This window comes from Crinia signifera, chromosome 4 (genome assembly GCF_055691185.1).
Source record: "Crinia signifera chromosome 4, ASM5569118v1, whole genome shotgun sequence".
NCBI classification, from domain to species: domain Eukaryota; kingdom Metazoa; phylum Chordata; class Amphibia; order Anura; family Myobatrachidae; genus Crinia; species Crinia signifera.
Window position 1 is genome coordinate 265,429,640 of NC_139220.1, and position 1,153,433 is coordinate 266,583,072.

The following is a 1,153,433-nucleotide window of genomic DNA, read 5'->3' on the forward strand; positions in this document are numbered from 1 at the left end:
ATCCCTCCCCTCAGCCGAGGTGGAGATCGCCAAAAATTGCTAACCCAGAGAGAATCACAATGGATTTTCACACTCAACACGCTAGCACCTTTTGGGCTAAATGAAAAAATAGCGTGGAATGCATTCATTTGACCAAAGAGTGACCTCTGCCTAAATACTCCCACAAGACTGTCATCATTTACAGTTAAAAATTGTTGTTTATTTATCATATGCACTTTGGAGTGCATAAGTTGCTGTGATTTCCCCTTTTCAGATTCCCTTATAAATAAGAGCATTATACATAATCATCACCGATTTGTAGCTCCGGGACCCAATTGTGAATCCCGTTTCTTATGATATTTTTATGATACCATTATGCCCAGTAAACCCAACACCATTTTTTAGTAGTTCACCTTTCAATTTTTTAATCTTTTGTTTTGTTTTATTATCACGTATTTCCAACAGGTTGCTCCTGTTGGTCCTCTTTACAGCACACAGTGAGCTGAGCCGTGACAGCCTAACAACGACCCCGGCATGCAGGGAGACGTGAGCGGGTTTTCCGGATACACGCATAGCGGGTGCCTCTGACGGACCCAGCAGCGAGCGTCCGAAATCTCCTAGCAACGGCCCCATGACGCGGGGGGGCGTGAGCGAGCGGCCCGGAAGTGCACGCTGCCGGCACCGGCGACGCGACCTGACACACCGTTTCATTGTAATCAAGCTACTAGATATAAGGTAGGAGAGCGTTATGCTCTGCTTCTTTTCACAGCACCTTATGCACTGTATATGACTTTACACGTCCTGAAGAAAAAGCCGACACGGCTTTGAAACATCGACACCCTTATATGACTGCATAATCTTATAAAAGTGGATCTTCTCCATAGCTCTTTGAGTGCCGCCTGGTCTTTTTGGGGTCTACCTTCTAGGGATCTCCGGGGGACCTATATACTGTGTATTATTGCGAGGAAGGCACCTGGGCATTTAATCATTTCGACGAGAGTGCCGACCAACCTCCACTATTCTATATATATATATATATATATATATATATATATATATACATATATATATAGCAATTGGATGCAGTGGCACTCCGACTTATGGCTGTATATGCTTCAATATGCTGATCTCTGGTGCCCTCCGTAACAGCCAGCTGGACGCCAGCTGTGTATGTAGCAGGATGGGGGGGGGGGCGGCGGCACTCAGTGAATAAATGACACCAGAACATCTGGTTACGGTCACCAACGTTTCTGAGCCGGTGCGGCTCCTTTATCAAGGGGCAGAAGACAAATACATGTAATACATACAAAGTTTAAATACCTTTCCAACTCCCGCACTGTCCACGCCAGCCGCCGGATCTGTAGGCTCTGTCTGATGACGTCACCGCTGCTCTAGCAGCCGGGTAGAGGCGGGGGAGGAGGGCGGGGCATACACGTAACTGTAAACAAATATATGAGTGAATGAAAAGTGCGTAAGTGCTTAATCTGTAAGACAATATGCATTACAATACAAAACCATGTGTCACTATACATACTTGAAGTCAACAAACTAAATAAGAGCATATTACTATGCATATAAAACCGTGCAACAGCAACTTTAAAAACATTGTAAAAACAAGTGAGAAAAGTGACATGGTGCTAAATAGTGAACTTCTGTCTACACTACATACTGCCGATTGCTTGCTACATCAGATATTAAATAGAATTCATCTTCAACCTATCATCCCGACAGCTCACGCCGATTGAGATCCAGGTATTGGGCAAATGGTTGAACTTTATTCCTACATGCAAAGCTGATCCGTTTCAGATTAAAATCGAGCAATTTAAATTAAATCGGCAGCTTAAGCTTAAGGAATATTTCCAGGGTAGAGAAGAAGGTCCAGCTCCTCCCATTAATATACCTACCAAGATCCGGAAGAGGTCAAAATTTGACCTGTTATCTTCCAATGCCTCCATTCGCACATTTGGTCGACGCATTGAACAGGAGACCTCTAAGGTCTTGTCCAAAAGAAATACCACTCATTCTAACTTTTCATCCATTGAGTGGAACGCCCTCAAATCCCTGAGTAGTGACACGTCCATTACCTTTCGTCCGGCAGATAAGGGAGGTGGCCTAGTGGTGCAAGATGCCACAGACTACCTCAAAGAGGTTGCCCGCCAGCTATCGGACGAAGCCGTATATTGTCCACTTTCACATGATCCTTCCAAGGAATACAAATTGGAACTGGACAAAATCCTTCAGGCCGCGGTACTCGATGGAACTATTGACAACACTACTCGGGAGACATTATCTACTCCATTCCCGATAGTGCCGCTATTATACACGATCCCGAAGATCCACAAGGATAGTAGGAACCCTCCAGGCAGACCCATCATCTCTGTGCGGGGGTCCCTCTATCAGGTGGTGTCCATTTACCTGGATCATTTCTTACAGCCCTGTGTCCAGGGAGAACGCTCCTATTTAAAGGACACCAATGTACTTTTATCAAAACTGTTGGAGTTGGGCCAAATACCAGCGGGGTGCCTGTTGTGTACCGTAGACGTCGCGAGTCTCTACACGTGTATTCCACATAGTGGGGGACTCGCGGCGGTGCGGACACTTATCTCGGGCAACCCGTTGTACAAAGGCCCCGACATTGAGTTTTTTCTAACTTTTTTTTAATTGACTCTGGAACGTAACTTCTTTATGTCCAATAACAGGTATTACCTACAACTGTGTGGGTGTGCGATGGGGTCCTCAGTGGCCCCGTCGCTAGCAAACAGTTATATGTTCCAGGTGGAACAAAAATTATTCTTTGACCGGCCGGAGATCAGCAGGCATCTTGTCCTATACACTAGGTACATAGATGACCTGCTGATCTTCTGGGATGGCCCTAAACAACTATTTGAGGAATTGATCACTGCCCACAATGTGTCAAGCTCACCTGTGAAGTTCACCTATTCGGTCAGCCATGAAAGTGTTAACTTTTTGAGACGTAAAAAATTCAAGTAACTGATGGCCTCATTTCCACCTCTCTAAATAGCAAGGCTACTGATAGGAATAATCTTTTTTTGGCAACCAGCCACCACCCCATTCCTCTGAAAAAAGGACTCCCGCAATCACAAATGTTACGGGTGCGACGCATTGTCAGCAACCCGATAGACCTTGAGGCATCCTTAACCACCATGGTGGAAAAATTTGCGGCCAGAGGATATCATAGGGAGGAATTAGAAAAATCTAAATTAGCGGTTAGCCTGTTACCTAGAGAGGAGGTGATAAAACATACCCGTGCCAAAACAGCGGATGATAAATTCATCTGGGTGAACTCCTTCCATGCTTTCAGCCCTGCCATTAACAGCATAGCCAAATCCCAGTGGCCTATTGTCAATACAGACCCCCTGTTACCAGTTTTACATAACAAAAAATTGATGTGCGCCTACACTAGAGGAAAAAACGTAAAAAATTATTTGGTGAAAAACGATGTGGTTACATCGACACAAACTATGTTAACCTTTTTGGGAACCCCGAGGGTGGGATGTTTCAAACGCAGTGGTTGCACAACCTGCAACTACATGTCTGCAGGAGACACATTCCATCACCCATTCTCGGGAAAACCCATTAAGATAAGACAGAGAGTCACATGTTCATCAAATCATGTTGTATACCTCATCAGTTGCCCGTGCGGTCGACATTATGTCGGCAAAACCACACAGGCATTTAAAGAAAGAGCAGCAGCACACAGGTCTGCTATTAAAAGCGCCATCTCAACAGGGACAAGCGAGCAACCTGTGGCTCGCCACTTTGCCACAGCAAGACACCCGCTATCGTCCCTCCGATATCGGATTATCGAACAAATTCCAAATCCTAAACGAGGGGGAGACAGGGGTTTGGCCCTTTGTCAAGCCGTTGGATTTACCGATTAGCAACCTTGGCCTCTAGAGGGCTCAATGAGCACGCAGTGTATTCTTATTTTCTATGAATAAGCAAACAGCTGTATATGGCCTCATTCAGAAGGCAGAAAGTCCATCAACTCTGTTTTTATTGCATCTAGAGTGACCACTTGCTACTTTAGTATCATACTGCAATTTGTATGTATAATGGATGGGAGTTAAATTTAATATGAAGTCCCTATATAGATACATAGCGCTAAACTGGATTTATTGCTTGGGTATAGGAACAAAAGTGGACTAGGTCCATAGTACTATGTAAAATTATGTGCCAATTAATATCTGACGTAGCAAGCAATCGGCAGTATGTAGTGTGCACAGAAGTTCACTATTTAGCACCATGTCACTTTTCTCACTTGTTTTTACAATGTTTTTAAAGTTGCTGTTGCACGGTTTTATATGCATAGTAATATGCTCTTATTTAGTTTGTTCACTTCAAGTATGTATAGTGACACATGGTTTTGTATTGTAATGCATATTGTCTTACAGATTAAGCACTTACGCACTTTTCATTCACTCATATATTTGTTTACAGTTACGTGTATGCCCCGCCCTCCTCCCCCTCCTCTACCCGGCTGCTAGAGCAGCGATGACGTCATCAGACAGAGCCTGCAGATCCGGCGGCCGGCATGGACAGCGCGGGAGTTGGAAAGGTATTTAAACTTTGTATGTACCACATGTATTTGTCTTCTGCACCTTGATAAAGGAGCCGCACCGGCTCAGAAACGTTGGTGACCGTAACCAGAGTCCTGGTGTCATTTATTCACTGAGTGCCGCCGCCCCCCCATCCTGCTATATATATATATATATATATATATATATATATATATATATATATAAATAAATATTTGCAAGATGTTTATGTAAAACAGAATTTTTTTGGGAAGTATCACAAATATTTAGTATTCCCCAGAAGTACTATGTACTACAGTCCCTCCATTTCTGACAGAACTCACAGCCCCCCCCCACACACACACACACACATTTCTGCGAAGTTGGCAGATCTACCTTGACCTCGATAGGCTAACAAAGTGTTATATTGCTGAGCAGAGGCAGACCCTATCACCCTCTTCCTGTCACCTGTTGTTTTTTCCTATCACACTTAATTTTCCCCTGCCTCTCTCTGTCACTTACTGCCTTGTTGCATGTTATTAACTTGGTTTGGGGTTAAGGATCGGGGCCCATATTCAGGGCCGGATTTCTCACTAGGCCCGTGAGGCACGGGCCTAGGGGCGGCACCTATAATGGGCGGCACTAGAGCATGTCCTGCTCCCCAGCATTTTCCTAGGGCATCTGGAATGCCATGGGGCCGGCTCATGGTCACAATGGAGGTTTCAGGGACAGACGACGCCGGCTCTGCTCCTGCCCTGCCTTAGACAGGGCAGCTCTCACACTGAGCTGAGCCTGTGCAGCGTAAGGGTGGGAGCGCTGGTATAGGCGGTTGCAGAGAATAAAGATACCGGTGCGGTGGTGTGATAGTGCGGCCGCTGGCAGGCTTTACACAGCTGCAGTGAACCTGTATAAAAGCGTCCGAGTGGGGTGCAGATACGCGCGGTGCCGGTGCCAGGTAACATACTTACTAAAGTGGGTGGGGGAGAGAGGCCGTCTGGGCTGGCTGCCACTGTCAAAGATGGTCCTTGAGGAGTGCTGCCTGTTGCACATGCATAGACACAACAGCTCCTCCTCCCATGGGCCTTTGCGGAGTCTGATTCCGTGAAGTGTGACTGTGACTGCAGCACAGCAAGCCTCCTAACCTAGCTGCCTGTTGCCCCACCAGAAAGAAGCAGGTGCAGGTTGTATATAAAAAGTTAGTTTTTTTTTCACATACAGTACAGTGTTGTAAAAAGGTGTGTGTGTGTGTGTGTGTGTGTGTGTGTGTGTGTGTGTCCACATTCACATATGAATAGCAATTCTGAAAAGCTGATCTTAATGCCTGCCCTAAGGGTTAGTAAGGACTAAAGTCAACCCTTATGGCAGGCATTAAGATCTATATTTAATAGATATTGCACTTTCTGATGATAAAATAAATAATATTTATTTTCATAATTAATTCAGCTTTTCAGAATTGTTTTTCCATTTGTGAATAATGTGGACCTTACTAGCATAACTATGTTTGATAATTTTTTATACTTAATTTTAATTTTGTGATTTAAATAACTGATGCTAGTGCAGTGTGTCTAAGGGGGCGGGCAAAAATGTTGTGCCTAGGGGCGGCCTGACCCCTAAATTCACCCCTGCCCATATTATATTTGGGCCCACCACCCACAAGTTCTGCCATTGGTGTCTTCAGCGGAATCTGCTCTTATCTGAGCACATCTCCTCTCATCACTGTTTTTATGCATTGGGAATTTGAGACAAAAAGTATTTATCACATGTGCACTAAAATTACAGATTGTGATAAATATACCCTTGAGAATGTAGAAATTGTAGGATTTAAACAAGAAGGATTTGGCATAGTAAAGATAAGGTCAGAGACAGACTGCAAGGAAAGAAGAAAAGACAATGATGATAATGAAGATAGGACAATGAGGCTTGTGGGTGCCCCCATCAAAATTATTGGCACCTCCAACTGCACACCTGCTGCCACTGCTATACCAGCAGCATCATAATGCAGACACTGCTGGTCATAGCTGGTAGCCTAATGATGAACCAGGGGTGCACATACTTCTTATCTTATAATGATTGTAGTGTCATCTGGTGTTCACAGTGTCAGCGAGGGAGCGCACTATCCTGTCACGCAAGAGCTCCCCACCAGTCCCAGCTGTTAGCTTTGGAGCTGCTGTTCTGAAGTAGTGTGTGAGGAAGTGGGAGCAGAGCCGTAACTCTGGGAGGCAATGGAGTCATCTGCTGCCGGGTTTATGCTCCCAAGGGGCACCTCTCCACGCCTGTGAGTTTGAGTCAGTTAATAAAAAGGTGTCAAAATCACTTCTGTGGCTAACTCCCCCTCCTAGCATAATTTTTGCAAGTGTCACACTGTATTAGAACCCATGACCTGTCTTACTGGAGATATACACCTTACTGATTGAGCTATTGGGGGGGCACCAATATTTATCTTGCCTCCGGGCAATTGGGACGAACTTACTCCATTGAGTGGGAGTGTAGCATTCTGATACAAGTGATCCCCATGGTCCCAGCTCTATCCCTGGACTGGATGTGCTGATGTTAGTATGCAGAGCTTTCCGCTCTCCTGCAGTCTGACAGTGGAATGGACTTCATGGTTCCCCCAGCTCACTGGTATTATTAACCAGTGTTGAACACTACATGTTGGTTACATATACTTGAACAAATGTATGATAAGCCCACAAGCCATCATCAAGGCTTTATATTGGGGGTCCCTAGCGCTATTTCTAGGTGCAGGGTGTGGCACCCTTGCATGCACAAGGGTGTGGGGGGGGGGAACAAAATGGGGTGGCGTCTACCTGATCGCTGGGCTCTGAAGATTTGCAGTGCAACAATCAGGTCTGAAGGCCCAAGGTTTCGGCGGAAACATGCAGAGGGTAATGTTTGGGGAGCCCCCCCCCCCCTCTTCTAGTCCGGTCCCCGTGGTAAGTATACAGATATGTCCTTTTCTAATATTTATCCATACTGTCTTCAGAGTACAGGCTGTGTGTTGCGGCATAGCCTGAAGTGGCTTGTATCCCACTTATACACGCTACCACTATTCATTGCTATGAATGGAGAAGCAGGCAGCTGTAGGAGGCAGCACTTTGCCGTGATGTGTATGTATTACAGCAGCAACACTGTTATACAATGTCACCCACAGAGTTAACACAAAGGGATACATATGTATATGGGTACAGGGTATGCAGTGTGCACCTTGCACCTTGTACTCATGTGCACCCATTATAGCTACACCAGCGGTTCTCCTTGTATCGTAAAATGTTTTGGTTAATTGTGTTTTGCTCCCAAATTATAATCATTGACATTTATGTATGGTGTATGGACAGCCTTTCCTAGTGAAAGTCACATTAATAGTAAAGGCCTCCCGATGTATCCAACAGTCATGAAATTACATTTAAGAAATGAAAAAAACAGTTTAACCTCAATATCCCTGGAACCAATTAACCCATATGGATCCACCCTGGTATCAGATTGAAGGCCCAGTGATTTGGGTTCGACTGAGATCAACCTTGAGCTTCATTGATGCCGAAGGGGGAACTGGCAGCCGTTGAACTGGGTGGGGGTCGGAATTAGCGGGTCCCATGTTATCCTATAGGGAAAACGTTCCAGATTTGCCTGGCCGTATCTCCGGTTCCCAGGGGGCTAGAGACACAGGGCTGGGCTTGTTGGAAAGCCCCATCCCTCAGCTACAAAATAGACTAATGGGTGGTCCTGTGCACCCCCGGACCACCCCCTAGATTTGCCTATGTCCGTGACTACTACAGTGACCTCTACTTCCCTACAGACACTGATGAGGCGGAGTTCCTGTCAGGTATCACTAACACTATTGATCCTGCAGGTAAATCCTTAGCATTGGAGGAGGTGCTCTCTGCTGCTAAATCCGTTAGACAAGGCAGGACCCCGGGCAGTGATGGTCTCCCAACAGAGCTTTATGTTGCACTGTGGGATCTCATTGGCCCGGACCTGCTCAAGCTGTATGAGGAGATGGTGGTGGAGGGACAAATGCCTCTTTCGCTGAGGGAAGGAATGATCACGATCTTGTATAAGGGGAAGGGGGAGAAATGTGACTTGAAAAATTGGCGCCCCATCTCTCTCCTGAACATGGACTACAAGATCCTCGCCAAGGTGCTTGCCAACCGGCTGAAGGCTGTCATTGGACAGATCATTCATCCAGACCAAACCTGCAGCATACCTGGCCAAAAAATCACAGACAGCTTTGCCCTTCTCAGAGACACAGTCCATTACATGAAAGACTGTAATGTAGGCATGGCCCTGATTAGCCTTGATCAGGAAAAAGCCTTTGACCGTGTCTTCCATGAGCTGATGGGCAAGGTACTGCATAAATTTGGTGTTGGTGATTGATTGGAAGACTGACCCCTTTCCGGTATTGTCCGATGTCAGACAAGGCTGCCCTCTTTCTCCTCTTCTTTTTGTTTGTGGTATAGAGCTCTTCGCTGTATCCATCAGACAAAATCCAGAGATCAGAGGGATCACCGCACCGGGTCCAGACCACCCAGAAGCTAAGTGTTCGCTGTACATGGATGACGTCACTGTGTTCTGCACAGACCAGAGATCGGTGATGGCCCTTGTCCAAACCTGCGAAGACTTCAGCCGTGCTTCAGGAGCAAAGGTCAACCTTGGGAAGTCAGAGGCTATGCTCCTCGGCTCCATTCCTATTCACCATCAAGCCAGACCTCATCAAAATCCTGGGGGTCTGGTTCAGGGGAGATGGAGTGGCCCTGAAGTGCTGGGATGAAAGACTTGCAACAATGAGACAAAAACTTGGACTGTGGAGTCTCAGAGACCTTACCATCGAAGGGAAAACCATTGTACTGTGGAATGAGATTCTTCCCATTCTTCAGTACACCGCCCAGGCCTGGCCACCTCTGGCCACGATCTGCAAGGCCATCACATGGGCCGTTTTCCACTCATTTGGGGCTCCAAAATGGACAGAGTGGAGCGGATTATTATGTACAAAGACCCCCTCAAAGGCGGCAAAGGCATTCCAGACATTCCAACTATGCTGACAGCCTTCTTTGCATGTAACTGCGGGCCGTATTCTAGTTCACTCTTTCTGACAAAATCCTTCTTAGATGGACAAAACCATGTGCACTGCAGGTGGGAAGATGTAAAATGTGCAGAGAGAATTAGATTTGGGTGAGTTATTTGTTTCTGTGCAGGGTAAATACTGACTGCTTTATTTTTACACTGCAATATAGATCTCACTTTGAAGTAAAACCCCACCCAAATCGAATTCTTTCTGCACAAGTTACATCTGCCCCCCCTGCAGTGCACATGGTTTTGTCCATCTAAGAAGGATTTTGTCAGAAAGAGTGAACTAGAATAAGGCCCTGTATCCACAGAACTTTGATAGACAATTGTGCCGGCTCTGCGGTGAACTTCATGTCCCGCTTCTTCCTCCAACCTCTGTGGAGGACCCTTAAATGGGACAAGTGGGACAGCTCCATCCCTTAAAACTGTACTACTCCATGGTTCTACCTGGACATGTCCAAGTTTGTAAGGGAACACCTACTGGAGGGATTGAAATCCGACTTGTGGAAGCCTAAAACTGTCCACAAGCTTAGCAGAGCCAAAGACGTTATAGAACCGATTTCAGGGCTCCCTTCAGCAATTGTCAAGTTTGTCTGTGAGTACAGTATGTGGCCTCCAAAAGGCTCAAATAGACACAAAGACATGTCATGGATGGCCATTCAGGGGGCTTGTCTCTCCGGTCATTCATGCACTCCCAAAACTTGTGTAGGTATAGACATTGTCCCTGGTACTTTGTGCATGAGCATCTTCTGGGACTGCTCCTGCGCACAGTTGTTGTTGGATGCCTTAGAGACTGAATTTAAGGACTCCGTGCCCAGGAACTATCTTTCGTACCTTTCGGTACTGTATGGAATATTCCCAGGCACCCACACGTATGGGGCAACCCAGGAAGCCTGGCACCTTATAACCTGTGTTAAGGACGCTTTGTGGTTTGTCAAAAATCGTCTCATACTGCGGAGGGAGAGAATGTCCGTTCAGGACTGCCGCAGGCTGGTTCACAGCCTGCTCAGATACTATTCCATTCGGGATAGCCCTGAGGAAGAAGAGGACTAAACCCTCTTCTTCTGGTCCTTTCCCCTTGTGTGAACTATGTTATAAGACTTTGGGACCGTGGCCCCTTCCCCCTCACTTCACAATGTCTGTTGTTTTGTTGATGTCTTTCTGTTTATTGCCCTCCCCTTATATGTGTCTGTCTGATCAATAAAGCTTCAGGCTTGTGATTCCCCCTCCCTCACCCCCCTACCCTCCACACCCATAGTCTTGTATACTGTTTTGTAATGTTAACACTAGAATGCATAGTGTATAGTATAGCCTACAGTGTAATTTTATGCTCTATTTTGTTATATGTACTATACTGTTTGCATGTGTACCGTGTTTTGGCTGTGTTGCGACACAATGTATATGTTTAAATGTTATCTTCTGTTTTTTGCTTTCTTTATGTACAATAAAGATTTGCTTTTTCAATCAAAAGACTAGAAATTTCACAACCCCCTGCCAAAAAATGTATTACTAAATGCTCGTTGCCAGGGGTTTCATGCTCATTGCCAGGGGAATCTTATTCATTGCCAGTTGTTTTTGCTTGTTCCCATATAATAATAATAATAATAATAATAATAATAATAATAATAATAATAATAATAATAATAATAATATATATATACATATAGCACTACCCAGAATACATAGCTACAGGGTAGTGATATACGCTACCCAGTAGGACCTATAGCATCTATCTCCTCCAAGATGGTGGATATGTTTGGAGGGCCATTTTCAGCAGATTCCATATGGAAGGCACTAGAATTTGCAGAGGCCATAGCCATAGCTTGGGCTGCAGTGTCATTGTTACACCACTGCTTTTTGGTGATTATTTTGGAGGTAGGATCAACACACAATAAGAAAGTTTATTGCAGTATGAAAATATGAGCTAACTTGGTGAGAAATGGAAAACTTTGCAACTGTTCTAATACGTCTTAAAATTCACGTTTGATCACTTTATACATTTTGCACATACTGTACACAGTACCTCTTTTTCCAGTATGTTGCTGTAATAACATGTTGTAGTGTCATTTACCAAGACTGTCTTCAAGGATAAATGATGGGTGGCTTTGGTGTGCGGGTTAGGTTAAGTGCGTGGTGCTGTGCATAACATCATTATTTCTGTCCAGGGGACTAGGAGGGGAGGGAAACGCCTGTTTCTGTCATAACCCATCTTGTATTTATGATGTTTCCCTGTACTGTGCACTCTATGGTATCACAAACCTATTAAATTTATTTACACAAAACTGTTAAGCGACGTAGTAAAAGCTTCACCGCCAGCTACGGAGGCTGTAAATGATTTATTCTTATTATAAAAGTTAGCAGTTTGCAGAATATTTCATCCCAAAATGCAAAAGGAATTTAAATAGACTTCAATGGAGCATGGGGAACTGTGCCAAGGTGAAAGTGGTAGAACCAGCCACCAATGTTTTATGGATATGATGTACAACTACAAAGGTATATTTACACAACATTTATTCAAGTACTTCAAGACCATTTGTAAGGGATACGCAGCATGCAATCTGCTCCCCCCACTCACACAGTGGCAGCCTTCAAGTCATCAAGAAATGGAACAAACACTCGGGTAGATGAAAATTGGCAACAGCATTTATTATATATATATATATATATATATATATATATATATATATATATATATATATATAAAAACACAGTAGCGCTGTATATAAATAGCCTTACCTCTAATTTACATCAACCCTTTATAACTTGACCATATTTGACAATTTGTCTCCAAGAAACCTTTTCTGTGGAGGTCTTTCTTTGGCCCCTAGCTACTATATGTCTGCTCCAGAGATAAGATGCACCAATGGCAGCAGCCCCGAAAGACCTAGAAACTAGCCAAATTTACCACCTGGACCTTGCACTTGGAAGTACCTTTTCTGGTCTCTCTCTTATGGTGTGTACACACGTTAGATGTGCCTTAAGATCCTATCCACGATCTGATCAGATAGGATCGTGGATAGGATCTTAAGGCACATCCGATTTGCATCCTATCTTGACTATATAGTGCAGATCTGCACTATATAGACAAGGCAGCCAAGACTTTCTGGCTTCCGATACGTGAACGCGCATCGGGATCGGATCGGGATCGCAAGGATTAAAACCCTTGCGATCTGCATCCGATGCCGATGTTGACTATATCGTCAACATCGGAATGGAAATCGGACCGTGTGTACACAGCATTACCTGCAAAGTTCAAACCTCAAGCACCCTATGACCGAACTGCACAGCAAACTAATTTGACTCCTCTTTTCTGTACAATCCCCCATGCACCAATGGCTCCATCTACTCTATTCTGGATCTATTAAGTCCATTGAAGGCATCTGATCACTTTGCTTCTCATTTTCAGAGCCCTGCGATGAGATAATCCTCTGTATGCAAGCCTGCAAACTGCTGTGCAAGTCTTGCGAATGGCTGGGGAAAATAATTTTTCCAGTGTGTGCAGTCTGTGCATTGCCCAGGACATACTCAGACGGTATGATAGAAACATTCTGATCAGGGCCAGAGCTATTGTCACATGGCTACCCTTCAAACACCTGGTCCCTGACACTCACAGAAAATGTTTGTTTACCATAATAAACGCTGGTTTTCAATCAACTTGTGTACAGCCAGAGATAAAGTAGTAGAAGGACTTTATCGCTGGATGGCCACATACAAACCGTATGATTGTGCAGTTATTCGATGTGATCAGGTCTGAATAACCCCCAAGAGCTATAATAATTTGCACTACTTACACACAATTCACTCTAGAAACATGGGGCCAGTTGCACTAAGCTTCAAAAGTGATAAAATGTAGAGTGATATACAACCAACCAATCAGCTCCTACCTAACATTTTTCAAACACAGTCTGTGACATGGCAGGTAGGAGCTGATTGGCTGGCTGTTTATCACTCTCCATTTTATCACTTTTGAAGCTTAGTGCATCTGGCCCCTGGTATGTAAATGCATACAGTTCAGTCGAACGCATTTCAAAAAAGCTTCCAGTTCAAACAGAGAACAATTTGCAAAAGGTGCACAAGTACAACATTGATTTACATATAACATCTGTTGTTTTCTCCTTTAATAATCAAGTAGAAATTTTTCCTACAGCAGCACAAATGGAAAAATTAACTAATAATACAAGCAAATGGGTTTATCATATGATATACTGTAGCCACAATGCTAATGAATTGAATACAGCTGCAGTGATCAATACACAACCAGCTGCAGGGGTCAATGTACAATCACCCAATCAGAAGCAGCTATATAGTGCTGCTGAATGTTATTATCATCACTGAGTATTGATGTACCTGCCCTTTCGGCGACCACAAGCAAAATATATATATTTGCAGATGTTCATGAACTGTGCCTTAAGTATGTGAACATAGCAGTAATGTATTTGTCTTATGTCAATCCTATACTGCCTCTCCATGTATAAGGAGATGTACCATATATACTCGAGTATAAGCCTACTGTCTCAGAACATTTTTTATGCTGAAAAAGCCCCCCTCGGCTTATACTCGAGTGAGGGTCCCACTTGAATCAATAAGTTTTCCCAGTTTTTTTGTTGTAAAATTAGGTGGCTCGGCTTATATTCAAGGGTGAAAATATGTGTGTGCCAAGTGCACTGAGGCACTGTGCCCAAAGCACGGCGAGCGCAGTGAGCCACGCAAGGGGACATGGTATGCATATAAAGGGGGACATTTACCAAAATGGATTCGTAGAAAAAAGGTGTATTCGTAGGGAGAAATACACTTTTTTTACGAATTTGTATTTTCGGGATTTACAATCCCAAAAAATACAACAATTCGTATTCCTAAAGATGGAACATTCGTATTTGTATTTACAAATATGAATGTCTACACCATCGATAGAATACGACAGAAATCACCATTCAAAAAAATGGTGGTTTCTGATTTACTAAGCAGCCGTACTGATAATACGCCTGCTAAGTGGTGTAAAACACCCACGCAAATACGACAGGAAAATACACCTTGCTTTCCCTGTCGTATTTGCTTTAAGCCTGCACGGATCAGTCAGATCCGTGCAGGCTTTAGTATAAAAAAAATAGAAAAAAAAAAAAAACGGCGTGGGGTCCCCCCCACAGCCGAAACCAGCACCAGGCTAACAGAGCCTGGAGCCGGTAATTAAAAATCAGGGAACCTGACAAATAGGGGTTCCCCGATTTTTAACAACCAGCCCCAGGCTCCAGGTCCGGGGCTGGTTCCCAGGGGCTGGTTCGGCCTATCAGGAGCCGCTAGGCCGCAAGGCGGCCAATAGTGGCATTCGGGAGGCGGAGCCGCACGATGTACACAAACACCGTGCGGCTCCCTGCTGTCCGGCTGGTTTCGCGTGTCGGTTTGTTTTTTTGCCAAGACCCTTACCTGGACTACGTCGCCCTGGGACAGGTGAGTATGGTTTCCTTCCACAGCTTCCTCCATGGATTTCGTTGGATCCGGACGGGGACGCCATCGCCGACATGGACCAGAAGACGACACAGGACCAGAAGACGACACAGGACCAGGGCTACCTACGGAAAGAAGATAGGTAAGTATTAGTATGTGTGGGCTATGTATGTATTAAAGTTTTATTTTAAGTATGTGTCAGTGTGTTTTATTGTACTATTTTTAATACTGTGGCACTACAAGACCCAGCAGGCCCTTTAATGCCCCGCAGGCTGGGACTTGTGGTTCTCCAAGTCCCAGCTTGCGGGGGAGGCTTGCTGGGACTCATAGTGCCCCAGTATTAGACAATAGTTTAATCTTTTTTTTACACCATTTATCAGCTCGATGCCCACCGCCTAGGGGCATCGAGGACAGCACCAGGCTTCAGCCTGGTCAGGTAAGTCCTGGAGGGGACCCCTTTATTGGGGGGGTCCCCACTCCCCCAGGGCCCCTGGCCAGGCTGACTGGTCGGTAGGGTTAATGCTTTGGCCGGGGGGACTTGTATAAAAAGTCTCCCCCCGGCTGTGGCATTACCCTGCTGGCTGGTTGTGCCTGGGGCTGGTTCTTGAAATACGGGGGACCCCTAGTCATTTTGTCCCCCGTATTTTGGGAACCAGCCCCGGACCTGGAGCCTGGGGCTGGTTGTTAAAAATCGGGGAACCCCTATTTGTCGGGTTCCCTGATTTTTAATTACCGGCCCCGGCTCTGTCAGCCTGGTGCTGGTTACAGCTGTGGGGGGGCCCCACGCCGATTTTTTTTTTTATTTATTTTTTTTTCTATTTTTTTTTACACTCTGCATCCTGCACGGATCTGACTGATCCGTGCAGACTGCCTGTACGAATTCGTATTAGCGGCCGTATATATGGCCAGCTAATACGAATGGTTACACCATCGGAGGGTTACAAAGCAGTCGTATCTGACTGCTTTGTAATTTCCCCTCCGGAACACGACTTTGCATACGACTGAAACAGTCGTATGCAGCCGTAGGGGAAATACCAATACGAAAAACTAGGTTTTTCATATTGGTAAATTTCCCCCAAAGTGTCCATATCAACATAGACACCCAATTTCTTTAAAAAACTAGTGTAGATCTTTTGAGTGTCAACCATGTCCATGTTGACCGTAAGCTCGTGTTGACCTTCTGGCAATGTCGATCTATGGTATATAGACCATTTTCAGGTGTTAACCTAGTAACCTTCGACAATTATTGATTATCTTCCCACTATACCGTAACCAGAAATATTATATTTTGGGGCAGGGACTGATGTGAATGTTCAAAAATTCTCTCTGTAAAGCGCTGCGGAATATGTGTGTGCTACAGATGGGTCTTGTCCCATCCTTGCTGGCGGGTCGCCATGGCGTCTGCGCTGGCGACCTGCCAGCAGCCACGCCAGCGAGGAGACTGAGACGCGCGTGCGTCTCACGCGCACGCGCGTCTCAGTCTCCGTCGCTAGCGCGACGGAAACCCTGTCCGTCTCCGCCTCAGGGAGACGGACAGGGTTAGGGGGGGGGTTAGGGGGGGTGCGGGCAGTCGGCGGGGACCCCGGTTTACCGCCGGCAAGCCGGCGGGGACCCGGGGAAACGTATGGAAGCGCCGTCGGAAGGGGACGCGCGCGCCTCTCGTGCGCGCGCGTCCCCTTCTCACGATCGCCATGGCGCTGGCGGGGGATGGCGGCTGGCGACGCCAGCGCCATCCCCTGCCAAGATGGGAAAAGACCCATCTGTATATAAATAACTGTATAAATAAATAATAATAAATAATATGCATAAAACATCTCTCAGCCACACCATAGTCTCCTGCCTATTTCAGTTTTACTCTTCTAATCACTCTGTGTAACAGTACATTCAAATAAAGTGAATATGACAATGGTCTAGTACAAGTAACAATGCAAAACACACATCATTGAATGATGGGTGGTTCTTCTAATGGAATACAGGTCTAAAAAGCAAAAGTCTTTGGTAACAAATATTACTGGTATTGCTAGCGGCAGGGAAATGTTCATAAGGGTGGGGACAGCATTAGGGGGTGCCTGTGCACCCCTAACACTCAATGTGCGCACACCTATGCGCAGAGGAGCATGTCAGTTAGAATAACCCCTATATCATAATATTTGTCCGGTGTCCACTCTAATGTAATCCATCTCTCTGGCCATTTCCACTATACTATTTAACATAAAATGTCCTGCTGTGTCCATAATAAAACTCAATTACAGATGGAGCGGGTCTCTTCCTTGCAGGGGATGGCGGTGGCGACGCCAGCCGCCATCCTCCGCCACCCGCCATCTGTATCTGCGAAAGGGGACGCGCACACACGAGATGCGCGCGCGTCCCCTTTCGCACGGTTCCCCCGGGTCCCCGCCGGCTTGTCGGCGGTCACCCGGGGTCCCCACTGCCTCCCCGCACCCCCCCTAACCCTGTCCGTCTCCCTGAAGTGGAGACGGACAGGGTTCCCGTCGCCCCACCGCCCGGAAACTGAGACGTGTGTGGGCATGAGACGCACGTGCGTCTCAGTCAGATGGACGCCGGGCTGCTGGAGGATCGCCAGCGGTGACGTTCTGGCGATTTGCCAGCAAGAGGAAGCCCGGCTCCATCTGTATATATCAAATAGGTTTTCTAGATTGATAAACAATTAAAAATACAGAATAAATCTGTATTTTAAATCCTTCCTCACCTCACTGGCATAGGCGAATCTAGGGGGTGGTCCGGGGGTGCACAGGACCACCCATTAGCCCATTTTGTAGCTGAGGGATGGGGCTTTCCAACGAGACCAGCCCCGTGTCTCTAGCCCCCTGGGAACCAGAGATATTGCCAGGCAAATCTGGAACGTTTTCCCTATAATATAACATGGGACAAGCTAATTCCAATCCCCACCCAATTCAACAGCTGCCAGTTCCCCCTTCGGCATTACTGAAGCTCGAGTTTGATCTCAGTTGAACCCAAATCGCTGGGCCTTCAATCTGATACCAGGCTGGATCCATATGGTTAATTGGTTCCAGGGATATTGAGGTTAAACCGTTTTCACCTCAGCCCGCCCCCCCTTTAATCATGTGGTGCCGGTGCCCGGCGTGCTCCCCCGACGTCACGCACAACAACAGCGCGCACAATATTTCAAATGTCCACTCGGCTAGAGGGGACACCAGGAGGGGAGTGGGGGCGTGCTCTGCGCTGCACTCTGCTCCTCTCCCCATAGAAGCAGCTGCACTGCTCTCTATCTCTCCCTGCAGCAGCAGCTAAGGCTCATATAAAAATTTACAGTAAGTGCCACTTTTTGGGGCATTTCTTAAGGGACGCTACAAGTGGCGGTATGTGGGGACATTACGCATAATGTGTGGCTTAATGTGTAAGGGGCATTACGGTGTGCAGCATCATGTGTAAGCGGCATTATGTGTGCAGCATCATGTGTAAGGGACATTATGTGTGCAGCATCATGTGTAATGGGTACTATGGTGCGCGGCATCATGTGTAATGGGTACTATGGTGTGCGGCATCATGTGTAATGGGTACTATGGTGCCATCAAGCAAGAACCCCCTAGCAATGAGCACGTAGGTAAGCAGCACTTATGTGGCAAATATGTAATGGGCATTACGGTTTGCTATATAGTATGTAATGGGCATCATGATGTGTGGCACAATGTGTAATGGGCATTATGGTGTGTGGCCTTATGTGTAATTGGCATCACGGCGTGTGGCTTTATGTGTAATGGGTATTACGGAGTTTGCTAAAATGTGTAATGGGCATTACTGTGTATGGTCTAAAGTGTAATACCACACCCCTTTTTGTGATGCCACACCTCCTTCCCAAGAGGCCACGCCCCTTTTTGCCGCGCGGCTAGGCCGCGCAATGGTCCCCCTGCTGTTATGTTTATATCTAGGACCACCAATTAACATAATTCTAGATTCGCCTATGCTCACTAGTTACCCTGATACTGTAATGTGGGACCTACACACCTACTGTCCTCTTTCCTATACTAGAACTAAAGACTTGCACCATAGGGATTATCTTTAATACAAAGTGTAACAAGTGTTTTCAAGTTAGTTTCGACAGCTTGAGGTAAAGTAACCTCACACAATGGGGGAAATTTACTAAAGGAAATTTGTAAAAAATAGGTGTATTTGTATCCAGAAATACACTTATTTTTGTCATTTACTATCCCGAAAATACGGCAATTTGTATTCGTATTGATGTGCTATCAATACAAATACGAATTGCTGTATTTTCGGGATAGTAAATGTCAAAAATGAGTGTATTTCTGGATACAAATACACCTATTTTTTACAAATTTCCTTTAGTAAATTTTCCCCATAATGTATGCTTATTATCATTCTATCAAGATGGAAGCAATATCAATGCCAAAGAACTTCTAGGGCCATTTTGGGTGTTCTGCCTTTTCCTATGCTAATGAAAAATTAAAACAACCAAGTTAAGCTCAGCAGTAACACATGTACCAAAATCTCTCTTAAAATCTCTGAAGCCCATATAAGGTTGTGCAAAATAGTGCACACAATTTGACACAATTCCTGGTTCGTCCCAAAAAAAGTCCCACACTTTTGAACTTTCCATGAGCAAACATTGGTCCAAATAAAGTGCTTACTTGCACAAATATCATATGTCAAAGAATGTGGATTTACTGTAAGCAAAAACCCTATCTGATAGGGAACACAACATTTAATATATCGCCTCACTATTCACTTTGTTGGCCTTTGAACAGGATTGATGACAGATTCCCATGTGCTTTGTACTAGGGATAACACAAAGGGCAGTATTCAATGCTCCCGATTCACCGTTTTTTTCCTGGCGAATCGGGCTGTTTTCACTCCTTGCGGTGAATCTTTTTCACTGAAAATCTGATTCACCCTATTCAAAGCGAACAGTGAATGCTGGACAGTTCTCATTCTCGCTGCCATTCCCTGGTGTATTTCAATGGGGTTTCGCCGAGAGTGTATTCAGTGCTAGGATGGAGAACTGCTTTCAGCATGTTTTTCACCATGATTCACCATTTTGCATTCAACATCTTTTTAAGGTGAACTGGAATGTGATCTTTTAAAATAAAGGGTTTTGTTTTGTTTTGCTTTTGGTGTAAAAAAATCAGTAATTTTATTATGTGAAGGGGCATGCTATTTGGATTCAGGTGCTTCTAATATGACGTCACGGGGGCAGGGAGACACTCATTAAATATTCACTGCACCTGGTCCCGCTCATTACATATGCACGAGCGGGACCAGTGCAGCACTCCCTCTATGGCCTCCCCTGCCAGCTCTGCCTGGGCTCTCCCTGAGGCTTCCATCTCTCTGCCTTCCGGTGTGTCCCCGGCTCCCTGCGGCATTCAAAATTTTACATAGGTGTTGAATAGAGGGAGAGGGAGGGCTGGCAGCGAATGTTCCAGCCCTCCGGAACCCTACAAATATGCAGTGAATCCTGTTCAGGAATTCGCTGTACATAGTGACAAAAATCATTGAATACCTGTCAAAGTTGGGAGAAACATATTATAGTGATAGAGACAGGTCAAAGTACTCACTGTACCAAGCCCACCCCCTTCATTCATTTATCTTTGACAAACACTGCAAAATACTGTACTTAGTTGACGTCAGGTTCTCATGCTCATTTTCCTTAATGGGCACCCTGAAAGGGATGAAAAAATCTAAAATGATAATTCTTCCACCTTGTCTATATATGTCATTCCTTTTTTCCATGAGATGTACACAGTCCTTACAGCATTGGTTTCCCTAATCCATGCTTTGAGGTCTTTTTTACTGCTGGCCAACTGCGGATCTATCACAGGACACAGACTCCGGTCCCATTGGAATTTTATTTTAAAAGATGCCTTAATGTTATATAATTGAATATTCTCTAATACAACATGTGGTCACTTTGCCTTTTGATGATCCTTATGCATGGTTCCCCATGGTTACTGGCTTGTTCACTGAACCTCAAACCAAAAGCCAGTCAACATTGAAAAATGTGCGTAAGGACTACAACAGCTAACGCAGGACCAGTGTAATGCACATACATAGCCCCGGCTGAGTATTCTGACACTGTCTAGCAGAATCTCTAGATGGTATCACTTTACTCTTTTACTTCTGTGCTCTCTCATTGGTAGGTAATCATTCATGGTAACTGGTGAATTTTACCCACAGCAGAAGCACACTAAGATCTTAGGAATATACCCCTACACCTTCATCGATATTTCAATGCCCAGGGGGCAAACGCCCAACAGTAGAAGTTGTACATATTGTATGATGAGCTTTTTCCTTCATTCTGTCTGTCCCATTAATCTGCCATTATACTGTATATAGCCTAATGTAATTGATGAGAGTACTGTTATTGACATTACTGCATAAAAGTCTGGAAGCTAAAAAGTTAAATAATAAGTGTACTATAAAAATACTGATCTAATGTGGGATACTCTGCACAATGCTTAACATTAATAAGAAAAATCTGAAATGTAAACATTTTGCCTTGTCATTACAGTGTTACTAATATGGTAATATGGTAATGATACCGCAGAACTAATTTTTATTTTATTTTATCTGAGAATAGGGTTTTCATCTGTACTTTCATTGTCCCTGATCTCTCATTTCTGGAAAAAAAAAAGTCAAAAGTCAAAAGCAGATGCAGAGTTATCTTCTACATAGATTTTTGTTTATCGGTCAGGTGCTCTCATTTACCGTCCAAAGTCTATGACTATACTGTCTTATGATTGTTGTACTGTATAAAATGCAGTAGTTAACATATGAACAATCAGTTCTTAAATTTCCTATAAATATATTAAGTCATGTCCTATGTCACATATACAAAGGATTCTTATCACAAGCAGGATGGAATATGTTATGTGGTAGGTATAAAACGTTACCTGGATTTAACCTGTTTTGAAATACTGGTTACCTTCTTAAAGACAGGTAACTGTCTAATAATAAATACCAGTCCCTTGATGCTAAGATTGAATGACTAAATTTACTTCATATCGTAGGGCCTGCAACCAACAGCATCAACTTAATTTTTATATTGTAGTGTGTCTGTCCTGTGAGTCATATTTATAAGTTTGCTTTAATTGATCTAAATAATGCCCCAACATAGAGAGTTTTATATTATTCTCACCAATAGCTGTTATTTCACTATTCCTGAGGTCACTACCAGTTACTTGTTTTCTTGGTATTTATATATACAGTATATTAGGCATATTAGTATCTTGACTATTATTTTTATCAGTCAACTATCTATACTGGTAAATTTTATTGACCACTAAACATTAGGGGAACCTTTGCACCTATCTATCCCTCAACGTTATAACTAGTAACACAACAGAAAACATTCCCAAGTAGAAAAAAGAAGAGATATATTGTACCAGGCCTAAATCCACTCTGGGGCAGATTGCCCATAGACCTTGAAGGCCTGCACACCATTAAGGTCACCTGTCACTCATTCATTTTTTTAAGACATGGCCCCATCCACTACTGTCTCCCGCTCAAACAACTGTTGGCGGTTCACAGTGTAGAGTACCCAATGCGGCAAATATTCATCTAAGGTGTGTGCCCATCTATATCCATTGTGAAATCTGTAAAAGGGACTGGAGCGGGTGCTATTTGGTGGTGTAATAATGTATTGGGTGTTTCTGGGTTTCATTGAGGGAGGGGTGGAGATATTTGTGATATTCATGGGATTATGGTAGTGATTTGTTCATCTGCTTGATGGAGGTTTTTTGGTCTGCAGAAGTTTCTAGTTTGTCACAGTAGCTTAAAGGTCTGTGGGACACTAGACTGCCAAGCATATTGAAATCAATGGCTTCCCTATAGGTGTAGGGATCTATTAACACTTTCCTTAGCGTTGGTTCCCATTTTATTTGGTGCTGTCTGTGTATGGTCACGTCTAAAAACGTTTCCAGGGACACTTTCCGTCCCCAATCGGCCCCTAATCCACCTAAACAGCATAGAAAATTCGGTACTCTTTACCTAGCACGGCGCCCATCGCGGTCATCGCGGGCATTGAATGCACTAAAAAATCGGGTGTGACGCGACCGACGCGATGCCCGCGATTTCCCATAGGGACCAATGTTAAATTTCTCAATTGACCCGATTTTACTGTTCAATGCCTCAATTGACACGATTTTTCCATAGGAATCAATGTTAAATGGCCCACAGAGGCCAAATAGCCACCCCGAAGTGTGAAATGGCCCCCACAATTGTTAACGCCACCCCACGATCAACGTGAACCCGAAGCATGGTGAGCGCAGCGAGCCCGCGAGGGGCGGCGGTACGCGTCCTACGACCTTTTCATACCCCCACTATCCACGTCGGCGTGGAGTTGAGAATAGAATAGTGTGGCGAGCGCAGCGAGCCACCGAGCCCGAAGCGTGGCGAGCGGACGAGGATACCTGTGAAGCCCGCGAAGGGACGCGTTTACCTGTGAAGGTATCTGCGTCCCCTCGCGGGGCTCGCTGCGCTCGCCACGCTTCGGGTTGACGTTGATCGTGGGGTGGCGTTAACAATTGTGGGGGCCATTTTTTACACTTCAGAGTGCCTATTTGGCCTCTGTGGGCCATTTAACATTGTTTCCTATGGAAAAATCGTGTCAATTGAGGCATTGAACAGTAAAATCGGGTCAATTGAGAAATTTAACATTGTTCCCTATGGGAAATCGCGGGCATCGCGTCGGTCGCGTCGCACCCGATTTTTAGCCGCGATGGCCGCGATGCCCGCGATTTTTTTACCTACGATGCCCACGATCAAAATCGTGGGCGCCGTGCTAGGTAAAGAGTACCGAAAATTCTAGTAAATTTTGGGTAAAGCTAAACAAATTTTTTGACTGCAGTAGAGAATTTTTCAGAACAATCTTGTAGGTTTTATTCATCTGTAGTCACAGAGGAATTCTCGAATCTTCAGCTGAAGCATGCTGTATTATGCTGAATTGTGCATATATAGAAATATACAAACTTTAAAAATGCCAAAAACACCCTTCTCATATAAAAACGGTATGTAAACCTTACCTCAGTGCTTTGTAAAAGGCCAATGAAAAACCAGAAAGGCTGTGAATCACTATCTGTTCCTGTTTTTGCTAAACAAATGATACAATTGTTCATACCTTTTGGGAATACGAAAACAAGTTATTTTTCTATTGTAGGTTTAAAAACACTAAGGATAGCAATGATCTATGTTTGTAAGTTTCTGTTGTTCAGTCCTACACACTACTCCGATGCTTTAAAAAGCAATATTTATTTACACGCAGTACACTGGCTGAGAAGTGAGTTGACTAACCCCTGTGGTTACCTGGGAATAGAAGGTAGACGGACAGCCCCTGTGTGAAATCATGAAAAAATCATTCTGCGGTTCTTAAAGAGACAGGTATTCTTTGAGTGGGATGAAAACATTAAGTATATCAAAGGAACCATGCTTGTAGCCTGAAGCACAATGTAGCACTGCCTTTCTTTGCTAAGGTATAGAACAGAAATTAAATCTGTATTCACCATGTGTTAGTGAAATATTCTTGAACAGAGAAACATGAAAAGGTGCATTACATGACTGTACAACAGCTTATTATCAGACACCAACAATTCACAATCTTTGTGGTTGATAACAGTTGGAAATGGAACACGTTTCCTATGGAGGCGGCTGACGAGATATCCCTTTAGCCCCCAATCTCCTGGATTTGGGGACAAAGCACTATTAATATCAGTCATTCATGAGGGTAATGAAGAATAGAACGGATAGCTCATTACTTTAGCATGTTCTCTTATTTGTACAAATTCCATTTGTACGAATGGAAGAAAGGTGAGTATGCACTGGCTTTGGGACAATGTATAGTAAGTTAGTTTGTTAAACAATATAAGGGCATGTGTATACGTTAATACTAAAACTGATTGGTCGTTCTCCCAAAATATTTTGTAAAAAATACAAGGAGTGGGAAAGACCTTTCTTGCCAATGCAAGAAATGGTCCAATCAGGAGCCGACCAATAGCGGCATTCGGGAGGAGTAGCCACAGCATCCTGCGTCTCCTGTCAGTTTGGTGGATTGGGTTTTAGCAATTTTTTGTTTTGCCAAGGCCGTGGATGCTTACATGGAAAGAAGAGGACCAGATCTATGCTGGAGGAGTCGTGCAAGTATAATTTCCTTCCACAGGTACCCCTATGGATTTCTTCAGGACAGACGGACGGATGGACGGCGACCTATGGGCTCAAGATAGGTAAGTATAAGTATGTGTGGGCTATGTATGTAATACAGTTTTATTATTCTGGTGTGTCAGTGTGTTTATTCAATTATATTTATTGCTGTGGAACTAGCGGGCCATATAATGCCCCACATGCTGGGACTTGTGGTTCTACAAGTTCCTGCATGAGGGGGAGGCTTGCTGGGACTCATAGTTCACCAGCAATATACAATAGTTGTTTTCTATTTTTACACCATATATCAACCCAGTGCCCACCGCCCAGGGGCACCGGGGACAGCCCCAGGCTTCAGGCTGAGTAAATTCTGGAGGGGGGGACCCCACTCCCCCAGGACTCCTGCCCAGGCTGACCAGTCATGGGGTTAATGCTTTGGCTGGGGAGACTTGTATAAAAAGTCTTCCCCCCCCCGGCTGTGGAATTACCCTGCTGGCTGGTTGGGCCTGGTGCTGGTTCTTAAAATATGGGGGACCCCTACTCATTTTGTCCTCCGTATTTTGGGAAACAGGCCCGGACCTGGGCCTGGTGCTGGTTTTAAAAAATCAGGTCATGGGGGCAAGTCTCCCGGGAAGGGGGACAAGTCTCCCACATTTCCCCCGAATTACTCAGGGAGGGGGTGTGGCTAAAATGACGCAATTTGCATAATTTCGCTTAATTTTAGCCCCTCCCACCATCCACGGACCCGCAAATTGTTGCAACTGCCAGTAATGGGGGGCAGGGCTTAGTGACGTCAGCCTCGCCCCGCCCCCAAAACTTATTCTCTTCTCGCCCCCCTTTCACTCCTCTCCGGGCATCTCTCGGAGAGGAGTTTGAAGAAGTCGGCAAGTATGATTTGCATACAGCTATAACAGTCGTATGCATTTGCCTTTATTCGTATTAAAAATACGAAAAATTGTATTCGTATTCTTAGTAAATGTCCCCCTCTATCTTTATACAGTAGTACTATCCAACACTTAGTACATCTGCTCCTTAGATAAATATGCTAACTTTTTTTTTTATCAAACATAAAATAACTAGAGTTTTGGAAATTTTGAGACAAATTAATTTTTTTGAAGACGATTCTATCAGCTTCAAAGTAAAAGTGCATTAATGGATTATTTTATGTTTTCCAAATCATGTTCTGTGTTCTGTGGTACGCCAGTGCTGCAGGTTCCCTATCTGGAACAGATGATAGCAGTTCTTCTGATGCAGCAGATTTCTCTCCCGTACCGCTACCCTCACGCTACTTTGCAATCTGTTTCACCTCTAAACCTTGGGGTCTCATTATATTTATGAAAACATCCTGTATAGCAAAATACAGAGCAGCGCGCAGATGGTCTTCTGTATATGGACAGGGGCAATATCAAGGCTGTATACCACCAGCAATGCAGAGCCAGTGATCCTCTATGCTCTGCTGCTCACTCACATAAAGGGAGCGTAGGAAGTAGATGTTTGATAGATGAGACAGACAATGGAACAATAAGGGATGGAGTGGAATAGCAATGACCATGAGGATAGGTAACATAGGATGCGGTCACTTGGGCTACAAGCCTTAGGCTGTCAGTCACTAGGTTGACACATGAAGTAGGTCGACATGCATTAGGTTTACATGGTCATTAGGTCGAGAAGAAAAGGTCATCATGAGTTTTTCATGTTTTTTTTTTATACTTTACTATCCAATATACAATAGAGTGCTGACCTCAGTAAGGCACCATGCCCACAGCATGGCGAGCGCAGTGAGCCATGTGAGGGGACATGGTACACTTATACACTATCCATGTTGACTAACCCAGGCAAAAAAAGTGAAAAACTCATGTCGACCCGTTTGACTGTCAACCTTCCCATTGTCGTCCTATTGCTTGTATTAACCCTCTGACTCTCTCAACCATAGGCCTGTCAACCTAATTAATTATGTCGGCCTAAGCACTGTCAACATTTAGTGGTCGACCTTTATACTGTCCACCCTATAACCCATAACCCTTCAGAATGCTAATATTGCAATAATAATAATAATAATAATAATAATAATAATAATAATAACAAAAATAAAAAGAGCTAAAAACACAGTATGGAAATAAGGATTTGGTAGCTACATGATCTATGGTAAAAAGATAATTCATACAGAAAATTACGCAGTGGCGTAACGATGGTGAGGCAGACCACGCGTTGGCTTGGGGGAGCCAGCGCCAGTGGAGTCTGCCTGGAAAGCAAAGAATAAAGGAGGATCTGCACTGCTGCAGGGACAGGCAGTGCTGTGCTGCACTCCTCCTGGTTCCTATGATTGACAGCAACCGGCTGTACCCCCGACTGCTATAATAGAAAAGTCCACAAGTAGAGGGGGAGCGCCGATCAGCAGCAGCTCGATGCTCCCCTCTGTTTCCTAGAATCAGCACTCAGTTAGGGATGGCCATCGTTGCCATTGCCATCGAAAGTTGCCATTGATGACAATAGTGCAACTGGCCATCGATAGTGTTAAACTCTGCAATGGATGACATAAATATTTTTACCTATTTCCATTTAGTTTGAATGATTGGCCTGTGGGCTCCTGTCCACCATGGCGCTCCATCTGTACGTATTAATTTTCTCTCAGTGCCAATGTGTTTTATTATTTTCCTGTTGGGGCCTTTGTGCTTTTTGTGGTGGCGTATGTGCTTTATAATTTTTCAATCTGTGCCAATATAGCAGCCCATACATTAGAACATATATCAGGAACAAATAAATGATTTTGAAGGATTGTGTGATCGATTGTGTGCACATCATTAGGTATATCAGTGAGATGAATGGTCACATGGGTCGAGAGGTCGCACAACTGAGCATACGTTCTGCACGTATGATCAGTCGGGATGGCTTGCGGTCGTAAGTAGTTCATATGTGTATTATAGCATTGTATGCAGGTCGTTCTGATGTATGGCCAGCTAGTGTGTGTTTTTACCTACAGTGGGGTTAGTGATGTAGTGTTGGGTGTAGAGCTGTAGGGGATGTAGTCTTGGGTGTAGAGAGGTCAGCTCTCCAATCGTGTTTGACTCAGCAGCCTGCGGCTCAGTAACTGGCTGGGTGCGCAGGCTGCAGGGAAGGCGGTCGGATTCTGGCCTCAGCCTGTGGATCCTAGGAGAGTGGAACATGCAGACTGTCAGTCTTTCTGTCCCATCAATATCTGCCCCATCAACAAAAGTAAGGCAGGCCTTTTAGTACTGTTATAAATTTAAGGCTCTGTGTTTAGATATATTTAATATGTGTGTGTGAGGAGTCTGTCCTATAGTGTAAGGGGATTTACATTGTGTGGCATAATGTGTAATGGCATTACGGTGTTTGTGTAACATTAAGGGGCATTACAGTGTGTGGCGTAATGTGTCAAGGGCCTTATGATGTGGCGTATAGTGTAAGTGGCGTTACGGTGTGTGGCATATAGTGTAAGTGGTATTACACTGTATGGTATAATATGTAATAGGTATAACAATTTGTGGTGTAATGTGTAAGACACATTAGGGGGGGGGCGGAAACTATTTTGGCAGGGAGAAGCAAAATTTATAATCACGCCACTGAAATTATGTATAATTGGTGTATTTAGATGTACAGTAAATATAAAAATAACATGAAAACCACTTTCACTTACAGTATGCAGCATTAGTATGTGTTAACTGGGAATGTATATATTCAGCTATTAGCCCATTCATTATTAATAGGAGCGCTTGAACATCACTTAGAGATCACTGATTGAAGCCGCAGTAAGGATGGGGAAAATCAGGCATGTTCTACTGTCCTGTTCATAAATCATCTCTGTAAAAATGTTCATGTTCATTGCTCCGTTGTCTGTAGTGATCAATGATCTAACTGTAACAAAGGCGAGATAGAAATTGCTAATGCACGTGCAAACCTAGCCTTGTCCTAATATGTGCAGTAATTCTTGTTACTTATTTCTTAGAAATGATTCTTGGGCTTATGGTGCAATTTAAAAATGTTTAGAGACATTCTGGGTTATATGAGAGTGGAGAATGAATCACATTCAATCATTCATACTGGCTACGTTATTTTGTATGTGATACATTGTTTATCTTAGGTTCTTGCCAAACGAGATTGTTTTCTCGTTGCTGCTTGCCTCTCTTTTTGCCTGTCAAGACTTGTGCTTGCTAAAAAGAATATGGCCAGGGAATCAAGGTACAGCGTTCAGTAAATATCATTCATTACACTGCCGTATTGAGCACCTGACATCTAGCTAAACCATTGGATTGCCATTCAATATCCCCTGTGTTCTCCATCACTCGATTTTCCCCTCCATGCAGAATAAAACATAAGTAATGTCAACAACTGCAAAGCCAATCTGTTCTTTCATTATAGAAACCCATCTATTAAGCTTCTGACTTAATATATATTTCTGTTTATGATCAGGATCATTTGCGGAAATTTTAGACATCAATTGTGGTTATAGCTGGAGAAAACAAGAGCCTTGATGGTGGAACCTGATGACCGCAGTTAGAACATGGATAATCAAAGTGGAAATTTACTTGGACCTAGCTCGATAAGTACTTGGCGTCCATTAACAAGAGAGCATGGTCCTGATTCTGTAACAGAGGTCCAAATGTGTTAATATCCCAAAGATATATACAGACTGCCTATGCACTATAGACAGCATATGTCCAGTACCATGTACATTATGCACATGGTACTATGGGACTTCTGGAGATTGTGTATGCACTGGCATGAGCGCAAGCACTTAAACTGCAGTCACCCCGCAACAGATAAGGGGGAGGGCCGCACCCGCTGCATAATGTCACATGTAACCCCTGTTACCCACAACATGGCCAGCCTACACCTGGTTTCGCAGGTAGGCAGCACAGCCAGTACTGTGCGAGCACTTCACTGTGTAGCGAAACACTTGCTCTTTACCGATGTGCCCAATTTTGTGGGTAGATCACAGGGGGGACCCGGTGTGTGGGAGGGCACCCGGCCTGGCTGTATTCTAGCACTGGCAGTTTCCCAAAACTGCAACTGAATCTGAATTAGGCCCTAAATGACAATTCAAGTGATGACTTCTGCTTCTCTGGACAGAACAGCAGTATGCACTGTGCAGCCCAGCAGTCCACATGAAGATGGGCAGATACTCACATATATATTCTACTCAGCATTAGAACCTATATTAATATGAGTCTTCTAACAGCATGTTGGATGCCAAAGTCTACATGTCCTTTCATCCCTCCATGCCAAATAATATTCTAACATATGTACTTGTATCAGGGTAGCCTACTATTACAGTCTCTTCTCTGGGAGAAGCCCAGAGAGGAGACTGTCAGCAGAACTGCGGGAGGTGAGGCCTGTTATCGGCATCATCAAGCATCGCCCCACCAATCCTGCAAATACCGGGATTTACGGGTCTACGAGGAAGGAGGGTGGCTAATATGATGTCATTTTAGCCCTACCCTAAAAAGCCGCAAATCGCAGTATTTAAATACCGTGTTGTGGTATTTCAGTACTGGGTATCGAGGGTGAATGGTTGGGCCCGGCAGATTCTGGGAGGATTGCCCACCTTTCCAGGGGAACAGAGAGCGGGCAACAATTTCCATGACCCTCCCGACCAACCCTGACTTTTATTGATTAGGTTCTCATAGCTGGGTGGTTGGTGGCTGAGCCTAAGTGGCAAGGAATGAAAGTCAACAGTATGATTTACCTACAACTGAATTACTAACAACTACTTGACCAACACTGTAAATACCTATATCCCGACACATACATAATACTGACTGTTCTAATGCCTACAGTCAACACAGTATATTGTCATGATCATGATGCCGAACATGTTAAAATACCGACACAATTATCATATTGACATGGACACAGTGTAAGTGTACCGTGTCCCCTCGCATGGCTTGCTTCATCCGCCATGCGTTGGGGCGCAGTCCCTCGCTGCGCTTGGCACAATATGATATAACTTTCCTCTATGTAGACTGGGATGGTAAAGTACGAACAAGTAATTAAAAAAAAAATCATGAAAAACTGTATTCGGCATTATTTGTGTCATTATTTTGGTTGCCGGCATTGTGGTTTTATCGTGTTTTCTTCCTGTCTGTGTTTTACTTATTTTGATGTTGTTGGTGTTTTGATTGTCGATGGTGTGTATATGTTGGTATATTGTCCATGAGCATTTGGTTGTGGGTATTGTGTCAATCAGGTTCCGTCCGTCAGCATCTTAACTACATGCCGGAATAAAGCTGCTGGGGGAACTTCAGAAAATGATCCAGTTATTGTCGTAACTACAAAATTCCTACATGTGCATCTATTATGCCATTTATGGGCAAAAATTGAAGAGGACAAATCTTAACATGGACATAGGGGAACACGCGGTGAAACAGAACGAAAGAGCCAGCGGCTTTTATAAGGAACATTGTAATTTCCATAGTCTGTTCACTGGCAACAGATGTGGTCGACCTTAGAGCAATTAATTTAACTGAACAAGAAATTGAGTTAAATGCATTATAGATGAAGTGTTTATATGTGATGTGTCTCAGCGAGGAGTAAGGGGCAACGAGTACAGCCTCGTTTCAGAAATACATCCTGTCAGTTTCAGCTCACGGCTAATTTCTTTACCCAATTTGCATGTTTCAGTATTGCTTTTTCATTTAGCTTTTATTCCCTAAAGACTGATGTGTCCACGGTTGCTGCAAAATACTGTTTCACTGATTTGCGCTGACTAAATCCTAATGTAATGGTGTTTGCAAAGATTTTTGCTGGTTCTCTTATAGAGAAGAATTCATCTACCTGCAACAAACCCCTTATCTGGAACTTCCCATGTGCAGTATTATAGGAACTAGGAATGGGCCACTAGTTGTACTGATGACATATTGGGGCCATATCAGCCTCTCTGTCGATGGTGGGGTCTGCTAATGCTCATGTCCAGAGCGCCTTTGGCGATAATTGAAATGTCCGAGTAGGTGGCTAATATCACATGATGTCAGCTCCCGCCCCCAATTCAGAGAAAAACATGCAGCCGAAAAGTCCTGGGCTTCCTTTTTGGCTGTGAGCAGAGGAAAAACCATTCAATGTTACTGTAAGTAGCCATCAAAGGATTTTTCCTCTGAGCGGGCACTTGCGAGCAGATAGGCAAGTGTACACATCCACTTGCAGAGAGCAAGGGGATTCAGGTGGCGGGTGGGTGGGTGGGGGAGGGGGGCATGCGTTCAACGGGGCAGCATTTACCTGCTTGCTAGGCTCTGAATTAATGCAGCACAGCAAACAGGTCCTGAATCAGTCTTTTGTTAGTTTTGTGCATTGTGTAACTACCTTACAGCATCTGGGAGATACGTGTAGCCTTCCACACAATACATCAGTGGGGACATGATATATAGAGGGAGACAGATCATGTCTTGGAGATTGATTCAACCAGTCAGATTTAATAGATAATCTGAAAGTGTATGGCCAGCTAAACTCCAGGTGTTACTTTTTTTATTAACTATACTTACTGAACTAGTACATTTCTAGTTTTGTGTGAAATGTATCTATAACATCACACTGCTTGCTGTGATTTCAATCGAGAAGATCAAGAAGGATGGAACAGAGCAAGCATGCAGTACATGTATCCAGGGCTTGCTGGAGGGGCCGGCAGGGGCCCTGGTCTGACCCCCCTCCTTCCCCCTCCATCACTCCCGGGCAGCAGCAGCAGCACACACCTACAGTATGTGCTGTGCTGACAGCAGGCTCAGCATGAGCGTCAAACTGACAGCGTGAGAGCTCATGCTGAGCCTGCTATCAGTACAGCACATGCTGTAGGTGTGTGCTGCTGCTGAGGGGGGGCGACAATAACACTCCCCCTGGGCCCCCTCAACTATAGAATTTTTTTACTCCCCCTAAACATTTTGGGGCGTGGCCTAATCACCGGAGGTGGCCATGCCTCCCGCAGGTAGGCCAAGTCCCCAAAATTTTACCTGGCTGACATACCCTGAATGTATCCAAAATGTTACAGCCACATTATGGAAAAAGCAGACCAGAGGATAATCCCTTGATCATCATCACTTATAAAGAACTAGAACTTATGAGGGTGAGGAGGGGATACAGACATGACACAGAGGATAGAGGGGACACTGCTCAGGAACGTTTATAACCAGGAGCAGTATTTTCTTAAATCCATTACTTGAACACCTCCAACAGCTCATGTGCTCAGGATTTCTTCTTTATATTGTTGTTCTATTCCAGTTGCTGAGGGTTAAAGCTTGCAAAGCTCTAAGACAAGTGAGCAAAGCAAATCTATTTTCTACTTCAGCTGCTGAAACAATACGGTTTAACCGTGTAGCTCCTAACACACAGTAGGCATAGAGACACTGCATCCGGCACTAGTATTTTTTAGCTGTGAAATCATTTAAGATTCTTATCAACGTACCTATTGCACATCATAAACTTAATTTTCATTTGAATATTCAATTTATAGATAAACATATTTTCTACCCTCGGTGGTTTAATAAAAACTGTAAAAATCTTAATTACTCTACACCACAATGCTGTTAATGCACAGAGATAATAAAACTACTTTCCATTCTATCATTACCCTGGAAAAGAATTTTTAATCTGATGTAATGCACTACTGGTTACAACACTCTTGGGGTGGACGGGAGGAACACATTATCGCAACAAAACGGCAGCGTTGTTTCTTTACCAGATACTATGATAGAGCTGACTTCCTAAAAAAAGAATTTTACACCTCACTTAGGAAATATTTGTGATTTTGACAGATTCCAATTACAGAAGTATGACTGGCTTCACCTTTTCCAATGAATTGCTTCCTGCTGTGTTACCTACAAATAACTGGAACAGTAGCAACGCCGAACGCTACCCTAGTTTCTGCCTCAGATTAATCAGGGAGGAAAATATTCTCCATAATGTTCCATAGAAAATAATATAGGGGAAATTTACTAATATGGGAGTTTTATTTAACATGGGAGATTGCCATGGGCAACCAATCAGATTATGTCTATTACCTTTTAGAGGTGCTAAATAAATAAGGGTACTTGTGTACAATCACGGCTCCCACGATGTCCATCGTAAAGTAAAAAATCGCATTGCATGCGATTTTTAACAGAAATGCATCCAAATGCATTGAAATTAGTATCAAACATGTTCAATGGCCCCCAAATGTAATATTTGAGGCTGTACCACCCCCACTTTCAACGCAAACCCGAAGCGTGGAGAGCGCAGCGAGCCCGCGAGGGCCGGCGGTACGCGTCCTACGACCTTTTCATACCCCCACTATCCACGTCGGCGTGGAGTTGAGAATAGAAAGTGTGGCGAGCGCAGCGAGCCACCGAGCCCGAAGCGTGGCGAGCGGACACGGATACCTTCACAGGTATACGCGTCCCCTCGCGGGCTTCACAGGTCTCCGCGTCCCCTCGCGGGGCTCGCTGCGCTCACCACGCTTCGGGCTCGGTGGCTCGATGCGCTCGCCACACTTTCTATTCTCAACTCCACGCCGACATGGATAGTGGGGGTATGAAAAGGTCGTAGGATGCGTACCGACGCCGCTCGCCACGCTTTGGGTTCGCGTTGATAGTGGGGGTGGTACAGCCTCAAAAATGACATTTGGGGGCCATTGAACATGTTTTATACTAATTTCAATGCATTTGGATGCATTTCTGTTAAAAATCACATGCGATCGCATGCGATGCGATCACACGCGATGCGATCGCATGCGATGCGATGCGACTGCATGCGATGCGACCGCATGCGATGCGACCGCATGCGATGCGATCTTTCAAAAAATTGCTTAGCAACTGCAAAAATCGCATGCCATCGCATGCCATCGCATGCCACTACATTTGGCATGCGATGGCATGCGATGGGAGCCTTGAAAGTACACAAGTACCTAAATAAGAAATAGGTTCTGATTGGTTACTCATAGCAACATCCCATGTGAAATAGAAATCCCATCTTAGTAAATGTCCCCATATGTATGCTATACAATTACAGCACTGCTTCAGAAATGCAGTTCATCGTTTTTGGTTTGTTTCTTAATTTGTTAAGTTACTTTTTGTTATACAAATATTATTTTCAACCCGTTTGCTATTTTAGGCAAAATGGGCAGTATTGAAGCAAGCCATTCTTGTTTCTGGATGCTTGACATTGTGCCTCATTAGATGTATGAAGCAGTGATAAGGGAATCAGAGAAGAAGTAAAATCTGTAATTTGCATAATATTAAATTATAGAGCAGCTGATTGGTTGCCATGGACCATTTCTCCTCTGGCTCACTTCTCCTCCCTTATCACTTCTTCATACATCTACCCCATTGTTGGACCCACATGGGTCAAGTGTTGGTCTCATCTTTCTGTGAGTGGCGAGGGGTTTGGGTCAATAGGTTCACCTATCTTAGGTCAACATGCATTGGGTTGACATGGCTTAGGTTCACACATGAAATATGTTGGCATGGCTAAGGTCAACAGGGAAGGAAGGTCGAAACAACCATTAGGTATACAATGGCAAAAGTCGACAGTCAAAAAATCGACATGATTTTTTCACGTCCCGAATATCGACATGCACACATTCAAAGTGTATTGCTTCACTCGCCATGCTTCATGCATGGTGTCTCGCTTCATGCCCTAGGATGGTAGGGCATGAAACACCACATGTCAGCACATGTCGACCTTGCCATTGTTGACCTAATGCATGTGTCGATCTTCCAACCCCATCAGCGTTAGCCATGTCAACCTATTTCATGTGTCGACCTAAGTCATCTAGACCTTGGGCCTTATTTTGGTTCATTCTTTCTGACAAAATCCTTCTTAGATGGACAAAACCATGTGCACTGCAGGGGGGCAGATGTAACATGTGCAGAGAGAATTAGATTTGGGTGAGTAATTTTGTTACTGTGCAGGGAAAATACTGACTGCTTTATTTTTACACTGCAATATAGATCTCACTTTGAAGTAAAACCCCACCCAAATCTAATTCTCTCTGCACATGTTACATCTGCCCCACCTGCAGTGCACATGGTTTTGCCCATCTAAGAATGATTTTGTCAGAAAGAATGAACTAAAATAAGGCCCCTTCAGTGGTTGACCAAATGCATGTCCACCTAATATGTGTAGACCTAATGACCGTACCGCGAGACCGGTGCCTGTTTTCCAACACAGATTTACTGGCTAAGGAGCTGAGATGACTATTCTGAGTAGCTATAGTGCTACCGATATCGATGGTCGCAACAGTGATATGTTGCTGCAACTTTGGATGTAACATGAGGATTAACGTATGTCCAGCTCTACCCTTAGACAGCTTTAGACAACCGCCTAGGGGGCTCCAGAATCCTGGCAGTGCCACCGTCACATCATGACTATCAGAAAATAAAGGATGACTCAGAAAGCGGCCTTCAGCAGGTGCTGAACCTCTAAGACACCACCTCTACATTTTCACCTAAGGCTGTTGATGGTAGAGGTGGTGGCGAGATCAGTAAGCTGAAGTTTTGCCTAGTTTGCCAGAAAACCTTGCACCGACCCTGGATCTACAATGCCAGCAGCGTGTGTCCAAAATGCTTCACATACAGTATTATCTTACACTTAAAATAATAAAAGCAAGAACCGGCTCATGTTATCTGGCATTCTGATGTTTCTTTTTTAATGTGTTTTGTTGTTGTAGAGCAGGGATCCTCAAACTATTTTCCTCTGGGACCCCATCAGACAATATAGATAATTACAGGACCCCGGCAAGTTACTGCAGAAGGTCATCCCATCACATGTGTAGTCAGCAGACAGCACATACATGGCAGCATTGTGGAGGCACATCATTATGGGCCACTAAGCTTCAAAAGTGAAAAACGGAGAGTGATAAAGAGCCAGCCAACCAGCTCCTACCTGTCATGTCACAGACTGTGTTTGAAAAATGGCAGGTAGGAACTGATTGGCTGGTGGTTTATCACTCTCCATTTTATGACTTTGAAGCTTAGTCACCCTGTGTGAGGAGTCTAAATTAAAAGATATTTCAACAGACTCCATTATTCAGACTCCTTGAATCACTGACTGAGATTAGAAAAGTCATCAGCCTGATGGTCAGCAACATGGAGTCGCGACCCCATGCTGAGAACGTCAGGACCCACTTTGGGGTCAGTGACCCACAGTTTGAGAACACAGTTTTAGAGGATGCAACCATTAATGCAAAAGTTGGCCTTAAATTTATGTTGCCTTCTTGCAGGAGTGTAAGTGGAATTTTTTTTATCACATGTTATCTAAAACCATATATACAGTACAGTACTGCAATATCACCTCTAGAAATGAGATATGTTTTCTGAGAATGTGCACAGTACTGCGTCTCTCGGCTTCACAATAACAATTGTAAAACACTCCAAACTTCTTATTGTTTGTTTGTCCCGAAAGTCTACATAAAATGACCCGTGATAAAGTGATGGGCGCACTTTGTGGACAAGTTGATGACTTTACAGCCATGATGCTTATCACTAGGCAGAGATGAGTATGAGAAGACATGAATCACTTTCCAGAAAAAAAGTAGTTCAGACAGTCTGAAAGTCACCAGCATGTAGAGTTGTGCTGAATCAGATAAAGTGAGCGTGCTTCCACACAATGTCATCATTCATCCTGTCCACCTCCCCGTCACAAGGCAGCACAGCCTTGTTTCTGTACCAGACAATCATCCATATGTTGTGTGTTGTGCTTTATCTGTAGCAGAATATATTACATAGATCTTACAGTTTAGGAAAACAGAAGTTTTTATTCTGCTGCTGTAAACTGTACATTTGAAGCATGTTATCATTTTATATTAATACACGTAAATACGTAAATTGCAGTCCAATCAGAATTTAACAAGTTCTCTGTAAGTATTAGTTATCCCATGTCAAGATAAAAGACAGGGTTTGATCGGCCATATAGGGCTTCTTCTGTTTTTCACCTTTTTTGTTAATTCCTTAATAAAAAGGAAAATATAAAAAAATATGGTACTTGTTTCCTAGCACGGCCACAACGATTTAGATCGTTGTGGTCGTAAGATAAAAAATCGGATCGATCGCATCGCATGCGATTTGGTCGCATGCGATGCGACCGATCCGACCGACCGATTTTTCACCCGATTTTTTTTTTTTTTCACCTGATTATTTTTAATTGCCCCCCCAAATGTTACTAAGTGGGCTAGACCCCACGATAGACGTCAACCCGAAGCGTGGCGAGCGCAGCGAGCCCGCGAGGGGCGGCGGTGCGCGTCCTCCGACCTTTTCATTCCCCTACTATCCACTAGGGCGTGGAGTGAGAATAGAATAGTGTGGCGAGCGCAGCGAGCCACCGAGCCCGAAGCGTGGCGAGCGCAGCGAGCCCCGCGAGGGGACGCGTATAACTTCACAGGTATACGCGTCCCCTCGCGGGGCTCGCTGCGCTCGCCACGCTTCGGGCTCGGTGGCTCGCTGCGCTCGCCACACTATTCTATTCTCACTCCACGCCCTAGTGGATAGTAGGGGAATGAAAAGGTCGGAGGACGCGCACCGCCGCCCCTCGCGGGCTCGCTGCGCTCGCCACGCTTCGGGTTGACGTCTATCGTGGGGTCATGGCGGGCACATAAAAAATGTGAAATGGGTCATATTGGCCCATTTCACCTTTTTTATCAATTTTCCCTATGTGAGATGGACTTAATCAAGTCCATCTCATCTTGTGCCATTATAATGGCACAAGACCGACAAGATCCTCCCGATTTCAATGTTAAAAGATTTTTTAACATTGAAGTCTATGGAAAAATCGGGTTAATCGGTCGGTCGCATCGCGGCCGATTTTAATTGGTCGCGACCGACCGATTGACCCGATTTCTGTCAATCAAAGGGAAAAAATTGTAAAAAATCGGCCACATCGTGAGGATCGTGTCCCTTAATTAAGAGCCACGATCACTCACGATTGTGGCCGTTCTAGGAAACAAGTACCAAAAATATTATTATATTATAAATGGGTGTACTTACAGTATTTAAAGGTTACATCTACATTTGTAGGTTGTAGCATACCTCCCAACATCATAATTGTAACAATTGGGACTCCTTCAAAATGGGGGCATGGCCTCTGCAAAAAGGGGTGTGGCCTCATGACACACCTATGAGCCATGCCTTCCATTTGCTGTCACTGTAGAGGTGTGGGCAGGGCCTAAATATATAGGTATATATATATATATATATATATATATATATATATATATATATATACATATGTACAAAACGTATATATAGGTATATATGTACAAAAAATTCATAACTGTATCAAATAGGAATGCAATTGTAATACTTATGATGTATGGCCAACCATGTGGCCATCTGATGTCTGTCTGGTGATCATCATCCTGTCATGATGATGGGCTTATTTTTATGTGGAGGCCTGGAGCTGCAGCTGCACAGGCCCCATTGTTAATCTGGTCCTGTCCATAGGGGCTTTTAGCCTTTTAAAACCCATGGGCATCAATGCTTAAAGCCGCATTTTAGTAAATACTATATTTTTAGACACTAAACTGCAGTTAGCAATTGAAGCCAATAAGTGCTTTTCAGTAAAGGTTTAAGGTGTGTTTTGCACATACTGTAATACTGTACATACCTTGCAACATGTGGAGGACAGGAAGCGGACCCTGCCCATGTTGACAACCTAGTGGCAAGGAAGCATGGCCTATACTTGTGATGCTCCCGCGTGGCCATGCCCCATTTCCGCCACTCTGTGAGCCGCTGGCCATGCCTCCAGCCCCTCTGTCTCCAGGAGTAGATGCTGTGTGCTTTTGCCCAGTGTCTATTTACAGCAGAGCATCGTCAGGCGGGGGGGTAGGGGGCTCTCCCAACTGATCCCACCCCCCCAACATAGGACACTGCCAGTGAACCATCCCAAAAAATCAAGACAGTCACGCAAAATTGGGCAGTTGGCAGGCATGTAATATTATATCTGTTTTAACTTCTACGTATTAGTTGTACAGTATTATTATTTTTTATTTAATGTATTCAAAAAATTAATCAGGCTCAGGGACATATGTCTATATATAAACAATACTGCACAATTTGCTAATGAGCTTATTAAAGAGCTTTTAATTATTCATTTCCAGCAGCACAAATGCCGTTATTTCCCACTGCAAGATAACAGGAATAATATTTTTTTCCATAATTTAAAGATAGTTTGCACTTATTTAATTAGACAGTATGAACTGTTCGAATATAGACTGAGTTGAGGTACGTATGTGTCAGAGATCATACACTTTGCACTGTATATGTATACCATTTTCAAGCTCAATTAATAAAGTGCAAAATTTCTCTAAAGCTACATTACAGGTCAGGACTACAGTGCAGTAACGCAAAATGCTAGTGCTATGTTTTTTATTAAAAGGAATGGGAGCACTTTTTCTAAGAGCTTTAACATTTGCCAGAACCAGATTATATATATTATAGATATAATAGGCTATGACATTTTAGAAATAAATAACACGTTTATATCACAGAAGGCCATATGCTAAAAATGTTCTAAATGCCTCTGATGAGGCAGCCGTAAAATGCTTCACCGTACTGTATTTTTTTTTTTATGTATTTCAGGATGTCAATTTCTTCTTTTTATCCACAGTACATTATTTTCTTATTATTCATTATTATGTCATACACAATAATATACTGTCTTAAGATGTTTTTAAAATTTAAGTGAAGCCTACGTAAATGCTTCAAAAATAAAAATCATTACACCAAATCAGAACGGACTTACTGTACATACAGTACAATATTTGCAATGTAAATGTTTTTAAAGCTTCATACTCAACTTTTTACAGCATCAAATGGCTATGAATGGCCGTATTCATGGCCGTAAATTCATATTTTTCTAATTTACAAAGGCCAGTATACGGCTATTCGTATATTCATTTGTATTTTGGAAATGTGAATGAAAGAATCCAAATGGATTTCACCATTCATTTGAATGGTGAATCCAAATTTTCTATTAGGCCATATGGTACAGTATATATGGCTGGCAATTGTCCCGAAAATATGCCTGGAAAATACTCCTCATTTTCCAGGCATATTTGGCTAAAGGCTGCACGGATCCGTGAGATCCGTACAGGATTCTCTGTAAAAATATATAAATAAAATAATAAAAAATAAAAAAATGGCGTGCAGTCCCCCTGCTCGGCAATGACCAGCTCCGGGCCCATTGAGCCTGGTCCTGATTGCAGAAATACAAGTGGGAAAAAATTTGGAGTCTTCCTGTATTTCTATAACCAGCACCATGCTCAAGGTCCAGTCCTGGTTCCCAAGATATGGGGGACAAAATGACTAGGGGTCACCTGTATTTTGTAAACCAGCACCGGGCCCAACCAGCCAGCAGGCTAATGCCACAGCCGGAGGATACATTTTATATAAGCTCCCCCAGCCAAAGCATTAACCCCTGACTAGTCATCCGGGCGCTGTTTCCAGAGCCTCTGGGCAATATGCATCGAGTTAATAGCCAAATATGTGTAAAAAAAAGCAGAATAACCCCCTTAGTTTCCAAAGGTCTTTAATTTTTTTATTTTTTGTTTCTGTCAAGTGCCTTGAACAATATTTATAGGCTGCATTAAGTTTGGCTAAAATGTAGTAAACCATGCTGCATTGGTAAATTACAGACAAGTGAGCACAATAAAGAAGATTATATATATATATATATATATATATATATATATATATATATATATATATATATATATATAGAGCAGGGTAGGATTGTTTAAATCCAATAAGGGCACTCACCAGCGTCTCATCATGTAAAATTTATTGGTACATTACCAGTCACAGAAAAGGATGTAGGTCTACGTTTCGGCCACCAGGTGGCCTTTCTCAAGACACACAACAATTGACGTCTTCACAGCATGAGGGTCAGGATACACTGACACTGTTTCCCCTTGTTCCTTATAAAGCACAGGTCTCTGATTACATCTAGCTCAGCTGTGTTCAGCTGGTACGGGTGCCTGAGTGTCTCACCACTAGGCGCACCATGTGACTGCAGCGTGCCTTCTGATAGGCTAATAGCGGCAGTTAATCTCAAAAACAAAATGGCCGTGCGTTCCAGACGCTGTCTGGTGCGTTCCAGACGCTTATTCGCAGTCTGGAGATACTCCATGCGGGTGCAGGTGCCAGTATGCACCTACCTACATAGCGCTGGACATCTATTCAAAGGAAGCAGCATGAAAAAAATGTGTACAGGCGTACTGAAGCCCATAAACGGAGCCAGACTGCTCACCATGCACAGTAAAAAAGATGGCTGTGCGTGTCAGCTGGCGATTTTGCGTTCCAGCAGTTTAGAGCAATTTCAGCAGTGTCTTATATACAAGAAACAACGGCAAGCATTATCCTCTCTTAAAGCGAATACTGAGGTGGTAATACGCCCCGCGGATAAAGGCGGGGCGGTAGTTGTACAAGATTGGTCCGACTACGACACCGAAATTAAACGCCAGTTAGGTGACACAGAAACATATTGCAAATTGGGTGAAAACCCAACTGTGTCACTTAAACAACAGATTGACAGTTCAATCAACATGGGAGTGTCAGCAGGGTGGATCGATGCCAAGACGGCCAAATATTTAATGGTTGATCACCCTGTGACACCCATTATTTACACTTTACCTAAAGTGCATAAACGGTTGGACAGTCCCCCCGGTCGACCGATTATATCGGCCCGGGGGTCACTGTTACAACCGTTAGCCATTTATGTTGATCGGTTTCTGCAGCCGCTTGTCCATAGGACACCTAGCTATATCAGGGACACACCGGATTTTTTGGATAAAATCCGTAGTGTTCAGCTCCCAGATACGGAAACATGGTTGGCCACTCTTGATGTACAATCACTGTATACAGTGATACCCCACAGTGATGGGATGCGGGCCATAAGGGAACATTTGGTGGCTAGCCAGCACACGCAGCCTCCCATTGAATTCATTATGTTGTTAATAGAACTAGTTCTCACAAAGAACCACTTCATGTACGGTGCCGAACACTTTTTACAAGTAAACGGCACCGCCATGGGGTCGAACCTGGCGCCCGCATACGCCAACTTGTATATGGCCAACTATGAGAAAAAGTATATTGTTTCGCCGTACGGCGATAAATTATTATGTTATTTTTAGTTTCATAGACGATATTTTTTTGATTTGGTCAGGAACAAGAGAGACTTTTTTGGGGATGATACAGGGTCTTAACCTAGTACCAGAGCCTATCCGCTTCACCCACACCATTGACCACCATACCATTACATTCCTAGACGTGGCGATCTTCAAAGATGGGAACGAACTGGGCTTTACGCTATATCGTAAGACAACTGATAGGAATACCCTACTGCAAGCAAGAAGCCAGCACCCAGTCCAACTTAAGGAGAGCCTGCCCATTTCTCAGTTCCTGAGGGTATTGCGCACCAATTCCTCAAGGGAACTGGCCGCAGTGCAACTTGCAGAGATGAAAGAACGCTTTCTACAACGTGGGTACTCACCACAGGTTATCGAGAGATGTCTCACTAAAGCTAGAGCTCGCCACCTTAACCCTAAAGAAATACGGGGTAAGGATGGCAGATTGGTACATGTCAACACTTTCGACCATACAGCACATGAGGCCAAGGCGGTCTACGATAAGTATTGGCCGTTACTCGAAAGCGACACGTCACTCAAATTGCGCAATTACCCCCCTCCGATGATGGCATACCGCAAAAATGCAAACATCCAACAGATTCTCATGCGCCCAACTATGAAACCCACAGCAAAGGGCACACAGTGGCTACGTTCGGCCAAGCCGGGATGTGTGCGTTGCAAGGGGTGCACTACATGCAATGCAATGCTGGCAGGAGACACAGTGGCACACCCGCATAGTGGGAAACGCTACAAAATTAAACATCGGTTAACCTGCATGTCAGCATTCATAATCTATATTTTGGTATGCCCATGCGGTTCATACTATGTGGGAATGACGACACGACCCTTTCGAGAGCGGATGGCAAACCACCGCTATACTATCCGGCTTGCCCTTGAAACTGGTGCAACAGACAAACCGGTTGCCAAACATTGCATGGATTTTGGACACCAGGTGGCAACAATCAAATCTATGCTCATCGACCACGTCCCTGCGCCCCCAAGAGGTGGTGACAGGATCAAGACCCTAAAACAACTGGAAGCTCGATGGATCTTTGATCTTGATACAGTAGCCCCAAGGGGCTTAAACGAAAACAACCCACTTAATTGTTTTCTTTGATATACATTTTTTTGAAAATTTAACCCTGTGGTGATCAATGGTGTGGAGCTGAAGAGGGTGGTACGGACCATGAGTACATCCCCCTTACTTTGCCTAATTATCTTTAAGTACCGATTTCTTACTATATAATTTTCAATGATATATGAGTGCATGTCTATATGAAATAGTTTTTCCGCACATATTCAAGTTTGAGTCATGTTGCACTCAGGCGAGAGCAACTGAGTGAATTAACTCCTCTTGATAAGCACCTAAATGAATGAATTGCACTATATAGTAAATAGAGAATTTATGTATTTTTTTCCCCTCCTATTTTGACATATAATAGACAAGTTCCTTATCAACTGTATCCTTATTTTTAGTCTTTTTTACAAAGATGTTTTTTATAAATAATGTCATGAAAAATTTATCTAATATCACTGTATATTCCAGGGAACTGTTAACTGACACTGTCCCCCAGATTTTCTTGTATATAAGACACTGCTGAAATTGCTCTAAACTGCTGGAACGCAAAATCGCCAGCTGACACGCACAGCCATCTTTTTTACTGTGCATGGTGAGCAGTCTGGCTCCGTTTATGGGCTTCAGTACGCCTGTACACATTTTTTTCATGCTGCTTCCTTTGAATAGATGTCCAGCGCTATGTAGGTAGGTGCATACTGGCACCTGCACCCGCATGGAGTATCTCCAGACTGCGAATAAGCGTCTGGAACGCACCAGACAGCGTCTGGAACGCACGGCCATTTTGTTTTTGAGATTAACTGCCGCTATTAGCCTATCAGAAGGCACGCTGCAGTCACATGGTGCGCCTAGTGGTGAGACACTCAGGCACCCGTACCAGCTGAACACAGCTGAGCTAGATGTAATCAGAGACCTGTGCTTTATAAGGAACAAGGGGAAACAGTGTCAGTGTATCCTGACCCTCATGCTGTGAAGACGTCAATTGTTGTGTGTCTTGAGAAAGGCCACCTGGTGGCCGAAACGTAGACCTACATCCTTTTCTGTGACTGGTAATGTACCAATAAATTTTACATGATGAGACGCTGGTGAGTGCCCTTATTGGATTTAAACAATCCTACCCTGCTCTATATTTGGGACACATCTGTGTTGCCTTAAAGGAGCACCCCACATTTTTCAAAGCTGGCTGGGAGTGCGGAATCTCGAATATATATATATATATATATATATATATATATATATATATATATATATATATATATATATATATATATATATATTCATATATATTCATATATATTCATTTTAGGGACATGTATTGTAATCTGCATTTGTCAATGGTGTGACGGATGGTAACATATAAAGATGCACAAAGCATGATTTCAGCCACTATACTCACCAGTAAGGTAACCATTGTCTCTGGGTGCGAATCGATGTACTGTACTTTCACAGACTGTCCATTTTTTGGATTCCATAATGAAAGACTTTCAAAATGATTTATGTGAAGTATGTGGGCAGATAACTGTGACCTGAATAAAAGAAAACACCTATACATAATGAAGTGTTATTGAGTTGTTATTTTAACCCTTATTTTCTGGTCTCTGGTTTAGAGAAGAAAAACAAGTATATTTGTTTTGCTTGAAATGCAGTAGCTGCAGCCTTACATTAATATGTGAGATGTTCAGTTTAATGTCACTGGCATGGATAGGGAATTACATGGATTTCAAATAACCCCCAGAAGTTGTGTGTTAAGGTCAATTTATGGTGTATTTGCCGAAGGCTGTATGTGTAGTCTGAAGATGCTGGGTTTATAATTGCCCTTTTCTGCCATTTGGCTGGACGAACACTGAAAAAGGTGATTTATTATAGTAAACAGGAACAGGGCTGCAGCTAGGTTGGTGTGGATGGTGCATGGCACACCGCGTATTTGCCCTGTGGGCGCAACTGGTCACATCCACCCACTGCATCTTGCTCTTCATCTCTAGGAGATCACTACCCGAAGCGGGGGTTAAACAGAAACAAACTATTTTCATAGTATTCACCCTCGAAGCAACTACTTTTCTTCTGCTTTCCTGGCTTGTCTTACTCGAGGCTTACCCTAAGGCTGAATAAACATACTTTATGACTGTGGCACCACCATTGGGACTTCTGGTTCTCTGGTATGGATAGTCTCTGGGTCCTTGGTTAGGGTTCTCCTCACATCGTCCTTTAGTCAGACCTGGTAGAGCCTGCATTTCTACTGACCTTTTTGATGGGGTCTTCACAGTGTCTGGAGGGAAATGCCTATTCTGTTCCACTGGTCCCTGCTGTGTTGTTTCCTCACTGCCATGGCTTCTTGTTTTCTCCTTCACAGTTCCTCTGCAATCCAGCAGTATCTGGTATCTTCTCCAGATCCTTCCATTGAAATCCTCCTGAGTCTCTCTGCAACATACCGTGGGTCTATAAGGAAGTTCTTGGGAATGGGGCTACTGGTATATAACCCCTACCACATTAATGAAGTGTACAGTGGTCAAAGCAGTCAGGTTTAAGAAAGAGGTGATCGTATTACACAGTAGAAAGGATGCCCCAGTGGAAATAATAGCATGTTTGGCATATGGGGGGTAAGGGGAATGAGGCAGTAAAGAGGCAGTGGTAAAGAGGATGACATATATTATAAGAATTGTCATGATGGCTTGTAGTTAAAGTAGAGTTAACATTATTTATGTTAGTGAAGAGGTTGAGTATAGGAAGTTAGAAAGTTAGAGAGCAAAGGACAAAGATCCCTCCCTACAATGGATAAGTCTCCCTGCATTAGAGACAAACCAATCATCCAGCAGGAGAGGACATTCCAACAGTGCCAGTGATACACTTCTTTCTGTTGGCCACATCGTCAACAGACCTCTGAGTGAAAACCAGTGCTACTGCACTACAGCCGTAGACAAATGTTTTAAGAATAACACAAATATTAATTTTCACAAAGTCTGCTGCCTACGATTTTGTGATGGCAATTCGAATATACTCCAGAATGTCATGAAGAGTGAAGAGATGATTTGCAATTAATTGCAAATTCCCTATTTGCCATTAATTAATTGCAATTAATTGCAATTAATTTAATCCCAAAACAACATTTTCACTGCATTTCAGCCCTACCCCCAAAGTTTGGTTAATCTTTTCCCGAGAAGGAAAGGTGGGTGCTACCATCAATCATGCCAACAGTAAAGCATCCTGAGACCATTCTTGTGTGGGGTTGCTTCTCCGCCAAGGGCTCACTCAGAATTTTGTCTAAGAAGTGAACAGAGTCATGACTTAAGAATGGTAACAAAACATCTTCCAAGAGCAACTTCTGCCAGTCATCCAAGAATAGCTTGGTGACATACAATGCCTTTTCCAGCATGATGGAGCACCTTGCCATAAGGCAACTGTGATAGCTAAGTGGCTCGCAGAAGAAAAACATTGACATTTTTGGTCCATGGCCAGGAAACTCCCCACACCTTAATCCCATTGAGAACTTGTAGTCAATGCTCAATAGGTGGGTGGACATACAAAAACCCACACATTTGGATAAACTCCAACCATTGATTAGGCAAGAATGGAAGGCAGTCAGTCAGTTTGTGTTGTCTAGAAGTAGATTGACAGCATGCCAGGGCAAATTGCAGAGGTCTTGAAAAAGAAGGGTCAACACTGCAAATATTGCTTAATTACAGTAGTTCAGTAATACCACTAGGTGCATGCAAGGGAGGGGTTAATACTGAGTAAATAAAGCAAGACATTGGTTCCCCCAGCACACTGAATGGTATTAGTAACCAATCTTGAACACTACATGATTATAGAATTCAGAGATATTGGTTACATATACCTGCGCAGGTGTATGATATGCCCCCAAGCCACGTTAAGGCTTCTCTGTATATTGGGCGTCCCTAGCGCTATATCTAGGTGCAGGGTGTGGCACCCCAAAAAACTAGCATAAGCTAGAAAGCCCAGAGCGGCACACCAGTGAAAAACTATAGTGTTGAAAAACTATAGTGTTAATAAATATTAGTGATAAGAAGCCAAAGCTATGTATAGAGAGAGAGAGAGAGAGAGATAAATAAATAAATAAATAAAATATCAGATGTAATTAAAATATTAAAGAAATAGTGTTAGTGGGGAAAATAAAAAAAGTGTTAATAGAATGTAAGGGTGTGCCGCACTCACCATGCGTTGGGCACGGTGGCTCGCTGCGCTCGCCACACTTTATAAAATCAACTCCACGCTGACATGGATATTACGCTATACGTAATTCAGCGTAGTGCTGCTGGCGGTGCATAACATGGTTTCCCTGCTCCCCCAGCGGCACTACGCTAATTGCGTACAGCTCACCATTACTGGTTGTAGAACTCAGTTACATCTGGTACCCCCCCCACACTTTAACCCCTGTCTTATGGCATGACACCACACCATGCTTGGCTTTCTATTTGTCGTCATCATCATCATCATCATCATCATCATCAGGGCACCTTTGCATCTAAAGTACATTAGACCAAGGTCAAAATATTTACTGGAACCAGGCATATTTTGCTTATGTCCAACCCTGCATAGTCCTCAACATCCTCTCTTACCGTGCCTATAGGATAGCTCTTCAGAACAGCAGTTACACTTCTTCATTCATAAGCGGAGTTATAATATCACTAGGTTCAAGGATATATGCAGTAAGAATGGGTTGGGATCATTTGGTCTATTGCATTATGGTAGAAAGTCATTAGGTCGAATCCATTAGGTCGACATGCTAAAAGGTCGACATGATTCTAGGTCGACATGGGAAAAGGTCGACATGATTCTAGGTCGAAAGGTCATTAGTTCGACAGGTCATTAGTTCGACAAGGTCATTAGTTCGACATTGTCTATGTCGACATTCACAAGGTCGACATGGGGTTTTCACTGTTTTTTTACCTGAATGTCAACACAGTCGACATGGACACAGTTTAAAGTGCACTGCATCCCCTCGCATCGCTCGCTATGCGTCGGGCACGCAGCCTCGCTACGCTCGGCACACTATTTTATTCTCCCACCACGCCCTAGTGGATGGTAGGGCATGAAATACTGCCTGTCGGCACATGTTGGCTCAAAAAACAGTGAAAAACTCCATGTCGACCTTGTGAATGTCGACATAGACAATGTCGAACTAATGACCTTGTCGAACTAATGACCTGTCGAACTAATGACCTTTCGAACTAGAATCATGTCGACCTTTGCCCATGTCGACCTAGAGTCATGTCGACCTTTTAGCATGTCGACCTAATGGATTCGACCTAATGACTTTCTACCATAATGCAGTAGACCAAATGACCGCATCCCAGTTAGAATACATGCCAGGTGTGCTCCACAGATAGTTAAATTCTGCCGCTTTATCAGGGTCATCTAGAAACTGACATAGACATAATAATGTAATAGGAGATTATGGTACACCAATCCGATACCTGAGCTACTGTATAATTATTTGATTAAGGTGGTCACCTGGTAATTTCATTACATGATGAAAATTTAGTTATAGTATTATTTGATTCAGTATAAATTGCCAAAAGTCTTTCCTCTACAGCAGGCCTGGCCAAACTGTGGCCCTCCAGCTGTTGTGAAACTACAACTCCCATCATGCCTTGCCAAAATTTTGCTTTTAGGGAATGGTAAAGCTATGGCAAAGCATTCTGGGATGTGTAGTTTCCCAACACCTGGAGGGCCACATTTTGACCATGCTGCTCTGCAGTATATGAACTGATATCCCTATACAATTCTGGATAGTTATTAATAGGGTTCCAGCATGGCTATTATAACGTCACAGCCTAAAGCACAACCCCACAGTGGATACATCTACCCATAATCTTTGTTCCTCTTCACTACTTGTTTGTTTTCTCCAATCATTGACGTATGCAATTGCTGCACAGAAGAGACTCCCAGTAGGTGCAGTTTAGAAACTGCATAAGGTTGTCTCTCAATGTGGCTGCAATTGTATATTATTTAATTCAAAAGCTTTAAAAGACCACCAGGCACCAATAAAATACCAAAGTAACAGCTTTAAATCCTGTCTTCATGTGTTTTCTAGTATAATTAATTAATTTTTTGTTCCAATAAAAAAAAAATCAAAAATGAAATGCAATTAAATGTAAAACTAAACAATGCCCCTAATGTTGCTTTTAAAATGAGCCACAGTTAGGGTGACATTCTATGATATGCGATTAGCGCTATTTTGCGGTAATTAGACCACAAAATGGCGCTATCGCATTTTCCCATTAAATCGCCGATTTAATGGGATGCGCACAGGGGCTGAAATCGCATATTTTGTGCGTAAATGTCTGGTGAATAAAAATGCGAGATTATTTCGCATTTTTATCGCATCCAGATGTTTGCGCACAGAAAAGTATACAAGTCGCTTATTTAATGCTATGCGCATTTGCACATCGCATTATTTAAGTGACTAATTTTCGCACTAATTTCAGACCTGGGTCTGTTAGGCGAATTAGGCAGAACCCTGCACAGATCGCAATGTTCCGTGCAGGGTTCTGCTGTAAAAAATAAAACAAAGGGTTAAATAAAAAAAAAAACGAGCGCGGGGTCCCCCGCCCGAGTGTAACCAGCCCCGGGCTCACTTAGCCGGTGCTGGTGACATAAAATCAGGGTCCCCGACAAATAGGGGTCCCCTTGATTTTATGAAACCAGCACCAGACTCAAGGTCCGGCGCTGGTTCCCAAAATACGGGGGACAAAGTGACTAGGGGTCCCCCGTATTTTAAGAACCAGCGCCGGACCTTGAGTCTGGTGCTGGTTTCATAAAATCAAGGGGACCCCTATTTGTCGGGGACCCTGATTTTATGTCACCAGCACCGGCTCAGTGAGCCCGGGGCTGGTTACACTCGGGCGGGGGACCCCGCGCTCGGTTCTTTTTTTTACACCTTGCGCTGTCCTGCAAATGTGCGATTTTCACACATGAAAATCGCACATTTTCAGGACTAAAACCAGCGCACCACATCGCCGCAAATCGCCCCTATTCGCACTTTTCTGCCTCCAATGCGCATCACATTAAATATGCGCATTTAGGCTGAAAAATGCGATTTCTAAATAGGCGAATTGCGGCGATACAGGGTGCGAATTAAACATGCGCATTTAGCGCATATCATAGAATGTCACCCAAAGCCTTTTACATCGCTTCCTCAGCTATTACTGTATATAAATAAAAAAAATCATCAACCACAAACAATGCAAGCTGTAATTGTAGATCTACAAAAGACATTTATTTTAATTATATTTTTCAATTATACATACACGTTCTATATGGTTCGAATTATATGTGCTTCAATCTATACAGTATTTTGAAATATTATTAAATGCACTGACCAAATCATCTTAGGCAAAATCACGTTACTTCCAAGGCTAGGTGGGTGGGTATCCAGATGATAGACCTACAATGTATTGGTAAACAGTCAATTGGTCGAGACCCTGGTTATGGTATAGGGCAGTGATGGCTAACCTTGACATTAAAACTGTTGTTGAACTACATATCCCTGCAGAGCATGCTGGGATGTGTAGTTCAACAACAGCTAGAATAGTCATAACTGGTTTAGGGGTTTGACAAAGTCTAGGTCGAAAGTTACTAGGTCGTCCACTAATGGTCAACAGTGACTAGGTGGACAACGAAGAATGATCAACATATCTTAGGTTGACAATGACAGAATGTTGACGCAAGCTTGTCTATACTAAAAAGGTCGTCACATGTTTTTCATTATTTTGAGCTGTCTATATTTAAATATTTTGACAGGACACTGTATAAGTGTACCGCTATGCTCGCCAGGCTTTGGGTACGGTGAATCTATGTGCTCGGCATACTATTATATTCTCACTCTATGCCCACTTGGATAGTAAAGTCTTAGGTGTCGACTCAGCCACTGTCGGGAAAAGGGGAGGACTGCGCTGAGACCAAGGTCCCTCTATATAACAGACACACCTGTTGCAGACTTTTAAGCCCACCATTTGGGATCACAACAATCAATTTCTAATTTAGGACCATAAATGCACAATAGACTGTTAAAAATAAATACTAAATTTTAATCCTAACTTATAAAAAATAGATAAAGAAAAAAATACAACAAACAATATAAAATATACATAAAAACAATACACAAAATTATATATAACGGTAAAATAGTTAATTAGCAATATTAGCTTGAAGCATGCATTTCAGAGTATTTGAGATGTTAGTTAGTCCATATTAGTACCTGAGATAGAGCTGGATTTTGATTAGTATAGCAGTCCCATACAGCAGGTGGTATACAGGGTTAGTGAGCGATTTAATCAATAATGAAGGTATATTTACCAATCCTTCACACAGAGCAGTGTTGTTTTTCTTGATATTTTTCCACAAAGCTAAGTGGGTATACAGGTGGCCACCTGAATAGCAGGAAAGATGTTACCTCCTGATTTGGTGTCAAGATTCAATCTCCACTTGGTATGGTAAACGGCCAAGGATAGTAAGTGTCCACATATGGGTAAAGAGAAAAAGCTGGTACCAGAATAATAGTTGTCTCTAACGCGTTTCCCCGCATCAGTCAGTCGGCGGCTTCCTCAGAGAGTATGATACTACCGCAGGAGGTGGATGTAGAGGCTTCCCCACACAGGGACCAGCATCCTCTCACACAGGTGGCCAGTTGGAAAAGTGGGCCAGCATCCTCTCACACAGGTGGCCAGTTGGAAAAGTGGGCCACCGGAGGGGTCCAAGGAGCAGTTTCCACCAATTTGTTGGAGCAAGGAGGAGACAATGATGGATGTTTGGGAGCCAAAGTCCAATTGTCCACACTGGAGTGGGGGTCCACAATGATGGGTCCTGGGCGTGAGAGGATGCTGGTCCCTGTATGCGGTAGCCTCTACATCCACCTCCAGTGGTAGCCCACAGCTCCGTATCTCTAGTGATGATTACTACTACATGAGAAGAGGAGCCCATCACATTGTCATTGACAAATAAGAACAGGTAAAGTGCACTTACCTGTGACCCAGTTCCAACCGGGCCCAAATACATACCCCTTCTGTCCTGAGTTGTGGAAGTTACTTCATTATATTTATCCAATTTTACCTTTCATTGCATGTTTTTTATGCGATATATGTATTTATTTTAATTTGTTCCTTTATGTGGTCTATTAATTCAAGTAAAGATATCGATTTTTCAAACACCAGCGATATAATTTCTTTTTTATGATATGCCTTGTGCATGATTGTTTGTGTCTTTTGTCTTGGTGGGGACTGACTATCCCCCCTCCTGAGCAGCTGCTTCCCTAGAAACCCAGCTCCAGCTAAAGCACCTGATTATTCCTTGTGGGTTTTTCCTGTTTTACCTCCAATCTCTGTCTTCACAGCTCTCTCTCTCCATATCCAGAAAGATTAAAACAGATAAGCGTCCCTGCAAAAATTGCTTTCACTTTCTATTATAACATCTTTTAGCATAAAAAATGATTAATTTGGTCCATCCAGTGGCCTCTAGTGGTCCTTCACCTCATAAAGGTGAGGAGTAGTTAGCCTTTTTGTATATATAGATGTGTAAGTTTGACCATATTCTGTGCATCACTCCCATTGTCTACAATGATGAGCAAAGCAGAAGCCTCTCAGTACATTGACCTGGATACCAGCTTCAAATGACTACCTACTGTATAACAACCAATTTATTATATTATACAGTATATAAGAATATTATTGTGTTTGCTCTAATACTGCACCAGTATATATCAGTTTACTTATCACAAACTATTTCCCACCTCGACCACTCCACTCTACACAAGATCTGCATCTCTCTTCTGCACGGATCACTAGCTCCCATTCACTATTACAGGACTTTCATTGGGCTGCTCCCATCCTATGGAATGCCCTTCCACGCACAATAAGACTCTCCACTAGTCTCCAAACTTTCAAGCGTTCCCTGAAAACTCACTTCTTCAGGCAAGCCTATCATATCTAAGTTCTACATGCATAACCCTCTGAGGCACTTATGTATTATATAGCTTCCCTTCTGGACTTGTAACTTGGTGGGACTGCTATGCTACTACTGGTGCCTGTCCTCCTATTTCCCTATAGATTGTAAGCTTGCAGCAGGGCCCTCTAACCCCCAAGTCTGTCTGTTGTTACCCAGTTTATTTTATCACTGTCTGCCATTGTAAAGCGCTACGGAACCTGCTGCGCTATATAAGAAACTTAATAAATAAATAAATAATAAATATAAGCTTATACATTAAGTATCTTTCATTAGGGCAGAAGGCCCTTTTATTATAATAATATATTACATATTATTGTGCTATATTATGATCTATGAATATCTATGAAAATATTATATTTCTATATCTCTTTATGGTCCCACTAGCTGCACTCTGCGTATTAAGGATGTTCTGGTACAGTCTCTTAGGCCCTTATTCTGATCGGTGCGGATATTCCCGAATTCTTTCGGTGCGGCCCGCACGCATCGCTGTGCGGCAGCGTGCGGCCATCGTCCGTAGAAACGCCCACGTGTCCTCCGCATTCGGACTCACTCTGTAAGAACAGGGCGTGTGTACGGGCGACATATAAACCATGCATGTGCGGGGGAAACACTCCGATTCTGCACGGTCTGACCGCGTATGCACGGCCTTCCCGCATCAGAACGGACGCGAACCGGCCACTACGCACAGATGCGGTGTACTTCCGCATACAACAAGACTACTGTTATCAGAGTTCCCACATAGATCACATGACACACTTATGCAATTAGCAAACCACTTTGAGAACAGATTGTTGCTCCTGGTCATCTGTTATTTAGCTAATTGATCCTTAAACACTTACAAACACTATACATTAACCCTAACATTCCCTATGGGGATAAAAATGTTATCTACCCTTTTGCTGTGTACATATCTAAACATCCACATGTTTGTGTGTTAAAAGCTTTTTATACTTTTAATGTTAAAGACTAAAATAACACACAGACAACTTCTTAAACAAGTGCAAACTTTTATTCTAAAATTCAAATTATTAAATAAAAAAAAAAAAAAAGGACCCCTATCACTGGTCCAGCAGCAGGAAACAGAGGTCCTCCACATGGGCCGTCATCCGCCTCAGGTCCTCTCTCAACCTCATGAGAGCCCCTCTCACTCCCTGGGGTGGCTCCTGGTAATCTGTGTGCATGAGAAAGGGGGTACAACATTAATTATGCTACTCACGTACACCTTGTACAGTCAATCCTAAGTACCTACACCACAGGTCTTCAACCTGTGGCCCTCCAGATGTTGTGGAACTACATGTCCCAGCATGCCCTGAGGTTTTTTGGCATGCTCTTATAGGAACAAATGTGGCAATGCATGTTGGAACATGTAGTTTCACAACATCTGGAGGGCCAAAGGTTGAAGACCCATGACCTACACCATGCGAAATCATACATACCAAAAAAAACTTATCCACTCTTGTATGTTATGTCATCAAATATATGATCATGATGCTGCCACCACACCCACACACTTGTGTGACATATACATTTCACAATCTATATATCAAAAACACAACCACACTTGAGGATCACTCACACTTGTCCTGGCCAAAGACTCCTCACTCAACTCAAAACATACACCTACTACAACATGCCACATTGACCCATACATATATACCTGCATGTTACTGCTTAATAGCTAAACTGCATGATAGATAGATAGATAGATAGATAGATAGATAGATAGATAGATAGATAGATAGATAGATAGAATAGATAGAATAGATACCACAGGAAAATGCTCGGCTACTTCCTCTGCCCATTACTTCATGATTCCTTGTCACATTTGACACATAGGTGAAAGGGCAGAACTAATCCGCTTCCATCCAACTAACAATTTCTAAGCTCAATCCATCATACATAATACCTTACAAAAATACATGACAACAACACGGGCACACTGGCTAGAGGGGGGCCCATGCAAACTGCCCACATGGGACTCCAGTATAAATCAGGCCTGCCCATATTCCATTGAAGTGTTTTTGTTGCTTCTATACAAAGAGCATCCATAAATTAACACTCATCACCTACATGAGCATCCAGATTGCACGTTAGCAGCATGGGCCTATAAGACCAAAGTGTGTCTGTTGTTTTCCATTTTTTGGGACTACTCTTTACTATATTATAGGAAAATTGAATCAGCTGTGCGACATAACAACCTGTACCTAACTCACTAATGAAGCATTATGTCTACTTACCCCTGGCAGGCAGCTCGACCAGGTCGTCCTCCTCCACATTGGGAGGTGGTGGAACATCCTCCAGGGGTAGGGGCACCTCCTCCTCCTCCACTTCCACCTCCTGCCCGACCTCCTGTGCCTCCTCTGTATCCTCCTCTGTCACATAGCTCTGGTCCTGTGACTCCTCGTCAATGGCCCCCGCTTATCTGGGCTCCTCAATGGCCATCTCCTCATTGGCCACCTCCTCTGTGGCCTCCTCATTGGCCACCTCCTCTGTGGCCTCCTCATTGGCCACCTCCTCTGTGGCCTCCGCACTGGCCACCTCCTCTGTGGCCTCCGCACTGGCCACCTCCTGGGCCTCCTGACGGGCCTGTCTTGCTCTCTCCCGTGCTGTGGGTTAAACATACAAAATGGGTGAGTGTCATTTCACATTGAAATAACTCTAACAAGTACATCTCATAACCACAATATATATGTGTTATATATCACACATATAGTATATGGCTTTTCTATGTCATAAACTCCCAATTGACCTCATGTAATATTAATATTAAATAATGTTAAAATGCAAACACTCAATGGGCTAGATGCACTAGCCTTCAAAAGTGATACAATGTAGAGTGATAAACACGCAGCCAATCACATTCTTCCTGTCATGTCACAGACTGTAGTTGTAAAAGGCCAGGTAGGAGCTGATTGGCTGCCTGTTTGTTCATCTCCATTTTAAAAATTGTGAAGCAGACCAAAACCTGGCCTCTGTCAATTATATGTATTTGCACAAAATACTTACAGCGTTGCAGACGCCGCCTCAGAGCCTGCAGACGCTCCGGCTCCCGCCTCCGCAGGTCGGACCATCGCCTCTCCAGTTGGGCGATGGTCCTCCGCACATGAGTGCGGGCGAATATGCGGCGCCGGGCCGCAACATATGCCCGGCGCTTATCCCGATTGGTGATAAAGGGGCCTGCCTGCCCCAGTCTCCTCTCCATCACTGCCACCAGCGACATCAGCTCCGCAGTGGAGAAGGGCTGTGCTCGCTGGTAGGCAGCCATTTTAGCAATGGCACAAATCATACAATCATGTGCTGTCATTGGTTGGTCAGAGTGATATTTGGTATTAACTTTATTGTTCATTTGTACACTAACAGCGTGTATGCGCCCGAACAGACGGCTAACCCATTGCATCGCACCCCCATCCTAAACACACAGTCTAAACTAAGATGTAAACACATTATATATAATCTATAACATTCACCAAACATGGGTATAAGCACCAGGTGAAATAGTCTGCATCACTAGACACTAACACCTAACTCAACAAGGTAGTAAACAGCTATTTTATAATGAAAGCTATGCAACAGAAACATAGCAAATAGTGGCAGACCTTTTCCAAAAATTAGCCCATGCTGCCATGTGTACACTTACCTTCTACTGGCCCCTACTACAGAGGTGGAATGAAAAGTAGCTAGCATCCAGCCTGAATTTGGAGTGCTTTCACATGTGATTTGGATGCTAGCACTGATTACTTGTGGCTAAGTGGTGGACTGGATTGACATATGGAATGGGTAGTGTCAGTTGTACTACATAGCAAACAAGTGCACAGTACAGAAGTACATTCAAATATACATTGCATGTATGACCTCAGTTGTATTTGGTCATTGGTGTTGGAATCTGCATTTTGCAAATAAATCTGACTTACTGAGTTTGCCAGGTTTTTGGAAATATTTCTCTACACCAAGGGGCGGGACGTATGCGCCGCACGGTTGACGCTGGCGTACGGGACGCGGCCGTACGGAACGCAGGTTGCAGCTGATTAACGCCAATTACAGAAATAGTATTTAAAGTTGACCTAGAAAGGCAAACAGTTGTTGCTAACATGCCAGGCTCAGGCTCAGAGGAAGACCAGGTGGTGCAGAATCTCTTGGCACGCATGGAGGCCAACACCACATATGTACCCCTCAACCCAGAGGACCGAGCTGGCCCATCAACATCAGGCCAATCAGCAGCTGGGCCATCCTCAGCAGAATCCTTGGGAACCCAGCAGGTGGCTTCCCAACAGAGTAGCCAGCCCAGCACTTCAGGTACAGCAACCGGTGCCCGTGGCCGTGGCAGTGCCCGTGCCCGTGGCCGCAGTGGGGCAACACGGGAACCAACAACACGAAACATGGCATTTGAACCGCGGGAGCTTGACATCCTGGTGACCCGGGCACGTGATTTAATTGAGTGTCCTGCGGTGAAGTTGACACACACAAGGAGATGGAAGTACATGTGTGTAAAATTTGAGTAGGACAAGTCCAGTAATGTTTACATTCAATATTAGATGGAGTTGGCCAATGGGTGTTCACGTTGCTTGGACGCACAGACATGTAGGCCATGACATTGAATTGATAGTTATTGGAGGGTGACTGTTTTTGTATCTTCTAAGGATTGGTTTGAAAAAAGAATATAAGTACGTTTGGTGTCAGTAGGCACATGTTGTATTATGTTTCAGATTGCAATGGGTGCTACAGCAAACATGAGGAGTTACATGTATTAATATGTACACTTTGATTGCAGGTGGCACGACTTCAAAGGCAACCTCAAGAAGAAATTGACCGAGCGGTGGCAACACAGCCAGACCTCTGGGGCTGGCCCCATGCCTGGCAAGCTGGAGCTCACCCCCCTGGAAGAGATGGCCCAGTGCTGTATAGCAGTGGAGGAGGTCCGGGGGGTGAGCACTATAGACAGCGAGTCCCCAGCGGAAGTGATGGCTTCTACTCTTGAAGGTAATTATTTGCCAGGCCATAAGTAGATGTTTTAAATGTTGCATGGAATGTGTGGTAATTTGAATTTTCTTGTTCAACAGCATCGCCACCGCTTGGTCAAGATTCTCTTGAGGAGGTTGTGGAGTCTGTGCCACCTGGCCCCAGTAGCAGGCCCGTGCAGCAGCTGCCAAGATTGTCTGCGGCTGAATTGTCCATGTGGGGCCGTGTGCTGGATAGTATTGTGCAGCAGGGAGAGTCGGCATTCGAGCGGGTGCGTAGGGCCGAGGAGGTGCTGCAGGGTTTGACCACCAGCCAGCAGAGTATTGCTGAGAGCCTGCAGGCTATGAGTGCCAGCCAGCAAGCTATGGCTGGCAGCCACCAAGCTATTGTTGGTAGCCTGCAGGTGCTGGCTGATCAAGCCCTGCGGCAAAACGACCTCCTCCTCCGCCATAATGAACTTATGGTGGAGCTAGTTAACAGCAATAGGGCCCTAATGTCACCCGCTTCGGGTGCATTACCAACGTCATCACTCCCTGCTGCCAGAGGGGGAAGAAGATCCACCCCCTCACCAGCACGTGCTCCACATGAGCCACCATCTGACTCTGGCCGTGGACGAGGCAGAAGAGCTGCTGCACGTGGCAAGGAGCCTGCCAGGGGCAAACGTGCTCGCAAATGAACTTGTGTCCCCATTAATCTCCTCCGTTATGTCTTCCCAAATCTTCCATTGAGCTGTGTGTGTCAGCATCCTGTGTCCAAATCCGTGCCCAGGGTCACCACTTTTGCCCGCGGTTCAAATGTCATGTTTGGTTCCTCTGTTGCCCTGTTTCAGTGTGCTGTACTTGAAGTGTTGGTGCTGTACTTTTGTTGTGAAGCCACCTGATGTGTTCCCAATGATTCTGCTGTGGCTATTTATTATTTATTATGTAATTTTTGTCCTGGTATGGTACCATTTGTTTTGTTATGTATTTTCAATTATTGGGAAAGTTTGTTTAATAAATGTTATTTTGGCCCCACAAATGTCTGTATTAATTTAGACATGCAGAAGTGGCATGTGTATTAGTATTAATATTATTAAATTGTGTGCATTATTTGCAGTGTTAAAGTGTGTGACAAGTGCAGCATGTAATGTTCCCTTTAAGCTGCAATGCTTCCAATTGTAGCAGTGAGAAGCGTGTAATTAACAAGTCATGGGTAAAGTATGTGATTGTATTGGGTTCAGGTGACATTGGTTGAGGTGCGTCCGTCCTGATTAGGCGTTCCGATTGCCTAGCGCATGACCGAGTGGTGTCCGCAAAGCAAAAGTAACCTTTTGGACACCGCACATTTCTTCCCTTTTTGTTCGCGTGCATTCGGCGTGCTGTCCGAATGCACGCCTACCAATATATGTGTACTCCCCCGTGTCCGCCCATGTTTCCGCCCAGTTTAGCCCACTTTGAAACTACGCCCCTGTGTCTTTCCGCATGACGCCCATAACACACCCCTATTGCCCGAATGTATGCGGTGCACAGTTCTGTACGGGATTAGTGAGAACAAGTACGGAGACCATGCGTGGCACATGCGCGTCGCGTTCTCCACGCATGCGCAGACGGCTAAAAATCGCCATCCGAAAGAATGCGGAAAAGTCCGCACCGATCAGAATAAGGCCCTTAGTGAGTAAGAGGAGCATCAAAGTCTCATCCCCATGGGGGCTGCGAGAGTCTTAGCCGTCCGTGTATAAACCTTGACTGCACTGTGAGGCAATGCTGAACTGAGAACCTATTTTTCACTCCATTTTTTTCTGAACTGACTTTTTCATGCACAGACAGAGAAATCTCTCCTGAGTGCCGATCCCAAGCCCCCGAGTACCTGCTCCCACGACCTTCTCCCTGCAGGTGGGGGACTACAGTGCACTATGGAGCGGTGAACCGCCGTTTCTCCTACTTTAGAAGGGTTAAGGGTAATTATTTGAAGTTCTCTTTTCAAGTCTTGTCTCTGAGCTTCAGCAACTAGTTCAAAAGTAAGAACCTGCTGCTTCGATCAATGAGGGAAACATGATGGAATAGTGAAATATGTCTGTCTTACAATCACTATGACAGTAACCCTTGCAATGCCACAGTAGTCTGTTTACAAGAAATTGAATAACAGTACAGTGAGCAACTAAATCTCTTTTACAGTGATTTCATTAGAACTTTGGCTGCATTGATCTTAGCATTAACAGAATGGAGGTTCAGAAAGAGTAAGGGACAGATGTACTAAGCATAAAATAATGATCGAATAGAGAGTGATAGTGACCAGCCAATCAGCTGCTAACTGCCATGTTACAGGCTGTATTTATAAATTGACAGTTACAAGCTGATTGGTTGGTGGTTTATCACTCCTCCTAAATGATTTAACTAGCCAAGTTTGGAGCACAACATCACAAGTGTAAATGCCTAATGTGAGAATTCGCAATTAGCTGCAAAAGGTAAGCAGCTGTCCAGAAAGCGAAAATGGCACTTGCTAAATTGCGCTAGAATTGCATAGGATCACTAGTTGGCACTCGCCCGCAAATGAATGCGCAATTCCCGAACCATTGAAAGGATTTTTTACTGTCTGTGCAAATGTGAGTAGGTCTGAGGCTTCCACTTATCTGTGAATAAGACAGACTGGAAGTGGTGAATAATCTCTCAAGTTGTAAATTCTCTAATTAGCGGTCAAGTCTGAATTAGGCCCAATGATGGATATTTGAATCACCCTGACAATCTATAGAGATTTTACTGAATATTTTGTTCCATAAATGGTCGCTACTAGAGATCAGCAGGCCTTCATTCTTGCAGGGGATGGCAGTGGATTAGCCAGCCAGACGCTGGAAGGGGACGCGTGCGTACAAAACTTGCATGCGTCCCCTTACTACAGAGCTCCCCGCCACCCGATCCCACCTCCCTGCTCCCCCACTAACCCTGCCCATCTCCCTGAATCTGGGATGTGCGTCCCAGTCAGATGGAGCGCCGTTTCGCCAGCGGGGGCGTTCTGGTGAGCCCCAGTGCTGGCTGAGAGGCACTCTATCTGTAGTTCTCAAAGAACTGAGACCACACAAACTTGGGTTCGGAGGGAGTCCAAGTAGTGGCTCAGGTTTTTCCTGCCCTGGTGTATCATATCTTATTTAATATGAATGTGTGTAACATATACTGTAGCATCTATTTCCATTACTTCACATATGTGAGAGACATACAAAATGTTATCCTAAATAATAAAGCATATGTTCCACAAATTATCAGGGCATATATCAGTACAACATTTTTTTTTTTTAAATACTTGCATTTCATTTAACTAATTAATATAATAATCTTGCCTTTCTTCATTAGAGTAAAAAATGAATACTGTATTGGCATTTATATAAATAAATAATAGTGGTGTCCTCTTGAAATAAATAATTGATGGTGACTTGTTTATATAAATAAATAATGAATAGTGCTTTGTTAGGACAAAATTCAGAATTAATATAGCCAAACTATTAATATTATATTTACCCTGTAATATGTTCTTTGAAATAATCCTTGTTTAGCACTTAATTAAATATAAACATAATTTACTTAATCTTGGATTCTGCTACAAATATGGTTTAATAAGCTGTCCTTGTAAGGTTCTCATATTTAATCATTACCCTGGCACCCCAGATGTCAACCTTCCATAAAGTGTTACAGCTCTGACCTGGCAAGGCTTCCCATGGGGAGATTCCGCAATGGCTATAGGGAGATTCCACAATGTCGGTTTCCTTATTAATAGTGTGGACTAGCTCACTCTAATTAGAGCATGGATGGTGTAATGGTTAGCATTACTGCCTCACAGCGCTGAGATCATGGGTTTAATTCCCATCACATTCATGTATGGATTTTGTATATTCTCCCCGTGCTTGTGTGGGTTTACTCCGGGTGCTCCAGTTTCCTCCCACATTCCAAAAATATACTGGTAGGTTAATTGGCTCCTAACAAAATTAACCCTAGTATGTCTGTGTGTGCGTGTACATGTGGTAGGGAATATAGATCGTAAGCTCCAGTGGGGCAGGGACTGATGTGTATGTTCAACTATTCTCTGTAAAGTGCTGCGGAATATGTGTGCGCTATATAAATAACTGGTGATAAATAAATACATTTGATACTTGTGACTTATCTGGTGGCCCGATTTTCTTCATCGCCCTAAAAATCGCGTCAAATCGCATCGCATACAATCAGATTGCATGCGATGCGATTTGCCGCGATTTGCCACAATTTTAATATGTGAAGGCACCCAGATGCCTGTTTCATATGTGAAATGGCCCCCCAGACCCCATTTTTAATTGTATACCCACCCTGATGGCTAAATGCCCCCCCTTGTTAACGCCACCCCACTATAAACGCCAACCTGAAGCGTGGCGAGCGCAGCGAGCCCGTGAGGGGCGGCGGTACGTGTCCTCCGACCTTTTCATACCCCCACTATCCACGTCGGCGTGGAGTTGATTTTATATAGTGTGGCGAGCGCAGCGGATACCTGTGAAGCCCGCGAGGGGACGCGTATAGCTGTGAAGGTATCCGCTGCGCTCGCCACGCTTCGGGCTCGGTGGCACGCTGCGCTTGCCACACTATATAAAATCAACTCCACGCCGACGAGGATAGTGGGGGTATGAAAAGGTCGGAGGACGCGTACCGCCGCCGCTCGCCACACTTCTTGTTGGCGTTGATTGTGGGGTGGCTTTAACAATGGGGGTCATTTAGCCATCAGGGTGGGTATACAATTAAAAATGGGTCTGGGGGGCCATTTCACATATGAAACAGGCATCTGGGTGCCTGTACATATTAAAATCGCATCAAATCGCATCAAATCGCATCGCATGCAATACAATAGCATACAATGCAACGCGATTTTCTCTTCAAGGGAATTTCAAGGGAAATTGCGTCAAATCGCATCAAATCGCATGCTTAGGGTACTGGCATACAATTTCAACATCGGGCGCCCAGATAAGTCACAAGTACCATACATTTAATTAAGAGCTAAACAATGATTATTTCTATTAACAAGTTACAGGGTAAATATAATGTTTGTTTAATAGTTTGGCTATAGTAATGTTGAATTCTATCCTAAGAATGCACTATTCACTATTTATTTACATAAACAAGCCACCATCAATTACATTAATTAGTTATGAACTAGCTGGGTCATAAATGGCTTTTGCTTGTTACACACTGTTTTTCACAGTGTAAAGGTGCCCATACACGGTGTAATGTGCTCCATGCATTTTGTACTAGATTGCATTGCATCTATTTCAAAATGCCTATGATGGGCTACAACAGCGTTCATTTTGAAATAGATACGATGAGATCTAGTGATGAAAAAATGCACAGTGTATGGGCACCTTAAGTTATATCTTTCTCTCCTCGTCTTCAACAGGTAAAAAAAACACTGAATATCTGCTATCCACTGCAGAGCATTACATATATTTGTGGGATTGATTTATATAACTGATTAAGTAAAAAACACTGAATATCTGCCATCCACTGCAGAACATTACATCTATTGTGTGGGACAGTGGCGTAAGTTTATAAGAGATGCCCGGAGGCAAAAGTGTGATGTTGCCCCCCTTCTATCACCCCCCCCCCCCCAAAAAAAAAAAAAAAAACTGTTCTCTTAAGACTATTGGTTAGTTATCCTCCTATAATGCAGACACACCCACAGAGGCACACGCACACACACACACACACACACACACACACACACACACACAGCCACACACATATACACACAGCCATATAAGAACACACATATATACACAGCCACATACATAGAAGCACATGTATACACACTGCCACATACATCACATGTATACACAGATAGTAGCTACAGTGCACATGCACATAAACCCACAATTATACACTGCCACAAATACATGTATACACACAGCTACATATGCACATAAACCCACAATTATACACTGCCACAAACACACAAACACATGTATACACACAGCTACATATGCACATACACCCACATGTATACACACAGCAACATACAACCACACACACATATGTATACACACAACCTCCACACACACATGTATACACACACACACACACACACGTGTATACACACAGCCACACACACCTCTGTAAACACACAGCCATATATGCACACATAGCAACAAATGCACATAAACATAGCCTTATATAGATACACACACACACACACACACACACAATACACATGAATAGTTTAACAAACACTATAAAAGAGGCATACCTACCATAGCATGAACCAGGAGATCGTGGGGGGTGAAGAGCTGGACGGGCTGCAGGGCTGTCAGGAGGAGACAGGGGCTCTGTGTGTTACAGGAAGTCCCGTCTCCTCCTCTCACTGAGCTCCTGGAGCAGCGCTGCTAATCACTGCAGGCAGCGCTGCTCCCATACAATATTCTAGCTGGCACGCAGGGGCTGGATGGAGTTCAGAAGCAATGGATGTCAGGCCGGGTGTCCCCTTCAAACGTGGCGCCCGGTGGCAAATGACTCCATTGCCTCCGAGACTTCCGCCACTGGTGTGGGATTGATTTATATAATTGACTAGGTAAAAAACACTGAATATCTGCTATCAACTGCAGAGCATTAAATCTATTGTGTGGGATTGATTTATATAACTGACTAGGTAAAAAACACTGAATATCTGATCTGTGTAACTCACTACAGTACCTTGCCTGTGTGTAGTGAGGAATTTATTTTTATTCTAAATTATATATAGTATCCTGGAATGCTAGAACTGTTTTTCTAAGCCACTTTTATTGTTATGTATTACAGGGGGTGGGGACTGAGTGAGTGGAAATTGGGAACCCATGCATTGTTAGAGTATTTTAGTTCTCATTGCAGACAGCTGTGGCCGGATAGGCTGTGGCCATAGTTTAGCTGTGGGCCTAAATTGAAGTGGGATGTTATTAAAGTGGGAAAACGGAATCATAACTACAGCATTATACCAGCGTTACACCGAAGTGAAACTGAAGGAGACCACTCAGAAAACTATAGACCAACTTTAACAAATGTGAGTCCACTCCTCATCATTCACCTCACTATACAACCAACTCATGTTTAAATGTTGTTTGTAATGCTATAGTTTGTTTGACATTGTAATCCACTTGGTTAGAAAGGTTGGTGTTTGCAATATATTTTATTAAAGATAATTCATTGAATACAAGTAAAAAGCAAGTAATTCATTTATACAAATGCTCAAATTCAGAAGTAACATTTTTAGAGCACATTAGACCCAAAATATTTACTTATTAAATACATTAAAATAAAAGCTTATCTGTTTAGTAGTTTCTAATAATTCATGTCTATACTCTAAATGTATATAGTTTTCTATTATTTCAGAAGACTCTGTCTTATATATATGTAGACACTAAAATATATATACAAATTAAAATAAACAAAAACCAGGGAATTACATTGGTAGTATTACCTGCAACTCTGCAATTCTGCTGCTCTATCTCTCCTTCTGCCACCACTCCTCTTTTCCATTCTCAAACCCTATTTACCTTATCCACACTATTTCCTGCCTGACAACACCCCCCAACACTCCTTGTCTACCTAATCCTTTACTCTGTCCCCTGGTACCACCTCTATTCTTCTCTCCTAGTCTCCTACAGTACATCTCCTCCTCTCCCCTCTCCTCTGTCTCACATCCTCCCCTTCATTACCCTTCCCCTCCTCTCCTGTTACCCCACTTGCACTCACTTCTACCCTATCTCGTGTCCTCTACTCTACCACTCAGCCCTGCTCCCTCATTCCTCCTACAGTTTCCCTTTCTAGCCCAGGAGTCAGCACAAATCCTACACCCTCTACATCTCTGCCTTCTAAATTAATATCACCTCAACGCAATAGCAATCCTGATAATCTCATTCACATCCCAACCACTAACTCATAACCCCCTATCCTGTGCCTTCTGGAATGCCAGATCTGTTTGCAACAAACTGGTTCCCACTCATGACCTTTTCATTTCCAACTCCCTGCATCTCCTAGCCATTACTGAGACCTGGATAACCTACTCTGACACTACTTCTCCTGCTGCTCTTTCTGCTGGGGGCCTCACATTCTCACACACACCTCGACCTGGAGGTCGCCATGTTAGTGGTTTTGGGGTCCTTTTACCCTCTAGCTATGCCTATCAACTTATTCCTCCAGATCCATCCCTTACATTCTCTACATTTGAGGTCCATACTATACGGCTCTACCAACCTGCCAATCTTTGAGGTGCTGTCATTTACCGCCCCCCTTGGTCTCTCCCAGTGGGACCACCTCACCCACCATGTGAATGGGAACTCACAGGATCTGCTTTTCACTTATCATTGTGTTATTTCTGATTTCTCCAACTCCCCTTTTCACCTCTCTGACCACCACCTGCTCTCCTGTGCCTTATCTCTCTCTGCTTCCTCATATCTACCTCCTAAGGCTACCATCACCAAACATAACATCGAGGCTATTGACACCTCATCCTTGTCCTCCCTATTTGACTCACTTCTCTCTCCTATTCCCTCTCTCTCTTATGCCCTGAACAAGCCACTTCCCTATACAATTCATCCCTTACCTCTGCACTTGACACTGTCACCCCACCAACCACAATTCACCCTCGCAAATCAACACCTCAACCATGGCATACCAAATGCACCAGATATTTTCAAAAATGCTCATGCACTGCCGAGCGACAATGGAGGAAATCACGCTCTAAGGCAGACTTCCTCCACTTTAAACTTATGCTCTCATCCTTTGGTACTGCCCTTTCCCTCGCTAAAGAATGTACTTCAAAATTCTCATCTCCTCCCAGTCTTCCAACCCCGATGCCTCTTTGCCACAGTCAACTCCCTCCTCTGCTCATCACCACCTCCTCTACATTCCTCACTGTCTGCTCTTGACTTTGCCACTTATTTCACATCCAAGATTGACTCCATACATCAAGACATTTTATCCCACCAGATCGCCAGCAACCAGCCACCTCCTATCCCCCTTCCTTCTCACCAACTCTAACATATTTCTCCCATGTATCTGGTGAGGAAGTTATGGCCCTCATCCATTCCTCCCCCACCACCATGTCCCCACTTGACCCTATCCCCTCTCACCTCCTCCGCCACCTCTCTCCTTTTGCCTGTTCCCATCTTGCCCACCTTCCCAATCTCTCCCTCTCAACAGGCACTGTCCCCTCTGCCTTCAAGCATGCTATTGTATCCCCTATTCTTAAAAAATCTACCCTTGATCATAACACCCTCTCCAACTACTGACCCATCTCTCTCTTCCCTTTTACCTCCAAACTCCTTGAGCGTATTGTCTACAACTGCCTCACTGACTTTCTTTCCTCCCACTCTCTGCTTGACCCATTCCAATCTGGCTTCCGTTCTCTTCACTCCACTGAAACTGCCCTCACAAAAGTCTGCAATGATCTTCATGCTCCCAAATCTAAGGGCCACTACTCTCTGCTTATTCTTCTTGACCTGTCTGCTGCATTTGACACTGTGGACTACCCTCTCCTCCGAATCCTTCACTCCCTTGGTCTGCATGACACTGCTCTCTCCTGGCTGTCCTCCTACCTCTCTGATTGTTCCGTATCTGTATCCTCTCATAACACTCCCCCCCCACTAACCATTGGTGTCCTACAAGGTTCTGTTCTTGGTCCTCTCTTTTTCTCTCTCTATACATACTCATTAGGTGAACTCATTAGTTCCTTTGACTTTCAATATCATCTCTATGCTGATGATACTCAAATCTACCTTTCATTCCCTGACCTTTCCCCCGCTCTCCTCACTTGTATCTCCAACTGTCTCTCTGCTATCTTTTCCAGGATGTCCCAGGGCATTCTCAAACTTAACATGTCCAATACTGAGATGATCATCTTCCCACCCTCCCGCACAACCTTGCGTCCCACAATCTCATTATCTATTGATGGCATGACTATCACCTCTATCTCCCAAGTATGCTGTCTTGGAGTAATCCTTGACTCCTCTCTCTCCTTCAAACCACATATTCAGCACCTTTCGCAAACCTGCCATTTTAATCTAAAAAATATTTCCAGAATTAGACCTTTTCTCACTCAGGATGCCACTAAGACCATTATCCACTCACTGATCATATCCAGGCTAGACTACTGCAGTCTCCTCCTAACTGGTATCCCTGACAAATACCTGTCTCCACTCAAATCTATCCTCAATGCTTCTGCCCGGATCATCTTCCTCACCATACGCACTACCTCCACCTCCCCTCTTCTACAAGCCCTTCACTGGCTTCCCTTCCCTTTCAGAATTAAATTCAAACTTCTCACACTCGCTTACAAAGCTAACACCCACTCCTCCTCCATTTACATATCTGACCTTATATCCCTTTACACTCCCACTCGTCCCCTTTGCTTGGCTAACACCCGTCGGCTCTCCTGCTGACTTATTACCTCCTCCCACTCCTACCTCCAAGATTTTTCACGTGCTGCTCCCTTACTCTGGAATTTTCTACCTTTTCCCCTCAGACTCTCCACCTCTATACAGAACTTCAAAGGGCTCTTCAGACCCATTTCTTCACCAAACCCAGCAAACTGTCCTTCTAGCCTTCTATTCCTCGCCGTATCTACCCCCTCTAGTGTCACCCCTGTCTGTCTGTTCCCCCTCTTTAGAATGTAAGCTCTCATGAGCAGGGACCTCTTACCTCATGTGCTTATACTTTCTTACTTCAGTAGTCTTCGACTGCACCAAAGCACGCTGTTTGCTGCCACCTTGATACTTATGTTGCAGCAATCAGCTGATGTTCCTATAATCATTTACCCTGTATTTGCCCTGTATTGTCTTCAACTGTAAGTTACTGTTTTCCAGTTTGATTATGTGTACTTTCTAACTGGGCACTGTGGAACCCTTGTGGCGCCATATAAATAAAGGATAATAATAATAATAATAATAATAATAATAATAATAATAATATCAGTCATCATTAGTAACCGCCAAACTTGTTCCTGCATTTGGTGCAAAATTCTGGTCCAAAAAGTCAGAAAAATATTAGAAAGAATCATCAAAGCTTAGAGAGATAGTGAAGGAGACACAAACTAACCAATTAGTTACTGTATGCAGCCAATTTACATGCTGTGTTTGGAAATTGACATTTGGGAGCTGATTATTTATTACTTTAGCCCTATCCAATTTCGGTACTTATGTAGTATCTGGACACCCGATTTTTTGATTGTATGCCTTATTTTAAGGCATACAATCAGATGCGATGCGATGCGATTTTCAATAGGATTCAATGTTAAAATGGTCATGTTCATTTCCCCACTATGCGATGGTCTGAGTCCATTTTAACATAGAATTCAATGGGAAAAAGGGGTCCTTTTCCTTTCCCCGCTATCCAAGTGGGCATGGAGTTGGATATAAACCTGTGGCGAGCGTAGCGAGCCACCGAGCCCGAAGCATGGCGAGCGGACGCGGATTCGTTTAAAAGTATTCCGCATCCCCTCGCGGGGCTCGCTGCGCTCGCCACGCTTCGGGCTCGGTGGCTCGCTACGCTCGCCACAGGTTTATATCCAACTCCATGGCCACTTGGATAGTGGGGAAAGGAAAAGGACCCCTTTTTCCCATTGAATTCTATGTTAAAATGGACTCAGACCATTTTAACATTGAATCCTATGGAAAAATCTGGACCATGGCATCGCATACGATTTGGTCGCATGCGATGCGATGCGATCCGATTTCTAAATCGGACGTCCAGATACTACATAAGTACCCCAATTTCTCTCTGATAAAGTTAAGCTTTCAGAAATCTTCCCCTATGTAATTAAAAGATACTTTTAACTAGAAATGGGATAGATACATACTGTATTTCTGTATTTACCATATTGTATAACCATGCTTTACTTCTATAAGTTAATACTTAATGATATATTTCATCTTGCTTTCTAGGCAGAACATGAGCTAGCAAATCACAAAGAAATACCTTACATGAAAGCTACAACACAATCATCGGTGTGTCTGAGTGCTGAGTATAATTTATGATCTTAGCATAGTTCATATTGGCCCCCCTACTGCACCACAGCTACAGTAGGTGACCTTATCAGATGGCTCCCCAACCTAGGATTCAGGTTTGGAACCTGGGACCACCCGAGGAAGAAAAGCCCAACAACCCTAAGGCATAACACAAGTAAGAAGTACAGTAGCTTAGAAGTAAAAGAGTGGGATGTAGTAAAGGAAAAATGCATCCAAAAGCTAGTTTTTATGTTTTGTCTGTTTTTGCCAGCTGCCGATAGTGAGCAGATCGTAAGAAGACCATACGATGGTCACACGACTAAGCCCTGGACACTGGTGTTTTGGTGTAAAGGTTAACAAAGGCTATTCTACGGGCTTCTTTTCAATCTGTGCTGTAGATTGATCCAATCGGATCCATCTCGGCACCCAGGGCTGTTTTAACGAACTGTGACCATTGCAGGACAGTTCTTACCAAGAGAGCTGTAATTTGCGATTTTAGTTGCAAATGTTAGTACAGTACATATGCAATTAGTTTCAGCGCGGTAAGCGGCGGTACATCGTAGCTTCTGAAAATGCTGCATATTAATTTTCAATAAAGAAGTGATAGAATAAATATCTTTATTCAAAGTAGTTTATTATGGGACATTTATGAACCTTAGGGAAATACAAAACTGCAGTGTTGCCAACCTATCATTTTGATTTTGCTTTTTTTTTTTTTTTTCAATTTTTAAACTTATTGCTAAAATGATAGCTGGAATTTGATAGGTTGCAATGGGAAATTTTACCATTTCATTGGATCTGTTTTTAAATGTTCCTAAATTATACTTTCACAATTAGCATGGATGCCAAGAGTGTATCTATAATGGGTAAAGGGTGTGCAGCTCACATTGGCCCAAGATGCCACAGAAATCACAATACAACCTAAATGTTAATGTTACAATAAAAACTTTAAAACAAATTACAAATGTTAGGTTAGGTTTCTTCACTAAGAGGGAGGGTTAGAGTAAGGCACCAAAGGGGAGGGTTAGGGTTAGGATGCGAGGGGTGGGGGGGTACCGTTAGGCATCAGGTAGGGAGGGTTAGGATGCGAGGGATGGTTAGGGTTTGGGGGGTAAGGAGAGGATAAGTATACTTACCGAGCCCCTTCCAAGATTCTGATGATCAGGATGCTGCAGACGGTCTTCTGACCATCGGCATTCCAACCAACCGTATTGCGTGTGTATTCTGTCTCAGTGATATCACTGCTTTATAGTGAAGTCATAGGCATCATGTTCATAAGCATTGGTTAAGAGTCAAATAATGGCTGCCTGCTAAGGCTTAACTAAAAGTATAGGATAGGGATAGATGTTGCTGGAACAAATTATTTTCTGACCACTAGCAACACAAGGAATATACAGAATGCATACCCCAGAATGTTGTGTAACAAACCAGCATTCTTGGGGTACATACAACTAAATACTGCTCACAGGCAGGTGAAGGGGGATCTTGTGTTCCCGTCCTAACCGACCAGGTAGTAAAGAGGAAAAATTACTTGCAGTATAGATGAATAGAATGAAGTTGCTGACTCAGGAAACAAGAAGAGGCAAGGGAATGAAGGATGCTCATACCTAGAAACCTTGGGGGTCACAAACATTTGCTTGGGTGAATTTAAAGTTGTAGTTTTGCCCCTAACTATGTGTAAATGATAGGTACAATTTACCTTGAAGTTCTGGAAATAGACATGTGTATATAAAATAAACATAATATATGTTGTAAAATGCTCTTGCTGTTCAATAGTTACAGAATTATCCATTTGCATGCCAGGTGTTGTGTATGCTCAGCCATGTCTGGGTTGTTTGTGTATCATTGGCTGACTGTAAACCTGTTTTCGTTCACTTTTAATTCTCTATCAGCTTATGCCCACGGGGAACCTGGAGTGAATTTGAAAGTCAGCAGCTACTGTTTACGCGATATGTTTTTCCAAATGAAAATCTATTTCCTTCTAATATTTAGCTGTAAATAAATCTATGAAACATAAGTCCCACAACAGGTTTTGCAGCAATATACATGATTTTTATGGCGTGCCACCACTCTGTGTACGCATGAGCCGTGGATTAGCACAAGATGAGGCCTCATGTTGACCCGAGCTCGATAGAAAAATGTCATCATGTACTATCCCTTCAAGACATTCTTACGGCAAGACTAGCTTGGCATCTGTCCCATCTGCTCCCCTCCTGCCGCCGCTGATTCCAAAGGCTGTGCAGCTGCCCTTTACAAGCAATGCAAATACATTTACTGAACAAATCTCAGACGTTGGCAGTTTTCAGAGGTTCATTTTCTAGTTGTTTCAATACATCATAATATGTACAGCACAACTATGAAATGTAAATTAGCAGATAATGAGAAACAAATTAGACTCTCAGATCTCTGCATTCACCTTTTGTGATGTTCCCTCTAATTGCCGACACCCACACGTTCAACTGCAAATGCACTTTTAATCAATACACTTCTGCTACAAGTGTGTTTGTAAGGCTGCACCACGCAGCTGGATTGTACGCTATTAGACCAATGATCATATTATTAGGGCATTCATAGAGTATCTTCTTCAGTATAGCTTTACTTCTTAGCATGCAACATCACGCTAAGAAAAGGATTTATTATAAAGCCAATGAATATTTTCTTGGATAAAATAAGGACACTGACTTTCTCCAAGATGTTAGCTTGGTAATTATACGAGACCATTCTAACATTATTCACCTAGATCTATCGCTACAGATGCTCTGTTCATTGGTCTATGAAATGACCAAAGGAATTCAATGAAAGGGATGAAGAAATATCTTCATTAAAAGTAGTTTATTATTGGAAATTTATGAAAATTAGGGAACTTGAAAACTGCAGTGTTGCCAAGCAATGAATTTGATGTTTGCATTTTTGTATTCAATTTTTAAACTTATTGCAAAAATGATAGCTGGAATTTGATAGGCTGAAATGAGAAATTTCACCGTCTGTTTTATAAATGTCCCTAAATTATACTTTCATAATTAGCATGGATACCATGGGTGTATCTATAATGGGTATAGAGGGTGTGCAGTGTACATGGGCCCCTGGGACCAGAGGGGCAACACCATATATACTGCATTAGCAAAGAGGACAGACCAGGAGTCAAATAGTAATATTTTATACATCACATTGTGGGGTAAATTTACTAATGGTAGATTGTGTTATGTTATCATATTGTAACACTAATGGGGGTATTCAATGTGGGATTCCGACTATCGGAACGTCCCGACAGTCAGAATCCCGGGCCGTTTTCGGCAAGCTTGCCAGCAACTCCACAGGCAGAATTCAATGTTCCACCTGTCGAGTGGTAAAAAAGTGGGCGTGTCTGTGAAAACAGCCATGGATTGTCAAGAAACAGCAGATGGGGCGTGTACTCTTTATCCATGCCCAAGCCTATTGGATGGGACCCTGTCATGCTGCCCCCATTCTCACTTTGTAGACAGCACTGGTACTTGGGGAGAGGAATAGAGGATGCTCAATCAGGTTCTCTCCCCACAAGAGCACACACACTGCTGTTTGGTGTACTGGGGAGAGGGGCAGCTGCAGAAGCAGTCACTTCTGTCTACGTGATGTGTGTGAGAGGTTGGGGAGGTGAGCATTTGCATCTGATCGCCACTTGCCAGCATCCATCAGTCCTGGAATCCCACTGTACAACGTGTGGCTGCAAACAGAATAGTATTTTTAACACATCTCCCTGCATTGGCCACACACCCTCCCATTACCTGGGACCAACCCAGCTGTTGGTACCCCTGTATCTAAAAGATCAGTTGGCAATGTTACAGCCTGATCCATTTAAATTACTAATGGAGAGGAGAGTTTTGTCAGTTTTTTTCTAAAATCTGGTATTATCACTTTAAGGGGCAGATTTATTAAGCTTGGAGAAGAGATAAACTGGAGATAAAGCAGAGAAAAGGTAAAAGGAGATAAAGCATCAGCCAATCAGCTGTGTTTGGAAAAGACAGTTGGGAGCTGATTGGCTGGTGCTTTATCTCCTTTTACATTTCTCCGCTTTATCTCCAGTTTATCTCTTCTCCAAGCTTAATAAATCTGCCCCTAAATGTCTCAACCAAGTGTGAATCAGCAAGAATTCAGAAAACAACTTAAAGTAATACTTCCAAAACTCATTATAAGTCAATAATAGGTAGCAGCAGTGACAAATTGGTGTTTATTTTCTCAATGCATCTGTATAAGCTTGTGCTGCACTTTTAACAAGACATAATAAACTTCAGTAGCTGCAGCAAATCAATACTTTACTACTTGTTTGATGCTAAGTGTAGCTCATTGGGATTTCAGACTTGTCTTTTATATATAAACACATTACCTAAGTCATACTTGCCAACATGTCATTGCTCCTCTAGAGAAGACTTGGAAGGAAGGTATGAAAAAAGTGGCAGGTGGGTCTTGATGACATGTTTTGCATTACTGCAGCTATGTTACTCAAATTTCTTTACACATAGCTTATATCATTGTTATTTGTAAAAAAAAAAAAAAACATAGCATATGCCAGAGAGAAATACACCTTTCATGCAGTTTACAAACACAAGCATGAAACATATTCAGGCATTTAAGGAAATAGCCTCATAACAGAAAATAGGGAATGGAAAAAATTGTTCAATGGCGCATCACAAGAGGGTAGCGTAACTACTGAACACATTGTCTGTGAGTGCTCTGGGGGATGGAGCGTGTCGCTCAGTGAAGATTCACGGGATGATTAGAGATTTGCTTAATCAGCCATCAGAATCCTTAAAGATGAATAATTCTCTGAGCCTACAGCATTCTGAGAGCTTCAGAACTGCATATTAGCTATTGAAATTGACATCATTTTAAATCCTTGGCTGGCAAGAGACTCTTATTAAAGTGTGCCCATCACATTTTGGGCAGATATTTTGTGGGCTACAGGAATATTGAAGAAAGTGCGGCATGTTTGCTTATTTTAAAAAAGCATACCATGGAGATTGTGAAACCAAACATGCATGCTGAATGATTGCATCTAACATGGAGAACAATAGAACTGTATTGTGTACTGTAGTTCAGCAGTTGCCAACCAGTCAGCGACATAGGGCCAGCTGTAGTAAGCTTGAAAAGTGATAAAATAGAACCACCAGCCAATCAGCTCCTACCTGGCATGCCACAGGCTGGGTTTGAAAAATTAAAGATAGAAGCTGATTGCTTGGTGGTTTATTACTCTCGATTTTATCACTTTTCAAGGATTATACCATAAATGTGACATGTCCTTGTGTCCTTTAGGCCAAACCCCTGTTATAAAAAATACATTGAAAAAGCCAGTATCACATACTAAAATTTTGCTTACCCGGCCTCCTTATGCCAATACAGCATCCCTTGATATTGTCGCTGAAGCCTGTCATGTGTCTCTGTCCCTTTAAATGTAATGAGTCTCTTTAAAGGGCTCTAGTCACAATAACTATCTTAATATCTGGTCCAGCTGGCAGGCGGCCAATAGCAGCCAATGGCGGCTGAATGCTGTGTACCACTGGCTCTTTCAGCTGCTACCTTTATCACACATTGGAGGGGCAAGAGAGTAGGTTGTGTTGTGCTGGCTAGTCTGCACAATATCCGGCATGTTGCTCACAAAGCCAGATACAGTGATGGGAGACACATGTAAATAAATAAAGAACCACATGTGGCTCAATAGACATGGGTTGGCCACCACTGGTGTAGTTGATTAGCACTATCCAGGGTACAAATGTTGGCAGTGAAAAAAAATTGCGCAGACCACCATATTTTGTTTTCAGGTAAAATACATAATTTTGTTTTGGTAAAACCACCCTTAACACTTAAGTTTTGAGTTGGATTCGTTTTTTGGTTCAATATAAAAATATTGATTAATAAAATGACCATTGATTAAAAACAAATGATTAAGGCCCTTATTCTGATCGGTGCGGATATTCCCGCATTCTTACGGTGCGGTCCGCACGCCACGGTGTTTTGCCGCGTGCGGCCATCGTCCGTAGAAACGCCCACGGGTCCTCCGCATTCGGACGGACTCACTCTTTAAGAACAGGGCGTGTTTACGGACGACATACAAAGCATGCGTGTGCGGGAGAAACACTCCGATTCGGCACGGTATTACAGAGTATGCACGGGAATACCGCATCCGAACGGGAGCCAAGCGGTGCTACCGCACGTAAGCGGAGTATTTACGCCAAACAACCCACTATGAAGTATCTTCTGCTATACATCACATGACCCACTTATTCAATTACCTATCCTCATAAAAAACTGCTTATTTGGAACATGTCGAATACACATGTGTATTGCTAGTATTAATATTCTGTCATGTCCATTGTTAGCAGTTTGAAAGTGTCTGACAAGTACAGCATATGTGGGGGATTAGTACGGTTTCCTTGAAGCAGCAATGGTTTCAATTAAAGCACTGACAAGCGTCCTATTAGTGAGTAATGAGTAAAGGAGTCGATTCTATTGGGTTCAGGTGTTAATGGTTGTAGTCATTAGGCGTACGTTCGCCTACCGCATGAACGAGTGGTGTCCGCAAAGCAATAGTACACTTGTGGACACCGCACATTTCTGCCCTTTTTGATCGCGTGCATTCGGAGTGGTTTCCGAATGTACGCCCCCCAACATAAGTGTACTCCCCCGTGTCCGCCCATGTTTCCGCCCCGTTTTGCCCACTTTGAAACTACGCCCATGTGTCATTCCGCATGACGCCCATAATACGCCCCTATTTCCCGACTGATAGCGGTGAACAGTTTTGGACGGGATTTGCCCGAACTGGTACCGAGTCAAGGCGTGGCACATGCGCGTAGCGTTCTCCACGCATGCGCAGACGCCATAAAGACGCGATCCGTAAGTACGCGGTAAAGTCCGCGTCAATCAGAATAAGGGCCTAAAACAGGTGACATCATGTAATTTTTGCAATCCAAACCCATAAATTTGGATTTAAAATCTGATTTCCAAACCATGAGAAGATCCAAACCCGGGACTTGTTTCATATCTTCTTGGGAGATCCAGGATGTATATTGGTTTTGTTTGGATGAACACAATGTGGGTAGATTTTGATTTCTAGAGAACCTTGTTTCTCTAGTAAAAATTGTGGACTGTTAGTGAAAAATAAGGACAGTGGCAGCTAATGTATAGCATTATTAGCTGGAAGAGGAACCTAGATCATTTATAATTAGCAAACAATTGTATCCATCTGTATGTGTGCTTCCATGAATGCTACCAGTTTTAGTCAAGGCAATGTTTGGGTCATGTTAGTAATGAGTGTACGAGTCCTGGTGGATAAAGTTTGAGAACCACATCTTGAGAAAATAATTCCTATGTTTCTTTTCTGCCATTTCAACTATGGTTTCTGGCTGCACAAAAAGGAAACAACAAATCTTATAGATATGAAAGATTTGAAATGAAAACTTTCACGTGGTGAGTCAACTGAGAAGGTTAACTGGATGGACTTAAGATTGCCCTGTGCTTTGTTCCCTCATCAGTGCATGTAATGTACTGTACCTGTAATCTTACAGTGACACATGAGAAAGGTTCCCAACCATCTGTAACAATCAACACTTCAATTGGAATCAAATGGGTTTGTTTAGATGTCATATTTGCTGTATTGTCATGTGAGGACCACTGGTAAATACATTTTTAGAAAAAAATATGTTTTTCTTGGCTTTTATTTCTTTCAACAAAATGTAGGATGCAAGTGTACAGTAAATTAATTTAAAAAATGATTCCTTGGTGAAATGTAAACACTGTGATTTAATTGACTCAATTTCACAACCAGCTGTTCTAGGAGGTAAAGCTGGGAGTTGTCATTAACGCAGGAGGTTTGGCATAACCAATCGGGGCACAGTGACTATACATCCCCTTTTCTGCTCCTTTGCTGCTGCCCATTGCCTGCTGCAACCAGGTAATTGTAACGGTCCCAGATGGGAGACTATGAACAGAATGGTAGAGTCATATAACTTGTATTTTACATCTCGCTATTATGTGATGTTTACAGTGACCGTGTGCCAAGAATCTGGGTTCAATCAGAGCTGAATTTTCCATAATACACCCTAGGCTCCCGTCTGAGCACTAGGAGCCCAGTTATTGTAAATCAATTGAAGGGGGCTGATACCAGTTTCTTATTTATGGCCCAATGAGGTCTTCGATGGATCATCCATGATTTCTTCTTCACACTGCCATCCTTTACCAGTGGGCTATGGTCATTAGGTTGACTCTGTTTAGGTCGACACTTGTGTGGTCATTCCATTAGGTACAAAATGCTCTGTTCCTGGACTTCCCTGCCAGTGGCAGTTACAGAGGTTGGACTCCAGCACAGTCCAAAATTCAAAGAGATGGGGGGGTCACAACTGCCAGTGAGTCCAGGACAGTGATGTTTGTAGTGGCATTAGGTGTGGCTCCCTTATTTGAATATTGGACTGTGCTGCAGCCCCACCTTTGCAACTGCCACTGGCAGGGAAGTCCAGAAACAGAGCATTTCGTACCTAATGGAATGTGCCATGTTGGAGGGTATGTTCCCACCCAGCTGCCCTATGATGCTGAAAAATATTAAGCACTAGAAGATCCTGCAGTACCTACAGAAGTGAGAAGTAATAACTGAAATTACACCCAGTACAGAACACTTCTAGTAGCATAGCGCATATGCCTGATTATACCCCTTTCACACCAGAAATGCAGAGACCAACCCGGGAATTAAATTCCACGACATTCCCAGTTTGGGCCCTGTTTACACATTCTTTTGAAGCAGGGACATCCGGGGTTGACACTTCTCATACTGAACCTGGTATGACCATGCATTTCTATGACAATGTCATTATATACTTTTTTTGGCCCACAAAGATGAGGTCATTAGTGAGAAGGAGGAGAGGGGTGTAGAGGGAGAAAGGGAGGGTGGGCCTTTGAAGACATTGCTGGCTTTTAGGGGTTAAATAGTACTGCTGGGATCTGCTGTCCCTAGATTTTGGCCCTTTCACACCAGCACTAGTCCAGGGTTGTTCCAGGAGCAACCTGGGAATTTTCTGCTAGTGTGAAAGGGGTATTACATCTGCAATCTCCATGTTGAAATTCTTACTTATTCTGCTATCCTAGTAGACCATGATACATTCAGTCCCTGGTCCTAGACAAGCCTTCCCTGTTTAATCTGTAGATTTAGCTGCTGCCGAGTTAACTTATGTAGGAGCACGACAGCAAGAACAGTGTATTATATCTGAAGGAGATCTTGCAGCCCCTGTGATGTTCATTAATAGACAGTAATGCATCTGTCTCTGTCACCTTATGCTGTAAAAGCCATCCTTACACAGACAGCAGCACTCTCCACGCAAACCATAAAAACTGGCTGATAGGGTGATAGATCTTTTTTAAACACCAGGACATTGCAGCGCTTTTTTTTACAAAGCATTGAACTTTCTGAAGGAATGATAAGTATAGGCTGATGCACACGTTCCTGTCTGTGTGGCATTAAACGTATAAGTGCTACATTGTGCTAAAATATCAAGCGAACACCATATAATTATTCAGCGGAGGGAAAAGGCATGCGTGTGTTCTGTGAGATGCAGAAGTGTGATGTGTGAAGCTCAGTGAATCTGCTCTGGTAGCAGGCAGATACTTTTATGAAAATGAAAAATTCATGTCACACTAAATATGAAACACATTAAAAACATTAAGCAATATATCACTGCGCAGTATTGATGCAAATATTTATTTTGTTCCCGACCCTTCATTATTAATGTTTAGTGAAAAACTCCAAAATACTAGTCGAGGTCACCAGGTGCTTTGGAATAAAGCTTGTGGTCAAAATACTGACAAGTTAAAAATGACGACGGTTAAAATGTCAGCAGGTCGAAAAGTAGACATGATTTTTAAAAACTTTTTTGCAGTGTCTGTGTCGACATAGGTTGACATGGGCACCATATAAGTGTACCGTGACCTCCTCGCAGTTCCACATCCACTGGGATGGTAAAATATAAACAAATCATGAAAAAAAATGTCGACCTTTTCTCCTGTCAGCGTTTTAAACAGTTAACTGTGATCGTGTTGTTGTTTTGACCATGTCGGCATAATAAATGTCTGTATTTTGAACATGTCAGTATTTTGATATTTGGTTAATTGTGGTCAGTATTTGGACTGTAGGTAAAGTGACTGCATCCCTATAAAAGCATGGGCACGATATAGTTTTAGATAAGAGTTTATTTTAAAACATTCCATTGATAGACAGTTTGTGGATTAATACCAGCCAATCAGCATAAGTTGGGGTTGGTTTCCGTATTCATATAGTTAGTCTAGAGGTAAGGAAACTCCTCTTTCCAAATGGATTTCCCTGCCTTTCCATCTTTTGTTGGCAGTAGAGTAGTGTGTTTGTGTTACATTTGTTTTTGTTTGCTGTTTTGTTACTGTTTGGTGAGAACGTATTGCATTTCCATGTCAATCTTCCATTTACTGGCGACAAGGGGGCATTAGTTGGACACATGTACTCAGGGCCACCAATAGGGGATGCTCTGGGTACAGCTGTCCCAGGCCCCGGCAGCTCATTTTACCCACCACAAAACATCCCCCCACACTGCCTCAGCTGCGCTGCGCTCAGTGCGATGAACAAAGTAGGTCCTGGAGCACAGGTTTATTTAACCCAGGACACCAGTGGCCAATAAAAATGCTGCACTGGATTTTGAGCCAATCAGAGCTCGCGTACTGGCAGCCAATCAGAGTGGTGCAGCCGGTGCTTCATTTTAATTGGCCGTCGGCATCCTGAGTTGAAGAAGCCTGTGCTCCAGGACCTCCGGGCTGCAGCTCAGGGGAAGAGGAGATGGGGGAGCAGGAGTCAGATTACGGTAAGTCAAGTGATGAGGGGGGGGGACTGGAAATGAGTCCCGAGCCCCAAAATTCCTGATGGCAGCCCTGCATGTTCTGGCTCATCCTACTGACCCATTGCATTTCCCCCCAGCAAGCTCTGCTATGATTCCCTCTTGGTTGATTTTGAATTCCAAAAGTAAAGCTGGGTACTCTCATCATTCAGCTCCATACAATTGTCAGTAGTATGAAGCTCATACATACGGTATATTTTGCTTACACTCCGCTACAGAGCAGGCACAGTGCTCTTTAATAAATTATGCTGCGTGTCAGGTTCACATATCAGCAGTCTCACCGAAATACAATATGTTTGTATGGAGGCAACAAAAGTAATCAAACGCCAACCAGCCAACAACCGACTGTGGGGGTATGCAATGTGCCGCTGCGATTTCCGATGTGGGAAATAGCGGCGGCTCCCTATTCAATGCTGTCATTAATGACCGCATTGATGCGGGTTCACGGCAGAACGGGCCCGACTTCAGAAGCTGTTGGGCCCGTTCTGCCAATAACGGCCGTGGATTGTCGTTATCGGGACCGCAGATCGACAATCCACAGCCGTTTTTGTGGCCACGCCCCCTTTGCGCCCATCGGCAGGCGGGACATTGAATCCCGTCTGTCGTTATGCGGTCGATCTGACCACAAACGGGCCAGGATCACGGCAGAATGGGCCCGACTTCAGAAGCTATCGGGCCCGTTCTGGCAATAACGGCTGAGGATTGTCGTTATCCAGGCCGCAGATCAACAATCCACGGCCGTTTTCGTGGCCATGCCCCCTTGCGCCCATCGGCTGGCGGGACATTGAATCCCGTCTGTCATTATGCGGTCGATCTGACCACAAACGGGCCAGGATCACGGCTGTCGGCGGGGATCAACAGACGTGATCCTAGATTGCATACCCCCCTTAACCTCTTCACCAGCCAGATTGTGGGAAAGTCATGCCTGTATTATCTGGCCAGCTAATTTGCACATGCTCAGTTGACCTGAAAGCCCAAGCCTCACTTTTCCATTCCACTAATATTAAGTCATAATAACAATAATAAACTAATAATACAATTAACAATAGAAAATGACATAAAAACATGAAATTATATAAGGGAAAAAGGATTTCAGTCATACAGTACTATGCCATCACAAGCATTGTTAAACGGACTTCCTCATATAAAACCCAGTGAATTTCAGCACCTTTTGCAGGTTATACAAGTGGTAGATAGGAAAAAGTCCTAAAGGATGAACTGGAAAAAAAGTAAGGAAGGGATTTCATCTTGTTTCCTAACTGCTCCTTTCTCTACTGAGGCTCCAAAGAGCGTACGTGCCTGTTACAAAAGTTTGCACTTCAATAAGGAGTTAATATTTACTTAATAGTTAACTCAGCTGACACCTACTGTAAGCTTGATAGATGCTTGCATGAAGTCACTGGCTTAACTGAGACATTGCAGGCACTGAAGCGAGGTATGCATGGATCTCCACTCTTCTAAATGAGAACAACCTACAAAGCTCAGTGATCAAATCAGTTTGAAATATTGTTCACAACCAGCTATGTGTGGAATACTGACTGCCTGGAAAAAGCTGCAAAGGATTTACTGGAAGTACAGATGTAGCGGGCCTTATCCTTGCTGGCGATCCACCAGCAGCATGCTGCTGGCGGATCGCCAGCAACACGGCGCCTCTATCTGACTGAGACGCGCGTGCGTGGGGGACGCACGCGCGTCTCAGTATCCGGGCGGCGAGGCGGACGCAATACTGCCCGCCTCCCGCTCGACAGGGCTGGGGGGGACCTCTGGCCACTGTGGGGGGGGGTGCGGTCGCCCGGTGTGGGCACCGGGCGACCGAGGGCATCACCGTCGGAAGGGGACGCGCGCGCACCTCGTGCGTGCGCGTCCCCTTCCGGCATACAGATGGCGGCGGGGCAGGGGATGGCGATGGCGACGCCATCGCCATCCCCTGCAAAGATGAATCCCGCTACATCTGTATGGCATGCATTATAACTGTCCAGATATCAGCCAGACAGGTATGTCACAGGAGAGACAGACAAATAAAAATGTTGAATGTACATACAGTAGGTAGTTTTTTTATAGTTAATATTATTTATTTAATTATTGCGGTAGTGGTTTCTATGGGAAGTCTCTAGAGCATCTGTAAGTGCTGGGAAACATGGCAATGCCACAATATTGATGCAGGCTTCTAAGGTGTTCCAAATTGTAAAATAATTTACATTTTAGAGCAGGGGTCAGGGAACTTTTTTTACCTTTTGCACCAAAATATATTTAGATACGCCAACGTTATCCCCTTGATTTGAAAGCAAGGAAATCATATAATTGTAATACACACTGTACCCCCCCCCCCCTATATCCTGCTAGAACGGTACATGGCCTGGCAGCCATTGATGCTGCTGCTGATGATGATGATGATGATGATGATGATTACCATGTATGGCTGTGTGTGGTACAAAATTTGCACCACACACAGTCATACATGGTATTCATCATCATCATCATCATCATCATCATCAACATCATCAATGGCTGCCTGGCTGTGTGCGGTATAGCCATTGATGATGTGACGTCCAGACAACTATTAGTGTCAGTATTTCAAAATGATATAGTGACAGTCTGTGCAAATCCCCCCCCCCCTATATTAAAGATGTGTATACCGTGACAGGAGCCTATAACCAGGCAAGGAAACTAGGTGCCGCAGCGGCAGTACAGACTGTGCACTGCCGAGATGGCGCAGCAACTAGTCAACTCTACTGAAGAAGCGGGCGGACTTGGAGGCGTGGCCCAGGGCATCACACAGAGTTATACACAAGGGCCTGATGCACTGCACTGCATCAGGTCCTTGTACACTACAGTCCATCTTCAATATTACTCCCCTTTTAGTACAAACAAAAAAACAAACAAGGAATCTAGAAAGTAGATGCAATCTTTTTAGTAGATGTTGGGTGGAGCAACAGCAACAAGGTAAATGGAATTCCCGGAATGGGAGAAAATTGTTATTTATTTATTTCCTATATATTTGTCATATTATGTGATGTTTATATTTTTTAAGTGTCTTGTTTTAATCACGTGTAATTGATTTCTTATTGATCACCCTATTTTCTTGCAGTTTAGAAACAGTTTAAATTGCCATATAATTTACCTACCTCGTACATCTACAATAAATACACTATGCTATTATGCTTATTAAACCTTATTGCTGTAGATACCTTATGCCGTGATGGCCTGTCTTACCGGGAGAATGATTTGGGGATTTTTCAAGAAATTGGTAATCTGGCCATACCTAAGGCAGCACAGTAAGCTATTTTGCATCTTCTGGGAACGATGCTTTCTACCCTAGTGGCCAATTCATTTTATCATTTCAGTCACTGTAAATAAGGATTACTGATAGTGATCTGCCTTTTTTTACCTTTATTCTTTTTCTTAATAAATAAATATGTAATCTTTGTCAGATAATATCTGACTCATGATGTCTTTGGCTAAGGAGTGATTACAAATAGACCAGCATAAAACACTAGGTTTACTCTGGGAAAATATCTGCCCTGGCCTGCATTAAAAGATTCACTGTAATGTATTGGGCCAGTTGCACCAAGCTTTGAAAAGTGATCAAGTGGAGGGTGATAAACTACCAGCCAATCAGCTCCTAGCTATCGTTTTTCATACCTAGCCTGTAACATGGGTGTTAAGAGCTGAATGTCTGGCTGTTTATCACTCTTCACGTTATCACTGTTGTGTGTACCCAGCTTAAATACATATATAATAATGCAAGATTTTTCAGAATCTTAACAACATCACTGACATTATTGTTTACAAAACTGTCATAAGAAATTGTGGAATGTTTACATAATTAAGTCATGAAGATATACTTTAAAACTATTTAGTGTAAAAATAATTCCAGGTGACATCTAGCGCCACCCTTGGGGTGTCTAGCAGACTCATGCATCACTTCACCACACACCCTCACAGGCAGTGCGACTAAATAAGTCCTCTCATCACTCAGTGGCATTACTCCTCCCCAGTGGCATTAATTCCTGCACAATGGAGAGCATTTCTGTCCTTACTGAGCCTTGAGTGTTCAGGGGAGAATTCCAGAATGCCAACTGCAAGACCATTACATTACTGGGTGAGTGGTTGGAAATACATTCTGCATATGATCATGGAGCAAAAAGGCACAGTTGAATGGGATGCAACCATGTCAGGGAAAGCCCATTTGTTGTGGCTGTATTTTATATGTTTACATGCCTAGTACTATAAGTGCATATACGGTAATTCCTTCCCTTTCACCAATTTCATGCAATTCATCACACCAGTGCTATATTATTCATAAGGCTGACTCCCCAAATGTCAGCTGTAGCAGGGTGGAAAGCTGAAGTGCCGATGGAGACTGAAATACATGAAAACATAGGGTTTAAATGGCCCTCTATAATGCATCTTTGTTACTGATTTACACAACTTTCGTCTGAACTTATGGAGATTGCTAGACTCTTCAGGGAGTGCAGACGATCCCTGCTATTTCAAGGAGTCTCCATGACATTCACAGCAAGCTGGCAAGTACAATATGTCTAGTTTACCTTAACCAGAGTTTTCATTTGTTAAATGTCTGTTTAAGTAAAGAGACCAAAACATATATTATCTGTGTAAAGCCTGCCTGGAATATTGTAATAATGAATTCTTATAATGATCTATCAATTGGTACAGTTTGTTACAAAAGTATCCACTGTAAGACACAGTAAGTATGAGCTATGGAATAGATTATCCTACCACTGATTCTATTTTACATGATAGAAAAAATATTCACCTTTTTCCACCAAATTTAAATTGAGAACACGGCAGATTGTATTCTAGAACAGGCCTTTATTAATTAACCAAGTTGGGCACTGGGCTTATATGTCCTTTAAATGGAGACAGCAGCTAACTTAATGTCATGCAAATTATACCCCTTTTCCACTGGCCTAAAAACCCGTTTTTTTGCCGGGTTGACCCGGGACTCGCATCAGTGGAAACGGCTACAAGGGGAAAATCCCGGGACTAGGATTTTTAGCGGGTAAAACACAGGTAAAACACTCAGTGGAAATGGTTCTTACCCAGGTTTTTGAACATAGGTACATACAAACACAACTGATTAGTCTTCCCAGCAGAGGCAGAACTCTGGGAGGCAATGGAGTCATCTGCCGCCGGGCTCCTGCTCTCAAGGGGGCACCACTGCCAGTTTAAATCCATTAATTGAAAGCCATCATAATCGCTTCTGTGGCTGAGTTCTGAAATATATATGTGTTCTCCCTCTCTTTCTGTATATACATACAGTATATAACATATATTTCATAACAGACTATATATATTTTGAATAATGTTGTGTTTGTGTGGGGGGCACCAATATTCATCTTGCCTCAGGGCAACTGGGACAAATTTACGCCACTGCTTCCCAGGGTGCTGGCTGCTGATGTAATCAGGGGTGGGGTCCTGGGGTGCACACCGGTAATGAGAGGTGCGACCCTACAGAGACCTTTCAGTCGCCATAAGTAACAGCTTCCAGGTGATTTAATTAGTCAGGCAAGTCCCTAACATTTTGGGTGGTACAAATCTAGGGCGTGGGGCTCCCCAAAGGGAAGCAGCTGAGTGACCTCAGGGCAACACAAAAGTGAAAAAAATATAGTGAAAAAAGTGAAGATACTGTAGGTTAGTGAGAGAGGCTGCTGTAACTCGCAGGGGTAAATTAGTGCGTTTTGTTTCAATGTAACTTATTTCCCACTTTCACTTCTCACTACTTTACCTCTCACTACTTTATTTCTCACCTCGTTACCTCTCATTAATTTATCCCTGCTATTTTCAGCAGCCTCTCCCATTAACCTATCTTCACTTTTTTTACTATATATTTTAGTTTTTGATGTGTTTTTAGCAAGTATAAACTAATGTACAGTGCAGTAATGATGACGGATACCATAATATGCCTATAATTAGAGTATATAACATCTCTTGGTGTTCTTGTAGCAGACATTGGCATATAACACATTCCATGGATAGATATTCATTATCTTTGCTCTTCCTCATATTTTGCTTTATATAAATACAAGTCATGTATCGAAGAAATAACGTTTTGAAAATTGAGAGAGAGAAAGGGGCCGAGAGTACATTTGGGAGAGTATTCCTTTATTCTGGGGACAGGGGTATGAATATTCACATCCATGACCTTTTGGTAAACATTTACAGAGATGAAGAAAAAGACATGTGCTAAACCCTGCTCTGTCTTTTGCCAATTGCTGCTCTCTTTCTTTTTTATTACTGTAGTACAATGAATGTCGCCTAGACAGGTGTTTCCCCCTACCTTCCCTCATATGTGACAACATTTGTTGGACAAGGAAACCTGAAAGCATATCAAGGTCTGAATAGTTCAGGGAGGTACACCCTCATGGAGTGTACACACTAATAGATACATCTGCAGATGGATCGGGAAGCGTGTTCTCAATTCACACTGCCTGATCTGTCAGAACTAAACATCCAAGTGGGCGGGCGCTTAAAGCACAGTGGGGCAGATGTATTAAGCCTTAACAAGAGATAAATGCAAGTGTGATAAGGAGAGATAAACGTCCAGCCAATCAGCTCCTTACTGACTTTTTTTCAAACAATGGGGGAGATTCTCTAAAGCAGAAATTTCTGTATGCTCTATAGCCTCTCCGCAGTGGCAGTGCTGCAGAGGGAATCGTCAGCAAAAGCTGGTGATTACCTGTTGAAGCCTGTGGGCGCTCTTACTGCAGCGCTGTGTGAGGGATCTGTCACGGATCCCTCCCGGCATGCCCCCCGCCGTCACTCTGTGCATGCGCAGACGGACCCCCCGGTCTCTGACCCAGAAGTCCAGTGCCGGCGCCGCATCTCTAGGGACAGCTCTTATCGCAAGAGCTGTCCCTTGCGTTAATAACCGCATATGTTAGAGCATATGTGGTTATTAATAACGCGATTCCCGGTGATACAGGGCAGCGGATGTTAAAACATCCTGCCCACAGCCTGTAACATGGCAGGTAGGATGTGATTGGCTAGAAGTTTATCTCTCCTTATCACACTTGCATTTATCTCTTGTTAAGGCTTAATACATCTGCCCCAATGTGATGGTTTCTTCAGTAGGGTACATTAGCACAGTCACCTGTTAGTCACCTCAATAACTTTACCCCCCACAGTATATTGAGACAGGTGATAGCTACAAAGCATGGATTAATTAGACCTTCATTTTATTCCTCGGATGTCACCTGGCAGTCCCCCCCCCCCCCCCCCCACACACACACACACACACAGTTCTGGTGCCCTAGGCTGAAGCCTAGACAGCCTATTCGTTACTGAGGCACTGCTGGAAGGATCCACGATGGGGAGATGCAGTCACACACTAGCCGCCGCGGGAGAGACAACAACTGCAACTACATCTAGAGCTACAGGCAGCCACAGCGGGGACCAGCCTCACCTCTTCACCAACTGTTACATGTGGAAGCTGGGAACCCCTCAACCCTAAAATAGCTCTGGAAGGGGTGAACACAAAGTCAGTAAAAACAAAATCATGGCAGAATGCTCAGTAATAAATTTAAACACAGCACCACCTGCTGTCCCTCCACTATAACTTCCAAGCAATGCTCAAGCCAAATAACAAAAGTGTGAAGTACTGGTGAGAAAATAATCAGGTCCTATTGTCACTGTATGTGTACAGCAATTTCCTATTTGGTCTAATTTAGAAGCAAAATAAGAAGTTTGGCATTTTGCTATTGTAAAGTGGTTGGGAGAACAGATTTGCCGCCAAGTGCAGAATGAGGTGAACATTTGTGGAACAGTTTGGAAGACTCATCTAATTTCTAATGATAATCTACGAAACCCTTTCAGTGTAATTATATGGCATTTAGCTTTATAGGAAGAACTATCTTCTGCAAGTACAGCACTGCCTCGCTTTATGCAATAATTGGTTTCCCAAAGTTGTTTGAACTCTGCGATGCCACCCAAGTCATATACTAAGTTATGCCAGTCTCTTCTCGAAGCAGTAAGCAGAGATCGTATAACAGTCTCTCAATCCATAATAAAACCAGCAGAACACGTCTCTGTGCAAATGGTTGTGTTTGCTTAGATTGAGGGAGATTTGCATAAAGACAGCTAATCATGTGCATTGTAAACAATGTCAAAACAATAAAAACAGAAACGAACCAATAAATGTTTACCCTGGGGAGCCAAGGATCATGGGATGCTCATCGCGAATATTGTCTTGTATGCTAACCTAGGCGTTACTGTGCAGTGTATTAACCCTATGCAGCATAGCATATTAAGCAGTTCCAATATGGCATGGACAGTCTACAAGCAAGACATGTACTGTATTACTGAAATAGATTTCATCTGATAATATTAGGAACCAGTCAACTGCTGTCTGTAAATGACATGTCTTTCAGGTATTTTGAGTACCAGCAGGATAAATGCAACAGTCCCTATAAAATGTCAGCCTTCGGCACCACATGTAACCGTGTGTGTACTCCCTGGGGGTGGTGTGCCATGCTGTTTTGCAGTATAGTGGTAGCCGACTGCAAACTACTAGATGAAAGTTCAGTTATGACTTAAAGGTTTATCAAAAAGGTCAAACTACATGGTGCTAGCAAGGTTTGCTATTTTACATTTATGAAAGTATCGCAAAGCACAATAAATTTGTTGAAACATAGCAGAAACAAATAGCCCAGAGGAAATGTTTAACAGAGGGTATTGCTACAGTACCTTATCTTTAGCAGAGACATATTTTACATTGTGCATAACATATTCAGGTACTGTGGATGGGGAATAATCTAATCATTAGCTAACAACATTATTTTGGGTCTTACATCCAAACTCTTATACTATTTAGTCGTATGTGTGTATATATATATATATATATATATATATATATATATATATATATATATATATATATACATATGACATTATATATATTGTTACAACACCTACATAATGCGCTTTTTGTTGATCAAGAGTTATTTCGGAAACTACTTGACCTGACACTTGAGTGCAACTACTTTCTCTTTGATGGCAATTATTATCTACAATTGTTTATTCAAAGTGAGGAAATGTTTTTAGGTCGGCTTGGGGTAAGAGAAAGCATCTGCTGCTGTACACCCGCTACATAGACAATGTATTCATTCTATGGGCGGGTGGACATGAGCAGTTTGATGTCTTCGATGGTGAAGATGAATTCCAGGTAATCGCTTAACAAGTATATATACTCATGTAGCGATACCACTGGGCATTTTCTGGATGCTGCAGTGACGGACCGCACTCTCACTCTGATTAGTGCAACTGGGGGGCCTTACAAGAGGTGCATGTTTTGTGCATACACCCAAATATAGTCCCAGGGTTCCCACAATGGTATATGCGGGATGTGAGGCACTCGCCATAACAACAAGTATCCAAAATTTTGTTAGAAAATCATAGAAGATACAGTTCTTATTCCAATTTTATGAATTTATAACAAAGTTTTGGATACTTGTTATTATGGTGAGTGCCTCACATTCCGCATATATGATTGTGGGAACCCTGGGACTATATATATATATATATATATATATATATATATAATATCGAAGTTGTTTGGCACTCGAGATGATTGCAACAATGCCGGGGTGCCTTCCAGATGGAGAGATATACAAACGTGGGTTTTTCTTCCAGTACCCAGCCGGGTGTTCTGTCAGAAAGAAGAGGCGGCACTCGTCGGACTTTAAATAGGTGTTATATTGGTACAAGTAAAAAATTCATTACACCAGATTAGGACGACGTTTCAAGACCCATATTGGTCTTTTCATCAGGTCTCAGTGCAAGTGGTACAGTGCAAAATCATATATATATAAACTAACTCACCTTAATATACATATAATCAAATAATCAAATTTATAATGGGGTTTTAGTTCATGAATTGATTGATGCATTTAAGCTTACAGCCCATTACCAAGGGACCCCATTTCACTGCAAGTCCTACACTAACAACTGGTCTCTTACGAACCTGGCAACTGCTGACACATCATAGCTAAAATGAACATGTGTTTTTTCTGGTTAAGAGCTCACCTGCCAACTACCTTATGGCTTTTAAAGGTGAGATAATCCTCAACACAGCACCTGAATTAATATTAAAGGGGCAGCTGTCACAGGTTTCAGATACATGAGCTTTTCTAGGGTGCATGAGAAAGCTATGATTACAGTAACAGAGGTTAATTAAAAATTAACCCAAATATATAGATACAGGAATACCAACGCACTCGCCATTCCTATGAATGGGGTGCAAACAGTACCCACACTTCCGCAGTGGCCTGTGACCACACACTCTATCATAATAGTAATGGGTCCGTGGGGGGGCAAGAGGAGTGGCTGGTTCAAGGGAAGTATGTGGTAGTATCCAGAGTCCAAACAAGGGTTAAACCTGACGCGTTTTGTTGGGCCAAGACAACTTTCTCAAAGGTACCTTTGAGAAAGTTGTCTTAGCCCAACAAACCGCGTCAGGTTTAACCCTTGTTTGGACTCTGGATACTACCACATACTTCCCTTGAACCAGCCACTCCTCTTGCCCCCCCGCGGGCCCATTACTATCCTTGCCGGCACCCCCAAAACTGGATGTACAAATTGGGTAACCCACCACCTGCTAATTTCTGGAGCCTTTTTCCGTGAAGTGAGGTATTTCCATCTTGCCCACCAGTGGAATCAAAGATCAAAGTCTCCAGCAGGAACAAATTGGACACCCACAAGGACCAGCTGAATCCGGACCATTTCACCTGCCCTCAGCCCCCCTGCTTCTCCCCCCCCCCCCTCCACCATCCTACGTGGGGACTACAAAACCCTCAACAAGAGGAGAACAACATCTTGAAACAAGCGGGACTCACTTAAGTATCCATTGCCCTTACTATGTTATTATTATAAACAAGTGGTTTACTGTATGCCCTATAAGATCTCTCCTAAGTGCAATATAATTATGTTTTATGTTTAATTTTATGTGCATTTATATTAATTGTCTTTTTTATTATTATTATTCTTATCTGATGTGATAATTAAATTAATTTATATTTTGTGATACCCAATTGATCAAATTTATTTATTATCAATTGTCAACACAATTGATCTTTATAATATTTATATTATTTCTTTGAGCGCTCCACACACCCCTCCATTTATTTGGAGTTCTTACAGTGTCCCAGGACTGGGACTGGAAGCAGTCAGGAATGTCCAGGAGCAAATGAGACCAGACACTGCTCTGCAGGAAACTGGAACAAATTGGAGGGCAAGTGAATACCACCAAGATGGAACTAGACTGCTGGAAGCAGAGAGCAAGAAGCTTATACTAGAAGCTGGGAACAAGATACTGCAGCCAAGACCTAAAGTTAATGAGCTAATTAAGCGACAGTCTTGTGCAGAACAATCACACAGAATAGAGCTGCAATAGCACAGACCCACAACAGGAGGCCACCAGCGAGTCCCATACCAGAAAAAGAATCTTGGAAATCTCACAGAAACTGACATAAAAATAATGAGCCACAGTGTTGGCTCATGACAGTAAGTTAATTGGTTTCCAACAAAATTAACCCTAGAATGAATGTGGTAGGGAATATACATTGCAAGCTCCACTGGGGCAGGGACTGATGTGAATGTTCAAATATTCTCTGTAAAGTGTTGTGAAATATATGTGCGCTATATAAATAAATAAATAACTAAATAAAATAAAATAAAACTGAATAAAAATAATGGTACTCTTTACCTAGCACGGCGCCCATCGCGACCATCGCGACCATCGCATGCACTAAAAAACGGGTGCGATGCGATGCCCGCGATGCCCGCGATTTTCCCATAGGGATCAATGTTAAAAGTCAGATTGGTCGCGATTTTAGCGTTAATTGGCTCAATGCCCGCGATTTTTTCACATAGGAATCAATGTTAAATGGGCCACAGAGCCCTAATAGTCCCCCTGAAGTGTGAAATGGCCCCCACAATTTTTAACGCCACCTAACGATCAACGTGAACCCGAAGCGTGGCGAGCGCAGCGAGCCCGCGAGGGGCGGCGGTACGCGTCCTCCGACCTTTTCATACCCCCACTATCCACGTCGGCGTGGAGTTGAGAATAGAATAGTGTGGCGAGCGCAGCGAGCCACCGAGCCCGAAGCGTGGCGAGCGGACGCGGATACCTTCACAGGTAAACGCGTCCCCTCGCGGGCTTCACAGGTGTCCGCGTCGCCACGGACACCTGTGAAGCCCGTGAGGGGACGCGTATAACTGTGAAGGTATCCGCGTCCCCTCGCGGGGCTCGCTGCGCTCGCCACGCTTCGGGCTCGGTGGCTCGCTGCGCTCGCCACACTATTCTATTCTGAACTCCACGCCGACGTGGATAGTGGGGGTATGAAAAGGTCGGAGGACGCGTACCGCCGCCCCTCGCGGGCTCGCTGCGCTCGCCACGCTTCGGGTTCACGTTGATCGTGGGGTGGCGTTAAAAATTGTGGGGGCCATTTCACACTTCAGGGGGACTATTAGGGCTCTGTGGCCCATTTAACATTGTTTCCTATGTAAAAATCGCGGGCATTGAGCCAATTAACGCTAAAATCGCGACCAATCTGACTTTTAACATTGATCCCTATGGGAAAATCACGGGCATCGCGGGCATCGCGTCGCACCCGTTTTTGATTTACCCGCGATGCCCGCGATGCCCGCGATTTTTTACCCCCGACGCCCGCGATTGTAATCGCGGGCGCCGTGCTAGGTAAAAAGTACCAAAATAATAAATAAATAAATAATCAGCAGCTATGAGAGCAAAGCATGATTGGCACTTACTAATCATTGAAAAGTTTGACATTTGCCAATCACCGCTTTCCTGCAAGGGGATGCGGTCAGTACCCCGGCATTCAATATACAAACGGCAGCATCCCAACTGCTGTCAGAAGACTGGCGTCCGAACCTCGTACAGGATCAGGATGACGATGCCAGAATACCGTCAGTCTGCATCGGTAAGTACAGTATGCAGGGTAGGTCAGCGTGCAACTAGGAGTGGGGAGGTTAGGTTAGGCACCAGTGGAGGGACCTAACACTAGGCTGCTGGGAGGGGGTTAGAGTTAAGCATTTAGGAAGGAGGGGTTAGGGTTAATCTGTGGGGGATTAGGCAGTGGGGTATGGGGGGGGGGGGTCAGGTATATTTTTTTGTGTACATAATTAAAGAAAGGTCGGTACTTGTGGAGTATCACGGCTCCCATCGTATTGCATCGTATGCCATATGTAGTGGCATACGATGGCATACGATGCGATGCGATGTTTTACCGATTTTTGAGCATTTTTGCTCAAAAATCGTATGCCATCGCATGGCATCGTATGCCATATGTAGTGGCATACGATGTCATACGATGCGATACGATGTTTTACCGATTTTTGAGCAAAAATGGTCAAAAATCGGTAAAACATCGCATAACATCGTATGCCATATGTAGTGGCATACGATGTTATACGATGTGATACGATGTTTGACCGATTTTTGAGCAAAAATGGTCAAAAATCGGTAAAACATCGCATAACATCGTATGCCATATGTAGTGGCATACGATGTTATACGATGCGATACGATGTTTTACCGATTTTTGAGCAAAAATGGTGAAAAATCGGTAAAACATCGCATGGCATCGTATGCCATCGATGCGATACGATGTTTTACCGATTTTTGAGCATTTTAGCTCAAAAATCGTATGCGATCGCATCGGATGCCATACGATGGCATCCGATGCGATGTGATGGCACCCGATTGTGCACTGAAATGCATCAGAATGCATTGAAATGTGTATTAAAGTAGTGAAATGCCCCCAAATGGCATTTTTCATAGTGCACCACCCCCACTATCAACGTCAACCCGAAGCGTGGCGAGCGCAGCGAGCCCGCGAGGGGCGGCGGTACGCGTCCTACGACCTTTTCATACCCCCACTATCCACGTCGGCGTGGAGTTGAGAATAGAATAGTGTGGCGAGCGCAGCGAGCCACCGAGCCCGAAGCGTGGCGAGCGCAGCGAGCCCCGCGAGGGGACGCAGATACCTGTAAAGCCCGCGAGGAGACGCGTATAGCTGTGAAGGTATCCGCGTCCGCTCGCCACGCTTCGGGCTCGGTGGCTCGCTGCGCTCGCCACACTATTCTATTCTCAACTCCACGCCGACGTGGATAGTGGGGGTATGAAAAGGTCGTAGGACGCGTACCGCCGCCCCTCGCGGGCTCGCTGTGCTCGCCACGCTTCGGGTTGACGTTGATAGTGGGGGTGGTGCACTATGAAAAATGGCATTTGGGGGCATTTCACTACTTTAATACACATTTCAATGCATTCTGATGCATTTCAGTCCAAAATCGGGTGCCATTGCATCGCATGGCATCGTATGGCATCCGATGCGATTGCATACGATTTTTGAGCTAAAATGCTCAAAAATCGGTAAAACATCGTATCGCATCGTATGACATCGTATGCCACTACATATGGCATACGATGTCATTCGATGTTTTACCGATTTTTGACGATTTTTGCTCAAAAATTGGTAAAACATCGTATCGCATCGTATGACATCGTATGCCACTACATATGGCATACGATGTTATGCGATGGCATACGATTTTTGAGCAAAAATAGTCAAAAATCGGTAAAACATCGCATCGCATCGTATGCCATCGTATGCCACATGCGATGCGATGCGATGCGATTTTAAGCATACGATCTGCATACGATGCAGGTCGTGGGAGCCGTGATACTCCACAAGTACCGAAAGGTCATAGTTGCTATTTTATTATTATTATTATTATTATTATTATTATTATTATTATTATTATTATATTTTATTGGAAAACTCAAATGAGGGCATATAACCAATCAATAAAAATAAAAATAAAATGAGGTAAATGAGGAGGGGGGTGGGGGGTGTTACTGGTATAAAATCCCCTATAAATTTGCGGTACTTATGTAGTAACTGGGCTGCCGATTTTTTGATTGTATGCCTTAAGTTAAGGCATACAATCAGATGCGATGCGATGCGATATCGCATCGCATCGCATCGCATCCGATATCGCATCCGATATCGGATGCGATGACCCGATTTTTCCATAGGAATCAATGTTAAAATGATTCCTATGGAAAAATGGGTCCTTTTCATACCCCTACTATCCAAGTGGGCATGGAGTTGGATATAAACCTGTGGCGAGCGTAGCGAGCCACCGAGCCCGAAGCGTGGCGAGCGAAGCGAGCCCCGCGAGGGGACGGTATTCGTCCCCTCGCGGGGCTCGCTTCGCTCGCCACGCTTCGGGCTCGGTGGCTCGCTACGCTCGCCACAGGTTTATATCCAACTCCATGCCCACTTGGATAGTAGGGGTATGAAAAGGACCCATTTTTCCCATTGAATTCCATGTTAAAATGGACTCAGTCCATTTTAACATTGATTCCTATGGAAAAATCGGGTCATCGCATCGCATCGCATCGCATCGCATCGCATGGTCGCATGCGATGCGATGCGATCTCCCGATCCGACCCGATTTAGAAATCGGCAGCCCAGTTACTACATAAGTACCAAATTTGCTCCTGCTTCTCTGAGCATTTTCAGGACAAGACCCATTTAGCCCATAATCAGACACCTCCGTTCAAGGATTGTGTGGTGTATTCGGCCTGACAGAGTGTAGTGATATCAGATAAAGCTGTTTGAGATTTTCTTATATAGTACTAATAATATTAACATCTTTAAGAGACAAAGCGGTGTCAGTATACATTATTATGAGTGCCTTCCTGTCATGCTAACCTCCATGCACCTCTGCATTCCCACTGGCCCCCCAATCAGTGGCGTAAGTTCGTTCCAGTTGCCCGGAGGCAAGATATATATTGGTGCCCCCCCCCCCCACCCCACACACATACAAGTGTTTAGATAGATAGATAGATAGATAGATAGATAGATAGATAGATAGATAGATAGATAGATAGATAGATAGATAACACATATATATTTCAGAACTCAGCCACAGAAGCAATATTGCTGGCTTTTAAATGACTGATTTAAACTTCCAGGGGGAGGAGAGGTGCCCCCTTGGGAGCAGGAGCCCGGCGGCAGATGACTCCATTGCCTCCCAGAGTTCTGCCTCTGCCCCCAATGTTATAAAATAAGTTACAACAGTGAATAATATTCCTAGGATTTTTTACACAGAAGCATAAACTATAATTTCCCCAACAAATGTGTCTGCAGGTAAAGTATTATTAATATGAATATTGTACTATTGTAATCATTTTTATTTTCATAGTAACTAGTTTACCCAGTCCCTCGCCTTGCTTGAAGGATGTACACTGCTGACAGTGGCTTATCAGAACACTGTGATTGATTCCTATAATCCACAGAATATACAGAATAATGCATAGGCAGTTGCTCTAGAGCAGGCTGTCATAATATTGGGAAGCTTTGATACATGTAGAATAATGCATTGTATATTCTGCTCGGACTGGAAGTCTTATCTGTTCCTTCTTACATGTGTAGAATAATGCATGGGGAAGTGCAGAGGGGAAACTCATACACTCTTCTGTGGGGACAAATTGTGTCGGGCACTTCCAGTGTTATGCAGTAGTTCTGTCCTTAGCAGGCCAATTATGTAGCTTTCACATAACACTTTTAAAACGGTATATTGCCGTTTTTTTGCCTTTTAAAACGTTTAAGGCTGCAGTGTGAAAGTGTCATAGTTGAAATACCATTTAAAGTTAACTGGTATTTCAACACGTTTAAAAAGCAGAGTCCTACCCGTTTTAAAGTCAATTCAGAGCCGTTTTTTGTGCTGTCTGAATGGCACTGAAATGGTATTTAGTAAAAAATAAAGGTTAGAGCACTGTGATAGGCTGTCCCTTGTCTTGTGTCCCTTCCCTGAACCAGGAAATAAGCTTTGGGTAGAAACGTGTTCAGAGGTTAAACGGCTTGACTGGTGATGTGAATGGTACTTAAACTGTATTTTTAAATGGTAATCTGCTGCAATATGAACACTAGACCCGTTTAAAATACCATTTAAAATTACAGTTTTTCAAAACGTTTCAAAATGTTTTATGTGATGTGAAAGCTACATTACAGTCCCATAAATGCTGAAATATGAATAATAAATAACCAGTTTAGAGAATTAGTTATTTTATTTTCCCATATTTCTCAAAACATTTAATATATGAAACATGTTTACAGTATATCACTATGGGGGAAATTTACTAAGATGTGTATTCTACTTCACATGCGATGGGCAACCAATCAGAATCTACTTCTTTATTATTTAGCACCCTCTAGAAGATAGTAGACAGGATCTGATAGGTTGCCCATTGCAACATCACACCTTAGTAAATTTCCCCCTATGTGTTACTATGATTACTAATTACAGTTTTCTTTGTGCTGGAATTATACGTATCCTCACACATATACATCATTACAGCTATTCAGCTAAATATTATATTACAGACATGGATATCATATAAAACGATTAGCACATTAAGCATTGTTGTATGCAATATACTGTACATAAAAAAAATGTGATTTCATGTTCTACCGCATGCAGATGTCCAGGTATGTAAAGATGACTACAACTGTGTGTATTTTGTAAAACAAATTATTTCTATAACAAATGCTAAAAGCTTATGGTGTAAATTTACTACGATTCGTGTTTGCCCAAGTTTGCATTCTCCGGCGTGTTTAGCTTTTTTTTTTTCCAAACACAGAGATTTCCTAAAGGCAAATACGGGAATAACGTCAAGAATCATATTTTAAAACATAATTGTAAATATAAATAGACATGAATACACCATCAAACAATCTCTGAGATACTTTTCAGAGATATAAATGAAACACAGAAATTTTCTTAATCTTAATAAAGGAGTCAATTTACCAAACTCAGCCGAACAAAGAACTTCAAAATAGACCATCTCTTGACTGTGGTGGTTCACATGTCTATCTAATATAAATTTCTGTACTTATGTATTATCTGGGCTCCCATGTTAAATGCACCCCATTTTTTCATACCCCTACTATCCAACTACGCATGGAGTTGATTTTATATAGTGTGGCGAGCGCAGCGAGCCACCGTGCCCGAAGCGCGGCGAGCCCCGAGAGGGGACGCGGTCTCATAAGAAAAACGGGAGCCCAGATATTACATAAGTACCTAAATTTCTGTACATGTGATCTGCTGCTATGGTGGCTGCTATGTTGCACTACTATGGCACAGTGGGGGCACTACTATGGGTGCACTACTATAGGGGTACTGCTGTGGGGGACTATTAAGAGTCTGATTTAAAAAAAAAAAAAAAATATATATATATATATATATATATATATATATTTTTTTTTTTACTGCAGGGCTGCGTGTGTGTGTGTGTCATAAAAGTCCAGCAGTGCTGCCGTATAAGTCTGTAACATAGGTTTATGGTAGAATTTACTCTGGCAGTAATAATACCCTAGCATTTCTTAAGGGAGATGCAACTGGACACTAAGTTTAAAAGTAACTATACAGAAAACACCACATAAAGGAACAGGATCTATTGAAAGATGAACACGCTATGGTACAATCACCAGTCTTCCTGTTCTCCAAGGAGGCTTCATGACCTATCCCAAGATGGCCACCGAGATCTCTACTGAGCATGTGCTGGGGCCATCTTGATACTGTGTATGGTGACACTGGCTGGTGAGCTGCATGAAATCATACTCCATTTAATCTCCGCTCCATCTCTAATAATTTGTGCTCATTTTGTTCAGATGGACATATAAGGCGAATCCAAAAATATACTGGTACTGTAGTTTAAATGGTTCTCGACAAAAATAAAACATAGGGTGTAAGTGAATGTATGTAAAGACTTATTGGGCCAAGTGGTTGTTATTTGCCATCAAATTCTATGTTTTTCACTTTTATTTTAAATTTTAAGAATGCCGTAATTTGCAACAGGCCCAGTCGTACAGTCACAGATTAAGTGGTATTCATTATTTACAAACACAACGCATAGCCGGCGGCTTGTTACAAAGTGCACAGACTAGCACTGCTATACGTGCTGCTGTTGCATACAAATGTATTATTAGAATTCACTGTACAGAGCTGCAGACAAATAATAATATGTGAGTGGGTGTAATCTGGAACATTTACTTTAATTTTTCAAGTGCCAGATTATAAATTTATAGGTTGATAGTTTAGAAACCAATTTACTTGCATCCGTTATGAATTGAAGTGAAGGATCTGACACATCACACCTGCATTTTATAAGTAGTATTTATTAGCAGCTTTTAAACACTAACAACATTCCTTATAGTGTTTGTACAGTAAGAGTGTTTATCTACTGATTGTGTAATTGTCCTAATTGTAAAACGTGCACAGGAAAAGCTGCCTATAATCATATATAATATTGTGTGATTCAATTAACGCATTTCACGTTTATTGTAATAGATTTTTCTTGGCACATTATGGAAACAACGCAGCATACAGTTTGGAGGAGTGTTGTGCTCTTGAAAAGCTAATAAGATTACAAGTAAACAAAACAACATAATGTATATCAATACGTATCAAAAAACTTATGAAAACTTCAAATACTATAATTAAGCAGTTTTGAGTGCAGTAATATACACTTAAATTTGATCATGCCTTTGCATGGTAACATGGCACAGCTTCTAATGCTTAGAATGCATTTTTTTGAAGTATTTAGAATAATGTTTCAATATGGATAATTTCTCCCACACAATACCATATACAGTATGACCCAAAATCCATACATCTGTACAGTATAGCACCAATGTTCACTGACTCCATTACACACCAATAACTGCAGTCTATAAATATTTATTTATACTGTATCTATCTATCTATCTATCTATCTATCTATCTATCTATCTATCTATCTATCTATCTATCTATCTATCTGTCTATCTATATATGAAACACAATTGTGGTATGGTGCCTAAATTTGATTAAAAATCTGATTAAGTGGCCTGAAGTGTTAACACCAACTTTATGCTAATTTTATGTATGTGAAGAATACATACTCAGTTTTATTCCAATTTGTATATTTTCTGTATCCTATTTCCAGTGTGTGTGGACACACCAACAGGTAAAATATTCCTGTAGTGACAAATAAAAAATATTTATTGAACCTTATTGGGTACTTGTTTCCTAGCACGGCGCCACCGATTTTGATTGTATTGATCGGGTCGGAAAAATCGCGTCGATCGCATCGCATGCCAACCAAATCGCATGCGATGCGACCGAGGTGATCGACCCGATTTTTACATTGGAATCAATGTAAAATGGTCCCTGAGACCCGATTTTACATTGATTTCAATGTAAAATGCCCCCAAACCCCCCATTTTAATAGCAAACCCCCCCTGATGGTTGAAATGGGCCCCCATTGTTAACACCACCCCACTATTGACGGCAACCGAAGCGTGGCGAGCACAGCGAGCCCGCGATGGGCGGCGGTACGCGTCCTCCGACCTTTTCATACCCCCACTATCCACGTCGGCGTGGAGCTGATTCCATATAGTGTGGCGAGCGCAGCGAGCCACCGAGCCCGAAGCGTGGCGAGCATAACTTCACAGGTATACGTGTCCGCTCGCCACGCTTCGGGCTCGGTGGTTCGCTGCGCTCGCCACACTATATCAAATCAACTCCACGCCGACGTGGATAGTGGGGGTATGAAAAGGTCGGAGGACGCGTACCGCCACCGCTCGCGGGCTCGCTGCGCTCTCCACGCTTCGGGTTGGCGTCAATAGTGGGGTGGCATTAACAATGGGGGGACATTAACCATACTTTCTAACCCTATACAATGAGAAATTGGCCATATTGGCCCATTTCCCATTGTTCCCTATGTAAAATCGGGTTGATGTGACATTATTCGTCCAGCTATTGAAGTCCTACAGAGTGCCGCTCCCACCCCTCCCTCTCCGGGAATCTGCTGTATATTGTGTGCTGAGGCACTCTTGAGCGGACACCAAGGCACAGTTTGACTGGAGTGCCTGGTCACCTTTGCTGTATATATATATATATATATATATATATATATTTGGAAGAGTCCGCACTCAGGGTAGATTGTTGTCATAGGGGGTGCTCCAACAGATGAATGAACATCACAAGGATATGGAAGTATATGAAATGGGCACTCACCAAGGTCTTTAAATTCAGCAAATAAATTATTATTCATGAAAAGGTAGTACATCCGACGTGACGTGACGTTTCGATCAAGAGATCGTCATCAGGAAAGTAACAACACAGGTAACAGGTATCATTTCCAACAACAGGCAACCTGGTATCCATCCATGGAGGAGATACAACTGTATAGCCTCACCGGGCCAGTTTAAATACCCTCAGACCGGACGTGTTCACTTCACTTCCTGGTGTAACACCATAAACGGTACATAATCGCGTAAAATCATATATAAAGGGGACAGGGCAGTCTGCTGACATGAGCAATAAACAATACGGGCAGCGGATGATATCACAATGTAAAACAAAAACAAAAACATCATATGTCAACAAAAGCGCTGTTTAGCGTTAATCGCTCTAGTTCCGCTAGACCGGAAGTGGAACTTGCGTTCCACCGGTCTGTATAGCGGAACACTTCCGCGTGTCAGGACTGTCTCAACCCTATAGACGCTAGACCGGAAGAAGAACTAGCGTTCCACCGGTAATAGCGAGGGGAGACTTCCGCGTTCCATTGGTCACGTAGTGAACAGTGGTATAGATACCAAAAGTTCAATGTGCGTTCCGGCAGTTTAACCAGGCGCAGCATCAAGTGTCATAACTAAATCAGAGGAGAACCAATCAGCGGAGTGCAAGGGATGAGCAATTAGAATGGTGTTTGGGTATTTAGAAACCAGCCCGGATGGCCTCACTAGTTCTGGCATAATACAAACAAATCACATGAATATGCCCATATATCACCACTTGTTGATATATAGAGCAAATAAACAAAAAAATTGCATAAGAATCATATATACACACAAATATGCAATATATAACATCTACAATGAAAAAGTGACATATAAATCAGACTATATGTACAGTGTATATTTTAATAATTTTATGATTTATATAGTTTTTATGATTTTTTAAGGATTTTTGAATTTTTAAAAGATTAACGATATACAAGGTACCCCAAAGGGGTCATCAAGGAATGGCACCACATGAGTGGATATCTTCTCGAAGTGATATCAATGTGAGACAAGTGTATCATAATCACACTCAGAACTGCATATATGTAACAAAATACTGAAATAAATAGGCACATAAAAAGGAATAAATAAATAAACACATATTTTATTTTTATTTATTTATTCCTTTTTATGTGCCTATTTATTTCATTATTTTGTTACATATATGCAGTTCTGAGTGTGATTATGATACACTTGTCTCACATTGATATCACTTCGAGAAGATATCCACTCATGTGGTGCCATTCCTTGATGACCCCTTTGGGGTACCTTGTATATCGTTAATCTTTTAAAAATTCAAAAATCCTTAAAAAATCATAAAAACTATATAAATCATAAAATTATTAAAATATACACTGTACATATAGTCTGATTTATATGTCACTTTTTCATTGTAGATGTTATATATTGCATATTTGTGTGTATATATGATTCTTATGCAATTTTTTTGTTTATTTGCTCTATATATCAACAAGTGGTGATATATGGGCATATTCATGTGATTTGTTTGTATTATGCCAGAACTAGTGAGGCCATCCGGGCTAGTTTCTAAATACCCAAACACCATTCTAATTGCTCATCCCTTGCACTCCGCTGATTGGTTCTCCTCTGATTTAGTTATGACACTTGATGCTGCGCTTGGTTAAACTGCCGGAACGCACATTGAACTTTTGGTATCTATACCACTGTTCACTACGTGACCAATGGAACGCGGAAGTCTCCCCTCGCTATTACCGGTGGAACGCTAGTTCTACTTCCGGTCTAGCGTCTATAGGGTTGAGACAGTCCTGACACGCGGAAGTGTTCCGCTATACAGACCGGTGGAACGCAAGTTCCACTTCCGGTCTAGCGGAACTAGAGCGATTAACGCTAAACAGCGCTTTTGTTGACATATGATGTTTTTGTTTTTGTTTTACATTGTGATATCATCCGCTGCCCGTATTGTTTATTGCTCATGTCAGCAGACTGCCCTGTCCCCTTTATATATGATTTTACGCGATTATGTACCGTTTATGGTGTTACACCAGGAAGTGAAGTGAACACTTCCGGTCTGAGGGTATTTAAACTGGCCCGGTGAGGCTATACAGTTGTATCTCCTCCATGGATGGATACCAGGTTGCCTGTTGTTGGAAATGATACCTGTTACCTGTGTTGTTACTTTCCTGATGACGATCTCTTGATCGAAACGTCACGTCACGTCGGATGTACTACCTTTTCATGAATAAAAATTTATTTGCTGAATTTAAAGACCTTGGTGAGTGCCCATTTCATATAATTCTATATATATATATATATATATAGATATATATCTATATATAGATATATATCTATATATATATAGATATATGTATCTATATATATAGCATAACCATGAGACAAGGCTGCACACACTTACTCATTAATAGAGGGGAGTGCTGGAGCTCATAAAATGGTGTAATACAAGAATTGCATTAGAGAGCCAGCAACATCAAAGTAACAAAATGCATTTATTTAAGGCATATAAAGTGCAAAAAATCGGACAAAAAGCAAGTTAAAAAGCAGAGGAGACTTCTACTTATCATGACAACATGAGAGATTTTCACCGGTATTCAAGCATGGTCTCACTCCACCAGTCAGTCATAGCACCCGACAGGCTGTTTCGGTGCTAACAACAGCACCTTAATCATGGGCAAAAGACTGAAAGCATCCAGGCTCATATAAATACCCCCACAGGCTAATAAGCCTGATTGTACTCACCTGCCACGCCGGGCGTCTGTAACCAGCACAACTGCTGGACCCGAATGTGCGTCACGGTCTCCCAGACAACGCTGGACGCCGGACCGCACAAATGATAAGTAGAAGTCTCCTCTGCTTTTTAACTGGCTTTTTGTCCGATTTTTTGCACTTTATATGCCTTAAATAAATGCATTTTGTTACTTTGATGTTGCTGGCTCTCTAATGCAATTCTTGTATCTATATATATATATATATATATATATAGATATATGCAGTAACTCATACTTACTTAACTTCCTGGAATTGGTCTTAAAAATTGGGTCCCCCTCCCAGCCCCCGGAAGGGTGGGCAAGCCTTTCGCCTGTAGCGGTAACTATATGTTTAAGTTAACTATAAGTTTAACAGTAACTACACAGAAAATACCACAGGAAGGAACAGGAACTATTATAAGATGAACAAGCTTTGGCACAAACTCCAGTTTTTCTGTTCTCCAAGGAGGCTTCTGACTTTTCCCAAGATGGCCACCGAGATGTCTACTGAACATGTGCTGAAGCCATCATGATATTGTGTATGGTGACACTGGCTGGTGAGCTGAAGAAAATAATACTCAATTTAATCTCCGCTCCATCTCTCATATAAAGGTAGCATTGAGGTGAAATAAATTATTGCTAAACCATTAAGAAGGGAGTGTTCTTCTTTAGGGGCTGTACAGGTTCTGTCCTGATATGACTTATTTACCAATGAAGATGCCTAAATCAAACTTTCTGCACAGTATCTCACAAAAGCGACCTTTGTCTTTCATGCAATATAATTTAAATAAAAGATATTTATGTATTAAAACATGGAAATTCACACAATACCAAAACACGGATATACAATATTAATTTGTACCAGTAACTGTTCTCACTCCTGAAGTCAGAATTTTCAAGTTGCAAGTTCCCAATTGTGAATCCGCACTGTGGATGTTAGAGTTTACTTACCCTCTATGCATTTTGCCTCATTGACTTCAGCAGGTGTTAATCTCTGTATTGGTACAAACTTAAAACAGTTATTATGATCTATCAGAAATGTGTATCAGACAGTATAGTCCTTCAGGCAGAATCAAGATGAGTCAGACAGATTGTCCACCAGGCAAATCTTAGACATATCAAAAAATACAGGGACATCACACCTTTATTTAAAGTACAAATGCAAGTAAACAAATCTGTGTATGCATCACAATGATGAAAGCAAGCAGAGAATGGTGATATCCACTAATTCAAATGGATACAACTGAGAACTTTCTGTATGAAATCAAAGTAATCAATTCTCTATTGATATCAATGTCCTAACTGACTGACGTACTGTATTATCGCCCAGCCCAAACTCTTAAACCTAGAAACATGAAACTTGAGGAGTATATTCCTTCATTCCTTTTTTTTTTTTATTTAATTTGACCCCTCATGGGATGAAAAGGGGTAAGTTGTTTTCAAAGATTCTTCAATATCTCTTCGGCCCAGTGAGATATCAACTTGGGTTTGATATACGTGGTTTATCTTTCTCCATTATCTTTCAAATCCATTGCCCTGTTTTTTTGAATCTACTAACACTGTTGTCAAACAAAAAGGCTGTATGGTGTGGTTTGCAAGGTTCTATATGCACAAGTTTGATAATATCCTTTGCAACTGTCACATCCCTGTCATAGTATTGTGCTAGGGAAGAAGGATCTTCACATGTCCCCAATTACCACAAAGAGGTCCACATTTTCTGGATTAGCCTCAGGACTCATAACACACCTTGGGCTATAGCTGGTTGATTTCATGGGCTGATTTTATGGGCAAAGTTCTATTTGTGGCTGAAAACTGAAATACAGATGGAGCCTTCTTCAGCTAGCCTTCTCTGGTGAGCCATGGCTCACCAAGGCTTATTATCATCTATTGTTCTCAGCTGCAATACAATACATAGAACAATACTGCAGGGGATTAGCAGGGGATTCAATTTAAAAACACAATAGTATTTCTATTTTTTCCTCCTCGTGGGTACCCAAGGCCTGGTGGGGGTGGTAATGCTAAAGCTGCAGAGAATAGTACAGGTTTGGTATCCCTTATCCAAAATGCTCGGGACCAGAAGCATTTTGGATAACGAATTATTCCGTATTTTGGAATATTTCAATGAGGAATCTTGAGGTATCTTGCATTTTGTTGTATAACCACATCAAACACATGAAATGCACACAATTAAATGCCCACTGCACAAAAATGGAAACAAGGAAAAGGTAAGCAACTATCGACCAGTGAGCCTTACTGTACATCAGTATTAGGGAAATTGATGGAAACACTCTTAAAACAAAGAGTTGTAGAATATCTCAAAACCAGCAATTTACAGGATCCAAAACAGCATGGGTTTACTGGGGGAAGATCACGTCAAACAAATCTTATTGACTTTTTTGACTGGGTTACTAAAGTAATAGATCAAGGTGGGGCTGTAGATTTAGCTTATCTAGGCGTTAGTAAGGCTTTTGACACTGTCCCACATCGCAGACTGTTAAATAAACTTGAAAGCTTGGGATTGGATTCCAAGATAGTTGAATGGATAAGAGCATGGTTGCAGGACAGAAAACAGAGAGTTGTAGTAAAGCGAGTACAGTCAAAGGAGGGAAAGGACAAAAGACAATTTGAATTTGATATACAGTCCGCGCTCCAGATCAGCTGGAGGTCCAAACGCTGAATGGTGACCCTACACCATAAAAATATACACAAGAAAAATGATGTGTCTAAGACACATACAGTAGTGTTCAGATCTCCTGCGCTCTGTGAAACATATATACAATAGTCTGCGACAAATAGGGATGTGGTAGCTTACCACTATTGTATATAGGTTTCACAGAGCGCAGGAGATCTGAACACTACTGTATGTGTCTTAGACACATCATTTTTCCAAAGGAGGGAAAGGTTACAAGTGGAGTACCCCATGGATCTGTACCAGTGCTTTTTAATATCTTTATTGGTGATATTGCAAATGGAATTGAGGGTAAAATGTGCCTTTTTGCAGATGACTCAAAGGTATGCAACAGGGTGGACACACCAGGAGGGGTAAAACAAATGATTGATGATCTAGGTAAATTAGAGGAATGGTCAATAGCATGGCAAATACAGTTTAATGCCAAAAAATGCAAAGTTATGCACTTGGGTTGCAAAAATCCAAAGACTAAATATAGTATAAATGGCACTATAATGGAAACTACAGGGGACTTAAAGGCAGGTAGGCAATGTAACAAAGCAATAAAGAAGGCAAGTCAGATGCTTGGTTTCATAGTGAGAGGTATCAGCAGTAGAAAGAAAGAAGTAATAATGCCACTGTATAGGTCATTGGTACGACCTCATCTAGAGTATTGTGTTCAGTTCTGGAGGCCATATCTCCAGAAGGATATAAATACATTAGAGCAGGCTTGTCCAACCCGCGGCCCGCGGGCCGCATGCGGCCCAGGTCGGCTAGTAATGCGGCCCAGTGCAATTTTTAAACTTGCGGCCTGGGAAAATCTGAAAAGAGAAAATAAAAAACCTGCTGGGAACGGGCTTCAATGGCTGTTGTGGGGCATGATGTTTCTTCTGAAGCCCGGTCCCAGCAGTCCTTTGCGGAGGTGCACGGGTGACGTCATCACACACCCGCGCACTGACGTACGGTGCTTACAAGATGGTCAGGCGCCAAAAGGAGTCGGTGGAGGCTGGCACTCAACGTGCAGGCGGCGGCCATAGGGAGGGAAGGAAAGCAAAGCATATCTGGCGGCATAAAGACAGCGCTAGGTCCTGCTGCAGTGCTGAAGGTGGAGGGGCGGACGGCGCAGCAAAAATAGTAAGACTTATTACAGGTCGGGTGGGGTGGCGTGGTTTGGGGGGGAGAAGAAGAGGAACTGTGGGGGCATGTGTGTCACCTGGCACTGTGGGGGCATGTGTGTCACCTGGCACTGTGGGGGCATGTGTGTCACCTGGCACTGTGGCGGCATGTGCGTCACCTGGCACTGTGGGGGCATGTGCGTCACCTGGCACTGTGGGGGCATGTGTGTCACCTGGCACTGTGGGGGCATGTGTGTCACCTGGCACTGTAGGGGCATGTGTGTCACCTGGCACTGTGGGGGCATGTGTGTCACCTGGCACTGTGGGGGCATGTGTGTCACCTGGCACTGTGGGGGCATGTGTGTCACCTGGCACTGTGGGGGCATATGGCACTGTGGGGGCAAATGGCACTGTGGGGGCATATGGCACTGTGGGGGCATATGGCACTGTGGGGGCATATGTGTCATATGGCATTGTGGGGGCATGTGAGTCATATGGCACTGTGGGGGCATATGTGTCATATGGCATTGTGGGGGCATGTGAGTCATATGGCACTGTGGGGGCATATGTGTCATATGGCACTTTGGGGGCATATGTGTCATATGGCACTGTGGGGGCATATGTGTCATATGGCACTGTGGGGGCATATGTGTCATATGGCACTGTGGGGGCATGTGTGTCATCTGGCACTGTGGGGGCATGTGTGTTATATGGCACTGTGGGGGCATGTGTGTCACCTGGCACTGTGGGGGCATGTGTGTCACCTGGCACTGTGGGGGCATGTGTGTCACCTGGCACTGTGGGGGCATGTGTGTCACCTGGCACTGTGGGGGCATGTGTGTCACATGGCACTGTGGGGGCATGTGTGTCACATGGCACTGTGGGGGCATATGTGTCATATGGCACTGTGGGATACATATGTGTCATATGGCACTGTGGGGGCATATGTGTCATATGGCACTGTGGGGGCATGTGTGTTATATCGCACTGTGGGGGCATGTGTGTTATATGGCACTGTGGGGGCATGTGTGTTATATGGCACTGTGGGGGCATGTGTGTCACCTGGCACTGTGGGGGTATGTGTGTCACCTGGCACTGTGGGGGCATGTGTGTCACCTGGCACTGTGGGGGCATGTGTGTCACCTGGCACTGTGGGGGCATGTGTGTCACCTGGCACTGTGGGGGCATGTGTGTCACCTGGCACTGTGGGGGCATGTGTGTCACCTGGCACTGTGGGGGCATGTGTGTCACCTGGCACTGTGGGGGCATATGGCACTGTGGGGGCATATGTGTCATATGGCACTGTGGGGGCATGTGTGTCATATGGCACTGTGGGGGCATATGTGTCATATGGCACTGTAGGGGCATATGTGTCATATGGCACTGTGGGGGCATATGTGTCATATGGCACTGTGGGGGCATATGTGTCATATTGCACTGTGGGGGCATATGTGTCATATGGCACTGTGGGGGCATATGTGTCATATGGCACTGTGGGGGCATATGTGTTATATGGCACTGTAGGGGCATATGTGTTATCTGGCACCCTGTGTAAGAATGTGCATTTTTACTCATTCCCTGTGTCAGAATGTGTATTTCAGCTTATTTTCTGTGTCACAATGGGAATTTTGGCTTATTCTGTGTGTCACAATGTGAATTTTTACTCATTCCCTGTATCACATTGTGAATTTTGGCTTATTCCCTGTGTCAGAAAGTGAATTTTGGCTTATTCTCTGTGTCAGAATGTGAATTTTGGCCTATTCTCTGTGTCAGAATGTGAGAAACAATGTCAAACATCTCACTAACTTCATTTCCAATTAAGTTTAATATGTTAACTATGTTTTCTATGTTTTTTTTGGATGATCAGGTATCGTTACTGTTATTTTATTTTATGTGCGGCCCAAACCAAATTTTCATCTTCTAATGTGGCCCAAGGAAGGTGAAAGGTTGGACACCCCTGCATTAGAGACTGTACAAAAAAGGGCAACTAAAATGGTGCATGGCCTACATCACAAAATGTACCAGGAAAGACTAAAAGATCTTATTATGTATACTTTAGAGCAGAGAAGGAAAAGGGGGGACATGATAGGAATCTTCAAATATATCAAGGGTTTTAACAAGGTACAGGTGGGAGACATTCTTCACAGGAAGAGAAGCAGCAGAACACGAGGACATGCACTGAAACTAGAGGGAGGAAGATTCAGAGGAAATTTGAGGAAGAATTACTTAACAGAAAGAGTAGTAGATAAGTGGAATAGCCTCCCATCAGAGGTGGTAGAGGCAAATACAGTAGTACAATTTAAACATGCTTGGGATAGGCATATTGATATCCTTACATAAAAATAAGGATCAAATATGGTTTGAGGTAACATGTTTAAAAAGGGGCAGACTAGATGGGCCAAGTGGTTCTTATCTGCCGTCAAATTCAATGTTTCTATGTTTAATATATTTTATTTGTGCACGAAACAATGTTTAAAAAAAATGGTACCATCTCAGGCACTGAATTAAAAAACAAAACATATTTAGTTCCAGTTACATATCATGTCCCCAGTAGTTCCAGTTACATACTGTATTATGTCCCCAGTATTGCCAGTTATAGATGTCCCAGTAGTGCTAGTTACTGTACATATCATGTACCCAGTAGTGCAAGTTACAGATGTCACAGTAGTGCCAGTTACAGATGTCCCCAGTAGTGCCAGTTAAATATCATGTCCCCAGTAGTGCCAGTTACATATGTCCCCAGTAGTGACAGTTTTATATCATGTCCCAGTAGTGACAGTTTCACAAGTCCCCAGTAGTGCCAGTTACATATCATGTCCCCAGTAGTGCCACTTACATATAATGTCCCCAATAGTGCTTCTGTGTATAGCAAAAAAAAAAAAAAGTACATTCTGGAAACTATGGTTTTGTAATAATTTGGATAATAGATATTTGGATAAGGGATACTCAACCTGTAAAACATGTCCCCAGGCTGTGGCATTACCTCTCTGTCTAGTGGAGCTCATTGATGGATTTAAAAAATATATGGGGTTACTCTATGTCATCATTTTAATACTGGGGGACACAATATGTTCCCTGTATTCTTTTTTTTCAATAATAGATTTTTATTAGGTCTTCAGAAATAGATACAAGGTACAAATGCATATAAACGAGTATGAGCGATACTTAAACACAACGGTATATTAAGAGTTTGCGTCACAAGAGGATCGCCCGTTATTCTGGTTGTGCAATGTCGAGGAGGTATAAAGCATTTTTTTATAACCTGTCCTTAGAGACCTACAATTTTCAAATTTTAATATAACCATTAGTAAGTACAAACTTGAAAAGTATCAAATATATATATAAAAGAGAAAGAAGAAGGAGGGGGGGGGAGGAGGAGAGAAAGAAAGGAAAGTAGACAGACACAAAAGGGAAGAATTGCAGCCGCATAGTATAAGGTATATTAATAGCTTAGTATCTACGCCACACTAGGAGTGGCTCGTTGCACGGTATTGGCATTTGGAGAGAGCTATCAGTGGGTTGAGGCATATATCCTGTGTGTGCGGGGCACCTGTCGTCACCAAACATAGCAGAGTTCTACGATTCTCTGTATTCACACCACTTCAGCCACCTTAGGTGGATTGATGAGGCGACAGGTGAGTATTGGACGTTTGCAGTTTCGAAAAGGTAGTGGTTATGGACCTTATTTACAATATGATTGATAGAAGGGATATCCGTGGATTTCCATTTATGGCCTATAGTTGCTTTTGTAGCTATTAGGATATGTCTTAAAATATATAAGTCTCCCCCACCGAGATGTTCATGATGGTGAAGTAGCGCTACCACCGGGTCTAGCTGGATACTGGTTTTAATAACTAAGTTAATAAGGTCGAAGATTTCTATCCACAGGGGACGGATCTTTGGGCACTCCCAGAAGATGTGGAAGATCGAGCCCACCTCGCCACAGTTCCTCCAGCATAAATCTGAGACATTCGGCCATATGGCATGGAGTCTCTTGGGGGTGAAATATGATCTATGACAAAGTTTATAGAACATTTCTGTATGAAGCGAGCATTTGGACATTTTAAAACCCGAGTATAGGATAGAGTCCCATGTCTCCTCGCTCAGGGAAGTATTGAGGTCAAGTTCCCACTTTAATTGGGCAGGTAGTTTCCCTTGCTTAGCTGTGGATACCAGGAAGTTGTACCACCTAAAGATACCTCCTTTGTGAGATTGGGGAGATAGCTTAGAAGTGAGTATTTTAGGTGCAGGGTTACCTACTGTGGCGCCTGTGCTAGTAGCGGAAAGCCAGTGTCGGATCTGTAGATATTTATAGAAATCATTTTTATGTAGCCCATATTTCTCCTGGAGTGTAGAGAATTGCAAAAGAGATCCCTCCTGAACTAAATGGCCGAGGGAGGACATGCCCGCCGAGGACCAAGACTCTAAATTTAGATCAGGAATTAGTTTAGCGATAGAGTTAAGGGATAACTCGGCGCTTGGCAGAGACATCTCTTTTGTCCCAGCGGTCACCTCGTTCCAAACCTCCAGGGTTGCCCCAACTGCTAGTCCCCGCTCCGGTCCACGCGGGGTAGCCCGGGCAGGGAGCCAGCAGAGGTCCACCAGTGGAATGTCCGGGGATAGGGATCGCTCCAACACCACCCATGGCTTTGGGGCGCTTGGTTCAAACCAGTCCCTAGCCTGGCTTAACAGGCAGGCCTGGTTGTATTTTTCAATATCAGGGTATCCGAGTCCCCCAAGGCACTTCGGTAAGACCGTTGTACTCCTGGCTATTCTCGGCCTCGCCCCCTTCCAAATATATTTAGTGAATATTTTGTTGATTTTATGCATTAAAGACTTGGGAAGTCTTCTGGGAATTGCTCGGAAGAGATAGATTAATTTAGGGAGGAGAATCATTTTAGAGGCCGCCAATCTGCCCAGCCATGAGATTTCGTGGGTGAACCATTCTGTTATCAGTTTCTCAAAAGATTTGAGAAGCGGCAGAAAGTTGCATTGAATCAGATGTATGTCTCTGGTAACGGACACTCCCAAGTATTTAATTGATCGCGTTTGCCAGGCGTATCTATACCTATCCTTCATACGGGCTTCCACCTCAACTGGGATATTCAGTGGGAGAGCCTCCGTCTTAGAGGTGTTTAGCTTATAGTATGAAACCGAGGAATACTCCTCTAGCACTTTGTGTAGAGCAGGGAGAGAGCTCTCCGGGTTCTCTAGGCAGAGGAGTACGTCATCGGCAAACAAACATATCTTGTGGGTCATATCTCCTACCTTTGGGCCTTTTATTAGGCTATCTGTCCTAATCTTTTCAGCTAACGGCTCCATAGCTAAGACAAATATGAGTGGGGACAGTGGGCAGCCCTGTCTGGTGCCATTGGATATAGGGAAACTAGACGAGAGGCACCCATTGACGAACACCCTCGCGGAGGGATAGGAGTACAAGGCAAAAATGGAATTTAAAAATCTCCCCTTGATTCCGAAACGCAACAACACCTCTCTTAGATACCCCCAATGTAATCTATCGAACGCCTTTTCGGCGTCCAATGATAGTAGTAGTAGTGGGGTCTTTCTGTGGTCACACACTCCTAGGATATCAAAGACTCTACGTGTATTATCCGGGGCCTGTCTTCCCGGCACAAACCCCACCTGATCCGCCGCGACCAAAGAGGGGAGCAGAGGTGCCAGTCTATTCGCTATCAGTTTAGCATACAGTTTCAGGTCTGTATTCAATAGGGCTATAGGGCGGTAATTCTGAACCGAAGTGGGAGGCTTCCCAGGCTTCGGTATAGTGACTATACGCGCTTCAAGCAATTCTTTTGGGAAGTTTGTTGAATTAGAAGCTTCATTGAAGACTCTGGTTAGTGTTGGACACAGCTCTGTTTTAAAACATTTATAAAAGTTGGATGGAAAGCCATCCGGGCCAGGGGCTTTATCATTTGGCAGACCATCCACTGCAGCTTCAACCTCAGCCAGCGACCATGGGGCGCATAGGGACTGACAGGCCCCGGAGTCCAACGCAGGCAGATTAATACCGTCTAGAAACGCATCTATGTCAGCCTTCAAAGGTTGAGGTGTGTGTTGGTCCTTATTGAGGTTATAGAGCGTGGTATAGTATTCCGCGAAGGTGTTCGCAATCTGGAAGGGATCTGTCACCCTGGCACCGCTGGAGTTAATCAGTAGATTTACCTTTGCTTTAGCCCTTTTTCCCCTTAATTTCCTGGCTAAAAGACGGCCCGCCTTGTTGCCGAAAACATAAAAACGTTGATTTAGTTTAGCTATGTTTTTTTGGATTTCCCGGAATGCTAGCGCGTTGACCCTATCCCTAGTTTGGGTCAGAGTCTTATAGAGGGATTTATCTGAGGGGTTGGCCTTATGAGCCGCCTCTAGTCTGGATAGCTCTTCCTCCGCTTCCTTAACTATTCTTGCTTCAGACCTCTTCAGTCTAGCCGCTGCCTTAATTGCGGATCCCCTCACTACTGCCTTTAGGGCGCACCAATGGTTAAAGACCCCTGTCTCTTCTGGTATGTTAGTAGATAAGTAAGAGGACAGAGACTCTTGGATGGCCTGCTTTGACTCTATGTGCGACAGGGCTAATCTCCCCAATTTCCAAGGGCCAGGGGGGGCTCGAAACGATCCCAGATCCCACACCAGTCGTAACGGGGCATGGTCCGACCATGTAATAGGCAGTATCTCGGCTTTCAACAGGGAGGCCAGAGTCCATTTGTCAATTAATGCTAGGTCAATTCTCGAGTACGACTGGTGGGGATGTGAGAAGAAGGTATAATCACGCATTCCAGGGTGTTTTGCCCGCCACGCGTCATAAAGGTCATATTCATTAATAGCCTGTCTAAATCTACGGGAGTGGTCTGGTAGGTGAGGGTCCTTCCGTTTAGAGGGATGGGATCTATCTAAGACTGAATCTAAGACCATGTTGAAGTCCCCCAGGATTAATATAGCACCTTTAGCGTGTTTCTGAACTGTTAGCAGAAGTTTCCTACAGTAACTGATTTGCTTAGTATTTGGGGCGTAGCATGAGACTAGGGTGGTCTCGACTCCCTCCAATTTTCCAACTAAGATCAGGAACCTACCCTCGGGGTCGGCGTACTGGTGAGACAGTGTGTAAGCGCATTCTGCTGATATTAGAATCGCTACTCCTGCCTTCTTGGAGGGGCCATTCGCTGTGAAACATTGCGGGAATCTATTATCACTGAGTCTCGGGGGGGCTGTCTTGATAAAGTGTGTCTCCTGAATAGCTACAATGTGAGCCTTCATTTTATAGAAGGAGGCTAACGCTAATTTCCTCTTCTGCGGCGAGTTCAAACCTTTTACATTCATTGAAATTATGTTAACCATTGTCAATGTTTATTAAAACTGGCATAGGATCACTAGATAATGCTCTCAACCGAATGGAATTAAACACGGTGACATAGAGTAGAGCTACTTGGCCCACAAGCAGGGGGAGACAAGATACACTAGGGAGGAACACAGAAAGACAGAAAGAAAAAGAAAAAGTGAAAATAAAAAAGGCGACTCTCCGTAGAGTCGTAGTGGGGGACCTAACTGAGGGTTCCCCAACCATAATACTAGGGGGGTAGTGGACTGGCACCCCCCGCTCATCTAAGAACATAATATACCATTATCAACTAATTACCTGTACTTTAGCTTAACATAAGTGTAACCGGCCAACTGGAGGTGAGCATATAGCTCTAAACATTTAAAGCAATAATAACAATATATATGGGCGGCCCAGGCCTACTCGTGAGATCTGTGAGCAGTTCGCTTTTTAAAAACAACATAAACAGTATTTATAGTAGCAAGCGTCTGAACTGACCATGCAGGACCTGGAGCGCAACAGTACAAAGGCATTACTCCGCCAGTGACCAGTCTTGCAGTGCCTGACCAGCAGGCGATGTCGTAGGGGACGTCTCTGACAGCCTCCATTTTGATAAAAGTTTCTCACCTTCCTCTACTGTTGAGACAGACATTGTAGATCCATCCCGTTGAATCAGAAGCCTCGTTGGGAAGCCCCAGCGATATAGAATATTCGCCTTCCTTAACGCTGCCGTGATAGGCTGGAGGGAGCGCCTTTTAGAGAGTGTTGCTCGTGAGAGATCGCCGAAGAGCTGGAAGGAGCCCAGAGCCAATGCAGACTCAGACGAGGGCCTAGCCGCTTTTAGCAATGCCTCCTTAACATGAAAGAAGTGCACCCTCATTAGGACATCTCTCGGTACCCCTTCCGGGGCGCTCCTTGCCTTGGGGAGTCTGTGTATTCGGTCGAGTAGAAGGTCAGCAGATGAGGCCGAAGGCAGCAACTTTCTGAAGATGTCCAGGACAAAATCGTGGAGGCTGCTGTTAGAAACATTCTCCGGGATACCGCAAATTTTGAGGTTATTTCTGCGCGACCTGTCCTCCAGGTCCGCTAGTTTGTCTCGAAGATCTGACACTTCCTCCTCCAAGGCCGCATGGGAATCAATCAAGTTGTTATGGGAGTCGACCATTTCCCCCATTTTGGTTTCAAGGGTGTTTGTGCGGTCCCCAAGGTCATCTATGGAACGCTGACAGGACTGGAGGGAGGTTCGGATTTCAGTAGTTACATCTTCCTTCATCTGAGTGAGAAGAAGCTTTAGGGTTCCAACTGTCAGCGCAGCATCGTCTGCGATCTGGGCCCGGCTCGGCAGCTCCTTCATATTGGCGGTAGGGGGAGGCAAGGCAGGTGGGAGCGGGTCTGAGGAGGTGACCGAGGTAGAGGCTGGTGGAACCCCTGGCCTGGAGTTAGAGCTTTTTGGGGATGGTTTGAAAAAGGGGACCTGGGAGACCGACTTGGGGATTTTGTTCCGTTTGGGAGGCATTGGGGACGTCCCACTTAACAGAGTAGTAGAGTCTCTAAAGCAAAGGAGGCGTGAGGGCTTGATGTGAGACGTTTCAGGTAGATGTATCAATGGCGGCTGTCAGGAAAGGAAGCACAGTGACGTTATATAGATGAGCGTGGGGTGAAGCTAGAGGGCTCACTCACATGCTCCTTGTTCCATCGCCCATGTAGATCAGACCTCTGGGACCCAGGGGAATGTTATTTGTTTGCAGATGAGACCGTGTCTGGGTGTCAAGACCTATGAGGCCTCAAAGGCCCGGAGGGCCTATCTGTTATTTGCTGACAATAATCGGCCTTTCTTTGGATAATGTAGGTGAGGAACTGGAAGGTAACTCAGGCAATTTTTGTCACCTTTCCCTGACACTGAAATAAATTCAGGGGATGCAGTTATTTGTTTAGGCCACTAGAGGGGGCTCCAGGATTGCTTGACCTCAGAGAAGCAGCGAATATGAGTCTTCAGGACTGGTTCATGCATCAATGCTTTATTCACAGTTTTGAGTGGGGGCTGTGGGGTGATGCAAACTGCAATGAGGGGTGTATAATTATCCCTGGACTTTTTAGGGAAGCTGTGCCCCAAGTACTAGGACCCTGGTCTCCCAGTGTGTTGGGTCGGGCTCAGGACAGGGGAGTACCAGGACCAATCTCTATGAGGGTGGCAGGGGGTCTCCTGTAGGGGAAGGTGCTGTCTTTACCTTTATCCCTTTTATTGGCTGTCACAGGGAGGGTTCAGTTTGTGGTCTCTGCGCCGGATCCCTTGTTTAAAGATGGCCGCCGCTTCTGAGGGGAATGGTCCCGGCGCGCCGTCCGTCCCGCTGATGAGCCTCGCTTTTCTCAGCGTCGCTGGGCAGGGTATTATCAGCGGCTGTGTCCCCTGTGCTTGTGCTCCTGCCGCGTACAGCCGTCTCCCGACGCGGGCACTCTCCCCGAGTCGCGCCGCCGGTAACGCCTGAAATCGAGGCCCCGGCTTCCAGCTTCTGAGCAGGCCGCAACCCGCGAGGTCTCACGGAGAGACCCCCGGCTCCGCAGCTCTGCCCCGCTCGCTGCCTGTAGATGGGACCTAGCTCCCTGGGTGTCCGAGGTGAGTCAGGAGGCTGTAAATTAAGTTAGAAGGGCTGAGGCTGAGGAGCTCCAAGTTTCAGCGTCCTCTCAGCTCAGCATCCAGGCCACGCCCCCGTTCCCTGTATTCTTAAATCCAGGACCAACACATAGTAACACAGTAACATAGTAATTAAGGTTGAAAAAAGATGTTAGTCCATCGAGTTCAACCTCTTTGACTTGTAACTACTGACTTGAGTAAGTAATATCTATAGGATTCCCTTAGTGCCCAAAAAAGCATCCAGTTTTGATTTACATCCATTAACAGTAGTTGCTGTAACCACCCCTGCCGGCAATGAGTTCCAGAATTTTACTGCTCTGATGGTGAAGAATCCTCTTCTTAATTCAGTCCAGAATTTATTTTATTTGAGCCTCAGTACATGCCCGCGTGTCCTAAGGATAGGCCTGTTAGTGAACAAATCATCGCCCAGTTCAATATGATTCCCAATCTTGTATTTGAACATACTAATCATGTCACCTCTCAATCTCCGTTTCTCCAGTGAATACATATTCAGCCTGGTTAACCTACCTTTGTATTTTAGTGATTCGAGACCTTTTACTAGCTTACTCGCCCTTCTCTGTACCTGTTCCAATTCATTTATGTCCTTTTTAAAGTGCGGTGCCCAGAACTGAACACAATATTCCAAGTGTGGTCTCATCAATGCCTTGTAAAGAGACACTATCACATTGGCATCCCTTGAATCCATGCCCCTTTTAATGCTTGCCAGTGTTCTAATTGTTTTTTTCTGCTGCTCTTGAGCAGTGTGCACTATTACCCAATTTATCATATATGATGACCCCCAAGTCCTTCACTGCCCTGTGCCGTGTGCTGAGCTGGGGAGAGAGGCTGTGCTGTGGCAGCAATCTGTCATCTCTCTCCTGACTGCACAACTCCATGCGACAGGGGAGGGGGGAGTGGAACCCAAGTAAAAAGTTAAAAAGTAGAAATAGAAGTGCCTTGAAAGTTGCCACCAGTAACTCCACTCTATTATTTCTGGAGGGTTAAGTTGGCAATAACATACCTCCCAACTTTTGTAATCTTTAAATTGGGATTTGCCCCCAAAAAGGGGTGGAGTTAAGGTTCCGGAGGTCATGGCCTCGGTAGAAGGGGGCCGATTTATCACTCTGCGGGGCATTCTCAGCGCTACCTTAGCCACTGGGCAGCCCCCGACTCTCTCCGCTCCCTCCCTCCCTGCACTAAGCGCATTGCATCTCTTCAGCAATATCCGACTCCTCCAACTGATACAGCCACCAACCCCCGACCATGGGACATTGACACCCGCGGTATGTAGAGTGACACAGTCTCCAAATAGCGGGACTGTCCTGCTGTAATTGGGACACTTGGGAGGTATACAATAATTGCTCCCCAAATTATAAGAATAATACTAAATCTGTATATTGCAGACTTGTACACAACTTTGTGAATTGACCACCCCTATCCATTTCATACCTCATATGATCATCACTGCAGCACCAGCCAAACTTTTTGCAGAAGATGCATTAGAAAAGAGGCATTTTTTTTATTTCTCCAGCCACCTGTGCTTAGCCTGCAATACTACCGACACACTTTTACATGAGTGTCCTTTGTGGCACCCCATCATAATCGGACATGATATAAATGCATACAACTGATTGAAATGCATCCCTTTGCGTACCCTTGCACAGGGTGAAAGCACACAATATATGCTCTACAAATAGGTGTACCTTTTACACTGTGTTTCTATTGGGAACAGAGGGGAGATACAGTATATCAACCATACAGTAGGTGCCTATTTATGTTTGATTTGCTTGTGGGTGCTCATGCTAAAAATATAGAGGAGTGGCTTCATGGGGAAGGGGTGTGGCCACAAAATAATACCAATTTATATTACGGAGCACAGTTGTCTCCAATATTCAAATTACGGCAACAGAGTTCCACATACATAAATGCCCCCACAGTGCAGGTACATAAATGCCCACATACATAAATGCCCCCACAATGCAGCTTTTTGTGTAGAGGGAGGAAGTGGAGCTAAAATTATGCAAATTGAAAATTTAGCATAATGGGGGTGGGGCTTATTGACATCCGGCTCCATACCCACCCACAAAGTACAGACGAGCATCTCCTCTCCAGGCTTATCCTGGAAAGGAGAAAAATAAAGTAGGTAAACATGGATAAAGGTATGTTTAACTGCATGGGGGGATTTATGCAAAGAAAATCATCTGAGGAGCATAGATAAATTAAAGTCGTGCCATTATGTTCTGCTCTTTGACATCTATAGATGTGTCCTCATATACAGTAACTATCTTTCTGGACAGACATGGCTTTAAGTGATATAGAAATAAATCCTATGAGTAGATGTCACAACTCAAAACAAGGTGACAACTCATAATAAGGTGTCAGCGTGAGAATGCACCTGAGCACCCCCCCAAGTGGAATGGGCCACAAGCCTACAATAAACTCAAGTGATAATGTAGTACAAGAAGAAAAACATTTCACGTTGACTGTTGTAACTTGTCCAGACGCTCAATATGAAAGGCTTGTAGGGATCGAATACATCTTTTTTCTTCTAAAACAACACTAGGGATATTCCGGTGCGGCAGAGCGCTCACTCTTACTCCCACTTATGGATTGTTTGTAATATAAGTATTTATTCCAACCCATATACAGAGTACAAGAGAACAAGTTCCCACTCATTGATCATTCTCACATTTCTCGTTAGGGCACTGGGAGAACAATCCACCCAGATCATGCTGGTCTCTCATGAGTGTGACATGTTCTGCTTCATTTTCATCCACAGCTTGTGCTGCAAAATTCTTTATTCCGCAGAAATACAAATCTTAGTTCTCCCTTTCCTACAAAGAATAGAAAGGTCATTTGGGTTAATGTAACAACCCATCTATCTGCAAGACGTAGTTCACACCCGTACTGCTGTGGGTGAAGATTTTTCACATCTCTAAATAAATAACTACTTTTTTTTTTGCCTTAGCAAAGCAATTATTTTTACAGTTAAACTGCGACAAGGCGGCCGTGGAAGGTACAGAAACGCGAGTTTCAAAAGAATACATGATGCAATTACATAAACTGGCCAGAAACACTATTTAACATGTTCAGTAATTATTCTTATACACTGCACAGTTTATTGATTTCACTCCTGCATTTTCAAATTCCGTCTGTAGGAAAATTGCTTAGATGTTTCTGAGGTTAACCCATTGTTGCACAGCTGTTAGGTGGTGTGACTACTCAGAGATCACTGAAAGTAACATTGCGGAGTGAGGGGCAGATGTACTAATCCATGGAGAATGATAAAGCGGGGAGAGAAAAAGTAGCAACCAAACAACTGCCATGTTACAGGCTGGATTTGAAAACTGTCAGTAGGGAGCTGGTTGTTTGGTACTATAGGCATAGTTGCCTACCCTCCTGCATTCTGCATGAGACTCCCTGAAATAACAGCAATCTCCCTCTCTCCCTTATTAGTCTAGCAATCTCCCTCATGTCACCTAGCCCACATTACACTGTTACATTTTTTGGGAAAAAAGGAATGATAGACAGATACATTTACATTGAATTATCAGCACCATTTCCCAGCACTTTAGCAAGTATAGTAGCTCTTACTAACTGCGGTTGGGGTCATCTACATTTTAAAAGTTTCCTCTCAGATGTAGCAGTACACAGCCACGCTTCTAGGTGCCACGTTCACAATCTCTTTTCACAATCTCTCCATATATTGAGCTAGACACGCCCTTTGGGTGGAACATGACACGCCCCCTCAATGGGGCTCTGTGCAAATTTCTATTGCAAACTAGTTTTCAAAAGTAGGCAAGTATGACTATGGGACAGATTTATTAAGCTTGGAGAAGTGATAAAGTGGTCGTACTTTGTCTACGGTTAATCAGCTCCTAACTGTGAATATACAGACAGGGGTTGAAAAATTACAGTTGTGTGCTAAGCCGGTGATACAGTACCAGCCACTTTAGCACATCATCAAGCTTCATAAATCTTCCTCAAGAGCTCCATTAACTTTATCTCTATCCAAAGCTTAGTACATGGACCCCTTAAGGCCCCCTTACACTTGTTCAACTTATTGTCTCAACAAATTGAACATGATTGACTCGAGATTTATCCTATGTGCAGGAGGTTCAATCTCATCCAATCTCTTGGTTATACCCAATGGCAAGGGATTGTGGATTGTGTCCTACACATCAGGCACATACGATTTTGTCAGATAAATTGACTCAAATTGGATGAAATCTTACAAAATCTCACAAGTGTAAGGGGCCCTTTAGACTTTTATTGTGGTGGAAACACCTCTATTAAAGTAAAAAAACAGGTACTCTTTACCTAGAACGGCGCCCATCGCGACCATCGCGACCATCGCATGCACTAAAAAACGGGTGCGATGCGATGCCCGCGATGGCCGCGATTTCCCATAGGGATCAATGTTAAAAGTGAGATTGGACGCGATTTTAGTGTTCAATGCCACAATGCCCGCGATTTTTCCATAGGAAACAATGTTAAATGGGCCACAGAGCCCAAATAGTCACCCTAAAGTCTGAAATGGCCCCCACAATTGTTAACGCCACCCCACGATCAACGTGAACCCGAAGCGTGGCGAGCGCAGCGAGCCCTCGAGGGGCGGCGGTACGCGTCCTCCGGCCTTTTCATACCCCCACTATCCACGTCGGCGTGGAGTTGAGAATAGAATAGTGTGGCGAGCGCAGCGAGCCACCGAGCCCGAAGCGTGGCGAGCGCACGCGGATACCTTCACAGGTAAACGCGTCCCTTCGCGGGCTTCACAGGTATCCGCGTCCCCTCGCGGGGCTCGCTGCGCTCGCCACACTATTCTATTCTCAACTCCACGCCGACGTGGATAGTGGGGGTATGAAAAGGTCGGAGGACGCGTACCGCCGCCCCTCGTGGGCTCGCTGCGCTCGCCACGCTTCGGGTTCACGTTGATCGTGGGGTGGTGTTAAAAATTGTGGGGGCCATTTAAGACTTCAGGGGGACTATTAGGGCTCTGTGGCCCATTTAACATTGTTTCCTATGTAAAAATCGCGGGCATTGAGGCATTTAACACTAAAATCGCGTCCAATCTCACTTTTAACATTGATCCCTATGGGAAAATCGCGGGCATCGCGTCGCACCCGTTTTTTATGTGAATGCGATAGCCGCGATGCCCGCCGTTCTAGGTAAAGAGTACCAAAAAACATATAAAACTGCGCTGGGAACAGGTTTATCAGATCCTGAATATATTATTTAAATGTGGATCACTGGCCAGTGATATTTCTAAAAAGACATAGAAACATTGGACAAGCATTTACTGGATAAAAACATCCATGGGTACAAATAAGAAATATAATCTGTCTGTAAAATTTTAGAACCTACCAAATCAGCAATGGATATCTATACCAGGTTGAACTAGATGGATGCAAGTCTTTTTTCAGCCTTACCTACTATGTAACTATGGCCCTTATTCTGATCGGTGCGTACTTTCCCGACTTCTTTCTCTAATTGATCATTAAACACTTTACTCCCACTTTACATTAACCCTTTCATCATGCTAAGTGCACAACGTTTTTTTATGCCCCTTTACGCCCATGTGTTATCTATGAATATGTATATACATTTTGGGTACTTGTGAGTTATCTGGGCGTCCGATTTTTTGATTGTATGCCTTAAGTTAAGGCATACAATCAGATGCGATGCGATGCGATATCGCATCGCATCGCATCGCATCGCATGCGACCATCGGATGCGATGACCCGATTTTTCCATAGGAATCAATGTTAAAATGGACTGAGTCCATTTTAACATGGAATTCAATGGGAAAAAGGGGTCTTTTTCATACCCCTACTATCCAAGTGGGCATGGAGTTGGATATAAACCTGTGGCGAGCGTAGCGAGCCACCGAGCCCGAAGCGTGGCGAGCGAAGCGTGGCGAGCGAAGCGAGCCCCGCGAGGGGACGGTATTCCGTGTCCCCTCACGGGGCTCGCTACGCTCGCCACGCTTCGGGCTCGGTGGCTCGCTACGCTCGCCACAGGTTTATATCCAACTCCATGCCCACTTGGATAGTAGGGGTATGAAAAGGACCCCTTTTTCCCATTGAATTCCATGTTAAAATGGACTCAGTCCATTTTAACATTGATTCCTATGGAAAAATCGGGTCATCGCATCGCATCGCATCGCATCCGATGGTCGCATGCGATGCGATGCGATGTCCCGATCCGACCCGATTTAAAAATCGGACGCCCGGATAACTCACAAGTACCACATTTTGCACCTTATATAACTACAGATGGGGCCGGGCTCATCTTTGCAGGGGATGGCGATGGCGACGCCATCGCCATTCCCTGCTCCTGCGCCATCTGTGTGTCGGAAGGGGACTCGCGCGCACGAGGTGCGCGCGCGTCCCCTTCCGACGGTGCTGCCGTCCCCTTCCGACGGTCGCCCGGTGCCCACACCGGGCGCCCGCACCCCCCCACAGCCTCCTCGGGTCCCCCCAGCCCCCCTCGAGCGGGAGGCGGACAGTATTGCGTCCGCCTCGCCCGCCGGCCGCCCGGATACTGAGACGCACGCGCGTCTCAGTCAGATGGCGCGCCGTGTTGCTGGCGGATCGCCAGCAGTATGCTGCTGGCGATTCGCCAGCAAGCATAAGGCCTGCCCTATCTGTAAACACCATTATTTAAAGATATATATTTATATTTATACTGTAAAATAAAATAATAACACACATACCACTTCGAACTGTCAACACAAATATTTATTATAAATTTACAACATAGTAAAAAACCAAAAAAATTTAAACAAGCAGGTCACACACAGCCTCCACCTCTGCAACCATCACGATAAGGAGCTGCCGCAGCCTGAGTAGGGCCCCTCTTAATCTGTCGGCTTGCCTCTGTGGATCTGTGGGCATGTTAAAGGGGGAACAACATTAATTATGCTATTCAGGTTGACCTTGTACAGTAAGGGCCTTATTCTGGTTGGTGCGGCCGGCCCGTAAGCGTACGTTCCGGGGTTTTTAATGATCTGCGCATGCGTACAATCGCCAATGCGCAGGCGCGAACACTCCACAACGCTTACGGACGGGTCTCTCCGTGCGAAAAAACCTGTACGCGAGAATACGGGCATTGGGGGCGGCATAGGGGCGTGATGAGGGGAGCGGCCGAAATAATGAGGGAAAATGGGCGTAAATATGGGCGTACACGGGGGTGTGCACCAAAAATGAACGGTGCTACTACCGCACGATCGGCTAAAGCACCGTTCATTTCGGACACAAAACAGGCGGCCGCCAACCGCCACCTCAGATCACCCCTACAGATACCGCATGCCAGCGTGCGCCTGGGTTTGCTAATTTACGCTGATTACTACTCAAACACATACACCTGAATGTAATAAGCAGTGCTGCAGTCTATTAAGTCCAAACCATGATTTCACTACCTGCAAGCCACACACAGCACTCAAACACATTGGAAGCTTATGTTTCTATACTTCTCGACATTTAAAGGTTTGTTTAATTTAAGGTAAGAATCTTTTTAAGACCTGCTTATATATGCTAAGGTAGGTATTTGTTAAACAGTTATACACATTCACTACGTGCTTTCATAGACTTTACACAGTAGCACACTCAATCTACACAAGTCGACATGTGTCAACGTGTTCACTCTAATACAAACATAGGTTTTGTATTTATGATACAATAACATAAACCACATCTAACACCTACAAAGGATGTTTTAGCAATGTTTTAAGCCCATGCCCACTATTTTGCACACAATCTTCAATTGAGTTAATAGAAAACAATAATTGAATAACAATTAGAATAATTAATTAATTGTCTGAATTCTAGTTGAAAGGCAAGATTTGCAGGTCCATATATGTGAAGGGTATGCCAGCGTGCACGGACGTACGCTCACTCTCACGAGCGGTGACATAAGCTGAGTTTTCTATTGAAAACAATAGGGACCCGTCCGTGCAAGCTGGCGTACGCTCAGATAGCCGCAAGTAGTCGGCGGGAAGACGGACGAGAGACGTCCGTAAACGGTGGCGTACGCTCTGTTGTACGCCAGTTGTCGGCGTCTAAGGGCTGATCCGTTCGTGTACGTTGGCGTACGCTCAATTGTACGCCACTCCCCTTAGGCGTTGTTTCTGGCCGTACGTATGCGGCTGATTTGTGGGTGGACTTAACCCCAACGGCCGAGTACGGAGAGCGTACGTTAATATGGAACGTACGCACGTTTGGCCACTCCGATCAGAATAACCTCCAAAATCTTAAGTACCTACAGCATGAGAATTCATACATAAAAACAATTACATAGCCAATACTGTTTGTATTGGTAAAAATAAAAATAGGCACACACACACACACACACACACACACTGGCTTACACTAATGAATATGTGACTGAAAAATCTCCTGCCTTAACACTCACCTTAACACTCACCAATCTACTCCAAAGCTACATCCAATACAACATGCCACATTTTGCCATACATATATACCTGCATGTCACTGCTTAATAGCTAAACTGCATGATAGATAGAAACATGGATGGATGGATGGATGGATGGATGGATGGATGGATGGATGGATACATGGATACATGGATGGATGGATACCACATTTAAAGGCTAGCCTAGTCCCTCTACCCCTTACTTCCGGATTCATAGTCACATTGCCAGATAGGTAAGGCTGCTGCACTAAGCCGCTTCCTTCCACCAAACAAATAGAAAGACCCTCCATAAACCAAAACGCATCACCTACCTGAGGCTCCTGCCTGCTTCAAAACTCCAAGGTTCCTGCCTGCTTCAAAACGCTCTATCATCATCCCGGTCCCTAAGAAAACACCCACGAAGGACCTAAATGACTTCAGGCCAATTGCACTAACCTCAGTGGCCATGAAAGCATTTGAAAGACTAGTACTGAAGCACCTGAGAGAAGTGACAAACTCTCACCTTGACCCCATGCAGTTTGCCTACCGGGCGAACAGAAGTGTAGAGGATGCGGTCAACCTCGGGCTGCACCATATTTTACAACACCTCGACCACCAAGGCACCTATGCAAGAGTCCTATTCGTGGACTTCAGCTCAGCATTTAATACTATCGTTCCCAGCATCCTGCAGCCAAAACTCCTCTCCTTAGGAGTCCCAGGATCAACATGCTCATGGATAGTGGACTTTCTAACAGCAAGGGAACAGGTGGTCAAAGCCGGCGCCTTCTCGTCCAGCACACGAACAATCAGTACTGGAGCCCCCCAAGGATGCGTCCTCTCCCCTCTGCTCTTCTCTCTCTACACGAATGACTGCACCTCAGCTGAGCAGTCAGTGAAAATCATCAAATTCGCAGATGACACCACTATCATCGGCCTAATCAAGGATGGTGACGAGACCACGTACAGGCATGCAGTGGAGAAGCTGACACAGTGGTGCAGCAGCAACAACCTCGATCTAAACCCCACCAAAACAGTTGAGATGGTGGTCGACTACAGGAAAAAAACAAATGCACTAGCCCCACTAACAATAGCCAACGCAGTGGTGTCACGGGTTGATTCCTTCAAATTCCTAGGGACAACCATGTCCAGTGACCTAAGATGGGGATTAAACATAACCACAAACATCAAAAAGGCCCAACAGCGCCTGTTCTTCCTGAGGCAACTCAGGAAATTCAACATCCCACAGGAGCTGCTGTGCGTATTCTACACCGCCATCGTGGAGTCTGTCTTATGTTCCTCGATCACAATCTGGTACGGTGGCACAAGCGAGAACGACAAACAAAAAATGCAGAGGGTAGTGAAGACTGCGGAAAGGATCATAGGGACCGACCTCCCCCCGATAAGGGATCTGTTCTCATCCAGGGTAAGGAAACGTGCTGAGAAGATCGCAAATGAAAAGCTGCATCCTGGTCACAACCTGTTCGACATCCTACCATCCAGAAGACGGTTCAGGTCCATCCCCGTCAAAACGTCCAGATCCGCAAGAAGCTTCTTTCCGTTAGCCGTCCATCACCTGAACAATCCAATCAAAGCGAATGCAATCCCAATATCAACAGCCAAACAACGTGTCCCTACTTGGCGACCTGACCACCATAGTCGTAGCTAGAAAGTAAATGCTTGTAATGTCTTTATGTAATATATGTAATGTCTCCTTCCCCCCCCTTTTCATCCCTGCTTGATGCTGCACTGTAATCCACAAAAAATTCCTAGTGTGCGCAAGCACACATGGCCAATAAAGTTGATTCTATTCTATTCTATTCTATTCCATAACAGCTGAAGGGACATGAGTTTGACACCACTAGGCTATGAGGAAGATCTGAAAGTGCACTCGAGCACCACCAGCCGTGCGGGCGTCTTCCATGTGTTGCCTCACTCCATATTTGTGTTGTCATATCAGTCCTTTTAAGGAATCTAATGTTTAATTGTGTTTAAGTCTGTGTCTGTCCGGCCGCCTGTGTGGAATAGTATCTATAACTGCCTAAGTCTAAGTCTGCTTAGCCATGTGTACGGCTTACTGTAGCCCTGGGACATGCAGCAATCTAAGGCAGTGGGGTATCTATCTAAAGTCAGTCTTAGCCACCCACACTGTGATTACCATGTGCAAGATTAGATAGGTGGCCACTATTTGCAGCCCCCTCCATAAGCCACGTAGAGTGACCACAGCAAGGGAACGCACGTGACTACAATGCTTTACATTACCATATGTATGCTTATTTAAATATTTTACAAGCTTCCACAGTAAAATAACACTTATAACACTTATATACATTGGTAAAAGTACTTAGCCATTACTCAGTGCACCACAAGAGATTGTGATAACAAATCCTGAGTATCAAACTATATCTGCCTAACCAAATTAATAGAAATATCTTTAGGAACACTTTGTTACGGCAACGGTGCATCTGATCTGCAATCTCCTACAGTACACCATACCGAATAAGTGTGTTAATAATGAGATGCCCATCTTCTCATTGCATGTGTAGCTACTGATGTTTATTCTCAAAATCACTCATCTCCCTGATAATAATGGCCGATTATCGTTACACAGTAGAATATTAGCACTGACAGTGCAACATTGTGGTCTAATGGGACTATTAATTTAAGTCCCTTCTCCGAAATATTGTGGAACAAAGCACTCTCGACTTAACCTACTGACTAGGGCAAATGCCCACGATCTATAGACGGGTCTTTGATTAGCAACAAATTGATACAGTTAAGGCTGGCAAATACTTAGTTGCAAAACTAACACACAGCAACACTGACCATTTAAGTAATTCCTGTATACAGACCCAATTTTTATACTGGGAACTGTATCTCATTAACGTACCCAGATCCCACTAAAACAGAAAGTGCGAGCACATACTTTTCCTCCCATATATGGAAGTGGCCATGCAGCCACAAAAATCAGTGAAGGAAATATAAGCACTCGCACCGATCAACAACATATAAAATTGTTTACATGGCGATCCCGCACATGCTTTTTTAACATGCGTTGTATTCACTTTTGTCTGTGTTCTATGTTATATGCAGGGCCGTTTCTAGACAATTTAGCTCCCAGGGCGAAGAAATAAAAATGCGCCCCCCCCCCCCAATACATAGCATGGTATTATAGTAATTTCGCGCGCCGGAGGCGCGCGCCGAAATAGGGGGTGTGGCTTGATATTAAAAGGGGTGTGGCTTAATGTAAGGCGTGGTCTAGCAGGAAAACAATTACCTTATATCACACTTTTGCAACCTGCAAGACCAGACATTGGTTGCTGCAGGAATTGTTATTGTCCTCCCGCACTTAAGTTGGCTGGCTGAAGGCCACACAATGACCTAGTACGCCTCACAATGACAGGCTACTTAAATCATTATACACTATTTATCTGTGATGCCAATTACACATTACGCCGTACACTGTGATGACGATTACATATTACGCCGCACACCGTGATGACAATTACACATTACACCGCACACCAAGATGCCCATTAGACCACACACTGTGATGGCAATTACACAATACTCCCCACATCGTAATGCCCATTACACATTATGCCCCATGTGCCGCTGCCGCACAACCGATGCTGTTTACTAATATGCCCCCACAGTGCCAGATATGCCCCCACAGCGCCACAAATATATACCCCACAGTGCCACATATATGCCCCCACAGTGCCACACATATGCCCCCACAGTGACACAAATATATGCCCCCACAGTGACACAAATATATGCCCCCACAGTCCCACAAATATATGCCCCCACAGTGCCACACATATGCCCCCAGTGCCACAAATATATGCCCCCACAGTGCCACAATTATGCCCCACAGTGCCACACATATGCCCCACAGTGCCACAGATATATGCCCCCAGTGCCACAGATATATGCCCCCAGTGCCACAGATATATGCCCCCAGTGCCACAGATATATGCCCCCCAGTGCCACAGATATATGCCCCCCAGTGTCACAAACATATGCCCCCAGTGCCACAGATATATGCCCCCAGTGCCACAGATATATGCCCCCCGTGCCACAGATATATGCCCCCCAGTGCCACAGATATATGCCCCCCAGTGTCACAAACATATGCCCCCAGTGCCACAGATATATGCCCCCAGTGCCACAGATATATGCCCAGTGCCACAGATATATGCCCCCCAGTGTCACAAACATATGCCCCCAGTGCCACAGATATATGCCCCCAGTGCCACAGATATATGCCCCCAGTGCCACAGATATATGCCCCCCAGTGTCACAAACATATGCCCCCAGTAACAAACTTACTTGGAGAGGGGAGGGGAGCGCATCGTGCTTCTCTCCTATCCCGCGCCCGAGCTCCTATTGGCTGACAGCGGCAGCCCAGTGACGTGGGCGAGGGGACGGAGAAACGCACGATGCGTTCCCCTCCCCTCTCCAGCGTGGAGTCGGGCGGCCGGGGAGACAGCGGCAGCGGCTGCGGCTGCGGCTGCGGGCGGGGGGGTTAGACTGCCGGGCGCCCTGGCTGTTTCAGAGGCGGACAAGCCGTGCGGCGCCCCGGGCTGCTGCACGGCTTGTCCGCCTCTAGAAACGGCCCTGGTTATATGTGTAGTTCGTCATATTTCACAGTTTTACTTCAAACCAATTAAAAGGTATATTTTATGGTATTGTTTTGTTTTTCTCATTTGGTGCACCACACAGTGACAAACTATATCCTTTCCTACCTTTATATTACTTAACTTTGTCCATGGTATCACACCCCTGCATCATTATTAGTAAACCTAACTACTATTTATACCCAGCAGGGGGGGCACCCATATACAATTATCAAAAATCTTAAGGTCTTGTGCGACGGACCCCCAAACCCAATCGGTCTCTCTGCTGAAGCAGGGAAGTCTGCACAGTGTGCTCATGTGCCCCGTTCCAATGGAGCTCTCCACCGCCTCCCCGTCGCTCCCCGCTGCCCGAGGCTAACCATTTAATCATGTATTACCACAACAGAGTGGGTGCAGTGAGTGTGGCATAATACATAGATAAATACAAAGGGGCAAAGTGTAATTCATTTACTGTACTTCATATTTAATGTGTGTTTATCTTTAGCTGTTTGAAATGAACTGTCAGGAAACATTCTAGAATTAGCTTGAAAGGGTCACAAACAGGATCACATATCAGTATCACTGTCAGGCTATGGTGTGCAAGCTGTTCCAATCTACATGTGCACATTAATAGAGTCTTCAGAGTTTACTTATGGTTCACTGAAATTTGCTGCACAATTAAAATTTCCATGAGTTTGCTTACTGCTAAAACTGTGTCATCATTTGCTTATCTTGGATTATTCATGCTAGGGAAAATATGAGAAAATAACACCGTACCAGTAAAATAAAAATAATTTATAAAGCGAATTTAAAGTTACACGCTCCTGTAATTGCTGAAATATAGTCCAATAAATTTGATGGTGTCAGTTACAGCCTGAAAAACACAAAGACAAAGAGCCTGATTCAGTAAGACTCGCGTGTTCGTGCCGGGGACTGATGTTGTGGGTCTGGGGTTGCATATGGGCGAAAATACACATGTGCGCACCCGATTTGCGCTGCGGGCAGAGTGCAGCTTGGGGCAGGGGAATGGCCATTGTTTTATGGTTGTCCCCATGAAAAAGATGGGCGTTTCCTGGGAATGCAGGCAGGCTGATGCCTACTCAGTGTGGGTGTCTGACGTCGCATGACCCCCTGTTCGACCCAGATAAAAGTCAACTAAAACTGACTTTTATCTGCGAGTGGGCAGATAATCATTTGATGGTCGGTGAATGGATGTATCAGCGTACACATCCATTCACATGCTGGAGCGAACATTCGCATGGTGAAGGTGGACGGGCATTTGCTGGTGGCATTTCAGGGCTTGGTAATTTTAGCAGCTTACCAAGTCAACCAGAATCAGGCCATAAGGGTGCATCATTTTGCACAACTTCACCTTTAAATCGCTGTGTGGGATAAATTCACTAAAACTTCTAAAAATGAAAATATTTCTCTATTGCAATGGTTCCAAACGTCTGTCAAACAGTGCACGTTTTCCAGGTCTCCAGACGGAATCGCAAGTGAAATCATTTGCTCCACCTGTGGATCTTTTTAAATGTGTTAGTGAGTAATGAGTGCACCTGTGCACCTGCCGGGTGACCTGAAAAACTGTGAGGAGTACTTGAGTACCGAGGTTGGAAACCACTGCTCTATTGCATCCTAGAAAATGAGAGACAGATTTTGATTGGAAGCTATGGGCAACATCAACTCTTTGCATTTTTAGAAGGTTTAGTAAATGCATACTTGCCTACATTTTTTTCTTCCCTCTGGGAAAATCCCAGGGGACCGGAGTCATGGGAGAACCTTTAACAACAGTTGCCTACCCTCCAGCATTCCGCAAGAGACTCCCTCAAATAACAGCAATCTCCCTCTCTGCCTCATTAGTCTAACAATCTCCCTCATATCACCTAGCCCACATTACACTGTTACATCATAGTTACCTCCCCTCCTGCATTCTGCAGGAGACTCTCTGAAATAACAGCAATCTCCCTCATTAGTCTAGCAATCTCCCTCATTTCAACTACCCCACATTACACTGTTACATTTCTGGGGGAAATAGTATAGTATCTCTTGCTAGCTGCTCTGGGGCTCGTCTACATTTGGATATAATTCATTTTAAATAACACACCCAAACTTCTAGGTGCCACGTTCACAATCTATTTTCACAATCTCTCCATATATGGAACTAGACATGCCCTTTGGGTGGAGCACGACACGCCCCCTCAATGGGGCGCTTTGCAAAATTCTATTCCCTGAAACTAGTTTTCAAAAGTAGGAAAGTATGCCTTTAACATTGAGAACTTTAAGACATTGATCACTGGGTAAGTACAAGGCCAAGCTACCTGGTGGTGATTATAGAAAGAAGCCTCTTCCACACCGGTTTGGTATTATTTATGTTATAAATAATATTTTCATCCCATCTCAGATATAACATTGTTAAGTGGAAATCACATAAGTTAATGCTGAGGTGCTACCCACTACTTAGGGTAATAGACAGTTAAACAAGAGAACAAGCAAGTAGTTAGCAGGGTGCACTAGAACACAATTCTATCTAAAACCTCATTTTTATTTGTATGTATTAAAATTAATATATTTCAAATGGTGAAATATTAAAAAGATAGCAGTGAGAATAAGTATAGAAAAAAGTGTATACATTAAGCATGTATGGCTCAGTAACTGTGCATATGCTGTGCTACCAATAGTAGGGTTACACATTATAACTAACAAGTATCAAAACAAGAATACATCAGTAGTTATGATGTTGGTATGTGCCGGCACTAATATGCTGGTTGATTGACAGTATTAGAATATATTAATTTGCTCTATATAATGTTACACCGGTGACACTCATGTTATATAATATTAATAATATTGGTATTGATTTTCCTTATAGTTCAATTACAAGGAGTATCCCAGATTAACAAATGGTCAAAGATTTGGCAGCATAGCAGATTTCCTTCTAGCAGTCCCTGGTTAGCTATCTACGGTATATAGCCGAGAAGAGGTGATCAATTTTATAGCTAAATAGGAATCATTTTATTGCCAAAAATTGATGTACTGTAGTCAGTGTGTGGTTTGATGTGGGCACTCACATCTGAGTAGCCGTTAATGCTCCCACAGCTGGTATCGGCAGAGCTGCAGTGCTCTCACTCCTACAACTGATAATTGATAGATCTTTTAAATTTTTGCGTATTGGGGTGATGTTATTACATCTGCATCTGGGATTAGGTTGTGATAAATAGGCCCCTAAGATTTAGGTGTATATCTTAGTAATGGTAAAATTCTGCACCTTGGCAAAACTATGTTGTCGAGAGAGTACTACCCATATAAGAATGGAATGACTGAGATAGGCATGTAGTGGGTTAAACATCCTAAGCTGTGATGACCTTAGGGAAGCATGTGACTGGGCATCCAATAAGGACGCAGGGATGGCAAATGAATATGAGTTTCAGGAAAAGGAGGAGTCTCTCTCTTTTTCTGAGTTTCCCGCCCTCCCTCCCTTTAATTTGCATATGGGGGATGTTATTGTAATGCTCTGGACATTGCTAAACAAACTTATTTTCAATATCTCTTCTCATGCCACTAACCCCAAGCAACTCTTTAATACATTTAAATCACTTCTTAACCCTCCTTCAACCTCCCTGTCTGCTAATATCAATGCACTTCTTTATCCTCCTTAGAAACATAGAAACATAGAATTTGACGGCAGATAAGAACCACTTGGCCCATCTAGTCTGCCCCTTTTTTTAAACATGTTACCTCAAACCATATTTGATCCTTATTTTTTTGTAAGGATATCAATATGCTTATCCCAAGCATGTTTAAATTGTACTACTGTATTTGCGTCTACCACCTCTGTTGGGAGGCTATTCCACTTATCTACTACTCTCTCTGTGAAAAAGATTCTTCCTCGCATTTCCCCTGAATCTTCCTCCCTCTAGTTTCAGTGCATGTCCTCGTGTTCTGTTGCTCCTCTTCCTGTGAAGAATGTCTCCCACCTGTACCTTGTTAAAGCCCTTGATATATTTGAAAGTGTCTTCATGTCCCCCCTTTCCCTTCTCTGCTCTAAAGTATACATATTAAGATCTTTTAGTCTTTCCTGGTACGTTTTGTGATGTAGGCCATGCACCATTTTAGTTGCTCTTCTTTGTACAGTCTCTAATGTATTTATATCCTTCTGGAGATATGGCCTCCAGAACTGAACACAATACTCTAGGTGAGGTCGTACCAATGACCTATACAGTGGCATTATTACTTCTTTCTTTCTACTGCTGATACCTCTCCCTATGCAATCAAGCATCTGACTTGCCTTCTTCATTGCTTTGTTACATTGCCTTCCTGCTTTTAAGTCCCCTGAAATAGTGACACCTAGATCCCTCTCTTCCTTAGTAGTTTCCATTATAGTGCCATTTATACTATATTGAGTCTTTGGATTTCTGAGACCCAAGTGCATGATTTTGCATTTTTTGGCATTAAACTGTAGTTGCCATTCTCTTGACCATTTCTCATCTGCCTAGATCCTCAATCATTTGTTTTACCCCTCCTGGTGTGTCTACCCTGTTGCATACCTTTGTGTCATCTGCAAAAAGGCACATTTTACCCTCAATTCCATTTGCAATATCACCAATAAAGATATTAAAAAGCACCGGTCCAAGTACAGATCCCTGGGGTACTCCACTTGTAACCTTTCCCTCCTTTGACTGTACTCCGTTTACTACAACTCTCTGTCCTGCAACCACGCTCTTATCCATTAAACTATCTTAGAATCCAATCCCAAGCTTTCAAGTTTATTTAACAGTCTGCGGGACAGTGTCAAAAGCTTTACTAAAGTCTAGATAAGCTACATCTACAGCCCCACCTTGATCTATTACTTTAGTCACCCAGTCAAAAAAGTCAATAAGATTTGTTTGACATGATCTTCCCCCAGTAAACCCATGCTCCTTCACCCTCCCCGTCTGCTAATATCAGTGCGCAAAAGCTTGCTTGCATCTTGTATTGCTACAATACAAGATGAAATGGCAGCCAGTGACTTGCTTAGTTCCCATCCTGAGCTCTTTGCCACTCTCTCCTCATTTGACCCCACAAGTGAGGATGAAATATCCACACTCTTCTCATCCTCCTACCCTTACCCTTACAAGTCAGTAAAGCTTTGTCTCCTGTGCTTATCCCAAGCTTAACTAAAATCTGTATCCTATCTTTTTCTACTGGTATCTTTCCTTCTCTGTTCAAGCATGCACTTATTACTCCCATTCTAAAAAATGTAATTCTGATGCAAACTGTCTAACTACCGTCCTATCTCTAAGCTCCCATGCCTCTCCAAGCTACTAAAGAGACTTGCCTACACTCGCCTCACACACTTTCTTAACTCCTACAACATCCTGGACCCACTTCAGTCAGGCTTTCGCTCTCAACACTCCACAGAGACAGCACTGACTAAAGTAGTCAATGATCTGGCCAATGCTAAATCTAAAGGTCATTTTTCACTACTTATTCTTCTAGATCTCTCAGCTGCCTTTGACACTGTCGACCACTCTCTTCTCATACAAACACTACAATCCTAATCAGCTCTTTTGGATTCCAGTATCATCTGTATGCTGATGATACTCAAATCTATCTATCCTCCCTGTAATTGTCACCTTCAGTACTGCTACGTGTCTCTGAATGTCTTTCTGCCATTTCATCTTAGATGTCATCTCGCCACCTCAAACTCAACATCTCCAAAACAGAATTAATTATATTCTTGCCGGCCAAGAGTAATTACCAACCTGATATCTCTATCACTGTTGATAAAACTGCAATTAGCCCTACTCCACAAGCTCGCTGCCTATGGGTCATCCTCGACTCTGAACTGTCCTTCATTCTTCACATTCAATCTGTCTCTAAATCATTTTATATGCATCTAAAAAACATATCCAAAATTAGTCCGTACCTTTCACAAGACACTGCAAAAACATTAATCCATGTACTCATTATATCACGCATTGAGTATTGCAATAGCCTCCTTACTGGTCTTCCTAAGAAAAGAATCTCACCGCTACAATCCATTTTGAATGCAGCTGTGAGGCTGATCTTCCTGGCTAGATGTTCATCATCTGCTGATCCGCTCTATCAGTCCCTCCATTGGTTGCCTGTATATTACCGCATTCAATATAAAATATTTCTAGTTACATACAAAGCCATCACTCTGACTACACCGACTTATATCTCTTCACTTATATCAAAATATATCCCAACCCGACCTCTCCACTCTGCACAAGATCTGCATCTCTCATCCACACTCATTACTTGCTCCCACTTACACTTGCAGGATTTTTGTCGGGCAGTACCCACCTCATGGAATGCCCTTCCATGCACATTAAGACTCTCCTCCAAAATTTTAAGCGTTCCCTGAAAACTCACCTCTTCAGACAAGCCTATCATATTTAGGACCCCACGCAATCTCCAGTAGCATTCTCATCTAATTGCATCCCATCAGGACCATCTTGTAATCTAATGGGACTGCCATGCTATGGAATTCTATCCTTATGTATCCCTCCTATTATCCATATAGATTTTAAGCTTGCGAGTAGGGCCATCCTACCTCCATGTTGGTTTGTATCTACCCAGTTTGTTTAATCACTGTTGTTTCCAATTGTAAAGTGCAACGGAATATGCTGCGTTATATAAGAAACTGTAAATAAATAAAGTAATGTTTCTTTGCATTGGCTGTTTGGCTGGAAAGAACAGCAAGTTAATTGATTTAAGGTCTTCGTTGACGTATGATCATTGTATATAGTTATTTTTCGGTGTGCTCACCTTTGTTGACTATAGGCCTTCGCTAGATCACCCGGTCGGGGACAGTGACACCACCCGGACAGGTGGGCAGCCAATGCAGAAGGCTGAGCGGATACCACTGGTTGTTAGGATATTTGTTGATTACATAGGATAGTTATGGGTGGAGCTTAAACTGTTAGCCGTTCTTTCTTGGTCACCATTAATTAAATAAGTCTGTGAGTCATTATTTCAAGTTTAAGATAAGTTAAATTAGATGTTAATTATCATGCAAACACAAGGTCACACATGCATTTACAGTACACCACTTGCACAATGCAAGTGGTGTACCTTCTGCTCCACGGGAGGTTTCTGTCCTCCCTGAGCTCGCCATAGGACACCTGCGTTACGGTTTGACAGGTGTACCGCCCCAGTCAAAATCCCCACCTGCCACAGTCCCCGGAGCGGGTGCAAAATTTGCATGTGTTACCCAGATTTTCTCCTATCTCGGAATCAGGACCTATGGATTGCATTGGCCACATTATGAGATGATACTATCTTTCACAGGCTACTCTATTAGAGACTTGAGAAAATCGTGACTCATTTGTCATTCAGACCAATCTGTTATTGTCATCTCATGTGTTTATCTAAATTGTTAAGCCACGTTTAGTGTTATAATTTACATGTACATAACAGCTGATGATGAGATTTCCTCATTAGTCATTGGGGACATCTGTCAGGTGGGAAATCAATGTATTTGATACAATATACACTGACGACAACAACACAGGATTTTTGCAATGGTCAAAGAAAAACAGGTCACCTAATACCAAAGCTCACACAAGCCCATGGAGAGGTCACCCATCTTGACGGCCATAGCACCTGGCACCACATTGATTTCTCTAAAACGTTAGAGCTAATTAAACAAAATAATTGTTGCATACTTAATTTGCATGTTCATTCTAATCACAAGCAAGTAAATGAAAAAAAGAACAGTTATGCATACAGTAGGAGCAAGTTTCATCTTTGCTCCTTTGGCCATGGCTAGCCATGGCTAGCCATGGCTATCCTATTGTTCTCAGCTGCAATATGTATTGTATTGCAGCTGAGAACAATAGAATAGCCATGGCTAGCCATGGCTAGCCATGGACAAAGGAGCAAAGATGAAACTTGCTCCTACTGTATCTGTAATAGTGTGACAACGATTTTATTTCATAGTTTCAATTGTGCTTGACTATACAGTAAGATGTCATTCTTTACTTCATTTGTAGTATCACATTTCTCTGATGGTATAGTATCAATACAGTATGGAGGACATGGTACTATTCCTCATCCTGTACGGAAGGGTCAGTCGACGACTGGGAAAAGGGCAAATCTACAGTCAATGGAAGATTGGAGAGGGCGCGATCAAGTGTGATTTGAGATGAGATCAGAGATGTACTATATGAGTGGAAGGAGAGGTTGAGTGGATGTGCAGGGCTGTCATAAAGGCATTGTGGGCCCTAGGCAAAGCAATGCACTGGGGCCCCTACTTAAGTAAAAAAAAAATACTTCCTAGGATGTGTCTCTCTCCACCTGCTATCAGCTATCCGGTATTTAGCATTAGCTTACCGCTAGTAACTGTTTGGCTGTAGACCAGTAGAGAATGTTTCCCAGCAGCTCTGGTTTTGTGTCATTCACAACGAAAGCAGCTGGGCAGCAATCTCTACTAGCCTCACAAGAACCTCTGGAGGCACCAGCAAACCCCTGCTCGAAGGCCCCTAGAATATTGGGGCCTAGCTGTCCACTAGGCTCTATGGATGTGGAAGGTACAATTATAGAATGAAGCGGCCATGTCAGGGCAGAGGAAGTTGGAGTTTGGGAATAAATTACAGAGAGAAGAATCTAGAGCATTAAGGTTTTTTCTTGTGAGAGGATCAGTTACTCAAAAGGAAAAAAAAATGTTGGATTCATACAATAAAATACAGTTTTAAAGATGATGCTTAGGAACTTGGGGTACATGAATGAACAGTAACTCAAACATGGACAGAATTACATACATATAGGTATGACATACATGTAGATAGATAAAGTGGACATATAGCTACAGTATAGCCATGCTCACAGGAGCGAATTTGAGGCACGTGCATGGTGACATGTCTGTGCCAATTGCCACGGGAGTTGCACCTGGTGATTGGTGCAGGAACAATGAGCGTGGCTAGATCTTTAGAAAGAAATGGACAGAGGGCACAGCCACAATGATGTCATAGGTACACTGGGGGGGAGATGAACACAACCACAAACACCATCCTGTGGTCACAAGTGTGGGAGCTGTAGGAAAGGGAAAGATTATTGAATGAGACAGCAAAGGGAGCAGTATCAGTGGGCCAGATGTATCAAGCTTCAAAAAGTGATAAAGAGCCAGCCAATCAACTCCTGTCTGTTATTTTTCAAACCCAGCTTGTGACATGGCAGGTAGGAGCTGATTGGCTGGCTGTTTATCACTCTCCATTTTATCACTTTTGAAGCTTGATATATCTGGCCCTAGGAGATATCTAAGCCCTAGTGATAGAGAGGTGGTTGATGGAGCTAGAGATAAAGTTGTTATGAACATAGCGGTCAAAGTTTTAGAAACAAAACAGAAATCAAATGAAGAGGGTACATTGGGATGTATTTGGGATGGTTGCTTCATGATAGCCAAGATAAGTTAGTGAACAGAGTGTGGATATATCAAGACCAAATTTATATGTATCACAATCCACAATCCAAATGCAGGTGTTATGTTATAGATTTGTATAGATTCACAATGTGTTTTAAAATATTGCATAACTATTATGTAGATGCTGAGACTTTTGCAAACGTCAAAGTCTTTACCCGTGGAGAGTGGAAACACATTCTGTATATGTGCTTTAAGGCAGTGCAGATTGTGCAGTTAGAGCAAGCAGTGCTCTGTGAGCTGCAGGCCATACCTCCGGTCCCTCTGTCTCCGGGTATAGACTTATGCGCACAGCATCCATTTACCGTTGCTCTGCTCAACAGTGCAGTGCCGGACAGGGGGGACTCCCATCTGCACACCGCGGAACACTGCTGGTCCTCTGGTGGGACATTTGACCGTCCCAAAAAAAGGGACGGTCCTGCGATAAACGGGACAGTTGGGCAGGGCATTCATCAAGGGGGGACTGCTGGGAATCCAGTCCCGGGCCCAGACTGAAAGGGGGCCCAGGACTGGAGTTTATAAAGTAGAATTTGTTATACACAAAGTTCACATTTCCCTTAAAGCAATGTAAAGATTGAGTAGTGCGGCCAGTGCTTCAGGCTCCAGAGGTCCCACTAGGCATTTCAGGTGTTCGAGAAAGAGAAGAGGACCCTGCCTATTTTGTCAGTCCTGGGCCCCACAATTTCTGATGGCAGCCCGGCAGTTGGGAGGAATGCTGCAGTCTATTAGACACGCATGCTGATGACAGAAGGTCATAGGGAAATCCTTGCTGTGGACAGGCAGGATTCCCCCAAACAGCAAGGTTTGCGGCTAATGCAGGGAGCCCGCGGCATTTAGCCGTGAATCGCGTTGTTCCAGCAGCTGCATAAGCCGTTTCTACCTTGCTCCAAAAAACGGAGCGAGGACGAAACAGGGTATGCAGGGGGGTCAGTTGAATACTGACCCTGTGAGCTGTGACAGCGAGCAGGCAGCACTGCTTGCTATCACAGCTTGCTTCCAGCATTGAATACACCCCTGTGTCTTGGCGAGAAGAGGTCTAAGCTGGAAATGGAAAGCAAGTAAGGGAATCCCGAGAGCTAATGTAGGTAGCGAGATTATGCCACAATCTATTTACTATAAGTTACAGAGTGGCATGCAAATTTCAATACATTTTTGTCTGAAGGTGGATATTCATTTAAAGTAATCTTCCGATGCCTTCAGCCAGTGCTGTCTCTCAGTCTGCATTTTCTCACAGCTGTTCGCCTGTCACACATACTGCAGCTGAACTAGGGAGGTGACAAACGCTGCAGGATAAAGGTTTCAGGATTTTCTTTCGCCTCTATGATCAAAATCATTTTCAAATACATGTTTTTCTATTTCCATTGTTTTTCATATGTAAAGCTGATATTCTCATTCTCAGGACATCGAGACAGGAGTGATACAAGTATTCATCGGCTCTTTCTGGCATTAGAGTGTCTGTTTGCTCCAACGGACCCCATGCTTGTTATGCATTTAAAGAGTGTTCACCTTATTTCAGGATGAAAGCACCCAGAAGTGTTGGAAACCAGCGAGGGAGGACACATTAGATGCCAGGATGTAGTGTGTGTTGTTTTCTATTTGGCAGTCACTGTGGAGGAGGCTTCTGTGAAGCAGGGTGAGGAATTGCTAGATATATGATATGGTAATGCAATCTTTCATGAGATGAAATGAAGGAAGGAGATTGCAGTGTTTGGTCTCTGGAGAAGCGCAGCTGAATGGGCAGAGACTGCTTACAGGACAAAGAGCTGTGCAATACAGAACGCAGTACATGGAAAATGGGCCAACTGTCACTCTATATGTCACATATGTTAATATGTATGTACCAATGCTAACGAAATGTGTATCTATAGACCAGGGGATTATTTTGTAATTGTGTGCTGTATTTCGTATGCAGTACATGCACCATTTTTGCGATGTGAAAGGGGCTGACACTAACACCCCTTTCACATCGCAATGGTTGCATCTGGGATTTGGACACAGGACGCTGATGTCACATGGGGGCGGGGCGGAGCGGTGGTGGGGGAGGAGGCAGCATTTGGTGCTGTTGCTTCTGTCTCCCTATAGCGTAAACGGGTAAAACCCTTCATTTATCCTGGGTCGGAATGCCGGGATATAGGACCTGGGTTTTTCCAGATGGTGCTTTCACACTGCACAAAGACCTGGGTTGCCAAGGCAAATACCAAGGTTTGATATGGGTTATTTGTGCGAAGTAAAAGGGGTATTAGGGGACAATTTGTAAATATGCCCCAATTAGGCAATTTATTAATTGGTACATATAGCATCAATGCATCAAGAAAGTATTGCCGGGATAACCATTGTAATTCTGACACAGAGCGATAATAATCTTCACTCCAGCCTTGGAGATTGAAGAGGGAGCACATCTTGCCGTCTGCCCGCCCGCCCGTGTGCTCACTCACCTACCCACTGCCTGTGTGCCCACTTCTTGTGCCTCATAGATAGCTGCTTAGAAACAAAGATATAAATGTTTCACTGAAATAATAGAACAAAATGATTCCATTCTACACATTCTATACATTCCAACTCTATATATAGAGAGAGTTTAGTCAGGTATTTGTCTCCACCCCATACCCACCCCTCCCCTGGCATCCAGTACTCAGTGCATGTTACCCTCCATTCAAACCCCCTCCTCCTCCCCAGTTAAGGCCCTGTCTTAAATATACTGTAAACTTCATTTATTCACCATAAAAAGTTGTTGTTGTTTTTTTTTTCAACATAAGTCTCATTTCAATTTTGGGCATTTTATCAAGAAGCACAAACACCAGCAGTCTTTCCCCCAAATCGGCTAATACTCTTTGATATAACCATGTTGGAAACTTTAGGTCATAAAGGGTTAGCGGGCACATCTAAATTTACAAGCTGTGCCAAATTAAATCCATTTTTGCTATGTGTTTTATAAATGCACATATTTATCTCCCAACAGATCTGTCAGCGTGTCATTTTCCATTAGGGATAATGTGTCCATTTTTTTTCTCATATCACATCTCCATCCGGAGCGGGTGACAGCGTGAAAGCTATGGGAGGATTTTACCCAGTTTTAAATCTATTAAAAATAACGACAAATGGTGAGAGAAGTCTGCAAATGAAGCCTGCCTGCTTGTTGTCTGTTTGATTTTAAGGACATGAGAATAAAGTTAAATGCTTTCTGCAATCACCTCCCAGACAACATCGGAAATAAGGAGATGTAATTTGTCACTCGAGTAAAATTGACAAGATTGCTGCGAACGCTATAGGCAAAGACAATAGGAAAGAGGTTACTCAATCAGCCAACTGTTCTGTATCTTAGGGGAATGGCTGAACTTTTTGTCTGTGAGAGCCCAGCCATTCTTTCTACAAAAATATATGAATCCAATGAATCATGGCTTGAGCAGAGGTCTCTAATTGCCTCTTTGGTTCTTCTCTCAGGGTGATTGAAACAAACTAGAAACGGATTGTGAATCTCTGACACGGAGGAGATAAGGAGGTGATAGGAAGATCATGAATGCGAGGTCTCCAAGCCAGGAGTAAGGGCAGCTAGTGCAATTGGATTCAGCGAAGGAGACAAGAGGCAGGGAAATGTAAGACAGGAGTCTGCTAACACAAAGCATTCAGCTGATCTGTGGGCTGAGAGTGATGGAGGAACCTGAGCGATGTAAGAGCAGGTGTCATGAATCCCAGCTCCCCAGTGGTGGCTCCGGGTATACATCAGAGGATAGACATGAAATAGGTCGAGAAGCCTTAGGTCGACATGCATGAAGGTCGACACGACTGAAGGTTGACATGCAGGAAAGTCGACATGACTGAAGGTGGACATGGGTTAGGTCGACAGGGTAGTAAGATCAACACAAGCATTATGTCGACATGGGGAAGGTTGACAGTCAAAAGTTGGACGTGGGGGGTTTAACTTTTTTGTCCCGGATGTCAACACTGAAAAGTAGCAACGCATCTCCTTGCATGGCTCGCGGCGCTCACCGTGCTTCGGTGGCAATCACTTCCTACCCTGCTTGTGGTAAGCAGATTCCTCTTCTGTTTCCTGGTGCCATATTACAGTGATGTTTGGGAAGCACTAGAGAACAAATACACTGGCACAGTGCCTAAGTCTTTGCTTACGGTGTACAGGCCCCATCTTCCCGAAGATATCACTGGGAAGATGGTGCCAGATTAGGTCTAGGTATACTCGGGTGTGAAGAGACAGCAGACTCATGCACCTCTAGCAGCCCAGGCCCGGATAGTTCGTACCCCCTCCCTTTTGGCACCACCGATGTCTTGGCTCAGGCCGTTATAAATTAATGCTACAGCAGAAATCATTTTCCATTCTTATGATTTTTCCTTTTCGTAAACGAGGCAGCTGTCCTTTTGTTATTCCATTAATCCCATATTCTGCTTCTTTTAGCATGAAAACGTATTTCCTTGAAATAGAGCTTGGCATTTGAAAGTTTTTCTTCCTGGTGAGATACTCACTTACTCATTCCGGCTACATCTATTGATTATGCATTGGTTCAGTCTGTCATTTGTCCTGTGTACAGAGAGTAAGAGCTTTTCATAAATATCTGTTTGTCACATATTATTACAGAATTATAATAATCAGACTGAGTGCAGGAGATTAGAGGGGTTCTTTTAAAATGTTGCTGTAACCTGGAGGGATTATTGTACAGTTCATGCAATGAGTTTATTTATCTTAAAAAGATCCAGTTGATGGATATGATGAGTGGATTTGCCAGATTTGCAATGTCTGAAATTCTAGTGGTTTTTTTGCATGCAGCAGATGATTTCTTCTCCATTATACAGTAGGTGTAGCACAGTGTATAATATATATAAGCTAGAGAAATTAAGTGTTAATTAAATGTTGTAATATTTTACATGTATAACCTTGCTCCCCAGCTGTCTCAATGGGCCTAATTCCATACCTCCCAATAAGCATCTGCTAATTAAATGATATGCAGCATGCCTATATTCAGTGTGAGACTGCGGTGGTATTGGCATGCTAAATGCTACAGTGTCACTGCAATTTTTTTTTTTTTATTCGATTATTACTGTCCCCTTCGGGGTTGGCAGCCTTTGACAATTTACAGGAATCTGCAAGCTAACACATCTCAGGATCAGGGCCGTCTTTCCCATTGGACTTAATGGGCAGTTGTCCAGGGGCCCAATGATTGTAGGGGCCCACCCCATTGGGGAAGATGGCACTGCCCTGGGGAACGCCGGCGGGTGACGGGGATCCAGGCAGCGGTGGTCAGCAGCGACTCAACCGTGGCGGCGGTGATCCAGGCAGCGGGGGGCTTGATGTAGCAATCCAGGTGGCTTGTGTCGGGGATCCGGGCAGCAGCTGTCAGCGGCGACTCAGCAGTGATCCTTGGGCTTGATGTAGCAATCCGGGCGGCGTGTGTCTGGGATACAGGCAGCAGCTGTCAGTGGCCATCCAGGTAGTGGCTACTCAGACCTTGATGTAGCCTATTTGCTGAGCGGGAAGCGCTTCCGATTTTGAAAGTCTGGCCGAATGCTGATTGGCCGGACGCTCAGCCAATCAGTGTCCAGCCAGTCTTTTCAAAATCTGCATCGCTTCCCATCCGGCGGCAAATAGCGCTATATCAAGGTCTGAGCGAGCTGCCTGGATGTCCGCTGACAGTGGCTGCCCTGATCCCCACCACACGCTGCTTGTATAGCTAAATCAAGCTTCCAGCCCTCTCGCTGCCTGGATCACCGCTGAGTCGCCGCGGCCTCTGCCTGGACGGATGCCACTGACAGATGTGCCTGGATCCCCGCCACACGCTGCCCATGTAGCTACTTCAAGCCCCCCCCCCCCCCCACTGCTGCTGCACATAGGTGGGTGGAGGGGGGTTGTGGGGAGGAGAGGGGGGCCATAAAAATTATTTTGCCCAGGGGCCCACTAGATAGTTAAGTCTCTGCTCAGGATGGCCATACAATTTTCTCCTTTCATTGGCAATGTGGAGCAGAGAAGCAGGTTCTTTGCCAAGGAACCCAGACATGCTAAATTGTAATGTACATCATTACGCATTGCTGTGAAATACAAAATGATAGTTACTGCCAACCCACAGCCCCAGTCGTTAATATAGCTTTTCATTTCCACTGTGCATTACCATTCCATCCTGTAACACTGTCTTGGCAAGACTTTTTTTTTTAAATGTCAGCAATAACTCTGCTTCTTTAATTACCCATTCATCATAACTCACCATTCATGACCATTACATTGTCACTTATCAATTATTGCTCATTGCATGTCACTCGTTAAACATCATACAACATGAGTCACATCTCATACTTACTCCCTGCATAATATGATGCTAATGACAATTATGTAAACGTGGATGTGTGAAAATCAGAGGAACTACAGAAATGTAACTTTACTAGCTGCAAGTCAAACTGGTAAAAATGGCTGCAGAAGCACTTCCTATATAGGAAACACTTCCTGTATAAAAAGGGTTTGGAAATAATGCAAACATTATCTACCGACACCACATACTTGCCTACTTTTTATAAAGCAATTAAGGAAGATTACAGCATGCATTTACATTTCATACTATTTGGCAATAGTGTTCGTAGTTTGACTGAAAATTAAGATTTTCTAAAAAGGATGCTGTCCAGTACATAACAATTCATTTACATGTTTGCAAACTACATTACATCAGAGAGTTTTTAAAATATAAATCTATTGATTACCGCATTGCTCTGTCAAAGTACAATCGGATTTACTGCTTTTAGTCTCCCCCTGAATCTTCCAGTTCTGTTCTGTACAAGTCTAGAACGTGTTGAGCATTGTATAAGGCATGTTTGGCTGTTTTTGCAGCTCACCCTACAGGGCAAACAGGTAATTGCCAAACATAAGGCAAATCTCTCCAACATACTGTGTGCCAACATGCCTCTGTATCATGACAGCATGACACAGAAATGAGCAGTACATATGCTTCATTCTTAATGTGTCAGCCTTATTACGGTTCATCAAATCTGTCCTCCTACTACATGTTATGTAGCTCAAATAGAGATTATGTATTGAAATCTGCTAAGTGGCTTTAGGAAAGCATATGACTGTCTGTACATTACATCCAAAGACGGATTATCCCTACTGTGATGGTATAATGCAACATGGGGCAGGGCTAAGCCTGTTCTCCTTGCTTTGTTCTACCACACTTGCCTTTTACATTAAAGTCTTCAAAGGCAATTAAAACTAATTCAAGTGCAAAATTTCCCTCCATCGGATTTAAAACATTTTTTTTTTTGCCATACAAAGTGTCCGACAAGGGTTTGATGAGAAGAACAAGACTGTTAGTCCTGATTATGGAAGGATGTAATATGTTGGTGGTAGTACTGACTGATTAATCTGTCTGTTTCAGTATAGTTGTTCTAGAAGTTGGATCCCAATAATTACTTTGTTGGTCCCTTGAACCCAGGTGGTGTAAAGCGGTTATCCTCCACTAGCTGCCCCCAGTCAGTGGTGACGTTCAGTGCTGTAAAGTGCAAGGCATCACATACGGTGTAATGGTTAGCATTACTGCCTCACGGCACTGAGGCTATGGGTTCGATTCCCACCATGGCCCTAACTGTGCGGAGTTTGTATATTCTCCCCGTACTTGCGTGGGTTTACTCCGGGTACTCCGGTTTCCTCCCACAATCCAAATATATACTGGTAGGCCAATTGGCTCCCAACAAAATTAACCCCAGAATGTCTGTGTGTGCGTGTACATGTGATAGGTAATATAGATTGTAAGCTCCACTGGGGCAGGGACTGATGTGAATGTTCAAAATATTTTCTGTAAAGTACTGTGGAATGTGTGTGCACTATGGCCTTTATTCAGATCTGATCGCAGTACAACTTTGTTCTCAAAATGGGCAAAACCATGTGCACTGCAGGTGGGGCAGATGTAACATGTGCAGAGAGAGTTTGGGTGGGGTGTGTTGAAACTGAAATCTAACTTGTAGTGAAAAAATAACTCACCCAAATGTAACTCTATCTGCACATGTTACATCTGCCCCACCTGCAGTGCACATGGTTTTGCCCATTTTGAGAACAAATTTGTACTGCAATCAGATCTGAATAAGGGCCTATATACGAAAATGTTAATAAATGAATAAACATTTATATTTCTGATCATTCATTTCTACTGTACTTTTTTATGAAGTAAATTATGCTCATTAGACATTGTAATTAACACTAATCCAAATATCCCGATGAGATTAGCAAGTAACGGAATTTGCAAATGTATCATATAGTAATATATTGCTTTTTGCCTGACTGCAGGTCATGCACATTGAGCAATAATTGCCTGCTCTCCTGGAATGTCTGGGAGACTGCAGAGTTTCTTGGAGTCCACATGGATTACTGGGAGAGCAGGGCACCCTTCTGCAGCCCCCTTTGCATGATACCGTGCTACATATTATTCATACTTGCTGATACTAAAGTCGTCCCTGCTGCCAGATTTGATGTACTTGGCACAGAGATTGCCCCGCTATACAAGACACAATTCAGTTTAGTAAATCAGGGGGCAGGGTCCCAGTGACGCTATTCAGGACAACAGGGGTTGCCAGGAGTCCGGGACAGCCATTTGAGATTTGGGAGTCTTCTATATATTCCATGAGAGAAAGTCAGTATGATATCATTGCATTAGAGGGCTAGGGCCATAATGTGATTCACTGCCCTACCCCGTGTACTGGCCAATTGCATTTCCTATTTCCTCTCATGGAACTTCCGGGCAAGAAAACAGAAATGTAATGCAGATGTCTATTGGTGACCTGATAACTGTGCACATGGGTAATTACAAAATGGCATCGCCTATTTCCTTTTATTATGATCTTGAATATTGCTGTTCCTTTCCTCATTGTGTTTCCACCGCCTTGCTTCTCTGCAAGAACTCTCAGGGTTTTGTCTTTATGTTTTGCTGGGATTTCAGGTGTCAGTGTAAATGTGATTTATGCAGGGAATAGCTTAACCCTCTCCGCAGACCTGAGGGCTTTTATTGATTAAATTAGGCCTCAGCAATAAGTGGTATGTCTAATGATTTTCTCCGGCTTCCATTCCACAAAGTTCATCCAGAGTTGTTCTGTGATTTAGTTAACTCAATCCTACAGATCCTTTCACTATGAATCTTTACAATTTGTAGTGGGAATCCCCAGAATGCTGCGCTTCATTTGCATCGCTGTTCCAGTACAGTAAGCTTCTATATGCAGTGGCAATGTAGCGGGACACATGTATATCCCTGGAGCCAAGGGGTAGTGTGGATAGTGTACAAACATGGGTCAGCGTTGGGGGTGAAATCTCAATCAGATATGTATATACATATATATATATATATATATTGCGATGGGGACTGCACACACCGGTCCTTGTCTCAGGAAATAAATGACGCCGACCACAGGGGTCTTTTGGCTATACAATATACAATTCCTGGCGGCGGCACTCAGTCACGTAAATAACCACACCGTAGGCAGTGGCTTGTAGCCGACATTTCAAACCCTTGCGGGCTTTTTATCAAGGTGCAAAGAGATAACAGAGCGTGTAAAAGGACAGAGATTAAATACCTTAGAGATCCAGTTCACGTCTCCCGCTGCGTCCCATCCAGGCGCCGAATAATGACATCACTGGTTGATGGACACAATAGAAACCTTTTATCACAATATACAGTATGGTGTACAACTTGAAAAAAAAAATGGTACTCTTTACCTAGCACGGCGCCCATCGTGGTCATCGCGGGCATTGAATGCACTAAAAAATCGGGTGCGACGCGACCGACGCGATGCCCGCGATTTCCCATAGGGAACAATGTTAAATTTCTCAATTGACCCGATTTTACTGTTCAATGCCTCAATTGACACGATTTTTCCATAGGAAACAATGTTAAATGGCCCACAGAGGCCAAATATCCACCCTGAAGTGTGAAATGGCCCCCACAATTGTTAACACCACCCCACGATCAACGTGAACCCGAAGCGTGGCGAGCGCAGCGAGGCCGCGAGGGGCGGCGGTACGCGTCCTACAACCTTTTCATACCCCCACTATCCACGTCGGCGCGGAGTTGAGAATAGAAGCGTGGCGAGCGCAGCGGATACCTGTGAAGCCCGCGAAGGGGCGCGTTTACCTGTGAAGGTATCCACGTCCCCTCGCGGGGCTCGCCACACTATTCTATTCTCAACTTCACGCCGACGTGGATAGTGGGGGTATGAAAAGGTCGTAGGACGCGTACCGCCGCCGCTTGCCACGCTTCGGGTTGACGTTGATCGTGGGGTGGCGTTACCAATTGTGGGGGCCATTTCACACTTCAGGGTGGCTATTTGGCCTCTGTGGGCCATTTAACATTGTTTCCTATGGAAAAATCGTGTCAATTGAGGCATTGAACAGTAAAATCGGGTCAATTGAGAAATTTAACATTGTTCCCTATTGGAAATCGCGGGCATCGCGTCGGTCGCGTCGCACCCGATTTTTAGTGCATTCAATGGCCGCGATGCCCGCGATTTTTTTACCTGCGATGCCCACGATCAAAATCGTGGGCGCCGTGCTAGGTAAAGAGTACCAAAAAAATTCTTAGAAGAAAGTCTATAGGGTAATTGCAAGGTTGAATTCCTAATAGGATTTATTTTGGGGCATATCCGGCAACACTTTCAGTAACAATATGCTTCACAGCCTTGTTTTGAAAAGGTAGAATAATTCCCTGTGAAAAGGATATGTGTTCTCCTTGGAGTCCAAACAGCAAGTGCCCATTTTTTCTGATATCTCTCCTGTCGTTGGGGATCAACAAACATTGACTTGTACAGCAGAAATGTATTTAAACACAAGCCACATCTTCACCAATGAAGGGAGTCTACTCAATCACCCAACCCCTCTACACCTGAAGTCACCCTCCAATCACTCAGAGACAGCCCATAGGGTGGGTGGGATGAAGTAATGGGCCCCATACATCAGCAATTAATTGTGACAATCCTGAGAAATTGAGATGATTGCCACAATTAATTTTAGATGTGTGGGCTCCCCCTTTTGGCAATCCCAATCAAAAATTAATAGGGATCGCCAATCGATTGCTTAATCAGATTTTTAAACATGTTTAATAATCTGGTATTATCTGCAGATCTTTTTTATATGTGTGGGCATTCCCAATTAGTCTTCTTCATCTATTTACATTATGAACAGCTGAAATGACAATCGATTGGGCAATTTCCAGATATGAAGATGGAAAAATCTGCCGATCACTGAAATAAATCTGTAATGTGTGGGCAAGTCAAATATATTGTAGAAACCATTTATCCGGCCAAAAAATCCCTGGATCTGGAAATCCATTAATTGTGATTGCTGATGTATGGGGCCCATTACACTCAGCATCCCTGTCTAGTATCCCATAATAATAAACAATCACACAAAAAATAAACACAGAAAAACTGTATAAACAATTACATATAAACAAGATTGCCCTGCACTATCAATATAATATATCAAAATTTTCAATTTATAAGATACAACCAATAATATGTTGATGTCTAGCCAGCTCATCAATCCACATATATTTATAAAAAAATAATGCAGGCCCAACTTTTAATTTAGGCCCTGTGGAGTCCAACTTCATAATCCACCTGCTCTCTAGTTTAAGTAGTAGTTTGCCCCTATTATCGCCTCTCCTCAACGGGGGGGGAAATATGATCAATAATCTTAGTGCGTAAACTGCCCAGCCACTGCAAAGTGGCGTGGCACTGGCTGTTCACTAGTACCTGTTAATAGGGCAGTGCGAATGGACGTTCTATGATTGGCCATTCGCTCCCTAGAAGTCGTCTCAGTTTTGCCTACATCTATATAACCACAAGGGTAATATATGTAGTGTACAATAAATTTAGACATGCAATTCAACACATGTCTAATACTGTATTTTTTACCACTATAGGGCTGGTAGAAGTGGTTACCTGTCAATAGGGACATGCACGTGGTGCAACCCATACAACGGTAGCCTCCAGAGGACTTGAATAAAAAATGAGCAGGTACACTTGGTTTCATTAAGCTGGTGATGTCAGTTTTGACTAATTGGTCCCATAAATTGTGACACTGGGAATATGCTGGCATCAATCGAGAATTGTGTAGAGCTGGTAGCTCGCGATTCATATTGACCGTGGGCCAATATAGCTGTTTAATATACCTGTTGGTATTCTCACTTGTGTCAGCAAATCTATTGATCCACGGTACAATGTTAGCAGACCCTACTACTTAAACTAGAGAGCAGGTGGATTATGAAGTTGTACTGGATAACTGGTCTGCACAAGAACGATAGAAGTTTACTCATTGGGTGTAATAGATATGCTGGTAATGTCAGATACTTTAAGACTGTGGATGCAGAGTATAATATTCTGTGTTTCATCTCCTTGTAATACAGTATACAGTACATCTGTAAGGCCTCAGCTCAGCTGCAGAGCTTACTGGAGTGCACTAGACTGGCAGCCTCAGCACTCTGAGACGGCTCCTCACAAGGACATACTCAGCTGTCTTTACACCGTTCACCGCTGCTCCCAGCTATCATCACCTGGAAGAGCCCACTAGCAGATGACAGCTTCCGATTTGTCTTCCATAGTGGAACACAAATCCCAGAAGTGCAGCTGAAGGCCCAGCAGAAACATGAATCAGCCTAAGTTGTCAAGCAAGGTAAGCCGCCCCAGCAGTATGGAAAATGGGACAAGTCCAGTGGGGACTGTTCATGTGGTCCAATTTATTCATGGTTCTAATTCACTTAAGTACATATTAGCTAAAACATCTAACTATTACCTTCAATAGTCCGTCTGCAATGCAGTCTCATCTCAGACACGTACAATAAGACAAGGAAGTTACAGTGTACGACGGGAATAGGTCAGATAAAAAGTTCTCTGAATAAGGCCCTAATTCTTACTGGAACCTGGTAGGCACTTGTTAAAGCAATATGTACTGTAATTAGTCAGGGGTGATGCTAAGTGTGTCATATCAGTCCAACGGTACCTGCATTTGTGCCATATAATTCCATGGGTGCCCCCATGTGTCCCCTATCAGTCCAGGGGTGCTGCCATCTGTGCCATATAATTCCTGTGGTAAACCAAGTCTGCCGTATAATTCATGGGGTGCTGCCAAGTGTGCTGTATTAGTCCAGGGGTAATGATGTGTGCTGTATCAGTCCAGTGTTTGTGCCGCCCACTTGTGGCGCTTATCACAGTCAACCTTTTGGCCTAAAAACAATATTGTGAAGTGTGAGGTGTTCAGAATAGACTGCAAATGAGTGGAAAAGAATGTTATTGAGGTTAATATTAGCATAGGAGCAAGAAAAAAATAATAATCCCCAAATGCTTTTTTTAAAATAAAAATCAGAACCCAAAACCTTGAGGGAGTGTTTTGGCAAAACCCATTAGAACTCAAAACCTGAATGTAATCAGAACCTAAAGCCCAAACCACGAAAAGTGGCCGGTGCGCATCCCTACTTAACACTTGTGAGGTCCTCAGGAAAGTCAAGGCCAGTGGCGTAGCTATGTTTTGGGCGCCCCCCCGCCGCCCCGCCGCCCATGCAAATCCCCCCTCAATCCCCCACAGCCTTACCTATCACGCTGGTCCCGGCGGCTCCGTTCTTCTGCTGAGGACCACCAGAAAATGGCCACCCCATACAGCAGACAGTTTCAGAGAACTGTCTGCTATATGGGGGCGGCCATTTTGTGGTGGTCCTCAGCAGCAGAACGGAGCCGCCGGGACCAGCACGATAGGTAAGTCTGCAGGGGATTGAGGGGGGGGTTTAACTATAGCACCGCAGCCCCGGCGCCCCCACATGCACAGCGCCCCTCCCCCCCCCGCGGTGACGGGGGCTGCGGTGCTATAGTTACGCCGCTGGTCAAGGCCCTAATACTCAGTACACAATGCCCAACTCTCTGCATCCCACTCACTAGAGGACTCTCCTAGGCTCCTGTCTGGTGATAAAATACAGCTTCATTGTCTATCTACAACTAGTCCTCTGTCCCGGGTGTCGGACAGTTTCCCGACAGTCGGGATCCCGACAGTCATTACCCCGACTGACTGTGTTTAAACTTAAATCTAAATTGCAGTGTAAAAATAAAACAGTCAGTATTTACCCTGCATGAAAACAAAATAACTCACCCAAACAAAACTCTCTCTGCACAGGTTACATTAGGCCCACCTGCAGTGCACATGGTTTTGTCCATCTGAGAGTGAATTTGCCCTTGCGAGTGAACCATAATCAGGGCCGTAACTACGGGGGGGCTAGGGGGTCATGCACCCCGGGCGCTGGGTAGGGGGGGGCATAGCCAGTGACAAGCGTGCTTAAGCAGCCGCCCGACCACCTAGCAGAATGACCACCGAGCCGGCCAGTGGTAACATAGAACCGGTGGAGGCAGCAGCAATGTCGTCAGCAGCAGCAACCAGCGCGGATAGCTGCTGCTCTCTCTGCAGATGCTTCCGGCCAGTGACAGGCAGCGATCCCATGTGGCGCTGCTCATCTTGCCGCACACCCGCTACATGGCGCCCTGCCACCTAGCAGAATGACCACCGAGCCGGCCAGTGGCAACATAGAACCGGTGGAGGCAGCAGCAGCAATGTCGTCAGCAGCAGCAACCAGCGCGGATAGCTGCTGCTCTCTCTGCAGATGCTTCCGGCCAGTGACAGGCAGCGATCCCATGTGGCGCTGCTCATCTTGCCGCACACCCGCTACATGGCGCCCTGCCATATCCGCTGTACGGCTCCTCTCAGCCAGGAGAAGGATGTCACGCTCCTCCGGCACTCTCTCTAAGGTCTGTTAAAGTTACAGCCACAGTGTTATTATGTTTGTGGTTGTCTACTGAATTGTAGTTATTCACAACTGTCGACATAGTCTGACTATTGACATGAAGAACATGTTGACAGTCCATGTTTAGGGTTAAGTTTATGGCTAGCGTGTGCCCTGTCCTATGTACTGTGGGAGCTGCAGAGCTAGAGATACCTTGATTTACACAGGAAATGTAAATCTTTGACTGATTTACACCTGCAATAGGTTTTTACTTACAGTGTAAATCAGCCATAGGTTTTTAGCCTATAGCTGTTGTGGTGGGTTGTTGTTTTTTTTTGGGGGGGGGGGGGGGGGGGGGGCACCAAATTAATGCCTTGCCCGGGCACCAGAAATCCTAGTTTCGGCCCTGCCATAATAACCCCTTTGTCCAAGTTACTTGGGGTTTCAGGGGTAGCAGATTACTGTACACTGTGTTAAGGTATCACACACACAAAGGTTCTATATAGAGTACAGTAGCTCCTACCTAATGTGGGACAGATTTCTCTCACATATATATTACACAATTTGCCTGCACTGAATGCTCAGATGAGAAAGATTTCTGGAAACATGAAGTAGGCCCGGCCAGTGACACACGGTACAGGCCAGTACCGAGCGCAGATGGGAAATTGCTTTCATCAGTGAGATTATATTATTTGGAATTAATGAGCTGTGCAGTGTTAACAAGCAATTGAATGTGTTTAACCCACGTAGCGGCAGGATGACCCAGCAAGCACTGCTTTTCCAGGGTTAATTTCCAATCGGTGGAAGAACAAAAGCTAATTAAGCAGCCTTCCTCTACCTGTACTAGAACACACTTTGTGAAGCTTACATCCCCAGTTATTGACATATCTGTCTGGAGGTCTCGTTACACAGAATCAATCGACTTACAACAGCCATGAGCAATATTGAATATGATAATTACATTTGTTAATCAGAAGAGCAGACCAGTGTGAATGTTTCAGAACTGGAAGTAAGGGGCTGAGGGGCAGGAGACATGCATGTGGTACAGAAACATATTATTTATATATGAACCATGGACTCCTCTGCAGATTACAGGCAATATAAATGTGACCAGATAAAGGCCTAGATGCACTAAGCTTCAAAAGTGATTAAATGGAGAGTGATAAACAGCCAGCCAATCAGCTCCTGCCTGATATTTTTCAAACACAGGGCGGGATGTTGTAACATCCGCTGCCCCCTTCGCCGGCTACCGCAATTTTAATAACGGCATATGCTGTAACATATGCCGTTATTAACGCAAGGGACAGCTCTTGCGATAAGAGCTGTCCCTTGCGATGCGGTGCCGGCACTGGACTTCCGGGTCTGTGACCCGGGAGTCCATCTGTGCATGCGCAGACCCCGGCGCCAGCCGCAGGGCATGCTGGGAGGGATCCGTGACGGATCCCTCACACAGCGCTGCGGTAAGAAGCCCATAGGCTTCTGCAGGGAATCGCCAGCTTTTGCTGGTGATTCCCTCCGCAGCGCTAACACTGCGGTGGGCTAATACAGCATACAGAAATGCGGTAAAAACAAAGATAATGGGGTTTTTACCGCATTTCTGTTACAGAATCGCCCTCCCTAGTCTTTGACATGGCAGGCAGGAGCTGATTGGCTGGCTGTTTATCACTCTCCATGTTATCACTTTTGAAGCTTAGTGCATCTGGCCTAATGTCCCCTCATAAATAAATAACTCCAGCATTTTAGCTTGGCAGGAGATATTTTTTTCTGTTATCTTTATTTAAAAAGAAGAAACCTGCTGTAAAATCCCAAATTTCACAGACATTTCTTAGCATTTCTCTTGTAGTCTTATAGGTCTCTCATTTCTCTTCACCATAGCTTTCGCAAAAACATTCCTAAATATGGCATTATATGAAGGAGAGAGCACGGAATATGAAGCGCCAAATCAGTGCATGCACATAGTGTACCTGTGACATACATTTCACCGGTATAAAACCTATTTATTGTGTCTGTTTCAATTTAGACTCGAACGCGGTGCCAAAAAAAGTGGAGAAAGGGAAGTAGGTTTAAAACCTGTTTTCTATAATATATTATTTTGTGCCCTAAATCTGTACTAAACATCCTAGGTTTCTATAGATACAGTAGGTAGGCAAGCCATATGAAGCACTGGGCGTGTTGATGTGCTGATATCCCCCTTGCATGGCAATACCATATGCTGTCAGATGGATTTTTGATTTATAGCCCTTTCAGACATACTGTACTACCCGGGATTTTCAACCCAGTACGATCATGGGATTTTTAGTGACAGAGCACTCGTGCACTCAGTGGGGGTTTCTGAGTATCTAGAAACCCCCCCTGTCCGCCGGTCAATTGCTGCAGCTGACCAATGTTTTTCTTTTTAGAACACAGCCCCGTGCAGACTGTTTGGCTACCGGGAGCTGCGTCTCGTTGCACTGAGTGACAGAGTGCTGCTGGGCTGGCTGGAGGTAGGGGGCGCTGTATGCAGAGGCAGCCTGCTACAGTTCCTCCCAGGGAGTGCTCCTGCTCCGTGGCTGTGTGAGAGAGCAAGCTGGGAGAGGGGACCAGCAGTTGCCATTACTCGTGAGTGTACTATTATCTGGCCAAGGCCAGGATGATGTTATGCTGGGGGGCTCAGAGGTTGTCCTGATGTTTGTTTGAGGGGGGAGGATGTACAGTATGCTATGTTTACATATTGTGTGTGTGTATGGTATGGTGTATGTGTGTGCGTGTGTGTGTGTGTATGTAGGGTGTATGTGTACATAATGTGTGTGTGTGTTCCTGATGTATGCACTGTATGTATGCATGTATTTGTGTACATGATGTGTGTATGTATGCTATGCGTGTACATAATGTATGTTTGTATATGTGTGTGTATGTTTAGTATGTGTATGTACATGATGTATGTATGCTATATGTGTGTTTGTGTATAAATTACGTATGTATGCATGGTATGTGTGTTTAAAAAATGAATGGTATGTGTGCATGCATGCATGCATACATGATGTGTGTAGGTAGGTATCGTATATGTGTATGTACATAATGTGTGTATGCTGTGCGTGTAAATGATGTGTGTGAGTGTCTATGATGTGTGCAACTATGGTATGTGTTTGTGTGTACATGACGTGTGTTTGTGTGTGGGTATTTGTGTATATATAGATATGTGCATGTACAGAACCCCCCCCCCCCATGAAAATCCTGGGTAGACCCCATTTACAAATAAGGAAGGTTTTTCAAGTATTTCCCTGTTTAATCATTAAAAGGGGACACTTTTCTGTCTCACAATAATGACGTCATACAAAGGTGTGGGCTCACTACAAAAGGGCTTGTGTGGAGTTCCTACAATGCATTGCTCTTACGGCTGCTGATGATGACCTCATCAGAATCCACCTTAGTTACCCAAAAAACCCAAACACAGGCTTAAGAGTGAAAAAAACCTGAGTAGCACCATTCAGACATAACACGGGACTTCGTCCTGGAAATCAAATCCCAGAAAAAACCCAGGTCGATTACAGGGGCTCAGGATCCAGGAGTGAAATCAGGTGAAGGCCCTATCAGACATGCGTCCCAGTCCCGGGTGGATGCGCGTTCATGTGAAAAAATCCTGAAAGGGGAATTAGTCATGATATGAGTGAGGCACCATGGGGGTAAAACTGACCCCTCTGGTTCACCTTTGGAGAACTCTATAGTACTGCAAAGCTTGATTGCCTGAGATTGATTGCCCCACCCCTATTCCTGCAAAAATATACTTTAACTTTTTATACTGTTATCAATAAAGGATGACAATTAGTCTGCCAATTATTGTGTTTGTGTTTTTAATGCAACATTATTTTGAGTCATTTGGAGGGCTGACAAAGGTCTTGTAGCTGGCACCTGCCATTAAGAAGTGTAAAAGTCATAGCTTATCACACAACAAGCCTCAGAATTGTTAAGGCTCATTAGTGCTGGTTTATTATGAGACATGATATCGTTTTTATTATTTACATGTTTGGAAAGTGGAGGAGTGTAATGAGAACATCTCCGCTCACATTAGAAGTGACAAAAAAAGATAGCGCTCCCTGATTTGACAGATGTCACAGCCATCCAATCAGCTGCCTTTCACAGAAGGAGTGCCATCCGTAATGAAATTGATTATGATCTTGATAGCAGCATCCAGATAAAGAAACTGTCCAGAGGTTCCCAGGCATGACCGGGCACCGGACCCTCTAGAAAATCTATTATTCACAAGGGGTTGACATTTCCTTAAAGAAGGAATCGAAAACGACTATCGTGGTCATGATACAGTTAACTATAGCAAAGAATGTCTAATAAATAAAACCATAAGATGCTATAAATGCAGCATGTGTGAAACATATTTTTTCAATACATTTTAATGCAGTACAATCAGTTTCTTACACAACCTTGAATTCAGGGTCTGCCTGATAAACACAGAGCCCCCACAATAGATAATTCATTGTTTTGCTTCCCACCTTGCAAAGGGTAAACATTAAGGCAAGCAATGCATTTTATTCTCCACCTGACAGCTACTCAAATCATGTCTTTAGCGTGGAAAGGTTTGTCTTGCAGATTAAATGGCTGCTTGTGGAATAAAGAACCAGTGTGTTCTACATACAAATACATCACTTAGAGACAAACAGCGAGGGATGCTTGACAAACACCCAACTTCAATATCAAGTAGAAGAAAACAGCAAGATGTAAAACATATAGCGGATTCCTACGAAGGTTATTACTTGGCCAAACAAATGTTCCATCTATTGTCTAAATCACTTTCTATGAGTTGGTCTAGATTATTTTTCCATTTTTAGTTTTTTGCAAAAAATATTGAAAACGGAGATGTTTGCTATTATTATTATTATTATTATTATATTATTACAATTATTATTATTAATAATAATAATAAATTAATAATCATAATAATAATAAGTAGTAGTAGTTTTTTTATTTATTTTTTCATTTATATTTCATTGAAAAACTGCAAATCATACAAGTGAATACATTGAAGACAAGACAAGGGAAGACAACAAGCAAATATTTTTCGTTATAGCGTATTATGCTAAAATTTCATTTTGTGAACAAGTATAGCATTGGCTAAAAGTGCTGGTGTCCAGTTATTATTTAAACTACTTGTGAATTGTACATACATCTTAATCTATCATTCCGTGATTACTATGGGCAGTATTCAACGTGAAAAATTCTCCGTGCATGGCGAGAGATTTTTTCTCTCGCCATGAACTCGCCCTGTTCCGGAGGGCTCGCTGCCACTCCTGCTCCCACTATTCAATGTGGCTCCCCGGGACCCAGGCAGCACAAGCTGCCCCCCCCTATAGCCAGCGGGGGACCCAGTATTCACTGCACCCGATCGTGCATATGTAATGATCGGATGCAGTGAATATATGAATATCTAATGAGCGGCTCGAGAGCTCCGGCCCCCTGCTGGCTGCTCTGTGTAAAAAATATGGTGGTCATAATATTTTAAGTGAATAAAGAAAAGTTATGTTTTAGAAAAGTCATAGTACAAGTAACCTTTCTGAAACACAAGAGTGCCCCCAAACAGAGTTTCTTTTTTCTTAGTTCTCTTGAACATAGAAATATACACTGTGTAAAGTATAGTCACATTTTGTTATAACAAAGTAAAAATTTTAAATGATCTAATTAATTGCTTTACAGAAAATAAATATATTCTAGGTGTTCTTCCTGGAATCACATCATCTTTTATTACTGGCATTGGTATTCCAATAATGGAAGAAAATGTTTTAAAAATAATTGTCAAAGTAAATCCTAAAAATAAAGAGTTCTTGGGAGGATGTAGTTATTAAAATGACATACTGTGGTTATAAGACTCTTGCCATAAGCAAAATATCACTGTAAAGCAGCAAGAAAACAAGAGCAGCACACGCTGATAGCATTCTATTCTACCTGCCACGCTCAAGGGATGTAGAGAGGACATGACCAGTGTCCTACTGGTTCATGAAGGTCCCACTGGGGGAATGAAGTGGTATGGGCGCTCATGCTTAGGGATGTAGTTACCCTCAAGAGGCTTTGCTAACCAATATGGAGAGCAGGGGTGTTCAACCTTTAAGACAGTGTGGGGTACATTAAAAAATTCAACAAAGCCTGAGGGCCACAGCCCACAAGCTCCCCCATAACATCAGCACAGCCCCCATAGATAGTCAGCACAACCACCCATACTCAGCACATAACTCCAACCCCCCCCCCCCCCACATTGCAATATATAGTCAGCACCAGGCATGTTTCTAGAAAATTTGGGTCCCAGTGCGAACAGTAAAATATGTGCCCACCAAAGAATTTGATAAAGGGGTGTGTCCTAATTATAAGTGGCATGGTCTAATTAGAAGGAGCGTGAACTAGCAGGAAAACAATTACTTGACACCTCACTACTGCAACCTGCATGACCAGATATTGGTTACCGCAGGAATGGTCTTTGTCCTTCCACGCTTAAGTTGACTGGCTGAATACCACACAGTGACAAGCGCAAATCAGTAATGCCCATTGCACATTATGCCACACACCATAATGCCCATTACACATTATGCCACACTGGGATGCCTATTACAAATTATGCCCCACACCATGACGCCTATTACACATTATGCCCCAAACTGTGATGCCCATTTCACATTATGCCCCACACTGTGATGGCCATTGCACATTATGCCCCACACTGTGATGCCCATTGCACATTATACCTGACACCATGATGCCCATTGCACATTATGCTACATACCATAATGTCTATTACACATAATGCCCCCAGTACTCCTGCTTATGCATATGATGCCCCCAGCAGTGCCCCTCACACAATGCCACTGGTAGTGTCCCTCACACAATGCCACCAGTAGTCTCTCTCACAAAATGCCCCAGTATTGCCCCAGTAGTGCCATTTAAAAAGAAAAAAAATGGCCTTAAAAGTGTCACTTACATTATGCTCCCAATGCTTCTCACAGTCTAGCCCAGTCCGGCTCAGCATAACAGAGGTACATTGGTGCTACAGGGGTTAATCCATCAGTAGACATTGGTAAGCAGTGGGAGGTGCTCGGCAGGAGGCAGTGATGTGCTCAGCTCCAATACCACGCAGCGGTAAGAGGTGAGAAAGGGACGTGGGTGGTGGGAGGCTGGAAGCAGCAGATAAGCCATGCAGCCCTATGGCCCTTTCTACAGGCTTGTCCACCTGTACCTTCAGCGATCACAGGCCACCCAGCACCTCCAAGCCACTGAGAGTTCTACTGTTGCTACACTGCTGATAAATACTACTAATGCCCCCAGTACTCCTGCTTATGCATATGATGCCCCCAGCAGTGCCCCTCACACAATGCCACTGGTAGTGTCCCTCACACAATGCCACCAGTAGTCTCTCTCACAAAATGCCCCAGTATTGCCCCAGTAGTGCCATTTAAAAAGAAAAAAAATGGCCTTAAAAGTGTCACTTACATTATGCTCCCAATGCTTCTCACAGTCTAGCCCAGTCCGGCTCAGCATAACAGAGGTACATTGGTGCTACAGGGGTTAATCCATCAGTAGACATTGGTAAGCAGTGGGAGGTGCTCGGCAGGAGGCAGTGATGTGCTCAGCTCCAATACCACGCAGCGGTAAGAGGTGAGAAAGGGACGTGGGTGGTGGGAGGCTGGAAGCAGCAGATAAGCCATGCAGCCCTATGGCCCTTTCTACAGGCTTGTCCACCTGTACCTTCAGCGATCACAGGCCACCCAGCACCTCCAAGCCACTGAGAGTTCTACTGTTGCTACACTGCTGATAAATACTACTAGTGTATGCATGATAATGCACCAAATAAATAACAGCTATGTGCTATAGAGAACATTCTGTAGTCCTGTGCCATATAATCATACTTACCTACACTAATGCCCCCCCTCCATGATGGGGCAGCATGGTAGGTGCATAGGGGCTTGGTGGTAATGTCGGCTTCCCGAGGGTTTAGGATCACCACTGAGTTATTGTGAGTCCACCCCCCTCCCCCCCCCATTCAGTGATGAAAAATTATAGCAGGGACTGGGCTATAATGATGCAATGCAGCACAAATTTCTCCATTGGTTCCCCCTCAGACCGCCCGTGTTTATCATGAGGAATTTGTTTACAGGGGGCAGAAGTGCCCCCAGATTTTATGGAGCCTCCTGGTTTATCCAGGAAGGTAGTAGGCAAGTTTGAGTATATTAAACGTATACATTTTGGATAGTCCAAGTGGACAGTTTACAACCCAATACCTGGTGCTCTGTGGACCAGGCCGACCTGGGCATGGCCACACCTTATTGTCGAAATCTGGCAAACCCTGCAGAAAATGCATGCCACTAAGCTTTCCTCAAAGTGGTAGTGGCCTCATCATTCATTGATTCAATTTACCCTTACCCTCCTTTATTTTATAGATACTTTCGATTAGATATAAATCCTTGGGGCCAAATGTAATATGGTGTCAGAAAGTGAGATATTTTGGGAGAGTTTTCCCATTTTTTTTAAAATCGGCAATCATGTACACTGCAAAACCAGGTTGATTTTGCCATGTAAATGATTGGCACTTAAAAATGTGTGGGGGGGGGGGGAGTCTCGGAAAATGTCTTACTTTCTGATTCTCACTCCCTATTGCATTAAGCCCAATTAGCTTCTGTGATGTCAGTAGGATGGATCTTACAGCAATGTACTTTTTCCACTTTCAATCTACACAACAATAAAAGTTGTCACAGGTCACTTTGATATAAGTAGATCCAAAAAATGGATTGCATGTGTGTAGTTTAATGAACCCATTGGATGCATGGGTAGGCACCTACCTAATTAGAAGCATTTTTTCTTATAGAGATGTACAGAGCCGCCACTAGTAATGTAGGGGCCCGGGACTGACCTTCAGCCCGGGCCCCCAGCGGGATCCCCCTCACGCGCACCCCCCCACACGCGCGCCAGCACCCCTCCCCCCCTTGCGCGCACCAGCACCACGCCTCCTTCCCCAATTACTATTATACTTACCAGCGGTGGTGGCGGCAGGCGACAGCGCAGCATCTTCTCACTCCGGGCGTCGGGACTCGGAGCACTCACTGCACATTGCAGCCTGCAGAGTGACGAGCCCCTCTGTAGACTAGGCTTGGCGCTCTGCAGGCTGCACTGTGCATTGTGCGTACCTGGCCGCCGGTGCCAGGTGGCATTGTGCGGGTGCGGGGGGTGGCATTGTGCGGGTGCCACTGTGGGCAGATGCCTGGGCCCAGGACAGCTGTACCACGGGCACCCCCCTGTCGGCACCCCCCTGCCCTGGGGCACCCCCCTGCCCTGGAGATGTATTGCACCCTTGCAAATCTAGTTCACAGATGTCCTGTTAATCTGGGCACACAGAAGGAGTGATAGACATTCACAGAAGCCAGCACTCGGCAGCATGTAGGGAAAAACTTCTCATTCTTATAGAGTACTGCTCTGGAATCTAAGGAAAGGTGGTATAATTCAGTTTTGCCATCCTATACAGGTATACCTCTTTTGTGTGTGAGGGTTGGTTGGGAGGTCGGTTTAGTTTTATTACTGTAAATTCATTTTCCGAAGTGTTCTATGAAGTCTAGAATCCCAATCTCATTATCAACCTATTATGAGTTTAAAAAAAAGTGCTAACGCACATCGTTGGCTTCTATGCATCATTGTACTGTACATGTAGGATTCTCAGCCACCAACACAACAGGTTCCTACAGCTGTATTGCCACCCGTCTGTACTGTTTCTCTCTCAGCTCCTGCTTTATTAATTTGCCTTGTCTGTTTTGAAACCTTGTCAGGTTGTCACAAGTTGCCTCATTGCTGAACTTTACTTTGTCAAGATAGCTTTATCATTTATAAATATTTCAGTCACAGACTCCTTATGAATGATTGATTCCCAGCAGTTCAGTGACCTTTGCTGCAAAAACCTTTATTAAAAATAAAACTGAAGAAATACAAAACCTGATCATTAATTGTTAATACCAAGCAAAGTAAAGTCAAAAACTTGGGAATTCTGTTGGTTGGCAAGAATGGATCAGGTGGTACAGATGTATAAACATTATAGGCTTGATATTCTGCATGATGGGGTCGGGCACATACTGTAGAGCTTCCTTATGACTAAAAAAGGCGGCAACTGTCCAACCAATGACAATCATTGGCAAGCAAAGAGCCAGATGCTGTCTGTATGGGTGGCAATATTTAGAGAACTATTCCCTTAGAGCAGGCATTCCCAACCACGGTCCTCAAGGCACACCAACAGTGCAGGTTTTAGTGATAGCCAGGCTTCAGCACAGGTGGTTTAATCAGAATCCCTCAGATACTAATTAAGTCACCTGTGCTCAAGCCTGGATATCTACAAAACCTGTACTGTTGGTGTGCCTTGAGGACCGTGGTTGGGAATGCCTGCCTTAGAGAATCGTGTAATGATTTCCTCCCATGTACCTTATGGGAGATAATAAATTAACTACTGTAACAGTCAGGGCTAGATTATCTAAGCTCCAAAACTGATAAAATGGAGAGTGATAAACAGCCAACCAATCAGCTCCTACCTGCCATGTCACAGACTGTGTTTGAAAAATGTCAGACAAAAGCTGATTGGTTGGTATTTATCAGTCTCCATTTTATCACTTTTGAAGCTTAGAGAATCTGGCCCAGATTCAGTGTTTACACTGGTGCAACCTGATTTTCTGGTCAAAGTCTCTTGTCTTTCCTGTGTCCTGTGCAGTGGCCATGGCTGCTGATTCAGGATAAGGCAGCCAGCATATATTATGCAGTCTTTGTTCAGTGCTGCAGCCAAGGGGCAGCAAATGCCTCTGACTCCAATCCTTCCCCTTTCAATTCCCCAGTTTCCACACCCCGTCCCCTTGCGTATGCTAAATGGGCATACAGTATATGCTTTTACTTCAGAAAATAGGAATCCATACACTGCAGTAAGTGAACTGATGACACTGCAATACACTATGGTCTTGGTAAAGAAGTCAGTAGCTTGCTGGTGAGGGTAAATACAGTGACATTGTCCCAGTCACCTAGAAACAGGGTGAAAGACCGCCCAATTGGACGGCCAATATATATCGATAGACCATCGCCCAGTGTGTGCCATCCAAATATTTGTTAACAGTGGTGTTCACAGATATATCGCATTAGCTGTGCAACACAGCTGATGCCCAATATATGTAAAGATATATTGGCGCATCGTTCTGTGAGTACGATTGATCCGCAGGAGCTGCCGGTGATTGAGGTCAGTCCCAATGGATCGGGCAGCATGTATGGAAAATGCACTACCCGATCCATCTGTAGATAGATCTAATACTGTGTGCCCAGGTTAACAGTGCCAAAAATAACCACATAAGTATAATTATTATTGCAGTAAAAAAGTAAAATGCTTGTGAACAAATCACCAAAAATGAATGTACTATTCTTGTCCAAAACCAGTGTGCACATTAACATGCAATGGATTTATTAGTCACTGTTATTTAGTAACCTGACATATCTAATGGTTATACTGTATTCTGCTATTTATAAGACTCCTTAACCAAGGGTATAACTACAGTGGGTGCAGGGAGTGCAGCTTCTATGGGGCCCAGAGCTGAGAGGGGCCCATCTTCCATGTCACAGTTGCATATGCTATATACGTTTAGCGATAGGATGGTACATTGAGTCCCTTACTAATTTTTGCTACATGCCATAATCCTTAATTATCCCAAAATAGGTGGAACAGTCCCTGTTTGAGAACACACAGATGTTGTCATTGACATAGTCAAATTCCTTAGGCATAAATTGGGGCCAATTCATGTTTGCATGGAACTTTCCAGCCACTAGGAAATGTGCACTTATAATTAGATTTTGAATGCAGTAGAAGGTGTGAGTATGAGATAGAGACCGTGTGTTAGCATTAGAGAGGATCCCAGTGCTGCATCTGAGGACAGTTGGTCAGGATACATGATGGTTACGGCACCGGCCAGCCTGCATAAGCTGAAGAATACTCAGGCTGGTCATAGGTCTGTGCCCATCGATGAAGACTGTGGGAAGACCTCCAAACATCATACTTCATCCATCAGCTTTGTATAAAAATAGGCCCACAATATGTACAAATGTCTTCTACTGTAGCTTGGAAAGTAGATGTCTGCAGCTGAGCACAGTATCCATATCATACTTGCCTACCTTAATGTCTCCTCTCTGGGAGAAGCCATCATTAAGCCCCGCCCCATTCCTGTAAATGCCATGATTCATGGCTCTTCGGGGAGATGGTGGTACTAAATGATGCAATTGTGTCATTTTAGCCCCTCCCCAAAAACCGCAAATGCCGGTATTTGACTGGCAGAAGGAGGGGGTGTGGGGTCCCGCTAAATGCAGAAGGCTTGCCACCCTTCTAGGGGGCTGAAATGGGGGACCTGAAACTTGGGAGGGTAGGTAAGTATGGCCCATATTTGGTCACAGTACTCTTATTGTACTATGCAAAATGTACTAGTTCTGTAATTTGCGTCATAACATCAATGTACAGTTCTGCAAACATAGGTCGGAAATCTGTAAACAGGCTTTTATTCTTAGCACTTGCTGGACAAGTACACTGAGTCACCTTTCCATGTTAACTACCAATATAAAGTATTAGGTGAAGCATAACAGCCCCCCTTCCTCTTCCAGCAGTCACAGGCTGTATGCGTTACTACATGCCACTTTAAAATATCTGACAGTGTTATTAACTGCTGCCATGCTGTCTGTAAAAGTTTCTAATAGATGATTTGCTCGGAGGTGGCTCTGAATGCTTGAACTGGAAAATTGAGCAACGGCCAATTGAATTAAATTGAATATAGTGGTTTAGTGTGCAGTGAGGTGAGCAACATGCATACCAGAGAAAGGCCGCAGGCCGTACAATAAAATCTCCCCACGCATGGGTGTGTAGATAAGGAGGAAATGTGCAGACTGTGCATCATCCTGCTAGAAAGTGCATATACATACTGTTATTATTTTTTTATCATTTCTCCTGTTCAGCAAGGATTTTGTTAATCAAGCAATTTTTTTCTGTGAGCTGCCGTCAGTATAAACATAGCTTGGTTATAGGCAGTATATGTATAACACCATCTGCTAAGCTGCTGGCACAGCTTGGAGTTTACAAAAACAACTGTTTTTAAATCATGCTTGCGTATCCTGTGGCTCTCCCACTGTTGTGGAACTACAAGTTACAGAAGCTGGTTAATCCAGTGTTGGATGTCCCACTAGGTACCTGGGGTGAGACTTGGTGATGGGCACGTTCACCTGCATAAGAGCCCACCTGATTCTTTTTATTTTTTTATTTATGCTATTATTTTTTACTTTGTATTGAGTGGGGGTAGGGCGCTATGGTCAGCAAGGGGAAAGTGGAGAGGGCTGATTGTGGTCAGTGGTGCGGAGAGGGGAGGGGCAGTTTTTTTTTACCCGGGCCTGTGGGAGGGCCTCTGGGAGGGCCTGGGTCCAGCTCCCCCCTTCCTCCTCACTCACCTGTCCATCCATCCGTCCACCCGTTTGTTCAGAGCAGAGTCTGACTGCTGCAGCAGCCTCTCTCCCCAGCAGAGCACATGTTGCTGTCTGTTGACTGGGATAGAGGCAGCAGTCAGTCCTCTCTCCCTGCCACCCATCATTCCTACTGTATCAATAGCGCCCCACATCCCCTGTGCAGAGTGCACGGCCCCGTTCATTTAAATGAGGGGGAGTGACCATACTCTCCCATATATGCCAGGGGGGGGGGGGGGCAGTGTAAGGTTGGAGCATTTAGCAAAAGTCTGACATTAGGACCAGACCTGACAGGAATTTATGTAGTGACTAGGGGTGATCTGACACCTATATTCCATACTTGCCTACCTTCTTCGCTGGCAGCCAGCTCCGGGAAGCATTGGGGGGGGGGGTCCACCAGCAGGACACAAAAGGGCTGGTGCAGTGCGGAGTTTATGGGGGAGTACTACAATGGGGACACAGCAAGTGTAATAGCATAATAGCATCAACTTGGCCATGCCCTCTGGTTTTACTGGCATTGCACAGTAGGGGGCAGGACTACAATGATGAAATTTGCCTCATTTGATCCCCAAGGACCCCCGACATCCCGCCCCCCAAAGACTCTCAGTAATGCTCACCTTTCTAGGGGTTCAGGAGTCTGAACTACTTTTTGGGAACCTCCTTGCTATTCAGAAAGGATAGGTAAGTATGCTGTAGTAAACCCAAGTGGTCACACTGCAAAACTCATATGCTGCTCTTGCAGGGTTGGAATGTATGACCAACATAGGCAATAAAGAACAGGAAGATATGAGGACTTCTACCTCTACTAACTGTAGGACCAGGAAAATTTCACCTCCAAAAAGGACTGCACTTCTTTTGGGAGATTCCGTCATTAGAGGAGTTAATCTGGGAAATGCTACTCAAGTAGAGAAACAAGTAAGGTGCTTACCTGGAGCCACAGCTCCAAGAGATAAAGAACGCATGCTAAGAATTGTAAAGGCAGCTAGAAAAGATGGGGAGGTGGATGTCATCGTCCACCTAGGCACAAATGACCTGGTTAATGCTGAAGTTATGGCCGTAAAAGATGAATTTAGAAAGTTAGGAACTGCTCTAAAACAGGTGGCAACCACTGTAACTTTTTCAGAAGTATTGCCAGTACACCAAGGGGAAGATAGAACTCTGAGAATCAGAAACTTCAATGTTTGGCTAAGGAATTGGTGCAATGAGGAGAGTCAAGCTACCTGGCAAGACAGAGCCTTATATAAAAGTGATGGCCTGCACCCATCTTCAAGGGGAACGAGAATATTAAGTGAGAAGTTTGGAAGCTTCATAAGCAACTATTTAAACTAGCAGAGGGGGGCAGTGAACCAAATTAAGAAATCTGCTCCCCCAACCTAGAGGTATTGTCTCAGCAGGAAAATGGAACAGGAAGCCTATCCACTGCAACAAAAGATAATACCAATCAAAACCGAATAGATATAGGAAGAAAGATGAACATAGCTAGCAGCAGGAGAAGCACAAACACAACTTTAAGAGCTATGTGTGCAAATGCTAGAAGCTTAGGAAATAAAATCCCAGAACTAATTGCAATAATGACAAGGGATGAACTGGATATTGTGGCTATTACAGAGACATGGTGCAATGAAAATCATGACTGGGACATAGCTATACCAGGATATACTTTATTTAGGAAGGACAGAATGGGAAGAATTGGAGGAGGGGTTGCAATATATGTGAAAAAAGTATAAAGACTACCTTAATACAAAGTATTGAAGAAAAAACTGAGGCCCTTTGGGTGACCATAGAAACAGGGGAGAAGGCGATTTTTCGTATAGGGGTGATCTACAGACCACCAGGTCAGGAAGAGGAACTTGACAAGAGCCTATTGCAGGACATCAATAAAATGGCATTAAAAGGAGAGGTGATAATCATGGGAGACTTTAATCTACCTGATGTAAACTGGGAGCTGCCTGTTGCACGTTCCACCAGAAGTAGGGACATGCTGAATTCCTTGCAAGGAGCATCCCTCCAGCAATTGGTGAGGGAGCCCACTCGTAAGGACGCAATATTAGACCTAATACTTACAAATGGTGACAGAATATCTGACATAAATGTGGGTGAAAACCTGGGATCCAGTGACCATCAAGCAGTATGGTTCAAAATAAAGACAGAGACTGACTCATCGCACACAAAAACAAAGGTGTTAGATTTTAGGAAGGCTGATTTTGTAGAGATGGGAAACTCTGTAAGGGATTCTTTGGCAGAGTGGAGGAACTTGGAAGGAGTGCAGGATAAGTGGGAAAAATTAAAAAGTGCAATTCTAAAAGCAACAGAACTTTGTGTCAAAAGAGTTAGGAAAAACACACGAAAAAGGAAGCCATTGTGGTTTGCAAAAGAAGTAGCAAGTATTGTGAAAGCAAAAAAGTTGGCCTTCAAGAAATTTAAGAAGACGCAGAAGAATGAGGACAAAGAGGTGTATCTTGTTAGACAGAAGGAGGCTAAGAAGGTAATCAGATGTGCAAAAGCACAGGCTGAAGAGGAAATGGCCCAATCAGTGGGTAAAGGGGGGGAAACTTTTTTTAGGTATATAAGTGAAAGGAGAAAAACAAAAAGTGGAATAAAAAGACTAAAGACAGAGAGTGGAAGTTTTCTTGAGGGGGACAATGTAATAGCAGATAATATTAATAATTATTTCTGCTCAGTATTCACTGCTGATAGAGAGGGGAAGGGGCCACAATTAAGTTGCAAGTATAGTCAGAAAACTGAGGGAGAAACAAGTACATTTACAGAGGAGAAAGTCCTCACAGAACTCTCAAAACTGAAAGTGGATAAATCAATGGGGCCAGATGGGATACATCCAAGGATACTAAAAGAGCTCAAAGGGGAGCTGGTAAAACCAATAACAGAATTATTCAACCAGTCACTAGCTACTGGAGTAATCCCAGAGGACTGGAAAACAGCGAATGTAGTCCCACTGCACAAAAGTGGAAGCAAAGAAGAGGTAAGCATATATCGACCAGTGAGCCTTACATCAGTAGTAGGGAAATTGATGGAAACACTCTTAAAAGAAAGAGTTGTAGAATATCTCAAAACCAGCAATTTACAGGATCCAAAACAGCATGGGTTTACTGGGGGAAGATCATGTCAAACAAATCTTATTTACTTTTTTGACTGGGTGACTAAAGTAATAGATCAAGGTGGGGCTGTAGATGTAGCTTATCTAGACTTTAGTAAGGCTTTTGACACTGTCCCACATCGCAGACTGTTAAATAAACTTGAAAGCTTGGGATTGGATTCTAAGATAGTTGAATGGATAAGAGCATGGTTGCAGGACAGAAAACAGAGAGTTGTAGTAAACGGAGTACAGTCAAAGGAGGGAAAGGTTACAAGTGGAGTACCCCAGGGATCTGTACTTGGACCAGTGCTTTTTAATATCTTTATTGGTGATATTGCAAATGGAATTGAGGGTAAAATGTGCCTTTTTGAAGATGACACAAAGGTATGCAACAGGGTAGACACACCAGGAGGGGTAAAACAAATGATTGATGATCTAGGTAGATTATGCTGCTTTCAGACCGCATCTCTGGCTTTGACCCTGTATTTGGAAACGTTTCCAAAAACGGGTCTGCCAGATAAAACCCCTTTCACACCGCAGCACTTAAACGGTATATTACCGTTTAAGTGCCGATTTTTTGACACTGGCAGACCCGTTTTTGGAAACTTTCCAAATACAGGGTCAAAGCCAGTGCAGCCTTCAGCCCTCCCCTCCGTGCAGCTCCCCCCCTCGCGCGTGTCGACCGAGAGCGTGTCGACGCCCCCGCGCGTGTCGACGCCCCCGCGCATGTCGACGCCCCCCGCGTGTGTCGACCCCCCCGCGCGTGTCGGCACCGCCCCCCCCCCCCCCGTGTCGACTTACCCCGTGCCGGTACCTCCGTTGTGGATCCCGGCACTGCAGCTCAGTATGCTCGGAAAGCACTTATGAAAAAAGTGTCTTCCAGAAAATGGCTGCCCCATAGGAAACCCAGTTTAAAAAAACTGTCTTTCGTATGGGGGCAGCCATTTTCTGAAAGACACTTTTTTCATAAGTGCTTTCCGAGCATACTGAGCTGCAGTCCCGGGAACCACAACGGAGATACCGGCACGGGGTAAGTCGACACGGGGGGGTAAGTCGACACGTGCGGGGGGCGGCGCCGACACGCACGGGGGGCGTCGACACGCGCGCGGGGGATGTCGACACGCGCGCGGGGGGGCTCCAGTGCTGTGAATACTTAATGAGCGCTCATTAAGTATTCACTGTGCTGAATTTAGGACCCAGCTCATTGGCTGGGTCCTAAATACCGTTTCAGAACCGATTTTGAGCCTAAAATACTGGTTCTGAAACGGGTAGGACCCTGCATTTTAACCGGTTAGAAAAAAATGTTTTTTTCTAACCGGTTAAGTGGTCCTGCACCTTTCAGACCGCACACATTACCGTTTTAAAACGGTAAAAAAACGGCAATATACCGTTTTTAAAGTGCGGTCTGAAAGGGGCATTAGAGGAATGGTCAAGAGCATGGCAACTACAGTTTAATGCCAAAAAATGCAAAATCATGCACTTGGGTTGCAAAAATCCAAAGACTAAATATAGTATAAATGGCACTATAATGGAAACTACTGAGGAAGAGAGGGATCTAGGTGTCACTATTTCAGGGGACTTAAAGGCAGGTAGGCAATGTAACAAAGCAATGAAGAAGGCAAGTCAGATGCTTGGTTGCATAGGGAGAGGTATCAGCAGTAGAAAGAAAGAAGTAATAATGCCACTGTATAGGTCATTGGTACGACCTCATCTAGAGTATTGTGTTCAGTTCTGGAGGCCATATCTCCAGAAGGATATAAATACATTAGAGACTGTACAAAGAAGGGCAACTAAAATGGTGCATGGCCTACATCACAAAACGTACCAGGAAAGACTAAAAGATCTTAATATGTATACTTTAGAGCAGAGCAGAGAAGGGAAAGGGGGGACATGATAGAAACTTTCAAATATATCAAGGGTTTTAACAAGGTACAGGTGGGAGACATTCTTCACAGGAAGAGGAGCAGCAGAACACGAGGACATGCACTGAAACTAGAGGGAGGAAGATTCAGGGGAAATTTGATTAAAAATTACTTCACAGAAAGAGTAGTAGATAAGTGGAATAGCCTGGTAGAGGCAAATACAGTAGTACAATTTAAACATGCTTGGGATAGGCATATTGATATCCTTACAAAAAAATAAGGATCAAATATGGTTTGAGGTACCATGTTTAAAAAAGGGGCAGACCAGATGGGCCAAGTGGTTCTTATCTGCCGTCAAAATCTATATTTCTATGTAACCCAGGGCAAGACATAATGGGAATTTTTTTTCTATATACAGTAGGTATTCCTGCACCAGTTAACTGTTTTGTTCTTGTAAGATCCTTCTCTTTTGAAGATAGATAGTTTGTTAGGGAATGTAGTTCTGTTTTTATTCCTATTAGAAATGCTACCGACTACTCATAAGAGACTATAACACCAACGCAAAAGAAAAATGAAAGTAATGGCATGGATGCACTAAAGAACTTACTAACGGTCTACAATATAACCTTTATTACTGTCATTAAAATCTGTTTAGGTACAAAATATAAAGCAAATATTGAAAGCAAATAAAGAAAATAAATGTGTGTATTAAAACTCTGTGGCTGCCAAACATTTGATCAAAACACTATGGGTGACATTTAATGGGATGAGATGTTTAGTCACTTTCCTAAATTACCCATTATCACACTTTTTAAAATCGCATTTTTTTGCCAGGAATTTTCATATTTAATGAGCTGCCTGTTCCGGGCAAGAGTACGATAAAGTGCATTAATGTGTGATTTTTAGTCATGAAAATGTGCAAATTTTAGTCATGAAAATGTTCGTATTTGAGGAAATGTGCTATTTTGTGTTATAAAAAAAAATTGGCTTGAGGTCCCCCATCCTGAGCATAACCAGCCACTGGCTCATTGAGTCGGACCTGGTTCCAAAAATACAGGGGACAAAAAGCATAGAAGTCCCCCGTATTTCTGAAACCAGCCACGGACTCTTGGACCGGTCCTGGTTCCAAAAATACGGGGGGACAAAAAATCTGGGGGTCCCCCGTATTTTGAAACCAGCACCGGGGTCCAACAGCCCGCAATATCATACCACAGCCGGGGGACACTTTTTACGTAAGGTACCCAGGCCGTACCATGAGCACCGTGGCTGGTCAGCCTTGGACGGGGTACCTGGGGGAGTGGGGACCCCCCCAATAAAGGGGTCCCAGGAGGCTTCATCCATCCAGGGCTGAAGTTTGGGGCTGTCATCGGCGACCCTGGCCATTGGCCAGGGTTCTGGCAAATTCAACTGTCAGAACCTGGTCTGCTTGTGTGGCAATTTTTAGTAATATTTTCCTGTTTTCGCATCTCATTAAATATGCGTGTACTTTATAATGGGAAAACATCTGGATGCGAGTTCCGGCGTTACTAAAAATCGCACCTTCAAAATCCATGTTTTTTGCCGCTTTTTGCATCTCATTAAATATGCGATTTCGGGAAAAACGTGTATATAGTATATATATATATATATATATATATATATATATATATATATATATATATATATATATATATAGAACAATAGCGATCCGGCACTCCCGATATTGTAATCAATAGCCTGGGTGCCTCCGTAGTAGTATACAGGCACAGGGGGGTGATGGTAGATCCTAGGAGGTAAATCACCAACGTGGCACTCCAGGTCTTGTGAACGAAAAAACAAATTTATTGTGCAACAGTTTTGGGGAAAATACTCCCCTTCCTCAGGCGGACAGCAATACAAAAGTACAGTCATAGGGTCCTACCTTATAAAAGTGTGTGTAGTTGTAAGGCACCTCCTTCCGCCGTATGTGGCCGGTGGACTGGCTCAGAGCGGGAGGCACCGCAGGCCGGGTGCGAAGCGGACGCTACTTCTGGGTTCTGACATCACCCCGTCACGGCTGGCACGCTAGAGCCCATTGCCGTGCAAACAGGGTTGCGTGGATGTATACAAGCCGTAACCTGGTTACCTGACTCAACGGTCATAGGGGATGGTGCAAAAGTGAGATCAAACGGTGCTGTGTAAAAACAAAGATGCATACATACACTTTTATAAAAACACTCGGCTGGTGAAAGAGATAAACACCTCTAAGAATATACGTGATAGTGAATCGTACTGTATCTAGACAAGTACGCTATTTGATTATAATAAAACGTTTGTGAACAATTAATATGCATACTGTATCTACTACTATATCGTGAAGAACAATTTAACACCTAGTGGACTGGAGCTTTATGGTCCATCATTGCGATTGTCAAGATGTTGTCTTGTTAAATGCTTCTGAGGAAAATTCTATGTTGGAATTGAAACGTTAAGCTAACTACTCGCGTCTGAGTCTGTTATTTTCTGTGAGTGCCATCATCCTATTGGAGTCTACACATTGCATCTATAGAGGGGCACCCGGAGCTGCTATTTGTTTGTAGAGAGTGCCGATATTTCTGGACTTTATATATATATATATATATATATATATATATATATATATATATATATATATATAATGTAGGAAAGAAAAAGGCGGCACTCCAAGGATTTTAGTTCAGAAATATAATCAAGATACTGACACCAACGTTTCGGAGCACAGTCCGCTCCTTTGTCAAGGTGGGTAAAATAGTGAATAAGGAATACATACAGTGTCTTACCTTAAATAAGGTGAATCACCGCCCCTTCTCCTCCTCAGTCGGCGCGGGCTTCCCGTGTACGTCCATGTCACACTCATTCGGAAGTGGCTGAAAGGTGTATTACTGCTTCCTTAGTTACTGGATGGAATGCATGCTAAAGGTGGCGTGGAACGCAAGTTGTAATTGAGGCAGGAGGCCAGGCAAACAATGGCTGACATGGATGAACTCCGGGGGAGACCGGCCGCTGTAAAGAGGGAGCATATACAATTAGTGTATTGGCATAATACTAACATCAAACAACCGTGCAATAAGAAGACATGATTAGAAAATAAAATCATGATGTAGGTGAAACAAAAACTGGGAATATGTTAATACACCAAATGTGTATACGAAAAAGAAGAAAATATTGAGTAATTAATAAAAGTTAATAAGAACGGGAAAGCTACATTTTAAGCAGGAACACATATGCATATTTCAAAGTGTGTACATTTACTGTCCCCTGGGGATGTATTTACGGCATCGGAAAGGTTTCTTGACAGTAAACTACTGTAAATGTCTACCTGCTTGCTTCTTGAAATCTCCAGTGTCCGGGGAGAGGAGGGACGAATATGCCTTCTGCTGTTTATACTATGTGATCACATAAAAACTGTAAGGGGCAACTTGTCATTAAGTCCAAACGGTTTGACTGCATTTAAACGATGGATCCATGTGGCTTCCAGTCGCAATAATTTACCCTCCCTGTCACCTCTGCATATTGATGCCGGCACATGGCCGATAGCCATGTGTTTGAGATCAGATAGTTTGTGGTGGGCCTGCAAAAAATGTTTGGCAACTGGTAGATCAGTATTTTTAGAGTTGCTTGTGAGGGCTTTTTTGATAGATGACCGATGGTTGGCCATCCTTTCACGCATCGGTCTGTTAGTTTTGCCCACGTATATGAGTCCACAGGGGCATTGAATCACATATATAATGTAGGCAGACATGCAGTCCAAGACATGCTTGATGGAATATCTTTTGTTGGTAGTTGGGTGGATGAATGCCGGCCCTGTGAGCATGTCTGAGCAGGTGGTACATTTTATACACTTGTAACATCCATTTTTCTTGATGAGGATGTTACAGCTGGACTCTTTCTTCTGGACGTCGAATCCCGTAATGTCTCCATGCACTATAATGTCTTTTATATTCCGTCCCCTGGTATAACATAACATGGGTCTCTTTTTCTGGAAACACATTAAATGTTTGTCCAGTTTTACTATAGGCCATAATGCACGAGTTGCCCGAGTTAAGATTTTGCTAGTTGGAGTTAGTTTTGTGACAAAGGGCATTTTTTCTTCTTCCTCATCTCCGATGGCACTTGGTTTGGGTTTGTTTGTAAGTAGAGATGACCTGTCCATGTTTAATACTTCCATTTTTTGCTGTTGAAGATGTTGTAGCGGATAGCCTCTGTCCCAAAATTTGGTGACAATATTGTCCAGTGCTGCTGGTAATACTTCGGGTTGGCTCGTAGTTCTGGCTGCTCAAATCATTTGCGATTTAGGCAAAGATCTTTTTAAGGCAATGGGATGGAAACTGTTTGATTTTAAGGTGGTGTTTCTGTCTGTGGGTTTTACATACAGTTCCGTATGGATGGTGTTGTCTTTGATTTTTATACACACATCCAAGAAGTTGATCATACTGGTGGAATGTTGGTATGTAAGTTTAATCGGTGATGGTCTATCATTTATGGTTTTGATTATCTTCATTCCCTACCCAGATCATGAACAGATCATCTATGTACCTGCTAAAAGTGAGGATCTTGCTGGATACTTCCTCGCAGTCGAAGAACATGGTCTGTTCCTGTTGGAACATGTATATGTTCACAAACGATGGAGATACCGGGCTCCCCATTGCGCATCCCATCTTCTGGCGGTAAAACTTTTCATCGAATAAGAAGTAATTTTTTGTTAATGTTAGCTCCATCAATCTATAGTATATAATTTATCCAGTAGATGCTTTAGTGAGACAGGAATGCAAGTATTAAATCACGGTTTGTCTTTTGTGCCAACGACCAAATATGATGAACTGACTTGGAAGACGGAACTCCAATCGATTTGGGAGAAATTTGCGCCTGAAGGAGCACTTCCAACATCACCCTGCACCCTTGCAAACTACCATATCTCCACATCAAAACTTCATAAGAAGTCGAAGTACCTTTACATATGACCCTCCATCTAATAATGCTTCTATAACATCATTCCTGAGACTATTGGACGTCTCAGTTACACGATACCGCCAAGCGCCCCATCCAGTACATCAAAACCTAAGTAAAAGTCAACAGACAGCCCTTAAACAACTGGGACAATATAAAGATGTAACATTCAGACCTGCTGATAAAGGGTGCGGCCTGGTAATTCAGGACCTCACAGATTATAAAAAGGAAGCTTATCGGCAGTTATCAGATGAAAACATGTATGAAAGACTCAGTGGGGACCCAACAGAAACGTACAAACTGGAAGTTGATACACTACTCAGCAATGCAATCAAGAATGGTCTAATATCCGATAAGCTATCTTCGGCATTAACCCAAAAAACTCCAAGGGTACCGATCTTTTACACAGTACCAAAAATTCACAAATCCCTACAGCACCCCCCAGGCCGTCCCATCATTAGCGCACCATACTCAATTTACCAGCCAATATCACAATTTCTGGATTCCATTGTACAGCCCATCATCACTCAACAGAAATCATACATCAAGGACACCACTGCATTCCTCAATACGCTTTCTCCCATCAAATGGGTACCAAATGAAGCAAGACTGGTCACTATGGACGTAAATAGTCTGTATACCAGTATACCCCAAGATCATGGACTAGCAGTGATGAAAAGTTTCCTGATAACTAACAACATGCAGGATATCCAACGTGAACGGTTTATAAGATTGATGGAGCTAACATTAACAAAAAATTACTTCTTATTCGATGGAAAGTTTTACCGCCAGAAGACGGGATGCACAATGTGGAGCCCGGTATCTCCATCGTTTGCGAACATATACATGTTCCAACAGGAACAGACCATGTTCTTCGACTGCGAGGAAGTATCCAGCAAGATCCTCATATTTAGCAGGTACATAGATGATCTGTTCATGATCTGGGTAGGGAATGAAGATGAACTGGACCAATTGATCAAAACCATAAATGATAGACCATCACCGATTAAACTTACATACCAACATTCCACCAGTATGATCAACTTCTTGGATGTGTGTATAAAAATCAAAGACAACACCATCCATACGGAACTGTATGTAAAACCCACAGACAGAAACACCACCTTAAAATCAAACAGTTTCCATCCCATTGCCTTAAAAAGATCTTTGCCTAAATCGCAAATGATTCGAGCAGCCAGAATTACGAGCCAACCCGAAGTATTACCAGCAGCACTGGACAATATTACCTCGGGCAACTCGTGCATAATGGCCTATAGTAAAATCAGACAAACATTTAATGTGTTTCCAGAAAAAGAGACCCATGATATGTTATACCAGGGGACGGAATATAAAAGACGTTATAGTGCATGTAGACATTACGGGATTCGACGTCCAGAAGAAAGAGTCCAGCTGTAACATCCTCATCAAGAAAAATGGATGTTACAAGTGTATAAAATGTACCACCTGCTCAGACATGCTCACAGGGCCGGCATTCATCCACCCAACTACCAACAAAAGATATTCCATCAAGCATGATTTGGACTGCATGTCTGCCTACATTATATATGTAATTCAATGCCCCTGTGGACTCATATACGTGGGCAAAACTAACAGACCGATGCGTGAAAGGATGGCCAACCATCGGTCATCTACCATAGTCGATTTAATAAAAAAAATTGATGATTTCAGAAAATACGATATGGTGCGAATTTTAGAACCTTACTAAAAATCACATCCTATTAAATGTCACCTTACATGTCACTGTGTAACCTTTGTTACATGCACATGGGCAGTATAAATGGCGAGTTCCTGAGCGCCTGTACACGTGTGTTTAGCAGCATTACAAGAGTGAGCTACATGTGTATTAGCCTAGGGCACCTGAAATCTTTAATCAGGCACTGCATGACATACAGTACAGAACTGTAAAAAAAAAAACATCTTTTGCAAAAATAAGTGAGAGGTACAGGCCACCCCCTGGTGTCACCTATCAAGGGGTGACACCAAGCTCCTGCTCAGTGGCAGGGGATTTGTGCTGCACTGTAACATCAAATGTAGCACTGTAGCATCTGCACCTACTCGACCCCTGCTTCTACTTTGCTATGTATAACTCCTGCCCCTTCACACCTTTTCTTCAGCCTGCTCCTATTAGTGGCTCTCCTTAACTTTAGCACAGTGACGGCATGTTATCACATACAGTATACTGTTGAACAAATGGTGTTCACCGGCACTGTACCCCCATATACATAGATAGATCAAATGTATTGTCCATAAGTATGGAAACCATTTAAGGCAAACTTCTCAAAAGACATCTATTCCTTCAGGGGGGGTATTCAATTACAGGGGAAAGGCTGTCGAGCAAGCTCGACAGCCGTGCCCCTGTCCCGTTCTCGCTTTGCTCGACTGGAGCTCGGCGGTCGGGATTCAATGTCCTGGCCGCCGAGCGGTGAGAAGGGGGCGTGGCAGCAAGTTGAGGACAGAAATAGACGAGCTCCGGTCGGGAGCTCGCCTATTTCCGGCTTTTCTCGAAGAACGAGCCTGGCAGCTTGTGATGTCGGGCTCGTTCTGCGGAGAACCCCTGCTTAATGCTGTCGGGGAAGACAGCATTGAATAGGGCCCGCAGCCATCTCCCCCGTCGGGAGATGGCTGCGGGAGGTCGACACAGATTGAATACCCCCCTAAGGCACAGACGTCTTTTGAGGAGTTTGCCTTAAGTGGTTTCCATACTTATGGACTATACATTTGATCCATCTATGCATATGGAGGTACAGCACCGGTAAACACCATTTGTTCTATTTGTGTTGCTTTGGATGTGGTTATCCTAGGTGTTCCATGGACAGCAGTATCTTTGGGCGCGGTCAATATCCGTTTATTTTTGTTCACATGTTATCACATATGTATGTATGCCAGAGAAGGAAGCCACTGGAATTCTCTCCCTGTGCTTGTATAAATTATTCCCAGAGTCACTTGCTGGTAACATTCTATGGAGGCTCCTCCCCATTTGACCAACAAGCTCCATACCTCCGGAGAATGCACATTGCGGCAGCCATTTTCTTAGTGATTTGTGCTGCTGCTCTGCCCGACACTGAACCAAAGAAGAGGTGAGTATAATTAAATGGGAGCAAGTTTTGCAGTATGTGGGGTCCCCTCGGCCCAAGTGCACTGCACACACATTGCTGGACCCTGAGGGCAATTTCTTCAAGTTTTGTCCACTTGCTACTTGTTCTGAGGACTTAACCAGCTTATATGTTATTACATGAGTCATTTTCCAAGTCTAGAACTTATGCCATTTATTCTAAAACCATATATCTGATGTGTGTTTATGCTGTAGTGACATCTACAATTAATAATTATTTTGTTCTATTTGGAACATTATTATTAATAAATGACTGTAACAATTGATATTAATTATTAGCAACACCTTTGTAGGCATATGAGCATATGTCACTGAAACACTAATACATCTCATTAATCATGGCGTTTAATATTAACGTGTTCACTTCATTTGAATAAAAATATCTAGACTATGCTCAATAAAACAGCAACAGTAAAAAATAAAAAAGTGTTTTATTTCGAATTTTTAAACTGTGCCTGATTCAGCATCTATTGCAGTTTTGCACAGGGCAAGGCCGCCATGGATGTAGAGTCCCACCCTGTGTCGCGCAACATCACATGGTTGCATGGGAAGTCTTTCAGCCGCAACTCACCCTGAAAATGGTCAAGACACGTCTGCGTTGTCCGAACCACGCCCACTCAACATTGCCTAAAAGGCCGGAAAGCTGCCCCTTAGCATGTACAGTAAGTGCTTCGCTGAATAGTTATAGTATAATAGCAAATGTATGCAGTGTAAGCATAAAGCAGCCAGCATTGACCCTGCATAGAAATATAATAACTCACCCAAATCTAACTCTCTGCACGTTACATCTGCCCGCCCCCCCTGTAGTGCAACATGGTTTTGTCCATTAGTGAAACAATTTGCTTTGAAATCCAGTCTGAATTAGACCCATTGTCCCTTATGTATGGTTGTAAATGTGGTGAAAGACATTCGCTGAAGATGCTGATTGCTGAGTATAGGTGGCCATACACACGCAGATTTATCTGCAGATCTGTCTGGATAGAACAAAAACATGGTTATGGATGAGAGCAAATGACAGTTGACCATTTGCTTGGAAATGCTGGAAAACTGACAAACTGTCACTCATCCATAACCATGTTTTTGTTCCAGCAAGCCAGATCTGAAGATAAATCTTACTAGTGTATGGGCACCTTAAGCATGTTCTATACTAGTAATGTAAGCAGACTTATGTAACTTGTACAGTAGGTAGATTCCCAAGTAATACAGTAGTCTGTGCCATTTAGATTTAGCAATGATAAAAACTGCATGATATCCAGTTTTGGTTTTTACGTATGGGCTGCAGGGCTGCAGCCCCCCCCCAGGTAAAATCCGCCACTGTAGTGACTGCACTGGCTTCACTGTGACTGGCACTGACTTCCTATTGGAAGTCCGACCTGTCAGTCACCCAAGGCAGTCCCATTGGGAGGTATTCCCTCCCTCTGGGATGCCTCTATGGGCTGCTGCAAGGTAGCACGTAAAATCCAGGGTCTGCACATGAGCAATACCTACGGCAGTACTGTCCATGTGCTGGTCCCTATATTGTACAGGCTCCAGGACTGTGATTTCACTTCTAGGGCTGTTGCCGAAGCAGTCTATAGAAGCTGGCTACATGCACAGCACAGAGGTTGGTACTGGGCATGTGCCAGTCCTGGTGCCTGTCATCATTGTACAAACACTGGGAACATTGCAGCGGGGACCAGGAGGAGCAGTGTTGGCAGGGGGAGCCGGCTTCTCAGCCAGCGGCAGCCCCCCTCCTACCATAAGGTAGGAGCCACCACTGATGATATCTATGTAGAGATAGGTTGACCAAACACCTTGACATATTTCTATACACGCGCCACATTTCCACCATAAGGGTATCACAAAAATACATATTATACTTTGGAAATGAAATACCCTGATTATTAATATCAGAAGAGAAAAAAAGACTCACTGGTAATAATCCTAGCATGTTGTTTCAACAAAGGACAAAGACCCTTATTCAGATCTGAACAAATTTGTTCTCAAAATGGGCAAAACCATGTGCACTGCAGGTGGGGCAGATGTAACATGTGCAGAGAGAGTTAAATTTGGGTGGGGTGTGTTCAAACTGAAATCTAAATTGCAGTGTAAAAATAATGCAGCCAGTATTTACCCTGCACTGAAACAAAATAACTCACACAAATCTAACTCTATATATGTTACATCTGCCCAGTGGTGGATTCAGGGGGGGGGGGGCACCCAGGCACGTGCCCCCCCTGTCATCTCATTTTGTAATTGAGGACCAGGGCTTTCCAACGAGCCCAGCCCCGTGTCTCTAGCCCCCTGGGAACCGGAGATATCGCCTGGCAAAACTGTAACGTTTTTTTTCCCCATAGGATAATATGCGACCCGTCAATTCTGACCCCCCCCCCCCCCCGGTTCCGACGGCTGCCAGTTCCTCCCCTGACATCACAGAAGCTTGTGGTTGATCTCATTCAATTCCAAATCGGCCTTCAATATGATATCAGGCTGGTCAATATCGGTCAATCGGTTCCAGAGATATTGCATGTAAACCGTTTTTTATATTTGAAATGTAATTTCATGGCTGTTCATGTTCTTTGAGGGCAGATTACTCTGGAACCAAACGTTCCAGATTCACTGGACTAAAATCATTCAAAGCCCACTCAAAAGTTCTTCAATATGATACTTGTCTCATGTAAATGGGTCAGTTGGTTCTGAAGATATAGCCGGTTAAATGAGATAACTGGTTAAAGGGGGGAGGGGTGTTTTTCTCTCCCCCTCACACCAGAAAATGCAGGGACTAGGCTAGTGTAAAAGGGGGTACTTGTGTATTTTGGCGGCGCCCGATTTGAGCATCGTTCGATGAATGTATCGCATCGTATGCCATGTACCCGATGGCATGCAATGCGACGCGATTTTGATCCCCTATACGATGAAAAATCGTATAAGCACCCTAAAGGGTGCTTTTGAGCACCCTAATGGGTGCTTACAATGTTAAATGCACCCCCACGCCACCCCCCCACTATAAACGTGCACCCGAAGCGTGGCGAGCGGCGGCGGTACGCGTCCTACGACCTTTTCATACCCCCACTATCTACGTCGGCGTGGAGTTGAGAATAGATTAGTGTGGCGAGCACAGCGGATACCTTCACAGGTAAACGCGTCCCTTCGCGGGCTTCACAGGTATCCGCTGCGCTCGCCACGCTTCGGGCTCGGTGGCTCGCTGCGCTCACCACACTAATCTATTCTCAACTCCACGCCGACGGGGATAGTGGGGGTATGAAAAGGTCGTAGGACGCGTACCGCCGCCCCTCGCAGGCTTGCTGCGCTCGCCACGCTTCGGGTTCACGTTTATAGTGGGGGGGGGGGTGCCATGGGGGTGCATTTAACATTGTAAGCACCCATTAGGGTGCTTAACATTGTATAAGCACCCATTAGGGTGCTTATACAATGTTTAATCGCATCGCATCGTATGGCATTGTATGCCATGTACAATGGCATACAATTTGAAAATTGTATGCCATCGTACACTAACCAACGAAATCGCATCGCATCGCATACCATCGTATGCGTAATGGTATACGATGCGATGGGCGCCGCCAAAATACACAAGTACCTAAAAGGGGCCAACCTGGGAATGCAATTTCTGGTGTGAAAGGGGTATTTCAAATAGCCGGGACCCGCAGTGCTCTGAATACAGCCAGGCTCTGCCACTGTCAGTGGCTATCACTTCTGCCTGGCGGCGGCTGTCCCCCATTTACCGTGAGCATGTATTCCCCCTTGGCAATGAGCATGTAATCCCACATGGCAACGAGCATGGAACCTCTGGCAATGAGCATGGAACCCTTGGCAATGAGCATGTAGATAAGCAGCACTTATGTAGCATTTTTAATAGGCATTATGGTGTTTGGCATAATACTTCATGGACATAATGGCGTGTAACTTAACGTGTAATGGACATTATGGTGTAAATGTTTAATGCGTGCCTTTGGTGGACAATGTCCCTGTTTATGAAGCGAATTGTGAATTTTGGCTGTGTGGCATTATGTGAATTTTGGCTCAATCCGTGTGGCATTATGTGAATTTTGGCTCAATCCATGTGACATTATGTGGATTTTGGCTCAATCCATGTGGCATTATGTGAATTTTGGCTCAATCCATGTGGCATTATGTTAATTTTGACTCAATCCATGTGGCATTATGTGAATTTTGGCTCAATCCGTGTGGCATTATGTGATTTTTGACACAATCCATGTGGCATTATTCGAATTTTGGCTCAATCCATGTGGCCTTATGTGAATTTTGGCTCAATCCATGTGGCCTTATGTGAATTTTGGCTCAATCCATGTGGCATTATGTGAATTTTGGCTCATTCCCTTTGGCATCATGTGTAAGGGGCAAGTATAATGGGGTCTAGTATTTTGTTGCATAATGTTTAGAAGTTGTATATGGTGTTGTACACTAACACTCAAGGACACACCCCATGTTGAGTGGCCACACCCCCTTTTCTGGAGCGTGCCTTAGGCGCATGCACAACTACATCCTTCATTTTTGTCGCCATGGTGGGCCTGCATACTTTAAATGCCAGGGCCTATTTTTAATCCCATTTCCACCCTCTCTCTGCCGCTCTCTTAGCATGTACACTGGCACCACTAACACCGCCCCCTCCCCCACCTAAACCCTCTTTATCATGGTGCCCCCCCTGTCATTTTATCCTGGATCCGCCCCTGCATCTGCCCCACCTGCAGTGCACATGGTTTTACCCATTTTGAGAACAAATTTATACTGTGATCAGATCTGAATAAGGGACAAATTATCTAAGTGGAAAATAAAATACTTTACTAAACAGAGTAATGAGTTTACAGTGCTAATCTTAAAGTGTCAATAGTTGTACATTAACCTTACACAATCACATAGACTTAACCAAACATAATTGTAATGAAATTTCCTAAGCGGAAACATTTTCTGACATTCTCTTTGTTAGGGAAACACACATTTGCTTCCAGTGTACTAAAGAAAAGTACATTTCTTTGCAGAATGGGATGACTGCAAAAGTCACCCTATGGCAGAGTACATGAACAAAACCTCACATGACAGGATATGTGGGAAGCGCATAACATTAATACATTACTATTGTACTGAAAACATATAATTAGCTATGAAATACAGTAAATCCAGAGTCTTCTATGCATTGCCACACATAAAGCATCAAGGTTGGTAGATGTTCAGAAACACAGAAGGCTGATTAAGCCTGAAGGGACATAAACCACTAAGGGTTCTCATAAGGTGCACTCTGCTGTTGGTCACATGACTATGTTGATGAGGATGGGCACAAGGCCTATCAGGACAGGGGGGAGGGTACAAGCAGGGTAGGAAGGATCACGCTGTTAGAGTGATCTGCCCCTGTCCAAGAAGCTGCTGACCAGGCAAGACCTCCAGTACAGCTTCTCCTCTGAGTCAGGTTTTCTCTAAAATTATTAGCTTTTAATCCTCTCCCTTTATCTTATAGATATACTCTGTTCCCTTCTGTTTCTATTTGCCTACCTTGCGCTGCTAATATGCCCCGTCCTTCCAGGGTCTCCAGGCTGCCTGCCCGCTTGGCAGAATCGGCGCTCGCGTGCAGGGGTCGCGCTGGGTCCGGCTCTGAGGTCTCTCCGGGTCCTGTAACCCGGGGGGGGTCGCGGCGGGGACCGGCGTTGGCTGGCGCACGTGGGCGCGATGAGCCGGCTGGGGCGCGAGTGGATGACGCGGCCGGGCGGCCGGCCGCGTCACACGCGAAGGGAGGCCGCGGCCGTGCCGCCGCGGCCTCTCCGGCAGCAAGGGGGTCGGGCAGCGGTAGCGCCCGGGGAACTGTAGCGCACGCGGCCATGGCGCAGGTGAATTACGCGGCCGGGCATCCGACCGCGTCACACGCGAGGAGAGGCCGCGGCCGCAGCGCCGCTGCCTCTCCAGTTACAGGGGGGTCGGGCAGGGGTAGCGCCCGTGGTGCTGGTAGTCGCGGGCGCGGGCAGGAGTCCCGCAACCCGCGTGGGGCATCAATTCGGCGGGTGGCGACCAGGTCAGGCACCCGCCAGGCGGGGCCTGATTCAGGCCTGGTCGCGCCTGCTGCCCTCAGCGCTCCCTCACCACAGCAGACCAGGGGCAGGCCCAGTATAAGGGCTAGGGACGCTCCCAGCGTTCCCAGGCAAGCGATTAGACCAACGCAGCCTGGGGGGAGATATAGGCAGCCCTCAGTCACACGCCCTACGCGGGCAGTTAATGCATTGAGCGCCCCCACTGCCACCCCCACCAGGAGGATGGCAGCTTTAGCCCCCTTGCGTCTGGCCAGGTGGCGCCTATTGCAGGCGGCTAGGAGGATCCCTCAACAGCATACAGAAGGAGGGCTCTCAGTGGCTCCCGCTAGCGGGGCCCCAGCGGTAGCCCAGGCAACCCTGGGCCCCCGTGCCCCTATGGAGGGGGAGGATGCGCGGCAGTTCCTGGCGCTGCTGTCATCCTTCTTGGGGCAACCTCAAAATGTGGCGTCTTCCCCTGTGGCATCCCCCCCTCCCCTGCCCGTGTTGCCCACCACGTCGGCCCAAGCATCGATGGGAGCAGGTGTCACTCAAGCTCCAGAAGCTTCCACATCCACGGCTGCAGCTGTCCGGCCAGCCTCCACGGATGCCCCTGCCCACGGTGGACCTTTGGAATTGAGCCTCGTGCCTCGGGACGGCACTTCAGGTGGGTCAAAAAGGAAGAGCAAACGGCGCAGGCGTAGGGACTCCCGCACCTCCTCCTCATCCTCGGGACGTTCAGGCTCAGAGACGTCCGGGGAGGAGGGAGGACGAAAGTCACGGAGACGTCGGCGTCGCCATGGGCGACGTCGCCGCCATTCCAGCTCCAGTGGTAGCTCAGGTTCCCCCTTATACCCTAGAGGTCAGGTGGTGCAGTGCGAGAATACCGCTGTGCTTAGAGGCCTGAGACGCAGTGTGCAAGAGCGAATTAGAGACGGGAAATACGTGAATTTCTTTAAGATGACTGCACAGGATGAAAAGGATTATCGCGCAGCAACGCGGAAAGGGGGGATTGGGGAGGAGGCTTTTTGCACCTACCACCGGTGGCAAGCGGGCCTCTTCATGTTTGCAGCCTGTTACCTGGAAACTAGGCCCCAGGAACACATGAATGTGGTGCGTTACATGCACATGATGCATGCTATGTTCCTTACTGATGGGGACTCGACATGGCGATCCTATGACGAGAGTTTCAGAAGGAAACAGTCAGGGCTAGCAATCATGAACCTAGGCTGCAAGGATGTGGAGATTTGGATGGGCCCAAAACCCGCAGCTCCACCGACCGCGGCCCCCACCCCTCCTCCGAAGAAAGCCGCGACGCCCTTTCGCGCAGGAGGGGGGGCTGGGGGACCTTCCGCTGGTCGCTGCTACGGATATAATGGGGCAGGCTGTTCCCTGGGGGCGCGATGCAAATACAAGCACTGTTGCACTAAGTGTTGGGGCCCCCACACGGCAAAAGAATGCAAAAAAGGAAAGCAGGGAGGCCCACCGGCTGCGCAAGCAGCAGGTGGACACCCTCACTAAGGCCGATTCCCCAGTTAGACTTGACCGCATGGCCAGCTGGCTGGCGGCATACCCCCATGAGGAGGAGGCTTCCTTCTTGCGGTCGGGATTTGACGTGGGTTTCCGCCTTCCCATTGACGGGGAGGTGTCGACCTCGTCACCCCGAAATTTAAAATCTGCCATACAGATGCCCGGGGTGGTCTTGGATAAGGTGGCTAAGGAGGTTTCACTGGGTAGGATGATAGGTCCCTTCCAGTTCCCCCCAGTGGCCAATTTAGTCTTATCACCAGTGGGAGTGGTTCCCAAGAAGGCCCCGGGTAAGTATCGGCTCATTCAACACCTGTCACATCCTGTGGGCAGTTCGGTGAATGACGCCATCCCCGAAGAATTGTGCCGAGTTCGATACCAGTCTTTCGAACAGGCTTTAGCAATGGTTCGGGGTTTTGGCCCAGGGGCACTGCTGGCAAAGATTGACATCGAGTCGGCCTTTCGCCTTCTCCCCCTGCACCCGGAGTCTTTCCGGTTCATGGGCTTTCGCCTCCCCACAGGTTTTTACGTGGACAGGTGCTTGCCCATGGGCTGTTCGATCTCCTGTGCCTTCTTCGAACGTTTCAGTAGCTTTTTGCACTGGTGCGTCGTTACGGGGTCAGGGGAGTCCGGGGTGGCCCACTACCTGGATGATTTCCTGTGCGTGGGCCCCGCGGAATCATCGCGCTGTGGAACTTTGCTCACATACATGCAGGGCCTGTTCCAGTATCTAGGGGTACCGGTGGCAGCTGACAAGACGGAGGGGCCGGTTTCCTGCCTTTCCTTCTTGGGCATCGAGATCGACACCATTGCCGGATGCTGCAGGCTGCCCTTGGACAAACTGGCCCGTCTGAGGGCGGCAATATCCCTTGCGCTCTCCACAGGTAAGCTGCAGCTGCGCCAAATGCAGTCTTTGTTGGGTCTGCTACATTTTGCGTGCAGGGTGATCCCCATGGGGCGGGTTTTCTGTAGAAAACTTGAGAGATCCGTCTCTGGGGTCAGACATCCCTTACACTTCATACGGCTCTCAGCCGAGCTGAAGAGGGACCTGCGAGTGTGGCTATCCTTCTTAGAGCATTTTAATGGGGTCCTCATATGGCCTTCCCCCCCCTGCGACAATCACCAACTGCAGTTGTTTACTGATGCCGCGGGAGGGGTGGGTTTTGGAGCATTCCTGGAGTGGGTCACCGAGGGCCTCACAAAAAACTTGTTGCTCCTCGAGCTGCTCCCCATAGTGGTAGCTTTGGAGATATGGGGCGACAGGCTGCGCAATGCTAGCATTGTATTCTGGTGCGATAACTTGGGAGTAGTGCACGCTATCAACCGCCAGGGTTCCTCCTCCCTTCCAGTAGTTCGCCTCTTAGCGCGGTTGGTGTTAAAATGTTTGCTGCTAAACATTCACTTCGTGGCAAGACATATTCCCGGGGTGGATAACTCCGTGGCGGACGCCTTGTCCAGGGCTGACTGGGCAAAGTTCTGGGCCCTGGCACCTCATGCTGCTCCTGTTGGTGAAAGTTGTCCCTCTTATGTTTGGCAGATGATCAGGCCGGAATGGAGGGGCTAGCCATGCGGGCTATTGCGCCCAAGACGTTGCAATGCTATCGGGCAGGTTGGCAGGAGTGGGAACAGTTTCGGCTGTCTGCCCCTCAAGCAGGTAAGACACCTAATGCGGCCATGGTGGCCTTCGTATGGAGTTTATACTCCTTAGGTCGTTCTGTCGCATCCGTGCGCAGGATACTGGCAGGGGTGTCTTTCTTTTCTGCCTTGCAGGGTAGGGCGGACCCGTCCCGGTCGTTTTTGGTGTCAAGAGCATTACGTGGCTGGCGGAGAGCCTCGCCGGCGCCCCCAGACCGGAGGCGCCCGATTGATATGGCCTTGCAACCAGCCTTGCTGGACGCCCTAGGGGACATTTGCTGGCCTGCCTACGAGGTCCTTTTGTTCCGAACGGCGTTTGCAGTGGCGTATCACGGGGCCTTCAGGGTTGGAGAGCTGGTGGCTCCGTCGAAGCAGGCTCCTTCACCTTTGTCCGTGGATGATTTAGTGGTCCAGGAGGATTCAGTGCTTTGTCACCTGCGACGATCCAAGACAGACCAGGCTGGTAGGGGGAGATGGCTGTCCCTGCTCCCATGTACGGTGGAGGGGGCGTGCCCTGTGGTGCTGGCCACGGCTTTGACGCAGGCACGCCCGGATCTGCCTGGTGCTTGGTTGATGCATGAGGACGGGTCGCCTCTCACCAAATACCAATTTGGGCACGTCTTGGGGCGGGCGCTGGAGGCCATAGGCCTTGATCCGAAGGAATTTGGGTCGCATTCCTTCCGGATCGGGGCTGCTACCTCGGCGGCTGCGGAGGGCCGCTCCGACGCAGAGATTCAATCTCTGGGTCGATGGCGCTCTGCAGCATTCCGAAGGTACATTCGGCCGTCTCTATCTATCACTGATCACCATGGTCGACTGGACGCATAAGCGCTCGCCAACTTCCAGTGGGGGCCTTGAGGTGTGTTTTCGCATCCGCCCGGGGGCACAATTTGGCTATAATTACAATCTGGCATGGCGTACTTGGTAGTTTACTCCGGGCGGTGTGTTTTGTGCCTCAAGAGCTGGTCGGCCACGGTTTTTCCTCCTCCCTATCTTCATAACCTGTGCAGCGTGTGAGTGCGATGACGAGTCCTTTCATCCAACTAACTAACCTTTTGTGTGCATATTTCAGATCGACGGGACGTTAAGTCCGTGTGGATGTTGGGCCATTCATTTGTGTATTGGGCCTCGCAGGCAATAAACGCCTCTGATGTATGTATGTTTCCGCAAGCTGGGGAGGTTAGGTGGTTGGGTGTGAGGGGCATGAAATGGTGTTCACTGCAGGCCCAGATGATCAGTGCCGTTAAGCAGTTTGGGGTCCCGGAGGTCATCATATTCCACCTTGGCGGGAATGACCTTGGACGGGGATCCGTCCTGGAGCTGCGCTCCATGATTGTCCGGGACCTCCACATCATAGCCCAGGTTTTGCCGTCATGCATGTTGGTGTGGTCCTCCATGATATCCAGGATAGTATGGAGGGCAGCGAGATCATGCACCAGCATAGAACGTTCACGTAAGAAGGTGAACTCCATGGTGGCGAGATACCTGTTAGCTAATGGCGGGGGTGTCATTTGGCACAACGCCATCAGCTTCCAGCGCCCTGAGCTCTACAGGAGCGACGGTGTACATTTGAGCCCAGAAGGTATGGCTTTGTTTTTAGGCAATATTTTTGCCTGGTTAGCGACACGGTGCTGAGCGTTTTGTTGGTGGTGGCGGTGGCTGCGGCCTAGGGCCTGGCTGTGGCGGTAAAGAACGGTCATGCTTTAAGAACTCTGTATGTGTGTAGGTAGTGGGGTACACTCTCCCTCGACAACGATTGTCATGGGCCACGCTTCTGCCCGGGGGATGGCCGTCACCACCAGGCCTGGTGGTTGACCAGGGAGAGTGGTCATCCAGCGTTGTATGTATGACTTAGTGATCTTTAACCCCCTCCTTCCTATAATGACCGTTCTTTGGTGCCGCCACCATTCATAGTCTTAGTTTAATTTGTCAAATAAATTTGACATTCTGTTTTTGAAACGCCAGCACTTGTGTCGTGTCTTTATTTTAGGATAAGTTTGTTAAGATAAGGTTATATAAGTTAGATATTTAATGGTATCAACAGCAGGTGGGACCAAGGGGATACCCGATGGTGAGTTTAAGAAACACAGAAGGCTGATTAAGCCTGAAGGGACATAAACCACTAAGGGTTCTCATAAGGTGCACTCTGCTGTTGGTCACATGACTATGTTGATGAGGATGGGCACAAGGCCTATCAGGACAGGGGGGAGGGTACAAGCAGGGTAGGAAGGATCACGCTGTTAGAGTGATCTGCCCCTGTCCAAGAAGCCCCACCCACCCTTTCCCTGTTTTTCTTTTCCTCTTCGGCGGCGGTAAAGAACGGTCATGCTTTAAGAACTCTGTATGTGTGTAGGTAGTGGGGTACACTCTCCCTCGACAACGATTGTCATGGGCCACGCTTCTGCCCGGGGGATGGCCGTCACCACCAGGCCTGGTGGTTGACCAGGGAGAGTGGTCATCCAGCGTTGTATGTATGACTTAGTGATCTTTAACCCCCTCCTTCCTATAATGACCGTTCTTTGGTGCCGCCACCATTCATAGTCTTAGTTTCATTTGTCAAATAAATTTGACATTCTGTTTTTGAAACGCCAGCACTTGTGTCGTGTCTTTATTTTAGGATAAGTTTGTTAAGATAAGGTTATATAAGTTAGATATTTAATGGTATCAACAGCAGGTGGGACCAAGGGGATACCCGATGGTGAGTTTATGAAAGCCTCCTATAGCGAGCGCTTGTCATAATATATGTGATCCGATCCTTAACCATGTTCAACGACAATTAAACACTTTCTCACTAGCATTGTCACATGAATGCTATACAAATGCAATACGGTGGTTGAGGCAATGTTCAAGGTACAAAGAGGTCTTTGTGTCACAGCAAACATGTAGGAAAAGGAGTCCGGCTTCTCCCATTTCTCTCTCATTGCCAATGGACCACTGCTTTAGAGAAGGTAAAGTATTGTGATGGGATTAATCATTCCTGAATGATGGATATGTTGACCCCTCCCCTTTCCCTGAACCAAAATCCCTATCGCTCTTGAGGTGAGTCAGATTGTTTATTTGTAACTATTCCATGTGACATACAATATGGCAGTCATCTGCTAATCAGTGCACTGAGGCTCTATACTAACATAGAGTGCAATGCACTACATTATGTGGTTTAGTGCTCAGCACAATCATTCAGGGATTTACAAGTCAGCTTATTACAAACCAGACTTTGTAAAACAAGGGGTATAATAAGGAAATATGCTATATAGTCGCTATGTACTCAAATAGCTTCAATTAAACTAAAGGGTTTGCAGAATAAAGCCTGTTACACAAGGAAGTCCTTGGAAGAAAGTACGTAATTAATGAAATGACAGCATCTTTTAGAAATGGTGGTACAAAAGGAGCATCTCTAACGTCACATCCTACTGCATGTCCTTCTATTAAAGTGTCCACAAGTGGCAGCATAAAATATAAAGATGTGCGTCGATCCTCGCCTTTTGGGTTGAATGTATATCAACTTTGTGCTTTGATTTTTAATCTGTATTTTTTTAAATTGCCAACAGCTAAAACCACATCATTTAATCCTTTTGTTCCTACAGTATTATTAACCTCAGTGACATTTATTTCCAATCCTTTCCAATGATTTTGACCAATTCACAGCCCACGGTATTTTTTTAGGTCAAAAGGTTACAGTGGGCTAGGTGGCTGACTAAGTGACAACAGTGGCTGTTGCACATACGTGGCATTTCAACTTCAAACATGGCACATCGGTGTAACAGAGTGGCAGTGTGGTGACAGAAAGGATAGCAGACCAGTAAACTATGTGACTGCATTCAAAGTAACAAAGACCCAAGGGCAGTAAAGGGGAATGGAGGAGGAGCATAGAGTTGAAGGAAGTTACAAGAAGGATAAATTATTAAATGATTGTGTAGCAGCCTTCATCAGTGTCAGACTGGGATGGTAAGGGCTCACCGGGGGGGGGTTGGCGATGTGTGACATCACAGCGCAGGTGGGTTCGATGGATCCCAGGCCAGTTGCCCGCTACTGCTCCCGGCTCAGCCTGTGTGCTACACTCGCCCAACGGGGGACCAAAGGATAAAAGTTTCCACCACTCCCCCACCACCTTCAAAAAGTGGCCAGGGTCAAAATTCATCGGGGCCTATCTGTGAATTCCCCGGTCCCCCACTGGACCAGGATGAGCATGACCCTCATTCACTCTGCAATGTGGCTCACAGGTATGACGGTGAGCATAGATAATAATGTACAATACACATGCATAAGCAAGCATGCAGACATGGCTACTGTGACTGGCTTGGTTTGGTGCACCTTCATCACAAGCTGAACCAGCACAGTTACATCTGTATATCAACCTTCTTTTTTTGCAGCAACTCGGGAATGAAAAGGCAATAAAAGAATACAAGATGGATTGATTGATTAAAATGAAAATGTTTGAGGCTGTTCTGCATGGGTAAAAAAAAAAAAAATTAAAAGACTGAATTGTTGATTGATTGAATAATTGATTAAATTAGTAATGTGTTGGAGAAAAATAAAAATTGGCTATGCAAAATAGACCATAACTATAATGTTTTGCAGCAGCTCGGGTGGGGACAATAGAAAATACAAGAATTATTAAATTATTATTTGATTGGTTTTTAAAATAACAGTGTGTTAGAACAATTACCAATGAAAATGGCTATGCAAAAAAAGATCACCCGATGCACCATGAAAAAAAGTGGGGTAAGATGGAATTGCCTGACTTTTATGTTGGATATTGAAAAGGACATGCACAGTTTAACAAACCAAGCATTTCAGTAACGACTGCCAATTTTGTGGCTGAATTGGTTGACTTGTTTGGGTCTACACAAAGCAATTTTTTGTAAATACTACCTCTGATCATTAATGAGAAAGTTGATGATTAGGGTATTAATTACATTACAATTTTGTAAAAAATAATTCATGCAATTGCCACAAACGAAGTAACATTGGGTGGGATGCACTACGATTTGCCTCCCCTCTCTGCTGCACATCGCCAGCTACCGCATAGATAATTACTGCATATGCACTAGCATATGCAATAATTATTGCAGAGGACAGCTCTTGCATTAAAAACTGCCGGTTGCATTGCAGCGGCGGTTTGCAGCAGGTCTACGGCAGCTCCCCATCTCCCTTACCTGATGCTGCTGTTGCGGGGCAGGCTCTCCTCCTCCCATTACCCGGAAGAGGATGTACAGTGCAGGGAGGAGGAGGTCAGTGGTTTGGGCAGCACTGTGCTGCCCGGACACAGGTGAGGGGGGTCAGCGGTGGTCCGTGCAGGGCGGCAGTGGGTTGCATTAAGAAAGGCATACAGGTTTATATGGGGTATCGCCAGCAAAAACCCAACGTGCGGGTTTTCCTGCATATCAAAATGCAGTAAAAACCCTGATAACAGGGTTTTTAACCCCATTTGTTGCTTAGGGCATCGCTCCCATTGTGAGATACTGTATATAAGACTCTCACATAGCTTACATGGACACCACTAGTCTCTCCTCACACAGTTTGAACATTAGTGTTCATTTTTAGGCACTGATTTTTCACTTTTTACGGTAACACATCTACCGCTTTTTTAACATTGTGAATGATTTTGACTTCAGGTGTCCTTTCCTAAATTTTCCTGCATACTAGCTGTATTGTTAGCATTTGGTTGCTGCTTGAGCTCTTCTCTCCACTCACATAGATGAACACACACACCTGTTATAAAAAGAAACCTTTGTACTTTTTATTTGCAAATGACAACTCACTGTAGAGTCACAGTGCTTATCTTAATATGAAGTTATGGGCAGACATAGTGGGGTACAGACAGGGCAGGTGCAAGGCACCGGAGCGCCCCAGGCGAGTCGGGGTGGGGGCGCCCCGGTGCCGGGGGGGGTACCTGTCCTGCGGCGCTGTCCGGTGCCGGGGGTACCTGTCCTGTGGCGCTGTCCGGTGCCGGGGGAGGGGGGTACCTGTCCTGCGGCGCTGTCCGGTGCCGGGGGAGGGGGGTACCTGTCCTGCAGCGCTGTGTATTTAAAGCTGGCGGCGGAGGCAGCGGGGGTCCCTGCACTCCATTAGACATAACGAGCGCTATCCGCCGGATTTGTTGTGAAAACACTGGCAGCACGCTGATTGGCTGAGATCAGCGTGCGCCGTGCTGCCAGTGTTTTCACAACAGAAGCGCTTCCGCATAGCCCGGCGGATATCGCTCGTTATTTCTAATGGACTGCAGGGACCCCCGCTGCCTCCGCCGCCAGCTTTAAATACACAGCGCCGCAGGACAGGTACCCGGGCGGCACGGGAGGGGGGGCAAAATGCCGCCCTCTAGTGGCCGGCACCCTAGGCAAATGCCTAGATTTGCCTAGTGGTGGCGCCGGCCCTGGGTACAGAATAGCACAGTCTTAGAAAGTTTTTTTTTTAAATTACATAAAAACATATTTCTAAAAATAACAGCTGACGCTGTGGGGATTCACACTGCTTATATTTATGTGAACAAAGGTTATACCCATTTTACATTTTTTTAACTTTTTTTTTTACAAATGACAAATCACATTGGCCCTTATTTTGGTTCACTCTTTCCGACAAAATCTTCCTTAGATGGACAAAACCATGTGCACTGCAGGTGGGGGAGATGTTGCTTGTGCAGAGAGAATTAGATTTGGGTGGGGTTTTACTTCAAAGTGAGATCTATATTGCAGTGTAAAAATAAAGCAGCCAGTATTTACCCTGCACAGAAACAAAATAACTCACCCAAATTTAATTCTCTCTGCACGTTACATCCGCCCCCCTGCAGTGCACATGGTTTTGTCCATCTAGTAGTAGTAGTAGTACGTTTATTTATAAGGCGCCGCAAAGTGTCCGCAGCGCCGTACATAGCAAACAAAAAAAAAATTACAAGGTAACGTACAGGGTGTGTTGAAAAATACAGTATAAATAGGGGTATAGCTGGTAGAAATAAAATCAGCATCAGTTCAGAAGTAGGTGTGGAAATTGTCGAGGAGACTGAAGATGAAGTAGAGGAAGGGAAGAACAGGACAGGAGCACAGTTGAGGTAAAAAGGTAGGGTGAGTACGTGAGGAAGGAGGACCCTACTCATAAGAGTTAACATACTAAAAATAGGTGGGTGGACGAACGAAATACAATAGGATAAGTAGGAAGGAGGGGAACGGAGGCAGGATAGGAGGATCAAAAGAGGTTAGGAGGAGGGATAGGCTAGTCGAAAAAAGTGGGTTTTGAGGGAGCGCTTGAAGGAGGTAAGGGAATCAGATACCCTGATGGGTGGCGGAAGGTTGTTCCAGTGCAGGGGGGCAGCGCGAGAGAAGTCTTGGACACGGGAGTGGGAGGAGGTGATTAGGTGAGAGGTCAGTCGGCGGTCAGCGATGGAGCGAAGAGGACGGGAGGGAGTGTGGATAGAGATCAGTGAAGAGAGGTAGGGAGCTGTGGAGGAGGAGAGAGCCTTGTAGGTGGTGGTGAGGAGTTTAAAGAGAACTCTGAAAGGAATGGGGAGCCAGTGAAGAGATAGACAGTGGGGGTAGGCGGAGGTAGAGCGGCGGGAGAGGAAGATGAGCCTAGCAGCAGCATTAAGAATGGATTGGAGAGGTGCGAGGCGGGTGAGAGGTAGCCCAGAAAGAAGGATGTTGCAGTAGTCAAGGCGGGAGATGACAAGAGAGTGAATGAGAATTTTGGTCGCATCAGTGGAGAGGAATGGTCTGATGCGTGAGATGTTGCGTAGGTGAAAGCGGCAAGACTGTGAGAGAGCACGAATGTGGGGGGTGAAAGAGAGGGAGGAGTCAATGATGACACCGAGGCAGCGCGTTTGGTCGGTGGAGGTGATCTCGGTTTCACCAATGCTGATGGAGATAGTGGGAGAAGAGGGGATGTTCGGGGGATGGAAGATTAGAAGTTCAGTTTTAGCCATGTTTAGTTTCAGGAAGCGTTGGGTCATCCAGGCTGAGATGGCCGTGAGGCATTCGGAGACCTTGGACAGGAGTGATGGGGATAAGTCGGGGGAGGAGAGATAGATTAGGGTATCATCAGCATAAAGGTGGTAATGAAAACCATAGGAGCTGATGAGGGTGCCCAGAGAGGTGGTGTAGAGGGAGAAGAGGAGAGGGCCAAGGACTGACCCTTGGGGAACACCGACTGGCTGTGGGGTAGTAGGAGAGGAGGAGCTCGGAGTGGAGACGGAGAAGGAGCAAACGGAGAGGTATGAGGTGAACCAGGAGAAGACCATGCCAGTGATGCCAAAGGAGCGGAGGGTGTTGAGCAGGAGAGGGTGGTAAACAGTGTAAAAGGCAGCCGACAGATCAAGCTGGATGAGGATAGAGAAGAGGCCTTTGGATTTAGCCGATAGTAGATCGTTAGTGACTTTGGTCAGGGCAGTTTCAGTGGAATGTAAAGGGCGGAACCCAGATTGGAGGGGGTCTAGAATGGAGTTAGCAGTAAGGTGGCTTAGGAGACGATTATAGGTCAGACATTCTAGGAGCTTGGAGGCAAAAGGGAGGAGGGAGATGGGCCTGTAGTTGGATGGAGAGTTGGGGTCCAGATTTGTTTTTTTGAGAATTGGGGAGACAAGAGCGTGTTTGAAGGAGGAAGGGAAGATCCCAGAGGATAGGGAAAGATTAAAGAGGTGAGCCAGGTGAGAGCAGACTGACGGACTGAGACGACGGATAATATTGGAGGGGATAGGATCGAGCGGGCAGGTGGAGGGAGAAGCGGATTGAAGGATAGAGTGGACTTCAGCAGCAGTGATGGGGTAAAATGAGGACAGGGGTTGGAAGGAGGGGAGTGGAGATGTAGGAGGGGAGGAGGGAGAGTTTGAGGTCATGGCAGCAGTGATGGCAGTCCTAAGAGAGGAGATTTTGGTTGAAAAGTAGGTAGCAAAATCAGCAGCTAAGATGGAGGACGGAAGAGCTGGAGGAGGGGGGAGAGCAAGGAGTTGAAGGTGGCGAAGAGCCTGCGGGGATTGGATGATTGCGAAAGGATGAGGGACTTAAAGTAGGATTCCTTGGCCAGAGCAAGGGCAGAGCTGAAGGAGGAAAGAATGAATTTGAAATGGAGATAATCCGCAAGGGAGCGTGATTTCTTCCAAAACGCTCAGCAGTGCGAGAGCACTTTTTAAGGAATCGGGTGATAGGCGAGTGCCACGGTTGGGGGTTGGAGCATCGAAGGGGGATAGAGGAGGGAGGGCAGGCAGAGTCCAATGCCAAAGATAGGGTGTCATTATAGAGGGAGGCGGCGAGGTTTGGGCAGGACATGAGGGCGATTGGGGCGAGAAGAGGACACAGCGTGTTTGAGAAGGCAGCAAGATCAAGTGTGTTGACGTTATGCCGTGAGACAATGCGCTTGGGAGGAGGGGTGGGAGAGGGGGAAGCAGTGAGGGAGAAGGAGATGAGGTGATGGTCAGAAAGAGGAAAAGCTGAGATAGTGTAGTCAGTAAGGGAACAAGAGCGAGAGAAGACGAGATCGAGGGAGTGTCCTTGGATGTGGGTGGGAGAGGTAGTCCACTGAGATAGGCCAAGTGAGGAGCAAAAAAAGAGGAGTTTGGAGGTGCCAGGATCAGCAGGGTTATCCAAGGGGATGTTAAAGTCACCAAGAATGACAGATGGCAGGTCAGAGGAGAGGAAGTGTGGAAGCCAGGTGGCAAAGTTGACAAGAAATTGGGAGATAGGGCCAGGGGGGCGGTAGATTGCAGCGACACAGAGGTGGTAGGGGTAGTATAGATGGATAGAGTGAGACTCAAAGGAGGAGAAAAGGAGAGAGGGTTCAGGGTGAATGACACTGTGGGTGCATGAGGCTGAGAGGAGAAAACCCACACCGCCACCTTGGCGACCGTCAGGTCTGGGAGTGTGAGAGAAAGAGAGGCCACCATGGGAGAGAGCAGCTGGAGAGACAGAATCAGAGGTGGAGAGCCAGGTCTCGGTGATAGCAAGGAGGTGGAATGCTCTAGAGATGAATAGGTCATGGATGGCAGGGAGTTTGTTGCAGATGGATCTGGCGTTCCATAGTGCACAGGAAAGAGGGGGGGTGGGTTGTGTATTTATGTGGATAAGGTTTTTGGGATTGCAGAAGCGAGGGGGGGTCGTTGGGAGGGTGGGGGTGCGGGGGCGAGTGGTCAGGATAGGTATGGGATGGGAGGGTGGAGGAGCAATTGGAGAAAGTAGCCATGAGGAACCGAAGGTGAGAGGGTAGGTTAGTGAAAGTAGACAGAGGGATTTGGGGGGACAGGCAGCGTCTGTAGTAGATTTGCGAGGATGTGGTAGAAAACAGAGGCCCTTATTCTGATCTAAGCGGTAACGGCCGCATGCGGCCGTTCCGCCGATGTTTTCGCTCTGCGCATGTGCAGAGGGCACTCTGCGCATGTGCAGGCGAAATCGCCGCACAATTTTTTTTACCGCCGCAAAGGGGGTGGATAGGGGCGTGAGGGGCTACTTAGCCTCATTTCCCTATGCATACGCCCCGCGTTTCATGGGCGTTCCCATGCAAACGCGGGGCGTACGCATGGTAATGAGGCTGTGACGCATGTGTTGGGGGCGGGCATCTGACATCGCCGGATGTCAGCTGCCCGCCCCCATACATGCTTTCACACGGACAAGTGTCCGTGAGGTCTATGGGTGCGGGAGCTGGTGGAGCGTGCGGCCCTGCCTTCGATGGTCGGCGACCATCGAATGCAGGGGGCTGCTCCAAGATGGTGGAGGCGTATCCCCCGCCATTTTCATGCGGACCGCCACATGTCCGCGTACGGACGGCCGTGGCGATCCGTATGGAAGGCGGGGATTCGCCTGCACGGTCGGAGCCGCATATGCGGCTCCGGCCGCACCAAGCAGAATAAGGGCCAGAGTGAGAGAGAAGGTAACAGGAAAGGAACTACTGTCAGAGAGGAGACAAGTGGGTAAAATCAGGTTGATTGAGTAATCCAATTAAGTATGAAACAACAAGTGAGAGGATGAAGGGAACAGAGAGGGTCAGGAGTGAGGCAAATGTGAGCAGGCGTGAAGAGGGAAACAGGGTGCGATAAATGTGTGGCAAAGATAAGAGAAAATAATAGTGAATGAGTAAAATGAAATACAATGTTGGAAAAAATATAGATAAAATGAATTAAATGTCAAAATTGAGCAACAGGTTAAAGGAGGATAGGAAGAAGATGAATATATCACAATAAAATAGAATATGAAAATTTAGACTGTGTTCAAACTCACCTTTTCAGTATTCTAACTCACCTGCTTCAGTTTCCAACTCACTTAAGTAATCAAGCTTCACTTTAGTATGCAAGCTTCCCTCTCAATAAGCAAGCTCCCAAATGAGCTCTGCCCCTCCTTATATAGTATGTCAGGACCTTGTTACACTCAGCTCCTCCCCCTAATCTTCCTTGACACCTAGATTTAGCTCCTCCTCCTAGTATCTGTTCACACCTAGTAACAATACACTATACAGATACAGGCACAACCAAAATCACACTCAGATTTCTCCCTCAAAATTACAGTCTCTATATAGAAAGACAGATAAAGAATACAAGACAGACAGAATGCAAGATAACTCACCTGCTTCAGTTTCCAACTCACTTAAGTATTCAAGCTTCACTTTAGTATGCAAGCTTCCCTCTCAATGAGCAAGCTCCCAAATGAGCTCTGCCCCTCCTTATATAGTATGTCAGGCCCTTGTTACACTCAGCTCCTCCCCCTAATCTTCCTTGACACCTAGATTTAGCTCCTCCTCCTAGTATCTGTTCACACCTAGTAACAATACACTATACAGATACAGGCACAACCAAAATCACACTCAGATTTCTCCCTCAAAATTACAGTCTCTATATAGAAAGACAGATAAAGAATACAAGACAGACAGAATGCAAGATAACTCACCTGCTTCAGTTTCCAACTCACTTAAGTAATCAAGCTTCACTTTAGTATGCAAGCTTCCCTCTCAATGAGCAAGCTCCCAAATGAGCTCTGCCCCTCCTTATATAGTATGTCAGGCCCTTGTTACACTCAGCTCCTCCCCCTAATCTTCCTTGACACCTAGATTTAGCTCCTCCTCCTAGTATCTGTTCACACCTAGTAACAATACACTATACAGATACAGGCACAACCAAAATCACACTCAGATTTCTCCCTCAAAATTACAGTCTCTATAAAGAAAGACAGATAAAGAATACAAGACAGACAGAATGCAAGATAACTCACCTGCTTCAGTTTCCAACTCACTTAAGTAATCAAGCTTCACTTTAGTATGCAAGCTTCCCTCTCAATGAGCAAGCTCCCAAATGAGCTCTGCCCCTCCTTATATAGTATGTCAGGCCCTTGTTACACTCAGCTCCTCCCCCTAATCTTCCTTGACACCTAGATCTAAGAAGGATTTTGTCAGAAAGAGTGAACTAGAATAAGGCCCATTGTTTCAGGTCACAGTGCAGCACCAATGTGAAACTCTTAGAAAGTAAATGTAACTTCCAGGTTCCTGCACTATAAAAAAAATAAACAATGACTTGCAAACTGTCTGTACTGTATCTAGCTCAGCCAATATTAACATTAATGGGACTGGAGTGTACAGATAGGTCAGCTGAGCAGCACTGGAGTGGATGGAATCTGGACAGTTAGGTCAGCTCAATAACAATGGAGTGGTCAAATAGTTCAGCTCAGCCACTGGAGTGAAGTTAGCACAGACCGTCATATTGCTTGTGAACAAGATACCAGTATATTTATTTATATATTACCAGTTTCTTATATAGCGCACGCAGATTCCCCAGCGCTTTACAGAGTATAGTTGAACATTCACATCAGTCCCTGCCCCAGTGGAGTACAAAAGAAAGATACTTGTGAGCCAGATGTACTAAGCTTGAAAAGTGATAAAATTGAGATACTGTAAACCACCAGTCAATCAATGCCTAACTATCAGCTTACAGGAAATTTGACAAAATGACAGTTATGAGCTGATTGGTTGGTGGTTCTATCATTCTAACATCCGCGGCCCCTCTCCGCCACATATCATCGGCTACCACAGAAATAATTGTCACATATGCACTAACATATGCAATAATTAGTGCAAAGTACAGCTCATGCATTAGAGGTGTTCTTTGCGTTGTGGCCGGCAATGTGCAGCAGGTCCCTCCTCCCTTCCTGGACCCTTACCGAGCTGCTGCTGCTCGACCAGGGCTCCGCCTCCTCCCTGCACCTGGAAGGAGGTCACTGGTCCGGGCAGCACAGCAGGAGGCTGCCTGGACACTAGTGGGGGGGGGGGGGTCACAGCACAGATCAGCGGTTGGGCTTTGCTGCATTTGAAAATGTGGTAAAAACCCTGAAAACTGTGTTTGTATGGCATTTTTTGGTTACTGCATCTTGCCCAGTATGTGTAATGTTTGCCACTATTTCAGAAATAACTGGAATTTTAGATCCACCATTAACCAGGTCACTAGCTGTTGTACAAGGTGGTGTGAGGGTTTTTTTTTGTTCCATCCCACATCCCTTCACTATTCACTATTTCACATGGGATGTTGCTATGGGCAACCAATCAGATACCATCTATTATCTTCTATCTTCTAGAAGGTGCTAAATAAATTAGAAGGATTCGTTGCCCATAGAAACATCCCATGTGAAATAGAACTCCCATCTTAGTAAATCTCCCCCCTTAGCATTTAGGGATTTTGGCCAGGGGCTCAATGTAGAAGCTTGTAATGTAACTGATAACAGAAGGGGTTTTAAACAGATTCTTTATAAAATCTCTACAGCCTTTTTCTAGCTCCAAAGACGGAAAAATGTTCTTCTAGAAAGGAAACTCATTGAAGCCGGTTTGTCCATCCCGCAAAGTGAATATTCTGCCCTAATATTTTATCATCAAAACTTTTAAATTCTTATTTTACAGGGAAGGAAGCTTGCAGCAAATGATGCTGAACTAAGAGGGCTCAAATTATAGAATAATCGTAAATAGAGAAAAGAAGAAAGCAAGCTACCGGCATTAAAATTATTCAAGGAAGAACTCATTAAATAATAATAATCTGTGTTTACCAAATTTATGGCCAATGATAAGATAAATCCATTGCAAAATGTATGAAACATAAAAATATATTAAACATGAATAATGAGTTAAATAACCATTATGGAGAAAGCAGCGAAGAAAATAACTAAAAACTGATTAATAAAAGGGAAAGTGTAGAAAAAGCACAAATTGCATCCTTGGAAAAATATGTACATAATATAATTAACCCCTTCCTGACAGAGCTAGTTTTTGCGTTCCTGACAGAGCCATTTTTTTCAAATCTGACATGTCTCACTTAAGTGGGGATAACTTTTTTTTGCTTTTACTTATCCCAGTGATTTTGAGATTGTTTTTTCGTGACACATTGTACTTCAAGTTAGTGGTAAATTTTCGTCGATACGGTCTGTGTTTTTTTGTGAAAAATACCAAAATATCGTGAAAAAATGGAAAATTTAGCGATTTGCAAAATGTTAAATTTTCTGCTTGTGAGACAAATAATCTTACCACTCAAAATAGTGAATAACTAACATAGACCATATGTCTACTTTATGTTGACATCATTATTTCAACTTCCTTTTAATTTTTTTGGACACTAGGAGGCTTACAATATGAATAGCAAATTCTCAATTTTTCAAGAAAATTTCAAACACTGATTTTTTTAGGGACCAGTTCAGTTCTGATGTGACTTTGAGGGACTTGTATGTGAGACACCCCCATAAATGATGCCATTTCAAAAACTGCACCCCTCACAGTATTCAAAACAGCATTTTGGAAGTTTGTTAACCCTTTAGGTGTTTCACAGGAATTAAAACAAAGTGTAGGTGAAATTTCAAAATTTCTTTTTTTTTGCAGATTTGCAATTTTAATACATTTTTCTAAGGAACACAGTACATTTTACTAGAGAAATGTGACTAAAAATTGATTCCCCCAATTCTTTTGTTTTCATAAATATCCTATATGTGGCCCTAGTGTGCACGGTGACCAAACCACAGGCTTCATAATAGAAGGAGCACCTACTTGATTTTGGAGCCTCCTTTTTATGAGATTATTTTTTAGGCACCATGTAGGTTTCTAGGCACCATAACATGCTAAAAGTTAGGAACCCCCCCACAAGTGACCCCATTTTGCAAACTACACCCCTCAGGGAATTCATCTAGGGGTATAGTGTACATTTCAAACCCGCAGGGGTTTCACCAATTGTGGTACAACTGGGCAGTGAAAATGAAAAATTATTTTTTTTACACAAAAATGCAGTTCTGGCTCCAAATTTGTCATTTTCAGAAGGTATGAAGGAGACAAAGCACCCCAAAATCTGTGCCCCAATTTCTCCCGAGTACGGCAATGCCTCACATGTGACCAAAAAATACCAGTTGGGTGCATGGCAGGACTCAAAAGGGAAGGAGTGATTTTTGGATTTTGCAGCTCAGATTCTGGTGGAATTTTGGTGGGTGCTATGTCGCATTAGCAAGACCCCCCAAGCACCAATACAGTGGAACCCCCCCACAAGTCACCCCATTTTGAAAACTACACCCCTCAGGGAATTCATCTAGGGGTATAGTGTACATTTCAAACCCCCAGGGGTTTCACCAATTTTGATACAAGTGGGCAGTGAAAATGAAAAATTACATTTTTTTACACAAAAATGCAGTTCTGGCTCACAATTTTTCATTTTCAGAAGGTATGAAGGAGAAAAAGCACCCCAAAATCTGTGCCCCAATTTCTCCCGAGTACGGCAATGCCTCACATGTGACCAAAAAATACCAGTTGGGTGCATGGCAGGACTCAGAAGGGAAGGAGTGATTTTTGGATTTTGCAGCACAGATTCTGGTGGAATGAATGGTGGGTGCTATGTTGCACCAATACAGTGGAACCCCCCCACAAGTCACCCCATTTTGCAAACTACACCCCTCAGGGAATTCATCTAGGGGTATAGTGTACATTTCAAACCCCCAGGGGTTTCACCAATTTTGATACAAGTGGGCAGTGAAAATGAAAAATTACATTTTTTTACACAAAAATGCAGTTCTGGCTCACAATTTTTCATTTTCAGAAGGTATGAAGGAGAAAAAGCACCCCAAAATATGTGCCCCAATTTCTTCCGAGTACGGCAATGCCTCACATGTGACCAAAAAATACCAGTTGGGTGCATGGCAGGACTCAGAACGGAAGGAGTGATTTTTGGATTTTGCGGCTCAGATTCTGGTGGAATTTTGGTGGGTGCTATGTCGCATTAGCAAGACCCCCCAAGCACCAATACAGTGGAACCCCCCCACAAGTCACCCCATTTTGCAAACTACACCCCTCAGGGAATTCATCTAGGGGTATAGTGTACATTTAAAACCCCCAGGGGTTTCACCAATTTTGATACAAGTGGGCAGTGAACATGAAAAATTACATTTTTTACACAAAAATGCAGTTCTGGCTCAAAATTTTTCATTTTCAGAAGATATGAAGGAGAAAAAGCACCCCAAAATCTGTGCCCCAATTTCTCCCGAGTACGGCAATGCCTCACATGTGACCAAAAAATACCAGTTGGGTGCATGGCAGGACTCAAAAGGGAAGGAGTGATTTTTGGATTTTGCAGCTCAGATTCTGGTGGAATTTTGGTGGGTGCTATGTCGCATTAGCAAGACCCCCCAAGCACCAATACAGTGGAACCCCCCCACAAGTCACCCCATTTTGCAAACTACACCCCTCAGGGAATTCATCTAGGGGTATAGTGTACATTTCAAACCCCCAGGGGTTTCACCAATTTTGATACAAGTGGGCAGTGAAAATGAAAAATTACATTTTTTTACACAAAAATGCAGTTCTGGCTCAAAATTTTTCATTTTCAGAAGGTATGAAGGAGAAAAAGCACCCCAAAATCTGTGCCCCAATTTCTCCCGAGTACGGCAATGCCTCACATGTGACCAAAAAATACCAGTTGGGTGCATGGCAGGACTCAGAACGGAAGGAGTGATTTTTGGATTTTGCGGCTCAGATTCTGGTGGAATTTTGGTGGGTGCTATGTCGCATTAGCAAGACCCCCCAAGCACCAATACAGTGGAACCCCCCCACAAGTCACCCCATTTTGCAAACTACACCCCTCAGGGAATTCATCTAGGGGTATAGTGTACATTTAAAACCCCCAGGGGTTTCACCAATTTTGATACAAGTGGGCAGTGAACATGAAAAATTACATTTTTTACACAAAAATGCAGTTCTGGCTCAAAATTTTTCATTTTCAGAAGATATGAAGGAGAAAAAGCACCCCAAAATCTGTGCCCCAATTTCTCCCGAGTACGGCAATGCCTCACATGTGACCAAAAAATACCAGTTGGGTGCATGGCAGGACTCAAAAGGGAAGGAGTGATTTTTGGATTTTGCAGCTCAGATTCTGGTGGAATTTTGGTGGGTGCTATGTCGCATTAGCAAGACCCCCCAAGCACCAATACAGTGGAACCCCCCCACAAGTCACCCCATTTTGCAAACTACACCCCTCAGGGAATTCATCTAGGGGTATAGTGTACATTTAAAACCCCCAGGGGTTTCACCAATTTTGATACAAGTGGGCAGTGAAAAAGAAAAATTACATTTTTTACACAAAAATGCAGTTCTGGCTCAAAATTTTTCATTTTCAGAAGGTATGAAGGAGAAAAAGCACCCCAAAATCTGTGCCCCAATTTCTCCCGAGTACGGCAATGCCTCACATGTGACCAAAAAATACCAGTTGGGTGCATGGCAGGACTCAGAAGGGAAGGAGTGATTTTTGGATTTTGCAGCACAGATTCTGGTGGAATGAATGGTGGGTGCTATGTTGCACCAATACAGTGGAACCCCCCCACAAGTCACCCCATTTTGCAAACTACACCCCTCAGGGAATTCATCTAGGGGTATAGTGTACATTTCAAACCCCCAGGGGTTTCACCAATTTTGATACAAGTGGGCAGTGAAAATGAAAAATTACATTTTTTTACACAAAAATGCAGTTCTGGCTCAAAATATTTCATTTTCAGAAGGTATGAAGGAGAAAAAGCACCCCAAAATCTGTGCCCCAATTTCTCCCGAGTACGGCAATGCCTCATGTGTGACCAAAAAGTGGCAGGACTCAGAAGGGAAGGAGTGATATTTGGAGTTTGCAGCACAAATTCTGGTGGAATGATGGTGGGTGCTATGTCGCATTAGCAAGACCCCCCAAGCACCAATACAGTGGACCCCCCCCACAAGTGACCCCATTTTGCAAACTACACCCCTCAGGGAATTCATCTAGGGGTATAGTGTACATTTCAAACCCCCAGGGGTTTCACCAATTTTGATAAAACTGGGCAGTGAACATGAAAAATTACATTTTTTTACACAAAAATGCAGTTCTGGCTCAAAATTTTTCATTTTCACAAGGAATGAAGGAGAAAAAGCACCCCAAAATCTGTGCCCCAATATCTCCCGAGTACGGCAATGCCTCACATGTGACCAAAAAATACCAGTTGGGTGCATGGCAGGACTCAGAAGGGAAGGAGTGATTTTTGGATTTTGCGGCTCAGATTCTGGTGGAATGAATGGTGGGTGCTATGTGGCATTAGCAAGACCCCCGAAGCACGGTGAAATGATGAACCTAATATTCCATAGATGTGTGGTATATTTTAAAACACTCCTTTATACATAGGCCGGGTTTGTCGGGGCAAGTGTCACACTGGAAAATAGTTTGCTTTCTTATTCCCTTTTTATAGCAAACTTTGCACCTTTTTTGTGTCCTGCCCTTTTTTCCAGTGGAGGGGATTTCATCAGGAAAATGCTGCCCTGGTACAATACGGGGGCCAGTACTAGAAGTACTGGGGCCCTCTGCCTGCTGGTTCCCAAATATTAGGCCCTTTATGACTTCCTCTTGAAAGTGCATAAATGTCCCCCTCTGGCCGGTAGAACGGAATAGCACGTAAGCGTTATACAGTGCCATCTGGATGATATACACGGCCACCTTCTTGTACCAGATTTTTGTTTTCCGCAGGGCACTGTACGGCTTCAGTACCTGATCTGAAAGATCCACTCCGCCCATGTACCTATTGTAATCCAGGATACAATTAGGTTTGGAGGTGTGGGTACTGGTACCTCGTACAGGGACGGAGGTGGTACTGTCTCCGTGAATTGTTGTCAGTATAAGGACATCCCTCTTGTCCTTATATTTGACCAACAACATATTTTCGGTGCATATTCCCCTGCTTTCACCCCTTCTCATTACTTGGGCAATGTGCGTTTTTGGGAGGCCTCTTTGGTTCTTGCGCACAGTACCGCAAGCTGCTGTACCTCTTGAACCAAGGGCCTTAAACAGGGGGATGCTGGTGTAAAAGTTATCCACATAGAGGTGATAACCTTTATCCAGGAAGGGGTGCACTAAATCCCAGACAATTTTCCCACTAACACCTACGAGGGAGGGGGGGCATTCTGGCGGTTGAATTCTTGAATCCTTCCCTTCATAAACCCTAAACCTGTGGGTGTACCCTGAGGTGCTTTCACACAGCTTATACATTTTTATGCCATACCTTGCCCTCTTACTGGGAAGGTACTGGCGGAATTTAACCCTTCCTTTAAAATGTATAAGGGACTCGTCGATACAAATAAATTTTTCAGGGATGTACACCTCTTCAAATTTGGCACTGAAATGATCAATGACCGGCCTGACTTTGAATAGCCGGTCAAAGGTGGGATCATCTCTGGGTGGGCACTGTGCATTATCGGTGTAATGTATAAATTTAAGAATTGTCTCAAATCGAGTCCGGGGCATGGCCATACGGTAAAATGGAGTACTGTACAGAACATCTGTACTCCAATATTGCCTAATTTCTGGCTTTTTTACTATGCCCATATGAAACACCAGACCCCAAAACGTCATCATCTCTACTGCATCTACAGGGGTCCACCTAGCAAATGATGACGTGGGGTTTTGAGCAATAAACTGCTGGGCATATAAATTAGTTTGGTCCACCATTAAATTTATAAAATCATCAGAGAAAAATAATTTGAAAAAGTCAATTTCTCTGAGACCTGTGGAATCAAATTGGATTCCTGGCATGGCCAAAAACTCAGGAACCTGGGGCTCAAAATTGTCTGGTGGTGGGGTCCATACTAGATCAATTATTGGGGGGGGAATCTCAGCTGATCTACGGGGGCGTCTTTGAGGGGGTCCCTCATCAGCAGAGGAGGAAGAGGAGCTTAAGGCAAATCCTTCAAATTCCCCGCTTGCATCACTGCCTGTGTCAGAGTCAGAAGCAAGCATGGCATATGCCTCCTCCACTGAATACATTCTCCTGGATGATTGGGAGGACATTTGGGAGGACATTTGGGAGGACATTTGGGATGCCATTTTTATTTTTGTGTTACCGGTAGTGAAATGTTTCAACACGTGTATAGTGTAGGGGGGGGCACAAACTTTATTTCAATCCGGGGGGTATGTAGTGTGTAGTGTGTATGTGGTGCAGAAAAAAAAAAAAATGCTTTATACCAATAAAAAAAAAAAAAATGAAGGGGTTAAAAAAAAAAAAAATTGAAGGGGTTAAAAAAAAAAAAAAGGAAGGGGTTAAAAAAAAAAAAGGTCCTGCGCCAAAAATTGAGCACAGATGTTGGTCAGTAACGTCTGTCACTGAACAGCGCTCAAAGGCAACAGGAATTTGATCAAAAAAAAAATAAAAATAGATCAACCCTGTGCCGAAAAAGATGATCAGTGATGTACGTCACTGATCAGCGCACAGCGGCCACAGGACACCCACAAAATCACAGTGTGTGTAAAAAAAAAAATTAAAAAAATACCCCACAGCACACACACAAAAAAAAAGGTGATCAGTGATGCGACACTGATTACCAGTGAGGTGCAGCAGGTGCACAACCTTTGGTGCAACTGACAGGTATATATAAAAAAAAAAAAACCTCTGTACCCCCAAAAAAGTTGCTGATCACCTCAGATATAGTGATCAGCACAAAAGGCGGGGACAGCAGACACAAAATTTAGCACTCTCTATCACTATCTCTCTCTATCTCTCACTATCTAACACTATCTAACACTCTATGACACTGCAGCAGCAGCACTCACAGGTATATCTATATATAAAAAAAAACCTGCGCCCCCAAAAAGTTACTGATCAGTTAATTTATACTGATCAGCACAAAAGGAGGGGGCAGCAGTCAGTTATATAAAAAATATATAGCACAATCTGTCACTATCTCTCTCTATCTCTCTCTCTCTATCTCTCTCTATCTCTCTATAACTATCACACTGCAGCAGCACAAAATATAGCACTCTGTCAGTAGGCCTCTCTCTCTATCTCTCTCTCTCTATCTCTCTCTCTCTATCTATAACTATATCACACTGCAGCAGCACAAAATATAGCACTCTCTGACACTATCTCTCTCTCTATCTCTCTCTATCTCTCTCTATCTCTCTCTATCTCTCTCTTTCTATCTCTCTCTATCTCTCTCTCTCTATCTATCTCTATCTATCTCTCTATCTATCTAGCTAATACTAATACAGTGCAGCAGCACAATATCACAGTATGGCACAATTAAAGCACAGGATCCAGGATCCAGGAAGCAATCAGCAATCAGCAGCGATCAGGTAAGTATTGCAGCAAGTATTTCTGGTCAGTATGGCGGCAGGGGGGTACGGTGACCGCACTGCACGCTTTCCAGACCGGAATGGCGTCTGCAGTGCAGTCACCGTTAGTTTAAATCTCCCTCCTTGGCTGTGATTGGTCCGTCGGTCCGACGGACCAATCACGGCCTTTGGGGGCGGGCGGGGTGAGGTGGGGTGACACCAGTGTCACCCTTACACCCCGCGGTGATTGGTGCTGTACTTTACAGCACCAATCACCTCTGATCCCGTGTCACCGGCGAACGTTATTCGCCGGTGACACAGGAAAACGCTGTGAATGGCTGTTCACACTGAACAGCCAATCACAGCGATCGCCGACGGGGGGGCGGCATCGCAGCCCCCCCGGGGCATGCACGGACATGTCTGCTGTCAGGGACAGCAGACATGTTGAAACTGTCACCGCGTCTATAGACGCGGTGACAGTTTAAATCAATGACGTACATTTACGCCATGTGTCGGGAAGTGCTTCCCGACCATGACGTAAATGTACGTCAAATGTCGGGAAGGGGTTAAGGATGTGCACTGGACTCCCTCATTGGTTTTGGTTCTGGATCTGTGTCTCCTTCCTGTTTTGGATCTGTATTTGGTTTTGGCAAAACTTCCCTTCAGCGCATAATGCAAATAAAAGAGGTGAAAGATGGATTGTTCTTGGACCCTCCCACCCACCCTTATGTTGCATATATTAAACAAAACATGCAAAGTTTAACAAACCAATCATTTCAGTGACAGGGACTGCCACACTGAAATGATTGGTTTGTGTGGGTCCACCAAAAAACAAGCTGCCAATGGGTAGTAGACATTGCTGGCAATGATCTCTCCATGCACCAACTGGCTCTACATAGGGATTATGTTGTTATCATCATACAAATCCATTCACCATCAGTGTGTAAAGATATAGCCACAACAACCTTTGGCGGTCTGATCACAATTTGATCCACACTGCAGCCTGTTGCAGTGTAGCGAAGCAATGCACAATGTATCTAGTGCGGTGTTTGGCATTGCCGATGAGTGTAATACTTACGTTCATCCACCAGATGTCGCTTTTGAAAATCATTATTGTGCATGCGTGAGGTCTCCAATCAAATGCAGTACAGTAAAATTTCCGAGAACTACTTTACTGTATGTTAAATCAAGATATGTACAGTACACTTTACAGATAAGCACTGGGCTACAGAATTGCTGAATATAGATCATGTACAATATGCCAAACTTAGCTCTGTATGGGTGGGCTAAGCTAAGTTTATATTATATAATCCTTACGGAGCTGAGCTCCGCCTACAATTCTACCTTAGCGTCCCCAGAGTAGCTCACCTGTAAAATGAAAGTTTTTATTTTGCACGTATCAGCTAAGCGTCCACCGGCCAGTGTCGCTGGTGATAGCCCCAGGCTTCTGTTATGGCAGCATTGCCATTTTGGTCTGTGTGCGGTGCCTCTGGTTACTCAGAGGTGCTGCTGCTGGTTTTTGCATCCTGCAGTACCTCTGTGTGGCCAGAGGTGCTGCTGTTTGGCCCTGCATGCAGGGTTGTGCTTTCTGAGGACAGTCCCAGCTGGTGTAATCAGCTGGGCTGTTCTCAGAGTGCTATACCCAGCTGCAGCACATGTGAGTAATTGTGGGCCTGTCTCCATGTGCTGCAGCTATTGGTCTGAGCTGCTTTAAAAGAGGCATTGGCCCTGAGCTCAGGGCCTTTAATAGTCCTTGGTTTGTGAACTTCATGTTTGTTTACTGAGAACTTCTTATGCCATATCCTGGTTCCTTGTATCCCGAGTCCTTGTATCTTGAGTTCTGTTATCTTGCTTTTTGATTCTGTTCCTGTATGTATCCTGTACCTGTTCCTGAGTAAAGGTTCCTGAGTAAAGCAGTGAGTTCCATCCAGCCTGCCTCTGTCCGTCTGTGCCTCCAGCAGTTATATTTCTGTCGTGCTGTCCCAGCAACTCCTAACAGCTTCAGCCTTTTTCTGGAAACTGTAAAATCACTCTGCACCTTTCAGACCGCACATATTACTGTTTTAAAACGGTTAAAAATCGGCAAAATGCCATTTTTTTTAGTGCGATCTGAAAGGGGCAATAGAGACCAAACTGAACATAATTTTAGTAATTCTAGACTAGCTTTTGGAGAAATTAAGTACTACTGTATTGTTCTTTATGACCAGGTACAGTTTAAGAAAGGTAGGGGCCCATGTGTATGATTCATGCAGGCCCACTACTCTCTGCAGTGTCGTAGACTCTGATATTGTCTACTGCACAGGATTCTGGGAACATGGCACCCACATTATGTTGTTGGTAAATATATCTGGAAAAAACTGCTGCTACAACATTGTTCTGGTGATTTCTACTGATGCTACAGCACTGGAACCAGACTCCAGAGAGGTGAGTATAATTGCATGGGTACAGTGTGTGTGGTGTGGCATACCTCCCAACATTTGGAGGTGAGAAATCGGGATAGGGGCTGCATCATTGTCATTTTGGGGAAGTCCCCAGTGTTCCCTGAGCAGCCCCTGGTTCCCCTCACTAAAATAATAGATGGCTCTCCCAACACCCCTTCCCCACCCGTGGGACACTGCGGCTTGCTAATGGAACAGATTGATGGGAATCAGCTGATTGGTTGGTCCTTTATCTATATCCGCATTACAGTATCTCTCTCCAAGCTTTGATAAATCCCCTCTTTAGTGTTTTTGCTTACACAACAAAGGCTAAATTTGGACTAGGATATTTTTTTTTCCCTTTTTTGCATGAGAAAGTAATATAACCTTGTGTTCTATCCAGAATGATCCCCACTATGTGGTTGGAGCTGGTAAATTTCAATAAGAACTTGTTATCAAATACTTTAATAGAGGTACTGCAGCATAAACTAGCAGAAGGAAATATTGCTTCCACATTTAACATCGATTTTCTTAACATTGATTTTTTATTTTCAGCTATATTTTACCTGCAGAAACAATGGAATATTGTTTATACAGATGTTGCCAGAGTTATAGATATACTGTAGCAGACCCCAGTTGAGTCCCTTTGGGACTTTATGCGGATAAGCACATTGTGTTTCTTCCCGCAATCATGAATTATCCGCATTGTGTGCATGTGCATCTACCTTCCCCAGTGAGAGCCTCCGGGTGTTAATCTTTTACATTCAAACCATATTTATATGTTAGCTGAAATACAGATAAAAACACATTCCTCAGGCCGTGCTGCGTAACGTAGAATTGTGTCTGTTTTTTAAATGTTTAATTCTCTTTCCATTTAATAGGACGCTCAGCACTTACCAACTCTCTGTAATTTAAATAAAAGCACCGTGCAATATTAAAGACAAGTGATTCCGAGCAGGTGTTTTAAGATCCATTTATGTGTTGCAATGACAATCTGCATGTGCCCACAAATTCAGGACCATTAGGGAAATGCTGTTTAAACACTTGGGGCTACATTTACTAAACATCACTTTTTTGTTGTTGTGGTTTTAAACTGTTGCAACTCTCAGCGGATTGCTGACAGCTGTCTCAGGCCCCGGCCTCCGGAGGGGCCCGGGCAGCTGGCCACATTGGCATGGCTCATTCCCCTCCACTCCCCCCCCCCCGCCGCCAAACACCCTTCCTCCGGGCCTCCCCCACCCGGCAGACCCCAGCCAGGCACGCACAATAGCAGCCTGCAGAGCGCCGAGCCTAGGACACAGAGGGGCTTGGCGCTCTGCAGGCTGCACTGTGCAGTGTGCGCTCAGGACTGTGAAGGAGGGTGATGGCGATGCCGCTGCTGGATGCTGATAAGTAATGGGGGCGGGGTGGGCGTGGGCAGGGGGTGGCGCTGTGCTGCTGGGGGCCCAGGCTGAAGGTCAGTCCCGGGCCCCAACATTTCTAGCGGCGGGCCTGATTGGATAGAGAGCACTAGGTCGACATGAATGAAGGTTGACATGACTTCATTCATAGGTCGACAGGGTCATTAGGTCGACATGGGGGAGGTTGACAGTCAAAAGGTTGACATGGGGTTTTTCACTGTTTTTATGTCCTGAATGTCGACACTAAAAAAGTGCACTGCATCACATATTTACATATGTGCACACATATTTACCGGCATAGGTCAATCCTCTCAGCTCCACAGCATTGAATGGGTTAAGCCCCTTAAGGCAGGGGAGGAGACTTTGTGCTTAAGCAGTGAGGTGCTTAAGCACAGATCGCTCAGCTCACACCTCTCACACACATGCTAGTATGCACCAGTGATGTGTGCTGAGTGATCTGTGCTGATCAGTGTTCTCTGGTAAGATCATTGGCGATCTGACTAAATAGAAACAGCATGCAGTGCGGGGTTGTGCATCGCAGTCGCTCAGGGGCATACAGACGGAGCGATCCATGCTTCAAATAGGGCTAAAATCATCCTGTGTGTAGTCCCCATTAGTAACCTAGTGCTGTACATGTCATAAACAGACAGCCAATCAGGAGTGATCTCAGATGTTTGATTTAAAACTGCTAAACAATTAAGACACAGAAGACTAGCAGCTATAATAGTGCAAACTAATGCGTATTTGGCAGATGTACTGTATTGGTGGTAGATAAAGCGGAAAGGGATAAACTGCCAACCAATCAGATCCTAAATGGCAATTTTTTAAATGCAGCCCTGAACATGACAGGAGTTGATTGGCTGGAATTTTTCCCAAGGCTTAACTTCGTAGTATAGCAATGTTTATCATTCCCAAGTAAAAATGTGTGGGAGACTGGGCATTCCCTCATATCATTGCAATACCTGGGACACTATTAAATATTGATATCTGCCTACAATGAACTTAGATTGCTGGAGAGATATCCTAAGCCTTGGAGAGTGATAAGTGGAGAGATATAAAGTACAAGCCAATCAGCTTCTCTAACTACCATGATACAGGCCATTTTTGAAAAATGACAGGAGCTGATTGGTTTTTACTTTCTCTCCCTCCACTCTCCTTTTTCAACAAACAGAAAAACAAAGGGGGAAAGACAATACAAATGCCCCTCCTCCACCCACAATAGGCCTTACAAATGATACTAACAGAACTAAGCAACTGAATAAAACATTAACCCTGTCTTTTCAGTGTTAGATGAGACCTGTCTCTCATTTACTCAGACATCTACAAACACTGACCTTGCACAGAATGCTGACTGTGCCATTCTTGTCTCCTGTCTACCCAGACCTTGCCTGCCTTGGCATTTAAGCTTGATTGCAGCTGATGTCAGCCCATACTTCTCAGACAGTTGACAATACAGGGGACAGTAGTTATATTCTTGACCACTTGATACTAGCCATGCATTGAAAACGCAACTTTTAATTAAAGCCTAACCCCTAACCCAGGGGTTCCCAAACTGTGCGCCGTGGCTCCCGGGGGTGCCTCGGGACACATGCAGGGGTGCCCTGGGTTGGTAGTCCAGGACCAACTCAAATTATTAATGGTTAATTATTTATAAGCAAAACCAGTGCTGGTGGCTGCCAATCATAAAATGTGTACAAACAGAAGCAATTCTTGACCTTTTCCCTATAACTGACCCAAAGAATCGCATATAAATCCTATCTAATTAAAATAATTTTGCCCTGGGGGTGCCGCAAAAAAAATTCTTATAATTCTTATACTCTAGGGTACCGTGATTAAAAAAAGATTGGGAACCCCTGCCCTAACCTATTCATCTTTGAACTGTACTTCTTCCCAGGTCCCTCAACAACTAGTCAACTCTCCCCATATTACAGTATGTATTTCCCCACAAAGCAGGTCATCTTTTCTGTTGTTCACTCCTTGGCATTATTCGTGCTACCTGATCTTCTGTTTTGTATTCAAATCCATTAATTGACTCTGATACTGTATACTCAAGCATATATTGTGTGATTGTTCATCATTAACCAAACTGACTCCCCTTCCTGCGGCTTTCCACTGTTTGACCTAAAATGTGAGTTGCCCTAACGTTGCCCTGCATTTTGTGTTCCTTTTATTACCTGGTCTGACTTTTTTATTCTTTGCTGTAAGTAGTTCCTAGAATTTACAGTACATGGACTGTATTGTACTCACTGTTGATTTAGAGTACAGAACTTTGTCCGTGCTGCACCCCTTCAGTGGACCACACTCCCTTGCTCCATTAGACTCTACCCAACCTTGCAAAGCTTCAAACGGGCACTGAAAACTCACCTATTCATCAAAGCATACCCTTTCTCTGCATAAACTAGTCCTGAGGCTGGTTCTCCGACCCAGTGCCTGTTTACATCCTGCTATCTAGCCACCACCCACTTGCTTGCACCTCTTGTAATCTGTCTGTTTCCCCTTCCTACTAGATTGTAAACTCCTCCGAGCAGGGCCCTCTTCCCTCCTGTTGTCAAAGCCCACTTCTCTTTACATTTCACTCACAGCTCTCCTATACTCAAACACTCAGTGAACATCTTTGTCCGCATACTCATCTCCATCATTGGCCACAAGCCTCTAGTAGTATGTTAATTGAGTCCTCACTACTTATATTTAAGCTGTAATGTGTATTGAACTGTCAAGCTCTTTACTTGTACTCTATTTTTGTTATTTATTCAATGTTATGCCAAGTTTTGTCTCCCTGTACTGTTCCTTTGTACAGCGCTTTGAAACACTTCTGGCGCCTTATAAATAAAATAATAATAATAATAATAATATATAACATAGCATTGGTGCCTAGCCCATTGTCATCTCAGTGTTCTGGTATTAACAAATACAGATTTATGGCAATAACATTGTAACAGTATGTATTAGGTAGCTTAGCAGGCCCTAAATACTGTACATAATACAAGTGAACATATTTTCAGTGTATGCATCATGTGTGGCTTTATTTTAAGATAGCTCACCTGTCACCTTGCAGTCTAATCATCTGATTAAGGGTACCAGTCATCCTAGGCTAATGCAGAAGTGACCCCCCCATATATTCATTATAATTTGTCTTACATACGTGTTTGTTGCCAGGGGTTACATGCTCAGTGCCAGGGGTTTTGTGATCATTGTCAGGGTTGCAGTATGTGCTCGTTGCCAGGGGTTTCATTCTCTTTGCCACGGGTTACATGCTCATTACCAGTGGTTACATATGTTTGTTGCCTGGGATTACATGCTCATTGCCAGGGGATACATATGCTTCCCTGATAGACACTAGAGGCTACGGCTGCAGCCTGATTAGCCTATTGGTTGATAAGGCCCTGAGCCTAATACACTGCATTTAGGGTGGTCAATCTGGGGATTGGGATCATCCGGATCCCGGGATTTGGCCCCAAAATGTCTAAGATTTCCATCCCGGGATTGGAGTATCCACTCCTGAAATTTCAGGATTATACTGTACATAACGCCGGGCAGCGTCTGAACAATCTCTCAGATGCTGCCCAGCTATTCCCGACCCCAACGTGTGGCCTCTGCAGCATGACTAGTTCATAGGTCATGCTGCGCAGGCCGCATTGCTTCACTTCACCCCACTTGCTGCCCGCTCCCAGCTCCCCTACAGCAGCACCGCCACTTGGCGCGAACCCGGCAACTGCCTCCACTTGCCGCACCGCTGCTGCCTGCCCTGCTCCCCCAAATAAGTTAATGTGGGGAACAGGGACGTGTTTCTTTGACAGGTGCCAATCCCGGAATCCCGGAAATCTCGGGATTGAGCATTTTTCAATCCCGATTCCCTAGATTGAAAAAATGCCTCAGGATTGGCATCCCTAATTGCTCTGCTGGGCAATTAGCCTATAATAAGCAATGAACAGTTCTACAAAATTCAAGATCATGTAACACTTATCCCAACAACAACAGTATATCATATGTATATTTCATAACCTATTTTTATTGCCCTGGACACTGTGCAGCACATTAGCTAAGCTTGGCATTATGCAATGTGATTAAACTGAACGCATCTGATTAACCTGTTCCATAAAGGGCTTCAATGGCTCTGGGGAAACACAATGCAAAATGAAGCATGCGGATACAATTTGGCCTCTATTAACTTATCTTCTGCTAGTTCTATTAATTAGTAGATTTCAATACGCAACAGAAGTTAGCAGGCATTTTCGGTCAATTAACATACAGTATGTTTTGACTATTTTGTATTTTTTAAAGAGTTTTTTTGTCACATTTGTATATAACAGTTTTTGCTGTATACGGTAGTTACTAAACATATTATAAAAGCAGCATGGTTGCAATAAAGGGTTTTTAGTATATGTGTATTCTTTACAACTGTACTAAAAGCAGCCACATCGCTGACATTAAACCGGCATCCTGCAGGTTCTTACATGTGAAATGACTGACTGCTGCTCCTCCATGTTATTGTTATGCTGAGAATGTTGTCTACGGTGTCAAGGATCCCATCTTCCATAGTAGTGCCTAAAGGCTTGCACCACACTTTCTGAGGCTGTACTTCCACTATCCACACTAACTCATGTTTTAATTATATTGCACCTTGCAGTGTTATCTTATTCTGTGCCGCCTCCTGGCATTATGGCATAGCCCCATGATCATCTCAGTACGACTCTGCAGACGATAACTTGAGCTGCAACGGTAATGAAAACTAATTGCATATTTCCCTTATTGTTTAAAGTAGATTTAATAAATACCTTTTATACAGGAACCGCCAACGGGACATTTTTTTGCCATTTTCAACATTTAAACACTTGTCTCTCTTCTAATTATTTTTGAGGGAAGGTGGAGGTTTCTGACTTTTAATATTTCTAGGGATTGTCCATTTTGAAAAGGAAAATCAGTGCCCTCAAACGTGCCAGGGTACATTTACTAAGATGGGAGTTCTATTGCGGATAGGAGGTCCCCCATAGCAACCAATCAGATCCTATTTCTTTTTTATTTAGCACCTTCTAGAAGATAATAGATAGAATCTGATTGGTTGTTATGGGCAACATTCCATCTTCAATAGAACTCCCATCTTAGTAAATTTACTCATCAGTGTTAAAGAATAAGGAATAAAAAAATAGACATTTCTAAAACCCCTTATGCATTCATGACCAATTCAGCGCTGTTGGTCATTAGATATTATTAGAGGTCTTTGGTTTTTTCTACTACAAAGAACATAGTTGGTTATCTGCATTCCATACCTTCTCCCTGGCCTTATTATCCCTCATTCCTCACAGCCTACTTTTTATCCCCCCTAGCCTAACCCTAACCCCCATACCCCACTGCCTAATCCAAACTCCCCCCCTGCCCTGTATCCTAACCTCAACCCAGACCATCTAAGTGCCTAACCATCCTTCCTGCAGTGTAAACCTAACTTTCCACTCCCTCAGCCTTAACCTAAGTCCCTCTTTAATGCCTAAACCTATCCCCCCCCCCTTACCCAGTCTGACCCTAACCTGCCACAGCATACTTAAGTTTGGCACCCCAGGCAATCTAAATTACACCACCAGCATCCTAAATGAACAATCAACAGCCATCAATGGTGCTGGTTCTTAAAATACAGGGAAAATACATACAGTAGGGGTTCCCATATTTTTGAAACCAGCAGAGGGCTCCACTAGACAAGGAGGTAATGTCACAGCCCTGTCTATGTTTTCCTGGGAGGAATTGCCCCCAATAAAGAAGTACCCAAGGTTAGGGCAGAAACCACAAGGTTCACCTGTATTACCTAGTTGTTAAAGATGGAAACCACAATGTTAAAAGAAACCAATGTAGTGGTTTACATAGGATACAATGTAGCGATTCCTACCATAGGCTTTAGTGGAACTTTACCATCATTTAAATTTATCGAATGGGTTTCACTAACAGCTCAGATGCTCACAGTAATCATAGGGCAGTTTTACAGTGGTGCCCTCTATCTAGCAGATGGGTCTTTTATTGACAGAAGTCACCTGTGTCCTGTTCTGTCAATGTGGTGACTAATACACTATGACATGTTAGTGTGGTCCAGGTGTTCTGTTTTATTTTCTTCTAACCCCTTAGATGCCTACTTCCAAAGAAGAGGGTCTGATCTACACTAGGAATAGGTGAGTATGGCATTTATTTTACAGGTTTCAAGGATGATACCCAGGGGAAGATGAATTAATTCCTTCAGGCATTGTACAGTAGGTGGGAATGTGAGTTTGCAAGGGTGTTGTACCTTCAAGTTGTGTGTGTTCTGTCTATTTTAAAATATTTATTTTATACGGGAACTATAGGTGATTGCAGGCCCTTAATGCCCTGAATGCTACTTATGGTTATTCAGGCACAGACATGCAGAAGAGGCTTGCTGTGACCTGTAGACCCCTCTGTAATAATATGAATTACATTTTTTAACACAAACTATATGGACCATAAACTTGGCACCCACCAACCATGAGTTCTGAGCATAGCCACAGGCTTCAGCTCAGATCTTGTGTACCTGGATTAGTGGGGCCTCTTTATTGAAGGGTCCTCAATCCCCAAGAAACCCCAGCCAGGGCTGACTAGTTACATGGGGTTAATGTTACAGCCAAGGTACCAAAATAATCGTGTCCCCTGTCTGTGGCATTGCCTTCTTGGAGCCGTTGCTGGTTTAAATAATATGGAGATCCTTATGTCTTTTTTCCCCTTTAATTTTTAGAACCAAGACTGGCACTTCATCCGGTGGGTGGCTTTAAGTTCTTTTGCATGACTACCACCCATTCATATCTTCCATGGTGTCTTGTATCTTCAGGATCCCTTCACCGCTCCTCCTTTGCAACCAGACTGCCAGTCCGGCCTTGCATAGGCTAATATTAGACCTGACATAATCCTGGGATTCAGTATGAAATCCCGGCGGTCGGGATCCCGGCGTTCAAAATCCCGACGCCGGAATCCTGACCGCCGAAATCCCGACAAGGGGGGGACGTGGATCGTCCCCCCTTGGGGGCTCACTGTGCTTGCCACGCAGCGGGCCCGGTGCCTCACTACGCTCGGCACGCTAATTTATTCTCCCTCCAGGGGTGTCGTGGACACCCACGGAGGGAGAAACTGTCGGGATTTCGGCGGTCGGGATTACAGCGTCGGGATTCTGAACGCCGGGATCCCGACCGCCGGGATTTAAACTGCATCCCTAATCCTGGAATATACGCCACTGAAGTAAAAATGAATGCACCTTGCAATGCATACACACCTCAGCATATAAGGTAATCACGCTGTAATGAATAAACAATTACACAACCATGCTGATTTTTTATAGCTTAATATTTGGGCTCATATGGGGCTAACCCAGTGTCAGACCCATTGCACACAGGGCTGGAGATATTTGTTGGTGTTTTAAATGCCAGACTAAGTTGTTTCATGCAGGATGTAATGAGGGAGCTGTACACTGAAGATGGGAAATGAGCTACTGCGAGTTAGAATCCGGTCATATAATTGCCCAGTTTAAATTATATTCACATGAAGTGCTGCTGTGCAACTAATATCACGCAGAAAAGATTTCTGAAGTTTATTAACTGTCAACAAAAAATAATAATCTTGGTGCGTTTTAATGATATGCATGTCAGCCTGTTGAGTTTCCCTGAGATCTAAAGGTATTAACTAGAGACGCTTCTGTATACAAACATGCTTTCACCCACAAACTACTCTGTACAGGACAGGAGATGTGACTTACGAGACAATCCACCCTCTCTGATCTGTCAAGATTTAAGGTCAAGTAGCTGCATGCTGCACTGAATCCTCCCTGATGCTGAAATGACTTTTGTTTTATCCGCGGGGCCTTAAACAGATGGCAGGAAATGGATTTGCTTGAGATTTCTTTGTATGTTTTCTTCTCTATCCTGTTAGGATAACTCAAATAAGATTCTGCTGTTGAAGAGATCTTGGTTTTCTAAACTTTCCATAGTAGGAAGAAATATACATGTTCATTTATACTTTGCTGCACGTTGCAGAAAAGCTTTGGGCTGTAACAATGTGGAGAATTGATTGCGCTAACTCTGGTCCCTGCCACAAGCTGGGAATGGCTAGGAATTTTATATAGAAATGAGATGTTTACATTGTAAGAACTCCTATAAGCTTTGCATTATAATGTTTGGTCATATATGTCTTACAATCAGAAAACTAGAAATGCTATTTTTCCTAATTTAAATTCACAGCAGAATCAGCACCAAGGCCAGTGACAATAAGACGTACAGTACATATACAGAGCTGGGCTGACATCAGAACTGTGACCTACTGTACACAATATTAGGAAGATGGTTTTACTGCTGTGGATGCTGAGTGTCATTTTTGGGCAGAAAATAAAAGCCTTTGGCTATCACCAACTTCATTCCTTGTATTAGTAGTATTTTCAGCATGTAATTTTGTAAAGTTGTGCTGACAAGTTCATTGTAATGCAGGAATGTTTGTTGTCTCATTTATACTTTATACTAGCATGGATTTAATCTGTCATTTAGCGAGAATCACCCCCAATGTGACCAGCTAATGCTATAAGAACTGAACTTGATGGATTCTTGTTTGGAAGTAAAATGAGATGGATTTTATTACAAAAATATTTCAATTTCAGGTTTAAATCATAGAAAGGACACTTTGACTACACACTGTAGGATAACTTGTATTCCAACTAACAAGTTGTATAAATATGCTCAATAAACTTAGAAGATACAACTTTCCCCGATAATAAGCCCTACCCCAAAAATAAGCCCTACCCTGAGTTCTGGACATCTGTCCAAAATCAGCCCTACCCTGAAAATAAGCCCTATTCAAATACCCATTTTTACGGGTCCATGCACTAAAATATTGGTACAATGCCCACCAGCTCGATCCCTGCTATCCCCCTCACTGCCGTCCTGCAAGATGGATGCATGCAGTGGTACAGAAGCACTGTACCGCTGAAGCCTCCCGGTCCCAGGGATGCATTGCGCATAGAACATGATGTCACTGCACCTTCCACGTGGCTTCTGTGCTGTACAGACTGGCGGGAGCGGAGTGTCAGCAGCAGCGGCGGAAAGCCTGACAAACGGGAAAGGTGAGGGGCATGTACCAGTATATTCGGTAAAAGCAGCAATAGGGGCATGATGGGTACTATATAACAGCAGCAATGGGGGCATGATGGGTATAAAAGCAACAATGGGTGCATGATGGGTACCATATAAACACAGCAATGGGTGCATGATGGGTACCTTATAAACACAGCAATGGGGACATGCTGGGGATAAAAGAAGCAATGATGGGTCAATGCAAATTAAAATAAGCCCTAGGGTTTTTTTTGTTAAAAAAAATATATTAGACAGTGTCTTCAAAGGAAAATAAGTAATAGAACACGATGACATGCACTGAAACTGGAGGGAGGTAGGTTCAGGGCAAATGTTAGAAAGAATTACTTCACAGTAAGGGTAGTGGATAAGAGGAATAGCCTCCCATCAGAGGTGGTAGAGGCTAAGACAGTAGAACAATTTAAACATGCTTGGGATAGGCATATGAATATCCTTACAAAGAAATAAGGATTAAAAAGGGTTGAGATTACCTGGGGCAGACTAGATGGGCCAAATGGTTCTTATCTGCCATCAAATTCTATGTTTCTATGTTTCTATGTTTCTATTATCGGGAAAAGACGGTATGAGCCTGAGATAGTAATATTGTCTATCATTCATCCTTTATGCTTCTCTTGCACACAAAACTCTATACAGTATAGGCCTCTGGCACAGCCTACTGGGTTTCTATCCTTCTGCCATGATTAGCAAGAGGAGATTTGCTGGGATGCAAAATGTAATGCTCCAGGTGCCAGAAAAAGAGATGTTATGTGGTCTAATAGCTGAGGATGGGTCTATCCAGTCTTGAGCTGGTAATAGACAAAGAGCTATGAGCGATGTGTTTGGAGTGTCAGTTTAAACTCTCTCTATATATATCAGAATACCGAATGTACTCCTGGCTTGTATACCCCTGGTGTCTGTCCATACTGCAATTCAGGTGCCAGAGGAAGTGAATTATTAGTTTTGCATAAGTATGAAGGAGATGTGTAGTTTAAATAGAAACTGTAGAATAGATTGTACTGTACATACTGCACTTATCCTATCATTACATTTGCGCCTGCAAGCGCTTGTATTTAGTCAATAATTCTGGTATAACTTTTGTAATGTGATAACTTTTTAAATACATTGTGCATGACTGCATTATTAGATTATCAATGTTCGAGTGATTGTTTAACATGAATGATGCTCTTTATTTTCATTTACTTATTTTTTATTATTCATTGACCTTTGTATATAGGGTACTTGTGTACTTTCACAGAGCCAGCATGGCGCCGTGCATCTGTGTCCCCTTGCGGGGCTCGCAGCGCTCGCCAACGCTGCGGGCTCGGTGGCTCTATCTAAAATCAACTCCATGCCAACGTGGATAGTGGGGGTACGAACTATACACGTTGGCATGGAGTTTTCAGCCACGTAGCTGGACACAGACGCATGGCACCATGAAGGTGCCGTGAAACTACACAAGTACCGTATATAGTTTTAAAAGATGACTTTTTTTTTGCAATGTACTGTATTTAGCAGAATACAAAATGCTGCAACAAAGACAACTTGAGGGTGAATTCTAACTTTTCCCCCATTTTTCATTATTCTCAATGACTTGACCCTGTTTCCCCTTGGACTCTTACTATTCAAAAGATTGAGCACTCTTTTGCATATTGTATTCTCAAGGTGCTGAACATCGTGCTGACCATTGATGATTCCACCATTGATGGTCAATGGTTTTAAAACGCCCTGCCCACACCGTGCATGTCTGTAAAGGCCTCATTACCCTGAAAACGCAGCTAATGGGGCTTCCTGGCGCCCCCCGCCCTTCTCTGCCCCCGCCCGCCAAGTAGGGTGAGTGCACCTGGCGAACCAAAAGTTCGCTGTGGGTGCACGCACATGCGTAGAAATGCATCTGCACATTTGCAGATGCACAACATCGGTCCTCGAACACACGGAGGACCAAATTAATTTGAATAAGGTCCTAAGTCTTATTCCACAAATTACACATAACTATCTATTACACCATATGGCACAATTCCTGTGTTTTTGAAATGTTCTACCATTGTTCTAATTTACCTATCCTTTTGAATCTTAGTTCACTTATTGGGGTTGTGCGCAAGGTACAAATTTTATGACTCATTCTGTAAGTGCACAGATGTTCTACGTAGCATTAACCCGGCATCAGACTGTCTGTGCTTGACCTTTGCAATAGGCAGCTTATGTGTCGCAAGCGTGTGAGATCCAATGCTATGTCCCAGGATGCAGGTTAGATTACTACTGCAGTACATGTAATAGACACCTACTGATGCATTACCAGTCAGCTAGGGAAAGACTAGGATTGAGGACCAGCCCAGGAAATATCTGGAAGCAGCCTTCATGGGGGCAGGGTCTGTTGAAGGGGAGGGATCCCTCCTCATAGGGCCTGGTTCTGTTCTGAGTTGGACAAAGCTGCAGCTGTCTTTGTGTCTTTTCCTGCAGTTGTGTCTGTGAATTTATGCCTGAAGACCCCGCAGTGGCTTGGGAGGACCAGCAACAGCGGAGTCTGCAGGAAGTGACAGGTCTGTGATGCTGCAGGCAGGTATGGGAGCTGCTGCCGGCTCAGTCAGAGCAGCTTCCTACAGCTGAGCTTAGAGTGGGAGCAGGGGTTGATTGGCCCGACAGGTAATCAGGCCATTTTCCAGTGGGCCGGCTCATTTTAGTCAAAAAGCAGCTACTACGCTCCTGGCTGGGCCGCGTTTGCCACATTTTATTCACCCATGTTGGCTGTCCTGATGAAGGGTTACAAAAACTGTAGACTTATATGCTGACTCGATGTTTATCCACATGATGATTTGAATACACTTTTTTTTACTGAATGTGAGTGCCGCCTCCTGTCCTCTTTTTAAACAAATGGACACTCAGCATACACACTATTTCAGGAAGGGACCTCCCACAGCACCTATTTTTTATAGAGTACGAGATTTACTCTCTCTCTCTCTCTCTTCGTCCGTCCGTCCCCCCAAGATACTTCCCGGGCTGGTTTTAATTCCCAATCCTCCCCTGAGTGGGAGGGAGCGCCAAAGGCGGAGTGTTTGTCTGCACTCCAGAAGTCTCAGAGGCAAGAGGATGCGCTGATAGCCTCTCCTCACCAGCAAACAGCAGCACATCAGTGCTATCCATCCTCCCTCCTCATCCCTGCATGTGGATGCAGCCATAGGGACCTGCTGAATTTCCTAGTTAACTTTCAGCATATATATATATATATATATATATATATATATATATATAACACTTTTGTTGGTAAGCTGCTCAATCAGAGGTGTGTCATTCAGGTGCCAAAAGGGAGGGGTTATTCTGTCTAGGAAAAAAAAACATTTTGTATCCCAATTGCACACTGAATGAGAAAATAACTACATATTAATCAGATAATACAGAGATCTTGGTTGCATATATCTGCAGATATAGGGCTAAGCCCCCAGGCCGTACGTCAAGGCCTCTCTGTCACTGAGGGTCCCTAATACTGGGTATGGGTCTGGGGTGTGGGCCCCCAACATGCCGACACAGGCTGAGTACTCCAGGGCAGCACACAAATGAAAATTAGTAAGGGTTAATAAGAAGCACGTAAGTGCTATGTAGGGAAGTGAAGGTGGGAATAAAATACAAAATATATACAATGTGATAGGAAAAATAAGAGTTAATAAAGTGTTAGGGTGTGCTAACCTGGAGCAGACCAGCCCTACCAACACAGGGAGCACCACACTCCCAAACCCATCCCATTAGCAGTAACATATATGTCTGGGCTTAATAGCCCAGTGTAAGGCCACATGATAATGGCTTATAACGTCTGAGAGCCAGCTTATTTGGAGATACCCCTGGCTTCTCCAATGGCACTCAGGTGTCAGCAATCCCTCCTAATGCTGACCCATCTATGCCTCTCAACTGCACAACACTTTTGTTGGTAAGCTGCTCTATCAGAGGTGTGTCATTCAGGTGCCAAAAGGGAGGGGTAATTCTGTCTAGGAAAAAAAAAAATTTGTATCCCAATTGCACACTGAATGAGAAAATAACTACATATTAATCAGATAATACAGAGATCTTGGTTGCATATATCTGCAGATATAGGGCTAAGCCCCCAGGCCGTACGTCAAGGCCTCTCTGTCACTGGGGGTCCCTAATACTGGGTATGGGTCTGGGGTGTGGGCCCCCAACATGCCGGCACAGGCTGAGTACTCCAGGGCAGCACACAAATGAAAATTAGTAAGGGTTAATAAGAAGCACGTAAGTGCTATGTAGGGAAGTGAAGGTGGGATTAAAATACAAAATATATACAATGTGATAGGAAAAATAAGAGTTAATAAAGTGTTAGGGTGTGCTAACCTGGAGCAGACCAGCCCTACCAACACAGGGGGAACCACATTCCCAAACCCATCCCATAAGCAATAACATATATGTCTGGGCTTAATAGCCCAGTGTAAGGCCACATGATAATGGCTTATAACGTCTGAGAGCCAGCTTACCTGGAGATACCCCTGGCTTCTCCAATGGCACTCAGGTGTCAGCAATCCCTCCTAATGCTGACCCATCTATGCCTCTCAACTGCACAACACTTTTTCACACACGTGAAAAGACATTGGCCCTTATTCTGATCAGTGTGACCGGATCCGAATATGCGGCCAGGACCGTGCGTGCGAAACCCCGCCTTCCATACGGATCGCCAACTCCGTCCGTACGCGATATGAAGCTGGCGGAACAGACCGCACGTGTATTTTTCATGGAATACGCCTCCTCCATCTCAGGGAACCTCCCCCATCATTCGATGGTCGCAGACCATCGAATGCAGGACCGAGTGGTCCACCAGCTCCCGCAACCTCAGACCACACAGACATTTTTCCATGCAAAAGTTAGGATCTGGGCGGGCAGCTGACATCCGGCAATGTCATATGTCCGCCCCCCACACGTGCGTCACGGCCGCATTACCATACGTACGCCCAGCGTTTGCATGGGAACGCCCATGAAACGCGGGGCGTATGCATATGGTAATGAGCCCAAATAGCCCTTCACGCCCCTCTCCACCCCCTGTTCGGAGTGTTCACATTTCATGCGGGATTTGGCCGTACGCCCCTCTCGCACATGCGCAGAGACGCCTCTGCACATGCGCAGACACAAAACATCGGCGGTACGAACGCACGCGGATATTACTGCACCAACCAGAATAAGGGCCATTGTGTGGAAGGGTATTGCTGTCTATGTGGACACTGGCATTTTTAGTTTTGCTATTAGTGCATGCAAAAACAGTGACAATGCATGCTGGGATGTGTAGATTTTTTGCATACTGTTGTCTTGTTCTAATATATATGTATATATATATATATATATATATATATATATATATATATATATATAGATAGATAGACAGGAGATAGCGGCACTCGCACGGATTTCCACAATAAAATTCACAACCAGTCAGGTTTGCAGTTAAAGATAACGTTTCGGAGTATCAGTCCTTTATCAAATCAGAGGCAACATAGAGTGACAAAGAAATAAGCTTACCTAAATAGAAGAACCAGCACCGGATCTACCTGCGCGTGTAGCTGGGCGGGCGTCCACTGAGCCTCAACGTGCTTCCGGGTGTCGTGACGTTCACAGTGAACGTCCTCAGCGTGAAAGCTTCGTCGGTTGCCTAGCAACCCCCGCTCTGCCCCGCCGCCAGGCTGATCCTGTGTGTACAAAACAGACAGTGTCAAAAAACATTACATCACACGTGTAAGTGGACATTTCCATATGTCTGGACCAGCTGAGTCCAATCACCATACTATTCCATAGTAAATATAACGCATGGCATCAATCAATAAGGAGTATTAAATCATGAAAGAATATAACAGAAAAACAAATACAATAAAAGCAAGACTACAAAGAACGGATCAGAGAAACATGTTAAGGGACCACTGTTCATTGTATAAAGATCAACTCAATGCCGACACAACTACCGACTGGTTCCAGAAGCTGACAACTGATATTGCAGTTTTCAAAAAAGAACTGGTGGCCTTCAAGAGGAACAAATTTGACCGGGTGAACCGCGATTATACTGAACATGCGGTATACCAGTGGACGTCGGGCTCTACCAGAGCTTTTAGGAGGAACACCAGACCAAGGAGAAGATACAACAAGGGTGGCCAAGACACTGAGTCCAGCAACGACTCTGCCTCCTCGACTACTGACAATCGTAACAAACGTCAGAACCAAAAAAACGGGCAGCGCCCCCCCTCTGGAGTTCGGACCAGAGCGGGGCGAGAAAGAGATTCCGACCCTCTCGTAGAGGAGGAAAAGGACGGAGGTGCCAAGCCAAAGAATCGCCAGAAGAAACCTTAATCTTCAATATATCACATCGCACCTTGACTGAAGCAGAGATTAAGGTTTTAAACCGGGGGTTGTCGTATGTGCCGACACACAAGTTTGACGACTTCCAATGGAAGGTGGATTTGAATAGACTTAACAGAAACTTGAAGTTGAAAGATTTCTTCAAGAATGAAAACACCAACCAACTGTCTGCTCACACCCCTGACCCATTTAAACGCAAATCTAAATGGGATCCACCATCGTCTAATCTCTCCATTCAAAGTTTTATCAAAGTTCTTGATGTTAATGTGAATATGGCGAATAAACACAGAAATGCTAATAAGAACACCACCGTCCAGTCCAACCTTCCGAAAGATGAGTGGCTTGCCCTCAAACAACTTAACAAGTATGATGATGTCATGATCCTCCCCGCCGACAAGGGTGGGGGGATAGTAGTCTGGGATATTGACATGTACAAGGCTGAAATATATTCCCAACTTGCCAACCCTCATGTGTATGAAACCCTCTATGGTGACCCCACGATCCTGTACAAAAAAGAATTGGACCTTTTGCTCCAACAGGCAGCCACTGCAGGCTGGATAAAGGAGACCACAAGAGAATTTCTGACGACGGAATACCCGAAAGTACCCCTGATGTACTGTCTTCCAAAAGTACATAAGAACCTCCTCAAGCCCCCGGGAAGACCCATAATCTCGGCGAGAGACTCATTATTCAGCCCAATATCCACGTTCTTAGACCATCTACTACAACCTTGTATCCAGCGGCTACCGACGTATCTACAAGATACCACCTCTTTGCTCATCAAACTCAGAGACTTTGGCCCCACAATCCCTGATATGTGGCTGTGCTCTCTTGACATCACAAGTTTGTATACCAGCATCCCCCATGAAGAGGGGATTGCTGCGACCAAAGCCATCCTGACCCATGATACCTTATACACTGGACCACCCATTGAATTTTTTGCCCAACTGCTTCGACTAACACTTACTCGCAATTTCTTTATCTTTGAGAAAAGATTTGTGTTACAAAAAACAGGGTGTGCGATGGGTTCCCCGGTCGCACCGTCCTTCGCAAACGCCTACATGTATGAGACAGAAAAAATGTTGTTCCTAGAGACTCCATCGATGGACAACATCGCTTTGTACACAAGGTACATCGATGATATCCTGCTGTTTTGGACAGGCTCTAGAGATGATTTTGAGGATATGATGCAAAAGATCAATGCCCTTGATCATCCTATAAAATTCACTTACAATATGAGCCAATCGAAGATTCAATACCTTGATGTGCTAATTGAGATCTCTGGCGACTCCTTAGTGAGCTCTATCTATTCAAAACCCACCGATAGGAACACCCTGCTTGATGCCCGCAGCCACCACCCACCTGCCTTAAAAAGAGGCTTGCCTTTATCCCAATACATCAGGGTAAAGCGCATTACCAGTGATGCTGACCAATTGGCTACCCACATGGACAAAATGACAGACAAATTTCTCAAAAGAAATTACTCCCCCAGAATCCTGGAATGTGCCAGATCCAAAGTGGAGTCAATGGCTAGAGAAGATCTACTCTGCCGCAGGGTTAAGAAAGACCCCTCCAACGATAACAGAATAGGGTGGGTTAGAGATTTCACCGATGCTGACCAGATTGTCTCATCTGAATCCCGGTCCCTGTGGCCTGTGGTACAACAGGACAAAAGTCTTACTTCATTGAAGAACAAAAACCTCATGCCGTGCTACAAAAGAGGGCGCAATATCCGCGAATGGGTCGTACGCACTGATCTTTCGACTCGAAATCCCCCTAACACTAAAAGCAGGGTGGGTGGGTGCTACAGGTGCACAGGATGCATTACTTGCAGTGGTCTCTCTAACACTAAGGTTTTCTACCATCCCTTCTTAGGGACTAAATTCTCCATCAAATACCCCTTGACGTGCACCAGCACCTTCATTGTCTACCTTATCAAATGCCCTTGCGGCAAATGTTATGTCGGCAAAACTGTAAGGACCTTACGGGAAAGGATTGCCAACCATAGGACAGCAATTAGAGCAGCCATCAAGAAACAAGAACACGACCAACCGGTGGCGCGCCATTTCATGCTGGCCAAACATCCCCTCGCCAGTCTAAGATATACTATTATCGATCAAGTGCCTTACAGTTTGAGAGGAGGTGATCGGGCCAAGAGACTTCTCCAATTAGAGAGCCGCTGGATATATAACCTTGACACAATGTGGCCAAGAGGTCTAAATGAACAGTGGTCCCTTAACATGTTTCTCTGATCCGTTCTTTGTAGTCTTGCTTTTATTGTATTTGTTTTTCTGTTATATTCTTTCATGATTTAATACTCCTTATTGATTGATGCCATGCGTTATATTTACTATGGAATAGTATGGTGATTGGACTCAGCTGGTCCAGACATATGGAAATGTCCACTTACACGTGTGATGTAATGTTTTTTGACACTGTCTGTTTTGTACACACAGGATCAGCCTGGCGGCGGGGCAGAGCGGGGGTTGCTAGGCAACCGACGAAGCTTTCACGCTGAGGACGTTCACTGTGAACGTCACGACACCCGGAAGCACGTTGAGGCTCAGTGGACGCCCGCCCAGCTACACGCGCAGGTAGATCCGGTGCTGGTTCTTCTATTTAGGTAAGCTTATTTCTTTGTCACTCTATGTTGCCTCTGATTTGATAAAGGACTGATACTCCGAAACGTTATCTTTAACTGCAAACCTGACTGGTTGTGAATTTTATTGTGGAAATCCGTGCGAGTGCCGCTATCTCCTGTCTATCCTTTTCCCTCCCGGCGGATGCACCCCGGTAACTGCCCTCGTGGAAACGGAGTGCCGGTCCTTGTGCATAGATATATATATATATATATATACATACAAGGGCGTAACTTGATATTCATAGGCCCCATAGCAAAAGTTTGTAAAGGCCCCCTATTTAGCAACTGATGGTTTTAGACAGTAACGATGGGCCATATTGAGCTCTGGGCCCCATTGCAGCTGCACCCTCGGGAACCTATGGTAGTTATGCCCTGTATATAACACATGTAACTGTGACAGGGAAGGTGGCCCCTCTCAGCTCTGGGCCCCATAGCTGCAGCACACCCTGCACCTATGGTAGCTACACCCCTGTATATAACACATGTATCTGTGACAGGGAAGGTGGCCCCTCTCAGCTCTGGACCCCATAGCAGCAGCACACCCTGCACCTATGGTAGTTACACCCTGTACTGTATAGAACACATGTAACTGTGACAGGGAAGGTGGCCCCTCTCAGCTCTGGGCCCCATAGCAGCTGCACCCCCTGCACCTATGGTAGCTACACCCCTGTATACATATATATATATATATATATATATATCTTTATCTATATATCTATATCTATATATCTATATCTATATCTATATATATATATATATATATATATATATATACTGTACTGCCTGACGACGGGCTGAATAAAAAAGCCCGAAACGCTGCAAAATGCACCTCTGAGTGTCCTTGAAATTATTTTGAAAGGAGTGAGTGCCGGTGTTCTGCTTCCTATATATATATATATATATATATATATATATATATATATATATATATATATATATATATATATATATACATATATGAGAGAGATATATAGATATAGATATATAGATATATAGATATAGATATTAGGGTGGCCAATCCCGGGATCGGGATCGGAGGGATCCCGGGATTTGGCCCCCAAAATGGCCGGGATTTCAATCCCGGGATTGGAGTTTCCAATCCCGGGATTTTTGGGATTAGACTGCGCATGCGCAGTCTAATGCCGGGCAGCGTCTGAGCACTCGCTCAGCCGCTGCCCGGATACTCCCATACCCGGCAGAGCAACCCTGCGCAGTGTGACCTCTCAGTGTGACGAGAGGTCACGCTGCGCAGGCAGGCAGGCAGAGATGAAGCCGCCCGTCCACCTAGCCAGCCCACCCAGCAAGCAAGCAACTCCGCATTATGAAGTCGCCCGCCCACCTAGCCAGCCAGCCGACCCAGCAACCCGGCTCCCGAAGTAGGAAGCTGCCCACCCGGTATCCCAGCTCCCACCCTGCCGCCGGCCGGATGAAGCTGCACACCCGGCATCCCGGCTCCCACCCATCAACTCGGCCGCCGGCCGCCCCTGCAAATGTAAGTAAATGCGGGGCGGCCAGGGCGTTTTTTTATTAGGAAAGCCGATCCCGGGAATCCCGGGATTGAGCATTTTTCAATCCCGAATCCCGGGATTGAAAAAATGCCCCGGGATTGGCTTCCCTAATAGATATATATATATATATAAGCTTCCACTGTAATGCCCTTCCCTGGTGTCATTGCCCACATCAGCAGCCTGCCACCTTCTACACCCAAACACACCCACACCAGCATGCCTCCCTCTATCCCATAACATACCCACACCACCAGTTTGTTACCCTCCAACCTCTCCTGGTCGCAGGCGGCCCCATGTGCACATTGTCCTACTGGGGATCTTTCCCTTTCTTTTCTTTTTACACCCTCTAATTGTCATCTGCATACAGCGCTACCACTGCTAAATTTCTGCTTTTGGCACTAAGTAGCAAAGCTTATGGCTATTTTGTGTGATATGAGGATGGATATACTGTATAATAAATATATGTCTAGTGTCCGTGTGACTTACAAACACTGCCATCTGTTGGAAGCAAGTGAAACTACATCTACTAGTTTTGGAAGCATTTGCTTCGAGCGGGCTTACACTACCATCTGTTGATAGCAAGTGGAACTACTGTACATCTACTAGCTTTCGAAGCATTAGCTTCAAGCGGGCTTACTAGTGTGGACATGTGAATTACAATTAAAAAATTAAAATGAATGCAGTCACAAATCCTGATGACTACAACAATCGGAAATCCTATGTGAATAACTATGGTACATTTGGGGCTTTAATTACTATGACTGCTCTGAATCTACAGTGTAGTTTTTTCAGTTAATATTGTGGCTATTATGGTCTGTATAGTAATACATACTGTAGAGTCACACAATTTACTGTGCTTTAGCCTCATCAATTTTGCATATGACATTACATTACAAAAACTGCATTAATTTATCATAGTTCAGTTGTTGATTTAGGGCTTTCCCAGACTACACGTAGTATATCAGCCCAGGCCATGTCTCACAATGTTCCTGGTAGACATTTGAGTGATTTAGGCTAAAAGAATAAAGAGGATTGATGTAAGCATTACACTGCCAACATCACAGCAACCAAAAGGAAGAACCATTAACATACTCCAAGGATAGAGCAATACAGACCCAGGGTCTTTACAGCTGTTTCTAACATAAAATATCCACCTTGTTCCACTGTAATGAGCCGCTTATATTACAGATAAGGGGCAGAAGATCCTCCTTGCACCTGAAGTATTTTGTTAGACATACATTATATGTCCAGTAATAAAAACTGAACAATCATGGGAATCTACTGATCCTTGTTTGACTTACAGTAGCTGTTATTTTTTTAACCAATGCTTGATAGACAAGTGTCAATGATATAATTGTTTGCTTGTAATATTTGACATGTGAACTACTTGAATAAATTGGTCCTTTAATAAGCATCCTATAGTAGTAGTAGTTAGTTTATTTATAAGGCGCCACAAAGTGTCCGCAGCGCCGTACATAGCAAGAGAAGCAGGTACACACTGCTTCTCCATTTGCAAGCGCACAGGGCCTTATTCTAGTTCACTCTTTCTGACAAAATCCTTCTTAGATGGACAAAACCATGTGCACTGCAGGGGGCAGATGTAAAATGTGCAGAGAGAATTAGATTTGGGTGAGTTATTTTGTTTCTGTGCAGGGTAAATACTGGCTGCTTTACTTTTACACTGCAATGTAGATCTCACTTTTAAGTTAAACCCCACCCAAATCTAATTCTATCTGCACAAGTAACATCTGCCCCACCTGTAGTGCACATGGTTTTGTCCATCTAAGAAGCATTTTGTCAGAAAGAGTGAACTAGAATAACCCCCACACTGCTTATTTATTTGTGTGCACACCCTGCTTCTTTATGTGCAGGTACACACTGCTTCTTTATTTATATGCACACATGGCTTCTTTATTTGCAGGCACACACTGGTTCTTTATTTGCAGGCTCACACTGCTACTTTATTTGAAGGCACACACTGTTTTTTTTATTTGAAGGCACACACTGCTTCTTTTTTTTTACATGGACAGCTTCTTTATTTGAAGATGCTCCTTGCTTCTTTATTTACAAGCACACATGCTTTATTTATAAATGCAGACTTCTTCTTTCTTTGCAGGTACGCACTGCTTCTATATTTTCAAGCACACATTGATTTATTTGAAGGTGCACACTGCATATATATCATACTTTCCTTCTTTTGAAAACTGGTTTCAGGGAGATTATAGTTTGTAATAGAACAGTGCCCCATTGAGGGGGCGTGTCATGCTCCGCCCAAAGGGCGTGTCTAGTTCCATACAGTATATGGAGAGATTGTGCAAAGATATTGTCAAAGAGGCATCTAGAAGTGTGGGAGTGTACTGCTACATCTGAGAGGAATCTTTTAAATTGACATATCCAAATATAGATGAGCCCCAAAGCAGTTAGTAAGAATTACTATACTTGTTAAAGTGCTGAGAAATGGTAATGATGAGTCAATGTATCTATCTCTCATTCCTTTTTTCCCCAAATATGTAAGAGTTTAATGTGGGTTAGGTGAAATGAGGGAGATTGCTAGACTAATGAGGGAGAGAGGGAGGTTGCTGTTATTTCAGGGAGTCTCCTGCAGAATGCAGGAGGATAGGCAACTATGATATATACTGTATGTGTAAGTGCAGATTTATATTTAGATGCATTCTGCTTTTTTATTTGTGGATGCACACTTTGTGGGTACACACTGGATTTTTTTTTTTGTAGATGATCACTGCTTATTTATTTGTACAATACAGTAGGTGGACCGAATTTGCAGACACAGTTTCTTTATTTGTAAGCACACTCAGCTTTTTTTTGTAGACATGTATCTATCCTTTATTTGTAAGTGTAGATGCAGATATACACTGCTACTTTAGTTGCAGGCATGCACTGCTTCTTAGTTTGTAGACAAACACTGCTTCTATGGCCAGTATTCAATGAGAAAAATTTGCCTTGTTTTATGGCGAGTTTGTGCTATTTTCGCGTTGGAAGGAGCATTTTGCTCTCCAAAAGTGAACCACCCTATTCAATGTGATATTTTCGCCGTCTTTTTAAGTGATTTTCGCCGAACTGGAATGTGAACTTTTAAACTAAAAGGTTTTTTTTGGTACTTATGTAGTATCTGGGCTGCCGATTTCTAAATCGGGTCGGATCGGGCACATCGCATCGCATCGCATGCGACCATCGATGCGATGCGATGCGATGACCCGATTTTTCCATAGGAATCAATGTTAAAATGGACTGAGGGGACACAGGCGAGGGGACACAGAATACCGGCCCCTCGCGGGGCTCGCTTCGCTCGCCTCGCTACGCTCGCCACAGGTTTATATCCAACTCCATGCCCACTTGGATAGTAGGGGTATGAAAAGGACCCCTTTTTCCCATTGAATTCCATGTTAAAATGGACTCAGTCCATTTTAACATTGATTCCTATGGAAAAATCGGGTCATCGCATCCGATGGTCGCATGCGATGCGATGCGATATCGCATCGCATCGCATCTGATTGTATGCCTTAACTTAAGGCATACAATCAAAAAATCGGCAGCCCAGATACTACATAAGTACCGTTTTTTTTTTAAATTTTGGTGTAAAAAAAATCAGGATTTTTTTTCTGTTAAGGGGCATGTTATTTTTATTCATGTGCTTATAGCACATGAATATATATTTAATAAAAAAAAATGTAATTTTTTTTTTTTTTTACACAGAGCAGCCAGCAGGGGGCCGGAGCTCTCGAGCCGCTCATTAGATATTCATATATTCACTGCATCCGATCATTACATATGCACGATCGGGTGCAGTGAATACACGGTCCCCCGCTGGCTATAGGGGGGGGGGCAGCTTGTGCTGCCTGGGTCTCGGGGAGCCCTCCTCCCCTCCACATATGTTCTGGGGCAGCCAGGGAGACTTTAATCTCCCTGGCTGTCACCGTCCCCCAGCTCCCTGCCAGCTCCCTGCCGCAGACGCTCGTCCGCTGCAGGGGTTAAGACTCGCCGCGAGTGGCGGCGAGTCTTAACCACATTGAATAGTTGGAGCAGGAGTGGCAGCGAGCCCTACGGAACAGGGCGAGTGCATGGCGAGAGAAAAAATCTCTTGCCATGCAAGGAGAATTATTCTCATTGAATACTGCCCGTTATCTCTATTCACGTTTCCTTATTTACAGACTCAAAGCGATACGCTATTTGTAGTCTCATACTGCTTCTCTATTTGAAGTCTCACATTGCTTCTTTGTATGCAAGCACATAAGCATTTCACTACAGATTATACTATGTATGACTTTGTATGTGACAAATACATTTGACTTGATTTGACACTGCTTCTTTATTAGCAAGCACACAGCTACTTTATTTGCAGGCAGACACTGCTTCTTTATGTGTTGTAAAACGAAACAAGTGTATTCTGCGCTTGTTTTAGCAGCTTTATGACTGGTAAAGAATATAAAAAAATATATATATATAGATATATAAGACCGAAAAACCCAACCGCGCCTCACAAAGAGGAAGGCAGCACCTCTGAGGGGCCCCCTGTTAGACAGGACCCAGGGTTTAGAGATAGAGAAAATGGGGTATCAGAGTGCGCCAATTAAATTGCATATACAACAGTATTGTTGAACAAACAGTAGTTAGAAGCAGAATCATAAAATAATTTTTTAATCAGGAATCTTCCAAGAGATGATACAGGCCCAACGCATTTCGTCAACAGATTGAATTCATCAGGGGCATTGGAAGCAGAGCAGTACAAAGCAATTTCACACTATATAATTGTCATTGTTTGATTAAAAAACATACAGCAGAAGTTTTCATGCGAAAGGTAAAACCGGGGTACTCTTTACTTAGAAGGGCGCCCATCTCGGCCATCTCGGGCATTGAATGCACTAAAAAATCAGGTGCGATGCGACAGACGAGATGCCCGAGATTTCCCATAGGGAACAATGTTAAATGTCTCAATTGACCCGATTTTCCTGTTCAATGCCTCAATTGACCCAATTTTTCCATAGGAAACAATGTTAAATGGGCCACAGAGGCCAAATAGGCACGCTGAAGTGAATAATGGCCACCCGAATTGTTAACGCCGCCCCACGATCAACGTCAACCCGAAGCGTGGCGAGCGCAGCGAGCCCGCGAGGGGCGGCGGTACGCGTCCTACGACCTTTTCATACCCCCACTATCCACGTCGGCGTGGATTTGAGAATAGAAAGTGTGGCGAGCGCAGCGAGCCACCGAGCCCGAAGCGTGGCGAGCGGACGCGGATACCTTCACAGGTATCCGCGTCCCCTCGCGGGCTTCACAGCTGTCCGCGTACCCTCGCGGGGCTCGCTGCGCTCGCCACGCTTCGGGCTCGGTGGCTCGTTGCGCTCCCCACACTTTCTATTCTCAACTCCACGCCGACGTGGATAGTGGGGGTATGAAAAGGTCGTAGGACGCGTACCGCCGCCCCTCGCGGGCTCGCTGCGCTCGCCACGCATCGGGTTGACGTTGATCGTGGGGTGGTGTTAACAATTCGGGTGGCCATTATACACTTCAGGGTGCCTATTTGGCCTCTGTGGCCCATTTAACATTGTTTCCTATGGAAAAATCGGGTCAATTGAGGCATTGAACAGGAAAATTGGGTCAATTGAGACATTTAACATTGTTCCCTATGGGAAATCTCGGGCATCTCGTCGGTTGATCGCACCCGATTTTTTAGTGCATTCAATGCCCGAGATGCCCGCGATTTTTTACTAACGATGCCCACGATCAAAATCGTGGGCGCCCTTCTAAGTAAAGAGTACCAAAACCGGAAATGGTTTACGCACTAGGGATCAGCAACATTGATAAAGCATCGCAATCCAATGGTATCCAAAGTTAAATCGCAATTTCAGGGGGAGGGTAAGTATCCCCAATATATAGTAATAGCAGAGCAGAACTCTGATTCAGCATTTTGGATCCCAGGAGTTCACTTCCGTTCTGCTCTGCTATTACTATATATTGGGGATACTTACCCTCCCCCTGAAATTGCGATTTAACCTTACCCTCCCCCTGAAATTGCGATTTAACTTTGGATACCATTGGATTGCGATGCTTTATCAATGTTGCTGATCCCTAGTGCGTAAACCATTTCCGGTTTTACCTTTCGCATGAAAACTTCTGCTGTATGTTTTTTAATCAAACAATGAAAATTATATAGTGTGAAATTGCTTTGTACTGCTCTGCTTCCAATGCCCCTGATGAAGTCAATCTGTTGACGAAACGCGTTGGGCCTGTATCATCTCTTGGAAGATTCCTGATTAAAAAATTATTTTATGATTCTGCTTCTAACTACTGTTTGTTCAACAATACTGTTGTATATGCAATTTAATTGGCGCACTCTGATACCCCATTTTCTCTCTCTCTCTCTCTCTCTCTATATATATATATATATATATATATATATATATATATATATATACATATATATATATATACCAGTCCAATAACCCACCAAAGCGTGAATAAACGGCACTCGAGGAGACTTTGTAAATGCACACAAAAGTGTACACCAACAGTAGTGTCTTCAGCGCCCTAGATAGGTAATGTCCAACCAATATTTCAATAACATAATTTCAATAAAAAGTTTCAATAAAATATTGACAAAAACAATTGAAGTGGTTCTTTTTTATGTAAGAAACTTTTCTTTTATTTTCAGTACATCTGACCAACACCCAACGCATTTCGTCTCGTTAGAGACTTCATCAGGGGTACATGATCTTAGAATAAACAAGGTTTAATATACCCTTCAGGGTCATAAAGTAAAGATAGCACGAAAAAGCGTGGTTAGGGTCCAATTTTTTGTACCACCAGGAAACAATTTTTTTGAACCTTCTTATAATTATAGGCTGTTTAAATAATCAGATGTCTTTGACAATAAACTTAAAAGCTTGAATGATGAACCTAATTGAGGCAATTTCAACACTTGTCCCAATGTGTCCAAGAAAGTAAGATCTTTTTCTTTCCTGTGTCTGTGGAAGGTGTGTGCTCATTGGGATCCAAATTGAAGTCTCTAACGAGACGAAACGCGTTGGGTGTTGGTCAGATGTACTGAAAATAAAAGAAAAGTTTCTTACATAAAAAAGAACCACTTCAATTGTTTTTGTCAATATTTTATTGAAACTTTTTATTGAAATTATTTTATTGAAATATTGGTTGGACATTACCTATCTAGGGCGCTGAAGACACTACTGTTGGTGTATCTGTTTTTTGTCTATCTCTACTAGTAGGGGATAGAGTGTCAACAGCGACCACATATTGTATAATAATAGCGCAATTTTGGGGATTTTTGTCTGTGCACACAAAAGTGTATTGAAGAATACAGGTATGTGGGGGACGTTTTGGGGTATCAGCCCCGTCCTTAGCCCCAAACCTACAGCAATCTTATACAATACAAACGCACAATATATACTCACCTGGTCCTGGAGTCACCGCAGACGCATCCACAGCCCGCCTCCGTCCGCCGGATGTAACGCGCAACATACTTCCTGTCAGCAGTACAAGATCAAGGTTGCCAAGCAACCTGATGCTTGCGTTCCACCGTACAGCGGCATGTGCGTGCCATTTGTCCGGACGTGACAAGCGCTAGCAGCGGTTGTCATTGGGTTCCCCAGGCCAGGTATAACAATACAAAAACATAAAAAGACACTACTCACCACCTGGATCCTGCTCCCGAACATCACCAATCATGAGACCTCCTTAGAATACAGTAAAAACAAAACAAGCAAAGAAGCAGGGTAAATAATATAACCACAACAATAAGAGAAGTAAGCAGAAAACCTCAACCTAAAGAGTTCCAGTTGCATTGTTCGGGGGCTTGGAAGAAGAGGCGGTCCCGCCTAAAGGGACATTGCCAGAGGTGGTAGCATCATCCGAGTCTGAGATGATGAAGTCGCTATTATTATTAGCTTCCCTCGCCTCACGATGTCGGCGACTTCGGCCATCAATCTGTCACTACGGGGCAGAGATGTTGACCAGCCGGTGGCACGCCACTTCAAGAGATGTGGGCATTCCATTTCCGATCTCAAATACTTCATGATTGACCATAACAAAGAGTCCCTACGTGGTGGTGATTCGTCCAAAAAATTGCTTATTCGTGAGTCGGAATGGATCTTCAGATTGGGTACCATCTATTCTGATGGCCTCAATGAGAAGATCAACTCTTTAGGTTGAGGTTTTCTGCTTACTTCTCTTATTGTTGTGGTTATATTATTTACCCTGCTTCTTTGCTTGTTTTGTTTTTACTGTATTCTAATGTTTTGTTTTGTTTTTTTAGACACACCACCTAACCTGGCTCAAGAAGCCCTGACATCAACACCATGTCGACACTTTGATCGGTCGACTGGTCCCTTGGTAACCATGACTCATGGTGGCGCAAGTAGGTGTCACAGGGAACATTGGGTCGGGGATTGTCGACTCCAACATGAGGTCTTATGATTGGTGATGTTCGGGAGCAGGATCCAGGTGGTGAGTAGTGTCTTTTTTATGTTTTTGTATTGTTATACCTGGCCTGGGGAACCCAATGACAACCGCTGCTAGCGCTTGTCACGTCCGGACAAATGGCACGCACATGCCGCTGTACGGTGGAACGCAAGCATCAGGTTGCTTGGCAACCTTGATCTTGTACTGCTGACAGGAAGTATGTTGCGCGTCACATCCGGCGGACGGAGGCGGGCTGTGGATGCGTCTGCGGTGACTCCAGGACCAGGTGAGTATATATTGTGCGTTTGTATTGTATAAGATTGCTGTAGGTTAGGGGCTGAGGACGGGCTGATACCCCGAAACGTCCCCCACATACCTGTATTCTTCAATACACTTTTTTGTGCATTTACAAAGTCTCCTCGAGTGCCGTTTATTCCCGCTTTGGTGGGTTATTGGACTGGTATTCATTACTCTTCTGGCACCTGGACCAGCTGCATGTGAGACACTGGGGAGTGCCGGCAGCATTGGATGGCTATATATATATATATATATATATATATATATATATATATATATCGACCAATTTGACTGCACACTTGGGCTTACACACAGCAAGAAACGGCTGACTCCTCAGGTACTCTGCAACGTTTCAATGTTTAATACATTTTTTTCAAGCACAACATATAAATGAACATACACATACCTTTATAGGTCCACCCTCACCCACCAACGTGTAGCGTTTCCGGTCCGGGACCACGCACCCAGCCGGGACGCAATCCACTGACGTCATCAAGGCGTTCCTGTTGTCCAGGTTACCAAGACGCTTCAGATACAATATAAAACACCTCCTGACACCGTGAAAAACATGACATAATATCAGCAAAAAGAACAGGCTCAAAAAGTCAATTTAGCGATCCCACATAGAACCACACTCATAAAAATATGACAATCAATAGCATAAACTGGGATTACTCAAATAAAGGTTTTAGATAATGATCATAAAAAACAATTGAGACCCAGCTGATCGTTAAGCCCAAATGGGGCCAATGTGTTCAATCGTACAATCCATTGGCTTTCCCTTCGTAACAATAACATGCCTCTGTTTTCTCCCCTCTTAGGGGGAGAATATAGTCTATCATCCTATATCGCAAGGAGGTTAACGAATGCCTGCACTCCGCAAAATGGCGGGCGACAGGTTGCTCACTGCCACCCACATATATATATATATAGACGCAGAATGAAGTGCGTCTAACTGATGTGACCACTGCTTTGTACTTTTAATACAAGAATTTGTTTTCACCTAAACCCGTGAGTGCCGCCACTTCATTCTGCGTCTATTCATCAAAACCTGGAAGGCAGCGCGGTAACCTGCCTCAGCAAGCACGAGTGCCGACCGATACCTCCATATATATATATATATATATATATATATATATATATATATATATATACGCACAGTGATCAGCGGCACTCGGTGAAATAAAAACGACAGAACGCCAGATGACGCCAACGTTTCAATGCTTTATGGCATTTTCGTCAGGGCAGCTGCCATAAAGCATTGAAACGTTGGCGTCATCTGGCGTTCTGTCGTTTTTATTTCACGAGTGCCGCTGATCACTGTGCGTATTGGGACGGACCTAGTCTGGGGACAAGTCTGTCTATGTGAAGGCACCGGGAACAGTAAACCTCTCGTCTAATAGTGAGTGTCGGGACCTCCAAGAAATCTCCTATATATTTGGCTACATCTGTCACTCAAAGTGGGTGTCTGTGTCTATAACGCTCTGTTCCTGGACTTTTCCTCTTAATGTGTGATTGCCTTCATCTGTGCTGAACACCTTTCTGAGAAATTAACCTGTTTAAAACAGGTGATGGCAATCATACATTAAGGGGAAGTCTAGAAACAGAGCATTGTGTCCCTCCTGGAGAGGGTCATGTTGGGAGGTATGTGACAGAGAACCAGCCCAGTGAGCCCACAGACAGTGCCAGACACCCACTGCCTTCCCATGTTGCCCAGCACTGCTACTCCACAGCCACCAGGTGAGCGACCCCCTCCCGCGATTTGCGGCAAAACCTCCCCCCCGCGCGCCCCCCTCCCGCGATTCGCGGCAAAAACACCCGCTCCCCGCGACCCCCCTACCGCGATTCGCAGCAAAACACCCCCGCGACCCCCCTCCCACGATTCGCTGCAAAAAGAACCCCCACGACCCCTCCCGCAATTCGCGGCATAACCACCACCCCGCGACCCCCCCTCCCACGAATCGCGGCAAACCCCCCCCCCGCGACCTCTCTCCCGCGATTCGCGGCAAAAAGAACCCCCCCTTGCACGATTGGCGGCACACCCCCTGCGACCCCCCTCCCGCGATTCGCGGCACACCCCCCCCCCGCAATTCGCAGCAGCCCCCATGAGTTTTTGAAGATTTATTTTTAATTTTTTTAATTTTTTTCATATTCATTGTCATGTGTCGACATGGACACCAATGAAGTGGCACACTTATGTCAACATTTACATGTGTTGACCCTTTCTGTGTTGATTTTTTCTTGTGCGATTCGCGTCACACCCCCGCAACCCCCTCCCGCGATTCGCGGCACCCCCGTGACCCCCACCTCCCGCAATTTGCGGCAACCCCCCACCGGAACCCCTGTGAACCCCGCCCTCCCGCGATTCGCGGCACCCACCCCCGCGACCCCCCCTCCCGCAATTCGCGGCACCCCCCCGTGATTCGCGGCAGCTCCAGAATTAAATTGCACATGGAAAACACTGACATGGCTATGGTCGACAATGAAAAAGGTTGACATGAGTTTTGAAGTTTTTTTGTAATTTTTTGAATATTTTCATATTCATTCTCATGTGTCAACATGGACACCAATGAAGTGCCACACTTATGTCAACATTTACATGTGTTGACCTTTCTGTGTTGATTTTTTTCTTGTGGCGATTCGCGTCACACCCCCCGCAACCCCCCCTCCGGCGATTCGCGGCGACCCCCCCCCCCCCCCTCCCGCAATTCGCGGCAACCCCCCACCGGAACCCCCATGAACCCCGCTCTCCCGCTATTCGCGGCACCCACCCCCCGCAACCCCCCCTCCCGCAAATCGCGGCACCCCCGCGATTCGCGGCAGCTCCAGAATTATATTGCACATGGAAAACACTGACATGGCTATGGTCGACAATTTAAAAGGTGACATGAGTTTTTGAAGATTTATTTCATTTTTTGAATGTTTTCATATTCATTGTCATGTGTCAACATGGACACCAATGAAGTGGCACACTTATGTCAACATTTACATGTGTTGACCTTTCTGTGTTGATTTTTTCTTGTGGCGATTCGCGTCACACCCCCCGCAACTCCCCCCCTCCCGCGATTCGCGGCACCCCCATGACCCCCCACCTCTCGCAATTCGCGGCAACCCCCCACCGGAACCCCTGTGAACCCCGCCCTCCCGCGATTCCCGCACCCAACCCCCGCGACCCCCCCCTCCCGCAATTCGCGGCACCCCCCGTGATTCGCGGCAGCTCCAGAATTATATTGCACATGGAAAACACTGACATGGCTATGGTCGACAATGAAAAAGTTGACATGAGTTTTTGAAGGTTTTTTTTTCATTTTTTGAATGTTTTCATATTCATTCTCATGTGTCGACATGGACACCAATGAAGTGCCACACTTATGTCAACATTTACATGTGTTGACCTTTCTGTGTTGATTTTTTCTTGTGGCGATTTGCGTCACACCATCCCCCCCCCCCACAACCCCCACTCCCGCGATTCACGGCACACACACACACACACACCTCCCCAGCGATTCTCGGCACCCCACCCCGTGACCCCCCCTCCCGTGATTCACGGCACACCCCCGCGACCCCCCCTTCCATGATTCGCCGCAACCCCTGCCCCGTAACCCCCCCTCCCGCGATTCGCGGCACCCACCCCTGCGACCCCCCTCCCGCAATTCGCGGCACCCCCCCGCGATTCGCGGCAGCTCCAGAATTAAATTGCACATGGAAAACACTGACATGGCTATGGTCGACAATGAAAAAGGTTGACATGAGTTTTTGAATTTTTTTTTTTCATTTTTTGAATGTTTTCATATACATTCTCATGTGTCGACATGGACACCAATGAAGTGCCACACTTATGTCAACATTTACATGTGTTGACCTTTCTGTGTTGATTTTTTCTTGTGGCGATTCGCGTCACCCCCCCACCCCCACCCCCCCCCGCAACCCCCCTCCCGCGATTTGCGGCAACCCACCCCGCGACCCCCCTCCCGCGATTCTCTGCAATCCCTCCCCTCCCGCGATTCGCAGCATCCACCCCCCCACAACCCCCCCTCCTACAATTCGCGGCACCCCCCGCGACCCCCCCTCCCGCGATTCGCGGACACCTAAGTTGCAATACAGGCATCTTTCATACAATTCTAACCATATTTCTCATATACAACGTTCACAAATTAAGGGGGCGCAGCCCCTTACGACGGTGTGAAGAGCGCCCGTAGGGCGCGATGAATCACCTAGTATATATATATATATGAAAGTGCTTGATAATATGTACAGTAAACTAAATGGGTGAGGAAATGTTACATGTGCTGTTTTAAATAAAGATACACTTAAATAAATAAAAAATTAAATGAAAAAAGAACATGAATAAAATATATATGGTAAAACAATGTTTATAGCTCTTTATGAGCGTGGTCCACAGGTCAGGGCAGCAGTGTGGTATCTGGCACTTTGTTGAAGAATCTCCCTAACTCTCCCCATTCTTACCTAGGTCTTCTGGCCTTCAGTTCTCTCCTTGCAATCTCTGTCCCAATTCTCTGCAAAGCGACTGTCTGTGACCGAAAATTTGGGTAGAGTGACTTCCGGGTTGCATTGAGTATCGGAAATTTACCTCACCCATTTAGTTTGCTATGCATATTATCAAGTGCTTTTATATATATTTTATATTCTTTATGTGATGATGCACACTTCTTTCTTATTTGCAGGCAGAAGCTGCTTCTTTAAGTGATGACGTGTAGTGATTCCTTCTTTGCAGATAGGCACTGCTTCTTTATGTGATGACGTGTACCAACAGAGGCGTAGCTACGGTGGAGCCGGCAGAGCAAAAGCTCCGGGCGGCGACATGTCACCTGGTGCCGGAGCTCTGCCGCCGGCTCCCCCTCCCTGCTCGCCCGCTGTGCCCGGCATCAGTCTCAGTGGGGTAAGCAGTAGCGAGCTGGGCCGGGGGCCAGGGTGCCATGTGCCCCCCGGGCCAGTAGATTTATGGAGCAACAGGGCCGCCCGTGTGTGGCCAGGAAGTACCGATCGCCTGACAGCCGAGAAGAATCTCTCCTTTGCTTCTGGCTGTCATGAGCAGGCAGGGCTGGCTGGCCCGACTATTACGTCGCTGCCACAGACAGGAACTGGAAGATGCTATGGGAAGCTGGGTGCTGATACAATCAAATGCGCTGCCATGGCTGGCGCCGTGGCCGGTGACGCTTCCTGCAGGCTAATTAGAATTTTAGTGCGGCAGCTCCTCATTGGCTCCCAGACTGCAAGTGGTGATTGCCTTACAGTAGGCAGCGGCGCATTTGAAATACGAGTTTGTATCAGCGCCCGACTTCCCAGCTCCTTCCTGTCAGTGGTGGCTGCATGATCCAGCTGTGCTCTGAGTGGCAGTTCTTTAGAGGTAAGGAGATTAATACTGGGGCTCATGCACAGGAGGTGCTTTAACGGGGCAGACACAGGCCACACTGTGTACTGTCCAGTCCCCACTGGAGAGACCTGGCTACCCGGTCCTTCCTTCTCCTTTAGTGCTCCCTCTCTCCCCTCCTCTCTGTATCAAAACTGTGTCCATCTGCTTTGGGGGGGGGTCTGTGTGCCATTGCTGTAGGGAGGGAGGTGTTTTGATGGTGTCAACAAGCATGTAATCCCCTAGAAACTACCATGTAATCCGCCCCTGGCAATGAGCATATAATCTCCACTGGCAATGAGCATTTAACACCCCCTATGACAATGAGCATGTAACAACTCACCCCTATGGAAATGAGCATGCAACAACTCAACCCCCCCCCCATGGAAATGTGCATGCAACACACCATGGCATAAAATCCCCCCCGGCAATGAGCATGTAATTCACCCTAGCAATGTCAGCAAGAAACCCCTGGCAATGAGCTTGTAACCCCTGGTAAATTGCATGTAGGTAAGCTGCACTTCAGGGGGCTTTTGTATATAAGCGGCACTAGTGGCCGCATTGTGTGAAGGCGGCATTTCAGGGATCATTTTGTGTGTAAGCGTTGCTACAGGGGCCATTATGTGTAAATCGTACTAGTCATCATTTTCCATGAAACCCCTAATTAATTAGAAGCCTTACTCTGGGGCATCATTAGTAAATGAAAAAAGATTGTTGGTGGCATAATGTGTAATGGGCAGTATGATGTGTGGCCCAATGTGTAATGGGCATTACAAAGTTTGGTAAAATGTGCAATGGGCATTACGGTGTATGGTATAATGTTAGGCTGCGCCCCCTTTTTGCTGTGCAAGGGTCCCGTCTACTACAAACTGGGGGGGGGGGGGAGTGGTGGTGCGAAGCATGCCCTTGCTCCGGGCACCGTGGAACCTAGCTACACCACTGTGTGCCAATTCCTTATTTGCAGACATGCACTTCCTTATTTGCAAGCATACACTGCTTCTTTATGTGATGACATGTACCGATTCCTTATTTGCAGACATGCACTGCTTCTTTATGTGATGACGTGTACCGATTCCTTATTTGCAGACATCCACTGCTTCTTTATAAGATGACGTGTACCGATTCCTTATTTGCAGGCATACACTGCTTCTTTATGTGATGACGTGTACCGATTCCTTATTTGCAGGCATCCACTGCTTCTTTATAAGATGACGTGTACCGATTCCTTATTTGCAGGCATCCACTGCTTCTTTATAAGATGACGTGTACCGATTCCTTATTTGCAGGCATACACTGATTCTTTATGTGATGACGTGTACCGATTCCTTATTTTCAGGCATACACTGCTTCTTTATGTGATGACGTGTACCGATTCCTTGCAGACATGCACTGCTTAGTTATGAGCTGATGAGCACTACTTCTTTCTTCTTTCTTTCTTCTTTTTTCTTCTTTTTTTTTTTTGCCCTTCTGGACTTTTGTGTGTATTTAATGTAAGGTTATTAAAATAAACTGTTGAAAATAAAACCAAACCCAGGGTATTAATGTCTGAAAAAGTAAAAAAGTTACAATAAAATATAAAGAAATCCAGAAAAGATGTGTTGTTTTGTGATGATTCACATACATAAAGTATACTGAACCACGAGGGCCGGACTGGCCCACATGGGCACAGAGTGCCCACCTTCTCCTCTAGGGACCAGGTTCCAGACTATTCACTTGTATCATACAAGTGCACAATCTGGAGCCATAGTCCTGTGTGTTAAAATGTTACATTATACTGCATAGGGCTATGGTGTATCTCAAGTATCTGTGGCAGATGGCAACACCCATGGTGGATTAAGGGCCTAATGGGCATGGAGCTGGAAATATTTGAGGGCCTATTATAGAAAGTAAAGATGAGGCCAGTGCCATGTAGGTATGTAGTACTAATAAACTTAACACCCCAGGGACTTCTTAAATATATAAAAGTACAAACATTGCATACATGTGTCAAATAGAAATGCAATTGTAATGCTTATGATTTATGGGCAACAATGTGATGATAATCATGCTGTCATGATTATGGGCCTATCTTTATGTGGACATCTGGAGCTGCATCTTCATCTGTCCGATTGTTAATCTGGCGATGGCAACTCCTCCTTTGGAGGATGGCCACCCCTAAGCATCAGACCCTATCATTGCATTCTCCTGGTGGGCCCTTCTTCCTCCAGGCTGACACTGCAAACCAATGAGAAGGTACGCATTCAGAGGCAGAACTACCATTGGTGCAGCAGAGGACTAAGGGGCCCACTGCTGCCACCCACTGCTGTGTGAAATATGATTTTGGGTAGGAGTGGAGGAGGGCCCAAATAATAATTTTGCTCCTGGGCCAATCACTCCCAAGTTTTACCACTATACACATTAGAAAATTTACTTACAGTAGGTGGGGATACAATTTAAAGTAATAGTTGGTTAAATAATGCAAACATGCAGAACTAAAGGTTCATACACAGTGGCGTAACAATAGACCAGCAGACCCCGCTGTGGCGGGGGGGCGCTGAGTAAGTGTGGGCGCCAGTCTGCGGGGCTATAGTTACACCACTGTCGCATCTGTGGCCGGGATTCACCAATGACTTGAGTGTGCGGTCCCGGGCTGGCTCTCCATCTCCCCCTGGCTCCGTCTCCTACTGCAGTGTTAATGAAAACCGTCCCTCACAAAATGGCTGCCCCCATACAGCAGACAGTTTTTCAGGGATGCTAGAGGAGGTCACTGCCTCCTCTAGAATTCCTTTAAAACGTTCTGCTATTTGGTGGTAGCCATTTTGTGAGGGTCAGTGGGGGGGTGTTTAAATTGAATTAAGCAGGTGGGTGAGGGGGGTACTGCCGAAATTGACAGGGGGGGGGGGGCTAATTACTAGTTATGCCACTGTGTGTACACACAGTTAGATCTAGCGTCAATTCTATTTCAATTCAATAAACGGTTCGATTTCTAGCAAGACTATTTTTCTTTTTGATTTCCACTACACGTGAACGTGCTTTGTGATCGAATCTGCATTGAATGCTGCTAAAAGCATTCGGTTTCATTTAGATTTTGATTCAATTTTGCTTCTACTCAAGCGAAATCTAATAGGAAAATAGTGCATATCTCATCTTGTGTACCCTCTATAAGAGCAAGAAATGTCTTCCTCCTTGTCTGTCTTTTACTGAAAATGTTGCCATTTTGGCCTTCTTATCCAAATACTGTAAATACAAATGTATTTGCTCAAATATAATAGAGACAGCACATTTTAACAGCACCTTTGTACCTATGAGAATGATTAATATACTATGTATTTCATATTTTCCTACATTGCATTTCCAACCTTTTCTGCCTTAATCTTACTTACTGCCAGAACACATCATACTACCCACAATACAGTATAACCAAGAAAACAGTATTACATCGTTAGTGCCATGGGTGTGTAACTATAGTAATTGCATGGGGTGCCATTGACATACTGGAGGGCCTGGAGGCATAGGAGGACCTGGACCAAGAATATAAAATGGCACACCAATTCTCCAGATTTACCTACTACAAAGCAATTGGGTCTGATCCATTCCCCAGTCTGAATTGTGTGACTTAACATTTTCTGTGAAAAAGGTGTCAAGTAGATGTTATAATGGAAAGGAGACACGATAATGTGGTAGAGTATGAAATGGAGGCACTAAAGTATGGCATAATATGAACTAATACACTGTAACATGGCATAATTTGAACTGGAGGTAACTCTATTGTGGCACATCATGAACAGGGGGCCACAGTAATCTGGGGAAACTGTATATCATAAAGTGAGCTGGAGATACTGTGTAGCATAATGTGCACTGGCAGCCCTACAATGTGACATCATGTAAACTAGAGAATTATGATAGTTCATAAAATAAACAAGGACATTCCTATGTGACAACATTAATAATTGCTGCCAAGAGGTGTCTCCAAGAAGCTTTGGGTCAGGGGCACCTTCAATATATTGCTATGGGGCCCAGAAAGTTCTGGTTATGACACTTTTTAGTGACTCTGTAAAAGGCATGTAGTAAGGCGGTAAATCTCTATGTTTTAACATAAAGGGGCTGATTCAGAACCAGATAGAAGTTCCATGTTGCATTTCCGTGTAATGTCTAGGATGTACAGATGGAGCCGGCCTAGTCTTTGCAGGGGCTGGCGAATGTATCGCCAGCCCTTGCCAGCGGCACATGCGCACCACGCAACAGAGCTTGCCCGGGTCCCCGCCGCCTCCCCCACCGTCGCCGCAAGTCCCCCTCAACCCCTTCGCCCCCGACCCCCACCTGAACCTTGCCTGTCTCCCTGAAGCAGAGACGGGCAGGGAGACGCTGCCCAGCCACCGTGATACTGGGACGCGGGTGTGCGTGAGATGCGTTCGCGTCCCAGTCCCTATCGCCGGCACTCGCCAGAGGAGAGGATCTGGCGGGCACCGGCTTTGAATGAGGCCGGCTCCATCTGTACATGCAGCAGAAGTGATGCCTCCTGCATGTAACTGCGATCCCAACACTGCAACTGATGTACCTGTAGCAAGCTGGGATCCAACTTCATGATCATCGGTCGCTATATTCCATGCATGCGGCCAGCAGAGTAAGTCTCAACTTGCGCAGCTGGCCAAAGAAAGTTGGAGATGCAAAGCCTGGATGCCTGTGTGGTGACACACAAAACCTTGGCTGTCCTCACCCAGAAAACAAGATGAAACACCCCCATTTTTCAGAAATGCAGCCCTTCCTCCACCCTCCACTCAATGCCACTTCCTGTCAATCAGGCAGTGGCAGAGGTGAACTATGGGTACACTTATCTATCCCTCCATTGGGATGCTGGCATTGGTATTCTGACCACTGGGATCCCCGCTGCCGGTCATCCATATGTATCCAGTCATGCATCCTAGGATCCAGTATCAGATTACCTGTGACAACATTGGATGGCTAAGTGGCCAATGGGGCAGAACAAGCCAACCACTGCAGGAAACCTCTGTCTTCTGATGGAGATCCTGACTTCAGTACTCCCTTAGAACATATGTACTTCTGCTATGCATAGACTTCAGTGGGAGCCAGAGGGCACATGCGTCCACCGCCCATTGATGTCTATGGAAGCCGGCTGCGATGTGTGCAAACACGCCATGCCACACTGCCTTCTGCTAGCTGTAGTGGGACACATCTGTACTTTGTGCTACAGTATATGCTGACATCCATCCACATTTGAATCAAGCCTATCAGTACAGGTGCTACAATGCATAAAAACAGTTCTATTTATGGTTGCATAATTTGCATACAGAATGAAGGAGAAAGCTGTTTGTTACTGTTACAGTGACTGGCAGACACTCTGGAACTTGGAATGTTTGATGTCTGAGAAAGGAGAAAACCTCTAGAACTTTATCCCTCACTGTAAATGTGTTTTGATAGCTTTCTTAGCAGCATTCCCTGTTTAGATAGCAGTGTCTTAATATCCCGTCTACTGGGACATCCAAAGTGAAAGCGTGTGTCAATCTCTCTGCCACGTTTGGTATGTTTAAACCACTGTCCGTGTTTCAGCAAAGCCTCTTCCTCTTATGGATTATTCATTACACTCTCCACAGGGGAAGCTGGAAAACTGCAGAATCAGTGCATTACGGGTTTGATTAAGGCTCAAATTCTCCCCAAATACTCCTAGACCAAACAGTGCTCATCCAATTAGCAAACAACAGGCCTCACTTAGAATAGAAATTTGATTTTCTTCAAAATGCAAATAAACAATTTGCTGGGTGAAAATTGCAGATTTATTTGCAGACCTTAATTATATTGAGCATATTATTTTTTTCATTATACAGTAGGAGCAAGTTTCATCTTTGCTCCTTTGTCCATGGCTAGCCATGGCTATTCTATTGTTCTCAGCTGCAATACAATACGTATTGCAGCTGAGAACAATAGAATAGCCATGGCTAGCCATGGCCAAAGGAGCAAAGATGAAACTTGCTCCTACTGTATATATTATTTTTATTTTGAATTTCATTATTTGCATTCTATATGTGTACACAACTTTTAGTGGATTTTAAAAAAAATTATTGTGGAAATACAGTATGTGTGTGTGTAACATTATTGTTCAGTGAAACCCAGTGCTGTTCACCCTTTCTTGTCCATGCATACGTGCCTACCTTCCCAGAATGTCTGGGACGCTCCTGGAAATTGGGTCTGCCTTCGACCCTTCTGGTGGGCAAGTCCCCCACAATGACAGCAGTCTCCTGCAACCCCACCTTGGAGTGGGGGTCTGTGGGGGACCAGATATATTACTGGCACTGTGCAGCAGAGGGCGTGGCTACAATGACGTGATCACAATGGCCATGCTCCCACATGCTCCTTTGGTGAACCGTGTCCCCTATCGCCTCACACCCACCGGACCTTCCCACTGCTTTCCCAAGCTGGCTGCCCTCTAACATAGGGACAGAGGCACCTTTGTTGTGTGATAACATGGAGAGCGATAAAGGACCTTATTCAGGTCCCTTCGCTACCCCTTGCATTTGCATTTCTGGGCATGTGCAAATGCAAGGTGCATGCAGCCAGGGGTGTTCGCCAGGCGCACGCACCCAGGTTTGCAGGCAGGGGGCGTGGGGGTGTGTGTGCAGTGGGGTGTCGGGAGATTTCCCCATGAGAACGCTGACCGTTCCCATGCAAATTGCCTGGTGACGTGGGAAGCCGGTTGTCAACTGCCCGCCCACTTCCTTCCGAGGGTACATGCATGACGTGGGAGTCACTTAGATATGCATGCACCTTTGCCATCATTCCATGGCTGGCGACCATGGAATGATGGTGGTGGTTCCTGGCATTCACCAGGGGGGGGGGGGTTTGTGGAATCAACCAGAATAACCCCAAAAATACCAATCACCTTCTAAATGCCATGTTACAGGCTGTGTTTGACATTTAGGAGCTCCTTGATTGGATCTTTGGGCCAGATGGACCAAGCTTCAAAAAGTGATAAAGTGGAAAGTGAGAAACAACCACCCAATCACTCCTAACTATCAATTGTTTCCAACTCACCCTGTAACATGGCAGTTAGGAGTGATTGGCTGGTACTTTATCACCCTCCACTTTATCACTTTTTGAAGCTTGGTGCATCTGGACATATATCATTGTTCACTTTATCTCTCTCCGAGTCTTAGTACAGATATAACCATGCTCAGCTTTGCCACTTTTTGTCCTAATTACATCAAAGCTGGTTGACTTCTGCATGCCCATCATAGGATTACATGGGGCTGTGGCTTAGTTGCAGCCCATCATATTAAGCCGTAATGGGGACCAATGTTGTTTTTTTACTGCGCATGTACACAATAGCTTATGGGCATGTACAGGGTGCTTGTGCAAACGGCAATGGTGACACAGACGCCGAGCCATACACACGGAGTGGTGCTGGCCGGGGGCAGCGACGGGTGTCACCCATGGGAACGCCCAACATTTCATAGGTGTTCCCATGGGAATTTGGGCGGGACAAGGTGTGCCAGGGGCAGGTGGCTGGTATCACATGACGTCAGCCACCGCCCTGTCTTCGTCCTGGCACACGCAAATAAAAGTCAGTATCCACTAACTTTTATTTGCGAGACCAGGAGAAATCATTCGATGGTCGGCATCCATTGAATGATTTCTCCTGCTGAGGGCACATGCGAGGGGATGTGCTTTCTTGACACATCCCCTCGCAACCACGTAACGCAATGGCGATGGTGGGGGGGTGTATTTGCCGTGGCGGCATTATAAGGACTCAGTAAGCTGCCAGGGCCATAGACCACTGTGTTTGAAAATTGACAGATTATTCACTCGTTATTGGGCAATATATCTCTCTCCACTCTCCAAAGCTTAATACCTCTGCACCACCCTATCTACATGAGGTGCTATCATGCTGGGACGTGTAGTTCTGCAAAGAAAAACACATGGTGCAGATGCACACTCCATATTATTAATTAATCAATCAATAATAGAGGTTCTTGGTATATTAATTGGCCAAGAAATATTTGCCCACCAACCAGCTTCACGGTGACCTCATTTCTGGTGGGTCCCTAATACTAAGTTTGAATCTGGGGCGCGGAACCCCAAAAAGGCCAGCATCAGCCAGTCATCCCAGGGCAGCACAGAAGCATAGGCGAATCTAGGGGGTGGTCCGGGGGTGCACAGGACCACCCATTAGCACATTTTGTAGCTGAGGCATGGGGCTTTCCAACGAGCCCAGCCCCGTGTCTCTAGCCCCCTGGGAACCGGAGATACTGCCAGGTAAAGCTGGAACGTTTTCCCCATAGGATAACATGGGACCCGCTAATTCCGACCCCCACCCAGTTCAACGGCTGCCAGTTCCCCCTTCGGCATCACTGAAGCTCAAGGTGTATCTCAGTCTAACCCAAATCGCTGGGCCTTCAATCTGATACCAGGCTGGATCCATATGGGTTATTTGGTTCCAGGGATATTGAGGTTAAACCGTTTTTTTTTTCATTTCTTAAATTTAATTTCATGACTGTTTATGTTCTTTGAGGGCAGATTTCTCTGGAACCAAACAGCCCAGTTTCCTGGGACCAAAATCATTCGAAGCCAACTCAAAAGTTCTTCAATATGATACTGGTCTCATGTAAATGGGTCAGTTTGTTCCGAAGATATAGCTGGTTGGTTAAAGGGGGGTAGGGAGAGGGGAGTGGTTGTCTCTCCCCCTCACACCAGAAAATGCAGGGACTAGGCTGGTGTATAAAGGGTCAGCCTGGGAATGTCCCTGCATGATCCTGGGACCATATTCCCGGGTAAATCCCTGCATTTTCTGTTGTGAAAGGGGTATTATTTCAAACAGCCGTGACCTGTAGTGCTCTGAATACAGCCAGGCAACCCCCTGCTTTCTGCCCAGCTGTCAATGACTGTCACCCCTGCAGCTTCCGCTCCAATTCTTCTCCCCGCTTTCACCTCAGCCCGCCCCCCCTTTAGTCATGTGGTGCCGGCACCCGGCGTGCTCCCCCAACGGCATGCACAACAGCGCTAGAGGGGACACCAGGAGGGGGAGTGGGAGCGTGCTCCTCTCCCCATAGAAGCAGCTGCACCGCTCTCCATCTCTCCCTGCAGCAGCAGCGAAAGCTCATATAAAAATTTACAGTAAGTGGCACTTTTGGGGGCATTGCTTAAGGGACGCTACAAGTGGCGGTATGTGGGGGCATTATGCATAATGTGTGCCTTAATGTGTAAGGGGCTTTACGGTTTGCAGCATCATGTGTAAGGGGCATTATGTATGCAGCATCATGTGTAAGGGGCATTATGTGTGCAGCATCATGGTGCGCGGCATCATGTGTAATGGGTACTATGGTGTGCAGCATCATGTGTAATGGGTACTATGGTGTGCGGCATCATGTGTAATGGGTACTATGTGGTGCCATCAAGCCAGAACCCCCTAGCAATGAGCACGTAGGTAAGCAGCACTTATGTGGCAAATATGTAATGGGCATTACGGTTTGTTATATAGTATGTAATGGGCATCATGATGTGTGGCACAATGTGTAATGGGCATTATGGCGTGTGGCTTTATGTGCAATGGGTATTACGGAGTTTGCTAAAATGTGTAATGGACATTACTGTGTATGGTCTAAAGTGTAATACCACACCCCTTTTTGTGATGCCATGCCTCCTTCCCATGAGGCCATGCCCCTTTTTGCCGCACGGCTGCGCCGCGCAAAGGTCCCTTTAGATCTGGGACCACCCATTACCATAATTCTAGATTCGCCTATGCACAGAAGTGAAAAAACTAAGCTATAAGTGTGTTAATAAGAAAGTAGCAGAAGCTAGAGGTTAAATTGTGTAGTGCTAGAGAAAGTATGATAGTGAAAAATAAATAGTGCTAAATAAATGTTAGGGTGTGCCACCCCGAAAGCAACTCGGTTACACCAACCCAAGGGGAGCCGCGCCCCAAATCCATCCCCAAGACTAGCAATAAGTGTCAATTTTTAGGTCTTAACTTCATTGTGCCTACAGTTTGCAGTCTGTGGCTACCAGGGACCAAGCTGGTGAACTAATATTCAGATAAGGTGGGCGGGGTGCTACTCTAAGTTGAAGGAGTCCCAACCTTCAGGTGTACAGGTGTACACAATTTTAGCTTATGGGGTGGGGGGATCTTAGAATGCACACCCTATATACATGAGGTGCTATCATGCTGGGACTGGTAGTTCTGCAAAGAAAAACTTAGGATAGCTTAGTCGGCAGTTTTTGAGAGGCTGAAAAATAGTTAACGCTATAATTTTCTAGGTGCAAAGAATATATTAAACGTTTTATTTTTAGTGATTGTTATAAATGTAACAAAAGCTGCAGTACAGTTACAATGCCTTGTGGGCAACTCATATTTTAAGCATGACATCATTAGCCATTCGGCTCTACAGTATCGCATGTATTAGTCCCAGAGCTTAAAACAAGACGCCCTTTCTCAAGCGTCGTGTCTCATGCCTGGGGTCAATAAGCAGATTGGTGGCAAAGAAATCCAACAGTGACCAGAGAGCATTGGTGATAGAAGAAGGACAAACCGAGGGGTGAATTAAAACGCTGAGGTTCTGAAACAGCTGTATTGCCATTTGTAGAAATCAGCACATTACAGAAATAACTGGACCATGTCCATGAATCCCTATATAACCTCATCTTTAAAAACAATACAATAAAGGACCGTGATAGAGATATTGTAAATGAATAAAGTCCTCAGATATGCCTATTCAGTAAGCCGGAGAGCTGCCAGCTGAGAAATTAATGTTATGGGGTTTTCGAAAACTGCCTGCAGCAATGTCAAAGTTATATTGGGAATGTCTATATGCCCATAAGAATGTGGAGCCTTCTGTAGGTTAACATATCAGTATTACTTACTAATTAAAAGCCTATCTTGTTGAGTGCTGAGCTAAGACAATAGAAGAGAGGAAGCGCTGATTGTATTTGTATATAGAATTATGCTAAATGAAGCAAAAACAACAGCAACCTTCAAGTTCAAATCTATGGTTTATATATTATTTCCGCCATTCTCCCACAGGGTATTCACCCTTTCATTGGAACTTTAATATATTGCATTCACAATGACTTACAGTATATACTGTATTGTGCTTTCTCAATTTGCACTGTATAGCTAGTTGGGAAATAGGATAACAAGGACATATATTTTATTTTTATTTGGGGCGATCGCCACTAAACAATTATCCAGCAAAATCAGGACAAAATAAGGCCTGTATCGTTCAAAATAAATTCATCCAAAATAGAATATAACTGACCCAATTCCCAGCTAAGTACTGTCTGCACCATCCAGAACTCACAATCTCCAGAATCGTATTGCTGCATTTTATACATTGGTTAGAAATTGAGTTCTGCCTCATTCTGATCTGTGTATTTCTGGTCACATCGATTTATTATTTCAGAAATTCAATATTACATTTCTATATATTACTGTGCATCCTAATGATTAACTCCATATACGTACTGTATTACAATTCTAATTAATAATGTATGAAGGGTTTACCGCATTCTTACTTTTTTTGTGTAGTCTGATAACTACTAAGGGGGGAGACTTCCATTCTTTTAAGGTACAGTAGTTGCTTGTGTGTAGGGGTCAATATTGGGGAGTAAGGTGCCTTGTCTCCATATATGGAAAACTATTTCCTCCCTTAACCCCTTCAGTGGTGGGTTTTTTTGGGGGAGCGCTCTCCACTGGGTGAGATTTTATGGGGAGTGCTCCCTTAAAAAAACCCACCACTGCCTCCCTGGGTCCGGGCAGCGCCGCTGCACTGTCAATCATCGGCTACCCGGACCTGCGCCCCCTGCACCGCGTTCCTGTCTTTCTACAAAACCCGGAGGGGAGGAGGGAGGAGGAGGGAGCCGGATGAGATCAGTGATTGAACTCAGCAGTGCTGCCCGGCTGTAAACAGTGGCAATCCCGATAATTTTCCGGCTTGCCAGACTGGGAACTGAGGCACAGCCCGGAAAATTCTCGGGATTGCCACTGAAGGGGTTAAAACTACACAATATTGCCTTGTAATCACAGGTGATCACCAAAAAATAGTTAGTTAGACTACATTATTTGTGAGTGGCCCACAGTTACAGGTGTAATAAAGGGCATGTGGCAAATTACAACCAAATTAATGCAAGGTTCCAAGTCAGACAATACAAGTCATTAGTGTCCCAGTTTAAAGGGATAGTATGGTAAGCCTACATATGTATAAATACTGTGTATACGATAGACAGATATTGCATGTCAGTAAGAACTATTTAGGCAGAGACGATGAATAAAGTAGCCTGGAAATCTCTTAAGGTGTATATCATCTAGTGCACAGGTTCTCAAACTCTGTCTTTAGAACCCCACACAGTTCACGTTTTCCAGGTCACCCGACAGTTGCACTCATTACTGACTGACACATTTTAAAAAAAATCCACAGGTGGAGCTAATTGTTTCACTTGAATCTGTGAGTAGACCTACAAAACATGCACTGTGTGAGGACCGAGTTTGAGAACCTGTGATCTAGTGTGTATGCACTATATTGTTAACATTGCATGCTCTCAGGGGTCATTAGCCATGTCCTCACAAATGAGAATGTCCTCCATCATCCTGCATGGCCCCTGCTGCCACCCCACCTCCGCCATCGCTACTATCATTAGCAAGTGTATAAGCACTTGCTGATGCCTGCACCCCAGCCAGGTCCCATCAGGAACAAGGTCGCTGGATACACATATATCTATATGTGTACTCAGCTTTAGTTTTGCCACATTACCTTATCATTGGAGATGGAAAAATGCCAGTTGGTGGCGACAGAGAACAAACTCATTCTGCCACTGGATATTTATATTAAATATTAGTTGAAAGCCCATCAAAATGATGGCTTCTGCAATCTAATTTCACTTTGAGCTGTGACAGTTGTTAGCCCTCAAACTCTCCACTCCAACCCAGTCCCTATCTGCTCCTACCTACATTCTCTGTCTTCACAGCTCTCTGTGGGCGGGATGCACTAAGATCAGCAGCCCCAGTCTGCCGCACATCGCCGGCCACCGCATAGATAATTATCACATATGCACTAACATATGTGATAATTATTGCAAAAGACAATTGCGTTAAGAGCTGCCCTTTGTGTTGCAATGGCAATGTGCAGAGGGTCCCCAGCAGCTCCCTTTCCCTCCCTTACCTGGCGCTGATGCTGCTGCGGAGCAGGCTCACCTCCTCCCTTTACCGAGAAGAGCTGCTCAGACACAGGTGAGGAGGGGTCGGTGGGAGTCCATGGGGGGGGGGGGGGCGACAGGAGTCCATGGAGGGTCGGTATGGGGTGGTGTGGGTCCGTGTGGGGTGGCGCTGGGTCACGTTAAGAAGCCCATAGGCTTCTATGGGGTATCGATATGTTTTCCTGCATATCGAAATGCAGTAAAAACCCAATAACAGGGTTTTTAACCGCATTTTTGCGTTAGAGCATACCGCCCCCTCTCTCTCCATATCCAGTAATTTTGAAACAGATCAGTGATCCTGCAAAAATTGCTTTCGCTTTCTGTTATGACATATTTTAGCACAAAAATAAGTAATTCAGACTGTGGTGGAGTGGCTTCTTGTGGTCACTTGTGGTACTTCACCTTATAGAGGTGAGGAGTAGTTAGCCATATATATATATATATATATATATATATATATATATATATATATATATACACACAGTAATACCCTATCAATATTAGATGAACATACATTGTAAATGTGCTTTGTGCATAAAAACGGTGGTAAGTTTTTGCTGGAGAAATGGTTTGTTAAATCCCACCCTCATCCAACACCACTGAACTAGAACCTTTTCTTAATCATTTTCTACTTCTCTCTCCTTTCTGCTTTGAACTTAGAATCCCGTTAATATAGCATCTCATCTCCCGTGTTACTGCTGCCATTTTATAATGCAACATAAAACTAATGACTATAATCATATTACCATCAGCTCATCTCAATCACCATCCATTCCTTCAAGCAAATGCAAAATCGCCTTCACTTCTGAGAAAATGAAATTGAATTGTATTGAGAGTAAAAGTAACCTACTGGAAAGAAATAAGCCACCGTGGAACTGCATATCTTTAACCCACCGTCTGGGGAAAGTAATTAGAAATAGTCTGTTTTGAGCTCTGATAATGCTCGCCTGGCCGTTCTCAGTAAAGCTGACACACATTCTGCTAATAAACATAGACTGCCTCTTGCTGTGTTTAAAGAAAGGTTATTAGTTCCTCTGCTTTGTTATTTTTTTCTATCTCTCCTGTGATACTTTTGACTTTTTGTTGTAGCGTTTTGCAGTAAGTAATAAAACTGAGCCTCAGTTGTTCTATGCAATATACAGCTGTGCTGTAAATGAATGCATGCAAGTACTAATATTCATTAGAAAGCTTTATTTTTATTTTACTAATACTGAAAAATATTCCTATTATGGGGCTTATCCCACAGGGGTGGACTGGGTCACCGGGAAAGTCCCTGCTTGCATGCGGGACTACTGTAAGTAAAAAACCAGAACCGGACAAGAGCTCGGAAAGGGGGGTGTCTTGTCCTGGGGATGCCTGTGATAGCTTTCACCAGGGACATGGGGAAGGGGAGATTGCAGCCTCCCCGTGTGGTCTGGACCGTTTTGTTTTTTGCTACATGCCCGGACCATACAGGCAAGCTTTATTCTCTCCCTGGTGACAGGTGTCACAGGCAGCCCCCCGGACAGGCACCCCCCATTCTGGGGTGGTGTCCGGTTCCGGTTTTTATCCATACCCCTTGCATGCTCCCATTTTCCTGTCTGCTGGGCCAGCCATTGTCTCCTTCGTCAGCCTCCACCACCTATTCACCCACTGTCCACCCGTTGTCTCTGTGTTTTCCAGCTGAAAGCCTGGATTATGCAGGGAGGAGAGAGGCTGCTGAGTAGATAGGAGCCCGAGAAATGGCAGATTTGCACTCACTCCAGCTGCCTGACCTATGTTTGCCTCTCATTGTAGATGGTGGCTGGGACCCAGGAGCTGTACAGTAAGATTCAACTGACTTCTTTTTGTCCACTCTCATCCTGCTTCCTACTACTTGTACCATCCTGAACCCTGGTTTATACTACTGCTCCCATCCTACACCCTACTACTACTCCCATCCTGCCCCCTACTGCTGCGCCCATTCCTCCCCTGCTTTCCTCTACTACTTTTATTCTACTCTCTACTTTCCATTACTTCTACTCCCAGCCTGCCCCCTGCTCTGCACTGCGACTCCCATCATGCCCACTGCTCCGCACTACTACTCCCATCATGCCCCTGCTCTGCACTACTACTCCCACCCTTCCCCAGATCTGCATTACTATAACTTCCATCATTTTACCTGGCTGCGCACTATTACTACCAACCTGGCACCTGTTGTTGTACTACTACTTTCCTCCTTCCCCTTAAACTGCACTAACACTTCTCCCACTCTCATCCCTGACCTGCACTATCACTTCTTCCACTCTCACCTCTGACCTACACTACTGCTATGTACTACTACTACTCCCATCATGACCTCGATCCACACCACTAATACCCCGTTCTCACTGCAGCCAAATTCCCGGGTCTAGCATGTAGACCCGGGAATTTTCCTTTTAACGCGGGATTTTTGGCAGTGTGAACGGGTCGCATACCCGGATCTCAGACACAGGTAAAACCCTTCTTTTTACCCGTGTCTGGGATCCGGGTATGTAGACATGGGTTGACCCGTTCACACTGCCGAAAAACCCGTGTTAAAAGGCAAATTCCCGGGTAGAACTTCTTCACCCGGGAATTTGCCTTGCAGTGAGAACGGGGGTCCAGCTTGGCAGTCCCCGGCATTTCAATGCCTGGGAAAAGCCGTGTATTTCTCACTCGCAGTGAGAACACGGCATAATACTCTCATCATGCCCATACTTTTACCTACTACTCCTATCCTGCCCCAAAATACTACTACTCTCAGCCTGACCCCTGCTTCTACTATTACTCTCATCCTGCCCCTAGCTCCACAAAACTACTCTCAGCCTTCCTCCCTGCTCCACACTGATTATGCAGCAGCCAATCAGTTCCTAATTGTCAAGTTGCAAGCTGGGTTTGACAAATTAGTTTGAAGCTAATTGGTTGGTACCAATCAATTCCCCTCCTGTGACATTGCAGTACTACTGTTTCATTGTGTTCATCTTTAAACTACTGCTCATTTTGATTTGAATACTAGTCAATATGTCCATTTTTTTGCTGGCAAAACCCCCACTGTTTCGTTTTCATAGTTTTAGTAAGTCCATCCCTTGGTCTTTACAGTATGTACCAATTTGACTGAACTAAGAAAGTGCTGTGTCACAACTTATTAAAGGGATGAAAGAAGTTCACAAGTTGATTTATCATTTGAATTTTCTATGTAAGCTCGACAAGCCATACTATAGTTTAACATTTTGGGAGGTAATTTGCTATTCTTCTCACAAATCATCATTATCTTTGAAGTAGCTGACAGTCGATACAAGAAAGTTGATATTGGTGCTTTACGATACAATAAATGGCCCCATTTCTAGCGGATATAAAAAAAAAAATAAACATCCATTTTCCTTCTCCTATCACTCAGTGCAATGTAACACTTTAGATGATAAATTGTGTCTGAATTTTTTGTCACTAATACAATAAATAGCTAAATAATGAGTGTAGAATAAAATGCATGTGTTTTTTTGTTTAGCACCAGTTGACACTAATTTTTGAAACTTTTTTGGCTGTCATTTTGTATGTTGAACCACATGTCAGTCAGCACAGTCAGTGGAAAATTTAACTCTTGCATGTTCGCTTCTCTCCCCATGCTTCAGGCAAGGAGGCTTGCTCTGCTACCGCTGCGATTAACTCAGGTTACTATTCCCAATCCATGGATAATAAATTAAGCAAATTTTTGAAAAACATAAAAAAAAAAAAAATATTCGTGTCAGGCATCTGTGTGTCAACCACTGTTATTTTGACCTTTTCAGTTTAGGCACTATAAACCTTTTGACCATTTTGACCTTTTGAAACTATTAACCTAATGTACGTTGACCATGTGGTGTTGAAGATATTGACTGTCACCCTAGACACTGTTGACCTACACTCTTAGTTAGAAACACTTTATCTAGTATACACCATACTGTCTGGGTTTGTTTTTTAACCCAACAATAATAGAATACACAGATGTTTTTCACTAGGAGGCATGGGTGCAGCTTTTACTCTGGTTAGATATGTGACATCTTTGCTAGACTCCTCCTCCTTAACAATTTTAGAAGTGTGATTGGCTAGATTATTTAAGTACATAATACACATTGTGAATGTCGACAATGGAATGGTAACAGATGATTTTTGGACAATGTCAGGGTTGCAGTTTGGCGCGGATTATGGTAACGATTAGGATGAGGCATACTTGACTCCTATAAACAAGCACAATGTTGAGATTACAGTATGTCAGTGTTGACTTTAGACAAGTCAACCACTTGTCCATGTTGAAATTCAGTTTTCAGAACCTGTTGACAATCTTGTGTTGACATTTTGGTGTTGACATTCTGAACATCATAAAATTCTACCACATCTATTCCTGGAAATCTGGGCAATTGTATCTCAATTAGTAAATAGATGAAATTCTCCAAACTTTCCGAATCAGCGGAATGGACTTTTATATCTCTAATTTTAATTTAAGAGCTGTTGTGAAACTAAAAATCCCAGCATGCCTTGCCACAGTTTTAACACTCCACTCACTTATAGCAAAACTGTGGCAAGGCATGATGGGATTTGTAGTTTGACAACATCTGGAGAGCCACCGGTTGGCCAGGCCTGACATAAAATAAAGACCATTTAAACAGTACTTGGCAATGCATCAATACAGAGTAGTTTCTCTTAATGTATGTTTCAAGCACCTTGTGCCATGACATTTATTGATTGCATCTAATATACCATACTTGCCTGTAACATGCATGAATCTCTTTGCAGCCTTGATGGGTTCTTTCATGATACGTACCACATACAGTACTGTATATGCCAACAAATAAAAAATACTGTGCAATACTCCACTGAAAGAAATAAGATAGTGAGTCTATTGTGATTCCCAGGTAAGATACAGACCAAAGAGAAAGCTATCTCTGCTTATCCACTTATTCCTTATTGATGAATACTCTTAGGTCAGGAGTTCGTATTAAATTCAAGTCTGAAGTTGGGTTGAACTTGAGATACTTTGAAAATGCAGCAAATAAAATGATGAAGGTGAAAGATCCACGAAACAGCCTAATAGCAAATGTAGAAGCAATAGAATTACAACCCATGTTTTAGGTATGAATCACTGTGGCAAGAAGTATTTGTCTAAACTAAGTATATAAATGCAAAAGAAACCTTCAGTCAATATTACAAATATAAAAGGAACAAAAGCCCTAGAAAATAGACTGTGCAATTGTAAAAAAAAACATTAAAATGGTCAGCCTATGGTACTGTACTGTACATGTGATATTCAATTTTGCAAAGCAAACATACAGTACTGTATGTATGTATACACCGGCACACCCACACACATAAACATATACATCCTGTTTTGATCATACATGCCTACTTTCTCCTTCTCACCCATGGGGGATGACCAGAGGAGAGAGATGCCACGGTCTGTGGGTTGGAGATGGACCCCAGACTACTTCATTAGACCCTGCCCTCTCATAGGGAATGCCACAATTCATGGTTCACTTGAGAGACCATGAAATCTTCCTCATGGTTGACCTATGAATTGTGGCATTATCCATCTGGAAAACCCACGTGCTTAGGAAGTGAGCAGGTTGTGGGAGACCAGCCCTATTTGGGGAAGGCGGAGGACCACCACCAAAATCGGATGTCTCTCACTACACTCTGTAGCATAGGCCAATATGAAATAGATAGATAGGTAGGTAGATAGATAGATACACAAACATATACTGTGCATATATACATACACAGAGCTGTATACATCCCTATATACACATATACTGTAGTTTGAGATGCAGACACATGATGGTATCAAAGATATTTAAATATAGCTGTCCCTGCATGCTGTGTTAGTGTGACATTACTCCACGAGATTCTACTCAGTTGTCAAGCATCTTTACAGTATTGAGGAAGACAAACAGACCTTCGATAAAAGACCCTTTTAATAGTAAATAATTAATATGCAAGAATTGACTGTACATTTATTCTGAAAAGGCGGCAGCCATACAAGTTTTGCGAACTACAGAAAAAAAAACATCCAGACGGTCTCATTATTTGTGTTAATTTCCAATACAATATAACACAGCTGTTTGGCATTACCAAATATATTCATATATATATTCATTTATATATATATATATTTATAGAGATATGTACATGTGCTGAAAAAAGTTGCAAGTGCACACTTTAGTACTATTTCTTTTTTCTAAAGGATTCCATCACATGTAACATTCAGGATTGTTGTTGGTTGGACAAGGCACAGAGAGTACAGTATACAGCCAATTACAGCTTCCGCTGCTTGAAGCTGAACAACTACAGTATCTTGACGTCAAGGGAACCTACAACTCATTGTTCTGTGGAACCCATTGACTACAATAGGTTCTAACTTGTTCTTCTCTCAATAACGTCCTTTAATCTGCAACATCTTAGTTACCTTAGTCATCATAACTGTTCTGTAATATAGCAGCCCAAAAACTCTGGATATGGGCTGTTTTAGAGCATTTAGTTGGGATTTACCGGCATTGGCACAGATACCTGACTCATGTAACCCTAGCCAGTTAGATTTAATGGCAAATTGGCCAAAACAAATAGAGTTTTAAAGGCCAAAAATAAATGCTTAATTCAACTTTAAATACAGAATATAAATACATCAATCTACTGGGAATTTTCCAAATATGTGTTCCTTTATTATATATTGTCTTTGAAACCAATGTGCAATATAAAGCAATACTAATTTCTGTAAGGGTGAGGCAGTGGTAGGTGGAATAAAAATAATTTTAGATTTATGAGCAGTTGTACAAAGGATGAGATGCAGGGCTGATGCATAGATTATACATAGTTCAGCAATGCAGCCACATTGCCATAAAGGTGTCTCCTATAGTATGCAAGGGGTTGCAACCATTTTTGCACTGATCAAACATTGATCAGACCACAAGATATCAAATAACTGGGAACTACTGTGGCTGCATCACTGAGCTGAGGAATAAATTGACTTAATCCTGATGAAGTCTAAGGCAACTTCCAGTATTTGTAGGTCATAGCTACGCTAAAGTGGTTCTGGTTGATAGATCTACAGTGCCTATATACTGTAGACAGCCAATAGGTCGACATAAGAATGTCGATATGCAATAGGTCTACGGGGTTAAAAGGTTGACATACAATTTATCTACACAGTCAAAAGTTTGACATGAAAAAGGTAGATACATTACATGAAAAATATATTTTACTGTACCCTCATAATATATATTTTATGTTGGGTTTTATTGGTCATTTCACCTTTTCATTTCCAAAAAAGATAATGCTTTTGTATACATTACATCTGTTTGATGGCAGTGATTTACAGTAACTCTTGCTTTCCTCTATCTCTTCAATAAACACAGAGTTTTTTGTTCTAATGTCCCCGCTTTCCACTTTAGTATGGGGATGGGGACACATGATCCCATTATAAATTTCCCATCGAAACTGCATAGTGGGAATGGCCCCTCGTACATCTACAATGTAAATCTGGTAATGGCGGGGAGTCCTGCCAATCTATAGAATTTACAATAGACAGTAATTAAAATAAAATGATTGGTAGAATACAGTGTGCGGCTGATCAACTATTGCAGAACTATAACACTCTGATAACAGAATTCTATTATCATGTAGTGTTCTAGATTGGTTACTTATACCAGGGCCGGATTAAGCACGGGGTCACACGGGCGGTCACCCCAGGGCCCCCTCACATCAGTGGCCCCCACATTGGTACTGCTGTGGCGGTGGCGGTGGGTGGCAGGCAGTGGGGTCAGGCAGTGCGGGGCAGACAGGGGTCCCTGCAGCAGCTGGGCACTGCAGTCAGCGGCGGGGTCCCTGCTGCAGATGGGAAATCAGCGGTGGGGTCCCTGCTGTGGATTTGAAGTCAACGGCCGGGTCAATGTGGCAGATGGGAACTAGTAGCGCTACTAGTTCCCATCCGCCACAGGGATCCCCCCGCTGACTGCCCATCTGCCTCAGGGACCACAACGCTGAATTCACATCCTCCACAGGGAACCCCGCCGCCCGCATCCCCGCTGCACGGATTTCTGCTGCCCACATCCCCGCTGCCAAGATAACACCTGCCTCCGTGGGGAGGGGGGGGGGGTGTGCCCAGGTACCACCTGTCTCTGTGGGGAGGGGCACCGCAATTTTGTTGTCCAGGGCCCCAAGAGACCTTAATCTGGCCCTGATTAATACCATTCAGTGAGCTGGGGGAAGTCATATATTTCTTACTTACTCAGTATTACCCCTCCCTCTTATGCACCTGAATGGTATTACTAAACTAATTGAGAACTTGCCACTATCTATAGAGAACTATAACATGCCCTGCAAATCAAAGGCTGGTAGGCATGATAGACACCTGCTTATCACTAAAGGGAACCTCCCAAAATACAGCAACGGTTATTATTATTATTATTATTAATAATAATAATAATATTTTGTGATTACATCAGCCATCAAACGAGTGCTCCATCCTATTATACTTTTACACCATGTTAGCATTACTCATTTGTACAAGGTCACTTGAGTGTACAAATAATTAAATTGTATATCATATATTCTCACTTGGTACTATGTATGTGTGTTTTTTTTTTTTTTGATTGTCTGTATGTTTTGTTTGTCACAGGAATTGTTTATATTTGTAATCCAAAATAGAATACTAAAAATACAGTATGTAATCAAGGGGTTTGAACAGTGAACAAGTACCAACCAACCAGCCCCTAACTGCCCTTTTAAAACACAGCCTGTAACATGGCAGTTAGGAGTTGATTGGCTGGAATCTTTTCTCTGTCCACTTTATCTCTCTCCAACGCTTAGAAAATATATCCCCAAATTTGAAACAGCTATAGAGCAATGATGGCTATCCTTGACACTCCAGATGCTGTTGAACTACACATCCCAGCACAGTTTTGTGCTACAGTTTTACAATTTGGCCATGCTAAAACTGATGCAGGGCATGTTGGGATGTGTAGTTCAACAACAGCTGGCCTGTCAAGATTAGCCATTACTGCTATAGAGTCTATTTTTAGACTGCACATGGGTTTGCGTAAGGCATAGTTCCATGCAGTGTTTCCCTGTCTGTCATGCAGTAGTTTTTCAGCGAACGTATTCCATGTACTGTAAGCTTTGTGTTCGGGGCCTGTGGGAGATCTGCACATATGGCATCGCTTAACTCAGAACAATCCCGCCTTTTAAAAGGAAAGTATAAGCCACCTGGTTGAATTTGTTTCACATATTGATGTACTGTTTTGAGAAAATAAGTAGTTATACATTTAATTGATGAATGCATCAAGACTTCACATGGAATTATCCCAATGTGATTTATAATTTATACATAATTGTATTGTGAACCTGAGTCTGATTATCTGGGGGGCACAAATTGCACAGGGTTTAAAGGTTTCATAGTATTGTATGATACAAAGTACAGTATCATTACCAGCTCTGATGTATATATGGGTTAGGTTTTATATAAAATGTATGCAGTGAGGGTTAGGCTGCAGAAGGGTGTGTTTAAGGTTGGAGTTGGGCTTAGCCGTAGATTACCCCGCCAACATTTGCATGGCATTTTCATTGTCAAGGTCTTGCTGCTGGCATTCTAACAATTGGTATAGTGTTGGTCGGGATTGCGTAGCCAACCCAAAATTAATAAATTACTAAAAAGAAACACTATGAGGTCAAATCCAATTACCCACAAATATATCGCATGTGCAAGTTAGCGCTCCAACAGCTGCACTTTAATGCAGCTTGAACCCCAACAAAATTGCTCATTGCTCCATAGGGTTACGAACACAATTGTGTGAATTCAGGCTTATAGCCCTTAGTGGGGTGCAAGATGTAGTGCCATTGCCAACGTTTGGAACCATGGCAACTGCAACTTGCACCCTTTGCGCTTAATTCGATTGACCAATCAACTTCTAGATATCAATTTACAGAATGTGCTTGTTAATTTATAGCTAGAAGTGAATTAATTGCTATGGGAAACTTCTCCCTTAGTCCTCTTTAGATGGTGCATTCGGTACCTCGCCCCCTATGCTGTGACCTCATTTATCAATGCAGTATCTGTAATTTACTCCTGTTACAGAAGGGACTCATAATATGGAATAACTGAGCTTTCCATAATTAAACTATATAGATAATGTTTCTGGCTCAGCATTGTAAGATCCTCTAGCAACACTGATTAGTGTGGGATGCATCATCAGTTTATACATGTATTTTATTTTAAAGTTGACTCATCATCTCTAAGCAGTGGTGCTACACTGTAGGCAGATAACCAATGCTAATCAATATAAAAATATATTTATCTTGATAGATTTAGGGCCAGATGTATCAAGCTTCAAAATGTGATAAAATGGAGAGTGATAAACAGCCAGCCAATCAGCTCCTACCTGTCATGTTAAAGGCTGGGTTTGAAAAATAACAAGTTGGAGCTGATTGGCTGGCTGTTTATCACTCTCCACTTTATCAATTTTTGAAGCTTGATACATCTGGCCCTTGGTGTACTAGGGAACAACATTTATAAGAAAGCAACCCAACAATTTACTAGAATATAGACTTTTTAAAACACGTTCCACAGATTGAAGGAAGCCATTTATGTGCTGTACTAAAGTTTCAATGAATGTAATTTACTAAGAATTAATAAGTTATCACAAGAACATGATGGATGCTGCTCATTGTTGGTGGCTAGCGAGTAAACGTAACTATAGGAGCCATACAGAATGTACCATTGCTATTCAACCTATTCTAGTAGAAAATCCCACTACCCTGAAATTTTTCCAGCGCCTAAGGTTGCAGCAACGCTCTGCACAGCACTAAATGTAATGCACAATAGTGGTAAGCAAGCGCCATGCTGGGGTTGGCATTCATTTGCATCGAAATGCCAAACGTTTCATCACTCCATGGATAGAAACAGTTTGTCAGCCCTGTAAAGTTCTATTGGGGATAGGACTAAAAAGCAAACGATAGCAGAGATTTCTCCAGCATTGAATTTTTGATGGACTGTATAGTAAGCAGCAATAGCCATTGTCCAGAGAAAACACACGTTTTCTACGGATATTAGGCTCATCGCAATTCAGCCTACAACCTGGATAATTCCATTGTGAATTGTGTATCATTGTAAAAATGAAAAGAGACATTTTGCAAATATATTCTAAAACAAATAGAATGGAGACACTGGGTGAAATGTAACAGGATGAGAGAATCAGAAAGTGAGAGATTTGGAAAGAAATCTCCATATATTTTTTTAGGTACTCTTTACCTAGAACGGCGCCCATCGCGACCATCGCGACCATCGTATGCACTAAAAAACGGGTGCGATGCGATGCCCGCGATTTCCCATAGGGATCAATGTTAAAAGTCAGATTGGACGCGATTTTAGTGTTAAATGCCTCAATGGCCGCGATTTTTCCATAGGAAACAATGTTAAATGGGCCACAGAGCCCTAATAGTCCCCCTGAAGTCTGAAATGGCCCCCACAATTTTTAACGGCACCCCACGATCAACGTCAACCCGAAGCGTGGCGAGCGCAGCGAGCCCGCGAGGGGCGGCGGTACGCGTCCTCCGACCTTTTCATACCCCCACTATCCACGTCGGCGTGGAGTTGAGAATAGAATAGTGTGGCGAGCGCAGCGAGCCACCGAGCCCGAAGCGTGGCGAGCGCACGCAGATACCTTCACAGGTAAACGCGTCCCCTCGCGGGCTTCACAGGTGTCCGCGTCGCCACGGACACCTGTGAAGCCCGCGAGGGGACGCGTATAACTGTGAAGGTATCCGCGTCCCCTCGCGGGGCTCGCTGCGCTCGCCACGCTTCGGGCTCGCCACACTATTCTATTCTCAACTCCACGCGGACGTGGATAGTGGGGGTATGAAAAGGTCGGCGGACGCGTACCGCCGCCCCTCGCGGGCTCGCTGCGCTCGCCACGCTTCGGATTCACGTTGATCGTGGGGTGGCGTTAAAAATTGTGGGGGCCATTTAAGACTTCAGGGGGACTATTAGGGCTCTGTGGCCCATTTAACATTGTTTCCTATGTAAAAATCGCGGGCATTAAGGCATTTAACACTAAAATCGCGTCCAATCTGACTTTTAACATTGATCCCTATGGGAAAATCGCGGGCATCGCGTCGCACCCGTTTTTTATGTGCATGCGATGGCTGCGATGCCCGCGATTTTTTACCCCCGACATCGCGGGCGCCGTTCTAGGTAAAGAGTACCTTTTTTTAAAGCGGCAATCATTTACACTGCAAAATCAAACTGGTTTTGCAGTGTAAATGATTGCCGCTTTAAAAAAAAACCTGGAGATTTCTTACCACTTACTCACTTTCTGATTCTCTCATCCTATTACATTTCCCCCACTTCTGTATGTTTCATTAATTGAATTTAAAATGCTTGTTGTTAATATTTGCTCAGCTGCTTACAGTTTCAGCACATTGAGTTTATTGTACTACATATTAAATATGTAATTAAGTTTTACTATATAACCCAGCTGATCAACCATATTGACAATTCCATCTTGCATTGTTACAATGGTTCCTGAATTATAAACCAATCATCATTTCAAAATTCAGGATTGAAAGATTCTCATATTTATAATTACACAATAAAAAGAATAGGAGTAGATGGTAATGCCATTGTGTGTTAAATGTGGCCTTAAATCATTGGAGTATTGAATCTGCTGTAGTTATTACATACCATACTGTAGTCATTAACATGGACTCTCCATAGTTATAACATCATCACTTCAGTAGACAACCCATATCTAACCTGGGCTGCAGAACATCTGACAGGTCATCATATGTGATCAATGGTCCAAGTCTTTCCTCTACTTTATAGAATTGCTACAGACACGCTTATCAATGCTTAAACAGATCAGAGGTAAGTCTATAAATCAGCTGTGAACCATTCCCATCACTTCCATGTAAGCAGAAATTTGATTGTAATATGGTGACCTCCACCCTAGTAATATATTTAAAATTTTGAGTAGGGTTACTCTAAGTCAGTGTTTCTCAACCTCGGTCCACAGGACCCCCACACAGTGCACGATTTCCAGGTCGTCAGCAGCTGCCCTCTGTATCACCAACTGTCACATTATAAAAATGCAACTGTGAAAACATGAACTGTGTGGGGGTCGTGAGATCCGAGGTTGAGAACCACTGCACTAAGTGAAGTTATTACAGCAGTCTGCAGTATGTTGTCATTTTAAACGGTGTCCAACACTGTACACAATTCCCTGTTACACAGTTATCATAGTTGGGTAAATGACAATGCTTTGCCTGCTTCTTGAACATCACAAACACCTTACCTAAATCTATGTCAAGTTACTGGACTAAGATTTATCTTCCTAGGGCACAAATACTGTAGCTTTCTCACAAAGATCATTGAACGATATCAGCGGTTTACACAATAATGCAAAGTTGTGGAGCCAGACAGATATACCTCGGAACATCCATTGATACTGTACATGTAGAAACTTTCCCCCAAATGTTATGTGCCTGTGGTAAATATTAAAGTATCACTTAAATGAGCATTTCTGGTTGGCTGGCTAAAAATGATTCTTTGATCTTTGAGTTTGTTCCCTTAAATGTCTCCTTCACATTTTTTATTGCATGTTTATATTGGCAGAAAAATGTGTATTCTCTAATACTTGGAGAATTAAATGTATTTGTACAGTACAGTGTAACTCAACAAGAACCCAGGATCTGATCATATAAATAAACAAGTACATCTGTTCTCACTCATGGGCGTCCTTGAAGTTTATTACAGAAAGGGGATGCTACATTTTTAGAACCCTTTACCATGATTCTGTGGCAAATAACATCACAACGGCAAATTGTCACGTCATTGTTTGACCTTCATTATGGACAACTTTACAGGGCATGATAGAAGCAGTCAACATTATTTGGCCAGAGCAAATATATTACACCTACTGTATCAATTCAGTAGGGGCTGGATACATCACTGAGGCATGTTATTTGTGCTTATTGGATGTCACCAGCTCTGAGAATCAACAAGAATATAGTTCTAGAACAATATGGCTGTCTCCGCATTAAGTTGGAGAGAGTAACATTTTTATTGAATACTATTTTATTTTGGTTTGTAATTGATTCCCGTTCTATCAACAGCTGACTACACTGCACAACATATTTACAAACTGTCTGAAAGACACTTTCGCAAAAGTAATGCAAACTTGGGCAACACTGACTCTGGCTAACAGGTGCGAGTACTGGCAACGGTAAGAAACTTGACAGCAGTCGCATTGTACAATGAGATTCAGTTCTGCAGAGACATTACACAAAATCTACATGCCAATGATTATCGGTTGTGTTGGCTATTGCATTCTATCCTCTCTAAGGCAAAGCAGCTTGGGGCAGCTGTATACAGAAGGGGAGGGGGGCTACTTAGCATCATTATACAGTGTAACGTGTCCTTTAACGTGATAATTCATCTCTATTTTTCTACCTGACCTTGAAATGCTGATTTAAATAACCAAAGACCACATTCTTTTTAAAGGTATGTCTTTTTTTATAGACCACAGAGAAAGGCAAAGCTTTTAACGTCTATGCCTACAAATTCCCTCGCTGGTAGATGGCTTTTTCTGAAAACCTTTTTGCACAATTAAGGTTCCTTTTAAAGAATGCACCGTCGATTCAGAGAGAAGCAATCTGTCCTCAGCCCTGATGCCTTTATCATCAATACCTCCTTATCTTCATTTTATGAAGTAGGGAACAAAGATGATGATATTGGTTTATCCTCCTGTCTTCTCCGTCTTTCCAGAAAAAGACTGGAATCCATATCTTAGAATGGCCTCTGCAATCCAGGAGAGTGTAATCTCTCAAAGTCCATTCTGTCTGCTGTAGCTGAAGTCTGGATCCTCTGTGTGAGCGTCTGTTACCAGTGAGAGTTGTGTTTGTGTCCTCCCTATCTCCTCTAGTGCACATGCCAAAGAATCCAAACTTCCGTCATAGGGGTGGCGTGCTTCCCACAAGTCCAAGATGACAGCAGATGGACTGTTCTTTGTTGCAAAGTAGCATAAATTCCTACAAGCAAAACATGATCATAAGATTAAAGAGTATATTGAAAATTGCAGTGTTAAGCAACACATTATTATGGTATAATGCAAAACTAGAATTTGTATAAAGTATGTTTCGTTCTTCTTCATCTTTGTGGCCACCGCTTACGCTACAGAACTTACTTAGTGCTGCTAAGCATCATTGTGCCCTCTCGGGCTTGTTTCGCTCGCCACGCTTCAGGCTCCGTGGCTCGCTTCGCTCTCCACATCTTTACTAAAGGTAATCTGATTCCCACTCCAAAACTTTGACAATTGTTGCTGTAAGGGATGTTTAATTATCAAATCATTCACCATGAACTGACCTGAGTTTTCGTCTACTCTTGTTTTCTAATCATGTCAACAACAATGTACAATTTTCTCAATATTTATACAACTTTGCCAACACCTTATCTTCCAATGTTCCAAAAAACCCAAAATATGGAAATGTTAGATCATAAAGTGCACATACATAGGTCCGATTTAGCCTGTTTTCACCCGATTCTGATGGATCTGGCTGACGGATTGGGTGAAAAGCGGTCAACATCTGATTGAATCCAATGCAAGGTCCCGTGTGCAGTGGATCGGAGATCATACGTACTGTACATATGATCTCAGTCTTGGCCCCCTTCCTTACAGTGGGGAATGGGGATTGAATGCAATATGTCACATGCAAAAGGACCACATATAATGAATCGCATGCAATCCTGCTGCCCAGAAAGGTTCTGGGTGGCTCAAGGGGTATCGGATGCCAATATACTGCTCCGAGATGTCAGAGCAGTGTATGGCCACCTATACACTTGAACAACTGTGATACCCTCAAATACTGTCCATTTATGGGCAAGCCTATACCCTCTCTCCAAATTGGCACCAGCTTGGGGCTTATGATAGTCATGCAACCATGATTATCACCATCACCATGGACGTAACTATAAATGGTTAAGAAAGTGCCATTGCTATGTGCCCAGAAACTTAGGGTGGCCTGGACCCAGGTTATAAAGTTGCATACCAATTTCCTAGATTTTCTTGCTATGCAGGTGGGTCTCATCTGTTGCCCAGCCTGAAGTGTGTGACTACATTTTCAATGAGAGGTGTATGTAGTGTATGTTATAATGGTAAGGGGGCAGTGTAATTTGGCATCATTTAAACTGAAGGCCACTTTAAAGTGGCACAATCAGTAAGGAGGACACAGTAATGCATCATAACATGATATGCTCAGTGTAATGTGAAGGGCTCTATAGTGTGGCATACAGTAATATCAATATAATATAGTGTGGCATAATATAAGATGGGGACAAATGGTCCATTCCTGTCAATCACATTGAAATTAAATTATCACTACGAGCACTATCACAGAGGTACGGTATCTTGACATGTGTGCAGTGCGATTGTGGCACATTTGCAGTCGGATGATAGTTGATAACTTGCATGAACATCAGCACCGCAACAAATTGGAATCAGGCCATAAGTGGCCTTCAGCAAAAATTTGCTTCAACAGCTTTATGTTGGCTTTTTTACCAATTCAGGAGAGATAGTGCCTTCTGCAAAATGACTGTAATTCTCCTGTTAAAAATAAGACCTTTCTCTAGTATAACTGCTCCCTTCTGACATCAATGTTTCAGCTAGGTAAAAACATAGTTTTATTCCACCTTGTGTCATGAGGCAAGTACTGTGCTAACCTTTATCACCGCTGAGCCACAGTTGGATGCACATCAATTTTTACCAATAGGAAATCTATTTACTGGCACTGAACATGACAAGTCCATGTCCCGCAATGTGAGGTGTCTGTGCTACCAGCGAACGGGTTACAGTGTTTTATTTGATCTGTGCTACTCTCCTGTTTTTTGACTGCCAATGAGAGACAGTAAGAATACCATATGCTTTATTGATACAGCACACTCAGAGTTGTTTGTTCAAGTGATTTTTAGGGAATAAGGATGGTAGTTAGGAAATTAGTTCCCTTCCTTCCATCTGGCCCCCCTGGTGGATCTCTCAGATGTTTGTTTATGTATGGAGCTGTAACGTGCAATGTACTACAGCAAGTGAAGAGATTACAGCAGAAGTCCCCTCTGTTGCTTTATCCTTTTTATTCTGCAGTTTCAAGGTCTTTGTGTCAAAAGTACAATCACTTGTGCTTTTATATATATATATATATATATATATATACCCCAGAATGCAATGGGGTATATAATAATTACCCAGTCTGTAGGAAATTCAACAGATTCTGGTAGAAGTGCACAAATCAAGGTCAGATATGTACAATGAGTGCTGTTTCCATTAAAAACGATGCAACTGAAGGTCGCAGGCACAGTGGGATCTAATCCCTTTGCGGACACAACCCAGAGTTCTGCTGCTATTGGTCCGGCTTGCCGCTAATTGTCCACAGCTGTACAATACAATATTTTGCGGCCCTATTGGAACCCTAATAATTAATGGGCCCATAGCACAATCCATGCAGAAAATACAATTTACTGTGTAACAGTCAATTTAGTAGTAATATAAAGGCCCCTATTGAATTTTAGCTGTCATTTTCAATGCTTTAATTCTACATGTATTGGCCCAGGGGTACTGACCACATTAGCGCCGCCCCCCCTTAATCCTGCCCTGCCCTAACCCTTTATAATTGATCAAATAGTCTTAGGCAGTGCAAACCTTTTGGGAATGGAAGTCTGACTGAAGACCAGTATGTTGTGTGAAGAAAATAATTACATGCAGAGTTTAAACAAGAATATGTAAGTTTTAATAAAAAATTTTTTTTTTTTCTCGGAATAAAAATAATGACTGTATTGTGTAATTATGGTTGAAAGTTATCAGCAGTTACAGATGTTAGTTAAGGCTGAAATGAGCACAGGAGACAGTGATCGACGGATTTGTGAGTTAATAGAGTCTACAGGGGGAGGAGAATAAAATAGTAGATACTTCATCTTCATTTGTGAGAGCAAATGAAGAGAAGGCTCCAGATGGTGCAAGGAAGGAATTGAACAGACTGTTGCTGTGAGAAGGATTCCTATTCATATTGTCAATCTTGTCTTTATAGGAAGAGAGATGTGGACCAGTGGTGGGTGTGGCGAATTAAGAAGAAATTTGAATAAATTAATTGGGAGTTTGGTATTGAAAGTTTGATTTGAGCTTCTACTGAAAGGGAGCATTTGTACAGTAGAGCCCAAAATATTTAGATAGCACTTATAGATAGTATCAGAGAAAAAATATTGAGAAGTTCAAGGCTTTCAACAATGACTTTCTGAGAGAGCTTTAGAAGGTGGTGAATACCATAAGTGGGCCATGTTTGAGATTGAGGTTGATGCTTGGAAGAAATAGAAACCACTTGATCAAGGGCTGCTTTTGGGTGTGATTAAGATGTGATGCTGCAGCATTATGACAAGAGAATGTACTGTAGAAATTAAGGAGCAATGGAGAGGTGTAAATGTTAAAAAAAAAAAAAAAAAAAAGCAAATTACATTTCTGCACATGAGGATGTACCATAGCTTGGAGTGATATAAAGTACCAACCAATCAGCTCTTTTCATTTTACAGTCAGTTTTTGAAAAATTACTGTTAGGAGCTGATTGGTTGGTATTTAGGGCTAGATGTCTCAAGCTTCAAAAGAGACAGCCAATCAGCTCCTGAGTGATATATTACAGGCTGAGATTGAAAACGACAGGAGCTGATTGGCTGTTTGTTTATCACTCTCCACTTTACCTCTCTCCCTTATAAGGTGGCTTTGGTTGAGTTAGCAAAGATGATCATTTGAGAGTGGAACGTTATAGTAAATGCAAATAAAAATATTTCACAACCAAGAACCACACTGATAGAAATAGGGGCAGTTAAACTCTACTTATAATCATTTGAAGGTGATGGAAAATGTTTTATTTAATTAGAAATATAAGTGAAAGGGGACGGTCCTTCGAACCAAGTGATTTAGATCTTGACCCTCCAATTACCAGCATGCCTTCAAAGTGAAACAATGGTAAATTCAGAGGCATCCGATGATGTTCTGTAATGATTTATTTTTAATTAATTCTATTTATACTGTACTTTTTCTGACGAAGAAATTTGTTTGCAGTACAAAGAAATAAATGAAAAGTATGTTTTATAAGAAATACACAGAGATACATTTCACCTGTAAAACATCCTTTTTAAAACTGTGCTGCCCTAAGTGATCCCTGACTTCCCCAAATTCTCAGCTCAATTAATTTTCTTAGTCATAACCTTAACCATGTTTCTTTCAAACATACAGATGTGTCCTCTCACATTGTTGCTTTGCAATGCACTGCATGAAAATATCAGTAAACATGCCTGACCTATGGGATCATGGGTACAAATGTCATACACTCGCCAACCGGCGGTCCCCATTTGCAAGTTGTACAGGCTGCAGCACGCTACAAAGATATAAGGGAACACGTCTGCTAGAAAGTATTCACATGGATATGTACATATACAATCAAGAAACTAATATGTTCATTGGCAGCTAAGATGCATGAGGATGGCCAACGCAGTCCTTCCTCTGAGCTACCCGTACATGCCTGAGTTTTCCAAGACATTCCCAGAAACTAGTCAGGCACTCCCATCGGTCCATTGCCGCCCTCCTAATGGTATGTCGTCGCCCCCGGCACCGCACCGTTGTTTAGGCTCCACCCCATCCCATAGTCACCTCCCTGTCGGAACTTAAACTGCGATCACGAGACAATAGCAGTTTACGTGTTTGCACATGCACACTGGAAAAACGCAATATGCGGCCAAGTCTGAATCAGCTGTAGACGATATATGTATAAAGATTACTATTGAAAAATATTCAGTACACACATATATTTTAAATAATCCTAGTTTAAAAATAAATCTTCAAAATATGATTAAATTGATCATGTTTCCGCAATCTGCTTTGGTGACCCCCCGCCCCCACTTTGCAACTACCAGGTAATCTTCACATGTCCATTCTTATTTTAATATTTGTATAAGTATTGACCTTACTTTTACATTTATTTTTAACTGTACAGTATGATGCCTCATTTTTAGAAAATGGGATAAGTGTCTGGAAAAAAAAAAACATTACATTTTTTTAAAAAAGTTGTAAATCAGATTTATAGACACAATTTGGTTCCAAGTTTGAAAAATAAAGTAATATTGTAGACTGGGACCCCAAAATACTATACTGACAATTTATATTTCTTAAAATTACTAATAATAACTTAATGGCCTCTCTTTTGGCCTCTCAAGCTTTCAATCCTTTTGTCACCATATGACAAACTGCAGAGAATTGTTGCTTTGATTTGATTGTTTTCAGCAAAAGTTCTGAGTCAAGCCTAAATCCCCATGATATCCACCTATATATTTTACTGCCAATGGCATTGTGCACAAGTCCAGACAGTCCTGGATAAAACCCCACTATATAGACATATCAATGTGTTCTCCCTAGGCTGTTATTACTGCAGCAGGTGCACAGCTTTGATTTGGAGCATTTAAAACCCACCTGCAGATTAAAAATATGAATAACACCACACAGGAAAGGCTGCTGGCCCTTGAAGCAGTTTCTGCTGAGCAAATGTACCGCTACCAGGTGATTTGCACTTTGCCTGCTGCTGCATTCAAAAAGGCAGGCAGACAGCCACTGTGTTTTGTATCCTTTTGCAGTTCCTTTTAAGGAGGCAGCTGCGACTCTGTCTTTTTCTTAAAAAAAAAACAAGAAGAAACCGCTTACCACGGTGACAAAGAGAATGCAGGAAATAATCAAATCGCAGAGCGAAATGTCAAACCGGCAGTAGGGCCACTTGAGCTGCAAGCTATTCCCATCACAAACATCTTGGCAATGTTATTTTTCAAAGCGGGCACTGTTCAAATGGAAACAAGCTGTACTGTGTTATTGTGCCTGTAAACAGGAAGATAAAAGGCCAGATCGAAGCACAAGCTAAAATTGAGTTTTAGAAACCTGCAGACTACGGAAAGAACTGGTCGGAGGTGAGGCAGATTACAATGTGCAGAAAGGCTGACTAAATCATTCATTTGCCAATTGCTCCTCTCTGCTTTTGCAGTGTGTAATATTTTTTTATTATTGGTATTTTATATTTTTTTTACACAAAGTTGAAATTTTAAATGTTTGCCTGCTGTACGCGCCGAGAACTCGCGGGCAGGACTGCAAATGTAATCATTCAGATTAAAGTACTAATTTTTTTTTCTCTCTATCTCCCCTTCGGCGATTCTGACACGTCTTCCTTGATGGCCAAATTATTTTTTTGTAGGATCCATGAAGAACTGAAACTCATCACTATATTCTGATACAAGTTGTAGCTGGGCCAATGAAGTGTTTGATTAGGGATGAACTATTAGCCTGGTGTTGTTTTTGGAAGGCGAGAGAAGCTGTCTTTTTCGGTTTGGTTGTTAGTCCAGCCCCCCACCATTTATGGTTTGCTGATGTTTCTATTGTGTCGCCTTTGTCAGGGTGGTCAGTTCAGATCGGCCTTTGGTTTTCATAGGCTGGTTTGTGTTTTTTTAACCAGGGCAATGGCAAGGCCTTGGAGAAGGCTAGGCGTAAATGTCAGCTAGTTCCAAAGGCATTATCGCTCCAGATGGGCCCTATGCATTCTCTGGTTTGCGTTGTTGGGGATGATGGCAGTTGGCCTCATCAATATTTCTATAAGGTCAACGTATATGTTAAGGCTAGGCTGTTCTTTCCCTGCTACCATACCCTAGTTTAGTTTAGGGTAAAATTTTAATTAAAATCCCTTCTATAAAATGTCGACCCTTTCACTGCCAATATGGTTGTCTGTGGCTTTATTTCTTAGATAAGTGCGGTGTGAGAGATGTGATGAGTGTATTGGACTATAGAGCGTTTTTGACACTTACAAATAGTTGTCCCACTGCTACCTCACAGAGGTAAGGGTCTGGAAACTGATTTATGACCAATTGTGGCTCCAGATGTATGGTTGCAGTGCAGTCCAAAATTCAAAGGAAACCACTCCACCCCCCCCCCCCCCCACTGCCAAATATTGCCAGACTGGACTCATTGTCACTGTGAAGCCACTGGAAGCCAGAGCAGCACCAGCAACAGACAGGACAGGACATTACATCATCAGTCCATTTCCCAGCCTACATAGCCAACAAACTTCTAGTGGCTATCTAGTCAAAAGAAGCTTGTTGGAGATGCCGGCTGGTGGTGGGCTGATTTCTTGTCGATTGCTGCTGTGGTACTGGATGATGGTGGCTTCACAGTGACAGTGAAAACTGTCCGGTGATGTTTGGCAGCATTTTTCTGCCAGTTGGTGTGGCTCCCTCACCACTGGCCAAGTTACTCCTTTGTTTGCTTAAAGATGTCATAACATAAAGTGAAATCATTTTTTTTTGCAGGGACACTGATCTGTTTCAAACTTGCTGGATTTGAAGGGAGGGAGCTGTGAAGACAGAGATTGGAGGTAGGAGCAGATAGGGACTCTGGGTGGGGTGGGCTAAAAACTGTCACAGCACAAAAGTGAAAGTCAAAATGTCCACAGCTCAAAGTAAACGGCTTTTAATTATTATTATTAATAATAATAATAATAATAATAATAAAGCAACAAGGTTTATATATAGTTTATATACTGTAGAATATAACATACCGTCATACCCCTAAGCTAACAATTACCCTCTATGCCTAGAACTAGATGTCAGAAACTTTCACCTAGTCCAGGCTCCCAGGGAAGTACTGTGCTAGAAGCCAGGATTACACCTTATCCATCATCAGGAATGATCCATATATTTGCCTATATGAAAGAACTCTTTTATGTATGTATTCTAAAGCTGGAAGGCAGAATAAATCACATTTTTTTTTCCAGCAACAGGATGTGTTCATTAGAATCCCCCATAGGAAAGCTTAGTAATAAAGCTGAAACCATTACTATTGCCTTCATCAAGATGGGCCTCAGGACATGAATATATATATATATATATATATATATATATAATGTCTTATGATTTCAATATACTCAAATCCTGGACTATAAAAAAACAAAATGGCATTCAAAATTAGATTGTAAGTTCTTATGGGCAGATATTCCCTCTGGCCATGCATATCTATGTGTAGGAGCCTTGACGTCAGGGTGTAATTATTCTTATGCTGGGAAGACCTCTTTATCCCAGTTTACAAAGCGCAATGAATGTGTCTTGCAAAGTCTGCTGTACACATCTACATACAGAACCGGGCAGGGGAAAGATAATTGACAGACAGTGGACGAGATGGGATGTTGCTATGGCCAAGCAATCAGATACTATCAATTATCTTCTACAAGTTGCTGATAAATAAATAAGAAGTAGATTGTAGTTGGTTGCCCATAGCAACATCCCATGTGCATTAGAACTTCTATCTTAGTAAATTTTCGCCATGATGAGGTGATGAGGTGTAGGGTCAGTCTTAGTAACCCTACTGTGGGGCCTTGCACAAAATAGAAATGTTCTATTTAATCACATTGGCAATGGTTTAAACGCACCAAGACAGGAATATTCTAACTGTATTTGTCTAGGGCTTATTCAATTAAATTTGCTGAATAAAATGGTTTAGCAAGCACAGATTGTTATTTTAAGTTGCATTCCTAGCGCTTTCCTAGCAGCTTTCCTGTCCAGTTCTCGGTCTGCTTGACCGAGAAATCACAGACGGGATTCAATGTCCCGCCTGCAGCGGGTCGAGAAGAGGGCGTGGCCGCGTTGTGGCCCAGAAGAGGTGAGCTGCGGCAGGGAGTTTGTCACTTCCCGGCCGTTCTTGGCAGCACGAGCCTGAGTGCATGTGAAGTCGGGCTCGTACTGCGAGATTCCCTATTTAATGCTGTCTTCCCCGACAGCATTGAATAGGGCCCCGCAGCCATCTCTCCCGTCGGGAGATGGCTGCGGGTGATTGAATACCCCCCTTAACCTTGTACTGATGACTAGCATACTGTACATAGGCCCTTATTCATATTGACCCGCAAGTTTGCGAATATTGCAGGCTTGCGAGTGCCACGCTCACACAGGCGCCCGCCTTCCCTCACACATTTTTATTACCCACAAGCGCTATTACCCACAGGCAGCCCCCGCCCTACACTGCATGTCTGGATTCCCGAGCTGGCCTTCTGCCGGCAAAGTCATGATGCTGTTATACATAGTCTGACTGCTGTCATCATATATGCCTGGGTGCTAACCGCATCTCAGACTGAGAAAGTAGTACAGTATGTTATAGAGCTATTTTGTCCAAAAAGTGCCTGCATCATTGAACAGGGGTTTTAGGGTAAGGGATGGGATCTGAGGGTGTTCCAGTGCTTCTAAAGTGCAGAACCAGAGGATATATCACATTCAAATCCCAATGCCATGTGGATAGCCTTATGTAGCATGATCACAAGCCTTTTTTGGATACACTACATCAAATATGTTTGGAGTGGAGCAATAATCTATTTCTCACCTGTTAATAGAAAGCTTCTGTGCTAACAGCTGCCAGTCCTTTCCTTTGGAGCTAGGCGTGTCGAACGTTGCACATATCCTTTGCCTGATGGAGTGTGGGATCTTGAAGGCTTTTGGACCACTGTGTGCCAGGAAATTGCTGTCCTCCGGTGCAAAGAAAGCTATGGTCTCTCGCTCGTTCTACATGAAGATGTGCAAGAGATGCAAATTAGTGAAGCCAGTAAAAAAAAAACTCAGTGCAAGAGATGCAAATTAGTGAAGCCAGTAAAAAAAAACTCAGGGCAACCATAACGTACATGTAAGACAAGTAGGCATAAGAGACTTTCAACACCTTTAAATAAAATGACAACACCTGTGGACATTATGGGGGTATTCAATGTGGGGTCACGGCTGTCGAGCTGGCTCGACAGCCGTGACCCTGTCCCGTTTTCGGTCAGCTCGACCGAGAAATCGCAGGCGGGATTCAATGTCCCACCTGCTGCAGGGCAAGAAAGGGGCGTGGCCACGAGAAGTGGCAGGGAATCATCGAGCTGCGGCTGGGAGCTTGGCAATTCCCGGCCGTTCTCGGCAGAACGAGCCCGACTGCGTTTGAAGTCGGGCTCATACTGAGAGATCCCCTGCTCAATGCTGTCGAGGAAGACAGCATTGAATAGGGCCCGACAGCCATCTCCCCCGTCGGGAGATGGTCGCAGGTGATTGAATACCCCCCTATGTTTGCAACTGTTTAAAGTGTATGTACCACAATAAACTAAGCAAACAATAGTCTATGCGGTCATTCAAATATACACAATTATCGCGCAGGTGCAAGTCATCACAGCAGCGGGCTCACTTTACGGCTGCACAAACTCACACAAAAGTGCTTACTGCCCCATAGGGCTCTGAGCAATTATTTGTGATTTGGGATGATTTCAGCCCACGAATGGGAAGGTGGGGAGTTCGGGTGCCAATGTGTTAAAACGAGCAAAATTAAATATTGTTCTCAGGTGCTTCCTATATTGCTCATGTAAGTGTCTGGTTTAGATCATCTACAGCAAGGCTGGGTAAAAAGGTTGATCACAATCTACCCATTGATTGTGGAGTTCTCGCCGGTAGATCAAGTATGATGCAAATAGCTGCTGAAGCCTCTAAGAGAACAGAGGCTTCAGGGTTCCCAGAGATGCAGTATGCGGGTGATGTCATGATGTCACCCGTGCACCGCAAGTAAGGAGCACCTGTGAACCCGTTTGAGGCTGAGCCGATGGGAAGGCTCAGCAGCAGGTAGACTCAGCAACTGCGGGACTCAGAGCTCTCAACGGCTTTGATTAGAGTTAATGCTAGAGATGTGCGCTGTCCCTTTTGTTTTGTTTTTTGCTTTTGGCAAAACCACGCTCAAGTGTTTTGGTTCGGATTCAGTTTTGGTATTGTTTTTCTAAAAATGAATAAAAATAGCTAAAATTGTGTCATTATTACCTTTGTTTGTTCCTACAGTATTATGATAATCAAAAACTTTTATTTCTAGTGAATGACCACACTCTGCTGTGAGGGAGGGACTTACAGGCAATCCAATTTTCAATTAGGCTTTAGTTTTGACTCAGATACCCTAAAATGATTCGATCTAGTACTCGGTTTGACACAGATTCCCCAAAATTCAGGTGATTTCAGATCCAAATCCAAACTGTAAATCTCTTTATCAAATTGAAAATGAAATGTAACATTGTGACTTTTGCCGACAAATAAAAATTCACCTGTAAGTTTCCATTTTTGCAACTGAATTTTGCATTGGCTCTATTGAAATAATCTTAACTAGTGTATAAACATGTGTGTACGCACATCCATTGTAAAATGCAACTGTCAACTCAGAAACTTGCCTCTACAGCAGGTGTGAAGATGTGACTCCTTAACCACATTTTTAAAGACATTTGTGAGTCAAAATGAGATCCATCTCTTAAAAGGTGTCATTGTTGTGTGTCACAAGCAGATTACAGTACTGAGCGTATACTGTAGATGAACTCCACTGATTAATCTCTCCAAAAACAAAGGTATATGATTGCTCCACTCACAGAAAAATAACATCAGTTCATCATGTTGAATTTGGACTTTACTGAACACCAAGCCCAAGGTGATTTTTCTTTTTTTTAAGAACCACATCAGGTGACAAAGAGATGTGAACTTGTAACTGTAACAGCTGGCACAGAAGCGGCGAAGGTGCGTCACGTGCTGTATCAGTTTAAATAAAATCTGCAGGGAAATGGTAGGTTTGTAATCTGCACATCTAAGATAAAACACTCTGAATACCCTAGGGAACTGTAAAGCAAGCAAGCTGTTCTCTTTGGCAGAAGAATGCTACCCCCTGCTTCCCCATCACCTCCTGAGACATGAAATCAGGCATTCGGCATTAACAAATCTGTTTGAAATGAAGGATGGAGTTTTTACCTTCAGGATCCCACTTAGAAAAATACATCTAGCTATGTCTCAGAAACATGCTAGGCCTGCCAATGTTTTTGCAAGAACAGGACATAAGGATGCTGCTCTGCAATGTGCCTCAGGGCAAAGAAAAACACACTATTCCCCAGAAGAAGACAAACTTTTACGACCTATTTTAAAGGGATAGTATTAATGACTAAGAAAGCTAAAAGACACATACTGTATTACTTTGTAAAACCTGTACTTGCTTTCTCTCATAGAATGCAATATCTTCATATTATCCAGCCAACGGTACAGGACACTGACGGAATAGCGCACGTGGAGTTATTCCATTGCTGATTTCAGGATTCTTTTCTGCACATACCGTATATACCTCCCAAGTGTCCCGCTTATCACGGGAAAGTCACTTTTTTGGGGATGTTCCCACATCCCTCCTGGGGCTGGCAGTGTCCCGCAGTGGGAGGGGCAGTTGGGAGTTTCCGTCTATCATCCTTGAATGGATGCTGTGTGCATGAGCACAGAGTCTATTCCTGCAGCCAGAGGGGCTAGGGGCATTGCCAGCAGCTCATGAAGTTGCTGAACATGCCCCCACAGTGGCAAAATGGGGGTGTGGCCTCGTGGCAGCACAGCAATTACAGACTACGCCCCTTTTCATTAGGTCACACCCCATACATTTGCGGGCACGCACTGTCCCTTCTCGCAGGGATCAAATGTTGGGAGTTATGCACATACATGATTGTTACCTAGTTACTTCCAACATAATTGCACATAAAGGCTACTTTCATTTTAATCAATCTGTAAATAATGAGACAAGTGTTGCTTATTCCCCTTGTAGTAATAAAAGTATTATATATTCCTGTAAAGCCAGTGTAGTATATTGCACTAGTAATAATCAAATTATTGTAAAAGTATTGCCAGCTAACGGTTGATTCTCACATATGGGGTTATTCTAGTTTACTCCTTCTGGCAAATTCCTTCTTAGATGAACAAAAACCATGTGCACTGCAGGGGGGCAGATGTAAAGGGGGAAATTTACCAATATGAAAAACCTAGTTTTTCGTATTGGTATTTCCCCTACGGCTGCATACGACTGTTTTAGTCGTATGCAAAGTCGTGTTCCGGAGGGGAAATTACAAAGCAGTCAGATACGACTGCTTTGTAACCCTCCGATGGTGTAATGATTCGTATTAGGGGCACATATATACGGCCGCTAATACGAATTCGTACAGGCAGTCTGCACGGATCAGTCAGATCCGTGCAGGCTGCAGTGTGTAAAAAAATAGAAAAATTAAATAAATAAAAACAAAAACGGCGTGGGGTCCCCCCCACAGCTATAACCAGCACCAGGCTGAAGGAGCCGGGGCCGGTAATTAAAAATCAGGGAACCCGACAAATAGGGGTTCCCCGATTTTTAACGACCAGCCCCAGGCTCCAGGTCCGGGGCTGGTTCCCAAAATACGGGGGACAAAATGACTAGGGGTCCCCCGTATTTTAAGAACCAGCCCCAGGCACAACCAGCCAGCAGGGTAATGTCACAGCCGGGGGACACTTATTATATAAGGTCCCGCGGCCAAAACATTAACCCTACCGACCAGTCAGCCTGGCCAGGGGTCCTGGGGGAGTGGGGACCCCCCCCCAATGAAGGGGTCCCCCCCCCCTCCAGGACTTACCTGACCAGGCTGAAGCCTGGTGCTTTCCCTGATGCCCCTGGGCGGTGGGCATCGGGCTGATAGCGGTGTAAAAAAAAGATTAAACTATTGCCTAATACTGGGGCACTATGAGTCCCAGCAAGCCTCCCCCGCAAGCTGGGACTTGGAGAACCACAAGTCCCAGCCTGCGGGGCATTAAAGGGCCTGCTGGGTCTTGTAGTGCCACAGTATTAAAAATAGTACAATAAAACACACTGACACATACTTAAAATAAAACTTTAATACATACAAAGCCCACACATACTTACCTATCTTCTTTCCATAGGTAGCCCTGGTCCTGTGTCGTCTTCTGGTCCTGTGTCGGCGGTCTTCTGGATCCATGTCGACGTCCTTCTTCAAGTCGACGTCGCTGTCGGCGATGGCGTCCGGAGTCCGACAGAATCCATGTGGAAGCTGTGGAAGGAAACCATACTCACCTGTCCCGGGGCGACGTAGTACAGGTAAGGGTCTTGGCAAAAAAACAAACCGACACCCGAAACCAGCCGGACAGCAGGAGCCGCACGGTGTTTGTGTACATTGTGCGGCTCCGCCTCCCGAATGCCGCTATTGGCCGCCTTGCGGCCTAGCGGCTCCCGATTGGCCGCTAGGCCGCAAGGCGGCCAATAGCGGCATTCGGGAGGCGGAGCCGCACAATATACACAAACACCGTGCGGCTCCTGCTGTCCGGCTGGTTTCGGGTGTCGGTTTGTTTTTTTTGCCAAGACCCTTACCTGGACTACGTCGCCCCGGGACAGGTGAGTATGGTTTCCTTCCACAGCTTCCACATGGATTTCGTCGGACTCCGGACACCATCGCCGACAGCGACGTCAACTTGAAGAAGGACGTCAACATGGATCCAGAAGACCGCCGACACAGGACCAGAAGACGACACAGGACCAGGGCTACCTATGGAAAGAAGATAGGTAAGTATTAGTATGTGTGGGCTTTGTATGTATTAAAGTTTTATTTTAAGTATGTGTCAGTGTGTTTTATTGTACTATTTTTAATACTGTTGCACTACAAGACCCAGCGGGCCCTTTAATGCCCCACAGGCTGGGACTTTTGGTTCTCCAAGTCCCAGCTTGCGGGGGAGGCTTGCTGGGACTCATAGTGCCCCAGTATTAGACAATAGTTTAATCTTTTTTTTACACCGCTATCAGCCCAATGCCCACCGCCCAGGGGCATCGGGGACAGCACCAGGCTTCAGCGTGGTCAGGTAAGTCCTGGAGGGGGGGGACCCCTTCATTGGGGGGGGGGGTTCCCACTCCCCCAGGACCCCTGGCCAGGCTGACTGGTCGGTAGGGTTAATGTTTTGGCCGCGGGACCTTATATAATAAGTGTACCCCGGCTGTGACATTACCCTGCTGGCTGGTTGTGCCTGGGGCTGGTTCTTAAAATACGGGGAACCCCTAGTCATTTTGTCCCCCGTATTTTGGGAACCAGCCCCAGACCTGGAGCCTGGGGCTGGTTGTTAAAAATAAGGGAACCCCTATTTGTCGGGTTCCCTGATTTTTAATTACCGGCCCCGGCTCCTTCAGCCTGGTGCTGGTTATAGCTGTGGGGGGGGGGACCCCACGCCGTTTTTTTTTTATTATTATTTAATTTTTCTATTTTTTTACACTAAAGCCTGCACGAATCTGACTGATCCGTGCAGGCTTAAAGCAAATATGACAGGAAAAGCAAGGTGTATTTTCCTGTCGTATTTGCGTGGGTGTTTTACACCACTTAGCAGCCGTATTATCAGTACGGCTGCTTAGTACATCAGGAACCACCATTCTTTTGAATGGTGATTCCTGTCGTATCCTATCGATGGTGTAGACATTCGTATTTGTAAATACAAATACGAATGTTCCATCTTTAGGAATAGGAATTGTTGTTTTTTCGGGATTGTAAATCCCGAAAATACAAATTCGTAAAAAAAAGGTGTATTTCTGCCTACGAATACACCTTTTTTCTACGAATCCATTTTGGTAAATGTCCCCCAAAATGTGCAGAGAGAATTAGATTTGGGTGAGTTATTTTGTTTCTGTGCAGGGTAAATACTGGCTTCTTTATTTTTACACTGCAATATAGATCTCACTTTGAAGTAAAACCCCACCCAAATCTAACTCTCTCTGCACAAGTTACATCTACCCCACCTGCAGTGCACAAGGTTTTGTTCATCTAAGAAGGAATTTGCCAGAAGGAGTGAACTAGAACAACCCCCATAGTTGTTTGATCAGGTCACTGGAATACTCCACGTACACTTAAACTTCTCCCAGGTGATCAATGTTAAAAAGCAACAAAATACTCGTCTGATTATCTCATTATAACTGTCCAGCAGGTATGCCCGCTGTCACTTCCTGTACTGTTCTGTATTCTTGTCAACCTCTGTTATAAGGTTCTACCATAGTCTGCGCTCTTAAAAATGAATTAGATTCTACTCCCCCTGCTGCATAATATGCGTCATGACAAGCTCAGCTCCACTGGAAACAGAGTTGGGAGTGTCAGGTAGCCATTTATAAAGTAGGAGAGGTTAATAAATTGGAACCAGATGTATTACGCCTGGTGAAAAGACAAAGGTTAGATAAAGTGGAGATAAACGTGTGTTGTGCAGTAAGAGGTGCTGGACTGTGTGATGGGTGCTGTGCTGTGAGGGCAGAGGGCAGTGGTGAGCATGAGGCATGTTCCTCTGGGAGGTACTTGTATGGTGGCAGCATGTGAATGCTTGTGTTGGTACTTTCAGCCAGAAAAGTAGCAGCAATCTTTCTGTACTGTACAAATATGTGAATGAAGTGCAAGTTAATTGGCCATGCACATATTGTCCCTGTAAACAGTAATAATTAGTACAGAATTAAAAATAAATGTAAAAAAATCTGAGTTAGTGGGGGAGCATGCCTTAATTGTTGTGCCTAGGGCTCCCATGCACCTAAATCTGCCCCTTGAGAGGGGTTCTGTGCTGTTTGGAGAGAGCAATGACACAAGATCGCACCTATAACCCTTACCACCACCAAAAATGACTACTTGTAACCGGATTTACTGTACAAAGGATATGACATCCTTCCATTAACACATTACTCAATATCATTTTATATTTGTAATTTTAAAGTGTGGTATTTACATAAAAAAATAGGATACTAAGGCAGATGCCTAGGAGTTTATTTAATAAGATGGGATTTCTCTTTCAAACGGGATGTGGCTATGGGCAATCAGATCTTGTCAATTATCTTTTAGATGGTGCTAAATAAATAAGTCAATTCTGATTAGTTGCCTATAGCAACATCTCATGTGAAATAAGACTCCTATCTTAGTAAATCCCCCCCCCCCCCCCCCCCAAAAAAAAAAAAAAAAAAGTCTGGGGACACTATTTTGGTCTCCGGTATGGTATAGCAATGCAATACAAATGCTGACAGTAATAGGAAAACATATGAAGTATTTTGCCATTAGAAGAGACACTTTAGAGATAAGGAAATGTACATATAAAATAACCCAGCTAGGTATGTCTGATAGGCTGAATTATTACTGGAACATCACTTGATAAATGAAACATGTATGACTGATGTGGGAGTGGGTCTCTGCTAACAAGAGGTAACATTGTATCTGGAGCCATTGCAATTCATCACCGCATGACAAAGACCTGTGTCATATATTGCATTTATCTGTATTATTAATCCTCTGCAGAGTCTATTCATATTGGGATATAAAATAGTCTCTAGGTAGCAGTCGCACTCCACATGTACCAGTGTTCCGAGTCCTGGGATGTAACTGGCAGATGGGACTTTGCTCTAATGTGAAAGAAAATGACAGTTAATAATGCTGATATCTTGACTGGAGACAGCTCACATCAATTTCAGGTGCCATCTCCATCTCTCGCCTTCTATCTGGCTTGTGCTTTAAATGCCACTTTGATGAATATGAATTTTGGTGAAGTTAAAATTACAGATTCGCTTTCCCTTACAATTCTGAATGCTACCTGTTTTTTCATTTTCAGGTTTTTTTTTTACATGCTGATATATATTCTGCTAATGTTTTGCAGACCGGAGTAAATGCTTGCAGCCAGGCAGAAAACCGGCTTTGCATGTGTCTTATGGCATATAATATGGAATCACAGATCCGTGTAATATGTGTAATTCACATTTTATAGGATTTTTCCTTTACGTACATTGAAATGTATGATGCGTAGGAATCCGTGGCAGATTATAGTAACGATGGTTAGGGGGAAATTTACTAAGGGGTGTATTCAATGCTTTCTGCGCGCTGTGACAGCGAGCAGTGCTGCCTACTCGCTGTCACAGCTCGCACGGTCAGTATTCAACTGCCCACCATGCATGCACCGTTTCCCCCCTCGCTAGTGTTTTTGGAGCAAAGGGGAAACGCGCATGGGGCTGCTAAAACAGCGAGTCTCGTGGCTAAATTCAGTGGGCTCCCTGCTGCGTTGAAAAGGGTGAGAGCCCGGCGCAGGGGTGAAACAGCGAGGATCGCTTGTTTTCGGTGATCCCCAACGTTTAATCCCCTCGCCGGCCGCATTGAATACACCCCTAAGACTGGAGTTCTATTTCACTTGGGATGTTGCTATGGACAACAAATCTATGTCTTATTTATTGAGCACCTTTTAGAAGATAATAGATAGTATCTGATTGGTTGCCCATAGCAACATCTTATGTGTAATAGAACTCCCATCTTAGTACATTTCCCCTTCAGAGTGGTAGCCAGAGGGCAGGAGATTGTTCCCATTCAAAGTCAGTAATGGTACTGTATGACCTTGACTAGACATACATTCAGTTCAATGGTTTTGCTGTTATTCTAAAAATATTTGGGCAGTTACATGTTTAATAGAAAACTTTTATTTATATATTTATTTCTAAGCATATTCCCTGGGCCAATTTTCTGTATTTCAATGAATATAGGGAGATTTTCTTTTTATGCTCATTATACAACACATAAGGATTACTGTATATATTAATGTCATAAGTAGGGAGGCTACTCTACCATTTTTGGGATTGAATGCTTAATCCCAGGATTCACATGATTGACTTGGTAGTGGCACTGCCAGGCAGCAGCAGGACTCAGTGGCTGAACTCCATTCTCCTCCGATTCTCAGTCCTTATCGCTCTGCTCATTGTAAAGTTACTGTTGCATATTATTATTATTATTAGCGTAGAGATTATTGTGTGGTCTATTGATCATTTTTAGTCAAAAGTGGTGCGAAATTTGAAACGGGCAATCCTGCAATCAGCCATAGAAGAGGTCATTTTTAATGTGATAATTATATATTTGTAAGTTATTTTGTTTTTTAAATAACAAATATGCAGAGTCTAACTTTTCATTTGCTATGTTTTTGATTATTAATATTAGTATTATTATCTTTTATTTATAATACAGTACGTATGGTGTAATGGTTAGCATTACTGTTTCACTGCACTAAGGTCATGGGTTCAATTCCCACCATGGCTCTAACTGTGCAGAGTTTGTGTATTCTCCCCGTGCTTGCGTGGGTTTCCTCCAAGTACTCCAGTTTCCTCCCACAATCCAAAAAATACTGGTAGGCTAATTGGCTCCCAACAAATTAACCCTAGAATGTCTGTGTATGCGCGTACATGTTGTAGGGAATATGGATTGTAAGCTCCACTAGGGCAGGGACTGATGTAAATGTTCAAATATTCTCTGTAAAGCGCTGTGGAATATGTATGCGCTATATAAGAAACTGCTAACAAATAAAAATAATAAAGGGTGCGCAATGCATGAACAGATACACTGCAGGCATGATAAGATACCATGCAAAATGCTTTCAGTTCCAGTTATAAACAATGTAAAGCAGGATATAAGCCAAATAAACAGAGTTACTTATACTGTACGTTCGTTTACAGTATTGTGTACTTTTGGCTTATACTGTACAACCTTACTCCTCTGTACAGTAGAAGAAAGAAGAACCAGTATTCCCAATTTGGGGCACTCACTGGACTAATGTATTGTATAGTTTATCCTATAGAGCAGGCATGTCCAAAGTCAGGCCCGGGGGCCAATTGCAGCCCGTGCTGTCATTTGAAGTGGCCCGCAGCCTCCAGCTGGAAGCGGGCAGAGCATCAGATGTGGGATGCACACAGAGGCGGAACTACCATTGGTGCAGCAGGTGCATTGCACCGGGGCCCCTGAGGACTAAGGGGCCCACTACTGCCTAGACCAGCAGCTTGTACCTCTGTCACCCACTGTTGTGGGGCCCAAATTGTACTTTTGCACCTCGGCCCACCACTCACAAGTTCCGCCACTGGATGCACAGAACACTAAAGGTGGGGCCCCGGCGAGTGCGCCCTTACCTTGCTGTCTGCTGCAGTCAGATGTGTTTGGTGTCCTACCCATGCATCTGCAATCGTATATCACCCTACTCCTCAATCACAGTGACAGCAGTGTTTGGGGAGGGGGGCAGCAAGGGGGAAGCTTGCTCCCGTAACATGCAGAGCGGAGGAGGGCAGCAGCGGGAGTCCAAGCATCTCCTGTCCATGCAGTGCCTGCTTTGCCTCTCCTTCCTCTGGCTCACACAATGGGCTGGGAACCATACAGAGAATGGGGGTCATACAGTGAATGGGAGTCATACAGTGAAGGAGGGTCAGGCTTAGGGACATACAATGAATGGAGGCACTCATGGACATTAAGAGAAGGGGGGCAGGCTTTTCCCCACTCTGCACCCATTCACTCTTTCCCCCATACAGTGAATGGGAGACATACAGTGAAAGAGGGGCAGGCTGGGGGACATAGAGTGAATGGGGGCAGAGTGGGGGACCATTCTGATGTGATTAATGATTCAAAGAATGTCAGGCTGAATGGTCGGCCCCCACACATTTACACTTCACCAAATCTGGCCCTCGTCGCAAAAAGTTTGGACACCCCTGCTATAGAGAGTATCCACCGACAAATATCATTCATGTAAAATGTAACTTTTGTTATTATAGTTTACATTCTCTCTGTACATTCACATGTTCTAATACTATTGGTCGATGTGTTCAGAACACCATAGGCAAAGTGTATTACATGCCATGTGCTACAGTAGGTTCCTACTTCACCAATAATGGAAGCCCAGAAAGAAACTCCAACAGCCCACAGTTCCCTGGTCTACAGGCTAGGAGTGGCTCATCTGATGAGCAACAATTAACTGAGGGCCTAGTTCAGAGATGGACTCAATGTTAATGTTGTTCAGTAGAGTGATTTTTCTCTACCACTGCACATGTGCTGCAATGGGAATAGCAGGTGCAAGTTGTTGGCAGTAAGGGAATGAGTTGTGTTTGACAACAGGGGAGTTTTGCCTCACACAAGAGATATGTTGTGACCATTTCAGGGGCATGTCATATTTTGCAACTTTTGCATTTCCAATGTTTCAGGGTTCTTACTTCCAGCGACATAACGGTTATACAGAAGGTCAATGTTTGACCGATGTGTGTCCACTGGTTTTGTCTTTATATGTAAACTCCAGTTCATAGACACTTACAGTGGGCATCTTTCTGCAAATCCAATGGCTGTGATATTGGAATATTTCTGCTATATACAAATCCACAGCTGTAATGGCATTTGCATGCATTTTTTAACCAGGCCCTTAGAGTACTACTATTAAAATACCACACCCAGTTTCCAAGCAAATAGAGGGCCTGATTCAGATTGACTCTGTAAGCTGTGAAGATCGCACCTTACCGTGACTCAGAGAGCCCACTGCCCCGCCGAAAATGGCCACTCCACCGCCGTTTTCCCTCGCAGTCATGAGAGGGAATGTGTTCTGAAGATACATCCCCTCACATGCCGCCACTGCAGGAGAAATCGTTCAATGGTCAGACATCAGCCCACCGCGTACCTAGGGGAATGCCGAACATTTTCATGGGGATGCACATAAAACGCTGGGCGTTCCCATCCCCACACCTTGTCCCTCCCTCCCTTCTGCGAACTACTTGGCAAAACGCGACCATCGGGACAGGAGCCGAATACGGATCTTTTCTTGTGATCCAGAATTGGCCCCAGTGTCCATAATGGTCATCATTGCCTGTCTTTAGTAAATGCTAACTTTTGTCTGTACAAAAGTGTTGTTGTGTTACTATGCTGAATTTCTAGTCGGTCGTCACAAAGTGTCATAGTTTGCATTTGTATTTATCTTATGTAACATATTTCCTTTTCAGATCCCGTTAAGTTTATACAGGACTGAGGGTTATATGTACCCTCCGATTAAGGTTATGCAAAATAGGGAACTTGAACTAATGTTACCAACTTACCTCCAGAATTGATGTTTGGACCTGAAGAATCAGCTCGTGGCCTTTCACCTGCCTGACACAGATTTTGCAGGACAACTGAGTTGTGGCCGGCGTATATCGCTCCAAAGAAAAGGCACAGTGCAGTGGCTGCTGGTTACTGCACCAGACGCGGGAAAAGGGGACCTCCTGCAAAAAACACAGACATCCTGCTGTAATCTAGTGCATACATTTCAATAATACTGCTGAGCGTATACAGTAGTGAATTTCTTCAGCACCATGGACAGTGCTATTATAAGCGTTAAAAGGTTTTCAATGTTGATGCTCTGGCCATGGTGCTGAAAGCTCAGAATCATACTCTCAGTAAAAGCTGATTTTTGTGACTGTTCACAATATATTATTATTATAATGTGACTGTAATTGTCTATTAATCATGAATGTATGACTGCCTTAAATCCCTATGATGTATTTAATTTAAAAAAAAAAAGTTAATTTTGTTATAAAATATGTCTATACAATATAAAAGTTTAACATAGCAGTTCTGCGGTGCTTCATATGAGAGGTTTGTTCCCCATCTATATACAGGCAGATGATAGTTGAAAGATGGATTAGAAAGTGGAGCCTGCAATACACTGGGGGAGGGGGGGATGCCATATTGTCCAATTGCTGGTTAAGGTGAGTCTCTCACGCCAATGTTTTAGCCAATTAAAATGGAAGGCTTGATATACTGTATGCAGACAAGGGATGTCTGACACAAGTTGTAGAGATATGAAAGTAAGGGACAGAATTGATGACTGAATCAGAGATTTATCTGATAAAACAGGTAAATGAGAAGTTAGAAAAGCAACATCAACATTGTAAAGAGAATTGGGGTAAGAGGAAAAACCAGAGGCAAAGAAAAGGGGCACTTAGGTAGGAGGTGAATACAGTAGACAGTGTATTGAGGGCAAAAATGAAGATGTACTTTACGGATGATAGGAGCAATGACAAAATGAAAGACCTAGAGAATCAATAAAACAGTTTGCATCAGGGACACAAAAAAAACCAAAGTATCTAGACCGTGGGATCCAGGACTGCGAGGTAGGTGCAGCCAGTACAAAGGTGATGCTGCAGGGAAGATGGCCCTGATAAATAAAGCTGTCTTTCATATGTGGGCAGCATGCAGAAGCAGACAGTATTTACTCTGCACAGAAACAATACACATACATTTGCTTCCCCTACACTGCAACATGATGTGTTCGACACACATTTGCTTGCATTTATTCTTTACCAAATCTGGCCCTTAAATTCTTCATGTAAGTTTTTGATGTATTTTCATAAGGATATGAGTCAGATGTACTGTAGGAGGAGCAAAGGTAATGGGAAATAAGTTTCAAATGTCATACTGTAAAAAACACTCAAATTCTGATTGGATGCTTAGGATTAATACATCTGTTTTTACTCATTTAGCATTGGTTTTGAGCGCCTTGATAAATACAATTTAATCAGCATTTTAATTTTCCATATCAGTGGTCAGCTGCCTACATCTCTTTCCCCCGTATTTTAAGACGATCAGTTCTAGGAGAGATTGGAAGAGAGTATACATTTATCTATTAAAAAGTGCTCGTAAACCTGTGAAATACTTCATCATAGTGACCAATATCATCTTTTTCTTTTTCTTTTTTTGTTTATGTAGTTTTGTGCAAGGTATTACATAAGATCAACTTGTTTGTGCAGCTTCTGTAACCACTTCTTCCCATGCAGTGGAAAACAAAAAACTCAGAACCAGCACTGGAGATGCAAAATATATAAATAATGATTCGATTGGCCCAATAATTTCAATTTCATGCAACTGCTGGAGACCTCATTATAATTTAAATTAAAATAAAACAATTTCCAAAATACCTTAAGCACTCCTGCCTGTGCCATATCCCGTCCTCTCCCATTAGAGAGTATATATTTCTCACAAGCGAATGGCTTTTCACAGCATAAAACAATGCTGATTACATTGGGAACATATCCTAATTACACTTCAACTGGCGTTCCATTCGTAGCTAATGCTTTCTGCGTTATTATTACTATTTCTACACTTAACGTGAGATTAATACCTTGAACGTTAGTTGACTAGTAAAGCATTATTATGTCTGCTTTTTACTGTTTATAGGCTCCTAATAAAGAGCTACTTGCATGGGGTGTTCTATCAGAGATATTCAGCCATTTGCAATGTTATTACCATTGACTTAATTTACTCGCTTCTAAAAATAAGGTTTAAGGTAGTCTTTCTCCCTTTCAGCAACCTATGAAACAAGGCACTGATGCTGGCTTCTTGGTCCCTGAAAATCCACCTTTAAACAATGGTTGAAAAAATAAGGAAGAACGTAAGATCCACTACGTGAAATAAAGGGGACGTAGTTAATATCCCACCTGCAGGATACCGGCAGTCAGAATACTAATGCCAGAATCCCAACTTGCGGCCAGAAGACCGGCATCAACATTGATGGAGATGCTATAGCTGGAATCCTGACTTGCCTATCATAAGTAGACAGGTTGGTAAGCATTAGGCTGCAGGGGTAATAGGTTAGGTTTAGGTACTAGCAGGGACTTAGGGTTAGGCTGTGGGGGTGGTGGTGGTTGGTGTTAGGCTGTAAGGAGAGAAGGTTGGGGTTAGGCGGGGGGTTAGGGTTAGGCTGCAGGATGGGAGGGTTAGGTTTAAGGTGGGGGGATGGTGGGTACAATGGGTAGAGGCATTAGGAACTATTGTACTAGGATGGATGGAATGACAATATTTGCACTATAGGAGTTCCAGTCTTTTTTGTTACTAAACTAACACAATTCAGACGGCTTGTGAGATTTCTGGGAGAGGGTAAAGGGGAGATCAAACAGGTAGTGTTCCTGCTATAGTCCAGACTGTCCATCACTGGGATAGTCTTAGGAACAGGAGGAGTGGGTGGTTTGGTGTTTAAAACATTTATTCATGGTTTCTCTTGGAGGAATCCTTGTGTATAGGCTGCTGCTTCCTTACAGAGGTAGAATTATAGTGCAACCATAATTACTCTATAGTAATAGAGTGATGCATTGCAGACACACTGTACTTTTGAGGTGAGAGACCCCGATACCTGCTTGGTCGGTCCGGAAAGTAATGAGGGAAAAACTATTTATTGAATGGTACATAGATACATAGGATTAATAATAAATTTGACCCTGGAGCATCAGTGCACCATTGTCAGCATGTCTGTCAAGCTTGGTACGCCTCCTAGAAGGCAATAACCTTAATGTCCTTGAGTGATATTGTCACGGCCACTTCCATTTTGCCTGCGGTCTAATAAATGGTGTCCTTTAAGGCCGCATTTGATCCAGGAGAACAAAAAGTAGTCAGTCAGGGCCAGGTCTGGACTATAGGGTTATTGAGGCAGTATTGTCATGTTGTGCTTGGTCAATAACTCCCTCACTTGCAGCTATTTGTGACTTGGCGCATGGGTCGTGATGGAGGACCCAGGTAGCGGTAATCTCCTTGTGGATGTTGAGGACCCCTTTTTCAAGGGATTGAGCACTCCCGTGTAATATGCACCATTGAAAGTTTGCCGGGAAGATAGAAATTCCTTGGACCACACCCTTCATATCGAAAAAGACAATGAGCATTGATTTATTCTTTGATTTGCTCATTCAGCCCTTTTTGGGGGAAGGTGACAATGGTGTGTGCCATTCTGTGCTTTGTCTTTTGGTCTTTGGATCACACTCAAAGATCCTTGTTTCCTCACCTGTTATCACTCTGTCCAAAAAATGATGCCCACTTTGTACACGCTCCAAATGTTCACGGATAATCGCCATACGCTTGTCTTTCTGATCATGAGCCAAATCTTGGAAACCAACAGGGCAAAAACCTTTTGCACAGCTATTTCATTTGTCATAATCTCTAGCACAGTCATTTTTGGAAGTCCCAACCTTACTGCTACCATTCTAACACTCAAACAATCAACATTCTTTATCCACATTTTGCTCATTTTGGCTTGTTGAATGTCATCCAGAGTGAGGTTCATCTTTAACATCTTTTCTGCCCTCCTTAAAGCATTAAAACCAGTGGTAAACTTGCGTCTTAGACAATGATTCCTCCTTGAAGGCCTTTTGAAGCATGTCAAGTATCTCGGTACACGATTTCCCAAGTTCAACACAAAATTTTATCCCATATCAATGCTCAATGGTACGCTCCATCTCGAACCTCGATTGCGGTGAAAAAGGACACTTTGTTTACAGCTCGATCTGTACACTGTAAAGGCTTGTGGGCAACTGCCGTGAACCGGAATGTGTAGCTGAGACCCATCCCACCCTATAGAGCCGCCATGTGCCTATTCTACGTGGCGTGAAAAAATCAGTCTCTTTACTTTCTGGACAGAGCATTCTACTGTATCTGCGATTGATACGGTACCACTGCTATTAAATCTGTTATTACCACTGTGTTCCTGTATATCTTGTTACTGTTGTTTACCAATAAACAGAGCAGCCTGGTTAAGGACCCTTTCTGTGGCCTAACAGTTCTTTATACACCCTCTGTGGCCCTATTGTGATCACCATTCCAATAGACTATATCAATAAAACCAGCATGGAAAGACAATTTAACCAGTTCAATCAACAGCTATAGGGTCATAGAGAAATGCACTTGTCATAGAAGACAACCCAGAGTCTGAATCTCAAATGCATTTTAGATTTTACACAAACAATAGGGAGATTATTATGGAACAAGTTATAACCAGTGCTATAGTCTGGGCACGTTGAACATCAAAATCTTCTGCTTCTGTGACTTTAATAAGAAAAATAAAAATCAGATGACATCTGTAGCACATCACAAATTAATACAACAGATCTGACACATGGTCTCATTTACATGGTGAATAACACAGAGGGGACCCGTAACCGATCCACGGCTATTAATAATTATTGAGCATGTTACAAAGCCTTCATCCTGTTCCAGACCACTGCATCACTCTAACTAATGTAATGAAGGGCAATGTATTATTATGTCCAAGGCAATCTAATGAATGATTATTTCAATTGTAGCACCATCAAGGTGATTACCGGAGACAAATCTCTTCCACGTAGCAACATACGAGGTAGCCTGCCAAAAAGTTAAACTTCTTTTTAAGAGGGTGAGGGGGACGTCACATTAATTTTTATAGAGCATATTAATCAGCGCAGCCTCCTCTGATTAAAGGATAAAAAAAATAGTGCACAGGAAAATTCGATTAATGCGTCCTGGAAATCTATTCGGTAAACCTGGGTTTTAGCACTGTGACAAATAGGAAACTTGAATTATTCCCTATTAATCACTATTTAGCCATAAACAAATGATGGCCCCTACAAGAAAAACTAATCAAAATTCTATATTTAATCATTATGATTTATAGCAAGATTGTTTTCAGATAGTAAAAACACATGGTGCTAGTTTTTAGCGGGTATTGCTGCAGACAGGTGAAGTAGTTAATTGCAATGAATTCAGTTTAATTTCAAATAATAATAATTTATATAGCACTTTTCTTCCAGTAGGACTCAATGATTTAATTATAAAAATAAATTGCATTTAGCTTGAATATTCCAATCATTCATACCTAAATTTAGAGAAAAGCAATACTAAACACTAATCAATGAAACACTGTTCATATGCATTAACATTACGCCATCAGAAGATGGCATTCATTAGTAGTGTATTCAGCAATTATATATGGTTCAATGGTACTTGTGTAGTTTCACAGCGCCAGCATGGCGCTGTGCGTCTGAGTCCCCTTGCGGGGCGCGCTTCGCTCGTCCACGCTGCGGGCTCGGTGGCTCGCTGTGCTCGCCACACTATCTAAAGCCAACTCCATGCCAACATGGATAGAGGGGGCATGACTATCCATGTTGGCATGGAGTTAAGTTACTTTATTTTAGATAGTTTGTGGCGAGCGTAAAACCCGGAAGTAGCACGGCGCCATGCTGGCGCCATGAAACTACACAAGTACCGGTTCATTTATAACGGTAAAGCATCATGTGTTCCCCTCTTTAAAGTCAAAGCACTGACAGAAGCCGGAAAGATCCCGAAATCAGGATTATGAGGATAATCAGACACTAATATACTGTACTAGTGGACAGTTAAACTCACTGTACACCCATTTTATAGATTGTATTTTACATGAATTAAGATTATGACTTTATGGACAGTAGAGGAATTGGGTTGCAACTTCCTGTTCTCCAACAGGCAAAGCTCAGTCTTTGCAAATGGATGAAACTAAAATAGTTTTGCAGGTAAAGTGTAAACTACTTTACAAATATTGATGCATAGATATTCTCAGACCTGTAACGGAACTGGCTTGTGTGCTGGAGGTAATGTAGAAACTCTGGGCTCAGTTCATACACAGATTTGAGGTGAGAACCATTTCCTGATGGCAAGGCCTTTGAAATGCTAATCAGCCTTTGATCAGATATTTGGCACAGAGCCAATCTACAAGGCAAATAAAGGTGACACCACGCGTCAATTAAATTAATGATGGTTGGTGTATAGAACTTCTACCTGGATCAGACCATTGCACAGTTTTTCCATATGCTTTCCCGTATGCTATATTGGTCTGAGTTTAGACAGAGTTTGCAGTGCCACAGACAGTATTCAAAAAATGTATTGTGGTCAAATAGTGCATAAAATAATAGCATTTGTATTGCAGTTTCTTTCCCGCAGGCCTACAGTCTAAATGGATGACAGGAGACATACTGTACAGCATAAAAAAAAACAGGACTGCACAGGACTGCAATGGCCGAAGTATGGAATAGCAGATCAGAAATGCTCATTTGTGATCAATGTTTTCAAGTATACTAAGCTACATCTCATTTGGGTTATGGCATAGAAGTCATTTGCATCCACATCTTTCGGAGTAAATATAGGGACATTGAGGCAAATTCAATTAGTCATAGGGCTTACTGTGTGCCTGTAGTTCCAGGCTTAGTGCACAGAGCTATTCAATTACTAGTCAATTTCCCATACTAGAGAAGCCAAGAATCTATAGGTTATTGCACATAGATTCCAGGTGTGGAGCCCTCAATGTGTACCCTTCCAAAGCATAGATTTTTCCTTGCAGGTTATAGTGCACTTCTGGGGCCTACTGTTCCCTTGAGAGAGTTAGGATACATACAGAGCTCATGCCTGGTTTCTTTGTACTGGACGCTGCAGTGCAGCATCCTGACTGCTGAGATAGCATATGTATCCCGTCTGGGTATCAAATTCCAGATACACTGAAAATGAGGAACAAAATAACATTTTGAAAAAAATAAATAAATAAAAATACGGCTGCCATTTATAAAAAAAAAGTTGCGAAAGTATCACTTTTTTATTGTATTAAGGGTTTTCCTCACAATAATGATTTGTAGATGGTTAAATATAATGTTTAGTGCCCCATCATGGCCTACATATTATCCTACGCTGAAGCAACCAATGTAGGATCATACAGTACGTGTGTGATGGCGTGCCACATTTTATGGTTATTTGGGATAATATATGAATGAAGCTGCAGCAAACTTCCACAAATTGAGTTCTATAGTGGAACAAGATGTTTTGCAGAGGTCATACACTAGTTCTTCTTTTGATACAAGCTGTGAGTTCCACCTTGGGGCGGAATTTATTGCCGCTTGAGTTCAACGGCAGTGGGAGGTATCCGCCAAACTCTGAGGTTTTATTAAAGGGGCATGGTTTTGCCTTGTAAGTTAATTCCCCTTTAAAAAAGGGTCTGAATTCGGTGAAAATCTCGCACTGCCGCTGAACTCGGCAAGTATTAAATTCCGCCCTCTGTATCATTAAATATAATAGTCTATAATTAGAGGTATGACAATGATGGGGGACCAAATTCAAATGGGAAAAGTGCAAAATGTCACATCCATCCAACGAAATCAATACTGACTACTGGAAAAAACACTGCATGTAATACATACTGTAAATTTGTACTCTCTTCTCATCCAACAATGTAAAAAAATAACCTTTATTGTGGCACACAGCAGCATCAAGTGGCATTCATTAATGGGACAAAGAAATCACAAAGTCCTGTAGTTGGAGCAAAGACCCATCTGACTAGCATGACTTTCTCACCTACAGTAAACTAATACAGCTGCGATATCTGCTCGAACCTGGGAGGCCTTTGCTCAAATTCAGGTCTTGAATTTAAAAAAATAATTAAAATAGTATAATATATATGTTTTAATATTATTGAAAATGTTTTTGTTGTAAGCCTGGATTGAAAAGCAGTGTCTCCCTTCAGTCGGTAATACGGTATGATTGATGCTTTTGTGAAGTGAGTGTGACTTCTAGAGCCTAAAGAAAAGAAAAAAAAAAGATGATGTTCTACAATAGTGATACTTTTTTATTGGGATGACTATTGAGGTCTGACATAGGCTTCTTGGAATTACACCCTCAAGGTCTCAACTGAACTATTTGAGTGGTTTCTTTTTAAAGATTAACTGTAATAGAGATGCTTTAGAGGTCTCACTCTCTGGTCACACCATGATAGAATGCACAAGTTAACTATGTTTTGGCAGCTTCACTCAATGGCATTCTCTTCTTTTAAAAAGGCTAGCAAAAAGATGTGCAGTCGGAGAAATACAAAATAACATTTGAAGCTCTGTAATAAGGAGCTTGGATGACACTTCTAAAGGTACATTTCTCAGATGACAAAAGATAAAAAGAACACATTCGGGCTGTGTCTGATTTGTACCCTGTTGCAACCATTTCTGCATCTCTTTCCATAGTCAGGTCTGTGAATTTATGCCACAATGCCACATACTGTCTCTCCAGTGCAGCATCCCAAGCACTACTGACCTGCAGTTGTTGCTGTACTCCAGCATACTGTAAGTACAGAATGCATGAATAGGAAATGCATGTCCGCATCCAGTATCCACCAGCGAGGTTGGGTATGGTGCTTCCGTAACCCGTTTTCATGCCAAACTGAAAATAAACCATGGCCATATTTTTCTTCCAAAAAGCCAGTACCCATTATAATAAAATTAAGTAAAGTGCATCATTGTAGCCCTTCCACGCAATGATGAGATTACTGGCACTGTGGGGCAGGAGGTGAGGACATGGTGACGCCATTCAGTTTTATTTGTTCAGTGTGTTCAAGAAGGAAGGGGGGGGGGTGACAACTATCAAGGAGACTTGTTACGCAATTTCAGTGAGCCTCCCGGCCTATCCAGTAGAATGGGCAAGTATGCTGTGACCGTACTGAAATCACAATAGTATTAGGAGAGGTGAGGCAATAAATGGACTGAAGCAATCATTCTTCAATTGGCAGATATCACTGCTGTCAGCAGGCAAAGACTATTGTCGGTGAGAGCTATCACTGGCTGGGAGGCTTTTCTTCTATCATAAACAGTCCAATAATAAAATGCTCCTAATGAAACTGTCTTCTCATTCATTAAGTGGTGAGCACACAGTCTAGTTCTGACATATAAGGGAACGCAGCTGCCTTGCAGAACCTTCCAACAGTATAATTACCCAAAAGTGATAATTACATTTAATTAACACTTTAAAAATAAAATATAGTAATTTGTTTTACAATCTATAAATATACAAATAATAAATACACATGATTAGGATGATCCATCCATATATCATATCTATAATGGGAAGCTACTTGTTGGAGTAGTCTATGAAAATGATATAAAAAAGGTGATGTTTGGGTTAATTATTTGCATACAGTATATACTGTAGGGCCTATCTCATGTTTGCACACATACTGTATGCAATGGTATGTTTCTCCGCAGGCATGATCGCATCTGGCTGCATATACTTGCCCTCAAAAATGGCAATGACATGCATACCTTTCTGCAGACACTCCCCTTTTACTCCCGGATAATAACGTCAATTAAATCCTAATGGAGACCAAGATCACTGCATGCACAGTGAGACCTCAGAACATGCGCAGTTTGTTGATAATCTCTCCATTGCATAAACAATGGTCATTGCACACAAACATTGATTCAATCCATACTACAGTACTTCTAAATACTGTTCATAAACAGGAAAAACAGTCAATGTTTTTTGCTCAGGAGACAAGATACAATAACACAGCAGTCAGTGTGCAGTTCTGTTTACCACTCCAGAAAAATAAATTTTTGAAACTTAAGAAGGTTCATTTTTACGTATGGGCTGCAGGCCTGCTGCCTCCCCAGTAAAATCTGCCACCTTGCTCAGCCTTAGTGAAGCCAGATGCAGTCCGAGACACTGCACTGGCTTTACTGTGACTGGCAGTGACTTCCTATTAGAAGTCCTACCTGCCAGTCACCCACAGTAAGGCAGTCCCATTTGGAGGTGTTTTCTCCCTCCAAGACTACCAGTCGGGGCTGAGATAGTCCAAGAGCTGGCTTCCTATAGGAAGCCACTCCCTGCCTCACCATGCAGCTTTAGCCAGCTTCTATGGGCTGCAGCTGATGCAGCCCATAAAAGCCGGGAGTATGTACAGTACCGTTACCGATACTGCACATGCGCCCATCAGTGCATTCTACAGGCCCCAGTGTCCCTGGACTGCGGCGGGACCTGGTGGCGGGGAGCAAGTCCCATCGGAGGGAAGCGGGTCCTGGCAGAGGAGAGCAGGATGTGGCCAGCGACACCACCACCTACAGAAAGGTAGGAGACACCGCTGGAGAATATTATAGCTGGTGAAGAAGATTTCCATATTGGAGTGGGAAATACCCCTGTACAAGGCTGTTCAAACTCGGCGGTAAGCGTCTCCACACTGCTCCCAACATTGGGAGTCAGAACCTGAGGCACCGATATATGGCTTCATAAAGCCGGCGTCAAGCACCTTTATATTGCTCCCACTTTCTATACAGGACTACTGGGAAAAATATAGACACTAAAATCTATACGCTACAAAAGCATCAAGTATTATATATTTTATTATAACTAATTCTATATAGCTGGGGCCCCCAGTTTTTTTTCTAATAAATTGTTTTTTAATGTAATGTGTTAATTTATTATATGTCTATAAATATTGATGATAATACTTTTTGAGTCTTGTGTCTTTATTGAAAAGGTGGACCTTTGAAATAATATGTAATTAATGAATCCAAATATATATTTTACGTCACATGTGATGTTGCTATGGGCAACCAATCAGATCCTGCCTACTGTCTTTATAGAGGGTGCTAAATAAATAAGAAGTAGATTCTGATTGGTTGCCCATAGCAACATCACAAGTGAAGTAGAATACACATCTTAGTAAATTTCCCCCATTGAGTTATGAGGAAAGGCTAGTAAGGTTAGATATGTTTACATTGGAGATGAGGCAACTGATACCCCTTTTACTCCAAAATCCCTGGTCAGGACTTCGGATTTTGAACACAGGCGTTTGCAGGGTCAGACCCTGCTTCAGACCCCACAGCACTTAGACCTGGGTCTGCGCTGTTTACAATGAACCTCGGTCAGCCCTGCTTTTCCCTGTTAATGACATTAAAAATGGCCATTTTAGGGCTGCTGATAAACTGCCAGCCAACCTTCCCTCAAGTTTAAAATACAAATTAAATTAAAATGTGGGCTCCCCCAGCCTCCATCCCTTGCAGCAGCAGACAGCATCTCCCCCACTGAAATGTGTAATACTTACCTGGGCTTGGGAAGCAGCTTCCAGCCAGGCAGGGTCAAGCAGGCTCGGGCAGATGGAGGATAGGTGCCCATACTCTTCTGGAGGCGCATCAACGCTCTGCCATGCATGTCTCTCTTCTGTTTCTGGGGCACAGGCAGATGACATCATCTGCAAGTGCCCCAGAAGCTCCAATCAGCACCTTTCAGCACTACCCAGATGTCCCAACATGGGTTGGGACCGTTCACACTGCCTCACTTCAGTGCGCCGTTTACACCAACACTGACCTGAGCCCACTAGGCAAAAACCCAGGTTTTTGTGGTGGTGTAAAAGGGATATTAGAGGGGATATGATTGATATACTGTATACAAATACATTAAAAAGTAAATACAGCAAACTAGCTGGCGATCTGTCTACCAGAAGGACTGTACACAGGACACACAGTCACCAACTAAGGTCAAAGAAGAGGGAGTTTCTTCTCACTCAGTGTAGAAAGGGTGTCTTTACAGTAAGGGCAGTTAAGATAAGTTAAGACTGTATGGAATTCTCTACCAGAGAAGGTTGTGATGGCAGATTCACTTTGTTTCATCTAGGGCCCTGGTTATAATAGATGGTAACCTCATCAGGGTCATTTACAGCACAGAAGATCAGTTATACTGTAGGTTGAACTTGATGGACTACTGTCTTTTTTCAACCTCACAAACTTTGTTATAGCAGAGTAGGGACTCTGCTTGAGGCTTGTCCCAATTCTATATTATATTCAGCAATGGATGCTTCTTTCCTTCACATAGCCTCACTCCTGAGAAGGAGCTACTGTGTTATGTAGGCACCCAAAATAAGTATAGTGCAGAGAATGAGCTAACTTGTACGCACTGAAAGACATTGATGACCAATTTCTCTTGAACTTCCCCAATGTCCTGGATGAAAGAGGTGGTGCATACACATTGAACGATTTGCACAGTTGGTGGACAACCGACGGACATGCGCATCATCATTCGTAGCATACACACTGAAAGATATTTTGACCAATATTGTTCAGAAGGGCCAAAATGAACGATATTGGTCAACAAAAATTGTAGTGTGTGTATGCACCTTTAGCATTTGCTGAGTCCCAATATTTCCTTACAGGGTGAGCTGTTTTCTAGCTGAATCAGAGCTAACACAGAAAAATGCACATTATTATTTTTATTTGTAACAGCTAGCTCTACATACATACAGTAAACAACTAATTATCCAAAAAGTGTCACATTCTGCTAAATAAAATATTGCTACATACAAAATGTGCTTATTAAACACATCGTTTTTTTAAAAACTTTGTTTACAAAAAGATAGTTTAAATCCAATTAGTTTCTGTGGTTGCAGCACATTTAAAGACATAGGGCCTAATAAATGTATATACGCAATGGCCGATTAATTCGCAATTATAGGCAAACTGTGTATGTGCTGTGATTGCAGTAAATATGCATGAAGAGGTCACTGCAATCTTGCTCAAATTGAGGATTTAAATAAAAGGGATAGACAGAAAGTGACCGTTTGGCAGTGTTAATGGAATGGTCAGGGTGAGTGGTTGGGAAAACGCAGATATGTCATGGACGTTTTGGGGTGTGTATCTGCTGATGGCTACAAACTCATACTGTACATGCAAAAATATGGCCTCCAATGTACCACTGCTATGTCCAGTCTGTGTAGCCATAGGCCAACCCTTAGCCCTAATGTTCCTCGATCATGCATATAGGTTGCAAATGTGTATGCAATTGAGTTAGCTTTGGTTGCGATGGACATCCTGGGCAGAAGGTTCCCTTGCTAACAATATAAGCTCTGTAGCCTAGAAAATGGCAAATGCATTTGTGTACAAATAAAAATTAGGCTCGTAGAATAATGCTGCCAAAGTACATATGGGTACCCAGTCATCTATGAAGCAATGCGGCATCAATTATTGCACTCGCTTCTTAATGAAAACATCTACGTACGCACTTGGTCACGTACATTTGTGTCGACAGACTGGTCACAACAAACAGCTCATGGGTCAGATCCAGTAGCGTAACAATAGCCCCACAGACCACGCAGTGGCGGGTAGGCGATGTGTAGGTGTGGGCGCCAGGGGTCTGCGGGGCAATTGTAATGCCACTGCTACCTGCCGGGACCTCATCTGTGGTAGGGACCCACAGATTTACTTGTCTGCGCTCCCGGCTCCCCTGTCCCCTCCTGGCTTCTGCTTCTAATCTAAACGGACCATCACAAAATGTCCACCTCCATACAGCAGACAGTTTTTGAGTATGCTAGAGGTGGTGGCAGCCTTCTCTAGCATCCTCAAAAACTGTCTGCTGTATGGGGGTGGACATTTTGTGATGGTCCGTTTTCATTAGAAGCTGGAGCCAGGAGCAGACAAGGGAGCCGGGACCACAGACAAGGAGCGGGAACCTGCTCCAGAAGCAGCTTTTGGAGGGGTAAGGCAGAGGAGGTTAACTTGACTGGGGGGGGGGGATTTACTAGGGGGGGGGGGCATCCCAGATCCGCTGTTTACACGCATTGGTTGATCGCAACACACCTGCGTTTGATTGCTTTCCCCCATTACCTCCCACAAATACTCCCTGACCATTGCAGATAAAACTGTGTTTGCAACCACCGATTCAAGACCATCAAAGCACAAGATCACAGCAACTTTGATACAAATTTGCATCTAATGCAATAGTGTATAGACCTTTATTTCATGTGATTATTTATTCATTTTTTGGTATTGGCATTTTAATTTACTTTGTTTATCAATATATGGTTTATGCATTTTATAAAAGATGCTATGTCTCTGCTCCAGGTCTTGTTACATTTTCTGAAAAAAGAAAGCGAAAGCACATTTAACATTTACATTCTCATCGATTTTTAGTCCATTTCATGCTATCGATAGCTGTTCTACTCACTGGATTGCAGCCTCTGATGGCAGCTATGGGCTTTAGGAAAAATGCCATAGCTGAGAACACAATATAATTCTTGCAGGTGCCTGCAAAAATTGTTGCCATATTAAAAGGAAAGCTAATATATTTTTATTGTTCCTGCATTAGCCTTCTCACAGCTTCTGACAGGCTGAATGGTGGTATTTTATATAATGTGTGTGTGTGTGCGTTATTTAATTCCTTTTACAAAAAGCGCCACAAACACAAAGGAAATATAGTCTGGCGAAAACATTACGGCACAAATGCCTTTTTCTTGTTCAGTAGTAATATATAAAAGACTCCTCGTTGCTTCCACCTCACAGTGAATTAGAATTCTTTGCACCCCTTTTAACGCCTATGAGTTTGTAAGACAATGGCCCTGTTCCCTAAATCATCGCCGCCCGCCTCTGTGCGCTACTTCTTCCCGGGTGCATTTTATTATACTTCAGCATATCACTTTCCCATTTTATATACTGTGCTGTTATAAAGTAATGGTTCTTTCATCTGCATTTTATCTCCGAGTTGTAAATTTTAATAGTTACTTAGGTCTACGACACTCATGGAACTTTTAGCAGTGTACGGATCGGATACACCATAAAGATTAATGCCTAAGAATTTACATTGTTATAATGCCACTCTCACTTTTCATGGCACCCTGAAGTTCCATTTTACATTTGGAAATAGGAGATTGTTATTAGTAAAGGCAGAATGTTTGCAAACCACGCAAAAGACAAGTATATTTATTATAGGCTTGACTCGGAAGGTATACAGGAACTACGTCTAATGTACAGAGCACCAAGGTGTGATCATTTTCAATTTTTTTAATAATACAAATGTAATACAGGTATTTCAAAAATAGTGGGCAACCTTTCAACTGTCCACTCCTTGAGATCCAATTAAGGGAGGTCCACAAAGCCGCAACTAGGCATTTTAGTGCCCATTGCCAAAAAGAGAATTGATGTGCCCTCCTCCCCATATTTAAAACGGGGACAGTGTACACTAAAAGCACCACAAATAATACAGGGGCATGGCTTTAAGGGTGAAGGGTGAAGCTACATAATAGTACAAATTCACACTTTACTGCACAATAATGTCTCTTATTATAATTACACTGCACAGTACACCACAGAAGAGCCCCTTATACACATTACTAAAGGTAGAATCCCCTATAAATATTATGCCAGGTAGAGCCCTTACACTTTTTGCCAGCTAAAGCCCCTACCATAAGTTAAGAAACAGGTGCAAATGTGTGTGTTTTGTCACCTGCACTCCCTCTCTGGACCATCTCTGTTGCACTCGCATGACTTGTGCCTGTGTCTTCTCTCCCAAAACAACAGGAGAACTTATCAAAATTCAGAAGACTCATGGACATTTTCGATAACCAAGCATCCTTTCAAAAAAAAGTTTACAAAAATGGTCTCTTCTTATTAGGACTTCCCCGACTCGGATTTATGTTAGGTGTAGATTTGAACTACATTTATATAAAGTCACAGCAACTTCACCAAAGCATTCTCTTGGTTAAACAATAATTTTTATTAATACAGGTTAGCATGTTAGTCAAATCAAATTTGACTGAAAAGAATTGAAAAAGGGTAGTCTTACACACAGTAAAGAAATCTATTTAATAGACTTAATATTTTGAAGCAGGGGCAAAACACCATATTGCTAGGCCCCATATAAATATTTGAAAGGGGGCTGACATACTGTAAGTTCCCCTCCCAACCTCCACTAGACTCTACTGTATCAGTGAAGAGGACTGTGCATGCACAATGAGGCTCTGTTTGAGCATGACCATGCTTGTACTGACAGTGGGTGCAGACAGTGGTGTAAGTTCCTCCCAATAGTGGATCATTTCAGAATATCTACTTTGTGGGTTTTAGATTTGATTAAATAGGAATATTCTCAGACTACACCTACAAGTCTTTAATTAGTTTTTTTTTTTTTTTAATTGGCCCCTACACACAGTGGTTGAAGGCATTTTTGTGGACTTAACAAACTGATGTAACCCATTTCTTCATTATCAGTCAATAAGTCACTATTAATGACACACTGGTATCTAGAGAATCCTCACTGATACTGATCCAACCTACAAAATGGCTGACTCTGTTGCGTTAAGTAAAATGGTGGTCTTGAAACCACAGCCAAGAATCAACCTGAAAAATAGGTGCATTTTATAACAAGACACCTCACTACATTACACAGTAGTTTCAAAAGTGTTTTACTGTCTTTATAAAGGAACAGGTATGAATTTAGAGAGAAGGTGGCATGAAGCTTTTCCTTTCTAGCCAGTGGGACAAGTGAGTAGACTCAGCTGCTGTGCCAGAGTCCACTGACTAGGTGCAAGTCTCTGAGAAAATGGCACTCACCTCAATTTCCTGGTGATAGGTGCAGTGCTGCCAAGGGGAGGGGGGCGCTGAAAAATATGCGGCGGGGGGCGACAATTAGGTAGTTACGCCACTGTTATACGGTGTCCATGTCTATGTATGCCGACAGACATGAAAACCTGTGAATGCTCATGTCATCCTTTTCAAGTTGGACCTTTTCAATTTGGACCCTTTGCTTGTGTTGGCCTTTTGACCCTGTCCACCTAAGCCATGTCAACCTTTAAATGTGTCAATTGTGGCTTGTCAACCAATAGTGGTCAACCTAATGACTGTCGACCTTCTTGTAGTCAACCCTATGACTCATACCCATAGATACTCCATTGCTTCACAAAGACAAAAATAAAATACAGGTGTACTTCTATTGTTGGTTGTGGAAATCTGCATGATTTGGAGCTAACATTAGCTTCCATATATAACTTATAGCTTGCTTCATCTTCATTCATATTTTATAATATTCTTATTTATTCCTGTTTAGATAAAGATTATTAGCTGTAATATTTTATGTACATTTTACTCAAAAAAAAAAGTTGTATTACTTTATTATTTTGTGATAGACCAGGGTGTGGAAGATTCCAAGTGTCCGTGCTAATTCTACCATAAACTGCTAAAGTGGGACAATACAATTAACTAGACTATCCATTTATATAATTGTACAGTATATTTGGTAGACCAATCCATAAATATCAATCAGTCGGGAATGCCGGACAACCACCATGTCCATCTAGTACAATATTTTGGGAAAAAGTTGAGTGCATTGGGCCTTCATGGGGAAGAAATGGAGAAACGTCTTTTCCCTGGGGACGAGCACAGATTTAAGTGTCACATGTCACAGTGTATGTCTAAGATATCTGCAGGTTGTATGGCTGCCAGATAATCTATCTACACATGCATGCCTAGTTTTCCACTGGAGGTCTTGGCTGCTGGACCTTTTCCATCACTGCTGGTTTTCAGTCACTTTTTCTGTCTGATTAAGGAGTTGGGATGATACTGGCATCACACAATTAGACAATAGAGTGTTTAAGAATCATTATTGTTGTTCACCTGATTCCATTTCAGAAGCCCTAAATCCATTAGGTATTAAACAATGTGTATTAAGTAAAACAAAAAACAAAGCAAGGAAAACCAGGTCTAGTAGGTCACCATGTCTGCAGCAGACAGAGAGCAGGAAAGAGGAATGGTTCTCGTACCTGACATGCAGTAAATGGTTTGATCCTCCATAGGAAGGGAGGGATGTCGAGAACAGAAATCTGGATGCTGAATGTATTACCCTTGAAATGAAGCAACTTTGGTTCTTCCAACAGCTGTCCACCTTGATGCCGCTCATCGGAAAGCACTTCCTACAACAGGAAAGGAGAAATCGATAAGAGGATGGAACCTCAGTGTTTTATAAGGTGGCTGAGTGGCAATGTGAATAATGTCATCTCCCTTGGCAAGCTATATTAAGATGATCATAAAATGGATATAAAGATAAAAGAATAATGCTATTACTGTCAGGCCTGGCCACATTTTACTCTGGGTGTCTATTAGCTGTAATAAAATGCCAGCATAATTATAATAACAGAAACACACATCAGAGATATTCCTCCAGCCATAGTATAATCGCTAAATCAAGTTCCAGAGCTTACAAAGATTATTACCTGTCCCACCTCGATCACTGACTTACATTGCTATATATATGTATATATATATATATATATATATATGTATATATATATATATATATATATATGCTACACACAAATGCTGTATGTGCTGTTGTGGAATGGGACAATTAGGGTTAATTCTAGATTTAAAAATGAAAACTAAAGGCCCCCACACATATATATTAATACAATTATCCATTTTGCAGATGATTGTCCTAATAAATCAACACTATATGGGGTCCCCTGATAAGAAATCATGATCAAAAGTGATTGAGATCACAACATTGGATTTTTAAATCTATTTAAACACATAATGTGTAATGGGCTTTATGGTGTGTCACATAATGGCTTTGAGGTGTGTCACATAATGTGTGAGGGGCATTGTGGTGTCGCATAATGTGTAATGGGCTTTGTGGTGTGTCGCATAATGTGTAATGGGCTTTGTGGTGTGTCGCATAATGTATAATGGGCTTTGCGGTGTGTCGCATAATGTGTGAGGGGCATTACCCTTTGAAGTGAGGCCACACATCTTTTTTTAGAACGTGTACATTCTTTATTTTTAAAATATCTATTGGATGGGCACATATTTACTGTTCGCACTAATGGTGGCCGCGCAAGGTGTGATGTGCACTGGTAGAGACAGGAATTGGGTGGGAGGCAATTTTAAAATTTGCTATGGGGTCCACAAAGGTCTATTTACACCCCTGATAGTAGCAAACTAATATTAGCTAGTGTGAGGCCAGGCAAGTAATGTTATGGGGCATAAAAATAAAAATGCTGCAGAGAGATGTCTGGTATGGGGCCCACAAAGTTCTGGCTGCACCCCTGGTCCAATCCAGTTACCTGCAGGGTTATGATGGGAGGATAAACTGTGTAAGTAAGAGCAGTGTACTAAATGTGGCAGAATAAACAGGAAGCACTGTAAGTCTATATTAGTGCATAATAGCTTAGTATATACCTTGCTTTCGACATACTACACCAGGTTAGTTTATAAATAAATTATAATAATACACGCATAGTATGATATTTATTACACACACACATAAAAAAAACTTTATTAACTTCACTTCAAGTCCTAGCACCATGAACACACTGATTATCACTTAGTGACTCCTGCTGAATAGTGACTATAATAGACTGTTCGGGGTTAATTTACTAAAACTGTTCGAGTTCTACTAAAAAATGGGATGTTGCCCATAGCAACCAATCACATTCTATTTATTATTTCCTAGAAGGTGATAAATAAATAAAAAGTAGAATCTGATGAATTGCCCCGGGGCCCCTCAAGGAATAAGGGGCCCACTGCTGCCCAGACCAGCATTTTGTACCCTTGCCACCCACTGGTGCTGGCCCAAATGATCCATTTGCACCTGGGCCCACCACTCACAAGTTCCGCCAATGCCTCCATTTATAACTAAAAATGAATGAATAATATAATTATTGCATGCCCACTTGGAATAACGCGGGGCAAATGTGCAGTAAAACAGATGTGGCTTATTTTCATTTATGGCTGCTGCAATTTGGAGCCTGAAGACAAAGCACATCTGCAAGTTCTTTAAGTCTGTATCTGCCATGTGCTGTTCTCTATAAAGGAGGGTCAGACCAATCTGCTGGACTTCCAGTAGCTTCATAACACAAGTTTGCTGAAATAATGAATAAACAGCAACATGCATATTAATGGATGAAGAAAGTTGCCTTTTTCAATGACAATAGGAGCAGGAAACACGCTCGTACAAAAGCCGCTCAGCTGTCCCTTTAGCAATCATACCCTTGTCATTCCCCCAGGAGCGAGTATTTCGCTACAGCTGGAATCTTGCTCAGTCAGCTGGCAGCAATTTTGCACTGGTGAAAAATACATCCTAATAACCATTAAATGGCTCCGAGCCGCCCTTTGAGTTAGAGAATAGAAATTTCTAACAATGGTAGGTCAGTATATTTAGGAGGGCAGGGGGTATTCTGTGTGCCAGCTCCGCTGATAGTCTGGCTGTCAAGTGTTGAAATAGAAAAATAGATGAAATCTCGTGAAAATTCAGCTGTAGCGGGGTTGGATCTCTTATCTATACGGTAACAGGGTACATTATACAATGCACAGAAAACATTATAAGGGAACACAGTATTTTTATTTTCAGGGGGTAATTCACTAAGAATAGCTTTTGTTTTTTTCACTTGCATCTTTGTATTCTGATGATGTATTTAGTTGAATTGCACTTTGTGTTGATTTTGGTGCTTTCTTATGGGAAATTGCATAATGATTGATTGATTGATTGATTTCAGAAAATGGGGCTCATTCAGAGTTGGGAACAAAGCAAAAATAACTGGGGAGGTACACGGACAAACCATGTTGCAATGCAAAGGATGTAAATAAATGTATTTAGATATCAGCTAGGGCGCATCTTTCCCATCGCTAGAACTCCAGCACATTTTAGATCTGCAGTAACTGGAGTGCAATGTGGTCTTACCAAAGTGGAATTTTAGAAACAGCGGGAATGCACATGACAATATCGACTATAGTTGTGCACAGATGTACCTGCGCTCACCTATCCCCAATCACCACCGCTCGCTCCCGTTTGATACGCCTAATTTGCACCCGAGGCTCGGAGTCACCAAGCTGCGATATGGCCGGTCAATGCATTTCTATGAGCCGTAGGAGCTAATTAGATCACCACGCAGGTGGCAATGGGATTACGCCAATTGCCCCGGGAGTTGCAAATAGTGATTGTCATGGGATAGCCGAGCCCAGCCACATATGCGTGTTTTATTTCTGGGGCATGAGCAGTGAGATAAAGGCAATATGCACTCTGAAAACTGGTGTACACTCCAGATTGGTGATGCTTCCTGACATCCGTCATGCAGTACCAGTGCAAATTAAGGTTGGCACCTGATCAACAGAAATGTCAACTTCATTTCACACCAACACACCCTTATACATCCAACCATGGCCGCATCTGATGAAGCTCTGCCCCCCATATGCCAGTTGTATGTGAATCAGGATTGTTCTGCAGAATTTGGCATGTTTGGTATGGATGTCAAAGACACAGTAAGTACTGAGGGGGTAATTGCGATTTATTCTCTATAAAGCACAAATTAGCCTCCTTTCCAATGTTTAGCAACTGTGTATGCGCTTTATGCACTCTCCCCCCACCACCACCACTATACAAACTCTTGAGGCATTCGCATGTGTAGGGGAGGGAGGGGGCGCGCAGGGGGCAGCATCAAGGTAATGCCCAGCGTTTTATGGGTGTCCCCATGAAAACGCTGGGTGTTCCCCTATCAACGTGGCCGGGTCGATGCCTGCCGGGGTTGGGTGATAGATGTCGGAATGACGTCAGCCCCCCCCCCCCCCCCCCGGTTTAAACTGACTGATTTCCGAAAGGGAGAGAAATCATTCAATGTTGGTCTATAATACGCACACAGGGGGATACAGGTCGAGAGGAGTTAAAATGAGAAGGGGAAAAAAACAGGCCATATTGTTTAATTGGGCAATCTCAATATTATTCTAAGAAGCATCAACTAGTTATGAAGAAATGAACCTAACATAAATAAAAGCTGTGATATAAGCTATGTGGCTCGGCGAGGACTTATCTGATATCAATATCCCAGAAAAGTAAATAATATAACTAAAGAAGATAAAAGCAAGGCTGCCACCCTCAGTCCACCACCCATGTAACGCCTATTGGAGTAGTCAAAGTCATTACCTTCTGAAGAACTCTTTTCTCTACGTTCTGTAGTTGTGGCTTTACATCTTAGGATTTTAATTGGTTTCAAAGGTCTTGGCTGAGTGAAAAGCTGCCATTTCCTCCGTTTGCACTTCCATTTATTTCTAATTAATCAGAATTTCATCTAGTTTGTTTGGAATCATTGTTAAAGGTAAATTGGGTTTGAGCCATTGCCTGGCGCTTTAGCAGCTAGCAACCAGGAGTAGTTCATAATAAACCATTGGCCAAATGTGTTGAATGGATAAAGTATCAATCAGCTCCACGCTGTTACAGGCGGTGTTTGCAAAATGACAGTTAGGAGCTGGTTGGCTGGTACTTTATCACTCTCCATTTTTCCACTTTTCAAGGCTTAGACATCTTGCTATGTACATATGTAGCCGCACTCATCGTTGTGGTGATTCTGTCATTCATGCTTGTTTTTCACACGACATTCGTACTGGCTCCGCAGAATTGCTACGCTCTGATATCGCCACTCGGTGCTTTGGTACGTGCATTGGGAGCGAATTAGATGCACTCGTGTGGAGACGAGATTGTGCCAATTGCCACAGGAGTCGCACATGGCGAATGACACAGCAACGATGAGCGTGGTTATATCTGTAAGTTAATTTTCCGCCAGGTGTAGACATTTTTTAACTATCTCATTCTGTAAGTTTGACCGAATGGCAACTTAATTGTACTCGCACACCAAGAACCTCCGCTATAAGACAATACCACCACAAACTGCAGTGTATGTATTTTTCCTGATTACTGCAGCTTCTAAAATACATTGAGCATAGTTGCCATCAAGTTAAATGTATCAGAAAAGATGCCACGTTGCCTCAAATATTTTGTTTCAAGATGGGGGTAGATTAAAATTTACTTCCAAGACCCCCACAAAGGGCCAGATGTATCAAGCTTCAAAAAGTGATAAAATTGAAAGTGAAAAACCAGCAACCAATCAGCTCCTACCTGTTATTTTTCAAACCCAGCCTGTAGCATGACAGGTAGGAAATGATTGGCTGGTTATTTATCACTCTCCATTTTCTCACTTTGTGAAGCTTGATACATCAGGCCCAAAGGGAGAGTATAAAAGAGAAATGACAGATTTGGCTATGGGGAATTATCACATACTGTACTGTACTGTAGGGATTTAAATGTTGAAATTGTACTTGTAGGTTCGACTCCCAAAGAGCAAATTATAATTTCAGTTTTGGGTATCATATCAACTCAATATAAAGGAACGGTAACGTGAGTTATCTGAAGGCGGGATGGAGGGCACATCGGGTACATGTGGCACGCCATTGATGTCTGGATAACTGAGACTTGTAGTTTGCACAATTAATGCATACAGTAGCATCATCCAGGACCTTTTACAGTTAAGTTTGAAAAAAAAGGAAAATGTCTCTATAAAAGTCTTAGGGGTATTCATTCCCTGCCGCTATTTCCGATGGGGAAAATAGCGGCCGGCACCTATTCAATGCTGTCTTGTCCAACAGCATTGAAGAGGCAGATTGACAGAACGGGCCCAACTTTAAAAGCTGCTGGGCCTGCTTTGCGATAATGTCTGTGAATTGTTGCGATCACAGTCGAATCGCGACAATCCATGGCCGTTTACGTGGACACGCCCCCTTTTTGACGATTGGCAGGTGGGACATTGAATCCCATCTGGCGATATGCTGTTGAGCAACATGAAATCGTCGATCCTCCCTTAGACATTGATGTAAACAAAACCTATAATAATATACAAATGTGGGGTAATGATCTTAATTGTGATACATGGCCAAGCCATAAATTGTACTAAAGGGACAAATACCTCTGGAACTTTGCAAATAATTTTAGGCATTAATGATTACAAAAAGAGCCATAGTCATGGTAAAGGTAGATAACCCAACGGGGAAAGTATACCTGGCACCAGAAGAAACCTTGCAATGTTTAGGAGCATTGCTTCTTACTTACTTCTTACTACCGGGTAGTAAGATGGGTGGTTATCAAAATAAAGTAAAATTAATTAAGTGCTGAGTTAAACATGAAAGAATATCTCATCTGCATACAAACTTAATTCCAACGACCCCGAAATATAATATCTGTCTCGGTTGATGGCTTGTGCCAGTGGCTTGGTTGTCTGTGACTCCTGGCTCAATATGGTGTGCCCGGGGAAACTGGACCTTCTCAATGCATCAATCATATGCAAAGAGTTCACTGATGCGATCAGCATGCTAAAAACACTAAGGGCCCCCGGGACCAGACACAGCTTTTTGACAGTGTATTATAATAATGTGCAACTCGGCTGATTCACCTTTAGGTACCTTTTTTAATTAAACACTGCAGAAGGAGACAAGCAGGCAAGAATTCCTCCAAGCATATATTTCAATGACCACCTACTTCCACAATACATCAGACTCATCCTGGTTTCAACATTGACTACAGATTATTCTGTAAAGCTTCCTACTTATTATTAAAACTTTGTCACTCCACTAGCCAATAGAATTCCGTTTGCTAGCCTTCATTTTCTGCAATTCAGAATTTGCTGTTCGCTGTACGTATGGTTTTTAATGCTATCATTTTATTATTGCTTAGTTGCAGGCAATGGTTTCTTACATAAAGTATCTTTGCATCATTGAGAATACCAGATCACTGAATGGTGTGTAAAAAATATTAATTGTACATGAAATAACTTATTTGTAAGAGCCTGATCTGTTTCAAGTCATAATAAAAAAAATACTTAAAAAATAAACATTTAGGGTGGGATGTACTAAACCCCTGTTTTACTGCATTTTCAAATGTGCTAATACCCGGCCGCCGCTTCATCGCAGGGCAGGGTATAGCCACCTTTGGGTGGCGATACCCTATAGAAGCCTATGGGCTTCTATCGCCGCCATCCGCCGCAGACTCCTACCCCCCCCCCCCCCCACTGTGCTGCTCCTCCTCGACCAGCAGCATGTCACAGCCGGGGATCTCCTTCCAGCTGCAAGGAGAAGGGGGGGACACCAGGTACGGCCGCAGAGCCCAGGAGGTGATGGAGACCCCATGCACACAACATCACAGGTATTGCGGGGGGCCTCCATCACCACACCGGGATACTAGCTGCATATGTTGGTACATATGCGCTAGCATCGCGGCGGGGGGGGGGAGGTGGCGAGGGGCGGCGATGTATGTTAATTGGTAATATCTCCCGCCCTTAACCTTTTGGAGTTAAAATATATATTTTATTTTTTTGCAATTCAAACAGTCTGGTTTAAATGTTTAGATTAATTGTAATTTTAATGGTCTACATTGAACGATGTTAATGTTCTTATTTTGAAGTGGCTCACCATTGCATCTGCTACTAGCACTAGGGCTGTTGAGCCCGACTAGACATTGGACCTGAAAGGGTTAAGGTAGTGTGGGAGATTAATTGTGCCACAACAATGGGCCTGATTCAGAGCTGCTCTCTGTGCTGCTATTGTTTAAAGCACCGCAAGCAGGTAAAGGCCACCCTGCCCAAGGGAAATCCCACCCATGGCTATGACTCTGTTCAGGTTACCGCATGGTTACTGCACCAAATGGCCACAGGGTGTCAATCACCAGCAAAGGCTAGCCTTCACTGGCGTTACAGTGTACTGCGTGATCGTCCGATAATCGCATTCTGCTAATTTGCAGCAGAGCGAACAGGTCTGATTCGGTGCCCAAGATTATGATAATTGCTAATTTTCCCACACCCATCTATGAAGTGAGAGGGAGCACTGAAGATGTTGACGGTTATGAACTGACAGCATCCCAACTATCCTGACACCACTTTTCAGACATCACAAAGAATTATATTCCACCTATAAGCATAATTAACCTTCTTTCTGATTTTCTACCTACAGTACGTCTGTGCAATGGAATCGCTGTGTGGTTAAACTGTAGATAGATTCAGTAGTTTCCAGATATTTATCCCTTAGAGCTGATGCTATTTTGGGGACAAAGGCAGCTGTAATACATTATGTTCATCCAGACTCTAGTGCCGCATATATATATATATATATATATATATATATATATATATATATATATATATATATACATCGTGGGTCTGGCACTCCTAATGATATAGACAATAGCCCGGGTGCCTTCACAGGGTGAATAACATACAGCTTCTATGGTGCGGCACTCCTGGTATAAATCACGATACTGACCAAATGGATATCACAACGTTTCAGTTCTTTACTGAACTTTTTTCAAGTGTTCACTTGAAAAAAGTTCAGTAAAGAACTGAAACGTTGTGATATCCATTTGGTCAGTATCGTGATTTATACCAGGAGTGCCGCACCATAGAAGCTGTATGTTATTCACCCTGTGAAGGCACCCGGGCTATTGTCTATATCATTAGGAGTGCCAGACCCACGATGTATATATATATATATATATATATATATGCGGCACTAGAGTCTGGATACCATAGAAGCTGGATACCATAGAAGCTGTATATATATATATATATATATATATATATATATATATATATATATATATATATATATATATATATATATATATATAAAATGTACTGCAGCGCAGGGCTGGATCTGCAGCACAGAAGCACAGTCTTCCTGAAATAAGGACACAGCACATCAGAAGCATAGATCATTCTGGGAAAGTGAGCAATTGCTGTGTTTGACACTCTCATTTTATTATAAGAACACAGGCAGAGAAACTGCTTTGATTTGCCCTTTATACGATCAACCTGATGAGACTGAAACTTTGTCCTTTTGTCTCCGATTAAAATGAGCGCAATTTGCAAGCTGAGAATGTGTTCCCTCTTCTCTTTCACAGTCTGTGCTCTCCGTACCATCTCTGATTATCCTGCTGCACAGTCAATTGTCGTTTTTAGAGGGTATATCACTATGAGGATGTCTTTCCCTCCATGAATATTTCTTTGTGCTTACTTTTAATGCATGGGTTTTATTTCCCTGCAGTAAATAATACACAGATCTTCCATGAAAGGAAATGAGAAAAGTAGCGTCATTGGAGAAGCAACCAACATATACCTATTACCATCACATAGAAGGTCATTTGTGAAGCTTTGGACCAGCTGTGAACATTGGTTTGCGGAACAGTGCAGAAATGGGATTTCAGTTTTTCAGAGCACAATTTTTGCAAAGAGATATTAAGGGTGTTCATAGCTGTACAGTGTCAGACTGGGGCATGAGGGGCCCATGGGGGAAATGCAGTGGTAGGGGCCAAGGCTTAGAGGCTTGGCTAACAGTTAGTGAATAGCTTGTGCCTCTTGATAAATATCTATAGTAAATACTGCTAGAACATCCATAGTTGCCTAGTTTTAAGGTCTCCTCTCCAGGTGAAGCCTAGTGGAGATACTGCTTTGGCACTTAAGGGTGTGTGGCCATACTGTCACATCACTAGGCCTCACCCCCAAAATGGTGGGATTTATGGGTCTGCTGGGAGGAGCTAGACACACATTCACATAATTTACACCCATCCACTATGTTTGGCACCATGATTCCCTGTGTAAACTCTTCATCGTATCTGCTTCACTAGGAAGTGGTTGGGATGTGGAAGATCCGTTCACTCTTCTGTGGGAAAACTGGAAGTCTCCCACAACTTGCTGGAGAGTAGGGAAGTAGTAAAAAGTCCTGAAAATTTATGATATTGTCCTTTTAGTTTTTGTGCCTAAAAACTTTGGGAAGTGCCAGTGTTTCCAAGCCACCACTTAGTAAATAAACGTGGCTATAGCACAAACAAACAATGGAAGTAAATTCCCATTTATCAAACTTATTACCCATTAAAACTTTAGGACAGCATCTGAGCCCCACAGCCCAAAATACGTGCATGCATAGTAAAAATGCCTCATTCACCACTACAATAGAGCAAGCACCAAAGCAGGATTTACTTGTGTTACTTTGTTATCTGAAGTAACCACTCTATTATGGCTTTACGGGTGCCGGATGACTGCCCGGCAGGGAGGATCCCGACGGTGAGTATCCCGACGTTGGAATCCAGACTGCTGGTGCTCCGACAGGGGGATCCCAACTGATAGGGGCTATTCTCCCTTGTAGTGGTCCACGACCCCCATAGATGGAGAATAGAATCTGTGGCAAGGGGCTTTTTTGCACTCATCCCCCTGTTGGTGCACTGGCAGTCAGGATTCTGATGTGGGGATTCTGACATTGGGATACTGACCATTGGGATCCCCCCTATCAGGCAGTCATACCACACCTGTCTTGTACTAGGTATGGTTGAGGATTTGGGGATGTAGATGGCACTGTCATTATTATTATTATTATTATTATTATTATTATTTATTTTTTGAATTGTGCTTATGTAACTGTAACTTATTAGATTTGGACATTTTGCGAGGTGAATTGTGTATTGTGCATTGTATTAAATGATTGTTTAAATGCTATTAAGCTCTATTAATGGCAGGACTATGGAATGTTGCAGTCAAACGTCATAAACGAACTCCAGTAAAAAAAAAACTATTATTTATTAATAACAAAGTGTCAGCATATTTTGTCTCATGTTGTAATTATGTCACAGGTTTTTAGTAATGGAATACCTTTGATCTTTGGTTCACCATACAAAATGTCTCCACCCTATACCAAAATGCAAATGTTTAAGGCTAGCATTCTAGTTACTAAAAGAAACATAACATATGGGGATATTTTTATTATATAATCTAGTTATGATTTCAAAAATAATATACCGTAAATTAATTTACAAATATATATTTTTTTTAGGATTGAAGACCTTCTTACCTGGAATGCACATGGGGTGTTGTCCACACAGTAAACCCTAAGGTTGTAATCCAGGGAGTTGCAGGACATACAGCCAAACACAGCTACCTTGAGCTCCTTCACTGCACAGTCTGTGAGAGGTTCTCCCACTAAAGCATAAGTACCAAAGCTGTCCATTAATATATGACAAGCAAAGGGATCCAACAGGCAGTAAAAGGAGGTGGTTTCATCATCTGTGGACATCACCTCCTGCAAGAGAACAGAGACATTGAACAGAAAGAAGCAGGGTGATAACAAAGAAATATAGTATAGTATGTAAAAGATATACAGTAATACAAAGGAATCGCCTTTAAAGGCACACAATCAATAAAACAAGTGTCTTCGGCTTGTAAGTACAGTATACCATGTAATCAATGTTATAGCTCAGTTAATGTATTATCAATTCTGAATCACTAGGGTCATTTACTAGACATAAGAACCTGATTCAGACATAGGGATATTCAATCTGTGTCGATTTTATTTTCCTCGGCGAGTATTTTACTTTTTCGTTTTGCTCGACAGATTATATTTGCTCGACGAAGCGAGATCTCGGGTATTCAATGTGCCAATCAAGCGAGACCACTCCCGTCGAGGTTGTAACAATGTTGCGAGTTGTGGGCGTCACTTTTTCCCGTTTCCCGCCTCGACATCTTCTATATAAGTCCCTGTGCTGCTCGCCACGTGTGAGCGAGCGAGTTTGAGGAGGAAGTGTATGCTGTACGTGGGTGTAGCAGAAATATTGCTTGCATTTTGCTGCGGAAGAAGCCAGCAAGAATAAAGTTATGACCCCTTCCTAAAATGATTTTAGACACTCTTAACAAGTAGTTCACAAAATAGATAACAATAGTAGACTATTACATATAGGTATATATCACAAATCTGTTATACGGACCAAAATAAATACATAATATTAAAATCACGCCACACAAGCCTGGCGAGACTTGCAAGACGAGAACTGGTGAAACTGACGTCGAGAAAACCAAAAACAGAAAAGATTGCATAGGTTACGAGAAAAGTCGACGAAAATGTGTGGACAAAATGCTCGATAATGCGAGCTTTTGTGCCCTCGACAGTCGACCAAATCGAAAAAATATGAAAAACGGGACAATAAAAAAATCGAGAAAAAATGCAGATTGAATAATCGAGGACGAGAAACCTAAGGATTCTGGGCGAGATAACATAAAAACTCGCGATTTCACAAAACTCGACAGACATTGAATACCCCCCATACAAGCAAAACACATAAATTGCAGTGGTAACATACATACAGTGGCAAAAGTTCGTCCCTGTTGCCCGGAGGCAAGATACTGTAAATATTGGTGCCATCAAACTATAGAAATACTGCATACTGTATGTGTGTATAGTGTGTAGAGTGTGATGTCTATTGTCCCACTAGGAGGGGGAGTCAACCACAAAAATTATATCAACAGCATTCAATTAACTGATTCAAGGAAGGAGAGGTGCCCCACCTGGGAGCAGCAGCCCGGCAGCAGATAACTCCACTGCCTCATAGAGTTACTCCTCTGGCTGATGTTCAAGTAGTAAAAATGTTGCATAAAAGTCCAACCAAATACCAGTTTAGGTTCTCCTTAACATAAATGTTTTTACCCAACCCCTTCAAGCAGTTTAGCCAAACTGTTGCCCTTGTCCAACTGCCTTCATCTCAGCTTGCACAGCCCATGCTCTCCCAGTAGAATCCGAAGTATTTTAGATTGGCCACAAACCCACTCAATGGGGTAGATGTATGAAGTAGTGATAAGGGAGGAGAAGTTAACCAGTGGAAAAGGTGCCCACGGCAACCAATCAGCACAGAAGTAACATCTATAATTTGCATACTCTAAAAATATGCTGTGCATCTGATTGGTTGCCATGGTCCACTTCTTCTCTGGCTCACTTCTCCTCCCTTATCACTGCTTCATACATCTACTCCAATGTCTTGTAATATCTTTATAATTTACATAAAGAGTTGAATTAAATCATCAGTTTTCATTTTAGTGGTTTATTTTGAAAGCACTTTGTTCTGTGTATCAATGTTTTGCAAGGTAGGTATAGCATCAGTATACTGTAGGTCACTTACCTCCCATTTGCCCTGCTGTGATCTTCTTTTGAGTCGGACATTCCAGTGCTCGCAGCTGACTTCAGAGCAGTGTGGGATGGTTAAGGCCACAGGAGTAGAGAAGGTCATATCAAGTGGTCCACAGGTGACCTCAGGTCCAAGGAGGACCTCCGATCCCTCCAGCTGCAAGCTATAAAAAGACAGAGCATATTACGATACAAAACTGTGTGCTATGCCAGGAGCAAAATACAATCAACCGCATGCCCCATCTTCTCTACAATAATAAAATCCTTTGTAGCATTGAATTGCTCAGTACATGATAAAATCAATAGGCTAAACCTGGCAGAATTTTATTTAAGCTATGTTTCTATCTAACACCCCTTTAGGAGCAGCAGCAGAAACTGTTCTAATGGTCCATTATTATCCCAGCTTCAATGTCCATATAAAAAGGACAAACACCTCTTGTAAACCAGGACAATGATATGATAACAGAAATATATTGTCCTCAAAGAGTGTCCTTTCTAGTCTTTTTAAAATCATGGTGATTTGCGAAAACACTTTAATGTTGTTAACCGCGAGGTGCTTCATCTATTGTCCTAACAGGTATCGTTCTCACAACTGTTTCCCAAAAGTAACTGCTCCTTAGTTGTCCTGGTTTAGATGTCTGCAGCCAAGAAGAAGCTTTGCTGACTGCACTTTTCACAGTTTTCTCAAGTCCACACTTGAGTGGTTTTATACAGTGGCATTGGGTAGACTGTGTAATTACAGGATTAGATCATCTGACAGCTGGATAACAGTTTTCTTTTATGGGAACCAGTAAATCTTGCAGGTTTAGCAAGTGACAGGCAATCAACAAACATCCCACTGTGAAACTATCTACTTTTTGTTCTATATACTGTATCTATGACTGAGAGCATCATCTACTCAGTCTGTAGGGCTTACAGAATGTTCTGGCTCCAGATTCTTCTATATAAGAAAATATTAAATTAGATTCTATTGAAAAAACAAACAAAAAAACTTTATGATTTACTCATCTAGTGTGGCAAACCAACATGTACATTATACACAAGCCACATGTTCTAGAACCCTTTGCTGCATGTAACTGGTTTGTTATACTGTAGCTCAGCTCCATATAGCATTTTAGTAGGGAGGCAATATTATTGAACCATAATTCACTACGTGAGGAAGACGGTGAGAGGTGGTCAGCCATGTTTTGTAACATGACAGTATAAGTATTTATAGAAGTATAATTGTCACAGATTTTGAATTAGTCATAGTCTATGATGGAATAATATATTCTGGATAATACCAGCTAATTCTACAATAGAATGTCAAGGCATCTGAGCAGAAGGTGGCCTTTAATTCCAATGGCATTAAATAACTAAAAATAGAATGGAAAAAAAATGACATAATAATTTATAGTTAGAAAATCAAAGTGGGAAATATACTAAGATGGCAGTTGTATTTCAGATGGGATGTTGCTATAAGCAACCAATCAGATTCTATCTAGTGTCTTCTAGAACGTAATAAATAAATAAGGAGATACTGATTGGTTGCCCATAGCAACATCTCAACTGAAATAGAACTCCCACACATAAATTAATTGTACATTTTGTGGCATTACCTTAAGTTTGCAATGAATGGGAGATATCACATAAATATAAACACATCCAAGCTGAGAATTGAGATAAAATGCCTGCAGGAAATATTTACTGTAGTTAAAGACATGTCTGCTTATGGAGGTGATGCTAGTTACTCAAGGTAATCAGTGGTGGCTTATTCCAACCACCCACCCACCACTCAGTGGCAGTGGCAGTGAAGCCAGATGTAGCCTGTCTGGTTTTCTTTGACTGTACTGGCTTAGTTGTGGCTAGCAGTGACTTTCAATTGGAAGTTCTACCTGTCAGTCACAGACACAAAAGCCCGTCCCACTTGGAAGTGTTACCTCCCTCCTAGACTGCTAGTCTGGGCCATGATAAATAGATGAGCTGGCTTCCTGTAGGAAGCCACTGCCTACCTTTCATGCAGCTCAGTCTGAATTATATGGCTGCAGTTAGTGCAGTCCTTAGAAGCTGGTGGATTGTTCGAGAGCTGTCTTAACAAAGTGATTATGCATGCATCTTCCCGGCACCTGCTGGATCCATTGCACAGGTGCCGGGATCTGGGGCTGGCGACTGTCTCCCATGCACAGGCACAGGGATAACAGCAGCCCCCTACCAAACATAAGTAGGAACCACTGCTGGTAAAAGTTCACCATCTTTTTAGGTCAAGCTCTTTTATTATGGGACATTGTAGAGTGTTTGCAACATTCAACATTACAACATTACAACTTTATGCTGCTATTTATGAAAATGTATCACTTTGTGTTGGATTTGAGTTGAATTTGGGAGTTTACAATGCGTCAAATGCATCAAAGACCAGAAATGTCGAGTTAGGCCTCTGATCAGTGATAATTGCCAGTTGTCAGTATAATGGTTATATAAGATTACAATTTCACAGTCCAATGGAAAGTATCCAGCTGGTGATTATAATTGTATCAGCGAAATGAATGTTTCTGCTGCCAGCTCCAAAAAGCTTTCATATTTATACCTGAAAACACAAGTGCAGCATCTAGTCCATTCCAGAAGTATAATACATACAGTATATATCATAGATGTGCAAGGGCAGAAGAGAGGATTGTGTAATGTACTGTACAGTATATGCTGTCAGGTTGAAGGTTGATGCAATCTGCATTGCTCTGGGGCTTACCATCTTAAAAGTGTTGAATGTATAAATGAGAAGACACAAAAGTGGTGTTTGGGGATTCTTTGGTCTCTTGTGTTTATTCCCATTTAATGGAGGTTTACGTCTTCACCTTTCCAGTTGGTAAAAGCTTTTAATTCAAAGAAAGGTGCTAAAAACCCATTAGGTCCCATTCAAGATACATGAAAGTCTAGGAAGGATCTCAGGGGACCATTAATGGATCCAAAAGAAAGAGATATAAGGTCAGTAGTGTGGAGAAGAGAGAGAGTGAGAGAGAGAGAGAGAGAGAGGGACGAGTAGAAAACAGGATGACGGGGATCATGATTCCTTGCTGGAAAAATAGCAGCTATATTAGAAAATGGAGACAGTAAAAGATAGGATGATTGATGAATGTGGATAGATAGGTGATCTGATAAGATGAACGGAAGTATTGTGTTTACAGAGCATATTGATTACATTGAAAACTGAATTCAGTGCACTTTGTGAGATATCCATAGTATGCAGTTCTCGCTTAGTCAGCAGGTCTGGTGTCCCTCAGTGATCAGATTTATAATAATGTTCCAGTTGGGAATGATGTGTGTACTAAACACTGTAGACATCTATTAATAATCTGAGGACCCAGCAATGTGAGTTACGGACAGCTATTAAAACCTGGTCATTGTTGTAAGGCGATTTTTTTTTTTTTTTTATTGCATACATTTTTTTTAGAAAATTTTTGTTACACAGCAATAAAGAGTTGTAAGGTGATTTTAATAAACAAAGAGTATGCACAAAATAATACAGTGTTTCACAATTTGGGTTCAGAGTTTCTAACTTGGGAACATGGGTTATGTGGATCTGATTGTAACCTACAATAAAGACTTTTGATTTTCCAATAAGAGTGGCTAAGATAAAGTGCCAGATGTATCATGCTTCAAAAAGTGATAAAGCGGAGAGTGATAAACAACCAGCCAATCAGCTCCTACCTGTCATTTTTTAAACCCAGCTTGTAACATGACAGGTAGAAGATGATTGACTTGTTTTTAATCACTCATTACATTATCACTTTTTGAAGCTTGATACATCTGGCCCAATGGGAGCAGTAACTAGATCTCTCTCTGACTACCCATCAATATGTGAGATAAACACTATTAAATATTTCCATCAAAAAACACAAGAGAAGTGATATTATGGTACTTATGTAGTATCTGGGCGTCCGATTTTGTGATTGTATGCCTTACCTTAAGGCATACAATCAGATGCGATTCGATGCGATTTTGCATAGGATTCAATGTTAAGAAGGTCCTGTTCATTTCCCCACTATCCAAGTGGGCATAGAGTTGATTTTATATAGCGTGGGGAGCGCAGCGAGCCACCGAGCCCGAAGCGTGGCGAGCGAACGCATATTTCTTAAAAAGTATTCTGTGTCCCCATGCGATGTGATGCGATCCGATCCGATTTCTAAATCGGAAGCCCAGATACTACATAAGTACCAATATTAATATAGAGAAATAGCAATTAAAAGCAAAGTCCTAGTGTACATTATTATTTATTAGATATATAAAATATGTTTTACATTAAATATGTTAAGTTCAACAGAGAGCCCTTGTACGTGACCCTGTATACTTCTGATAGGAAATTTTGGTGAAAGGTGAGTTTAACGTAAGTAGTTTTGTTGAAAGAGGTATAATTAAAGCTATTTATTTTTCATATCTTGTAATGATAACAGATCGGAATCCAAAGAAAGTAAATTACATAACTTAATTTTGCAAATGTGAAAACACTAAAGGGACAATTAATTATTATAATTAATGCTGAATCAGCACTGAAATGTACCGATCATCTATACTAATAATAATAATAATAATAGTTATTTATATAGCACTTTTATCCTAATAGGGTTTAAAGTGCTTTTCCTTCGCCTTTCAGCACAAAATAGAAAACAAGCTTAACAACTGATATTAGTCTAATGCTTGAGTAAACAGGTAAGTCTCGAGTTTGCTTATAGGAGCAGACAATTTTGTACTAAACCACTGCAATGGGTACATCAGTGAGTATGTAATTAATTAATACGATTTATTTTCATGTATATTGGCTCAGTATACAAAATGGCTGCCTACAGTGGCAGACTTACATCCAATGAATGGTGGTTGGGAGACTATGGTTTGCAAAGGTCAAGGGAAAAAGAGAGGGACCAGTTGATGCTGACCTAAGGCCTCATTCACATACAGATACAGTCCCAATATGGTTGCAATTGGACTGCACTGGACTTACAGTCCACATGTTTCTTGATGGCATTGCTTCATCAGTTGCAATGACCCATTAGCCAAGGCCTGATTGACAGACTGCAGACATTTAGGGGTAGCGACAGGCAGTGTTCCAGGAAATGGGGGCATGTGGCACTGTTTCCTAGATATGTCTCATTTGGCTTTTACGTATTTTCATATTTTCACACAGCCACTGAGTACAAAGTCGAAGGAGGTGGGGACATTTGCATCAAATTCTGAAAGAGGCCCCCAGTTACTCCCAAGGTTCCAACTCCACTCTTCTAAGCATGTTTGTGGGTCAGCACAAGATAAGATTTCAAGAGTCAATGGATCAGTAACAACAACTCTCCATGTACTGAAATTTCGCCATGTGGCCAGGCAATGTAGTGCCACACCCTGGCTGCCCACACTATAGAACTGATGCAAAGTTAGACCGAAATTGGGTGTATGTTCATCAGTAGCAGCTGCTTCCCATGGGCTGCAGTGCAGAACACAATTTACGTGATGCGTGGTAAATGCATATAAACATATATGCATTGTTGTATGTAATATATACAGTATAAGCTGGTTGCCTTACCCCAGGGATTGTTAACTCTGCTGCACCTGGGACCCAGATTTCAGTTCACTTCTCCTTCCTATAAAAACCCGCACCCAGACTACCATTTACTAGTTTCTCAGGAGTCAGGGAGTGGGCTTATAAAGGAAAGAGAAGTAAATCAAAATGCTGAGTCTCCTGTGCAGCTGTGATCTCCGGGGTAAAGGCAGACAGCACATAGAGGTGGTAGAGGCAAATACAGTAGTACAATTTAAACATGCTTGGGATAAGCATATTGATATCCCTACATAAAAATAAGGATCAAATATGGTTTGAGGTAACATGTTTAAAAAAAAGGGGCAAACTAGATGGGCCAAGTGGTTCTTATCTGCCGTCAAATTCTATGTTTCTATGTTTCTATATATTACATACAACTTTGCATATACTGTATGTTTATATGTGTTAACCGCCCCCTCTTCATCCCCCCGTGCAATGCATCATTTGTGCTTTAGACCACAATCAGCAGCCACCACTAATGTTCTGATTTGTGTGCACAGCAAAAAATATGTAATGCACATTTGCAGTACACCCAGGGTAGGCTCCAGAGGGAGGGGGGCACAGCAACTGCCACCAACTGTCATTCTAAACTGACTCACTGGCAGTTGGTGTTTCTCTCTTATTTTAATTTTGGACTCTGCTGTAGCCCACCTCTGGAGCATGCGCACTACGAAAGCCAGTAAGACATACTCCTCAAACCGGCATCATTATGTGGAAAGGAACAAGTAGGGTACCCTACTGTACATTAAAGCAGCTTTATCATTATTAGCGTCACCATAAGGCTACTCTGTGTGTACAAATTGTAACTGTGTTCTCAGGATGTCATTATCTGAGCTGTAACAGTGTTTACCAGCACAAAACAAGAGGGGAACAGCTTGTATCATCAGAGCCCTCGCTAATTGAGTTTTCCATGCCTTTTATAGAGCTAATGAAATGCAACACAACTTATATTTTATATAACTTTCATGTCTTCTCCATATATATTTGTATGTGACAGGATCGTCTTGCTCATCATATTCTCTCTGTTCCATTCTCCTTGGATTGTAGATATTTCAACCAAACTCCCCGTGTTTCCCCGTCTGCTTTGTTAAAGATATGTCTGTCAGATGCTTGATATTAAAAATAATCTCTTCTCACTCCAGGCTAACAGCATCTTGGGGCGTCATTCAGTTAATCTATATACCAGACGCTGATAATAATAATAAGAAAAGGAGTGTTCTTATTTTAGACAGATCCTTAGAAAATAAGGGAAAACATTATGTCCTTATCTCGGCCTTGTCGCAGCCAGTGCAGATGGAAACAGTGTGAAGGCCTGTCTTAATTTAATGAAGAGGCAAACGGACTTGAAGGGACAGAATTTGCGGGCCGATAAGGTGTTGGAGTCAAGGTCTTTCATCTTTACAGACTTGGAAAGAGATGCCGGGATGCACATTTCTGTCTGAGCGAACCAAGGCTTTTAGCGCTGTTAATCTGACATTTTCAGATGTTAGGGACATACTGATAACTTAAATATCTCATAATGCGATAAAGGCACATCAAGGATCATTCGTGGCAAGCACATAAAAGAGATGTCAACAAACCTATTGGTAACTACTTCCTCAAAAAACTAGCAATGCTGGGTATTACCGTGCGCATTTATTTTTAGCCTGGTTATGCATAGTGTATATCAAAGGCATATAAAGGTTGTACACATAAACAGAGGGAAGAATGCTTCTGTAGGAATATATTTATTCCATCGCTGCAGGAGACAGCGAGCAGCTCTATCCGTGAGTGGTGTGTAGCCCCTTATTGGGGATGGTGTTTGGCCACACCCCCAGTACATAAAGCTTATTGTACCTTCCTGCGGTCCTAGAATAATAAACTCCGGAGGGAGCATTCTATATTCTGTTTGTGTGTGCTGCCTTTGAAGGATTGTTGGATGTGATCTCTGCATCGGATTAAATTACTGTTGAAGTGAATGACTTTTGCATTACAGGATTGCAACAAGTTTCTATTTAAATTAACATTCCTTCTTGGTTATGTCTCTAACAAGCAATGTATTCGTTTATTTGCTGCACTAAAATAGTACTGAACTCTCCCACTAATATAAAGACTTAAGGGTTGTATCTCTTGTACATATCTGAAATTCTACATACACTGGTAAAGCATGCATACTTGCCTACCCTCCTGGAAGCTGCAGGAGGCTCCCAATTATTAGGGTAGTCTCACGCAACCTCGGAAGGGTAGGTAGCTCTCTCCCACTTCCTGACCGGTTCCTAGTGATGTAGGCAAGATGATGATGGTGATAAAAGCAGGGAAAACCCAGTGCAAATGCCAAGAAGCAGGGTTAAAAGATGGGAATTAAATCATTTAGCTCCACCTCCTACCCACAGTCCCACGAATCATGGACAGTTCCCCCTTGGGGGTGAGATCTGATGACATAACAGTATGGCCCCACCCTCTGGACTTAAGTGCCGCTGACTACAAAGTAGGTAAGTATGCTGGTATGTAGTATTAACACTTTACTACAAGCATAGGGTCAGACAGTTAACTATATATATATATATATATATATATATATATATAGTGTATATATATATATATATATATATATATATATATATATATATATATATATATATAGCCTCATGCAGGAGACTGTGGTTGATAACTCCCAATATGTTTGTAGTTCCTCCATGAGACACAAGAGGCTGGATGTAATGATGTGCTGGCTGGCCTGTGGAGCAGGCTTCCAGCCGGATTCGGACATTTTTTTAAAGCAGCAATCATTTTACAAGGCATGGTTTTGTCTTTTACAGTAAATGATTGCCGCTTTTTAAAAAAAAATACAAATTTGTCTGGGAATCCTCATCCCTGGCCCTAGTTATTATTTATCTACTGACCACTGGAAATCACATAATGTCAGATGTATGCACAAAGTAACATGCCACATTGGTAACACACTAATAAGCTACATATTAACCCTGCATAGGTCACTATTGTCAAGCAATGAATTAGTTTATACAGTTTTTTTGTGTAGTTTGGAAATACAGTACAACATTAACTCCATGGAGCTTGTATTGCTGGTTCCAGCATCCTAAATCATTACCTACACAAGTAATATAGTATTTATCATTACCCTAGAACACATACAGGGGGTAATAAAATACCCCAAAGAAACTTGATGATGTATTTGTTCTAGGGTTAAAAGACCTATAAATCTAGACAAGATCTAAATCACCCTGTAAGGATATGCCTCTAAATCTGCGACAATATACAGCATTTGTTTGACCTGCTGCAGATTATGGCTTGTAGAGATCTCTTTGAATACAGGCAAGAGCTCAAGCTGCATTTTCTATCTGTGTTAGATTGTGAAGCTGTGATCAGTTTGTCCCATGTGGGTTTTCTGGCAAATTGTAGAACGCTGTTAACATGAGACATTACCTCTCTTACACAATGTGATGGGATTTATCAGAGGATCTACCGTGCAGTAATGCTTTTTTTTTTTTTTTCTTGACTGACAATTTGAACTTTGAATAAGAAGGTCAGCGGACTTCCCGTAATCCAGTTATTTATTCATTAATAAAACAAGACGTATTGCAATATGCTGGACAATATGTATCATTTTATATTTTTATGTTGTCTTATAATGAAAGGTTGTCACACACTCTCACTGTCATTTTTCATATTATTATCCTACAGAAGATGGACATGTATGTATTCCATGAAAATTTTTGTTAGACGCACGCAACGTGCCCAATCGCCACCCTTAACTTACCATTAATAAGTTGTTTTATAGCATAGATTCAGCTAGACATACTAAGCCACAGGATCTCAAACTCGGTCATCAGGTCCCCACACAGTGCATGTGTTGCAGGTCTCACAGAATTACAAGTGAAATAATTAGCTCCACCTGTGGATCTTTTAAAATGTGTCAATGAGTAATCAGTGCACCTGTGCACCTGCCGGGTGGAAAATGTGAACTGTGCTGTCCTTAGGACCAAGTTTGAGAACTCCCTTTACTAAGCTATAACTCCAGCTTACATACTTGTTCTTATTAGAGGTCATCCATACAAGATATGCAGCAAGGGATTCTGTGATGTCATTCTTGGAGAATACACAGACAGAAAAATCTATTATATTAATATAGTTGGCAAGAAAATTCCTGAATCCCTCCATCATAATGAATCCTGTGCCTGCTATAAACTAGAGCACAGGATCCCAAACCTGTTCCCGAGGACCCCACATACTTTATGTTTTCCAGGTCACCGGTGGATTTAAAAATTTGTGACAATTTGTGATACACAGTCCTCCTGCCCCAGTGATACTGCAAATATTATCCACACAGCATTACTCGCATAGGGAATGGGATGCATCGGAACTAAAATTGCAGGCAAAATGCTGTTTTCTGAGGTTTGGCCACTCGCTTATCACGTGAGCATTACACAATACGTGTACACACACCCACCATGGTCAGTTCTCACTGCTAGAGCTGTCCTTTGCTGAAATAATCATGCACTTATCTTTAATAAATGTCAATGTGCATCAATGGTGGCACTCACAATGGGATGAAGAAGTGGAAATATAATGTTGGATAAACGACTGCACTATACTAATCTAAACAATGGACATTGCATTGTAATGGGCTCAAACTAGAAAACAATTTTAATTGGAGTTTATTGTAAAACTGTTAATATTTATTATAGATTACAAACTAAACCTTTATTATTTACATCTATCCTGCCCCAATAAAATATCTTAAATTTTAAATCAGAAAATATTTGTAATTTTTAAGAAAAAATTCTACTACAACTACTACTATTTTTACTACTACTACTACTACTACTACTACTACTACTACTACTACTACTACTACTACTGCTGCCACTGCTACTACAGCTACTATTATTACTACACTACTATTACTAATACAGATCCACGTGACCTTTACAATATTGCTTCATTTTTAAGTTTATAGAGCAAAAAAATTGTCACGGTTCTGCACAAAAGAAAAGGGCAATGAGCCATATTCTATTGAGTTCATCCCTTTTTCAACATTCAATTGCTTTTCTTTGCAGCGAATGGCGAGGTCACATGGTAAGTAGGACAATGGCTTATGAATGTAGCAGATTAATAAATGTGAGGCTGAGTAGGATGTAAGCTCGTGTTCCTAAGACTCTGGGATGAAATTACAAGTCTACAGGACAAGTTGGCATTTGGCAGTATGGCTCGTAAAGATGGTATTCTGACACAAACGAAATCTACTGACAAAATAAACTATTCAAAGACATTTATTAAGAATCATGCTGTATAATCACAGTTGTGATAAAGAAAGGGTTGACAAGTCAACCTAAACATTGACATTAATAAGCCAATACAGGAAGGATTGCAGAGCTAGATATAATAGCATGCAGCTGTGGCCTCCAGTGGGAATGTATTGTTCATGGCTATTTCCTCCCATACAGACTTGTAGTACTGTACAATCCTGCAGAAGGCTGGAAGATCCTGGAAACAGCCACATACCGTAGTGTTGTCTATGGAAGTTTGTGCACCGCCTGCACATTGGGAGATATGCAGATGTTTGGCGTACCCTGCAAGCTCTTTACATTTATGACCTATCCCACACACTCCTGTAAAAAGTTAGGGCATGGCTTTGTGGGAGAAGGGATTATGCATACCGGCGGGGCAAGGTAAGTGGACAGAGGCGGAACCGTTCCGCCTCCAAAATGGAACTGACGGAACCCAGTACCATGCCGTTCCGGCTCACTTTAACCCCTTGATGAAAGAATGGCAAAATTAGAAACACTATTAGTCAGAGCAAAACACTATTTTTTCAGTTTAACTATTGTATGATATGTAAAAAATGAAACCGATTAAGGAATTGCTGTCTGGCTTGTAGTGTAATAGAAATAGAGATTATTGGGCATGGTTCCCTGTCACACTATTTGGGTAGCCAGGTAAGCTGCCAGTATAAATATGATCTTTGGCTTGTTATTTGTTTGATATGCACTGATGGAACCAGGTTGGCACCATGTGATGCCGTGATAATGGCTCCCCAGTTATCCAAAATGATGACTTTTTAGGCGATATAACCAATCATCAACATCAGCAGCACTCCTATTCTGTGGTCTGCTAGGAGCAGGTTGTGGACGTAAAATGTTACATAGCAAAGGAGCCGAAGAATGAAGGAGGGGGCGGAGCACTGTGTGGCGTCTTCAGACTGTACAAGGGAGCACAGCAGGAAACAGAAAGCAGAAGTGACTAACCCTGTGACCCTAACTGGAATGCTTGGTTCAAAATTACAGATCTGTAACCCCTGGCAACAAGCATGTAAGCCCTGGCAATGAGCATGTAACCACATGTAACCTTTGTCAACAAGCAAGAAACTGCTGGCAACCAGCATTGACTGAAGGTAAAAAAATATATATATTTAATAGAGGGGGGCAGCATATACATTTTGGCTGGCTGGTCCAAAATTTCAATTTAATTTATGCCACTGCCTGTTCCATATCGGAGGGGATGGCAGCCCAGTCAGTGGTGCCCATTTGGGATTCCCTGTACCCCTGTGGGCCAGTCCAACCCTATATGTGTTAGAAATTACTGTTATATTTGGTGCTAGACCTTTCATTAGCTATTGGCCTAAATGTCTTCCAGATTAATATTTATTTTATATTATTTCTACCATGATTCCATAATTTGAATCCATAATTGGATTTGGTGATGAAATCATTGATTTCAACATTTTATTAAAAAATTCTACAAACTTAATCAATGAAGGGTTATTGCATGAAAATAGCAACTACTTTTGGCATCTTGTTTTCTTCAACAAATAGTCTTATTGTAAGCAACTTAGTTTTGTATTATTGAGCTGATTCTGAGGAAGCTGTTTGCTGCCAGTGGTGCTAAGAGGGGTGGGCGTTTACAGATTACCCGTGCTCAGGTCTTCTAGATGGGCCAAGCGTGGGGACCTGGTCCTCTCTCCATCAACTGGAAACAGCAGATCTTCTCCTCATCCAGCATGTGCTGCTGTGTGCTGGGGTGCAGTGTAGCCAGAGTGATAAAAGTACTATATTTTTCTGTATTTTATTTTAAGGATGGATGGCCACACCCCCTGTGATTAGACCATGCCCACATAAAAATACACTTGCCTGGCTATTCTCTCAAATGCCCTGTATGCAGCATCTGGTCAATAGTATATAAATGCTACAGGAAGCACCTTGTATAAATAGATAACTCCTGATGGCATCAGTGCAGCATCAGATCATATGTTTGACATCAGCTATTTACGTAACCCTTGGACTACCCAGAATGGCTACCACGTCACCGCTGCTGAGACCAGTAACCCTGCATAATAAGATGCAGTCCCTGGGTTTGACCGTCTTACAAATCATAGGCAACATGCCTCTATTTTGTGAAAGTTGACCCCGTCTCCTCCACCAAACAGCTACATCCAGTCAACCAGTCTGTATATTCTTCTACCATACTGTGTCTAGAGGTGCAGCAGTATTGCGGCATACATGCACTTTAGCACTGGCTCAGTAAAAAAAAAAAAACATTTGCAAAGATGGACCACTTTGTCGTGTGCAAAATTATTTTTTATATGACCGTTATTGGTGGAGTATTTTATTTACACATTCGTATTCCAGAGCATAATTTACAAAGGTGTCATATTTTTGAGATTCGTATTTTTCTATTTCGTATGGAGTCGTATTTGTTTGGAGTATTTTAAATTTTTTTTTACTAGAATACGCCTAATATACACAAGCTAAAAGTCTGATTTTGTGAAATACACCTTTAAATTAAGGTGCATTTTCTTTTTGGAGTATTTTTTTACAACTTGTACTAGAATACGCCTAGTATATTTTCATACAGTATTTTGAAATACGACTTGATAGTAAATTTAAAAATGACATTTGAGTATTGTAAAATTCAAGGCGTATTCTTTCGATGGCGTATTTTAATTTTTAAAAAAAAATACGTTTATACAGGTTGTTATGGTTATAAAATAAAAAAAAATACTAATGTTATTTCACATTAGTAAATTTCAAAAATACAAATACAGTACGTGCCTGAATACGAATGCGACTGAATATGAATACGCCAATTCCTACCATATTTTGCTTAGTAAATTTCCCCATGTCATTCAGGTAGTGTCCTACAGTATATCTATTTGCAAACATTGTGGAATTTCATTAACTCCTGTTTACCGGTAATGTTTGTAGACCTGGCTGCTTTAAAAAAGAACTTGTTTGGTTAACATCCCGATAATGGGAAAAGATAGATTTGTCCTGCGTTGCTTAAAGTCTCAATGGAATAACACAGGGGAAATAATAAGAGGCAAAAATTCCTATGGGAGACCGATGGGAGACATCCTTCAGTGATTTATGAAAGTAAGAGCCATGACATTAGTGAAGGTGAACGCAAAGGTGTCTCTGATACCATGTAGGTGACTACATAAGTAACTATCCTACAGACCTTGTCAGGTCATTTCTATCCATCAAACATTCTCTCTGAACCATATTTACATAAGACAAGGTGTCTCAAAAGCCATAGGCAAAGGATTAAGGTGCTGCATGAGTAAGATAGGCTTGGATCTGCAGCTTTCTCGTTCCCATTTTTAACAAGCCCATCTCTTATAAAAAAAAGCTGCAGTGACAACGCATCAGACACTGAATGAGACACCTAGAACCAGTTGCTTAATTGTATCAAAGGAGGAAAGGAGGAAATGAGTCATAACTCGGATTTTATATACAAAATGGACTGTGCTGTACTATTTAGAGATATACTATTTAGACTATACTGTACTATTTAGAGATATATTTTATGAGGGATGCAGTTAATTTGCCGGCGGTCGGGATCCCGGCGGTCGGAATCCCGACACTGGAATCCCGACCGCCGAAATCCCGAAGAGGGAGAATAAAATAGCGTGCCGAGCGTAGCGAGGCACCGGGCCCGCTGCGTGGCGAGCGCAGCGAGCCCGCAAGGGGGGGCGATCCATGTCCCCCCCTTGTCGGGATTTCGGCGGTCGGGATTCCAGTGTCGGGATTCCGACCGCCGGGATCCCGACCGCCGGCAAATCGTATCGGATCCATTTTATGACTGCACTGCAAGGATTTAGGAGTATGCTTAATGCATGTGTTCTATTTCCCATCATTCCTCTATAAAAAAAAGGATTTAATTGTCCATGCTCATTCACTCTTGGCAAATCACAATGGCCCTTATTCTGGTTGGTGCGGTAATATCCGCGTGCGTTCGTGCCGCCGATGTTTTGTGTCTGCGCATGTGCAGAGGCATCTCTGCGCATGTGCGAGCCGGCCGCACGGCCACATTCCACATGAAATGTGTACACTACGAACAGGGGGTGGAGAGGGGTGTGAAGGGCTGTTTGGACTCATTACCATATGTTTACACCCCGCGTTTCATGGGCGTTCCCATGAAAACGCCGGGCGTACATATGGTAATGCGGCCGTGACGCACGTGTAGGGGGCGGACATATGACATTGCCGGATGTCAGCTGCCCGCCCAGATCCCTGCTTTTGCACGGAAAAATGCCCGTGTGGTCTGAGGTTGCGGGAGCTGGCGGACTACTCGGCCCTGCATTCGATATTCTGCGACCATCGAATGATGGGGGAGGTTCCCTGAGATGGAGGAGGTGTATTCATGAGAAATACACGTGCGGTCCGTTCGGACAGCTTCTTACCGCGTACGGACGGAGTTGGCGATCCGTATGGAAGGCGGGGTTTAGGACGCACGGTCCTGGCCGCATATTCGGATCCGGCCGCACCGATCAGAATAAGGGCCAATGTCCTATGGCCACAAAAAGAAAAAAAAAAGTAATTATTGAGTTTACTCTGGGAAATCTGGACTGTCCATTAGAACATTTTGTTCTGGGATGATGATGATAATGATAATGATGATAATAATAATAATAATAATAATAATAATAATAATAATAATAATAATCATAATAATCATAATAATGATTATTATTATGATTATTATGATTATTATTATTATTATTATTATTATTTTAACTTACCTTGCCCATTGTAAAAAAAATACTACTACTGATTAGGCCATATCAGTCCAAACTAAGGCTTTCTTGCATTACCTGGCAGCAAAGTAATAAAGAATATATAAAAATGTACTAAAACAAGCAGACGTATCTGATGGTGACTTTAGTTGCCTGTAGTTGACCAAGCTTGACAGGACCTTAAGGCAGAATATAATTGCCCTCTCAATGTTGACAATTTGATTGGTGTGATTTGGAGTATTTAAGGGCTTTATACAAACCAGCTTTATTACATTTTCCTCCTCCAATCAGTATTTGACAAGAGAATAGAGTACAAGACAAAAGCTCACATAGAGGCCATTGATCTCTTAGAATTGTCCGAGGCATCCCAGATCTCATGTGCAGTCATCATGTCAATATTCAAAATGTGGTCTGTCATAACTGAAAATGCGGAAAAACCCTGTTATCAACCACCGCCGATCCGCACCACCCACCCTCACCTCTGTCCGGGCCGCATCCAGCTGTGCTGCCCGGACCAGAAACCTCCTCCTCCCTAGCACCTTCCGGGTGCAGGGAGGAGGAGGTGGAATCCAGAAGCCCCTGGAGCCGTCTGAGCAGGAGGCTGCTCGGCACAGCAGGAGGGGGAGAGCTGCGGGGACCCACTCGCCCCGCCTGCTGCTTCGCAAAGGGCAGCTCTTATCAAGAGCTGCCCCTTGCAATAATAATCGCATATGTTAATACATATGCTGTTAGTATGATTGAGATGTGTGAGAGTGTGGTGAGATGTACCGCAACTGCTTGGTACATTCTGCCCAGAATGTCAAGACCAGAATTCAACAGTTATTACATGTCAACATGGGACATTTCTTCAGAGTTGGCAGGATGGATGTTGATAAGGACAATGTTGACATGCTAAACATGCAAAATGGTGCATGTCAACATTAGGACCATATCCACACTATCATATTGACATGACATGTTGACAAAGCATACCCATCACACACAACTATCTTATTAAGATAGATGGCAAAGCGGAGTAATGGGAAAAAAAGAACATGGGTTACTTTCTTCCATCACTTTGGCAAGGACAGCTGCGGGTACAGTACCTGTGTCACTGTATAGAGAACAGTGAGCTATATGCCCTCTTCCAATTGTATTCTCTTATTAAGTCAATAGAATGTTCTTGTGTGTTGTTCATATGTGTCCCACCAAGATACTAAATAATTACATTGAATGACATGGTTTCAATTCTCAATTCAATTTCTATTTTTCTAGATATACTGCTGTTGGTTATTGTTTGAACCTAAACTGTATAAAAAAACACTTCTAGTCTATCTAAAGGGCTTGTGTTGAGCTCCAACCAAATCCATTCGAGGCTCCCACTCCAATCACTCTGTATCACTGACCTGAAACAAAGAACACTTTTCTCATTTCAGACTTTTCTGTTTGTTTCCATTAACACGTGCCTATCATTCGCCTTACCTTGGTTCCCCTTGATTGACTGACAGATAGATTTCCCATGAGTTGTCTTCTGCAATCGCCTCATGTGGGATCAACAGGCTCACCCCTGGAAAATAACGAGACGGAGCTTAGCGATAGAATCAGGGAGAGAATGCCTGACTAGAACAGACATCAATAAAATACATCTCTCTACATAGTACATGACGGGAAACTCTAAATAAAAAGCTCAAATGCCTTTCATTCAAACCCTTTATTGTTAGACGCATCGGGATTATGAATTGCCGTTAACCCTTTGCGGTCCAAATTTTTTATTGCAATTCAATTTCAAACAGTCTGGTTTAAATGTTTAAATTAATTGTAATATATATATATATTTTTTTATAAACATTGAATATTGAACAATGTTAATGATCTTATTTTAAAGTGTCTTCCCGTTGGATCTGCTACTAGCGCTAGGGCTGTTGAGCCTGACGAGACGTTGGACCCGAAAGGGTTAAAACTATAATAGTGTAGGAAGTGGCTACATTTTACAATTGTAACTATTAGTTGAGCAATATATGGATGAGGCGGTAGGTATCAATGCCATGCCTCATGGAACAAACCCATGCCAACCCTGGGGAGACATACAAACTATACACAGAGAGCACCCTGGCCCTTATTCTAAACGGTGCGGATTTTACCGCATGCGGTCGTCCCGTCGATGGTTATCGTCTGCGCATGTGCAGAGGTCACTCTGCGCATGTGCAGGCGATTTCGCCGCACGTATTCTTCAGACGCCGCACAGGGGGCGGAGAGGGGCGTGAAGGGCTACTTAGCCTCATTACCCTATGCATACGCCCCGCGTTTCATGGGCGTTCCCATGCAAACGCGGGGCGTATGCATGGTAATGAAGCCGTGACGCATGTGTAGGGGGCGGGCATCTGACATCGCCGGATGTCAGCTGCCCGCCCCCGTACATGATTTCATACGGACAAGTGTCCGTGTGGTCTTGGGTGGCGGCAGCTGGTGGAGCGTGCGGCCCTGCATTCGATGGTCGGCGACCATCGAATGCAGGGGCTGCTCCCAAGATGGAGGAGGCGTATCCCCGTCCACTTTCATGCGGACCGCCACATATCCGCGTACGTACGGAGGTGGCGATCCGTATGGAAGGCGGGGATTCGCCTGCACGGTCCTGGCCGCATATTCTGATCGGGCCGCACCGATCAGAATAAGGCCCCCTGTTTGGAATACAGATTTCTGCAATAATAGCAGCATCATTATACCGTGCCTGAAACAAGCATCAATGTGTTGTGTGTTGCCAGCTCCAATCTAAAAGGCTGGACACTGCTGAATAGGACTATGACATAGCATCAGCATTGTTAAAACTGCTTAAAACATCGTTAAATCTCCATTTGGAGAAATTAATACGCATTTTATTCACTAATGTGAACGTTCTTTTACAGGCAGCATTTGTTTAACAAACACTGTCCAATGTTATCCCATTTGTGTCTCTGTGCATAATAGCAACATTATTATAACTCATGACTAATTGCGGCATCAATTAAACGGCTGCTATAAATGAAGTCAGCTAATCAATAGAGACTCCCGATGTATCTCTCAGATGAAAGTATTAGTGAGTAACTTTATTGTGTTTTTACAACCTGTAAATTTAGTAGAAAGATTTATAGAACATTTGTGTAATTTAATGTCAAGCACAATTAATGCTAATGACATGCAGTAATGTTTATGATGTTATATGAATGGCATTAAGGGGTGGTCCAAGTCATATCTCAGTCCTTTGGCAATGAATCCATTTTTTATTGATTGAAAGCTCTTTCGAGCAGAAAGCCACTAATTTGTCTCAAGTTATGTTCCGGTATGTATGATGTGTGATCCATTGATTTATCTCCCACCTGATATTGGTTGGAGGAACATGAACTTTCTCTATACATAATTCACTCCTCAATCCCCCCAAACAAAAGCCTAAACTGTACCAAGAACAGACATACAAATTAGCTTGAAGGGTCATCATAAGGCAGTGGTGTAAGTTTGTCCCAGTTGCCTTGAGGCAAGATATATATTGGTGCCCCCCCCCCCCCCCCCCCTCCCAAACAGCTCGATCAGTAAGGTGTCTGTCCCTAGTAAGACAGGTCATGGGTTCCAATACAGGCTGTGACACATGCAAAAATGATGTTAGGAGGGGGAGTCAGCCACAGAAGCAAAAAGGATGGCTTTCAATTAACTGATTCAAACTGGCAGGGGAGGAGAGGTGCCCCCTTGGGAGCAGAAGCCCGGCGGCAGGTGACTCCATTGCCTCAAAGAGTTACGCCGCTGTCATAAGGTTTATATAGAAACATAATCAACATGTGAATTTTCCTATAGTTAATATGAGGAGCTCTACTACACAATTCAGTGAAGATGGGAGATGATAGTCTTTATTTTTTGATTTGTGTATAGAGTTAAGATAAGTCTTATAGGCTAACTGTGGTTATAAACTGGTAAGGAGTGTACAGACCTCAAGCTGCTTTCTCCTACAGCACAGTATGTGTATAACACTTCAGTAGTGATTGCTACCGAAGTGTTCATGGTATTATCTAGGTGCAGTTATCTGCTCTTTTTTAGTTTAAGCTAGATAGACACTGTCTGATTTTTGAATATCAGAATCAAATTGAAAGCCTCAACATCTGTGCTGCAAGCTATTCAATTGGTTAGAAGCTACATATGTTATGATTTTGCATTCACTGTAGTATGGCGGCCAGTGGCGGCCCATACCTTTTCTGGGGAGGGGGGCTGCCAGGGTACCATGATGCGGCCAGTGTCTGGGCAGTTTTCCATGTTGCCTGGCTGGTCGCATGGAAAAGTGTTGAAAATGTCCATCCTAAAATGGCTGCTGCCTCAGTGGATGCAGTTGTGAAGGATGAAAGATAGCAGTGGTCATTTTGGAAAGGACATTTACTGGAATAGGCTTTGATAATGGAGGCAGGAGCGAACAGCAGTCCCCGGAAGTGCCAGGACTCTGACCCGCACGTGGGTTGTCTGTTGTGTCACAGCCCTAGATGATCTACAACTGTCAGCCATTCCCAGTCTTTCATTCTTTTCCCTAATTTTAGTATATTTTTCGCATCATAGCTGTGTACAAAATAATTTATACTGTAGTGTACTAAGAACACTAGATTATTACTTTTGTAACAAAGGAATTAGTTAAATCACAGTTTAAGCAGAACAATGGGCGTAATTCAGCATGGATCCCTAATCAGAGAATTCACAGTAGACTGCGAGCAGAGAGCCACCGCCGCCCAGACATCTTCTCAAGACTGAAGCTGGAAGTGGTCATTGTTGACATCAAAGACCCACCTGTTTTTACACAGGTTAGCATCCAAGAGCAATGCCAGGACCAGGGTCCACAGAGTGCATTATAATTTTGTTACACATGTTGTGAAAAGGTCTTTGGCTATATACATGTTGCAGATTAGTCACAAAGTCTATGGGGAAAGGTGGATATGGACAGGTTTGTAGGTAAACTAGTTCTCCAGGTGTTGTGAAACTACAAGTCGCAATTTGCTAAGACCTATAGTTCTATTACTGCTGAAGAAGTGCCATTGACATTCCAAAACCGAGACTTGTAATAGGGCTGGATTATTAAGCTTTGCTGAGATGCCGTCCATCTCTGTATAATATCTGCATTAATAAAATAAGGCAATAAAATGTACAGTGTTTTGAAACATGAGTATTTACAAGCAAAATGTTGCAGCAAAAACAAGATTCCAATAAGGCCATGATCTCCTGGCTATATCACAAGTAATTCAATTTAGTTCCTTGAACCAGCTGAGCTCTAAGGCAAACTCAGCCTTGTTCTTGGGCAATGGCCCAGAATGCACATAGCGTGTCTGGAGGATAGTATGTATTAAAGGAACGTCGCCTTTCCCTGCACGCGCCCCGCTATCTCCAGGAACACATCTATTTACTCATTGCCGCCAACCCTGAGAAGAATCTGGAATTAGCCTGGAAATGATCAAATTCAGCTTAGCGCTCAGCCAAGCGTATGTCCAAATACTATGCAGAGTTTGGTGACTAATAGCACGCTGCCGTAGACCCCAGAAGAAGCTGCCACTTTCCCTCTCCTGTGTCATTCGACAAGCTAGCTTTGATTAACCCGAACACCTGTTACCCAAGACTGCCTTTTATTTCATTTGGCAGCTAAACAAGTCCTCGTGTTTTCCATTCAATAACGGCATAAGAAAGAGGGAAAAAAAAAACATATTTTCTGCTGCCTCTTATCTGTTTTCACATCACGAGCCTGCGAAATGTACATACATTTTATTGTTCTGTATATCTGTTTGTGGGTCCTAGCCTGTGTTTTGCCTCAGAATCTTTTGAGTAAAATCAATACACAGTATGCCACAAAGTAAAAATGGAGAGCTTAGAAATTGCTCTAATATTTGCTTGAGGTTGTTTAATATTTATGATGAACTGACTGAATGTTGCTACCTGGATTTTGTGCATAACTGCTGCAAAGCCTACACTGGCTGCTTAGTTATCCCTTTGTCTTGTTGTGTCTCCACCTATTGCCATACTGACATTTCTCAATCCCTGGAATGGACAGTATACATTTAGCAGCAGGGGATAAATGGTACTAGAAGGTTGGGATCGTGAATTGTGGCATGTTTTGAGTTTGGCACAGGGGCGTAACTATAGCACCGCAGCCCCCGCCACCACGGGGGGCGCTGTGCATGTGGGGGCGCCGGGGGCTGCGGTGCTATAGTTAACCCCCCCCCCAATCCCCTGCAGACTGTCACTTACCTATCGCGCTGGTCCCGGCGGCTCCGTTCTTCTGCTGAGGACCACCACAAAATGGCCGTCCCCATATAGCACACAGTTCTCTGAAACTGTCTGCTGTATGGGGGCGGCCATTTTCTGGTGGTCCTCAGCAGAAGAACGGAGCCGCCGAGACCAGCGCGATAGGTAAGGCTGTGGGGGATTGAGGGGGGGTTTGCATGGGCGGCGGGGCGGCGGGGTAGGGGTGCTCGGTGGGGCAGCGGGGTAGGGGTGCTCGGCGGGGCAGCGACGGAGGGGGGGCGCCCCCCCCCTAAAGGCGGGGGGCGCCCAAAACGTAGCTACGCCACTGGTTTGGCCTATCAGGATTGGATCAGATCTGTTTGGGGTACGGCTTGAGGGGGTTATTCTGAACTGATCGCTCTGCAGTGAATTTGCAGGCTGCGCAATAATCGATGCATTTTTAAATCGCTGGTGTGACAAGGAATTATACACACCAGTTAAAGATGAAGGGCCAGATGCACTAAGCTTCAAAAGTGATCAAATGGAGAGTGATAAACTCTTAACGTCCATGTCACAGGCTGTGTTTGAATAATGTCAGACAGGAGCTGATTGGTTGGTTGCTTATCGCTCTCCATTGCATCACTCTTTGAAGCTTAATACATGTGGCCCCAAGTCTGGTTCTATTCTCAGCAGGTAGACAGCATTCCAGGATAACAGATTGGCATTTCTTAAGTAACAGCATGTCAGTTCTCATGGCACAGTATCAACAGTTCTCACAATAAGGGTACTTGCAGAGAATCCCTAACGTAATCCCCAGGCACCCGCAAGACTATTGCCCAGGCACTAACTGCCATTGGGAACCCCGACCTTCTGTCTTGAAAACACATACAGTATAACAGGAAGCACCAGGCAGTGATTGACAATACAACCTTGGAAAACCTAGGTTGGATCTCCCTAGCGCTGCTGCTGTTCTAAATCCTGGACTGGATTTTCCACTTTACCCACATGGGCAGGGATGGTATAGCAAGTTGATTGACATGGAGCCGGCGTTTGTGGGTGAAAACCGTCTGTGTCTTGGGAGTGTCAGGGAAAAATACAGGCAGGCCCAGGCATTTGAAGTGAAGGCGTGTGACGTCAGCTCCATCCCTGAACAGCCTACGCAGAGACTGCACACAATGGAAATATAATTTTGCTGGTGAATGATTGTGAATGGATTTGCAGCAAATCGCAGGCCTGCTAAATTTTTGCAGGCTTACCGCAGCCTTACACTGGGTGGCGTATTTCTGATTATAGGGCTTTGCAAAGTAGCAGCCATGCGATCAGTTCTGCATAACTCCCTGTGTTTTATACTATTGTTTCCTGAACTGGGAGGTACTGTATCTTTAATTGCTGGACCCTCCCTTCCTTTTATTATAATCTTGTGTCTGTCTGCTTTATTTTTTGAAGGAAACAATGGTAGCATTAGTTGTCTTGCTTTAGGTCTTGAGGTGCTCTCCCTGCCAATAGATGAGTTAGGCTTATTCTACCCTACTGGGGTAAGCGGCACCACTGGTTCAGGTGGGCTTCTTTTTGTGTTATTGGGAGAAAAGTTTGTGTCAGCCGCCGCCGTCCCTTACCTGTGATTCCTCCTGCTGCCGGGAGGTTAGGGACGGGCGGCAGACACTGCTCCAGACTGCGGGGAGGTCTCGAAGACGTTGACGAGCAACACCCCGAGATTGACAACGGCCAGGCGTCGGGGCGTTGCTCGGCAACGTCCCCGAAATAGCGCCCTGCAGCTCCCTGCATGGCGACTGATGTCATCAGCCGGGTGTCGGCAATTTTGAATAAATAGCCGGCGTCTGCTGGGAACAGACGCCGGTTGTAGTTCTGTATATGGTCAGTCCTGTCAGAGTGTTCCCGGTCCCAGCTGATCTTCTGCAGCGTCCAGTGTGCCTGTCCTCTTCAGGGTCCAGTGCTTGAACTATCTTGCAGTGCTCCAGCTCGCCTGTCAGTCCGCTTTGAGGAATCCCTGTGCTGGTCTCCATTTTCCATCTAGTGAGATAAGTCAGGATTTGCCTTGGTCCTTATTTATTATTATTACTTTGGTGTCATCTCTGGTGCATTGTTGTATCTCAGCCATTGTTATTTTCTTTATTGTATTTCCATCCTGTGTATTGTTACACTTGGTACTTATTTAGCTTGTCATCTCTCAAGCACTGTTGCTTCCCCGGTGACTCTGGAGGTTCCCCATCCTGTTTGGGCTTGTAGCTAGCAATCCTCTTGTGCTCTCTTTGTCTCGACGGACACGTTGTCTTACTCTAGGCCTGGCGGCATCGAGGTTGGAGCCGGCATAACCAGCTCCTTCGAATGCGGTGGATAAGGGTGAAGGTTGGCACCACACGTGTCCGTCAACCACAGGGGGAGGCAACAGAGGTAGGTTACAGGTTGAGTGGTGTGTCCCGGAGTTGTAACATTTTGTATACCTTGAGATTTTGATGGGCTTACAACTAGCCATCATATAGATATTGAGTATGGTGATGGGCTGGCAAAAGGTAGATTTATCACACGCAGATTTATCTTCAGATCTGTCTGGTTGGAGCAAAAACATGGTTATGGATGAGAGTAAATGACAGTTGACCATTTGCTTGGAAATGCTGGAAAACTGACAAACTGTTACTCATCCATAACCATGTTTTTGTTCCAACCAGCCAGATTTGAAGATAAATCTTACTAGTGTATGGGCACCTTAAGTCTTGATTCTTGTGATGGGCTGGCACTTGGCTCTCACTTAAGCCTTGAGTTTGGTTATGGGCTGGCAGTTGGCTCTCACCTTAGCCTTGGGTTTGGTGGAGGGCTGGCAACTGACCCCATCTAGGCTTTGAATTTGGTGATGGGCTAGCAATTGGCCCTCATCTAAGCCTTGCGTTTCGTGTAGGGCTGGTATTTGACCCAAATCTAGGCCTTGAGTTTAGTAATAGACTGGCAATTGGTCCTAATCCAAGCCTTGCATTTGGTGATGGGCAGGCATTTGGTGATGGGCGGGCATTTGGACCTGTCTCACTTTATTAATTATGTGTTATAGGGATGCTCATTCTTCATCAACAAAGCCTTTTTTTTTACCCTTTTTAAAAGAATATAGCGGATCATTTACCTGTCAATATGTCTCTCTATATTTATTTAGATAAGGTTGTATTGTAACCTGTGTAAAACGGTTGTGAACTGTGGCCTATATTGATAAAAATATTGACACACCGGCAAACTCTGAGTAAATTGTATACTATATATTAGTATTTTTGAAACTTGAACTATGTGCCTGATTCAAAAATGGACTCAGTTCTCTCAGCAGCTGCACCTTTGGATGTAGCCGCTGTGCAAAAATATGCTAATGCCACGGTTTTTTATATCTGATGAGGCAGAGGGGTTGCATAAATCTCTGAATCAGGCCTTGTGTTAATCACAAAGGGTATAGTGTTGTACTTTCTGTCTGTCAAACACATCTATACTCAGTTTAGATATTTATTAGTCTGCTGCATCCAATACAGTACATACAGTTCTTATTAATATTTATTAGGTATACTGAGATGTCTTCTGTGGTTTCTGTAACTTTACAAATGTTCACATGGAAATTTCCTGTCATCAAGGGTTTGCCTCTAATGTTGCTTTATTTAAACACAAAACACTGCCATAGGCCTTTCTTATCCCCTGATTGCTTACCGATAGATCACATGTAACAGAACACCATCCATACTGCCTTTTTAGGAAGGTGCCACATGAAATATGTTGTTTTTACTGTACCAATCACTAAGACAAAGTAGAGTCAGTTGCAACATTAACATAGGGATTTGGAGCCCATATTTCAGTCAGAAGGGCAGATAAGCAGATTGTGTAGCCCAGTCACACATACATATCTTTTCTCTATTCTGGGATTCCAGACTTAATTTCCCCACTAAGGAAGAGTGCAATCCAGTTCTACAGCCAGAAGTGTGGTCATGGGGACTAATTCTGGCCTGATCGTGGGGATGCTAATTTTTGGAGACCTGCAATCAGGTTTACACCAGCATGCCAGAGTGACATCCCGCCCTGTGCAAGCCAGCAAATTGGTTAAGCAGGGCTTGTGAAAATATTGCAGACCTGAAATTAGCTGCAAATAAATTAGCTGTTTGAAGCCGGAGCTGAGGCCACCCACCTTCTTTGACACTTCCATAAAGCGGCCTGCGTTATCACTTTCAAAATGCCGGCTTCCTGCCAACCACCTTGCGTGCAGCCAGCGATAAAAAAGTAAAAAAGTAGGAGGATTTTATTGGAGGGTGGCCTCATGCATGCATACTATGGGCCATACGCATGCGCAGTCTATTGATACTCGCCCTGCCTGTGTGGGATCAAGTTTGGATTAGGCCCTTGGTCACTTTACATAAACCTCTCTCAGCAAAATAAATTGAAGTTTAACAAAGTTGTTTCGCATTACCGCATTGTCTTAGTACTCAAAATATGCTAAATAGGCTACTGTGTTATTAGACTCCTCCCACATGCTTGTGTCACTCACTGCTGCACCTGGAGATTGCTGTGGCCATGGAAGTAGACAGACCCTTATCTCAGCACACCTCCTAAATGTGTGCAACATGCCACTGTTCTGTAAAACAGTCCCTATTGCTACACCTCATACTGTAACCTTGAGCACTGCATGCATCATTGCAGCCATATAGCTGCACGTTTACTCTTGACACATGGCTAGGACCCCATAGATTTTCCACAGATACCAACAATGTAAAACTATTTTGCAGCAAACAATATTCTTCTTTGTATTTATCAGCGTCACCATGCATGTACATTACTCATCCAGGACCTGATTCTGAGAGTCATGCAGGATCATATGCAACAGTATTGTACATGTACCTGTGTTTTGCAGACCACAAATATACTGAAACAAACATTGCGGCTTTGCTACTATCTGTACTGTTCAGTTCCAGATGCATCTCATCTGCCTGTCTTCATCTATTCAACAGACAAATGGGCATTACTGGGAGTCAGTAGAACTAATGCATGTAAGAGAGCCCTCGTGTGTGTGTGTGTGTGTGTGTGTGTGTGTGTGTGTGTGTGTGTGTGTGTGGGGGTGTTAGGTGATATACACAAAAGTCTGGGTCTTGTGTAGGTCAAAGGATGCCTTTTTTTTATACCTAGAACAGGTTATGCAATGCAGTCACAGAGATCTCAAAATGTGGACAAACAATGGCATTAGAATTTAATTGGTTGTATAAACCCCAGCCCCCCCCCCCCCCCCACCCCACCCCTCTTCACTAACTCCAGATATCCCATTATGAAATGGCCAACAACCCCACGAAAAAAGCCGGAGTAGCTATACTTATAGCCCAAAACTGCACGTTTCATCATATATGGGGGCATGTCCAGCACTCCCTAAATAGCTGGACAGCCCCCGCTTTCCTCTCTGCCCTGTTAGATTCCATGCGCATTTAATAAGTGATCACCTGCTGCTCTGCTGATTCACAACCTCTCCCAACCGTAGCGCCCCCCACACCAGCCTGCAGCACACTGCAACCCGCATGGCGAACAGCATCCATTTAGTGGGACTGTCCAGCTAAAATTGGGACAGTTTTGAGGTATGGATTAAAGAGGAATTTGAGTGGAAACAGGGAAATACTGTACATGGGGTGGAAATACTGGGTAAATAAATATGCTTACTTTAATTTCATGTAAAAAAAAGTATTTAAACAAGTGATGTTGCCATATTACTTAGCACACGTAGTCTGTGTGGGGACTTGATGTGCACACAGCCATTATGAAGGCACATTTTGAAATTCCCATTTAATGTATTCGAAATACACTGAATGGAAAAGATAAACTGTGAGGACAAGTAAAGAGAAGCTATAACAACTTTAGGATTTTATTATTATTATTATTATTATTATTCCTTCCTTGTACGTAATATATTTGTGCTTTCTAAATAAAGGATAACATTAATAGGTCCACTGATTATGTTGACACACACAGACACACACGCACACAAATCTTCACAGTAGCATAGAATATACAGACAGTGAGATTTACTTTTTCCTAACCCATATAATTCAGGAATATATTACAAACATCTCTCCTGTCATCTCTCTGTCTTCTTCTCCCTGACCTGTTAGCAGTATATCCCTTCTGTCTTGGTCATCCCAGCAGGAGCTGTCATGCGCTGACCAGTGAGCAGAATAAATCTCCCCACTCTCGCCATTTCTCTGTTCCCACACACTAGTTCAGTTGCTTGGCAGCTGATGGTTTCCAACCACTGGTCTTAAACGAGTGCTGTCATTTTCAGTAAACGTTGTACATGTACTCGTGTTTCCCCCTCCTCCCCACCCACTCTGCATCTAACAGGCCTAAAATGACACTCTCTCGGCGCCCCAGGGGGACTAAATTGTCTAACGATTGTTTTGTATAAATGTCTGCTCTCCCTGTTCTTATACTTTGAGCTGCTGTCGTTCGCATCCCAATAAAACGAGTTCTCTCTGCAGCTTTAAGCCCCTCACATTGTTTGTTATCTTCGTTTTTCTTTTTTTTTTGACACCTGCACAAAAACAAGTCTGCGATCTGTCTCTCTGTGGGGTTCTCATTGTGACTGAAAAAGCAAACTCAGAACACAATGTGATGCACAGTTGACAAAATACAATGTGTTTTTATTTTAAATGTTCATATTCTTTTTTAGAATGATGATTTGGGCCAAATCCACTAAATTATGTTTGAATGACCATATTCGGGTCCCCACCAAAGGCAAAGGTGGTGTTTTGCGTTGGGCAAAGGATTCTGGGAGTAGGCCTTATTTGAAAAAGTGTATGTTATGCTATTGTTTAACAGAGCGAATTAAAATGCTGCATTTAAAATGTCACCTTTCAACACATTCTGAATTATAATTAGAGATGTGCTGAGTTTAGTTTAACTTTGGTATGTTCACATCTCAAAATGGCATCTTATTTGCTGTCTGGCTCATATGTTTACTATAGCCAATACGATAAATCCTCTCTCATTATAATTATGTAGTAACCTTCTCCTAAATGGAGGTGGTTTACACAACCATGTGCGGATCAATTTGCAATTATTGAACAAAGTTTATACACTGTGTATTTTCTTTTCATGGCATAAAAGTCTTTCTTTAAGTAAATTATAACATTCTATAAATTCTAGTTTATTTTGTGGGCATGACATTGGAAAGAATGGTACAATTTCCCCTCAAAAAACTATTTTCACAGCTAGCACAAGCCTAAACATATACATTATTTGGGTTCAATCCAATAAAGGCCTGATTGCTGCTGTGCTAAATTGCAGTGGTCTGCGATTCAGATAGTCGCAGTCCAGTCAGAGTGAAAATCCCCCCCCCCATGCAAGTCTGCGATTGACTTGCAAATAGATCACTGACCTGTAAATCCATTAGCAACTCACTCACCATGTAATGATTATCACCAGTCTGTGCAAGTTAGCGTAATGGGACTTACAGGAGGCAATTTCTAAGTGATCTCACTAGATCACTCCATGTGTAGGGGCCATAGCAATAGAGATGCGCGGCTCCGCGCAGCCCTATTGCCAAGCGATTAATATCCAGTATGTTGGATATTAATCGGGCAGGGCCAGTGTTCTCACAGGAGAACACTGGCACTGACAGATGGTTCAGAATACAGGACTGACAGATCACTGTGTGCTGAGCGATCTTGCTGAGTGTTCTGAGCAATCTAGTATTGCTCAGAATGCTCAGCACATCTCTACTTCAAGTGATTGCTGATTTTTGCTGCTACTTGACCTCGAGCATGCATGCTAAGATCATAGTCATGCCATAATTATTTGTCTTGTGAATTTGTACAAGAGCGAACAGCTCTGAGTATCTCCCTACATACGAATTTGCAAGTTGCTTCATGAAACTTGCAGATTTTGCACGAATGTGCACACCCAAAAAAATCTGCATTCATGATAACAATGTCTTTACAGGGTAATCCGAGAGGGGCTTTGCAAAGTGTGAAGTGAGAGAAGTGCTTGAAAAAGTGGGATGACCTTCCTAGAACACCGAAAAATGATTACAGATGCCTGTTATACTGCCTACATACGGGGATATGTGTTGATGAGCGATGCTAGATCAACAAGATGTGTCCAGAGAAGGACAGAGGAGGAACCAATTAGGTTTTTGGGGCACACTTACTAAATCATAGAGGTTGATAAAATATGTCTACAATTAAAACATAACTTTTATTACACTTATTATAAAATGTAAGCGTCAAAACTATTGTTAGTGTACATATGAGTACACTTGTTACAATAACACAAATGAATCACTGGTGTTCGGCGAAAATAATTGTTCCACGGTAACCACCCCCAAACAATTTGTGGGTTAATCCCTGTTCCCACCAATTGGAGAACAAAACAATCCTGACGTCAATATTATATTTAATATGAGTATTACAAATTGGGAAATGGAGATCTCAAAGAGAGTAAAGTGGGAAACAGTTCCTCATGGGGTACCAGGTGCTTCCGACTCTTACAGCTTACATACGGCACCGTATTCCCTACAGGTCTCCCAGCAGGTACTGATCCGGCCGGTCACTGCTTAGCTGCTTAGATCGGACGGGATCAGGCGGCACAGTGATGTGTGGTCGTATAGTCTGATGGATGAGAGGGCACCGGAATGGCATGCGGGACCAAAGGCCGCTTCTGCTTTCCAAAGGATTAGCTCAGACACCAACCTGTTGTTATTCGGGTATTGCAGGGAGGGTCTGGTCATCCAATGGATGAGAGAGCAGTAAAGGAAGATTTGAAGAGACTAATGTGGTTGTTATAACATACAGACCCTTCTGCTATCCACCATAATATTATATTGGATGGGGGTTGAGAGTGATGGTCTGTACGCGCTCCCCACTAGAAAAAATCTGGTTGGTCCAGCTAAAGTGGGAAGGAAAGGGTGGGAAAATGGGTAAATGTACCCCCTATACCTGGAGGTCTCACTGGTGTCAGTATTGTTTATAACTGATCACATGTGTGGACATGGGGGTTAGAATATACTGTGTAACAAAAAAGAATACATTTGTGCAACTGATAATTCTTCAGTCACACGGACAGTTAAACTTTAATCAGGTATGGTATGTGGTCCTTTAGAGTAAGAGCGTATAAGTCTAATTAGTTATATATGCAATTGCTTAACTGGTTAGACTTGGTACACAATCAATCATTGCTCATAGTCTAATAAACTGTATCAGAGCCACACAAGACAGTTTGCAACATTTATAAACTTAATGTCAGCGATACCAAATCATAGACAACTGTGATTGCCAATTTTGCAGGGCAGAGCAGTTTGCACCTGATGTAGCTTTAACTTAACTTTGAAGAGATACTCTTCTAGGCAGCAGTGAGATGATTATAAACATGCGAGGTATTAAATCCAATATAATGACATACAACATGTACCAAACGGCTGGGTTGTGCAAATAACCGGCAATGCAGATCTCCGTTGGTCTGGCTGGTTCAATACAAAATTGCTTAATTGATAAGTGCTGCTACACTTTAAACTCAAAGTGATATTTGTCTACACAATGATAGTTTAGCACAACAAATGAATAATATCATATGCAAATCAGACAATATACCCTAGCCGATTGTACGCAGGGTCCCAGTGAGGGTGTGGATAATCTGTGGTACAAATACCGATGCTAGATCACTCAGAACACTTCAGCAAGATTGCTCAGCACACAGCAATGTGTCAGCACTATGAGCTGAGCGACCTATCAGGGCCAGTGTTCTCCGGTGAGAACACTGGCCCTGACACTGGCAATTGTAAATCTATCCAGCATGCTGGATATTAATCGCCGGGCGATATTGATAATCGCAATCACCTTCCAATTTGACTGACAAGAAATCGGCGTTTGAGAGGTGGTAACCTGACGTTTTCTGGGAGTGTCCAAAAATGCAGATGTGAGCAGGTGTTTTAAGGGAGGGTGTGTGACATCCGTTCCAGCCTCACTCAGACTGTCTGTATAGCAGAGTTGTGGAATTGTCAGACTTACTCACATTTACACAGACAAATCACAAGGAAAATCATTTGATAGTGAGTGATATTTTTGCAACTAACTCGTAAATTCACATGAGATGTTTTTTTTTTTTATTTACAGTATGTCTAGGGTGGCAGCTAAATACCCCCAACTTTACAGATAAGCAATCAGGTCTGAATGAGGCCTGAATCAGGCCCACATGTGCCTGGTGGTTTTCCTGCATCCACCTCTGACTCACCACCTTCGTCTGGTGGTTTTCCTGCGTCCACCTCTGACTCACCACCTTTGCCTGGTGGTTTTCCTGCGTCCACCACCTTCGCCTGGTGGTTTTCCTGCTTTCACCTCTGACTCACCACCTTCGCCTGGTGGTTTTCCTGCGTCCACCTCTGACTCACCACCTTCGCCTGGTGGCTTTCATGCATCCACCTCTGACTAACCACCTTCGTCTGGTGGTTTTCATGCATCCACCTCTGACTAACCACCTTCGTCTGGTGGTTTTCCTGCATCCACATCTGACTCACCACCTTCATCTGCCTTAATTTAAGCCATTGGTTCCATGAATTTAACAGTAGACAGTACTGCAACAGTGGAGGTTTATTCAGGATACAGAACTGATAATTGAATACAGCCCTAGCAGTCAGACCTTAAATCAGTGCAGCAAAGGAACATTTACTGATCTAAAAACATTTTGCTTGCTGGCATCCTGCACTAATACTGCCACATAGCTAATTTGTTAAAGAGTTATTACAATGTTGGCTTACAAATAATTCTAATTGAACTGAACCAGTGTTTGGATTTTTAATGAGATTCATTAGTGCTCATTGCTGGTATATTATAGGGAGTGTGGCATTGTCTATAGTCCACTGTGATTACGTGCCAGCTATTACAATGGGAGAGTACAAATTGCAGAGCAAGTCACATCATCTAGTTAACGGTAATTATACAGAATGTATTTATTGAGCCTCGTGTACTTGTTGGCTATCTTTTGCATCTACTGTATTATAGGCATTTCCCCAGGTCCCAAATGTTCCAAAAATATAACAGTGGTCTTTGGTGCAAGGATTGTCAATCATTGTGCTGGTAGTGGTTCAGTACGTGGACCTGGCACAATATGTGTGTATCCATTTATATATTGTAACACAAGAAATTATGTATCATTGTGCACAGGTTGTTTTGGCAAGTGTCAGTTGAGCAACTTGCAGTGTACACGTTATACTTATTCTCATTTGTATTACAGCTTTCCTTGATTCCTACACTAGGAGAGATGTTTGAATTTTAGAATAGGTGTCCATACTAACCCCATCTGCTGTTACAGTATGAGTCAGTGTAGATACCAGATTCAAAATGATTGTCCCATCCACCGATCTCCATAGGCTTTTGTTTAGAGATGGTTGGATCTCTTTCACAAAATCAGGAATCAATAAAAACTGAGAATTCTCCACCTCCATGCAGTGGTGTAGCTTGGTTCCACGGTGCCCGGAGCAAGGGCATGTTTCCCGCCCCCCATCGTCATGGCACCGCATCCCTGCCTCCGGCGTCCCAAACCGGCGCATGCGCAGTGAGAGCGCTCGCCAGGTTTTAACTGTCCCCACAGACTTGCACAGGGTTAACACTACGCTGAAACATAGAATAAAGCTGCTCAATAAATAACGCGATAAAAAATGAGGGTGAAAATCCCCCCTCTACTAGTAAAAGGCACATAAGGGGTTAAGGATTAGACCTGCCTGTGTTCCTCTGGGTACCCTTGGAGATAGGGCCACACTGGCCAACTCACGTGTCCTGGGCTGGTGTATGGGGTGGTCTGGTTCCAGACCTTCCTATTCTGTGCCACCGGATGCTGGGGGCCAGCACTGGTCGCTGCCTGATGTGGGGTGCTGCTGTGGGGGGTCAGTTGCTGTGGCCAGGTAGGTGCTGGCTCCCTGCCGCTCTGGCTGTTGCCCAGGTGACACTGGGTACTGCGGCCAGGTGCCTGGTACATAGGCTAGGTGTGAGGCCTGGGCTCCACCAGGACTTGCGGCCACCAGGACTAGCGGAACAAGGAGGCCACATTGGTCGTGAAGAGGAGAAGTGCCTGGTCCCTGGAGAGGAAGAGGAAGCCCGGGCCCCGGGGTCGGGGGTCAGTGCGACGAGGAGAGTGAAGCTGCATGGCAAGGGGCAGGAGGAGGAAGTGCAGCCAGCAGTGTGGCCAGCAGCGCGTGGGAGCAGAGCAGAGAGAGGACGGAGCGGAGATTGACAGCTTCAGTCCCAGGCAGCCGACAGCAGCGTCCGATACCCGGCAGCCGCATCACCGCACCAGTCCCCGGCACCCGACAGCAGTACCCGATACCCGGCAGCCAGGTGCCGTGGACTGGTGCGGTGATGCGGCTGCCGGGTATCGGGCGCTGCTGTCGGGTGCCGGGGACTGGTGCGGTGATGCGGCTGCCGGGTATCGGGCGCTGCAGTCGGCTGCCTGGGACTGGAGCTGTCAATCTCCGCTCCGTCCTCTCTCTGCTCTGCTCCCACGTGCTGCTGGCCACGCTGCTGCTCTTCCTCCTCCTGCCCTTCGCCACGCAGCTTCACTGTCCTCCTCCACGACGCGCTGACCCCCGACCCCGGGCTTCCTCTTCCTCTCCAGGGACCAGGCACATCTCTCCACGGCTAATGTGGGCTCCTTGTTCCGCCCCCCTACACAGACACAATGGGGATCCACAGCACAGAGGGGAGCTGGCGAGCAGGGCAGGGGAGCCGGCGGCAGAGCTCCGGCGCCAGGTGACATGTCGGCGCCCGGAGCTGGTGCTCCGCCGGCTCCACCCTAGCTATGCCTCTGCCTCCATGTAATTAAGATGATCTTCCTAGCACATCCACTATACTCTTTACTAGGAGTGCCTTCACTCAACCCCCCCCCACACACACACACACACACACACACACATACCCTATATCAGCGGTTCTCAAACTGTGGGTCATGACCCCAAAGTGGGTCCCGACCTTCTCAGCATGGGGTCGCTACTCCATGTTGCTGGTCATCAGGCTCATGACTTTTCTAATCTCAGTCATTGATTCAAAGATTCTGAAATATCTGTTGAGTTGTCTGTCCTCCCATCATTTTGTACCTCCACAATGTTGCCACGTATGTGCTGTCTGATGACTACACATGTGATGTGATGACCTTCTGCATTCACTTGATGGGGTCCCGTAATTATTTTTATTGTCTAATGGGGTCCCAGAGCAAAATAGTTTGAGGACCCCTGCCCTACATAAATAGTTGTATGTATGTACAGTATGTATGTATGTATGTATGTATGTATGTATGTATGTATGTATGTTATGTTTAGGATAAAGACAGTGTGATGTGTCTATGGTCCTGGGGGGGGGGAGTCAGCCATAACTGAATGGATATTATTGGTTATATGGTATAGTTAGAATAATTTGCAGTGCGAAATGATCTATCTATAATTAACACTGAATAGATTGCTTCCTGTAACCATACCTCCCAGCCTTTCTATTGCTGCAAGCGGGTGTTTCTGAAAAGGGGTGGAGCATTAGGTAGAGGGGCATGGCCTTGTGCTGATGGCGCATAGCTGAGTGAAACAACTCCCATTTTTGTCACTTTGGGGGTGTGCTCAGTTCTCTGCGAGCAGAGGATTACATACATCCATGTATTCAAACCCACAAAGGAGGAGAGATGCCCCCTTGGCAGCAGCAGCCCAGCAGCAGATGACTCCATTGTCTCCCAAAGTTATGCCTCTGTAGGACTGTTCTATGGCATATGTGTAAAACTATATGGTTTAAATGTACTTTTCCCTGCAATGTGACTTCTTTGCTTCACAAAGAACTTTAAGTTACTGTAGTTATAGCATTCATCCAAACCATTCTGATTACAGCGGGAGAGTCCTGCTAAGTGGACACTGTCCGACCCTCAATGTCCCGCGAGCGGAGGAGGGTTTTTAGGGGAGATGGTGAGCACCGCTGCTCTGCTCTACACAGCATCTATTCAGTGTGGGGAGAGGAGCCAGGGGCTTCCCAACTGCTCATGGAGAACTAGGTACACCCCCAAAGTGACAGAAATGGGGGTTGTGCCGCTCAGCCATACTCCATCGGCACAAGGCCATGCCCCTCTACCTAAGGCTCCACCCCTTTTCAGGAACACCTGCTCGCAGCAATGGAAAGGCTGGGAGGTATGGTTACAGTAAGCCATCTATTCAGTGTGATAGATAGATAGATAGATAGATAGATAGATAGATAGATAGATAGATAGATAGATAGATAGATAGATAATTCTCCACTGCAAGGTATTCTAACTTTTCCAAGTCACCAATTATATCTATTCTGTTATTAAAAATAATGTGATAATTCACTCCACAGTGTATTAAAATGCATTAGAACTAGTTATGAAAAAATATATAAAGAAGAATACTGCTACAAATGCTAAAGTATAACATAATATTAACATCTGATAACACCAGAGAATGACATGCGTGCTGCATCCACATGGTAAGTTAAAAACTGTCCAGAAGGAAGGCAACAGCGTATCAGAGCAGCACCAACCTGTGGTTGCTATGGAGGACTTTTTCCAACAGAAACCTCATCTCCCAAGAGAAAGCAATAGGAAGTGACTAATTAGCAGGCATGCTGGCATTGAACCACTTTTGACAGGTAGTTTATATATATATATGGAGCAGAATGCAAGATTTTAAGAGACAAGTTTGAAAGGTCGGTGATGTGCTTGTGAATTAAACAAGGGAAGGGGCTGAACCACCATCACCTGTCTTTTGGTCTTTGTGTGGCTGCCATGAAGTGTCACTGAAATGTTGATTGTACTTCAGGCTTTCACTGAGCACTGACAGAACAAGGGCCACTGTGTCTATCACCAGTTCTCCGGATAGGTGCATACTGTATGCTTATCTGTATTCACATACTGTAATACTGATATGTGAGTGACTGATATACTGCGGATGTCATATGCATACTTACACCACCAGCGCATAGACAGTGTTCAATCATTAGAAGCATTTTGTACCTTTTAATTTGTTTATTAGTAAGAGGATTAGATTGGTGATAGTGTGTGTGTGTGTGTGTGTGTGTGTGTGTGTGTGTGTGTGTGTGTGTGTGTGTGTGTGTGTGTAGGGTGGGGAAGGTGTGGTATTAAATGGAGTATAATGGAAAGCATTATGGGGTGTATACAGTTTAAAACCCTGCATCTTGTAGACATCAATGAGGTTGGTGATTTAGCAGCTACTGTAGATCTAAGGTGCTAATTCTTTAATAGCCAGAACTACGCTAGTTTTTCCTTTTTAACTACACAATAGTCATGACTGCCGCAAACCGCATAGTGCAGGAAGTAACCACTTACCAGTTAGCACATCCTCCTAAACCCACCCGCAGACACCCATTGGCTAGTTTAACAGGTGTCTGGGGGCGGGCTTAAAAGAAGTGTGCTGAGTACCAGGTGCTGCATGGCAACTGATACACACAGCACTGAGAGGACACATATATTACATACATCAGAACACTATGTGGTCGGTGCTGCAGTCTGGGAGCTGCTGCCGCCGCTGCTATATCATGCAAAAGTCTACCTAATTATCAAAGCCCCTCCTGGTGATGAGTGTCTACAGTAGGCGGTAGCCTTCATAATGGGCCTCTGATTGTTATAAATAAATGTACTGTATGGCACCTCAAACTGATTGTAGCTACATAAACTAAATCCAATACAATCAAACAGACTGTACAGGAGGGGAAAATCCAATAGTAGTTCTCTATGTAATTGAGAGACATATTGTAGCAGTGGTATTCAAGGCCACCGGATGATCGTATTACATTTGTTTTTTATTTATTTTTACGTTATTTTATTTTTTATGTCTATAGTACGTGTGAGTCCTGTTGAGGAGAATTTAAAACCAAAGAGAAAACTTTGATTTTGAACTGTGTTCTAGAACATTAGGGCACCTGAGACCTACAGAAAGGATCATAGCTTTTGAATGTTCCTGGGGAAGGGAAGGAGTGCACTGGAGACAAGGGTAGAGTTGGTTGAGGACAAAGACGGTAAAAAGACCTTCAAGTGAGAGATGGTAAATCGGGAAGAAATACCGTATATACTCGAGTATAAGTCGACCCAAATATCAGCCGAGGCACCTAATTTTACAACAAAAAACTGGGAAAACTTATTGACTCAAGTGGGACCCTCACTCGATTATAAGCCGAGGGGGGGCTTTTTCAACATAAAAAATGTTCTGAAAAAGTAGGCTTATACTCGAGTATATATGGTAATGATGGAGGACAGAGGTTATTAGTAGTAAAGGTACTGAGAAAGGCTAATGAGCTTTTATGAAATGTTCTCCTTCGAAAATATTGGGAAGTTATGGACAGCACATTCTCGGTTTGGCATTGGCTAATAATAATAATAATAATAATAATAATAATAATAATAATAATTTTATTTATATAGCGCTCTTTCTCCAAGGCACTTTACAGATAGAATGAATGGAATACACTATATAAAGAATGAAGTACAGAAAAGCATTTCATAAACAGTACTTAAGGGAATGAAGGAAATGCGTGAGTAAACAGGAAAGTCTTGAGTCTGTTTTTTTGAAGATGCAGATTGCTGGGTTAGGTAAAGATCTCTGATTGGACTGACAAGTTTTACCACTGCCACAAGAGCTAAAGAAGGTCACTGATGCAGATTGGTTTTGCTCCACTGTCTGCCACCTATGTCGTGATAACGTCACTGAAGATAGAGCCATGATAAGGCATGCCAGGCTGCTGTCAATGCTGCAAGGTGCCACTGCAGGTACCCTGGGGCAGCAACAATGTTGCCACCACAGCTTTATACTTAGGAATCAGCACTCCTGATTATGACCCTAGTTTCTAACCAGCGTGTACTGGGAGCTGATCATCACTAAGCTGCCCTGGTAACTATTGTTTGATAAACAGTATAGGAAAAAAAAAATCCTATAACGGCAATGAGCAGAGTTAACAAAAAAATAATTATTATTTTGTTAGTGGTATAATAAATAAACCACTAATTGAGGCCGCCTTCTTCAGACTTTCAATATTCATGCTCACAAAACATTGTACTCTGCACTTATACACTTTAGCGCCATTTTCCTCTTGTGTTACCTGCACTCAAATTCAAAGAAAATAAAAAGGAAAAAAGTTTGTATTGAATAAGTCAAATTTTTATTTTATTTTTCAGTATTTTAGTTAAAATTCATTATTTACGTGAAGTATTATTAAACCCAGCTAACCGACATAAAACATGACTGAAAAACTGGCAATGTATATTCATTATATGGGTGCTGTAGGATTAATAGATCGTCATACTGACCTTTCTGTCATACAGAGGTAAAATTCAGTAATATTTTCCCAGGCGTACATATAAATGGGATAGGGTTTGGCGCTGGACAGGAGTTATAGGAAGATGTATGGATAGCAAATGTACAGTGATATATCATATGAAGTCACAGGGCTATCGGGTCACAAGATTTCCTTGCAAAATGGAATATTCTGCTGCTGCAATATGGTGTATATATGCAATATGGTAACGCCTGCAATGTTGTTGTGTCAGTGCAATATTTTCTATAAAGTAATTTATGCCAGGAATGAAATGAAAAGTCCAAATGCTTTTACATTCTATTTGCTAATGTAATGTACTTGAACATATTCAATGCGTAAGTGCACTTTGTAGACCCTTTTTTTTAAAACGTCATCAATAAAAACAATGGAACCTACTGTAGTTAGAAAACGTTATAATATACTATACAATAGATACAGCCTGGGAGTTGTGGCAATACATGTTTACAAACATGGGCCGGGATGTTATGAGAGACGATGTTCGTCCAATTTTGTGTACGCAAAAAATGGACATTCTACAGAGTCGGACAATGCAATAACGTTCAAGTTTCAGTGCGAACGGCTGGTAAAAAAGTGCAAAGCAATTTGACTAAATTTTGACTGCAAGCACTGACTTAGTTAGCAAGAGATAATTAATCTCTTGGGGCATACACACAAAGAGATCTATGCTTACTTTCTAAGTATTCTAGTCAGATTGCTTAGAAAATAGCGCAAAATCCATCCGTGTGTATGCCCCTTTACAAGTACAACATTAGAGCACATTTGTAATACTGTAAATAAGCATGACCATTTCAAACACTGTTATGCTGTTTGGCTGTGAAACATTGTAACAGAACATTTTTTTTTTTTTTTTATGAAGATACAGATGCAATAGTATGCAGAATACAGGCAAGCTGTACTGTATATCATTTTAATCAGCAAAAGATGATTGTACATCTAGTTAGCCTCCCAATATACATAAGATGTAATTATCAGGAAAAAAACCTGAAAAAAATACATGTACAGTACATGAGCTATTTTGACAAACCGAAGCATCATTTGAATTTTTAAAGCTGATTTAAAAATGGCCAATTCAAAATCCCCAAACAAACCATCTGTAATTATATCAGACTTTACAGAGCTATTTATACAGTTGGAGACTTGCTAGCTCCAATTTTCCTGGCTTGCAACTGTTAAACTATATACTGTACATTGCATTCGAGTCTGTCAAAATTCATTGGATGCTTCCTAGTCTAAATACCGTTAGATCAGATTTGCAAATGGAGAGAGGAAAAGTCCGGAAGAGTTCCGGAAAACAGTCATTCCGACTTAGAGCGACTTTTTTTGGAGGCGCTAAAGTCGTCTCTAAGTACATCCTAGCCATATAACGTTGACACATAAAGGTCATGTTGACTGCAGGAATATAATAAATTTTTATTGGTGATGGAAGCAAATGGGTGGATTGGACTATACGTGTGTAAATGCAGGTTAGTGCCATGACGTGCATCGTGCACTACCCACATGCATAAACCAAAGCTTTTGGTGCAGTGAATGAACAGTTACAGGTTATTGGATGGTTGCAGTGATCTCTCATTTCTCTTTTTTGTTTTTACACATTCCACATTTTGTAGTGGCTATTGGACCTTAATGGGACAACCTTTGTGTTTTGAGTAAACAGGTGCACATTATTTCTATGTTCTGCAATGGTTTATTCCTGATAGTTGTCTGCTCACAAGTAAAGCCAGATTACAAGTGTCTCTCAATATACATGTTCATGTCTTCATTTCTATACATTTGTGTCTATTTCCAGAATCAAACCCTGTAACATTGCTGGTAAATTATTCACCGTTGTGGCTGATAAACTAGATGCTGCACCTAACAAACCTTAACTTATTTATGTAACGTGTCACTGTTCACACCAGATCTGTCAACTTGCTCAGCAGACTACTTGTATTATTTAAGTCACAATAACCTACATATTATGACAAAGTGCCTATATCGTTGGGAACTCCTGGTGACTACAGTTTTACAATGATGTTTCATTAGATGCCATGTGTAGCGATTTCTTGCCATTGCACGTAGGTGAGAATGTATTCCCAAAGTGATTGACATTCAGCCGGTGTTTATGGGTAGGTTCGGGGGCTACTCAGAAGCTTGATGATTGACCGATGTACGTCAGAAGCTTACATCTTCATGCACAGGCGGTGTATCTGAGATGCCGCCATTAGGCATCTCAATGCAAATTCGTGCAGGTGCAACTTTTGCATTTTTCATACAACCGCTGCTTTCGGGATCACATCGGTGACAGTTTTTGTGACCAGCTCTAAATCAGGCCCTTTACTATAATGGGATGCAGTGAAGATCCTGGCGAACAGGATGCTGGCAGTCAGAATACCAACGCAGGCATCAAGACCGTCATCAGAATCCCAACATCAACGATGATACCAAAGCTAGATTCCTAACTCTTGGCATCCCAATCATTACAATGGGTCTAATTCTGGTTCACTCTTAGAGGCAAATTCCTTCTCAAGTGGCCAAAACCATGTGCACTGCAGGTGGGGCAGATGTAATTTGTGCAGAGAGAATTAGATTTGGGTGGGATTTTTCTTCAAAGTGAGATCTATATTGCACTGTAGAAATAAAGCAGTCAGTATTTACCCTGCACAGAAACAAAATAACTCTCTGCACATTTTACATCTGCCCCACCTACAGTGCACATGGTTTTGAACCAGAATAAGGCCTAATGTGAGGCAGATTAAGGTTAGACCGTGGGGTGGTGGTGGTGTGTGTGTGTGTGTGTGTGGGGGGGGGGGTGTTAAGGTTTAAGTTTTAGGCACTAGCAGGGGACTTAAAGTTAGGCTGTTCAGGGGTGGGAAAGGTTAGGCTGCTGGGAGGGAGGACTAAGGTTAGACACTTAGAAAGAGGGGGGTTATTAGGCTGCAGGGCAGGAGGGTTAGGTTTAGGCAGCAGGGTAGGTAGGTTAGTATAAGACACTAGCAGGGATTGTTAGAGTTAGGCTACAGGGGGGGGTAGGGCTAGGCTGGGTTAGGGGAGGGCAGGGGGAGGTAAGTATACTTACCGGACCCCTGCCGGCATTCCCTGCACCTGAACCCTGGTGTTAGCAGTGTGACCGCTGGTCATCCATATGTATTCCGTTATAAAAACAATAGGTGTAAAAGATCGGCCACTGTATGTACTATATACTTTGTACTTACAACATGCCCATCTTTTCACTTGCTAAGCAAAATGCAAGACTATATTGAGTCTATTCCATTTGGTTTACTAGCAAAATTCTGCATATTTGTATAAGCATGATAAATAAAGAAACACACCTGTATTAGGCATCACCAATCGTCCCCCTTGATGGCCGAATAGCCCACATACTCTCATTTCTGGCTTGGATGAAATAGATGACAGGTTCTGAATGTAGGGCGTTTTATTCCGGCTATGTAAGGTACCAAAGCACCTGTTATTCCCATGTGGAAATGTCCCTGAAAGCATCTTCCCATGGAACTCCGGCCTCTCAGTCACACCCAGCGAGACCATAAAAGAACTCTGCACTTTGACCTTAATGTCTGTTAGAGGGTTAAATATTGAAGACTCAGTCATTAGCTCTTTGTCCATTGGGTCCTGGAAACAAATCGGACCACTGTAGGTTCTGCTCACTGTTAAATCAGGTTGAAGAGATGAGTTCAATAAAAGGGAATTACCTGAAAGACAAAAAGAAAATCTCTAATTTCTCTAACATTAAACAATACAAAGGAAAAAGGTGGGGTTTCCAAGCATAGAGTAGAACCTTATTAAATTTGTAAATCTAGAAACAACAAGAGCTTATGAAGCGTATAGGGCCTTATTCTAGTTCACTCTTTCTGACAAAATCCTTCTTAGATGGACAAAACCATGTGCACTGCAGGGGGCAGATGTAAAATGTGCAGAGAGAATTAGATTTGGGTGAGTTATTTTGTTTCTGTGCAGGGTAAATACTGGCTGCTTTATTTTGACACTGCAATATAGATCTCACTTTGAAGTAAAACCCCACCCAAATCTAATTCTCTCTGCACAAGTAACATCTGCCCCACCTGCAGTGCACATGGTGCTGTCCATCTAAGAAGGATTTTGTCAGAAAGAGTGAAGTAGAATAAGACCCATAGTTCTTAAATTTGTAAATCCCCCAGCATAAGGAATTTCTGTGTATCACATACTATTAAATCCTATGTGACAGAAACCACCTAAGTGTTATGGGAATTACAGACTGTTCACTCATGTGTTTCCAAGTTAATGTCATTTTACTGTGCACTTATACAGAAGCCATGTTTTCTCTATCATGGTGCGTCTGTCTATATTTTATATAAACTTCAGAATGGCAAAGTTATGCGTAGATCAAATCAGTCAGAAGGTTCTAAGGCAGTGGTCCTCGATCGTCAGGACCCCCCCCCCCCCCCAAAAAAAAAAGTTCACATTTTACAGGTCACCCTGCAGGTGCACAGGTGCATTTATTATTCACTGACACATGTTAAAAGATCCACAGTTGGGGCTAATTACTTCACTTGTGATTCTGTGTGGAGACCTGGAAAACATGAACTGATGGGATGTTGCTATAGGAAACCAACCAGAATCTGCTTCTTAGTTATATAGCACCTGCTAGAAGATAATAGAATCTGATTGGTTGTCCAAAGCAACATCCTATCTGAAGTAGAACTCCCATCTCAGTAATAAACCTTAAATGTTGACAGTGAGAATATCAACATTTACTTTTGGTCAACAACCAATATGTTGATATTCAAACTTAACATGGATAAAATGTTCCCATGTTCAGAATGTCAACATTTAACGTGTCAACACCGTATGGTTTTTGCTCAATTTTAGAGTTATGGTTTGGTTCAGTGTTAGGCTAAAACAAGAAAAAAAATATGATGTTGACGTTCCAGAATCAACACATTAAATGTCAACATAATGAATATATCGACAGTTTAATCATGACAACATTATTGATGTCGACCTAATATGCACGTTAATGTTGAATTTTCATACCACGCCCACGTGCTCCATTGTCACAGAAACGACTGGTTAATGTTGTGTAAGTTCTTGGGCAGAATGTCTCTGGCTTTAACTGTGTATTGTGCTATTCTTTATTGTTTTTATAGTTCTATAAGGAGCCCTTCACCTTTCCACTGTAGAGATGAGTGACTTTGCACAGCTTATTTTGCATAAGAACAGGCTGTTTTGCAGAGTTGGGAGTTGCGGAGTGGGTCGAGACCTGCAGTTCTATATAACTATAAAGAACAAAGACACCAAGGTCCCCTCTATGTTTTATACATTAAACCAATAAAGGTTACGTTTTAAAAAATAAAATTATTCCTACTGGTGTGTATCCATCGTGCAAATCCTTTTCTTCTTTCTTAAACCTGTTTTGCAGAGTTGCAATGTCCTGGATTGAGGTTTCAATTTTAGCTACTTCTGATTTAGAATTTCCAAATTCCTCAATTTGCATAATTTGCAGTCAGTAAATTACACAATGACACCAATAGTGTCACTACATTTTACTCTGTGTAGTGGCTGAAGTGTTTTGTGCAAACACTTACAGCCAAATTCCTCTGGAGAAATACCATCTGCACACAGTAGTGCTACCTACATTTTAAGTATGTTAGATTTCTGTTAGCATCTGTTGGTTCTGTTAATAGTCTGTTCTAGTAGCGCACACAGGTGTGTGTGTGTGTGTGTGTGTGTGGGGGGGGGGGGGGGGGTTTGTTGAGTACGCAGAAACCCCCCAGACAGCAGTGAGAAACAAGCAGGATATTACTAAGCTCCTGTGATTCGCGTTTCAATGGGGAGGGGGCAGATCCAATCTGACAAGATTCTATTAGGATTGTGTTCTTTAGGTCCCATCCCTTCTGGCTGACCAGTGAATTGCCTCATTTTGCCGTGAGGGGGCAGGGTTAAGTTATATATTTTTGGGGGGAAAATCCAAAGAAAAATCCTGAATTTGCCCCTGCATTCCACTTATTTACTATACTTTCAGCTGTTCCACGTTCTAATACATATCTGTGCCTCTAGTACAGGTCATTTAAATATATATATATATATATATAATATATATATATATATATATATATATATATATATATATAAATATATATATATATATATCTGTAAACTTCCATGATATTGCATCGTTGTTTTCTCTACTCTGAGATTTGCATACTGTGGTCCTTTAACCTTTTCAGGTAAGTCTTGTTGCAAATATTGGACAGCAATTTACAAGGCCTTCTTGAAACATTCCTAGTTTAGTTATATAATTCTGGATTCATGGCCAGGCCCCCAGAGCTGAATGCAGTATTATACAGTAGGTGCTGTCTCACCAATGCAGAGGCGCCGACACTGGCTACCAACCCATCTTGCTAAGTGACCTGAGCCATGGCCGCGAGGGCCATTAACTGAACTAGATTTCCCATTGTGCTCAATCAGATCAACTCAAGCTTTAATCTATTAGATTGTATTTTCTGTCCAGGCGCGGTATACTGTAATATTTCTCTCATGCCGTTGCAAAGTTATCTAAGGCATCTAACAAATGGGTGTTGTCAAGCACATCTGATGTGCACGTGAGCTGTATTCACATTAGCAAGAAGCCACGTTGATCCCTATTGTTAATGGATGCAAATATAAAATGCTGATTGTACTTGATTATCTCTGCTTGGAACTTACTTTTTCACCCCAAAAATGAAACTTGTGAAATAAATACAGGACTCAAATGGGCCAAAGTGTCAGAAGCCTCAACAATGTTTAAAGTGTTCTAGATTCACTATGTAAAATAGTCACAGGACTCTTCTCCTGGGAACGCTCAAGTTGCCGGTTCTAAAATAAAAAAAAAATGCCTGTATTTTCATTTCTAGCCTTCGCCTCAAGGCTTCTTGAAGCATAATATTTTATTTATTCTTACCCAATGCTAAAGAACACTATGTAACAAGACTCTTCACTTAATGAGCGAGAACTGTTCCTTAACCTTAAGTGGTGTTTTTCACCCTATGCATAATTCTCTTGCATAGCAAGCCAGAAAACAGCTGGTATGGGAAGAAAAGTAGGGCCGTTACCTTTTCTTGAATATCTGGGGTTGAATTTAGGATAGCAACATTACACCTAGAAACTGACTAGTAAAGTGCATTTGAATTAGCAGTGTTCAAAGTAAACATCATAAAATATTTCATATGCTACACTAAATGGATGATCTTCCTAGCTGCACTTTATTACATATTGTGAGTCACACAAATACATATACAATCTATTTCTTTACAATCGTTTACTCAATATCCAACATCTTCAAGCTGGTAGTTTTGTGACAGTGTTGTACTCTTTTGTTTTAAAAAGTTATTATAGTTTTGACATATACCAGAAGCGGTCTTGTATTCCCAACATAACTTCAAAAGTGGTGTTTTTTTATGGCTCTTATACTGTAGATGTTGAATGCTGTGGATAAAAATAGTAGAGATGTGCAGGTTCTGATTTACTCTGATTTAAAATCAGAATCTTATTGGCTATCAGCTGTCATTTGGGATAGCCAATAAGATCTTGTTTTGAAATCAGAGTAAATTAGAACCTGCACATCTCTAATAAATAGTAACATAGTAGTTACGGCCGAATAAAGACGTGCGTCTATCGAGTTCAACCTTCGTTAGAGTGTACGATCTATTTGCTACATCCCCTTATATACGTTGTGTATTCTGATGTAATTATAGACAGATTATGTACCCCTGGATGTTTTTACCCAATAGGTGTTTGTCCAAACTTATTTTGAATGTATTTATTGTGTCTGCCGACACCACCTCCCCAGGAAGGTTTAACTGCCCTGACGGTAAAACAGTTTTTTCTACTAAGGGTACAAAATCTTCTGTTAAAACTCATGCCCACGTGTCCTAAATTCCAACCTCAAATCCAAAAGGGTGCCTGACAGTTCCTTATATTGGCACCTGATATATTTGTACATGTTAAGCATGTCTCTCCATAAACGTCTCTTTTCTAGTGTAAATAATCTCAATTTGTTCAATATTTCTTCATAGATTAAATTCTCCATTCCCTTTATTATCTTTGTTGTTTTTCTTTGGATTTTTTCCAGTTCTATGATGTCCTTTTTGTAGTGCGGGGGCCCAGAATTGTACTCCGTATTCTAGATGTGGTCTAACCAATGCTTTGTATAAAGGCATACTTACATTTAAGTCTCTAGTCTCCAAACCCCTTCTAATACAGGCTAGTATCCTGTTGGCCTTATTTGTTGCTACATGACACTGAGCACTACATCCCAATTTGTTGTCAATTTGGACTCCTAGATCCTTTTCCAGGCCTGATATACCCAATGTCACCTGCTCAGTTTATAACTAGCACACTGGTTATGTCTCCCAAGATGCATAAACTTGCATTTATGGTTAATGGTTACCATTACTGCCTTGCATCACTGAGGTCATGAGTTCGATCCCTTAATCTGGCCCTAACTGTATGCAGATAGTATATTCTCCCTGTGCTTGCTTGGATAACGGTAGGTTAATTGACTAACAAAACAATAAAAACCAGCAGCGGCTCTTACCTCTGTGGAGAAGGGGACTGCCACGTTGCGGGCCCCCTCTCCGCTGCCACCGCTGCTGTGCTCCCTGCAGCTGCCGCCACCACAAGTGAATCCCGGTCCCTGCACAGGGCCAGTGCATGCTCAGTAGATTCTTACAGGGTGCCGGACGGGGGTCCCGACAGGAATTTATCCGACGTCGGGATCCCGACTGTCAAAACACCGACAGCCGGGTTCCCGACGGCCACCTGCTATTTTCCCTCATGGGGGTCCACGACCCCCATAGAGGGAGAATAGAATAGGTGGCGAGTGTAGCGAGCCACCGTGCTCGCAAGGGGCTTAGGTGTGCTCACCATGCTGTCTGAGTCCGGACAGTCGGGATCCCGACATCGGGCTAATGACTGTCGAGATCCCGACTGTCGGACCCCTGTAACACATCCCTTCTTACATACTGTGCATGCGCTGGCCCCAGCCTGTATGGGCTTCTTTTGCAGCAGCCCCGGAGGCATATTAAGCACATGCGCAGTATTGTCCATTTTTGGGGCTGCTGCGCATAGAGCGGCATCCCGGAGGGAGAGAATATCTCCCAATGAGACTGCCTTGAGTGACTGGCAGGTTGGACAGATAGGAGGTCTCTGTTAGTCACAGTGAAGCCAGGACTTAACCTGGGGGGGGGGGGGCACTTCAGTCCTGCAGCCCATAGGTAAAAACCGCCACTGAAAAAAAAAACATTAACCCAAGTGTGTGCGCTTGCACATGTACTGTTCATGTGTTTAGGTCAGACTAGGTGAGCCACGTGCTTCTTATCTTCTGTCAAATTGTATGTTTCTATTTATCAAACCTTCTAAAAAAGGCCAAGTGGAGGGATGGCACACAGTCCCTAATGAAACTTGAGTTATCATTTATTAAGTACATTCTATATAATGATAGATAAAAGGTGAGTGGACAATTTTTTTCCCCAACTTCGACAACATTTAATGTATCTTCCTTTTGTGATTTACGTTTTAACCTTCTTCACCATTGTTAATACCGTGACCGGCCAACTTTAACTCAAGGATTCGAAGACTTTAATGCTGCTTTAAAATAAAAATCCTTACAGCCTGTACCCTTGAGGCTATGTCAAGGTTGTCGGTGGGGGTTGGGGGGGTGCCGGAGGCTTTGAAGTTGTAATGAAATAGATAACCATAATAAATGTATTTTTTTATCACCTACATTGCTCTAATAAAACTTAATCACTTTTATATAAAAATGTATATGAAAACGGATAATTACAGTATATAATCTACTACCTGAACACCAAACAGATCTAGCGCCTGTAATAAAGCACTGAATAGTAAACAATAAATGTAAAAAAAAATATTTTGGCAACCAAAGGCTTTAAAAGCTGTTTTTGCTATAAAAAGTTTTCAGTAATAGTTCTAGAATTTCCCATAATATTATTTGGATCGCTACTTTTGACATTTTTGGGAGAGTTTGCAAAAAATCTTCGTTCTGCATTCGCAAATTTTATTTTTAGTACTGTACTAAATGTTAACTCTATTTATAATTTACCAAAACAGAAAAAAAGACACCATGCAAATATATTGCTCCTTATACAGACCTTATTATATTTTCCTAACTCTGCAATTTCAGCAAAAAATAGAGGTGATATCCTAGTTTAAAGCGTGTCAACCCATTTTGCAAACACACAGGGTGAATGTGAGCTAATGGGATTATCGTCAAAATAAATGTATTCCAAATACGCTGATAAAGTCGGAATGATCAAACAAAACCGTCAGAACCCTTATTTTAATAAGTGGAAATAGTTCCACAACATATGTATTGTATTTTTCAACGATATTAACAAGCTGCAAAATGACATAACTATAGTTACATCTGAGGCATCAGATATCACTGTTCATGCTGCGCTCTTGGGTAGATGAAAAAATCCAGACAGATGCACTATATAAAAGTGTAAATTACATTTAATGTGCCACCACATTCTCTCTCTATGGAACCACCACTTTCATTAAAGTTAGACTTAAACCTAGAACATAACCCCTTATAACTTCCTGGACTGTTTGCCTAGCAGAGAAATAGCAGAATGCAACATGTACAGTATGTCTCAGTAATACTTTACTCAATTTATAGGGAGTGGTGGCTCTAGAGGGGTGCTGCAGCACAGTTCTAAATTCAAATAGGGGAACCACACCCACTGCCAATGCCAGTTTCGAATTGTATTTATTGTGGTACCCCTAGTAGAATTTTGAACTGTTCTGCTTCCCCAAATCTGTAGCCGCCACTGGAATGGAGGTACTGTAAGTAGCAGTACAACCAATGTTTCTGGGGAATGAGGGGGCTCTTTCACATCCCACCCTTCTCCTGTGAAGTAGTGTATCAGGAGTGATGAAAATATCTGTCATTATAAACTGATTTAAGATGTATTGTTTATGACAGATGTATTTCTCAAAGGCCAAAGTCTGGTTATATGAGACCAAACCAGACAGACATGTGTTTTTCATTGGTAAATATGTCAACAGTAGAGTCTTTCCTTCTTAATCCTGGGAAAATACTGGTCACCTTGTATCTTAAATCTATATAATCTATATAACAGTGCCCCCTAGTGTAGGAAAGTACTATGAAAATTTACAGTATGTATAATTTGAGGTTATTCTCCCTAATCTCAACCAGGGGCGGATTGGCCCACCGGGAAACCGGGCCATTTCCCGGTGGGCCGGTCCATAAGAGACCAAAACCGGCCGCTCTCCTTCCTGGCTGGGCTGCGGACTGCCCGACCGCGGCCGCAGCGTCCTGCCCAAAACAAAAATGGCCGCGGCCGGGTATAGATTTGACAGCTTTCAAGATGGCCGCGGGAGAGCTGTTGCGCATGCGCGACAACACTCAGCTCCTCCCGCGGCTCTAGTGTGGCCGGTGTGCTCAAGTAGTAATCCCTTCCCTAGCAGAGCAGGCAGCGCAGGACGGAGTTTTGACATGTCTGGGCAGAGGATACGCTGCAGGGAGGCTGTAGATGCGCTCTCCCTGCTCTCTACCCTGCTACTGTGCGCTGCTGCGTACTCTGCCATTGCGCCGGTCATACTACCTGACAGGCAGCAGCACTGGCAGACTGAAGCCCCTCCGTCCAGCAGCTCATGTCCTGTCCCTCCCTCCCAGCAGCACAGTCACAGCCTGGGGTTTCTGTGCACAGTGCACGCTCAGCCTGTATCTCCATCCGCACAGGCTGGCAGTGGCATTGCAATAATCCCCTAACTATGTTCTTCTGATCTGTTCCTACTTCTCTTATACGTGAAGGCTCTGAAGGCACTCTTCCGCTGCACTCCGTTACTAAGCCCTCCCCCGTCTACATGCTGATGCACGGAGCTGGAGTCCTGGACAATGTCAACACTGAAAGGTTAACCCTTCATACCCTGGTTTTCTACAGTGAGGTGTGTAAGTGTGTTTCCAATTTTCTTTTTTAACCAGAGCCACACATTATAGCATACTTTCCCCCTCCCTGCTCATGCTGCACATTAAGCTGGTATCTGTTCACCCATACCCTCCCCCCCTCCATATCTCCCCCCCTCTCACCCCCCAATCTCCCACCCGGGGCTGCCTGTCACCCCCTAACTGTGGCTGCTTGACTCCTGAGCAGAGCCGGCTCTAGCCACTCAGCGCTCTCCCTGCGCTGATATTCTGAGTCTGCATCTGCTGGTTGCCGCACCTGGGCAGCGGCACTGGCAGCACAAAGCGTAGTAACAATGCTGCCTCTATCTCTGTGGCTAGCACGTGTGATTGTTCGTGGGGCAGAATCAGGGCTGCCAAGAAAAATCCTGGGCCCCGGTACATCAACTTCCAGGGGCCCCCATGGGGGTGACACGGCATGTTAAGGGCGTGTTTAGCACATGAGAAGAACCCACTCCCAGGCAGGGCTGCCAAGAAAAATCCTGGGCCCCGGTACATCAACTTCCAGGGGCCCCCATGGGGGTGACACGGCATGTTAAGGGCGTGTTTAGCACATGAGAAGAACCCACTCCCAGGAGCATGGCAGCATAAATATACACACAAAAAGACATTCACTTACCCATATAAATACCTCCACTGTAGACCCATCTCTCCATCCCCGCCGGGCGCCCGGCTTCCGGTAGGAAGTCAGGGCACACTCACGTGCGTTCCACTTATCCTGCTCCAGGATAAGTGGGAAGTAAGGTGCCGAGCACTTTTGGGAGGATGGATCCGGGCGCCCAGCGGTGACTACAGTGGGGGTATTTATATGGGAAAGTGAATGTCTTTTTGTGTGTATATTTATGCTTTGGAGAAGACCGTTCAGAGTTAAGGAGCCCATAGACGCTCCGTTCTTCTGCCGTCCGTTTAGAACTATGCGATGCGCACTCCCGCGCATCACATAGTACAGTACAAAAGTACAGTACAAAAAGTATGAACCTTTTTTCTACCGAGGGCCATTTGGAAAATTTGAAAACCCTTCGGGGGCCATATAAAAATTATCAATTATCGGCATATACGCGTGGGCATTATACACAGGGCAGCGGCATATACATGTGGGCATTATACACAGGGCAGCGGCATATACATGTGGGCATTATACACACTGGCAGTGGCATATACATGTGGGCATTATACACAGGGCAGCGGCATATACATGTGGGCATTATACACAGGGCAGCGGCATATACATGTGGGCATTATACACACTGGCAGCGACATATACATGTGGGCATTATACACAGGGTAGCGGCATATACATGTGGGCATTATACACAGGGCAGCGGCATATACATGTGGGCAATATACACACTGGCAGCGGCATATACATGTGGGAATTATACACACTGGCAGCGGCATATACATGTGGGCATTATACACACGGGCATCAGCATATACATGTGGGCATTTTACACAGGGCAGCGGCATATACATGTGGGCATTATACACAGGGCAGCGGCATATACATGTGGGCATTATACACAGGGCAGCGGCATATACATGTGGGCATTATACACAGGGCAGCGGCATATACATGTGGGCATTATACACACAGGCAGCGACATATACACACGGACAGCGACATATACATGTGGGCAGACACACCATAAAAAGTGACAATGTGGAGGAAGGGGGGGGGGGGGGGGTGTCACCCCCAAACAGGTTAATGTGATTATGTCTGATTACGATAATCAGACATAATCACATTAACCTGTTTGGGGGTGAATCCAGGGGTAAATGACAACCCCTGGATCTGTCAGTCACAGGGGAAGGGAGGGTGAGAAAAGCAGCATTTACCTTTACAAGTTTACACTGATTTAGCTGCGGCAGCACAGCGTGATGGCTGCTGCTGCTGCGGCTGCTGTACTCTGACCTCCGATGCTCCCGCCCATGCAGTGCAATGCATGGCGGGCACATCCCAAACCTCGCGAGTCCCCCTCCCTACCGCCCGCATCAAGCCCGCAAATCACTGCCGGCGACACACCTCCACAGCCACTGTGATTGGCCGGTGCGTCTTATGCACATCTCCCCGGCTATATTACCGATTAATCAGCCGCCCGCCTATATTACTGATGTATCAGCCACCCGCCCGCCTATATTACATACCAGCCGCCGGGGATGGCTGCTGCCGCCAGGGAGATGTGCAGAAGACGCGCCCACCAATCACAGTGGCTGTGGAGGTGATGCGCCAGCAGTGATTGGCGGGCGCGTCTTATGTACATCTCCCTGGCGGCAGCAGCAGCAGCCATCCCCGGCGGCTGGTATGTAATATAGGCGGGCGGGCGGCTGATACTTCAGTAATATAGGCGGGCGGGCGGCTGATTAATCGGTAATATAGCCGGGTGGGTGGCTGTTTAAAAAGTAATATAGGTGGGCGGGCCGGACATACTGGGTGCGGGGGCCGTATCCGGCCCGTGGGCCGGTGGTTCCCCACCCCTGATCTATAGAGATAGATAGATAGATAGATCTATAGATAGATAGATCTATAGATAGATAGATCTATAGAGATAGATAGAAAGATAGATATAGATAGATAGATCTATAGAGATAGATAGATAGATAGATAGATAGATAGATAGATAGATAGATAGATATGGAGAATAATTAAGTATTAAGAGGCAGGGCAGAAAAATATGTACTTACAGGGCATGACTCGGAGGCAGCCAGTTTCAGGAGCTCCTCTGGCTCCAGCCTGCACTTCATCTTCCCCTGTCACATGCCGCGCGTCCTTGCACGTGACCTGACCTTCTGACCTTCCCCTCTCGCGTCTCAAGAGCTGTGCTCTGCAGCAGACTCAGTTTCTCTGCAGACGCTCCGCAGCTGGATGCCGGCCTCTGTCACTGTCTGCAGACTGCAGATCTGCACACAGTGAGAGTGACACAGGCTGCCGCTGCTGACCCGCACCCCCGCTAAACCGCTGCCTTTAAAAAAGTTTTTTTTTTTTTTTTAAAGTGTGTCTTTGTGTCCCCTGGCCCGGGCCCCCCTGATAGGCCCGGGCCCAGGTAAAATGTACCCTCCCCCCCTCCCTCTCGGCGGCCCTGGGCAGAATATATATATATATATATATATATATATATATATATTGGGTTATGGGTAAAAACCAGAACCAGGCAGGACCTTAGAACGCCATTAATCAATTTCTGTAATTCCGGAGTTTGTAATGTCCGGTCCGGGGGTGTCCTGTCCTGCATGTGACACCTGTCACCAGGGAGAGGAGGAAAGAGAGAATAAAGCCTTCCTGTATGGTCCGGACCAGACACTACAAGCTCCAGAATGCAGAGTTTGATGTCCGGTCCAGCGCTCTGGGGTCTTGTCCGGCTCCGATTTTTACTTTATATGTTGTCCTACATTTATTTTGTGTGGTTTTACTTAAGCCTGTTAAATTGCTTTTAAAATTATATTAAATATATAGCCCTAGCTGGTGGTAAAAATAAGCTCCCTGTCCCTAAGCATTATGTCACTATACGACATACATTACCGTCCTTAAAGTACCGCATGATAGATCATGTGCCAGCCAATATGAGAGGGGGTAATCGTGGTCTCAAACTATTACAGTGCAAGACGCGATGGAGTCACCGTTTGGAGACTATTTCCCCCAAAGGTTTGAATGAGAATCGCTGGCATGACTCAGAAATAATTTATCCTTTTAGGTAATTCATGTCTGATAATCTCCTATAGCACCCATATGAGTGGGGACAGCATGTGCATTGGTATACATAATGTGATTGTGTCATATTGGACACGGATATTTACATATTTATATGGTAGTTTGATAGCGCTACTAATTAGAGGTGACAATTAAGCTGGTTTTAGATGTTTTTTGCTTATGGCAATTGTTTTGATTGTTGTATAGTTGTTATGGTGATGGTGGCACGCAGCGTCAGATGCCGTGATGCTGAATGATGACGTCAGTCCTCATGCGCCCTGGGGATCCGGGACGCAGATGGCGGCGTCTCAACACGGGTGTATAAAGGTATGTCTATTTGCTAGTGTTCTTGTTGCCTGATAAAAATTTCATGATAAAGACATTGAAACATTGCTTGACCAAACCTGTGTACAGCCGCACCTCTATCCAGAACTGTCTATGATTACCCTGGGAGGGCACCCGCAGCTATAGATGAGTAGATCTAGGAGTGCCGGTCCCAAGCCTGTATATATATATATATATATATATATATATATATATATATATATATATATATATATATATAAACCAGGATTTTGGACAAGGCACCCACCATCTATTGATTATATATATCTATATATATATATATCTATATATATATCCATGTATTCGGCGGCACTCGGTAAATAACACGCATGGACAGATGCCGATAGACGCCAAAGTTTCAATACTTTATTGTATTTTCGTCAGGGCAGCAATACAAATGTACAAACTCACCATTCTTGTAGTGCTCCCCTTCACCAAACCTCCTCCCGGCGCCAGAAACGGGCCTCCGGGGAGCACTACAAGAATGGTGAGTTTGTACATTTGTATTGCTGCCCTGACGAAAATACAATAAAGTATTGAAACTTTGGCGTCTATCGGCGTCTGTCCATGCGTGTTATTTGCCGAGTGCCGCCGGAATATATGGATATGTGGGGTGTGCTACTACTATAGAGGACACTACATGGAGGGCACCGGACCAGCCTAACTCTAACTATACACCCTCACAGCATATTACTTCTCCCCTCCCACTACTCCAGACGGTCTCCTGCTTCCCACACTACTACTCCCAGCCTGTCCCCTTATCCGCACTTCCTCTACCTGCCTGCTTCCTGCTCACCAATACCACTTTCAGCCTGTGCCCTTATCTGCACTGCCACTACTCCAGCCTGCCCCCTGCTTTCCTCCAGGCCTTACCATACAGCACCCTGGCACATAGCCGCCATCCAATCTAGCCCCGGCCTCCAAAATATACCCCCCCTTCCTAGATATACAGTATCCCTGCCCCAGCCCCAGGGAAATACACTACTGAACATACCCTTGCCCTCAGGTACATATACGGTCCATGCAACCCCACAGCCTTCTATAAACAGTACTGCCAACCTAGTGACATATACTTACCACCCCATTTTTTGCTATTTTTGAGCCCAATGTGTTTTTATTTTGTTCCTGTGGGTGTGTGTTTTCCCCTTTTGTGGCCACCAATGTGTATTGATTTCTGTATGTTTGTTACCTGTTGGGGATCAAGTTTTTTTCCTGTGGGATCAATGCTTTTTATTTATTTCTTTGGGGGCCAATGTAATGGTGATCGTACAGAGCTTCTGAGGCGCAAGCACCAACAAGTGTATTATAAATGTGTTATGCTTTCCTTGGCGTTACAGTATGGGCATTTTATTGGAGTAATACAGTATGGGTGAGTTTCTGAATATGGTTGCTTACAGAGAAGCTGATTTGCTCGCTTTGGAGGCCATACTGAGACGGATGATCTGCGCCTAGGATAGGGCTGGTGAAAGTTTCAATAATGCATCCGACGATGGCAGTGTAACAGCATAAAGTTGCATATACAACTGCATCTAAAAATACAAGAAAGGCCGCAATTGCATGCAACTCTGGATCAGATTCTATTAGTAGGGATGCTCCCTCTCTTGACAGACTCCACCCCCTTTGCAGACCCCGCCTCCAGGGCTGCTTCCATAAATTTCCCGGGCTGGTTTGACCTCCCAATCCGCCCCTGATCTCAACCCCAAATTAATGAGAAGGACAATACCCATTCAGCTCTTGATGCCCCTGCCATTGTGTGCTGGTAACTGGAGCATCCAAAGGTATGCCGCATAGACACTGTGGTGGCTGCAAAGTGATGTTTTAGGCACAGTGCTAGCCACATGCATAAACTGTAGGGAAGCAACAGTGCTACCCATAGAGCACTGTGTTCTGTACAGAGCAACCACTTGCACACTGCTAGTAATGACCCTGCTGAGCGCGTGTCTATGCCATCATCTAATTCCCACAATGCAATGCAGATTTGACTGCTACAATGGAGTTTCCTATTGTGATACTACAGGAGACAACACTTCTAGAAAGTACTAGATAAATGGTAGCTAGAACCGATTGGTTGATTCAGATTCATTTATTGTCATTGCCCCATGACAGGACATCAAAATTAAGTTTTAACATCTGTCCGTAATCCAGTATACATCAACAAACACAATACATAAAAACTATTACAGTACATAAAAAAAACCTGTTACAATAATCACTGACCAGGATTTAATGCTAAAACAGCTGAAGGAAAATAACTATTCCTCAATCTGCTAGTCCTGTTTCTAAAACATCTAAAATGCTTGCCGGATGGTAAAAGTGTAAATAAACCCTGCGCTGGATGCGTCAGATCCCTTACAATATTATGTGCACGGCGCATAAAGCGTTTCCGCTGGATAGCTTCCACTGATGGAAGTTTGCTCCCTACAATGCACTCTGCCGTTTCAACTACTCTCTGCAGCATCTTACGCTCCTGTATTGTACAATTCCCATACCAAACTGTAACACAGTTGGTAAGGATACTCTCTATCATACAGCAGTAAAAATTCATCAATATAATTGATGACAAACAATGTCTTATTAGCACCCTTTTAAAAAACAGGCTTTGATGGGCCTTTTTCACTAAACCCTTGGTGTTAACTGACCAAGCAAGGTCCTCTGAAATGTAGGTACCTAAAAACTTCAAACTCAGGACCCTTTCTACCTCCATCCCATTTATCTGGATAGGAACAACCTGCTTGCTTTTCTTCTTCCTGAAGTCAACAATGATCTCCTTTGTTTTACTAATATTAAGTAACAGATTATTGTCACCACACCAAGCAGCAAGAGATCGTATCTCCTCCCTATAAGCTGTTTCATCATTATTGCTAATGAGACCTATTAGTGTCGTGTCATCCACAAACGTAATAATAGTATTGGATGGATGAACTGGTTTGCAATCACAAGTAAAAACAGAATACAGAAAAGGACTTAGCACACAGCCCTGCGGCACCAGTGTATTTAGTATAATGGCTGTAGAACTATTGGATCTTGATCTAACAACCTGCGGTCTGTTAGTCAAAAAATCTGCAATCCAGTTGCACATAAAACTATTAATTCCCAGCTCAGATAGTTTGATAACCAACCTAGCCGGAATCACCGTATTGAATGCTGAACTAAAGTCCACAAACAATAATCTAGCATATGTATTGTTTTTGGCTAAATGAGACAACACCGAATGTAGCAACAAGGAGATAGCATCCTCCGTGCTCCTATTCTTACGGTACGCAAACTGATATGTATCCAACAAGGGGGAAAGACTGTCCTTCAAATGCGCCAAGACCAGCAGCTCAAAAGTTTTCATAATTATCGGCGTAAGTGCCACAGGACGTTAGTCATTCAACCCCTTTGGGCTAGTTATCTAAGGCAATGGGATCATAGCAGTACTCTTAAGGCATGATGGCACAGTTGACACAGACAACTCCCCCAACTAACCCTTTTAGAAGGTGAAGTAGACCTACCCATTTCTGTGAAAAGAAATAAAAAACAAATTGTGAAGGAGATGAAATTGTCAACATAGTGTACAGGTTAGCACAGGTTAGAGGGCATTTCATACATAAAATACATATTTTCCTTACACAGCAGTAGTAAGCATTTTCAGTATCATTAAATAGCAACAGTAAACCTGACCTACCAGTTAGGAGAGGATACAGAGATGTGTATAAAAAGCAGACTATAATATTTGCTGAATAATTAACTTTTTGTGTAAACAGCAAAAACAAGTTTAGAACATTTACAGCCTGGTGTAATCTATGACTCGCTGAATTAATTGCATCTACTTTGCTTAAAGGGATAATATACCCTATTTAAGCTATAAGGAAAAGTTCTTTCCACTTCATGTATCTAGAACACTGAATAAAACATATGCACATACATTATTCTGCACAAAGACCCCTAATCCTCTGCATATTTGCATTAACTAATGAGTGAAAGGTGCAGTTCCATTCCAGTTCCTTTCTTGTGACTAACTAAAGTATTAGCTACAGTATGTGTACAAAAAAAGTCTGTACCGCTATAGGGCCTAATTCATTTTTCTGAGTAAAGCAAGAAAGCAAACAGCTGGGCAAAAACATGTGGCACTGCATAGGCATACGCACGGGGGGGGGGGGGGGGGGGGGTCTGGTTACCCAGAAAACCCCCTCCTCTTGGCAAGTGTCTTAAATTATGGCAACAATAGCACTGGTATATGATATGATCAATACAGCTGCTCCCATATCATGCAGTGTAAGGGACAAACAGAGCTGCTGCACATTCCTAGTGTAACAGCGTCTTCTACCACATTTATTGTATGTGTGGATCTGAGCCCTCAAACATCACAGTGGGCCAGAGAGCAGCTGCAGGAGGAGAGACAGGAGCCTAACCATGAAGTGGGAGATTGTGAGCTTAGAAAATGCAGTATTGGTTCTACTATGTTTGTGTATTTATTTGTTTGTATATTTATTTATTATATGTTTAACCTTTTCCTGTCCACTTTAAATGTGTGAGACAGCCTATACTATAGACCATCTATACTGTTAATATTAATACTTTAATTTTGTATTCTCTCTCTCTCTCTCTCTCTCTTTATATATATATATATATATATATATATATTGTATAAAAAGACCATTTTTCAGGGTACAACTCCCTCCGAATCCCATACTTAGCGCAATGCTACAAATGGAAACCCCCTCTAAAAATCCTGCGTTTGCCACTGCACTGTAGATGTAACATGTGCAGAGAGATTTAAGGGTACCTTTTCAAATGCTTCTAAAAATAAATCGAGGTGATTTTGCCCAAAGCAACCAATCAGATTATGTCTATAGTTTTCTAGGATGCAATAGAAAAATGATAGAATCTGATTGGTTGCTATGGGTAGAGGCTTTAGTAAATTTTCACCTTAGCGTTTGATGGTTCATATTATGGCCCTTATTCAGATCTGATCGCAGTACAAATTTGTTCTTAAAATGGGCAAAACCATGTGCACTGCAGGCGGGGCAGATGTAACATGTATAGAGAGAGTTAGATTTGTTTGAGTTATTTTGTTGCTGTGCAGGGTAAATACTGGCTGCTTTATTTTTACAATGCAATTTAGATTTCAGTTTCAACACACCCCACCCAAATGTAACTCTCTCTGCACATCTTAAATCTGCCCCACCTGCAGTGCACATGGTTTTGCCCATTTTGAGAACAAATCTGTACTGCGATCAGATCTGAAAAAGGGCCTATCTCTGTGCTGCGTAAATACTGACTGTTTTTTCACATAACCCATAAATACGGAACAACTTGATTTTTACACTGCAATTTGCATTTCATTTTTAACATACCTCAACCAAATCTAGATCTCACTCTGCGTGTGCAATTTGGTTTTGCCTGGTTGCTTGCTTTATAGTTTTACTTTAATCAGACCCACAATGCACTGCCCCCAATGCAAAGGAAACCTGAGCAATTCTGTACATTTAAAATATTTGTTAAATGTTGCAGAATGACATGTATAAGATAATAAACTAAAGTCCTATGGTGATATACTGTAACCCCCCCTCTACACTATGCAGAGGCTGTATACAGTAACCGTAAGCTTTTCTTACAGGACAGAAGATGCTTGGTGTCTTTACTATACTCTAGAATCGGGCTGCTTAATAGACACAGAGACAGATGCTCTAAGCTGCAAAAGTGATACAATGGAGAATGAAAAACAATCAGCCAATCAGCTCCTACCTGTCATGTCACAAACTGTGTTTGAAGAATGTCAGACTGTTTTATCACTTTCAAAGCTTAGTGCATCTGGCCCACAATCTGCTCACCATACTGTACATACAGTAAAAGATTTGAAGTAGACTTGAAGAAACTCTTGATCACCACACTGTGCAAAAGTCTGTCATTTTCTTTTGAAAATGTGTTGACTTGAGCAGCCCCATGTCCCTGGTGAAAGCTATCAACCCCCCACCCCCCCTGTTTAAGCCCCCCTCCGGTTTTAACTTAGACCCTATGTTCATTGGGGGCACAGGAGAACAATGTCACAGTAGACTAACCTTGTCGCACAGTTTTGAAATTGAAAGTCTGAAAGCCTCCTGTCAGGGCAGACGAATCAATAACATCCACACCATACTCGCTCTGGCTCCGTCTGTACAACGTAATCCCTACCACCAGCACTGCCACAGCAATGACGGCAGCTCCCAGGCCTGAGTACAGGGCAATGTCACTAGCACTCTCAGCGCCTGCAGAGAAATGAAAGAAATAGGGGACAAAAAACAAAAACAAAGGAGATTATGTACTGCAAATTGTTCAACAAAATCCACAGAGCTGACAGTGGCAAAATGTCTATGATGAACTATTTCTATTTCCTAAGCCAAGAGTTTATTTTTGAGAAATTCTGGGGGGAAAAATTGAAACTAAGTAAATTTTGTTTATATGCCATCTTCTGGTTCAGTTACCCAGCAGGTCGCAAGGGGCCCATAAAGATACCCTGGCCATAAAGATACCCTGGCCACCCAAACTTTTCCCAAATGAGAAACTACCACTCGACCTCATAAAATCACATGCACTTGCCCACACTTCCAAAGTCCATTTGATGTTCTTTGATAGGATAAAAAAATGTTTGGACACACAAAATGGTCTCATCCGCTGTATGTGGGCTGTTGGTTTACTTTACATGTGACACAGGTGTTATGCCTACTTCCAAAAGACCTGTATATCCTGTTATATTTGTATGCACTATCGATGTTCACACAGTGAGCAGTTATTGGTAAACTACGCACACGCCAAGGTACTCTATCAATGTCGGCTGCAATCTGCTGCAAAAATATAGTGCAATGGATTGTTTGAGCTAGTAGGGCCCCAAACAGTTATCTTGTTTAGGACTCCATGAGGTCTAAATCTGCATGAAACATAAATAATTTAAATTGGTCCTGAAACACCAACCCAGGGCACCTCTACAAGCAGGGTCAGCACCACCACTAGCCAGCTTTAGGCATTTGCCTGGGTGCGCCTGCCACTGGAGGGCAGTACTTGGGAGCAGGTGGAGCCAGGTGAGCCCCGCAGTAGAGCGGGTGAGCGGTGGGGATTGTCTAAAATCCCCCTGCACTCATAGAGCAACTCGACGGGAGCAGTGGATCCCTCCCCCCTGTAGCGACGACCACAGCTCCCCCCTGTGGAGGTGGCCTTATCCCTCTCCCTTGTGGCTGCAGCCACCACATCCCAGAATCCCCCCCCCCCATGCTGAGCGGGTGAGCAGTGAGGCGCCCCCCCCATCTGGAACGATGCGTTGCCTCGCACCGGCCCTGCCTTCAAGTGCCCTGAGGTACCCAGTTTGGGAACCACCTAGCTATTCATTAAACATTAACTAAAAAAGTTAAAAATGCACAATTCGCCCCTAGTTTACTAGATTTACACAGCTGGAGATCGTTCACAGTCCAATAAAAAACACTGTTTCAGCTAAAGTATAATACATTGTAAGCAATGAAAACTAAACACACCAACATAAGAGAGCCTGTTTGTCTTAGATAACTTGGCATAAGTACATCGGCAAATATTAAACCTATTCTACTGAAAATACCAGATTTCTCTCACCCATTTAACAGGGACGGTTCCATGTTTTGCTTCAGTGAAAATGTTACAAAACATTTAGTTAATTTATACTGTATTAACCGAATGTGAAAGTTTCTATTAAACGTGATTATACTTGCTGAACGCACCTGAAGATAATTTAACGTGTGCACAAGCATCAAATGAAAGATTCTGTTTAGTACATTAGAAAACATAATTGATTAAAATGAACTCATTTACAGTATCCACTTGTATTTGATGAGCGTAGAATCTGCTACAGTATGTGGATAACCTGTTAGCACAGCACTAAAACACAATGTATTGAATAAATAGTGGTGGCAGCAATGCATTGCAAAGGTATTACAACATGTAACATTCATATTACTTATTCAAGTGTATGTTTTAAAATAAAATACTTAAAAACTGAAACATGCTATCTCCTAACATAAATGAAAAACAATGTTGCTTTCAATATTGTACAAGCTTAGCGTGAAGATCTATGCTCAGTGTTCGAGAACGTATTCTGTACAGCTAAAATCTTCATGCTCTGTTGAACAAACTAATGTTACAATTACATATGGGAAGAGTTGACTTTTCTAGTGTAACATGGAATTATGAAGATTGCCAGGAGATGCAAATGTCTACACAAAAGCATTATGAATGAAACATTGACAAGAGAGGGGCTATGACAACCCAAACAAAGCCTGTCTGAGCTCGATCTCAGACTAGTCGGCACATTGGCCCTTATTCTGGTTCACTCGCAAATTCCTTCTCAAATGGACAAAACCCTGTGCACTGCAGATGGGGGGAGGGGGGGGTTTTGTTTCTGTGCAGGGAAAATACTGACTGCTTTACTTTTACACTGCAATGTAAACCCCACTAGCTGTATGTGGGCAGGATGGGAACAAGTGCTGCTGGAAAGCTTGGGCCTTATTCTAGTTCACTCTTTCTGACAAAATCCTTCTTAGATGGACAAAACCATGTGCACAGCAGGTGGGACCGATGTAACATGTGCAGAGAGAGTTACATTTGGGTGAGTTATTTTGTTTCTGTGCAGGATAAATACTGGCTGCTTTATTTTTACACTGCAATATAGATCTCACTTTGATGTAAAACCCCACCCAAATCTAATTCTCTCTGCACAAGTAACATCTGCCCCACCTGCAGTGCACATGGTTTTGTCCATCTAAGAAGAATTTTGTCAGAAAGAGTGAACTAGAATAAGGCCCCTTGTGTGTTGCTTGTAGAGGGGTCTGGCAGGTTCTAAGTTCTAAGTATCCAGTTTGCTGTTCCTGGCCTGTTCTTCTGTAAATGTCATAATATCACATGTGCTGGGTGTCCGGGGTGGTCCATGGCACAGACATTGGACCTGCTACAGCACTGTCCACTCATCAATATTATACCACTTATCATCAGAATCTGCAAGTATTTGCTACCAATTAAGAGCAAATATAAACCTGTCCAATTTCCTTCTGTCTTGTAGTATTATCTACAATTACCATTCATGTAGCAGAGGTGGTTTAAGAGAGCCCATTGGGTGGCTTACATGTACAAAAAGAACTATTGTGTATCATAACATGAATAAGGGGCACTACTGAGTGACATATTGTGAATAAGGGCAATACTCTGTGGTGAAAAAAAATCAGGGGCACTACATCTGGTGTAATGTGAATATGATTGTGTTACTGTGTGGAGTCATTTGAATTGGAGGCACTATTGTGGGACCATGCTGCCTTCCTTGTACAACATTGTCCCTTTATAAAGTGTGGGAGGTGGGGCAAAAATATATTGGTCTGGGCTCTGCCTCATGGGGTGGGGAGTCAGTGGCAGGGGAAATGAGTTTCCCCATCTCTCCAGGTCCATTTTAAGCCCTGGTCCTGGTGATTTCCATGTATAAGTATGCAGGGTTTGCAGTGTGTATTGTACCGCATGCCCTGCATCCATTATAAATAAATACGCACATGTTACTCTATGTAGTAGCTCATTCTTTTTCCTTCTCGGAACAAACAGTTAAACCAGTTGTATCCCAAGGCTTTATGGTTTGTCTCACAGTCCAATAGAAAACTAATCTTGTGCTCAGATTGAAGGTGATTCTGAGGGAGCACGCCCTAGGTTTAGCTGGCTTGTAATTGGTCATCTTACTCATGCCCACAAGTGCTATACAGCTCTATTAACTTGACATTTAGGTAGTACTGCAACTTTAAACATTTTATTATCCTCCTATAGTTCCTTTGCTACTTACACTGAATACAAAATAGGGATGAGACAATAGATGTTCTCACAGTTTTGAGGATGCCACCTGTCACTCTACCTTTCATGTGATTAATGATCAAACACTTATGTCATGTTTGAAAGATAGCAATATGGCTTAACAATGAAAGATCCTCTTAACACTTACCTTTACAGTATCCTATATTCAGTGGAGACATCTTGTTGGTTGAAATAATATTCCAAAGAATTTTGCAAATTCATTATGAACCAGAACCAAAGTTTCAATAGGCCTGATACAGAGGTGCAAAATCTTAAATGCTGTTCCTGGCAAATGGCGTATTTATAATGTGTGAAAAGTGTCCGGTTCTCACAGGAGCCCTTGGTCCAGGGGGCCCCACACTGCACACTCTGCACCCATTTATTGAATACTTACCCCTGCGGAGTCCAATGTTGGCAGCAGCTCTGCTAAAATCACAGGTAAATGGTGCTGCAGCTATTTTCACAGTGTTTTGCACATTCTTAATAGGAAAATAGCTGTGAAAATGTCCGCCACTCCATTATCCTGGAGACCAGTGCATGCGCAATGGACTCATTGCGAGGGTACCCTAGTGACCCTAGTGCTCAGAGTTCCAATGTGCTGATGACTAGAGAGGAGAAGGCACAAACAAGAGACCTCCTGGTCTCTTAAGATGACAGGCCTGCACAGTGGGCCTGTGAAAATATGCTAATGATTCAGCCACTGTCTTCTGTACAGAGATGCCCATTACTGGAGTCACCACCTTTGCTTATGTACAAAAGACACAACACTGGGAAGATCAGTTGCACCATTGAGGTTCAGAGCATCCCTATGGTGTCTCAAAATGTCCTTCCACTTGCAAGAGAATTTGCAGTGACTGACTAGTACACACCTCAAAAATTGTAGCAACTTGGCTGCATCCCCACCCCCAAACGGTCACTACCTGTAATTTGCTATACAAATAATTCCTTTACTGCATCAACCGGCAGTAATACATTTCCAAGTGTGCGTAATATGGCTGTGATGCACATGCAGTGTCCAAAAATGCATCCACTGTGTCCTACATTGGCATTGTGTTCACTTCTGAGTGAGGGGTGAGTACAGATTACCTATGCCTGAGCCTCTGTACACAAACACCCGCCCCCACTCCAGCAATGCCCCTCAGTTTTTGCGACAATGATAAACATGGTTGGGTACCATAGATAAGTTCTGCACAGGAAGGTTTGGCATCGACCCCACATACAAACATCCAAATTTTCCCAAGCAGGACTTGGCATTGCTTCACAGGATGACACACCCGCGATTCACGCCTCCAGTTAGCCGTGACTTTGGGGGCAGCTGGCGGTGCCTCTGTCTCCTGTGAATAGATGCTGCTCTGTTAAGCAGGGCAGCAAGTGACAGGGAGTCTTCCAGCTAGTGCCTCCCTCCCACAGGACACAGAACTGTCCCACGAAAATCCGGACAGTTGGGAGTTATGTCCCCAGCATCCAGGACATTGGGTAGAGCCTGTGAGAGCTTACATTCTATATAGAGGGAGAAAGAAAATGTGTAGTGTGATTGTTATACAAGGCTTATCCAGTTTATTAACATTGTATTGACAACAAATAAACAATTTCTGTGTTTTGCATTGTAGTGTTAAGCTGTGTACACCTATAAAGTTTTATCTGTCCAATCTGTCTGGTAGGAACAAAAATCTGGTAGTATATGGGAGAAAATGACACTGGAATACTGGAAAACAGATGACCATTCAGACAAATTTGATAGATCTGTTTGATTTCACAAATCAATATCCAGAAAACAGTTAGTATTGTACATTTTCCAGTGTTAGGGAGCAGATGGACGATTTAATTTTTTGCTCCCATACAGTACATTTCCAGATTTTTGTTCCCACCAGACAGATTGGACACAAAAATCTGTAGGTGTGTAGCCAGCTTTTCAAAAGCCAGGGTCGACCAAATATTTAGTCTCCCCAAGGAAGACCAGATCACTCAATGAAATGCTTTAACCCCTTGGGTGGTATGCTCGGATATTTTCTGGGTTTAGCTGCACTGCCGCATACCACAGGCATACCACTAATGTGGAATAGGTGCGTGCCAGTGGTGTCCAGGTGTGCACCACTGCCGTACCACCTCTAGAGCACACCCTCCCGTCACTCCCCCCAACCCACCCATCACCTTTGCTCCGGCGATTGTAAGCCGGAGCTCCTCCAGCCGCCAGCCACCATGCAGTTTACAGCAGTGAAGTAGGTGGAAGGCTCGGGGTGGCTCGGGGGGACTCGGGAGAGTTCAGGCGCCTGAGTCCTCCCGAGCCACCACGAACATCCCCGAGCCTGCCGCCTGAGTTCACTGCTGTAACTAGCGGCTGGCGGCTGGGGCAGCGGCGGCAGGGGATCACAAGCGCCGGAGAGGTTAGGTGGGGCTGGAGGGGGGGGGGGGGGGGCTCCTACGATCTGTGGTGGGTTTTGCTGGGGCAGGACAAACCTGCCCTCGTAGGTTTGTCCTTCCCCAGCAAAACCTACCACTCAAGGGGTTAATTAGAGACCCTGTAGTGCAGCTGATTGATGCAGTTCATTGAAAATAATTTTTAATCTCCTTATAATGTTACCGTAGTAATGTAGAGCATGACTAGATAAAACAGCCTGCAACCTATACTGTACTGTATAAAGACATAACCTGTATTTAAATAAAAGCAGAATGAAAGCAAATGACCCTCCAAACAGTATACAATGCAGGAAAGCAAATATGAATGTGCTTCAAATGACAAAAAAAGTTAATCATAAAGAATTGTACTCCTCCCACGCACACTCCACTATTGTATGCAGATGATCAAAGTGTGGAAGCAGAACAATAAAAGTCAATTTATATTAATTACATCTAGGTTGAAGCTGGTCATAAAACAGCAATTTTATAAAACTTTTTTTTTATGATTTAAATAACACTTGGCCACAAACGTGAGATCAAGCATTGTTCTGGTCTAATTGATGCACTGTGTGAACACAGTGGTTCATGAGAAAAATGCTTAGAAGTTGCTCAATACATGCTGCCATACTATTAAATACTCAGTGCCTGATAAACCAATAGGCTTAAATTAGTCTGAGTTGTCCATTTCAAGTGTAAATGAGTTCCGCCACCTCTTAAATCCTGGGTGGATCTGTTTGGTGTACCTACCGCGCATGCACTTTTTTTTGTGTGTGTGTCATGTGTAGTAGCTTCTTAAAGACGCCACTGCCTGTAACAACTGCTACCTCATGCCTTTCTTCTGGCCTTTCCTGTGTCTCCCCTGATATGCCACATTTTCTGTCCTACCAAGTTCTGTGACAAAAGAAAACAGAGTGAAGCATATGCGCTTCCACTAAACTTAATTAGTGCAACTGCGAGGAGAGCAATGGACCTTGAAATGGCTGGTTACATCGGCGGAGAGTTTTAGTGCATCCCACCCAGTGGGGTAGATATATGAAACAGTGATAAGGAAGAAGTGAGTTAGAAGAGACGTGGCCCATGGCAACCAATCAGCACTGAAGTAACTTCTATAATTTGCATAATATAAAATTATACAGAGCAGCCCATTGGTTGCCATTGGCAACTTCTGCATCATCTTACTTCTCTTCCCTTATCACTGCTTCATACAACTGCCCCTGTGGTCTTAACAATGAAGTTTGAGATGTACTGCCTTTAAACATACTAAAAATAAAAAACCCTCTATAATACATGACCTTAAAGTCCACTGAGCTCACTGTAATAGTCTAAACAACATGTCAAATTTAGTGGGTTCCAGGGACGTACAGTGAGGTGAATGGAGTCCCTGGCAAGTACCAGAGCCAGATTTGCACACAATTTACGAGCCATGAGGTACATGTGGGCATTATACACAAATGCAGCAGTACTGTATATACTGCTGGAGAGTTGCTGAGTTTTGATAAGAGATGTACAGAAAAGGTAGCCAGGTGAGGCACTGCCTCGCCTGCCATAGACTTTTTACTCCAGAGTTTTGGCTACAAATATTAATAGAATAATAAAAATAATTTTTTTTATTTGTATTCTTTGTATTTTTGACATACTTTATAAACTCAAAAGTATGCATATACGCTAGTATGACAGGAAAGGCATTGACTCACCTGCCTCACCCCACTCCACTGCTGGGTTCTATTCATATTAATTGATTAGATAATTCCCTGTATTCCAACACGTTCATTTTTTGTTAAGTGTACGCATTAACTCTATCTAAAATTCATTGCTATCCATTGTTGATAGATTTCTCTTTTGTTGTTAAACTAATTGTGTGGAGATTTATTTTGTTCAAATGTGGTATTAGATTAATCGTGATAGGATAAGCTTTTGTTTTCCTTTTACTAGAATAATGATGTGTTTCTCTAGTTCTTTGTAGCACACAATTTAGATTGTCTTTCCAGTAGTGAGGAAATATTCTTTATGGTTTTTTTACCCAGTTTAGAAGCTATAGTCATTTTCTGAAAATATTATGGGACTGTAGGGGGAAAAAAATGTGTAAACAACTCTGTGTGTGTGTGTTTGTGTCAAAAACACAGTGGGGTGTATTCAATGCCGTGGGTGAGCGGTGACAGCGAGCAGGGCTTCCTGCTCGCTGTCACCGCTCTCCCAGTAAGTATTCAACTCACCCCCCTCATACGCCAATTCCCCCTCGCTCTGTCTTTTGAGCCGCGGGTCTCGATGTTTGGGGGAATCCTCGCCGTCACGGGACGGCGAGGATTACCCAAGAACATTTAATAGGGAGAGCGGCCGGCAAGGAGGTTAAACAGCCAGGATCGCTGGTTTTCTGCTATCCTCGCTATTTAACCCCCTCGCCGGCCGCTCGCAGTGGCATTGAATACTACCCAGTAAGAATTATAATTTATCATACCTTCAACAAGTGATAAAGTATCAGCCAGCCAATCAGTTGCTGTCGTGTTACAGGCTTGGTTACATGTTATTGTTATGTTACAGTCAATTAATTAATAATTAGCTGTGGTATAAGAAATAATAACCCAGGGCCTGAATCAGACACTGTATGTACGTTACCTCAATGTTAATGCCATACTTTTACTCTTTTTACACCGCCTTGTACATGGGGGGATGTACTAAGAAGTTAAAGGGGGGAGCAGCGAGCCAGTGGTTGCCCATGGCAACAAATCAGCATTGAAATAACATTTACAATTTGCTCAGCCGCCACTTGGAGATGTGATCATCTCTATGAGCCGACTGTTAACTTGCTGTGAAAAGGTCCCTGGTCGCATCAAGCTGGTTTACCCATTCACAGCGCACCACAACCTGGTTGAACTCGTATTTAACCCAGCTCTCTACCTGGGTTGAAATGAAGAGTTGTTCGACTGTTATTTCAACTGGATCCTTCCAGACTGAATCAAAACCGTTCATGTGCAACAACCTGGGTTATTGCTGACAGGGATAGAACTGACTTTCTTTTTTATCCTCTCCAGGAGAAGCGTCATGCCCACCATGATGATAATTTGCATCGTAGCCCAGCTCCTCTATACAGACCTGCAATTTGCTGCATTTTTGCCTATCCTGGCTCTCTTCTGGGGGATGTGGAGGACTACCCGTAAAATTGTAAATATTGTCAAAGTAGATAAATATGGGTAATAATTTACATTTCTGTTGGTTTGAGGTCTGTCCATCAGATCTCAGGCAGATCCCAGTGCAGATCACTTTATGTGCAGATCTCGTTCTACAACATTGCTCACTGTGTCCTGGATGCTGTTTAAGGGCAGGGGTGAATGATGGGAAGCGTTTGACAAAACAAGGGCATGTCAGCCCCATTGTAGGCATGTTGACCCAGGGTTTGTGTTTTCTGATGCAGATATACTGGACTCTGAGCATGATTACACCAGTTATTCTGAAGTCTGATGGTCACACAGGTGAAACGATGCTGCATCCTTGAATGCAGCAGCCGACTACAGCAGCCGGAAGTGGGTGTCTTTTAACTCAAGATGCCTCCTGCAGCTTTTGCATATTTTTGCACTGCCCCTGCGTAAAAAGGCGAATAGAGTCCACCTCTTATTCCGCCCCACAGTGCATGCATGCAGATGTACAGAAACTCATAGTGACCAGTAATAAGTTATTGCTTCATCACAGTAAGTCAGATATCACAAAGGCAAATGTACCATTGGTTGTTATGGATTACTACACCTTACAGTGTATTGTATCAGTAATTTCATATCAAATTATCATAGTTCATAACATAATCGATCTGCCTTTCAACAATCAATTTAAGCCAAGCCTTATACCAGTGTTCCCAAAGACAATCTTCTTGGAACCTAGGAGGTGGCGGTTTTTAACTAGGGGCTATAGCACTGCCCACCGTCACCTGACCCCCCCCCCCCCAGGTAAGTGTTGTATTCCTGTAGGAAGCCAGTACCAGTCTTGTTGTGCAGCTCAATATGGCTGCACCCCATAAAGGCTGTTGGTATGCGCATGCGTTGTACTGTCAGTGAAACTACACATGTGCAGGTCCCAGCACCTGTCACCTGCATTGTAAAGGAGCACAGATGGTTAAACCAAAATGACTGGGCTTCCACTTAGGTCACCTATGAATTAAAATCGATATCCTTGCATCCTAGACTTTTTGGGCACACTGAAGACTGCCCAGACTCTGGAGGCAGACAGCATCTCCAGGGATGCTGTCCACCTGACCAGCCCCCCCCCCCCCCAACCCCCACCCCTCGAGTGAGGAACCAGGTTCCCTGTGAGGCCCGATCCTCTGAATAAGTCCCCACCCCCTTTCCGAGCACCCATGGGCCATGCCACGAGGATGACAGTGCACTTCGGGTGTCACCACAACGGGTGACTTCTCTGATCTTAAGGGCTCTGTTTGGTAATCACTGCCATATTCTGATGTGATAAGCCCACCCTAATTCCAGCTAAAAAACACACCCTTAAAAGATTCTAAAAACATGGCTGACCTGATTAAAAATAAAATTACTGGGAGAATGCTAATGTTATGTACAGTATGCTATGTTAAAATAATATTCAGTAATGTACAAGTATTTGACAAGCAATAATATCTGAATAAATCTTCCATGCACTGGAGTGTCCCAGTCTCGCTCTGATTTTTTTTTTCTTTTTAGAATAAGATATGTCATTATGATTTCCCTTTAATCTTGAAGCAATTATATTTTCTAAGGAGGTGGTGATGAAATAGGTGAGGAAGAAACGACGGGCTAATTAAATAGCATTGGATAATGTAACATAAAATGGTGGATAGAGAGAGTAGGACATTTTATAAAATCGTTCTTACTGTATATGTGTTGAACTAAACAAAGATTTATTATTTTAAAATGGTTAAAGTCCTACCTAAGAAAAAAACAGAAACAGTCTGCCAAAATACCTAAAAATATACATCGGCGGAATGGCATGCCGGAAAACACCGGGACAGATTCCGGTGGACCGGCCCACTTGCCGCTAAAGCCGGACGCTCTACCTATTTGTTATTCGCTGTTACCGCAATCTCAGTAGTCCGCGGCCAGCAGCCGCTTGCCAGTAAAGAGAATGGCCGCGGTAGGGCTGCTGAGCATGTGCAGCAGTGTGCAGCTCCTCCTGTGGCCCTTTGCGGTGTGAATCACGCGTTGCGCTTGAATTCAGGCTGGTGGTGGTGCCTGTCTGGCTGTGTCTCCCCCGTGCTCCTTTTCCCAGAGCCTGGCTCTGCTGTCCTCCACTGCCAGGTCCAGGCTTTCCTCCCAGCCACTGCTTAGAAAGTCTTTCACAGACGCAACCCTGTCCCCCCCTGGCCTAGTAATTAAATTGCAATAAATGCAATGTATGCAGTAGCAGACAAGCTTTGCTGATTATATATATATATAATCTATTTGGGGGAGATGCTATTATTATTGTTTTTGGGGTACAGTATATATATTCCCCCATCCTTGATTCATTGGTGGACAGTGAAGGGGCCAGCTTCAGGGGTGCATGCAACCACGCACCTTCGCACTCACCTGTTTTGCCGTTGCCGTCCGCCTGTACAGCGTCCTGTGTCTGGAATCATGGTGGGTTACACAGCTTCCTGCATGTCTGCCCACTTGTCCCTACTCCCCTCTGCATGTCTGCCTGCTCGTACCCCCCATAGGTCTGCCCATTTGTCCAGATTCCCCCCTGCATGTCTACCTGCTCGTCACTCTGCTTTCCTTGTCCTCCGCTTGACTGAACAATCTCCCTGTCCATGTCTGCCTGCTCGTTCCCTGCTTGACTGACCACTCCCCCCCCCAATATCTGCCTTCTCATCCCATGCTCCACCGATTGACTTCCCGTTCATTCCCCCCCATGTCTGCTTGCTTGTGTCCCTCCCCACAATGTTGCCCATTTGTGTCTACCAGCACAGAAATTCTGATAGAGACTCAGGAGTTAGAGGTAATGTGCATAGGCAAATCTAGGGGGTGGTCCGGGGGTGCACAGGACCACCCATTAGCCCATTTTGTAGCTGAGGGATGGGGCTTTCCAACAAGCCCAGCCCCGTGTCACTAGCCCCCTGGGAACCGGAGATACTGCCAGGCAAAGCTGGAACGTTTTCCCTATAGGATAACATGGGACCCGCTAATTCCGACCCCCACCCAGTTCATCGGCTGCCAGTTCCCCCTTCGGCATCACTGAAGCTCGAGGTTGATCTCAGTCGAACCCAAATTCGCTGGGCCTTCAATCTGATACCAGGCTGGATCCATATGGGTTAATTGGTTCCAGGGATATTGAGGTTAAACCGTTTTTTTTTTTTTTTAATTTCTTAAATGTAATTTCATGACTGTTTATGTTCTTAGAGGGCAGATTTCTCAGGAACCAAACAGCCCAGTTTCACGGGACCAAAATCATTCAAAGCCATCTCAAAAGTTCTTCAATATGATACTGGTCTCATGTAAATGGGTCAGTTGGTTCCGAAGATATAGATGGTTGGTTAAAGGGGGGTAGGGAGAGGGGAGTGGTTGTCTCTCCCCCTCACACCAGAAAATGCAGGGACTAGGCTGGTGTATAAGGGGTCATCCTGGGAATGTCCCTGCATGATCCTGGGACCATATTCCCGGGTAAATCCCTGCATTTTCTGTTGTGAAGGGGTATTATGTCAAACAGCCGTGACCTGCAGTGCTCTGAATACAGCCGGGCAGCCCCCTGCTCTCTGCCTAGCTTTCAATGACTGTCACCCCTGCAGCTTCCGCTCCAATTCTTCTCCCCGCTTTCACCTCAGCCCGCCCCCCCCCCCCCCTTTAATCATGTGGTGCCGGCACCCGGCGTGCTCCCCCGATGTCACGCACAACAACAGCACGCACAATATTTCAAATGTCCACTCGGCTAGAGGGGACACCAGGAGGGGAGTGGGAGCGTGCATAGAAGCAGCTGCACCATTCTCCATCTCTCCCTGCAGCAGCAGCGAAGGCTCATATAAAAATTTACAGTAAGTGTCACTTTTGGGGGCATTGCTTAAGGGACGCTACAAGTAGTGGTATGTGGGGGCATTACGCATAATGTGTGTCTTAATGTGTAAGGGGCATTACGGTGTGCAGCATCATGTGTAAGGGGCATTATGTGTGCATCATCTGTAAGGGGCATTATGTGTGCAGCATCATGTGTAAGGGACATTATGTGAGCAGCATCATGTGTAATGGGTACTGTGGTGTGTGGCATCATGTGTAATGGGTACTATGGTGTGCGGCATCATGTGTAATGGGTACTATGGTGCCATCAAGCAAGAACCCCCTAGCAATGTGCATGTAGGTAAGCAGCACTTATGTGGCAAATATGTAATGGGCATTACGGTTTGTTATATAGTATGTACTGGGCATCATGATGTGTGGCACAATGTGTAATGGGCATTATGGTGTGTGGCCTTATGTGTAATTGGCATTACGGAGTGTGGCTTTATGTGTAATGGGTATTACGGAGTTTGCTAAAATGTGTAATGGGCATTACTGTGTATGGTCTAAAGTGTAATACCACACCCCTTTTTGTGATGCCATGCCTCCTTCCCATGAGACCACGCCCCCTTTTTTGCCGCACGGCTGCGCCACGCAAAGGTCCCCCTTCTATTATGTCTAGATCTGGGACCACCCATTACCATAATTCTAGATTCGCCTATGGTAATGTGTGACAATGATGTGCCCAGATAGAATGTGAGATTTACAGGTGCAGGTGTTACAGAAAGTAGAAGTGTGCTGCAGGGGTGAGAGAGAAAGAAGTTAGGGAAAAAGAGGGATAAAGGGTATGGGGGTATAGGTTTTAGTAAGGTAAGGAAAAAGTGAGAGGACCAGAGGTGACATAACATATTCAAGAGAGGTTAAATAAAACAAAGCTGATGTCTCCAGATATTTTGTGGCCCGCATTGCGAGGGCATTATAGGCTCTATCTCCCAATAGAGTACATTGTAGCAGAAGTGCACGTGTGCTGGCACCGACTACCCCAACACCACTGATCAAGAAGCCACACAGGGAGCGGGGAAGCGATGCTCCCATTGCTCTGAGTGCCAGCAAAGGTCAGGTTGCTATGCTCCCACTCAGAGCCGGCCCTAGCCTAAATGATGCCCTAGGCAATATTTTGGCTGGTGCCCCCTAGCACCGCCACTAGTTCCGCCTCTGACCCTGCTCCCCTTTCCCAGCACGATCAACCCTCATCATAGCAGTCATCATTTTGGTGCCCCTACCCGCAATATTTTAAATAGAAACAGCGCACACATTTGGTGCGCAGCCCAAACAGGGGTGTGTTCTTGCTGGGAAGGGGCATGGCCACACAATAGTACCCCCAATTCAAATTATGCCACACAGTAGTGCAACCTTATTCACATTATATCATGCAATGGGGTCCCTTATTCACGTTACATCACACAGTAGTACCACTTTACCTTATGTACATTACTCCTCACATTATTCACATTATACCCTTAGAAAAAAATCCTGAGAAAATATTGTTTTTTAAGCACCTCCATGGCCACACTGCAACCCAGCACAAAGCAGTGTGTGCTGGGCAGAGGAGAAGAGCTGCAGCTGCTGCTGTCACTTAAGGGGAGGGGGCCCGGGGCCCCCACTGGGCCCTTCCATCAGTCTTTGGCCTGGGTTATTTGTACCCCCTACCCCTTTCTCTCGGCACCCCTGATAATACCACACAGTAATGCCCCTTACACATGACACTCATTATTAATGTCCCTTACACATTGTGCCAACCTTTATTAATGCCCTTCATACACATAATGACACACATAATGCCCCTTACACATATGTTGCACATTATTAATGCCCTTATACACATGACACACATAAAGCCTGTTACACATATGTCGCACATTAATAATGCATTTTTACATGACACACATAATGCCCCTTACACATATGTTGCACATTATTAATACCCTTATACACATGACACACATAATGCATGTTACACATATGTTGCACATTATTAATGCATTTATACATGACACATATAATGCCATATAATGCCATAATTTCCATGAATACACTATTTCATATGCAGATACAGCCTCACTCACACACAGAATATAGGCATGCTGCATATCATTTTAATCAGCAGAAGCTGCTGATGCCCCTAGGCATTCCAAATGCCCTAGGCAATTGCCTAGTTTGCCTATGCCTAAGGCCGGCTCTGCTCCCACTACCCATAGATTTTTAACAGTGAAGTTCTGAGTAAGAGTATAGCGAGCCTCTGGCTGAGGGAGGTTGCATTAATTGTGGCACTGCTATGGTACGCTACTTACTGCAGCAACTGTATCGGGAAGAGGTAGATGGACACAATGTAGGTTGGGTAATTCTATATAATCTAATATGTTTTTTTTTTATTCTATATAGTGTTAAAGTGTATCTAAATTTGATATTACATTAACAAAATCCTTAGATTCTGGGGCGCTAGGTGTAACTCAGATTCCCAGGTGTTCTATAAAATTTTCCATACCACCACTTCCAAGTTCCCACTTCGACCACTGTGCGTGCGTGTGTATATATATATATATATATATATATATATATATATATATATATATATATATTCAGAAGATGAAGCCGGCACTCTACTGCTTAGTAGCACAATGCGCACCCCGTACCTTCCTCTGCTGCAGGCTGTTTCCAGGCTGGCATATGTATTGAAGAAAATAGGCGGCACTTGGGCGTCTTGGTGAAAGAAAAGACCACACACAGGGTTCAAGATCTTTCGAAATTTAATCTCGTCATCAGGTCTTGAACCTGTTTGTGTGGTCTTTTCTTTTTCAGAGTCCAAGGTGTGCCATATTGTGCCATACATGGTGCAGTAAAACCAAGATGTACGTGGACACATCTGTAATATATAATATATAAAATAGCCGAGGATGAGGCAGTCGGATAATTATCTAGATGATAACTCTGTCTAACAAAAATGCTTCCGTTTTTTATAAACTGTTTTGAACTTGAAAAGAATTTATAAAGAACAAGACATGGGGGGGAGGGTACAAATAGAAACTATAGGGGTGAAAGACAAAGTAACAAGGAACGGGTAAGCAAGAGAACAGAGGTTGGAGGAGGGGGGTTGGGGAGAATAACTAGATTTAGCAAGAAATCAATAGCACATCAGGATCACATTCAACCCTTAGCCGAAAAAAAGAGTAAACATAATCTAAGATGCTTGCTGGCTAATGCAAGAAGCTTGGCAGGGAAAATTGGGGAACTGGAAATTGTGGCCACAAGTCAGGGGTGGCCAACCGGTCAGAGGTAAAGAGCCGAAAAATATCGGTAGTCAAGCTAAAGAGCCGACATCATGCGCGCCCCGAAGGCGCATGCGCCAAAAAAAGGGGTGTAGTCTATTTTGACCCCTTGGGTGGGTGTGATACAAATATGCCGCCAATAGTGCAGTGCCATATATACATATGCCCCCCAATAGTGCCAGATACACATATGCCCCCCACGGTGCCAAGTATGCACCACACGGTGCCGGGTATGCCCCTACGGTGCAAGAAAGCTGGTATGCCCCCACAGTGCCAAAAAGCTGGTATGCCCCCACAGTGCCACAAACTGCTATGCCCCCACAGTGCCACAAACTGCTATGCCCCCACAGTGCAAATTCCCCAGCAGCAGCACTCACCATTGTTGCTGCTGCTGCCGGCGGGGAGAGGACAGTCTGGTGTCCCCCTGCAGTCCTCCTGTCATGTCACCGATGGGAGGAGAGTACAGCACACCGCGCGTCTCCTTCCCCCTCTGGGCCTGTGACTGGGCCGTCCACCAATCAAAGCTCGCTGGCTGGCTCCTTATTGGCTGCTGGCCCGCAAGCTCTGATTGGCAGACGGCCCAGTCACAAGGATGCACAGTAAGGGGTAGGAGAGATGCGCGATGCGCACTCTCCTCCCCTCAGAAGGAGAAGGGATTCAGATAACCGGCGGCAGGGGGGATTGGGATGGACGGTGGGCGGCGGGCAGCAGTGGGAGCAGGAGCTGCACTTTACAAGGGGGAGAGCCGCATGAGGCTCAAGAGCCACGGGTTGGCCACCACTGCCACAAGTGATGATTACGATATAATTGGTATAACTGAAACATGGTACAATGAGTCACACAATTGGGCTCTAAACATGGAGAGTTATACCCTTTTCAGAAAAGACAGGGAAAACAAATGGGGCGGGGGTGTGTGCCTTTATGTAAAAAAATAACTTAAAACCATGTGTAAAGGAAATGAGCTCGGGGTGGATAATAATAAAACTGAGGCAGTGTGGGCAGAGATAACTAAAAATAACAAAAACTCTAAAAATTATATTTTAATAGGGGTATGCTACAGACCACCTAACATTAATGAAAGGGATGAGTCTCTACTTTTATACCAAATCAAAAAAATCGTCAGACCAGGGGATGGTATATATAATATATAATTATGGGGGATTTTAACTTTCCAGATATTGATTGAACAAATGAGACAGGTAACGCAGCAAAAAGCAGCGGGTTCCTAAACGTAATAAAGAATCAGTTTATTACACAAACGGTTGAAAAACCAACACGTAACAGGGCATTATTGGATTTAGTATTAACTAATAATGTAGATTTAGTTTCAAATACCAAAGTAATAGAACATCTAGGTAACAGTGATCATAATACGAAACCAATAGAGTTTCCCCCCAAAAAATGCTGGAAACAAACAGGCGCCTCATGGGATGTGAGGCCAAGCAGCTCACACTAAGGGGTGTCTAGTCTCCTGAAAATCTAGGAAAAAACAAACAAAAGGTGTGGTGGAGCGCTAAAGGTTAAACCAATTATAGAATCAATTGGGTAGTACAACAATAAAATTGGTAGTTTTAATTGTATATTAAAAAATGAAAACACAGTATATATATAGAAGCAAGTGACTGTCACATTAAAATGAAAATTGAATAAAAATAATCTCACGTAATAGTTATGAAGCGGACAAATGAGATTATATACTTATTTTTCAGGGTCCCAAATGGTGGACGGGTGTGGTCCCTGGTAGATATCCAAATTGCAGACTGTGTTTTTAAGGGAGTCCAAAGACCTTGCATGATTTGGTTTCGCTGGAGGAAGAGTTGTTAGCCTCAGTCATGGAGGTATCCTCACGATTATGCGATCCTTATATCCAATTTTTAAGCAGGTGGTGATGTCCCAAATACAGCAGTTGTGGATGCAAGTTTGTTGGATTGAACAGGAACCAAGTTGAGAGCCGGCTTGGATAAAAAGTGGGGAACTCCGGTATATCCTTAGAAAGTCCAACAGATTAAAATCAGCAGGTGCTTCCTAACATGTTTCGCTGCTGGCTAGCAACTTTATCAAAGGTCTTTTGATAAAGTTGCTAGCCAGCAACGAAACAAGTTAGGAAGCACCTGCTGATTTTAATCTGTTGGACTTTCTTTGTTGGCACTTTGCTTACACTAAGCGGGAAGTTTTTTATTTAGTGAAGCGCCCATCTCTTGTGTCTGCTGCTGTTCATACCCAGCTCTTCTCCCTTCCTCTCGACTCCCCATTAACCTCCTTTTCTGGCTGCTCCCACCGGAGCCAGATTGTCCTCCCAGCCTCCTCCTCTGCACTTCTGTTCACAGCCTAAGGTAAGGTAATCTTACACTGCTGCCTTTCTCTCTCCCACCTGTATGTCCCTGCTGTCACACTCTATCTCTGCTGTGACTCTCCCTGTCATCACTCTCTCTGCCCCAAAGTCCATGCTTTCACTCTCTGTCCCTGCATCCCCGCTGTCACTCTCTCTGTCCCTATGTCCCTGATGTCACTCTTTCTGTCCCTGCATCCCTGCTGTCCCTCTCTCTGTCCTTGTGTCCCTGCTGTCCATCTCTCTGTCCCTATGTCCCTGCTGTCCCTCTCTCTGTCCCTATGTCCCTGCTGTCCCTCTCTCTGTCCCCCTGTCCCTGCTGTCAATCTCGCTGTCCCTGTGTCCCCGCTGTCACTCTCTCTGTCCCTATGTCCCTGCTGTCACTCTCTAAGACCCTGAATGTTAACTGATTCCATGGGAATGTTGACTGCTTTTGAGCAGAGCGCATTCTGCCTCCTCATCAGACCCCACCCCTCAACAGACCCCTCCCCCGATTAGGGCTGGTTCCAGAAATTTCCCGGGCTAGTTTTGCAACCCAATCTGCTCCGGTTTCCTTCCCCATTCCACTAGCAACCTTCCTCTCCTGTGACTATGCTCCATTTACTACAACTCTGTTTCTTATCCTGCAGCCAAGATCTTATCCATTCAACAGTCATAGAATTCGATTCCAAGCTTTCTAGTATCATTAGCAGTCATATTATAAGATTTACTAAAGTCTAGATATGATACATCTATGTAGTTACTTGCCTCTTCTTTGCATCCACTTTCATGCAGTGGGACTGCATTCACTCTTTGGAAGTCCTCTTGAATTTCAACTTGTGCTAGCGGAGTTACTTATGTCCATGGGGTTACCAGAACCCCCTTAAGCTCTTGCACCCCAGTTCAAATTATGTCCTTGTACTCTGTTTATATGGTCACCCAAAGAGCTGGAAATTTTTTATTGAATGTGTATTAAAGTAGCATTTATGCTGTTTTTGATAAACATTGCCACTTCTCTTCCAATAGCCTGGTATAGCTACAGTACTGTATGTCCCAGTCATGGGTTTTATTGCAACATGTCTCTGTAATTGCCACAATATCTACCCCATCACTTGTCATTATTGCAATTAATTCAGAAATGTTATCGTCTAAGCTCCTGTCATTAGCACACATAGCCCTAAGAGTTTTACATGTGCATCTCTTATTCCTAGACATATACAATGACAAGTTCATGGATGCTAGAGGGAAATGAACAATCTTGAGTCCTATGGGAGAAAGTGCATAATATAAATAAAATGATTATTTAGAATATGTTCAGGAAATTGTCATTGTATACTGACATGCTGATTATTATACAGATTGAAATTGTTAAACTTCACAAGGACCAAGCAACAGTGACCGCTCACTGAACTCATGCATGCAGTGGGTGCAAAACAAGAATCTATGTGTTTTTGCCTTGAAGGAGATCCTCACACCTTTTCAATGACTGATCTGAACTAGTCAGAGTAATCCTTTATGAGCACAGATGGCCAGTGAAAAAGCTGTCATATCTACAATCTCAGGACAGGTTCTTACGCAGCCATTTCCCTGCATGCGATGGTAACTGAAATGGTCACACAAACAATAGAATACTGTGGTCTATATTATTGAAACTACTCTTAAATAGTGTCATTCTCACCATTATTTAATACAGTGTAACAATACAGAATCCAAACTTTGACATTTACAGCCAGAGAGTTTGACATTTTTTTTTATTCAATCCCAGCACTTTGTTGTCAGACAAAATCTACTGACAGACAGCTCATCTCAGTTTTCTCATGATAGACAACCCTGCATCTCATGTGCCTATATTTAGATATATACATAGTGCCAGGTCAAGGATGTTTTTGACTTCAGATATTACAGTATTTCTAAAATACTCATGCTATTGATATAGATACACTTCCGTAATAATGGCAGCTGTGGTAAGTATTTTATTAGAAATTACGATGCAGTTGTTTCTGGTCATATAGTAATCGGTAACATTGATTGATAGGGGACATGTAGTTTTGTAGCCAGCTTTTGGCAGGAGGGAAGGTGAAAAATAAGGACCTCACGCACAGAATAACCCTTCATTCACCATGTGTTCCATATTGTTCCCCACACACCCTGCTATATGTTTCATACTACCCTTTAATCTTCTTTTCTTTGCTCCACTGTCCTCCACACTTTAATTTCTATGTTACATTCTGCCACCCACACAGCAAATCTGTGTTCCATATTGCCCTCACACCTCTCTTCCCCATCTCTATACTCCATCTATCCCCATTCTCTATGGTTCATACTGTCCTTCGCACCCTCATCTCTATGGTCCATACTATACTTGCATCCTCTTTTCTATGTTCCAATGTCCTCCACACTTTCATTTCTATGTTACATTCTGCCACCCACACAGCAACTCTGTGTTCCATATTGCCCTCACACCTCTCTTCCCCCATCTCTATACTCCATCTATCCCCATTCTCTATGGTTCATACTGTCCTTCACACCCTCATCTCTATGGTCCATACTACACTTGCACCCTCTTTTCTATGTTCCAATGTCCTCCACACTTTCATTTCTATGTTACATTCTGCCACCCACACAGCAACTCTGTGTTCCATATTGCCCTCCCATTTCTCCTTTCCCATCTCTATATTCTATACATCCCCTTCTCTATGGCTCATACTGTACTCCACACCTTCATTTCTATGGTCCATACTACACTTGCATCCTTTCTATGTTCTAGTGACCTCCACACTTTCATTTCTATGTTACATATTGCCACTTACACACCTATCTCAATGTTCTAAATAGTCCTTATACCCCATCTCTGTGTTCCATATTGCCCTCACACCTCTCCCCTATGTTCCATACTGCTGTCCACACCACCTTCTTTATGTTGCATACTACTCTCCATACCCCCATCTGTATGTTCCATACTGCTCCCCACACCCCCATTTCTATGTCCCATACTGTCCTGCCCACTCCTGTCTGTATGCTCCATACTGCTCCCACACCTCCCACACCCAAATGTCTGTATTACAAACTGCTCCACAAACCCCTCTCTCTATGTTCTGTACTGTCCTGTACACTCTCATCTCTATGGTCCATACTGCCAAAATACCCAAATGTGTATGTTCAATATTGACGCCCACATCACCATCTCTATCATCCATATTGTCCCCCATACCCCAATCTTTATGTTCCATACTGCACCCACACCCCCATCTCTATCGTCCATATTTTCTCCACAACCTAATCTCTATGTTCCATACTGCTTTCCACATCCCCTTTTCTTTGTCACGTACTGTCCTCCATACCCTTATATGCATGTTCCAAACAGCCATTCACACCCTTATCTCTGTGTTTTAGTCTGCCCTCTACACCCTCATCTCCATGTTCTATACTTCCTGCACAAACTCTATCTCCATGTTCCCCACTGCCCCCAAACTCCCATCTCTATGTAATACTGAAACCCATAACTCTATATTTATGTTCTATATTGCCCCCATCGGGAACCCCCAGGTTGCCTTGTTAGACCTTGGGTGTCGGCAGCGCAGGTCGCACTACTAAACCTCTACATTGTTTCAAGGGTACATATTAAACCATACCGCCCACTTTTAATCTCTGCGATGAGTAAGCTTCACACAGAGCAGCCACACATGCACAGAAAATGGGGTGGGGCCTCAGTTGGGAAGGGTTATGGCCTCAGGTGGGTATGCATGGGCTTGCATCATGTCCCCTGTTTGCATCATTCGCTGGGTGTTCCCATATGCTAATGGGTTTGCCTTGCTCCCCCGCCCTTCTCCACCCCCTGCTTGCCCTGTAGGGTGCGTGCACCTGGCAAACCATGTGTCTGCACGCAAAACATTGGGCCTCCGTGTGAATGCACGGAGGACCGGACGGATCTGAATAAAGCCCATAATCACGCCAAAGGCATTATTCTCACAAGGGTAGATTCAGATCACACCTGTATCATTTAGCATAGCTTTGCTTCATTGAACAGACTGGAGCAGGATGAAGCAGTTGGGGTAACTATAAAATATTTTCCTTTCCATGAATAGCATCATGTCCTTTGTCTACTTTAATGTATTCAACCTGCAACACCAAGGGGGCACCTAGTCAAATATGGGCAAAACTTGGCATAACAACTCATTACCAGTTGTACTGCTAAAGGTGACAATACGTGGGTGGACTATATAACAGTGTACAGTTTCTTCAGCTCAGGGTATGGGAAAGGTTATATAAATGTGCAGTACACAGTTTTCTGTTCTGTACCATGCAGACCTATCTATCTTACCGGCTTTTGGCACCTGAAACACACGTTGCATATCATTGATATTTAGCAGAACAGGTTGTTCTTCAATTATCTCCATAATTGACTTTGATTTTGCTTCACGGCTGATACACGTGCTGTTAAGAGCAGCGCCTCTTTAACTGAATTGCCGCAGTGTCACTACATAAAGAGCATTGGTGTTCCCTTTGTACAGTGAAATGACATTGGGCTGCATATCTCTTACACCAGTATTGATTTTATTGATGCATTTGTTTTGGAGGAAGAATGTATTCTCGTAGCTGGATGTGGCAGGTTCTGAATGCTATCTGTGTATTGACAGGGTGTTTAACACACAGAGGGACATTAATGAGGTGTCAGTCCCTTTGTCAGGAAGAGCATAAAGTGTTTTTATGGAGTAAGATAATAAGCATGTGGACAATGTAATAAATAACTACTTTCCTCCTGTCTACACTTCACTCTCATTTTTCACTGCAGTCACTAAGGATCTTACAAGTAGCTCCGCGGATGTATAATATACCAAGATTAAGGTACACGTGTACTAGACAGGGTATTACTATAATATTCATAGGCTATAAAACATAGCTTGAACTGATGCACGCAGATTATACGAAATCATAAAATCCCCCACTCAACTGAAAAGATACTGTATATTATATAAAAGACCTACTAATAACACAATTCACATATATAGCTAGAAAAGTTCCAATACATTGTCAGAACATTACATTAGACATTCTCTTACATGTAATGATGAATTGAGTAGAAGCGATATGCTGGGAAGGGTGCCAGATGACTCACAGTCGGGATTCTGACAGTCGTTTTTGCGACATCACAATCCTGACTGTCAGGAGAACGACAGTTGGAATCCCGACTTATATGGATAGTACAGATGAGATCCGCTGTCATTTACAAAATATTGTAAATACTTTTTTTTATGTAGGATTACTTATATTTTATATTCAGGGTTGCCTACCCTCTCGGAATGGCCAGGAGGGTTATGGAAATCGGGTCAACCTCCAGGCCCACCCAGAAAGGCGGGCAAGCCTCCTGGAATCTGGGTAGTCTCCCGTGACACACTCCCCCCCCCCCCCCCACGGAGGGGGGGTCCGTGGGAGCAAATGATTTGAAGCGTGTCATTGTGGTCTCTGTGCAATGCCTGAAATACCAACATTGCATGGCAGGGGGCATAGTCACGAGGAAGTGATCAAACTGGCCACACCCCCACATGGATGATCCGCCAGATGCCCCATCAGTGCCCCCCCCCCCCCACACACACACACACCTCACTGAACTGCCTGTGAGGTAAATTATATAAAAAAAGTAATATGTGTTCTAGATGAGGCTGTTCTCACTTGACCAGTATTGCTGTGATTTCTAGGAAAAACAGTGCATAAACGTCACATTATCTGACAATTACACATGAAATAACTTTGTATCATGAATATATCACAATTTAAGAAAAATTCAGCCAGAAAGAAAACGTATGACATTACAGTATGACAATAGTGTCATAAACCTCCTGACTTAAGGCCCCCATATACTAGGGCAACTTCTCTGAGGGGCTCATTCCTGAAGGAGGTTAGGTGTGGGTAGCAGTGTCAGAAAAAGGGTACCATAGGTCCACATGGGCCCTTTACCTCCTCTGTTGTTGGGCTGTCACCTCAAGTCGATGCTTATGAAGGCAGATGACATCATAGGTTGTGGATATATTGCCACAAGGGGTGGGCAATTAGTTTTTGCTTTGTAAGTCGACTTAGGCAAGGATAGTGGCAATTGGTTCATTCTCGTCATTTTCGGGAAAGTTGGCCCTGGTATTTATTTGTCACTGTTTTCCTTATAAAAATGAGGCTGTTATTTCCCTCTTCCACCCTAATCTACAACTTAATTATTTATAATTAATACTACTTAGTAAAAAAAAAAATAGTTTTCCTCTCAATAAAAAGCTGCCCCCTTTCACCGCAAATACTGTGGTCTGTGTTATTATTTTAGATAAGATTGTGCGCGTGGAGTGTGGGTGTATTGGTTGTGGAAAGTTTATAAAGAAGTTTTAAGAACATCACACTGTAAACCAGCCTTGCTGCACTAACTGGTCCCATGGTGTCTGTATGCTTTACATTTACTGCAAACTGTAAGCATCTCAGGACAGGGAAAACCAGCATTAACTTATTACAGTAACAATTACATGATTTTAATTCCATTTGTACAGTAACTTGTTGTTTTATGGTGCTGTACAGATTGGCGGTGGTATAAAAATAAATTTAACATGCATACTTTTTTTGTGTACCTTATAGTACATAGACAAGATGGTGCCAAACAAATGATATACACACATGCTGTATATTATGTACCCTTCATTCCATTGCAGCAGCCATTTTGTGTTCCAACTGTAAAAATTAACAACACCACAGAGATGTAAGGCCTGATTCTAATCTGGGTGTGAAAGAAGCAAGTGACTCTACACCTGGACAAAGGGGGAGTTGGAAATAAAGTGGCCTAGAGATTGGATGACGTGGTTCATATTGAATTGAATCACCCTAGACCCACAATCGCTGTAAAATGGTGCAAATTGCGGCTTTGAAAAGTGAATGACATGCCTCTCTGAAATCTAAATCGTTCTGCATATTTTACAACTACAGATGGGGCACTTCCCATCCTGGCTGGCGGATCGCCAGAACGTCCCCGCTGGCGACCCGCCAGCAGCCTCGCCAGCGAATATAGTGAGACGCGCGTGCGTCTCACGCGCGTCTAAATCTCCGTCGCCAGCGCGACGGAAACCCTGTCCGTCTCCGCCTCAGGAAGACGGACAGGGTTAGGGGGGGGTTAGGGGGGGGTGCGGGCAGGCGGCAGGGACCCCGGGTTACCGCCGGCAAGCCGGCGTGGACCAGGGGGAACGGATGGAAGCGCTGTCGGAAGGGGACGCGCGCGCCTCTCGTGCGCGCGCGTCCCCTTCTCGCCATCGCCATGGCGCTGGCGGGGGATGGCGGCTGGCGACGCCAGCGCCATCCCCTGCCAAGATGGGACCTGCCCCATCTGTACCCCACCTACAGTGAAGCATGGTTTTGTCCAGGTAAAAGGTTACATGCTTATTTTGGTTTGCTGCCAGTTCAGAGGGGGAAATTTACTAAGATGTGAAATACACTTCACAGGTCATGTTGCTATGGGAAACCAATCAGAAGCTACTTCCTATTTATTTTTCACCCTCTAGGAGATAGTAGACAGGGTCCGATTGGTTGCCCATAGCAACATGACCTGTGAAGTGTATTTCACATCTTAGTAAATTTCCCCAGAACCAGTCCCTGAAAGTGTAGTTCAATTACACCCTTCATATATAGCATACCCCCCAACATTCATGGTGTTTGGGTGCCTCACAAAAGTAGGTGTGGATTCCCAAGAATGCCGTTTTCATCACTGTGTGGGCATGCCCAGCGTTTGCCTCTGTGGGCTGCTTCCCATGGCCTCAGTGCCTCTGTCTACTGTGCATAGGATGCTGCACACTTGCTGTGAGTGACAGGTGGTCTCCAAGGCCGGTGTAAGGCTTCTCAGCACCCTAAGCAAAACTTCAACCTACCCATACCAACTTTCCAACCCCAGTCCCCCGGGAAGATGGGCAAGTCCCAAGAAAACAGGACTGTTCCACAAAAATTCGGGACAGTTGGGGGGTATGCATTTAGTGATCATGGTACTCACCAACCTACACCTGCACTTCTTCCTGAATCATTGTGCATTAGGGGCATGCGTGAGACAGTGAACAAGACATGGAATGCTGGTTGAAGGATGGATCACATAGATATGATCTAAACCAGGCATGTCCAACCTTAGGCCCTCCAGCTGTTTTAAAACTACACACCCCAGCATGCCTTGCCATAGTTTTAGTATGTCCTAATATAAAAACTGTGGCAAGGCCTTCTGGGATGTGTAGTTTCACAACAGCTGGAGGGCCGCAGGTTGGACATGCCTGAGATTCTAAACCAAACAGAATTTAAGTAATATTTTTTTTTTAGGCCGATCCGTATAGACTGCTACCTGTGGTCATACACTACTGACTTTAATATAAAGGATGAAATGAATGAGAAAATGCCATTCTGAATAATAACATGCAAAAAGGAAGAATGAAAAAGTATATATATGAAGAATGAAAAAGTATATATATTTATTTCTCCCCCCAAAAAAAGATCCCCAGTAATTGGCGCAATATTAGCAGCTCAGAATGAAATTTCATTACGGAACGTAACCACATTCCCACAAATACACAAAAATACTCTGCAATGAAAGCTCAAACCCCAGGTGTTTATAGCACACTCCTTATCAACGTGTATATTTGTATATCCATCTACCTACAGTATATATATGTATATATATATATATATATATATATATATATATATATACAGTCATTATACTGTACATATTACTGTATCATCGCTTCTACCACGTGCTGTTCTTAGTGCCTCTAAGTGACTAAAATGTGAGAATTTTGACAAAAGAAGAGCAACTTACTTTCAGGTTTTATCTCATGAAGAAGTTTTTTCTCTAAAATAAAGCAAAAAAAGAGAGAAAAATAGGAGAAAAAGTGCACTTAATATTTGGACTATACTGCAGTCAGCTTATATACTTTCTCATACGTGAAGTATACAAGACATATTTTTCCATTATAGATTGGCAATTGCACACATTTCTTGACATTTCTTCACTCAGGTGAATATATTGTCATTTTAAGGTCATTAACACTTATAAAGTCTGTCAGTTTCCAACAAAATGAGAACAAGAATGAAAGGTCACAGAAAAGCATTACGTGCTGAAAGCAATGTTTACACTTCACATGACAGGCCATGTTCAGACAAATCTGCCATAAAGGTTGTACCCTTTCTCTTTGTCACCTTCTGCTAGAGGCCCAGCGTTAAAAGCTTAGTTTGGGAAGAAACACCCTCCAATTTTGCTAAAATGTAGAATTGCAAATCACAATCTGTAGTATTACAGTCAGGGCCGCCAACAGGGGGGTGCTGTGGGTACAGCTGTCCTGGACCCCGGCTTCGGGAGGGGCCCGGGCAGCTGCCCACAGCAACATCCCCCACCTCTGCACACCGCCTCCCCCACCCGACGGCCCCCTAGCCAGGCATGCATGATACACAGTGCAGCCTGCAGAGCGCCGAGCCTAGGATACAGAGGGGCTCGGCGCTCTGCAGGCTGCAGTGTGCACTCCTGAGGAGACGTGGGATGCCGCAGCTAGGTAAGTAATGGTGTGAATGAAGGTCAGTTTCAGGGAAGGGGTGGGGGGTTGCGGGGGGGGGGGTGGGGCAGATTGCAGGTCAGTCCCGGGCCCTAAAATTACTAGTGGCGGCCTTTGTTGTTCTCAATATTTCCAGTGCTTTCAATAAAATAAAAAAAGATGTATTAACCGTCAAGTCCACAAGTCCACGAAAGCATGATGAAATATAGAGCTCGCTGTGGCCGGCAAGATTGAAATCTTTGTCTTCTTTGGGGCAATTATTTATACAAATTCAGTTATGGTAACATTTAGGGGGATATTCAATCTCACTCGCTATGTCTGCAGGCGAAAATAGCAGCATCCGCCTATTCAATGTTGCCGTTTCCGACAGCATTGAACGCAGATTACAACAACACAGATCCAACTTTAAAACAAGTTGGATCTGTTTTGTTGTAAACAGACACGGATTGTCAAATTCTCGGACATTTTTCAACAATCTGAGGCTGTTTCACCGACACGCCCACTCTCCAACACTAGACTGTCGAGTTGAGCAAAAACGACCCGGGATTCCGACTGTCAGATTGACACGGCAACAATGAGCGTGGTTACATCTGTACTATAAAGGCTGCCGAGACATATTGTGGGCCCAGGTGCTAGAGGCAACATGGTCAACCATGGGCATTGCCACAAAATGCTCCAGACAACATTATTATACACCAATGGTGCATTCCTCCATCTCCATGGCTGGTCGAGGCTCCTACCAGGGTCCCAAGACAAGTCTGGTCCCAGTTATTTCACTTGCACTGTCAGCACATTACTGCTGTAGATACAAATGTGTAAATTAAAAAATGTGAGGTAGTGGCCCATGCCAACCAATCAGCACTGAAGTAACATCTATAAATTGCATACTATAAAATTATACAGAGCAGCTGATTGGTTGCCATGGGCAACTTCTCCTCTGGCTCACTTCTCCTCCCTTATCACTGCTTCATATATCTACCCCAGTACAAGTTTGGTTTACCTGATTGGTTTAACACTGGACAAGTAACTGTGTCTGTTTTGATGCATTTTGTGGCTATCATGTACAGTATATTGAACTTTGTTTTACCTCGCTGTTCAGTTATATCATTAGACAGTGCTGCACATTCAGTCCAACATGTTCTGAATAGCCAATCACTGTGAACTATCCTAGGCTTGTTAGTGTCTCCTTAGCTTAATGTCTCCTTAGCTTTTTGAAGCTACGAAAGACTGCCCTCTTAAGTTCTCAGCATGAGCTTGTGTTGGCTCAGGGGCCTGGCAGGCTCATACATATTCAATGCTCACAAATGGGAAGCAGTTTCCTCACAGGTGTTTGCAGAGAGCCAGAATTCTTGTCTGCCCATGGTGTACAGCTTAGTACAAAAGAACATAGACGTACACAACACAGTAATTAGGATGCTACATGCCGGTCGTCAGATGGAGCTGTCTGGCAAAATCTATTGAGGAACAGAGTTACCGAAGACCCTGGAGAATGCTGCCAAGTTTTTAGGCAAAGCTACATTTTACAGCATTAAATTCTGTAACTCTTACGTCTGTAAATCACACAATGTACACTACAATGCACATTCATCATTAATGGTCAGAAGAGTGGCCTCTCTGTCCCCAGAGGTTGATATTCCAGATGGTGGTTTCTTTCGCCTTTTGAATGAAGGCATACCGTACTTTTCTTAACAGTATAATACAGTATAAATATAATCACATTCACCATTTTGGTTTAGTGGAAGAAAATCTATTTGGAGCCTTTAACATTATGACTTCCATAGATGATATTAATGCTTTGCCCAGTACTGTGGGGAGAAGTAGGGCACCCAAAGACTTATGTACCAAAGGCATAGTTGCTATTTTGCTAGAAGCTTTCACATCTCATGGGTAGAACTACCGATACTAAAGGAAAATTATTTGGCTAGGCCACATGGAAAAGCAAACAGGTGAGAGTATCAGTATTAGATGACACCATACCATCTGTAATAAATCCAGTAGCACCGTGTGAATGAGATCAGGAGCCTTGGAGAAACTCAACACTCAAAGGGGGTGATTCAGGTTGGTTTGCAAAAGCAAACTATTTCTTTAATGGACAAAACCATGCTGCACTGCAGGTGGGGCAGATGTAACATGTGCAGAGAGTTACATTTGGGTGGGATGTGTTCAAACTGAAATCTAAATTGCAGTGTAAAAATAAAGCAGCCAGTATTTACTCTGCACAGCAACAGAATAACTCACCCAAATTTAACTCTCTCTGCACATATTACATCAGCCCCACCTGCAGTGCACATGGTTTTGTCCATGAAAGAAGGAGTTTGCTTTTGCAAACCAACTTGAATCACCCCCAAGTTTCCATACCAATCACTAGCAAGGTTACTGTTTTCAATGGTTGTGCATGAGAGATGAGCAGTGTAACAAACTGCTGTTTACTTGTACTGCAGGAATATGCTTTAAAGAGTCTAAACCTGAAGTTCATTCTGAGCTTATTCTTGTTGATCAGGACATCTTAAACTTAGTTATATTATTTTGCAAATGTCAAAATTTCCTATTGCTGCTGTGTACAATAAGGGGTTATCGCTCTCTTCTATTATTGCTAATAAAAAATGGAATTGTTTGAGGTCAGTATTTGTAACACACACACACACACACACACACACACACAAGAGACACAGAGAGAGAGAGAGAGAGAGAGAGAGAGAGAGAGAGAGAGAGAGAGAGAGAGAGAGAGAGAGAGAGAGAGAGAGAGAGAGAGAGAGAGAGAGAGAGAGAGAGAGAGAGAGGAGCTATGAAATGATCCAGATTGCTGTAAAGCATCCACCTATCCTGTGAGACCAAATCTTTCCGCTTCTGGACAGCATTGCCGCACAAATGACAGATCTTTCATCTTTATACCAGGGATGCCCATTGTTGTTTTAAACCATTAATGGTTTTCTATCAATGTTTAATACCATCAATGTTAAGAACTAATGGAGTCATTTAGGACGTCATCATTTGGATCATAACCCTGTCAATGCACATAAATAATCCGCAGGGTGGAAATAATGTGCCTGGTCTGTAGGAAGAGCCGGTATCATCATCAGAGGAAGTCTCTAGTGCTGGTCACAGTGGGCTTGATCTAGAGGTGCAGGTGATGACTGAGCCGTTGAGTGATTATTTGCTACTGAGCCATCCCTAATTATTCTGGAATCATGTACAGCACGCCCAAATGCATAGTTGCGTATGGAGCAGCAGATAGAAATGATGAGGTAAAGTTATGGGTGCTTGTCCTGGATGATGTCACAGAGTTGGCCTGAAGGGGGACCAAAATGTGGGGCAATATGTTTGATGAGTGGAGACTGGGGAGGGTATGAATATCTATAGTGTCTAGGTGTCTAGGACAGTCAATAGGTCAACACAATGTAGTTGACATGCACAAAAGGTCAACAAAGATTAAGGTTAACAGGGTCAAAAGATCGAACGGACAATGGTCGACAAACAAATGCTCAACAAGCACTTTCGACATTTCATCTGTCATCCTTTACCTGTACCTGTTGACCTTTTGGTATTGACTGTCTACTTAGACACTTTAGATCTATTGTCTGGATACTGTGATGATGTAAAATAACTATTATTGGCGAATGGATCGGCATACCTCCCTATATTTACAAATCCGGCAGAGGGACTCCTGTATGTGGTGGTCTTCTGGTAAAGAGGCGCCCCAATCATGAGCCACGCCCCATTTTCATCACTGCTGTCCATGCCCCCTGCCCCTCTGTCCCAGTGAATAGATGCTATGTGCAGGCCAATGTGCAGTGTCAGGGTCTCCTAACTGCCCTCCCACCACGGGACACTGCTATCAGTTGGTGGGACAGTCACAAAAAATCTGTGCCACTAGAACCCTACCAAAAGCACTTGACTAGAAAGATATAGCCTTCCGATTAACATACTGTAACATATCATTATGTCAGGATTGCTTTTCCTCTTTTTTTGCTTTACTGTATGTGTGCAGTGATACACACAGTAGACTGAATATAAAATAATTTACTGGCAAAGTGGAAGAGAGACACAATGCAGATGCCCTTCCAGCATTGAAGGGATTTAATAGTTTCTAACAAAGTTAGAAATCTGAATGCCCAAGTGATAACAGATGCTGTTTTGTGCTGTGGGGACCTTGCTGTTAGTATAATGAATGAAGGGCTGAGATCTTTTCACCTCCCCATCTGCAATCAGTCACTGAGAAGAGCCTGCAGAATGCAGCTATTCAATATTAACTATAGGCCCTTGAATAGCTGCTGTATGAGAAGCAGTGAGGATCAGTCAGCAATGGAGATAAGCTCTGTTGTAATCGGAGATTACGCCTCTTGTACTTTGATAACATTTGTATGATAAATAGATTTTGATGCTGTACTGTGTATTATAAACTGTAATGTCTGGGTGTTTAAGTAACTGCTACAGAGCAACGTTTTAATGTTCAAAGACTAATTACCCTTTTACTGAAATGTTCTATAAATGAAAAGGAATTGGCTGTGACATTCAAGGAGGAATTAACCATGTTATTTCTAGGAAACACTGTATATTGTAATGCACTACTGTGTATAGTGTATGCATTTTAGATTTGTAGCTTGCACTTCAATCAAGAGCCTTTTTTTCACCAAATCCATTTCTATTGTTTTAAAATGTCCATCGTTTGGATCTGCCTCCAGGTTTTTTTTTATTATTATTATTATTTTTGTTGTTAAACATCTGGCTGTAATCTATAGTAATGGTAGGCAACTGGCGGACCATCTCTAGAATATAGATTAGTGCCGCGGTGCTACAGTAGCATGGCAGGTGTACTGTAACCATGAAGAGAAGCCGGAGCATCCTCCGATTGGTCCTCCGATTGGTTACATGAGTCACATGAATCACATGAGCGGGCTAACATGCCATCCTGGGAAGTGACTGACGTGGAGGCTGAGGCGCTGAGTGGATCCTAGTCCTCCGTGCACTGCAGTGTGGAAGCGCCCTAAGGACCTGGCAAACAAACATAATGGCACAGGAGACGGACTTGCAGCTCTGTCCTGCCTCAAGGGGAAATCAAGTTACCCAGCGGTGCAGGCTCGTAATGTCTAGTAAAGTTTTAAGCCTCAAGTTTTTATATTGGTGCTGAAATTTATACTTACATTTTAAGTAATGTAGTAGAAATTTCAGCACCGAAATAAAAACTTGTTATGAATTACATTACAGATATTTGATTTTGTGGACCTCGATTAAATTAATTAGAAATATCCAGACTCCATCAAAAATTACTTGCCTACCCGTGATCTACAAAATTCCACAGCATTTTCTGAGAATTAATGGTAAAATCACGACCAGCACCAGCCTATGACAGGACAAGCCGTATCTACTTACTATTACATATGGTGCTCCAGGAAATACATGGAGAAGGAGGTTCGGATAAGCAGACCATAGTAGTAGTAGTACGTTTATTTATAAGGCGCCGCAAAGTGTCCGCAGCACCGTACATAGCAAACAAAAAAAAACAAATTACAAGGTAACGTACAGGGTGTGTTGAAAGATACAGTATAAATAGGGGTATAGCTGGTAGAACTAAAATCAGCATCAGTTCAGAAGTAGGTGTCAAAATTGTCAAGGAGACTGGAGATGAAGTAGAGGAAGGGAAGAACAGGACAGGAGCAGAGGTGAGGTAATGAGGTAGGGTGAGTACGTGAGGAAGGAGGGCCCTGCTCATAAGAGTTAACATACTAAAAATAGGTGGGTGGACGAACGAAATACAATAGGATAAGTAGGAACGGAGGGGAACGGAGGCAGGATAGGAGGATCAAAAGAGGTTAGGAGGAGGGATAGGCTAGTCGAAAAAAGTGGGTTTTGAGGGAGCGCTTGAAGGAGGTAAGGGAATCAGATAGCCTGATGGGTGGCGGGAGGTTATTCCAGTGCAGGGGGGCAGCCCAAGAGAAATCTTGGACACGGGAGTGGGAGGAGGTGATTAGGTGAGAGGTCAGTCGGCGGTCAGCGATGGAGCGAAGAGGACGGGAGGGAGTGTGGATAGAGATCAGTGAAGAGAGGTAGGGAGCTGTGGAGGAGGAGAGAGCCTTGTAGGTGGTGGTGAGGAGTTTAAAGAGAACTCGGAAAGGAATGGGGAGCCAGTGAAGAGATAGACAGAGGGGGAGGCGGAGGTAGAGCGGCGGGAGAGGAAGATGAGCCTAGCAGCAGCGTTAAGGGCGTGATGACCAGTGCCGCAACTATAAAAACAGCGCCCCCCTCCTTCCCGGTAAAATAAAGCCCACCCTCCGCCAACCCTGCCACGGCGGCGGCAACGGCAAGCAGCGCCAGCGGGGTACGGCATGACAGTACAGCGTATCAATAGCCCCACAGACCCCCGGTGCCTACATATACTCAGAGCCTCCCCGCGACTGCGTGGTCTGCGGGGATATTGTTATGCTACTGGTGATGACACAAATTACATTTCTGTGGATTCACAATTTGGGGGCAAGTCCTGCATCTCTGGATAATAAGACAGAGGCCCTTATTCTGATCGGTGCGGATATTCCCGCATTCTTACGGTGCGGTCCGCACGCCACGGTGTTTTGCCGCGTGCGGCCATCGTCCGTAGAAACGCCCACGTGTCCTCCGCATTCGGACGGACTCACTCTTTAAGAACAGGGCGTGTTTACGGACGACATACAAACCATGCGTGTGCGGGAGAAACACTCAGATTCGGCACGGTATTACAGAGTATTACAGAGTATGCTCGGGAATACCGCATCCGAACGGGAGCCAAGCGGTGCTACCGCACGTAAGCGGAGTATTTACGCCAAACAACCCACTATGAAGTATCTTCTGCTATACATCACATGACCCACTTATTCAATTACCTATCCTCATAAAAAACTGCTTATTTGGAATTGGAATCAATTAGATTCCAATATATCCTTACAACCATGCCTAACACATGCATTGCACACATTAACCCTTACAGCAATTGAAGTGCAATGGTTTCAATTAAAGCACTGACAAGCGTCCTATTAGTGAGTAATGAGTAAAGGAGTAGATTCTATTGGGTTCAGGTGTTAATGGTTGTAGTCATTAGGCGTACGTTCGCCTACCGCATGAACGAGTGGTGTCCGCAAAGCAATAGTACACTTGTGGACACCGCACATTTCTGCCCTTTTTGATCGCGTGCATTCGGAGTGGTTTCCGAATGTACGCCCCCCAACATAAGTGTACTCCCCCGTGTCCGCCCATGTTTCCGCCCCGTTTTGCCCACTTTGAAACTACGCCCATGTGCCATTCCGCATGACGCCCATAATACGCCCATATTTCCCGACTGATTGCGGGCAACAGTTTTGGACGGGATTTTGCCGAACTGGTACGGAGTCTAGGCGTGGCACATGCGCGTTGCGTTCTCCACGCATGCGCAGACGGCGAAAAGACGCGATCCGTAAGAATGCGGTAAAGTCCGCGTCAATCAGAATAAGGGCCAGAATCTGAGGGGAACGCCATAAATTATAAATCTCACAGAAATTATGGGAGAGCAGGAAAATATGGAAATATGGGCATACAGGACACTAGTGAGGGCATTATGTATAAGAGGCATTAAAGTGTGTGGCATAATGTTTGAGGGGCATTACAGTGTGGCATAATGTGTAATGGGCATTATGGTGTATGGCAAAATTAGTAATGGGCAATATGGTATTTGGCACAATGTGTAATGGGCATTATGGTGCGTGTGACCTTTTGCCAACCATCAAATGATTTTCTCCCTGTTCCCAAGTAAAAAATGTATTTCTGACAGAGATGGCCCAAAAGGGGACGGGCACTGACATCATGTGACGTCAGCTGCCCGCCACGAGCATGCATTGACCCACTTCCACGCCCAGGGGAACATCCAGCATTTTTATGAGGACTGGGCATTCCTCTGCATCAGCCCCCTGCTCGCCCCCTACCCTTCCCCACCCATGTGAACACCTAAGTGAGTACTCGCCAGAGGCGTTACACAGGGGGCCTGCACATGCAAATATTCGCCCATGCGCATGTGCAGGCACGCACAATCAGGAACGGGGTCGAATTTGACCCAATCGATCAAACCTGATATCAGGCATCATGTTGGTATCCAGTAGGGTTGCCCACCTTTCCGGGGGTCCGGGAGTGGGATCCGATTTTTAGGAGCCTCCCGGCCATTCCGGAAGAGTAGACTTTTAGTGTCACATCTATTACACCAACCATGTTCAGTGAGCAGATAATTCTATGTATTGAGTAAAATTCAGCTTCAATAAGAAAAAAAAAAGGTGCAATTGTAACCAAAGTAAAAAAGATCACGATATTTGGGCTTTTGGAATTGGCCTTGAAAAGGTTAAATGTTAGAAAACTTTATAATTATGAACAAAAGGGAGTTACAAAGTTAATAACCTGGGTATAAATTGGATTGGAGACCCATCTATTTTAGTTTCCACTCTCCTGAAAATCACACTTCTGTGAAGGACAGAAATCTAATTTCTTAAATTCTGAGAAACAATCGTCCTTCCCTAGAGGAAAGGCAAAATTGAAAAGTGGAAGCCCGGCCTGTTATCTATGCCATCCATTTTTGTGACAGAGCAAATGTTTTAAGGCATTGGTCATCTGAATTATTCAAGTATTCGCCGTCCAAAGCCTGACGTTAGTGATAAAGAACTTGTGGGACGTCTGTGGCACAAATATATTGTAATAGGAATAACTGCAAATCGCTAAAATCTGTTATGTTGGAATCTTTGTTGGTGGAGAAACATCGGGCATATCTTCAACATAAATTATTATTCCTGTTAATAGTGCAAGGCTGTGCTCCGATAGGTGGGATAATCTGGAAACGCAGCAACACCTCTCGCAATGATAAATGTAAGGAGCTCAGAGGATGTGTATCGTGCAAGTTATACGGCTTAGTGCGCTTTTATTTTATTATACTAAATTATAATGTGTAATGAAAGAAAGCAAAATAAATACAGTACGTAAACGGTGGTATCTGTAACATTGGGCCTGATTCAACATGATTTGTAGTTTGACGAAAATATGAACAAAGCGCTATGTGTGTGTGTTTGTGGGTGTGCAATAACAAATAAAAAATGCATAAAAATAATCAGGAAGTAGCATAATGTTAAAGCTCTTTTCAGAGGTTATTTTGGTTTCTGGGTAGACAGTCAATAAAATTGGCTCCATGATTAAGTGCATCGGCATGAAATGCGATGGAGACAGAAGTTTGGACAGCCGCCAACGGAAGTTGTTCTGGGTGAAATTCAGCGCATCCTGGCTGGGTATGGACAAATGATGGCTGGGCTTCCATCATCAAATCTTTAGATGCAATGGTGACTGACCATCGCATCAAAAGAAATTGATAGAAAAAAAGTTCAAATGATTGGTGCCTGGGCAAAAAATCATTTTTTTTGCCCATGCACAATCATTTTCACGCATGTACAGAAGCACTGCAGCGTGGCAGGCTGGGGTGGGAACATCGAAACACCATTGAATGCTTACCATTCGATGGCGACAAACATCAAAATGCCGCCATCGAATGGTAAAACCACTGCCAAAAGCAAAAACAAACAAACAAAAACATTGATGGTAGTGAAACATTGTGATGCATTGTCCATCCCTAATACTGGCAAGTAATATAGGACAAGCTAGCTATATGCATGGCAATTCTGTTGACTGTCCACATGGAAACCACAATAACCCCTGAAAAGAGCTTATACCATTATGCACAATTCACAATTATTTTTATGCATTTTTTATTTGGTATTGCTAACACACACATAGCGTTTTGTTCATATTTTTACATTTATGCAGATTTATCTTATACAAAAGCGTCTTTTGCACACCGGCTCAGACACAAAAAAAACTATATATTTTTTTCCTTATTGGGGGGCGGGAGGGGTGCAGCCAGCACAAGGCAAGGCTATCCCACATACATGGTTCCTCAACGTGATGTAACTGCAAAATTTTGCACACACATTGCAAAAATGTAAAAGATTTGCTATACAGAGAAGCAATTGCAACTTTAGGGCAGTCCTGCAGAGGCAGATGTTTTAAGTCGCAGTGACTGTGTGTCGCAGCCCCATTGCCACCATCCTGGACTGCGGTAACATTTTCAAGAATGCAACTGCAGTTTCAGCAAGCATACGCATATGCGTAGATTAGCAAATATCACCTAAAAGCTATTTTTGATAATCAGCGACCAGTGATAAATTGATAAACCAGCTATACTATATACAGGTCTAACCTTTGCACAACCAAACTACCAATATATGTTCACGTTTAAAATCTTCACCATCTCACCAAAAACAGGGCAATTAAATGGTATGCCACATAAAGTTTATTCCGTCAAAAACAATACCTCTATAAATCAGATTGCTTAATACAGTACTGTAGCTTCCTGCTCCCTTTAGAGTGACATAATACAATTACAGTACTGTAGATGTGGCATTAAATAGCAATAATATTAATTTGAAAATGTCTGGTCTCACATTTAATATTATTGCCATTTTAAATGATGTGGTAAACCCCACCAATAATCAGGGGCTTACAAACTGCACAGCCGCCACTTAGCAAATCTACATCAATGTCTCCAATACTGTATATGTATCAACAATGAAATCTCTTTACAGAGGGCACCACTGCTGACTGGCAGCACATGCTGGGTTTTGTGGTTTTTCACAAGCAGAGTGATTACAGATTTCAAAATATGATGGACTGTAGATTACAATAAGACATTTGTGTCTTTATAAATGGCTCAGAGAACCCCAGGACAGAAGGTTTATGCAACACGATTTGCTCACCTTGAATGCACAGTCCTTCTGTGCAGTTTTCAGACTCTTGGCTCAGCCCTTCGCACGGCTTGACCCCATGTGTTGCGGCGTGTACTGTGCACTCCCTTTCCCGCTGATGTTCACACTCTGGGCTGCAGACAGACCAATCGCTCCATTCCGACCACTTTCCCTCCACTGTAAATTAGTGGAAATAATCAGGTCAATTACTATAAATTGGGCAAAATAATTGCAGACTATTAGAGAAAAAATGGTGCTAGGAATTTTAGGTTGCTCTTGTTGTTTCCATAAAGGCTAATGTAGGGTACACACCACGATGACCCGCTCACGATGCACATTGTGAGTGGGTCGTCAGTGTTTCTTCAGACCCGCTCACGATGATGCGGGGGGGCATGACCTGCTCACGATGTGCACCGTGAGCTGGTCCGATCCGATGGCGACCCGCACCCGGCTGTATGGTCGTTCTTCAGATCCTACCTGCTGCAGGTAGGATCTGAATAACGACCGACCAACCTGCGGGACCGCGCATCGGATCGGTATCGGTCCACACCAGGACAGAAAAGGGCCCAATCACCACACAATCTACATCCAATTGGTCGGAATTGGATCTAGATTGATGGGATCGGACCCCTGTCATCCTGGTGTGTACCCAGCATAAGGTCAATTGTTTGTCTAATTATTAATTAAATGCAGCACACAGAACCATATATAAGTACACATCCAGGATATCAAACAACATGCCACGTAAATGAAAAGTCTTAAAAAAAAAAAAAGATACATAATCAAGGATAGATATTTCAGAGGACAAATAATCAGGCCCGTAACTGGCAACTGGAATTGTTTTTATACTCTTCAAAATGTTTAAAATCACATTGCTTCTGACAGAACACAACACATGGCAGAAATGACAAAGTTATTGAAATCACGCAGGGTGATGGATGAGTATCCTCTGTGCCCAGGGCCGGATCAAGACTGGTGGAATCCCAGGGGCAACAAATTCATGGGGGCTCATTGCTGGAAATGACCCCTCCCCCTTATTGCACCGCTGGAGTATCCCTGACCATATGCATAGCAGGACTGTACGAATAGTATATGCCAGCTGGCCAGATGTGTCAAGCTTCAAAAAGTGAGCAACCACCAATCAGCTCCTACCTGTCATTTTTCAAATCCAGCCTGTAACATGACAGGTAGGAGCTGATTGGCTGGTTGTTATCACTCTCCATTGTATCACATTTTAAAGCTCGATACATCTGGCCCTTAACCTGGTAACAACATATAAAGGACACATCCGTGTGCTGTGTTTTCCAGATAACCACCATTGTAAAGCATAGGGCGAAGCTACAATGATACAAAATCACACTGTGTCATTTGTCTACGGACCGCCCATTTTTTGGCTGGCTGCATGGAAGGAAGGGTGAGGCTGTTAAGGTGCAGGATCGGGGAGACTTTCAAACAATTTTCAGGAGCCCCCTGGTCATTCTGGTAGAGTAGGAAAGTACAGTATGGTCTAAAAGGATGTGCTAAGCCAGTTGGCCCATGGACCAATACTTATCAGGCAAGTAACTAAGGCTTTGCATATGTGACATTTGTTTTCACTGCTGATTGGTCCTTTTATGTCCCATGCTCTGTGACTGGCCTGATTTATTAGAAGGCAAAATTATTCTCCACATTTCGGATGACTATGAAGCTTTTATACTGTAAAATTTTGTGAATCACTGAAATTTGGACTCATTTCATAACCAGCCAACTCCATCCTCCCACCTCCAGAGAAAGAAGAACTGAACACAATTTCAATTTAAAATAGGAAAATATTGTGTTTGATGAATGCTTTACACACTTCATTACAATAACAGAAAACTGCATGTCATAAAGGCTTAGCTGTAGGAAAATAGAAGAATATTGCATTAGCAGGTACTTTTCCAGCGCAAAATGACAAATCCGTAAGAAGATGGCTCAGAAAATAAAAATACATTTTAAAGTATTATTCTCAGGGGAATATATGTACAGAGTCCTATGCTAAAAAACAAACAGTGGGATTTTACTGTTACGGAAGAAAAGGGAAAAATAAAGTTATAGCAAACTAAAAGATCATAAGGAGAATCTAGAATGCCTATTGCTCAGATCTTCGGTATGGAAAGAAAACTGGAGAGAACTATATGGGAATTAGGCTTTAGCAAAGTTTGTTAAAACTGTGGACAGATTGTCAGTTCCCTTACTCTATTTAGAGGCTATTTAGGAGAGGATATTATATATATTATACAAATGAAGCTCTGGTAAAGTTTACATGGGTGTGGTATGTGGTTCCGACAGTCGGGGTCCCGACAGTCATTAGCCCGACGTTGGGATCCCGACTGGCCGGACCCAAACATCATGGCGAGTGCAAAATACCCCTTGAGGGCTCGCTACGCTCGCCACACTGCGGGCACAGTGGCTAGCTAAGCGAGCTACCTATTCTATTCTCGGTCAATAGGGGTTGTGGACCCCCACCAGGGAAAATAGCGGGTGGCCGTCGGACACCCGGCTGTCTGCATTTTGACAGTTGGGATCCCAACATCGGGTAAATGACTGTCGGGATCCCGACTGTCGGGAATGTGTCTGGCAAACATTTAGATACAGGCACAGACCAGTTATGGAAAAACTTACATTACATGGGGCCCGCTGGTTTGGGGGGACCCAAGGCAACCCCCTGCCTCCTCTATAGATGGGCGGCCTGTATTTTACTTATTGGATGGAGGCCGGAGGTAGGAGCCGAAGCCACTTCATGTGCAGACTCCGGAGCTAACAGCAGCACTGACAGTGTGGGGTGGTGTGCAGCTGAAGGACGCGCAGTGATTACTCTTGTGCAGTAAGGCAGCCGCAAACTGTCATCGCCGCTGTTAGCTTCCGGAGTCTGCACACGAAGCGGCTTCAGCTCCTACCTCTGGTTTCCATCCAATAAGTCAAATATCGGCCACCCATCTATAGATGGTGCAGTGGTTTGCCTTGGGCCCCCCAAGCTGCCAGGCACCATAGACACTTCAGCCTGCACCAAAGCAGGCTGCGAATATACACAGCTTAGCGAAAATGTTTTATTCAGGCCCCTAGTGCTTAGAGCAGGCATGTCCAACTGTGGGTCTCCAGCTGGTGTGAAACTACACATATATATATTTATATATATATATATGTATATATATGTATATATGTATATATATGTATATATGTATATATATATATATATTTATATATATATATATATATATATAGATATATCTATATATATATATATATATATATATATATATATATATATATTAGTTAGTATGCTTTCTTTAAGGAAATATCATGATAAACTTAATTTTCTTGTCTTCATAATTTCCAGCTATTCCCTTCTGAATTGCTAGAGTATATGCAACAAACAAACTATATTGTTACAATAGTTCAGGTTGCATTTAAAAGTGGCGATTGTGACATTACAGCGATCCCTACTAGCATTGTCTCATTGTACAGAACAGTGCTATTAAAGTTTCATTTTCTAAAGGTGTCCCTGAAATGCGACTGCTGTAGGGACGATGCTGCGAGGAGAAATATCCTCTCTATCGTGCTTAGAACATATTGCAAAGCAATCAGTTTGTTGTTTGTGTAATGGATTTTAGTTATTTCACAATTTTTCTTAAAGTACATACTAGGCATTGAAGAATAATTATAACTCAAGGCTCTTCAGGCAGAGGAAATATATTACTTACATGGAAATAACATTACTATTCTACCAACATGCTGGAGTCAGCATCTGCATCAATTATTTACAATATTTTTGTGGTATGTTTCAGCAATGTAGGTCTAGGTGACAGATTTGCATATCTACCAAACAGATGAAACAGGGCACATAGTAAATATATCATTACTGGAGACACTATACAGTCAGGGGTTTAGCATGCATGACTCACCAGGGCACTGTACTGAGCAGCTGATTTTTTGCATGGACGACCCTACGCAGAATGTTCCGCCGTTTAGAGGTGTCGGGTTGGTGCAGGTCCTTGAACGTTTCTGCACCCCGCGGCCACAGTTTACGCTACATGCTGACCACTCTAACCAGGACGACCACCCTCCGTTCACTGGGAATGAGAAAAGAAACACATATGTACTTAGGTACCGCACACATAACCCTCTGAGGCACTTATGTACAGATGGGGCCCCCTCTTATTCAGCTCCAGCGCTCGGCAGAATGTCCCCGCTGGCGATTGCTGGCTGAGAGGGACTCCATTAGACTGGGACGCGAGAGCATGTGCGTCCAAGTCACTCAATGGCTGGGCAGCGGAACCCTGCCCGTCTCCACTTCAGGGAGATGGGCAAGGTTAAGGGGTGGTTCGGGGAGGCAGTGGGGACCAGCAACAGCAGACGGGGAGGCGGCAGACGGCAGCTGGGAGCTCCCTTCCAACGGATGGCGGGGCCTGGAGGCTAGCGGGGGCTGGTGATTCTATCGCCAGCCCCCCTGCAAGAACTAGAGGCGCTCCATCTGTAATTTATACTGTAGCTTCCCTTCTGGACTTGCAACTTGGTGGGACTGCTATGCTATTACTGGTACCTGTCCTTGTGTTTCCCTCCTATGTCCCTAAAGACTGTAAGCTTGCAGCAGGGCCCTCCTACCTCCAAATCTGTCTGTTGTTACCCAGTTTGTTTTATCACTGTCTACAATTGTAAAGTGCAACAGAATCTGCTGCGTTATATAAGAAACTGTAAATAAATAAAATATGTAATATCCACCTCATAAGTCCCATTAGAGTAAGTAAGAACATCATGAAATGTGTACTTGTCGCTTGTACACACTGGAAGTGACCATGTTATACTGTAGGTTAAATCATTATACCAAGGAAATCAGCGTATGAATAATTTAGGACCCAAATGACATTACTGATGCCTGAAGTACCTCAGTCATGTCACTGGTTAGTAGAAAAGTAATTTATCTGAATTCCCATATAAGAGTTCATGTATTATGTAGTGAAACGAGTGAAAAAGCAGACAAGTTGCCCATAGCATCAGTTTTAAGGAAACATGTATCAATTACATTCTATAAAATCATAGGTAAATGCGCATTGGTTGCTTTTGGCAACTTTTCCATTGGTTGATACCACTTTTCGCTGCTTGATTCATCATTATTGCATAGTTGCCTACCCTCCTGCATTCTGCAGGAGACTCCCTGAAATAGCAGCAATCTTCCTCTCTCCCTCATTAGTCTAGCAATCTCCCTCATTTCACCTAGCCCACATTACACTTATCATTTTTTGGGGGAAAAGGAATGAGAGATAGATACAATTACAGTGAATCATCAGCACCATTGCTTTCACAATCCCGCCATATATGGAACTAGACACGCCCTTTGGGTGGAGCATGACACGCCCCCTCAATAGGGCGCTTTGCAAAATTCTACTACAAACTTTAATCTCCCTGAAACTAGTTTTCAAAAGTAGGCAAGTATGCATTACTGGGATATATATTAAACCTGCCAACAAGCATTGCCCATTGTACTAGTAGCTGGATTATCCTCTTTAGGCTGCTAAAATCTCCCGCTGTAGTCTATAGTCTACACAAGTCACAATTGTGTGTACGCAACATATATCTGTTTATACTGTTGGTATGCCATTAAAGGCAATATATGCACAATCACCTCAAAAAGTAAATGTTTGCAGTGGATTAATATTTTATAAAGAACTGTCCTCATTCACCTTTTTGTTCCATGTGGCATGAGATGTGTGGCTTGATTTAGATACTCCCCTAGTGTTGCATTATGGCTGCATCTATAGTATTTTATAGTGCACTGGTTGGTTAGAAGCAGTGGGAGTTCTAGAGGAGGGGATGCAGCATAATACAAAATTCAAATAGTGGAGCCACACCAACTGTCAGGGAGTCCCGTGCAGTGATACTTGGTAGCAGTTGGGGTGGCAGCTGATGTGGCTGCACTACTTGGACTGTTCTGTAGTGCCACCTCTGGTTAGGGTTAGAATTTTTCTCCTAGTGGAGATGGAGTATACACTTGCAGATTGAGCACAATGTTGCATGGCAGGGTACATAATGCAGCTGACTCGTATCAGTCCTTAATCTTTTGCCTTTTTACCTAAATTAGTCTACAAGTCACATAGAGTTGCTGCATGCAATGTCAGAGCCAGTCTCCAGAACACTTGTGCATTGTAGTGATGTAGAAAAATGTGGTGGGATGCCCAGTGCAGTTTACAGTAATTGTATGATCTGGTGCAATTTGAGGAGACGTCTATGTAGACACATCTGTAAGACTAAAACCCTATTAAGTTAATATTCCACACTCTAAAATTAAATTTATTCCAAAGCCATATTCTGGAGAAATATCCTCTTTTGATGTCTTTTACCCAATAAGGAGTCATTCAGATTCTCCGACTTCCCTTTTTCCTTGACAGCTCTTTTCCACAAGAGTATCCTGACATTTCTGCTACAAGAAACACATATTTCATCTGCAATCAATAGTTTCAGCCAGTGAACTTTTCATTCGGTCCTTCACGGCTGCGAGCTTACAGTATACTGTGTGCTGACTGACAGTGGTGACCTGTCGGGAATTCCGAGGTTAGCAGCTCAGTACTGCAGGAGAGCCTATGAACAAACCAAATTATCATTCACATCTAGAGAACCTGTCTACCTTCAGGGCATTGTGATACTGTAAATGGAGTTCTAGATTGTAAGCTCTTTTAACTCATTATGCTATATTTTGTCATGTATTATCATTGTCCATATTATGTTTTCGGTACTTATGTATTATCTGGGCTCCCATGTTAAATGCACCCCATTTTTTCATACCCCTACTATCCAACTACGCATGGAGTTGATTTTATATAGTGTGGCGAGCGCAGCGAGCCACCGTGCCCGAAGCGTGGCGAGCGGACGCGGTCTCATAAGAAAAACGGGAGCCCAGATATTACATAAGTACCAGGCTTTCTTTACTTCCACCTTCATGTGTTCATTCATCTGATATACAGATCTCCAAGACTTGCGCTTCTTTGCTATCCAAGAATAACAAAAACAAACACAAACATATGTAACTAGATGTGATAGTTTGACAAAAGTTGTGCTTAAGCCTCCATCTTATTGCTTTAAACTTTAATGTGCTGTCTGTCTGAAGTCACTAAAATCTTATAAATTCCCCAAACTATGTCAGTATATCTGGCACATAGACAGAAAGTCTATTGCTATCTGTAAAGTTAAAGGTCACTGGAAAGTATTGGACACGTCAACATATTATAATGTGTTTGGTCCACTACTATTGCACCTGTGGTTTAAAACTGCTGAAAAGGTTAATACCAAAAATGTGTATATTTCTGCAGATTTATGTCTCTTCCTCTTTTAAAGTACACACAAATGAGACAGTGTCACCCACCGTTTCCCTTAAACTTCCTGACAAATGATTTACAGTAGTGCATACAGTGCTTCACTTTTTCAACATTTTGGGCCTAACTCCATAGTTGCCTACCCTCCAGCATTCTGCAGGAGACTCCCTGAAATAGCAGCAATCTCCCTCTCTCCCTTATTAGTCTAGCAATCTCCCTCATTTCACCTAATCCACATTACACTGTAACTTTTTTGGGGAAAAAAGGAATGAGAGACAATTACATTGACTCATCAGCACCATTTCCCAGCACTTTACCAAGTATAGTATCTCTTACTAACTGCTTTGGGGCTCATCTACATTTGGATATAAGTCATTTTAAATGATTCCTCTCAGATGTAGCAGTACACACCCACGCTTCTAGGTGCCACTCTCACAATCTCTTTTCACAATCTCTCCATATATGGCACTAGACATACCCTTTGGGAGGAGCATGACACGCCCCCTCAATGGGGTGCTGTGCAAAATTCTACTACCAACTATAATCTCCCTGAAACTGCCTAATTCTGGTTGGCTCAATAAGCAGCGAAATGCACTGCTTGCTGAGCGATGAATCTCCACCCCCACCTAACGTCCCCCACACACACACACACACTGTCAAATCCCCTCAGTACCATCTGGGGCAGTGGTGTCAAACTCATGGACCTCCAGCTGTTGTGGAACTATACGTCCCTGCATGCCCTGCCACAGTTGTAGCAATCCATTATATAAAATCTGTGGCAGGGCATGCTGGGATGTGTAGTTCCACAACAGCTGGGGGCCATGAATTTGACACCACTGATCTGGGGGGATGTGTTCGCTAACATGCCTCCGCTAGCAGGAGATATCGTTCGATGGCCGTCGGCAGATGACAAGGGACATTGCTAATGACCCACAGGAATGCACATCATTAACGATATAGTGCATACACACTGGATAGTATGCACAAAAATGTAATTATGACTGGTCATTATCGTGTATATAATTTAAAATATCATCTAGCGTGTACGCACCTACAGTTCCTGAAGTTGGAACTGCTGGCAATGTTTGTAACCACAGTTTAGCAAATAGGTTTTAGATTATGTTTATACTCTTATATGTGAGTGGTCTCTGGGACTGTGGTTCTCTAGTTACATATAAGCTGAGGAACAGAACTGTGTCATAACTGGAGCAGAGCCAGTAATCTGTAACCAGATCGTTGCAGCTTGAGTCTTGAGGACTCCTGGAATCCATGTTGACTGAACTTATCGCTATGCACCCCACAGGAAATCATGGCATTTTTTTGTTAAAAAACTAAGTATACATTTGAAGTACATTGGGCTGGATTCAGATGTGGAAGTTCTTGTGATTACTGTCGCTATCTTTTTCCATACGCATGTACATGCTAATGTGGGCAGAAACTAACCCATATCCGTCCGACAACATATAATTGCTGAAACATCGGTACCATCATCACAAATTGGGTCAAGTCTCAGAATCTGAATACTCTTATAGGTGCGTAGGCTGAGCTGCTCTCCAGAGACGACGAGAGCTCTCCGGTAGCAATTTACATTGAAAATGCTCATTTATGCACGCCCAGAAAATGTAGGCCATGGCAAGTCTGCAAATGACTGACCACTCACATTACTAACCCCAAATGCTGTCTTCCTGTAACTCACTTTGCAACTTATCACTGATTGCAAACGCAATACACTCACTGCACGTGTGCACTGTGGCTCACACATATGTGCATTAAGAAAACACAGACCAATTTGCATTCAATAGCTGCTTTGAAACTGCACCAGAATCAGGCCCATTTGTTTGTGAAAGAACCTGGTTCCACTAGGACTGCAAGATAACAGAATTCTGGGTAGTGCACAGTAACCGCCTTCAGGAGTACCTGCACAAAGTAGGCACAACCACTTTGTTGGTGACCTCTACTACTTCCCCATAAAAGTGCATTGAAGCCTTGTTATGTATTTCTAATTTTGAAGACAGTATTGTGCTACAGTATATGAGATCCTCTAGCACAGGACAGGCCAACCTATGGCTCTCCAGATGTTGTGAAACTACAAATCCCAGCATGCCTTGCCCCTTTTTTAACACTCCCTTATAGCAAACTGTGGCAAGGCATGATGGGATTTTTAGTGTGACAACATCTGGAGAGTCACAGGTTGGCCAGGCCTGCTCTAGCACAATGGCTCACAGATGTTACTGTCCTTTCCTCTCTCTCCTTTTCGTCACCCTAGGCAAAGCTTCAGCTTACTGCTCCCACCACTAACACACACACACCACATCTGACTTTCCAGAAACTCAGGAGAATGTGTGCAGATGGTGACTTAGATGTTCAACACCTTCCATTTGCATTGCTGGAGTTTTTAAATCCCCCTGATAGCATTTCTAAGGATTCCACAGTTGGGACATTATTGAGTTAATGGTGCTGCCAAGAATCATGTTGCCTCTTGAGTATCTATATTCTTCTAGGCAAACAGATGTAAGAAAATAACTGATAATATAATGTATAGAGAGTCAACTTTAGAGTGACAAAATAATTAACTCAATTCTTGTGTAACTTTTGTGATGCTATATGTATACCCTGAGGTATCGGTGCACCATGGAGCCAAAAATGCATAATAATTTAAGTAAGAAAAAAAAAAATTACACATACGACAAGTCAGTTGCTTCAGGAAATGTTTTACATATTCCCACCAATTACCTTTCTGTTTTAAATGTGAAAAGTAAGATTGAAATGTTGAAGCTGGTTTCTGAAGCAAAATATGCCTAGTGTGGAGATGATTGACGGATTCCCTTTGAATGTAAAATTATCAGTCATGTCAATGGGAGGAATGACGCACACCTGATGCAGACACCCCAGGAACACTCTGCATGTGGCCGGTATATAGAGTGACGCAGACACACCAGGTCTGCTGTGCATGCTGGTGACAGACACTAGTGGGATGCAGACACAGACGGACTGTAGCTGCTGAAAGGTGAGCGGTTAGTGGATGTGTGTGCCGCAGGCCGTCAAGGCTTTACACAGTCGGATACAGTGTAAATAATATTGATCATATGGAATTGTGGTTCATGTATTTTTGGATCTCTCTACCGCATGCTGGTTTCTATTACAAGCAAGCATCATGCATAACATTCTGGTAATTGTAGTAATTAATAGAATAGCAGTACCTTACTTCTTGTTCCGCCACTAATTCCCTACCTGCAAGTCACAGCGGTTCATTGACAACTGTGCCTACACTGAAGGGGACGTGTAACGAGCACATGGCTAACAAATCTGGAAGCACTTTTCTACAGTATATTAAGTGCTTACCATACTTCCATCTATACTGGTCCTCCGTTGCTACTGGATTGGAAGTTATGCTATAAATCAGTGATGTCTAACCTTGACACTCAAGCTGTTGTTGAACTACACATCCCAGCATGCCCTGCAACAGTTTTACTATTTGGCCATGGTAAAACTGATGCAAGGCATGCTGGGATGTGTAGTTCAAGAACAGCTGGAGTGTCAAGGTTAGCCATCACTGCTATAAATGATGGATATACCTGGCAATACCAGCTTCAGGTGGCTCCTACAATTTACTTTAGCTTCACTCTATAGTCCGCTTCATGACGTAAACGACCTTGAACTCTTTAAGAACGTGAAACATTTCCGCTAAAGAATGACCTGAGCTCTCTGTCATGACTAGAATGACGGTTGTATGAAGCTAATGATATCTTTCTGACCATAGGGGTCCTTCCGCCACAGGTAAGACAACCAGATTTGCTGTTCTCTACTAAGGCGAGCTGAGGGTGGATAGAAATGCAACTGAATTTGCGATGCGGGATGCTTGGAAAGGCACCCTGCAGCCTAGAGAGCTGATGCCTGAAGCAGCCTTATGGCATTCTAGGTACTCAACTTCTCTTATAGAATAATGATGCAAATGTTGATCCTGATACAGCGTTAGACAGAAATTGGGTGCTTTCTGCTCATAAATTGCATGCATGCAAATAATGTGTATATTAGCTCATATACAGGGTTGTACACACAATGCAATGCAACCACACCTATATACCCATAGGTATGTATTTTTGGTTATCTACTAGTTACCATCATCAGTATGCACCTAAACATGTATTCTTACCGCCATGTAGCTGAGGCACTCACCATAGACAATCACCGTGGCTGAGGTGCTCCGCCTTTTGGCGACAATATTAGAGGCCATACAGGTGTAGTTTCCGGAATCAGACAGACGAGCATGGCGTATGATGAGATTGTGATCCGCTCTTGTGTCGATGTTTTCATCCTGCAGGGAGTCAATTGGTTCTTCATTTTTAAGCCATTCAACCTGAAAAGGAAGAGTCATACAATTAACAAATGATGACCTATCAGCATTATAAATCAAGGTGACTTCACTTAATGATAAAATAATATCAACCTAATGATCAAACTGCAACAGATACTGTATATTTTCAGAGTTCAAAATGAGCAATACATGGGCACAAAGATACGTCCTACATGTGGTAAAACACCCCAATAATGTAATGTGTCTGGCTCATATGAAATCAAATAATGGTTTGTAAGGGGTGGCCAAACTAGTCCTCAAGATCTACAGATGAAGCCCCACTCATTCAACTTGCCGCTTTCTGTGTTGGTGTGCCGTTTGCTGAGACAGGGACGCGCAAGCTTCTCTCACGCACGCGCTTCCCATTGCCGCAAATGTTTTGAAGTCCACCTGTGGATCTGTAGAATGTGTCGGTTAGGAATGAATGCATCATGTTTGTATATGTGACAGTTAGTAATGACCACACCTGTGCACCAACTAGCTTATCTGGAAAATGTGAACTGTTGGTAGAGATCAGTTTGGCCAGCCCCAGTCTAGGATTCTTGTGAAAAAGAGAAAGTGATTATTTTACCACCTAAAGCTACTAAGGGCAAGATGTATTAAAATGAAAATGCGGTAATCACCGCATTTTCATATGTACTAAAACCCGGCCGCACCGATATCGCCGGGCAGGGTATAACCACCTTTGGGTGGAGATACCCTACAGAAGCCTATGGTCTTCTTTTCGCTGCCTCTGCCGCAACCCTGCAACCTCCTGGACCCTGGAAGGTAAACCCCTCCTCCCCCTAGCAACGCAGCCAGACATCCTTCTGGCTGCAGGGGGGAGGAGGAGACGCCGGGGACAGCCTGCTTAGCTTTCCCCGGCGTGAGGGGAGAAGCAGGCGGCAGAGAGGTGACAGAGACCCCCCGCACACCACAGTACAGGTTTCACGGGGGTCTCCGTCACCGCACCGCGATGCCAGCTGCATATGTTAGTACATATGTGCTGGCATCATGGTAAGCAGGCGGCGAAGGGCGGAGATGTATTTTAATACATCCTGCCCTAAGACAGAAGGTCTGCTGAATGTATCTCAAACCTTTCATTTGTATTTGCAGTTGTAGCACACAAAGTGGGTTTTGTCCTCCATATTTTCCCATCATTGTCATACTTATAATCATTGATGATTAGTAATACATAGACCTTGTTTGGAACATTCCTGGTAGGCTGATGCACCAGTAAGGCGTTCTGTCAGACAGTGGCTTTTATTTTTAAGATGTGACCCTGCCCAGAGTAGTGGCCCCATCATCCTCCTGTCTCCCACACAAACATCCTTTGCCAGGTCACAGAGCTGAGTACCCAACACTGCAAGTACTCATCTAAGGCGGGCACCCCTCTATATCCACTGTGACATGTGTTAAAAGGACAGGAGTAGGTGCTATCTGGGGAGGTAACTAGGGAAGTGGATGTTTGTAATATTTGGGGGATTTTGTCAATTAGTTGCTTGTCTGCTAGATGAAGGTATTAGGGGTCTGTGTTCAGTCTCAGTGGGGAAGGGTAGGCTATTATTTCATTTGTAGAGGTGTGTGGTCTGTCACAGCATTTTAAAGGTCTATGGGCCACTAGACTATGAAGCATATTGACATCAATGGCGGTACTTGTGAGTTATCCGGGCTGCCGATTTTTTGATTGTATGCCTTAAGTTAAGGCATACAATCAGATGCGATGCGATGCGATATCGCATCGCATCGCATGCGATCATCGGATGCGATGACCCGATTTTTCCATAGGAATCAATGTTAAAATGGACTGAGTCCATTTTAACATGGAATTCAATGGGAAAAAGGGGTCCTTTTCATACCCCTACTATCCAAGTGGGCATGGAGTTAGATATAAACCTGTGGCGAGCGTAGCGAGCCACCGAGCCCGAAGCGTGGCGAGCGTAGCGAGCCCCGCGAGGGGACGGTATTCTGTGTCCCCTCGCGGGGCTCGCTACGCTCGCCACGCTTCGGGCTCGGTGGCTCGCTACGCTCGCCACAGGTTTATATCCAACTCCATGCCCACTTGGATAGTAGGGGTATGAAAAGGACCCCTTTTTCCCATTGAATTCCGTGTTAAAATGGACTCAGTCCATTTTAACATTGATTCCTATGGAAAAATCGGGTCATCGCATCGCATCGCATCGCATCCGATGGTCGCATGCGATGCGATGCGATGTGCCCGATCCGACCCGATTTAGAAATCGGCAGCCCGGATAACTCACAAGTACCTCAATGGCTTCCACACAGGTGTAGAGATGTGTTCCCAATTGGTGGGAATGATATGTTGCTTAATTTTTGTATTTGCCATCAATGTTAACAATGCATTGGCCTTGGTTCAATATCATGTACTGTGGCAACATTTTTAAAGTGTTTTCAATGGAAAAAGAAACTACATGTTCCACTCATTTTCCCTGCAGTCACTAAGTGCCTGTGGAAAAGTGAGAGAAAAATGATCTCTATGATGCAATGTTATTGTCCTGACTCCTGCTCCATCATTCAGCAAATCACATTAACATTCCTAACTTTGATTACTGTTATTTCCAAAGAGTTGTAAATATTAATTTAGAACATTTGTTTTGTGTTATTGTTACTCAGGGGTGAAGGAAAACCCATTATTTGGACAGAGCAATCTGTGGACCTGACACTCTTGAAGGAAGAGATTTCATGAAGCGGAACTATAACTGACAGCTCTGCATCCCAAGAGCTGTAATGCTGATACAGGCATCGCTGCACAGGACCTCGTAGTGGTCAAGTCTCTGATTACAATTGGCCGAATCGTTACAATTAAAATAGCTAAGGGAGACAACAGTCTTTGGATATTTGTGAGCGGCTATACCTTCCAGTTATATTGATACAAAAATAACATAAAAATACTGGTGTAATGTATATTAGACGTAATGCCTGCAGTACAGTACATGCTTCAAAAATGGAAAGCGTACAGATACAGTCACTGTTATGTTAAAATCGAATACGTTTATTTTCAATTATATTACTGTAACTAGCTGCAAGTATGTCTAAATTACAGAACAACATAATGTCAGTGCCGGTGGCTGTGGGTGCCCATACGGCGCCACATTTGCAGACGCCATTTAGTGGCTAACTCTCCCCCCACACACACACACACATGCAAAACACTTGTATTCCCCCATAGAGGTGAGGAGCAGAGTTTCTCTTTTATTATATGGGATTAAACACAGCAATGCCGATCATCTGCATTATCAGTTTACATTTAGCAGCAGCGGTCTTGAGTCCGCAAGTCATCTGTCTCCTGGCAAGCATAGTTACATCCGTTTGGTTATCAGCATGGGGCACAATATGTGGGAGTGCCCATTTTGTACATTAACTATAATTCAGCTTGGATTGCAATGTTGCAGATGACTGCGAGTAGTCAGCTGCCAACCAGACAGAACGAAAACCCGCCAGGCGTAAATTTGTGAGAGAATTGTGAATGGATTGTTAATCGCGTTCCACTGGCAAATCCATATGCAATTTACCTACCATCGAAAGGTTTTTGCAGTCTGTGCAATTGTTAGTAGCTCTGACCTGTCTACTAATCTGCGACTGAGACAGGCTAAATTGGTCATCGCTGACATCACAGACCCTTCCCGAATACACCTGGGCACGCCTGCTTTTTTCAACTGCACAAAATGGTTATCACCCCCAAATGCCGGCTTCCTGTCAAGTCCAGCCACATGGCATTTATGAACTCCCGGCTTCTCCTGACACCGGCATGATGTCAGAGGTCATGGTGGGCAGTCTGCCTGCAGCTCCACTCCCACCTGCTGCACCGCTCGGCTCTAGCCAGACATGCGACCCGGGTCCCACCCACTGCACCGCGCAGCTCCAGCCCAACGCACGGCCTGGCTCTCGACCACCGCACCACCCCTCCAGGCTTGACCTCCCAGGTATTCTAGGAATCCAGAAATTGGCATCCCTAGTACACACTAGACAATATTCTGCGATTTTGTCGATTTTGACGGATTGGAACGACAAAATCTAAATATTGTACAGTGGGTAAATACTATTTCTCTGACGATGCACACTTCCTGTCAGTCCTGCATGCAGGAAAACGGCAGACATCACTAGCAAGAGCCATGCTGCGGAATGTCACATGGCCCCTGTCAGCTCCCCCCCCTCCCCCTCCCGCACAAACACACACCGTTGCTTGTCACGGGCCAGCATCTACAAGTGTTTATGCACTTGCCAATGCCGGCACCTTTCCAGGACCCCGTCGCTCCCCATCTTGCTAGGTATACACACTAGCATTAGATAACAGTACACAATTGTAATGCAATAAATGTATGGATTTTATTGGACATTTCAGTTTAACGCATCTATGACCCATCTAGCCTTTCTGCTGTACTATGGCTAGTCAGCTTGGTAGTGCTTTTTTGATCACAAAGAAATATTGACATTTATCCAAAACTGTAGCAGTTGAATTCACAAAGACAGTCTACATGACCTAAAACTGTGCATTAGTGCTGTTGCTATTCTTCGGAACACATTTACAGATACCATTACAAGGAAACCAGAGAAATGTGCACTTTTATTCTTTATCACAGTGAAGAAAAACAAAATACCAACAAAGGAAAACAACACTGAAAGGTTCTCTTCTTTCTGCCATTTATAGTACCTACATATATATTTGTTGTCTTGTTACTTTATTGCTACTGTGTTTCCTACTATTCCAATATGGAACAGTTTATTGTGTGATTGAGTTAAATCGCTTTGTGCCGCCCTAACACTGTATCCTGAATGCACCATGCAGCATTTTAGATCCGGATTGCAGCCCTCTTGCTGGCAGTCACCTGAGCCGGCTGTGGAGATATTATTACACACAGTAGTTATAGTTTGCATGACACAATGGTTGTTATGTCATGGAGTGGTGCACACAATATTCATTCTTTCCATATATACAGTACAGTAGCTCCCTATAGGAGACATATTTGTAAATAGAAGCTAGCTGTGCAGAAGAGAAATCTGGTAGTTTTGTATTTTTTGGATGTTGTCTTATTTCTTTCCTTACCGGGAAAAGAAAATGTAAAAATGTATCCTTTACAAGAGTATATAGAAAGCTACAGACTTCTCAATGGTGTACACGGCAGTCAATGTGAATAGGTGTTTGACACAAGTTTCCTTATGCCATCAGCTGTGCCAGTCGGAGCTTTAGGGGGGTATGAAACCATTCTCCATGCCAATCAACCTTCATGATATGTAGGCCACAGATTCTCAAACTCGGTCCTCCGGACTACACAGTTCATGTTTTCCAGGTCACCTGTCGTTTTTTAAAATGTGACAGTTGGTGATACACAGCGCTCCTGCCGGGTGACCTGTATAAGTGACCTGTCTGAGGGAAGCCAACGGCAGCTGAGTCCCTGTAGCCCAAACCTGTGAAAACTGAAGCATGTCCTGAGCACTCTGCACAATAGGTGTGTGCCAGCTGTGCGCCTACAGTGCAGATGCGCTGTGGGCAAGGCACCGCTGGCACACACCTAGTTACGGCCCTGTGATTTACTGCTCCGCTCCTGATTTGAGAGCTGTGGGACAGAAAGTGTCACCCTTGATGTGTCACCCTTGATTACACCGTTACACTCACATCTGTCCAATCTTAAAAAGAACCCACGGTATGGGTTCTAATTAGAGCCGCCTTGCAGAGTGGGACGCACGAGTGAGTGAGCCGCTTGGTGTCCCCATCCGCCGGCCACGCCCCCGGCCCCGCCAGCCTCTGCCAGCGCTATGGATATGGTGCTGGCTGAGGCTGGCTACATCTGTACTTGCCAATGTTGGCACATTGCCCGATATCAGTGGCTGCACCAGTCGCCTAGTGTGTATTGTCCCTACACTTACCATAGATTGCCGACCTGCCGATATCTATGACGTGAGGAGCAATGGCCGGTTTACTCATACTACAGTACTGTTTTGTAATACAGACAGATATACTAGCAGTAGACGGTAGCAGTGTCTGTTTATCTTCTCTTTATTGGATACCTGTGTTACAAAATTTGCACTTTGCCAGAAAGGCTGCGAGTTCATGGAAAACAATCCGGCTTCGGTTGGAATTCGCCTCTGTACTCGCGCTAGACAGAAAACCTGTCTGACCATGAAAGAAGGTCGGGCATTGAAGAGGAATAATGCGTTACAGCTTACGGTACAATGTGTTATATAATACAAGTAGGCAAGTAGTAAGTGCACATTATCCTTCCTGGTCAGAGGGTTACAGATAATCACTTGCTCCCATCTAAATATTAATAAATGATAAGATATTGACCCTTGCAGTGCTGAGAGATGAAACAGCTATTATACATAGCAAGAAATGGATTAGTCACTCCTCTCCCATTCTTCTGTAAAAGCTTTGTAGCTTCCCTATAATTTTTGATTTGTGACAACTTAATATTCGCTTAATATTCTGCAAGCATAAAGCTAATGTTCCATGATTCATTCTGTCGCATAGAGATAAAGAGTAAAGACTTAGAAAAAAATGGGATGTGTATAAAATAAGGGGTCAACTAGCAGACGGGACGAGACATTAACGCCATAGTCACTGAGAGCCGACAATGTCATGTCTATCACAGCTTCCTTATCGGAAGCCCTCTTTATCTTTCTCTGTTGTTTTTATATATACAGTATTAGTGTCAGTGGCCAGGTTACACAATGTTACAGGACTGGACATGATAGAACTGAAAATGCAGAGCAGACGGTCTCACCTTGCATCCCTGCTCGAGGTCAGACTCTCCCCGACCTTGCAAAGCTTCAAACGGGCACTGAAAACTCACCTATTCATCAAAGCGTACCCTTCCACTGCATAAACCAGCTGGTTCTCCGACCACCTGCCTGTTTACATCCTGCTATCTAGCCCCCACCCACTCGCTTGCACCTCTTGTAATCGGTCTGTCTCCCCTTCCTACTAGATTGTAAGCTCCTCCGAGCAGGGCCCTCTTCCAATGTTCCCTCTAATTTTACGAAGGCTGTGTGCGGCTAAAGATTTTGGCTGTGCAACTTTGGAAGGAAATTTAAATTTTTGTGCGTCACTTATCTATAACTAGAAAATGACGTTCAGCATTTGTGTTAACTTTACTTCAAAATGATATTAAACATTTAAACATTCAAAACACAGCACACAATGTAGTTAATGGGTGAAACATACATTCATTTAGTCCACAACTGCAAAAAGGGACCACTGCTGCTTTGTGCGCTCTGTTGCAATGTCTGTGTGCACGCTCGTCGAGGTGTGTGCGCGCGCACGTGCGCACAGCTTAGAGGGAACACTGCCCTTTTTCCTCCTGTTGTCAAAGCCCACTTCTCTTCACATTTCACTCTCAGCTCTCCTATACTCCAACACTCAGTGACCATCTTTGTCCGCATACTCATCTCCATCATTGGCATCAAGCCTCTAGTTGTATGTTGATTGAGTCCTCACTACTTATATTTAAGCTGTAATGTGTATTGAACTGTGGCGCTCTTTACTTGTACTCTATTTTTGTTATTTATTCAATGTTATGCCAAGTTTTGTCTCCCTGTATTGTTCATTTGTACGGCGCTGCGAAACACCTGTGGCGCCTTATAAATAAAATTATAATAATAATAATAAAAGGAAGGGAAATGGTTGTTAGGTAGATCAGATGAAGGTCGACATGCATTAGGTCATGGAATAGGTTGACATGGCTTATGTCGACAGGGTCGGAAGGTCGACAGTGGGAAGGTCGACAGTTAAAAGTTCGACATGAGGTTTTCTCTGAGCCAACATGTGTCGACAGGCAGTATTCCATACCCTTCCATCCACTTCGGTGTGGTGGGAGAATAAAATAGTGAGCCTGAAGCATGGCGAGTGGACACGATACACTTGTCCATGTCGACTATGTTGGGTCATAAAAAATGTGAAAAACTCCTATCGACCTTCCGACACTGTCAACCTTAGCCGTGTTGACCTTTTGAGTGTGTCGATCTAAGGCCTGTCAACTGTCAGTGGTCGTTATAATGCATGTCGACATTTTCAGTGTTGACCAAGTGACGTGTACCTATCTGGTGCCTCCTTTGATCCCGGTACCATCTATTCCTAGGTAAATGACTCACCTGGCTGTCTACAAAGATAATGTGATTCATCAGACCTGGCCCTCTTCTTTCATTGCTCAGTGGTCCAGTTCTTCTGACACTCACCTGTCCATTGTAGGCACTTTGGGAGACATACAAGGATCAGCATGGGCACTCTAAAGGTCCATACACACTGGGCGATGGTGCCCAGTGTGTATGGTGCACAATGACGGGGGAAATTAGGCTGGAAAATGCTCAGTGCATACAAATGAGCATTTTTCCCCCTGCCCAGTCATTTTCCCCAAGGGCGGATGGCTTTCCATAGTAGGACGCTGTGGAAAACCGTCCACTACCTCGCTCACCTGCTGGTAATATCACTCATCGCTGCCCCGTACACACTGGGCGGAGAAAACTGAGTGGCTTTCACGTGAAAGTTGCCCTGTGTGTACGGGGCTTAACTTGTCTATGGCTATGCAGCAAGCTGCAATATGTATTCGGGCACCTTTCTATTACTGTAGCTCTTTTCATGGATCGCACTAGAAAGGCTAGCCTCTTATTAAACCATACTCGCCTACCCTCCCAGAATGGGCGGGAGGGTCCCACAAATCGGGTCCCCCTCCCAGCCCCCCGGTAGCAGGGCAAGTCTCCCCATCTCCAAAGACCCCGCTCCCCCTTCCCCGCTGTATAAAATCCTGAATTTTGCGGGTTCGCAGGGGGGAGGGGGGGGGGAACTGGTGCTAAAATGACGCATACCTTTTGCATAATTTCAGCCCCTCCCGCAATCCATGGACCCGCAAATTAACGCGGATGACTATCATGGGAGCCTCATCCCGCCCCCCTTTCACTCCTAAAAAGTAGGCAGGTACAGTACAGTATGTATTAAACAGATCACCTTATGTTCATTTATGCCACCCTAGGATTGTAACCTGGTATTTTACAGGTTAAGGTTTCTGTTTCCACAGTTCTCACCCAATGCTTTTTCAAACAGACGGAACCCATCACACTATAAATAAATGAATGTGCCACCTTACAGCACGGCACTGCTCAACAGACAACTTCTAACCTTCCTCAACCTCTCCCCCCCCACCCTTTTCAACTGCTGCTTCAAATGAGGTTGGTTTTATTAGCATTAAATTAACTTCAGAAGCTCTTTTATGCAATAATTAGATTTTTCCCCTCTCTTTTCCAATTGGGTTTGGCTCTTTCCAATTTCTCCCCTTATCTTTATGAGCCTGGTGCTTACGCAATGCCCTCACAAAATTGAAGGAACAGTCTTGTGTATGCGTCTGTGTTTTTCTAGTTAAGTTATTGGCTTTTTTTTTTTTAAACACTTTTAATTTGTGTGGCGCGTCTGAGAAGGACAGAATCTCTGGAGCAGAAAAGTAAAAGGGACGAACTGGCAGAAGAAATGGATTTTTTTCTAAACAAGGTACATTTATTTTCTGAAATGTGAAATGAATGTACGACTGGAAGCTGCAAACACAAACACACACGTATGCTACTGTGTGTGCATAGACAGTGTTTATTATTATTATTTATTACCAGTTATTTATATAGTGCACACATATTCCGCAGCTCTTTACAGAGAATATTTGAACATTCACATCAGTCCCTGCCCCAGTTGAGCTTACAATCTATATTCCCTACCACATGTACACACACGCACACAGACACTCTAGGGTTCATTTTGTTGGGAGCAAATTAACCTACCAGTATATTTTTGAATTGTCGGAGGAAACCGGAGTACCTGGAGGAAACTCACCCAGGCACAGGGAGAATATACAAACTCTGCACAGTTAGAGTCATGGTGGGACTCGAACCCATGACCTCAATGCTGTGAAGCAGTAAAGCTAACCATTACACTGTCCATTAGTGTTAATAAATTAACCTTTACTTGTCTAACAGCACTAAAATATTATGCAGCACTGTACAAAAAGTTAACGAGAGCAAATGTCATTCTTCATATCAGTCCTTGCACCAGCATACACATAGGGGGTTATTCTAATTCACTCGGAAAGGCAAAATCACTCTCTAATGGACAAAACCATATGCATTGGGGGGGATATCTTGCTCCGGTGCCTTCCTGCAGGCAATATGTACAGCCAATATACTCATTCTTTTTGGAGAGTGTATATATATATATATCTATATATATATATCTATATATATATATATAGATATATATATATATATATATATACACATACATACATACATACATACATACATACATACCACATGAAAAGCCTGTATTTGACCCTCTGCACCTTACTCTGTAGGAGACCTCACAGTCCCAGTGCTGCCTCTGATTAAAAACCCTCCCATGACTAGGCTGCTGCTGCTGTTATCCATAGGCCTGAGAAGCATGTAATGAGCTCCACCAATCAGAGCTCAGCACAAACGTCTCAGCCTCTGCCCTCTGGTGCAAAGTGTCATGGAACTTAGTGAACTCCCAGTAATGCACTGCACACTTGGCTCCCAATGCTCAGCACCATTAATCATTGTCACATTGGCAGATAGGTGAAGCTGTAGCACTACCCTACTCCCATGCACAAAACCTTTAGCTAAAAAAAAACAACCACAGGGGGCCCCCAGGGGCACTGAACCCTTGTGCCCCCATTATAATCCGGCCCTGACTGCAGGTGAGGCTGATGCAACATGTGCAGAGATAGTTCGATTTGGGTGGGGGGGATGTACTTCAAACTGATATCTATATTGCAGTGTAAAAATAAAGCAGACAGTATTTACCCTGCACATAAACAATAAAACACCCAAATCTAACTCTATCTGCACATGTTACATCAGCCCCACCTGCAGTGCATATGGTTTTGTCCATTAGAGTGCGATTGTGCCTTTCCGAATGAATCAGAATAACCCAGGGTTGCCTACCTGACCCTCTCCTTCAGGGAGAAAATGCTCTGTTCCTGGACTTCCCTGGTAATGTATGATTGCCATCACCTGCAGTGAAACGCCTATCTTATCAACTACCTAGCTCCCCACAGGTGATGGTAATTATACATTACCAGATTTGTAAATACTGGATCATGAGTTATTAGATGCATGTTGTGTCAAATTCTTCTGCACACTAGGGCATGGGCAAGCAATTGGCAAATATTTGGATAGTAGAGGTATATCAATTAATTTGGTCATAACCAGTGGTGGCTCCTACCATTGTGGAGCAGGGGGGCTGTCGCTTAGCCTCTTGCAAGCCAGGTTGCGGCACTATCCTGCACAAAGGAGCTAACGGGCCAGGACCAGCGATAAGTAACGTCTTCACTGCACATGTCAAAAACCTGGCTTCTGTGGACTGCATCAGCTGCAGCCCAGAGAAATCGGCTAGGGGTGACAATTAGACAGATAGTGGTTTCCCACAGCAAGCATTCTCACTAATAGCAGCCTGATCTGATAGTTCCAGAGAGAGGAAACACTTCCTGTACTGCGGGTGACTGGAAGGGAGGACTTCCGATAGGAAGTCACAGTGTATAGCCAGTGCAACCACAGATTGCAATTAGTTCACTTGCAGTAACAAATTTTAACTGAGTGCTGTAGTCTTGCAGCCTATAGGTAAAATCTGCCACTGGTCTTAACAATATAGGTAAAGGGAAAAAATCAGTCCAAGAATTTAAAAACGTTGTAAATAACAATTGTTTCTGTCTTACTGGGATTATCCCCAATTTGAATGGATTTACAAATCATTTTGTTTATTACAATATGGGGGTCATTTTGATCCATTCGGATGGGGCCGAATCCGGGCCCGTTATGATGGTTGATGGACTTCGCATGCGTACGGTCTTTTGTGCGCATGTGCATGTCCACTGTGCAAATAACCGCAGCAATTTACAATGTTGCCGGGCCATTCACACAGGGCAGTGTGGGCGGTAGGAGGCGGGCCCAGGTGTCATCCATGGGAACGCCCATGGAGGAGGTGTGCCGGGGGTGTGCCCTGTCTTCAGCAGAATGGACGTAAATACTGTATAAGTCACTCTCCACTGACTTATATTTGCGTGGCCTGAAGAAATCATTTGATGGTTGGTGACCATCGAATGATTTTTCCGCTAGAGGGACATGCGAGGGGATGTGTCTTTTTTTTTTCCTAAGATGTAACCCTGCTCAGAGTAGTGGCCACGCCCTGTTCTGACTCCCACACAAACAACCTCTGCTGATTCACAGAGCAGAGAACCCAATGGTGCAATTACTCATCTAAGGCAGATGCCCATCCATATCAATGGTGACATCTGTTAAAAGGGACAGGAGTGGGTGTGATATGGGGATGTAACAAGATGATAAAGATGAAGTGAAAATTGATCTAGTCACAAGATAAGGATTCAAAAAGATGAAGCAGTTTATTAATGGAATAATGTGTCCAGCATGCTGAAGATACAGAGACGGTGCTCAATATAGAGCAAATTTAACTAGCGGCTTTGTACCAGATGGTATTTTGGACTTCCTGACCTTCCTCACTCTAACATCTGGGAGAGGGATAGGACTGGTCCCTTGTGTATATTCTCACATACTTTCTCTTATTTAAAAAAATCTTCACATTAAAGACCTACTGTATGACTGGGATTCCTGGTTTATCAGATGGATTTCATTCAGTTACTGTTAAGACTTTTATTTAAAAAAAAAAAAACAATGGTTATCTTATATTCATTTGCATTATCACAACCCAATGATACTTTAAATTGACATTTAACTGCTGCAAGGAAATGGCTGTATGAATCTGAACCATGCATATGGTTGCAAAGATGACAATACAATGAATGTGCAATTTGCAAACTATCGATAGAACAGACTGCATGCAGGTCTTTCTTGATTGCAGGAGAAACCATATGTGATATGATGTGATTGGTACAGTACTGTAGCTAAAGCTGGGTACACACTAGACAACAAAATTAACAATTTAGCTGATTCCAATGGTCCAGAATGACAAATCATTCATATCGTCTAATGTGTACGCACTATGTGACTGATGACAAACCCTCCTGCTTTTCATTAGCAAAATCTTCCATTGTCTGTACATGCACTTACTGATGCTGGCTCCCCCGTCTGATACTCACCATTGTGATGTCGCTGGCTACACATTGCGTAGTGTGTGCATTGCACTGCACTTCAATGACCAAAACAACTTGGAAAGGGGAGTAAGGTTGTGTCTACACATTGCATTTTGAAAGGCCCCTTTTGAAGGGACCTGTTTGGCAAGAAGAAGACTGCACATGTAAATCTATGGCTGCATCTACACATTGCGTTTTAGCGGGATGCAGTCAAACAGGAGCTGTTTAGCAGGATGTTAACTCAATGATAAAACTCAATATGTAGACACAAGAAACAGCATCCTGCTAAACAGGATCATGTTCAACAGCATCCTGCTAAACAGGATCATGTTCAACAGCATCCTGCTAAAATGCAATGTGTAGACGCAGCCTTAGCAAGTTGGGTGTCAGAATGTCACAGTAAATTAGGTTCTCATTTTATAGGAAAAAAAGACACTGCAAGGGGCTCTGGGATATCTATGATTGGAGATTTTTACTCCATAGCTATAAAACAAAAGATAGTACAAAATATAGTACAGTAATACAAAGAAATTCTAGAACACACAGCCATGAACAATGTGTCAAAGAGAGATATATGGGGTACTGTTAGAATGTGATTCTAAATGTTTGTACATAATTCACATTATATAAGTGGAATATAATAAGGTCTTTAACGATCATGCTTTCGCATTCCTAAAATTTACAATGCCCAAGTTATTATGAAGCTTTGAACAACACTGATTACTTAGCAGCATTACCTGAAAGAATAAAATCCATACAAAAGAGTTTTACTCATTAGCATTTCTCTCCTTGCTTCCCCTCCCAGACTATTTCATCTTTTATTTATTTTTTAAACATTTAAAAAAATTAAAAATCCGTAAAGACCCATTGCCACATACAGGCTGCTGGAAGTTACTGAGAAAAAGGCTGACAGGCGAGCAGCATTATCTAATGCTTATAAGAAGATCTGTATTATCACTGGAATACTGTAGGTTAGGCAATTTGCAGTTTAGTTGCGAGTGGTCATTAACGAGAAACAGAGCTGTTATGCATAATTAGATAATATTGAAGTGAAAAAAAGAATGGTATTATTACGCAGGGAACTGAAAAACTAAACATTAGAAATACAAAATTAGTTTGTATAGAGCCCCAGAAATACTGCTTGCTGATTTTCAGCCAAATTTCGGCTAAAAATTCCCCCCCACTTCCTATCAGCCGTCTACAATCTCTGTGGGAGCAGGAGTCAGCACAACACAGGGAACTGAAAGTCAAAGAGAGAGCTTAAACATCACAATTAAAGTTTCTTTTTTAGCATTGGCATATAAAGTTTCTACTGCTTTGTGTGACAAATTATAATGACTATGTTCTTGCCATTCCGGGTCTACATGCCGTCAATTCCCAAATTTAAACAGATTCAACAAACATAAAAGAGCATAATTTCTAAGGCTATAATTTTTGATAAGTGAATGTTTAGAGAGAGCATTTTTAGGATGTTTCCCGCTGTAGTTATTACCACTGTTTAATGCTTCTAGTGGCGATGGCTGACCAGGAATTTCCACTTTGAAACATTTCAAACTTTAAGTCATGATAAATGAAAGCTTTCAGTTGGCCCTTCACAGTTGTCATCAGGAGATGTTGTTTCCCATTACAAACAACATGTACATCATTATAAAGTTACATACACACATAGGGGCTGGTTCTGAGTTGAGCGGATGCACATGGTGAGTTCTTGTGGACACAGCATGTGCAAATGCAAATGTATGCATCTGTGAGTTTGTCCATGCTATTCTAATTTGAACGGAAATTGTACCCAATGGTGTCTTTGTGAAAGAGGGTGTATATACTAATGATGATAGTTAGTGGCCAACTGTAAAACATTAATGGGTGGAAAAGGCACGGTGGTTAAGAGATAACAACCCTACACACAGTCTTGTCGTCTTGCCCAAATAATCTAGCAAAAGGTTTAGCTTGGATCAAACTCCAGCCTACCATCAACAACTCAATGCTTAAATGGGGCCATCTGTCAGGCCATTGCCACCAACTCAATGTAGCCAAAGAAACACAAAAAGTCACCATAAAGTATTGCGACATACCCTAGTAGTAATTCTGCTAGGAATACAAAATGCTTTTCTGTCTGTTTGAGGGAGAGTAGTGTGGATAGAATTTTGCTAACTAGATGCATTTTTTTGTAGCAGGCAGATTTGTTTTGGGCCTACTCAGTGACAACTGGAGCTTGTTGTCTTCCCCTTCATCGTCCCTGCTTTCTGCAGTGCAAATGTTTTTGGAAAGAGGGTAGAGGTCTAATGTTATTTCATTTTGTGAGGCTATGGGCCTCATTCTGAGTTGGGAATAAAGTAAAAAAAACAAACACTTGGGTTTTTTTTTTACATGCAGGGTAAACTTTTGGTTGTAGCCCACAAATGCCGGACCACTTTATTTTTACTCTGCGATTTAGATGTCAGTTTCGAAACGCCCCTCCCATATCTAAATCTCTGCACATTTCAAAGATGACCCTCCTGCATTGCAAGATGGTTTTGAGGGGGAAACAGTCATAAAACAAGATCGTGATAGGTTCCTATATTTAAGGGGAACTAATGTTATAAATTTGTTTGTCCCTGGATGAAGTTCTTGTTTTGCCTTATAAGCAATCTTAATAGGATAGAAATTGCATGCAGTGTACTAAATCCCAGTGGTCGGAATCCCGGCGGTCGGAATCCCGGCGGTCAAAATACCGAAGCCGGAATCCCGACTGCCGAAATCCCGACAAGGGGGGCCGTGGATCGCCCCCCCCTTGCGTGCTTTCAATTGTCGGGATTTCACTCCATCCGGTGTCCACAGTACAGTATCTGTGTGGGCAATGGCGATGCTTCTTCGCTATAGGGTGTACACATGGAGCGATCCGTGCCTACTTTCTAAGTGATCTAAAAAGATTGCTTCGAAAACAGCACAAAATCGCTACTTGTGTATGCCCCTTAGGAATATTAATGCACAGCTGTTATAAAAAGAGTTAACCTGGACACACATCGAAGCAATGTGACAATGGATTCAGGATTGAAAAATGCTCAATGCTGGGATTTCCGGGATACCTGGGATTGAGCTCTTCAATGAAAACACAAACTCTAATCCTGTCGCCCTCCACCTGCCACCCCACAGTGTCACTTGAGGGCTGGCCGGTGGTGGCAGTCAGCAGCAGGACCCTTCATGGGTGGTAGTGATGTGGCAGCTGCAGGGCCGTCTTTACCATTAGGCAGCTTAATGCAGCTGCCTAGGGTGCCAGGATCTGTGGGGGCACCACTGGATCTGCCTATCACAAAATTAATGACATCTATGAGGAAAACGTTTTTTTGTATTTAATGCAGGTGAGGTGATGGAAGTCAAAGATACAACCACCACAATTTCACTTGAGGGGCTGGAAAGTGGGTATTGCTTGCAGTGTGGGGTTGGGGGGGGAGTCAGTAGGTTAAAGCTTTGTCTAGGGTGCTGAGGAGACTTACCCGGCCCTGGGCAGCTGGAACTGGCATGATGGTTGGTTGCAGTATGGCTGGCAGGCTGCACAGCGAGACCTCTGACATCACGTCATGCATGGTGCAGCTGAACATCTGCAACTCTGCATGTGTACCTCAGCTTAGTGTATGGGGGCCTTAAGGTTCAAGTCCAGGGCAAGTCTAAGCCCACCCCCTAAAACACACACACACACACACACACACACACACAATAGCTTTATATACCCTTAGTTAGAATTACAATATGACAGCTTGCAGAAAGCAACTTCTCATTATTTTTCTGATGCATCAGACCAGAGCAGAGTTGCATCAGAGTCCCCCCCCCCCCCGTCCCCCCCCCCCCCCCCCCCGGTCATCACACACAGCTACCAATACCCACTTTCTGGCATCTCAAGTGAAAGCATGGAGGTGGTGTCTTTGAAGTTCCACATCCGCCACCTACATTATGTATAACAAGGATTCCTTCCTCATAAACAGCCTTAATATTGTGCGAGACAGACTAGTGGTGCCCACCCAGATCCCGACACCATAGGCAGCAGCCTACAGCTTTCTAATGTAGATCCGGCCCTGCTTATAGACAGTAAAGTCACCTTTACTAGTATGAATTGTTTGGGAGGTGTTGGAGTGATTCTACAAGGTGTTTTCTATATGTGTAGTGACAATCAAAATCTTATAAGGCTCCCTGTTGGCTAGCACAGCGTTAAATACCTAGCTCTCAAAGGATTAGAGCCGCTAAGGATGTTTTAATGCTTATATCATGAACTGCAGGCCCCCTGTCTGCAATAAACCACACGCTTTAAACAATTCCTCTCCCAGTTCCAAACCTGCTCTGAATGAAAATGTTCCCATCAGTGCAACAGCACAGGCTAATCACCTAATGTGCCGGCGAAATGCAAGGACAGCCATGGATTAACTGAGCTTCCTCCCCGAGGGGCAGCGGGCGGTGAATTAGTATTATGTGTTTGTTCCAATTACAGGAGGTAATTATGAAAACCAGCTTAAATCAAATGGGGAGGAGGCTGCGCTCTTGTGGCTAAAGAGCAGCTCCATAATCTGCAATTCTCTTCACCCAGTGAATTAAAACCTTAAGAACAGTTTGGCCCTGAACAGTGCCCAGGATGTAAAATGGAATTTAATGTCTGATGGCCAACCGCCCATAGTGGTATAATGTAGTTTTACATGCTAATAATGGTTATAGAATGAGCAGAACACATTTTAAAAGAGCAAATTAGGACAGCCCAGCACACCTACTCTGCCACTTGTGGACCTGACAACAATTATTACAGGCTGATTTATTAAGCCGGATACAGGGCCTTATAGGGATATGGACACGACTCCCGTTGCTGCTGTGTCTTTATGCACCGCGGATTTGAGAGGATATACAAGTATTGCAGCTACCGTCTTTTGAACAGAAACGCACACTGCAGATGTATTATATCCATTTTCCCAACGGACAAATATCCTGGGTGCCACCAGGGTTTGGTTTGTTGCTGGGTCGATCTGGGTCTCTGTGCGGTGTGATAGCTTCATTTGGAAAAGCCTGGTTGCTGTGCATTGTAAATTGGCAGGCGATAACCTATTCGCTAGGCTCCGAATATGCGCACCCCAGATGGCCAGGCAGCATATAATTGGAGCCTAGCAAGCTGGGTAACACAACAACCTATCGGTCCCCCGCTCATAAACAATTTCCATACATATTTGTAGTGTATTAAACCTCTGGGGTCATTCATAATTTTACAAGATCAATCTTCAGTAAAATACTGTAACTTCAAACTACAAAATACAAAAATTACAACACATTTGACTCTTTTTGTCAATCATAAATACTTCAGATTACATTTTTACATTACAGATTACATTTTTATGTTTGAATAACTTTTTCCAATAAAGTAACCCCATCGCAGAAAACACAATGGGGGAAATTTACTAAGATGTGTATTCTACTTCACATGTGATGTTGCTATGGCCAACCAATCAGATCCTGTCTACTATCTTCTAGAGGGTGCTAAATAAATAAATAAGAAGTAGATTCTGATTGGTTGCCCATAGCAACATCACATGTGAAGTAGGATACACATCTTAGTAAATTTCCCCCAATGTCTCCTGACAGAGTTTGTCAAGAGGTGGTTGGGTGCAAATGAACTAGGTTAGGGCTCAGAGCAAGTTATTTCCCCAGTGCAGCACACAGTGATACAAGACAAGGAAAACACCACACCCAAAATTCCCCATTCACCCCGGTACATATCAAGTCTTGATGACCCTGCTCCGAGTCCCCAGTATGTGTCTTTTACAGGGTTGGACTGGCCCACAGGTGAAGAGGGGTAAACCCCGGTGGGCCCCCACTGCCGATGAAGTACCATTAAAGAAATGATTGTTCTATTGGTGAGTGCGTGCTCTTTCTGGATTATGACAATCCTACAAGATATATATAGATAGATAGAAAGATCTATATATATATATATATACCTAATGGTCAGCCAAACTTAATAGTAGCCTTTGTGCAGTCTGCTTCCATCAAGCGGGTCCTGCTAAATAGGAATCACTTGGTCACTATGCATGGCGCCAGCCTCAAGGCCCATTCACACTGGACGACTTTGAGCTGAAAGCTGCTCAAAACAGCAAGTTTGAGTGGCTTTCAGCTTAAAGCCGTCTAGTGTGTATTGCTCGGCTGTGAGCGGTGATCGCCAGGAAAGCTGCTCATCTGCTGGTATTACGAGCAGATGAGTGGCTTTGAGGATGGCTTGGTATAATGCTGCGCTATGCAAAGCCGTCCTCTCCACTGGCGGCCCCGGTCAAGGGGAAATCCGCTCCGCGATAATAGAGGTCATCGCTGTCCATACACGCTGGGCATAGTCGCCCAGTGTTTATGAACCTTAAGGTGTAGGAAGCCAATCAGAACAATATCTAAGAGCCATCCCCCAGAATCCTCATTCAGTTGAGGGGGTAGTGTGTGTAGTGTTTTTAAACTACAGGCATGTCCACTCATAAGCATTCACAGTAATCGGCTGGTGACATGTGTGCTTGTATTCACACTACTGACAGTCATTTTGGAGCTGCAGCACATGCTGTAATTTTTTTTTTTTTAAACTGACACATTTAAATATATATATATATATATATATATATATATATATATATATATATATATATATATATTGTTAAAGTCGAGTTGCACACACGCCATTTTAGGATAGTATGGCCGCCATTTTGGTTCGCAGAGTTGCGCAAATAAAGTATACATACCCGAGTCTGTGTGACAAAGTGGACCAGAAGCGTAGCCATACTATTACACATAAATTCATAATACCATACTTACACCAAATAAAATATAGTTAATTAAAGGTTTAGAGCACTACACATAGTTTAATCAGCATTACATACTTCTGTCTGTATAATGTTTGGTACCATTACGTTCCGTTTCTCATGTGCAGTACTCCGGTCTATGCGAAGTTTTCGCAACTCACATGGTCCGATAATCTATATTTCAAGGACTATTTCTGTTAAAATGTGTGTGACAAAAGAATCTAGATATAACCGGTTCTTGTTGCTATTTACGACCCCTGACGACGATGCCAACACACAAAGGACTCCAAAGTTCACTCCCCCTGCACCTATCCAAACCAGGTGTAATACTTTGCCCCAATCACTGAGGACTGGACATTCCAACCCTGACCAATAGGAATGGCCTTTGACCTCCCCCTTCTGACCCTATAAGATAGCTAACCTTGGGCTGCCTCGGTCACTTCGGCACTGCTTCTATCCCTTACCATTGACCGGGCTATAGTTCAATCTGAATATAGCGAGCTCCGACCGGACTGCGCTGCGCATATTTGAGACGGTAAACGGTTGCATTCCCTGTACTTTCTTATATTGTATTGTTGGCTGATTGTATCCTGTGCCTGTTTTCCTTCCCTAGTAGTGTTTGAATTGTATTATTATTGTTAGAAAATTGTATCACGTGTTACCCTGTATTTTCTTCTTTCTGTAATCCCCTTTTGTCCGCTAGGGACTAAATACACTATTTACGGAGAATCTATCTCCTCACTTGTTATATCGTGGTCTCGTCTAATTATTCGCATCTAGCGATAAGGTGTATTACAGACATTGTCCTTAAAGGGTATTCGCAGATTAGAGACTAAGTACTGCGAAGGGATCTCCTATTACTGCATTGATTCATCCGTGTACAATACACGGTAAAGGTACGCTACGTTTTGTTCGCATGTAGCTAGGAATAAAGGGTACGCAAGTTACGGAAAAAACTTATTGTTCTTTGGTCATATAAATATCGGTATTGATAATATATATATATATATATATATATATATATATAGATAGATAGATAGATAGATAGATAGATAGATAGATAATGTAGCTGGAAGCAGAGGCGTCACTCGGAGATTTTCAAAAGTAGAAAAAGGCTTTATTCACCAACAGGCAATCCGACAATTGTTTCGAGCGTTACTGCTCGTCCTCAGGGATAACCATACAATCAAACAGTGCATGTATATATACCCACACATATCAACTCCTCCTCCACCTGTGATTAAGAGAATCTGTCTCACCTGTGAGTGTCGCTCTGGACGGCCACGTTCTACAACCGCGAGCACTAGACAAGCAGCGTGTGACGTCATCAGGCCCTCGCCGTGTATCAGCGTTGCCTAGTGACCACCACGCTGAACTCGTTCCGTCAGCTCAGCTATGTTAGAGACTCCGAGTGACGCCTCTGCTTCCAGCTACATTATCTGTATTGGGTGTTTACATCCTAGGAAGGCACCGGAGTGAGTTTGGCAAGTAAAGGAGGGGAGTGCCGGTTTCTCTGCTTCTAGTATATATATATATATATATATATATATATATATATATATATATATATAAACAATCGAATAGGCAATAAGGCGTCACTCAGGGTTTTTCTTCAGGTGCAAAAAAGCGGATTTATTCCGACATGTTTCGGGCTGCTTTGCCCGTCCTCAGGGACGGGCAAAGCAGCCTGAAACATGTCGGAATAAATCCGCTTTTTTGCACCTGAAGAAAAACCCTGAGTGACGCCTTATTGCCTATTCGATTGTTTATATAGACCTGAAAAGGTCTGAGGAGGGCACCGGGGTAAGAACATTATTTGAGAGCATAAAGCCAAAGTGCCAGAGGTTTGCTTTCTATATATATATATATATATATATATAGTGGTTAAGAAGCTTTATAAGTGCATTAATTCAGTGCCAAAACTTTTACAAAATGGGGGTGTTATTACTCATTGGAGAGGAGCATTGTTTTGCATATATAGAAATAGAAAATTAAAACAAGTTTTTATTCATGCTCCATTTTGCAGAACTTAGAACTATTGCATCAATAGAATAGAAGGTACTGTAATGCACTATGGTTGGAAAGGGGGGTGGTGGTGGTGGGGGGAGGGGGGGTTGCAAGTTCCTTTTCTATGGAATTTTCTAAATGAGTTAACGGAGGAAGAGAAGATCTTTAATCGATGTGCTGCCATCCTGCTCCTGTAAGTATTTTTTCAGTTCATTAGGTTTAATAAATTTCTCATTATAACAAATGTGACAAATCAAAAATGATTTTCAATAACACATTTGCATTTTGCCAGTTTGGTTCTTAGACTGAGCTGACACAATACCCCTCCCCTATGTAGAAGTGGAAACACGTCAGGTGAAAATGTATATTCCAATATTGCCCTTTTCAATCCTTTATTGGGAATCCTTTTGTCACCATTCATCAATAAATACAATATTATTTTTCAGTGAGTCCCTATAGGTTTAAAACAATATATATATATAATTGTTACCTGCTGTACTGGGAGTAAGAAATGTACTGTATATTATTATTATTATTATTATTATTATTATTATTAGAAACTATGTTTATGGAGTTTTCAGTATACAGTTTCTAACAAAGTGCCACCACTGATAGACCATCATGGTGGCCTATGGTATTTTTAAGGAGCTCCCAGACTTACGATCTAGTGCATACACACTGACCAATATTGATAACGAGTACTCTGGTATGCATTTCTGTATGACATACTGTATACAGGTGATGCCAGACAGATCATGGGGTAGTGTTGCTGCTGAAGGTCCAGATATAGTAATTTATGTGATTGGTCCTTTGAACCCAGGTAGAACAAGTGACATTAGTTATACTAAATACTGCCCATCTTGCCAGCTCCAGGCCCTGTGGGTTTTCTGTGCCATATCATATTCGGTGCCTCATCTCCAACAAGGTACTGTAGATTATAAAATGGGGTAACAATTATTATTTAAAAAAATATATAGATGTTACTTTGAGTATGTGCATGCTGTGATTACCAAACATTGATTCAAATTGTTAATAGATGCAATGCTGGGAGGAGTTACTATTATATTTTTTAATGACATAGTCAATATATAATTTGGCAATTGTTTTGGAAGATGCCACAACAAGTTAGCTTGAAATTGGCAGAATATTTCCATAATGTAGGTTCAGTGATGTAGTACACTGTATAGAAAGAACATAAATTTTTAACAGTGTGGTAAAGTGCAGGGCGCATATATATATATATATAGAAATGGGCAGAAAGAAGGCGCTTCATGGTGTAATATTTCAAAAGTATGAAATTTATTAAAAATGAATTCCCCGATGTAGGCAAGATAAGACTCGTACCACATATAAAAACACTGTGGACTGGGTACCACAAGGCATGGGTTTTAAAACCAATGGCATAGGCTGCTCACACTGTACCAGGACCAGGACCTCGCTAGGACTCAAAACGCCGCAGAGCTGGATTGCAGGGAAGCGTAGAGGTTCTCAGCACGTCGGGGGGATAGCCCCATCCTAAAGAGCGGGTAAATTAGGGTAATGAGAGCCACACATAGGGGGCGGGCAGGTAACGTCCGTGTAATAACGTCGGACGCAAGTGGGAGGCATCTAGACCACAGGCGTACCAGACTACAGGACGAGAAGAGAGAAGACGCGTCAGCGTCATACGGTGACGCGTAACTAGTACGTGATAGGCCAATCGGCATCACGCGGTGCGTTCTACACTGAAGGAGGGACGCGTCAGCGTCATAGCATGACGCGTAACTCTAGCGTGATAGGCCGATCGGCATCACGTGGTAAGATAGTCTACAGCACGTCGGGCGGTACTGGTGACAGCCCAACGTGAGACGTAATACGCTACACAAGAAGTACGTTACCTAAGAAACTGTGTAAACAATATGGGACGTAACCAGGCAACCGGCAAACAGTCCCAGCTATCTAAGATTAACATTGAAATCTGGGGGAAATATGTACAATGAAGAAAAAATTAAGACAAGCCAAGTAATTAGAGGATGGCTATAAGGTATAAAGTATAATATATAAACCGCTCATAGTACGGTAGCAGGGTTACAAAAGGCCTGGTTACCATAGTGACAGCATGTCTAATGGCATGCGTCACATGAGAGCCACCCACCAAACAAGCTTTTAGGTAGCTTTTAAATGAAATTTTAATTTAAACTAGGGGCCGGGCCATATGATTAGCCAAGCCACTGAATTTAATATTTTAAGAAAAAATATGTATAAAAAAAAATTGTATAAATATGCTTGTGTAGCTCATGGGGGGACAGAGAATCTATTTGTACAATTGGTCCATATACGTGCCAGCAGCGTATCTCACTGGTGTACATAATAAAATAAACACATATATATCACATCCCAGTACATAAAAATATACAAAAAAATACACATATATATATCAACTTAATCGAGGGAATACAAATGCCAACAAGTACATATATCCAGTATATGACAAAATGCATATAATCACATATATAACATATATGACATTTTAGATTCTACATCTATTAATTTCATATTAATTAACTTTAAAAACAAGGTACAAAGACCATCGGATAGAATAGTCCGTATTTTAGTCCTACCTTACTAGACCCTTGGATGAATTTGACCAAAGAAAAATACAAAAATACAAAAAACAATGAATCTAAAGAATATATATATATACACAGATGAGGGAAACATTCATTTCAAAGGAAACCATTACTAAAGCATCAGCGATTTTAATTTATGAACGGGGTGATTTCATACCCCTCGTTCAACCCATTGGGTACCAATGTGTTCAACCTCAGTATCCAAATAGTTTCCCGTTTGAGCAAAAATTTATCATGGTCACCCCCTCTTTTGCTGTGTTGAACCAATTCAATACCTTTGCAGGTTAGAGATTTGGGGTCACAGCCATGACTCTCTTTAAAATGCCGAGGCACGCTGTGGTTCATGATCCCATGTTTGATGTTCCTGAGGTGCTCCAATACTCTCACCTTGAAGCACCTCTTTGTTTTGCCAATATATTTCAACCCAGACCCACATGTGAGTAAATATACCACAGAAGTGGAATTACAATTTATAAAGCTGTTGACCCGTATATTAGTCCCTTCAATCTCAGGACCTTTTTTCATATATTGGCAAATTTTACAATGGTTACATGGATAACTACCCTTTAAACTAAGGAATGTCTGCGAAGGTGGGTTTACATTCTCCAGTTGACTCTTGGAAATCAAAGTTTTAAGGGTTTTGGCTCGACGGAAGACCATTTTGGGGTTCTCTGAGATATGGTCACCCAAAATGGGGTCCAACCTCAGGACACCCCAATGTTTCCTAAAGATGTGCTTAAGTTCTTTTTCGTGCGAATTATATTGAGTTACAAACATGATGTCATTACCAGTGCTGGACTCGGGTGCAGTAGTCTGGACAGGAGTTTTTGGCTGGAACAATTTATTCCTATCCAACAAGCGTGCCCTTTTAAGGGCCCCATCTACGACACTATGTGGATATCCTTTCTCATTAAACCTGTTGACATATACTGCCGCTTGTTCATCAAAACGTGCGATGCTAGAACAGTTCCTCCTTAGTCTCAAAAACTGTGAGTAAGGGATGTTCTTCTTCCAAGCGCCCAAATGGCAGCTTGAGTATTCGAGGTAGCTGTTCGCATCAACACGCTTGAAGAACGTGGAAGTTTGGATGGACTTCTCAACAGGAAAGTTACACACATCAAGAACAATATCCAAAAATTCAATACGGGTACGATGGAATACTGATGTAAACTTCAAATTATATTCATTCACATTAAGGCAATCAACAAATTCATCAAAGGAGGATTTCTCTCCTTCCCAAACAATAATAATATCGTCAATATACCTTTTTAAAAAAATGATGTTGGTACTGAGCTCATTTTTTATAGTAGCAGTTTCCCACTCGGCCATGTACACATTGGCAAGGCTAGGGGCACAAATAGTGCCCATAGCCGTGCCACATGTCTGCAAGTACCAGTCACCCAGGAATTAAAAATAGTTAAATTGAAGTACAAATCTAAGACAATCGCAGATAAATTTTTGTCTAGAAACCGATATTTCAGGGTCCAGGCTCAGGCGATTAGCAACAGCCTGAATTCCCTTCTCATGGGGAATACTTGTATAAAGAGCCTGCACGTCTATCGTAGCAAAGGCAAAGCTCTCTTTCCACTCAATATCTGCTACCATTTCCAAGAGATGGGAAGAATCACGTACATAGGTGTTAATTAGGGGTACATATTTTTTTATGTATGTATCCACGTATTCAGAGACACGAGAGGTTAGTGACCCTACCCCGGCCACAATAGGGCGACCTGGGGGCGGCACCAACCCCTTGTGCATCTTGGGCAAGTGGTAAAACGTTGCCAGGTTAGGGGTGTTATTAAACAAATATTTAAATTCATTCTGGCAGAGAATTCTTTCTGACAGACCCCTCCTCAGAATAACCTCAAGATGGACAAGGTATTCATTGGTGGGGTCGGCTCCCAGCTTGACATACGATTTATCATCCAGCAACAGTTTGTAAGCCTCAGATACATATGCGTCCCTATCAAGCACAACGACTCCCCCGCCTTTATCGGCACTCTTAATAACTATTGAGCTATCAGTTTGTAAACTTTTTATAGCTTGACTTTCCTTAAAGGTAACGTTTGATTCATTGTTATTTTTTATATTCAATTTTTGAAGATCTTTTTTAACTAATTCAGTGAATAAGTCGACATAAGGTCCACGGGACTCTAGTGGATAGTATGTCGACTTTAATTTCAAATTCGAATTTAAGGGGTCTGACAGTGCATCAGTCGGGACCTCAGGAAGCGGCTTCCTCAGGAAGTGGCGTTTCAATGTTAAACGCCTGGCAAACAAATTGAGGTCAATTTGTAGATCCTCTTTGTTTGCTCCACTTGTGGGTGCAAACGACAAACCTTTTTGTAAAACCGACATTTCCGTGTCATTCAGCACCCTTTTTGAAAGATTAAATACTCCTCTAATGTTATTAAGGGGATCAGGGTTAGTTTCCTCTGAGACAATGGATGAAGGGTTATTTATTGGACCATCCTCTGTTTGGCCTCCCTTCTTGGAATTTCCTTTTCCTCGCCTTCCCCTAATCTTCTTTTTAACCTTAGGGGGGTGCGATTCGGTGTCGACACCTGTATGTCGTCGTGCCGGCCCATGTCTAAAAAACGCCCATTCTCATATTCGGGGCGCAGGGCATTAAATCTGTTCCTAAAGGGGCCTTTCTCCTGGGCATTCCTTTGAAATACTGGCTCATCCCACCTATTTTTTGGGTGCCTATTTTGGTGATGATAAGTATTTTTATTACTGTTACGAGATTTAAAAGGCACTTTCTGCCAGTGCTCTTGTCTCTCATCACAATGGTCCTCATAAAACCTTTCGGAGCGGCCATCCCGCCTATAGCCGGTCCTAACTGGCGTTATGAAGGAACCACGTCTTTGTCTAGAATTTTGCCAATTTTGCTTCGGATTCTGTTTTGGGGGGTGTCTATCAGCAGGGGCACTTGGATGGTTTGCTAAACCGACCTTTGTCAGCTGCCAAGATCTTACTTTGTTATTTTCATAGTCACCCCTATCCACATAGTGTCGTAGATGGGGCCCTTAAAAGGGCACGCTTGTTGGATAGGAATAAATTGTTCCAGCCAAAAACTCCTGTCCAGACTACTGCACCCGAGTCCAGCACTGGTAATGACATCATGTTTGTAACTCAATATAATTCGCACGAAAAAGAACTTAAGCACATCTTTAGGAAACATTGGGGTGTCCTGAGGTTGGACCCCATTTTGGGTGACCATATCTCAGAGAACCCCAAAATGGTCTTCCGTCGAGCCAAAACCCTTAAAACTTTGATTTCCAAGAGTCAACTGGAGAATGTAAACCCACCTTCGCAGACATTCCTTAGTTTAAAGGGTAGTTATCCATGTAACCATTGTAAAATTTGCCAATATATGAAAAAAGGTCCTGAGATTGAAGGGACTAATATACGGGTCAACAGCTTTATAAATTGTAATTCCACTTCTGTGGTATATTTACTCACATGTGGGTGTGGGTTGAAATATATTGGCAAAACAAAGAGGTGCTTCAAGGTGAGAGTATTGGAGCACCTCAGGAACATCAAACATGGGATCATGAACCACAGCGTGCCTCGGCATTTTAAAGAGAGTCATGGCTGTGACCCCAAATCTCTAACCTGCAAAGGTATTGAATTGGTTCAACACAGCAAAAGAGGGGGTGACCATGATAAATTTTTGCTCAAACGGGAAACTATTTGGATACTGAGGTTGAACACATTGGTACCCAATGGGTTGAACGAGGGGTATGAAATCACCCCGTTCATAAATTAAAATCGCTGATGCTTTAGTAATGGTTTCCTTTGAAATGAATGTTTCCCTCATCTGTGTATATATATATATTCTTTAGATTCATTGTTTTTTGTATTTTTGTATTTTTCTTTGGTCAAATTCATCCAAGGGTCTAGTAAGGTAGGACTAAAATACGGACTATTCTATCCGATGGTCTTTGTACCTTGTTTTTAAAGTTAATTAATATGAAATTAATAGATGTAGAATCTAAAATGTCATATATGTTATATATGTGATTATATGCATTTTGTCATATACTGGATATATGTACTTGTTGGCATTTGTATTCCCTCGATTAAGTTGATATATATATGTGTATTTTTTTGTATATTTTTATGTACTGGGATGTGATATATATGTGTTTATTTTATTATGTACACCAGTGAGATACGCTGCTGGCACGTATATGGACCAATTGTACAAATAGATTCTCTGTCCCCCCATGAGCTACACAAGCATATTTATACAATTTTTTTTTATACATATTTTTTCTTAAAATATTAAATTCAGTGGCTTGGCTAATCATATGGCCCGGCCCCTAGTTTAAATTAAAATTTCATTTAAAAGCTACCTAAAAGCTTGTTTGGTGGGTGGCTCTCATGTGACGCATGCCATTAGACATGCTGTCACTATGGTAACCAGGCCTTTTGTAACCCTGCTACCGTACTATGAGCGGTTTATATATTATACTTTATACCTTATAGCCATCCTCTAATTACTTGGCTTGTCTTAATTTTTTCTTCATTGTACATATTTCCCCCAGATTTCAATGTTAATCTTAGATAGCTGGGACTGTTTGCCGGTTGCCTGGTTACGTCCCATATTGTTTACACAGTTTCTTAGGTAACGTACTTCTTGTGTAGCGTATTACGTCTCACGTTGGGCTGTCATCAGTACCGCCCGACGTGCTGTAGACTATCTTACCACGTGATGACGATCGGCCTATCACGCTAGAGTTACGCGTCATGCTATGACGCTGACGCGTCCCTCCTTCAGTGTAGAACGCACCGCGTGATGCCGATTGGCCTATCACGTACTAGTTACGCGTCACCGTATGACGCTGACGCGTCTTCTCTCTTCTCGTCCTGTAGTCTGGTACGCCTGTGGTCTAGATGCCTCCCACTTGCGTCCGACGTTATTACACGGACGTTACCTGCCCGCCCCCTATGTGTGGCTCTCATTACCCTAATTTACCCGCTCTTTAGGATGGGGCTATCCCTATATAAACCTGATGAGCGTACGTTGTAGCCACGCCCTCTGACGAAGTCCGCAAGTGACGAAACGCGTCAGGGCGTGGCCAACGACGCTCCAGCTGCCCTCGTTACCTGTGTCCCCGACGTGCTGAGAACCTCTACGCTTCCCTGCAATCCAGCTCTGCGGCGTTTTGAGTCCTAGCGAGGTCCTGGTCCTGGTACAGTGTGAGCAGCCTATGCCATTGGTTTTAAAACCCATGCCTTGTGGTACCCAGTCCACAGTGTTTTTATATGTGGTACGAGTCTTATCTTGCCTACATCGGGGAATTCATTTTTAATAAATTTCATACTTTTGAAATATTACACCATGAAGCGCCTTCTTTCTGCCCATTTCTAGATATCTTTTGCTCTGTGGATTCCAGAGCTGTGTGCTTCCTGAGAGAGAAGAGTCTGCAGGTCCTTTGGAATCTGGACTTTGGTGTATCCCATCCCTCCGTGATATATAAGGGACTTTCCATACTGGCACTTAGAGGGATTAACAGCTAAGCGCAGTCTTTCAATTATCTATTTCAATTGTTGTGCTTTCTGAATCCATTTGATACGGCTTGCAGCATTACTGTTTTTTCCCTTTTTGCTATTTATCAAGTATTAACCTGTTGTATACATAAGGTTTAGAAACAGTGATCTTAATACTAAACGTTCTTTGGAATGTAATAGAATTTTTGATGACAGAAATCCCGTTCTGGGGAGTAATTTATCTGGTAATGAGAGCAATAGTAACCTCCTTGATTTGGAGCGTCTCCTGATCAAGGAGGCAAAGACATGGTGGGACATAAAAAGCCTGGACAGTTATGTCAATTGCGGTAGGATCCCTAGGGGTCTGAGGCTAGTTAAAAATCCCACTGTAAACATTGAGAATGAGCAGTTCATCAGGGAATGGAATGGCATTCTGGATGAGTGCTCCATGTCCCTGATGAGGTTGCTTATTAATGAAAAGAAAAAAATGTTCAATGATATAGAACAACAACTGGCAGCCCTTGTTCCCATACTTGAGGCCTCCCATTCTAAAGATTCACTATCCGAGGCAAAATCGGAAATTGATAAGAAAGTATCAAACATTGAATCCAAAATTGTAGACACTAAACAAAGAAAATTTGCCAGGGATAGGGGTGACTATGAAAATAACAAAGTAAGATCTTGGCAGCTGACAAAGGTCGGTTTAGCAAACCATCCAAGTGCCCCTGCTGATAGACACCCCCCAAAACAGAATCCGAAGCAAAATTGGCAAAATTCTAGACAAAGACGTGGTTCCTTCATAACGCCAGTTAGGACCGGCTATAGGCGGGATGGCCGCTCCGAAAGGTTTTATGAGGACCATTGTGATGAGAGACAAGAGCACTGGCAGAAAGTGCCTTTTAAATCTCGTAACAGTAATAAAAATACTTATCATCACCAAAATAGGCACCCAAAAAATAGGTGGGATGAGCCAGTATTTCAAAGGAATGCCCAGGAGAAAGGCCCCTTTAGGAACAGATTTAATGCCCTGCGCCCCGAATATGAGAATGGGCGTTTTTTAGACATGGGCCGGCACGACGACATACAGGTGTCGACACCGAATCGCACCCCCCTAAGGTTAAAAAGAAGATTAGGGGAAGGCGAGGAAAAGGAAATTCCAAGAAGGGAGGCCAAACAGAGGATGGTCCAATAAATAACCCTTCATCCATTGTCTCAGAGGAAACTAACCCTGATCCCCTTAATAACATTAGAGGAGTATTTAATCTTTCAAAAAGGGTGCTGAATGACACGGAAATGTCGGTTTTACAAAAAGGTTTGTCGTTTGCACCCACAAGTGGAGCAAACAAAGAGGATCTACAAATTGACCTCAATTTGTTTGCCAGGCGTTTAACATTGAAACGCCACTTCCTGAGGAAGCCGCTTCCTGAGGTCCCGACTGATGCACTGTCAGACCCCTTAAATTCGAATTTGAAATTAAAGTCGACAAACTATCCACTAGAGTCCCGTGGACCTTATGTCGACTTATTCACTGAATTAGTTAAAAAAGATCTTCAAAAATTGAATATAAAAAATAACAATGAATCAAACGTTACCTTTAAGGAAAGTCAAGCTATAAAAAGTTTACAAACTGATAGCTCAATAGTTATTAAGAGTGCCGATAAAGGCGGGGGAGTCGTTGTGCTTGATAGGGACGCATATGTATCTGAGGCTTACAAACTGTTGCTGGATGATAAATCGTATGTCAAGCTGGGAGCCGACCCCACCAATGAATACCTTGTCCATCTTGAGGTTATTCTGAGGAGGGGTCTGTCAGAAAGAATTCTCTGCCAGAATGAATTTAAATATTTGTTTAATAACACCCCTAACCTGGCAACGTTTTACCACTTGCCCAAGATGCACAAGGGGTTGGTGCCGCCCCCAGGTCGCCCTATTGTGGCCGGGGTAGGGTCACTAACCTCTCGTGTCTCTGAATACGTGGATACATACATAAAAAAATATGTACCCCTAATTAACACCTATGTACGTGATTCTTCCCATCTCTTGGAAATGGTAGCAGATATTGAGTGGAAAGAGAGCTTTGCCTTTGCTACGATAGACGTGCAGGCTCTTTATACAAGTATTCCCCATGAGAAGGGAATTCAGGCTGTTGCTAATCGCCTGAGCCTGGACCCTGAAATATCGGTTTCTAGACAAAAATTTATCTGCGATTGTCTTAGATTTGTACTTCAATTTAACTATTTTGAATTCCTGGGTGACTGGTACTTGCAGACATGTGGCACGGCTATGGGCACTATTTGTGCCCCTAGCCTTGCCAATGTGTACATGGCCGAGTGGGAAACTGCTACTATAAAAAATGAGCTCAGTACCAACATCATTTTTTTAAAAAGGTATATTGACGATATTATTATTGTTTGGGAAGGAGAGAAATCCTCCTTTGATGAATTTGTTGATTGCCTTAATGTGAATGAATATAATTTGAAGTTTACATCAGTATTCCATCGTACCCGTATTGAATTTTTGGATATTGTTCTTGATGTGTGTAACTTTCCTGTTGAGAAGTCCATCCAAACTTCCACGTTCTTCAAGCGTGTTGATGCGAACAGCTACCTCGAATACTCAAGCTGCCATTTGGGCGCTTGGAAGAAGAACATCCCTTACTCACAGTTTTTGAGACTAAGGAGGAACTGTTCTAGCATCGCACGTTTTGATGAACAAGCGGCAGTATATGTCAACAGGTTTAATGAGAAAGGATATCCACATAGTGTCGTAGATGGGGCCCTTAAAAGGGCACGCTTGTTGGATAGGAATAAATTGTTCCAGCCAAAAACTCCTGTCCAGACTACTGCACCCGAGTCCAGCACTGGTAATGACATCATGTTTGTAACTCAATATAATTCGCACGAAAAAGAACTTAAGCACATCTTTAGGAAACATTGGGGTGTCCTGAGGTTGGACCCCATTTTGGGTGACCATATCTCAGAGAACCCCAAAATGGTCTTCCGTCGAGCCAAAACCCTTAAAACTTTGATTTCCAAGAGTCAACTGGAGAATGTAAACCCACCTTCGCAGACATTCCTTAGTTTAAAGGGTAGTTATCCATGTAACCATTGTAAAATTTGCCAATATATGAAAAAAGGTCCTGAGATTGAAGGGACTAATATACGGGTCAACAGCTTTATAAATTGTAATTCCACTTCTGTGGTATATTTACTCACATGTGGGTCTGGGTTGAAATATATTGGCAAAACAAAGAGGTGCTTCAAGGTGAGAGTATTGGAGCACCTCAGGAACATCAAACATGGGATCATGAACCACAGCGTGCCTCGGCATTTTAAAGAGAGTCATGGCTGTGACCCCAAATCTCTAACCTGCAAAGGTATTGAATTGGTTCAACACAGCAAAAGAGGGGGTGACCATGATAAATTTTTGCTCAAACGGGAAACTATTTGGATACTGAGGTTGAACACATTGGTACCCAATGGGTTGAACGAGGGGTATGAAATCAACCCGTTCATAAATTAAAATCGCTGATGCTTTAGTAATGGTTTCCTTTGAAATGAATGTTTCCCTCATCTGTGTATATATATATATTCTTTAGATTCTTTGTTTTTTGTATTTTTGTATTTTTCTTTGGTCAAATTCATCCAAGGGTCTAGTAAGGTAGGACTAAAATACGGACTATTCTATCCGATGGTCTTTGTACCTTGTTTTTAAAGTTAATTAATATGAAATTAATAGATGTAGAATCTAAAATGTCATATATGTTATATATGTGATTATATGCATTTTGTCATATACTGGATATATGTACTTGTTGGCATTTGTATTCCCTCGATTAAGTTGATATATATATGTGTATTTTTTTGTATATTTTTATGTACTGGGATGTGATATATATGTGTTTATTTTATTATGTACACCAGTGAGATACGCTGCTGGCACGTATATGGACCAATTGTACAAATAGATTCTCTGTCCCCCCATGAGCTACACAAGCATATTTATACAATTTTTTTTTATACATATTTTTTCTTAAAATATTAAATTCAGTGGCTTGGCTAATCATATGGCCCGGCCCCTAGTTTAAATTAAAATTTCATTTAAAAGCTACCTAAAAGCTTGTTTGGTGGGTGGCTCTCATGTGACGCATGCCATTAGACATGCTGTCACTATGGTAACCAGGCCTTTTGTAACCCTGCTACCGTACTATGAGCGGTTTATATATTATACTTTATACCTTATAGCCATCCTCTAATTACTTGGCTTGTCTTAATTTTTTCTTCATTGTACATATTTCCCCCAGATTTCAATGTTAATCTTAGATAGCTGGGACTGTTTGCCGGTTGCCTGGTTACGTCCCATATTGTTTACACAGTTTCTTAGGTAACGTACTTCTTGTGTAGCGTATTACGTCTCACGTTGGGCTGTCATCAGTACCGCCCGACGTGCTGTAGACTATCTTACCACGTGATGCCGATCGGCCTATCACGCTAGAGTTACGCGTCATGCTATGACGCTGACGCGTCCCTCCTTCAGTGTAGAACGCACCGCGTGATGCCGATTGGCCTATCACGTACTAGTTACGCGTCACCGTATGACGCTGACGCGTCTTCTCTCTTCTCGTCCTGTAGTCTGGTACGCCTGTGGTCTAGATGCCTCCCACTTGCGTCCGACGTTATTACACGGACGTTACCTGCCCGCCCCCTATGTGTGGCTCTCATTACCCTAATTTACCCGCTCTTTAGGATGGGGCTATCCCTATATAAACCTGATGAGCGTACGTTGTAGCCACGCCCTCTGACGAAGTCCGCAAGTGACGAAACGCGTCAGGGCGTGGCCAACGACGCTCCAGCTGCCCTGGTTACCTGTGTCCCCGACGTGCTGAGAACCTCTACGCTTCCCTGCAATCCAGCTCTGCGGCGTTTTGAGTCCTAGCGAGGTCCTGGTCCTGGTACAGTGTGAGCAGCCTATGCCATTGGTTTTAAAACCCATGCCTTGTGGTACCCAGTCCACAGTGTTTTTATATGTGGTACGAGTCTTATCTTGCCTACATCGGGGAATTCATTTTTAATAAATTTCATACTTTTGAAATATTACACCATGAAGCGCCTTCTTTCTGCCCATTTCTAGATATCTTTTGCTCTGTGGATTCCAGAGCTGTGTGCTTCCTGAGAGAGAAGAGTCTGCAGGTCCTTTGGAATCTGGACTTTGGTGTATCCCATCCCTCCGTGATATATAAGGGACTTTCCATACTGGCACTTAGAGGGATTAACAGCTAAGCGCAGTCTTTCAATTATCTATATATATATATATATATATATATATATATATATATATATATATATATATATATATAATTATAGAGTTTCCCCCTGTCCAGCATGTAAAGGGTCATTGAGGGAAATAAGGCACATGTGGAGCAGATGACATGTGAAGTGATACAGGGAGAGCCTGAAATCTGAGAAATAAATTAGTCCAAACCCTACTGCTGTTTTGACCACGCCCCTTTCCACGCCTCTCATCCTGGAATTTGAAAATAAAAAGTTGGTAAACCCTCCACAGACATTGTAGAGATAAAAAAAGGGTATATGGCTTTTCTGAAGACATTAGTGCCCCTTACACCATATTATGCCCTGTACAGATATGCCCCTGTCACCATATTATGCCTCACAAAGTAATGCCCCTTGTATCATATAATGTCACTCACAGTAATGCCCCTTAGAATTATGCCATACTGCTTGTCCGTGGGACAGGACTCCCTCACAAAATAGCCACCGCCTCCTCTAGCATCCTGTAGCAGTGTCTCTTCTGAGGCAATTTTGGGAGGAACACTTTCAACTATATCACATGTGGAGGTCCAGTCCACATGGAATACTACCTGCATCAGACAATGGCTATGGTCGCACAACTTGCCCGGCCCCAGAAAAGTCCCTGCGTGTGTGCATTGCATGCCGCCAATACTCACACATGTGGCGGGATGTGTGGCGCGGAAAGGGGTGTCACTTCCCATAAAGGGGGCGTGGCTTAACAAGGCTCCCAGAAAGGGGATGAGGCCTCCCGAACAAAAGGCCTTCCACGGTCGCTCCCATTTTCATCAGTGTTGGTGGCATTGACGGCACTCTGAGAGCTGCTGGCCATTCCCCCAGCCCCCTCTCTTTGTGGTTAGAAGCTGTGCTCATGTGCACAGTCTATTATCTGCAGCACTGACAGGGGGGGGGGGGGGGACTCCCCTGAGGGTTACTGTCGACCCCAGGTGAGACAAGGGACTGTCCCAAAAAAAATGGGACTTTACTGAGAAAATCAGGACAGTTGAAGGTATGCATTGTAAAGCTGCAGTGAATACAGCATGTATGAATGCAGTTCAGACTTGTAGCATATGTAAGTCATATGTACCTGTATGTCCATAGCCGGACTCGTCATTTACAACAGTTTAAGAACTCTCCCCTTTATCACCCAGAAACCCCCTCTATAGTCTCCCTGTAGGTGCGTCATTATTTGGGTCTGTTGTGCCAAGGAAACGGACAATTTCAGGGGAAAATAAAGATTACATCCAGCTCTGACCTCCCAACACCTGTGATTGTATTGCAGCCCATCTCCTCTCCAGCAGCAGCAGCAGCAGCAGCATCGTCATTTCTCAGCAGTGTGTTATTCTCTAGCCTTTTGTCTTACACACAGGTCAAAGCGGTTTTGATTACTGACACTTTTATACATCCATGCTGCTTTCTACTCATTTATCAATCTGACCTGCAGCTTACAGACGCAGATGTCCTTGAGTTTGCTAAATCATGTACCTTCTCCATCAGAAACCCATTCTTCTCCTTATTGTCTCCATCCTAATTACAGCGGCATGATTGGTATTCTTCTGGCACTCGGCATAATGATGAGAAACATATGTGTAGGTGTTTTGGGGAGCGTCTACAGAAACAGCTCCCAGTACCACAGAGGGAGATTTCATCTCCAAATGATGCCTTTTTGGGGCTGAGCACACAGATGGGATGACATTAATGGAAACATCATTAAGTTCTTCTAATTAATCTTTTTTTTTTTCTAATTTGCTGGATGTCTAGGGATAGGTGTTTAGGCTCCATCAGAGGTAACTCCAGTTGCCTTGATAATTTGTATTCGCAGCAATGTTCTTGTAGCCTGTCAGTGCTGGGAGGCCCGAGTGTGAGTTATTGCTGATATCCACTAGGTACGTTCTCCGGGCCCTAATATGGCAATGGCCAGCTGCTGGGGTGTTCTGTTCCTAACATCATCTATATTGCACAAATATTTTCTAATTAAATAGCAATGTGCATGTTAATTAAGGACTTATGCATATTTCACAAAGTCAGAGGCTTCTTATCAGTAAGTTTTTTTTCTCTGAACATAACAGCCAGGAGGAAACATGAGGAAGGAGACAAATATAGTTCATCTTCTGTAATGCAAATGCAATCCCTCTGATGAGCCGTATGTTGGCTATTAGTACTGATCTTAGAATGTCATTATCACACTTGAGAGGGGGTAGCTAGAGAGAGACCTGGAGCCTGCAGTGACGCCCCCAACATGGCTACAGGTTAATCATGCACAATATGTAAATATGATGTAGTCAGGCCTCCATGCAATTATACGTGGACCTGTTTAGATTTCCAGTTGGCCCTTGTCAGGCTATGCTGCTGAGTATCTCTGAGCACCCTGACCCTAGCTGAGACTGGACTAGACGATCAGACAGAGGGTGCAGAACAATCTGTTAGATCAGTATTTTTTGCCAAATTGGGAATTCATGCAAGCACACATTAGAGATGCACGCGAACCCTCGTGTTTTGCCCAAAACACCTTAAGGGGGGGATTTATTAAGATGGGAGTTCAAATTTAATACGGGATGTTGCTCTTCTAGAAACTGTGCTATTTAAATGATAAGTCGATTCTGATTGGTTGCTAATAGCAACATCCCATGTGAAGTAAAACTCCTATCTCCCCCCATTTCCCCCTAAGTGTTTTGTTTTTGTTTTTCAGTATTGGTAACCACCCTCAAGTGTTTTGTTTTTGATTCACATTTAATTTTAAATTCTGTAAAATTGCTATAAACAGCTAAAATCATGTAATTTTTACCTGTTTTTTTTTCTTTTTTTGCTACATTAACATCATTAATATTATTTTCCCGTAAATTTTGATGCACTCTGCTGTGTTAATGGCACGTAAAATAATAATTATAATAATAATAAACCCAAGATTTTGATTTTATATCCAATTTCAAAAAGAAAAAAGCTCCGAATGAGGATTTAGTTCAAATTGGATACCCTTAATTCAAGAAAGTTCAGATTTATAAAAAAAACAAGCCTTTACATCTCTAGCACACAGTAGTCCCTTACAGAACAAAGCAGAACTCTCCTTTTGACAGTGCAAACAGGGCAGTTATCAATCTACAGGAACTGATATACAGTATCACATTATTCTCATATCCGGTATTGAATGGAAATTAGAACAAGATCCCACTGGGTTAAGCCAGCATAATATTGCGAAAAATATGCACCCTTTATACAAAGATAGAAGTCTTTCAAAAATTCCTCTCAACCGAACTGCAAAAATGGGGGGAATTCAATCCCTGGCGATAAATCCCATAGTTGGAATATCTGCAGTTTTCACCTAGAATAGATTGAATTAGAATTCGATCTATTCAATGTTTTTATTGTTTTTCCAACTTTCACAAATATTCAGAAAGTCAGGAAAGATCTGGATCGACAAGTCAATTGGGGAAATTTACTAAGATGTGTATTTTACTTCACATGTGATGTTGGTATGGGCAACCAATCAGAATCTACTGTTTTACTTATTTAGCACCCTCTAGAAGATAGGTGACATGATCTGATTGGTTGCCCATAGCGACATCACATGTGAAGTAGAATTCACATCTTAGCAAATTTCCCCCAATGTCTTTTCAGAAACGGGCACTAAGTAACAATTTAACGTCCGTTTCCAACAATGCAGATTTGGCCATGAAAATAGTCACGTCCGCGATTGAGTAGGTCCTAGCCAATATTTCTGACAATCGGAAATATCAGCCAGGAGCGAATACCCCCATTATTGTGAAAATACAAGTCCCAGCATTTCATCCCATGCCATAAGCTTAGCAAGGGTGATGTGTCTTTAACCCTTTCAGGTCTAACGTCTAGTCAAGGCTCAACAGCCCTAGCGCTAGAAGCAGATCCAGTGGTGAACCACTTTAAAATAAGAACATTAACATCGTTCAACATTCAGTGTAGACCATTTTTGAATAATAAAAAAAAAAAATACAATTCATTTAAATATTTAAACCAGATTGTTTGATTTGCAAAAAAAAAAAATTGGACTGCAAAGGGTTAAGTCATTTTTATTCATATATTGTTGTAGCCTGGTGATCGGCCCCAGATCAGGAGTGGGCAGAAATAGGGGCCTAATCGGCGGAAATAGGGGCCTATTCCTTAACAGGCGCAATAACAATCATTTTTTATAGTCTTTTCACAGTGATGATAAAAATGTGTTATCGCAATTCATCAATATGAATTGAGGCAGCTGAATGATTATTACAGACAGCGTGTTCAGATACTTACAAAACACATTTTATTTAAATTAAATTCCAGTTTAAGAAGACAGATAAAGATGGTCAGTGGTAATACAGAAATGAGCAATGCGATCTGCATGTACACGACTGGACACATACTTGACTGGAATGAACATGTACATGGGAAATCTTACAGATAATGCTGCTGTTTCTCCATTAACAAACCTCAGAGACATTGTACCTTTCCTTGTATTACATTATCAATGGCAGGTAATGTGCTGAATCTCCCTGATCTGGCGCTAGCGGGATACTTGGTGTCAGGAAATTGCTGCCAGATCTTGGTACCTCAATTACTGTGACAGATGTATGGGACAGCAGCAGATTTGACAATAACGCTGTTATCAGGGCTGGGGTAGCCAGCAATCTCTCCCATGCTAACAAAGGATGCAATATCCTGTCCCGTTATCTGCCTGCGAGCAGCCTTATGACAAAGTGATACCTTCACCGCTAGGAGATGAAAGAGCCCTAATTCTATGTTCTCTGATGGTTTGTCCAGTCTTGAATGTAACTAATTGTCTATTGTTACTTATCAATTAGGATACCAATAGAAAAAATCATATCTATCAAAGGCAAGGAGTCAGTCTACAGCCTGGTCATAATATAGAGGACTATTCATGCCTGATCTGAACAATCAAAACTTATTTGTATCCATTGTTATTTTAAAGTATTGTCTTTAGGGAGAAAGAGAATAGTTATAGGTGGACTCTACTTTTATTTTGCTTGAGAGACTCCCAAATTCTGGTGAGTTTTGTTAGATGCCTAGAAAGGCAAGCCACCCAAACTACATCTTACCCAGGCTTATTCCATGGTGAGGTGAGAAGTGTGAATAGGCAGAGCCACTCACTGTGAATCTGGTCACTGTGGCGCTCCTAGCATGCTTTACATGACCTTGGTTCCATGATCTCCTGAAGTAGAGGTAAAAAATTGTATGTATAAATAATGTACCTATTCATATATCAAAACCTTTCCAATTTCAGCAGGACAGTCCCGCTTTTTGGCCTCCATTCTTCTGCCCCATCCATAGGCTGCAGTGTCCCAAGGTGGTAGACACTCTGTCACCACTGCTCTGCACCTGCACTATGTCGTGGGGGGCTTAGAGTTGCTCTGCAGCTGCCAGAGTGCTATGCTCACCGTCAATATGATAAGGAATGTAGCGTGCTACACACCAGGGGGGCATGGCCAATCAGTCAGGAAGCCATCCTCCTTCCAATGAGCATGAGATGTGCCAGCCCGATGTATTATAAAAGGTTGGGAAGTATGGTTTAATGATGAATCTTTTTACAGTATTATTTAATTGTACATCACTGCCATAACAGGACAAATAAGCACCTTAGGTCTTCACACCCAGCCCATGACACACATGACGTCACTGGTAAAGCATTATAAACTGGAAGATTGGCAATAGACACATCCTAAGGACACACCTTGTTCCTCTATGGCCGGTTTCACACACTCCGGCTCCTGCCGGACGGTGAAATCCCGCACGGCCAGGGAGCCATGCCGCACACATTAGTTGTGAATGGACACTATTGTGTCCATTCACACGGGACGGCCACAGCCCGGCCGCACGGAAGGGACGGCTGCCGGGCTGTGGCCATCCCCTCCATGATAAACTACTGTGTGCGGCACGGCTCCCTGGCCGTGCAGGATTTCACCGTCCGGCAGGAGCCGGAGTGTGTGAAACCGGTCTATGAGAGCCCTAGAAGAGGAGCTATCAGGGAAGCATCTATGTCACCCTCTCTGCCTTGCACCCTTACACAAACCCTCAATTCATCCCTCTGGCCATCAATGTCTCTATTTCTAATTAATAACTAAAGTATTAAATCATTTGCGCCTCTCCTCTCTTATAATGTAGTGACTAATAATAAAGGACATACTAGAGATGAATCAATGAGATATTGGATGAGTTTATTAATAACAACAACCCTACAACATACAAACTTAAACCCTCTATACGGTGAAACAGCAAAGTTAACCACTATGATATCCACTGTATCTGTCAGTAAAAGGGGAATATTATTAAAATCCTAAATGCCTCCTCTGGTTAAAAACTAATAAAAGTAATAAATAATACTATAATAATCATTTATTTTTAATCATTCTAGTTTTTTTGTATGCAAAATCATAGAAAAAAAAAGTTCACATTTATTACTACAGTATACACTCGCTGTAGATGTTACTTGAAGAACAAAAAAACTAGACGTTGAAGGTTTGGAAATTGAAATTCAACTCCCACCCTACAATATCAGCACATCATAAAACCATGGAAATAGCTTTGAACACAAAGGCATGAAATAAATCCATTCTTAAAGAATAACATAAGGTCCCTGCTAAGCACCTGTCTGCCTGTTCATTCGGGCTAATCTTGAGAACCGCTGGATGGCTATTGATGCGATTTTCAATGTTTTTTGAGCATTTGTGGAGGAAAGTTTAGGTGTATGGAACATTAAACTATGACAAAAGGGAACTTCACTGTGACAATTTTAGTAAGAGTGACAATTTCAGTAAGAGAAGAATGGTTGTGCTCTACACTGCACACAGTGGCCAAGAGTAGAACTGCAGTAGCTGTGCTCTCACAGAAGGTTTTAGATTTCAGGAAGTCCACTCCACAGCTAATCCTTCACCCACCTATGTTCTTGCCCCACAGTATATCTCCTTAATACTCCTCTTTCGCCTTGACAAGAAAGCCTCTAACCCTCCCCTCCCCCTGAGTGCCTCTGCCTTCTCATATGCACCAATAATCTCCCCTCCCCATATGTACCACTGCCTCTGTCTACTACCTCGCCAAGTGCACCAAAAAGCTCAGCTCCCCATATATGCTTCGGCTCCTTGCCTCATCAAGTATGCCTTTGACCCCCTCACCAGAAGTGTCTCTGCTTTCTACCTCCCTATGTGCACATATCATATCCCACACGTACCTCAGTCTCCATCCCAATGAGTGTCCCTGACCACTGCCACCCCTATTGTGCCTCTGCCCCCCCCCCCCGCCTCCACATGAGTGCCTCTGCCTCTTACATCCCCATGTCTGCCTCTGATCTCTCTTCCCCATACATGCCTCTGAATCCACCGAAGCAAGCCTCTGGCCCCCCACCTTCCTATATGTATCCTCAGCCCCTTCCTCCCTTGTGTTCCTCTGATCCCCCTCTCCATATGCTCCTCTGACCTTCTTTTCCCATGTTTTCTTCTAACCCACTCTCCCTATCTGTAACTCTGCCTGAGGGACCATCCCCACTGTCCTTTTGTCCCTCCCCAGGCTGCTGCCCCTGGCTGCTAATCAGAAGCATGGAGATTAATCTACAGTATGACAAAGGGACAATTATATTGAAGCAGGTAAAAGAACAAGTCCTGTTTTGTGGATTTTTTTAATCATGCAAAAGGTGAGTTAACCTAAATTACTGGGTCATGCAGCCAACTGTTACACAGGAAAGCCACTAAGAGAATAAAACAACCATATCAATGAATGTTAATTAACAACCCCTTTCACTGCGTGTTATAGAGTGGATCTAGATCCACATATTTCGATGTGCTTGGGACAAGGCACTCTTCCACCAACCATGGGGAATAAGACTGCATCATCCTAGGCCTCACAGACCTGTACTCGCATTGCCAAACTTGTTTTCTGTCCTTTTTTTTTTAACATAACCTTAAAAGAAATCTCATAGACAATAACCTTCAATGAGAAATACAAGAGGAATCTTTTCCATGCAAGCAAATTGGATGAAGCACCAGTAATGGGAGCATTTAATCTTATTCATGCTCTAAAAATGGATAGCTGAACAATATCATTATAGGATCCATATTATTTGTGTGTAAGACTTGATTTAGAATCATCTCTATAGTCAGTCATTAACAGCAACTGTAATATTATATTAATGAGCTCTTCGATTAGTGCAATTGCCCAACTACAAGATTAATGTCTGTGGCGTACATAAAATGTGACAGCAGATAAGAATCACTTGCCCTTTTCCCGCCTGCAGTAAAAAAAGGAAACTCTATTTAATCCTTGATCCTATTGCCTGTAAAATGTCTGCAGGAAATGACTCTCCTGTGCTCACATGAAACTGCCCCCTCAGCCTCAGTGTCAACCTCTCTTTATACTACAGGTCTCCTTTGAAGCTTGCTTACAGAGACGGATATTCATAGAAGCTTACCCAAAGTGTGATGGAGGCTTTGAAGGGACAGAACTATACCCTCTCTAACAGCCCCTTTAAATGCTATAAACATATATTTAAGTTATTCCATAAATCGCCTAATATATTTGAAAGGTGAAGACACTTATTGGAGATCTTTACTCAAATTGTGTTTATTACTACAGTATTAAACCCACCTCCACTTGAAAACAATGACAGACCTTATACACCTCATGCCTCCATATAGGCTAATGTAGACTGTTCCATGGAGAACATGTGACCATACAATATAAATGGCACATCTAGCCCTTAAAGAGTCCTAGTCTGCCCACCTCCACCTATGTTTGTCTACGTAATCCCATACAGAACTATGTTTCTTGCTTCTTCATTATTTATGTATGAATTGTAATTTATATAGTGCTCAAATTATATGCAGCACTTTATAGAGAATGTTTCAGTCATTCACACCAGTCCAAAATCCCCTATAACATGGACTTAGGTGTACACAATAGGCTTATTGTTTCCAGAGCAAACCCATGCAAACATTGGGAGAACAGGCAAACTTCATATAGAGCCTGCCTTGGTGGGTATCGATCTGAAGATCTCAGTGCTGTGAGGTAATAATGAGAAACACTGCTGGGTGAAATTTAATAGGATGAGAGATTCAGAAATTGAGATATTTGGTAAGAAATCTCCAGTTTTCTAAAGCGGCAATCATTTACACTGCAAAATCAAACTGGTTTGCATGGGTTTGCTCTAGCAACAATAATCCTGTTGTGTACATTTAAGTCCATGTGATAGGAGACAAAATTACCTCTCCCTTACAGCAGATAGTTTTTGAGGATGCTAGAGGAGGCGGCGGCATGGACATGGAGACGGAGACGCTGGGATGCAAACTAGTAGATCTGCGTGTCCCATCCTCAGACCAGATGCGGAGGGGTAAGGCAGGGGTGGGGGTGGACACGGTCTTAATTGGGGGGGGTGCTGACATTTCCCAGTGGGGGGCGCAACATATGTTGTTACGCTACTGCTACCTTTTGACACTGTCAACCTTTTGGCCCTGTCAACCTTTTGGTTTTGACCTATTTACTGTCTATCTAGACCAGGGGTGGCCAAACCTGTCCTCAAGATCTACTGACAGTTCATGTTTCTCAGATAATCTGTGTATCTATAGTAGGAATGAATGCACCATGTTAGAAAATGTGACAGTTATGGCTACAGCTGTGCACGAGTTAGTTGATTAGTAAAAATGTGGACCTTTGGGAGATCTCGAAGAACAGTTTGGCCACCCCTGATCTGATTTTAAAAAAAGTCCACACCCCATAAAATAATTCTTAAGTGGCTAATTTGAAATTTAGCATGCAAACAAATTGGGTCCTTTTTTAATGAAATACACCAAAACTCAGCAGTTACTGCATATGAGTGTTAGTCTATTTAAGGGAACTTACTGTATCTCAAAGGTGATATAACATTATATGTCAGTACATCTGCAGACAACAAATCAAAATAAGAAGAGGAGTCACTGCACATAGATGATAATAGTGGGATTACTTGAATACGTTATTTTGCGCTCTAAAGCTGGAAGAGATTGTATGACTGTCAGAAATAACCTGACAGCATAGAAAGAGACAATTTTGTTTTGACAGATGTGGGTCTTGCACTGCCGAGTCATTGCTGTACAGATATAATTAGACATGGAGCATATTGGTAGCTGATCTGTCATGTCCTAAGTTTCATACTGTATATATATATATATATATATATATATATATATATATATATATATATATATATATATATATATATATATATATATCTATATATATATATATATATATCTAGATATATATATATATATATATCTAGATATATATATATATATCTAGATATATATATATATATATATATATATATATATATATATATATATATATATACACACACACAGTATATATATATATGAAGCAATATCAATGACTTTCATTAATTATTTAAACTTTTTAAACTTATAGGGGAGGAGACGTGCCCCCTTGGGAGCAGGAGCCTGGCGGCAGATGACTCCATTGCCTGAAAAAAGAGCAGGCTGCGCTAGTCCTTATATTAAAAGTTTCATGTATTCAAACTGTTCTGACTGCTGGGATCCTAACTGATGGGATCCTGACCAAATATCTTTGTTATTGCTACGATATACTCATTATCATTATCATAGTTAAAAACAAACAAAAATAACTATCGGGATCCCAACTGCTGGTATCCTCATGCTATTGCTATGATACAGTATAATTCATTATCATAGTAAAAAAAAGAAAAATGTACATGTCAGAAAAAACCCATTACATACATTAGCACTAAAACGCTAACACTCCCACACAAATTAATACTGATATAACATTGTGTATCAGTTCCCTGCATGGAAATATGTAAAAACCAACATACATTGCAGCTATTTAAGCTTGAACATTACAGAACCTGTTTCTCATGCTGAAATTTATTTTGAACTCTATAAACAGTTTTGGAGCTACAGTACTTTAAAACAATTCTGATCATCCCATTACAATCTACAATGACTACCTGCTGATGTACTGTACCTTTTTGCAACCATTGATTACTAGGAACAATAGGTTCTGTCAAGTGTAAGTTGTATTATAAAGTAAACCTACTGTATTTCAGCAGCTTTTGATGTTCACTCAGATCTATCGTAATTATTAGATTAGGAAATAAAAGAAGTAAGACAGGTTCTTGTCGTTTCACAAAAATCTCACTTTACTGGATAAGACTGACATATAGAGAAAGTCTCTTAAATAGTGTTTGCATTCCAGAGGGAAACTTTCTTAAGATGGAGCCATGAATTCACATACAATGTTCATCAAAAATATATAAAAATAAAAACCCAGAGGATATTTTGTCTATCAACTTTATGTGTGAAATTTAATAGGATGAGAGATTCAGAAAGTGAGAGATTTGGCAAGAAATCTCCAGGTTTTTTTTTTTTTTAAAGCGGAAATCATTTACACTGCAACACCAGTTGAATTTTGCTGTGTAAATGATTGCCTCTTTAAAAAAAAAAAACCTGGAGATTTCTTACCGAATCTCTCACTTTCTGAATCTGTCATCCTATTAAATTTCACCCTATATGCGGTTGAGCTCTAATAGCTAGACATTAACCAGGACTTAAAACAGGTCATATACATATAAATGCATACAAAGTATATGCCTATATATGCATACAGAATTGAACGCATCTAATGCAGGCCATACTTTTAATTGTGATGCTCATCCAATGGTTCTCAGACTCTGATGATCACTAATTTGACAGCTGATCCAGCCAAAATCTTCCAAAGCAATCTGCCACATGCCAATTCTGATGATTTTGAGGTTGGAATTGTTGAATTGAGGATTTTGAACATTTTTGTATTTTGCAGAAGGCCAGACCCAGACATAACCTCATTTAATTTTAGATTTATGAATTCCTTTAAAGTTGCAGCTACTTACAACTGAAACGTTAGGATGGGGGATGAAAGAGGTGAGGGGCAACAACGTCCAAGTGTTGTCAACATATTGGAAAAGCAACTAAATTAATGTTGTCTAAACCATTGTGTTGGAGCTAAAGAGAAGAGCTAAATTCACTAAGCTTCAGTTTTGTAAAACAATTATTTTTGGTGGTTTGGAAAACACCATAATTACATAGGAAAATGCCGAAAATGCAACTTAGTAGCAAAGTGATGCAACTAGGACTAAACAAGAGACTGTGCTGAGTCATTTTATTAACTTGTATATTTTGTGTGACTGAGTCTGTATACTGTATGAAGCGCAATGAGAGTTGTATAAGAAAAAGCACTTTGAAAATGGATTCAGAGACTTGCATATTAAACTAAAGAGGACAGTTTTTGATGCCTCCCATCAGCATTGTGTTAGACTAAGATGCATTTTCATTAATAAAAATATGCCTAATGCTAGCCGAGCCTCATGGGACCTGGGGGCAGATTTATTATGCTTGGAGAAGAGATAAACTGGAGATAAAGCGGAGAAAAGGTAAAAGGAGATAAAGCACAGCCAATCAGCAGTGTTTGAAAAAGACAATTGGGAGTTGATTGGCTGGTGCTTTATCTCCTTTTACCTTTTTTCTGCTTTATCTCCAGTTTATCTCTTCTGCAAGCTTAATAAATCTGCCCCCTGGTGTGCCAGTGTATGTATATGGATATATCTGTATAATTGTGCAAGTGGATGTATGTGGATATATCTTTACAACTGGCTCCAGTTGATTAATCTACAGAGCAATAGGTCAACAGGAAAAGATCGACAGAGCCAAAAATTCAACATACAATACAGTAGATCAACATTACACTTGGGGAGTCCATGTAGACAATTGTAGACATAGCACCAAAAAATTTTAAAATACATGGCCACCTTTGTCATGTCAAAATTTTGACCTTGTTGACATCTTCTATGTCATTCTTTCTACAATCAACCTATTGCATGTCGACTTTTGGGGTAGAACTATTGACTTTCTAGCTAAACATGGTCTATCTAATAATCTACAATCATGACAAGCATTTCTGTAAGAAATTAACAATTAGGCAAATAAAATAAAAAAAATTCAGGAATGGTGGAAATATTTAAAAAAATGTGAAAACAGTTGTTTAATTTTGTAAAGCAATATTCTATATTAATTACTTTAAAGGGACAATATTAATTAATTGCTAGTTGAAATAAAATATATTTTTATGATGGAGCCACCATTTATTCAGCAAAAAAATAATGGTTTCCCGCTCATAAAAAATATTTTTGACACCAATTATTAACAAAATTAATATTACCCATTACTGTAGATGTGGTTTTCTTGGCTTTTTGGTGTTTTTATTTGGACATTTGCATATTGATGTACTATATTTTGATGGTGGTTTTCAAAATACCATAACACATGGTAAATAGTAAATTCTCTGGTATAGTACTTTAAAATACCAGAGGTTTCAGACCTCTGTAAAAAACACTATTTAGTAACTGTTACCATAAATTTTGCTAGAAATTGCTAAAATTGAATTTGCTAAAATTGATGCTGCAATAATGACTTCTGCCTGAAATTCCTTGGTGAAAACTCTGACACAACTGACTGTGGCAGCAACTGTGTGTGTCTGCATTTTGAACAGGCAATTTCAGGCAGAAGGTCTACTCCAGGATATCAGCAGTTATTTAAATAACTTGTACATTAGTATGCATCATTATGATTTTAATCTGATTTTTTTTTGTCAGCTGAGGTAATCTGTAAGCATTCTTGTATTATTATATTTTGATTTTGTTTGCCACCATTTTGAAATTTCCAACATATTCTGTTCTTTGCAAGAAAGTCTGTCTTGTGGTTTATAAACTTTTTAAAATGGATATTTTTTTTCTCCATTAGCTGATATGTCTGATGCAAATTGAATAAGAGTCCTCAGTGGAGAAAAATACACAAATGCAGATAAGTATCGTTTAATACAACATATTCCCATCTTCTGACTCCTCATATCAAAAGCTTAAACCACATCACAGAGAAAAAAAAAAGTTAATTGACACCAACTGATTCATGCCTTTCCTTTCATTAATCTAATGGTAAAAAACCTCCTTGATCCAAGGATCCCTCAGTGTACATTAAACTAATAGCTTTATTTGTTATTACTTTCAAAGCTTTCATATATGTGGTCAGAACTCAGCTTGCTTCTAAAGTGTGATTCTCTTGTAGTCTTATGAGTTTAGAACATAGGAATAAGACTTATTAACTCTAAAATGTGATCTTAAAATAACCTTAACTATTCTACCCAAGAACTATGTATATGGGTTTCAAACATAATCTCTATTTGAAAATATAGAGTTTACAGAAAGCGGTGCGTGATCTCGGCTTCAAAGGGTCATTGACCGATTCGTACCATTTAAACATCGCACTGTTTGGAAAGGTGGAGTTGGGCCCAGCTACATCCTCATTTACTCCCCAAGCTCTCTCTCTCTCTCATCCCAGCAGGTGGAAATGTTTTACAGATGTATACAATGTATTGCACATCAAGGACATTTTGCTAAAGGACACAGATTACAGCAATAGAAAATGCATGTGTCAAATACAGATCATAGATTCTCTTCAAGAGTTTACTCATCTAGCAGAAGAGGTAGAGCAGCATTTTTGGGGGGGCAAGGTAGTATCATGATCCATCTTTGACTGCAGGCAGCATACATTTTCATTGAGTAGGATTACAAAAGAGCATGACTTTGGTTTATGTAACTCAGAAGAAACAGACAATGAGTGGTGCAATATACAGTACTCTTTGTAGGTGACTTCAGGGCTGCAAAGCTAAGGTGGCAAATGCCTCAGGCGCCATATTTGAGAGTGCACCGAGATGAAGAGACCCCACCACAGCCAATGCCTCGGTGGGACCATCACACATTATGGAGCAGAAATCCTGCAATGGGGGAGTCAAATTACTTCCTTGCCTCGGGGGACAAAAACCCTTGTGTCAGCCCTGGTGCCGTTTGACACAATATGCTGGTGTATTAACATACAAGAATGAGCAGTGAGAGAACACTGGTGATGACTGGATTATGATTGCATGCAGTCATGATCCAGTCAGGTGATAGAGACACACGGGACCGCGTATCACCGTTGCTATGGCCTGTAGACACGGAACAATCTGAGCTTACTTTCTACAGCCCCATACACACGGAGTGACCCAGCACTTTTGCTGAGCGACATGCTTTAACACGATCGCTCAGCATACATCGCAGTGCACCCGCGATGCTGTGTGCTGAGCGATAGTGCTGAGCGGGCCTTTGCCTATTTTTAATAGGCAAAAGCCCCACATTCTTAGGAAAGCCAGTGCAAGCACAGGACTGCACAATGCCGTCTCTGCAGGGCATACACACAGACCGATCTGTGCTCCTTTTCTGAGCGATCTAGTTATATCACTTAGAACATAGCACTAAATCGCCCCGTGTGTATGGGCCTTTACATTAGGACATTAGTTATGATGTCACAGGCAAGAACCACAATGCCCGTCTCTGGAGGAAAGAATAACAGAACTTTTCAGCTTTATAAAAGTGATCAGCGAGGTGGGAGCTTCAGGGGGCGGTATTGCTAACGGGACCTCTAGGACTACCAATGACCCGGAACAAATAATTTAATCATTTAATTTCAATATGTAAAAAAAGGCAACCAAAAATTAATTTTCCTTTCAAATATACATTATTTAGCTTGAAGTTACAGAAATCTGTAGAAGACAGGCCATAACACTGTACATCATGATCTTAAAGCGCATTACTGCAAAATTGTCAGCATTTTGAAAATAATATCCAGAATAACATTGCAGCTGAGCAGATGCATCTGATCATTAGTAGTAATGTGTGAATGGGGCAGGATCCTCTTTACCATTTACTTTTATGTCTAAATGTATTTTCTCTATCTTGTATATCCCTGTATATCCCCTACAAATCCATAATAATAATAATAATAATAATAAGTATAATTATTATTATTATTTGCATGCCCTTCATGGCATGCATACTTAACAAAGTTATAATGTAACTATAAGACCATTAAGCTATACAGCTCAGGTAATATAAATAGATAAAACATTGAAATTAATTATACATGAGATTAGGTGCCAGTTAATAAAGAATAACTGGGGCATCACAAATTTCCAAGGAGAAACTTTAAAAATCTTGATCTCTACATAAAAAATAGGTAACCACATACTTCAGATACAGTATGTTACGCTTGTCATTATGCTTAATCAGCTTTCAAATAGTCACAAGAAGGGTACAAAATAAGCCAGGCTCACCGATATATATCCCAACATTAGGGTTAAGAGGATCGGGACAAGGGGCACGGCCAGTTGCATATCTATAACGGATGCAGCACTGACCCTGCACCCGTTTTGTATAATTACCAGGGCCATCTTAACTGCATTGTGGGCCCTAGGAAAAGCAATGCACTGGGGCCTCTTCTTAAGTTAAAATATCATAACTTCCTGCGGTGTCTCTCCACCTGCTATCAGCCATCCAGCAATTAGCATGCCTACAGCCAGTAACCAGTAGAGAATGTTTCCCGGCAGCTCTGATTCTGTGTATTGCACAACCAATGCAGCCGGGCAGCAATCTCTATTAGCCTCACAAGAACCTCTGGAGGCAGCAGCGAACTGCTGTTCGAAGGCCCCTAGAATTGTGGAACCCTAGGGTAGCTGCCCAGTAAACCCATGCGTTAAGACGGCCCTGATAATTACAGTACCTCTATGAAGGTTGACACCTTGTTGCTGCCACCAGTATAAAGTTAAGCTTCCTGGTACATGCATTGTCTCCAGGTCAACCTCCTAACACAGCTCCATGCTGCAACAGCTTAGCTGTAACCCATCAGTACCAGTTTCTTCTTTTACATACACACCTTGGCTACATTGGGTGGTATTCAATGTGAATACCAGCGACGTGCAGCGAATCCTGTTTAGGATTCGCTGCACATTCGCCACTGCCCGCCACGTTCCGGAGCCTCGACGGCTCCGGTATTCAACGAGTCAGGGGCTCACTGCCCCTGACTGGCGAATTTGTGCTCCTGCTGCGATGCCGCAGGGAGCCTTAGGACGGTGGCAGGCAGGGAGATGGAAGTCTCTCTGCCTGCCCCAGAGCGTATGTGGGGGGGAGGTGGGCTCCCCGGGTGCCAGGCAGCACAGGCTGCCCCCCGGGGGTGCCAGCAGGGGACCGGGTATATTCACTACACCCGATAACGATCGGGTGCAGTGAATATATGAATATCTAATGAGCGGCTCGTCTCCGGCGCCCCCTGCTGGCTGCTGTGTAAAGAATTTTTTTTTTTAAATTAAATATATATTCATGTGCTTACAGCACATGAATAAAAATAGCATGCCCCTCCTCAGAATAAAATTCCTGATTTTTTTACACCAAATGTAAAAAAAAAAAACACTTTATTTTGAAAGTTCACATTACACTTCACCATAAAAAGATAGCGATTGCTACTCGGTGAATCATGGCGAAAAAAACCTTGAAATGTATTCGCCATCTGCTCATTGAATCGTGTGATTCACCGTTTTTGTCAAAAATTCGCCAAACAGCACAAATTCGCATAAAAACATGGCGAATCAGGCTCATTGAATACCGCCCACTGTCTTGTTGTTTGCGTTTGGCAGTTTATCACGATTTGGACACAGTAGTGGCAGGCTTTGGCTATGTCTAGCAAAGTACCACCAGCTTGCCACATGTTTAATATAGATCTTGTGAGGAGTAAAACACATCATTTGTTACTGAAGTTTGTTTACTTTACTGATGATTTTCACACAAGAATAAAAAAAGTCCCTGATTAATGGCTCGGTCACTGATAAATTTCTAACCACAGCTACAGTACCATTGTATAACCATCACAGGCTATTCATCAAAATACAATTATGCCTCAGATATAACACAAGTTGGCAGAGTCTGCTGTGAGTGGGATAGCCTCTAATCCAAATCCTCAGTCTAATGAAAATGACTATTACTATATATATATTTTCATAATAGCAAATAAAAAAATACATTATTGCTGTACACGCGAATAGGAAAGACAGCAAGATACAGTATCAGACAAATACAGCAAGACCCCTCCAATGACAACTGTACACCAATGTTCAGTATAGGGAATCACTGGACCATACTTGCCTACTTTTAAAAACTAGTTTCAGGGAGATTATAGTTGGTGGCAGAAATTTGCACAGTGCCCCATTGAGGGGGCGTGTCATGTTCTAACCAAAGGGCGTGTCTTGTTCCATATATGGAGAGATTGTGAAAAGAGATTGTGAACGTGGCACATAGAAGCTTGGGTGTGTACTGCTACATCTACAGGAATCTTGTAAAATGACTTATATACAAATGTACATGAGCCCCAAAGCAGTTAGTAAGAGATACTATACTTGGATAAGTGCTGGGAAATGGAGCTGATGATTCAATGTAAATGTATCTGTCTCTCATTACTTTTTTCCTTAAAAAGGTGACAGTGTAATGTGGGCTAGGTGAAATGAGGGAGATTGCTAGACTAATGAGGGAGAGAGGGAGATTGCTGCTATTTCAGGGAGTCTCCTGCAGAATGCAGGAGGGTAGGCAACTACTGTATGCACTGGACCCAACTTTTAAAATGAACAAAATCACATTGTTCCCCCTTGTAATCAGGTTGTAACTTTCTCGTATTTACTTTTCTGTAAAATGTTAGGTACTTGTTTCCTAGAACGGCCACAATCGCGGGCATCATGTACCTTAAAGTTAAGGTACACGATGCCCGCGATGGACCCGATTTCCTTTGAAATCAGGTCCATTTTACCGGCAAAGGCAAAATCGCGGGCATCGCGTCGGTCGCGTGCATTAACATGGCCCCCGACGCGACCGACGCGATGCCAGCGATTTTGCCATAGGCTTCAATGTTAAAATATTTTTAACATTGAAATCGGTCTTGTGCCATTATAATGGCACAAGATGAGATGGACTTGATTAAGTCCATCTCACACAGGAAACAATGTGAAATGGGCCAATATGACCCATTTCACATTGTATATGTCCCCATCGTCACCCCACGATTGACGCCAACCCGAAGCGTGGCGAGCGCAGCAAGTCCACGCGGGGCGGCGGTGCGCGTCCTCCGACCTTTTCATACCCCTACTATCCACGTCGGGGTGGAGTTGAGAATATAAAGTGTGGCAAGCGCAGCGAGCCACCGAGCCCGAAGCGTGGCGAGAGCAGCGAGCCCCGCGAGGGGACGCGTATACCTGTGAAGTTATACGTTTCCGCTCGCTGCGCTCGTCAAACTTTATATTCTCGACTCCACGCCGACGTGGATAGTAGGGGTATGAAAAGGTCGGAGGACGCGCACCGCCGCCCCTCGCGGGCTTGCTGCGCTCGCCGCGCTTCGGGTTCGCGTCAATCGTGCGGTGGCGTTGAGGGGGTAAAATTGGGGGTCTGGGGAATATTTTACATTGAATCCAATGTAAAATAGGGTCCCAGGGACCCTATTCACATTTGAGTCAATGTAAAAATCGGGTCGATCGCGTCGGTCGCATCGCATGCGATTTGGTCGCATGCGATGCGACCGACGCAATTTTTCCGACACTACCACCCCGATGCAAATCGGTGTGGCCGTGCTAGGAAACAAGTACGAAATGTTATTGTTGGTTTGGTTACCTAGTGACTAAATTAACCCAAGTGTGTCTCTGCACTAAGGTATACAGTATATAGGGAGAGGTTCTATATCGTTGCACTTATCATGCTACTAAACTTTCCTTCGCATCTTTACCATAAAACAAGATTAATTGTAGAAATGAGAGCACAATGAATTGGGAAGGTGCAGCCCAGTATAACATAAAAAAGGGGGGTACAGGGTCAATTTTGGCAACAATATATGTTCGGTGTGGAGCACCCTTCCCAAATGAAGTTCATTAAAGCGACAGTTAAATTTCACAAAATGTATTGAATAAAATAAAAACAGAAGAAAAGTGATGCAATACTTATGAGGAACACGTTCAGGTATCCTGGGTACATGCAATATAATGAATGTATAATAAGATATCTCACCATGGGCCAGATTCTCTAAGCTTCAAAAGTGATAAAATGGAGAGTGATAAACAGCCAGCCAATCAGCTCCTGCCTGCCATGTCACAGACTGTGTTTGAAAAATGTCAAACAGGAGCTGATTGGCTGGCTGTTTATCACTCTCAATGTTATTATTTTTGAAGCTTATAGAATCTTACCCCATGTATGTTAAATGCGGTGTGCTATACTTAGTGAAGCAAGTCTGCAGCACCAACGCAGTAGGCTTGTTTCTGGTTGAGTCCCAGGATCACAAAGTGCAAGTGTGTCCAAATAAAGTGCATCCGGTGAAAAAGTGTCCAAGTGCCAAGGTGCTCTATTTCAGCAAGTGCAGTGGCGTAGGTATTGTCCAAAAATGCAACGCGTTTCAGAGATCAAAACGTCTCCTTCATCAAGCTGGATATATCTACTATCAAGCCCGGGACCTCCTTTTATACCCACTTCCTGGGTCTGTTTAGAGTTACTGGCCAATGATCTTTCCGCAATTTTCGCAGGCCGGAAGTATTCTTCTTCTACTTTTCTTCTGTTTTTATTTTATTCAATAAATTTTGTGAAATGTAACTGTCGTTTTTATGAACATCATTTGGGAAGGGTGCAAAGCAGGAAACTATATCACCAAGATGTATTAACATTTCATGCATCAAAGTGGGGGAGTCAAGCAATCCCCATCAATGTGCGTAGTGCATCTGCCTAGTGTTGATGCTCTAAGTCTCAATACACAGCCACTTTCATTGGGAAGTGCAAATCTCCTGTGCAGTACGGAGCCAGCAGACGCCGCAACCAGGTACAGAACTGTCCCTGCTGTTGAGATAGGGAAATGACAGCTGCAACTGTTGATATAGATAGTGGGAAGTGCGAGAGCAGCCATTGTCCCCTATCTTAAAGATAATAACAGGTGCCATCGTTTCCTCCTTCATACATGGGGGAGAAGCGGTGCAGTGCAGATAATGGTAACTGAAAACCTCCGCCACAGCAATTAATTGAATATGCCCAAACATGTCCACACAAAAAAAATGACTGCCATTCCATGTTAGCCCACAGCTTTCCCTAATTGTTCATGGGTACTGTATTTGTCTTGCAGATTCATAGGGGTCAGTACAGTTATGGGCAATGTCCCTCCACCGTGTGAGATCGGGCTGTTACTGAGTTGAATTTGAGTGCCGCTGATGGAATCTATACGCCACTGCAAAATCAGTTTGCCTGCTTTTCCCCTACAGAAACTCTCCCAATAATCTCTATTGCAAGATCCCTTTGTGTAAGTATAATCAGAATGCCCTTGTTCAGTGCAGTAGAATTTGTAAAGCAGCTACAAGTATTGTTAATTTTTTTAATTTGTTGAAAAAAATTTGTTCTCTGCAGCATTCCCGTGAAACTCATGAATTGGAAAAACTCAATATTTTACAACCATAATACAGCAGAACAATTAAAGCAATATTTGCTATCTTACATAATGGTGGGTTATGTGGAGTAGAATAATAATAATAATAATAATAATAATAATAATAATAATAATAATAATAATAATAATAATAATAATAATAAAATGGGATATTTTTGAGCCGGAACAGTCCATAATGCCATTCCTGAAGTTCAGTTGAAAAATTACATCATCAGGAACATGTTCCAGAACCTGCTCCAGCTCCACCTAGCTGATCTCTCCATCACTGAGTCAAGCCCACAGCCCACTAGCCACTGCAGTAACTATAACTGGGTATCTGCTGTGATGCAGGTTACGCTACCAGAGTGCACCGGCTCTTCCTCTCATCTCTCCATTTTCACTGCAGTATCTGTGAAGTCACCCTCAGTTGCTAGACTCCACTGCCAGCTAGCCTGCCAGTTTCCAACTCCATACTCCACTGCCGTCTCTCCACATGCAGTGTGCTCCTCCTGCAAGGCTCCTTACAGGCTTCCCAAAGTGGTGCACTGTGTGTTTGTCTCTCCAGCGCTTTAGGAAATGGATAACAATCTTTGACCCCTGCTGGAGGTTCCCTGGGTGCCGTCAACTGCAGGAGAGAGATCTCTCCACTCCAGAACCACCACCTGGCTCTAGGCAGCTTTGGCAAGGCAGGCGGCAGTGGTGCCAGTACACTTCTCCCCTGGATTCACGCTATGCTTTCTGACCCCTGCTGTTAAGTGAATGAACCTTGAGCTACTTAGGAGGAAGGGGAGTTGTGTAGCTATTAGATCTTTCTCTCTATTTTAACCTATATAGTATATCACATGCTGTGTTTGGCGTGACATGAGGACCAACGCAGATGTTTGAAGCCCCACCCCCACAAAAGCTCCACCCACAGCTCCATCTAATCTGCTCCTTCACAGAGAGTTCCTGAACCTATTTTTCTACAAAAATAATACTAATAATAATATTCCACAATATAAAACCATCAAACTTAAGTTTTGCAGCAAGTTGTGCTTCAGTCACAAGTAACAATTAGCTGATGGACTATATTTTGATCATTGTTCCGAGATCATCTAATGTTACAGGATATATATATATATATATATATATATATATATATATATATATATATATATATATATACATACATATATATATATATACATACACACACACACATGTACACATACATACATATTCACCTGTATTCTGTTCCCAATTCCTGCTGCTTGCCATTGCAGACGTCACCGCTGTCATATGCATTTTTAGTTCTGTCAATAAAGTATGTCCATGACCCAGCAACTATAAACTTCTTCTGTAACATACAGTAATGTACGTTCAGCTGTATTGTGAGAAACAGCCAAGATGCAGCCGACTCAGCATTGCCCTAGATTGTGCATGGCGTCCAAACGTACATATCAAGCAGTTTGATAAAGATTGCAAAATACATTCACACTCAGAATTGCATAAACAGGCCCAGATAAATGCATTCAGTACATAACTCATAATAATACTGTATGGTCTCAAGATGTTTGAATTAAGAAATAATTGTAATTTGTGTCAACTGTAGAACTATACCACTATTTGTGCTAACACTGAGCAAGATGGGTATGTACTGACAATGCAATTAGTATGACTGGCTGGTCTGATTGGAGGATAATTAACCCTCAAGGTACCACAAGCACATATTAAAAGACTATATTCCTTGTGCCTGGAGCAGCCTTGCTCCCAAGAGACCAGAGTCACTGCGAGAGGCCTGTGCTAACAAAGAGACCAGCCATATCCTCTCGCTCTGGGCAGAAGATGAAAGCCTCTGAGAGACAGAACAGCGAAGCAGCACGCCTTCTGTGACTTAGTTAACTTTTACCAAGATAATGACCTTTGCCACATCAGGAACATGTTTAACCTGACCACCTCCGGGAATGTATGATTAGTGTGCCAGACATTACCCAAGTGGCTTTTCTGTCTCACATCCATAATGGAGACACACAAAGTGAGATGGAAGAAAGTGATGTGCAGATTGCATTGCTGTGTGTGTGTGCTTCTACACCAGGTACTGTTCTGACTGCTCTGCTTGTCACATACGCAGGAGTGCAGGGCTGAAACATACATTAATTAGCCTTGCACATGCTGGGTACAAACACCAACTACTGGCTCAGTGGCGTAACTATAGCACCGCAGCCCCCGCCACCGCGCGGGGGGGGGGCTGTGAATTTGGGGGCGCCGGGGGCTGCTGTGCTATAGTTACACCTCCCCCCAATCCCCCGCAGGCTTACCTATTTCGCTGGTCCCGGCGGCTCCGTTCTTCTGCTGAGGACCACCACAAAATGGCCGCCCCCATACAGCAGACAGAAACTGTCTGCTGTATGGGGGCGGCCATTTTGTGGTGGTCCTCAGCAGAAGAACGGAGCCGCCGGGACCAACGCGAAAGGTAAGGCTGCGGGGGATTGGGGTGTTTGCATGGGCGGCAGGGGGCGCCCCCCCCCCCAACGGCGTGGGGGCGCCCAAAACGTAGCTACGCCGCTGTACTGGCTACTGCCACTGATATCTTTGGTATAAATAACAGCCAATAGCTTTTTACTGTCTTGCTCATTATAGTATGTCTTGACTCAGTGGCAGAACATTAACCCATGTTCACAAGATGCAAAATGGCAGTGGGTGACAGGGAGAGGCAGAGTGTGACAGTGTAAGGCAGGGGGAGGCAGAGTGTGATGGAGAAACAGTAGTTGACCGGAAGAGACTGACAAGGGCAGCAGGGGCCCAGTGCATTGCGCCTGCTGCACCAATGGTACTGTAGGTCCATCCCTGGTCTGTATCACATGATCTCTGTTCTTATCTCTTGTTTTTACCTTGGCTCCTCTGGGCCTTATTCTGACTTAGACACATCTCCCATTTTTGAGCCAAATGCTCATGAATCTAAATCACAAAACATAGTTTTAAACCATAACTTTTAATAGATATAGAATCTGAAATTCTTTAGAATTATCTGAAGAAGGGAGAACAAGGTAATAATGAATAACAAGACAGACACATACAAAAAAGAACACATATACCAAAATTCGAGTAACAGTTAACTTTGCGATTGTTATGACTCGCTGTGGCCGGTGCTTTAATCCAACGGACTTCCGGGAGGAGACCACTCGGAACCGAACTGAATGGAACGGAGCGCTGAGCTGGAACTTTCTGACGTCTTCTGGGTAGCCGCCTGTGTATGTTTTGGCCTAACCCCACAGAGCCCACCAGCGAGCCTTCTCACCTATAACAGCCCCTTTCCCGTAAGACTAGAAGCGTCTACAGGTAATGATATGCCGCCAGGACTTACGTCGACAGGGGGCAGTGTGAGCTTAACCCTCCACGACGCGGACGAGCTACTGGTGAGGGACTGAGTACAGGGAAACTAATACTAATGACCCAATGGACTAGGTACACAGGGTAGGTGCACACGACAGTGAGTGGACAGCTAACAAAAGGATAATACAAATGAGTGGTGCTATTGAAGTGACTACAGGAAAATCACAAGTACAGAAGAGGGGAGACGTTATATACAAAAGGGGCTAAACCCCAGTCCCAGTTCTGGAGTTACCACGCAGGTATCCCAGAGCTGGGATGCCACCGTGGATGGCCCAGCAGTAAGAAGTGAATATAAAAGGTACCAAACAATGCAAGGAGGGAAGACAAACTGGGAGACACGGCAGGTAACAGGTTAACTGATAGGTAATAACTGTGAAGGTGCACGAGTAGCAAGACTCCACAAGGGGACCAGATACTATAGCAGAGAAGCCAGGGCCAACCTAAAGCAAAACTCTATATCCGGCATCTGCCTGTTCTCCTTGTGAGGTCTATAAAGGGGCACGGTCCAATCACAGCTTTCGGGACCTGCCCATAACATAAATTACCCCACAGCTGTGTTTAAATTCTCCCGCCTGCATGCGGCTGCCTGGCAACTCAGTCACCTAGGCAACCACTGCGGCAGAGGGGAGTACTGGCCCGGGGCGCGTCGTGGCTGCTTAGTGACGGCAGCCGGAAGTCAGGCCCGGAAGTGTACTGATGTCCCGGCTGCCTAGTAGCAGCCGGGGCGCACACTCCGGGACCCGTCCATCGTGCACGGCAGCCGGCGCCACGGGTCCCAACAGCGATCTGTTACAAATTTTTGTTATTTTTTGTTATATGTGTGTTTTGTGTGTCTGATAAAATGGAAAGTGATAAACAGCCAACCGATCAGCTCCTGCCTGACAATTTTCAAACCCTACTAACTGACACGTCACAGACTGGGTTTGAAAATTGTCAGGCAGGAGCTGATTGGCTGGTTGTTTACCACTCTCCATTTTATCAGTTTTGAAGCTTAGTGCATCTGGCCCATCATCTGATCCAGTGTATGTGCTTCCTTGCCATAATACGTACTCTTCTCTATCAGGGCCGGAGCTACCACTAGGCAGCTTTAGGCAGCTGCCTAGGGCGCTGGCCACTAGAGGGAGCCCCAGTACTCTGATCATGTAAATTAAGTATTTTACTGGACTTCCTGAGTTGTAGGAGAGTCTGACAATTTCCCCCAGCACAGTTTGCACATCAGAATGGGAGCAGGTACTGTGGGTGATTGCAGTCTCAGCTTCCAGCAGCAGCAGTTATGAGGCTTGTGTCCCTGCTCTTCTGCTTCCTGCTGCTGCTCTTCACGCAGAGATCGTCTGGTAGCTCCGCCCCCTCCAGCACAAGAGCCGGTTCCTAGGAGACCCTGCCAGCAGCCACATCATCCAGACACACAGCACAGGTGACTGGCAGCACATACTATATATATTTGAGGGAGGGGAGGTGCAGGGATGGTTTTACATGTGAGTTGGGGGAAGTGCAGGGCTGGGGACATGTGTGTTGCAGGGCTGGGGAACATGTGTGTTGGGGGAGGTGCAGGGCTGGAGAACATGTGTGTTGGGTAAAGTGCAGGGCTGGGGAACATGTGTGTTGCAGGGCTGGGGAACATGTGTTTTGGGGGAGGTGCAAGGCTGGGGAACATGTGTTAGGGATGAGGCTGGGTGCAGGGCCTGGCTACATGTGAGTAAGGGAAACTGCAGAGTGCAGGACAGGGGTACAGGTGTGTGAGGGATACTGGAGTATAGGTGTGGGAAGGGAAACATATATATATATATATATATATATATATATATATATATATTTTATTCCTAAGGACTAAGGAGTAACAAAACTGGGTAAGTGTGGGGGGGGGGGGGGGCGCATTATTAGAAGTTTTGCCTAGGGTGCCAAACCGCCTTGCACCGGCCCTGTTCTCTATGTATCTGTCCATATCGTTGTATAGCATTTCCATATTTACTTCTGATACGGAACTATACTTCCTTATCTTCTTACTATTGAATTAAAAGTTACATTTAATCTATACAAGAGAGCCCCCGACAAAAATATTACTTTTTCTTCTGAGCTTGTAATTGTTACATTACTCTAAAGGGAGTACCTCCACGTGACTGATTAACACTGAGACAGACGTTTCACCTCACCTAAATACATGACTTACTAAACTTATATGTCCATATACACCTCATATTATACACCAGTGCACTGGTCTTCCTCCCAGTTCCCCTTTCCCTCAATATGCCACATCTTGGACCCAATTAATGTTTGTATGCAAACCCGATGGTTTGCGCAGAAGTATGATGTTTTGGGGATCTGCAATGAAGTTTGGGGTTCCAACTGCCAGTCTGCATACGCATACCTCCCAACTGTTCCTCTTTCTGCGGGAACGTCCCGGTTTTTTGGGACCTGCCTGGAGATGCCTGTGTCCCACAGCGGGAGGGGGGGGGGGGGCATTTGGGAATCCCACCAGCCTGAAGGGTATAGATGCTGTGCACATGTGCACAGTGTCTATACAGAACTGCAGGGGGGGGGGGGTTAAGAAGCATCATCATCATCTGGTGAGGTCACGCCCCCTTACATAAGCCACGCCTCCTCTCCGGCCATGCACGAGTGTCCTGCTTGCTAAGCCCCAGATGTTGTGAGGTATGCATACATATCAGCTTACAAGGGTTGACCGGTGCATGATACCATTGCAAATAATGACTGATGCACTACTCAGATCAGTTTTGTACAATCAGGATCAATGTGTGAAAACTGCGAGGGAAGGTCAGCAGCATGAAGTAATGGGGAGGGGTTTTCTTTTTAACTTGTCTAAAAAATGTCTTCCTCTCTGTCTATTAATCATTTAATTAGCAGACAGTAGTCAAGTCACACAGTGCTGCCAGGAGGAACCAGTGCATACTGTTTGCTAGAAATGGTACTTTCCTGTGCTTCCAGCATTACACATGAAGATATGTAGTACAGTATCTCATATGTCTGGTAAGTGTGACCCACATGCAACGTCAAACACCAGGTAAGGAGCAGTGTCACATTGTCAGTACACCCTGACACATTTCCCAATTCTAGACAGATTTGTCTATTTTTAGTCAAGGAATGTGTCAGTGTGTATTGGAAGCTTGTTTGCAGCAGAGATTGATGCGTCCTATTTTAAAAGCAAATCCCTCTTTGAGAAGATGTATAACTTTAGCATAGGTTGTAGCATGTCTCTTTTTTTTTTTTTAAAGGAGTGTGCAACTATCTATTCTGCAGGATTGGCTTCTATAGCCAAACGGGCCGATTCAGACCTACTTGTAGAGCAGCTAATTCGGCCTCTCTGTTGATGGTGGGGCTACTAATGCACATGTGCAGGCCTCCGCATGGAACGCATGATTGACAGGCAGGGGGCGTTCCAGGGCGGACACCTGGTGATGCAGAAACGTCATGCACGCCCTTAGAAACACTGGATGGGCCCCAGGGAACGCAGGTGTTCTCCTGCCTGCTTGGAGAGGGCGTCCGACATTACATGATGCCAGCGCCTGCCCCCAATTCGCAGAAAACCGTGCAGCCAAATAAATACTTAGATGGTAAGTAACCATCAAAGGATTTTTCATCTGTGATGGCGCTTGCGAGCAGATGTGTAAGCATAGGGGGCATTTGGGTGGTGGTGGGGGAGGGGGTGCGTTTCAGCCGGTCGGCATTAACCTCTAAATAAATGCAGCCTAGCGAGCTGGTCTGAATTAGGGCCATAGTCAGGTATACCCATTTGCTGCATCACCTATGTACTTACTTAGCCCTCCTACATATATCACAATAGCTGTAGAGCCACAGGCTGGCCAGGCCTGCTATAGAGGATTATGGAGATGGTGTTAACCCCCCGGAGTAGTGGAGACTGAGGTATCACTTCCACATAGACCTTTTAGAGAAGTCACAGCCCCTGTATACTTTTTTTTTTTTTAAATTAAAACAAAACTGGTTTAACTGTTTCAATTAATTGTAAGGTTTTTTTTTTTTTATAAAAAAATGGTCTACATTGAATGTTGAACGATTTTAATGTTTTTTTTTTTTTAAAGTGGCTCACCACTGGATCTGCTACTAGCGCTAGGGCTGTTGAACCTGACTAGACGTTGGACTTGAAAGGGTTAATCACTATTATCTAAAAGTAGCTATTTTAGCACATCCTGCCCTAATTTATCCATTCATACATTGTACTAAATGGCCCAGAGGCTGTGATATTTGGCAACAAAATGGCATTGTGGGAGAGCAATAATTCCTGTAATGTAGGGAGATGGCAGGGGTTATGACGTATGAGGTAGTACTGTGCACGCTGCTCCCCCAGTTCTGCAGAAATGAGTAGAAGCTTTGTATACACCGTGTATACAGCCCAATAATAGTATACTAATATAATCTGATACTATACTTATAGGCAATAGTCTAGAAACAAAGCCATTAGCCGTCTGCAGCCTGTGCAAATGGTAAACAACTTCTATTATAATTTAGCAACTCATTAAATAAGGCTGTTTGACAGAAAAGCAGGCTAGTTGAGGTGAATAATGAAGTCACTTGTTGTGAAGACAGGAGTAGCGCATTGCGCACAGGCATACAGAAGCTATTTCAGGCATTTCACTTCAATAGACCTGGTGACAGCTGCCAGACGCATAGCGTCATTACTCTAAGGTGTAATTTACATTATTCTTATGGGAGTAACATTGTGCAGACTCTCCCCACTGTTCCCACCTTCTCCCTCTCATGAGAGCAGAGCAGTTGAGCTAACACTATTCCATTTGGTCAGATTAAAGACTGGACCTTAAACCATTACCATCACCTACAGAGGTGCCCATTGTTAATGTTGAACCCAATTATCATGAAAATGCAATGTCCTGATACTCTACAAATCAATGAACAAGGAGAGGTCTATTTATCAAAGCCCCACCACCACCACCACCCCCACCTGGAAATCAGGCAGAGACAATGGAGATATCATAGATGTCTACTGTGCATGATACCACCGTCCCATTGTTCTAAATGAGAGATTTAGCCCTCTAATGTTTATCCAGCTACAAAAAGCAAGCTTTTGCAAACTTCCTCCACCAGATAAATAAATGCCATTGTGTCCTACGGGATGCAATTTATTATCCAGAAAGGGATCCCTCATCACCTGTAGGAGGAGCAAGGCTTTCCCCAGTCGTCCATACAGTATATGAGAAAGGAAGACTGGTGTGGAGTATACTGTAGATCACATTCTCCTAGGAACTCCCCAGAGCCTGCTACCTGCTACTGAGCTTGGTGGATGAGGGCTCTGATCTTCACAGAAGCTTCCACCTATTCTTCTATTGAGGGCAGTGGTGAATATACCACTAGACGTGTTTTGCAATGCCAATTGCCCAAATCAGGCTCTTTTTAATCTTTTTTTTTTAAGATTTCACAATGTGTTAACCGACGAAAGGGTTCCAAAGGTTTCATGGGTGGAAAATTGTGTTCTACCCGTGCTGTGTCACCCCAGTTTGTCTGCCCCTTCCCTTTAGAATGTAAGCTCTAACGAGCAGGGCCCTCTCTCCCTGTGTGCCTTTTGACGGCTATACCTCTGCCACTGTTATAATCGTGCCAGTGTCTGCTGCTGCAACTGTCTTTTATTTACCATGTATTTGTCCTAATTGGCATTTGTACTGCAAATCACAATTTTCTTGTTCTGTTCTTTTGCTCATCTATGTATTGTCAGGTGCTGCGGAACCCTCACGGTGCCATATAAATAAACAACAATAATAATAATAGTGTTTGGGGCTTCATTGGATGTTGGGGCAATGGAACCAGTGGCCACTCAAAGTGGACAATGCCTGCAGAATCACGATGTGGGATGGGAGTGAAAGCCAATAATTTTGAACCTAGGGCTCTTGCTTGTGGAAAACAGTTTCTACTGGTGATGTCACAGACCACTCACGTCTTGGCGCAGAGGCATAAGCTGTGAAGCTCTCCCGCACTGTACGCCAGGGAAAGAGCTGTTAATACTCTATAGGCGAATGGGAAGTTGGACATAACTCCTCATTGTCCATCTAATAAGGATAAATATTTTCTAAATACAGTATCAGATTCTATAATAGAAACAAATACATATTATTCTATATTTGAAGGTTTACATAACAAGACAGGGCCAAAAGAGGGTCAGGGGACTGGTGGTCCTACCTAAGGCACAAGGCCTATGGTGTTGTTGCCCCAACAGCTTACATTGGGGCAGATGTATTAAGCCTTAACAGGAGATAAATGCAAGGGTGAAAAGAGAGGTAAACAGCCAGCCAATCACCTCCTAACTGCCATGTTACAGGCTGTGTTTGAAAAAAGTCAGTAAGGAGCTGATTGGCTGGACGTTTATCTCTCTTTATCACCCTTGCATTTATCTCTTGTTAAGGCTCAATACATCTGCCCCATTGTAAGCTTTCAAGATACCTAGAGCGGAACTTGCTACTGTACATAGATGGTAAAGGGCACTAAGCTTCAAACGTGATCAAATGGAGAGTGATAAACAGCCAGCCAATCAGCTCCTACCTGCCTTGCCACAGTCTGTGTTTGAAAAATGTCAATCAGGAGCTGATTGGCTGGTTGTTTATCACTCTCCAGCAAACATGTCATCTACTAAACAGAGTCGCACTCTTCCGCTTGCTACCAAACTTCCAAGGCTTGCAAAATTAAGAGATAGAAATAGAAATATCCCTCATTAAAAACATCACCTTCCTGATAGGTGATTCCCCCTCTCTGTGTACAGGTTTCAAGTGCATGCCGTATTAAATGGGAAAGGTCATTGTGATTGCGAAAAGAAAGGTATTTCAAGCATGAATCCATTATGAGAAGGAGTAGGCAGCTTTGATTTCCTGTAATCGCCAAACAGATCAATGATTAAAGGACTTTGCTGAAAAAGTAGGTTAATCAAATGTGTGCGGCATTTCTGAGCAGCGTCCAATGTTTTGGTGCCTCCGCAGAGTAAGAACAATAGAGCAGAGTGCGCGCACCTCAATCTAAAGTGCAGATAAGATGTATCATGATTTGTCCTATTAGGAGGAATTACTTCAATAAGAGCAGATCACAGATCTCGGCAGCCATTGATTGCAGATCCAACTCTCAGTCGTGGAGTATAACTCTGGGCCCTGGTGGTGCTCTCTCGCTAACTGAGCCGCCACTTAGGCAGACAAAATAAAACGAAAAACAAAGCTTGTGGGTCTTACCACTGCACGATAAAAGGAAGGATTATGCTGCGGTACAAGCCGCGGAAGTGTGCTTCTTATATTATATCATTTTTTTATCCTCAAAAAATCAAAGGGGAGCAGGGAATTCAGAGAAGATAAACTACTGATAAAAGCCGTTCAAATATTTGCTTTTGAAAAGATATTAAGTCCCTTGTTTCTTATCCGCCGTACTTCAAACACATAGGGGCGCTTTAGGACAAGCTCCTGAGGAGCGCAAACACGTCTCCCTTCTCTCTCCAATCATTCTAAGGACTCGACATGTAATGATAATATCAGTTCTTAAAGTTCTGCTGCAAAGAGGTCAAAGTCTGAATAGTTTGCCAGATCAAAAGAAGATTTGTATTAATGGAAAATGACTTTATTACTATCAGCAAAAAAAAATGCTCAAGGTCAGATAATAGTAACATTTGTCAGCATGCCTGCTGTATGTTCCCATACAAATGAGCCCAGTCTCTCCGCCAAATCCTATTTTCACAGCTTTTCTCGGTTCCTGTACCGCATCTCTGCTGCATATACTTCAAGCATCACCCCTAACTCTTCCCGCCGCACCCACTGCTCTGAGAGTCCACCCCATCTGTCTGTGCTGCCTTAAGCCCCCCTTACTGTGGGAGCTCATTGGAGGTGACCTGTGAAATACTGTGGCCTTATTGCCAGATGGCGGGAAGCTGTTAATACATGGCTAACGATGCATCCGTTTTAATGCACATGTCAACTTGTGAGTAATGGAGGGGAACTCTGAAGTATTCTTACTCTGTTCCAACAAGTAAACAAACTGAATACAAGTTTAAAGAATATATTGATGTTTTTGTACTTCTGCACTATGTAATCGTGAGGTAATCTGCTAGGTAACAACATATACTGCATAAGAGGTTTCACCCCATGCACAGAGGAAGTAGCCATTGTACAGTAACATGCATAGTTCAGTGCAATAATATCTGTAAGAATGCATTTGGGAACGTTTAGCAAAGCCTAGAGAGATAAAGTGTATAGATATAAAGCACCCGGCAGCTCCTAACTGGCATTCTGCACACACAGCATGTAAAATGACAGCTAGGAGCTCATTGGTTCTTTATCTCTCTGCAAGGTAAATCTCCCTTTTGGTACATCTGATAGTGATAACACTCACACGCATATATTATCATTTGCTAATTTAATAACATGCCAACATTCTGGCTGTCCCCTCCACACCGGCATAGTGAGGGGGTGTTCCTCAACATTAGGAGAAGAGGCCATAATGATGCAATTCTGCATGAATTGCATCTTTATACCTCACAGACAACCCACATTTGGGCAATTATAGGCAGGGATATGCAAATAAAGAGAGCAGTGTTCCACTACAGTATATAGCGCTAATGTGTACAAACCACCTAATGCTGCACTACACTTCTCGAGGCTATACATTAAAGAAATAACCTAAAATTTCTAGTAAAAAGGGGGGGGGGGGGGTGAGTAGAGGTTTGTGCTCATAGGGTTTATGGGATGGTGATAAATATCAATGGTGTATGGGGATATAGGATATGAACAATACTTCCCTTCTATGGGTATCTTCACCCTCGGCAGGTCACCAAAATGTTAAAACATGAAAGAGATATGAAAAATATGATGGTGTAATACGTTCAAAAACACAAATTTATTGTAAAAACACACTCATATGAAAATAATTACCTATAAAATATGGGAAAATAGCATCAGTAAAAAGGAGGTAATTCCAATAAAAATAAGATGGGGATTTTTACCAGAATGGTGAGTACAAAAGGCGCTCATCAGAGTACATTAGCAGATTCGTACCTCCGACAACTGCCCGGGCCTCAATATAAACACCACAGTGGTTCGGTCTCCAAAAAACACTGGTTAGAATCCCTCCTGCACCTGCAACATGTTTCGGATCCTGCCTGGATCTTTTATCAAGTAGAGGTGCAGGAAGGGGTGAATCACAGGTTTATATTGTCTGGGTATGGATTACTTCCAGGTGATCAATCAATCCAGGGTCATAGAATTAAAAACACACTTCTAACATATATAGGTGTAATGTAATCAAATATATGTTCCTATATAAGTCCCTCTATCCAAAAGATTACCGTTTATTAATTAAAATCCTGTATGAAATTGGGGATTTGTTGTTTAATAGCTGCAGACACGGAAGTTACTCCGGGCCTCCGATATAACATGGGTGGAACGCACTCCTGGTGACGCTGATGGTCGCGTCTCCCATGACGCGAACCCGGAAGTATGCTCGGTCCGGCTGATAATATATGTGGAACCCATAGAAGGGAAGATAGCCATAGAAGGGAAGTATTGTTCATATACTATATCCCCATACACCATTGATATTTATCACCATCCTGTAAACTCTTTGCGCACAAACCTCAACTCACCACCCCATTTTACTATAGGCAGGGATAGTTGGCAGCTGCGAGGGGGGTGGGGGGTACTGTGAGTAGTTTGTGTCTAAACTGTCCAGCAGATTGGAGAGTCACTTTAAAAAAAAAAAAAAACACCCCTTAAGAAGTCCTATGTGATGAAACGCATTGGGTGATGTCATACCAAGTGGGTGGTGTCAAAAATTAATAACTTTGTGCCCATAAGGGACCTGTCTGACTGTCCTACTGTATATTCTGTTATATTCTGTACTAACAAGAAATGTGTGCTAAGCGTGACCTTTTTTATAACATACATATATATATATATAGACAGTTTGGAAAGCAGCAGACTGTGTTTGATGCGTCTTTAGCACAAAACATCTTGATAAAGGTTTCAGAAGGTAATTGAATAAACAGACAGGGAAAATACGGTAAAATAAGATGTCACTGTTTCAAACCTAAACAGCCAAGTTTAGTCATATTATTAAACAAGTGTATTCTGAACGCATGCAATAAATCTACGGGCTTATAAATCTTTACCACATAAAATAGCATCAAAATATAAAAAAGCCTAAAAAAAAGACAATCAAATCATGTCAGGTTCCGCAGGAGCAACAAAAGACAGACTGTGTGTATCCCCTCTGTGTCTCAGTGCTTTGAAATTGTATGAGGCTGGTTGGGAAACCTCTCTAAGTGAACACATTCATCATTTTAAATCACGGAGCCTAAGAGGTAAGTGTGAGATCTTCCAAATGTGTCAATCCAGCATTGGAACGCACAAACCATTCCAGTAACTAGATTTACACAGCAACTAAACTCCGCGCCAGAGTCTGCGTACCCTACAGAAAATCTAGATATTGCCTTCAGTGTCTCATTTATCCTTTATTTCCTATTTCCATTATAGGTCCCTTAACACTGTGTACCTCATTTTTCTACCTTTAAATCCGATCACCTACAGTAAGATTTCAGACATGCCAACATGCCGCACGGGGGACTGGCAGATATTGTACAAATCTGACTTAAACCTGCAGTCAGTTTGAAATGCATGAGGCATACTAATCAGCAGCAGGAGCACATAGACTCTGAAAGTTACATTTAAATGTCCAGTATTTATGACTCGTTGTACTGCAACCTTAAAGCAAAAAACATTAACACAAGCAGCCATGTACATAACCCAAGAGAACGTCTCCGCAGCCTGGATCATTTCCCCATGCTGGCAATAGGAAAGCATCTGCCTCTGACATAAATGCAACACTTTATTTTTCTCTAAGTACATGTTTCCCCATCCAAAAAGGAGAATCACATTTCTCCAGGTAGTGCGGGATTAGCACAGAATCATGTTTCCTTGGAATGCGTGGGATCATATCCAGTGGCTGAGCAGTGCTTGACTTCTGGTTATTAAAAATTGGTTTTCATTGGCACACCAACATGATGGATTATATAAGCAATTCAGTAAACAAAATTTTTCAGTAAGCAATGGGTTAGCTGGTGTAAAGTGAATCTGTCAGCAATACATCAGCAACTGAGCTATCCCCCACAGAACAGCAGCATTTAAAGGGGTCTAATAGTTTGTGCTAAATTTTTGTTTAGAGGACTAAAAGAGGTCAGACCACCCGCAGCGCAGTACCTAGCCAAAACTGTTCTATATTGGAGGAAGCCTTAGTTTGGCCTGCATCCTCATCAGTAGGAGTAAGTGACATCATTGTTGCATGGGGCATTGCTGTGCCTCATATTGATGGCGCAGGTGGACACATGCAGTGATTCAGAGGCAGTACTACCGTTGGTGCAGCAGGTGCATTGCAGTGAGGCCACTGAAGACTAAAGGGTCCACTGCTGCCCCTGTCACCCACTGTTTTTCCCTGTCACACTTTGCCTCTCCCTGCCTCACTCTCTTTCTCTCATCCACTGCCATGCTACAGATGGAGGGAAGCAGTGACCAGTGAGGCGCTCTATCGGAAGGGGACGCGCAAGCACCCCCCTTCTGGCAGCTGTCGGTTGGCGATCCAACCGCCAGTCCCCCACTGAATGATGGGGGCTCCATCTGTACATGTGATCTTGGATTGGGGTGGAGGACGGGGGCGTGCATGATATGTTTGCACCTGAACTCACCACCTACAAATTCTGCCAATGCAGTAATTGGTAATTTAATGATGTGAACATCAAGTTATTCTTCCTGCTAAATGTTATAAGAACGCAGACGAGAGAATGATTAGATGGCAGATCACATGGATCAGTATGAGAAGCTCAACACAAATTACCTCCTGACAATATTACATTCTACTACCAGAGGCATCGGGCCAGATGTATTAAGCCTGGTGAAGAGATAAAGTGGAGATAAAGGGCCAGATGTATCAAGCTTCAAAAAGCAATACAGTGGACAGTGATAATGCCCCAGTCAATCAGCTCCTAACTTTCGGTTACATACTGGGTTCGAAAAAATGTCAGAGCTGATGGGCTGGTTGGTTATCACTCTCCACTTTGTCACTTTTTGGAGGTTGATACATCTGGCCCTAAATATAAGGTGATAACACACCAGTTCCTAACTGTAAAGTTACGGGCTGCACTTGAAACATGCCATTTAGGAGCTGGCTGTCCGCTGCGTAATCACCTTCCACTTTATGACTTCACCAGGCTTATTTCATCTGCCCCTTTATCTCAATCCCACATACAGATGGAGCGCCTCTCAGCCAGCGCCAGGGCTCACCAGAATGCACCCCGCTGGCGATTGCCGGTGGAGAGGTGCTTCATCTGACTTGGACATGCAAGCATCTCACACGCTGGTGGGTTCCAGTTTTCAGGCAGTGAGGGACGCAAACTCTGCCAGTCTCCAATTCAGGGTGACGGGCAGCATTGGGGGGGTGTAGAGGCGGCGGGGACCGGCGGACAGCTACCAATGGGGAGCTCCATCGGAAGAGGACGTGCACGTCTCGCCCCCTTTCAGCGGCTGGCGGTGGGCGATCCGTCCACCAGACCCCACTGAATGACAGCTGCACCATCTGTATGCCTGGCTCAAACACATGTCAGTTTGCCACAATGCTGGATCCAGAATAAGTATGTCTGGATTTTTCTAGAAACAGAGAGATATATAATAGCAATAATAATAAGCTGTGGTCTTTAATATTTCCTTTAATGCTGTAATAAGCATATGAGAGAAAGTGAAAGCCTACTTTTGCTGTATGTATTCTCACCACAGTCCTGTGTCTATTTATACACTCTACTGGGCAGGCGGAGTCATTACATCAGATGAGAGAGGCAGAGTCATTCCTGCTTCCAGCTAACGTGACACATATTGCTATGGCAGGCTCTTGAAGACTTGTCAGAATCAATAAATAGTATTTGGAATGAAAACAGCTATCTTTGTCAGCGTCAGTAGATCCTGTCACAAGCAGTCTCTGCCGCCCACAATCCCTTATCGCTATAGGCTGTAGCTCTGATTGCCTCCCAATTATGCTACTGATGTTTATACTCATTAACGAGAACTGCTATGGAATAAGTTCATCTCTCAGAGTGTATCAGGTACTATAGTACAAGGTATCACTACAAGAGTTAAAAGAAAAGGTAATTTATGTCAGCCGTGGAAAGCCACTGCTTGTCAGATGAAGAGGAACAAAAATACATCTCTCATTTGAGTCCTATTTGCATAATTAGTCATCCTCCAATTAGCAGTACCTCTTGAGATTCACGTTTCTATATTTTTCTCCTGCTTCTATTTAGGGACACATTTGTGTAAGTGGACCATCACTCATTTGAACCCAAGCTGATCTTGGCTGGTTAACATTATCCCCTTTGCTTTAATTTCTTTCAATTAAAAATCCAACTTGCATGAATTAATTTGGGCTTGTTTCACCCCTTAGTAATTTGGAAGAGGTGTTTATTAGGGATACAATTATTAGGGGGGAGGAGGGGGGGGGGGGGGTGCTGTTATGAGAAAGCTTGGTGCTATTTCTGACTTGAGAAATACTTCGGGTCCCCTTCAACTTCATTACATCAATAATCAGCAATGAAGAGCAGATGAGATATTTAATGATTACGTGAAGCAGCCTGATAACTGAGTGGCAACATATAATTAGGGGAATCAGTCTATCACAGAAGAAATAATGTGTGGTCAATTTTGAATGAAAAATATGACTTCTAAGGATTTTTTTTTTAATTAGAGAACAATGGGTCTAGTTAGCAAAAAGCAGTGATACAGTAGAAACAATTCTTGACTGCTGCATGGAAATCTATCACTGATATTTATCATTAAACTAGTTAAAAGTCATTCAAAATGAAGGCTTAGTACTCCCCGTCCATATCCAGGAAGTTTGAAACATATCATTTTGGTTTCATTTTCTGTTAAGGAGTCATTTGGTCTGTTGAGTGGCCTCTGGTGGTCACTATGGGTACTTCACCTCAAAAAGGTGAGGAGTTTTTGCCTTTTATATATAGTGATGCCGTTGTTGTATGTGTGCAGTGCTGAGCATTTTGTTTTCTATCGCAGCCTCTAACATATATTAAGATGGTGATAGAGAACAGAGGATTGATATGGTGACAAGTACAGTACCTCTCAAATATACACATAGGAAAGCTTCCATTGGTTTACAAAAGAATCACCTATGATAAAATGGCTTGCAAAAATTCATGCAAATGATTTCTGCAGCAAACTAGTACCCCTCACTGCCCCTCTTGGCATAATTGTACGCAAGTATGGAGAAAGCGACCCCTCCGCAAATAATAAAACAGGAGTCCACTCATCTTAATATAGTCTATTAAGCTGGGGGTATGCATTGCGGGATGGGGCTTGGCTGCAGAGGGGCCTTACCTGTTGGCTATCTACTGTTCTTGCCATGCCACACCTCTTATACAGCATGACAGGCAGGCTGAGGAAGCCCCTCCCTCAATGTAATCTCCCATGATATATGGTCACTGGCCACACAACACTTATCAGTGGCTTAGCTGCATATGTGGCAGACCCTGCGGCAGCTTGGGGGAGCGGCGCCAACAGGATCTGTGGTGGGTGCCACTGGCTGAACTGACAGGCGACCCAGGCAGCAGTGAGCGCTGAGCTGGTCCAGCCCTGTACATATCTAATGAGTGGGGACCCAGTGCAGTGTATATTGATTGAGTGGGACCTCTCCCCGTGCATATGTAATGAGCGGGTCCCGGGCGCTGGAATTTATTTTTGGCAGGGGGAGAAAGATTTCTAGCTACGCCACTGACTCTTATGCTCTATCCCATCATCCTCTCCGGCCCTGGTTAAATAGTTAATGTTAGCCCTCTCATATGAGAAAATGTATTCTCATTACAGAATCACTGTATGCTTTGATTTAACTAAATGCTTTATTATGGCCCTCCTACCTTTTGACTGTCTGTAAATACCCTGTTTGTTGTATCACTGTCTCCTTTTGTAAAGCGCAACGGAATATGCTGCGCTATATAAGAAACTGTTAATAAATAAATAAATAAATACATTATAAGTGATGCAAAGTTTGCAGATATAACAAAGAAATAATAGAGAATGTCAAATAAAAAAGTCAGAAGCGTACGTTGCCTATTATTATAGTATAGAACATAATACGTTCTATGTCCTAGTGTCCGGTCTCAATTTCTACAGTGCAGTACAAGTATTTCATTGCTCTCTTGTCAGCAAGAAGCTCTGTTAGCGGTTAATGGCTTGAATGGTTGAGTTAATGAGGTGCAGTTGATTGCATATTTGATATTCAGGAGACACATTCATTAGCTGTCTCACTGTATATTGCAGCTCATATGGCTTAATTTGAATACAGAGGAAGGTTTGGATTGGAAAAGAGGAGGCCTACTGAGAGCTCCGTGTCATTGGGGACTTTTCCAGCATATTCAGAGTTGTTAGAGATTAATAAAAAGCTAGTTAGTCTTCAGTATGAAGTGTGTAGACACAAAGACTCCTTGCACTAGAAAAGTCAAGTCAAGAATTAGAGTAAGAAAGAAGTTATTGTCTTAGCAGTCACTTTGAAACACTTTCTCATTGATGCTCCTTTAAGCACTGTTCGGATTAACATTTAAGTTTTAATCATATCATCAACTTCAATGATCAGAGACCAGTAAGCTGTAATAGTTGCCAGGATGCACTACTCCCCTGGGGGGGGGGGGGGGGGGGCACTGGTCAGCGATGGGCACGGGGAGGGGCAGGGAGCGCCTGCACAAACGCAGCAACCAATGCCTGGGTTAAAAAAACAGCGTAAGAGTCATTTCCATGGCTTGTTAACCAGGTGTAACCCACTGAAAACCCTGCTTGATTCCCAGGTAAGAATCAAGCAATGGTCATTATTTCCACTGACAAAAATCCCGGGTCGCTGCGCGTTAAAGTGCAGAAACCTGGGATTTTTAAGTCACTGAGCTTATTGCACTTGCTGTATACTGTATGTACCTCTGAAAAGGTAGAAAGGATCGGGCTGAATCACACTTTAAAATGAATATGATTGCCCCTTTACAATGTCCGAACACCAAACTCGGACATCACGACATTCCGCCTTTAGGGGTAAATGCTAAGTCTTATGTATTTAGCACCTTCAAGAACAAGGGTGGCCAAACCTGTCCTCAAGATCTACCAACAGTGCATGTTTTCCAGGCAACCTGTGGATCTATAGTAGGAATGAATGCAGCAGGTTTGAAAATGTGACAGTTGGTAATGACTACAGCTGTGCACCAACTAGGTGATTTGGATAATGTGGACAGTTGGTAGATCTTGAGGACCGGTTTGGCCACCTCTGTCCTAGAAGATAATAGATAGCGGTTGCTATGGGCAACATCCCATCTTCAATACAACTCCCATCTTAGTAAATTTACCCCTTACCCCATCTGTCAAAAACAACAAACGACATCAATATTTTTCTCATTTAAGTATATCAAATTATATCTACATACATTATTTTTTGTGTACTGTATTTTGGCACGTTGGTCCTCCTACTATTGGAATGTCATTACTGAGCTTAACAACCCCCACTCCAAAAACGTATATCATCGGCAGTCTCAGAAAATACAATATCACTGCTATATACAAATGTGCAGAAAGCAGGGTTAAAATTCTCATTTTCATGTACAGACCCCTTTTAGTCTGACAGAAAACAAATAACAGAGCAGCTACATCTGCGTTTTTATTAATGCATAGTATTATTACCAGCAATAATGGCAGCGCTGAACCACAGCAGTGATAACACAACAAGCCCGTGCATTAGAGAAAAGATGAGTTTTCAGATGAAAAGAAAGATTGTATTCAATCCGAGTGCAGAAAAAAAATTCAATTCTACATTACCTCTGATTTTGATAATTCGTCACCCTATCTGAAGCAAAGTGCATTTCCATTATGTACAAATAGAAATCCAGTAACTGCCGCCTGGAACCCATCTAAATAACTGAATAAACATAAAGCACACTCCACCTTGCAGTTTCAGTGCATGCTATTTACCGCTCTACATGTAAAGCTCGATGAGAGGTCCTGTTTGCTTTCAGGATTATTTACTGAGCCTATCAACCAATACAAGTGACTTTCCATTCATTGCTTCATTTTGAACAGCAGAATCTTTCTGCACTCTGGCTGCGGCTAACTCATGTTCTCCAAGATGTCTAGCCATGTGAGATGCAGCAGGGAAACAGCTGGAGTGTAGCTGTAGCTTATCATGTATTTGCACAGGTATGCAAATGCATAATAAGCTAGATTTATATTGCAATGAATGATTCGAATGAGTCACATGCATTGATTGATGGCATTTCGCACAAAAGAACTAGCTTTTGTTCTATAGATGCACAGTTCTGCGGATAGAAATTTCAAGTTCATATTTAGGGTGACATTCTATGGGATGAGAAAAAATCGCGTTTTTTTTATCGCACCACTTCGCCCTTTTTCAAATCGCATGATTGGGCCGTTTTTCGCATATTTAATGAGATGCGAAAAACGGGCCAAATAGTGCGAATAGGTGCGAGGTGGTGCGATGTCTTTAGTCCTGAAAATGTACGATTTTCATGTGAAATTTTTCGTGAAAATCGCACGTTTGCAGGAAAGCGCAAATAATAAAAAAAAAAAACGAGCGCGGGGTCCCCCGCCAGAGCATAACCAGCCCCGGGCTCATTGAGCCGGTGCTGGTGACATAAAATCAGGGTCCCCGACAAATAGGGGTCCCCTTGATTTCATGAAACCAGCACCAGGCTCAAGGTCCGGCGCTGGTTCCCAAAATACGGGGGACAAAATGACTAGGGGTCCCCCGTATTTTAAGAACCAGCACCGGACCCAACCAGCCAGCGGGGTAATGCCACAGCCGGGGGACACTTATTATATAAGGTCCCGCGGCCAAAGCATTATCCCCGTGGCTGGTCAGCATGGGCAGGGGTCCTGGGGAAGTGGGGACCCCCCCAATGAAGGGGTCCCCCCCCTCCAGGACTTACCAGCCCATGCTGAAAGTCCGGGGCTGTCCCCGATGCCCCTGGGCGGTGGGCATCGGGCTGATGGATTGTGTAAAAAAAAGCAGAAAAACTATTGTTTTCTACTGGCGAACTATGAGTCCCAGCAAGCCTCCCCCGCATGCTGGGACTTGGAGAACCACAAGTCCCAGCATGCGGGGCATTAAAGGGCCCGCTGGCACTTGTAGTTCTACAGTACAAAAAATAGTTAAATAAAACACACTGACACCCTGAAAAATAAAAGTTTAATACACACATAACACACACATACTGATACTTACCAACCTTGAGCCCGTAGGTCGGTCCCTGGATCCTGGGTCCGGGCTCCGGGGCTCCAGGGCTGAAGAGTCCGGTTCCGGGGCCTTGGTCCTGGTTCCGGGGCTGGTCCTGGGGTTCCGGGGCTGGTCCTGGGGTTCCGGGGCTCCAGGGCTGAAGAGTCCGGTTCCGGGGCCTTGGTCCTGGTTCCGGGGCTGGTCCTGGGGTTCCGGGGCTCCAGGGCTGAAGAGTCCGGTTCCGGGGCCTTGGTCCTGGTTCCGGGGCTGGTCCTGGGGTTCCGGGGCTGGTCTGGGGTCCAGGATCCGATGAAGTCCACAGGGGTACCTGAGGAAGGAAATCCTGCTCACCTGGTCCCCGGCGACGACATCGGCATCCTCTCCGGCAGACGCGCTGCTCCCGGCTGCTGTGGTACCCGCTCTCGGACTGAAGAGGCGAAGAGATTTTCATCTTCCGCGCCTCTTCTCAGAATGATTCCATTGGCCGGCTAGCTGTATGGTTTAGGCCTGGTACACACCAGAACGATCCTGATTGTAAGTAGATCGTTAGCAGATTGTGTGATGGTCGCACGATCTGTTGGAGCACACGATCTGCTAACAATCTGCTAACAATCTGCATCCAATCTGATCCCAATCCAATCTGAGTCTGTATCCAGTTGAATGGATCTTTTACAGATCCTGCCTGCAGCAGGATTGGAATTGGATCTAAACATGCAAAAACATGCCCAATCTACATACAATCTGCATCCAATCGGTCGGAATTGGACCCAGATTGATGGAAATGAGCCCTAATCGTTCTGGTGTGTACCCCCCCTTAGGTCCTGAGTTATTTAGTTTTGCAAGAGAGCAGTTTGTGCATAATGCATAAAATATGTGTAAGTACTGTAATAAGAGTACAGTTTCCTGACTTTGCTCTGTTTTCATACCTATGAGTGTCGCAGACACAGACCCGCATGCTGTGGGGTCAAGGTTACCTTCATCCCTAGTGAGAACAAATCATACTGCACAGCGTGCGTGAGTTTTTGTTGGTTTGTTGAAGTTAAGGCACTACCTGGGGAGCGGTAAAGCTGGCCTGATCTGACCATGACATCCTAAAGACTGCAAAAGCCTTCGTTCTACCCATACAAAGGTCTATAATTGCAGCAATTAAAGGATTTGCTGTTCATTTTCCTTTCCTAGAAAATAATAAAAGAGTCATAACAGAAATTGATAGAATGTTGCCATGTCGATGCCGAGTTGGCATCGTAATGGCGTGTGTGAGGCGATATAGTGCAGTTCCTTTATTTTGGTAGCACAAACAGCTCCACAGAAGACTGAAAATGAATTAAATAGAATAAACTGTACATTAAAAAGTTGGCCAATAAAAATAATAGATAATTACTAATAGCAAAACAACTGACTGCCTCTGAGTCAGCGAAGACTTCTGAGACTTACGGCTAGCTTACTTAGTAGCTTTTAAAATATTTAATTTTGTAAGTTTCAAAGATGATAACAACCTGCATAAACTGTAGTGGATGGGATGCTATACAAAGGGTCGGTGCCTAAAAGTTAAGGTAGCCATACACTGCCACAACTGTGGCAGCAGTGTAGAGCCATCTGACCCCCCTTGAGACGCGCAAGACCACGCATCAGATTGGATACTAGTTAGAGTAACCAGATGGCAGCAAATTGGGCATCACTTCCAGCCCCCTGTGAAAGTGGGCAAGTCTCCTGGATCGCCGACAGATTGTCTCTAGCCGTCAGACTCCACCATCAGCCAGAAAACAAACAGGGCCACTGAGAATTAGGCCACACGCAGAACATTTCACTGAGGCCTGGCGTACCTCTCGGCGGCCCTGACAGCAGATAATGCAATTTTTGATGGATCGCAGCATTGTAGCCATGCCCCAATGTAAAAGGAAGGTAATCTTGGCATTGTATAGCAGAGAGCATGACTATGACTATGAAAACATGGTTTCATGATGCCCGCACAGCCTCCTAGAGGGCACCATGCCCCCAAACCAAGCTAGAGCCTATTGCTCATGTGCAGATCTCTGGGAAAATGGCAGCCATATCTTGTTCCCAGATGACGTCTCTAATGCACATGAGCAAATAACCAGGAAAATGGCTGCCATGGGATGCCGGAGGTAAGTATAATTATATTGGTGCAGTGCAGAGGTGGAACTACCATTGGTGCAGCAGGTGCATTGCATCGGGGCCCCTGAGGAGTAAGGAGCCCACTATTGCTCAGACCAGCAGCTTGTACCCCTGTCAGTCACTGGTGTCGGACCCAAATTATACTTTTCCACCTGGGCTCACCAGATACAAGTTCTGCCACTGGTGCAGCATGTGCGGTGTGTGCCCCAGGGACCTGTGCACCACACACCTACAACCCATTAGATACTGTATGCTTATGTAAGGTCTGTCATTAGACCCATGAGTGTGCTGGGATTCATACTATTATTTAGAGCTACAGACAGTGCTGAATAGAGGAACCTTAATGGCCACACTATAGATAGATAGATAGATAGATAGATAGATAGATAGATAGATAGATAGATGAATGTATAATGAATATATACTATACAATAAAAGGCTAACTCAGCTCCTCACCTCTATGGGGGAATTCAAGTGATGTGCATTGCACCATTCAGGTGTGCACAGCCGTCTGCAGTGACATTGCTGGTATGTTGTTTAGTCAGACTGGTAACTACTACTATTAATATACAGCCATTATACCATAGCTGAGGTGTCAGCCTTATCGCTGCACCTTCAGTTCCAGATGTTGTCTACTTTCCAAGTGAAGAGGGCATAATAATGCATTTTTTGATAATGCGCATTCCAACAATAGCACCCTGGACACTCTTAGGGCCAGATGTATCAAGCTTCAAAAAGTGATAAAATGGAGAGTGATAAACAGCCAGCCAATTAGCTCCTACCTGTCATGTTACAGGCTGAGTTTGAAAAATAACAGGTATGAGCTGATTGGCTGGTTGTTTATCACTCTCCATTTTTATTACTCTTGAAGCTTGACCCATCTGGCCCATAATCACCAAACTGTACTTCCTGTCACTATTGTAATAATATTTGTTGCAGCATTGATAACTCAGGGGAATGCCAATTTATACACTACTCTAGTTTTTAACATAGCGTTGATTGTGCTGCCAGAATTGCGGATATCAAAAGATGGCATTGGACCTTTTTCGCTGTGTAGGCCGGAATGAAGGGATATCAGAGTAGCTGTTGTTTTTAGTTCTATAGAGAATAGCTGTCTCTGCCTGGTGTACAGAACAAGGACTTGATAAGTCTGAATTCAGTATCCTCTGACATATGCCATGATGTTCAGTAGTATTTTCTTGAAGTGGAGAAATTACAACCCAAGGCCCTTCCTCCCCCCAAAGACAACATTATTCTCCTTGGTTCATGCTGGCAAATTAAAAACGTAAATTTACATCTCTGGTAAACTGTGCTGGACATTTTTATTATCCTGTGAAAAGACAGGTTTTAAGTTGCAGAGCTCGGAGCTGTGGCAGGAAGCTTTATGAATGATGGGTACAGGCAGGGCATCTCCTGCATACAAAGTTCATCTGCTTGGTAAACAAAACAGAGAGCGAGTACAGTAATTTAAGTGTATTTATCGATGCTAACGACAGAATTTCACAAGCCTTATAAACCAGTGTTGTCTTAAGGACCTAAAGCTAACAGATCACTCTTTCATTTTCTCTTTTCAAACACCTTACTGTGGTGTCACAGCATTTACCAATCAATAATAATTTACTTCTGTGTCTGCGCTAAATCCTTACCGCTGACTGGCACAAAGAATTATTTAAAGAGAAAAAGACATTTAAAGTCTTGGCAACAGTGGCTCGGCCACCACCAAGGCAACGTTGGGACATGGTCAACCCAAAGAAAATTCTTCCATCTGACATGCAGAGCACTACTAAAACCAGCACTAAACCCAAAAATGGATTTTATTGTGTTCTGTCTGGAACTTTCTTATGGCCATAGGTGAATCTAGGGGGTGGTCCGGGGGTGCACCGGACCACCCATTAGCCCATTTTGTAGCTGATGGATGGGACTTTCCAACGAGCCCAGCGCAGTGTCTCTAGCCCCCTGGGAACCGGAGATACTGCCAGGCAAAGCTGGAACGTTTTCCCTATAGGATAACATGGGACCCGCTAATTCCAACCCCCACCCAGTTCAACGGCTGCCAGTTCCTCCTTCGGCATCACTGAAGCTCGAGGTTGATCTCAGTCGAACCCAAATCGCTGGGCCTTCAATATGATACCAGGCTGGATCCATATGGGTTAATTAGTTCCAGGGATATTGAGGTTAAACCGTTTTTTTTTTTTTTTTTTTTTTTTCATTTCTTAAATGTAATTTCATGACTGTTTATGTTCTTTGATGGCAGATTTCTCTGGAACCAAACAGCCTAGATTCACGCGACCAAAATCATTCAAAGCCAACTCAAAAGTTCTTCAATATGATACTGGTCTCATGTAAATGGGTCAGTTGGTTCCGAAGATATAGCTGGTTGGTTAAAGGGGGGTAGGGTCTCATGTAAATGGGTCAGTTGGTTCCGAAGATATAGCTGGTTGGTTAAAGGGGGGTAGGGAGAGGGGAGTGGTAGTCTCTCCCCCTCACACCAGAAAATGATCCTGGGACCATATTGCCGGGTAAATCCCTGCATTTTCTGTTGTGAAGGGGGTATTATTTTAAACAGCCGTGACCTGCAGTGCTCTGAATACAGCCGGCAGGCCCCTGCTCTCTGCCCAGCTGTCAATGACTGTCACCCCTGCAGCTTCCGCTCCAATTCTTCTCCCCACTTTCACCTCAGCCCGCCCCCCCCCTTTAATCATGTGGTGCTGGCGTGCTCCCCCGATGTCACGCACAACAACAGTGCGCACAATATTTCAAATGTCCACTCGGCTAGAGGGGACACCAGCTCTGCTCCTCTTCCCATAGAAGCAGCTGCACTGCTCTCCATCTCTCCCTGCAGCAGCAGTGAAGGGTCATATAAAAATTTACAGTAAGTGGCACTTTAGGGGGCATTGCTTAAGGGACGCTACAAGTGGCGGTATGTGGGGGCATTATTCATAATGTGTGGCTTAATTCTAATTCATAATTCTAGATTCGCCTATGGTTATGGCATGGCGTTTTCATGGAGACATGCATGCTATTGTACAGTATGGACATGCATCTTTACTGCACTGGGGGAGAATGTTTACTGAACAAATCACATCATACCCAGCATTTGACCATTATATCTTAATGTCCCTGTTCTGGGTATGGGACACACACACACCAATTCCATTTCTGCCACAGGGCACCAAAATATCTAGTTATGGCACAATCACTATCAGAACCACATATGCACTACTTCCTTGCCACTACTGTATTAATATTTGACCTAGCATGGATACACCCCAGGGGAGGGCTTTTACTAAATCACACTAAATCAGTTGCAGCAATGTACAATGGGCAAAAGTGGACGTAGGACGGCACCATGAAACTTGAAGACAATACATTAGTCAAATCTCTGACCAGCTCAGTGATGGTACAGAAGTATGCACACACTAATACTGAGAAACGTGTCAACCCCACCCCTTTTGGTTTTGCCAAGATGCATAGAACAGTACTTACTCATTTCTGCTTTTTATAACACCCTCAGAATAAGACGCTGTAGGCATCATACCAGGTTTAAAGCAGTTGAAAAACAAAGTAATTATGCCCAGGGAGAGATTTCAATTTATGTCAATTTATTTGAATTAATTGCAGCACCAATAAAGAATTAAAAATAAAAGTGCTTGCATTTTAATGTTCCCCATATTAACCTACTGAGATGACTACCTCACACTCCTTGTTTACGCTCATATCTAACAATGTATAATAATCTTCTCTGCATTATTAGAGACCGCATGGTTTTTATCGCAGTTCTAAGTGCACAGCAGAGCCTAAAGCATGCTATTTAGCAAGGAACACCATGCCTCACTGATCTCCACACTGCCACTTACCTGCTGCCGGATCATAGAGATTACAGACCGCACTGCTGGGTGTATCTGTTGTGCCTGACACTAATGGAACATAGCAACAAGTTAATTTATGGTGCTGCACTCTATGGTATATAATAATTTATATATACATTTTTTATAAGATTCATAACACAATGGATAATACATATACTGTAGGACCTTTTTCAGGTCATCCCTGGATGTCAGCTGCCCACCTACTTCCCTCAGAATGTGCACACAGATCTAAGGTTGCTCTGAGCAACCTTAGATGTGCTTACACATTCCACATCATTCGATGATGGCCGACCATCGAATGATGTTGGTGTTCCCCTGCAGGCTGTGAATGTTTATATAAAACATTCATTCGCATGCCGTACGATCGTACGCGCTGTGTGAATGGTGAGCCGGCTTACCACCATTCACAAGGCGGGATCTGGTTGACTCGCAAGGATGCAAATTCGAATCCGAGTATATTAACCAGAATAACCCCCATAGGGAATTACATATGACAGACCCGATTATCAATTGTTAAGACTACGATGTGTGCGTACTGTCGTCTACATACACACAAAAGATATTGTAGTATAGTTAGATGTAACGGCTAGGTTTAATTCTGTAAGGATGGCCAAATGGGTAGCAGGGCGCTCCTGCCTCAGGCTCTACTACAAGACCGCGGGAGGCCAATACAGAAATATAGAGATGACAAAGTAATGGGCCAGGTTTCCTGGTAGTGCCTACAGGCACAATCCATTGGTGGTTATTTAATGTTCTTTGTTATACATAACACGTCTTAAGTCAGTTAAAATGTATATGGATAGAATGGATTATTAACTGTGAAATGAACGTGTGCCATCTGCCAAATCACAGGAGAGGTAAGTCCACTAGTGACTGATGGGGCAAACGCAGGATTCTAACAGACAGGTTTCCAAATGTTTGATTCTGGAACAAATGATATATACTGTACATATCAAAGAAATCACAGCACACAGTAGAATGGTTAAAGTTAAAACGACAATATGTAGTTATTAACAAGAATAGAATAAAAATATTGTAATAACTAATAAAATGCCTGTTATGGTGAATGTTTTTTGTTTGTTTGTTTTTTGCCTTGATAACAAATACTAAAAACATTATTTATTGTGCTTATTAACTGTCGCATTTTCAAACATGCAGCGTTCATTCCTACTATAGATCCACAGGTTGCCTGATAAACATGAACTGTTGGTAGATCTTGAGGACAGGTTTGACCACCCCTGCTCTAGATACATTGGGCCCAGTGTTCCTGCATGTTAAGATGGTACTGCCTGTGCATGTCACTCTGTATTCTGCGACCTTGGGATCTTTGGTCAGGGTTGCACTTACCAGTGCTGCTGGCCCCACCCCCTTGATACAATGTAATGACATCATGTGCTCAATTGGCAAAGGGTGCATATGTGCCCTGTTATGGCCCTTTCCATTCTTAACCTAATAGTATTAAATCCCACAGGCAAACATAACAAACATGGGGCAGATGTATAAAGCCTGTCGAAGAGAGAAACTGGAGATAAAATGGAAGGAGATAACGCACCAGCCAATCATCTGTGTTTGAAAAATGTATGTTAGTTGATTGGCTGGTGCGTTCCACTTTATCTCCACTTTATCTCTTCACCAGGCTTAATACATCTGCCAAAAAAATGATGGGGAGAGGACGGGTAGGGAGTTCGTCTGCACACTCTTAATGGGTCGTCTGTATTTTTATTTATGGACCCGTGTTGCCCGCTATTTGCAATTCACATGCGGGTGTCCCACTCAGGGTAACTTAAGATATACAGAAAACTGTGGTAGCACAAAAAGAGTTCGTGCTGAAAAAGAGTTACGCTGTTTGAGTGCACACTATATATTTTGATAATTTGTACTGTATTGTAATGATGGATACGATATAAAATGTAACTTTTAATAAATTTATTTTTAAAAAGATTTCCTCTTTATTTTTATTCCTTTATATTCTTGGGAACAAAAGAGGATTTGGTTATCTAGGTGAAATATAGGGTTAAAATCATACACATTTAAACATGGTGCTCATACAAAGAGATGAAATAAGAAAGTGTAAAGGAGTAAAGTGTTAAAAAATGTCAGAGCCCGTGGTCTGCTGCACTTAATTTGATATTTTTTAACAATGTTACTGTAGGTCTCCCCTGGGTCTTATTCTCCTGTGTATCTTTATTTGAAGAATCACTGTGAATAAACCCCAAATAAATATCCAAAAAACTGCAAAGGGGCTCCAACTGTCGGTTCAGACAGGGACCCCTACGGCAGCATAGGAATATATACTGAGGTAAACAGTGATAGACCAACTAGGAAACCACGCTATTGTATAAATATTAAAATTACAATCTAAAGGCGACATGTGCACATAAAAACTATACACAGAAAACCTTCTTTTCCCTAAAACCTTTTGGAAGCTAAAAATTCCAACAATACTATTACCAGCCGGGGCAAATACAATCCCCAGGATCGGAGGGAGTGGTATAACCTCAAACTTGGAGGAGATACAATAAACCCCACGCCAAAAAATCTCCCTCTCTTCTTTCCCCCCCCCCTTTTTTTCTTGGATAACGGGAATATGCTGAACTAAACGCCAATATAATTAGGCATCAGTAGTAATCAGCATACATCCCCATTTGTAATACATCTGAGTAGGTAACCGGCATAAGCCAAATATAGGCAAAAGTGCACAAACACGATAAGACCCAGGGGAGACCTACAGTAACATTGTTAAAAAATATCAAATTAAGTGCAGCAGACCACGGGCTCTGACATTTTTTAACACTTTACTCCTTTACACTTTCTTATTTCATCTCTTTGTATGAGCACCATGTTTAAATGTGTATGATTTTAACCCTTTATTTCACCTAGATAACCAAATCCTCTTTTGTTCCCAAGAATATAAAGGAATAAAAATAAAGAGGAAATCTTTTTAAAAATAAATTTATTAAAAGTTAAATTTTATATCGTATCCATCATTACAATACAGTACAAATTATCAAAATATATAGTGTGCACTCAAACAGCGTAACTCTTTTTCAGCACGAACTCTTTTTGTGCTACCACAGTTTTCTTAATACATCTGCCCCATGGATCCCATAATAAAACTGAAGCTCACAAAATGAATGTAAGCAAAACAACCGGGAATCAATGTTCTGAGATTTCAGATCAACACCTCATTACTTCATCAAAATATATATGTTTCATTCCTACTTCCTCCAAGCTGTTTGTTTTCGGAGCAGACACACACAAGTGAGATTATAATGCTTCTGACAGATTTGACTGCATGAAAATCGCCATCAATAATACAGATTACGCAAGGAGCGAGCGGAGGGGAGGCCCCCCGGCTGACTATCACAAAAAGCTAGAAGCCATTAGTCTTATTGATCTTGGATGTCCCTAGCACAACAGTGACACAGAATGGCACAGATTTTTCCCCCCTATTCTTCATTGTTTGACAGAGAAGCTTAAATGAGTTTGTCACTGGAGGGAAAAAAAGGGAAACTGATAAATCTCTTTACAATTTCACTATTCTCCATTCCTCCGAGGGATGGCAGACATGGCTTGAGTGTTAAACATGTCACAAGGTCACTGTGGCTAGCACTGGACCTTTGGCAAGGAACACAGGGGTAGATTTATCAAATCTTCTAACGGGTACAAAATGAGGCGTTTCCAGTTACAACCAATAAAATTCTAGCTATTGTTCTATAGCATGTGCTAGATTAATAAATCCTAGGTTCTGGTTGCTATAGGCTACACTTCCAAATGTTGCCTAGTGAAGTCTTGCTACATCTCTCCTATAGTGTACCGTGTGTAAATATACTTTTTTACCTAGGAGTTTCATGAAAAGTTGGCAAGTGGATACACGCCCTACCCCTCCCCCATTGCTGATGAAGCATGGCCCTTGATGACTATCCACGCCCTTGTCTGTACATGCACAGACAACGGAGAGGGTTGTCAATGACCCGCAGTAGCGCAGATCGACTGCAGCTTTCACATTAGGGGCCAGATGTATCAAGCTTCAAAAAGTGATAAAATGGAGAATGATAAACAGCCAGCCAATCAGCTCCTACCTGTCATGTTACAGGCGGGGTTTGAAAAATGACAGGTAGGAGCTGATTGGCTGGTTGTTTATCACTCTCTTGATACATCTGGCCCTAGGTGTTAAAATAAGGTGGCCAATCCCAAGATCGTCAGGATCCCGGGATTTGGCTTTAAAATTGCTGTGATTTCAATCCCGTGATTGGAGTCTCCAGCCTCTATACTGGGCAGTGTTATTTCTTGTAGTGTAATGCCTTCTTTGTGGAATACTCCAACACTACCGGGACAGTAAACCTGACTTCCCCATTGAAGTTGGCAGCCCTGACATTTCATGTGGCAATTCAATTACATTTATGATACCTTTCCTTATTGCACAATGGTGCACACTGTGTCATCATCGACATGCTTCCTGCACCTCCAAGCTGGGACTAGCTCTCTCCTGGAGTTGACTATTGAAAAGTTGGCACATTAGTGGGAACCCCGGAGACAGTACAGAGCCAGCGGCCAGACACAGAGGGACCAGATTCCTGACCGCTCACTACGCTTCTGCCACTCTTTAATATAAGGACACACATACCGCTCACTTCTACTCCACTATAAATACGGGTGATACTTTACATTGAGAGGAGGGGGTACTCATATATGAAAATTCTAATCAAGTGGTACGGGAGAGAAAAAAGGTTGGAAACTGCTGGCATATAGCAAGAAATCTATTGTCCTTTTTGTTTTGTTTTTTTAAATTGGGGACCCACGGATAAACAGGAGACACATTATGTGGGTTTAAAACAACTGGTAGCCAATCAGAACATAAAACCTCTGCCAACTTGATTATCTATGTAAATCAAAAGTGGGAGGGGCCATATCATTATGTAGCCATGCTAAACTGGGACTCCTGAAAAAATAAATAATGGAGATTGTGCTATCAAACTTACCCTTACATTAAATGTACATTAAAAAAACACTGATCAATATTCCAATATCTGTTTAGATTGATAGCATTTAGAGATTAATAGAGAATATAGAAATAGCAACACTAACGTCATGTCTAAGATTTGTTAAACTCCCTTTGGCTGTGCAATCAGTATGCCAAACCTTTACTTTTAATCAGTGGACTCAGTGTGTAATATAACCTGCAGCAGGGCAAGACTATTCTGGGTTTATAGGAATAAGGGAGTGTGTGAATAAGAGTGGCGGCAAGGGGTGTCACAGTAGTAACAGAGCATCTGCTGACTGCTGCAAAGCTCTGGCAAGTTAGAGAAAACATTTTTTTTCCCCAATCCTGATCTAAGCAAGAAGTTTGGCTCCTACTTCAGAAGATGTCTTCTCAGGATCCAACCAGATGTCAAGCTTTGAGGTTTGAACTGCTGATCATTTGGAAGAAGTTCAAAACCAGCAAGTGCCATTCTTATCTTGTCGCAGTAACACTCGGAGGTTTGGAAGTTCCTGTCACAACAGTAGGTTTGTATTTTTGGACCTGTATTATAGCCTACAGCTGTTAAGTGTTGCGGATCACTTCTCTGACTTATGACAGTTCTTTAATACACTATTATGCCTGGAGAATTACATTTAAAAAAAAAAATTTTTGCTTCACTGCACTTTTTAAGGATTAATAACATTTGCTAAATATGTTTTGTAAGCAATTTGTTACAGAAAACTGTCACATATATTTACAGTATATATATATATATATATATATATATATATATATATATATAGATATATCTATAATATATCTATATATATATATATATATATATATATATATATATATATATATATATATATATATATATATATACGTTGCTTTAAGACCATGGTGAGGTCTCTTTCATTGGCTGCTTGTGAGTGCCGGGCACGGGGAGATCTCTCCCAGAATAGGAATATATATATATATATATATATATATATATATATATATATATATATATATATATATCTTGAAAAAGAGTGCACTCACCAGATTTTCCAATCCTTTAAAATCAATTCTTTAATTCAGCATTTTTAAAAGGGGTATGGTCGACGTTTCGGGTCACTGGGGACCCTTTGTCAAGACAGCATTCAAAAGCAGCTCCATACAGCATAAAATCTAAAGCCTAAATGACCGGTTTAAATACCCACAGATACCATGGAACTCCGCCTCCTGCTAATCAACTTAACTCATTAGACACTTTATTATAGCACACTGCTAGAGGAATGCCCAGTATCATTAAAAAGCTCTATAAGTCCTTTGATGAAGTACTAGAGTAGCGCTCTAGTGAGGGAAAACATATCTCTAAACAAACTCACAGGTTACATAGTGAACCGTGTTACATACCAGTATGGAGATGCCGCTCGTAGCTCATGTCTATTCCGGCGTGCGTTCTATCTGACTCCATTTCCGCATTCACTTGCGGTTCATACACCGGAAGTTCCGGCTATACCACTGTGCTCTCCGACTAGAATCTCCCCGTGTGTACGCTTGTTCTAGCGCACGGGAGTTTTACTACGTAAATCTATTAAACTAGGCACATTTATCTCTAGTACCCTTTATTATGCACTAGATTTAAAGGTTATTTGGGCGCAGCGGTATCCGTCCCCTGGTAGGTGCTAGCACCTCCGGTCTCTTTAGGCTTTTACAATAAAGTGACATACATTTAAAATGACAAAAAAATGACACTGGTGGCCCTAATCTGCCCAGTCCAAAAAATGACTGCGTCAGAGAGGGTCAACCAGTGTCACCCTATCCCACATGTGCATTCTACCATTGTCTGGCGAGTTGGTACAGAAACCCCCCAAAAATGTGAAAAACTTTAGAGAGAGAAACAATTGAAAAAATTCCAGAAAAAATTCCAGAAAAAATTATTTCATAGGAAAAATACCAGAAATAATTATTTCGTAGAAAAAAATCGCTTTAAAGCCTAAAGCGATTTTTTATACGAAATAATTCTTTACGGTATTTTTCCTATGAAATAATTTTTTCTGGATTTTTTTCTGGAATTTCAGACATTGGAGGCATAGGAGACAGATCAAAGATCCAGATGCAAATTCACATCCCGCCTTGCGAATGGTGGTACGCTGGCCCACCATTCCCAAGGCACCTACATTCTCACTGGCTGCAAATGGATGTTTTACATAAACATCCATTCGCATGCCACTGGGACCCTCCCACATCCTTCGATGGAATGCTTGGGGGGGGCGGGAAGTGGCCCCCCATATGTCCGTCACAGCCGCATTAGAATGAGAACACCAGCGTTCTCATGGGAACACCCTTGAAATGCTGGCCGTTCCCATATGCTAATGAGCCAGCCCGGCACCCCAAGCCCCCCTGCCCTCTCCCCACAAATATGGGTGCGCACACCCGGAATCAGTTTGTTCACCATGGGTGCATGCACCCAGCGCTTGCACATGCGCATGGACAAACATCGGCCCCGTGCGAACGCACACGGGCCAACGAATGGACCTGAATAAATTCCTAGATGCATTATGTAATGAGAAGGGGTTTTTCAGGCCTGATTGCAAATCACATTTTTAAGCAAATTCACAAAACCTTGCTGCACTGCAGGTGAGGCAGATGTAACATGTGCAGAGAGAGTTAGATTTGGGTGAGTTGTGTTAAAACTGAAATCTAAATCGCAGTGTAAATATAATGCAGCCATTATTTACCCTGCACAGAAACACAATAACTCACACAAATCTAACTCTCTCTGCACATGCCACATGTTACATCTGCTATGGGCAACATCCCATCTTTAATAGAACTCCCATCTTAGTAAATTTACCCTTAGTAGTGGTGTTAACTTGTCAGAGTTACAGGGTGTTTTTCATGTTATTTAAAAAGATCTAGTGACTGGCAAATCTCCCTCTTTCTTCTAGAAATCCTGTCCTACAGATGAATTCACGCTCATTGTTGCCATGCCATTTGCCATGTGCGATTTCATGGCGATTTGAGCGATTTTAGTGTCTAATTCACTCCCGGAGGGGTCATAGAAAAGCATTGAGTTATAATGATGCAGCATTGCGTTTATGTACCGGGGGTGCCACATTGACAAACCAAACAAGCACAAGCGGGCAAATCACTGCAACATTGAGCGCGACTCCATTTGTACTCCTTGTTTATGTTCATTATATTTATTTTAATTGTTTGGTGGGGGTAGAATGGCTGCATGTTTTGAATTGTCAAGATTTATTAGTGCTCATATATCTTCATGGGCGAGCCAATGTCCCTACTGGGATATAGCACAAGTATGTCCCTGTGTCTTATTGATTTATGAAGCGTTGAACGCATTTGATTTATATGACTGTTTTGTAATTGTTGTCCTGTTTTGTCCTCCATTTCTTGTCTGTCACCATAATACCTTTAATCAATTAATTAGAAAAAAAAATAAATCAATAAATTTGCAATTTGTCAAAATAAAATTGAAACATAAGTAAACCGCCAACTATCGTTACATTTGTCTTTATTTATCAGATATGTTTTTTAGATCTGATATAAGAGGTAACTGGTGGAGAGTTTCTATTCTATTCCAATAGCCTCTTTTCACAGATATTGACAGCCGGAGTACTCTCAGCCAATCAGCTGCCTCCCTTCTGGATGGCCGCTGATTGGTTCAGAGAGCTCCCAGCCAATCTGAGAATGGCCAGTCAGTTGACATGTTATTTTACAATTCTAATACCCGCCGCTGCCCGTCCCGCTGATGATCTGATCACTGCCTGCTAGCTCAGCACTCAGCACTGCTCCTCACCACCTGCTAGCGCAGCGCTCAGCACCCTCCTCACTGCTCCCCGGTCAGGCATGAGCAAACAGGGAGGTCGGACATGATCTTATGCTGAACCACCGACCTCCTGATCCGATCTGATGTGCACGGGACCGCGCATCGGATCGCATCAGATGTCACACACGTGCGATTTTGGGCCAATTTCATCCAATTTATCTGCCCAAAGTGTCGAAATCGGGTGAAATCGGCCCAAAATCGCATAGTGTATGGGCACCTTTACAAGCTAGCACCTTGGCTATGAAGAGCTTACAGTATAACTCAGCGGCGTAACTACATTTTGGGCGCCCCCCCTGCCGTTAAAGGGCGGGCGCCCAGCCAGCCACCCGCCCCTCCGCCCGCCGCCCGCCGCACCAACCCCTGCAAACCCCCCCATCCCCAGTCTTTACCTGTGTTCAGTACGTACGCGCTGGTCCCGGCTCCCTTCTTTTGCTATGAGGACCACAACAAAATGTCCGCCCCCATACAGCAGACAGTTTCAGAGAACTATCTGCTAAATGGGGGCGGACATTTTGTGGTGGTCCTCATAGAAGAAGAAGGGAGCCGGGACCAGCGCGTACGTACTGAACACAGGTAAAGACTGGGGATGGGGGGAGGGGGGGTTTGCGGGGGTTGGTGCGGCGGGGTGTAACTATAGCACTGCAGCCCCCGGCGCCCGCACAAGCATAGCGCCCCCCCCCCCCCCGGTTGCGGGGGCTGCGGTGCTATAGTTACGCCACTGGTATAACTGCTTTAAACCAAGATATTCAATCACACACAGATGACACATACTGTACAGTACAGTATCTCCAGGCATATTAATTCACCACATTTCTGCACTGCCGGTTATGATTATTATTACTGCATTTTCCGCTATTACCTACTTGAACAGTATCATAATTTCAGTGCTCAGATTTTTTCTTGCACAATAAATAATCATGCCACATCTTTGATAAATGCTGACATTATACAATTAAATAAAAAGTATAGGATCACAGAGCTAATTTCAGTATAGACCCCATTATCGTGGTCCATGAGTGATTTTAAAACACTTTGGTCTGCGATCTCATGCCAGCATTACAGTTTACTGCGGATGTCTATTACCGCCTCCTGATGATACCAATAATAGAGAACTGGAGGAAAGATATGAATCAGGCTAAAATGGAACAGAAAACATGAAATAAAAACAGGTGTAATATTTAAAATGGATTAACTCAGACAAGGAATAAAGGAGACAGATATATATATACTGTGGTGAAACAAGGTTAGTTTCACCAGAGTTGTTTTTCCCTGGTCACAACTGCCCTGTAAAGGGTTAAGGAGCCTTCCAGCATCAGAGACAGTGCTTTGCAGTCAGGTAACTGAACCTGGTTCACTGCAAAGCCAGGACTGGGTCTCTGATGTGTGTTTGGGGGATAGATGGGTGGGCTCCCAAACATACGGCTCCAGTCCAGGTTTTTTTTAGACCTTTCACAGCCACAGGTTGGAAGTGGGCTAATTGCAGGAGAAGAGATTTAAACCTTGTTTAGTTTGGTGCTCATGGTGCTGATGCTCGATCGGGGCCAGTGAGTAGGGACGAGTGTTATAGTGTCAGGGACTTGGACTGCCAGTGTCCTGAGGCACTGAGGCACCGAGCTCGAGGAGCGCTGCATGGACAAAATATCCTCTGTTGTTGTTTGTTTGTATGTATGTTTGAACCTTATATTAAAGCAGAGTTTTGGCTTGTACCACATTAAATATTATTGTTATTATTATAATTTTATTTATAAGGCGCCACAGGTGTTTCGCAGCGCCGTACAAAGGAACAGTATAGGGAGACAAAACTTGGCATTACATTGAATAAATAACAAAAATAGAGTACAAGTAAAGGGCGCCACAGTTCAATACACATTACAGCTTAAAAATAAGTAGTGAGGACTCAATCAACATACAACTAGAGGCTTGAGGCCAATGATGGAGATGAGTATGCGGACGAAGATGGTCGCTGAGTGTTTGAGTAACGGAGAGCTGTGAGTGAAATGTGAAGAGAAAAGGGCTTTGACAACAGGAGGGAAGAGGGCCCTGCTCTGAGGAGCTTGCAATCTAGCACAAATACAGTACATGCCCAAATACCGAAAAATGCCTGCTGTGTCCTATCTGAATGGCGAATATATATATATATATATATATAAAGACAAAGGAACAGAGTGCGCTTATAAGTAAAGGTACATAGCTTATTCCTCACATTTGTTTAAAACATTTATTCAGTAAAAGCCTTAACAGTTCGGCTCATATAAAATACACAAATACATATATATATATATATGAAGAATAGAGATAGAGAGCGCTTTTTAACCACCAAATAGAGATTTCACCACCAGTTTGTCAAAATACAAAACAGTACAAGTATTTATAAAACCAGTGTGCCTTTTATTAAGTAATTTTTCAGAATCACATCTGGAATTAGTGTCCTTTTCGGAGATAAAAGTAACCCGACGCGTTTCGTCTTGAAAAAGACTTCATCAGGGGTTTAGTACTGCAGGTGGCAAAAATAACAATAATGGTATATTAAATACTGATATTTACAAAAAACATACACATTTTATACATACATTTAATAAAAAATAATATTTTTTAAAAAAAATTATTAAAAACAAGCGGACCAATCAGGTCTTTAAATATATATATATATATATGTAACTTAAGAGAACGAGCACAGAAAATGGACGGAATAAAGTGCTAGATTGCATAAAGAGAGGACTTGATGAAAAAATGGACTTGAGAGTAATTAGGAGGGTATTAAACATACCATTGAAAGATTATAACGCTTATACCAGCGTGTGTTTCCTCAGTTTTGCGTAGATAGCAATGACCTCCCTCAATGGGGCAGATTTCAGGAATCTGTACGAGAACCAAGTGTGAAAAATCATTTCTATACATTTTTATACCTAATGCAAAAAAATCATTTTTATATATTAAATAAAGCAGGTTTGGAGGATATTGGACATACCGAAAATAATTAAATAATGCTTTTACCAGCTTGTTAATCTTCAAAAATTACGTGGGTGGTAGTGACCTCCCTCACTGGGACAGTTTCAGATGTCTGAAGGAAAAAGATCATTTTTTTATATATATATGTATAGGTTTTATACTTTAAAAATTCATGAAAAGGTAGTGTAAACGATTGACATACCTAAAAAATAATTTAGAACATATATACTGACGTATAATTTCTTTTAGGTAGGTGGCTGTAGAAGCCTTCTCTTCAAAGGGATGATTCCCTAATGGTCATAAGAAAATTGTATAGTGAGCAATATTTCAAAACCATTTGGGGTAGAAGAAATTTTATACTTCACATACCCGAATTGTCCCTTTACAGGGTCAAGGTAACCACGGTGTGTCCACAATCTTTGTAAGTCACGAATATGAGCCCTTTCTAAATAGATATGGATGGGACCATCACATTGCAAAGGGTTGCCAACAAGTAAAATTCAATGTTTGGCCCGGTCCAGTTCAGTGTTTGGTCCGGTTTGAGTCTGCAATATCTGAAATAATGGGTATCTGAGTATATGGCGGCTATTATTAATACACCCATATCAATATGACTGTGGGATGCGTTGGAACATTTACATACCTACTGGTCCGTTGTAAAATGGATAAAACGCACATAGGAAGCAGAGCAGAAGATTCAATTTCTGTGAATAATGTAAATAGTACCAAATTAGGTCTATTCGGTTGAGAGGGTAAGTATCAGTCTCATTCATCTAAGGGCGGTATTAGTTAGTTACACCTTCTGGTAAAATTCAGTAGGCTGTTGGCCCTTCCATTAGACTAGTGCAAAAAATGTCGCTAGCCTTTTGTTGGGCTTGTGCAAAATACAGTAATATTCTAATGACAACATGGAGTAAATAGGCTTATAGCCCTTTGTGGGATTCCCACAATAAGTGTGATTGCTTTGAACACATAAACAATTTAACCTTTGCAGGGCTCTATATGCAAAATGGAGTATTGTAATCAGTACATCAATGTCATAACAGTGCATCTGTGCTGAAACATTGTTGCTCTAAACAAATAATAGCAATCAACAGTATATCTGTGACAGGCATGGCCATCGCCACCAAAATGGGTTTAGTGCAGAAAGTTAACAACAGTTCTAGTTACCATGGTCAAACAACACACCACCTCCTCTTACCTGGTCTCAATGGGAAGTTCTGTAATGCTCTGTCTGCCAATACAACCAGCTGTTAAACTGGCTGCCTTTTAAGCCCAGGGATAGTGACATCACTTCCGTGTGTCAGAAGTGACAAACTGGGGGGATTAGTGCTAATTAATGGGGACAGCGTTCTTCCTGTCAATATGTATCGCTGCTGAAGCTGATGTATATTAAATGCTGGCATTATTGATGTTAGGGAGCTGTGATTTGTGTCCCCTAAGGTGCCTAATTGACTCGCGTGCGTTCCACTTGCGTGTCAAGGCTCATTTCCGGGATAGAGTGGCGCCTGTCTCTAGCGTGGGCGCACTTCCTGATTCCTATGCGCTCCACTTGCGTGTCAGCGCGTACTTCAGGAAGGGGGCTGAACACATATTCTGTGTCAGCGCATTTCCTGGATGACGTCTCGCCTATCGCTATCATTTCCTAGTTTTTATGCGCTTCACTTGCGTGTCAGCGCGTCCTTCAGGAAGGGGGGCTGAATACATTGTCTGCATCGGCGCCCTTCCTGATAGTGGTGCGTTCCACCTGCTGGTCACGATGTGGGGGTGTGTTTTAGTTAACACATCCCTGCTGTGAATCTGTCACTGTTGGTATAAATAATAAATAATAATGGTAGTAGTAGTCCTTCGGGCTAGTGATAACTTATTTTACTCACTAAGGTGTATATTTAATTATTTATTCAGTTGGCTTCTAATAGTTACCATGGTGAAATATGCTACTCTTTAAAGGGGTATCGTGGTCAAGTGAGTGTTGCTGCTACTTTTGATCGATGCCATATATAAAGGACATCAAAATCCCAGTGAATAAGGGGGGAACGGTTTTCTACTGTGTTGCTCATCAACATGGGGTGATTAAAATAGGTGAGTGGATATCAAATTAATATATCATAGGGGTATTAATTCGTGGGCTCTCTTTATATATCATAAACATAATAGAATTAATTAAATTTATTTCTGGACATTATTAGATTAATTTAAATTAAATATGTGGACTCTCTAAAGTCTCTTATGAAATGTCTAAAGGGGTAGTGCCTCCACGGTGAATTTTTATATTGATGATCTTCAACTTATGGCGGACAAATTATTAATAATTTATTAGTGAGGTGGTCTGTTGGGAAAAATAATATAAAGTGCTTGACTGGATGGAAAGGCTTTAAAAAGCCCTGACCTCACCATACCATAGGGTGGTGTTGGGTGATCCCTAGCTTCTCAAACTTTTTTTATATATATATATATATATATACACCATAATGTGTGTGTGCCAAAACTCATTACACTATTGATAGGTGCAATTGAGTGATGTAAATTAACAAGAGGGTTGTGGTGTTATGTTTGCCTTACATTGTATACTAAACCCATTTTTTACAATTTTTGAATAACATATATAGGCATTGTACATTTTTTGAATAACATGTATAGACATTATGCATTATATTTTTTGGATAACTAGTGTAAGAATTATACACCGTGACAAATACACCCGTGTGCAAAATTAGAGGAATGTAATAGAAATAGGGGAGGGAAACTTTTTTCTAAATATAGAAGAGTAGAAAGTGACTATAAATGTTCCTCAAGAAGTATGGACACAATTTATCCCAAAAATGATACAATGTCAACGTTCTCATTGAGACCGTTGGGATAGAGCGTATTGAGGGTATAGATCCAAAAGGTCTCTCGTTTTGCCAGCCTAAGGTCTCTGTCACCTCCTCTAGGATCCTGACTGATGACCTCAAGGATGGTGAATGTAAAATTGGTGTTGTTGACCTGTGAGTCATGTTTATCTTTATAGTGCCTTGGGACACTATGTACAACCAATTTGTGTTTGATGTTCCGCATATGTTCTTGCAGTCTTATTTTAATCTGCCTTTTAGTCTTGCCGATATAGGCAAATCCACAGCTGCACGTGATCCTTTAGATCACGTAAGTTGAATTGCAAGTGGCTGGCTGATTGAGTGTATGTTGTTTTTTGTCAATCTTGCAATTGAATGTTTTTTTCTCCATATGCTTACAGCAAATGCATTTTAGGCATGGTGTACAGATGATTCTTTTAGTGAGGAAGCCGGTTGCATTATTATTGGTGTTTTTAACAAGGTTAGATTTAAGTCGGCTGGGAGCTACCATGCTCTTCAAGTTGGTGGCTCGACGAAAGATCAAGTCTGGTTTAAGGGGTAGGTGTGGACCCAGTACATTGTCCTTGAGAAGGATGTCCCAGTGTTTAATAAGGATTTTTCTAATTTGATGATTTTCCTTATTGTATTTGGTGATGAATGATCGTCTGACTGTGGTCTCATTAGATCTAGTCAGTCCTGATGGGAGTAGAATGTCTTCTCTTTTTTTGGTCAAAGCTTTTGTTTTGGCTTCCTCGATCTTCTGTGGATGGTATCCCTTTTCGATGAAACGCTCGGACATCAATGCTGATTGAGACAAGTAGTCCTCTACATGGCTACAGTTACGTCTCAGTCTAACAAACTGGGCGTAAGGGACGCTATTTTTCCAGTTCGGGTGGTGGCAGCTATCGAAGGGGATAAAGCTGTTACAATCCACATCTTTGAAGTGAGTTCTAGTAGAGACTACTGTTCCTGGATTTCCCATGAGTTCCAAATCCAGATAGTCAATGGTTCTTTGGTCACATTTGTGTGTAAACTTCAAATTGAAGTCGTTAACCTGAAGCTCAAGCATAAAAACTTCAATGCTGGTTGACCCAAGAATTTGACTACCTTTTCGTGAAACACCCCAGGATACCCACGTTCTACCACATCCCTAAAGTTCACAAGGATAAGAAATCACCACCAGGGAGACCGATTGTGGCGGGGATACAATCACTGAGTTCCAATCTATCCCACTTCGTTGACACTCTACTACAACCTTATGTGCTAAATAATGCTTCACATCTGAAGGACTCCTCGACCCTGCTAAACAAACTACAGCAGTTCAAATGGGAGGAGGAATACTGGTGGCTAACAGTGGATGTACAAGCTCTCTATTCCTCTATCCCACACGAAAAGGGAATAGAAGCCGTCGAATATATACTATCCAAATCCGCAGATCGGTCACCAGAAGAAATACAATTTATCCTTAGAAGTATTGAATACATCCTCAACGATATATTGACGATTTGATCTTCATTTGGAAGGGCGACCCGCCCTTCCAAATGAAGATCAAATCGTCAATATATCGTTGATAGAACAATATATGAGTTTTGTGTGACGATTGGTATATGTGTTTTTCTTCCCACATGCCCATTAATAAATTGGCATACGATGGGGCAAACTTAGTCCCCATCGCTGTGCCGTTTATTTGGAGGTAGAAAGTGTTGTTAAATTCGAAATAATTTCGCTTGAGGATGTATTCAATACTTCTAAGGATAAATTGTATTTCTTCTGGTGACCGATCTGCGGATTTGGATAGTATATATTCGACGGCTTCTATTCCCTTTTCGTGTGGGATAGAGGAATAGAGAGCTTGTACATCCACTGTTAGCCACCAGTATTCCTCCTCCCATTTGAACTGCTGTAGTTTGTTTAGCAGGGTCGAGGAGTCCTTCAGATGTGAAGCATTATTTAGCACATAAGGTTGTAGTAGAGTGTCAACGAAGTGGGATAGATTGGAACTCAGTGATTGTATCCCCGCCACAATCGGTCTCCCTGGTGGTGATTTCTTATCCTTGTGAACTTTAGGGATGTGGTAGAACGTGGGTATCCTGGGGTGTTTCACGAAAAGGTAGTCAAATTCTTCTTTGTTAATGTGTGATTTCCTTTTGGCTTCATGCAGTAATTCATATAGTTCTTCTTGATATTTCGAGGTGGGGTTTTCTGGTAATTCAATATATGTTACTTCATCGTACAACAATTTCTTTGCCTCTTTGAGGTAGTTGTCGGTTGATTGAATGACCACTGCTCCCCCTTTGTCTGCATTTCTTATGACTATATTTTCATCCTTCTTTAGTTGTTTAATGGCTGCTTTTTCTTGAGAAGGCACCTTAGGGGACACAAATCACAGCTCCCTAACATCAATAATGCCAGCATTTAATATACATCAGCTTCAGCAGCGATACATATTGACAGGAAGAACGCTGTCCCCATTAATTAGCACTAATCCCCCCAGTTTGTCACTTCTGACACACGGAAGTGATGTCACTAACCCTGGGCTTAAAAGGCAGCCAGTTTAACAGCTGGTTGTATTGGCAGACAGAGCATTACAGAACTTCCCATTGAGACCAGGTAAGAGGAGGTGGTGTGTTGTTTGACCATGGTAACTAGAACTGTTGTTAACTTTCTGCACTAAACCCATTTTGGTGGCGATGGCCATGCCTGTCACAGATATACTGTTGATTGCTATTTTTTGTTTAGAGCAACAATGTTTCAGCACAGATGCACTGTTATGATGTACTGATTACAATACTCCATTTTGCATATAGAGCCCTGCAAAGGTTAAATTGTTTATGTGTTCAAAGCAATCACACTTATTGTGGGAATCCCACAAAGGGCTATAAGCCTATTTACTCCATGTTGTCATTAGAATATTACTGTATTTTGCACAAGCCCAACAAAAGGCTAGCGACATTTTTTGCACTAGTCTAATGGAAGGGCCAACAGCCTACTGAATTTTACCAGAAGGTGTAACTAACTAATATCGCCCTTAGATGAATGAGACTGATACTTACCCTCTCAACCGAATAGACCTAATTTGGTACTATTTACATTATTCACAGAAATTGAATCTTCTGCTCTGCTTCCTATGTGCGTTTTATCCATTTTACAACGGACCAGTAGGTATGTAAATGTTCCAACGCATCCCACAGTCATATTGATATGGGTGTATTAATAATAGCCGCCATATACTCAGATACCCATTATTTCAGATATTGCAGACTCAAACCGGACCAAACACTGAACTGGACCGGGCCAAACATTGAATTTTACTTGTTGGCAACCCTTTGCAATGTGATGGTCCCATCCATATCTATTTAGAAAGGGCTCATATTCGTGACTTACAAAGATTGTGGACACACCGTGGTTACCTTGACCCTGTAAAGGGACAATTCGGGTATGTGAAGTATAAAATTTCTTCTACCCCAAATGGTTTTGAAATATTGCTCACTATACAATTTTCTTATGACCATTAGGGAATCATCCCTTTGAAGGCTTCTACAGCCACCTACCTAAAAGAAATTATACGTCAGTATATATGTTCTAAATTATTTTTTAGGTATGTCAATCGTTTACACTAGCTTTTCATGAATTTTTAAAGTATAAAACCTATACATATATATATAAAAAAATGATCTTTTTCTTTCAGACATCTGAAACTGTCCCAGTGAGGGAGGTCACTACCACCCACGTAATTTTTGAAGATTAACAAGCTGGTAAAAGCATTATTTAATTATTTTCGGTATGTCCAATATCCTCCAAACCTGCTTTATTTAATATATAAAAATGATTTTTTTGCATTAGGTATAAAAATGTATAGAAATGATTTTTCACACTTGGTTCTCGTACAGATTCCTGAAATCTGCCCCATTGAGGGAGGTCATTGCTATCTACGCAAAACTGAGGAAACACACGCTGGTATAAGCGTTATAATCTTTCAATGGTATGTTTAATACCCTCCTAATTACTCTCAAGTCCATTTTTTCATCAAGTCCTCTCTTTATGCAATCTAGCACTTTATTCCGTCCATTTTCTGTGCTCGTTCTCTTAAGTTATATATATATATATATATATATATATATATATATATATATATATATATATTTAAAGACCTGATTGGTCCGCTTGTTTTTAATAATTTTTTTTAAAAAATATTATTTTTTATTAAATGTATGTATAAAATGTGTATGTTTTTTGTAAATATCAGTATTTAATATACCATTATTGTTATTTTTGCCACCTGCAGTACTAAACCCCTGATGAAGTCTTTTTCAAGACGAAACGCGTCGGGTTACTTTTATCTCCGAAAAGGACACTAATTCCAGATGTGATTCTGAAAAATTACTTAATAAAAGGCACACTGGTTTTATAAATACTTGTACTGTTTTGTATTTTGACAAACTGGTGGTGAAATCTCTATTTGGTGGTTAAAAAGCGCTCTCTATCTCTATTCTTCCTATCTAAATATTGCCTCCCACTAACAGGGGGGGACATAGAGTAGCTGCTCATAACTTAAGGGCGCACGTGGGGTCATTCTTCTGTTGTCTATCTCTATCTGTTAGGACCCTAAAGTAGCTGCCCATCTGCAAAGATGCCACTCATAAGTGACAGATCAAAAAGGTCTGCCAAAATTAAAAATATGTTTACAGAGGACGAGCACATTTATTCCATGGACGAAGAGGACTACTATAGTTTGCTTAATTCAGCCGAGTCGGTGGCTACAAAAGAACTGAAAACCTGGTATGACATAGTTACCCTCGAGAAATATCTAGAGGTTAAACGCGTCCCCAGGGGATTAAGGCTTACCAAAACTCCCAATATTGGTAATAATGAAGCTACGTTTATCAAAAATTGGAACGATATCCTGGAGGAATGCTCCAGAAACTTAATAACTCTCATCATCAATGTAAGAAAGAAAGAACTTGCCGGTTTGGAGGAAGAAATCATCAAAATCGACAAAGCGGTCGAAAAATTCTCCAATAGCGAGGAATTCCAACGTGACACGGCCGATCTACATAACAAACTTGAGAGACTGGAAGATGAAATCCTCACAAGAAAACAAAAAAAGTTTTTACGCGACAAGAATGACTATCAAACAGGACAAGTCCACAATTGGTCTAATGACAATAAGAGAAGAAATGACCAAACTACCCCCAGATCTTACAATTATGAACGAAACCGTACTGGCTACAGACGTTTCCCCAGATGGCAAAATGAGGATCGTTGGCAGAAACCCGTCTATAGAGATGACAACAAATATGAAACCAACTACAGAAGACCTAGAAGAGACCTGTCAGGCCCCAGGAGGAATGATTATAAAACACCTTTACATTTCAACGAACCTCACCCCCGCAACAAATGGGTGGAACAAAGGGGCAGAGCCCCACAACATCGGGATCACTACGAAACCAGGCCATATAGACAAAGATCCGCAACTCCCGAGAGATATTCTCCGGTTCGTTTTTTAGGCAGAAAGAAAAGCCTGACGTTTTTAGAGAAGGAAGAAACCCTGCGAAATATGCTGGATTCACCAAAAGGCACCAAAAGGACCCTGAATGGGGAAGAAGAAGAGGCTGTAGAGGGGGCGGAAAGAAGCCCAAAGAAAAGGAAGTCATTCTTCCAGAACAAAAGACTGGAATCATCAACAATGCGGACAGGGATTTATGCGCAGCACAGAGAGCCGTACTTGACAAGGGATTAAAATTTGCTCCAGATGGCCATGTAGACAAATTTGATTTATTTATAGACCTTAACAAATTTGTGAGGAATTTAACTTTACAGCGCCACTTCCTAAAGAACCCTTCGGTACCTGATGAAGACAAGGTTGCCCCTAGGGTAAAGAACCCTTCCAAATATTATCCGGTGGAGTCTAAAGGCAGCCACATAGACATATTCTACAATTTAGTCTGTGAAGACTTCAAAAAGATCAAAGTTTGGAACCAGGGAAGCAGCAACCTCTCTTCTCAAGAAAAAGCAGCCATTAAACAACTAAAGAAGGATGAAAATATAGTCATAAGAAATGCAGACAAAGGGGGAGCAGTGGTCATTCAATCAACCGACAACTACCTCAAAGAGGCAAAGAAATTGTTGTACGATGAAGTAACATATATTGAATTACCAGAAAACCCCACCTCGAAATATCAAGAAGAACTATATGAATTACTGCATGAAGCCAAACGGAAATCACACATTAACAAAGAAGAATTTGACTACCTTTTCGTGAAACACCCCAGGATACCCACGTTCTACCACATCCCTAAAGTTCACAAGGATAAGAAATCACCACCAGGGAGACCGATTGTGGCGGGGATACAATCACTGAGTTCCAATCTATCCCACTTCGTTGACACTCTACTACAACCTTATGTGCTAAAGAATGCTTCACATCTGAAGGACTCCTCGACCCTGCTAAACAAACTACAGCAGTTCAAATGGGAGGAGGAATACTGGTGGCTAACAGTGGATGTACAAGCTCTCTATTCCTCTATCCCACACGAAAAGGGAATAGAAGCCGTCGAATATATACTATCCAAATCCGCAGATCGGTCACCAGAAGAAATACAATTTATCCTTAGAAGTATTGAATACATCCTCAAGCGAAATTATTTCGAATTTAACAACACTTTCTACCTCCAAATAAACGGCACAGCGATGGGGACTAAGTTTGCCCCATCGTATGCCAATTTATTAATGGGCATGTGGGAAGAAAAACACATATACCAATCGTCACACAAAACTCATATATTGTTCTATCAACGATATATTGACGATTTGATCTTCATTTGGAAGGGCGACCCAACCAGCATTGAAGTTTTTATGCTTGAGCTTCAGGTTAACGACTTCAATTTGAAGTTTACACACAAATGTGACCAAAGAACCATTGACTATCTGGATTTGGAACTCATGGGAAATCCAGGAACAGTAGTCTCTACTAGAACTCACTTCAAAGATGTGGATTGTAACAGCTTTATCCCCTTCGATAGCTGCCACCACCCGAACTGGAAAAATAGCGTCCCTTACGCCCAGTTTGTTAGACTGAGACGTAACTGTAGCCATGTAGAGGACTACTTGTCTCAATCAGCATTGATGTCCGAGCGTTTCATCGAAAAGGGATACCATCCACAGAAGATCGAGGAAGCCAAAACAAAAGCTTTGACCAAAAAAAGAGAAGACATTCTACTCCCATCAGGACTGACTAGATCTAATGAGACCACAGTCAGACGATCATTCATCACCAAATACAATAAGGAAAATCATCAAATTAGAAAAATCCTTATTAAACACTGGGACATCCTTCTCAAGGACAATGTACTGGGTCCACACCTACCCCTTAAACCAGACTTGATCTTTCGTCGAGCCACCAACTTGAAGAGCATAGTAGCTCCCAGCCGACTTAAATCTAACCTTGTTAAAAACACCAATAATAATGCAACCGGCTTCCTCACTAAAAGAATCATCTGTACACCATGCCAAAAATGCATTTGCTGTAAGCATATGGAGAAAAAAACATTCAATTGCAAGATTGACAAAAAACAACATACACTCAATCAGCCAGCCACTTGCAATTCAACTTACGTGATCTACAGGATCACGTGCAGCTGTGGATTTGCCTATATCGGCAAGACTAAAAGGCAGATTAAAATAAGACTGCAAGAACATATGCGGAACATCAAACACAAATTGGTTGTACATAGTGTCCCAAGGCACTATAAAGATAAACATGACTCACAGGTCAACAACACCAATTTTACATTCACCATCCTTGAGGTCAAGTGAGTGTTGCTGCTACAGGATCCTAGAGGAGGTGACAGAGACCTTAGGCTGGCAAAACGAGAGACCTTTTGGATCTATACCCTCAATACGCTCTATCCCAACGGTCTCAATGAGAACGTTGACATTGTATCATTTTTGGGATAAATTGTGTCCATACTTCTTGAGGAACATTTACAGTCACTTTCTACTCTTCTATATTTAGAAAAAAGTTTCCCTCCCCTATTTCTATTACATTCCTCTAATTTTGCACACGGGTGTATTTGTCACGGTGTATAATTCTTACACTAGTTATCCAAAAAATATAATGCATAATGTCTATACATGTTATTCAAAAAATGTACAATGCCTATATATGTTATTCAAAAATTGTAAAAAATGGGTTTAGTATACAATGTAAGGCAAACATAACACCACAACCCTCTTGTTAATTTACATCACTCAATTGCACCTATCAATAGTGTAATGAGTTTTGGCACACACACATTATGGTGTATATATATATATATATAAAAAAAGTTTGAGAAGCTAGGGATCACCCAACACCACCCTATGGTATGGTGAGGTCAGGGCTTTTTAAAGCCTTTCCATCCAGTCAAGCACTTTATATTATTTTTCCCAACAGACCACCTCACTAATAAATTATTAATAATTTGTCCGCCATAAGTTGAAGATCATCAATATAAAAATTCACCGTGGAGGCACTACCCCTTTAGACATTTCATAAGAGACTTTAGAGAGTCCACATATTTAATTTAAATTAATCTAATAATGTCCAGAAATAAATTTAATTAATTCTATTATGTTTATGATATATAAAGAGAGCCCACGAATTAATACCCCTATGATATATTAATTTGATATCCACTCACCTATTTTAATCACCCCATGTTGATGAGCAACACAGTAGAAAACCGTTCCCCCCTTATTCACTGGGATTTTGATGTCCTTTATATATGGCATCGATCAAAAGTAGCAGCAACACTCACTTGACCACGATACCCCTTTAAAGAGTAGCATATTTCACCATGGTAACTATTAGAAGCCAACTGAATAAATAATTAAATATACACCTTAGTGATTAAAATAAGTTATCACTAGCCCGAAGGACTACTACTACCATTATTATTTATTATTTATACCAACAGTGACAGATTCACAGCAGGGATGTGTTAACTAAAACACACCCCCACATCGTGACCCGCAGGTGGAACGCACCACTATCAGGAAGGGCGCCGATGCAGACAATGTATTCAGCCCCCCTTCCTGAAGGACGCGCTGACACGCAAGTGAAGCGCATAAAAACTAGGAAATGATAGCGATAGGCGAGACGTCATCCAGGAAATGCGCTGACACAGAATATGTGTTCAGCCCCCTTCCTGAAGTACGCGCTGACACGCAAGTGGAGCGCATAGGAATCAGGAAGTGCGCCCACGCTAGAGACAGGCGCCACTCTATCCCGGAAATGAGCCTTGACACGCAAGTGGAACGCACGCGAGTCAATTAGGCACCTTAGGGGACACAAATCACAGCTCCCTAACATCAATAATGCCAGCATTTAATATACATCAGCTTCAGCAGCGATACATATTGACAGGAAGAACGCTGTCCCCATTAATTAGCACTAATCCCCCCAGTTTGTCACTTCTGACACACGGAAGTGATGTCACTATCCCTGGGCTTAAAAGGCAGCCAGTTTAACAGCTGGTTGTATTGGCAGACAGAGCATTACAGAACTTCCCATTGAGACCAGGTAAGAGGAGGTGGTGTGTTGTTTGACCATGGTAACTAGAACTGTTGTTAACTTTCTGCACTAAACCCATTTTGGTGGCGATGGCCATGCCTGTCACAGATATACTGTTGATTGCTATTATTTGTTTAGAGCAACAATGTTTCAGCACAGATGCACTGTTATGACATTGATGTACTGATTACAATACTCCATTTTGCATATAGAGCCCTGCAAAGGTTAAATTGTTTATGTGTTCAAAGCAATCACACTTATTGTGGGAATCCCACAAAGGGCTATAAGCCTATTTACTCCATGTTGTCATTAGAATATTACTGTATTTTGCACAAGCCCAACAAAAGGCTAGCGACATTTTTTGCACTAGTCTAATGGAAGGGCCAACAGCCTACTGAATTTTACCAGAAGGTGTAACTAACTAATATCGCCCTTAGATGAATGAGACTGATACTTACCCTCTCAACCGAATAGACCTAATTTGGTACTATTTACATTATTCACAGAAATTGAATCTTCTGCTCTGCTTCCTATGTGCGTTTTATCCATTTTACAACGGACCAGTAGGTATGTAAATGTTCCAACGCATCCCACAGTCATATTGATATGGGTGTATTAATAATAGCCGCCATATACTCAGATACCCATTATTTCAGATATTGCAGACTCAAACCGGACCAAACACTGAACTGGACCGGGCCAAACATTGAATTTTACTTGTTGGCAACCCTTTGCAATGTGATGGTCCCATCCATATCTATTTAGAAAGGGCTCATATTCGTGACTTACAAAGATTGTGGACACACCGTGGTTACCTTGACCCTGTAAAGGGACAATTCGGGTATGTGAAGTATAAAATTTCTTCTACCCCAAATGGTTTTGAAATATTGCTCACTATACAATTTTCTTATGACCATTAGGGAATCATCCCTTTGAAGAGAAGGCTTCTACAGCCACCTACCTAAAAGAAATTATACGTCAGTATATATGTTCTAAATTATTTTTTAGGTATGTCAATCGTTTACACTACCTTTTCATGAATTTTTAAAGTATAAAACCTATACATATATATATAAAAAAATGATCCTTTTCCTTCAGACATCTGAAACTGTCCCAGTGAGGGAGGTCACTACCACCCACGTAATTTTTGAAGATTAACAAGCTGGTAAAAGCATTATTTAATTATTTTCGGTATGTCCAATATCCTCCAAACCTGCTTTATTTAATATATAAAAATGATTTTTTTGCATTAGGTATAAAAATGTATAGAAATGATTTTTCACACTTGGTTCTCGTACAGATTCCTGAAATCTGCCCCATTGAGGGAGGTCATTGCTATCTACGCAAAACTGAGGAAACACACGCTGGTATAAGCGTTATAATCTTTCAATGGTATGTTTAATACCCTCCTAATTACTCTCAAGTCCATTTTTTCATCAAGTCCTCTCTTTATGCAATCTAGCACTTTATTCCGTCCATTTTCTGTGCTCGTTCTCTTAAGTTACATATATATATATATATATTTAAAGACCTGATTGGTCCGCTTGTTTTTAATAATTTTTTTTTAAAAATATTATTTTTTATTAAATGTATGTATAAAATGTGTATGTTTTTTGTAAATATCAGTATTTAATATACCATTATTGTTATTTTTGCCACCTGCAGTACTAAACCCCTGATGAAGTCTTTTTCAAGACGAAACGCGTCGGGTTACTTTTATCTCCGAAAAGGACACTAATTCCAGATGTGATTCTGAAAAATTACTTAATAAAAGGCACACTGGTTTTATAAATACTTGTACTGTTTTGTATTTTGACAAACTGGTGGTGAAATCTCTATTTGGTGGTTAAAAAGCGCTCTCTATCTCTATTCTTCCTATCTAAATATTGCCTCCCACTAACAGGGGGGGGACATAGAGTAGCTGCTCATAACTTAAGGGCGCACGTGGGGTCATTCTTCTGTTGTGATATATATATATATATAGTTTTCGGAAAAGTCCGCACTCATATATTGCATCACAAGCAAGGAGGGGTGCTCCTACAGATGACTGAACATCAAGGTATATCGGAGGTGAAAAAGGGCACTCACCATTTGTTAAAAGTAATTTTAGTACTTTATTCCATCACAATGAAAAAAGCTGACGTACCATCGACGTGACGTGACGTTTCGGTCTTGTGACAGACCATCATCAGGATTCCATGCAGCTTACAAACAGAAAGTGTCAGACATGCAACCTGGCATCCATCCCTGAAATGCATGTCTGACAGTTGCTGTTTGTAAGCTGCATGGAATCCTGATGATGGTCTGTCACAAGACCGAAACGTCACGTCACGTCGATGGTACGTCAGCTTTTTTCATTGTGATGGAATAAAGTACTAAAATTACTTTTAACAAATGGTGAGTGCCCTTTTTCACCTCCGATATATATATATATATATATATATATATATATATATAGATAAATGGGTAGCAGGACGGCACTCCAGTGATGTAGCGTTCGTCGGTGCTAGGTCATATAATGAAATGCAGTACACTTACCCCCCCGTAGAAGGATGAAGACCAGCACTCAGACGTAGGTGAAGAAAAGCGTGTTTATTCCATGTGCAAAAGTATTAGCAACACGGGCTGTCCCGGGGACAGCCCGTGTTGCTAATACTTTTGCACATGGAATAAACTCGCTTTTCTTCACCTACGTCTGAGTGCTGGTCTTCATCCTTCTACGGGGGGGGTAAGTGTACTATATATATATATATATATATATATATATATATATATATATAATGTCCTGGGGTCGGCACTCCACAGAGTATGGCAGTGTAATTATCCCTCCGAGGGAACAAGCACATAAGTCGGTGCCCTCCGTGTGTCTGTGATGCAGACAGTATGTAGAACGATGCGGGGGCGGCGGCACTCGAAATAAGGACACAGCAGGCAAATATACCAACGTTTCGAGACCTCTAGGTCTCTTTATCAAGGTGCATGTGAAGACACCTTGATAAAGAGACCTAGAGGTCTCGAAACGTTGGTATATTTGCCTGCTGTGTCCTTATTTCGAGTGCCGCCGCCCCCGCATCGTTCTATATATATATATATATATATATATATATAAACAGAGATTGGCTGGCACTCCTCCTCCAAATAATGATAGTACCCCTGGTGCCCTTCCAAAACAGCAAGATAGCAAGCGTGTTAGATACAGACCAGAGACGATTTTTCATCCCTGACGAAAAATCTATCAAATTAGATTTGAAACGTTGGCAGAAGTTAACCCAAAGTGTGGTCTGTTTATTTCCGACGCAAATCCCACTGAGTGCCATCCGTCTCTGGTCTGTGTGTATATATATATATATATATATATATATATATATATATATATACACACACACTATACAGCTCAGATTTTTGTCTATTTACAACAGGGTCAAGCACAGGATTAGATACATCTTTACACATACACACACACATCATACATGCATGCACACACACACATATACACGGCTGCGGGGTAGCACTCCTTAACGTGACAACGTGACCGGTGCCTTCCCAGGATACTCCTTGAAGGGGAGTCGAAATACAGCAGTCTGGCGGGCGGAACTCGGAAATAATTCACCTCAGCAAAGTGCACACACACACACATAATTATACCATGAATGTTGCATCAGTGCTGAATGTAGCAATTTATCTATGAGAAATCTTTTAAATAACACAGCCCAGCAGAAGCTGTTAGTGCAGGTTTATTGTGCAGTTATAAAAAACAGTGTAATGATATTTCTTCACAATTTAAACAATATGATCTAAAAGTAGGAGAGGGGGTCTCCGTACACCTTTAACCCCTCTATGCCCTTGCCATTGAACGTCTTCAACAAAACATACTGTACAGTATGTTAGGTAACCAATATCAAAGGAAGCCTGAACTAGGGGCAGGGGACTCAGCAGCCCACTGTGCTCCTAACATACTGTACTGTACATCTAGAGAATGCTAATTCAAGACAATTTCACAGATAGAAGGAGAGTGCAGCACTTCAGGGTAGAAGAGATGAGAGGCTGCAGAGAATAGAAAATGGTTTATTATCAAGCCTGCAACCCGGTCCCTGAGAAAATGATAAAGAGCCTATATTTTGCAGTGAATAACACTAGCACAACACACTGCTTGGCTGTGCGTACCTGGTCAGTGATGTTCACAAACACCGGACTACAGTGTATATAGTGCTGACAGGCTTTTTTATATATTTAAAATAGGCATCATGAAACAGGTCTTACTGTAGGCCTGTGCTCCGCCTGGGGCAGCCATTTTGAGTACTGCAGTGGTATCACCCTTAGATGAGTGACACCAAAATGCTGGTAAGTAACAGGAGCTGGGCGTGCAGCAACAAGCTCCTGTCTCTGTGTTGGGGCCGGCACTGCAGTCCTTCAGCCTCTGTGGGCAGCCTACATCTCCCCGGGCTTCCTGAGTCACGGAAACAGGTGGTTTGGAATGCAAAGCCACACCCTCTCCTATAAAGCCACACCCCCTTTGGCAACGTGATCACTCATATTCCCCTGGGTGTCACAAGGACAAGTGATGCCTCTGGTGGACTGTACTATTATTAACAAGAGACTTCATTGAGGTACAAAATGACTGTCTCCAAGGGTAATCATCCTAAGCTGGGTATAGTTTCGGTGTTAGTACATGTCTAAACTAAAGATCTCTATGATAAATGAAAAATATGCCAAAAATCTTCTTGAAATGCTTAATATATTCATGAGTTGTAGGTTATGTTTATTTTAATACACGTTAAGTCATCATGTCTTTTTTTTTTACATATTTAGGCTTAGTTATTATAAGAAATGGTGGGTCATTTGCTTATCACTTGTAAATAATAAGTTTGGAATAATTATATATAAGAATCCGAGTGAAACTTTACCATTAGACAGTAGGCTGATTCATGGGTGGGAATAAAGCAAAAACATAGCAGATAACTTCCGGTAAAATAATTTTATCCTGCAGGTGGGGCAGATTTAACAAGTATAGCAGAGATGTAGAGTTGCACAATTGCACATTTATAATAGGTGCAGGGCCAACACCCATATATAGATGCAGTATAATAACCCCTCTGCCTTCTCCTAAATCCCTCGTCGACTGGCAGCCTAGCTCTGCATAGTGGCAGAAATCCCCTTTTAAAATGGTACATCAGCAGAAGAGAAGACCTCAGGGACAGTGGTGCAGAGAGAGGGGGAGGTACTAATTACCAGGCCCAGGTCTGGTGGAGGGACCCTGTAGGGCGCCCATTACCTGACGGCGGCAGCTGCAGGAGCACTTCTCAACACAGGACACGCTACTGTGTGCTGGGCTGCAGGGTGGCCAGGGAGGTGTGTAAAGTGCTATTTTTCCTTGACCATGCCTCCCATGATTAGACCATGCTCCCTGAGAACTACCCGGGCCCATCCAGGCTCTTAACTGCCCTGCTCAGGAATAAAATGTTGTATTTCATGCTGTAATGGGCTACTTACCTATATGCATGGCCTATGTGACTGTGGGACAAATGCATCAAAGTTTGGAGAGAGATAAAAGAGACTATTTACTTAGCAGTGGAGATCGCTAAATTTAACAGATATAAAGTATTAAGTTAATCAACCATCTCTAGTAATTTTTATCATTTTTAGTCATTTAATGTAATGTTGGAGTGTGGCTGGACTATTTACTGATAAATAGTCGAGACAGAGTTAGCAATTGAATGTAATAGAGGTGGGATTGGACTATTAATTTAATGGTGCAGCGGTAGTGAATTATTGTGAGCATATTTGAAAATGGTATCTGCTTTATTATAGCAAATATAATATAATGTTTATTCTTGCTTCCACAACAAAATGTAAAAACCTTTCTTGTGCACGTGACCCGGAGAGAGTGGTGGGGTGACAGTGAATCCGGTGTACAGTATGTCTGCTGTAAATCTGTTACTGGTGCGGATCTGGAGGTATTATCACCCTACAGTACACTGCAGCATATGGGCATATTTACACTATTGTTATGTGCGATTGGAGATCAGTTTCTCGACTCGTATGCGGCCAACTCTATATCAGCCCAGGTATTCTCAGAAAATCCAGCATGAAGAAAACTCTGGACTTCATAATCACACATATGCAAACGTGACGTTCATCCGAACAAAACATTTCACTCCAGGAACAAACAATAATTTATCTTTTTCACAATCTCGTTGATTGAGGACAACCTTCCCCAAGCTGATATGAAATAGGGCCATAGATTGATTTGTTCCTTGCCTCTTTTGATTTTAAAGATTACCTGACAGAATTGGATTATTTGTTCCAATTTTCTCTCCATCATCACCGTCATCCTAGAGATAAGTACTTGTGCACGGGTAATTGAACTTCAATTGTACATGATTGAGACACCACTCTATCAGCAGAATGACAGTAGAGGTGCAATCAGATGGGCTTACATATTGTACAGTAGAGTCCCTCTTGTGTCCCAAACACTTTCCCTTCCTGTGTTTTTCCCCTAGAGATGCACAGTAGCTCATTGTCTCCAACTTGACCATAGGACAGGCTGTAAGTCTACTCTCCCTGTCCATACTCTTGTTATAAATAGTTTTTCGATGTCTGTAGTGGCAGAAAATGGAATGGTGCAGAATCAAAGAGAGAACGTTTGAAGTAGTAAGGTCTTGTGTGTAATATTAGAATGAAAAGGAGGAAAAAAAAACTAAACTTGAGATCAAACCCTGAGAGAAAGGAACATTAGCAGGCAGCTGTAGAGCATGAAATCAATAAACAAACCCACTTACAGCTGATTACACTAAAGAAGACTGATTAGGCATCATCAAGAAGAGTCAATCATTCAAGTATATGTTTCGGGAGTCTTGGAGTCCGTGCTCTTTTATCTGAAAGGAGGGAGGGATGGGTGAGGGCTTCATCTTTGTGTCCCAGACAAAAAGCACATCTGCTATTGTCACGATGTGGACAGCCTGTCCTATAATATATGGTATATATTTTATCTCATGTACAAACAGGTAAAGGCACTCAAGCTCAAGATGAACCACAGTACTTCTGCCAGGATGTTTTGCAATCCATGGACTGTATGGACTGTATACTATCTCCATGCTTTTTTGCAGTGTACATGCTGCCACTGGGTGAAATTAGGCACCATGGCCTGGTTAAACACTGCTATGCAGATGACACACAACCCTAAATGGCTGTCTAGTTGATCTCCAGGAATGAATGATTGCCAGTTGGCTAAGACTGAATCCTGATAAAACAGAGGTCCTTATGATAGGGCCGCAACATCAAAGGACAAGACTGCAGCATAGCCACCCAACTGGACTCATACAGAATTACAAAACTTAAATCATGTGTGGAATCTTGGATGGTGGCTTGACACTTAAACATCAGGTATCAGCCACAATTAAACATTTAATTCCCTCTGAAGATCTGCCAAATGTCATACATGCATTTACATCATCTTGATTAGATTAGTGCAATGCCCTCTACCTTTGTCTCCCATCAAAAGAACTGCACCGATTACAGCTGGTACAAAACACAGCTGCCAGGCTGTTAAACAACAGGCCCTGTACAAGCCACAAAACTCCCATTCTCTACTCCCTTCATTGGCTGCCTATAAAATGGCAAATCCTCTTCAAGATTGACTTACTGAGTTTCAAAGCTCTACATGACCAAGGCTCAAGGTGCCTGAAGCACCTTCTGATTTCATACTGTCCCTACTGCATTTTGTGTTTGAAGAACTCTTATCAGTACCTAGAATCTCCCGTAATTCCTCTGGCTTCATGCTTTTGGCCATGCGGCTCCGACTCTATGGAAGTCCCTTCACCGATAGTACGAGAGGCCCCCACTCTAGACTCCTTCAAAAACAAACTCGACTTTCCTGTTTACTCAAGCATTTCCATAATTCTCTTACAGTAAGTATCGTTTTTATGAAAAGCTCTCATGTACATCATGGTTCCTGTACTGTATTAAATTTATTCTATCTGTTAAGTCCTATTTGAGAAAGAGCACTATAAAAATAAAGATACTTGTGTAGTTTCACGGCGACAGCATGTGCGTCTGAGTCCCCTTGCAGGGCTCGCTTCGCTCGCCCACGCTGCGGGCTCGGTGGCTCGCTACGCTCGCCACGCTATTTAAAAATCAACTCCATGCCAACATGGATAGTGGAGGTATGAACTATCCATGTTGGCATGGAGTTAAGTTACTTTTTTGGACATATTTCGTGGCAAGCGTACACCCAGAAGTAGCACAGCGCCATGCTGGCGCCGTGAAACTACACAAGTACCTAAATAAAAATAATTATTATTTATTAATATTTTTCCAAAGAGTTTTATAAGTGATGAGGATATGTTGCATATAGATGGCCAATTTATGGCTCACATTGGGCAGCATTAATAGAATCTTGGGAGGATATAATGGAGAAAGAAATAACGTTAAAAAAAAACCCACAATAAGCTCCTGTCATTTTTCAAACACTGTAGACAAGTATATGGCTGGTACTGTATCTCTCTCCAAGCTTTGCTAAATTTCCTCTTTATCTCTCAACACTTTTCGTCTCTGCCAGATTTGGTAAATCTCCCCTACTAAGAGATAAAAAATATAATTGATGTTGTGATTTTCCTGAGATGCGCCTGAGAGTCACTGCAGAGTAAGTACAAAATTCTTCCTGAATATTGGGTAGGAGTTGGAAATTGCGTCACTTTCATATGATGTGCTGCCCACTTTGATGTACACAATCCAACTATCTATAAATACTGTACTGAATTTTCTCATCCTGGTGAGAGTTTTAAAGTGTGGGTTTTTGTGGAATTCCATTTGAAATCCATTTTAAAAATAAAAGTGTTGTTTCACAATTATATACCATTAATTATATTTTCGGTACTTGTTTCCTAGCACAGCCACAATCGCGGGCATCGTGTGTCATTTTTAGTGGTATACGACGCGACCGACGCGATGCCCCCGATTTTCCCATTGAAATGCATTGAAAATACTCAAAATCGCATCGGTCGCGTCGTATGCTGCTAAAAAAGCCTTAAATGGTCCAGACGCGATGCCCACGATTTCCCCATAGGAAACAATGTTAAATGGCTCAATGTACCCGCGATGCCCCCGATTTCTCATAGGGAACAATGTTAAATACCTCAATTTCACCAAATCATCATAGGGAACAATAGTAAATGGGCCAGAAAGCCCCAAAAACACCCCAGAACAGTGAAATGTCCCCCCAAAAGTACTTTACGCCACCCCACGATCAACGCGAACCCGAAGCGTGGCGAGCGCAGCGAGCCCGCGAGGGGCGGCGGTACGCGTCCTCCGACCTTTTCATACCCCCACTATCCACGTCGGCATGGAGTTGAGAATAGAATAGTGTGGCGAGCGTAGCGAGCCACCGAGCCCGAAGCGTGGCGAGGGGACGCGGATACCTTCACAGGTAAACGCGTCCCTTCGCGGGCTTCACAGGTATCCGCGTCCCCTCGCGGGGCTAGCTGCGCTCGCCACGCTTCGGGCTCGGTGGCTCGCTGCGCTCGCCACACTATTCTATTCTCAACTCCACGCCGACGTGGATAGTGGGGGTATGAAAAGGTCGGAGGACGCGTACCGACGCCCCTCGCGGGCTCGCTGCCCTCGACACGCTTCGGGTTCGCGTTGATCGTGGGGTGGCCTAAAATACTTTTGGGGGGACATTTCACTGTTCAGGGGTGTTTTGGGGGGTTTATGGCCCATTTAACATTGTTCCCTATGATGATTTGGGTAAATTGACCCATTTAACATTGTCTCCTATGGGAAATCGGGGGCATCGCGGCTAAATTGAGGCATTTAACATTGTTCCCTATGGGGGCATCGCGTCGCGGCCATCGCACCCGATTTTTTAGTGCATGCGATGGCCGCGATGCCCCCGATTTTTCCTCACGAAGCCCACGATCATGATCTTTGTGGCCGTGCTAGGAAACAAGTACCGTATTTTCAATAAAACTTTACTGCTTACATATTCTACAGTGTAATATTTAGTGCTGGGATCTCTCCAGCTGTTGAGGAAAATACTGTACATTCTACTTCAGGCTGAATTGCACGAATTATCCCAAATTAAATGCCCGATGATAGTTCTAAATGCAAAAAATTACAGGAAAATGGCTTTCTCCAGTCAGGATTAACTTGCAAATATCTAGAAGTAGCAGAAAGTAGTTTATTCAATTCACTGCTCTAGTGGGAATGAGAAAAGGTCTATATCTTGAATGACTGCAGATTTTGAAGAATACAAAGACGTTTATACCCCCCATGGAGAGCACTTAAAGATTTTCTTAGCCGTTGCAACACAATTAAACCGGAGACATTGTTCAAGATACTATTGTTGCAATATTTGTCTATTTTAAAAAGATGTTCTCTAAAAACAAAACAATTGTCTCTTTTGTGAAGGTCTATGGAGGTCCATTTTCTGTATATTATAACACATCGGATTAGAGTTTAAGGGCCATTTTAGCAGTATTGTAGGCCATGGGCCTAATGTAATATAATAACATACCCCTATTGCAGTCCCGCACCACCTCCCCACTTGCTTCCACACAATAAACGGCTGCCAGCACTCCAACAATTTGCTATAAGCGGGAAGAAAATGTTGCACTCTGATTGGTGGATAGCACCAGCCATCCACCAGCCACCCACCAATCAGCATGCTGACAGCCATTCACTGGCTGCAAACCGGGAAGCAGGAAGAAAATGTTGCTGGGCACTCTGATATTCTCCACTGCCTCCCAAGAAGCTCAGGTGGCAGATGCTCATAGCCCAATCTTCCCCTGCTGGAATGCCCTTAGAATTGAGGGGCATTGAGGGGCATTTGGGCAGCCCATTAAGACCATATGTTAAGATGGGCCTGTAGAGGTTAATCTAAAATTACCTTCATTTCAATAGGCAAATATAAATATTCTATACAGTCTGCCACCACGAAATCGGAGCTAAGATTAGTTGGAGCAGTTCTCATTAGAGCTGCTCCTGGCAATTCAATCACAGGAGCCGCCGGTCGCCAGCTCACAGAAGGCACACGCCCCCTGTTCCGATGGAGCATGTAGCGCCTCCCCCTGAAGTGGAGACAGGCAGGGTTTCCACCATCCGCCACCGAGTGAAGGGGACACACGTGCGTGTGAGATGCTCGCACGTCCCCATCAGATGCAGCGCCTCTCCACCAGAGATTGCCAGCTCAGGGAATCTGGCGATTCCCTGGGCTGGCTGAGAGGCGCTACATCTGTACATACTGTATGGCATTTTCACTTTTTTGCTTTTTACCACTGACAGTAGAGAAAATATGGGATGACATTTGACTCCATCACCACATTGCTTTGACAAAGACTCAGTGAATTTGTAATGCATCAGAAATCAGAGAAAGTGAATGCCAGGAACCCTCTAATTGCTTTATTTTACCTATACTACATAAGACTATATTTCTGTAGAGAGATCTGCATTAGTTTTTGGATGTAATATCAGTACTTTTTTTATACGTAGAAATAGGATTCCTGGTTGATGAGTGTGAAGGCCATATTTATTGATTGACTGTGCAGAAGCAGGGTGGCTAGATATATTAACTTTTTACCTTTTTCTTATTTTAACTATCTCTATTTGATTTATATGTTTAGAACTATGCGGTGGTTCGGAAATACGCTTTTCATTATAGCCTGTTTGGTCCAAACAATGGGGCTTCCAAACTGCAGAATTCTAAACACATAAATACTCCTTCATAAAATACAAGACATTTATCCATAATCATCACTCTGGAATTGATTAGAAGACAATGATGAAAGACTATTGCAAAAAAACAAAAAATGCAACACCCACCATTAAACTATACAGTGGAAAAAAAAGAATGCTTTCATATAAACTTCACTCAAATACATATTACTACTCTGCCTGAACACCCAGAGAATGCCTGAATTCTTGAGGAGTGCCATGGACTCCCAAAGGAGTAAGTTAGCCTCCTAAATCCTAGAGAAATTGGTGGGATGAGGAGAGTGCAATGGTGCATAATAACAGGAAGAACTACAGATGGAGCCCCTCTCATTCTTGCTCGGCTCTCGCCAGAATATCCCCGCCGGGCCAGAGCCGGTGGAGAGGGACTCCATCACGTGCGTCCCAGTCTCTCGGCGGCTGGGCAGCTGGACCCTGCCCGTCTCCGCTTCAGGTAAACGGGCAGGGTTAGGGGGGTAAGGGCGGCAGTGCGGACAGGCGATGGTGGTGGTGGGGAGCACCATCTCCACGGGGCACGTGCGTTGTTCTGCGAGTATACGCATTTTAGCAAACAGGTCTGCATCAGCTCCTTAGATACTGTAGCATTGATGAAAGCTGAACTTTTTGTTATTAATGACAAATGTTAAAGGTTGAGGACTGGAGATGGGAATGATCGGGTTAAGTAGATGCACCCGGGGCATGCAACACACTAACAGTTGGTGTAAATATGATCTGGATTTATTGGTTTATAACAGAACCCTTCCATAAAATCTTTTAAAGGTCAACATACTATAAATATTTAACACCTTTTATTCTTCCGTAAAATTTCCTCAGATATATTGTTAATCAATAAGAAAAAATCGTTACTTCCTCTGTGATAAAATAAATGTGTATTTGTACTGCAAATTTCTAAACTGAAGAAAAGGGGGGGCATCAAATATAAATGGCAGTATCTGGAAAAGTGATACTTGGGTGGGAAGTGGGCACGTGTGTTGGCATATAATGCAAATACAAGTTTGATTTAAAGGAAAAAATAGCTACAGTAGATCCAGTGCTAAGCAGTCTGGTTCTGGACTAGCCGTCAAATATGGGCAGGGCCGGCAACAGAAATCTTGGGGCCCTGTACACTGATATCTCTGGGGGGCCCCGACCCCCCCCCCCCCCCATGTAATACCAAACCGACACAAACCTCTTCTGCACAAACTTCTTCTTCCCCAAGTTGCAACTGTGTAGTTGAGTCAGTGGAACAAATCCCTGCAGCTCAGGACCACAGCAGGCAATAGGAACAGTAGGCGGCAGGCGGCAGGCCAGCAGCAGACTCCAAAACCAACCTCAATATGCGGAACTCAGGTTGCACATGCGCAGTAACATCCTTACTGTGCACAGTGCATTCAGGAGACAGCCGACTCAGCCTCTGAGCACTGAGCGGCTGTCTGTGACCTGGACGGCGGACCTCATCTGTCAATCACCGCCCGGCACGCTGTGGCAGCCCGGCAGTGCAGCTGACAGGGGCCCTTATTCTGGTTGGTGCGGCCAGAGCCGCACACGGGGCTCCGGCCGCACAAACCAATCCCCGCCCACCCTACGGATCGCCACGGCCGTCCGTACACGGACGGCTGGCGATCCGCATAAAAATGGTGGAGGCTACGCCTCCACCATGGTGGGAGCTGCCCCCTGCATTCGATGGTCGTCGACCATCGAAGGCAGGTCCGCACGCCGCGGCAGCTCCCGCAAGCTGAGACCACACGGACAATCGTCCGTGTGGTAGCTTGTATGGGGGCTGAAAGCTGACATCCGGCGACGTCAGCTTTCCGCCCCCATGAGTTGCGTCATGGCCTCATTACCATGCATACGCCCCGCGTTTGCATGGGAACGCCCATGAAACGCGGGGCGTACACATAGGGAAATGAGGGCATGATGCCTCTCACGCCCCTATACGCCCCCTTTGCGGCGGACGAAATACGTCTGCGGCGAAGGGGGCTGCACATGCGCAGATTCACCTCTGCGCATGTGCAGAGTAAAAACATCGGCGGTACGGCCGCACGCGGGCCGTACCGATCCGATTAGAATAAGGGCCAGGATGAGACTTGGGGACGGACGGAGGGTGCTGTACGCGGAGAGACCCGCCGCAGCAGCGCGCACAGCGGCACAAGTATTAAGTATTAAGCTGAGCCAAACAGGGGTGACACACAGACGGGCCCCGGCCGGGCTCTGGGGCCCATCACACATGTCCCCCTTGACCCCCCCTGTCGCCGGCCCTGAATATGGGGCACATGCAACAACATTGAAAATCATTTTTTCAATATAATTTTTTTACTATGTGTTTTAGGAAGAGTGCTCTAGAATGCAGCCTGCTGTACTTAGTCTCTCTGTGTCATACTTCCAACAACTTCCAATGACTGGCAGCCACAATTGTAGCTGATTTTGCACATACTCAAAGGATTTTGCAAACAATGGGGGACTGATTCACAGTTGCATGCCAGTGAATTGACCCTGCAAGTTTTTACACTGCACATGCATCTGAGCAGAGACATATGCATTCCCAGTTGCAGATATTGTAAATAAGGCCCTCATTCTAGTCCTTACGAATGATGTTTCTGCCCGGCGCATGCGCATATTCACATTTGCGCATGTGCAGCTGCTTCTCTGCGTGCACCTTTGGCACCTTGCATATTCACAGTGGCGCTCACACAGGGGGGGGGGATAGAGGCGGGCGGGGGATGTACGAATGGGGACACCCAGCATTTCCTGGGTGTACCCAGGAAAATGCTGGGTATGCCCAGAAAACCAATGGGCATCCTGCTCTGAACGCAGGACGTCAGCCCCCATTCGCTGGTCACCAACCACCGAATGATGTGGAAGGCCCACGCCCATCTAAGGTTGCTTTCAGGTAACTTTAGATGTGCGTGGACATTCGGCAAGAAGTGGGCGGGCAGTTGACATCTAGTGATGTCAGCTGGCCGCCCCCAGCGCCCATGTCACTGGGTGATCTCCATGGGAATGCCCAGCGTTTTCATGGGAATACCCATGAAATGCTGGGCGTTCCCATTGGCAAGCCCCCCGGGCCCGCCGCCCTCCATCCGCAGTATTGGGTGCATGCGTACAACGAACACCATGCTCGCCTTGGCCGCATGCACCCTGTGTCTGCACATGCGCAGAAATACCATTGGTCCCCGTGTGAACGAAGGGTCCAGCCGAACGGACCAGAATAAGGGCTATAGTACATAGAATAAAGATTCTTAAAATCACGTACAGTAAGAGTGAATGCAGAGAAAAAAAGACCGGGATTTTAATGGTCTAAAGTTTTCCCTGTGGTGAAGAAGTTTTGACAGTTTTGCTCTAGAGATTGATCTCCTATCCAGCTCACCCACCAATCACTTTACTGAAATCAAGAGCCAGATTCTCTAAGCTTCAAAAGTGATAAAATGGAGAGTGATAAACAGCCAGCCAATCAGCTCCTGTCTGACGTTTTTCAAACACAGTCTATGACATGGCAGGTAGGAGCTGATTGGCTGGCTGTTTATCACTCTCCATTTTATCACTTTTGAAGTTTAGAGAATCTAGCTGAGCTGAATTGGGATAACCATTTTTATGTTTACAGAAGAAGTTCCGGGTACATAGAATGAATTTGTAGCTGCCAGATGTGTACAATACGGATGACATAACTTGAATCCGCAGCTCACACTGATAACCTACTTGTAGCTGTGGGACTGTGCAGATTTACTCTACAAGTGAATGTTTTATTCAGAGTGATCATTTCAGTGTTGTTTTACCATCGTGTAATATTCCACAAACTAGAAAGCAAATACTTTAAATATTAATTTGGCATGCCTGGGATGTAATGCAGAATGACTGGTAAAACAAGCCTGCTTGTGTACATAGGTAAGAACTGCCTATGTTCTGGACAGATATCACAGACTATATATGAGAGATGCATTTGTTTAAATCCCAGCTTGTAAAATGTTGTGAGTACATTGTCTATTTATGTATTCAAGGAAGGTTTATATCAGTCATTTTCAATTTGGGTGAGGTTTGTTCAAACTGAGGGGTAGATTTATTATGGTAGGTGAAGTGATAAAGTGTCTGGTTTTTATCACCGGCCAATCAGCTCCTACCTGTCATTTTTCAAAACTAAGCCTGTAACTTCACAGTTAGGAGCTGATTGGCCGGTGATAAAAACCAGACACTTTGGGGGAAATTTACTAACGGAAATTTGTAAAAAAAATAGGTGTATTTGTATCCAGAAATACACTTATTTTTGACATTTACTATCCCGAAAATACGGCAATTCGTATTCGTATTGATGTGCTATCAATACGAATACGAATTGCCGTATTTTCGGGATAGTAAATGTAAACAATAAGTGTATTTCTGGATACAAATACACCTATTTTTTACAAATTTCCTTTAGTAAATTTCTCCCATTATCACTTCACCGAGCTTAATAAATCTGCCCCTGAATTCTAAATCACAGTGTAAAAATAAAGCACAGAAACAAAATAACTCTCCCAAATAATCTAACTCTCTCTGCACATGTTACATTTTCCCCACCTGCAGTGCACATGGTTTTGCCCATTTGACAACAAATTTGCCCTGCAATCAGGTTTGAATGAGTCCCTTTGTCTGGTTTACATTTCTTGAAACACCAGTGCAAAAACAAACACAAGCATACTGTAACTAATAATAATGTATGAAATGACTTATTCATGGCTGCTTCCAGTTCATTTCTCTGGATCTGCGTGCAATGTTACGAATAAAATACCAATCCAGATTAGAGAATCCCAAACAATGGTTTCTTAAAAAATGGGTGTTATCAACATCGGTCTTTTCCACAATTTTCTCATTACCGAAACAATTCCTTTTAAACACTCTCTGCTCCAAGCAGGCATTAAATGCCCCTTAATTACTAGTATTTAACCAATCACATGTTTCCATTTCAAAGACCATTAGCTTTCTATTAAGACATTAAACAATTTAGTCAAATGCGCTTCATTGAAAGTTCTCGCTGTGGGATTGTTTCTAGGTTTATCTCTGATGTCACGTCTGTCTCCTAAACGATGCTCTTATTTACTGATGTGCTGTTGTTTTGGCAATTTGTACTGTTGGCAGATATCTTGCCGTCAGACTCCGGATGAGTAATCTGGCCAGATAAGAGTGTCTCTCTGCAAATGAGTTCGTGCTGCAATACATATGCAGAGCGAGGTGAATGAAATCAATGGTTCCGGCAAGGGATGTATCTCGCCACAACAGCGAAATACCTTTTTTATTTATTACACTTTTTCCTTTTTATTATTATACATGCCTAAAAGCTCAAAATGAATATATTCCAAGATGCTGAAGACAATCCTGTGGTCAGATTTGATGTTCCAGAAAGGTTCAGACCTATGTGGGAAAGCACTGGTCTAGGCAAACTTATACAGGTTATTATTTTTACCATTTTTCCTTCTATTTACTTTTGGGTGGAAAGACGGTTATGTGTTAAACCAGTGGTTCTATACCTCGGTCCTCAAATACCCACAACAGTGCTCGTTTTCCAGGTCACCCGGCAGGCACACAGGTGCACTCGTTATTCACTGACACATTTTAACCCCTTACCGACGCAGCATGTTTTTGCCTTCCTGACAGAGGCCTTTTTTTCAAATCTGACAGGTATCACTTAAGTGGGGATAACTTTTTTTTGCTTTTACTTATCCCAGTGATTTTGAGATTGTTTTCACGTGACACATTGTACTTTAAGTTAGTGATACATTTTGGTCGATACAGTTTTTTTTTTTTTTTGTGAAAAATACCAAAATGTCTTAAAAAAAAATGAACATTTTGCAATTTGCAAAATGTTACATTTTCTGCTTGTGAGACAAATAATCATACCACTCAAAATAGTTAATAACTAACAAAGACCATATGTATACTTTATTATTACATCATTATTTCAACCTGCTTTTAATTTTTTTGGACACTAGGGGGCAGCAGAGTCAAAATTATGCACATCACACAGTAAACGCTGCTTTTGGCTGTTCACGTTTGAACAGCCAATCGCAGCGATCGCCCATGGCGGGGGGCATCGCTGCCCCCCCTGGGCAATGAGGGAAGATGTCTGCTGTCAGGGACAGCAGACATCGTCCCTCTGTCACCGCGTCTCTAGACGCGGTGACAGTTACAAGTCATGACGTACATTTATGCCATGTGTCGGGAAGTACATCCCGACCATGACGTAAATGTATGTCAAATGTCGGGAAGGGGTTAAAAGATTCAAAGGTGGAGCTAATTGTTTCACCTGTGATTGTGTGGAGACTTGGAAAATCTGAACTGTTGGGGGTACTTAAAGACCAAGGTTGAGAACCACAGTGTTAAACCATCAATTAGTGCTAACAAGATCTGATTTAGACAGAACTTTAGGCAGAATTCTTGTGTTCCACACATACAGTATAATGTCCTTTGCACATGATTATACATGTGATAAAGATAAAGCCTAATTCAGAAATGTTTGGGTACATCTGCAATCTTTTTGGATTTGAGTGTGCAGAAGCCGCACCCTGCAGGTGCACGTCGATAGCGTAGGCTTCATTTTCTGGGTGTGCTTAAGTCAGTAACTGCATCCTTGGATGTTGCAACACTAGCTTGACCAGCCTAACTTCTCCATAATCCTTAGTAATCTGAATGTTACTCAGATGAGCATTGTTCTTGCAGATGAACGGAGGCTGCTTCCTCTGATGCAGTAATGGGTAAGAGAAGCTAGCAGGAGGCATTTATTTACACAAGATCTCAGTGTTGGACATGGGCATGAAGGGCTATCAGGAGGAATGCAGTGTCAGGGGCCTGTGTGTTTGGGGGGGATTTAAAGGCAGGTAGGCAATGTATCAAAGCAATGAAGAAGGCAAGTCAGATGCTTGGTTGCATAGGGAGAGGTATCAGCAGCAGAAAGAAAGAAGTAATAATGCCACTGTATAGGTCATTAGTACGACCTCATCTAGAGTACTGTGTACCAGTTCTGGAGGCCATATCTCCAGAAGGATATAAATACATTAGAGACTGTACAAAGAAGGGCAACTAAAATGGTGCATGGTCTACAATACATCACAAAACGTACCAGGAAAGACTAAAATATCTTAATATGTATACTTTAGAGCAGAGAAGGGAAAGGGGGGACATGATAGAAACTTTTAAATATATCAAGGGTTTTAACAAGGTACAGGTGGGAGACATTCTTCACAGGAAGAGGAGCAACAGAACACGAGGAAATGGACTGACACTAGAGGGAGGAAATTTGAGGAAGAATTACTTCACAGAAAGAGTTATGGATAAGTGGAATAGCCTCCCATCAGATGTGGTAGAGTCAAATACAGTAGAGCAATTTAAACATGCTTGGGATAGACATATGGATATCCTTATTAAAGATAAAAGGATCAAATATGGTTTGAGATAACGTTTAAAAAAGGGGCAGACTAGATGGGCCAAGTGATTCTTATCTGCCGTCAAATTCGGTTTCTATGTAGCCAGCTTCCACAGAGGCTTGGCTAACCATTAGAGAGTGGATGGTATGGGCTCCAAAATATATATATATATATATATATATATATATATATATATATATATATATATATATATATATATATAAAATATTGCTAGTGAATGCACTGCAAAGAATTCCCCACAGTCCTTTGCAGTATAAAAAAGCGTATATAATTTATAATTCCCAGTGTAGAACCTAATTCCTAGAGGAAGAGGTGGTCCTCCCAAGGACCACCAGTCTAACCCTGCAAGATGACTCCTGCAGCATGAGAAAACTATCACATGAACCTACTCAAAAATTTAAGCCATAGAAAGCAAGCATTCAACCAAGCAATGGTACATCGATATCGATGCCTACTGAAAACTACGGACACCCTTGAGTGGAATGACAAAGATGAGAGTACTAATAATTTTTGGTCTATGGTATTCTTTCCACATGTCCTTCCTTTGCCCTGCCTCATTCTCTGGGCTGTTGTATTGGTTTTATAATATAACATTCTCAATTTTACATAGACGTTGACAGCATATAAGAACCACTTGGCATATCTGGTCTGGCATAAAGACATGTACATTCGCACATACATACTAGAGGGTTTTTTTAAAAGCCAATTAACCCACCAGTATATTTTTGAATGGGTGGAAACCGTAGCTCCGGCAGGAAACCTATGCAAGGATGGGAAGACTATGCAAACTCCACACTGTTAGGGCTATACTATGTTTCCCCATCTGTGGCTACCCACATTTGTGTCCCTTCTCCTACTTCCCTTCCTCCCTAATATCCTTCACCTTTTATTTTATTTAAGGATTTTGTTCAATTTTCCTAATGTATTCACTCGCTTGTAGCTAACAATTGCCTGTTGTTCTGTTCCATTTTGATATGTTTGTACTCATATCTTATTTCTGCATTTTTGCTGTTTTCTTATGCTCATGTTGTTTTCTCCTAGTGATTTATTTAGTTTAGTATAAAAATATCAAGATTAAAAAAAAAAAAGTGAAACTATAAAACTATGGGAGAGGAATGATAGTATTACAGTACCTCATCATTGTATTATTAGGATCTTTAATGGTAAAGAGTCTTCCTATCCAGGTCTATCATCGTTTTCTGCACTCACAGGTATACTGCTCATTATTTTTTACTGTGTATGTGATTTTAATCTTTCATTTAAAATAAAATCCTATTAAGCAAACTACACTATTATCGCTCTATTTTTATACATTTAATATCCTTGAGGTTGAGTAAATTACCTAATATCCATGGTTGAAGTAAAAAAAAAAAAAAATAAGACTGAGGATTGCCCTTCATGTCCTTTACCCTGATAATCTATTATCAAGTACAACCTCTGCTGTGTGTGCCGGTTAATTTAGCGAACACACAAGCTGCATTACTCCATTGGGTGCCTCTTTTTTTTATCTACACAGACTGAGAAGCAACGCAATGGGGGTACAGGACACTGTACACCCACTTTGAATGGTGATTCCTATTCATATTTACCAATGGTGTATACATTCGCATTTGTGAATACAACTACGATGTGCCATTAATACGAATACGAATAGTTGTATTTTTGGCATAGTAAATGACAAAAAATACGAATACGCCTAAAAAATTATATTTTACTATGCAAACACGAATTTCTTAGGCGTATTTGCCTTAGTAAATTCCCCCCTTAATATTTTCAGCTTATTCCCTGAAAAAAAGTTTGCCAAAAATATTAAGTACCTCCGGCATGTATGTAGATCTCCAATACCTTCTGCGATCCTCCCTTTCCTGCCCAAAGCTGCAATCCCACACAGGATTCTATGGTGAATGCAATGCTGACGGTTTGTACGAATATACGGAATGCGGAGACACCCCCCCCCCCCCCAGCAACCAGGTGCGCAGTTCACAGAGATGGGCTTCTATCGGGGCCTCTGTCCCTGCCTCTGCTGGTTACTGTACTCCACTGATAGAATTGCATATTGCAGTGTGGTTAGATCCCGCCCAGATCACATTGTATATGTGATCCTTAGAAAATGGGCCCCATACTGTACTGTACTTCTTTAATCTGGATCAGATACTATACCTGTGCATATAATACATGCATTATGGTGCACCTAGGGTTGCAGTAAAATCTAATCTTCTAGTACATAGCATTTTGGGGGACATAGTATTTTGCAGGTTTTTCTTTCTCAAAGTGACCTAACATAACGCTTTCCTGTCTTTTCTTTTTGAGCATGAATATGGTATATAAAACCCTATTCCCTAAATGTGCTTTACAAATGTGCACATTGTACTGTAGACAAATTGAGCCTGAAGTTATCAGCCTTCCTGTGAATTGACTTCTGAGTACAAGATTTCACTTAACCAGGGAAGCATTGAGTATAACATTGCTAAATAATGTCCTAAATCCAAGTTACTTATTTCTCATCTCCAATAGCAATTGACTGTACTGCAAACTCACAGGCTTCGCTGCACTCGCTTTGGTGATAATTGTCTAAAACATTTAAAAAATCTGAACGACGGAGGTCGGAGTAGAAGGTGAGGCAATCGTTTCTAAGGAATTGCTGAGTTTATGAGACAGTATCAAGGCTAAAATAAGACATTCCCTGTATCTTTGGTTCCCTATGAAGGCACGGAGTGGCCGGTACAACAATTGGAGTTTTTAGACCTGTTCGTATCGGCCTCTGGCATATGTAGAGCACTTGGTCTGCAGTACATATTTGCACATTGCAGATGACAAGAAACACTATACAAAAAGGCAAAACACATCTCAACTACAGATTAAAACATCAAATTTCCATTTCTTTTCTCCCTTCCAAATTTTCACAAGGAGCAATGGGTTTTCCCTGCCTGAACCACGCAGTAGAATAAGCTGCGTCTCTTGGGTAATGAATTGTTTTGGAGCCGGTAAATTGGTTTCCATGAAATAACAAGTGTCTTCTGTTGAGATTGTGTTCTCTTGCATTATAAATGTTCTTAAAAGTTCACATCAACAAGTTAAATGTTCAAAGGGAAACCAAATTGCTCGTCTTGTGCTGGAGCCGGGGCTTTTAGTACGACTGAATAAATGACTGTCATGGTAACGACACAAAACCTGCATTTTTTCCAAAGAGCCCATTAAGCCTTACTATCCATATCTCAAATGCAGTGTCAGCTACTTATGCAGGGAGAGGCTTATTCAGCTCATATCTGTATTTTCCTAGCCTCCGCGCAGGGCTGTAAGCTGATAAACAGACGTGATGTGCCTTGGGTGTCCACACAGTGTTACACCACTTCTGGCAATCTTTACCCTGCCAGTCATCTTCAAACTCTGCCTCTGGTTTGGAAATCATGGAGATGTCAATCAGCAAGAGTTTGATACGGGTTTAAAGTATATACTGCAATCGTGTGAACTGTAGTAGGGCAGCACGGTGCATATATAATAGGGGTAGGAAGTTGGAACATCAAGCTTCATTTCTAAATTAGCATTTGGCTAAATGAAATAAAATATGACTTGCAAAGACTTAAGTAGCATCAACGGCATTTTATTTAAGCCTCAATCTCTGCCGTTGGGTATAGAGAGCAGAAAATAGAAGATATGATGAAGAATGACTGCGGCTATGAAATTGGACGGGAAAAGTGTTTCTTTTTCTTAAATACAATTACAGTAAATATTTGGTGGACTTCCAAAATGTAGCCATTAGTGCATAGTCTGGGTCTCTTGATGAATACACCAAATTAATTACAGCAATGCACTGCTGAAAAAAAAATACATTAACAACAGGATCCTTTATTATATTGAAGGCCTATCAAAACAATTGTGATATGAATCCCAAACTTCAGGAGCGTTATTGTTGATACCTCTAGACTTTATTTCCCCCACATGCCATAGGCCCGATTCACAGTTCATTGCAAATGCTAAATCTTTCTTAAATGGGCAAAACCATGCTGAACTGCAGGTGGAACAAATGTAACAGGTGCAGAGAGAGTTAGATTTAAATGGGGTGTATTGAAATTAAAATCTAAATTGCAGTGTAAGAATAAAGAAACCAGTATTTACCCTGCACAGAAACAAAATAACTCACCCAACTCTTATTCTCTCTGCACATGATACATCTGCCTCACATGCAGTGCAAAATGGATTGCCCGTTTGCGAAAGGTTTTGCATTTGTGGTCATCTCTAAATCAGGCCCTATACATTTATACTCATGTTAAAAAGAAAAACTGTAGGCTGCTCTATGATGTCTGTGTTGTTATACCATACAGTACAAGTCAAAAGTTTGGAGACACTAGCATGGCTAGCACAATATTCTGCAGCGCCATCCCACCTGGTTTGCGCTTACTGGGACCATCATTTCTTTTTCATCAAGACAGTGACCCCAAACACACCTCCAGGCTATGTAAGGGCTACTTGACCAAGAAGGAAAGTGATGGAGCTCTGCATCAGATGACCTGACACAAGATAAAGCTGTTCTGACACAGCGAAACGCGTCAAGAGTTTACTCACACAGCCATCCTGGATTGACAGATTACATCATAGACTACCATCACTGTTGGGTCTGTTAAGGACCAATCCCAGTTTTTCCATTTCATGTGCCTCATATTCGAAAGTGGAAACCCCCACCATTGAACCCATCTTCATCGCCAGCTCATACTCCATGGTGGACTAGATTCCAGAGTTGGACCAGCCTGATGTACCTTTGCTAGCAGGCAAAGAATAGTGCAGGACTTCACCATCTACACTGGAGGACGGTATTTAACCACTATTTGATTCCATTTTCTTTTCACTTTTTCGATCAACCTAGAGCAATGGGGTTAAAATAGGAACGGAGAGTCTCCTCACACACCAACACTGGGAGCTGTGTGAGCTTCTTATACTGTACATTACATTTTTACACTGTGTGCCTTACTACATGTATTAACAAAGCGTGGCCACCATTGTATTTTAATTTTACATCATTATATTTTACCTTTAACCAGTCCAATTGATTCTCTATTCGTTTTATTGAAAACTTTTTACATTTTGAAATATTTAATTATTAAGCGCTGCTATACAAACCTTTTTTCTTTCCTTGACCTGGCACAAGATGCACAAGAGGCACAAGTCAGAGGCATCGGCAATGTACTAAGTGTATCTTGTCCAACACACAGTATAGACTTGATAAGATTACATTTCCTTGGTTTTATCTGGTCATTACGTGTAATATATAAGTGATATATAGAATACTTTACACTTAATTACAGAATCTTAAACTATTTTATCTCTTATATATTTAGCCAGATCTGTCACTCAACCCCTGTGGAGATATTTCCTGTGTAGAACAGTTTCACTTTCATGTGTCTGACGTTCCACCCCCTTGACATCACCTCCCCCCGCCCAGCCAGGGCTACAGTACACGCCCACCATCCACCATTACTCCACAGCCACCATCCACCATTACTCCTGCACATCCCTACCCTCTGCCAGGACCCCCGCGACCCCCCTCCCGCGATTCGCGGGACCCCCCGCGACCCCCCCCTCCCGCGATTCGCGGGACCCCCCCTCCCGCGATTCGCGGGACCCCCCTGACCCCCCCTCCCGCGAATCGGTTATTGTTAGACAGCACTTACATCGACAGCCATTACATCGACACCATTAGTTCGACACCTCAATAGGTCGACATGGTTTTAGGTCGACATACCATTAGGTCGACATGTCATTATGTCGACAGCTCATTAGGTCGACAGCTCATTAGGTCGATTCGCGGGACCCCCCTGACCCCCCCTCCCGCGAATCGCGGGACCCCCGCGACCCCCCCCCCCCTCCCGCGATTCGCGGGACCCCCGTGACCCCCCTCCCGCGATTCGCGGGACCCCCGCGACCCCCCCTCCCGCGATTTGCGGAACCCCCGTGACCCCCCCTCCCGCCATTCGCAGGACCCCGCACCCCCCCTCCCGCGATTCGCGGGACCCCCGCTTTCCACCCTCCCGCAAGTCGCGGGACCCCTCCCGTGATTCGCGGGACCCCCGCGAACCCCCCCTCCCGCGATTCACGGGACCCCCGCGACCCCCCTCCCGCGATTCGCGGGACCCCCGCGACCACCCCGGTTATTGTTAGACAGCACTTACATCGACAGCCATTACATCGACACCATTAGTTCGACACCTCAATAGGTCGACATGGTTTTAGGTCGACATACCATTAGGTCGACATGTCATTATGTCGACAGCTCATTAGGTCGACAGCTCATTAGGTCGACAGCTCATTAGGTCGACATGTTTTTAGGTCGACACTGCCATTAGGTCGACAGTGTCTATGTCGACAGTCAAAATGTCGACATGGGTTTTTTCACTGTTTATTGAGCCGACATGTGCCGACAGGTGGTATTTCATGCCCTACTATCCACTAGGGCGTGGTGGGAGAATAAAATAGTGTGCCGAGCGCAGCGAGGCACCGTGCCCAAAGCATAGCGAGCGGCTGCGGTACACTTCAAACTGTGTCCATGTCGACTGTGTCGACATTTTGGCCAAAAAACAGTGAAAAAACCCATGTCGACCTTTTGACTGTCGACATAGACTCTGTCGACCTAATGGCAGTGTCGACCTAAAAACATGTCAACCTAATGAGCTGTCGACCTAATGAGCTGTCGACCTAATGAGCTGTCGACATAATGACATGTCGACCTAATGGTATGTCGACCTAAAACCATGTCGACCTATTGAGCTGTCGAACTAATGGTGTCGATGTAATGGCTGTCGATGTAAGTGCTGTCTAATATCCGTCCCAGACCCGACCACCCCCTCCCGCGATTCGCTGGACCTCCGCGACCACCCCCTCCCGCGAAACGCGGGACCCCCGCGACCCTACCGCAAATCGCGGGACCCCAGCGACCCCTCCCTCCCGCGAGCCCCCTCCCGCGATTCGCAGGACCCCTGCATCCTCCCCTCCCGCGATTCGCGGGACCCCTGCGACCCCCCCTCCCGCGATTCACGGCACCCCCCCCCCTACTATGATTTGCGACCCCCCTCCCGCAATTAGCGCCGCCCCCTCCCGCGATTCACGGAACCCCCCGTAGCGCCCCCCTCCCGCGATTTGCGGGCCCCCTCGGCACTTCTCGCGATTTGCGACCGCCCCCTAATTCACACATTCGGGGACCCCACCTCCCGCAATTCATGCCCCCCTCACGCAATTAACGGCACCCCCTACACCCCTCTTCCTGCGATTCGCAACCCCTCACGACCCCCCCTCCCGCGATTCACGAAACCCCCCGTAGCGCACCCCTCCCGCGATTTGCGGGCCCCCTCGGCACCTCTCGCGATTTGCGACCGCCCCGTAATTCACACATTCGGGGACCCCCCCTCCCGCGATTCATGCCCCCCTCACGCAATTCACGGCACCCCCCATACCCCCCTTCCTGCAATTCGGAACCCCCCACGACCCCCCCTCCCGCGATTCATGCCCCCTCCCGCAATTCACGGACCCCCGCACCACCCCCCTGCGCCCACCCTCCCTTGATTCACGCCCCCCTCATGCAATTCACGGCAACCCCCCACACCCCCCCTCCTGCGATTCGCAGCCACCCCACGACCCCCGCCGTCCTGCGATTCATGACCCCTCCCGTGATTCACGGACCCCCGCACCACCCCCCCTTGACTCACGGCACCCCACGCGCCCCTCCCCCAATTCACGGAGCTCCGCAACCCCCCCTCCCGCAATTCACTAACCCCGACAACCCCCCTCCCGCAATTTGCGGACCCCCCTTCCCACGATTCAAGCCCCCCCGCGCCCCCGCCCACGATTTGCGGACCCCCGTGACAATGGGGGATCCTGTACCACCCCAGCAGGTACCGCCCCTAGGTGGGAAATCCGGCCCTGGCGGCCGCAGTGCAGGTTTCCCCACTGCCCTCTGCACCAGCGCCACAACTTTTATCAATGTCTTGCCCACATACCACTATTATACAGCCTCCTGCTCTCATGCACGCTCACTCCCTCCCAGTGGGAGGAGACGCTCACCCACTGCCGGGAGCTGCATACTGTCCCCCACCCTCCTCCAGTTCTAGGGATGCCCATCGACCATCAATGATTTTCAAATAATCGATGGTTTATGGCCGATGTTGAATACTTTTGCCATCAATGTGGGAGGACACTGCCCTGCCTCCTGTTCTCCTGCCCCGTAACTTCCGCCAGTGGAGACCCGCTAACCCTGTGTTGCCCACATTCCCCTATCATGCTTTACCGCCCAGCCTCCTGCTCTCATGCACCCTAACTCCCACCCAGTCAGAGGAGACACTGACTCCTGTACTTCTGTGCTGCCACGCTGGACCCTCACCCACTGGCAGAAGCGGCACAGTGTCCACCACCCTCTTTAGTCCCCCGTATGCCCACACACCCCTATCACTACCCAGCTTCCTGCTCTCCTGAACCGTAACTTCCACCACTGGGTAATCGCTGCCGCTGTGTTGCCCACATACCCCTATCATGCCTCATATCCCAGCCTCCTGCTCTCATGCACCCTAACTCCCACCCAGAAGAGGAGACACTGACTCAGGGCCACCGTCCGGTACTCCTGTGCTGCCACGCTGGACCCTCACCCACTGCCAGAAGCTGCAATACAGGGCATCTTTCATACAATTCTAACCATATTTCTCACAATACAAATGTTCACCTTACGCCGTGTGAAGAGCGCCCGTAGGGCGCGATGAATCACCTAGTAAACAATAATCATCCCAAAAATGATCCCGGGCTGTAACCAGCAATGTTTGTGTTTCAGCTCTAGACACAGTATATATGATGAATACAGGGTAATAATGTATAATTCTTACAAACCTCTGCTGTGGGCACCCCCTCTGGTGGCCGGCAGTGTAAGACAATCATTCCTTCAATGGGGACTTCTTTTCCTTGAGGGTCTTGCTCAAAATTTTTGCGCAAGTCTGCAGGAAGAAGATGGTGGAAAGAACACACTTATTCTGGGTAAAATAAATGTACTTAGGTTAGAAGAAATTGGATATATTTATCATTTATGATTTGCCTCATCATCAAAGGTTTAAAGAGATACTGGCAATCCTACAAAACAAATCATATTTGTCAAACATCCCCAAAATTTAGTGTAAAAATAAAAACTGTAACAGAGCGTGAAATATGGCACATTAAATTAGACACATCATTCATCATTCTATAATGGACATGGACCACTTATTTCCAATCTCTACCTCCCTTTTCTACATACAGTACTGTAGCTGTCGCTACTTTTACTATTTTATAAATTTTAGAATTCTTTAAATAAGGCTTCAGTAAAAAAATAACAGCCCGTAGTAAATTGTTATAAGCAAAATGTAATTTACAAAGGTTGGCAAACAATTTGTATTAACCAACTAACCATCCTAAATCCCAGTGAAAGTGTCTAGGTCGACATAGTGCAACTTTTTGGTGCCAACATATTGAACCTTTTAATCCACACGCAAATCCCTTTTGTTTTCCACTAATACCCCTTTTACACCGCCACAAAAACCCGGGTCATTGACGGGTCAGACCCGGGTCAGCGGTGGTGTAAATGGGTCACGTCATGTCCCTTTACACGGACGTCCAACCTGCAGACCGCAGCATTCGCAGGTTGGACGGGGGGGGGGGGGGCACACACAGCCTCTGATGCTGTCTGCTGTACTCTGCAGACAGCAGCAGTCCACAGGTGCTGGGCTGCCCCCAACACGGCTATCGGCGGTCTCAGCGGGGGTGATCACAGTCCCAGCGCTTGGAGATGATGTCATCTCCAAGCACCACCTCCGTCTACACTGCAGGTAGGCACCTCAGTCTAAATGGGGTAAACCCCGGATCCGACCCTGCTTGGATCCTTGTTCCAAATGCCGGGTCGGATCCGGGATTTTTGGTGTAAAAGGGGTGTTAGTTACAGTACTGAAATCGTTACTGTATAGCATAAATACAATATCTACAGTAAGTGCTGATGCCATATTTCATTTTGTTTCGTGTACTGTCATTTTGTATAAACACTATTATGTATTGTTTTAATTCAACCCATCTCCACAACTGGTACCTCTGTACCCTGGAAAGTTTACTGGTGGATAAAGGGCATCTGAAGAACTGTGAAAAAAGCCCAGGTCATGCCAGCTGCAGAGAGGCGGTTTGTTGTGAAGAAAAATAAAGTTTAGCTGGCGTTCTCTAAGAATGGACTTAGATAGGGATCAATTTCTCATGCAATTACTGAGTGTTTATAGATTCTTCATAGTGTACATACTATACTAACAAAACATTGTATTTCATCCATGGAGCTTACAAGCAATTCGCACAGATGCCCTTCTGCTCTTGGAGGTGCCCAGATTGCTCCAAGCTACACATTGGCACCAGTAGTCCTCAGAGCCATGGAAATCCTCCACTTGCTGCCTGGTCACATTAATCAGGACCTCTAGAACCTTGAGACCTAGAAAAGCACACAAAGAGGAAATGCATTGAAGGCACATTTAAGATAATAATAAGTCATCACCCTCACGCACAACCTTACAGTCATCAGCTTTTACAAGAACATTCTATAACAAGCTACAATTTGGTTTTGTTGATTGAACCAATATTCCTGAGAATGGCATTCATCAGTTCACTATAAATCAGCAACAGCACTGAGAGGAGACTTGATAGATTGCATTCTTCAGAATACGGGCCCAGCTAACAAAATGTATATTTTCACGAAGTATAGGGAATGCTCTGGTATGTATTTTATGTGTGCATTAACAACACCCCTATGTCTAGATCAATTATTTACACTTTACACAAAAGCAAAGGGCAGTGCTGTTCACATGTTCAAGGGCAGGGCTGGCACAGGGTGCAATGCCACCCTGCTGTGATACTGGTTACCATATAAAATAGTTAGAAACCAGTGACTTCATTGAGAGTGGACACTCATTGAGAGTAGACACTTGTAAGGATATTGATATCCTTACAAAAAAATAAGGATCAAATATGGTTTGAGGTAACATGTTTAAAAAAGGGGCAGACTAGATGGGCCAAGTGGTTCTTATCTGCCGTCAAATTCTATGTTTCTATGTTTCTATGTTACACCGACAATGGGCGGCATTCAATGAGGCTGATTCGCCAGGTTTTTATGGCGATTTTGTGCTGTAAGGTGAATTTTTGACTAAAATGGTGAGTCACCCTATTCAATGACCAGATGGCGAATACATTTGAAGGTTTTTTTCGCCATGATTCACCGAGTAGCAAGAGAAATTTGCCTTAGGCGCTGGGGATGACTGTGATGTAACTCGATGCCCAGCAGCCACCACGTAGGAGGGTTGCCAACCTCCAAAATTACACAAACCAAAACAGAGATGTGGGGCGCTCTTGGGTATCGGGATGAAGGAAAGTTAAATCAACACAATATTTAAAAAGTATCACAAATTTATTACACAATAATGCATGGAAAACACATACCAAATGGTACTAAATGACTCTAAACATATGTAAAAATAAAATAAAAATAAAAATAAAAATAAAACTTAAAAAATAAAATAAAAAAACAGGTGGTAGAGGCATCGACTTCAGGTAAAAAATTTGAGATAGAGACATTCATCAACTGTGCCACACAATACGTGATTTATCTCTTAATATGCCCATGTCACATGTATTATGTTGGACGCACCACGCGACAACTTAAAAACAGAGTGACAGAACACCGAAGGAACATCCTGAATAGATGCACTAACCATAGCATCCCAAGACACTATTCTGAGATGCATAATAGTGATCCTAAAGGGATGATGGTGATAGGATTGGAGCACATCAAAACAACAAGTCGGGGTGGGGACCGTTTCAGGACCCTGTGCAAGCAGGAGGCGGCATGGATCCTGAAACTACAATCCCTTAAACCCCAAGGCTTGAATGAAAACATAGATCTAGAGTTCATTTGAGCTAGTATCCACCATTCGGCTTACCATCTGAACCAACCATGGGTCTCCTATTTTGATATGCATCCTCTGAAATGTTCTGCCCGGTTTTGAACTCCTTCTCTTTTTCCATACAACTTCCTTCTCCCGAGCTCACCCAATTACTTAATTTATATTAAAGACCAGTATACTGTATGAATTTATTTATTTATGTATTAATTTAGATAGTATAAAATCATTCTTGTGGTCCCATATATTCTCTTCTTCATCAGCATGTGCCCCTATATGTGAGTGTGTATGATATGTAAGCACACACATGTACGGGCATAATAGCTGAGATATTAGATGAGTAAAGAACTATACACATGTCACTTGAACATACTAGTGATTGGTTCCCTCTCCCCTTATTTAGGTAAGGTGAGATTTGCATACATTTAATCTTATTTTACCTGCTATCTTTGTCTATCTGTTCTTATTACATGCTTAGATGTACAATAATATTTGTTTACCTCTCATTTTAATGGATTATCTTGCAACAACCAGACGCGACTCATTGCGTATATATAGTGGGGGTTTTTTCCCTTAAAGAAGTAATGTCCTTGATTAATTGTGGACATGCAGTCTGTCGACATTATAAGAATGTAGATGGACTGCAAACACAAGATTTATTGATTCATTTGGTTTCACATAAGGATGTACATGTATGTATTTAGATAAGGGAACACCACATGTCTGTCCGCAAAAGCTAAAGGAAAGAAAAGCCGATAAAGCGGCTTATGCAAGAAGTACCAACTATATGTTGGTTCCAGAAATTGAACTATTTAATTCTGCATGTGTGTAAATTTTTATAAAAAATATGCTTTACACCATATATAATTTATTTTCATTATTATTTTTTATACATTTATTCTCTATCTATTCATATATATTTATATTTTTTCTAATTTCTAGTATTTATTATTTACATTTATAGATTATACTCTACTTTTATTTTTATTTTTATTTTTATGTTATTGTTATTTTTATTTTTTATTTATCTATTTTTCATTATTTATTATTCACTGTTTATCTTAAGGAATTGCTTATTTTATGTACTGTCACAACTACTAGTCCAACAATATTGAAAAACTGCACTTGCTACTAATGGGATACAATATCTTACCCATAAGAAACAATACTATGCACTCCTAATGGGAGAAATACAGTTTGAGAAACCACACAGGTGATTAGACAATGAGAGACACCTGAGCTGAATTAAGAGACCAGCATTTAAACAGACCTGTGAGGATACACCTCACACTTGGTTGACAAAGCCGCCCAGTGCGCGGCGAAACGCGTTCCAGTATTACCCAGGAAAGACGCTCTCATCTCCACAGTATCTGCTTGACGCTGAGCCGACTGCTGACACCCCCTCCAAGCCGCCGAATACATCACTGTCCACGGACGCTGTGGCAGAGCGCCGTGTGATTTCTCAAGCGGAGAAAGAGGCAGGAGAAAGCGGGCACTGCCAGATACCACTTCGAGCTGACCGGCGTCACACACCTTAAAGCCGAGCGGAGGACGGAGAGAGCGGGCGCTGTAGTGTTGAGTTTTCCACTCAGCGCAAAATTGAAAAATACGCCAGCTGATCAACCACTGGTAAGAGCTTGAAAGGGGACAGGACGGACACTGTTTCACATGCAACAACTACAAACAGAAGTCCTTGCTCCCAATCTCGCTTTATTTGTATCATTGCTTTGCAAAGTTAAGTTTGATGAATACTGAGTGTGCACACTAGCGATATATACAATACCGGTCTCAATTAAACAACTGGACTTATAAACCTTTACAAGGAACTGCATCCAGTAGATTTTCACATATATCTACCTGCCAGACCCTACCAAAGGGTAAAGGAGATCAAATCCACATTGGTGGATTGCGCTAAGTTATCAATTGCACCTTAAAAAGTTGGATGTGTTCACATCTATTAACTGCAAAGTCCAATCTTAAATTTATTATTTATTCTGCAATTCCTTTTTCTTTTTATTTTTAATTTATTATTTTTTCAGTTTTTATTTTATTTTTTAAGTTTTATTTTTATTTTTATTTTTATTTTTATTTTATTTTTACATATGTTTAGAGTCATTTAGTACCATTTGGTATGTGTTTTCCATGCATTATTGTGTAATAAATTTGTGATACTTTTTAAATATTGTGTTGATTTAACTTTCCTTCATCCCGATACCCAAGAGCGCCCCACATCTCTGTTTTGATTCACCGAGTAGCAATCGCTATCTTTTTATGGTGAAGTGAAATGTGAACTTTTAAAATAAAGTGTTTTGTTTTTTACATTTGGTGTCAAAAAATCAGGAATTTTATTCTGAGGAGGGGCATGCTATTTTTATTCATGTGCTGTAAGCACATGAATATATATTTAATTTGAAAAACAATTTTTTTTATTTTTATACACAGACCAGCCAGCAGGGGGCCGGAGCCGAGCCGCTCATTAGATATTCATATATTCACTTCACCCGATCATTACATATGAATGATCGGGTGTAGTGAATATACCCGGTCCCCTGCTGGCACCCCCGGGGGGCAGCCTGTGCTGCCTGGCACCCGGGGAGCCCACCTCTCCCCCTCAAACGTTCTGGGGCAGGCAGGGAGACTTCCATCTCCCTGCCTGCCGCCGTCCTCAGGCTCCCTGCGGCATTCGCTGCAGGAGTTAAAATTTGCCGGTCAGGGGCAGCGAGCCCCTGACTCGTTGAATACTTGAGCCGGCGAGGCTCCGGAATGCGGCGAGCTGTGGCGAATGTGCAGCGAATCCTAAACAGGATTTGCTGCACATCGCCAAAATGCTCATTGAATACCGCACAATAGGTGATTCTTTAACAATCGGATGGGGACGAATTCAGCTCTGTTCCGATGGTGGAGGGACTGCGCATGTGTGTTTTTGCACATGTGCAGACCCTGGAACGAACAGCTTTGACAAGTTACTCACTGGGACGTTCTTTGCGGGGAGGGAGGCCAGGGGTGACCGGCGGCGGAAACGGGGCTCGCCCATGTGAATGCCCAGCATTTTATGGGCACCCCCAAGGAAGGTTTAATACTGTACATCTCTCCATTAATATTGTTGAAAAATGACAGCGCCAGCAGGTCTTTTGCAGACTGGGCCTAAAATGTATTATTTATTATTTTACCTTTTGCTCCTTTGCAACCTATTCACCATCAGTCATATCTGCCAAACTTGAGCTGACACTGTCTTCTATTATTATACCTGGCTAAGACTGGATTATGACTGGATGTGTGTGTTTATGGACAGTACCCGTGGCATGGATCTTCAGACTTGCTCGGGGAAGCAGATGCAAATGTGTTTCTATTTCTCTCTTTTTTTCCCTCATATCTACATTTACGGGCATCCTGTATTATGCCAGTGACAATGGGTGATAAATGAGGCTTCCTATTCACTTTCTGATCCTGTTTATTTTAACTAAAGTATATTTAAATAAATGGGTGTGTTTTTCACAGTTGCGACCAATCAGATGATTCTTAATCATTATCTTATTTTGGTTTTGGCTTTGCCAAAATCACCCTCAAGAATTTCTAGGTGCCCATACACGGTACAATTATTGTATACAATATTGTATACAATATCGCATCTCATCCGATCTCGGTTTTGCAATGAAATCAGATGAGATGAGATCTACTGTAGTACAAAAAGTATGTGCAGCACATACTTTTTGTACTAGATCTCATCTCATCTGATCTCATTGCAAAACCGATATGCAATGAGATGTGATATTGTATACAATATTGTATACAATAATTGTAACGTGTATGGGCACCTTTAGACTTTAGTTTTATTTATTTATTTATTTATTAACAGTTTCTATAGCGCACACATATTCCGCAGCGCTTTACAGAGTATACAGTAGTTGCTCATTCACATCAGTCCCTGCCCCAGGGGAGCTTACAATCTATATCCCCTACCACATGTACATGCACACACAGACATTCTAGGGTTAATTATTTTTGGGAGCCAATTAGCCTACCAGTATATTTTTGGATTTTGGGAGGTAACCGGAGTACATATATATAGCGCACTTTCTCCAACAGGACTCAAGGCGCTTGCACATAGCAACATCCCATCTTTAATAGAACTACCATCTAAGTAAATAAACCCCATGTCTGAGTAAGAGGGAACATTTGCAAATAGACAATCACAAGTTCAACAGTGACCACCATCATCATCATCATCATATACCTAGGAAGATAGGATGACATTACTTCGGTCAACACCATATGGTTGACATGCATTAGGTTGACAAGTACAACATGTTGACATAAGTTTGAAAGGTTGACATACAGTAACAATGGTCAACATAAGTTTTTCGTTTTTTACACGTTTTCCTTTTGTTTGATTTACTATCCAGATAGAATATTATTGGGAACATTACCTTGGGGTGATCACAGTGGTAGCAGAGTGAGCCACCTTGCCTGAAGGGTGGTGGGGGTACAAATTTCCACTCATTGTGGTTACATAAGATGAAACATACAAAATGACATAAAACACACAAAAAAAAATTCATTTTAATTTTGACCTTTTGACCCTGATGACCTTTCATACCAGTCATTCTTACTCATTGCCAACCTTTTACGTGTCAACATTTTGTACCGGTCAGCCATACGGGGTTGACCTAATGACGGTCTACATCAGGGGTTCCCAAATGTTTTTTCTTTTAATCACTGCACCCTAGTTTCATCATTTTGTTAAAGGCACGCCTAGGTCAAAAGTGTTCTATAGAGATATGTGGGGGGATTTTTTTTTTCATTAAGTGAAACGAGTTTATATGTCATCTTAGGGTTCAGTTATGTAGTAAGGGACAGGATACACTTCGATGTGTCCACATATGTAATGATTGGCAGCGACAAACTTTGGTTTTGCCTATCACATTATTTTTAATTGGTCCTCAACTACCAATCTAAGGCACCCCTGCTAGTACCTTAAGGCACCCCAGTACACAGTTTGGGAACCACTGGTCTACATAGACAAAGTAGATCTACAAACAGCACCCCATCATCCCCCTCCATTTACACCTGCTTTATCCACAACTTTACTAAAATAAATGCTTCTTTTATCTGCTCTACATTTATTGCAATTGCGCGTATGCACCCACAGTGCACTTGGCCAATGTTAAAATGCCCATCCCAACTCTCTATGCTTATTAATGCTCAGGCAAGTATACGTGGCAGAATCACATATGTTTGCATATGTATATACAATATATACAGTATGTGGACCCAGTTCTGTGTATGTACATTCTGAATTCATGCAGCATTATGACAAATGGGGCAGCGTGGACTCTGCATCTGCCACACAGCCTTTTATGAAGTTCTTTATCAGTCTAATTGGTACTTGTGTATTATCACGCGCCCAAGTTTCTTACGTACGGCACCATAGGAAAATCGCATCTCATCGCATTGCATGGGCCATTGTAATGGCTGTGCGATGCGATCCGATTTTCCTATGTAATGTATTCAGTGCTCTTTTATTTATATTGTATAGGGTGTACAATGCCATTAGGTATACAATAATGACATACAATGAGGTTTTAGGCACCCCCCACTATCCACGCCATCCCGAAGCATGGCGAGCGCAGCGGAGCCCATCCGCCAACCTTTTCATACCCCTACTATCCACGTCAGCGTGGAGTCAACTTAATATAGTGTGGCGAGAGCAGCAAGCCACCGAGCCCGAATCGTGGCGAGCGCAGCGAGCCCCGTCAGGTGCCGCGGATCACTTTACATGTATTCCGCGTCCCCGCGCGGGGCTCACCACGCTTGGGGCGCGGTGGCTCGCTGCACTCGCCACACTAAATAAAATTGACTCCACGCTGGCGTGGATAGTAGAGGTATGAAAAGGTTGTAGGAAGCATTCCATCCACCCCTCGCGGGGCTCGCTGCGCTCGCCACGCTGCGGGGTGGTGTGGATAGTGGGGGGGTCGGGGGTGCCTAAAACCTCATTGTATGTCATTATTGTGTACCTAATGGCATTGTACGTCCTATACAATATAAATAAAAGAGCACTGACTACATTACATAGGAAAATTGCATCGCATCGCACGGCACTTACAATGGCCCATGCAATGCGATGCGATTTCCCTACGCAGAATAGCCCACTAAGCAAATAGCTTAGTGGGCGCCGTGATAATACACAAGTACCGTCTAATTAATTTTCATGCTCCTGGTTGGCTTCTATATAAGGAGGATGTATGAAGTATATAATATGTAATATATGGATGAGAATGTAGTTATAATTATAATGCACAATGATGCAAGCTTAATAAGTTCCAAGGCTGCTGGAAGCTTGGATAAAACTATAGAAAGAAGGTATACAGTAGGTTTTCAATGTATTATATTAGTTCCTTTATGTTATGTCTTTCTCAGAAGGGGGTTTATTTGTTTGCATCATGCAGTGCCCATAAAAATCACATATTTATATGTATTCAATTATGAAAGGGTCAAATTTAGTTACGGAATGTACAGTAAAAGCAATTATAATATGGCACTAGAGAATGCTGATGCCGGAGCAAAAATGTACAATTTCTTGGTCTGAGGGTAAAAATAATAAAGCATTTTTATATACAGTATACTGTACAATATAATCACATATAGCTGCATCAAAGCATAGATAATATGTCATTCATTTATTGTATAAAAAAATGAGACTGTGTGTTTTATGTATCGGTGTAATTCAATATTTACAGAATGCAAAACTTGTCCGATCTCATGACTTCTGTGGTCATTAACTAATAACAGTTGCCAAGGTCACAGCTGAATAGGTGTGGTGAGCATTAGCTGGACGTGGCACATGCTGGGGAGGTGGGTGAGCAGTATCTGAAAGGGCCATCTTGTTGCAACATAATTAGTTGCAATGACAAAGGTCATATACTGTATGGACAACAGGGAGGGGGAAGGGTCAGCCTATAGTTCTACCCACCCAAAGGCTGTGCTATGAACCAAAAGGTGGCACTCTTTCTGTCTCTGCAATGCCCAGCCTTCTTCTCATTGAAAAACAATAGCCTCTGTGGGACCTGCCTGACTGACTGACAGCTGCTTCCTGCTTTCTGAATCTGCAACAGGAGAGGAACAAATTCAACATAAGAGATCCCCAACAGGTAAGATAGTGTATGGAAGGACGGTGGGGGGTGCGTATAGATTAGGGTAGGTAATACCAAGAGTAAGGGAGCAAGGGGTTAATGATTTGGCGATGCAGGTTTTTTTATGAGAGTACTAAATTAGGAGTAGCAATTACTGATGCTGTATGTAGTATATGGCGGTCACTGATAGTATATGGCAGTCAATGATACTATCTGTTGTATATAGTGGTCACTTATACAGTGTTTAGTATATGGCAGTCACTAAAGTTGAATGTAGTGCATAGTGTGGTCAATTATGCAGTGTATATACATATTATTTGGGTGAGTTATTTTGTTTCTGTGCAGGGTAAATACTGGCTGCTTTATTTTTACACTGTAATATAGATCTCACTTTGAAGTAAACCCCACCCAAATCTAACTCTCTCTGCACAAGTAACATCTGCCCCACCTGCAGTGCATATGATTTTGTCCATCTAAGAAGGATTTTGTCAGAAAGAGTGAACTAGAATAAGGCCCTTTGTCTCTGGCAGTTGCTGAATTATATATATCTTCGTACTTCCTTAAATAGCAGAAACAAGAAGTACACTGGATTATAAATATATTGTCTTGGCTTTCAAGTCCTTAAGCCTTTTCTGTGTTGGAGTAATGGTGCTGAAATAGTTACTGTATAATCAGTAAATAGGGGAAAAGAGAATTTGTGGGACCTATCCTTAAGGTGCATATAACCTTGGGGCAAGATTTAAGAAAGATTTCCATGGACAGTTTGATTCTTCACAAATGACCTGTGCATGTTAGTCATAACATTGTCTACATGAGTCCAATCCCCATTCTGTTGTAGTTATTGAAGTTTTAATAATAAACAGGTGCCAGTTTGATGCATAGTGACAATGGTAGAAGGAGTATTTTACAATAGTTTACCAAATGGGAGGATATAAATTTCAAATACAGCATGTTGTCATTTATTTTAGTTACTACAGGGTTGTCACTCCCCGGAAACCTGAGATATCCCGAACAATACAGGTGATTGGTGGGAAATAATGAATAACTCAGAAGAACAAGGTGGAGTGATGGATGAGAGGGATTTTTGCTGGTTGCAAAAGAGAGGCAAGTAAAAGGGGCCACCAAAGGGTCGGTTAGTGATAGTAATTACCATTGGAATGGTAATTATGGTCTGTGGCACATTTGATCTGCTTTCAATGACTGGGAGACACAGGGATAAAATGTTAGTTTAAGTAGAGGCGGAATTAATACTGGTGCAGTACACCGAGGACTAAGGAGTCCACTGCTGCCACCCTCTTCTCTTCCTACCACCCAATGTATCTCCTTGTTACACTTTACCTCCATCTGTCACCCATTGCCATGTTGCCTATTGTAAACTTGGGTTGGGGTGGAGAAGGGGGCCCAAATTAGATTTTTGCACCTGGGCTCACCACCCACAAGTTGCGGGTGTAGGTAAATGTTGAGGTACATGGATATTGACAATTTGATCAAAAGTTCACTAAGATCCTCAAATGTTTTCAGAAATTACATTTTTCATTAGTATTATTACTATTAGTAGGTCTTTACAGTCCACAATGGGTTCCTTTGATCTTTTCCTGTACTATATTCAGATTTAGGTACTTATGTAGTATCTGGGCTGCCGATTTCTAAATCGGGTACATCGCATCGCATGCGACCATCGGATGCGATGCGATGCGATGACCCGATTTTTCCATAGGAATCAATGTTAAAATGGACTGAGTCCATTTTAACATGGAATTCAATGGGAAAAAGGGGTCCTTTTCATACCCCTACTATCCAAGTGGGCATGGAGTTGGATATAAACCTGTGGCGAGCGTAGCGAGCCACCGAGCCCGAAGCGTGGCGAGCGTAGCGAGCCCCGCGAGGGGACACAGAATACCGTCCCCTCGCGGGGCTCGCTTCGCTCGCCACGCTTCGGGCTCGGTGGCTCGCTACGCTCGCCACAGGTTTATATCCAACTCCATGCCCACTTGGATAGTAGGGGTATGAAAAGGACCCCTTTTTCCCATTGAATTCCATGTTAAAATGGACTCAGTCCATTTTAACATTGATTCCTATGGAAAAATCGGGTCATCGCATCCGATGGTCGCATGCGATGCGATGCGATATCGCATCGCATCGCATCTGATTGTATGCCTTAACTTAAGGCATACAATCAAAAAATCGGCAGCCCAGATACTACATAAGTACCCAGATTTATTATTCATGTTTCAAATTTTTTAACTATTCTAAACTTGTTTTATAGTTCTGTGAAGTTTTGGCTGTGAGTACATCATCCATTTTTTGGAATAAAGAGACGCGTGTTTATTCAGTTAGGGGATAGTGTATGGATAGTAATTCAATGCTGCCGCAGTCATGTATTTTTTTGCATTTAAAATACCTCTTTTCTATAAATATTAACGTCGGAAGCCTAGAAAATAAGACTAGATGGCGAGAATTGAATCTGAAGTGCAGAAAAATAGGACATTTATTGTGCATTTGCTCAATTCAGAAGAACAGGGTTATTTCGGGGATACAAATAAATTCAGTGAAATGCTGAATATTAAGCTAGGCACAAATATGTTAAAAAATATTTAGTCCAAAATTCAAATAGGGGATGCACATCAACTGCCACTGAGTCAGTTTGGAAAGGCAGTTGGTGGTAGTTGCTGTACCTCCTCTATTTGAATTTTGAACTATGCTGCTGCCCCTCCTCTGGAGCTTCCCTTAAAAAGATTTGAAAAGTGTGTTTGACTAGGATCAGAGCCCTTCAATGTTCTTAGTTTACATATCATATCAAGTGCCCTAGTTTTGGGCAACAACCTGTAGTCAAAAACCACAGGATAGTGTATTTTACAAAATGTGTATACAGATTCTATGGGAAACATTGATCTGTCCACTTGTGTAATTCATTCTCTTTCCCACTGCAACAAATACCGAATTTCACGAGTCCATGGTGAGGGGGCGGGGCGAAAATAACACAAATAGCATAATTTCACCCCTCCCCCAATCCACAGACTGGAAAATTGCCATGTTTGACTGGTATGGGGCGGGGCTTGGTGAGGTCCTTGTCCCACCCCCATGACACGGAGTATGTGGTCAACTCTCCAGGGAGAAAAAAAAAAAAAGTATGGTGTAATTGTATAATAAGACATTATCGCATTTCAGGGACAGTTTTATGATGTGAGATGGGCTGCCGAGACATACAGCGGGCCAGAGTAATACAGGGGTGCAGGAGGTGTGGCCACTCCTCATAAAAAAGAAATAATTAAAATACTGTGTTCTTCGTAGCACTACAGGTTCTTAAGGGAATGGAGGTAAGGTGAAGATCACACAGTAAGGGTTACATTATTTAGTGAGCATGAGTAGAGATGGAAGGGTATCTATTATAATGAGTTCATATGGTCAACTTGGATTTTCTTTGCAACTGTACAGGTGGTGCTGGAAGCATTTAGGGCGTAATGGGCCTGGAGCATGAAATGTACAAGGGCCTATTTTGAGAAGTGGAGGGGGTGGTACCAATGCCATGTAGGAATTTAGAAACCATATGTCTCCCTAAATATATGTAAGTACAAAAAAATTATAAACGTGTAAAATAGCAATGCAATTTTAATAATTACGATTTGTAGCAAACCATTTGGCAAGCTGGTGTCTGTCTGATGATCAGCATTCGGTCATTATTGTTGGTCTATTTTTTGTGGAGGCCTGCACCTTCATCCGCCCAATTGTTTCTGGCGCTGGGAAGTTTAAGCAGTCTCTGAGTCATATATTATTCTAATAACAAGCCCCTTCTGCAATCCTGTACTATCTCTCACCATGCTTCCATACAATGAATGGCTGTCGGCACTCTGATTGGTAGATAACTCCAGTCATTCACCAATCAGCATGCTGATAGACACACTCACTGTCTGGCTGCAGGTTGGGAAGCAGTAAGAAGATGCGGCCTGGCTGATCTGATATTTTCTACTGTCTCCTAAGAATCTCAGGAGACAGATGCTCACAGGCCAATCAGCCCCTGCTCGAAGGACCCTAGAATTGGGAGACCCTTGGACAGCTGCCTATTAAGTCCATACATTAAGATTGCCCTGCAGGAAAGACAACAATCTTCATTGAAAATACTACTATACTGTATTTCTTCTCTCATGTGCAATACTGGAAACCTTTCTTTAAAAGCTACTGTAAACTAACAGTTATAAAAAGGTTAAACATTAATAATTATGGGAAGAATATTATTAGACTATGTGGTCTATTAAAATCTGTGGTTCTGTGGTTGCAGCAACTATTAATTATTTATTGCTACATATCACAGTGGTGCATAATAATGTACAACTCAGGTTGGCATTAAGGGGCTCCTTTGAAATCTACGGTTTAACCCCATCTTGATTTGAAAGAGATGAAGATCCGGCAAGTTTCATCCTGATTCACTACAAATGATGTATATGGTACAGTTAGCTATATATAATCATTCTAATATGTGTTAAAAACAATATTCAGATTATTGAGACTATAACGTATATGCACAGGTGAATTTTGTTTCCATTTATTTATTTTCAGATGGTTTTAGTTAATGTTTCCCTTTTCTGTGATTCAGTCCTGTACTGGAGGTATATACAGTATCCTATGGGGTCACTGCTTGCTTTGCTGTACATCTTAGGATCAACTGATCACAAACAGATAGCTTTAATAAACATACACAAGGCATTCCTGATTAATCCCCTTGGTGCACAGAGCACCAGCGTACCGCCCGGTTGCAGAGGGAATGGAAGATGGATGATAAAGCCTGTAACTAGAAAAGCCAGCCTTTATCTTGAATGTGGACAACAGCCTTTCTTGGCCTAAACCTGGTGTTTAATAGTCACATAGCTTCTTCTCAACATATGTTCCCATAATCCCCTTATCTCCTGCTCATTATCGCTGCTTTGAAATGTCCATCAGCAGCCGCGTGCTGGGGTTTCTCTTGCCAAATGTGTTTTCCTCCTTTGCACCTGGCTGGGCCTCTGAAGGCATGGGATGATAAATGGTGTGGTGTCTCCAGTCCTCACAGCAGTTTACAAGGCTCGCTGAATGCAAGCCTGTGCATGTAAATGTTGGATTCACAGGAATCTACACATACAGTACAGTAGGAACACAACTTAAAATAGAGATGAGCAGGTTCGGTTTTACTCAGATTAACTCGGTTCTTATTGCCAATATCGGATTTTTCCGATTGGCTATCAGCTGTCACATGTTTTAGATAGCCAATAAGATCCTGCTTTGAAATTCAACTACATTTGAGTAAAACTGAACCTGCTCATCTCTATTTAGAAAGGAGATAAAAGTGATGAAAGATTTCTTCACACTGTGCAAATGTGTTTGATGCTGTGGTATTTAATAATTTAGAAGTTTCATCATCTTTAGAATGATCATTTTGCTATACTGTCCAACTGCTTGTATCACAGTGCACCTTATGGTGGCAGTAGGAAAAGAAAATACATCTCTTTGTGACAACATGGTCACCAATACCCAGGAGTGGGTACATGCCCACCTAGCCCTGGAGCCCAGCAGAGCTCATGATGGTCCAGCTAGCAACAGGGCAGAAACTAGGATTTCTGTCACCCGGGGCAAGGCTGTCATTTGGTGCCCCTCCCCACCCCGTGCTATTGGACAATATTGCCTCATGTGCCCCAAATGCCATGAACTTCTCTGCCCCCCCCCCCAGCAGTGTGTTCCACTACATAATTGCATGCACTTATACAGTGTTCTAAAGACCCCATATGGAACACTACATACCCCTACATGTTGTACTACATCACTACTTGCTCTTATATGCAGCACTACATCATTATATACTATGTGTACCTATATACTGCACTACATACCACTTTTGGACAAAACAAACCTGTATGTGTGTGTGCTTACCTCACAGCATGACCTATTCCATGAGGAACACAATGCTCTGTTTCTGGACTTCCCTCTTACTTTTTGAATGCCATCCCCTGCTTTGAACATAATAAATTGATAATTTTATAAAAAGGTATTTCAACACAGGCAGGGCCGGACTGGGGCCAGAAATTGGCCCTGGCATTTTGAGCACACAGGCCCACCTGCAGTAGGCAGGACCCTTGCTGCGCAGCAAAAAGTGGTTTCATTGAAAGGAGGCCTGGCATCAGAAAAAGCAAATTACACATTATGGAACACACCGTAATGCCCTTCCAGAATGTGGTAAGTAATAAGTAGAATCTGATTGGTTGCTATGGGCAACATCTCACACTTTATTAAATTTACCCATATGTCATGTATCTTTATTATGGTCATAAAGTCCATCTGACACACAAAGGCCCTGTACATACTACCCGATCCCTGACAACACTGATAACAGTGGTTCTCCACTAAACCAACTTGCAACGTCCATTTATTTTCCACACCCAGCAGTAATATATACCACTCTCTATAAAACAGAGAACAGAATTGGAGCGCTATTACACCTCAACCTTTGCTAATGCCACACCCAACTGAGATGCACATTGGTTGCAGGGGTAATCTGCCACTGTGCACAATGACACACCATGAGTCGCACATCGGAAATTGCACCAGCCCTATGGAGGCGCAGAATGACCATCTGAACATGGCCACCAAGTACAACGAAAGAAGCTAATGGTGACAAACCCTTAACTTAAATTGCCTCTCTCAGCGACTAAATCTGTTCTTTCAATCCCCAATAGTAATCATCGCGACGCATGCGCTCCAAAGTAGAAACACATGCTGTGACTAAAGACATTCAACTTTTGCATACAACATGGACAACACTGCGTCCACCTCTGAATCAGGCCCCATTGACGATGAAGGAGTTGGTGGTGTGGTTTGTATGTGCTTGGATATTACAGGAAATAGACATTTAGGTCTCGCTCGACTGCCTATGCTCTAAGCCAAAGTTTCTGAACTTGACAATGACATTATTATGAATATGCTGCAGGGGACGTACAAAAGGGTAGATGTTCCTAGTTAGTGTCCTTACCACTACTTATTACGATTTTACAAAGACTACATGTGACAAGACAGTTGTTGTCCGGATCTGGATTGAAATAATTCCAGCCCGAATAGGTGGCTTTATTGTCTTTTGCCTAGGCATAAAAATGGTCTTTTTCATCCCTCTGCCAACAACTTTCTCCACCGGTGCCTTATTCAAACAAACCATTTCACCATCAGAAGCCTCATCATCAACTTCCTCCTCAACACCTGCTACACCAGTATCCTTCTCATCCTGGTATACAGTACTTCTACAATAACATCCTCAATCTCAATGTCAGCAACATGGTGATCCTCCCAGCACTTGCAGGGGGGATGCAAATGATGGAAGGAACCTCCTCTTCACATACAGTGTTGGGAAGGTCAGGCCTAGACATCGCAACCGTAGACGCACTTGGACTCTTGGAAAACCACATTATTTAAGTTTAGTATGGTAAGTGTTGAGCTCTTTCTGTCTTTATTTAAGCAATGTGGCCACAGCCCAATGCACCTCATCCTGGGATTTGCTAGTGTAGGTGTGCACCCCTATTCCTAGGAATAGTGCCATTCAATCCTGAATGAGTGTGTGTATGCATAATATAATATAATAATATATATATAACATAAAATATATTTTTCAAATAATAATCTCCATCACCTGTCTCAGTGAAGGTATTATCACTGCGATTTACATTCTTCATTGGCCTCCATTAGAGGCTTTTGATATTTTTGGCCTTGGCTTTCAAAGAAGCATAGGTTAGACGAAGAGAAATTAATTGGTAACCCTCAGAGATGTCAGAAAGGCAGATTTTTGTCATGCTCCTTACTCAGTGCTAAGTGCTCTGTGCGTTCACAGTGCCGCTGTTGTTTTCCTCTATAAAATTATCTACTCAAAAGGAACAGATTTAACCGGCATGTTTCACCCCCAGCAATTTAAAAATCCATTTGCAGGCTGAGCGCCTCATCATGCTGAATACATCTGGAAATGGACATTTATCTTGCGAGCATTCAGAACTGAGATACTGTACACCATACTGGTTGGTGAGTTAAGCATTGACTCGGATGTCTCCCATTTCTCAGACTCTCCGAAAACCTTGGGCATTGTGTGAATGGAGGGGGTGGGCACAGACTCAGCAGGAATCCTTGTCATTTACAGAAATATATTGCCTTGACCTTTGTCCATACAAAAAGGAATGAAACAGCAATTACTACATTCATTTGTAAAGTCTAGTTTGATATGGGAACGGATGACAAGTCCATTCTACATTCATTAAAATAAATGACAACCTGTGGACACCCTCCAGTAGTAAGTGTGCCCCCATTGGAGAGTAGGAAGGACACACTGCCTGGATAATCCTAACATTACCTCAATATTTGCTCTTTAACCATGGACACCGTGAAGGACAGGAGACGTGTAATGTAAAAGATTTTTAGGGACGATAACATTATATTGTACATGCACTAAATCAGAATCATTAACACAGCTCATAGGGCAATATATCAGCTTCAGAATGCTGATGTGTGTCCTGTTGTTCCCAACATTTCAGCATCCAAACTGATCTACTAATCAGGGAAAATTCCATGGGGAAGAGAGTGAATTTCATAGTGGTAGAAATGTGCATAAGTCAACCTCTGTTTTATCCCCTACTCATGTAAAATGTTCTCCGGTATAAACATATTACTTTTTGCTATATGATCTATAATTATTCCAGGAATGCTTCAATAGTGTATGACTAATTGGTCAGTGCTGATGAAATCTATTTCATATGTTTATGATTACAAAAGTTCATACCTGCTACACCTGCACCCATTGTCGGACTGGGGCATGAAGGGCCTACCAGTCCAACATTGGATACTAGTGGGCACGTACGTCCAAACCATCTGGTCTCTAAAGCCTTGTCCCACGGAGTATAGGCCCTTATTCTGATCCGTACCGCCGATGTTTTCACTCTGCACATGCGCAGAGGTCACTCTGCGCATGTGCAGGGGAAATCGCCGCACAAAAAATGTATACGCCGCAAAGGGGGCGTATAGGGGCGTGAGGGGCTTAATAGCCTCATTACCCTATGCATACGCCCAGCGTTTCATGGGCGTTCCCATGCAAACGCGGGGCGTATGCATGGTAATGAGGCTATGACGCCAGTGATGGGGGCGGAAAGCTGACATCGCCGGATGTCAGCTCTCCGCCCCCATACAAGCTTTCACACGGACGATTGTCCGTGTGGTCTAAGCTTGCGGGAGCTGGTGGAGCGTGCGGCCCTGCCTTCGATGGTCGCCGACCATCGAATGCAGGGGGCAGCTCCCACCATGGTGGAGGCGTACGCCCCACCATTTTCATGCGGATCGCCAGCCGTCCGCGTACGGACGGCCGTGGTGATCCGTATTGTAGGCGGGGATTGGTTTGTGCGGCCGGAGCAACGTATGCGGCTCCGGCCGCACAGATCAGAATAAGGGCCATACACAGCACCTATTTGCGGTGTGCTAAAGGACTAAAAACCGGACTGCCACGGAGAGGCAGAGGGATCTGCAAAACAGCAGCATTAAGACTGCATCATACGAGTGTACGCCCCCAGCTGAGTGAAAGCGGACTACTCACAGACGCAGGCACAGTGAGCGGGTCTCACGCTGCGGTCTGTCTTCCTACACAGCAGCCTCTGTATTCATCACTAACGCTGCCCTCAACCCTCATCCCTATTCAGGATTGTGCTGGACTGTGTCGGTACGTAAAAATAAGCTACAACGCTAAATACACCACTTTGATATAAAGGTTAACAAACTCTGCACGTTGAAAGCTTTAACTGACTTACGGATTTAAAGGTGAAGAACTGTGCACGTTAAAAGTATTATTTGATTGCCGGATACAAAAATTAATTGTGAACAATCAGCAACATCTAAAGAGATTTAATTTATATACACAACCTGATTAGTGGTTCTAAAGGACAGCCGTCCGCTCCCTACTGTTTTCAATGTCTTTCTATCAAGTATATTATTTTAATATGATTAGTATGATTGTTTTTGATGTAACATGCCAATAAATTTATAAAAAGTGTTCAAAAATCAAAGTGTCACATGTGCGCTCTCTTGAAACTTTTGTTTAAAACCACATTCTAATTTTCAAAACCAGCCTGTGACATTGCAGGTAGGAGCTGATTGGCTGGCTGTTTATCACTCTCCAGTTTATCACTTTTTGAAGCTTGATACATCTGGCCCTTTATCTTAAAATTAAATGACTCCTATAGCTGGATAATGCACAATGCTGGTGCTACAGTGGTCCCCATGAAAAGGACAAAAACAAGAATCTATAGCTTTGGCAGACTATAACATAGGCATGAGACCATTCAGAGCTTTATTATTTACATGTATTTCTATGTATTATTATATTTAGATGAAAGTAATGCTGACACAGTACGGGCTTCATTTATGAAATACAATATGTCACATTGATAGGGTTGGTAGCCTCAATAAATAGAGGTGATATTACATTTCTTCCAAAGCAGATGACATGGAAGAGTAAGATTTCAATGTAAGTAAATGTCTGTGGAGGTTAGGTAGTCCAAGGACATTGAGGTACATCCGGTTTCGCAGCCGTGATGGGTTAGCAATACTTGTACCTGAGCATCACCTGTTGTGCTATTGCCATTTCACAATGGCTATAACAATTTGAAAGCAGTAAAAGTAATTGCTCTATGGTTAGGTATAAGACAAGCAGTGGCGTAACTAGTGTAAGGCAGCCCCAGTTGCCGCTTGGGGGAGCAATTACTCTCACTGATTAAATTGTATGTACACAGAGCCAGCTATTGGCTTCTGTGTACAGGATGGGCAGGCGGTTGGGGGTGCTGGGGCGGCCTGGGATGCGACGGAGCCAGGGGAAGCAGCAGTGTCTGCTGGTCTCTAAGCCTCTCTCCTGCTTCAGCTTCTCCATTATGTGTGTGACATCATCATGTCACATGCTGGGCAAACACGCTGCAGAGGATCCTGGGGGGGGCACCACAAACTTTTTGGCAGGGGGGGAGCAAAATTTATAGTTACGCCACTGAAGACAAGCCAGCATATGTATGAGCAATGAGCAATTGCTACGACATCTGATAATTGAGAATTAATAATTAACCATAGGGTCACATACCATATTGATGTATAGTCTTCCTAGAGAGCATTTATAATTGGTAAATCTTACATTTATTAAGTCAATATTTTGCAATTAAAGGTAAAATATAAAGATATTTAAATATTTAATCACAGTTCATTGATAGTAGTAGGGAATTAATAGCCCACGTTTCTATGCATGTGCAGTAGTAGAGCACAGGCTAGACATTACATTTATTTGCAAATATTGGGTTTGATTTTCAGATTCAGTGCATACACAGAATTGCTTTTGCACTATGTGGATTTTTGCCTTATTTCAACAGATTTCTTTTTTTTTTTTTTCCAGTTCAATCTTTTTTTCCCCCTAAAAAATACAAGATAAGCTGTTTGGTCATGCCCCAGATCCTTAAGAATAAATTTGCAGAGTTTGAATAAAAAAATCCCTGGAATTTAGGTTCGGCCAGATGTTCATTTTGAAATGATCGATAAGAGCGCTCACTTTCTGTGACATGCATATAATGATGAGATAGACGAGCAAAGGACAGATACTCAGCCCAAAGCAGTGAAGTTTGATAATGTTACTGACTACTTAGCATGACTGCACATCCACCAACATTTCAATATAGAAAACATTCCACATTAAAAAAAATAAAAAATCTGGATTTTATAGGTACAGCTCCAATAACCCCAAATCACACTCATGCAAACCGTTCCATCCCATTTCACCGCAGATACCAGTAATATCCAGCAAAGAAAATGTATAACAGTGTAGAGATCAGTAGCAGCTCTTACCGTTTTCGAGGAGAGGGGCTGCCGCAATGTGCCGCTCCCCCCCTCCGCTGCTGCTGTCACCGCCGCGTCCCAGCCGCCGTGCTCCACTGCCGCTGGTCCCCTGCACGGGACCAGCACATGCGCAGTAACTTCATACATACTGTGCATGTGCTGGTCCAAGCCTCCATGGGCTGCCTTGAGTGACTGGCAGGTCGGACTTCCAATAGGAAGTCACTGCCAGTCACAGTGAAGCCAGTGCAGTCTCACAGGCAGAGAACAGTGGCATATTTTACCGGGGGGGGCATAGGGCCATTTTACCCTGCAGCCCATAGGTAAAAACCGCCACTGGTAGAGATAAGCCAACTTTTTAGGTTGCAGGAAAAAGACAAATTAGAACTAGAAGTGGGCTTGGTAACACATCATGGTGCTTGTCCAGGACTTTTAAACTGTCCAATTGCCCCAACCTGAACCTTTCCACTAAAAGCACCTTCTGAATGCTACTCACACCATCATGTCCCATTTATCAGTGAGCAAGACATATCTCGAATCATTCCATCCTGACTCTTGGAGACTTTCTCACCTAAAATGGGACACTGTTAAGGTGATTGTGCATACCTCCCAACATGACCCATTCCGGGAGAGACAATATGCTCTGTTCCTGGACTTCCTCTTAATCTGGTGGAATTGCCATCACCTATGGTAAAACACCTTCCTTATGAAATAACTAGTTCAACACAGGTGATGGCAATAATATATTAAGAGAAAAGTCCAGAAACAGAGCATTTTGTCCCTCCTTAAATGGGTAAATTTGAGAGGTATGGTTGGTAAGTGAAGGCCTATGTGCAATTGGGGGGGGGGGGGGGGGGGCATAATGTGTTTTGATAATGTAGAGACAATCAATCTGACAGGCATTTTAACTTGACGTGAAGATAAAGTCAATGGGCAGTTTTTAGGCTAACTTTATTGCTACCTTTAATTAGAATGCCAGTGTCAACATTTTCTATATACCGTCGTGTCATACGTCAACATGTTTCAATGTCAACAATTTGCAGATGTCAACATGTTAGATTTCAATATTTTAACCATGTCAACAGCATAACATTCAAAATTCAGGTGTCGACATAAAGAATGTTGACAATCTGCATATCTATTTTGCGTGGAGTATATATCAAAAGAGGTGTGCATTATATGCACAGTACTGTATATGCTGAAAGAGAAAATTGACATAAAGCGTCTGATTGGTCACTGTGTATTATATGCACATTCTTTTTGCACAGTTAACTGCATCAATTTTCATAAAAGTCTTCCTTAATACTGAATTCTGGTCTATCCAAATGTTATCTCTTCTTTTAATTATTTTTACTCGCACAATATTTCATTATAAACTGTTATATGCTGTGAATGGCAGATTTTGTTTCAAATGAATGCAAATGAGTTTCAACAAAGTTCAGAAGGTAAGCATGTTTGTCAGGAAAATAGACGTTGCAATAAAGCGCTTTGGGAGAACTGGTATGAGGGGAAATCTCTGGGGCAACATTATAAAGTGCTAAATTATACAGCAAAATGGACTGCATGTTATATACAGCACGCAAATAAAAAGTAGAAAGATGCAAATTCTTGCTACAGTGACTTGCCTGCTTTGTATCATAAAGAATTATTATGAATTTTGAGTGTAATTCACATGTTCTGTGCCGCGGAGAATAATGTTTACTGTGTATATGGCACTATACCAAACTGAGGGGTGATTAATATGATTCTGAAGCAAGAAAGGCACGAATCACAACTGACAAATTCAAATAGGAATTAATGCTTCATGACAAAAAAAGCTATAATTCTGATCCCAAAACCCCAGGTTTGTTACTGTTATTAATTGTCTTTTCTTATAATGATGGCTTATTGGGAATGATGAAAACTGTGATGAAATTGCTGTAATTTCATGTATGTGCGAAGCTCCTGAAATGTTTGCCTACCCTCCCAGAAAGGCCGGGAGGCTCCCGAAAATCTTGTCCCCCTTCCGCTCCCCCCCCCCCCCCGGAAAGATTAACGACCCTCCCAGATATCGTTGCCCCCCCCCCCCCCATCTGGGGGAAGGGGCTAAAGATGCAAATCATGTCATTTAACCCCTCCTCTAAAGCCTGCGAGACTGTAAAAGTAGGCAACCCTGACTTACCACATATAATTAATCCCACATCTATGTCATACTATGGGTGGGACCACACATGTCCGGTTTTGCAGTGATAATAATCGGATATGCACTAACAAATGCGATTATTAACGAAAAAGCTGTCCTTTGCAAAGCGTGGCCATCCCTGGACTTCGTGGTCTGAGATCTGTGAGTCCCTCTGCAGAAAGCATGTTGGGAGGGATCCATGACGGATCCTTCAACCAGCGGTGCAAAGTAAAGCCTACATGCTTCTAGCTTTTGCTGGTTTTGCCCTCCACACCGAAGCCACGACATATGAGGATTAGTGCATCGGGAAAGGTAAAAACCCTGAAAACATGGTTTTTACCACATTTCCCCTTTAGTGCATCTGCCCAATATGACATTGGGTATCTGGACTTCCATATCATGGAAGAGAGGCAGCATCTCCCCTGTCTGCTACACTAGTGAAGCAGGCTTGATAAGGAGATTAACCCCAGCAAAGAATGGAGAAGCTAACAGATTAAAGTTTGCGTCACCCCTTGAAGTGGACCCGCCAACCACGTCATTATGTGGGCTTAGTGACATCACCTGCCAGCCCCGCCCTCTGACCTGCCATACTGCACCTTCTAAGTGGGCTTTTCCTGAAGAAGAGATAAGATATGAAGGTAATTATGAGTTAAGAGCTGGTTGGCATCCACTTTATCACTTCCCAAGGCTTAGTATACCTTCCCCTTGTTTTGTTGTCTGTGTTTAGTGCTATTTAAGGGAAAAGCTGCTGTAGATGTGTATGCTACATTATATCTACCCACACATCTTGTTAGGTGATAATTTTAGCACCTGAAAAGTTTTTGGTTTTGTTATTGCACCAGACTATCTGCCATGCAGTGGAACATCATTACTGAAAACTCTGCCATTGTGTAGTATTAGGTACTGAGAACTTCTCTTCTGGGTTACCTCACTAAAGGTTAAAATACAATCTCTACCACTTCTTATTATTGTTGTCATAATTACTTAATGATTGAAATTGCAGAAGGGAGAGCTTGAATTTTGTAGACATAACCCTTTGTGTAGTTTCTTATCTATAATCTGCGGAGAAGGGTGAAAAAAAGATCTAGATGAAAAGACTTGATATAGTTTGTGAATATTCTTTGATGATTTTAGTCACACTATTGCTAAGCAACTCCACGTCTGATGATGAGGTTGGGTAGGAAGAGCATGGTAAAATAGAAAGCAGAGGAATTATATTGTAGAAGAAAGAATTGTATTAGAGGAGTGTATACCATTGTGGAAATAATGAATGCTGTCTGTCACTTACAGATCTTTAATATGTTAGCTCTACTAACCATTTAACTCTCAAGATGCTGAGGTGAATAGATTCAATTTATTTGAAAATCTATGTGTACAAAACAGGCATTATGAAAAGTAGTTGAAGGACAAATTACTGATGACCTTGGTAACATTGTCAAGGTCAGCCTTGATCATTCTTTGACCTACAATCACCAACACCCTGTTTTCAGCAGCTGATGAGCAGGAAGGAAATCTTAGATACGGACAAGCAGAAGTTGTAGGATAATACTGAGCAGTCAGCCATGACCTTGATCAAGTTGTATTTTGGCAGATACACTTAAAGGAGTTAGAAACATAAATCATGTTCACTATTAATTATTATATTAAATACTACATACTATTTTGCTTACTTTAAGCACTATTGTTTCATATACAGTATGGGTAATAATGTTAATAACCGAAACATCAGCATGGGAGTCTTGCTGCTATAACTATATATATATATGTGAACCAAGCATCCATGAGGGGCAAATACCCAACAAGGGGGAGAGACAGGGTAAGGACAATAAAGATAAGGGTAGATAAACATGGGACCGCCAAGCAGGAAATGAAGGGGTCATGTTTGGTGCAGGAAGACTAGGGGCTGGTTCATGCATGTCGAGGGAATTAGGCATGTGGGAGGTGAATGAGAACAAGCGAGGGAAGGCAGATGAGATTAATGAATCATGGATCCCTACTTACTAAAATCATTTAATTTAAAGTAGAACCTTTTGTGCATACAGTACCATTGTGTTGTGCATGACACTGTCACGCCTATCCACATGATTCATTACAGCATCCATGAGCTTTTTGTAAGACAGAACTAAAGCAGCGCTTACTTTCTGACGTGGAAGTAAACTTCCCTGCCTCGTTAATCACCGCCGTCAAAAGGATGTTCACTTGTCAATCCTGCAGACGCCTGAACAATGCTCGGACGTCAGATTTTGTTTAATTGAATTTATTTAAAGGCAGCTTGGTGACACATTCAGTTACTCATATGCTAGAGACTGATAACTGCCACACAGCATGGTGTATTCTCTGGTGTCATTTAGCCCTCAGGTTCTCCTCTTTACCAAAGTAAATCAGTTTTACAAAGCATAGCTTTTCTGGATTTGAAAATGAATTGCACCATGGATCAATGGATCTAAATACGGCCCAGGCAAAGCTGTTATATGAGGAAAATACTGTATCTCTTGCTGTTTTGTAATCTAAAAATATGTTCAACTCAGTGATGTAGGAAGTTTTATTTCATTGACCTGGTTTGGTATGAACTGTGTTTCAGTCTCCAACAATCTAGACACGGGGTGTCTCGAAATCTACCAACAAGTCATGTTTTCCAGGACACCTGTGGATCTGTAGAATGTGTTGGTTAGGGATGAATGCAGCACATGTTTGAAAATGTGACAGTTAGTGATGACCTGTGCACAAGCTAGGTAGTCTGGAACGTGTCGTGAACTGTTGGTAGATCTCAAAGAGCGGTCAGCACTGCACTATGGGATGGGATGGTCCTTTACCTGTGCCTTCATCAATGCTTTCCTCAAACCAGTGGTCGTTCTGATGGACCCATTCTCCATTACACTTGAAAAAGATCTGCAGGGCAGGAATAGCTCTGCAGCGGAGATTGATAGGATTGCTTTTGATGATGTAGGCATCTTCAGGCTCCATCTGGAAGTAGGGAAGGGTACCAGGGGCAGAAGGCAGGGATTCTGGTAGAGCTTCTCCATTGTTGCTTCCTGGCAACATAAAGTAAAAAAATTGGTTACAAATAACATCCCCCGAAATTCCTACATTTTTTTATAGAAAAAGAACATGAAAATAATATCTCATAATTCAAACACATTAGCATATAAACGGCTAACTTAGGCCCTTATTCTGGTTCACGCGCAAAGGCAAATTCCTTCTCAAATGGACAAAACTATGTGCACTGCAGGTGGGGCAGATGTAACATGTGCAGAGAGAATTAGATTTGGGTGAGTTACCTTGTTTCTGTGCAGGGAAAATACTGACTGCTTTATGTTTAAACTGCAACATACATATCTCACTTTGAAGTAAAACCCCACAAAATGTAATTCTCTCTGCACATGTTACATCTGCCCCCCCCCCCCCCCCTGCAGTGCACATGGTTTTGTCCATTTGAGTAGGAATTTGCCTTTGCGAGTGAACCAGAATAAGGGCCTTAATCACAGGCACCATACCTCTCATTTCCATCAACAGGAAATTTTTGGCAGGGTGTGGGGGGGAGGGGGCGCGCAAAATTTCAAGCTACGCCACTGTGTGCATGACATCTCACCTCCTTCAAATACATATTCCTCTTACATCCTCCTAATACACATACCTGTCATCCCTTCCTAATACACTGCCTGTCTCCTCACCATAATATGCATATCTCTAACCTCCTTCCAATATGTACACTGTAGCTCTTGCCTCCTTGTGTATACCCTCTCCTCCTATTTATATTTAAAGATACACCTGTCTCGCTTTATACTCAGTAGCGCACGCAGGGGGGGTTTCTGAGTACCCAGAAACCCCCCCAGGAGTCTAAGGACCCTATGCTGAAAGCTGAGGGTCCCCTCTTTCCATGGTTATAAGAATTTTAAAAATCGGCCCTTGGGAACCGGAGATATCTGACTTCAAAGCAGTGGTCCCCATCCAAGCCTATTAATTGCTCTTCCCAGTCAGATATTTCAGGTTCTGTCTGACTTAGAGTTTTTTTGAGGAAATATTCCAAAAGCTGGGACTCTCCCCCTTTGATGGACACTAGTAGCTTGTCTCTACTGTTCCCAAAATCAGAGATATCAGCCTTCCAGCAGCTGGTTACTGCTCCAGCTCCACACACCTGGTATGTCATTTTATATTCTCGTTGGCAGATTGCTCTGCCTCCTGAACTCTCATCCCCTAGTACCCAATACAATTTGGTAGGTGGGATTCTCTAGTTTTTAATTCCATTAAAATCTAAGAAATCTATTTCTGGGAACTGGAGATATCTGCAGTCAAGCAAGCTGTCTTCCCACCAGAAAGTTATGAATAATAAGCCCACTCCACTATACACCCCTCCTCTGTATATTAAACATCCTCTACCACCCTGGAAGTTATGTATCAGGGCCCTTTCATTCAGCCCAATGCCCCCTTCTCCAGGGGCGGGCTGGGCCGGGGGGCAGAGTGCCATATGCCCCCCGGGCCGCTTACCCACCCACTGGCTGCGGGCCGTGCTGCGGCTGGATCAGCTTCTCCAGCCCTCCTGCACTGGCCGCGGCTTACAGAACACGGCCGCGGCTACAGGAAAATGGCCGCCGGCCCCCTGCACTGAGGACATGTTCTCAGTGCAGGAGGCCGGCGGCCATTTTCCTGTAGCCGCGGCCGTGTTCTGGAAGCTGCGGCCAGCGCAGGAGGGCTGGAGAAGCTGATCCAGCCGCAGCACGGCCCGCAGCTAGCGTGGGTAAGCGCTCTCCCCCCCCCCTCCCTCACCCCAGCATATGTGTTTCTGTCACTGTGGGGGCATATATGGCACTGTGTGGGGGCATATCTGGCACTGTGTGGGGGCATATCTGGCACTGTGTGGGGGCATATCTGGCACTGTGTGGGGGCATATCTGGCACTGTGTGGGGGCATATGTGTATCTGGCACTGTGGGGGGCATATCTGGCACTGTGGGGGCATATATGTATTTGGCACTGTGGGGGCATATGTGTATCTGGCACAGTGGGGCATATGTGTATTTGGCACTGTGGGGGCATATGTGTATCTGGCACTGTGGGGGCATATCTGTATTTGGCACTGTGGGGGCATATGTGTGGCACTGTGGGGCATATGTGTATTTGGCACTGTGGGGGCATATCTGGCACTGTGGGGGCATATGTGTATCTGGCACTGTGGGGGCATATGTGTCTCTGGCACTGTGGGGGCATATGTGTCTCTGGCACTGTGGGGGCATATCTGGCACTGTGGGGGCATATGTGTCTTTGGCACTGTGGGGGCATATGTGTCTCTGGCACTGAGGGGGCATATGTGTCTCTGGCACTGTGGGGGCATATGTGTCTCTGGCACTGTGGGGGCATATCTGGCACTGTGGGGGCATATGTGTCTTTGGCACTGTGGGGGAATATGTGTCTCTGGCACTGTGGGGGCATATGTGTCTCTGGCACTGTGGGGGCATATGTGTCTCTGGCACTCTGGGGGCATATCTGGCACTGTGGAGGAATATGCGTATTTGGCACTGTGGCAGAATATCTGGCACTGTGGCGGCATTTGTGTCTGGCACTGTGGGGGCATATGTGTATTTGGTACTGTGGCGGAATATCTTGCACTGTGGGGGCATATCTGGCACTGTGGACATCACATTGTGCAGTGTAATGGGCATCATGGTATGGGGCGTAATGGACATTACGGTGTGGGGAGCATTGGGTAATTGCCATCACAGTATGGGGTGTAATGGGCATCAAGGTGTGCAGCATAATGTGTAATTAGCATCACAGTGTGCGGTGTATTGAGTAATTAGCATCGCAGTGTTGGGCGTAATGTGTAACTGGCATCATGGTGTTCAGCATAATGTGTAATTGGCATTACGGCATGTGGCTTTATGTGTAATGGGTATTACAAGGTTCGCTAAAATGTGCAATCTGCAGGTACACAATACAATCATGGTACAGGCAACGCCCCTTATGATAGGCCACGCCCCTAATTTTTCGGCGCGCCTAAGGCGCGCAAAAGCATTCCTTCCGGCGGTGACTTGGCTGATTATGGGCCAGTGCTCTGGACTTGCCCCCTAGGCTAAAAGTTGCCAGCCAGCCCCTGCCCTTCTCCCTCCCCATCTCCCACCATCTGTGCAGTAAAGGGGTAATTAGTGGAAATTACTGATCCAGGCCCTACATGCTGAGCAGTTGATATAATACCCCCTACCACCCGGGGCAAAGCTTCCCCCACCCCTACCGCTGGAGGTTCGGTAAGTGCCCCAATACATTGTTATGCCCAGGGGTCTACACTGCTGTTGATGCCCTTGTATGTATATATATATATATATATATATATATTTTTTTTTTTTAATTATTATTATTTATATACATTTGGTCTATCTATAATACTTTAACTGACCCGACATATACTGGGTCACCTAAGTGTCCATCTCCGTGCTTTGCTCCGCCCCTCTGGAAACCCCCTTCTGAAAATCCTGCGTTTGCCACTGATACTAATGCCTGAATTGAGCTGACTTATACCTGAGTAAGCAGCATATCAGGTGGTATCTTGTCCACAGCAGAGAATGATTATCAAATGTATTTTTCTGGGAGATTAGGACTATATATCACTGAACTAGGATGCACATTCCTTTGTCCTGCTAACAGAACCATCAGGGAATCCTAATTATCCAATCACACCCACATATAAATCTAGGTCATGAGAGAAGCATAATGGAAAGATAAGAGGACTAATGACCACCTGTGACTGGCAGGCAATCAGCGATGCACTATTCGGTATTGATCAGTTATTGTGCTGTGTCACTGTAAATAACAGCAAAGCATCTATAGGGGGCTAGGATATAAATCTAATACATGGATTTTAAATTGCACCTATAAAAAATATGCTGATAAAAACCCATGCACCCTTTTCTCTGCAAACTTTCACAAGTTCATTTCAGAGACGATTGAAAGCGGCAAGGAGATCTTAAAAGGTTTCCTGATAGTCTCCACCCACAGCATAATAAACTCCTGTGGCAGTGGAGTAAATATTGCTTGCTGGGAATGGGTTTTATAGCAGTGTTTGATTGCAAAACACAAAGAAAAGGATTTGTGATTTACTAGAAAGCAGACAGCAGGTGTAAGATGTTTAATGTACAGAGCGGCTGCTAATAATTAGTACATGTGGCAAGTAATCGATAAAACCAAGCATTTTAGTAGATGTGCGCAACAGAGGATACGTTTTCAAAGAAAAACTCATTTCAAATGAAAGAATTTTAGATTCTGCCGATGAAACAGGTTTATTTGATCCAAACGATGCACAGTGATCACCTGACACACAACAAGCTGACCGTATCATTTGCCTGTAACCGTACCGAGTAATAATACAGCGTTAATCAGCCTGATGATTCAAAAGCCATATACCTTCTCCTTGACTGTACATTTATTTTTCATTTTGCCCTGGTGCGGTTTGCATCCAATCATAAAATATTCATAGCGGTGAACTTCTAAGGCAGAGATTTCGAGTCTACATTTACTGATCAGAGGCAGGTATTAATAGCAATGTAATTAGCACAACCTGGTGTGGGAAATACAGCTTGTCCTGGCAGGCAATGGAATCATGCTACACATCACCATCAAAACAATACCTCACTGACCTCCAACTGAGAGGATTCCACCTGCCCTGCTCTTGTGCTCCAATGCTACCTTCCTAAATCATGCTCCCACCTTGCCCACTTGGTCAACCTATTTTTCGCCTCTGGCTCATTCTGTTAATTATTAAATGATGTTATTGTCTCTGACACATCCCAGCATGCCTTGCCATAGTTTTAGCATTCCCTACTAGAAAAACTGTGGCAAGGCATGATGGGAGTGGTAGATGCACAACAGATGGAGGGCCATAGTTTGGGCATGCCTGGCCTACAGTAGATCATCAGTCACATGTTCTACCCCTCTTGGGGTGTCTACCCTTTGACATATGTCTGTAGCTCCGACTACAACTGGGAAATTCCCCTTCATAAATCATCACCTTCATCTACACATTAGTGTTCCTTACAATCATACACACACACATATATATGTAAGGTGCTGAGGGAAGATTAGGCCACTTACAAATGTTGAATTTCCTGTGTAATAAACTTACTTTTGTGAAAGGTCAAACCATGTTACAGGACTTATGTATCAGCCAGGGGCAGCTAAAAATGTAAATGATAACATGATATGCTCCAGCAAAGCTATCAAAAAGTATTCTGGAAGATTAATGGGTGAGAGGTTATTATCCCCCAGGCAGCACCAAGGAAATAAATAGGAATTTTAACATACCTACTTTCCTCTGGCTGCCCAAGTGAGGTATTGTACTCATATAATAATCTTGTATTGTAAAACCCTCAATCATATCTAAATTGTATGTACGCTGTACTAGCATGCACAAGTGAATTTTATATAATGCTGAATTGCTGTCAGATCCAGCTGGTAAAAAAAAAACAAAGTATCAAATATTTTTTTTAAAGTTTTTTTTTTTTTCAATGTAATTTTTTTTATATAAAAAACGCAAGATAACCGTAATGTATGTTATTTTATTACTGAATTTAAGCCACACTTCTGGCTGTCTGAGAGGATCGGCCAGTTTGACATGGCAAGGGGGCAGCATACAAGGGGGGTGCTTTTGGGGACTGTCAAGATTGCAGGTATTGGGAGACAGGGGTGGGGCCGAGAGGAGGTTAATTTTCGAGAGTCTCCCAGTCATTCCAGGAGAGAGCAATATATGATGAAGTGCAAGCACTTATTCACATTTCTGTCAGATTCAGATTTTCTGTCAGAACCATTCTAGGCCCATTAATAATTTGTGTAAATTGTCAAATTTTTGTTTTATAGCAACTAATTAGTTAGGTTAGTAGTAAATTGTGCAGTAGTAGTAAATATAGGAATACACATTCATCTCCTGATGGCTAGGTCGTCTCCTTATTGCATTGTCAGGCTGTGACTTACAACAGCAATAGCAGAGATTGGTTCTTTCTGTGCACAGCATGGAAGCCAAGCTTGTTTCTAATCATTGAAGAAAAAAAATGGGATATGAGAGACCAAGGTGTTTTCTGTCGATGTTTGCTGATGTTTGGTCGATTTAGATCAATTTAAAATGACTCTTAAACAAATCGATCAACATCGACACATAAATAAATACATAAAAATAAATATCCAACCAACATCGCTCGAAATCGATCTTGAGTAATTATAGCCCCCCAAAAAAGCATGAAGAGAGATCAAGAGAGAGATAAAAAATCACTATCCAATCAGTGTTACAGATTTTGTACCTCGTTATATAGATTATGCTTAAAATCTGACAGTTTGGAGAACAAAGGGTGAAGAAGTGAGACAGTGGAGAAAGGTGCCACAGCAAACATTGCAGTATTATTTATCAAGTGCATTCTATAAAATTCTACGTAGAAGCTGATTGGTTACTGTGGCACACTTCTCTACGGGCTAATTTCCCCACTCGTATCACTGCATCATACATCTACCCCTTATTTCTTTCCACTTTATCTCTCTTTGTTCTTTGGTAAATACCACCCTTAACCCTTTGAGTGCCAACATCTCTGTGAGAGATGTGCAAAATAGCCGCTTAAAATGGCAACATCTCTGAGAGAGATGTGCAAAATATTGGCTAATAATGCCAGCGTCGCTCACATTTGTTATATAAATTGAAATAAAAAATGTTGTGTAAAAATAGATTATATTTCCTATGTAAGGTAAATATCACAGCCCATTATGGTGAATAATAATGTTTGCTTGGCTATTTTCACACCAATTTTGACAAATTCACTTGGCACTCAAAGGGTTAATAGAAGTTTATCTGGTGTAGGGATGCAGGTAACATTCTGTTATGTAAAAGACAATGGCGGTTTTTACCTATGGGCTGCAGGGCTGCACCCCCCCAGGTAAAATCTGCCACTGTCTCTGAGACTGCTCTGGCTTCATTGTGACTGGCAGTGACTTCCTATTAGAAGTCTGACCTGCCAGTCACTCAAGGCAGTCCCATTGAGAGGCAGCCCCCAAAATGGGTTCTGCGCATGTGCAGTACCGCGGATTATACTGCGCATGTGCCGGACCCAGGAACCTGATTAAGCCTCCGGGGACTGCTGCAAAGGCAGCCCATGGAGGCTTGGGCCAGCGCATGTGCAGTGTGCATGAAGTTACTTTTACTGCACATGCGCTGTACTCGTGCAGGGGACCGGCAGGTGCAGGGAGCGTGGGGGCGGCAGCAGCAGCAGAAGCGGAGGGGGGGGGGGGGTCATGCATTGTGGCAGCTCCCCTCCTCCAAAAGGGTAAGAGCTGCCACTGGTAAAAGACCTGATACAAAACTCGTCAGCAAATAGGCATACTATAAACTTCTAACTATAACTATTCCACCCATCTTCAGAGATTTGTGATTCATGGTGCTCCAAATCTGCAGCATACGCACCTGGTTTATGCTGTTTCATTATGATCTACTTGTATTTGTATCTACTCTCATGTAGGTCGAATGACGCACCTCCTAACAGGCCTAATTGGGCAAAACTCCAAGGGGAAAATGTATTCACCTGCTACTTCTCTCAGCACTAGGGTTAGACGTAAGTAGAGGTGGTACAGTACCAAATGGGCCATAACCGGCACAATTTGACACTTAAATTGAACCTCGTTATGCATGAAGCAGATAACGTGAATCACTTTTCTCTACATTATCTGCAAACGTATCGATTTTGCCATCATCATAATGGTGTATAGCAACAAAAATCATTCAGATGTTATTAAAAAACAATAAGCACACTTTTGTGGCACTTTTCACATATTGGTAAGATTACCTTTTGGTATGCGTGCTAACATGCAGTGTAGTTACGTTTCTTCTACAAGTGTCTCAGAATGTTGGTGAGCTCTCTGGTTGCTTCATCTCAATAAAAGGCAAAGCAGGAGCAAGCTATAGTTGCACAATAAGTGCCTCTGTGGTATATCTTCCCATAATTGACATCCTGCATCACCTTCTACCACAGTGATGTGGCTAAGTGCTCAGATACATTAAAAATAGAGTCATCAGAGAGCTGATACTATGACTCACCCGGCCACTGGAGGGCAGAAGTTGGAGCAGATGTCGTCCCCTGGATGGGATGGAGGTGAGCCGACACAAAATTGCCAATACCAGGGCTGCCATCAGGAAGTTTGGGGCCCGGTACTCACTTCCAGTCCGGGCCCCACCCCCCCTCACTTAACTTACCGTAACCCGATTCCTCCCCTATCTCCTCTTCTGCTGAGCTGCAGATCAGAGGTCCCGGAGTGCAGGCATCTTCGACTCAGGATGCCTAGTTATAATAAGAGCTCGTGTACCGACAGCCACTCTTTTTTTGTCTGCTGGTACATAAGCTCTCATTGGCTCAAAAGCCAGTGCAGCATATTAATTGCCCGCCAGCGTCCTGGGTTGAATAGGACCTGGGACCTGCTTTGTTCAGCGCATTGAGCACAGCAGAGGCAGACCGGGGGGGGGGGGGGGGTGGTAGGCAAAATTATGTGCCCGGGCCCTTCCAGACAGCTGTACCCACAGCACCCCCCTATTGGCAGCCCTGTCCACTACCTTGGAGGGGACATATGCTACAGGTCCTACTGAACAAATGGATAGATGCTAGAATATCGCTACCCGGAAGTTAAAAATTCTGGGTAGCGACATACAACGAGCATGTAACTCCGGTCAATGAGCATGAAACCCCTGGCAATGCGCATTATAATAAATGTATGGGGGTGGGTTGCCAGAATTTTGTGGGGAAGGAGGGCACAAAATATTCTAGCGACACCACTGAGTTGCAGACAGTCAAAATGGTAGGAGGGCCCTCTTCACAAGCTTACAATCTATAGAGAAATAGGCATTGATACACAAGGATAGGTGTTATCTATTGTCTAATGGTGGACAATATTGTAAAGGTTCTTCTTGGGCTGAATGATACGATGACCCAGCAAAGTTGGCCTGGGGTTAGTAGGATGGAAAAGTGAGAGAGAAAATAAGTGAGGATATGCTTGTACTGTACAGTGGGGATGTAATTGGATGGGAAAGGTTTATGAAGGTTATGTGGGAAGTTCTGGAATCCAATTAGATTGCCTGTGTAGTCTCATAACGGGGGCATGGTGTGGGGGCATGGAAGTGTATCCTCATCAATGCAGGGGTGTGGCCTCACAATGGGTGGGCAGTGTGGGGACATGGACCCATAATCATGGCCATCCTCTACAGATTGTCCAGTTTTAATGGATGCCAGCTCTATGAGTCCTGCATGCCATTCCAGGGGACCGGCAGTGGCACCCAATTTTTGGGAACCTCCCGGCTTATCCGGGTGGGTAGGCAAGAATAGTTTAAGTATATTGGCATTGTTTGCTACCTGTAACTGAATAAATAAGAATGTTACTCTTCAAAATATAAAATATAAATACAGGTAGAGTCTCCCGTATCCGTAGATCTATTATCTGAAATATTCCAAAAACCGTGTGTTTTATTTTTTGGGGAGGGGGGGTTGTCCCCCCCCCCCCTTGCCCCTTTTTTCATACTTACAAAGTCCCCCGATCTCTAAAGTCTACAGCAGTCCCAGGAGCGCATTGTGCGATTCACTACGGGGACCGCTGAAGACGATCCTGAAGGTCTCTGTAGATCCCGGGGGACACTGTGGACATCGTGGGACCATGGGGGCACCACCAGGGGACCAGGTATTAAGAAACAAAATTATTCCAAAAACCACAAATATCCCTTATTCAAAATTCTCGTGGTCCCGAACATTTTGCATAAGGGATACTCGACCTGTATATTGAAGTCTAAATTTAAGTCTTGGACCTGCAGATTGGTGCTAGCTGGCAAATATTTTTGGGAGAAATGTATCAAACCTTAGAGAGAGATAAAATGAAGAGATATATAGCACCCATTTTCCACCAAACTTTGAAACATCTACCTTGAATCTACAGCAAGAATTCTGCAAGCCATATCTCACATGCTTGTGGGTTTGCTGATCCCTGCATTATAATGTATTTGTGTACGTAGAATCATGTTATTAAGTCATCCCAATAATATAATGTCATTTTTAAACATGCACAAGATAACATTTTGTAGAGAGGTATAAAGTTGATGGCTATAAAGTAATCCGCAACAGTATGGGTTGTATTTGAAAATGACAGTTAGGGGTTGGTTGCTTGGTATTTTATCTGTGTCCACTTTAGCTCTGTCCAAGGCTAGAGAATGTGTTGTTAGATCATCAATAAGCCGGAGCATGTGGACCCCCGACTAATTCCATTGCCACTGCGCTCGCCACATTTACCATTCTGAATCCACGTGAATGATAAGACATGAAATACTATTAAAAAATTTTAGAAAATTGTGAACATTGCATCTCAACCTTTTCATATGTCAACCTTTTTCCATATCAACCCTTTTGGTTGTGCCAACTTTTTTTTGTCACTATCGATCCTAGAACATTCCGTCTGCTTAGTACAGTTCTGTCGCTGAAATTTCAGCCCGGAACATTGCTGGGGCCTCATACACTAAATTGACCTGCCTCTCTATCAAGACACAAGCCTTTATCTGCCTCCGCTCATTTCCCAAGAATGTATTAACGTCACAATGCACAGGTCACACTCCTCCCGTCAAATGCCCAGGTGACAGGAAGAAAATTGCTCTGCCAGCTGCGCAACTACGAAGGACGAAAAATCAATTCCCCTTGCAATCTGTGGCAGAGGAAAAACTTCATCGACAGGTGGTTGGTATCTGTCTGTATTGTAATACAGAGGACGGAAAAAAAGTTATCATATTCACACAGCATGTCCCTAAATGTCTCACTCCTGCTTATCAAGCTTCTGAAATTTGATTGTGTCTTTCATTCATGTGAGAATAAGGCCCATTTACAGAAACTCAGCTGTCTGGGAGTTTTCTGCCAGGATATAACCATTCACACAGTCAAAAGGGAAAGATTTATGAGCCGTCAGCCTGAGTTTCAAACCGATTGGTTTGGCTGCGGTGTCAGCAGAAGAGAGCAACAGCAGCAGTGGGCTCCGGGAATCTGGAGAGTCGTATTATGCTGTAGCGAGATTTTGCGTCCCCCCTCCTACACGGGAAAGTTAAGAGTCTGACAGGCGTGATGCTTTATGGATGATATCGCTTCAGATAATAGACTGAAACACTCACGCATGAGGGAAACCTGAGAAAACAACCAAAAAGGCTAGGAAGATGAGGTGAATTTAGCCAGAAGCTGAAGAGGGAGCTGCACTGTGTAATAAAACCAAGCTTCCCATGTAATTCAAACTTACAAGTAGGTTTTTCTTTTTATTAATACTTATTGCCTAAATACAGTAAAAGAACCAGTCATTTTGGGAACTGAAGGTATAATTTTATTAGGACGAAAGCAATTAAAAAGCAATTTACAGAGCACCTGGTCAAAACCATGTTGCTCTATAGGTAGGTAGGGCCGAGGTAAAATGTGCGGTACTCTTTACCTAGCACGGCGCCCACGATTTTGATCGTGGGCATCGCAGCTAAAAAAATCGCGGGCATCGCGGCCATTGAATGCACTAAAAATCGGGTGCAACGCGACCGATGCGATGCCCGCGATTTCCCATAGGGATCAATGTTAAATTTCTCGATTGACCCGATTTTACTGTTCAATGCCTCAATTGACCCGATTTTTCCATAGGAAACAATGTTAAATGGCCCACAGAGGCCAAATAGCCACCCTGAAGTGTGAAATGGCCCCCACAATTGTTAACGCCACCCCACGATCAACGTCAACCCGAAGCGTGGCGAGCGCAGCGGTACGCGTCCTACGACCTTTTCATACCCTCACTATCCACGTCGGCGTGGAGTTGAGAATAGAATAGTGTGGCGAGCGCAGCGAGCCACCGAGCCCGAAGCGTGGCGAGCGCAGCGAGCATCGCGAGGGGACGCGGATACCTTCACAGGTAAACGCGTCCCTTTGCGGGCTTCACAGATATCCGCATCCCCTCGCGGGGCTCGGTGGCTCGCTGCGCTCACCACACTATTCTATTCTCAACTCCACGCCGACGTGGATAGTGGGGGTATGAAAAGGTCGTAGGACGCGTACCGCCGCCCCTCGCGGGCTCGCTGCGCTCGCCACGCTTCAGGTTCACGTTGATCGTGGGGTGGCGTTAACAATTGTGGGGGCCATTTCACACTTTAGGATGCCTATTTGGCCTCTGGGGGGCATTTAACATTGTTTCCTATGGAAAAATCGGGTCAATTGAGGCATTGAAAAGAAAAATCGGGTCAATTGAGAAATTTAACATTGTTCCCTATGGGAAATCGCGGGCATCGCGTCGGTCGCGTCGCACCCGATTTTTTAGTGCACTCAATGCCCGCGATGGCCTCGATGGGCGCCGTGCTAGGTAAAGAGTACCAAATGTGCAGAGAGATTTAGATTTGGGAGGGGTTTGACCAAACTGAAATCTAAACTGCAGTTTAAATTTAAAGCTATCTAACATTTGTGGGCTACATGCAAAATCATCCAGTATTTACTCTGTACAGAAAAAAACATAAATTAATTTGCTTCCCTTGCATGATAAAATGGTTTATTCCAGATATACAGTAAAGTGGCTTGCTTTTTTGTTTTTTCTTTACTTCCAAATAAGTATCAGGCCAGAATATTCTTTGAAATTCAGACAATAAATTTAAGAGGAGCCAGTAACATAGCCGAGGCACTAAATATTTAGTTTGGTTGTGAGGCGACTATTTGTCACATCACAAAATGGTAGCCTCAGCTGTGTGTAGGAGTTGCCATTCTGCTGTATGAGGCAGAAAACAAAATGGCGAGATAGTAAAAGACATCGCCTTCTGAGTGATATCTTTTTACTAGCTTGTCTAGTTTGTATGGGGCTTAAAATCTGTTACTGAAGGACTATTAGCAGTACCTAGAATGAATTCATTGAATACAGTACATGAAGCCAAGACTCAAGACTTTCCTGTTTAACCAAGTATTTCACTAATTGCTTTTGTTAAGTTTGTTTAGAGCTGTAAGGGCAAATGTAAAGCACTTTGAGTCCTAATAGGAGAAAAGTGCTATATAAATAACAGTATTAATAATAATAATAATAATAATAATATACACTCATCCATGCATTCCATAAGTTCATTTATCTCTGTTGCACTACCGAGCACAGCCTGCACTTCTGGTGGCGCTGTGTTCTACATAAAAATATAATATACCTACTGTAGGTTCTGAAAGGGAAAATCATCTATCAGACATACAGTATGGCCAGAACTGGTGCATGTGTAAATCCAAACCATAGCGGCTCCCTTCTCTCCTCCTGCCTTCTCTACTTCTATGTATAGATTCCGTAAACAGGAGATATTTGATGCTCCTCTTATTAATATTTAAACAAATAACCACTGGTGTTGCCAGCTGGCCTAGAAAGTGAACATCCCACTTATGCCAGGAGACTTGAAGGGAAGCGTGGATTGAAGCAGGGATGAGGGCCAGAGTGGAGGATCGGCGTGGTGACAGCTGCAGCATTTTGGAAAGGAACCTGTGCTTAACTTAATCTTTCCTGTCTTATGGGGAATGGTGGAGGGGATGACACCCTGGCATGCCAGACAGCTAAAGCAAAACCCCACATTCATGTGACTCAGTTGTATCATCACAACATCAGTTGCCCATTAATTGCTAATTTCCCCACGTTTGTACTTTCCCTACAGCTCTGCTAGCATTCACAGTACACTGCACTGCTCTGAGCCAGCGTATGGTTTATATGCAGTCTGCGAGGACACAAAGCGGCTATACCCTAACAAAGCGGAAAAGTGCAGAGCAATAATCCTCAGCGATGCATCAGAAATGAGATCCACATAGGGCAAGTTAGACAATGATTGCAAGCGTGTGAATTGCTGGTTTGGGGGTTTGCGTATTTGCATTGTGTTAGTAAGTAATCTACAGTCTGTTACTCAGCCAGGGGTTTCTGACACCTCCTGTACTCTTCAGAAACATACATTTTTATTTAATTTGATCATGTAGATCAAAATGTTCTCAATCTCTCTTCTCCTCTCTCTCTCTCTCTCTCTCTCATTCCCTCTCTCTCTTTCCCCTTCTCAATCTTTCTTGTTTTCGGTTCCTCTTGTTTATTTCTCTCTCTCTTTCTCTCTCTCTTTCCTTATCTACTGTATTTTTCCTTACCCTCTCTTTCCTTTTCTCTCTGTCTTTTCCTCTTTCCCTCTCTCTCTTTCCTTCTCTTTCTTTCTTCCCTTCTTTCTCTCTCTTCCCTTCTCTCTCTTTCCTTGTCTACTGTATCTTTCCTTCTCTCTCTCTTTCCTTTTCTCTCTATCTTTCCCTCTCTCTCTATCTCTCTTTCCTTCTCTCTCTCTTTTTCCCTTTCTCCCTCTTTCTTGTTTTTATTTCCTCTCTGCTTTTTTTTTTCTTTCTCTACCTTGCTCACCTTGTGCCCTTATCCTTACTAGGTAGAGGCATTACCAAGAGGCTGCACGGGTCGGTAACACACCTGGGTGCCACCTTTCCAGGCCGTGACATCAAAATGCTGGCTCCCCCCACAGAGACAGAAAGCCATCTGTTACACTGTGACATTATCGTGCAGCACCTACCCCCTGTCACTGAGCCAGCAGTACAGCATCTTTGGGAATGCTGAGCTTGCCCTGGAGTTAAGCTGCCCATAGATTTATTGTCTAATCTGGCTTGTTGGAACAGAAACCTGGTTACGGATAAGAGTAAATGACAGTTTGCTTGGAAATGCTGAAAAACTGACAAACTGTCATTCAGAAGTTACCAGAATTTGTTCCAACCAGCCAGATCTGACAATAAATCTGTAGGTGTATGGCCACCGTAAGGCAAATGGAAAGTTTTGTGTGGGTAGGTGGGTGGGACTATTCTCTACTCATTGTTAGGGATGATGGCCTAAAAAAGTTACTTAGCACCCAACAACACCTCCCCAGGTAGGGCTGAGGTTTTCTGGAGCTGCTTCTGGAATCAGAACCGATTGGCAATGTAGCCTCTGTCTATACTGTTGATTGATTTTAGCAGTATAGAGAAAAATAAAATCGAATCATTTGTATTGCCGCAAAGACAACGTGATAGACAGGTGAATCATTTGTATTCCGGTAATTAGGTAAAGCACTAGACTAAAAAACTGATTTGCCACAAAGGTGGCTTCAATTATTGTTCACCTACTTGGTAGGAGATGGACAAGAACCTGTCCGCAGGAATGAGAGTCATTGAAATGCTTCATGGCACTTGTAATTACATATACTTTTTAATGATCTGCTGCTCTCAGCAGAGAACACACAATCATGCAGCTAGTTGACTAATGAAATTGCTAAGCTCTGTCTAAATCATTCAAGCCTAAAACAGAGAGGAAACATACTTTCACATTCCACGCAATGAAGGGTACACTGCGGCACTGTAATATAGGGATGGTTATGCCCTGCGAGGGTTATAAATTCAGGTCTTGGAGCCGTGGTACATTGTAGAGGATTTTATTCCCTATTAGTACAGAACAGAACAATAAGAATATATAATGAATAAACAGCTGTTGCTACTTTTGTAGATGGTTTGCATTTCCTGGCATCAAAAACCGATGATGTTGCATTAGCATATGCAAAACCTGTTTGCTTTAGCTTCAAAGGTGCTCTTTTGAAGGTAGTTTAGGTGTGGCTTCTGCCCAAATAGTGGGACACTGCTTTTTTTCCACATCTGTTTGGCTTATGTCCACTTTAGGTTGTAACCCACACATGGCCGGTTATTTCTCTCTTTCATTTGGATGATCTATTGCAGGGTCTCTCAAGTTCGGCCCTCTGGACGCCACACAGTTCACATTTTCCAGGTCACCCGACAGGTGCACTCAATACTGACTGACACATTTTAAAAGATCCACAGGTGGAGCTAATTGTTTCACTTGATTCTGTGAGGAGACCTGCAAAACATGTACTGTGTGGGGTCATGAAGACTAACTTTGAGAACCTGTGATCAGAGCCAGATTAAGGTCTAAATGGGCCTGGAGCTGAAAATGATCAAGGGCCTATTATGCGCAATATTAGGGGTTCTAGCGAGCTCCTAATAATGTGAGGGGCGTGACCAGTGATCTGGTTGGGTGGTCTGCTCATGGGTGTGTCTCTATTTGTGTAAATACTTTCAACTAATTATATATGCTTGGAAAAGGCAGGGGGCTGACATAAGAAAAATGCAGGGAGATATATTGGCGGGTGCACTCCAAAGGTACACACGCAGGATGCCGATGTCCTAATATACTTGCGGGGTGAGGCGGCACTCCAGTTATGAATAAAAAACTGAAAGTCGAAACTTGGTAGACAACATTTCAGCACCTTTTATTTGGTCACCTAAGTTTATCACACCATATACCCTTATACAAATCATGCAACACAATAGTAACACCGGTACTTATATGTTAGTTGGGCGCCCACTATAGTTAGTACGCTCATACCCCCACTATCCATGTCGGCATGGAGTTGATTTTATATAGTGTGGCGAGCGCAGAGAGCCACTGAGCCCGAAGCGTGGCGAGCATAGCGAGCCCCGCGAGGGGACACGGAAAACTAAGCAAATAGCTTAGTGGGTGCCCAACTAACATATAAGTACCGTAACCCCCTTATACTGTACTTGCCTCTTACACATTATACCACATGGAATGAGCCAAAATTCCCACTGATTGAGCCAAATTCACACTATGGCACACAGATTAAGGCAAAATTCACATTTGCTACATGACTTGAGGCATGAGCCAAAATACACACTATACCAGGCATATTCAAACAGTGGTCCTCCAGCTATTGTGAAACTACACATCCAAGCATGCCTTGACATCATTTTAGCATTCCCTAATAGCAAAACTGTGGCAATGCATGATGAGACTTGTAGTTTCACAACAGCTGGAGGACCATAGTTTGGACATGCCTGCACTATACCAAACAGATTGAGCAATAATGCACAATATGCTTCATAAATAGGGGCATTGCCGAAGGCGCGCATTAAAAATTTACACCATAATGCCCATTACATGTTAAGCCTCACACCATAATCTTCATTGCGTATTATGCCAAACACCATAATGCCTATTAAAAATTATGCTACAAACAGTCAGTAAGTGTTGCTTACCTACATGTTCATTGCCAGGGGTTCCATGCTCATTGCCAGGGGTTCCATGCTCATTGCCATGTGGGATTACATGCTCATTGCCAAGGGGGAATACATGCTCGCGGTAACTGGTGGACAGCACCGACGGGCAGAAATGACAGCCATTGACAGCCGAGCAGTGAGTAGGGGGCTGCCCGGCTGTATTCAGAGCACTGCATGTCCCGGCTATTTAAAATAATACCCCTTTCACACCAGAAAATTCAGGGACTTACCCGGTAATATGGTCCCAGGATCATACAGGGACATTCCCGGACTGGCCCCTTTTACACCAGCCTAGTCTCTGCATTGTGAGGGTGAGAGAAAACCACCCCCGCCCCCCTTTAAACAACCAGCTATATCTTCGGCCATATCTATATATAGCTATATCTTCAACTGACCCATTTACATGTAGGCTTCAAATGATTTTGGTTCCGTGAAAATGGGCCGTTTGGTTCCAGAGAAATCTGTCTTCAAACAACATGAACAGCCAGAAATGAAAAAAAAAAATTGGTTTACAGATGGGGCAGTTCCCATCCTGGCTGGCGGATCGCATGCGCGTCTCAGTCTCCGTCGCCAGCGCGACGGAAACCCTGTCCGTCTCTGCCTCAGGGAGACGGACAGGGTTAGGGGGGGATGCGGGCAGGCGGCGGGGACCCCGGGGGAACGGATGGAAGCGCCGTTGGAAGGGGACGCGCGCGCCTCTCGTGCACGCGCGTCCCCTTCTCACCATCGCCATGGCGCTGGCGGGGGATGGCGGCTGGCGACGCCAGCACCATCCCCTGCCAAGATGGGACCTGCCCCATCTGTACCCTCAATATCTCTAGAACCAATGAACCCATATGGACCAGGTATCAGATTGAAGGCCCAGCGATTTGGGTTCGAATGAGATCAACCTCGAGCTTCTGTGATGCCGGAGGGGGAGCTGGCAGCCGTTGGTACTGGGTGGAGGTCGGACTTAGTGGGTCCCATGTTATTCTATGGGGAAAATGTTCCAGGTTTGCCTGGCGGTATCTCCGGTTCCCTAGGGGCTAGCAACACGGGGCTGGGCTTGTTGGAAAGCCCTGGCCCTCAGCTACAAAATGGGCCTATATGGAGAGTGGGCCTGGAGCTGTAGCTCCATCAGGCCCATTGTTAATCCGGCCCTGCCTGTGATCTATTGGAAACGAAGACATTTTTGTGTAGAACATTACAACTTTCACTGGTGGTAACATCATTTGTCCTACAGCATAAGTGCTTAATGCTGTCATTGTCAGATAAAAACTATATACTGTACACAAGAAATCCGGGGACTAGACTCCCTGCTAAGAATATATTCATTATCAATAATTATTAACAGGTTGTAAGGAAATTATGTGCTATTTTATTAGTCATATTTACTAGACAAACTCTATATCTCTCCTAGGCTTCAGTTGATTATATAGATACTGTAGCGCACCAGAACTACAATGATACTGAAGATATAGCCATGGCATCTATTAGGCATCATTGGCTGTGTGAAGATATTGGGTTCCAGATCACCCTGACACAGCTGTAGATGATATCTTATGTGGTAAAGTATACAATTCCACATAGCATTCCCCACAATGAAATCCTGGCAGAGCATCATTTCTTAGCCTAGGCTCAGTGACTCCTCTTCCCAGCCGCCATAATAGCCAACCTTTTTCACATTCCTAGTGCCCCTGTGTTAAGCCGTGTACACATTAGACGACCCGCGGCATAACTGATTTTGTTATTGATACCGGCTGTGCCACCACCACCAGTGGACGATATTGTGCCTACAGCACACAGTGACATCACCTATGGCTTCACTACAAGTACTGTAGTTGACCTCATAGCCAAAACTGACCTGCATGTTCTAACGATGGAGAGGGGTGTTGTCAACAATGTGAAGGAGCGTACAGACATGATATATCGTTAAAAAAATTGTGTAGTGTGTATAGGGATTTAACGGCCTCCCGGGGGGCGTAGGGGGTGTCACCAAAAGCTCCGGTTGGTTGGGTCTTTGCAATATCTAGCTACCGCTACCTCTTACCAAGTGTCATCTGTACAGGGGACACACAAAAGTAATGTACATATTTAACTGGTTTTGTTTCAGGATGCCGACACTCATCTATGTTATGCTAACCCATTTTAAAGGTTTATTGATAAAAAGAGGGGAAGCACTCCCAAATAAGTATGTTGCCTTGGACCCCAAAAGATTTTTTTGTGGCTGTATTGTATTTATAGGGTTACTTTAAATCAGCTAAATTTTGGGAGAGCCGATTGCTGGCCTGCTAAGGGGGGTATTCAATGTCAGGGGAACGGCTGTCAAGCAAGCTCGACAGCCGTGCCCCTGTCCCGTTCTCGCTTTGCTCGACTTGAGCTCGGCGGTCGGGATTCAATGTCCCGGCCGCAGAGCGGCGAGAAAGTGGCATAGCCGCTAGCTGAGGATGGAAATAGATGAGCTCCGGCCGGGATCTCGCCTATTTCCGGCTTTTCTCAGCAGAACGAGCCCGACAGCTTGTGATGTCGGGCTCGTTCTGCTGAGAACCCCTGTTCAATGCTTTCGGGGAAGACAGCATTGAATAGGGCCCCGCAGCCATCTCCCCCGTCGGGAGATGGCTACGGGAGCACGACTAACATTGAATACCCCCCTAAGACTTGCAGTCACTGTACCATAGTTACATATTACTATCAACAATACCGATTAATTCCTTGTGGAGGAAAGAAAAAAACTTTTAAGAGCTCTGCAATTCACCCTGGCAAGAGATATATTAAGCAGTGTGTGTTTCTCCCAAACAATATTATACTTTTGTCTGACACCACATATTGAATAATAATGGGAAATTAAGATGCAGGTAATTACAGGAAGCTTAAGCGTATATTAATAAATTCTAAGTCATTAGAAGAAGAGTATGCCGGCTGCTGGGAAAGGTTTTGAAATGAGAATGTGAGCCGGGGTGCAGGTTCTGCTCTCACTAAAGATCTTGGTTTTGTGATTGACAGCTGCCTTTCTACGTTTGGGGAAACATTTAAGTTTCTTTAGCCCCTGGAATGCTTTGATCTGATGAAATAATGAGCCGTTCGAAAGAATTTATACTGCACAATCTCACAAATGTAGTCTCAGATCGTTAGAATAGCACAGAGGCTTATATTTAAATTAAAACAATTGAATCAAAACTACATACCATCACATTAATTTGCTTCTATGCTAGCCACCTATTGAGTACCCTCCAGTGGCGGATTGGGAACTAAAAGTGGCCAGTGAGCCGACATGGGCAGCACCAGAGTTATAACATGGTGTTTGTGGCCATGCCAGCATCACTGGATGGCAGAGGTGCTGTACTGCAGAGGTGGAATAACAGAATGAATGGGAACAATCGTACTGTATGTAATGAGTTCAGTGGACTCTCTCATGCAGGGGGTGGAGCCACATATCAGCTAACTAAACACTCCTTTTATGTAATTGGCCCACCTGGAATCTTCCCTGTGATCCTATGGCCAATCCTCCCTGCCATCGTCTGGCAACCTATCCTAACTCTACTTACCACCTATACAGCTTTCCCACTTCCCGCTGTACGCAGGAAGTGGGGAAGTTGTATAGGTGGTAAGTCCATTACCTCTGGATTTCTCAGCCTACTTTCCACCCAGCTAAGTTAAGTCTCTACTGAAACTATACGATTTTCTAATTTCATGCTGCTTCCTTTGTGCTATAAAGACTGTTGCCTACTTCTTTAGTACTCAATTACAATTCCTCTTTGAAAATAATCATATAGGAAATAAGCCATATGAGAAAGAATCTGTCTGCTCCATTTTATTTATATATTAGATCACTTTGGTCTGATTCAGACTCAGAGCCGGCCTTAGGCATAGGCCAACTAGGCAATTGCCTAGGGCATTTGGAATGCCTAGGGGCATCAGCAGCTTCTGCTGATTAAAATGATATGCAGCATGCCTATATTCTGTGTGTGAGTGAGGCTGTATCTGCATATGAAATAGTGTATTCATGGAAATCACTGTAACATAGCATTCCGTATGCAGGTACAGCCACAGTCGCTCACAGAATATAGGCATGCCGCATATTATTTTAATCATTGGAAACTCCTTGTGTGTGCTGGTCATAACAATGCAAATAAGACGAATTTTCAGCAAAAAAGGCACCCAACGTTAGCAGAACTGGCCAGGAGCTGCATGGCCTATTGAGTCAAGATGTATGAGGAAACATCTGTATCCAAGCAGAGGCAGAGGTCACAGTGTTAGCGGCTGTGCGAGTGCTGTCTGCGGGTGGGTTGGCTGTGCAATAGTGTTCGGCATATGTGTAAGGGGCATTATTTTTGTCAAGTATAAACGTATTATTAATGTGCGACATATGTGTAAGGGGCATTATGTGTGTCATTATGTGTATGAAGGGCATTAATAAAGGTTGGCATAATGTGTAAGGGGCATTATGGTTATAAGGACATTAATAATGTGTGTCATGTGTAAGCGGCATTACTGTGTGGTATTATCAGGGATGCTGAGAGAAAGGGGTAGGGGGTACAAATTACCCAGGCCAAAGTCTGATGGAAGGGCCCAGTGGGGGCCCCGGGCCCCCTCCCCTTAAGTCAGCAGCAGCTGAAGCTCTTCTCCTCTGCCCAGCACACACTGCTTTGTGCTGGGTTGCAGTGTGGCCATGGAGGTGCTTAAAATACAATATTTTCTCAGGATTTTTTTCTAAGGGTATAATGTGAATAATGTGAGGAAAAATGTATATAAGGTAAAGTGGTACTACTGTGAATAAGGTACTAACGTGAATAAGGGACACCATCGCATGATATAATGTGAATAAAGTTGCACTACTGTGTGACATAATGTGAATTGGGGGTACTATTGTGTGGCCATGCCCCTTCCCAGCAAAAACACACCCCTGTTTGGGCTGTGCACCAAATGTGTGCACTGTTTCTATTTAAAATATTGCGGGTAGGAGCACCAAAATGATGACTGCTATGATGATTGTTGATGGTACTGGGAAAGGGGAGCAGGGTCAGAGGCGGAACTAGTGGCGGTGGTAGGGGGCACCAACCAAAATCTTGCCTAGGGCGTCATTTAGGCTAGGGCCGGCTCTGTTCAGACTTGTATGGTATTGTGCAGTTGTAAGGAAGCTGCTGTACAATACCATTAGCTCATAAGCTAATGCATCAGGAGGCATCTGGTATATAGACACCTCTTGCCCAAATCCATGATCCGATGGTGTACTGTATCTCAAGTTGCAACATTGGTTCACTCTGCATGGCCATCAGTCTTCTGGGTAATCTTCAAGTTACTCAGATTTCTGTCTCAAGTCCGCATGCAAGGTCAATCGCCAGATGTAGACACTGATTTTGACACTGCCCCTTCCCCTCCCCCAACCGAATGAGCCTGTCAATCAGGCTGGGACATAAAGGGATCTGCGTGTTAGGACACAGGACCCATTCTGCACACCACTGGAAATGCATGCTAACCATCAGGTTTGTGTTGGCGCATTCCTGGTTATATTACAATAGCAAGGATTGGTGCTTAGCCGGACAACGCCATTGGACGATGAGGTCGGTTTTCACAGCTTGCAGAATTTATGACATGTAAATCAGGAAAATAAACCAAAAGGTTAATTACATAACACATTATTGTTTCCGGGTGTATAATGGTGCCATTCACCTTAAAGACTAGTTTGCTACATATTCCAAATAGGTCACACCAGAGCCCCTCATTCAGTTTTCATTAACACAACAAGATACAGTGGTTGAGGATCTGGTAGCGTCTTGTCCAAGTGATTTTCTAAAAACTAGAAAACTTCATATGAAACCTGCTTGTAAAAAGACCTGCTGCAGTTAGATGACGTACTCGTCTCATTGTTAATGCAGCTGTGTCCTTTAAACTTCTTTACATGTACACAGCAGACCCCTGCATACATATTGTATTCTGCCTTAGCAGTGCATAAAAATGCTTTAAGAGAATTGCAATGCCAGCATTTAAGTGATCTAAATTGACCATCGGGAAAAAAAAACAAGAACGTAGGATTTAAATTTGTAGCCAAATGCACTGCCATTAAACACAACATTCAGCGCTTGTCTGCGGTGCCCTGCAGCTGTGAACAGCAGGAGTATATGAAATATAAAGAATGTATATTGTTTTGCTGGATTATTTTATTTTTTTACCTCGCTGGTCTCCAGGTCTAAGTGCTTTCCAAGTTTTGCATAATTCTACTGCGGTTGGGCTGAGGAACTGGCTCACTGTGATTATATGGTTAAGCGTTATAATGGGGGCACTGCTGTTATCTCTGCTGTGGAGAGTGGACTACCACTGAGCTGCGTGAATCATACCTTCCACTCAGCAAAGACATAAACATAAAGAAAGCAACAGACTTGCCGTTACTATCAGGTAGTGTGACTAGCGCTGGGTTCTGTGCTAGGGAGATGTTATTACCTGCGCATAAAGACACATTACCTTCCCAAAGCAACAATGCCTGTGAATTAGGTGTTTCTTCCAATTAAAAAGACATCATGTTAACAAAGCTCTAATTGCAGACGAATACTTGACACTTCCGAGCTTTATTCCAAATGTGAGGACATGCTTGAAATAGCTGCAAATGTAACTGTACAACAGTTGCTCATATCGGGAAGTTTAGAATGGCAATATGTGGGATATAAAAATTGCAATTATTCAGACTCACTTATTACAAGCAGCAATAGCCAGAGACCTGACCTTTTTTGTTCCAAAATCAATTACAGGCTTCGGAAGTGTAAGAGGGATATTTATGAAAACTACTGCAGAGGAGAACAGTGGTGTTATTATATATTGCTCTCACTGTTATTAGTTTAGAACTCGAAAGCCAATATTTGACTGATTGCTACAGCCGCGAATGCTGCAAACAATAGGGTTGCCTGCATGAATTTCTATCAAAGTCTCAAATTGGCACAAACATTATGGAAATAAGAACTGCAAGCCATGTACCTGGTGAAATACAGATAACGCCGGATATAGGGGGGGGGGGGGGGGATACAGTGGAAAGTCCTGCCACACATCTTAACACTGTTCAACGGTGCAAGTTGGGCCTAATATATGTTTGCATGCTAACCCAATGGTTTGGGTACAAATATATGATCGGTGAATGTCTGCTGGTTCCAACTGGGCTAAGTGATGTTTGATGTCTGGAACAATAACTGTAGGCTGGGTGTTGTGGTTAAATGTCCAATGCAGTTCGTAAATTGGACATTTGAAATAAATAGTGAAAGTGTCCTACGACGGGCTGCTACTCACAACTGGTAAACTTGAGGCTGGGGGTTCACCACTTGCGCCCTTGCATCTGTGTTGGGCTGGATATGGGTGCAACTGGCAAACTTGAGACTGGGGGTTCACCACTGCTGGCCCTTGCATCTGTGTTGGGCTGGATGTGGGTACCTCCGGTATAAGGGTAAGAGATGGTCAAAACGGATCATTAAGCTGAGCCGGGATCCGACGGATCTCTCGATGGGAAGATACCGATCTTTTAGACGGATCCTCGGCTCGCTTTTTAAAAAAAGGGGAATATACATGACCGAGTAAAAACACTGATCGATGGCTGGGTGCCGAATCACCATCGATGGCAACCATCGATGGCGTCTGCACCGATGGCCATCCCTGGCAGCAGCAGCTAATCTTTCTATCACTTGTAGTCAAAGCACTGTACTCAGTCTCTGGAGGTAGTAACTCTTAGCTGCCACAGGTGGCAGCACTGAGATCAAGAAAATACATTGTAATGGAAAACGAAACTGAAATGGATCACCTTTTTGGGATCAGCGGCTCACTCGTCCATGAATGGGATTCGTTCAAAAGATTCGGTTCATTCGAGAACGACCCCTCTCTAATAAGGGTATGGATCAGTACAATTGTGTGTGTGCAGGAACAAAATAGTGGTTGCTTACCAGATGGTGTTGAACGATCAGCATGCTCCCTTGGTTGTAACATGTTCCATGCAGTAGGGGTTAGGGGATGTGAGGGAGGAGGTGATGATAAAGACTGAGAGCTAGTGCGTAAATAAAAGCACCGTTTATTTAAGAGCTTGCTGTAGTTACAGATACATATGGCGATAGGTGTACAGTGAGCACACTGCCTAACTGCCTAATGCATATATGATACCAATATGTGGGCTGGGGTGGCTGTCCCAAACGCATTTTGTCCTGATAAGGACTTTCTCAATGGTGGGGTGAACAGTGGGAGCGAACCTGTTTTTATCTCCGTGTCCTGTGTGTGCTGCCGGGCCCAGTGTGTCTCACTTCCCGGTGAGACGCACCTGGCCCGGCAGGACACACAGGACATTTCACCAGGTACATGGCTTGCAGTTCTTATTTCCATAACGTTTGTGCCAATTTGAGACTTTGATAGAAATTCATGCAGGCAACCCTATTGTTTGCAGCATTCGCGGCTGTAGCAATCAGTCAAATATTGGCTTTCGAGTTCTAAACTAATAACAGTGAGAGCAATATATAATAACACCACTGTTCTCCTCTGCAGTAGTTTTCATAAATATCCCTCTTACACTTCCGAAGCCTGTAATTGATTTTGGAACAAAAAAAGTCAGGTCTCTGGCTATTGCTGCTTGTAATAAGTGAGTCTGAATTAGTCTGAATGTGCCCCCCACCATTGAGAAAGTCCTTATCAGGACGAAACACGTTTGGGACAGACACCCCAGCCCACATATTGGTATCATATATGCATTAGGCAGTGTGCTCACTGTACACCTAATTGCTCTTTATCGCCATCTGTATTAACTACAGCAAGCTCTTAAATAAACTGTGCTTTTATTTAAGCACTAGCTCTCAATCTTTATTTATCCTCACTTCCTCCCTCACATCCCCTAAACCCCACTGCATTACAACCAAGGGAGCATGCTGATCGACCAACACCACCTGGTAAGCAACCACTATTTTTTTCCTGTACGCACACAATTGTACTGATCCATACCCTTATACCGGAGGTACCCACATCCAGCCCAACACAGATGCAAAGGCCAACAGTGGTGAACCCCCAGCCTCAAGTTTACCAGCTGTGAGTAGCAGCCCGTCGTGGGACAGTTTCACTATTTATTCCATCAATTTACGAACTACATTGGACATTTAACAACAACACCCAGCCCACAGTTATTGTTCCAGACATCAAACATCACTTAGCCCAGTTCCAGTTGGAACCAGCAGACATTCACCCATTTACTACCCCAACCCATGAGTACCAGCACTACCCTCATTTTGATATTGCCTGATCTAGGGGCGAACAGGACTTCCCCACCCACCAGTGCAGGCAGCTAAGAGTTGCCCTCTCAGAGCGCTGTCTAATCACCCAAATCCCACAAATATATGATATTTGGGTGCCTGTGCCACACTTGAGATGTCACTAACAGCGAGTGGAGTTGGCACACACTTTGAAGGCATGCGGCCAGCTGGTGTAAGCTTCAGTACCTAAAACCATTGCGATTTGCAACCAATGGAAGTGATGGTGATCCGAGGTCGCATCATCATACACAGCACTCAGATTCTCGCTAATGCAAACAGGAAGTCTCTATAGTGAAAAAGTCAATGTGACTGAAGGTTTGCGCTTTAGCAGCTTTCTCGTCCACACGCTTCCTGCTACAGTAGAATTACACAGCTGCTTCATTGCAAATCTTTACAAACATGAATCAAGCCATTTGGGAATTGAATGCAACTGCAGCCTTTCTGTATGTCAATAGCAGGCTGCTTCCAAGGCTATTGTCCACCCATATAAGCCGAAGCTTGCTCATAAGGGCCATCAGAACTCTCTCTGCCCCCAAATACAGCAGTATGCTTGCATGCTACAGCTAATGAAGTAGGAGAGTGGCGGTGGGAATGGGGACTGTTGCAGTCCCTGATCTCTGCCCCCACGTTCTGCAGCTTGCCGAGCATGCTGTGGCTAATGCAGAACTGTAAGTGATCTTGCGCTAATTATTTCGCTTGTGAATATGTGATGTGCCCTGGAAACATACTTGCTAATGTTCCTGGATACAGTAGCACTAAAAAAATTAAAAATCATATACAGGTGTCCCATAGCACATTCGCCCCTCCAACATGCTCCGCCTGCAATCACAGTAATATTTATTTCTCTCTCCCCATTCCTGCTTCATGTTGCATCTTTCCAGCAACGAGTGACTCACTGAGAACATAGAGGAAATCTGCAAGACATCTATTACTGATTATTTTGGCCAAGATGGAAGGGGTCCCTGGCTTCCATATGGATTTAGAGCAAAAACCATCTGTTACAATAAATCTCTATGGGATGAGGGAGGAACATTGTTGCTTTCCCCTTGAAGTCTGCAATTCTGAGCAGTTGGAGGAGATTAATTACATCCTCACTGAGTCAAGAAGTTAGAAGATAGACCGTTTATATTAAATAATCATTATTGTCAGAGAAGTCACATGCCTGGGGATATGACTGATTGCTGTCATTGATATGGTGGATACAAGGGAGTGTAGTAACTTCCTTAGAATTTATGTAATCATAAAACAACATAACGCTGGAAGATGATTGTAGTGTGCTCAGGGCATTTGACCAGATGCAGATTGAGCTTGGCTTTTTTTAATCCCTTCATTGAGATTTATGAAGCTTGGTGGTCTATGTACTAAGCACGTTGAGATAAGGTGGATGGAGGTAATGCTGCAGCCAATCAGCTCCGAACTGCCATGTTGCGGGCTGTATTTCAAAAATGGTACCTGATTGGTTAGGAGCTGATTGGTCAGTGCTTTATCTCTCTCTCCAGTGCTAAGTAAATAGACCCCTCAAACACCACTTTATCTGTCTCAAAGGTTTCATAAATCTCCCTATATTTATTATTACATCATGATAGACTTCTTCTTTAGTACATCTGAAAGCTAGCTGGTACAACATTCTCAGATTTATTACTGAAGACATAATTTTATATGGTTAACTATTATCAGGCTTTTTAGACCATCAGTTTTGCTTGATGTCTCATTCCCAGGACATGATCAACCAATAATAAACCATCAGGCTGATCAGGCTGGAGTGCTGGGCCCTGGGGGATACTTGAATCCGTGGTGAGGGGAGCCAGGTCTCTGCAGGGGAGTGAACAGATGGTAAGGTGCACTAACCCTTAAAAAGTGATAAAATGGAGAGTAATAAACCACCAACCAATCAGCAGGTACCTATGATTTTTCAAATACAGCCTGTGACATGGCAGGTAGTAGCTGATTGGCTGGCTGTTTATCACTCTCCATTTTATCCCTTTTCAGGCTTAGTACATCTAGCCCGGAATCTGCTAAACCAAAAATGGCCACTGCTTTCTAGACCTCTAGCGTCCGTCAGGGAACGGCTGTACGCCCAGTGTTGCCCAGAAGTGTGTATTCCAGGAGTGCTGGTGCATGAAACCCTCTGGCAACGAGCAATGAGCCCCTTGACAAACAAGCAAGAAACCCCCTTGAAACAAGCAAAAAACATGTAATCCCAGCTACAAGCTCAAAACCCCTGGGAACATATGTAACCCCTGGCAACAAGCATAAAACCCCTGGCTTTGTGCACGTAGAAAGAGAAAGTATAATTAATGTATGGGGAGGTCGGCCACTTGTCTATTAGCCTAGGGTGGCTGGAACCCTTAATCAGACCCTGCTCATTCTTGATAATCCTTCAAATCACACACTCATGGCATCCCACCGAACTGTATAATATTTTACCGCTATAATTATCATGTGTTGCAAAAAAAGAAAAAAAAATGTCATAACTAAGTGAGGCGAGTCGCTATTGTATGCAATTTGCTGTGTCCCTTCTGAGCATCTAATCAGAGCTTACCAGGGTCCCACTTGTCTTCTGTTCTGCAATTGTTCGGTTCTGCACAAGCTTTCTTTGTAACATTGTTATTCACCATCCCAATAGGTTATATCTCAGTACATTTTGCCGATACTTCTGTTGCCCTTGTAGACACCAAGTAACTTCTGGGGACTAATTATTTACTGTTCAGCTTCTGCGTTGCACAGAGTAAAATTGGAAAAGAGGTACAGCACATTCAGGTGTATAGTCCCAAAGTGATCGCACAGGACTGTAATTATTCAAAAGTACACTAATTACATTTGTGAATGCTTTACTGCACAGTTTATCCATTGGAGCTACAAAGCAATATGCTCCTTTAAATGAATATATGTAGGGCCACCATTAGGTATTACAGGGGATCCATCGGTAAGGGGCCCATACTTACAAAGGGCCCTGCTGGCACCGATGATCCAGCCCACAATCATAGGTGGGTCAGAAGAGGTTTGCAGCCAAGTTCATCTTTACCAACAAAGCCCTGGGCACCCTTCTCAGCAGGCCCATTTCTCTAATTAGACAACAACTTTTCCATAGGGGGCAATGCCTTTGCTGCTGCATCGCATCCCTACTTACCTCTATTGCTCTTACCCAGCTTCTCATGACCATCGCAGTTTGTTCCTACCCTCATGATGTCTGAGCAGGACATACATGTGAATCCACACCAAGAGGCAGTGGAAGTTTTCATGCTTTGCATATGGGATTGTAGGTGGTGAGGTTTATTCCGCCCTTATGAAAAATGTCACGGGTAGAACTGACTGGTCCTTTTATGCAGGGCTGGACTGGCCCAGAGGGGCACTCCCTGGTAGGCCCGACTGCCTGGGTCCCTACCGCCTCTTGGGTCAATAGTGTATTTTATACAGTATGCTTGCGCTAGCAGTATTTACTATATCTGCATTGATATTGCACTCTCTAAGGGTAAATCGAACCTCTGTGGCAACTGACCATACTGCCTCTGGGGATTAGTCACACCCCTAAACATGGGCCCCTATCACTGCATTCCCCGGTGGACCTTCCACGTCCCAGTCTGACACTGCTTCTGTGTACAGTAGGGGTACAGTACAATCCTTTTTTCATCAGTACCTTACATTTTCTATTTGTATCCCTTTATATATGTATATATGGACATTTCTTTCTAGAATATATATTATGGCGGCATATTCTACAAGCAGAAGTTAATGGCCACCATCAGGGTTCCAGTTGTCAATAAAGCTTTGACCTTTTCTTATACTGTATGTATGTGTGTGTGCTACAAATGTCTGCCTCCCCTCCTGTATCTGCACCATTTATATCCCATTGTAGGTAGAATTACAGAATTATTTTACTTTCTTTTCAGATATTTGTTTGAGTGAGCGAAAGCAAAGAGGGTATCTCCAAAGAACAACATAGCTTCCTGCTGTGTGTAAAAGTCTTGTCTCCCACAGGCATTTACCCAAAGATAAAATATTAGAACAGAGCGAAAAGTATATTTATAAGACGTATTTCTCATTTACGCTCTATTGCAGTGATTCTCGAATCCAGTGCTCAGGACACACTGACAGTGCATGTTTTCCTAATCTCCTTGCTGGAGCACAGATGTATTGACTACTGACTGACCCGATTTAAAAGTTCCATAGGTCATACTAATTTTTTTAATTTGTTATTCTATGAGGACTCGGAAAACATGCAATGTTAATACGTTGTACGGACTGGATCTGGGAAGCGCTGCTCTATTGTACTTTTAGATTTCATTACTGGATGAGAAATAGGTTTACTGCAGTCTGAAATGTTAAATTATAGAGTTAGAGATGTGCTTGGACCCCAAGTTTTGGTTCTAATTTCGTCCTCGTGTTTTGATTTTGCAAAACCTCCCTCAATTTTTGGTGGTTCGGATATGGATTTGGGATTGGTTTAATATTGAAGAATAAAATCGATATTCATTGATAGAAATCCATAAAAATCAAGAAAGAAAAACAGCTCAAACCATGTCATTTTTGCAAATCAAAACTCTAAAAATGAAAAGAAAAAGGGATTGTTGTCCATAGCAACCAATCAGAATCTTTCTTTCATTTCTCTGTTGCATCCTAAAAAATGATAGACAGAATCTGATTGGTTGCTATGGACAAAATTGGATTTAAAATCCGAATTCCAAACCGTGGGAAGATCCGGACCGTGTCCAAATTTGAGTTCGTATCCACAAAATTCAGGAGGATTGAGCTACAGCTGGAGCCATCTTCATTCATCCCGACAGAGCGCCGTGTCTATCTGTCTTGATGCGCCATTCAGTAAGACGGGGGTCACACAAGTGACTTGTACACTCATGTGTCCTGTTGCCGTGAATGGGGCACGCAAGCCTCTCACACGCATACATGTCCCCTTCTTGGCGAATGGCGTGCTGTCAGGATGAATGAAAATGGCTCCATCTCTACGTGGTGTAAATTTCCTAAGATCTGAGTTTTATTGAAGATGGGATGTTGCCCTTAGCAACTAATCATATTTTACTTTTGATTTATTGAGCATCTTCTAGATCAGAAATGTCCAATCTATGGCCCTCCAGCTCTTGTGAAACTAAAAATCCCATCATGCCTTGCCACAGTTTTGCTATTATGGAATGCTAAAACTATGGTAATGCATGCTGGGATGTGTAGTTTCACAACAGCTGGAGGGCCATCTTTCGGACATGTCTGTTCTAGATAATAATAGATAGAATCTGATTGGTTGCTACGGGCAACATCCCATGTTCAATAGAACTCCCATCTTAGTAAATTACACTGATGACTCCTATTGCCTGCTCAGATGGATTTGCAACATTTTTGTGTGCCTGTACCTTATTTAAGACTTGGCTAGTGATTTTCTCTTAACGCATCTCATTTTCTGGCAATTTAAAACCAAATTGAATTATGTTTTATTATTTCACCTATACACATTTTATTACTGTACTACCCAAATAATTTACCATTTACTTTTCTGCACACAACACAAAGATTTTTTTTTACATTAGTTTCTGTTTTAGAGGTAGGAGCAAACTCAAACTAAGGGCCTAATTCAGACCAGATCACAGGGCTGCTAAAGGGCAGACCCTTGCGTTAATTTAGCCACCGCCCCACCAGAGTGATATTCCGCCCATGTGCAAGGCTGCCAATAGCAAAAAATTTCAAATCCCTTTTCATTCACTCAACATATAAGAATTTTCAACGTGTGTGTAGTGGCCAAGTTTCCCCGGACTTACTTAGCAGCTGGGAAGAAACTGGCTGAATGGGGTAGGAATTGACATCAGAGGTCCTCCCTGATACTGGCTGGGTCCTCCTGCATTTTTCCTTGACAGTACCTGGAAACAGCCAGGTGACACCCCCAAATGCCGGCTGCCTGTCAATCTCTGTGTGTAAGGGCAGCAATGAAAAAGCCAATGCTGGCCATAATGGTAAGTATTATGTGGGAAGGGATGTCTTGGGCTGGATGTGCTGTAGGTGTGGGTAATGGGGGTCATGAGTGAAGGGTATTGTGTTTGCGGCATCTAGCAGTGCTGCAATCAGAAATTGTGGAGCCTGTGACTTATAATATAGGCAGAGTCCTTTTTCCCCTTTTCAAACCCATGGTGTGTCTGGTAAGACCTTCAGTGTCTGCATCACTCGTTGCGCTATGCTACCTTTAAATTCAAGGGAAATGTGAACTTTGATTATGACTATTTCTACTTCAAAGACTGCAGTCCTGGTCACCCTGTCTGTCTGGTCCCGTGACTGAATTCCTGGCAGTCCCCCTCTGATGATGGCTCTGGCATCTATTAAGTGGTATCAGGTGCTGTTTGCCCATTCAGAATGGCAAAAACTCTATTACTCCAAAGGTCTAAAAAAAGAATAATTTTCTGACCTTGAATTACATAATTTTGTAAATGATATGATGGTGAGTAGACTCTTCAGCCTCCTCGGGACAATGTGCCCCAGTTCTACACCACACTGCGATCCCTGGTACCACCTCCTCCAATCTACTGTAACCAGCCTTTTGCCATTGCTGTACCGGCACCTCTCACAAGTCCCTGAACACTGCTGCTGACATGAACTTTATACCATGACCCAGAGGGCAGCCTGGGCACAACATGTCCCACACTGTCTCCATGACACCCACTGCCTCCATATCACAGACAATCTCACTGTCAACCTCTGCCTCTCCCTGTTACCCCTGCCTCTGTCCCACACTGATTCCATATTTCTCATGGCCTCCTCGGTCACCCACTATCTTCTTGTCACCCTTCTGCCTCTCCTTGTCACCCCTGTCTCTCTCTGTCAACCACTTATTTTGTCACCAATTGCCTTCCTGTCACCCACAGCATCCAGGTGTCACCCACTGCCTCCAGGTCACACACTATCTCCCTGTCATCTGCTGCCTCTTCCTGTCGTCTCTCTTCTCCACACCCCTTGTTGCATGTCCATGCCCATTTTCCCATGAGACTGGGCATATAACCCCACCCCCTCTCATAGTAATCTCCTCCCATCATTTTGTTCTGGATCCACTGCAGCTGAGGCAGACTGGCACAGAGACACATATAAGTGTGTATATCGCAGGATTTAATATGTTGACTACTTTTATCATAATATCAACATGTTCATAATGTTGGCATATAAACATACTGCATGTCCACACTGGTAAATGTCAACATGTTGTCAATGTCAACATTATGCATGCCTACATTGTGATCTATCAGTGTTATGCTGCAATTAGGGCTAAGGCAGGTCTGCAGTTAGCATTAGCGCAAGGGTTTGACCATGTCTTATTAGGATTAGATAGTAAATATAACCCCTTCTTTAATGTCCCAGAAATACAGGCATAATGAGGCAGAGGGACAGGAAAAAGCCTGAAAAAGCACACTAGCAATTATAAAGATCAGCCTGGAACCACTTCCCATTTCAGCTAAAAGGCTATCCCACCATCTTATAACCACCACATGGGGCCGCCCCCGGTCTTTTGAATTATACCACTTCAGGCTTGCTCAGCCTTCTGTTCTGTATTCTGTAAAGAATAGTACAAAAAAGTAGATTTAAAGAAATTAAATAAAATGAACATAAAACTACTTGACACTCCTTACCACAATATAAGCATGCATATTATCATACTGTAGGGTGAGAGTTGGATTAAAAGATAATAGACTGATCCACTATTTTCTATGTGGATCCAGTCCCCCAAACCTCATTGAATAGCAAAGTGCCGTTGTTTGCACCCAGAATACTTGCGTTTCCCTCCTCATCATTCACCTCGGGGAAATCAGCAGAAAGAGCAGCAACAGAAAGAACTAATGTGGATTAGAAACAGAAACATCTTGCATTTCTTATTTTGTTTTCCCTAGCCTATTTCCATAACAATGCAATTGTTCATTTGTGAGGGGGAAAATGAGAATGTTAAGCTGTTAACAAGCTTTTCTTTATCACAAATATCTTGATCAGACGTTGCTGTTACAAGAGCTGCTAATGAGTCCAACCACGCATTAATTAAGGGCCCTGTTTACCTAGAAAGTATCCATAATGATCTTCATGTTTTGTTTTTTTAAAGTTTATTTGTTTTTCTGAGAACTATATATACACATCACACTTTTATATAGTGTTCATTAACAAAACCTTTGTATTACTGTGTAATTAATACTGCTGCTCATGGGAAGATTTGGGGGGGGGGGGCGGCACCCAGGCATATGTCACCCCTGTAATTTCTGACATAGCGCATTTTGTAGATGAGGACTGGGGCTTTCCAAGGAGCCCAGACTTGCATCACTAGCCCCCCGAAAACCGGAGATACTGTGGGGCAAAGGTGGAACATTTTCCCCATAAGATAACATGGGACCCGCTAATTCCGACCCCCAACCGGATCTGACAGCTGCCAGTCTCCCCCCCCCCCCCCCCCCCGGCATCACAGAACCCAATTTGAACCCAAATCGCTGGGCCTTCAATCTGATACCAGGCTGGTCCATATGGGTCAATTGGTTCTGGAGCTTTTGTGGGTAAACTGATTTTTTTATTTCTAAAATGTAATTCCATGGCTGTTCATGTTCTTTGAGGGCAAATTTCTCTGGAACCAAACGGCCCAGTTTCACGGGATCAAAATCATTCGAAGCCCACTCAATAGTTCTTCAATATGATAATAAATGTAAATGGGGCAGTTGGTTCCAAAGATATAGCCAGTTAAACAATATAGCCGGTTAAAGGGTGGGGGGGAGGTGGTTTTCTCTCCCTCTCACACCAAAAAATGCAGGGAGTAGGCTGGTGTAAATGGGGCCCTGCATGATCCTGGGACCATATTCCCGGGTAAGTCCCTGCATTTTCATTCTGTGACGTTCTGAACACCCTGTTCCTTACTGCATGCCTGATCAATGTTCATTTGTGAATGAATATTTCTGGCATAGATTTTTCAATTACTTAAATTAGGTTTTCAACTGAAAATTTGCTTTGAAAGTTTAATAGTAATAATAATAATAATAATAATAATAATAATAATAATTGCTTGATATTCCACAGTGAAAAACGTATCATTACATTACGATTATAAATTATCTTTATTTCAATGAAGGAGAAAAAGCAGCTGAGAGTGGGAAACAGTAATGACTAGTGAGTATGCTGAATTGCATACCCTCCAACATGACCCATTCCATTAGGTACAAAATGCTCTGTTCCTGGACTTCCCTGCCAGTGGCAGTTACAGAGGTGAGGCTCCAGCATGCCTGATCAATGTTAATTTTTTACACCTATTTACACATCACCGTGGAATATCAAGCAATTATTATTATTATTATTATTATTATTATTATTATTATTATTATTATTATTATTATTAATAATAAACTTTCAAAGCTAATTTTCAGTTGAAAACATAATTTAAGTAACACAAATGAACATTGATCAGGCATGTAGTAAGGAACAGGGTGTTTAGAACGTCACTTTGCACTTTTCATAAAGCAATAAAAACAGTGGAGAAGTAAAGCAGTGAAGAAGATGCCCATGGCAACCAATGAGCTGCTCCGTATAATTTTACAATATGCAAATTGGAAATGTTACCTCAATGCTGATTGTTTGCCATGGGCAACTACTCTGTTTTCACTGCTTTATGAAAAGTGCACAGTGACTTTCCGAACACCCTGCATTAAATACAATACTTGCCTACTTTTGAAAACTAGTTAGGGTACTTATTTCCTAGCACGGCGCCCATCTCATTGATTGTATGCCTTAAGTGTAAGGTACTTAAGGCATACAATCAACGCGTATACCTGTGAAGTTATGCGCGTCCGCTCGCCACGCTTCGGGCTCGGTGGCTCGCTGCGCTCGCCACACTTTATAAATTCAACTCCACGCCAACGTGGATAGTGGGGGTATGAAAATGTTGGAGGACGCGTACCACCACCCCTTGAGGGCTCGCTGCGCTCGCCACGCTTCGGGTTGCCATCAATAGTGGGGTGGCGTTAACAATGGGGGGGCATTTAAAACATTAGGGTGGGTTTCTATTAAAATGGGGTTTTTTTACATTGAAATCAATGTAAAATCGGGACTCGGGGACCATTTTACATTGATTCCAATGTAAAAATCGGGTCGATCGCATGCGATTTGGTCGGCATGCGATGCGATCGATGCGATTTTTCCGACCCGATCAATACAATCAAAATCGCGGGCGCAGTGCTAGAAAATAAGTACCCTAGTTAGAGATTACAGCTGGTAGCAGAATTTTGCACACAGCCCCATTGAGGAGGCATGTCATGCTCCGCCCAAAGGGCATGGCTAGTTCCATATATGGAGAGATTGTGAAAAGATTGTGAACATGGCACCTAGAAGCGTGGGTGTGCACTGCTAGATCTGAGAGGCATGTCATGCTCCGCCCAAAGGGCGTGGCTAGTTCCATATATGGAGAGATTGTGAAAAGATTGTGAACATGGCACCTAGAAGCGTGGGTGTGCACTGCTAGATCTGAGAGGCATGTCATGCTCCGCCCAAAGGGCGTGGCTAGTTCCATATATGGAGAGATTGTGAAAAGATTGTGAACACGGCACCTAGAAGCGTGGGTGTGCACTGCTAGATCTGAGAGGAATCTTTTAAAATGACTTACTGTATATCCAAATGTAGATGAGCCCCAGAGTAGTTAGTAAGAGCTACTATACTGTAATATAAATGTATCTGTCTCTCATTCCTTCTTTTCCCCAAAAATGTAACAGTGTAGTGTGGGCTAGGTGAAATGAGGGAGATCTCTAGACTAATGAGGGAGAGAGGGAGATTGCTGTTATTTCAGGGAGCCTCCTGCACAATGCAGGAGGGGAGGTAACTATGCTAAGCTTGGATCAGAAAAACTGAAATCACTGGCAGAAGAACACCCATCCTTACAGTATGTTAGCAGAGTGCGGTTGACTCCGTTCTTTCGAAAAAAAAAAAAAAAAACCTCTTCTCCACAGTAGAAATTGCTATTTCGACATTAGCAATCAGAAAACAAATCTATTCTTTTTGACCACTTCAACTTAGGCAGGCTACAAAGTCTTTTCCTTGTCACGGTTTAATGCACTCTAGCTCTGGACTGCATCTAGTTAGGTGTCACTTCTAAACAAAGAGTCTTCTAACAGACAGTAAGGCTCTTGCCCAGACTACAGAGCTTTAAATACAACATTGATGAGCCAGTGAGGACGAGGAGGAATTGGCCAGTCAGAGAAATAACGTGACTGCAAGGGAAATGCGGAATACTTGTAAAACTATACCATTCTCCGACAATAGCAGGACAAACTGTTCAGGAGAAAACAAAGAGAGTCATGACAACACACTACTAGGCTAGGGGCTGTAGAGGAAACTTACAGTATACAGTATGTCAGGATTTTCAGACTCCTTTTTCTCTGTTTTGTTTGTTGATTATATAACACAAGACTGTAAGTGCATTTTTCAGTGCTGGGGAAGTTGCATTTCTTCCTCACTGAGACATGAGGTACTTTGTACCTCAATGACATAATTCATTCTGTAGTGAGTTTTGTCTGGGTTAGTGTATGTCACCGATTCCTAGTGAATTGATTTGCTATATTTTCAGAAGTGTTACTGCTTCAGAATTAGCCCACAGCATGAGTGGGCAGAGGAAAATGGCAGTCTCCACTGCAATACAATGGCTTTCTTCGCTGTGCACATATGGTAAGGTAACTGGTACACTGTAAAGGTAAATGTGTGACAGATCTAATTAGCACAATTAATGTACTAAAATGCAGCCAAAACCCTGGAAATTGAAGACGCTTTTTCCCATCTTCCGGTGGCTGAGAAGACAGACGGTCGCGCAGCCCAAAAAAATGGACGTGGCCTATGAAAAGGGGGCGTGGTCATGCAGGAATGTCACTGTCTCATGCCACGCCCCCGGTTTTGCTCTCTGCATCTCTGTTGTCCCCCCAACTGCTCCCCTGCCGCGGGAAACTACTGGCCCCGGGAGGGACGCGGGACCGTCCCCAAATAACGGGAAGGTCCCGCAAAAAAACAGGACAGTTGGGAGGTATGTATATACTATGCACCGGAATGCAATGCATTACGAGGATGGCATGTGGTGGGTAACACCAGCTTTTGCCGGCATTACCCTATAGATGCCAGTGGGCTTCCTTCTGCAATGCTTAGCACATCCCGCCCACGATGAGGTGCAGTATATTCTGTTTCTGATTACCAGACATGTTGCCTCTCCTAGATGATGCTCACATTTCCTTCTTCCCCGCCCATCAACTAGAAGGTTGACAATTGCCAGCACCCCAACAGGCCTAACTATATGTAGGGTGGGATCAAAGGGTTGACAGTGTCCAGGTCGACAGCCAAAAGGGTGACACCAAAAGGTCAACAGACACAAGATTGACAATGACATAGACAAAATATTGACACAGAAAAGGTCAACAATGACAAAAGGTCAACAGGAAAAAAAGTTAATACATGAAAAGGTTGACATGAGTTTTTCACAATTTTTGGTGTCAATGTTGATACCTGACGACATGAGTCCCGAATTAGTGTAGAACGTACTCTTGCATGGCTCACTTTGCTCACCATGCATCGGGCCAGATGCCTCGTTCTGCTACTGCTGCGCTCTCCACATTTTCCAATCATAGTCCACATGGATCGTAAAGAAGAAAACATGAAAATCTCGTGTCAACCTTTTCACGTGTAGAACTAACGTTTTTATGATCTCTCTGATTACAGATCGGTTTATGAAACAGAAATTGGAGGTGTCTAGTTATTGGTAGATTACGGCGCAGTCCTGATGTGCTTTCAAGGCTGTCGCTTGGAGAAATGTACTAATAAGTTTTAAAGTCATTAGTTCCTTTGGTCTTGAAGATTGAAGTCAGCAGCCACAGAAGCAGGGGATGACTAGAACAAGGATTTATTTACAACCTTCCTTCTTTTTAAATGAATGATGCAACAGATCAGGCTTGAGAGGAGTCTGGCTGCCAGAGTTAAAAGAATTATAAACAAGCTAAGGCAGAAGAGGAATTGTGTATGCCAATGGCAGCACCAATGTATCCATGTAGTTACAGTATATACAGTCCACAGATAGGAGTACATTTCAATTGGGAGTTCTATTGAAGATGGGATGTTGCCCATATCAACCAATCAGATTCTACTTCTTATTTATTTAGCACCTACAGATGGAGCCAGCCTCATTTAGCCATCTTTGGATCTTTGGTGAGCCACGCTGAGCGAAGGCCTATTGTTCTCAGCTGCAATACAATACATTGAACAATACAGTAGAGGATTAGCAGAGTTACCAAATATGGAACCCTAGTTAATACCAGGCAGTTGATAAAGGCCCAGAACAGAGTTGTTGAATCTAATATGCCAGTGGTTTTCCCCGGGGGAGATTGGATTTTGCGGAGCCCACCCTGTGGCGCCTTCTGCCTGGGTAGCCAGTATTAGTGCCAGAGTACAGGGTATGGACAAGAACTATGGAGAAAAAGGCAACTAGATAAAATGAAGAATACCAGCCAATAAAGAATGTCTCAAGGGTGTTAACATGGTTCAGGAGGGAAACATTCAACAAAGGAAGGGAAGTATTAGAACACAAGGACATGCACTGGAGCTCCAACATAGTAGATCTGATGAGCAGTATTGGACAAGAACAATAACAGACTAGGGTCCTGATTCTGGTTCACTCACAAAAGCAAATTCTCTCTCTAATGGACAAAATCACGTGCACTGCAAGTTGGGCAGATGTAACATGTGTGCAGAGAGAGTTAGATTTGGGTGGGGTTTGTACTTCAAACTGAAATCTAAATTGCAGTGTAAACAGAAAGCAGTCAGTATTTACCCTGCAAAGAAACAAAATAACTCACCCAAATCTAACTCTCTCTGCAACATGTTACATCGCCCCCCCCCCCTGCAGTGCAGCATGGTTTTGTCCAGTAGAAAGAGAATTTGGTTTTGCGAGTGATCCAGAATCAGGCCCTAGGTCTGAAAGACAATATCGGACTGGATTCGATGAATACTATGATGGAGACTTCAAACTTGAACCGATAAATGATACGATGAACACTATCAGACATTAATCAATGAATACTATCTGGAACTATATCTGATTGGAATGGATGATTATTATGATGAACACTATTGGACTTGAACTGATGAATAGTAGGAAGAATACCTATGGACTGGAACCGATGATTACTATGATGAACACTATCAGATTGGAATCAATGAATACTATTATGAACATTATCAGACTGGAACCAATCTACAGCAGATTGGATATCTGCACCAGAGTCTCTGATTAAGGAATGATTACACATAGCTAGGCTATGAACAACATTGCACTGGTAGCATGAGGCCTCCCAGCTGGCCCTTTTTATACCTGCAAGTACACTGAGATTGGCAGCTGAACAACCTAGACACTGGAATGGCTGATGCTAGGTCACATGAGGAAAAAGGATAGTGGTGACCAGTATCCGGATCTGGTGGGATCTGAATGCTGTTACAGCAAACTCTTATAATACATCAATATTGGGTGTAGATCATAGGGTCGACAGTAATTATGGTGTGTTTAAGTCGACCCCAAAATGCTGACATGTGCAAGGTCAACACTGAGAAAAGGCCAATACACGCAAAAGGTCAACAGAAAAAAGTACACACATATAGGGGGAAATTTACCAATATGAAAAACCTAGTTTTTCGTATTGGTATTTTCCCTACGACTGCATACGACTGTTTAAGTCGTATGCAAAGTCGTGTTCCGGAGGGGGATTTACAAAGCAGTCATATACGACTGCTTTGTAACCCACCGATGTCGTAGGAATTCGTATTAGCGGCCGTATATACGGCCGCTAATACGAATTATTTCTAGCAGTCTGCACGGATCAGTCAGATCCGTGCAGGCTGCAATGTGTAAAAAAAAATAGAAAAATAAATAAATTTAAAAAAAAAAACCGGCGTGGGGTCCCCCCCACAGCCGAAACCAGCACCAGGCTGACAGAGCCTGGAGCCGGTAATTAAAAATCAGGGAACCCGACAAATAGGGGTTCCCCGATTTTTAACAACCAGCCCCAGGCTCCTGCTCTGGGGCTGGTTCCCAAAATACGGGGGACAAAATGACTAGGGGTCCCCCGTATTTTAAGAACCAGCCCCAGGCAAAACCAGCCGGCAGGGTAATGCCACAGCCGGGGGGAGACTTTTTATACAAGTCCCCCCGGCCAAAGCATTCATCCCTACCGACCAGTCAGCCTGGCCAGGGGCCCTGGGGGAGTGGGGTCCCCCCCAATAAAGGGGTCCCCCCCCTCCAGGACTTACCTGACCAGGCTGAAGCCTGGTGCTGTCCTCGATGCCCCTGGGCGGTGGGCATCGAGCTGATGGTATGGTGTAAAAAATAGAATAAAAACCATTGTCTTTTACTGGTGAACTATGAGTCCCAGCAAGCCTCCCCCGCAAGCTGGGACTTGGGGAACCACAAGTCCCAGCCTGCGGGGCATTAAAGGGCCCGCTGGGTCTTGTAGTGCCACAGTAAAAGAAAGAGTTAAATAAACACACTGACACACGTGAAAAATAAAAGTTTAATACATACATAACACATACATACTAATACTTACCTTTCTTGATCCCGTAGGTAGCCCTGGTCCTGTGTCGTCCATGTCGGCTGTCTGCGTCGTCCTCCAGGTCCATGTCGACGGTCCGTGTCGTCCTCCAGGTCCATGGCGGTGTCCGGGTCCGAAGAAATCCATGTTGGAGCTGTGGAAGGAAATCCTACTCACCTGGTCCTGCGCTGAAGAAGTCTTCTCTTGATCCGACGTAATCCAGGTAATCTTCAAGCTGTCGCCGGTCCCCGCTGTCTGCACTGTCTCTGCATCGCGCTGAGGAGAGATGCTGAAGTTTCATATTCGGCGCCTCTCCTCAGACTGAATTCTATTGGCCGCCTAGCAGGCCAATCAGGAGCCGACTTTCTCGGCTCCTGATTGGCCTGCTAGGCGGCCAATAGAATTCAGTCTGAGGAGAGGCGCCGAATATGAAACTTCAGCATCTCTCCTCAGCGCGATGCAGAGACAGCGCAGACAGCGGGGACCGGCGACAGCTTGAAGATTACCTGGATTACGTCGGATCAAGAGAAGACTTCTTCAGCGCAGGACCAGGTGATTAGGATTTCCTTCCACAGCTCCAACATGGATTTCTTCGGACCCGGACACCGCCATGGACCTGGAGGACGACACGGACCGTCGACATGGACCTGGAGGACGACGCAGACAGCCGACATGGACGACACAGGACCAGGGCTACCTACGGGATCAAGAAAGGTAAGTATTAGTATGTATGTGTTATGTATGTATTAAACTTTTATTTTTCACGTGTGTCAGTGTGTTTATTTAACTCTTTCTTTTACTGTGGCACTACAAGACCCAGCGGGCCCTTTAATGCCCCGCAGGCTGGGACTTGTGGTTCTCCAAGTCCCAGCTTGCGGGGGAGGCTTGCTGGGACTCATAGTTCACCAGTAAAAGACAATGGTTTTTATTCTATTTTTTACACCATACCATCAGCTCGATGCCCACCGCCCAGGGGCATCGAGGACAGCACCAGGCTTCAGCCTGGTCAGGTAAGTCCTGGAGGGGGGGGACCCCTTTATTGGGGGGTCCCCACTCCCCCAGGGCCCCTGGCCAGGCTGACTGGTCGGTAGGGATGAATGCTTTGGCCGGGGGGACTTGTATAAAAAGTCTCCCCCCGGCTGTGGCATTACCCTGCCGGCTGGTTTTGCCTGGGGCTGGTTCTTAAAATACGGGGGACCCCTAGTCATTTTGTCCCCCGTATTTTGGGAACCAGCCCCAGAGCAGGAGCCTGGGGCTGGTTGTTAAAAATCGGGGAACCCCTATTTGTCGGGTTCCCTGATTTTTAATTACCGGCTCCAGGCTCTGTCAGCCTGGTGCTGGTTTCGGCTGTGGGGGGGACCCCACGCCGTTTTTTTTTTTAATTTATTTATTTTTCTATTTTTTTACACCGAAGCCTGCACGGATCTGACTGATCCGTGCAGGCTAAAACGCAAATACGACATGAAAATGGTGTTCTATTTTCCTGTCGTATTTGCATGCCTGTTTTACACCACTAAGCAGCCGTATTATCAGTACGGCTGCTTAGTAAATCAGAAACCACCATTCTTTTGAATGGTGATTTCTGTCGTATTCTATCGATGGTGTAGACATTCGTATTTGTAAATACAAATACGAATGTTCCATCTTTAGGACTACGAATTGTTGTATTTTTGGGATTGTAAATCCCGAAAATACAAATTCGTAAAAAAAAGTGTATTTCTGCCTACGAATACACCTTTTTTCTACGAATCCATTTTGGTAAATTTCCCCCATAAGGTCAACATGTGGTTTTCTGTTTTTTGTGGGGTGTCAGTGTTGACATCTGAGCACATGAATCCCCAATGAATGTAAAGCGTCCCCACGCATTACTTTCATCACTCGCCATGCTTCATGCAACTTTCATTTTCCCAATTGGAGGCCACGTGGAAGGTAAAGTATGAAAGAAGTCAAAAGAATTAAGAAAAAAATAATCATGAAAGACTCACGTCGATCTTTTCATTTGTCAACCATAGACTTTTGCTTGTGTTGACCCTTTGCCTATGTCAACCGTGTGCATCTTGACCATATGGTATTGACCTATTAACTTTTGAGCAATCATCCAATTACCATCAATACTAAGGAGCGTTATACTAATGCAGTACTTGCAAAAAAAACATAGAATTTTTTCTAAACACAATAATAATTCAGTTTATATAATATTAAATGCTGAAAAAACAGTAGAGTATCTTTAGAAGAGTCTTCTTGTGAAAGTTTTGTTTTGAATGTGTTTCGGTGGTTGTCTAAGGGTGACATCCGTGCAGTCTCTTTTTGGAACATATTTGAACTGCTTTGACATTTGTGAGACATTTCTTGCAATTTCCTAAAATGCTCACCACTTACATGAATGGAATTCTAAAAGGCCTTTACAAGCTATTTTCCTTTAGAAAATGGCAAGCCCGGGTGCGGATAATAAAGACTGCCTCAATTTCTGTCCTTTTTGAGCAAAAAAATAAAAATAAAAACTATAGCTTTTCTGAAAATATACAGTAATAAAAAAACAACAACAAAAAACAATCAAACCTCTGGTTGGACATTGCATAATAATCAGCATTCAGTTACTACAATATAACATTAAAAGCACAAGTGATTATAACATGACCGCGCATGTGCTTGGTATGTTGTGCGCATACGCAAGCTGTCTGTACGAAGACATCCTGCGAAGGCTAGCCTTCGCTGGCTGCCCACAGGACGATTGACACCCTGTGGCCGTTTGGAGGTGGTAACCCAGCGTTTTCTGGGAGTGCCCCACAAAATACAGGCATTTCCTGGTCCTTGGGAGGGAGGAACGATGACGTCATCAGTGGCATCCTTCTCAACCATGACCTTTGCAGTGCCAAGTAAGTTACTCTGGGGTAGATTTATTATCAGGTTCATAATGTTCTTTATTAATCCACTTTCGCTTCACCACTTTATCCTGGTGAAGCTGCAGTGCAAATCGCCCAAATTAATTATTTAATAATTGTTCGTTATGGGAGTGCGTTATCCCCTCCCATCAGGGATACGCATCCTTCCATAACGTGTGTGCGCTCCTCGCCGGCTGCATCTTCTGCACATGCGCCGGTTTCCCTGACACAAGATGTGTCACAGGTGCATTCGCAGTTTTCCTTGTTCGGCGCTGCTTGTTGGTCTCCGGTGTCTTGAAATTAAAACTGCGCATGCGCCGGGTAATGTTCGCATGCGTTGATGTGCCAGAAATTTATGGCGAAAAGAAGAGGAGAGCGCGTGCCCACAAATCAGTTTAATAAATAAGGTAGGAGGCAGGCTCCTACTAGTAAATAACGTCCCTGCGCTATGCCGCCTGCCCCGCCTTGCCACCCTTTAAACACCCGCATCACGGGTGTCATAGAACAGGGGAACGCTATCCCCTGTCATAACACATGGGGATAGCGCATATTCCCCTGATCCTTACTTTATAAATCTACCCCTCAGAGCTTGCAACCAGGGGGAATTTTTTTGATAGTGAGTAATTCCAACTGGAGTTTCCCTGTTTGCACTGCTGCGAATGCATTTGCAGCAGTGCACATGGGCGGCATAATTACAACCATGCCACGTGGCATGGGGCGGAGGTTACCTGCTTGCTGGGCTCTAAACACTCGCTGCCCAGCAACCAGGTCTGAATCAGACCCACAATACTATAATTACTTTTAACATATTTTTACATAGCCCCAGAAAATTCGGTTTTACAATGGGGAACGCCTCAATAATTAAACAAGACTGGATAAAAGCAAGCAAATAATTAGGTGTCTTGCTCATAACCAGGCGATCTAACTGACATATTATTCAACACGCAGATGTCTTTTTTGTCTTGCACTAAAAAGTAAGGTCCTGGCTTCAGCGCTGCTACTTAAAACGCATTGGGGCTTTGCCGCCCCAGCATGAAACAGTTACACACCAGAGATATATTCAACATGCCAAGGAGAAATCTCTCAGTGCCCCATTTGAAATTGTCTTATTACTGTAATGAAAATCTGTGGAAAAAACTTTCCCTCCCCTCAATTATCCGCTCCAGCTCAGAAATTCCCTACAGAAACCTTTAAATAGTGCTTTCAGTTTTCAAACTGCCTATTATAATGTGAATTTATTAAAATATATAAAAGGACTAAGACTATCAGAAACTGCTCTTCATTTAAGTCCTAGTACATTGCAGATTCCTCAGATTTTCTGGCAAATTGTTTTATTTTTTATTCCATATCATTATGTGCCAGATGTGTATATAAAAATAGTAGAATGTTTGATTAACTCATTCGCTACTTACTACAGAACAGTGAGTATGTCCTAGTCTAACACTCTTTCTTGGCAAATTTATTGATTTTAAAAACTAAAGCAGAATTATTAATTGATTTTTTAATTATTTGCTTATTCCTTAACAGTGTTTTTTTTATGTGTGTGTTTTTTTACCAGTACAATTATGTTTGATGACAGTAATTGTCCATATTGTAGATGTCTTTTCACACAAAAGACTCACTAAAATATCCAGGGGGTTATTCAACAAGCTGAATACATGCACAAACAGTAGTTTCCACATGGTGTGAGTAACTGACCCATTCAGCACTGCTGCAGTGGATGAGAGATTGGGCTCTACATCCCTGTATATTAGTAGGGAGACCTGCATTCATCAAGGTATGAAAACAGTTTTCAGAGTTTTGTTGCAGAAATGTAGTTATCTTTAAATAGAGTAAGTTTCTGGAGCCCTCCTCCTTCCTATACAGTATAGGCAGAGTTGCCTACCCACCCGGAATGGCTGGGAGACTCCCAAAAATCGGGTCCCTTCCCAGCCCCACGGAAACGAGGGCAACCCTCCTGGATTCTGGAGGACCCCTCACGACTGCAACATTTATATACCGCAATCTGTGGGTCTCCGAGGAGGGGGTGGGGCTAAATTGTCATAATTGTGTACTTTTTATGACATCATGCTCAAGCCCCGCCACCAGAAGTGCTGCTGAAAGTCTCCTCTCCAGGCTTCCAGTCCGTCTTGCCAACCCTCCCGTTAGGCCAGGAGGGGAACCTGATTTTAGGGACCCTCCCGATCATTCCAAGAGGGTAGGAAAGTATGATTAGGATCAGGCTTGCATATGGTCCAATCAGATTCCTCATTTCTATCTGGGTGTGCAGTTATTATGTAGGCAGTGTCTACGTCGACAGTCAAAAGGACGACCACTATAGGTTGACACATGAAAAAGGTCCACATATATTAGTTAGATGTGGTCAAAATGTTGGCATGTTCAAAAGGTCGAGATGAAAAGGGTTGACATGGGAAAAGGTCGACATGAGTTTCTCATGATTCTTTTTAAATTTGTTCATGCTTTACCATCCCAGTGGGCATAGAGGGAGAATATAATAGTGTGCCAGTCATAGCAAGCCATGCAAGGGGACGTGGTATACTAATATGGTGTCCATGTCGACATATGTCGAAATAGACACAAAAGAGTGAAAACTCAAGTTGACACTTTCCCATGTCAATATTTTCCATGCCGACCTTTTTGCTTGTGTCGAGCTTTTGTCCATGTTGACCATTTTCATGTGTCAACCTTTTGACTGACAACCAATAGTCGACCTTTTGACTGTCGGCCTAGACACTCTAGACCTAATGACCCATACCCCCCCTATCCAGGGCTATTTTTCAGCAGGCTCCAGCAGGAACCTTATTCTAGTTCACTCTTTCCGACAAAATATTTCTTAGATGGACAAAACCATGTGCACTGCAGGTGAGGCAGGTATAAAACCCCACCCAAATCTAATTATCTCTGCACAAGTAACACCTGCCTCACCTGCAGTGCACATGGTTTTGTCCATCTAAGAAATATTTTGTCAGAAAGAGTGAACTAGAATAAGGGCCTCAGTTCCTGCTGGAGCCTGCTGAAAAATAGCCCTGCCCCTATCTGACATGGATGATGGATAGAGTGCATGCATCAACTCAGTTCATTCATGTTCTGTAACAATGCTTTGAGATCAGTGCTGTGGAAGCACACATGTGCTTGGAGCCAATCACATCCCCTTCTCAGTGTAACACTCAGATCCCTGCAACACACCCACGCCGTCAGGTAGCACTACCTGACTCGTCACTACCCATCACAAGCTGCAGTACTACAACAGGTAAGGAACAATACATCATGAACTGTAACTGCTATCACCAGGCATAATACCACAATTGGGGGGATAGGAGAATAGCTTTTCCTCTGTGGTATTATTGGCTGCTGCTCTCTGACTATGAGAAGTGAGGCAGACTGCCTCAGCCCTCGTCTCTGTACCAGCAATTCAAATTTGGTGAATTTTAACTATAAAAATGATTACAATAATAGAAAAAAGATAATTATAAGTTATAAATATATTATTTCCCAGATTCTAATAATTGTTATAGTCAAAACTCTGGAGTATGACAGTAAGTATGACAGGTTCTCGCCCTGACTCCACGTATCTTTCTGCAGGGTCAACCTCAGTGGTGTAAACTGTCATCGCTTCTAAGTAACAGCAAAATTAGCAGTGATAGGGCTCGCGGGCACAGCTATTTTTTTCAGCAACAAGGCAATATTGAATGCTCTAGTAGTGTGTTCCATGTAATGAAGAATGATGCTCCCCCCACCCCCCCGCAGTAAAATCCACTACTGCAGGAGTGAGACAGTTGCGGTTTCCTTGTAAATGACGGCCCCTTATAGAAACCTGAGTTCGGCTGGCATCCGGCATGTCTGCCGAATTTGAAGGCTATTACATTTGCCCGTATATATTTTAAATCATGAATAATAAATACATAGTTTGGCTAATTTTGCCTCCAATATGTAAAAGAATGTATTTGACCCAAAGACGGCATAGTTAAGAACTTAGGATCAATACAATACTGCAGGGGTGGCCAAACCTTTACTCAAGATCTACCAACGGTGCATGTTTTCCAGGCAACCTGTGGATCTATAGTAGGAATGAATGCAGTATGTTTGAAAATGTGACAGTTAGTAATGACTAACAAGGTGATGTGGAAAATGTGGACTGTTGGTAGATCTCGAGGACCGGTTTGGCCACCCCTGCAATACTGTATATCATTCCTCCTAAAGGGTACAATTGGAGATATTGCCAAGATAATCCTTTTAGATTCTACTGTAACTATAATTTTATAGATTGTTCTAGACTGTATCCGACAAATGATAAGATATGATTTGCAGCTTCCCCATAGATCTGGCACAAATGGCACATAAATTAGCAAATATCTTGACATATGTTTGAAGAGTATTTCTCCAAACTGACCTGAACTTTTCAATACCTGACTCTACAGTACTTCAAGCTTTCACACGTGGACCTCTGGGCCCTTCTGCTTGTAAGAGATCAGTATTAACATATAGAATGTTTGGAAGGAACAAAGGATGATGCTTGATTCAATGTTTAAACAGAAAGATGTCAGTTGAAAGCAGCCAGGATTTGTTTTCTGGAAATGATCACAATGTGTTCAAGAAAACCATAGTGTTCTTGGGAAAAGCCATGAGACAAGGCACCAACTTTTACATTCCTTGCAATGAGTCAAAAAGTGATAATACAGCTGAAATGAGTTAAGAAAAGGGTCCATCTGGCTTCATGGGAATTCAGCCTTTAAGCTTTTTCAATGAATTCCAAATTTATGTAAATGTAGAAAAACCATAAAGGACGAATAACTCTTCTAGCCAATACCTTCATTACTCAAAAGGCCATTTTGGAAAGATCAATAGAGAACCCGTCACTCAAAGTAATATACAATAACCATACAATGGGTGTGGATTAATAGATTGACAATGTCTAGGTAGACAAGTAGACAATCAATAGGTCGGACACCAGATGGTCAATATACATTAGTTCAACAGTAACAAAAGGATGACATACAGTAGATAGATAGATAGATAGATAGGTGTCAGAGGACTAGAAGTTCAGTATGAACACTTAGGGGATGATGAATGGTTAAACACAAGCCAACATACCAGATTGTATTGCCATATTTTTGCATTGCACATGTTGAGGAATCAAGCATACTAATCAGTGGGTAATGCTGAATTGTACACATATCATGTACTATGTAGGAGTAACTGGACATCCTCATATACACTAAGTGATCTACTGTATGTACTATGTCTTGGAGAGAGATAATATGAACGGAGATAAGTACTAACCATAAAACTCATAACTGCCACCAAACACAGCCTATAACATGTAGGAGTTGGGAAGGGGGGATAGGGAAATAAACCTGCGCACAAGTTGCACTATAGAATGTGTGGGTATATAGAAGACAAAAATTAAATATTAGTATTTTAATCCACAGTAGACAAGGTATTTTTGAGTATGAATACAATGAAAATCTTAGATGTGGAGGTGCACCCCTGAGAGTAGAAGACACTTATATTTAAGAAAAGTCAAGAAAAAACTACTCTCCTTTGTTTGGGGGCACGCTTGAGTTGAGAAAACTAGTAGTAGTGTATGGTTGGCAAATTTAAAACATAACTTTTATTATGTAATTTTAAAAAAAAACTTTTGTTGACTGACAGACTGACAGACTGTCGTCTGTCAGTCTGTCAACAAAAGTTTTTTTTTTTAAATTACATAATAAAAGTTATGTTTTAAATTTGCCAACCATACATTACTACTAGTTTTCTCAACTCAAGCGTGCCCCCAAACAAAGGAGAGTACTTTTTTCTTGTCTTTTCTTAAATCTAACAGGCTATAACATGACAATTAGTTGCCGATTGTCTGATATTTTATATACATCCACTTAATGTGTCGCCAAGGACTAGTACATAGATCCCTAAATGCAAAAAAGGTCCATGGATGGAATAAAAAGCTACAGATGGAGCCAATCTCAGCGTTGCCACCAGGCCGACATGGTTTCTGGCGGATGGCGATCTGGCAGACGGGAACATTCGACCATTGCCGAGAATGGGGCAAGGGTACTTGTTTCCTAGCACGGCCACACCGATTTAGATCGGGGTGGTCGTGTCGGAAAAATCGGGTCGATCGCATCGCATGCGATTTGGTCGCATGCGATGCGATCGACGCGACCGACCGATTTTGGACCCGATTTTTTTCATTGAATCCAATGTAAATTGGGTCCCTGGGACCCAATTTTACATTGGATTAAATGAAAAAAATTCCAAACCCCCCCAAATGTAAGCGCGTAAACTCCAGCCCACAATAGACGCCAACCCGAAGCGTGGCGAGCGCAGCGAGCCCGCGAGGGGCGGCGGTACGCGTCCTCCGACCTTTTCATGCCCTACTATCCACTAGGGCGTGGAGTGAGAATAGAATAGTGTGGCGAGCGCAGCGAGCCACCGAGCCCGAAGCGTGGCGAGCGCAGCGAGCCCCGCGAGGGGACGCGGATACCTTCACAGGTAAACGCGTCCCTTCGCGGGCTTCACAGGTGTCCGCGTCGCCACGGACACCTGTGAAGCCCGCAAGGGGACGCGTATAACTGTGAAGGTATCCGCGTCCCCTCGCGGGGCTCGCTGCGCTCGCCACGCTTCGGGCTCGGTGGCTCGCTGCGCTCGCCACACTATTATATTCTCACTCCACGCCCTAGTGGATAGTAGGGCATGAAAAGGTCGGAGGACGCGTACCGCCGCCCCTCGCGGGCTCGCTGCGCTCGCCACGCTTCGGGTTGGCGTCTATCGTGGGGTGACGACGGGGACATCTATAATGTGAAATGGGTCATATTGGCCCATTTCACATTTTTTCACAATTTTTCACCATTTCAATGTTAAATTTTTTTTTAACATTGAAGCCTATGCAAAAATCGGGGGCATCGCGTCGCATCGCGTCGGGACCAATGTTAATGGTCCCGACCGACGCGATGCCCCTGATATTTTAACTTTCCCGACAAGATTTCAATGTTAAAATATTTTTTAACATTGAAGCCTATGGAAATATCGGGGGCATCGCGTCGGTCGCGTCGGGACCAATGTTAATGGTCCCGACCGACGCGATGCCCCCGATATTGTTTCCTAGCCGGCAAAATGGACCTGATTTCAAAAGAAATCGGGTCCATCGGGGGTAATCGTGTCCCTTAAGTAAGGGACAAGATTACTCCAGATTGTGGCCGTGCTAGGAAACAAGTACCGGGGCAAGTGTCTTGAAGTGTGCACGCCCCATTCTGGCGCAGGGTGTTGGACGGTGGACAGCACAATGGGAGATGCTCTGATGAGAGCGGCGCGGCTCCATCTGTATGCAGAGTTGCAGATACAGGCATTTACCCCTGTTACACATGTTTTCAGGCAGTTCTTCTAACACAAGAACAAAACTGTCAGGACCAAGAATAAGGGTGTGTAGGCATCCCTACCCATGGCGCAGGACTAGGGAATCACATCACTATTGCCTTGTAGCACCTGTATTTCAAATTAGAGAATGAAATGAGGGTTCTAGAAGCTCAGCTCACCCGGGTGCAAGCAGCAAGCCACTGCAGGGTTGCTAGTAGCTTTCTTATGATGCTCTGGGAGCTGAGTTTCTCCTTAGGCCTACTCCTAGACTACTGCGTGCACACTGATAATGGCAAAGGCTATGAAACCAAAGCATTGGGATAGGGGTTATCTGGAATCAGAGCTACAACTTTGCTTTTAAGTGAATATCTGCATTTAGTTCCAGGTGTAATGTGGGAGCAAATAACGTCTGGCTTATGTTGAATTCTGCATTTGCCACAAGCTAACATTAATAACTGCTGAGGTTTTTCTTGTGCTCACATTCTGCAGTTTTTCAGCTATTAAAATATCACCATAAATTGCTGCTTTTCCGCATTCGGCGACAATCACTACAAGTGGCATTATTTAGAAATACGAACAGTGTGTATGATATTACATGAATCCAACAGATTCATCTTTCACAAGAAAGTTATTGCCTGCAGGCAGAAGGTTGTGTGAGATAGCTGAATTGGTGAACGCTCAGATTTACAATATCTTATTTTCTATTCAAAGCACATGAGAGTTAGGTGGAACATAAGATGCTGGTTTTGAGATCCAAACATAATGTAACAAAAACACCCCCCCCCCCCCAATCCAAGGAATGGATGAATAAGGTGAATAAGGACCTCTATGTATGGGTTGTGCTCAGGGTTAGGCTGCAAAGAGGGTGATTAGGGTTAGGCCATGAAAGGGGGAGGCTATTCTTAGGCTGCTGGAGGGGGGGGGGGGGGGGGTTAGGCAGTGTCGGACTGGGGCATGAAGGGCCCACCAGGGAAATGCAATCGCAGGGGCCCACTAAAGGGCGTGATCATTTGCTGAAAGGGGTGTGGCCAGCCAATATAGGGGCTACCTACTATAGTATAGTATATCAAGAAAAATAAATTGCCCTTCTCTATTGCACAGCACTCCTCTTAAAACACTGCAACACCATCAGCACTCCTCTTAATGCACAGCACCCTTCTCTCACAGCACCCCTCCAGCACAGATCGCAGCAGCAGCACCCATCTTACATCATCCATAGATTGTAAGCTTGCGAGCAGGGCCCTCCTACCTCCATGTCGGTTTGTTTCTAACCAGTTTGTTTAATCTGTTGTTTCCAATTGTAAAGCGCAACAGAATATGCTGCGCTATATAAGAAACTGTAAATAAAATCATTGTGTTATAATGGGGACATCACCTGGTTAATCCAGTGGCGTAGCTCCTGTAAGGCAGATCCCGCTGCCGCTTGGGGGAGCAAGCCACAGCGGGGTCTGTGTGGGCGCTGGCTCTCTAAAATTAGCAGGTCATGAAATCCTAAATACAGCAGGACAGAGAGGTGACACCAGTGCCGCAAACTATGACCGAGCCCGAAGCCCGCCCCGCACAGCACTACTGGGAGTGTGGGAGTGGTTGGGGTCAGATGCGGTCATGGGGCGGCCGCAGTAACCAGTGGCGGAGAGGCGAGGGGCAGGATCTCTATGATGCTTTAACTGCGCACTCCTCTCTGCAAGCAGCGGGGGATGCGTGTGGCCGTGCCGCGCAGCGCAGCCCACACGACTATATGTTCTTGGGACCTTGGGCAGCACAGCTGGACTTATAGCAGGCAGCCCTGCAGTAAAAATGTAAAATGATTTTTTCGTCTTTCTTCCTTAGTTGCCCCCCACAGCAGTTCCATACAGCAGCCCCCCTTAGTAGTGCCCACATAAGAGCACCCTTAGTAATGCCCCCTTAATAGTGGTACCTTCAGTAGTTCCCCCTTAGTAGATGTACCCTGGCCGCTCAGCAGTTCCCCCTTAGTGTATGTATCTTTTCGTTGGCCCCGTCCAGCAGCCCCCATTAAGTTATGCATCCTGTTAGTTCCTCCTTATTTGTCACCCCCCCCGTAGCCCCATAGCTTTCCTCTCTGCTGTTTCCCCCCCTGTAGCCCCCATAGTGTCCCCTCCTGCTGCAGACAGCACGCTTTTCCCTCTGCCGTTTGGCCCCTCCCTGTAGCCCCCATAGTGTCCCCCTCCTGCTGCAGACAGCACGCTTTCCCCTCTGCCGTTTTTTCCCCCCTTCAGCCCCCATAGTGTCCCCCTCCTGCTGCATACAGCCAGAGACGGCCTTAGGCATAGGCAAACTAGGCAATTGCCTAGGGCATTTGGAATGCCTAGGGGCATCAGCAGCTTCTGCTGATTAAAATGATATGCAGCATGCCTATATTCTGTGTGTGAGTGAGGCTGTATCTGCATATGAAATAGTGTATTAGCATTCCGTATGCAGGTACAGCCACAGTCGCACACAGAATATAATACCATACAGGGTTTTGACAGGTTTTGCAGGCGCTTAGCAAACATCCAAAAGGGGAGTTTTTAATTCCAGATGATATACCCAAAAAAGAAAGAAATGCTACAATAGTGTAATACTGTTGGACATTAATTCAATTTGGCTTTATATTGAAATCAACTCGTACCCTGAGCTTTGGTCTACAAGTGACGTAGACAACAGCGCGTAATGTGAGAGACGATACACATCACACTGGATACAATCATCACTTTATCCTCCTTCTTAAATGCGATAGTGTCTCAAAAGGATAAAAGAGACATCATGGTGCAGTATATACACTTTAATTAAAACAGTTAAAAAGCACATGAACAGTGATCAGAATACATGGGACTCTCACCATATAGTTTTGTCTACAAACAAGATGCAGACAAAAAAAAGCATACAATGTTATTTCCAAAACAGGCGTCCCTGGATATCGGAATTTGGCGAGTAGTCCTTCTGGATCCCTTCACTGTTCCTCCAAATGGCCCCAGCCGGCCGGTTTCAATACCTTGCGGTATCTTTATCAAGGCATCTTGTTTGTAGACAAAACTATATGGTGAGAGTCCCATGTATTCTGATCACTGTTCATGTGCTTTTTAACTGTTTACTCAAGGGTATAATGTGAATAATGTGAGGAGTAATGTACATAAGGTAAAGTGGTACTACTGTGTGATGCAACGTGAATAAGGGACACCATCACATGATATAATGTGAATAAAGTGGCACTACTGTGTGGCATAATTTGAATTGGGGGTACTATTGGGTGGCCATGCCCCTCCCCACCAAGAACACACCCCTGTTTGGGCTGTGCACCAAATGTGTGCACTGTTTCTATTTAAAATATTGCGGGTAGAGCACCAAAATGATGACTGCTATGATGAGGGTTGATGGTGCTGGGAAAGGGGAGTAGGGTCAGAGGCGGAACTAGTGGCGGTGCTAGGGGGCACCAGCCAAAATCTTGCCTAGGGCGTCATTAAGGCTAAGGCCGGCTCTGCATACAGCACGGACACATCCGTGCTCTCTGAGTTTCACACACAGACTGAACAGGGGCAAACGCAGGATTTTCAGAAGGGGGTTTCCAGAGGGGCGGAGCAAAGCGGGGTCAGTTAAAGTATTATAGATAGACCAAATGTATATAAATAATAATAATAATAATAATAATAATAATAATAATAATAATAAATATATATAGTGGAGTGGGCTTATTAGTCATAATATACTGGTGGGAGGACAGCTTGCTTGACTGCAGATATCTCCAGTTCCCGGAAATAGATTTCTTAGATTTTAATGGAATTAAAAACTAGAGAATCCCACCTACCAAATGGTATTGGGGACTAGGGGATCACAGTTCAGGAGGAAGAGCAATCTGCCAACGTGTATATAAAACTACATACCAGGTGTGTGTAGCTGGAGCAGTAACCAGCTGCTGGAAGGCTGATATCTCTGGTTCTGCGAACAGTCAAGACAAGCTACTAGTGTCAATCAAAAGGGGAAAGTCCCAGCTTTTGTAATATACCCTCAGAAAAACTCTACGTCAGAGAGAACCTGAAATATCTGACTGAAAAAAGCAATTAACAGGCTTGGATGGGGACCACTGTTTTGAAGTCAGATATCTCCGGTTCCCAAGGGCCGATTTTAAAACTTCTTGTACCCATGGAAAGACCCTTAGACTCCTGGGGGGTTTCTGGGTACTCAGAAACCCCCCCTGCGTGCGCTACTGCTGAAGATGGCACCGGAAGCTGGGACTTATATAGAGATCGGCTCGAGAACGCCTCGTATAAGGTAATTTCGGGGGGATCGGATCTCTAGTATCCGAACCCGCTCATCTCTATGCAAAATTGATTGATTGGGAGACTGTCATTGGAGGAACCAGCGCCTCCTCATCTTACTGTAGTAACAGCAGCCGTACAGGGGAGCTTTGTTAAGATCCTAAGGGCTCCCCCCTCCTGCTGCTGCAAGCTCAGCTGTAGGAGCTACCACCCAATCGGATTGCGGTAGGGCAGTAGCAGCCAGAGGCCCAGAGCAAAGGTACCGATGCAGTCTGCCGTGCAAACAGCTGATGACTCATCCTGGTCCCACCAGGGCCGGATTTGTGCCTAGGCCCGTGAGGCACGGGCCTCAGGGCAGCACCAATCAAGGGCAGCACAGCGGGCTGCCATTCTTTTAAATAGCAGCATGGCAGAGCGGGTGGGAAGCGGCAAGTTACAAGCGGCGCTGCCGCTGACATGATTCATCATATGTCAGCAGCAGCGTCGCTCGTTACCCGCCGCTACCCTTCCGCTCTGCCATGCACACACACCCAATGACAAAGGCACTGTTTGAGAGGAGCAGAGGAGTGATGTGCGGTCAGGTAAAGTACCGCATATCTCCTCCCCTCCGTGGATGCAGTGGCAAGACGGACGTTCAGCAGCTGCCTGTTTGACTGGCAGGTGCAACGTGCCTCTAATAGCGGGGGGACAGCGCTAGCAGTGACTCTTGTGTTTCAGCCCACACCTCCTCTCGTGTTCCATCCATGGAGACTGTCAGGGTCTTTCAAAGGTAATGCTCCCAGCAAGCGGTGTATTGGGGGTGGAGCTATTGGGTCACACATCCCTGTGCAGGAAGTGCTGCCTGTGCTCCACAGTCCACACAGTTAAAACAGGGTCAGCCATGGCACAAATTAACTGCTCCTCACCCGACCAAACTACAAGCTAGGTCCAGGTAAGGGGATGTAGATTTAATTAAAAAAAAAAATAAAATAATCTGTTTAGACAATTACTGTATATACTATATATACAGACCACCCGCAAATTTAAAGAAAGAATGGCCGCCCATCGGTCAGCCATTCATTTAACTTTAAAAGGAAAGGGTTAGATCAGCCTGTCCCCAGGCATTTTAAACAAGCTGGGCACTCTCTTTATCTTTAAAATATTTTATCATAGATGAAGTTCCCTGCAGCCTCCGTGGGGGTGACAGGGCCAAGAAACTTCTCATCAAGGAAACCCAGTGGATCTTGCGATTGGGGACCACCAGACCTGGTGGCCTCAATGACAAGATCAACTGGAACAGCCTGACATAATTCTTTCAATTCTTTCAGTCTTTACACTGAGTGTCGACATGGTATGTCGACCATAGTATATGTATATATTTTTTCTGCAATTTGTCTTGTATATCTGTTCACTGTAATTATGTATTGTATATATTGATATTTTATATGTTGTTTATTCATGTGTTTTCTTGTCTGCCCAGATCAGGTGGAGCGTTGTAGATCCGGCGCTATGGAGAAGCCCTGACACGCATCAGAATGGACGGTGGGAGGCGGAAGGAGGCTGTGGAACGCAAGATGCGTTCCACCTGCGACTTCCGGCCATACACAGGAAGTACTGGAGGGTGTTACAGGGATCCCGGCGCTGCGATGTCCACGCTCCTGCGTTTGATAGTGCTATGCCCAATACATTTACTTGAAACTGCTGACTGGTGTCCGTGTGCCTCTTTCTTGTGGAATATATATATATATATATTTATATACATATGTAGGGGGGGGGGGGGGCGGCCAAAAATGTTGTGCCTAGGGGCGGCCTGACCCCTAAATTCACCCCTGGGTCCCACCACTGCACACTGCTCTGGTGCCGCGATGAATTGCGGGCACAGACACCGAGCTCACCTCAGGCACTGTCATAATACGGCAGCGGTGTCAGCAGAACCTAATTATGACTAATTATGTCAGGGAGGACAGGGATGCATGTGACAGGGGAAACCGTATAATCCTCTGTGGCCATACACTATTATTTATAGCCATCAAAATTATCAATGCACACTTGCACTACCCCCTATGCAAAAGATAAATCTGCAAGTAGGTATAATGTGTTTAATATGGGCCATTTGGGGGAGATTAAGGGGAGCGGTGGAAAAAATACAGGCGTGTCACAACCGCTTTTGGGTGTGTTTCAGACTACATCTGATATATTGTATCCAGGGAAACGGTGTCAGCACCTCAGCCACTGTTTGAATTCACACAGTGTTTGTTTCGAGAGAGAGGGACTGGGGGAATGCCAGCAGTTCACAGAGCACTGGCCATGCCCCCATAGTGATGAAAAACAGGGGTGTGGCTTGCTGCCACAGCATCCCTGCAAATACCAAAATAACAATGTAGGGAGGAGGTATGGTATGCAGCTGCTGGGATCTACGAGGCTGCTTGCATTAGCATATTTTAGCATGGTCGCTCTGTAAAACAAATACAGCTTCAATTGCATTGGTGACCAAATCTGAATCAGGCCCAAAGTTCATGTATACATCTTGTTTTCTGTGCAGTGGTGTCCCACATTGTTCATATCAGGTTGACAGTACACGTCACATCTACAGTAGTTCATGTATGTGCATGGAATACACAGTGTTAGCTGCTGGTGTGTAGAAACACTCAGAACACTAGCTCAACCTAGACTCTGCTTTTGTTGTTGTTGTTTTGATGAGTCATTATATTTCCAGGCTTAGCAGTTATGCTAATTAAGCAAAAGCATGCAATTAAATAGACAGATTGCATTTAAGGCTTTGGAATCTCGCACGGCGCTTTTCTGTTTTGTAATTTAAATTTGCTTGATAAAAGTCCTCTTTTTTCTTCTCTCGTTTTGCAAATCCCTCCCGTGAGCTATTTAGTACCAGGAAAATCCTCACACTGTGCAACTGCAGCCCCATCCCCATTGTACAACCAGAAAGTGTCTTGTTTTTTTTGGGGGGGGGGGGGGGGGTTTAAACTGTATATGGTTGGGGCGGAGACTACATTTATTTTTTGGGGACCTGATGTTCGGATACATTTTGGTATTCATTAATCTAATGAAACATTGAGCCTGTGCATCCAATTTATCACAATAAAAACAAAGCAGTTATTTTTTTTTTACCCCCATCTTTAGCAATAGGCATGCTTATCAACATCCATCCAAGAGACTAAGGGGGAAATTCACTAAGATGTGTATTCTACTTCACATGTGATGTTGCTATGGGCAACCAATCAGATCCTGTCTACTATCTTCTAGAGGATGCTAAATAAATAAATAAGTACAGTAGTTTCTGATTGGTTGCCCATAGCAAAATCACATGTGAAGTCGAATACACATCTTAGTAAATTTCCCCCTAAGGGTCAGATGTATCAAGATGTATCTGATTTCCATTCGATTTCAATTCGATTTTGCTTGTATAAGTAAAATCAAATAGAAAAATAGATGAAATCCAACCGTGTGCAGACCGTGTTAGTTTATGTAGTACTGTTACTCAAAACACATTTTTATAAGCAATGTAAAAGCTTAATGAAGTGAGTGGGCACTAGAATAGAAGGGAGCAGACTGCTCTGAACATAACACAGGTATCACAATCACTAGCTCACAGGTAATACTTTTATACAAGGGTCAGGAGAAAATGATGAGAAAGTGTGTGGGCAATTAAGAATTTTCATTCGGACCTGTTGGGTATGCAGATGTCTATGCTAAAAGCATTGTCATAATTGAAAGTTTTGGCTTGCGAACTTTATTATCATAATTACTTATTAATCGTTTTTAGATACTGTGTCCTCTGTTTAATGGCATTCATGCAAGGAGGTCAATAGATTGTCCTTCACTGACTTTGAGCCCTCTGCTCCCAGAGCAAGTAGTAGTTAATATTAAGTCGAAGGTCACAGTTCTCTAGCATTTTATACTGACCGGATGACGATTAATTATTCCTGCACCATTTCCTGAGCTGTTTGCCCCCGTTGCTAACTTTGGGGGTGATGTTTCAAACCTTAAAGAGAGATAATGGAGAAGATGCCCATACCAGCAAATTAGCTTCTATGTAATACTTACAGTACATGTCTATTGGATGACAGAAGCTTATTGGTTGCTGCACTTTATCTCTCTGAGGGACAGATGTATCAAGCTTCAGAAAGTGATACAATGGAGATTGAAAAACAACCAGCCAATCAGCTCATAACTGCAATGGTACATGCTGGGTAATGAAAGGTAGGAGCTGATTGGCTGGTTGTTTCTCACTCTACACTTTATCATTTTTTCAAGCTTGATACATCTGGCCCTAGAGGCGGTGAATGTCCAATTGGGAGCTGCAGGCACAGGAGGCATTGGGACAATAATTGCATCATTGTGTTGAATGTGCAGCTGAATAGTGGTGGTTGGGCCCATTGTGATGTGATTTACTATGAACTGCCCTGGGAGGCTGCACAACTCGCTTGCGACCTGGACAATATTTGGAAGTCTCCCTAAATTTCCAGGAGAGAAGGGAAGCATGTAGATGGTTAAGTGAAACCACAATTTTATCTTTGTGATCTTTAAAGGGGAGGGGAGGGGCACCAATCATTACATTTGTAAATCTAAAGTGGAAAAACACTTCATAAATGGATGCATACAGCTGAATAAGCCTGAGCAAAATTAAGGCTGTTAATGCAGAGCCACTTTCAAATGTTTGCGGTTTTCCATTTATATGTTGAATAGTGATGAGGTTATAGACCTCTCTCTGTAGTGGATCTGTCGCTTATACACAGTAGAGGCAGCGATGATGAACCAATGTCAGTGTGGTTTGGTAGGGTTTTTCTTTAGCAATAATAATGTCACTACTTCCTCATACTGTAGTTGCCTATTCTCCTGGATCAGCCAGGAGGCTCCTGAAAATCAGGTGGCACTCCCCACCCCTGTAAGGGCAGGCAAGTCTCCCAAACCTTGTGTTAACATAGCCAATTGTCTGTCAGCCACAGGGCTGCCGTCATCACCCCCCCCCCCCTCCTTGAAAATTTGAGGCAAGATATACTAGGCCTTGTAGAGTGATAAAATGGAGAGAGAGAAGACAACGACCAGGTGTCATTTTTCAGTCTGTAACATGAGAGTCAGGAGCTGATTGGCTGATTTTATCACTTTTCAAGTTTAGTATCTAGCCCTTGAGAACTCTGTTATTCACAGCACTGGCTACACTACTCTACCTCTACATTGATTCAAGGGAAATGTGAACTGTTTTTATGACAAATTATACTTTAATGACTCCAATGCTGTGCCCCCTTTCTGTTCCAGACCAGGACTGGAGTCCCTGCAGTCCTTCCTCTGATGATGGCCCTTGTCAGCCATCCGGATACCCCAGAAAATAAATTGCCCCTTCTGATACTAGACCCTTATTGGATGTGACCTCAATGGTAAATAGGGTTCTGGGTGTTTTGAGAGCAGCCTTTCATCTAGGGTTCGGAAACAAGTTATATGTACACTACCCTAGCCTATAGTAATAAAAGCAGCTCTTGTGTAAAGTATATAGTGCCTCATTGTTTCTCTGTCGTGTAGATGAAAGCAGATTTTCCCTTTTTAGGTAATGCAAGTATTATAGGTCTTATTCATTCATTTCCAAGAATGCTGTGAGTGTCTTCAAGAGGTTCTCTGGCAATAAATCTGCTTCATGTTTCCATGACTTTTAATTAATGACATTGACCCTTTATGGACAAAATACACAATATATTGCATAATGCTCATGCAGACATTGGTAATAATCTTAGCGTTTCCTTTAATAACATGCATTCTAAAAAAAAATGTCATGGCTGATATGGCACTTAGGGAGTGAGTTGTCAATGCTTGGAGAGAGACAAAGCAGAGAGAGATATAGGGCCTTATTCTGGTTGGAGCGGCCAAACGTGCGTACGTTCGCTATTAACGTACGCTAGCCGCACGCGGCCGTTGGGGTTAAGTCCACCCACAACTCAGCCGCATACGTACGGGCATAAACAACGTAGAAGGGGAGTGGCGTACAAATGTGCGTACGCCAACGTACACGGACGGGCCAGCCCTTACACTCCGACAACTGGCGTACAATTGAGCGTACACCACCGTTTACGGACGTCTCTCGTCCGTCTTCCCACCGGCTTCTTGCGGCTATCTGCGCGTACGCCAGCTTGCACGGACGGGTCCCTATAGTTTTCAATAGAAAAGTCAGCTTATGTCACCGCTCGTGAGAGTGAGCGTACGTCCGTGTACGCTGACATACCCTTCACATATATGGACCTGCAAATCTTGCCTTTCAACTATAATTATGAAAATTAATTAATTGATTGAATTAATTAATGGGCAAAATAGTGGGCATGGGCTTAAAACATTGCTGAAACATCCTTTGTAGGTGTTAGATGTGGTTTATGTTACTGTATCATAAATACAAAACCTATGTTTGTATTAGAGTGAACACGTTGACACATGTCGACTTGTGTAGATTGAGTGTGCTACTGTGTAAAGTCTATGAAAGCACATAGTGAATGTGTATAACTGTTTAACAAATACCTACCTTAGCATATATAAGCAGGTCTTAAAAAGATTCTTACCTTAAATTAAACAAACCTTTAAATGTCGAGAAGTATAGAAAGATAAGCTTCCAATGTGTTTGAGTGCTGTGTGTGGCTTGCAGGTAGTGAAATCATGGTTTGGACTTAATAGACTGCAGCATTGCTTATTACATTCAGGTGTATGTGTTTGGTAGTAATCAGCGTAAATTAGCAAACCCAGGCGCACGCTGGCATGCGGTATCTGTAGGGGTGGTTTGAGATGGCGGTTGGCGGCCGCCTGTTTTGTGTCCGAAATGAACGGTGCCTTAGTCGATCGTGCGGTAGTAGCACCGCTCATTTTTGGTGCACACCCCCGTGTACGCCCATATTTACGCCCATTTTCCCTCATTATTTCGGCCGCTCCCCTCTTCACGCCCCTATGCCGCCCCCAATACCCGTACACTCGCGTACAGGTTTTTTCGCACGTAGAGACCCGTCCGTAAGCGTTGGTGAGTGTTCGCGCCTGCGCATTAGCGAATGTACGCATGCGCAGATCATAAAAAATCCCGTGACGTACGCGTACGGCCCGGCCGCTCCAACCAGAATAAGGCCCATAGTATCAACCAATCAACTCCTAGCTGTCATTTTTTTTTCAAATGTAGCCTGCAGCTATGTGCTGATTGGTTGCTACTGTATCTCTAACCACTTTTTCTCTCTTAAAGCTTTGCTAAATTTTCATCTATATATAGTTTGAAATTATATGTGAAATAATAAACACGGTTAATGATTACAAAAATGATCACAATATTTTGATGTAATAATGCACTTGCTTAAAAAAGGTGCAAGAAAACAGATTTGTACTTTAATTTGTCCAACTACAGTATTCTAGCTTGCATAAAACACATCTGTGACCCTCATTCAGTAAGGACTGCTTCTGCGATTCGCAGCCCAGTTTCCTGATGGCTGGCTGTGATTAAATAGCAAAAATGTTCGCACTGGAGGAACAAAGCATTACCGGGCTCCCGGGTAAAGCTTAGCAAGGTAAGAATGGTACTGCAGGGGTGGCTTTTTTGAACATGTAAGGTACTGTAGGTGTGTACATCTATTGCATCAGTCCTCAGGACCCCACGCAGTGCATGTTTTGCAGGTCTCCTCACAGAATCACAAGTGAAAGAATTAGCTCCACCTGTGGATCTTTTCACATGTGTCAGTCAGTAATTAGTGCACCTGTGCACCTGCCGGGTGACCTGGAAAACGTGCACTGTGTGGGGTCCTGAGGACAGAGCTTGATCTATTGATCTATTGTAAATCTGTAAAGCTGTTTTTATTAGGAAGCTATGCCAACATACAGAACTATACTGTATGTATCTGGTTGGGGTAGGGCACTAATAGCAACACTTTGATATGCTGTAATTTGAAAACCTGGATTGAACTTTACAAGATATTTGGGTCCTATGTGGATAATGCAAACTGAACACCCCTAACTATGTAAATCTGCTCTCTGAAAGAAGTGGAGACCATGCAAGGCACTTCATGGGGTGGCCCAGATGGTCTTTTCAATGTTCCCTGCCCTCAACATAAGGAAACCTTTGCAATACGCATGTCCACAGTAAGGGGTGGAGCGAAATGCAATCCAGTTATTTAGCCCCACCTTTTCCCACTGTTCTTGCGATTGCCGTTGAGCAAAAAATAACCCTGCCCACTTGATTAGGAGGCAGGCAGGATGTGGGAGAGCCATTTACTGTTCCAGGGGCTGTAGTAGGATATAAGGTAATATAGCAACTACATTTATGTGTGTGAGGTGTCTCTGTTGACTTGTGGTATTATATTACCAACCAGTTATCTCTATCGCTGTTGAGAATATGACAATCACTCCTACCACTCAAGCTCGCCACCTAGGTGTCAACCTTGACTCCGAACTTTCCTTTGTTCCCCACATTCAATCTGTCTCCAAATCATGCCACATGCACCTAAAAAAGATATCCCAAATTTGCCCTTACCTTACACAAGACACTGGAAAAACTATAAACCCTGCTCTCATAATCTCCCGCTTTGATTATTGCAATAGTCTCCTTATTGACCTTCCCTAGGCTTCATTTTTGTTGGAAGCCAATTAACCTACCAGTTGGATTGTTGGAGGAAACCGGAGTACCCGGAGGAAACCCACACAAACACGGGGAGAATATACAAACTCCGAAAAGTTACAGCCATGGTGGGAATCGAACCCATGACCTCAGCGCTGTGAGGCAGTAATGCTAACCACTACACCATCCGTGCTGCTGTTCATCATCTGCAAAGCTACTCTGTCAGTGACTTCATTGGTTACAGTACCTGTATTCTACCATATCCAATACAAAATACTTTACCTACACACAAGGCCATAAACCAAACTACACCAACCTATCTCTTCTCTTATCTCAAAATATTCCCCAACCCAGCTTCTTCGCTCCTCATAAGATCTGCGTCTCTCATCCACATGCATCACTCGTTCCCATTCCCGACTGCATGACTTTCTTTGGGCTGTACCCACTCTGTGGAATGCCCTCACACACAAACACACTAAGACTCCCCTCCAGTCTCCAAACCTACAGTATTAGCATTCCCTGAAATCTCACCTCTTCAGGCAAGGTCATCAAATTCCAGAACCAGCCACTTAACCTTCATGTACCGTTCCTATCAATCACATTCCCACTGTACAAGCCATGCATATCCTCTCTCTTTCTTTTTCACACGTTCTATCCTCCTGACCCCTGGTCAAACTGCTGGGTCACTGTATGATACAGCCCAACAAGTACATTTGTATTCTGGTGGACCTTATGCTATAAAGAATATCTATCCTTGTGTATCAATGCCAATTTGCCCATAGATTGTAAGCTTGTGAGCAGGGCCCTCATACTTTATGACTGTCTGTAAATATCCAGTTTGTTGTACCAATGGGGCAGATGTATTAAGCTTTAACAAGAGATAAATGCAAGGGTGATAAGGAGAGATAAATGTCCAGCCAATCACCTGCTAACTGCCATGTTACAGGCTGTGTTTGAAAAAAGTAATTAAGGAGCTGATTGGCTGGAAGTTTATCTCTCTTTATCATGCTTGCATTTATCTCTTGTTAAGGCTTAATACATCTGCCCCACTGTCTCCTTTTGCAAAGCAATGGAATATACTACACTATATAAGTACACAAAGCCATGCTCTAGTATATCGTGTCTTCTACTCTAAACAAAATATATACAGCACAGCTGAAACCCAGTATTGAGAATCAGAATGGCAAAGAATACGTTAACATGCTATTAATTACAAAACACAAGGGCACGTCATGGTGTTAATTATAGAAAGCCCTATGCTTAGAAGAGCCACTGTCCTGCCAGATTAATGCTGATGAGTAATTATCATTCCTCCAGATTTTTTTTTTTTTTTTCATTTGATGAGTCCGACTTCCACATCTTGTTGAAATGGGTCTCTAGTGATGAAAGTCATTTAGCATAAATTAATTCTGCGGAATGACTCCTTATACCTGCTCTACAACCCCCATGCAAATACTGGTTTAAACCAAATCTTAGCAAAATTGCTTTCATCTTTGTGGAAGTAGAGGGACGGCGTGTGCATTTCATACAAAGTGCCATAGTAATTATTTTCCGTGTGTACATAACATTGTAATAGTCTGAATCTGTTACGTAGGGTACTGAAATGACACAGCTCGCTATTGGCTCCTGAACTATTCCTGAGCACAATTTTGTACAGTCCTTGAGATGATTCATTAGATAAATTCCAAGAATGAGTATAATCTTGTCTTTATTGTCTCAATAACCAGTAATCTGGTTGTATCATTCTAAATTGCTTAATTATATTCTTTATTTTGAATAGGGACCATGTTTGTAGTTTTGCTTGATCAGTTATGCTTTTATTCTCCATTTACTTATTGACTTAGCAGATAACCAAGTTAATCAGAGACAGTATGCACAGCAAGCCAGACTTACTGCAGATGGAGAGTAGGAATTCTGAGCACTAGAGACAAAACTAGTACCCCTTTCACACCGGCCACCCGGCAATTACCCGGCATTCTTGACCCCAATTCACACAACCCTGGTCAAGAGTAGGGTCGGAGTGCCGGGACTTAATACCCGTGTTGACCCTTTCACGCCAAAGAAAAACCCGGGTTTTTCAGCAAATTTCCGGGTTGAAAATCTTTAACCCGGTAATTAGCTTCTGGTGTGAAAGGGGTATGACATGTTTTCAAAAGCAGGGTTAGTATAGCACAAAAAAATGTTGCTAGGGAAGATTCACTAAGTGCCATTTTCAGAGGTTTACCAAAATACTCTACATATGGAACCCTGTATGGATAAAAAAGGTATCTGCAGGATTCAGTATGATTTCCCGACATGTGTGTGTGAGCATTGGCACACAGTCAGAATACTCCCATGTTCAAAATGCTGATGTTCTATATGCCAACATGGTCAAATGCCCACATTTAAAATGTCGACATGTTAAAAAGTCAACATGTTTTTTGTGTTTGTTTATGTATCAACATAGGACAACATTGACACCTTACAAGTGTACCGAGTCCCCTTGCAGCTTTGGGCACGGTGCCTCGCTGAGCTTGGCACACTATTATAAGCTAACTCTATGCCCACTTGGATCATGAAGTAAGAGAAAGTCAATCTCAGAGAAAAAAGCATGTAGACTTTTTGACATGTCAACACAATAATTACCTGCATTTTGAACGTGTTGGCATTTTGATGGTCAGTAAATTAAATGCATCCTGGCTCTACTATTAGTATAAGCCAAGGGTGGTTCCATACTGAGGGCCCGATTCAATAGTGAAGTCCCCAACGTATTTGCACTGGCGACCGATAGTGCGGATCTGTGTATGTGCGTATTTGCGCATGTGCAGGGCCGCTGTTCGAGCACCATTTGTGACTATCACAGTCACCGAGGCAGGGGACATCTGAAGGGGAACGCTGGGCGTTTTCCTGAGAATGAGGGCCGGCCGACGCGTGCCAGAGGTGGGCTCCCGTCCCTTCTTCTCAGTTAGTCTGACTTGTATTTCCGAAGGGGAGAGAAATCATTTGATGGTCGGTGACCCCCCCATTTATCTCCCCTATGGCCGCATGCGAAGTGGTGTGTGTGTGTACATCCCCTCGCATGCTACCGAGTGGTAACCACTGCTTATTGAGTAGTGTTGAATCACCCCTGAGTTGATAAACTGCTGGTGGAAGTTTAAACTTAAACTATTAACATAAATGGGCTCCACCTTAAGCTCTCCTAAGTTTTCTCAGCAGGCTCAGGGGCTAGATGCACTAAGCTTCAAAAGTGATAAAATGGAGAGTGATAAACAACCAGCCAATCGGCTCCTGCCTGACATTTTTCAAACATAGTCTGTGACATGGTAGGAGGGAGCTGATTGGCTGGCTGTTTATCAATCTCCATTTTATCACTTTTGAAGTTTAGTGCATCTGGCCCACAGTCTTGTCATCTCATTTCAGTCCAACATCAAGTGGTTCCCCTAAAGGGCTACAGGTAGATTTCTGATCCATGGTTTATAATGGATTGCATTGATGCGGCCTGTACAGTACCCGTGGTCATACTTCCTCGCTGTTAACCCACAAACCCAGAAAAATACTTAGTAAAACTCTGTCATACCAGCTCCACACAATGCTCACAGTACATTTCCATTTACTGTATGTTATATCTGAAAAGTGATGTAGGGAGGAGACCTCAGTGGCGGAGAGGTATCATTATAATATATAGATAGTCATGGGTTATATTTATTCTATGCCAGCAACAGCTGTCCTGCAGTATGTATCCTCCTCACTCTGACAACGTTGCGCTGTATAAATATAACTATTATTATAACTATTATTACTTCTCTAATACAGTTTTGCACCTCTCTAACTTGGCAGCTGCTTTCTGGCATTTGTAGTCTGCAGACATTTATTGTCCTATTTTATTGCAGAGCTAAGTGCTTCCTGTGATCAGATGCATTTCCTATTGATTTAACACATACAAGCTGCGAAGTAGAGAGATCCTCTATTGGTTTATTAATAATGATAACAATTAAACAAATGATAGTCTTTCAAAGGACACATCACCGAGGAGCTGGCATATCTGATTTACTGGGGATGTGTTGTGGACTTGCTCATGCGGACACCTTTCTGATGGGAACAAATCCCTTTACAGGCTCCAATATTAGATAAAGAAAGACAAACAGAATCTATTTGTGGACTTTTATTGCTCTTCACACAACATTGCACCTGCAGCATTAAACTGAATCCAGCTACTGCAACGATACAATATGTAGACTTACTTGGGGCCCGGGTTTCTTATTATGCATACAGTATATGTTATGGACATGAAACAAATGGAAGCAGATAGAGCAGGGGTTGTTTGTGCTGTGTACCTTGGTCAGTGACCATCGAATGATGTGGGTGTTCCCCGCAGGCTGCGAATTAATGTTTATGTAAAATATCCATTCAAAGCCAGTGCATGCGAACACACGCCAAGCCACCATTCGCAAGGCGGAGTTTGGTGGACTCGCAAGGCTGCAAATTCGCAGCCTTGCAAATCAACCAGAATAACCCACTGAGCAAGCATGGGTGATGCACAATCGTTTTCGATTGCATAAATAAATTTGGGACGTAGTTAAAATGCCAACAGTCTGTATTCCGGCGGTCAGGATGCCGACGCCAAGATTCCTACCGCCGACATTACCGCCAGCTGGAATTCCAGTGCAAAGGGTCTATTCTTCCTTGTGGGTGTCCAAGGCCCCCATAGAGGGGAAATCAAACCATGTGGCTTGCCACCGTGCCAGCAGTGGGCCTCATCGTGTTTCCTGCTTCCGGCATTTCAATGGCCAGGATCCCGCTGTAGGGAAATCATACTGAACCCATAATTCAAACAACGAAGCATCTGACTTGCCTTCCTCACTGCTTTGTTACATTGCTTACCTGCCTTTCAGTCTCAGTGACTCCTAGATCACTTCCTTCATCCGCAGTTTCCAATATAGTGCTGTCATCGATATATATATATGTCTAGAGTCTCTGAAACACTGCCATCTGCTGGCAGAGAGTGAAACTACATGTCTTTCTTACACATGCACAAACAAAGAAGGTAGCAGACTAGCTTTCAAAGCTTTTGCTACGAGCGGGCTTACTAGTTAATACTATATTTAGCCTTTGGATTTTTGAGACCCAGGTGCATGATTTTGCATTTTTTGGCATTAAACTGTAATTGCCATGATCTTGACTATTCCTCTAGTCTACCTAGATCAGGGGCAAACTGTGGCTCTAACTCGTTGCTAACATGCAAGAGGATACCGCTGAAGAAACGTTATGGCCAGGGGAGGCTCCAGAGGGGGGGCTGCAGCACAGTTGAAAATTCAAACAGTGGAGTTACAGCAACTTCCACCAACTACAATTTCAAACTGACTCACTGGCAGTTGGTGTGGACCCCCTATTTAAATTTGGAACTGTGAACTGTGCTGCAGCGCAAACCCCCACTGGGGCCACCACTGGTTATGTCTTCCGCTGTACCACTTTACACAATACCCGTCTATACTTTCTATGTGAACATTTATGGACATGAAACAAATGGAAGCAGATAGAGCAGGGGTTGTTTGCGCTGTGTACCTTGGTCACTGACCATCGAATGGTGTGGGTGTTCCCCGCAGGCTGCGAAAGGATGTTTATGTAAAATATCCATTCGCAGCCAGTGCATGCGAACACACGCCAAGCCACCATTTGCAAGGCGGAGTTTGGTGGACTCGCAAGGCTGCGAATTCGCAGCCTTGCAAATCAACCAGAATAACCCACTGAGCAAGCATAGGTGATGCACAATCGTTTTCGATTGCATAAATAAATTTGGGATGTAGTTAAAATGCCAACAGACTGTATGTATTCCGGCGGTCAGGATGCCGACGCCAAGATTCCTACTGCCGACATTACTGCCAGCTGGAATTCCGGTGCAAAGGGTCTATTCTTCCTTGTGGGTGTCCAAGGCCCCCATAGAGGGGAAATAAAACCATGTGGCTTGCCACCGTGCCAGCAGTGGGCCTCATCGTGTTTCCCGCTGCCGGCATTTCAATGGCCAGGATCCCGCTGTAGGGAAATCATACTGAACCCATAATTCAAACAACGAAGCATCTGACTTGCCTTCCTCACTGCTTTGTTACATTGCTTACCTGCCTTTTAGTCTCAGTGACTCCTAGATCACTTCCTTCATCCGTAGTTTCCAATATAGTGCTGTCATCTATATATATATGTCTAGAGTCTCCGAAACACTGCCATCTGCTGGCAGAGAGTGAAACTACATGTCTTTCTCACACATGCACAAACAAAGAAGGTAGCAGACTAGCTTTCAAAGATTTTGCTATGAGCGGGCTTACTAGTTAATACTATATTTAGCCTTTGGATTTTTGAGACCCAGGTGCATGATTTTGCATTTTTTGGCATTAAACTGTAATTGCCATGATCTTGACTATTCCTCTAGTCTACCTAGATCAGACATGGGCAATCTGTGGCTCTAACTCGTTGCTAACATGCAAGAGGATACAGCTGAAGAAACGTTATGGCCAGGGGAGGCTCCAGAGGGGGGGCTGCAGCACAGTTGAAAATTCAAACAGTGGAGTTACAGCAACTTCCACCAACTACAATTTCAAACTGACTCACTGGCAGTTGGTGTGGACCCCCTATTTAAATTTGGAACTGTGAACTGTGCTGCAGCCCAAACCCCCACTGGGGCCACCACTGGTTATGTCTTCCGCTGTATCACTTTACACAATACCCGTCTATACTTTCTATGTGAACATTTATAGGTATAGTTAAATATTTATATGCCTACTACACTATGCAGTTTAAAGTGTTCCATCAAATCCTAAAGGGTTCACTAACATAGCAAAACATATGGACCAAACACTCAACTATCCATTGCCCAGGCAATATCTGCGGACATTCACAAAGCATTTCATCTTAACATTAACCTTGCATTGGCACTGCTGTTGAGATAAATATCTGTACCAACAGTTCCACAATTAATATTCCTAATACATGTTGATCAGAAGGAAGATAGTTTTAATGGTTAGATGCAATGCACATGTATATAAATTCTGTTGTAGAGTTTAGTGGAGCCTTTGAACGGCCTTACAGCAGGAGAAACAGGGAACAATGCAGTAAAAGATGACGAACCGCTTTGAAATAGACTCTGCGAGGCTTTACTGCAGGTAGGAACAAGGTAGTGCTCTCCCTGTGCTGTCAGGCTGTTAATGCAGAGCTCCATGCTACAGATGTGAAAGGGGTTGAAGCCTGTGGATGGGACTTATGCTGACAGCACTTGGATAAAGCTGCCTACAAACAACCTCAGTGGGGGGCACTGCTTCGTTAAAGGTGACGGCATATAGTGCATTATAGCCCCTTGACTGCTGAAGCTGTTAAGGAGCCACGGGAGAGCCCATGCAGATCATTAGGCCTTTATTCCTCCCTTTTCAATGCCAGTCCTGTGCTGAGCAAGACTAATTAAAATCAGCATGATGCACCATTAACAGTGAACTTGTTGGAGCCAAGAAACAGTAAATAACCTTAACTTCTGATCTGCTGGACAGATCTTTATAAGACTCCTATGTAAAGTGGCTCATACTGTAGCAATGGTTAAATAACCCTATGCACTTCCTTATCAGTGACTCATACTATTAGACTGTCGCATGTACAAGAGTAAGATCCCTAGCACAATGCCTGCAACACTGCTGCTTTCCTGTTGGTTTGCAGATGTCTCTTACTTTAATAACTTAATTCAATTAGGGGTCTACGTACTAAGCCTTTTGATAAAGTATCACAAATCAGCCCCTTAATGTCTTTTTTGAAACATATCCTCTAAAAGGGTAGTTAGGAGCTGATTCGCTGGTACTTTGGGATCTATACACTAAGCCTTGGAAAGAAATAAAGTGGAATGAGATAAAGTACCAGCCAATCAGCCCCTAACTGTCATGTTACAGGCTGTGTTTGAAATATGAAGGTTAGGATTGGCTGGCTGGCACTTTATCGCTATCCAATTATTGGTACGTGGAACCCATTATCTCTCTCCACTTTACCTCTTGAGATTTTCTACATTTCCCCTTTAACTGTGAAGTGGCGGCCATTTTGCAAGGAATTTTTTTTATGGTAGCGGCGGGACCACAGACAATGAGGTCCAAGCTATGGACCCGGCACTGGCATCTGCAGTCGGAGGGTTAAGTTAGTATTAAGGGTAGTGGGGGTGTGTGTGGGTGGCGGCCAATTTGGATCAGTAATGCAGCAGCAAGCATGCCACCTCATGTGCATTCCCATATTACTGCTATCTGAATCAACAAGTGCCCCTCACCCACATCTGAAGTGGAGCCTTTAACCATTACATTTGTGCAATTTGACGCTTAAGTAAGCAAAGACAAGACCAATATTTAAACAAGTACATGAAAACTAGCATTTCAGAAAGTCTTTCCCGTTTGCCCCTATGAATGCTGCAGTGTAACACACATTATTCCAAAGACAGCATGTAAAATTGAGAAATTAAAATTGTTGGCGATGTAGGGAAGGAATCGTAATGAAGAGCAAAATGATGAATCACCTAACATGTCTCCAAGGAGTTTTAACACAAATTAGGATAGAATGATGAAATGAGATAAGCAGGGAAAGAACATCCTTCCTAGATATGACCCTTATTTTGCTGGTATGTAGTCACAATAACAGCAGGCAACTTTTTAATAGATATAACGTAGCATTTTTCATATAATGACATGAGACAAGCCTTGTAAAGTACAATAGCCTCAAAGGAAAAGGGTGGGATATCTTCAATGAACCTAGCTGCTGCATTGCCAAACCCATAATGTTGTGTTTTGAAAGCAGTCAGAAGGCAAAGCATTGTAAGCACATTATATTCTGTGCCAGCAGTGTTTTGATAAATCACTGCATAGTGCTAAGGGCATGGTGCTAAGAACAGGGTGAAAAATTCAGAGGTTTCTGAGGTAAAAAAAAAAAAAAAAAATCTAAAACTTGATGCGTTAGAGAATCAGCCTTATTTATCCTCATAAATAGGAGCAGCCAGACTTCTGTGTAATAATAAACTTTTCATCTTTTTTTTGTATACAACAGTCTTCCATTTTGTTCCATGTCAGCATCACAGAAGAAATAATGCGTCAATGTCCAGTCATAAAATGGATGCCTCCTAATTAATGTAGTGTATATCGCAAGGCAGGTTTATCAAAGAGTATCAGAAGCAGTTCTGTTACTCAGGCATGTGGTTTAACAGAAATAGCTACTGAAAAAAGTGTGGATTAAAAGATGTAGTACTGTAGAGAGATTAGACATTTGGACATACAGTAAAGCAATGTATCATTTGTTGTTGAATGTAAGCTGTTTACTGAGAAGTTCTGATGCTATAGAACCAACTTGAGTACAGTATTTCCATGCCAAAATGGGACTATAACTACAGTATATTAGCTTATTAGGATACTTATAGTATTAGCCAAGTGAGAATAAAAATATCAGTTCAGTTGTATTATCTTTTTTGCAAACAGGCCTTAATTAGAAGGGAATGTGTACAGCTCAAAATAAGCATGCACAGAAAAAAACGCACACATATGGTATATGTCAGAAAAAAATGCACACATACAGTATATGCACAGAAAGAAACTCACACATACAGTATATGTCAGAAAGAAACGCACACATACAGTATTTGTCAGAAAAAAATGCACACATACAGTGTGCACAGAAAGAAACATACACAGACAGCATATGTCAGAAAAAATGCACACATACAGTATACAGTATGCACAGAAAGTAAGGCACACATACATTATACTGTATGTCAGAAAGAAACGCACACATACAGTATAGATCAGAAAGTAATGCACAAATACAGTATATGCACAGAAATAAATGCACACATACATTATACAGTAGTATGTCAGAATGAAATGCACACATATAGTATATGCACAGAATGAAATGCACAAATGCAGTATATGTACAGAAAGAAAAGCACACATACAGTATATGCACAGAATGGAAAGCACACATACAGTATATGCACAGAATGGATGCACACATACAGTATATGCACAGAATGGAATTCACACATACAGTATATGCACAGAAGGGAATGCACACATACAGTATAAGCACAGAAGGGAATGCACACATACAGTATATGCCCAGTAGAGAATGCACACATACAGTATATGCACAGATTTCTCATCATGTAACCAAAAGCAATACTGGATGGGGAATGTTTTTGTTCTGCCTACAGTCTGGTCTGAGGAGCTGTCCAGTGTTTTGTGGTGCTGAACACTATAACAAGCACTGTGGTTCAGGGAAATTGAGGATTGGCAGTCAACAATATACACTTACAAACAGCATTGTTAGGTATATGTAATAAATCCCTTTGGCTTATAACAGTTACAGAAAAAAAAAAATTGTGCATCCATTTTTGTACGGGGAATTTTATTTGATGCATTTGTATTCTCCAAGCGGACATACAATCTAACCTACACTACTGTATATACATCCTGCTCAACTGCCTGGCCAAGTAAGGAAAATGACTGCAACTTTGTCCACAAAGTCCTGTATTTATAATTTACTGAAGTTCCCCACTTTTTTGTATTTGCCTAGACAGCTTTTCTAGATGAGACATTATACAGTATGTCGGCTAGATAAGAACACTTACAAAAATGAACAACCATTAAGGATGCGGAATAACAAACAGTTGGGGATGGGAGTCCACATTGATCAGACCATTGACCAGCTGATTTTTGTTGGGTGTGCAAAACTGTCGATGGCTACAAAGTAAACACATCACAAATGCATAAAGTGGCTTTTGTGTTATGTGATTGTTTTTTTTTGCCTCACATAAGAATACATTTAGCATTTTGCATCTTTAAAGATACAGAAAGTTGCAGTAAGAGATATATTGAATGTTAATTGTACTTAATATGCATATAGTGTACTTTAAATATTTGTTATGAGTAAGATGTCATATGGTAAGTGCGAATTTACCATGCAATATATTAAATTGCCTTTAATGCATCTCAAATTGCAGATAAACTTTGCAAAAACAAAGTTGTGTGTTACTGTATTTATTTTATCACTGTAAAATTCAAGCTTTATAGTCACATGAGTTTTATTTTATATTTGTATATATTGAAATGTTACTGTATATTAGGGAAAGGTTTTGCTTTTTTCATTTGCCTGACATAATGGTTCAGACTAGAGCGGAGAGGACAGTGTCACATTACAGTAGATAGCCATCAGTGAAGCAGACAAAAGGGTGCAAGGTCAAATGTTTAATCCTTTGTTTATATTACTCTTCCTATTTATTTCTGAAGACATCTTTGCTAAGAAACACAGCTCCGACATGAGAACGCAATCTTATTAAATAGACTTTATGCTACCAGTATGTGATGTTATTACTTTAAAATATAGAAAGCAACCAAATATAGGCAGAATGGCAGTGTCTCTATGAGCAGAGGATTACATTGAATAGGCAGTTAATGTTATTTGGTAAAAACGAATGCCCGCGCACAATATAAAAGGGATACGACACTAGGTCAACCCTATTTATTTTGACATGCATTGCATCGACTACTGAAGGTCAACAGGGCGAATGTCGACACATGAAATATGTTGACAGCCATGTTGGCAGGGTTGGAAGGTTGACACAGGCATTATATTCGACAATGGCAAGCTCGGCAGTCAATAGGTTTTTCACTTTTTTTTTAGCCACCATTTGCCGATAGGTGATATTTTATGCCCCACCATCCACTATGGCGTGGTGGAAGAATAAAATAGTGTGCCCGATGCATGGCATGCTTAGCAAGCCACGCAAGAGGACGCGGTACACTTAGGCATCGCCAATGTTGACTATGTCGACCTTTGAGACAAAAAAACAGTCAAAAACTCATGTCGACCTTTTGACTGTTGTTGACATAATGCTTGTGTCGACTTTGCAACCCTCAACCATGTTGTCCTATTTCAGGTGTCGACCTAAGCCCTTCAGTGGTCGACCCAATGCATGTCCACCTAAATTGGGTCGACCCAACGTCCCATAGACTGGGCAACTGTATTATGTCTATAATGAAATGTACATATGTTAATAAGGCAACACGTCTCCCAGCTACAGTATATATTTCATGCAGTGATTTGTGAGATCATTATGTAAGCTGTATTCCTTCATAGTAGTTGGTTAGAATAACAAGGCTCACATACAAGTTTCCAGCAGATGTCTAGCATGTTGATATGAGAATGTATATTGTCAGCATGGAAAGAATACCGGCATTTAGCATGTCGGCATTCACACAATCAACAATGACAGAATGTTGACACTATAAAAGTCAAAAGATAGAAGTTCAGAGCTGACTTTAGGGTTAGGCTGTGGTTAAGGCTAAGTTTTGGGGTAGTCGGTATGCCGAATGTTGACATTTACAATGCTGACATTGTTTAAATTACAAAATTATGTCAGCAACGACATGGCCTGATTCAGACCTGATCAGTATTGTGCAAAGTTGCAGATGACTGTGAGTCGTCCCCCCCCCCCCCCCCCAGACAGACAGAAATTCCACCCTGTGTAAATCTGTGAATGAATTTCAAAATTACCGCAGATCGCGGTAGGAGCAAATCCATACGCAAATCACGTCCCATCTAACGGTTTCTCCAGTCTATGAAAATGTAAGTCTGACCGTACCGGTCATCTGAGAGGCCGATCGAGGCCAGCACTGACATCACAGACCCTCCCTTAAAATGCTTGGACAAACCTGTGTTTTTTCGGACACTCCCTGAAAATGGCAGGTGTCCACCCTCTAACGCCGCCTTCCTGTCAGTCAACTTCTTGCCAAATTCCGTTTCCGATCCATACACATTTTTGTTGCTATTTACTATGCGTATTTGCGTTCACATGTATAGTCATTCGATAGTCACACAAATTAGCTCTCATTTAACATGATAACATGCTGTGAATTTCGGCAATGGGAATGTCAACATTTAGACTATGTCAAGATTTTTGGTTTGGTGACTTTTTGTACTATACTAAAGATTTCTAATACTGTTCAAATACATCTGCAGAGCTGGACATGCCTGTTTACAAATCATATCTTGCCTGTTTGCACTGTACCTGCTCTAGAACCAAGTGTACGTAAGTTCTTCAGATTCACACACATTTCAGGTGTTCCTATACTATGCTGTATTATGGTGTTCTCTCATACGCAATGCTAGAGAGGGAGGGTCGTTAGAATTGCATGCTATGAAAGGTCGGACGGAAGCATAAATTAGCCTATTAGATCTGCACCTACAGTATTATAGTATGCCCTGTACAATATATATATATATATATATATATATTTTTTTTTTTAATTACTATATAATGAAAATATTATTTAGTATTTTCGACAGCTGTCATTTATCTTACCCATTATTAAGATATACAGTAGCTATGGTCCTCAGAACTGAGTATATTTCTGCTATGTTCCTCAATGAACTTCACGGATCATGGCTGTAGCCTAGCATACATTGCTTTCTCACACTTCATGAGAGATTTAACTATTTGTATTTATTTCATTGTGACTCAACAGAAGGAAATATCTTATTCACTGATCTTGTGATGACTATGTTCCCTGCATTGCCACATGATATACAAGTTCAAACTTTATGGACCAGATGCAATTTCGGAGTCGGTGCTGCTGCAATGTCCTGGAGCCAGAAGGGCAAACTCAGTAGGCCATAATGTATATGCCTCATTATTTTGTGTTGTTATAATCCCACAGCACACAGTTTACTACTTGCAATCCCATGAAGGCCATCCCTTGGATATAGAAAGTTATGGGGGCATGTATGTAACAGAGGAAACCGGGACAGTGAGAAGAGATGTATCCAAGAGGACAGATGTAAAAATGACACTGCAACAAGCTAGCTTCAACTAAATTCTATAACATTATATTTAAACAATGATTGGTTGCTATGGGCCACTTCTCCACCTGTCTATAATAGTTTTCAAGTTTTTTTGAGGCATATTATAGCTACAGATTGCCAATCACGATTTGCGGGACCTATTTCATGTGTACTAGTTTCGGGACCTTTTTCATATGTACAGTACTTAGAATATATATATATATATATATATATATATATATATATATATATATATATATATATATATATATATATATATAATTTTAACTGTCTTTATTGAATGAATGAATCAAATACAATTGAGAAGTATAACAAAGTACCTTGGCATTCATAAATCAGCAGTGAATTCACTTACATTAAAGTAATTCAAAAATGTTTTTAAATACGAGAAAGAGAACCTCGCGACGGCAGTGTGGTGGACCGGCCGGGAAGACATTTCAGCGAGGCAAGTATAAGAACCTAAAATGAGTGATGGAAAAAATAGAGAATAAGGAGAAAGAAAGAAAGAAAGAAAGAAAGAAAGAAAGAAAGAAAGAAAGAAAGAAAGAAAGAAAGAAAGAAAGAAAGAAAGGGTGACATACTTAGAATATTTTATGGATTAATTTTTTCTACGCCATTCAAAAAATGTCTTCTCAGAGGGAACTTCTGTACGTGCGCTCAGGAATATAATATATGAATAGTATATATCACTAGAACACCATAGAAATGTTTCTTCTATGCACATGCGCATATCTGGGAATTTGGGTGGCCACCATTTGCAAGGCGGGGTTTGGTGGACTCGCAAGGCAGTGAATTCGCAGCCTTGAGGATCATCCAGAATAAACCCCATAGTGTATTTAGTGTGCAGCCAACAGATTTAGAATCTTCGGTGACATTCAGAGTCCTTCACAGGAGTCTTCTATCATGGGTATAGTCTACATTGCAGATAAACGGGTCCTTCTTCAGAGTGTGCAGTGCATGGTCCTAGGTTATGCAAAAATAAGGTGCCTTATATAAGGTTACATGTTGCTGATAGTCGATTTTAGGCCACACACGTTTTATAGATTTTAATGTCTGAGCAATTTCTTTACAACAGAGATAAATAAGTCAAATCAGCTAAGGTTTTGTTTTCAACAAAAGTGCCAGATACGTGTTATTTGCCGACATTTGGTGCATCAATAAGTAGTTAAGAAAGAGGAAGAAGAAAGAGTGAAAGATCTTCACTTTTAGCTTCACCGATGGTAGTGAGAAGGTTAAATAGCTCAGCAGAGGTGATGCGAAACACAGCAGCCTCTACTCTTACAATATGAACACCTCATAGCGGGAGACTGTGGGACAGCACTGCACACCAGCCGCAGCTGGCTCACAGACAGAAGGACAAGCCCTTTTTACCTTTAAGCACCTCAGGAGACACAGTTTGTTCCTGAGAAATCAATTGTGATGTGTTAAGTGGCTGTTTGGAGGCAAGCCACGGAAGCAGAATGACTGCTCTTGGTGAGAACTGTAGCCATAAATCTCAGGTGGAGCAAGTTTCACAAGCCAGACCCTTCCGGCAGCAATAGTGTTAATAATTTTTATCCTTGCCCAGAGAGCTATATGAAACGCCAAGCCTAAACTCAGCTAATAATAGTATTTAATCCCCATGCCCTTCCCCGTCTCTACCCGTCCCCTGACTTTTGATGGCCTTTTTCACTACAAGAGGTATCATCTTCCATACTTCTCTGTAATTTGGCATAGAGACAGAACATTACATCCCCGTCTCCCTCCGTCTCCCTATCATTTTAACTGCCAACTTTTACAGCTGGTAGAGGGTGCAATTCAAGTGCCTCTCTATCTAAAAAGAAAGAAACAAACACATTTCAAATCAAGAAAAAAAATACAACATAGCCTATTATTTTGCTTGTACAGTTAAGGAATGAAATATATATTTTTTTCACTCTCTTTATCTTTATTTAAGGTTGGTATGTTCTAGACAATATGGAAAACTTGGCAGAAATATAAATAGTTCCTACTGGTAATGTTGAGCCCCACATAACATACTTTACTAGACCACCTCATACTTTATATTATTTTCCTTTAATGTAGAGATGGAGCCCCTCTCATTCAATCCCAGCACCTGCCAGAATATCCCCTCTGGCTGAGAGGGACTCCATTAGACTGGGACGTACGCGCATCCCAGTCACTTGGTGGCTGGGGGCGGGAGAAACCCTGGCCGTCTCCGCTTCAGGGAGACGGGCAGGTTGGCGGGGGCTGGCGATTCTATCGCCAGCCCCTGCAGCGCTGACAGGGGCTCCATCTGTAGCTAATTCTTTAGCATTCTATGGGGGAAATTTACTAAGAGGAGGGTACTATTTCACACAGGATGTTGCTATGGGCAACCAATCACAATCTACTTATCTTCTTATTTATTTAGCACCATCTAGAAGATAATAGTTTCTGATTGGTTGCCCGGTAACAACATCCCCTGTGAAATAGAACTCGCATCTTAGTTAATTCCCCCCTATGGGGGGAGTTGTACGCAACTGCATTTGCAACCATCTCGTGTGCAGCAGAGTTGCGGAGATATGCAAATGACACAGACATCTGGATTTTCTATTAAGATGTCCACAGTCTGCTTTGTGGAGCCAAGCAACTACATACAAATACACACCGACAGTTACAGAACCTTAATAATAAAATAATTATGGTTGCACATGATGGCCGCAGGAATTGAGACAGTGTCACCGTGTTTTGTGTTTAGGTTCTTAAATGTAGGAGTAGACATGCCCCCCAAATGTTCTTGACATGGGTGGTTTTGCCGCCACTTTCCACGACCTCCGCCAAACAGTCCCATACTGTCAACCATTGTAGGAGTACCTTAGCATATGCTGTTGACCGGTGATGGTGCAACCATGATGTAGGCACAGTTTTCCAACATTCTCTCTCTGCATTCCGCTTTAAATCAGGCCCAATACCAGTAACTACGACAATAGTTTTGTAAAAAATATCTCCATTTAAAGATTGTACATGAAAATATTATATATATACATTTCACTGATATCTAGAATGACTTTCTTTTTAATGATGTAATAACTTCAAAGAATTATCCACCTTGCTCTATGCAGAATTCTACCATCCAGTTTGATAGGAGAAATGGGTTTTGCTCATTTTAAATAAAGCTCTGTTTGCTAAGAAAACCCAGCTTAGTTCAATGAGATGCGCTTTGTTAGAAATTCAATTGATAATCTAATATAAACAATGTACTATTCTGCCTGATCATTTGGCCACTGGAAACACATTTTATTTGGAATCTTTTATCTTATTTTTATATTTATTTTGACTACGGAGAGAAATAATTTATAGAAATCGAAAAAATCAAAAGCTTTTATATTTTATTTAGATTTTCCTTCAGAACATTATGTTGTTGTTGTTTTTTTTTCTAATGTAATGTTTTCAGATTTTTTTTTTTACAGTGATAGTTATACTGTTCATCATGCAAGTGTTGTATCTGCCAACAACACCCAGTGAATTCCCCAATGCCTCACTCGCTCTGTCCAGATTTTACCTTTGCAAACTACTGACAGAAAAGAAAAAATATATATATTGCATGAAGTTTTCTTGTAGTTAATAAATAAAAACTTTACTTGTCACGGATGAAATAAGCAACTGGGACATTGATTTCTTAAGTGACTTGTAAGGGAAAGAAATTCTGCTGAAGACATTCAGAGTGAGTTCCAGACAGCAGGGCTGGTGTGTACTTGCTCCTGAATCCTAGGATACTGTATGCCTTTTAAACATTATCTGATTAGATCCTGTTGTTTCTCAGATGCTGAGACAAGGAATTCCTCATCCCCCTCAGAAACTGCTGACCAGGAGAATTGGAGATCTGGATTTCCACAGCAGCAATTGTACATTTAGCTCTAGTACAGCAGAGAATATCTATAATGAATTTCGATTCTGTTCACTTAGCAATGCGGTCATTAAAGCCTATACATTAAACTTTATGTAATAATAATAATAATAGCAGCACAGATGGTATAATGGTTACAGCGCTAAGGTCATGGGTTCAATTCCCACCATGGCCCTAACTGTGCAGAGTTTGCATATTCTCCCCATGCGTGCCTGGGTTTCCTCCGGGTACTCCGGTTTCCTCCCAATATTTAAAAATATACTTGTACTGTAGGTTAATTGGCTTCCATTGTGTGTGTGTGTGTACTTGTGGTAGGGAATATAGATTATAAGCACCAAAGGGTCAGGGACTAATATGAATGTTCAAATATTCTCTGTAAAGCGCTGCGGAATATGTGTGAGCTATATAAATAATGTAATAAATACGTAAATAAGAACATTTACTAAAATGTGAGTTCTGTTGAAGATGGGATGTTGCCCAAAACAACAAATCAGATTGTATCCATTATCTTCTAGAAGATGCTAAATAACCTGATTGGTTGCTATAGGCTCCCATCTTAGACAATTGATCCTTTACATGGAACGAGGACTAAGAAAACTTAGGTGGGGTTCGATAGGTCAACAACGTTGATCTAGACCTAGACCGACCCCAAAAGGTCAATACGAACAAGGTCAACATTGTAAAAAGGGCAACACAAGCAAAAGGTTGACATGGAAAAAGTCAACGCATGAAAAAGTTGACATGGATGTTCACTTTTTTTTATCGACACCTGAATAAGTGAACCGCGTTCACTCGCCATGCTGCGTGCCAGGTGACTTGCTCCACTACCACTACTTGTGTCAAGCTTTTGACCACGATGACCATATGTATGTTGACCATATGGTGTTGACTTATTGACTGTCGACATCCTGATACCCTAAAACTTACACGACCCTCCTACTGAAATCATTTACTGAAACACACATTACACGTATACTGACAGCACATCTGCCCCCACAAACTAACATACCCACTGCTACGTCACTGTAAGTGCACTGTTCTCAACCATATGCCACATTATAAGCAGTGGTGGCTCAAAAGGTGGGCACAGTCCAAAATTTAAATGGGGAGGCACACCAACTGCCAGTGAGTCAATTTGTATTGGCAGTTGGTGGCAGTTGCTGTGCCTCCCCTATTTGAATTTTGAACTGAGTTGCAGCCTCCATCTGGAGCCTCCCTTCCCTGATTATAAAAAACACAAAGGGTGAAATGTAATAGGGTGAGAGAATCAGTGAGAGATTTGGTAAGACATTTCCAGGTTTTTTTAAAGCGGCAATCACTTTCACTGCAAAATCAAATGATAAAATGATTGCCGCTTTGAAAACCTGGAGATTTCTTACCAAATCTCTCATTTTCTGATTCTCTCATCCTATTATATTTCACCCTAACTCTAGAAGTATTTTAACATGTTTATTGGTCTACTTTATTAGCACATTTTAATAAATGTAGCAAAATGTGGGTTACAGTAAGAACATTGTAGGGGTGTGTGTGTGTGTGTGTGTGTGTGTGTGTGTGTGTGTGTGTATGTATGTGTGTGTGTGTGTGTGTGTGTGTGTGTGTGTGTGTGTGTGCATGATTGTATGTTACATGTAAAAATAGAAACTAGTCAATAAAAAGGTAAACATGCATTTTGCAATGTATAAAAACTGCTACAATGACCACGTTAGCCTATATTACATGACTTGAACGTTAAATGCCTTGAGAACAGAAGGTACAGAACTACATTCAAGCACCGAACTTATAGCATGTATGTTCTGATATGAGTTTACTTTGATGCGCGACTGTTACTGGCTGGCCGCATTGTACGTCTAACCCACTCTGATCACAGGAAGATCAAGGCGTATTCCCCTGCAAGTGATGTGGTTGCCTATATAATCAGGGACAGGCTTAGAGTTGTACATGCTAGCGGCACTTGCCCACCCTCAGAGCAGGGCCCCTGTCTTTAACTCAGGCACTTTGTTGAAACCTTTAATGAACGTCAAAGCTTTTGTCATGCCTTAGAACTCTATCAGCAAATGACTTCATAAGCATTCTTTATTTATTATGGAATAACAGATCTACACTAATTGCCTTGAGACTCTGTACGGTCACTGACTGATTCTACAAGACAAGTTCCTTGGCTCAGACTGCTGCTTTCACATCTCTAAGCTCACTTGCTATGTCATGGGATGGGATCTCGTGAATAATACATTTCAACACCCAGCTTCCACCCCCCACCCCCCTTGAAGAGAGCACACCCCAGTTCCAACCACGTTCACACCAAAGCTCACATTTCAGTTTTATGATCTTAATCCGGACACCTGCAATGCTTCAAAGGGCAATATGATTGTCTGATGTTGCAATGGAATATATGTGTAAAACAGTTGCAGTCTTTTACACCATTATGCGCTTTTAATATATTATTCATTAATCCAGGGTTTATGTTTCCAATGGGACTGCAAGTCCACTACATCTATGTATGTTCCTCATGCTCTCTTTCCAGCAGCCTGGCAGGGATATAATGTGCAGGCATGCATGGCCATGTGAAATAGCTATTACATTAACACATAATAAAATGTGGATGGTGTGACCCTAAATACTTATACCTCAAGGGCTCATGACTGCAGCATCGTTATCTCAGCAATAGCTAAATAACGTAAAGAGCATTTTTATAGTTGCAGGTTACAAAATGTAATATACTATATATATATATATATATATATATATATATATATATATATATATATATATATATATATATATATACCACTATAGACCATTGCAAATATGTTTTTCAAAAAATTCCAAACAGAGAAGGAAGACAAAAGATACCTTTTGAGGCCTATAAGGCCTCATTTCTGAGGTGAGTGTTTATTCCAAAGGGTTGTGGTGTGGCCATACAAGGGGATACAGTGTGATCAGCACCATATCGCTAAAAGAAACTTTTACTTGAAAATAGGGCGCTATACTCAGGTCAGTATTGATCTTATAGCGTGACCCACTGGAGGCCCAGGAGGAATAAGGACATTTTCATTATTCATCTGGGAGATAAGAAGTAAGTTTGCATACACATTGACTGAGCGGTTACATTTTGGAAAAAGAAAAGAAACCCCTATATGCATAAGCTGTAGGGTGTTTCTACCAGGTCTGTGAGGTGTCGAGGGTCGCCGGATTAATAATTAAATAATTTTCAGTGGATATACATTGGTAGTGTACAGATGAAGCCCTCCTCATTTAGCCTGTTAATTGGATTAAGTGAGTAATAGGATTACTATGCTAACCCCCTACTGTATTGTTCTATGTATTGTATTGCTGCTGAGAACAATAGGATAGCCATGGTTAGCCATAACCTAAGGAACAAAGTTGATAGGGGCTCCAACTGTATATAAACAAACGTGTTGAAATGTGTGAAATGTGTGTTTGAATATATAGTATACTGTATATACACATACACAGTGACATGCAGTGGCTGTGAACAGGGAGGAACTGTTGCAGCTGCGTGTCCCCCCCCCCCCCCCCCAGCTGCCACTGACACCCGCCCCCCAGTGCCCTGAAAAAAATATATACTCACCAGTGGAGTCGGGACAGAGCGCCAGGACACAGGGATGGGTACAGGTGAAAGGGGAGAGCCAAAGCAGCACTTTCAGTAGCTTAATCGACAGGGGCTGCTGTGATTGGACAGCAGCTTCTAGAAGTGCTGCTTTTGCCATTATTTTTAATAGGCTTTTTTACCCCGTGACTTATCCCTGCCCCCCTCCGCTTTTCCCCTTCCACTTGTTAGTGGGAGCGAGTCAACCACAAGATCGTATCAAAAAGAAATGTCCCAGACTACACTGATGAAGGAGATGGGCTGATGTCAGTGAGGCCATGATGAGCTGCTGTCAGTGTGGCAGAGATGTGTTGCTTTTCTGTGAGCAGGTGCTGTGGAGTGATAGTGCTGTGGATTTGTGATGAGGTTTTGTTGATAGTTGGAAGTAGATCAGATGTGCGATTATGTGGTGTATTCAATGCGGCGGCAAGGTTTTTTTTATGGCGAGGATAGCTTATTTTCGGCAGGAAACAGCCATCCTCACCGTCCAACCTCCTCGCTGTATTCAATGTTTTGCCGGTATCAATGCCATCATAGGACGGCGAGGATCCTCTTAAATGGCGAGGTTTGCCGCAAATGCAACAAGTCTGCTGCATTTTGTGGCAAGCCTTGCCGTTTTGATGGCCATACTTGCCGTTCTAGGAACCAGTGGAAATGGCGAGTGAATGGGATGCAGTTAAATACTCTGATGGTGAGCTATTGGCACTGCTTGCCGTCATAGCTCGTCATCAGAGCATTGAATACACCCCTATGCTGGAAGTTATGCGCTTGTTGTGTCATGTGATCTATTGTCTCTTATAAGTCATTATAACATACCATTTTATATACATAATTCATTTTAATTAATTTGTATATATAGCCTTATATTCCCCAACACTGACAAATCTACTCTACATGTGAAAATATAGGCAACATGTACTGTACAATATTTACTAGTAATTGTTTGAGCCAAAAAAATTCAATTTATTTTTGGGATATGTGTTTGGAGTAATTGGCTCCCACTGGAGTCATGCTATCGATCGCAATCCTGAATAAGTGGCTCCTCTTGTTCCTTAGGCCAGTCCATCTAGCTAGACACCTGCTTTCTCTTCTTTTGTTTTGACTTATCTCCCTCCTGCCTGGGAGTGCTCTTGCCGGATGAGCTGTTACTGCAGAACACTTATGAGCCCAGAAGCCAGAGCTGGACGATTTTGTGGAAGATGACACTAAGCTGACACATACGTACCAACTGTTTCGCCTTTTGTCTCGGAACAATGTAAGATGAGGAGCTGTGGCCTGCCAAGGTTTAACAATTGCATCATGCCAGCAAAAAAATGTCTAAGCTGTAACAAAGTCTGATTGGTTGGCTGGTTTACTTTGTTTTTGTAACTGTAACACAACACAAATTCTATTGTAGTCCTGCCATGAAATGGGAGAACCTGCCTTATGTAGTTTAGTTGAACATACTGCTCCAGCGATCTTGTGTTTCAAAGAGTGCCTATTCTATTGCCTATTTCTCAGTATATGATACAAATATACTATTTTTACATGCACCTTTTTAGATTTTTAATTACCCACAATTTGAATCAGGCCCAGTATGTGATGGGCCCATTTTGAATTGGAATTTGTGTGTTTATGATTGTTTGTTTGTATGTTTGTTTGTTTGTTGAATGACTAGAATAGACCTCATCCTTAGCTGATATAACAAGAACATGTGTAGTGGTAAAGAATCAGCGCTGGTTGCACTTCTCCCAGTACACAATACAATTGAACATCTTAGATTTTTCAATTTCTGCAGTTCTAAAGAACGGTATGAGTTTCACTAAGGCGGGAGGCCTAAGAAGAGATGATGAAGAGACAAACATCATCCTGCAACCGTAGTAATTGATGTCTGACATTTTATTGCGACTGCTTTGACCTGTACAATCTTTAATCTAAGATTGACAAAGAAAATGGCAGCCACACTTTTGTCCTTTTTCCAGACAGCACGTAAAAACATCACCTAATAAAGTAATTACTAGCGCAAAAAGTAATCAGTCCTTCCGAAGTATAAAGTGCACGTCAAACTTATTATCACACAACTGTTACAAAGCCAATATTACATCTTTGCGAGACCCTGCTTAGGACTTTAAAGGTCAAGAGACTAGATGCACAACCTATGTGCAATATTTACATCAATTGGTAGGAACACTTTGATGTTGAGCAGATGAATATAAACATGTGAGATCTAGAAGGACCTTTGGCTATTTATATATGCACAGGTATTTTGTAACCACTTTTGCTTTTCTAAGTAAGGAACACCCTCATTGCACCCAACTACTGTTCACTGAGTATGACAACATTCAGTGTGTCGACGTCATAAGTTGAAATTTGCATAATGTCAACGTATTAACATTTACAATGTAGACAATCTTAAGAATGCTCACATTGTGAATGTTAACAGGCAGATTGAGGATGATTTTATGGCTATTTTTGGTGGTTGGCTGAATTTAGAATTAGAGTTAGGGATAGGCTGTAGCTAGAGTTTAAAATAAGTTGACAAGAGAATGGAAAAATGCATTCTTGACATAAAGATGTTGACATTCTGTCAATTTCAACAAAATAGGGGGGGGGGGCACTATTCAATCCAGGATTTTGACTATCAGAACGTCCCGAAAGTCAGAATTCCGGGCCTTTTTTGCTCTACTCAACAGATACTATACAGGGGGAAGTCAATGTTACACCTATCGATTGTCGAAAAATTCGACCATTTCCGACAAAACAGATCCAACTTGTTTTAAAGTCGGATCTGTTTTTATCGGAATCCGCCTTCAATGCTGGTGGAAACAACAGCATTGAAAGGTGGTGTCCGCTATTTTCCCCGGCGGCAATATCGGCCAAGAATACCCCCGTTTGTAAGTTTCAACTCATGAATGTCAACATTCCTGTGTACATTCCTGTTCTGTTGACTTTCAGGTGTCTTCATTCTTTTGTAGACATTCTGAATGTCAACAATTACAACACACCTCTCCAGTCAGCCAGTGCAAAAAATAAAATCTGTAGATGCCACCATCTTGCACCTTAAATACAGTTTTTGGGGGAAACCTAAACACACCTGCACCAATTGATGTACGGAGAATGGCGTGTTATGCCTAGTAGTTGTAGCATCATGGCATAGTATTTATTCCTATAATACAGCGGGCTGTCCAAACTTTTCCCTATTATTGTTACAAATCCTCTTTGGAGCAACTGCTTCAATAATAAGTCTGTGTGACTGGTTTACTGACTGTGAGATGATATCGAGATGTACTATGATACTGAGAAATACCATTATTTGCAATGTATGGTGCTTGTTAACTCTTTTTGAATCACAAAAATGAAAATAGCTTTAAAAGGCCACTGTACATTTAGTTTCTCCAGCAATAATAACTTGTGAGATGACTTCACGAACACATTTTGTGTTTTGCATTTCCCATTATTTACACACAGCTAGAATTAACTTTGACTTAGTCGGGATTAGCTTGCAGTGTGTTTGCTGGTGTTATTTGAGCTCATTGAAAGTTTTCTCCTAGGGGATATAAAGCGAAGCCTATCTCAGCCTGTCTTATAATATTAGAAGCAAAAGGCCCAAGAGAGCAATAGTTTGATGACCATTTCTCACCACCACAAGGAATACTTGAGAGTCCTGGCAGTTACGTCCATAGCATAGAATGACATAAGGCAAGAGAAAGGCTTGTGATAGAAGCAGGGGCAGGATTATAATGTAAGGTTACTGTGGTGTAGGAAACATTCCCTCTCTGTTACTTTCTGTCACTTTTAAAAGTAATAATATATGCAGCGAATTTCTCTCATTCACAGCAATAAGAGTGACAGAGGAAGACCTTTTGTGCTGACTTTTCTCTAGGTTTTCTCTTCAAACAACCTACAGAAGTTGTGTGACTTCTGCTTAATGTCCGATGGTGAAAAGCAATAGAGGGATTAGATCCATTGAACCTGGATGAAGATACAGGAAAGTTTTACCTACGGATATGCATTTACAAAAGGAATAGTTGACTTTTTTTCTGCTAGATAGGTTCACATTCAGGGGTTTTCCAACTTTATTAGGACAATCCTGATTCTAGACGATAGATGTACTGTATTTAAAATACAGCTGAATAAAAATGTCATAAAATATGAAAATAAAATGTATTGTCCAGAGTCACCTTGAACTTTCTATTCAAGTTAGTCAATTTGTCCACATTTTCTTGGAGGGGGAGCCAATGGCCTGCATGTCACCACACACTTCCTGCATAGCAAACCCCCTTTACTTTGGTCAACAAGTGTGCTACCTGAGGCTTACTCAGCTGGCCATAACCTGATGGTCACAATGTTGGATCCCAGTTTATGAGGTTGGTCACAGTAATGGGACTGCAGCTACATGGCCATGGCTGGTGTAAGCTGTTCAGCAGAGGTATGCAAAGCAGGGAGGTGCTGTGCTGAAAAGGCTTTCTCCCTGCTCTACAACCATGCTGTGCTGCCGACTGCTGATGTATGCTAAACTGTATGACAGGCAGATTGAAGCAGTGACTCTTCAGTATCTTGTCCACCCACTAATGTTATGTGTTAGGGGCATTGAGCATAAGGGATACTACTAATGTGGGCATTATGTGTGACAGTACTACTGTTGGTGTTATATGTAAAGGGCACTACTACTACTGTAGGTATTATGTGTAAGGGACACTACTTCTGATGGTGTTATGTGTACAAGCCACTACTGCTGTGGGCATTATGTGTAGCACTACTACTGTCAGCGTTGTCTACAAAGGACACTATTTCTGTAGACATTATGTGTAACTTGCACTACTACTGTGGATATTATGTGTAAAGGGTGCTAGTACTGAGGGCATTATGTATGGTACTACTACTGTAGGCATTATGTGTGACACTACTATTGTGGGTTTTATGTATAAGGGGCACTACTACTGTGGGTATTATGTATGTCACTACTAATGAGGGCATTATGTGTACAGGGCACTACTACTGTAGGCATTATGTGTGGAGCTACTAAGTGGGCATTGTGTGTAAGGAGCAGTACTATTGTGGGCATTATGTGTAAATGGCACTACTACTATGGATTTTGTGTTGTATAAGGGACAACACTATGGACATTGTGTATAAGCACCAAAAACCTTAGCACCATCCCTGCAGGAGGAGTCTCTTCTACTGACATATCTACTGCATGGTTCTCCTTAATTTAATTTCATCTTTGAATCAGGCCCTTAATCTACCAATGGTATTTGTAAAAAAAAAAAAAAAAAAAGCAGTGAAAAGATAAAGCCATAGCAGGGAAGTTATGCTTTCTGTGACATCACTGGCTGTGTTCTTACAGTATGCACTTGTCCACCAATTTACATAATAAACATCATAGGCAATTGCTCTTTTCTTGCATTGCCCAGAATGCACAATAGATAGTATTATTGGTAGTATGATAGTATATGTGGATTTTATATATATTCATCTGCCCCACCTGCAGTGCACATGGTTTTGCTCATTATGAGAACAAATTTGTACTGCGATCAGATCTGAATAAGGGCCATCATTCCATTCAAAAGTCCAGTTTATAGCTCTTCTTTGTGACATCATGGGTGAAATGTAATAGGATGAGAGAATCAGAAAGTGAGAGATTTGGTAAGAAATCTCCAGGTTTTTTTTAAAGCGGCAATCATTTATACTGCAAAACCAGTTTGATTTGAAGTGTAAATGATTGCCGTTTTAAAAAAAACTGGAGATTTCTTACCAAATCTCTCACTTTCTGATTCTCTCACCCTATTACATTTCACCCCATATATCTATATTTAATTAATTAGGTACGGTAATGGGAGCAATGACTGCCCAGTGCCATAGACAATAGGAACTTTAGCAAAAAGGGTTATAATAAAAAAGATTGCACATTTTGTATATCTCCGTCTCTGCTCTTTTGTCTGTGTGTATTTAACTGCAAGGGTTAAACGAGTATATTAAAGAATCCCCTCTCATGTAATTACATTTTATTCCCTGCAATGACTGTTTCAATTTAACCACTCTCCTGTCACTTTTCACTTTCTGTCTCAGCACAGAAGCGGCTTGGCAGAAATACGGCAGTACAATTAGTTAGATGTGATATTAAAGATTCAATGGAAATTAAATATTAAAAAGTTATTCCGCTGATCCATGCACAGATCAAATCCATCTGTTGCTGTAAACTCAAATACTGCCATATGCTAGCTCAGATGACTGAGTCTACATCATTAACTTGCACACAGTATGTATAGAAATATATAATACACATATATGTAACGTGATGCTTTCCCAACAGTTGGGAATTACCATGGGACATGAACCATGGCTGTTTAGGGTCTCACGGGGCACAAACAAATATACATCCTCGAGACTTAATAAGTTAATGCAGTGATGAATACAGTGCTTTAAAAGGTCAACCATTAAAATGGCAGGTCAGGTGTAGAAAGCTTATTTGTTCTTTATTGAAAGGTCTACTAACGTAGTGGATTTTCAATGTTTTAGTAGTACGAACAATGAACTGATATGATTAATCTGAAATAGGCTTATTTGCTTATAAAATAAAGATGTAAGACATTTTTAAAATCTCAAAATGATACCAACAAAAGATAAAAAAATACCAAAAACCCTACAAGGATAAATAATAATTGTGTGGTAGTGAATAGGAATGCTGTTATTCTATTGTATACACAGCTATCAGGACCAGAAGGAGAAGATGCCCATCACTCCCCAGCTGACTCTTTCCAGCTGCTGGGGTATTACGGTAAGAGTGGGGTTATAGTAGCAACCAGTGGGGCTCCAGAGGAGGGGCTGCAGCGCAGTTCAAAATTCAAATAATGGTGGCTTAGAAACTGATACTGACTGCCGCTCCAAACTGACTCACTAGCAGTTGGTGTGGCTCCCCTATTTGAATTCTGCAGCCCTTCCTCTGGAGCCACCACTGGAAGCAACTATGCTGTTTGGACACTAGCCTTCCTTCTGTGTTGTCCTCTAGTTAGATTCTGACCCAGCCTATAAGCTACCTGCCCTGGCCACTGCTCTGGATTTTCAACTAGCTTGCCTGCTGTACCCCCATGTGACTTCCTGTCCCTGTGGTGGTGGAGCTCAACCATTTGTGTTTGCACATTTCTGATACATACAGTAGTCAAGCTTCAGTCATTCTTATCCCTGCGTGAATCTTTACTATCTAGAATAACTCAGTGCAAACTTTTTTTGTCTCCAGTACATTTTCCCATGTACCGTATAAGCTGCTTCTATCACTTACGTTAAGACAAAGCATTGTATGAAAGATAAATGTGTAGTTTCAGGACACTCAGGAAAGCATCAGGTGTTATTTGCACCTGCTCACAACCACCTACAAATAAGAGAACTTTCTATAACATTTATTTTCCACTCCATATGTGTTATACTAGTGTTAACACGCCCACACTATACTTGGCCCATAGTAGACTGCTCTGTCCCATCTATACAAGCGATCTAACAAAACACAAATCTTCATGGGTGCAAATGCAGACAACTCGACAATCTACCCTACTCCACAAGCTCGTTGCTTAGGGGTCATCCTCGACTCTGAACTGTCCTTTCTTCCCCACATTCAATCTGTCTCCAAATCATGTTACATGCATCTGAAAAACATATCCAAAATACGACCCTATCTCACACAAGCTACTACTAAATCTCTTATCCATGCACTTATTATATCCCGCATTGATTATTGCAATAGTCTCCTAACTGGTCTTCCCAAGAACAGACTCTCACTCCTGCAATCAATTTTAAATGCTGCTGCTAGGCTGATCTTCCTTGCAAGACGCTCATCGTCTGCTGATCCGCTCTACCAGTCCCTCCATTGGTTGCCTGCATATTACCGTATTCAATATAAAACACTTCTACTTGCATATAAAGCTATTAACCATACTGCACCAGCTGTTAGGTATCAGGTGTTACCCCACAGCCGGGACTGCTGTTCAGGACAGCCACGGCAAAACCCTATTCTGACTCTGTTGTACCCCCCAGGCTGGGTGACTGACTCCTGCAGGTGTTCTAGTCTTTGCCTGTAGCCGTCACGTTTAGAAGGGTGAGTTAAGCCCGCCCTAACTCCGGTACAGCCAGGTGTTAGGTAAGGACAAGGAGACGGGGACCCCCCCAGGGTACAGTCAACAGGACAAACTAACTAAGGAACCTAACTGAAGTTTAACCAAACGGCGGCTTGCCGGACCCTGGCTAACGCCACTAAGCGCCAGCGACCTAGTCGCTATGACTTGTGACACCTGTCGCAGACACCATAAAACCAAACAACAAAAGCAAATACAAAATAAAGGAGAACCAAGGAGTGGGATGCCCCGTGGGAACGGAAGGCAGGAAGGAAATGCCTGCTAGGCCCCACAACAAACAGAGAATAGCCTGACCGGCAGTAAATGAATTAACAAGGCAGGGAATGAATAAAGGAACAAAATATAACCCCCTGCTGGGGCAACTCACGGAACCAGGAGAACCGAAGGAACAGCGTTCCACTGGGAAGAACCACAGGGAGCACAGGAATGAGCTGAGGCAGGTGGAAAGAGTCAGCAGAAGCTATCCCCGGCAGGGGATACTGGGCTGGCTCCCTTAAAAGGAATGCTGTGGCCAATCCCAGCTGATCCCAGCCCTGCCTTAATTATCAGCCCCTCGGACACCTGTGGTCCGCCTGCTATTTGGCCTTATAGAGGCTGGCTATTTTTTTACCTGGCGGCATCAGCCGTTGCTAGGCAACGGCGACGCCGTGAGGGGGCAGTTCCCCGGCCGCCTTCCAGCATCCCTGGTTGCCGGGATATGAGAGGGCGGAGGACGGAAGCTGCGTCCGGCCACTCTGTTGTCTGGCATCTCTGGTTGCCTGGCAACCTGACGCCAGACCCGGAAGAACAGGCGGCTGGACGGGAGCGCAGCCCCGTCCTCCCCGCCGCACGACTGCTGCGTGCAACACCAGCATATATCTGCACTTATCACAAAATATCTCCCATCTCGACCACTATGCTCTACACAAGATCTGCGTCTCTCTTCTGCACGGATCACTAGCTCCCATTCACTATTACAGGACTTTCATCGGGCTGCTCCCATCCTATGGAATGCCCTTCCATGCACATTAAGACTCTCCACCAGTCTCCAAACTTTCAAGCGTTCCCTGAAAACTCACCTCTTCAGGCAAGCCTATCATATTTAAGTTCTACACGCATAACCCTCTGTGGCACTTATGTATTATATAGCTTCCCTTCTGGACTTGTAACTTGGTGGGACTGCTATGCTATTACTGGTGCCTGTCCTTGTGTTTCCCCCCTATATCCCTATAGATTGTAAGCTTGCAGCAGGGCCCTCCTACCTCCAAGTCTGTGTGTTGTTACCCAGTTTGTCTTATCACTGTTTACTATTGTAAAGCGCAACGGAATCTGCTGCGCTATATAAGAAACTGTAAATAAATAATAAATAAATGCAGCCATTTTTATGAAGGTGCTCAGAGTGAACTCACACCAGACTTAAGCCAGCATAGTACCTGTTTGGCATCAGGCATACAGTGCAAAGTGCCTTCATGGAGTAATATAGGAAAAGCAGGATTTAAATGTACTATCATTGGAATGTTACATCTCTGTGTAATAGCCTCTATGGCTGTGAAATGGACTTTCTTCCCTTGCCCTCATCTATTTTTGGTAAGTACTGCATGGTTTCACAGCCACTGGGACATGGGCTACAATAGGGGTCCATCCCTGAGATGAGGAAGAAGCAGTGATCGAAGTGGGGCGGTATACGGGGGTATGGCATACCCCCACTTTAATCTGAAGATAAAAAAAAAAAGTTTTTTTCCCCCTCAGGATGCTCTCTGATCACTCAGCAGCACATATTGTGCTTTTGTAATACCCCTGTACAACGGGGCAGTCTGGCAGGGGACGTTGATGGACAGGGGGGTGTCCGAAGGTGCGCACTATATTCACTCTTTACTTTTCCATACCCCCACTTCAAAATTTCCATACCCCCACTTCAAAATTTCCACTTCGACCACTGGGAAGAAGTAAAGTGATCACTTACTGTACTGGACTTGTTCCATAGCTCCTGTATGCCATTATCCATAGAAAACTAACGAGATGTCTCCTACAAAGTCTGACGATCAGATAGCAGAAGATATTTCCAATATCTCTTGATGTCAACAATGTTAAATGCTGGTGATACTTAATTCTGTCCTTGAACATGCTGCCTTTTCTGCATTTTGTAGGCACATAATTAGCATGTTATATGTACCCCTCAGATCCACAGTATTACTTGCATTGTATCTAGGGCTTGCTCCTCATGAATTCTGTCTGTCCATCATTCTTTTTTATATACTATGCACATAGTAGTTCCACAGTTTTCTCCTTTTCTTACCTAACAATACAAGAATATTTTCGTGAAACATTCTTAGGATAATGATGTAGAATCTTGGTGCCCTGTGTAACCTGCTACATGCTTCCGCCTCTTCCCTGCGCTGGCTGCTCACGTCTACCTTGGTTCCATTTTAAAGACGAATTGCAGATGTTCAGGTTCAAAGTGCTCTCATTTAATGAGCACAAACAGTACTGTGCGTTCAGTATGCGAAGGACACAACTAGGTAAGGGAATAATCTCTAGGGATCGGAAGGGGTGTATTCTAATCTTTTGTTACTGTATAACATGTTTTAAATTTCATTTTTTTTTTGTATGTGCTGTAATATTGTGAGCACAATAATAGTTTTTCTATGTGGTCGCCCCGTAACCTTGTCAAAGCTGTTTGTCATAGCCACCTCACAGTAAGCTGTGTTCTCCAGTTCTTAATTAGCATAAAAGTTGTCAGTAAACTGGTTATTGCAGAACCCATTCTGTCCAATAAAAACCTGCATTTACATTTCTATTAGTTATGCTGCACAGTAATGGAATTCACCCATCTCTCTCAGTTTATCATGTTGAAAAACTACATAGATGCTCATAGATCATCGAAGTGAGGTCATCACCTCTGGTGCCACAGTAGGCATTCGCTGACAATTATAATATTCCCATTTTAGCAGAAATAAATTCATCACTATATTATATCTGTCCATATTTATCAAGGTAATGCTGCCTGCAACTCATATTACACCAACAGGACTTAGCATTTATTTCTGGATGGAGTTCAATTAAGAACAGACACCCCGTAGACCTCGTAACAGAATCCCTATTGAAGATTAGTGTCTGATATGTTGGGGAATGCATCCTGGTCTTTGGCTTACAATAATGATCATGATGTTTACATGTACCAGAGCATCCTTTTTGCATAAGTGTAGAGTGAAAATACCATCTGAGTATAGCAAAGATAGATAACGGTGCAGAATCATTTATATGCCTGACAAGGCTCTCAAGAAACGATGAGTATGGCATACATTGGCATACATTGTGAAAGTATTGTGGAGTGCAGAGTGCATTCCCCCAAACAAGATATGATACTAATCACCTATGTCCTAACATATGTGATAAGTATTGAGGTGTAAGCTCTTCCGAAAAGAGCTGCCCTTTGCAAAGCTGCTGCCAGCTTAGCGGGTTCCCTCCGTTCTTAAGCCCTAGAAGCCTCCTGCAGGTGATGTCTGCTGTGATTCCCAGGCTCCTCACCTCCTCCCTGCACCCGGAATGGTGAAGCTGGACTGTGGTCTTTGTTGCTAATGAGGAGGAAGTTGCTGGATCCAGGAGCCCACTGGCAAGGGTGGGATGTAGGAGGTGAGGGGGGCAGCGGTATGCGTAAAGAAGCCCATAGGGTTCTATAGGGTAATGCCAGCAAAATGTGCCGGGGCCCTCCGCACCAGAAAGTTGACATCCAGTGCTAACTATTTTTGATAATGCGGTAATAAGCCAAAAAAAACGTGTTTTTTTAGCACAGTTTTCCTTTTGTACAGTAAGAGTATGACATTATACCCATGCTATTTTTGGAAACATTTGGGAACCACACTACTTATACTGTAGTAATATTTGTCCATGTTGGTCCATGTTGAGCATTGCCAACTAAAGTTATGGCCAAAGCACTGATAATGAATCAAATAAAGTGAAAAAAAAATAAAGATTTGAGAAAATGAAGCAGAGACAATTAAAGAATTCCACAAAGGCATTCCACAAAGAATTCCACAAAGAATTCCACAAAGGCATTGAGCAGCAATGCACTTGAATGCCCGTTTACACAATGAAAACAGTTAAGAAACAGACATGTAAATTTGCTATATGTGTGCAACCACTAAAAAGGATGTTTAGTATCAGCTGATTTAACCCATTTGTCCTGAAATGTTTATGAACAGAACCCAAAAGAAAGTGCCGGTGTAATGCAGAACATAAGGAAATTACAAGAACTTTCACCATTAGCCCAGTTTCCCCTAGAGGGTGATATACCCCCCCATGTCTATCCTGGCTGGAGCAGTAAAGGGCCACACAGGAGCAAACTTAGTTTGATGAATACTGAAAGACTCACAGAATTGGCCCATCTTTAATCCTTTAGATGACCTCAACCTTTTTGATTTTTAGTTATTTGTGAGGAATTTTATAGGCCCTTCAAGTTGACCTTCTTTTTGCATTCTCTAATTTATTTGTATCCTAAAAGAGCTAAAGGGGTGCATCATTGAAAATGGGGCCCTAATGTAATTGTTGCTAACTAAAGTAGAAAGCATCTTAAGATAACGCTTGGTCACATATGTAAATATGGAATGAATGCATTTTGTACCTGCAGTTTGTGGTGCATTTAAGGATAACTCCATCATCCCCAATAACATTAAATTCTCATTTTGTTGAATCTATTGCAGCGGTGGCTCCTACTTCACCGTTGGCAGAGGGATGCCATTGTCACGCTATTGGCACCTATCCCTCCTGCTAATATTTATGGTGCTGGCACCTTTACAATACAATTGGGATGTGCCAGGACAGGCACATGCAAAGTATCAGCGACTCTACTGCTCATGCACATACCCTGGACTTCTATGGGCTGCAGTGGCTGCAGCCCATAGAAGCCAGTTAGGGGTGCATTGTAAATCAAGGTGTGGCTTCCTACATGGAGCCAGCTTCCTGCCTATGGCAGCCCGAAAGGAAGGGAACACCTCCCAATGAGACTGCCTTACTGCAGGTGACTGACAGGTAGGACTTCCAATAGGAAGTCACAGCCAGTCACAGTGAAGCCAGTGTAGTCTCACGGACTGCATCTGGTTTCACTTAACCTGAGCAAGGTGGCAGAATTTACCATTAGATCTGTCACTGAAGTATTGTCATGAATAGAGCTAGGATAGGGATAGCCATTCAAGAATTGTTGTGCATTTGGGGTAGGAGCAACCATATTCTGCTATATGAAAATGTTCTAAATGATGAAATTTGGGACTCCTCTTTTTTCCCCAAATTCTTTTGATACAGTATGACACAAGCTCTTATAACTTCTGCAATGTGCCCATAACTCAACTACAGTTTTATAAAACATGGCATAACAGCACAGAACATGAACAAAAAAACATGAACAAAATGCCACTCCCATCCTGAAGGGGAGTGGCAGGCAGACAAACAGGTGTATCACAGATAGGGATGGCCATTGTTGCCATTGTCATAGATGGTTGCCATTGATGGCAATAGTGCAACTGGCCATCGATAGTGGCATATTATGCAATGGATGACCATAAATGTTTTTACCTATCGATGATCATCTATTACGGGTGCCAGGGGCGGAGCTATGCTCTGTGTTTTGGCCCATTGGGGGAAAAAATTAAAATAAACAATTTGTTTATGCTTGACATGGATGTAGGAAAACCTTCTGGTTCTCCCCCATCGATGGCAAAACTATTCTACACCGACCCTAAACCATCAATGATTTTGAATCATTGATGGTCAATGGCCATCTCTAATCACAGATGGGGAAGACAGTAAGCATGGAACAGAGGGTTATGATGAGAGTAGTCTGGGTTTAATGAAGTAGTCGTCAAACCCAGAGCACACTTCAGTGTACAGTACAGTATATGTGGTACTGCCATTTTTATGTACTGTACTGTGTTCATGTATATTATACCAAGATCCCCTTTGTACAATCTGAGATTCAATGTTTTTTTTTTTTCCTCTTCCCATTAAAAAGGAAGTTATCATCATGGGAACATTAAACAGAAATTAACAAAATGCATTTCCAGAGAAAACACAATCTGGTCTATTGCAGTTACACAAACACATTTACAAGCACTGCAGGAGTGCACACACATGAAACACAAAAACCTGCCTTCACACCATGCACACTGTTTGTCTAGATGTGAACACAAGTACACACGTTCTCCAAACAAGTAAACATCTCACCCCCCCCCCCCCCTCCAGCACTCTGTTACCTGCTGAAATAAGACAATGTGCTTCACTTACGCAGCCATTTGAAACCTTATATATATCACTTTACCCACATTGAGAGTAATAAAGTGCTAGACTGATATTCAAGGCTAAGGCGCAAGCACATTAAGGACGACTGTCATGGTTCATATTGAGTTCAATTTCATTGGTTTTTATATTATACCCCGCAGCAATATCAGTATATGGTAATCAAGGAGCTGGGGATGAGGTATATTTCAGTCCTCCGATGCTCTGCTGTACAAGCTGGAATGCATTTACGCTTTCTGAAATGTTCTTGGTTTTATAGTCGCTCCCCAGAAAATGGATAGCATCTAGCATGATCAGAAATGAAATTATAGCTCTCGCCTGTCAGTCGTTGAAAGGCGACATCCATTAACCCTTCCTGCAGCTCTGGAAGGGGTTAAATAAATAGCTTTGTCTCCCTCCTATTTTGCATCAGTTTTTTGCCATTTGCAATTCAGAATAAAACAATGAAGGTAAAAAAAATAAATACTAAGCTTACAGGAGAATGTGCCCAGTGACAGTAAATCTATCCCAATGGCAGTGCTTCTGTTTAAGGTGCCCACACTATAGGACAATTTTAGGACCAACCCCCCCCCCAAACCTTGAGTGTTCTCTGTGCCCTTCTTCAAAACGGAGTGTCTGCAAATGTGGGCAAATCAGCAGTGGCAGGACAAGGCTGTAATGGGATCTACTCAGTAGGCACAATTCAGTTAAGGCATGTCAATGGAACTGCAAGCTACTGTACCAAGAGCTGGATGCAAGCATGAGTATACTTGTTTTAAGATGCATTTCTAGCACCAAGTGTAGGGTAGGTATAAGTGGGGTAGATGTATGAATTAGTGATAAGGGAGGAGAAGTGATAAAGTGCCTGGAACTTTATCACCGGCAAATCAGCTCCCGACTGTTAGGTAAAAGAGTGGGTTAAAAAAGGGACAGTTAGGAGCTGATCGGCCGGTGATAAAGTACCAAGCACTTTATCACTTCTCCTCCCTTATCACAGCTTTATACACCTACCTCTATATTTACCTTCGGGTATTTCAGAAAGTACAGAAAGTAAGAGACTTGTTTCCACTATGCAATATCAATGTGGATACCAATCATTAGTACTGGTAATGACTCCACCAGATTGTGTGTAGGAGAGCAATCACAGCCGTGCTGCCTATACAGGTAAAGCCAACTAAGGAAAGCAACCAGAATCTACACAATTATGTGCGCATATCTACTCGATATTAGGAAGTCAGTTGTATTGAAGTTGACATGAGAATGTGAACATGGTCATAAAAGCAACAACGAACATGTCAACATAATCATCATATCAACATTTCTTCTTAATTTAAGTTTAACCCTACACTAAACCCAGGAAATTAAGCTTATTGTTTCATGCAAAACTGTGCCTTATGCCAGTGTTATTACAAGTTCCTATATATCCAGCTTATACAATGTCTGCCTACAGTGTGTTTGGCTGGCAGGTAAATGATAATGAATAAGACCTTGTCAGGCCGTGCTTTCAAATACCCACAAGGATGCCTTTATTTTACAACAATGCTTGGCATCTTCATTGTATCTGAAGAACACTTGTACATATTTGTGACACAAACAGCATCTCAGTATAACAGTTTGACTGATATTAATCCAAACCCATGGGTGCCGGACGGGTTCCCGACAGTCGGGATCCTGACAATCATTTACCCGACGTCGGGATCCCGACTGTCAAAACACAGACAGCCGGGTGCCCGACGGCCACCCGCTATTTTCCCTCGTGGGGGTCCAAGACCCCCATAGAGGGAGAATAGAATAGGTGGCTCGCGTAGCGAGCCACCGTGCCCGAAGCGTGGCGAGCGCAGCGAGCCCGCAAGGGGCTTTTTTGCACTCGCCATGCTGTCTGACTATGGCCAGTCGGGATCCCGACGTCGGGATAATGACTGTCGGGATCCCGACTGTCGGAGTCCCATACCACACCCTATCCCATTACATATCAGTTTACAATGCAACAGGGGCGTAACTAGATATTCGTAGGCCCCATAGCAAAAGTTTGTGAGCTTTTAGCAACTGATGGTGATAAATGTATGTCAAATATATTACTTATACAGTAAAGATGGGCCCCCTTTTATCTCTGGGCCCAACAGCAATTGCACTCCTTGCACCTATGGTAGTTACACCCTTGCAATGCAACCATAGGAACGATGAAGATTGCACACACGTATACACACACAAACACACACACACACATTCATTGTGCAATTGTGGAGTGCTCTACACATAAATATTTACCTTGTACAACAAGACATCACATGCAAATATTATGTCCTCCCAACACAACATAATGTAATGTAATAAACATTGTATTAGAGGCATATTTTCCACTATGCAACTTAGATGCCTGCCTAGGGCCCAGCAGGACCAAAGAGGCCTCATAGAGATATCCTGCCCATTCAAAACATTCCCAGAGGAGCATTGGGTGACTAACACATGGTGTCATGACATCCAATGGACCTGCCCACACTCTTCGATGTTCTTTGATAGGATAAACAATATTTGGACACAAAAAAATGGTTTTATCCACAGTATGTCTGCAGTCCGTTTACTTTAAATGTGACCCAGGTATTAAGCCTTCTTCCAAAAGACCTAGAGCCTGATTCAGATTTGTACACAGTGCTGATGTTTACGCAACTGAGAATATATCGGTAGACTGTGCATGTGCCAAGGTACTCTATCGATGCTGCCTGCAATCAGCAAAAATATAGTGTTATACCAAAATCAGCCTCTTCGTTGTATATCCAAAATCTCGAAAAGGTAATACCAATATACATAAGAAAAAGGATACACTAGTCCAAAGACAGATTCAGTGAAAATGTGTACAGCCAGTAATGCTGGTGTGGTCCATGCAAAACACACACACACTGGCACCCCAACAATGTTCAAAGCTTAAAATAAAAGGAGTCTTCCTACTAATATAGATAGGGTCATCTTAACATTTGCGGGGCATGGGGTGTGTGCAGTGGGATCCGGACAGCGGCGGCTGGGAGCTTGAACTGCTGTGCTATTTGCCAGGCGGGAAGAACTGCTGATTTTTAAAAGACTGTCCGGATGCTGATTGGCTGAGAGAATTCAGCCAATCAGTGTCCAGCCAGTCTTTTCAAAATCAACTTCCCGTCCTCAGCCTGGCAAATAGCGCAGTGCTACAAGCTTCCAGCCGCCGCTGCCCGGGCCCCGCTGCCCGCCGCAGCAGCTCCCCATGGCATTTCCATCTTCCCCATTAGGTTGGGCCCCTAGAATCCTTGAGCCCCTGGGCAACTGCCCATTAAGCCCAATGGGAAAGACGGCACTGAATATAGGAGCTACACTTTAAGTTTGCTGAAATGTGCAGCTTTCTTCTTTCACAGTCTGAGCAACGCATCAAATTTGTGGTTGAGCTAAGACAAGAAATTGAATCTGTGCATCACATATACTACATTTTGATTTCAGATTGATATTGTAAAAACCAACTATGGTACATATCAGATTTTATTACGCAGTGCATGCAGTGATTTGTACAACGCAGAGGTCCATTACTTGACAAATCTGGGCATATTTCCAGAAGAGAATAAACTGTACAGAGTAGGAAATAAATTGTATATTTCTAAATAGCAAAAGACAAAAACCCAAACAGTAAATTAAAAAAGACTCCACACAGAGATTGTGCACTGCTTCTCAAACAGGATCGCTCATTCTCTAACTTATGTACACAGTAACGTATGTTGACTTAGTAATGAATAGCGTATGTATAGTTTTACCGTGGAGATTATTAGATAGCCGTAAAGCAATTTGTTACATTTTGAGTTGCTATGCACATTGCTGCTTTGTGGCTACTTTTCGTTTCACAAACTGCCAGTTTGACCTGGGTTATTGATTATTTATCCAAGGTTGCGGCTTGGTGTGAATGGGTCCTTGAAAAAAAACCCCAGTCCTGTGTTTTAGGAATCCAGCCAATGTAGATGAAGGGTTGTACACAGCTAGGAGCAGTGTGAATGGGTAATCCTCCAGGATTGGCTGGGAGGCTCTTGAATATCAAGTGCCACTCTCAACCACCCAGTAGGGTAGGCAAGGCTCCTGGAGATCGCTGCAGCCCCCTGCTCCCTCCTGCAGCCGTCCTTAAATTTGGTCAGTCCGGCATAGCCATTTTACAATGCTTGTTATCTGGCATTGAATAGCAGGGGGCAGGCCCACACTGACCTGTCCATGCCCTAGAACTAGAACATTGTGAGGCCACCCCCCCTATGATGATGCAAACATGTGTCCTGCCCCCCCCCCCCCCCCCTGTTGTGAGGCCATGCTCCCTCATGGGGCACAGGGAGAATCTGTAAGTATAAGGTTTTGTTTACAGCATAGGAAGAACTGTATTTCCAGCACTTGGAGATGATGCCATCCTCAACAACTAGCAGAACAGTTCCACTGTATGCAGTGCAAACTGCACCATTCTAGTGAAAACTTGGGTCAGAGTCCTGGTGTGAAGGGGATCAGTCCCTGATCTAACCCAGATTGGAGCCATACTAACCTTATAACATGATGTGACAATTCACGTTGTAGACAAAATACTTATATATTTATAAGAGAAATAAATCAAAAATATATTTTGATCCTCTTTTGCAATAAACATACCTGTATCAAAACAGTACAAAACTTGACACACAGTATTTTAGGTTGCATGCACATAGTATACTATACTAGGTGCAGGCACAGCTAAAACTATTGTAGTATACAGTAGCGGTAAATCTCTGCAATGTGCGACTTGCTACTGACTGTGCACACCAGAGACCTGGCACAGTGCATGAAACACGTGGGGATTATTCTGGTTGGCACGCAACACTGTGTGTCATTTTAAGCCCGCCCACCATTCGCATTAGCCGCATTTGCCGCCGCCCCCATTCGCTGCCCAAATTCGGCCGTATGGAGCTGCGAATGGATGTTTTGCATAATCATCCATATGCAGCCTATGGGGCCAAACCCACATCATTTGATAGTCGCAATTAGGATATGCAATGCGAGGCTCCATCACTTACACTGAAATACTCTTCATTTCATTCTTTTAAACCACCAAATACTAAATTCTACAAACAGTATGTCAATAAAGCAGCGAAGGAGCAAAACAGATGTTAGGAGAGTATCATCTGCCCCTCAGTACCCTCTCTGGCTACAAACGAACCAAGTTTAATATACATGATAAGCTTATCAGGCTTACTCCCACCTCACAACCAATTATTTTACAGGTATTAACCTCCCTCTGATGCAGATCACTTGCAAGAATTAATTTGGCTTCTTTACCATCCCATATCCCATACACCTCTACAATACTCTTAATCATGAAAATAAATCAGTTCAACATTATTATTAACTTACCAGACCATTTACCCAGTAAATCGCTATCTACACATTCATTTTAAGTCTATTTTCATCTACAGTATCTATACTATAACAATCTTAACACTTACACTGTTCATTTTTTTATCAAAACTCACTTGACCTACAGGTGAGGTTGCCGCCAGGCCCGACAACAAGGGGGGGTCAAAGGGGACAGCCATCCCAGGCGCTGCTCGGAAAAAATGGACCCGATATTAAATAGGTTGAATGTCAATTCGACCTAATATTGTCAGATATGGACAATATGCCTGTCAGAAATATCACCTGGGATTGAATACGTCTGTATTAATATGTATTTCATCCTTTCAAAACACTATTGTGACATTGCAATGGGATGACAGTTCAGTGGCAATCAGTGGCATACCTACCCAGTATCAAATAAGGCCCATGTCATAAAAATAGCACCTGTTAACAGCCTAGTATTACTGTATGCATACAGGTGTTTGGGTTAAGGTGGGAAGGCTACCACACAGGGGTGGATTGGGATAAAAAAAAACAGGCCGGGAAATTTCCTGGAAGCAGCCCTCATGGAGCCGGGGTCTGTTGAGGGTGTGGGGTCTTTTGAAGGGGTGGAAGCCCTCCTTATAGGGCCTGTTTCTAAGTTGAGTAGCCATTCTTGTGTCTTGTACTGGAGCTGTGTCTGCGACTTTATACTAATTCCACTACAATGCCTGTTCCTGGTGTCAAGCGTGGATTGGAAACTTAAAGAGGCCCTGGAAAAAAAGACCCCCTTACATACTAACAATGCCAGCCTGTCACCTTCTAATCCCTAACACACCCACACAAACATGCCATTCTCTACCCCGATACACCCATATCACCAGTCTGTCACTCTCTATCCTTTCACGGCTACAGGTGGCCCCATAGAGATGACAGCCCACCGGGGATCTTCTCTGTAACTTCTATTGCCAATCTGCCCCTGCTTCTAAATGTAAACTATTTCAAAACTAATGTTCTGTACCACACAGAAATGTCACATTCATTATATTATAAGAATTCTCTACAGTTTGTCAAGGTAGAGAAGAGGAGAAGAGGCAAACAAAGAGGTCTACACAATACATCAATTAGATGCAGTCAATGCAGGCACTTTGATGTCTAAACTAACATTCCTGCAACTATATCAGTGAGGCATGTGGTACAAAGGGGAGACGTATCAAACCCATTGGGCCAGATGTTCTAAGCTTGAAAAGTGATAAAATGGAGAGTGATAAACAACCAGCCAATCAGCTCCTACCTGCCATGTCACAGGCTGTGTTTGGAAAATAACAGGTAGGAGCTGATTGGTTGGTGGGTTATCACCAGGGCCGTTTCTAGACAATTTAGCACCCAGGGCGAAGGAAAAAAAATGCGCGCCCCCCCCAATGAAATACATTACATGGTACTGCGGAAATTGGGGGTGTGGCTTAATTTAAAAGGGGGTGTGGTTTAATATAAGGGCGTGGTCTAGCAGGAAGACAATTACCTTACATCACACATTTGCATCCTGCATGACCAGACATTGGTTACCGCAGGAATTGTCATTGTCCTCCCGCACTCAAATTGGCCGGCTGAAGGCCACACAGGGACTTAGTACACCTCACAGATCAAGGCCAAACAATGACAGGCTACTTAAATCATTATACACTATTTATCCGTGATGACAATTACACATTACGCCGCACACCGTGATGACAATTACACATTATGTCACACACCGTGATGACATTTACACATTATGTCACACACACCGTGATGACAATTACACATTATGTCGCACACCGTGATGCCCATTAGACCCCACACCGTAATGGCCATTACAAATTATGCCCCACGCGCTGCTGACGCACAACTGATGCCGTTTACTAATATGCCCCCACAGTGCCAGATATGCCCCCACAGCGCCACACATATATACCCCTACAGTGACAGCTATGCCCCCACAGTGCCACACATATGCCACCAGTGCCAAATATGCCCCCACAGTGCCAGATATGCCCCCACAGCGCCACAAATATATACCCCCACAGTGCCACACATATGCCCCCACAGTGCCACAGATATATGCCCCCACAGTGCCAGATATGCCCCCACAGCGCCACATATGCCCCCACAGCACCATATATGCCCCCACAGCGCCACATATGCCCCCACAGCGCCACATATGCCCCCACAGTGCCACATATGCCCCCACAGTGCCACACTTATGCCCCCATAGTGCCAAACATATGCCCCCACAGTGCCAAACATATGCCCCCACAGCGCCACATATGCCCCCACAGTGCCACATATGCCCCCACAGTGCCACACTTATGCCCCCATAGTGCCAAACATATGCCCCCACAGTGCCAAACATATGCCCCCACAGTGCCAAATATGCCCCCACAGTGCCACAGATGTATGCCCCCACAGTGCCAAATATGCCTCAACAGTGCCATAGATCTATGCCCCCACAGTGCCAAACTCACTGTTTCTGTGTCTCCCCCTGTGCCATCGCCTCTGCCTCTGCTGCTGCTTCCTTGGGGAGTGCTGCTGCAGCGCTGATTCCTTGGGGAGGGGAGCGGAGCGCATCGCGCTTCTTTCCTTCCCCTTCACTGTGTAGTGTGTACTTGTCTGTCCTGAGCCGTCGCCCATCAGCCATTCATACCCCGCGGGCTGGCTCCTTATTGGCTGCCAGCCCGCGAGCGCTGATAGGCTGACAGCCCAGTGACACACTAAGCGAGGGGGAGGGACAGACGCGCGATGCGTTCCCCTCCCCTCCCTCTGCTTGTGTGTGTACGCCGGGGAGGAGGCTGCTGCGGCGGCTGCGGCATTGGGGAAGCTGCAGGGCGCCCCGGCTGTCAAACAGAGGCGGACAAGCCGTGCGGCGCCCCGGGCTGCTGCACGGCTTGTCCGCCTCTAGAAACGGCCCTGTTTATCACTCTCTATTGTATCACTTTTCAAGGCTTAGTACATCTTGCCCTTAGAGAGATAAAGTGTAGCACCCAATCAGCTTCTGTCATCCAATAGACATTTTCTCCATTTTCTCTCTTTAAGGTTAGAAAAATCACCCCCAAAGTTAGCAACGGGGCAAACAGCTCAGGAAATGGTGCAGGAATAATTAATCTTCATCAGGTCAGTATAAAATGCCAGAGAACTTTGACCTTTGACTTAATATTAACTACTACTTGCTCTGGGAGCAGAGGGCTCAAAGTCAGTGAAGGACAATCTATTGACCTCCGTGCATGAATGCCATTAAACAGAGGGCGCAGTATCTAAAAACGATTAATAAGTAATTATGATAATAATGTTTGCAAGCCAAAACTTTCAATTATGACAATGCTTTTCGCATAGACATCTGCATACGCAACAGGTCAGAATGAAAATTCTTAATTGCCCACACACTTTCTCATCATTTTCCTCTGACCCTTGTATAAAAGTATTACCCGTGAGCTAATGATTGTGATACCTGCGTTATGTTCAGAGCAGTCTGCTCCCTTATATTCTTTCAGAGTACTCACTCACTTCATTAAACTTTTACATTGCTTATAAAAATGTGTTTTGCGCAACAGTACTACATAAACTAACACGGCCTGCACATGGGGGTTTATTCTAGTTCATTCTTTCTGACAAAATCCTTCTTAGATGGACAAAACCATGTGCACTGCAGGGGGGCAGATGTAACATGTGCAGAGAGAATTGGAATTGGGTGAGTTTTTTTGTTTCTGTGCAGGGAAAATACTGACTGCATGATTTTACACTGCAATATAGATCTCACTTTGAAGAAAAACCCCACCCAAATCTAATTCTCTCTGCACAAGTTACATCTGCCCCACCCGCAGTGCACATGGTTTTGTCCATCTAAGAAGGATTTTGTCAGAAAGAATGAACTAGAATAACCCCCATGGTTAGATTTCCTCTATTTTTCTATTTGATGTTGCTTATACAAGCAAAATCGATTTGAAAACGAATAGAAATCAGATGCATTCGATTTCGATTCAATCCTGGTTCGCAGCCCCGCTGCATCAAAATAGAATAGAAACATAGACTGTGCAGGCAAGACTATATAGTACAGATCTGTACAGTGGCGTAACTATAGCACCGCAGCCCCCGCGGTCGTGGGGGGGCGCTGTGCAGGTGGGGGCGCCGGGGGGCCTGCGGTGCTATAGTAATGCCCCCGCCCCCCATCCCCCGCAGGCTTACCTGTCTGCGCGTCCCGGCACCCCTCCTGGCTTCAATCAATTCTATGGAGCCATTCTATGGAGCCGGACCACGATAAAATGGCCGCCCCATAAAGCAGACAGTTCTCTGAAATTGTCTGCGGTATTGGGGTGGCCATTTTATCGTGATCCGTCTGCATAGAATTAATTGAAGCCAGGAGGGGAGCCGGGACGCGCCGACAGGTAAGCCTGTGGCGATGGAGGGGGGTGCCCCCCCATTAACAGCGGAGGGGCCCAAACCACGCTACGCCACTGGATCAATACTATAAAGTGCAAATCGAATGTGTTCAGCACGCTGTGTGATTCTATCCTGGTTCGACTAGAACACCTGAGTATGCATGCGCACATTCATAGGAATCAATAGGGCAATGGCCGGCTATGAATAGTCTCAGCTCAGCACTCCATTCAGTGTGCCTTGATACGTATGCCCTGTGTACACAAAGAGGCACGAATGAGCGTGGCCACACTTGTACAAGCAAATGGAAGAGAAATACATATTGATAAATAATTGAAAACTGTCCATATATTACTGCAGCTTGGTCCAAGTGTGAAATAAAAATAATATAAGGAAAGTACAAAATTCAAAGGAGCCAAGCATAGGCAAATTCAGGGGGGGGGGTTTCTGGTTGCCCAGAAACTCCCCTCCTCTTGACAAGTGCCTTAAATTATGACAATGTCATTAGTATATAATATGATCAATAGATCTGCCACCACATCATGCAGTGTATGGGTCAGAGCAGAGCTGCTGCACATGACCAATGTTAGCAGCTTCTTCTACCACATTTACTATATGTGTGGATCAGTGCCCTTAAACATCGCAATGGACCAGAGAGCAGCTGCCAGGAGGAACAGACAGGAGCCTTACCATGAAGTGGGAGATTGTGAGCTTAGAAAGTGCAGTACTGGTTGTTTGTGTATTTATTTATTATATGTTTAACTTTTTTCCTGGCCACACATCTTATTTAAATGTTTGAAACAGCCTGTGCTATAGACCATCTTTACTGTACTTATTCTAATACGCTGCAGAGTGGGGGATTATGGGTTAAATTTGGAACCCCCCCCCCTCTAAAAATCCTGTGTTTGCCACTGCCAAGGCAAAATGGATAGCTTAACTTTAGCATTACCATATTCTGTGTCATTACAGAGTTTGTACTGGATAAACCTGATCAAATTAAGTTCCATAATTACCTTATACCAAAGATGTGAAATAACTGCAGACCCATCTGTGAAATTTGACATTTGGAAAACGAAAATGTCATTGCATTAATCCATTGTTTTGAGCTGCTATAATGGCACCTACAGTACAACAGATGCAGGTTAAAGATCATTTCACCCAAGCTAAGGGCAGAACATTGACAGTACTGCAATTACGGTTGTTCCTCTCAGGTTATATGGCAGGAGGGAGTTTCAGACTGTTTCTCAGCGGGTAACACACACACTGTTCTGTGCATTGTTCCAATGGTTCAATACCTTTTTAGGACAGATGCCTCTATGGAGCATTGGATTGAAACCAATCAATTCTGAGTCTGCCACCAGGATTTTTTTTACCAGCACAAACCCAGCTGAGCTGTTGAACCTCGCACCATGTGCAATGGCTGAAATTTTATTGATCAATATGATTCATTTCTGAGAAATTTGAGAAAGCAGATTGCAGTCACTTAGCTGGAGCGTGTCAGTGGCTGAATCCATAGTCAAATGCTTGCAAGGGGGTCTGAGTGCCTTAAGTGCTATTAAGACTTTCGAAATACTCCAATACTTTGTAGAAATTGTCAATAAAACAAAGTTGTCCGTGCTGTCTGCTGGCCTTGTCTGTTACATGGGAATTGGTTTATCAAACCTTCTAATGAGAAAAAGTGCAGGTGTTCTGCATAGCAACCAATAAGATTTGAGTTATCTTCAAGGAGTGTACTGTGTAAATGATAGAAGAAATCTGATTGCTTATTTTAGACAACATTTATATTTGTCTTTTTTTAGAAGGTTTGATACAATATATCGCTCTATCAGGGCCGGCGATGTGCAGTCCGTCACCCGGGGCTATACACGCAGAGCGATCGGTGTTCCACTTCTAAGCGATTTAGTCAGATCGCTTAGAAATTAGGTGAAAATCGTCCTGTAAGGAGATTTATCAAATCTTAGACACAGATACAGTACAAACCAATCAGCACCTTTCATTTTAATGGGCTGAGCTAGAAAAATTGACAGTTAGGAGTTAAACATCTGACACTAAGGCGCAGATGGGTACTTCCTCATCTTTGCGGCCACCGCTTATGCTACGGAACTTACGTAGCACCATTGTCCGCCACACTTCGGGCTCGGTGTCTCGCATCGCTCGCCGCAACTTTACTAAAGGTAATAGATGGTGACGTGGACACAGGAGGGAGGCATGGACACAGGAGGGTGGGGTACTTCTTCAGTGAAAATCCTTACGCAGCGTTTAATTGGCGGCTAATGTAACTGGCGTAGCGGGGGCGGCAAAGATGAGGAAGTATCGGCAGATGTACTAAACTTTGGATAGAGATAAAGTGGAAAGAAATAAAGTAGCAATAAATCAGCTCCCAATTTCCATTTTTCAAGCACAGCCTGCAAAGTGACAGTTGGAAGCTAATTGGGTGGTACCTTATCTCTTTCCTAAGCTTAGTAAATAGACCATTTTTTTTATTTCTCTAGGCATTCTCCGAGATTTGATAAGTCTACCCTTTTTGGTATCAGGCCCAGAAAATGTTTCCGTGGACCTGTATAATGTAAAGCTTTTAAGACATATCAGAAGGTAAAGCCATTTATAGTAAAAATATATTCTAGCTCCTTTTTTTGTAACTGAGAAACAATCTGTATCTTGTCCATTGCTTTCTATGCAGAGACTGGGCTGTGGCTATGATGACAGCTTTATCTTTAATATCAATTATACCGAGAGCTGCTGCCTACATGGTGCGGTTTTAAAATCTAGAGTTTGGTGCATAATAATAAAACACATGAGCAAAATATGGAAATGATTTCCTATGTTTAATTACTTTTAATGTGGGTAAGTCATCAAAGGTACTAAAAATAAGTATTCTTTGTACTTGTTTACTTTGCAGAACTATTTTTAGGGTAGCTTACAGCTCACTTCTGTACTTATGTTTTATTATTAGCTGCTGTAGCATGAAAATACAACATTTTTACATATATAGTAGGAAAATTGTATATCTATGTGTGACTGAGCTTCTGGGGTAAATTTACTAAGATGGGAGTTCTAGTTCAAATGGGATGTTGCTATAGGCAACCAATCAGATCAGTGGCTGCAGCCCCCCCAGATAAAATCTGCCACTGTCTCTGCCTAAAGTAAAGCCAGATGCAGTCTGTGAGACTGCCCTGGCTTCACTGTGATTGGCAGTGACTTCTTATTGGAAGTCTGACCTGCCAGTCACTCAAGGCATCCCATCGGGTGATGTTCCCTCCCTCCGGGATGCCTCTCTCTGCGCAAATGCGCGGCAGCCCCCAAAATGGGTTCTGCGCATGCGCAGTACCGCGGACCATACTGCGCATGCGCCGGAACCCGGGATTCCCGATCAAGCCTCTGGGGGCTGCTGCAAAGGCAGCCCCCAGAGGCTTTGGCCAGCGCAGGCGCAGTATGTATGACGTTACTGCGCATGCGCTAGCCCCGTGCAGGGACAGGGGTGCGCGCGGCGTCCGGGGATGCCCCTCCATAATGGTAAGAGCCGCCACTTGATCAAATACTATTTATTATCTTCTTGCAGCGTTTTTTTCACTGCTGCTCTGCTCAACATTCCGGTGGGATGCAGGACAGTCTTAAAAAAACAGGACAGTCCTGGAAAAATCAGGACAGTTGGGAGGTTTGGCATACCATGTCAAAGTTTTCTGTTAGGGCAGGCTGAAATTCTGGCTATGTATTATCCATCCATTGCTTACCACTGATCTAATGGCTACTGACTATAATAAATCAACAGAACTAAAGAACACCATAAAATAACTTTGATCATTTGCAACCATTTCAGACAGCTACCACCTATGGATCTGGTCTACTGTGTATAAAGGACTAAATATATAGGGCCTTATTCAGCATGGAGGCTGATTACAGAATTCACAAATTGAGGGATTACTAAACGAGTAATTCCAAGCTCAGAACTAGATTTTTGAAGTATGGCTCCTTTAGCTTTCGGTTGACAGTCAGTAGGTTGCCACCTTGCATGTTAACTGTGGGCACGTTGACCTATCGTCCAGATACCATTCAATGCCAAAGGAAAGAGAGCTTCCTATCCCTACAGATGCAGGGGGTATTCACTTCTAACTGCCCCTTTATAGGCTTTGTTTGACAATGACAGGAGTTGATTGGTTGGTACTTTCTATCTCTCCACTTCATTTTTTATCCAAGCTTTGATAAATCTCCCCCCCTTTGACTTTTATTTCTTGTCTAATATATAGAACATTTGTGAGAAAATGTCAGGTGAAACTGTAGAAAAAGGAAGACCAAGTGTGTGCTTAAGTGCAGGTTATTTATGGGGTCAGGTAATAAATGACTCACACCTACAGCTGCATTGCCGGCAAGCTGAGTGGTGTCAGTCAGCCCGAACAATAGGGGATTTATGGCCCATTCTCTCTGGGCTGTACCTCGGTGACTGTTCTACATCTGTTCTGGAACAGAAAGGTTTTTGCTTCAAAGGTTAATGCTTCTGTAAGCCTCATTTTCCCAGATGTTTATGAAATTCACTATATGTCAGCAGGCTCATTTCATCCCTAACTTGCCTAGTGCCAGAGAACCCACTACAACGCTGTCAGGTGTAAACGGGACATTATAAAGAGAATGACCTTATACGTACAGAAATTGAGATTCAGCTGTTTTATCTTTTCTATATACTGTGTTACTGCAGCCAACGTTCCCTGAATGCTGAACTGTCTGGAAGTTAAAGGGTTAAACACTTTTATTTTAGGGAACATGCCATCCTGATGTACTGCATTGAGAATCTCTGGGGGCAATTCAATTGTTGCTGCTGTCAGGCAGTTTAGATTTAGTTGTTCCTGACAATGGGAATAATTCTGTGACTTCTGCACGCACCTAATTGCAGAAATCATCCATGCAATCCAAGACTTTAGAGGGGTTTATCCACTTTACATGGTCATTTGGGTGCAATCAATAAAAACAACCAACTGGAAATTTCCTTGTCTGCTTAGATAAAGTGGAATCTGATGCACAAAAACTATTGAATTGCATCCTTCAGTATACATTATTCCCAATAATCCCAGTTTTAACTCTTCCCTTGTACAGTCCATCGCTCAACCTGAAGCTATGATTGCAATTCTACAGAAATTCATTGGACTCAGTAGGGTCAATATTTCTACGAACTGGGGGTCAGTATTATTAAGTGAACTATTCCAAAATGGATTTCAGTGCAACTTTACTTAAATATTACATTGATACATTTTTTGGGGGGAACATTTGTAGTCTTGTGTTTAAAAAGGTCCTTAATTCCCCTGTTCTGTAGTGCAAATGCTGGGAATGAACACACTTAGCACCACACGGCTGTCCTAACCCCTAGAACTCTTAGAAAGCCACTTATGAATTGCCTCTACTGTCCTAAGATTGGAATTAGCCTGGGAGTAAAGTATTCACTACAGGCATCCTTGTTTTTGTTAGTATATGCATTCGCTGAAATCACTGAGAATGACCAAGCTTTCTTCATGGATAGAGTAAAACATGAGTGCTGGCAACTGGTTTGGAAAATAAGCACAGCTACTGTATGTATAAATTAGATTACATGATTAATATAAGTGTTGTTGACAAATATAACCCCATAGATAGAGGCAGAAGTGCTTATAGTGAGTATGAGGCCCATGTGCAGTCCCCGTCTGGGCCCCCTCCTCGCTAGGGTCACTAGGGGTTCCTAGCGGTGTCCCAGATTCTACCGTGCACGTGCGAAACACTGGAAAAATAGCCACCGGTTAAATAACTAGTTCAACAAAGATGACGGCAATCATATGTTGAAAGGGAAGTCCAGAAACAGAGCATTTTGCCCCTCCTGGAATGGGTCGTGTTGGGAGGTATGTTTACAGTTTATCATTTTTAAGATTTAAACCACAGCTATTATGACTGAAATAGTTATTGACACAACACTTTTTTTTATTGCGTTTTCATGTATGTATTTTAGCTTTAGAATCACCTGTTAGCAGCCTTCGGCTGATTATCTCTGTCTTGTTTTAATTGTTTTATATGGTAAGGACTGTTTAATCTGCTTTAAGCAACACCTCTTTTTCACCTAAGTAGAATGAAAGCTTGCTAAGCACGGAGGCATATAATTTAATCCAATGTCTCTGCCATTAGCTAAAGCAGATATAAAAAAAAAACCCACAAAACACGTCCCAAGTCTGTGTCAGAATGTCACAATTATTGCCAATTATCAGCCAATATTAATTTAAATAACATTTCAGTGCACTGTCATTGTTAAATTCAATGATACATGATCTTATTAGCAAATTCCCCATCTGATCGTGTTTCTTTTCACTGTCTTCTGTTTGGGTGTCTGATTTATTCAATGTAATTAGTTAATTCTGTTTAATTAGTTAATTATCCTTTTAATGGGTAATTAATGACACTTGCATTTTTATGGTCAGTATATACCCCGTTTGCAATTAAAACAACTTTCACTGTTATTTTTAATGTATATAGTTATCATGTATTTCTGTTTTATGGGTAGAACTGATAAATGATCTAAAGAAATAAAATAAGCAATTGATAGCTTGTTGTTGTGGAACACATTCTTATGCTTATATTGTATAATGAAGGATTTAAAGTAATTGTTTGTGGTTGGGCATACACTTGTACAGTTCTAAGAGGCCTATGTTGCTCTTTTGTGATTGGCTACAGAAGACATCACATCCCCAAAGCAACCTCAAGCGCAATGCCTGCTGGGAAAGAGGGGCATTTATACTCCTAGAGAGCCACCCACAAAGTCAGTATTCTGTTGTTTAGATATCAACTTCACTATAGCAACTGAGGTTCAAGAGGTATTGTGCTTATTCACCCCTGTGCTACTGCAGTAGAAGAGATTGAGTGAGATCTATTTACATTACAGCTGATTAACCCAAATGTGTCCTTAGATCGGAGGAGTTCAAATTAAATGCCAGCAACTGCACTAGTATTGAACTTGCTATCTTTCTTATAGTTGTTAAAGTGTTTACCGGATTTCAGTGTGAGAGACCGAAGAACCTATTATTTCCTAACCGGATAAACCCGGATTACTGACTAAGGCCGGTTTCACACACTCCTGCTCCTGCCGGACGGTGAAATCCTGCACAGCCAGGCAGTCGTGCCGCACACGCATTAGTTGTGAATGGACACTATTGTGTCCATTCACATGGGACGGCCACGGCCCGGCCGCACGGCTGCAGCCGGATCCCGCCACAGGAAGGGATGACTGCCGGGCTGTGGCCATCCCCTCCATGATAAACTACTGTGTGCGGCACGGCTCCCTGGCCGTGCGGGATTTCACCGTCTGGCAGGAGCCGGAGTGTTTGAAACCGGCCTAAGTCTTTGTATTCTACTGGTAAGATTTAATCCATTTAAGTTCACCATTGAAAAGACCAGTAGCAACATGTTGTCTGCAAAAATTATTATGTAGAGAATGGTATATTCATTGTGGGGTGATTGTGATACTGTACCTAATAGTTGTGCCAATCTCACAATACATAATAGTATACTTGTGATCACTTGGTGCATTTTGTCTAATTAAGCATGCTGCACCAAACGGTACTTGTTTCCTAGCACGGCGCCAGCGATTAAAATTGTATCCACGGGTCCTAAAAAATTGCGTTGATCGCATGGCATTCAACCAAATCGCATGTGATGCGTTCGACGCGATTTTTACATTGGAACCAATGTAAAATGGTCCCTGAGACCCGATTTTACATTGGGCCCAATGTTAAATGCCCCCCAGACCCCAATTTTCATTGTATACCCACCTTGATGGGTCAAATGCCCGCCCATTGTTAACGCCAACCCACGATGAACACCAACCCGAAGCGTGGCAAGCGCAGCGAGCCTGCGAGGTGCGGCAGCACGCGTCCCCCGACCTTTTCATACCACCACTATCCACGTTGGCATGGAGTTGATTTTACTTAGTGTGGCGAGCGCAGCGAGCCACGAGCCCGAAGCGTGGCGAGCGGACGCGCATTACTTCACAGGTATTACGCGTCCCCTCGCTGCGCTCGCTGCGCTCGCCACACTTTGGGCTCGGTGGCTCGCTGCGCTCGCCACACTAAATAAGATCAACTCCACACCGACGTGGATAGTGGGGGTATGAAAAGGTCGGAGGACGCGTACCGCCACCCCTCGCGGGCTAGCTGAGCTCGCCACGCTTCAGGTTGGCATTCATCGTGGGGTGGCGTTAACAATGGGGGGCCATTTCACATACAATTAAAAATCGGGTCTATTGGGCCATTTAACATTGTTCCCTATGTAAAATCGGGTCCATCGCATCGGTTGCATTGTATGCCATTAAAATGGCATACAATGGACCCGATTTTACATTCAATGTTAAATCGTGTCGGATGCATCACATGCCATTATAATGGCATGCGATGGACCCGATTTTCTAATTGTCGGGGAAAAGGCTAAAAATAGCCAAAAATCGCGTCGGTCACGTCCAGCGCATACCTTAACTTAAGGTATGCGATGACCCACGATGGGCGCCGTGCTTGCAAACAAGTACCCACCAAACTGTCCAATCATTTTATTTGGTTTATTAATTACAAAAATGTCTTTCTAACTTGCATTTTGTGAATTCCTTTTAAATAATTATTTACCGCCAACATCACTTAACCCAAAATAATCCAAGTATCAAAATGGTTTTACCATTTACAGTATATGTGTGAATTAGCTTTGATTTTTTGATTTTTCAGCAAAGGTAGAACATTTTGTAAAGTAAATGTAAATATAATAGGATCCGAGTTCATGAAAGGTCAGATGTTTTCTACTCAAAACAAGAGCGGCCGGTAAAAAGTTGGATCTAGATGTTTTCCCCATTTTAAACATACAACTCAGCTTCTGTAATAGAATATGAGTTACACACAAAACAGCCTTATTAAGTTGGACATTAATAGAGCAGTTTTTTATTGGTAGGGTTTAGAGTTGTATTCGGCAATGTTGAAAATCAGATACAAGTACACAATTACAGCACATTTACAACAAATAAATATTTAACATTGTAAAAAGGATTTCTAAGCTTAAAATCAAAAATGTTCTTTAATCTCTCAAAATAGGTCATGTACTGAACCTGTAAAAAGCATTGTATGTGAATCACTAAGCAAATATGATGCACAAGCAGCTTCTGCTGATTAAAATGATATTCGGCGTGTAATTGCTACTTTATCTGTATACCAAATTATATTACAGTATTTGGAAGGAAAACATAACATCGAGAGGTACAAGAGGGCAACATGAAATAAGTTTGACACATTTTTGTTATTTAGAATCTGCTTTATTTGCTACCCATGTAAATATATGAAAAGTTGCCGCCATGGCCGAAGTGCAGTGAGCAAAGTGATTACCTTTGGGTACAGGTCTGTACTGTTGGTGGTCAGAGAACAGTCAGGATACTACATTTGGGACAAAGTAACACAAATTTTGGGACAAAAATTTATATGTGGACCTTTGAACCTGTCCACCTTTTGTACCTATCGACCTTGAGCACAATCAGTCTTTTATCTGTTGACATTTAGTACCTACCAACCTTTTGTATCTGCCCATATGGTGTTGACAAAGGAATGTCTACCTAGCTTGGTTGGCAAATGACTCCTCACAGAAACCAACATGACATTATCTGTCAACCAGGTTTATGGGTCAACCAGAAAAAATTCTAATTGGTTTAAATTATTTTATAACTGACTATCCATGTTGTTTTGTTTTTTTGTCTGTACGTGTCAACTTGTTTTATTTCCCCTACTGTATGACACAAATCATATGGCAATAAGGACTTTCCCTATCAGTTCAGTTTATTTATGTATTTCTGTATTTCTATACTTATTTATTTATTCATAGATTATTTTACCAGGAATAAATAGAATGAAAGTCAGCTCCTGTTATGAAACCGGTCCTGGATTTCCCCACCTCCAATTTAAATAAATGTCAGAATTTTCCTCTCTGGGGATCGCTCTATTAAAAAAGCCTGTTTCCCGCCTCAGCAAGTCCTTTATTGAGTATACTGAGAATTGTTTATCGGGAACTTGAGACTGATCAATCATGTTTGACATTTCCTGGCTCAGTGCTAGGGGGTATTTCCCTCCTGCTAGTAATTAAATGGACAGTTCCATTGCTAAGAGAATGGGGATGTCAAAGTCTTTTTCGTGTTTATCTATCATAGGCTGGAATAAAAATCTAAAACTGCAAAAAAGTCTCTAAGTTTATACAGAAAGCTAAAAAAAAATATACAATCTGCTCATTATTCCAAGAGGGAGAGTTTAATACATAACTCCATATGTGTCAGACTAAAAGAGCAATGATCTGCGGCAAAATGTGTAAAGGCTTATCTGCTGATGGAGCAGTGCGGGGCAGGTGCCCTGCTCCTAGTAAGCCAATTATCCTCAAATCTCCAGAGGAAAGGATATAAACATCACACCAGGGGAATACAATTAAAAGGAATAAGCAAGTAAGCTTAAAAATAAAACAACAAGCGGAAAAAAAAGACAATGCAGATTTCCTGCTGACTAGGGAAGGGAGGACAGAACTCTGCGACTTCTTTTCATTTTCATTCTTTATGTCTTGTGCTCTGAAGTGTAAACTGCTGGACTTAATTTTAATATGTCAATAAAACCCCTCTGGTAGTCATTTCTGCATCCCATTCTTCTCTTTCACCTCTATGATGACTGTGATATGTGGTGTTTTACTGAATGCAGGATAGTAAGAAAAGCATATCAAATACAGAGCTGCAGAAATGTTACAAAAGCTGGTGGGGCTGTCTGGAGCCCCGACAGTTCAACCGGTAAAATTAGGAAGCATGGCCAGTCGGAGGAGGTATGGCCAGGGCTGTCTTAACAGCAGTGTGGGCCCCTGAGCAAAGCAATGCACTGGGCCCCTTACCCATTCTCCCCTCCTAGGGGTGGGGGGTGCTATCAGCAGCAGCTTTGATGTTCCACAGGTGGCAGTGGGTGCTTTATCTTCCTCTCAACATGTAGGACCTGGAGCAGTAACTTCTGCTAATTACTCCTTTACTGCACAGGTGGTGGGAGGGAGAACACTAACGTGTGAAAGGGGGCACTGAGCTGAATGAAGGATCCCTTGTAAATGACTTCCAGGGAGGTAGGGGATGTTTTATAGGCTGGGGAGGGTTAAATAATGGAGTGGGCTTAATAGTCGTCATTTTCCAGTGGAAGGGCAGTTTGTTTGACTGCTGATATCACCATTATCTGGAAATAGATTTCTTAGCCTTCAATAGTATAAAAACATAGAGTCCCAACTTTCAGGAGGTGCTGGGAACTTGGGGATCAGACATCAGGAGTCAGAGCAATACATTGACAAAAATATAAAACTGTACACCAGACGTTTGGAGCTGGAGCAGGGACCGGTTGCCGGAAGGCTGATATCTCTGGTTCTAGGTATGATAGAGACAAGTTGCCAGTGTCTACAGAAAGAGGAGAGTCCCAGCTTTTGGAATATACTCTCAGAAAAACTAAGTCAGATAGAACCTGAGAAATATAACTGGGAAATGCAATTAACAGGTCAGATGTGGACTGCTGCTTTGAAGTTGGATATCTCCAGTTCCCCGATTTTCAAAATTCTGGTATCCCTGGAAAAAGGGGATCATCAGCTATCAGCATAGGACCCTTATACACCTGGGGCCCTTAGGCAAGTTCCCACTAAGCCCATACGAAAAGACGGCCCTGGGCGTGGCCAGACCTTCTCCTCCTGAATAAAAAAATTACACAGTTGTAATCCGACTTAATCCTGGGTGAAGAGTACCCACCCCTTATCGATGCCACCGGGAGCTGTTACTGTCTATGGATATTTTATGTATGCCTTGGTAGATATTGCCATGTTCAGTGGTTTTTGTCCTCACGTGCAAGATGGTGTCACTACATACAGTAGATGAATACGGGAAAGATCACTGGGAGACACCTACAGTAAAAAGGTTTAAGGGGCATAATAATTAAACAATATTTGCAGAATATCCCAGTAAACAATCATTTTTGGGGGTACCTGCTAATATTAAAGATCTCTGGACTTCAGAAAATATCTTCTATATCTGCCACAGTCCTTCCATTTCAAACCACAATTGGTTCAATTTACCAAGCTTTGACATGCAAAGCATACCATAATTTGGCCCCTGTAGCTAACGACATCTGAAGATGGCTTTGCCAATATTAGCATATGGGCAAAGTAGGGTCGGGTCCGCTACTCTGAGCAGAGATTATCCCCCTCCCCCAGTGGCATCAACTTCTGACTGACTGGAATTCTGGAAAATGGCACATGCACATTCTTTCATGTGTGGCAACAGCCATCCTCCCAAATATATTACTGGAAGATGGCATCAATAAAGACATTCCCAGAAAGGAGACTAGAAGGAGACTAGAAAAAGTAGGTAAGTATGATGAAAAATAACATTCTTGTAAACAGTGTAAGGGGAAAATAATACAGTGTATAAAGGAAAATTTTACTTTTTCTGTAAATATTGATTGTATTGGGCTGTATTGGATGTAAGGTTTTGAACAGTTTAACAGTTTAACAGTACTACAAAACATGCCTACAGTAAAAATTATGTATAAATTGTGAACATACAGTAAGCCATCCCTGGAAACTATTGACCCAATTTTGGTTTACTCGAAAAAGCTAATTCTATGTAAAAATAAAGCAGTTAGTATTTACCCTGCACAGAAACAAAATAACACCCAAATCTAAAGGAGCCCACACACGCACCGTTGCCGGCGGTGCGATGCTGTACGATGGGGTGCGCGCTCCCGCGGCACCTCATCGTACAGTACAAAAAGTATGTGCTGCACATACTTTTTGTACTAGCTTTTTCTAGCATAGCATCGCATCACATGCACATCGTATGCACAAGGCATACGATGCGATGCTATGTGTGCTAGTTAAGCCCACAACGCACGCCGGGATCGGTGCGTGTGTGGGCTCCATTACTCTCTCTGCACATGTTACATCTGTTCCCTCTCCCCTGTAGAGTACATGGTTGTGTCCATTAGAGAGAGAATATTCTTTTACCAGTGAACCAGAATCAGGCACTATTTGTATAAAGAAAATGTAAACCCTAATTCAGGCATTCCCAACCACGGTCCTCAAGGCACACCAACAGTGCAGGTTTTGTAGATATCCAGGCTTGAGCACAGGTGACTTAATTAGTATCTGAGGTATTCTGATTAAACCATCTGTGCTGAAGCCTGGATATCACTAAACCCTGCACTGTTGGTGTGCCTTGAGGACCGTGGTTGGGAATGCCTGCCCTAATTACATGTAAAAAGTGACTATAAACTATTCCTGTATAAATGTATAAAGGGAATGTAAACTGTGTCTATAAACCAAGTGCTATATACTATAAAATTAATATAAACCCTCTCAATAAACAATGTATACAGTAAATATAAACCCTACCTGTAAGCAATGTACAGTATAAAATAAATATAAACCCTCTCCTTAAACAATAAGTGGAATATCAGCAGACCTTTTAAACAATGTGTAATGGGAATATGAACCCTCCATATAAACAAGATATAAAGTTTTTTTTTTAAACAAGCTATAAGGGAATACAGTATATAAAAATGAAGATTACACATTTAAAAAAAATGTAAAATGTACTTGTGTAATAGCATGGCCCCAGCTACGTAGTTAGCGTAGCATCCCTGTCAGAATCAGCATAGTGTTCGCGAGGCCAGCGTAGTTAGCGTAGTCAGTCAGAAGCACAGATGGGGCCGGGCTCTTCTTTGCTGGTGAATCGCCAGAACGTCACCGTTGGCGATCCGCCAGCAGCCCGGTTAGCCATCTGACTGAGACGCGCGTGCCAGTTTCCATCGGCGGGGTGACGTGAACCCTGTCCGTCTCAGCTTCAGGGAGACGGACAGGGTTAGCGCGGGTTAGCGACAGGGTTAGTGCGGGGAGGCGGTGGGGACCCCGGGTGACTGCCGACAAGCCGGCGGTGACCCGGGGGAAGCGCCGCCGGAAGATGATGCGCACGTCCCCTTTCGCTGTACAGATGGCAGGTGGCGGGGGATGGCGGCGGCCGTCACCATCGCCATCCCCTGCAATGATGAGACCTGCCCCATCTGTAGCGTAGTAAGCATAGTCAGCGTCCCTTTCAGAAGTAGCGTAGTGTTCCTGCGTCCAGCATAGTCAGCGTCCCTGTCAGATATGTGTTCCTGAAACACCCCACTATCCATGCCAGGACAAAGCGTGGCGTGCGCAGCGAGCCCCGCGAGGGGACACTTTACGCGTCCCCCAACCTGTTCATACCCCCACTATCCACGTCGGGGTAGAGTTGATTTTATAAAGTGTGGCGAGCGCAGCTAGCCACCAAGCCCGAAGTGTTGCGAGCGCAGCAAGCACCGCGAGGGGACGCGGAATACATGTAAAGTAATCCGTGTGCACTCGCCGGGCTTCGGGCTCGGCGCCGTGCTATTACACAATTATTATTTTCTATTTAAAAATGTTAAATGGTAAACAGATAGAAGTGAAGTTGCCACATACATTAACATCTATACTCAGATATTTACATGATTCAAAGGGAATATAATAATGCAAGAATATGTCACTGTCATCCTTGCAGAAAGCTTCTTTTGATTTTTTTACTGTATACTGGCTTTTTGTTAAATTACATTGGGATTTGTTATTATGTCAAGTGTTCTATCTCTCTGCTTCAGGCTATTTTAAGAGGTTCTGATAAAAACAGGGCTGTAGTTTTTAACAGTATGAACTAAAAGATGGAAAATGTTATAAACCCAGTAGATTAAATACTGTAGTTTCAAAAACATACTGATTTAAGATGCAAACTTTTTGTACTATTAAAAGACGTGTTTATATTGTGGTAAGTCCACGTAAATCTTGATGTAAGGTACACTTAATCCATCCTAGAATTATAGGATTTCTTATAAAACTCTGATAAAGTGCGTGTTCTTGCATCCTTACCCTACCCCTGGTACATGATTCTTAACATACACTGACAATACGGCAGCCTTTTATGGCAGAAATACATTTCCACATACAAAGGTTTTCAGATAGATACATATTTCCTTTATTGTCATTTTTAAGCTTCCTCTAACCAGGTCTGCCATCAGGAATTTTGGGGCCAGGGACTCATTTCCAGTCCCCCACCCCCACCTCCTCACTTGACTTACTGTAACCCGGCTCCTGCTCCCCCATCTCCTCTTTCGCTGAGCTGCAGCCCGGAGATCCCAGAGTGCAGGCTTCTTCAAATCAAAATGCCGGTGGCCAATTAAAATGCAGCACCGGCTGGTGAGCCATTTAGAGCTCACGTACTGGCAGACGCTCTTATTGGCTGCCGGTATGCTCTGATTGGTTAAAAAGCAGGGGCAGGATTTAAATTGGCTGCCTGCGCCATAGGTTGAATAGGCGTGCGCTTCAGGACCTGCTTTGTTCAGCGCACTGAGTGCAGCACAGCGGAGGCAGTCTGGTTGGTTGCGGTGTGCAAAATTAGTTTTCTGGGCCCTTCCAGAGGCCGGGACCTGTAACAGCTCTACCCACAGCACCCCCCTATTAGCGGCCCTGTCTAAAACTATATTTAATTTACAAAATAGTATTAATATAGATTATTAGCTGGGTACACAACAGTTTTGGGTAATCAGAATAACCAGGGGATAAACAAACCAGCATGTGATCCCAAGTTATGGAACTCCACAGGTTATGAGTGCTGGTTTTTGCTGATATGAGTTACAGTATACTTAGAGTTGGGCCAAATCATGGTACTACAGTATATAATATGAAGGTAGATTCAGATCTTCTTAATAATGTATCCGCAGAGTGACTTTAAGAAGGTACTGTAGCTATGCTGAATGCGTCTAGCTACTGTATGTGCAGAACAGTTCTTCTTATCAATAGACTCTGGGAAGAAAAGCTGCTCAAGGGAGCCCTGGGGATGTGGGGAAGGGAAGAAGGTGATGATAATGCATAGAGCCAATTTCTAGAGCCAATATCTCATGAACACAAGTCAGACCTCCAGAAAATAGGTCAGACCTCATGAACATACTGTAAGTGAGGCCTCCAGAATATAAGCCATGCCTCCAGGAAATAATTATTTATTTATTATTTAGCTATTTACAGTTTCTTATATAGCGCATCATATCCCATTGCACTTTACAATTGGAAACAACAGTGATTAAACAAACTGGGTAGAAACAAACCGACATAGAGGTAGGAGGGCCCTGCTCGCAAACTCACAGTCTATAGGGATAACACAGACCTTGCGAACATGAATCAGGCCTCTAGAACATAACGAAGGCCTCCGTAACGTACTGTACGTCTGGCCTCCGCAACGTAAGTCCAACGCCATGAACAAAATTAAGACCATGGTCATTTCCATGTATGTCATGTGAATTTCTATTTTTTATGTAGTCTTAGCATTAGTCTATGTGCATCTAATACACAAAGGATGAAATACTACCCTAAACTTTAAAAAAAATATATTGTAGTATCATATATACAAATGAAAAGATTTTTTGACTTGAAACACTCTATTATTGAGAAAACATGGTAGACCTACAGTATATTGCACGTATCTTTGTAATCCGAATATTTGTTACCCTTTGTGTTGAGCAATAAGTATGTGGGCACACCACTGATTTAAAGAAGTCCAGATTCTATTCAACGTACATGCACTGTAACTGCACCTAATACAGCTTATGGTATCAGATGAAACACAGAAGAAATAGTCAAGTTAGGTACCTACCATTTTATCTATTGTATTTCAGACAATGTACTGCAAAGGTTAAAAAAAGCTGAATAAGTGAACCTATAAAGTAGTTTAATCAGTATAAGGTTAATAATGAAAAATGTTAGAAATGCTGGATAAACGCAGCTGTGGAGCAGTCCTATTTGATGAGCAATACAGCTATATAATAATGTGGTCAGGAGTCAACCCCTCCCCCCACTTATGATTTACAATGGCCTATCCCCTAACATGGCTGCAATAATAGAATCCGCAGGTCATCAATGTGATAATAATAGAGTCCTTGATCTATTCTAACAAACTCAATAGTAGATGGGCAAATCGCCATAACCGGTTTATTTCTTGTTGTGCAGCAGATCTGGGGGTCTTATGTACAGCTGTGATCTTTTCAGGACTATTGACTGATGTAATGAACTGTGCTGTTTGAACAGTGACTATGCTTCAATATACGGCTGTATTAAGCTTAGAACAATTATAGTCTACCGTAGGGTTATATTAGGGTTGCAACTTTTTGAATTGGCAAAAATAAAAAGGGCGTGAATAATACATAGATTTGGGCAGATACTGTATGTATGTACGTTTGCAAACTGAAGAAATGTGTGCATGCATCTATTTCATACAGCACCATTTTAGGTTTAGCAATCCTGATGTGTTCTGTGGATCTGAGAAGTATAACCTGTCCTCCACAGCTCTGCAAAAGATTAGTCTGTTTAAAGGAGAGAAGGTTAAAGGATGGCATGGTGTGACACCTCATCCTATTAAACTGTCCCCCAATCAGCTCCTTCCTGCCATGTCACAGACTGTGTTTGAAAAATGTCAGGAAGGAGCTGATTGGCTGGCTCTTCATTTAATCACCTTTGAAGCTTAGAGAATCTGGCCCTTGGTCTGATTCAGCTTTGTTAGCAAAACCAATTTACACTGTGGATGGGGTTGATATAGCATTTGCAGATATATTTAGAATTAGGTGGGTTAGATTTTCTCTGTGCAGGATAAATATTTTGGAAGCACATCTAACTTTATATCCAGTAAGAGTCTGTCCAAAAAAATAAAGTGACTTACTGTACCTTACTCTGTTTGATGGGATTCTGTCCACCATTTCATGCATACTTATTTGGAATGCACATTTCAGCTGCATTCCTGTAAAGCGGCCTACTCATAAGGAGATTATGTTTTGCGTTCTGAGCAACGCCAGATCGCTCAGAATGCTGAGTAATATCGCTCAGCTCACAGCACTGCACAGCGATGTGTCAGCGCTCTATGCTGAGTGATCTGTCAGAGCCAGTGTTCTCCGGTGAGAAGTAGATTAATTCCCAGCATGCTAGATATTAAGGGTGAAATTTACTAAGATGTGAAAAACACTTCACAGGTCATGTTGCTATGGGCAACCAATCAGAATCCACTTATTATTTATTTACCACCCTCTAGGAGATAGTAGACAGGATGTGATTGGTTGCCCATAGCAACACGACCTGTGAAGTGTATTTCACATCTTAGTAAATTTCACCCTATTTGTCAGATGATAGCGATGTGTAGTTCTCTCTCGGACACAGAGCAATGTAGGGACATTTTCTAAGCGATCTGGTGAAATCGCTTAGAAAATGCCCTGAAATTGCCTCGTATGTAGGCCCCAGAAGGGTCTGTCTGAAACGATAGAGCGATACTTCTTTGTCCTATAGAATGTTATTCATGTCTATATAAATGTTAAGGTGGCCATACATCAGAAAGATATTGTACCCAATCATACAATCTCAATCGATTGTAAGATGGATTGTATGCAGATTGTGTGCACATCTTGTGTACACAATCATACAATCAATCATAAGATGGATTGTATGACTGATTGTATGATGAATTGTGAGTAGATTGTGTGTCCAAAAACCACCAAGGACAGCTGGGGATTTCAAGGGAAATTGTACACAATCATGAGCGCAATCGATCTTAAGATCGATCTTTCTGATGTATGGCCAGCTTTACACTCTTTTGGTTGTGATTCCTTATGTATGAAAATGAATATGCATATACGTATATTATTTATTATCAGTTATTTACATAGCACACACAGATTCCGCAGCGCTTTACAAAGTATGGTTGAACATTCACATCAGTCCCTGCCCCAGTGGAGCTTACAATCTACTGTATATTCCCTACCACATGTACACGCACACACAGACATTCTAGGGTTAATTTTGTTGGGAGCCAATTAACTTACCAGTATTTTTGGGGATTGTGGGAGGAAACCGGAGTACCCGGAGGAAACCTGCGCAAGTACGGGGAAAATATACAAACTCTGCACAGTTAGGGCCATGGTGGGTATTGAACCCATGACCTCAGTGCTGTGAGACAGTAATGCTAACCCTTACACCATCCGTACTGCCACGACTATTATTGTTTCTTTTATGTTTTATATAATATCTTTATGGAGACATCAGTTTGCCAAGATTGACACCTTTAACCAGGATACTCATACAGTATATATATCTCACGTGGATCATACTGTAAAACCAGTAAGAAGCTGCAGGTGTTGTTAAAGCAGAGAAATCCGGAATTAAACTGTTAATGCCTCCTAAGCAGTCTAGTTGATAAACCCAGATGTCCAATGATGAAAGATGTATATTTCAAAAATGTTGTATTCCGAGAAGAAGAGAACCCCTAAGCCTCGACACATGTTGGGTTGAAATATGCATCCTTTGTCATCCAACATCTATTTCTGACTGTGGGTTTACCATTGTAACGTGCCCAGCGGGTTGCCACTAATATTTTAAACAAACAAAAGGTAGGAGATCTACTTAGCTAGCGCTGAATGTGTAAGAGCAATCTTCTTGTTCAAGTATCTCCAAGGCAATGAACCCCAAAATACAAAAAAAAAAAAAAAAAAAAACGGTGGATAATAGTGAATTACAGTAAAATTTAATAAATGAACATAGAACAGTTTAAAAATATGTTGCAACATTATAAAATATACATCCAGAAAAAAAATGAATAATATCTACAGAGCCGTGAAAAAAATGGCAGCACAACATGACCTCTGACCACGTGATGCTGCTCAGGGCTGAACAGCTGGATAATGCATAAGCAGTATAATCCCGATCGCGGGGTTGGCCACCCTAAGTGTGAAAATCAAAACCTATTTAAAAATATTATTGGTTAAATGTTAAAGCCTGTGACTTGCATGCAATTGGTCAGTTCCCAACAATTCTATCTGATCTTTTAAAGTGGCAATCATTTAAAAGTCAATACCAAATTGGTTTTGCCTTTTAAATGATTTCACCATTTAACGCAACTGGAAGACTTGCCAGAAACTCACTGTGTGATTCGTAGGCTCTTATATTTACCCTTACAGCGTTGTCAAATCCTTAGGGGCTTTATGGTTCTACCAGCCAAATACAAATTATATTTCCCCTGATTGCTTTATGCAGAGGACAAAGCATAATTACTGATAACAATAATTGCAGATTATGGTCAACCAATTATGACCTTCCCTTTTAAAATCCAAAGCACAAATTACTGTAGAACGCTAATGCGGTTGAGTATTTCACAACAATTCTGAACAGCGTATAACAATATAAAGGCTAGGACAATATGGTCTGATACATTCAGAGAAGTTGAATTATGTGTTGTATTTTTCCATATTTATTTTTTGAACACAAAGTATATTTCATTTTATTAGCTGAAAAAATTAGATTCTAGAATACCTAGAAATGTCTCCATGTAGTTCAAACATTACTGTATATTTTATTGCTGGCTGCTGAGAAAGACACATTCTGGGAACATCCACTCTAGACATAATGTATTCTGATGCTCAGGAAATATGGCTAGATATAATAGACACACTGCCTTCTATAAAGAGGAATAACCTTGCAAAAGACAACTGTTACCGAACTGCTATGCGTTACGACTTATAATGGGTGTTTGCATCCTGTGTATTTGTGTTACATTAGCTGAACACTTAAGATTCGCTTATAGTTTTACAGCTTGCTTTATGCTACCGAATAACTTTACCTGGCTGAAATATTAAAGCGACGAAGGTTTATGTTGGTAGCACCTAGCAACGTCTAGTCTCCAACAAAGAAACAAACTGATGTAAATGTAAATGAAAATTATTCCTTACAGAAATGTGGCTTGAAATCATTTGTCGCTGCGGGGGCAGCCTGTGAAACACAAAATTATCCACATCTGCACAATTATACACACCTACACAATTATACACACCTGTGTTAGTTCCACTGGACATGTCGGGTAATGGGGAATGTGGCTACACTATAATAGCTGCTGATTTACCATTGATTATAGGAATGTGTTCAACTTAATTTGCATATAAATGTTTCATCCACCGAGGACAGAAAATAGAGGCAAATGAAAATGATTGTTTTTATATGGGAAAAAGATGTGGAAAGATTTTATAACATTCATAACCATGCTGGCAGAAGTTTGTGTTTACTGCATTGGATCAGTTTATTAGGTTCTATCAAGGGATGTAAAAATGTGTATGTCAAAAAGTCACTAGGGATGTATTAATGGGACAGATGTATTCGGACTGGTGAAAAAGGTAAAGTGGAGATAAAGTGGAAGGTGAGAACACAGCAGACAATCAACTCCTAACTGTCGTTTTTCAAACAGCTGATTGGCTGGTGCGTTATCACCTTCTACTTTATCTCCACGTTACTTCTTTACCAGGCTTAATACATCTGCCCCAATGTGCCTTGGAACATCTGCCATATGTACTGTACATTCTGGAGTAGTTAGGGGACAGGTGGGAAGATGTATTAAGCCTGGAGAAGATATAAAGTGGAAGGTGATAACACAACAACAAATCAGATCCTAACTGTCAAGTTAAGGTGCTCATACACTGAGCCGATTTGGGACGATTACAACGAATCGGGCTGTGAAATCATCCCAAATTTGATGTCCCCTCAGGTCCGATGTGCCGGTTCAGTGTGCATCGGTGCCGGACAGGTGGTCAGACCTGCTGGCCGTCCGACCACCCAACCTAGGACCTCATTCCCTGTGTGGCGGGGCAGGCAGCATCATTCGGCCAGCTGGTAGTTGTGGCGGGGGGCAGGCAGAGAGGTCCGTCAGAGCGGTGGCTGGGAGGCTGGAACTTGTAGTGGCATTTTGCCAGGCAGCGGCTGCTAAATATTTCTAAATGACTGGCTGGACGTTAATTGGCTGAGAGTCTCATTAGACAAGTAATTGCAACCCCCATCATACTGTACAGTATGAGATATAGCTACACTGCTGACAATTAGCGGGTGATGCAAGATCATCTAGTCCCCAGCGTATTTGCGCTGTACGGACGCATCTGAATATATGTGTCAGCAAACACATCCATTCATAGGCAAATGTGGACATTCACATGGCGAAGGAGGGCAGAGTTGTGCGCGCGCCCAGCGGGTGACGTTTACCTGCTCAGTAAGCAGCAAATTTATGCTACTTCATGCTGAATCACCCCCTTAATCTGTACCCCATATGGTAAAATATGGGGTGAGACACATGGGAGAAAACTGAAAAACATCACAAAGACATTCAGAAACAAACTTCTGGACTTCCTTTCCATCCGGTTTTAAAACTACATCTCCCAGAATCCTTTGCGATCCAAAATGTTTTAGATTCTTGTATTTGTTTGAGAACAGCATCTGTACAGTTAGAAAGGCTACAGAAGAACCTCACCTCACCCATCCCTCTTTCCTTCAGTGGTTTTTATTCTGCATTGGTAAAACAAAGAAAAGGACTGCTATAGGGGGAAGAGGATTTCAAAGAAAAAAATAAAGAGAAATCCTAATCTTCACAGACACTGTCTAAATAAGCTATGTCGCCCAACAGTGAGTCTGCTGCTTTCAAACTATATAAAAGCAATTTTCTTTTTTAACCATCTGATCAATATTGAGGCAGCTGACATAGAATCGATGCTGGCAGGAGGTGAGATTGTAGTGAGTGGATATGTCAGGTGGACTGCAAGGGAATTTCATCACGTGACCAACCATAAGCCTTTACCTCTAAGCTGCCAAAGGGCCCTGCTCTGCAATGTAATGCTGCCGTACATATTAAAGACGATTACATTCCTATCAGTATGCCACAGAATCAGTTCTGCCTTATCCAATACAAATATTGAACTCGTGTTTATGGCTACTACAGTACATTCAGAATAGATGAGTGTAAAAGTAAAACATAGGCTCTTGTAGATATTGCCATGCCACACTAACGGGATAGCCCATTTTTAATGCATCTTCAAGAACATATAATTATATAAAGCTGGAACATACATAGACAGACCTCACTGCCAAACAACCAGATCTATTGTCTTACTGGTTTACACCTACTGTATGGATGGATTTTCCTGGATTTTCCCAAATACTTTATTTCTCAATGTTGACAGCAGTTAGTAAAATGCTATGGTATGGGATTTTAACCAATATTTGCATCTCATAAGCAAAGTACAACACAAATAAATAAATAAAATAAGTAAAAAAACTGTGCATAGATACCATTTATTTTGATGATGTACTTCTGAATGTATCGGTACCTCTGTTTTACATTGTGGCTAGTAACAAGGGAACGCATTGGGCCTCATTCAGAGCTGGATGCTGCAGTAGTACTATCAGTGGTTCTAGACAAGGGGTGGCCAAACCTGTCATCAAGATCTACCTACAGTTCATCTTTATCAGGCAACCTGTGGGTCTATAGTACAAATTAATGCAACATCTTTCAAAATGTGACAGTAATGACAGCACCTTGAAAAAGCTCTGAAGAGCGAAACGAGTCGGTGTGTTGGAGCCCTGACACCCACTATTGTCACCCGGATACAGCTACTTCTTTGTGCCCGGACCAGCTTTCCTCATCAATATCCCAGCAGCCGCAACTAACCAGGACAACATTCCCGCAAACCAGGTTGAGCCCTACAACAACAGGGGCTCCCTTGACTGGGAGAATTCAAACCAGGTTGAGCCCGCCAACAACAGGGGCTCCCTAGACTGGAGAATTACATCACTCCTAAAATCCACCATCAGCGTGCTACATTGGACATACCAGGAAGCATATATAGGAACGGACACTGAGACTCTCACCTTTGAGAAAACTGGGTGACTATCACGGCTCTAAATTTCATTTCAATTATCAGCAATAGTACCAATCCATTTTATAGGTGATATATTTTAACAAGTGTATTTTTAATAAATGTGTATCTTTTACCTTTAATTGTTGCATATTAATAGGTGAAAGCGCGGTTTCACATCCCTTTTTCTTTCCATTTATTGTGTTTGGGCTTGACACCCTTACTTACGAAACCGCAGCTCTAGCAAAGTCACCCATTTATAGGCGCCCTCACGGGACACTTTCGTGCCCCAACCCCCTTCTTTTTACAGTAATGACTACAGCTGTGCACCAGCTAGGTAATCTGGGGAATGTGACATTTAGTAATGACTACAGCTGTGCACCAGCTAGGTGGTCTGGGAAATGTGACAGTTACTAATGACTACAGCTGTGCACCAGCTAGGGAGTATGGGAAATGTGACAGTTGGTAATAACTACAGCTGTGTACCAGCTAGGTGATTTGAAAAACATGGCTTGTTGGTAGATCTCGAGGACCGGTTTGACCATCCTTGTTCTATCTAGACAGTTCATTATTGCCACTTTCACCTTCCAATGGCCATTGCAGTGTCATTGTCTGAGCATGGGCATCCAAACTTGGCAGATTTTTTTGGTGATCCCATAAGTAAAACTTCTAGAAACAGCCCAGGTATAGCCACTTTGCTTCACCATTTCTGATACCATCATCTCTGTCTATTTGTGTGTGCATTCAAGGTAGCACATGACTGTAGGGGTTTTCTGAATACTACGTTATCATTGGTTTTTGTGTGGTTTACATTCTCCTCTGATTCAGGCTAGTGGTGACCTATCTATTTTACAACAGAATTTAAAAAAGTTAGAAAGTCTTAGTTTACTGACTCTATGTACTGTACTTGTAGGGTGATGGACAGATCTGCGATAAACGGATATGTTTTCCAGTAGCGTAGCCGTATCATAATCAGTAGAACATGTTCTATGCTTGTTGTACCTTTATATTAAGATAACACATTACAGATTAGTTGTGTATTGCCCAGCATAAAGAAACTGAATGATACACAGTCAGCTCCATGTACTGCGGCCTTTGGCATCCAGCCTACATTAGGAAAGCTAATTAACATATCTTATGAACCTTGCGTTCATAACAGCAGAGCAAGTGTTGTATGTGTGAGCAATTTGGCTTTATTGAAGTTGTAATTAAGCCTGTAACAGGTGCTGCTACTGCTTTAAAGTGTGCTCTGCCTTCCAGACAAACTGTATTCGAGAAATCAATTATGAGCTGTATAATGGAGGAAGAAATCATAAAAACGCAGCAACTGAGACAGACGTGGAATATGTTTCTGAAAATGATGCATCTTAAAACAATGTAACTCAGTATAATACAAACATTAAATCAGCATCCACGGTGCTTGTCGCCATCCACTGTACCGTTGCTTTAAGAAGAATTACAGCTAAAATTCAGATACAGCTGAATGAAATAATCTGATTATAGTGGGAGACTGTTTTATTTGAACTCTTCTTTCTTAGTGGTATATCTGCTGCTTTTTTCCATCTACAGTACAGAGCTCTTTGTGTGTTTTTTTTCTCTTGTGCTAGTGACAGTTATTATATGCCGGCAACTCAGATCATTACCACATTATACATGGACACCTCGGTGGTAGGCAGAAATGGAGACTTAGGGCATTTAATATGCCTGTAGGAGCTTACATCCCCAGAATGGGTCAGTAGGCTGGGGCTGAGTCATGGCAGGTTTCTGTACTTGGGCCTATCAGGGTGCTTTTGATGTATTTGGGGGTGCAGTTTAGTGGTTTCTAGCTTGTCTGGGCATCTCACTCACCATCCCCTTGTTATGACTTGGTTAGTTGTAGGATTTATTGTTGCCGGAAAGAATGACACCAGTGTTTGTCTTGTTTTGGGTCTTGAGATATTCTCCCTGACAAATATACAGGTTAGGCTGATTCTATCCTACTGGATACTTGAATTAAAGACAATGTAAGATAAGGACAAGGTGCATCAGCAAACAAAAATAAAAAAGAATCAGGGTAGCAGAAAACCAAGAGATTTGGTGCCATAGAAGAGAATATGGCGTAGTAGATAGTTTAAATAAGCACCAAAGGGAAGAGGGCCCTGCTTACATTCTAAAAGGAGAGGGGCAGTCAGGTGGGGTGACACACATGGGATAGACAGTGAACGTGGAAAAGAGGGTTGGGATGAGAGCTGGGTTTGGGGAAGAAGTAGTCTTGAGAGACTATGTGAAAGTTTGTAGAGAGGTGGAGAGACTGATGGGGATAGATAGCGTTAAGAGAAAGGGAGTAGCATGTGTGAAATCTAACAGGGCGGGGAGGGGAACCAGGGGCTGACCAGTTGCTCAGGGATTGCTGGGCATGACTCCCAAAATAAAAATAAAAATAACGCGGGTGTCACAGTGGAAAACTATGGCTCTGCCCATGGCCACAGCCATCCATCTTAGGACTCCGCCCCTTTCTTTTTATGGCCCCCTCTGCTCTGTTAAAAGTCTCATATCTGCATTGCTTGATAAGCATGGTGCACTGGGCCCCCTACTTGCGTACTAGGAGTTCCTCTTCCTTGTGCTCACTACTGACCTAGTGCAAATTCCATTCTAAGGCCATTGCAGGATATCTAGGTAATCTTATTCGACTTAGGTAACTGATTAAACCTGCTTTTGTACTTCACAGCATACAGGTTGCTTTCTGTATAGTACTCCAGTGGCTTTGCACTATGTTACTTTATAAAGGTAGACATGCAACTACTGTACAAATATATATGATGTACATTCTCAAGCATGGTTATGCAAAACAAATTGTATGTAACCCTTCTGTTATGTGCGCTATGCCAGCAAATCCTTGCAACATAAACTTACTTGAATTCTTCACATAACCCAATGCTCTGTGATAAGCAGCCAAAGAACAGTAGTGCAGTTTGTCACCTCGCTCAACTTTCTCTCGTTCCAGCAATTCACAGTATTGTGTCTCATGATGCAGTATATTAGAAGGTCTATTGATCTCAGAGAAAATTGGATTATCTATATCTCTCGTTAAGACCTTTGTTGGGCCAACCATAAGAATTATACTTTGCCGCGGCTGAGATATGATCCCTCGTGAAAAGACATTTTTGCGATATGGAAAGCTAATGAGGTGGGCAGTATTGTCATTGTTAGCGTGTGGAGGGTAACAGGCCGTAAAGGCTCAGTATAGGATAATAAAATCGACTTTTTAAAACTCAAATCATCTCTTATATAATGTACTGTCTTGCTCATGCTACTTCTGGAGCTGAATGGATGGGAATTACTTGCGGAATTGAACAGCTTTTATCTACTGATTTAGCAAAAGGAGTTGGATACATTATTATTTGCTTGTCATTAAGATGCAGTTGACACATTAGAATTGCCAGCTGCGGACAAAGCAGCAGGAATTTCGTCCCTGTCCCGCATCTTCATCACTCCGTGTTCCCAAGTGCAGCTAAGCATGTGATTTCCAGATCTGTGTCACAAAACCTACCTGGTATTTTACATGAGTCTCTCGAGGCCCTGGGAACGGTGTTAACAATTGTTTGACTGTTCCTGAATCCTAACCTTTATGCAGAGGAGAAACTTCCCTTAAGGGCTGCTAAACTAGAACAGCAGAAATCTAAAAATATGCAAGACCTGGGTATCAGAATCTGTCTACTGCTTGCTTAAGTGATTCCTTTAAAGGAGAACTTAGCAAAATGCTTTGTAAAAAAAAAAAAAAAATCCATTTATGTTGGAATTAATTTGCAGAGAAAAGTGCCCTTAATGCATAGTTTATGCGTGTTTGCTTTTCTGTCAGTTGTGAATTGCGGTTAAAATGTTTAAAACAAAATGTAAAACCTTCTGTTGCAAATTGCTATTTTCCACTGTAGTTTACCAGCACAAACAGAATAATGACAGAGGCACAGTGGTTTTTATAAACAGTAACCGTTACTTTCATGTTATATTCAGGGTAGCAGGGATGGTGGAATGGTTAACATCGAGTACTGTGGTCATGGGTTTGATTCCCACCATGGCCCTAAATGTGCGGAGTTTGTATATTCATCCCCGTACTTGCGTGGGTTTCCTCCGGGTAACGTTTCCCCCCCACACAAACCAAATATATACTGGTAGGTTAATTGTCTCACCCCCCCCCCCCCCCAATAAACCGCTTGAATGAATGTGTGTGTGTGTACATGTGGTAGGGATTTTAGATTGTAAGGCTCCACTGAGGCAGGGACTGATGTGAATGGTTTAATATTCTCTGTAAAGCACTGCAGAATATGTGTGCGCTATATAAATTACTGTTAACAAATAAATAAATGTTGATTTGTGCTGATGTTACTACTTTCCATACTAGTTTCTTTGTGTGGCGTTATATGTTCTCATTTATTGTGATTTACTTGCCTTTTGACCAAGGTGACCTAACTACTAACTACTGTAAAAACATGTATAAATTATTATTATTATTATTATTAATAATAATAATAATAATAATAATAATAATAATAATAATAATAATAATAACACAGTAGACTATTGTGTATATTTTTATTAAGAAGGGAAATAAATCTAAACCAGTAAGCCATCTTTACTGGGGGAGGGCATAGAATCTGGGAGGCTGGTCTATGGTGTCTGAAGACCAGGGGAGCACCCTGGTGTAAGCAACATGATGCCTGACCCACTAACCCACACCTCTATCTTTTAGGCCACACTTCTCCAGATAGCTGACAATCAGGAACCTTCTGCCATGACTAAAACTGCTGATGGGTATAATTATTAATAGAAAATAGACAACTGTGAATCGCGAACTATTGGGGTACTACAAGTATTAGCATTCCAATATCGCCATGTCAAAAAAAAGGGGTTACTCCATTTAAGAAAAATATCTATATCAGTAGAGGCCCTGGTATGTTTTGTTTCCCTATTTATATTAATAAAATCCTGGAAACATTTACTACATACCTAAGCAGAGCAGCTATTTGCTACAAAATAAGTTAAAAGGTTAAATATATTAAGGTATACAGAAGAACAGAATGTCTGATAAACACTAACCTTAACTGCATTAGAATTGAGAAAATTGAACTCTTTTTGGCACTGTGCAGACATGCTTACTCACACAGTCTGCTAGTGTCTGGTCATTAAATACTTCCTCCTGAAACCAGACACAGCAATGGGCTTCTGTAACAGAAGCAGTAATACTAAAAGCATCTTTCATCTCTGACGATGCTAGGGATGTATCAAACCAGCCAATCACCTCCTGACTGTCATTTTACAGGCTATGGTACACTATGTTTTTATTTTTTTGTTTTTTTTATTTTTTTATCATTGTAGTATACGATTAAATAAAAAAAAGCATATATTACATATTAAATATGCATACATATAGTGACATTAAGTGATAAATCTTTTCACATATATTTAAATAATTAGCAATTGATATATAATATACATTCAAATCTATCTATCATTAACCTTGATACTTGTCATATTGTAGTTCTCTTATATTATAATTATATTCTAAAAGGGTGCAATTCCTTTAGGAAGTAGTTCATTATTATACCATGTGGTTCTTTTCATCATTTTACTGATTTGGTCTTTAGTTATTGCTTGTAGTGTTTTTATCTTGGTAACCATATAGCCAGAAATTTACTAGACCTAGTTTCTATGTCCATCATGCATTCTACCCAATCCATCTGATATAAAAATTAAAGTCTAGATGTCATTAATGATAAGGGTATTGGATCCCCATGTATCCATTGGGACAAAATCGCCTTTTTGGCTACTGCTGCTATTCGGGATAATAGTTGCTTCACATCTCGTGTTACAATTTTGTTTTGGATGGTGTAATGGTTCCATAGTGTCCATGACATTGATATAGTAAATGAGATATTCATCTCATCATTGATGTATGTCTGAACTTATGTTCATATATTATGTGTATGTTGGTAAAGCGCAACATACACATAATAAACAAGGTGCTCACAAAATTCATATGGACAAATAAACGCCTGAGGATTTCATTATTTAATGAAAATCAACCTACAATACTAGGAGGGGTGAACCTGCATTCTGCAGAAGATTTTTTCAATGGCAGCCAATTATAGGTATGCCCTAGATTGGGTAAAGGGTACAAACAACTACGTGAATCTAGATTTAGAACAATCTTATATACCACAAATAGATTTAACGATCGTCCTGCACTCACCATGTGCCTCTATATCCTCAGAGATACGAGAAAACCCAATTCTTTATACCCCATGCTTAGCATGGGAAACTCTGAGAAAACTTGCACCAAGGGAAGTTCCGCCTCTGCTAACGTGGGGGAGTAGTGGGGGAAAAGCGGGGAGTCCACCTGCTTCCTGTCTTAAATGATAAGGAAGCGGGTCCCTCCTGCCTTGCCAACACCATCTTCCCAGTACTATTTGGAAAGATGACACTGGCCACTAGCGAGCAAAGCCTCTGGTACAATTCTTTCCTTGTGTGGTGACATCTTCTCGAAGATATCACCAGGAAGATGGCACCGGCCACAGTTTTACTCCAGAGGAGGGTGTTCAGCGGACCTGGGGAGGGGCCTTGGTAGCCACTCCCCTTATTCCTCTCAATGCCACTGATAATCCATGCTGCATGCTATGCATACACTTTATGCTGTTGCATGTACTATAGAGCACACAGCTATAATTCAAGTTGAGAATGTTTATACATCTATAACTCCCCCTGCAGCTTAATATGTTTTTTTTTACCCCAGATGCAAACGGTGCATTCAGCAGCTGGTTAGAATGCTGGTATGACATGTAACCACTTTATTTTATTGCACATATCCATCAGGTACGGTAGTTTGCTAGATAGAATGTGCTATATACCAGCTGATTAGAGCTATTGGAATTAGTTTCTCATGAAAATAAATGCTCATTATGCTGTAACATGCTGTAGATATCTCTTATGTAAACTGCTTCCACAATTCAACAACATTTTACAAACTATTAAGGTAAACTGAATGGCTGCATTATACTTCCCTGTTTTGACAGCATTGATAATATAATCAGCAAAGAGTGTGAACTGCGCATCGGAACAAGAATTGTGGTTTCATTCGAACCAAATAGGAATGACAATACATCTGAATGTAAAGAAAACTACCATTAAATTGGTAACTAAGTAGAAATGATTGTCAGCCAAAGCAATATTTTAATTCAAATTAGCCCCTACAAATGGTATTGTAAGATATGCACCATGAGCCAGTGTGGCACAGTACCAGTTGCCAGGACTTTTCCCCCACTCAGCCCTGCCTTTAACCCCTTGAGTGGTATGGCCGGAAATTTTTCGTGCTCAGTTGCACTGCCGCAGCGGGCTGTCCCACTGGCGCAGCACCTCTAGAGCCCCCCCTCCCCAATCACCCCCCCAACCCTCCATCACCTGTGCTCCGGAGATCACACGCCGGAGCTCTTCTAACACCGCTCCCCCCGCCTGCCGCCATACTTTTAGTAGCAGTGACGTCGGCGGCAGGCTCGGGGATGTTCGGGGCGGCTCGGGGGGACTCGGGCACCCGAGTCCTCCCAAGCCGCTGCAAACTTCCCCCAGCCTGCCGCCGACGTCACTGCTCAATGTGACAGGCGGTCGGCGAATGCAGCGGGGACAGCGGTGGCAGGGAAGCTCCGGCGTACTAACACCACAGCAGAGGTGAGGGAGGGGGGCTGCGCTGTGTTTTTCCTGACACTTCCAGAGAATGGCCAGTTACCACCCCCAAATATTGTCTTTCTGTCAATCAACTTGCGTTGATTAGAGAAACCCCAACGTTTGGTGAGTATAAATCAGCGGAGGGGGGTTGCGGTGCACAGAGGGTCATCGCAGTGGGAGGGAGTGCCAGCGGCAGCAGTATAGGCTATTGCGCATGTGCAGTAAAGCCTCAGGGTATATTTTGTGAAAAGAATCCTGGTGGTGCTGCGGATACCCATCCCAAGGACAGAGCTTTATCGCAAGCACTGTCCCTGCATGCGATAATTGATAAATCCGTGTGTTGTATTCAATTACTGTATTGCGAGTTTGGCCACATATTATCACCACCGCATCCTGAGATAAATGGGCACCTTAGCCTCTCCCAACATATATTAATGGCAAACTAACGCTTGGTTACATTGATATCTGCATTTAAAATACCATTACGATGATGTTTACAGTCCGGGATACTAATGTAGTCTTCTGAATAAATTGGCTATTATGTATGATTGCAAGCTCCACTAGGCCAAGCGTAGTGTGAAGGAATAAATGTTATTTGATAGTATAGCATTGTATAGTGTTGTATAATATCATTTGTTAACTATTAGTTAGGCCAAGTCGTTTTTAGTATCACTTACAGGAAGCCCATTCTTACTGGAGTTACTGTCTACGACAGATTCTGCTGTGGCAACAGATATATATATAAATATATATATATTTTGTCTTTGGGACTGATGTTGATAAATGAAATTTTAGATCCATATAGAATACTGGTGGTAAGAACACAGATGTCAACTTTTGAAAATTCACTTCAGGGAGACTTTTCCCATTATTTGTATTGATGGAGTGTCAAGCTCCCAGGAAAAATTGTTTGCGAAAAGGGACACATTGGTACAGTTCTCTAACAGTAGGAAATTAGCTTTTCATAACGCCAGGCACATTACATTACAGAATACAGCGTGTGATGCCACAGGAGGTTGCTGTGTGCGAATTTCCAGCACTGGTGCTCAGTGCCCCCTATAACACCCACTGACCTCAGACTTATTGTATTGTATCCAAAACAGCTCATCTGTAACTGTATTTTATTACATCTCACCCAGTACAAATCGCAGAGCTCTTTTAGGGGAAAAGTAACGCCATAATCCTTTTATGTAGAATTGTAGTATTTTGTAGCTTTGTCAATGAATTGTTTTCCAACTTTTACAAATAACTACTAACTTTGCATGAAATAAGGTATTTGCATTAAAGCTTCTCACCTTCCTCCATCATCTCCATTGGTATGTACAGTACCATGTTTTCTTGAAAAGTACTGTAACATTATGTTTTTGTAGAAGAAAGTGAACTATTATACATTGGGCTCGATTCAGAGTTGAGCCATTTTGGGCCAGATTCTCTAAGCTTCAAAAGTGATAAAATGGAGAGTGATAAACAACCAGCCAATCAGCTCCTACCTGCCATGTCACAGGCTGTGTTTGAAAAAGGCTGTGCAAATCTGAGTAAGCCTGATCCTTCCACAACTCTACGACAGAGACAGGCTGATCAAGGCCAGCACACACCCTCCCTTAAAATGCCTGGCCTGCATTTTTTCAGACACTCCCACAAAATGGCCGGCCCCCAGACACTAACTTCCTGTCCATCAAATTCCAAAGGGATTGCAATTAAATATTTTCACTCTATTGGCATGTGAATGCACACTATGATCTGTAAGCATGCGCAATCAATTGATTATCAAATGGGTTGTGAATTCACACAACAGTGATCAGTTTGGATTTGGGGCCATTGTCTCTTCTTTAGATGTAGAGAAGCAGGATGAGGTCAAATTCCCAGCAGTTGGGATCCTGTCAGTCCGAAGCTTGACAACAGGATCCTGATGGGCAGACTCAGTACATTGCATTGTCCCCATATAATCTGGCATTATATCTATGCATTACAGTAACCCTGCTATTCAGTGATGCTGTCATGAATACACAACCCATTTCGGGTTACGTCTTAAATCTTTTTCAGGGCAACTTTTATATTTGAATCTGCCCCTAGACAATCCTATGGAGAATTTAGGTCATAGTGGTTATTCTTGCAGATTGTCCAAGAGACACTCCAGATATTGGGAGACCTCCTTTACTCCAAAGTTAGGCTAACCTCCCAAAATCTTATAAAGTCTCATATTTTTGCTGTGGTAAAAGGAAAACAAAAATGGCTGCTGATATCAGGCCACACAGAAGACACATGCTACTAGAAAATATCTTACAGTCTCCAGCACAATTAGAAGGTGAGAAACGATTGGTTGCTATCAGCAACCTTCCATCTTCAATAGAACTCCCATCTTAAGTGACAGAGTAGTAGTAGTAGTAGTACGTTTATTTATAAGGCGCCGCAAAGTGTCTGCAGCGCCGTACATAGCAAAGACAGAGGTAAATAGTACAATACTACTATGGGCCAAATGTAATAGGGTGTGAGAATCAGAAAGTGAGAGATTTTGGGAGAGTTGTATAGTTGTATATTGTAGAGTTGTATATCCCCTTCAGCAATATTTATTGGTGACATTTTCTCCTTCTTTTTCCCACCTTCACTTATTTAAGACTTGAGCCTATTTTCTGTCAACATTTGCATTTTTTATTAAATAACTAAATAGAAAAAATGTTTTTCTTTATTGCCTTGCATGAGAACCAGTGTGTAGGTGTCATAAACACAGTTACAGTATTGTTACTTTAGTCTCTAAGCAATGAGAGAAATAGTCAGTGTACAGTATTTCACTACATAATCTGTAACCTTCATCCCAGGCTCACTCCCACCTGACGGATCTGCAGGTCAAAGGTGAGTGACTGCGCTACTTTTTTAAAAATCAGATTAGACAGGCATTGGAAAAGTGGCATGCCTGGGAATTTCACAGGTCTAACAGTAATTCTTTAGAGGAATTAGTTACAGTGGAAAGACTGGATGCTAGGTTAGACAAACAAGCTTGTCAGAGCAAGGTAATGAGTTTGATCCTACTTTGAGAATGGTAGAATGTATTAAAATTGCAGGGTTTGCAGGAGAGCAGAAGCTATGGTAAATATATATATATGTATATATATATATATATATATATATATATATATATATATATATATATATATATATATATATATTAAGGTTCCCCAACCCACGCTCAGATAATATAAAAGCAGCACCTCTGAGGGATTCTTTGTTAGACAGAATCCAGGGTTTAGATATGAAAAGAATAAAAAGGGTTTCAGAGGGCGCTGGAGAGTAGTTTAACAATTGTATTATACAAAGTTTATTACAATAAAAATATACAATTCATATCATACAGACACATCAAACATGTCTTAAAAGCAATTATACACTGATTGTACAGTTTGTATACACTTAGAAGGGTTTGTGGGTACTTGATATCTCCTTTGATTAGTGGTGTTAGTGTGTTACAGCACAGTTCATTAGTCTATAGGAGTTAGTCGGTCAAAGAATAGGGCCCAACGCGTTTCGACTATAAGACTTCCTCAGGGGCGAGAATAAACTGAAAACTTCTTGCTGAATGGGGTGTGTATCACACACAGACAAACCGAAATCAAACCGATTGCAATCAGGGATATTCGACCATTGGCGGAATCTTCTATAGTATGAATATAGAGATCCTCTATAGAACAATTCGGCTCTAATGAGACAGAATATATGGCTTTGTACCCAGCCCACTATGGTATATATAAGATGTGTATCGCTTGGGATCCAATACAGGAGTGACTCTGTATCCTGACAGCTGTTTCAACTGCTCCTAGCCTCTGATGAAAACTGCCAAGGAGCAGTTGAAACAGCTGTCAGGATAACAGCTGTCACCATTACAACTATGTCTTTGCATTAAAACACTATTTTTCTTTCACCAACTGCTGAGTGCTGGCTCCAATTCCTTTCCCTGAAGTGCATATAAATATATATATATATATATATATATATATACACACAGCTCAAAAAACCTGACCCTCTGTCTCTTCCTTCTTTTTTTCTTTCTTTCTTTCTTTCTTTCTTTCTTTCTTTCTTTCTTTCTTTCTTTCTTTCTTTCTTTCTTTCTTTCTTTCTTTCATCCCTTCTCCCTTCTCCTTCCAGCTCCATCTCTTCCCCTCTCTATACAGATGGGGTAGCTCTCATCCTTGCTGGCGGGTCGCCAGGACGTCCCCTCTGGCGACCCGCCAGCAGCCTCACCAGCGAATATACTGAGACGCGCGTGCGTCTCACGCGCACGCGCGTCTCAGTCTCTGTCGCCAGCGCGACGGAAACCCTGTCCGTCTCCACCTCAGGGAGACGGACAGGGTTAGGGGGGATTAGGGGGGGGTGCGGGCAGGCGGCGGGGACCCCGGGTTCCCGCGAGCAAGCCGGCGGGGACCCGGGGGAACGGATGGAAGCGCCGTCAGAAGGGGACGCGCGCGCCTCTCGTGCGTGCGCGTCCCCTTCTCGCCATTGCCATGGCGCTGGTGGGGGATGGCGGCTGGCGACGCCAGCGCCATCCCCTGCCAGGATGAGACCTGCTCCATCTGTATACTGTATATCTCTTTCTTTCTTACTTTCCCCCTCCTCCCTTTTTCCTCTGTACTGCTATCATCCACTCGCCCTCTCAGTTCTTGCATCTTTCACCTTCTCTCTCTGTCATCTTTCTTTTTATCTTTCTCTCCCTCCTTACCGAGCTCTCTCTTTCTCACTTTTTCCTCCTTTGCTATTTTTCCCTCCCCTAATGTCTATCCAAGGGAAAAAAAGTAAAATTTTACCAGCGTAATGAACATTTTTTCTGACAATTTACAAAAGCTTTTTGAAAAATTATGTTTTTTGTGGTGTTTTATTTTTGGTTTTGTACAAGAAGTTAGACTTTAAACACATCAATGTAATTTTATGTGAGAATAATAGATCTGCTTTAAGTCAGAAATCCCCGTATCTCCCTTGTCCAGCTTTTGGATCTAATATCCGAATCTTTATGGATACACAATTTTCCATTTCCCTGGTTCCCACAAGTATTTATCTTTTTCAAGTTCTAATATAAAATCCATTTGAATGTCAAAATAAGATTTTTTTTTACATTATTATTTTTGAGAAAAAAAATCTGCCGTGAATCAAATTCAATTTTGCAACATCCAACTTGTGTATTATTTTGGCATTGGCGTGTTTGTGACTTACAGTATAAAAGCCTTTTTTGAACTTTGTTTGATGATGCCAACCTTTTCACAGTTGGTTGTCATATTTAGTTTCTCTTACAGTGGGTTTGATTTAATAAAAAGTTGCAATATGCAACAATAAACTTTTATTGCCTATCAACGAATCTGTCCCAGAGAAATGTCAGACTCTGCCAAGCTTGCACATGGTACATGTGCTCACAGACGTTACAGTGAAATATGCACTTTAGGTCAACAGTAATTAGGTTGACAGTCAATAGGTTGACCGTCAACATTTTGAAATCAACATGATATTGGTCGAAACAGGATATGGTCGAGATGAGTTTTTACACTTTTTGAATTTTTGAAAAAAATATTTTTATACTTTACCATCCACGTGAACTATGAATGAGAACAGGAAAGTGTCGATGTAGTCATTGTCGATATATGTTCTGTCGACCTAGTCACTGTCGATGTCTGTTCTGTTAACCTAGTCACTGTTGATATATATTCTGTCGACCTAATCACTGTCGAAGTTGGTAGTGTCAGCCTAGTTGTTGTCGATGTATGTTCTGTCAATGTAGTCACTGCCGATATATGTTCTGTAGACCTAATCACTGTCGATGTTGGTAGCATCAACCTAGTTGTTGTCAATGTATTTTCTGTCGACAAAGGTTTTGGTAAGTGTTGTCGATCATGGCCGATGTCGTACGTGCGGTGTTGTCAATGTGGTTGTGGTCGGCCTTATGTCATTGTCGACCTACATGATGTTGACCTAAGATATGCGTCGACCTAATGTTAGTCTATCACACGGTGTTCACCTATGTGTTGTCGATGTATTCGCCGTCGACAATTCGTCCGTATGCCGCGTGGAAAGAGCCGCAGCAGTAAAGCAAGACACCTATCCCGAAGCTTGGTGTAGTGAAGTGAGCCATGCGAGTGGATGCAATACACTTATTGGGGGATCATATGCTACAAGGGAAAAATGGAGAGCCCCTGTTGACCTTTTCCTTTTGTCAACCTTCTTCCATTTTGACCAACCTTCTTCCATCCAAGACGCCATTGACCCAATGGACCCAATCTGTTACACCATTGGACATGTTTTTGCTTTGTGCATTTTCTAACACCATGGAATCACATGCCTTTGGAGGGAGTAAGGGACATTGCAGATGGGACATTGGCTGCCAGAATACCAATACCAGAATCCCCAAAGTAAACTTATCTTTCCCCTGCCTCCCACTAACCCTCCCTCCCAGCAGCCTAACACTACCCCCCCTGCAGCATAAACCTAACCCTCTCCATTAGTGCCTAACCCTCCTACCCCACAGCCAAAACCTAACCCTCAACCCCATTGAGATGCATTAAACCAATGAGAAGCAGTCTGGGGCTATCAGTATTATAAGCTTGCAATGTGCACTTGGATTTTAGTATCCACATCTCCCGTTCCTCCAACAGGCACACTTGTGACTTTCTGCCAAACATCTTGGCTGAAATTCACATCAACACATCCAAAGTAGCCCTTAGTGTAGCTAGTGTCTACACACCCCTGTAACCCATTACCTAGCCTGCTTGTTCTTGGAAGCTACAAGCGCAAGTTTCCTGAGAAGAAAACATGAACGATTTAAAGACATACATCGCAATAAGAAAGGGCATACTTTATTGAAAACAGCCACAACTTGGGTGATGTCAAAATCAAATGACAAATGCTAATCCCTCAAACAACACAAATATTCCAGATATATCGGATTTGAAAATGTCGCTCCTTCCTACAGCAGAGATGAGTGAAATTGCTGCAATATTTCCCACATTGAGTTTTACATGAGATTATTTTGAAAAGGTGATGATACAGTCTCGGAGATCCAGAGCTGCCTTTCAACATTTTTCTTGTGAATTAGTAAATTGCTGGAATACGTATGTGTCCCCCATACATCTCAGGTGCAGCCATGCCAAACAGAAACTTTTGGCACACCGGGTCACGTGATAGACTCTGCTTAAATTTGCATCACAAAAACTGTACATCTTGCAACTAGGACACACCAGAAGACTGTGCTGAATAATTGTATGTGCAACACATATAGGGCCTGATTCTGGTTGGCACATAAAGCAGCAGTAATTTGCTGCTTTGCGAGCCGAGTAACGCTGCCCACCTGCCGTGCAAACGCCCGCGCCCCCGCTAAATGCAGAATATCACCGCAGCGCTGGAAATGGATGTTATTCATAAACTTCAATTTGCAGCCTTACCTGGGGGGACTTCAAAATCATTCAATGGTCGTCGACCATCGACTGATTTATGTAGCTCTTGCTAATCTACGTCACCCACTGGTGACTTATATTAGAGGCTACCTGGTCCAAGAACAGGGTTGGCAGCAGACATTCGGTGATGTCAGCCGCCTGCCCTTGGAAGGCAGGTGGATGCCCCCATTCCCAATTGGATGCCCGGACACTGCGCTAGAAAAAATGTGTTGGAGCAGCTCATTTAAATATAACAGTAAAAAGATAGGAGGATGAGCGCTAATTAAAAGGAAAGAGAAGACAAAGATAGAAAATAAAAGCACCTGAAAAGAAAAACGGGGTTAATAAAATAAAAGACAGCCTCTTGAAGAGGCTGTCTCCGTGGGCACGCTGCCCTGCATGCTCCCTGTACCCGCTCCCATCCAGCACAGAAGCCGGAGCCGCGATTGCTGTTGCCGGGTGACGTCACCAACACAGACCCGGACAGCGCTGAAGACTAGCGGCTTGATTCTGCAAGCCGCTTCTACAGCCTTCAGTCACGGCTAACTCTGGCAGCTTGTGTTAGAGCCCCACGGACTTCTCACTTCTAGCTCAGAAGAGCTGTATAAATTTTATTAACCCCGTTTTTCTTTTCAGGTGCTTTTATTTTCTATCTTTGTCTTCTCTTTCCTTTTAATTAGTGCTCATCCTCCTATCGTTTTCGTGGTTACTCTCAGAAAACATTTCAGCACGCCTCCTGCGTGACCCCCCCTCCCTTCCCAGTGCGAGACTATGCAAGTCTCTGAAGGCGCTCGCAGAAAGGACGTGCACATGCTCATAGTCGCTTCTGTGCATGTTCAGATCTTCACCCGTGCGAACATACGAGGGAGTTCATAACCAGAATCACCCCCATATCTGTGAGCGACTATTCATTTAAGTCTGTAGTACAGTATTCAATTGCAGGTGTTTTTGCCCGGTTTTTAGGGCCTAATTCAGACTTGATCGCAGGGCAACTGTTTTCTCAAAATGGGCAAAACCATGATCACTGCAGGTGGGGCAGATGTAACAAGTGCAGATAGAGTTTAGATTGGGTGGGGTGTGTTTAAACTGAAATCAAAATTGCGGTGTAAAAATAAAGCAGTCAGTATTCACCCTGCACAGAAACAAAATAACTCACCCAAATCTAACTCTCCCTGCACATGTTTCATCTGTCCCACCTACAATGCACATGGTTTTGCCTTAAAATGTTTATACATTGTTATATTGGGTGTACACCTATTTATGTGTGAGATGAACCGATATGCATATTTGGGTATATTACTGTAGCTCTGCAAATACAATATCTACTACTAAATACTAATGGGTACCATGCCATGGGTGAAATGTAATAAGGGCCCTTATTCTGTTTCGTGCGGTACGGCCCGCGTGCGGCCGTACCGCCGATGTTTACAGTCTGCACATGCGCAGAGGTCATTCTGCGCATGTGCAGCCCCCTTCGCCGCAGACGTATTTCGTCCGCCGCAAAGGGGGCGTATAGGGGCGTGAGAGGCTTCATGCCCTCATTTCCCTATGTGTACGCCCCGCGTTTCATGGGCGTTCCCATGCAAACGCGGGGCGTATGCATGGTAATGAGGGCATGACGCAACTCATGGGGGCGGAAAGCTGACGTCGCCGGATGTCAGCTTTCAGCCCCCATACAAGCTACCACACGGACGATTGTCCGTGTGGTCTCAGCTTGCGGGAGCTGCCGGGGCGTGCGGACCTGCCTTCGATGGTCGACGACCATCGAATGCAGGGGGCAGCTCCCACCATGGTGGAGGCGTACGCCTCCACCATTTTTATGCGGATCGCCAGCCGTCCGTGTACGGACGGCCGTGGCGATCCGTAGGGTGGGCGGGGATTGGTTTGTGCGGCCGGAGCCCCGTGTGCGGCTCTGGCCGCACCAACCAGAATAAGGGCCTAGATGAGAGATTCAGAAAGTGAGAGATTTGGTCAGAAAAATCCAGGTTTTTTTTTTTAAAGCGGCAATCACTTACACTGCAAAATCAAACTGGATTCAATGCGGTATACAGAGGCAAAAAACTGGTTAACAGCAAGGTTTTATGAACAATTACAAATTCTTCAAGGTGTGCTCGGAGAAAGGCTAGCAATCTTTCAAACTGGCCAAGGCACTGTAATGAGGCTATATAGTGTACTAGTAAACAGATGTATTTGATATAATTGTCAGCTTGTGCAAAGCATTTCTGTTCTGTTCAGGGCTACATCTGCAGGATAAGCAATAAAAGAAGAAATACGCTTCAAAAATATGTCTGCATTTGAAGAGCAACAATGAGACAAAATTGTATATGGAATTTGAAATGTTTTTAAATGCACTAGTTAGCATACTTACTTACATCTACAATTTCCTTTCTGGGAGATGCCTGGAGAGGACAAGCAGATGGGAGATGATGGAGGTCTTGCCCCTTGTGAGAAAATTTCACAATTGGGGCATATTTGCACAGAATCTCATGACTAGTCTCTGCCTCCTCAAAGTCTGCAGATTTACGGTGTTTATCTCAGTGGCAAACGCAGGATTTTCAGAAGGGGGTTTCCAGAGGGGCGGAGCAAAGCACGGAGATGGACACTTAGGTGACCCAGTATATGCCGGGTCAGTTAAAGTATTATAGATAGACCAAATGTATATAAATAATAATAATAATAATAATAATAAATAAATAAAAAAATATATATATATATACATACATATACATACATACATACATACATACATTTATACAGGGGCGTCAACAGCAGTGTAGAACCCTGGGCATAGCAATGTATTGGGGCCCATACTGGTCCTCCAGCGGTAGGGGTGGGGGAAGCTTTGATGTCCCGGGGGTGGTAGGGGGTATTATATCAACCACTCAGCATGTAGGATGGATCAATAATTTCCACTAATTACCCCTTCACTGCACAGATGGTGGGAGATGGGGTGGGAGAAGGGGGCATTGGGCTGAATGAAGGGGCCCTGATACATAACTTTCAGGGTGGTAGAGGATGTTTAATATGCAGAGGAGGGGTGTATAGTGGAGTGGGCTTATTATTCATAATTTTCTGGTGAGAGGATAGCTTGCTTGACTGCAGATATCTCCAGTTCCTGGAAATAGATTTCTTAGATTTTAATGGAATTGAAAACTAGAGATTCCCACCTACCAAATGATATTAAGGACTAGGGGATCAGAGTTCAGGAGGCAGAGCAATCTGCCAATGAGTATATAAAATTACATACCAGGTGTGTGGAGCTGGAGCAGTAACCAGCTGCTGGAAGGCTGATATCTCTGGTTCTGGGAAAAGTAGAGACAAGCTGCTTTTGGAATATACCCTCAGAAAAACTCTAAAGGTGGCCATACACATGCAGATTTATCTGCAGATCTGTCTGGTTGGAACAAAAACATGGTTATGGATGAAAGCAAATGACAGTTGACCATTTGCTTGGAAATGCTGGAAAACTGACAAACTGTCACTCATCCACAACCATGTTTTTATTCCAACCAGCCAGATCTGAAGATAAATCTTACTAGTGTATGGGCACCTTAAGTCAGACAGAACCTGAAATATCTGACTGGGAAGGGCAATTAAGAGGCTTGGATGGGGACCACTGCTTTGAAGTCAGATATCTCCGGGTTCCAAGGGCCGATTTTTACAATTCTTATACCCATGGAAAGAGGGGACCCTCAGCTTTCAGCTGAGGGCTCTTAGACTCCTAGGGGGGTTTCTGGGTACTCAGAAACCCCCCCTGCGTGCGCTACTGTATCTCTCTATACTTCCTACTTCATTAGAAAGTGGGTGGAATGCAGAAGGGATGCTCACTGTTTTGGGGGTGCAGGACTGCTGTTGAGATGTGGGGAAGCGGGTACTAATTAACCATGCCCAGGCCCGATGGAGATGCCTGGGTCTGCCGATACACCCCCTTCCATTTACCAGCAGCCTTTTCTGCTTCTATAGCCAGAAGGGGGTATTGTTGAGCAATAACTCTGATGGAGCTCCGCTCTGGATATACCCCTGTCTGAGGGTCGTAATAGCAATCCCTATACCACTTTACCAGGGATGGGGAAGGATGGACTCAGATAGAGATGGGGGGGGGGGGTGTTTTACTGGGTGGTGGTACAGCTTATTCTGGGGTTGGCAAGACCCATATTTGCTATGTTGAGGAGGTTGAGGAAAAGCGCACTTATACAAGTCTTGCATCATAATTGATTATCGGACCATATTACAATTTATTACTTTTAATATATAAAAATGTTAGCGCTCTCGTTAATGTAAATTCCAACCATACCACCTAGTTTCTAGAAGGGTTACGATTTTTATTAGACCTTTATATGGTTGTGTTGCATATGATTTACAGTATATTAATAAAAAGTATTTTTTAACTATATGCTGTGTGAACTCACGCAGTTTTATTAGTCTTTAATACTATTTTACGTAGGGCCACATGTTTTACTCAAATTTATTATTAGTTTACTGCATTAAAAACAGAACCATAAAAAGGATCACAGTTATCCTGCTTCACCTCTGAGTAGGGGGAGAGTCATGGAGCGCAGAGGAAGAAGGGAAGGAGAATAAAATGATGGTAATGATGAGTCTTATTACTTTGAGTAGATTAGATGAAAGCTGTGTAATTGTAAGGATATACATGAGTCCTGGGTGTAGATTTACTTCCCTATCACTGTTGTACTATTACAGTGTTGCATATAGCAGTGCTCTGTAGCAGGACCATTACAAGGACTACCAGCTCCCATTCACTTCAATGCATAGTTGTAGTTTATGCAATTTATGCCCGGCTATACTGTGAGTTCAACAGAAGGGGACACATCTGTATATCCTTGAGTTTTTAATGTTTCATAAAAAGGAAGTGGTGGTGTTGCCCATGTCAACCAATAAGACATGAATTCTAGAAAATAATTGAATCTAATTGGTTGTTATGGGTAACACCACCGCTTGCCTGTTTTGGAAGCTTTAGTAAGTCGAACCCAACATTATTTTGTGATTAGCTGAGTAATATAGGTATACAAGTGCTTTAGCTATGCTTAGTGTCAGTCAGCCTGTGTAGACAATGAGCATTGAGAGATGTGTTCCGTAAAATGATATATCATTTATTTTAAAACTAGTTACGCCTTTTTTTGGTTGAATGATTAGTCGTTCACCATTTAAATTTTTTTTATTTTTTTTTGACAGGCTACAGCTGAGGGTTTGCAGCACTTAATTGGCCAACCATAGACTCCCAATTGGTCATTAATTAATATATTTGTGACCTTTTTGACTTAGCTGATCCAAGTCTGTATTGTATAGATGATTAAGTTTAAAGGTTTTGTAATTAATTGTTAATTAACAATAAACCAATGAATGCCTTATACTCCCATGTTTCCATCTGACTCCTCCACTGAAAGGTCAGTCCCAGTTAAAGCAATAAAATAATGTATTATAAAGCAAAACAATAGAATTTACTATGCATTTTCCGTACTGAGCTCAGTATGTTTTAGTACATACCATGTACACATGCACTTTACTTTGATCAATTAGCATGCTTAATGCATGTATGTAAGGAACTGCACAGCAACAAGAAAGTGCCTGTCCAATTATGTGCAAAAAAAAATTGTAAATGCAGCAGAAGGCATCTGTAGGACATAGAAATATCCTGCATGTATTAGCAGGATCCGAGTGTCGAATCTGAGAATGCCACCTCGAATCACACTCGCGACCACCGTGAATGTGATTTGCAATGTTTTCAGGCAACGCCCAGCCTGCATACTCAGGCTAGCCTCAGGATCCATACATGTGGATCCAGGCTCAGACTGGCCTGGCAGGGGGACTGGGGGATTCACTGGTGGGCACTGGTAATTTTTGACCCTACCCATTGTTTTAGGTGGACAGTGCTTGGTGAAAACATTAATCCCGCGGTCCCCCAGCGGGCCAGTGGAGCACACAGGCTGAGCTGGGGAGTGGGACAGAGCTGAGCAACGTGTGCGGGTACCTGGCCGGGAGTTGCAGCTGGCATCTGGGCAGAAGCCAGTGCAGGGGAACCGGGATGGCAGGCAGCGGCTAGGGTATACGCACCGGGAAGCGGGTGAGGAAGAGCCCCAGGTGGGTCACGCTGGGTGGGCAGACTGATGTCTGCCACGTCATGACATCAAACGCCGGACCCCCCACCGGAGGGCCCTTACCATCCAAGTACAATACTTTGTGGGTCCAGTTACTCCAGTAAGCACTTGGAACCATGCCATCTACAGAACAGGGGCAACAAGCCTGTGACAGTTGCCCCAAATGCTGCAGCATGTCACAACATAATGGGGCTTTGAGCGATTTTGAAAGAACCATTCTACACATGCGCAGATCCGGTCTTGTGCCTGTACAGCCCAACAACCAACAGATTTGTACATAAACTATCAGGTTGACATAAAACCTGAATAAGGCCCCCAATGTGTGCAGTGCAAATCTCCTTGCTCCTATTGAAAATTCTGTTCCTGACAAACCTCCAAGACTTAATATTCCCAAGAACTCATGTGTTGGCTTTTGGATTTAAGATATGCTTAATCTTTTTCATAGCTATTGCAGTTTGCTATTAATTCTAATGTAACTTCTTATATCAATGCAGTGCTATGAATAAAAAAAAAATCCACATTAATTCCCAGAAATTAACTTTTGTTGCTTTAAGATGGTTCCGAGACTGTAGTATACTGAGGTTTTGTGGGCCAGCTTTCCCCCAGGGAGCATGGGGCTAGCTCTCTGTGTGGAACTCAGTGTTATGCTGAGCTGGTCTAATTCTTTTTTCCCAACATAATCCAGCTGTGAGCTGTGCTGTGCAGTACACGGGTGTTTGTGCGCCAGAGGATGAAAGGCATGAAATATTTATTAAAAGCAAAATCCTCCTCTAATGTATTCTTGATCTGCTTAGAAAAAAGGGAGAGATGTCTGAGGTGGGTCTGTTCAGTATTCACAGCTCATAGGTGAAAGAAACCTTGGCTGTGCCATCTGTACACACTCTAGTCTCCAGTCCCGTGATTACGGCTGGTTGGTGATGTCTACAGCCGCTTGTTTATCACCATGAATCATAGAGCACCCGTCCGTGGTGTCTGGTCTGTGTGTCAGCGTATCAGTAATAGAGGCGCTGACCAGAAACAAGTTACTGCACAAACATTGTTGTTTTGGGTCTATGGCAAAATAGATCAAAATATGTTCACAAAATAAAGTGGAGCTAAAGCTATTTTTTTAATACTGATTGGTATGAAGGATTGGTTATTACTGAGCTCAACTGAGAATAACTGATGTGTTTTTGGTCAACCAAATACCGTATATCCAACATACTGTACAGAAATGAGGGTTGTGCTTCTTTATATTCGTCAGATTGGATAGAAAGAGTCTAAGATAAAATATATAAGATACAGTTGTTGGAATGGCTCACAATGGTACAGACCCAGCCGCCTCCCCCACCACCACCGGTGGATCCCACTACCTGTGTTCCCATCTCCTCCTCTACAGATCAGGTTTCAAACTGTGCATTCGAATTTTACATTATACATATGTTACCTTATACTGCACAGGGCTATGCTGTATTCTATACTGTTATTAATCTGGTACATTACCATGCATGCACTAGCAGTATTTAATATATACAGTATATTTATGAAGGGACTTCAACTAAGCACTGTTTAATGGCAAGCGGCCCCACCACCTACAAAGACTCCTAAAAATGGGCCTCTACCACTTTATTCTCCCGGTGTGCCCTTCATATGGGGAATGCCAGATATTTTTCATATGCTGAAGGATTCATCATACAGTATGCACACATTTAAGATTGCACAGCAAACTAATGCCCAATACACACGGTGCGATTTTTACTAGCTTTTAATTTCGTTTTGACTATATGGTCAAAATTGAATCGAAAATGAATAGACATTGTGGCCCCCGCAGCATCGAAATCGTATAGCAAAAACTAGTCTCTGCAGGCAAGACTATATAGTACTATACTGTATAGTCAAAATCGAATGTATATTGCTTGCCGTGCAAATTGATCCTGATTCGATCCCGGGTATCGTATGCACTTAATACAGTTTGTCCAAAGAATGTGGATTGTTGTTTTTGTGATCTTTACTGCTAAATGCCATATACAGGAGGGGATAGGAGTTCCCTCTATTATTATTATTATTATTATTATTATTATTATTATTACTATTATTATTTCACTCTATTACAGATAGAAATCAACAATACGCCATTGCATGCTGAAAATGATTTACAGATGTATCCTCATACATAGGCTAGGGCTGCGCCAATGGGAAGTCAGGGAGTTCCCTGGTGTACCCCACTGATTTGTAGCAACTCCCTCTGCTGAAGGGATGCAGTGCTACGTTTCGGTGTTCATGTCGACATGACATGTGCCGACAGGCAGTATTTCATGCCCTACCATCCACTAGGGCATGGTGGGAGAATAAAATAGTGTGCCCGAACAATGGCGAGCGCATCGAACCATGCGAGGGACGTGGTGCACTTTAACCAGTGTCCACTGTCTCAACATTTGGGTAAAAAACAGTCAAGAACCCCCATGTCGACATTTTGACTGCACCATGTTGACCTTATGATTGCGTCGATGACTTGTCTACCTAGAACCATGTTGACCTTGACCCATGTCGACCTAGAACCATGTCGACCTATCCCCATGTTGATCTAATGGTGTCGACCTAATGACTGTCGACCAATTTACAGTAGACCAAATGATCACATTCCCTGTTGAAGGGGTGAGATCCCAGGCTTCCACCTTCTAACCCCTAACACACCCACACCAGCATGCCACCCTCTACCCCACAACGCACCCACACCATCAGTCTGTCACCATCTACCATCTCTTGGCCACAGGAGGCCCCACAGGCAGCCCCACAGCTGCACTGACCAACTGGGGCTTTTCCCTGTGGGCTTAAATGTCAATCCACACCAAATCTAGGATAATAAAAACCATTGTTAGTAACTGATTCAGAATTATTATAAAAGGAGTCACATGCATTATGTTTCTACCTTGCTTTCATATCGGGCATTACCAGCAATGTGTCCCTGAAAATGTTAGCAATTATACAATGTATGCTTAATCTATAACACTTAAACAAAAGGTGATACATTCTCATTAGCAGCATTTGCGGGCCTGGTTTGCAGAAAATCGTCTGATTCTGTTTTATTAACCTTCTTTTAAATCTCTTTGCCAACACAGATAACATAATGAATGTCGTGCCTTGCGACAACCATGAGTTACAAACTGATACATGCAAGTTATTAAGGAAATCCCATTTTGTATAAACATTCGTTCAAGGAAATATGGCCCTGTGTTTTAATCATTAAAATCTTTTTCCCAGCAAGTAAAGGTCTCTTGCTATTCCCGATTTCAATAGCTACCGGTGCGTGTGATGTAAGAAGACTAAATAAGTGTGAATGGCCCTAAGTAGAGGCTTATCTCTCCACAAATTGACATAAAAAGCATTCCAGTGTTTTGTTTTAACATGCAAAGAAAATCTGTACACCATTAATTGTAGAAATGATGGACAGACTGGCGTGCTTTTATACATTTACAGAAATCTCTTTGATTTCATAAAGCTCCCAGTCAGTTTACAGATCACTACACAACTTTTTTTGTTGTTGTTAAAAAACATCCGTTCTATTTTTTCCTGTTTAGAATTCTGTGTGAAGCGGTGACATATGTGCCGGATATATGTCTTGTGACAAATAATGGCATCATGTGTTTATACCACAGATTTAATTAGTGGCAAACGTTACCTCGAAATTGTTAATAAAAGAAAACGGAAGCTGATTCTATTAATCTTCCAGTAATCTCTGTTGGGTTTAATCCTGTTAAGTAGCCTTTAAGCTTCTATAATATACATATGGTACACACAATTTCTTTAAGTACTGTAAATAAAAATGAATGGAGCTGGTGCCTTAAGATACCTTGTCCATATAAAACTCCTCTCTGTAACAAGCTTGCTTGTCTCTCTTCTCTGTGTCACCCATGTCTGCCTGCAGCTCCTTTTTAGATTGTAAATGGACATGAGCGGAACTCACTTACCTCAAGTGCTTTTTATTACCTTCGCTTGTTGCATAACCTTACTCCCCATGGCCAACAATGGAAACCAACCATGGGGTTCAACCGGCGTTGCTTGTATGGGTACTATGACTGTAACCGTGCCCACACACTAGACACATTTTTTTGCCTATCGCCCTATTTCCGACTGATCGGACGATTTTTATCGCAAAATCTCGATCGGATGCTCGCTCCCATGGTTCTTTTGCTAAATCTTCTGATCTTACATGCTGCCTGAAAGATCAAAAGATTTAACAAAAGATCCATAGGAACGCACACGGGATCTTAAGAAAAATCTTTGGTAAAGATGTGCGCTTGCCTGAAATCTTTTGTCCAGGACAGACAAAAAGATTTCAAGGCTAATTTATGTGCACATCTTAAGATCGCACCTTAAGTCTCCTTTTCTTGGTTTGTGCATACTTTTTATTTTTATGTACTTTGTAAGGCGCTTCAGGCGTCTTGTGGCACCATATATATTTCTATGAAATTTTTGAAAAATAATAGTTGGAAAGAAATATTCTGTAGACCACATGTATTTTCCCCTAACCATGCCTTCATATGTGCCTTAACTACTTTTCTTCCCCATCCTGTGGGAGGGGGGGGGGGGGACTGGTCATGTATATGGGGTGTGATGTTTGGGAATGTGGGTTGAATTGGGGCTTGACCAAACAATAACCCCATCATTGCTCCACCCTGTCTATACAGTGCCATAAAAACCACATTGCATAGCGGGGGGGGCTGAATCTCATCATTGGGTCCCGCTCGGTTTGCCTACTTGTGCTCTGTAAGCGGGTTGCAAAGAAGTGTGTGGGGGGTGGCGTCTTTGTGGATGCAGGATACTTGCTCACCTTTCTGGGGGGCAGAGAAGGTCACTCGATTTTTAGGAGCCTCCCCTCTGTTCCAGCAAGTAAGGTATGTACTTTTATGTAAGTCATACTCACCATTTCCATGACATCGTACACCAAAGAACAAGCCCCTCCCACTTTCCTCGCACTGTACCATGGCTTCTATATATTTATTATTATTGTGCACATTAAAAATTTACTTTCTGAAAAAAAAAAAGAACCTGAATCTGGTGGATGTGTAGTTTCTTTCAGCCCTTGCAACTACGTGTTATTCAGGAATTGAATTCAGCTACAGTGACACAGAACAGAAAATGAGTCATCTCATTAATTGCAATGTAGTTTCAACAAGTAAATGATTTTTGGAGAAACTGCGTTAACCATTTAGTGACAGCAAAGGAGTTAAACTTTAGTGCAGTTTCCCAGTTTTGGAAAGAAGGTTATGAAGGTTATGAAATTATGGAGGTCACTTGCCTAATACTCCGGTCTTATTCTGGGGAGATGTGTCAAGATTTGGGGAGAGATAAAGTAGAGACGCTGCCTAAAGTAACTAATCAGCTGCTTTCATATATTAAAGATCATAGATAGTATCTGATTTGTTGCCCGTAGAAACATCCCATTTGACATAAAACTCCAATCTTAGTAAATTTTCCCCAAAATAAAAAATTATGTGTACAGTAATTGCATTGTTATATTAACACCATCTTCAGGGGGCTTAGAACTGCAAATAGGCAGAGGAACCAGAAGCTGGAGATCACAGAAGGGGAAATGTTTCAAGCCCAATGTTTCAAATTTTATAAAAAAAAAAATCATCAGGACAACGTGTACAAACAGTCAACTCACTTAAATAGGTGCGCCTATTTAAGTGAGTATCTATCTATCTATCTATCTATCTATCTATCTATCTATCTATCTATATATATATATATATTTATTTATACTGTATGAGGGGAGACAGATAGATCTGTTTCAGGACTGGGTAATATTCCCTAACCTCCGTGACTTCACTTCTATAAAAACTGAAATGTTCAGTCACGGAGAACATTGCTGCACTATGAGCCGGCAAATGGGTGGTGATCAGGTCTCACTAGAGGTGAAGGCCCTTCAGTCTTTTATACATAGGTCAGAGTGAATTCATTTTTGCAGAGAGATGTCAGTGTCATGAGCATGCTTTGGAGAACCAGAGAAACAATGCTGTGATTTAGCAAGTTGCAGAGCGATATTTTAAGTTTGCATGTGTTTATTTGTGTGCGTGTGTATGCGTTTGTGTGTGTATTCGGTTTTTATCAATGATACAACAAAAGCATTTTAAGAAAGTGTCTGCCACTGAGATTTTTCTTCAAACCTGTGAGTGCCTCTGAGTAGAGTGCTGTGTCTGGGTGGCTATTTAGGGGGATATTCAATCCCGGGTCATGACTGTTGGGACACCACGCAGACGCGACCCTGTCATATTCTGATCGACAGCAAAGCTGCAGGTGGGATTCAATGTCCCACCTGACGAGTGCCAGAAAAGGGGACGTGGCCGCAAGAAAGAGCCATGGATCATCGAGATCCAGCCGTGAGCTCCACAATCCATGTCCGTTCTCGGCAAAACGAGCCCGACTGCTTTTAAAGTCAAGCTCATTTTGCTGAGATGTCTCTTCAATGCTGTCGGGAAAGACAGCATTGAATAGGCACCCACGGCTATTTCCCACATCGAAAATACCCCCCTTAGTATTTCTAAAAATATCTGGGTTAGGATGGGAACCCGCCAACAACATCATTATAGAAAATGTGGGCCTAAACTTCCTAAAATGATGAATCAATGTCTTGATTTTCAGGTGAAAAGGCACTGTGGTGGGTTGATAATACCACATTCATACTGTTGCAGTAATAATTTTTCTGCAGGCAAGTGATGTAATTTTCTTAATTAGGTGTACAAGTGATGTAGGTTCCTTACTAAGTGTTTATTAGGTGCTCAAGTGATGTAGGTTCCTTACTATGGGGGTTATTTTGGTTCACTCTTTCTGACAAATTCCTTCTTAGATGGACAAAACCATGTGCACTTCAGGTGGGGCAGATGTTACTTGTGCAGAGAGAATTAGATTTGGGTGGGGTTTTTCTTCAAAGTGAGATCTATTTTGCAGTGTAAAAATAATGCAGCCAGTATTTACCCTGCACAGAAACAAAATCTAAACCCAAATCTAATTCTCTCTGCACATTTTACATCTGCCCCCCTGCAGTGCACATGGTTTTGACATCTAAGGAGGATTTTGTCAGAAAGAGTGAACTAGAATAAGGCCCTAAGTGTTTATTAGGTGCACAAGTGATGTAGGTTTCCAACCAAGTATTTATTAGGTGCACAAGTGATGTAGGTTTCCTAACAAGTGTATATTAGGTGCACAAATGTTGGGGTTTCTTACCACATGTTTATTAGGTGCACAAGTGATCTAGGTTTCTTAATACGTGTTTATTAGGTGTGCAAGTGTCATAGTTTTATTACCAAGTGTTTATTAGGTACACAAACAAGAAAAATAGAAAGGCTGTCCTATGTCGGTGCACCAACACCGGTACACAATTAGGTACACAAAAGATGTAGGTTTCCTACCAAGTGTTTATTAGGTGCACAAATGTCGAGGTTTCTTACCAAGTGTTAATGAGGTGCACAAGTGTCATAGGTATCTTACCACGTGTTTATTAGGTGCACAAGTGATTTAGGTTCCTTACTAAGTGTTAATTAGGTGCACAAGTGATGTAGGTTTCCTACCAAGTATTTATTAGGTGCACAAGTGATGTAGGTTTCCTACCAAGTGTATATTAGGTGCACAAATGTTGAGGTTTCTTACCACGTGTTTATTAGGTGCACAAGTGGTAGGTTCCTTACCACGTGTTTATTAGGTGAACAAGTGGTAGGTTCCTTACTAAGTGTTCATTAGGTGCACAAGTGATTTAGGTTTCCTACCAAGTATTTATTAGGTGCACAAGTGATGTAGGTTTCCTACCAAGTGTATATTAGTTGCACAAATGTTGAGGTTTCGTACCACATGTTTATTAGGTGCACAAGTTATGTAGGTTTCTTACTAAGTGTTTATTAGGTGCACAAGTGTCATAGTTTTATTACCAAGTGTTTATTAGGTACACAAGTTATGTAGGTTTCCTACCAAGTGTTTATTAGGTGCACAAATATCGAGGTTTCTTACCAAGTGTTAATGAAGTGCACAAGTGTCATAGGTGTCTTACCACGTGTTTATTAGGTACACAAGTGATGTAGGTTTGAAGTTAAGCGGAAAATTAGATTTTTTATCATGTGTGAGATGATAATTTAGATGAGGGGACTGGAATGGAAAAGTCACATTAGGGAAGCATATGTCTTTCAAATGCCATTCAAGAAAGAAATTAGGGCTGGAGATATAGTAGCTGCTATTTGGGGAACTTGGTATGTGTGCTCTTATAGCTGGTTGGCCATTATATTATTTTGCTATTATACTCCTTTTCCTGGGTACGCAATGATTCAACAACTTACCTTTTATTTTTCTTAGGTATCAAGACAACCACACATAGATCACAATGCCTCTCTGTCTCCACTCACTGAAGAGGTTAATTTGAAATTGCTGCCTGCTCCATTTTTTCTCCAAGAGTGATTTTTTTCAGGTTGCCCATAAATCATATCTGAGTGTGTTATTTATTTATTGCCATCGATTTTTATATCTGCAGGGATTTCTTATAAATACTGTGTCGCCTTACCAGGACCTGCGTTAGAGGGTACGGGGAGGAGAAACAAAGGTCTGTTTATTTGGGACTTAAGAGTAAAAGTAGAGGCAAAGCTCTGCAATCTGAGTCGTATTGATATACAGTATTGTTTATATATTTGCAAGTTCAGCAACTTGCCCATTTCTCGTTTTGTAACTGTCAGAATCAGAGGAACTCTGGTTTGGGCCTATTGTATCAGTTGAAAGTAAGAAAATAAGTGAAATTAAATTCTTATGTATGAGAGGGTCACTTGAAGAGAAGGTATTAGATTTTGAGAGCTGGGTGGTGACTAGGACCATTGATACCAAATAGCAGACTGGACCTGAGTAAGCCAGATGCCAGACTTGGACTGGATATGCTGGACTCTGGGCTGGTTCCAGCTGTGCTGGAGAATAGTCCTGTTAATAGACTTGCTGGAGTCAGTTGTACTGTAAAGATGTGAAGAGAAGACCACTAAGCTAACTAGGCTGGAAGCAGTAATGCTGCTGAGCATATTAGAACTGGATACTGGACTCAGATCCGATGCAAGCCTCCCCCCCCCCGCCCCAGGCAAATCCTCTGCCCGCCGCCCAATGCACCTCCCCCGTGCGCTTTGGGGGGGGCGAGCGATACTGCGGCGGGCGGCCATGCTCCGGGAGGAGGGGGGATCTGGGCGATACTGCAGCCGGTGCTACGGGGGTGGGGGGGTTTGCAGGCGATACTGCAATGGGCGCCTGTGCTCCGGGGGGTGTGCGGGCTATACTTCGATGGGTGCCCGCATCCTCCATGTCCAGGGGGGGGGGAGGATAGCATTGATTCACGGGCGGGATGGGGGGAGGGAGAGGTAAGCCCACTGTCTTACCTGTCCTGCTCCCAGCTTTCTATGGTACCTCTATGGTACCTCTCCTAGGCGGCTCATTACCGCCCTCCAGTGGCCGGCGCCCTAGGCAAATGCCTAGCTCTGCCTAGTGGTGGCGCCGGCCCTGACTGGACTGACCAAGCTGGAACTGTGAATACTGGAAGCACTAGTACTGCAGCACAGATCTGAGCTGGAAGCTTTATTAACCAGCCTAGAATTGTCAGGAGCAGTAATGACAGATCAGAGCTGGAACCTGTTGATAGATTCACCGAAGATAAAAAGTGATCAGAATGACAATGAGTCAAGCAATGTTGCACTTGCAACTGGCATAGGGACTTCTGAGTGGTGCTTGGTTGCTGGAGTCATGGGACCAGATCTAGACTCATGCACAGTACAGTCGGAGCACTAGAGGGCTCAGACTATACTGTGCATGTACAGAACACAGAAAAAATGGCCGCCACAGGCATTTTTTTGCAATTTCAGTATCGCTGCTGCCTTCATTGTGGGGCTCCAGATGGGTAAGTATTAAAAATAGTTGCAGTGTGTGCGTTGTGGGCCCCCCTGGGAGTCTGGGGCCTGTCTCATACCCCCATTAAGAATTTTGACCTACAGCAAAATAACAAACCCCATATTGAATGCCAAGAGGATAGGCAGATGACAATGTTCAACGGGGTGCATTGACTTTCTTAAAAAAAAAAAAAAAAAAAAAAAAAGCAACAAATGATTTTACTTTCAGAAATGTCCCTGCTTGTCTATGAGGGTCATAGGCTTTTCATTCAAACATGATACAGTCATATAAGTTTGATTAATATATCATATGCAGTAAGTTTAATTAGTATCTACAATCTCCTGCACTTATATACAGCAGTGTGTATTATATCTGTATAATTCCACCAGGTGAGGAATGGTTAAGTTTGTCACTCAGTTTGAATAACTATTGCAAATCAGTTCAGATCAATTTACAGTACAGTGAAAGGGTTAACACAAGCAAATGCAGCGTATTGCTTACTTATCCAAACACCTTTTAGTGCTTGTAAAAGTTATTATACTGCTGCCATTACAGCAACAAAATAAATCTTGTCAGCCATATTGCATAGTAAATCCAGCAGCCAGGAATGAAACTCCATGAAAGTGCAGATGTTGCATGAAGCACAGTAATAACACAATATATCTAAGTAAAACTGTAGCACAGTCTTAATTGAGAAGGTATAACAATAACAGTTATAACAGAAAACCGTATATAAGTACACATGTACAAAAGTCATAATAGAGAATATACTGTATAAAAAATAACACAATATGTTGTTTCTTAGACTAAAACTAGCAATCATAATAGAGAAGCCACAGTACAACAAACAACACATGTATAATATACCGTGCATAAAAACTATACAATATATATACACTAAAGTCCTAATATAGAACATTTAAAAACTAGGTAACTGGTGTTGAATGCAGTTCTATTTGTACAAACAATGTTTCTTGCATGGAGCCTGGAGCTGAAAAGGATCAAGGGCCTTTTAGGAGAAGTTGAGGAGGTGAGGTCAATTCCATATCAGCAAGTAGAACCCATACACTATAAGTACAAAAGAATGCATAATTTTGTGTGGAAAATAGAAATTGCAATATCTATGATTTATGGCCAACCATGTGACCAGCCGGTGATCATCATGCTGTCATGATGATGGGCCTAGTGTTATGTTGAATGCTGGAGCTGCAGAGGTCTACTTCTCTCGTGTTTCACTCACAGCTCTCTCTCACCCACTTACTGTCTAAACCCGCATCTCTTCTCAATTGTCATCATTCATCTCTACCAACGACAACCTGCCCTGGGTAGGACATGGACAACTCCTTTGCTTCCCGACATGTCAATTGTATTGTGTACTGAGAATTGTGCTGCTAATTGTTATCTGTGCTCTATTTTAGTTTTACAGTTACGTTTAGTTCTGTGTACAGGTTGAGTATCCCCTATCCGAAATGCTCGGGACCACGAGCATTCCGGATAGGGGAATTTTTCGTTTTTTGGAATATTTTTTTTTAGCCATATTTACCTGTCCCCTGATGGTGTCCGGTGGTCCCTCAGCGTCCACGCAGTCCCCGGGCGTCCACAGCAGGCCTCCGGCATCTTCTCTGGGTCTCCAGCGGTCCCAGGAATGCATTGCGCGAGTGTGCGCGCGCACCGATGACGTCACCGGCGCGAGCGCACACTCGCGCAATGCATTCCTGGGACCGCTGGAGACCCTGGAGAAGATGCCGGAGGCCTGCTGTGGATGCCCTGGGACTTGGTAAGTATGAAAAGAGGGTTAGGGGGTTAAAAAAAAAAAAAAAGAAATTCGAATGATTCCAAAAACCACGGTTTTTCGAATAATTCGGATAAGTGATGCACGGAATACGGGATACTCAACCTGTACTACTGTTCTAATGTGTGCTATAAGTATGGCGCTGTAATTCCTTATGGTGCCTTATAAATAAAATTATTATTATTATTATTATTATTATTATTAATAATAATAATAATAATAATAACAATAATGTATAACAAAGGAATACAATGTTATCTAAAACTACTAACACTACCAGTTAGGACTACTAAGATATCTGCGAGGCCCTAATAGCTCAATGGGTGTGTGACCATGTATTGAGTTGTGGCCATATCTACAGTACCTTGAAAAACATTCAAAGCAAAGATGAGCAAACCAATACATGTAGGTTGTAAAAGCCTCTATGCACTAGTATCACTAGGGGTATGTGGGTGGTTGGGAAAAGGTATCACCCTCTGAGGAGTAAACATGAAAATGCACAGACAAATTAACATACAGATCTTGGCTTCAATCAATGAGGAGAAGCTGGCAGTGCTGCAGGAGTCTTCAGGAATGCTGGGAATGCTTCAGGAGCTATGAAAATGTGGTCATCGCCACTTCAATTGACATTCCACCCCTACTGCCTTGAATCATTCAGTGTATGAGGCTATATATTAATTAACATTTATACTATTCACATGGTGTATACATATACAAGGACAATAACAGTAGACTTGATATCACTACAGTACTGTATATCTAGAATACAACCACAGATGTGGTAAGTAAACTACAATCATTCATTTAATTTTCCCTTGGCCAATGACTTGCCACCGGGTGGTGTGGATTAGATGTTAATGAAACATTTCTTTATGGTTCACAGTTTGTTCAATGCTGAGGAACAATGAGACATCGTTCTTGAAATCATGATAATGATCTCAGAATGGCTAGCACATATTGTACATTGCTTGCAGGTATGGAACAGTGTGTCATAGGGCCCCATAGGAATGGGGCCACTAATTAGTTTATTTGCTCCTTTAGAAAATCCAGCTTCATAATAAGTCATTTTGTAATTCAGATGAAGTACAAGGCTAGAATTGAGAGATGTGGAATCTAAGGGGGGTGATTCAGGATCACCCGCAAATCACATTTAATTTGCTAATGGACAAAACCATGTGCACTGCAGGTGGGGCAGATGTGATATGTGCAGAGAGAGTTAGATTTGGGTGGAGTTTGTACTTCAAACTGATATCTATATTGCAGTGTAAAAATAAAGCAGCCAGTATTTACCCTGTACAGATACAAAATAACTCACCCAAATCTAACTCTCTCTCTCTGCACATGTTACATCTGCCCCACCTGCAGTGCACATGTTTTTGTCCATTAGCAAACCAAATGTGCTTTGAGAGTGAACCTGAATTAGGTCCTTAGTTTGTATTACTGTGTCGTTCTACCGTGGCAGGCTGTATCACCAGAAGGCCTGGCATCCTCCACAGAGGAGCGTTCAAACACAATTCTATTAGATGAAATATTAATAAATCAGTTTATTTGGTAATTACTAACACTTTACATACAAAGAGATCTGTTCTAGTTTGGAAACCCTTTAGTTGCCAGAGGGTCTAGCCGCTCATTGATCTAAGTCTGCAAGGTGGATAATCCTCTAGATAATGTACCATAATGTGTCTGTAATGTGCCTCCAGGGCGCGTTTCAGCATCATGTGCTGGAGAAATAAATAGCATTTTATTTATTTATTTCATTCTTTTTTTTTTTGTGCTGGAACACGTTCTCTGCCAAAATGCTAACAGATTGAGTATATTTTAAATAGCCATGTAACAGGTGCCTGTTAAGCGAGTTCTGCTGAGCAGGAGGTTCATAAAACACTCAGGGAAGAGGGGAACTCATTAATAACTCATTTTTTTACATTCACACAAAAAATACAAATATGCTGCGAAAGTAAAATGCTTAATGTTGCAAAAAAACCAACAACAACTAAACAATGTATGTCACTAGTATCTTTCTATGGCAGTAAACATTTACTTACATTCACGTTTATAAGTAAAAAAAAAAAAACAAGTACTGTAAGTTTGCGTTAGGAACAAACCATGTTACAAAGCAAGGGTAACAAATACATCTGTATTTTCTGTGCATGGTAAATTTTTTAACACTACATTAGATTTCAGTTTGAACTCACCCCACCTAAATATAACTCTCTGTACAGGTCACATCTGCCCCACCTGCTGCCCAATATGGTTTTGTCCAGTTGCTTGGTTATTTTTTTTACTTTGCTTCCAAACATGAATCAGACCTATTGTCACATAATGAAATTAAATGCTAAGATCGCTACTAGCACTTTGTATCTGCATTACGGGGGATACACACGGGGAGATTTGAGCTTGTTTTCTAGGTGATCTGGCTAGATCGCTTAGAAATTAAACATGAATCACTCAGTGTGTATGTCCCATAGTGATGGTGATGCGCTGTCCCGCACGCCGCTGTCGCCAGCCTAGCCTACCCTGCAGTATAAATCAAGTCATCACCAGGGTTCTTTCACCAGGGAGCACTGGGTGTGATAGATCGCTCAGCACACATCGCTGGTGCATCGCTGTGTGATGAGTGATGTGTGCTGGGCGATCTCTACTACACTATATCGCTCAGCACCGAGGCTCCGTCACCCCATGTGTAAGGGGCATAAGTAAAAATAAATGTAGCATTCATTGGAAACACAGGCATAACCGTAGTTTGTGTTTCAGTTTTGTGACATTAGCTTATACTCATTTGAGCTCACACTGATTTTTGTTCACAATTTACAAAGTGCATACGATGAAATACAATTATAAAGGATTTTAAGTTGTTCATGTATCTGCTCCTATACCTAGTACATCTGATTTGGTGGATAATTTATTTGTGTCCAACATTCTCAACCTTGGTCCTCGAGGCACACAAGAAGCTGGGTACACATTAGATGATTGTTTGAATGTTTTTGCAGATTCCGACCGGACAGAGGACAAAATGTTCATATCATTCAGTGTACACAATATGGGAGTTACTCAGATCTAATCGGATGGCTGCAATTCGCAGGCCATATGATTATTGATTATCAGTGCATGAGCATGGAATGCAGTGCGCATGCGCAGGGCCTTTCAGCGAGAAAATCCAGCGATTATGCGATGATGCTGTCCATATGCAAGCTGATTGACAGGTGGCCGGGGTTTGGGGGTGGGACCCAGCTGTTTACTGGGAGTATCAAGGAAAAAGCAGGTATGCCCAAGCTTTTTGAGGGAGGCCACTGATGTCGGCTCCATCACAGAACAGCCTGTTTCTGCAACGTTGCAGCTGCTGAGTAGGTAGGTCCTGGGCTACGTACAGACTGCACACACAGAAAACAACATTAGATGGTGATTGTTTGCATATGGATTTGCAGCTATTTACAGGGTCTGTGATATTGAAGGATTGAATGGGGCGATATTTCATTGGCGGGCAGGTGGCTATTTGATATTAATAAACCCATATGTCCCTGATAATGCGCTTTCTTACGCATCATCAATGACATCCTCCAACACCACTGCATGCAGCTTAATCATAGAACATGGCTAGTGAGGGCATCATGGCCCTGCCATCGCTCCATTGCTGCTGGCAACCACAAGGGTGTATGCACTTGCCTATGTCAGCACCACCATCAGGTCCCTTCATCTGCATGTTGTGCCTTGAAGACTGAGGGTGGGAATACCTGGTGTGCAACCTGCTTATAGTAATAGCCATTTACACAGCACACCTGCTTTTTCCACTTGGGTGACATGATGGTAGCCGTATGCTCTCCACACTCTGGAATCTACTCCACAAAGTACATGTGCTGTGCCTAAGAGAGGCGGAATATGCAGAAAATGGGCACTGTGCAACTGTGAAATGTTACATTACCGGCTAGTAATACGGCTTGGTTTAATATCATTAAATAAAATTGGATTGTTTTAAATTAATTTTTCTAGGAGTTATGCAATCCCATTGCTGGGCAAACACACTGAACATAGTATAAGGGTCTGTGATCTTTAGCTAACCTAGTTGGTGGTCACTGGTAGGGCTAATACCTCTAGCGTCTAAATGTGCTGTCACTACTGCTGTCCATGGCCATTTAAAAGCAACCAGTGGTGTAACTAGATATTCAGCTGCACCACTTGCACCTATGATAGTGACGCCCTTGAGTACAACCTACATGGCCTACATGGCCTACATGGCCTACCAAGTAATAAGAATGATAGTGCCAACCAGATAATATAATGAAGTAGGTGGCTAAATCAGCACTACTGGGCACAAACAGTAAATCATATTGAGTATTATTAATACTGTATTACTCGATACCACTGATACTCTTGACTTACTGATCACTACTGATCACTATCCGTAATGCAGTTGTCTATAGGAACTGTTAGTAAAAGATTTTAAATGATTTTCGCTGCTTATTTGTTTCTGTATTTTTAAACAAAATGACAACACTGTAGCACTATACAGCCCTCGTCGAAAGCTTCTGGGGTACATTTAAGGCCCATCACTACTGAGACCAATTGCTATCTTGCCATTGCGTTGACGGAACATATTGCAGTCTCCGTCTCCCTGTTTGTGCTGCAATTTGATACTGAAATTGAACTCATTTCTGTGTAATGAGATGTTAGAGGATTATCAGCAGTGTCAGGTCCAACCGACTTCAAGCTCATTCAGCTAGTGTAATGACTACGGCTGTAAGCACTGGTAAATCCACCATTAACTAGATCAAGGAAATCAATCTCTGTTTAATGACAGTGCCCCTTGGCAGACACATATGTCTCTTCGATCTTCCTTTCTATTGTGTTTAAAGTTATTATTTTTTTTTTGGTAAGCCCAGACTGTCTGGGGTAATGATTACCTTAATGCTGGATTGCGATATACTACGGTACTATTGCATTACATTAGCTGCTACCACCGGTGTCTCTCCCATGAACTATTTGAAAGCCCAGACAGCAACATTTTCTTTCATGTTATATTTACACTGTGTTTCTGATTAACCAGAACTTAGTTGATCAATCAAATGCACATAACTACAAACATTAAACAAACATTTCAATGACAGCAATGATATAAACATGTTGTATCTGCTGTGTGTGTTACAGTGGGATGCAGTCAATTTACCAACAGTTAAAATACCAACTGTCAAAATACCGACAACCATTGACAGACAGTCAAAATACTGACACGTTCTAAAATGGTGTCATTCAGTATGCCAACATGGTCAAAAATATCAACATGTCAAAAAGTCGACATGAGTTCATCATGATTTTTTCCTCGAAACTGACTTGTTCTTACGTCACGATCCATGTGGGCATAGAGTTACAGTAGATTATAATAGTGAGCATGGTGAGATGCAATATACAGTGTCCATGCTGACCTAGGTTGACACAGACACACAAAAAGGTTGACTTTTTGACATGTCAACATTTTAAATGTCAACATTCTGACAGTGTTTGACCTTGTTCTCGGCATAATGTATGTCAGCATTTTGAACATGTCGGCATTTTGACTGTTTGCCAATGCTTGTTGTATTTTGACCATTGGAATTTTGAATGTTGGGGAATCATACTGAACCCACTACAGCCATTTAGGTTTTACCATATTTTTTAATATGTCTACATGATGTTAATCACCTCCTGTGTATATATAGAATATTAATGACTGAGTGATAATGAGAAAACGAACATCCACTACACTGCGGTGGCATACATCAAGCTCAACTTTCTGGTGGCCTACAGTATTTCAATCTGTATTAAGATTTTATTGAGTCTGAATGATCACTTGAGACTAGAGGAATTTCATGTTCAATCCATTTTAATGTGTCCTTTCAAAGATTAGCAGAACATACAACATGCTAAGGTAGATATAATAAGCCTTGGAGCATGATAAAGTGGAGAGAGATAAACTGCCGAACATTCAGCATCTGTCATTTTTAAGACACAGGGCCAGCTTCAAAATTGATAAAAGGGAGAGTGATAAACAGCCATCCAATCAGCTCCTGTCTGACATTTTTCAAACATAGTCTGTGACATGTCAGGCAGGAGCTGATTGGCTGCCTGCTTATCACTCTCCATTTTATAACTTTTGAAGCTTAGATAATCTAGCCCACAGCCTGTAATATGGCAGTTAGTATTTCATTGACGGATACTTTATCTCTCTCTGATGTATCATTTTGCAAGGCATCTCTCAAATTATGCAAGAGAGTGCAAAGCCTCCTAGTTGATCATTCTAAAAAAGATATGCTACTGTAATTCTATATTTTCATTATATACACCATCTCTAAAAGTGTCTTGCTACATTGTTGCTGCGTATAGCAGCTTACTATAGCTGAAGTGCAATGCAAATGCATTGCTGCAATTTTATATGAACGGGAGTCGGGCACATGTGCATGCTGGCCCGCATTCATTTGAATGGCATAGCAGGAGCATGTAAATGCCTGCCCCAACCTACCTACCTGTATACAGTATGTTGTAAAATCTTTACTGTGGTGCATACACATAGCCTCAAAGATGTAAAAGGACACGATTGTACATGACAGGTACAATTTAAATACAGTTTTACAAGTCTTGATGCTCAACACTTTTACAGTTGTTGGAGTATCTACATGGAATGTTCTGCTTGTCTGTGCATTTTGCAAAGTTATTTAAATCTTTAAAGTTGCTGTCTTTTATCAATCTCACGACAATGTGAATAGCATCCTATGTGTGATGTGTCGTGTGTCAAATCCGCTACACTGGCTACGAACTGCATTGTCTGCATACATAGAATAATTGTCTGACACTTTACCAAGCACCAGACAAAATCCACGGGAATGCTGGAGCCCTGGTAAATGTGACAACCTGCCAAGCATTATAAATAGGAAAACAGAAGCCACATGAATGTAGATACTTGGCACGACAAAGCCAAAGAGTGGTTGCTTTTCCCTCTCTGGCCTTGCAGAGTTTGGCGTGTGTTATGATGAATGAGGGTTGCCAGGGTATCTGTGTGTAGCGGTGATACATTGCGATGGCACCAGATGGTACAGTACAACTTCTATGATATGAGTTTTACCAGCAGGATTTATCAATGCCGACATTTCCTCTGTGTATTTGCATTTTGATTCAGCTGGAAGAGGATTGCAGTATTTCAGGAATCATATTCTGTATCCATCTCTAGGAGACACGAGTACTTTGTTTCTCTAGCCTTTTATCCACAACCCGTTTATAGTTTCCATCTCTCTGATACCCAGAATTACAAAATCTTGTGGAACAAAGCTGGACATAAAAATAATAGTCTCTTAATCACATTGGTACGAGAAGTACAAGATTAGCAATGTCCTACCTCCAGGTCTAGTCCCTCTAGGGCAGGGCTGGGCAATTGCGTCCCTCCAGAAGTTGAGGAACTACACATCCCAGCATGCCTTGCATCACTTTCAGCATGGCCACATAGCAAAACTAATGCAAAGCATCCTGGGATGTGTAGTTCAATAACATCTGGAGGGCCGGTGTTGCCCAGCCTTGCTCTAGGGCAAAAAAAGGTTGCTGTGTATTAAAATAGAAATACTGTATGAACCATTGTTTAATTGAAAATCTAGTTTTGCTATGATACTTATTCTATTTACTTGATTGCCCAAATAACACCATAAAAACATGGTAAGTTTATACATTTTCTCATTTTATGTCATTTTGTGTTCAAATGTTTATGTATTCATTATTCTCGTACACACAGCACTATGGGCCAGATGCATCAAGGTTCAAAAAGTGATAACATTTAGAGTGATAAATAGCCAGCCAATCAGCTACTAACTGTCATCTTACAGGCTTGGTTTGAAAAATGACAAGAAGGAGCTGATTGGCTGGCTTTTTATCACTTTCCACTTTATCTACCCCTATGTGTGTACACGGCAACGAGATGTGTCTGTGAACGATATTGTTCATAGCCATATAGGGTGTACACAATGGCCCAGGGCCCAGATATATATATATATATATATATATCAGCTACTCAGTTGAACACCCAATAGTGTATATTGCCCAGTGCGTACACACCTTTTCCATGTTTTTGTTATTTCTTTACATACTGTCATTTTGATCTATCTTTACATATTGTAAAGCAAAGTACACCTTATTGCAGTGAAATATCATTTCAATTGGTTTATTAAATTAACAAGATCATCAAATCTGTTTCTGCAAAAATACATACTGACGAATTTATGATTTACAACAAAAAAGATATTGATTTTAACATATTTACTAACTGTACTGCTGTATTGCAATATGTCCATTGTTATTGCTGAAGTCCATAAAAAAAAAAATTACAGGACCATTTATTCAACAGCAAAAAATGCTTTGGAAATTGAAAAGCAAAGTTATTATACTCCCTACATCCTCTGTAACAGAGAAATACAACGTCACTGTCAACAGCCATCAACCCTACTGATTGAATGAATCCTTGTCCAATTGAATGGGTGTTTAAAACGTATACAGTATTTAAAAAAAGGTAGGACATGAACCAGTTATTTTATGGCCATCTTAGAATGGCAGTTGATACAAATAATTAAGGAAATTAATGCTTTATTTATTTTTTTACTTTTCACCATTTTTTCCCCTCCAGAACTGGGATTTCAGTCCCACCGTGCATGCACCTAGAACAGGGGTAGCCAACTCCAGTCCTCGGGAGCTACCAACAGTTAACGTTTTCCAGGTCTCCTCACAGAATCAAAAGTGAAGTAATTAGCTCCACCTGTTGATCATTTATAATGTGTCAGTGAGTAATGAATACACCTGTGCCCCAGCAAGGTGATCTAGAAAACTTGAACTGTTGGTAGCTCTCGAGGAGTGGAGTTGGCTACCACTGATTTAGAAGCTAGAGGTGCAGACGTATTTAGAGACCGGCTCAACAAAGCAGTAATTAACCCACAATGCTTTGAACCAATATCCATGTAAATTTATTTTTTCTATTGAAGTAATGTTTAAAAAAGAGTCAGAGGCGTAACTAATATTGTGGCGCCCCCCTGCCAAAAAATTACCTTACCCCTCCGCATGCCGCCGCCGCCGCCGGCCCCGCATTCAGTCCGGCACACAAATTGTGTAATTATGTCACAGTCCCATTTCTTGCAATGCCGGTATGATGATGATGCATTTTACCAGTCACAACTCCTGTTCCATCCCCTATTTTTCATCATGTACCCCTACCATGCTCCCTGTCTGCTATTAGGGGGCAGCCATTTTGTCGTGTCATTTTTTATTACTGCAGGAGACGGAGCCCGGAGGCTATCTGCGGTGCCGGACTGAATGCGGTGGCGGCGGCATGCAGAGGGGTAAGGGGGGTCTGACCAGAGTGCCCGGGCACCGGGGGCGCCCCGCTGGCGCTTGCTCCCCCAAGCAGCCACGGTGGCTGCCTTACGGTAGCTACGCCTCTGAAAAGAGTGTATTCTCTTTAGCAAGTGCCTAAATTCTCTATGTAAATTATAACATTCTATATAGACAGAGCTTTAAGAACACAACAGCTAGGGGATGCTGTTTGTATTTTGAAGCAAACAGCAATAGGTTTTTTTTCTATTTAATCATGACCATTCTGTAACAGACCTCATCTATTTTTCAGGGCTGTGCGTTGCAATTTGCTGACGCTCAATCTCAATAAAATGATGAGCTTATTAATTTGCTCCAGATGAATCCGTACAGAATATTGATCTATTACTCTTATGACCCAAATTATTCATCTGCTTGAAAGAAGACGATTAATAATACAAAACCCCTCTCTAAAGTGTGAATATTCAAGGTTTCTGTGTAACGTGAAAGAGCTGAGAAAAGTCATATACAGTATTTATATGGGCACTTTTTTATAAGTTCTCTTTGGCTGCTGCACTGATTCCTCATTAGCCCACGGGCAGGGCCAGATTAAGGGTCAAATGAGCCTGGAGCAGAAAATGTTCAAGGGCCTATTAGGAGAAGTGTAGGAGGTGAGGCCAATGTCATGTAGAGCCCATAGAATATAAGCCCCAGTGTCTCCCAAAATATATAAAAGTACAAAAATGGCATACAGATGGAGCCAGGTTATTCTATCGGCGTAGAGCATCAGAGCTTCCATCTTGGTGCACCGTTTGCCGAGACAGGGATGCACGAGCAATTCACACGCTTGCGTGTCCCAGTGCCATGTATGGGATGTGCGAGCATCTCCCATACACATGCGTCCCATTCTCGGTGAACGGCCTGCCTAGACGGAAAGCTCCGCTGTGCCGACCAGATAGGTAATCCTGGCTGTCAATTTGGAAAATAGGATGAAAATTTCAATACTTATGATTTATGGCCAACCATGTGGCCAGCTGGTACTATCTGGTGATCATACACTGTCATGACGGTGGGCTTGTTTATCTGTGGAGGCTTGGAGCTGCAGCTTCATCCGCCCCAATGTTAATCTGGCCTTGTACATGGGTTAAGCTTCACTTAAGCTTCACTATTAGTCACGGATATTTGGATTTTGGTGTGCTCCCTCTGATATAAATGCTGAGGGCTGAAGGTACAATAGGTAACTTTCTAAACCCACTATGCAGATGCACACACAGGCTCATGGACCTCTCTCTTCATAAATCCAGCGACTGCATTTTTTAATTTTGTTTCCTATTCTGAGTCAGACACAAAGGGGTCAATTTTCAAAAGCATAAAAAAATAAAAGAGGTGATGTTTACCATAGCAACAACTGGAAGGCAGGAAAGTGATCGCACAGAACCACCTGAACCTGTTAATCACGGCCATCGAAGGCAGGCTTGGGTACTGAGGGCATTGTCAAATTGGAGAGGCCCCTTCATCAATTTTTTTCTAATGTATTATGGGAATAGCATTAGAGTTTTGCCTCTCAAACAGGAGTCAGATCTGGTTGGGTGTTGAGACTCTGAAAACGAAAAGTTTAGAGGGTCTACTGCAATACATATGGGTATTAAATACTGCAGGAGACACAGAATGCCATCTTATGCATGAAGGCACAAAGCTAGAGTATAGCCCCATATACACTAGTCAATCCTGGCCATGGCCAATATAGTTAACGAATTTGGCCCACGGCCATACAGTAGGTGGCTGATTTGAGTGTACACACTGAATGGTATCGGTAAACAATTTCTTTCAGTGATGTCACTGGAACCCGCTTAACAAGCAGGTTATTTGGCTATACAGCCAAATTGACCTGCATGTTCAGCAGACTGGATGGGTCGTTATTGATGTGCAGGGGCCTGCACAGTTAATGATATTGAGTGTATTATATTGCTCAGAAGTCCCTTTCCGAGCAATAATCTTTTACAAGTGTGTACGGGGCTTAAGTGTACTTTTGCCGAGCTTGCACCACACGTTCATACTCTCCCAGAATGGCCGGAAGGATCCTGAATACCGAGTGGCACTCCCAACCTTTTGGAAGATTAGCCAAGTCTCCCGACCAATTGAGAGAAGGGGTTTCCAATTACACGAATTGTGTAATTATGTCACAGTCCCCTTTCTTGCAATGCCGGCATTATGATGATGCATGTTACCAGTCACAACTCCTGTTCCATCCACTATTTTTCATCATGTACCCCTACCATGCTCCCTCATGCCGTATCATGCCCCCCACTGTGGCAGCCTGGCTTCTACATCCTTCTGGGGGCATCCGCTAGAAACTGCCAACAATTCAAGCCAGAGGTCAAGTCATCACCAGGAGAGCTACAATATGTACCATAGAGGCAAAAGGCGTATACTACATATCAGCAGATAATCCTACAGGATAAATATGGTCATTACACTGTACAGTACTTCGTTTTGCTCTATATGAAATCACCCCACCTCTTCACTTATAAGAGACATGTTTGACTCTGCATTGCTCCTAATTACTTGATCCAGACACAGTGCAAAAACCCATCGTAACTTGATTTGCTCAACATTTTGTCTCAACCTCACTCATCTCTGCTATTTAATAATAGATGGGTACATATTTCAAAGAGGACAGATCCGCTACTGTCTGTAAAGATTATTCTTACAGTGGACTGGTCACATTGATTTAACATTTTCTGATTCAATAGAACATGGCAAACAATTGTACACTGTCTTTTTGATATGTAGTTTGAGAGAGGAACACAGAATCTGCAAACATTCTTATGTTCACATGGTTAGGCAAACAAGTCAGATAAGCTCAATAGGCATTTCATGCCTTTGGCAAAACAAATTACCGAAGTTAATATTAGAACAATGACTTACTGCAGATGTTTTGTTTAATTATAGTTAGAAGAAGGAGGACAAGAAACTGCAAACGAAGAGCTAATAATAGTAATTATATGAATAGCTTAATGACGATAATGTAAATGGGAAATCATGTTGTAGACAAAGTTTCTGCTATCCCCCTGTGGATGCTCTGGTGAGGGAGAGATATATAAAGGCTTCTTGGACAAGGAGACATTGCCTTAAACAACCAAAGGCTACCTATCATTCATAGAATGCAGCAAATAAATTATACTGTACTGTAGCTGTTTTTTATGGACACATTAGAAAAGTTTAATATACAGTTTAGGAGGAGTTGCATCTCCAATGTCTTTGTCTGTTCTCTGTCATATTTGGCAGTACGGAATGTGTAATGGTTAGCATTACTGCCTCACACCACTGAGGTCATGGGTTCGATTCCCACCATGGCGGAGTTTGTATATTCTCCCCGCAGTTGCGTGGGTTTCCTCCGGGTACTCCGGTTTCCTCCCACAATTCAAAAATATACTGGTAGGTTAATTGGCTCCCAACAAATTAACCCTACAGTGTCTCTGTGTGCGTGTACATGTGATAGGGAATATAGATTGTGCAGGCAGGTGGTTGGCATGTGCCTACTTAAGACTTCCCCATCCTTACAAGCACCTGGAAGCCTCCCAGATTACCTTTAAGAATATGCAAGTAAGGAGGATAATTCTGGGGAATTATGACTAAGATTGGAGTTCTATTGAAGAAGGGATGTTGCCCATAGCAACCAATACGATTCTACTTCTCATTTATTTAGCACCTTCTAGAAGGTAATAGATAGACAGAATCTGATTAGTCATTATGGACAACATTCTATCTTCAATAGAACTCCTATCCTAGGAAATGAACCCCAAGTACTGGCAAGCTAAACATGCTTGGTAACAGCTTCTCAAGTAACTAAAAATGTCTATATATATATATTCTGAATGCAGAACGAGGAGGTTACCACAGAGAGAACTCCGGATATTGTTCCTAACACGAACTCACACTAAACTTTCGACTCAGAAATTTCCATCTAATTGAGCCCCATCGAGAAGTACTTGGTGATATTTATTTTTATTGCATCAGCTGTGATCAGCAGAAAACTTCCAAATAGGACCAGCTATACAAAATCCATTCACCCATTGGTTCTTACCTCTGATGAAGTCTTATAGACGAAACGCGTCGGGTTTCTTCACCAATAAAAGAACAATTTACCCAGAAATGGACTGAGCCTATTCATTGGGAACATCCTCAAACACAAGGACACTATTTCAGAAATGTGTATTCTGTTTTGAAATTGATATGTTATATTGGGAGGTACTGTACAGTTTCTTTACTAAGTAGCGCACCCCAATCACCCCCCACTTTCTTGTTTACTACACCGTTCCTCACTAACAGGAGGAATTTTGGTGGTGCTGCACACACAACCCAGCGCAACTCAGAGTCTAAAAACCCATTCTTCCATATATATATATATATATATATATATATATATAGGTACGACGAGGGTGGCACTCCAGCAATAAATAAATTCAGCAGTCAAGCATCGTGAACCAACGTTTCAAATGTTATTTCAACATTTTTCATCAGGGTGTAATATAGTATGCATCCACAGGTGTTGGATGCATACTATACACCAGTCGTATTTTAACCACACAAACGTGGAAGTGATCCCTGTGGTTGAGCAGTTCACCTCAAGCTATTTTTGGCAGAAATTGGGCTTTCTGAAGTCCTATACCTCTGCAGGACAGAGGTTTTATCGAAACTGACATGGTCAGTAACCCTTATATTCATTTTTACACCATTGGAAGAAAACCTATTTTTATGGTACAAACCAGATTGGATCCTCATTTACCCCTGATGAAGTCCTAAGGGACGAAACGCGAAGGGTTTCGTATCCTAAGAAGTTTCATGTACCTTGAAGTTGGATCTGTTGACATTCACCTGAATTAAACTGTATCCGAAGTTGTAACCTGCATCAAATGTTGTACAAACTTATTTTTATTGATATTTTGTCATTGTAACCATTCTTTCTTCCATCTTTCCCATCTAGTACCTATATTAACAGCTAGGTATGGTAGAAGTGCAGCTCACAAACCAGCGCAGAAAAAGGACAACACTCCCCCCACTTTTGTGATATATATATATATATATATATATATATATATATATATATATATATATATATATATATATATATATCACAAAAAAACAAATTATTAAACTAGTGTGCTTTTAAATACAACTGGTCCTTGGCATGCTGGATAATTTTAGATGTGATTAGGCATTACATAGATTTTTTGTTGTACTTCACACCAGGAATCCTGAGCCAAAATGTTTACCTTGAGTAAGCACATTTTTTCCACTGCTCCCTTTTTTCTACAATGAGGTGATACTCAGCCATTAAAAATAGTAGATTTATGTTAATGAGGTTAATGTGACACAGCAGTTGGTGAGCACTTTTTGCACCTGCCTTTTAGAAGTGAACAGATGCGAAAATCAAAGTAACAAATTCATTACACAACGTCGTAGTCAGGATTCTATTTAAGGTGAGATTAAGAAATGTTGTTATTTTGCTTTGTTTTTATATCAGATCAAGGAGACATTTATTCTTTATTTTTCAATAAAAATCAATTATCATTTAACAGCTGTTTAGTTGAAGAATATTAACTTAAGTTCCGTTTTGAATAGATACATTGGTTTGGTATTATTGTGCTCTGTATTAGTTTAATATTTGAATAGTTTTTATTCTGTTTAATAATTTGAAATACTTTGCAATGCTCCTGCTGTTTGAGGAATATTATTGTGACATCTTTGCCTGGATGTGCAATTACATTGAGTACACTTTTCATTTTTTTTTACTTTGTATTTTATGTCCTACCATCCACTAGGATGTGAAGGGAGAACAGAATAGTGTGCTTTGCGATGGGACTATATCGGTGTACATGTTGACCATGTCGACATTCAGGCCAAAAAAGTGAAAAACCCATGTCGACATTTTGACTGTCGACCTAGTCATTGTTGACCTAATATTTGTGCTGACATTCCATCCAAGTCGACCTTAACCATGTCAACCTCTTTCAGGTGTAAACCTAAGCCATGTCCACCTTCAGTGGTTCACCCAATACATGTCGACCTTGGATTGGTTGACCCAATGGCCCATACCCAATGAGAAAGGGTTCTCTGTGTAGAAGTGTAAATGTCACATCAACGAGCAATCCTCTTCATTATAAAATATATATTGTTCACGCTTCTCAGTTTAGGTTCATTTATTACATAATCTAACAACTGAGAGTGGACATCGTGGTTTTTATGTGTGAAGCTTTTCAACATACAATACAGCATGTTCTAAGTGCACCCAAAAACAATGTGCTTTGTTATGAAAGGGTCGCAAAAATAGGATGCCCGAAGACTGTTATCTATGAACAGATATTTTGTGCAGGTAAAATGACTAAGTGCCTGGACACATACAGGTAAGGGGTTATTCTGGTTGATCCGCTCGGATGCAAATTCGCATCATTGCGCGCCAACAAGACCCTGCCTTGTGAATAGTGGTACGCCAGCCCAACATTCGCATCGGCAATTCAATAGCAGGGCCTGCAAACTGGATGTTACACAGTAACATCCATTTGCAGCCTTGTGGGATCCACCCACATCATTCGATGGTTGGTGACTATTGAATGATGACGAAGGCACAAACATATAAAAGTGACTCTTAAGTCACTTACATATGCGTGGACGCTCGGGGGGAAGTGGACAGGCAGCTGACATCCGGTGATGTCAGCTGCACGTCCCATGCACTCGCGTCATCGGTCCATCAGCATGAAAACGCCCATCGTTCTCGTGGGAATGCACATGAAATGCTGGGCATTCCCATATGCTAATGGTCTTGCCTGCCGCCTCTGTTCACCGTGGCCGCACGTACTTAGCATATGCAAATGCACAAAAATGTGGCTGCGCATGTGCATATGCCAAACATCGGACCCCTTGTGAACGAAGGGGTCCTAGCGAATGAACCTGAATAAGGTCCTGAGCATAGAACACCCCCAAAAATGTATCCAAATAGAAAGAATTCTTTGCTGTATTGGTACACACAGTGTGCAATTCATTTCTAGCAGAATTGGGGAATGGGACTTCATTATCTGGATCTTATGTGGATTGGAGGGCCGTCATGCAAGACGTGATATATGCTGCTATAATTATTATTATTATTATTATTATTATTTTTAGGTTTCTGAATCACACAATTAAATATGATTGCCATTTGTGAATCCAGAAAAGATCCCTCCACCATGGAGATACAATTGTCAGCATCCTCACTGGGTTTTTTTTAGGCTTGTTCTGGAACAAAGATGATATAACTTATAACACTAGAGTGACCTTGATGCTTTTTCTCTTTCTGCATCCTTCCTACAGTTTAAATGAGTTACTGTATAAATGAGTAGCACATTCAAATTTGTCATTTTGACTTTTAACATTCAAGCTGACGCCCTTCATTTTTTTACGTTACCAAGAAACGTACCGTACATTAGTAAGGTCAACATTCTGTTTGCTTTACGTTTTTGATTATGTTTTCACTGTGCAGGATTTTTTAACTCCACATATGACTTTGAATGGGGAAATGGATCATTTATTTGTACAGTAGATTGGGGGTGTAAATGTGTCAATGCACATTCCATTTACTTTTACATTTAGTGGCGTAAGTTCGCCCCAGTTGTCCGGAGGCGTGATAAATATTGGTGCCCCTTCCCCCCTTCACACACACACACACACACACACAGCACCTTATATAAATATATATATATGCATGTGTGTAATTATGTATGTATGTATGTTATGTTTAAAATAAAGAGAGTGTGATGTCTATGGTCCTACTAGGAGGGGAAGTCAGCCACAGAAGTGATATTTAAGGCTTTCAATGGGATTCAGTATGAAATCCCGGCGGTCGGGATCCCGGCGTTCAAAATCCCGACGCCGGAATCCCGACCGCCGAAATCCCGACGCAGTGGGCCCGGTGCCTCGCTACGCTCGGCACACTAATTTATTCTCCCTCCAGGGGTGTCGTGGACACCCCTGGAGGGAGAAAGTGTCGGGATTTCGGCGGTCGGGATTCCGGTGTCAGGATTCTGAACGCCGGGATCCTGACCGCCGGGAGTTTAACTGCATCCCTTTTAATAAACTGATTTAAATTTGCAGGGGAGGAGAGGTGCCCCCTTGGGAGCAGGAGCCCAGCGGCAGATGACTCCATTGCCTCCCAGAGTTATGCCTCTGATTACATTCCTTTCTGCATATACAGAAGCAATTCTAATCTTGCTATTTTAAAATCACCCACATCTATTAAAAATCAAATCACAACTACTGTACATGACAACTTTTTCTCTTTCATTTCTATATTGATGGTGATATATATCACTAAATAAATGTTACTCTTATTGAAATACAGAAGCGGGACACATCCTCCGAATCCGACACTTTTAAAATGACTCACCCACATTGAAATCTAAGCACTAAATAGGAACTTTCTCTATTTTATTTCTATATTGACTGTGATTTATCACTAAATAATCTCGACCCTTATTGAAATACCAGAACAGCATCAGGCTAGACCATAAAACTAATTCTTAATCTAGAGGCTGCTCACTAGCTAAAGACATATGTTTTATTCAACAAAGGACTCCAAATCTACAGAAAAGTCAAAACAGGAAAGGCAAATAATAAATCTTAGATTTTGTTTAAGGAGTGTGTCGCACAATTATGGAGTTACAGTACTGGGACATTCATTTATCTGTAACCCTCATGCTGAATAGCGCTGTTGATTTAAAGATACCTGTCCTAGATTAAGCATATTTGCAATTTTTTATGGCAATTTACAAATTATATTGCTTCCTTTTAAAGTTGTTTTATTGCCTGGTACTTCTCAAAGGTATATTGCAAGGGATTTGTCTAGGTCGCATCTTGTGCAGAGATATGCAGTATAATTCAGAGTTGTGAGGCCCAGTATACTTGCAGCACTTTATGATAAAATATATTTGAAGCCACTACATGGGTTGCATAAGATTAGGCTACAATGTGCAATCAGGGCCGGCACCACCATTTGCCTAGGGCGCCGGCCACTGGAGGGTGGAATGGGAGCAGCTTCCCCCCCACACTTGGAGCCATGTGAGCGGCACCGCCCCCCCCCCCCCAAATTCTGCAGCGGTGGCTGCTTCAAGCTCCCCTCCCCCTCTGTTTGGCAGCGGCGGCCGCATCCTCCCCCCCGGGCTCAGCGGCAGACACCGGCCCTGTGTACAATGATACAGGAAAAAATTAAGAATGTAAGCAATGACAGACTCATTATGCCTCTACATGAGCACAAAGCACTCAGTGATATGATGATCCAACAATAAAGTTGACTGAAAACTGCACATACATGAAGATAGCAAAAATAACACAAGTACTAATGTAAAAGCGTGCAAACTTAAAGGTGCATGAAATGTTCTATTTTATGTAATTGCACAAAAGTAAGGACTTTTCCATGAGGAGTTTTGTAGAAGGCATGGGATAAGCCAGTTATCACAGGAGGCAGGACACATCTACACAGTAATGGGTATGTATTACACAGTGCTAATATATATATATATATATATATATATATATATATATATATATGCAGGGTACAAATAAGCGGCACTCGGAGACTCACGTACTAGTGAAGAAGGTGGAAATTTTATTCCATGTGCCCAAAAGAAAACGTTTCGGAGCTCGGGGGCCCCGTCGTCAGTTCAGGGAACTGACGACGGGGCCCCCGAGCTCCGAAACGTTTTCTTTTGGGCACATGGAATAAAATTTCCACCTTCTTCACTAGTACGTGAGTCTCCGAGTGCCGCTTATTTGTACCCTGCATATCTCCAGAGGATTCACTCCCTCTAGTCTGAGGGCACCGGAGCAAGGATTCCCTGGCTTACAGTCTCTAAGACCTGAGTGCCGGTCGCATTGGATTATATATATATATATATATATATATAAATGTATACTTGTTATTTAGACTTTGAAACATTTGTTGAGGACTGATGTCATTCTGCTTTTCCTATTGAACATCTTCAGAGCTTAATATGAAGTACATGTAGGACAAATATATGTAACTACCACTGCTGTCTCACCTTCCAACTGATAACCTCCTCCAATGATTTGTCCAGTCCAGCTCTCCTCTGTGGAACACTACCTTTACTTATCAGACTATTCACCCCAATCCAAAGCTTTAAATCGGATCTCAAAACTCAAATCTTTATGAAACTCTACTAGCTCTCTCCTAACTCACCACACAAAGACAATGCTCCTATAATTAAATCACCGCCCCTGTGTCGACCCTGTCTGTTTCCCTCTTACTGTACCTCTAGATTGTAAACTCTCACAAACAGGAACCGTATGTGTTTTTTTTTACTTACCTTACTTCTACCATTATCTCATCCCAATAACAGCACAATCATTTGAATTTAGTCAGCACTGCTTTTGCGGGTATTTTATTGCATCTACAGTAGTGGTTATATACAGTTTTTTTTATTACCAGTTATTTATATAGCGTATTACATATTCCATAGTGTTTTACAGATAATATTGGAACATTCACATCAGTCCCTGCCCCAGTGAAGCTAACAATCTATATTTTCTATGATGTGTACATGCCCATGTTCATTGTAGGATCATTATTTGTAACCTACCAGTATATTTTAGGATTGTGGGAGGAAACCGGAATACCCGGAGGAAACCCACGCAAACACGGGGAGAATATACAAACTCCGCACAGTTAGGGCCATGGTGGGAATCGAACCCATGACCTCAGTGCTGTGAGGCAGTAATGTGCTACAGTTACTGCACAGCTTCTGTCTATGTACTTTGCAAGAAAGTATGGGGTTCCACCGGAACAATTTGATTCTGCAACAGTACTAAGAAGTGATACCAGATACATAAAGGATGGTAAGAGTAAATATAATGAAATTCTGGATTCTCCAGTACGATTTAAATGACACTTGAAATGCATTAAGAAATCCTATGCTGAACTTGCAATTTAACATACACTATGTCCCACTATTTGCGCTACATTTGTTTTTGGTGATAAAGTTGCCTTGTTATTATATTCCTATTGTAACTGCCTTAGCATGTGATATTCAGGTTATCAGTTTAACTCATTGAAATCAACTGACACACATTTCCCTCTTGCCCATTCCACTAGTTACAACTTCAAATTCTACATTCCCCAGTGAGTCTGATGAGACAGGAGAATCACCTTTGCGTATTTTTTTCACATTTTTATTTTAATTATTTCCTCTTCCTGGTTAATATAACAGACCCCACTTCAATGCATACATACTGATTTCTCTCAGTTACCATACAGTATATTGCAGATGAAAAGATAAAGCAGTGATGTAGCTGTTCGGCCTAAAGGTGGCCATACATCAGAAAGATATTGTACCCAATCATACAATCTCAACTGATTGTAAGATGGATTGTATGCAGATTGTGTGCACATCTTATGTACATAATCATACAATCAATCAGCAGATGGATTGTATGACTGATTGTAAGATGGATTGTATGCAGATTGTGTGCACATCTTGTGTACACAATCATGCAGTAGATGGATTGTATGATTGATTGTATGATCGATTGTGTGTAGATTGTGTGTCCAAAAACCACCAAGGACTGCCGGGGATTTCAAGGGAAATTGTACACAATCATGAGCTCAATCGATCTTAAGATCAATCTTTGTGATGTATGGCCAGCTTAAGATGTCCTTGGATTCAGGCTTAATGTCCCCAAATCATGATGAATACCAGGAACATAAAATATATATATTTAAAAAAATGGGTGACATTTAAATATAAAGATGTATTAAACATATGTTGAGCCACATTGTTGTGGTTTGTCAGAGAATATCACTTTAGTATAGGGAGCAACAACATTAAGATGCTGAAACCATGGACCTTATTCTGGTTCACTCACAAAGGCAAATTCCTTCTCAAATGGGCAAAACCATGTGCACTGCAGGGGGGGGCAGATGTAACATGTGCAGAGATAATTAGATTTGGGTGGGCTTTTACTTCAAAGTGACATCTATACTGGCAGTATAAAAATAAAGCAATCAGTATTTTCCCTGCACAGAAACAAAATAACTCAAATCTAACTCTCTCTGCACGTTACATCTGCCCCCCCCCCCCTGCAGATCACATGGTTGTGTCCATTTAAGAAGGAATTTGCCTCTGCGAGTGAACCAGAATAATGGCCCATATGTAATACTGTGTATTCTGCTGTTAAACAAAGAAAATGCGCTTACTGTTCATTTCATACACAGTATACCCGGGGGAAGAAACATTGTATTGTGCATTAAGCTGACTGATGACCACTTGCTTTGTGGATAGGAAATATAGTGAAGTAGACTAAGATAAAAAAATATATATTATATACATGTATTATTAAGAAATAATGGAGAGTGTTCTTGACTACAGTAGGTAGACAGTCATCCAGTATCCATACGGGAAGCCATTCTAAGCATTGCTTGTATGAACAGCACTTGAAAATTGTGGTTAAAACTGAGGGATGTCAGAAAGATTGTTTATATAAAGCAGATTCATCACTTTTCTCAGAGCATTCTACCACAGAACACTATCACTACCCATTGACTGTCACTACACAATGCTAATAGTTTATACACAATACATCACACAATGATTCGCACTGAGTCTTAAATCTAATAGCCATCTGTTTAACCACAGACTTGTGGAACTGGCGGAGTGCAATGACAGAGATAGGAGTAAGCCCTTTTCACATTTACGCAATAACATGATCCCCTTTCCCTTGCTATCAGGGAAGGGTAGTGCAGAAGGTGGCATTTATTGAGCTGAGAAGCCTTTCACAGGTCTGGTCCTCTTTAGAAGCTGAAGAGGACGTTCCATTTTAATGTAGCTGCATTTGACAGGTAAATAGACAACTGCAGTTAATCAAGGCTATACCACATTGGCTTGTGTGCCAGCCAGCAATGGCTCAAGATCACTGTTTGTGCCTCTAACATTTGTGCTGTCAAATTGATCATGTTTACAATGCAGATTGCTTGCATTGTAATATAACATGAATCAATTCTAGGTGTATTTGTGCCTGCAATGTACAGTGGAATGTGTTACTTTTTTCCTTGTCTGTGCAATAAGGGTGTGACCGCTTGTTACCGACAGGATGAAACTGATCCTCTGCACTCCACTCACCTTTGCCAATACAATATATTTAAGAATACTAGAAAATTGATTCTTTTTAAAAATGTAAGGGTATGGGTCATCGGTAGGGATGCCAATCCCGAAGCATTTTTCAATCCCAGGAATTGTGATTGAAAAATGCTCAATCCCGGGATTCCCGGGTTCCCGGGACTGGCATAGCTAATTTTAGACACCCCACCCCAAAGTGTGGTAGCCAGAGCGGAGCGGGCGGCAATGGTGTGCGGTTTAGCTGAGATGCCTCTGAAAGTGGGCGGTCTGGTGCGTGATGCTTGTGGGGATGGCGGAAGCGGGCGGACGGCAGTGACCTCTGACCATCACACTGTGCAGAGCCGCAGGCCGGGCATCGGGAACAGCCAGGCAGCGTTTGAGCGGGTGCTCAGATACTGCCCAGCATTAGACAGTCTAATCCTGAAATCCCAGGATTGGATACTTTAATCCCGGGATTGAAATCCCATCAGTTTTGGGGCCAAATCCCGGATCCTGCCAATCCCAGTATTGGCCATCCTAGTCATAGGGTCAACTACATTAAGGTTGACATGCACTAGGTGGACCATTGAAGGTTGACAGGGCTTTGGTCGAGACCTCAAAAAGGTTCACATTGCGAAGGTCTACAGGGTAGGAAGGTTGACACAAACATTAGGTTGACAAGGTCGACAGTGAAAAGGTCGACACGAGTTTCACTTTTTTTGTCCATAAAAAAACTCATGTCGTCCTTCCCTTTGTGGACCTAATGCTTGTGTCGACTTTCTGACCCTGTCAATCTTAGCCAAGTTGACCTATTTGAGGTGTCAACCTAAGCCCTGTCAGCTTTCAGTAATCGACTTAATGGATGTCGGCCTTAATAGGGTCAACCTAATTACCATATCCCCATGTTTACTGGCAAGCATAGATTAAATCTTATTGTTACAAAGATATAGAAGAAATGTACTGTACACCCAAAAACATACTGGCATTTAGTGGGCATCATTTTAAAGAAACCACATAGCAAAACTATGAATATGTTGAAACATATTTCCAAAGATAAATGTAGGTTATGACTGTGACTTTTATATTGGACTCATATAATGTGCTATGTTATTATTTAACTATGTACTGTACATAACAGTGTACACTGACTGCAACATACAGTATATTACACAGTATATTCTTTCAACAATGACTAGTGCTGCCCCCTTGTGTCTAAGCATAATATGTTTTTCAGTGCACCTGTCATTATAGCTGTATACTCCCATGCTGAGCCCACACTGCGTCTACATGCACAGATCTGTTAAAGTAATCTGTTTAAATATGTTGATACCTCGCTATTGATTATTTGATTTCAGTCTATAGAGTAAAAATATCACTGTATGTTGTATTTGCCTTGTAGGATTGAGATAACATAATAGATTACTTATTTATACTTAATACTATTATACCACAGTTTTTGGTCATGAGTTCTGTTTTTATAGCATTAAAGTACTGTAGAAAGTCATAAACTTTCCAGATACGGAAGATCTACTGTATATCAGCCGGGGCTTGTCACATCATGTTGGGATTTGTAATTCCATATTAACTGGAGAACCAATGTTCCTTCACCTAATATGGACTTATAAGGAATATTAATAATATGTTATTTAAAAGATGCACATGTATGTGTTAGCATCTAGAGTGAGGTCCCATCATATTTTTTGGGAGGCAACAGACTGTTGGTACCTGCCTCTTTTAGAGTAACAGAACAGTAATACTATAGTAGTCTTAATGACAGCTTAACTTGGGGCGTCAGAACAATAGCACCATAACCCCTTTAATTGCACATTAATGTGGGTGACCAGAAATATGGCACCTTTACACTTGGGGTCCTAGAATAATTTCACTCTAGCACTTGGGATCTTAATGGACAACTAATTTAGGGGTTCAAGTACAATGGCTCCCTAACACTTGGAGTTCCAAATCATGGTCACAGTAGCACCCTGGTAAATGCAATACAATGGTACACTGACACTTTTTGTAAGTTCCCACGTATGAGAATAATGAGCTATCCTATAACGCCCAGGAACGTTGTGGAAAGTTTTATCCTCACGTTCTTACACAGATTAAATGTATATGTGTTTGAAGCAAATGTTAGTACATAAATGCACACACATAGGTCACCAATTGGCCTATGCATTATGTAAATTATCGAGAACTGGGTGGCTTATAATTATTATTCCACTTGCTGTGAGTGTCTGTCCCCACAAATATTTTCACTGCTCTGTTAGTCATCTGAGTCTGACTCGGCAGTGCTTCTGTACATGTGTGAACTTGGGTTCAAGAAAACGGAAGGAGTCGAGCAGCGGCAGAGGGATCTTACCGGATCCCTCTTTGTGTTTGGGAATCCTTCCCATTGGGAAAATGTTGTAATTTTGGATCTTAATAGATTTGGGTCCCCAAGTGTTTGGGCATAGTGGGCCAGTTGGGGTCAAAAGTTAGGCAGGAGATAGCCATGATAACTTTTGCTTATCACCTTTTTGACAAATGACAGACATTTACCTTATACAAAAGTAGGTTAGAATGTTAATATGTCTGACTTGTACAGTACATTTCCTGAACACTGCAGGCAGCCATTTGAGATCAAAGTTCTATGAACTCTATTGTGCAATAATCTGCATGTTGCTATCGTTGGGACATTCAGTAAACCTACTTAAAGGTGACTGATAAATTGCAATGAAGTTGTCACTTGTACATGTGGATTAGGACCCCCACATACTGGGCCAAATGTAATAGGGTGAGAGTTTCAGAAAGTGAGAGATTTTGGGAGAGTTTTCCCATTTTTTTTAAAGCAGCAATCAATTACATGGCAAAATCAACCTGGTTTTGCAGTGTAATTGATTGCTGCTTTAAAAAAATGGGAAAACTCTCCGAAAATCTCTCACTTTCTGAAACTCTTACCCTATAACATTTGGCCCACTGTGTTCAACCAGAACTGTACAGTGAGTTTAATGCAATTCACACATTGTAAGTAATATAGCAGCACAGCGGGAATGGTAGCAGAGACAGGCGCATAGAACTGCAGCAATCAGGAACCTGTGCAGCAGACACGCTGGAGCGTAGCTGCAACCAGGTGCCGTACACACAGGTAATGCGCCCTGTGCGCGACAGTACAGTATGTGCACTTAATGCTCCAGGGGTTTGTTTGCTACTCTGTCCGAGCGACAGTAACTGTTGCATTAACAGCAGCACAGAGGATACACCAAATACACATATTATTAGAGTAAAAGATATGTGAATGTGAAGGTTTAATCATGTGCGTATGTAACAGCAACCGGTGGCTTTCCGGCAGGTGTAGATATTCTGTCACACTGCGACGTGTACAGTAGTTCTACACTGGTTAGCTATAGGCTGTAAAGTGCTGCTGTAACTTAAGTAAAACGGCAAGCTATTACTGCCTATAGTATGTATACCCATCAGTAATCATTCTGTACACCAATATGTAAGTACAATGCTGTACACACATACAGTACATATCATGTACAGTGCTTCTAGTTATAATATCAGTATCGTTGTGAAAGCCCATTCGCTTCAGTAAAATACCCTGTACATGCGTTGAGCACATTCTGTACAGAATAATTATACATGGAACTGCTTTCAGATGTTCTGTAGCTACCCGCTGCAATACTGAGCGCTACTGTCGAATGCATTCTAGCAGCAATCCCCCAGAAAGCAGCACGTTTGATCCTACTATTTCCTATTATTTATATATTGTACTTATTTGAAACGTTAATATAAACAAATGAAAAGCACCCGGACGCTTCCCACGTCCTCACATCACAGGAGCACACAGTACCTTGTTCAATGTATTCAGCGTTCAAAGTCTCCCTGCACGACTCGCATGAATTGAACTAGTCAAGCCTGCAACTCATTAGCCTAGGGTTCATATGTGAATTGTTTAATATCAGTTATCACACGTATCTGGGTCTTATTGCTTTGACTCCTCTGTGGCCTAAGTAGAAATTAAATATGGCCTTAGATACAGTATACAAGGGATGCAGTATTCAGAGTGAGTTTAACCCTTTATGTATTGGGGGCACTAGATAAAAACATTTATAAAACGCTGCTGGTTCGTCTAATGACAAGTCTGCAGTGACACACCAGACATTGTGTACATTGTGCACAGGAATAGACCATTGCTAGCCACAACCTTAAAGCAATAGACAAGTTATATGCAACTATGGACAATATGCACTGGTTAAACTGTGGTTCACACTTTCGTTATCTTTGTACATTATTGCAACTAGACTTGGTACACATTGAAAGGTGTGGTTAGTGGTTACACATATACTGCACGTATACTGGTGCAAAAGGCTACCTATACATAAGGGCAGCGTCATGCACACAGAGGTACCCCATTCACTATGTCACCGTTCATCATACAGTAAATCTAATTAAACACGGTGGCGCAATCACATACACCTATGGCAGACCAGAAACACACATGCATCTGCTGCATAATTGCATACATTACATTATAGCAGACAAGACAGCACACTCCAGCAGACACCTGATGATATACTGTAGCTGTATCTGTACCTCTCTGTGCAGCTCCAACTGGGTTAAATCCTATAGATGAAAGGAATATCAGGTAAACGAGGAAATGCCCAGGCTCTCTCTCCATCCTCAATACAGGTCACAATCAGCCATCCCCAGTCTTCTTTGTCCCCAGTCTCTTAAACGCAGCAGCAGCAGCCCCAATAGGATTTTTTAAAACGTCAGGCAGCCGCAACCCTACTAGAATTTAGACTTCATTTACTTAGTAGAGCTTTACGCCTTTTGTATTTTTTGTTACTGTTGGGTGACAGCATTTCAGGGCAGGGTATACCTTGTCAGCAGTTCTGCAAGCACAGGGAGATGCATATTCCTTGGATAGTCCGTTTTCAATGTGTGTTTTCCTCGATCGCTTGAGTCATGCTCTCTGCATAACAGCAGCTTTTCATTGCTTTTTATATCCATGCATGATCTGCTCTGAGTACTGTCACATACATTCCTCGCAATAGAAGCTGTGAGCAGGTTTAGGAATGCATTGTTGATGGGGGATTTTGTACACCCGATATCCTGTAGCCGCAGGCTGGCGTGCAGTGCACCAGAAGAGTTCTACACCTGCTTCAGTGTTGTGTTCAGGGGGAGCACTACTGTCCCTCGAGAGTCTTTAATGTTCCATTCCCCCGATGACCACTGGATGCTCCAGGAAACCCTATGCATTTAGTGCTAATTAACATTTAAATAACCTTGCCTGCACTACTTTATTTTTTTTATTTTTTTTATTGTTTGGCTTTAGTTCTGGACTTTGCCATTTATTTCTATTTAACCCCCCCCCCCCCCCCCCTCATGCACCTTTTGGGGATGCTTATTAGTTGGTTGCTAAGCTTTGCGTCCTGCCTGCTTCCTTTCGCTGATGCAGCTTGATATGCTTTCCTTCCAATCAGATACTATTTCCCCCTTTGGTATCCTTTCCATAACAACTTTGCTTAGAGCGTATATCACTTCCCCAGCTCCCGTGTTCTGTGCTGCATCCTACACTCCTATGGCTTGATATTGCTTTTGGCTGTATCAATCCCTGTAGTTTATTCTTCCTCCACCTCTATCCTCTTCCCTTCCCTTAGCAGCATTGCCAGGATTCAGCCTTCTCAGCCACAGACCACAAGAAGCTGCTAAATTTTTAATGAGCTATGCCCTTGCTTGCAGCCAATCGGTGCTGAGCAGATTTGTGGTGGGCGTGGCTTGAGGTATTGCCACAGTCCATGCAATGCAATGAGTGCCTTTGCTGTCTGACTGCTGTCAGTGTTTACAGAGCTTAGTAGTCTTGTTCTAGGAAGTGACACGATCCACTGTGTGATCGGGCCGATTCCTACGGAGCTGTCTGGTGCTGAAACGTGCCTCTTGCAATGCTGACCAGCGCTGATTGTGCTGTGAGCTGTCCAGTGCTGAAGCTGGATACACAGGGAGCTGTCCAGTGCTGAAGCTAGATACACAGAGAGCTATCCAGTGCTGAAGCAAGAGACGCAGGGAGCTGTCCAGTGCTGAATTCAGGGACGCTATGAGCTGTCCAGTGCTGAACCCAGAGAGGAAGTAAGGTGTCCAGCGCTGAATCTAGAGATACTACTATGAGCTGTTCAGTGCTGAACGAAGGGACACTACGAGCGGACCAGTGCTGAACTCAGAGACACTATGATCTGTCCAGTGCTGATGTCAGGGATGCTGAGAACTGTCAAGTGCTGAACTGATGTTCTCGCAGTTATTTAATGTACTATTTGCAGAAGAAAGCATCATGCAGTCTATATTATGTGGTCCATATTGTGTTAGTAACCCCTTTTAACATATTGAAAAACTAGCAATGTGCCCTGGTTCTCTTGCATATTATATATGTTGTAAGCTCTTTAACACATTTAATACTCTGCCGTATCCAGATATAAGGAAATCAGTAAATCAGTTTACACACAAACATATATACATACATATGATAAAAGCAAAGGTTAAAATGTATATATATATATACCCTGCTTATTTGTTCTAAAATTTGGTTAAAACACACACACACACACACCTATTATACAATTTACAGGTTCAACGCAAGCAATACTATAGTTATAGAATCTAATTTATTTGCAAGTTTTAATAAAACATGAAAGCAAGTGCATGTTTTCCCAAACATGCTAAATCCAACACCGTGGTTTTTGAATGACAAGGGAAGGCATAGGCAGCAGCATCCAACTCTGCACGGAGTGAGTTTCTTTGGATGGGAAGCATGTAAATTACCTTTTCTGCTTCTATATTGGAGAATGTGATGCATTTTTTATTCTAGCAGTAGGGGGCACATGCTGTATGGTAATACACTTCGGTACAGTGCATGATGTATGTGTTAGAGAGAGATCATAAATGCAGTGCAGAAGTGGATATCTCCTATTGAAAACTAAAGCGGTGTGTTTCCTTACTTACCCCTACCCCAGCAACGAGATGGTTACTTGTGATTACATGATCATTAGAGTTTGCTAAGCTTTTACCACAGTAGTTGGAGAAGTATAAGTGTAAATCATTGTGCTGGAATGCTGGCTCACTGACAATTGGCAATACATACAGTATTAGTAGACACAAGCATACTCATAATAACTTCCTTATTTAATAAGGATGTGATCTCTGTTAACTTTCTGCTGAACTCAGCCCTGTCTGAAGATGATATTATTGTAGCCAAACCCCTAATGATTGGCTGTCTCTGTTATTTCTACTGGTGAGTAAATCATATGTCATAAGTTATATAAATATAACAGATAGATAAAAAATAAGCTATCGAAATTCAATCTAGATAATTTCCAGTGCAGACTGGCAACTATGTTGCATACCTGAATGCCAATTCAATTTGAATCATTATCTATTGCAGTAATAAGGACACATTATTCTAGTATAACGAACTGTGCCCTTAGTTGCTTTTTGGTGCAAGAAGCTTACACACTTATATGGTTAATTAAAGAATACTACAAAAAAAAAACTTTCCTTTTTGAGAGACTTGACTTTTTTAATCTAGTGTCTTGTTGTGTGGGTTTTACAGGAGTGTGAGTGATATGTTGGAAACAAATGATGAAACATAGCAAAGTTACTGTACAGTAGGTTGCTGAAAGGGGTTGAGTGTGATTTCTCGACAGCCAAAATACCAACCACCATTGGATGACAGTCAGCATACAGATGGAGTGCCTCTCAGCCAGAGCAAGGAATTGCCAGAATCCCTTAGCTGGTGCAGGCTGGTGGAGAGGTGCTCCATCTGACAGGAAAGCGTGAGCGTCTTACATGCATGCGCATCCCCGTCAACATGGCAGTGGGGAGCACTGTCCCTGCCTGTCTTTGCTTCAGGGAGAAGGGCAGGGATCAGGGGGAGCTGGGGGGGGGGGCTGTGGGGGAGCTACAGAGGGCGGGGAGGGCTCCTTCCATCGGTTGGTGGCAGCTGGTGGATGTCGATCGTGTGACCAGGAGCAGCTCCGACGGGACCTGCTCCATCTGTATGGACATGTTCAAACTGCCAACATGCATTATAGCGACATGGTCAAAATGCTGACATTTAAAATGTTGACATCTCAAAAAGTAGACTTTGTCTTTTTGTGGGGGTTTCTATGTCAACATAGGTTAAGATGGACACCATATACACTCGTATGTCTTGTTGCACTCTCCGTGGTGTCTCGCTGTGCTTAGCACACTATTACAAACTAACTATATGTCCACTTGAATCAAGTTTCAAAGAAAGAAATCATGAAAACCCATATCGGCTTTCTTATGTTGACATTTTAAATGTCTGCATTTTGACCTTGTTGGCATTTTGTTCATGTAGGCATTTTGAATGTGTTGGTATTTTGAATGTCGGTAATATAATTGCATCCTGCTGAAAGCACTATCTTTTTAATAAATTTATAATGCCACTTTACAGAACTATCTAAAAAATATACTGTTCATTCAGTTCACTCCACAGAGTTTGTATTGGATCTACTGCTTTTATGTATATTTTTTGTTATTAAAATGTATTAATTAACCTTGATATTACATTTTACATGTCTTACAATTTAATGGACCAATGGGAAGCCACGATAGGCTAAATTTTAGACTAATTCACTACAAGGGTGCAAAGCTTTAGCCAATACACTAGCATTTTAATGCAATACTATTATGTTGGCATATAAAAAAGGGTACTTGTTTCCTAGCACGGTGCCTGTCGGGTCTATCGCATACCATTAAGTTAAGGTATGCGATGGGACCCAATCAGAGCCGATATCAGGGTTTTAAAGTTTTCTGTACATTCATGTACAATTTTAACATCGCGTCGCATCGCATGCCATTACAATGGCATGCGATGCGTTGAGACCCGGTTTTGCATTGTAAAGGAACCCTGATGGCTAATTAGTATGTTAAATGGACCCCCAGACCCAATTTTTAATTGTACACCCACCCTGATGGGTGTTTAATATGTGAAATGCACCCCCATTGTTTACGACACCCCCACTATAAACGCCAACCCGAAGCGTGGCGAGCGCAGCGACACCGCGAGGGGCGGCGGTACACGTCCTCCGACCTTATCATACCCCCACTATCCACGTCGGCGTGGAGTTGATGTTATATAGTGTGGCGAGCGGGCGCATAATACATGTGAAGTCATCCACATTCCCTCGCAGGTGAGTTCCTTTCCTTGTTACCAATCAAATTATGCCCTGATATATAAAAGTACATGTTAGAAAGAGAGTGCATCTTCTATTTCACCTAATTGTACTTGTGATCTTAAACAAGACTTCATTAAGAAAACCACCATCTGGGGTGTGTGTGGGAGTGTGTGTGTGTGTGTAAGATTTTCACATAGAAATTTTTAACTAAACCCATAAATAAATGCTTGTTTAAAGATATATTGATTGTTTCCTCTATGTCCGCCCCACACTGGAGCCACTAGGGGACTCATTAAGAACAAGTGAAACAGTTTTCTTTTTTTCTTTTCAATGATCAGCATTTATTGTTTGTTTATGAAAGCCAGAGCAGAGCTAACTCTTTTGCAGATAACATTCTGTATCTGTACATTCAGGAAACAGGTTAATACAAAAAAAAATCAGGTTACTACAAGGTTTGCTTAAATGTATTTACAAAACAAAGATAAGTGTGTGATTTTTTTGACCGCCTTTGTCACGCCTGGGGTCTGAGTCGATATGACGAAGGCCTCAGGCGTAGGCTCAGACCGATGAATGAATCGGGGAGGCTTGAGGAGACCCTTCTACATAAATTGTACTGTAGTGCACCCAGAGGTATGAAGAAGGCAGGAGTAAAAGTACAATCACTTTATTAAAGCTCAGCAAAATATAACAGGCAGAGATGACTGTAGTTGGCAACTTGCAGAAAGTAACTTATGTACATGAAAGGTAACTCATACACAATGACTGTGGTGCAACAAGAAATACAAGATGCAGTGCAGTGTACTGATAAAGTTTGTGGATTCAGGTAAAGCCGGTAACATTGAGAACAAAGTACGTCACGTGGGGTTGCCAACTGTGAGAGTGATGCTTAGAACAACCGAAGCTTGGGAGCGTTTGTGTGGATCAGACTTTAGAATGATGATGGTAACATCGATTAAACAGGAATGATGGTTGGAACATCGAATGCAGAGAACGATAGTTGGAACATCAAATGCAGGAATGATGGTTAGAACATTGGATGCAGAAGCGATGGTTAGCTGGTCTTCTCAAGACAGTAGGAATGACGAAGTCGGTATACTGAATGCTGACGCCCTGACTGCCGGGATGCTGACTGCATTCCATGTGATTGTATCTAATACTGTTGGTTGTGAAATGAATTAGCCATGCTATATTATGAGTAGGACATCAGTGAGGCACAGTGAAAAACTATTCTAGTACGAGGGTCTTCTGTTGTTTATAGCCAAACAGGTATTTGCTAAAGTCTAAAGATCTTATCAGAACTACTTGGCATCAAGATGGAAACCAAGGGCCTTATTCAAATTGACTTTGCAAGGATGCAAATTTAGCAACCTTGTGAGTCCATCAGACGCCGCCCTCCACCCGCAGTGCCAGCCACCCCCCCCCACACACAGTACACCCCCCCCCCCCCGCACAGCTACAAATGGATAATTTACATAATCATCCATTCACAGGCAGGGAGAAATCATTTGATGGTTGCTGACCATCGAATGATTTCTCCAGCACACGCAGAGACACCTATATATTCACTTTAAACTGCGGGCTCCCTGTGCGAGGACAGGGTGGGCAGCTGACATCCGGAGATGTCAGCTGCCCGACCCCCCACATGTCCTCATTAGCCTGAGAACGCCCAACATTCTCATGGGAACGCCCATGAAACGCTGGGAGTTCCCATATGCTAATGGGGCCGCCTGGCGCCCCGCGCCCTTCTCCGGTCCGCTCTGCATGTAGGGTGCGTCTGCACATGCACAGAAACGCGCATGCGCAGACGCTCAACATCGGTCCTCCGTACAAACGCTCGGAGGACCAAATGGATCTGAATATGGTCCTAATACCCATTTCACTCATCACGTGCTGGTGTTTTCAGTGAGAAAAACATCGCCATCCGATTCTTCCAGCTCTAAAGCAGATCTTCAAATGCAGCAATGCTCAATGCAATAATGACCTAAGAAAACTACACAAACTTATGCAGTACTTATGCTTTGCACATTTATAGTACATGGTATATATGAAAACGCCAATATGTTACTTTGCGAAATTATGGAGCCAAATTATTAAACTGCTTTTTCTGGACATCCTTTGGGCTACTTACCAAGCAATTTCAATGCAGATTTCAGATATCCTCTCTTCAGTCTTTCCTTTCTTTATGATAGTAAAAGCAGCCACCATAGCTTACTAAAAGGATTGTGAACACGCCCAGCTTATATAGCTATTAAAAGCTTATGTATATAAAGAGTGACCATTACAGCTAACACCATTGATGCCAGATACATATTAAATACAAATATTATTATCTTTCTAACTCGGATTTGTGACATTGCAGTCATTTGTATACTGCACAGATAGCAGTACTGTTTTTGTTCAGTTATACATTTTAGGAGACTTATGACATTGAGTCATTTACAGAAGTCATGTTACAGTATACACAGGGAACTTTTAAGTGATGACAATGTGTCAAAGAGGTGACAAGTGATGTGATGCTTAGCACACCTTATATTGCTCCACAGAGGCTTACTTTCATACCACTTCCTAATAAGGATGCTATTTTAGTTTATATACAGTAGTAGGGGGATAAAAGTTCTATCAAGCTTAACTCCAACTAGGCCACTTTCTTACCAATATTCTCTCTATTAGGTGTGGTTATTAAACATTTGCATGCTTTATCTCCTAATACATTTTCATATACTGTTTAAGAGTGTCATTCAGAAATGAATGCCTCCATTTTTTTTTTCTGTTTAATTGACAAGAAAAGTAAATTAAACTTACATTGCATTTCGTGAATGCCAATGGGTGTTTTACATTCAACAGTTCTATCACAGCACGTTGTCTTATACGTACGTGGATGTCAGCCATTTTCTCAAATGATGCAGTGCTGCCATCTGTTGACTTAGGAAGCTGGTACTGCACTGGACTGTACATGAAGGTTCGAGGAATTGCACCAAATTCACATTTTTCACTTTAACAACTTTCATATTTGACTGAAACCAAAGCTTATGGGCCAATTCTGGTTCCCAAAATACAGGGGACAAACTGAACTGGCCTATGGTGGACCCTTTAGGTAAGAATGTTTGTATGTTTGCAGTGTTTATTCAACTTTTATTATCTAGGGTGTCTGTGTCATTTATTTGGCTATTGGTTAAGTTGTGGAACTCAAGACCCAGTGGTCCCTTTATTGCCCCGCATGCTGGGGCTTGTGGTTCTCCAAGTCCCTGCATGCGTAGGAGGCTTACTGTGACTTATATTTCCACAACTTAAACCAATAGTTAACCATTCTATTTTTTACACATTTATGGCTATCAGCCCAGTGACCACCACCCAGGGGCATTGGGCACAGCCCCGGGCTATGGTTGCCCTGGAGGTGGGACCACTGTATTGGGGGTCCCCACTCCTCGAGGGTGCTGGCCTGACCAGGCAGGGGTTAATGCTTTGGCTGGGGGGAGCTTACATAAAAAGTCTACCCCGGCTGTGGCATTAACCTGCTGGATGTTTGGGCCTGGGGCTTGTTTTCTAAATATGGGGGACCCCTACTTAGTTTGTCCGCTGTATTATGGTAACCAGGACCAGCCCAACCCCTGGTGATGGTTCTAGAAATACAAGGGGGCCCCAATTTTGCAACCAGGACCTGGCAAATGAGCCTGTGGCTGGTTATTGCCCCCACTCAATTTTTCAAAATTATTCATTAACTTACTCTATTTTTTTTTTCCACTGGAAAGCATTGCACAGATATGACAGATCCGTATGATGCTGGTGGCTCGTACGTATTTTGCTGCCATATTTCCAGCACTCAAATACATATGGATACGGATACAACATCAGAAGATACAGATCTGGAGAATATGCCAGCTTTGTAAATTTGCCATAATCTCAATTCGTACTGTTGGGCTATATACGGCCTATCCCATTCGTACCCATTTGTACGGCGATCAGCCATATACAGCCAACATTAGTTAATTTACCCCTATGTCCTCTGACAAACATTTCCTGGCCAGGCAAGCCTGGAATGCACGGCCATCCGGATTGACCTGTAGATTTCTCAGATGGCTGGTGTTCACTCAAGTGATCTGATGGCTGCTTATTTGGAAGCATCACACAGGCATGCAGGTTTAGGTACTGTAGATGAAATAACTTCTGCAGCATTAGAAAATGTTAGCACAATAGCAGCATATAAATATGCAGCGGTTGTCCTACTGCATCCATCTCTGAATCAATGAATAGTGCTCACACTGTTACAGCAACCAATCAGATTCTGTCAATCAGTTTCTAGGATGTAATTAAAAAATGATTGATAGAATATGATTGGTTGCTATGCACAACATCACCTCTTTTAATTTTATAGAAGCTTTAGTAATTTTTTTCCCCTAGATTCCAAGCTACTTAGGAACTCTTAAGTCCCAACATAGCCTTTTGGCAGGGGTTGCCTACCCTCCCAGCCCCCCGGAAAGGTTCAAGCCTCCCGGAATTCTGCTCTTCCCCCTCGAGCTTCCGTCATGTATCGTGTCATTGTAACCTCATCCCCAGCTGTGCAATGCTTAAAATACTGGCATTGCATGGTTAGGGGCATGGGCACAAGAATGTTATCTCGCTGGCTCCCAAAATGTATCATACCTTTGTAGCTCCACCCCTGTCCCACCCCGTCAGCTGCCCCGCCCCCTGCCTCATAGAGGCAAAAATAAATCAGTGTAAGAGAGTGATAACCCTGCTTTTGGCTCTCAGTCCTTAGTGCACTGAGAAGCTGGAGCTGGAGTTAAACATGTATATATTAGAAATCATATTGCTTCATTTGTATGAATTCATAGGAGCTCATTGTGTTATAACTCTTATGCAAGACTTTTATATTTTGGCTTCACACTTTGATTTAAAAGGATGAAATTTATAGAAGTAGGTTCCTTGCAAGGTTTTTATGCACACATTGGGACATGCAGAATGTCGCAACTTAGGCATATATCAACTTCATATTTTTTAGTTTTAGTGGTAGATGCCATCGGGCACTGTACTGCATTTTAGCAGGACTTGGTGTTAATAAAGTTTATAAGGGAAATCATTCCCTGATAATGTAGACAAGTTTGTGTTTTAGTGCAGTTTAAGCAAAAATATTCATAGCCACAGTATACGGAACTTGGGTTCCCAGTAAGGTTCAGTCGGATTTCTTTTTTAACAGCATGGCGATACAGTAGCAAGCATTGTTAGCTCACAGCACTGGAGTCTTGGGGTCCGATTCAGAAATGCTCGCTCAGGTCTAAATTCAGCCCCGTCTCCGATGGTGAGGGACTATGCATGAGCATAGGCATTAAAGCGGATGTGCAGACCCCACAGTGAGCGCCTTTGGCTAAATTTTCATTCGCTGGGGTGCTCGCTGGCTGATTGACAGGCAGGGGGAATTGCGGGGTACACCAAGTGCTTCATGGACGTGCCAATAAAATTGGTGGGTGCGCCCATAGAAAGGCTGGGAGAATCCCCAGTAAATGCAGGTGTTCCCCTGCCTGCTCGGGGCAGGAAGATGATGTCACATGACCTCAGTGCCCGGTTCCAAAGCGGAAAACAACTTGAAGCAGAAAAGCAAGTCCTGTGCTACTATTCTGCTGCGCACAGAGGAAAAGTAATTCGATGGTGAGCAACCATCAAATGATTTCTCCTCTGTGCGGGCGCTTGCAAGCGAATGTGTATGCATCGGGCCGGCAGGGGTGTGTGCGTTAGCCAGGGTGGCGTTAACATTCTCTAAAAACAGTGTAATATGTAGGGCCTTTATACTGTAAGTAACTTTTTAAACTATCAAAAGATAAGGGGCCAGATGGAATGAAGTCCGAGTTAATTGGCCGCGCAGGATGCTGACTGAATTTGGACTTTTCTTTGAAGGGGAAAACATTTACAAGATGTTATTCCTTGTAAATGATTGCCTTTATAAATAAAATAATACAACTTCCATGTATGATAGTAAAATTCAGACTCACACACAGAGGAAGAGGATAGGTGGGTGGGTCATAAGGTTTAATGCACCCAGAAGGGATCACACACGGGGCTCCATGGGCACTTACCAAGGAGAAGGGAGGCCCATGGATCCAGGCACAGGGTTAAGGAGAAACCAGGCTGGACTGACATATGCTAAACGGGAAGGGAGGCAGGCCCAGCGCTGCTTCCCCTCATGATGCGGCTGGCTGCTGGAGGAGGCCGGGAGGTGCCGGGTCTGCTAGGCAGAGGAAGGGGCAGTGCAACATGTCTGGGGATGAGGGCGGCGCAGGGCACAGGTAGTGAGGCACACTCACTCTCTGAATCTCTGGCGCCTGGGTTGGGGAGTAGCGGTTGGCTCGCATCCCGGCATCTGGGGCGAAAAGGAAGGCCTTGGCTCACACATCTTCAGTGTCTGGGGTGGATGCCGCTGCCATGGGTTCCTCTGCACACAGTCATAGGGCAGTGTAACTGGGTGCAGAAGGAGCAGCAGGCCCTACCAACAGCTCTGGCCTCAAAGCAGCTGCACCCCCTGCACCCTTGGTAGTTCCGCCACTGAGTATTTCCCAAATGTAGGAATGCATAGGATTGGCTTCCACATTCACACCTTGCATGGATGTTTGGCAATCTTTGTTGGATTCTTGCATTTGTATATGAAAGTAAGTAGATGGCCATAGATGTATGGAGGAAAGGCTGCAGATGTGTACCACGTCAAACCAGGCTCATTGGCTGCACATAATTATGCTGGGGAGTTAGGCTATGTATACAGGGATACTGGGCCCTATTGCAGAGCGCACATGCAATGCAGTACAGCTGATATGCTAACGCAGTAGAAGTCATCTGGTGTAAATAGACGCCTTCTGTCTGCTTCTTTTATCCACTACTGTGTCTCAAAATGTACCATTGATTCAGACTGCATGACCATCAGTCATCTGAGTAACCCTCAGTTTGCAAAGAGGTAGCTGGATGACTAAGCTTAATGACACAAGTGTGCAGCACAAACATGTGGCACATTTAGGAGTGGCACTGCAGTGATAGACAGGATGGCAGTTTTAAAAACTGTGCCAAAAAATGTTCCAAAGAGCATATGATGCAAAGAAAAGAGGTGTAAGATGGAATTGTCCTTGGGTCCTCCCTCCCACCCTTATGTTGTATAAACAGGATATGCACACTTTAACAAACCAGTTATTTCAGTGACATGGGCTTCCACAGGGCTGTGGCTGAAATGATTGGTTTGTTTGGACCCCCACAAAGCAAGCTGCCAATGCTCCTTCTGAAAAAAGATGTTGGTCACGGTGAGATAATTTCACAGTGTCTATTAAGGAGCTGACAAAGATGAGGAGGAGTAGCTGAGGAGGAACAATGGACACTTATAGCCTAGCTGACAAAGACATCCTGGAGTTTGACACGGGCAGGTGTGAGATAATTTCACTTAAGCTGGCCATACATCAGAAAGATCGATCTTAAGATAGATTGCACTCATGATTGTGTACAATTTCCCTTGAAATCCCCAGCAGTCCTTGGTGGTTTTTGGACACACAATCTACACACAATCCATCATACAATCAGTCATACAATCCATCTGCTGCATGATTTTGTACACGAGATGTGCACACAATCTGCATACAATCCATCATACAATCAGTCATACAATCCATCTTATGATTGATTGTATGACTGTGTACACAAGATGTGCACACAATCTGCATACAATCCATCTTACAATCAATTGAGATTGTATGATTGGGTACAATATCTTTCTGATGTATGGCCAGCTTTAGACTTTCTAGGAGCTGGCAAAGACATGGAGGAGGAGCTAAGAAGGAAAAATGGATGCTCATAGTAGGCTGAGCTGATGCATACATACTGGAGTATGATACAGGCAGGTGTGAGATTATGTCACAGCATCGTAGCATCATTGGTTTGTTTGGGCCCCTACAAAATAAGCTGTCAATGCTCCAAAGACCACATAATTCAAAGAAAAGAGGTGCAAGATAGCATTGTCCTTGTTCCCACCCACCCTTATGTTGTTTAAACAGGACATGCCCAGTTTAATAAACCCATCATTTCAGCCACAGGGGGTCCCCCTGGAAAAAGCTTGCCAAGTTCTCTGAATCATAGCTAGCTACAAAAATACCACCTCCATATTTGATGACTTTCACATTATGAGAAGAGGCAAGAGGAAGAAGACAGTGAGGACAAATGAAATGGCAAGGAAAGACTAAGACCTTGGCCTGCGTTTATGCCTTTATTCTCGCTCCAGGATTACGGGACATTTCTTCAGTTGACGGACTCCCCTTATCCCACAATTGTTCGAATTGAACTCCAGTCTGTCTTCACCGGCTAACTAATTTTTTACACAACAAAGCAGACAGGCAGCAGCACTTCTGATAGGGCAAAGGGACACCACCACTGAACTTATACAGCAGCACATGACAGCACCACTGGGTTTGCAGTATTTGGTAGACTTATATGGAAGCACAGGGCAGCACTGCTGGACTTACAGTATATGGCAGCATAGCACACCACCACTGTACTTATATGAAATACTTATATGGCAGCACAGGGCAGCTCTGCTTGACTTATATGGTAGATTTAAATGGCAGGGCCAATGGACTTATACAGTGGACTCACAATATATTATATAATCCCCATGCTTGCGTGGGTTCCCTCTGGGTGCTCCGAAGGGGATGTGGTCAGTAGGTTGACAGTAAAAAGATCGACAGTCACTAGGTCGACAACTATTGGTCAACACGTGAGACAAAGGTCGACACAAGCAACAGGTCGACATGAAAAGAGTTGACATTATTTTTCACATTGTTTGTGTGTTTTCATACCAACCAAGTAGATATAAAGTTAGATTATAATAGTGTGGTGAGTGTAGTGAGGCACTGTCTTCGATACATGGCGAGTCAAGCGGTATACAGTGTCCATGTCGACCTATGTTGACATTGACACCAAAAACCATGAAATATTCATGTCAACCTAATTCATGTTGACATATTGCTTACGTTGACCTTTTGACCATGCCAACCTTTTTTCATGTGTCAACCTATGGTCGGTCAACCAATAGTAGTTGACCTATTGACTGTCGACCTTATTACTGTAAAACCAATGACCAATAACTGCTCCGGAGTCTATCTGCATTCCAAAATTATATTAATTGAGTCCTGAGAAAAATGAATCCTAGTGTGTGCATGTGCATGCACATATATGTCCCACTACATTGCTTTGCCAGGACATCCATGTTGCGACGTGTACAGTACAGTACCATTTTTTCATTGAATGGGCTGCAGCCTGCATCCTGTCAGCCAGGATGGCGGCGTTCAGTATAATGACCATGCCTTCAGAAGACTTCACTGAAACACCAAAAGGATCAGGGTGCAGGGCTTAGGGTTAGATATTAACAGTGGAGAGTTAGGGTTAGATACTAGCGCGGGGGGGGGGGGGAGATGTGTTAGGGTTAGGCTGCTAGAAGTTAGTTTCGGGGGGGGAAGGGGAGGAAAAGTATACTTTTTTGACCCCTGTCGGAATTCCCTCCTTTGGGATAATGGTGTCAGTATTCTGACCGCCGGATTGGTTATCCGTATTTATTCCTATGTCTATCGGATTACATCAGTATTATGTTGTACACAATTCAGGCTATTGTACTTTAAGCTTCTTTACAAGCGAGGTTTAATTTGCTAAGGTTGGTCTATGCAATATACAGTATTTATGTAATATTCAACTCTTAAATAAACATATTCCTCATTTAATTATAGGATGGTAGTAGGTAACAAATAGAGGTTCCTTAAATGTATCACTTCTCTACTTTTCTAACACTAATGACATTGAATCAGGCTTAATTAGATTTATTAATAGGAAAATAAATGTGCTCATATACAGGGTGAACGTCTGTTGCTTTCCATTATTTAATTCATGAAACATTATCATTGTAGTAGTCTGTTTGTAAAAATAACAGAGACATTTCTTCTCACTACACTCCTAAGAGCTAGGAGCCAGAAGGATATACTGGGACTTAAGAGCTCCTTAGGGGCTCAGATTCTAAGATAAGCTATTCTTTCACATTGCATTTTTCCAGTCAGTGTTATTGCATATTATACAGCATATACAATATTAGGGCAATGCTTATTACACCATTATTACATCTTATATATCTGTCAATTGTGTGATATTTTTCAGTACAGTATATTCTGCTGTTTTTTTGTTCTGTTTTGTTTTTTTTAGTTTTTACTTCATGCACATTATTTTTTTATATATATATTTTAAACCATACCACTGTTAAAAAGTAATTTTGCCACATTGATGGTTTCTATGGAATTTTTATTTCTTAATATATTTTGTATTTATATATACAGTAATTTAAGGAACGACAACTAGACTGTTCCAAACAACTGCAGGAAATATTGTATACAGTATACTGTATATTGCTTACTGCTTACATTTTAGTACATAACTATTGAGCTGTATAGTATTTTGCATCTGATGCATTAAAATTTTAGATTTTCTTTTTCTGCATGTCATGTAATAATAATAATAATAATAATAATAATAATAATAAATACTAGGAAGTGCCACTTCATTCTTCCAAACAAACGTATTTCCCCAGTGGGATTAACCTTCTTTGTGATGCCAGATACCAAATGCGGTGTCATAAATATAAATTATATTGATTACAAATAACAATAAAATGATAAGTCTAATAATAGCTGTAGTAGCAGGGCCACGTTCAGGGGGGACTGTTTGGGACTTTTGTCCTGGGCCCAGACAGAGGGCCTTATTTTGGTTCACTCTTTCTGACAAAATACTTCTTAGATGGACAAAACCATGTGCACTGCAGGGGGGCAGATGTAACATGTGCAGAGGGAATTAGATTTGGGTGAGTAATTTTGTTTCTGTGCAGGGAAAATACTGGCTGCTTTATTTTTACACTTCAATATAGATCTCACTTTGAAGTAAACCCCACCCAAATCTAACTCTCTCTGCACATTTTGCATATGCTCCCCTGCAGTGCACATGGTTTTGTCCATCTAAGAAGGATTTTGTCAGAAAGAGTGAACCAAAATAAGGCCCAGTGAAAGGCCTGTCCAACGTCACAACTGCAGATGACTGTAGCTTTATAGAAATGTTTTTAACAAAATGGCTACCACCATGGAAGAGACAAAACAACTGACAATATGGAGTAACTAATACTTAGGAATGCAAATATTCAGAAACAGAAGGAAGCAGTGCATGTGAATATAAATACATATCTGTAAGAGGAAGGTTGCTGAAGTAAATCTGTGAGAGAGAGGTGTATGAGGCAGAGCTGATGTATACAGTATGTCTCAAAGGCCCTTATTCTGATCGGTGCGTACTTTCCCGAATTCTTTCGGTGCGGTCCGCACGCCACGCTGTGCGGCGGCGTGCGGGCTTCGTCCGTAGAAACGCCCACGTGTCCTCCGCATTCGGACGGACTCACTCTTTAAGAACAGGGCGTGTGTACGGACGACATACAAACCGTGCGTGTGCGGTGGAAACGTACAGATTCTTGCACGGTCTTCCCGCACAAGCACGGTCTTACCGCGTCAGAACGTACGGGAAGCTGTCCGTACGCCCCGATGCGGAGTATTTACGCTCAATCCCACACTTTTTTACTGAGTACACACAGCGATCACATGACCCACTTAGGCAATTAGCCAACCTTCTGAAAAAGGGATTGTTATCAATTTCAATCAATTAAATGCTCATCTATACTGACCCACATTCCTACTACATTCATGACACACATTAACCCTTACAGCATGTGACCCTAACATACATCTATATACACTATGTACATTTTGCTTATTTTAAAGATTTTAAACAAGTTACACATATACTTTAGCATGTTAGAAAAAAACACTGACAACTTTGAACTTTCAATAAATATTTATTAGAACACAACTGTCCACAACAAAAAAATTAAATTTCGCCATCAATGATGCGGTCCATTTCCACCAGCATTTGCCTCATCAGGCCTCTCAGTCTAAGGAGGGCCCCACGGCGACCCTCCTCTGCTTGGGCAGGCTCATCTGTGGAGGAAATTCAAATTGAAAAAATGACTAATGATATTCATGCATACATTTAACATAATCAAACCTACTTTTTAAACATGCACCGTGACAGGTGTGTGTGTGTATATATATATATATATATATATATATATATATATATATATATATATATATATATATATACACACACATATATAACTATATATATGAGACATACACCTATACATACATGCATACATACTACATGGAAAGCCTGATTTTGGCCCTCTACCCTTTACTCTGTCAAACACCTCACAGTCATACTGCTCCTTCTCAATCCAAACCCACCCATGACAAATCTGTGAGAAGCATGTCACGCGCTGCACCAATCACAATTCGGCAAACAAAGTTCAGTGTCTCTTATATGATGGAGCCTGGCAGGGGAGTTACACAACTCTCAGGAATGCTCAGTACATTTGTGCAATCAAGCATGGCTTGGCTGCTGATGGTCTGCTCCAGAAATCATTGTCAGAATGCCAGTTAGGGGAAGCTGCAGCACTAACCCACTCCCATGCTCAAAAGCATTACTAAGACCAAATCCACACACAATTATGGTGCAAAACATACATGCAGACCGCAGGGGGTGGTTAGCTAGAGGAGGGCCCAGGGGCACTGACCACTTGTTACTCCAGTCTATGCCACGCCTGTCCATACTCCATTTATGCCATACTGAATCTAGTTTACAAAGATCATTCACCAGTAAACTCTACTCACCTATATGAGGCTACAGATTGTATGCAAGCAGCAGGGACATGAAACACTTACATTAGCAAGTCATCCCTTTCTTCCAGGATACAGATTAACTACACAGGTTCAGTGGCACTTAAAATCGATATGAAAGACATCCTCACAACCTGTGTCATTAATATGTGTCCTGGCTGAAAGGGATGGTTTGCCCACCCTATCTAACCCCAAAGTGTTTCTGTTGCTATCCCGTTTGTTTTGTCACTTTATAGTATTGTAAAAATCAATTGAATCACCAGTGCTACATAGCAAATAGTAAATGCCAAACGGATAAATTAATCCTTATGTATACATACCAATTCCGGCCGCCTGGACGACCTCACAGGCCTCCACCTCCTCCTCAGGGGCCTCCAATGCTCCCACCTCGGCCTCGCCTTGGATGACGTCCTCCTCGGGTGGCAGCGCCTCCACAGCCCACCCCTCCTCATCCTCAACTTCTTGGGGCCCCTCCTCCGGCCTCCCTTCCTGCGGCTGGTCCTCCAGGGCCACCGCTGCCTCCTCCTCCTCCATTTCCTGGGCCCCCTCCTCCGGGCTCCCTTCCTGCGGCAGGTCCTCCAGGGCCACCTCTGCCTCCTCCCGGGCCTGTCTTGCGCGATCACGTGCTGTGTATGGGAAAAATAAAAAAAGTGGCAATTAGTGCTAATTACTATTATGCCTTATCAAGCTATAAATGCAAAGGTTAGAAGTACAGATAATTGTACAGGCAAACAGCTCCTTAGTGGCCTTTACAAAACACAGCCTGTAACATGGCAGGTATGCTGTGACAATTGGCCCATTGTAAGCATCACAAACATTAATCCTACTCAATGACATATTTTATCACCATTACATGGTGTCAAACAGGAAGTAGCACTCATATATTGTATGCCATGTTTAACTCATGATCAGGATGGTGACCTTGGTGGATTAAATAATGTCAGGTAAGCAATCATGTCCAAATCCCCATTTACTATTGAAATACTCACATCTAGCAATGCTGGCCCTTATTTCTTGCAGCCTCTCTGGCTCCCTGCGCCTGAGGTCGGACCACCGCCGCTCCAGCTGAGCGATGGTCCGCCGCACCTGGGTGCGTGCGAATATACGGCGGCGGGCCACCGCATAGGCATTGCGTTTCTGGCGGTTGGTGATAAAGGGGCCCGCCCGCCCCAGCCTGGTCTCCATAACGGAGACCAGAGTTCTCAGCTCCGCGGGTGAGAATGGGGCTGCTCTCCCATAGGCCGCCATCTTAGCAATGCCACAAATCAAACAATCATGTGCTGTCATTGGTTGATCAGAGTGATATTTGGTATTAACTTTATTGTTTATTTTTACACTAACAGCGTGTATGCGCCAGAACAGACGGCTAACCCATTGCATCGCACACCCATCCTAAACAGACAGTGTAAAATAAGATGGAAACACATTATATATAATCTATACCATCCACCAAACATGGGTATAAGTACCAGGTGAAATAGTCTGCATCACTAGACACTTACACCTAACTCCACAAGGTTCTAAACAGCTATTTTATAATGAAAGCTATGCAGCAGAAACATAGCAAATAGTGGCAGACCTTTTACAAAAATTAGGCCATGCTGCCATGTGTACACTTACCTTCTACTGGCCCCTACTACAGAGGTGGAATAAAAAGTAGCTAGCATCCAGCCTGATTTTGGAGTGCTTTCACATGTGATTTGGATGCTAGCACTGATTACTTGTGGCTAAGTGGTGGACTGGATTGACATATGGAATGGGTAGTGTCAGTTGTACTACATACCAAACAAGTGCACAGTACAGATGTACATTCAAATATACATTTCATGTGTGACCTCAGTTTTATTTTGTCATTGGTGTTGGAATCTGCATTTAGCTACTAAATCAGACTTACTCAGTTTGCCAGGTTTTTGAGAAATATTTTTCAACACCAAGGGGCGTCCCGTATGCGCCGCACGGTTGACGCTGGCGTACGGAACGCGGCCGTACGGAACGCAGGTTGCAGCTGATTAACACCAATTACAGAAATAGTATTTAAAGTTGTCCTAGAAAGGCAAACAGTTGTTGCAAACATGGCTGGGTCAGAGTCAGAGGAAGAACAGGTGGTGCAGAATCTCTTGTCCCGCATGGAAGCCAACACCACCTATGTCCCCCTCAACCCAGAGCAGCCAGATGGGCCATCAACATCAGGCCAATCAGCAGCTGGCCCATCCTCAGCATCAGCAGAATCATTGGGAACACAGCAGGTGGCTTCCCAACAGAGTAGCCAGCCCAGCACTTCAAGTACAGCAACCGGTGGCCGTGCCCGTGCCCGTGGCCGCAGTCGGGCAACAGAGGAACCAACCACAAGAAACATGGCATATGAACCGCAGGAGCTTGACATCCTGGTGACCCGGGCACGTGATTTAATAGAGTGCCCAGCGGTAAAGTTGACACACACAAGGAGATGGAAGATCTGGGAGGAGATAACGGCGGAGATTAATGCAGTGGCTCCACAAGTTCGTGAGGCGGAGCACGTTAAGAAGAGGCAAGTACATGTGTGTTACATTTGAGCAGTACAAGTCCAGTAATGTTTACATTCAATATTAGATGGAGTTGGTCAATGGGTGTTCACGTTGCTTGGAGGCACAGACATGTTGGCCATGACATTGAATTGATAGTTATTGGAGGGTGACTGTTGTTGTATCTTCTAAGGGTTGGTTTAAAAAATGAATATAATGTAAGTTTGGTGTCAGTAGGCACATGTTGTATTATGTTTCAGATTGCAATGGGTGCTACAGCAAACATGAGGAGTTACATGTATTAATAGGTACACTTTGATTGCAGGTGGCACGACTTCAAAGGCAACCTCAAGAAGAAATTGACCGACCGGTGGCAACACAGCCAGACCTCTGGGGCTGGCCCCATGCCTGGCAAGCTGAAGCTCACCCCCCTGGAAGAGATGGCCCAGTGCTGCATTGCAGTGGAGGAGGTCCGGGGGGTGAGCACCATAGACAGCGAGTCCCCAGCGGAAGTGATGGCTTCTACGCTTGAAGGTAATTATTTGCCAGGCCATAAGTAGATGTTTTGAATTTGGCATGGAATGTGTGGTAATTGGTAATTTCTTGTTCAACAGCATCCCCACCGCTTGGTCCAGATTCTCTTGAGGAGGTTGTGGAGTCTGTGCCACCTGGCCCCAGTAGCAGGCCCGTGCAGCAGCAGCCGGAAATGTCCGCGGCTGAATTGTCCACGTGGGGCCGTGTGCTAGACAGTATTGTGCAGCAGGGAGACTCGGCATTCAAGCGGGTGCGTAGGGCCGAGGAGGTGCTGCAGGGTTTGACCACCAGCAACCAGAGTATTGCTGCGAGCCTGCAGGCTATGAGTGCCAGCCAGCAAGCTATGAGTGACAGCCAGCAAGCTATTGCTGCTAGCCTGCAGGTGCTGGCTGATCAAGCCCTGCGGCAAAATGAACTCCTCCTCCGCCATAATGAACTTATGGTGGAGCTAGTTACCACCAATAGGGTCCTAATGTCACCCGCTTCTGGTGCTTTACCAACATCATCACTCCCTGCTGCCAGAGGGGGAAGAACATCCACCCCCTCCCCAGCATGTGCTCCACGTGACCCACCATCTGACTGTGGCCGTGGGCGAGGCCGAAGAGCTGCTGCACGTGGCAAGGAGCCTGCCAGGGGCAAACGTGCCCGCAAATGAACTTGTGTCCCCATTAATCTCCACCGTTATGTCTTGCCAAATCTTCCATTGAGCTGTGTGTGTCAGGTTCCTGTGTCAAAATCCGTGCCGAGGGTCACCACATTTGCCCGCGGTTCAAATGTCATGTTTGGTTCCCCTGTTGCCCTGTTTCGGCTACCATTACTGTGTGCTGTACTTGAAGTGTTGGTGCTGTACTTTTGTTGTGAAGCCACCTGATGTGTTCCTAATGATTCTGCTGTGGCTATTTATTATATATTATTTACTTTTAGTCAAGTTATGGTACCATTTGTTTTGTGATGTTTTTGACATTTTTGGCAAAGTTTCTTTAATAAATGTTATTTGGGCCCCACAAATGTCTGTATTAATTGATACACGCAGAAGTGACATGTGTATTAGTATTATTAATATTAAGTTGTGTTGATTATTTGCTGTGTAAAAGTGTGTGACAAGTGCAGCATGTAATGTTCCCTTTAAGCTGCAATGCTTCCAATTGTAGCAGTGAGAAGCGTGTCATTAACAAGTAATGAGTAAAGTAGGTGATTGTATTGGGTTCAGCTGACATTGGTTGTGTTGCGTCCGTCCTGATTAGGCGTTCCGATTGCCTAGCTCATGACCGAGTGGTGTCCGCAAAGCAATACTAGCCTTTTGGACACCGCACATTTCTTCCCTTTTTGTTGGCGTGCATTCGGCGTGCTGTCCGAATGCACGCCTACCCAAATATGTGTACTCCCTCGTGTCCGCCCATGTTTCCGCCCAGTTTAGCCCACTTTGAAACTACGCCCTGTGTCATTCCGCATGACGCCCATAACACACCCATATTGGCCGAATGATTGCGGTGCACATTTCTGTACGGTATTAGTGAGAACAAGTACGGAGACCATACGTGGCACATGCGCATAGCGTTCCCCACGCATGCGCAGACGGCTAAAAAACGCGATCCGAAAGAATTCGGGAAAGTACGCACCGATCAAAATAAGGGCCAAAGAGAGGTAGCTGGAGCAGGGCTGGGTATATATGTGGGTACTTGTGTACATTCTTGGCTCCCATCGCATGCCATCGCATGCCATATAAAGTGGCATGCGATGCGATGTGAAAAATGACATTTGGGGTGCATTTTACATGATTTCAACTCATGCCCATAATTTCAGTGAAAAATTACATTGCATCGCATCAGATCGCATGCGATCTCATGCGATCGCATGCTATGCGATTTTTCAGTATACGATGCCCATCGTGGGAGCCGTGATTGTACACAAGTACCTATATGTGTGATAGCTAGGATATATATGTGTGAGAAGGATTTGGTTGGGGTACATGCAGGGCTATCTTTATGGTAGAGTAGTCCACAGGGGCCTCTACCATTAATGGCAATGAGGTCCAGGGGATGGCGAGTGCTATATGTGGCGGCTCTGTTATTCTGGGAAGAGAGGTTGATGTGATATCATTATCAGCTGAGGGGGAGAAGGTACTATTAAAGATGGCAGCAGATGAAATGTCCAGTGGGTTCTAATGGCAGTTGTACTGTCGCTACCTGCCATCTCCCCTCATCCCAAGCAGGCTCCGGCTCCTGACAGCAAGCTGAGAATCTTCCTCCTTGAGGGGTCCTTGCAGGGTCTTTCACCGTGGGAGGGGGTTTTACCTGCATCCATCTGGATTGAATTCCTGTAATGAGGTGCTATTGTGTGTAGATGAAATATTCGAAAGGGGGGTGTAATTGGTAGTGGCAACTGTCCAACTATGGGGAGAGGGAGATTCAGTTCTTGGTTCGGGGCCCTTAATATCCTGGAATTCTTAAGCCTACTGGAAGAGACAACTCTGGCTATATTTGTGTTTGTGAGTAAGATGAAGCATCTACAAGGTTATTTATGTATCATACTGAGGTGGCTGGGGCAAAGCTAGAGTACAGTATCTTTATGTATGACAGGTAGGTTGCTAGGGCAGATGCATATATATATATATATATATATATATATATATATACAAACAGTAGAGTTAGATTGAGGGACCTGGGGGGACCCCCAAAGAAACAGGCGGCACTCGATCAGCTGGATGGGTAGAATCCAAATTTTATGTGCAAAGTTTTCAAAAGAATACAAGCATGTCTGCCAACGTTTCAAAGCCGGTGCGGCTTTATCATCAGGGCTTGTGTAGCATGAAAAGTGCGTGTAGTGCTGTGCTTTCACAGCACTACACGCACTTTTCATGCTACACAAGCCCTGATGATAAAGCCGCACCGGCTTTGAAACGTTGGCAGACATGCTTGTATTCTTTTGAAAACTTTGCACATAAAATTTGGATTCTACCCATCCAGCTGATCGAGTGCCGCCTGTTTCTTTGGGGGTCCCCCCAGGTCCCTCAATCTAACTCTACTGTTTGTATACCCATCCGAGGAAGGCACCGTGGCATATACATCAGTGAAGAGAGTGCCAGTCAACCCTATAGATTATATATATATATATATATATATACAGGGAGGAAGAACCTGTCACTCAGGGCTTATGGAAGCTGCAGTGTAGCGTAGCCGGCTCCGTTGCCATAAGACGATAGACTGTGTCGCCACACAGACATCCAATGTATGTACCAGACAGACAAAGGCACTCGGAGACTTGTAAACGGTGAAAACTGGAACGGATTTTAATCCATCGGCCTGTCAACGTTTCGGGGGTCGTACCCCCGTCGTCAGGACATAAGGCAAGATAACGACATGTCGTTATCTTGCCTTATGTCCTGACGACGGGGGTACGACCCCCGAAACGTTGACAGGCCGATGGATTAAAATCCGTTCCAGTTTTCACCGTTTACAAGTCTCCGAGTGCCTTTGTCTGTCTGGTACATATATATATATATATATATATATATATATATATATATATATATATATATATATATGTTAGAGGTGACTGGCGTATTTGTGAATAAGAAGGAGGTGGCTGGGGCAGGGCCGGGTATATATGTGTGAGAGGGAGGTGATTGGCGTAGGGCAGGGTGTATATGTGTGATAGGGAGGTGATTGGGGCAGGGCTGGGTGTATATGTGTGAGAGGGGGGTGATTGGGGCATGGCTGGGTATATATGTGTGAGAGGGAGGTGATTGAGGCAGGGCTGGGTATATATGTGTGAGAGGGAGGTGATTGAGGCAGGGCTGGGTATATATATATATGTGAGAGGGAGGTGATTGGGGCAGGGCTGGGTATATATGTGTGAGAGGGAGGTGATTGGGGCAGGGCTGGGTATATATGTGTGAGAGGGAGGTGATTGGGGCAGGGCTGGGTATATATGTGTGAGAGGGAGGTGATTGGGGCAGGGCTGGGTATATATATATGTGAGAGGGAGGTGATTGGGGCAGGGCTGGGTATATATGTGTGAGAGGGAGGTGATTGGGGTAGGGCTGGGTATATATGTGTGAGAGGGAGGTGATTGGGGCAGGGCTGGGTATATATGTGTGAGAGGGAGGTGATTGGCGTAGGGCTGGGTGTATATGTGTGAGAGGGAGGTGATTGGGGTAGGGCTGGGTATATATGTGTGAGAGGGAGGTGATTGGGGCAGGGCTGGGTATATATGTGTGAGAGGGAGGTGATTGGGGCAGGGCTGGGTATATATGTGTGAGAGGGAGGTGATTGGGGCAGGGCTGGGTGTATATGTGTGAGAGGGAGGTGATTGGGGCAGGGCTGGGTATATATGTGTGAGAGGGAGGTGATTGGGGTACAGTTTGTGTGTTGGAGCTGAAACATTTATGCCTCATACCGAGGTGGCTAATTAAAAAAGGTTGATGAACACAAGATCGACATTGACAAAAGGTCAACACAGGGAAAAGGTTGACATGACAACGGACTTGGCATGAAAAAGGCCGTCATGATGATTTTTTATGATTTTTGTAAATTTTAAAATTTTAGTCAAAGTGTGGACTGGGTTGGACCGTTACTGTATGTGTCGGGCAGTGGTGGTGAGGGTGGTGGACATTAACTTTGAGCCAGGGCGGAGCTAAAAACACAATGGGGTTTGCTGGAGAGAAAGGCAATGATGGGTGTGGCGCTGAGCCTGCGGGGTATAATGATGCTGAAAGACATTACTTAAAAGACACAAAAGGGAGGGGGTGAGGCTGAAAGAGACAGGAGCATAACACTGAGAGACACCAAGTGGGTGAGGTTGAGAGACACAGGAGAAGGATTAGTCTGAGATACCCAGATAATAGGGGTGAGGCTGAGTGATACAGGGGATGGGAGTTCAAGATGCAGCATGGGGCATGAGACTGAGAGAAATAGGGATGAGGCTAAGAGACAAGGGAGGTGAGTGGATATCTCAAGACTGAGAGACACAGGGGATGAGGTTGCGGCACAGGGAAGGTGCTTGTGCAACACAGGCCAGGACAAGGCTGAAGACACAGGGGTTTAGACTGGGGTGACACAGGTGAAGATTGGCCTGGGGAGACATGGGGTGATAAGGCATAGAGACACAGGCAGGAATGAGGTTGGAGAGATACATACACCATTGACCAACCAGTTTTTATCGACAAAGACGAGTTGGAGCCCCCCTCCCTTCCCAAAAAAAGCATGCATCCACCCTCAGTCCTTCCTCCATATCTTTGTTCTGTCTTTTTCTTGCTCCTCTTTCACCAACTCCTGTATCGCCATGCCATGCTTCACTGGCAATTAAAAAAAGTGTCAGAAGGAAGGTGGATGAATCGATTGGCTTTAATGGGTAATCAGATTGATCACTTTGGTTCGGTCTTTATGTAGGCTGTTAGGTTGCCATATGTTTTCACAAAGCCTTTAAGAAAATGCCTCCTTGGAATTTTCCCCATTATACCACTGTCTCTGGAGTTTGATGTCAATGAATGCAGTAACCAAAAAGCACCTCTACTAAGTAATGAATACTATATATTTACTGACCAAACTACAGTATACCCCCTCCTCCCTCTTACCCGTGGCAATTACTGGAGAGTTCCAACATGTACTGAGCATGTCAGAGACAGGACGGACAATTATTAAACAGATATACCTATCTCACATGGGGCCAGATTCTCTCAGCTTCAGAAGTGATAAGGTGGAGAGTGATAAACAGCCATCCATTTAGCTCCTGCCTGATATTTTTCAAACACATTCTGTGACATGGCAGGTAGGAGCTGATTGGCTGGCTGTTTATCACTCTCCATTTTATCACTTTTGAAGCTTAGTGCATCTGGCCCATTGGGCCAAAAAGTTTTATGCCTTAACAAGTGATAAAGTCAAAAGGGATAAAGAGTAATAAAGTACCAGCCAATATGCCCCTAACTGCCATGTTGCAGGTTTTTTTTGAGAAATGACAGTAAGAAGCTGAATGGCTGGTTCTACAGTATATCACTTTATATCACGCTCCACATTATTACTTGTTAAAGCTTAACCCTTTGATTGCCAACATCTCTGTGGGAGATGTTCAAAATAGCCACCAAAAAATCCAGCATTGCTCACATTTGTTATATCAATAATAAAAAAAAAAAAAATGCGTAAAAAAGATTATGGGTGAAATCAGGGGCGTAACTAGATATTTGTAGGCCCCATAGCAAAAGTTTGTAAGGGCCCCCTATTTAGCAACTGGTGGTGATAAATGTATGTAAAACATATTAATTAGACAGTAAAGATGGGCCCCCTTCAGCTCTGGGCCCCATAGCAGCTGCACCCCTTGCACCTCTGGTAGTTACGCCTTTGGGTGAAATTAAATAGTGTGAGAGAATCAGAAAGTGAGATATTTGGTAAGAAATCTCCATTTAAAAAAAAAAAAGAGGCAATATTTTACACTTCCAAACCAGTTTGATTTTGCAGTGTAAATGATTGCCACTTTTAAAAAACTGGAGATTTCTTACCAGATCTCTCACTTTCTGATTCTCTCACACGATTTCCTATATAAGGTAATCATTCCAGGTCATTATGATGAACAAATTCACTTGGCACTCAAAGGGTTAATAAAATCAGGACAGATTCCATTTTTCTGCAGTGATATTCCTTTGTTCCTATTTTTTAAACCTTTTTTTTTTGACAAATTCACTTGGCACTCAAAAGGGGAAATTTAATAAGATGCAAGTTGTATTTGACATGGGATGTCGCTATGGGCAACTGTCTAATCTATTCTAATAGGTGCTGAATAAATAAGAAATAGATTCTGATTGGATTATAGAAAAAAAGGAGGGTGTATACTGTAGTTGAGGGTATCTTGCGCTGATGTCAACACTTGAGGCATTCTTTTCCAAAAGGCAAAGGACAGTTCCAATAGTTAGCTGGATCCTTCAAATCAACTTTTCCATGCGTGGAGGCAAAGGCGTAACTACCAGAGGTGCAAGGGGTGCAGCTGCTATGGGGCCCAGAGCTTAAGGGGGCCCATCTTTACGGTCTAAGTAATATATTTTACATACAGTTATCACCATCAGTTGCTAAATAGGGGGCCCTTACAAACTTTTGCTATGGGGCCCACGAATATCTAGGTACGCCTCTGCGTGGAGGTCACAGTGCATGTAAACCAAATAGCTAACTATACACCCTCCTTTTTTCTATATGTCTTTTATAGTAATTGCAATACTTTTTGTTTAGTGGTTTTTGCTGCAGAGGTAGCGCCCAATCCTTTATACCCCTTTTTCTTTGTCTTTACAAAAGATTCTGATTGGTTGCCCATGGCAACATCCCATGTGAAATAAAACTCCCATCTTTTTTTTTTTTTTAATTGAGTATTTTTTATTGAGTTTTTGTGTGAACAGACAAAACCTATAATAAACTTAACATAGACAAGCGACAGGAAGCCATCCAACGTGGTAAGATGATACATAGTCAAATAGTAGATAGTACGGTTACAGATATATATAATATCTCCACATCTGGAAAATAACATGCCTTCCACCTGAAGGCGCCATTCAGGTTAGACAGGCCATAGTTATAAATAGGCATAGCAGGATATCACATTACAGAAGGGAGTATTAAGTGGACAGTTTCATCTTATAGCAAACATAGTTAACCTGTACTATGTCTAATTAGGATAGCATCACATCAGAGCAGTAACCAGTATTATAATGAAATATTTATGTCTAACAACATAAAAGAAAAAAAGACTAAGCTATGCTAAACCCCAAAACAAACCATCCCACAAATTACCCAAATCAACCCTCCACATAACCCCCACCCTGTATAACCTAACCCCAACCTAGGAAATACTTGGATCCCGGAACTAACCCTTCTCCCACTAAACTACACTATCTATCTATTACATTCCCCCCCACCCCTACCCTCCCACCCACTCTAGACGGATAAAAGACATATGGATTAATGGGGGCAGTGACAAAATGACTGCCAATTATATACCAATAGGATAAGGCAGCAGCAATGTATAGTCTACCCAACAGTGTACGAATATTAGTTAAGTGGATAGAATGGGACAGTGACCCAGTGACCATTTAAGTGTACTTTACCAGAAGCTACCCACATCCCCATTATCTGCAATTGTGGACAGCAAAGGAAAAAAATAAAATAAATAAATAAACGTGTCAAATATAGCCTATTTTAAACAGGATATACACAAGGATAGAAACAAATGAAGAGAGCTTTTTGAATTATAATAGCACAAAGAGCACTACTCTGGCCAGCTGTCTAACACTTAATTAAGCAATGATAGTTCAAAGCCCTTCCATGAGCAAGTAATGGACAAAAGGACCATTAGGGGCAATGACCCAAAGGCCATTATATACATAGACCCACCCATAGTCGGATAAAGTAAAATAGAAAATAATAAAAAGAAAACATAAATTAATAATAAAAATAATAAAGGGTAAAGGTAGTTAGATCGGACAACCTAAATTAAAAGGAAACACATTAATCTGCCCAATTTTCTGTCCCCCGGAAAAGCAGATTTACAATAGTAAGTCCATTTCCAGTCATTCGTGGATGAACAGGAGAACTTTGAAAATAGGAAAGAATCATCTTGAAGGGTTTTAACATAGCCAACAACAGCAATAGAGAGTCCCGAATAAGAATCTTGCTGTCTTCAATACTCTCAGCTGCATTGCAGCAGACAGTCTCAGGTTTATGTGGATTCACAGAGGAGTGTATAACCAGAGCAGAGTCAGGTATAGGAGCATGCGGGGCCAGTGGTTCAATAGGCACAGGGAAAACTGCATCACACCGTTCAATGTTGCATGTAGAGACTGTGGCATCACCCCGTATAGTATCTAATTGATGAATAAGCCTAATAGTGAAGCCATTGATCGCTCTAAGTATTTGTTGTAGGGAGGACTCCATGGTCATGTATAGAAAGCACACGTAGCAGGCTTTATAGGACTATCAGAAAAGCAAGCTGTCAGCAAGATAGACCCAGAGTCAAATGGTGGCGGCTAGCACGCCACCAAGTGTGTACAGGAGACAATTAGCCGTGAGGGACAGTGGCAGTATTATGTGCTACAGGATATAAGTAGCCAGGGAATCCAAAGGTAGATTACAGTCAGCAGTGTCTTGACAGAGGATCCAGCCAGGGGCAATGGCGCCGGCACATCAGGTGTGCCGTGTCAGACACCACTCACCACTGCAGGGCCGCAGAACAGCTTCACTGAGAAGTATTAAAAAAACCATCAGGGAAGTCCAAGTTGCACCGGCACCAACCAGCAGCCACAAGATCCAAAGCGCCCCACAACAAGCTCCACAGTCCAGTGAACGGGCGTGCGGGGCAAGATGGCGCCGGTCCCCCCCGTGCGGACCGCGGCAGCGTGTCTCAGGTAAGACCACTAGCCGCTTTCCCCGCTATACACTCCGGAGAGACCACCAGCGCTTATCACCCCAGCTCACCAGCTCTCCAAGAACAGGGTGCCGCGCAGCAGAGCGCCGTGTACAGTACGAATGTATTCAGTACTGAGAACCCCGGCTTCCAGGTCCGCGATGTCAGTAGGCCGCAGCTGGTGTCACCGCCGGATCAATAGATAAAGGCCGCTGTGTGTCACCAACAGGGGCTTTCAACAGTTTGGTGGAGTGTCCCGCAGTCAGCACAGGTAGTAGGGCTACCAACAGGATAAAAATAGGAGATTATACAGGATAAATGCCAGGAGCGCAGGGAACCTGCCGCCTTTCTCCTAACTCGTCCAAGCCACGCCGTATAAAACTCCCATCTTAGTAAATTTTGCCCAAAGGGTTAATACATTTGGCCCGTTATCTGGACAACATTTATCATGCCATATCCTTTCTATTATGATTCCTTGCTAACATTTATGAAGGTATACCAACTAATTTTGATTTCTATGCCAGCCTATCAAGTGTTAAATGAGTTTGGAATGGCATCCAAAAAAACAAACACCATCATTCCATGCTGTTGCTTCTCATAAATTAATGTTTATTCATGATACTGTATCAAAGCATTTTTAATGTATACTTGCTGTGTCCTGCCAGCTCCTTGTTCTGACCCCTTGTTCCCGCTCATTATGCACACCCCCAGGTCTTCCGCTTCCAATGATTTGTTTATTTTCACTCTTCTTAAATACATTTTAAATGTCTGTTTTTTCCAGCTTTCCATCTGCCCAGCACACATGGATACGATGGGCGTGGGTGTTCAGATGGCAACACTCAAAATGGAAACAAGAAAAAGAAGAAAGGAAAAAAAGCAAAAAAGAATAATACATATGTAAAAAAAATGATAATAATAACTTTTTATTTGGAATGGCAAAACAATTTGCAAATATAATCATACATCACCTAAGTTATCATTACTCAATTATTACGCCTAAGCTATGATTATCAGCCTGCAGTTTGTCACAGTGATAATCTATGCACTTCTGTCCCCTTCACAATACAATGGGTTCTTCAAATACTGGATGGTGCGTCACAAGCATCCTCATTAGACAACTCAATCCCTTTCTTTGTACTGAGAAGTACAATGCACTAACTTTATTATTACACACTGTGAATTTTGTATTATTATTCTTGTACCTTGCTTGCTCTTTTTTTTCTTAGGTTAAGGCATACAGGGCAAAATTTACTAAGAATGTGACTACGTCTCAGTCGTATTCATAGTGTGGTTATGACTGGATACGACTGGCATCGGTAATGTATTTGTATTTGGTCGTCATATTTTTTTTTCCATATTTTTGTTTGTATGTATATTTTTCAGTGGTTTTGTACATGAGTTATGGCTATTTTTATGCATTTTTTTTTTCCTTTTAATTTTGATAGATACGTATGTATTTAAGATATACGGCTGTATTTTTTTATAAAGAAAAAACAATTAGTTATTGTCTGAACTTTCAGACTTGGGAGTGTTCTTCCAGCCATGTGTTTTGCGATTTCTGATTGGGTATTGTGCTGTAAGGTGTCTTGCCTTCTTGTTTGTTTACTATATTTAAAACTTTGTCTGATTTTTAGTATTTGTGTTTTTAATGTCTCTTATTTGTGAGTGTTTGTGTGTGTGCTTGTGTTTTTGAGTCTGTGCGGTAAGGAGCGGAAGTGTGTGGTGTGTTTGTGTTTTTTTATTTGTGTTTTGTTTGTCTGAATGTCTGAGAGTGAGGTTAGTGAGTTGGGGTTCAGGAGCTGGAGGAATCCTTCTCTGCTGAGGAGGATGCAGGTGAGGGATCTCTAGCCAGAGGCAAGAAACGCCGCATGGCGAAGTTTAGCAATGCGGAGAGTTGCACCCTGGTTCGTGTGATCATGAGCTACTGCCAGCACATTTCTAATGGCAAACCATTGCTTTTGTGGAGCTTTTTGCCGTATAGGCCATAGCCATGTTGACATTTTTACAGTGCTTACCTTAGACCTGTGGACCATCTGTGCTTGACCTAATGTATGTCAACCTTATTTTGTTGTATGGAATCACAGATATCTCAACAAATAACACCAACGCAGCCTCAAAGCTACCTGCACAACCTGCTTCTGATGTCCACTTTCATGACCCCAGCATCCCACAGCCAACAGTAGACACATAATAATTACCCATGTTTATAAGAAGCAGTTAATTGAATTAATGGACGTTAATGTGGTTAATGGACTTTCATAAGGCACACTGTTGTGCAGGGGGAGTAGCTGTGCTGATGTAATAGAGATTATTTTACATGTGTAAATCTGCAAACATGTGAAATACACTCAAAATGAAGGTGTATTTTTAAGTTGTATTATTTTACCAATTGGACTGGTTTTCATATACGAATCATTAGTAAATGTAAAAAATAACATGGAGCAAATGAGAAATACAAGTCATATTCTTTCAATGGCGTATATATTCGTATACCAACAGGAATACGAATATGACCGATATTATCGGCTTTTAAAAGGCAAATTACTAACATATTTATTCATTAGTTAATTTCAAAAACATGAATACGAGGCCCTGTTAAAATACAATTGCATACGAATACGCCAAATCCAACCGTATTTTGCTTAATAAATTTTACCCCCAGACTTAATTAATGAAGCCCAAGCATGTTGGAATCCATTACAAATGTTAATTCTAATTGTCTTCATTCCATTTATCATAATGAAAGTACATTCAGCTGATTGGTTACTGTGGGTTAGAAAACATTTGTTCTTGCACTCTATTACTAAGGAAACAATTCGAGTGATGTAACTTTTTCTCTGGTTACTCCAACTACTGAAATGATTTGAACTCATCACAACTGACAGACAATAAATACACTTTTTAATTGATGTTAATTGTTTATTGTATTTCTGCATTCCTTGTTGGTAAGTATTTGACCAGCCTGTTTTATGAACTGCAGCTTACTTTCCAACTGGTATATTTGGATATTCCTGTTTCTTTCCAACTGTCCTACTTTTTCTAATGCACAAAACAGTAACGGGGATAGACTCACGACTATGAATATAATGGGCTATGTTTAACTAAGCTTCAGAATGCATTCACTTTAAACAACATTATAAGACATAAAAAAAAATGATAATGGTACTATGTAAAAAATAGAGCACTAATCTCATATCTAGCTTGTTGAATGTCCTGTGGACAGATTAGTGTCTCTCTGGGAGTTCCCAGCAGGGGTGTTAAAATATGACAGCAGTGATAATTGAAGGACGTCCTGTTTCCAGATAAAAAACTAGATACAGTAGTGTTGAGAGTCATAATAAAAACGCTGTAATGATCCAGGCCAAAGGTAACAGCCCCCAATCTGCAGTCTCCATATAATTATTTCATAGATTTAAAGGCGGTTTTTCCTTTTAAATTATTGCCAAGTCAAGTCGATAGGTTAAAATGTTGAAATAACGATACTACCACCGTCTGGTATGCTAATAAAAGCAGCACGGACGGTGTAATGGTTAGCAATGCTGCCTCTTAGTGCTGAGGTCATGGGTTCGATTCCCATCATGGCCCTGTGCAGAGTTTGTATATTCTCCCCGTCCTTGAGTGGGTTTACTCCAGGTTTCCTTCCACAATCCAAATATACAGGTATACTGGTAGGGTTATGGGCTCCCAGCAAAATTAACCCTACAATGAATGTATGTGCTCGTGCATATGGTAGGGAATATACAGTAGATTGTAAGCTCCACTGGGGCAGGGACTGATGTGAATGTTCAACTAAGAGCTGCGGAATATGTGCCTTATTCAGATCTGAGCTCAGTACAAATGTGTTCAGAAAATGGACAAAACCATGTGCACTGCAGGTGGGGCAGATGTAACATGTATATAGAAAGTTAGATTTGTCTGAGTTATTTTGTTTCTGTGCAGGGTAAATACTGGCTGCATTATTTTGACACTGCAATTTAGATTTCAGTTTCAGCACACCCCACCCAAATTTAACTCTCTCTGCATATGTTACATCTGCCCCACCTGCAGTGCACATGGTTTTGCCCATTTTCCAAACACATTTGTACTGTGATCAGATCTGAATAAGGGCCTATGTGTGCTCTATATAAATAACTTGTTGTAAATAAATTAAAAAAAATAATACAATTGGGTTCGAACCTCCAAAAGCACTGAGCTGTTTTAGCATTCAGTTGGTTTGTGGAGTGGATATGGGTGTACACCATACAGCAAGAAATAAACCCAGACATTACCCTTCTATCTCTAGTCAATATTCTTCCTCCACAAAATGAACTTGACTAGAGCAAAACAATTTCCTCCCTCAAAGCCATATGCTTTAAGGGAATGGGGAATGATAGTACAAATTAATGTGAACAATGCCACCAAAAAGGGCTCTGCATTGTACCTAGGTTCTTCTTAAATGACATCCAGTTAGGAGTTACAGTATCTATAATGTTTATACTAGTGAGTGACCTTATGTAGCCTATTAATTTAATAATAATCAATGTTATCACTCACACATTAATTGCCTCAAATGAGAGATTCAGAAAGTGAGAGATTTGGTAAGAAATCTCCAGTTTTTTCAAAGGTGCAATCATTTACACTTCAAAATCAAACTGGTTTTGCAGGGTAAATGATTGCCGCTTTAAAAAAACCCCGGAGATTTCTTACCAAATCTCTCACTTTCTGAATCTCTCATCCTATTAAATTTCACCCATTGTCTTTGTTATGCATTAACATAAATAAAAAGCACAAAATACAGTAGCCCTTCCCACTCTGCTCTGGCAATAGGTGACCTACATATGTACCAGAAATGGTTATACAGTATTTATTTTCTGGTGTCATTGCTTCCGACACACAAGTTTGGTCTTTGAAAACAATTTTGTATTAGTTGTAGCATGATAGACTTAACCTAATAAGATAATAAACATACTCAATTTACTATCAATTGTTAAATGTACTTAAATCTAGTTGCTGTCTTTACTGTACCTTCACCAAATCACTTTGGTGTTCTTATGTCATTCTACTGGGACTGTGAGATTGTCTTTGTAACAGCACTGTAACACTTCTCTTGAGCAGATATTCTATTTAAGAGGAGGTTCAGAAGCTGCAGATGTTGTTATGGAACCAGTCTTTTTGTGGGGGATAAGGGGGGGGGGGGGGTTGTTTATGACATGGCACTCTAATAGCTGCATAGTAGATCATAACATAATGTGGGTTCCACTCCAGTGACTCAATACTACCACCATGTAAACAGAGTACTGCCAAGTGTTTTTCATTTATGAAATTGAAATCCTAACTGTGACTTCAGTCCGCTTCTCATGTCATCCTTCAGTGTGCTCAGTACTGCATGTTCCACTTCCTACAGAAATTGTCAGCACATAATAGGCACAATGAAGTAAGACATACACATCACTATTGATGTTATGCTCCTACTGTATGCCTTTACATTGCTCACATTCTTTTACTTTCAAATGCTGTTATTGATGGTGTGCCCTTGAATGGAATTATTGTAGATGTTAATTATCTATAATGCTTCCCATGTGTGTTCCAACATATCATAATTCCATCTATGTTCCCCCATGACATACAGTGACTACGGGGTAGATGTATGAAGCAGTGATAAGGGAGGAGAGGTGAGCCAGAGAAGTGGCCCGTGGCAACCAATCGGCTGCTCTGTATAATTTTATATTATGCAAATTATAGATGTTACTTCAGTGCTGATTGGTTGCCATGGGCCACTTCTTCTCTGCCTCACTTCTACCTTATCACTGTTTCATACATCTACCCCTATGTACCCTTTTTTTAAATCCCTCCATTGTCTAAAGCAATCACTGTGCCCCAAAACACCAAATGTATAAGCTCACTATGTGTTCCACAATTATTATTATTATTATTATAATTTTATTTATAAGGCGCCACAGGTGTTTCGCAGCGCCGCACAAAGGAACAGTACAGGGAGACAAAACTTGGCATAACATTGAATAAATAAGAAAAATAGAGTACAAGTAAAGAGCGCCACAGTTCAATACACATTACAGCTTAAATATAAGTACTGCGGACTCAATTAACATACAACTAGAGGCTTGTGGCCAATGATGGAGATGAGTATGCTTACGAAGATGGTCACTGAGTGTTTGAGTATGGGAGAGCTGTGAGTGAAATGTGAAGAGAAGAGGGCTTTGACAACAGGAGGGAAGAGGGCCCTGCTCGGAGGAGCTTACAATCTAGTAGGAAGGGGAGACAGACAGATTACAAGAGGTGCAATCAAGTGGGTGTTGGCTAGATAGCAGGGTGTAAACAAGCAAGGGGTCGGAGAACCAGCTAGTTTATGCAGTGAAAGGGTATGCTTTGATGAATAGGTGAGTTTTCAGTGCCCTTTTGAAGCTTTGCAAGGTCGGGGAGAGTCTAGTGGAGCGAGGGAGTGCGTTCCACTGAAAGGGTGCAGCACGGGCAAAGTCCTGTACTCTCGCATGGGAAGCAGTGATCAGGGTGGAGGAGAGACGACAGTCGTCGGCTGACCGTAGAGGGCGGGAGGGTGTATGAATGTAGACGAGGTTCGAGATATATGGAGCAATGGAATTAGAGATGGCCCAGTATGTGAGTGTGAGGTGTTTGAAGAGGATTCTGTAGGGGAATGGGAGCCAGTGCAGATTTTGTTGAAGGGGTGTGGATTTTGTAGAAGTTGAGCGTCGGGAGAGGAAGATAAGCCTTGAGGACAGATTGGAGAGGAGCCAGTTGGGATCGAACGAGGCCGGTGAGGAACAATGGCATGGTTGTTGGCTCTGCTCACTGCTGTCCAGGCTCCCACTCACTTTGTCCCCTTGTGCAAAGGTGCAGTTACAGTGCATTGTGATGCCAATTTGAGGTGGCTGCATTTTAAATCAACTCTGTAATTTGCCACCCAAATAATTATCTTCTAGGCAATATTAAACACTTGAAGGTTTGTAATAACATTGGACAATTACATGGAGCTGTCTATGATGGTCCTTACTCTCAGCTTATTCCTGGCCAGTTTCTCTAATGTTGCTGCATAATAAATGTAATCACTATTGATCAGTTTTTGCCTTCGGACCCATCTCAGTTCTTCAGGCGCACCAGTGATCACACACTGCTATTGAGCAAGAACTAGATAAGACCACCAAGCTTCATTCATGTATTTTCAACTCCTTCTGCAACACCCCATGCATGCCCTATCTAGAATCTGTCATCTGGCATGACACAGCTAAAGCCAATTGGTCAATGAGAAGGGGTGTTACAAAGTACCCTAGTGTGGCTATCCACTTAACTCCTTCTCTGCAGATGACAAACTGACATCAAGGTAACAGTCCACTTCCCCATCTGCTCACTATAGTGTACACATATACACCAACTGTAGGAAATCCAAGTGTAAACATAAAATTTGCATAAATGCAGTTGCTGCCTTTAGTTAGTCCAGCAGGGGCTGTATCAACTTATATGGGAAAATTGTCTTCCAGGTCTACAAAATTGCAGAAAGTCCACTTCTTGTTCGTTATTCTCAGACTTCAGTTAAACTCATTGATTGATCATACTTTGTCAAGTGATGCAAATCTCTTTCGAAGCCCAACTGCCAGTTGTGGCTCCTGTCTGCCTAAAGGCATCAGAAGACACAATGGCTAGAGAAAGGTGCAGTTTGTGGCTTTGACTGATATATTAAATATCAAAGTCAGTAATACCAGGTAACTTTAGCAAACCATGCCTTAGTAAATCTACCCTTATGGCTCTTCTAAAAATGACAGTTATGATTAGTGGTATTATTGGTGGTGTCAAGTTAAGACTCTTGCTGCCTCGCAAATATCTTTGCACTATGCAAATGCATTTAAAAATTGATATTGAAAGATTTAATTAAACACAAACCATATCAATAATTTGTTTGCTGTATGTGTTTCCCAGCTGTTGGCATTAATTTGCTCAATTGAAATAGAGAACTTTATTATTGCCATATTTGAAATATTGGCACAGCTTTATTGTTTGTTGACATGATGCAGCAAAATTCAGTATAATGGCTCACAATTAATATTTCACCTAAATTCATTATACTCTGAGTTGTCTGACATGACACTTCACCATGAAAGTCATGTTATATAAGAAATATACATAAATGTAGGCTGTCTGAGTCACTCTTTGAAACACTTATTTTTCAGTAATGTAAGGCAAGTATTGTACACGTAAGCCTACACCTGTTATCTATGTGTTGACAGGTTCAGACTGACAACTGTGAAGAATTGACAGCTCGTGAGTAATATGCAGTGGGCATGTGTTGTAAACAAGTTTATGGAACCATTGCATCATTAAAAATAAGCGCAACATACTGTATAACAAATGCTGCCCTTCTGTGAATCTATTTAGGCAATAGTCTATACACAATGTCCATTGACCCCTCTTTTTCTATGAGCTGAGTCGCAATACAGTCATTATATTCACAGTGACCTTGTCAAAAATGACTCTTTTGCAGTGGCGGCTTCTGCTATAGGGCTGCAGGACTGCAGCCCCTCCAGTTAAAATCACATTACCAGAGACACAGACAGCCAGCACCAGAGCTCCGGTGCTTCCCCCCTCGTGGGCCCCCGCCGCCTACCTCCGGAGCTCTGGTGCTGGCTGCCTGTGTCTCTGACACGCTGGTAACCTCCTCTCACCAGGCTCCATGAAGTAGCAGGGCAGGTGCAGCAACAGCTCAACCCTGTGGGGAGGAGTTCAGCATGAAGAAGATTCTATTAGAAGCTGCTACTGCTCATCATACACAGAGCTGGAAACTTCTCCCAATCTTGGGCTGCCAGTATTTGGAGCGATGACAGCAATAGATTCCAACAGGAAGCCATTCTGTGCAAATCGCAAGAGCTACAGTGCTTCTATGGACTGCTGTCTGTGCAGCCCAGAAACAAATCTCTGCAGTGAGCATGCCCAGATTTCAGTGAGTCACTCAGTGTGATGCAGCTTAAGGAAGGTATGCATTGCCACAGGGAGGTGTGTGGAAGTTTATTTTAATAATATTTGTGTTTAGTTAATTAATTATTAAAAGTGTGTATTTTGCTCTGTACCTGTGTTTGTGTGCATATGAGTACATCATTATTTACAGTAAATGCATACAAACACTAGTACAGAGCAAATCAAACTAATAACCTGCAAATAATTAATGCCTGTTTGCAACGAGCAGTACCCAGGAAATTGCAGCCCCCCTTAAGTCTAAAGGCAGGAGCCACCACTGCTCTTTTGGCAGCACTGCCAGCACCACAGTGCCGACAAGGTTAAAATGTGACTTAAAGCAATCTAACATTGTTGGAAGAAAAACATTAAACCTGATGCTTGGTTTAAATAATTACAAATAAATCAAACAATCATCAAATACATATGTGGTATATTTGTCATTAACTACATGAGTTAGGCTCTGATGATAATGATGATTATCAGCACTAGCTAGTGTAACAGTTTAATTGGCCACTGGAGGGCGGTAGTGAGCTGCAGGAGGAGCAGCAGGCCAGCAGCAGGAAAGCTACGCAGAGGAGAGCCGGAGGAAGGAAGCGAAGCTGCATCTGCCAACTTCAAGCACTTACTCAGCTATTCGGTGAGTCATTCGTGCCCTCCCTCACCCCGCTCGAGTCTACCCATGTTAAACTTGCTGCCCCCATCCCTGGCTGGTCGTCAGCCACCAGGCCCTGGCAGCAATCCTCATCAATCTCCAGTGGACGCCCGCCCCTCCCCCCATTCGCGGCACCCGCGACCCCCCCTCCCCCCATTTGCGGCACCCGCGACCCCCCCTCCCCCACACAAGCTACCCTCTCCCCCACACAGGCTACCCCCCTTATGCTCTCTCCTCACAACCTCAACCCCCCCTCCCCCATTCGTCTACCCCCTCATGTTCCCTCTCTCTCCCCTTACAGCTCCAAACCCCCCCATTCATGGCACCCACACACCCCCTCCCCGACACAGCCCCCCCACAGGTTACCCTCTCATTCTCTCTCTCCCCTCAAAACTCCAAACCACCCCCTCCCCCCATTTGTGGCACCAGCGATCCCCCCCACCATCCCCCACACAGGCTACCCTCTACTGCCTCCCCTTCACAGCTCCAACACCCCTTACCACAGGCTACCCCCTGTACTAAACACCGCTCCTACCAATAGCACCCCTGCCTGGACAATGCACATCACCACAGACAGCACCGCCAACAGACAGTCTGTCGGCGGTGCTGACTGCAGTAATGTGCACTTGTCCAGGCTAGAGTGCTATTGGCAGGAGCAGTGTTTGGGGGAAGGGGGTGCTGGTAGAGATGTCTGCGGAGGAATTAGTAGGAACGTGGTGTGTGCTGTCTGTAGTGGCAGTGTTCAGGAATGGGAGGGTTGCTGGTGGCACCGGTGATGTCCTGGGCAGCTATGTGTTGAAGGTGGGATATGTTTTGGTCACGGAGGGCCCCTGCAAAAGTTTTTTTTCTTCAGCAGCTGCACCTTTCTAGTGCCTGAGAGGTGTCAGCTGCCAAAAGATTGCCACATCTATAAATCGTGTGTGTAATATATATATATATATATATATATATATATATATATATATATATATGTGTGTGTGTGTGTGTGTGTGTGTGTTTTGAAGGAGGGGGGGGGGGGGGCGGGCTCGCAGAATATTTGCCTAGTTTGCTGAGAAACCTTGCACCGGCCCTGTTAGTTGGGATTGTCATAAAATAACAATACGGACACCAAGGTATATCGTGAAAACAAAACAGTTTTACTAAATCACAGGTTCTTTTCCACAGAAAGACCAAGTTGTTCACACCACAACTTGGAGTAACAAGAAACTCCCTGACTGGTTAGCACCACACAGTTGTCAAGTGGTTATAGACAAAGCATACAGTCTACAAACAATGGATCAAGCAGTGTCAAGTTTTTCCCTTTCGTGCGAGATGTAACGTGCAGAGAGATCTACATTTGGGTGTGTGTGTGGGGGGCGGGGTGTTGAAACTGAAATCTAAATTGCAGTGTAAAAATAATGCAGCCAGTATTTACCCTGCACAGAAACAAAATAACTCACACAAATCTAACTCTCTCTATACATTTTACATCTGCCCCACCTGCAGTGCACATGGTTTTTCCCATTTTGAGAATTCCCATACAAATTTGTACTACGATCAGATCTGAATAAGGGCCTTAGAGTATAGACACCAGTGTGTGCAGTGTCCAGCTTCAGTGGGAATGTGTCCTTCCAGGAACCACCAATACTGAAGTCTCTTTGGGCATACACAGTCATACAGACCCCTGACACTAGCCCACCTTACAGGCCATAGCTTATGGGTGCTAGTCAGCATCAGAGGTTTTGCACCTAGGTTTCCCACAGGTGCACAATTACTCCTGGCTGCAGAATGCACAAGACCTGGACTGGCCTTTGTGGATGGGGCCCGCCCACTTCTCCCATCCACCCCCAGGGATACTTACTGGTTTTCTATCAAAACCAAAACAACAGGAGCTAAAATAGTTCCTGCTGTCCCCCTGAGGTTTTCTAAAGTCTGGGTTCCATTTCCTTTTTGGGAAGCTCCTTTTGACTGGTCTGGTATTCTACTTAAGACCATCTGATGTCTCTCCGATCACATAAGCCATAAATCATATATAAATTACAGATTGATTTCTGAAGTTGATAAGTCCTTTCTTCATCACTTGTCCTTATATTCTGCAACTTTCTGGATGCATTTTAGAATTATTTTGTTGCATCACACAGAAAGAACATCACACTTTTGAATTATGCAAAATATTGTATTAAAATCAAATATAATACTGAAGTTACTGTATATAATGTTATTAAAAAAATGATGTTCTTCTGCTTCTGACCGGGGGGTGAAAGTCTATCTGATCTAGGGTCAATGGAGCCCAGGGCATACAAAAAATGGGGCCCCTTGAAAGTTTGTCTGTTTTTCCATATAGTGACCCTCATATCCCTTTTTTGTGTTTTGCCTATGGTTAACCATCTTATTTTTATTAAAGCTCATAACATTTTCCTCTGCCCTGCTACATTATATGTTCTATATTGTGCTATTCAGTGACCACTTTCTCCAACCACAGGCTATTTTAATGTCTATAAAACAGCTCCTCAGACACTCAACGCCCATAATTACCATAAAACCCCCATTTATTATATCCCTTACTGGGCTGTCTTTCCCCCAATGAAGATTCCACATTGTGTTGCCTGCCACCACCCAGTAGTTTATTTACCAAAGCATATCCTCCGCTCATTCCATCCTCCTGTCTGACAGTGACAGGCTCTGCTGCAATTTCATTACTTCATTTGCAGCACTGTGACCAGACTGTTACAGTGCCTAAAATACAACAGCTGGACCCACGTGACCCACCTCCTGGCAGAGTCATGCTGATGGGAGACAAGTTTTAGGTTCCGTTGCTGCAACACAGTGACATTCAGGTCACCGCTCTGTTGATGATTGCCAGTGAAGACATTGGACTGAAGAGAAGCAGCTGGGCCAGATCCAGTCAGTACCTGGCTACCTCTCTGTGCTGGTACCCAGGGCACATTCCCCGATTGAACCTCCATCCCCAGCTACTGCTGATGTACAGTATATCTGACATATAAAGTACCTTGCACATATGTTCCTGGAGCAAAGCTGTATGTTTTTTTTTTTTTTTTTTTTTTTAAAGCCACTGGTTCAACTTCTGGCTAAAATGAGTTTTTAGAGCATATGCCTTCACCTCTACAGGAGTCCTACAGACGTGAACGATAACTGAATTTTCTGAAATTGAAGAGCCTTAACAATCACAAAAGTTGGGGTACAATAGAATATGGCTGCATTCCGCATTTAACTGACAACATTTTGAATGCTTAACCAGTGGAATGTGACCGTAGGTGTATTATACAAAAGTCCTCTATAGTTTTGTTGAACTGTTATGTTTTAAAGAATGCAAGAGAACGCTGTACCACCTGACTTATATATATCCTGATCCACACTCCTCCCTCTAATAACTCCATATGAAGGGACAAAACACATGGCACAGGAAGTCAAACCCACAGAGCTAACGCAGCTTGTCTGCAGACCAATATGTGAAAAGTGGATTTTAAAAAGACATTCCGCAGAGCGGAGATTATACCGTCAGCAATCCTCTAAATAGTTTTCAGTACCTAGACCTTTACAGCAAAAATATGACTGCTTACCATACAGGAAAAAACATTAGACTTTTGTTATATATTGTAAACTACATGTTACACCTTACACACTGCATGATATTCTTGGGTACATTTCCTAAGATGGGAGTTTTTTTTAAGGTTGCCCATATCAACCAATCAGATTATACCTCTTATTTATTTAGCACCTTCTAGAAGATTATAGATAGTTTCTGATTGGTTGCTATGGCAACATCCCATCTTCAATATAACTCCCATATTAGTAAATGTACCCATCTAGGTCATGTGGGTTTGCTATACAGTATTTCTTTTACACGGTATTACTTGTTCTCCCATGTGTAGCCTCGCCAGAGTTTAATTGTGTAAATAATAATATGTGTTTGCCTATGGATCTGATCATACAAAATATGAGCTGCCAGTTGAAATCCTCGGTAGTCATTTACTAATCCTTGTTAACATTTGCAGCTTCCAGTGTGTAGCCTGGGGGGAAATATAACCAAACAAAGAAATGATCTTATTATCTTAGTTAACCAGCCCCTTATGAATGGGGCATTTGCTGCTGAATAGATATTTACCTAATGTAATACTGTTTTAACGATAAGAGAAATACAATGCATAAGTCAGAATTCTAATGTCCAATCTTATGTGATAACATTTTTCCCTGAGATGTCAACATGTCTAAAAAATTGCAGGTGTTGTGTCCTCTGCTTTTCTGGTCATTAGAGTTGGGCTAACAGTCCTGTGTTTAAATCCCAGCTTAGAACAGCCGGGTCAGCTTTTTTATTAACTATCCACTAGATCAGCACTATAAATCCCTGTTCATTCAAACACAGGTAAGTGCTAGATCAGCACTGTAAATCTTTGTTCATTCAAACACAGGTAGATGAGAAAGATAGATAGATGAGAGAGAGAGAGAGAGAGAGAGAGAGAGAGAGAGACCTGATAAATGCAGTTTTAGTGCATTCGGGTCCCTTGGTCCAGGGGGGCCCACTCACTGCACACATTAATCATACTCAACTCTCCGTCAGACCAACACCAGCAGCAAAAACCAATGGTTATTCATGGATGGAACGGGGTGCGGGTGCCATGTTCCTGAAGACCTGTGCATGCGTAGTAGACTCTGGCACAATGCCAGAATTTATTGCACTGCCGGAGAGGAGGGGGCCCAATTGGAGTCTGCACACGGACTTCCTCCTCTCTTAATGCAGCCCTAAGTACAGTGATTGTAGAGTCAAGTGACAGAATAAAAATGTCACTTCATTTGAATAGATTGAGCTAAGCCACTAAAATACGTGTCACAAGATTTACAGAATATCACTCAAAACTACATATGTTCCCCTTATTCTTTGTTGCCACAATGTGCATTCATGGCTCAGGATAGCGGGATGTGTACGTACTCTAACACCTGCTATTCATTAACTTACATGGCGGAACCAGTGAAACCAATTGCATAATGAAGCAACAAAGAATGAGGGCACATCTGTGCTGGTAAATGAGTGTGGTTTCCTGGAAAACAAACCCACTCAAACTTAATGGTTCCGAGTCACAATGAGTGGGTGCTTAGTTGTTTCCGCCAGGTTCAATTGGCAACATTAGGAAAATTGTCAAATTCCTGGCACCAGATCTCATGTGTTTGGGTTGCATATTAAAGTCTAGAAAAGCTTTTATGAAAAATCTCTTGGCGCTAATATGAGTAGAGGGTCACCTATTTAGAGTAGAGGGATATCTCCCTTAGTTCCCTAGTGCATACCTCCCAACAGTCACGATTTTATCGGGACAGTCCCGATTGTCAGGGCCTGTCCCACTGTCCCACCCGCGGGCGGCAGTGTCCCGCGGTGTGGGGGGGCTGTTGGGAGTCCCCCCTGTCAGCTGGCAAAATGGGGGCGTGGCCTCGCGGGGGAGCTGCGAGTATAGACCACGCCCCCAAATTAGGCCACACCCCCAGAAAATTTTGGCGCCCCTCCGGCACGCAGCAGTATCGTCCCGCCTGCTGATCTGCAAAAGTTGGGCGGTATGCTAGTGGTATAGTCTCAAAAAAGAAATTTTTACTCTAAATATGGCGCTCCTCTCACGGATAATTCTATAGATGAATCAATGAATGTATGGATATTCAAAAATCAGGTTATACTCTCCTTTTATGATGCATTCTTTCCACTGCTCCAAATTCCATATATTTTTTCTCCCAAAGTAGTTTTCATTTTTTTTGTATATTAAATGGAAAATAAAAAAAAATCCAATGTGTAAAGAACGTTTATGACACTTTTTATAATAATTTGAAGGTATGTCATGGGCATACCGCAACTCACTATTTGTAAGTTGGAACACACATATCAAGGTTTCTTTAGAATGGGAGGTCATACCCCTACTCACGGTCAGATGCAGCTTTCAATGTATATCTAGGTTTCTTTCAAATTTCTTTCTTAAAAAAATAGATTTGTTTCAAAATACACTCCAATAAAAAACATGTGAAAACATACACTTTGATCGGACCTTAGGGTGAAGGCAGTGATGTTGTGGAGTCCACACACGGATTCCAAAAGATCCGGATCTGAAATACTTGTGGACAATCACTTTCCCACCTTCTTTCCTTGAGATCTGATGTAGATAAATTGACAATAAAAACTGGTAAGCACTAGTCCAGAAACAACATGTTTCGAGATTAGGATCTCTTCATCAGTTACCTGATGAAGAGATGCACTGAGATGCACTAAAACATGCACTGTACAAGAGAATATGAGGTTGAATGTTGATGCTTGTAAATTGAAGAGTTGCAGGTTGATGCTGAAGAAGCGGCTTTAAGGCTGGAGAACTGAAAAATGCGGCTTTAAGGCTGGATACCAGTACAACTGTAAACACTGTGCACAGGGCTGTGTACCGATATAACTGGAAGTCAGCTGAGTTGCAAAAAGCAGAGATATACAGGAACCAGGGTAATAAGTATTACCTCCTAGGCAAGTCCGGATTTAGGGTTAAGGCCGCCCCCAGGCACAATATGTTTGGCCGCCCTCCCCCCCCCCCTCATTTTAACATATCCTTGCAGATCCAACTGCACACCTCACCAGCCGCTCACTAAGCCCCAGCCACACTCACTGCTGCTATACCTTACTGTCTCCAATTCCCCCACTGTGCACCTCACCTTTATTGAAGTGTTGCAGTCAGGGGCATAACTATAAATTTGGCTCCCCCATGTCAAAAAAGTTTCGGGCGACCCAACCCCCCCCCCCCTCATAATGCCTCTAACAAATGATGCCACACACCGTAATGCACTTACACTATACGCCCTACAACATAATACACCTTACACTATATGCCCCACACTGTAATACACCTTACACTATATGCCCCACACTGTAATACACCTTACACTATACGCCCCACGCTGTAATACACCTTACACTATATGCCCCACACTGTAATACACCTTACACTATACGCCCCACGCTGTAATACAATTTACATTATACGCACCACACTGTAATACACCTTACACTATACGCACCACACTGTAATATACCTTACACTATACGCCCCACACCCTAATGCACCTTGCAATAACTGGGGGTTATTTTGGTTCACTCCTTCTGACAAATTCCTTCTTAGATGGACAAAACCATGTGCACTGCAGGTGGGGCAGATGTTACTTGTGCAGAGAGAGTTAGATTTGGGTGGGGTTTTACTTCAAAGTGAGATCTATATTGCAGTGTAGAAATAAAGCAGTCAGTATTTTCCCTGCACAGAAACAAAATAACTCACCCAAATCTAATTCTCTCTGCACATGTTACATCTGCCCCCTGCAGTGCACATGGTTTTGTCCATCTAAGAAGGAATATGTGAGAAAGAGTGAACCAAAATAACCCCCTATATGCCCCGCACCGTAATGCACCTTACACTATACGCCCCACACCGTAATGCACCTTACACTATACGCCCCACACCGTAATGCACCTTACACTATACGCCCCACACCGTAATGCACCTTCCACTATACGTCACACACCATAATGCACATTACACTATACGCACACACTGTAATATGAAGATCACACTCAATGGGGGGAACTGGGGCCAAACTGAGTGAACAGAGACAGCATACAGTGAGATATCAGTGAGCATGTTATAAGAAGAATACACTCATATACATACAATTAACCCCACAATATATAAGCCATAATTACTGGCTCATAGCTACACTGCTCAAAATTATTTTATACCAGTAACCAGTTCAACCTCTCTCGCATGGGTCCTCTGAGGGTGGATGATGGATCCTCCTCCAGCGACAGGAAACTAGGACCCACGATGACGTTATAATTCTCACCTGCAAGTCCACAGCAAGAGGAGAGGGACTGAAGTAGGCAGAGCAAGTCACATCAATATGCCTGTAGCTCCGCCCACTCACTGCATCTACTATCGGCAGCTCACAGCGGGACACCTGGCAGTGATAGGGATGCCTGATACATCAGACCTGATAGTGTGGCCGGGCATAATCAGGTTATTAGCCATAGAGAACGCTGTAGTGCCAAATGTCCTTTACAGGCAATGGTAGCTGCCTATTTGGATGTAGTGGGTGATGGGGGCGGGTCTCCTGAGCAGTGATGTAGTGCCCCTCCTCATTGGCGGCGGAGGCCTGTCAAGGGGAGGAGGGAGACCAGATACGCTGATGGGGGCACAGGGGGGACACACTGCTCATCACTCGCCGCTGCATGCTGCTACTCCATTCGGCCATGGTCACAGGCAGCCTGCCACTCGTATTAGGTGCCGCCCCTAGGCCTAGTGACAAATCCGGCCCTTCTCCTAGGGAACTCAGCTACTAAGCTCACTCTAAGGCTGTGTGACTTGAGGAACTGGCATCTTCCAATAGCGTCTCTTACCTTGTCGGAGGAGAGGGGCAGCCGAGATGATGCCCCTCCATTGCCGCTGCTACCGGTCCCCGCTGCCTCCATCTTCTTGTCCCGAACACCATTGCGAGACCAGCGCATGCACAGTAGCCTCTTCGGTACTGCGCATGCGCTGTCCCCAGTCTGCTTCAAGAGCAGTCCCGTAGAATTGTATTGATGGTCCCAGGTCCGGCTTATGCGCAGTGTCATCCGCGGTACTGCGCATACGCGGAACCTGTTTTTAGGGGCTGCCCCTCAGCTGCGCATAAAGAGGCATCCTAGAGGGAGGGAACACCTCCCAACGGGACTGCCTTGAGTGACTGGCAGGTCGGACTGCTAGTCACAGTGAAGCCAATGCTGTCTCACAGACTGCATGTGGCTTCACACAGTGGCGGATTTTACCTGGGGGGGGGAGGGGGGGGTTTGCAGCCCTGCAGCCCATAGGTAAAAACCACCACCGGCAGCTTCTGTATCTCTGGTCTCTCTACTTATACCTCTTGGTGTCTAAAGTCAGATGATGCAGATAGTCTCAGGCAACCACAAGATTGGATATTTCTTATTTAGGTGATCAGATCCAGTCATGTCTGTACCTTAGGTTAGGCTCAGATATGGAATGAGGCCTAGCAGGCCGAAAAACACTGAACCCTAAGCATGCATAGAGAATGCTGTATACAGGCTCCGGCCAATTACTCAGAGGCTCTCCACTCAGTTGGCTAATCAAAACCAATCAACACAGATTGCAGTTTGCATGCTGAGCTGAAGCAATGCAGTAATATGCCTTTCACACTAGTAAGCTCTTGCAAGCCGGGTTGCAAGTCAGGTGCAAAATTCCTGGTTCGACCCGGCCTGCAAGCGCTTTAAAAATAGCCGCCTGACCTGCCATAAAGCCGGACGGGTAGCATAATCGGGAGGCAGGCCCGGGGCAGCGCTGGGAGATCTCAGCATCTTCCAGCGGCTCCTTTACAGTGCAGTGAATTGGACCCGGGTCAAGTCGACCCGGGTTACCTGTTCATGCTTCCTCTGAACTCGACAGTGTCCCGGGTCCAACCCTGGGACCTGGGTTAAAATTCTGGAACATTGAACCCCCTCTTTCAGGATCCTTTCTCACTGACCAATTTCCCGGGTTGTTGTGCATTCATGTGCAATACCCAGGGAAATATTTGCCAGTGTGAAAGGGGTATAATAGATATGCTGATGTAAGCCATAGCACAGGAGAAACACAGTCAGGATCATGACAGTGATCACTTAGGGGCACGGTGTCATTTTGTGACAATGGGCTGCAGCACTAGGAGTATTGTGTTCTTCTTAAATGGGGCACTGTGTGTCCTGTGTCATATAAAAATGACTTTAGGAGCACTGTGTTCCCAAATGAACACTGTCATTTAAAAAAATGCAGTCACTGTGTGGCTATTGGGCACTGTGTCGTTTTAAAAATGGCATTATGAGTATTGTGTAGTTCTTAAAAAGGCACGGTGTGATTTAAAACATTCCATTAGGAGAATTTTTTTTGTTACAGAACAAATAAAAAAACCTGTGTGAGTTCTGGTTCTGGCACTGTTTAAATCAATAACATTCACTGTGTGGCCATTACTAGATTTACCCTGAGTTTTAGTGTAAAAAAGAGAAGTTATAAAACTTTAGTGTGTTCAGGCACTGTGATAAAAAAAAAAAAAAAAACATTCCTTAAGGTCATGCAGCCATCCATTACTAGAAGTACTGTGGGGTGCAGTGTGTTGTTGGATGTAAAAAAATAAATGAATAAAATATGTGGTTGTGCACTGTGTCAAAAAGTAATGTTCAGTAATCGCCTTGCCCCCATTTGTAGAAGCACTATTAGTCATAGGGCCTAATTCAGTACCGCTCGCTAAGCAGCAGACGTTTGCTGCTTACCGGGCAGGTTATTTAATCTATGTTAATACCATTTAATCTATGTTAATACTGTATCTCCCTTCCCTAACACCTGTTACCAGTGCCAGCCTGTTTCAAGTTATGTTGTGTACTGTTGTTTTTTTAGGCAAATGTCTAAATGTTGTATTTATGTTGTGAAACAATAGTCATGTGCTGATTATTTATATAAACACCAAAAATATGCAAATTTTACAAATCATGTAGAAGCTGTGGTGTAACATGTATAAAGGGCTCTATTGTGTTGTGTAATGTGTATACATGGTACTACTGTGTGGTGTAATATGACTTTTGAACACTACTGTGAGGTGTGCTGTGAATTGGCACTTTTTTGTGGCCGCACACCTTACCCATGAAGCCACACCCATTCTCCATGAAAACACACCACTGTACCTTTGGTGCACACCTTGATACGCACTGTCCCTATTTTTAATATGGGGAGGGAGGAGGCACCAATTCTCTTTCTGGCACAAGGAACTAAAATATATAGTTATGTCTCTGATGCTGATAATATTAACACTGATAAGAGTGAATAATTTGATGAGGAGAATGACCTCTTCCAACTGCAGAAAAGATCAACAACACTTTTAGCTGCCTTAAGCCCATTAGTAGATTGTTTTGGGTGGGCATAAACAAACCAAGTACTTCAACCACAAAAGTGTCAGTCTCTTTATCTGAAGTGCTTGGTTTGTTAAATGGTGCATGTTATTTTTAATAACCAACATAAGGGTGGGTGTGAAGAAACAAAGACAATTCCATCTTTCACACTTTTTTATTATGGTCTGTACATTTGGGGGTCATTGGTGAAGCCATTTGACAGATTCATCTAACAGTCCAGTAAAGGTGTGCCTTGTACAATGAAGTTTTCAAGACACAGCCTTTGTGTACTTCCAATACTTTATGGATTTATTTATTAACAGTTTCTTATATAGCGCATACATATTACGCATCGCTTTACAGAGAATAGTTGAACATACACATCAGTCCCTGCCCCAGTGAAGCTTACAATCTATATTCCCTACCATATGCACACACACACACAGACATTCTAGGGTTAATTTTGTTGGAAGCCAAAGCTACCTGTATATTTTTGGATTGTGGGAGGAAACCGGAGTGCCCGGAGTAAACCCACGCAAGCACGGGGAGAAAATACAAACTCCGCACAGTTAGAGCCATGGTGGGAAACAAACCCATGACCTCAGCGCTGTGAGGCAGTAATGCTAACCATTACACCATCCGTGCGGCCCTTGCCTTTATACTTATGTTTTTAATACTTCCATTGTGCGCAGCTGCATTTTGCAGAACATTGCAGAAAAAAAAACAGAAACATGGACACATATTTATACATGGAGATGGTCAAAGACATATACAGCACAGTACAACTAGGACAAAATAGCACTATACATCCACATGTTTTGGACTTTCATAAATTCCCTTTTATATCTTTTAGCAATTGCAGGTTTACCTTTCAGCCACTGCATGTTTACTTTGGAGAAAAGAGAATTCCTTTATAACCAGTTTGTTTTCATATTTCAAATAGAGGTCAGAGGGCTTGTTCCGCAGTACTCAAAACCTTTTTTTTTTCCAAATGATGTATCTGCACTGAATTATTAATGAATAGCCTGCATGTCTCCAGCGTGCAATATATTCTGATTATGCAGCATTCGCCCCACTGCTGTGATCTCTGTTATAATGTCATCAGTGCCCAGCAGTTCAAGACTGGCCATTATATGTATTTATAACGCATTTAAACTCAGCTGAGCTGACATAAATTGTGCGACATGCACTGGAACCTGAAGTACATAGCATACAGTACTTTCATCTCTCTATCATAGCAAGTGTTCCTGCTTTATTGGGATCTTCGAGACTACAAATTGCAGATTGCTTCCCTGTGAAATAACAGGTTGTAACATTCTTCATTGATTTTGCAAATGTTCACAAATTTAAATATGCAGAATGAAATGTTGGAGCTTTTTTTTTGGCAGGGGATTGCTGGCTCTGTGTTAAAATCAAATTAAAACTCTGCAGCTAAAATATGTAGGACTGTCACAACCCGACCACTGTACTTGTGACATTTTATTCTCACCTTCAGCTTGTGTCACCTCAATTTGTGACATCAGATCTTCATTTGCTGATGTCAGTCCTTTTTTTTTTTTTTGGGGGGGGGGGGGGGTCATCTTATAATTACAGTATTTCCAGCTTTATCTTATTATGTAGTGGGACTTTTCTCTTAACCCACATGAAACCAATATACTGTATTACTGGCATAAGGAGGAATTCAAGGTTCATATTACTGTACTCCCCTAAGCCTCCTACCACTCCGCAGCCCAAAGGACCCCAACCCTCCAGCCTAATCATAACGCCCCCTAGTGTCTAAACCTACCCAACCCAACCACCACCCCCCAGCAAGCTAACTCTATCGCACTGTGGCTTACTGGCTTACTTATGATCAGGATAGTGGCAGTCAGGACGGCAGCAGTCAGGATTCTGTCGCTTGGCACTGGGTTTCAATAGCCGGCATCCCAACCAATGGAATGCTAACAACATCAGTATTGTAAGTTCATCCCAGTTGCGCCCCCCCCCCCCTTTCCCCCCACACACACAAACAGTATGTATGTAAGTATTGTAACAAATAACCTTTCACCAGACAAGACTCTGGCACAGTTGTGGGGAAAAGCAGTCTGTTTACTTCCACAGGACATAAAACATGTCTTTTCCACAGCAAACTTACCAGATACCTTAACCAGGCACTGGTCCACAAACAGCATACACGATTACAGGCTCCATGTCTAGCCCACTGGCCCATCACCCTCCATCACCTGGCCACCTGCTGGCATCAGGAGCCCAAAGCCCTTGCACTAACGTGCTTTAAGAAAGTGTGACACATGTGTGCTTGATTGCTGGAAAAACTTGCTCCAACACCTGGACTGGATCTGCATGGATGGGATCTCAGGTATGAAATTGCAGGCTATTTCTCTTAGTCCTAAACCCAGGTAGTCTTGACCTGGGGAAACTGAACAACTATGCCCTGTTCTGCAAACACCTGGGGCTGCATCCGGACTGGACTGCCACAGTACTGTATGTATATTTTGTTTAAAATAATGACAGTGTGACATCTATAGTTCTGCTAAGAGGGGGAGTCAGCCACAGAAGCGGTATCGATGGCTTTCTATGAACTGATTCAAACGTGCAAGAGAGGTGCCCCCTTGAGAGCAGGAGCCCGACAGCAGATGACTCCATTGCCTCCCAGAGATACGACTCTGAACAGCATCCTCTCTAGGAGTCATTAATCACATTTTTTGTAAGAAATAAGAAGATAGATTAGCAACACATGGAAAGGAGAATAATCACGTGCCACAATCTGTACGCACATGCGGATGATCTTATTGCTTTCAATAGTAGCAGATGAGGACACTAGTGTCCCTGAATAGTCACATGATGCATGCTCATCGTTGCAAGTACAATGAACGGGGACATACTTGTAATTCATGCTCGTATACTGACACATACAGTAAGAGGAAAAGAACAAACATTTTGAATAGAATGTCACGATCCGAGCTGTCAGACAGACTTTCTTACTTTCTTACTCAGAACCATTGCTAGTGCTTCAGTTGTCTCCAGTGTATGGTCAGCTGTCCTTGTCTCCGTGCAAGTGTATTTACCTGCTGGTGTTGTCTTCCATGCTGCAGTGTGTTCCAGGTTGTTCCATCTCCTGTGAAGTCCAGGTTATTCCACCGCCTGTGATCCTGCCTCTCAGCCCAGCGACCAAGCCTAGCTCCGGGACTCTGGTCCTTCCGATGCTCCAGCATCATCCACCATCGATGTTTCATCGCTAATCCGATATTCCGGATCTCCTACTTCCGTCCGTCATTCCGGACCCACAGTCATCTCCCGTCCGTCATTCCGGACCCACAGTCATCTCCCGTCCGTCATTCCGGACCCACAGTCATCTTCATATCCGATATCCGGATCCGATGTTCCACCATCGATACCATTCATCATATCTGTAAAGTATTGCAATCTGCATGAACTGTCATTATCCCTGCATACTTTACTGTCTGTCATTATTACAACCATCTGCAAATAAACTCCGGTTGTATTTTACCTCTGACTGCTTATTGGCTCTGGGTGCACTGTCGCGCAGTCCATGCGCAAGGGTCCTCTCCAACCTCCCCGGTTCAGGTACCGGTCCAGGTCCCCACCAGAGGTCTCAGTCTTGTCGACTAAGCCCCCTGGTGTGACAGTAAGCACTAGCCAAATGGATCCAGCCGCAAACCAAGCTTCTCCACCCAGCCCTGTACAGCAACTGGCTGTTCGCTTGGATCAGCAAGAGGCTGCGCAGAGCCAAGTGATTCATTGTCTGCAAGATCTGTCTTCCCGGCTGGATAAGCTACAGACCACTCTCAGTGGCCCTGAGCCTGTCAGAGAACTTCCAAGTCCCGTTCATCCTCCTGTAATGGCTGCTGCACCTCGCCTTCATCTGTCTGTCCCCACCAAGTATGATGGGAACCCCAAGACCTGTCGAGGTTTTCTCAATCAGTGTGAGATTCACTTCGAGCTGCAACCCAGTAACTTCCCTACTGAAAGGGTCAAGATCGCCTACATCATCTCCCTCCTGTGTGGAGCAGCATTAGAATGGGCGTCTCCCTTATGGGAAAGATCTGATGCCATCCTGTCCAATTACAAGGACTTCGTGTCAACATTCCGGCGTATCTTCGATGAGCCTGGGCGATCAGCATCTGCCTCCACTGAACTCCTCCGTCTCAGACAGGGATCCCGCTCCGTCGGGCAATATCTGGTCCAGTTCCAGATTCTGGCGTCTGAACTCTCCTGGTGTGATGGGGCCTTATACGCAGCTTTCTGGCATGGCCTATCCGATCGTATTAAGGATGAACTCGCTACCAGAGACTTACCTTCAGGTCTAAGTGACCTTATTTCATTGTGTGTCAAAGTAGACCTACGCTTCCGAGAAAGGGCTAAAGAACGTCACAAGAGCGCTCCAGTTAAAGTGCCAACTCCTCCGCCTTCTTTACCCACTGCTCCTGCGGTCCATTCCAAAGAAGAACCAATGGAGATAAACCGTTTCCATTTGTCTCCAGGAGAACGTCGACGTCGACGGTTGGCACAGCTCTGCCTGTATTGTGCCGATCCTGCACATCAAATTTCTGCATGCCCAAAGCGTCAGGAAAACTCCTCCTCCTAGCCCGTCAAGGAGAGGGTAGGCTAGGAGTAATTAAGTCCTCTCCATCAGCAACTGATTGTGTCCTTCCAGTTTCCCTACAAGTTGGTCAGCATTTCAAGACTGTCTCCGCACTTCTTGATTCCGGTGCCGCTGGCAACTTCGTTACTGCAGAACTGGTCCGCAAGTGGGGGTTGCCCACTGAAAATCTTTCCAAGACTGTCTTCCTTACTGCTGTGGATGGCAGTAGGATTCCTGATGCGACAGTCTCCCGCAGAACTTTACCACTTACAGTAAAAGTGGGAGTCCTGCACACTGAACTTTTGTCCTTCCTGGTTTTACCCCGAGCCACTCATGCTCTGGTTTTGGGTTTACCCTGGCTCCGTCTTCACAATCCTCGTCTTGATTGGAAGACATCGGAAATCCTTTCCTGGGATCCTTCCTGCTCCGGTACCTGTCTCCAAAAGGTACTCCCAGCTCGTCATTCTTCAGCCGATGCAGCAGACCTTCCGCCTCTTCCCTACCAAGAGTACTCAGATGTATTCAGCAAGTCTGGCGCTGATGTCCTACCTCCTCACAGACCGTGGGATTGCCCTATCGAACTTATCCCAGGCAAAGAACCACCCAGAGGTAGAACCTATCCTCTCTCTCTCTTCCAGAGACTCAAGCCATGACCAATTACATCAAGGAAAATCTGGCAAAGGGATTCATCCGTCCTTCGACTTCTCCTGCTGGCGCAGGATTCTTCTTCGTCAAGAAGAAGGATGGAGGCCTACGTCCCTGCATTGATTATCGCGGCTTCAATGACATTACAGTAAAGAACCGATATCCGTTGCCCCTCATCACCGAGCTGTTTGACCGTGTCAGCGGTGCAACCATCTTTACGAAACTCGATCTGAGGGGTGCATACAATCTCATCCGCATACGAGAGGGCGACGAGTGGAAGACGGCGTTTAATACCAGAGACGGCCACTATGAGTACCTCGTCATGCCCTTTGGGCTCAGCAATGCCCCAGCAGTGTTCCAGCACTATGTCAATGAGATTTTTCGGGACATTCTGTATCGTCATGTAGTTGTATATCTCGATGACATTTTAATCTACGCCAATAACATCACTGAACATCGTTATTGGGTCAAAGAGGTTCTGTCCCGGCTGCGAGCTAATCATCTCTACTGTAAACTGGAGAAGTGTGCCAGCTTCGAGGTGAAGTCTATACCCTTCCTAGGGTACATTGTCTCCGGTTCTGGTCTTCAAATGGATCCAGGAAAACTGCAGGCCATCCAAGATTGGCCAATTCCATCTTCGCTGAAAGGTATTCAACGTTTCCTGGGCTTTGCCAATTATTACAGAAAATTCATTCGTAACTTCTCTTCTATTGTGGCTCCCATCACTGCCTTGACTAAAAAGGGGTCTAATCCAGCGAAGTGGCCGGCAGAAGCCATCGAAGCCTTCCATCTGTTGAAACAGAGGTTCACTTCCGATCCTGTTTTAAGACAACCTGATACCACCTTGCCCTTTATTCTCGAGGTTGATGCCTCCTCCGTGGGTGTCGGGGCAGTCCTCTCGCAGAAAGCGCCCGATGGTCGTCTTCATCCCTGTGGGTTCTACTCCCGTAAGTTCCTGCCTGCAGAGCGTAACTATGCCATCGGCGATCAAGAGCTCCTCGCCATCAAGTTGGCATTAGAAGAATGGAGATATCTTCTAGAGGGCGCTGTTCATGAGATCACAATTATCACAGACCACAAGAATCTTCTGTATCTCAAGTCTGCTCAATGTTTAAATCCCCGTCAAGCCAGATGGACACTTTTCTTTTCCAGGTTCCGTTTCAAGCTGTCGTTCTGTCCAGGGACACAAAACCGAAAAGCTGATGCCCTTTCCCGCTCATGGGAGCAAGAAAGTGAGTCTAAGTCCACACATCAACACTTTATTATTGATCCAGTGGCATTCTCCGCAACGAGAGTTTCAAATCTCACGCCCCCTACAGGGAAAAGATATGTAAAGCCAGCTCTAAGAAAGAAGTTGCTCTGTTGGGCGCATTCTTCAAAATTCGCTGGCCATGCAGGCATTCAGAAAACTTACGAGTTTATCACCAGGTCCTACTGGTGGCCGTCCCTCAAACAGGACGTACAGGACTTTGTTTCCTCTTGTGCTAAATGTGCTCAGCACAAGACCAGTCGTCAGTCTCCTCCTGGGCAATTGATGCCACTGTCAGTGCCACATCGTCCTTGGACGCATATCTCTATGGACTTTGAAACTGATCTTCCAGAGTCTGACAAGTTCACCACCATCTGGGTGATTGTTGATCGGTTCACCAAGATGGCTCACTTCGTTCCCCTCACCGGTCTTCTGTCAGCTTCCAAGCTGTCCCAGCTCTTCATCAAAGAGATATTCAAGCTTCATGGGCTGCCTCTTGAAATCATCTCCGATAGAGGAGTCCAATTCGTAGCCAAGTTCTGGCGAAGCCTGTGCTCCCTGCTTCAAATCAAGTTAAAGTTTTCCATAGCCTACCACCCTCAAACCAATGGCCAAACGGAGAGGGTGAATCAGGACCTTGAAGCATTTCTCTGCACATATGTCTCTTCTTCCCAAGATGACTGGGCTCAACTCCTTCCATGGGCAGAGTTCTGCCATAATAACCAATATCATTCTTCATCAAATGTCACTCCATTCCTTGCCAATTATGGGTTTCATCCTCGAGTTCCTGACTTCACTCTGCAACCTGTGTCCTCTGTTCCAGCGGTCGACACGACCATCCGGCAATTCGTCAAATCCTGGAAGCTCATTCGTTCTTCACTTCTGAAGGCTTCAAGCAGGTACAAAAAATTTGCCGACAGGAAACGCAGAGCTGTGCCAGCCCTCTGTCCAGGAGATCGTGTCTGGTTGTCAACTAAGAATCTTCGATTGAGAGTGCCATCGATGAAGTTCGCTCCCCGATATATTGGTCCTTTCCCAGTTGAGCGAGTCGTCAATCCAGTAGCTTACAAGCTCAAGTTGCCGCCCTATTTGAAAGTGCCAGCTACATTCCACATTTCGCTGCTCAAGCCGCTGGTCTTGAATCGCTTTCATTCCAAGCTCCCCAAGGCTCCTAAGGTTTGCACCCAGCGTGGAACAGAATATGAGGTCAGTAAGATCTTGGACTCTCGCATCCGATATGGTCGTCTGCAATATCTGATCGATTGGAAGGGCTACGGCCCCGAAGAGCGATCATGGACCAATGCCATCGATGTCCATGCTCCCAGACTCATCCGGGCGTTCCACTCCAAGTTTCCCCGCAAGCCTAAAAGGTGTCCTGGGGCCACCCTTAAAGGGGGGGGTGCTGTCACGATCCGAGCTGTCAGACAGACTTTCTTACCGGCTAAGTGCCTCCGCAGGTTCAGCTTGCGGTCCAGACGTCATCTCTGCCGGCCTCCTGTCTCCCAGTGACAGTCCCCAGTGCACGGCAATCCACCTGTCCGCCGCCATTGCTCCCAGTATCCAGCATGGTGTGCACAAACACACTTTCCCGCCATAGCAGACATGGGGGCTGCCATGTTCTTTCCAGTCACATGTCTGTGCTGTCCAATCCTGTTGGTTCTGATCTCCCTGTCATACTTCCTCGGCCAATCCTGGCCACCCAGTGGGGATAAGTATGCTGGGAGCTCTCAGAACCATTGCTAGTGCTTCAGTTGTCTCCAGTGTATGGTCAGCTGTCCTTGTCTCCGTGCAAGTGTATTTACCTGCTGGTGTTGTCTTCCATGCTGCAGTGTGTTCCAGGTTGTTCCATCTCCTGTGAAGTCCAGGTTATTCCACCGCCTGTGATCCTGCCTCTCAGCCCAGCGACCAAGCCTAGCTCCGGGACTCTGGTCCTTCCGATGCTCCAGCATCATCCACCATCGATGTTTCATCGCTAATCCGATATTCCGGATCTCCTGCTTCCGTCCGTCATTCCGGACCCACAGTCATCTCCCGTCCGTCATTCCGGACCCACAGTCATCTCCCGTCCGTCATTCCGGACCCACAGTCATCTCCATATCCGATATCCGGATCCGATGTTCCACCATCAATACCATTCATCATATCTGTAAAGTATTGCAATCTGCATGAACTGTCATTATCCCTGCATACTTTACTGTCTGTCATTATTACAACCATCTGCAAATAAACTCCGGTTGTATTTTACCTCTGACTGCTTATTGGCTCTGGGTGCACTGTCGCGCAGTCCATGCGCAAGGGTCCTCTCCAACCTCCCCGGTTCAGGTACCGGTCCAGGTCCCCACCAGAGGTCTCAGTCTTGTCGACTAAGCCCCCTGGTGTGACATAGAACACACACTGTACTGTATATCTTGTAAACTATAGATAATGCAAAGGATGATTTAAAATTGAGCACCATACTCAGCAATGCTCTCTACTGCAACATGTCAGTGTTTAACATGACGTGAAAAGCCAAGATGATGATTACCTGTTCCTCTGCTTAAATTAGCCTGTTTTGTAACAGATATTTTGACAGCTGTGGTAGATTTTGGGTGGAAAATAGCAAATTCGCCCACTGAGCAGAATCTGTTTGTGTAAGTGTTTGACTGTATTATTGTCCTCAAACAGACAAGTAAGGCCTCAGCAGTCTGCTGTGCTATTCCTCCGGCTGGCACCTAGATAGGGGGAGAGTGGTACAGACCAGAAACAACGGTATCTCATTTATGTAACTAAAAGTTTTAACAAATATGGTATAAAAGGATTTGGAATACACTTGTATTTTTGTTAACACTAGTCCTGGTTCACGAGTATAAGGAACTTAACAGCCGCAAGTTAGCCTCTGTGCAGTTCCTCACCATTAAAATAGAAATCCACTGCAGCAGGAGGCGTCTGTAGGTGATAGATACCTTCTGTTTACGAGATACAGGTGTTGCATCTCAAGACATAGCCTCAGATCACCATCACACCCATCACTGTCGTATCTGGATTCCCTGGTCCAAGAATTCTGCATCCGACAATGCAGACCCTGGACCATACTTGCCTATCCTCCCGGAATGGCTGGGTCCCCCTCCTGGCCCTCCGGAAGTGTGGTCAAGCCTTTTGCATTTAGCTAAACCCCCACATCTGCCAACACAGCCCCCTCCTCTGCTGGTCAAATACTGGCATTCACGGCTCTTTGGGGAATGGAACAGGGCTAAAATTATGCAAATTGCATCATTTTAGCTCCTCCCTGTCTCGAAATAGGCAAAAATCATGGCAGTTACTGAAATGTGGGCAGGGCTTGATGACATCAAGTTCCAGCTTCCCCTTGGAAATGCTGCCGAGAGTCTCCTCTCTGGACTTCTCTTGGAGAGGAGAGATAATAAGTAAGCAAGTATGCCCTGAACCCATCATACCTTCAAAATGGGGCAGATATTGCCCTTTTGTGAAAAATGGTGCAGAGTGCCAGCCCTCCTGCCCCTCCCATGCAATATCACAATACCCACAAGAGTGTCACTCTCTGAGGAAGCCGCTGAATCCCTAGAGGCAGAGAAACGCATTGGTTCTTGGCACCAGAACTTTATCTCTCTTATGCAGTGGCAAACATCTTATGGGCGGATCCTGATAAGGCAGACAGGACTGCTATCCAGGCCGGGAACCACAATTTTTAAAATCACCATCTGGCTGGCTGTTTGGGCATACCAAACCATATCTGGCTGAGGCCAGCAACTACAATTACAAGAATAATAAGGAGTCGTAAATATACTACGTTATTTAGGATAACAACTATTCATCATTCCATTCTATTGACTGTTTAATCATACTAAATGTATATCCATCTACTAACCTGCTACTAACTCATAAATCACCAGTATAAAGACAAGGACTATTTCACATCATTCACAGTGTTTGATGGACTTGGTTTATTAACATCATTAATATTGCCAACCATTGCCTCTGATTGAGATTGTTGTACTGCTTATGTTTTTATTTATGTATGATTTTAGTTGATATTTTATTCATTTATATAAATATATATATATATATATATATATATATATATATATATATATAGATAGATAGATAGATAGATAGATAGATAGATAGATAGATAGATAGATAGATAGAAAGTTCGAGTCCGCACTCCAATAAATGAATAAAAGTTGGTGATGGCCCCGGTGCCATGTAATGTGTAAGAACACAATAATGTAGAAACCAGGTCGGTACCGGCACTCACGGGACTTAATAAAGAATAGATGACAGACACAGCGGTCCGTGAAGCGACGTTTCGGTTTATTATAACCTTTTTCAAGCTCATCTAAACAGTGCATACAAACATGTATATATACATAATGAAACCATTACCTTAACCAACCCCCGTGCGACAGCCGCCAGCCTCTGTCCGTGCCACCGCATCATATGACATCATCAAATCGAGACGCGCACCAGCCGGTGCGTCCGGAGCTCCGGGCCGGTTGCTAGGCGACTACCTGGAAGAGTGACAGAATGCAAATGAGACCCGTGACCAAGTGAACATACAATTAAAAATACACAGTAACATCAACACCTGCAAATACACTTTGAAAGTACCTGTAATAACGTAATAAATAACGGGATATAACAATGATATGACTGGCCACCATGTCTATGTCTCTGAAGCTGTCAGGAGCAATCGTGGTCATAACGCATCGGTCAGGGCAATGAGGTGCAGCAGGAGATGGAAAAAATGAGAGGACTGGGTCAGGGATAATTTACAGAAAACAGTGCATACTGCAGGATTCGTTTAAACCAAATGGATGAACCGTGTCAAGTCGGTGTATCCATTTGGCTTCCCTTTGAAGCAACAATCTGTCACGATCACCCCCTCTCTGGCTCAGGGGTATGTGATCGATTATTTGATAACGTAGGGTGGCTAAGTTATGTTTAAGTTCCCTAAAATGTCTGGGAACTGGTTGTTCAGTGGGGCCACTTTTACCATCGAGTGCTGCTTTAATGTGAGATCTATGTCCAGCCATTCTGGTCTTAAACTGGCATGTAGTCTTTCCTACATAGACTAAATTGCACGGACATCTGATGATATAGATAACGTGTGTCGACGTGCAAGTCAACACATGGTTTATCGCTATCTTGGTGCCGGTGTGTGGATGCACAAAATTGTCACCAGTCTCCAGATATCCACAAGTAGTGCAGCTAGTGCACCTGTAACAGCCAGGTTTGCGTTGTAAGAAACCTCTTGGTATACTGGGGGAGAAGTTAGAAATATCATTGTGCACTAGGATATCTTTTAAGTTTCTCTGGCGTTTGAAGCTAGGTAGTAGACTGTCCTGAGAGAAGGTTCTTAAGTCAGGGTCTTTTGTAACATGGGGCCAGAGATTTCTGGCTGCACTGACAATTGATCGGGAAGAATAGTTATACGTCTGTACAAAGGGAGTTTTGTTGGACAGCGAAACTTTCTCTTTTTGTTTGAGAGTTTCCTCTCTAGGGATCTGTAGAGCTTTTTGTTTAGCTCGGTTAAGCTCTTGCAGACGGTACCCTCTACAGAGAAATTCGTTGAGCATTTTATTCATCTCAATTTCTGTGGTGACAGGATCATCGCAAATGCGTCTGATTCTCAGAAATTGGGAGAAAGGCAATCCCCTTTTGGATGAGTCGGGATGTGCGCCGGAACAATGTAACAATGGATTTCTATCAGTATCTTTAGTATACAGACTTGTGGAGATACTGTTCTCTTTAAGGGATATAAGTACATCTAAGTAGTGTATGGAGCTATCGCTGATTTCATAGGTGAATTTAATCGTAGATTCCCGTGCATTGATTTCCTCCATCAGGTCAGTCAACTCATCTTTGCTACCCCGCCAGACTATGATCAAATCATCGATATATCTCAAAAACAGTATGATTTTGTCCCTGATAGTCTCTCTAGTGAAGAAAAAATCTTTTTCAATCTGAAACATATAACAGTTAGCAAACGCAGGGGCTACGCAAGATCCCATCGCGCAGCCCCTGCGCTGCAAATACCACAAATTGTCAAAAACGAAATAATTCATTTCAAGCGTCATTGATAATAACTTCATCATAAAGTCAATATCTGGACCTTGATATATAGGGCTCTCCGAAAGGAGCCGTTTAGTGGCCTCAATGCCTTCACTGTGAGGGATATTAGTGTATAGACTCACAATATCAAGCGTACACAATTGCAATTTGAGGGGAGGTCTGTCAGATTTCGCAGATGATTCAACAACGCGGTGGTATCTTTGAGATACGTAGTCTGGATCTGTATGGAGGGTTGTATGTAGTAGTCCAAGAATTTGGCGACTTTATAGAATATAGAGTCCCGGGCTGCTATGATTGGCCTCCCCGGTGGGTTTAGTGCATCCTTATGCAGTTTAGGAATTGAATAAAGTACTGGTGCAATGGGATGATTTTGTATCAGAGCATCCACAATATTCTTGGAGATTTTCCCTTCACTTGCAGCTTGGGTGAGGACTTGCTTTAATTGTTCATTGTAGCGTTTAGTAGGGTCCTCGGGAAGCAGGGTGTAGACATCTTTATCAGATAATTGTCGAAGTAGTTCGTTTCTATACTGTCCAATATCTTGAATCACGATCCCGCCGCCTTTATCCGTGGGACGGATCGTGATGGTGGGATCTTTACTGAGTTCCGTCAGGCATTTTAATTGGGATTTGGACAAATTGGGGGTATTCGTGGGACTGCGGTTCCCTTCAATCATGGCTTGGTGGTCCAAAGCTTTATTGAATACTTTCAGTGAAAGATTATTGGTTATCGGGTCAAACGTGGAGTGTGGACGAAAAGGGGCAATTTGAGAATCAGTTGCTTGCTCCACAGACCCTGTGTTAATCTTTTTTGAAAAGAATTCTTTGAGTCTCAGCTTTCGATTAAACTTGTATGACTCAATCTTCCATGTGAATTCGTCAAATTTAGGTGAAGGGATGAAGGACAAACCTTTACTTAACACCGTCATTTCTTCTGGTGAGAGGGGTCTGTTGGACAGGTTGAAGACTACCTGTTCTTGCTGTAGGTTACTCTCTTTCTTGAGGTTACGGACCCACTGGCCACCTCGTCTGTTAGCACGTCCCCGGACTCCACTCTCTGGGCCCGGGTCTTTACCCCTAAAGGGGGTCTCCGGCTAGAGGAGTCTTCTCTATCGCTCTGTGACGATGCCCCACCACTCGAGGTTTCCAAATCCCCTTGTCTCCTGCGGGACCGAAATTGACGTCTCTGTGCAGGTCTTGGTTGGGAGGGTGCTGTGTTGTATGCCCACGAATAAACCTTTTGTTCCTGATAGTCTTTGTGAACTGCTTCCAATTTGTTTCTTTTAAAGGTAATCAGATCCTTTTTATATGTATCAATTTGTGTTGCTAGCTTTTCTAGCCACTTATTGTCTGTATCAGCTTGCAGAGAAGCAAGATGCTCTTTTTCAAATGAATCAATTTTATCTTTCACCTCTGTGAGTTCCTTGGTTGCCTCAGAAATGACCAACAGGATTAGGTCCAGGCTACATTTGTTCAATATAGCAACCCAACGTCGGCATTGCCCTGACCGATGCGTTATGACCGCGATTGCTCCTGACAGCTTCAGAGACATAGACATGGTGGCCAGTCATATCATTGTTATATCCCGTTATTTATTACGTTATTACAGGTACTTTCAAAGTGTATTTGCAGGTGTTGATGTTACTGTGTATTTTTAATTGTATGTTCACTTGGTCACGGGTCTCATTTGCATTCTGTCACTCTTCCAGGTAGTCGCCTAGCAACCGGCCCGGAGCTCCGGACGCACCGGCTGGTGCGCGTCTCGATTTGATGATGTCAGATGATCTGGTGGCATGGACGGAGGCTGGCGGCTGTCGCACGGGGGTCGGTTAAGGTAATAGTTTCATTAGGTATATATACATGTTTGTATGCACTGTTTAGATGAGCTTGAAAAAGGTTATAATAAACTGAAACGTCGCTTCACGGACCGCTGTGTCTGTCATCTCTTCTTTATTAAGTCCCGTGAGTGCCGGTACCGACCTGGTTTCTACATTATTGTGTTCTTACACATTACATGGCACCGGGGCCATCACCAACTTTTATTCATTTATTGGAGTGCCGACTCGAACTTTCTATCTACATATCCAATCACTTGGTAATTATGGCACCACATACAGCATAACAGCAAGCTGTTCCATCGCCTACTACACAGAACCACACTGCAGAGCTGCCAGCTCTGAATATGCAGGAGCAATCTGGATACAGGAACATTACCCTTCGCCCAGGAGAGACTTACACCTATTCCGACTCCGATGCCACGGACATCCGCTTTACTGAAAATTTTGCCACTACTGGAGGAGCAGAACCCAATGAAACGCTGTTCTCCAAACTTTTGAGGTTAAAGAAAAGACAAATTGACTTTCACCTACACGGAGTCACGCTTTCGGACTACCACCGGGCAGGTCTTATCCCGCGTGGTTTCAGGATTAAAAATACCCCTACGTTCGGTAAATATAGCCCTGAATTTTGCCGACGTTGGGTTTCTATATTGAACAAATGTAGCCTGGACCTAATCCTGTTGGTCATTTCTGAGGCAACCAAGGAACTCACAGAGGTGAAAGATAAAATTGATTCATTTGAAAAAGAGCATCTTGCTTCTCTGCAAGCTGATACAGATAATAAGTGGCTAGAAAAGCTGCAACACAAATTGATACGTATAAAAAGGATCTGATTACCTTTAAAAGAAACAAATTGGAAGCAGTTCACAAAGACTATCAGGAACAAAAGTTTTATTCGTGGGCATACAACACAGCACCCTCCCAACCAAGACCTGCACAGAGACGTCAATTTCGGTCCCGCAGGAGACGAGGGGATTTGGAAACCTCGAGTGGTGGGGCATCGTCACAGAGCGATAGAGAAGACTCCTCTAGCCGGAGACCCCCTTTAGGGGTAAAGACCCGGGCCCAGAGAGTGGAGTCCGGGGACGTGCTAACAGACGAGGTGGCCAGTGGGTCCGTAACCTCAAGAAAGAGAGTAACCTACAGCAAGAACAGGTAGTCTTCAACCTGTCCAACAGACCCCTCTCACCAGAAGAAATGACGTTGTTAAGTAAAGGTTTGTCCTTCATCCCTTCACCTAAATTTGACGAATTCACATGGAAGATTGAGTCATACAAGTTTAATCGAAAGCTGAGACTCAAAGAATTCTTTTCAAAAAAGATTAACACAGGGTCTGTGGAGCAAGCAACTGATTCTCAAATTGCCCCTTTTCGTCCACACTCCACGTTTGACCCGATAACCAATAATCTTTCACTGAAAGTATTCAATAAAGCTTTGGACCACCAAGCCATGATTGAAGGGAACCGCAGTCCCACGAATACCCCCAATTTGTCCAAATCCCAATTAAAATGCCTGACGGAACTCAGTAAAGATCCCACCATCACGATCCGTCCCGCGGATAAAGGCGGCGGGATCGTGATTCAAGATATTGGACAGTATAGAAACGAACTACTTCAACAATTATCTGATAAAGATGTCTACACCCTGCTTCCCGAGGACCCTACTAAACGCTACAATGAACAATTAAAGCAAGTCCTCACCCAAGCTGCAAGTGAAGGGAAAATCTCCAAGAATACTGTGGATGCTCTGATACAAAATCATCCCATTGCACCAGTACTTTATTCAATTCCTAAACTGCATAAGGATGTACTAAACCCACCGGGGACGCCAATCATAGCAGCCCGGGACTCTATATTCTATAAAGTCGCCAAATTCTTGGACTACTACATACAACCCTCAGTACAGATCCAGACTACGTATCTCAAAGATACCACCGCGTTGTTGAATCATCTGTGAAATCTGACAGACCTCCCCTCAAATTGCCTATTGTGTACGCTTGATATTGTGAGTCTATACACTAATATCCCTCACAGTGAAGGCATTGAGGCCACTAAACGGCTCCTTTTGGAGAGCCCTATATATCAAGGTCCAGATATTGACTTTATGATGAAGTTATTATCAATGACGCTTGAAATGAATTATTTCGTTTTTGACAAATTGTGGTATTTGCAGCGCAGGGGCTGCGCGATGGGATCTTGCGTAGCCCCTGCGTTTGCTAACTGTTATATGTTTCAGATTGAAAAAGATTTTTTCTTCACTAGAGAGACTATCAGGGACAAAATCATACTGTTTTTGAGATATATCGATGATTTGATCATAGTCTGGCGGGGTAGCAAAGATGAGTTGACTGACCTGATTGAGGAAATCAATGCACGGGAATCTACGATTAAATTCACCTATGAAATCAGCGATAGCTCCATACACTACTTAGATGTACTTATATATACCTTAAAGAGAACAGTATCTCCACAAGTCTGTATACTAAAGATACTGATAGAAATACATTGTTACATTGTTCCGGCGCACATCCCGACTCATCCAAAAGGGTATTGCCTTTATCCCAATTTCCGAGAATCAGACGCATTTGCGATGATCCTGTCACCACAGAAATTGAGATGAATAAAATGCTCAACAAATTTCTCTGTAGAGGGTACCGTCTGCAAGAGCTTAACCGAGCTAAACAAAAAGCTCTACAGATCCCTAGAGAGGAAACTCTCAAACAAAAAGAGAAAGTTTCGCTGTCCAACAAAATTCCCTTTGTACAGACGTATAACTATTCTTCCCGATCAATTGTCAGTGCAGCCAGAAATCTCTGGCCCCTTGTTACAAAAGACCCTGACTTAAGAACCTTCTCTCAGGACAGTCTACTACCTAGCTTCAAACGCCAGAGAAACTTAAAAGATATCCTAGTGCACAATGATATTTCTAACTTCTCCCCCAGTATACCAAGAGGTTTCTTACAACGCAAACCTGGCTGTTACAGGTGCACTAGCTGCACTACTTGTGGATATCTGGAGACTGGTGACAATTTTGTGCATCCACACACCGGCACCAAGATAGCGATAAACCATGTGTTGACTTGCACGTCGACACACGTTATCTATATCATCAGATGTCCGTGCAATTTAGTCTATGTAGGAAAGACTACATGCCAGTTTAAGACCAGAATGGCTGGACATAGATCTCACATTAAAGCAGCACTCGATGGTAAAAGTGGCCCCACTGAACAACCAGTTCCCAGACATTTTAGGGAACTTAAACATAACTTAGCCACCCTACGTTATCAAATAATCGATCACATACCCCTGAGCCAGAGAGGGGGTGATCGTGACAGATTGTTGCTTCAAAGGGAAGCCAAATGGATACACCGACTTGACACGGTTCATCCATTTGGTTTAAACGAATCCTGCAGTATGCACTGTTTTCTGTAAATTATCCCTGACCCAGTCCTCTCATTTTTTCCATCTCCTGCTGCACCTCATTGCCCTGACCGATGCGTTATGACCGCGATTTCTCCTGACAGCTTCAGAGACATAGACATGGTTGCCAGTCATATCATTGTTATATCCCGTTATTTATTACGTTATTACAGGTACTTTCAAAGTGTATTTGCAGGTGTTGATGTTACTGTGTATTTTTAATTGTATGTTCACTTGGTCACGGGTCTCATTTGCATTCTGTCACTCTTCCAGGTAGTCGCCTAGCAACCGGCCCGGAGCTCCGGACGCACCGGCTGGTGCGCGTCTCGATTTGATGATGTCAGATGATCCGGTGGCACGGACGGAGGCTGGCGGCTGTCGCACGGGGGTTGGTTAAGGTAATGGTTTCATTATGTATATATACATGTTTGTATGCACTGTTTAGATGAGCTTGAAAAAAGTTATAATAAACCGAAACGTCGCTTCACGGACCGCTGTGTCTGTCATCTCTTCTTTATTAAGTCCCGTGAGTGCCGGAACCAACCTGGTTTCTATATATATATATATATATATATATATATATATATATATATATATATATATTTCCATTATATCGCAGTTTATTTGTGTGTTTCTATATTGTTTTTCCACATGGCCCAAGTACCCACATTAACTGCAGCTTAAATAGAAAACTATCGTCAATTTGAACAAGACACCTTGCACAAAGGCACTGTTTATTTTACTTTATTGGGGAGGTCTCCACTCTTCCAGGGTCTCTGCCCTGGCTAACCAGCAACACGGATGAATGCTTTGGCTGGGGGAACTTGCGTAAAAAGTTTCCCCCGGCTGTAGCATTACCCAGTTGGTTGATTGGGCCCAGTGCTGGTTTCATAAATAAGGGGGACCCTAAGTGCCTTGAGTCCTGTTGGAGAAAGTGCGCTATATAAATTAAACTTACTTACTTTCTAATTGTATCCCCCATTGTTTGAGAACCAGGACTGGCCCTTGAGCCTGGTGCTGGTTTTAGAAGTCCTGGGGATCCCCTATATTTTTTTGTCCCCTTAATTTTCCCTACACTTTTTGTTCCCATATTTTTAATTTGCACATTTTCATGACTAATATTCAACCCATTTTCATGACCAAAAATCGTACAAAATCGTATATAATTGCATTTTTTCACACCAGAATTCACATTCCATTCCATTTGCGATCTTTTTAAAAAGTTAGTGATTTAAATTTTTTTCAATTTTGTGCAGTTTCATCCTATTATATGTTGACCCAGATGTATGATGCAAACCTGAAGAAATTTTTAGCCTTTTGGTTTAAGAGGCAATAGCACTAAATTTAAAACCAGGCATGTTTTGTATTTAAAATGTAGCCTTCTTTAGAGAATGTTGATCAAAGAAAAGGAATGCAAGGAAATGGTGTGTATCCAAAAAATGGGACCCAAAGTGGAGGTGTGGCCTTGCCAGTGAACAGAATAAAGTGCAAACACAAATCAGCATGATTTGTTGTGCCTGACATCACAACTGGGTGGGCATTTACATGTTCTCACCCAGTTGGGATGTCAGTCACTGATGGCCACTGCAGCAACTGCAGCAAGAGTATGGGCAGTTCAGTGGCAGTTCAGCGGCGGGGAGGCGCAGAGAACATGTGGGTGCCGGGGGTCTGCGGGGCTATAGTTACCGCACTTACCCGCTGCTGCCCTGCTGTCACGGTCCCGTCTCTCCCGGCGCCGGCTTCTGCAGTTATAATGAAAACGGAAACTTAGAAAATGGCTGCCCCCATACTGCAGACAGTTTTCTGTCTGCAGTATGGGGCAGCCATTTTGTAAGAGTCCGTTTTAATTATAGCAGCAGGAGCCGGCGCCGGGAGAGACGGGACCATGACCACAGATGCGGCAGGTCAGGTACGCCGAGGGGAGGGAGGGGAGGTGGGTGCCGAAAAATCTGCGGAGAGGTGGCGAAATTTAGGTAGTTACGCCACTGGGGCAGTTGGCTGACCACTATATAGCTGGCTCACATCTGACGACACACCCATGATAAATCACCATTTCAATTGTGGATGGATAAGAAAGTGACATAACAGAGGAAGTAGCTAACTGTCACTAATGAAAGGTTAGATGTATGGGAACACATCTCCAAATAAAGACACTGAAACATAGATTTTGTAGAAAAACTGTTATTGAACTAGATGCAAACTACCATATTGGAGGCTGTTGACTATGGTAAAAAAAAACTGTTAAGTAGATACAGCAGCATTAAATCTAAGGGTGAGATGTAATAAGGTGCAATTTTTAGACTTTTGAGACTTTTAGTAAAAAAACGGCCAAATTTGCACATGGAATTTTGATCTGTTCAATTCGCATCCAGATGTTTCTAAATATAAAGTATACAACATGCGGATGTAAAGGTTGCGACTTTTGGAAAACGTTACCAAGCATAACCGGGCTCAAATAACCAGTTCTGCTTTTAGAAATTTAGGAAACAAAAAATCATATGGGATCTCTAGGATTTCTAAAATCAGCACCAGGCTCAAGGGCAGGTCCTGGTTCCCAAAATATGGGGAACAAAATGCTAGGAGGTCCCCTGTATTTTGGCAACCAGCACCAGGCCCAAACAGCCAACAGGGTAATGTCACATCCAAGGGAATTTTTTTATGCAAGTTGCCCTGGCCAAAGCTTTAATCCCTGGGGCTAGTCAGTCCGGGCAGGGACCCTGTAGGAGTGGGGACCCCACCGCCCCACTAAAGGGGTCCACCCCTCCAGAATTAACCCTGCCTGGGCTGAAGCCCGGGGCTAATCCTTGTGCCCATGGGCGGTAGGCACCAGGCTGATGGTGAAAGTGTAAAAAAATTGAATAAAACTATTGTGTAATGTTGTGGAACTACAAGTCCCAGCAAGCCTGCAATGCATGCAGGGACTTGGAGAGCCACAAAACCCAGAATGTTGGGCATTAAAGGGCCCGGTGGTACCTCTAGTTCCACAACATGACAAATAGTTAAATAAAACATGCACACACCAGACCAGTATAACTTTATTTCATACTACATTCATCCGCTCATACTCATCTATGGATTCCCTTGAGGTCCTGTTCTCTTCTCCAATAACCAATAGGGGTACCTTTTGAAGGAAATTATACTCACTTGCAGCCTCCGGTGTACATCGGTCCGCATCTCCGGCTGCACGTACCTCTTAGATGGGATAGAGAATGTGTTAGGGATGCCACCAAGGTGGTATAGGTGGCGCTGTTGCACTTGACCAGCAGTCTTTGAAGCCTCCTGCAGGCTTCACCTATAATAGCCACGTTCGGGGGTAAATTAGGTTCACCCCAACCCTGGTGCCGCCAGGACTTTTGAGGGGACAAGGCTGCTACAGGAGGCTGGGCAAGGCAAACACAGGACTGGAGCCATACTGGGACATAAGATAGGACCAGAGACACAAGACAAATACAAACTTTAGCACACTACCATGTGTGACTAGCACAGGACCACTGCAGCAGATGGTATACACAAGCACCACAGCACTGGATATGGGATTACCAAGCACTGGGTATTGAACTGCAATGGTGTTAAAGGTGCAGTCCCAGGCAGTGTCTAAATGCAATATTGTACTGACAGACAAGTGACAGAACCGGATTTCAAAATAGAGCCAGCACAGATGGGTAGATACAGACAGTACATAGAGCAGTACCAGACTGTGGGTCAGTTCTGGTTACAGATGAACAAATGGGTGAAAACAACAGTACATAAACAGAAGCTCTATTGGGGCAAGTATAAACTGGGACAAATAGGACCAAACACAGCACAGGCACATGAAGGGTCAAACAAACTTAGGGGAAAACATCCAGGTAGGTACAAACTCAGGGCTGGGTAGAATAGAGTATACAGACAAGAACTAAGTACAGGAGATAAGCATAAGGGTTAGTAAGGAAAGCACGCATGTGCTCTGCTGCAATGGCTTGAAACAAGCAGTATAACCAGCACAGAGCTTAGGGCAGGCTGGGTAATATAGGGAGCAATGTACAATCAGAACAGCTTGAATGGACAAGCCCCCTTAATGAGGAAAGTCACTGCAGGTACACAGCCTGACACAAGGCAGAGTGCTTATTGCCTAATTATATGACAGGTGAAACTGAACACAGAACAAATACAGTCAGGTTGCATTTACACAGACCCACCAGAGGGGGCTCGTAACAGAATGTTTGTTGACATTCTCGGCTCCTCCCATAAACCAGGGGTTAGGCCCACCCACCAGCCAGTTAGGTGCTGCCTTAAGGAAATCACTGCTCCTGATTGGCTGGTGGGCGGGCCTAACCACTGGGTTTATGGGAGGAGCCGTGAATGTCAACAAACATCCTATCTCAGAGGTACATGCAGCTGGAGAAGAGGACCTTTGGATATCACGAGATCCGAGCTCGATATAAGTCCCACGCTATCGATGCAATCTTCACTCCAACATTATAGAGGGAAAATGGTGGAAGGGTTTTTGGTGCTCTGGTGGTCCATTTGGTACTGCTGTTGTGTGCTGTTGTATAGGTCCAGTCCAGTGGTACTGGACTGGACCTATACAACAGTGGTGCTGTTGTATAGATCCAGTCCAGTAGTACTGCTGTTAAAGTCCAGCCCAGTGATAATGCTGTACAAGCCCAGTCCAGTGATATTGCTGTTAAATTCCAGTCCAATGGTAATGCCATTAAAGTCCAGTCCAGTGATACTGCTGTATAAATTCAGTCCTGTTATACTGCTGCATAAGTCCAGTCCAGTGATACTGCTGTTAAAGACCATTGTTACTGTTGTTAAAGTCCAGTGATACTGCTGTTAAAGTCCAGTCAGAGATACTGCCATTAAAGTTCAGGTCAGTGGTACTGCTGTATAAGTTCAGTCCAGCAATACTGCTGTATAAGTCCAATCCAGTGATACTGTTGTAAAAGTCCAGTCCAGTGGTACTGCCGTTTGTTTCCTGATCGTTTAGTGTTTGTCATCCATTCTGTACACTGAAATGTGAATGTAACAAAAAAATGAAATTAGATGCCTTTCCCCCATACTCAAATGGGCAGGATGGAGGAAAGTCAGATCCAAAAAGCTGTGTGCACTTAAGCACTTATCGTACCACTTTGCAAATGCTGATTGCATGTTGATGCGGTTCTCCCTGCTCTCCTACACGCTCCATTGTGTCCACCACCGCAGGGGCCTAGTTCTTAAAATGCCATCCTATCTGTCACTGCTAGATTTGTGTGTGCCGCCCACTTGTGTTGCTTACCTTAGTCATCCAACTACTTCGGTGCAACCTTTTGTCTTAAAAACTATATTGTGAGGTGTGAGGTGTTAGAATAGACTGGAATGAGTGGAAATTAATGTTATGAGGTTAATAATAGCTTTATGGTTTTATGGAAAAAAATCCAGATCCAAAACACAAAACACGGAAGGGCGGTGTTTCAAAACAGATCCAGATCCTAAACACAGCCGGAGATCCAGACTCAAAACCCAAAACATAAAAAAAAGTGGCCGATGCACATGCATACTAAAAATCTCATCCTATTACATCTTGCCCTAAATAAGCCCAACCAACACAGCCTAGAGATGGCACTATTGGAAAAGATAGGATATATAAATATCTGCGCTGAAGGGTAGCAGCCTGGTGTCAAAAAGAGATTAAAGGGATGTCACCACACCCCTAGGAGAATGCAGAAGGAAAAAAAATCAATCTTAATGTCACTGACAATAGGCGCTTTTAGAAATACAGGAAATAATTTCTTACTCCCCTCTGGATATCTTTTGTGGTACCCTCTTCTTTCATGTATTTTCCTCTCCTCGAGATATATGAAAGAGATAAGGGGACACAATACACGTATCCTCGTGCAATATTGAAAGGGGTGATCAAAGGTTGTATCATAAGACTTTCAGAGATAATAAAGATGAGTTGACCACCGATACGTGGTTTTTAGAATGCGGAGGTTGCCCTCCTATATCATCTACTCACAGTGAGTCACTGGAAAAACAGCATATCATAGGGGTCTTTTATCTCTCTCCACTCCACTCTTTTGCTCCCAGTAATTTCTCTAGAGCAAGAAGGAAGTGCTGGAGTGAATCTTTAAAAGTGGTTTTTATTCATAAGATACACAAATGAACATAGGTAAAAAAATGTGTGATGGGGGTACTTAACTCTGGTGGTTTTGGTCAGGTATTTTCCAAAGGTGTAAATACAGGAAAAATCGGGGCCCCGATGTCCTTCCCGCTTCCAATCAGAGACAGTCCCCAACACTGCAATGGTAACAGAAGAGTCCCCACCAACGCGTTTCGATCTGTTTATAGATCTTTGTCAAGGTGTATGAATAAAAACCACTTTTAAAGATTCACTCCAGAACTTCCTTCTTGCTCTAGAGAAATTACTGGGAGCAAAAGAGTGGAGTGGAGAGAGATAAAAGACCCCTATGATATGCTGTTTTTCCAGTGACTCACTGTGAGTAGATGATATAGGAGGGCAACCTCCGCATTCTAAAAACCACGTATCGGTGGTCAACTCATCTTTATTATCTCTGAAAGTCTTATGATACAACCTTTGATCACCCCTTTCAATATTGCACGAGGATACGTGTATTGTGTCCCCTTATCTCTTTCATATATCTCGAGGAGAGGAAAATACATGAAAGAAGAGGGTACCACAAAAGATATCCAGAGGGGAGTAAGAAATTATTTCCTGTATTTCTAAAAGCGCCTATTGTCAGTGACATTGAGATTGATTTTTTTTCCTACAGCCTAGAGATGCACAACTTTGGCCACCCTGTCCTTACACATTCTGACGCACATTTGAACAGCAGGCAAATGGCAGATACTGTACTAGATTATCTTTAGCATAATGTTGCAGATTCAACTACAACAAGTGACACTAAGCAGTTGAAACAGTGTGTGAGTGTTTTACCCCTTGGTACCAAAAAGTAAGGGGAAAGGAAATGGCTGTTTGTGGAGCATTTTTTGTTAAAGAGACACCTTTGCAAATGAAAATAAGTGTATAATATATTAAAAAAAAAAAAAAACACATTAATATCATTTAAAAATAATATGCAAAGATATATTTATAATAATGTAAAAATTGACAAAACAAGATAATTGTCCGGTAGCTAGGCTACTAGATAATTATACATGTCATTTACAACAGACTGCCGGTTAGTTATAAATTAAGATATTAAATATAATAGAAAACACAACAGAAAATGTTATTTACAGCATGAAAGCTGTTTAGCTAATTATGTAGATTTGACATTTAGCAGCTTTATATGCACATGCATATCCACTTGATTGAGCCAGAACAGTCACTGATGTGGCCCATATTATATGTTTAACCTCATGTACAGCTAAGTATATGTCATACTGTATAAATCAGTAGTGAGAATGTGTGAGTGTGTGTGTGTGTGTGTGTGTGTGTGTGTGTGTGTGGGGGGGGGGGGGGTAATAGCATAGACACATATAGAAATGTCAGTTTGTGATGATTACACTGATTAATATGGGGATATATAATAGTTATGCAACAGGTGATCTGATTTACAAATGTACTGTAGTTGTTATATGATATACCATCAATAAATACACTATGTCGGAGATGTGAGACTATTCTAGAAATATGTCCTCTTGACACGGGGCCTTATTCAGATCTGATCGCAGTACAAATTTTTTTCTCAAAACGGGCAAAACCATGTGCACTGCAGGTGGGGCAGATGTAACATGTATAGAGAGAGTTTGGTTTGTGTAAGTTATTTTGTTTCTGTGCAGGGTAAATACTGGCTGCATTATTTTTACACTGCAATTTTGATTTCAGTTTCAACACACCTCACTCCCAAATTTTACTCTCTTTATACATGTTACATCTGCCCCACCTGCAGTACACATGGTTTTGCCCATTTTGAGAACAAATTTGTATTGTGATCAGATCTGAATAAGGGCCAGGAGTCTTTACAATTTTTCATATCTGCACATGTTACATCAGCCCCACCTGCAGTGCACATGGATTTTGTCCATTAAAGAAGGAGTTTGCTTTTGCAAACCAACCAGAATCAGGGCCTTGGTCCTCGAGACACATGCAAACACAGGTGGTGTTTAATTGTACAGAAATTGCAATATAATAATAGTCTGGACTTGTAACTTGGTGGGACTGCGATGCTATTACTGGTGCCTGTCCTTGTGTTTCCCTCCTATATCCCTATAGATTGTAAGCTTGCAGCAGGGCCCTCCTACCTTCAAGTCTGTCTGTTGTTACCCAGTTTGTTTATTACTGTCTACTATTGTAAAGTGCAACGGAATCTGCTGCGCTATATAAGAAACTGTAAATAAATAAATAAATAACACATACTGTAGTGTGTCTAATGGAAGTGGTGTATAAAACAATTCCGCACTCAACATGCACTTTTAAAAATCTGAATCATATGAACCAACATTTTAATGAAAAAATTCCAGCATATAAACTACTGTACTAAAGTGTCATCTCAGTATGATACCAGAGCCCCCATCTAGCACTTATATTACTGTGTCAACGTAGCTGTCAGCTTGTTGCAGAGTTCCTTGGTAAAAGCAGTTTTTGGTTTTGCTAGAAGCTACAGAGATTCTCAGATGTTGCTGTCAGTCTCTATGCAGCCAAAATTAGTAAAAGCAATCCAGAAATGAAGCAAGAACTAGTGGCTTAGCACCACATCAGGGGATCACCAATTTAGAATAGTAAAGTTATCAGCTGCATATGTCTGTGATAATTAGACACAAGGTCAGGGTGGTCTTAGAGAGATGCCTGGGATATTGGAGAGAAACTGGTTATGTCACGGACGAATCAGGCTAAATTATATATCATACTATACTGTGGCAGCACGGATGGTGTAATGGGTAGCATTACTGCCTCACAGCACTGAGGTCATGGGTTTGGCAGGTAAGTTCTGGAGAGGGGGATCATTTCTTTGGGGGCTCCGGTGCTGGTTGGGCCCGGTGTTGGTTCTTGAAAAACAGGGGACCCCTAGTCATTTTGTCCCCTGTATTTTGGGAACCAGGACCGCTCCTTAAGGCTGATGCTGGTTTTGTAAAATCAAGGGGACCCCAACTTGTTTGTCCCTGTGATTTTATGAAACCAGGACCGGCTCTTTGAGCCTGGGGCTGGTTATGCTCAGGATGGGGACCTCACACCAGTTTTTTTTTTTTTACACAAAATCACATGTCTGAAAATGTGCACATTTTTAAGTCTAAAAATCACACTAAATTGCACTATATCGCACTTTTTTGCTGCACATTCGCATCTCATTACATATGCGAATTTGTGCCAAAAATGCAATTTTCAAAAGTGCGACTTGGTGCGATTTTTAAACATGGCCAAAAATCGCCAACTATTACATTTCGCCCCTGTGTCAACACACTCGCACCATGCTCTTACAGTACTTTGGCTACATGTAGAATCCCTAAACTTGCCCTCTCCAACTACAGTGAGGTACTGTACATAGTTTTGTAAGTCCAATTTGCATGTGTACATGCTATGTGTACAGTACGGTACCACCTAACATTTATCCATACAAAGTAGAATAAGCCCTGCTCAATATTCACACCCCAATAAACTTAATTTTAGATATAAAAAAAACATTCCTCTCTTTGCAGGGGATCCTGGCACTTGGGATTCTTGGGATCAGAAGATTGTCAGTAGCATCCAGATAATCAGGAGAACCACACCTTACAGGTATGTATGATAACCCTAACCCTCCTTACCTGCAGCAGTCTAACACACCAGCTCACACAGTCTAACCATAAACCTCCCCCACAGCCTTACCCTAACCACCCTCGTATAGTGCCTGGCATACTGTACTAATAATATGGTTGCTGACAGTCAGGATTTTGGCAATGGCATTTTGACCGATGTTAGGATGCCGGCACTAGTCTTCTGACCAGTGTCTGGATCCAACATCAGTATTGTGACTGAAGGCATCCTGACTGCTGGTATGTTGAATGTCCAGCTATGGAGGTTTCCACCTCCATAGCTGGACATTCCAATGCTGGACATTCTCTAATATTCTCACCCAACCCTCCATCTACTACACGGACATCCGCTGACTCTTCAGCAATCTCTCAATCTGCACCTTACTGAAACCTATATATTTCTCTCAAGGATGTATACAATCTTAGTGTGGCTAAGCTGGAGCATTGATGGTGCCATCAGTGGTTTACAGCAATGGCAGAAAACCATCAACTGTTCTCCCATTGAAGGTGCCATCTTTTGTTTACATGCATGTTAGGAAACCATTGATTACTACCATTGAAGGCAGCAATGAGCAGGACTCATAAGGCAGCATGCCAATGAGGGAAGGTAACTATAATTTGCAGTTTGCCTCAGAGAATGGAGCACATCTCTGTGCCCCAGGTGCCAGGAAAGGAAAAAATAACTTGGCTATCTTCCCCTGATGACAGAGGACTATCAGATATATGCTATACACAGCAAAACTATTGACTATCTGCGGCGATCGATCCATGGCCATCCCTTCTACAAGTCTCCTTGCACAATTACACTTGCTGTTTGTAGGCAAGAGCTAAATGCATAGAGATCTAATGACCAGGGGACTCAGCCACTGGGACAAATAATGCATTGAGTTCCCACCTCTTGATCTTGCACCCTGAATAATAGAGTTGTACACATACTCTAACCCTTGGTTCCACCCTGTCTTCTGCAAAGGTTCATACAGTATGTCTTGAGATTTGTTTTCTTGGAAATTAATGGCCTTTTTTAGTACAATTTTAAGCTCCTTTTGAGTGTGCTATATTATACACAGAATAAGCAAGTCAGTTAGGTGCACACAATGACATGTAAATTATTTGTTTTATGATGACTACTTTTAGTTATACGTAAATATTACCTTGCATGGTCATTTATAGAATAAATCCACTCATATTTATTTGTCTTAATCATGTTATTTTACTCTTTGCTATTTTTTTTTTGTTGTTTGCTGATTTCTTTCAGTTCTTTATTGTTGATTGATATTAACTAGTTCCTTTTAGATTGCCTTTTTCTAGGTAACTCTTCCTCTGATTCATAGCAATGGAAATTGCTGTTAAAAACTAATTTTTAGAAGGTTTGAATGTAAGAAGAGACCACAGGGATCATTTTACTTATAAACTCTTCTTCAGAATTAAACTGAATTATATGAACATGTTTGTAATTAAAAATAGTGACATATTACATACTGTAGCTAAATATTACATAGCTATTGTATCACCACATTTACTAGGTATAGCTATAGATTGTATGAGCCAGAAAACAAAATTTTGCAATTTTTTGGTTCTCAGCAAATTATATTTTGCCAGCTGGCAAAGTGAAATTGTTAATTAACAAAGATGAAATAAGGAGAAATAAGGAGAAATGCCTCCCTTCATGCATGCTTCCTGCCCATCTAGTCACAGGGATAAGAATGAGCAATGATTTTTTAATAATTTTTTTTACTAATGTAACAGCCACTAGGATTTGCAAAGAGAAGCTAGGAGTTGGGGTCACTTAGTATAACCACCATAACTGAGAAGCTAGAGACACGATCGCCACATATAGAATCTCAGTCATTGGCTTATTCACGTCACAGAAATGGTTTGAACATTACATTGTTGCTCCCTTTCAATCTCTTGACAATGATTCCTCACTGTAACTATACCTCCCAACTTTACTGTAAGGATTCTGGGAGTATCCCCGGTACCCTAACTCCGTTGCCTCTGACTGGAATCGACGGACGTGTGCGGTGCTAGGCTTCACCTGGGCCCGTCTCGGCTGAAGGGCGAATTAGGTCCGCCCCACTCCGCTACAGGCAGGTCTTAGGAAATGACAACACGTCCGCCGAGGCCAGGAGAGAGCAAGGGGAAAGCTAGCTAAATCCCTACACCGGGGAACTCCCAGAAGCCCACAGAAGTAATAAGACTGAGCAGGAGACACTGACTGGCAGCAGTGCACGTGAGATATAATATAAAGAAATGGCAACAATGCTACTGAGATGTTATATAATAAAAAATGGCAACAATGCGAATGAGATGTTATATAAAGAGAATGGCAACAATGCAAATGAGATGTTATATAAAGAGAATGGCAACAATGCGAATGAGGTGTTATATAAAGAAATGGAAATAATGCCCAGTGACACTGCGTGTCAGGACTGCGTAGTGAGAAAGACAGGGTAACCCCTGACTTATCCGAGAAGATGACGGAGTCCCAGACAAGCACTTGCAGATCTCTAGGGCTGATGAGTGTACAGTGGGGCAGAAGCTGAATCCCAGGCACAGCAGGACCAAACCAGGCAAGGCAGGACAGGCGTGGAACAACAGGAGGACTTCCGACAGGAACCAGGACCAGGAACACACTCTGACAAGGGCTGACAGAACGCTACAACCGGCGTCTGTCTGAGAGAGACGCCGGCTTATATTTTGAATTTGCCGCCCCCTGCGTGACGTCACATCCGGTCCGTCCTGCAGAGTCTTCCCCCTGCAGAGACGGCCGCGGCGGAAGTTCGGGGTGTTGCCTAGCAACGTCCCTGAAGCCTTCCAGTGACGCGTCCCAGGAAGATGGCCGCTGTCCTAGCAGCACAGATGCTGCTGACGGATTAGGACGGCGGCGGTGCCTGGGATGGCGCCTAACATTTACCAGTTAGCTAGTTGGAACTTTCTGCGCCATAGGCACACCCGTCTGAAAGGGGTGAGGCTTCAAGTCAAGTGGGCATGGCTTCCGGTAGAGAGGTGTGGCATAACATCACAACCCCTAATTTTTGTTAATTTTTGGGTGTGCCCAGTGCTACCCGAGGTGCTGGACAGCCCCGCCTCACTCCCTTCACTGTAGAGATGATGTGAGAGTGTGCATGACATCCATTTAATGATCAACCGGCTGCTCCGCAGAGCAGTGGTGTTCGCCAGCTTCCCCTAACTGGCCCTCCTAACTGCCCCCCAGTCTGCAATTAGTGAGACTGTCCTGCTGTAATTGCGACAGTTGAGAGGTATGCTCTAACAGTTATCACAATTCAATCACCTCTTGTGAACATTGCATGAGTGACAGGTACGTGGACCACCATTAATCACATAAACATCAACATACTGTAGCATAAAACTACAGTATGAATCAGGCCCAAAATGGAGGGACCTTAGGTTTTTCCTCCCAGTAAGTACTGCTCTGTACATGTGATTACCTAGACAACAAATATCACACAGCTACAGCCACCTGCATTCTATAAATGTGATTAGAAACTTCTCGTTTATAAAAGGGCCTGCTGAGAAAGAAAGGTTAGACTCATTACTCCAAGTTAACCATCCTTCCCAAAATTACCAATTGCATCAGATTCTCGCTAATCAGGCTAATATAGGTGGGTCGAGATTTCACAATCCTGTGACATAAGCATAATGAATGCGGCAAAAGTATTTTAGATGAAGGATTATTTCTGGAGCAGTGTGGCACTTATTGTTGTGTCGGAAAGATGCTCCAAGTGGCTGCACAGGCTGCAGGGTGTGTGGCTGGAGACTGTGGAGCAGCAATACAGGCTGCAGGATGCCATTCCAGGGCCTCAGCTAGTCAGATAGAGGGGCTGAGAATCTGAAAGGGGGATAGAGTGCTGCCCCCATGGCACTCCGCCCTGTGTGACGCACAGCTTGCACACTTATAGTTATGGCCCTGTATAATATAACAGATGTTCTTACTGATGGTGTACAATACAACAGGAGGTATGGTGCTGTTGACATGATGAGTTAAACACACAGCTTGCGCTAAACTCTGTACTGAATTACAATAACGGACAGTTTGCATAGGTGACTCGAAGGAAACTTTGAGACCGAGGGCGAGATGTATCAAATGGAAAATGCGGTAAAACCCCGGTTTTATCGCATTTTCCAATGTATCAAAAATGATACAGCACTGAAGGGTATCGCCGATTCGCCGACCCCCCCTCTGGCTTACCTTCCTGAAGGGTCCTCCTGGACCCTGGAAGGTAAACCCCTCCTCCCCCTAGTGAAGCAGCCGGACATCCTTCCGGCTGCAGGGGGGAGGAGGAGGCACCGGGGACAACATGCTTAGCTGTCCCCGGCGTGAGGGGAGAGCGTGGCGGCAGGGAGATGACGGAGACCCCCCGCACACCAGAGTACAGGTATCGCGGGGGGCCTCTGTCACCGCACCGCTATGCCAGCCACATATGTTAGTACATATGCGGCAGCATCGCGGCGGGGGGGGGGGCGCGAAGGGCGGCGATGTATTTTAATACATCCCGCCCCAAATGTACAGTAGTAGTAGTGTCAGTGGTGGCTGCGGGGGGGGGGGGGGGGGGGGGGCTGTGGTGCAGTCCCACCTCTGGAGCCACCACTGGTAGTATCTGATTGGGCGTGGACCCAGAACTGGGTCAACAATCACTGGGTCAATCCCATATGGTTGACATGCACAAGGTCAACAGGATCAATTGGTTGATTAGCCTGTTTTAAGTGTACACTTTTGTGTGTTACTATTTAAAATTGGTATAGCAAATATCAGATGCATAAAAAATATGTGTACAGTACCTTCCAGAATTCTGTACTGATTGAAGCATATACAGCCTTAAGGGGTGTACACATGGTGCAATGAACTTTCTATTCAAGGATCGAATTGGGATAAAATTGCACGGAGCTGTGTACATATTCGATTTACACTAAATAGTACAGATTTGTACTATATAATTTTGTCACCACATTTTCTATTAGAATTCGATGCCTTGAGCCGTGCATATGAAATTGACTCGAAATCAAATGCATTTGATTTCTGCTCGATTTTGATTTGATTTTGCTTATATAAGCAAAATCGAATGGAAAAATTAGTGTGTACTGATGTAGCACCCCTCTCCCTCGCAGCAGCCGGCTCCCGCCAGGGGCAAAAACGCACAAGACGCAAAAACGCACCATGGCAACAGAGCTTGCCCCGGGTCCCCACCGCCTTCCCTGACATCGCCGCCGGTCCCCCCCGACACCCACCCCCCCCCCGAACCCTGCCCATCTTCCTGAAGCGGAGACAGGCAGGGAGAGGCTGCCCAGCTGCCATGATACTGGGACGCGCGTGCTCGTGAGATGCACACGTGTCCCAGTCCCTATCACCGGCACTCGCCAGAGGAGAGGATCTGGCGGGCGATGAATATGGCTGGCTCCATCTGTATGCACTATTACTCAGTGTTCCTTGTACAAGACTGAGCTGGTAGGTAATTAAAGGGTCTCAGATGTTATCAGTTCTACATAGAATTCTTTGTTCTGTGGACAATAGTAATAGATAGGTAAAGACTATAAATTTTCCTGTACCAGTCAGTTTTGCCATGACTATTGATTGCACGCTTTATTGCAATAATTGGATAATGTTTAATCAATATCTGGACATTTGTTTTCTGTATCAGTATCAAAAGATGAGTAATTTACACAAGCCACCAGGTATACGAGTGTGGATGCACATGTGGAAACCTGGGGCAGATGTACTATTGCACTCATAACGTTTTAAAAATGATGGGTCCCGCTTCTCGTGCATAACGAGGAGAAGCGGGCACCTGTTACATCAACCTCCACTGAGCCGATAAGAAGAGGTGTTATGTCCTGTGTCTACGGCTCTCCTTATTGGCACCCCCGGCTGGCTGTAATGGGCATGTGCGAGATCTTTCTATTATGGTGAGATCTCGAGCATAGCCTGGAGCCAGCAGCAGGGCCTGCAGTGTTTCGGGACGATTTAACGCTTAGGCAGCTGTTAATACATCGCCCCGGCCGCTAATTATTGGGGGGGATTGCAGGGGACAGCCCTGCCCAGTGTTACTTGGCGGACTGTCCCTACCGCACATTAGGTGCGCTATTCATACATTTAAAAAACGTAACCTCCCCCAGTTAATCAGTGTTAAGTGCAGCATATACACTTAAGGCTCGTTAATAATACATCTGCCCCATTGTGTTTCCACAGGTGTTGGTCCTTGATTTTGCTAGAACTAGCAATGAACACATTGCTGATGATTTTGCAGTACTGTAGCTGGAAGAATTGTGTTGTTCTATTCTATTTAAAGATGGCAGCCTGTACTAAACTAAAGCCTTGACTCCTTTTGTTCTACAGCTGCAAATGTTGATATCTAATAGACCTTATTGGTCATGGTATTTTTCTTATCCTGACTATAGAATGCTTACACTTTTGTACTGGTAGATACAGTAGACTCTGACTCTATAGTCTCTGCAGGTGTAACTGCAACACACAGGCAGCAGAAAACTGCTGTGGACTTTTATTTATCTCTATCCTGTGCAATTTGGACCATTCTGTCATATTCTGTTTGGAGATCAGCACTGTAAAAGTTCTCTTTTATTTTTTATTAGTAAGTTTTATAACACTAAACTGTCATACTGTGTAATAGACATACTAGAACACAATGTACTGTATTGCTTAGCAATAATAACCTGATAAGGAATAAATGAAAATATGCGCATAAAATATATATAATTTCTCCTGCAACTGCCATCTCTGGTGGCCTCAGATTCTCTCACGCTCATTCCCCTACCAATTCGTAATCTCAGAATATGAACTTTGTGTCTATACACCTTTTCTAACCTGCTTACTGTACCTTCAGGTAGCTTTCATTTACCGTCCTGCTGGCCCTCCCTAGAAATATCTTGACAACTTTGCTTCCTTGTTCACTCACTTCCTCTTTATAGATCTTCCCTCGGTATCTAAGGTGAAATCTATGTCACAATCAATTTCCCCACAATACTCTGCTTCTAAACTACTTCCCTTCACATCATTGTTTGGTCTCTCCCAATGGACCGCATCATCTCCCTCCATTGTAATATCTCTGATTACTCCAAATCTCCATTAGCCATCCTTGAATTTCACCTTTTCCCTTTAACTTATCCGTCTCCCCGCCTCTGCCTCCCAAGGCTGCCATCATTAAAAGTAACATTGTGGTGATCAACACTGTTTCCTTATCCTTCCTTTCCTCCAATTTTCTTATTCTATCCTGCCCTGAACAGCCACATCCCTATACAATGCCGTCCTTACTTTTGCTCTTCCCTCCCACATCCCCCATTTATCTTATCCCATCCTACCACATCTACTTCCACTCTCCATCTGACTGTTTGCATCTTACCCACCTCCTAAATCTCTATCTCTCACCAGGCACTGTCCCCTTTGCATTTTATCATCTTAAAACCCCCATTCTTGAAAAAAAACCTGTACTTTTAAGTCTAACACCGTCTCAAACTACTGGCCCATTTTTCTCCTCCAATTGAGGTTACATGCTCGTCTAGCATATTGTTTACAATTACTGTACCTTACCACCTTTCTTTAGGTGCCCATACACTTATACAATTTGGGCCCTTTTCACCCAATTCCAAGGGCACCTAATTATAACAGATGCACTGTATTGACTGCTGCAGCTGCCGACTCCATATTGTGCATGGCACGGTAGATATAGAGTAGTGGTAGTAGCAATAGTGGCATGTGCATTGGAGACGGCCGGGTGGAGAGACAGTAGTGCTGATGCAATGTGGGCTGTGACAGGCATTGCTGGAACAGGGAACTTTCACTTTGCCTCACCAGCAGCCGAGCTGGTACTACATCTCAGTGCTAGTGCTACCTGCTCTGCCTCAGTAAAGATGCGAAGCGTGAAGAGCCAAAGCAGCATGGTGTGTGCCAGTATCACACATCTCCCCCTCAATACCTTTTACAACCTTTCTTACCCTGGATGCCATTAAGGCCCTCTACCATTGATTGGTCATCTCCAGATTGGACTACTGTCATTCCTACTATCTGGCTTCCCTGATTACTGCCTCTCTCCACCTTTCCTCAGTGCTGCTGCCCAGCTCATCTTCCTATCCAAATGTACTATGTCTTACCTCATATTCAATCCCTGCACGGGCTCCTCTTCCCTTTCAGAATACAATTTAAGCTTCTTACATTCACTTACAAAGCCGTAACCCATCTCTCCCAATTATATGTCTTGGGCCAGATGCACTAAGCTTCAAAAAATGATAAAATGGAGAGTGATAAACAACCTGCCAATCAGCTCCTACCTGTCATGTGACAAACTGGCTTTGAAAAATGTCAGGAAGGAGCTGATTGGCTGGCTGTTTATCACTCTTCAATTTATCACTTTTGAAGCTTAGAGAATCTGGCCTTTGGACCTTGTGTTATTCTCTACCTCATCCTATCAGACTGTGAGTATGTTGTCAATAGGTTGACAGTAGGGATGGGTTTTGCACTCGCGCTGCTGAAACCAGATATACACCTTGTGAACCACACTAAACAGAAGGACACCTGGGCACGTTTTGTATATCACAATTTAAATTTTATATAAAAATACACATTAAAAGGGCTTATACATATACATAGACAGAAAATATATATAGACAAAAAATATATAAAAATCAAAGGCAGATACCATATAGTTGGTAATGACTTTTCATATAAGAAAAAACACTTGAATGAACTAGTGTCAGCAGCCAACTCCAAACGGGTCACGTATTCGCAGGTAGAAAATACCTGACTCTTATCATCTGGCGTTTCAAGCGCTAACAGGCGACCCGCAGATTGCTCCCATTACACCTAACAAAGTGGTTTGTCTTGTACCTTCTCCCAATGCCCTAAGGGGTGGTCAAACCGGTCCTCGAGATCTACCAACGGTCCATGTTTTCCAGGTTACCTAGCTGGTTCACAGCTGCAGTCATTACTAACTGTCACATTTTCAAACCAGCTGCATTCATTCCTACTATAGATCCACAGGTTGCCTGGAAAACATGCACCGTTGGTAGATTTTCAGGACAGGTTTGGCCACCCCTGCCCTAACCCATCTTTCCCCGCTACTAACATTCTGGCTGTTGCAACATCATACTAAGCTTATTGCTCCTGAAATTCATTTTCTACCTGTGAATACGTGACCCGGTTGGAGTTGTTTACTGACACTAGTTCATTCAAGTGTTTTTTCTTATATGAAAAGTCATTACCAACTATATGGTATCTGCCTTTGATTTTTATATATTTTTTGTCTATACAGGTTGAGTATCCCTTATCCGAAATGCTCGGGACCACGAGCATTCATGATAAGGGAATATTCCGGTTTTTGGAATAATTTTTTTTTAGCCATACTTACCTGCCCCTAGTGGGTCCCCGATGGTCCCTTGGCATCCATGGAGTCCTCCGGCGTCCACGGCAGGCTACCAGCACCGTCTCCGGTGTCTCCAGCGGTCCCAGGAGTGCTTTGCGCAAGTTCCCAGGCGCGCCAGTGACATCACCGGCGCGCGCAAAGCACTCCTGGGACCGCTGGAGACGCCGGAGAGGATGCTGAAGGCCTGCTATGGATGCCGGAGGACTTGTTAAGTATTAAAAGAGGGTTGGGGGGGGGGATTTGAATTATTCCAAAAAAACACGGTTTTTGGAATAATTCGGATACGGGATGCCTGGATACGGGATACCCGACCTGTATATGTATAAGCCCTTTTAATGTGTATTTTTATATAAAATTTAAATTGTGATATACAAAACGTGCCCAGGTGTCCTTCTGTTTAGTGTGGTTCACAAGGTGTATAGCTGGTTTCAGCAGCGCGAGTGCAAAACCCATCCCTCCCACAATTCAATAGTGAGGCACCAGCAGACTCACTTGCTCTTGCTGCAGCTGAACCCAGAATAATCGTAACATTTTTTTAAATTATTTTGAAAACCAAATTTCTTTTCATTTAGCGCCGGGCCCTGTGGACTGTAGAGGACCCTCAGAAGTCCTTTCTACACCCACAGAACTGTGTTTTAATAGGTTGACAGTAACTAGGTTGACAGTCAATAGGTCAACCACTATTGATCAACAGGCAAAAGGTGGACACATTAAGAAGGTCAACATGCATTGGGTAGACATCATCAAAAGGTTGAAACAAGCAATAGGTCGACATGGAAAAGACTGGCATGAAAAATACTGACATGAGATTTCCTTGGCTGTTTTTTCAATAAAAGGCCGGTTTCATACTTATCTATCCACGTGGACATAGAGGGAGAATATAATAGTGTTCTAAACACAGCGAGGCGCCGTCCCCGAAGCACGGCAAGCGAAGCGGTACTTAAGTCGATATAACCACCACAAAAATGCAAAACTCGTGTTCATGTCAACCTTTTTGATGTTGACTTATTACTTTTGTTGACTTTTTGACCATTTCTACCCAATGCATGTCGACCTTATTCATGTGTCGTCCTTTTGCCTGTCAACCAATAGTGGTCAACCTAATTACCGTCGACCTGATTTGTCATCAGACTCTGCACCACTCTACAAAGCTTCAACCAGACTTTTAAGATCCTCTTCTCTATCAACCCCAGCTATATCTCATCCTAACGGTCCGGTCCATGCTCACTGTATGCCCCCTCTATTTCACTCCTGTCAGTCTTCATCTCTCCATTAGACTACAAAATCCCAAATCTTCCATTGTGTTCTTTCCTTCCCTTACTTACTGTATACTGTCAGCTACTCTATACTTACAACCGAATCCTTGTTTTCTGCCACCCTGTTACTTACTTGAGTGATATGTACTCTGATGCCACAATGTTTAGAATCAATGTACTTGTCTTGACTTGCACTGTGGTGTACTGTAAGTCACTGTAGGCTTTTACTGTGCACTGATGATGCACTTCCTGATGTGCCCTTGTGTTGCCATATATAATGTAATGATAACAATTGCTTTGTGTTGTGCCTTCTAAGAAAACAAAACATCATTCATTAACCAACTGTTTGCTACTGGCAGTGGCAGATATTCTGACAAAGGGGGGAAAAAGGTAATCCTTACCTCGGTATCCTCACACACATCCTTTCTTTCAGTACTTTGAGCTATATTGTACATACAGGCTGTGTAAGCTTACATGGTAAGACTTCCTATGCGTCCCATTTTTCTTTATATATCCTAACCATCATTTACTGTATGTCCTTTTGCATACATGGCCTCCAGAACATTACACCAAGGCCCTAATTCTGATTGCTTCGCTCGGACCCGCGCACAGGCCGAAGCAAATGTACCAAACCCCACCTAGCGAATGGATCGCCGGCGCCAAATTCACCCAGTCGGCATGCGAACAGATGTTTTATGTGAACATTTATACGATTGCCTGTGGGAACCTCCCCCATCATTCGCTGGTCAGTGCCCATCGAATGATGTTGAAAGCGCTCGCCCATGCACGAGTGGTCTAGACCACTCATACATATGAGCGAAGAAAAGCAGCGATATTGGCGGCAGCTTACATCCGGTTGTCAGCTGTCCACCTCCACACGCACAACACGACCCCATTTCCATACGCATGCCCTGTGTTTTCGTGGTAACGCCAATGAAACGCAGGGCAGGCGCATATGCTCAGAAGGCCAGGAGCGAGCACTCGGCGGCCGGACTTCTTGCCGAGTTCGCTCGCTCCCTGCGTACAGACATGCGCAGAAATGGTTCTGCGCATGCGTGTACGCACAACATCGGAACACTGGCTGAATCCATGTCCGAGCAAAGCGATCAGAATAAGGGCCCATATTCAAAGTGGGTTTGTAACAATGACCTGTAATAGCATCATCACCTCTCTGAAGAAACTTCTTGTGCAAACATTTTGCATTCTACATTGCATTGCTGCGCTGCCTGTCTTCCTTTAAGACACCTGCTGCGATAATGACTTCTGGATCTCTTTCTTCCACAGTTGTTGCCAGTTTTGTTCTATTTAGCCTTTTACTTTGTGACACGCAAGTGGATGATTTCACATTTTTTGACATTGAACTGTAGTTGTTACACATTAGACCATTCCTCTAATCTACCTTCTGTACTACCGAGGTAGAGTGTTCTCACTCTTACTGGGACGCCTTTTGTCATAAAGCAGCATGATGCTGTCTGACAACCTGCTGCGGGCAGGAGCAAGAAAAAATGTAGACGGAATAGTCTGGGCTCTCTGTTCAGCTGAAACTTCCAGTGAGTCTTTGCCGGAAGGAGTGAGAACAATCTCCATGCACTACAACAGATATCAAGGGACAACTCAGGACCAAGTTCATTGCCACAAAACAGGTACTGCACAGTGTAGATCATATAATAAATGGATCTCAAATCTGATTATTATTTTTTTACATTTTGGATGTTTTATGTTTGTTCTGCTTTAAGTCCTTTGGCATAACATTGATCAGGTACAATGGTTGCAATAAATGTTATGAACACCTACAAACTATTTCACTGTTGAACACTCAGCGATGAAAAAATGTCTTCATATAAAGTGTACTTTGCACGTATTGGAAGACTCAGGTAAATGCTGTGTGAAATGGATTTCTTTAGCGGTGACAAATTTAAATTGTAAAACATTTGATGCCATGACAGAATTGAAGATATCTAAATATGCCTGTCGGATGGGAAACATAATGCAAATGCCTTCTATAATCCTCGGTTGTGACCTCAAGTAACCTTACAATAGAACTTCCCCGGCTGCAAAAAGGGATATTTAGGTGGGTATTCAATGTGGGGTCACGGCTGTCGAGCTGGCCTGACAGCCGTGACCCTGTTTCGTTCTCGGGCAGCTCGACCGAGAAATCGCAGGCAGGATTCAATGTCCTGCCTGTCGTGGGATGAAAAAGGGGCGTGGCTGCGAGAAGTGGCTGGGAATCGGTGAGCTGCAGCCGGGAGCTCGTCAATTCCCAGCCGTTCTCGGCAGAACGAACCCGACTGCTAGTGAAGTTGGGATCTTTCTGCCTAGATCCCTGTTGGGGACAACAGCATTGAATAGGGCCTCGATGGGGGAGATGGCTGCGGGAGATTGAATATCCCCCTTAAAATCATTTACAAATAAGAAAAAAAAATTCTGTTTGTGTTAAAGTGCCTTGTCGGCTGGGGGACTCATGAGAAGTACCATTGGTAAGCAGGGAAGCAGTCATTTTACCGACAGTCAAAATACTGATGGTCAAAAAACTGGTAACGATTGGCAGACAGTCAAAATACCGACACGTTCAAAATACAGAAACTGTCAAAATTCTGACATTTAATACGTCGACATATCGAAAAGTCACCATGAGTTTTTGAGGATTTTTTTTCTCTTGTTTTTGTTTTCTTGGCTTGTTCTTACTTCACAATCCAAGTGGGCGATCCAAGTGGGCATAGAGTTAGATTATAATAGTGTGCCAGGCACAGCGAGGAACTGTACTTGAATCATGACAAGCGCAGCAAGCCATGCAAGGGGACACTGTACACCTATACACTGTTTATGTTGACCTATGTCGACATACTGTAGATACCCCACCAAAGAAAAGAAAACAACACAGACTTTTTTACATGTTTAAATGTCAGCATTTTCACTGTGTCATCACTTTGACCATGTCGGCATAAAGAATGTTGGCACTTTGAACATGTCGGTATTTTTACTGTCAGACAATGCTTGTCTGTAATTTGAATGTTGGTAGTTTGAATGTCGGAAAATCATACTGAACCCGGAAAGATAGTACAGAATAGGGGGCCACTGCCTGCACACACTGGCAAATCTCTCCTAGGTGAACAGAAAGCAGGGCCCTCCTTGCTTGATCCTTTACACGCCACCCTCCCCCCGAGGCCCTGGTGGGGGAATTTTGCACTCCAGAAATACTCTGTGCCGTGTGAGCAATAAAAACTGATTCATACATAAAATACAATCTGTTTCAGATAATGTTACACTGTGATTGGAAAGAAGACCTTTAATCCGTTCTTGTTTTCATAAACCTAGAATGACTTTTAACAAAGAACTGGGAGGAAATAATAGAAATTGTAAGTATACGGAGCAGATTCCTGGCACAGGTGGTTTAGTACAAACATAACTCACTTGAGCGCTAAAGGTTGTTTGGAAGCACCTGTGCATGTAATATTTCACATGTATTTAAGCCAAGCATTAAATCAAACAGAATACTTGGAGCAGTTTTTAAATACTTAATATACATAAATTGAAACATGTCACACAAGTAGACAGGCATAGTGTTTCTTGGCACAGTGCAAGGGATTCATTTCTGGAAATGACAGGAAGTATTTAATTAAACCCAGAAACAGAAGAACTATTGCTAATTATACAACTCCCGGTTACCTGACAGTCAGAAAAATCTCCACACTGATGACAATCTAGTAAGGTTGCATGAAGCAACATATAATTTGTTTGCCGCTGTTAGAACCATTTTTGTATCAAACTTCACAAATCGTGCCACAATGTGATTTCTTTACTGTGTTTGCAAATCCTGGTTGACTTTAATTTGCTCTAGTTCACAGTGTCTCAATGGCAGTCATATAATTCAGGGCTGGTGCAAGGTTTGTCGGCAAGCCACCATCTACACACCAATACTGACTTCTGGAACATCAGGTGAAAGTGGGGGAGTTGCATCTTTAAAGTTCAACACCTGCATAAAGTTCTGAAATGATCCTCAAAGGTCATCCTTAGTTTTATGATAGACTCAGGGGTGCCCGCAACTTCTGTGGCCCCTAGGCTGCTGCCTAAAACTACCTTATGGTAGAGTTGGAGCTGATAGCCCTTTATGTCAGTCAACTACTTTATGTCAGCCAACTACTATATTTAGTGAATAAAACCTAATGAAACAAATATACTGTAGATCCAATTCAAATTTGTATAAAGCTGCCAGAGTTAAGTTTGAAAAAATAGAGGCCACTAGTTAAATGCATGCCATGATAGAGAGCAGGGTCAGCCTGGGCCCACACCCATGGAGCATGTGACATCATAATAGCACAGAACGTATCCAGGGAAGCATGAAGATCGGTGCTGGTACCATGCTACCCAGAGCCAGATTAACAATGAGGCAGATGGAGCTTGGGTCTTATTCTAGTTCCTCCACAATCAGAATGCATTCATACGGAGACCGATGGTGGCGCTGTGCGCATGCACATTTCTGCATATGTGCATACGCAGTGTGCATGCACCCACAGCAAACAGATTGTTCACCGGTTGCATGCACTCAGGACAGCTGAGAGGGGCGTGGAGCAGCGGGCGGCCTCAATGAGGAGGCCATGATGCGGGGGCAGGGGTGGGCAGCTGACCTCACCAGATGTCAGCTGACTACCCATTTCCTCCCCAGCATCCACGCCTATGTAAGTCACTTTTATATGCGTGCACCTTCCACATATTTAGATCAAAAGATGTGGGAGTTTCCCCCTGCTCTGCAAATGGATGTTACTGTGTAACAACCATTCGCAAACCCCTGCGGGATTTGGTGGACTCACAAGGCTGCGAATTCACAGCTTTGCGAATCAAAGAGAATAACCCCCTTCATGTGTGGAAAATACATTTGCAATTTTCATACTTGATAATGAGTTATGACCAATCATGTGGCCAGCTGGTGATTACCATGCTGTCATGATGATGGGCCTGTCTTTATGTAGAGGTCTGGGGCTGCAGCTCCATCTGTCCCATTGTTGATCTGGCCTTGAGGATGTTTCACCTTTATCTTATACTATATCTGAAGATGATGGCTGATAGCAAGAGCTGCAGCTGGAAAAACATTTTTGCCAAGCATTTATTTTAAATAGACAGTGACTAACTACTAACAACAACAGGAATATTTACTATTAATGGCATAATATGATCAATGTATGTGACTGATGGATGAGAAAAACTTTGTGTCAATCCTGTTCCATTTTAGTCAAGAAGGGATGCAGAAAAGCCAAAATGGCAATGAGGCGATTTACTCATATCTGCCTATCTGCAGCTACCATGCGCGCCCTTGCGGGCGTCACAGTGCAGTTGAATTTTGGAAGGATGAAATCGCACTTTGAGTGAAAGTGGCAGCCGCAGAGAGGGCAGCGATGCAGCGGTTATGGAGCGAGGTCCGGAAATATCCAGACCATTTTCCAGGAACTTAAATGCAGCCACTGGGATGAAAAGATGGTAGAGGTGCCCCTACCCATGCAGCCAGGCTGCACAGGAAGGGGTTGCCCTAATCGCTGTGATCACTATGTTCACAGCGAAGATTGCAATAACATCGCTGGGCAGCCCTTAGCATTTATGGATTTACATTTGGCTTTTCTCATCTGTATACTGAATTTTCATTCATACGTTACTGTCATCTGCTCATTCCTGCTTTAAGGACAGCCAATCCTAGTGGTTTATTCCTGAAGACAAGGGGCATCTATAGGAGGATGATAGTAAATGAAGACCAACGCATGTATCCGGAATAGCAGGGGGACTTATCCTGCCTACAGGAGATTCAATCTAAATCACAATCCATCTTATCATGCAGACAGTTCTTTGACCACATTCCCTGTTTTATGTATTATACTGTTTTAAACAACATTTTTTTTAACAATAAACTACTTGTTATTTTTATAAGTACCGATTGTACTTTTTTTCTGATTCTCATATTACTATACCAATGATGGAAGGAGTTTTGGGTAAGATGACCCTATAAAGATACCTTTATATGACCTTTATATGACTCTGTATTGTGTAAATGGGGTACGTCCCCTCCTACATTTATTTGAACCATCTTTCACAGTATTGGGAACCCTTGGTGGAGGTGAATATTTTGATGTAAAGATACCTTGAGGTGAAGTTCCTACATCTATCCCATGTGAGTTTTGGTGTGACATTTGTACACACTTTTAAAGAAACCTTTATATGAGGATCACACTTTCATTTGGTGTGAGTAGGGTACGCTACCCTTCTGTATAAAAAACACCTCTATCGGGTGGTATTAATATACTCTTTTAAGTGTATGAACGTAATACACTACTGTATATATGGTATTTTCTTTTTTTGATATTCAAAATACGGAGGGAAAAAGAAGACCAAAAAGTTGGAAAAGAGTGAAGAGGATTATAAGAATATCCACTGACCTAAAATTGTTTTTATATCTTGAAGAAGCCCTAATGGGGGGGGTCTCCCCAAAATTTATATGCATGCCTCCCAACATCGGGCATATTTAAAAAAGGGACCTATTGCGCGCCTAACGCGCGCCCGTTTTTTTGGGGTGTGGCCTAGCGGTATGGGGGCGTGATCTATTTCAGCAAGGTCACACCCCATTTTTGCCACTGTGGGGGCATGGCTAGCGGCTCTCTGAGCTACTGGCTATGTGCCCAGCCCATCAGGCTGCAAAATATATGCTGGGGAGAAGGGACGAAGGTGGCAGAGGAAACAGGGTGAGAGGAGGAACGAAGGTGGCGGAGTAAGCAGGGTGGGAGGAGGGTCGAAGGTGGCGGAGGAAGCAGGGTGGGAGGGGGGGATGCAGGGTGCGGAGGACTTTGTGGAGGAGATGGGAGCATAAACATAGTGAGCTACCATCAAGTCCAGCAGTGGCAGGAAATGGACATCCCACAAAGGCCCGGCGGTGGCCGGGAAGGGACCAGGAGCACCCCACCTGAGCGCCTGGTGGTGGCAGGGAAGGGACTCTGGTGCACCCCACCTGGGCGCCCGGCGGCGTAAGAGTAGAGACACAGGTGCTCCCTGTTGGGGCACTCAGCGGAAGCCGAAAGAGACACAGGCGCTTCCCCCGCTTGGGTGCAGTCCGCAGGGCATGCTGGGAGGGATCTGTGATGGATCCCTCACACAGCGTGGCGGTAAGAAGCCCATAGGCTTCTGCAGGGAATCGCCAGCTTTTGCTGGCGATTCCCTCCGCAGCGCTGCCACTGCGGAGGAGCAATAGAGCATACAGAAATGTGGTAAAAACCCAGATAACGGGGTTTTTACCGCATTTCTGCGATAGAGAATTGCCCCCTGATTCCCATGAAGACAATCTCTGAATCAGCCCTGTATTGCAGCCAGAGTGCATGCATGGGACAGGGCTGGTAACATAACACTAGGAAACAGTGTATTGCCAGATGATGATTACACTGACAACACTGGTCTGCAATAAATACAATGGCATCCTGTATGCTGCAAAAACCCTGGGTATAAGAATTCAGATCAGTCTCCATGCAAGCTGGCCATGGGTGGGATGCACTGCCATTTGTTACCTCCAGAGCAGGACATGCTCTGCTATGCACAAACAGCTGCTGCTTAACTCTGCCACTGCTTAGATGCTGCCACAGAGTAGCTCTGTCCAGACCACATTACCTTGGTGGTCCTGATGTGCTCCATCTCTGCTCCCCTCTGTTGGCCGCGTCATGCACGGTGAGCAGCAGCAGCCTCTAAGCCCCGGCTCAGCCTCAGTCCCTGCAAGGCTGCTGCTCTTTCTGCTTCCTGCGACTGCTGCAGCCGGGAGACACTTCCTGGTGCGATCACATGAAACGGTGACACGCAGTGCAGCCTTCCCCAGAGTGCCGCGGGAGCAGCTGTGTGCGGCCGCGCATGCGCACCAGCCTCCCGCTGCCATTGTAAGTTTGGGCAAGCCGGGCTGCGGCCATCTTTGAAATGGGAATACTGCTGCGGCCGCTAACCGCATAGATGGTGGTCCACGGCCCAGCAAGGGAGGGAGCATATTAACTTAAATGAGCCGGCCCACCGGGAAAATACCCGGTTTCCCGGCAGGCCAATCCGCCCCTGCTTGAGATAATACATTTGATACACCACTTCGGAGATCTAATTTTTATTTAATGTAATAGAGTACAGGTTTATTGAGCTCAAACCGTCTCCTTACAGTTTGAACTTCAAATTGTCACTGGAAATAATCTTCACTGTCTCCCCTTGTAATAAATGCCATAGTCTTTCAAACTTCAGCTGGGCTAATTGCTGTGGATGAGACATTTGCTGTTCATTCTGGCCCAGGTTTCTAGCCGATCTTGGAGTATAAATGTCAAATTCACAAATCACTATTTAAAGCAGATGTGACCAAACTGGTCCTCAATAGCTACCAATAGTTTATGTTTTCCATACCACTTGTGAATCTGTAGAATGTGTTGGTTTATGCTAGGTATATCTGCTACAGTTATCTGGCTGATCCACCTGACATTGGCCAGTATTTTGTCTCACGTATACTGGCAACTGATCCGGTAATATTGATATGTCGGACACACATACAACATTAAAGGTCCGATTCGATATTCTGGAAGTGTCATGTTGTATACATCAGGCCGAGTATGCTTGGCCGCAGGCAACCGATGGATATTTCCCCTGTTCCTTCACATGGAAAGGGATGGGGAAATGTCTCCTCCTCAGGGGCAGAGCACCAATATCACAGCCAATACACTGTGAGAGATCTCTCAGGCATTTTACCTGCCTGTGTATGCATGGAATTAGGAAAAAATGACGCACATGTTTGAAAATGTGACAGTTAGTAATGACTGCACCGGTGCACCTGCTGGGCGGTCTGGAAAATATTTGTTTGGTACATCTTGAGGACAGGTTTGGTGAGCCCTGATTTAAAGAAATCGAGGTATGCATCATTTTAATACTTAACCCTTTGAGTGCCAACGTTGCTGTGAGCGATCCTCAAAATATCAAATAAAATGCCAGAGCCACTCACAGCGACTGTTCTTTTAGTAGAAATAAATACAAATACGGCCAAGTCAATTCATTCAAGTTTAGTTAAATATTGCCCCACAAAAAATAACAGTCACTGTGAGCTGCCATTTTTAACAGATTTTTAACAGATATTTTGAGGATCTCTCAGAGCAACGTTGCCACTCACAGCGCTAATAAAATGGTTTGCTTGCCAATTTTCACACCTATTTCGACAAATTGCCTTGGCGCTTAAAGGGTTAATAATACTTTCAATGAATTTAATAAAATTTAGAGTGATAAACAGCCAGCCAATCAGCTCCTGTCTGACATTTTTCAAACACAGTCTGTGGCATGGCAGGTAGGAGCCGATTGGCTGGCTGTTTATCACTCTCCATTTTATCACTTTTGAAGCTTATAGAATGTGGCCCTCTTTACCTTAATGCCAATGGGGAATGAGGAAGTGGGTGTGAAGCCCAATGAGGATATCAGTTTTTAGCGAGTTAAGTGTAGTGTTAGAGAGTTTAGGATTCTGTTGCGATCTGATTAATCATTATGCGTCTCATATTTTATGCAAGGTATTGCATGGGGGTGTCATAGTACAACAATAAGAGTGTCAGCTCTTAAGACAAGCGATGTGCTACACCCTGCACTGTTATGGAGTGATTTGCACTTGAAAATGTATGGATTTCAGTGAAAGACAAAGTATTGTAATTTAAGTTAAATTCAAATGATAATGCGGTACCAATGTGCTGCATACAGTATTACATTTATTATACTGCATGTGCAGGGGTACTTGTTTACTAATGGTGACCTACAGTATCCGGTGGTGGGAGAGATTGGGCTATAGTTGGATACTTTAGTTGGCCCAAAGGAGCTACAAGTTACTGTAGGAGCATAACATGCCATTCTGTAGACACACAGGGGCAGATGTATTAAGCCTGGTGAAGAGATAAATGGAGATAAAGCAGAAGGTGAAAACGCACCAGCCAATAAGCCATGTTTTAAAAAAGACAGGGGTTGATTGGCTGGTGCGTTATCACCTTCCATTTTAACTCCACTCTTCACCAGGCTTTATACATCTGCCTCACAGGACCAACATTACCATATGTACAGACATACGGTAAAGATCAGTGGGGGCTCCAGAGGTGTGGCTGTAGCATTGTCCAAAATTCAAATAGGTGAGTAACAGCAACTGCCAGTGAGTCCGTTTGAAATGACAGTTGATGGCAATGGGAGTGGCTCCCCTATTTGAATTTTGAACTGTGATGCAGCCCTTCCCCCCCTTCTGGAGCCTCCCCTGGTAAAGATGCAACTTAATATGCTAATTTGTACTTGTAGTTGTGAGTGTTGCAATATCACAGAGACCCACATACAGTATACATGAATATTCCAAATAACTTGTAATATATATACAGTACATTATGCCTATGGTGTGAAATGATAATGTGCACACATGTAACATATGTAATGGACACTTTCCTTTGAATCAAATAAAGTTGTATTGTTTTGAGCAGAGATCTATTTGTGTAGGCTCTTTATTATTATTTATCTGCAGTAATGAGAACGTAATCCTGGGGAAATAAATTACTTTCATTCCGAATTACCACCAAGGGAAAAACACATCAGTATCAGGATTTAGGGTCCAGGAATGGTAATAGTTGATTACTCCAAGGGTAATTGTAAGTGAACTTTGATAAGGCTGCAGGCTGCATCCTTAAGCCTGTTATTGTGCCTTTTAAATCAGGGATAAATACATTAATCCAGGTTTGGCTGCACAAAGCCTTGTTTCAAATATTTTGTTGTTATGGAGAAATTAACCCTAGTTGCACTGGAAGAATATGAAAAAAAACTCTTGATAATGAGAAATGAATGCTTTCCTGTTCATAAATAGTGCTTGACTAGGCATGAAGGGCCCATCACGGAATGCAGTAGTAGGAGCCCAAGTTAAAGGGGTGTGACCATCCACCAGAGGGGGTGTGGCAAGCTACCTCTGAATGACTTAACCAACCATTAGAGGGGGACGTGCAAAGTAGAGGATGCCTGTAAGGAAGGGTCATGGGTGTGTCAGAACCACCCGATTTGATTGACAGGAGGGCCAATCTTGGAATAGTTTCCATAGAAACAAAACAAGCACCAAAGCTCATTCCTGAACCTTATCTACCAATTTATTGACCCATAGAGGTGGGGTGGGGCACCTGTGGGTCAGTCTAAACCAGTGGTCAACAAACCGTCGCTCACAAGCTACCAGTAGCTCGAGGCAGTGATCTGGGTGGCTCGACCACTGCAGCCTGCCCATTCCTCCCTCCATCCATTGCCCGTCGCTGCTGCCTGCTTCCCTTCTAAGTTATGAGGTGAGGAGAGTGCAGCGCATCATGTGCTTCTCCTTCCCCTCACTGTGTATCTCTGTGACTGACTGGGCCGTCAGCCAATCAGAGCTCGCGGGTCGGCAGCCAAACAGGAGCCGGCCCGCAAGCTTTGATTTGCTGATGGCCCAGTCTGTCACAGGGAGGGAAGTGAGGGGAAGGAGAGACGTGCGCCGAGCTGAGCTCTCCTGCCCTCAGAGCTTGAAGGGAAGTGGCGGCGATGATGATGGAGGAGACAACTAGCCAACCAGCAGGGGGACACCAGACTTTCCTTACACCGCTGGTGCAACAAGCAAGGTTTGTTGTGCTGCTGCTGCTGCTCCTGGCACAGTGGGCGTATACCTGGTGCACAGTGGGGGCATACCTGGTGCACAGTGTGGGCATACCTGGCAAACAGTGGTGGGCATATTTGGAGCACAGAGGGGCATACCTGGCACATTGGGGTTATATTTGACACAGTGGGGGCATACCTGGCACAGTGGGGGCATACTTGGCACAGTGGGGACATATTTGGCACATTTGGAACATGTGTATCTGGCACTTTTGGGAGGCATATGTGTATCTGGCACTGTACTATTGGGGGCATATGTGTATCACACCACCATTTTCAATGGCCACACCCCATGTGGCTACACCCATTTTTTTTTCCACAGTACCACCAGAGTATTTGTTTAGAATGGCACCACAATCGGGCAGGCATTGTTTATCTGGCATCTGCTGGGGGGCAATTTGTTTATGGCATAATTGCGGGTATTGTGGGCATTGTATAACTGGCACTGCTGGTTGCATGGTATATATGACACAGTGTCTATTAAGAGAGGCTGGGGGCATGGCCAGCAGCTCTCAAAACATTGTCCATGCCCCCATAGTGGAAAAAATGGGGTTGTGGCCTTGCAGGAGTACCATGATAGTAGATCATGCCCTCTAAAATTTCGGACATGTGCCTTCCGCACGTGCAGATGTCCCTTCTCATTTGTCTCCAGTGTTGGGAGGTATGTTTTCACCATATTGAACATTGTAGTGTGTGGCATATTGTGTCTGGGGCATAGCGGTATGTGGCATAATGTGTCAGGGGCATTACAGTGTGTGGCATAATGTGTAAAGGGAATTTTTAAATTATTATGCAGATTTTTTTTTTTTAGTAGCTCTTCAGGCGTTTTTTTTGTCTTGGGTAGCTCACACTTAGAAATAGGTTGGATACCGCTGGTCTAAACCATGTATGCATTTATTTAGCAATACAAGTAATACACATCATTGTATTTTAATTACTGTAGGGTTACCAACTCATCCCTTCAATTCAGGACACATATGATTTACACAGGTTCTGTGACTGGGTTTCACCTGGTTTTAAACTGCCACACCTCACGACTCCATTTCACCTAGTTTTAAACTGCCACAGAACCCGTGTAATTAATGTGTGTCCCGGATTAAAGGGATGAGTTGGTAACCCTAATTTTAATACAAGGGCATACAGTACACTTAGGGGGAGTTTGCAGTAAGTGCAAATGATACAGGAGGACATGGATTCTATTCTAATGAGTAGATGTGTAAATATTGGGGGACAGAGTTGGTTGCAATTTAAAAAAAAAAAAGGAGGAAAAGATTTTTTTTTTCTTCCTTGCATGTAGAGCAAATACCAGCTGCTTTTACATGTAGCTAACAAATGCTGGACAGTGTTATATTGACTGCACAATTCAGATTTCAGTTTAGACGTGCCACTCCCAAATCTCTCTCGGCATCACGACACCTGTAGTGCAACATGGCTTTGTGCAAAGTTACTTCCTCTTTTTGCTTTGCTCCCTACTCCGAATCAGCCCCTTCATGTGTCCGGCAAGGACACCACCCAGATTTCCTGCACAGAAGTCACAATTGGTTGAGTGGATTATTAGATACAATACATGAGGTTTGTGGGTTGGGGCATGGCCTAAAGCAGTCTCCTAATATACTCTTAACTTCTATTAACATATGATTGATCCCATTTTAAAGCTGGGTATAAAGTACATGCATGGTTAATCAAAGGCTCTAGTTCAGCGGTTCTCAAACTGTGGGTCCTGACCCCAAAGTGGTTCCCGGCCCAGGTTGATGACTTTTCTAATCTCAGTCAGTGATTCAACGAGTCTAAAAAAAATTGTTGAATTGTCTGTTATGTTAGACTCCTCCCATCATTTTGTGCCTACACATTGCTGCCATGTATGTGCCATCTGCAGACTACACATGTGATGTGATGACCTTCTGCTGTAACCAGCTGGGGTCCTGTAGATATTTTTATTGTCTGATGGGGTCCCAGAGCAAAATACTTTAAGGACCCCTGCTCTAGTTAAGCACATTTTAACATACCCCAAATTCATGACATACTCTTAAGGCCAATTTAGAAGGACATATTCCTTTAGCTCTCGGGAAATGTATTCTTCTTTGTGCAAAATGACACTGGTGGGGGAGTGGAAAAGATTCATTATCTATCATATCTTTGCTACATGTCTATCCTTTATCCAGCTCTTGTCAACTCAGCCAAGAGCAATATCGAACTGCTCACCTATATTTTCTGTATTCCACCTAGAACAACAGGATCCTAATAACTGTAACGATCCTGCATCACAGTCAGTGGAAACATGGAAACAAAGTACTGAATAGGCTTACAGGGGGGCATTGTACTCTTCAGTCCTTTAATTAACAATGAACAATCACATACTGTAATGTTCCAGGGTCAGCACTCTGCAGTCACCTTCAGAGGACTTTCTCTTACAGGCTTGTACATGCCTCCTCTTTTACTATATTTCTGGGTTTTGTGTGTTACAGCAATACATTTATATCATCAGACAAAGATGTGTGTTGCCATTTATAAACATACAGCTACCTACAGTAGTGTATGGAATGTTGGAGTACTACACAAATCTCTCTGATAAATACAAAAATTAAATGTAATGTTACAACTACAGAGAGGGACGTAACTAGATATTCATAGGCCCCGTAGCAAATGTTTGTAAGGGCCCCCTATTTAGCAACTGATGGTGATGTATGTAAAACATATCACTTAGATGGGTCCCTTCAGCTCTGGGCCCATAGCCAGGGCAGCCGAGAGGTATGCCGGGTCCCGGAAAAATGTTGGGGATGTGGCCTAACTGCGGGAGGCGTGGTCACCTACCACAATTAGGCCATGTCCTCAAACTGTTTAGAGGGGTTAAAACACACTTTAAAGTCTAGGGGGGAGTGTTATTGTTGCCCCCCTCAGCTGCAGCACACACCTACAACATGTGCTGTGCTGACAGCAGGCTCAGCATGAACTCTCACGCTGTCAGTGAGACGCTCATGCTGAGCCTGCTGTCAGCACAGTACATGCTGTAGAGATGTGTGCTGCTGCTGCTGCCCAGGAGAGATGGAGACGGAGTCGGACCAGGGCCCCCACGGGCCCCTCCAGCAAGCCTGGGCCTGGGTAATTAGTACCTGCCCCCCCTCTCGGCAGCCATGCCCATAGCAGCTGCACCCCTTGCACCTATGGTAGTTACGTCCTTAACAACAGAAAAACATGCACTGTGCAAGCCAAAGACTGAACGGAACCGGTCTAAAGCCTGAAACTTCCTTTCCTATAGATAATTATCCCATACAGTTGTTATATAGCTGGTGGACCGGAACCCCTGTCTCGTGGCAGACAGTTCTTTCTAGCCAGTTATAAACTACCTAATTCTTTTCCACAATGATACAGTAAATGCACTGGCACTTAGGGTCTCAGACCATTTGTAATCATTTTAATTAAAAATCTAATCCGGTTCTTATGTACACGATAACACAAAGACGGCTAAACACCGCTTCGTTTTTAGCCTTATCAAGAAACACATTTTTTTTTTCTGATGCTATCTGTAATTTGGATGGCGATGTTAATCTGTCTCAGCAGTGCAGCACATAGGGATATTATTAAAGAGAAGGATTCTTGCTCTGGAAATGAATCAATTTCCCTGGATAATGGACATGTCACTTGTCTCTTTCATTCTTAACTGGATAGAAACTGAATAAGAGTCAAGGAACATGTACAACATTCCGATGGCTATAGCAATAGGTACAGAAAAGATATATCTCACATTTATTAAACTGTATTTAGCCTTATATTACCCTATCGCTTGCCTACTTTCCCTGATTTTGGTGCATCTCTCTTGGAGTCCCAGGATAGTACACCAGCCTGACAGATCCTGTACATGTTGTACAGAAAAGGCAGGGACATTATTATACATTTTTTAGTGCGGCCCCCTGCTCCTCCCAACTTGATGTTACCCACCAGTGGCAGCTCCTACCCTCAATCTTTCCTAGTGGCTCCTGCTTCTCTGCCCATAGCACACAATGCTTGTCACTCTGCCATCGCCCAATGATGCAATTCAGTAGCGGGAAAGAAAAAAAGACCACACTGCAGTAGCACGCATGCGCACTAACTTTTATGGGTTGAACCCCTTTGTAGCCCAAAGAGGAGCCTTATAACTGGTAGGGGTAACTTGCACATGTGCAACCGCACCCCCCCTTCTCTGCGGCTTCGAGGGACTGCATTGGCTGCAGCCCTTGAAGCGGCACAGAGCTAGCAGGAAGGCTTCCCATTGGAAAATGTAATTGACGATCACAGTCCAGCATGTGGTGAGCCTATAGTGCTTCCAATAGGAAGCCTCTCCAATAACTAAGCTTACTGGTGATGGCAGATTTTTACTAGTACAGTATCTCATGGTTAGAAGTTAGAGCACAAAAGGAGTGCCAGTATGTGTTCCCTCAGTCTACTACAGGAAAATATAAGTGCTGTTTGTCCGGATCAATTACAATTCACATTGAAGAATGAATAATGAGACATCTGTCAACATCCTTTCGGGTCTTCAGTCTGGTTTACACCAGACACACATCACATACTATTACATCCATGTCTTAAAACCATGTGTTTTGCTTGCAATATACAGATGTGTCATGTTATACTGTTGCTCCATTAGCCTCAAATAGACTCTCTTGGCATCCAGCTGTGTCAACCCTCTTTTTTTGCTCAATATAAAATGTTTGTTTGGCATACAGTAAATAAAAGAGCTGTAAATTGACAAAACTTCATTACTAGCATAACCAGCATAACAACATTTGTACATCTGTATCAGCAGCGGCTCTTACCTCTAGGGAGGAGAGGGGCTGTCGTGATACCTCCAGTGGTCTCTGCTGCTACTGCCGACAATTCCCCCAGTCCCAGCCGACATTCTCGTAGCTTCTTCAGTACTGCGCATGCGCTGGCCCCAGCCTCTATGGGGTGCTTTTGCAGCAGTCCACAGAGGCATATTCAGGGTCCCTGTTCTGGTGCATGCGCAGTATCATCCACATACTGCGTATGCGCTGAAACTGGTTTTTATGGGATGCCACTCTACAGCCCATGTAGAGGCATCCCGAAGGGAGGAAACACCTCCCAATGGGACTGCCTTGGGTGACTGGCAGGTCAGACTTCCAATAGGCACTCACTGCCAGTCACAGTAAAGCCAGAGCAGTCTCACAGACTGCATTTGACTTCAATTAGACAGTGGAAGATTTTACCTGGGGGGCTGCAGCCCTGCAGACCTTAGATAAAAACCGCCATTGATCTGTATGCAACTGATAATCTGATTAAGAGGTGGATGCTAATGCACTAATGCTGCAAATGTATGCTAATGTCACAGCCAATAGGCTGTCTGCTTGGACACCTCTTGCTAAAGCTCAAATACGCTAAGGTGCACAAACAGTGGCCCCATCAAGCAGACATCAGCAGCGCTATCATTCGAACAACCCTAAGCTTGCTCAGAATGCTTGATGCTGCCTGGCCCCTGGTGCCAGTTTAACTGCACCCTTCTGAAGCAGTTCCAGACACCAGATACAGTATGGCCACCATCAAGCCCGCTGACATAAACCAGCTCCCAATCATCACCTAGGGATGTCTATCATATTTGCGTGCATTTTCTTGGATCTAAAATCTGATCCGTGTCTCCAGTCAGTAACCATTGGGATTCATGTGCAGTTTGTGTAACAAAGGTGCAGATTGAAAACAGTGGGTACTTGCACACAAGGTTTTAAATGAATCCATCAGATCCTGAGTCTGAATATGTGGAGATTGATAAAGTACTAACCAATAAGCTCCTAACTGCCATGTCACAGGCTGGGTTTGAAAATGGCAGCTAAGAGTTGCTGGTTGGTACTTTCCACTCTCCATTTTATCACTTTTCTTGGCTTAGTGCATCAAGACAACTGAGTGTGCTTTGTCGGTAAAGAAAGATACAATAAGCTACTCAGTGACGTTTCTCGGCTCCTGCTACTAATGAACAATCTTCCACACAAAATGTCCGCCCCCTTAGAGCAGACCATTTTTTTAGGATGCTAGAGGAGGCGGCGGCCTCGTCTACATCCTTAAAAACAGTCTGCTGTTAGTGGGTGGACATTTTGTGAGGGAGACTTTTTATTAACAGCAGGAGCTGAGCAAGGAGGAGCGACCGGGACCACAGTCTGCGTGTCCCGGTTACAGATGTGGCGGCTAGCGGCAATGGGGGTAAGGCCAGTAGCGAACGCAGGGGGGGGTTTCTGAGTACCCAGAAACCCCCCCTGGAGTCTAAGGGCCCTAGGCTGAAAGCTGAGGGTCCCCTCTTTCCTTGGGTACAAGAATTAAAAAAATTGGCCCTTGGGAACCGGAGATATCTGACTTCAGAGTAATGGTCCCATCCAAGCCTGTTAATTGCTCTTCCCAGTCAGATATTTCAAGTTCTGTCTAATTTAGAGTTTTTCTGAGGGTATATTCCAAAAGCTGGGACTCTCCCCCTTTGATGGACACTAGGAGCTTGTCTCTACTTTTCCTAGAACCATAGATATCAGCCTTCCAGCAGCTGGTTACTGCTCCAGCTCCACACACCTGGTATGTAGTTTTATATGCTCGTTGGCGGATTGTTCTGCCTCCTGAACTCTGATCCCCTAGTCCCCAATACCATTTGGTAGGTGGGATTCTCTAGTTTTTAATTCCATTAAAAGCTAAGAAATCTATTTCCGGGAACTGGAGATATCTGCAGTCAAGAAAGCTGTCCTCCCACCAGAAAATTATGAATAATAAGCCCACTCCACTATACACCCCTCCTCTGCGTATTAAACATCCTCTACCACCCTGGAAGATATGTATCAGGTCCCCTTCATTCAGCCCAATGCCCCCTTCTCCCACCCCATCTCCCACCATCTGTGCAGTAAAGGTGTAACTAGTGGAAATTACTGATCCAGGCCCTACATGCTGAGCGGTTGATATAATACGTGTATGTATGTATGTATATGTATATATAGATATATATATATACATATATATCTATATATATATATATATAGATATATATGTGTGTGTGTGTGTGTGTGTGTGTGTGTGTTGTGTGTGTGTGTATATATATATGTTATTATTATTATTATTATTATTATTATTATTATTATTATTATTTATGTAGATTTGGTCTATCTATAATACTTTAACTGACCCGGCATATACTGGGTCACCTAAGTGTCCATCTCCGTGCTTTGCTCCGCCCCTCTGGAAACCCCCTTCTGAAAATCCTGCGTTTGCCACTGGGTAAGGCAGGGTGGGGGGGTGTTAACATTTCTTGGGAAGGGGGGGCGCTGTCCACAATTTCCGACGGGGGGGTGCTATTTTTGTAGTTACGCCACTGATCTTCAATAGAACTCTCATCTTAGTAAATTTACCACTTTATCTCTTAAGCGACACTACACTACTACTACACCCAACATTTTCTGCAACCATGAAGACTGCTCTTCTAAAAAACTACATTTCATTTATCATTTCCCTTCACTGTCACTGGGAGCCTCAGCGAACTTTCATTACCTAGCTGCAAATATTCAATTAAAATTTGATAATGACAGCATGTTGACATGGTTAAACACACACACAAGCTGGAGAAATGGCTTTGAAGTGTTCACAGCTGAGCCCAGAAATCTCAGTCAGCCTTGTCAGACTCAGAATATCTTTACATATCAACAATGTTACAGCGGCCGTGGGGAATACTATCATTTTTCACAATAAATGCTGAGGAGGGAGAGAGAAAGGATGCCTAGATCTTTAAGCATGAATAAATGAAATACATGGAAAAAGTATACTATGGAGGTGACAGAAGATGACACTAGCTTCCAAATTCAGAATTCAAAGCCTCCTGTCTTGTGTAGCTGACCTAATGAACAGATCTTAAACATTTTACATTGGTTGATTAGATAACCCTAATAAATGAATACAATACAATGTTAAATGTATATTTGTCTGAAACATTTATCATTTTAATATTTACATTTGTTTTGTTTTGTTTTTTGAAACATAAAATGCATTTTATTAGCTAACACAATGGTCTAAGGCACGCATGTCCAAACTATGGCCCTCCAGCTGTTGTGAAACTACACATCCCAGCATGCCTTCCATAGTTATAACATTTTTTAATAGCAAAACAGTTGCAAGGCATGATGGGACTTGTAGTTTCACAACAGTTGGAGGGCCATAGTTTGGACATGCGTGATCTAAGGAATGTCAGGATAAAAAAATGTATGATCTGACAATGATTTGAATGTTCACCTGTTGTTAGAGCACAGTTTGTGTGGTTTCACAAGACCCGTGCGTTGAACATTAGTACAAGCATATAGTGGTGATGCATAGTCTTTGGGGCACATTTTTGCCCACAACAACCAATCAGATTCTATCTATATTGTTCTATAATCTTCAAGAAGATACTACATCCCATCTTCAATAGAAGTCCTATCTTAGTAAATTTACTTTTTCATCCCCAAATGTACTAAATCGGTCAATCTTCTCCTACAAGTCTTATTGCATTGGCTTGCATTCCTCTTTACAACTAAATTCAAACTTGTCAGTATCACTAACAAAGCCCTCACCCAATCCTCCACTACTTACATATCTGACCTCATCTTCCATCACACCCCTGCCCACTCACTTTGCTTCACAAATGAATTCCGCCTTTCCTCTTCACTAATTACTTCCTCCCACTCTTGCCTCTAAGATTTAGCCTGTGAAGCTCCCTACCACTGGAACTCTGTCGATATCAGACTCTCCAGCTCTCTATAAAACCTCAAACAGTCACTCAATGCTGAGTATAAAATCTCAAACAGTCACTGATTTAACAAAACCTTCCATCTTTTATCACACCAACTTCATTATGCTCCTTGTTCACTGTCTCTTCCCGCTGAATGTGATCCCTGCCTATATATATATTTACCAAACGGATCGTCTTCAGGACAACAGCAAGAAAACAAGCAATAACTCATCACTCCAAAGGAAGGTAATGAGTACAATACCTCACTGGGGGCTGGGGGCTGGGTGCTCTAACATCCTCAGCCCCACTTCGCCGCACATCGCCGGCTACCGCATAGATAATTATCGCATATGCCCTAACATATGTGATAATTATTGCATTGCTTGCATTAAGAGCTGCCCTTTGCGTTGCAGTGGTGATGTGCAGCAGCTTTCCCTCCCTCCCTTACACGCCTGATGATCCTGCTGCTTCTGCACAATGCTGTGTTGCCCGAACTCAGGTCGGGGGTGGTGTTAGTGTGGGGTGGCGTGCGTCACAGTAAGAAGCCCATAGACTTCTATGGGGTATTGCCAGCTTTTGCTGCCGATACACACTGCAGCAAAAACCCGATCTGCATATCAAAATGCAGTAAAAACCTGATTACAGGGTTTTTACTGCATTTTTGCATTAGAGCATCCTGTCCTGGATTTGTAGTGGATTGGACTTACTACCGTCCTCTGGATTGCTGTGTTACTGCTATTGTTTTCTTGCTGTTGTCCTGAAGTGTGTTTGTGGATCGAAACGTCAACCTGGCTATGTGGCCTGTGAATTAAACTAATTTCTATGGATGCTTGGGTGAGTGCCCCTCTCTTTATTTTCTGGATACTGGATGCTATACCTCTGTAGAGGAGCATCCCGCAGTTGCCTTTTTTTCTTGTAGAGAGTGCAGACACTCTGGACACTATACAGTATATACACAGGTTGAGTATCCCTTATCCAAAATGCTCAGGACCAGAAGCATTTTGGATAATGGATTATTCTGTATTTCAGAATATTTTATATTTCAATGAGGTATTACAGTATGTCGTCTAAAAAACATCAAACACAGGAAATGCACACATGTATATTTCTTTTTGCATGAACCAAACCTGAATTTGAATGCCAAGCAATCATTTTTGCACATATTTAGTGCCAGTTACATATCATGTCACCAATAGTGGCAGTTACATATCATGTCCCCAGTAGTGCCAGTTACATATCATGTCCTCAGTAGTGCCAGTTACATATCATGTCCCCAGCAGTGCCAGTTACATATCATGTCCCCAGTAGTGCTAGTTACAGATGTACCCAGTAGTACCAGTTACAGATGTTCCCAATAGTGCCAGTTACATATCATGTCCTCAATAGTGCCAGTTACATATCATGTCCCCAGTAGTGTCAGTTACATATCATGTCCTCAGCAGTGCCAGTTACATATCATGTCCCCAGTAGTGCTAGTTACAGATGTACCCAGTAGTGCTAGTTACAGATGTACCCAGTAGTACCAGTTACAGATGTTCCCAATAGTGCCAGTTACATATCATGTCCTCAATAGTGCCAGTTACATATCATGTCCCCAGTAGTGTCAGTTACATATCATGTCCCCAGTAGTGTCAGTTACATATCATGTCCCCAGCAGCAGGGGCAAACGCAGGATTTTCAGAAGGGGGTTTCCAGAGAGGGGAAGAGCAAAGCACGGATATGGACACTTAGGTGACCCAGTATATGCAGAGTCAGTTAAAGTATTATAGATAGACCAAATGTATATAAATAATAATAATAATAATAAATATATATATATATATATATATATATATATATTCTAGAAAAAGACAAAGGCGGAGCGCTCCATAGTGCAAGTATTGTTTTTATTGAATAAAAAATGTGATAGAATTTCACATGCAATAGAAATGGGCGTGGCCTGGCGCTGAGTGAGTGTAACCTCTCCAACTATGCCGCCTGAGGCTCATGTGAGTGTGTGTGTGAAAACCGCCCGCTGTGGTACATGACCCATTTCTATTAGTCAACGTTTCGGACATAAGTCAGTCCTTTGTCAAGACGACATCTGGGACAGCAATACAGCTCCACAGCCACATTACCTCCTGTATGGCTGTGGAGCTGTATTGCTGTCCCAGATGTCGTCTTTACAAAGGACTGACTTATGTCCGAAACGTCGACTAATTGACTGGTCTCACTGTGGTGATGTATTGAAATAAATCTTTATTGCTGGTACTTTTGGAGTGTGCACACTTGGTTGATTTACCTGGATCAGCCCCCTGGAACTATATATATATATATATATATATATATATATATATATATATATATATATATATATATATATATGAAAACATATGCAACTCGCACACTAAACATAGGTTGATATGGTATGGGTGCCGGACCAAAAAAGAAGTATAAGAAAACCGTGTATCCTTAAGGTACAGACAGGGCAGCACTCCGTTCATTAAGTGAAAAAGATAGTTCCTTATTTATTCAAAGAATTTTTCAATATATGGTTTCAGGCCACCAGCATGACAATAAGCATAGTCAACAGCGTTTTGATTAGGAATAGTGGGAATTAGATACATTCACCCATCCATAGTTTGGCTGTAACGGCTGTGTGGCTGTGGTCGCAGTCGACGAATCCGTTTCGGCACAACTTGCCTGAGTCAGTCTGGAGGAAGGCAAGTTGTGCCGATCTTTTTCACTTAATGAACGGAGTGCTGCCCTGTCTGTACCTTAAGGATACACGGTTTTCTTATATATATATATATATATATATATATATATATATCCAAGGGTAAGGACCACACTCTCCTCCAAATAGTAGCAACTGCCGGGGTATATATATACATACGTGTAAATGGTGTGCATTTGGGCTGACTTAGCTCTATACGGTAAATTCACTGATGCTAAAAAAAGAATAGAGGTGATAATGCTCACATTCTGTCTATCACTTCTCTATTGCATCCTAGAATATGATACACAGAATCTGATTGCTTGCTATGAGCAACATCACCTGTTTTCATTTTTAGAAGTTTTAGTAAGTTTAACCCTATAGGAATACAGTACATATTTTAGATAGATAGATAGATAGGGAATCGGTACATCTGTCAGACCACACTTAGGTCTACCGTCATTAGGTCGACCCCACTAGGTCGACTGGCAGGAAGGTCGACCTGACTTAAGGTCGACATGGGCCAAGGTCGACATGACGTAAGGTCGAATTTGCATAAAGGTCGACATGAGGAAGGACGACTGGTCATAAGGTCGACATGGGTTTTTCACTGTTTTTTTTACCCGAATGTCGACACAGTCGACATGGACACAGTTGGCAATGAGAATCGGACGCTCGCAATGCTTCGGGCACGGTGCCTCGCTTCACTCGCCACAGCTTTAATAACCTCCTCCACGCCCTAGTGGATGGTAGGGCATGAAATACCGCCTGTCGGCACATGTCGGCTCAAAAAAACCCATGTCGACCTTATGACCAGTCGACCTTCCTCATGTCGACATTTATGCAAATTCGACCTTAAGTCATGTCGACCTTGGCCCATGTCGACCTTCCTGCCAGTCGACCTAGTGGGGTCGACCTAATGACTGTAGACCTAAGTTCATTCTAATAGATGACTGCTTCAGATAGATAGATAGATAGATAGATAGATAGATAGATAGATAGATGCTGTGGTTGTGCTGTGTATTATATGGTTAGTATTATGGCTGAGTTAAGAATGCTAGAAGAAGACTGACATAAAGACACTATGGGTTGTTGTAACACAATGTGAATAGCACCTTAGTGACATATATTACTATCTTTTATGACTTAATAATAACTGCTGATGTCAAGCACCATCACAGACAAGTACACCTTTCACAACTGTTTAGAGTACATTAAGTGATTCATTACACCCCCAATATAAGTGTAAGAAGTATGTTATTATATTACAGTATATACTTTTACCCTGTAATCCAGTTACTGTTTGGTATAATTTGCTTCAACCTAATTTTACTGCATCACTACCAAAAAGGAGAAAGACAAATTCAAATGAGTAGGTGGTATGTTTGACCGGTAAAAAGAGAGGATGTCTCAACATTTTCATTAGGGCCCTTATTCTGGTTCACTCGCAAAGGCAAATTCCTTCTCAAATGGCCAAAACCATGTGCACGGCAGGTGGGGCAGATGTAATTTGTGCAGAGAGAATTAGATTTGGGTGGGGTTTTTCGGCAAAGTGAGATCTATATTGCAGTGTAAAAATAAAGCAGCCAGTATTTACCCAGCACAGATACAAAATAACTCACCCAAATCTAAATCTCTCTGCACAAGATACATCTACCTCGCCTGCAGTGCACATGGTTTTGTCCATTTGAGAAATAATTTTCCTTTGCGAGTGAACCAGAATAATGGCCTAGCGCTGTTGTAGGGTCTAGTCTGCTATTCCCTGGTGATAACCTGGAAGGAATAAGCTACAGTATCTCCCCAGACGTTGATCTTGGAAGCAGGAATTGACTTTGTGTCATCATTGGAGCCCCAGGTAAGATTTACATGCCTCCTCCAATGACATTATGCTAACAGTTTGGAGAAAACATTATCAATCCATCCAGCTTAGAAGAAGCATTTGTTGCTGGACTTGTCTACAGATTAAATAATATGTTTGACAGAATTTGGTTCTTGTCAGAGTGATGTACATAAGTCATATATGTGAGAGTGGTGCATTACAATGTATGTGGTGGAAGCTGTGCACCTTACAGTATGACGAGCCCTGCTAATGATTTCTATGTCAAATATAATGTTTCTCCTGCCATGCTGAATGGACTCAGAATGGAATTATGGGATTGCACCACAGAAAGATGACATGACCACAAGACAATTCAATTATACCTAAAGTATTTATGTCCAATAAATCATAACTATTACACTATATTGAGCAAGAATTGCCGCAGACTTAATGAACAATGTATCAATACACACAGATAAGGTCAGATGCGGCAAACCACATTTTGCATATCAGATGTGATCTCCTAATCCTAATATTTGGGGATGCATACTGTATTTTGTGTGTTCAGAATCTGTCTACTACATATACTGTACTGTATGTATATATTACAAACCATATATGCGTTTGATGTAAAATATTGCTCCACATTGCCTCATTTATGTTGCTAATCAACCATGAAGCAGTGGGACATGAGTGATTAATTACACGTCACTTTCAAGCTTTTTCATTGGTTAATTTGAAGAGTTTTTGTGTGAATGAACTGTCGCAGGTATGCACCTGTATAGGAGAACCCCAGGTATCCTAGTAAACAGGGAACAAGACCCTAAAGGCCCCTTATGCACACTTTAAATTCAATGTTAAAACCTAATCCAATGTGCTTCATTTTCAGACATTATTAATGGAGCCTGATTTCCTCATCATTCTTGCAGCCTGTAAAAAAGAGTTGATTTGAGGCTTTAAAAAAAAGGATCTTGTGGATCAAATGAACCTGATCTACCCACTCTCACTAGCAGGTCTTGCTGCCTGTTTCTCCATGCATTTTTTAGTTTGCAATTAAAATCCCATTGCCACTATGCTGTAAGCCTACCTTTCTACTTTTGCTTCCTTGGCAAGCCATATGTTACAAGGAAATCTCACCAATGCTCACTGGCAAACAAATTATAATGTTTTAACCGCTCAACCAAGGTTCCTCAAGGGGGAGATCCACAGTATGTATTTCAGAAGAACTATCAGCATTCATCAAAGGTAGCTAACTTGTCTAGTAACACTGCTCTTACATTGAACCATCTATAGTCTGGTTCCTCACTTCTTTTCCTGTGTTGTTATTTTGTGTGTTTGCTCATTTGTGTGTGTTTTGTGTCTCCTGTGCTTTATATTGTATGTTTGGGAATGGTGGTGGGAACACTGGGTACAGGCCTAGGTAGCAAGTGTGGCAAGTTGCACACTGGCAAGTCAGGGTACAGCACATTCAGATGATGCGCCCATTGTAAAACTGAGAGGATGTTGGCAACTTGTGCATACTTGTGGGTTGATGGTGCTGGGAAAGGGGAGCAGGGTCAGAGGTGGAGCTAGTGGCGGTGCTAGGGGGCACCAGCGAAAATCTTGCCTAGGGCATCATTTAGGCTAGGGCCAGCTCTGCACACTTGTACACACTTCGGGTGCATACTGTACCACACTTGTACACACTTCTGGTTCATAACACACTTGTGTACACTTATGGTGCATACCACACTTGTGCACACTTATGGTGCATACCACACTTGTGTACACTTATGGTGCATACCACACTTGTGCACACTTATGGTGAATACCACACTTGTGCACACTTATGGTGCATACCACACTTATGCACACTTATGATGCATACCGCACTTATGCAGGGATCAGTATGAAATCCCGGCGGTCTGAATCCCGACGATCAAAATACAGATGCTGGAATCCCGAACGCCACAACGCCGACAAGGGGGGGGCGTGGACCCCCCCACACACACCCGATGCAGGCTCTATTTTATTCTCCCTCGATAGGACATCCATAGAGGGACAAAAAGCCGGCATTGCGGCGGTCGGGATTCCGGCATCGGTGTTTCGACCGCCGGGATTCCGACCGCCGGAATTTTGACCGCATCCCCTTATGCACACTTGGTGTGGTTAGAGCATTATTCTCACCTAATTTAGTAAATTGTGCTTTAAATTGTTTATTGCTAAATGTATATGATTTACTGTTTTATCTGCCCCTGTGTCAGGCTTTAACCTTGACAGATGTTTCTCCAGTCTTCTGCCCAGATTGTTCTTTGTTTCTATATTTTCCGCTTGTTGTTTGTATATGTATCATTTGAGAAATATTCTAAAAAAAAAATGTATAAAAATAAAAATTTTATGCTGCAAAAGAAAACATTGTTTTGCATTTGTGTGTCAACTTCACCACACAACAACAGAACTAATCAATAATGTCCCAACTCTAGTCATGGCGTAGATATTATAATATGCAGAATGAGCAGTACGAATGGTGTAATGGTTGGCATTACTGTCTCAGAGCACTGAGGTCATGGGTTCAAATCACACAATGGCCCTAATTGTACATTCTCCCCTTGTTTGTGTGGGTTTGCTCTGGGTACTCTGGTTTCTTACTATCCAAAAATTGACCGATAGGTTAATTAGCTCCCAAATTTGTCTGGGGGGACAAACATCTGGAAATGTAAATGAGCAAATTACAATCAACATTTTGCTCCAAAATGCAGAAAATAAACAAAAAAATCAGTGTCTATTTGGGAGCAATTTTTGAATTCTGTCTGCTCCCATACATTACTGGATTTCGGTCCCCACCAGATAGATTGGACAGTTAAATCTGTAGGTGTGTATCCAGGTTAAGAATGGACTGGAAAATTAAATGGAGATTTTGAAGATTGCATTAATTGAACTGAATCTGCCATGAAACTGAATTTACACAAATTTTCTCGCAAATTTGTTTATTTCTAATTATCACTATGAACATATACCAGAGTAATACAATATTTCTGTACTGTACATAGAAAAAAACATTTAATAATCTTAAACCATGGAATAGAAAGCATATATAGAAAAGTCAATGTCTCATGGCAATTAGAGATTAAAACTGAAAACAATTCTGAAATAAATAGGATAAAATGAGCAGGTCACAGTTCTACAATTGACGTAACTTATTCTGAAATAATTGGAGACCTATACCATGTTTTTATTATTATCTATTTGTATCTAATTATGTTCAGGATGAATCACTGATTATCCCTTTCCACTTGTTTATCTAATTATGAATTTATTGTATTTGTATGTACTTGGTTATACCATCTGAGCATTTAGTTTTTAATTGTATTGATTTATTTCTTGTGATAGGGTTAAGTAAAGCCTCAATGGACCATTTTATTTCAGGGATGGGGAACTTTTGGCCCTCCAGCTGTTGTTGAACTACACATCCCAGCATGACCTGCTACAGATTTGCTATTTAGTTCTGCTAAAACTGTTGTAATGAATGCTGGGATTTGTAGTTCAATGACAGCTGGAGGGCCAGAGGTGATCCCGTACATATCCTCAATGTGCCAACTTGAAAACATTTCCATTTTACAGGGAACTCAGTGAGAATAATTCACCAAAACCGCCTAAATCCTACAAAACATTTACGTTTTATGGAGGAATAATACATAAGACATTTGTGTTAAAAGGAGGTTGATTGCTGTCAGAGTTTTGGTGCTCTGTATGTCTTTCAGCCATAGACTAAATAAATGTTACAGAACTGAGCAAACCCACATTCTCTCTACAGAATAGATTACTGAGGTTACCACTAGTTAAATGATAGTGATGAAGTTAAAAGGTTGACAGTGTCAACATTGTTGAAATGTTGACAAGCAGTGAGTTGATATTACCACAATGTATGTTGACAGGTGAAATGTCGAGAGTATGAGAATGTCGACATTAGGGTTACGTTAGGGGCAGGAGGATTAGGTGTAAGTTACAGACAGAGCGAGAGTTAGATTTGTGTGAGTTATTTTGTTTCTGTGCAGGGTAAATACTGGCTGCATTATTTTTACACTGCAATTTAGATTTCAGTTTCAACACACCCCACCCAAATTTAACTCTCTCTGCACATGTTACATCTGCCCCACCTGCAGTGCACATGATTTTGCCCATTTTGAGAACAAATTTGTACTATGACCAGATCCGAATAAGGGTCAGAGTATATACTACCCAAAGAATGCTGTATGGTGTTTCTGGTCAGATTGCTAGTACTAACCCACACAGGGTTCATTGGTTTACTCCTTTCTGCTGTAGCTGCTCCTGATCGCAATAATCAAGCATGGGACAGTCATATAATTACAGCAGCTAATTACATCTAACCAGCTCTGGCTTTGGAAACTTTCCAGTTGCTTTTCCAGCATTTGTGATGGTCATAATTAGTGACAGAAAATGCATTTCAGGTAAGGCACTAACAAAATGGTTATGAAGACATGTTAATTACATACTTCTAGTTACTGTATACTGTATGTAGAAAGAAGGTAAATATAATGTTCCCTTTCAAAACAGTATAAATACTTTTAATACAGTATTACATTTACTGTAGTTGTTGATTACTACATGTCCTTTCTAATCAGCTGAGTATGTAGCATGCAAAAGAGACATTTTTCTAAATAAAACAGATGATAGGAAGTTAATGGGAAATATTAGGAAGCTCTCTATTCCTGCTCTCATTTATTAATATTTTGCCCAAGTCAACTGCCAGAGGGCCAGATATATCAAGCTTCAAAAAGTGATGAAGTGGAGAGTGATAAGCAGCCAGCCAATCAGCTCCTACCTGCCATGTTATAGGCGGAGTTTGAAAAATGACAGATAAGAGCTGATTGGTTGGTTGTTTATCATGCTCCACTTTATCACTTTTTGAAGCTTGATACATTTAGGGGTGGAAACTTGGCATGTTTTCTGGGTGTGTTTGTGAATACACAAGTGTGTCCATGCATTCTTTGGATGGTTCTCTAATGGCAGAGATGGTTACTTCCATCGCTGCGCTTGCCACGCTTCGGGTTGACGTTGATCCTGGCGTGGCGTTAACAATGGGGGGGGCATTTCACATAGTAATTACCCATCAGGGTGGGTATACAATTAAAAATGGGTTCTGGGGGGCATTTAACATTGGATCCAATGTAAAAATCGGGTCAAATCGGTCGCATCGCATGTGATTTGGTCGCATGCGATGCGACCGATTTTTCCGACCCAATGTCAAAATCGGGCGCCCAGATATTACACAAGTACCACTTATTCAGATCTGAGCTCAGTAAATATTTGTTCGGAAAATGGGCAAAACCATGTGCACTGCAGGTGAGGCAGATGTAACATGTGCAAAGAGAGTTAAATCTGAGTGGGGTGTGCTGAAACTGAAATCTAAATTGCAGTGTAAAAAAATAATGCAGCCAGTATTTACCCTGCACAGAAACAAAATAACTCACACAAATCTAACTCTCTCTATAAATGTTACATCTGCCCCACCTGCAGTGCCCATGGTTTTGCCCATTTTCAGAACAAATTTGTATATGCGATTAGATCTGAATAAGTGCCCAAATTGTCTATATAAAAAGGATGTTAAACTGCTTGGATAAATATATTTTACTAGATGGCTAGAGCATGATAAACTGGAGATAACTGTGATCTGTGCACATAGGAATCAGTCTGAGCCATCATTCTTGCCCATACTTAGAATACCCTGTCCTCGAAGGATGTTGTTTTTTTTCTGCTTCTGTTCAGAGAAAAGCCCACATGGAGGAAAGGTGATGATGGATTGTGTATTACGAAGCATTTATTTGCTTATTTATTGATTGGCTTTGTGTTGGTAAATGCTGGGTCTGTGACACTCTAATAAACTCTTCACAAGACTCTTCCTTTTTTTCTTCTTCTCGCAGGGAAATGTGTCTTATGCGCTGTACAGATTTCCACAGACATGACATATTCTGGATTGAGTTTCATTCCCTGGAAAGATTTATCATTTAATTATACAAAGAACACAAAGTAAATCACTGCCGTTCAAAGAAATAAGTCAACAAGAAATAGATGCTTTTCCATCCGCACGGTGGCGATTCCACCATGGGCCTGAACATGCAGTGCACTCTATATAAAGGTGACCTGTCCTCATGAGTTAAGGGAATTCCATCATTAAATGACTTTAATACATTAAAGGTCCATACACACTGTGAAATTATGCCGAGCGTGTATGGAAACCGATGATCGCTATTATTGCTAGGGGAAAGCTGCTCAGTGCGTACACACTTAACCGCTTTCCCCCTGTATGGCACCAGCAGCGCTATGCAAATCCATCCTCAAAGCCGCTCATCTGCTGGTATTACCAGCAGATGAGCGGCTTTCCCGGCAATGATGCAGGAGCGTGCAGCAGCAGCAGCATACACACTGGGCGGCTTTGAGCTGAAAGCCGCTCAAACTTGCTGTTTTGAGCGGCTTTCAGCTCAAAGTCGCCCAGTGTGTATGGGCCTTAACTTGTACATGTTCTCAAGCACTCTGTCTAAAAGTACATTGCTTTTCCTTTTAACCTCCTTCTGTAATTTCTTTCATGTTTTATATCTCTTGACAGAGTTGTTACATTTTGTATATCTTTTGCTATGAAAGCTACTGTATTCTCTGATGTAATTGTATACAATTCAAATAGAGTAGTTGTATCATATCCCAAGGCCACACAAATAAACAATTTTCAATGACTGTAATGACACTGCAATGAAAAGGCTATTTATGTAGTATAAATTGCAAGATAGCATGTACTGTACAAAGCAATTCATTTACCTTAAGTGGTGAAACCACTTAAAAAATGTTTAGTGTGTAACAGAATATTACTAACCTTATCCGCCACATTTAAGCCAGTGTCATGCTGCGCTAAAAAGATGGAAAAGCAAGACTGAGAAAGCATTCTGGACTTCTAAAATAAGAGATGGCCTCTGTCTCTGTAGCTCTTGTTTGCAAAACAATTAAGATTGTTATGTTATAGTCTATAATAAACAACTGAGCTCTTTATTTAAAGGGCTGTTTGTGTCACATGGAAAATACTGGAAATTGAAAAAGAAGGGTGTTCTCTGCCAAAGAAGGCAACAAATGATTGGATGGAAGTTAGACGCATGAACCGTTATACCGCTCCCATCCAATCACATATTGACATCTTCAAGTCTGTCTTTAGTTGCTGTACTGTGTGCATTATTAATAATAATAATAATAATAATAATAATAATAAAGCACGTTTCTGTAACATCAGCAGCAACAACTGTGAATTTTTCCAAATTTTGTCTGATGTTTCACCAATATTTTTCAGTGAAACCTGTTTGTTCCCACCTCTGCAGCCCCGAAAACTGGCACTTATTGGGAATTTTGATTACCTGACTGAGGCAGGTGATACAAAATCCCGACAAACCACGGCAACCCATCCAGTCACTGCCCTATCCTATCCTAGTCCTGCAGCAGCCAGGAATGAAAGGAACGGTGGCTGTGAGCCAGCACTAAGACATGTGACCCAAATACACCTCCAACGGTCAGCTGAAACCAAAGCCAGAGCTGTCAGCTGGAGTCTAGGCTGCTGCTGTTGTTGGGGGTATAGGTCATCAGCAGGAGCTGTAGCTGTCATCAGGAGCTGTCAGCAGGAGCTGAGGCCAGTGTTGTCAGTGGGAGCCAAAGCCATCAGTGGGAGATGGAGCTGGAACTGAGGCAGGTGATGCAATCCAAGACATAAATGTAGGAGACAATGGAGTCATCTGCCGCTGGGCTCCTGCTCCCAAGGGGCACCTCTTCTCCCCTGCAAGTTTAAACCAGTTAATTGATAGCCATTGATATTGCTACTACAGCTGACTCCCCCTTCTAGCTGGACAATAGATGTCACACTTTTTTTATGCTAAACAAACATTTTGCAAGTGTCACACCCTGTATTAGAACCCATGACCTGTTCTTTTTTGCTTACAGTAGGAAGCATACAAATTTTCTAGCTACTGTATATGTATACACTACATATACACTACATAGTTTTGCTTGATAGTAATGGTATTGAACTAACAAGTATACACAGACAGAGTCTTCAGACTTATAGAGCATACATGTATTTATTTAAGGTGGGGTGTGTGTGTGTGGGGGGGGGGGGGGCACCAATATGTAACTTGTCTCGAGGCAACTGGGACAAACTTATTCCACTGGACACAAATCCCAGATAAGCTGGAGCTCATGCTTATCAGGGCTAGTAGGATAGTCCTGGGTGATATAATTAATCCTCATAATACCCCGTCGGTGAGACGAGCTGTCAATCACTGTTCAGTGTTCCAGTATATACCGCTTCTGCAGCATGAACCCCGCAGTCGCCATTACAGACCAGCACTAAATCTGTTACGGCTGTGCAGAATTCTTCTATTGCCATAGAGGGACCTCCACCCATTATTTCATCTGCTGCCACAGGATATGATAAGTATCAGCACCATACACCTGTGTACACCTGCTGTATATCAGCTATATACTGCATATATCAAAGTTTAACCTTGATGACTGTTAACAGATTCCTGGTTAAGCTTCAAAAGTGTGTTGTCTAACAACACCACAAGCACCGCTACTCTGCCAACACCACAAGCACCACTACTCTGTCGTCTAACAACACCACAAAGCACCGCTACAAACTCTGCTAAGACCACAAGCACCACTACTCTGTCGTCTAACAACACCACAAGAACCGCTACATACTCTGCCAACACCACAACTCTGTCGTCTAACAACACCACAAGCACCGCTACATACTCTGCCAACACCACAAGCACCACTACTCTGTCCTCTAACAACACCACAAGCACTGCTACATACTCTGCCAACACCACAAGCACCACTACTATGTTGTCTAAAACCACCACAAGCACTGCTACATACTCTGCCATCTAACAACACCACAAGCACTGCTACATACTCTGCCAACACCACAAGCACCACTACTCTGTCATCTAACAACACCACAAGCACAGCTACATACTCTGAGAGAAAATCTGTGTGCTGTATTTGAATGGCCCACAAAGATCTTCAATGCAGTGCTATGTAATAAACAACACAACTATAAAAGGCAGATTGCTCTTTATGATATATAATTGTTTATGAATACCCCATATAATTAGTTCCCCAAACCATTCATTTCATTTCCTAATTCAAGATGATTGTATCGACAGTGCTCTGAATGATTAAATGACTATTGAATTACTATCGTGGGTGTTACACAGAATATAGCTACGTTTTCTAAGCCACCTGGTTTTGTGTGTTATGAAAACTGCTGAGACGAGCATGTTACTTTTGTACTTCCAATACAATAAAAAAATATTGTTCACCTACATTACTACAGTAACATTACATATTAACATGGTTGCAGCATATTGTAAATTACAGTAGTTATTGTTTAGAAAAAAAAAACACTACATGAGAATGGTAGTTACAAAATTCATTGCCTTTATTTAGTATAGACTAAAATAGAGTAATGAAAGTGCTTGGTTTTCCGAAAACCAAGCCGATCCGAACTTGAAGCATACGTCTGAATCCGAATGGTTGCTTGGCTTTTTCTGCCTCCCTTGGATTCAAAATGAGTCAAAATGTCATACCGGAATTGGAATCTCATGGTTTTTGAATCCCATTAAGTGCCTGCAGTTGTTATTCTGAACCATTTTAAAGCAGGCCATAGGGAGAGCTGTGCTCTGACAGTCTTTGCATACCCCACACTATGTTGTATTTACTCCATGCTGTGTCCACTCCAGTGCAGGCTGAGCTGATTATCTGTGTGTCTACTGTGCCCTTACACTCCAGTTGCTGAGCTAAGTTGATCTAGTAATGTGTCAATACATTTCAGTGCTGCTTAATGTTTATAGTGCCCAGGCTAAATTAAAATACAGGTAGTTAGTAAGTCACTGTTTTATAATTTTGGTACTTGTTTCCTAGCCACAAATCTTATGGATCGTGTACCTTTAGTTAAGGTACACGATCCATAAGATGGACCCGATTTCCTTTGAAATCAGGTCCATTTGGCCGGCTAGGACAAAATATCGGGGGCATCGCGTCGGTCGGGACCGTTAACAATGGTCCCGACGTGACCGACGCGATGCCCGCGATTTCCCCATAGGCTTCAATGTTAAAAAATATTTTAACATTGAAATCGTGTCGGGAAAGGTAAAATATCGGGGGCATCGCGTCGGTCGGGACCATTAACATAGGTCTCGACGCGATGCCCCCGATTTTTACATAGGCTTCAATGTTAAAAGATTTTTTAACATTGAAATCCTGAAAAAATGTGAAAAATGTGAAATGGGCCAATATGACCCATTTCACATTTTAGATGTCCCCGTCGTCACCCCACGATAGACGCCAACCCGAAGCGTGGCGAGCGCAGCGAGCCCGCGAGGGGCGGCGGTGCGCGTCCTCCGACCTTTTCATTCCCCTACTATCCACGTCGGCGTGGAGTTGAGAATAGAATAGTGTGGCGAGCGCAGTGAGCCACCGAGCCCGAAGCGTGGCGAGCGGACGCGGATACCTTCACAGTTATATGCGTCCCCTCGCGGGCTTCACAGGTGTCCGTGGCGACGCGGACACCTGTGAAGTCCGCGAAGGGACGCGTTTACCTGTGAAGGTATCCGCGTCCCCTCGCGGGGCTCGCTGCGCTCGCCACGCTTCGGGCTCGGTGGCTCGCTGCGCTCGCCACACTATTCTATTCTCAACTCCACGCCGACGTGGATAGTAGGGGAATGAAAAGGTCGGAGGACGCGCACCGCCGCCCCTCGCGGGCTCGCTGCACTCGCTGCACTCGCCACGCTTCGGGTTGGCGTCTATCGTGGGGTGGGGTGTACGCCGTGACATTTGGGGGGGTTGGGAATATTTTACATTGAATCCAATGTAAAATCAGGTCCCAGGGACCCGATTTACATTTAATTCAAAAAAAAAATCGGGTCCAAAATCGGTCGGTCGCGACGATCGCATCGCATGCGACCAAATCGCATGCGATGCGATCGACCCGATTTTTCCGACACGACCACCCCGATGTAAATCGGTGTGGCCGTGCTAGGAAACAAGTACCATAATTTTTGTAAGGTAGGAATACAGTAAAATCTATTGATTCAGTGTGTCACACAGGTGCTGCATTGTGACTCTGAATGCTGTACATTAATGCCTCTTTATATACAGCTACAGTACATTTGTATTTATTGACAAAATAAATATCAGTGCCTTTGTTGACATGACAAATGTAAGACCCTTTGTTGATAAAATAATATAAGTGGTTTGACTCAACGCTTTTGTTGTAATTTTCAAAAAAGGATTGCACTTTACTATTGTACAACTTGTGTATGTTGAAATCATCAATAGGGATAATGATCAATTAAGAAAAGAGCAAGAGCAGCAATGAAATACTAGCACCGCAGCTGCTGTCATTATGATACTAGTCCTTCAACATCATCTAATAAAGCTGATGCTCACGGGCACACAGGATTTAAGTCAGGGTGTCTGAAATTAAATAAAACAATAGTTTACACTGATAAATAAAAAAACACCTCTGCTAAAGGGAGTTTATTGTAGAAAAACATAAAATTGTAAAAATCACATTTACCACATGGTGAGTGGAGGTTTTGCCACTATCTTCTAGGCATCTACTTGACAATGCAAACCTTTTTTTACTCGGTGTGTTGAAAAGGTGTAAAAAACCACTCAGTCAGTGGAAGTCAGTAGAACACACTGTATTTTCAGAACTATTACACATCCAACATGAGAGGCTAGGTGGTTTTTCAGAATATTTTGTGTTCTTTTTCCCCCAGACCTTATTTTTCATACTTACTTCACCCCCCGATGTCCATGGCGGCCTCCGGGATCATTTTCAGCAGAATCTCTGGTCCCAGGGGTGCATTGAGCAAATGCGCTGTCACATCGAAGATGTCACCGGTGCTCACTTGTGCGATGCACCCCTGGGACCAGAGATGCCACTGAATAGAATCCTGAAGGCAGCAGTCACGGTTTTATAATGATGAAGCAGTGGCAATGGACTTCAACGTTTCGGCTTTATTACAAAACCTTTGTCAGGAACAACAGTGATTGATACATGTACAGCTTTTATACCTTCACAAAACCAATTAACACCCATGGGTACATGTTCTCTTCAAGATATATGGAACACCAGTAAAACAAGAATTGATGAGAAAAGATGTATTGTATTTTATTTGTTGAATATTAACTTTTTAATAAATGTTTTGATATATGTCAAAAAAAAAATCAAATTTTTTAAGGAGTGAAAAAAAAATGGAATTATCTAACCAACTAATATTGGGGTGCTTAAGTAACACTATTGGGGTGATATATATATATATATATATATATATATATATATATATATATATTGTATTGCCAAAAGGGTGCCATAGCACCTAACAGAATACATAAATGAACAAAACCAAGAAAACAATGATTTAAAAGTACAAGGTTATTGAAGACACGTACATAGTAAATACAGAAAGTTGCATCAGGGGACAGGACACTGAAATTATTTTTAGTTAGGTGCTGTTGAATGGAGTAAGGCAGAATAAAAATCAGGGTTGCACGATTTAAATATAAAAATGGAAACAAATAATTAAATCATGGATTTAAAAAAATTATTAAATCATGATTTAAATCAAAAAGTTAAAAAAATTACATTTGCTTAGAAAGAAATAGACTTGTTTGTATAAAGTGTTTGTATAGAGATAGACATGCCAATAATCATCAAATTATGCCAGTCATCATCAACTTTTGTGCATCCATGAAACCATTTGCACCATACTGTACATGTTTGAAGGGGACACGTTACGCCAAGTATCACCTCTAGCCTGGTAGATGTCCTACGCAGCTCAATTTCAGTTAGACACTTCTGTAGTAAATATTTTGAAGCAGATGTTCACTGCAGTAATATCAAGTGCTGGAGTTGAAATAATTTATTTTAACATATGATTTTGTATAATCCAAAACATGCAACAGATTGGGATATAAAAAAAAACAGCTAAGATGGTTGAATGCTGCAGAACCTTTTTCTGTTACGGACAAACATGAGGACGTTGGTGAAAAACACCAACACAAGTTTTTTGTTAGTGTGAATGGGTCAGACTTCCAAAACCCGGGTAGAGAGATCAGGGAATTCTACCCTCGTATCTACCAGGGCAAAACACGGCAATGACACGTGTCTGTGTAAACGCACATTACCCGGGTTTTTATATCCGGATAACGCTCTGAGGCCGTTCATTGGTTCTTGAGGGGCACCAGAAGATGATGTCATCTGCTGGAGACGCGCTGGGAGACGCTAGAGACGAGCAGGCTTCCTACCAGCAGCTCTGCAACACTGGGCTCAAGCATCTTTCCTCCTATGCTGGGCACAAGAGGTATCACAGCAGCTTCCCTCTTACGTTTGGCACAAGCAGTATTCACAGCAGCTTCCCTCCTACACTGGGCACAATCAGCCATCACAGCAGCTGCCCTCCTAAGCTGGGCACAAGCAGGTATTTCAATAGCAAAACATGTCTAGCCATAGTTGGACAGACAGTGAGATAAAAGAGCTGCTTAATATTTGAGGAGAGGAAGAAATTAGAAGGCAGATGACGGGAACAGTAAAGGATACTGTTGTGTACAATAACATATCCCTTATGCTGGCAGACAGAGGCAAAACAAAAACACAGCAGCAAGTGGTCAACAAATTGAAGGCACTACGGAAACAATTTACGAAAACACACGACCATAATCGCAAGAAAAGTGGCGTAGGACGTAATTATTGGCCATATTATGAGCTATGCTACAGTGTCTTTGGCAAAAGTGTCCTAACTAATCCCATCACACTATCATCATCCAGCTGTGCCAATAGCCTGATGTCAGTAGAGGAGGACCATGTGGAAACAGAGCACAGCCTCCCCAGCTCACAATGTGGACCACCATCCCCAATGTTCATATCTGAATGCAGTTTGAACAATGATTCCATCAGCTCTGTAAATGAGGAGGTAGTGGCTTCTAAGCCGGAGACTTCACAGGCACCACCCAAGCCCACAACTTTGTACTCCAATAGTAAGTTTGAAATTTGCACACAGACAAGCACACACACATATCATACAGTGGTGTCAAAACTATCACCCTTCAAGCTCCTTTGGTACTACGCATCCTAGCATGCTGTGTCAAATTTGCAACATTAGTCCATACTTAATACAAAAACTATGTTAACACATGCTGGGATGTGTGGATAGATGAGTGGCAACCTAGAACAATATCCCACATTACCTTTAAACTGTTTTTTTTTTTAAAGGATAGAAAACATAATGGGTAATGTTGCAGTATAGCTAGTGTGCAGGTGGCAGAAGGCCACAAACACATGTTTGCTAAACTCTGCAATGTTTATATATGCTCAGTGTGTAACAAATAATTTTTTATCCCTTTCACAGTCTATAACGTTCCCAAAAGAAAGCCTAAACCAAACAGAACAGAACAATCGGTCAGGGCAATGACAACGACTATTGTGGATCATCTACGTGGGGCGGATAGTGATTTGAACGCTCATGAAGATGCAAGAATTGCCAGATTTTTGGCATCTGAAAAAGAAATGCATGCTTCATTTAATACACAAATAGCGGCGATGCATGAAAGGCAGATGACATTTTTTTGAGCGTATGTAAATTACCAATAACAATACCCAAGCACCACAACAAGAACACACAAGTGCCATATGGCCAGTACAACTATGACCATGATCAATATCCGGTACTTGTGTACTTTCACGGCTCCCATCGCATGCCATCGCATGCCATATGCAGTGGCATGCGATGGCATGAGATGCGATGCGATTTTCCTGTGTTTTTATGCATTTTTATAAAATCGCATGAGATCGCATGCGATCTCATGCGATCTCATGCGATGCAATGTCATTTTTCACAGAAATTATGGACATGAGTTGACATCATGTAAAATGCACCCCAAATGTCATTTTTCACACCGTACCACCCCCACTATCAACGCCAACCCGAAGCGTGGCGAGCGCAGCGAGCCCGCGAGAGGCGGCGGTACGCGTCCTACGACCTTTTCATACCCCCACTATCCACGTAAACTACGCTGTTACTGATTTGTGGGTCACTGAAGAAAATATCCTTCTCAATTGCCATCATGTATGCATTGGCATACGATGGGGCCACTGAGGACCCCATCGCACACCCAGAGACTTGAAGGAAATACTGCCCGTCGAAATAAAAATATAAATATATATATATATATATATATATATATATATAGCTTACAGAAAAAATGAGGACACTCACCGGGCTTCATATAAGGATAGATAACTTTTTCTTTTTAATCCATCTTCAGCAGTTCACAAACATAAAGTGCAATGTGCATGACAGTGGGCCATGGGCCAACGTTTCGGTCTGCCCCCAGACCTTTGTCAAGGCCCCCACTATCTCCTCCTAAAGTGCATAAACCCCATTGTGCCAGCAAAGCATAAGTACCCTTTAGAAGCTCAAGGCCACACCCCCTTGGAGTTAGCCATAACATACGACCTGGACCTATACATGACATGAGTAATACTATGTACATACATATATACCAGCTAATGGTGGCTTACCACATCCGTGCTTTGCGGACTGCCCAAAAGTTATTTAACTGCCATACTGCCGCCGCCATTACCAGCACTATCAGCCCGGCGTGCGGGTCATCTCCCGGAAGTGCGTCATTACCTCGACGCATCACTTCCGGTTATATGGAACGCAAACCCAGGAAGCTTGCGTTCCATTGCGCTTTCCATGTCCTGCTGAACGCAGGTTACTAAAACATCAATAGACAGCGCGTTTAAAGTGGCTTAAATGAGCATCAAGTCCATCTAGTGATTACATCATGCGGAGTAGGTTTATACGATATCTATATGCATATATCAAATTCTCCCCTTATGGGTCATGTGACCCTGAGCTCCCAAGAGTACCGTTGCCCATGCAGCACAGCGCCACCTAGTGTCAGATATCATAAAAAAGACAAGAAAATGACAAAAAAATATATAAACATAACATCATGACATATATACGCTAACAAAAAATATACTAGACATACAAATATTACAACAAGAAGAAACTGTTATTTATTGGTTGCTCAAACCATCCTGCACTACAAGATTAAATCTACAAGAAGACAGAGAGAGAATTATTTTCGTTAAGTCCCCGTGGGGACACAGTGTCCAATTCATGGATCCACTTAGCTTCCTTTTTTAAAAGGATCAGGCCTCTGTTTCCTCCTCTCAACAACGGTGGCACCCAGTCTATTATCATGCAACTCAGTGCAGAAATCTGATGTTTGCATTTCAAAAAATGCGCCGCCACCGGTTTATCTGTGGTGTTGTGGGCATAGGCAAGCCGGATGGATGACCGGTGTTGATTCATGCGTTCGCGAAAAGTTCGCACCGTCTTCCCCACGTAAAACAGCCCACATGGGCACCGTAAAAAGTACACCACATGGTCTAGTGTACATGTCAGGTGATGGCGGATCATAATTTTACGGCCTGTGTGGGGGTGATGAAATGACGAACCGCTGATCATCCCTCGACACGTGGTACAGTTCACGCATTTGAAGCAGCCCGATTTAGTCACTAGCCATCTTTTATCCATAGTAGGGCTCGGAGTGACATCAGGTCTCAACAAGATATCCTTTAGGTTTTGTCCACGTCGTGCTGCGATCAGTGGTGGTTGTCTGGTTATATTCTTGAACACTGGATCTGTGCCCAAAATACGCCAGTTGTTTTTAATCGATCTTTCCATCTGTTTAAATTTGGTGTCACATTTCATCACCACTGTCATGCGTTGTGAACTGCTCTTTTCATATGGCGTAGGTGAGGTAAAGATCTGTCTCGCTCTTTTTAGACTTGATTTGATATCTTTCTCACGGTAGCCTCGTGCCCGAAACCTCTCACAGCATTCTCGTATCTGTTGTTCCGCTATTTCTGGTACTGAATTATTCCTGAAAACTCTCAGCAGTTGAGATATAGGTAGTTTGGATTTTAAATTATCAGGATGATGGCTGGATGCCCATAAAAGTGTGTTTCTGTCCGTCGGTTTACGAAACAGTGTGTGCTCCAAACGGTTACCATTTCTCATTATCGTGACATCCAGGAAATTCATTCGGTCACGATCTGCCACTGCCGTAAACCGAATAGGGCAATCTAACGTGTTTAACTCTTGAACCATCAAGAAAAAGGAGTCAGTGGTACCCCTCCACACTAAAAACAAATCGTCAATAAAACGTTTATAGTGCAGGATGTTCACACCGTACCTGCCGAGGATATGCACTGCCTCATAGGCCGCCATATATAAGTTGGCGAACCCTGGCGCCAAATTAGAACCCATGGCGGTACCAGAGATTTGCATGTAGTACCCGCCATGGTATAGAAAATGGTTTTTGGTCAGAACCAGTTCGATCAACTGGCATATGAATTCAATCGGGGGTCCCTTGTAAGGTCCCTTACAGAGGGCTTCACGGACCGCCTGGATCCCCCCTTCGTGCGGGATTACCGTGTAGAGTGAAGACACGTCAAGGGACGCCAGAATACACTCCTCAGGTAAGTCACATAAGTCGTTGAGGCCCTCCAGGAAGTTACCGGTATCCTTGATGTAGCTAATACCAGCCTTCACACAAGGCTGCAAAAAGTGGTCCACAAACTCAGCTAAAGGCTGTAGTAGTGAGCCACATGCCGATATAATTGGTCTTCCTGGAGGAGCCTCAAGCGACTTATGGATCTTCGGCAGAGTGTAAAAAATAGGGCATTTAGGATGCTCAACTTGCAGTAATTTAAACACAGTGCTGTCAATCCATCCCATGCTTACAGCATGCTTCAGAGTAACATCAATTTGTTTTTTAATTGAAGTCATGGGGTTAGAAGGGATCAAACAGTAGGTCCCTGCATCACCCAACTGCCTTCTGACCTCACGGTCATAGTCAGTGAAGTTCTGCAGGACCACTGCGCCTCCCTTATCTGCACTCCTAATTACCAGGGACCTATTATTTTTAAGGTCATTGAGTGCCCTCCGCTCCACCTTAGTAAGGTTGTCAAACACTCTCACTTCAGCGGTCTTAGTCCCCTTCACCTCCCCATCCACCATCTTCATATATGTTTTCAAACTTGGATTAATCGAGGGTGGGTCAAACGTACTGGGTCTGGCTGATATGATAGGAGTAATGAGTGGTTGTTCCACCTTATTTGCAAAAAATTCCCTGAGGCGTAATTTGCGCCCCATTTTATAGTGGTTGACAGACCATTCGAATGAGTTAAATTTACAGGTGGGTACAAAACTTAAACCCTTCGTCAGCAAGGACTCTTCCGGTTCAGACAATATATGATCAGATAAGTTAAAAATTAATTTCTCCTGTATTTCCCCCATCGTCCTCCTCTTATATCTCCCCCTCCTCGGGTGTAGTCTCCTGGTCCGCGGTTTTTTGCTCGTCTTGGTCTGGGATCTCTCCCTAAAAAAGACGCGGACGTGGAGGGGCCGGATGGTGGCAAACCGGCTGAGGAATCAGACTCAGGGGAGGATTCAATTTCACGGGGACCAGAAAATTCTGCCCTACGGTGGGGCCTATACTTGCGTCGACTATCTGCGGCGTCACCACTGAGCCAGCGGTATACCGAATGTTTCAGGTAGTCGGTTTCTACCGTGTCCCACTTCTTTCTTTTAAATGCTAGTAAATCTACACGATATTTATCAATTTGCTCCTGAAGTTTTTTAAGCCATTCACCAGATTTGTCCTTGCTTAACGTGGGGTTTTAGGCTTTCTCAAATTCTGCTATATCCACTTTAATTTTCTTCAATTCATTGCCTACTGTACCTCCTCTATCACTAAAACCATAAGATCAGACGAACATTTATTCAGCACCCCGCACCATTTGATGCAGAATGCTGAATTTTTGCGCCCTATAGTGGGTATGTTGTTAACCCTGAAACCCCTGGGGATACGCTTCTTTCTGTAGTATTCGCTCAAAAACTGCCCATGCAGGGTTAAATCAACCTCCCGTCTTTTCAGACGGTTAATTTTAAAGAAGAGATCACCAGGGGTTTCTGCTGGCAACTCATCAAAATCAATTTGATCGAATAACACCCTGTCTACCTCATCATCAGTGAGGCTGATGGCACATCAGGCTGATGGCACATTTTCTGCCTCACTTAAAGAGTACCACGTGTCGAGGGATGATCAGCGGTTCGTCATTTCATCACCCCCACACAGGCCGTAAAATTATGATCCGCCATCACCTGACATGTACACTAGACCATGTGGTGTACTTTTTACGGTGCCCATGTGGGCTGTTTTACGTGGGGAAGACGGTGCGAACTTTTCGCGAACGCATGAATCAACACCGGTCATCCATCCGGCTTGCCTATGCCCACAACACCACAGATAAACCGGTGGCGGCGCATTTTTTGAAATGCAAACATCAGATTTCTGCACTGAGTTGCATGATAATAGACTGGGTGCCACCGTTGTTGAGAGGAGGAAACAGAGGCCTGATCCTTTTAAAAAAGGAAGCTAAGTGGATCCATGAATTGGACACTGTGTCCCCACGGGGACTTAACGAAAATAATTCTCTCTCTGTCTTCTTGTAGATTTAATCTTGTAGTGCAGGATGGTTTGAGCAACCAATAAATAGCAGTTTCTTCTTGTTGTAATATTTGTATGTCTAGTATATTTTTTGTTAGCGTATATATGTCATGATGTTATGTTTATATATTTTTTTGTCATTTTCTTGTCTTTTTTATGATATCTGACACTAGGTGGCGCTGTGCTGCATGGGCAACGGTACTCTTGGGAGCTCAGGGTCACATGACCCATAAGAGGAGAATTTGATATATGCATATAGATATCGTATAAACCTACTCCGCATGATGTAATCACTAGATGGACTTGATGCTCATTTAAGCCACTTTAAACGCGCTGTCTATTGATGTTTTAGTAACCTGCGTTCAGCAGGACATGGAAAGCGCAATGGAACGCAAGCTTCCTGGGTTTGCGTTCCATATAACCGGAAGTGATGCGTCGAGGTAATGACGCACTTCCGGGAGATGACCCGCACGCCGGGCTGATAGTGCTGGTAATGGCGGCGGCAGTATGGCAGTTAAATAACTTTTGGGCAGTCCGCAAAGCACGGATGTGGTAAGCCACCATTAGCTGGTATATATGTATGTACATAGTATTACTCATGTCATGTATAGGTCCAGGTCGTATGTTATGGCTAACTCCAAGGGGGTGTGGCCTTGAGCTTCTAAAGGGTACTTATGCTTTGCTGGCACAATGGGGTTTATGCACTTTAGGAGGAGATAGTGGGGGCCTTGACAAAGGTCTGGGGGCAGACCGAAACGTTGGCCCATGGCCCACTGTCATGCACATTGCACTTTATGTTTGTGAACTGCTGAAGATGGATTAAAAAGAAAAAGTTATCTATCCTTATATGAAGCCCGGTGAGTGTCCTCATTTTTTCTGTAAGCTATATTGGTATCTGGATTATTCTGGAAGCACCTGAGCTGGCACCCCGGCAGTTGACACTCAGCTGGAGGAGAGTGTGATCCATACTTGGGAATATATATATATATATATATATATATATATATTTATATATATTTACCACATCTCAATTTATAAAATATAATATAATTCAAGAAGTCAGTGTAACCAGTCTGGGAGCAAAGATCTTTGCTCCCAGACTGGTTACACTGACTACTTGAATTCTCCCGAACGTATCTTTGGGTACAATCTGTCTGGAAGATATCCCTTAGCCGAGAATTTTTTTTTCCAGCAATACCTTCTACTTCTGTGGCCACATATGCCACACCCTACTTTTAAGAACACCACCCACCATCTTTGATTGTCTCCTTCGTTAATATCCATATAGATTCCTACTACCCCGATGAAGTCCATGTTTTGACGAAACGCGTAGGATTTCTTGTATAAAATGAAGTCATATGGGTGTTGGATCACAATTCTGTGAAAAAATGTATATTTTAATTTGCTGAATAAATTAATATTTTTATGTGTTTATATTTTTATCTATTATTTTATAAATTGTGATGTGGTGAACATTCTATAGCTGAATGGTGAATAGCTTTGTTTTGGCATTTGGTATAATGAGGAAGTGTCCAGTAAGTTTCTTGGATGGTGACAAATGCCAAGTTGTAATAAACTGTCAATGTAGACCAAGGTAGGCTGAAATAGTGAGTCCCGAGCAGACACAATAGGTCTGCCAGGGGAATCCATCATAGATTCATGTATCTTGGGGATACAATAAAATACAGGTACCAATGGATATTGTGGCAGTAGACTATTCATCAATTTTTTGGAGATTTCTCCTTTATCAAAAGCCATCTGGAGTACATTACATCTTGTAATTATTTCTTATACAGAGATGTAGAATCCCTAGTATAGAGGTTTATTTCAGATGGTCCACGACTTGTAGGTGATATTTATCTAAGTTCTAAATGACTAGGGCACCCCCTTTGTCAGCTGCTCTAAACACAATTATAGACAATTTTTTTTTTATCTATAATGACAATTTAATTTTTTTTTTTTTCAGAACATTGCATGCTCTCTTCATGTTCAATGTTGAAGAGAACATTTTCCTTTCTGATTCCAATGTAGCGGGGCATATTCTTTTTTACACTCGCTACATTGATGATCTGCTGCTATTCTGAAAGGGGCCTGATAATGATCTAACATCCCTCATTATTTAACAATAATGGTATCAGCACTGTTAAGTTCACATATAAATGTAGTGACATTAAAATCCACTTATTGATGTGTGTATCTCTGTAAATAATGGTTTATTGAGCATGAGTTTATTCTCTAAATTGACAGACAGGAATAATATCATGAAGTTTCTAGTTGCTATGCTAGAGGGTCCATCCAAGGTCTTCCATTTGTTGCTAGTTAAACGCATCAATTCTGATGCTCAACACGCTGACATCCAAATGGACTCTATGATAGACAAAAAGTAAAAACACGTGTATCAGCACTAGATAGAAATTGTTTACTTTGCCCTAAAGCAGTGGTTCCCAAACTTTTTTGAATCACGGAACCCTAGAGCATCAAAATATTTTCAAGGCACCCCTAGGCCAAATGCTTCTTATCGAGAAATTCAGAAAAAAAAATTATTAAATGAAGTGCATTGTGATTATATGTCACAATTATCTGGTGAGGGACATGATTTGCTTCTGTTTGTCCACATATCTTATGATTGGCAGCCACAAGCACTGGTTTGCCTGGTACATTGACCATAAATAATATGAATTGATCTTGGTCCACCAACCCAAGGCACCCCTGCAAGTGTCCTGAGGCACCCCAGGGTGCCTAGTCACACAGTTTGGGAACCACTGCCCTAAAGTAAACAAATCTCGAGAACAACCGGCATTACTTGGGGTCAGTACCTACAACCAGTCTAGCCCATGTATTACTAACATTTTGAAAAAATTATGTCCCATGATACAGTTAGACGTGGATCTTAAACTTGGAGACACATGATTGATTCCTTGTTTTAAACATTCAAATAATTTGCGCAATATTTTGCTGAAAACCTGTACTCAGTCAAACCTGGGTGTATTCGCTGTACTTGTGTCATCTGTAGCTATTTTATCCAGGAAGCAACTTTTTACCATCCACACACTGGAAAACCACTCACCATCAGGCATACAATGATGAGTAATTCCAGGTTCATTGTATATCAAATAAAAAAGTCTTTCCAAATGGAAGAGTGGAAGTCAAAGCGGAGGAAGAAGATGATGAATGCATCCAGCGTTTTGGAATTCTGGATGCGTTTCTCTGATTACTTCTGGTATCGGAAGGACAAAAGAGCTGGGGAGACAGTGGAAGCACCTGTAAGCCCTTAGTTAATTAGAAGTAGTATAAAAGATGGCACCTTTACTGCAGTCATCAAGCCTCTGATGAAGGACATTTGTCCAAAATGCATTAGGCTGGTGACTTTTATACCTGACCACCGAGGACCTGTGAACGCATTACAGCAAGTGAAGGAGTGTGGAGCCGGCACCCTCTCCCTAACTATCCATAATTGCCATTCTGGGACCTGATGCGGACATTTGCCTAAGGTTGATCCAGTGGAATCCACAATTGGTGATAAGTTTTTAATTCTGTTCCTTTGTGAGTGTCCTGTGAGACTAATAAATTGTTTTAATGTATTGCACTATAGTGGCGATCTTTGTTCTTTAAATTAGGACAATCCATTACTGCCTGAATTCATTTGGATGTGAGATTCCTGTATTCCATTTGGAAAGACTTATACTGTGCGTAAAAACACTTATACATTTTTTACCTTGCTTGAAAAATCACCTAAGCGCCACTTATACACCATTTTTTCCTTTTTTCAATTTGAAGGTAGATGGATACTACATTTGAATATGGTTGCCCCAAGAGGGCTGATTAATCAGTAGGGCCTAATATATTGATGAATTGACTATACATCTTATTCAGCTTTCTACATTATTATCTTCATTTGACCGGTACTATTTTTGATCTCCGATATATCCTTTCACCCTGTATTGTTTATACTTCAATTCTGTATTGTATTTGCTGTCATCAGTGTATATTATTATTATTATTATTATTATTAGTATTGTTTGTTTAGATTTGTTACCATGGTGATGTCTCGGAGACTCAGTCACAGTGCTGTACACTGATGCCTTTGAGATTACATCACTTGTGAGCAATGCTGGGTTGGGCTGGTTGGCTGTATTTAAGGAAAGAGCACTAGTTGTTGAGGTGCCTGATGAAAATACTTTTTATGTACTGAAACATTGCACTAGCATTAAATCAAAATGCCATATACTGTACTCTTTTAAGGCTATAATGCTGCACGTCTCTCCCATATATACGCTGTTATGGCTGTGTGCGGGAAACCACCAGAGGATCTCTCTCTCTCTCTATCTATATATATATATATATATATATATATATATCCAAATCAGCCGGCACTCAGTGACACTTAGTGGTAATAGGCCCCGATGACCGAAATAAAACTTATGGAGACATCCAAAAGAAACAGAACTCAGGAGGCAAGAAGTAAGTTAAACAAGTCTGTATTAAAGCGAGCTTTCGGGAGCTTTCAAGCTTGACAAAAACTCCAATAAAGGAGTTGAAACGTTGCAGGATCCATGGTTGCAGTTTCCTTTGTTTGAATATTTCAATACTAAGACCGGAGTGACGCTGATTATGTGTGTATATTTATACATATACATATTCTAACCAGTGCTTAAAGTGGTCCTGGAGAAGTGGTGGAACTCCCCTGGCCACCGCTGCTCTGCTGCTCTTCGGTCCCCATCAGATGTTGTTCTCCTTGGCCAAGGCTGCTCTCTTGCTCCTCGGTTCCTGCGATCGCAGTGGCCATTTTAAATGTATGAAGCTGGCTAACCTCCTATTCCGCAGGTGCTGGCCACTGTTGCTCTGCTGCTCTTCGCTCCCCATCAGATGATGTTCTCCTTAGCCAAGGCTGTTTTCCTGCTCCTCGGTTCCTACCATCACAGCGGCCATTTGAAATGTATGAAGCTGGCTCATGAGCCAATTGGACAGGAGTGACACTGGGGAGTTAATTTACTAAAGTTTATAAAAACTAGGTGATGTTGCACATACCAACCAATTACATTCTGCCTTTCATTTTCTAGGATGCAATAAAGAAATAATAGACAGAATCTGATTGGTTGCTATAGTCAACATAATTTTTTGTATTTTTTGAGCACATGCTCAATAGAGATCCCAGCAGTAATCTAAAGCTGTGTACACACGGTGCAATATCGCTGGCAATATGTCGCTGAGCGACCATATTGCCTGCGATTTGATTGTGCTGCAGTGATAAATCGCCGGGTGCATGCTCAATGGTCGCTGGTCAAGCTGATTCCCTCTGCAGCTCCCCCAGCAGAGTCTCCTGTTTATCAGCGCCCATCTCTGGTCGCTGATGAAAAGGAGACACTGTGCAATATATATATTGCACTGTTTGTACACAGCTGTAGGATTTGACTAGATCCTCTGCAGTACCCTACTTCTAATTCAACATATTTTACAAAGAGCTGAGTTATATTTACCTTGAGATGAACACCCATGTAAGTGCACATTTGAAAACCAAATGTGTTTCTTTGATAAGATCTGTAACTCTTATTGGCTCATGTAATTGCCAATATACATTCTCACAGTCTGACTAGGTCAAAACTAAAGTACAGGAAGTATTACAACTTGGAATACATGATACATTTTTAAGACAAAAAAAAGTACTTTTAGTGTTTTACTATGTTTTAATTAATTCTCAACAGTTGACTTACATCCTGTGTTAGGTGCATTCTCCAATTGAGACATTACTGATTTCTTCCCATTATGCCCAAATCTTTAGATGTTATACAAATCGTCATTAGTACTGCCATTAAGCATTTTATCCTATACTAGCTAAGGCAGGGGTGTCCAAACTTTTTGCGACGAGGGCCAGATTTGGTGATGTGAAAATATGGAGGGCCGACCATTCAGCCTGACATTCTTTGAATCATTAATCACATCAGAATGGTCCCCCACTCTGCCCCCATTCACTCTATGTCCCCCAGCCTGCCCCTTCACTGTATTTCCCCCAGCCTGCCCCCATTCACTGTATGTCCCCCAGCCTGCCCATCCCTCACTGTATGTCCCCCATTCACTGTATGTTCCCAACTCTGCACCCATTCACTCTGTCCCCCAGCCTGCCCCCCTTCTCTTAATGTCCATCAGTGGCTCCATTCATTGTATGTCCCCAAGCCTGACCCTCCTTCACTGTATGACTCCCATTCACTGTATGACCCCCATTCACTATGTACCCCACTCTGCCCCCATTCACTGTATGTCCCCCAGCCTGCCCCTGCTCCCCCTTCTCTGAATGGCCATCACTTCCTCCATTCACTGTATGTCCCCCAGCCTGACCCTCCTTCACTCTATGTCCCCCACTCTGGCCCCTCTCTTCTCTGTATGTGTCTCAGCTCCTTGTTTGAGTCAGAGGAAGGAGAGGCAAAGCAGGCACTGCAAGGGCAGGATATGCTTGAGCTCCCACTGCTGCCCTCCTCCGCTCTGCATGTTATGGAGCAAGCTTCCCCCTTGCTGCCCCCCTCCCCAAACATTGCTGTCACTGTGATTGTGTAGTAGGGTGATGATAAATACGATTGCAGCAGCAGGGGTAGGAAGCCAAACAGGCTCCAGACTGCAGCAGACCGCAAGGTAAAGGCGCGCTCGACGAGGCCCCACCTTTAGTGTCCTGTGCTATGCTTCCCACATCTGATGCTCTGCCTGCTTCCAGCTGGAGGCTGCGAGCCGCTTGAAATGACAGGACGGGCCGCAATTGGCCCCTGGGCCTGACTTTGGACATGCCTGAGTACTTGAACGTTATCCTTCTTTTGTTTTAAGCTTGACAGCTCTTCCCACAGACCCAGGAGGTGGCTGCCTAGTGTCATTTGTGTTTATGGGGTTTCGCGTGTAGCCATAATCCCCAGAATTTCTCTGAGCAGCAATCTTTTTTAAAAAGTTTTTTTTGTAAAAGTCACACTGGAACCCAAGCAGTTCGTTAGGCATCCCAGACCATTTGTCATCTGTCTTTGGTATTTCCATTGAATTCCATTTAGTGGAAGGCCTGGAACACACTCTCCGGGTCAAACGTGTACCCGGCACACAGCAACTTGACATCGGACAGAGGTCCTGGCTACTCCAATAGGCATCCCAGACCATTTGCCATCTCTCCTTGAAGAATCCCTCTCTGAAGTTCTCATCCAAATCCATCCAGCAGAAGGCCTTGATCATGCTCCCCATGCCCATGGTGTCCCCGGCACACACTTCTCTGTGTAGGCATAATCGCCAGACTTTCGCTGATCAGCAATCTTTTTTTCTCAATGTTTTTTGAGGGCAACACCTGTGCATTTTTTCTGTATCTGTAGAATTTTGTAAATTATTTTTGTAACTTTGCGATTTATGTATTATATTGGGAAATTTGTATTTTTTTGGTATTTTTTGCATTTTGTAAATTATTTTTGTTGAAGTTACATTAGGAAACCAAGGATTTCAGACCATTTGTCATCCGTCTATGACAATGCTATCGAAAGTCATCAATTGGAAGTGGAAGGCGCAGAACACGCTCCCTGGGTCAAAGATCTACCTTGCACACACACCAACTTGACATCAGACAAAGGTCCTGCCTTTGCCATCCCTCTCTGGAACTTCCATCTCTGAAGTTCTTATCCAAATCCATCCAGCGGAAGTCTCTGAACATGCTCCCCATGCCAATGATGTGGCCGGCATACTCCTCTCTGTGGTCGACTCCCGGATCTGACCATATTTTTTTCATAAACTTCATGTACTCTACTCCCTCTATGTTATGCAATTTGCCATATCTTTCTTCCCTGACCCACTTAGTATAGTGGTGGCACCCTTTTTTTGGGCCCACGGTGTCAGGATTGGCTGTGAACCTAATCTGGACTCAATCAGGCAACCTTGTGCTTATTTTGTTCAATTTGGTCCAACAGTGTCTCAATGCATACTGGACAAACATACAGAAAAATAACAGACAACAAATATGTAAGAGATATACCAATATGTAATAACCTTTATTTATTTATTTTTTGTTCATTAGATGATAATAATTTGTTTCTAATGCTTCCCTCTCTGCAAAAATGTAATGCACTTATATAACCTTTCTATGTGATTATAAATTAATCTAAATGATAGTATAAGACTAAAAAAATAACTAAAATTAGTATACCACGTATTGGTAATTAACTTGTCTTTATGATTATACTTTTGACCTCCTTGCCAGGTAAACAAGATTGTTCTGTGTCTCGTTGGAACAGGATGTTTTAGGCAAGTTTAGATTCTGCATAGATTTGTGTTTTCTTGATGTCTACAGCACATTAATATCAACTCCTCAAAGGTCATTGACTTAGTAGAGCTGCTCATTAGCGAAATGGGTTTATGTTCTGCAAAGGCTTTTACAGGGTTTGGAGATTTGTCTCCAATTACAGTAGTTACGGGGTAAACATGGTGTGCACAGTGCTGGATGGAGAAGAGAGGAGTTAATTGTATGGTAGCTATAGAAGAGACATATATGCAGACACTGATTTTAATGCATGTCCAGCACAGAACCAATATTCTCAGGTGCTCTGTAACATTGATTCCCAGAGTAAAGGCTGATTATGCTGGACACACATCAGACCAACTAGTTGGTTGGTTGGATTGAAAATCCGGTACTGTATGGGGGCTATGGACAAAAACATTCAGTGAAATAGTCCAACTACAGTACATTGTCTAAGTGACAGTTGTCCATTTTCCGATTTGAGAAACAAATGACACATTAGATTTGCTCCTATCCAGTACCAGGTTTTTATTCCATCCAACCAAATATTTGGATGGTTGGAGGAAAGGTGGTCTGATGAGTGGCCTGCAATAGAGAGAACATTTAAACTATTATTCAATAAATGTTTTATAAGGAATAAAGGGGCAATTGTAGAATTAGATTTTAACCAGGATGTCAGGAGCATTTGGTCCTCTCTGATAATAGAATGACGGGCAATGCACACGGTACAGTGTGCTCATGCACGAGTCATACGCTGAAAGCTAGCCTTTGCTCACTGCTTGTAGGGTGATTGACACCTTGCAGGCATTTGGGGGCATTCTGCTGGCAAATTCTGTGCCCCAGAAAATGCAGGTGTTTCCCGGCCATCGGGAAAAAGGGCCACTGACGTCAACTGCAGCCTCCTTCTCCACATGGCCTTCACAGTGCTGAGTGAGTCCTGGCTCACTCAGCGATGTGAGGAGGGGGAAATCATTCAATGGTGATTGATTTTCCTCCAGTTTGCATGACTGTGTACACATGCACAGGGTTGGGGAAGTGCCGGGGTGTGCTTTCGACAAGATCAGCCCAACTATCAGGTCTGAATCAGGCCCTATGTGTAAGCGACACCACTGTGGGACATGCATTTATAAGGAAGACCACTGTGTAGCATAACTTGAATAAGGGGCACTACTTTGCACTATAAAAATACATTTAATGCAACTTGAATATGATTATGCTACTGTGTGGCATAATTTGAATTTGGGGTGCTATTGTGAGACCTTCCCTTATAAAGTTTGGGAGGTAGGGCATAAATGTTGTAGTTTGCAGGGGGTGCAAAAAACCCTGACAGTGGCCTGGGCTTCGCCTAATGGGTGTGTTGGAGGCAAGGGAAAACAGTTCCACCACCTCTCCAGGACAATTTTAAGTCCTGCTGGTGAAACCTCTGTTGTCCGCAGCACTGGTCATTGGTAGAGGCACTACTACATACTGTAGAGGCACTATACGACCTCTACAGTACAATGCTTCAAATGAAGCATTGTACTGTCATTGCTTGTCTTTCTGGGCCTGGTACTGGAATCCCCATGCAGGTAACATTGAATTTCCACCTGACCTCTAAAAAACAAGATTGCCACCCAGACCCAGTATCTGTTCGAGCCCAGGACAAAAGTCATGATGGTTCTTCACCTCATGGCAGCTATGTCCCCTGTAGAAGGCTATCTTGCACAGCTGACCAATAAAAGTGCAGGTTGCAGGGCCAGGAAGTCATGTGCATATTCCTGGTTATCGGGAATCAGCAGTAGACCCACTCTGAATCAGCTCCAGAAAAATATAAGTCAAAGAATAAGAAGTGACTGATTCTTGTGAAATATTCTCCTACGCAATAACATTTTATTTCATTGTTAACAACCAAGTCCATAAAACGCTGGACAGACACCACAGACCACCCCCCTGGCGGACCCCAGCGACCACCCCCCTGGTGGACCCCAGTGACCACCTCCTGCCTATTCAACTTTTTGTGAATGCCCCGTTGAGTGTAAAACTAGCCAAAGGCGTATGCTCCAGGGTGTGCACATGCGCACCCCCCCTCCATCAAAAACGGGGGCCGAATTTGCTGCTCAGGTCTGATTCAGTCACTTTGTTCAGTGTTGCACGTGATGAGCTCTGCAGTATATATGGCCATGATATTGCTATGTGACTGTAAATTAGATGCAAATGGAACATACATGGAAGAAGGCTTATTATTATTAACTGCTATTTTTATAGCATTTATTACACAGCGCATTGCAGAGAGTATTTAATCATTCACAGCAGGGAAGAGTCATAACTATAAGTGTACTGCAGGAGGACACTCACTCAAATAATTGTCAAAGCATTTTCTTGCCTACTGCCACCACATATGTATGCTTATACCATACCAATTTAATTAACAGCCTCCTGACTAGTAAGAAAGGCATTGCAATAACAATAAAGCGTATTATAAGTGCATAAATTTAAATGTTTGCATATTTTAGAATTCTTTCTTAAAGTGATATAACACAGGGTTGCCTACCATTTTCTGGGGCACTCCCAGAAAACGCATTGTTACCGCCAACAAACGGTCACAGGGTGTCAAACATCCATGCGAGCAGCCAGCGAAGGCATTAAAAAAATTATAAAATGTATGTACCGCAGACAAATCATAGTATTGTGTATATATACCAGTCTATGTGATGGAGGTTACAGAGCAACACAGATTAAGCAACATTGTTGCACAATCACATTGTATGGCAATACTAACCACCAGAGGCAACAGTAATGGTGGCATTTATACCAAATAGTTTTTCCAAATCTGTTTTTCTTTTTTGTAAAAACAGTGTTCATATGTGCAGAAGGTGACTGACAAATCAAATATAACAACTATAATAAATTTCTGCACTTAGGCAAGATTTATTTTGGTTGGTGTTGCATGCACATTACAGATATAATTGGTATATATTTAAGCACAACTGTCTCCTCCCTCAGGGTGTAGTTAGGTGCAGGTATAGCCCAGGATTTGAGCCCTGCACTACAAAGTAGCATCAGGACCAACCAGCTCCACATACTCACCCTTCTAACTGTCCTTTCTGTCAGAAATGCTGGGGCCATCACTCTCTCATATTCTGTTCGCTACCATTGAGTAAGACTGGTAAACAGCAGAAGTGGCACCCACCGCAAGGGATTGGCTCTTATATATCCAATAACAGCAAATAACTGTGAATTTGTATGCACCACAGAAAAATAACTGTACCTTAACTCACCCACTGCTGGAAGAACATGTGATCAAGCTGGAGATATAGGCGCTCATTAGGTGAACCCTTAGTGTTGGATAGCATGGCTGCCAATAAGAAACAGGATGACTGATGATTCAACCATATACTGTATGTATCCTAATCATTGGATATCTCTAATATCGGGTGTATGACTATCATCCTTCCATGCTGAAATCACCTCTACCTTAGACCAGTCTTATATGTTATCATATAATTTCGCTAAGTGTATCATATTTTATACATGTAAGGAATAGCCACTATATTTTAAAGGTCTAAAATAAAAGTTATATTTTAAATAAAGCCACAGCCAAGTCCACATAGCACTACTGGGGTTCAAGGTTGCCCCCAAACAGAGTCCTTTATTATTTTATACCTCTCTTGGATAACTGTAATAAAATTGCTCAGGGGACCATCACATAAAGAGTCACTCGTACAATAAATATTAAAAAGGACTGTGATTCATTTGTTGGGGGAATCCCAAAAAAGTCAGTTTTTCCCAATAGTAGCGCTCACTCACTGTACTTTATGAATTTAAGTGTAATAAAATCCTGTGGAATTCAATAAAAAGTGCTGTACAGTATTTCTTATAACCTTTCCATATAACCAACCTGCTTCGAAACCTGTAAGTTCTTCTGTAATCAGGTGCTGGCTGGCTAAATTTAGCCTGGGAGCAGGTATAAAGCACTGACCCATAGGCAGAAGATTTTCTATTGAAAAGCCTTATTACTGACAGACATCACCCAGTAGCACACGTCATTAAACAAAACTACATATCTCCTATTCTGAAAGACCCAACAGATGGTAATCTCTTTTATAATTAACCCGTATGCCACAAGCACATTGTTCCATGTGCTGGATAATTTATCAAAAGTTTCAGTAAAGATTTCAAAATATTTTACCCATTTTTGGCCACTCTTATTATTGATAACCTTTCTGTTAGTAGTCAGCTTCCTATTGTAAAGCATCTCATGAACACACACATACTGTTTCCAGAGACATGTTGCCTCTGGGCAGTGTAATTTATGCACATCAACATCCTAGGACAAATGCCGTAGGGCGCTAAACTTCCCAACATGCGATGACCACTAGATGTGATTGTACTACAGCATCTGTTGCATTTGAAATAATAGCACACAAGATGATTATATCTTTTTTTTTTATTATTGTAAAATGTAAATGCTGTATCCTAGCATACAGAATGTATTGTTCTACTGTCCAACACAATGTGCAGACTGGTCTATTCCTACATTTGCTTTTGACTTTGACAACAGGATAAATGTAATACTCTTTTTTAGTTTTAGTGTAGAATACAATGGGTAGGACAGTGCACAGGACACAGTAAAGGATTAAAAATGATATACTGTAGATGTGTCAATCCTTCTTTACCTCATGAAGGCAGCCATTTTGATGGATGAAATGCTAGTAGTCATTAGGACTTTTCAGACAAGTGCCATCTTTACGGCAGAGACGGAGTGCACCTGAATGGAAAGGGGGCGGCAGTGCTGGGAGGCAGGATGGTTAGAAGGTTGGAGGAGTCTTTAAACTAGGCATAGGGGGGGGGATACAGATGTTAACTATGGGCATGTAAGACAGAATAGTGAGGAACGGGAAAACAAGAGGTTGGAGAAGGGGAGTTGGGGAGAAAAACTAGAGTCACCAAGAAATCAGTATGGCATCGAGATCACATCCAAACCTTAATGGAAGAAAATAAAAATAAATGTAAACTGAAATGCTTGCTTGCTAATGCAAGAAGCTTTGCAGGAAAAATCAGGGAACTGGAAACTGCGGCCACAAGGGACGACTATGATATAATCGGTATAACAGAAACATGGTGTAATGAGTCGCAAAATTGAGCGATAAACATGGAGGGATATACCCTCTTCAGAAAAGACAGGGAAAATAGAAGGGGCAGGGGGTGTGTGCCTTTATGTAATAAATAACTTAACATCATGTGCGAAGGAATTTAGCTCAGGGATAACTGATAATAACAAAAAAACTAATAATAAAATTTTAATAGGGGTATGCTACAGACCACCAAACGTGAATGATAGGGATGAGTCTCTACTTTTAAACCAAATCAAAAAATCATCAGATATGGGGCAGGTACTAATTATCATACAAACAGTAGAAGCTCCAACTTGTAACGAGGCATTATTGGATTTAGTGCTAACAAATAACATAGATTTAGTTTCTAACACCAAAGTAATTAAACATCTATGGAACAGTGACCACAACATGGTCTCACTAGAAATCAACTTCTATAAACTACAACATACAGGACCGGCTAAAATATTAAACTTCAGAAAAGCTAACTTCGAACTATTCAGGGAATCTTTTAAAAAAATAGAGTGGGAAGCGGTATTTGAGGGGAAGAATGCAGAGGAAATGTGGGAAACACTAAAAAATGTGTTCGAATCACTAACTATTAAATACATACCAAAAGTCAATAAGGGTAAATTAAATAAAAAAAAAAAAAGCCATCATGGTTCATGGTTGGACAAAAAAGTAAGGACAGCAATCAACAATAAAACAAGAGCATTTAAATTTTATAAGGACAAGGCGTTCAGAAAATACAAAGAACTAAACAAAATTTGTAAAGGGTAATCAAAGTAGCTAAAAGGGAAAATGAAGAGCGCATAGCCGCTGAGAGCAAAACCAATCCCAAGGAATTTTTCAAGTACATCAATAGTAAACGATTAATTAAAGAGAATATAGGTCCATTAACCAATATGAATGGTAAAAGTTTTACAGAGGATAAGAGAAAAGCAGAACTATTAAATGAGTTCTTCTCATCAGCGTTTACTAGGGAAGAACAGACAGTGGAACATACAGGTACAGATGTAGCGGGATTCATCTTTGCAGGTGATGGCGTCGCCATCGCCATCCCCTGCCCCGCCGCCATCTGTATGCCGGAAGGGGACGCGCACGCACGAGGTGCGCGCGCATCCCCTTCCGACGGTGCTGCCCTCGGTCCCCCCCAGCCTCCTCGAGCGGGAGGCGGACAGTATTGCGTCCGCCTCGCCGCCCCGCCGCCCGGATACTGAGACGCGCGTGTGTGGGGGACGCACGCTCAGTCAGATAGAGGCACCGTGTTGCTGGCGATCCGCCAGCAGCATGCTGCTGGCGGATCGCCAGCAACAACAAGGCCCGATACATCTGTACCACAAATTGGATGAACAAGCCAGATCTTAATATTGCTTTCACGACAGATGAGATAATATTGCGGCTCAGCAAAATCAAAACAAACAAATCACCAGGCCTAGATGGGATTCACCCTAGGGTACTAATGGAATTAAGGGAGGAATTAGCAACCCTGTATTCTGTATTACGTATTTGAGAACTCTTTTTCATCTGGCAAGGTTCCAAATGACTGGAGAATAGCGGAGGTTGCACCAATATACAAAAAAGGAAAAAGAGATGACTCAGCTAATTATAGACCTGTGAACCTAACATCAATAGTCATTAAATTATTTGAAAGAATTTTATGGGATGGTATCCAGAATTATTTAGAACTTCGTAGTTTACTTAGCATTAACTAGCATGGGTTCGTGAAAAATCGATTATGCCAAACAAACTTACTAGGCTTCTATGAGGACCTCAGCAAAAACCTTGATAAAGGAAACGCTGTAGTCGTGGTCTTCCTAGACCTAAAGCTTTCGATACAGTGCCACACAAGAGGTTGATAAATAAAATGGAGGACTTGAGATTAGGGGTAAGAATCTGTAAATGGGTAGGGAACTGGCTGTGTAATAGAGAGCAGAGAGTGGTTGTGAACAGCGTAGTATCAAATATGATACCAGTACTAAGTGGAATGCCACAGGGGTCAGAACTAGGGCCCACTTTAATTAACATATTTATTAATGATATTGGGCTGGGATTACTCAGCAACGTTTCCATCTTTGCTGATGATACAAAACGGAGTAGAGTAATTAGATCAACCGAGGATGTCTCTGCGCTTCAGAATGATCTTAATAAACTAGATGAGTGGGCAAAAAAGTGGAAGATGAGGTTCAATGTGGATAAATGCAAGGTTATGCACCTTGGGAGACATAACCAGTGTGCTAGTTATAATCTAAGCGAGGAGGCATTGGGTAATTCAGTACTGGAAAGGATCTAGGAGTCCAAATAGATAACAAACTGGGGTGTAGTGCTCAATGTCACATAGCAACAAAAAAGGTAAACAGAATTCTAGCATGTATTTTTTATACATGCTAGAATTCTGGGCATGGAAACTAGGGACTCAAAAGTAAGGTACTTGTGTAATATCTGGGCGCCCAATTATTTGAATGTATGCCTTAATTTAAGGCATACAATCAGATGCGATGTGACGCATTTTTCGGCAAAATCACATTGCATCGCGACCAAATTTCATGCGATGCGATCGACGTGATTTTCCATAGGATTCAATGTTAAAATGGTCCTGTTCATTTCCCCACTATCCAAGTGGGCATAGAGTTGATTTTATATAGCGTGGCGAGCGCAGCGAGCCACCGCGCCCAAAGCGTGGCTACAAGTTGCAGCATCAATTAACCTATGAAGTATCTGTGCATATCTTGAGCATGTCAGATGACCTTACCGGATAGCACATTGGAGCAAAACTGTCAGCTGACCAAGGTATCATGGCGGCGCCCATGCAATGGGGAATTGAGGTGAAAGCAGTGTGGGACGCCGATTAGGCCCATGGTGACAGCAGGAGACATCTCGCTGTGGACTACACCCAAGGACAGCGCCACCCGCAGATCTGTGCCGCATGGCGCACATGCGTGCAGGTAAGAGACATGGATGCGGACGCACACGGCGATTCCTGACAGGAACCAATGCAAAGCTTGAAAAGTGATAAATCGGAGAGTGATAAACCAGCAGCTAATCAGCTCCTGGCATGTTACAGGCTGTGTTTGAAAATGACAGTTAGGAGCTGATTGGTTGGTGGTTACTCACTCTCAATTTTATCTATTTTCAAGCTAAGTACATCTAGCTCCCTGTGAGAGTATAATTAATATTCCTCACCCTCACCTATTAAACCACCGACAACTGCACTCCCTGACTAAATAAGGGTTAATTCCAGAAGCTGTCTGACACTACTGTATTACTGTACATGACAGGTACACTTGAAAGTAAACCTCACATTTCTGAAACATTTGCTTGAAAAAGCTACGGAATAACATATTCTAATGTTGATTATAATATTTGCCTGTAAACATGTGCTCTGACAGTGTGAACAGTGTGTTCCAATCATGGTGTATACTGGTAATATCATTTTCATGCCAGCGTTTCATTAGCACAGTTTGGGAAATGAGACAGACACAGTATTCTTGTTTTATGCTAAACATGCATTAGTAGTAAATTTTCAGTATAATTTTACACTGCTGCATATCCATTACAAATAATTGTCTGTCAGCTATATAAACATTTTGCAGAGAGATCTTAGTAGCATAATGCAAGATGTCTTTGGTGTTTAGTACAGCTATCACATACATCGGTGTGTTGGAACTCAGAAGTGAATTATACAGAATTATTTCTTAAACTACATATATTTGTCCTACCTATTTTGACTACACCATTGCTCTCATAGTTTATAGTGGATCATGCATCTAATAGCTTGCTCTTAGACTACTCATTGTCTTCAAACTGGTAGCCACTGTTGACTCTGCCCAACCCCCTAAGCTTCAATAATGTGACATGGAGTCTCTGTCTGAGCAGAGAGGGGATAGATGCTGGAACAAGGCAAAATGGAACTGATAGTTCAAAGACTGTTCATGACACACAGACCCTACAAATCTTCTTACACATTGGTCTTCTGTTATTTGTCTGCTTCGTTCCGTATGCATTCAGACACTGTTGGGCCAATTTGGAAGAAACCAAGTGGCTTGACTTGGTCCAGATCAAGTTCATGGCCACTAATACCCCCAATTCCCACCCCATGGGGGTCCTGGAGGACCAAAAAGGGGTCTGCCTACTACACAAAGTGGGTCAGGGAAGCAATATATGGCTTAATTAGTTGTATAACATAGAGGGGATAGAGGACATAGTAGGGTTTATAAAAAATTGCTCAGATCCGGGAGCCTGCCACAGTGAGGTGTATTCTGGGGATACCGTGGGCATTGGGAGCATGTTTGGGGCCTTCCGCTGGACGGATGTGGATGATAACTTCAGAGAGAGATGGCAAATGGTCTGGGATAACAAAAAAAATCAAAAACAGAGAAACTTTGACAGTTTCAAGCAGCGCTAATTATTAAAAAAAATATATATATATATAACAGTAACAATTGGGTTATATTTGACACATTAAAACACATATGAAAACATAAATAGCTCATTAATATGCACTGAAAATGAATGGCATTGGGGTGGGTCTGTTCCTAAATTGCCTTCAGATTGGCAGTCCTTCTTATTGGGGGAATGGATGAAAACAATGTCACTGATAGTTACAACTCCATTTGAAGGTGTCCACATCTGATATGAATGGGTCTTCCCAGTCTGTGGCAGAGGAATTAGGGTACGATGCTGGTCCCAGGAAGCCATTTAGGGGTGTTTTTTTTCCAATGGGGTCAATGATTCCTCACTATTGATGTGACCAGAATGGGGTGCGCAAATGCCCAATGGTCACTCTTGATGTAGGTCTCCACAGATGAATGGTTATGTGGAGAAATGCTTCCAGAGGACAAGGTGATGGACAAGGGGTTATCCAAATATGAGGAGGGCTGGTTCAGACTCCACAGTTGTAGTAGGCAAGTATGGGTCAATGCAGGTAGCGGTTCTCTGCTCTCCAAAATACAGCTTTATCAAGGGCCTCTGTCTGATGTCAAGTTGGTGTATGCAGGGAAGACCTTTGACCCGGGGAGCATGTTCTGGGACTTCCACTAGATGGATTTCGATGGAAATGTCACAGAAGCATGACCAATAGTCTGGGATGCCTAATTAAGTGCATGGGTTGACTTTCTGCCCCCTCAAAAAAACATTGAAAAAAAAAGATTGTTGCTCAGAGAAAGTGGGATTATGGCAACAGTTGAAACTCCTTCAACAAAAATTACACTAGGCAGCCACCACTGGGTCTGTTGTAAGAGCTGTCACGTAATGCTTATTGCAAAACAAAACCCAAGCAATACTGGGTACCTCAGCTAGTACTGCTGTATATAAGCAATTTTAAATGCGCACCTCTGTGCCTCAGGTTTCACATTCTACCACATACTGTACATGAAATGCAAACATCTAGGAGAAGTTCCTTTGCTAGGAACAAAGTAAAAAAAACAAAAAAAAAACAATGGCTTAAATAAAGATTAGAGGGAAAATATTTTAATTAAATATTATTCTGACTATGGTTTAGCTCACAAATTATTTAAGTGCTAACTAAAGATTTATTGTTTGCATTATTAATGGAGGAAGCACAATACAAAATTTTAATATCCACAGTTTTGGTATTGCTAAAAATCTTATCTTATTATACATATGGCTGAATTTACAATATTACAGTCTAAAGTCACACAATCTTCTGTGCCCTAGCTAGACTGGGAATCCCGAGGCTTTGTCAGAGGTTACAGAGCAGTGCATGTAGTACATTACCCTAATTCAGACTTGACCCCTAATTACAGAATTTGCAAATCGACTGATTATCGACGACTGTGCATGCGTACCATCCACATCACGCATGTCCGTGGGTGAATAGCGTAAGAAAATGTGCATGGATCAAAATTCCCTTGCTGTTTGACTTACAGGAAGCCAGAATCCGGCAGTGAAAATCTGCTATTTCCTGGGTTTGGCAGAAGAAAAGCAGGTTTGCCTTGGCGGTTTTCAGGAGGGTTTGTGACATCAGTGATGACCACTTCGGCCCTGTCTCAGTCACAGATCAGTGGAAGACTCAGTTACTCACAATTGAACAGATGTCAAAAACTGTTAGTTGGTTCGGGAATTGAGTATGGATTTTGATATAGCGAATAGCGGTCCATTTACAGATCTCTCACAATTTTGCAAGAGGTGTTCTCTCTTTCTGGGCCAGATTCTCTACGCTTCAGAAGTGATAAAATGGAGAGTGATAAATAGCCAGCCAATCAGCTCCTACCTGCCATGTCACAGACTGCTTTTGAAAAATGTCAGGCAGGAGCTGATTGGTTGGCTGTTTATCACTCTCTATTTGATCACTTTTGAAGCTTAGAAAATCTGGCCCTCTGTCTGGGCAATGGTTTTCTCCTCACAGTACACTGTTAACTCTCACAATAACGGTCAGATCTGGCACAGCCCACAATACACAATGTTAGTTATGCTTACTGCAGTTCAGTTACTATTGTCATCTAAAAATACATTATTGTTTGCAGGGTAAAGAACACAGGCTTTATTTATGCAATGAGCAGTTAAATTGTTACAGACTTTGGAGGTTATTCTGGTTGATAGTTAAGGCTGCAAATTCGCAGCCTGGTGAATCCACCAAACTCCGCCTTGCAATTGGTGGCCTGACCGCCACCCAGTAATAGCACAACAGTGAGTGAAAACTAGTTTAAGTGTTCCCACTTACATGGGAGATTGAGGAGATCCATTGGGAAAAATATAAGTGATGATCTGTAATTAAGTTTAGAGGCAGATGATTATTTGTGCGCTGGGAAGAAAGTGATCAAGTTATTTGTTTAGAATACCAGGGGGGTGGTAAATGACAGCTTCTCAAAGTTGAACAGTTTTGAACAGGCATGGACCTTAAATGTAGAAAATGTAAGGGATGGTTCTTGAGGAATGAGTTGGCAGGAGTAACAGAAGGACAATACCACCATCTTGTCAACCCCAAAGCCAGGGGAGGGGATGCATGTGAGACCCTCAGCTGAAAGAGCAGTTGGAGAAGTAGTCAGAGGGAAAATCCAGGTTTCTGTAATGGTTACTAGATTGTTACAGACAAATCTGGCATTCCAGCAGGCAAAGGAGAGAGGGAGAGAGTTTGTGGGGGAGATATGAATGGGATTATCTAGGTTGCTTTAGCATTGAGGTGCAATTAACTTGGACAGCAGGGATGATGAGAGAGCAATGGTGGTGTGAGTGCCTGAGGTAGGAAGGTAAATTGCAGGAGGGGAATGAGATGACAGGGAGAGGAGGGCGAGAGCATGGCTAAGCGCAGTGGTAGTAGGACCATTGTGGGGCAGAGCTGAATCAAAGTGGTATAACAGGAGAGGAGGGGAAGAAAAGCAGGGGAGTGGGCAAGAGACAGATGAGGGTAGAGGGACAGAGATGTAGGAGACTAGGGTGGAAGAATAGAGGTGGGAATGGAGTTCAAGATGTAGGATTACGTAGACACTGAGTGACGAGGGAGTTGAAGGAACCTGGACACAGTGTGGAATAAGTAAATAGGGTGAGTAATACTGGAAATGGGAGCTGATGTTGTGAGAGAAATAGAGCAGTAGATTTTCAAAAACGCAGGTGAAAGTAGAGTGTTGTAACGGTGTAAGCTCAATTTCAGTAAATGTATTTTGAAGTTAAATAAAAGCGTAGATAATATTGGTGCAGAAATAGATTTTTACAGTTTACAAAATGAGAGGAATTTGAGTGTGGGCAAAAAAGCTGTGGTAATTCAGACAGGACTTTCATGCGTATGAATGCAAAAATGCACCGGCACAGCTGTGCAATCACAGAACTAAATGTACAAAGAGAAGCATTGACGGTAAAATGGAAAGTTTTTGTAATTTCTAAAACAAGGACTTCGGTGCTAAGTATCCAGATTAAACAACCAGGAGATGAATCATGTGAAGTTTAAGTGAGCTCACATTTAGCTGATACCTCTGGCTTCCTTTTCCGGGGGCTTTTTCCTAATTCTCTTGATACAAGGTTACTTGTAGTATTGCACTTTTTCATTTTAATGAATCATTTAAACAAATACCCAATTTTTAAAAGACAGCACTGACGGGCTGGATGGGGGCAGGGGGGAGGGGGGGTGCAGGGTGCCCTATTCCCCCCAGGTCAGCAGAAATGCTGCTGTTTAGGGCCACAACTGAGCTCCACCTGTGCATATTGTGACTGGTACACATACATATAGTTCTGCTTTGATTAAGACATATATAGCATTAGTGTGGCCACAGGAGATGGGACTTCAGAGGCGTAGCTTTGAGGACAGGTTACATGCATTGCCAAAGGCACAGTTACAAGAGCAGTGGCTTAAAAGGTATGTGCACACACAAATACAATGGAGGATTGCTTACTTTATACTCCAGCTAAATAATCTCTACCAAAATAGTTTAATATCCTACTAATACCCCTTTCACACCAGAAAATGATGGGACTTACCAGGTAATACAGTCCAGGGCTCAAGCAGGTACATTCCCGGGTTGGCCCCTTTCACACCGGCCTAGTCCTTGCATTTTCTGGTGTGAGGGGGGCAGTGACGTCCAGACTGTGGGGATCCAGGCAGCGGTGGCTGGGCGCTTGTAGCGCTATTTGCTAGGCAGTGGGGTGGGAAGCGTGAATCTGAAAACATTTGGAAAAGACTGGCTGGATGATGATTAGCTGAGAGCGTCTGGCCAGTCTTTTCAAAATGTTTTCAAATCCAGCAGTGCTTCCTGCTTGGCAAATATCTCTACAAGCACCCAGCTCCCCGCTTCCCGGATCCCCGCTGTCTGGACCCCAGACCCGCCACCTCCTGCCCAGATCCCCGCGTTCAGTGACGAACCCCGCTGCTGCCCACTGCCCGGACCCTGCTGCCAACCGCCCGGACCCCACTGCCCAGAACCTTCAGCCTACTGCCCGGACCCCACTGCCAGGGTAAGTTCCTTTCACACCAGCCCAGGCCGCCTAGCTAGCAGGGTTGAAATCCTGGCAAATTTTCCCAGGAATTTGGCCGGGGACCTTGCACACCAGCGCTTGTTGCAGAACTTTGGCTGGTGTGAAAGGAGTATAACTGTTTGTATCACATAACTGTACCCTCCCTCCAAATAGAAAGTAGCATTTTCAATGTTCAAAGCATAATGATTGACCAATTGGAAAAAAAATCACATATGCTTTTTCACAGTTGTCTACATTATATCCAACAATCTTACGCATTTGAAACCTACAGTATGCATTTCATCGATTTTCTGAATACAGTAGACAAGTACTGTAACAAATAACAATGAAACTCTCAACACAGGCTCTTATGTAAGAGATGCAATGGAAATACTCAGTGTGAGAGTAACACTTTTTTGGTTGCCGGAGTTAACGAAAACAACATGTGGAGTCTGGGGGCAAGGAGGAGTTGTAGAGTGTACAGTTGTGCAAGGAGTAGAAGTAGGTAATGCTTAATAACAGGAGGAAGGAGGTCGGTGCTGTGGGGAGTGACAAATAGGCCGATGCAGCTTACAGTAGCTCACCAATTCTTCACATGGTTTTGGAACCTTTTCAAAATGTATTAAACACTATTCCCCTCCCTACTGTTTATAAATACACAATTGTTTTGCCTAATGTTTCACATTAATGTAAGACGAGTACATACATTACTGCTTTCTTACATTGATCAAAGTAAACCAATTCAGCTCACATCGATCTTCAAAAATGCAGTCTTAGAAAATAGAATAATTATTATAATTAGAAAGCACGAGTTGTCATTTAATTGAAAACCTACATTGAAAAAGCAAATTGCCATTAAAACATTTCCAATGCCTTCTTGTAAGCATTCTCCCGGAGAGCAGAAATTCCCTTTATGTTCCTATAAACACTGTATGCCATGATGCCCTCCAGCCTCAAGTAACAATTGGGACATCAACGTGTGTAGATTGATTGAGTTCTTGGGCCTGATTGCACAAACAAGAGAATTATAACTATTCACTGGGGGCAGAATAGCTGAAATATTCAAATGTAGCTTTAAAGTTACTATAAAAAAAGATGGTGAATAAATTAGATCTACCACAAACTAGTCCATAAACAAATTAAAATCTGTTGTGTTAATTTTAATAAGCTGCATAAAATGGGAGCCACATGGTGACTGCTGATAGGTAGCAGTCAGAATTGTCTTGTGGTCATACAAGGTGTGGCTTTTGAATAATGATACTGTACTTGTAAAAACGAAACCATACCAAACTTGGCTGTGCATCCCGCCACATCTAGAATCCATACTAATTTCTAGCGCTAACATACGTAATTAGAAATGCAAAGGAAAGCGCTTCCAAAAAGAGCTGGCCTTTGCAAAGTGCTCCCGTCACTGCACTTCCAGGTCTAAAGGTGGCCATACACACGCAGATTTATCTTCAGATCTGGCTGGTTGGAACAAAAACATGGTTATGGATGAGAGCAAATGACAGTTGACCATTTGCTTGGAAATGCTGGAAAACTGTCACTCATCTATTACCATGTTTTTGTTCCAACCAGCCAGATCTGAAGATAAATCTTACTAGTGTATGGGCACCTTAAAACCTGGGAGTTCCTCTGCAGATGCGCAGAGTGACACCGTGGCCGAGGGGCATACTGGGACAGATCTGTGATAGATCCCTTAACCAGCTGCAATAGATCCCTTAATCAGCGGAGTAAAATCCATAGGCATCTATAGGTTAATGCCAGCTACATCTGGAGTTATCTACCTTAACGGAGCCCTGACGTGTGGGCTATAATGCACATGGAAATGCATAAAAAAACAGGAAAACAGGTGTTATAGCATTTCTGCTTCAGTGCATCTTGCCCAGGGGTGGCATCACCATGCCCCTCCCAGAGGCCCCACCCCCACCCAGTGACCATGCTCCCTTCATTTACCACCTGTGAGAAAAAAAAATGAGAGGGAGAGGAAGGACAGACTGCCGCTGCAGCTGCCTCTCCCCAGCTCAGCACACGGCACTGAGCAGCATGTGCTGAACCAGGTGATGGAGGCTGTGCTGCCTTAACAGCCTGCTATCTCTCTCCCCACTGCATGGCTCCCTGCAATGGGGGAGGAGGGAGCAGGACCAGGGACCCTCCAGCGGACCCAGGCCCCGGTAAAAATTACCTGCCCCCCCCCCTCTCAATGACACTGATCTCACCCCATGTGAATTAAAAAGGAGTAAGACAACAAGTCTGCAAGCACCACATCTCTAGCACAGATGGTTTGCTAATACACAGCTTTCAAAGAAGTTTTGTTATTCTATTGTGTTGTAAAATGCTTCGGTACTTGTTTAGTTTCACGGCGGCAGCGTCTCAGTCGCAGCAGCGTCTGTGTCCCCTTGCGGGGCTCGCTTCGCTCGCCCATGTTACGGGCTCGGTGGCTCGCTACGCTCACCACGCTATCTAAAATCAACTCCATGCCAACATGAATAGTGAGGGTATGAACCAATTCACGTTGGCATGGACTTTATTTTAGATAGTTTTCCGAGCGCCGAACCCGGAAGTAGCGGGCCGCCGTGAAACTAAACAAGAACCAATGCTTCATTCCTAAACAGAGCAACATGTTAACATTTTTAGTTAAATTGAACAAAACGCACAACAAATGTTTACTGAACAAGTCTTACAAGTCCTACAGGGCAGATTATACTGTATGTTATGAGAACACGTGTTTAGGTGGCATGTAAGATTTAGTGATGGCCGTGATGCCCAAATGGATCCTGGAGCTGTAGTTAATGGCAACCTGTATTTAGTTTTTCAAAATATTTTAATTATGTTCAACAATCATATAATTGTCCAAGTAATGTACATGGAAGCCACACTATTGACGCAAGCAATTATGCAATTGCTCTCATAACACTTCAGGAATACGGTAAATAAACACAATGCACATTTATAAAGATTCAACAATAATGTATGATGAATAAAGATAAGTGGAAGGTTATGGATTTCACCTACATGGCATACACAAATAGGACGTGTAGGGTCTAAATGTTCCATTGCAAAAAATAGGTCATATACATGTAAGGAGATCCAGTTATCCATACCTTATTTGTGCTAACATTTTAACTTAACCTGAGCAATACAGCATCCTGGACGTACCAGAGTCCTATCATTATGTAGATTTGAGACTGAATGTATATTAACGCGTGGGGTAAACTAAGGAAAGGATAAACAGGTTGGGGTGTAGGTGGGGGGAGGAGGGGAGGGAGTGAAACTCAAGGGTGAGAGTGTCACAGATAATGCTAAAATCCCATACTTCATAAATCAGATAGAAGGAGTTACATGGTTTGATCTCTCTGTTATACTGACAATAAATAAAGGAAAAATAGAAGTTAAAATATTGAATTTCGTAATTTTTTCTAAAAGTACCAGTCTGTGTTTTCAGTGCGTGTAGCTAGTGGTAGCGTAGATATATATGCACCCCATTTCTTATAGAATTTGATAACAACCTTCTCGATATTGGGCAATGTGGAATAACGATCAAAATATACTGTAAAATGCTCAATAGCTTGCGCTGCAGCCCTGGCAGGGTAGGAGAGTAAAGGTGACCATACATCTACAGATTTATCTTCAGATCTGGCTGGTTGGAACAAACACCTGTTAATATCTGAATGATAGTTTGTCAGTTTTCCAAGCAAATGGTCAACTGTCATTTGCTCACATCCAGAACCATGTTTTTGTTCCATCCAGCCAGATCTAAAGAAAAATCTGTAGGTGTATGGGCAGCTTTAAGCTGGCCATACATCTACAGATTTATTGGCAGATCTGGCTGGTTGGAACAATAACCTGGTAATGGATGAGAGCAAATGACAGTTGGCCATTTGCTTTGATATGCTGAAAAACTGCCAAACTGTCATTTAGATACTACCAGGTTTTTGCTCCAACCAGCCAGATCTGACAATCAATCTGTAGATATATGGCCAGCTTTACTTGTAATCCAGGACTTTAATATTAATTGTTTTGCCACTGTAGTTAATACCTTGTAGAAAGGTATTATATGAAGATAATTATGAGGCACCAACCAAGATTGAAAGTCAGCTAGCTGAAAGGCTTGTGAGTCAAGTGTTGCCCTAACTGGAAAATTCTTATTAATATAAACTAATATTTTGTTCTTAAATCGTTTTAACTGGCCGCATTCCCCAAAATTATGATAAAACGTGACTGATGAGTGATAACAGGACACGACAATGTTTCTTCACTAACAAAGTGTTTTCTCTGGGCCTGTGATATATAAGCCCTACTGTATATATAGTTTTCATATGTATCTCCTAAAGGGAGGAGGATTGAAATATGCAAAAATATTATCACAATTGCTAAATAATCTCTCTGGTTCTAGTATACAAGACATATCCAAGCTCTACCCCTGCGGAAAAGCTGCTCGATTACTAGTTAATATGGTTCTAGAAAAGTAGCATATAAACATCTAGTTTTGCATACCAGAGTCTGTGATCTAAATATAAGGGGCTGCAATGTTTCTCGAGCATCGGGCTTCAACATGACAGGTACTGAAGAATTTACAATGTTAATACGTAAAAGAATTTAACAAATGCTTGGTACAATATAGACAATTTTACTCAATAAAATCATATATAAGAACAATCATAATATACATATAAAAACATATACTGATAACAATGTTTGGAGGTAAATATTCTTCACTTCACAGGAGTGTGGGCACAGTGTGGAGTGGACCCAATGAGGGATGATGTAAATGGGGGGGGGACCAAGGGGATTCACAGGTAAGTGCACTTTACCAATTGGATGAGGAACTTGTTGTCCAGTTGATTCCACTTGTTTAGATGGTGTAATCCTCACTAGTGAATACAGCACTATACCAGCCGTCTGCTCACAGCTGGACTGGCAACCTAGGTTTAAGAGTATTTCACACTACAGATTTTGAAAGCAGCAACCCATGGTTAAATGCATTATTTGCTGCTTGTGTTTTGGGCTGGCCCCATATCAAACAAGAGTCAATAATGACGTTTTAAAAAAGACAAAAAGTTGATCTACCTGTATTAATATGCGCAAAAGTATTTACTTGTCCAAAAGACATATTTAAAAGTATTTTACATGCCAACTGTGGTTTCCAGAAACAGCCTCTAAAATTAATATGGCCCTAATTTTGGCAGATGCCCTTGAAAATCTGTTTAGTAGAAGCAGTAAAGATGTCCTATCAAAGCTAAATCTATCACCAATTTATTCATTTAAACTTTTACTTTTTTCTCCTACAATACTGCCAGTTTAATTTCATTTATGTATTCAATTAATATGAGAGGACATTGTGACTGTATTTGAGCCAATGTTTCGGGACTGGCACGCCCCTTATACAACCAAAATATACATACATTTTATATATATATATATATATATATATATATATATATATATATATAAATATATATATCAACATAAGAAAATGCTTTTATATATTTTACCATATCGAATTGGAAATGTGTACTCCCACAGGCTTGGTTTAAGCTTCGACCAAAGTCACTATTCTCAGTAGTAATCCTCATGGTTAGTAAATAATGATAAGGTTGAAAAAATTTACAACATTAAACATTTTTATTTTAAATATGTTGACCATATGTGTTTGCATTTTGACCATTTCGGTTCAACCTATTGACTGTCTATCTTTTTACAGTAGATCTATGAACCTGATACTGTAAATTTCTTGCTAAGGACCTCACAGATGTTGTAGAATCAAGTCTTTTTGCAGAGAGGAAAAGGTTGACCCATTTACAGAAAAGCAGGGTATTTTATTTATTTATTAACAGTTTCTTATATAGCGCAGCATATTCCGCAGCGCTTTACAGTAGTAGACAGTGATACAACAAACTGGGTATTTACAGACGGTCAAAGGTATGAGCGCCCTGCTTGCAAGCATACAGGGTATGTAAAATTTGTAAATGAGGCCTCTCTACTTCTTTATCTACTTTAAATATCAATTAGTTTCAAATAATACCATCTTGCGAAATAAAAATTGTATTAGGATTCCCCCACCTTAATAAGCCACCACTTCCTTTAAGTTCGACACACTTACTTGGATATTAGCAGTACATCCATTCCACGTGCAACACACGAAATGTGTACATACCTCCCAACATGACCCTCTCCAGGAGGGACACATTGCTCTGTTTCTAGACTTCTCCCTTAATTTATAATTGCCATCACCTGTGTTGAAGCACCTTTCTTATCAAGTCACTTGTGTGAAACAGCTGACGGTAATTATACATTAAGAGGGAAGAGTCCAGGAAACGAGCAATGTGTCCCTCCTGGAGAGGGTCATGTTTGGAGGTATGTGTGTATGAAAGAGGTTTAATATTTTTTAAGAACGTGGGGTCTACTGTATTCATGAAGCAGTGAGAAGCGTAGAGAAGAGAGCCAGTGGAGAAGTTGTCAATCAGCTGCTGCATATTATTATTATTTAGAAGGCACTTGATAAATGTTACTTCAAAGCTGGTTGGCAACTTCTCCACTTTCTCACTTCTCCACTGTTGTCACTGCTACATGAAAAGTCCCATTAGAAATAAGTGCATTTTATTTGAATAATGTTTGTCTATAAAAATTTATTAATTAATAATTGCTAGGAGGGACTTCAAAATATAGAGCAATTTCCTGATTGTATTCTTTTCTGCTCCAGGCTTAAACTAGAGAGTCTCTGAGCTGATAAAGTGCCTTTCTCTGGCTTTATGGTTTTACCTGCTTCCAATCTGAAATAAGCTTGTCAGAAGACTGCTTAATCCCTGTCATTCTGCTGCGATCCAAATAAGACGCTTGTACTGATAAGAGCCACAGAAAGTTGCAGACATGGAACACTGATCGGCCCTTGCTAGTAGAAAATATATCATCTACAAGTGGCGTAAATATACATTTAGCTTCCCCCCCCCCTGCCCTTCCCCCATGGCATTTTGGTATATATATATATATATATATATATATATATATATATATATATATATATATATATATATATACAGGTAGGTGAATGTCCGGCACTCCTCGCTTATCGATGATTTCGCTTGCCCGGGTGCCTTCTTATGTGGCGTTGCAGCCACCAGTACACTTTCCAAAATAGAGGCGTCACTCCGGGACTTGTGAAAGCAAAAGTGATTTATTAGCTTCTAGGTGGTCCACCTAGAAGCTAATAAATCACTTTTGCTTTCACAAGTCCCGGAGTGACGCCTCTATTTTGGAAAGTATATATATATATATATATATATATATATATATCATATAAACAGGGGCATAACTATAGCACCGCAGCCCCCGCGACCGCGGGGGGGCGCTATGCATGTGCGGGCGCCGGGGGCTGCAGTGATATAGTTACGTTACACCCCGCCGCCCGCCGCACCATCCCCAGTCTTTAACTGTGCAGGTGGGGGGGACGCTGCGAGGCGGCTGGGGGGACGGACGCTGCGGGGGACACAGCTGCGGCAATTACTTACAGCTGAGCCGGGCAGGGGGAGCCGGGAGCTGTCTGTACTGAAGAAGAAAAAAAAAGCCCATACAATGAATGGGCAGCCTGTGATTGGCTGCTGAGCGCTCTCTCAGCCAATTGCTGACTGGCTGAGAGAGCGCTCAGCCAATCACAGGCTGCCGATTCATTGTATGGGCTTTTTTTTTCTCCTTACGTACTGACAGTGACAGCTCCCGGCTCCCCCTGCCCGACTCAGCTGTAAGTAATTGCCGCCTCTGTCCCCCGCAGCGTCCGTCCCCTCAGCCGCCTCGCAGCGTCCCCCCCCCACCTGTATTGACGGCTACCGGGGGGGCGGAGGGGCAGGTGAGTGGCTGGGCGCCCTCCCTTTAACGGCGGGGGGGCGCCCAAAATGAAGTTACGCCACTGCATATAAATCCATATCAATAACCTATTAAATAATCACAATTAATAGGTTCAATATGAAGGAGTGCTCAATCGCTCCGCGCATGGGCACCTTGCCACTGCAGCGATGCTATCGCATATACTAACATATGTGACTAGCATTGCAATGCAGTGATGGAGGCCCCCCCGCGATACCTGTGATGTGGTGTGTGGGGGTCTTCGTCTTCAAGTTCTCCCTGTACAGGAAGTGGCTGTCGCCGGCGCCTCCACCTCTCCCCTACAGCCAGAAGGACCTCTAGCTGTGTTGCTAGGAAGAGTTTGAGGAAGGTGTATGCTTGGGGCTCGTAGTAGCGTCGGCATCTGCGGCGGGCGACAATAAGAAGCCCATAGGCTTCTATTGGGTATTGCCACCCAAAGGTGGTGATACCCTGGCTGGCGAAGACGTGGCTGCTGGGTCTTATGACATTTGGATATGCGTTAAAACCCCTGAAAAAGGTGGTTTTACTGCATTTTTCCGTTAGTACATCCCATCCCTTGCACATTAATGCTTTATACAGAATATTGACTAGAAATTGTAAGTAGGAGTTGTTTGTTGACAAAAATATGTTTGGGGAAAAAACAAATGTTGCTGTATGAGGGCAATATCACATGTATAACAGTACCTGCTCAGTCATCTCATTTATTTTATGTTATAACTCTACTCAGCTGATCTAATACAGAATCCCTACCTGCTTGCAATAGGAGGATATGTATGCTGCAATATGTTCTTCTACACTCCAAAATCTCCTCCTGCACTCCCGCTATAGATAACTGGCTTCCATAAGAGATCTCTAACCCAGGATGCTATCCCTAGCAATAGATTGTTCCAGGGTGCTCAGAGGATGAATGGTTTGCCCGTCTCTACAGTCACATGTTTCCCTGAATTGTCTCCCTTACGCATGTAATGTACATCACCTTATAAATATGGGAAACACAGTAACTTTTAAATGTCTACAGTTGTCAGCTGATATATCCTATCTGTATGATAAAAGCTGCTGAATAGCAGGTAGACATCTAAAAGTACAAGAAAAAGTGGCAGTAGAGTACATGTTCGTGTATGCATGTGAGTGTGTAAAGACAGATGAAGAAAGCATAGAGCGAGAATGTGATAGATAAGAAAGACCATAACTCAAACATGTTCTGGATGTAAAAAGGGAAATCTCTAATCGCCTTAATTAGGGTGGAAGTGGTTTTGAGCGCGCCTGTATAACCAAACAAGAAAATATATATACAAAATGCAGCGCTAATAATTGGGGATTGGATAACCTTTACAATTTATTAATGATAATGCATAAAATAAAATAAACCAACATAATAAAAACAATTGAAATCATGCGCAATGCATATAGATTTTAAAAAAACACTGCACCCTGATGGTGGATATTTTTTCCGCTCCATTTTGTATATATATATTTTTATGTTTTGGATGTCGTTCCTACTGTAGTGACTTAATAAAGCAGAAATATTTTTAAAACTTCCAGGCTTACAAATAAGCAGAAGCCAATAGATCTTGCTGAATCTCATAAAGCTGTTCTCTTACAGCTTGTATAATTCACAAATTTGGGATAAAATGAGACTAAAAAAACAATAAAACTGGAAAAGTGTCAGCCCTCTGCAGAACAAACATGTGCCAGAGAATCTAGTATCAAAATGCCAAGAATACCATTAATTGCGGTTTACAGATTCCTGAAGCCTCTTCTACAAGTTCTATTTTGTTAAATGCCAAATGCTCGTAACAGCTTGGACTGAATTTATTTGTTTTAAACAGATCACACACACAGATACCTGCGACAAACAGATCACATGGATGATGGGCCCCAATTAAGTAATTTTTGGGGGTTGATCCTATTAATTCTGTGTGTGATTTTGTAACCTTCAGCCTGAATTTACTCAAAATTACTGACTACTAGTGGCAGTTTTTACCTATAAGCTGCAGGACTGCAGCCCCCCAGATAAAATTTGCCACTGTGCTCAGAATGAATGAATGAATGAAGCCTGATGCAGTCTGTGAGACTGCACTGGCTTCACTGTGATTGGCAGTGACTTCCAATTGAAAGTTAGACCTGACAATCACCCACGGTAAAGGCAGTCCCTTTGAGAGGTGTATAGTCCATCAGGGACTGCCAGTACAAGCTGATATAAGCAGAAAGCTTGCTTCCTGTAGGAAGCCACTCCATGTTTGTCCTTGCTGCTCAATTTAGCTGTTATGCAGGGGCAAATGCAGGAATTTTATGGGGGGGGGGGTGTATATATATATATATATATATATATATATATATGATACATATGGAGGTCCGCCAGTGGTCTGAATTTTGATGCTGGCATCCTGAAGGGAATCCCCCTGCCCCCCCCCCCCCCCTTAACACTCCCTGCTCAAAGCCTGACCCTCCCTGCTAGTACCTAACCCTTACCCCAATACCCCAGTGCCTAAATCTAACCCCGCAGCCAAACCCTAATCTCTCCTCACAGCCTAACCTAGCCTTCTACCTTTGCAGCATAGATCTGAGGTGCTCCCAGTGCGTAGCCCCCTCCCAAGCACTCAGAAGCAGCATACCCCCTCCCCAGTGACAGTCCCCCCTCCCCAGTACTCAGTGACAGTCCCCCCTGCGCCACTGTTATGGGATGCAGTTGAGGCAGTCCATAGAAGTTGGGGGTGCGCGCATGTGCCAGTCCCGGTGCCTGTCATCGCTGTGACCACGGATGGAGTAGTGGACTGGAAGCAGCAGTGATCAGCAGGGGAGACTGGGAGCAGCGGTGATCGGTGGTGTAGACTGGGAGCAGCAATGATCGGCATTGGGGACTGTGAGAAGTCATGGTGAAGGGGAGGGGGATTTAGGCGGCAATATTCCCCCTTCAATGAGGTAGGAGCCACCACTGCTTACTACCCTAGGGGGCAATGAACACTTTTGGTTAAATCACAGTTTCTGTACAGTGCACCTCTTGCCACAATCATAATCACAAGTAATAGGATCAACCCCTTTGTGACTGATTTCTTATAAGGGGCCAGATGTACTTAGGGGATTATTCTGATTAGATCAGTCCTCCGGTGAGGGGCGTGGAGTGGCAGCAGGGGGCAAAGCTTATGGGAACACCCAGCATTTCCTGGGCACTCCCATTAAAACACTGGCCGTTCCCAGGAGAACCTGCGATGACACGGGTGCGGAGGGCAGGCAGCTGGCATCACCGGATGTCAGCTGCCCACCTGCTTCCCTCGCAGATCAGAGACAACATAGAGGTGTCTCTGATCTGCATGTGCTGGAGAAATCATTTGATAGTCGACAACCATCAAATGATTTCTACCCCGCACACAAGGCTGATGGGGGGGGGGGTAAGTGAGAGGGAGGCGGTGGCACTGCAAGCGGTGTGCAGCGTTTGGTCCACACGCAGCGCTTTCAAATTTGCAGCGTTGCGCGTGGACCGGAATAAGGTCCTAATCTTTGAAAAGTGATAAAATGGTGAGTGATAAACCAGGAACAAATTCTTGGAGAGCAAGAGAGAGAATGTCACATTCTCTCTCTTGCTCTCCAAGAATTTGTTCCTTGCTCCAATCTCATGTCCCTTGATAGCACACCCTTGCCATGATGACCAATATGTACAACATGATTATTTAAGGGGTCACAATATATCAGTTTTCAATATATATTTCTCCTGTGCGATTAACTTTGCTTTCTGTATATTATTCTAAACCGAGAGTGATAAACCACCAACCAATCAGCTCCCATCTGTCATTTTTCAGCCAATGGCATGGCACTTAGAAGCTCATTGGCTGGTGGTTTATCACTCTCTATTTTATCACTTTTCAAGCTTAGTATAGCTGTCCGAAGATGTTAAAACTGTAAAAAAATTAAATTTAATAAGTGGCAGAAAAAAATTCTGAGATGTAGAATTAGCTTTGTGTGTAGTGTAGTTATTAGGGTTATCAAAATTGCTTATGACATCAAATAAAGGAATGAAAATATATTTTAAAAAACATGCCACGTTACTTAAAAATGTAAACAATCTACAGGACCTTTGATGGAAAGCAGGCTGCTGAAATGGTTCTCTTTAACCTAACAAAATAAATTTGATTTTGTTAGAAAGCTTGAACACAACCGGCAGACTCCTGTGACTGTGTATTTCCTTGGGGGAACTTGTCCAATTTCAATCTGTATTCTTTTACCAATCCTGCACTTACTACCTCCCCGGGAAACAAATCCAGTTTTCTGATTACTTTTAGAGTGAAAAATGTCATTTCTCGCAGGTGATTTGATGCTTTCTCCATTTTACTTTACATACTCTTGTTTATATTTATGAATAGCATGTGAGGAGCAGGGCAACGGACCCTACCATTTATAAAAATAAAATAAAAAACAGTTGGATCCACTGCAAATAGTGAAGACATATTTTCTGTTCCCTTTGTACAACTGAATTTGTTGTGTTTGTTGTATTTCTGTCAGATAAAAGCTTTGTGCTGTTACATGTCTATCTATCAATCTATCTATCTATCGATTCATCCTCTGGGCTGCAGTAAAAGGAAGGATCACTAAGCACGTATAGACATACATGTTATTATGTATGTAATATATGTGCCGGATCGAGCTACCAGGGATTAGCAGTGCTGGAAGCACTCAGCATAAGCTAGGGATTGCCATCGACCATCGATGATTCAAAATCATTGATGGTTTATGGCCAATGTCAGATACTTTTGCCATCGATGGTGGAGAACCAGATGGTTTCCCTCCGGCACAACAAAACGACATTTTGCTTTTTTGCAGACACCCGCAAAGCCCCACTCCCATGTTTTGATTGGCCCGCAGGCCAGTCAAACACAATGGATGACCATCGATATGTAAAAAATATTGATGGTCATCCATTGCATAGTTTAGCACTATTGGCAACCATTTATGGCAATGGCAACGATGGCCATCCCTAGCATAAGCCAGCACACACTCTTAAGCCCATCCCTGGACTCCTGTGAAACTAGCCAATGGGTGTCTGGGGGTGGACTTAAGAGTGTGTGTGATGGCTTATGCTGATTCCTGGGCACCTAAGGGGAATCAATATGGCACATATTTTACCTACCTGATAACATCAAATGTCCACAGATCTTATAATCGTCCTTTGGGGTCACATTGTTTACCGCATAGGCGCCAAATAAGCCCTCTTGTTCTGAGCCTCTATTTTCACTGCGCATCTAATTCACATAAATAAAACAACTAGAAGCGATAAAACTACATTGCCTGAAAAAAATGGCTCCGATGCGAGCAGACTTTTTACTGAAAAGTGACTTCCATTGTGGTTCATTTGCAACAAATGTAAAATCAACAAAACAGCAACAACAACAAAAAAACAAGACACGTGTTCTTCCCTCCAAATTACATCACACATAAGCTGTGGGGAAAAGAAGGGGCTGCCAGCTTTATTTAATTCTCTATTAAAAGAGATACAAATGGCCTTTACGTGCCCAGCAGTAACAGGCAGAACCAGCTATTCTCCTGCTTATAAAGCAGAGCAGTGGTCAGCAGCCAATTCCACACACTGATTATCACCTCATCTCACATTTCCTGGCTAATGGGTCCCCTGCTGAGGACACTGCATTTGTAGAACTTTCTTCATCTCATCATATATTTTCTCCATAACGACTTGGCTATAAATGGTACAATCCATAACAATGATGGGTTTAGGTTTGAGACTGTGAAAATAATAAATTAATTGAAGGTAAAGTCTGAACCCTCCTACCAGATACAGCAGGTGACTCACTTGTCACATTGTCTGTCAGTGAGGACGTTTATATACTGTATGATCTGTTACAGTTTCGTGCTCTAAGAAAATGTTCCAATGTTCACACGACAGTTATTACAGTAACTCAAAAACTGAGCTATAATCAGCCGCTGGCACCTTAATCAGCCGCTGACACCTTAATGCAAATTAGCATAAGGTGCTGTAAAATGATGAATGGAAACAAAAGGTGTTTTCTTGAAGGATAAGAATAGCTAGCTTACTTTATCGCATCATTTTGGAGTGATTTTGATATGGCCGCCCACTCAGAATCCGTTCTGTATATCCCAAAATCCAGATGACTCCACTTTCTTTACCTGCTTAAGGGGTGAATTTACTGAGGCTCCAAAAGTTGAAAAGAGGTGATGATGCCCATAGCGATCAATCAGAATCTATCATTTTCTAGGATGTAATAGAGAAATAATAGCCAACATCTTATTGGTTGGGCAACAGCACTTTTTTTTAATTTTCAGAAGCTTTAGTAAATGACCCCTTTAGTATCTTATTTTCCTTTACAGCTTAAAATTCTCACCAGCAATGTTGTCCCAGGACATCTGTTCATAATTTGGGCTATTTAGTACACAGGGTAAGAGTAAAGACAAATACTGCAGTTTCAAAGAACTACACATGTTCATTATGGGCCAGATGTATCAAGCTTCAAAGAGTGATAAAATGGAGAATAATAAATGACCAGCCAATCAGCTACTTACTGTCATGTCACAGGCTGGGTTTGAAAAATGACAGGTGGGAGCTGATTGGCTGGTTGTTTATCACTCTCCATTTTGTCACTTTTTGAAGTTTGATACATCTGGCCCTTTAGGAGCTAGGTCAGAACCACAAAATTAAATATTAGTTTTTACTATTACTTTTCTTTTCAGTCTTCATTGTAATAAGCTATTATTGGGGCTTTACAGTATCATCTGTCTAGTAATCATTAGCAAATTTACCTCAAAGACCACAGCCATTATCAGGGGCAGAACAGGGCATTATCTAAAACCATAGGAAATGTTGGCAGGTTGCCATCCCTGGCTTTCTGGCGCCTTTCTCTACTCACCATAGAGCAGATCCTTTACTATGTTCTTTAGAAATTAAACCATGATCCTCGGGAAAATCTGTATGCCTTGGCCAGCCATTAGTCATGCCCCTCAAATGTTGTGTCTATGCACCCTCCATAAAAATGGTGCCATAACATCATAATTTTGTCCTGTAAGACAAAGCATGCTCATGTCCGCCACTCCAACTGTACCCAATTTCCATTCCATACCCGATAGCAGCCAGAACAATGGTCAGGAATAAATGCTGGTGGAGTTCAACTGAGGTCAAGGGTTCAAGAGCCAGGCACATCTGTACAGCTGCAATGCGCACAAGAAGATAAGGTTGCTATAATTACAGCAAATTCATCACATCTAAATTCATGTGCATGGTTTTCTTAATAGAAAAAAAAAATATTATTATTATTGTAATTATACCTCTATTATTTTACACAGTTAATTCTACACTGTACAATAAGAACCACTGTGTTTCTAGGGTATCTAATACTTAGCAGTAACTACATAGTTGCCTCAATAGATTATTAATCTTCTGCCGTATTTTAGAGGTTCTTAGCATTTTTTTCTCCTAAACCCAAATTAGGCTGTAAATTATGTGTGAATTAGCTTCACTACCTACGGTTCTCTTGTTTTTTAATAATACTGTATATTTAATTTTAATTACTTTACTGTTGCCTACAGATTAATTACAGTATATTGTTGTTAAAAATTTAATCAATAGCAGGCTATTACTGAATAATTATAGCAAAACGTATTCACTACTTTATAAGTTGGTAGAATGCAAACACATATAAAGAAGGGATTGACTGTAAATTACATGGTGACCGATGTTTTGGTACTGCGTAACCTATAGGTCAGGGGTTAAGAAGCCAGACTTATTGGTCACAGTGATCTTCTCTAAAGGCGGACAAGCTTTTGCGATCTACCAAGCAGGACTGTTTGTGTGCACCTTAGACATGCGTATGTATCATTAGGTCTACAACAAGTTGGTCGACAAGCATTGGGTCGACACCATTAGGTCGACATGCAGAAAAGTTGACATTGGTCTAGGTCGACATGGGTCAAGGTCGACATGTGTCTAGGTCGACAGGGGTTAAGTCAGCAGGGTCATTAGGTCGACATGGGCAAGGCAGTTAAAAGGTCGACATGGGGTTTTTCACTGCTTTTTAACCAGAATGTCAACACAGTCAACATGGACACAAGTTAAAGTGCAATGCGGGGGGACCAAAAAACTAAAGGTTCCCCCCCGTATTTTGGAACCAGCACAGGGCTCCAACAGCCCACAGTGTCATGCCACAGCCAGGGGACACTTTTTAAATAAGGTCCCCCGGCCCACTGGCGTAACTAAGCCACCGCAGCCCCCGCCATGGCGGGGAGGCGCAGAGTAACTATGGGCGCCTGGGGGGCTGCGGGGCTATAGTTACATGCTGCGCTGCTGCCCGGCCGCATCTGCGGTCACTGCCCGTCACTCGCTCCCGGCGCCGGCTCCTGCTGATAATGAAAAGTGACACTTAGAAAATGGCTGCCCCCGTATTGCAGACAGTTTTGGCAGCCATTTTCTAAGAGTCACTTTTCATTATCAGCAGGAGCCGGCGCCGGGAGCGAGTGACGGGACAGTGACGCAGATGCGGCCGGGCAGCAGCGCAGCGGTGACTGAGGGAGACAGTGACCGGCAGGTATGAGAATGGGGGGGGCGCCGAAAAAATTTGGCGGGGGGGCGCAAAATATATAGTTACGCCACTGCCCCGGCCGTACCATGCTCACAGTGGCTGGTCAGAGACTGGAGACCCCCTCAATAAAGGCCCCCCCCCCCCAGGCTTCACCCATTTAGAAAATGTGCGATTTTTTTGCGTGCGATTTGGTGCGATTTTAAAACATGACTAAAAACTGCCCCCTATTACATTTTGCCCATAGTTTCACTGTCTGATTTGAGTGTCTCTTGTATTCAAAAATTCAGTTCATGTTTTAACCTAATTTAGCAATTATGGCTTTCTCATGCACCCAAAATAAGCACATCCATCTGAAACCCGTGTCAGCTGCCCCTTTAATACTAATTCAGGTGTGTTAGGTGACTGCCTCATCTTTAAAGGCCATAAGGTATTGGGCAGGTGAGCTTCAAACCAAGAAAAAATACATGTTCATTTTAGCTATCATGTGTTAGTAGTTGCCAGGTTCTTGAGAGACCAGTTGTTAGTGTAGGACATGCAGTGAAATGGGGTCCCTTGGCGATGTGCTGCAAGCTTAAATGCATTGATCAATTCATGAACTAAAATCCCATTATTTATTTAATTGATTATTTGTATGTTAAGGTGAGTTAGTTTATTATGGTCAGTGCTGGGCCCCCTGTATTTGTATTTACTAGAGTGTATGGTCACAGGCCACTGCACCCCAACCTGGGAAGTGTGGGTGCTGTTTGCACCCCATTCTTAGGAATGGTGAGTGTGGCGGTACGTATGTATCTCTAATTTAGCAATTATATATAAAGGTACACCACCGATTTTCCGTCAACCAATGGTCCAGAATCTCTTTTAATCTGGACATTTTTTTTATTTGTCTGGATTAAAAGAGGTTAAGGACTTCTTTTGATCTGGAACATTTTCTGCGCATGGGTGTAAAACAGGCATTACAAACTAGTGTCAGTGGGTACAGCTTCCGCGGACAATGTGGGTTTGTTATTGCATCCAAGGTCACATCAAGTACCACATATCAGCAGAACACACAGCATAAAGAAGTGTCAGTGGGTACTGCTGCCACGGACACTGCAGGTGACACAGCAGGCAATGGTGGGGCTGTTATGGCTTTGGCAGACAGTTCAAGTGATAGTAGTGCTGGTATGCCTTCCAAGAACAGTCTTGGTACAGGTATAAAGCGTAAACACAAGTCTATATTAGTGCAGGCAAAAGTTGAGATATTACAAAAACTTGACCGCGTTCAGGTTTGCTAAATCCAAACCTACTCACAGCAAGTTCTCTACCTCCATCTTCTTGTCCATTGTGAGTACTTCAAGCAAGGGGCTGCTACCTGCTGCCTAGATGCAACAAAGTCCAAACCTCCTTGTAGGGGTCCCTGGCTAACACCGCTGGGCAGTTAGACTCTGGGCAACAACACCTGGTTTTTTTTTTATCTTTAGTAAATCAGGTATGAAGGTTGAAATACATTAGGTCGACCACTAAAGGTCAAAAGGGCTTAGGTCAAGGCATGAAATAGGTCGACGTGACTAAGGTCAACAGGGTCAGAAGGTCAACCCAAGCTTTAGATTGACAATGGGAAGGTCAACAGTCAAAAGGTCAACATGTTTTTCACTTTTTTTGTCCCAATTGCAATGTAAGTGGACATGGACACCGTATCAGTGAACCACGTCCCCTCATTATGCTTCTGGAACACTATTGGGTTCTCCCCCCATGCGCTAGTGGATGGAAGGGTATGAAATACCACCCGTTTTGGAAAAAGCCATGAAAAACTCATGTTAAACTTTTGACTGTCGACCTTTCCATTGTCGACATGTTTGTGTCGAACTTCCGACTCTGGCAACCTTAGCCATGTCAACCTATTTCAGCTCTAGCACCATACAGTTCGGATTATAATGTATTCAGTTGGTAAATACCGTAGGCCCTGTTCTGAATTTATCGGAAGACACTGAGGGGCAGATTTATTAAGCTCGGTGAAGTTATAATGTGGCTGGTACTTTATCACCGGCCAATCAGCTCCTAACTGAAGTTACAGGCTTGTGTTTGAAAAAAAGACAGGTAGAAGCTGATTGGCCGGTGATAGAGACCAGACAACTTATCACTTAACTGAGCTTAATAAATCTACCCCTCTGCATCTAACATTTAGTGCAAACACAGAACAATGCAGTCACTAATAGTAATAAGCAACTAATGCCATTTTTTTTTTCTTTTTATGAGTTCTCCGACGATCTCTATGAGCTGACAATGCCTCTTTCATGGTGATTTCTTGCTTACTGAATTGATTATTACCTTGTTTGGAACTTAGAATAGTTAAATGACTTCAATATATAGTCTCTCTCAAGCAAACAGTAGTTCACACACTGTGAATCCAATTGCAAGATAACTAACAAACTGAATCTCTCCCGGTCTCTTAGAATATCCTGAAATATTGGCCTTGACAGAGAAAAATATTTAGAACAGCCTTGAAAAAAGAATCAAGTCTAGCACAGAAAGTGTTTGCTGTATAGTGTAACCAAGGTGTATTTTTTTCTACCAATTAAATTCTTTTATAACCTCTTCCGGTCCCTGAGGTGCAGGAAATTAGATTGTAAGCTCCTAGGGAGAGATGTTGATCTTAGTGCAACCAAAATCAAAAGCATTCATAATCTAATTTCCCTTAAACCAAAAGGTCAAAAAACAATTTTTTAATAAGTTGTGACCTTTCAGTTGCCTCTGTTGACTATAACGGTCTAATTACATCTTGGCATCTGTATGTCATCCTACAATATTGCCTACAATGGTTTTGCTTCATGTCAAACATCTACACTACTCCCTTCACTAATATCTGATACAGTCCCTAACGCTTTCTTGGACTCGATATATTATCTGTCTGAAGTGAATAAATCAGTTCTTATTCTGTAAATCACTGACTTGAGAATAATGATTTCCTATTTTAGAGCCTTATTCTGGTTCACTCCTGGCAAATTCCTTCTTAGATAGACAAAACCACGTGTACTGCAGGGGGGGCAGATGTAAAATGTGCAGAGAGAATTAGATTTGGTTGAGTTATTTTGTTTCTGTGCAGATGATGATAAAGAAAGTATTGCTGACAGAAATTGTGGCACTACAACCATTGTTCGCCATTATAAAGTAAATTATTTGTCCTTCAGATTTATTTCATGGTCCAAAGACACCTTCACACAATGCACTCACATATGTGCGAGAAGCCAACTGAATATTTTAAAAGGCTTCTAGCTGATCAAAAAGGTTATACAATGGACCACAATCACAAATGATTCTGACAAAGCCCAAATAGCAAGCTATACAATTGCCAAAATTGTTGCAAAAAAAGAAGTCCGTAATTTTACCAGCATACTATAACATTGGAAGTATTATGTTTGGTAAGAAATATAAAGAAAAATGTTAATCCCTATGTCTGCATCCTGTTCCTGCTAAATGTGGATGCAACCGGATCCTGCCGCACTGAGGAGGAGTCGACATCAGGTGTTACCCCTTGTAGGAGTGAAACTCAGGTGTGGCCCACACCACCTTTGTAATGCCACAGCTTGCAGTGCAGAATTGCTGGAATAGGTAGGTAAGAAGTTGATCCTACAGCAATGGATCCACATGACCCCCCTCTCTATGGCAACCTCCAGCGTATTATTCCTTTTTAACATGGATTGGTTGGAGGCTTCTATACACAGGGAACCCCTTACCCATCCCTTATTTAAGTGCTATGATAGATACATACAAACTCTCCAGCCTTCCACTAAACTGGCAATACAAAAGTGTTTTAATCTACCTCCTGGTACTGTATCTGCTCCAGCAGGTACTGTAGGTGGCCGGAACCCCATTTCTCACTGACCTAGTTACTTATTTTCTATTCTTACCCTTCTCTTCTTCTTGCTTTCCCTTTTCACTTCTCCCTTTTCTTTTTATCCTTTTTCTTTTTTCCCCTTCTCTGTACTTAAGATGGTTGGACAGATATTTCATGGATGGACCGATGACCTATGGCTCTTGGTAGGCATTACTTACTATTACTACTGTTGATTTAATGGGTTCTTGTCGTTGTTTTTTATTTTTGTTTTGTTTTGTCACTCTGTGTATATGTCCAGGAAAGATATTGTGTACTTCCCCCGGTATACTTCACACTGATGTTGGTTATTGGTGACAGCTCAAAATATATCTATTGACAGTTTTTTATAATTAATCTGTCAACTGTCCAGTTGCTGGGAATTTTCGGTACTTGTTTCCTAGCACGGCGCCAGCGATTTTAATTGCAGACATCGGGACCTAAAAAATTGCGTTGATCGCATCGCATGCAACCAAATCGCATGCGATGCGATCGACGCGATCAACGCAATTTTTACATTGGAAGCAATGTAAAATTGTCCCTGGGACCCAATTTTACATTGGGACCAATGTAAAATGCACCCCAGATCCCAATTTTTATTGCATACCCCCCTCATGGGTGAAATGGCCCCCCATAGTTAACGCCACCCCAGTATTGAGGCCAACCCGAAGCGTGGCGAGCGCAGCGGTACGCATCCTCCGACCTTTTCTATTCCCACTATCCACGTCGACGTGGAGTTGATTGTATAAAGTGAGGCGAGCGCAGCGAGCCCCGCGAGGGGATGCGCATTACTTCACAGGTATTACTCGTCCCCTCGCTGCGCTCGCCACACTTCGGGCTCGGTGGCTTGCTGCGCTCGCCACACTTTATAAAATCAACTCCATGCCAACGTGGATAGTGGGGTAATGAAAAGGTCGGAGGACGCATACCGCCACCCCTCGCTGCGCTCACCACGCTTCGGGTTAGCGTCAATACTGGGGTGTTGTTAACAATGGGGGGCCATTTCACATGTAAAATACCCATTAGGGTGCCTATACAATAAAAAATTGGGGCCATTGGCCCTTTTAACATTGTCCCCTATGTAAAATCGCGTTGATCGCGTTGGTCGCATCGCATGCCATTATAATGGCATGCAATGGTCGCGATCAACGCGATTTTGTCATTGACGGCTAACATTACTCCCAATTTAAAATCGCGTTGATCTCGTTGGTCGCATCGCAAGCCATTATAATGGCATGCAATGGTCGCGATCAATGCGATTTTTTCATTGATGGGGAAAAAAGGCTAAAAATACCAAAATATCGGGTCGGTCGCATCAATCGCATACCTTAAGTTACATTAACTTAAGGTATGCGATTACCCACGACGGGCGCCGTGCTAGGAAACAAGTACCGAATTTTCGTTTTTCTTCTCTTTGATTAACATTTATTTTCATATATACTGTACTTACTTGATTACAATGTTGTTTTTCTTCTATATGCGGTGCACACAGAGTGCGATTGCCTTGCTATTCAATCCTGAATCGTTCGGGATCAAATGTGGATCAAATTCCAATGAAAACGTATTATATAGTCTTGTCTGCACTGTCTATTTTTCTATTCGATTTCAATTCTGCAAGGCCACACATCAGGATCGATTCGAAATTAAGTGCGTACGATTTCCGTTCGATCTTATATAAGCAAAATCAAATAGAAAAATAGACCACATCGAACCGTGTGTAATTTTGTATCTCTTTTTCTTATGAGAAATTAATAAAAATATTTTGAGAAAAAAAAAAGAATGCTGGGATATCTTTAAATTGCTGGTCTCTTTGGTGTTACGTTGGAGACTCCACTATATCTCGTCTTACACAGGGGCTTATTCTGATTCACTCGGAAAGGCACAATCACTCTCTAATGGACAAAACCATATGCACTGCAGGTGGGGCTAATGTAACATGTGCAGAGAGAGAGTTAGATTTGGGTGAGGGGTGTACTTCCAACTGATATCTATATTGCAGTGTAAAAATAAAGCAGCCAATATTTATCCTGCACAGAAACAATAAAACACCCAAATCTAACTCTCTCTGCACATGTTACATCAGCCCCACCTGCATTGCATATGGTTTTGTCCATTAGAGAGGGATTGTGCCTTTCTGAGTGAATCAGAATAATCCTCCAATGCAGCAGATTGGAGGACAGCACATGGTGCAGCAGATTAGAGGACAGGCCACACTGGATCATAGTGCCCACCATGTATGCACAATGAGTGTACTGAGGCACTGCTTCTAATAGTTGAGTCCCATGCAATAATAACAACAAAGAGACCCTTTTGTGCTAATTGAATTACATATCAAGATCCTAGATGAATTGGTATGCTCATATTCAGTCAGTAATCTGCTCAGTTCAATACCTGAGTCCTCTGACACATTTACTTCATTTGATCCCATGAATGAAGATAAAGTATCTGCACTTTTCTCTTCTTCCCACTCTACTACTTCTCCTCTTGACCCTATACCCTCAAAAATAAGTAAATCCCTTGTGCTCATCCCAACCTGGTATCTTCCTTCATTGTTTAAACATGCAGTTATTACTGCGATTATGAAAAAACACAATTCTGACCCAAGCTCTCTCTCTCTCGCTCCATCCTATATCTCAGCTTCCATGCACCTCCAAACTTGAGAGACTTGCCTACACTCACCTCACGCACTTTCTTAACTCGCACAACTTATTGGACCCACTTCAGTGAGGCTTTCATTCCCAACACTCCACAGAAACAGCACTGACAAAAATTGTGGATGATCTGGTCACTGCTACTGTAAGTCAAAAGGCCATTTCTCACTACTAACTCTTCTAGATCTCTCTGCTGCTTTTGACAATGTTGACCACACACTTCTCATACAAACACTACAATCCTTATGTCTTAAAGACACAGCCCTCTCTTGGTTCTCATCCTACCTATTTAACCGCTCCTTTAGTGTTCGTTTCTCTGATTCCATCTCCTCTTCGCTACCTCTATCAGTTGGAGTACCTCGGGGTTCAGTCTTAGGTCCTCTGCTTTTCTCAATATATACCTCATCTCTTGGCAAACTACTCAGCTCTTTTGGATTTCAGTATCATCTGTATGCAGATGCATACTGATTAGTATGCTCTACCTATCCTCCCAGACCTTTCCCCATCTGTATTGGGTCATGCCTCTGAATGCCTTTCTGCTGTTTCATCCCTTGTGTCATTTTGCCACCTCAAGCTGAATATATCTAAAAGATAATTTATTATATTTCCACCAATAAATAGTAGTTACCAACCAGATATCTCTATCGCTATTGAGAATATGACAATCACACCTACCACTCAAGCTCGCTGCCTAGGTGTCATTCTTGACTCTGAACTTTCCCCAGCAGGTACCTGACCACAAGGAACCCTTGTGGTCGCCAGACTTGTACCAGTCTGTGCACCCATGGGTCCCCGGGTCCTAACAAAACCAATATCAGCATTGGCGGGATACCAGGATTTTACATAAAGAACATTGGGATTTGAATCCTGGGATTGGTACCTTCAATCCCAGATATTTGGGGATGACACCTTTGCCAGGGATGGTTGCAATCAATGCAATCATGGGCCTAATTTAGAGAAAGGAATGTGCCAGCGCTGGCTGAATAATTATAAAGACCAGACGGTATCTCAAAAATATAAACAAATTTATTTTATAATATAAAAACAATCAAGAAAAATAATAAACACATAAAATAAATATTTAAATGCAAAATATATATATTAGGATATAAAAAGAGCACAAGATGCTTGTAGCTATTATTGCGGAGCTCCACCAGTGTGGAATTTAGTGAAATAAAATTGATATAATATTACCATCTGTTGTTTCTCTGGTATAGGAATTGTGGATACCAGGACAGAGTGACGATCAAGTCCCATGAACAAGTTCCCTGGATGGGGATATAGACAAAACTCCCTATTTGGCGTCTTCTCCTTTAGGTAGGATGATTAGGAACTGTGCTGGAGTCCCAAAAAGATTTGTAATCCAATAGAGTAGTAGGAGGTGATGGACGTCTTTGGGAGAAGGGACATCACTTGTAGAAATATGAGATGGTAAATTCTTTCAATAGCTCAACGCGTTTCCCCGGATGTTTGCTGTCCGGCTTCCTCAGGAGCAAGTGTGTAGAGAGAGCTCTGGGCTCAGTTTAAATAGCAGAGAGCTAATTGCTCATTATATGCATCTGTGCATGAGTGCTCAGGTTTAAAAGACATAGCTATGTAATAACAATTGTAATACAATAAAAAAATGAGAACCGTCTGGATACTTGATTAGTATAATAATATAGGAGGCAGCATAATGAAATTATAATCTATTTTGGACACTTTTAGAGTGTATAATGGATACGGAGTAATGACCTTTAACCCAAGGGTCACATGACCCAGAACGTATTAGCATTTATACGTGTAAACTAATTTAGCATGGATTGCTATTCAGAGAAAGCCACCGCCCAGAGAGAATTGTGAATGGATCGCTAATAGCAATCCGCCAGCAAATCCATATGCAATTCGCAAACAATCGGTGAAACTGTGCCATCTGTGTAAATGTGAGTAGGTATGAGACTTCCACTAGTTGTGACTGAGACAGGGTGGCAGTGGTCATCAGCAGACAATCTTCCTACAGTACAACCTCTCAATGCCTTGGCTAGCTGCATACAGGCTGCGTGTGTAGAGCACCGTAAGCCCTCAGCAGCAGAGGTGTTAGTTTTCGGCTGAGTAGAGGCATGTAATGAGGATGAGTCAGGGCACTGATGGAATACTGTACATGTGAGAGAAGTATTGCTTAAGTGATTCTGACTCTCTCAAATCCCTGCAGCCGCACCCCCTACCAATCGCTACCCTCTTCCAGGCAGTGAACCAAACAGCATCCACCCCCTGCTGATAAATTGCCACTATTACTGTAAAGTCCCTTAAGAAGCAGGTTTTACATAAAAGACAGTTTAAAACAATAACAAAAGATAACTCATGCAAGACCACGGTGGGAATCAGGACTCGGGAGGGATGGGACAAATAGTAATGTTTTCATTGGTCAACTCAATTCTACGAATCCAAGTATTGAGAATTTTTTAATCTTGAATCCTGGGATTGAGAAAATAAGGCAACCAGTAAGTGCAAGAAAAGGCCACTGCTTCAGTCATTGAGAGCATGCCTGTAAACCATCTGACCTATGACAAGAGAGCTTAGTACTGTACATCTCGCCCATCATGAGACATCATTAAGCACAGATTTCTTATTGATATCCTGTGATTCAGTTAAAATCCCAGCAGCTGAGATCGTAACAGTCACAAGACAGACAGAATCGCCGTAGACAGTATCCCGACATACAGTATCTTTTTGGTAATAGTGGGGTTAGGGTTAGAAACTAGGGGGAGGGTTAGATTGTGGAGGTGGAGGATGTTAGGGTTAGGCAGTGGGTGAGAAGGTTAGGGTTAAGCTGTAGAAGGTGGAGGTTAGGGTTAGGCTGCAGTAGGGGTAGGTTTGACATTCTTACTGGTATGCATTAGGATTCTGCCTGTCAGGTTTCCGCTGTTAGTCTTGTCAGGATCCTGGATTTTGGGGTTTATTCTGGTTCACTCCCTCTGGCAAATTCCTTCTTAGATGGACAAGACCATGTGCACTGCAGGTGGGGTAGATGTTACTTGTGCAGATTTGGGTGGGGTTTTACTTTAAAGTGAGATCTATATTGCAGAGTAAAAATAAAGCAGTCAGTATTTTCCCTGCACAGAAACAAAATAACCCTCCCAAATCTAATTCTCTCTGCACATGTTACATCTGCCCCACCTGCAGTGCACATGGTTTTGTCCATCGAAGAAGGAATTTGCCAGAAGAAGTGAACCAGAATAAGGCCCTAAAATAGGAAGTCATTATTCTCAAGCACTTTGTGCTTAACCCAATATTCTTATGCAAGCAACAACTATATGTTTCTACTCATGATGGAGGGTTTATTTTTAGTAAGGACATATTGTTCAATTATATGTTTTCAGAAAAACCTGGAAATAATAACAAATATCAACATATCAACAAATATCAACACTTTTATTGTATTTGATAATAAAAAATATTGTTCAGGTTGCTGGGAGTTGAAAAAGGTTGAAAATCACGTATTAGTTACCAATTGGTAACCGTGGTCATTTCAGCTAGCAATTGCAACAATGTACTGTAGGTCATGCAATATTTCTTCTCCCTTTCTCTTATAGCACATAACATTCGGTAATGCTACATTTTTCCAGCACTGTGTCTGTGCAATAGATCATGTGATTTTTAAATCCATTGTTTTGTTCTTTGTGTTATATGCACTTTTGTTATGTCTTCCAGCATTACCGATTAACAAAGTGACAAAACTGAGTGTGATTGTATTAAACAAAAAGCAGCCCATGCTCCATGCAATATACTTTTATGTGCTGCTTGCCTGAAATAAATAAAACACTGGCAAACCCCATTATATGCTGGTTAGACTATGATTTAACTGGAAAAATATGGTTTTAGTTCCACTGTTACTGCACCTAAGATTGGGGTTGACCATGCGTATGTGAGTGCCAGTGTCTGGTGTCACAGGTTTTGTACAAGACAATCACAGGACAAGTGACACCAGAGTGGAACCTTCATGGGATCTCAGCCAGGAGGGACATGTAGGACTGATAGGCCTTTGAAGTAACCAGGCCTTTGTCCATCAAGATCTCGCTCTCTGCCTCTGCTGGGCCCACTCCCTATCTCCCCTCACCTTGAGCACAGTGTAGCATACCTCCCAACAGTCCCGATTACAGCGGGACAGTCCCGATTATCAGGGCCTGTCCCGCTGTCCCTCCCGCGGCCGGCAGTGTCCCGCGGTGAGGGGGGGCTGTTGGGAGTCCCCCCTGTCGGCTGCTAAACAGCGGGGAATAAACGCTGTGCGCATACGCACAGCGTCTATTCCTGCAGCCAGGGGGCTGGGGGCATGGCTAGAGGCTCACAGAGCCTCTGTGTCATGCCCCCATAGTGGCAAAATGGGGGCGTGGCCTCACAGGAGAGCCACGCGTATAGGCCATGCCCCCGGAATTAGGCCACGCCCCGAAATTTTGCATGCAGCAGCTACGTCCCGCCTCGGGGACATCAGAAGTTTGGAGGTATGGTGTAGCACATGAGACCCTGATAGTGAGCAGAATCCATCTCTACACACAGCAGTACACAGATGGAGCCGCTCTCGTTAGAGTGGCTCCCAGGCAAAGCTATCGCCAGTGCCATCCAGCGCCGTCTGTCACCGTGCGGCCCATTCACCCTGCAGCCCTGTTCCCTGCCCATCTCCCCACTTACTGCCTGCACTGCTCACTCCCTGCCCGTTTCCCTGAAGCGGAGATGAGCACGGAAGCTCCCTGTCCCCAGTCCCTGGTGACCAGCTGAGTGTGACGAGTGAGCGAGTGAGACGCTCGCGCGTCCCTGCCCCTGCTATCCACCAGCTCCGCCAGAAACGGCATCATGGCGAGCTGGCGGGCTGGCTGAGGCTGGCTCCACCTGTAGGAACACTTTGTAATGCAAGCAGAACAAAGCAGTGTACGGTAGCTAGCAATGTGGAACGAGCAGCAGGTATAAACCACACTTCTGTAGTCACAAAGCAAACAGGAGTGCAGGGAATTAAAGTGGCTGCCTGTTTATATATCCACAGATAGCCCAGCCCTCTATTTACATTTTTCAAGATATGTTCATAATCTGGGGCCTTATTTTGGTTCATTCTTTCTGACAAAATCCTTCTTAGATGGACAAAACCATGTGCACTGCAGGGGGGCAGATGTAACATGTGCAGAGAGAATTAGATTTGGGTGAGTCATTTTGTTTCTGTGCAGGGAAATACTGACTGCTTTATTTTTACACTGCAATATAGATCTCACTTTGAAGTAAAACCCCACCCAAATCTAATTCTCTCTGCACAAGTAACACCTGCCCCACCTGCAGTGCACATGGTTTTGCCCATCTAAGAAGGATTTTGTCAGAAAGAATGAACCAAAATAACGCCCCTGGTGTGGTTTTTTTGGCATTCAAATCAATCACATTATCGTATGGGGCATGCGATAAATCGCATGATTGCATGTACAACATAAAGCAAAAAAAAAGCATTTTCAATGACAGTTATCGCAAGGTGAGCTTCAAGGGAAATGGAACCCTATATCGTGTCAAATGCAATCGCACGAGTGTATGGGTCTCATTAGACTCAGGGAACAAAAAGTGTATTCTTAATCTTTAGCAAGACACACACATAACTGTTTGCAGCAGTCACATTAATAATTTTGCACGTGCGCCATTAAGAATGGAAGTCAGCGTCTCTTAACCATAACACAATTTGCAGTGTACAGTATGTTGTTTCACCTCCCGAGAGTTCAGCCAATGGGGATTTCCACACTTTAGCTATCAATTGTAAAGCAGATTAAAACAAAATCAAGGTAATGAGCTACTGTTTGAATCTTTTCATGTTGGCAAATTCCTTATTCGGTGCTTCCCAGGGGTCTCTGAATATTAATATTCAAAACAGAAAAACATTATTTCAAATACACAAGACGAAGCATGTCTGACCTTTCCACAACTCCTCCCGGTGTAGAACATATCGCTTCTACTCCAGTATCATGATTCATCATATAAATGAAAAATGATTGTGGGAAAAGCTGAAAAACACACACATACAGTATGTAACATTCTATAAACTTTACTGTAATGAAAATATGTGTTAGTTACTGTAAATATCCTGAATAATTAGAAGAATACATGGTACTCTTTACCTAGAACGGCACCCATCGCGGGCATCGCATGTACATCGCATGCCATTATAATGGCATGCGATGCGACCGATGCGATGCCCGCGATTTTACATAGAAATGCATGTTAAAATGTAAATCGTGTCGGTCGCATCGCATGCGGCCAAAAAAAACCATGCGATGCGACCAACACGACTACCGCGATTTTACATAGGGAACGATGTTAAATGGCCCAATTGACCCGATTTTACATAGGGAACAATGTTAAATGGCCCACAGACCCCAAATAGCCACCCTGAAGTGTGAAATGGCCCCCCTAATTGTTAACGGCACCCCACAATCAACGTCAACCCAAAGCGTGGCGAGCGCAGCGAGCCCGCGAGGGGCGGCGGTACGCGTCCTCCGACCTTTTCATACCCCCACTATCCACGTCGGTTCCCTATGTAAAATCGCGGTAATCGCGTCGGTCGCATCGCATGCGATTTTTTGGCCACATGTGATGCGACCGACGCAATTTTTTACCTTGCGATGCCTAAGATAAAAATCGTGGGCGCTGTTCTAGGTAAAGAGTACCGAATACATTGTAGAATACAGACTATGTGGCTGGTTAAGCAGCGAATTTCACGTTCTCTTTGCACATGTTATCTACCTAGATCTGCACATGTTTTCTGCAATGTTACATCTGCCCTTCAGCAGTGCACATTGTCCATTTGAGAAGGAATTTGCCTTTGCGAGTGAACCAGAATAAGGGCCATAGTGTAGTTCCTAATTATTAGTCTCATAGTAAGTCTGCCCCGGCTAATAATGATATCGGCTACTTTCTGAAAAGTAGATATGGAGGCAGTGTCACCCATGTGGGTCCACAGATATGGCAAAATATGAATATAGGTTGCTATTTCAATTTATTTCTAAGCTACTCTAAATCATAATAACACATTGTTAATTGGACATGATTAAGATTGACCTAAATGTACTTTAACCATCAGCTAATCACAACATTCCATCTATGCAAAAGGGCTTTAAAGTGTCCAGGCTAGTTGACATTTTTTTAGTACACTTGGCTACAGTGGGTTAAAGCAAAAAGTCAACTGTATGTAAGTACTGTAGTTCATTGTGTAAATCCTATTGGAGATGTACTAAGCCTTGAAGAACAAAAAAGTGGAGAGAAAGCAGTCAGGAGCTAATTGCCAGATGAAGTGATTTGTGCAAAATGATGCAATCCTGGCTCCGCCTCCTGCCGTTATCGCGGCATTGAGTAGCAATCATGTGATTTTGCAGATATGAACCTGCTCTGCCCCGTCATGGCAACGCACATACCAGCACTTATAGTAGTTTTACGCATTTTTTATATAATCAGCTGGCATCCAAGTAACCTCTGGCAGGAATAGGATGTTGTTGTTTGGGACTTTTGATCCCTTAAAGTCATGTAATGACCAGCAAGGGACTCATTTTCATATTGACAGGGGAATGCTATATATTGAGTCATCCCTGTTTTAGTAGATAATGGCCTAGCTGTCTAATTCTGGGGCTAGTTGAGATTTTGATAGATATTTCAGCCAATGCTGCCTGTTTTTTTTAATTACTTCTAAAGAATTGCATAAAATACCTACAGTAAAAGGAGATAAAACCTTTAAACTTTTTTTTTTTTAATAATAAAATGAAATGTCTTTTCAACATTAGCTGAGTTCTATTAGTGAATTTCTTTATAATTTATTATCTATTGATTTGGAGATGCAACAGATTCCGGACTCACTTAAATCACACAATAGAAAGGCCCAATGTCCACTTATTAGCAGAATACAGAATATTTTTTCTTCTAAATTAATACTGCGGCAGATAGCTTAATTTGCTTAAATCACATTAAAAAAGTCATGGTATCGCCATTTCTTCCTGTCAATTCCCTTGTGGGGTATGACTTCAATGACAGGGACTTCAGTAATGGCAGATAGGCATGGCACCCAAAACCCTACGCGCTTTATCACCTACATGGGACGTCTTCAAGGGTAATGATCAAAATCACAATTGCATAATAAGAACACAGCAATATGATATTAACTGATTCACTGGAAAGCAAAGCCACACTGGGACAGCTATATTGCCTGAGTCCCATTGGCTCGGTCTCCTGCAAATTTGTTGTGGGGATCGATGTTTCGGCAGTGCGACTTTTTGCTTTAACCCACTTTAGCCAAGTTTCACACTCGCCGAGGCGTTTGCACAGAGCGGGGCGCGTAGGGGGCTGTGGCATGGGGACTCCCAGCATTTCCTGGGCATGCCCATAAAAATGGTGCGTGTGCCCAAAAATACACAGTACTTCTCCATGCAAACGCAGGGGTGGCGAAGCCTGCACGGGGTGGGCGGCTGAAGTCACATGACCTTGCCCCATTTTAGGCAACTTCTGAGGCAAATAAAAGTCAATCCAGACCAGTGGCGGCTCGTACCTTCTTGGGGGAGGGGGGCTGCCTCTGTCCGCAGCCGCCGTGAGGGTACCGCGATGCAGGCACCCCTGTCGCCCGGCGCCGTTGCCCTTTCTCCCGGTCCATGGAGCCTGTGCTATGATTGCAGGTGCCGGGACTGGTGCATGCGCAGTACAAACATCTGTACTGCACACGTGGCCAGTTTCTATGGGCTGCTTTGGCAACAGCCCATAGAAGGGTATCATGGTCCCGGCGCCTGTATAATACAAATGACAGGCATCGGGACCGACGCGTGCGCAGTACTGATGTAGGTACTGCACATGTGCAATCAGGAAATTTTGTTTGGCAGCCTGCAGAAAGGCATCCCGGAGGGAGGGAACACCTCCCAATGGGACTGCTTTGGTGATTGGCAGGCAAGAATTCCTATAGGAAGTCACCGCCAGTCACATTGAAGCCAGTGCAGTCTCACAGACTGCATCTGGCTTCACTACAGTGGTGGATTTTACCTGGGGGGCTGCAGCCTGCAGCCCATAGGCGAAAACCACCACTGGTCCAGACTGACTTTTATTTGCGAACAAGTAAGAGTCATTTGATGGTCCGCAACCATGGAATTATTATTTGCCCGAACACCACATACGAATGGATGTCTAAGCGAACACATCCGTTCACATGCAAATGCGACCATTCACTCGGCAAAGGGGGTGGGGCATTCGCGCGCCTGGCAGGCGGCGTTTGCTCGCCCGGCAGGCAGTGTTTATCCGCTTGGTAAGTAGTGAATTTACGTTGTTAACCTAGCCAACCTGAATCAATCCCATAGTTTCCAATAACTACGTATATTCTGTAACACATATAGCTATTTTCCTACTACAATGAGAATTTTTAAGAATTATATTTTTTTAGACTCTCCGTACAGGCACATTGCTGAAACTGCAGGCACATTGAATAATATTGCTTCTCTGAACCACATCTAAAATGACATAGCAGTTTGATCTTTGCTGTTTAAAGTTCACGCGATTTAATGTGCAGTTTTGCCTTTGATACATTACACAGTTGCTATCCATTCATCAAACCACATGAAAAATGCAAACTGCAGATTAATGGATCATGACCTAAGTCACATCACATGGCAGTTCCAAAAAAACACTTTAATTCCTGGAAAAATCACATAAATTCTATTCCATACCCTGAAAAAAAATCTCATTGTCTACTTATACTTGGCCAATGTCGACTTGATTGATACCTCAGTCAATTCGATTTAACCATCTTTGTTGCGCCATGGATTTCCTTAAAACCTGGACTGTTAGGGTACCTTGAGGACTGTGTTTGCCAACTTCTGGTCTATGGCCCTGAAAGGGCATAGATTTCACAGTGCTGTATAATTTATTTTAGTTATTAACAGTTTCCATTATAGTGTGTGGGAGGACATTCCCTTTCATGAGTGGGTGCAGCCCCAATAAAAGTCCTGCTCCCTTGAATGAGAACAAATAATAGACCTTATTCAGGTTTGTTCACAGCAAGGCTGCGTTCGCATGGGGACCAATGTTGTTAGACTGTTCGCCGGGTGCATGCACCTAGGACAGCGGGTGGGGCAGAGAGGGGCGTGGGGCGGCGGGCAGCTCCATTAGCATATGGGAACGCCCAGCTTTTCATGGGCATTCCCATGAGAACACTCGGCGTTCTCATGCTAATGAGGCCATGATGTGGGTGCAGGGGGCGGGCAGCTGACATTGTGGGAACCGGTGGGGAGACAGCGGAGAGCTGCGTCGGAATGGGGTGCGCATGCGTCTTGTGCACATGCGCCCCCTTCCAGCAGATGGCGGGTGCTGTGTAACATCCATTCGCATGCCCTGGGTGGGAATCACGCTTGCGAATGGGTGAACTTGCAAATTTGCAGCCTTGCGAATAAATCAGAATAACCCCCAATGAGTGTGGATAAGAGGTTGGGTTGGGAGATATTTGAGAAAAGCAAAGAGATGTACAGCATGCTGGTGTAGTTTTGCTAATGGCCTTGTGATTGAGTAAAAATATTTATCATTAGCTTTTTATGTATATATATATATATATATACACAATGAAAGAAATGGGCACTCAGGGACTCTCAGTAGGTGAAGGTGGACTGGTTTATTCAGTCAAAAGCGCCAACGTTTCGGGGTCTCCCCCTTCGTCAGGACAGGTCTAGTGGTATAACCAGTGCTATACCACTAGACCTGTCCTGATGAAGGGGGAGACCCCGAAACGTTGGCGCTTTTGACTGAATAAACCAGTCCACCTTCACCTACTGAGAGTCCCTGAGTGCCCATTTCTTTCATTGTGTATCTACAAGGGGCTGCAAGGTTCCTACTGTTGGCATCAGGGCACGCTTCCCACCTTGGCTACATTCAAGTCCTGCCGTGCCGGTTCTACTATTGTTTTATATATATATATATATATATATATATATATATATATATACAGAACAAGAACAGAGTGCGCTAAAAGGTGAAAGTACACAACTTTTTTTTACACAATATAGAAATTTAATAAAAGCCCATAACACGGCTCATAGAGAATACAGTGGTGATATAATCATATATAGAGATCAAAATGACAAAATCTGTGACAATTCAGTATAACAGCAGGCCCAACGCATTTCGTCAACCACGTGACTTCATCAGGGGCATTAGACGACTTGATTATCACAGCTGTGATTGCTCTTCTCGCAGTATCTCAAATTGACTGAACACAAACAATTTAAGTGGATATGATATTACACCTACTGACAGAGCTCTTGTCAGTTCTCTGTGGTGCACTTTTCAAAAAATCCCACTCCTATTACAGGTGTCAGCAATAAAGTTCAGAAATCCAATAAACCTGGAAGACAGGATACCTGCTACACTGTATCCAAACAGCTGAATGCACTCAGCTGTTTGGATACAGTGTAGCAGGTATCCTGTCTTCCAGGTTTATTGGATTTCTGAACTTTATTGCTGACACCTGTAATAGGAGTGGGATTTTTTGAAAAGTGCACCACAGAGAACTGACAAGAGCTCTGTCAGTAGGTGTAATATCATATCCACTTAAATTGTTTGTGTTCAGTCAATTTGAGATACTGCGAGAAGAGCAATCACAGCTGTGATAATCAAGTCGTCTAATGCCCCTGATGAAGTCACGTGGTTGACGAAACGCGTTGGGCCTGCTGTTATACTGAATTGTCACAGATTTTGTCATTTTGATCTCTATATATGATTATATCACCACTGTATTCTCTATGAGCCGTGTTATGGGCTTTTATTAAATTTCTATATTGTGTAAAAAAAAGTTGTGTACTTTCACCTTTTAGCGCACTCTGTTCTTGTTCTGTATCTCTATCTGTTTTGGGTCTCAGCTAACAGGGGACTCTCAGAGTTGCTGCTATTCTATATTGGGGCGCGGACCTTTGGGTACTTTTGTTCTTTTTTATATATATATATATATATATATATATATATATATATATATATATATATATATATCTACTCCAGGAAGGCGGCACTCTCACGGGACATGGTTCATCAAAGTTTTATTCAGTCCAACAGTTTCGGGGTCCCCGTCGTCATCATGGACAGCAACACAATCACAAACAACATTAACACTGTTTAAATAACCCACAAAACATTCCCTCCCCCAAACCATAATTGCAGTGAGAAAGCTCACCTGCCGCACTCCGTGCAGCTCACGCCGTAACCCGGACATGTCAGTGTCTTCGAAGAAAAGGGTGTGGAGTTTTGTGTGTTGCGCAATTAACAGCAGCTGGCACAGGGGTAGTTACTCACCAGTAAATGCTATGAAAAATAGCTGAAATAAATTTGCAAGACGGTATAACAATAAAATACAAGTTTAATAACTACACATAAAAAACATTAATCTAAAAGAGTGCTACAGTGTACATATAATATGCGGACTGAGACCTAAAGGAAAGGAATACATTCAAGTTCCCACTGGGTATTATATATTACCAATCCACGCTTTGTTGCAGTAGGTGCTGGGTATATAAAGCCTTGGAGGATTATAGGAGAATGATGTGCAATCTTGCGTTCTTTAGAAGCAATATCTCCCTTATATCCGCATAGATGTCTTTTTAGACAAATGCCAGGAAATTCTGGGTATTTCTACCAATGGAACTCTGCAGGCTGGTTTAGGAACAGATGCCATGTCCCAAAAGAGAATGTCCAGTCGGAGTTCACAGCTCGGGGTGACAATCAAGCAATATATGGTAGTGCCAGTTGGGGGTAATTCCAAGTGGTGGCTCACGGCTCTAGGTGACAATCAAGCAATGGATGGTAGTGCCAGTTGGGGGTAATTCCAAGTGGTAGCTCACGACTCTAGGTGACAATCAAGCAGTGGATGATAGTGCCAGTTGGGGGTAATTCCAAGTTGTAGCTCAACGCATTTCCCCGGATGTACTCCGGCTTCCTGAGGAAGACAACCAATGACCCTTGTGCAGATTATCATGTGTAGTTCAAAACGGTTCTGGCCCATTCAGACTGCAGGAAAAAAACGTCTCAGAACCGTGTAGGATCCTGCTTTTAAAACATTTTCAAATGCCCGTATTCTGTAACCGGTTAATTGACTGGGGACCTTTCACATTGCAGCTGGTACTGTTTCAAAATGCTAAAAAAATGGCAATATACCGGCTTACAAGTGCAATGTGAAAAGGGTATTAGTGGAGTAGGAGGAAGAGAGAGTGTTAATACTTAATCTTATTATATGACTAATACTTTGGAAAATATCTTCCTTATATATATATATCATTTACAAAAGACATTTAAGACTTGTTTGTTGACATTTTTCACACCATAACAAAAACTGTTCATATCACTATTTCATACATTCCAACAGTCCCAATAATCGTGGGAACGTCCCGGTTTTTGGGGACATTCCCACATCCCTCCCGCAGCCGGCAGTGTCCCACGGCGGGGGGTGCTGTTGGGAGTCCCCCCTGATAGCTGCTGAGCAGCGGTGAATAAATTCCCGCAGGCAGGGGGCTGGGTTCATGGCTAGAGGCTCAGAGAGCCTCTGGGCCATGCCCCCACAGCGTCAAAATGGGGGCGTGACCATGCAAAAATATGCAATTATAGACTTCGCCCCTTTCCCGATAGCCACGCCTCCTATTTTTCGGCACGCGACTGTTTCCCTCTTCAAGATGCTGCAATGTTGGGAGGTATGCTAATTCAATGTGACTAGATTTTTGTAACACAATCCCTCTGTGCTGTTCATCTGTCCTGTACGTGTAATGACTCAAGTGTTAAGGTCAGTGTTTCAGGTTTTGTTGCCTTTTGATGTGATGATCGTAAATAATGTAATAACTCTCCAAACTCCAAGTGCACAGGCAGAATTCACAACATTCCAAGGGGACTTCTTCTGATAAACCATTATTCCCATATTCTCTGTTACTCTATTATCCTTGTTATCAATTCCTTTTTTATTTATTGAGAGTTAAGTGGCTGATTATCTGTAGTAGTAGTAATAATAATAATAATAACAATAATAATAATAATAATAATAATAATTATTATTATTATTATTTAGTTTATGCATTATTATTATTATTATTATTATTATTATTATTATTATTATTATTATTATTTGACATAAAATGAGATACGATTTCTGTAGAAGAATAACATTGCATTACGGAACTTTGTATACAGATACATATTCATATATAAAAATGTCAAAGATCCTAGTGACCAGTGCAAGCCAGCAATGTACTGTACTTTTTTTCTAGTCCCAGTTTTATTTATGCAAATGACTTACATTATGCTCATGATTGATGCATGTACTGAGTTTCCCTGGAACTGGCACTCTGAGAGGGGCTTTTTGCCACGAATAGAGCAGCAGTGCAGCCATGGCCAAAAGTTTTGAGAATGACACAAACAGTGGCGGAACTCCCGAAGGCAATGGAGTCATCTGCCGCCGGGCGTCAGCCTCAAAGGGGGCACTGGCTCCATTGCCCCTGGTGTTCCACTCATTTGAGGTGCTGCCCGGCAGTACCCTAATGTATGCGGCAGGGATGCCCCCTCCAGCGGCGATGCCCCCCCCCCCCTCAGTCCTCCCTGTCACTTGGTTGGCCACCGCTGTACTCACTGAGTGACAGTGGCATGAGCAAATGAGAGCCAGCCAGCACAGTGACGAGGAGCCGGGAGTCGGGCAGGCCGCAGCAGCAGGAGACAGTCAGCAGCCGTGTGGATGGGTGTGCCACTCAGGGAGCACTGCATACAAGCTCCCGGCATCCTGAAGCAGCCAGTCCCAGCCCCAGCATCCCCACCGCTCTTTCCCCCGACCCCCGTCCAAACTGCAAATATCGCCTCCGCCAGCCCCCTCCGGTCCCTCCCCAGCAGCTCAACTCTGATAGCCCGCAGGAAAGGACCAGGCTGCAGCCGCTACGCAGGCCCTGCAGAGGCCTCCCCCCCCCGCTCAGCCGGACCCGCAGGACTGATCAAGGCTGAATCCAGGAACATGAACCACCATCCGGACTCAGGAGAAGCCCGGGGAGCAGCAGCTCAGCGAGCCCAAGGACATGGGGCTGGAAGGTACCTGTCACCCCCTCATCCCTCCTCGTCACCTCACACCCAGGTGGCCCCTCTTTGTGTGCGTGGCCCAGAAGGGAGCAGCACCGTGGGGCTCATGCAGCATCAGTGCAGCAGCCACCTCCCACTCTAGCTCTAAATGCCTGCATCCAGGCTTTAGCAGCACCAGGCTGATTTCCACCACTCTCACTAATTTATCTATCTCTGCCTGACCCCCCTCTCACCTCATCCCTCTTTCTGCCTGATCCTACTCTTACCCATCTCTATCTGCCTGACCCCCTCTCATCTCATCCCTCTCTGCCTGATCCCTCTCTCACCTCACCCCTCTTTCTGTCTGTTCCCACTCTCACCTCATCCCTCTCTCTGACATGCTTTCTCTCTGATATAGAAAAAAAGAAGACACGCACTAGGCGAGTCGAGCAGCGCTTTACACAATGAATAATGCCACTGGGTATAAAGGTAACAATTTTACTGTTAAAAAATGCATACAAATAATACAATAATGTAAATAAATAAAAGGAATAAGGTGGGGAAATAAACGTAAATTGGAATTCATGTAACCAATAATAAAGGGATAAAATTGTAGAATATGAATCCTCGCCTCAATGGACACAACTGTGGAGTCTATGGTTCACTTATTGAGGATCAGGTAAGTGCACATTACCAGAATGAACAATGATGTCCCACGGGAATTGTAGCAAGACTGGGAATCCTCACGATGTAGATGGCCAGGTGAAATGGCCACTGGAGGAAATAGTTGAATTCGGATGGAGTAAGTCCTCTGATTGAACAGCGAGAGAGGTTCAGCTCTACAATAGGCGCCTGATTATTCCTTGTGAATAACTTTGTTTCTTTCTCTCTGATATGCTTGTTTCTCTCTTCTTCTATCGCTCTCTCCCCCCCCCCCCCCCTATCTCTTATTCTCCCTCTCTCTAGCTATCTATCTAGGGGGGCACTAACTTTTATCTTGCCTCCAGGCGACATGGACGAACTTACGCCACTGGACACAAATATTCATTTTTACAAAATCTGCCCAGTGTTTATGATGGCAATTTAAATATCATGCATAATGTAATGAAGAGTGATCTGATCAATTGCAACAAAATGCTAAATCCCTCTTTGTCATGACAATGAACTAAATCCCCAAAACAACATTTCCATTGCATTTCAGCCCTGCCATAAAACCGACCATGTCAGAGATTATCCTGTTAACACATGTGATAGTGTTGATAAGGACAAGGCTTGAGATCACTCTGTGTTGCTAACTGAGGTAGAACAGCAGATTGGAAGCTTAAAAAGGAGGGTAGTGTTTAAAATTCACAGGCAAGGATATTGTGGCTAGAAAGATTTCACATCAATCACCTATTTACAGAACCATCATGAACTTAAAGGAATGATGTTCAATAGTTGTGAAGAGTGCCCAAGAACATTAAGGAAGTGCCTGTACATCTCCTAAAGTTGGATGAGCTGCGGGATCGGGTCACCACCATTATAGAGCTTGCTAAGGAATAGCAGTATGCAGGTTTGATTGCATTTGCATATCAACAACAAATTTTGGAGGATGGCCTTGTATCGAAAAGGGCAGAAAAGAAGCCACAAAATCCATCAGGGACAGAGTGAAAGTCTACAAAAGGTACAGATATTGGACTGTTGAGGACTGGGGTAAAGTCATTTTCTCTGATGAATTTCCTTTCAAATTGTTTAGTGCATCTGGAAAAACACTTGTCAGGAGAAGGATAGGTGAGTTCTGCTATCAGTTATGTGTTATGTTAGTTACAGTATGTTACAACTAAGATGCATTTTTGTCAAAAAAAGACACCTGACACAATTAGAGTTGCACAGGACTTTGCGCCTCACTTGTAAAAGGCGTGCATGGCGTATTGAGGCTAGATGTATGAGGAAACATCTGTACATGCTCTAAATTGGATCAGTTGGAATGTGGCTAATGGGTCCAACTGCATCCCAGTGATGATTCCTGGATCTGCCTGGTGGGACTGTCCTGGGCCTATTTGTTGGCCTACAGTTGAGGCTGCTTGGTCGATGCATCTTGATGATTTCCCTCTCACAGTCTAACTTTTCTGGGGTCTTTCAGTTTTGGTCACTTGGCTTGTCAGTTACTAATTATGGCCCCCATTAATTTCATAGTAGCTGCCATCCCTGCAGTTTCTGCGGGAATTTCAACATCTGTGATTCAGGCTCTATGACATTGGACATCAGATGCAACCAGAGGTGGGGCTGCTGAAAAGTTCAAAATTCAAATAGGGGAGCCACAGAAAATTCCAGTGAGTCCATTTGAAATGGCAGTTGGTGGCAGTTGCTGTGCCTCCCCCATTTGAATTTTGAACTGTGCTGCAGTCCCATCTCTGCAGCCTCCCCTGTATGCAGCTAGCAATATATTTGTTGATGCTGCTAGGTGGTTCTCTGAGAGTTGAAGTTTTGTTTTGCTCTTGGGGCCACCACCAGGAATGGCTATGATTGACATTCAGCTCTAGCTTTTATGTCATTTGTCACTATTCCTGGTAGTGGCCCTAAGAGATTTTGCCCTAGTTTACCCTGATACCTAGAAGTCTGATTGGCTTTTGTTCTCCAGGTTGATTTTCAGGTATTCATCTTGGCCAAGTCTTAACAAAAGTATGCATTAACAGTAATATTAATGGTACTTTATATATTGTATATGCAAGATGCATTGTCAATGATGTGACATTGTACATTGTGTTTTACAGGATGCATTATCAGTAATGTTACTGGGTACTTTTGTTTATTAATGATGCATCCTCAGTGATGTTACTGTACTTGTACACAGTGTTAACAAACAATGCATTCTCTCTAATATAGGTGGTTCCTGGTGCGTAGAAATGATGCATGCTTGTACAAAGTGTTCCTAGTGGGTATAAAGTGTGTATTACCAGTAAGGTTGCTTGTTTCTAATAAATTCTTCTTTCTCATGAATATTGGGTAAAGTACATGTGTTGGTGATAGAAATAGAATTACTGTAGATTGACTATTTTGTTTGTGACCTATTATACACTTCTATGTACATTTACACTGTATGAATTACAATGAATTTAAGATACAAATTATCATAAAATACAACTAACTACTGATAGAGCCTTCTTCAACCAGCCTTCCTTTGGTGTGTCAATGATAAAATTAGAATTACTGTAGATTGAATATTTTAATTTTGACCTGTTATGCACTTCTAGGTGCATTTATACTGAATGAATTACAATTAATTTTAGGATACAAATTATCATAAAATGCAACTAACTACAGTATACTGTACATAACTGCAAAGAACATGAAGCACATCCAGTTCATAATATTACCCAAAGACAACGAAAGTAATGTATGAGAACATTCATTAAGGTGCACCCTGCCAATTCATTTTCAGTCCATTTGTTCAGATGGTTTGCATAATATTTTTTTAATTTTTAACCAGCATCCAAAATATGTAATGCAGTAACATAAGGTGGCCATACATCTACAGATCGATTGTCAGATTGGGTTGGTTGGAGCAAAAACCTGGTAATACCCCAGTCTGAATGACGGTTTTGGCAGTTTTCCAGCATTTCAAAGCAAATGGTCAACGGTCATTTGCTCTCATCCATTACCAGAATTTTGTTCCAACCAGCCCAATCTGACAATCTGTAGATGTATGGGGCCAAATAGCTGCAGAGGTTGAAAGACATGAAGTTTAAACTATATTTGATCTCCCTTGGTGCACAGCCTTTATATATATATATAAATTTGTAATTTTGTAATGACCCAGATGACCATCGATCTGATTTTAAACCAGAATCCTGATTACCCAAAATAGCTGTCCTATTTCTCTCCGGGACCACTGTTATACATTATAATTAAAGGTCATAACCCTGGATACTTTTTTCTGCTAAAAATATGTCTAATTCTTTTTTTAAATGTATCAATTGTGTCGGCCATTATTATTATTATTATTATTATTATTATTATAATTTTATTTATCATAATCTTCTCTGGCAGAGTATTCCATAACTTACCTGCCCTCACTATAGAGAAAGTGACCTCGCGTCCTGTGTACAGACCTCTTAGTAAACAGAACCTGGCAGTTCTCTGTATTGATCCTTGATGTATTTGTATATACTGTATATTAATCATATCCCCTCTTAGATGCTTCGTTTCTAACATAAACATATCTAACCTGGCTAGCCTTTCCTCATAGCCCAATGAATCTAGACCAGTGGTTCTCAAACTCAGTCCTAAGGAACGCGCACAGTTCATGTTTTCAAGGTCACCCAATAGGTGCACTCATTACTGACACATTTTAAAAGATCCACAGGTGGAGTTAATTATTTCACTTGTGATTCCGTGAGGAGACCTGCAAAACATGCACGGCGTGGGGTCCTGAGGACAGAATTTGAGAACCTGTGCTCTAGAAGCCTTAATCATTTTTGTTGTGCTTCTCTGAACCTTTTAAGTTCCAATTAATCTTATATAAAATCACTGTGCGGTACATGTTCTAATTAATATAAAGTTTCTGTATACTGTACCTAATTGTTCTTTACCTTCGCTGATGTGTATGTGTGTTAGAAATGTACAGTTCAGATTTATTTTTTCTAATCGACAAAATTAGCGCAGGGTTTTTTCTGATTGGCTATCATCTGTCACATGTTTTGGATAGCCAACAAGATCCCGCTTTGAAATCCGAGTAAGGGCGGGATGTATTAAAATACATTGCCACCCTTCGCCCCCCCCCCCCGCCGCGATGCCGCCGCATATGTACTAACATATGCGGCTGGTATCACGATGCGGTGACGGAGACCCCCCGCACACCACATTCCAGGTATCGCGGGGGCCTCCGTCACCGCATCGTGCATCCCTCACGCATCCCTCATGCCGGGGACAGCTAAGCAAGCTGTCCCCGGCGCCTCCTCCTCCCCTCTGCAGCCGGAAGGACGTCCGGCTGCGTCACTAGGGGGAGGAGGGGTTTACCATCCAGGGTCCAGGAGGACCCTTCAGGAAGGTAAGCGACAGGGGGGGTCGGCGAGGCGGCGGGTTTGCGTCGACGGCCGGCGAAAACAAGCCCATAGGCTTCTATAGGGTATCTCCACCCAAAGGTGGCGATACCCTACACTGCGGTATAATTTTTGATACATTGGAAAGTGCGATAAAACCGGAGTGGACGGACATACGGGCAAGGGTGATGCGGCGGCTCTCCGATGGCCGTCATCCTAGGAAAATGCCTCCAATGGCCGTCACCCTAGGCAAATGCCTAGAGCTGCCTAGAGCTGCCTAGTGGTGGCACTGGCCCTGCCTGTGTGATAACTATACTGCTTAGCAATTGGTTTGTCGTGATAGAGTAAATTTATTTTTTAAAGGGATAAATGAAAAATACTGTGAGCGAGATGCAATCGGGTGCAATTTTTGTCAACAATGGCAAAAATCACACATTTAGCGAAAATCGTGTGCAATTTTTAAAATAGCAATCATAACTTTAACAAAAAAAAAATTACCCAAAATTGGGATACAATCACTAGACATGCATTGGGTTGACCACTAAAGGTCGACAGGGTCATTAGGTCGACACAAGCATTAGGTCGACAATGGGAAGGTCGACAGTCAAAAGGTTGACATAAGGTTTTCACATTATTTTTGAGCCGGCATGTGCCGACAGGTGTTACTCCATGCTCTACCATCCACTATGGTGGTGTGGGAGAATAAAATAGTGTGCCGAGCGCAGCGAGGCACCGCGCCCAAAGCATGACAAGCGCAGCAGACCTTTTTTACCCTGTCAGCCTTAGCCAGGGCTGGGCAACACCGGCCCTCCAGATGTTGATGAATTACACATCCCAGCATGCCTTGCATCAGTTTCAGCACGGCCACATGGCAAAACTAATGCAAAGCATCCTGGGATGTGTAGTTCATTAACATCTGGAGGGCCGGTGTTGCCCAGCCCTGGCCTTAGCCATGTTGACCTATTTCAGGTGTCAACCTAAGTCCTTTCGACCTTCAATGATCAACCCAATGCATGTTGACCTAAATTGGGTCGACTCAATGACCCATAACCCAAAATAATAGCCCTGATAGGCGAGTTATGAGTTATTCCTGTGGAAAATTATTTTAACCCACTGCTCAACCATTTTACCATTAAACGAACTTACCCAGACAAATATTTTTTTTGTATAAAACAACATTTACTGTACATGAAATTAAGCCCTAAATAGTGTCCGAAAATATAGGCTTGAAAAATCCATTACACCAACCCCGTGTTTATTTTATGACATCTACTACCTACAATTCGACATTCAATTAGCAAACATTCACATTTCATCAGTAAATACTTAAAAATAAAGACAGATAACACATTTTAACTATATATTTTTCTACTTCAAAAAAGAAAAGCAAGTACTATTTTCCAGCACAAAAAGGTGAATAACAAAAATCACATTCGAGGTCGAGTCTGCCCCCTTTGCCACATATGGCTAATTTGCATTGGTGGTGTGATAGCGGCTTCAGCCATGGAGCTGTTGGGTTGAGAGCTACTGTACTAGTAGATGTGTTTAGGACATCCAGCAGACTACTATGGCCCACTAATTTGCGATGTAAAGCCCCAAAGCCTGCCATCTGCTCCCGTATGGCTACTGTATGCTCCCTTGTGGACTGCATCTGCTCCACTCTCTGCATGTGGTTTCCTGCAGATATCTGGGTGCAAGTTCCCTGGGCTACTGTTCATTTGGCAGAATTGGTGAAGTATGCTTGTGGGAAGCTCATTTTGGCACTCCATTAAACTCACCTGCACTGTTTCAAATTGCTATATGGACCATGCAAGATCTTCCACAGTTAGCACCAGGCTTTCTTGTGTGGGAGGTGGTTGTTGGGGCTGCTCTGCATGTGAAGTGCTTTGTTTTTCCCCCACCCTAACATCCTCCTACTCCTCCTCTAAGCTATAGGCCACCAAGCCAAAACTTGAGGCTGGAGCCTCCGGAGCTAGTGATGCGGGAATTAGTGGCACCAATACTGCATGAGAACGACCTGCAAAACTATATGTAATTGTGACAAAATACTAAAATATATAATTTTTGGATAAAACAAACCGGCTACTTTCCAGGAGGGTTCTGTGGGTACCCTATGGCAGAAATGCTGTGTGTTGACCACTTGTAAAAGTGATTTTCTGCCATTTATTGTAGGCAGTACTTGCATCATGCATATTTTGATGTTTTTGTTACCATTGAATTACCAAATGGTAGAGTATAGATATGATTCTCACATTTATATATACATATATATATACGTATAAGGTTTTAGGTTTTAAATGATATTCTAGCATTAATATATCACTGTTTGTTCAAAAACATATATATTTCTTAAGGAATGCAGTTAAAATCCTGGCGGTCAGGATCCCGGCATTCAGAATCCCGACGCCGTAATCCCGACCGCCGAAATCCCGACACATTCTCCCTCCGTGGGTGTCCACGACACCCCTGGAGGGAGAACAAATTAGTGTGCCGAGCGTAGCGAGGCACCGGGCCCGCTGCGTGGCGAGCGCAGCGAGCCTGCAAGGGGGGCGATCCACATCCCCCCCTTGTCGGGATTTTGGCTGTCGGGATTCCGGCGTCAGGATTCTGAACGCCGGGATCCCGACCGCCGGGATTCAGTACTGAATCCTTTCTTAATATGCTTCTAGCAGAAAGAGTCTATTTCAGTGTGGCTGAGAATCTACCATCTCCATTGTTCCCAAGGCCAGCAGTACGATGTACCAAGGCCAGAAGGCATGCACAAACTAGATATTGTTCCTGCAATCTGCAGATAGTGTATTGGAATGTGAAGGAGGACATCTAATGTTGTGGGAACTAGAAGGAGATAAAACAATTGCTGCTTGCTTATTAATATTGATGCAAAATATTTTAATGAGCACTGACGTGGACTGCGTTCCACGGTTTTGGGTATAACTATGAGTGCATGGAATAATAAACTTCAGGTCAGAAAGGTCTGCTAAGTTTGACCATACTCTGTCTGTATGTATGTGTTATCTCTTAATTTCTGGTCTCCTGCCGGCTGTCAATCATAAAACCTCTGACTGGACATTGAAGGTAGTTCTCAGACCCAGTAGCGCACGCAGGGGGGGGGGGGGTTCCGAGTACCCAGAAACCCCCCAGGAGTCTAAGGGCCATTGTCTGAAAGCTGAGGGTCCCCTTTTTCCAGGAGTACAATATTTTTTTTTAAATCGGCCCTTGGGAACCGGAGATATCTGACTTCAAAGCAGTGGTCCCCATCCAAGCCTGTTAATTGCTGTTCCCAGTCAGATATTTCAGGTTCTGTCTAATGTAGAGTTTTTCTGAGGCTATATTCCAAAAGCTGGGACTCTCCCCCTTTGATGGACACTAGTAGCTTGTCTTTACTGTTCCCACAACCAGAGATATCAGCCTTCCAGCATCTGGTTACTGCTCCAGCTTCACACACCTGGTATGTAGTATTATATGCTCGTTGGCGGATTGCTCTGCCTCCTGAACTCTGATCCCCTAGTCCCCAATACCATTTGGTAGGTGGGATTCTGTAGTTTTTAATTCCATTAAAATCTAAGAAATCTATTTTCTGCAGTCAAGCAAGCTGTCCTCCCACCAGAAAATTATGAATAATAAGCCCACTCCACTATACACCCCTCCTCTACATATTAAACATCCTCTACCACCCCGGAAGTTATGTATCAGGGCCCCTTCATTCAGCCCAATGCCCCCTTCTCCCACCTCATCTCCCACCATCTGTGCAGTAAAGGGGTAATTAGTGGAAATTACTGATCCAGGTCCTACATGCTGAGCGGTTGATATAATACCCCCTACCGCCCGCGGGACATCAAATCATATACTGAGTCACCTAAGTGTCCATCTCCGTACTTTGCTCCACCCCTCTGGAAACCCCCTTCTGAAAATCCTGCGTTTGCCCCTGAGACCCTGTGTCATCTCTCAGGGACCCTAACACATTGAAACTTATGGTAAATTGGCTGCTGCACATGTACAATACCTGCTGTGACCCTTCCTACAAACATTTAGATTTTTATAAAAATGGTTTAATTTTTTTTTTAAATAAACCAAATTAACTCTGGCTACAAAGTCTTTTAAATATAAAAAATGTATATACATTTTTGGATTGTATATCAAATCCCACGGTCCTCTATCCACAAAACTTAATCTCTGTAATATTTTCATTAATATATGACTGTGTGACTACTAATATAGACTAATCAAATTTGTCAGGTAACTTTAAAAGGTTATACATCAGGAAATGTTACAGTGAAATGCCTGACCTCTGCCGGTCCGACCCTAGTTAGTGCTGGTAACAATGGGTTTATTTGTATCCATCCAGTTGTAGCATCTCCGCTGTCCTTGTAAACATTTGTTTCCATGGCAACTACTGCGCTTTGCTGTCAGCCATACACAAGCATTTTGGACTGGAAAGTCAGAGAGAGCAAGATATGTGAATGTCAGAGGCTTGAAAAGTTCAATGGGAATTTTTGATTGGAGAAATGCTCGTGTGTCTTTCAGAGACCTCTAAAGATGGGCGAGGTACTATTTTACCTTCTAAATAGAGACAGGATTGCATAGATTTATTGTGCAGACCTTTTATTGAGGCCTAGTGATAATAATTATCTGAAAAAAATGTCCTTTTATCCAATAATCATTACAAAGTTGATTCCAATCAACCTTACTGAGGTAAAAAAAAAATTTTTTATATATTATGTAAAATATCCTAAATAGCAGGCGAATCGGGGATTCTTGGAACCATTGTTAATAAGTCATTCTGGCAATTGTTAATGGCTATTGCTGATCAGCAACTAACATGACTGTGATGACTGTATGGCCTGATTAATGAATCACAAGCTCTTGTGTTGAGTGCCTCTAATTCATAGTAAGTGCTTCTATCAGGGACATCAAACCTCAGCCGATAAGGGGAATTCATCAAAAGCATTCTGATCAATCAGTAACAATTAACATCTGGAAAATCAGGACAATTCTTGCTGCTGGTTCCTGTAATCTGGGCATTGTACAATTCTCTTGACGTCTTTGTATACTTCCCACAAATTCCACTGCCCTGCGGCCAGTAATTAATTACAATTTACATATTTTCATTTTATTAATGTTTGGCAAAATGACTGGATTTAACCTTTAGGAAATAAGTCGTTTGTAGTTAGTCCGTGAACACAATCACACATAATGCTTTCATCAAACAATCAAGTTTCCTAAATGATAAAAACCAGATAATAAATAGAATTGGTCCAGAATCAGATCCATAGGTGTGCGCACATAGAGTGTTAGGGGTGCACAGGCACCCCCTAATGCTGTGCCCACCCTTATTTACTTTTACTTTTTAGAACTGGTATTCCATTAAAACAAGCGCCCATCAATCAAGTATGTGTGTTTTGCATTGTTAATTGTAATAGACCATTGTCATATCACTACATACCTGCGTCATCCATATATGTTTATGACTGTATTTGCATGTACTGTTACACAGAGTAATTCGAAGATTAAAACTGATCTAGGCAAAAGATTATGGTGTGGCTGAGAGATGTTTTATATTGTAGCGAGTGCGAATAGCTGATGGTAGACACGTCTGATTAGTGGTGGTAGACACACTCAATGGACACCCCCTAATGAAATGTGCACCCCCTAATGAAATGTGCACCCCCTAATGAAATGTGCTGCGCACGCCTATGATCAGATCAGATGTATGTTTGTAGCTTCATTTCCTCCAGCTGTGAATGGGTTAAAGTCAGTGGCAGCTCCAGAGGAGGGGTCGCAGCACAGTCCAAAATTCAAACAGGAGAGGCACACTAACTGCCAGTGAGTCAGTTTGGAATGGTTACTTCACTACAGCCCCCATTTGGAGCCTATGCTGGTTAATGCTCTTGCAGGACGAATGCATCTTGGTTTAGCTGGTTTTCCCTTGCCCCTTAGACCACTTCTGATTGTCTCACTGGGGTATGGTAACAAAGCAGCATGGAACTATTCTTTTTTGTTAACTTGTAATGGATCAAAGCTTTATACATACAGTATCTCAATTGCATAGAAACAATGATTACTGTTATGGGCACAGGTTGATGGAACCCCCCCCCCACCACCACCACACCTCCTGGATAATAATATCCAAAATATTGTGGTGGTGGTAGTGGTGGGTGAAGGGGGGGGGGAGTTGTTTGATGGAGCCCCTACCACCACCACCACCCCTACTGCTGTTCTTTTTAAAAAATAATAATATAAATAATAATATCCAAAATATTTTTCATAGCAGTTACAACCAATGCTGTTAAAGATCAGATCTAGACTACAGAGCTTACACTCTATCTCTACTGTTTTGGGATTTGTAGTATTTTTCAGGTTCATGGTGTTAACAAATATGTTACTTTTCTTAAAACAAGATAACTTTTTGCCAATGAGTCAGATTTTTACCAGTCACTAGTTCAGTAACATACTCATTAATGCATTAACAAGCTTTTTTGGTAATCATTAAATTATTTTTAAATGAATTATAATTTGGTCCTGTTTTGAAAAGTGTGGAGCCACACATGTGATGTCATGATGCGGGTGGGTCCGGCGTGTGACATTATGACGTGGACATCATGATTTCAGCCCACGCAGTTAGTAGCGGATGACTGACCCGGCAGCTGCAAGATGCTTTTGTTATGGCCACCGGGCAGTCATCTGTTACTGACTGTCTGGCAACGTTAAAAGTTTCCGTCAGGCCCCGCCCACCTAAAAAGATATGCGGGTTGAAAAATCACTGGGGCCTAGCATTGAATCCCCCGGGTCCCCCACCTGGTCAGTCCGAGGCTGCTCAATAGTTCTGTTCCATGCATATTATCTGGCTATAGATATAATGGAGGAGGCCAGAGTGGCAGAGGTTTTGTTATCTATTTTGAATGCATGATCATCATCATCATCATCATCATCATCATCTCTTTGAATGTGGTATAACGAACTTCCACAATCCTGTATCCTGGAGCGTAAACTCTGTTGACAATCACATTGATTTGTAATATTTTTTTTTACTTTATTTATTAAAACCCAAGCTCACATCTGCTTATCATTAACATTGGCATATGGCACAAATTTCCCCCTTTAATGGAGCTGAATATTCTAGAGATTGATATACTTTTTCTGACAGTGAATGTGTTCATTAAAATAACATCTTTTATTTAACAAGATTCTCATTATCTATTATTAGAGGATGCAAAAAGACCGGATGACATCAGTTCATACTAATGAAGAAAGACAGCTCACTCTAAAGGGCTGTGTGCATATATCAGTATATTATGATTCCATCCAAATATGTCTACGTGTCAACCTACTTTTCTCAGTGTGTTACATGCAAGGATATTGTCAATTATATTTTCGTGTGTCGGTGTTAAAAGTATTTACCTTTAAAACCCTAACGAAGTGTGATATGTATGAAAATAGGGGTGTAATTACAGCTTACCTGACCTAAGCCAACCAGAAGAAAGATTTTGATGCATCATCGCTTGCCCCCTACTCAAACACAATCTTTTCCTGAATTGATATATGGCCCCAAGCAAAAGTCACCCAAGTACCACATTTCCCAGAACAGTCATCCTGCCACTGGATAGGGATGGCCGTTGGTGCAGTCGCCATCGATGGTTGCCATTGATGAAAATTCTGCACCCATTGATAGTCATAAACTATGTAATGGATAACCATCGATAGTTTAAGCTATCGATGGTTATCCATTATCTTTGACTGACTCCAAAAACAAGGGAGGTGGAGCGATAATGAGTCACTTGGATCAATTAAGTAGTACAATCATAAAACAGTTTTTAATGTTATTAAGAAAATAATTATCTAAAAAATTGTGTAAAATAATTAATAGCAGCAATTGTACAATTGGACAAACACTGATTATATTGTGCAATCAAAAACGGACAAGTATAAATTGTATACTTATACATAGAAGGATCACTCTGATTGTTGTGATTTCTGAAATTGTATCAGATCTCCTGGTACAGTTCGTACTGAATTAGCATTCAGCAGGGAAGCCATGTACCTTGCCGGATACACTTAGATCGCTGGAGGGTATGTGAACCAGTGTACAGTATAAGGGGATCCAATGTCCTCAGTATGTCCAAAAAGCAATTAAAATAGGCTGGTGCTCCCTAACATGTTTCACTGTCATCTGACAGCTTTATCAAAGGCCCCTAGTGGGAGCTGCTTGGCATCACACCCACATAGGCACCTGTTCTGTTTGATCCTTCAACACCTCTCTTCCTATCTTTGACTGAATGGCCTGAAGGCCAATCAAAATGTGGGGGCTGGGCTTCTGGGTGTCAGGGGCAGAGCTATGCTTCCTGTCCTAACACATTGAAAAAAAAGAAACATTGGTTCTCCTTTGCCATTGATGTAGAGAAACCATCTGGTTTTCCCACATCGATGGCAAAAGTATTCAACATCGGTCATAAACCATCAATGATTTCAAAACATTGATGGTCGATGGCCATCCCTACCTCTCGAGAACTTAAACATTGGCAGCTAAATATTACAGAATCCTACTGCTATTGATTAAACAAAATGAAGTATATTATTATTATTATTATTATTATTATTATTATTATTATTAATATTAGTATTAGTATTATTATCATCTTACATTGCTCCACCATAATAAACACTGTATATCTGAGGAAAAGCAGTCACATAATTTCTTACTCCATAGTAACATAGATCCAGAGTTTCAGCGAAATAAAAGAAAAACAGACGGGTCATTTTTAAGAGAAATTGAATCTGGTAATCAGAATCAGTATCTAGGTGTGCGTCCAAACTTGCAAACACTTCTCTCTTCTCTTGCTTGTCCATTATTTTTGGTTGTTGAGACAGCACCCCCACCAGCAAAAATAAGGTGGAATACCCCCAAATATAAGGGGAAGTTAAAATTATAGTGTGCAGACCTACCCCTCTCTTTGATTGTCCATAGGAACATACAATCTTATTTATCCCAAGCAATGTATTCATAAGTCTACCAGTATTTAACCTACTGTATCAGTAATATGTGGTTGACCTATAGACGGGAACCCAAGTGGAGATAGAAATAATATTTACTGCACATGGAAGCCTGGATGGTAAGAGCTTCACTTTTAATTATTGCCAATGTGTAAACTAGTGTGCAGAGATTGGTTCCTATGGCGGGATGCAGTTATAATCCCGGTGGTCGGAATCCCTGCGTTCAAAATCCCAATGCCGGAATACCGACCGCTGAAATCCCGACACTTTCTCCCTCCATGGGTGTCCACGACACCTATAGAGGGAGAATAAATTAGTGTGCCCACTGCGTGGCGAGCCCGCAAGGGGGGCGATACACGTCCCCCCCTTGTTGGGAATTCGAACGCCGGGATTCTGACCGCCAGGATTTCGTATGTATTCCCCTATGGCAGTTGTACACCATCTACCAGCCAAAAGATCACTTATACTGTAATGAGTAAATTGATATACAGTATTTCAGGGGTGTCACAGTTTTCTGTGAAGGGGGCAATATGAGACGATGTACTATACCAGGGGTTCCCAATCTTTTTTGAATCACGGCACCCTAGAGTATGAAAAAAAATTTTACGGCACCCCTAGGCCAAAAATATTATTAATTAGATTGGGTTTATATGCGATTCTTAGGGTCAGTTACTGTATGTGGTAAAGTGCAGGATTTGCTTCTGTTTGTACACATTTTATGATTGGCAGCCACCAGCACTGGTTTTGCTCATAAATAACTAACCATTCATAATTTGAGTTGGTCATGGACCACCATCCCAGGGCACCCCTGCATGTGTTCCGCGGCACCCCAGGGAGCCACGGCGCACAGTTTGGGAACCACTATACTATACAGTTGAAACACGTTTCTTTAACCATTTGAAATGTTGATACAGAACGGTATTGGTTTCCATATCAAAATATTATATTTTAATCAACTACAAATGGGACTTAATAGCAGTTAATCAATCAACTATAAGTGGGATGACATGATGTTTCATTAAACAGATGAGGTTTATTTACAGTAGATCAAAAATAATTAGAGAGATCAAAGCTGCAGAAGTCAATCGAGAACAGAATCCAACATTGATAGAGATTGAAATTCCTCTCCTATGAACACACTGTAATCCATATTTCCCCTTTTTCCTCCTAGTGTTTTGAGTTCATTGCGTAAATGTAACCTTTTAGTTCATGCTTATTTGTGATCCATTTGGTTTTATGTTGCTATAAACATGCCTCGGGGCTTGGCTTTCAATCTAAATGGAATAAATCCCCGGCATTGTCTGTGTGCCACTTATCTGCTTAAAGAGAAAAAATTGTACTGTATTTATTAACACAAACTGCCTGAATGTGGAAGGCAAAGTCATACATCTTATATCACTTGTATAACAATGGAGCGTAATGTATTTATTTTACTGACAAAGAGCTCGCTAATTCACATTTCCTGCAGCTCTATATAATGCCGCACGCCATTCCAGCTGCATTACCAATGTAAAAGCCCAACCATGAAAATATTATTAAGCTCATAAATTACTAAGCTTTTCAATACAAAGTTGAAACATGCCGACATTTAGAGCTCCGTGAAACTGTCAAGATATTAGTTTCTTCATCTGCAAAATATATGTAGCGAAAGATCCTTGCTGGAATCTAATAATGCAAAGCACACATACTGTACATACAGAAGTCGGTATGTATTATTTTAATATGTAATATGGATTCTCTGGAGTAGAGTGTTTTGGAAGAGAGATAGAGAGAGAGAAAACGTGAAATCAGAGCCCTTGTTCTGGTTCACTCTCAAAGGCACATTATTTCTCGAATGGATAAAACCATTACACTGAGGGGGGGGGGGGGGATGAAACATATGCAGAAAATCGAACAAGTTACATCTGCCCCACCTGCAGTGAACACGGTTTTGTCCATTTGAGAAGGAATTGCCTTGGAGAATGAACCAGAATAAGGGCCCAGAATCAATACACTGTAGTTCCGAAAAGTCCTATTATTATTTTTTTTTTTTTTAACGTTCAACTACTGAAAAGGGGGAAGGGTGATCACATTTTGGTTGATCTGAGAAGGTTTTGGATGGGTTGCCTTATTTGATTTTCAACCTTTTTAAACTCGTGGCACACTAAACAAGATTTTAAAATTGCCAAGGCACACCATCAGTTTTTTTTAATCAAATATAATACATTTAATAACAAATATTTAATAACAAATATCAACATACCTTTATCAATATAACATTTACCTTTACAAAGGCCACCGTCTTTACTTTGTGCATGCACGGTGCTATATTGTTGAAATGTTTGAGCACCACAGTGGTACAAACACTCCATTGGGACCATGCAATACTGTACTTGTTTGACATGTGATCCTAAATACATACAGAGGTGTCCTCTTGCATCTAGCCTCAATATGCCATGCTGACATCAGGCATCTTAACTTATTTTGCTGAAAATGCATCTTAATTACAATGCAACTATGGCGCATGACCAGACTGTGCTGATAAATTTGATATACTGTATACTTTCCTTCCAACTATGAGAAATAGGAAATTGGGACTCTGAAAAAGAAGTGTGGCTCAGAAAAAAGGGGGTGTCTTTGCTGCAATGCCACGATCGCTAGACGCACACTGTGAGTTAAAACATATTGATCTTATTGGCATGCTTTAAAAACATGTTCTATTGCAAAACACAATCTCAGTTAATACAATACATTTAAACAATGGAAAAATACAAAGATATATATATATATATATATATATATATATATATATATATATATATACCATTTTTAGAGAGAAGTAGGCACTCACCAGCACTGAGATTGTGCAAAAGCAAATATATATATTTATGATGCTATGAGACACTAACAGTGCCTAGGCCGGCACTCTGGAGACTTACAGCGGAAAATAAAACACAACACCCCAGTCGGTGTGGTCAACGTTTCTGAGGCTTTCATTAGCCTCTTTCGTCAGGACATACCTGGTATGTCCTGATGAAAGAGGCTAATAAAAGCCTCAGAAACGCTGACCACACCGACTGGGGTGTTGTGTTTTATTTTCCGCTGTAAGTCTCCAGTGTGCCGGCCTAGGCACTGTTAGTGTCTCATAGCATCATGTATTTATGGATGGCAAGGACACCGGGAGCTGCTGATTAATATCCAAAGTGCCGGACACAAAGAGTCCACTATATATATATATATATATATATATATATATATATATATATATATATATATATATATATATATATATATATCCCGTATCCAAAATGCTCGGGACCAGGAGAATTTTGGATAGCGGATTATTCCGTATTTCGGAATATTTTAATATTTAAATGATGTATTTTGAAGTATCTTGCATTTATGCTGTATAAACACATAAACTAAACACAAATATATTTTATTACCACATAAAATACACACAAATATATTTTATTACCACATAAAATAAACACAAATATATTTTATTACCACATGAAATGCACACAAATATATTTTATTTGTTCAAAAAACAAGGTTTCAAAACATGAAACAAAATTTGTGTACTATCTCAGATATTGAATTTGAAGGCCAAGCTATCATTTTCTTGTACATATATAGTGCTAGTTACATATCATGTCCTCAGTAGTGCTGTTACATATGTCCCCAGTGAGTTTTTAGCAAAAAACATTTTTTTTCACTTTCTGGAATGTATGGTTTTCGGAATAATTCGGATAACGGATATTCGGATACGGGATACTCAACCTGTGTATATATATATATATATATATATATATATATATATATATATATATATATATATATATATATATATATATATATAAAATATGTGCTAGCCAATGTAATTTGTGATTTTCAATCTAGGATTGAGTCAATCCTAATCACTTTTTTGACAAGGCTGTTTTTTATTGTACAAGTGACATATATTAACAAAGATTGGTGATTAAAAACTATAATGGTGAAAATATTTTGGTAACTGGTAGTCATAGATGGTACCGGCTATTGAGAACTGTAAACCTCAGTTTTGTGACAGCTTGTATGATAAAATGGGATGCAGTCAGCATCCCAGCAGTTGGAATGCAGACATTCAGTATTCCAATGCTGGCATCCCAACTTCCTTCAAAAGACTAGGAACCTCAAAAGGATCAGGGTACCTATGCCGGAATATCGTCAGACAACTGTCAGGACTTTGTAAACTTGTGCTCCCAGCTGTGACCATAATGGGCCAATCATGAATGCAGACACTGAAGACGAGAGGTGTAACAGGTAGTAGATGGACACTGAGTGCACAGCCGGTGTGGAGGAGTTGGCAGATACCCAGAGCAGAAGTGTGGAAGCTATCCCACTGGTGGTCTTTACCAGGAAACACTGCAAGGGAATATGGGCTTCTCTGCTACTGACAGACAGGTCGTAGCCCTCTGTTTGGGTCTTCTTGTACCTGACTGTGACTCCACAAGTGAAAGAGTAATATGAGAAACCAATGGTGAATAATCGGTTAGGAAACTGATGGTCTGGAGACTGACTTGAGTATTGATGGTCTGGATATAGGCTAGAGATTCGATGACTTTAAGATTGGCTAGAGAGCCAATGGACTGGAGATTGAAATGGGAACCATGGTCTCAATGTTGGCTTGGGAACCAATGTTTAGGGGATCATCCTGGGATCCAATGTTCAGGGGGATGGCCTGGGAACCAATATTAAGGGGGACTGCCTGGGAACCAATATTCAAGGGGTTTTCCTGGGAACTAATGTTCAGATGGTAAGCCTGGAAACGATTTTCTGGACTACAGGCCTGTGCTGCAGGAGCCAGAGTAGGACAGCAAGTAATCCTAATAAAGAACTAGAGCTGGAATCTCAGCAGCAGATATAATTTCACAGCAGGGGGATAGGCTGATCCTCAGATGCTGCAGCAAGCATTGGTCATTATGTCGACAGTGCCTAGGTTGACAGAAAAAAGGTTGATCACAATTAGTTGACAGGCAGAAGGCCGGCATATGAAAAAATTCAACATGCATTAGGTTGACATGGTCAAAAGGTTGACATAAGCAACATATTGATGCAACAAAAGGTCGTCATGGAAAAAAGGTTGTCATTCATTTTTCATGATTTTATTTTAAACCAACATAATTTATCATCCCAGTGGGCATAGAGGGAGAATATTATAGTGTGCCGAGCACAGTGAGGCAGGGTGCCCAAAGCATGCCAAGTGCAACAGGCCAGGGGTAGGGATGCAGTACACAAATATGGTGTTCAATTTGACCTATGTCTCATGCTGATCTTTTCCCATGTCAAACTTTTCCTTGTTGACCTTTTGCTTATTTTGACCTAAAGCATGTTTGCTTTTTACCTTTGTCGACCTTCTGCCTACCAATTAATAGTGGATCGACCTATTGCCTGTCGACCTAGACACTGTTGACGAATGATCCACACCGGTTTACCGCACATGGAAACACTGTCTTGATAAAAAATATAGTTTGAAACATCATAAAAAGATTGTCTATAGTAGGCAAAACTTCGATGCAAAGATGGAGCTGCTCTCATCAGAGTGGCTCCCGGTGTGCCACTCCCCACTACGCCGGAAATGGACGCATGAGCATCCGAGACACTCACACGTCCATGTACGTGCCATGTGCCAGCCGCCAGATACAGGTGGCTGGCATAGCTTCAGAAACAGTAAGAATGGCCCCATCTGTACTGAACCCACTTCATCCCACACTGGCTCCAATACCCACTTTCCAGCCCCTCAAGTGTAGATGTGGAGTTGGGATCTTAGCAGTTCCACAGCTGCCACCTGCATTAACAAGGATATCTTCCACACAGTCATTTTTAATTTTGTGGTAGGCAAACAGGACTGCCTTTCTATACCGCCGAATGATAGAAGGAAAACTATTCCTTGTCGCCGTGTTCCTGGATAATTTGCTACTACCTGGTCAAGAATATCACACTGAATATATAAAAAGACTTTTAGGAGAAAAATTTTAATGAAAAGACCAAGTTCCCACAAATCACCTGCTGAGTGTAAGGGTTTTGCTAAATCTAAAAGCTAGAACTATCAGTATAAATCAGCAAAAATACTGTATATTGAAAATTTACAACTGACTTAATATACTGTATGTCAGATCAGATGCAAAACCAGTGCATATTCCTGTAAAAAAAAGTACAGAACTAACTAAAAACATGTCACCATCTACAGAATCAGCAATAAAGGAAATGAGAGTTATACCATACCAAAATGCAATTTGGATTCTGATGTATGCAAGTGTTGGAACTTGGAAGTCATCTGGACATCACACATGCAGTGAGCCATGAAAGCTTGTTTTCACTGTATCCTGGAAAACAGCTTTGCTTAACAGATAATTCATACTGTACTTTCCTACTTTGTAAGTCTCCTCTCTGGGAGAATCCCTGAGAGGAGACACTGCAAAACACTTGAGTGGAGCTGAATGTTCTTGTCAATAGGCCCCAACCATAAAAGAGAAATACATCTGTCATTCATGAGTCCATGGTGAGGGGCAGAAGTTAATGGTGGAATACAGTTATTAACCCATGCCACCTTCCCGCAGCTCCGGCGGTTGGCGTGTAGTAACAAACAATCCTGCTCACTTCACTAGTGAAGGTGGGCAGGATGCAGGAGATCCTCCTACTCTTGAAAGGTTTCAGGAGACTACCACAAAAATTGGGACCTCCCTCAGCTTCTGTGAGACGGGCAGCTATCAGAGGGGGTGGGTCTGCATGGACTTCAGTCCCGGGCCCAGACAGAAAGGAGGTCCACTCCAGGACTGGAGACTGTCAGGTACAATTTGTCATAAACAAAGTTCACATTTCCCTTGAAGCAATGTAGAGTTTGTGTAGTGTGTCCAGTGCTGCAGACACCGGAGGTCTTACCAGTAATGCCGGGATGTTCAAGAAAGGGAAAGGGGGCCATGCCTATTTTGTTAGTCCCAGGCCCCATACATTCTGATGGCAGCAGGGTCAAGTTTGTAAATATTCTGTGATGCAGATTGGTCAAAAGACTTTCTTATACTGGATACCAAGTAGTATTAGCAGGCACAGGGATAGGCTGGTCAACACTTGCTTTTTCTTCAACAGAAGCCCTTAAGGCTTTGACTGAAACTGTAAAAGAGAATTAATTGTACTTTAAGTGAAAGTGAACTTAATGCTTTAAACCCTAAGGAAGCTCTCAACATCCGACAATAAAGGTGCTATAGACTTATCTTCTAGTATGAAGCACCACTGCAGATCAAAGAACTTTGCTATCAAATATAATGTTGTTAGAGACCTTGCCAAGAATATATCATGTACTGCTGATATATTCACTAAGGGACATATAGTACATCACAAGCGCTGAATGCATGTCAAGAAAAATGTGGACTTACACGTGATGCTTAATGATATTGTTAAAGTTATCCCCCATCTCTAAGGGGGAGTATTGATATGTATAGTTAAATGGTTAATGACTACAAGCTGTCTATTAACCAATCGTTATTGCGCATGATTCAACTGTCTAAATAACTTAATGGGGGTTATTCAGACTTGCTGGGGAAATTATCGATAGACTGCACATGTGTATGGATCCTAGTGTGCATGTGTAACAAGATCCTGCTGCTTTTTTAAAGTGTTTGTGGGTGGTAACCAGCCATTTTCTGTGAGTGTCAGGGAAAATGTAGGCATGCCCAGGTGTTTGAGGGGAAGTCATGTGACATCAACTCCAGCCCTGATCTCACTGCTTCTATTGCAGCTGCCGAGTAAGTCCTGGGCTACGCACAGACTGCACACACTGTAAAAATCATTCAATGGTGAGCAGCTTGTAAATGGGTTTGCAGCTATTTGTCAATCCAGCTACTTTTCCATAGCCTTGCATGGGGCGGGACTTCGCTCTGACTGGGTGGCGTATATACCAGATTGCAGGGCTCTGCAATTTAGCAGAGCAGCAATCAGGTCTTAATAACCCCGCCCCCCCGTGTCTGAGTAAATCTTATTTTGCTAACAGCCTATCATGAGTATCTAGCTCGTCCAATATCAACACTTATGGGCCCCATACATCAGCAATCACAATTTATGGATTTCCAGATACAGGGATTTTTTGGCCAGATAAATGGATTTTACAATCTATCTGACTTTGCCCACACATTACAGATTTATTTCAGTGATCGGCAGATTTTTCCATCTAAAAATTGCATCCTCATATCTGGAAATTGCCCAATCGATTGTGATTTCAGCTGTTCATAATGTAAATAGATGAAGAAAACGAATTGGGAATGCCCACACATATAAAAAAGATCTGCAGATAATACCAGATTATTAAACATGTTTAAAAACCTGATTAAGCAATCGATTGGCGATTTTGATTGGGATTGCCAAAAGGGGGAGGCCACACATCTAAAATTAATTGTGGCAATCATCTCCATATCTGAAAATTGTCACAATTAATTGCTGATGTATGGGGCCCATAAGACATGAGAACACAGTCACACATGTCAGCAGCACTTGGTCAATAACACTGAGAGTCTGAGGTGTGGACACTCAGTCACATACAGGTCAGCTCAGCAGGAAGCTGAGCGCACAGACCTCTCATTTCCATGATAAGTTATACAACACAGAATTTTACTAGAATAATGCTTATAAATATGAGGCAAAAATGGACATCCTCAGCGGCATATTTGGAGAAGCCTCCACAAAGCAGTGTGATATGTGTAGCGCTATCTGTGTAAAAATAAAGAGTTACAAAAATTATATGGGTTCCCCCCCAAAAGCATTACTAGTCTTGTCTCTTTAAGATTGCCCTGGTCCTTAAAATACAGGAAATAATTTGCAAAGGAGTCCACTGTATTCAAAGGACCAGCACCTAGCAAGCAAGGGACAGGGGACTGGTCAAAGCATTAAACTCCCTCCCCCAACTAGTCAGCTCAGGCCAGGAATTCCTTGCGATATTGAAATCCCAAAATAAAGGTGTTCCCCCTCTTGAATATACTTCAGGCCTGAACTGAAGGCTGAAACTATCCTCCACACCCCTGGGCGGTAGTTACACAGTTGATAGCAGCAGTGGCATCGAGAGGGTGGGTACTTTTTACCCGGGCCCGGGTCTGGCTCCCCCATTGCAGGGATCCGGGCTGTAGGGAGCGAGAGCACAGGCTGCCACCGCAGCACAGCTTCTCTCCCCAGCTCAGCACACGCTGCTCAATCCTCTCTCTCCCTCTCGTTAATTTTTTCACAGGGAGATGGCCACGCCCCCCTCCCATGGTCACCACCCCTCCATTTTACTGGGGCCTGGATGACCCGTTGGCTACCCTGGATAGCAGTACAAATAAGAAGTAAAGTAAAGATGATCCTGTGTAGGATATTCCACTGTAGATATATGTTCTGTAGATGTGTGTGTGTGTTCAGATAAAGACAATGTACATATTTTTGTACACATCTAATTATTACCTAAAAATATATTGAAGAAAGCAAAAATAAGTATCAAATAAATTAGATTGAAGCCTTACAGTTCTAGAGAAGTAACAGCAGTGCCCTACTCAAGAGAAGCATACAGTATAAATATGTCTCTAAAACTTTACCAAGTTAGTTACTTTGCTATCAAGTTGTCTTTTGAGATCTGACGTGAGAGGCTGCGAGACATGTTTGCAAGTTTTACCATATACTCATTGTTATGTGTATTTCTTATTTGAAAGGAACAATGTTTTCTCTTCTATATAGAAAAAAAAGTCTTTGAATAATCAGTCTGACAACCTCCTGCTGATTTTGTGGGAAAGTGAATTAATTTTTCCCTTTATTAAATCTGCTAATTTAAATCACTGCTTTATTCCTTTTTCTTGAATAAAAGGCTGAGAAGTTTTTTTATTACATTCGTTATGTGCCCATCTTTAAATTAACTTCTTAAGGTGCCCATAGATGTGCCGATTCCGGCGCCGCAATGTGTACTTTGAGATGCGTGCTCCCGCGGCATCTCATTGCACAGTACAAAAAGTATGTGCTGCACATACTTTTTGTACTTGCTTTTTATTGCATCGCTTCGCATTGGCATGCAATGCGATGCTATTTAAGCTCAAAACACAAGGCCGAATAGACACGTGTATGGGCACCTTTAAACTCAGTCAGAATTAAATTAATAAATAAACACATGGCTGCAGAAACACAGAGGACCAGATGTACTAAGCTTGAAAAGTGATAAAATGGAGAGTGATAAACCACCAACCAATCCGCTCCTGAAGTAACTGTTATGTGTGGTGCACGGTCTGGGAATATATGCGGCTTACATTGGTACTTGGTAAGGGGCAATGGATACCACCCAGATTCGTCGTGATCATCGGTTGTTAGGAGTTGTCTTCTTAGCCAAGGAGCAGAACAACTCGGTGTTGTACAAATACTTCAGTTTTATTAATTAGTTTTATTAATTTCAAGGGAAAATACAGTAAAAGCAATAACTCTGATCCAAGTCTCCAGGCAATTGATTAAACTGTGGCTGTAACACTGTACTCTCCATTAATGAGATACGATAACACATAATGACAACATTATAACTTGGTACGTACCAATGAATTGCTATTTTGCGCCCCAGTATTTGTGTACGTGCTCTTCCTCCCCGTGCCCACTGTCCCGACAAAATTATGAAAGGTCTCACTCAAAAGGTGTTGTAGCATGATCACAGATTTAATTAAGGACTGTTAATAACTTGGGACTGGCATAGGCGTCCAATACATTAATTAGGTATAGACTACTTCAGAACACATAAACATTTGACCACTAAATCGTGTGTACTGCAAATAATTATCCTAATCACACCTCAGGTCACTGGTCTTGTTGACACTACAGAATGATGAAATAGGGTTCCCGATTAGTAACCAGTAGTATGTATTAACTAGGATGTCTCTACTGGAGGAGTACATCTCACTCACAAGTGCCAATAAGACTGATTTCTACAATTTAGTCACGGTACCTGTCTTCAGATAGTACACTTTAAAACCTCACTTAGGGACAGATGCACTAAGCTTCAAAAGTGATAAAATGAAGAGTGATAAACAGCCAGCCAATCAGCTCTTAGCTGACATGTCACAGCCTTTGTTTAAAAAATGTCAGGTAGGAGCTGATTGGTTGGTTGTTTATCACTCTCCATTTCATCACTTTTGAAGCTTAGTGCATCTGGCCCCTTATATTAAGCAGCACACAATAGTAAATATCATATCACGTATAACGGTAACAGACAATGAATATACTTTAAGGTTATTTTCCATATACGCAGCTCTTATAACCCGACCTGTGCACAAGGTTTGTTACACCTCTATAAGAGCTCTCTCTCGCAAGTATGGGCAAAAGTCACCACATGACTACTTCTCTGCCATTGCTCCGAAGGGTAGGTCCGCAAGTATTTTGGGGAGCAGGACACCTGAGTCTGTAAAGGGATTGCTAATGCTTCTTTTGGGTAAGCAAAATAAATTAACTTCCAGGTAAAGTTCCGCCACAGTTCTGCCTTACCATCATTCTAAACCCTTGTAGGTTCACTTGTACCAAATGGGCTTGATGAGTAACCTGACGTCTGAGCCCTTGGTTTCTGTATTACGAATAGGGACTATGGACATTTCTCTATCTATGCTGCCCAGGTGTAACGCACTGGGGATTGGAAGTCTCTCAGGTAGACTGATATCAGCTGGGGTGAAGGCTAGTAGCACAATCTTCCCTTTCCTTATGCGGGCCCCGTTCTGTCCTTGTCTGTACATAAGGGGTATGGGTATTCCCCCTTGGCAGGGTAGGTAACAATAATCCCTGCAATAAGTATTCTGGGGTTGGTAGGGTTTCACAATACCTGTGCATCAGCCACCTTGTCACGTGGCCACCTTCTGCTGCGGCTGTTGGCGTGCCCAGTCGTTGGGGTCTCTAATTGCGGCTGCTGCTGTCAGTGCGGCCTGTCACCCGGGGTCTCTCCTTGTGGCTGCTGCACTCCAATTGCACCTCCCCATTGCTAGCATGTCGCTGGACAGTTGGGCCACTCTGGGTCTGGCCTCATGCTGCTGTATAACGGCACCCATCATGTCTTCGGGTGTGCGCCCCTCCGTCCTCAGCTCTTTGACTGCAGTTCACCTTCCCCGTCTCTCTCTCCTGGACACTGCTGCTTAACCAGTCCTTACGAGCTGTCCACCTCTCACCTCATAGGTTGCGTCTGACATCACTTCTGCCCTCCTTCACGCCAAACCCCTCCAGCCAATCAGGTCTCCCTCAGGCTTCCCGCTCTTGAGCTATCGGTCATAGGCTTCCAAAACTTCCGCCTCTCCAGGGAGTACTAGAAGTCCCAGTGCCAAAATTAACCCCATTCATCCCGCTGTGCAGTTATCTCATAGTCTTAACGGGTGACACCGGTCAACCCAATGGATAGGAACTGATTAATTGGTGGTTTATCACTCTTCATTTTATCACTTTTGAAGGCTTAAAACATCTCACCCAGAGACTGATACTGTGGGTACATTTCATTGTATATGCCACATCTGCGTCTTACCCACATATAGGGATCAATTTTTTCTGCACACATCATTCTTAAAATATATACTTTAGAAATCATTGAAGGCGTTTATATTTAAAGCCATAAAAGAAAGGACTGCACACTGTGTCCATGATACAACTCTTGCCAATCCAACCTACTACTAGTATCTATCATCGTATTATCTCTCAGGCCAATAGTACGGTTAACCCCAGGATCCTTAAAACTCCGATAACATTTCATGCAAAAGATCTACAGAACTCTCAGTTTTCTGCACACATCACACATTTCAGTGCAAGTGCTAGCAACGAACCCAGGAACACAAAACATTACCATCTTGACAGTAACCCAATACTACCACCATTTTGTCACACATGCGACATATGACAAATAACATATATATAGTAAATGTAAAATAATTATAAGGCAGAAATATGTATTCTGTGAAAAGGCAGAATTGTGAGAACTTTTGATTAGTGATTAGTTTAAATGACACATTTTACCTCTTTTCTCCTTTTCTACATATGATGTCAGTGATGAGGCCATTTACAGTATACTGCATAGAATCTTACTACCCAATATGCAGGAATAGTTACTTATGACCTCCCATACTGCCTTTTTAACTGGATTTTTTTAATATAGATGTTGCCTACAGTAGCTGGTAACATACTCACAATACCAATTTGCTCATTGACAAAAATAGTGCCTTTTAATCTGAACCCAATCTTCACATATACCTTGATTTCTACACCTATATGAGGTACTGTACAGTATATGAGATTTCAAAATACGGTTAATTAGACTTAAAATGATATGTCACATGCACAGTGGAGTATTTAAATGGTCATGTCATTTTGGATGCAAAAAATAACACAGGCATTGTGAACATTTTTCAATTAATATAGCTATGTGTGCTCCTGATTGCTCTGGATATTCACCCAAAACCCGTGGAAATGTTTTTAATTTTTTTTTTTTAGAAGATCCTGTACCCTAGCAAAGAAATAATGAGAAACAAAAATGTTGTTCATTATAGCTCCAAGAAAATATTTTTTTTATCTTTAAAAAAGTAATTCAAATGATAAAAAGCAAACTTTTTCAATTGAATGCAAACGGATAAAAAAAAAGGGGGGGGGGGGAGGAAAAAAGAATATGTTGTGGTAATTTGAGAATATATTTAAATTAAAAATTGTAAATACATCATAAAATTCCTCCCCTAAAAGTATTTAATCTATCTCCCTCCCTTATTTACTAAAGCAAACTAACAATATGTATTCTAAAGCTAATTACCTGGGAAGAAGTTATTTAATAAGGTTCAAATGTTTATTTTAACTGACTAGACCTGGGGTAGCCAACCCTAGTCCTCGAGAGCTACCAACAGTGCATGTTTTGCAGGTCTTCTAACAGAATCACAAGTGAAAGAATTAGCTCCACCTGTGTATCTTTTCACATGTGTCAGTCAGTAATTAGTGCAGCTGTGCAGCAGCTAGGTTGTTTGGAAAATGTGAACTGTTGGTAGCTCTTGAGGGCTAGGGTTGGCTACCACTGGACTAGACCATAGCCAATGGCCCATTCATTTCCATTTTAGAACTTAATATTTCCAAAACGGAATTACTTATATTCCCACCAACTAAGAACAGTTACGAACCTGACTTCTCCATCGGTGTTGACAACTCGACAATCTACCCTACCCCACAAGCTCGTTGCTTAGGGGTCATCCTCGACTGTGAACTGTCCTTTCTTCCCCACATTCAATCTGTCTCCAAATCATGTTACATGCATCTAAAAAAACGGTACTTATGTATTATCTGGGCTCCCATGTTAAATGCACCCCATTTTTTCATACCTCTACTATCCAACGACGCATGGAGTTGATTTTATATAGTGTGGCGAGCGCAGCGAGACACCGTGCCCGAAGCGTGGCGAGCGCAGCGAGCCCCGCGAGGGGACGCGGTCTCATAAGAAAAACGGGAGCCCAGATATTACATAAGTACCAAAAAAACATATCCAAAATACGACCCAATCTCACACAAGACACTACCAAATCTCTTATCCATGCACTCATTATATCCCGCATTGATTATTGCAATAGTCTCCTAACTGGTCTTCCCAAGAACAGACTCTCACCACTACAATCCATTTTAAATGCTGCTGCTAGGCTCATCTTCCTTGCAAGACGCTCATCGTCTGCTAATCCACTCTGCCAGTCCCTCCATTGGTTGCCTGTATCTTACTGTATTCAACATAAAACACTTCTACTCGCATATAAAGCTATTAAGCATACTGCACCAGCATATATCTCTCTACTTACAACAATCTCCCATCTCGACCACTCTCTGCACAAGATCTGCGTCTCTTTTCTGCACGGATCACTAGCTCCCATTCACTATTACAGGACTTTCATCGGGCTGCTCCCACCCTATGAAATGCCCTTCCACGCACAATAAGACTCTCCACTAGTCTCCAAACTTTCAAGTGTTCCCTGAAAACTCACCTCTTCAGGCAAGCCTATCATATTTAAGTTCCACACACACATAACCCTCTGAGGCCCTTATGTATTATTTAGCTTCCCTTCTGGACTTGCAACTTGGTGGGACTGCTATGCTATTACTGGTGCCTGTCCTTGTGTTTCCCCCCTATATCCCTATAGATTGTAAGCTTGCAGCAGGACCCTCCTACCCCCAAGTCTGTCTGTCGTTACCCAGTTTGTTTTATCACTGTCTACTATTGTAAAGCGCAAGGGAATCTGCTGCGCTATATAAGAAACTGTAAATAAATAAATAAAATTTAGAAGCCCGCTTCCTTATTTCTCTTTGATAAATTTGTTTTATTAGAATATGAACACCATATTATTTTGTTTGTGTCCCCTATACAGTAGATTGGCTAGTGTTAGAGCCCAACAAATCTCATAGCCACCCTGCAAAGGTTACAATGTAATCTCATTTGGTATTATTGTACTAGTTATATAATATAATATAATCCCTGTGTGGATTTATGTAACACGCTCGCCAAACTTTCAAAACAGTTCTGCAAAATATTCAGTTTATTCTACATGTGGTCGCAATTGTTTCCCACATTTTGCTGGCTGAATGAATTGACCATCATTTTTCCGACTTCTGTTCAGAGACAATTGCATGAAATGTGAATTTACAAATACAGTGCAGAACAACACAGGAACTTTGCTGCCTTAACTCAAATTTGTGCCACAGCTGTGTGCGGAATAATAAGCAAATGCTTATAAATGGAATACAAAGCTGTATGGATTTGGAAGAATATGACTGGTCTTGAAGGCTGACTTCAATAAACAGGAAATGAATAGCTCAGCTCCAATAACAGGTCATTTATTGCATTTCTTTCCTTGCCAAGCTTCTAGTTGACATCCACAATTCTGCCCCTGTCTCCAGAAAAGAAACAGCGTATAGCAGTTTACAGGATAGATCTGGACAGGTTTATAGCTACCATAAATTATACATGTATGCAAGCAGGATACATCTAACAGAATAATGTATAGGGTGATGAGCCCAGTGTGGCTTTATCATAGCTCCAGTGGAACCTATGTTACAAGACTGAAATGAAATATGCATGTGGCTCTGTGTTAGTTCAATACACTCACTACATGGAGAGGGAGCTGTGTTTGGGGTTTAATGTGATTCGGTAGGTTTGAAGTTTATTAACATATACACAAGGTTTCATGTCTACTGTGGGAAATATAGCTCACTGAGCAGTGATTTGTACACGTTCTACAGTTACATATTTGCACACCAGCCATAATGTGCAAGGACAGTGCCAAATGTTGAATGTACTGTATATGTTTTTATTGTTAATAATAGTTATTGGGTCCAACACATACAGTACAATTTATTTGACTATTGGGGGTATTCAATTCAGACTGCTGTTTTCGCCTGTGGAAATAGCAGCCATTCCCTATTCAATGCTGTAGATTTCAACAGCATTGAAGGCAGTTTCCGGCAAAACAGATATGACTTTTTTTTAAAGTCGGATCTGTTTTGTAGGAAAGGGTAACGAATTATCATCCCTTATTGTCAAATGGCGTCCCTTTTTGCCAAATCTCAGACATTCGGAACATTGAAGCAAAAACGGCCTGGGATTCCATTGGAAAGTTCCAACAGTCTGTATCCCACTTGAATATCCCCCATTAACTGTATATATGCAGTACATTTTCCATAATATACTGTAGCTTCATTTGATTGCCTTTGTATATACAATGTCTACTCTGGGAAATATACAATAGCTCACTGAAAAGTGATTTGTACACGTTCTAGTTACATATTTGCACACCAGCCATAATGTGCAAGGACAGTGCCAAATTTTAAATATATGTGTTTTTTATTATAAATATTAGTTACTGGGTCCAACACATACAGCACAATTTATTTGACTATAACTGTATATATTCAGTAAAGTTTCCATCATTTAACTTACCGGTAATTTGATTGGCTTTGTAAATTTTTTCCTTAAAATACTAAAACATTATTTTTGACAGATCATTGTCCTGGTCTAATTTCCCCTCTCATAGATACTTTTTGATAAAGAACCACTAAACACTAAAATATTATTTTTAAATACATTATGAATTATAAATTTAACCACGGAACTGGCTATTATTTTTCCAAACATTTCCTCAAAATAGTAATTAAAAAATAAAATATATCAATCATGTATTAGGTATTTAAACATGTTTAGTATAAATATATAAATACATTTCCAGATTTGTTAATACATTTATCCATTTTTTTTAAATAGATATATTTATATATTTTGCTATTTTTTGTTTTGTTTGACTGTTTTGTGACATTTATTTAAAAAAAAATAGTTTTATACAGTTCAAAAAATACATTACTGTGTTAACTATATACCATGCAGTAGATTAAAATCGTTCTCCCTAGTTACACATCTTGCAGTATTTCACAATCCTACAAGAAAATCAGCCAGCAGCAGGGTATGGGTGTTCCGGTGGATCGTCCATCAATCATGCCTGAATTGATTGGCGAGATGCATGGCCACAGTGGGCCCAGGCTGCAGGTAGATTCAGCTTTAGTTGCAGAGAAAAAAATATTCAGCCTTAATGAAGGGGAAAAAAAATCTTGTTTTTTTTTACTTACCTACACAGATGACAATTAGGCCCCTACGTACTGAAAGCCTGCCAGTGAAAGATCACCAGTAAATTACAGTGCACACTTACTGGATCTAAAGGAATGACCGGAACAGGGCCATAACAGGGTTGCATCACCAGGCAGTGTTCTGCTTCCCAGAGTCAGCAGCCCTGCCCTTAGGCATGACATCTTGGACTCTCCAGGTGGAATCACAATAGCTCTACTGACTGCAGGGTGCCATGCCATCCACTGCTTGTGCACCCCTAGTTACCTCTAGTTGGTCCTGGACACAAACACATTTTGTGGTGTTCTAGAATGCGTCACTGACTTGCTCTATGTATTGTGACCTCCCTACTACCAGCAGGCTATTATACTCCCTTGTTGCTGGCCACTGCTTATGGTGTCACCCCACTACTTATCTGGTCCTGTGGACCCTGTACTTACCATTAGTTCCTAGCAGATATCTTATCCATAACCTGAACTACTGCATACTAGGATTGCTTTAAAATGAAGGTTAATGTAAGTATGCAGCTATACTTCACAATGCAGATAATATAATAATTTGAATTGCACGTATGGCATTATATTGTCATATGGTAGGTAAGTCAGGTGATGGAATTGGTATCAATATTATAGTAGGATAATATGGGGGAGAGATTAGGTGATACATGATGATGATGAGTAACAATGTATGTGAACAGAAAAAACATAAATGCTACTTTAATACAAAATAGTTAAATAACTAAAATAAACTGAGGTTTTTGGATGACCTTTGAAAGAGGGCAGAATGACATTATTCACACTCTGTGATGTATAGACCACCAGGCCATGGGCAGGTACTGGATAGGAACCTATTACAGAACATCACTTAAATAGCTTTAAAAGGAGAAGTCCTGACCATGGAGACTTTGATCTACCTGATATAAACTGACAGGGGTCAAATTTAGTACAAGGACAGACAGAACAGTACTCTCTGGTTTTGAGGGCACAACTTATTCAGAATTTCTTTAAAATGTAACTTTTAATTATATCTTAGATAAAGAATAAAATTAACTTACAGCACATATACAGTGACATACAAATACATGAAACAAAAATTATAATCGCCACTCTTTATAAATATTGGGCGGCCAATATTTATAAAGAGTGGCGATTATAATCTTTGTTTCATGTATTTGTATGTCACTGTATATGTGCTGTAAGTAAATTTTATTCTTTATCTAAGATATAATTAAAAGTTACATTTTAAAGAAATTCTGAATAAGTTGTGCCCCCAAAACCAGAGAGTACTGTTCTGTCTGTTCTTGTACTGTTCTAATTTACTCTCAGGGGAGCACCTCCACCTCAATACTGTGCAGCAGCAATTTAGCTTACTATTGTTTATATTGTGGTAAAACATACTATAAGTGATTACAGTTAATTACTATTGTGCCACATGACTAGTGCATCGGTATCCTCCCATTTTCCCATTCCCTTGTTCATAAGGGGTCAAATTTAGCTAGAAGTATCAAATTTCTAATTTCCTTACAGGGATTATACCTCAAGAAATATAATATTTTTATTACTCACAAATGGTGGCAGGATATCAGACATATATATGGTTGAGAAGCTAGAATTGAGTGACCATCAAGCAGTGCAGTTTATAGCAGAGGCAGAACTCTGGGAGGCAATGGAGTCATCTGTCGCCGGGATCCTGCTCCCAAGGGGGCACCTCTGCTCCCTTTCAAGTTTGAATCAGTTAATTGAAAGCAGTTGATCTCACTAATGTGGCTGATTGGGTTCAAACATCATTTTTGCAAGTGTCACACTCTGTATTAGATCCCATGACCTGTCCTAAGGAGACAGACTGATTGAGCTATTTGGGGGGCACCAATATTTATCTTGCCTCTGGGCAACTCGGATGAACTTATGCCACTGGTTTATAGAGAGGGTTTTGTACAGAAGGGCTAGAAAAAGCACTAGGAAAAGGAATCCAGTGCACTTTACAAAAGAGGTATCAATTAGTGTGAAAGCAAAAAAGATGCCCTTTAGAAAATACAAGACTCAATAATAACAACAAACAGATATATCTTGCCAGATGGTAGGAGGCTAAGAAAGTGATCAGGCTGAATAAGGCAGATGTTGGGGAGAAAAAAGCCCAGTCAGTTGATAAAAGGTGCAAATACTTTTCTTAAATCAATAAGTGAGGATAAAACAAATGGAGAAAGATATTGGTGGAGCGAGACAAAGCAAAAGCAGAGCATCTATAGAAGGAGAGCAGAAGGGCCCACAGTTAAGATGCAAGACATTCATAAAGACAACATGAATGAAGGTATATTTACAAAGTAGAAGGTCCTAAGAGAACATGCAAAACTAAAAGTGGTTACATCAATGGTGTCAGATGGGAAACATTCAAGTATAATAAAAGAGCTTCTGGTAACACCATTAACTAAAGCTGGGCATACATCAAGGCGATTTGGTCCGATTTCGGCCGATTGCAACCAATCGGCCCGTTAAATCGGACCAAATCGCCTCTCCCTGACATATAGTCGGGTCCAATGCGCGGTCCCGTGAGCATCCGGTCCCGTGAGCATCGGACCCGACTAGGTGGTCGGACCGGCTGGCAGTCCGACCACCCGTTCTGGGATGGGCTTTAAGCAGCAACGCATGCGATCCATCACAACGGATCGCATGTGTCCCTGCCGCCGGAAGGTCCCGGTGGCTTGCAGTCCATCGGGTGTCCGTACACTGCTGCAAAACGTCGCAGGCAGTGTATGGGCACCTTTAATTATTCACTCAATCACTAGCTACAGGACTAAATTCCAGGGACTGGAAAAAGGAAAAGAAAAAAAGCAAGTAACTACAGACCAGTAAGCCTTACATCTGTAGTAGGGAACATAATGTAACACTCAGGAGCTTTTTCGACAGAGGAGAGGGCCCTTTCCTCTACAGAGTTCAGTAGACTCTCATACCCTCCAACATGATCCATTCCATTAGGTACAATATGCTCTGTTTCTGGACATCCCTCTTCATTTATGATTACTATCACCTGTGTTGAACTAGTTAATTTATGAGAAAAGTGTCAACACAGGTGATGCCAATCATAAATTAAGAGGGAAGTCCAGGAAAAGAGCATTTTGAACTAAATGGAATAATGTAGGTCATGTTGGAGGGTACGGACTCAATTTTCTGCTGCGACTGCAACTCTGACCTGGGACTTCAGAAAGGTAAGTATGGTAAGATGGGTGCAGTGTGTGCGGTGTGGGCTCCCTTGGACAGAGGGGCCCATGTGCCCCACACACATTGCACCCAGTATAGAAATGCCTATAGAACGCTATTAATAGAAAGATAATGGAATATCTTAAAAACCAACAATTTGCAGGTTCCCAAACAACATTGAATAACTGGTGGAAGGTTATGCCGATCGAATCTTTTTGACTTTTTTGACTCTGTGACTAAAACAATAGATCAAGGGAGGCATAGATATTGCATATGTAGATTGTAATAAGGAATTTGACATGGCCCATTATCACAGATGACTAAATAAACTTGAAAGCATTGGATTGGATTATAAAACAGTGGAATGGATAAGAACGTTGTTACAGCATACTAAACTGACAGGTAAAATGATTTCAAAGAAAGGGCAGTGGATAGGTGGAATATCCTCCCATCAGGGCCAGATGTATCAAGCTTCAAAAAGTGATAAAATGGCGAGTGATAATAGCCAGCCAATTAGCTCCTAACTGTTATGTGAACAGTTGTGTTTGAAAAATGACAGGTAGAAGCTGATTGGCTGGCTGTTTATCACTCTCCATTTAATCAGTTTTTGAAGCTTGATACATCTGGCCCTAAGTCAGTTGAGCATTTTAAACATGTTTGTGATACGCATATGAATACCTTTACAAAGAACAACAGTAAGCATCAAAGATACTTGAGAAGGGTTAAAAAAGGGGCAGACTAGATGGGCCAAGTGGTTCTTATCTGCTGTCAAATCCATGTTTCTACAGTATGTCACATATAGCACATGTACTAGAATATAAACAAGAACAAATATTGACTATACTGTATGTGTGTGCATGATATTAAATCAGCGGCGTAGCTACGTTTTGGGCGCCCCCCCGCCGCCCATTCAAACCCACCCAATCCCCCGCAGCCTTACCTTTTGCGCTGGTCCTGGCGGCTCCGTTCTTCTGCTGAGGACCACCACAAAATGGCCGCCCCCATACAGCAGACAGTTTCAGAGAACTGTGTGCTATATGGGGGCGGCCATTTTGTGGTGGTCCTCAGAAGAAGAACGGAGCTGCCGGGACCAGCAAAATAGGTAAGCCTGCGTGGGATTGGGGGGAGGTGTAACTATAGCACCGCAGCCCCCGGCGCCCCCATATGCACAGCACCACCCCCCACCCCCCCCGCGGTGGCGGGGGCTGCGGTGCTATAGTTATGCCAGTGTATTAAATTGTAGCATTAGTATAATGATTGACTGATGAATGGACTTGTGCACTGGGACTAGAAATCAGAGTAGGGGCCCAAAACCACAATTTTCCCTAAGGCCTCAGTTCTTTATGGCAGTTACAGGAAGACAATAGATGTTTTCAGCAATTACATTTGTTTCTTACTAGTTGATAAAAATGAAATACTTGGAAAGGAGACTAAAGCAATGCGAGGTACAGTAAATACTAGTCCACAGTAGTATTGTGCTATAATATAAATGATTGGGAAAACTGCCTTAATGTTCAGTCTGTGCCAAATAAATCCATAGTGTCTGCATGCTGGCAGAAAAGGATCAAAACAGAAAGATTGACAGCAAACTGACATTTCAGTGCCTTTGAATGAATGAATCATCTATTAATTCATCTTCTCTGATTAGCCAGTGACATTATTACAGCGACACAAACACCCAGGAAAGATTGACATCTATCTGAACCCAAGCATTGTCCTTCGTTTTCCCCCCCAAGGGGAAGTATTGCATCACTGACTGAGCAGTGCATATCTGATTAGAACAGATCTGTGCGTCCAATGCATTGCAGTGTGTATACAAGACCCCTGCTTGGTCATTGGTTTATATGAGTCAGTGCAATAGATACATTTTAATTTAAAATGCATCTACTGCACTGACTCATTGTTTTGAAGGGATGGTTATTACTGAGGCATTACAATGCTTACTATGCAATAAGATATGGTCGTTATTAAAATGTTCTACAAATACTATGCAATATTATACCTATAAAATGTATCAAATATTATAATGCAAAATATAATGTACCGTTGTATGGCTAGCCTCCCAAAATATTATCAAAATAAATGTTTAGCATTGCTTTCGAATGTGAAGTTATGAAGTTATGAGGTCTGCTGTACCTGTTGGGCAGCATATTGGTTTAGGTTATTAGGGTTAGTTTTGGAGTTTGGTTAGGGAATTAGGGGTAGAGACACTGGACACATCAAATAATGAAGGAGCATTAATCAGAGAGGAAAATAGTGACACACACAGACCCAGAACCCCACCTCCGAGCGGTAGATTAGATTTTTTATTGAAAAGCGCTTGTTAAAAGATGTTATATAAAATATTTGTGTGTGCATGCCTTTTTAAAAATGCCTTAACATAAGCAGTATTATCAATTCCTGTGCAAATATAAGCTCAGAAGCGGTTATGTTTACAGCTCTCTTTGGAGCATGTGGGAGGCGGCCGGAGTTGCCGTTCTGCAAGGCTCGGTTATGGCACTATAGCGGTAGATGCTCCTTTCATCCTCCACTTCTTCTGTATAATCAGTTCTGGAGAGCCGTAGGAGTCCTTCAGTTCCAGAAACACACCAGCTCCTCTGTGTGTAGCGACTTCAACACTATAATCCCACCCTGGTGTCCATCAGTTTGACGGGCTTTTAACTAGTGGAGAATATAATTATCTAAAATTATCATCTTCAGTTTTGTATCTGGGAAATAGTATGTGCTTTGAAACCACCCAGTGATCCCTACTTTGAAACTAGCATTAATAAACACAATATTCTTAGATTGTCCTTGAAATTATATTAATTAATCCTGTTTACAAACACGGCAGCAGCTGCCCTGCCAGACAGCTGATTTTCATTTAATTATCAGAATCACAGACTTAACAAAATAGCATTTTCCCCAATCTGTTTTAATGTTTTAATAATTGCTCTACATTAGCATAGGCTGCCGGCAAGACACTGCGGTCAGAATTTAGAGTGACACCTTGCACATATCTCTTATTCACTGGAAGAAACAGCTTCGGTCATTGGTCAGTGGAACAGGACATTTCCTGTGATATAGATGCCAGGTTCACAAAGTTGTCTGCTACTCTGCTCTCCAACCAGAATCATTGTCTCTATGGGCCTTATTTTGGTTCATTCTTTCTGACAAAATCCTTCTTAGATGGACAAAACCATGTGCACTGCAGGGGGGGCAGATGTAACATGTGCAGAGAGAATTAGATTTGGGTGAGTTATTTTGTTTCTGTGCAGGGAAAATACTGACTGCTTTATTTTTACACTGCAATATAGATCTCACTTTGAAGTAAAACCCCACCCAAATCTAATTCTCTCTGCACAAGTAACACCTGCCCCACCTGCAGTGCACATGGTTTTGCCCATCTAAGAAGGATTTTGTCAGAAAGAATGAACCAAAATAAGGCCCTATGTCTCTGTATTCCATTAATTTTTCTTTTTTCTTTTTTTATGTATGTTCTTTGTGGAAGCATTTTCATTTCTTTGACAGCACTATGCATGCCATAGGACCTTATATGCAAGCTTGCCTGCTTTTCCAGAGTGTCTTTGTGGCCCCTGAATAGCCAAATATCTGGGCTACGCTTTATGTTATAATATACATCCAGGTGTGAGGCTCCAATGATGTGGTTTACACAGCTGTGCTCCCCAAATCTCCCACCAGGACCTCCGGCTCTGCACTTCCCAGGTGACTTGAGTGAAAAAGTTGGCAAGTGGGCTTATACATGTGAGAGAAACAAAGGAGATCAGTTTAAAAAAAAAAAGGTTTCTACAGCTAGCAAGAATTGAAGGGGTGTAGATGCTTTGAAATGCTCTATCTATGGAAGGGCCAGATTAAGGTCTGTGGGGGCCCTGGACAACAAAAATTGTGGAAGCCCCCTCCTCTCACACCCCCCCCCCTTACACAGTGTGAGTGAATGGGGTGTGATGTATCCCGCATAAACCTGTGTCACTGTGAGTATGTGGCGTGCCCCGGGTATCCCTCCCCCGCAGTAGTTATTCTCGCTGCCCACAGAGATGGTCTCATCCATGTCAGAGGTGCTGTCCAGGCACAGCCTCTTCATGGTCAGCTAGCACCTGAGACACAGGGTGATCAGGGTAGGTCCTCCCGGAGACTAGGTTTACCACCTTTGTGTTAAGAGATTCCCGGACAGTGGCCTGCCCCTTGACACACCCACATCCCACCCTCTGGCCCACCCCCAGCCCGCCTTATTTTTTTAACCTTAGCTTCAATTTAATTCTTGATTTTGCACACAATAATGCCAGTTACATGTTACATCATATACAGTAATGCCCATTACACATTATGCCACACACCATGATGCCCATTACATGTTATGCCATACACAGCAATGCCCATTACACGTTATGCCAGGACTCAACAAATTTAATCTAAAGGAGGGATAATATGGACAGTGCGAGTCAAAAATGTTCAACATAATGCCGATTACACGTCACACACCTATTACATAGTATACCACATGCCATGCCCATTACATGTTATGCCACACACCGTGATGCCCATTACATGTGAGGCCATGCACTGGCAGGGTGAGAGGTCAGGCCAGGCACTAGCAGGGGGAGTGGTAAGGCCAGGCAGGGGGAGCAGTGAGGCAGGCAGTCGAGCAGAGAACTGAATCAACTAAGAAGCACACCCGCCCCAGCAGCTGTATCGCTGTCAGAGCAGGTCTGCGCTTTTTGAATCTCACGCCAGCTCACACTGTCCGGCAGCCAATCAGGAGCCGCTGCTTCCCATGCTGCCAGTGGCAGATCCACCACAGGGCGACAGGGACAGCTCAGGGCGGGCAGCGTAGAGGGACCCTGCGGCAGATGAGCAGTGGCAGGGTCCCTGCGGCAGATGGAAACTACTAGTTCCCATCCACTGCAGTGACCCAACCGCTGACTGTCCAGCCGCTGCAGGGACCCCCTGCCTGCCCCGTGTTGCCCGGACCCCGCTGCATGCCACCCACTGCAGACTGGAATGTGGGGGCCCCTGATATGTGGGGCCCTGGGGTGACAACCCCTGTCACCCCGTGGTGGATCTGTCACTGATCTATATGTATGAAGATATTTGTTTGGTATCTCATAATATGATCAACATGAAATCTCTTGTATGTACAGACCATAGTCTTCTAGTTAAGGAACAAACTCAAGTTGGTTGAGAGAAGTATAATAAAAAAACAATAATAATAATAATAATAATAATAATAATAATAATAATAAAAAAGATAAATAAGAGAATTAAAGAAAGATGGAAAGAGAAATGCGCTTTGTGTATGCACAGAAAAAAAAATTGGTTTTCAAATGCTTACACTCTTCTATGAGAACTATTGATTGTTTAGAGTTTGTCTGAATGGGGATCTCTGCTCTCCTTACCTCTATCACCAACTGGCTGCATGGGTGGATCTGGAGAATGGCAGAGAGCTCCAGCCGCTATTTTCCTCCACGCCACCTGGTAATCTTCACCGCTGGTGTACACCCGCCGATGACATCACTCCATCTGGCCAAGATCTTCAGCAGCGACGGCCACGGCTTGAATGCGATGTGATGAATAGTGGAAGATGCTCCAAGGACTGCAGTAGCTTCAATGCATTTTGCGCACTTTTTCAATAATTGTTGTTTTTGTTAACTTCAAGCTAAATTCAAGTTCCACAATCCATCAGCGCTCATTCTACAGTATATATCTTTTTTCATTGTTATCATTGAGCTGCTATTAAAACTGATAGCTCAGTGAAAATACTATTTATCTGGGTGGGGAGAAGGGCAGAACTCCTAGAGGCAATGAAGACATCTTCCTCAGGAGTCCAAGTTCTGAAGGGGCACCTGCATGTACAGCAGGATCCGTGTAGTTTATAGTGCGCTTCATGTGTGACTGCTGCTCTTCTAACAGAGCTCTGTGATGCACTTGCTGCATAGTTAATGAGCTCTATCCAGGCTAGGGTTGCCACCTCTCCTGGATTCTCCCTGAATTGAAGGCAACCCTCCAGGACGTTTTTGCAGTCTCCCGTATTCCAGGATTCTCCCAGAATCCGGGTGAATCTAAAAGCCTCCACAGCCTCTCAAGTGAGTATGAACACTGTCTCCACAGCCTCTCAACTGAGTATGCACACACGTAGGGAGGGTTGTTCTGGCGGAGCACGAGCTACGGGCACCAGAAAGGCCACAGGGCATGAACAGTGTGTCTCCAGCACTAACGAGTTGCTGCCGGCCCCACAGCTCCCTCTACCTCCAGAAATAGTTAAACTGGGCCACGGGAGAGCAGAGGATGGAGGAGAACTGTGAAGCCAACAGCTTGAGATGCTGCAGCAGTGCTTCCTCCCAAACTGAGCCTCAGAGGAGAGGTAAGCCAAGTTGTCACTGGTGTCAGGGTGAGGGGTGAGGTATCTCTGTGTAGGAGTTGTCAGTAAAAGGAAATGTGTTATTAAATGTAACAATAGGGACTTCAATACATGTATGTATTAGAGGCCATGCCCACTTTTCCAAAGAGGCCATGTCTGTTTTACAAAGCTACGGCCACTTTTCCTGGAGAGCACGCGCCGAGGGCGCGTGCATGAAGGTGAGGGGGGGAGGGGAATCTGCAGGAATCAAAGGTGCCTGAGGTGGCAACCCTAATCCAGGCCCAGCGACAGGGGGATGAGAGAGGGAATGTCCATGCGGGGCCTGAGGATAAAGGGGCATAAAAAAGTTGGTTCCTATGCTGTCTGGTTCAAAGCAGACAACAAACATATGTCAAGCAATGTCTCCTTCTGCCTCCAAAGTTTATCCGTCACCTGGTATGATTGGTTCATGGTTTATCACTCTCCATTGTATCACTTTTCAAGCTTAGTACATCTGGCCCTGAGGATGAGAAACGCTGCTCTTCTGCAGTTATTTCTTCATATTGCAGAGCAATTGTCATGTTCTTCCTCAGTGAGAGAGAAAAATTCTTAATTTGGCACAGTCCCACTTAACATTCTACTTAGACATTCATTGAAAGCTAAAGGCGCTCATTTTTTTGTGATATGCAGTTAATTCTCTTTCATAGAGAGATCGTAATCTGGTGTGTGTGGGATAATAGTTAATCCACTTTTTGTTTTGTGTAAAGTATCAGTAAGATTAAATTGCACACATTAATGATAATGAAAGCATACATTTTTTTTTTGACAAGAATAAAATCATTCAAACACTTACTTTAATGTGTTTTTATTCTAAGAAAGAAAATTAGCCTGAAATGATTATTTCTGTGCTTTGCTTACTTAGGAAGCTTCATTATTCCAAAACTGTATCATTTGCATACAGAGATCTCTGGACATAACAGAGAACAATCTCTCCTGTTATAATGTTGTACAACAGAACATCAGAATTGTCACCAGAGCTTATTAATGTCACCACAGCTTGTGCAATGCCTGACATCAAACAGTCAAGTTTAAATCCCATATTGCATGTACAGAATGTGGAAGTAGGCACAACAGAATTGGGGAGTGATTCAGCTTGTCTTGGCAGGGGCCTAATTCGGGTGGTGGGGGGGTCGGCGCATGCGCATATTTGCGCATGTGCAGTGCCCCTGTGTGAACACCTTTGTCGAGTATCACATGTGTCAAGCGGTTCGTAAGTCTAGCATCCTTAAAAACTGTCTGCTATTAGGGGGCAGCCATTTTGTTGTGTCATTTTTCATTACTGCAGGAGACGGAGCCCGGAGGCTATCTGCGGTGCCGGACTGAATGCGGTGGCGGCGGCATGTGGAGGGGTAAGGGGGGTCTGACCAGAGTGCCCGGGCACCGGAGGCGCCCCGCTGGCGCTTGCTCCTTCAAGCAGCCGTGGTGGCTGCCTTACGGTAGCTACACCTCTGTTGCAGATGTTTGTTACCTAGAGAGCCAATGTTAATCAGACCCTTGTACTGTAGTTTACATTGGGGCAGATGTATTAAGCCTGATAAAAGTGGTGATAAAGCCATGATAAAGTAAAAACTGTGAATGCATCTGCAAATCAACTCTTAAATGTTATTTTTCAAACACAGCTGAGTGGCTGGTCCGCTGTAAGCTTCCAATTCATCACCGCTTCATCACTTCACCAGACTTAACCCTTTGAGTGCTAATGTTGCTGTGAGAGATTGCAAAATATTTCCTAATAATGTCATCCTTGATCACTTGCTCATGTGATATCAGCCACCCCAAGCAGGCATTGCTACACCTGCGTGTTCAGGGGAAAGCCCAGCATTTGTATGGGGATGAACATAAAACGCTGGGCGTTCCCCTGCTTCTGACCCCTGCCCTCCTCTGTTACAGCAAACAGCTCAGCGAGTGTGAAACTCACCAAAAGAGGTTCGCTCCTGGGGTTTGCATGTATTCGTACAGGCGCAAACCCTAAACCTCGGGGACAGAGACAAATTTGGACCACAATGTATGGGTCTGAATTAGCCCCTTACAGTAGTTATTATATTTGGGCGGGAAGCTGACGTCATCAGATGTTAGCTGCCCGCCCTGTTCTCAAAGCAGGGAGCCTGCAGGGAGCAGCTAATCTAGGTCACCAGCGCGTGCTTTAGAGATAATTCGATGGTTGGCGACCATCGAACAATTTTGTGCCCGCAGGCAAGCCTGCGAATGGATGTTTATGCAAAACATCCATTCACAGGCGTGCAGGGACATTCGGCATCCAATAGGGGGCGGGCATTTTCACACCTGGCAGGTGGCATTAGTTGGCTCACAAAGCAGTGAAATATAGCTACTTTTCGAGTCAACCAGTATCAGGCCCAAGGTATATAACATTGATTTGTTTTGCACTGTAGATCAATTTACTTTACTCCCATAATCGAGTTTTTACCAAATCAACTATATAAATGCAGATATGTAATATATACATATACGAAGAAATGTCATGTGTGTTTATTCACAGATCCATTTCCATTTAAATAGCATCTGGATATGGATGTCCACTAACCATTGAGGTCTAGTAAGCCTCTATGATGTGCACCAAAGGTTGATGCTTTTGCCATAGATGACAAATGTTTGATTCTTATCCTGCATTAATGGCAGAGAGAGTGCAAATAGTTTCTTCTTTTACCTGGGACATGGCACACGGCTCCACCCAGTGGAGAGTGGGCTGTCCCGGAAAATTTCCGCGCATACCACTTTGCATTAGGTGCGCGCCAGTGGTGCCTCCAGCAGAGCACCACTGGCACACCACTGGCACACTACCTTTAATGGTCCCCCCGTCACCCGTCTCCTCTCGCCCCCCCCCCACACCCCCTCCGCTCCGGCGATCGTACGCCTAGCTCCCCTGCTGCCAGCCGCCATTCACTGTTTGCATCAATGATGTAGGCGGCAGGCTCGGGGATGGTCGGCGCGGCTCGGGGGGACTCGGGAGAGTTCAGGCACCCGAGTCCTCCCGAGCCACTGCGAAACATCCCCGAGCCTGCCGCCTGTGTGATGACTGACAGGCGGCAGGGGGAAGCGGTGGCAGGGGAGCTCCGGTGCAGTAACGCCGGAGCGGAGGTGAGGGGGGGGGGGTGGCTTCCTACTATCTGTGGTGGGTTTTGCTGGGGCAGGACAAACCTGCCCTAGTAGGTTTGTCCTGCCCCAGCAAAACCCACCACTGAAGGGGTTAAAACACTGATGACACCATCGTTGGTGAACCATTTAAATGGGTATCCTTACTATATATTCTGTCATTGAAGTTGGAACCACCATACTGTACCTGGACTAGACAACATAAGAAGCTTGTAATTCACAAATAATTTTCCAAGCACAGATTCATCATGATATTACAAACTGTGGATTCAGTCAAATCAATCAATTGACCGACATTGTTACACTATATACTGCATACTGCGTTCCCTCACATGGCTAGCTGAGCTTGCTCGCTCACTATTCTATTCTCCCTGTATGCCCTCCGGGATGGTAAAGTATGAACAGGTGGGATGCGGAAGATTTACCTACAATCAAAATCTCGACGGTCAAAATACTGACTTGTGCATACTTTACCATCCCAGTGGACATGGAGGGGGAATATAATAGTGTGCCAAGCACAGCGAGGCACTGTGCCCAAAGCACGGGGTTCATGTCAACCTATGTCAACATACAGACCCCAAAAAATATGAAAAACGTGTCTAATTGTTGACCTGTCTATATTTTAAATGTAGGTATTTTGACCATGTCTGTATTTTGACCGTCAGTCAAATGCGGTCGGTATTTTCACTGTTGAGATTTTGATTGTAGGTAAATCATACCGAACCCGAACAGGTATATTTTTGTAAAACAATCATGAAACCTGTATTCGGTATTATTTGTGTCAATATTTTGGCTGTCGGTATTGTGGTTGTGTCGGTGTTCTGTACCTGTCGGTATTTTGTCTGTTGTCATTCAGTTTTTGGGATTTTGTCAAACGGTATTTCATCCGTCGTATCTGCTGACATTTGATCAGGCATGGAGTGATTTCACTGTATGCAAATACTCCACTGAAATGCAAAACTCTCTGAACCATGCCAATCTTTTTTTAAATAACAAAAGCAAGAATGTTGTTATAGCTCCCTAATGATATTTTGGTGGTAAAGGAAAGGTCATTGGCATAACCCCCAAAAATATTATTTAAAAAACTGCTCAGTATTTTAATTATTAGCTGGGATGGGGAACCTTCGGCCCTCCAGCTGTTGTTGAACTACACATCCCAGAATGCTTTGCTACAGTTTTAGCATGGCCAAATAGCAGAAATGTAGCAGTGCATCCTAAGATGTGTAGTTCCGTAACAGCTGGAGTTCCAAAGGTTCCCCATCCTTGATTTATAGTGTACTAATTGGTGCTTTGTGGTTTTATAAAAGCCAAACAGATTTTAAATATAACACAAAATTCCAATTCAAATGTTGGTCCTCTGTGAATGTATTAATGAAAGATCATTGCAAAACTAGATTGTCACAATCTTATTATCTTAAGGGGCCTACACACAGGACGACTCTGCTGAGCGATCTGAACAATGTCGATTTCTCAGATCGCTCAGAAAGTTCACTCAGCAAAATCGCTTAGCACACAGTACTGCACAGCAATGTGTCAGCAATCTGTCAGGGCCAGTGTTCTCTTTTAGCGCTGTATGATTGGTGAAGGGCCTTCTTGTTCTTTCCTATTATCACTTCTAGAGTGTAGGTGTTCCCTCTTGGTCCCTTTCACCATACATTCCAATGGCGTGCGCTGTACGAACCCCATCCACTCTAAAAAAAAAAATTCTGGGTAAAATGTAATAGGGTGGGAGAATCAGAAAGTAAGATATTTAGGGTGCCATTCTATGGGATGAGATAAAATCGCTTTTTTTTATCGCACCACTTCGCACTTTTGCAAATCGCAAGATTGGCCCGTTTTTCGCATATTTAATGAGATGCGAAAAACGGGCCAAATAGTGCGAATAGGTGCGAGTTGGTGCGATGTGTTTAGTCCTGAAAATGTGCGATTTTCATGTTTGAAAATCGCACGTTTGCAGGAGATCGCAAATTTAAAAAAAAAACAAAAAAAAACAGCGCGGGGTCCCCCGCCAGAGCATAACCAGCCCCGAGCTCATTGAGCCGGTGCTGGTGACATAAAATCAGGGTCCCCGACAAATAGGGGTCCCCTTGATTTAATGAAACCAGCACCAGGCTCAAGGTCCGGCGCTGGTTCCCGAAATACGGGGGACAAAATGACTAGGGGTCCCCCGTATTTTAAGAACCAGCACCGGACCCAACCAGCCAGCAGGGTAATGCCACAGCCGGGGGACACTTATTATATAAGGTCCCGCGGCCAAAGCATTATCCCCCTGGCTGGTCAGCATGGGCAGGGGTCCTGGGGAAGTGGGGACCCCCCCAATGAAGGGGTCCCCCCCTCCAGGACTTACCAGCCCATGCTGAAAGTCCGGGGCTGTCCCCGATGCCCCTGGGCGGTGGGCATCGGGCTGATGGATAGTGTAAAAAATAGAAGTAAAACTATTGTTTTCTACTGTGGAACTATGAGTCCCAGCAAGCCTACCCCGCATGCTGGGACTTGGAGAACCACAAGTCCCAGCATGCGGGGCATTAAAGGGCCCGCTGGCACTTGTAGTTCTACAGTACAAAAAATAGTGAAATAAAACACACTGACACCCTGAAAAATAAAAGTTTAATACACACATAACACACACACTGATACTTACCTACCTTGAGCCCGTAGGTCGGTCCCTGGATCCTGGGTCCGGGCTCCGGGGCTCCAGGGCTGAAGAGTCCGGTTCCGGTTCCGGGGCCTTGGTCCTGGTTCCGGGGCTGGTCCTGGGGTTCTGGGGCTCCAGGGCTGAAGAGTCCGGGGTCCAGGATCCGAAGAAGTCCACAAGGGGTACCTTAGGAAGGAAATCCTACTCACCTGGTCCCCGGCGACGACATCGGCATCCTCTCCGGCAGACGCGCTGCTCCCGGCTGCTGTGGTACCCGCTCTCGGACTGAAGAGGCGCAGAGATGTTTCATCTTCCTCGCCTCTCCTCAGAATAATTCCATTGGCCGCCTAGCGGCCAATCAAGAGCCGAGAAAGTCGGCTCTCTGGTTTTTTATTTTTTATTTTAACTGTTTAATTTTTTTTTTACACCAGAACCCTGCACAGAACATTGCGATCTGTGCAGGGTTCAGGCTAATTCGCCCATCAGAACCTGGTCTGATTTTTGGGCGAATTATAGACACACTTTATACAAATCGCATACCATTAAATATGCGATTTGTATACTTTTTCATGTGAAAACATCTGGATGCGATGTGCTGCGAAAAGCAGCCATCGCATTTCCAGTGTATACAATTTGTTGGTCAAAATCGCACTTTTTTCACATTTTCGCAGCTCATTAAATATGCGAAAATGGAAAAAAATGTGATTTCGGACGTTTTTGCGAAAAAACTCGCAAAAGTCTAAACTTCTCATCCCATAGAATGTCACCCCTTGTATGAAATCTCCCGGTTTTTTTAAAGCAGCAATCATTTACACTGCAAAATCAGTTTGATTTTGCAGTGTAAATGATTGCCGCTTTTAAAAAACTGGAGATTTCTTACCAAATCTCCCACTTTCTGATTCTTCCACCCACCCTATTACATTATGTCTACATTATACTTGTTTTTATATTCTGCAATTGTTATACGAGCTGAAATACCTTTTTATGTTGTGTTTGTTTATTTATCATATTGATTAAAACTGTGGTGCAGATTCTACAGACTTCAACTATACAGGGGAAGCTTTAGCCATACAATTTTATTATTCAGAATTGACTAGTCCTCTCTACCACTCAAAGTTAACAAGTTGCAGTTCCAATAGTACATCCTAGGCTTGTTCCCATGCTGACCCCTGTGTATTTACAATGGGTACATAAGTTTCAGAACTGCATTATGGAGCAATGTTCATTACCTACCTATGGAAGACATCAGGATGCACTCTGAAAATAAGGCAAGGGTATTGTTCTGCTGGGAAACCTGAACTACCGAAACCTTAAGCCTTTGAGGCCAACATCTCTCATATTTGACATATAAATTAAAATTAAAAATGTTGTGTAGAAAATATATATGCATATGTGATTACTATACATATATGGAACGCAGGGCGCAATGGCCGTGCGTTCCAGTGACTAACGATCTGCCCGCCTCTATGTTTTGCTATGAACTATAGTGCAGGTCATGTGGCTTCAATAATGTTGACAACTGATAGTGCCGCATGATAACATCATGTCTCTGAGTCTGGGTAACGATTGTGCGTTTCCGCCCGGAAGTCTGGGTGATGGAACGCACGCCGCTGAGTAATGCGTGCCACACTGTGAGCCAGGCAGAGAGACTGGGCGGCCAGTATACTGTGACGCGCTTCCGCCCGGAAGTCCGGGCGATGGAACGCACGCCGTCAATTGACGCGTGCCACGCTGTACCCCAGACAGATAGACTGGGCGGCGAGTATACGGTGACGCGCTTCCGCCCGGAAGTCCGGGTGGTGGAGCGCACGCTACACACGAGTGCGTGTCACGCACTAGAAATGGAATTAAGTTGTTCCTGATGATCATGATGTGTATTTGGACGATCAGGGTTACATTATGAGTAAGGTATGTTGTGGGCTATGTGCAATATTAATGTAGTATGTGTCACTATTTGTGCAATATGTAATTTATGAGGATGATTTGGAAACACATTACTTCCTGCAATTAACTAAGGGGAGTGGTTGGCCACCACTTACTGCTATTTAAGGTCCACATGGGGCAGGGGTAGTTACACGCTGGAGAAAGCAGGAAGGGGGTCTTGAAAAAGGTCCAGCATGGGACCGAAACGTCGACCTGTACCCACTGTTATGCACGTAAGGTGATGTGTTATTAAAAAACGCTACAAGCAAGTCCGGTGAGTGTCTGCAATTTTTTGTATGGATATGGAAGCTCCTAAATGGTGGTGACTTTCTGGCACATGGCACCCCGGCAGTTGAAATTGATTGGAGAGTGCTATCTCTACACACATGGATATTAAGGGAATCATTGGATGCTTCTCTGGATTGGCACCCCGCTATTGGATATCAATAATTTAAAGAAAAAATTGTATGTCTTTTTTTTGGTTTAATGAATGTTGTTTACTTATTTGCTTTCTGCATTTTTTGGTTTGTGTAGCTACTTGTTTAGTTATATGAACTTATTTAGTATTGTGTATGTAAACCAGACGCAATAGAGATATAGATACCTTTTGCAAAACGTGGACTTTTTTGAAATATGACTCAATTAGCAGGTTTTTTGGATGACAATGCTCTCAATGAGGCTGAGAGCATTTTTGTGAGTTTGACCGATGATGAGGCTGATAGGGTCTTATTTGACCAGGTTGACTTTGACAAACTGCCAGCAGAAACTCCACTGGACTTACATTTTAAATTGACCCGTTTAAAAAAACGTGAAGTGGATTTGATACTTCACGGTCAATTTTTATCAGAATACTACAGAAAGAAGAGGATCCCTAGGGGGTTTAGAGTTAATAATTCACCCACTATAGGACGTAAGAACTCCGCCTTCTGTATTAAGTGGTGTGGAATACTAAATAAGTGTTCCGCCGACTTACTAATATTGGTCATTGAGGAGGTTGGCAGTGAACTTAAAAAAGTGAGAGGTGAGATCAAGGATTTTGAAAAGAAATATAAATCCACTTTAACCAAGGATAAAACTGATGATTGGCTGACTAAAATTCAGACTCTGGTCGAGAAATATAGAACAGATCTAATCGCATTTAAGCGAAAAAAGTGGGAGACTGTTGAGTCTGATTATCAGCATCATACAGTATATCGTTGGTTAAGTGGTGAGACACAAAATCCACGGTACAGACAAAGGACTCGTAATTATAAGAGAGGACAAGACTCTACCACCCAGAATTCCGACTCATCTGCTGACTCCGACGCCTCTGGGGGCCTACCACCACTGGGACGTGAACGGGCTACAGGGTCTTTTTTAGGCCCAGACGTCAGGCCCAAGGTGGGAGGAAGGTCAGGCGGCAGAGACCGCACCCGAGGAGGGGGAGGTACAGGAAGAGGAGGACGGGGCAGGTAGAGCAACTTATTTTTAATCTGTCTACACACACACTTTCCGCAGCAGAAGAGAGCTTGTTAATGAAAGGGTTAAAATTTATACCCACCTGCAATTTTGACAAAATGGAATGGAGAATTAACCAGTACAAGATGGGACGTAAACTAAGACTCAAAGAGTTTTTTTCTGAAAAAGAAGCATTTGATAATCAGGGAGTGGCTAAGTTCAAAAAAGCTAGCACCTTTGACCCCCCCTCATCCAATGCCAGTCTGAAAACTTTCTTACGGATGGTGGATCGGGATGTAAATACCAACCTGAGCCACCGACGTACATTTGATAATTTAACACAAGAAGAGAGAATGGCTTTGGATGGGTTAAAAATGAATACATCGGTGGTGATTAGAAGCGCCGATAAAGGGGGTGCTGTTGTGCTTCAGAATTTTGATGACTATGATAGGGAGATCAGGAGACAACTGGGAGATGTCAACACCTATTTGAAATTGGAATACAATCCCATGCCCCGAGTAAAAAAAGAGGTGGACAGTTTGTTAAAATCTGCTGTCAATATGGGGTGGATTAATGAACAACTTTATGAATTCTTGGTGGTTGAACATCCCAGGTGTCCCCTGATATACACCCTCCCGAAAGTCCACAAGACTTTGGTGGACCCCCCGGGGAGGCCAATTATCTCGGCATGTGGCTCCATCCTGCAACCACTGGCGCAGTTGGTGGATTACTATCTGCAACCGTGTGTGCGCGAGGTAGCGAGTTACATCCGAGATACTGGCGACTTCCTGGGGGGACTACGAGACATTGTGGGGTTGTCCGACGAATGTATACTTGCCACCTTAGATGTGGCGTCCCTGTATACCATAATACCTCATGATGCTGGTATACAGGCAGTACGACGAGCCTTACTCAAAGGCCCATATGACGGACCCCCAATTGAATTTATCTGCGAACTGATTAACAAGGTTTTGACGCTTAACCATTTCCAATACCAAGGTGAGCATTTTATGCAGACATCTGGCACGGCAATGGGGTCGAACCTGGCGCCAGGGTTTGCCAATTTGTACATGGCTGAGTATGAAGAAGTCCACATTTTGCAGAGGTATTCAGCTAATATAATACATTACAAGAGATTTATTGATGATTTATTTTTAATTTGGAGGGGGACACAGGAGTCCTTCCTTATGATGGTTGAGGAACTAAATGCATTAAACAGTCCGGTAAGATTTACGGCGAATGTGGATCCACATTCGGTGGACTTTCTGGACGTTACAATCATCAACAGACACTCACATTTGGAATACACCCTTTACAGAAAACCTACGGATAGGAATGCCATGTTATGGGCCAGCAGTCACCATCCGGAGAGACTGAAATCAAACTTGCCAGTTTCCCAGTTCCTCAGGGTTCTAAGAAATAACTCAGAACCGGCCAAAGCGGAAATACAACTGATGGAATGCAGGGACCACTTTAAGGAAAGGGGTTACAAAGTTGGTGATATTGACCGCTGCCTGGCTAAAGCAAGAAAGATTCACCGAAATCCAGATGTCAGCAGACGAAAGAGAACATCGAATGATCGTTTGACGCTGGTTATGAAGTGCGACAGTGGGTACAATAAGGTCACCAGAGCCATTAAGAAACATTGGCCAATCTTGACGTCTGACCCTGCCTTTAAAGGGGTAGCTGAAGCTCCTCCACTAATAGGGGCCAAGAGAGGACAAAATCTTAAAGATATTTTGATGCGGCCGAACATGCGCCATACCCGTGGAGGGGAAGGTTGGCTGAAAAAGAAGATGGGCTGCTTCCGTTGCCTACAATGTACAACTTGTAGGGCCATGATTACGGGCAGCACCTTTTGCCACCCCCAATCGGGGCTGAAGATACAAATCCGACATCATTTGGTCTGTACTATGGACCATGTTGTTTATATACTGAAGTGCCCATGCGGCCTCACATACGTGGGCAAGACAATACGAACATTTAGAGAACGTATGAATCAGCATCGCTCTTCTATTCGTCTTGCTTACGCCACATCGACAACTGATAAACCTGTGGCACTCCACTTTCTTAAACTGAAACATCAAGTGTCAGCAATGACCTATATGATAATCGACTGGGTACCCCCCCTGGAGAGAGGGGGAGATCATGGACTGCTATTGTTGAGAAAGGAGGCCAAATGGATCATGAAGTTGGACACAATAGCCCCAAGAGGGTTGAACGAAGTCAATCCAATGAGTGTCTTTTTATGAAATTGAAAGGACTGCTAAAAAATCGAGAGGACTCTTGAATATTTCCTCCAATAAAGTATAAAAGTTCTTTTTTTCTCTTTTTCTTTTTTCAAAATTTTTTTTTCTCTTGTATGTACGTTTTGATGAATATCAATATCATAACTAGGAATATGGTCCTATTGCGTCTGGGATTGTGTATATAATCTTTTGTAATTTTTGTATATAGGTTTTGTATATATGTATGTATTAGTTTGGGGTGCCCTAATATGTGGACACTGATGTGCATACAGTGGTGGCCAATAGGTATTTGCCCTATAGGTACGAGGTTTTTTAACTTAACTAATAATGTATATGTGATTACTATACATATATGGAACGCAGGGCGCAATGGCCGTGCGTTCCAGTGACTAACGATCTGCCCGCCTCTATGTTTTGCTATGAACTATAGTGCAGGTCATGTGGCTTCAATAATGTTGACAACTGATAGTGCCGCATGATAACATCATGTCTCTGAGTCTGGGTAACGATTGTGCGTTTCCGCCCGGAAGTCTGGGTGATGGAACGCACGCCGCTGAGTAATGCGTGCCACACTGTGAGCCAGGCAGAGAGACTGGGCGGCCAGTATACTGTGACGCGCTTCCGCCCGGAAGTCCGGGCGATGGAACGCACGCCGTCAATTGACGCGTGCCACGCTGTACCCCAGACAGATAGACTGGGCGGCGAGTATACGGTGACGCGCTTCCGCCCGGAAGTCCGGGTGGTGGAGCGCACGCTACACACGAGTGCGTGTCACGCACTAGAAATGGAATTAAGTTGTTCCTGATGATCATGATGTGTATTTGGACGATCAGGGTTACATTATGAGTAAGGTATGTTGTGGGCTATGTGCAATATTAATGTAGTATGTGTCACTATTTGTGCAATATGTAATTTATGAGGATGATTTGGAAACACATTACTTCCTGCAATTAACTAAGGGGAGTGGTTGGCCACCACTTACTGCTATTTAAGGTCCACATGGGGCAGGGGTAGTTACACGCTGGAGAAAGCAGGAAGGGGGTCTTGAGAAAGGTCCAGCATGGGACCGAAACGTCGACCTGTACCCACTGTTATGCACGTAAGGTGATGTGTTATTAAAAAACGCTACAAGCAAGTCCGGTGAGTGTCTGCAATTTTTTGTATGGATATGGAAGCTCCTAAATGGTGGTGACTTTCTGGCACATGGCACCCCGGCAGTTGAAATTGATTGGAGAGTGCTATCTCTACACACATGTATATATATATATATATATATATATATATATATATATATATATATATATATATATATATATATAATATATTTCCTGTATAAGACATTATGGGGGACATTTACTAAGATGTGAATTCTACTCCACATGTGATGTTGCTATGGGCAACCAATCAGAGCCTACTTCTTACTTATTTAGCACCCATCTTATTTTGACAAATTCACTTTGGCACTCATACAGACACCCCTGTATTAAAGCTCTTCACAGCAATGGTATTTCCATTTGGCAATGGCCTCATTCAGCAGCATAAGGCACCCTGCCACACTGCAAAACTTGTTCAGGAATGGTTCTAGGAACATGACAACAAGTATGTGGTGTTCACTTTGTTGCCAGTTTTCCCAGATCTCAATCCCATCAGCATATGTGAAATGTGCTGGTAAAAAAACAGGTTCTGAGCCATAGATGGCCCCACCTTGCAATTTACAGGACATACAGGATCTGCTGTAGATGTCTTGGTGTCAGATACCATAGAACATCTTTATAGGTCTTGAAGAGACCGTACATCAACAGATCTGAGCTGTTTTGGTGGCACAAAGGGGACCTACATAACATAAAGAGCTGGTGGTTTTAATTGTCTTGCTGTCTTGCTGTTCCGTGTATGTGGCTACCTCCGATGGACAAAAACTGTATTCTTAAATGTTCTTCTGTATAAATGTATCAGAATTTTCCTCCTGGTTCTAAAAGTTTCTCCCCTCAAAGCAGACAAGGGAGAGACTTTCTGTTTGTATCGATTGCTGCTGTTCATACCCTTGTTTCGAAGAAGGTTTGTGAAACATTCTTCCATTATTTGGTTATTTGCGGTTCAGGAAATTTGAAAGGACACCAAAGTCAGGGCTCCTGAAGGGGACATTAAATTGTTACATGGAAGAACGGTCACACACATTGTACAAAAAAAAAAAATGGGGTGTATAGGGAATGGGAACTTGTAGCAATTACTCTCCAGGCGGTTTGTGCAGATTCAGTGATGCGGAAAGTCCTGTAAAAGATATGTTTTTTTTGTTACAGTGTAACAGTGTTTATATACTGTAACTGCTTTGCAGAACAATTCAGCTGAATCATGTCCTGTACTGTTGTATGAAGCAGATTCTTTTTATTGTGCTACCAAATCTAAAGTGACACAGGTACCGTTAGTAAATGAGAATAAGGCATTAAATAATTTGTTACATATTCGGATGTCAGATCTGATTCTTACAGAGTCTAAAACCATGTTTTTCAACTTGTTGTATGTCCTCAAGGACTGCAAGCAGGACACAATATCAGGATATTTTTATAGGAACACGGCTCAGTTATTCAATAATTGAATCAATTATTTGCTGTACAGTATGTTGTAAAGTAAAATATGAATCTAAGTTCAAATAAGGATACGCTTAATATATGTACTGTCTGCTGGGAACCAAGAAATAATGGCCTGCGGGGCATAATTGCCACCTAAATAAATTATCCATGATGGCCTAAGGGGAGTAAAGACATTTATGATACAAATATAGAAACATAAAGTTAATTGAAAGTCATTGCACTAATCAAGATTTGTATCTTAGATTTCATTTATTATTATTATTATTATTATTATTATTATTTACTTATGATGATTGATAATTGTTATTATTATAATGAATATGTATTAATAATAATAATTATTACTTATGATAATGATTTATTATTATTATTATTATTATTATTATTATTATTATTATTATTATTATTTTACTTGAAGTTAATTTTTAAGCCAGCCATTTTTTCTTGAACGTGCAGGGTTGAGACCCCCAAAAGAAATTTAACAGACTGAAAGGTCTTATAGATTACATGCCCTAAAATTGAAATGGTAAGAACCAAAACAAAGAAGTAACTGCTCTAGAATTTCCCTTTGACATTTGTCAAACCTGGCAAAGTTACTTACTTTAACAACATTAGTGTCAATTTAATACAGTGTCAACTAAGTTTGTCTCCAGTTTGTATGTACAGTATTGTCTTATACAAACTGCAGACAAGCTTGGGACAGTTTTATATTTTCAACTCCTAAATCTGCAGCAAAAGGGTCTATAGATCCAATATATTGGAAATGGACACAAACTAAAAAAGACTAAAGGCAAGACAATTAAGGATGTATCACGTACCCCTACAGATGGCCTAACTAAATTCAGATGCATACCCCAAATGAGCTTCTTACATTGTATTGGAGGTTAGGTGTAAAGACATGGGTAATGATGATAATGACACCAAAAGCACTATCTGGCTACTGGCTAGGTGGCTGCTTGCTCATTGACCTCTCCAGGTGAAAGTTCTTCATTAATTAACATTCTAGCTCCATAATGTCAAGGTGCAGCCATTTTTAGGAACTCCAAATTAATGTTTGAAAAACTAATGTAGTGCTTTGATGGTGTGCGCTCCTAACTATAATTTTTTTAACACAGCCTGTAACCTGACACGTTGGAATGATTTAATAGTACTTTGTCTACTTTATCTCTCTCCAAAGTTTAGTACATAGACCCATGTGGCAGGTTGGCGAGATGGGAGGGGACATTTGCAGAGCACAATGTAATGGGGACTGTCTTTATTATAAGAGCCAAGTGTGCCTACAAATACTCTTTGCTGCGAAACTAGTCCAATAAACCTTCATCTACAATACTTTTGGGAAAATGTAATAGGATGAGAGATTCAGAAAGTGAGAGATTTGGTACGAAATCTCGTTTGATTTTGCAGTGTAAATGATTGTCGCTTTAAAAAAAACTGGAGATTTCTTACCAAATCTCTCACTTTCTGAATCTCTCCCCCTATTAAATTGTCCCCTTAATGTCTGTAAAGCCATCTTTTACTTGTTTAGGAAATCTATAAAATAATAGTGTGATGTTCTATTTGAGTGGAAAAATGTGGAGGAAATGTGGGAAACTTTCAAAAAGCTGTGGGAGGTATCGTGGAGTGGCAACTCAAAGATGTGTCGTGACAATTTCTAAGGTAGTGTTTGAAGCTGGAATTGTGGTAAGGAACCAGACTACATCAAGAAAACAATGCAAATACTGGAAGGACATGCAAATGCCACATCGATAGGGTCCTAGTAAGAATTGAGACAGAATTATGTGCCCTGTGAAGCCTCCTGTGGTTATTATTAGTATGTTTTCATTACATAAATAATGCATCATGCCTTCTCTTCCTGAGCTGTTTGTTTGTTTTTACTAGTTTATTATTAAATGGACAGAAACAGAAATATGGAGGACAGGTCCAAACTTGGGGCCTGATTATGATTGGTTTGGTCCCCAGCATGTTCGCACGGGGGGACCGATGCTGAAGCACTGCGCATACGTATATTCACTTATGCGCATGCTCAGTGCTTCTGTGCGGGCGCCTTTGAAGATTTGCATAGTCTCAGTGGCGCTCACACATGGGGCAGCATGATGGCAGCAGGCAGCGGGGTTTTGCATGTGTTTCATGGGCGTATTCACAGAAATGCAGGTGGGCACCTGCCTGCCGGGGAGGAGGCTGACGTCACTTGACATCAGCTGTCCACCCAGTTTATTGGACCAGGACGCCACAAGTCTAATGTAGGGTACACACCAGAACGATCATGATCGTGAGCAGATCACGAGACCATCATACCAAGGTCACACGATCTGTTGGAGCACACGATCTGCAAGCACGGTAGAAATCATTAGATGGTCAGTGACCAACAAATGATTACCGGCCTGTACGATACTCTGCAAATGGATGTTTATGAAAAAAATCCATTCGCAGTGTGGGCGAGATATTTGCACAGTGGTGGGTGGCAGGCATTCACACCCCCAGCCGGCGCGTTAGAAGGGTCGCTAATCAGCAAACTACCGTTGTTTAGCGAGCCAACCAGAATAAGGCCCTTGGTTCAGTGCACATCTTGATTTTACTAGTTTATTATTAAATGGGCAGAAACAGAAATATGGAGGTCAGATCCAAACTCGGTTCAATGTACATCTATAATGGGTACTGTGATGGCATCCAAGAAACTGACTGAATTAGGGCACAGCAATTATTCTACAAATGGGTCCTATTCTTACAATTACAATAAATATCCTTCTGACACATGAGACCTGACCTAATTCTTACTCCCATGCTGATAATCCAAAAAGTACAAGATGTAAAGTTATTTTAAAAAAATGTTCACTTTCGGCTTTAAGTACTCACTTTCTTTACCATCTCAGATATTTATTTTTTTCTAAGTAATATCTATGTATTATTATAACTATTATTATTTATTTATTTATATGGGGCCACTAGGGTTCCACAGCATCTAGCAAAGGGCCTGATTCAGCGTTGAACACAAAAGCAAAATCTCTCTCAAATGGGCAAAACTAGGTGGCCAATTCTAGATCACTCAGTGTGAGTCCCGATGTCAGCCCCAGTGAACACATCCCCACGTATGATACCGAGGGGATTCGGCAGCTGGGGCTATTCATTTGGATGGCGTTACTGAGCCAGCCAGAATTAGGCCCTATGTGCGCTGCAGGAGGAGCATATGTAACATATGCAGAGAGAGTTAGATATGGGGGGGGTGTTCAAACTGATCTCTAAACTGCAGTTTAAAAATACAGCAGCTCAGTATTTACTGCATAGAAACAAATTAACCCACCCAAATCTAACTCTCTGCACATGTTACATCTGCCCCACCTGCAGTGCCCATTTGAGAAAAATTTAGCTTTTGAGATCAACTCTGTATTAGTCCCTAAGTGCATAAACAAATTGTTCTTTTCAAGAACCCACAAAGGCCCTCCCCCAGTACAGTCATTTCAAGCTTAGCTGAGCAAAGATCTAGTTTGCTCAGTGTTGTGCCTTTGGTGGACAAAAAGCAATGGCTTTCTAACTGTTCATATGAAGGGCAGATAAAAAGACAGACACTGGACCTAGCAATCTGCACAGGTTCCTCCTGCAAGTGTTTAAATTTAAACAGAGAAAGGGCCACTACACTTTAAGTGGATTGTGCAGTTTACACTTTCTCTCCTAGTGGTTGGTTTATTCCATCTCAAGACATTCCCAATCTGGAAGTCCCTGGAGTCTCTTGCAATTTTATTTTTCCTTTCAATAATTTTCTGTTCATATGGAATTAGTTCATTCTTACTTTTTTCAAAGGTTGTTTGGAATTTCTGGCCACTCTTCCATTTTTTCTAGGTTCTTAGCAAAATCATCTATTTCTTTCCCCACTGTGCCTAGCAACAGGTGACTGTATTTCCAACAATTCCTGACAGCATCTCAGGAGGGCCCGGTTGATGCCATCCATTGAGAGATGAAAACTAGGAAATATTTTGGTTCGCAGACTCCTCAGGGTGATCTTGTTCTTTGTATAGCTTTCTATTGTCACTATATCCCATGAGGTGCACAATCTCTTCTATGGATTCATTTTGAGTAGGTGAAAGATTACCAGTCCTGATTGTCATCTAGATTGTCCCATGTACTGTGTTTGTAGCTTAGAGCAAATGTCCCCATGGTAGAATGTCAACATTCAACCTAAAAAATGAACTATCATAGTGAATGTTAATAGAATTGGTTTAGGGAGAGCAGTGTTAACCTGTGTCAGTATTCCTATAGTAGTTTAATAAATACCTGTGATTTTGTGCAAAAAAACAAAAACTGATGCTACCATCAGCACATAAAATGAAGTACAAAAGGTTTTTTTTGTGTTTTTTTTTGGCATTGGATTTGCATTGGTCACTCAAAATCAAATGATTTTTTCTCCCTTCACAGATATAAGTAAGTCTATACTTATATCCTGCACAGAGTTGGCCAAATTGGGGGCAAGCGCTGATGTCATGTGACCTGAGCAGACGGGGGGGTCACATGACATATTTCTATGAGCGCACCCACCATTTTTGTGGGCACCTACCTGTCACTGCAGGGGTTTGCCCATGCACACAATCACAAAGCGCATGCCTAGACCCCCACCGTGGGGGACAGAGCTGAATTCGGAATTGTGCAAATAAGTCTGAATTGGCCCCTAAGGCTGTATCTAATCTCTGCGTTGGTGGTAAGAGAAGCAGGCAGCGGAATCGAAAAAATATTTTTAAACCATACTTGTAAGTTATATTTTATTATTTAAATTGTGAATATAAGAGTGCCCCAGCAAGTAGACTTTCTTCTTTTTCTCACTGATTGTTATCTGTAGTACAGCCACAATCCAGGAACAATATGACAGGCAAAGTGCTGGCACAAATGTACCAATGCAATACAGATGTGTTACATATTATCGCCTGCCACAACAGTCCTGCTTGACTCTACTAGACCTGGGCATATTTTTCACCAAAAAGAGACAGCAGTGGTTAAATTGATGTATGCCACCCAGGGTCGGCGCCACCACTAGGCAGCTTTAGGCATTTGCCTAGGGCGCCGGCCACTGGAGGACGGTGGCGAGCAGCAGCAGAGCTTCCGCCGGCGCTGAGGGGAGACAGCGGCTGGGAGCCTGGGACTGGAGCAGGGGAGTCAGCCATACCCCCGCCCCTGGATAGCGCCGCCCGCACACCACTGGTCAGGGCGAGAAGTAAAGGAATATACTGTACTATCTCTACAAAAGGAAACCTGTCCTCCCAGTTCTGTGAAGTTTTTTTGTATCAGTTTATTGACTAAGCTTAGTTTCTTATCATGACTAAGAAATATTCCCAAATATTAAGGCCGATACACACGGGGCGATGGGGGATCCAGGTGCTGAACGACATGCTTAACGCATTGAGTGCCAAGGGAATTTGCCAAAACAGGTATGAAAATTGCCAAGCATACCATTTTTTTTTTCCATTAATCCCTTTGAGTACCAATGTTGCTGTGAGACATCCGCAAAATATCCATTAAAAATGCCAGCGCCACTTACAGCGACTGTTCTTTTTTTGGGTGCAATATTTAACTAAACTTCAATTAATTGACTTGGCTGTATTTGTATTTATTCATACTAAAAGAACAGTGGCTGTGAGTGACACTGGCATTTTTAGCAGATATTTTGAGGATCGCTCACAGCAACGTTGACACTCAAACGGGTTAAATACGGATCGCTAAGCACGGATCGCTGCATACCCACGATGTATGCTGAGGGATCCATGCATGCACTGTCTATCCTGCTAAGATTGCAGTGTTTTGCCTATTAGTGTATGCACTGTCTAGACCTGTGGATGATGGCGATGTGAATCGCTATACCCTGTACACAAGGAGAGAACCGTGCTTAAAAGTCAGATTGCTTAGTAAATAGCCCCAAATTTCCCAGTCAGTACGGGCCTTATCATCAATTTTTTCACAGTGAATACAACAATTTATTTCATGCAAACAGAATGTTACAGTTTTACATTTACAACTCTGACTCAAGACAAGGGTATAATATTTATTCAGCTGGAACTCAGCTTGATGGTCTGCCTCAGCTTAAAGATGTCTCAGACATAAATCCAACACACAATGAATGCTTAGCAATAAAATAATAAAATACATTCACATAGTTTAGGCATAAATAATTCTGAGTAAAAAAAACAACACTTATATACAAGTTAGATTCAAAACTCATAAAACAATGCATTAAAAGTAAATCATTTACATTCTGGTGCCAAATGTACTAAGTTCTCATTGGAGTACTCAGTTAAAATATCTAATGCTCTTGAATACATTGCCCAATTTTACAAGGTCCAAGTCTTCATCCAATCATGTCAGGTTTGAAGGGATAGGCTAGCTCTATTCCAAGTAGTGGGAATTTCCTGTACTTGCATAGAAATTATTTACTGCTTTCTGTTTACAGTCAGACAGAATTGTTACTTTTTAACTCTATCTAAATAAATGTAGCAGCATAAGTTAGCTGACAGATTCCCTCTTTATCTGTGCAACAACTTGGTCCTTGCACCAATTCTGGTTCAGGACAGCAGCCAGGCCAGGTCAGCTGGGGGGAGGTGCATTGGTAGCAACGTAGGGAAAGGGTCGTTTTACCAGAATCACATCATCCGCTGCTTGGACCGCCCACTTTGCTATGTGGGTGGCCTGGCGGAGGGGGGGGGGGTTGGACTTAAAACTTGGGACACTTGCTTGCCTTTTGGGGAGTTGAGAGGGTCCCCCTGGCTTTTCTGGGAGGGAAGACAAGTAGGATGTCCAACAGGGACAACTCGTTGCTACCTCTTTTCACCACCGCATTAAACATGGAACCATTTGGATGTTCCCCCGGAATCTCCATGTGCCACTATCTTCCCTCTCTCTGTTCACCAGGGATGTCTCACCCAGTGGACCATCAGCTTTGACATCCTGCTTCGCTCACTAATAGCTGTTGAATTCCCTCTATTATGGGTGTGTTTTGACATCTTGCCTTCTCCAATTGCTTCCATTCTCCCAACAGAGCCTCATTTCATTCTAGGTAGCCGTCTAATCACCATGCATGGCTGCTCTCCCAATGTCCTCCAATGACACCTAGCGGCAGTTTACCAAGTATACACTAACTCTCTCTGCAGGTGCGTCACACTGTAATTCTTAGTTGTTGCTAAAGGGAGGTTGCAAAGTGTAATCTCTTATTTACAACACCACACTTGGAATACTGTGTTCAGTTCTGGGCACCGCACCTTAAAAGTACATAAATGAACAGGTGCAGAGAAGGGCAACTAAGCTAGTAAAAGGTCTCAATCACTAAAATACAATGATAGGTTAACCAGGCTGAATATGTTTTCACTGTAGAAATGGAGGTTAAAAGGTGATATGATTGGTATGTTCAAATACAGGATTGGGAATCATATGGACCTGGGAGATGATTTGTTCACTAACAGGCCTACACTTAGGACACGCAGGCATGTACTGAGGCTCGAGGAAAATAAATTCTGTACTGAATTAAGAAGAGGATTCTTCAACAATTAGAGCAGTAACATTGTGGAACTCATTGCCGGCGGGGGCTGGTTACAGCAACTACTGTTAATGAATTAAAATTAAAATTGGATACATTTTTGGCCACTAAGAGAATCCTGTATCAACCTATTTGAACTCCATCGGCCAGGTGCGGGGGTGATACCAGAAGCTAGCAGGCAACAGTGGCATGGCCTGCACAGCGTGACCTTAGAGCATCATGCTTTGCAGAGCTGCATGCCAGGGTCGGGAACAGCCGGACAGCATCTGAGCGGGTGCTCCGACATTGCCCAGCATTAGAATGCACATGCAATTTTGGGACCAAATCCCGGGATCCCACGAATTACGATTCTGGGACTGGCCACCCTAGGAACAGGGAGATACAGTGGGTAATAGGGAAAGGCAGAGGATGATGGAGAGTGGGTTAAATTGAGAGGTAGAAGGTGATGGAGAGAGGTTGTCAAGGAGAGGCAGAGAACTTAAAAACTAACAGGCTATGACATTAGCAGAGTTGTTGGACAAATTCGCACATTTTAGCATGTGTAAATCTCCGACACTACATTACATTTGGCCCTCTGTGTGGTATTTCACAATATGCTGTGCACTTATTGTGATCAGCATCACAATAGACTATGTATACAGTATCAACAAAATAACCACCACACAAGATACAGTATCTTGTGCCTTCTTATGAAGGATGAGTCTCCAGCTTCTGTGCATCAGTTCTTATTTCATCCTCTCAGCACAGGATCCACATTGATTGCAATACAAAAGAGTAATAACTTTTATAGACAAGCCATACATCAATATTATCAGAGAGAAGTCAAAAGGATGGATTTAAAATAACATTTGGTCTCCGAGGTATTTCTGTACCTGACAGGCAGAGGTGCAATTAGTATTGAATGAAGGTTAAGACTTTTCACTTTACACAACAATGCCTTCTCCTTATAATAGCAAGTGAAGTCCTTGGTACAAGGTAAGTGAACCTGTGCTATGCACAGCAATGAGTGGGTATCTGGTGCTACGTAAGAACAAAGAGTAGTATTTCCAGAACTGCACAAATATTGAGACACTGGGTGACATTTAATAGAATGTGATTTTTAGTAAGGTTCTCAAATCGCACTATATCGCATGTTTTCAAATTGTGAATTTTTTTAAGAAATCGACAATTTAATGGAATGCGAATTAAGGTATGAAAAATGCGATGTCATGCGATAAAGTGCAAATTTTAGTCATGAAAATGTGCAAATGAATGCACATGTGCGATTTGTTAGACATGGTAATGTGAGGTTTTTGTAAAAAAAAAAAAACGGCATACGGTCCCCCCTGCTGAGCATAAGCAGCCCTGGGCTCAAAGAACTGGTCATAGTTTTAGAAATTCAGACAAAAAACATAGGGGTTCCCCAGGATTTCTAAAACCAGCACCAGACTTTTTTACGCAAGTTCTCCCAGCGAAAGCATTCATCCCTGTGATGGTCAGAATCAACTCATTATCTGTATTAATGGTACCTGTTTGAACTGGTTATCTGTATAAAAGACATCTGTCCACACCCTCATCACAGTCAGACTGCAACCTCTCAACCATGGCCAAGGCCAGGGATCTGTGTAAAGTCACCAGGCCAATATGTTAGAGCTGCACAAGGCTGGGATGAGAAGCTTGGTGAGAAGAGATCAATTATTTAAAAAAATGGAAGCAATACCAGATCACTGACAATCTCCCTCCATGCAAGACCTCACCTCGTGGGGTATCAATGAACTTGAGAACGGTGAAGAATCAGCTTAGAACTACATGGGGGATGTGATCAATGACCCCAAGAGAGCTGAGACCATAGTCACAAAGGTTTCCATTCGCAACACACTACGTTGTCATAGATTAAAATCGGCAGCACCCGAAAGGTCCCCCTGCTTAAGCCCGCACATGTCCACGCCCATCTAAAGTTTCCCAGTGACCATCTGGATGATCTAGAGGAGGATTGGAAGAATGCCATGTGGTTAGATAAGAGCAAAATAGAACTTTTTTGGTATAAACCCCACTCGTCGTGTTTGGAAGGAGAAGAATGATGAGTGGCATCCCAAAAACACCATACCCACTGTGAAGCATGGGGGTGGAACCATCACGCTTTGGGGCTGCTTTTCTGGGAACAGAACGACTGATCCATATTAAAGAGAGAATGAATGGGGGGCATGTATGGTGAGATTTTGGCCAAAAAACCTCCTTCCCTTAGTAAGAGCATTAAAGATGGAACGTGACTGGGTCTTCCAGCGTGACAATGACCCCAAACACACCGCCCGGGCAACTAAGGAGTAACCCATAACACACCGCCACAAACAAGCATTTCAAGTTCCTGGAGTGGCCTAGCCAGTCTCTATACCTCAACCCAATGGAAATCCCCACACTAACATGCAAGCAGATGTGTTTTCTTATACATCCACTCGCATGCAGCCACAAGGAGGAAAATAACTAAATTTTACCATTTCACATACATAATAGAGATGTGCATCGGATACTTTTTATTAATCTGGATTTGTTTTGCCAAAACCACCCTTTCAGGTTTTGGTTTTTGAATCTGTATTTTTTATGAAAAAATATAAACATAGCTTCAATCAAAGATTTTTAAATTGTTTTTATTCCTACGGTATTTTTAACTGCAATAACATAAATTTCCACTTATTTCCAATCTATTCTGAACACCTCACACCGCACAATATTGTTTTAAGGACAAAGGTTGCACAGAGGCAGCTCGATGACTATGCTAAGTGACAAAAGTGGGTGGCACAAACAAGTGATCCATTAAGGAGTGGCAATGAAATGGCCGACAGGATGGCAGTTTTGAATACTAGGCCCCCAAAGAGCACATAATTCAAAGAAAAAAGTTTAATAAACCCATAATTTCAACGACAGGTGGTCCCCCTGGGAAAAAGCTGGCCAAATTCTCCAAATCACACAACCTCTATTTTTGATGACTTTTCCCATTCTGAGAAGAAGGACAATTATTTTTTGAAAAGATGATTCCTAAAAAGTATGCTGTTGAAAAAAGAAGATTTTTGAAAAAAAAAATGTATTCCTAAAAAAAGAGGCTTTTAGCTGGTAAAGACAGACTAGTGTTGGTCAAGGGTGGTGTTGGGGAACTGCACTATATATTCGGGATAATTAATTAATTCAATTAGGTATGGTAGGGGATATAACTGATTTTGGTTATGAGAGATAATTCTTGTATTTTACATCACATATTGCCGTTGGCCCCAAGGTCTTAGGCTATAATGGTGATGTTCAGTGGTGCACATGGTGAAGTCATGTTAACAAAAAAGAAGAAAAAGAAACTCGGGTGGGGTGCACTCTATATCCCCTAACTATAATTGTTCTGTTAATTTAAATAATACATTTTTTTATGTGTATTTTCTCTGCTGTGCAAATTTATTTGTTTTTATTTTAACATATTTTAATGAAATGTTTTTTTTTTCAATAAATTCATAACAATTTTATTGGTTGCTATGTGGCTGTGCGGAAGGGTTAATAATTGAAACCCAGCAATTATATAGAATTAATAATTAATAATTGGATCAGATACCGGTATCTGAATGTGTGTATTCACTTCTCCAAAAAATTCTCAAAGAAATGCCTTGGCATGGAGATGTCCACACAAATATGTCCACAAACATATATATGTCTGCAGGGATGTATGACCATCATATTACCCTATCATATACACCATGGGTATTATAGGTGTTTCACTCAAAATGGGTGATAGTAAGGTTATAATCATTGGTCAAAGGAAAAGGTTTTCAAAGGACATGCCAAGGCAAAATAAAGTATATACACAATTTACATATATACAACATATACAAATATTGGCCAATGAATACCATACATTTCTGCACTATCCTCAGTCTTGCGGGTGGTCAGTTTTTTATCTATAAAACAGGAGAATAGTCTCCTGAAAACATGTAATACTGTAGCCACCCTTCAGTTCAAAACATGCAACATTTGTAACAATGTGTCTCATGCAGTCAAGCTCTCAATCACAGTACCCTCAATGGGTTAGTCAGGCTGCTAAACAGAATCTCATTCATAACTAGCACACATTACTGTATGTCCTGAATTCCTTTTATGCCCCAAATGATACTCCAAATAATGCTGATGCGCCTATAAAGTAAGAACGGGGGCAAATTGCCCAAATAGCGGCACACCTAACACTATCAAGGCAAAAGGTACACGGGTACAAACAGTGAAATAGCTGTTCTGTTATGTGACGCCACCATTAATGACACAAATATTGCTATAAATAATGCTGATGCGCCTATAAAGTAGAAGCGGGGGCAGGTTCCCCAACAGCGACACACCTGACACAATCAAGGCACAAGGTACACGAGCATAGACAGTAAGATAGCTGTTCTGTTATATCACATCAACTTCCCCATCTGTGGGATGTAAATTAGATGTGAATTGGACACAATGCAGCTAACCTTAAATTCGGTCAGTATTAGCGTGAGTGAGGACAAGTACAGAAAATAGATACACATAGAAAAACGGACCGCTGCCTCAATGGATGCCTGGGGGACTCAGTTATGAGTCTACCGTCTGCACCACGGGCGGGGGTCCGATTGCCGGTTCTCGGCGTTGATGCGGCGTCTCCCTGTTGCCTTAGAATGGGCAGCCTGTGATTGGCTGAGCGCTCTCTCAGCCAATTGCTGACAGGCTGAGAGAGCGCTCAGCCAATCACAGGCTGCCCATTCATTGTATGGGCTTTTTTTTTTTTTTAGTGCTGACAGCTCTCAGCTCCCCCCGCCCGGCTCTATGTCACTGCCGCCTGTGTCCCCCGCAGTGTCCGCACTACTAGCGGCGTGTCCCCCCCCCTACCCGGACGGAGCATGACAGCTCCATGCTCCGGCTCCCGCTGCCGCCCCCCCCCCTCCCTCGCCGGCGTCTCCCGCTCCCCCTCCCTCGCCGGCGTCCTCAGAGTCCCCATGGCTGCACATAAGATTTGACTTTACATGTGGCAAATTCGAAGGGTTGGAGAACCTTGCACAACACAGAAATCATTCACCACTGCCCTTGAGTCAGGTGCATTCCCCCTCCTCTGCCTATGTCACAGATGGATGTACAGATGTAGCGGGATTCATCTTTGCAGGGGATGGCGATGGCGTCGCCATCGCCATCCTCTGCCCCGCCACCATCTGTATGCCGGAAGGGGACGCGCGCGCACGAGGTGCGCGCGCGTCCCCTTCCGACGGTGCTGCCCTCGGTCGCCCAGTGCCCACACCGGGCGACCGCACCCCCCCCCCCCCCCGCACGCCTCCTCGGGTCCCCCCCTGCCCCCTCGAGTGGGAGGCGGACAGTAATGCGTCCGCCTCGCCGCCCCGCCGCCCGGATACTGAGACGCGCGTGCGTGGGGGACGCACGCGCGTCTCAGTCAGATAGTGGCGCCGTGTTGCTGGCGATCTGCCAGCAGCATGCTGCTGGCGGATCGCCAGCAAGGATAAGGCCAGATTCATCTGTATAGCCTTTTGCTGCTCCTCCATCCTCTGGAGCATAAAGTATAGTGAGTTTACAGTAACTCCACCCTGTGACCACCTATTGCTTTTGGTGATGGCAGGGCATGTTCAGGAGTGTTTGCTGGTGTTCCAGTGTTTGGAACATAGAGGAAAACAAATTATAGCTACAGATCTAGCCAGACTTATCATAGGAATGGTGTACGGGTAAGGGGCATTATGCATGTGGCGTATAGTGTAAGGGGAATTATGATGTGTGGCATAATGTGTAAGAGGCATGGGGGGGGGGTGCCAGAAACTTTTTTGGTGGGGGAGAGCAAAATTAATAGTTATGCCACTGCTGCAATAGAAACAGGCTGATTGGGGCCAGAGCTGATGTCACACGACTTTGCTATGGGCATTTTCCCTGACACTCCCAGAAAATGTCCGGTTACCACCCACAAATGCCCGCTTTCTATCAATCCACTTGCTTACGGCCAGCGATAAAAAAGTAGCAGGATTTTATTGCAGGATGGCCTTGCGCATGCATACTATGGGCTGTGCACATGCGTAGTTGATCGATTATCACCCTGCCTGCTAATTTGCAGCTGTGTGATCAATTCTGAATAACTCTCTTTGTGCATGTTTAAAACAAAACATATTACTGAGGTCTCTAGAACACTGGGAGTGATTCAGGTTGGCTTATTTACAGGTGAATTTGGTCCAAGGACCGATGTTGCGGTTCTGTGCATGCGTATGGGCGAACATACGCATGTGCAGACCCAATGTGCGAATGCCTTTGGCGAGAATTACACTCACTGAGCGTTCTCATGGGCAGGGGAGGGAGGGGGCAGAGAGCATCCTGGGGCAGGGGATCGCCCAGCATTTCATGGGTGTTCTTATGAAAATGCTGGATGTTCCCCATGAAAATCAGGTGGACCCTGGCCTGCTCAGGGCAGCTGACATCGCATGACCTGAGCGCCTGCCCCCTGTTCAGTCAACTCCGGGCCCGATAAAAGTCAATCTTATGGACTGATTTTTTTTGCCCGTACGCCCGCATGTGAATAGATGTGTCCGCATACACGTCCATTCGGAAATCGGGGCGGACATTCACACGGCGGCAGCGGGCGTTCGCTCGCCCCGGCCAGCTGCGTTTTTGCACTTGGCAAGCAGCGAATTTCACTGCTCACCGAACCAACCTGAATCATCCCCAAATGTGTGTAGTTTCATCTTGTATAGCATATTAATTCTTCATCAGTTCTTTATATACTGTAATGAGAAACTGGAAATTCCCTTGTAGGCAATAAGTTCTACTGAAATCCTGTGTGTACCTGCCGCACAGCTTCTCAATCACTCAATATTGTGTAACAATTTTAGTGAACTGAAAAAAGATTCATAAACATAAACATTAGAGTCAGAAATGACAAAATTACAGACTGCTATAATACAGTTAGCAATCACAAAAAGATATCTTGGAACTCCTATGTGGTTAGAGAGTTCAACAAACTGCCTGCACCAACCAAGTACAGAGAGGTAAAAAGAGAAACATTAATGAAAGGGTATGAGGGGGGGACGAAATACACACGCAATTCCGTGGTGATTTCAATTACAAGCTGTTGACTAAAAACATCAACCATCTTTATCACGCTCTGTTGATCAAAATTATCTACAATGTGTTCTCAGCAGCTGGTCAGATATGGGATTCTAATTTTTGTATTTCATTTTTTTATGTTCATTTACATGATAAAAACAGGCTTAGGCTCATGCAAATAGGGTTTAAACTAGTAGCAAAATGGAAAGCAAGATGTTCCCTGAGGAAAGGACCCTAATTCTCATGTAGCTGACATCTATATATGTGAATTACTTCAATGAATCACCCTTTTCTCTGAGCAACTAGTATTATTTGTTGATGCAACGTGTTTGTTTAGGCATCTATTTTAGTTTACTTATTGCAAAGTTATCTATCTGTAACTGTGCCAAGCAGAGAAAGGGAATGCATACTGTGGTATCTACTGTTCAGCATGCCGGCGGTGGTGATGCCAGCTTTCTTAATACCGATTGCTTTGGCTGCAGCCCATAGAAGCCCAACCACTGTCCCGGCACCTGCACAATGTACAGATGAAGCGCCTCTTAGCGAGCCCAGAGAATTGGCAGTTTCCCTGAGCTGGTGATCGCTGGCGGAGAGGCGCTGCATCTGACGGGGACACGCGAGGATCTCACGCGCACGAGTGTCCCCTTCATTCGGCAGCAGGTGGTGGAAACCCTGGCCATTCCCTGCTTCAGGGAGACGGTCAGGGTTAGAGGAGGAGGGTGCGGGCAGTGGCAGGAAGAGGCAGGGGAGGCGGCAGTGGGCTCCATCAGATAAATGCGCTCTGGTAAACGGCAGCAGATGGTGATAGAATCGCCAGGAGAAGCTATAATGAGAGCTGGTCCATCTGTAGCTGACAGGTATGGGGACCGGCGCATATGCTGTATTGGGCTTGGTACTGCACATGTGCATACCCCAGGTTCTATTGGCTGCTTCGGCTTAAACTTTTTTATATATATATATATATATATATATATATATATATATATATATATATATATATATATATATATATATATATATATGAAACAGTATTACCCGGCACTCTGCTTGTGATACAAATATCTTGCTGCGTGCCTTCCAGGGAGTTCTAGGATCCAAAATAACCAGCAGGAAGAAAGGCGGCACTCTCACAGACTTGTAGTGAAGTTTAAAAGTCCTTTATTGCAGCGGTCCTACGCCGTTACGGAGTTACCTCCGTCATCAGGGACACAAATGCATTAACAAAACATAGGCAATAAATACCCATACACACATAAAAAACCCTCCCCCCATGTCCACACCGATTGGCTGTGCACTCACCATCCCCCACCAGCATCATGACACACACCTGTCCAGCCTGCACTGCTCAGGCATCACCTGGCACGCTGCAGTGTAAAGAACAGGCCCCTCTCACTGACCTGTACTTCCACATCACGTGACCGGGTGGCCTTCACTATGCAATTGGATAGAACCGGCGCGTGTCATCAACGCGAGACAGGGAGCTTCTGCACACAGCACAAACGGTTCCTATGGAAACAAATAACAAACACATTACATATAGTAAAAACGCTGATACAACAGCGATCGCAGAATATAAAATATTAAAATGGAAAAACTGCATATACATGAGACTCAATATGTAGTAAACACCCACATTCTTATGGGATATAGCATCTGTAGCTATTAATACTTTCTAAATGCATCAATCAGCAATTTAAAGAGACATAACACCAGAAAACATGAGTATACATAATAATAATAATAAATGGATAAATGAATAAGGCATGTAACATATGACAAAATAAATACAGCAAGATCACATAACACCCTCCAATACAGGATGGTCAAATGAAACACTGGAGCCCCAGCGTCTCATTTAACCCCCCAGGGGACATAGTCCCCAGAGAGAAAATCCAGCGACTCTCTCTCTGGAGTAAAATTTTATTTCTATTACCCCCTCTGATGGGCAAAGGTATATGGTCAATAATCATCGTCTGTATACTTGAAATATTATGTTTGAATTGTAAACAGTGGCGGGCCACGGGTTGGTCACTATGTCCGCTGGACTGGGCCTGATGTATGGCTGACCTATGTTGGGCCATGCGCTCCCGAAAAGCGCGCTGGGTCTTCCCAACATAGGTCAGCCCACAGGGGCAGGTCAAAGTGTAAATGATGTAAGTGGAGGTGCAAGTGAGGGGAAATTTTATCTGGATTTTATTCCCTTTGTGGGGATGAGTAAAAAAACTTCCCACTGACATAGACCTGCACGTGGTACACCCCAAACAGCGAAAACAACCATTCTTCCTAGATAGGAAGTTTTTTTGGCCAGAAATGGTTTTGTCCCATCCTGTGATGTCATACTTAACAATTCTGTCTTTAATACTACTACCCCTAGTGTAACTGGGTAACACCCTGGAATCATGTAATAACGGTAACTCACTATCAGTAGATAACATGGGCCATAATTCTTTGACTTTCCGGGTTTTACTTTCTGACCCAACTGAATAGCGGTTAACCCAGGGCACCCGTTTGTTATCCTTGTTAGTGGACGGCAGTATCTTTGGACTCAGAAGTTGTTCACGAGGCATAAGTGACACTTTGTCTTTTAAGATGTTCAGAGTGCCGCCTTTCTTCCTGCTGGTTATTTTGGATCCTAGAGCTCCCTGGAAGGCACCGCAGCAAGATATTTGTATCACAAGCAGAGTTCCGGGTAATACTGTTTCCTGCATATGTCTTTTGTGGCTCCTTTATGCTACAGAAGTCTCTCCAAGGCACCTATACCTGAAGTCTTGTGTGTTTAAAATACCCCTGGGTCCGGGACTGTCTTATGGAAACCTGAAGTGAGTGTCTCCAATACAAGGCACCTTCTCGTTTCTTATTATTGGAAAAACCTGCTTTTCACATGATGATGGCTGCCAGTCAGCAAATAGACGAAGCACTGGACTTTATGAGGCTGGATCTGAGTGAGACCGTGAGCCTTAGTGATTTGGATGCTGAGGCTATATTATCCAAGCAGCAATTTGAAGATGTTTCACTGCCATTAACCCCTGAAGTTCTGTACAGCCAATTACTGCGATTGAAACAGAAAGAATGTGACTTTATGTGCCACACAGTGCTCAGGACACTCAGACCAACTGGCTTGAAAAATTAAAGAACCAGATGGATAAATACAAGCGTGATCTTATCGCCTTTAAGAAAGAGAAAGTAAAGAAGGTTCAGCTTGATTACGATCAAAGGAGGGTATACCCATGGCTCAATGCCGGCAATTTCCAAGATGGAGGTCGACCTAATTATGGAAGATGCAAGCCATATAGGTTTCAACACTCCAATCAAGGATCAAGCACCTCTCAAAGCGAGAGTGAGTCCTCCTGTTCGACTTCCAATGCTGCAGGTGTCCCTTTAGGCGTAACTGGGACGGCAGCGACAAGACGTATCGGAAGAGGACGAGGAGGGTAGGCCAAAACCGCCGTCAGAGCAAGCACTCGCCCGCCGAGGAAAGTCAAAGCCTAGTCTTTAACCTATCCAAGGTACCATTGTCAACAACAGAGGTGGAGGTCCGAGCAAAAGGACTATCGTTTGTTCCAACTGTGAAAGCAGATGCCTTCCAGTGGAAGGTGGACACTTATAAGCTCCATCGGACACTGCGTTTAAAAGAACATTTTGGCAAATCTGCTCCTTCTGCATCAGCATCTGAGAAAGTCATCTTACCTGAACAGCTAAAAAAGATCATACCCCGTTCAAGGTTCGACCCCCCTTCAATCAATCCGTCAGTGAGAACTTTTACACGGATGGTGGATCAATTGGGCATGGAAGAACCAGCCCGCACTCACACCAGGTACAATCTTTCCAGGCCACAGCAATTGGCTTTGGACAGTCTGTCTAAAAGGAGGGTTGTGATTATTCGCAATGCGGATAAGGGGGGTGCGGTTATTGTTCAAGATCTTCAGGACTATAGAGCTGAATGCTTAAAACATTTGAGTGATGCCAGGACTTATATTCTGCTTGATAAAAATCCCACTATAGCATTTAAGCAAGAATTAGATGTAATACTTAATGCTGCTGTTAGAGATGGGTATCTTGATGTAGAGTTGAAACAGGCTTTGATGGTTGAGCACCCTGTAGTGCCATTGTTTTATACCCTACCGAAGGTGCACAAGGACCCTCTGCATCCTCCGGGACGACCAATTATATCATCCAGGGGGTCCTTGATGCACCCGGTAGCGGTATATTTGGACACCATCTTGAATCCATGTGTCCAAAGATTGAATTCATATTTGAGAGATACTACTGCTTTACTATCGATCCTTGACTCTCTTTCAGGACAGAGTGTCCTTGAAGGAAATTGTGTGATGTGTACAGCTGATGTCACTAGCCTCTACACCTGCATCCCACACGGTGCAGGTGTAGAGGCGGTGCGCTCTTTGATTTCTAATGATGTGGAATACATTGGGCCCCCGATTGATTTTTTCGTGGTCTTGTTAACCTTCATACTAACTAAAAATTACTTCCTCTTCGAGGGCAAATATTACTTACAGGTGGCAGGCTGTGCCATGGGGTCCGCAGTGGCCCCGGCATATGCCAATGCCTTCATGCACCACGTGGAGCAAAATATGTTTTTCAGGGATGGCAACCTCAGGTCGGAGGTGTTGCTGTATAAACGTTACATCGACGACCTCTTAATTTTTTGGGGTGAGGATGTTGAAAGCTTGAACCAGGTGTTTGAGGACCATGCCCACAGTGACAGTGTGGTCAGGTTCACTCATACCATGAACACTGAACGGGTGGAGTTCCTGGATGTCGCAATCATGAGAAGGGGGGCTGCTATCAGCACCTCCCTTTTCGTGAAGGCGACAGACAGGAACACACTATTGAGAAATGAAAGCTTTCATCCCACCCCTCTCCGCAAGGGATTACCATATTCGCAATTATTGCGGGTTAAAAGGATAACATCAAACCCTGAGGAGGTTCCTATGGCTTTACAAGCTATGGTAGAAAAGTTTGTCAATAGAGGATACCCTAGAAGTGAGTTGAACATCTTAAAAGACAAAGTGTCACTTACAGTATGCCTCGTGAACAACTTCTGAGTCCAAAGATACTGCCGTCCACTAACAAGGATAACAAACGGGTGCCCTGGGTTAACCGCTATTCAGTTGGGTCAGAAAGTAAAACCCGGAAAGTCAAAGAATTATGGCCCATGTTATCTACTGATAGTGAGTTACCGTTATTACATGATTCCAGGGTGTTACCCAGTTACACTAGGGGTAGAAGTATTAAAGACAGAATTGTTAAGTATGACATCACAGGATGGGACAAAACCATTTCTGGCCAAAAAAACTTCCTATCTAGGAAGAATGGTTGTTTTCGCTGTTTGGGGTGTACCACGTGCAGGTCTATGTCAGTGGGAAGTTTTTTTACTCATCCCCACAAAGGGAATAAAATCCAGATAAAATTTCCCCTCACTTGCACCTCCACTTACATCATTTACACTTTGACCTGCCCCTGTGGGCTGACCTATGTTGGGAAGACCCAGCGCGCTTTTCGGGAGCGCAATGCCCAACATAGGTCAGCCATACATCAGGCCCAGTCCAGCGGACATAGTGACCAACCCGTGGCCCGCCACTGTTTACAATTCAAACATAATATTTCAAGTATACAGACGATGATTATTGACCATATACCTTTGCCCATCAGAGGGGGTAATAGAAATAAAATTTTGCTCCAGAGAGAGAGTCGCTGGATTTTCTCTCTGGGGACTATGTCCCCTGGGGGGTTAAATGAGACGCTGGGGCTCCAGTGTTTCATTTGACCATCCTGTATTGGAGGGTGTTATGTGATCTTGCTATATTTATTTTGTCATATGTTACATGCCTTATTCATTTATCCATTTATTATTATTATGTATACTCATGTTTTCTGGTGTTATGTCTCTTTAAATTGCTGATTGATGCATTTAGAAAGTATTAATAGCTACAGATACTATATCCCATAAGAATGTGGGTGTTTACTACATATTGAGTCTCATGTATATGCGGTTTTTCCATTTTTATATTTTATATTCTGCGATCGCTGTTGTATCAGCGTTTTTACTATATGTAATGTGTTTGTTATTTGTTTCCATAGGAACCGTTTGTGCTGTGTGCAGAAGCTCCCTGTCTCGTGTTGATGACACGCGCCGGTTTTATCCAATTGCATAGTGAAGGCCACCCGGTCACGTGATGTGGAAGTACAGGTCAGTGAGAGGGGCCTGTTCTTTACACGAAAAGAAGTGGAGGTGACCTCGACCACACTGGGTGGGTCGGGGTGCAGGTGCGCCTGGCCGGAGCTGTGTATCCCTAGCTGCTGCTCTGAGACAGGGTAGTTAATCCTGTACTGAGTATACAAAAAAGGGAAGTGGGGTGGAGAGCTGCGCTTCAAAATTAATATAAATGTATATAAATATATACACCTTAAAATAAGGAATTCTATGGATAAAAAAGGATGAAGGATTGGTTGATCTAGTACAGGAAGAATTTATTATCTAAAATTAGCACATAGCCAAAATACAATTGTGATAAAATGTATTACATATAAAAATTTATCTCACCAGATACAATTGGAATATGGGTAGGGCCCGGAAAAGTCCAGAAAGTCCTGTACAGGGCTGGGGTAGTAAAGCGTCCTGTATAAGGCTGGAAAATAATTCCCAAGTGGAGCAGTAGGGAGGGAGGACCAGGTGACGGTGTAGGGAGTGGCTCAGGTTGACACAATATGCCGACTCCCTCCGCTAGATTCACTGAAGCGGGATGTGGTCCTCAACCTCTACCTTTCCTGCTATTAATTGTAATCCAATGTCGGGCCAGTTGGAGATGGTAATACCAGACTGCAGTTTTGTAGATGGCCCGATTGGAATCCACAAGTAGTGGGGCTTGGTTTGTGTCCCTGTTATAGCAGATGGTGGGGAGGACTCGATGGTACAGACCAGGAGCGGCCCAGAATGGCACAAATAACCGTCTCCCTCCGCTGGATGTGGTGATGCGGGATGTGGTCCTCAACCTCGACCTTGCTGCTAATGCTGGGTGGTCCAATTGGACAAAGGTGGTGAGAAGCAACACAAATCAGCGCTTCCGGGTTCTTTGATACTACCAGTTGGAATTCTGGATAGAGATGAACAGCCTGTGTCCTGACCGGTTTCGCTGCTCCAGGCAGCTTTGTCAGAGGAACCCTCTGACAAAGCTGGAACCCTCTGAATCCTCTGACAAAGCTGCCTGGAGCAGCGAAACCGGTCAGGACACAGGCTGTTCATCTCTATCCAGAATTCCAACTGGTAGTATCAAAGAACCCGGAAGCGCTGATTTGTGTTGCTTCTCACCACCTTTGTCCAATTGGACCACCCAGCATTAGCAGCAAGGTCGAGGTTGAGGACCACATCCCGCATCACCACATCCAGCGGAGGGAGACGGTTATTTGTGCCATTCTGGGCCGCTCCTGGTCTGTACCATCGAGTCCTCCCCACCATCTGCTATAACAGGGACACAAACCAAGCCCCACTACTTGTGGATTCCAATCGGGCCATCTACAAAACTGCAGTCTGGTATTACCATCTCCAACTGGCCCGACATTGGATTACAATTAATAGCAGGAAAGGTAGAGGTTGAGGACCACATCCCGCTTCAGTGAATCTAGCGGAGGGAGTCGGCATATTGTGTCAACCTGAGCCACTCCCTACACCGTCACCTGGTCCTCCCTCCCTACTGCTTCACTTGGGTATTATTTTCCAGCCTTATACAGGACGCTTTACTACCCCACCCCTGTACAGGACTTTCTGGACTTTTCCGGGCCCTACCAATATTCCAATTGTATCTGGTGAGATGAATTTTTATATGTAATACATTTTATCACAATTGTATTTTGGCTATGTGCTAATTTTAGATAATAAATTCTTCCTGTACTAGATCAACCAATCCTTCATCCTTTTTTATCCATAGAATTCCTTATTTTAAGGTGTATATATTTATATACATTTATATTAATTTTGAAGCGCAGCTCTCCACCCCACTTCCCTTTTCTGTTCTTTACACTGCAGCGTGCCAGGTGATGCCTGAGCAGTGCAGGCTGGACAGGTGTGTGTCATGATGCTGGTGGGGGATGGTGAGTGCACAGCCAATCGGTGTGGACATGGGGGGAGGGTTTTTTATGTGTGTATGGGTATTTATTGCCTATGTTTTGTTAATGCATTTATGTCCCTGATGACGGAGGTAACTCCGTAACGGCGTAGGACCGCTGCAATAAAGGACTTTTAAACTTCACTACAAGTCTGTGAGAGTGCCGCCTTTCTTCCTGCTGGTTATATATATATATATATATATATATATATATATATATATATATATCCCACTGTATGCTGGCACTCAGGGGTCTCTTGGTCAACTTGATTGAGTGCACTTTCACAAAAATCTAGACAGTCCGCCAAATAAAAGGCACTCCAATACGATATAAAAGATGATTTTAGTTAATAGTGGATATCAACGAATACATGCATTTTTGGGGTCAGCGCCCCTTTCTCAAGGTACAATCAGGCCAAACAATCAGTCATCTTTGAAAAAGCTGCAAGATTGCTTCAGCGAAATGGCCAGTGACTGGGGTAGATGAATTAACCAGCGTTAAGTGCATATCCTGCACTTAACGCTGGTTAGCGTGTTTTCAAATGAACTATCAGCGTGCGTTAAGAACGTGCGTTAAGAACAGCCCACGATTAACATTTGGCACAGCTGTCTTCTTCAATCCACCCCAGCCATTTATGGCTCGGGCGATATATGACTGGCTGCCAGGCATACATCACCCACTAAGCCACCCCGGCCGCTTCACCTGCCCAGGGCTAGCGTTGTCCTATTCCCACTGCAGGGACAATGCTAGCCCTGCTTCTGGCTCTGGGGTGTGCACAAGATAATAGCGAGATCTCGAGCATGCCAATTACAGCCGGATGGGGGGGAGAGTATTTTTCTTTGTAACAATGTGCATGCTTAGTGCTGTGGGGGGCGTTGATAAGGAGAGCAGTGGACACAGAACATAATGGCTCTCCTTATCAGCACAAGGGGGTTAATACATCAGGCTGTAATGGGTGCCCGCTGTTATGCAGGAGAAGCGGAACTCGTCATTTTTCAAACGTTGTGGGCGTAATAATACATCTGCCCCAATGTTTGGCATCCACTACAAAAGGATTCTTATGCGCCAACCAGTGTCTAGACTAACTTACATACATAAAGCCCCTTGAATATTGTGCACCAATCACAGTCATGTTAACATCCTTTGCAAACCTACCAAGTTTCCATAGAGTACTATCAAAGGGGTAACTATGTGTCACAAGTTTACTGGAATCCCTGCCTATTCAGCTCGGGAATTGGCTCGACCTAACGCAGAGGTGTGGAGTCTAACCGTGCCGAGGGTTTTCTGCCAGTGACCCCTCCAATTGGGATTTGGGCTTCTGCGGCACTCGACACGTCGGTCACGGTCCTCTGGTTAGGTTTCCCTTTATGAGCTGGAGGCTGGGAGATAGATAATATGGAGAAGCGGTCGTCTAGCCGGGTCGGTATTATACGGTCGGTTAGGAGCCCAGGGGAGAGGCAAAGAAGGTCCAAGACAAGCCTGGTCATACACGGGAGACACTGGTTGCGGTACACTGGGATGAGACGGGAGAATAGTCGAGAGCAAGCTGGGGTCATACACGGATAAGTCACAAGCGGAGTACAAGGGGTTAAGCGGGAGAATCGTCAGTAACAAGCCGGATCAAAACAGTAGTAAATAGAGACAAGCACTAAGGCACAGTAACGCTGGAGTAGGTGTGAGCCTATACTCTGGCGGGGTTTGCCTGTCAGGGACTTCCTTTTATTCCTGCAGGCAAAACCCCTAATTTCCTGTCTGTCTCTTTAAAAGTTCATGAGAGCGGCGCGCGCGCCCCTAGTGAGCGCGCGCCCGCCTGCCCGACAGAGCCCCGCTTCCTGTATCCTCGGCACCGCCGGGAAACCATTACTGGAAGCGGGGACTCCAGTGCCCTGACGCAGCCAGCCCCGCACGCCGCCCCAGCCCTGCCGCCATGCCGCTGACCCCGGAGGGAGCGCCCGCACCACCCACGCCCCCGGACCCGGTAAGTGATCACCGCGGTCCGGGAGGCTGTGACACTATGTATTTATAAGCCCCAGAACAAAATTTTTTAAGGGCTCCTATATACCAACCAATGGTGATAAATGTATATCACAAATGTACCTTACGCAAGGAAGGCGGGACCCCTCAGCTCTGGGCCCTATAGCAGCTGCACCCCCTGCACCAATGGTAGTTACACCCTTGAGCACTATACAATCTTCAATGGGACAAGTTTGAGCTATACTATTTACTAAATATTCCTTCATGTGGGCCTAAATTGGCATATTTTAATGTTGTCACTATTGTGATTTACTATTAAATTGCATTTACAATCATTCATTTGGAATTATTAGTAAGTGCTGCCACACTTATTTTCATTCTTACGTTATTAGTAGGAAATTGACTATTCCCCATATCTGTGCAGCAGCTATTAACAAGTGCCCTTAAATTAACCTCTGAATATTAGTTATTAGAGTTAATAGATTGCTAAAGTTATGATACCTGTACATACATATTTTCTTTGAGTGCTAGAAGCAGAGGGAGACTAACTGTGTAGTACTGCAGTTGGTGTCACTGGGTTGTGACCTGTGGCTTCTTTAATTATCATAGGTGGTGGCTGTAAAACAGAGATTTATGGTGATCACAGTCCTGATGCTAGTGTGAATTAAGGTGAATCAAATTACTGCCACTAGATTGCAGATATCAGGTGTACCGAAATGGATAGCTGGCAAGTTCCTATTTTATACAGATGTAGGAGCCCTCTTCCTTGCAGGGGCTGGCGATTTTATTGCTAGCCCCCGCCAACAGCCGGCTCTCGCCAGGGGCGCGCGCACGAAACACTAGCGCGCCCCGTGGCTATGGAGCTGGCTCCGCCGCCTCCCATGTGCCCCTCGCCCTCCCCGCTGTCCCCCCTATCCCTGCCTGTCTCGCTCAAGTGGAGACTGGCAGGGACCCGCAGCGGCGCTGTCCTGAAACTGGGAGGCGTGTGAGACGTATGTGCGTCCCAGTCAGATGGAGCGCTTCTGCTCTGGCGATCGCCAGCGGAGACATGCTGGTGATGCCCGGCCAAAGAGTTGAGGCGCTCCATCTGTATGTTCACAGCTTGCTGGAGATTGGGCAAGTTGCCAAAGGGTATGGACTACTCAAAAAATCAAATATACCAAAAGCAAATAATAAATTTTCTGCACCTGCTGGGGCTCAGCTGTCTGTTCCAGAGCTGGGGGAAATGTAATAGGATGAGAGATTCAGAAAGTGAGAGATTTGGTAAGAAATCTCCAGGTTTTTAAAAAGCGGCAATCCTTTACACTGCAAAACCAGTTTGATTTTGAAATGTAAATGATGGCCGCTTTAAAAAAACTGGAATTTCCTACCAAATCTCTCACTTTCTGAAACTGTCATTCTATAAAATTTCACCTGCTATTTCAAGCATATTTAAATTCTTAAAACGAATCCCAAGAAACATATCATAATGTTTTATTTCAAGATCTTTAAATGACCTTCCAAGTATTAAAGACATAGGCACACAAGGGCAACGAAATCTGCTGCGCTATATAAGGAACTGTAAATAAAATAAAGGGGAGTAGGCAACAGCTACTAGGGAACTAATTCAGGTTTGCTCACAAAAGCAAAACCACTCTCTCAATAGGTGAAACCATGTGCACTGCAGGTGGAGCAGATGTAACATGTGCAGATTGAGTTACATTGATTGGGTCCAGATTAGGTTCACGGCCACTAAGATCTTCCCAACCCAGACCTCGTGGGGGTTCTGAGGGCCCCAAAACTGGTCACGCAACTTTACAAAGTGGGTCAGTAAATCAATATATGGTAAAGTTGCATAACATAAAGAGGGTAGAAGACCTGGGGTTTAAGAAAAAAAAATTGGTCAAATCCGGGAGCCAGCCACTGAGAGGTGTATGCCAGCATACCATGGGTATTTCAAGCATATTCATGGCCTTCCGCTGGACAGATTTGGATGAGAACTTCAGATGACACTAGGCAGCCACCTTCTGGGGGAAATCTACTAAGAATACGACTCAGTCGTATTTGTATTCTTAATACGAATTAATACAACTGCCATCGGTCATATTTTTTTCTGAAATACAAATTGTAAATCGGTCAGATTTACTAATCTTCCCTATTTACTGATTCATATTTGGCCGATGGTGTAGGCGGCCTTATGTTGCCGGATTCATATTCGTATTTTGTGGCTATACATATGGCCGCTAAACACAAATATGAGTTGACAGCCTGCACAGATCAGTCAGATCCATGCAGGCTGCAGTATAAAAAAATAGAAAAAATAAAAAATAAAGGGCGTGTGGTCCCCGCCTATGACCGTAACCAGTCCCGGGCTCAAAGAGCCGGTCCTAGATCTAGAAATTCACGGGTCAAAACACATAAGGTCCCCCTGAATTTCTACAACCAGCACCAGGCTCAAGGGCCGGTCCTGGTTCCCAAAATACGGGGAACAAAACGAGTAGGGTCCCCTGTATTTCAAGAACCAGCACAAGGCCCAACCAGCCAAACAGGGTAATTCCACAGCCGGGGGAGACTTTTTATCCAAATCCCCCCAGCCAAAGCATTCTCACCCTGACCGGTCAGCCCAGGCAGGGACCATGGGGAAGTGGGGACCACCACAAATAAGGGGTGCCCTCAGGAGAGTTAACCCTGCCAAGGCTGAAGCCCAGGGCTGTCCCCAGTGCCCCTGGTCTGTGGGCACCATGCTGATGTTAGTGTAAAATAAAGATCAACCTATTGGGTTCTGCTGTGGAACTATGAGTCCCAGCAAGCCTGGGCCACATACTGGACCTGGAGAACCACAAGTCCCAGCATGTGGCCCATTAAGGGGCTTGCTGGGACTCTTATTTCCACAGCAGAACGACTAAGCAAAAAAGACACTGACACATCAGAAAAATACAACTTTATTTCATACAGAGCCCTCACATAGAAACTTACCTATCTTGATATGTACAGATGGATCCATTGTCATTCATCCCCAGAGCTTGCCAGATTTCACTAGCTAGCAAATGCTGGAGGAGGGCCGGTGGACAGGACACGACGGGGACGTGTGAGCATCTCTATCACTCGCATGCCCCATTGCTGAGAATGGGGCATGCGAGCATCTTGTGCGATGGCACATGGCCGCGATTTGCGGACATCTCACCGCGAGCCTTTCTAACGAGAGCTGCTAGATCTGTAGATCGGTCCCCTTGTCCAGTAGAAATCCAGTTGGTGTGTACCTGGGGAAGGAAACCATACTTACTACCTCCTAGTCGTGGATCGCGTCCTCTTCGTTCCATGTAGGCATCCACTGTACTTGGCAAAACAAAAAAACACCGGTATGCGATGCCTGGAGTCATTGAAGAGAAGCCGCAGAAAGTTTGTTTATATTCTGCGGCTTCTCCACCCGAATGGCGCAATTGGCCACCTCGTGGCTCCTAGCTTCTGCCAATTACGCCTGGAAAATAAATTTTATTTTCTAGGCATATTTTTGCGACAATTAGCGTCCATATCGCGGCAATTAGCGGACATATTTTACATACATATGGCTGCTTAGTAAATTAGGATTCACAATTCGAATGAATGGTGATTCCTATTTGTATTCTGTCAATGACGTATACATACGTATTTGTAAATATGAATACATATGTGCCATGAATATGAATACAAATTGATGTATTTTCAGAATAGAAAATGCCGAAAATACATGTAGGCTGTTGTATTTGCATACGACTTCCTATGAATATGCCTAAAATAGGCATATTCTGCTTAGTGAATTTCCCCCCTGGGTCTGCTGGAAGAGCTGTCAAACTTAAAACAAGTGAAAGATAAAGTTCAAGTAGTTCTAATTGTACAACCAATCCCGAGCAATGCCAGTTAACTCATTTGTTATGCCCCCTACAGAAATCCTGCATTTCCCCTGAGTGTGCCATGATTCTGTGATCCCAAGTGCTAGTGCAGGGTTGTCTACCCTCCCGTAATGGCCGGGAGACTCCAGAAAATCAGGTGCACCTCCCGGCCCCCTGGAAAGGTGGGCAACCCTCCCGGATTCAGGGGGGACCCCACTGCGCCCCCTGATTGTGGCGTCTTCCCCCGACCTTGGCATTTAAATGCCACAATGCGCAGGTCTCAAAGGAGGGGGTGGAGCTAAATAATCACGATCGCGTCATTTTAGCCCCCCCCATGGAGATCCATGAATCTTACATATCTTACATCATGGGGTGGGGCTTAATGACGGCACACTCAAGCCCCACCCCCCAAACTGCTGCTGAAATTCGGCAACCCTGTGCTAGTGTGCCATCATTCTATAACCCTCAGTACTAGTGTTCTAACATTTTGCATGTTCTTCATTGAGAGAATACTGATAAAAACACTATCTAATCCCAAACCACAGATTGTGCACTACTGGTTTAGTACATAATGTATAAACCTTCTTGGTGGTGTGTAGAGTACCCAGCATACTGTTATGGATAATAGACACAATGTACAGTACATTATGGAGCATTAGGATTATTTTCTATCCTGCATTTTAAACATACACCATGCCACCTTCTCTGCAAATGGAAGCAGCAGTAGGTAGAAAAAAAATGTTCAGAATTATGATTGTCTGGGTTTGAAAGCTTTCACTGCCAAATACTTTAAAATAGTAGAATTTACCCGTCACAATCATTTTTTTGTACATTCCCATTGTATTATATCTATAAGATTCAGCTTGTTCTGTATATGCAGAAATCTTTCTATGAAAATAACATTTGTAAAGTGATCATTTTAAAAATCATACATACCAGCATGCCCGCACATGCACTCATGCACACACACACACACACACACACACACACACACACACATACACACACACACACACACACACACACATACACACAAATACACGCACACCTGTCAAAAGGCCCTGCATCTTTGTTCAAACCGCAAATCGTTTCATGTACACTTTTATATTATTCAAGAATTGATAATGAATGCCAATAGCATCTTCATGGGAATCCAAACCTATTAAGAATTATCAACTACCACATTATAAAACCCCTAAAATGTCACATTTTCATTTCCGTAGAGGAGGCTAAATCTTTTCCCTCTTTATTTTAGGAATCCTAGTGGGAGGTTAACCGAAATTAACTTTGAATTGAGTTTTCTTAGTGAGATCCTGAGTATGAAAAATCTCATTCAATATATTTGAAGAGAATCCGATTATTTTATTTCAATCCTTCCTTGCACCGCCGATATGTCCTTTGATAAAGCAGTACAAGCATGTAATTGAGTTAAAAAATTTAAATTTGGCCTTTGATAAGTGTATCGTATTTTCTGCGTTCTGATTGTTTAGTGAGACTGTACAGCGCTTGCATAATGCATTCACAAACAATGAGCGTTTTTCTGCCAGTTCATTTATAATCACTGACATACCCTACAGTCGTTTTGTGTCTGCTTTTTAAAAAATGATCATTGTTTCCCTTATGGTAGTTAAATGACCCTGGCAATCTATGCCTTTCCGTGCAAGCCATCAATAGCAATTACTGAAATGTTTACATTATCACCATAGTGATTTAAATGGATTTGCATTGTACATGAGTAGAACTGAGCTAGAGATACTGTAAATTTATGTCAAATAAGCCCTCCCACCATAAATAAGAATAATTCTTCAATATCCCACCAATATTTCCTATACTTAGGGAGAAACAGGTTTTAGTAAGAAAAAAAAAGTATTGTTTGCTTATTGGATGTTCAACTGACTACAACATGATTGTTTGTGTTAGCTTATTTGCTTTGGGATTCATGTTATATGTTCTACTCAGAGGCGTAATTCTTGGAGACAATGGAGTCATCTGCAGCCGGGCTCCTGCTACCAAAGGGGCACCTCTCCTCCCCTGCAAGTTTGAATCAGTTAATTGGAATCCATTAAATCAGTTAACTGAAAGCCTTCGCTATCACTTCTGTGGCTGAATCCCCTTCTTAGCAGGACAATACACATCACACTCTCTTTATTCTAAACATACTTTTTGCAAGTATCACACCCTGCAAGATACACCCATAACCTGTTCCACTTCATTACTGATTGATCTATTTGCCCCTGCCTAGGAAGCATGCATATGAAGTTACTACAATACAAAGTTCTGGCTAATAGTAATGGTTTAAAACTGACAATTATACAGTACATAGTCAGAATCTGCATACTTACCATGTAGGAGCATATAGCTCTATCGGTATGGTGTCTTTCTCCAGTGAGACAGGTCACAGGTTCTAATCCTGGGCATGACTGCTAACCAATGCATTTCTTTAAAATGAATAATACATACTATATATGACCTAGCACTTCACTATTACTGGGGGTGTGATATGGGGCTCCAACAGTGGGGATCCCGTCAGTCACTATCCTGACGTCGGTGTCCCGGCTGCTGGTGCTCCGACAGGGGGGCTAGGGCAAAGAAGCCCCGGTGGGCTTGCTACACTCGCCACACTGCGGGCCCGGCGGCTCACTACGCTAGCCACAGGTTTTATTCTCCATCTATGGAGGTCGTTGACCCCCACAAGGGATAATAGCCCACTGTCGGGGATATAGCTGACACTTCTAGGAAAGGCATCACTGAGAAAATGTGGTACAGTAGTCACATATTGTTTAGCAAGCTACAAAGAATGTATTCATACAGTATGTAAACCAAACAATGAAATATCCTGCTTCCAGGAATTGTGGGTAATGATATGTTAATGAGCTTTGTCTTTTTTATGTTTCATATAGACTACTTATAGATAAGAATATGGAATGCATAAACAGTAAAGGGCGGCGCAGAGGCACCGATCCAACTCGCAAGCAGTTTATTTGACCTTATTAGGTCTTGTCAGTGTGAGTTATGGATTCTGGCTGTTGCAGGGTAAAGGCTCACGCTGTAGTTGGTCATGGAGGAGACTGAAGTTTTTGCTGGATTCAGCCTGAATAGATAGGTCTTACATGCTTTTTTCTTAATTACTTTAATGTAATGTGTCACATCATTTAGCATCACAGCTTGTAACCTGGAACCATAGTCAAAGGATGAGAGATTTGTTTTCATCTATTAACTCTGGATGGATTGAAACTGCAGGATATAAAAAAAAATAGCTCATCCATTCACCAAAATAAGACAAAAATAGCTTGTGCCTTGATCTGATGTGACCACGGTCTGTAGTCTGTGCATTTACAGATGGAGCAGCTCTCAACTGAGCTGCTCCTGGCAATAGAATAGCCAATCACCGCTGTGCACAATCTGACAGAAGGGCGTGCGCATGCACTAGACACTTGCGCGCCCCGTTCTGTCGGAGCCTGCCGCCGCCCTCGGCTGGCTCTACGCTGCTCCCCCATAGCTCCCCGCAGCTCCCACTCACCGTGCCCGTCTCCCTGAAGCAGAGACGGGCAGGGCATCTCAGAGTGTCCCAGTCAGATGGAGCTCCGGCCTGCCAGCCTGCCCCAGCTCAGGAGATCTGTCGATTCTTCAGGCTGGCTGACAGGCGCTCCTCCTGTATGTAAGAAATTAGGAACCTGATATAAACCTGTTTGCTTGGCTGTGTATACTTGCAGCCAAGCAAACAGATAAATCCCGGACAGAAGCCCGCCCACCGTCCCCTGAGGGGATGTGTATACACATCCCTTTGCATACACCCGCATGGTAAAAAATAATTTGCTGGCCGCTCACCATCGAATGATTTTTCTGCTCTTCGCTAATAAAAAATCAGTTTCAACTGACTTTTATTATACAAGCAGATCACCGAAAAAGGGGCAGGAGCTGAGGTCATGTGATGTCATCCTCCTGCCCCAAGCTGGCATCACCACGCCTGCATGTGCAGGGGAATTCCCAGCATTTTTATAGGGATGCCCATAAAATGCTGGGCGTTCACCTGCTGCTGCCCCCTTGCCCGCCCCTGACCCTCCATTTCCTGAGAAAACAGCTCGACGAGGGTGAAACTAGCCGAAGCCTTTCGCTCCCATGGTTTGCGCATATGCATATTTGTGAAGCGGCCGAATTCGGACCCGAATGAACAGGTCTGAATCGGGTCCCGGGGCAACTGTTTGCTGGCTCATGACAATTACTTACAAGCAATGGCTCAAACATCTCAGGTCAATCAACTGCATTTCACCTGATGGTTAGGGCAACCCAACTATCACCACTTGCTTTCACTGATCTCCATCAGAAGTATCACCCGTCCCCATCAGCTTAACAAGCAAGCAGACCCTGATGAAACAGGAGTAGTCTATTGCAGACTCCAATCTACTTATCCTACAGAGTTAATGCCTAATTATTACTATTATTTATTATGGAATAAAAAAGGGTTTGGCAGCACCATCGGTGTTGTAATGAGTATAAAGTAGAAGATAGTCTAGGTGAGAGAAGGAAATGCACAGGTGTGGAGAGTTCCCTGCCCGTGAGAGCTTACATTCTAAAGGGGTGGAGGCAGGCGGCCAGGAGTGACACAGATGTGGTAGACAGTGAGCTAAAGCTGTGTACACACGGCTGCGATAGGGGCTGATATCGCTGGGAATATGGTCGCTGGCGACCATATTGCCAGTGATGGGAGTGTGCCCCGGTGATAAATCGCCAGGTGCGCGCTCCCATTTTCAGCCCCGTTCTAATCGCTGCAGATTACCACTGCGGCTCACCCCAGCAGAGGTTTCTTTTCATCAGCGACCATCTCTGGTCGCTGATGAAAAGGAGAGACTGAGGAATATATTGCTCAGCAATATATTGCTAGCAATATATTGCTGAGTAATATATCTCCCCCGTATGTACGCACCTTTAGATGGCCACATAGATGACAACAAAACATGTGCAGGACCGATATTGTTCCAAACTGTGTAGTGTGACATGAAGGGAGACGTAGTCTCCTAATCAACTCCCGTGAGAGGCCTCATACAGTATTTACCTGAAATAATGCTGTTCCAGCCTCCTACACTGCTACCTGTTTGCTACCTAGTGCACATAGGCGAATCTAGGGAGTGGTCCGGGGGTGCAACGGACCACCCATTAGACCATTTTGTAGCTGAGTGATGAGGCTTTTCAACGAGCCCAGCCCCGTGTCTCTAGCCCCCTGGGAACCGGAGATACTGCCAGGCAAAGCTGGAACGTTTTCCCTATAGGATAACATGGGACATGGGACCCGCTAATTCCGACCCCCAGGGGCTGGCTGGCAACTTTCAGCCTGGGGGGGCAGCACAAGCAAGTGGCCCATCACCATCGCCATCGTTTCACCACCCTACCCCCTCCCCTCTAGTATGCAGCAAGGATTAAACAATCCTTCCCCCTCACACACATACACCAGAAATGGGGACAGTGCGTGCCGAAGGTGCATTGCAAAATACACTATAATGCCTACTACACATAATGCTACACACCGTAATGCCCATTACACATAATGCCATCACTGTAATGCCCATTACACATAATGCCAACACCGCAATGCCAATTAAATATAATGCCACATACCGTAATGCCCACTACACATAATTCCAACAACATAATGCCCATAAAACATAATGCCACACACCGTAATGCCCAGTACACATAATGCCAATACCATAATGCCCATTAAATATAATAATGCCTATTACACATTATACTATATAACTGCTGCTTACCTACATGCTCATTATCAGAGGAACGTCACTTGTTGCCAGGGGTTACATGCTTCATGCCAGGGGTTTCATTTCTGCCATGGCCCATGGGGAGTGATATTTCTTGCAGGGGGGAGCCAGGGTACATGCATGCACGTTGCCAGTGGCGTCACTAGGGTTGGTGTCACCCGGTGTAGGAACTCATGGTGTCACCCCCCCCGCCAAGTTTCTGTAAGACGGATAGCGGACGCTTGTGCGCGCTGAAGGGGTGCCGAAAAATTGGGGGCATGGTCTGTACCATGATTGTATTGTGTACCTGCAGATTGCACATTTTAGCGAACAATACCCATTACACATGACGTAATGCCAATTACACAATCCCGCACACGTGATGCCAGTTACACATTACGCCCCACACCACAATGCTAATTACACGATACACCGCACTCTGTGATGCTAATTACACATTATGCCGCACACCTTGATACCCATTACACCCCACACTGTGATGGCAATTACCCAATGCTCCCCACACCGTAATGCCCTATACGCCCCATACAGTGATGCCCATTACACCGCACAATGTGATGTCCATTAAACATATGCCCCCACAGTGCCAGAGACACATAAGCCCCCACAGTGCCAGATATTCCCCCACAGTGCCAGAGACACATAAGCCCCCACAGTGCCAAATACACATATGCCCCCACAGTTCCAGATATGCCCCCACAGTGCCAGAGACACATAAGCCCCCACAGTGCCAAATACACATATGCCCCCACAGTTCCAGATATGCCCCCACAGTGCCAGAAACACATATGCCCTACAGTGCCACACATGCCCACACAGAACCAGATATGCCCCCAGTGCCAGATATGCACACACAGGGGGTTATTCTAGTTCACTCTTTCTGACAAAATCCTTCTTAGATGGACAAAACCATGTGCACTGCAGGTGGGGCAGATGTTACTTGTGCTGAGAGAATTAGATTTGGGTGGGGTTTTACTTCAAAGTGAAATCTATATTGCAGTGTAAAAACAAAGCAGCCAGTATTTACCCTGCACAGAAACAAAATAACTCACCCAAATCTAATTCTCTCTGCACATGTTACATCTGCCCCCCTGCAGTGCACATAGTTTTGTCCATCTAAGAAGGATTTTGTCAGAAAGAGTGAACTAGAATAACCCCCACAGTGCAATACATATACCCGACACCATGATGCCCATTACACTCACATATGCCCCCATAGATTCACATGCAGGACTGATTACAGGCAGCACCACTATGTAAAGAATGTATAACAGGCAGTCCCAGGCCTTAACAGGCAAGATGCGTGTACTATTACACTTTTATACTGGAGCCCACCGTGCAGTGTCACTTCAGAAACAGGGCAACATCTTGTGTGTAAGTATGGGCACAATAGAAACCGGGTGTCAGGCTTAGCAGTGCTGAAGCCCAGACGCCGGGGGGTCAGGGGATCAGCGATCTGCAGAGCGGGAGCAGAGGCAATATAGCGCTGACACCGTACCTCCGTGTTGTGAGGGGCCAGATATCTCGGCAGCGGGCGGCTCAATACCGTGTGCGGAGTGACTGGGGTGCACTGGGATAGCTCCCCCCCCCCACGTCTGTGCGCCGCCGCAGCCGCTCACAGCCTGCTGCCCTGTCCTGGCTGTCACTGAGAGTGACTGACTAAGCCAGGGCCGGGACAGAGAACACCGGCCGTCTCAGAGCTCTGGGTGTCACCCCAGAGACTGGTGACACCCGGTGCGGCCCGCACCCCCCGCACCCGGCTAGTGATGCCACTGCACGTTGCCAAAGGGTTAATTTCAATAGCGCGCCAGCGCTACCCGAATCAGTACTTCCGGGCAGCGCTGGCAGCGCTGTTCTCTTCTGACAGACACTAGAGGTATGGCAGTACCTCTAGTGTCTGTCTCCTCTAAGGCGGCGGCCATTTTTGGAGAGGCCGTCGACTTAGGCTACATTCATGCGGCCGGGGCTTGCAGGACAGGGAGGCGGCTGCGGCGGGGACGGCTGCGGCAGCCGGCCCAGCCAGTAAATAGTCAGACCGGCCTGGGGGGCATGTGGCACTCTGCCCCCCGGCCCAGCCCGCCCCTGCCGACCCCCACCCAGTTCAACGGCTGCCAGTTTCCCCTTCGGCATCACTGAAGCTCGAGGTTGATCTCAGTCGAACCCAAATCGATGGGCCTTCAATCTGATACCAGGCTGGATCCATATGGGTAAATTTTTTCCAGGGATATTGAGGTTAAACCATTTTTCATTTCTTAAATGTAATTTCATGACGGTTTATGTTCTTTGAGGGCAGATTTCTCTGGAACCAAACAGCCCAGTTTCACGGGAATCATTCAAAGCCAACTCAAAAGTTCTTCAATATGATACTGGTCTCATGTAAATGGGTCAGTTGGTTCCGAAGATATAGCTGGTTCAGGGTTGCCGACTTTGAGATTCTCCTCTCCGGGAGAAGCCCGGAGAGGAGAGTTTCAGCAGCCGCTCAGGGGGCGGGGCTTACGAGTGACATCACTAAGCCCCGCCCCCATGTTGTTAAAGCAGCTAATTCATTGATCTCCGTGTAGGGGGCGGAGCTAAAATGACTCGATTGTGCCGTTTTAGCTCCGCCCCCTCCTCTGAGACCCGAGGATTGCGGCATTTTAATGCCGCAGTCCGGGGGTCGGCGGGGGTCCCCCCTGAATCCGGGAGGGTTGCCCACCCTTCCGGGGGCCGGGAGGGGGTACCCGATTTTCGGGAGACTCCCGGAAATTCCGGGAGGGTCGGCAACCCTGAGCTGGTTGGTTAAAGGGGGGTAGGGAGAGGGGAGTGGTTGTCTCTCCCCCTCACACCAGAAAATGCAGGGACTAGGCTGGTGTATAAGGGGTCAGCCTGGGAATGTCCCTGCATGATCCTGGGACCATATTCCTGGGTAAATCCCTGCATTTTCTGTTGTGAAAGGGGTATTATTTCAAACAGCCGTGACCTGCAGTGCTCTGAATACAGCCGGGCAGCCCCCTGCTCTCTGCCCAGCTGTCAATGACTGTCAACCCTGCAGCTTCCGCTCCAATTCTTCTCCCCGCTTTCACCTCAGCCCCCCCCCCCCCCTTTAATCATGTGGTGCCGGCGCCCAGCGTGCTCCCCCGACGTCACGCACAACAATAGCGCGCACAATATTTCAAATGTCCACTCGGCTAGAGGGGACACCAGGAGGGGAGTGGCAGCATGCTCTGCGCTGCGCTCTGCTCCTCTCCCCATAGAAGCAGCTGCACCGCTCTCCATCTCTCCCTGCAGCAGCAGCGAAGGCTCATATACAAATTAACAGTAAGTGGCACTTTTGGGGGCATTGCTTAAGGGACAATACAAGTGGCAGTATGTGGGGGCATTACGCGTAATGTGTGGCTTAATGTGTAAGGGGCATTAGGGTGTGCAGCATCATGTGTAAGGGGCATTATGTGTGCAGCATCATGTGTAAGGGGCATTATGTGTGCAGCATCATGTGTAAGGGACATTATGTGTGCAGCATCATGTGTAATGGGTACTATGGTGCCATCAAGCAAGAACCCCCTAGCAATGAGCACGTAGGTAAGCAGCACTTATGTGGCAAATATGTAATGGGCATTACGGTTTGTTATATAGTATGTAATGGGCATCATGATGTGTGGCACAATGTGTAATGGGCATTATGGTGTGTGGCCTTATGTGTAATTGGCATTATGGCCTGTGGCTTTATGTGTAATGGGTATTACAGAGTTTGCTAAAATGTGTAATGGGCATTACTGTGAATGGTCTAAAGTGTAATACCACAACCCTTTTTGTGATGCCACGCCTCCTTCCCATGAGGCCACGCCCCTTTTGCCGTGTGGCTGCGCCGTGCAAAGTACCCCCTGCTGTTGTGTCTAGATCTGGGACCACCCATTACCATAATTTTAGATTCGCCTATGCTAGTGCACTAATGTATGGAACCCCACATTGCTCCCTCAACAGTGTGCATGTAACAGTGAGTACAGTTGTACATGCTTTCTAGCAATAAAGCAACACCACAGGTTAAGTAACTGGACAATTCATAGTTAGAGTCATCTGCTGATTTGTGCCCATAAAACTTTGCAATATGAACATGTGCACAGATTGTCATTAGGTCGACAGCACAAAAGTCAACACGCATTAGGTCAACCACTGAAAGTCGACAAGCCTTAGGTCGACACATGAAAAAAGTCGATGTGGCTTTAGGTTGACAGGGTCATTAGTTCGACACGAGCATTAGTTTGGGATATTGGGAAGGTCAACAGTTAAAAGGTTGACATGGGTTTTTCAAGTCTTTTTGGAGCCGACATGTGCCGACAGGTGGTATTTCATGCTCAACCATCCACTAGGGCATGGAGGGAGAATAGAATAGTGTGCCGAGTGTAGTGAAGCACCATGCCCGAAGCATGGTGAGCGCAGTTATGCACCAATACAGTGTCTATGTTGACCATGTCAACATTCTGGACAAAATATGTGAAAAACCAAGCAGAAGAGGACTGTTTTTACACAGTCTAAATATGTCTTGCAGGGGAACGTCCCAGCCAGCAATTGTCTTTATAATTGTGTCAGCAATTGTCTCAAGCAAATGATCAGATAGATTTACATGCTTGAGAAGAGTTCTGCAGGTAACCTTGTTGCTCTGTAATTTACTGTACCTGTTATAAGTGGTATAGAGGACTGCTCTGCAAGAGAAACAGTGACCCTTGTACCAGGGCCGGTGCAAGGCACCGGAGCGCCCACGGCGAGTCGGGGTGGGGGCGCCCCGGTGCCGGGGGGAGGGAGGGGGGGTGGTACCTGTGTAAAAAAATTGCTGCCCCGGCGTCCCTGCAGTGCTGGGGCGGTCAGGGGTGTCCGTGCCGTAGGGGTACCTGCGGCGCCGTCATGTGTATAAAGCTGGCTGCGGCTGGCGGGGTCCCTGTAGTGAATAGCAAATAACTTGCGCTTCCCGCGCCGCCGCGCGCATAGCGCTAGTTATTTGCTATTCACTACAGGAACCCCGCCGGCCGCAGCCAGCTTTATACACATGACGGCGCCGCAGGTACTCCTACGGCACGGACACCCCTGACCGCCCCAGCACTGCAGGGACGCCGGGGCAGCAAATTTTTTACACAGTTCGCTGGGGGTGAGGGGCGAACTGCCGCCCTCCAGGTGCCTTGTGCATCTGTGAACATCACAATCCAGCCTTCTTTTGACATCATCCTTTTACCACTATGTGAGATCCTCTTGCTAATATTTGTCTGCTTGGACTATAATCATCCTATATAATCTGGTAATATTCAACCTTCATGCTGGGTACTAGTATCTGAGCAAACATTCCATACAGTATGTACACAGCACATACTGTCTTAGACTGCTTATGGAACCTATACACACACCGTTCATACAGAACATTTTTGTCATATTCCCTAACAGTGTAATCAAAATATCACATAATGTCCATATTGTAATCAGCGGTTAAAGTGAGTGGTGTGATGGAACATTTTCACCTCCACATTGGCCCTGCACCATAATTCTCACAGAAAATCATTCTAGTTTGCAGGGGGATGCCAAAAACCCTACCACTGTCCCTGTCTCTGCCTAATGGCATGACCACTTTATGCCCTGCTTGTAAAATATTCATGAACATGCATGATATACAATTGAACCTAGTTGAGTGGGATATACTGTAAGGGATGGCACGTTTAGTCTCAGTTATCCAGGTTCAAGAAGTGTTTTTCCGATTTGTAGAGGTTATCACTTATGTAGGTTCAAAGTAGCAGTACTTGTGTCAATTATAGAGATGTCTAATTGCTAAATAAAAATATGTAGCAATTGTGTACATGCTTGGTTTCCGTGTCCCTCCTGACATCATTTATCCGAAGTAGAGACTTGTCAAAACTTGTACTAATCCCAGACACAGAGGTCTCATTTATAGAAGTGGGAAGGGGGGGGGGTGGAGAAATTTTAGCACAGGCGCTTATGGTCAGATGTATGAAGGTCCCAATGTAATCATTTAAAAGATTTATTTCTGAATTGCATAAAAAATATTTTTAAAATACTTAGCAGAAAAAAGTAAATAGTAAAAAGTAAACAAAATGAAAAAATAGAAAAAAATGTGAATAAAAAATTGATTCACTCACAGGGGGGTCCGATGAAAGTGGTGGGCTCAGTCCATCCCAGCGCTTACAGTCCAGGATATGAAGGGTGGATTTTTTAACCACCTGCCACTTCTGTGGCTGGTTACTGAAGCTGTGATTATACCGTAGGACTCCCTGCCGATTCCCGTAGCCGTGGTCCCGGCTTCAAGGCTGGAGAAAAGGCTTTGTGGTAATGATGAGAAATGCCGGCTCCGTTCTGCGGCTCCGTTTTGCGGCTCCGTTCTGGGGGGTGGTTGGAAGGTAGGAAAAGTGACCACGTTCACCTGGCCAACGCGTTTCAATCCACAGCGGGATCTTTGTCAAGGCTGAGGTGATAGTGGTCACGTGGTCACATTTATATCCGTCCGTCTTCTTCATCCATGTTCCTCCTGGGTTATTTTTCATCCATATCGCCCGGTGTTCTTAAAGGCATATTTAGTGTTTTTACTAGTCTCCGCAAATTAATTTCCTATTCTCTACACACTATGGCTATTTTCAAACATAAAAGGGTGTTTTTATTTTTATTTATTGAATTTGTTAGTTTAAAAAACGGGATATATTTTATTTTATTATATCCTGGCCGGGACACTAACTATTTTATCTATTAGTCACGGAATTTATTTATTAAAATTAACATCAGCCGCCACCCCGTGCTTCTGAATGTGCTTCAGGGATACTTGCGCGCCCCATTCCTGGCAATGGACGCTCTCCTGTACACGTGTGCTAGCACAACAGCCACCAGATATTGGCATCTGGCGCATCAGCAGAGTCAATAAGATCGGCTCCATCTGTATGTACACAATGCCAGTGTTCATGCAGTTGGGCATTTATAAGTAGACTGTACATGCACCACGTGACCACGGTACTATGTGCTATGGGCCCCATGAGGTCTAAATCCTCCTCTGGTTGGATTGCTATTTAAACATACCAATAACCCACATAAGCCTTTAGTGTTCTAATAAAATCCTGTGCCTGAGGATGGGGTTGGAGCTGGGGGGGCAAGGTGCAAGCTGCCCACCAGGCCAGCAGAGTATTGCTGTCTGGGGCTACAGGTGAGGACCACATGCACATAGTTTGCATCCGAGAGACATGCAGTGTGCTCTCAGGTGCTCTGGTGAGACATGGGGCCTAATTCTGGTTTTAGATGTAGTGGTAATGTCAGATGCAGTGGATTGATGTATTTTATGTGCAAATGCCTCCAAATTTTGTTCATACAGATTTAGATGCATGTTAGAAGAATTGTAATGGCATTACAGGTGGTGAATAAGGTAACATGGTGATGGGTTATCAGACTCATGAAATTGAATATCAACTTCTAAGCACTCATATAAAAGAATGTTCCTTTATCCATCCAATTGCAATGATTAATATTGAGTATAATAAATAACCTGACAGATACTGTATCCAGCCAAAACCTCCAGCTTCCCAGTATAGCATATAGTTAATATCAAGGTACTGTATAGGAATGAAATATTGGTACTGCGCCCAAGGTCTGACTATGCCGAATGCCAATTAGTGCTAATAACAATTAAATGCAGACAAAGCATGCAACTGCTTAATTCATATCTACTTAGTTAAGCCACAGCTTCCCTATTAGGATATGAGAGTATATAAACAGATGTAGAGAAATATGGAAACTGCATTATGTTTACTTAAAGGACAGTGTCCTGTTTCCTCTAAACCAATTATCCATTGACGCACCATTTGCAAATGAGCCCTATGTCTATCATATCCTGTGTACAGAGTGGCGGCACGTCCAAAAAAAAAAGGAAGATTATTTTATTTATATCAACTATCTCCCCTGAATCTCATCCCTGGCATAGCCGCAAACAGATTGTATATAAATGATGTCTTCATCTGCTGAACGTTGTCTACAGAGCTAAACATTGTCATCCAGCATTATAAAACTAACACCTGGTTCATGTACATAAATCCCGCTCCACCTGTTTAAATCCTCCACATCATCTTAATCCTAGGCTCACACAGTTTAATGCCTGTAAACTGCTTAAAGAGTTAAATCTTTGTATTTGTACTGCAATAAATAATTCATAAGTGCAAGATAAAAATGTAAATACTTTAGTAATTGTACATTTATCACAATATAATCTGATTGATGCTGAATGTTACGGAATTATTCATGACAAAGCTTTACATCAGTCATCGTGTTCTACAGATGCCGAGTGTGGAAGTGATTTGGGTCATGCAGGAAGGAACGGGGGAGAAGTTATGGAACCGAAATCTCATGCTGCAGCTGTACATAGATCTGATTTATCTCCTTTTATTTAAGGAAAGAAATAAAGTGATGATGATGGCTAGATAGAGTGAAATGTTCTCTAACATAGCAATACAGATTGTCAATGTCCTTTTAATAGAAGGTGTGTAGGGATTACGCTTCTGTATCTAAGTTATCTGGAAAAGTTACATTTCCGGGTAATGCGATTAATATTTTTATTCCTAAATTTGGAATGTTTTCACTGGGCTCTACTGAGTAAACAAAATGGTAAAGGATTTATCTTTATTACTGAATGATTTCCATATTATATTAAGGTTCTCATGCTGAAATGAATGTCTTATTCTTATTTAAAGTACTTGGGAAAAGAATGTTGATAAATCATCACATCACAGACTGGGAAAATGCGTTAAGTTATTGTAATATCTAACATTTTTTTATAATACTGTCTATATATATATATATATATATATATATATAGAGAGAGAGAGAGAGAGAGAGAGAGAGAGAGAGAGGTGCTAGCGGTGCTGGCTGCACTCAATAGGGGAGGCTTTGCAGACAAAAATGACAAGCTGACACCGTGCAGCTAAGGTGCTGACAGTTTCGTAATTTTAATTCCTTCCTCAGAGTACAAGGTACAAACAGCAGATCACTTACCTAAGTAAGCTCCCCACACCAAGCACCTCCACCGTGATCCCCGGTGTCCCAGCCCCGGTGACCAGGGGTGACGTCATCGGCGCTGCGCCCCACATCAGCCGGCGCGGATTGCCATAGGAACCTGTGACAACAAAGCGATAATAAGAAACAGAACCATGTAGGTAATGGGGGTAATATACATGATGCACATATAACATGATATCAATGCATGGACATGTCAAAACATGCGAGCTAAGGAAAAAACAACATGTTAGATAAACAATGTCGGGTTCGAGGCACATGAACAAAGTCTGTGCTCACAACTTCATGGGAAATAAGTGAATGACAAGGTAATGAGGGGTCAAATGATGCTCGGATTACAAGAAGCAGCTCAATGAGAGGTAATAATTCAGCCCAGCCGGGGCGATGGTATTAAGTTTGTAAATCCAGGCAGCCACTCTCTGTAATATATATATATATATATATATATATATATATATATATAGAAAACACAAAGTGACCCCAAGAGCGCCCAGTACACAAAGCAGCTTCTCTACAAATCCCCCCTGTTAGTGGGAGATATAACACAGACAAAGGCAAAGAGAGAGTAGAGAGCGCTATATATTCTCCACCAGCTATAAGTAAAATCACCACGATGATTAGTGGTGTGAATAACCAATCCAATTACAATGTGATAGAAATTCAATAATAAAACAATTTTATTAAAACATATTTTTCATTGTTCACATCTGGATTTCATCTTAGGATATGATTTCAACAGCCCAACGCGTTTCGTCTTAAAAAAGACTTCATCAGGGGTTTGATTACACAAAAGTTGTACATCAACAATTGTGCAGAAAAAGCATCCTTAGAATAGAAGGTTGGTCCGAGATTTTATAATCTATAGTGTGGTATGGTATCGTGACCCTCGCACGTAGATATAAATTAGGCTGGGAGGTAAGTCCACAGCGATCCTTAGGTTATGGATGTTATAAATCCAAAAAAATACCAGATGTTAGCAAGGACAGACTGACCAGATGGTCAATAATCAGTTAGGGTTCACGACCCAGTAACGTTCTTGTCCAAAAGATAACCCAATGTAGTAAAATGTCTGTAGAGTGGTAGCTAGCAGGAACTGGCTGTCGGGAGTTCCTGCTAGCTACCACTCTACAGACATTTTACTACATTGGGTTATCTTTTGGACAAGAACGTTACTGGGTCATGAACCCTAACTGATTATTGACCATCTGGTCAGTCTGTCCTTGCTAACATCTGGTATTTTTTTGGATTTATAACATCCATAACCTAAGGATCACTGTGGACTTACCTCCCAGCCTAATTTATATCTACGTGCGAGGGTCACGATACCATACCACACTATAGATTATAAAATCTCGGACCAACCTTCTATTCTAAGGATGCTTTTTCTGCACAATTGTTGATGTACAACTTTTGTGTAATCAAACCCCTGATGAAGTCTTTTTTAAGACGAAACGCGTTGGGCTGTTGAAATCATATCCTAAGATGAAATCCAGATGTGAACAATGAAAAATATGTTTTAATAAAATTGTTTTATTATTGAATTTCTATCACATTGTAATTGGATTGGTTATTCACACCACTAATCATCGTGGTGATTTTACTTATAGCTGGTGGAGAATATATAGCGCTCTCTACTCTCTCTTTGCCTTTATATATATATATATATATATATATATATATATGTATACAGATAGTGAAACAAAAGCGCCACATATACTTGCTGAATTTCCCAGCTGAACAAGACCTGTGAATCACACAGGGGTAATTTGCACTAGAGTCTATGATATAAGTCCCAGCAGCAACCTTTCTTCAATGGGGAAACCTCTGGGATCCACAGAGGGAAGAATCTAGGTAGAAATGGAAAGAAAGGTGCGCTTCATAGTGCATTAAAAGGAGTTTTATTCGGATAAAACACAATATCCCAGGTACGGATCAAGAAAGCCTCGTACCCATTCAATGAACACTGTGGGCTGGGTACCACACGGTATGACAAATAAGCCAAAGGCAAAGCTGCTCACGTCACAGGAACACTGTATATGACCGGACAACCTCGGATAATCCACCTGGCTGGAGTGCCGTGCAGGTCAGCGGGGAGGCCGGGAACAGAGAAACCTGGAAGCGGGTGCGAGCCGGTCGTGAGATCAGACACCGATGGAGGACGTAGGCCACGCCCTGACGCGTTTCGTCACTGGGACTTCGTCAGAGGGCGTGGTCTCTACGTCCAAGCCTCGGTGCTTTAAGGTTGACGAGCTGTCAGTCAAATGCTGAACAGCCGTATGATTGGTATACAACCGGGGGGCGTGTGTGGTTACACGGCTCCTATCTTCTGAATGAAACTCATTCAGAATGCGAAGAGAGCAGCGTTACCCTTTTACAACAAAGTGACACAATACATAATTTTTTAGCGACATCAAATGCCGGGATATAGTATATAAAATCTCTATAGCAACAAATATACGAAATATATATATATAAAAAAGAACACACGTCATTTCAAAAACACATAATGGCGATATAAAAAAGAATATAAAAGGAATTAATATGATAAGTTTACACAAAGACTCAGTATTATAACTTTGATACCTATCTATTTATAGCAGGCCCTGGTCTATGTAATTAATACACATGTACAGTAGTGTTTCGCTACGCATAAGGAAAACATCGGTCACATGAATACGATATTGGTTAGTTTATAAAGGGTGTGATTTCGTAGCCTTCATTGAGGCCGGCGGGTACCAATGTGTTCATTTTTAATATCCACATTGTTTCGCGTTTAAGTAAAAATTTATCGTGATCTCCGCCTCTCTTATGTTTTGCAACAAGTTCAATCCCCTTAAAGGAAAAGGAGCTCGGGTCACAGTCATGTTTGTCCTTGAAATGACGGGGCAAACTGTGTGTTAAATATGGATGAATATAGATATCTTAATAATGCTTCCCCGAACCTGGCCACCTTCTACCACCTTCCCAAGGTGCACAAAAGCATCAGTGCACCCCCAGGGCGACCAATTGTCGCGGGAATCGGATCCCTTACATCCAGAGTATCCGAATACGTTGATATTATGATAAAAAAATATGTACCCAATATTGCGACATATATCAAAGATTCTGCCCACCTGCTCCAGATTCTGGACTTTATTGAATGGGAACCTGAGTATTCATTCGCCTCAATAGATGTACAGGCTCTGTATACATGCATACCGCATATGAAAGGTATACAGGCAGTGAGGGAATGTCTATCTAGAGATCCCTTGGTGTCGACAGTACATTGTGATTTCATCTGTGATTGTTTGTTATTTGTTTTAAAGTATAATTACTTTGAGTTCCTTAATGAGTGGTTCCTACAAGTCTGTGGGACCGCGATGGGGACGATTTGTGCTCCGAGCGTGGCAAATATTTATATGGACATGTGGGAGACTGATGTATTAAAGGATGACCTTAGACGTAATATCGTATTGATAAAAAGATATATCGACGATATTATAATTATCTGGCGTGGTGATAAGGAGGCCTTTGATAAATTCATTGAGGCAATTAATATTAATTCTTACAATTTAAAATTTACTTCCAGCTTCCATAGCAGTAGACTGGAATATTTGGATATTGTATTGAATATAGATGCTGACTCTGACCAAAAGAAAATTTCAACTTCTACCTTTTTTAAACCAGTAGACGCCAACAGCTACCTGGATTACTCCAGTTGTCATTACAATTCATGGAAAGACAACATTCCCTTCTCCCAGTTCCTCCGATTGAGGAGGAACTGTTCTAACCCTTCTGTTTTCGAACAACAGGCGTGCGTTTATACACAACGCTTTAAAGAGAGAGGGTATCCCATGGGTATTGTTCAAGGCTCGCTGAATAGAGCCAGAGATCTAGATAGACAAAAACTGCTATATCCTGAAGAAATACCTTCTTCCAGTGAGTTATCATCTAAAAAATCATCAGATGCCCTTTTTATAACCCAATATAACACCCATGAAAAGGAGATAAAGAAAATCTTTTATAAACACTGGAATGTCTTAAAATTAGATCCTGTTTTGGCTGAGCATATATCAGATACTCCTAAAGTGGTTTTTAAAAAAGCGAAAACTTTAAAATCATTAGTATCAAGGAGTCAACTGGAGGTTATTGATGAAAGACCCTCCAGTAATACTTTTCTGGCAGTAAAGGGTAGTTTTCCTTGTAACTCTTGTAAAGTGTGTCGTTATATGAGAAAAGGACCCAATATTGATGGGACAGATTTTAAAGTACAAAATTTTATTAATTGTAATTCTACACATGTGGTGTATTTGGTCACGTGCGGCTGCGGTATTAATTATATTGGTAAAACTAAAAGATGTCTGAAGGTGCGCATTTTAGAACATCTGCGCAATATTAAGCACGGAGTCACTAACCACAGTTTGCCCCGTCATTTCAAGGACAAACATGACTGTGACCCGAGCTCCTTTTCCTTTAAGGGGATTGAACTTGTTGCAAAACATAAGAGAGGCGGAGATCACGATAAATTTTTACTTAAACGCGAAACAATGTGGATATTAAAAATGAACACATTGGTACCCGCCGGCCTCAATGAAGGCTACGAAATCACACCCTTTATAAACTAACCAATATCGTATTCATGTGACCGATGTTTTCCTTATGCGTAGCGAAACACTACTGTACATGTGTATTAATTACATAGACCAGGGCCTGCTATAAATAGATAGGTATCAAAGTTATAATACTGAGTCTTTGTGTAAACTTATCATATTAATTCCTTTTATATTCTTTTTTATATCGCCATTATGTGTTTTTGAAATGACGTGTGTTCTTTTTTATATATATATATTTCGTATATTTGTTGCTATAGAGATTTTATATACTATATCCCGGCATTTGATGTCGCTAAAAAATTATGTATTGTGTCACTTTGTTGTAAAAGGGTAACGCTGCTCTCTTCGCATTCTGAATGAGTTTCATTCAGAAGATAGGAGCCGTGTAACCACACACGCCCCCCGGTTGTATACCAATCATACGGCTGTTCAGCATTTGACTGACAGCTCGTCAACCTTAAAGCACCGAGGCTTGGACGTAGAGACCACGCCCTCTGACGAAGTCCCAGTGACGAAACGCGTCAGGGCGTGGCCTACGTCCTCCATCGGTGTCTGATCTCACGACCGGCTCGCACCCGCTTCCAGGTTTCTCTGTTCCCGGCCTCCCCGCTGACCTGCACGGCACTCCAGCCAGGTGGATTATCCGAGGTTGTCCGGTCATATACAGTGTTCCTGTGACGTGAGCAGCTTTGCCTTTGGCTTATTTGTCATACCGTGTGGTACCCAGCCCACAGTGTTCATTGAATGGGTACGAGGCTTTCTTGATCCGTACCTGGGATATTGTGTTTTATCCGAATAAAACTCCTTTTAATGCACTATGAAGCGCACCTTTCTTTCCATTTCTACCTAGATATATATATATATATATATATATATATATATATATATTGGACATTTACAAAACCTAACAAACCAGCCTCTATGCTAATATTTTGGCTTTTAAAACACTAACCACAGCAGAATGTATTTTCTGGAGGATATTGATTTAGAGCAGATATAATCCCCTGGGATGTGGTGAGAATACTGTATATATGTATATCTTCTTGTTAGACATTTGAAAGGCAATTGAATTGGGGGGGGGGGGGGGGGGATTTCTTATTGTATCCATATCCCAGACTGACCAGGACAAAGGGGTATAGGAACTAAGCCTTGGACAGAGATAAAGTGGATGGAGATACTGTAAAAGTACCAGCCAATCAGCTCCTAAGTGTCATTTTTCAAACACATCTTGTAACAGGGCAATTAGGAGCTGATTGGCTGCTACTTTATCTCTGTCCACTTTATCTCGCCAAGCCCTGATCAGGATAATATTTATGTCTAAACCCAATTTATTTGGGTAGGATCAGTAGAAACCTCACTTGAATTGCAATTCCTGATCTCCCATCACTATGCAAAAATAATCAGATTGCAGCCATGTTTTCTAACTATAAGATATAACTAACATAAGCCTAACAACAGATCTTAATACTTTACCCACTAAATAAATACTGTAGCAGGTTCTGATGAATTTACTGGCTATTTAGTTTAGTTAACTAATATGATACACACTCTGGATACAATAACTTAATTTAAAACAATATAAAAACAACTGGATATACAGTATTTTAAAGTGCAAACTTGCACTATTGCATTTGTGGCCATAGTGTGATATGAATTTTTTGGTGGGGAATGTAATTCTCACACAAGTTATTCAATTGCAGCTCTACTCGGGCACAAACATGGTTGGTGAGTTTAAATTAGGTATGAGCAGGTTCAGGTCTCCAAGATCCGAGCTCACCAACCTTCCCGATCCGAGGCGGGATCCAAGTCTGGCTCAGGTTTTCCCACCAGGCTCAGATCCCAGATCGAGGGAAAACATCATCATCCAGCTGTCGGATTCTCGTGGGGTTTGGGATCTGATATAAGACCCCGCTGATCGGCGCCATCTTCACTCGGACCTCTGGCTGTCTGCTGGTGGCATGGGGACAGGTTCTAGGTGCTGCATTGGGGTGCTGTCCTGTGCCGTACAGGGTGCTGCTGTCCTCCTGTGCTGGATTGTGCTGTGTGTAAAGGTGTGTTGTGCTGTGCTGTGCTGTGCTGTACAGGGGTGTTGCTGTCCTGTGCTATACAGGGGTGCAGTACAAGGGTGCTGCTGTCCTGTGCTGTACAGGCGTGCTGTCATGTGCTGTACAGAGGTACTGTCCTTTGCTTTAAAGAGGGTGCTGCTGTTCAGTGCTGTAAAGGGGTGCTGTCACCGTCATGATTTTATGTCCCTATCCCAAGTCACAACCCTTTTTGAGAACACACGGGAGTCCCGACTGGGGACCTAAAAATGTTGGTAAGTACAGTATGCTATATTAATAAATGTAATTGACAATAATCTTCTATTGTTAAATAAGTATATTACTGTACATTCTGTTTAAATAGAACTCCTTAAAGCGCTGAACCCATAAAAGCTGATGATTCTATAGAAAAATATCAGACACTTTTTCTACTTGTATATACTGTACTATACATATCCGGGGAGACAATAACATTATCTTGACTGCTACTATTACTGGAAACATGTTTTTCCACTGACTTCTATTAAGTCCCAATAGCAAAAGCTTAGCAGCTCACGCACAGCGATGAAGATATTATGTGGCAGACAAGAGGAGAAAAATACAATACAGGTCGAGTATCCCTTAGACAAAATGCATTTTGGATAAGGGATTATTTCTGATTTTGGAATTTTTTTGGTTACATACTCACCTAGGGGGAGATTCTCTAAGAATCTCCGCCCCGTTCGCCGCCCATCGCATTTATAATTATCGCATATGTTCTAACATATGCGATAATTATAGCAAAGGACAGCTCTTGCGTTAAGAGCTGTCCTTTGCGGTGAGAGTCGCCGGGTCCCAGCAGGTCCCGGCAGCTCCCCCTTCCCTCACACACCCGGCGCTGCTGCTGCTGCGCCGGGCTCTCCTCCTCCTTGCACCCGGAAGAGGATCAGTGCAGGGAGGAGGTCACAGGTCCGGGCAGTACAGCTCTGTGCTGCCCGGACACAGGTGAGGGGGGAGGGGGCGATGCGGGGCGGCGGGGGTCCATGCGGGGCGGCGGTGGGATGCGGTAGAAGCCCATTGGCTTCTATGGGGCATCGCCAGATTTTTCTGGCGATGCCCCTTGCCGCGTTAACTCGGCGGGGGATGCTTACAGCATCCCAAAATGCGGTAAAACCCCAGATAACGGGGTTTTTACCGCATTTTTAGCTTAGAGAATCTCCCCCCTAGTTCCCCGGTGTTCCTCGATGTCGACGGCGAACATAGGGTTCATCTTCAAAGGTATCCCCAGTCCAAAGGATGCATTGTGTGGGTGCATGGGTGATGTCATGATGTCACTGGCGCACCCACGCAATGCAACCTTGGGATCAGGGATGCCTCTATAAACTAACCTGATGACCGTCGTGAATGCCATGGATGTCGGTGGACCCAGTGAGTATTGAAAACGGTGCTGGGGGGTGTGTGAAACAAAATCCCCCAAATATTCAAAAAACCTACGGTTTTCAGAAATATTTCGTTTTTCGGATATCTGGATAATGGATACTCAACCTGTATATATATTTACTTCATGTCTGCATTGTGGCTTATTTTTGGGGCAAAAGAAACCCAGCTCATTTGTGTGCTACACTTGACTCCTTAATTAGATTTGAATGTATTTCACACTTGCCCTTATGCTTGGGGAAGGGAAGAGGGGTGAGCAGTCATTGGTTCAGAGCTTTAAAGGTTTGCACACAGAAAGTGTAGCCTGCCCTATAACACCATTGGTACTCAAATTGTGGTTCTAGGCACCCTGGAGTCTGGTTCTTGCAGGACTGGTTCTGGTTGGTGTAACTGATAGAAAAATGTCTGTGATTCATAAAACACGCGGACACTCAAAAGCACAACATGTGCACACCACCACAAAACTGAACCTAAGAACAATGGGATACATTCAGAATGCCGGCGGTCTAGATACCAGCATGGTTCCCGAATCCCGACCGGTGGCCACAACACCAGCGCTGGAATCCCGACATCACTGAAAATGCAGATGCTGTAATCCCAACTGCCAGCATCCTGTTCATAAGTATGCCTGGGACTGTTAGGCACCTTAGGGGGGAGGATTTGTTTAAGCACAAAGTGAGGTTAGGGTTAAGCTGTGCGAAAAGAGGGTTAGGCACTAGGGTGTAGGGCGGAGGGTTAGGGTTAGCCATCAATGGGGAGGATTACAGTTAGGTTATAGGAGGAGAGGTTTATGGGGAAGGGGGAGAGGATAGGTATACTTACTGAGCCCCTTTCCGGATTCTGTCCATACAAATGCCACTGTTGGTTGTCTGACTGCCGCATTCTAATCGCCAGCCATCTGTATACACAGTATTCCAGCTCAATATGACCCATTCCAGAAGACAAAATACTCTGTTCTTGGACTTCTCTCTTTATTTATGATTGACATTACCTTTATTAAACTAGTTAATTGATAAGAAAGCTGTTCAAACACAGGAAATCCAGGAACAAACCATTTTATCTTTTCTGGGAATGATATATAGTAATGATAACAGGTAAGCTTTATTTTTTTTTTATCCTAAAACTTATCAGTAAAAACCTTTTATGCCGGGGGTGGTGTGAAAATAAAACTGCTGGTACTCTGAGAACTGCTGCTCAACTGTATACTGTATATATGAATAAATGAAATTTGGACTGACTCTTATGAAGGTTACTGTATCTTTAGGTAATTAATGATAAGGACAGAAGCAGTTCTATATTTTAGATGTAAAATGCAAGTTTTATATTTATTAAGAACTATACTTGCCTATACTTACTGGAAGATGACCAAAAGGGTAGTGGAAGTCTCATACAGGGGGCCCATAGTCACCCAGGCCATCCACTTCCAAAGAGAAGTTGGTTATCTGAATGGACAATGAGTTTGCAAGTATGTGATTACCAATGATAATCTCCTCTCTTGAGCATGTGACACCTCATTACATTGTATTTTTATGAATAGGGTAGTGTGACTTTCTAAGCAACACGGTTAATGCTATTGTCATGCATAAGTGTATGTGTTCCTACCCATTTTTGCCGCAATTATGCCAAATTATCTTCTTGACGCACCAGGTCTCATGTGATTCAGCTGTGTTGATAATCCATTCTGATTTAAAATATGTATTTTATACACATAAATAAAATAACAGGGAGAGACAAAGCTAAATTTTTTACCTGCACAGCTCAAACATTTTTGAATTTACAGGTGTCCTAAATCTTATAATTGTCACTTATTGCACACGGCACATGTATTGCACAGTATTGCACATGTACGGCACATGTATTGACCTGTTTCTTTTAACTGTATATTTTTGTGTATTTAATTATACAGTCATTACAGCTATTAATATAACCCACAGCATTGGCTGATAAATACCTTATATTTTGTAACTTTATACTTCACCACATTTTATCATTTATACTTTGTACTTTTTTTTTAATTACATAGGTTTAAAACTGTTTAGTAGAACTGAATATAAGCAAGCTGTGGCAATGTACAGTAGCATCACTAGTAAGGAGCAGTGTAACTATGGGGAATAAAATGGTTCCAGGGTCATATCCCTGGGGCATAATAGGGTTACAGGGTCATACCTGTGGGGCACACTATGGTGCAAGAACCATTAATGTGTAGGGAATAAAATGGTACAAGGTGCATTACTGTGTGGTGCATAATATGGTGAAAGGGGCATTGGTGTGTGAGTTATAAATATGTGAAAGAGGTGCTACTTCTGTGTGGCATAACATGGTGTAAGTGGCACTATTGTGTCAGTTTAAGGTACACTTTTTCTGCAAGGCCACCCCCATTGCAACAAAATCCCACCAATTACACCCCTTTCAGGTGGCCCGCCTTCAGCATGAGCAATATTGCATTTTTAGAATGTACAGTATATTGGGGAAGCACTTTTTTTTTGTGTTCGCAGTGGGAGCCCAATTGTCTAGTAATGCCCCTGTCATATTGTAGGATGAATCAGCACTGACTAAGATACAGCCAATCAATTTACCACTGCCAAATGAATATTTGGGAAGGCATACTATGATGCTGGAGGCACAGACTTGTACAGAAGTCCAGTGCTAGACATTCTGTAGGAAGTTCTCCTTTGAATGTAATTCTACTACTTTCAACTTAGGGGAAGCACATAGAAAATGATTGCATAAATAAAAGAGGGGAAAAAGGTTTTATCTGCACAAAGGGAAGCAGAGATCTGACAGCTGGAACCAAAGGACTGTGTTTCTCTGTGAAGTTCTGACAAGAGTGCATCCCGGAGCAGTAGATTCTAGTGTGACCCTTGTGTCACCTCACACAGCTGGCAAGTCCCCTCACAATCTTTCCTGTGGGACTTCAAAGTTATTTTCAGTCACACCTTATTCTTCCCATCTGTAAGCATTCAACACCTTTGTTCTAACACTGGGAATTGACCAAGCATTTTGTTCTAGGCTATGTTTTCTGATTTCTCTTAGTTACAGCCATTACACAATCATAAATGCACTATATCTGCTAAACTATTAATCAAAGTAATCATCGTCATCATTCATTTGTTAGGGGCCTTAGATATACTGTACAGCACTGGACAGACAGGAGTAAGTATTAATATGTTATACTGCAGTTGAACATAAACATAAACTATAAATTTACTAAGGTGGGAGTCCTATTGAAGATGGAATTTTGCCCACAACAACTAATCATTTTCTACAGATGGAGCAGCTCTCAATGGAGCTGCTCCTGGCGATAGAATTGGCAATCGTTGGCGCACGCCAGCCGACAGAAGGGGGCGCGCGCATGAGACACACGCGTGCCTCATTCTGTCAGAGTTCTCTGCCACCCTCCACTGGTCCCAGCAGCTCCCCCAGTCTGCCCCCACTCCCTTTCCTTCTCCCTGAAGTGGAGACGGGCAGGGAAGATGATCCAACCTCCTTGCTGACAATGTTGACCTTTTGGTGTATGCTGGGACGGTATAAGGTTTTTTTGGCATCTGAGGCAAAACTTTGGCTCCCACCATCCACACACCAATACCAACTTTCCACAGCCTCAGGTGGAGGTGGCATCTTAGAAATTCAACAACTGATGTTTGTCCAACGGTATTAAGCTAAACAAGGATGCCACTCTACTGTAAGTCATCCTTCATTTTGTGATAGTCAGACTCACACATGTGTAAAAATGAAGGTTATGAAATATAGTTTACTGTATATGTCGATGTATATATTGTTGAACCACAGACATCAGGACAGGATGTTTCTCTCACCGTGGAGGTGCGAACATCATGGTATTTGCATCCATCCCACTGTGTATTTATGAGCATGAAATAATGATACACATTTTACAGTTACATCTAAATTAGCCCATCATGTCTTCTGCAATACAGTAGGCTGTCATGTTAGAAGGGAGATGTTATCTAACAGGCAGAGAGCAACAGACTTTGCTGTCTTGATTGCAGAAATGCAACTTGATTCAAACATAGGACAAGAACAGTGATCGCATAGCAAATAAAATGACTGCAGTGTAAGCTTAGGACATTGGGCCTAATTCAGACCTGATTACAGAACAAATGTGTTTCTCCAAATGGACAAAACCATGTGCACTGCAGGTGGGGGCATATGTAACATGTGCAGAGAGAGAGTTAGGTTTAGGTGAGTTACTTTGTTACTGTGCACAGGGCTGTCAATAGGAATTTTGGGGGCCGGGACTGATTTTGAAAATGGGTTTGCTCCTTAGAGAAGCTATAAAACTGTCCATTTTAGCTAGTTGAGTATCTGAAGAATCACATTTGTGGGTTCAATTCCACTCTTAAAGTGGCCAGAAAAAGAGAACTTTAATGTGAAACTCAACAGTCTATTATTGAACAATTCCTACAATGGTGTGTACTACTCCCTTTAGAGAACAACACAAACAGCCTCTAACTAGAGTAGAAAAAGAAGTGGGAGGCCCAGTGATCAACTGAGCAAGAAGACAAGTACATTGGAGTCTCTAGTTTGAGAAATAGATGCCTCACCTGTCCTCAAATGGCAGCTTAATTTAATGGTACACATAAAATGCCAGTGTCAACATATAGAGTGAAGAAGCGACTCCAGATTGCTGGCATAATGGCAAATAAAATGCCATATCTGAGACTGCCCAATAAATGAAAAAGATTAATACAGGCAAAAGAACACAGACATTGGACAGAGGAAGATTGGAAAAAAGTATTATGGACAGACAAATCAAAGTTTGAGGTGTATGGCTCACACAGAGGAACATTTGAAAATATGCTGGAAGAGTGCCTGTTGCCTTCTGTCAAGCATGGTGGTCTGGGGCTGCTTTGGTACTGGTAAAGTCACAGATTTGTACAAGGTAAAAGGGATTTTGAATAACGAAGGCTATCACTCCATTATGCCATGCTATACCCTGTGGACAGCATTTAATTGGAGCCAATTTCCTCCTCCAACAGGACAATGACCCAAAGCACACCTCCAAATTATGCAAGAACTATTTAGGGAAGAAGCAGGCAGCTGGTATTCTGTCTGGAATGGAGTGGCCATGCTGTGACCAGATCTCAACCCCATTGAGCTGCTGTGATGACTGAAGAAGTGCCCATCAAGCCAATCTAAATTGTGGGAGGTGCTTCAGGAAGCGTGGGTTGAAATTTCTTCAGATTACCTCACCAAATTAACAGCTAGAATGCCAAGATCTGCAATGTTGTAATTGCTGAAAAAGGAGCATTCTTTGATGAAAGCAGTTTGATGGACAAAATTATTATTTCAAATAATAATCATTATTTCCAACCTTGCCAATGTATTGACTATATGTTCTATTCATTTTGCAACTCATTTAATAAATAAAAGTCTGTTTTCATGTAAAACATGAAATTGTCTCGATGACGCCAAACTTTTGAGCGGTAGTGAATGCAAATAGTATTGTTGCAGTATTTGTAAAAAGAAGTTCTTCTAGACTAGCACCTACTGTATATCGTTAAATTTATAACTAGCAGCTGGTAGAAAATCCTCAGAGACCATCCACCTCTGAAAGCATAAAACACAGGATGCACACAAGATTTTGGATAATCCCAGCGCTTGAATTGATTGCAGGTGATCTAACAAGCTGCACCCTTAAGGAGCCAAACTTAATTATTAGTTCACCCACACGTGCACTTATTAGTATCCACTTTAAAGATGACTTCTAGCCCCCATGAGACTTACTTAAAAATTCTGACCCGCATTCATGTAAAGGTATCTTTTAATGTAGAATCACTCAATAGGCTTGGTATAGCAGGAAAGATAAACTTACTTTAAATTTCTCATCCACGTACGTATAATGGTATCTTTTACAGGTCCACTCCAGTAACAGATAAAACCAGGTTTAATAGGACATCCACAAATATACAAACATCAAGGTAAAAACAAGCAAACGGGAGGATAACAGCGTTCCGGTTTCCAAAATCTATGTGCCGGCAGTGGCAGGTTGCGCTGCAGATGCACCGGGCTGACAGTTCACAAATCCGGAGGTAGTGTGTTATGCTTATCTCCTTTCCTGAATTCTGAGCACTGGCCGAATGAACGGGCTTGCAGTCACGGCTGGGCGTCAACGCGTTTCGGATACTCGTTCTTTTTTCAAGACATGCCGTGTTGATCTCCTGAGCCAGTTTATAAAGCCTGGGGTAAGAATCACGTGACTTTAGGTGGCCACTCAGCAGACCTAAAAACGCGGCTCCACATTAATGGTAGTAAGCTTATAGTTTAAGCATAATTTAGATAGTTTAAAAACTCATTACACATTACATGCACTATACAATAAGTTAATTAACATATACATGGGCATATAAAAAACTTAAAATGGTAAATATAGACCATTTAACATATGAGCCGGGCATGGAATGAAAAAGAGAAAAAATACAATAAGTAAAACACAATAAAAATCAAGGTGGACCTAAAACAAATATATAGATGTTAATCAAATAAACCATTTATACTCGAAGTCCATGCAATGTTCTTTATTCAAAGATTGTTTTCATTTGAAGTTTTGCAAGGTCACTTTCAGAGTTTTTGGTTCTCCAATTCTTGTCTGATATTTTTATCCCGCAAAAACTTTTTATGTGCGAAACATTACATGCATGTTTATCTTTAAAATGAAGAGAGACATTATGCTCATTCAGACGCTCCTTATGCAGCCTACTCGTTCTCCCGACATACTGATCCCCACATGTGCATTCTAGCAGATAAATTACATTTTTTAGTGCCACATGTGATGAAGTCATTAATTTTATATGTCTGCTTCATAACATTGGATACATATTCTGTAAGTTTTTTATCAGTCTTACACATTCTACACATCCTACACTGTCCGCACCTGTAGAATCCCTTGGAGGTAATTCTGCTAGGTCTTTTTTCCACAGGGATGGCACTAAATGATGATAACTAAAATGTCTTTTAAATTATCTGCTCTTTTGTAGATAAATCTGGGACGACTCCCCAAATATTCTTTAAGGGTGTGTTCTTTAGTGAGAATATCTCAAAGTCTTGTGACAATGTTCTCTATAGCACGATACTGGGAAGAAAATCTTGTGATGAATGTGACTTCCTTATTTTGGTCTCAAGATGGTTTATTTTTATTTTTCAGAATTTCTGATCTGTCCAGAGCCCTTTTTACTGTATCATGATCATAACCTTTATCTAAAAAGTTGTTTTTCCATCAATAAAGCTTGGTCTTTATACACCTCCAGATCACTACAATTTCTACGAAGTCTCTGAAATTGTCCATTCTGGATACTACGTATGCAGTTCTTCGGATTCAGTATTGAATCCCGGCGGTCAGGATCCCGGTGTTCAGAATCCCGATGCCGGAATCCCGACAGCCAAAATCCCGACAAGGGGGGGACGTGGATCGCCCCCCCTTGCGGGCCCGGTGCCTCGCTACGCTCGGCACACTAATTTATTCTCCCTCCAGGGGTGTCATGGACACCCCAGGAGGGAGACTGTGTCGGGATTTCGGCGGTCGGGATTTCGGCGGTCGGGATTCCGGCGTCGGGATTCTGAACGCTGGGATCCCGACCACCGGGATTTTAACTGCATCACAGTTCTTCTAATGATGATTGCTATTAAAACCCACATAAGAATTACTATCTGTGGGTTTAATGTAGTTTTTAGTTTTTATGGTATCATTGTCTACATAGATAGTCAGGTCTAAGAAGTTTATTTCTTTTTGGTTTATATTGAATGTTAATTCAATGTTTTTAATATTATTGTTTAGATGTTGACAAAAATCTGAAGGACCAGTAGAGTCCCCCTCCATACAAACAAAATGTCATCTATGTAGCGGGTCCAGAGTGCCAAGATGGCTACCCAGACATGCCCGTCCCATACTTCTTGATATTCCCAGTGGGACATGAATAAAATAGCATACCCAGGTGCCAGCTTGGCATCCATCGTGGTGCCCGCTACCTGTAAGAAGTAATCACCTTCATACCAAAAAAAGTTATTGTTTAAAATAAGGCTGGTACCCTCAAGAATAAATTCTTTTTCTTTATTACCAGTGTTAACTTTATTAAGGTAGTATTCCAAGGCCTCTAAACCATCTTGATGTTTTATAATGGTGTAGAGAGCCTTGACATCGGCCGTCACCAAAAAGTAATTAGGTTCCCACTTCAGGTTGGCAATTTTATTAATGACTGAGATAGTGCTGAATTTTATTGTCTAAGAAATGTGAAGGATTAGAGGTAGTAGACCCTATACTAGCGACAATAGGTCTGCCGGGAGGGTTTTGAATAGATTTGTGCACCTTTGGTAGTACATAGATCACCGGCAGTGACAGATTTTTTATGGAGAGATAATCTGCTTCATTCTCAGTAATGACTTGCTGAGATAGATACAGTTGTATAAATGTTTCCATTTTCCATTGTACATTAGGGGTGGGGTCTCCTCCTAATCTTTTGTACGTTTCTCGTCATTAAGTTGACGCATAATCTCTCGGTGATAGTCATCTCTATTTAAAATCACTATACCCCCGCCTTTTTATCGGCGGGTTTGATAACTATTTGGCTGTTATCTTTTAGGGACATGATGGCTTTCCTTTCGATATTGGTGAGATTTTGGTCTGGAATTTTTTTAAGCGATGTTCTTTCTAAATCGTCTTTGACAAGTTTTCCAAACACATCGATATAACTTCCTTTTTTGTGGCTGGGGTAAAAAGTGGATTTCTTTTTAAACACTTTTACTCCTGGAGTATTATCTACTGGGTTCCGTATTATCTTTTTCTGCAAAAAACTTTTTAAGGGTCAGTTTTCTTTTAAACCTTTGAATTGTTGCAGTATTGTTGGCAAAGTCTGCACTTACATCCAAATGATAAGACAGACTGGGTGCTCCATAAAGAGAGCAACAGAAGGAGCTCCAATAATACCAGAGTAGATACAGCATCAAACAAAACATTGTAGAGGGCACTCACCAATAAGTTGCAGGAATTATCATTAAAAAAGCAAATAACATAGTTGATGTCAAAGTTTTCGACCCACTAGAGGTCTTTTTTGAAGACAAATCCAGTGATACATCAAACAAGTAGAGAGTACCCCATTGTGATGGCCCCTGGTTCCCTGAAAATGTAGGTTTCATATTAAAAAAGCTGTAGACTTTTGTGTTAATACAGGTACAGTTGAAGCCGCTGTTAGGATGGCAGGTGGCCGGACAGGGATGTTTGTGTCCCTCATTCGCTCATGCGTCCCTGTCAGCAAGGTGGTTAAAATTGGGGACCAGGTGCTTCCCTGCCTGTCTCCGCTTCACGGAGAATGGGCAGAATGGCCAGATGGGAGGGGAGCGAGTGACGGCTGCAGGGCTTCCAGGAGAATGGGGCGTGTGCAACTCGTGCACGCGCGCCCCATTCTGTGGGCTGGCGAGAGATGGCAATTGGTGATAGAATTGCAAGGAGCCGCTCTAATGAGAGTGGCTCCATCTGTATTTGATTAATGATTTTGGCATTTGTAGATTTGTAGATGTCTTATATGCTCCTGCACTAACATTAGCCTCCAGAACACAAGGGAGTAGGGAACTACCTCCGCCTACTGTCTACTTTTCTCTAACTGTCAATAACTGGGCCTAACATGCTTGATCATGTTCCCTCAGTTTTGGTATAGTAGGTTGACAATGTCTACATCAACAGTCACAACATCGACCACTAATGTTCAACAGTGACTAGTTTGACACCTGGAGATGGTCTATATTTACTTGGATAGTAATGTATGAATCAAGTCGGTCCACATTGCTAGAAAGTCATAGACGTGGTCGACACTCAAAGGTAGACACAAGTTTTTCACAGTTTTTGGGTTTTGGATAGAGATAAAATTGACAGAGGTAGAGTAACAGACAATCAGCTCCTAGCTGCCATATTATAGGCTGTGTTTGAAAAACAAAAGTACCTGGTTGGTTGGTACTTTGTCACCGTTCACTTTTTCTCTCTCCAAGACTTAGGGCCAGATGTACAGATGGAGCACCTCTCAGCCAGCTTCAGGGCTCGCCAGATTGCCCCCGCTGGCGAGATGGCGCTCCATCTGACTGGGACGTGCGAGTGTCCCACACGCATGTGCGTCCCAGTTACCAGGAGGCGGGGGACGCGAACCCTGCCTGTCTCCACTTCAGGGAGATGGGCAGGGTTAGGGGGTGGAGTGGGGAGGAGGCGGCAAGCTTCAGGGACTGGCGGCGAGGCAATGGGGACCAGCGGGGAGCTCCATGCGCTGGCGGGGCTGGTGGTTGGCGATCCGACCGCCAGACCCCCGCTAGAAGAGGACAGCTCCATCTGTATCAAGCTACAAAAAGTGATAAAATATAGAGTGATAAACAACCAGTCAATCAGCTACTACCTGTCATTTTTCAAACCCAGCCTGTAGCATGGCAGTTGGAAGCTTATTGGCTTACTGTTTATCACTCTACATTGTATCACTTTTTGAAGCTTGATACATCTGGTCCTTAGTAAATAGACCATTTAATCTACCCTCCCACTGTATCTCTGTTCACCCCTAGCGTTCTCAAGTTTTATGAGCAAGCACAAAGTTACAGTATACCACAGTTGCTAGAAGAAAAAGTCACCTATGTTTTTTGGAAAACAAAATTGAAGGAAAAAATAGTAACACTGTTAAATCCAGTTAATAAATTTCATTCTCAGTAGACATTTACCTACAGTAACCTCATACAGTGGCAGCACACATTGGATGATCTCATAACCGTAGACCTTCTTATGCAGATTAATGACTCTGCCAGGGAGTCATGCAACTGCTCAATCATCATATGCACTAAGCACCACGGCACTTAGTTACTGCACTTACAACTCAAGGGAGGCTTCTTACTATATGTACCCAGGAGACCATTACCACAGTGGGCATAATGTGCTGTGATATTGCTACTGTGTATTTACATATATATTGAATTCCAGGTATGCTAATACTGTAATTCACCAGCATTTTGGGGTCAGTGGGAAATAATTGACCAATGTATAGGTTATTTACCATTTAAATTATGTTTTTGCAGCAGCAAGAAACACATATTTATGTATAAATCTCTAGAAAGTTATGGACATTCTTCTCATATGTTAGGACATACAGAGTTTATATGTTAAATCATTGTTCCTTTGTGGCATTGGAACAGAGACTAATGTTCACCTTTGTGCATTTTCTTGGAGGGTTAAATTTAACCCCAATCTAGTTGTTGGTTAGACAAATTCTCTAGCAAAATATGTATTTGAAAAGCACTTGCCATATACAATCTAAATGGCATCAGGCAGGAGCGGTGTAAAAGAGGAGAGCTCTGTGAAGGTCTTATGCCAGAGTCTACTGTGTATAAGTCTCCAGGAAAATGGCAGCCTTACCTTTTCTCTAGAGATTTCTCTAGTGCTTATGAGAAAATCACTGGAGGAAATTTCCACAGTGCCATTTTCCTGGTGATTTCTGTCCAGTAACATGGAACTCTGGAGAGTAAAGTATAATTAAATGGGTGTGGAGTGTGCATGGAGGGCCCTACAGGTGCACTGCACACTTTTGCACCCATTATAAATATTGGGATAGGCTGTTTGGATATATCTTGCCACGCACAAAAAAACCCCAAAAGGCAATGTATTATGTTGAACACTATAAAACGCAAATATGTGGATAACATCGTCATGCCTATATACAGTATTTATCATTAGACCAAAGTTGTAAAAACGAAACAGAACAGAAAAAAGTAGAGAATTCACAGCACTTAAGGGGCAATTTAGCTTATCTTGCGGTTGTGTGAAAATCAGTAATTGTTGATTTTCGCACAACTGTGCACGCGCACCCACTGCAGTGCACATGCGAAAATTCTCATATTCTTGAATCCCAAAATTATGCAAATGCTGTCTGAGTATGGGCAGGGGGTGCCAACGCAACAAAGGGGGTGGATGGCTGCGGCAGAGTTAAGTAGGTGTAATCTGGAGAAATCAGGTGTGTACAGACAGTTCTGTGGGTGGTCCTCGGTGACTGTGTGATGTCAAACTTAGCTGCTGTGAGCCAAAACATGGCAGACCAGCGCCTGTCTTCACAGCTAGACTGTGCAGGTGGGGGATACAATAGAAATGCAAAGGCATTGAATTTAAACGGTGTATTTGCATTCCTGCAATCACATCGTGGGGAGGGGCTCAGCATGCCCTGTGCTGGGTGGCCCCCAGCATGCCAGCACCCAAATGGAGCAGAACCTGTAACCGCTACAAGCAACAGTCGCTGTTAAGTTCAGGTTCCTTCCTGCATAGACCTAATGCTAGGGGACTCACTACAGCATGCTCAGTGTAGTCTAGTGGACAGAGGAGACTAGGTGAAGAGCACTCTAGTCTCCAACAGCATGAACATACAAAGTTATCACTGCAGCAACAGCTACTCCAAGCAAATCTGAACTAGCCCCATAATCAATGGTTGTTTCTATTGTCTTATACACAGATGATGTCTGACTGAATACCTACCCTCCAACATCCAGCAAACCAGTACAGATTATCAAAAGGGCCATGGCCATGGGTAAAGGTGCATTTCCTCATGGCACTCCCATAGGAATCTATAAAGCTGGGAAATGCTGAAAACCAGTACAAAGCCCTTATTGGCCATTACAGACAATGCACTAACGGTACTGTACCGGCCAAAAAGGTACAAAGAGTATGTGAATATTCAAAAAACATCCTTCATGGACTATGAATATATTGCAGCACAGGCATTGTAACTGCAAATTACAGATTATTTGCACACCTGACCCAAGTGGGCAGGATGCCCTCCTGTATCCAGAGCCACCACTATATCTATTGCCAGGATGTAGATCCCAGACCACATTAGTCCTGAGCTGGCAGGGGCTTCAGGCAACTTGAACTGTGCATGCCTGGCTATTCCTGTGCAGACTCAGGCATCTAAACAGGTGAGATATAGTAGTCTTATCGAACCCCAACTGTAGATTAGAAGTCATCTTCCAATACTGTACACAAGATTGAAGATCGGGCCATACACTAGCCACCAAATTGAGATTGGAATAAAGTACCTCATTCATTATTATCTTATAGCAATTACTGAGTGACATTCGTTATTTTTTGGGGGATATTATATACTTCTAGCCTTATTATTTGTAGCAGAGGTACCCTTTTATAATTTATTTGTGTTATAAAGTGCAAATGGCTTAATGATTGCAATATTACACAGAGAAATGACAGGGTACAAGGTGTAATACTGGCAAATGCAGTATAAACATGATGGGAAAGGCACACTCTACCCTGAAGTGTTTGCAGAACAAACACATTACTACACAGTAAATAGCAGCCAACAAACACACAATTTATTTTAGACAGTAGACAAGTCAAATTGCCATCTTTTCATCATGCATCACTTCATTACTTTGCCGCAGGGATAATTTTTTCCTCAGACCTATAAAGTGAACCAATAACATTAGCAAACTAAAAAAATGACACTATTTGGATCATTTCCCGCCTCACATTGTAGACGGTGGCCAGTTTTCTAGGATTGATGTGGGTTCAGGTAAACTGAAACCTGTTCTGAAGCATGTTTGGTTCCGCAAATTCATTCATTTTGCAGAAATCACCTTCATTGATGGAATATCTAAAACTGAACAGTTTTGGTCACAATAAGCAGAGATAGCATTGTGCTTCTAAATACCACTTCAATGCAAGTGCAAACTCCAATATAAATAGTCTGTACCTTTTCTCAGAAAATGTGCCTAGCATAGCTTTATGCTAGACATATGTTATAATACAGTTACCTGGGAATGGCAACATTTGGAGGTCATAATTTTGTATATGCCATGCTAGAGGCATTGGCTGTGGGTGCATGGCCTTGGGTGCAGGGCATCAAATGGAGGGGATGTGGTCTCACGGCAGGAGCATTGTCACCGTCATTTTGGGGGCGTGTCCAGAAGCCCCAGGCTCACCTCCCTGCAGCCGTCATCCCCAGCTTTCTCAACTGCCCTCACCCACATGCCACTGCAACCCAGTGTGTGTGGCTCTGAAAATTCAATCAGCGCATCAAGATAGCAGCTGTCAGCAAGAGACAGGTGTCTTAACAAGAGCACAGTTCTGTATCTTCCTAATATAATACACATGTTTTTTTATGGGATGTTTAACTTTTTGAAATAAATGTTTAATACAGAATAAAAATATTTTTTTTTACAGTACCTAAAGCCTATAGACCATCTGTAGTGTTGCTTAAGAATAGTATACATATTAAAAATCCAGACACTGTGATCTCTCCAGTATAAGCAGACCAATGTGCATATGCAGTATCTGTTCAGGGACAGATTTAGGCCTTCTTTATTCTCCTTATAGCAACCAGACCTGTGCCCAATGCTCCGCAGACGATGGTTTGTAGATAGGTGCTCACATCCGGAAGAAATATAAAAAAAAAATACACCAAACTCAAAGGCATCCTGCTCATGTCTGCACCTTGAAAGCTATTACATACTTTACTACCCTATAGCTGTTAAGTGCAAATTATGGCTTCTTCATGTTCTTGTTTAGAACCAAGCCCTGGTAAGCCCCCTCTTGCAATCTTGAATGCCCCTGCCATGTTCCACACTTCCATACTGTATAGGAGTTTTGTTCCAATCAAATACTCATTGCTTTCTGCTGGAGCTGGGTGGAATTCTGTTGTAACTGCTGCAATATGAGTCCTACATAGTATATTAAGTTAAATAAAAGGAGGTTAGTTCTCAAATTGGTCTTTGCCATTTGTCTTCAATACCTTTTACCTTCCATGCTAACGGCTGGTTTATATACATTAGACGCTATAATTACAAAAAGATTTCCTCTTAATAATGCCTTTCATAGAAACCATTTCTAATCTGCCGCTTTTCATGCTGTCACGTTCTTGGAAGTTATAATCTTCATGTTCTATTGATTTTCCTCCAATAATAAAATTTCTCCGCAGTATTAGAAATGATTCCCAGATAGATGAAATTAAACTTTTCTGTGTGTTCTTCTTTCTAACTGTGTGTGATTCTTTCTAATGAAATTGAAACTGCATTGCTCAGAATGACTGCTTGGCATGTTTGACAATGCATCTCCACGCCACTCCTCAGGTATTGCCATAGAACTGTATTATTTATCTACAAGTGTCCAATTAGCAGCCAGTCAGTGCTCATTATTCTTTTAATGTAGTTAATGTGTGCAGGAGTTTAAATTGAGCAAGGTCTGGCCATATGACTATTGGATCCTAGCATCATATGCATGTAGTGGCAGCAGTAGGGCATAGGGATGTGCACACTGGTAATGGATATCAACTGCCCCTGCAGGATCTTTATTTCATGAAAAAAAACAAGTTGCTCCACAGTTTTCCCACATGTGTTCTTAATAATATTATATATACAGTGGAGAATATCTCGCTCTGATAATGGGGGAAATTTACTAAAGGAAATTTGTAAAAAATAGGTGTATTTGTATCCAGAAATACACTTTTTTTTTACATTTACTATCCCGAAAATACGGCAATTCGTATTCGTATTGATAGCACATCAGTACGACTACGAATTGCCGTATTTCTGGATACAAATACACCTATTTTTTTTACAAATTTTCTTTAGTAAATTTCACCCAATGACTTTTGAACAATTATTTTACACCTATACATAAATAACCATTGCTCATAAAAGGTGCCTGATTAGAATTTACCTAGTGAACAGAAAACCCTCCTTCACAGAGCTCAGATGTATACGTTTGTCTCTAATTGGATCCTGCTTCGTCACTGAATCTGAATTCCTAGAGATCATCTCCTATTTGAACAAAATATATAGCTGACAGAGAAACTGGGGTATATTTATTTAATTGATTTTCATCAAAATAAACTGACTAAAATTGACCTATTGCGGCATATACCTCACTAGACCTCTGAAGGTGTCCTTGCATATCTAGCATCAAGGCATTAGCAGCAGAACCTTTAACTTTATAAAGTTGGGGGTTGGGGTCTCCTTGGCTTAGACTTTTCAGCACAATTGATTGGATTGAAATCTGGGGAATGTGGATGCCAATATGACTTCTTGAAGTCTTTGCCATGTTCCTCAAACCATTCCAGAATAATTAAAAAAAAATGTTTTTATATTTTTGTAGTAAGGCAGGGTGCATTATCCCACTGTAATAGGCCATTGCCATCAGGGAATTCTGTTGCCATAAAGAGGTGTTCTTGGTTATCAACATGATTGCCAGAACCAAGGTTTCCCAGAAGAACATTACCCAGAGCACCACATTGCCTCCGCTGGCTTTCCTTCCAACCATACTGCATCCTAGTGCCATGTCTCTTCGAGTTCTTTATGCACATGATGTAAAGTAAAACAAGATTTATCACAGCAGGCATTCTTCTTTCATTGGTCCACAGTCCAATTCTGATGCTAATGTGCTTATTTTGGCTGTGGACTGGGGTCATTAGCTCTTTGACTGGTTTGCAGCTACGTACTGTAAATCCATACGCAGAATGCCGTGATGCACTGTGTGTGTTCCAGCTACTAGCTTAGCCAGCATTAACTTTTTGAAACATCTGTGCTAAAGTAGCTTCTTTTGTAGCATCAGTCCAGATGGGCCAGTCTGCCCTTCCAACATACATTAATGAGCCTTGGGCATCCATGACCCTGTCATCAGTTTACTGCTTGTCCTACAGTTTTGGAGATGATTTTTCCTGCTTTTAATACATTAACTTCAAAAAGTGACTGCTCCCTCGTTGCCTTATATATTCAACCCCTTGATGTGCCATTTTAAAGAAATAATGTTATCACTTCACTTGTCCTAGTTTTAACATTATGGCTGATCGGTGTAAATGCATTTGTCATTTATTTGTATTTATTTATTTACAGTTTCTTACATAGTGCAGCAAATTCCGTTGCGCTATACAATAGGATTCATGCCTCCTTAAGTAGCCATTTTGTTGAAGTCAAGAAGAGTCATTGAAATGGCCATATGATACTGATCGCTATTTGTAACAACTCATTTTTTTTATTGCTGCCCTACTTAACTATGGAAATGTCCAAACTACCTGCAGAATAACCCGATGGTGGCCTTGGGCTCTCTGCTCTCTTTGTTAACCTACCCTGAGGAAGATGTGTTCAGCTGGGACTCAGCAGTACGTTTGCATATTTTATAAAGCTGCTCAGTCACACCAAAAGTTTACCGACATGAGAATGATGAACCCAGCTGCAGCTAATTAAGTAGTTCCTGGAGTTAGGCACTTCGTATTGAGAGTAGCCTATCAGCTACTGTATTGAACTATAGCTCTGATTATGCCATGAGCCAAAAGCTAAATATACATAAATTTATGCTCAAAGTTTCTTACTCATATATAGAAATTGGTGTCTGAAAAAAAAACCACAGTCTGTATTATATATTTCCTAATAATCCAAAATACAAATTTTTCTTGCAATGTCAGGAATGATGCATTAGACCATCACAGTCCTGAGGACTGCGTCTGAGACATTCTCTCTCTGCTCTCTCACATGTTCCAGCTGTCTTATTTTTAGCTCTAGCTCAAGACAAATTGCACAGCCGCCCTGCTGCTGGAAACAATTGGATTTGTATGAATAATTGTATTTTTAAGGGCAAATATTATCCAATACAGTTTCGCCGTGCACATACAAAGACCTAATTTTACCGGCGTCATTCTCTAATGATGATGCAAATGTATATTAATTTTTGAAGACAGCAGAATCCAATAGCTCCTGCATCTGTGCTAGCGCCCCCTCCTGCTCATTACTGATAAGTAAAACATGTTTTCTTCAGCTTCTCGTTACAGCCTTCTCCGCTGCTGGGGGATTTCATTGTGACTTTGCAGCTGCATAGTCACCATAAATATTCAAGTACAATTTACTGGCTTTCATAGGCTTAAACAGCCATAGTTGATTATATACGTATGCATACATATTTGTACATACCAAGGTAATTGGAAAAGTTTATTCAAGCCTGTAAAGACTGAAAACCATATTTACAGTGATTGTTTACAGAAGTATATACTGAATATTAACCTGCTCATGCCTGCTGATGGTGTATACTGTCTGCATTCTGGGCAAACAGGCATTAGTCTGCCTCTCTCACTGCTTTCGATGATTAGTTCCAGGTCCTTTGCATCAGCATGGAGCCATTGTAATCAGGACAATGGCAGGGGTGCCTTGGGTTGGTGGTTCAAGACCAACTCAAATTATTTATGGTCAAAGTAATCGGTAAAACCGGTGCTTGTGGCTTTCAGTCGTAATTTATATGGACAAACAGAAACGAATACCGTCCTTCCCCAAATAATTGAAGCTAAGAATGACATATAAACAAAGATTACTTAATTTTATATTTTTTTAAATATTTGTCAGTAAGAAACTGTTGTTCTAGGGGTGCAGTGAAAAAAAATCAGATTCTCTAGAGTCCCGTGATTCAAAAAAGTTTGGGAACCACTGGTGTACGGTAACAAAACGTTTAGAACTGGATGACTATATTCATATTGATGGAGATGCACTAGTTGAGGACATGTATAAGTAGAGTACAGGGACATGGAAACACATGCTGGCTTGTTTGGAACAGGCCTAGTGGAATCCTTAGTTGGGAATAAGGTGTTGGACTGTATCATTATAGAGGAGCCTGTGAACTTGGCATCTAAGGTAAGTTGTTTTATCCAGAGCCATCTTATTGACACTGTGGGCCCAAAGCAAAGCAATGCAGTGGGGCCACTACTAAAGTAAATAAAATCATAACTTCATAAAAGCTCTGATTTTGTGTAATTCACAACAAAACCAACAAAACCAACTAGGCAGCAATCTCTACTAGCCTCACAAGAACCACTGGAGACACCAGCAAACCTGCTCGAAGGCCCCTAGAATTGTGGGGCCCTACCCTAGGGCAGCTGCCTAGTAATCCCATGCGTTAAAATGGCCCTGGTTTTATCATAACTCATTTATTATATATAATATAATATATATATATATATATATATATATATATATATATATATATATATATATATATATATATATATATATATATTTAGCTCGGATGCTTCTGTTATTTAAATGTACATTCTAAAGTCCTAATAAAATAAAAGTTTAATACATTCACATAGAGACTCATCGCAAATCACTACTGTTTGAAAAAAAATGAAAATGATCAGGAGAGACAGAAATTCCCTATAAATTCAGTGATTGTTTTTTAAAACATTTATAATCCGCTCCAGACAAATGAAGCAGTATTATTCGCATGAAGACATTTACAAGGTGCTTCCCCAACACAAAAAAACAGAATCTGGTTAACCACAAGAGTTCCATATATATTAAAGATTTATCCATTTATTTTAAATTGCATAGCATTGGAAAAAATCTTTAAACAGATTGAGTTCTTAAATGTGCATCCGCATGTGCTGTATAGATTGGTCATTATACCTGCTGTTCTTTTAAATATATATCAGGGTGTCAATAGAATGCATGTACTGTAGGACAAAATTATTGAATACTTTTCTTTCGTCAGCCGTATGTACATGGAAATAAATATGCTTGCAACCAGTGGCGGCTTGGTGGCAGTTGGTATGGCGCCCCTATTTGAATTGTGCTGCAGCCGCCCTCTGGAGCCACCACTGCTAGCAACCCACTTTTATTGTCAGTTTTCTGAAGGAACCCCTAAACCTAAAATACACATTAGCTTACTGTACTCTCTTTGAAGTTATGGAAATATTTGCGCATACTGTACATACCTTCCAACTGTCCCGATTACATCAGAACAGTCGACTAATTGGAAACTGTCCCGATGTCCCACCTGCTGGTCGCAGGTCCTGTGGGCAGGAAGAACAGTTGGGGGGAGCTGGCAATCCCGTAATTCTAATTATTATAGTTGGTAGTTATGCACATATATTTCTGAATGTTATTAGTGGGCAACTGGTGTTTAGGTTTCAGACCAACTATCTGTTATTGGCAGATTAAGTTTAGGAGGTGGCATTTTTGAAATCCCAGCAAGGATGCTACATTTTATTTGCAAATTGTATCCCACCATTGTACTAAACTCAAACTTGCGGTAATTAGGAGGAGGCTGTTCAGATGTATTAAAATGGTCTTTCTTATGGGCTTGTAATATATATGTGTCACAGATGATTTGCTAAATCAGAATCAGCTTTATTGGCCACATATACTTGCACATACAAGGAATTGGATTTGGATTGCTGTGCAACAGACGGTTAGGTAACAGTGAAACAGTGACAGACAGATATACATAACACATAGTGGTATACACTAGATGTACCCTGGGTATCATAGACGCAGCGAACATATACCCCCTGAGTTGCCCAGCACCTAGGCAGCCATCAGCGGCGAGAGTGGCCATTGCAGCAGCCAGGCAGGCAACAATAAAAGCATAGACAGTACAATTATCATACAGGGAACACATACCCAACAAGGTGCACAGCGCCTACGCAGCCATCAGTGGCACCACTGGTCATTGCAACAGCTAGGCAGGCAACAATACAAGCAGAGACAGCACAGTTATCACACAGGGAACACATACCCCTTAAGCTGCACAGCACCTAGGCAGCCATCAGCAGCACCACTGGTCATTGCAGCAGCCAGGTAGGTAAAAATATAGGGAGAGACAGTACAGTTATCACACAGGGAACATATACGTACCGAGCTGCACAGCACCTAGGCAGCCATCAGCGGTGCCACTGGTCGCCACAATAGCCAGGTAGGTAACAAGTATGCAGAGACAGTACAGTTATAGGTTGCTTTGTAGTGTACTAACAGGGGAAACATGGTGGCACATTCCTAGGCAGCCATATTGCAACGCCATCTTGGTCATGCTGGAGCTGCAGTTCCAGGGGAGCCAGCATGCAGGGAGAGCATGCAGGGAGAGGGTAGATAGTCAGAAAGTAGCTGTGGCCAAGGAGTTGGTGCTTGGGTCCCCTGGGCTAAGGTAGACCATACCTCCTCTACTGGTGGGGGTCCTGCTGTTCTGGATGTCTGGGTGACTTCCTTCAGGCTGACTGGGAGGGGCACAATGCCGCTGTGGGCTGCAGCCTATGCTGGGGGCCATCTGTTTCCCTGCTCTGTCCACCCCCCCCCCTCATGGGCATCTTCCGGGCCAATAGGGCGTGGGGGGGCAGCAGCATCCTGTCGCTGGGGGCTGTGGCCTTCGCCAGGGGCCGTTCATGAGCAGGAGCCACCAGGAAGCCACCAAAGTGGTGGAGCGGTGCTCAGTCCCAGTAAGCTTGTTTTGCTGGAAGGAAGTGAGCAGTAGCAGGACCTCAGCAACACGAGGCGCAGCATGCTCCCGCTCTCCACCTGGGCACCCTCCCTGCTGGGAAGGGGGGACGTGGTGCTGAGTGGCTGCTGGCGGGGGCAAGCTCGTAGCCATCCTCCCGCCCACACAACCTCTTTGCTTCTCCGCTTCTCTGGGGGCCGGGGATGGGGGCTCCGGGGGGTGAAAGCCAGGAGCTCCATGTGAGTGCGACCATCCCCGGCCACCACCAGAAGTTGTTGCAAACTCTAGCTAATACAGTTATCACTCTTTTTGCAGGCCATACTCTGAGTGAGAATCTAAATATGTCTAGAGCAAGGTTTGGTGATGCATCCAATGATTGCATCTAAACAAGCATCTAAAATCAGAATTTGAGCACCTAACACAGTCAAAGAGGGAATTTCAGTCCTTGCATTTTCCAGCCGTAACCAGCACCAGGCTGAAAGAGCCAGGGCTGGTAATAAAAAATCAGGAATTTTTTCGTATTCGTATTTTTGGCATTTACTATGCCAAAATACAAATTTTCGTATTCATATTGATGGGACATTCGTATTAGTATTTACAAATACGAATGAATACACCATCGATAGAATACGACAAGAATCACCATTCAAAAGAATGGTGATTTCTGATTTACTAAGTGGCCGTATTAAAAATACGGCCGCTAATTGGCGTAAAACGGCCGGGAATGACTGGCCAAATACGTCAGGAAAATACACTTCATTTTCCTGTCGTATTTGGCTTTAGCCTGCACGGATCAGTCAGATCCATGCAGGCTTCAGTGCTAAAAAAAAATAGATAAATAAATAAATAATTTGAAAAATATGGCGTGGGGAAAGTTGGCTCCTGATTGGCCGCTAGGCAGCCAATAGAATCATTCGGAGGAGAGGTGCGGAAGAGGAAACATCTGCGTCTCTCCTCAGTCCATCGCGGGTACCGGCCAGAATAGTCCGGTGTTTGTTATTTTCTGAAGACCTGGACTACGTCGGACAGAAGAGGACATGATCTTCGCCGGAGGACCTTGGTGAGTTGGATTTTCTTCCACAGGTCCCCCTATGGATTTCTTTGGATCCTGGAGCCCCGGACTCTGCAGGCCTGGAGCCCCGGACCCCGGACCCAGGAACCAAGGCCCTGGACCCCGGACTCTGCAGCGCCAGACCCAGGAACCAAGGCCCTGGACCATGGAGCCTCAGACCCTGGAGCACCGGACCCCGGACCCTGGAACACCAGATCCAGGAACCTACCGATGGGATCAAGATAGGTAAGTATCAGCATGAAAGGGCTTTTGATGTATTAAAGTTTTATTTTTCCTGTGTCAGTGTGTGTGTTTATTTGACTATTTTTAATACTGTAGAACTTCAAGTGCCAGCGGGCCCTTTAATGCCCCCGCATGCTGGGACTTGTGGTTCTCCAAGTCCCAGCTTGCGGGGAGGCTTGCTGGGACTCATAGTTCCACAGTATTAAACAATAGTTTATTCTATTTTTTACACCAGTTAATCAGCCCGGTGACCACAGCCCAGGGTCACCGGGGACAGCACCAGGCTTCAGCCTGGTCAGGTAAGTCTTGGGGGGGTGGATCCCTTTATTGGGGGGTCCCCACTTCCCCAGGGCCCCTGGCCAGGCTGACTTGTCAGTAGGGTTAATGTTTTGGCCGCGGGACCTTATATAATAAGTGTCCCCCGGCCGCGGGACCTTATATAATAAGTGTCCCCCGGCCGCGGGACCTTATATAATAAGTGTCCCCCGGCTGTGGCATTACCCTGCTGGCTGGTTTGGCCAGGGGCTGGTTCTTAAAATACGGTGGACCCCTAGTCATTTTGTCCCCAGTATTTTGGGAACCAGCCCCGGCCCTGGAGCCTGGGGCTATTTGCCGGGTTTCCTGATTTTTTATTACCAGCCCCGGCTCTTTCAGCCTGGTGCTGGTTACGGCTGTGTGGGGGGACCCCACGCCGTATTTTTTAAAATGTATTTCTTTTTCTTTTTTTTTACACGCTGCAGCCTGCACGGATCTGACTGATCCGTTCAGACTGGCTATACAAATTCATATTAGTGGCCGTATATGCGACCGCTAATATGAATCATTACGACATCGGAGGGTTACAAAGCAGTCGTATTTGACTGCTTTGTAAATTCCCCTCCGGAACACGAAATTGCATACGGCTGAAACAGCCGTATGCAGTCGTATTCATTCATATTAAGAATACGATATATCGTATTCTTAGTAAATTTCCCCTCTCTAGTCAATTGCTTCTTCCAGAACCTTTAATGCTGTTAGGATGGCCTTGTCAATGGGTCCTGTTTGCTAGGCGTGCTGGCACTTATGGTTCTCCAAGTGCCACCATGTACTGGCAGCCCTTATTATGCATGACAATTCTTGCAGTAACCAGTAAAAAACATTTTTGCAAGTTTTACCTGAGTATGACATACCTCCCAACTGTCCAGATTTTTGTGGAACCATCCCATTTTATAGGATGGCCCCGCCAGGTGTCGGCAGTGTCCCTCTGTGGGTGGGCAATTGGGAGTTCTGGCTGCTGAGCAAAGCAGCGAGTAATAGATGCTGTGCACAAGCGATTTGCAGGCCAGGTTCCCATATTTCGGAAATGCACCTTCAGCGCGCTTGGGGGTCCCGACTTACATGTTTCAAAGGTTGGGAGGAATGGTATGGTGATTAACTCTAGGAAAATTGGCAAGAAGCCTGAGTATACTTAGGAGGTAGGTCGACCTCAGAAACAAGCCCATTCCTAGTGCTTAGTGGTAGTACACATGTGCGTGTTTCCCAGTGATGGTGTAATCTAACCCTTAGATCACTGGAACAGAATCAATAAGCCTGCTGAATCTCACTTTGCTATATCCATTGTTTATAAGAATACTTCTTTAGGGCACTTTTTGCACATTTTTCTTTTCAGGACCAATGTGTGCACTGACACATTCAGATAATTACTGCAAGTTAAATAGTAGGACTGCGCTGTTTTCCCTATATATAGCGTTTGATAAGACATCCATGTTTATGCTTGTAGGGTAATTATTAACAGGTTGATTTTATTTTACTGAAAGGCCTTAATTACCATATTGGTTTTTCTAATGGTTATATCACAGATGAGTGAATGCATTTTTTTTTATTGGAAATCCATTCTGTTCAGCCACAGTTTAAATATAAAAATGTCCCTTAACCTTTAAGCTGACAAAAATTCACTGGAAAGATGCTATGTCTCAGTTATGCGAAAGAAATTATAGCTATCAGTCAACCTATTTATTTATAAATTGTGCATTAAATATTAAGTAAACAATGTAGAGATGTGTTGCCCAGATTCCAGCCCGCACGAACGCTGGGGATATGAACCAGAAAATGAGCATTTGGCTGTTCCCGCCAACTCGGATCCGGGCTCCCGGGCAAAACGTCATTGTCTGGCGCCGGATTCTCGCAAGATCCGGACCTCTTTATAAATAGCGAGCATCCGGTGCCATTTTTCACTCATGAGTTGAACTTGTTAGAGTAGGGATAGTCTGTGTGCGGAGCTTTGTTAGTTTAGGTAGGCTAGGGAGCTGTCTTTCTTTTGCTGCTGGGGCGACTGCCAGTGCTACTGCCTACTAGTGCCACTGTCTGCTCCGCTGGTGTGTGCTATGCACTGCCAGCCCAGCCAGTACTACTAACTGGCCTCTTCATTGTATATTGTTAACCACTTGTATACAAGTCTGCTTGTGCACCTTCTGCTGTATATTATTATTCCTCCCTGCTGGTGCATTACTGCCGTATATATAAAGTAAACCATATATACTCTCTGCTGGTGCATCTACTGTACTCCCATATAAATATTATTAATACCTGTCTTCTGGTGCATCTACTGCCGTATATATAATAATATCTCTCTGCTGGTGCATCTACTATACTGCCGTATATACCGGTCTACTGGTGCATCTACTGCCGTATATTTATAATACCTCTCTGCTAGTGCATCTACTGCCGTATATATAATACCTCTCTGCTGGTACATCTACTGTACTGCCATATAAATAATACCAGTCTAATGGTGCACCTACTGCCTTATGTATAATACCTCTCTGCTGGTGCATCTACTGCCATATAAATAATACCAATCTACTGGTGCATCTACTGCCATATAAATAATACCAGTCTACTGGTGCATCTACTGCCGTATATATAATACCTCTCTGCTGGTGCATCTACTGCCATATAAATAATACCAGTCTACTGGTGCATCTACTGCCATATATATAGAATTCCTCCCTGCTGGTGCTTCTACTGCCGTATATATAATACCTCTCTGCTGGTGCATCTACTGCAATATAAATTCCCGATTATATCGGGAATAGATCAGTTACAGACAACTTTTCTGAATTTATAGACTATTATCTGCAACCGTTAGTCCAAAAAAAATTGATCACACCTGAAGAACACAAGAGATGTGTTAAACGTGCTGCAGGATATTAATTGGGAAGAGGGGTTTATTTTAGTTACAGCACATGTACGCTCACTCTATACCATCATTAAGCAAAAAATACTCAAAAGCAATTATAAAGAGGATCTACAAGGACTGCTTTTAAAAGGGTTGTATTAATTTTAGATCATAATTATTTTGCTTTAATGACAAGTTTTATATGCAAAATGTTGGTAAGGCGATGGGCACCAGGTTCGCTCCAAGTTATGCGAATATTTTTATGGGACATTGGGAGGATGAATTTATTTGGAACCAATGCCCATTTGGAGCACACCTGGTGTCCTGGACAAGATACATTGATGTGTTTTTTATTTGGAAAGGAGGGGAGGAAATAAGTTTTTTACATATCTTAACAATAATCAATTAAATATTGAATGCTCGTTTGAAAACAGCAGGGAAATGATTATTTTATTAGATATTACTACCTACATTGAAGAAGAAAAAAATCTGCACAAGAAATGTCAGTAAACCCACAGGTTCAAGTGCCTATATTAATGCCATGAGTTGCCATTATCCAAATTGGCTAAAATCCATACCCGGAGGCCAATTTAAAAGGTTGAGGCACAACTGTACAAAAAAAATATGTTTATGATGAACAATCTATGGAGATAAGACATAAATTTGAAGCCTCAGGCTATAATAAAGAACAATTAACCTCAGTGGGTAATAAAGTGGCAGAGCTTGACAGGGAATTAGTATTGAAACCTGAAAAGAAGATAAAGGACAAACAAAATGGGGGTCTCTAATAAATTTCAGTGGGCTTTTGTAACTACATTTAGTAGCCAATATAAAAACCTAGAACAAAGCCTTAAAAAACAGTGGGGGATCCTGAAGAAAGATCCAGTAATAGATGGATTGATACCGTATATACATAATACCTCTCTGCTGGTGCATCTACTGCCGTATATGTAATACCTCTCTTCTGGTGCATCTACTGCCATATATGTATATATATATATATATATATATATATATATATATATATATATATATATATATATATATATATATATATATATATATATATACTACCTCTCTGTTGGTGCATCTACTGTACTGCCGTATAAATAATACCAGTCTACTGGTGAATCGGTACTTATGTAATATCTGGACTACCGTTTTTCTTATGAGACCGCGTCCCCTCGCGGGGCTCGCTGCGCTCACCACGCTTCGGGCATGGTGGCTCGCTGCGCTCGCCACACTATATAAAATCAACTCCATGCGTAGTTGGATAGTAGGGGTATGAAAAAATGGGGTGCATTTAACATGGGAGTCCAGATAATACATAAGTACCGGTGAATCTACTGCTGTATATACTTGCACTCCAGTGGTGCTGCCTTGTGGTGTAATATTTAGCTTAACTCCACAAAAATAATCGAGATCCAAAATATAGAGAATCAAATAGGGAAAGATGAAGGGCCGCTTCCTCCTACTTCTGAATCTGCTGCAACTGCAAGTAGTAATGATGACATAGATGATGATATGCCATCAACCTCGTCTGCCAAGGCTGATGTCCAGTATCAAACATCTCTGCCTACTAAAGAAGACATGATGTTGGGGAGTCCAAGGGTGTTGGTGGTTGCGATGCCTGACCTTCCATCACTGTACGGGAAGAGGTGGCTCCTTCCACCATTTTCAGCACTCCCTCTACATATGCTGGAAGGATCACCCACAGTGCAGATTTTAAAAATGAAGGTGTCATAGTTGTAGACCGAGAGGAGGAAATTGATGTAGCTGGCACTGAGGAGGAAGTTAACGAGGAGGATACTGATGTGATTTGCTTAAATGAAAGTTGTTGTCCATGGGATGAAAAAGCCTATCATCATGCCTGGGCAGAGGACCAATAAATCCACCTCAACTGAAAAGCACACCACCAACTCCCTCCTCGTCAATTTCCTCCTTGATCCGGATTGGGGGGAGTCCTGCAGGCCATGTCATCAGCATGACTGACTCCTCTTCTATCCGGGATTCCTCCGGAGGATCCTGCAGCAGTACGCCTACTACTGCTGCTGGGAGTTGGTCATCATCCCAGAGGGGAAGTCGTAAGACTGCTACATCTTTCACTAAGCAATTGACCGTCCAACAGTCATTTGCCATGAGGACGAAATATGACAGCAGTCATCTTATGGCAAAACGGATAACTGTGGCCTTGACAGCAATGTTGGTGTTAGATGTGTGTCCAATGTCCGCCATCAGTGGAGTGGGATTTAGAAGGTTGATGGAGGTAATGTGTCCCCGGTACCAAATCTCATCTAGATTCCACTTAACTAGGCAGGTGATACCCGGGATGTACAGGGACGTCAGAAAAAGTGTCCTCAGTGCCTTGAAAAATGTGGATGTACCCACTGTCCACTTAACTACGGACATGTGGACAAGTGGATCAGGGCAAACTAAGGACTATATGACTGTGACAGCCCACTGGGTAGATGCAATGCCTTCCGCAGCAGCAACATCTCCTGCATGCCAGCTCCTTTCAAGGCAGGCAATACTGTGTATCACCGGTTTCAGGAAGAGGCACAATGCCGACAACCTCTTAGAGAAACTGAGGGAAATCATCTCCCAGTGGCTTACCCCCCTTAGACTATCCCCCCTATCTCCTGGGTATTTTTGGTGTCGGACAATGCCAGTAACATTGTGCGGGCATTACTCATGGCCAATTTCCAGCGCGTGTCATGTTTTGCCCACACAATAAATTTGAAGGAGGAGCTAAAGCATTGTGATTCCACAAAGCATATAGCTGTTGTGGATGAAGCCCTCCATACACTTTGCCATGATATGAGGGTGGTCAGTCTGTTAAAGTCAGGTGAATACGTTCTGGCCACCGTGCTCAATCCTCTGTTTAAAGCGTATGTTGTGTCTCTGTTTCCGTCGGACACAAGACTACAAAGGTGCAAAGACCTGCTGGTCAGGAGATTGCCATCTGAAGGGGACCGTGACACGGCCACAGCTCCTCCATCATTTTCTCCCACACATGTGGCTGCGAGGAAATCTTTTACTTTGTACTCTTATACTGTGATTAAAGGTTTTTTTAAACTTTACACAGCACCTGCTTTCTATGCATTAGTATACAGTGAGTTGCATAACAAGGATTGGAAAGGAAAAAGACTCATCAGATATGCCGTTTTTCCATTGACCATCTGTGAGTAATCTGCTTAGGGGGTATCCCCCGCATTCTACAATATCTTTGTGGGTGCGTTTGAAAGGGGGAATAAACCCCGAAAAATATTCCCGTGTATATGAGAAAATTATATATATTTAAATACCGTATATTTGAAAAAATAACAGTATTGCACGAGGAGATGTGTGTATTCTCTCTTTCTATTTTACATATATTGGGATTATCGTAAAAACTCTGGGAGTGAGAAAGAACCTCTGAATTACCACATTTACAGGGGAGTACTCTTTTATTCTTTTATCAATTGAGGGGCCATTGTCAAATTGAATGAGACAGTTCGGTGTCCAATCATAACTAGTAAGCCTGCTCAAAGCAAAAGCTTCAAAAGCTAGTCTGCAACCCTCTGTGTTTGTGCATGTGTGAGAAAGAGATGTAGTTTAACTCTCTGCCAGCAGATGGCAGTGTTTCGGAGACTCACAGATCCTCCGTGGAGACAGTAGGCAGAAATTTACCTACCTAATTTACCTAAATTTCTGCCTACGCGTCTTGCTTTCACTCTGAGTGCCGCCGCACCTCCAGGACTCTATATATACAGTATGGAATAGTGTGAACTAAAGGTGATATGGTATGGCAATATGTGAACTGGGGGCACCAAAGTGTTGGAGAATATGAATTGAAGACATAATGTGAACGGGGCACTATAGTGAAATGGAGGTGATACAGTGGGACATAATGTAAACTAGGACACTACAGAGATACATAGGAGGAGATTTACTAAGATCGAGTCGGTACGAATGCACGTATTTGTACCCATTTGATGTAAAATATGGCGGGTAAATTAGCTTCAGCTAATTTACTATCAGCAAAATTCAGCTGATTTGCCTTATTTATACATACTGTAGCAAGCTCAGACAAATGTTGGTGTAGGAATGAACACACCATTGATAGAACTCGGCCATATGTTGCCCTGATCTCTCCGGTGGTGTGCTCATTTACTAACATTCATACTGCTGAATTTGGCCGGTAATTCAGCAAAAAGTATAACTGGAAAATATTCCTCATTTTTCAGGCGTATTTGGCTGAAGCCTGCAGGGATCAGTCAGATCTGTGAAGGCTTCTCTGCGTAAAAAATAGAAAACTAAATAAATGAAGAAAAATATAGCGTGGGATCCCCCCATGAGTATAGCCAGACTGGGGCTCATTGAGCTGGTTCTGGTAGCAGAAATACAGGGGGGGATCACACGGGGTCCCCTGTATTTCTATAACCAGCACCTTGGCCCAGACCTGGTTCCCAAAATTTGGAGGACAAAAGGTGTATGGGTGCCCCATATTTTGGAAACCATCAATGGGCTCATGCCACAGCTGGGAGACACTTTTTGCATATCGCCCCCAGCCAAAGCATGAGCACCGTGGCTGTTCAGCCTAGGCTGGGTACCTCCAGGGTACCCCAAGTCAGGGCTGAAGCCCAGGGCTGTCCGTGTATCCCTGTGGCTCTCCAGACCAAAGGATTGAACAATGTTTTGGTTTCTCTGGACCACGACATTTGGATAATAACTGCAGCTCGGAATCCCATTTAAATCTATGGTACAGAACCATTTTAGATACAGTGCCTTACTTAGAATGTAGTCACTGTATTTTAAATACCTGTATAATTCCTATCCATCTTAGATCACAATTTAATGCATAGTTATCATCACTTAAATTCTATCTCCTCATCTTTTATTAAAGCATGTAGGTTTTTTTTCTTTTACAGGCAGAACTTAATAATAGTGCAGAAGACTTTTCAAAGGGCACATGTAAAACACTGAACTTCTCACTCCATTAATATAAAAACATCATATCTAGTATATAATGAACTAGTTGCTATGAGCAACTTTGTAATAATGGCAAACTCGTTTCCTAAGTCTTGAGAATGTAGATACTAATATATCTTAAATTATTAGAAGTATATAAAGTACATCCCTGCTTAATACTGTATAATTAACATGGAAGAAAATGACCTACAGTATCGCCACTCTAAGTTGGGTGCCATTGTCTATGCCCAACTAGGCAGCTTTGGTATGGAGCTTCGATGACCTGGTATTGTAAAATGATTGTCAATTACAGCACATAAAAGCAGATTAATAGATAATTGTGTATTATTAACACTGGAAAACTATTTTTTTCTAAATGAAAGGGCATGCTTCTTGTTAAAAAAGTGATCATGCAGAGTTGAGAACTTAGCTATAATTGAAAGAATATTAAGTGAACAACTTTAAGAAGTCTTGTTTAATGGAGGATTATTTTCAAATTGATTGGGTAATGCTGCGTTCTCATTGCCGCCCCTGCAAAATCCCGGGTTTTTCTTGCCGGATTTTTGGTGGGGCACAGAGCTTCTCAGCTCAACAGACCCCTTTCATACTGCACCTGAGACCAGGGAATTTCCCGTGTCTGCCCCTTTCACATGGTCTGCCTTCCAACAAGTGTGTGGAATTTGATTGGGTGTTGGGAAATCTGTACAAATTGCTGTGTTTGGCTGTTTAAAATTTGCTTTTATTGGCTGGCTGTCACAAATCGCATGATTACTTCCCCCAATGAACTTGCTTTTTTGCATTTTACCCAGATAAAAACCCTGCAAAAAAACGTGTCTAATTCCCAGGGCATAACACCCGGGAATTTCACAAAGACCCTTTCACACTGAGACAGGACACGTGAAATTACTGCTTGCCCTGGCAAATACCTGGGTTTTTGCGGCAGTGAGAACGGGGTATTAGAGGACTGTTCAGAAATTCACCCATAAGTACAATAGATGCCTCTGTCATAGAGCACTCATACAGACATATATGTGAGTGAGCGGAGTACCGTCTGCCACATTTGCTGCAATTAGATAAGTACTAAATAGCACAGATTGTGTGAACGAAAGCAGCTTGTATGTTGTGGAAAACATTATCTTTATATGTCAATATCATCTGTAATATGACATGTCAAAGCTATTCGGTTGCTGATCTCTCCGCATCTCTAGACCTCTTTAACAGACAGGCCCGTAATATACTTCCAGATAACAGAGTATTTTATACCTAGGGGGTTATTCTGGTTGATTCGCAAGGCTGCAAGTCCACCAAACCCCACCTTTTGAATGGTGGCCTGGCCGCCACCCTTTCGTAGCTTGTGTTTGCACTCACTGGCTGCGAATTAATGTTTTACATAACATCCATTCGCAGCCTGCAGGTGAACACCCACATCATTCTATGGTCGTCAACCATTGAATGATGTGGAAGGCACACGCACATTTAAGGTTGCTCAGAGCAAGCTTAGATGTGCGTGAACACTTAGAGGGAAGTGGGCGGTGATCCAGTGATGTTAGCTGCCCTCCCCCCACACCTGCATCATCGGCCTATTGGTCTTCCCATATTCAAGTGACCTATCAACTGGAACCAGACTATTTTTATGTGGAGGCCTGGAGCTGCAGCTCCATCCACCCCATTTTTAATCTTGCCCTGCCTTTGACACATCTGCACTCCCATTCCAGCCCTGGTGTGGGCACCTAGTCATACACATAAGCATGGAAAATAAACCTTCATATTGTGGCCCAAATTCCCTTTAAGTCTCACACTGTTTAAGTCCCTTTATGTTTGACAGTAAATAAACCTATCAGTACTAGCGAAATCCCATTCTGAATGACCACAGTATAGAGTTAAGTCATACAGTAGATCACATTTCATACCTTCCAACATGACCCTCTCCAGGAGGGGCCCAATGCTCTGCTTCTGAACTTCCTTCTTCATTTATGATTACCATCATCTGTGTTGAAGCGCCTTTCTGATCAATTAATTTGCTTAGAACAGGAGATGGCAATCATACATTAAGAGGGAAGTCCAGAAACAGAGCATGGTGTCCCTCCTGGAGAGGGTCTTGTTGGAGGTATGCACATTTTATGTAGCTTCTCTCATTCTTATGTGATAAAAGTGACGTCAATACTGTGTTTCCCTGTTTTGTACCCCAAACCCTTTCACATTACTTCTACTTCCACCGCCACAGCTAACAGAAAGAAGAAATGCACACTAATTATGACAATAGATGCTTCCATGTGTCAATTAGAACCTTCTGAAGGAGTTACCACAGCTTGCCATTATTAATACTTTGTAGATTTTTGGAGGACAAAAGGTGAGCCAATTAGGCAGAAAAAATGTTTCCTAATTAGATTTTGATCTAAGCACTCAACCTGTGCCACCGAGGGGGGAAATCAGCATTCTCTGTGTCCCAGTTATTGTTCCCTCGTTAACTTCTACGAGTGCTGTCAGCATCGTTAATGAGGCTTCAGCAGTCTGGGAAAAGTCGAGGTAAGTTTTGAAAAAAAATAAAATAATTGGTTAATCAGGCAGATATATTAAGAATATGTTGGTGTGCAATTTTCAGGTTAATTTGACATCTCTAGCGAGTACAGTATCCTGGAAGACACGTCACTATGGAGGCGATTCTGATTGACTTGCTCAGCAGCGAAAATGTGCTGCCTAGTGAGCCTTCTAATGCCCTCCGCCGTGTTTCTAACATCCCCTCCGCTTTGCGAATTGATGTTTTGCATATACAGTAGTGTGCGGGGCCGAAATCATGGTCGCCGACCATCAAATGAATTTACCCTGTTTGCAAGTCATTCTTGAGTGACCTAGACTTGCGGCGTCTGGGTCCAAGAACAGGGCAGGCATCTGACATCCTATGACATTAGCCGTCCGCCCGCCCCCAGAAGGCAGTTGCTCACCTACATTCGCATGGGAATGTGCTGCTTTTTTTCTGGGTGCAGCCACCATTTTTGTGGGTTTGCCCAGGAAAGGCAGGCGTTTGCGTGCGAACGGCCCTTGCTTGCCACCATCCCGCCCCCTGCGCGAACGCCACAGTGGCTATGCAAGTCCCCGAAGGTGCCTGCACAAAAGCCCTGCACACACACATCTGCGAGCATGCGCAGTGCTTAAACATCAGACCCTGATAAAAAAATTGCCGGGGACCGAAGCAACCAGAATGGGGGCCTGTGGTTATTATGAGTATCATATAAGAGAACAACAAGAAATGTCCAATATCATAAATATTTCTAATATACACATATACAATGTATATATATATATATATATATATATATATATATATATATATATATATGCAGCAAGAAACAAACGGTACTTCATTCCAGAAGGCACTGAGGCCATTTGCACCATCCAGTGGTAGGAGTGCCAGACCTACAGCCCCGATAGATAGATATATTGTTAGGTTACCAATGTAAAGCAGGTAGGTGGGCGGCACTCAAAAGTTTTATAAAAATGAAGACTGTCTTCATTATTGTCACGTTCTTAGAAGCACCAGTTGTAGTGTAGTGGAGACTGGGTGCTTTTATGTAAGGATGTTGCATCCATAACAGAAGGGAGTGAAACAATAGAATAAAATGAAATTGATTTAATAAAGATATTGCAAACAAGTGATACTGATGGCACAAATGATATACTGTAGATTATGCAAATGTAAAAGTCAAATGTCCAATAAGTTATTGCAGAATATGATGATGCTTGATACTTTAAAGAGTATTGTAATATTGCTTGAAGAGTTGACGAATAAATGAAGAAGAAGGGAGTTGATCAGATACTTGAAGGATTGGATGTTGGAATGAAGATTGAAGAAACAATTGGAAGATTGGATGGTTGATTGGAAGGTTGGAAGATTGGTTGAACGATTGGATGACTGAAATATTGGATGATTGGTTGAAGGATTGGAAGATTGATTGGAGGATTGAATGATTGGTTGAAAGATTGGATGATTGTTTGAAGGATTGGAAGATTGATTGGAGTATTGGAGGATTGAATGATTGGTTGAAAGATTGGATGATTGGTTGAAGGATTGGAAGATTGATTGGAAGATTGAATGATTGGTTGGAAGATTGGATGATTGGTTGAAGGATTGGATGGTTTGTTGAATGAAGAATATAAATGAAAAATATGAATGAAGAAGATTGTCCTTGCTGGATTGGATCGTGGCTGTAATCAGAGGTAACCTTGGATATAACCGTCGGGAATGATGAGCAAGATAATACCCCTTTGAGGGGCTAACATTGCTTAATCTGCTTTGGCGGCAGAGGAATCTGCGGTACTTGAATAGAGCAGTGGACGATCAGCAGGAGAGACTTCCCTTGAAGACATGCAGGATTTGTAGTGGGAACTACAGAGTCAGAGCGGAGCAGTGATGCATAGGGTTAGACATCATTGTACTGACTTCCGGTCTAACCCGGCCAGTCAGTACTTAACAGGTAGACTGTGCGGCGATTGGTCAGCCCATTACTAGAGGGGGGCGGATCCGCACAGGAGAGGCTGAGGGAACCAAAAAGATGGCGGCCGCCAGAGGGGGCGACAGGTTACAGCCGGCTGTGATTGTGCGCAGCTGCGCAAACGCCGGCATTCAGACCCTGGCCTAACCAGGCACAAACACACATGGCGACTCAGGTCCCACATCGCTCATGCCCCGCGCGGCACCAGGGCACATAGCACCAGCGTCACCACGTGGTGACAGCATGGACACATGTACCCCACCAGGACCAAGGACATAAGCAGAGCTGAGTGCCATGGTGTTACATATGCGATTAGAGAGCCTAGGACTGGGCACAGCACAGGGGATTTGGGTGAGAGCCATGGTGGATCATACGGGCGCTCTTCACACCGTCGTAAGAGGCTGTGCCCCCTTAATTTGTGAACGTTTGTATTGTGAGAAATATAGTTAGAATTGTATGAAAGTATTGCAACTTGAGTTATAGGTGAAATGTGTTTTAGATTTGGAAGGGGGTGTGTATTGTTTTGTTTAATTAAAAAGCGGTTGATTAGGTGTGTGTGTGTGTGTGTGCAATAGTATAGTAGGGTGTTTTTGGGTCAGCGGCTCCCCACTGGCGGAGGTAACAACACAGGAAAACAGGAGGCTGGGTAGTGATAGGGGTGTGTGGGCACAGCTTCTGCAAGTGGGTATGGGTCCAGCGTGGCAGCACAGGAGTACAGGGCAGTGACCCTGAGTCAGTGGGCAGTATTCAATGAGGCTGATTCGCCATGTTCTACGGCGAATTTGTGCTATTTTCGTGCTGTAAGGCGATTTTTTGACTAAAAAAGTGAATCAATACAAGAAGTTCCTTACTAGCTGAGAGTGGCTAAGCATCCAAATCTCAGTTTTGCAAGGTCCCCGGCGCTTTATATAGGGTTAATAATTAAAACCACACCGTGGTGTTCAATTAAATAATTGTCAGCTGCTGCATACGACACCTGTGGGATTGCCTCAACCCACAACAGAGAATTGAAGAAATGGATCTAGGGGGTTGGTGTGTTATTGCGCTGCTGACAATTTTATTTATAAAAATTAACACTCATATTGCGAGACAGTTGTGCAGATAAATGAATGGAGGACACACTGCTTGTATGGTACAAATGTTTATATCTAAAAAAATATATAAAAAAACTTACAATATACAGTACATGAAAAAATTACACATATGAAAATAAGCAAAAATAAAGAAATAAAAATATATATGAACAGTAAAAATTGTAATAGGCTATAGGAATATATGCCATATAATAGGGGGTTAAAAATTGGACTGGACGTATAGTTTGGGAGCTCCGCTTTAGAATGTGCTTCAAATAAATTTAGAGCGACATCTGTAGGTATCCATAGATTTCCAAGTGGTACAGATACTTGTGTTGGTGCAATGATGCAGAGCGGGGCTCTGGTTTTATCTCGCCCCTTGGGGCCAAATCGTCCGCTGGTTGATCCTGATAGAGAGGGCGACTGAAGTAAATTCTGTGTAGGGTGCTTCAATGCGCCGACAGCCAGCGCTATCTCCTCCGGCAGCATGAGCGTCCAAATAGTGCAGACGCTGGGGATGATGTCTGGGCGTAAGCCCTGCGGGATAAACGAGAGCTGGGGAATGCACAGCAGACTCGTAAGCGGCAACGTGTAGCCCAAGTACGTCCCTCTTCTAACGACTTTCTCCAGGTGATTCAGGAGACGAAACGCGTTGACATCATTAGAAGAGGGACGTACTTGGGCTACACGCTGCCGCTTACGAGTCTGCTGTGCATTCCCCAGCTCTCATTTATCCCACAGGGCTTACGCCCAGACATCATCCCCAGCGTCTGCACTATTTGGACGCTCCTGCTGCCGGAGGAGATAGCGCTGGCTGTCGGCGCATTGAAGCGCCCTACACAGAATTTACTTCAGCCGCCCCCTCTATCAGGAGCAACCGGCGGACGATTTGGCACAAAGGGGTGAGATAAAACCAGAGCCCCGCTCTGCATAATTGCACCAACGCATCTGTACCACTTGGCTAACAATTTCTGGATGCATGTAACTCACATGCTAATTTGACGATCTATCCAGCTTACTAATTCCTCACATTACTAACAAAAACTATCTTTGGACATTAACCCACTAATCAACTATTAACAATATCTATGGATACCTACAGATGTCGCTCTAAATTTATTTGAAGCACATTCTAAAGCGGAGCTCCCAAACTATACGTCCAGTCCAATTTTTAACCCCCTATTATATGGTATATATTCCTGTAGCCTAATACAATTTTTACTGTACTATATATATTTTTATTTCTTTATTTTTGCTTATTTTCATATGTGTAATTTTTTCATGTACTGTATATTGTAAGTTTTTTTATATATTTTTTTAGATATAAACATTTGTACCATACAAGCAGTGTGTCCTCCATTCATTTATCTGCACAACTGTCTCGCAATATGAGTGTTAATTTTTATAAATGAAATTGTCAGCAGCGCAATAACACACCAACCCCCTAGATCGATTTCTAAAAAAGTGAATCACCCTATTCAATGACCAGATGGTGAATACATTTCAAAGTTATTATCACCGTGCTTCACCGTGTATCAATCGCTATCTTTTTGAAGTGGAATGTGAACTTTCAAATTAAAGGTTTTTTTTTTTTTTTAAATGTGATGTCAAAAATCAGGAATTTTATTATGTGAAGGGGCATGCTATTTTTATTCATGTGCTTACTGCACATGAATATATATTTAATTTCTATTTTTTTTTTTAATACACATTGGCCAGCAGGGGGCCGGGAGCCGAGAGCCGGTCATTATATATTCATATATTCACTGCTCCCGATCATTAAATATACACGATCGGGAGCAGTGCTAGCCGGTCCCCGGCTAGCTCTCCCGGGGGGGGGGGGGGGGCAGCTTGTGCTGCCTGGGTCCCGGGGAGCCCTCCTTCCCCCCACATACATTCTGGGGCAGGCAGGGAGACTTCCATCTCCCTACCTGCCACCATCCCCCGGCTCCCTGCGCCGTCAGGGGCAGCAAGCCCCTGTGACGTTGAATATGGGGACAGCGAGGGTCCAGAACCCGGCGACTGTGCAGCGAATCCTAAAGAGGATTCGCTGCACATCGCCATAAAACTCATTGAATACTGCCCAGTGTCTCTTCCTACTGGGTGGGAGTTAGAGTGCATGAGAGCAGGAGGCTGGGCTATGAGGCATGACAGGGGTATGTGGGCAACACAGCGTCCCCAGTGGTGGAAGTTACGGTTCAGGAGAGCAGGAAGCTGGGTAGTGATAGGGGTGTGTGGGCATACGGGGGACTAAAGAGGAGGGTGGGGGGCACTGTGCAGCTTCTGCCAGTGGGTGAAGGTCCAGCGTGGCAGCACAGGAGTACAGGACGGTGCCCCTGAGTCAGTGTCTACTTCTACTGTGTGGAAATTAGGGTGCATGAGAGCAGGAGGCTGGGTGGTAAAGCATGATAGGGGAATGTGGGCAACACAGGGTGAGCGAGTTCCCACTGGCGGAAGTTACGGGGCAGGAGAACAGGAGGCAGGGCAGTGATAGAGGTGTGTGGGCATGAGGGGTAGTAAAGGTTTTTGGCGGTTGCAGAGTAGGGATGGGCATTGGTGCAGACGCCATTGATGGTTGTCATTGATGGCGATTTTGCACCCTGCCATCAATAGTAGTAACATATTACTTGGATAAATATCGATTGTTGTAGCTATCGATGGTCATCCATTATATCTGACTGAATAGGCCGTGGGTCAAAACTCGGTGGCAGGACTTCCGGGTGTGGGGGGGGGGGGCAGAGCTATGCTCCGTGTCCCGGCACCTTAAAAAAATTTGAATCGCGGGAGGGGACGCGGGGGGGGTCATGAATCGCGGGAGAGGGGGGTGCGGGGGGCCCGCGAATCGCGGGAGGGGGTCGCGGGTGTCTGGGGAGGATGCTGGCAGAGGAGGGGGGTGCGGGAGTAATGGTGGATGGTGGCTGTGGAGAAATGGTGGATGGTGGGCGTATACTGTAGCCTTGGCTGGGCGGGGGGAGGTGATGTCAAGGGGGTGGGGTGAGTAGAACACTGAACACTGGTCTTTTCCTTAGGGGGGGGGCAGGTTTGTGTATAACGCTGGGTGGGAACGTTATACACATAGAACACTGGTCATTTCCCTATGGGGGCGGGTTTGTGTACCCCCCTGGGCGGGAACGTTATGTACACAGAGGATACGTGACAGATCTGGCAAAATATATGATATATATATATATATATATATATATATATATATATAAACACAGGGGGCCCAGCACTCACTATAACAAAATAACTCACCTTAACATTCAAGTAATCAATTAAATAAATAATGGGGTTTTAGTTCATGAATTGATCAATGCATTTAAGCTTGCAGCCCATCGCCGAGTGACCCCATTTCACTAACAACTGGTTTTCATGGGAACCTGGCAACTGTTTGCACATCATAGCTACAATCAGTGCTATTTTTCAGCAGGAACCAGCAGGAACTCAGTTCCTGAACCTCTATTTAAATATGACATCATCAGGAACTGAAAATGTACTTTTCACAAGATAAGTTTTATTTTAAAGTCACCTGTGAGTTCCTTTGTTTCTAAATACAATATATACATCTATCTCTCCCTCCCTCTCTCTATTATATATGTATTTTTTTTGTTTAATTGATCCACCCCCAGACCTGGAGTTCCTGAACCTATTTTTCCAGAAAAATAGTACTGGCTACAATGAACATGTGTTATTTTCCTGGGTTAAAGCTCAACTGCCATGTCCTTTTGGCTTTTAAAGGTGAGACCATCCCAAACACAGCACCTGAATTAGTATTAAAGGGGCAGCTGTCACAGGTTTCAGGTAAATGAGCTTATCTAGGGAGCATGAGAAAGCTATGATCACAGTAACAGAGGTTAATTAAAAATCAACCCAAATATATAGATACAGAAGTACCAACACACTCACCATTCCTAAGAATAAGGGGCAAACAGCACCCACTTCCCAGGATGGGGTGCATTGGCCTGTGACCACACACTCTAGTAAAATGGTGAGTGTGTTGGTACTTCTGTATCTATATATTTGGGTTGATTTTTAATTAACCTCTGTTACTGTGATCATAGCTTTCTCATGCACCCTAGATAAGCTCATTTACCTGAAACCTGTGACAGCTGCCCCTTTAATACTAATTCAGGTGCTGTGTTTGGGATGGTCTCACCTTTAAAAGCCATAAGGACATGGCAGTTGAGCTTTAACCCAGGAAAATTACACATGTTCATTTTAGCTATGATGTGCAAACAGTTGCCAGGTTCCCATGAAAACCAGTTGTTAGTGTAGGATTTGCAGTGAAATGGGGTCCCTTGGCGATGGGCTGCAAGCTTAAATGCATTGATCAATTCATGAACTAAAACCCCATTATTTATTTAATTGATTATTTGAATGCTAAGGTGAGTTAGTTTGTTGTAGTGAGTGCTGGGTCCCCTGTGTTTGTATTTACTAGAGTGTGTGGTCACATGCCAATGCACACCATCCTGGGAAGTGGGTGCTGTTTGCACCTTATTCTTAGGAATGGTGAGTGTGTTGGAACTTCTGTATCTATCTATCTATCTATCTATCTATCTATCTATCTATATATATATATATATATATATATATATATATATATATATATATATATATATATAGAGAGAGAGAGAGAGAGAGAGAGAGATCTGGATCCCCTGTCCTGAGCCCAGGCACAGGGGAAAAAACGGCACTCACGGATTTGGAAAAAGGTAATTTATCAATACATGATAAGTGAGAATTACAGCATTATCTTCAACGTTTAAAGGCAGATTGCATTTTCGTCAGGATGCGCTGTGATGTGTAAATGGTGCCAAAGGTGCATCCTGACGAAAAGGCAATCTGCCTTGAAACGTTGAAGATAATGCTGTAATTCTCACTTATCATGTATTGATAAATTACCTTTTTCCAAATCCGTGAGTGCCGTTTTTTCCCCTGTGCCTGGGCTCAGGACAGGGGATCCAGATCTCTGTACCAGTCACCATAAGGGCACCGCGGTACTTGAAAACCTTTGTCCGGAGTGCCGAACATACCAGGATACTATATATATATATATATATATATATATATATATATATATATATATATATATATATATATATATATATATATATATATATATATACTGTATATATATGTCTCCATATACATCTTGGTTTTATTAGTTTTACTTTATATAAATTCTACTGCTGAGAACATTTTTTAGAATCCATCTACTTGCTACATTTGGAAAGTTTATATATATATAAATATATATACACACATATATAATCAGCACATAGATTATAAGCTCCTTGCAGCAGGGCACTTTTCCCTCTTGTTCTCACTGCCCTCTTCTCTTGCACTTCATTTACAACTCTCTCCTACTCAGCGACCATCTGTACCCACACCCCACACCTTTCAGGTTTTTGGCCCAGTGGCACCCTGCTGGCTGATACGGAAGGCACCAGGAATTAGCTGCACATTGTCGCTTAAGCCATAAGACGGAGTGCCACTACATCCAATTGCTACATTTGAACTCCGGAGGTTTCCGTTCGTTCTAGTGGGCACCCGCGGCTACCTGTCATCTATTACACCTTTCCTGCACAGAAGTTCCACATACACTGGTGTGAGTACATCCACATCCACCACCTGCTGCACCTGCTGTCGGCCATTGCTGACATGGAGCCGTCAGAAACTACATCATTTGCAGCCAGCCTAGCAGCTACAGACCAGTCTCGGGTAGAGCTGACACCTGGGGCGGTGTTCAGCTTCTCAGACACAGACTATGAGAAGTTACTGTTCGAAGAGAATACAGAGGCAAGTAACGCGGCTGTTGAAAATATTCACCTGTACCACGAATTATTAAATTTGAAGAGGAAAGAAACTGATTTTTATTACCACGGACTGACCCTGTCGGATTACATTAGAGATAAAAAAATCCCTCGCGGATTCCGCATCAAAAATGTGCCGACATTGGGGAGATACAGTATACCCTTTTGTAAAACCTGGACTTCCATCCTCAATAAATGTTCCTTCGACCTCATGCTGGCCGTGATTGAGGAGGTTAGGAGGGAACTTACCACCATCCGGTCCAAAATTGCTGAGATCGAGGCTACACATTTACCGACACTGAGGGCTGACACCAGTGCAGGTTGGATGGAAAAACTAACCGCTCAAGTTGAAAAATACAAAAAAGAGCTTGTGGCATACAAAAAGAATAAAAAAGAAAGGGTTAACACTGACTACGAGAAACATCTGGTATACCCCTGGCTTACAGGTGGCGACAGCACATTCCGCCCCTTCAAGAAAAGGCCATTCAACCGATTTAATCGAAATGTCCGTGACACAGAATCCTCCAGATGATGGTTCCTCAGCCAGCGATGTTGAGGGCGCACAGCGAGTCCCAGGTCGGGCCCCTTTAGGGGTTCGGACCCTCCACCAGTTGGCACAAGGAAACGCCCCTACACCCGTCGGGGGGGCCAAAATAAAAGGAGGCAACACACGGACCAAAACAACCCAGAAGAAGAAATAGAATCTATCTTCAATTTATCATCTCGACAGCTCACGCCTACAGAGATCCAGGTATTGGGCAAAGGGTTGAATTTTATTCCCACGTGCAAAGCTGATCCGTTCCAGATTAAAATTGAACAATATAAATTAAATCGGCAGCTTAAGCTCAAGGAATATTTTCAGAATAAAGAAGAAGGTCCAGTCCCTCCTATTCATTTTCCTATCAAAATTCGGAAGAGGTCGAAATTCGATCCATTGTCCTCAAATGCCTCTATCCGCACATTTGGCCGACGCATTGAACAAGAGACCGCCAAGGTCCTATCAAAAAGAAATACCACCCATTCCAATTTTTCATCTATGGAATGGAATGCCCTCAAATCTCTGAGTAGGGACACATCCATTACTTTTCGTCCGGCAGACAAAGGAGGTGGCCTAGTGGTGCAAGACACCACAGACTACCTCAAAGAGATTGCTCGGCAGCTATCGGACGAAGCTGTTTACCGTTTACTTCCTATTAATCCTTCCAAGGAATATAAATTGGAACTTGACAAGATCCTTCAATCTGCAGTACAGGATGGAATTATTGACAACATCACTCGGGAGACTCTTTCCACTCCGTTCCCGATAGTGCCGCTCTTATATACCATCCCGAAAATCCACAAGGATAGCAGGAACCCCCCGGGCAGACCTATCATCTCGGCCCGGGGGTCCCTCTATCAGGTGGTGTCCATTTATTTGGATTACTTCCTACAGCCCTGTGTTCAGGGGGAGCGCTCGTATCTAAAGGACACAAATGCTCTTTTAACAAAATTGTTGGAGTTGGGCCAAATACCAGCTGGGTGCCTGTTGTGTACCGTAGACGTCGCGAGTCTCTACACGTGTATTCCACATAGTGGGGGACTCGCGGCGGTGCGGACACTCATTTCAGGCAACCCGCTTTATAAAGGCCCTGACATTGAGTTTTTTCTAACATTGTTGAAATTGACTCTTGAGCGTAACTTCTTTATGTCCAATAACAGGTATTATTTACAATTGTGTGGGTGTGCGATGGGGTCCTCAGTGGCCCCGTCGCTAGCAAACAGTTATATGTTCCAGGTGGAACAACAGTTATTCTTCAACCACCCAGAGGTCAGCAGACATCTTGTCCTATACACTAGGTACATAGATGACCTGCTGATCTTCTGGGATGGTCCCAAACAAATGTTTGAGGAATTGATTGCCGCACACAATGTGTCCAGCTCACCTGTGAAATTTACCTACACGGCCAGCCAGGAGAGTGTTAACTTTCTGGATGTGAAAATCCAAGTAACCGATGGTGTCATTTCCACCTCCCTATATAGTAAGGCTACCGAGAGGAACAACCTGTTATTGGCAACCAGCCATCATCCCATCCCCCTGAAAAAAGGACTCCCGCAATCCCAAATGCTACGGGTGCGACGCATTGTAAGCAGCCCTGTAGAACTTGAGTCATCATTAACCACCATGGTGGACAAATTTGCGGCCAGGGGATATGACAGGGATGCGTTAGAAAAATCTAAACTTGCGGTCAGCCGATTACCTAGAGAGGAGGTGATTAAACAGTCCCGTGCTAAAACCATTGATGACAAATTCATCTGGGTAAATTCATTTCATGCTTACAGCCCCGCCATTAACAGCGTAGCCAAATCCCAGTGGCCTATTGTCAATACAGACCCCCTGTTACCATCATTACATAATAAAAAATTGATGTGCGCCTACACCAGAGGTAAAAATTTAAAAAATTACTTGGTGAAAAATGATGTAGTCACATCAACACAAACCATGTCAACCTTTCTGGGAGTACCGAAGGTGGGGTGTTTCAAATGCACAGGCTGCACAACGTGCAGCTTTATGATGGCTGGAGACACATTCCATCACCCATTCTCGGGAAAACCCATTAAGATTAGACAGAGAGTGACCTGTTCATCAAATCACGTGGTATACCTCATTAGCTGCCCGTGTGGTCGACATTATGTCGGCAAAACCACACGGGCATTTAAAGAAAGAGCAGCAGCACACAGGTCTGCGATAAAAAGCGCCATCCAAACAGGGACTAGCGAGCAACCTGTGGCTCGCCACTTTGCCACGGCTAGACACCCGCTTTCATCCCTGCGACATCGGATAATTGAACAAATTCCTATACCAAAGCGTGGGGGAGATCGGGGTTTGGCTCTTTGCCAAGCTGAAAGCAGGTGGATTTACCGCCTAGAAACTTTGGCCCCAAAAGGGCTCAATGAGCACGCTGGCTATTCTTATTTTCTATGAAATTAATATCATCATAATATAGCCTTTAAATAATAGGTACTTATAGCCATCTATCTTGGTGTCAACACATGCAGAGTCGACACTGGCAATGTTCATTAACATTCTGCTAGATACATGTATCAAATTGTATGGGGGGTATTATATGTGGTCCCCAGAGTGATACATAGTGTTAGGTTGTCCTAACAGTTCTGTTTTTAATAAGTATGAATTTTCAATTTAAAAAATGGACTGCGTCCATTGTTTTTGGTAAGAATATTCATTAATTTATCCCTGACGCAGTTAGCATTTGGGTCACATGCAGGGTGTTCAGTATTTTTGTTTATGTCTACATTTTAACACTATGTCACTTGTCCGCACTAGTTATTCTAAAAGTTTGTTGCAGTGATTTTAATGTTGCACTTTTGTATCTGCATATCCATATGCTCTTATTGATTCACTTCGCGTGTATAGTGACACAGGAATTTTATATATGTAAAGCCTTGTAGATGGTTTGCATCACAATTCATTCACGTATTTTGCCTCATGCATATTTAAATTTTTTTTACAGCAATGTGTATGTCCCGCCCTCCTCCCTCGCTGCTACCCGGCTGCGTGGATAGCAGTGACGTCATCTGACTGAGCCTGCAGACCCGACGGCCGGCGTGGACAGCGCGGGAGCTGGAAAGGTATTTAAACTTTGATTGTATCACAAATTTTTGTCTTCTGCACCTTGATAAAAGAGCCGCACCGGCTCAGAAACGTTGGTGACTTTAACCAGAGTCCTGGTCTTATTTGTTTGCTGAGTGCCGCCGCTCCCCTCCTACCCTGTATCTACTCAGTTGGCACCCTGCTGGCTGATACGGAAGGCACCAGGAATTAGCTGCACATTGTCGCTTAAGCCATAAGACGGAGTGCCACTACATCCAATTGCTATATATATATATATATATATATATATATATATATATATATATACTGTATATATATGTCTCCACATACATCTTGGTTTTATTAGTTTTACTTTATATAAATTCTACTGCTGAGAACATTTTTTAGAATCCATCTACTTGCTACATTTGGAAAGTTTATATATATATAAATATATATACACACATATATAATCAGCACATAGATTATAAGCTCCTTGCAGCAGGGCACTTTTCCCTCTTGTTCTCACTGCCCTCTTCTCTTGCACTTCATTTACAACTCTCTCCTACTCAGCGACCATCTGTACCCACACCCCACACCTTTCAGGTTTTTGGCCCAGTGTATTAAAATTCTCTAGCCTTGCCAGCCCCTACAGTAAGAGATGGACCTAGGGTACACAGTAATGGGTTAGCTTATTACAGTGGTTTCCAAATGTACTTAAATAGTGGTGGCCTAGACTATCACCATTTTTCCTCACAACTACTTTAACCCTTCCAGTGCCTAGGGACTTTTTCAAAATAGGTGTGAAATTTGTCAAGCAAACATTTTTCTTCATCATAATGACCTGTAATGTTTACCTTATATAGGAATCATAATCTTTTTTTACACAACATTTTTTTTTTTTAATTTTTCATATAACAAATGTGACGCTGGCATTTTTAGCTGATATATTGAGTATCTTTCACAGAGATGTTGGTAATCAGAGGGTTAATAGGGGGGCCACAATGAGACATGTGAACTGATATACTCTATTTGGACTTGTTTGATTAAATAGTAGAGCAATGTTGTGTAGCAACCATTGCAGTGGTTGCTACGGGTTACACATCTACAGTATATTGATATGTACTCGCAGGCAACATTCGATGAGCCTATCAGCGCTAGCATGGCTGGTTGGGTCAACTCTTTCCACATGTTAAGAAAAAAAATGAGTTTATTTATTTATTTACTTACAGTTTATTATAGAGCGCAGCATATTACGTTGCGCTTTACAATTAGAATCAACAGGGGTAAACCAACTGGGTAGAAACAAACTGACATAGAGGTAGGAGGGCCCTGCTCGCAAGCTTACAGTCTATAGTTTACAGCTCAGCATGACACAAACAGGAAATGGTGTTTTTCCTGAAGGATGGATTGGTTATTCCTGTGTCACTCTAGCAATGCTAGCGGGCTGCTCTGCAATGTGATTAGTCTGACGTAGATCCAAACCCACAAGATACCGGTGTGCAGAATAATAAACCGCACAGGTCTCAATTGCAGCCAAACATTGTCAGCTACTTCACTGTTCCCTGTCAGATGCAGCCATGCTATAAATACACCATCTATTCAGGCACAGGCCACCTCAGGCAGCTAATGGGGAGAGAAAGAGGTTGGAGACATATGCCCATCTGACATGGAAATTACACTTTCATTAGTCAACCACATAAGGGAAATGTAATTGCCTGTTCTTTATGTTGATGTTGCTGCTTCTATAGAAATTAACCTGCTCCTACTGTATCTGAAACAGGCATTTTGCTACAGGGTTTTTAAGGCTTCATCAATGGTATAGTACATCATATTCCTGATAACATTAAGTACTGTATGTACACGCTGTGTTTATAATACAGCATGTACATACTGCATTCACATACAGAGGAGTCACAGTTTTAAAACGACTCTGAGGGGTACAGATAGAGCCCCTCTCTTTCACTGTCGGCGCTCGTCAGAACGTCCCCACTCGTCAGAACGTGCCGGAGAGGGACTCCATTAGACTGGGACGCACGAGCATCGCACATGCACGTGCATCCCAGTCAGTCAGAGACTGGGCGGCGGGACCCTGCTCGTCTCCGCCTCAAGGAGATAGGCAGGGTTGGGGGGGGGGGGGGTGCGTGGAGGTGGGAGCGGTCGGTGGGGACTGGCGATGAGGTGGCAGGGAATGGCAGGATGCTCCGTCAGAATGGGGCGCCCAAGCGTCTCGAGCGCACCCCCCCCTCTGACGGTTGATTCTATCTCCAGCCCCCGCAAGCATGAGAGGCGATACATCTGTAGATGTAGGAAACAGTGATAAGGGAGTAGAATTGATAAAGTGCTTGGTACTTTATCACTGGCCAATCCTGATTGTTAAGTTAGAGGCTGGGTTTAAAAAGGGATAGTTAGAAGCTGATTGGCCGGTGATAAAGTACCAGGCTTTTTATCACTTTTCCCTTATCACTGCTTTATACATCTACCGCTCAGTGCTCAGAACCACCCAGACAAACACATACACACACACACACACGCAAAACACACATGACTGCAATTCCAAGCATAGAAATGTATAGTGGTAGCACAAATATTGGGGGTGCACAAGCAGCAGACTTGAGTGCTGATAAAGATTTGGGACTACTTCTCTCATAGAGATTGAGGACCAGATGTATTAAGCTTCAAAAAATGATACAATGGAGAGTGATAAAGAGCGGTCAATCAGCTCCTACATGTCATTTATCAAACCTAGGGGGTGATTCTCTAAGACAGAAATGCGGTAAAAACCCAGTTATCAGGGTTTTTACCTCATTTCTGTATGATCTAATCCCCCTCCGCAGTGGCAGCGCTGTTTAAGTGATCCGTCACTCTGTGCATGCGCAGATGGACTCCCGGGTCACAGACCCGGAAGTCCAGTGCCGGCACCGCATCGCAAGGGACAGCTCTTATCGCAAGAGCTGTCCCTTGCGTTAATAACCGCATATGTTAGAACATATGCCGTTATTAATAATGCGGTGGCCGACGAAGGGGGGGGGGGGCGAACAGGGCTGCAGATGTTACAACATCCCGCCCCTAGCCTGTGACATGGCAGGTAGGAGCTGATTGGCTGGTTGTTTATTCCGCCCCATTTTATCCCTTTTTGAAGCTTGATACATCTGGCCCATGGACAGCAGCTCCTCTACCTGTTTGGCTGGAGGAGTCTGTATCATATCCGAAGGATTCCACCTACTTTCTGCCCTTGTGGTGATTGATCACTGATGTCACTGGGAGGAGTAGCTTAGTTTTGACAGATAGAAGAAGGCCTGTGTGCAGCTCCTTCATCCAGGCCACCTCCTGTTTAGCCGGCAGCTCTGTAGAGTCTGAGCACTAGAGGCCCAGACTCTAATAGGTATGCACAGATCTCAGAAAAATGGTGCAGCTCAATTTCCCTGACTGTTTCTCTACTGTGCATGTGCAAAATGTTATGAAATTGGTGGGTATTAAAGGAATGGTTGCAACACATGCTAGGTGGGGCTCCCAGGACTCAAGGGCCTTGTGCACCATATACTGTACACTGCACCAATTTTAAATGCACGTGACCGTCACCTTAATGGTAATGTAATAATATTTCATGTTAACTAGCCTTCTCTGCTCTTCACATTTCAATTGCTTTAAGACACTTACAGTATGAACTTATTACCTCCACAATCTAACCACTAACTGTACTGTGTTTGCAATGGGATTTTTATTAATTTAGGAAACATAGAATTTGCTGGCAGATAGGAACCACTTAGTTCATCTAGCCTTCCTGAAATACATGTACATGCACACACTTACATAGTAGGGTTATTTTCTGTCTGGAGCCAATTAACCTACATATATATTGTATACTGTATGTATAATTTCAGGGTATGGGAGGAAACTGGAGTGCCCAGGGGAAACCCATGCAAGCACAGGGAGAACAGTCAAACTCCACACAGTTATAGCATGGTGTGAATCAAACCCATGATATCAGTGAAGCATCGATGTACAATTACTCCATCCATACAGCCAGATGTACTAAGCTTGAAAAGTGATAAAATGGAGTGTGATAAACCACCAGCTGGTTACTGCCATGATGATGTCCCAGGCTGATCTTGAAAATGACAGTTAGGAGCTGATTGGTTTGTGGTTTATCACTCTCCATTTTATCACTTTTCAAGCTTAGTACATCTCGCCATCACCCTGAAACCTCACCTCCAGTCATATTCCAGCCACATCAGGACCAGGAATTTTATTATTCTGTTTACTTGCACCTCTGAATAATCTTTTATTTATTTATTTTCTTACATTGTATCTCTGAGTACAGCGGCAATTTAGGTTCAGGTACATAACTTCCCCCACAGTGCAGGTACTCCGCGGACAGAATACACTCTTCCCGGCATACTGTTTCCCAGGTGGCGGGTCCGGCAATGTGGGTGCTGCAGCTGCAAATTAGCAAGTTAATATGGTGGCCCAGCAGCGGGACTCGGGCCCGTGGGTGCTCAACAATTTCCGCGGGTGCTCGGGCCCTTGAGCACCCACAGAATCGGCACCTATGCCCTGAGGTCAACCATTTAAATTCTTCATTCCCTTTTTTAGCTTTGTTGCTCTTTTTTGGATTCTTTCTAGTTCTATGATGTCCTTTTTTATAGTGTGGGGCCCAGTATTGTACTCCATATTCAAGATGAGGTCTAACCAATGCTTTGTACAGTGGCATAATTACTTTTGAGTCCCCAGATTCCATACCCCTTTTTATCCATGCTAGTATTCTGTTTGTCTTGTTTGTTGCTATATGACATTGAGCACTGCACCCCAATTTGTTATCTATTTGGACTCCTAGATCCTTTTCAAGTTCTGATTTACCCAAAGCCTCCCCTCTTAGGTTATAACTAGCACATTGGGTATGTCTCCCAAGGTGCATAACCTTGCATGATATGACATCATTTTGTTCATGTCAAGCAATAAATTACCTAATTTACATATTATGATGTTTGAATTATATCCGTACAACAGAAGGTTGAGATGGCAGATTAATTAATTGGAGTTATGTACAGTATGCATTTGATCTTTTTGAAAAGATAATTATAATTAGTAGATGCATTATAAATGTGATTTCAGGGAAAAAATACAAATCCTGCCAATCGTGTCAAATCTACAAAATGAGAGAAAAGGACTAGCACAGACTCACGGTTTAATGATTAATTTATCAATAACCAACATTAGTTTTTAATATATGGGCCTACCATGTCCTAGTCAATTCCCTTGTTAGAGGTAAAGTGATACAACACGTTCTACAAGAAAAAGATGACTCTCTTTGTTGGGGCACTGCTTAATAAAAAAGTTTTTTTAGTATTTGTTTTATTCTTAAAGAACTTTACTCCTACACACGTGCTATTGTACTTTTTAACTTCCTAATCACAATGTATAATAGTTAATGATCGTTTTTTACACACATGAATAGCTGTGTTGTGTATCTGAACAATAATGTAATATTATATATTTTTTGTTTCAGCTTTGATAGCCAATGATCTCAAATGAGAAGTTTATCACGGCAGGACAGTAGGAACAATTTGAGGTGTAAGGGAGCAGTCTTTCATTCCAGTAACTTACATTGATACTCTCCATCCCTCATCTCTCCTGTGATATTATGTACAGCTTATGATAATATGTAATTCTGCCTTTGTGGCAGTGTATCAGTATATGTAGTTATAGCATTTTCCTACAGAGGACCTTATAAATATTGTGGCTATCCGTCTGAAGACAGTCACCCAGACAGCAGAAAAAGACTTTTGCCAGTTTTAATAAACTTAATTTATGTTTTACATAATGTTTGATAAGTTTTTTCACTTACAATACAAAAAAATTCAGCTTTGTAAAATGAATACTCCACAGGATGATACTGAGCGCTGATTGTATATTCAGTGCTGCTGCTGTGCCAGTAGGGGGATTACCATAAACCCCTAATTATAGTAGAGAACCAAAGAAAAAAAGATAGGTACAGCGCTGTACTGAATATATGAAATATTTAATAAAATTAATCACAATAAAATACAATATTACAGTTAATAATACACACAAGACACACAAACATTAAACATGAAATCTCCTTTTTAAAGTTAGAACTGGTT

The 1,153,433-nt window shown here is 43.1% G+C and overlaps 1 protein-coding gene and 4 long non-coding RNA genes across 7 annotated transcripts; 3 read left to right on the forward strand and 2 right to left on the reverse strand.

Moving 5' to 3' along the window:
• Positions 1–277,329: 277,329 nt before the first annotated feature.
• On the reverse strand, positions 277,330–803,160 carry UNC5D (unc-5 netrin receptor D). Of its 2 annotated transcripts, XM_083184486.1 has the most exons (17): positions 802,053–803,160; positions 607,840–608,058; positions 582,283–582,426; positions 580,821–580,924; positions 444,229–444,409; positions 436,651–436,818; positions 432,740–432,904; positions 421,226–421,258; positions 393,676–393,861; positions 374,948–375,325; positions 349,570–349,654; positions 332,538–332,706; positions 330,443–330,670; positions 319,558–319,707; positions 301,523–301,687; positions 289,205–289,383; positions 277,330–279,803 (listed from the first exon to the last, which is right to left on the reverse strand). In XM_083184486.1, the coding sequence occupies exons 1-17, from the start codon at positions 802,135–802,137 to the stop codon at positions 279,599–279,601; spliced, it is 2,844 nt and encodes a 947-aa protein (XP_083040612.1). In that variant the 5' UTR covers positions 802,138–803,160; the 3' UTR covers positions 277,330–279,598. The 2 variants fall into 2 exon arrangements, with proteins under 2 accessions (XP_083040612.1, XP_083040613.1); XM_083184487.1 differs by lacking the exon at positions 421,226–421,258 and having other exon boundaries at positions 802,053–803,158.
• LOC146075347 (uncharacterized) lies at positions 383,122–404,080 on the forward strand. Of its 2 annotated transcripts, none has more exons than XR_014473560.1 (3): positions 383,122–383,589; positions 387,494–387,613; positions 402,865–404,080. It is a non-coding gene; the product is annotated as an uncharacterized LOC146075347 (long non-coding RNA). The 2 variants fall into 2 exon arrangements; XR_014473559.1 differs by having other exon boundaries at positions 383,122–383,585.
• On the reverse strand, positions 540,274–540,740 carry LOC146072582 (uncharacterized). The gene is made up of 3 exons (XR_014473200.1): positions 540,659–540,740; positions 540,476–540,568; positions 540,274–540,366 (listed from the first exon to the last, which is right to left on the reverse strand). It is a non-coding gene; the product is annotated as an uncharacterized LOC146072582 (long non-coding RNA).
• Positions 553,767–554,233, forward strand: LOC146072583 (uncharacterized). Its single transcript, XR_014473201.1, has 3 exons — positions 553,767–553,848; positions 553,939–554,031; positions 554,141–554,233. It is a non-coding gene; the product is annotated as an uncharacterized LOC146072583 (long non-coding RNA).
• An 88,691-nt stretch (positions 803,161–891,851) lies between the features above and the next one.
• LOC146072584 (uncharacterized) lies at positions 891,852–894,518 on the forward strand. Its single transcript, XR_014473202.1, has 3 exons — positions 891,852–892,185; positions 893,797–893,898; positions 894,381–894,518. It is a non-coding gene; the product is annotated as an uncharacterized LOC146072584 (long non-coding RNA).
• The last annotated feature ends 258,915 nt before the right edge of the window (positions 894,519–1,153,433 follow it).

Bases quoted from the DNA above. Each gene is read 5' to 3' on its own strand.
- UNC5D (XM_083184486.1), bottom strand. From the start codon at position 802,137: ATGGAGAGAGAGCCTGGGCATTTCCTCGTTTACCTGATATTCCTTTCA. The intron at 444,410-580,820 runs GTTTGTAAGAAT...CTTCCTTTTCAG, and splicing joins AGGGGGTGCCCACAGCAGAG to GTTGAATGGCTTAAAAATGA. The intron at 421,259-432,739 runs GTGAGCAAATCG...GCTTTATTTTAG, and splicing joins AGAAGGACTGTGCATTCAAG to AGAAAAAACTTCTTCATGAG.